Genomic DNA, 1070309 nt, shown 5'->3' on the forward strand with positions numbered 1-1070309 from the left:
AGAATTTTAAATTCCGTGGGAGAATACCAACATAAATTTAGTGTAAGAATTATTCATGTTTCCTTCTAATTTTAAGGATTTCTGTTTTGAAAACGTAGAACTAAATTACAGAAATCATGTCAATGCATCTGTCCATGGAAAGACATAATGGTTTAAATTTCAAACCACAGAGTAATTTATATTTAAAGGTCCCATATTGTAAAATAGTGAGATTTTCATGGCTTTTATATTATAAAGCAGGTTTAAGTGTAATATAAATACTGTGAAAGTATTGACAGAGAAATACACACAGCCATGTATTCAGAAACTGTGTCTTTGAAGCAAGCCGTCAGGATTTCTGTCCATTTGTGATGTCACAAATATACAATATATATATAGATCATAGATATAAAACTATTTTTTATCTAGACCATTTCACAGTTTTAAACATAAATATTCTAAAATGTGTTGCAGTTTATTTTCTTGTGGCAAGTGTATATGAATGACATCAGCTGACAGGAAGTAAACATATACACAAGCTGTTGCCTAGCAACGCAATTCCATTGCAATTCTGTTGAAATGCACTAAAACGGAGCGTTTCAGACAGAGGGTGAATACAGGCATATTCAGGCAGACAGTATGAGGAAAATAAAGTGTTTTATGAAGATTAAAGCATGGAAAGATGTTCTAGTAGAAACACAAAATACAAGTATGAACCTGAAAATGAGCGCGATATGGGACCTTTAAGTTAAAAGGGAAGAAGATGAACTTATGTAATAAATAGACATGAATGTGTATTGGACTTTTGGCACCACCAAGAGTTGTTTAGTTTGTATTTGATGGACCTAGAAGAACTCTTTTCAGGCCATAGATGTGTGCGTGCTCACCGGGTGGATGTCGATGAAGAGGCCGTGCTTGTCTTCGGTTGGCTTGAGACCCTGAACGAAGTCCAGCAGCACCGGATCGGCGTTAAAGAAGTGAGGATGAGAGATGAAGACCGGAGAGTCTGGAGAATTAAAAAAGAAATGGAATAATTATTCAGCCGGAACCGGACAACTCTCTCCTCAGAGGAAAAAGCTCAAATGAAGCATCATCAAGGGTTAATTTACGGGAGAGTTCACTCACAACGTTTCTCCAGATCTCAGGTGTCTAAACCAGAAGAAGTTGTAAACAAATTTCTGCTGCATAAAATTCAGTTTTTTAGTAAATGTAATCTTTGCTTTTGAATTACTGGATCATTCAACATCTTCAGACCTCTGAAAAGCAGGGAAGTGACGAATACAAAGTTTTGGCCGGTACCGATGTTTAAAATAACAATTTTATTTTGTTTTTGCTGTTATTTATGTGTTAAGTTTATTTTTGCATAATTAAAACTACAAAATTGTGTCGTTTAAGACTTCAAATCTTACTAAATTCATCACGTTATATATGTAATGTTATTGTGATTATCTATATTATGTTATAAAATGACCAGATGGGAGTCGCTGGTTTTGGCCGATATCATGAATTAAATAGCTCAGAGTCGAGGCTCCTCTGTGGTGGAAACGATAAAGAACCTTACAACAAGGCGAGCCGTCCTCATGGACGATTATATCTCTGATCATCTTGAACCCATTTTTAGTGTCTCGACCCGGTTCTGGATCCCTGATGGAAGTAACATGAAGAAGTGGTTGAGCGGGGTCAACGGTCGTCTGCTATAGGAACCAAGAAGCCTTTACTGTAAAATACAAGCATTGTTGTGTTTAATAAAAATGTAGAATAGAGAAGGTGTAATATTTCATATTGAAACACTGAGAGACCCTCAGAGGACTTTATATCATCGGCCATGTTGGGCAGGTCGACTTTCAGCACGTCCTTTATTCCAATTGTTTAACAAAATAGTTTTATTGTTTTTATTCATCTTTTTCTTTCCTTATATTTTATTTGTTGTATAATTTATATTATTTTATACTGTAAAAAATATTTGCAGAATTTTATTTTGTAACAAAATAAAATCTGAACATGTTTATGAATCTACTGTATTGAACTTTTATATATAGATAATGAAAAAAGAAAGAAAAAAAAAACTTTTAGAAACCTCCATTTTGCAGTTTTTCAGTCTGGAGAAGTCATGTGACCACAGTGCAGTGTGACATCACATTCTGAAACGTGACATCACATCACATTCTGAAACATGACATCACATTCTGAAACGTGACATCACATCAGAATGTGGCTTAGTGACATCACATTGAACAGAATGTGGCTTAGTGACATCACATTAAACAGAATGTGGCTTAGTGACATCATAAAGTCACTAGAATGTTGTGTGTGCACCAGTAGAAGCTCCTGCAGTCTAACAACTCAGTTATAGTCGAACCTTCACCAGAGAAGCATCTCTCAGTGATAACAGAGCGTGTGACCAGAGCGACAGTTAGTCAATCTACTACATACCTGCTATAGCTACTTCAATACAGCGTTACTACTGTATTGTCCTCGTATAATACTACTGTATTATACTCCGTACAGCGTTACTACTGTATTGTCCTCGTATAATACTACTGTATTATACTCCGTACAGCGTTACTACTGTATTGTCCTCGTATAATACTACTGTATTATACTCCGTACAGCGTTACTACTGTATTATACTCCGTTACCACAACTAACACCTCCGTTGTGCTACGATGGAGAAGATCGTCCGTTCAAGAAACGAGGTGAGATCTTCTCAGCCAGACACCTTTAAACATACTTTGTTCAGCGTTACACTGATCTAGGACTTTAAACACACTTTGTTCAGCGATACACTGTTCTAGGCCTTTAAACACACTTTGTTCAGCGTTACACTGATCTAGGCCTTTAAACACACTTTGTTCAGCGTTACACTGATCTAGGCCTTTAAACACACTTTGTTCAGCGTTACACTGATCTAGGCCAGCCCACAGTTTCATCTGCTTTTTAATCTTTTGTCTAAACTTTTAACAAATGCAAGAGCAGTATAAGATACGTATGTGGACTAAAACAGGGCTGTTTTTTACAGTTAAATTAACAAAAAACAGAACTGAAAACATATTCTAAGCTTCACCAAAAGATTTTAGATCAACCTGATCTCCAAAAAACTGATCTGAAACTGAAGTTATTGACAGTATAAATGGTGTTCTGTGTGTATAGTATAAAGGAAACAGTAGAAAGATGTGATTCTGTGGTGTGAGGCTGAACTTGGCTAGACTCTTGTGACCAACTGAATCAGTGTGTTTCAGAAAAAGTAGCTTCACAGTGCTCTTTAGAAGCAGATGGAGTTGGCTTCAGTACTTTCAACTGTCTCTTTGTGTGATCCAACGTTAGGACGGGACTGTTTTCTCAACCTTTACATTTGTGTCTTTCAGTCACTTAACCAAGAGCTGGTTGAAGCCGCTACCCAGCAGGCTCCCAGCAAGGAGATGCAGTATCTCAGAAAACAGAACTTTGAGCAGGCCTCAGTCATTGCTGCCCTGAGGGAGCAGATGGCCGCCAAGGATTCCAGCTGGGAAGAGGAGAAGATGAGGATCCTGAAGGATCTCAAGTCAGAGAGACTCATCAGGAAAGATGCCCAGAAGGGCCTCAAAGGACAGGATGAGCAAAACCCTGACCTCCAGGTTCAACTCCTCCAGACTCCCAGCAACCAGCTGAAGGACTCTCACCAGCACAACACTGAGCTGGCCGCCGAAAACGCTGCCCTGAGGGAGCAGATGGCCGCCAAGGAGTCCTGCTGGAAGCTGGAGAAGAACAAGATCCGGATGGCTAAGAGAGCCATCAAGATACAGGTTCAGAACGACCTGCAGAACAAGGAGCAGGAGAAACAGAAGGTGACCGAGCTGGCCGCCGAAAACGCTGCCCTGAGGGAGCAGACGGCCGGCTGGGAGCTGCAGAAGAACACGATCCTGAACGCTCTCAGGTCAGAGAGAACCATCAGGAAGGAAGCCCAGAGGCACCTCAAAGAACAGGACCAGCAAAACCCTGACCTCCAGGTTCAACTCCTCCAGACTCCCAGCAACCAGCTGAAGGACTCTCAACAGGTCACCGATCTGGCCGCCGAAAACGCTGCCCTGAGGAAGCAGATGGCCGGCTGGGAGCTGGAGAAGAACAAGATCCTGAACACTCTCAGGTCAGAGAGAACCATCAGGAAGGAAGCCCAGAGGGACCTCAAAGAAAAAGACAAGCAAAACCCTGACCTCCAGGTTCAACTCCTCCAGACTACCAGCAACCAGCTGAAGGACTCTCACCAGCACATCACCAAGCTGGCTGCCGAAATCGCTGCCTTGAAGCAGCAGATGGCCGCCAAGGAGTCCCGCTGGGAGCTGGAGAAGAACAAGATCCTGATGGCTCAGAGAGCCATCAAGATACAGGCTCAGAACGACCTGCAGAACAAGGAGCAGGAGAAACCGAAGGTGATCGACTCTCTCAGTCAAAGTCTTCTTGAAAAGCAGAACAAGATTGTGATGGTCAAACAGACTCCCAGCAACCAGCTGAAGGACTCCCACCAGCACAACACTGAGCTGGCCACCGAAAACGCTGCCCTGAGGGAGCAGATGGCCGCCAAGGAGTCCTGCTGGAAGCTGGAGAAGAACAAGATCCTGATACAGGTTCAGAACGACCTGCAGACCAAGGAGCAGGAGAAACAGGAGGTGACCGACTCTCTCAATCAAAGTCTGCTTGAAAAGCAGAATGACATCGTGATGGTCAAACAGACTACCAGCAATCAGCTGAAGGACTCCCACCAGCACAACACTGAGCTGGCCGCCAAAATCGCTGCCTTGAAGCAGCAGATGGCCGCCAAGGAGTCCTGCTGGGAACTGGAGAAGAACAAGATCCTGATGGCTCAGAGAGCCATCAAGATACAGGCTCAGAACGACCTGCAGAACAAGGAGAAGGAGAAACAGAAGGTGATCGACTCTCTCAATCAAAGTCTTCTTGAAAAGCAGAATGAAATCCTGATGGTCAAACAGACTCCCAGCAACCAGCTGAAGGACTCCCACCAGCACAGCACTGAGCTGGCCGCCGAAAACGCTGCCCTGAAGCAGCAGATGGCCGCCAAGGAGTCCTGCTGGGAGCTGGAGAAGAACAGCTCAGCTCAGAGCCTGATACAGGCTCAGATGAACCTGCAGACAAAGGAGCAGGAGAAACAGGAGGTGATCGACTCTCTCAATCAAAGTCTTCTTGAAAAGCAGAATGAAATCCTGATGGTCAAACAGACTCCCAGCAACCAGCTGAAGGACTCCCACCAGCACAACACTGAGCTGGCCGCCGAAAACGCTGCCCTGAAGCAGCAGATGGCCGCCAAGGAGTCCTGCTGGGAGCTGGAGAAGAACAAGATCCTGATACAGGTTCAGAACGACCTGCAGACCAAGGAGCAGGAGAAACAGGAGGTGATCGACTCTCTCAATCAAAGTCTTCTTGAAAAGCAGAATGAAATCCTGATGGTCAAACAGACTCCCAGCAACCAGCTGAAGGACTCCCACCAGCACAACACTGAGCTGGCCGCCGAAAACGCTGCCCTGAAGCAGCAGATGGCCGCCAAGGAGTCCTGCTGGGAGCTGGAGAAGAACAGCTCAGCTCAGAGCCTGATACAGGCTCAGATGAACCTGCAGACCAAGGAGCAGGAGAAACAGGAGGTGACCGACTCTCTCAGTCAAAGTCTGCTTGAAAAGGAGAACGAGATCGTGATGGTCAAACAGACTACCAGCAACCAGCTGAAGGACTCCCACCAGCACAACACTGAGCTGGCCGCCGAAAACGCTGCCCTGAGGGACCAGATGGCCGCCAAGGAGTCCTGCTGGGAGCTGGAGAAGAACAAGATCCTGATACAGGTTCAGAACAAGGAGCAGGAAAAACAGGAGGTGACCGACTCTCTCAGTCAAAGTCTGCTTGAAAAGCATAATGAGATCCTGATGGTCAACCAGCGCTGGACTGAAAAGTGTGAAAAGGCCTGTGAAGCTTGGAAGGAGGAGAACAGGGAGATCAGAGAGACCTGTGAGAGAGAGCTCCAATCTGCACTTGATCAAAAGAATCTGATGGTCAAATCTCTGCAGGACGAGTCGGACAGGAAGGTGAGCCAGGTCGTCCTGGAAAAGGATGATCTGATCACCGGATTGACGACGGCCAAGATGGCTCTGGAAGTCCAGACTCTAAAGAAGGAGATGCAGCTCATCCAGAGCGAGGTCCGGCTGAAGGAGAAGGAGATGCAGCTCCTCCAGAGCGAGGCCAAGTGGTCAACGAAGCTCGCCCCTCTGGAAGATCAGATCCGGCTCAAGACCGACACCACCACAGACCTCCAGGCACAACTCCTCCGCCTCCAGGAGCTCCACCAGAAACTTGACCTGGGAGCGCTGAAGATGACCGCGGAGGAGATGAATGCCAAGAAGAAGGAGTTAAAGAAGCTGATTGTGGAGAAGGAGAAGGAGGAGAAGAGACAGAAGAAAGAGAGGGAGGAAAGAGAGAAGAGAGAGAAGAAGGAGAGGGAGGAAAGAGAGAAGGGGGAGTTGAAAAGTGTGAAGAAGGAAAAGGAGGCTCTGGAGAAAAAAGAGAAGGAGGACTTGAAAAGGGAGAAGAAGGAGAGGAAGGAGAAAGAAGTAGCATCCTTTCTCTCCACATTCTTCCCCCATCCCCCTTCTGACCATCCCGCCCCTACACCCCCTACACCCCCTACACCCTACAACCCCTACAACCCCTACACCCACACCCCCTACACCACCTACACCTACACCCTCTAACCCCCTACACCCTACACCTCCTACCCCCCTACACCCCCTACACCCTACAACCCCTACATGCTCTATATGAAGTGATTTCACCCCCTACACCCTACAACCCCTACACCCTACACCCCCTACACCCTACATGCTCTATATGAAGTGATTTATCCCCCTACACCCCCTACACCCTACAACCCCTACCCCCTACACCCTACCTGCTCTATGTGAAGTGATTTCAACCTCCTCCCCACGGTGACGTGGTCGCCTCCTACCATCACCCCTCCATACTCTCTCCCTCCTCCCCACAGCAACATGGTGGCTGAGTGATTCGGCCCGTGTCTGCTGGGTTGAATCCGGGTGATCCGGTTTCCAACCACAAATCATAGTATATAGTATGTCATTAAAAAAAATATAAAAAGTCATAGTATATAGTATATCATTAAAAAAATATAAAAGGTCATAGTATATAGTATATCATTAAAAAAATATAAAAGGTCATAGTATATAGTATATCATTAAAAAAATATAAAAAAGTCATAGTATATAGTATATCACAAAAAAATATTAAAAAGTCATAGTATATAGTATGTCGATAAAAAGTCTTAGACTTAGAGATGTTATTGTCATTGTCATGGAAAAACAATGAAAAACAGTTTAGCAGGTCTTGGCAGTAAAAGCAAGTAAAAAAAAAAAAATACAAGGTAAAAGTGAGCATGGCTCACATTCTTCTGGACAATATCTGTCATTGTTTTGTGTTGTTCATTGACTTACAATAATAAATATATAAGTACATTTGCATAAAGCAGCATATTTGACGATTTTGACATGTTAACGATTAACAATCACGCAATTATTAGTGATTAAATATTTTCAATTGAAAGCACTAATTTATAACACTGCAGAATGAAGTTGGGAGTCTGGTTGTGACAGAGTGTGAGTCTGTGTGAAGGTACTAAGGACAACACTGGAAACGCAGGAATTGACCCGGGGTCACCGGATCAACCATCTGTTAAGATCTCCTGCTGCGGAGGAAGCTTGCTTATATGAGGCGATGCCTGGTACTGGAATGTGTTCCAGATGCTTTTTATGGTTTGTCTATGTGCATTAAAGATAGACAATTATTGTGTTTGTTGCTTCTCTCTCTCTCATCGCTCCGGAGAGATTTTAAGTTGCCATGACAACAGACAGGTTTACTCACTGTGTCGGCAGCTGCTGACGTTCAGCAGACCGGACTGTCTGCAGGGGCAGAAGCCTTCGTTGGGCTCGTAATCGGTCCCGTTGGCGAACAGCGTCTTGGGTGCAACGTATCGATACAGAGGGATGCCGTTCATCACGCCATCACGCTGGTAAACGAGCTCCATGGATCTGAAACAAACAAAACACAAGTTTTCTAGGTATGAACAAAGAAGAAGAACCGTGAGAGAAAGAAGAAGTGAGAAAAGAGTTTTACCTGCAGGCGTCGGGGCTGTAGAAAGGTAACGTGCTCTCTCTGGTCATGAAGGGAGGCCACATCTGTCCAGCTGTTCCATTGATCATGTTACACTGAGCAGTGTTCCAGTTGGTCAGCTATGAACAGAGACGACAATCAGGCTATATCCACACTAATACGTTTTGCTACGTTTATGCCTAGTGTCCATGCTACTCCGGCATTTTCGAGCCTCTAAAACGGAGAAAACGCTGCTGACGCCGTTTTAGATTTAAAACTCCGGGGTTGTGTTTAAGTCTGGACGGACAGAAACGACGACGTAGACACCCACGTTCGCTTCTTGATCGGGTCTCATCAGTCACGACGTGCCCCTCCCATCACAAAGGTAACTCTTGGTTAAAAGTTGTGTGTTTGTTGGACTCATCCACCTCCCCTCCCTCTATCCCTCCATCAGCAGTCTTTCTCCACGTTTGATTCTACGTCAATAGCGCTGAGCAGAGCATTTCTACGCAGATGCAGAGAGGACAAGACGTACGAAGAACACGTTGAAAACCTCACCTCCGTCAGGCCGTTCCAGGAGTCGACTTTGTGGACTTTCCTGATGTCGTCTTGACCAGTGTGAATGGTGAACAGGCCGGTGTTGGAGTTGTTGAACTAAATAAACACAGAGATGAACACAACGTTTCCACAGAGTACAAGATGATCTTTTAAAAAAAGTGCTTGTTTGTTTGACCAAGAGTCCAAAACCCAAAAGATATTCAATCACATCAAACAAAGAAAAGCAGCAAATCACAGTTCAGAGAGTGGAATGAGTTCATAATTTAGTAATGTTGCTTGGTAAAGTTACTATTTTATTTAGCAATAGTGGCCAATGTGAGTCACAGAGGGCTCAGGCAAAAGTGATTACATATAAAATCATTGCATCGCTTCGTTGAGGTCATGAATCAGGAATGGAGGATAAATAAATCTTGTATGTGTCTGTGGTCACCCAGAGCTACGATAGAACATCACATCTGTACAGAGAGCGGACCAAACTCTGTGTAGAAACAACAACGTCTCTAGATGACTTTACGTAGAGTGTTGATGGAACAGCTGCATAGCCTGGCACTGATCCATCCAAACTCCATTCAGAAAACAAGCATTTTAAAAGTTGTTTGCTCGTCGTCTTAGTAACAGACAAACTGACAAAGCATCAATTCAGACATTTTACTAATCAACATCATCATGTAGTTATTTCAGCATCATTTTGATCCGTTAATTGATATTAAATCACAGCACAGTCTGTTTATTTTGGGTTCATATCGCAGTAGCGATGTGTGGCTTGCTAGATACAGTCTGTATGTGAATACAGCTCGCCGCCGGGTGATGTTATTAACCCAGACACCACAGCGTTTGGTTTTCTGACATTCATTCAGTCTTTTTTACTAAAACAACTTTCTTTAATTAATATAACAGTTTTTGACCACAGTAAAAATGTTGTTTTTGAAAGGCTAAACGCCAACAAATATGGATTGAATCAGAATATTCAGTTACATAAAAACATGTGAATTTTGGAAATGATTACATCTATCTTTTTTCAATAAATGTTGACTTTTGGACTTTACAACGCTCTGGAGTTATTGGAAATGTTTGGATCACACGAGTCAGAAAGAATCCCACGATGCCACCACTGGAATCTAATTCTACAAATAGCATAATGCTAATAATATTAGTGTATTTTGTAGTTTATATTAGTGTGTGTATTAGTGTCAACACAGTTGTATGAGTTGGTCTTTTTGTACTAAATCGACTTTCTTTAATGAATATTTTTGGATTATTTTTTGACCACAGTGAAAATATTGTTTTTGAAAGGCTAAATGCCAACTATAGACTGAAGCTGAATATTCCGTTTGATAAAAACACGTTGTGAATTGTTGTGAACAAAGCTCTGGAGTTTTTGTAAATGTGAATATACTACATCCTTCTCAACTTATCTCCACATGTTTTTCTCTTTACCTCCATGTCGCCCTCTCTGACATCGGGCGCCATAAATCTGAACATAAAACATTTGAAACACTCACTTCAGCAAAGAGGCCAAACTTCCCCGATGAGGGCAGCATGCCGGGCAGCCATTTATTGAGGAAATCAACCAGTCCGCTGTCATAACCCCACATCAGCTCCCCTACTGTCTTGGTCAGGAAGGGCCCCTCCTTGAAGGTCTTGAAGGTGGTGCTGATCATTAAACGCACGGCGAAGGGCATGTTTTCCATCATGACTGCTGCTCCCTGAAAACACAGATGTGAGTGAAAACTGAAGATTGGGAGTAGAGAAGGTGTGAGTTATATATAATTTGTAATAATGTCTTACCAGCACCAACATGTTGGGGATGGTGACGACGTCGGACTCGTTCCCTGAAGACATGGTCGGCTCAAAGGCGTATCTTCTGTACTCCCTGTAGGACACTGTACCGTTGTCGTGAAATGTGATGTTGTCTTTCTGAATGCGTTTTCTGAATAAAAGGAGAAAATATTCAAAATTATACTTTTGTCTCCCTCACAGTTATAGTTTCAGACAGATATATTTTCTCACTGAAATCATCTGAACATATTCCTCTTAGAGAAGATCTGAGTTTATATATTGATTCGTATATTGATACACATTATGATGCGTTTAAGCTCTCATTTCATTTTTACTGAATAGAGCTTAAACGCATCATAATGTAACACAATACAACCTCTGATAACGTTAACTAGCTCTCCTTCTGTCTATTTCAACACACATTTGTTGTTCACAACATAGCATAATCAGGGAAACTAATTTTCTATCGTTCCCAGAACGACGTTAGTCTCGAGCCCTGACGGTTATACGGTACTGTAGAAAAATGAGTACCGCCACATTAGGAAGCGAAGGATCGGTTTTCGTGACACCCGTAGTGCTCTAATGCCTAAAAAATTAACTGGAAATTTGAACCTTTTAAAAACAAATAGTTCATTTCACTTCTCTACATTCATATAAGAATCTGGATATACAGTAAATGCAGCTTTCATGAAACAATTAGCATCTAAAATAGGTCCTAAACACATAAACATTACAATGCCAATTCAGCTGACCTTATCAGGAGTCTATTACAGAACACCGTGAAAAACAAGATTAGATAAGATAAGCTTTCTTAACCTTTGACCTCTCTGACTTGATGATTCGATATTTTATATGTCTCTTATTATTATCAACAAATCAGTTACGGTCAGTTACTGTAACTGCTAACAAGTATTGTGTATGTCTTACACTGTAAATGGTAAATGGACTTGCATTTATATAGCACCTTAAAATAACAATAATAAAGTTCTAGCTAGTGCTAGAACTTTATTATTGTAGTTTTAAGTACCCGATGGTTAACCCTGCAGCGTGGACTTGTGTCTACTTCTTCTAGCAGTGACATTAATCACTAAAACACAGTTTTAGTACTTGCTTTTGTACGCCGACTGGCTGGTCTCACACAGCCAGCAGCTGCGAAAACATTGGTGCAAATTTCCAAATTTATTCGGTTAACCTGAAAACAAATTGTAAATCTAACTTACATTCTCACCTAAAAAAAAAACATTTAAACTTAGTAACAGCTTTTTAAAGGTTTAAAAACAGCTTTTTGGCAAGTAAAGGATGATAACCATGGATGTATTAACACTGGAGACGGGTGACACTAAGCAACATTATGGCACTTCCGCTCCAAATGGAGGTGAAAACACAACAAAACGTAATGCAGAAGCACCCTAGTTCAGGCAAAGAATAAGGTGAATTATACCAGACACTTAAGAACGTTATCTGCAGCCTTTTTCCTTTAAACATTGGGAATTAACTGAGCTCAAAGTTACTCTAAAGGTACATGCACGAGTGCAGAAAGTGACAAGTAATGTACAAGTAGTACTTTTTTTTTTTTTAAAACCACATCCTTCTTCTATTACATAAAATCTAGGTCGATGTAATCATGCTGTAATGTGTTTAGAGACAGTTCAGCCCTCTAAACTTTTACATATGGAAGAGTTTTTCACATGGAAGAGTTATGTAACAACGTTTTGGACTACATCCCACTGTGGTACTGGGGATTCAATTATAGGCATGGAGACTGGCCTACATATTGTACAGATGTGGGGGCACATAGTGTTCCCAAAAATGAGCCAAGCAGGCAGAAACACACAGCTGTGCATTACTAAATCAGCAGCTTTATGGCCAGTCAGGCCACGTTTTAATGGGGTGCAATAAGACAAAGAGGACAGCTTCAATTTATAGTCCTATTTGACAAAAATATGGCAGCAGCAAGAGACGAAGAGGAGCTGGAAATGCATCTTGCAACATATTTACAGGTTGCAGGACAAAGTGTTCTGCTCTTCAATCTTTATGGTTCACGTTGTTTACCTGTACACAAAAGGTCCTCGCTGCTCCACCATGGGCTTCTCTCCCTTCAGGATCTCTTGAGGGTTCAGGACGTTGAAGAAGTAGACGGACATGTAGAACGGGACAGGGACGTCCTTCCACATGGTGTAGGACATTTCATTCTTCGGGTCGATCACTGTGTTCTGACGAGAAAAGAGGAAAAAAAAAAAAATAAAGATTAAAAGGGATGCAACTACCCATTGTTTATTTAGTTTATCTGGCAAATGTTTTCTCAATTCATGTTAAAGAAAATCTTCAAATTTAACAGAATTTTTAATATTATTTAAATAATAAATCGAACACCAGTAACTTGGTAAACAATCTGAAAAATGAACAGAATTTTCTATTTATTATTAAAATAATATATCAAACACAAGCAACATGGTAAAAAATCTTACAAATTAACAATTGTTATTAAAATTATAAAATTGTACACCAACAACTTGGTAAAAAATTCTTCAAAATGAACAGAATTGTTATTTATAATTAAATTAATAAATTGTACACCAGCCACTTGGTTAAAAATCTTCAAAGTTAACATAATTTTTCTTTATTATTAAAATAATAAACTGTACACCAGTAACCTGGTAAACAAAATCTTCAAAATTAACAATTTTTATTTATTATTAATGTAATAAATCATACATCAGCAACTTGCCAAAAAATCTTCAAGATTACCAGAATTTCTGTTTATTACTAACATAATAAATCGTACACCAATAACTTGGTGAAACATCTTCAAAATGTACAGAATTTTTATTTATTATTAAAATAATAAAGCGTACACCAGTAACTTGGTAAAAAATCTTCAAAATTAACAGAATTTTTATCATTATGTAGCAGAGAAGTATAAAGTGGTATAAAATGGAAATACTCAAGTACAAAATTGTTTTTAAGTACAGTACTTGAATAAATGTACCTTCAATGTTCTTTTTCTGTTTTCTTTTCTTTTACTAGTTAATGCCTGCTTTTGTGTTTTGTGTCCATCTCCTGCACTGTCATTACTGTGTTTTCTTCTATTTTATATCTTGTATTTTTATGCAAAAAAAGTACCGGTCAAATAGATGTAATGGAGTAAAAAGTACAGTATTTCCCTGTGAGATGTAGTGGAGTACAAATATAACATAGCAGAAAATGGAAATACTCAAGTACAAGTATGTCGAAATTGTACTTAAGTACAGTTCTTGAGTAAATGTACTTTCAATGTTCTTTTTCTGTTTTCTTTAACTAGTTTATGCCTGCTTGTGCATTTTGTGTATATTTCCTGCACTTTAATTACATTTTTTTTTTTTTATCCATCTTAATTTTTGTGCAAATAAAGCTAACATTATATTCCACCAATGACAGGCTAAATATCCACATTTAAAAACAATTTTTTTTTTACATTTCTCATTTTTACCCCAGTACATCCTCAGGAGCATGCCACCTTGCATTTCTCTACACATATTGCTCTGTTATTGTACCTTGAGTTTACAGTAATAGAAGTCCATGCATATTATTAGTTATTAACTGTAACAGAAGTCCATGCATTTTATTAGTTATTAACTGTAACAGAAGTCCATGCATATTATTAGTTATTTAAAATAATAGAAGTCCATGCATATTATTAGTTATGAACAATAACAGAAGTCCATGCATATTATTAGTTATTTAAAATAATAGAAGTCCATGCATATTATTAGTTATGAACAATAACAGAAGTCCATGCATATTATTAGTTATGAACAGTAACAGAAGTCCATGCATTTTATTAGTTATGAACAATAACAGAAGTCCATGCATATTATTAGTTATGAACAGTAACAGAAGTCCATGCATTTTATTAGTTATTAACTGTAACAGAAGTCCATGCATATTATTAGTTATTTAAAATAATAGAAGTCCATGCATATTATTAGTTATTTAAAATAATAGAAGTCCATGCATATTATTAGTTATGAACAGTAACAGAAGTCCATGCATATTATTAGTTATTAACAGTTTGCTTGCATGCACGAGCCTTTTATCATGTATTGTTATCGTCACGTGGCTCTCTGAAGCTCTTTGAGACTTTCGGCTGTGACTGCAGGATGAAACTAACCTGACTCAGCACATTAAATCACACATTTAAAAGACTGAGCACATTAAACCCGGGTTATAATGTGCTAACCTTCTGCTTACCTTCACTACTTGGTCGTCGATGATTATTGGACCCACAAAGGTTAGAAGCGTCCCAAAGAACACGGTGAGGACACCCAGTACTATAAAACCAACAGCGACTTTAGCTTTATTGATTGCCATTGTTTGTTATTGACAGCTGATGTCTGTTAGCAGCTGGTTTAAATGTCCACAAAGATAAACAACTACACGACTACACGCAGCTATCTAACTCTGCAGGACTACAACAACCTCTCTGAGTTAAACTCTGTCGGTTTGAAGTGATAGTCTCGAGTCCAGCCGGCGTTTTCAATCTGTCAGATCGATGTAGTTGATGTGCTGCTGTTGTCTCCATATTTATACTCCGCCGCGCAGAGGATTCTGGGAAACGTAGTTCCCGCTCGGTGTCCACTCAAACACACATTGAACCTGTTACACAACAGCTGTGGAAGAAGACTCTGTACTGGAGTAGATGTGGCGATAAAATCATGTAAAAATACTACAATATGAGTAAAAGTCATGCATTTAAAGTCCTACTTATATAGAAGTTACAAAAATATTATAAAATATACTTAATAAAAGTAAAGGTACTCATTGTGCATTAAAATGTACTTAAAGTATTAGTAGTAAAAGTTCTCATACACAGTTAGCTAGTTTAGTCCAGTGGTTCCCAACCTAGGGGTCGGGCCCCTCCAAAGGGTCACCAGATAAATCTGAGGGGTCCTGAGATGATTAATTACGAAGAAGAAGAAGAAGAAGAAGAAGAAGAAGAAACTAAGTTCTAAAACACAAATTTGCATCCATTTTTTGGACTCGTAGCTTTTTGTGTGAAATATTGGATAATTTTACCTCTTTGGGAAATGTCTCTTTCGTGTCGTATTTTATAATCACGTTTTTTAATGTAAAATAATCTGAAAAGTATTAATCAAATAAATGTAGTGGAGTAAAAAGTACAATATTTCCCTTAAAAGTGTAGTAGAGTTGAAGTAACGGGGGCACAGCAGGGGCGTTTTTGTTGATTGAATACTATACGTACTATTGAATACTTTTAACCAGAACGCAAACATTATGTGGCGAAAAAGCAACATAATTATTTTCCGTAACAGGGTTGATTTTTTCTGAGCTTTCGCAACCGTGAATGAAAGCATCAACCGATCAAACTGTGCAGAACGAGTTGAGTTGCGTCTATATTTATGAAAACAACAACACATCCTCCTCCAGTTGAGGAGCATGCTCTAGCTGGAGAGGATGTTTTTAAGTATAAAAGATAACTCCCTGTGCAGTTACGGATCAGAAGGCAAGTCTTTATCGTTAGATTAGAAAGGATGAGTACCGGTCTGATTTCAGAGTGACTGGATATCTCTACAAGGTCTCTACCCGATAACTCGTAGAGATATCAGGTCACTGTGACATCAGTTGGAAGGAAGCGTGCGTTAATCAGTATAAAGTAACAGTAAGTGCACGTACTCAAGTACTTCAAACTTTACCTGCTGATGAAAACACCTATGTGTTTCTGACACAAAGATTCAGTATTATTGTGGGGAAATACTCTGGAAGTACTGCAGGATTGAGCTTTATTTATTCAAACATCTTGAAACTGTTGAGAATCAATCCTGAACGAATTATCTCTTTTTTTGTTTGTTTAATTGTTGGCTAGTTTCCTTTTGATTGCATGCATCAGAAGATATATACCCATATGGAATTTGTGCAAAAGACAAGTAAAAAATACCTCAATGTTACTTTAAATTTGAGTTAACTTTATTGTCCAAGTTGTGGAAAATTGTTTTTGCGTTAGAATAAATACAGAGCAAAGATGAGGACAGGAAGGGGACACGATATCAACAAACAAACACAGAAATATTATCAAAAATAAAGTCATAAAATGTGAAACTAGATCAAAGTAAGTAATGAACTCCGCATCCTTATTGCATTTGGCAAGAAAAACCTGCTGCACACATTTTTGTCTTCGCCTCAAAACAGATTTTATATTATAGGTAATAAATGAACAAGCGTAAAGATAGATTACATGTGAGTGTGTCTATGAAGGTGCAGCAGATATCTGCAGAGAAACTGCAGCACACCTTATGTTTTATTTGGAGATGCAGATTTATAAACATGCAAGTCCCTTGAATGCTAAAATAAATTGTTCAATGTAGAATATTTTGCCTTGTGCAAAGAAAAAATAAGAAATTGTTCTGAAGAAACCACCCTTATTAATAAATAAATAAATGTAAGGTACCTTTATCACTTGGTCTTTCATCACCGCTGGTCCCACAAACAGAAGAACAACTCCAAACACCACTGTCAGAGTCCCGGCCACTATGAACCCAATAGCTACTTTGGCTTTATCGATGGCCATGGTTGCTAATAACGATCACTGATGATAATAATAATAATAATAATAATAATAAAATGTTATTTCCAGTTTCTCCCTGCAGAGCCAAAGAGCATGCTCAGTGCTGCTCAGTGTTTCCAGGTCTGGGGATGAGCTGATGGATGCAGAAGCTGTGTTTATACTCTGCAGACCCCCCCACACCCCCCCCCCCCCCCCCCCCCACCCCCCTCCCCCACCCCCCTCCTCCACACACTGACACATCCTGTTTCCTAAATTCATGTAAATTCATGTTCAGTCACATTTTAGTCAGATGACTTCACTGCCACTTTGTCTAATGTCAAGGTCAGCTTCAAGTTCAGCAGCAGCACAGATCATGTTGACATCCAAATGTCTAAAGTAACTAAACATGCACAATCATAATGTCTTAATCTGGTGAGTTTAAATACGAAATAAAATATGTAATGAAAATACATTTAATACAAAATCAATATGCTGTTCCAACCCGTCCTCACCCCCAACTCGTCAAACACCGCCGTTTGGTCGGCGTCCCTCGGCAGCGGAGGGTATCGTCAGTCCCGTGGGTCGCTGAAGTTGACGTCAACCACGACCTTAACCCCTAAATGGTTGTGTTGACCTAACTTCCTGTGAAAACGGAAGTTTATTTTGAAAGAACACTATGCATGTAACGAGCGTATATTGGCACGCCGTCCCTGACACGTCCAAAAGTAACACTAGAGGGGTACCCCGTGCATCGGGCACTGACCAAGCGGCGGTATTTAACGAGTTGGGAGAGAGAATGTGTTGGCTGTTCACTCAGCCCGTTCTCATTCCCACGGCATCAAATACCGACGCTTTGTCACGGCCATTGGCGTTTGGTACTGCCGCACAAGGCACCCCTTTTAGCACCGTACCTTGACGGAAGTCTGCGCTCTCCGAGTGCACTTCTAGTTTCTATTCTATTGTCATATTCTTCCAAAATGGCCCGTGTTGAACAATAAAATATTATAAATCTAATAAGCGTCTTCAGTCCAAAATGGCGGCAGCGGCTGGTGTCAAAAAAACATAAGAGTTTCATCTCTTTGCTGCTGTACTCTTTGACAAGGCCTTCATCCGGGAGACCGCTGTTCGTGTCCTGTGCGTCACGTTACAATCAGCTGTTCGTTTGTGTCTCATGTTTGACAGCGTTCAGTTTCATTTTCACTTCTACAAACGTACGAGTTTTAAACCCAACCACGTAGTTCTATAGTGGTTTTGTTAGCTAAACCTAAAGTGACGCCGATGGGCGTGACAAAGCGGCGGTATGTGATGAGTTGGGATGAGAACATGTTGCTTGTTTAGCTACTTGGGGGTGCCGATTACGCTCATGATTAAATCTCACAATGAATGTGACGTGTACGATGGTAAAACGTACGAGAGATTTAGAGTAAGAGCATGAAACCTTCTTGCATGATGTGTTGCTCAACTGAAAGGTGTTTCCCTGCATTACGAACTTCAGGAAATCCTGGAGATAGTTAATGCGTAAAAAGGTGCTTTTCTGGTTCTACTAGGTTCTTCCGCTTCCTACTCGCTGCTGCTGGCTGTTTTAATAGATGATGTCTCTGGTTTTGCTGCCCAGTTCGTCCAGTATTAGGGCTTCGACTCGGTCACGCCTTCTCTCATTGTGTTGAGGTGTGAGCTGCGGAGATTGATCCATTAGCTGTGTGATAACTAGCATGTAGTACAACAGAAGGCGAGAAGTCCTCCTTGTGTTAAAAACCTAATTTGATGGGTATCTCCATAACCTGCCTGAACTCACAGAAAACAATCTGCTGATTTAACAGAAAACAGCTTTACTGCTCTCATCAACCCAGTTTCCAGCAGAAGCAGCGCCTGTTTTCAGCTCAAAAGAAGCTCGTATAAACCCGCCGTATTCTACCGGCTGAGCAGCAGACAGCAGACTGACTCCGTCAGAGACCAGCTGGAGGACACAGTGGAGCGTTTAGCAGCTAAAGAGACGGATATTTCCCTCAGGAGGTGGTGGAGACCAAAATTAGACAATGTGTTTGTTCCCACTGCTCCCAAAGATATCAAATAAATACATTTTATATGAAAGAAAGAAACAGAAGTAGGAAAATGACAAAGAGATGATGTGGTTTAGTGATTAGGAGGACTGAGGGATGAAGAGGTTTATCTCTCTTTTAGTGAAGAAAGGCCTCAAAGAATCGTAGAGTTGACCTCCTTAATGCTAATCATCCACCAGGAATGGTGCCTAAACCGCCAACACAGGCTATGTCCACACTAATACGTTTTAAAACGCATTAACTGTTTCTACGTTTAAGCTTAACATCCAAACTACTGCGCCGTTTTCAAGCCCCTTAAACGTAGAAAATGCTGCTGACCTTGTTTGACTTTTAAAACTCCGGTATTCGTGTGTTTAAACCTTTGAAAACGATGACGAAGACGTCCACGTTCACTTCATGATTGGGTCTTATCAGTCATGACGTGTCCTTCCCTGATTCGTCGCTCCGGAAGAAAACAAACATCAGTCGAAAAATTTCAGTAACAAGCATCGCTTACCTTGTTGTCTCTGCTAGCAGCTGTTGTGCAGTTAAATTCTGTATTTTATAATGATACTACTGCCTACATGCACAGGAGGGAAGATATTATTAAAGCGAGTTACATCAATTCCAGAGTTTTCATCTGTAAAGTTTATCAGCCTCTTTTATCTGTAGTATAATTATAACTACTGTCAATGTGTACTTTATTTAATATTATTATTATTATTATTTTATTTTATTTTATTTTATTTTATTTTATTTTATTTTATTTATTTTATTTATTTTATTTATTTTATTTATTTATTTTATTTTATTTATTTTATTTATTTTATTTATCTTTGTTTTTCTTCTTTGCTTTGGGGGAAAAAATACCAAAATATGGAGGGACAATCATTTACATTTGTGCTCTATTTGTATGTTTCTGTACACCTGATGTTACTCCCAATAAATTATTACGGAGAAAAACAAATAAGACTCTCGTCTGGACGGAGATTGTTTTAGTTTTAGTGGATGAAGCCTCAATCGAAGCGCAGATGTCTTAACTCCAGAAGACAATTTGACGGTGCAACTGCTCTAATCCCAGACCTCAGCAATTAGAGGGTTAATTACTACGATGTTTTTATATGTTCATCAATATTTGTATTTCATTTTGAAGGGTCTGTCATTTCCACCTATTGTCTTCATCAGGGTCCTCCATGACAGCGCTGCAGACCAGCAGGCTATAACTATAATCTGTCATCAATGACTTTAATAAATGAAGTCGGTGGTTTCCACCATCAAGTGTTTTTTCCTCCCAAACACTTTTGCTTCTTTTCAAAACATTCAAGATGGCCTCTGATTCCACATTGCAGACTGTGATTACTTAATCATATTACTTACTTATTATTAGAACGTGATTTCATTGGACAGTTAACAGTCACAAGTTACAGTTTTACTGAAGCTGTCAATCGCACATTTGTTCAAAATGAATCTTAAAGTGAGATTAGTCAAGTATTTAATCCTCTTATCAACATGGGAGTGGACAAATATGCTGCTTTATGCAAAATGTATGTATATATTTATTATTGTAAATCATTAACAACACAAATCAATGACAGATATTGATCCAGAAACCCTCACAGGTACTGCATTTAGCATAAAACAAATTGCATTAACACGTTATTATCGTGTTAACTTTGACAGCCCTAATTTTTACACATACTCTGGAATTACATAATAAAAACTAAATAAATAAATGATGATGTGTGATCGTGACAAAAGAAAGTATTTTATAACGGATACGAGGCGTTCAAGACGACGTGGAGAAACGTTTCTCTGAATGACATTGACAGGTCCCCGAGCACACGGAGGAGGAAAGGGCCTCAGTAAAAGATGAAGGGTAAAGAGGAAGAGGATGCAGCAGAAGAAGCTGAGGGACGAGGGCGTGGATGAGATCCTCAAGGTCAGCTCGGGACGGCCGGTGGTTAATTTTGGAGATGGTGCTTAGTGCTTACTGTGAGAGGAGGAAACAGGACTGGAGCTCTCAGGGTGTTGACAGTCTGCAGGATGTTTTATTGTAGAAAGGAACACTTGATAGCTCAGCTCTCAGGTCTGCACAGACAAATGACTTCTTTATATTGTTGTGTGTTATTTGTTAATTAGCAGTAAACACAGAGAACAGCTGAGGCTGGTGGGAATGTCGGTAGTTTTACAGGTATTTGACCTGATGATGGTGCAAGATGGAAAGTTGAGGGATCACCAATCAGTGGCGGAAAGTAACTAAAGCCGGGTTTTCACCTAAAGTAGTAGTTAAAGGTACTATATGTACCTTTAAGAAAATCCTTGTTATTACTCACACCTGAAAAGACTAACACCTGCAGTGAATATATCTACTAACAAGTATTGTGCGTGTCACAGCCTGATATATCTTCTTCCTCTGTGCCATAGAGCTCCATTAACCCTCTGAGACCCACAATAGACCCGTTTTAGTTTTCTTTAGGGGAGTCCAGGAGGTCTTTAGGGGGAGATAGCAGGTCAACAGCAGATGTCACATAGAAGTGGTGTACATCATCTGAAAGCTGAGAACCTGGAGATTAATTTGAGATGCAGCTCAGCACTGTGAGTCTAGTTGTTCTAGTGTATCAGGGTTTAGAACATTACGACAGAAGTATGTGATGGTCATTCCGAAGCTCTATTATGTCTTAAAAGTTGTTGCAGTTAATTTTTGGGTTGATACTGTTGTGGGATTTGCTCAGTGTTTTGACTTACGCGGTTCCTCTGGCATCTCTGACCCTGGTTGCCCCAGCGTCTGTCTCTATGTTCCCCTGCTAGAGACACAGCTGTTGATCCATCCATCCTCTGAATGCTCTAGGTCTCTAGTTTGATCCATCCATCCTCTGAATGCTCTAGGTCTCTAGTCTGATCCATCCATCCTCTGAATGCTCTAGGTCTCTAGTTTGATCCATCCATCCTCTGAATGCTCTAGGTCTCTAGTTTGTGGCTGTAAAGGTTCATGAGGCTGTGATTATCCAAGAGGTCACCACAGGTCATTAATCACATGATTGTCCATAGTTAATCGTGATTAATCACAAATTATTTATGCAAATATATGTATATATTTACTATTGGAAATCAACTATTAAATCAGTTTGGAGCGTTATTTAACCTCCTTCATGACCAGCTAGTATGACATGGTAGGTACTGATGGATTTATCAGGTTTTATAGTTTCATACGATACCAGGATCTTCACTCTAGCTTTAAAACTGAGCCGCTACAACCTAAAAATCACAAGTTGTGTTAATGCGTTAAAGAAATGAGTGGTGTTAAAATGTATCTGTGTTATTACCGCATTAATGTTGACAGCCGTTATTAGAATACATCTTCTAGGAAACATGAATGTCTCTACAAAATGTCTCGGTAGTCTGTTCAACAGATGTTTCAGTCTAGACCAAAGTGTTGGACCGATGACTAGAAACCAGGGAGCATCACGTGGAGTCTCAGCATCACGTTGTTCTGCGGCACGGCGGTCGCGATCGTTGCTAATTGGATGCGTAATCAAGAACTCCGAGCGTCATCTCCAGTCACGTTCCCGTCGGTCGGAGTATAAAAAGATGTCTCTGGGAGCTCCGGGAAATAAAACCTCCTGAACCGCTGATGGTGTTTAATGCCCTCCCATATCTTTATTCATGGATTTGGTGAATTTGGGTGATGAAGAGCTCCTCTCTTACGGAGCGTACACATGATCCCTTCACACGTATTAGAGACACATAAGTCCATAGAGCAGCATCCCACCACAGACCCTCATCTGACTGCTCTGTGAAATCCCTCATCCCCACATCACTCTGGCCTTTAAAAGACAGAATTGTGTCCCGCTCTTAAAACAAACTCCTCACATGCCTTCCTTCCTAAATGCTGATGGTGGTATTTAATAAAAAAGGAAGTCTTAAGTAAAAGGCCTTGAGCTTCCCCTTGTGCTGAACATCATGTGTTTCCCATCTGATGTATATGTGTCATTGGATTAAAGAACGACGCACACCTATAACCTCATCCAGGTGAAGGATGATTCTCTCATTTAAACAGTCAAACTCATTTTCAAGAGGCTGATTTGCTCCACATTACACACCGTTTACTACTTATATTTCCCCTCTAATGCCTAAAGCTACATGTCTCCTGAACACACACATGTAGTATGTTTGAGCGTCACCACACTGTTGGCAAGTTTCACTTTACTCAGAATACTTTCAGATCAGTGATTCACTGCATTTTTTGACATGTGAGCTCTTAAAATGAAGCAATGTCTGCGTGTGACTTCTCATCACGTGTTGGTGAGTTATTAATAAGTTCAACCCGCTAAAAAAATACTTTTTTTTATTCTAAGATTGTTGCATTTGAAAGATTTTTCGAGGCCTGAAGAGGTGAAACAATTCAGTATTGCATTAACCCCTTAAAACTCAGACGGCCCGCCGGACCGGGCGCTATTCTGTCTTTCAGAGGTTGTAGCGCGCTGAGTGTTAAAACTACAGTGAAGATACTGGTATCATGTGAAACTAGAAAACCTAATGAGCCCATTGGTACGGTGATATTCAAAGGGGTCCCTTGACCTCTGACCTCAAGATATGTGAATGAAAATGGGTAATAAAGTAAAGTATTAGTAACCTCAAAATTGTATGAGCCTCGTTTCCACCGCAGGAACTTTCCCCCAGAACTAGGAACCTTTAGCGGAACTCGTTGCGTTTCGACCGCAGGGACCAGCGTCTACATTAAGTTCTGTGGACATTTTATTGGGCCTTTTTTGATCCCCAAGAAATATCCTGGTTGAGGGGGTAGAACTTTCTGTACCAGTACCAGGACTTTCGGGGTCAAGTTTGCAGGGATGACCGTCACACTCTGGTGTACCGCTTCCTTCATAAACAAGGAAGTGCTCCAGAGAGAGATCACGAGGGCGAACGGTAAGGTTAGAGGAGACAGACAGCGCGGCGACGGCGCTGTGTACGAGAGAAAGAAAAGTTATTTTTGTGATGTTTTTCACAGCATTAACAGATGATTTACTGTGGAGACAGACGCTCTTAGTTTCATTTCATTCATTACATCCAACGTGCATCAGTAGATATATGTAGCAGTGAGACAAAACGTCTAACGTTTATTTTAAACAGGCGGATACACTGAACTGCAGGCTTCACCAAAAGTAACAGTAGTCGTAGTTCCCGGGACTTAAAGGTACTATATGTAACAATTTACATGTATTAATCACTTTGTTTTGCCAATATGTGAACGGATTGTAATCTTAAAAACTGATGGTACGTGTCCACAGGCTTCCTTTCCACGCTTCCCATTCATTGTCTATGTAAGCAGCCGTGCAATGCATTCTGGTAGCGTGGCGGCGCGATTCGAGAGACGGAGCATCACGACGCCCGCTCCTCATTTGCATAAAGTTGAGGGCTCGTCTACTTTATGCAAATCACGGGCGTCCAACGCGACTCGCCGCCTCTGGAAACTCCAGAGAATCTTTTAAAAATAAACGTTGTCGATCCAAAATAAAGACAGATTCAGCAACTGCATGGATTATTTCTCGCCTCAAATGTTTTCAGAAACACATTTCTGTGAACTATTTTCGTGAAATAAGAGAAGAAAGTTTGCAAACGAGCCTTCACGTTACTTCCGGTTTGGAAGCTGGGAGCAGTAGCCCACGGAGGGACAGCGTTCGTCCAATCAGGTGGGAAGATCCTGTGTCTAGTGACGGCCCATCAAGCGTCCAATGCTGAGAAGCGGCGCGTCCCCTCGCTGTAAAAAACGCCCCTGTGGACACGTTCCATCAGACGAACCCAGACTTTCTTGGTTGCCTGTAAACAGCCTGTGGACTGTTTTCTATATAAAGAACTTAAGAACGTCTTGAATCCAAAAGAAATGACATTAATGCTTTCTCTCTCGTGACTTGTCCCTCTTCAGCTCCACTAAAGCGCCAACAGTGTGTAGCAACGTAGAAAAATACTGTCCTGAGTGCTTAAAGCTAAGGTTAGCCAGCTAGCTGTAACTTAGCTACATGGTGTGGATCCGCCGCTGGTTGCTCTGTAACAGCAGCTGATAAAGTCATTTGCAAACAGCAAGCTAGTTAGTATCATGGAGCCAATGGTTCAAATAACATGTAGGGACATTACGGAACATTATTCAAAGATATATGATTGTAATGTAATCTCACGTCACTGTTTTGGCCGATGCCCGGGATGCTCGCTCGCACCTATGGAGCACGTTCATTGAACTGTGTGTGTGTGTCACAGGCTGTGACACACACACACAATACTTGTTAGTAGATATATTCACTGCTGGTGTTAGTCTTTTCATGGGATGGGAAGGGTTAATACTGTATATACTAAGTACAATTTGGACCATCTTGGAAAGCAGGTTTTGTGTTCCCCAGACCATGAATCCTGGTGACGAATGGGGATCATCTGACTTTTCGTCTGGCGCCACCATGAGGTGACATTTGTGGTTTTTGGAGTGTAAAAATGTCAACAACTATTGGAAGGGTTGTCATGAAATCTGGTTCAGACATTCGAAAACATTGTTTTCCATGCAAAGATCAATTTGGAGATTTGGTCTATTTTGCTTTCATAGCATGTCTTTCTTTCAGACTAGTGGAAAGAAAACGTTAAAAATACACATTCAGGTGTTTATTTTACTACTTTGTCTGTTTGCATCTGTAGATTTCTAATAAATTCGCCAAAGTTACCATTAGATAATGCCTCATTTGCATATTTAAACATTAATTTTCAGAAAACTTGTAATACAAAGATTCATTGTCTTAATGTCAGTAATCAACTAGGGAAGTTTCATGGTGATATCAATTAGTTACATTTTTACCCAATTCACCTGTAGAGTCAAAATGTATGAAATTTAACAATCCATATCTTTAAAGGCCGTTTTCACAGAAATCTCCACTTCAGCAGCTCTTACATAAACTAAACCTTCAAACTTTCCTCTGTAAAAACCTTTGACTCTAATATGTCTAATGTCTAATTGTACTAACTTTAAGTACCGTACTTCAGTAAAGTTGCTTTCTACCATCCCTGAATTTTTCATCAGCGTCACCATCAGGTCAAAATTTCTATTAACTCTTCTTATTCTGTATCTTATTTCTTATTTTGGTCAGGAAAGTCAGTTTTAATGTGACTCCTCAGGTTAAATAAAGGATAAATTTAAGATACAAAACGCCTCTTATATATGTTTTTATCTCTGGTTATGTTGTTCACATGTAGGAGCTAATTAAACGTTCAATGATATAGTTCTCTTCCTAAAGGATCCCTTGTGTTGTGTATGTAGGCGTCCGCTCTGGGCAGACAGGGAGAGCATTGTTTCAAAGCCCTGCGAGGAAACTTAAACCTTTAAAGTGGTGAATCATCAGTTTGACACGGATCACTAACTTGACTGAGAACTTGTTTCAGATCCACACAAAGAAACAGAACACCAGGATGTTATTATGGTAGGAGGAACCGGCTGATTCGTTGGTGGAAACTCTGTTGGCACGACCAAATCAAATGGACACTTTCCATCTTCTTACAGACAAACAGTCATTAGATGGTTTTTAAATGCTAAATTTCCTTGGGACGATAATAACAACAATCATAGTAATCGGTTAATATACCAACATATGCCAATTTGTTACCATGGAACCTGTAGTATTACCAGCACTAGTATCATTTCCATGTATTTAGACATTTACAACACATTGTCATCCCAACACGTCACATACCGCTGCTATCACGTCCGTTGGCGTCACTTTAGGTTTAGGCAACAAAACCACTATAGACCCTTTTAGTGATGACGTCATGATGAGGTCACGGTGTTAGCTGGAGGCTAAACAAAGGAAAGACTGGAGGCTAACTAACACTAGCAGTGGGCTAAAGTTACACATCTAAAAATGTCATCTTGCTGTGTTGTTGGGTGTCAGAATATCCAGATATGTCAGACATTTGAGATGACAAACTGTGATTCGAGGCGGAGAAAGGTTTCAGAAATGGAGAGTAGATGTTGCTAATAGTTTAGCTATCTATATTAGATAAGATAAGATAAAGTTGACGGACCATCCGCCACCTTAGCAGACAGGGAAAGGGTAGGAAACGCTTGAGATGGGAATAGAGAACCGGTTCCTAGTAATCTGATTTCTTAGCATCTCATGTCTTCATGACTATCAATTCCTCTTATTGATGCTTTCCGACAGTTACGCATGCACAATGACGCATACGCACGCTGTCTTATGTATCAGTTTGTTTTGGATCGGAGCCATGAAGGAGAGAAAAACATGCTCAAAAGCATGTCACTACTACAACAAAACCTGAGGGATGCATCCTATTTTGTCCCTGATAATGTGACACTGTGAACAACAAAACCGTGTTGAAATCAGCAGAAGCAGAGTTAGTAACGTTACCTAACACAGTCCTGTTTGGTTAAATAACAGAGATACTAACGTTAACGGAGGTGCCATTGTGTTACATTATGGTGCGCTCAAGCTCTATTCAGTAAAAATGTATTAGTATTGGGCGAAGGTGAATTCTCATCATGATGTGTTCAAATGTAATCTCGTAAAATTACATTTTTGGTGACAAACTTGAATAAATACAGATGTTTAGAGAGGGAATTATGACCCCTTTAACTTCCTCAAAGCAGCTTTTAATATATAATCAAAACTACTGATGCCAAGATTTTTTTTAATCAAAGCAAATATTCAAATAAAAATACAATCATTTATTTCCTAATGATTGGAATTGTGTGTTTTTATGCAAATAACCAGTATAGATGACTATAACGAAGTACAGTATAGTATAGTGAACACTGTAATTTACCATGCATATATAATGTTTTTTATGTAAAATATATTGAACATTGAATGACATCAGATCTAAAATGTTATTCCTTCATTTAGCGCAGAGATTTCAAAAGTGGCAGACAAAAAAAATACTTAGAAAAGTTACATAAAAGTTAATTTCAGACTTAAGCAGAGCATGAAAATAATTTAACACATATGTTTCTTGTTTTTAGAATTTAACAATCTGTGATCTGATCTGGTTAAATATTGTCCAGTTTCCTCGCATGTCATCTAGTTTCCATCACATGAAAACGAGCTGTGGTTCACAGAAACGCCGTCTGAACTTCAGCCTTGACCTCTTTAGACTCTCCATCTGATTTCAGCTGATAAAGTTGACACTAGTGTAGTCAGAGTGTAATGATGTAAACAGGGTGTAATACTCACATAGTTATCTCTGCTGGACCGGCCTGGTGTTATTTTTGTCCTCCTCTGACAGTGACCTCCACCGTGGACAGATGACAACACACTGACAGTGAAGCACAAAGTATTCAGATGCTTTACTGCAGTAAAAGTACTAATACCACACTGTGAAAGTACTCCACTACAAGTACAAGTTCTGCATTCAAATACTTCCTTAACCTTTTTTTTATTATTGCAGTTGACATATTCCACCACTAGAGGTCATAGCAGGCATTAACAATTAATAATGCTGGTAACACTTTATAATAACCATCATATATATGGTAAATTGACTGTAAATTAATAATATTTACTAATTATTAGTAATGCTATAATTTATAGCATTATTATAAATGTTGCATTTTCTTTTAGTTATTTTAAATGGACTATTTGTAACTTTTTAAGCGTATAAATGTAGCGGGTCGCCACACATGCGCGCTCGCATATGCGCGTTCGCGTGTGGCCGCTGCCTCTCCTCCTCTGCCTGCCTGCCTTCACTCAGACAGAGCGCGCGTTCTCAGCTCGCTTCACCTCTAGACGTGAACGCGCGTCGCTCCACACTGCAGAAGAGTTAGTTTAGCTCTGAGAATATCTAGTGAATGTACAGTGGACGTTTGTGCAGAAATAACTGCTGCAGCTCCTCCAGACCAACAGAGGTTTCCCGTGTCTTGTGAAGTGACGGAGCTCCTCAGCGAGTAACGTTACCGTCTCGTTACCGTCTCGTTACCGACCGGGTGCCGGTGTCTCCCTGCTCTCTCCGGCTGCGGGCGGAGAGAGCAGGGAGACACGCTGCAGAGCTCCGCTGCATCAGCCTGCGCTGATGCAGGAAAAGCCAACACTAAGATCAGATCTAAATCATGTTCATGGAGAGACCTTCGTCTGGTCAGCTAACATTACTGCCAAGCAGCTGAAATATAGAGTGATATTGTGCTTTTAGCTGACGTGTGTCGCCTCACTGTTTTGAGCGATGCTCGTTCAGGTATATTGAGAGCGAGCAAGCGCGAGCTCGACGCTGACTTTCGTTGATTTCACGCCCACAGGTGTCGCTGTTAACAAGCATTTCTGAAAGTTACAAATAGTCCCTTTAACAGTTTATTGTTGCACACATTATAACATTATATATATATATATATATATATATATATATATATATATAGGTATTTGTTAATGAATATGAAATTATTTGTATTTATTTGTAATTGTTTCCTCCGCCAAGGCCAAAGGCCTAGGAAGGAGGTTATGTTTCCGGCGTTGGTTTGTTTGTTGGTTTGTTGGTTGGTTGGTTGGTTGGTTTGTCAGTTGGTTTGTTGGTTTGTCTGTTTGTTGGTTTGTTTGTTTGTTGGTTTGTCGGTTGGTTTGTTGGTTTGTCGGTTTGTTGGTTTGTTTGTTGGTTGGTTGGTTGGTTGGTTTGTTGGTTGGTTTGTTGGTTGGTTTGTTGGTTGGTTGGTTGGTTGGTTTGTTGGTTTGTTGGTTGGTGAAAAATGTCTGGAAAAAAAGTCTAAAAAAAAATCTGAGAAAAATCCGAAAAATGTCTGAAAAAAAAGTTTGAAAAAAGTCTGAAAAAAAATTCCAAAAAAAAAGTCTGAAAAAGAAATTTGAAGAAAGTCTGAAAAAAAAGTCTGAAAAAAATCCGAAAAAAATCTGAAAAATGTCCAAAAACAAGTCTGAAAAGAAATCTGAAAAAAAGTCTGAAAAATAAAAAGTGTGAATAATGTCCAAAAAAAGAAGTTTGAAAAAAAGTCTGAAAAAAAATTCCGAAAAAAAAGTCTGAAAAATGTCCAAAAAAAAGTCTGAAAAACGTCTGAAAAAAAGTCTGAAAAAAAGTCTGGAAAAAAATGTCTGAAAAAAGTGTGAAAAAAAGTCTGAAATAAAGTCTGAAAAATAAAAAGTGTGAATAATGTCCAAAAAAAGAAGTTTGAAAAATGTCTGAAAAAAAGTCAAAATAAATCTGAAAAATGTCCAAAAAAAAGTCTGAAAAAAAATTCCGAAAAAAAAGTCTGAAAGAAAAATTCCGAAAAAAAAGTCTGAAAATGTCCAAAAAAGTCTGAAAAAAAAGTTTGAAAAAGAAATCTGAAAAATGTCCAAAAAAAGTCTGGAAAAAAACAGTCTGAAAAAAAAGTCTGAAAAAAAAGTCTGAAAAATGTCCAAAAAAAAGTCTGAAAAACGTCTGAAAAAAAGTCTGAAAAAAAGTCTGGAAAAAAATGTCCAAAAACAAGTCTGAAAAGAAATCTGAAAAAAAGTCTGAAAAATAAAAAGTGTGAATAATGTCCAAAAAAAGAAGTTTGAAAAAAAGTCTGAAAAAAAATTCCGAAAAAAAAGTCTGAAAAATGTCCAAAAAAAAGTCTGAAAAACGTCTGAAAAAAAGTCTGAAAAAAAGTCTGGAAAAAAATGTCTGAAAAAAGTGTGAAAAAAAGTCTGAAATAAAGTCTGAAAAATAAAAAGTGTGAATAATGTCCAAAAAAAGAAGTTTGAAAAATGTCTGAAAAAAAGTCAAAATAAATCTGAAAAATGTCCAAAAAAAAGTCTGAAAAAAAATTCCGAAAAAAAAGTCTGAAAGAAAAATTCCGAAAAAAAAGTCTGAAAATGTCCAAAAAAGTCTGAAAAAAAAGTTTGAAAAAGAAATCTGAAAAATGTCCAAAAAAAGTCTGGAAAAAAACAGTCTGAAAAAAAAGTCTGAAAAAAAAGTCTGAAAAATGTCCAAAAAAAAGTCTGAAAAACGTCTGAAAAAAAGTCTGAAAAAAAGTCTGGAAAAAAATGTCCAAAAACAAGTCTGAAAAGAAATCTGAAAAAAAGTCTGAAAAATAAAAAGTGTGAATAATGTCCAAAAAAAGAAGTTTGAAAAAAAGTCTGAAAAAAAATTCCGAAAAAAAAGTCTGAAAAATGTCCAAAAAAAAGTCTGAAAAAAATTTCCGAAAAAAAGTCTGAAAAATGTCCAAAAAAAAGTCTGAAAAAAAAAGTCTGGAAAAAAAGTCTGGAAAAAATCGGAAAAATGTCCAAAAAAAAGTCTGAAAAAAAATCCCGAAAAAAAGTCTGAAAAATGTCCAAAAAAGGTTTGGAAAAAAAGTCTAAAAAAAATCTGAAAAAAATCCGAAAAATGTCTGAAAAAAAAGTCTGGAAAAAATCTGAAAAATGTCCAAAAAAAAGTCTGAAAAAAAATTCCAAAAAAAAAGTGTGAAAAAAAAGTTTGAAGAAAGTCTGAAAAAAAAGTGTGAAAAAAATCCGAAAAAAATCTGAAAAATGTCCAAAAAAAAAAGTGTGAAAAAAAATCCTAAAAAAAAGTCTGGAAAAAATCTGAAAAATGTCCAAAAAAAAGTCTGAAAAACAAAAAGTGTGAATAATGTCCAAAAAAAGAAGTTTGAATTTTTTTTGAAAAAAAGTCTGAAAAAAAAGTCTGGAAAAAATCTGAAAAATGTCCAATAAAAAGTCTGAAAAACAAAAAGTGTGAATAATGTCCAACAAAGAAGTTTGAATTTTTTTTGAAAAAAAGTCTGAAAAGAAAGTCTGAAAAAAATCCGAAACAAATCTGAAAAATGTCCAAAAAAAAGTCTGAAAAAAAATTCGAAAAAAAGTCTGAAAAATGTCCAAAAAAAGTTTGGAAAAAAGGTCTGAAAAAAATCCGAAAAATGTCTGAAAAAAAGTCAAAATAAATCTGAAAAATGTCCAAAAAAAAGTCTGAAAAAAAATTCCGAAAAAAAAGTCTGAAAGAAAAATTCCGAAAAAAAAGTCTGAAAATGTCCAAAAAAGTCTGAAAAAAAAGTTTGAAAAAGAAATCTGAAAAATGTCCAAAAAAAGTCTGGAAAAAAACAGTCTGAAAAAAAAGTCTGAAAAAAAAGTCTGAAAAATGTCCAAAAAAAAGTCTGAAAAACGTCTGAAAAAAAGTCTGAAAAAAAGTCTGGAAAAAAATGTCTGAAAAAAGTGTGAAAAAAAGTCTGAAATAAAAATCTGAAAAAACAACCCCCGGAAAAAGTGTGAAAAAAAAGTCTGAAAAAAAGCCTGAAAAAAAAGTGTGAAAAAAAAGTGTGAAAAAAATTCCGAAAAAAAAGTTTGAAAAAAGTTTAAAAAAAAAGTCTGAAAAACAAAAAGTCTGAAAAATGTCCAAAAAAAGAAGTTTGAAAAAAGTTTGAAAAAAAGTCTGGAAATTTTCTTTTTCCAAAAAGTCTGAAAAATGTCCAAAAAAAAGTCTGAAAAGAAAGTCTGAAAAACAAAAAGTGTGAATAATGTCCAAAAAAAGAAGTTTGAAAAAAGTCTGAAAAATGTCCAAAAAAAGTCTGAAAAACAATTCCGAAAAAAAATAAAAGTCTGAAAAATACAGGAAGGTAAATAACTCTCTAAACTGACACCAAATTCTGTGAGGACAATCTGTCATGTCCATTTTCAAAGGGGTCCCTTGACCTCTGACCTCAAGATGTGTGAATGTAAATGGGTTCTATGGGTACCCACGAGTCTCCCCTTTACAGACATGCCCACTTTATGATAATCACATGCAGTTTGGGGCAAGTCATAGTCAAGTCAGCACACTGTTGTTGCCTGTTGGGCTGCAGTTTGACATGTTATGATTGGAGCATATTGTTTTATGCTAAATGCAGTACCTGTGAGGGTTTCTGGATCAATATCTGTCATTGTTTAGTGTTGGTAATTGATTTATAATAATAAATATATATACATTTTGCATAAAGCAACATATTTGTCCACTCCCATGTTGATAAGAGGATTAAATACTTGACTAATCCTAATTATTACACATCCAGCTCTGTGTTCTGTCCTCACACTGCCGGGAACTCGTCCCTCAGGTGATGATCAGCGTTTTGTCCCGCCTCTGAGATGACGAGGGCGTGTTCCTGTGGTTGGAGGACGCTGTCGTACAAAAAGACCTGCATCCTCCATTCATCAGTGAGTCACCGGGACTGCAGGTACACACCTCCTCATTACTTCAACTCAACCAGCTGGACTGCTGCTGTTTATGCATCGTGGCTGGATTGACTTCATCACAGTCAGTGCATGAACACTGGATTGTCCCGTAGCTTTGGGACTAAAAGACAGGGACACCTTTTAGAAGAGACACACACTCCTACATGGAGATTGAAAGCATGGTGGCAAACAGTGCTCTCATTAAAGCCAGAGAAGGTAAGTCCTGTTTATTCTGTGTTTTCTTCTGCCATTGTTCTGTGTACATGTATATAAAGTAATCTAAGTGGTGGAAACTAACTTAAGTACAGTTCTGACTTGTACTTTACTTTAGTATTATGCTACTTTATACTCTACTATACCTCAGAGGGGAATATTGTACTTTTCTTTCTTTCAAAGGTCTTTTTATTGATTGTCAATAATGAATAAAACAGTAACTGTGCAGGGAGAGGATTTAGTTTCTCTCATAAATTATGGATAAATAAAGTTAAAATTATAGACAACAATACAGAGAAAATATCTACAACACATCTTAATAGTGACAGAAAAGGTAAGGAAATTAAAAATTAATAAATAGGGTCGGAAAAGTAAAACAATAAATAAATATATAAAAATATAAGTAAATAAATGAAATAAAATAAAATGTCTAGAGGAAGAAACACACATCACAACATCCAGTGAGCACAGACCCAAAATTCAGTTTTCTACCTTCTTATTTGTCAATAAGTAAATAAAATAAAATAAAATAAAATAAAATAAAATACAAATTTAATTTAGTTTAATTTAATTTAATTTAATTTAATTTAATTTAAAGAAAAGGGCTAGAGGAGGAAAAACATCACAACATATCACAACATACTTATTTGTCAAAAAACAGCATTTATCAGCTATCTGTAGTGGAAAGTAACCAGGTCCATTTACTCAAGTACTGCACTTAAGTACAATATTTCAACTCATATTTTACCTTTAATGTTTGTAAAGACATGTAATACGATGTCAGATTAATATAATTTATGTATATTGACCCTTTCAGACCAAACATGAGGCTAATTTTAACACATGGTTTTAGATAGAAAAGAGTTTTTCAGACTTGTTTTTGCAGATTTGTCGTTCATATGTTATGACATCATGTTTGTGAGGATCACAGGCGTCTGCAGCCGTGTTTTGGTTGGGTGAAGCGAGGACGGTGACTTCCCTAAACAACACGGCGTTGACGGATGAGATGATGAAACTGAGGACAGAGTATAAGTGCATTGAGGGCTGGGCTGATGCAACTTTTAGGACGTGTTTTATATATATACAGTATAAACTGGCTTCATTTGTGCTCAATAATCTAACATTTCTGGGTTATATATATATTTATCCTTTGGAGAAGAGAATCAGAGCCTCATTTAAACATCATTTGTCATAATGGACACATGTCATTTCTCATTCAAATTAAGCATTAAGTTCTCACTTGAAGACACATAAATGTGCTGTAAACTCTGAGTTGTGTGTTTTGGGGAAGTAGAGCTGTAATGTTTCAGTGACAGCATGGCCACTTGAGTTTGAGAGCCAGCTGCAGAGTAATGTGGTCCCACAGGCTTTGCTTACCTGTTCCTAGAGCTATAAATAGTTCATTGACTGTAGTGGAGCACACTATTGTCTGAAACCTGACGGGCCGGGCACACATGTACGCTACGCGCATGCACGTTTGTGTGACACACTGTCATCACTTTGTTTGTTTTCACAACATTAACAGGTTAAAATGTGTCTCATCTTCTGCGTCCTGTGTGTGCAGGTGGAGGGAGTAAAGGCCGGAGCTACAAGTGGAGAGACAAGCTTCGCTTTTCTCACATTAGTCAGTGCATGGACCTGGCCATGACCATAGGTGTGTGTGTGTGTGTGTGTGTGTGTGTGTTTGATAAGTCAACACATGCGGTTGCATGATTTCACATCATGTTTTATTTCTCCGTCAGAGCGAGAGTACTACAGTCTGTGTGTGAAGCAACCGATCGGCAAGAAACTGTTTCAGCTCTTCTGTCGGAGTCGACCGGATCTGCAGAACTACATCTCCCTGCAGGACGCTCTGGTAGACTACACTTTACACTGTGCACCATTTATATTATTTATATTATTAGTAGGGCTGTCAACCCATACAAATATTCAATCACAAATTAATCACACATTTTTTATCTGTCCAAAATGAACCTCAAAGGGAGATTTGTCAAGTATTTAATCCTCTTATCAACATGGGAGTGGACAAATATGCTGCTTTATGCAAAATGTATGTCTATATTTATTATTGGAGATCAATTGACAACACAAAACAATGACAGATATTGATCCAGAAACCCTCACAGGTACTGCATTTAGCATAAAACAATATGCTCCAATCATAACATGTCAAACTGCAGCCCAACAGGCAACAACAGCTGTCAGTGTGTCAGTGTGCTGACTTGACTATGACTTGCCCCAAACTGCATGTGATTATCATAAAGTGGGCATGTCTGTAAAGGGGAGACTCGTGGGTACCCATAGAATCCATTTACATTCACACATCTGGAGGTCAGAGGTCAAGGGACCCCTTTGAAAATGGACGTGACAGTTTTTCCTCGCCAGAATGTAGTGTAAGATTGGAGTGTTATTTAACCTCCTTCACGACAAGCTAGTTTGACATGGTTGGTACCGATTGATTCATCAGGTTTATTAGTTGCATATGATACCATTATCTTCACTCTAGCTTTAAAACTGAGCCCGATACAACCTAAAAATCGCAAGTTGCATTAAACTTTGACAGCCCTAATTATTAGTGCACACGCCCTGACCGTGCAGTATTCTGAATATCTGAATATCGCCCGGGGATCAATTAAGTATTTCTGATTCTGATAAACTGGAAGAATAAAGCACATTTATTCAGATACATGCTTAACTGTGTCTGTGACTGTTACTGTTAGAAACAAACACTAAAAGTATGATATGAACTGAAAACATGACGACGCAGAGCGTCCGATGTAGGAGGAAGAGAGTCCAGATATTGTGCAACACAGCTCGTGGTTGCAGGGCAGGAAAAGTTTTTTAATTAAGTTGAGTCACACAGTGTTCTGAGTGTGACTGACAGAGATGGTAACGCAATACGAGCATGAGGAGTCAAAATGTGATCACAAGTTTATGGTGATAGGAAAATTCTGAAAACGTGGGCAACGTTTGGATGGAGGAAGAAAGTTTCTTTTCAATAAGCTCGCTGAAAAGACGTCAGACATGTTTGATATATCATTTTCAGAGTCTAACATGAACAGGCTCGGTACACTGGACGTGATCACGGCAAAAATATAATTCAGAATATCTTGGAGCTGATGTTGTGGATTGATTCAATGTACTGACCTGTAACCTTCATGCTCTGCTCCTTTAGGACGCCTTCGAGACGAAGTCCGATGAGGAGAGGAAAGACTTTGGCATCAGCATCATTCAGAGATTCCTCAGGAGTCAGGTCTGACCACAACACAGAAAACACATCTTTACTACTTAGGAACATTTTCACAACATAAATTAGTTCTGCATCCACCCAGAAACTAGAGATGGACGGTACCAAACCTTTTACATTTGATATTCAGTGTTAAAGCTAGAGTGAAGATACTGGTATCATATGAAACTAGTAAACCTGATGAATCCATCGGTACCAACCATGTCATAGTAGCTTGTAGTGAAGGAGGTTAAATAACGCTCCAAACTTACGCTAAATTTTGTTGAGGAAAAACTGACAGGGCCGAAAAAATACAGAAAATGCATACAAAAAATCTGAAAAATGTCCAAAAAAAAATATCCCAAAAATTACTGAAAATTGTATGAAAAAAAGGCGAAGAAAGGCAGAAGAAAAGAATGAAAAATTACCAAAAAAATGTCTGAAAAACTCCCCAAAGAATTCCCAAAAAGGCGGAAGAAAAGTCAGAAAAATGTCTGAAAAATTTCCGAAAAACGGCAGAACAAGGTGGAAGAAAGGCAGAACAAAAAGTCTGAAAAATGTAAAGAAAAAAGTCTGAAAACTGAAACTAGAAAACCTAAAGAATCCATCAGTACTAACCATGTCATACTAGCTCGTCGTGAAGGAGGTTAAATGGAGGAAAAACTGTCATGTCCATTTCCAAAGGGGTCCCTTGACCTCTGACCTCCAGATCAGTGAATGTAAATGGGTTCTATGGGTTCCCACGAGTCTCCCCTTTACAGACATGCCCACTTTATGATCATCACATGCAGTACAAATGTGTGTTTTTGTCTCCTATTCTAAAATGGTGTATTTGAATATTTCTGCATACTGGGGTCCCTAAACAGATCTGAATTACATAAATTGGGTATCACTGTAAAGCTGAGACTCTTGTGGATCCAATGAGCCCAACTGTATTAATGTGTGATGATGTTAGTCCCTATAGGAGACATTTCACATAGTTTTTTTACTCCAATTTTATTCATATGGTGGTGTGTCTTTATACCAGTTTTCCTAAAATTCAATTAGAAAAACCATCGTAATATATGGCCTCGCCTCACCAGAAACCCAGCTGCGTTTTAACTGCTGTTAACAACCACAGTAAATACTTCAGTTTGCTGAAAACGTACTGTTTTAACGTCTTCGTCCGTGTCCCCTCAGTCCATTCAGTGTGTGTCCATCGTGCTGAAGCATGAACAGAGCTGCATCCAGAGCCTGGAGCTCGACCCCTGCATGGACGTCTTCTGTGACTGCAGGGAGTAAGTCCACACACCATTTTTCTAAAAGCACACATGCAACCAGAAAGATCAAGACTAACGTCTCTGTTTCATGCATTAGAGATCTACATCACTACCTGCGTGGAGAGCCCTTCATCCTGTACCAGAAGAGCATGTTCTATGACCGTTTCCTGCAGTGGAAGACACTGGAGAGGTCAGTTCTGAAACAAGGAAATAAAAAGACGACGTACTGTATGACAAATCAGTGGTTGGTTGGGAAAGCTGGTTTATCTGCTTGTACTTGAAAGGCTCCGCTGAACTCTCTTCTGACTCTGTGCCACGTTTAAACTCATAGTTTCCAAATAAGACTTAATCCGCCTGAGAATGAATGACAACAACCTTTGTTTCTCTTCAAGGCAGCCCATCACCAAGCAGAAGTTTAGACAGTACAGACTTCTGGGGAAAGGAGGGTTTGGAGAGGTAAGACTGCACATCACCTAATACTCCTCTGTTATGGATACTGTTGCTTCACCAAAATGAATATATCTATCATTTACCAAATCATAACATGGCAAACTGCAGCCCAACAGGCAACAACAGCTGTCAGTGTGTCAGTGTGCTGACTTGACTATGACTTGCCCCAAACTGCATGTGATTATCATAAAGTGGGCATGTCTGTAAAGGGGAGACTCGTGGGTACCCATAGAACCCATTTACATTCACACATCTGGAGAAGAAGAAGAAGGAGAAGAAGAAGGAGAAGAAGAAGGAGGAGGAGGAGGAGGAGGAGGAGGAGGAGGAGGAGTATTAAACAGTACATACTGCATACTGCGTTCCTTAGTAGTATGCAGTATGTCTCTCCTCTCCTCTCCTCTTCTCTCTCCTCTCCTCTCCTCTCCTCTCCTCTCCTCTCCTCTCTTTTCCTCTTCCCTCTCCTCTCCTCTTCTCTCCTCTCCTCTCCTCTCCTCTCCTCTCCTCTCCTCTTCCCTCTCCCCTCTCCTCTCTCCTCTCCAGCGAGCTACGCCGGCGGGTGATTGTGCAGCTTTTCAACTCCTAAGAGGCAGATAATCACAGGTTCCTGTTCATTTGTAATGGACATTTGTGGTGTGATATTTAAACAAACTATCCGTCAAACAAGGAACTAAAAGCCTCTCGTCTACAGACCGGTCTCTAGAGAGCTCCAGGCAGACGCTAGCTAATTTGCATTTGCATTTGCATTTTGTGGAGCTTCTGAACTCCAACAGCGGTGGATCAAATGTTCAATTCACCATCTAACTTCTTAAAACTGCCGATATTAAAAATCTACACAGTTGATTTATCGCCTCAGAAACTTTCAGAAGTGAATTTAGTGATGAAATAGCTACGAAAAATGTAAAAAAAACAAGCCCTTTTTGGCTTCTGGAACCGTACCTGTAGCGATCCAGCGCTTTGCATTGTGGGATACAGTAGGCGGCTGGTCCGATGAATACTGGAGATTTTTTCCAAATCAGTACGACATCTATAAATTCTGCTTTTGTTCACATACTGCATAATATATACTACATTTTGGCCCAATCAGTACGCACTACTAGAATAGTATGCGGTTTTGAATACAGCCAATGCTCTGAGCAAAAGAATTCCAAAGATTTCTTTTATCTCTCTCCATCTGATGAAAGGATAAAAATAACCCTGACGGGGCATTCCAGCAAATCTGCATGCCGAAAGTCATTCATGCAAAACAATTAAACAACAGTTATTATCTGGTTTTGTCAAGTCAAGGCCACAATGTCACGAAAGAAAACTACTCAAGTGACGTCACTTTGGCATCTCGGGTTGGGGTGAACAAAACCAAAAGCCATTTACCAATCAGGGACGGTCTACTATAAGATGCTCTTTACTCGGGAAATGTGGGATCCAGTGTTTTCGGAACCGGACTCATACCAGGGAGGGATAATTCAGGATATCTCAACCAAATTCTTTTTTATTCTGTCTCTCAAAAGTCCCCTGATTAGTCTTTTGACCATATTCAGTAGGGATGCACTGATACCACTTATTTTCAGACCGAGTACAAGTTCTTACATTTGGGTACTCGCCGGTACCGAGTACCGATACGAGTACTTCTGTGTGCCAAAAGACCCTCGTTAACAGCCAGCTGGAGGGTGTGAGCGACACACGGCAGGCTGGGGAGTTCCGCATACGAGGCGTAGCGCCGCCACCGGCTCTAGGTCGGCTCAGAAAGGCTCGGGGGCGAAGGTGGCTCGCGGCCGCAGCTTTACAGCGCTCCCCGCCCGGACCTCGCCGCACCATGGTCAAAGGGCTCGCTGCGTCCTCTCTCCCCGCCGGGGAGGGACAGGGCCCCTGCTCCCAGTGCGACTGTCGACCGGGGCGGACTGTCCTTAGTGCGCCCCAACCACGTCGTGCCCACATAAAAGGCGCAAGGGGTCTGCGGCGATGTCTGCAACCCACCCAACCCGTCTAGAAACACAGACCTAGGAGTCTAACGCACGCGCAAGACAGAGGGCTGAGGCGGGATCCCGGCCCAGCGGGGTCGGGCGCACCACCGGCCCGTCTCGCCCGCCCCGTCAGGGAGGTGGAGCGTGAGGACCCTGCTGTAAAGTGGAATCGGTGCTGTTTTGCGAGTACGAGTACATGAGCACAGTATCGGACCCGATACCCAATACACGATACTGGTATCGGTGCATCCCTAATATCTGGTTCTGATTTTCAGGTGTGGGCTTGTCAGAATCGAGCCTCAGGAATGTTGTACGCCTGCAAGAAGCTGGAGAAGACTCACGTGAAGAAGAGGAAAGGAGAAGAGATGGCTCTCAACGAGAAAGAGATCCTGGAAGGGCTGGACAGCAGATTTGTGGTGAGGTTACCACGGTTACGCTCTCTCTGTTCAACCCTTAAAGTCATCCCTGGAGCACCAACCACTTGCTGGTTAAAATAGAGAACATCACCAGGCTTATATACTCAACACTACAACGTGCACTTTCTCGTTCTCCATTTAGGTGAATCTGGCGTACGCTTACGAGACCAAGCACGCCCTCTGTATGGTTCTGACCATGATGAGCGGCGGCGACTTGAAGTTTCATATTCATAACATCGGCACGCCCGGCCTGGACAGAGACCGAGTACGATTCTACGCTGCGGAAGTCTGCTGTGGTTTAATTCACCTCCATCAGAACTCCATATTATACAGGTCAGTGGGTGTTTCTGCATCAGTAACAGCGGCGGAACAAGTATTCAGGTCCTTTAATAAAGTCAAAGTACTTATACAGCAGTATGAAAATATGGTATGTTACAACCCTTACAAATGTTTTACATTTATTTAATACAATTTATTATTTATAAATATTAATTCATGTTTATGTTGTATGTTTTATTAATGTTTAATCTTAATGTTTACTAATTATTAGCAATGCTATAATTTGTTATTTTAACAGTTTATTGTTGCACACATTATAACATTATATATATATATATTTTATTATTATTATTATTGTTTATTATTATTGTTGCACACATTATAACATTATATACATTATATATATATGGATTTGTTAATGATTACAAAATGATTTATATACCTTTAAGAAATTGTTAAAACATCTATAAATACTAATAAATAGATGGAACAGATAGGGATAACACTTTGGTAACAAACCATAAAATAAAATTATAATTAATAATGTTTGGCAATTATTAGTAATGCTACAATTTGTTATAACAGTTTATTGTTGTACACATTTTATAAACTATATTAAGTATTTGTTAATGATTATGAAATCATTTTTAAACCATTTACACTGTTATGTTAACAGTTTATTGTTGCAAACATAACATTTTACATACTACATATATATATATATATATATATATATATATATATATGTGTATTTGTTAATGATTACAAAATTATTTATAAACCTATAACAAATTGTTAAAATATCTATAAACATTACATAGATAGTTATTTGTATTATTTATTTTGTAAACCATCTATAAACATTATTTGGATGTATATTATAAAGTTGCAGCTGATGATTATAATAATATTTATTTATTATAACATTATTTAGATAGTTCGTTAATACTTTGTCAATAGTTAATAATTGGTTTCTGGTCCATCTGTCTATGTAATGTTTATAGATGTTTTACAAATTATGATTTGTTAAAAGTTAAAAACAAATTAATTAATATATATAATTAATATTATAATATTAACATAGTACATACAATGTTATATGTACAACAATAAACTGTTGTACATATAACTGTAATTAATATCATCAGCTATGATATAATATATAATTTATAAACTAATTACACAAACTAATAACATAAATTGTAGCATTACTAATAATTAGAAAACATTATTAATTATTAATTATAATTTCATTGTTTGTTAACAGTAAAATAACTATCAACTATCAATTAACCATTTATAAATGGTGGTTATTATTAAGTGTTACCGAAATACTAATTAACTAAGACACCAAAACATCCTGAAATCAATACTAAAATAATAAAGTTAAAGCTGCTTTTTCATATATTTACAACTGCTGATACATAAAACATAAACTGTTATGTCTCTCAGATATAAACAACTATTAACTATGTTTAATTAACTATCAATTTACCATGTATATATATGATGGTTATTATGATATTAGAAGTGTTACGGTATGTTTTGTGTGCAAAAAATATTAATTTATGAAGATAAAAGATAAATTTAGTGCAGTAAAAAGTGCAATGTTTACCTCTGAAATGTGGAGTAATTGATGCGTTTCGACTGCAGGAACTTTTCTCCGCAACTAAGAACATTTTGAGGAACTCATTGCATTTCGAGCGCAGGGATCGGGGACATTTTCCCACTGATCTTTAGCCATGCATTAAGTCTCTGCTCTCCTGCACGTACTGAATCAAACGTTTTATCTTCCAGGGATATGAAACCAGAAAACATTTTGCTGGATGACAACGGTATGTACAACCACAGTTACACCTCCTGCAACACCTAATGCTCTGTAACAACCTCCGTTAAGATCACATTCCAACCCCGGGAGACGGAACACGATGAAATGTTATGCATGCTATTTTTAGCTGTGAAATTAGTCCGTATGATCTAAACCGATAAGAGTTTGAGTTGAGCCAGACGTTGTCGTGTTGACGGTATTTTGACATGCGTTCAAACAAAGGCATGTTGAGGAAGTGAAAGGCCTGTGGGAATCAGGTGTGGTGTCTATTTTAAGAAACCTCTCTGCACACCTGTTCCTCCGTTCTTGGCAGCATGTTTTGCAGCTTTTGTTTTTTTATTTTCGTAATTACGAATTACAGGTTGGAGCACTTTAGAGTTGTCGCATGTTTATTGTATTAGTTCCAACAACAGCTCAGTGGAGACGGAGCGGGGGAGGAAGGAAAGGAACTGATTGAGCTAAAAGGGAAAGTACGTCACAGAAGCAGAGAACCTCAACCGGTTTCTGGTATTTGTTCCCTCAAGGACATATCCGCATCTCTGACCTGGGCCTGGCTGTGAGGCTGTCTGAGGGGAGTCTGGTGCGAGGCAAGGTGGGCACTCTGGGATACATGGGTACGTATGCACCTCACAGTACCGACTGTGTACCATTGTTGGCTTTCATCTCAGCCAAAGAGGCTGCCAGCAGAAGGGTTTATCTGGACTAAACCCGTATCTACATCCTAAACTGAGTTTATTGATTTGCATCCTCACTTCAGCTCCGGAGGTGGTCGGCCACAAGCACTACGGGATGAGCGTGGACTGGTGGGGCCTCGGCTGCCTGATCTACGAGATGACGACGGGGCAGCCTCCGCTCCGGAACCGAGGGGAGCACCCTACGCCCTCCGAGATGGAGAGAAGGATCCAGAATGGAGACATAGAATACGGTGACAAGTTCAGCAAGGGGTCGAAGGACCTCTGCTCCTCGGTGAGTCACGAAACAACTCAAATATCAAAGCCCATCTTTCAAGACGTTTAACATTTCATTTCCTGCGTTGCAGCTGCTGATCAAGGACCCTAAACAGAGGCTGGGCTGCCGGAGCTCGGGGGGGAGAGAAGTTAAGTCGCATCCTTTCTTCAGAAAAATCAACCTCCGGATGCTGGAGGCCGGACTCGTCGAGCCGCCGTTCAAACCTGATGCAAGTACTCTGATGATTTATTCAACTTGAAATAGTTCAGACACAAACAACGTCTCTATTTATACTTAATCCTGGTACAAAGTCATGCGTGGGCTGTGTAAAGCACTGCTGTGTAAACATACAGTATTATTCAGGTATGTATTTGGCAATGGTCCAAAAAGCAGCTAAAAATATATATACGAAGCGTCTGCATCCACCCGTGCACAAAATACCACCACGCCCTCATCACACTGTAGAGCGACCTCATTATCTTATATTGCTTTCTCGTTGTTTAACTTGTGGAACTTGCAAGAAGCAATAATTCTACCTCTCTCGCTTCAAAGTTTAGCAAAATAGCCAAAGAAGAATGTAGAAGAGGTGAATTTCGGTGTGAGCTCACTGGATGTTGTGCTGTGTTCTTCCTCCTACAGCCCAGACTGGTGTACTGCAGCGACGTCCAGGACATCGAGGAGTTCTCTACGGTGAAGGGAGTCACGCTGGACCAGAAGGACAGCGACTTCTACTCCAAGTTCAACACCGGCAGCGTCTCTATAACCTGGCAAAATGAGGTATACTCATATCTAGTTTACATCATTACAACATCTGTCCAGACTCTAGAGTCTACAAACCTCAGCATCTTCCTCCTCCTCTTCCTCTGCAGGTGATAGAGACGGGATGCTTCAGGGAGCTGAATCTGTTTGGTCCTGATGGGAGTCGATCTCCAGACCTGGACTGGTCCCAGACCCCCGGGAACCCCAAACGGAGCCTGCTGGACCGGATCTTCCGCAGAAACGTAAGAACACACTACTGCAGTAACTGGAAGAAGTGTTCAGCTACTTTACTGCACTAAAAGTACTAACACCACACTGAGAAAACCCTCCACTACAAGTTAAAGTCCTGCATTGAAAACGTTACTGCAGTAAAAGTACTAACACCACACTGAGAAAATACTCCACTACAAGTTTACAAGTCCTGCATTCAACTTTGTGACGATGCATTTTCCTAAAACGGTGTATAAGGGCCTTCGTAGGTTAAAAAAAACAAAAAACATTTAAGAAAAAAATCATAATTTCCGAGATTAAAGTCATAAATATACGAGAAAAAAACTTGAGATTATTAAAACATAAATGTGTGAGAAAAAATCTCCAGTGCCATTTTTGATTAGCCTCGTCCTCTCTTCCTTCTCCTCCATTTGTAATTTTTGTTGTCAGACCATTAGCTACTAACAAGATTAAAGTTATGAATTTAAGAGAAAGAATCTTGAATAAATAGTCATAAATTTGCTAGAAAAATCTGAGATTCAAGCAGTAAATTTATGAGAAATTTACGAGTAAAAAAACTTGAATATTTTCTGAGATTATGAAGTCAGAAACTTGCAAAAAAAACCTCAGAAAATTCTCTGAAATTAAAGAGGAAAATTTACAAGAAAAAAACTTGAATATTCGGAGATGATGAAGTCATAATTTTGCAAGAAAAAATGAAGAAAATTCTCTGAGATTAAAGTGGTAAATTTATGAGAAATTTACGAGAAAAAAGCTTGAATATTCTGAGATTATTAAATCACAAATTTGCAAGAAAGAACGCACAAATTAAACTCACAAATTTACGAGATAAACCTCATCACACCAGACGCCGCGGCTTGCCGTGTATTATGCCTGCAGTGTATGACCTCATCAGATCATACTTTGCAATCTGATTTATCAATCAGGAAATACTCGTGACTTTACCAGATTCAGAATCACCAGATTCAGAAGAAAACAACATACTGATTTGAGCTTTTTTTCTCGTAAATTTGTGATTTTTTCTTGTAAATTCACAACTTTAATCTGAAATTCTGAGTTTTTTTCTGTGAATATTATTAAAGTAGCAGAAAATTGAAATACTCAAGTACAAGTGCCTTGAAGTTGAACTCACAGTACTTTAGTAAATGTGTCTACTGTTTCTTTAAGTGTGAAAATGTGAATGTTTCTCTTTCTCAGCACCCTGCAGACACGTCAGACGAAGGCAGACAGAACTTGATTCCCCCTGAAACCTACATGAAGTCCGGACTGCTCAGTACGCCGCTCTGAGGACGCTCACAGCTCAGAGACAGACTGCTCTAAAGACACTAAAACATCCACTGGAGCAGCAAAAAGACGTTCAACGTTCTTCCCTGTAAATCACCGCATAGCACACGTTTCTTTGTGTTTGTATTGTTTTCATTTCACTCACAGCTATACTTTATTAGCACTCGCTTTAGGCAAAGAACGCATGTTGATAAGAAGTGAAAGTCAATTGTTTGTTCCATTGCAACATCAGCGCCCAGCAGCAGAGCTACGCTTCCGCCATTTTGGACTGAAAGCGACTACCGGACGCCAGTAAAACATCCGCCTACAAAGAGCCGTACAAAATGTTCTATTGTCATATTTAATGTCTCTGCTGAAATGGCCGTGGGTCTGATGACCGTTCATTATGGCGAGGAAAATAACTCTGGATTCAGCTGTTAGTTCATTTTACTACTTTTAGGACATCATGATTTAAATGAAGGATATTTAAGTGTTCCTACTGGGAAGTTGATTTACCTCAAAATTACCCTCTGATTTACGGACATCTCGTTCTACATCCATGGACACAGACTCATCGGTGTTTTCAGTCCAGAATGGCGGCAGCACCATCTAGTGGCTGTTGTCACAAAAAGCACCAGAGATTCGTCTGTTTGCTTTTATACTCTATTGCTTCTTCATTTCTTCTCAGGTAAATAAAAATTTAATTTTACTGTTCTGTGTACCAACACATCCATTTTTAAAATCAAATTACGCCAGCGGGTTTTAGTTAAAGTAGCAGTGTGTAGAATGTAGCGGTATCTAGTGGTAAGGTTGTAGATTGCAACCAAATGAAACTTCTCCCGTGTGCATAGCGTGTCGGAGAGCTACGGTGCCCGACGCGAAAACAAGAATGGCCCTCTCTAGAGTTCTGGCTAGAAATGATCCATCTTGTGTGAATATGACGTCGCGTTCTCGTTGTAATCGGAGCGACTTGGGGGAAACAACTCGGACAGGATCAGATGCCCTTCATGGGGAAGAACAGACCCAGATCCAGCTTCCCGGCAGTCGGAGCTTTAGCGGCAGAGGCGTCTCCTCCCTTGCATCGTCAGTCAGACAAAACAAGACATTCAGAGCAAACGATCAATTGAGAGAATAATCAACGGATTAATAAATAATGAATCATTAGTTGCAGCCCTGCTTCATCTTCACAACCCAAACAGGTCCGGACGGTTTAATGTCAAATGTTCTTTGAGATGTCATGAATGAGTTTGACTTTGTCCATGTAGCATTTTTATTCTTTATTTAACCCAGAGTATAAAACAGTAATAATAACTGACACACATTGTAAAACAAATAAAAATAGCAAAAAGACTGAATGCACTAAAGTCTACAGATGATGTGTGACATGTTAAAGAGTCTGATCGGCTGCAACAACATGCAGAGCATCAGAGGTTTCAACATGATGCCCAGTGAAATCTCTCCACAGCAAAACCTCAAAATATACAGGTCTTACAGCACCAAAAAATAAGTTGATTTAGTCGCCAAATGTTCAGAGTGGAATGTCGTTAACAAATGATGACAAGCAGCCATCAGTTAATAGCTTGGTGTAATCAGTTTAAGAGCATATTTATTAACTTCCTGTCTGAGTGGGAATCAGCCACAACTTCTTTTTACTGCAGCGTGTGGTGCTTTTATTTTACTGGCTGTCGGTGCGACTGTGTTTCGACTGAGGGGGAGTGTGCGCGTACTGAATTCCAGCCGTGTTCATCCTTCCCACGGGGGGCTGCGTCGTCCGTCCACGTCCGTCTCCACGTGGTACAGCATGTCGGCCAGAGTGTGTTCGAGCACAGCTCCCCAGCCCATGTCGCTCATCTGAGAAGAAAAACAACCGCAGATGATTGATAAAACGATAGCTCAGCGGACGTTATGTCGCATTCACACCAAGAGGGAACGTTCACTTTATCATGCCAATATCATTTGTGTTCATTTGCGCCGAAGAGGAGGAGGAGCTTATCTCCATAGATACCAACAACTTTTCTTTCCTCCATCAACCATGGAAGAAATAACCACTGTTGCTGCTTTGTACATGTTGGTGAAGTCCCAGATACGTCAGAAAACCAAACGCCGTTGTGTCTGGGTTCATAACATCACCCCGCGGCGAGCTATATTCACACACAGCGCCGCTGCACTGACTGTATCTAGCAAGCCACACGTCGCTACTGCGGTATGAACCCAAAATAAACAGATTGTGCTGTGATTTAATATCAATAAAGGATCAAAATGATGCTGAAATAACTACATCATGATGCTGATTAGTAAAAAGTCTGAATTCATGCTTTGTCAGGTCTGTTACCATGACAACAAGCAAACAACTTTTAAAATGCTTGTTTTCTGAATGGAGTTTGGCTGGATCAGAGTCAGGCTATGCAGCTGCTCCATCCACACTCAACATAAAGTCACCTAGACATAAATGTGACGACAGGAGGACGATCTCACCGCTGAGAGGCTTTCACGATACAGTGTCTCACAAAATTTCTTGCTCGAGTTAAAATATTTCATCTCCCGCAAATACGCGAATGACCTTGTATGTAATCGCGCCGCGTGAAAGTTTGCTTCGCTGGTGGTCTGAATGTGTCGTTAGTGTGAGGTTTGTAAATAATGTGATTCTCACCGGCTGGAACTTAACGTCCTTCGGAGGGTGTTTGAAATGTGGCCCAAAGTTAACCGATACCTGAAGAGAGAGAGAGAGAGAGAGAGAGAGAGAGAGAATTAATAAACAATTAATTAATTGATTGAAATTATTTTGTATTTTATTTTATTTAATCGATGTTTATGAATGTAATTATTGTAAAAAAATTCATCATTTGAATATGCTTTGGCAACATGTGCAGTGTTACGTCATGCCAATAAAGCCATTTGAATTGAATTGAATTGAATTGAGAGAGAGAGAGAGAGAGAGAGAGAGAGAGAGAAAGAGAGAGAGAGAGAAAGAGAGAGAGAGAGAGAGAGAGAGAGAGAGAGAGAGAGAGAGAGAGAGAGAGAGAAAGAGAAAGAGAGAGAGAGAAAGAAAGAGAGAGAGAGAGAGAGAGAGAGAGAGAGAGAAAGAGAGAGAGAGAAAGAAAGAGAGAGAGAGAGAGTGTTAAGCACACAAAACAAAACCAAGAAAGCAGAAAAATGACCATCAGAGCGGCGTACTGACCGTGCAGCTCTTGTAGAGTGAGATGGCGGGGAAGTACATGCCTTCAAACAGGTTTTCAAAGGCGACACCTTGGTTCACTCCATTTTTATAGAAAATCATCTGAAAAAGAGGATCCATGAGTTAACAGCAGCAAACAGCAGCAAACAGCAGCAAACAGCAGCAAACAGCAACAGCATCTCTCTTTCAAAGGTCTTTTTATTGATCTATAATGAAGCAAACTGTAACTGTTCAGGGAAATAATTTTGTTTTTCTCAACAACACTCACTCGTCACAACACATCCATCTGCTCCAATAAAACACAAATACACAAGCAGCCACAGAAGATATATTCTAAATTATGGATAAATAAAGTTATTATTATAGACAACAATACAGATGAAATATCTATAAAACACCTTATGAGTAACAGAAAATTAAGTTGAGAAATAGAGGAAATAGAAAATCAATAAATAGGAGAGGAAAATAAAAAGATAAAATAAATAAATAAATAATAATTAAAAAATTAAAATTAAATAAAATTAAAATAATACATTAATTCAAATTTAATTTAATTTAATTAAATTAAATTAAAAAATTAAACAAACAGCTACTTGGAGATAACTGTAGTGGGTCTCTCAAAAAACGTCAAGAAGGGCCACCACACTGTAAAATTAACTCTCTGTTCCCCGGGTAGTGTAACAGATTTTCTCTAGAGTCATAGAGGAGTTTTTTATTTTCAGAAGATGTTTTCTCACCCTGCTGGAGCTCATGGACTTCAGGCTTTTCTCTGCTTTGTCGACATAGTCCTTTTCCTCAAAGTACAGGTAGCTCTTGAACTTAATTAGCGCCTGAAAAGAGAGAAGATTAAAGAAGTCAGGCGTGTGTTGAGTCAGTGAAAATACAACCCCCCGTACATAGACGGCAAACGACGCCTGACGAAGCTGAAATTCGAGCCGACTCTTAAATGATACCAAAAATATAATACACGGCTCCTACAGCGCTAAATTCAAATTTCTTTTTTGCAACATTTCCAAAAATTGGCTTGACAGTTGAATAGGGTGTTACCTTGTCCTTGTACGTGTCCGGCAGAGCCTTGGACGTCTCCGTGCCGTCGGGCAGCTCTATGAAGAAGCCCAGCGTGTCCCCCTGACCGTAGCTGGAGGAGTAATGCTTTCCTATCGACTGGTGAAACCGCGTGCCCTTCTTGCTGCGCCACGAGTAGCTGAACTTGTCGTAACCCAGCGGCGCCTGCAGGTTACCTGCAATATAAAAAAGGAAAAATGTTTCAAGAGTTATTCTGTCTACCGTAGCGGAAACAACGTCCCACGAGCGCCTCATTGATTAGAAATCTGGGAACCGTTTCTGTCCCATTCCATGGAAACCGATTACTAACACAGAGTAGTCCAGTTTGACATATCTTAGAGTTAAAGACAAATAGTCCTATGCTTCTAACAGGTGGCATATGTTCGGGTTAAAGGGCTAAATCATAAATATTGTCTCAAACAGTTTGGTTGCAACCTTTATTTAATTCATTTTGTTTGATTTAAATTTATTATATTCATATTGTGTAATTATTTTGACCATGGGGATATAAGTAGGTGCTGGGAATCTGGTGTGTGAATTTATATGTAAATCTTTTGTTTTTTTAAGATAATTTTTTTTAGTCTTTTAGTCCTTTATTTGTCAGAGACAGAGGAGATAGTTTAAAGTAAATATATATTATTAATTTTATTTATTAATTATTATCATTACCATTTATTTATATATTTTTATTCATAAATAAAACATAATTTATTATATTTTTTATTTAATATTTTTTATTTATATTTATTATTTGATTATTATTATTACCTTTTTTTGTTTTTTAATTTAAAGTTACTATCTGTTATATGTACATTTTATTTGTTGTGGTTTAGGTTGTTGTAGTATACAATAAAAAGCATGAATTAAAAAAAAAAAGGTTAAAAGGGAGTAAAGTTTAGTTCCCTCTGGTTTCAGACTAAAAAAAAATAAGGAAATAATTATTCTGTCTGTGCTCTTTATCCTTTAGAATAAATAAGCGTCTTGTTTTCAGGTAACATCTACTGTATGTTTAGCTAGATTACAAACACACCAAAGATTATTTAAAAACACAACAAGTGAAAACTGGTTCCTCTCTCCTCTAACTAAAATAAATAATCTTCCTAAATGTAAAGAGGTCTGTGTGAGAATGAAGCAGCGCTGACCGAGTGGTTGAGACCAGCCGAGCCGGGCGGCCGTCTCTGGAGGCATCTCCTCAACGGTCACCTCGAAGTACCAGGAGCCCTTCCGGATGCCGTGGGAGGCTCGCACCATGGAGTAGCCCTTCTCCCCGGTCACCGTCAGACGGTCGTCAGAGATCTTCAGCTGAGGCGCTGCAACGTGAGCATATATTAAATTATATTATGTACAAGATAAGATATACTTTATTCTCCCCAAGGGGAATTTTTTTCTTGGGCAATCAATTTATAACAGGGTGTTTCTGCAAATACGGATATTTTTAAGTGAATGAAATTTTAGATTTATGTTCAGATTTGCAGTGCAATGCTTGATAAATATATAAACACAGTGTTATTACCCATATTGACATAAAAATGATTACTAAATAATGTGATTTAATCAAAACTATGCAGCATTTTATGGGTCCAAACACCACTTCTCTTCATGTCCCACAACTGTGGTCTCAATGTTGAGATAAATGAGTTAATTAAATTATAATATTAATATTATTTCAAATTAAATTGTTTCATATTCATATATTACTTTACACCATATTAAAATATTTGTTTTGTTTACAGAAAATTTTAATATATTTAATTAATATTATAGAATTTAAAAAAGGAAAATGTATAAAATGAACATTATTGTAATGTTGCTAAAAGGACATTTAGTGAGAACAAGTGATGAAAACCATAAAAAATAAACATGTTATGGGTTAATAGCTTAACCACTAGATGTCATTTTGTGTACTTGTTTATATGCTATTACATACTCTGATGGTTCAAATTCATAGAGGCTGATGTTTTTTTATTTGGGAGAGTCAAACGTGACTGTAGTTGCAGAAACACCCAACAATACGCAGCCAAAGACACGGTAATAAAATACATACAAAGACAAAGAATATATGCAAAATACTGCACATGCCTTATGAGATAAAAACTATAATATAAACATTATACAAATGAGGAAAGAAATAATAAAACCATAATAATTATAAACATGGTTTGATCTCGGAGACGTCGTTACCTCGGTCGTGTAAAGCCAGCAGCACCCTCTCGTACAGACAGGCCCTGTACAGATCTCCGGGTATTGGTTTGCCGGCCCAGCAGTCCAGCTCCAGCTTCTCCGGGTCTGGAGCGTGAGGATCCGGTTCTGCCAGGATGTAACGGTACCCGTCTTTATTAAAGGGGTGCTCTAGAGGGTAACCGTGAGGAGGAAGGCGCTGGGCCGAGAACAGAGGGTCGCTGCGAAGAGGGAGAAACACGAGTAAATGTCTGTTTGTATATTTATTAGCTGTGTGCATGTTATTCCTCCGTGCAGACCAGCGGAATAACATGGAGAGTGTGTGCGTGTCCACTGTCAGTTGTCATACCTTCTGGTTCTCTTCGTGGCTCCGGCAGCGGTTCCCTCCTGTTGCTGCTGTTGTTTACGTTTGGCTCCTCTTCCTTTCCCGGGGCCAGGGGCCAAAGCACCTTCAAGACAACACAAGACAGGTTACACTTCTGAACATAAAGAAATGCACACAAACACACAGTCAGTGGCAAAGGCAGCAGACACTCAGTTGTCAGTTTATTAGGTACACCTACGTAGCTAAATTCAATGCAGCAGCCCTGCATTAAATCCAACCACTTCTTCACGGTCAGAGGTGGAATTGTATTGCATTACACTAAGAGGTGTTTCTAATATTTTGTAAATTCAGAAACACTTTGAAAAACATCTTTTCATTATCTTTCCACACAAACAATGCCAAGACTGCCACTGAGCGCGCACACACACACACACGAAGACTTGGACAAAAAGTTGAAGCAGGTTATTTGGCGTTTGGTGTACACAGGGAAACAGCAGGCACAAAGACGCAGGAATTAGTTGGCGTGGCGTTTTCCAAACACAATCAGCCTCCTCAACGTCAAACACTAACTTTAGGGAGCCAGATGATGGGATCAGATTCTCTGCTTTTTCTTCGCAGGAATAACACCAGTTGGATGGAAAATTAAACATTGTATATGAAGTAAGAAAGAAAAAATGCAGTTATTCCTTCATACAAAAAAGGACTAATCAGTTGTTACCTGGACCAACAACTCAAAAAGCAAAGCTTCGCAAATAGGCAAGCCAAGTGACTTTAGTCTCAGAGGATTTCTGAGTTTTTTTCTCGCAAATTAAGACTTTATAATATCAGAGAATACTCACTTTGTTCTTGTAAATTTGTGAGTTTCTTTTCATAAATTTGGGACTTTAATCTCAGAAAATTTCTGATTATTTTTCAGGAATTTACCACTTTAATCTCAGAGAATATCAGGGTTTTTTTCTCATATATTTGTGACTTTAATCTCAGAGAATGTTAAATTTTTTTTCGAGTAAATTCACAACTTCAATCTTTAAAATTTTCATTCATTCATTTCATTTAATATTGCCTCCCTCCCTCAGCTCCGTAAATATATATATATTTTTTTAACCTACAATGGCCCTAATATGCTCTTGTATGTGTCTAATTGTTTGACAACAAAAATTAGAACTGGAGGAGAAGGAAGAGAGAGGACGAGGCTAATGAGCATTGGGTGGGAAGCCAATGCTAAATCAAAAATGTCCCTTTGCTCTCACATCTGTTGTGTTTCGGAGGGTCAGAGTGTCATTTCAGAGGAGATTTTGAGGGATTTCAGAACCCATTAGCAGCAAGCCAGAGACGAGGAAGGTATGTTCACTGCTCAAAGGGGGCAAAGCTTTTGGGATGGGGGGGGCACCAAACAGATGCAGAGCAGACAGGGGATGGGGGGGGGGGGTTACAACTGGACGTGGATGAAGTTGCCCACAAGATACTTATTGAAGAACCTCAGGGCCAACTTCTATCCAGAGGGTTACAAGACAAAAACAGATCAGCTCCAGATGCCAAAATACTACATATTCACCTGAGAAAGAAGATCCACCTGGAACACAATGCACAAAATCACCATGGTCATGACACTTTAAGGTAGAATATGGAACTTCTCCGACATTAAAATGTCAAAAAACGACTAAACCTGTGTTGTATATGTTGCTGAGTTCTTGCTGCGTCATCATATCCCCTTTGGGCATGCATCAAGGTTTAAATTGAATTTTTAGCCACATTATTGTTTTTTAAGCGCATGAAAGATCTTAGTCATCGGACGTCGGACATGGAGACAACAGCTCCCATGATCCCACGCTGCTTCACCACGTCACCAAACTCCGTCTTTTGTTGTTGTTTTGATTGAGAGAAAATGACATATTGTTTGTTTAACATGCTCTTACGCTCAGCTTTGGGGAGTTTCCACTGACCAGTGAAGTGAAACATTTCTCCCCCTTTAGCCTTTGTTGATACAGAATGTAATATATATATATATATGTATATTATTCAGTTCAGATTTTGTTTTATATCCTTACCGTTCAGTCCACCAGCAGTGGGAGCAGCAGTGGTCTGTTTCTGTGTGTCATACGAGGGTCCAATGTTTCCCAGGTCCTACAGAAGAGTATCAGCAACTTCAGCTTTAAACAAACATCCTTCGTTTTCTACAGCTTTAATGTACAGTACAACAGCTCAGAGTGGTGAATACCTGGTCCAACAGGCCAAATTTGGGGTACTCCTCCTCTGGGTCTTTACTGCCGGGGTCAGGGTGTTCCTTCACCAGGAACACATCTCGCTCTTTACTCTGGAAAAGAAGCACAAGAGACGTTATTTTGATCCATTTGAAGATTTCCTCCATAAAGGGCTCAAAAGTCGGGGGCAGCTAGTGGAGATTCAACGCAGAGTGAGACACAACATTCGTTCTCATTGGCTGCCTCGACTTGCTTTAATATGAAGGATTGGAAGCAGCATCTTCTAATTTCTCTGAGTATCGGGCTGTGTTTCCTCACTGTACACCACAACATTACCATTGTCTTCACTATGTTGTTGGGCCAGGTGAGCTTCCCCGGTCTCTGACGAGTTGTCATGCACTCCCAGTACTTGTCAATGAATGGTATGATATCCTGCAGAGAGACATGAGAAACAGACAAATATTTCCATAAGAGATAGTAGTAATATCACAACTACACCAGGAGATTTTCACCACACTCTTAATAGAATGCTACAGGAATGAGTCCTAAAACCCAGAAATGAGTTAGCATTTTAACACTTTCGGTTCCCTCATCTGGAAGTCAATGGGTTTTTTGAAAAAACTGAATAAACACTTCCTGGCTATGTGTAAAAATCTGGCCTCAGTTTGTGAAATTATCTTCATGTCATGTTTATTTATAAAAAACAAATGTGACATACACTTGATTCAAATGGCTTTAGAGGCCTACCAAAAGTTTGTGAAAACATATTATGCTGACCTTGTCTTTGGAGAACATCGTCTTTGGGTGCTCGTCTTGCGTTCTGGACCGCCATGTCAGGTTAGCCAGCGCTGTGAGACACATCTCCTTCAGGTCTAAAACACAGAAACAAACACTGATTTGTGAAACATTGAAAATGTTGAGTGGAAAGCTTGAATCCATTATTGTGTTAATGTAGTTTGTAACACACAGAAGAACACCTACTTGCTTGTTTCCTGAGGAAGTATGTGTTGCCGCTGTGATGGCACACGTTGCAGTGAAACACGTAATTAGTCATGAAGGGAAGGCAGGTCCTGTAGAGGAAGAGATAATATCAAATCATGAAAACTATCAGTACAGTATATATAACTGCTGATATTTAAATAACAAATAACTATACATACGCAGTGTCAATGCCAAAGGTGTCTGCAGTGAACCACTTCATACACAAGGCACACTGCAGCTCCACCTCTCCCAGCTGCCTCCCAGTCTCCTCATCTCCAGATCCAGTCAGAGCATCAGCAGCCTCAGAGCCTTCGCCGGCTGTTTCCTGTGAGACACAAAGTCTGCTTATAAAAACAGCATGTGCATCATCATACGCATGCTATTAAAGAAGACACAAAAAATAAATACAAAGTCATAATAATGATAATATGTTACCATTCCCTCTTTGCCGTTTGATGACTCAGTATCCATGCTGGTGGGTAGCTCCCCAAATGCAGCATCCCTGAAAGTCAACAGAGATTATTAATTAATTATTATTATTAATAATGATTAATCCAATATTTACCCAGATATACTGTATAAAAGTGGTACATTTATATCAACTGGTAAAAAGAACCAAATAAATCCGTAAACATCGACAATGGACACGAAATATCAATCTACACTTGTTATAGTTCAAAGAGGAAATTCACTAACTTATTACCCACCTATTACTTATACTAAATCAGGGCTCTACACTAACTTTTCCACTGGTAGCACTGGTGCTCCCAACTTTCTCAGTTGGTCGCACAAGCACATGATTTGGTCGTACCCTTTTTTTTGGGTTACAGCATGGTATTAATCAATGACCTTGCATGCTAGTAAATAGTTGTCTTAATTTACATACCCCAGTGAAACATTGACAACGCCTCCAAACTTGATATTTGCAAAATATTTTAACTAACAAGTTTAGAGTTGCCTGCAACGGACGGACCACATTGCCTACAATAAAAACACAGCACAGTGTTCCCCTAGTACCGTAACCACGGATACTGTGTTAGCCATTGTGACTGAAAGTGGTACTTCTGTTTCTTCACCTGTCTGTCAGCCAGTCTCTCCGTGCCTGTTGCACATTCATCATCGGTGGTGTCTGAGTCGGCACCTCGGTTAGACTCTCCCCCATCACCAGCTTCCTCCTTTCTCTCCTCATTTGTTTTTATTTATATAATCAACGATGGACCGCTTTATTTTGGTGAACAGCGAAACTTTGGAGCCCTGCAGTGTGTGATGCGCGTGAGCAGGGTCTGAAATTAACTGTGGTTTGTTATTGCCATCTGTAGTGGTTATTTGCATAAAACATAATTATTAATTGTGATTATTTAAATATAATATGTATAATTCTGATTTTCTATTATCTATTTTATATTTCTGTGAAAAAAAATAGCATTTGGTCGAAAAACAAGATTTTGCATAGGGCCCCCAAAAAGTTATGACCGGCCCTGCTAACTGCTCCTAAAGTTAGAGGATCTGCTGGAGATGCTGCTGTCATGGGGAGAGATGCAGCATGTTGGTACGGACACAATTCATTCATTGCAGTCTTGTTACCCAAAAGGGACAAAGAGAGGAGTCAGTAGGTAAATAAGTGGTTAACATCAGTAACATGATTTGAGCTGTGGTGGAGTTTTGACTCCTCGTTAACGTAACGTTATCATCAGCTCACTCACTGTAAATACAAACGTCGGCTGCCGGCTCGTTAGTGAGCGTTAACTGGTAACGTTACCGTTAACATCCAACAGTCTAACGTTAGCTAACTGTAACGTTACTGGTAACCACTAGAAAGTTTAACTCACTGACTTGAGAATAATTCCCCGTTGACGCTGCAGCTCCTGAGATCAGAGGCCGGCGGTATATGTGTGTGTGTGTGTGTGTGTGTGTGTGTGTGTGCGTGTACGTGCGGGACGGATCGGGCGTATACAGTGTGTATGTGTGTGTGTTTATGTTGTCACGGAGGTTTAATAATAACGGTGCGCTACACAAAACGTGCAGTCATTTTCATCATCGAAGGTTTCCACAGAGGAGAGTGCAGATGAGGAGAGAGAGGCTGCGCCAGTGAAGAACAAAAAGCACTGCTTTCATCTGCAATAATCCATCACTCTTAACCGTGTTACCAAAACAGTAATGATCATGCACTTGCACAATGCGACTAGGTAAAAATTTTACTCGCACACTCCCAAAAAAAGGTCGCATATGCGATCATTTTGGTCGCAGTCTAGAGCCCTGCATTAATGCATCAATATTTACATCTAATCCAAAAATATATAATGTGTATTATTCTAAAATGGGTCACTCTGCATATTAATGAGTACTTTTGTTAACGTTACTTTAAATATATTTTGATGCTAATACTCTTGAAATGCAGAGTTTTTCCTTGTAACAGAGTATTTATCCACTGAGGTATTATTACTTTTACTTAAAGGTTCCATATCGTGCTCATTTTCAGGTTCATACTTGTATTTTGTGTTTCTACTAGAACATGTTTACATGCTGTAATGTTAAAAAATATATATATTTTACCCATACTGTCAGCCTGAATATACCTGTATTTACCCTCTCTGTCTGAAACGCTTCGTTTTAGCGCATTTTGACGGAAGATTCAGAGTTTTTGAATACAGGCTGTGTGTATTTCCCTGTGGATTGAGTGTTTCAATACTTTCACAGTATTTATATAGGACTTAAGCCTGCTTTATAATTACAAAAAAAATGAAAACTTTTTTATAATATGGGACCTTTAAGTAAATGTTTAGAGTACTTCTTCCACCACTGACTGAAACACACTGTGTTCACTAAATCTGTCATTATTTGAATGGAGTCTGGCGTGCGGGGTTTTTATATATACTGTATATATGAGATTAAGAGGGACATATCTATACACAGAGAGTATTAAATGATGCTCAGTAGACTCTATAAGCTTACCAGCAGACAGGGTGACATTAACCTGTGAGATATGTTGATGATTTGTCCTGATAAAGAGCAGATAAAGAGCAGGTAGAGCTGGTAACGGTTCACGGTTCATCCTCAGTCTGTGGATGCTAACAGTAGCTAGCCTGTCTGCTAACAGCGTTTCTGGCTAAATAAGAGCGTAAATCTGGTTTATAGAGAGCACATTTGGGTTATTTTGTTCGCATATATTCTGTATTATGGTTAACACGTGTGTAACAGTAGTAAACGTGTCGTATGGAGGAGACATACCCGTCCCCGGTGTCTGGTTCGGTGTTAGCAGCGCTGCCCGCTTCTCCTTCCGACGCCATCTTTACAATCTATGAAACAACAAGAACCTGTGGCGGAATCACTTCCGGGTCACTGCCGTGGTTCAGCTCAACAGCGACACCGCAGGCTGACACAGGAACTGCAGCGCAACTCCATACTATAAAATACAATTACACCACAGTGTACCAAATAACTTATCCTGTCAATTAGTTAGGAATTATATATATATATATATATTGAATATATATTATATATGTATATATATTTTTTAATACATATATTTTTCTTAATATCTCAATTAGAATCAGCTTTATTAGCCAAATATGTGAACACATAGCCTACAAGGAATTTTGTTTTTCTGTTGGCATATATATATATGTCAAAAGAAAAACAAAATTCTTTCAATCAATTTATTAATGGTTACATTTATTTTTAATATTATTTTTGCTACATTTAAAAATAGATATAAAATGAATAAAAATAAATAAAAAAAATAAGGCAAAAATAATCAATAAATAAAAAATAAATAAAAAAATAAATACATAAATTCAAATCATTAATTGATACAAAATAAATACATGAATAAATAAAAGGGGAAATTAAATAATAAGGGAATCTTTTTATTTATTTATGTATTTATTTATTAATTATTTATTAATTAATTATTTAAATGTAATTATTTATTTTCGCATTTATTTTTTGTTTTATGATTTCTTTTTGCATTTATTATTTATTTATATTATATCTACTTTCAAATGTATTTATTTATTTATTTATTCTCAATTGTGCCTTTGCATTTCACTCTATATTTATTTCCCCAAAACTTTGAAAATCGTGCATAAATAAATAAATGCATTTTTTTATCTTGACTTTTCTCTTTGTTTTTTTTGTTTTTTGTGAAATAATAATTGTGTCTCTTTGTGCATCAAACAGTTCAAAAAGGTTGAAAACCACTGGTTTATGTATTATATAATATTTTATGTAACTAGTAACTACAACTGTTAAATAAATGTAGTGAAGTAAAAAGTACAATATTTGCCTCTAAGATGTAGTAAAGTATAAAGTGGCATAAAGTGGAAATACTCAAGTAAAGTACTTAGTTACTTTCTATCAGTGTGTCTTTATGTTTAATTGGTTGCATCCACAGTTTTATCTGCCTCTGATTCCTTCATTAACTTTACCATTCAGGTAACAGTCCCATCTTTAAATCCACATTATAGCTCATAGCTTCCTAATACCCAGAGAGACCGCTCCTCATCAGGGGTTCGTAGTCGGGGGGGTAAATGATCCTGTGGAGGTAACTCATGAAACTGGCAGCTGGCAGCGTGCTCCCAGCTACAGACTCCAACAGAGCTACTGGTATTGAAAGCACCGGAGAGGCCGGCCCATCAGGACAATTAGCAGATGTCACCAGTCGGTTTGACCCTCGCTGACCCTGAGCTTTGTTTCTGCAGGACAAGGGGAAGTGGATCGACTCAGGGGGGGGTGAGGTGATGAAGAAATGATGAAGACAGAACATGTAAGTTGGTGTAGACGGGATAAACAGACAGAAAATAATAAAAAACATCCTTAAAATGAGACAAACAATATGTGTAAAAATCCACAGAATATAAGAAATAAGGAATATTTTTGGAATAAAAGTTCATTATTCTTTTGTCACATTATACCGGACCAACTCATGAATGAATATCTTTATAAAGAACTTTTGGCTGCAGTCAAACCACCGCCAAATTGTATGATTTAATACCACAAGGAATACAAGTGGTGCTGGGTGTGTGAAATATTTTATTCATTTATTTATTTTTATTTATTTATTATTATTAATTTTATTTATTATACATATACAAATTTTATATTTCTTATGTATTTATTATTATTATTATTATTATTATTATTATTATTATTATTACTATTATTATTTAAAAAAATTCTCCTCCCTTGTTTTTGAATACTTTGTTTTTAAATATCTGCTATCATATGTACATATTACTTTATTTGTTAGGGTTTAGGTTGTTGAAAGAAAAACAATAAAAAGCATGTTAAAAACAGACGAGTATGAGTTGATCAATATATAAAATACTGGGAATAATTAACTGTATACTCTAATTTAAGGTATGTAGCGTACTGTCTGGGTAGACAAATCCTGCTCTGCATACAAACCCTTGTACATTTATTTTTAGCTTTAACCTGAAAACACCAATAAAAAGAAAGTTCCCCAAAAAATCCACAGAATATAAATGAAAATAGTAAAAAAAAAAAGTGTTTTTTATCATCAAGATAAATTCAAATAGTGAATAGAGGAGGCAGAATAGACAAAAAACAGTTCAAGTCTCACATCCAAACTGGAAAAATCTTCTTAAAGAAAAACAAATAAATAAACAAAGTTGCATGAGGTGATAACTTCCTCCCACTATCCCAACGTCACAGATGTATCTCCATTCCAAGAGGAAAGAGGAGGAGAAAACACAACTATTATCTTCCATAACAATGGCTCAAAGGTGTTTATAGTAGCACCCAGGGGTGCTCTCAGCATTCCCCGAGCTCTTTTGTGAGACGTCCGCTGGCACACTTTGTCTTTGTGCTCGACGTCTCTTTACTGGTGCCACAAAACTCTCAAAACGCCTCAATAATGTTTGACTTTCAGAGCGTACGTGGGGTGGTCTCCATCGCCATCACAAAGCTTTTTATGTTGCTCTTTACTTTGTGAACAGTTAATGGAAATGTGGAGTTTAGAAAGTAAAGAAGACATTTACACATCTAAACACCTGATGGATCACATAAATCCACTCACATGTTCTGCTGTTTGTCTACATTTAGTAACTTTTTCAAGCAGGTTTGGTGGTGAGGATCAGAAAACATTGTAACACTTTAATTTACTATACATACATTAATAATGTAAGCAAGGTTTGGAAATTAAAAGCTTATATATTCAGTGAGAACACACAGAAAATCAAAAGAAGAGTATAAAGCCTGTAATTACCACTTATCGCCACAGGTGTCGCCAAAGAGAACAGAGATCTTCAAGATGTATTGCTACTTTAAGTAAAGGATCTAAATGCTTGAATAGACTGACATGAAGCTCAAAGTCCTTCTGGTTAAAACACAGATGCTCTAAATGAATCTCTCTGGCTCATGGTTTAGTGTATTATACGATACTCGTCTTTAAAGTTGGAAAATTGATGTCATTCCTGTCTGACAGTATCTGTCTGTATCAGCGGGTTCCAGCTCTTCATTGAAGCCATATGGCTCCACTTTTCCACCCAATAAAATATATAACAAATATTCTACATGTCTCGTGTATAAAGACAAGAACTCATTGCTTGTTTTAGATCTGATTTCTTCAACAGAATTACATATTTAGTGTTGCACTCTGCAGAGCTCCAGCTTAAGGCCTAAATTGTAAATGCAGGGCTGCACCTAATGATAGTTTTCAATATTATATATAATAATAATAATAATAATAATAATAATAATAATATAATAATAATAATATAATAATACTAAACTTTCTTTATATAGCACTTTTCTTAACAAGGTGATAAAGTGCTGTACAGAAAAAACATCAGATAAAAACAAAAACTACAATAAAATAAAATAAAAACAACAGAGGGATTATAAAAACTAAAAACTAAAATTATAAACTAAAATAAATAAATAATAATAGATAATATACAAACAAACAAATAAATACATTTGAAAAATAAATAATAATAAAAAAAATAAAAAATAAAAAATAGATATAATGGCATATTATTATAATTATTATTTCCATTATGTGATAATAATAATTTAGGAAAAATCTGTAAAATAACAGTATATTTCTCTGCATATCTTTTAGTGGCGCCACTTTATTGACGGTGTTTTGATCGTAAGAATTAACATTTGTTTGAATTAGGATATCTTACTTTACTTTTATCAGTCTACCAGTCATTTGAACCTTTTTTTAATTTTATTTAATTTTTTTTACAGTGAAATCTGTCAATTATGCTTGTTTAATTAATCAATTAATTGTCTATTTTTAATTATCTAAAACAGAAAATAGCAGAACATGTTAGAACCAGATAATATTTGGCATTTTTGCTTAATTAATGGCAATTAATTAACAAAATTAGTTGATTCTTTTCTTTTAACTAATAGATTAAACGACTAATGGTTTCAGCACTAAGTAATTAAAATAATGATGCGTATATTTAGGTTAATATCATCTCAACCATCAGCACCAGTAGGACCTGCAGGAGCATGAAGTGTGTGCAGGGATCAGATGGATCAGATGGCAGCAGAAAGACAAGCAGCTCTCATAAAGTTGTTATATTGAGCTTCTAATTAAACCTTAAAGCTCTTTGTGGTTTTGCTGCTCTCACCAGGACAAACAGCTCTTTGGAAACTGAGACACAAGAGAGAGAAGAAGAGGCTGAAACTTTCCCTTTGATGAGACGAGTCCATCAATTAGCATCACAGAGAGGCGTTCACGTGTCCGACACACACATTTGCAAATAATGACAAGAAGATGCACAATGAGGAACACGGAGGGAGAGAAAGAGGGCACATTTTAACCAGATGCATGCTAATAAATAACTCAGAGCCACCCCTCCAGCTGAGAGAGCACATTTGCATCCTTGAATGGCATGTAAATTAGAAAGGTGGCGTGTGCTCAGTGTGCTGTAGTATAAATACAAACCCAGAGGAGCTGCAGGCAGACAGACAGACACCACCCTGAGTCCTCCTGATCCTGATCCTGGTCCACATTGACACTGACATGCAGCCAGTTGCAGCCAAAACCCCTCTCAGCCACAGGACCCCTTTCTCTGTGGAGGATATTCTGGATCCAAACAAGTTTACAAGGAGGATCATCTGCTCTGAGGATGCAACAACAGGTCAGAATCAAACTTATTGAATAAATCATGCTTTTTATTGTATTGTTTTCTTAAAACATAACAAATAAAGTTATATGTTCATATGATAACAGTAACTGTAAATTGAAAAACAAAGTATTCAAAAACAAGAAAGAAGAAAAATGGTAATAATAATAAAACAAATAAAAGTAATAATGATGATAACAGCATCAAATAAAACTATATAAATAAGAAATATATATGAAAAAATTATAATGCATTTAAATAAAAATGGTAATAATAAAATAAAATAAATAAATAAAAGTAATAATGATGATAATAGCATCAAATAAAACTATATAAATGAGAAATATAAATGGAAAAAATATAATATATTTAAATAAAAATGGTAATAATAAAATAAATAATAATAATGATAATGATAACATAAAATAAAAATATAATACATTTAGATAATAAAATAAAATAAATAATAGAAATAGCAGAAATACTTAATTGATCCCAAAATTGGGGCGTTTAGCTGCTCTCGTATAAATATAAATGTAAGAAAATAGAAATAAAGGAGATATGTAACATGTAAGTTATGTACATAATGCTACAATATATGTAAAGAAAGTACTAAAATAAAAAAATAAGAAAAGGAGAATATGTTCAAATATTTGCATTAAGACCAAATTATTAACCAAAGTGCAAATAAGTAAATACAAAATGCTTATAAGTGGGGTCTATTAAGTGTGTTAAATATGGTATAAATAAGAATATTTCTTGAATGTACAGTATAAATGCAGTATTGCAGTAACTCCACGGTGAAAAAAACGACCAAAAGTTTCTCTACAAGCAAGTTAAGTTTAGAGAGTTTATATAAGTTACTACTAAATAAATCTTGTTTCAAATATTTTTATTAAGAAGCATGTGCATGTCAGTGATACAGACTTCTGTGGGGTGTGTATCATGCCTCATTTTTTATATATATTAACAAAAACAGACAATACTAGGAACTAAGGGCAAACAAAAATGGAGACAAGTAAATCAAAAAACATAAGTAGTGAAAGGAAAACAAAACAAAACAAAACAAATAAAAACATGAATAAATAAATAAAACAGACAACCACCCTAAGGCACACAAATCAGGGAGACATTGGCGACATACAGTATATAAATAAACATGTGTAACCCACCCCCCAAGTTACTACTAAATAAATCAACAAATAAGATAAAGAGGAAAGCTAAAAGTTAAAAGAAAAAAAGCAACTGCACACTAGGATAGTAGATAACTTTATTAATTAATAAATTGATTTAATGGTGTATTTCTGTTCTCTTTTAGGAGCGTCTCCTTGCAGAGATGCACCCAGAGAGCAGCAGCATCCTCCGGCAGCAGGTGGGAGCTGCAGCCCGGAGGAGGAGGAGGCTCCGGGGAGGTCAACGGTTAAAAGCCGGCGGATCCGCACCGCCTTCAGCCTGCAGCAGCTGCAGATGCTGGAGCACAGTTTCCAGATGTGCCACTACCTGTCGGTGCTGGAGCGGCACAGCATCTCGTCGGCGCTGCGCCTCTCCGAGACTCAGGTCAAGATCTGGTTCCAGAACAGGAGGACCAAGTGGAAGAAGGAGCGGCTGCACGGTCCAGAGGTGGTGGAGGTGGAGGAGGAGCACGGCTTCACCTCCTTCTCCTCACATCCAGCTTTGTGCTCCTCCTCTCTGACCTACAGGCCGCTTTACTGCCAGCAGCGCGCTCCCATCCAGATGTTTGTGCCTTATCATCACTATTATACATGATGACTGAGTGACTGAGCACACTATGGACCAACAGCAACACAATATGGTACTATTACCAGGAGAGTTAACTTGCCAAACAGGAGTTATTTTATATTTTCTAATGTAATTATTCTATAACTTATTTTGATAAACATTTTTTATTGACTTGTTTGTTTCTTGAAATATTATTTATTCTCACATGATGCCAGAAAAGAGTCAAAATTAAGTTTTTAAAAATGAAAATAACTTGTTTGAACAAATGCAATCATGTGGATAAATATCTAAAGAAACATATAATGTATTAAAGACATTTTATTTCTATATTCTAAACTGTGATTTTCCATTTGTTGCATCGATTAAAATATTGAATTAATATTTATTTATATAATATTTATATTTATCATTTTTGTATCTGTTCTAAATGAACCTTAAAGGGAGATTTGTCAAGTATTTAATCCTCTTATCAACATGGGAGTGGACAAATATGCTGCTTTATGCTAAATGTATGTATATATGTATTATTATAAATCAATTAACAACACAAAACAATGACAGATATTGTCCAGAAACCCTCACAGGTACTGCATTTAGCATAAAACAATATGCTCCAATCATAACATGGCAAACTGCAGCCCAACAGGCAACAACAGCTGTCAGTGTGTCAGTGTGCTGACTTGACTATGACTTGCCCCAAACTGCATGTGATTATCATAAAGTGGGCATGTCTGTAAAGGGGAGACTTGTGGGTACCCATAGAACCCATTTACATTCACACATCTGGAGGTCAGAGGTCAAGGGACCCCTTTGAAAATGGACATGGCAGTTTTTCCTCTCCAACATTTAGTGTTAGTTTGGAGCGTTATTTAACCTCCTTCATGATAAGATAGTCTGACATGGTTGGTACCGATGGATTCATCAGGGTTTTATAGTATCTACAACCGCCAAAAGATTAATTGCATTAATTACCCTAATGCTATTTTACAAAATATAACCCTGGTAGATGTTTTGCTATAATATTAATTCCCAGGCAATAATAAAAAAGGTATTTTTTTTGGTCTTAAGCACAGACTTTGAGAAAAAACACTGAAGCAGAAAGTATTATATTTTGTGTGTCTTTGAAATACTTAATGAGTTCAACTTGGCCAAGAAAGAGTTGGACGGAGTTTACCGGTTAGGATGTCCACACTCCAGACCATCTGTTCTCTCACACACACACAGCTGAGCACATCTGTATGTAATTTAGCACACACTCTTATCCTCAGAAGTCAGGCGGTTCTGAACTCTCCTTAATGTCCGTCATTATGAGACAAATCAGTGAAGTATTTAGTTTGAATTAATCAGAAACAAAGAAAAAAACAAACATGAACATGATTCAGCATTGACTTTTTTTAATGTGCTAGACATTTCTGAGGTTTGTTGACTCAATAAATAAGTCTTAAAATATCCAGGAATAGATTTTTAGGAAGAGGAAACATCCTGTTATCATCAGCTGCTGGCAGGAAATAAACCGATCTGAAACCACTTCGTCCATCAATGAGGGATTAGAAACAGACGGAGGCCAAAGAAAACAGAAAAGTGGGAGATAGTGGAGGCTATTGTTACTCAACCACACTCTCACACACTCACACACACTCACACACACACTAGCAGGGAAATGAGTCAAAATCTAGTGGAAACAGATTGAATGTTTTCCACGAAGTCTGCATGATAAAACAGCAACTGGCTTTTCTTCTGTCATAAACCACAACGTTTTTTCTCCGAAATGTTCTGCTTTAATCTCAGAGAATCTCAGAGTTTTTTCTTGCACATTTATGACTTTATAATCTCAGAGAATATTCAAGTATTTTTCTCGTAAATTTGAGTTTTTGTTTTTTAAATTTACGACTTTAATCTCAGAGAATCTCAGAGTTTCTTTCTCTTAAATTTATGACTTTAATCTCGGAAATTATAGACCATGATGCATTGCTGCAGCTGATGATCTGATAGACCATGATGCATTGCTGCAGATGATGATTTTATAGACCACGATGCATTGCTGCAGATTAAACTAGTCAACAGGATACAAAGGAGTTAAAATGATCTGATAGACCATGATGCATTGCTGTAGATGATGATCTTATAGACCATGATGCATTACTGCAGATGATGATCTTTTAGACCATGATGCCTTGCTGCAGATGATGATTTTATAGACCATGATGCATTGCTGCAGATTAAACTAGTCAACAGGATATAAAGGAGTTAAAATGATCTTATAGACCATGATGCATTGCTACAGATGATGATCTTATAGACCATGATGCATTGCTACAGATGATGATCTTATAGACCATGATGCGTCACTGTAGATGATGATCTTATAGACCATGATGCATTGCTGTAGATGATGATCTTATAGACCATGATGCCTTGCTGCAGATGATGATCTTATAGACCATGATGCATTGCTGCAGATGATGATATTATAGACCATGATGCATTGCTGCAGATGATGATATTATAGACCATGATGCATCGCTGCAGATTAAACTAGTCAACAGGATATAAAGGAGTTAAACATACACATTAATGCAGCAGTACTATTAATCCAGAAACATCAGATAGATGACAGGAAACACTGACAGTTTAAATCAGGTTTTGAATGCAGGACTTGTACTTGTAGTGGAGTATTTTCACAGTGTGGTATTAGTACTTTTACTGCAGTAATAGGATCTGAATACTTCTACCACCGCTGGATAAAACACAATGTCTCAGATGTATCTGAGCAGATGTTCCCAGATGAAACAGCTGTTGTTATTCTGCTTTGTGGACATGAGTCACCACATCCTGGTCCCGTGGTCAGTGACACTTCACATTTCTAAAGACAAAGTCATGGTTATCGACTTTAGAACAGGATACTGTGATTTAGCAGATTGTTAACCAGCACAGAGTGCAGGGTCACCTTCGCTTTTGTCCAGATTCTCGTCGTAAAAATCAAACGTGTCAGGTAATTGTGACGGCTCCGACCGGTCTGATGTTCGGTCTGGAGGCAAAACATGAAGTCCCTCTGCAAGATAACATGTCCTGACTGTCAGTGTTGATCCACATTACCGGAACAGACGCTCCAAAATCTTGAAAATGTTTTGCTGGACTACATACTGCTTTCAGATTTCTCAAAGGATCCTGTAAAACATGCTGTTTAAATGATCTATGTGGACTTCACTCTCTTGAGTATCATTATTTAAATGAAGAAGTCGTATTACCCAACACGTTATGTATTGTGGTCGCAGTCAGCGACGGGTCAGAACAACTGGTACCAGATGTTTGGACTGAAGTATTTCTGAACAAACTGAGTCATGTTATAAAGTCAGCAGAGAGACATTCTCCAGCAGACGAGCCACTGAGATTTATTCATGCTGCTATTGAGGTTTAGGAAGTCAGTCGGGAGAAGAGCGATAAAATATCTTTTCCATCTAGAAAAGCCTTCAGTGACGTTCTTTGCTCTCGTTGTTCTTTCTGATAGAACTGATGCTGTTGCAGCAGCTACGTTAACCTCTTCAGGAGCCGCCAGTGTGGTTAAGACCAAACAGTCGCCGCTCTGAGTCATCACACAGACCTAAACCACAGCAATAGCTGCCAGCAGCTCCTCACAGGACGCTGATGGGTCCATAACGCTGTGGTTAACACAAGCTGAAGAGATTTTTTATTCTACGACATAAAATACGTCAGTAAATATCCCACTGGTGTCTTAATAAAGGCGGTTGCTAACAGAATGAGACGACTAAACGTCATAACGCCGTCTCGTCCTCCTTTGCAGCCTTGTTGTGTTTACTCGCCCTCAGGTGACCGTGGTGTAGTTCGGCCTCCGGGGCTGAAGCAGGAAGAGAAACGTTATCGTCTCCCGACTGCGCCCGCAGGGAGACACCGGCACCCGTCGGTTTCTCTCTGCTGAGCCCCGTCACTTCACAAGACACGGGAAACCTCTGTTGGTCTGGAGGAGCTGCAGCAGTTATTTCTGCACAAATGTCCACCGTACATTCACTAGATATTCTCAGAGCTAAACTAACTCTTCTGCAGTGTGAAGTGAGCGCGCGTTCACGTGTAGAGGTGGAGCGAGACAGCGAGAACGCGCGCGTTGTGTAGTGAAGGCAAGCAGGCAGAGGAGCAGAGACTCCGGCCACACGCGAGCGCGCATGGGATCACGAACCGGTAGATTTATACGTGTAAAAAGTTACAAACAGTCTCTTTAACTAGTCTTAGATCCTGATGGGTTGACAGCCTCTGACATCAGTGTATGAATGTGTATGTGAACACTGACATAGCAGTGTAAAGACTAGAAAGGCGCTATATAAATGCAAGTCTATTTAACATTTAAACAAGTTTATACAACTAACCGAGAAAACATCTGTTGCTGTTTTCTGCCCACGTTGTTTACAACCTCATAAGTTTGTATATCACTGGAGTGTCTGCAGAAGGCAAGCAGAGATCTTGTCTTCCATGTTTCTGTTTCTTTTCAGAAGAAATGTGGAGCTTCAGCTTGTTTTATAAGTCTCTCTATGTTTTCTATCTTTTGATTGAATCCACATCGACTCTGGTTGAGTCTCTGAACAACTGCAGACCAGAGTAAAATGTGCTTCTTTAATTTTCTTCTTTTCTTCTTTCTCTCGTAGGAATGTCACATGTGGCAGATGCTCCTCCCCTCTGCTCAGAGATGGGTGAGGGGAAAAGGGGGTGAAGGGCCAAGAGGGAGAGATGTGAGTGAGGAGGAGGAGGAGGAAGAAGAGGGAGGTGTGCTGCTGGAGAAAATCCACTCCAGACAGATACATTTCCTCCTCTCCAGCTCGACCAGCAGGCTGCTTTAAAACCTCCAGCCCACAACAGTTTCTTCCTCTCTGCACGCTGACTCGCCATCAGAGAGGAGGAAGACTCTCCAGACCTCCACAACATCAACCTTTTGTTCTCTGCAGAACACACTTCTGAAGAGAAAGCTCAATCTGTGCGTCTGCAGGTCAGATGTTTGAGTTGTTTTAGTTTGAGAGATTCAGAGTTTTTCTTGGTGTTTTTCGTTAGAGTCATGAGGGCCGAGGTGCTGGTCGTCTGGGTGGGTTTGACCCTGAGCTGCTGCTGCTGCTGCGCTGCTCTGGACGGAGCTCGAGAAGATGATGTGGAGGAGAAGAAACTCTCCAGAGATCAGATTCAAGTGAGAAGAGAAACCCGAGAACTGGTGGAGCACAGGATGCCGGGGGAGGAAGAGGCTGTAGAAATGATGAGAGATGAGCCTGTTGAGGTGGTGGAAGAGGAGAGGACGAAACCAAAGAAGAAGAAAACACCTGAGGAAATTGAGGCAGGTAAGAAGCAGCTATGGTACGACTAACGCAGACACAAAGTCTACTGGGGGTCTTATAACCCTCCGAGACCCACAATAGAGACTTTTTAGCGGGGTCCATGGGGTCTTTAGGGGAGATAGCAGCTCAACAGTAGATGTCACATAGAAATGGTGTACATCATCTGAAAGCTGAGAACCTAGAGATTAAGGTTCAGCACTGTGTCTCAAGTTGTTCTAATGTATCAGGGTTTAGAACATGATGATAGAAGTATATGATGGTCATCCCCATGCTCTATTATGTCTCATAAGTTGTTGCAGCAATTTTGGGTTTGTTACACAGATTTGGTGCTAAATTTAACCATTTTTTACCACTCAAGAATTCATAAAAATGATCAATAATCCCTCCAAAATACCACATTAAGACACCAAGACCTTGAGGAACACCATAGTCAAAAAACATGCTGTGATTTGCGATCAAAAACTTTTGACATTTTGGAGATTTCTGCAACATTTTTCAGTGATTTGATGGCGAGCACTTCTGTTGTGTAAACTGCTCAGAAACCCCCTTATTGTCAATCTAGATAGGAAAGCCATCCATCCTCTGAATACTCTAGGTCTCTAGTCTGATCCATCCATCCTCTGAATGCTCTAGGTCTCTAGTTTGATCCATCCGTCCTCTAAATGCTCTAGGTCTCTAGTCTGATCCATCCATCCTCTGAATGCTCTAGGTCTCTAGTCTGATCCATCCATCCTCTGAATGCTCTAGGTCTCTAGTCTGATCCATCCATCCTCTGAATGCTCTAGGTCTCTAGTCTGATCCATCCATCCTCTGAATGCTCTAGGTCTTTAGTTTGTGGCTGTAAAGTTTCATGAGACTGTGATTATCCTAGAGGTCACCACAGGTCATTTTATACAGTGAGGTCAAGTCTCAAAAGATGGTCTCACTACAATGAAATGGGAGGCGAAAATATATCACATTTATACTGCATTCAAAAAAACTGCATGATTTTTTAACCTCCTTCCTGACGAGCTAGTACAACATGGTTGGTACCGATGGATTCATCAGGTTTTCTAGTTTCATAAAATACCAGTATCTTCACTCTAGCTTTAAAACTGAGCCCGCTACAACCTGCTTAAGTGTGCAGATCTTTCTTGACCTTTACTCTGCTCTGAGCTTGCAGCCAAGACTCTGAGGAGACACAGACAGGAAAAGCTGCAATCAATCTTTGAGGAAGGAAAACATTTGGTTTGTTATCTGGTGCAGCTTTTCTCTCTCAACTTGAAGATTAGCTTATCTTTGTGCGTGTTTACCACATGCTTCACATCTCTCATTTTGATGGAGGGAGCTCAGTGATTCAGAGATGACGAGGCAGAGGCTTGCAGTGATCCAGTTGGTGGTCTGACATTTTCTTGGCAGCCTGACAGGACCGGCCGTCTCTGCCAGGAACACAGCTCTCGTACACAACTGTTTTAGGTTTAAGTAGCTTGTTTTGTCCGACACAACGATCATAGAGTGAGTTTTTACAGCGAGAGCGGCGTCTGTGCTTCTCCAACAAAGACACATCTGTGAAAAACACAAAGTCTGAGCAACAGCAGAAATATTTCCACTACGATTTTTCCATGAGTGAGCAGGATTTATGAGAGGGCCCACTTTCAGGAGCATTGATGCACCGATGGTCTGAACTTTCCGCTGCATGAAGCAAAACCACAACCCTTAGCAGCCAGAGATTTTCATGTGTGGCTGATTTAAGTTACATAAAAGGCCATAATTAACAAAACCTGAGACCCAAAACTATTTTTTCTTTTTTTTTTTTTGCTTTGTTTATCAGTTCTGCTGAGCATGCAACATCTTTATCAGCTCTGACTTGCTGTCAAGTCATGAATGCTGTTATCTTCTGTTTACTTTGAGAACATTTACTGGAAACGTGGCTGGAAAATGTGTTGTTGGGCTTCTACACCTCAAACCTCAACCTAAATGTTCCCATTAAGTTCAGACTTTATGCCCAAAGCCTCAAACTAATCCTCCGCTGACATGCTTCCAGTTGTCCTCAATGTTTCTGTGTTTCTATTAAGTTGATTAAACACAGATTTATTTAGAAAATGTATATACTGGAAAATCTGCACAGCTCACACCGGACCTACATTTTGACATGTACTTATAACATAGGTCATATTTATATTTCTTTATCTTTCAGTCAGTGCTGCACCTGATTTGACTGTTATCAGCTCATTAAATGTGCGTTATCAGTCATTATAAGCCTCATAGATGATGGTCAGTAGGAGCCTGCTACACCTACTACGTTGTAAAGTGAAACTTAAAAGCAACACGTTCCAACATCCACCAACTTTGGTCCAAACTGAACTATTTCAACAACTACTGGATGGATTATTATGCATTAGACATGCAGAGAACCTGGGACGTTTGGGTGCCGCTGTGTGTGGTTGGTAATCCAGCTATGATTGTATTTCTTTTTTTTTTTTAAAGTTATTTTTTTGGGGGCATTTTTCCATTTTTATTGAGGACAGTGGATAGAGTCTTGAAAGGGGGGAGAGAGAGAGTGGATGCGGAAAGGGCCACAGGCCGGATTCGAACCCGGGCCACCGCGGTCAGGACCAAGCCTTGATACATGGACGCCCGCTCTACCAACTGAGCTAACCCAGGCGCCCCGCTATGATTGTATTTCACCATCATTTGGCAAAGAAACCATTTGATTTAAAGGTCCCATATCATGCTCATTTTCAGGTTCATGTTTGTATTTTGGGTTTCTACCAGAACATGTTTACACGCTTTAATGTTCAAAAAACACATTATTTTCCTCATACTGTCTGTCTGAATATGCCTGTATTTACTCTCTGTCTGAAACGCTCCGTTTTAGTGCATTTCAACGGAATTGCGTTGCTAGGCAACAGCTTGGGTCCATGTTTACATCCTATCAGCTGATGTCATTCACATACATACCGCAACAGGAAATAAACTGGGACACATTTAGAATGTTTACGTTTAAAACTGTGAAATGGTCTAAATATTGTATATTTGTGACATCACAAATGGACAGAAATCCTGACGGCTTGTTTCAAACGCACAATTTGTGAATACAGGCTGTGTGTATTTCTCTGTGGATTGAGCGTTTTGATAGTTTAACAGTATTTATATAGCACTTAAACCTGCTTTATAACATAAAAGACATGAAAATCTCACTTTTTACAATATGGGACCTTTAAAACTATAATGGTGTCTGAGAAAAGCTTTGAGGTCTGAACACTGGACCTGCAGTATATAATACATGTTATAGTTGACTAGTAATGAAGAGTGGCTGCCCGGTTCAGAACACCGGGGGTGAGTAATGGGTTGTAGTGGAACATCAGGAAACACGTCTAGCGGATTAAAACAAGCCGCCCTCTGTGTCGGCGTTGGCGTTGGCATTGGCGTTGGCGTCTGATGATGATGGTTACATAACGATGGTGCATTAAAAACACTGAACTTCTTTGAAGATCTCCTCTCTGTAATATTCCTCCACATGGAACCAACTATTTTATACTTTAAAGTCTTTAAGCAGTTTCTCATCAGACAGTTGAGGAGGTGGAACGAGACTCTGAGCTGTTTGAAGGTTGTGACATCGCCTCCATCCAGCTGTTAGTGGGTCTGTTAACAGCTGGATTTACAGGATATTTACAGAGCACACACTGTACAAACATCAGGTTTTCACTACTTAAAAATATAACTGGAATTTTGCATTTACTGTTTAGCTATTGTATATATAAGTCAACGTTTAGGTTAAAATAACTACAGAAGTGGCATTACTTAAGTACGGAAGTTACGTGACAAATAAATCAATGTTTTTTCTGGCCTCACACGGGGCACCAATAGTGGTCTCCTGGGCATTTTTTGACCCACCCATCCACCCCGATCTCCTCCTCCTTACGCAGCGTTTCTCGCTCTTTATACTTCCTGGTTCATAATTACGTAGATTACATACAAATTGATTTCATCGGATATATATACAAATATGAATCACAGTGCATTACTTGCTACAAACGATGTATAAGAACAGCTTGAACCAGGAGGACAAAACATGACCTTTCCTCTCGCTCTGCCATCAGATCTAACTCTCATATAACTACTCTTTCATGTATTCTGGACAGTATTAACCGTCAAAGGAACGACTATCTGGGGAGATCATTAGGCCTCGGTAATGGTCGTTATGTCTCCGACTAAAACAAACCAATGAATTGTCTTTCAGAAGCAGGTCCTGCTGCGTTTATGTGTTCCGTCTGTCTGTCTGGGTTTCAGTTGTAACTTGTTTTATAGGTACAGTTAGACGTTTGCTTTAAATACGTCTGAGCTAACAAACAGACAAACAAGACAATAAGAGAAACATAAAAGTTCATATAACCCTCCAATATAAAATAACTGGTTGTTTTCTTCTTCTGACTCTCCGCAGCCAGAGCAAAGAAAGCAGCGGAGAAGGAAGCCAAAGCAAAGAAGCAGAAAGGCCCTAAACCCACCAAAAAGCCCAAAGCCCCGAAAGCCACCAAAAAACCCAAAGTGCCAAAACCTACGAAGAAGCCGAAGGCGCCCAAAGCCACCAAGAGACCGAAGGAGACGACCACGCTGCCGCCACCGGTCACCAAGAGTCCTTCTCTGGACGAGGAAGAGGAGCGGCTGCTGATCGAACTGGGCTGGGACACACGTATGTTCACAATATACTCATACATGGTTATGGTTTTTATGGGTATTGGAACACACAGATATTCCTGATATAATTTAGATGTAAATGTCTGGTCTGACAGGACGGTGGGGTTCCACTTTTTAACTGTTGAACTTGATCTCCACAGTGATCCGACCTGTGACCCCAGTGGAGCCGGCGTGGGAAGAGCCCGTCGAGCCGGGACTGGGTGAGACTTTCATCACGGGTCACTGAACCAGGTTTTAGTGCTCGCTCACAAAATAAAGTTGTGGCCATAAATGTCATAAAAGCAGAGCAGAGACTTTATCACATTAAAACCCCCGACAACGTGTGTACAAACTACTCAGAATTACTATTTCAAAAAGCTCTCAGTGAGCCGGACGTACGTTTTATCATCAACATCCACTCAGAGCCAAAAGTTTTATGAAGCCTTTTACGACGAAGCTGAAGAATTCCAGCGGGTAACGATGAAGTGAAATAGACATTAATACTGCTGTTCTCCATGAAGCAGATAAAGACACTACGGGGTAAATAATAATTAAATTAAAGGAGGTAATGCAGATTTATTCCTCCTATAATGATGATGAACTTCTGTTATTAATGTGCTGCAGTGGAGTTATTTTTCTTTGTTTGATAGCAGAGATTTTGCTGTTATAATAATACTGTTTGTGTTGTTTTCTTTACAGATCGTGATAGAAAACGAACCACAACTACTGAGGTCATCATGTATATACCAGGTACCCCTCTGTCATACTATATACTATTCATTTTTATCTTATAATCTATGTATTAGGGTTATAATAACGCCTCTTAGGGCCTCCGTACTGAGGGATCATCATGGAATAAAGTCTGTAATCATCTATCTGCTTCTGTTTCAGAGGAATCCACCACCGTCCCGTATGTCGGCCCCTGGTATGAAGAGTACGATTACGCCGACTGTACGTTCGTCATCATATATAACATAGATATCACTTCCTATCAATAATAAATGAGCTGCAGTTATGAGATGTTTTCTGTGTTTGATTCTGTCTTCACAGTGTCCGCTAAGAAACAAGAAGAAGAGGAGGAGAGAGCTCGCAAAGAAAAGGCAGAAAAAGGTTTTTAATTTACATTTTTTTTCTGGAAATCACGTAGATTAATCTGCCGCTGAAAATAGTCCCCCAAAAAAACACCATTTCCTTCCTGTTTGTTTGATAAAATGAGCAGCTGTTTTAGGAAATTACTGAGACTTTAGAGAATAAAGTCATAGGTTTATAAAGTAGTGTTATTTTATTTTTTCTTGTAAAGTTATGACTTTATTCTCGTAATATTCCGACTTTTTTTCTCCTTAAGTTGTGACTTTATTCTCGTAATATTCCGACTTTGTTTATCGTAAAGTTATGACTTTATTCTCGTAATATTCCGACTTTTTTTCTCGCAAAGTTATGACTTTATTCTCGTAATATTACGACTTTTTTTCTCATAAAGTTCTGACTTTATTCTCGTAATATTCCGACTTTTTTTCTCGCAAAGTTATGACTTTATTCTCGTAATATTACGACTTTTTTTCTCATAAAGTTCTGACTTTATTCTCGTAATATTCCGACTTTTTTTCTCACAAAGTTATGACTTTATTCTCGTAATATCCCGACTTTGTTTATCGTAAAGTTATGACTTTATTCTCGTAATATTCCGACTTTTTTTCTCATAAAGTTATGACATTATTCTCGTAATATTACGACTTTTTTTTCTCGTTAACTTATGACTTTATTCTCGTAATATTACGACTTTTTTTCTCTTTGATTTAAGTTTGGTGAGCCGGACGCATTGTGCTGGACGGGCTAATTTGCATAAAGGACTGTTCCCACCTGTTCTGCGTGTTTTTAATTAATGACAATAAGAAAAGGGGGTTAGAAATATGAGCTGAAGGTGGGAGGAAGAATGTGTGTTGTTATATAAAGCTCAGAGAGCAGCTGTTTGATGTTATGATGATATCAAGAGGAAGGACGGACTGAAAAGATCAGTTTGATAACGGCTGTTAAAGTCTTACATAACATTTTTCTGGAAAACAAAATGAAAAGTTACAAAACTCTACTTTGAGATCCAGTTTTCTGCGTGAAGATATTCAGCTCAATCTGACCCATATTTCAGACACAAGAGGAGGAATGTGTTGCGTGGAGATGAAGCTGCACCGTACAGCACATATGGAAATATTTTGTGTGCTGGTGGAGGAGGTGGTCGGCTGGAGAGCGAGGTCCACGTGAAAACATGTTTTAACACATGTTGTTTTCTCATTATGAAGCCGAGCGTCTGAGGAAGAAGTGGGAGGAGGAGGAAGACGAGAGACTGAAGCAGATCTCAGTGCCTGTTGAACTAAAAAGTAAGAGAATAATTCAAGTTCGTTCTCTTGTTTCTCACTTTTTAAAGTCTGAAGGGGTTTTACTTTTGAAGTATTGCACTTAAGCACAAATACGACTTGTACTTTACTATTTCCATTTTTTTGTTACTTTATACTTTATACTTCTACTCCACGAGTATATAAAGGAGTAAAAAATACCTCTCTTCAGCTCACATACTTTAATTCCAACCAATACTACTGTCATTGCTATTCTTCTCTTACTTAACGTTACGCTTAACTTCATTTTATTTGCCTTTTTAAGATAAATCTATTATTATATTAAATCTATTAAAAATCTCTTTTTTATTATTATTATTATTATTTTTTATTAAATTTCTTTTTCTTTCATATGACCAACACCAACACAGGGTGGGAAGTCCTCTTTGTTTTTATTTCATGTCAAAGACACTCAGTTATGTTCTACATTTAAACATTTAAAAAGAATACAAAAAGATTTAAAATAAATAAATAAATAAATAAAAAAAGCAAAATAAAAATAAAATAAATAAAAAAAGATTAAAAATAAAAAAGATTAAAAGAATACAAAAAGATTTCAAATAAATAAAAAAATAAAAATTGATTAATTAATTTTAAAAAAAGATTTAAAAATAAATAAATAAATAAAAAAAGCAAAATAAAAATAAAATAAATAAAAATAATATATATATATATATATATTTATATATACAGTATAGCAGTAAAATGCAACATACACTTTAGTGCAGCCGTAATATTAATCCAGAAACATCAGATAAAATAGGAAAACACTGAGAGGGAACATTTGTACTTTAACTACATTTTGCTGATACATACTTTACTTCAGTGAGGTTTTGAATGCATGACTTTTACTTGTAGTGGAGTATTTTCACATAGTGGTATTAGTACTTTTACTGTAGTAAAGGATCTGAGTACTTCCTCCAACACTGTTAATCCACTGAGCCTCTTTTTTAACTACTACATTGTGTTCAACAACAACTTTTACTGCGTCTCATTAAAAAGAGAAGCAGCTTCGGCGGCTGCTCGGCTGCCAGCCAGTGTTTTGAATCAGAGTGTTTCTGGACCGTTAAACTGATCCGGTTTGTGTTTTCTTCCCGTCTCAGAGTGTCCTCCTCTGGGCCTGGAGTCTCACCGGGTGGAAGACGACCAGCTGCTGGCGTCCTCTCAGTCTCACCACGGCTTCACGGCTCAGAGGGGACGACTCAACATGCAGGTTAAACTCCAGCTACGACAGTCTACTCTCAGAGCAAACATCTGTTTACGAGTCTGGATGTAGAGTGAGCTGTGTTGTTGTGTGCAGGGCTCTGATAACGAGGAGGATCTGTACGGCGGTGCGTGGTGTGCAGAGGCAGAGGAGAGGAACCACTGGTTCGAGGTGGACGCACGCCGAGAGGTGGAGTTCACCGGGGTCATCACTCAGGGAAGAAACTCAGGGCAACTGTGAGTCTAAACTCCACTTCAGAAGATGCATACAGATGTTGATGTGATTGTTTATGGAACTGTGGAAGCCCATTTCTGCAGGGAAATAAAGCCAACAGATGAAATGTTGGGACTGACATTAAACAAGACGTTCTACTAATAGTCTGAGGTCATGTCTCTGATGTTAAATCCAGTGGTACATGTCCACCAGGTCCAGCGAGGACACTAGGGGACAGGCTGCTCCACTCAACTGCTCGTAAACGTCCTGTTATTGTGTCTAAACAATCCAACAGAATCTACTTCTGGAATTGTTTTTTAAGAGAGAAATCGTCTATGATGCCACTACTGAATCTGGTTTCATTTCAGAACTAGATCGACTAGTTTCACACTTGGTCCAAGTTTCGTGAGCCGGACGCGTCGCTCTGGACGGGCTCATTTTCATAAAGGACTGTTCCCGCCTTTTCATTTTGAAAGAGCAACAAGCCAATGAGGAAACTCCAACACTCGGCCAACCAATCGTGTGACTTCATCACTCAGTCAGTGACAGACTTTTGCGTTTGTAGGGCTGAACCTCGAGGCAAAAAATCTAAATTATGAGATACTAGTAGATACTTTTGACTTCGTAAATATACTATGAATTTTGACAACCTGCATCAATTGAGTGTTTTTGGCCACTTGGGGGCAGGACAACAAGCTGCAAACAACATTAACATACATTTAATAACTTTACAAAGTGTCTAATGTGCTCTCAAACATTATTACACGGCTTTGCTGAATGCTTGATTCGGATTGGTTAATCACAGCGTTCTACGGTCTGTTATTTCTCTATAACAGACCGTTGCTATGTATAACAGAACGTTGCTATGTATAACAGACCGTTGCTATGGGCGCAGTTCTGATGTCGGACTCTGGAAGACCATTTTTGTGTCAAATTATTGATTTCTTAAGTAAGAAGCCGTGTAATAAGCGGGATAATGTACAGCTAGCGGGTCATTGTTGTGAAATAAAGCCCTTCAGGGAGGCGGAGAGGTGCCGCATCGCCCTGTCGGGGTTTATTTCACAACAATGACCGGCTAGCTGTAAAAAGTCATAAGTATTATTAGTCTTATTTTGGCAGAAATGAGCTTCCATACAGATCAGCACAAATTATGATTAATCTCATTTTCCTCTCTATAGGGAGGATTTTGTGTCGTCGTACTTTGTGGCGTTCAGTAACGACAGCCGTGACTGGACGACGCTTGATGACGGCTACGCCGAGTGGGTGAGTGGAAGTTAAACAATACAAATAATAGCTCATATTAGATAGATTACCGCTTTACTTTTCTACTGTTCCTCTCCTGCAGTTGTTCTATGGGAACGTGGATAAGGACACGCCGGTGTTGGGTCAGTTCGCGGCGCCCGTGGTGGCGCGCTACATCCGCATCCTGCCTCAGAGCTGGAACGGCAGCTTGTGTCTGAGAGCGGAGGTCCTGGCCTGTCAACTACCAAGTCAGTACCTCAGAGAACAACATCACGGCACCACTGACCTGGAGTCAGCAGGAAAATGTCTCAACTCTTTACGCAGCTTTGTTTGAAGACGTTCCTTGACCTCATGAGTCAGAGCGTTCTCATTCCTGACAGGAATAGGTCATCCTCCACTGGACGGAAAAACACAACGTTTTGCCAAAAAGCTTCACCCAAAAGAGTCGATTTCACAACATGAACCTCACAACATGAACCTCACAACCTCAGTGATAAAACAAAGTGTATTACATAACTGAATCACAGAATAAGTGTTTCCACCTTTCCCCAGTGGTGGAAAATACATTTACTCGAGTTCTGTGCTTGCAATTTTGAGGTACTTGTACTTGGGTATTTTCTGCTACTTCTACTTCACTGCTTCTCAAAGGAAAATATAGTACTACATTTATTTTATACCTTTAGTGACTTCAAATTAATAATACAAAACATAATCGACAAATAAATGATGTTGTTTATTATTGGTTAAGATTAGGCCTGTCAAAGTTAACGCGATAATAACACGTTTACGCAAATTCATTTTAACGTCAGCAGCAGAGAGATACACAGCATTACCAGTAGTAATAGTAGTAACTTCTTCTCTTGTTTGCTAACAGCGTGTTGCTTGTTTCAGGCAGCTACCGCAGTGAGAATGAAGTCACCCCGTCAGATGACCTGGACTTCAGACACCACAACTACAAGGACATGAGACAGGTCTGGCTAAGTAAAAGATAAACTGTCGTGCCTCATCGTAGTTCTGTAAAGAACGACGTCACAGATTTGTTTCTCTTCCAGATGATGAAGGTGATAAACGAAGAGTGTCCCAACATCACCAGGATCTACAACATCGGTAAAAGCTCTCAGGGCCTGAAGATGTACGCCATGGAGATCTCCGACAACCCCGGAGAGCACGAGACCGGTACGAGTGTGTTAACGTGACGCCGCTCAGGAGTCACGACTTTAAATAAAGCCACCTGTCCTGGTGTTAATAAATAAAGTTTCTGTTCTGTCCAAACTAGGCGAGCCTGAATTTCGGTACACAGCTGGTCTCCACGGTAACGAGGCGCTGGGTCGAGAGCTCCTCCTCCTGCTGATGCAGTTTCTGTGTAAGGAGTACAAGGATGAGAACCCCCGAGTGCGCCGCCTGGTGGACGGAGTGAGAATACACTTGGTGCCTTCACTCAACCCCGACGCCTACGAGCTGGCCTTCGAGATGGTACGATGGAACATTAATTACACATAAATTAAACTGCAAAACGTTGGTGTAACTACAGTAGCTTGAAGCTCTGAGACTGAGTCAGAATACTGGTATCCTCAGTCAGTGGTGGACTACGGCTGAATAGTATATCAAGTATATCAGCATCGTTGTTTTCCGCATCGTTGTTTTCCGCATCGTTGTTTTCCGCCATGGTTGTTTACGCCATGGTAGTTTTAAGCCATGGTTGTTTTACGCCATGGTTGTTTTACGCCAACGTCGTTTTACGCCAAAGTCGTTTTACGCCAACGTTGTTGCACGCCAACGTTGTTACACGCCAACGTTGTTACACGCCAACGTTGTTACACGCCAACGTTGTATTACAAAATAACACTGTGTGGAAATGAGGTGTTAACTAGTCCACCTTCTCGTTCCTCCAGGGCTCGGAGATGGGGAACTGGGCGCTGGGCCACTGGACCGAAGAAGGTTACGACATCTTCCAGAACTTCCCGGACCTCAACAGCATCCTGTGGGGAGCCGAGGACAGAGGCTGGGTCCCTCGCATCGTGCCCAACCATCACATCCCTCTCCCGGAAAACTTCGTCAACGGCTCTGTGGGTTTGTTTTTAATGCCACCAAGAACCCGTCCACCACTTATGATCCTACACATTCAAACATGCCTCTGTTTCTCGCTTTCACAGCTCGCTACGGAGACAAAATCCATAATTTCCTGGATGGAGCGCACCCCATTTGTGTTGGGAGCTAATCTGCAAGGAGGAGAAAAAATGGTCGCATACCCTTTTGACATGCAGCGTCCATCAATCGCTGTAAGGCTACTTCACAAAGAAATAAACACATAGATGATGTCATCAGTCATATAATATTAACCCTTTAATCCCTTAAAGGTAACCGACAGCCGGCGTTGGAGAGGTAACTCCGACATGAACGAGGAGACGTGGGCTCGCATTCAGCGGCAGAACGAGGGATCTCTGAGGGAGACGGCAGACGACACCATGTTTCGATGGTTGGCAATGTCGTACGCCCACAGCCACCTGACCATGACGGAGACCTACCGAGGCTCCTGCCATGGAGATGATGTCACCGGGGGACAGGGCATCACCAACAGAGCCAGCTGGGATCCGGTGGTGGGCAGTAAGTGTGGACTATCCCACTAATCCCAGTCATCCCTGGTGGTATCCGTGGACGGATTCATCAGTTTGGCGTCCTCATTAAGTACAGTGCACACAGGTTTACTGATCCTTTATCAAACCCTCCTCTCCCACAGGTATGAACGACTTCAGCTACCTGCACACCAACTGCTTCGAGCTGTCCGTCTTCTTGGGCTGTGACAAGTTTCCCCACGAGAGTGAACTTCCTCTGGAGTGGGAGAACAACCGCGAGGCTCTGCTGTCCTTCATCGAACAAGTGAGAACTGGACCGATAAGTATGAGACCGTAGACTGTATATATAGATAGACGACGCGTCTCCGCTTCTGTGCTAATGCTAACTCATTTCCATGGTTTTAGGGACTCGTTCCTGTAGCACTCGTACTCATAGTGGCTTTAAAGTCTTGTCTATAAATGTTCAACTGAAACCAGTATAGACGCTGTGATACTGTGGTTGGAACTAAATGGTGTTTCCTGTGCAGGTACATCGAGGGATAAAGGGCGTAGTGAGAGACGTGGAGGGAAATCCGCTACCTAACGCCACCGTAACCGTGGAGGGAATACGGCACGATGTCAAAACTGGTATGTTGGGTACAACAACTAAGATACTCTGTTTATTTAAGATGACAAAAATTACTTTTTTCATCAAGAACTTCAGCTCCTAACCGTTAACCCACACTCATTCTAGCTTTAGGTGGCGACTACTGGCGTCTGTTGAACCCCGGAGAGTACCGGGTGACGGCCAGAGCCGACGGCCACACCCCTCAGACCCGACTCTGCATGGTGGGCTACGACTCCGGAGCCACGTCGTGCAGCTTCACCTTAGCCAAATCCAACTGGGACCGCATCAAACAGATCATGGCGCTCAACGGCAAGAGGCCCATTCGACTAGTCCCCAAAGTCAACGTGGTGAAGACGACGGCGGCTACCAGCCCCGCCGCCCCCACCGTCGACAGCCACGCCGTCGCTCAGAACGCAGAGCGACTCCGGCGGCTACGGATCATGCGTCTACGCCGGCTGCGTCAGCAGAGACTACGAGGCGGTCTCAGCACCACTCCGACTACAACGACCACGACGACAACGACAACGACAGCCCCCACGACGATACGTATAACAGAGAGAACCACTTCCTGGTACGACTCCTGGTTTCCGGTGGACAGTTGGATGACGGAGAACCCGTTCGATAGCGTCAACTTTGACGCGGTGCCCACACAGGACTATCCTTTTGAATACACCATTGATTGATTCCTACATCACATCTATGTAAGACCGTACTAACCACTTCAGTCAGCTGCAACATGACAGCTTCAAAATACAGTATGTTGATTATTTAGTGTTCACTTGTTGGCTAAACGGAGACGAGGGCGACTTTAAGGGAACGTCCATGAGATAAATATGTTTTTGGAAAATTCTTCACAGAGAATTGATCTGGAATAGAAAGCTTCTGCTGAGCAGAGACGATATAAACACACGTTTAATTGGATTCAATAAAACAATATACGGCATGTCACAACACATATGATAATGTTCCTTTAACGGCTTTACGGTGGGATTGCTGGTTTAATGTACTGCTGAATGCATCTGATTAAAATGAGTTATTTTCTAAATAACCTTCGTCTGTGTATTATTTAGCTATTTTGGATTTTAGGTTGTAGCGGCTCAGTTTTAAAGCTAGAGTGAAGATGCTGGTATCATATGACACTAGAAAACTTGATGAATCCATCGGTACCAACCATGTCAGACTAGCTGGTCATGAAGGAGGTTAAATAACGCTCCAAACTTAAGCTAAATTTTGGTGAGGAAAAACTGGCATGGCCATTTTCAAAGGGGTCCCTGGACCTCTGACCAAACAAACGTCCAAAAACTTTCCAAAAAAAAGTCTGAAAAAAAAAGTCTGAAAAAAACTGAAAAATGTCTGAAAAACAAAAAGTGTGAATAATGTCAAAAAAAAAAATAAGTTTAAAAAGTCTGAATAAAAAGTCTGAAAAAAGTCTGAAAAAAAAGTCTGAAAAAAAGTCTGAAAAAAAAAGTTTGAAAAAAGTCTGAAAAAAAATCTGAAAAAAAGTCTGAAAAAAAAAAGTTTGAAAAAAGTCTGAAAAAAAAGTGTGAATAATGTCCAAAAAAATAAGTTTGAAAGTCTGAAAAAAAGTCTGTAAAAAGTCTGAAAAAAAATTCCGAAAAAAGTCTGAAAAAAAAGTTTGAAAATTAAATTCTGAAAAAAATCCGAAAAAAAAGTCTGTAAAAAGTCTGAAAAAAAATCTGAAAAAAAGTCTGAAAGAAAAATCTGTAAAAAAAAGTCTGAAAAAAAAATCCGAAAAAGTCTGAAAAATGTCTGAAAAACAAAAAGTGTGAATAATGTCAAAAAAAAATAAGTTTAAAAAGTCTGAATAAAAAGTCTGAAAAAAAGTCTGAAAAAAAGTCTGAAAAAAAGTCTGAAAAAAAAAAGTTTGAAAAAAGTCTGAAAAAGTCTGTAAAAAGTCTGAAAAAAAATTCCGAAAAAAGTCTGAAAAAAAAGTTTGAAAAAAGTTTGAAAAATGTCTGAAAAAAAGTGTGAATAATGTCCAAAAAAAGAAGTTTGAAAAAAGTTTGAAAAAAGTCTGAAAAAAAATCTGAAAAAAGTCTGAAAAAAAAGTCTGAAAAAAAGTCTGAAAAAAAAGTTTGAAAAAAGTCTGAAAAAAAGTCTGTAAAAAGTCTGAAAAAAAATTCCGAAAAGTCTGAAAAAAAAGTTTGAAAAAAAAGTTTGAAAAAAAAGTTTGAAAAAAAAGTTTGAAAAAAAAGTTTGAAAAATGTCCAAAAAAAGAAGTTTGAAAAAAGTTTGAAAAAGGTCTGTGAAAAGTCTGAAAAAAAATCTGAAAAAGTCTGAAAAAAAAGTCTGAAAAAAAGTCTGAAAAAAAAAAGTTTGAAAAGTCTGAAAAAAAAGTGTGAATAATGTCCAAAAAAATAAGTTTGAAAAAAGTCTGTGAAAAAAGTCTGAAAAAAAATCTGAAAAAAAATCTGAAAAAAGTCTGAAAAAAAGTCTGAAAAAAAAAAGTTTGTAAAAAAAGTCTGAAAAAAAGTTTGAAAAATGTCTGAAAAACAAAAAGTCAGAATAATGTAAAAAAAAAATTCAAAATACTTACCAGACATGTCCACTTTATGATAATCACATGCAGTTTGGAGCAAGTCATAGTCAAGTCAGCACACTGACACACTGATGTTAATAAAGATTTATACCTGTTGTACATGAGCATGTAAAGCATCGTAAATCTGACCCACTAGAACAACAACACAAATACTCGATGTTTGAGAAGAAATCATTTTATTATAATAAACATTTCCAGAACAGATGCATTAGAAATAATACAGATACTGTATTCCTCTACGTACGTTAGATTATCCAACTTCAAACTGATGTTTCCTGCGTTTTCCTCGTTTCAACGCTCACACAAGTCAGCGTTTATGGTCCGTTTCATCCATCCAGAGTCCATCCAGTTTATATTCGTCTCGTCTGGGACAACACTGACACAGAAGCGTCCTCTTCGTTATTAAAGTCTCTTTATTATTAGTTATAAGATCCAGGACTGACTGCAGCTACGACTGGCCGGCTTTCCCTTTCCTGTTCCTCCCTCCGCTGTATCGGAAACTCTTCAGCGGGTTCCTCCCCGGGATGTTCTTCTACAACACATTAAATCAATCATTCTTTAACGCATCCTTTCATTCAAACCTTTAATATGCAGTTCAGATTTCATTCTTTGTAAAACAAACACAGACGGAAAACATATAAAGTAGACTAGAGAGACAGAGTTTGATCATTGATAGTTAGATACAGGGCTAAAAAAATAATGATTAATTTACAGATTATTTTCTCAACCATTCAATTAAAGGGACTGTTTGTAACTTTGTAAGCGTATAAATGTACCGGGTCGGGACACATGCGCGTTCGCATATGCGCGTTCGCGTGTGGCCGCTGCCTCTCCTCCTCTGCCTGCTCTCCTTCACTCAGACAGCGCGCGCGTTCTCGCGTATTCGCTCCACCTCTAGACGTGAACACGCGCTCACTCCACACTGCAGAAGAGTTAGTTTAGCTCTGAGAATATCTAGTGAATGTACAGTGGACGTTTGTGCAGAAATAACTGCTGCAGCTCCTCCAGACCAACAGAGGTTTCCCGTGTCTTGTGAAGTGACGGGGCTCCGCAGCGAGAAACGTTATCGTCTCCGACCAAAACTCCGCTGTCCCGTTCCCTCCGGCCGCGGTCGGGAGGCTGAGGCAGGAAAAGCCAACACTAGGATCAGCATTGATTCATGGAGAGACCTTGGTCTGGTCAGCTAACATTACTGCCAAGCAGCTGAAATATAGAGTGATATTGTGCTTTTAGCTGACGTGTGTCTCCTCACTGTTTTGAGTGATGCACGTTCATCATGTCTATGTAGAGTGAGCAAGCGCGAGCCCAACGCACAAATAGTCCCTTTAACATAATGCACCATTTCCCGCACAGTTTAACACCTGTGATAATCTGACTGAGCACATACCTGTTCTCCTCATCTTCCTGTTCTCCTCATCTTCCTGTTCTCCTCATCTTCCTGTTCTCCTGCGCTGTCGGCTATGTTTAGCTCAGTTTTAGCTTGCTGTCCTGATGCTTTCATGAAAGATGCTGGAGATGCTGAAAGTCTCTTCCTGACCAGGTAACATCTCCGAGTGATAACACTCACGGGAAGTAAAAAAAACTAAAACGTTTTCTCTGAGAAGCGAGCAGTTAGCCGTTTCGTCCTGTAGAACCAGTCCGCGTTAAATCTGGTTATTTAAAACAGAGGTTTGGTTTGTAGTAATATCCTGCAGCTGGTCGACACCGAGGTGATTAATCCTGAGTTTAAAGAGAGTTTTAAATGTGTAGAAGATAATCCACATCGTTTAATGGTGAAATAAATACTAACGTGGCGCCGCGGTAGCTCACCTGGTGGAGCGGGTGCCCCGTGTACCGAGGCTGACCGCGGCGGTCCAGAGTTTGAATCCGACCTTTGGCCCTTTGCTGTCATGTCATCCCCTCTCTCTTCCCCTTTCATAACTATCACTGACACTCTCGTCAAAAGAAATGTAGTTTTGTTGTTTTCCCGCAATCAAGGCAGTAATAATAAAGATAAATAACAGCGTCAGTTCCACTAAAAGCGAACTGCCAGCAGGCGGCGCTCCGTCTCACCTTGAAGCTGCTCTTGACGACTCCCTCCGGTTTAGGTTTCATCTTCATCTTCCTCTTCCTCCGGTTCAGCAGCGGATTCACGGCGCCCTTCAGAGTCTCGGGGACTGGAGGAAATCAGAGAAGATGATGAGTTCTCTTTAACCACGTACATTTTGAGGTACTTGTACAGTATTATTAATTATTTTATTTATATTTTTAATTATTTTATTTATATTTTTGTAATATTAATCTGAATCTGTGAAGTAACTAAAACTGTAAAATAGATGTAGTGGAGTAAAAAGTACTAAAATGACAAAATTATCAAAAAGTACCATATTAATACTCAAGTAAAGTGTCCTTTTGATATGAAGTTGCACATGCATATATCCTGTGTTTTTTTTCTTAAATTGTATTTAATTGAATTAAATAATATAATTTATAATCAAATAAATAATTACCTTTATTTTTGGATATATCATCTATTTTTATTTATTACATTATGGACCTTTTTTGTGTCCTTAATAAAGTTATTATAATTTACAGTGACAATAGTAATAATATTAATAGCAATAATGATAATAATATTAATAATGACTTTATTAAGGACACAAAAAAGGTCCATAATGTAATAAATAAAAACAGACAATACTGAAATTATAATTACATTTTATGGTACTTTATACTTTTACTTCACTACATTTTGGAAGCAAATATTTTTAGTAATTTTAGTACTTTTTACTCCACTATACCTATTTTACAATTTTCAAGATTAATAATACCAAAATATAAATAAAATAATACTAGTATTATAATTATAATGACTTTAAAGAGACAAAAAAATATGTAAATAAAAACATATATACAAAAATACAATACATTTTTTATGGTACTTTATACTTCTACTACATTTTGGAATCAAATATTTTTATACTATATAAATATTTTTATTTTTTACTTTACAGATTCAGAATATTAATATAAAAATATAAATCCACTAATAGATTAGGATGTATTATTATAGATTAAACTACCCAGCAGTATATATAAAGTCATTAAAATGAGCTCCACCTTTAACAGCTGCAACATTAAAGCATCAATAATTAGAATATATATATAATATATACTATATATTGTTCTGCACAATGAGTCCTTTCACTTTTGCTACTTTCAGTATGTGTTGAAGCGTCTTACTAAGGTACTCGGGTACGTTCCTCAGGTGCGGTTTGATGACAGCAGGATGGAGGTCTTTGTCGTGTCGGAGCAGCTGAAGGTCTCTGGGGTTGTCCTCAAAATACGTCTGAGAGACGGCAGATAAAACATCTGATCACTAAACGTCCTCACACACACACACACACACACACTTCCTCCTCCTCCTCCGTTTCTCTCTCTCTCTCTCTCTGCAGACGATGGAGATCATCTCTCACCTTCAGTTTCTCTGAGTTGAGCAGCTCCTGTTTGATCTCCTTCAGTCTGGCCTCCTTCACTGCCTGCTTCGTCACGGACCGCATGGCGTCCTGCGAACAAAAAGAGTCATCAACCAAACATTGAAATGAACTGAAGTCTGAACTGATGCTCATTATAAGAGACTTCATGTCTTTGTTTTGACTCGTCACAGGTATGATGATCGTGCAGGTACTCACCCTGCACCTGTACCTGAAGCCTTCAATCTCCTCCATCTTAAACTCATAAGGTTTCAGAACAGATTCAGTATTATCTGAAAACAAACAACGTACACGTTTCATATTAATACATAAACAACGTTAATTTCCTACTAAACAGGAAGGACCAGACACAGTTTACATGACACTTCACATATTCATTAGAAGAAGTCCTCGTTACCTCCGGTGAGCGCCTCCTCCACCTCCGACAGCAAATGGAGCTCCGTGTGAGAGATGAAAGACAGAGCGGTTCCTGGGTTGTCTGCTCTCGCCGTTCTACACAGAAACAAACACAACCGTATCAGAGGTCGACTCTCATCAGAGATAAAACTGCTTCTTACTGCGACTCAAAACAATCAAACAGAGCTGAAGTGAAACCCGACTCACCTTCCGACTCGGTGGATGTACGACTCGACGGTTGTGGGGAAATCAAAGTTGACGACGTTGGCGACATTTTGGAAGTCCACACCTCTGGAGACTCCGTACTCCTTGTCCTTCGTCCTTTAAAAACAGCATTCATACGTCACCAAAGATGTACAATCTGGCTGTTTGATCACTATATCTGATGAGCAGATTTACCTCTACAGTATCAAACGTTCTGACAAACCAACATCTAAACAACGTGCAGATTGAACAGAACTCACTTTCCTCCTCTCTCTGAGCTCTTCTTCTTCTTCCCTTTGCCTGCAGTCGTCTGCGGAGCGGCAGTGGGGTCAGCCAGACTCTGCTCATCTGTGGCAATGATGTAGTCGTAAAAGCCCTGGTTAAACTGGGTGATGATGTGACACCTAAAGGAGAGTGGCGAGAAACATCAATACGAACACAAAGAAAGAGGATTAACATTTATAATCTACTGTATAGATAACCGTCCTTTCTCACCTGGACTGGACGGGCAGCTCCGAGTTGAGGACGCAGGCAGGAATACCGAACTGCTCCATGAACAGTTTGAGTCTGTAGCATCGCTCCACGGCTCCAACGAACACCAGTGTCTTCCCCTGAACCAGACGCAGCTTCAGCAGCGTGTAGACCAGCAGGAACTTGTCCTCCTCCTCACACTTGATGCTGTACTGCTGCAGCTGGCTGCTGTCTGGCAGCTGAGAGCCCTGCAGCTTCAGGATCACCTGAGAGGAGAGACAGGTTTAACACTGACTGTACAGTATCTGTAATAATGATGACCAGCTCTCTAAGACTGTGAATGTGACCTTACAGGGTTGTGCAGCAGCAGCTCCTTTAAGGCCTGAACGTCCTCGGTGAGAGTAGCCGACATCAGGAACGACTGGTAGATCTTCGGCAGATGACTGTTAACACGCAACAAGATACAGAGAAAAGCTTCAGTTCAGGGGGAAGAGGGAAATAATCCATACAGCAAAGTATCGCCATATTTTGCGTGACAATATTGCATCGATTCACAGACGTCAAGTTCAAACAATTAACCTCTTAACAATCCGACGACCCGCCTGCAGACCTGGACGCTATTTATTTGTCTTTCAGAGGTTGTAGCTCATGCAGCTTCTCATTTCCTGATTTTGTGCGTCCTCGTTTCCTCGTCTCCATAGATCTCAGTGCTCCATCAATTCCTAAAACGCATTTCGAAGAGGATTGCCAGAAGAGCTATAAGCGAGGATACACCGGTGTATAATCTCAAACCACGGCAGGACTCTACACATCTCACTGATCCTTTTGTTTTCACCAGTCGTCGTTATTTAAGACGATCAAACTGACTGACCGTCGTCGTTTGTGTAGCGCCTCGTAAGGCGATGTTCTAACCGCATTCCTTAATGACATTTCACCTTCATGTGTTTATTATTGAATGTAGGCTACATCAAATCCAACTGCTATAATCGTGACATTATGTTTACAGCCGCAAACAGCTAATTATGATATCACACAGTAAACACACTCTGCAGCCTGCAGTTCAGTGTGTCCGCCTGTTTCACCTAAAATACATTGGAAAAAAAAACCTTAAAACAATATTATAAACGTTTTTTATCTCACTGCGAGGACATTTACTGATGCATACGTTTACTGATGCACGTTGGAAGTAATGAATGAAATGCAGCAGAGGAAAATTAATCAGAAAAATATCAGAAAACAACTTTTCTTTCTCTCATTCAAAGCACCGCCGCGATGTTCTCCCTCTTCTAATGTTACAGCTCGCCTTCGCCATCTCTCTCTTTTTATCTTTTCTTTTTAAATGAGTCGTGGAGCCGACAGCAGAACCGCGGTACACGAGTTGAAGCAGCAGCGCTGTGTGTGTGTGTGTGTGTGTGTTTGACCAATCAGCGACGGTCATCTCTGTAAACTCCACCCCGAAAGTTCCTGTACTTTCAGAAAGTACTACTACCCTGGTCCCTGCTATCGAAACGCAATGAGTTCCTCAAAAGGTTCTTAGTTCAGGGGGAAAGTTCCTGCAGTGGAAACGGGGCTTATAACCACATTTTCAGCAGCAAGACAGCTGTTTTCAGATCAGTCACAAGCAAAGCATGTTGCTTAAACTCTACAAAGGCGACATGAGGCAACGCAACAGGCGTCCTCCATTGCCGCTATTCTTCGATGTCGGCTTGGTGTGTCTGGGCCTTTACAGCTTCATTAAACCAACATGTTTGTATCAACATTGAATTAAATTAAATAGCGCAGCAAAAAAAATGCTGCAGCACTTTTAAGACTTAGTTCATTGTTGTGGTTTCACAGCACATTTGCTGTTTTGGTTCAGTCTCAGACTCTCCACAAACACATTTTCAGGCAGCTGTTTTCAGCAAAAACGTTCTGATAAAGCCACCGTACACCGCTTGCTCAGCAACAAACAGCAGACAGACACAGTTAGAGACTAGTTAGTGAACATAGTGGAGTATTTAGCAGCTAATGCCGAACTCACACTACACAACGTTAGCAACATCCTTCAAATGAAACAATCTGAGAAGGAAAAACATATTCTCATAAGCACACTCAGGCCATAACTGCTTAATTTTAAGGAGCCACAAGCCAAAAAATTTTGGGAATAAGTGCTTAAACTCTCCACTAAATGGGACGGTGATCTTTCTGGTGAATGAAAAGTCTTCGTGTTCTCACCACAACAAGTTCTTCAGGTCCGCCTCGAAGCCAAAAGAGAAGAGCAGGTCGGCCTCATCGACCACCAGCATCTCCAGGGACGAATGCAGGACCAGGTTCTGGGCGTTGAGGTGGGCGAGCACGCGGGACGGCGTCCCCACGACCACGTCGGGCTTCTCCATTAAGATTGGCCTGTTAAAACACGACCAGAGCGTCAACCACACACTAGTCATTTATATCTAGTTACACTGGATACAGATCCTGAGTGAGTGAAATGTGTACATGGACTGACCTCTGTGCCGACAGGTCAGCTTTCCCGGTGATGTCGGCCACTCGGACGTCCCTGGAGCAGTACGCCGTTAACTGTCTCATCATGGTCTGGACCTGCTGACCCAGCTCTTTGGATGGAACCAGGATCAGAGCTCTCACATCCTGCTCACGAACGCTCTGCAGACAAACAACGACAAACACAGAGTGAGCTGTCAGGAGGATGAAAACACGTAGTCATGTATCATCACACAGGTAAAGTCTTTGGGTTCATGCACCCTGAAGTGTTTCCCCTCACCTGTTTGGAGGCCAGGATGCGCTGGATGACGGGTACAGCATAAGCTGCAGTCTTTCCAGATCCGGTCCGAGCTCGAGCCAGAAGGTCTTTCCCCTCCAGGGCCAGAGGGATGGCCTTCTCCTGGATCAGAGTCGGCTGGGACCAACCCAGATCTGCAACCGCCTACATCACAACAACAACAACAACAACAACAACAACAACAACACACAGAGAAAGGACTGAACACTCACTTTTACTGCTGTTTGTAGATTGTTTACTTCTTTAAGGCTTGATTTTCTTCTCAAAACATTTTGAAAAAGTATAATTCTAACAAACATTGAGATATTACTCACTTTTAACAATACCAGTTTTTCAGCAGATGGAATTAAAATAATTAATTTGATTAATTTCGTAGCAAAATATCATATCAAATGATATGGCTTAAAAGAATACCCTCCTTTTATGCTTTTAGAGATACTGATTTTAAAACATATTTGACTATGATTAAAACTAAAAAAAATATAAATTGGCAAAAAAAGATTTAAACATTTCAAATTTATTAAAATTGTTTAACAGACCCTGATTATTTTTTCTTTATTATTATTGTTTATTTAACTTGTTTCCTTTCCTTACATTTTATTTGTTGTATAATTTATTTTATTTCTATATTATTATTTTACTGTGAAATATATTTACTGATTATTTATTTTGCTGAAATGTCTGAACATGTACTTTATGTAACTACTGTATTGAACTTTAGAAATAATACGATACGATACGATAACAGGATACGATAATTATCATATCCTATTTATTCCTAAAGTTCAATACAGTAGTTCAGATGTTTAATAATAATTAAAAAAAATCTGTAAATATATTTCACAGTAAAAAAAAAAAAAGTAAAGTATAAAGTATTGACAAAAAACTTTTACTTATTTAATACAGTGATTTCAATATGTATGTCTTATTTCGTCAGCTTTGACATATGAATATATAAATAAAGTAAATGTAAAAAATTAATAAATTTAAAGTAATTTAAAAATGCTTTTAAAGATGTACAGTAAGTAAATAAATAGAAATAAATAGACATGTTTGCACTGCAGTTATCAACATGTGTGACCCTGTCTAAATACTATGGGGGAAGCATTTCTTGGTGACACTCATCCAAATAAAATCCTAATCAGGTTACAGAACGTTTTTATAGCTATTTTGACAGCTTTAATGTAAAATGTGTCGCATTAAACTGGATTTATCGAACTGGTATCAGTTTAAAACACAAAACAAAACATTTAAAGTCACACTGAGAATGATGTTAACCCTACTATAGATATAAAAACACAGTTATTTGATATTTTCAGCAGGTTTAACGTTATTTAAAGCAGTTTAATGTGTTTTTTAGCAGGTTTAACGTCATTTAAAGCAGGTTTAATGTGTTTTTTAGCAGGTTTAATGTTATTTAAAGCAGTTTAATGTGTTTTTTAGCAGGTTTAACGTCATTTAAAGCAGGTTTAATGTGTTTTTTAGCAGGTTTAATGTTATTTAAAGCAGTTTAATGTGTTTTTTAGCAGGTTTAACGTTATTTAAAGCAGGTTTAACGTCATTTTAAGCAGGTTTGCGTCACTTCTCTTCGGTTTTTACTTCCAGCTGAAGGTTCAACGTTTCACTAACACTGTATTCCACATGAAGTGATCATGTTAAACGTGTTGTTACCTTTAGAAGACGGTCGTCTAATCCCATCTCATGGAACTGAATCCTCTCAGCGGCCATCTCTCCTCTCTAGCAGCTCACACGTGCGTCGCAACTGTTTGACGTCATGTTGCCTTCACGTCCCTTCTCTAAAGATCCGTGTTCCCAGATTCTGCTTTTCTTCCTCTTCTTCTTAAATTCAATAAAAAATATAAGATAAAAAATGTAATAAAACAAATTCAATAAAAAATAATAAATAATTCGAAATATAATAAAGACATAAAATACATTATACAACAAAATAAAACACAATAAAATAAAAGACAATGAAATAAAGTAATGTAAAGTAAAGTAAAGTAAAGTAAAGTAAAGTAAAGTAAAGTAAAATAAAATAAAATAAAATAAATAAAATTGAGTTAAATCAAAATTTTTAATTAAATTAAAACGTAAATTAAATCAAACGAAATAAAATGTATAAAATTATAAAATATATAACATAAAATAAAAAAATAATCAAATTAAACTAAATGTATCAAAATTAAATACAATTAAATTAGATTAAATGCTAAACTAAATAAATTGTTTCAAACTACAGAATATATAACATAAAATTAAAGAATAATAAAATTAAACTAAATTAAGTACAATTAGATACAATTAAATCAAATTAAACTGAATTAAATACAAAAAAAAAATGTTGGAAAAAAATGTCTGAAAAAAAAAAAGTTTGAAAAATGCTTGAAAAAAAGACTCTGAAAAATGTCTGAAAACAAAGTTTGAAAAATGCTTGAAAAAAAGACTGAAAAATGTTGGGAAAAAAAAGTCTGAAAAATGTTGGAAAAAAATGTCTGAAAAAAAAAGTTTGAAAAATGCTTGAAAAACAGACTCTGAAAAATGCTTGAAAAAAAGACTCTGAAAAATGTCTAAAAAAAAGACTCTGAAAAATGTCTAAAAAAAAGACTCTGAAAAATGCTTGAAAAAAAGACTCTGAAAAATGTCTAAAAAAAAGTCTGAAAAATATTGGAAAAAATGTCTGAAAAATAAAGTTTGAAAAATGCTTGAAAAAAAGACTGAAAAATGCTTGAAAAAAAGACTGAAAAATGTCTGAAAAGAAAGTCTGAAAAATGTTGGAAAAAAAATTCTGAAAAAAATGCTTAAAAAAAGACTGAAAAAATTAAAAATTAAAAATTAAAAATTAAAAATTAAACATTTTAATTAAATTAAATTAAATTAAATTAAACTAAATCAAATGTATAAAACAAAATTTAAAAAAAATACATTAACTGTACATAAGTACAAATTTGAATGGACCTTGTAGTGAGATTGTTTACTCCATATTTCTCCCTGATTTCCTTCATTTGACCAGAAGATGGCGACAAAAACTTCACCAATGACTGAAGCACCAACGTCACACAGACCCTCATTATCAATTAAATATAAAAATAAATAACCCTCGATCATTTCAGCAGGACTGAAACACACAACACACACATGAAGCTGCGAATATCTCCATGAACACATACAGGTGGCTTTAACCACCCAGGCTAGTGGAGTCATGTGCACTGAGGAGGACTTGTTGAGAAGATGGTGCTGAAGATGAAGATGCCTGGAGGTGGATGCTCAGCAGCAGCAGCATCAGCAGCAGGATCAGGACCAGCATCAACAGCAGCAGCAGCATCATCATCAGCAACAGCATCAACAGCAGCAGCAGCAGCATCAGCATCCTCTGCATCCTCTCCATCCTCCCACAGCAAATGAGTGAACATGGCCGCGGAGCAGCTCTTCCTGCAGCACCACTGAGACAAGGAATAAACAACACACAGGTACATTAAATAATAAACATATATAGGGGGGGAAATACTGGGCCTGTGTGATTTATTTCACATTTTAAAGGACTGTGGATGCATCTTGATTTCACAAAATGCTTTGATCCAGGAGTTAATGCAGATAGATGACAAAATATAATACATAATAAAATATATTATAGAGGAGTTTAAAAGTGTTATCATCCAACAGAACATTAAGGTTGAAGCTGAATCTTAAAGGAAAAATACCGTTATGTCACTTATTAGTATTTTTTATTGTTATATTAGATTTTAACATTTATTTATTTATATATAATTAAATTTATTATATTATTATTTTATTATTTATTATTATTTTTTGTATTTATTTTTTCTACTCTTATTTTTATTTATTAGTTGTTTTTTTTACTTGGTATTTTTCAGTGATTTGACATCATGCTACCTCAGTTTTTGAGTGATTCCATGTTTTGATAAATCATCTGTGCTCTTGTGTTTTTATTGTAGGAATTAATCAATTAATGCATTAATTAATTTAATCAGTCCGGACATGTGTCAGTCAGTCAACAGCATTTATTTATCTATTTGGTGTACAAATAAATAGAAAATGTATTTAAATTAAATATTGATGGAGTTAATCATTCTCGCTGTAGCCTGTTGATGGTCATAGCTTCAACCACAGGCAGACAGTCAGCCGAGTCTTCACCAAAATAAAGCCACAGGTTAATATTTTGTTATATAATGATGAATTATTTCCATTTATTGCGATTCTATTTTATATTAAATTAAATTAAACTAAACTAAATTAAATGTATAAAACTATAAAATATTTAAACAAAATTTAATTCAATAAATCACAATTAAATTTAATTAAATTGACTTAAATACAAAATCAAATTAAACTAAATTAAATTAAATTAAACTAAACTAAATAAAATGTATAACGCTATAAAATATACAAACAAATTATATTCAATAAATTACAATTAAATTAAACTAAATTGAATAAAATACAAAATTAAAATAAACTAAATTAAATTAAACTAAACTAAATAAAATGTATAAAACTATAAAATATATAACATAAAATTAAAAAATAATTAAATTAAACTAAATGTATTAAAATTAATTACAATTAAATTAAATTAAATTTTAATTTTAATTAAATTAAACTTAACTAAATAAATTGTATAAAACTACATAATATATAACATCAAATTAAAGGATAATAAAATTAAACTAAATTAAATCAAATTAGATTCCATTAAATCAAATTAAATTGAATTAAATAAAACAAATTAAATTAAAATTAAATTTAAATTAAATACAATGTATAAAACTTTTTTTTTTAAAATACATTAACACACACATAATGCTTTAATATTTCATTATAGAAATTAGAGAGATTTTTCTTCTCTGTTGTTTTTTTTCCAGATTAAATGGCGTTCATGTCCCGGTTCTCCCGGTCCAGGAGCAGCTCCAGGTCCCCGAACAGAAAGGACTCGGAGCGCGTCTCTCCGACCCTGAGCGTGTCCGAGCTGGAGAGGCTGCTGTGCACCGGGAAAACAGCCTGCAACCACGCAGACGAAGTGTGGCCACGACTTTATATAGGAGATCAGTGAGTTTACATAACACTCAACTCAGTGACACTTCATAATAATAATAATAATAATAATAATAATAATAATAATAATAAGTAAGATCTGCTACTGAAGTAAAAGTAGCAATAAAATAGTGCAGAAATACTTTGTTGCATTCAAAAAATAAATGTACACAAGTATGCACTTTTGGTTCAAAATATACTGAAAGTACAAAAAGGAAAAATACTCACGAATACTCAGAATAATAAATGACAAAATAAAATAAAATAAAATAAAATAAAATAAAATATACAACATTCAATAAAAGAATGATAAAATTAAACAAAATCAAATACAATTAAATACAATACAATTAAATGAAACCGAATTAAATTGAATTAAATCACAATTTAAATTAAATTAAACTAAATTAAACTAAATAAATTGTAAAAAACTATAAAATATATAGCATAAAATTAAAGATTGATAAAATTAAACTAAATGAGATACAATTAAATCAAATTAAATTTTCAATTAAATAAAAAAAATAAAGTAGCAATAAAATAGTGCAGAAATACTCTGTTGCATTCAAAAAGTAAATGTACACAAGTATGTACTTTTGGCTCAAAATATAATAAAAGTACTAAAAGGAAAAATACTCATGATGCAGAATAACAAATGTTCTATTATTGGATTATTGATGCATTAAGCATCACAGCTGGTAAAGGTGGAGTTAATTTCAACTTCTTTACATACTGCCAGGTGGCCTAATCTCTAATTCATCATTTATTAATTCAATATTAAATCTAAAGGAACAGTGTGTAACATTTCGAGGAATCTATTGGCAGAAATGGAATATCATATTAATAAGTATGTTTTCACTCAAGCGTGGCTTTCAGGTACTTCATCCACCACTGCGTTTAATACAAATGTCCTGCAGTTATTGCATTCATTATTTGCATTGAATATAATATGAAATATCCATAAAATATAGTCAGGGGTCGTCAGTTTACTCAATGATAGAAAAGGAGTCCCCTTAAGGAAAAGGATTGGGAACCAATGATGTAATGCATGAAATAATGCAGGAGAAACTTTCCTCCTTCAGCAGATGAGAGTGAAAACAAACTGTACACATGCATCCTTCTGTACAGACTCGAACCCTGAAGCATCACAAGATAGTTAGTCAGCAGGCAGGTTCAGACAGGTAAAGATCGGGCAGATGCAGACGAGTCAATGTGGTGAAGAACTAGTGGAAATAAACTGGTTTACATTGTTGTATTGGTACTTGTACATCTGCATGTTGCTGCAGGCCTTTGTTTGTGTGAGTGTTTCACAAGTTTTTACTTCAACATATAAATGATACTGGGCTGTAAAAGTTTCCTCCTCTCTGTAGAGAAATTGCGTCAGACCGGCGTGAGCTGGCCAAGTTGGGCATTACACACATCCTCAACTGCGCCCAGAGCAAGTGGCGCGGTGGCGCCGAGTATTACGCCGGGATGAACGTCACCTATCACGGCATCGAGGCTCACGACTCCCCGACCTTCGACATGAGCGTCAACTTCTACCCTGCTGCTGAGTTCATCCACAAAGCCCTCACGAGTGGAGGTCAGTCCGACGACATGTGTGTGGATGTACATCCTTTACAACGTCTTGGCGGCATCTATGACGATAAGCGGTAATAGCAGGCAAACAAACACGACTTTCAACCAGGAGACCGCTGTTAATGTCCCGTGTGAAGTAACGTTGACTTATTTTGTCAAGTCAGTCGTTAATCATGTGACTCGTCGGTATCGTCAGTCCCGTAAGTCGTTAGTATTGTCATTCCTGTGAGTTGCTAGTCACGTGAGTCGTTAGTATCGTCAGTCCCGTGAGTTGCTAGTCATGTGAGTCGTTACTCCCATGAGTTGCTAGTCATGTGAGTCGTTAGTGCCGTGAGTTGCTAGTCACGTGAGTTGTTAGTACCGTTAGTCCCGTGAGTTGCTAGTCATGTGAGTCGTCAGTCCAGTGAGTTGCTAGTCATGTGAGTCGTCAGTCCCGTGAGTTGCTAGTCATTTGAGTCGTTAGTCCCGTGACTTGCTAGTCACGTGAGTCGTTAGTATCGTTAGTCCTGTAAGTCGTTAGTATTATCAGTCCTGTGAGATGCTAGTCACGTGAGTCATTAGAATCATCATTCCTGTGAGTCACGTGAGTTGCCAGTCAAGTGAGTCGTTTTAAAACTTTAAACCTTTCACAGTGTGTTTTCAGTTAATTATAACATTTTGGTCGGCTAAAATGTCTTATACAGCGTTCGGTTGTACTTAGCTCCACCCTTTCATGTCAATTCTGGTTGCAAGAAACCAAGATGGCGATGACGTCACATAAATGTATAAACGTGAATAACTTCCGAACCAGATTTAATTAATATTTTGTGTGTGTTTGTAGGTAAGGTGCTGGTCCACTGCACTGTGGGAGTGAGCCGCTCAGCCACGCTGGTGCTGGCCTACCTGATGATCCGACAGAACCTGACGCTGGTGGAGGCCATCAAAACCGTCAAGGACCACCGAGGCGTCATCCCCAACCGAGGTTTCCTCCGCCAGCTCAACGGCCTGGACGGCATCCTGAGAGAGAGCCGTAAGACGTCGCTGCAGAGCTGAAAACACACATTCACACACACACCTGAGGTAGCAGCTAGACTGGTTACGCTGGGGGAGGTAATGGGACCAGGAGCAACTGGTGGGTTTCTAAATGGTAGCAGGCGATTGACTGATAACTTCAGACTCAATCCATTCATTTTTATTTATTTATTTCATATTTTTTATTTGTGTTTGAGCCTCTGGAACAACACCAGCGCTGGATGGTAAAACTCTCCAGTGATGTCCTTTAAGATATTACATATGTTTACTGAGGAAACCCATTAATCAATAATTCATTTAAGTCAATTCTAATCAGTTTTATCGATTTAATTCAACCTGTGACGAGCAGTCTCTTCTTATACCAGAGTAAAGTTTTTCACTTTTTAATAAAACTTCAGACCATTCCACTTGAACCTGACGTTTTACTGCCACTGTACCTGCAGAAAAGTATAAAAACAGAATCCGTGGTAGCTATAATACACTGCAGGAATCCTTAACAAGTCCCGAGGTCTCATCTCTGGATGGTGCATGTTTTTCTTGTTTCAGGAAATTTCTAGAAATGTGTCGACGACTCTACAAAGGACTTAAAATGAGCTGAATTATACTGGAAGTATAGATGAAATAAGATCATCTCACTGGTACATTTGCGAACCAAAAAAAAATCCTGCAAACTGTCAGTCACTTGAACTCACCATATTAACATGACTATAAGGAACTTTCATTTTGTGTTGATTTTGGCGGCCAGAAGTCAAAGTTGATTTATTCGTCACGTAACTTCCGCACTTAAGTTACGCAACTTTCAGTGTTATTTTAGCCCAAACCGCAATCTTTTCCTAAACGTAACTAAGTAGTTTTTGTCACGTAACTTCCGTTGTTAAGTTACACCACTTTCGGTGTTATTTTAATCCAAACCGCGACCTTTTCCTAAACCCAACTAAGTAGTTTTTGTCACGTAACTTCCATACTTAAGTTACGCAACTTTCAGTGTTATTTTAGCCCAAACCGCAATCTTTTCCTAAACCTAACTAAGTAGTTTTTGTCACGTAACTTCCATACTTAAGTTACGCAACTTTCTGTGTTATTTTAGCCCAAACTGCAATCTTTTCCCTAAACCTAACTAAGTAGTTTTGTTGCCTAAGCCTAACCAAGTCGATCTTTTCCTAAACCTAACTATTTATTTTTTGTCACCTAACTTCCGTGCTTAAGTTACACAACTTTGAGTGTTATTTTAGCCCAAACCGCACTCTTTTCCTAAACGTAACTAAGTAGTTTTTGTCACGTAACTTCCATTGTTAAGCTACACCACTTTCGGTGTTATTTTAATCCAAACCGCGACCTTTTCCTAAACCTAACTAAGTAGTTTTGTTGCCTAAGCCTCACCAAGTCGACCTTTTCCTAAACCTAACTAAGTAGTTTTGTTGCCTAAGCCTAACCAAGTCGATCTTTTCCTAAACTTGACTAAGTAGTTTTTGTCATGTCTCTTCCATACTTAAGTTACGCCACTTCTGGTGTTATTTTAACCCAAACCCCGACCTTTTCCTAAACCTAACTAAGTAGTTTTATTTTGAAAAGACTGGAGTCACGAAAAAAAAAAAAGGTTAATTCGTGTTTATGTACACGAATCAAATAGATTCAATATTATTTACATTTCATGAACTGCTGTGAGACTGTGTTGGTCCAAAATGTTAAAATGCTCATCTGAAATAATTTAGCTTATTTTTACATACAGATAATTCTCCTAAAAAGATCATCAATCAACACTAATGCAGTAAAAGACAGAACTCTTTGTACTAAAGATATAAATAAAACATTATTTATTGAGTTTAAAGGTTCATTGTCGACATGGGAAATGTTAATTTCACTTTTTGTTCAAATATTTTTATATAACGTAATAACAATATTTATCAAAAAGCATCAAGGAAATCATATATGACTATTGGGTTAGTTTATCATAATGTGGCTTTTTTGTGTACTAACATTGTCATGGAAAGCATGATAACCAATTTAATCATAATTAATTATATGCTGATGATATGCATGTATATAAACGGAAGAAAATAACATTTATATTACTTGCATATACTTGTTTTTTTGACAGAAACGTCATTAATAAAGTGAGCACAAGTGATCGACCGGGTGCAGGATTCAACAATAGACCAAAATAACTGGTTGAAATGGAGATTACAGTATTGCCACTGGCCTCTAGTGCTACCAGTAAAATAATGAGAGAGCTATTGTTTTCTCATTTTAGAGATATTACCTGCAGTGTTCCTATCGTGCAGCCTGGAGCTCAGGGTTGGGATTCAAGGGGCCCCAATGCTTTATTTTGTGTGGACCCACCTGGTTCTGTCCACGCATGGGCTATACTGTCTTTTGTATTCCAAATTGGAGGTTTAAACCCGCAACACCAGCCCTCAGAAAGACGACTCTTGCTCAGTGATTCTTCCCCGTAGTTCTAAAGTCTTTGCAGGTCTTCCCTCGACTTACTTTTTCTACATTCAGCAAGTGTCATTAAGTGCTCTGAACAACTCACACACTAGTTGTAGCCCAGGTCTAAACCAGCACAGTTATGTAGCCTGTTGATTATTATTGTACTACAGTGTTGTCACAATCTGTACACAATGTTTATCTGTGACGAGTTTGTGAATAGCAACATATTGTATACTACGATTTCTGTTCAAGTTCAATGTATTGTTTCAATCCAATGTATTTCAAATAATCACAGACTTTTTCTTTTATTAGATATCTTGTGTGTGATGATCTGAAATTCATCCAGTAGAGAGGACACTACGCCCATTTGGACGGGATTGGTATTATAGGTGGAGGTGGAGGTAACAGACATGGACATTCAGCAGGACAACTTTAGGCAAAGATTCTGCATGAGGTGAATTTGAGTCAAAAATCACACTCCTTTTCGGAGTCATAACTCAGTGAAATCTGAACACACAGACACAAAACACATTTTTTTAGATTCAATGTGACTTACCATTCCCGGGGATATATTATATCTGATGTCCATCAGGAATAAACGTCCATAAATCCGCTTGGAAATCTTAGAGAAAAAGACGCTTCAGACCTTCATTGAGAATCAGCACATTTTTAAGTTTTCTTCAGTATAAAATTAAATCAGTGATAGTTGTCTGTACATGCATGGGTTCACTGTAAACAGGAGGTGCTAATAGATAATTCGGCATACTTTTAATGGTAATTTGCAAAAAACAGAGGCTTTAAAAAGGGCTCAAAAGAGAATAGTAGTAGCCTACTTACCTGTAGCTGCAACCGTATATTTGTTGAGCTTTTTTTTATGGAAATAACTCCAAGACACACTTTAAAATACAAGAATGTGACTTAAATTACAAGAGGACCAGCCAGTTCACATAAAAACAGTAGAATTTCAGTAGAAACTCACCCCACCTCCCCTAGAGAAATAAATCCAGTCCGAATGGTGCTTCAGACTTTGACAAGGCTATTAAACAACTTCCAGTCCGGTGTATCACTTCAACTTTACAGTGACTGTTAGCTGTCCAGAGTCGTAGACTAATCTAAGTGATAATTTAAAGATGCAGGCACAAGAAGCATTTAGTGTAGACGTGCAGTGGGAGAAAAATACCACAAATGTGCCATTGCAAAAGCTACCAACTGCCTGGATGTCAGGAGAGTGCACCGTGTTCAGCGCTGCACGCCTCGAGTCTTGCAAAGTCTTTTGTCTCGGTGTTAAGTGAGGCTTGTGTTCTCAAGCTGATGAAAAACAGAAGATCCAATGCTGAAATTCAAGCCAGCTTTTCAAAATGTTATTATTATTATTGATTACCTCAAGTACCAAACACATGTTTAGTGACTGGTGGTCTTCGTCTGTGCTGTTTTAACACCACCATGATGAAGTATACAGGTAAACTTTGCTCAGCTCATATGCAGAAAAATGTAAATAAAAAGCTGATTTGTGGATTTGTACAGTCCGTGGAGATTTAAAGGTATAGTTTGAATATTTTGGAATTAAGCTCAATCGCTTTCCTGCCGAGAGTTAGGTGAGAAGATCGATTCCACTCGTGCGCTAAGTATGGAGCTGAGGCGGGAGGCGATTAGCTTAGCTTAGCATAAAGCCTGGAAGCAGGGGGAAACTGCTAGCTGCTAGTTTTTACATTTCTGTTTGTTACAGATTAAACAAACAAGAAGTTTCAGGCTGCTACGCCTTTCAAAGTGTGTGTTTACCAACCCGGTCTCACGGGAAGGAGTATAAATACCACGACATTACACGGACATTCTGAAACGATGGGTCTTTGATCACATTCTCTAACAGACACTCTAACAGAGGTTTGACGTTTTTCGTTGGCGTAAATGACGCCAGCAGATTTTTATCAGTTCTAGCTAACTAGGTTGTGTAAGTCGGCTGAAAGCTGACTTTTTAACGTTTCCAGATGACTCGTTTCAACACAAGGAACCTTTAAAAAGGCTCTGAAATATGCACCTGATGGCAATATACAAATATCATGCTAAAAAAAAGGCTAACGCTAAAATGTCCCAAGTAAAAAAGCAGCATCCTCACCAGTCGATGATCCACTTTAGAGATGTTGGTAGCCTTTTTTTTTTTTACTTTGGAAAGGGCCAGGCTAGCTGTTTCTCTCTGTTTCCAGTCTTTATGCTAAGCTAAGCTAAGCGCTTAGCTAATCGCCTTCATAGCCTACTTACTGCACAGCAACCGGAAGGCGTATAAATACCACGACATTACACGGACATTCCGTGGGTCATGAGTACGCATTTCAGCGTGTCATTTGTACGCCACTTTTCGATGTCATTTGTGCGTCACGCAAACGTCCGCAGTAAGGTTTAGGCAAAAAGACTTCTTAGTTAGGGTAAGGGAAAACTTACTAGAGTACACTAAGCAAAACACGTACGGAAACGACTACGGAAAACACGTGGTCTTTCTCGCTTTTTATACTACATCATTAACTCTTACCGTAGCATTTATACGCGGATGCGTTTACATCGCAGTCAGTTCAGGATACACGGCGTACAAATGACTCGCGGAAATCAAGAAAGACGTACACGCTAAACGCTGTGCACGATCTCATCTAACTCTCGCCAAGAATGCGATTATTCCCCAAAAAATGTCAAAGTATTCCTTTAAAGAGTGTTTTGTATCATGGCCTTGGAAAGTTTAAGGGACAATGTGTTTGCATTGTGTGTTAAATTAATACCCATTTGCATCATAGCTGGCTACTTGGGGACCAAACGATGACCCCGAGGGGCCACATCGGACCCCTTATCGCATGAAAGATATTTTCATGAGATCCTGGATATTTTAAATCGGACTAAAACTCCTCCTCTTGTTACGTTTTGTGTCAGGAAAACAGAGACTTCCTTTGCTACGACTCTGTTAAATACCACGATGTCCTGGTGCAGCAGAATCTGCCTTTTTTTCCAGAAGCGTTCCACTCAGTTAAAACACTTATAAAACAGGTGAACTATCTATCGGTGGATATTCTTTTGGACGGGGCCTCTTTAACCGTAACGATCTTTACCTTTTGCTGTATTGGATCTGTATGTTTTGTATTTTTGTGGTTTTACTGTGCCGTGATTGGTCGTTGGTCTCACTTCCTGTTTATATTCTCATAATGCGGTTGTTTTCTTACAGAGACCTTTCTATAGGAAAACTTGAATTCTTTTGAATTTATTTTTGTATCACTCTCTTTGTTGAAGGAGAATCAGGCAAAGGAGATGTTGATGCCTTAATCTGTGTACGTCAAGTTTAGACTTTTGTTTCTATGTTTTTATTGTAAATAACACTGAGCATTGATAACTTTGTTTTGATAAATTCTGTACTTAATCGGAAATAAAAATAAAAAAAACTTCTCTCAGAGCCGTTGTAGCTACTGTATTTTATATTAAATAGACGTTACTGCACTACATCTCCACATAACCCTCTGAGACCTGTTTTTGTCTGTTTTTAGCGGGGTCCAGGGGGTCTTTAGGGGGAGATAGCAGGTCAACAGTAGATGTCACATAGAATTGGTGTACATCATCTGAAAGCTGGAAACCTGAAGATTAATTTGAGATGCAGCTCAGCACTGTGAGTCAAGTTGTTTTAGTCAGAAATCAGATATAAACATGAATTAATTAATCAAAATAAAAAGTGTGAAAGGATTTAGAACATTATGATAGAAGTGTATGATGGTCATCCCCATGCTCTATTATGTCTTTTAAGTTGTTGCAGCAATTTTGGGGTTGATACCATTTGTTACACAGATTTAGTGCTAAATTTAACCATTTTTTACCACTTGAGAATTGATAAAAAATCTTTCCAAAATCGAACATTAAAGGTCCCATATCGTGCTCATTTTCAGGTTGTGTTTTGTGTTTCTTCTAGAACATGTTTACATGCTGTAATGTTAAATAAAACAACTTTATTTTCCTCGTACTGTCTGCCTGAATATACCTGTATTTACCCTCTGTCTGAAACGGTCCGTTTTAGTGCATTTCAACGGAATTGCAATGGAATTGCGTTGCTAGGCAACAGTTTGGGTCCATGTTTACTTCCTGTCAGCTGATGTTATTCACATACACTGCAACAGGAAATAAACTGGGACACATTTAGAATGTTTACGTTTAAAACCTTTGTAATGGTCTAAATATTGTACATTTGTGACATCACAAATGGACAGAAAATCCTAACGGCTTGTTTCAAACGCACAATTTATGAATACGGGCTGTGTGTATTTCTCCGTATGTTGAGTGTTTTGATAGTTTAACAGTATTTATATAGCACTTAAACCTGCTTTATAATATAAAAGACCTGAAAATCTCACTTTTACAATATGGGACCTTTAAGACACCAAGACGTTGAGGAACACCATAGAAAAAGCCATGAAGACTATTCATCAGTGAAACACAAAATAAGCTTTCAGTTTGTTTTATTGACACCATCAGCATCATTTTATTCAGATGTTGTTAACAAATGTGGTCCTCAAAGAACAGAGTACAAGGTACAAAATATTACACAACGAATGTGGTTAATTAGGGATACATCTGACAGGAGAACAGGCTGAACTGAAGGAGATTTGTCACACTATAGTTGACCACTGGCAGCGATGGCAACCGTGGCTGAAGTTTTGCCGTCCTTTGAGCCTACCGCCTCCATCTTCTTGACAATTTCGATGCCCTCCACAACTTTGCCAAACACCACGTGCTTCCCGTCCAGCCTGGAGAGGAGAGACGAACATCTGAAATAAGCTGAAACTGATGATTAAACCTGAAACCAGCAGCACATGAGTCAAAGTGGAGCTTACCATTTAGTATCAGCTGTGCAGATGAAGAACTGGGATCCGTTGGTGTTTTTCCCGGCATTAGCCATGGACAGTGTGCCGAGTCCTCCGTGCTTCAACGTAAAGTTCTCATCAGCAAACTTCTCCCCATAGATGGATTTACCTCCAGTTCCATCGCCTTTGGTAAAGTCCCCACCCTGAAAAAAACAAACAAAAAAAGGTTCAGTTGACTCAGGAAACGAGGAAACAGGACAACTTTCTTGCCTTTACTGTACCTGGCACATGAATTCGGTGATGATTCGGTGAAACTTGGAGCCGGCGTAGCCAAAACCTTTCTCTCCGGTGCACAAAGCACGGAAATTTTCTGTAAAATAAAGACACTTTATTAAATACAAAAAATTACAGGTCCATGTCACCAGTAATGAGCATTTATTTATCGCTTTAGAGCAGATGTCTCAAACTCAAACCACCTGAGGTCACCAGTCCGGCTGTTGTACTTTATTTTTTTCTTTTGCAACAATAATTTTCAACTCCCTCTGAACCTGTAATATAAGCTTTGCATGTACAGTGGAGTAATGCTGCTGATATGTACCCCTCCTATACAGCAGCAACATCGCTTAGTGTGTCTGTGCTAATTCTGTCTCTCTTTGTGATTGTTTTCAGTGTCTTTGTTGTCGTTTTGTGTCTCACTGTAGTAATTTTGCATCTCTTTGTTGTTCGTCTGTATCTTTGTGTTCGTTTTGTGTGTCTTTGCGGTTGTTTTGAGTCTCTTTGAGGTTGTTTTGTGTCTCTTTGTGGTTGCTTTGTGTCTCATTGTGGTTGTTTTGTGTCTTTGTGGTTGATTTGTGTCTCTTTGTGGTTGTTTTGCATCTTTGTGGTTGTTTTAAATCTCTTTGTGGTTGTTTTGAATTTTCTTGTGGTCGTTTTGTGTCTTTGTGGTTATTTTGTGTCTCTTTGTGGTTGTTTTGTGTCTCTTTGTGGTTGTTTTGCATCTCTGTGGTTGTTTTAAATCTCTTTGTGGTTGTTTTGAATTTTTTTGTGGTCGTTTTGTGTCTTTGTGTTTTTTTTTGTCTCTTCGTGGTTATTTTGAATCTCTGTGGTCATTTTGCATCAAAGAGATGTGTTCGAGACCCCTGCTTTAGAGACTATGACAATAGAAACTACTTTATGCACGAAGGAAGCATATAGACCATTTTTCTTCTTCTACTCTTACTTCCTCCTACTTATTAATCATAGCAGTGGTAGCACTCCTTGTACCATGGTTTACACTCGTTTGGCTCTGCAACTGGTTATTCAGGCTCTCACACCCTGATTCAACCACAGCTCCGCCCCATATTCTGATAAAGTCTCAGGTGAGGATTAATAGCCAATCATAAACTCCTTTAAGGTGAGTGGAAAAAGCCAGAGCAGCAGCTCTGTGGTTACTGCTGCATGCTTTCTCCTCATTGTCAAAGCTCACCTACCTGCAGTCTTTGGGACCACATCAGCCCGCAGCTGCAAAACACAAACACTGGCTTTTTACTAATCACACAGACGGATGCAAAATACATTTCATAGCTGTCCATTTTAAACCTTAATAAAATTACCAAACTTGAAAAAAGGGAAGTAAATAGTCTGAAGTTTATCTTACCTCCATTTCAATCCTGCCAGCCGGAGTTCCACCGATAGTGATGTCAAAGTAAACTCTTGGCTTTGCCATGTTAATAAACGCGCTTGTTATATGGTTATGAGGGAAAAACACACTTGAATGAACAACGCGTCAGACACACTTTATCTCTTCAGGTCTGTATTTATGTGAGTCTATGCACCGGTGATGTAAAGGCTGCTGACAGCCAATCACAGACAGGTTCTTCTTGAAGGCTCAAGAACGGACCAATAGGAATGAAGATGGTCTGCTGGTAACACTCCTCCCCGGGCGGAGCAACGAGCAGACGGACTGGTTTCTGTCGAGAAAATCAGCCATTCCAAAGCACTCGTGTACAAACGTGTTAGAATCCAACACACCCAAAGTAAAAGGGGAAGTTCAATGGCCTTTCAGTGGAGGGGGGGGAAGGGAGGTAGTTAGCTCATCTCATGTGGAAATAACCAAACTTTGTTTTCCAATTTGCTTATTTTTCTGTCAAAATCTTGAAAATATGAGTTGTGTTTTTATATGTTGTCTGCCCTCGTGACAACCAGCTAACTAAAAACCCTACTTTTATTTAAAGTAGATTAGTGGATTTGTGCAGTCGGTGGAGATTTAAAGGAAGAGTTTTGAAATTGTGGAAATATATAAGTAAGGGATAATGTACAGCGAGCGGATCATTGTTGTGAAAGAATTCACTTACGGATCGCCCTGAAGCTGTACATTATCTCGCTTATTACACGGCTACTTACTGAAGAAATCAATATTTTGACACAAAAACGGTCCTCCAGAGTCTGACATCAGAACTCCGCCCATAGCAACGGTCTGTTATACATAGAAACCGTCTGCTATACATAGCAACGGTCTGCTATACATAGCAACGGTCTGTTATACATAGCAACGGTCTGCTATACATTGCAACCGTCTGCTATACATAGCAACGGTCTGTTATACATAGCAACGGTCTGTTATACATAGCAACGGTCTGCTATACATAGCAACCGTCTGTTATACATAGCAACCGTCTGCTATACATTGCAACGGTCTGTTATACATAGCAACGGTCTGCTATACATCACAACGGTCTGCTATACATAGCAATGGTCTGCTATACAGAGTAACGGTCTGTTATACATAGCAACCGTCTGCTATACACAGCAACGGTCTGCTATACACAGCAACGGTCTGTTGTACATAGCAACCGTCTGCTATACATTGCAACGGTCTGTTATACATAGCAACGGTCTGCTATACATAGCAACGGTCTGCTATACATCGCAACGGTCTGCTATACATAGCAACCGTCTGCTATACAAAGCAACGGTCTGCTATACATTGCAACGGTTCTGTTATACAAAGCAACGGTCTGCTATACATAGCAACGGTCTGTTATACATAGCAACGGTCTGTTATACACAGCAACGGTCTGCAATACATAGCAACGGTCTGCTATACATAGCAATGGAAACCAATCCCGTGTTCCTCGTAGACGGTAACAGAGTAAACGTTGTATGTTTTGTTCCCACTGGCATTAATCAAATTCTAAAGTTGTAATTACTTAATGAAAACATAAAAATGAATTAAAGGTCCCATATTGTAAAAAGTGAGATTTTCATGTCTTTTATAAGGCAGGTTTAAGTACCATATAAATACTGTTAAACTATCAAAACTCTCAATATACGGAGAAATACACACAGCCCGCATTCAGAAATTGTGCGTTTGAAACAAGCCGTTAGGATTTCTGTCCATTTGTGATGTCACAAATATACAATATATATAGATCATTACACGATTTTAAACGTAAACATTCTAAATGTTGCAGTCCTGTTGCACTGTATGTAAATGACATCAGCTGACAGGAAGTAGACATGGACCCAAACTGTTGCCTAGCAACGCAATTCCGTTGCAATTCCATTGAAACGCACTAAAACGGAGCGTTTCAGATGGAGGGTGAATACAGGTATATTCAGGCAGGCAGTATGAGGAAAAATAAAGGTTTTTTTTAACATTAAAGCATGTAAACATGTTCTAGTAGAAAAACAAAACACAAGTATGAACCTGAAAATGAGCACGATATGGGACCTTTAAGAACGAATCATTGTATTAATCACTGAGAGGACATTAAGCACACTAAGTAAGCTTTCAAGTTGTTTTATTTTCACCATCAGCACCATTTTATTCAGAAAATGTGGTCCTCAAAGAACAGATTAGAAGGTACAAAATATTACACAACGAATATCAACACAGGAGACGAACATTTTCAGAGGAGAGAGTGGGTTAATTGGGTGTTCTTCTACTGATGCTGCAGATATACACCATCTAAAATATATTAACTGGGATGTGGATGATGAATCAGAACCGAAGGAGCTTCGTCGCACTATTTTAGTTCACCACAGTCGGCGATGACAGCCTTGGCTTTAGGAGTGCCGCTCTTTGTGCCTTGCTTCTCCATCGCCTTGACAACATCGGTGCCCTCCACAACGCTGCCAAACACCACGTGCTTCCCGTTCAGCCTGGAGAGGAGAGAAGTCGATTAGTATGTGAGACGAACATCTCGCACTGTTGGTTCAATCTGAATGCAGCAGCAACATGAGTCAAAGTGGAGCTCACCAGTCAGTTTTATCTGTGCAGATGAAGAACTGGGATCCGTTGGAGTTCGGCCCGGCGTTAGCCATGGACAGTGTGCCGAGTCCTCCGTGCTTCAGCTGGAAGTTCTCATCATCAAACTTGTCTCCATAGATGGATTTACCTCCGGTTCCATTGTGCTTGGTAAAGTCTCCACCCTGAAATAAAAATAAAAAACAATCTCTCAGCCTTTGAGGAAACAGCAATCAAAAATACAACAGCTCAGATTTAATCTGAACGGGTGAAAACGAGGAAACGGGACAAATTCCTTGCCTTCACTGTACCTGGCACATGAATTTAGGGATGATTCGGTGAAACGTGGAGCCCTTGTAGCCGAAACCTTTCTCTCCGGTGCACAAAGCACGGAAGTTCTCTGTAAAATAAAGACACTGTCACTTTATTAAATATACTTAAACCAACTAAAATACAAAAATAAGTTCATACCACCAGTAATAAGCGCTACCAGCCAGGCTGTTGAATACCTGTTGAATCACTTTTTGCATCAATAACTATAATGGACGTTGTTTTATGTCTCTTTGTGGTCGTTTTGAGTCTCTTTGTGGTCGTTTTGCGTCTCTGTGGTCGTTTTCAGTTTCTTTGTGGTCGTTTTGCGTCTCTGTGGTCGTTTTGTGTATCTGTGGTTGTTTTGAGTATCTTTGTGGTCGTTTTGTGTCTCTTTGTAGTCGTTTTACGTATATCTTTGTGGTCGTTTTCAGTCTCTTTGTGGTAATTCTGAGTCTCTTTGTAGTCATTTTGTGTCTCTGTGGTCATTTTGATTCTCTTTGTGGTTGTTTTGAGTCTCTTCGTAGTTGTTTTGAGTCTCGTTGTGGTCATTTTGAGTCTCTTTGTGGTCGTTTTGCGTCTCTGGTCGTTTTGCGTCTCTGGTCGTTTTGAGTCTCTTTGTAGTCATTTTGTGTCTCTTTGTGGTCATTTTGAGTCTCTTTGTAGTCATTTTACGTGTCTTTGCGGTCGTTTTGTGTCTCTTTGCGGTCATTTTGAGTCTCTTTGTGGTCATTTTGAGTCTCTTTGTAGTCGTTTTGAGTCTCTTTGTGGTCATTTTGAGTTTCTTTGTGGTCATTTTGCATCTCTTTGTGGTTGTTTTGAGTCTCTTTGCGGTCATTTTGCATCTCTGGTCGTTTTGAGTCTTTTTGTAGTCATTTTACGTGTCTTTGCGGTCGTTTTGTGTCTCTCTGTGGTCGTTTTCAGTCTCTTTGTGGTCGTTTTGAGTCTCTTTGTGGTCGTTTTGCATCTCTGGTCATTTTGAGTCTCTTTGTAGTAATTTTGTGTAATGGACGTTGTTTTATGTCTCTTTGTGGTCGTTTTGAGTCTCTTTGTGGTCGTTTTGCGTCTCTGTGGTCGTTTTCAGTTTCTTTGTGGTCGTTTTGCGTCTCTGTGGTCGTTTTGTGTATCTGTGGTTGTTTTGAGTATCTTTGTGGTCGTTTTGAGTATCTGTGGTTGTTTTGAGTCTCTTTGTGGTCGTTTTGCGTCTCTGTGGTCGTTTTCAGTTTCTTTGTGGTCGTTTTGCGTCTCTGTGGTCGTTTTGTGTATCTGTGGTCGTTTTGAGTCTCTTTGTGGTCGTTTTGTGTCTCTTTGTAGTCGTTTTACGTATATCTTTGTGGTCGTTTTCAGTCTCTTTGTGGTAATTCTGAGTCTCTTTGTAGTCATTTTGTGTCTCTGTGGTCATTTTGATTCTCTTTGTGGTTGTTTTGAGTCTCTTCGTAGTTGTTTTGAGTCTCGTTGTGGTCATTTTGAGTCTCTTTGTGGTCGTTTTGCGTCTCTGGTCGTTTTGCGTCTCTGGTCGTTTTGAGTCTCTTTGTAGTCATTTTGTGTCTCTTTGTGGTCATTTTGAGTCTCTTTGTAGTCATTTTACGTGTCTTTGCGGTCGTTTTGTGTCTCTTTGCGGTCATTTTAAGTCTCTTTGTGGTCATTTTGAGTCTCTTTGTAGTCGTTTTGAGTCTCTTTGTGGTCATTTTGAGTTTCTTTGTGGTCATTTTGCATCTCTTTGTGGTTGTTTTGAGTCTCTTTGCGGTCATTTTGCATCTCTGGTCGTTTTGAGTCTTTTTGTAGTCATTTTACGTGTCTTTGCGGTCGTTTTGTGTCTCTCTGTGGTCGTTTTGAGTCTCTTTGTGGTAATTTTGAGTCTCTTTGTGGTCATTTTGCATCTCTTTGTGGTTGTTTTGAGTCTCTTTGCGGTCATTTTGCATCTCTGGTCGTTTTGAGTCTTTTTGTAGTCATTTTACGTGTCTTTGCGGTCATTTTGTGTCTCTTTGTGGTCGTTTTGCATCTCTGTGGTTGTTTTCAGTCTCTTTGTGGTCGTTTTGAGTCTCTTTGTAGTTGTTTTGTGTCTCTTTGTAGTAGTTTTGAGTGTCTTTATGGTCGTTTTGGGTCTCTTTAAGGTCGTTTTGGGTGTCTTTGTGGTCATTTGGAGTCTCTTTGTGGTCATTTTGCATCTCTTTGTGGTCGTTTTGCGTCTCTGGTTGTTTTGCGTCTCTTTGTAGTCATTTTGCATCTTTTTGTGGTCGTTTTGATTCTCTTTTGTAGTCATTTTGCATCTCTTTGTGGTTGTTTTGAGTCTCTTTGTGGTCGTTTTGCGTCTCTGGTCGTTTTGAGTCTCATGTAGTCATTTTACGTGTCTTTGCGGTCGTTTTGTGTCTCTCTGTGGTAGTTTTGCGTCTCTGGTCGTTTTGAGTCTCTTTGTAGTCATTTTGCATCTCTTTGTAGTAGTTTTGGGTCTCTTTATGGTCGTTTTGGGTGTCTTTGTGGTCATTTGGAGTCTCTTTCTGATCGTTTTGATTCTCTTTGTAGTCATTTTGCATCTCTTTGTGGTTGTTTTGAGTCTCTTTGTGGTCGTTTTGCGTCTCTGGTCGTTTTGAGTCTCTTTGTAGTCATTTTGCATCTCTTTGTAGTAGTTTTGAGTCTCTTTATGGTCGTTTTGGGTGTCTTTGTGGTCATTTGGAGTCTCTTTGTGGTCGTTTTGATTCTCTTTGTAGTCATTTTGCATCTCTTTGTGGTTGTTTTGAGTCTCTTTGTGGTCGTTTTGTGTCTTTTAGTAGTTGTTTTGCGTCTCTTTGTGGTCATTCTGTGGCTCCTTGTGGTCGTTTTCTGTCTCTCCCCTAGTATGCACAAAGGAAGCATGTAGGCCATTTTTTCTGCATCTACTGAGTATAAATGAGGTCATATAACTAACACAGTCAGTCAGTAATGTATCATGCAGGTTGTCTTGTTGGGAGTTGCATGAAGGTTTTGGGACAGAGCAACCAAATCATCCAGCAGGTGTAAATGACCAATACCAGATGACCATCTTCTTATACTCTTACTTCTTCCTCCTATTTATGAAACATAGCAGCAGTAGCGCTCCTTGTATCACCGTTTATACTCACATTTAGCTCTGCAAATGGACATTCGGGCTCTTTTGATCAAAGCCTTTTCACACTCTGAATTGCTCACAGCCTCGACCCATATTCAGAATGAATTCTCAGCTGGGGATTAATGGGGACGCGTATAGTTTCCCCAACAAGACATGAATCCATTTTGGGTGTGCAGCAGCAGATCTGTAGTTATACTGCTGCATGCACTGAACTTACAAAGCTTATTAAATCTTACGTACCTGCAGTCTTTGGGACCACATCAGCCCGCAGCTGCAAAAAAAAGCATTTCAATTAGTGAAAAACAAACAGGGTGACACATAATGCATAGAAAGGAAAAGATGAGTTATAAGCTAAACCTTTGGAAGAAGGCTCAAAATGTCTGGAGCTTCAAATCTGATGACAGCAGCAGCAATACGGGGAAACTGACTTGTTTTGATAGTCATTTTAATTTCTCAAACTAAACAAGATTTAAAGCCCATCGCAATTATTTTCTTGAATAATCATTTTGTCTGTAGAAATGTAACAAAACATTGTAATTTAATGCAAATCCCAATATTCAAATGTCTTGTTTTGTCCATCCAGCAGCACAAAACACAAAGATATTAAGTCATCTATGGTATATGACAAGATAAAGCAAGATATTAATGCATCTGGGAAGCTGAAACCAGATTGTTTGGCATTTTTGCTTGAAATATAAACGATTATTTGACTGTCAAGAGAGGTTGATTTTCTGACTAACTACTCTTATAATAAGATAAAATCATATATAATAAGATAAGATGCATCTCCAGCCTGACCTGCCTGTTATAACTGCAGCACCATTTGTTATTAGCTCCCAGCTGTGCTGCTGCTGCTGCTGCTGCTGCTGGGCGTTTCCACCAGGATATGAGCTCTCTGGAGGATTTAATTAATCTGCATTTATGCAATTAATCAGGATATTAAAAAACAACAAATAGGCTGGCCTATATGTGCAAAAAAATGCTACCAAAATGGAAGCTGCATGATGCAACATGTCTGTCAGAGGCCTTTTTGTAGATCATCATACATTTCCTACCACCTATTAGAAATAAAAACAACATAATGTTAATTCAATAATGTGATATTTGACTCACCTCCATTATAATCCTGCCAGCGTTAGCTCCATCAATAGTGATGTCAAAGAACACTCTGGGGTTTCCCATGTTGATAAACGTTATGTGGGTTTTTTGATGATGGAGATGCGCACTAGAATGAATTCCTGTCTTCTATTTAGGTCTGTATTTATTTATGGGGGGTCTGTGCACCGCTGACGTAATGGCTGCAGACAGCCAATCACAGCCACGTTCTGCTGAGAGGCTACAGAATGGACCAATAGGAGAGCAGATCAGTGTGATGATGCTGTGATGTTGGTAACATGGCACTGACCACTCACATCACAGACTCATATTATAGATGCACTCCTGTATAAAGGTGTTAGAATCCATCTCACCCAAAATAATAGGAGAAGTTCAATGACCCTATTCATTAATTTATCTCATCTGTCAAAGAAATGCACCAAAACTGTTGAATATCAGTTACTGTACTTCAGTGATGGAAGAAGTACTCAGATACTTTACATAGGTACTTTACTTTCTTTTTATATTGTGCATATTAAAACAAATAAATAGTATAGTAAAAATATTTTTATTGTATTTTTTAAAACAAAAAATTATACTTTAAAAATATTTGTATTGTATTTTTTGTAAAACAAAAAATTACATTTCAAAAATATTTTTATTGTATTTTTTGTTAAATAAAAAAATTATATTTAAAAAATATTTTTATTGTATTTTTTTTTAAAAACAAAATTATATTTAAAAAATATTTTTATTGTATTTTTTTGTAAAACAAAATATTACATTTAAAAAATATTTTTATTGGATTTTTTGTAAAACAAAAAATTATATTTCAAAAATGCTTTTATTGTATTTTTTGTAAAACAAAAACTTGTATTTTAAAAATATTTTTATTGTATTTTTTGTCATATAAAAAATTATATTTAAAAAATATTTTTATTGGATTTTTTTTAAAAACAAAATTATATTTAAAAAATATTTTTATTGGATTTTTTGTAAAAAAAATTATATTTTGAAAATATTTGTATAGTATTTATTTATTGTATAAGCAGTGTTAACTTAGCTGACGTAACTTGTTTCACCGTGTAAAAATAAATAAATACAAATAATAATAAAAATAAATAAATAAAAATAATAATAATACATATCATAATACATGTTAGGCTAACATTAGCTAAACTAGCTAAGCAGTGTATACTCGTATTATAGACGGCTTCTGTGGAGAAAATCAGCTAATTAAACGCACTCCTGTATAAAGGAGTTAGAATCCAACTCACCCAAAATAATAGAAGTTCAATGACCTTTTCATTTAGTTTATCTCATGTGGAAATATCTGTCAAAGGAATGCACCAAAACTTTTAGAAATGTGCAATTAAGTACTGTTACTGTACTGGAAGAAGTACTCTGATACTTTCATAGGTAAAAAAAAAATATCACAATGTGCCAAGCTCTTTCCTTTTTTAAATTGTGCATATTAAAAAAAAAAAAAAAAAAGTATTTAAAAAATATTATTTTATTTTTTGTAAAAATAAAAAATAGTATTTTAAAAATGTTTTCATTGTATTTTTTGTAAAACAAAAAAATATATTTTAAAAATATTTTTATTGTATTTATTTATTGTATAAGCAGTGTTAGCTTAGCTGAAGTTACTTGTTTCACCATGTAAAGACAAATAAATGAAAATAATAATAATAATAATAATAATAATAATAATAATAAAAAATAAAAAACATCCAAATAAAAAAAAAACTTGTTTCATCATGTTAGGCTAATGTTCTTTAGCTAAGCAATGTAAACTAAAGAACAGTTTCTCAAGCATTCATAAGAACCCACAAAATCATTTCTTAGAAATTTCTGTGCTCATTTTTCGGACGAAAATCCGTCCGTGGTGGGAAACAGCTTTAAATCTAAATCTGTAAAGAAACTAGTAACAACAATTGATAAATGTAGTGGAGTAAAACAAATACATACGTATTAATTAGAAGAAAATGGAAATACTCAAGTAAAATACAACCTCAAAATTGTATAAAGTAGCATATAAATGAAAATGACCTCCACTACAACATTAAATACCGAGCTATGAAATGTCTAATGAATGCTTAATAAATACCAGATCCTCCAAAACAAACTATTTTTGTCAAATAAAGTGATTTTTAATTCTGATTCTGAGATTCAGGAAAGGGACAAGGTAACTGTAGGTACAATGACGATTATGATTAAAAAATAAATAGAAAATAATGGCAATTACAATGTGTTACAAAATATGTGGAATAGTTTACATATTAAAAAACTTTTTTTTTTTCTAGCAAATTTGCAGTTAAATAGTCCATAATTTCCAAATATAACATTATTGTGTTGCTCAATTGGCAAAGAACCTTATTTCTTGTTTCCTTGTTGGACCACAAAGGGTAAAATCATTCATAGAAAAAAGAACGTCAGCTTTAAAAAGTGGTATTAAGAATAATTTCTTCCTCTGCATCTTTAACTGCATTACTCAGCTGACTGTTTTCTGTCATACATGCATCAGTATGACCTTTTTACAATTGCTTTATAATTTTCTAACATACAGTATGTATACAGTGCCAACAATGATCCATTATCCAACTAAATAACATTAAAATTACCATGATTAACGATTCATTTGATACACACACGTTCTCTAATGAAAACAGCTGATTATACAGTACATAAACCCGCGTCATGAAGGGTTATACATGTCAAACCATTTTTTTTAAAACATACTAATAGCGTTCAAATGGCAGAAAAATGCCACGACACACGGCTGTACTCATTTACAGTATGCTTGAAAAGACCCTCGGAAAGAGGGCGAGACCAAACAGAGGGGAAGATGGGAGTTTTTATATATTTCACAGTGCTGAAGGATGTCAGAGATACAATGAACCTCAGCGCGCTCCCAAACTTCATGTAGTAAAAAATGTCTATTGTACATCTGGGCCCTGCCTTTATTTTTTTCTTTTGCTCCGTCATCTGACCGATCATAGAGAAACAAAAAAAGTGACCACTGCCCTTATCTTACATCATTATGAAGTAAAGATTAAGTCTGGTGATATTATATATTTTTTACGACGTCATCACCCTAAAAAAAATTTAAAAAAAAAATCTCAATTTGAATAAAGTGATTTTTGTGTTTTTTGACCTCCGTGAAAATGTTGTTTTTGAAAGGCTAAACGCCAACAAATATGGATTGAAGCAGAATATTTTGTTAGATAAAAAACATGTGAATTTAGGAAATGATTGCATCTATAAATGTTGACTTTTGGACTTTACAACACTCCGTGTCCGTTATATTTTATGATGTCATTGTGGCTGCAACTAACGATTATTTTCATTTAATGTGATTTAATGTGGAAAATTTATGTGAAAAAACTTGAATATTCTCTGACATTATAAAGTCGTAAATCTGAGAGAAAAAACTCAGAAATTCTCTGAGATCAAAGTCGTAAATTTACAAGGAAAAAATCTTGAATATTCTCTATGATTGAAGTCATACATTTACAAGAATTTTTTTAAAATATTCTCAGAGATTAAAATCGTAAATTTATGAAAAGAAAATTTGAATATTCTGAGATTATCAAGTAATACATTTGCAAAATAAAAATCTGAAATTCTGAGATTAAAATTGTTAATTTACAAGAAAACAATTTGAATATTCTCTGATATTTTAAAGTCATAAATTTGGGAGAAAAAACTCAAATTCTCTGAGATTTAAATCGTAAATTTACGAGAAAATAACTTGAATATTCTTTGAGATTATAAAGTCATAAATTTGCAAAAGAAAATCGGAAATTCTCTGAAATTAAATTTGTAAATTTACGAGAAATAAAATTGAATATCCTCTGAGATTATAGAGTCATAAATTTGCAAAGAAAACCTCAGAAATTCTCTGAGATTAAAGTTGTAAATTTAAAAGAAAAAAACAAAAATTCTTTGAGATCAAAGTCGTAAATTTACGAGAAAAAAAATTAAATATTCTGAAATTATTAAATCCGAAATCCGTAAAAAAAAAACCTCAGAAATTCTTTCAGATTAAAGTCGTAAATTTACGAGAAAAAAAACTCAAATATTCTGAGATTATAAAATCAGAAATTTGCGAGAAAGAACTCCGAAATCCTCTGAGATTAAAGATTATTTTCATCAATCGGTCAATTATTTTATCAGTTACTGAGCCTTTTTTAAAAAATGAAACTATATATTTGTGTTTTTAGAGCTGTTCGTCTTCAGTAGGAACCAATGGGCACGGAGCTGAGAGACACAGAGCAGGAAGTCAGACCGTATAGAGAGACGGACTAAACACCTTAGTGTGTTTTGTCGCTCTCCTCATTTCTCTCTCAAATCCATCTCGAGGAGAGAGGAGGCTCGCCACAAGACTACGAGCGAGGATGCACAGGTGTATCCTTTGCAGAAGTCTTTTCGGCACATGTGACGTATAAAAGAGACGGATGATGACGTCATAGTTACTTGACGTCGCTTGTTAATGCCTGTTCCCTCGACTCCTCTCTCCTCGTGTCTCTTCCTCGCCTCTTTCTCGACGAAGACGCAAGGAGAGGTGACGAGGAAAGGAATCGAGGATGTGAAGGGAGTCGTTGACAATAACAAAAAATATAAAACATCACCAGCTTTAACCTTTCGGTGCAGTGGTTCCCAAACTGGGTGGTTACATCGGGGATGGGTGGGGTTTAAAATATTACGAGAAAGGATTTTACGACTCTGGAAACTTAACTTAATAGTTTTATATTTTGTTGCGGCGACTGTGAGGTAAACAGTAGAAATACGGCGTTTGCGTTACAAAGTAATCTACCAGGAATGTGCGTGTGTGCAAAAGGGCGCCCCGACAGACAGAAAAAAGATATAAACAGCTTGGGAACCACCGCTAAATTAACTGACCACTATCCATTAACTCCTCACAAACAGCTTCCATTATCCTCCACTTCATCTAACACAATCTATAAATTAAATACTGTATATTTAAATCCTTCAGCCTGTGATTTGTGCTATAGTTTAAAATGCTGGTCTGCAGAGTCAGTGCCTACAGTATGTACTGATATAGATTCTTCATGTGTTCCCTCCAGTTCCCGGATACTGCACTACTGGATGAGCTTCAAAAGTACAGCAGGACACTTCAAAAAGACAAAAGATACACAAAACTCACACTCACACACACACACACTCAAGCATTTACACACTCACACACACAGGAAGTGGGTGCCGACAGAGACGGCGTTGTTTTCGACCAATGAGGGCAGAGCTACAACAAACAGAGAAGCGGAGGCTGGAAGATGACCGGTGTGACAGTATGAAGGTGGTCAGTTGTTCTCGAACAGAGACAGCAGGTCGTCACTGCTGTTGTTGGGCAGGTCGGGGGGGCCCAGGTAGGACAGCAGCTCGTCCGGGTTGGTCAGCTCGGGAAGAAGCTAAACGACAAAACAGAGAATTAAACATTTAATTTAACACCAAATATACTGTTTTAAAAGTCTGGACAAATAAAAGAGCGAGAGATTGGAAGTCAAGGCCTGTATTTATCAGAATTACACTTATGAATGCTCTGAAGTATGACGGCGTATGAGGGCCATTGTATGTCAAATAAAATAACTTGCGCAGCCAAGGGAGATGGGTAATATTCAGAGAAAAAAAAAATCTGAATTTCCGAGATTAAGGTGGTAAATTTACGAGAAAAAAACTTTGATATTTTTCTCTGAAATTATAAAGTCATAAATTTGGGAGAAAAAAACCCCCAGAAATTCTCTGAGATTAAAGTCGTAAATTTACAAGATACAAACTTTAATATTCTCTGAGATTAAAGTCGTAAATTTCAGAGAAAAAAAACTTGAATATTCTCTGAGATTATAAAGTGAAAATTTGCGAGACAAAAAACTCAAACTCTGAGATTAAAGTTGTATATTTACGAGAAAAAAACTTGAATATTCTCTGAGATTATGTCGTCATAAATTTGCGAGAAAAAACTCAGAAGGTCACTGATATTAAAATCATAAATTTACGGGGAAAAAACTTGAATAATCTGAGATTTTAAAGTCATAAATTTGCGAGAAAAAAACCTCAGAATTGTGCCAAACCGTGATAACGCAGTACTACAGTAGTGTTATTATGGTAAAGATGGCCATTGAGCGTGGCGAAGGCCCCAAAAGTGAAATTAAGGTGATAAATGTGTTGCCTGAACGTACAAACAGAGAACTGAAGTCACATTAAAGTGCTGCAGAAGTTACAGTATATGTGCTCTTATATAACTGAGCACCGGACCAACCGGGTGGGCCACTCACATCTAGTGCATGATCGGCGCCCTCTCCTCCAGGCGCTCCGGGGCCTCCCAGACCGAAGGCGCCTTCGCTCTGCAGCCGGGAATTCTGGGCGTTCACGTTTCGCTGCGGCAGCGGACTGCCGGCGTCGCCGAGACTCGGGTTCCCGTGAATTCCACCTGAACCGTGCTGCTGGAGGATGTTATGGGCGTGTTCGATTCGTCCAGAATGAGACGTCTGACGGACGAGGGACCAGGAAGAGACACAGAGACAAGAGGAGAATCTTTATTTAATAATAATAATAGCAACACGTTTAATTCATGACAGCGGGTCAACTCTGTGATCCTGTTGGTCTTTTCTTAAGAGGCACCAGAAGTGTGTGACAGTAGAGGACGGCGGCCGAGCAGCTGCCTGCGACACGTGACGTTGGTTTAGTGGCTCGGTATGTGAGCGAATATCTTCTCAGTCAGTGCTGTCCACTTCAGGCTCAGTTAGAGGCTCTTAACTCAACTCACAAACCAGAAGGCCGAGACAGTCAGTGTTTTCATTAACGCAGCAGCAGCACACTACGAGCCCCGTTCAACCAAACACTTATACTAAAGTATACTAAAAGAACTAAAACGGCATCCCTGTTTGTGTTTCCACAGCAAATAAGAACGATTAAAAAATGACGGCGGTGTTTGGAAACGAGAACGAGGAGTCATCCTGTTGGTCTTTGTTTATTTAATGCTAAGACTCTGATGTTTAAATGGATGTGATTAGGGATGCACCAATACCGATACCAGTATCGGGTCCGATACTGTGCTCATGTACTCGTACTCGCAAAACGGCTCCGATACAACGGCACCAATACCACTTTACAGCAGCACGACGTTAACCCTCGTAACCATCTTTCGGATCCTCACGCTCCATCTCCCCGACGGTGCAGGCGAGACGGGCCGGTGGTGCGCCCGACCCCGCTGGGCCGGGATCCCACCTCAGCCGGGGCGCACCGGCCCTCACTTTCATTGCGCCACGGGGTTTTGCTTGCACCCTCTGACCCACTTTTCAAAATAAGGTGTTAACAAAGGGAACTGTTTATACAAAATACATCTATGGAAATAAGATTGATGGATTATATTCACCAGAAGTATAAAACATTATAAATTAAAAAGAAAATACCACTAATCTGTGAGGGAAATGTCTTTATTCTTTGAGTTTTGGGTTGCTGGATAATAAATAATTCCTGTCAATGACTGATATATTTGACTTCAGGACATCTCTGACTACATACATGCTGAAAATCAAACATTTTTACTGGATTCATTCAGAGATTTTACAAAGTAAAAGTCCCTAGAAGTGGATGATTCAACTTTTTTCCCTCCATGGTCTAGTGGTAAAGAAGTTAACAGAAATCACAATAAATCATAATATGGAATCACATCCTGTAGATAGGTGTATCGTCCCAGCCGCAACAGATACCTCTGACTCTGGGTCTGTATGTGAAGGAAGCTCAGTGCCATCTGGCTGCGCTCTATTCAAACTCTGTCTTGCCGACTCGGTCATTAAAGAAAATGCCGCAGGCTACGTTATGAAACAGGACAGGAGCACGCTCCCTGTGTGTTTGCTCATACGTGTGGTTATCTGTTATGTAAGATGAGGGTGGTGTAGAAGGTATCTAACCTGCTCGGGCTGGTATGGGAGTGGAGGTCCAGAGGAGGAGTACTCTCCGAGCGTCGGAGTGCCGGGAGTGTTGGGGAAGTCTGTGAATCCTGCTCCGCTGGAGAATCCCTGGCTCCCTACGAGACCAGAAGAAACAAACTTCCAAATAAAAACAGGTCAGCGTAGACGTCCTGTTACATAATAGAGAGCAGAGCAGCATGGAGGGAAAGTGCCTCCAGCTGTGGAGCATTAGAGGATGTATACAAAGAGATGATGGCACTCGCTGGTCTTCAATTACTGTTCTGGGTCACCTCCCGTCTAAGAGCAGATGATCTGAATGACTGAGCTGCAGTGTGACTGTACAGTACGTGTATATATATACACATTATACACATTATGTACAGTACCAGTCAAAGCACACACTCCTTTCATCAGGTTTATAAAGACCTTAAAAGGTTTAACATGTAACTTCTCCTCATTAAAATGTCTAAAAACGACTAGAACAGGACTCTGCAACCTGCGACTTATTCTCATAATATTACGACTTTATTCTCATAATATTACGACTACTTGACCCCTACTAAAGTAAGGCCAAAGGTTTGGTTCCTTTTGGAACTAATGTCACAACTAGACCACACTGTCAACCAACATACCTAATTTTAAGTTCCTAAATTAAATAGTTTCTGAGTTCTACTCCGGAAACGAAATAGAAGTCGAAAAAAAAATCACAGTTTTTGGCTGGATAAATAAAAAAAAATAGTCATTAAATGTATGTAAATAATTATAAAAATAAATGTAGCCATTAATTAATTTATAAAATGTGAGATAAATTGATATTTCTGTTTTAATTTGCTTCTTTATTTATTTTTATTTGTATTTATTCCCTTATTTATTTACTTCTTTGTTTAATTTCCCCTTTTATTTATTTATGTATTTATTTGTATTCATTTTTAATATTATTAATATTATTTTTGCTACATTTAATGACATATTTATTTATTTATCGTGTCATTTATTTATTCATTCATTTATTTCTGATGTTGGCAGCTTCCGTCTTCCATATAAGACAAGTTTGTGCAGTAAAGAGAGTTTGGTGAATCTGACCTGGAACACTCGTACGAACAAGCCTAAGTACATTTACTCAAGTACTATACTAAGTACAAATTTGAGGTATTTGTACTTTACTTGAGTATTTATATTTTTTACAGTGTGGTATTAGTACTTTTACAGGATACATCCTCCACCACTGACTCCGACACAGTCTGGACTCTACCTGGCCTATTGTAGTCGGGGGTGTTCCTGCCGCCTGCAGTCAGACTGTGGTAGGGGGACGACGCCGGGCCCAGAGCGGCGATCATCTCCATCACGTTGGGCAGCACCATGTGACTCGGGCTGACCGTCCGGCAGCGTTTCAGCACCGGACCGTCGGGCTCCTCCTTTATGTGCAGGTCTGGTTTGACGGGCACCGGCCTCCACCCACACACCGGGTCTATGGTGATCTCCTCGTAGTCAGAACTGAGGGAGGACGGCAGAGTTTAGTCGATTAGTTGCTGGACAAACGCACCATTTATTTTTATTAACATGAACTCCACATTTAAACACTCACTTCTGGATGTATACCAGAATCCCGAGCATGTACTGGTCCACCTCCAGCCCCTCTAGCAAAGCTGTTTTACTGTGAACGAGACGAACAAACGAGCTGGTTAAACATCATCCGGAGAAGATCGGATACTAAAAGGTGTATTGATGCAGAACGTACTTGCACACAGGACATCTCCAGGTCCCTCGTTCACAATTAAGCTGCAAATAGGACTCCAGGTCGAAGCACTGCAAAATAAAAGACATCAGTGTGAGTGATTTGAAAGTATAAACCAGGGAACCAGGAGTCAGCAACCTTTACTATCAAAAAAATAAATAAATAATCTGTCTGGAGCCGCAAAACATGTGATCATTGTGATGAAGGTAACACAGTTTATAGTCTAAGTATATAGTATATCAGTCTAATGCAGTGAGGGCCAAAGAGACAATGTACTACGGAGTATTAGGGCCACATTGAGGGAAAACACATCTGAGATTTACACAATAAAGTCATAACTTTATGAGAAAAAAAGTTGTAATATTACGAGAATAAAGTCGTAACTTTACGAGAATAAAGTCATAACTTTACAAGAAAAAAGTCGTAACTTCACGTGAATAAAGTCATAACTTTACGAGAATAAAGTCATAACTTTACGAGAATAAAGTCATAACTTTACGAGAATAAAGTCATAACTTTACGAGAATAAAGTCATAACTTTACGAGAATAAAGTCATAACTTTACGAGAATAAAGTCATAACTTTACGAGAAAAAAAGTCATAATATTACGTGAATAAAGTCATAACTTTACGAGAATAAAGTCATAACTTTACGAGAATAAAGTCATAACTTTACGAGAATAGAGTCACAGGTTTACAAGAAAAAACTTCGTAATATTACGACTTTTTACGAAAAATAATATTCATAATATTACAATTTTTATTGTCGTAATATTATGACTTTATTCTCGAAATCTCAGATTTATATTTTTTCCTCAATGTGGCCCTAATACTCCGTCGTACCGTCGTACCATAGACCTACAACAATGAGAAATAAAAATGAAAATGTAAACAAAAAACAGTTTTTAAAAATCCACAGGAACCACTGGAGAGGGGTCTAAGAGCGGCAGGTTGCTGACCGCTGGTAGAGGTGTATGTAGGTGTATGTAGGTGTATGTAGGTGTGTGTGTGCGTGAGACCCACCTGTATGTGTCTGCAGTCGTGACCTCTGGCTGGCAGCTGGATCCGTCTGAATGTGATCGGGCATTTGAGGGAAACTTTGATGGCCGTCTGCTCCACGCCGTCCTCTCCGTTCAGACCGGGGGTCCCGGGGATCGTTCCACTACTGAAGTTTCTCTTGACTGAAACAAAAAGAGTCAAGTTAAGTCAGCACACTGACACACTGACAGCTGTTGTTGCCTGTTGGGCTGCAGTTTGACATGTTATGATTGGAGCATATAGTTTTATGCTAAATGCAGTACCTGTGAGGGTTTCTGGATCAATATCTGTCATTGATTTGTGTTGTTAATTGATTTACAATAATAAATATATACATACATTTACATTAAGCAGCATATTTGCCCACTCCCATGTTGATAAGAGGATTAAATACTTGACTAATCTCCCTTTAAAGTTCATTTTGATAAAAAATATGCGATTAAATTGCAATTATTTGCAATTAAATATTTTAATTGATTGACAGCCCTGATTTTATTTCATCGTTATCTGATGAAAAAACAGGTTGAATGATTAAGAATGCAGCTTTGCAGTTACTCAGAGTCCTCTTGATTGCGCTCATCAGCGATGACACGGTTGCACCCACCGGTCCATTATGAGAGCCGAGCCAAGCCGCCCAGCATGCATGCATAAATATGCGTTAACAGAACCACTACCAGGGTAAACTTCATATCAAAGAGATTTCTACTCACTCTTAGTGATGCAGTGCTCGGCCGGCAGGAGTCTCTTCTTCATCAAACCCTGCAGGACGGACCGGACAGACGGCCGGTGGACCAACTGTAACACAAACAGGTGGGACTGGAAAGAGACAAAGATGTGTTTAAACTGGGATTTCATCAGTTTAATCGTGTAAGACGTATAAACGTGTTGGATTGTGGGAAGCGAACCCTGAGACAGGAAGGCGTCATTTCAAGGCGACTTACACAGCAGCAGGCGGTGACCGTGATCTGTACGGTGTTACGTCCCGGCTGACACACCGGCTTCAGGTACAAGGGCTTGTGGGAGGTTTTGTTGTCCCCTCTTTCAATGCACAGAGGAGTTGCATTGACACTCACCTGATATACAGAAGGAAAAATAAGGGACAAAATTAACTGACAAGTACATTTATCTGATGCTTTTTAGCCTCGTCTCTGACAGCTGAATCCAAAAATATATTACAAAATTGTTAGTTGCAGCCCTTACCCTTTACTTTTAACACACTACAGGATATGGAAGCTCATAGTTTTGGGATGGAAGCTGCCAAAATCAAAAATAAATGAATAAACAAATAAATTACTCAATAAATATATAAATAAATGTCATTAATAGTAGCAAAAATATTAAAAATAAATGTAGCCGTTAATGAACAGATGAATTGATATTTCTGTTTTAATTTGCTTCTTTATTTATTTATCTTTGTATTAATTCCCTTATTTATTTACTCTTCTGTTTAATTTCCACTTTTATTTATTCTTATGAATTTTTAAATGTATTTATTTTTGCATTTATTTCTATTTATGTATTAATTTTTTTCATAAAAAGCAACACCCCTCAATTGCATAATGATGCAGAAATGCATTAAGAACTGTAAAAACAAATGTATGAATAAATGTATAAAGAAAGTAAATAAATAAATGCTTAAACACATAAACAAATACTTATATTTAAAAATAAATATAAAAAAATGAATGCAAAAATAAATAAATAAAAGTAAATCATAAAAATAAATACAGAAATAAAAGTGGAAATTAAACAGAAGAGTAAATAAATAAGGGAATTAATACAAAGGTAAATAAATAAAGAAGCAAATAAATATCAATTTATGTGACATTTTCTCAATTAATTAAAGATATTTATTTTTAATATTATTTTTGCTACTTTTTCATGTACTTTTTTACTATTTATTTGTCGTGACAATTATTTAATTATTCTTTTTTCTTTATTTTGGCAGGTTGCGTCCTCCATACTTTTGGTGTTAAAATGAAAATGAATTATATTTTAATTTTTAAGTTTCCATTATAAATTTAATAAAGTCCCTTATGGGCTTCCATAGACGTAACTTATATCCGTAAAAATAATAACTTTATTATTATAATTATTATATACTATAAAAATGATTACAACATTCAAGTTTAACGGTCAAAAATATCATCCAGGAGGTATGAAATCTCTACAGTGAAGACATGTTCAACAGAATCAGTCCTCATGGTGATAAAAACTAGAAAAAGAACCATAATTAACCTTTAAGAAAGAGCGCCATCTCAAAGACTCCAACAATAAAATGCAGAGAAAGCAGATGCTGCTTACTTGTACAGAGGCCGGCCAGTTAGTGTTCATCTGTCGGTCCTCGTGGTGGTAACACTTAAACTGCAGCTCCAGGTCCGGCCTGCAGGGGGCGACACAACACAACCATCAGAGAGAGAGACTGGGTGGGGTTATCACACATTCCTCATGTGTTTGTCTTCACTCAGGAAGAGAAACAGCTCTGAGCTCACACTGAAGCCACATATTATGTTAAATAAATAATAATTAAATAATAAATAATACCAATAATAAATAATAAATAATACATGTAATAAAAAAAATTAAAATAAACAATAAATAATAAATAAATACACAACACAACTATCATGGAAAGACTGGGTGGGGTTATCACACATTCCTCATGTGTTTGTCTCCTTCTTCATATTTTAAAAATCACTCAGGAAGAGAAACAGCTCTGAGCTCACACTGAAGCCACATATTATGTTAAATAAATAATAATTAAATAATAAATAATACCAATAATAAATAATAAAAACAATACAAATATATAATAAAATAAGTAAAAATAAATAATAAATAAATAAAATCACTCAGGAAGAGAAACAGCTCTGAGCTCACACTGAAGCCACATATTATTTTAAGTAAATAATAAAAATAAATTAATATATAACAAAATAATCAATAATTAATCAAATAAATAAATATGATACAAATAATAAATAAATAAATATTTATATATTACAGATGGAGTTTTCAAGGGGCATAAAAACATGGATAATTAAACAAAAAATAAATACATAACTAATAATAATAAATTAAACAATCCAAACGGCACAAAACAATCAACATAGTAACAAGTACCTAGATAATAAATAAAGTTGTTCTTCTCTGAGTTCACGCTGAAGCCACATATTATGTTACATAAATAATAATAAAATAAATAAATAATGATAAAATAATAATAAAGAAATAATGAAAGAAATAAAAGAAAATAATAAATAATAAATAATAAGACATTTAAACAAAAAATTAATACAAAAATAATGATAATAAATTAAACAATCCAAACGGCACAAAACAATCAAGATAGTAACAAGTACTGAGTACCTAGATAGTAAAGATTAAGGTAGATACAAGCAAAAACTTATTATAAAATTATTCTTATGGTGCTTCAAACTTAAAGGTCTTATTTATAACATTTTTATGTAGACAAATAATAAAAATAATAATAAAATACATCCACAGAGTTTTCTAGAAAGGTGCCCAAAAATATGTTTTTCCCAAAGGAAAAATATTACAATTGCTGCAAAACAGGATAAATATAACGGTAAAAGACAAACAACCAAAGAGAGGAGAGTGTTTCTACCTCAACATGAGTGTTTTGTAGACGGAGTCTCTCAGCTGGAAGGCGTGGTTACTGACGGCGAGGTTGTGCTCCAGTCTGAATGGCTCCAACACGACGCCGTCTCGTACCGGGAACGTCAGACGCAGGTCGTCACTCGGGTTACCTTTAAATGGAAAACAAGAGGGCGGCTTTCAGGGCATTTCCACCGCAGGTACTTCCACCAAAAGTTCACGAGACTTTTAATCCCGGGAACTACTTTTCAAGGAACTAAAAGGTTCCTTCCTTCCACCTACTGTCGTGTCTCACCTGTAGAGACCTGCTGGGGGTTGATGTTAGGTTTGGTGTCCGGCGGGAGGTACGGGGGTTTTGTGTCCTGGCCCGGCGACAGGTAGGGAGGTATGGACGTCCCGGGTGTCATTGGAGGCGTGGGATTCCCTCCCATCGGCGAGCTGGGATATCCGGGCATCACGCCACCCCGACCTGGCTGAGGGACGAGGACGAGTGTTTAGAAACTTCAATCATCTTCCGTCATCACACAGTATATATATTCCTCTGAGTTATTACTCATTTAATAAGGGGGTGAGCTGAGTTACCCCGTTGACTGCAGCCTGTGTGAAGGCGTTGTATCCTCCGGCTCCTCCAGATGGCAGGCTGCCCTGACCGTTGAACGGCTCCGACTGGAGAACACAGACAGGAAACACTCAGCTAATGATGCAACTAGAACTGAGCCTCAACAGCTTTATCAGAAAGAAATATAAGATTAAATCAGTGTGTTTGATTGTTTCCAAACAGCTTTTATTGCTGTTGATCAAACGTCACCAAATCAGGTGGAAATAGAGCTGCAGCGAACGATTATTACAGGGCTGTCAATCGATTGAAATATTCAATCACAATTAATCGCATGACAGTCCGTAGTTAATCATGTGGGCATGTCTGTAAAGGGGAGACTCGTGGGTACCCATAGAACCCATTTTCATTCACATATCTGGAGGTCAGAGGTCAAGGGACCCCTTTGGAAATGGACATGACAGTTTTTCCTCGCCAAAATTTAGCACAAGTTTTCACTCTAGCTTTAAAACTGAACCCCGCTACTACCTCCGAAAGATTGATTATGTTAATGCATTACCGAAATAAGTGCCGTTGAAACTAATTTGGCGTTAACGAGTTATTATCGCACTAACTTTGACAGCCCTAGATTATTTATTATGAATTAATCTCCCCATTTATTTCTCTATTAATTGATAGTTGTTTGGTCTATATAATGCCCGTCACAGTCTCTCCTTTAGATTTAACAGATGATCAAGTGAAGGACTAATTTCTGTGGACAATACCGTTTAAGAGCTTGTAGATTTTTTATTTTACCTCCATATACTTATATTTTCATTGGCGATTAATCTGTCTAATTATTTTAATGATTAATCAATTAGTTGTTTGGTCTATAAAATGTCAGAAAATGGTAAAAAATGTTGATCCCTGAATCCCAAAACCCAAGATTATGGAGGACGAAACCTGCCAAAATAAAAATAAATTAATAAATTAAATTAAATGTAGCAAATAGAATATACAAAATAAATGTAGCCTTTAATTAATTAATAAAATGCGAAATAAATTGATATTTCTGTTTTACTTCTTTATTTATTTATCTTTGTGTTAATTCCCTTATTTATTTACTTTTGTTTAATTTTCCCTTTTATTTCTTTATGTATTTCTTTTTAATAATTCTTGAATTTATTTGTTTATTTTTGTATATTTATTTTGTATCTATTCATTTATTTTTGCATTTATATTTTATTTATTTGTTTATTTTTTAACTTATTTTTTCATGTATTTTCTATTTATTTTTAAATGTGCGTATTTATTTACGTATTTATTTATTTCTCAATGATTTTTCCCTTTTTTTCATCCCTTATTTATTTCCCCAAACATATTTATTTCTGTAGCATTTTGCAACTTTTGTTTTGATAAGTCTAATACAACTAAATCTTTACTTATTTACAATTATTTTCAAACAAACTGAACATTTTTGCATATATTATGCATTTGTTAAAAAACTAAAACTCTCAACTATCGACGTCGGTCTCAAACATCCGGCAGCAGTCAGACTCTAGCTGATGAAGGAAGAGGAAGTGGATTACCTTATAATACTGGGGTGGATTGGGCTGACCGGCTCCGGGGGGGAACTGTCCCGGGTTGTGTGATCCAGATGTGTACTGCCCCATGAGAGGCATCCGACTGGAGGGGTAAGAGGGTGAGGGGGCACATCGCTGCTGTGGACCGGGGGGGTACTGCAGAGGCTGGGTGGGGTACCCCGACATCCCACCGGAGCCGTACTGCTGCACCGGAAAACCCTAGGGAAAAAAAGTTTATTAGGGCTGTCAAAGTTAACGCCATAATAACGCAAATTTGTTTTAACGCCACTAACTTCTATAACGCAACTTGTGATTTTTAGGTTTTAACAGGCTCATTTTTAAAGTTAGAGTGAAGATACTGGTATCATATGAAACTATAAAAACCTAAAGAATCCATTGGTATGAGGTAAAAAAATGTGTGATTAATCACAATTAAATATTTAAATGGATCGACAGCCCTAATGTTTAGTAGTTTTCAGTAGGTTGTGGAAGTGCATTACAACACATTTTATTTATTGTTTTTATATTATTTATTTTTAATGTAAATATTATATTATATATTTATTATTATTTTATTTAGCTAATTTCTTTTTTACTTTTTTATTTTAATTTGTTTAAAAACTTTAAATTATATTTAATATTCAAGAAAATTCACTGTTAAAAAGACCATTTCAAAAAAATTAAATTCAATAAATGCATGATGTTTCCAAAGTCAATGTGTAATCATGTTACATAATTATTACATCAATATTTTTTTTTACCCATTGGTATGAGGTAAAAAAATATGCAATTAATCGCAATTAAATATTTTAATCGATAGCCCTAATGTTTAGTAGTTTCAGTAGGCTGTGGAAGTGCATTAACGTTACAACATAGTCAAACTTATTTATTTTAATTTATTGTTTTTTTTTTTTTTGTTTTTTTTTTTAAAGTTATTTTTTGGGGTGATTTTTTAAGTATTTTATTGATAGGACAGTGGATAGAGTGTTGAAAGGGGGAGAGAGAGAAATGACATGCGGAAAGGACCACAGGCCGGATTCAAACCCGGGTCCACCGCTGCTAGGACTGAGCCTTGGCGTTACATGGGCGCTCGCTCTACCGACTGAGCTAACCAGCCGCCCTAATTTATTGTTTTAATATTATTTATTTAAATGTAAATATTATATTATATATTTGTGATTACTTTTTTTAAAAACTTTAAATTATATTTAATGTTTGAGAAAATTCATTGTTAAAAAAGACTATTTTAAAAAAACAAAAGTTCAATAAATGCATGATGATGTGTAACCATGTTAAAATAATTATTACATAAATATATTTTTTTTACAAACAATTAATTAATTATCAAAAGAGTTGTCGATTTATTTCCTGTTTATTGACTAATCAATTAAATAGACTGTTTTAGCTCTAATCATATCTACTACCTGCTTATTTAATACATGAAGCTTTAAACTTGTTGAGCCGTAATAGTGTAAAACATCCAAAACGTCCCTCACTGACCTCTGAATGAAAAGGGCGTTTGAGGCCCTGCTGTGGACCGGGGTAGCCTCCGTGCTGGGGCATCTTCTGAGCCTGGGCCGGGTGAGTCGGGTACAGGCCTCCGCTGGAGGGTGGAGGTCCGGGCCTGGAAGAGACCATCCCTGGAGGGCCGCGGGGGCCCGCGTGAGACAGGAACTGGGTGCTGTAGGAGGATGCTCCACCCATCTGGGAGGGAAAGGGAAGTACGACAGCAGAGGGTGAAAACAAAGCTCACCGGGTGTCTGACACAGAGAGAGAAAAGTTATTCAAACACTGTAAGAGAAGGAGTCCAGGACCTGGATCTATTAAAAGATCTCAGAATCACTCCAAAGTATCACACTAAAAGAGGAACCAGGACTAAAAACAAGCAGAAATTATGACGACGTATTGTAGTTTTCTGACAGTTCATCACTTATTACCACTTTTTTATGTGTTGGCTTTATACATGTGGGTCATTCTAGGATGTAGGCTACTACATATATGTAATGTGATACCAAAATTAATAAGTAAAACACTTCCACACAAACAGTCTCATGCTTGTGCAGGTGAGCTACTCATCCATGCAAAAAAGAGATGAATGAAAAGACTAAAAGATCCCGGACTCCAGTACAGACACATTTACCTGACGGAGATATTTACCTGACAGAGATATTTACCTGGCCATAGCTCAGCTCCTGGTTCTGTTTCTCCTGTATTGCCGCAACAGTTGCCGTAGCGGTGGCAGTCGCCGTGGCGGCGGCGGCGGCGACAGCGGCGGCAGCAGCCTGAGTGAAGTCCGAGGGAGGACGGACGCCCATACCGGCGCCTCCACTGTTACCGGAGTAACTGCGAGGGAGGAGGAAGAGGAGGAGGAGGAGGAGGAGAGGGGAAGACGGAGAGATGAGTGGGAGCGCTGAACCCGCTGAACTGAGAGTATGAGTGAGTGTGAGTGTGTTGTTTCGTCATGAGCATGAGTCATGAGAGCGGTGGGTGAGAGCCGCCACGCTGACATATGTTGATGCAAAAAGAAAAACCCCGCAGATAAATATAGATCAATATACAACACTGTTCAATACATATTTCATTTTCTTTCATGATCAAAGGAAGGAGCAGGAAACTAACAATAGCAGCTGTTTAATTAAGTCTTAGATCTGTGGAATGGCATTAATTAATTACAGTAAAGAGCTCCCTTGTTTTTTCTTTATTTGAATTTCATAATGTTTATTTTCTGGTTGAGACACAATCAGAGATAAATTTCCAAATAGGGAACATTTCTCTACCTGGGCGTCTCCTTTAATGTGTGAAGGAAGGACTCTTACAGGTCAAACAGGTACGCTCGGCTGATTTTTCACCTTCAAAAAACTTCCACGGAACTCATTTCAAGTGAAAACAAATATTTGTGTGGAGCACCAATCTGTTGTTGTAATTTTGTGGAGCTCAGTTTAAAGACCTTTAAGCTGCGTTCAGACCAAAAGCGTTACTCACGATAGTTGGACCGCCGGTATCATTTGTGTTCATTCGCACCAGACGCACCGGAGAGGAGAAGGAGCTCGTGTCCATAGATACCAACAACTTCTCTTTCCTCCATTTCCTCCATCAACCATGGAAGAAATAACCCCTGTTGCTGCTTTGTACATGTTGTGGAAGTCCCAGATATGTCAGAAAACCAAACGCCGTCGTCTCTGGGATCATAACATCACCCGGCGGCGAGCTGTATCTAGCAAGCCACACGTCGCTACTGCGGTATGAAACCAAAATAAACAGATTGTGCTGTGATTTATTTGCAATAAACGGATCAAAATGATGCCGAAATAACTACATAATGATGTTGATTTGTAAAAAGTATGATTTCATGCTTTGTCAGGTCTGTTCTGTCTGCAAGACGACAAGAAAACAACTTTTAAATTGCTTGTTTTCTGAATGGAGTTCGGATCGATCAGAGCCAGGCTATGCAGCTGCTCCATCAACATAAACGTAAAGTCATCTAGAGACGTTGTTGTTTTGTTATTGTGAAAGGTAAGAACGGAAGGAGAGGATCAGAGGCCTGAACTACGAAGCGAGTTCAACATACCCAGGGTATCTTCTCGTTATCTGGTTTAACTAACCCTAACAAACGAGATCACACTAAGCGGTCCTACGACGCTGGTTATCAACTCGGTAAATCAACCCAGGGTTTCTCTGTCTGGCTGTGAGAAACATGACCGGGGCGGAGTTTGCAGCATCTGACCAATCACAGACACGGACACGTCTACTGACAGGCAGACAGACAGGCAGAGTAAACTATATTAAACACTTAATCCAGACTAATAGTAACACAGTTGAAGCTGCCAAATGCAGGAAGGACAGCTGGTGAAGGAAAAAACTCTCGATGTGTGAATGCGTAAATTAACAGACTTATTAATTTAACGGAACACTCAAAAGTCAGATTTAGTCGTCTAGATATAAAGAGCTTTAGGAAATGTAATGGATGGATTACACCTCATTATATCCATTAATAAATACGAGGCGTTATTATTATCATACGATCCGCGCACCGAGCTCTGATTGGTTAGTAGGAGGTGCTTTTATACGAGTCGATCTCTTATCTGGAACATAACCTGCTCCGGAGCAGGTTAGCTGTTCAGCATCAGTTACCATGGTGATCTGGAGCAGGCTAGCTGTTCAGCATCAGTTACCATGGTGATCTGGAGCAGGTTAGCTGTTCAGCATCAGTTAACATGGTGATCTGGAGCATGTTAGCTGTTCAGCATCAGTTACCATGGTGATCTGTAGCAGGTTAGCTGTTCAGCATCAGTTACCATGGCGATCTGGAGCAGGTTAGCTGTTCAGCATCAGTTACCATGGCGATCTGGAGCAGGTTAGCTGTTCAGCATCAGTTACCATGGCGATCTACCCCGGTAAGAAGTGATCCACTTTCGTAGGACGGAAAACCCTGAAGGGTTAACCCTGAAGTTACCTCGCTAACGCCAAATCCTGCTTCGTAGTCCAGGCCTCTGGTCTGCGCTGCCTCTGTCATCAATTGTCTGTCAACATCAGCACGTTAGCATAGTGACGTTAGCGTTTGACTCAAACTACAGTTGTTCCTGAGTGCCGCCTCACAGAGCTGCTAGCATGGCTGTAAACTCATCTTGTTACCTAATGTGAATTAGATAACTGTGATAAGGTAACTGTGAAATGGCTGCGACACATCTTTTACTGTTACAGCTGTAGCATCACATGCACATCTGCATGTAGACACGGAAGAAACGCGATTCTATGACGAGTTAAAGTGAAAAAATCTAAATCTAAATGCATTTATTTATTTATGTATTTATTGACAGCCCCTCATTTGCATAATGAGGCAGAAATACATATTGAAATGTGTAAAGAAAAGAATACAGAAATAAATAAGTTTGGGCAAATAAATAAGGAGTGAAATGCAAAGGGGAAATCATTGAGAAATAAATGAATGCATAAATAAATACGTACATTTAAAAATAAATAGAAAATACATGAAAAAATAAGTTAAAATATAAACAAATAAATAAAATATAAATACAAAAATAAATGAATAAATAAAAAATAAATGCAAAAATAAACAAATAAATTCCAGAATTATTAAAAATAAATACATAAAGAAATAAAAGGGTAAATTAAACAATATGACGAGTTAAAGTGAAAAACTGGAGAAGAGAGAAGCAGCGTACCTTCCACCGTAGGCTGAGGCCGGGTTGTAACCAGCGCTGGGACGTCCGTACATGACCGGCTGTCCGTAGCCTTTAGAGACGGCGTCTCCGTACGACTGCTGGCCCATGAACTGGGAGCCCATCCCAGGACCCATACCGGGGCTGCCACCGGGCATCATGTGACCGCCAGAGCTCTCACCGGGACCCATGGGTGCACAGAACACCTAGAGAGGAAATAAAGAGAAAGGTGTTATCACAGTGAAACACAACAAGAGAAACACCGTTTGAATATTGATTGGTATATTTAAATGTTCTGTGTTTGATATATCCTCCCAGAATGAGCCCGTAGGTTTGTCCGACCCTCATTATATGCTTATTATAGGCTCTGCAGCTCTCCTACATCCTGACGGAGATATAGCCCAGGTCCATAAAATGCCTTTACTCCTACACTTATAAGAAGGACCAAATATGAAATCACTCTGAGAAGTTTGGGAGCATATTTAATAAAGTTAAAAATGCTCTAATGAGCCAACTGAGGAGTAAAAAAATTTTTTTTAATAAGAGAAGAATGAGACACATTTATCAAGCAGCTCACTCCTACTCACAGCGAGGCGTAGGAGTGACCTTTAAGAGCAGCTTTCAAGTGTTAATTTACGACTTCACAACATCAGAGAGGACTCGGCTTTAGTCTGCTGCTTCATTCAGAACTTTCTTTAAATACATTCCTGGAGTGAAATGACTACACGCTTTTACTTTGCTTTTATTTTTATGAATTCTTAAATATCTCCAGGAACAAATAGCACACATGGAGTTAACAACTAGCTTTCAACAAATCAAAATTATAGGAAACAAATTGAAATAAATACAACAAAATGTATGGAGAACCTTCATTAATTTAGATTTAACAGACGATCAAGTGAAGGACTAATTCCTGTGGACGATACAGTTTCAGAGCTTGTAGATGTTTTATTTTTCTTCCATATACTTGTTATATTTCGCATCTAAAGTTGCACCATTTATTAAAACAGGAGGAGTAGGGCTATGATTATTTTATTGATTAATCGATTAGTTTTTTGGTCTATAAAATGTCAGTGTTTCCCAAAGCCCAAGATTATGGAGGCCGAAACCTACCAAAATAAAAAATAAATGAATAAATAAATAAATGACTTGATAAATAAATAAATATGACATTCAATGTAGCAAACATAATATAAAAAATAAATGTAATTAATTAATAAAATGTGACATAAATTGATATTTCTGTTTTACTCTTTCATTTATTTATCTTTGTGTTAATTCCCTTATTTATTTACTTTTGTTTAATTTCCCCTTTTATTTCTTTATATATTTATTTTTAATAATTCTGGAATTTATTTGTTTATTTTTGCATTTATTATTTTATTTTTGCACTTATTTTTTTATGTATTTTCTATTTATTTTTAAATGTACCTTATTTATTTCCCCAAACTTATTTATTTTTTGTATTGTTTTCTTTACACATTTCTTTTTACATTTCTATATGTATTTCTGCCTCATTATGCAAATGAGGGGGCTGTCAATAAATGCATAAAAAAATAAATAAATAAATAAATACATACATACATTTAAAAATAAATATAAAAAATAAGTGCAAAAATAAATAAATATTTACATAAAAGGGAAACTAAACAGAAGAGTAAATAAATAAGAGAATAATACAAAGATAAATAAATAAAGAAGCAAATGATCAATTTGTCTCACATTTTATCAATTAATTAATGGCAACATTTATTTTTAATATTATTTTTTACTAAATTTAATGACATTTATTTATCGGGTCATTCATTCATTTATTAATTTATATTATGTATATATTATTATATATATTATTTATTATTTAATTCATATATGAATATAAAAGGCTGTATTTCATTGTGTTGAACATTTAAATAAAATTATTATGGTGAACATTTTTTTTTAATTTGAATCCCTTTTACACTGTTATTTAACACATTGTTATTAAAAAAAAATATTGATTATACAGCCACTTTAAGTCAAACGAATTATGATAAATAGAGTTTGATTTTTAATGTCTAGAACTGTACTGTTACTGCAGCAGTCTGGAAAATACGAGTCTTATTTTTATACATAAATAATAAATAGATACAAGCTGTATTTAACTGGTTTTCTATCATTACAGCTCATAAAACAGGAGGAGAAAATAAGAAGAAGACATGTGTTACCTGGCTGTGTGTGGGATTGGTCACGCCCCACACTGTGGTTACTACAGAGAGAGATCCTGGGTGCTGATTGGTGCCTGGTTGCCAGGAGACTGGGTCATTCAGGAAGGGGCCGTCACTGCTGCAGGAGGATATGAAGCCGAGTTAACTGGGATGGAGAGCGTATTCAACCACATATCAATAACTGTATCACAGATAATGATTTATTATTCGTCCTGTAGCAGCACAGAGACAGTATTGAGTTAAAGGCCGTCGATACGTCACGGTTTATTCATCCGACGGTTGAGGTTACCCTCTACTTCCTCCCTCCAAACCTCAACAGGAAACTACCACAACAGCATGACTGTCACATAACATATTCATAAACATCTTTAACGCCATAACTGACGGGCTTTTTTATATCTTACCGGACATTTTTTACAGTGTTGGAATTAACTCCACTATTACTGTACTGAAGTACAATTTTGCATTTCCATTCTCTGCCACTTTATACTTCTTCTTTACCACATTTCAGAGGGGAACATAGTACTTCACTACATTTAAATAAAAATATAAAACATTATATGCTTATGTGATATGATGCAGTACTAATCTACGCAACCAGTAGTACACAAAGTGTCTAAAAATTACTCCACATTGATGAACTACATCATTAAGATGCTCTTCATTAGTGATAAAAACTGAATAATATAATATTCTTTAATAAAAATAACAGTGAAAGGATCCATTCTGCATCACGAGTACTTTTACTTTTCATACTTTAAGCATATTTTGCTGATAATACTTCTGTATTTCTACTTAAGTGAGATTTTTAATTCAACATTTTTAATTGTGACGGAGTATTTTTCTACTTTTACTTAAATAAAGGATCTGAGTACTTCTTCCATTTCTGCATTTTTCACAGTTTTTTTTGTGGAAAGATTGAATTTAACTACTTTCTCTTTCTTTATACAATCAGGCACGTTTCTGCTCGTCGTGGCGGAGAGTTGGCATCGCGTCTCTTCGTCGCTTTCATGGCTTTCTGGAGAGAAGCAGAGCAGCCAACGGGCTTTGAGGCCGCTCTCAATTAAAGGAGTGTTTTGGCTCGAGAGTAATCAAGACGTTTCCACGGAGGACACTCTGCAGTCCATTTAACTTAACAGTTTGTAATTAAGTTGTTTAAAAGGAATTTATTCATTTTTTCTAATGTGTTTTGTTGCAACAACAAGGAACTGTCCTTTTCTGTTTTCTCTCGTACCTCAACAACTACAGGTTTAGCAGCGGCACCACTCCGGCCCTTCACTCTTCAATTAACACTATTCTGAATTTATAATTTAATTAATTTCTTTTTCTTCAGGCGTTTTGGAGTTTGTGCACAGACTATTAGTTTGTTTCTCTGCTTTTGCAGGAGAAACAACCTGACTTCACTTTTAACTAGGGATGCACCGATACCAATACCAGTATCGGGTCCGATGCTCGTACTCGCAAAACGGCACCGATACCACTTAACGGCAGCGTGACGTTAACCTCTCGTCAGCATCTTTCGGATCCTATCGCACGCGCTCACGCTCCACCTCCCCGACGGTGTGGGCGAGACGGGCCGGTGGTGCGCCCGACCTCGCTGGGCCGGCATCCCGCCTCATCCCGCCCTCACTTTCATTGCGCCACGGGGTTTTGCTTGCACCCTCTAACTCGCGCGTGCGTTAGACTCCTTGGTCCGTGTTTCAAGACGGGTCAGGTGGGTTGCCCACATCGCCGCAGACTCCTGGCGTCTTTTACGTGGGCCGAGCGACGCGGTTGAGGCGCACTGAGGACAGTCAGCTCACGGTCGACAGTCGCACCGGGAGCTGACTGTCCCGGGGGGAAGAGAGGGAGCAGCGAGCACTTTGGCCACGTCCCCCGGGAAGCACCTTCGCCCCGAGCCTTTCCAAGCCGACCTAGAGCCGGTGGCGGCGCAGCGCCTCGTATGCGGAACTCCCCAGCCTGCCGTGTGTCGCTCACACACTCCAGCTGGCTGTTAACGAGGGTCTTTTGGCACAGAGAAGTACTCGTATCGGTACTCGGTATCGGAGATCAAATTTTCTATTTTTTAATCAAATTTTCTTTTGCAAATTTTCTTGAAATTCAGATAAAATTTCTGCAACATTTGGATGGAAACCTGGAAGCCAGGTGACCCAAAGAGAGCCTGACTTTGTGATGCAGCAGGGCCCCGGGGTCCACAACACACCATCACCAATACAGGAGGTCACATGATTCACCTGAGGACACAACAGTGTGCGTGTGTGTGCGTGTGTGTGTGTGTGTGTGTGTGTGTGTACCTTTGTGGATTGGGAGGCAGGGAAGGTTTCATGGAGTTGAGGGGGTTCATCGGATGAACGGGGGGATCATTAGAGAGCCCCCACTGTCCTCAAGAGGCAGCGCTGACGGGGAGAAAGACACACACATTAAAAGACGGTTACTCAGAGCTCATTTACTGCACAGCAACAATTCATCATCACTGTAGCCCACACTGTGTGCACAAAGACACAGCGCCCTCCCACTCACTTTAATCTGTGTGTGTGTGTGTGTGCACATCAAACCGTTAGCAGCCTATCACTGACTGCTGTAGCTCTGATACCTCTGAGAGCGGAGGGGGAGGGGTGCTGGCAGCTAAATTTAGCTCGCTGATTTCAAAAGGAATTTAAGAGAACATAGATGTGAAGAGGCAGACTCTCCTCTCAGCGGCACGCCGACGTACAAATCAGTCGCTCGCTGACACACACTGAGAGGAATCATCTTGTTCTGCTTCATTTAATAACACCCCTGCATGTTTATCTGCCACTTCAATACCACATGTTTTCTCTGTTTCCCTACACTCCATCGCTAATGATTTTCTTTATCTGACATGCTAATTCTCTCCCTCCTTCTTCTTCTTTGGTTGTGCCGATTTGGGTCACGTCTTGTGTAGGAGAAGGAGGAGGTGGAGGTGCTCGGATCACATGACTACCTGAATTCCCTCCTATCAAACGGCGTCGTCAGCCTCCAGACGGCACCTCGTAACTTCCATCACAGACTGAAGCACACAAAGAGGTTGTAAGATGTCTGTCTGCATCACACGCAGCACAGACTGTACCTGCAGAGGGACGAGCGAGACACGCTGTTCTCTCTCTGCTTTGACCTCGACTTCCTGACCTTTCCTTTTAACTCTTCCTCTTCATCCTTCCCCTCCTCTTCCTCTCAGCTGCTGCCATCACACTGACAGCCAAAAGCACTGGAGGCGCTCCATCAACCCTCAGCTGACCCTCCGCTTTCAGCCACTACAAGCGTTGTTTGGTTTGGACCGACTCCAGCGTTTGGTGCAAAAAGCAGATGTAATGAATAACAGAGACGGTTCAAGTTTATTAACACACATTTAGTTCTAATTTGCCTTTTCAAATAATACTAGGGCTGCAACTAAAAACGATTTTCTCAATTAATCGATTAATTGTTTGTAGGGGAATCGATTAAAATATTTAAATCGCAAATTAATCACATTTTTTATCCGTTCTAAATGTACCTTAAAGGGAGATTTGTCAAGTATTTAATGCTCTTATCAACATAGTAGGGCTATCTCCTGATTCAATACTCACAATACTCGGGTGCTGATTAGATTTGTATTCTGATTTGTAAGTATTGCGATTTATTGTGATTTTTGTTAACACTAGATCATGGGGAAAAGTAGAATCACACACTTCTAGGGACTTTTACTCTAAATGAATCCAGTAAAAATGTTTGATTTTCATCATGTATGTAGTCAGAGATGTCCTGAAGTCAAAAATATCAGTCATTGTTAGGAATTATTTATTATCCAGAAACCCAAAACTCAAAGAATAAAGACATTTCCCTCACAGATTAGTGGTATCTTCTTTTTAATTTATAATGTTTTATACTTCTGGTGAATATAATCCATCAATCTTATTTCCATAGATGTATTTTGTATATACAGTTCCCTTTGTTAACACCTTATTTTGAAAAAACAGACGTAGTCCCACGTGTCTACTTCCTCTAACTTCTCCAAGGTGGTCTCTAGCTCTCCCGTCAGCTCCGTTCTCTTTATCCATCCATGGTCAGCTCCATCGGGGCCGTTTCAATGCAGAGAACACAACTGTCAGTATCTGGGTGCTCTACAGTCGTAGCATCGGCCCGTTTGACCACGGAGATGAGCGACGTCCCGGCTCCACCGCCACGTTACCGCCATACCATAACGTTTCCTGCTAACTTTTTTTCGACTTTTTTTCAGATATTTTGTTTTGGTTGACGGATACGGAACGGATATGATGTCACGTTACTCAGACTACCACAATAAAAGCGGTAACTTCCTTCTACCTCCACATAGACTCAAATGAAGCAAATATATCGATTCTGGCATTGAAAATTAATCTGAACTAACCCTTTAAAGTCACACAATAACACAAACAAGAGGTAAAATCACTGTTTCTGTGAATGGAGTCTGGTGGCTTTGAAGAGAGCCCAGATAACGGCTTCAGATCCTCGTCAGAAAGGGCTGTCTGACGGTGAGGTAAATTAACAGTAATCCAAACATACTGAAGTCTCTATAGATCAGTTTAAAGCTGCTGATTACATCTGGAGCCAAAAAGCTATAATCAAATTCAATTAAACAAAATAATCAATTTAAGTTGTGGAGAAAAACAGCTATTAATGTTCAAGTATGTATGAACTGCTCGAGGGGAAGAGAGGTTGGCAGCTAGTCAGGAAAGATGATTAAATACTCCCTCTGCTACTTCATCAAATACACCAAACAAACACACTTTACATCATTTATTAGCTGCCAGTCAGACCGCCGTGGAAACCAATCAGAGGCTCTTATTTCAGAGGCTATTTGGTTGTGACGTCCACTTTAATAAAGTGGTGGAATGTAACTTAAGTACTGTACTTAAGCACATAATTCAGGTACTTGTACTTTACTTGAGTACTTCCATTTCATGTTACTCTATACTTCTACTCCCAGCTAAGATTTTGAAGACAAAAAATAAGAAGGACTTATAAAATACGATGCATTGTTACAGATTAAACTAACCATAAAACTGAAATGATTTGGCAATTAATCACTAAAGGGATCGAGAAAAATGTAATATGAATTCAAATGTGTCTTTATATATTATTTACCAGATCAAATAAACGTGGACTTCCTTTAAAGAAAGAAATTGTTTGCCATCCCAAACACAATCGTCTTGGTTCTTCTAGTTGCAATATAAAATAATTAATCGCGATAAATCACATGTTTTATCTGTTCAAAATGTACCTTAAAAGGACATTTGTCAAGTATTTAATACTCTTATCAACATGGGAGTGGACAAATATGCTGCTTTATGCAAATTTAAAAACACATTTAAAAGGGACTGTTTGTAAGAATCCTAAATGTCTTGTTAACAGCTTCACTTGTGGCCGTTAAGTCAACTAAAGTCAGCGTCCTGTTGCTGGCGCTTGTGCTCGCTCTACATAGACATGAAGGAGCATCACTCAACACAGTGAGGAGACACACGTCAGATAAAAGCACAATATCACTCTATATTTCAGCTGCTTGGCAGTAATGTTAGCTGACCAGACCAAGGTCTCTCCATGAATCAATGCTGATCCTAGTGTTGGCTTTTCCCTGCCTTCAGCCTCCCGACCGCAGGCCGGAGGGAACGGGGGAGACGCCGGAGTTTTGGTCGGAGACGATAACGTTTCTCTCTGCGGAGCCCCGTCACTTCACAAGACACGGGAAACCTCTGTTGGTCTGGAGGAGCTGCAGCAGTTATTTCTGCACAAACGTCCACTGAACATTCACTAGATATTCTCAGAGCTAAACTAACTCTTCTGCAGTGTGGAGTGAGCAGCATGCACGTGAGAGTAGAGCGAAATAGTGAGAACGAGCGCGGTGCGTGAGTGAAGGCAAGCAGAGGAGCAGAGGAGCAGAGTACAGCAGAGACTCCGGTCCTGGAGACCAAAGCTACGGTCTCCTCCGCGTCCTCCGACCGCGGCCAACACTGTTTAACAGCTTCACTAGATACAACCAAGAGGTTTTGGTGCTTCACTGGAGTTTGTGTTGGAGTCTGAGTCTGAACAGCGTAGACACACGCGAGCGACCATGAGACACCGACCCGGATTGATTTATACGTGTAAGAAGTTACAAACAGTCCCTTTAACAAAACAAAACAATGACAGATATTGTTCAGAAACCCTCACAGGTACTGCATTTAGCATAAAACAATATGCTCCAATCATAACATGGCAAACTGCAGCTCAACAGGCAACAACAGCTGTCAGTGTGTCAGTGTGCTGACTTGACTATGACTTGCCCCAAACTGCATGTGATGATCATAAAGTGGGCATGTCTGTAAAGGGGAGACTCGTGGGTACCCATAGAACCCATTTACATTCACTGATCTGGAGGTCAGAGGTCAAGGGACTCCTTTGAAAATGGACATGACAGTTTTTCCTCGCCACAATTTAACTCAAGTCTGGAGCGTTATTTAACCTCCTTCACGATAAGATAGTATGACATGGTTGGTACCGATGGATTCATCAGGTTTTATAGTTTCATATGACACCAGTAGTTTCACTCTAACTTTAACACTGAGCCGCTACAACCTATAAATTGCAAGTTAATGAGTTATTATGGCGTTAACTTTGACAGCTTTAATATAAATGTTTTGTTTGACCAACAGTCTAAAACCCAGAGATATTCATGTTACTATCACATAAGACCGTTGAGACACTACAACTAGGAAACGTTCTCTATTTAACACCGTGACACACATTACTGAGAAGAGGTTAAGTGGGTAAACTGGTTTGACAACAGAGCAAAGCACACTAATGGAAACTCTTAGTTAAGTACTTGACTGTTAATATCTGTTCACAATGACGTCTGGAAAGTCAAAGTACTTTTTCTCTGAATAAGCAAACGAGTGAAGAAGGCCACTGCTGCATGAAATACATGGTGAACAATAATACAAGCTTAACTGGTTGATCTTAGAGGCGCACCTGCCTTTAATAAAGCGCTAATTAAGAGCCTCAATGGGATCTGAGAGATTACCAATTAATAGGCTCTTAAAGACGGAGCAGCAGCAGCAGGCAGCGGGAGAGGCTGAATGTCAGCTCAGCAATGAACAGACACAATATTAGAGAGGATGACAACAAAAGACAGACTGTGAAGAATAAATAAAAGATCTGGAGGACCCGTTAGAGGTTATACTACATTTACTCAAGTACAGTTCAGTACAATAAGGAACTTAGCTTTTCCATTTTATGCAACTTTATATATTTCTACTCCACTACATCTCAGAGAGAAATATTCTCATTTTACTGCACTACATTTATCTGAAAACTTTAGTTACTTTGCAGATTAATAACATGAAACATAATCAATTGATTATTATAATGACTTACAGGATCTTTGTGGCGGAAATGGGCTTCCATATTCTTTGGAAATTGATAAATATTTGCTGATATAATAATATATAAACTCTCAAATATCCACTTCTGCTGTTATAATTATAATTCTTACAGCCTTTAAAGCACAACTTTCTTCTTTTAAACATGTATTTTGCTTGAGCTTTTCCATTTTATGACCTTTATACTTCTACTCTACTACGTCTCAGTTATCTGACAACTTCAGTTACTTTACAGATTAATGACACAAAATACAATCAATTAAATTAAGTAAATTATGATGTGTTATTACAGGTTAAGATGAGATAATGTATTGATCCACTATACAGAAGTATATTCATTAATTAAAATCAGTTCCACCTTTAACAGCTGCAACATTATAAAGTAATGAACACATTAATGCATCAATAATTATAATATGTATTATTCTGCATAAGTAGTACTTTTGTATTGTGATGCTAATACTTTTGTGCTTTCTTTAGGGGGTAATATTTTGGATACGGTACTTTTACTTGCAACAGAGTATTTCTACACTGTGGTATTAATGGTATCTATCACGATACGATATTATATTGATTCTTTGGACAACAATACAATCACGTGGATATCTCCCATGATACAATTAGATTTGATTCAACTCAGGGTCCTGTGATCGATATCAGACGATATGGGCTCAGTTTTAAAGCTGGAGTAAAGATCCTGGTATCATATGAAACTAGAAAACCTGATGAATCCATCGGTACCAACCATGTCAGACTAGCTGGTCATGAAGGAGGTTAAATAACGCTCCAAACTTGAGCTAAATCTTGGAGAGGAAAAACTGTCATGTCCATGTTCAAAGGGGTCCCTTGACCTCTGACCTCCAGATCAGTGAATGTAAATGGGTTCTACGGGTACCCACGAGTCTCCCCTTTACAGACATGCCCACTTTATGATAATCACATGCAGTTTGGGGCAAGTCATAGTCAAGTCAGCACACTGACACACTGACAGCTGTTGTTGCCTGTTGGGCTGCAGTTTGCCATGTTATGATTTGAGCATATTGTTTTATGCTAAATGCAGTACCTGTGAGGGTTTCTGGACAATATCTGTCATTGTTTTGTGTTGTTAATTGATTTACAATAATAAATATATACATACATTTGCATAAAGCAGCATATCTGTCCACTCCCATGTTGATAAGAGGATTAAATACTTGACAAATCTCACTTTAAGGTTCATTTAGAACAGATAAAAAATGTGCAATTAATCGCAATTGACTATGGACAATCATGCGATTAAATATTTTAATCAATTGACAGCCCTAATGTTATCTATTAATTAAAAATCAATTCAGCTTTTTTTGAGAATCGATACAGCATCACAAAATGTAATATAGCAATATTCAATATTTTCTTACACCCCTAATCGGATCGGTGCATAGACTTGCCAATACCCGATCCTGAATTTTTGGCAATATTGTAAGCATTTCTGATTCTGGTATCAGTATTGGTATCGGAACAACTCTAATTATCGATCCAGATTGATGTATAGTTATGTGGTATTAGATCAGAGTACTATGTGCTGGTTTAAATGTGCTACAGGTGCTTGATTAGAGTCATCAGGATCAAGATTTGGGCTTGAAATTTAACCAAAAGAAAAAGCAATAAAAGCTGTACTACACTAATAAAGATAAAGCCCACATTTACTGTGTCTATCTGTAGAGTTACAGATTAAATACAAGCTGCACAGGACACACACTGAATGCTTTGAAAACACTCAATTTTTAACCACCTTCTTCATCCAACACTGACCCAAACAACATGTTGTTGTACCCAGGATACAGTCAGGAAGTCATGGAGGAAAAAAAACAGGCACCTTCATAAAAACACACATTGCAACACAACAACCAGCCAATGCATATCTATGTGCTCATATTAAATGTGCTACAGGTGCTTGATTAAAGTCATCAGGATCAAGATTCAAGCTTGAAATTCAACCAAAAGAAAAAGCAATAAAGCCAAATCCTGTACTATACTAATAAAGATAAAGCCCACATTTACTGTGTCTATCTGTAGAGTTACACATAAAATACAAGCTGCACAGCACAAAACACCTGCAAACTCAATTTTTAACCACCTTCTTCATCCAACACTGACCCAAACAACTCAGCCAAGATAACATGTTATTGAACCCATGATCAGGAAGTCGTGTCCAAAACAGGAGGAAAATAACACTTACTGGCTACCTTCATAAAAACACACATTGCAACACAACAACCAGCCGTGCATATTAAATTATATAATCATATTCTTCCACCACTATGTGCTAGTATTAAATGTGCTACAGGTGCTTGATTAAAGTCATCAAATTTAACCAAAAGAAAAAGCAATAAAGCCAACACCTGTACTATACTAATAGCTACTATACTAATAAAGCCCACATTTACTGTGCCCATCTGTAGAGTTACACATAAAATACAAGCTGCACAGGACACACACTGAATGCTTTAAAAAACACCAGCAAACTCAATTTGTAACCACCTTCTTCATCCAACACTGACCCAAACAACTCAGCCAAGACAACATGTTATTGTACCCAGGACACATTCAGGAAGTCATAGAGGGAAAAAGCAGCTACCTTCATAAAAACACACATTGCAACACAACAAGCAGCCTTGCATATTAAAACAAACTGTTGTGTATGAACTGAAGCATCCAAGCTTGTGTTAATAAAAACATTTCTATCAGGATGTGGTGCAAAAAAAATCATGCAAACTATCTCTTCTTCTGCTGCAACAATAACATAAAAAAATCTAATATTATTGCAGCAGCAGTACAAAGCAGAACAAAGCCTTTGAGCCAGTCAGTGTGTATGAATGCATGGAGCTGTGTGGAGGAGTGCAGCCTCTCTTCTCTTCTTTATGTTCTCCATCACTAACATGAAGAATAGCAGAGAATAAGCAGATGTTTAGTTCACCTACCTGAAGCTCAGCTGCTCTAATAAACACACATTATGTTGCATATCAGCAAGTTTAATTAGATTATAATAAAGGTGATATTCAGGTAGATATTGAAGCTGGAAGTTAGTGTTCTTGTTAGAGGAAGAGACTAGAAACCAGAGCTGTGGAGGCTCTTTAACACGCTGCTGCTGCAGGTTAGCACAGTTAGCTCACTTATTGTGTTTTTCTCCTTCTTGTTTTACTGAGCAACTAATCAGCTATTCGGTGCAATAAACGACTATCTAAGGAGCTAACCGTGCAAGCTTGATAGTGAATAATAATCGGATCTTACCTTGTTGCCTGCTGCTGCAGCTGCAGACAGATTGCTGCTGGATTGTTGCACACACACACACAGCTAGCTGGCTAGCTAGTGTCGCAGTCCCAGCAAGACAAGGCTGCAGCCTGTAAGACAAAGCTGCTGGATCACCGTGTTGTCGAGCGGATTAATCAGATATCTCTGTTGTGTTCACACCTCCAGACTGTGCAGTAGTAAAAGCACACTATAATGCATTAATATGATGCTGCTCTTGTGTGTTGTCAGGCTGACTATAAAGCTAGTAAAGGAGAGGAAGCTCCTGTGCTTTCTGTGCAGGCCACAACCTGGCAGCTCAGCTCAGCAGCACCTTCCTCATTGCACAATGACCCTCCATAATATATTCATGAGATCACAGGGCTGTAATGTCTCCCACTGAACAGAACAGGACAGAACAGAACAGAGGAGAGGAGAGGAAGGCATTTTCCTGTCCCTCCTCCTCCTCCTCCTCTTCCTCCTCCTACAAGTCAGGAGGCTGGCTGACTGCAGACCAGAGCAGCAGATAGAGGAGGAGGAAGAGGAGGAGGAGGAGGGTGGTTGTGGCTGTGCATGCTCACACATGTATGATCCATGCATGTAACACGGTGTGAGATTCTCATGCACATGCACAGGTGTTATATGTGCAGAGTTAAGGTGGTGTTGCAGCAGCAGCAGAGTCATTAAGAGGTGGTGCTAGTGGTGGAGGATGACGTCACCTGTGCATGTTCACATATGTATGATCATGCATGTAACATGGTGTGTGATGCACATGCACAGGTGTCATATGTGCAGAGGTAAGGTGGTGGTGCAGCAGCAGCAGCAGTCATTAAGAGGTTAAGAGGTGGTGGTGGAGGTGGTGGAGAGGGGGTAGATCATGGAGGATGACGTCACCAGTGCATGTTCACATATGTCACATGGTGTGTGATTCTCATGCACATGCACAGGTGTCATATGTGCAGAGGTAAGGTGGTGGTGGTGGTGCAGCAGCAGCAGTAGCAGCAGCAGAGTCATTAAGAGGTGGTGGTGGTGGAGGGGGGAGATCATGGAGGATGACGTCACCTGTGCATGTTCACATATGTCACATGGTGTGTGATTCTCATGCACATGCACAGGTGTCATAAGTGCAGAGGTAAGGTGGTGGTGCAGCAGCAGCAGCAGCAGCAGCAGCAGCAGAGTCATTAAGAGGTGGTGGTGGTGGTTGGTGGTGGTGTCTGCAGTATGTTGCCAGAGGGCAGTGCAGCGTGGAGAGAGGAAGAAAAAAAAAAAAGAGTCCAACCTGCCTGTGTTTTTCAGACCTCTGTTGCCCTGGAAACAGGTGCCGAGATTTCCCATTTCTTCATTTTTTCTCCACACTATCCATATCACTCCCCACCACCACCACCTCCACCACCACCTCCACCACCTCTACTCTGCTGCTGCTGCTTCCTCCCCCCACGACCTGCCGCATAGTACAATCACACATGTGTACACACACATCTACTACTGCAGTCATTTCACAATGTCACACACAAAAAAACGCCACAGAGGCGTTGACCCTCCTTTGACTCGGAGATGGCGGTGCTGCAATACAACCTGACCTCCAGGAGGAAATAAAAAAGAGGAGGAAGAAGAGGAGGAGGAGGGGAGATGATGAGGAGGAAGAGACAAAGAGGGAGTAAAAACAAAAGCACGTTTAAGAATGTGGTTCATCTCGCTTGATGGCGGCGAGGATAAAGAAGGCACGTTGCTGGGGTTATTTTTTTAATGTTCATGCATAAAAGTGGAGTGAAGACAGAAAGGCAGCCATATGAGACATGTCTCCTCACTTTCAGGCCTTTTTAAGTCATCCTCGTGTTTCTGTATGGAGGACAGAATCTGCCAATATCAAAAATAAATAAATAAATGTCATTAAATTTAGTAAAAATAATATTAAAAATAAATTTAGCCATTTTTTAATTGAGAACATGTGACATCATTTGATATTTCTGTTTTAATTTGCTTCTCTATTTATTTATCTTTGTATTAATTCCCTTATTTATTTATTTACTGTACTGTTTAATTTTATTTATTCATGTATTTATTTTTATTATTTAAAAAAAGATATATATTTATTTTTGCATTTCTTTTTATTTATTTATTTTTAAATGTATGTATTTATTTATGCATTTATTGACAGTCCCCTCATTTGCATAATGAGGCAGTAATGATTAAAGAAACGTGTAAATAAATGTATGAAGAAAAGAATGCATAAATAAATAAGTTTGGGGAAATAAATAAGGGGTGAAATGCAGAAAGAAAGAAATAAACACATACAATTGAAAATAAGTTTTAAAAAAATAAAGGCATAAATAAATAAATGCAAAAGTAAATGAATACATTTTAAAATTAATAAAATAAATACAAAACATAACAGAAGTGTAAACATAAATAAATAAAGAAGCAAATTAAAACAGAAATATCAATTAATGCCACATTTTATCAATTAATTAATGACTACATTTATTTTTATTATTATTTTTGCTAAAATTTTAATGATATTTATTTATTTATCGAGTCATTTATTTATTTATTTATTTATTTTGGCAGGTTCCGTCCTCCATATTTCTGCAGTGTTGTGTGTGCATACCATTGTCGTGACTTCTGTTTGGCAGGAGGAGGAACATTCCAGGGAAATGGCTGACCCAGAATAACACACACAGACGCTGCAGGATGACTGAGTGAGGGAGGGAGGGAGTGAAAGAGGGAGGGAGTGAAGGAGGGAGGGAGTGAGGGAGGGAGGCAGCGAAGGAGGGAGTGAGTGAGGGAGGGAGTGAGAGAGTGAGGGAGTGAGGTCCTCCACCCTCTCGTTGCTCAAGCTGCTGTTTCCTAACAGAGCTTTCATGAGGGGGAAACAGCCACAGATCCTGTAGTAAACGCAGCTGAGATAGCAGCACACATGACCGTCATCACTAGAACACATGACAGCGTTTTCTCAATGTCCATTCAAAGGGGTCCCTTGACCTCTGACCTCCAGATATGTGAATGAAAATGGTAAATAAATGTGTTATTTTCGCTTCTTCTAAAATGGTGTGTTTGAATATTTCTTACTTAAAGGGCCCATATCATGTTCATTTTCAGGTTCATACTTGTGTTTTGTGTTTCTAATAGAACATGTTTACATGCTGTAATGTTCAAAAAAAACTTAATTTTCCTCATACTGTCCGTTTGAATATACCTGTATTCACCCTCTGACTTAAACGCTCCGTTTTAGTGCATTTTGACGGAATTGCAACCGAATTACATTGCTAGGCAATAGCTTGGGTCCATGTTTACTTCCTGTCAGCTGATAACATTCACATACACTGCAATGAGGAATAAACTGGGACACATTTAGAATGTTTACGTTTAAAATTGTGTCAAGGGTCTAAATATTGTATCTTTGTGACATCACGAATGGGCAGAAATCCTGACAGCTTGTTTCAAACGCAGAGTTTCTGAATACGGGCTGTGTGTATTTCCTTGTGGATTGAGTGTTTCGGTACTTTCACAGTATTTATATAGGACTCAAGCCTGCTTTATAATAAAGTAATAGTAGTATTATAGTATAATAGTATTTGAAAGTAGGACTTTTTCTTGTAGTGGTGTTTTTTCACAGTGTGGTATTGGTACTTTTACTCCAGTAAATGATGTGAATATTTGCTCCATCACTGCTGTAGCAGACGATTCCTCTCCTCCTCTCTTCATCTAGCCTCTGTGTGACCTTCCGTTAGTCTGATCTGATGCAGCAGTGGAGTATTTTTACTCTCGTTTCACTGGTTGAAGTCGTGATTATCATGAACTCTAAATCACCCTTCTGTCCTCCGACCTCTGATTTTCATCTCTTTACGTGTTCCTCCTCCTACGACCATCTGGTGCCACGGACTCAGCTTTCACTTCTATTCTGATCTCGGCAGAAATTACACAGCCGACACCGTGTGAATGACATGTTGGAGGATCCTCGGCTGAAACTTCATGAAGGTGCATTGATCCAAACATCTGGAGCAGCTGGACTAGAGCTGTTATTGTAGATGCATGCAGTGGTGGAAAGTAACTGAGTGCATTTACTCAAGTATTTCCAGTTTTGTGTTTACTACTCCTCTACATTTAAGAGGGAAATATTGTACTTTTTACTGCTCAATATTTATTTAACAGCTGTAGTTACATTTCAGATTAAGATTTTGTATAAAAACATATAATACGCTTATAAAATATTATGCAAAAAAGATCTTCTCTCCCATTAATCATCTCAGGATCCCTCAGATTTATCTGGTGACCCTTTGGAGGGGCCCGAGCCCCAGGTTGGGAACCACTGGACTAAACTATCTAAATGTATATAAAGTAGTTAAAGCAGATCCAACAGTAACATAATGCTATAACATTGATATTCATAGAGAAAGTATTCAGATCCTTAACTCAAGTAAAAATAGCAATACTACAATATAAAAAAATGAATATATAATAATATATAAATATATAATATAATTATAGTATTATATCTAGCAAGTAAAAGTCTTATAAAAGTATTATCAGCCAAAAACTACTCATTACATGAGCAGATTCACCTGTTAGTTTTTTATGTATTAATACATTACTTGATTATTATTTATTGAACTGTTGTAGCTGGTAAACGTGGAGGAAATGTGAACTCTTTTATAAACTGCTGAGTAATTTGTATCAATATTTTGTATTTTATAAGATGATTAAATGTTTTGAATGTAAAAGATTAATCTGAAAAGTAACCAGTAACTATGGTTATTAAATACATAAATATAGAGGAGTATAAAGCACAATATATCTCTTTGACATGTAATAATGTAAAATATTATTATTATTATTATTATTATTATTATTATTATTATTATTATTATTATTATTATTATTATTATCATTGAAATGAGAAGAAGACATTATTTTTGGTGGTTTAGTGAACCACAGCTGGCTCATTGATGCCACCTTGTGTTCAAAAATCAAACTCCACTAAAGGCAGTGATAGTACAGTATTGCAAAAATCAAGAAGAATAAATAGAAGGAAAATAGTTTTTAAAATATTTAAAAAAATACTATAAAAATATATAGGCCTACAAGAAACATATATCGAGAAGAAAAATACAATAAAAATAGTAAAATAAATTATAAAATACATATAGGCCTACAAGAAACATAAATATAGAATATAAGAAAAATACAATAAAAATATGAGAAAATACTATAACATTTAAAGACCTACAACAAACATAAATATATAAGAAAAATACTATAAAAATATGAAAAATATTATAAAATATATAGGCCTCAAAAAACATAAATATAGAATATAAGAAAAATTTAATTAAAATATGAAAAAATACTATAAAAATACGTAAAATATATCTGAATAAAAACATTAAGAGCTGTGCAGTTTTTGAAAGTGGTTGTTTTGTGCAGAAATGTACAAAATGATTCAAGAAATGTACTAAGGTTCACAGAAAAAATTATAAAGTATATATAAAGTATATCTACAATATGATATGTAAAATACTTTAAAACACATAATTTGTACTTAAGTAGCCTACAGTACTTGAGTAAATGTACTTTGTTAATTTCCACCACTGTTTGTGTCATAAAGTAATCAACTAATTGATAACAAATATATTAAATGTTTGTCTAATTAAGGCTGGTGTAAGCTAATTAATATTTTTAATTTTTTATGTAATTATTATTATTATTATTATTATTATTATGTAATATTATAATCTTACAAGCTGTTATGATACTTAATTCGTTTTCAAAGTTTGAAACGAGGATATATGCAAATATCCAGTATATGTTTCTATAATGACTATAAAATGTTAATAAAGTCGCAGCTTTCTCTCTTTCTCTCTCTATATATATATATATATATATATATATATGAGTTAATATTGAGGCTATTATGAAGCATTTCTTGTATAATGAAAGTATAAACGCAGTTTCACAGCAGCAGCAGAAGCAGCTCCAGTTTACTTTCGTTTTCTCCTCAAAGTGAAAGTAAACTCTGTCGGTGTGTTTGAGGAGACTTCTGTTCAGCTTCACTGCTTCTCATCGATGATCTCTGAAACTAAAGAGAATCACGTCAAATCTGAACACATCTGGACACATCTGTGGTGAAAGGTGAGTAGTTCTGTCTTTATTAATGTAGATTATCTCTCTGCGTAAAGAAGCGTTTAACAGGTCAAAGTCTGAAGTCGTGTAGCTTCTATTCGGATATTTAGCTGGTTCATTATCTGTCTTTCTGCTTATAAATGCGACTATTTGAACTATTAGTTGGATTAACAAGCTATCAGTGGTGGAAGTAGTACTTATGATCCTTCATGTACTTCAGTGAAAGTAGTAATACCACGCTGTGAGAATAGGGGAGACCAGGGACAGCTGTAACACATTTTGTGATTTACACTGGAAGCCAATTTGCTGTATTATAAATTTCAATGTGTAAACTCCTGAAACAACGTGTTCATAAATGGTTTTATGAAATATGTACATGTTGCAAAATTGATTTTAATACAGTCACACATGCCAAGGATGGTAATAAGGTGTCTCCAATATACATGGGGGCGCGGCTCGGTATTCCATATGATAGAATCATTTTGAGTCACAGTTGTGGAGTAAAGGTCACTCCCATCTGGTCATCTGGTGTATTGGTCATCTGGTCATCTGGTGTACTGGTCATCTGGTCATCTGGTGTACTGGTCATCTGGTCATCTGGTGTACTGGTCATCTGGTCATCTGGTGTATTGGTCATCTGGTCATCTGGTGTACTGGTCATCTGGTCATCTGGTGTACTGGGACAGAAACAGTCATTTTACCTCGCTGATTGTCGTAAAATACACTTCATTCAAAATGGACAGAAACAATAAAACTCATCAAACCGTCTTTTTGTTTGTCTTTCCTCTGTTCCAACAATCATTCATTCTGGTTTGAGAGTTTGACAGAGAGACTGAATAAGTAACAGATATAAAAAAAAAAAGAAGTAATATGTTGGGTCAAGGAAAAGTCTGAAAAATGTCTGAAAAAAAGATAGAAAAAATGTAAAAAAATATCTGATAAATGTCAGACAAATGGCAAAGAAAGGCAGAAGAAAAGTCTGACATATGTCCGAGAAATATCCGGAAAAAAAGGCCAAAAAATGCCTGAAAAATATTGGAAATAAGCAGAAGAAAGGCAGAAAAAAAGTCTGACATATGTCCGAAAAATGTCTGGGAAAAAAAGGCAAAAATATCCTATAAATGTCCGAAAAATGTCAGAAAAAGGCTGAAAAAAGGCCGAAAAATATCCGATAAATGTTGGACAAAGGCCGAAGAAAGGCAGAAAGGAAGTCTGACATATGTCCGAAAAATATCCGGAAAAAAAGGCCAAAAAATGTCCAAAGAAAGGCAGAAAAATGTCAGAAAAATATTGGAAATAAGCAGAAGAAAGGCAGAAAAAAAAGTCTGACATATGTCCAAAAAATTACTGAAAAAAAGGCCAAAAATATCCGATAAATGTCCGAAAAGTGTCTGAAAAATGTCGGACAAAGGCCGAAGAAAAGCAGAAGAATAGTCTGACATGTGTCGGAAAAAAAGGCAAAACAAATTCTGAAAAATGTCCGAAAATATCTGAAAAAAGGGCAAAAAAATATCTGATGAATTTCAGACAAAGGCGGAATAAAGTCAGAAGAAAAGTCTGACATACGTCCGAAAAATGTCTGAAAGATTTCCAAAAAACCACAACATTTAGGCCGCCTAACCCTGCTTTCCGGTGGGTTTGTGTCATTGAATGTGCAAAAAAACAACCAGAAAGGCTACTCGTTTACTGGCAAAGGGGAAAAGAGTATATCGCCTATTTTTAGTGGGTTTTGTTGCCATATATGCATTTATTTTGGTGGAAAAATTGTATTAGTGATAATTGAACAGATTTGTTGGAAAGTCATATCAGACACAAATTATTCTTCCAAGCAGAGAAATGAAATCTGTAAAGTTTGTGACTGAATACTGTTTTCTACGTAGACATCTGGTCCGACCTGCTGCTCCACAGTGTCGCCTAGAATCTGTTTTTTTTTCAAAATAAAAGCTCACATTGTGACTTCCTGTTCACTTCCTGTCTTGTTTTGTCCGTTAACCTCCAGAGATGGCCGGACATCAAAACGAAAGCCCCCAGATGAAGGAACTGCTTCAGCCTGATATAGTGCACAACGGCAATAAGAGCTCAGCTCTGGCCGTCTCCTCCTCCTCTTCCTCCACTGTTGCCATCTGCTCTTCCTGCTCCTCTTCCTTTGCTGCCCCCTCCTCTTCCTCTGCTCCCTCCTCTTCCTCCTTTGAGCCCTCTTCTTCCTCCTTTGCTCCCTCCTCTTCCTCCGCTCCCTCCTCTTCCTCTGCTGCTCCCTCTTCTTCCTCCACTGAATCCTTCAGTACCTGGAATATCGATGGTCGACGGGTGGAGGAGGGTGAGGCTGCGTGGACGCAGACGGAGGACGTCTCTTCATCACGTGTCCTGCTGGACGACCTGAAGAGACTTCCTCAGTGTGACAACAAGCTGAGACCTCTGAACTTCAGCGGGACGCACGCCGTCCTCGTAGACGTAAGACCGAGTCCTCTCAGCGTCTCTGTATCACTCAGAGATTCGCAGTGTAAAACGTAATCGTTGTTGACTTTAACTGTTTTTCAGGTGGCTGTTTTCAACTATGGAGCCGGACCTACTCCTCAGCAAGGGAGAGACATGTGGCACAGCAACTTTGTGAAAATGCCAAATTCACAAGCGAGCTTCATGATGAAGTCTGGATTTATGAAGGTGTGTTTGAGGCTATTATTCACCTGATTGATGTCCACATGGTCAGTAAACTCTAAGGAGGAAATAATGGATTAATTTGATGTTATTGAATTCTGTCCTTAGCAACCGACCCAGACCAGGAGGTGGGACGTGATCTCAAAGCAGCTGAGCGCTCTGTCCAAGAAGACGACAGCGAGCGTCGATGATGTGGAGGTACGCTGGTTACATTAATACACATTTTCTGCAAATCTTAATTTCACACATTGCACATATTCCTAACACTGTGAACAAGTGCCCAATCTATGCTCTCCGTTTTAAACACTGTGCAGCTCTTTTTCCTTTTTAAAACTGATTTTACATACTGTTTATTGTAAATAAAAAGGCAGAAGAAAAGTCTGACGTATGTCCGAGAAAAGTCCGAAAAGTGTCTAAAAAATGATAGAAAAATATTTTTAAAAAAGGCGGAAAAATATCTGATAAATGTCGGACAAAGGCTGAAGAAAAGTCTGAAATATGTACTAAAAATATCCAAAAAGTATCTGAAAAGTGTCCGAAAAAAGTCTGAAAAATGTTCGAAAAATATTTTAACAAAAGGCGGAAAAATATCTGATAAATGTCGGACAAAGGCCGAAGAAAAGTCTGACTTATGTATGTCAGAAATATGTCAGAAAAAAAGTCAAGAAAATGTTAGAAAAATATTTTTTAAAAAGGCGGAAAAATATCCGATAAATGTTGGACAAAGGCAGAAGAAAAGTCTGACATATGTTAGAAAAAAATATTTTTTTAAAAGGCGGGAAAATATTTGATTGTCGGAAAAAGGCAGAAGAAAAGTCTGAAATATGTCCAAAAAAAGTCTGTAAAATATCCGGAAAAAGTGTCAGAAAAATGTCAGACAAAATATGCGATAAATGTTGGACAAACGCCAAAGAAAAGTCTGACATATGTCTGAAAAATGTGCAAAAATGTCTGAAAAAAGGCCAAACAATTTCTGAAAATGTCCAAATATGCTCTTTTTTATTATAAATAAAAACATTTATTTTTTTATATTTATGATTCTTGACTCTTTATGCACCAAAACACAAAAGTAAATTCCTTGAATGTGAAAACCTCCCTCTATAAATACACCTCCGTCTCTCTCTCTAGGACGCCATCATCAAATATAACCCCAAGTATAAAGGTCAGTGGTCGTTTGACGCCCTCTCCAGCTTCGTTAAGGTCAGTGTTCGTGTGTTTACTTTAAATCATTCAATCATCAGTTTTATGTTTAAACCCTCTAACGATGAGAAATTATATTTTCTTTCCAGATCGTCCCGAAAACAGAAAATTACTTCTCCAAACTGTTTCCAAAGATGGCGGCGTTGGCCTTGAGTCTGCCTGATCAAGTGAAGAAGGTATGAAACTCACAGGTTCAAGTTAAATCCTACTGATGATGATGATGGTGATGATGATGATGAAGAGTGTGTCCATGTTTTCAGGCCATCCCGATGCTCCAGCGAGGACACACTGCAGCCATCACGCTGTCACAGGACCAGATATCCTGCCTGCTCGCCAATGCCTTTTTCTGCACGTTCCCTCATCGCAACACAACCAGTTCCAACGCAGAGTACCACAACTACCCGACCATCAACTTCACCAGGTCAGGAAACATCCCTCAGGTCTCCCCTCTGTGAGCTGGCTGTGTTTTAACTCTTTATTCTCCGTCTGTCTGCAGTCTGTTTGGAAACTGGTCTGAACGGAAGAAGGAGAAGCTGAGAGCCATCCTTCATTACTTTCACCTGGTTACAGGTGAGAGGGAGCTGATGCTGATTAAACCTCCTCTTCCTCCTCTTCCTCCTCCTCTTCCTCCTGTTAGTGAGACATTTCAGTGAAGATTGTTGTTTGTCTCTGCAGAGACTAAACTAAAAGGACTGGTGACGTTTGAGAGACGCTGCCTCAAAGACTCGGACCTGCCCAACTGGAGAAAGTAATAATAATAATTATAATAATAATCATCCTTATCAGAATCAGATTTATTGCCAGGTAGGTTTTCACATACCAGGAATTTGCTTTGGTGTTTTGGTGCATAACGTAAACACAGTAAGATAAATGTAATATTAAATATTGCAAATATCAAGAAACTCAAATATAGAATAGAAGAAATATACAATAAAAATATGTACAAGAAATATAAATATAGATTGGAAGAAAATTAAAATAATACTATAAAAATATGTACAATAAACATAAATACGGAATAGAAGAAAAATAAAATAAAGATGTTTAAAAATACTGTAAAAATCTACAAAAAACCCAATATAGAATAGAAGACAAATACAATAAAAATATGAAAATACTGTAAAAAAATATATTCAAGAAACATAAATATAAAACCGAAGAAGATTACATTAAAAATATGAAAAAATACTATAAAAAGTATGTACAAGAAACAAATATAGAATAGAAGAATAATACAAAGAAATATGAGAAGAGACTACCAAAATATGTACAATAACTATAAATATAGAATAAAAGAAAAATACAATAAAAATATTTGTACAGTATATGAAACAAATATAAAAAGACAAATACAATAAAACTATGAAAAAATACTGTAAAATATGTACAAGAAACAAATACAGAATAGAAGAAAAATGCAATCAAAATATGAAAAAAAAATACTATAAAATATGTACAATAAATATAAAATACAAGAATAATAAAATACAAATATTAAAAAATACTGTAAAAATGTACAAAAAAAAAAATATAGAATAGAAGAAAAATTACATTTTTTATTGTAAAATGTGAAAATACAATAAAAAAATATATACAAGAAACATAAAACAAGAACAGAAGAAAAATACAATACAATGTGAAAAAAATACTATAACATATTAATTTAATTATTATTATATTAATATGTATAGAGCACTTGACAGCACATGAATTCTATAATAAAATGGATATTAATAATTCCAGTTATATGATATAAAACAAATAAGTATTGTCATTGTTGTGGCAGGTGTAAGGAGAAGATGCCTAAACTTCACGTCTCTTCACGCGGCACCATCGAGACTGAAGGAACCGGCCTGCTGCAGGTACCAACGGACACAAAGACACACAGCTGGTTCAACCTACTATTTAATTATTATTAAAGGTTCTCATATATGTGTGTGTGTGTGTGCAGGTGGATTTTGCCTCCAGCTGGATCGGTGGAGGTGTTCTGGGTTCTGGTCTGGTGCAGGAGGAGATCCTGTTCCTCATTAATCCAGAGCTCATCGTGTCTCGTCTCTTCACGGAGAAACTCGCAGACAACGAGTGTCTCGTCATCACAGGTACAGTAGTGAAGACGGGATTATTGTTATTTTTAATACATATATAATTGAATTAATATGTTATTTTTGTGTCTCTCAGGCTCTCAGCAGTTCAGCCGGTACTCTGGTTTCGGGGACAGCTTCGAGTGGGCCGGTCCCCATGAGGACCGCCTCGACAGGTAGAACCACCGCGGCTCTTTATGTCTCTTATACCTGGACGTGTTTGTTGTTTTTCCTCACGTATATATATATATATATATATATATATATATATATGTCATATCTGATCTCCGTAGAGACGAGTGGGCTCGGCTGAAGAGGCAGATTTTAGCCATCGACGCTCTGCACTTCAGACACAGACAGGAGCAGTACAACATGATCAAGGTTACACGGGAACTCAACAAGGTGAGAGTTACCGCTGTGTGGACTGTTATTATCTTAACAGTAACATGTGACCTAATAATAATAATAATAATAATATAGTAAAAGCTCATATATAGACATTTTTCACAGCTCACAGCTGTAGTTTTCATCAAACACACAGGAGGAAATAGTGACTTTGTAGGGGACTATTTTCAGTGGCGGATTAATCAACATGTGGTGCTCTAGTGAGTATTTGCGGCAGAAGGACTGTGTATGTGGGATATAGACATTTTTCACACATTTTTCAGACCGTTTTTTTGGACATTTTTCACAATTTTTTGAATATTTTTCACATACTTTTCCACACATTTTTTGGAAATTTTTCACCCATTTTTTGGTTATTTTTCACCATTTTTTAAAATATTTTCAACACATTTTTCACATACATTTTGGACATTTTTTGGTTATTTTTCACAATTTTTTTAATATTTTCTAAACATTTTTCACATATTTTTCAGACAGTTTTTCAGAGATTTTTCACACATTTTTTGGTTATTTTTCACAATTTTTTGAACATTTTCCACACATTTTTTGGACATTTTTCACACATCGATCACTGTAGTTTTTAATCAAACAAACAAGGAGATAGTGCATTTTTTGGGGACTATTTTCAGCGGTGGATTAGTCCACATGTGGTGCTCTAGGGAGTATTAGTGTCAGCAGGACGGTGTATTAGTGGGATTGAGTCAGAATAAACTACAGTGTGAGTTCATGGTGATGAAGGAACATGTCATTCAGTGAATTTAGTGTCTGCTCACCAAACTCGCTTAACAAATCAGGCATTTTAACGCTGGTGTGCTCGCCAGAAAAGTAACATTTGTGGAATAACATAAACCTTAAATGTTACTGCATATAATACAGTCTTCTCACTAATTCGGGATAAAAATGATCCTCAGTCACTCTCTATTTTATTAAAAATCATCCCTCTTTTGTGGTCATCTCACGTTCAGACTCAAACCAACAACAGCTCCGACTTATACTTTAATATATACAGCATGTCTGTAGTATTTCTATTATAGTGTATATTGTTTGCTGAGGGTTTATCTTTTTTACCTGATTTTTTTGTGTGTCCTTGAAGGCGTACTGTGGATTTAAGGGTCACAGCCACCATGAGCCCGACATCGCCACGGGAAAGTGGGGCTGTGGAGCTTTCAACGGAGACCCACAACTCAAAGGTACTTTTTCAATATTTATCCATCAATCAATCTATTGGTTTATTAATTTTAAGATCAAATGAGTCACTTGCCTTCGTGTCCAGCTGTGATCCAGCTGATGGCGGCGGCGAAGGCAAAGAGAGGACTGGCCTTTTTCACCTTCGACGATGAGCAGCTGCAGCAGAGTCTCCAGCGGACGTACAACCTGCTGGTCACAGAGGGAACTACAGTTGGTGAGACGCTTCAGGACATAAACACACGTTTAGTTGTTAGTTTTAAAGAGTTTCTAATGTTGTTTTCCTTCACAGATAAACTGTACGGACTCCTGGAGGATTACTGCGCTGCTCAGCAGGCGTCCAGCGGTTCACATGTGGATCTGTTTGAGTTCATCAGGAACACCGTCAGACCCTCCAGGAGTCAGCTGTGATTCACGGCCGCGTCTCAACTTGCACTAAAATCTAACAGAAATGAAGAAGTTGCTACTTAATTTTGGTTGTTTGTAAAGATTATTGTGCCTTAATTTGATGGTCGACAGCGTAGCGACAGCCAGGAAATGTAGGAAGAGAGAGATCTGACATGATGTAATTAAACCGACGACCTCGTGGTTACACGGTTAACACCGTAACCAAGGATGTAGATCTGTTGTAGAAGCTTTAACGTTCAAAATAACTCTTTACTTTTCTCGTACCGGCCGCTCCAGCTCCGCTCTATCTAGCTTTGTTTGAGGGCGTGCCAAACTAGTCGTTATGCAAATGTGTTACTTGGTGACATCACCACGTTACGGAACAAAAGGGCGGGACTTCAATCAGGGCGTTTCAGGCAGTTCAGGAGTTTCTGTGGAGGAGAGGAACTCCTTTTTGGCCTGGACTTTTTAACTTTGCAGACCTTTTACATGCACAAAAAACACATTAAAGGAAAGGGGAGAAAGTATAATAGGTCCTCTTTAAGACTCCAAAGTTGTTAGTCTAAGAGTAATTAATAAAGCATTTTAGTGTTAGGAGTTGCTCCTACGTCTGAGAGGAGTTAAAGTTAGACCAGTAGTCTCACGTTGTGCCAAACTATTTGGAAAAACATGAGAATAAATAACTCTTAAAGTCATATTTTGATTGTGAGGAGCTACTTTTAGCACTAAAATGCTTTGTGAAGTTAAAGGAGTGACTGTAACTCCGTACAGTCGGAGCTACCTCGTTGTTTTGGATGTTTTGTGAAGACGGTTCCAGATGTATAATGATGTATTTAGAGGTAAACCCCAGAGCTAAACATGCTGCTGCTCATAAAGCTTCCTGAACTGTAATAATTAAAATCAACCAAGATTTATTAACTCCTCATCTGAATGTTTATGTCAGAGGACTCTGCTCAGAAAGATTAAATTAAACTGAAACTAAAATAAGAGTCAGAAAACACCCCGATCATCTGTTTTTTGTTGTTTTATGTAATTTAATAGTGACTGATAACTTTCTCTGCTGCATTAATACTGTAATAAACCTGTCAGATTATTGCAAATAAACATGTGACAGAGCTGCAGACTCACAGGATTTAATGATTAAATGAAGGTGGAGGAGTTTACTGGTAAAACGTCCCAACAGGAGGAGCTGAGAGTCCACAGGTGAACAGGTAAGAGGACAGGTAAGAGTTCTGGTTCAGAAACCAACAGCACAAAGCAGCAAACACTATTTGTTACCTGAGTGGAGGAAAGGTAGACTGGTTTATATATACTGGCAGGCTGATTAGAGGAATGAGAAGCAGGTGAGTGTGTAGGCGGGGCTGGATGATGATGAGTCTGAGGACACCTGGTGGACAGGTAGAGAACAGGCCCTTTTCACAGCATTCGAGTGATCCATCATAAACAACACCAGAACCCTGACCCACCTAAATGGATCGGTATGGAGGACAAAACCTGCCAAAATTATAAATAAATGAATTAATAAATAAGTTAATTAATTAATTGATGAAATGTGCATTAATTACCTTATTTATTTACTGTTTAATTTTCCACTTTTATTTATTTGTGTATTTATTTTTATTGATCTTTAAATTTATTTATTTATTTTATATTTATTTTTTAAATGTATGTATTTTATTTATGGATCAGTATAGAGGACGGAACCTGCCAAAATTAGAAAATAAATAAATAAATGATTCAATAAATAAATATGTCATTTAATGTATTCACAATAATATTAAAAATAAATGAATAAATGAATAAGCCATTAAAAGTAGCAAACAAAATTATATTGAAAATAAATGTAGCCATTCATTAATTGATAAAATATGCATTAATTCCCTTATTTTTTTACTCAGTTTAATTTTCCATTTTTATTTATTTATGTAGTTATTATTTATTTTATAGTTTATTTTTGCATTTATTTTATATTTATTTTTAAATGTGTGTATCTATTTATGGAGCAGTATGGAGGACGTAACCTGCCAAAATTAAAAATAGATAAAGAAATGTCATTAAATGTAGCAACAATATTAAAAATAAATGTAGTCATTAATTAATTGATAAAATGTGACAAATTTATGTGTTAATTTGCTTTTTAATTTAGTTACCTTTGTATTAATTCCCTTATTTATTTACCTTTTATTTATTTATTTATGCATTTATTTTGTATTTATTCTATATTTATTTTATATTTACTTTTAAATATGTATTTATTTATGGAGAAATATGAAAGGAGGACGGAACCTGCCAGGATTAAAAATAAATATATAAATGACTCGATAAATAAATATGTCATTAAATGTAGCAAAAATTATATATAACATAAATGTAGTCATTAATTAATTGATAAAATGTGTCATGAATTGATATTTCTGTTTAAATTGACTTTATAATTCAGTAACCTTTATATTAATTTACTTAATTATTTACTCTTATGTTTAATTTTCCCTTTTATTTATGTATTTATTTTAATTTATTTCTTAATTTAATTATTTTTGCATTTATTTTATATTTACTTTTAGATGTTTTAGTACCTCAAATAGACGATAAAACAAACATCACTGTTCACCAGGAACTATCATCTTTATTTATCCAAAACAATAAAACATACACAACACTTTATGAAAATAAATACATCCTTCAAATGTGAGGAGCGGCGGAAGCTCATCATGTCTTCCTCTGCAGGCATGATGTCGTTATTGAAATGTCATTTCAAGTATAATCTGGTATGCTTTGGCACAAACAGACAGTTTACAGTGATGAGGCAGGACGGTGAGTGGAGGAAATAAATAAAGAAGCAGAAGATGAGAGATATATAGAGTTATAAAATCAAGTGAAGAAGACAAGGTGTGACTGTAGATGAATGTGAAGCCTCCCCTCTGTGTGTGTGTGTGTGTGCAGCCTGATAAACAACCTTAACGTCACTGCTGACGTCTGATAAAAGTGCAGAAACATGTTGATCTGTTTCTTTATGATTTAACACAAAGAGACAAACATTAATGTTTCACAGTTAATATGTGGAGGGCTAACTCTGAAACATTATAAAGGCGCTTAAAAATAATCCCTACAATCATTCAGCTATCATGATTCAGCCTAAACATTTCTAATTATCACCAATATTCTCTTTTTTCACAGGTTATATAATGCATTACAGGGTTGCATGTTGTAGTTGTGAAACATTCAAATCCAGTTTAAAGGACTAGTTTAACATTTTGTGGAATACGCTTAGTCGTTTTCTAGCTGAGAGTTAGATGAGAAGATCGATACCACTGCTATCAAGATATGGCGTGTGAATTAGTGAGTTTTAGAGGTGGCTGATAAACAGATTTTGTTCCCTCTGGACCGAGCCAGGCTAGCTGTTTCCCTCTGTTTCCAGTCTTTATGCTAAGCTTAGCTAACAGACTGATAAGAGAGCGGTATCGATGTCATCTCTAACTCTCGGCAAGAACACAAATACGCTTACTTCCTAAGACGTCAAACTATTTTTTTAAATATGTGCATCACTGATTACGTTTACATGCACAAAATATTCAGTTTTCAGCCTTTATTCTGAAAAAGACGATATTCCTACTGAGCTGTTTACCTCGCTAATGATAGTAAATATTCTACTAATATTCCTGTTTACATGCAGCCGTGCAGATAGTACTCCGATTAACGTCCCCATGATGGCGTTGTGATATTTGTGCATATCCAAAAACCTGTTGATATCCAAGTTTTTCATAATGTTTAAAAGTAGGTGTTTCTTCTTTTCTTTTGGGCGTGCATCTCTGCAAACTGTCAGCTAGCTGGTTTGTGTACAATCATAGACTATACAGTATATAAAGATGGACGACGTGTCTCTACTTCCTCCCACTGTGTAGAAGTGAAGCCAAAATATCCCGGATACGGGAGCTGTCATCTTGACGTCATTTGGAGCCAGAGGCTGCACAGTATTGATCCGGCGGTGGAGACGCGGTATCGAGATCACGCGCGAGCCGAGCACGGCCGCAGCTAGTCAGCGAGACAGACTCACAGCTGTCAATCATGACGTCTCACCCCCGTTTTTATAGCATCTAATAACTAATTAAAACCAAACTGATCAGACAAATGAACACTTGAAGTTACATCAGCGTGATAAAAACTACCTAAGATGATAGAAGTCATCTTTGTGAAAAATGTATTTGACGTGTACTTTGACTTTTTAGTTTGTCCCATCCGCTAACAGGGAGGAGGCGGGACTTATGAGCTAAACTGCAGCCAGCCATTAGGGGGCGATCAAGATGTTTTGGCTTCACTTTTGGAGAGCTGTCATGTCGTCCATCTTTACATACAGTCGATGTGTTCATCGCACAGAGCCGGCTGTAAACAGACAAAAGGCTGTGTGTCGCAAACAGCCGTAAAACCCCCCATTGAGACTGTCTCCATGTCCAAAGAATGCTCCTAAAACCTGAATAATATCATCATATCACACGTCTTAATCTGAATATGCTCCGTTCAGAATAAGGTCTCATTCAGAATATCCAAATGGAATATCTTGTTTACATGACCCGTATCAAATTCACTATATCGTCATATTATATCAGAATAATACTGGAATATTAGCGTGCATGTAAACGTAGTTTTAGTTGGTTGTCCAATAACTAAAACATTTCCCATTTTAGGCAACGGATCACTAAATGATTCAATGATGATCAATGATTCTTCAGCAGGTGATTACGTAAAGTATTCTGGATGTGCAGAGCAGGTTGACATGATTTTGTAATTAACAAAATAAAATAAAAATAAAAATAAAAACTTTTACAAATTAATTTTGTATAAATTCATACATTCAATGCAGGTTAACTTACATTATTTTCTATAGGGGTGTCCATCACTGTGAACACGAGGTTGTCACGGTTACAGTGTCAGAAGTCATTGTGCGTTTTGCTTTTGAAGATTACGCCTGATAGCAGGTCTGATATGTGAATAAAGTGAGGAGTAAAACACATCATTGCAAAGTGTTGGAGGCTGAAGGTGAAGCCAGTCTGAGGGCGGGGTTGACAGGTAGGTTAGACGTGGAGGGAGGTGAACCAACCAGTAAACCTGCTGTTACACTTTTCCTGAGAACGCCTCCAGGCCGAACGCTGTGTCCAGTAAACGCTGCAGCTCCATGAGGTGAGTGGGTTTGTTCCCAGTAGCTGGAGCTGCTGCAGGGTCACGACCAGCGTACCTGTTAAACACACACACACATTTAATGAGTATACGTACGTTCACAGCAGAGATACTCACTGATACTACGTCAGTAGAACTCACCAGACGGGGCGGCTGCGGTTGATGGTGGTGCGGATGCGTGGCTTGACGTAGTCGTAGTAGCCCTGGTTCTTGTGCTCCTCCTGACACCAAACCAGATCAGCGTTTAGGTAACGATCAGCCTCTGCTTTCACCAGGTCAAACGGGAACGGAGAGAGCTGAGAAGAAACAGAAATATCTGATGTTAAAACTGCTTCGATTTGGGGCGTAATCACGCTTGCAACATGCAACATGCAACGGATGGAGAGACATATACAAGATATTTAAGAAGAGTAGGTGCCTACATATAAACCAGACACCAACACCATCTCCAAAACACTCAACACTTTCTTCCTCTCTGACGTTACCTGTTCGATGCGGACCACAGCTACGGCGTCGTCCATCCCTCTGTTCTTGCGTTCTCGGGTCAGTTCATAGTAGATCTTTCCGGTGCAGAAAATGACTCTCTTCACTTTCTCCGGGCTGGCGGCTGCAGGCCCGTCGTCTGGGATTATACGCTTAAAGTGTGTGGCTGCAGGACAACAACAAACACACACAAACTGTCAAAAACACAAAGAGAGACTACCTCATGTTTCAGAGGAGGAGAGGTTCACATCATCTCACCTGGCAGCATGTCGTCAAAGCTGGACTTGGCCTCAGGGTGGCGCAGCAGCGACTTGGGAGTGAACACTATCAGCTGAGGAGATAAAGAGAGAACATGCTCGGTGACCTTGAACCCCGTTATCTCATCTGTGTGTTGAGTCACGGTTTGTCACTCACAGGCTTCCTGAAGGGCTGCAGGATCTGTCTGCGGAGGACGTGGAAGTAGTTTGCAGGAGTAGAGCAGTTGACGACGATCCAGTTACAGTCGTACAGCTGACGCACCGCAAAGTCCTCCGACAGTTTCTGACAAAAGGAAGGTTTTTAAAACATTTAATTGATGAAATGTGCATTAATTCCCTTATTTATTTACGGTTTAATTTTCCACTTTTATTTATTTATTTTGTATTAATTTTTAAATGTATTTATTTATTTTTGCATTTATTTTGCACTTATTTTATATTTATTTTTAAATGTATGTATCTATTTATGCTTCGGTATGAAGAACGGAACCTGCCAAAATGAAAAATAAATGAAATAATAATAAATTAATTATTAAATGTAGCAAAAATAATATTTTAAAAAGTAAATAGTTATTATTAAATGGATTTTTCTGTTTTAATTTGCTTTTTTATTTAGTTGCCTTTTTATTAATACCCTTATTTATTTACTCTCGTTTAATTTGACCTTTTATTTGTTTTTTTATGATTTTCTAAATTTATGTATTTATTTTTATTTATTTATTTTTGTATATGTTTTTGCATTTATTTTATATTTATTTTTAAATATATGTATTTATTTATGAGTTTAAATATGCATTTATTTTAAATGTATTTTTAAATGTATGTATTTCTTTATGTGTTTAAGCATTTATTTTATTTTTAAGTAAACTACTGTAATAGCCTCTATGATCTGAGTCACTGCTGCACTGCTGCTATCCATGTTGGTGAGCGGCCAAATCAGCCGACCAAACTACAATAATTAACTTCCTGGTGTTTTTAAAACCCCTGCATGCACCTGTCTCTCTCTTGCTTTAGTATATTTACCTCCCTTCAACTCTCCTACAGCTCTCTTGGCCATTTTTGCCCTTTTTGAGATGGTTACATAAGAAGCCAGGCTTTGACATCTGATCATGAGGTAGAAATAACACCTGTGGAACATCAGATAAGCTGCAAAACAAATATCTATCTGTACAGTATCTACTCCTCCATGTTTTTAGACTATTTGTTTGCATTATGGAAAATCTGCATCATAGAAAGTCGTGCTGCAGACAAACAATCATCTGGATTGAAAAGTCTGAATCTGATGAATATGAGCAAAATCAGAAGTTATAAGGAGCGATGACACAAACTCACAGGGAAAACATCAGGGTCATCATTGCACATCTGTAGAAACCTTTCAGGGCGGGCAGACGAGTGCTCTGGACCCTGAGAGGAAGAGATAACATGAGATGTATATTTCTAACAGAGCTCCTGTGAGAAGGTGACATTTACAGCATCGTGAGGTAATTCAGATAATTCAGAGATACATGCAGAATGTGGCAGATCCAGTTTCCTACCATTCCCTCCATGCCGTGAGGAAGCAGCAGTACAATGCCGTTCTGTCTGACCCACTTGGCCTGACCTGAGCTGATGAACTGGTCGATGATACACTGAGCCGTGTTGTTAAAGTCTCCGAACTGGGCCTCCCACAGAACCAGCGCGTTGGGACTGGCCATGGCGAAGCCGAGTTCAAAACCTGCACACGGAAAAACGGACGTAAAAACAGATTCAGGATCTCTGACGGCTGAGCGAGCAAACAAAATCTGTTTCCAGAGTTTGTTCTCCAACTTAAGGAAAGACACCTCAGCACTGGGCTGCACCAGAAACATACCCTAGTTTGAACGTAATTTCTAACTTAAGTCGGAGTTTACGAGCTAAGAGCTGAAAGAGTTCTTATTTATGACACAATTTCAATACTACTCACCTAGTACTGCGTACTCAGACAGAGAGCTGTTGCAGACGGTGTACTGAGCTTGATCGGGGGAGATGTAGTTCATCGGGATGCAGATCCTCTTATCGACATTCTGGTCGTGAAGAACGTGGTGTCGATGGCTGAGAAGCACAGAGAAGAAACGGTGAGAATCCACGTGGAACACATGACATTTCCTTTCCTAATGTAGTGCGTGTCCGGTATTACCTGAATGTCCCCCTCTCCACATCCTGTCCACTGAGGCGTATGTGGATCCCGTCTTTGAGCAGAGAGCCAAACGCCATGTATTCCCCGAGAGCCCAGTCGCACACTCGCTGATTCACCATATTTGCGCGGCCCTTAAGGATACGTCTCAAACCTGAAACACGGAGCATTAAATACAGATTCAGATTCAGAACTCGTTCAGAATACAGCGGTTGAAACAGGAGGAGGAGAGCCGACGGTACCTCCGTGTATCGTGAAGCCCTCCTCGGGGACGGAGGCAGCGATGTTCCCAATATGGCCGAGCTCTTCTTCACTGATGCCGGTGGAGGGGCAGTTCATACTCTTGGGCTGTCCCTCCAATGTGAAGAAATCTACAGACACACACAGTTCCATGCATGAAACGTCCAGACTACATCGTACTGTGATTTAAATATTAAAACAATAAGACTCCTTACCGGGCCACGGGGAGTCCAGCCAGTGTTTGATGTGGAGGATCTTCTCATCTTTGGAGCGAGCGTAAGCTTCCTCGCAGATTTTGTCGTACCTCGTTACTTCCTCCTGAAAGAGAAAAGTGTTGGAAACATTTGGGATAATGTAAGTATACAACTCAACAGAATATATAACATAGGTCTAGTCGTTTTACACATTTTAATGAGGAGAAGTTACATATTAAACCTTTAATTCACTTCTCTTTGAAGTGTGAAGCTCCTCACATGAATTGCAAATAGATTTTGCAGAAATGTAAAATCTATTTACTTTCTTTTAGAGCCTGAAAGTCATGAATTATTCCGTCTTGTTCCTGCTGCTATCATCACAAAAGAGAATATTTTCCACTGACTGAAAAGTGAGCATTTCCATTTACACCTAACTCTCTCAAAGCTACTTTGGTCTGCATGGTTTTCTTTGTGTCAGACTCTTCTGTCACCTTTTCATTCAGATAGTAGAGAAGCTTCATTATGTCTCACAGAGCGGAGACGTCTTCCCCCTCGCCGACAATGAAACCTGTTTTTCCTCACTCATCTGGCAGAATCAATAAGCTTTTATCCTTCAGTATAAAAAGCTGCCTTGATATTGAGAAGGCTTTTTTGAGGTGCCAATATAGAGAATGTAACTGTTAAAAACAGTCACACAATGCATGAGTGCGTGTACGTATTTTGCAGTATCTCCAGGTTGCTTTACCTCATACGTTTGTGCCGTGACGATTCCCTCGCCGATGACTTTCTCAGCAAACTTCTGCAGGACCCCTTTCTGCTTCTTGATCTGCTTGTACATCAGCGGCTGGGTGAACATCGGCTCGTCCATCTCGTTGTGGCCGTTACGTCTGTAACACACCTGAAGGTGAGGAGGCGAGAGTTTAAGCATGATTCTCTTATGACACATCTCTCTCACAATCAAGTTACTTATTAATCATCATGTAAAACATTAGTGTGTGGCTCTGAATTTCAGTATTAACCTCCGTGGTTAATTAACTTGAACTGCAGTACTTGTCTGTCCGTTAACGCCACTCTTAGCCTGTCGACCCCGATAACAATGACTGGACCAAAAAGCATAAAGGCGCCAGTACTACTCCATCAGAACTGCTTGTCAGACGGTCTCACAGCCTCGTAAAGCCGGACTGTGTCCGACAATTTCTTTAACTTTCCGAAACTGAAGATCCGACATTCACATCCACTTCACGCCATGATTGGTCGGCTGTGTGGAGGTGAGAAAGGAGCCAGGGTTTAAAACCTCTCTCTCAAGTGCTCTTTTCATTTGATACATAACTATTCTCGTCACTTTTCATATCAACAACCAAGTGCAACACTATAAATACCTAAAACTGTGCACCATTATGTCCATATTTAAATGATATCGCCCTCGTATGACGGGAAGCCTTTCACCCTGGTTTCGAGTGTGGTCCTTTACATCAGTTATAAACATCTTTGCATTCTGACGTGGTCGGACAAGACGTCGTACGAACAAGCTCTTTTCTAGCAAAACCCGGCCCTAACGCTGAAAACACACCAGAGCAGCAGTGAAGTGCGTCCTGTGACTCCTGTGACATGTTGACCTATGTTACAAAGAATTTCTTCCCATCTGAAACACATGAACACGCCTCCCGGTTGCAAAACAATATAATTATTGCGGTGTGCTGCACTTGGCCGTTGCCTGGTGTATAAGAGTAGCCAGTGGGGGTTTTACATCCATTGAGTCAGACTGGGTTTCCCCCAGTTCACAGTTGTGTTTTGAGCTGCTAAAATGGGAGGTTTTCCTTTCTGTTTTGTTTTGAACATCTCTGGTCTCTTTCCCATAAACCTCCTCTGTGCACACTCTCTCTCTGAGGAGGGTTTGGGCATGCAGGTGACCTCTCCTACTTTCAGTCTTTCCTCAGAACATGCTGCTCAACTTCCCAGACCTGTCAGTTCTCTCTTCCGTTTCTAGGAAGCTGGAACTGATGAAATAAATGCCAGTAGATGATTAAAATGTCTTGATTGTCTGTGACGTCATTCTTCAAAGAACTTCTTTATTTTTCCTGCCTGGGACCTTAAAAATACCCAAACCATCATTCATCAGTAGAGGAAAAACTCACCAGGTCTACGACTACATCTTTATGGAAGGTGTTCCTCCACTCGGCTGCCACTTTACACACATACATCACGGCCTCGGGGTCATCTGCGTTGACGTGGAAGATGGGAGCGTTGACGACCCGTGCGACATCTGTAGGATAAGCAGATGAACGCGCCATCCTGGGATCTGTGGTGAAACCGATCTGTGTGGATGAGAGTATTGATTACTAACTTACCAGCTGTTATCAAACTCAAACCAGCTTAACCTCTTTCATTGTTGTTTCAGGCTGTGTATCCAATCTATATTCAATAAAATCTAAAATGAAGTAATGAATAGGGGTGTCACGATTTCAATTCAAAATCAAAAATCGATCAAAATGAGCTTTCGATTTCAAAATCAAAAGCAGGATCGGCGATTCTCCCATGAGGTATTTGTTTTTCTCTCCTACCCCGCCTACTTGCACGCATCTGAAGAAGAAAAAAACACTTCAAAGACGACACTGCGTATCTTACCGGTAGCCTGCAGCTTTATTTTTGAGGAAACCACTGAGTCAGAGATGATGGAGAAACAACAGAACTGGAAAATCCTCGTGTTTCCCTGAAGTCACCGGTGTTGTGGCATTTTGACTTACTCGTGAGTTACGGTATGTGACAACGAACGAACATGTCGTTACATGCATTCATCTTTGTTTTGACTTCGTTGAGTTTAGTCAGTGAGGCTTTCTACTAAATTAACCGCAACTTCATCATCGTCATTGCAGCGTGCAGATTTTGGTTGCTTAGTAACGGCAGGTGCGACAGTAGAACAACCTCCCAAGCACCTTGGATAAAAGGATGAAAGCGATATGTGATTATATCACACTTGATTCCATGTAGCTTCTCTTTTTAACAAGGACAGTTGTCAGGGAATAAAACCAATGATCTGTTGATCTTTAAGACGTGATAGTCTAACAATAGCATAACCGTCAAAAAAATTAAGAAATGTTTAAATCGATGGTCAAATCGTGGATTTGGAGAATGGTGACACCCCTAGCAATGAAGAGTTTGTTTTTATGATTTAGCATGACTTCAAGTACTTAAAGAAAACAAAATTTCATGTAGCTAAACTGTTTTATTTTTAATATATTAAATGTAGGTAAACTCTTTGGACTCAAACCACTTCAAAATCACAGCATCAGTAACAGAGCGTACCTGGTTGTTGACCACCACGTGGATGGTGCCATGTGTGGTGTAGGACGGCAGGTTGGACAGGTGGAACGTCTCGTACACGATACCCTGGCCTGCGAACGCAGCGTCACCGTGAAGCAGAATAGACATCACCTGTGACATCATCAACGAGTTAGGAACAAGAGCAAAGGGGCTTTTTATGTCCTCCATATATAGAGTATAAATAAAACTCTGCGTACCCTCTTGCCCTCCGTGTCTCCACAGTAGAACTGCTCAGCTTTGGTCTTCCCCTGCACCACCGGGTCCACTGCTTCCAGGTGGGACGGGTTCGCCATGAGTGCCATGGTGATTTCCCGGTCGCTGACCCGGTTCATCACTTTGTGACACATCCCCAAGTGATATTTGACATCACCAGAACCCTGAGAGCAGAACATCAGGAAGGAGTTAAAGCTAACAGATCTAAGCAGGCCTTGATTTCACATGACAAAGCTACAACTAGCAGTTAGCATTGATTAGTTAATGAATGTATTAGTCTTTAACAGAAAATTAATCAACAACAAAATGAATTGTCAGTTAATCATTTTAGTAATTTATCAACTCAAAATCCCAAAAGGTTTACCGACTGCAGCTTCTCAAATGTGATGATTCACGGCTTTACTCTCTTTAATCATTTTAGTGTGACATTTTGGACAATACGCTCATTTCCTTTATTGCGAGTGAGATGAGAAGATTGATATCACTTTCAGCAGGAAGGCGGATACGTTTATATTCCCAAAATGACAAACAGGACGTCACCTTGGGCTCTGAGAAACTGTGACATTTTATAGTTTAACAAACAATCGATGAATCAGAAAAATAACCAACGGATTCATTGACACCGACTACGTTATGTTTACATGCACGAAATATTCCAGTTATTCCAAAAAAGACAATATTACTAATAAGCTGTTTCCACCAATATTCCCATTTACATGCAGCCGTTCAAACTCCGATTAACGTAACACACCCCCATAACGTACGTCCTACGGCTAGGATTATAATAAGGACTTGTTGGACCGTGTGAACACAGCCTCGTTGTGATGTTTGTGCATATCCAAACACCTGTTGATATCCAAGTCTTTCATAATGTTTAAAAGTAGGTGAGCTTCTCCTTCTGACCAGAAATGTGGGCTTTTCTTTTGGGCATGCATCTCTGCAACCTGTTGGCTAGTTGGTTCATGTATGTAAACGTAGTCAGTGAAAGTAATCAATGCTTGCAGCCTTACAACATCTGATTACCACTGAAACAAGTTTGCTGATGTCCAAACCTCGTCAGCAGCTTCTAGTTTAGAGTCGAACTGGCAGAAGATTTGGTCCAGCTCCTTCCGGATCACGTTAGCCAGCACATTCAGCCTCCCTCTAAAGAAGGAGAAAGACACATGGTAAACATATGGTTTAGTGTTTACGTTCGATATGAGCTCCACATCGTTGTGCAGCTTCTGATCGTGCAGAAAGGCTGATTAAAACGTGTAGTGTGAGTTAACACAACGTACAAGATAAATAAAAAATGCACAGTGTTTGCTCAGCTTTAGACAACACCAGTTTGATGATTGTAGAAGATTTGATTGTCTACCTGTGAGGCATCCCCATGATCACACTCTCCACTCCACTCTGACTGGAATGGTCGATGATGGTCTTGAGGGCCGGGATGAGCGATTCGCAGCCTTCCAGACCGAATCGTTTCTCCGAAGACCACTTCCTCTGGAGGAACTCCTCAAACCTGTGAACAGGTGGTGGTGCTGCTGCTTCACATTGAGGCTCAGAACATCTATCCCCCTCCCCAGACTCAGAAGAGAAAATAAAACCCCTCGCCCTCCAGCTGCTTTTCCAGTTAATTACCGAGATGTTTTGAGGAATGTGAGGAAACTCAGACAGACCTTGTGGATCGGATCATTCTGTTCAGAAGAGTCTTCTTCTCCTCCAGACTGAACTGCATGACTCCCGGTGTCTCGAACTTCTGTCTGATCCACTTGCACTGCTCCACGTCGTTAATGAACATGAACTCTACTCCAATGTGCTGACAGTAGGCCATCTAGAAGAGAGAGGTTTCAATGGTCAAACAGAGAGTTTAATGAGTCTAATCTCCTGTTAAAGCTTGAAGCTGCGCTCAGTGTTCAGCTGTCTGGGGGTGATTTTAGACATTGTTTTTAATTTTGTGATGCCCTTTGGACTGCATCTCTGCATGAAAGCTGCTATACAAATAAAGTTCTTCTCATTATGGGAACGTTTTACACCATTAACCCATTTTAAAGTCTTTTACCTCCAGGCGTCGTATGATCTCTCTGAGAGGCAGAGAGCTCTCGCCGCCACCGATGAAGGTGGTGGTGGGAAGCCGGAACACCTTGTCCAGGTCGGATTCAGTCAGCCCGTAAAAACCTGTTGAACAGACATTAACATGAGGAGGAAGCCCGCCGAACGAGCACAGGCGTGCAAACCAGGTCAAGGTGAGGAGGGGGAAATGGAGGGGAAATACCACATGACTGACATATAACCAAGAAACAGACGATAAAAGAAGGGCACAGGAAACAACACTGAATTCAAGATTTCCTGGGATTTGTGATCCCTGCTGCTTTATTTTCCTCTTCACTATTTTAACTCCCTGAGCAGCTGTCTAATCTGCCAGATTACATTTAGTCCAAAATGCTGCAGCCAGACTCCTGACAGGAATAGAAACATTATATTACAGTCCTTTCTGAGCTTCAATCTAACATAGTTTTATTGATAAGGTTTAAAAGAACTTGAGCTGCAACTACGTATTATTTTCATTATATTATCGTACTGTTGATTCAATGTTTAGTCAAAAAAAAGGGAAAAAAAGGGAAAAATCTCACAGAACCCTAAGGACGACGGCGTATTTAAACCATTGTAAGTATTATCTGAGATTAAAGTGGTACATTTAGGAGAACAAAATGGGATATTCTCTGAAATTAAAGTGGCAAATTTACAAGAAAAAACTCACAAATTCAGGAGAAAAAAAATTGATATTCTCAGATTAAAGTGGGAAATCAATGAGAAAAAAACTCACAAATTTACAAGAAAAAAAATTGATATTCTCAGATAAAAGTGGTAAATTTATGGAGAAACAAACTTGAATATTCTCTGAAATTAAAGTGGTACATTTACAAGAAAAATTCACAAATTTATAAGAAAAAAACTTGAATATTCTCTGAGATTATAAAATCATAAATTTGTGAGAAAAAAAAACTCTTGTGACTTTAATCTCAGAATTTTTTTCTCGTAGATTTACCATTTTAATCTAGGAGTTTTTTCTCTCAATATTACCCCAGCACTGTAATTTATTTATTTTTCACTTAAAAAATACGCTGTCAAAACATATTGATGTCTTCTAATTGATTGATTTGTCCGACCAAAAGTCTAAAAACAAAAGGTGCCTCACTTACGATCATAAATTACAAAGAAAAGCAACAAATCCTCACATGAAACGATTAATCAATACATCAAATAGACCCAATAATCGATTAATCTTTGCAGCTCTAAAAGGAAAACTCAGAATATATTACGCACAGAGATCGGTTTACTCATCTTTTGATGTGTGAATGCAGAACTGCGTTAGTGTTACTGAGCTACATGGAACCATTCTGGACTCATTATTAGATTATCAAGAGAGTCTTAGCACTCCTCATTAAGATTAAAATAACCTTTGTGTGTAAAATCGGTCAAGTAATTATATCATCCCTAATGAGGCCAAAGCTCTCTGGTGGTTTCTACAGGATCAAAATTGAAAGTGAACTGAATAGATCCTAAAATGACGGAGCTTTCTTCATCAGGACCCCGAGGCTCTGGACTAACCTGACAAACAAGATCAGGCAGACCTCCTTTAAAACCTGCCGGCATGGTTTTAACCTGAAACTCTGCACTTTGTTATGTCCTACTTGAATTATTTGCTTTTTTGTTAACTTTCCATTAAGCTTACAATCTCATTTCATTACCACCTCAATAAGTATAAGTGAATACAAATTATTATCCATTACCTGCCTTATTAAAGGTGGACGTTTCCTGGAAAGAACCAAGTAATTTGGTATTAATTAAACAGAAAATACACACAAAGTTCTGCTATTTCAGTTGTTTTAGTTAGTTGTATTGAGTTTATACAATAAGTACTTGTTGTTTTTAAGAGAAATTATTACTATTTAAACACAAGTGAATATTTATTTATGCTTGTCGGTTAAAAAATGTCATTTTTTTTGCATGTTTTTTGCCATGTTATGATTGGAGCATATTGTTTTATGCTAAATGCAGTACCTGTGAGGGTTTCTGGACAATATCTGTCATTGTTTTGTGTTGTTAATTGATTTCCAATAATAAATATATACATACATTTTGCATAAAGCAGCATATTTGTCCACTCCCATGTTGATAAGAGGATTAAATACTTGACTAATCTCCCTTTAAGGTACATTTTGAACAGATAAAAAATGTGCAATTAATTTGGAATAACTATGGACAATTGTACGATGTTAAATATTTTAATATCGTGACATTCATTTTTCATATCGTCCCATGCCTAGTTGGAATTGCTGGTTGTATTTGACGTCTATATTCTGAGGAGGAGGAGAAGTATGAGGCCCTTTAGCTTGTGTTTATCTAAAGCATGCAATGTCCTGGTTGCACCAAACAACAGATAAGACAATATGGAACAGAGGAGGAGGACAGGGACGTATCTATGTCTGTGTTTGTACATCTCTGTCAGCATATTAGTGCTGAGGACAGGGACTTTCAATCCAATATGCCAGAGTCAGCTCTCTGCGTTGCATAAGGGATCTTTAGACTTTCCTCCCCCTCTCTGAAACGCCCCGCTCATAAAGAAACACACATCTCTGTTTTATATGATGTCAGAATGATTCGATATATTAATCAAGTAGTGGCTGCGATAATGATAATGAAGCAGGCACAGATAAGCCTGGATACTGTACGTCCTGTTTGACCCCACTGGCTGCTGAGCAAAGGTTAGCAGGAGACAACAGACTCCTGTATACTTCCCATTTTCTCCAAGAAGAGATGAAAACCAACATAGAGGAGACCAGGGTCAACTCCGACACTATAATAAGCTAATGATAAACCACAGGAAACTGGCTTTGAATTGAACTTCTTCACAGACCGAAAGCAGCCCGGATGTAGGCCAAGGGTTAGCTTCCACTAAAAGAGCCAAGAGCAAAGTTTGAGGTTCTCCTCCTACCTCCTATCACATTACACAGACGTTCTTTATAATGAGAGAACCCTGGAGGCATGGAGAGACACAAACACAACAACTGTGGGTTAAGAATCACACAGAGCTTCTCATTTATTCTTTCAGGGCTGATTTGGACCCTGACGCTGACCTATTGTCCGACCTCTGTGACCCTCAGCGCCACCGGGACAAAGCAGCGCTAGGTGAAAGTGAACAATACCACTATTAACTGTGGAAACATCCTATTACAGCTCATAACAATCACCTGTTTCTGAACTCAGAGGCCCAACCTTTTCACTACGCACAATGCATACAGTTTGCTGCAGGCATGCATAACACGCCACAGGCCACACACACACACGTTTGACCTCTTTACACTACAGCAGCAAAACTGACAAGTCAATGTTTAGTTTACACAGCAATAGAACTGATGTTAATTATCCTTAGTTGAAAAATTGAATTTGCCAGATTACTTCCCAAACGTTTTAACTGATAGGTATAGAAAGTGGCTTGTTAATAACAACCATAAAGCGTGTTGTTGTCTTATCTTGTTTCCTCAGGAACTGTAACTTGCTGTACAACATGTGCTGATAAGAATGACAAGATAAACATGTGCTGGACCAAACGTGACTTACTGGAGCATGAATAAAGATATTAATGAATAATAATCTGAGACATAAATAAAACAAATAAAGGCACCACTTTCTAACAAGGTATACATCACTATAAGACTTCATATGTTGTGCCTAATGGCTGTATTAATGGGTTATACGTTGTTTGTTAATCATTTAGATTTAAGCAATAAGCATCAATAAAAACTACTTTAAGGGTGGCAGATTGTGCCAGATGCTAAAACAGTGTCTGTGGTGTGATAACATTAATTAAACATTGTAAAGTGAAGCGTGGTTCCTTCAACAAAAAAAAAACAACACAATTTTTCAGAGTTTTTTCTTTTAAATTTGAGTTTTTTTCTCATGAATTTCTGAATTTTTTAATGTAAATTTACCACTTTATTCTCAGAGAATATCCAAGTTTTTTTTTCACATCAATTTGTGAGTTTTTTCTCCTAAATTTACCACTTTAATCTCAGAAAATATTCACGTTTTTTTTCTAATAAATTTACCACTTCAATCACAGAGAATAATAAAATATGTTTTTTTCTTCTAAATTTGAGTTTATTTCTCTTGTAAATTTACCATTTTAATCTTAGAGAATATTCAATTTTATTTATCGTGAATTTGTGACTTTTTTTTCTCATAAATGAGATTTTCTCTTGTAAATTTACCACTTTAATATCAGAGAATATCCAAGTTTTTTCTTGGAAATCTACGACATTGATCTCAGAGATTATCCAAGATTTTTTCTCGTAAATTTGCGAGTTTTTTCCTCCTAAATTTACCACTTTAATCTCAGAGAATATCCAATTTTTTTTCAGGTAAATTCACAACTTAAATCACGGAAATTATGATTTTTTTTCTCTGAATATTGCCACCCTCCCCCGGTACCGAAATTTCTTCTTCTTTTTTCAGAAATAAACCCACCAAAAATCCACAATTAAACCACTATAAAGAAGTCTTTAGATAAGTTTTGTGAAATTACAGATTGCCTTGCGGCTACGTTAATAGTAGTACATGAGAGTGATGATGGTTGTTTAAGATGGGGTGGGAGCATTTAGCAAATTTAAGTGCACTTGCTCTCTAGTACATAGCTGCTCCTTATCTGCTGCTTGCTCTCTTCACCCAGTTTACTGTGGGCGGCAGCATGATGCCTAAAGGGTCCAGCAGAGCTACATGGTGACCCCGTACCTACAGCATATTATCCCATGCAAGGCTGAGTATGGGTGGGTCGATGGACGTAAATAAAAGAAGTGGGAGGCTGATGGTGGAGGGGAGATCACTCAAGATAAGTATGAGGGAATTGATGGGTGTGTCAGGTGGATAAAGAAAGTAAAAGAAGACGTGAAAACAGCAGAGTAGAAAGAAAAAGACACTCAGTGAAAGTTTATGTATAAAATGAAACGGCAAAGAAAAGGTGGGACAAACCAAAGAGATGAAAGTGTTTAAGGACAAAAGGCAAAAACAGCATGACAGGAGGTGGGAAGGACGGACAGGGACAAACATGATGTAAGCAGGTTTATATTTCTCACCAACGTTCTGGAAACCAACGGTACACGGGGAGTCGTCAAAGTCGACACAGCTGATCTCCAGGGGGTCCAACTTGGCTATGTGATGCCCTCGTACCTACAAACAGAGCAACACAGCTCAGTGAATATGTGTTTCACAAGGTCAGTCTTTGACTACACATTTCTGCAGATTAGTGTCTGTCTGTCTGTCTTATATGTCCACACACGTTAGCAGAATCCTATAGACACAGATATAGGTCAGAGTCCAATGTCCATTTAACAGGCCATTAACTCATTAAACAAACTGAATGTTTTCATTTATGTATATTTAAATTTTAAATGTATTAAAATGTCTATTTTTTTTATATTTCTTATTGATTACTATTATTAGTAATAAATAATTGTCAATAAAGATGAATTAATTTACATGTCAAGGTAAGGTTTTCTGTGAACTTCATTATGGCCCTCTGTCTGAGTGATTGCTCATGATAAAATTGTATTATTTGACTGTTTATTATTTAAATAAGGGCATCAAACTTTAATTTTGGATCCCCTATAATGTCACCTAACCTGAATTTAATAGAATACTTGCTAAATAAACACACAAAAAGGTTGAAAACGCCAGTCTGTACGTCTGTAATTTGATAATGTGTATAACACTTTCTTGTCTAACAAATGAAGCCTAAAAAATGAGCAATGGGTTTTGTAAAATCCATCTGTGTTTTTAGTTTACCTGGTAGGCTCGTATGAGTGACTGTACAGCTAGATGGTCCTCCACCAGCTTCTCCACATTGGGCTGAGCGCCCACCAGAGCCTGGATACTGGTCAGTCCCTGAGAAGACCCACTGAGGGGCGGAGGGCTCTGGTAGGCCGCACCAGGCGGAGCTCCAGCGTTAGCGTTACGGAAAAACGTATCCCAGGACTGCAGGGAGAAACAGGAGACAGAACGAAAGGAAGCAAGTTACTCAACACGTTTAAACAAATATTATAATTTGTCATATACTTCTTCAGTGTGTCTCGTTTGCATACTGGTTTTTGCAAATGTATTATTAATCCCTGATGATCTGCTTCAAATTTCTCACTAAAAACTACATTTTACAAGATTGCATTTAAACACATCTAGGGGTGGGAATACCAGAATCGATATATTTGCTTCAATTGAGTCTACACAGAGGTAGAAGGAAGTACCGCTTTTATTGTTGTAGTGTGAGTAACTTGAGAACGTGAGAGTAACGTTTGAGATCAGTGTAAACAAAGCTTCTTCACCTCTGCCTCTGTTGTGGATATCAGCTTACAGGTAGAGAGTGACATAACATTTTTACTACGACAACTCTCGGCAGCACAATAACAGCTCATTACCAACAGACGATGACTGCATGGTGTCTATTTTAAAAACCCACACATAACATAGACAGTCTTTCAGTCTGGCATCAATAACAACATCCCAACCTTCCATCTTTCACACACTGATTGAATATATTTATGACGGCTCTACAATGTGAAAGCCTGTCTTTGTGTTTATCAGTTTATTGATTGTAAATCTGTTCTGTTCTGTAGTTTAAAGGTCTAGATAAGCTTGGCGGCAACTTGGCCTTTACTCAGCCTTTCTAGTAATTGGAAGATTTGTTTGTAAATGCTGGTCTTATATATATGAGGTTGAATTCAAAAGAGCTATTCAGTGATGTTTTAACCTGTCTAAAGAAACTATACAGGTATGTATGAGGTGATTTCTGACTTCATTTGACCTGATTTGTTCCCTTTATAGCACTTACAGTAGTGAATTTGTGCTATGAAGTCTTATTAGTATAGGAACAATGGTAGCACTGGGTTAAAGGGCCAGTCCATCTACGTTCTTTTCCATATATCCGTTAGCAAAAAGCAGAGACGTAGGTCTGTAAGTAAGATAATCATGAAGCTAATCAATATGAATAATGTGAAAGTTAGCACTTGCTGAGTCAACGTCAGCCGTGAAATAACTGAAAGGGTTAGTGCAGATGTTTTGAAGTAGGGTTGTATGTAACACTCAGGGCTCCAGAGTGCAACCAGAAATCTGTCGAGTGTGACTAAATATTTTCATTGGTCGCACCGGTGCACCTGACATTTACTAGGTCTGTCTGTGTCTGTGTGAGTGTTTGTGCGAAACAGCGCAATGTACTCCTCCGTGATCAACATCCCAACTATAAAACCAAAGGTAATTCAAAATGAAGAGAACTATTTATTGTTTTACGTCAATAAAAAAAGCTGCGGTGCCCGCTACACCTGTCCCCGACCCTGAATGACCCAGACCTGATATCACCTGCAGAGCACCGCTCCACCACCTGTCTGTCCCTGTAAAATGAATAAACCTGAACACGGCGCTGGATTCATTTCACAAGTGAGGAGAGCAAAAAGTGTGAAAGTACTGCAGCTTTGGAAAATCACATGTTTACGTTATTTAAGTTTATTTAACAGTACCTCAATTTCACTACTGCTGAAGTTCTTCTTCTGTTTTTGGTTGCATTTCCCCAATTCTTTGGTATGGCAAAACACCTGCCCTTATATGGTGTTTATGTTTTAAACATCGTCCACGCCCCTCTAATTTATGACCAAGTGGGATTAATCATTCATCAACCTGCGTGAGAACAGATTTGGAAGGTTAAGGACGTTTGGTGCATCTGTTGTTGACTTCTCCTAACAGAAAATATAAGAGAAACTTAAGAGAACGTCGCTGCATGAGGTCCAATATGTTTATTTTTGTAGTTCGGGTAAACTGACCCTTGAACATTTGGCGTGTCGAGGAATTGCTTTCACTTTAGATCGTCAACATGTGCTTGACAGGCAGCAGTCAGTTTGGCCACTGAGACGCTAATGAGGTTTCTTGCTCTTGGCAATTTGGTTAACTTGATATACTACTTTGTCATATTTTAACATTTTGAATGACAATACAACAAGTTAAACTACTTCTTGTCCTTTGCTCAACAACTTTAAAAGTGTAATAACTGGTGTTTGTTCCTCCCTCTGCTGTGCTGTCTGTCTGTCATTCACTTTTTGTTCTGCATCATGCTGCTTTGGTGCTCTGCTATTCAAACATGCATAAGTAAACACACAGAGTATCGGTACCGTCTGTTTCTACCTTTACCCTACTACATTCTGGACAGGTAACTGTTGAGAAATTGTATTTTATCTTTTCAGGCCCCTCAGGAAGAAAGCGAGGAGCACTCAGAGTGACAGGACAGGTTTGGATATCACATTCATGGTGAATTGTGTGGAGTAGCACTGACTCTGTTTGGCATATGTGTGTGTGAGCATGGCCGCTGAAGGCAAGTTCAAGTTTTCAAGCATAAATAAAGCAGGTGTGACATCAAACACAAGACAAAAGATGTACAGTACCTTGTGCACATTCCTGGGATTCTCCAGCCATGCATAGTACATCTCCTCCACATAGTTCGAGCTGGTGCCATTAAGAAAGGGCTCAGCAGCCACAGATGTGTTCAGGCGCCTCGCCGGCTTAAACGTCCTTAAGCCCCTGTCCGTCGCCAGCAGTCTGGGCTGCGACAGGCTCTGGGCCGTCTGTGCAGCCGTTAAAGGCCGAAGCCTCGCAACTGTAGTCCTTAATCGGTGCATGGCTGCAGATCAGCCACAGATCCTCTCTCCCCGTCCCTTTCCGGAGGAGGAATACAGCAGCACTGTCCTGAACAAGGAGACCCTCCAGGCTCCTCTAGCTGCTCCTCTTGTTCCTCCTCTTTGGGGCTGGCTTATCCACAGCTCCTTCTCCTCAGGCGATCGTCCACCAGATCCTGCTGAGCAGAAATGCAAATATTGTTCTTCAAAAACACTCATCTTGTGCAACTCGTGAGCAAAGGACCAAATCTTATCCTTTTTGTTATTGTCAACAAATACCACGGTAAAACCAACGAGGTGGTAGTCTGTCCATCAATACTTCTGCCTTCCCTAAACTCTCTGTGGCGCCCACACCATTGATTCCCGCTGAAGCCATAAATATCTAAAAACAGGTCACAAATATATACTTTCATATCAGTAAAAGTCTCAGTAATTTCCTAAAACAGCTGGGGCATTGTAGTTTTTAGCAAATGTTATGAAGTAGTGGCTTGTTGTGGACTATTTTCAGTGGTGGGTGGCAGGACTGGGGTCAAAATAAACTGTTTGTGCAACAGTGTGACTCACTGATTGAATAGTTTAACTTTCAACTTTCAACTTATCTGTGGTTTCAGTCTAAGTCAACGAAGATTTCTTTAGTACATTAGTCATATTTTATGCTTTTTTCATGCTGAATGACTCATTTCCAAGAAACTTATGAGCACATCTCTGGTAAACACCAGATTTAAAGTGGTGCTTTTGTGTGATTCTTTGTGGAGAAACTCAGTTTCACAGTGGATTATACAACTAATCGATTAGTCAATAATATCGTATGAGTGTTAGTCGACAGTCCTATTTATTGTCACTGTCATGTGCACAACAATTACAGAGAAGCAGTTGTTGGCAATGACAATCTTAGAGCTCAGTCTCCAACCAATGCTCATTAAATATGTCTAAAAAGCAAATCACGCAAGTAAAGAATGAGACATAAAATAATGCAGAAGATAAAATATAGGGATAGAATAATACATATTTTGGACAACAATGGAGCTCTATGGCACAGAGGAATAAACTGGTTTGTTAGTAGGATTAATTCTTTATTGTTTTTGTTCTTTTTATGTTGACAAATAAAAATATAATTTATCCTTTTATTGATGGAAACTGAAACTTTATCTCAGTTGTAAATCAGGTGATAAATCTCAGTACAGTACAGAAGTTACTGTAAATGCTAAATATAGACTAAGCTAATGTTAGACCACCAACCATAAAATGTGGGTACAGTACACCCTGAACATGACCCAACCCCCCAAACACACACATAAAGTAGTTCCCTGGGGACTTACCTCAACCCTTAAACTTAACTTAAACTTATGAGTGTTGAATTTAACCTTAAAAATAAATAAATAAATAAACAGATAGCAAAAAGAGCAAAAATACCAACAGTTATATTGATAGGTGAGAAGGTACATAGAAGAGGTATATATAATAATGATGTTTAATAATGTTAATTATTACATATAACATATAATAATGTTTGTGAGCAGTGAGAACAAATAATTAAAAATAAATAAATAAAATAAATAAATAATAATAATAATAATAGTGATGATAATAATGATGATAATAGTGATAGTAATGGGGATATTATAATAACAGTAATCCATTCACACAGGGACAAACTTGTCACAATAATCACATTAATAATGACAATAACTATAATATGAATGAAGTTAATTCAAAGAGCAAAAATACCAACAGTAATATTGATAGGTGAGAAGGTACATAGGTATATATAATAATAATGTTTGTGAGCAGTTGAGAGGCAACGTGAGAAAAAAGAAGAAAAAAATAAATAAATAATAATTATAATAATAATAATAATAAAAACAAAAACAAAAAATAATAATAAAAAATAAAATTAAAATAAAATACAAATAATAATAATAATATAAATCGAATGATTTAGCTGTTAATTTGGCATTTTGTCCTCACAACATCAGTAATATCACTCACACACAAACACCAACCGCTCCGCGCTCGAGCGCACTCAAACTGTTTGTAGCGTCTCGTGCAGGACTCTCACACACGGTCAGTTTAAGTAACGTTTCTCTCCGCTACACCGCTCAGATCTAACTTTATGTTTAATGTTTAGAGTTCGTTACCTGTGTTTAACCTCCTGTTTCTCCGGTGTGTTCCTCCGGTGTGTTCCTCCGGTGTCCCGGTGTAGTGAGCGAGGAGGAGAGCGTGCTGGTCTGTGTCCGGAGCGCGAGCAGGATGAGGTGGTGTAAACTGAGTCGCGCGCTCCGAGCACTGTCTAATCACTCTGGTGCTGATCATCATCTGCGTCATACATCGCCTGTGACGTCAGCTCACAACTAGTACAGGTTGGGTCAGAAAACACAAAAAAATAATACAAAAAACTGTGTATTAAAATACATAACTTTTAAATAAATGACACTTTATTAAAAAAAATGTTTTATAATAAATGTATAAATAATAATTTAATAATTTATGTATAAATGTTATAGTTTTAGTATAGTTTATTATAGTTGTGTATATATATATATATATATATATATAGTTATTATAATTAATTCCAAGCAGAGATAAGTTAATTTGTAAGTGTTTAAGTATTTAATCAAGAACTATAACTGCTATATAAAAATGTATTAATGATTGACAACATAATACAGTTGTAAAAAAATGTATGACTTAATATTTTATATTGTATTTATTTATTAAATACAGTTTAGTACATATTATTACGATGATGATGATTATGATGATGATGATGATGATGATTATGATTATTATTATTATTATTATTATTATTATTATTATTATTAATAATAATAATAATAATAATAATACAAATAATAATTTTATTATACAAATATATATTAATGCAAATTATAATTTATAAAAAATAATAGAAATGTATATAAACGGTTTAAAACTGTGCATTATTGATAATATTATACATTTTTTACATTTAAATTATTTTCATCATAAAGTATTTATTTATTCATAAACAGTTTATTCTCTGATCTCCATGACAACAAGTAAAAGTGGTATAATTTTCCTCTGAAGTAGCCTAAAAGTGTCATAAGTAACAATATGGAATATATTCAACTAAATTGCTTAATTATTTGTATTTCAATTAAGTGCCTCTCAATAACTCAGTGTTCTGCAGTCATATATAATGAGTGCATTGTATTTTGATGAGGAGAAACTGCTGTAGCTCCACGTCCTGCAGGCTCTTACTGTCATGTTAACGTGTGTTAATGTAATGAGCGTTTGGGCAACACAACTCTGCTGGTGATGCTAATGAAGTTTTTGTTATACTAAAGACAGACCAACCGACAGGAGACAGGAGCTTCATTAACATCATCAGTCATATTCATAGTGACCTCTTTGACCTTTGACCTTTGAGTTTACATCTCTGAGCAGCAGCAGCTGTGCGTGGAGGCAACATTCACATCCTTTACTTAAAGGAAAGTAGCATAACATCATAAAAAATAATACTTGTTTGTACAAGAAAAAGTCCTGCTCTTCAAATAAGTGAAAGTACAGCCTATCAGCAAATATTAGGCTTAAAGATTCCCTCCTGAGGGGTTTTCTGGTAAACAAACAAACGTTATGTTCAGTGTTTCTCACCAAGGAGTTTCCCCTGCAGGTCTGACAAACATGTTGACGGGATTTTCTTCCTCATACTCTGTTCACATCCATGTTTACTCTGTTCACATCCATGTTCACATCCATGTTTACTCTGTTTACGTCCATGTTTACTCTGTTTACGTCCATGTTTATTTGCTTGCAGCAGTTCTTCTTCTTCTTTTTCTTCTTTTTCTTGGTGCCATATGCAATAATGAGAAGTACTGATATATAAATATATATATATATATATATATATATATATGGTATATAAAAATATTATTGATTCACACCATAATACTGTTATTATTATATAACTTAATATTTTATAATATATAATATTAAATAGGGTTTAGCACTTTTTTAGTACTATTATGATTATGATGATGATTATTATCATTATAATATATATATATATATATATATATGGTATATAAAAAATATTATTGATTCACACCTTAATACTGTTATTATTATACAACTTAATATTTTATATTGTATATAAATATATAATATTAAATAAGTTGTAGTACTTTTTTAGTACTATTATGATTATGATTATTATTATCTTTATAATATATATACTGTACGTATATATGTATATTTTTAGTAATTCTCATTATTACATACTACATCCTGTTTATACCTCTGTATATATATTTTTAGTACTTAATACTACACTAATTGCGTTTACATTATATTAACTTATGTTTATATTTACTTTAACTGCACTATTTTATGTTTTAGATTATCATTTTGCTTTTACACTTACTTGTGTGATTTACCCTTCCTATATATATATATATACACACATATTATTTAAGGTTTTCACTGCCAATGACTGCTTTGCTGGAATTGAAAAATGACTAATAAAGAACCTTGAACCTTGAGATAGTTTCACTATAACTGATCTCCTGGACTTCCGTTTAGGTAAAACATGATTTGTTATTATCTGTTGTACTTTTACAGCAGCAGGTACATTTATATGTTCTGGTTCAGTGCCAGATGTACTTGTATATTCATGGTACTTGCCCAGAACAGAACAGAGCAATAACTCCAACCTTTGTCCTGAGACTCTGATTATGTACAGAGCAAGTTAATGAACGTCCCATCCTGACAATCTAAACATCACTATTACCTTTATTATTATTACCTTAAACACCTTTATTGATCCCTGAGCGGTGTCTCCTCCCTCAGGTTGACCTTTGCCCTCTGCTTCATACTTCCAGCTAACTGATTGATTACAGTAATTAACCAATGAGATCATCGTGTTCTGTGTGCGTTGAGTCGAGATAAGAGAGAGAGAGAGAGAGAGAGAGAGAGAGAGGAGTGATGCGCTCTCTGCATTGTCATTTTATTGGTTCACACACTGATTACATCTGAGCACAGTTTAATATTGATAAGACTTGGAATGCACATCATCGTTATCGGTATAATAAAATTTAAAAAAAGAGAAAGCTTTGTTTAACACACAGCAGCGTTCGGTTACTGTCACTCAGTCGTCTCCTGATCGTCAAGGAACATAAACCGTACGAGGCTCTTCTGAAGCAGTTAAAGTAGAGTTCAAGTTGTATTACACCTGGCCATATACTAATAAATACTAAGAAATGGAGTAAGGATTGTTTGCAGAAGAGGATATGACCTTAAAGTGAGCAGTAATCCCATTAAAGCACTGATACTATCAGGGTTTAGACTGGACAGGAAGGCCCTATATGGGAGTTTCATGGTACAATTGGTGACAAAATACACCAAAAACATCCTGCAGACTCGGGTTAGTTAATGCGACTAAAACACAGGATCCATTGTGAGTTAGATTTACAGTATTTCACGTTAGTTTGGCTCAGTTTTAATGTATAAACTGACTCGTTAAACTATTACATTTAACCACAAAATGCACAAAATCACATGTCCACTCCTCAGAATACAAAGATTCAAAGATTATAATTTTTTTTTTAATTTTCAAAACATTTAATTACTAATGTTAGCCCAAATGTTTTAATATAACAATAAATAATAATAAATTACATTTATATAGCACACTTTAAAATACAGCGAAATCTCAAGGTGCTTCACACAAAGGGTAAAATAATTTTATTTAGTACGTTTTATTTTGAATTATTAGTTTATTTAACTGTTTATTATTATTACTGTTATTATTAATATATCTTTATCTTTTATTGTTGGACATTTTTATTCTATTTCATCAACTGTACTTTTATTTGCATGATTTTATTTATTGTAATAAAAGTTTTGCACATTGAAAATTGAGCCAAAACAATCGTAAATAAATCCTGTAAATGCTGTTTGACGTCAAACTGACTGTCTGTGTTAGTTTGTCTTCGTCTTCTCTCACTCTGATCAGATCAGATTAGTATTTTGAATCCTGTATTGACGACAGATTTACAGTAATTCTCTGTTGTTAGACGTTGGCGCCCTCTTGGGGAGAGCTGCATTATCACGACTGAATAAATAATTAGGTAACACTTCATAATAGCCATCATCAATAAATGATAAATTGATTGTTAATTAAAGTGAGTTAATAGTTATTTTACTGTTAAACAATGACTTGATAATAATAATAATGCTATAATTTATGTTATTTAATCACGAGTTTGTGTAATATGAAATAATTATAAATTCTATATTGTATCATTGCTGATAAGAGACGATAACAATTTATTATCAGTTTATTATACTATATTGATTATTTGTTTTATTTCACGAAACTTCACGAAAAAGCTGCATTTTAAAAAGCAGTGAATAATCTAAATTAAGACCCTGATGTGAAATCTGAATAGAGACGTTTTCCTCAGTCTGGTCTGCTCTAAAAAATACATTTTCTTTTATCTTTGATGCAGTAAAGAGCCGTTTTAAAACTGATCTGGATCCAGCGATTTCTTTAAAAGGCATATTCTGTCATGATCCTCACCAGTATCCTCATATACTAAACTATCATATCAACACAAAAATAGTTTATGCACTTACAAAGCCCAGAAAAGAGGCAATAGATTAAAGCTCACCAGCAGTTCAGTCCAAAAAAGAAAAGAGAGAAATCAACAAAATGCACGATAACACCCAACTCACCAAGGTTATTAACTTGGAATATCATGCAATTAAATACCATCTACAGCATAATTGTAGTCAAGTCACCACGATGAAACTGTAAATTTACATAAATACTATAATTTCAACCATTGTCATAATTTCAGTAGTTAGCTTGCAATAATCAACAGTAACGTGTTAGCATGCTGCACGGTAGTTCACTGTCTCACAGAGCGGCTGGAGGGTCCGGTCAGCACACGGAGGCGTCGGTTCAGGGTCAACTACACTCCAGACAAAAGAAATAAAAGCTCCATTGAATAACCAAACAAAAAAGGTATGATTAAATACGCCCACCGGTCTCCCTCTCTGTGAGACACGTGTTTGTTCATTTCACACAGGCAGCCTTTAATCGTGCAGAAAAACAGCCACTGGTAATAAGAACACAGGTAGGAGTCATGCTCGTCATAAAAAAAACAAGAAGAAAAGGTTGAAAATGACTAATAAATATACTGTACATCTGAAAGAGCACAACGACAGACTGCAGCCATAATAATACTAGAAGTTAAGTAACAATGATTTCATGTTTGAAGGAGAAGGAGAAGGGTGAATCTTCAACAGGAGAGGAGGAGGACAGGTGTTGTCCAGCTGCTGCAGCGACGAACTGAAGACAAAGACGCAGGCGAAAGAGTTCTTTTGGCTGATGTGCCCTCTGCTGTGGTGGTAGGTTTAATGATGGGACTGTTTGTTGTTGGTGTAGTAGAGAGGCGGTGAGAGAAGAGCGAGGTGGGTGTGCAGAATGCCGGACGACGACGACGATCACCATCCCCAAAAATCAGACTCTTCAGACTCCTTAAAGCCGCCCCTCCGTCTCCGTCTCCGTCTCCGTCTCCATCCACCTGCACCTCTCTCTCAGATTATCCACTTATTCCTTCTCTGCTCCTCTCGGCCTCCTCATCAGGATCATGTACCTGGAAAGAACGGAGATAAACAGTTAAGATTATCTGCAAACGATGAGTTTAACGTGATTAATCACAAATTAAATCAAATTTGTATCTGTTCTAAATGAACCTTAAAGGGAGATTTGTCAAGTATTTAATCCTCTTATCAACATGGGAGTGGACAAATATGCTGCTTTATGCAAATACATGTATATATTTATTATTGTAAATCAATTAACAACACAAAACAATGACAGATATTGATCCAGAAACCCTCACAGGTACTGCATTTAGCATAAAACAATATGCTCCAATCATAACATGGCAAACTGCAGCCCAACAGGCAACAACAGCTGTCAGTGTGTCAGTGTGCTGACTTGACTATGACTTGCCCCAAACTGCATGTGATTATCATAAAGTGGGCATGTCTGTAAAGGGGAGACTCGTGGGTACCCATAGAACCCATTTACATTCACTGATCTGGAGGTCAGAGGTCAAGGGACCCCTTTGAACATGGACATGACACTTTTTCCACGCCAAAATTTAGTGTTAAGTTTGGAGCGTTATTTAACCTCCTTCATGACCAGCTAGTAAGCTGACATGGTTGGTACCGATGGATTCATCAGGTTTTATAGTTTCATATATAAGGATCTTCACTTTGTTATTATCTATAACATAGATAATAAAGCGTTAACTTTGACAACCCTACTTGCAACCTTAAAGAGCGCACTGTTAAGGCTTTTACACACCGAGAGCGTGATGAATAAACGGCACCAAAATGCGAAATACTCGCCTAAGAATATTATATGTCTAGGGCTTTTATTGTGAAAGGTAAGAACGGAAGGAGTAGATCTGGTCTGCGCTACACACAAACTGAGCCCGCCACAACCTAAAAATCACAAGTTGCATTAATGTGTTAAAGAAATTAGTTGCGTTAAAACAAATTTGAAAATATTTTTTAGACGCCTGAAGTTGACTTTTAAACGTAACAAACGTAAACAAAAGTACATGTTGGACGCCAAGGTAACCAGTAACCAGCACCTCCAAAGCTCAGGAAGTCACTGCACCCCGCCAAGAAATAGTCCGACACATAACCACCATGAAAACACAACTTGTTGTTTTTAAACTTCCATTTTTGTACGGATTAAACCAACATGTTAATCAGTGAGCTTTAGAGGTGTTGCAGTTCCATTCAGACGGAGCCGGGCTAGCTGTTTCCCTCTGTTTCCAGTCATTATGCTAAGCTACGCTAAGTGTAGTTGTTGTTTAGTACCTCATCACTGCAGCGGAGCGGCAGGAGCTCCTGAGCAGTGGAAGTGGACGTTTCTGCCACCGGCTCTCCCTGCGGTGCCATACTCTGGTCTCTTCTGATTGGCTGGAGCGGGGTTGGCCCTGCCCGTCCACAAACTGCGTCAGGCGGATGTAGGCGATGCACGCCGCCTCGTCCCCGATCATGTGCACGTGGGGGTTGAGGATGGTGGTGTGGATGGGTTTGCTGTTCTTGGAGAGGACTGACGGGAGAGAGAGAGAGAGGGAGAATCCAACGTCACCAACGACTCAGTCTGTACGTTATAAATAATAATATAAGAATAACTTGATCTGTCATCTTACGATTGTCAAAGTAGAATCTGTGGAAGTCCATTCCCTCCACCAGATTACCCAGCCCCTCCGGCTCGAACGAGGTCAGACCGGGGTCGCAGATCTTCCTGTGAAAACATGCAGGATGAGGTCACAACATCTCCTTTAAATATCACGTTTGTATTGAGGTGAATGTGCTCGTATGCATGCCGTTATTTCAGCAACTCTGCAGCAATATTATACAACTGAACAACAGAAAAGAAACTGTACTTTGGCCCCAGTTTGATGACATCATAGTACCATTTTGTGACATTTATTGCAACACGTTCCATCTTATGTGGCTTCCATCAGACACACTTTACCCTCCTACCCCTCCTCTTCCTCACTCAATCTGCCAAAGCATTATTCTTAATTGTGTGGTAGGTATAGAGAGAGAGAGAAAGAGAGACAGAGAGATAGAGATAGAGAGAGAGAGAGAGAGAGAGAGAGGGATAGGATAAAACAACGACCGTATTGATCTTTTAATAGAAAGATAAAACACATTTGTATGTCAATCAGATTAACGGCTCTCTGTGGCTGATGATGGAGAGACTTGAGTTCATTTCACAGGATGAAATCAGACGTTTCCAAAGTTTCCTGATGAGAAACACAGAAGAAGAAGAAGAGGAAGATGTGGACTCACGCGTACGCCTCAAAGTCTCCATTGTTGACAGCTTCAATCAGCTGCTCTGTGATCTTTATGATCTCCTGTTTGCGAGCTGCAGAGAAGAAACAATGTGATTGAATCCTGTGTGACAACTGAGCCTCAGAGCTGCTCTCAGAGCTGCTCTAAAATCTAAACTCTAAACTCACCTAAGATCTTGTTACTCATCGTGAGTCCTCCATGCTGCTGCACACAGAAACACTACTTCCATGCAGAAAGTTGTTTCCCTCTCCTACATCTGCACCTTGTTTTAAATAAATGCTGCTCCGTCTAGACGCCGTGTCACTCTCTACCTCCGTCCATCATCCATGGTTGCTCTCGTTCGCATGTGAGGCTGCTTGAGCTCATCACGCTATTCTTGTCCCGGCGCTTTAGATGAGATTTACTGTCCTTCTCCCCTCGCTTCCTCCTGACTCGGAGAGAGAGGCTTAGCTCGCTCAGATTCTCTCTCTCTCTCTCTCTCTCTCTCTCTCTCTCTATCAGCCTCTCTGTGTTTCTGTGTCTCTATCTGTCCTCCACTGTTTCCCTTCCTCTATCTTCCCCCTCAATGCAACTAAATAAGTCAAACAAAGGCTCCATATTGAGTAAAAGTTGCAGCATCACATTATAAAAAGCCCTCCATTCAATATTTTACTTAAAGGGACTATTTGTAACTTTCAGAATGTCTTGTTAACAGCTTCACCTGTGGCCGTTAAGTCAACGAAAGTCAGCGTCCTGTTGCTGGCGCTTGTGCTCGCTCTACATAGACATGAAGGAGCATCGCTCAAATCAGTGAGGAGACACACGTCAGCTAAAAGCACAATATCACTCTATATTTCAGCTGGTGAAGGCAGGCAGGCAGAGGAGCAGTGACTCCGGCCACACGCGAGCGCACATGGGATCCCGACTCGGTACATTTATACGCTTAAAAAGTTACAAACAGTCCCTTTAAAGGTACAGTATGTACGATTTGGCGACATCTAGTGGTGTGGTTGCAGATTGCAACCAACTGAGTACACCTCACTTGCCCCCTACATGAGCCAGGAGACTTCGCGGTTCGTGTCCCGTGAGAAACTAAAAGTAACGTCGACTTATGTTGTCACGTGACTCACTTGAGTATTTCCATTTTATGCTACTTTATATTTCTACTCCTCTACATCTCAGAGGGAAATGTTGTACTTTTTACTGCTCTATACATTTATTTGATACTTTGCAGATTCAGATTATTAATACAGAATATAATCAACAAAAGATTAGGATGTATTATTGTGGATAAAATCTTTATTGATCTTTATTCATCCCATTTATCTGTCAGTATATATAGTGAAAAAGTGTCCCCACCTTTAAAGTGATGAACACATTAATGCATCAATAATTAGAATCCAATAATATAATATGTATTATTCTGCATAATGACTACTTTTACTTGTAGTACTTTAAGTATATTCTAATACTTAATAATCTATTCCCCTTGTTTAAAGTCGATGTAAGTGCTTTATTTGAGCTGGTTTTAGTCTCTTCGTTGTGTGTTTGAGCAGCGGTCTCCTCGGTGAAAGTCCTGTGTTTGTTTGACCGATAAACCTCCCGCCAACACATGGTGCAGTTTCTCAATTGTTATACTGTTATTATACCACATAACTTTAAATAACGGTCGACCGATATACTACGTCACTTGTTCCGATTGAGTGTAAGAAACGTACGATGAATACATGTCCAATGACCAAATCCTACTCATTGTAACTTTAAGTAAAAGTACAAAAGTATTAGCAAAATATACTTAAAGTAGGCTTTTTACTTTTGTAATAACTTTAATGTTGCAGCTGGTAAAAGCGGGGCTAATTTGAACTACTATATATATTGCTTTAATAATACATCATCATTTATTAGTTGACTTATATTTGGTTTTAATAATCTGAATCTGCAAATGAACTATAATAATCAATGTGGTGTAATCTACCTTTCACATCTTCATCCTCGATCGTGGTGTTGCTGCTGTCAGATGATTCCTGCAAAGACAAAAAATGTTAATTACCAAAGAAATTAAAACGTGCACACACCCACAAGCGCTATTACACACACACACACACACACACATGCATGCACATACGACACTCAAGTTTCTGCCATCGAATCTACAACATGAGTCACTCTCAACACCACGACTTTGCCAAAAATACAGCACAGATACACAGCTGTACGTGTGACTCAGCGTGTGACACTGCTGCCTCGCTGCTGCTGACGGACACACACGACTGTACGGCACACACCACGCTTTATAGCCGCTGTTACACACAGTCTGAACGGCGGGATGACGAAGGTTTAATCTGCTGACACACACAGCAGCACTGAGCTCCATCTCTCTGAACACAGAGGGGCAGTATAAGACAACCAAACACCTCCACAGGATCCAGAAGCTCACCCTCACTCATGCACAAATATATAGATATACAAGTACACAGAGATATAGAACCAAATACACTGCTGCTTTCTCCCCAAATACAGCTTTACCCTTCACAGAAACGGAGTGAAGACGAGGATGAGAAATGGGAAAATAAAGGAGAAGAAGTGAAGCGATGGAGGGAGTGGAGGAGGATGTACCTTGGTCCCATCTAGTGGATTATGGATAACAGTAATCTGAGGCTCCTGGAGGGAGAATGGAGAGAAAATGGGAGGAGAAATGAATGCAGATAAAGAGAAAGGGATGTTTTATGATGACAACATGAGAGGTTGAGAGTCATAAGAGAGCAGGATGTGAGTAATACATGATTAAAGAGTAGAAAGAGTTAATGACGGAGGATGACTGGAAGAGAAATAAAACCAGTAATGCTAATGATTCATCAACTCTTTCTCACCATATCAGTCACTTTTTATCCCATTTCAGAGGAATTAAATCACATATAAAACTTCATATTACAGGAAGCACTGCACATGTTTTTTCTTCCTGTCAACAAATCCCATAAAAAGATCAAAACCAACAGTATTTTGTGTGAATCACAGCCTGATGTCTCTTCTTCCTCTGTGCTCCATTAGCGAACTCGAGGCTTCAAACAGCAGTTCACAAACCAACGGTGACTACATCCACTTCTTATAAACAGTCTGTTGCTTTTGGTCTTTTCATGGGATTTTTTGACAATAAGAAAAATATAGAAGAACACAAAAAGCTCCTTTATCCTTTAACTACAATATATAAATCATATAGAATCACTGTTATGTCAATATGAAACCTAGAAAGTGTCCGTAATCATGACAAATAAAAGACACAAACATGTTAACTTCATACAGTCTACAAATACTACACTGTGCAATATACATATCTCTCTTACACGTAAAGGAACACTGCAGTTTATCACAAACATTCAACATCAACACATCTGGAGATATGTGGGATTACCTGGACAGGAAGGAACTAAAGCTGTCAGACAAATATATAAAAAGTACAATATTTCTCTCTGTGATGTCGTGAAGTAGAAGTACAAGTACCTTCAATTTGTACTTAATCAGTGGTGGAATGTAACTAAGTACATTTACTCAAGTACAGTACTTAAAGGTCCCATATCATGTTCATTTTCAGGTTCATACTTGTATTTTGTGTTTCTATTAGAACATGTTTACATGCTGTAATGTTCAAAAAAAAACTTTATTTTCCTCATACTGTCTGTCTGCATATACCTGTATTTACCCTCTGTCTGAAACGCTCCGTTTTAGTGCATTTTGACAGAATTGTAATGTAATTGCGTTGCCAGGCAACAGCTTGGGTTCATGTGTACTTCCTGTCAGCTGATGACATTCACATACACTGCAACCAGGAATAAACGTTTAGAATGTTTACGTTTAAAACTGTGTAAAGGGTCTAAATATTGTATATTTGTGACATCACAAATGGACAGAAATCCTGACGGCTTGTTTCAAATGCAGAGTTTCTGAATACGGGCTGTGTGTATTTCCCTGTGGATTGAGTGTTTTGATACTTTCACAGTATTTATATAGGACTTAAGCCTGCTTTATAATAAAAAAAACATGAAAATCTCTCTTTTTATAATATGGGACCTTTAAGAACACTTTTGGGGCACTATCCAATTTATGCTGCTTTATATTTTCTACTCTACGACATTTTAGGGGGAATATTGTACTTTTTACTTCACTACATCTGTTTGACGGCTTTCGTTACTAGGCAGATTTAGGTTACTAAATATACAATCTAAATGTGCATTAACTAATAAATTATGATATATTATAATAGGTTAAGCTATCCAGCACTATATAAATTGATTAAGCTCCACCACACTGTAAAAAATAATAATAATAATAATAATAATAATAATAAAATAACGGAAATTTTCCGGCAGCAGGGGCACCAGAAAATGTCTGTTAGGAAACGGAAAAATACTGTCCGTTAATTAACATAAATAAACTGTAAAAAATTAGCCTTTATTACTGTAATATTACAAGAAATATTTTACTTTTAACATATATTTATTGTTAGAATAGTCATACACCGTAAATCTAAGACCATTTACATATACATCATAAATAAAACATGTAATTTTACGTTGCAAAAGCCCAAATTTACATTAACTCAGAAGTTTTTGCAAAATAAATCTGTATATTTACAAGAAATATTTTTAGAATTCCGTGAAATCCTTTTCTTCTAACATAAATTAATTGTTAAAATAGAGTTATAAACATCTAAAAAACAGAATAATTATCTTTAAAAATGATCAAGAAAAGCTTAAATACAGATAATTACGATTGTGATTACAAAAAATACTGTAAATCTAAGACCATTTACATAATAAATCACAAATGAAACATGTAATTTTTACATTTCTTTTCTGTCATTTTTAAATACAGAAAAAAATGTAAAATTTCTTGAAAAAAAATGTTAAAAAAATGTTTTTTTTTACAGTGCACGTGATGAACACATTAATGCATCAATAATTATAATCTCGTAATATAATATGATTCTGACACAGATCATTCTGCCTAATGAGTACTTCTACTTTGGGTACTTTAAATATATTTTATGCTTGTACTTTTAAACTTTTACTTATAACAGAGTATTTTTTATAGTGTAGTATCGCTAATTTTACTTCAGTAAAAGATTAGAATACTTCTTCTACTTAAGTAAATGTACTTAGTTACATGCCACCAATACTCTCCTGGCTCGAGCTCCACACTTAACGTGCAGACATGAGAGTTCATTTAACTCTCTGCAAGAAGGGGAATAAGTGCATTTCCCAAACTGTTAATTAATCAATACCACTGTGATGCAACTACACACATCTCTTTCACACTCTGTGTTTTGGAAGTGTAATGAGCGGACGGACGGACAGACGGACACACAGAGCTGCGTACCAGTGCAGCAGAGGTTGTGTTGCCTTTGGGACTGGTGACTATGCTGTTTCTCGTGCTGTTTGTCTGCGGCTGTGCAGGAAAACACACACAAAGTGCTGCATTAGTGCTCGGCAACAACGGTGAGAGAGGGGCCATCTGCTGGTTGTAAAGTGGGTGGTTACTGTGTAAAAATAACAAAAAACAAGTGTAGAATACAGGTAAAAATAGCAGAAGAGTGCTCCAGAGACAGAAATAGTGGAGTGCACTTCAGTCGGAGAGCAGACGGATCCAAAAACAGGTTTCCCCCCCAACACTTCTCACTGCAGCGTTTCATTAGATAAAAAGCTTTTCTACAATTCATCACGTCTATATCAGTAAATCAATCCCAGACACAGCTCCATATTTCAGTGTTTCATTCTCATTGGCTTTCCCTGGCTCCGGATGCTATTTGGCAGATGGCAAATTAAACCAATGACAGCTGTGCACCTCTGCAAACATCTGTCAGGTATACACAGAAACATCCATTTAGTAAAAACTACATGATGCTCCTCCAGCAGACATTAGCATCGCTTAATGTGTCCCCTCCCTCCACATCTCAGCAGCTTATGAAACAGGACGTTCACGTACGGACGCTATAAACGGCCGACAACATGCTAAATATATATATATACAGACTCACATAATCATCACCAACAACAACTCCTCTTCCTCTACGACAGCATGCACAGACACACAAACGCAGGCACGACGAGGCGGCTTCATGCTGGAAACCAATTAACTCTGTGTGTTTCTGCTGCTCGTTAACGGTGTTGGACTGAAGACAAGAAGAGACAGAAACTAAACTCTGGTCGTTAAAGAGAGAAGACGGAAGAGTGGAGGAGAGAGAAATGTCTTTAAAGAGGATGGAAGAAGAGTTGCAAATATGTAGATTGTCATGTAAGCACCCCTAAATGCACTGTATTTAGTATTAGATATTGATATTTAGGATCAAACTGACACTTCCAATGATAGAAAACACCTCTAAAGTGAGTCCAGACCTGCTGTCAACACTGAGGACAAATGTGCTGCAGCATTCACACTCAGGTATGAAAACTAATCTGAACTATCCACAAACATTTATCTTAATTATATTAGACAGACATCTGATCAGTGTTTCCCAAAGTCCAAGAGGACGTCCTCAAATGTCTCGTTTTGTCCACAACTCAAAGATATTCAGTTTACCGTCATAGAGGAGGAAAGAAACTAGAAAATATTCACATTTAAAGGGACTATTTGTAACTTTCAGAAATGCTTGTTAACAGCGACACCTGTGGCCGTGAAATCAACGAAAGACAGCGTCGGGCTCGCGCTTGCTCGCTCTCAATAGACATGAAGGAGCATCGCTCAAAACAGTGAGGCGACACACGTCAGCTAAAACCACAATATCACTCTATATTTCAGCTGCTTGGCAGTAATGTTAGCTGACCAGACGAAGGTCTCTCCATGAACATGATTTAGATCTGATCCTAGTGTTGGCTTTTCCTGCCTCAGCACAGGCTGAGGTAGCGGGGCTCTGCTGCGTGTCTCCCTGTTCTCTCCGCCCGCAGCCAGAGAGAGCAGGGAGACACCGGCACCCGGTCGGTAACGAGACGATAACGTGTCTCTCTGCAGAGCTCCGTCACTTCACAAGACACGGGAAACCTCTGTTGGTCTGGAGGAGCTGCAGCAGTTATTTCTGCACAAACGTCCACTGAACATTCACTAGATATTCTCAGAGCTAAACTAACTCTTCTGCAGTGTGGAGTGAGCGCGCGTTCACGTCTAGAGGTGGAGCGAGTACGCGAGAACGCGCGCGCCGTCTGAGTGAAGGAGAGCAGGCAGAGGAGACGAGACAGCGGCCACACGCGAGCGCGCATGTGTGCCGACCCGGTACATTTATACGCTTAGAAAGTTACAAACAGTCCCTTTAAGAAGCTGGAATCAAAGAATTTTGACTTTTTTTTCCCTAAAGAAATGACTCAAACCGATGAACTGATTATCAAAATAGTAGACGATTAATTTAATCGTTGACAACTAATCGATTAATCGTTGCAGTTCTAGAGCCGACGGTCGTGTTTGACTTGTTTTGGGCTGATTATTTTCATTATCATTAATCTGGTGATTATTCAGTGTGCGTTTGAGGCGTTCTTCTTTTGTAAATATGTGAAAAGGAAGCAGGACAAAGCAGTGAATCATGTCTTTATGTTGAACACAGTCTGTCATTGAGGAGGAGGACACTAAGCTGAGAGTCTCAGACACACTGAAGGAGGAGCTTTGAGTTGTGGACGGAGATGTTTTCTGTCCTGGAGGCCGGAAGGTTTCTCTAAAAAGTGTCTTGAAATGAGATCAGAGAGGTTGAACAGCAGAAACCACCCATACTGAGGAAATCATACGAATCTGCGCTGTATGAGTATTTATCTCACATGAGGTGATTTATACTCCTACTAAATAAATTATCTCTGTGTATCAGGAGCACAAAAGACTCAAATACCTTTTTTAAGAGAAGGAACGCGGCGCTCAGAATGAATAACAATGTTTAATTTCACAGGAAACGGAGGCAAGCGCTCGGCTCGCACATCAATTACATCCTCCGTCTGAGGAGCACAGATTCGTGAGGCTGACATTCATTTTCTGAGTCAGTCTGAGTCACCAAACATCACTTTAGATTAACATACCGAGGTCCTCTGCTCTCGCTCTGAACACCAGCGTTAAACACTCGCCGTTTGGTCAATTTGTCCTCTAACAAGTGTAATTTAATGTGGAGCTGAAGGACTGAACATGTCTGTCAGTTGTGATGGTTCAGGCTGTTCGTAGCTACGCCTACGAAGAGTGATGCACTGTAGTTCATATATATATCCCACGGAATCAATGCATATTTAATCCACGTAATCATGGAGGTCGGGGTCGATGGGTAAGGACTTTCACCAGGAGACCGCTGCTCATACAACATGAAACCACAAGTCAACGCTGGTTTAACTTCCGTACTTCAGTAACGCCACTTCCGTAGTTATTCCAACCCAAACAACCATCTTTTCTTAAACCTAACTTTGTCGTTTTATTGCCTAAACCTAAGAAAGTTATTTCCTGTGAAGACGGAAGTTTATTTTGAAAAGACTGTATGCATGTAACGAGCGGAAATTGACACGTGTTGCTGAACATTAGCAGGAAAACAAACGAAAAAGGAGGAATATCTTTTTGTAAGATATCGTATGAGGACATGTTGGACGGTTATTTCACTCCATGAAATTAAAGCAGCGTCGGTTGATTGTTTTGGTCACCTGGGGGCAGCAGAACAAGGCGATAAACAACATTAACTTACTAATAAAGTCGTTAATAATTGTCTATTTACACATCCGCCAGACATTAAGAAAACATGGGTTTGAGACAAGTTTCTGGCCAAATGTAAGTCCAATATTAACTTTCCTTTTAGCTCTGGTTTGGTTTCCACCAACTGCTGAGGGAAATATCGGACTTTTTAGCTGCTAAATCTTAGAAAACTGCAGAGTTAATTGCTAATTATACGGCGTTTAATTAGTGTAAAAACCAGGCGCATGCGCATGTTACGAGCCAACCCTGTCTCCTGCAAAATTATGTTACAACTAAACTGCACGTATTTTCTCTCGGATTACGGTTGCAGTTTTAAACACATGGTTGACGTTGTAAATTAAAACGAAAATGCAACGGTTAGGTTTAGTAAAAACATCACGATTAAAATAAGTGAACGTTGACTTTTAGTCCTGTTTTTGTCAACCCATCCGTCCACCCCGACCTCCTCCAGACGTGCACATCCGTAGACATTACAAACGTATTGACGATACAAAAACAATCGTAATCCTCGACACAATATGCTTCCCTCGAAATGTAATGCTTTGTATGGAAACATAATTTTTAAGGAGACAGGGCTGTACGTATCCATGACCAAATCCCATGGTAGTTGTTCAGATATCTCTGTGATGTTGTTGCTAGCGACACAAAAAGGTGTACAAGACTGCATCGGGTGCTTCAGCAGAAATGGACTGGAAACACGCTCAGCACCCAGTAAACACTGGTTTGGTGAGTTGCAGGTCAAAACATGTCTAGATGGGGTTGAAAGCGAGCTCAATCTGGTGGAAAAGTGGATGTTTTTTACACATCTAAGTCACATTTAACTCTTGTTTTAATACGTAGTTATGACCTTCTTCACATTGAACAGATCCACTCATTTAAACACAATGCAGATGATTAAAAAAATGCTCACTTTTCGACCAAATTTAGCAACCTAGATGTCGTTTAACCTGCAATGTTTAGTTTTGTTCCTCAGTATCAGGAAATAAATACCTAAAATAAGATAATAAACGTGTTAATTTGGGTCTATTTCTAGTCATGACTCCCATAACAGAGCCAGCAGTCCTCAGATAAAACTGTCACTCCCCTCTAAGGATGATAAAGTTATTATATATTATTATTTTAATTCTCTTTGATTGCCCTGAGCTACTGCACCTGCTGAGAGAGAAGAAAAGAGCACATAGCCAGGAAACGAGAGGAAACTGAGCTGAGAGAGAGAGAGAGAGAGGAAGGAGAGAGAGCGGGTGGCTGTCTGCGCTAATGCAGGACCACTGAAATAGCTGCAGGGTTGTGTGCATTGGTGTGACGTCAGGGTGCAGCAAAGGGGAAGTCGGATTACGTAACGATAGATTAATCATCTGGTGGGAAATAATCTGAGATTAGCATCAGGCCGGCCGAGGAGAGAGGCCAAGGGGTGGAGGGAAGAGGAAGAGGAGAGGAAGATGAGAGGCTGAAGGAGGAAAGAGGAGATGCAGGTTAATGAAAGAGAGTCAGAGTGTCATCAGGAGGAAGAGGAGAGGCAGCCATCGGATGCTTCACCATTAAACACAATCTATACACCTTCAACTGCAAAACGCTCAGAGCTCCCAAAGTCCACAAAAAGACTGTATTGTGTTTTATATTGTGTGTGGGAGTTATTGTCCTGTGCAAAACAGATCCAGATCTTCTGTGCATAAAGTCATTATGTTCTCTTGTTCTAATAAGAGACTGATATTTTGCATATAAAAAAATCATCTTACATGAAGTTATAATCTTATGCCAACAAGATGCGTATCTTCTGCACATCAAATATGATCTTGTACGAACGAGGTTCATATCTTGTGCTCATAAAGTCATTATCTTGAGCCAGTTAGACCTTTTGCATACAAGTTATTGTCATACTTAAAAAAAGATCCATGTCTTGGCGAACAAAATATGATCTTGCGTAAACAAAATAAATATCTTAGAAGATATAGACCTTGTTTAAATGTCATAATAACTAAAGATATGGATCTTGTTCTTGCATGAACAAGGTACATATCTTGTGCATATTAAATAATTATCATGAGCCAGCCGAACCTTTTGCATACAAGTTATTTTCTTATTTAAAAAAGATCCATATCTTCTGGACACCAAATATTATCTTGCAAACACACTCTGCTCTTAACGGCATCTGCAAGATTTCACAAACCGGAGGAAAACAAGCAGTAAGAGCTGATCTGAGGTCTGCTGTCCAGCTGCCGTCTGTGAGAGCCGGCTGTCAATCACTTTGAACTCCGACCAAACGGTCAAACTAGGCAGCGCTGATCAAATATGAATCAATATTCTGTTACGTTAATGTCTATTTCTCTACTCAGATGTTGTCAGAATCGTCTTGTAGTGCACGGTTTAGCGGGAAAATGAGAAGGTTTGTGACGCCGCCGCCAAAAATATACTGCCTACTGCAACTTTAACGTATGCAAAGTACGTTTGCGTACGTACTAGCTGCACAAGTTTCGGACAGCTTGCTTCTAAAATATAGCTCAAGATCCACATCTTATGTGCACAAGAGTATATCTACCTTGTGCACAACATACTAACTTTTGTGCACGAGATACACGTGTTGTTCCTACAAAATAAAACACATATCATCCGCTGGGACTTTAGGAGCTCTGTAAAAAGATCTGAACATAACATTCTGCATCTGAGACTAATTCAACCCGTGACCTTCACAGCAGCAGCGTTCATCGAGCTGCTCATCCAGAGTTTACACGCAGGCTTCACACTGACTCATGCAGGCACACATGCGTAACAACACCACACACACACACACACACACACACAAACATACATTTGCATCAAATACAGAACACAGAGTGCAACACATTACAGGAGTGAGGAGGAGAGAGGAGTTGACAGAGGTGCACTGACAGCGTCAGTCGCTGCGTCTGAGTGATGAATCAGAGACTTTAATCAGCTCTGATCTGAGAACAGGAAGTAGTATCAGAGGTGAGAGATGTCTGCAGAGGAGTGATCGTTCTCTTTATATACATCCATGGGAGTGATGCACAGAGTCAGCTGATCCAAACGGAGGAAACAGAGCTCCCATTAAACCGGCCAGTTAGAGAGGAGTTACCGCAGGAAGTGAGAGGAGTCAACCTTCAAATTAAAAGTGTTAAATGTCCTCGTTGCATTTGTTAAAAAGTGGACTCGCTCTCCTTGAGTTAGATTTTTATATTGTATTTAACATACTTGTATAATTTCAATAACTGTATGACTTCTGTGTGTCTTTGTTTAGTCTCAATTATATTATTATAACACACTTTTATTTCACTTATTTATTTTTCAAACATCGTTGCATCTCAGTCATTTCTACACAATAGATTTGATGTTGTAAACATTATTTAAATAAAGTTTATTTTGAGTCAAACCACAAAGCATAGTCATTACTTTTTTTATTTGTAAAAATGTTTATGAACTGGTTATAATGATCGTATTTGATGATGGTTAAATAAGTGTTGGTACACTTTATGTAAACAAGATTTATTTGTTAAGAAAATAGATTATATTGCAATGTTTAATAACTTGATATTAGTGTCTTTAAGTTGTGTTTTCTTCAGTATTGTCTGACTATTGTTGAAGTTTTATTGTTTATTATTATTATTATTAGTAGGGCTGTCAAAGTTAACGTGATAATAACGCATTAACACAACTTGTGATTTGTTTTGTAGCGGGTTCAGTTTTAAGGCTAGAGTGAAGATACTGGTATCATATGAAACTAGAAAACCTAATGAATCCATCGGTACCAACCATGTCAGACTAGCTGGTCATGAAGGAGGTTAAATAACGCTCCAAACTTACACTGAATTTTGGCTTGTCATGTCTATTTTCAAAGGGGTCCCTTGACCTCTGACCTCCAGATATGTGAATGTAAATGGGATCAATGGGTACCAACGAGTCTCCCAATCTTGTTTTGTGTGTGTAATTGATTTCCAATAATAAATATATACATACATTTTGCATAAAGCAGCATATTTGTCCACTCACATGTTGATAAGAGTATTAAATACTTGACTAATCTCCCTTTAAGGTACATTTTGAACAGATAAAAAATGTGCAATTAATCGCATATCTTGACAATCACAAGGCGAATGAATAAAATCTCAACAGAAAGTGCAGGGCAGGAAATGACATTATGTTTCCTCTGTGCCTTTAAGGCCCAAAAACAGCACCTTTAAATATATATTAAAGTGAACGCTACAGCAAAGTCAAATCACTTCGAACGCATCTGCAGATGATTGAAATATTTATGTAATAATAAAAGTAGTTGTGAGCACAGAAGGGCGTCCGAACAGTGGAAGAGCAGGAGAGGATGTAAAGGAGGAAACAAGGCGAATGAAAACAAGGCGGAGGTAAAGAGACGGCTCTATCTTACCTTGACATCAGCCTTCTTGTTGAGGAGACTCTTGGCTGCTGCAGAGAGGCAGAAGGACACACCCTCAGATGGAAGAGTACACATCATACACCTTCAGATGACCACAGCTCTGTAAAACCTGCTCACTCAGACTCAGCTGCAGACGCTCGCTGATGCATGCATGCATTGGCTGTAAAAAGCATTCACCTCTCAGAAGTGAGCATGCAGACCAAACAAACAAGAGTCTCTCCACATGTCCTCCACCCTTAAGGGACGGAAAAAGACCCACACTGGACAGAATTCATCCCTCCCTCTCTCTAAAAATAAAACAAAAACCCTCCCTCCGTCCTGTAAAAAGACATTAAAAACCCAACGAATAAACATTAAAAACCTCCATCCAACTGGCACCTAACCCTGATCCATTGCCCAAAAGCATTAGATAAGCAGAGGGCATCAGGCATCATGAGGGGAGGGGAAAAAAAGTCAAACTAATTCTCCATATAATCCGAATACACTCTCACACACAGATGCACGCAGAGCCACAGATAGAGGGGGGGGATTAGGAGTGAAAGCATGCTGGGAATGGAGATGCAGGTATCTGATAATGGGTTTGTTAATCTCAAGAGTCGGCTGGATTAGTTGGAATCACTGCAGGAATGTAAACACAAAAATAGTCATGCAGAAGCCATAAAGTGCAAAAGTGCATGTTCTGGTGCATTAATGCTGTTCATTAATGATTAAAGAGGAAGCTGCATTGCACAGTTATTATTTTTTTTTTGCATCCCTTTCTGCAAACGACATCGAAGCTACCGCACACCAAACTGCACGTCTCCTAATTCCCCAGAGGGCATGTGACTGTATTGCACAACAGCGAAGCCTGAACTCATGACAGGCGTAGATATGTGAGCAGTAATGCTCTCTGCAGGGCTCCCAGATGAGAGATGACGCTGCTTACCTTGGCAAACATTCGAGAAGCATTAGAGAGGGGAGAAAAAAAAAGAAAGGTTAGGAGGAGAGATTAAATCAAGCTGAGGGACGGTGGGAGCGTGTGATGTTGTGACTCTGGGAGGGGGGATTTCCATTTAATCACGTCCGCCACAAGTTCAGCGAGAGGAAAGGATGTGAAGTTTTAAGAGAGGAGAGGTCAGAGATGGAAAAAAATACAAATAAAGCAGAGATGTTGAAATGTACAGAAGAGTATTAGGGCCGGGGATAAGAGGGAAAACATGAGAGGAGGAGGAGGTTTTATTATTTGTATTTCGAGAATAAAGTTTAAATGTTGCGAGTGAGGTTAGAATAAAGTAGAAACGTTAATATTAAAGTTGAAATGTTGAGAATAAAGTTGTAATGTCAAAGGGACTGTTTATAAGAATCAGAAATGTCTTGTTAACAGCGACACCTGTGGCCGTTAAGTCAACTAAGGTCAGCGTCCTGTTGCTGGCGCTTGTGCTCGCTCTACATAGACATGAACGAGCATCGCTCAAAACAGTGAGGCGACACACGTCAGCTAAAACCACAATATCACTCTATATTTCAGCTGCTTGGCAGTAATGTTAGCTGACCAGACGGAGGTCTCTCCATGAATCAATGCTGATCCTAGTGTTGGCTTTTCCCGCCTCAGCCTCCCGACCGCGGCCGGAGGGAACAGGGGAGACGCTGGAGTTTTGGTCGGAGACGATAACGTTTCTCTCTGCGGAGCCCCGTGACTTCACAAGACACGGGAAACCTCTGTTGGTCTGGAGGAGCTGCAGCAGTTATTTCTGCACAAACGTCCACTGAACATTCACTAGATATTCTCAGAGCTACTAACTCTCCTGCAGTGTGTAGTGTGCGCGTAAGCACATGAGAGGTGGAAAGAAAGAGCGAGAACGAGCGCGGTGAAGTCAAGCAGGTAGAGGAGCAGAGTACAGCAGAGACTCCGGTCCTGGAGACCAAAGCTACGGTCTCCCCGCGTCCTCCGACCGCGGCCAACACTGTTTAACAGACGGGCTTCACTAGATACAACCAAGAGGTTTTGGTGCTTCCGTGTAATTTGTGTTGGAGTCTCGTCTGAACAGCGTAGACACACGGGAGCGCGCATGGGACACCGACCAGCAATGATTATACGTGTAAGAAGTTACAAACAGTCCCTTTAAGAATAAAAGTTGAAATGTTGAGAATAAACAACAAACTTTTGAGGATAAATCAAACTAATGACGTCAGACCATCTGCTGAAACCTCGACTTTATTCTTGAAATGCAAAATAAAACAAATCTTCCTCCTCTATGATTTGTCCTTTCATACCTGACCCTGATACTCTGATACCCTGATGCTCTTATACTCCGATACCCTGATACCCTGATACCCTTCTGTAGAAACGTGAGTGACGTTAACAGCTGAGATGAGTTTACCTTGCTCCACGATGCCGGCGGTGGTTCCAGGCACGTTGCTGACGGAGGCCGGTGCTGTAGTCTGCCGACCCACTGAAACGCAGAGAGAGAGGGAGAGTGAGATGGTGATGGAGGTAGTGTTGTTTTCTAAAAGATAAGGCTAACAATACTTTATATTATTCTAATGGTGCGTGTCCACAGGGACCTGATTGGACAAAAGCTTTCCCTCCATGGGCCGCCGCTCTCAGCTTTCAAACCGGAACCAACGTGCCAGCTCGTTTGGAAACTTTCTTCTCTTCTATCACGAAAATAATTCACCGAAATGTGTTTCTGAAAACATTTTATGAGAGAAATAATCCACGAAGTTGCTGAATCTGTCTTTATTTTAGATCAACGGTTCGTTTAAAAGTTCCTCGTGAGTTTCCAGAGGTGGCGAGTTGTGCCGGACGCCCCTGATTTGCATAAATAAAGTAGTACTTTAGTAGCAGAACGTATTACACTGACACGTTTATATGTTTCTGTTATATTTAAACTGTGAAGCTCGGTACTTATCTTACACAGAATGCTTCAACAAGCATATTTAATGGATCCTTATAAATGATGTTTATTAATGATGTGTGTTTATGATCAATATTAGGGTGTCTTTAAGTAATGTAGATCCTCTGGTGCCTTCACAGTCTGACCATTACATTTTCATATTTCTTGCGTATAAGCAGCGCTGCAGCTGCTATTAATAACATCCATCGGACACCAGGGGAGCCGTTCACATCCTGTAAGTACACACGGTGGTCTGAAGGCTGAGGCTGATATCTTTTATTGTAAGGAAGCGCTGGTACGCGCCGGTGTAACAACAACAACGCTAAGATTTATTCCTCCACGGCGGTAAACTCAACACATCCTCTTATAACAGAGCCGAGATGTGGTTACGTCGTGACGCTGAATATGATGAGCTGTTCACAGAGACGTGTTGAAACAAAGAGGCTCAGACTCAAGTTTATAATGTACGAGATTATGGCAAACAAATCTCTCCGCTGCGTTTCCTGCTTTGCTCTCACACCGCCGCCCATCAGCCTGCTGTGTGTCTGTATGTGTGAGGAGACGGCAGAAGACAGATGGCGTGTCATCCTGTCCTCGTCTCAACGAGCTGCACTCACCAGAGAAGTTCCTGGAGACCAGCATGGTGGTCAGAATGGCGCCCTGAGGAGGAAGAGAAGAAGAGACGAGGGTGAAGAGAGCCTCTTTAAGACGTGCACCTCCTTTACCTTAATATGATGGAAGTTTAACATGTCGGCCTCGTGCATGAAGAAGCACCCTGGTGACTTTTAAAAGTCATGACGGCACTCTAACAAGTCTGATCTAAAACATTTCTGCATCAATTTAAATCTGAATTAAACGCCGTCAGATTTACATAAAGGCTGCAGCAGCACGACGTCAAACATGCAGACATAGAGTACATGTGTATGGGTATATATATGCAGTATATATGTATACATTCTTAGGTGTGTATGCATGTATATATTTACACACATCACTGTATATACAGTACACTAGGGCTGTCAAAGTTAACGCCATAATGACGTGTTAATGCAAATTTGTTTTAACGCCACTAATTTCTTTAACACATTAACGCAACTTGTGATTTTTAGGTTGTAGCGGCTCAGTTTTAAAGTTAGAGTGAAGATACTGGTATCATATGAAACTATAGAACCTGATGAATCCATCGGTACCATGTCAGCTCACTAGCTGGTCATGAAGGAGGATAAATAACGCTCCAAACTTACGCTAAATTTAGGTTCGGAAAAACTGTCATGTCCATTTTCAAAGGGGTCCCTTGACCTCTGACCTCCAGATCAGTGAATGTAAATGGGTTCTATGGGTACCCACGAGTCTCCCCTTTACAGACATGCCCACTTTATGATCATCACATGCAGTTTGGGGCAAGTCATAGTCAAGTCAGCACACTGACACACTGACAGCTGTTGTTGCCTGTTGGGCTGCAGTTTGACATGTTATGATTGGAGCATATTGTTTTATGCTAAATGCAGTACCTGTGAGGGTTTCTGGATCAATATCTCTTTGTTTTGTGTTGTTAATTGATTTACAATAATAAATATATAGATACATTTGCATAAAGCAGCATATTTGTCCACTCCCATGTTGATAAGAGGATTAAATACTTGACAAATCTCCCTTTAAGGGACATTTTGAACAGATACAAAAATCGATTGACAGCCCTAGAATAAATGAATATCCAGCAAAAAGCTAAACTAGAACTAAACCAGAGTCCCAAGTTAACGTCCTGCCATTCAATGCTGTCGGATTTCATAAAACAGACTCTCTCTAATAATGTTAAATGTTTAAAATTATGTGAATATGAATCAGTGGAGCGTCTCTCACTCACGCTCACGATGATCATTAAGGCTTCAAAATAATCACACGAGCGTCGAGGCTCTTTCTGTGTGATGTCATCAACGTTGAAGTCACCTCTGTCAATAATACCAGATAGATGAAGCCTACAGTATGACGTTACACATTCAGTGTCTGATAAGAAGCTTTAACTGGATATAAGACGGGAGAGAATCTAAGGGAAACATGTGACATTAGAGAAGGAGGCAGAGAGCGACTCAGACCTTGAGTTTCCTCCTGGCGTTAAACTTCTTCAGGCACTCGACTGTCTCCTGTCTGTGCATCATGGAGGCCACCGTGGAGCGTTGCTGTGGGGAGACAAAGAGAGAGAGAGAGAAGTTGAAAATAAAAGCATCAGGAGAAGAAGAAGAAGAGCAGCTCTGACACTGACAGGTTTATGTGGGCAGGAAGCTGTCGGAGATAATCTGTTGATTCTGTAGGTGACGACATTTTTTGGCAGAAATCCCCGGGCTGAATGCGTTCGGCTCGGCTCCGTGGCGTCCTGACAACCATCACTCTTATATATATAGTCATTGTGTTTTATAATACCGTATGTGATACTGAAGCAGAGCCGGCTGTATGCTGCTCTACTCTGCAGAGGAAGGATTCAGAGCAGTACTGGAATATAACAATACTTTACCTTTATATACTTTATATTATTCTTCTCTATACATACTACATCCTGTCTACACCTCTGTATATATATATTACTTCTCATCATGCATAAACATACTACATCCTGTTTACATTCAGTTTTCCCGTCTGAAATACTGTCTTCATCAACTAAAACTATTACATTTACATTACTATTTTATATTTACTTATGTTTATATTTACTTTAACTGCACTATTTTATGCCTTAGATTATCATTTTGCTTTTACTTTTACTTGTGTGATTTTCCCTTTTATATATACGACGAAGTATTAGGGCCACATTGAGGAAAAAAGAAAAATCTGAGATTTTGAGAATAAAGTCATACTATTTCAAGAAACAAAAGTCGTAATATTACGAAAATAAATTCATAACTTTACGAGAAAAAAGTCCTAGCTATAGTAGCTTATCGTAGTAAGCTAGATCAACATATCATTAATTAGGCTACAACATCATATGTTTATAAACAATTAGTCGATGATGAAAATAGTTAATGATTATTTTTCTGTTAATCGACTAATAGATGCAGATCTAATGTTCTCCAGAAAGCCAGCTTGGACTCTAAATATTGCAATATTTATATAATTAATGAATTACTTTTAGCAGTTTTTAGTTGAGTAATAAATTAATTTTGTGGGTATTTTTAAGATCTTGCCCGGGGCACCACTTCAGTTAGAGCTGTCATTTAATATAAAGACATCTTTATGATGACTTCTTATAGGAACGATCAACATAAGTCATTTTTCTTGACTGGAAAAATGTGCGTGTCATTTCAAATGACTCTGATTGTTAGAGAGATGTCTGAAAAAGCACTTTTGCATTAAAAAAAACCTTCCTTTTTCTCTTTTCTTCTCTCTTTCATAAGCAACAAACTGTTCCAGATAAACTCCCTCACTTTAACTGCACATATCAGAGTGTCCTGCGTTCTCGTCAGCTGGTGATCCTGATATTTCTGCTGATGAAGAAGTGCTCATCCCTGAGATATATCGGTTGCTCTTTTGGCCACCTGGGGAACAAATCGTTCAAGGTAAGCTGACCCAGAATCTGCACGTAGCACAGATTGCATGTTTGGGAAACAGATGGTTTCTGATATTTGTGCAGCTTTGGACAGATGTTCACAAACTTGCTGTTAGAGGATTTACAAATTACCGTTTAGTAAATGTCCTTTAAAGTGTTGCATGATGGGAGAATACTGTACTTGGATGCTGAATTATTTATTGAACCACACCTGGACTCTAATATTGAGTTGTTTTTATTGTGTCCCTCATTGAAGAGATTTCTAACTTTTCTAACAGTAGTGTATATGATATATATGTGTACTGTACTTACGCAGACCCATGGGTGCTTCAGAGCCTCCTGGGCAGTGATTCTCTTGGCGGGGTTGATAGTCAGCATCTGGTTGATCAGATTTTTTAGCCTCCGGAGTCACCGTGTCCCACTCTGGGGAGGGAAACTAAAGACACACCCATGCACCGCCCCCACATGTATATTAAACACATCATAACATCTGCTTTAGAGTGAGAGAGAAAAAGAGAGGAGAGGAGTGATGCCTCACGTCGTACGCTCCAGCTTTGATCTGCTGGTAGAGCTTGTGCTGGTCCTCGTCCCAGAACGGAGGATATCCAACCAAAAGGATGTAGAGGATCACACCTACGCAGCAAAACAACAAGCTTTGTCTGAGTGACGAGGAGGAGAACGAGGAGGCGGCGGCGGCCGTGATAAAATACTCAGACAGAGAGCTGAAGAGAGAGCTCACCACATGCCCAGATGTCGACCGGTTTACCGTACGCCTCCTTCCTCAGCACCTCTGGGGACAAGTAGCCGGGAGTCCCTGCGAAGCCTGCACACAAACACACACAAACACACACAAACACACGTCAGCGTCCAATTTCCTGTTAATAAGTCAGTTTTGTGAGGACGTTTCACATGCATTTCCCAAAACAACACTCGAGGAAGTCAGGTCATTCTTTGGTGCTCGGTGTCATTTCATTTCAGCTGATTGTCTCAGTTCCTCTGAGTTGATTGGAGGTTATTCAGATCACCTGTTGTGCAGGGCGTGTGGAGACTGGCTCCTAATAGGCCCTTTTCACAGCAGCCATGTTGACATGGCATCGCAGGGTAAACACAGGTGTAAATAATAAAATTAATTATGGTCTCGTTCTATTTAGTGTGTCGCAGTCGTTCTAGTGAACCAGCATAAACAACACCAGGGCCCTGGCCCACCCAAATGGATCAAAGCCATAATTAATGATATTAATTACACCTGCGTTTACCCGGCAATTACATGTTGAGATGTCTGCTGTGAAAGAGGGCCTATTAAAGGGACTGTATGTAACTTTACACACTTATAAATCATATTTTATTGCCAGTGTGTGAACAGGTTGTAACCTCACCTAAAAAATGAGACCTTCCGAGACTTTCTGAGTTTTGAGAGGAGACACACGTCAGCTAAAAGCACAATATCACTCTATATTTCAGCTGCTTGGCAGTAATGTTAGCTGACCAGACGAAGGTCTCTCCATGAATCAATGCTGATCCTAGTGTTGGCTTTTCCTGCTTCAGCCTCCCAACCGCGGCCGAAGGGAACAGGGGAGACACCGGAGTTTTAGTCGGAGACGATAACGTTTCTCTCTGCAGAGCCCCGTCACTTCACAAGACACGGGAAAGCTCTGTTGGTCTGGAGGAGCTGCAGCAGTTATTTCTGCACAAACGTCCACTGAACATTCACTAGATATTCTCAGAGCTAAACTAACTCTTCTGCAGTGTGGAGTTGAGCAGCATCCACGTGACAGTGGAGAGAACGAGCGCGGTGTGTGAGTGAAGGCAAGCAGAGGAGCAGAGGAGCAGGGGACAGCAGAGACTCCGGCCCTGGAGACCAAAGCTACGGTCTCCCCCGCGTCCTCCGACCGCGGCCAACCAAGAGGTTTTGGTTCTTCCATGTAGTTTGTGTTGGAGTCTGAGTCTGAACAGTGTAGCCACACGCGAGCGTGCATGAGACACCGACCCGAAATGATTTATACGTGTAAGAAGTTACAAACAGTCCCTTTTAAAGTGTTGTTGTACTGGAGGTGTTTCTGTCTTTCTCATTTACATACATGAGGAGAGCAGAATATTAGGAACACCTCTGAATATAACACAGTCCATGTCTTTGGTTGTCAAAGCCCAAAGTCACACTGTGTAACGAGGCCTTCAGCTAAATATGTTAATTAATGCGACACCATACCTGTCAGTGATTAATCATACCCGAAATACAAAGAAGAAAAGAGTCCTAAAATCTCAATTTGCTGCTCTCTAGAGAGTAAATGTGAGAGTTTATTATAAAGGGAATACTGACTGAAGGTTCATACTTATTTTGGGGGGGGATTTGTGAGGCTGTGAATATGGAGAGAGATTTCAGACTCCGTCTCAGAACGACTGCGCTGTGAGTGCATTATGAAAATGAAGCTTAATGTAACGGCGGAGCTTTTAGCTGCAGCCTCGTTATACAGTAATATAATAGATCTTCAGGTTGGCTCGGCGTCAAATCAAGTAGAAGGAAGTCGTTTCCGGCACTCGGTTCAATCTGGCTGAAGTTGCTGTTTGAGCGATCCTAAAAAAAATCCATTAGTCATTATCCCCGTTAGCTTCCTGAAGAGAGAACAATACACGCAACTGTAAACACAAAAAGATCAAGAGAAAAGTGTCCCGTCAGTCAGTCAGAGGAGATGAGTCTAATATTAGAGGAAGAGGAAGAGGAGGCAGAAACCTCTTCTTCTTGTTTGTCGACTCGAGGGCACGCTGACAAAAAGGATAAAATGACAGTATGGATGAGCGGTCCTGTGGAAGCCTACACTCCTCTGTGAAGGCTTCAGCGTGACAGCTCTGCTGCACACCAGAGCTGTCAGGCAAACACAGCCCTTCGTCATCAAGAGGAGGAAGAGGAGGATGGAGACAGACTGGCACATGGTAATGCAGATTCCCTTTAAAAGAAGATACTGAGAGAGTCTCTCTCATGCTGTCTGTAGGTATCAGGTACGATTAACGGTGAGGACGAGACTCAACAAGCTGCGGAAGGACCCGTTGTTCCTCAGTGAGACTTCCTGGATGAATCAATTAGTGTGTGTGTGTGTGTGTGTGTGTGTGTGTGTGTGTATGTGTGACATACCAAACCACGCCTGCTGTTCTCCTTGAACCTCGATAGCCAGCCCAAAGTCGGCCAGCTTCACCGCTGCGTTCTTACACTTGCTGGCCAGCAGCAGGTTCTCCGGCTGCAGGAACACAAGCACAGTAAAACATTCAGTTAAACTCTCCTTCTGCAGGTTTACATTACTAGAACCACGTCTACGAGCTGAAGACGCTTCCTTTGCTTTCATTTTGTGGATCAGGTGGTAGAAGTTGACGGTTTAGACTCACAATTAAAGCCCTAATTCTTGGCAATAAAGAAGAGTACAATATTAATAGTTGCGTTGTTTATCCAGTGTGATACAAAGAAACTTTAAATATTTTACTACGAAGTAATATTAATAATTAGCTGTTATTTACATTTCCTCCCACACAGGAGCAAGACACCCAGACTGAAAGCTCTCTTTGTAGTCGTTTCACGTCCTTTTGAAGTCATTTTGCATCTCTTTGTAGCTGTTTTGCGTCTCTTTGTAGCCATTGCATGTCTTCGTGGTAATTCTGCGTCTCTTTGTAGTTGTTTTGCATCTCTTTGTGGTCATTTTTATGTCTCTTTGTAGTCATATTGTGTCTCTTTGTGGACATTTTGTGTCTCTTTGAGGTCGTTTTGTGTCTCTTTGTAGCTGTTTTGCGTCTCTGTGTAGCCATTGCATGTCTTTGTGGTAATTCTGTGTCTCTTTGTGGTCGTTTTGCTTCTATTTGTAGCTCTTTTGCGTCTCAATGTAGTCATTGCATGTCTTTTTGGTAATTTTGTGTCTTTGTAATCATTCTGCAACTTTTTGTAGTTGTTTTGTGTCTCTTTGTAGTCATTTGCATCTCGTTGTAGTTTTGCGTTTCTTTTAAGTCATTTTGCATCTCTTTATAGTTGTTTTGCATCTATTTGTAGTTATTTTGTATCTCTGTGGTTGTTTTGTGTCTCTTTATGGTTGATTTGTATCTCCTGCGGGTCATTTTGCATTTCTTTGTAGCCTTTGACTGAATTTCCAACAAGAAACATCAACAGTCCCTTCATACGGAGGTTCTGGTCCAGGAGCCCTGGGCCTGTACCCGGTAGGCCCGTTCAGTAATCTATACCCGTGATACTAATAAGTCAACTTCTGACTCTACGACTTCTGGTTTCCATATGAGTTTACAAGGAAACCAGAAAAGAAAGTGTGACAGACCACTGGGATTCAACCAGTTAAACCCAGATCGGATGACTAAGAATAGCTTCGGATGCAGCACACACACACACACTCATTTCAACACTCTAACACACTCATACATATTCTAACACACACACACACAGACACTCGGAGGCTGAGACAGACAGATGGGACTTAAAAAATATGTATAAGCCTTTTTTTTTTGCCATTTGTTTACTTGAGGAAGACCAAACACAGCTTGTCTTTCTGCAACAGTCGTGTCTTTCCTGCTCAGACGCTGATATAACAGCAATCTGACAAACATCGAGAGTCCACAGCACACACAGGGACACACAGGGACACACACTGGGACACACACAGGGACACACAGGGACACACACACAGGGACACACAGGGACACACACACTGGGACGACAGCTCCTGGTGTTATAAACCTGTTCACACTGACTGTCATTGATTTATGCCAATAAAGAAACAGCTGTATGTTGTTAAGCTCCAGCTGCAGGACGCTCATCATGTCACCCTCTGCTGGCGGATTTAAACCCAATTAGAGGACGCTTGATGGAACCTAGTTATGCACTAAAATTTTACATGTAACTCCAGGATGAAGATACTCGGGATTTGAAGGAATAGTTTAATACGCTTGTTTATTTTCTAGTAAGAGTTAGACGAGAAGATTGAAACCATTTTCCAACGGAGGGAGAAGGTTTACTACATGGAAAACATCACTGCAAGGTTACAACTAAGGACAGATCTATTCTTAACTAAGTGGTCCCCTATGAACTATTTTTTTTTAAGTGATGTGAATATGTAACAACTTGGGTATTTTTATTTTTCTATTCATTTTTGTTGAATAGAAAAAAATTGAAATGGTATTTTTTTATTTTTATTATTATTATTTGTTTAATTTTCATTGTGATTTATTATCACTATTTACTTTGTTTCTCTTTATTTTTATTTTATTTATTTATTCATTTTTCTTTCTTTCCCTATTTAGTTTTCTCTATTTAGTTTTTATTTACTTTTGTTTATTATTATTCCTATTCTATTTTTTTATATTCTTTTATTTCTATTTTCTAACTTTATCTTTCATTTTTATTTTATTTTTATTAATTTATCTAGTATTTATTATTTTTCAATTCTTTTTCTTTATTTATCTTCTCTTTTCTCCTAATATAAGTATAAAACAAACATGTTATTTTTCCTCCCTGTACATTTATGTATTCTCTGGGCCTATGGATGAAAAAATATTACTCATCCCTACTTAATGGAACAATTAAGTAATTAAGCTCACGGACACAAAGAGATGGGAGATTTATTTAATTGGGGAATGAAATACTTCGCTGCAGGAAGAACGACACAATATACAGCTTGGTTTCCTTTTGTTGTTGTTGTTTCCTTTTACATACAGAACATTTCCTGAGGATCAAATATGGATCCTGGAGATACGAGGTGTCAGACTGGCATCTTTCAGCCTCGTTTCATGAACAACTAACGAGAAAACAACAACAACAACGACATCTTTTCCTTTTGTAGTAACTTAATAAACCTCCACGAGGGAAATCATCACACCCACAACCTCACAACCTTTCCTATGTGTCCTCCTCTGAGTGGGCAACCTGTAATACACTGCTGTAGGGTGAAGAGAGTCCCACTGCAATAATATCATGTGAGCCGAGGCCGGTACGGCTCATAAAAATTCATATATATATATATGATATGAACATTACACCAATAAAATTACAATAACAATATTGTTCTGCATCTTACATTTTTCTTTGTGGATAACATTTTATTTTAACCCCCTGTTTAGAGTTTATAAACAGCTTATAAACAATTAATAAATGGCTTTTTATAACACATAGTGCACTGAAATGTAGTTGTAAGCAGATATTTAAGTATTATTATTATAATTGTAATGTCTTCAGTAGTTTTAAAAACATTTATTTAAAGTTTGAAACCTGTTTTTGAATGAATTGTACATGTGTAACCATTAATAAATTAATCAAAGGTCTATAGAAAATCTAAATGTACTAGAGCCCAGAGGTGAAATCTCACAAAGATATTTATATTATAAAATAGAAAAAAACATCCTCAAATTGGAGAGGCTAGATATAGCAATTATTTGGCATTTTTGCTTAAATAAATAAATATCTTATCTTTTAAATCTACTGTATTTCTACTGTTTTTTAAAATGTATTTATATATATATATATATATATATATATATATATATAAATTTATAAAAAATAAATAAATATTTTATCTTGTAAATCTACTGCATTTCTACTGTTTATTTATTTATTTATTTATATATATATTAATTTACAAAAAATAAATTAATATTTTATATTTTAAATCTACTGTATTTCTTCTGTTTTTTTATTTATATATTTATATTCATTTATAATAAATAAATAAATATTGTGTATTTTAAATCTACTGTATTTCTACTGTTTTTTATTTATTTATCTATATATATTATATATATATATTATATTTATACAAAATGAATGTTATGTTAAGCAATTTAAATTGCCTTTGTCCTTTAAGTCCATCAGTCAGTCGAAAAACCTGCTGGCAGATACATTTTGTTTATCTCGCTGTGGGGAAAGTTTAAAAAAATCTAACTTCATATTTATATTTATTAACATTTGATGTAATTAGCAGTATCACTTCATGCCTAATTCAATGAACTTCCAGAGTAACTTAACACCAGGCTGAAAAGCCGTGTTTTTTTCACGCCCACCAGTGATGTCACGGCGTACTGACACACTCCCTGAGGTACACTTCTACATCACTGCAGCACGGTGGGAGCTTTAACCAGATTTACAGCTGCTGTTAAGTTACTTTAAGTACAAATAAAAACATCACTTTAATCAAATGAACACAGTATCTTCACTTAAATGCATGCACACACATTATTTTAATGAGGCACAAACTCATGCATGCATTGGCGCACAGACATGCATGGACATGCTATAGGTTTAAATGCTGCACTTACCAGCCTTCAGAGTGTGGTGTACAGACGCAGACAAATACAAATCCCTCCCAACACACACACAGACACACACACACAGACACACACACCCCTAGAGGTCACTCACCTTGAGGTCTCTGTGTACCACCCCCATCTGATGGCAGTGGAGCACGGCCTCCAGGATCTGCTGGATGCAATGACTGCACGACAACAGCAGGGGGAGCAGGTTAGTCTGAGCTCATTCATCCCCCCAGCTGTCACATCCATGCAGAGGCAGCCACATCTCAACTCCGGGCTGCACAAAATCACTCATACATGTATCCTCACTGCACGCTCACACCACACACACACAAAGAAGTGTGAACATGTCTGTGAACTATGATGGAGTATCAGGGCCACATTGAGGGGGAAAAAATCGGAGATTTTGAGAATAAAGTCATAATATTACAAGAAAAAAGTCGTAATATTATAAGAATAAAGTCATAAATTTACTAGATAAAAAGTCGTGATATTATGAGAATAAAGTCAGAAGTTTCGAGAAAAAAAGTTGTAAAATTATGAGAATAAAGTCATAAGTTTACTAGAAAAAAGTCGTAAAATTATGAGAATAAAGTCATAAATTTACTAGAAAAAAGTCGTAATATTATGAGAATTAAGTCATAATATTACAAGAATAAAGTTGTAATATTGTGAGAATAAAGTCATAAGTTTATGAGATAAAAAGTCGTAATATCATGAGAATAAAGTCATAATATTACAAGAAAAAAGTCGTAATTTAATGAGATATAAAGTCATACTATTTCAAGAAAAAAAAAGTCGTAATATTATAATAAAGTCCTAAATTTACTAGAAAAAAAGTCATAATATTATGAGAATAAAGTCATACGTTTATGAGATAAAAAGTCGGAATATTATGAGAATAAAAGTAATTTCCTCCTCCACTAAAGAGTCAGTTTCCTCCAGGTTCTTTCTTCAGAATAAACTGAGTTTCTTGCACAATCTTTTCCAGGTCCTGATACTGATGATAACGTGGTGCTGATGAACCAAAAGATGAAGTATTTTTGTTATTTATGAAACTTAAACTTAAGTAGAACTTCACAAGATGTTTCTCATTTTCACACTATTTCCCCTCTAAAATAACACGTACAATTACTACTTTATAATATTATGACTTTATTCTCAAAATATCACCACTTTTTTTTCGTAAACTTCTGACTTTATTCTCATAATATTATTACTTTATTCTCACAATCTCAGATTTATTTCTCTTCCCTCAATGTGGCCCTAATACTCCGTCGTAGTGAGCCAACGCTGGGAGAAGGTTTGCTATTTTCTGTTTCTGAAAGCGTTAGTCAGGCAGCGTGGGAGTGAGCTCCATGTGGGAGACGCTGTGTCTAACCTGCACATTTTCCGGTGTAATTTATTCAGGAGCGCTGCCTTTGACGAAACATTTTAGCAGGTTTCCGAGCATCTGAAGTAGACGGTGATGTTACTCTGCTGAACTCTCTCTCTCTCTCTCTCTCTCTCTCTCTCTCTCTCTCGTTCATGCTTACTCACTCTCTCACACTTTCTTCTCTCTCACAGTTTTTTGTGCTCTGTCTGCTGGGGCCCACAGGAAATCACAGTTCTAGTTCAGACCGTCTAAAATAGTGCAACAAGAGTCCCAAAAGCAAGAAACCTGAAGTCAGGCAGACACGCAGTAAAGAGTCAGACTGGACGGACGGCAGGCACAGGCATTTTAAAACCACAGGCAGAAATTAAAACAGTCAAACAACAAGCATGTACCCGTGGACAGAGGGTGCAGGGCAATGCAACACAATGTGAGACACGCACACACACACACACACCTTGAGGTCCCTGTGCACTATTTCATGTTGGTGGGTGTAAGACACACTGTCTAGAATCTGATGGATACAGTGACTGTGGAGACAAAACAACAGGGTGAGGGAGCAGATAAAGGAGGGAACACGGGAAGGAAAGGAAGCATCAAAATACAGAGAAGTAGAGGACGTAAGGGAACATCTGACAGGAGGAAGCCGTCTTTACGAACAGATTATAAGGTCAGTTCACCAAAATGACAAAAAAAAACTCATATTTCCTGACTTGCTATGTTTTGATTTCCAGGTTTTGAGATATTTGTCTCTGATATTTCTGATGAATCATCACACATATGATGTTTGTCAATTTAAAAGATCATTTTTCCACGTCAAAGCCCAGAGAAGAAACGGCCAGTGGCACGAGGAAGGTCTATCATCTCTGGAGAGACGCTAATATTAGGCACATATGTTGCGGAAAACACGGATGAAATCGCAGAATCTGATCATAAAATGCGTGGAATTTGCCAAAATGTGGATTCAATTCATGCATTAGAAGCGTTTTTTCACAGTGCCTAAGCCGACTGAAGATAAAAAAAACTATGCTGCTATATGTTTTGGTTTCATTTACGGGCACGCTGTGTCGGCGTTTCATCGAGAGCGGACTCAGCTGCCGCTCACACACATGTTGAAGAGGCCCGCTCAGACGACTAGTTCACACTACACGACTTTAGCCCTGATTGTACACTCGCCAACAGTTTCTGGAGCTTCTCAAACAAAAGCCACAGGTCAGAGGAAAATTGGCGACTCCGCGCTCGCTGTGTCAACTAGCAGGCTAAATGTCTGACCTGTCGGTGGGCTACAGCCAGAGGGGTCACCTGTTAGTCATCCAAAAACCGGAGGAATTTGACACAGCTAAATTTAGAGCACTTTATTTTACGAAAGGGCGGCGTGTTTTGTTTTATAACTGTACTGAAGCACTTTCTTTGATAAAAGACAAAATAGTGCAACATTTTGTTACATCAAATTCATTGATATTCATTATATTTTGAATGTTTTCTTTAAAATTGTATTAATCCACCACATGATTAGACACTTTTCCTTTTGGCTTAAATCCTAAAATGTATTTCATATGGCCCTGGCTAATAGCTGGGATTTGTATCTGGTTTACTGTTGAGTTTTGCAGTTAGTGCGAGTTCGGTTTCTACGGTAATCCTCGTAATATTGCATCACACATTGTGCATATTTGTCGTGATATGAAAATGCACTTGTTGGTATCCTGATGATTCATTTTCATGTCATTGAAGCCACTGTTGTACTCATTAGCCTACATTTCCTCAACCAACCGTAAAAAGTTGCGCCTCTGATGATGGCGTTAGATGAAAAGTGAGAGGATCATCAAAGTTATTACAACTCATCCTGAAGGGAACATGAAAGATGAACTCAATTTCATGGCAATCCTTCCAACAGTTGGGGAGACATTTCTCTCCAAACCAAAAACGAAAAGTCAGATTATCGCCAAAATCAGCAGGATTCATCCTCTGGGGATCATGAATGTTTGCACCAATTTTCATGGTAATGCATCAGATAATTGTTGAGATATTTTAGTCTGGACGGGCTGACTGATTGACATCCTAAGGGCTGTGCTGCTAGCAGGTTAAAAACTAATCCACAGAGCTCATTGGAGCTACTTTACTGTGAATAAACACTCTCTGAGGATTATCCAGAATAATGGGGACACTAATGTGAAAAGACACACTGCTGTCGTTGCTAAGAAACGTTGTCATGACTCCCCGCTGTGAGCCCCACTAAACTCCACTCTCTTCCTCCTCGTCGTATCCGGGATATCTGAGACTCAAAACCTGGACGCGTTAAAACCAAAACACCCCCCACCCCTCGCGCGTGTCTGGACGCCGCTCGTCGGTTTAAAGAGAGAAAATATGTTTTTTTAGTCATTTGGGTGAACCTGCCCTTTAACGGGTCGGAGAAAGGAAGGAGTGATTGTGAGTGCAGATGGAGCACAGAGAGGAAACTGTCAGTGAGATACTGTTGGACGGTAATCAAGCCATGCCAATCACACACACCCACACACAAACACTTTGAGTGACACACACACACACACACACACACATAATTTATGCAAAGAAACCAGGGAGGCAGATGAGAGGGGAGGAAAGGAAATAATAGGGAAAATAAAGAATACAGAGGAAAGAAAACACTCAATACATTGAGACGATTATCGTATGTGCCTCCGTTGTTGTTGCATACATGTATGTGTGTCCTACTTTAAACTGGATGTTTAATATGGAAGCACTGGTGTGAAAACAAACAGCAGCCCTGGTGCCAGCGTAGCTAATTCTGCCTCATTGAAATTCTGCATTTTTTAATCTCAAATCAGATTTAATTAACTTAAATTAACACCCAAATATTTTCCAAAATAGCATTTTTACAGCATTAACTGATTTCAGGCAAGTTCATTAGAGTGTTAATCCCATTTGGTGAAACTTGTCGTCACCCCAAAATGTGTGTTTTCATTATACATTATGAGAAATAAAACAAAAGCTCTGTCCCCGTACTAAATTGATTGCATTGTAGGCAAGATACTTTAAGATGACCTTAAAAACAGCATAAACGTTTTGTTGGCAATGCAAAGAGGCGATCCGTTTACAACAACGTCGCTGCCGTATTTATGACTTTATGTTGAGTGTTGATGGAGCAGCTGCATAGCCTGGCACTGATCAAACCAAACTCCATTCAGAAAACAAGCATTTTAAAAGTTGTTTGCTCGTCTTCTTGCAGACAGACCTGACAAAGCATGAATTCAGACTTTTTACAAATCAGCATCATTATGTAGTTATTTCGGCATCCTTTTGGTCCGTTTATTGCCCAACATATACCCAACAGGGCTTGCTAGATACAGTCACTGTATGTGAATACAGCTCGCCGCCGGGTGACGTTATGAACCCAGACACGACGGCGTTTGGTTTTCCAACATATCTGGAACTTCACCAACATATACAAAGCAGCAACAGGGGTTATTTCTTCCATGATTGATGGAAGAAATGGAGGAAAGAAAAGTTGTTGGTATCTATGGAGACAAGCTCCTTAAAACAAACCTAAATCACGACAAAATATGTTTCCCTTGAAACGTAATTCGCAATGCAGTTTCGTTGTATGGGCACATCATTTCAAGGAGAAAGGGCTGTTCTGTTACTGCGTGTTTAAGTTTGTTCAACGATTTGTTGCTTGATAAAAGTGTTTGACTTTTGTTTTACTGCAGGGTCCGACCCAAACATAATGGACAGTTAAAGCAGAAGCACATTGACAGTTTTATATCATGGAGATATCTAGTTACTGGGTAAAACTATGCTATATCTAGCTACCGTTAGCTGCTAGCAAATAGCTAATGAAATCCTGCCTTATCACCTCTGTATTTGTCATGTTCAATAATTTCCTACACTTGCATAAATTCACATGTTTTCCGAAAGTGACATTACAGAAAACACATACACTAAAAAGATACTGCTACAAAAATGCAGGCTAGATAAGGACTAAATATGGCATTTTTTAAGTACTTTTACTCCTAATACTAGCACTTTTACCAACGTATAATATATCTAAATGTCATGTTCTCATTAATCACTACATACTGGACTTCTTATCATGTAGTTAATTATGATTTGAGTAATTAAAATAGATAAAAGCACTGAACAAAAATCAACGCTTTTTGCAAAGAGTTCATTTGTAAAAACAGATTACGGTTATTCTTCAAATGATTTGATTGATGTTCCCCTGAGTCCACAAAATAAAATACAAAACAATATTTAAGAAAATAAATAAAAACAGAGATATCTGTTTTTGCAAATGAACCCTTCGAGTGAAAATGTCAAATAAGAGCTTGTTTAAGTTCATCATGTTATTTTGATTAGATTTTGCATTGACTAATCAGTGAGTAGACTCACTAAATCATCATGTGCTTGACTAGTGAACGACCTTTGCTCCACCTTATTTACAGAATAAGAGGATATATAAGAAGGTCATTTGAAGCCCTGAGTAGAGACAGAGATGAGGATAAAAAAAAACCTCATCTTCTCCTCTTTTTACTGCGTCTCTAATTCTACCTCTTCCCCTCCTCCTTTTAATATTTCCGTCCCCTTCATTTCTTCTTCTCTCTCTCTCGCCTCCACAAACCGCCTCCACAGTCAAATTGATTTAAGTCTACCTCCTGAGGGGCGGGTTACAGCGTGGGCGTGTGTTGCATTTTTGCGCGTTGTGTGTACGTTTCCATCTGTCTGTAAATTCTGACTCTTTGGGGTTGAAAAAAAAACGACCTCGATTTGCAATTCAGTTCACAGAAAACTGCGAAGAGGTTTTTATCCATCAGAGCTGGAATAAGTGTCAGAATAGTGTAATGATGAGAGGAGCTGGACTCTCAGGGCTGCTGGAGGACTGCAGAGGCTGGAGGACTGACACATGGAGGGGATGAAGAATAAGAACAACAAGAATAAGAAGAAGAAGAAGAAGAACAAGAAGAAGAAGAAGAAGAAGAAGAAGAAGAAGAATCACTGGGTGTTTACCTGGCATCTGCTTCACTGTAGTACTCTCTGGCCACAATGTCCTCAAACAGCTCGCCTCCTGTCACCCTGAGAAACGTAAAGATGGAGATGGAGATGGAGGTTAAAAACAACGGATTATATACATTCTTTCACATCACACACATCACACAAATCACACACCAACACACACACACACACAAACACAGAGAGAGACAGGAGGGGGATGTCCTCATTAGGGGGAAACCCCGGCTGCAGGATTCACTCCGGCTGGGTTGCCATGGAGACTGGCTCCGGTGCGGGGGAGTGCTGTATCCGGGTGTGTGTGTGTGTGTGTGTGTGTGTGTGTGTGTGTGTGTGTGTTAGAGTGGAAGCCGCAAGGATGGAGGTAGGAGAGGAGGGGAGGGGTGTTATGTAATGGGGGGAACTGCCTCGGAAGCGAGGAGGAGGGGATGAGGAGGAGATGAAGAAGAAGAAGAAGAGGGAATGCGGATATAAAAGAAAGAGGAGACAGATGCGGCGAGGATTGAAGGAAGGGAGGGGGAAATTATAAGCACTATGCAGGGGAGAGGGAGGAGGAGGATGAAGGAGGGAGACGGAGAGCAACACAGTAGAAGGCAGAGAAAGAGAAGAGGGAAAGGAGGAAGGAAGGAAGGAAGGAACTTACAGGTCAAAGAGGAGGTAGTGGAAGCCTTCCTCTGAGATACTATCATGGAGACGAACTGCAACACAAACACACAGAGGCATCAAATTCATCTTTCTCTCTTTAGGAACCATCTAAGGCACATTCTTTCTTTTCATCTTCATCTAGTATTTGCTGTAAAATGCACATTAATTTAGTCTTAAATGATGAAGCTGGTGATATTCTACATTCTTCTTCTTGTGAATAAAGACCGAGAAAAGACTAAATCCACCGATGAATTGACAAATCTGTGTTGCATAAAGGGTGAGTCACACGGGCATTTAAAATTTCGTGGCAATTCATTTCAGTGGAAACGAGAAGTTGGTTGGAAAAATAAATCTGTGCAAATATTTCATGTTAAGTTGAAGGTCTCTCCATGAATCAATGCTGATCCTAGTGTTGGCTTTTCCTGCCTCAGCCTCCCGACCGCGGCCGGAGGGAACAGGGGAGACGCGGAGTTTTGGTCGGAGACGATAACGTTTCTCTCTGCGGAGCCCCGTCACTTCACAAGACACGGGAAACCTCTGTTGGTCTGGAGGAGCTGCAGCAGTTATTTCTGCACAAACGTCCACTGAACATTCACTAGATATTCTCAGAGCTAAACTAACTCTTCTGCAGTGTGGAGTGAGCAGCATGCACGTGAGAGGTGGAGAGAGAGAGAGAGAGAAGGAGCGTGGTGTGTGAGTGAAGGCAGGCAGAGGAGCAGAGTACAGCAGAGACTCCGGTCCTGGAGACCAAAGCTACGGTCTCCCCCACGTCCTCCGACCGCGGCCAACACTGTTTAACAGACGGGCTTCACTAGATACAACCAAGAGGTTTTGGTGCTTCACTGGAGTTTGTGTTGGAGTCTGAGTCTGAACAGCGTAGCGGCACGCGAGCGCGCATGAGACACCGACGTGTAAGAAGTTACAAACAGTCCCTTTAAAAAATGACTAAAACAATTATTTGAGTATCAAAATAGTTGCCAATAAAATGTTCTGTCAATTGACTAAACAATTATGTTTACAGTTTTTCTCAATTGTTTACACACAAATACTGGTACTTGACACACAATGACCACAACATGTAACTCATGCACCAACCCCCTGAACCAATTCTGCTAGACTACAAGCACAATTCCTGCTTTACACTCAAATTGCAGTTCTAAAACACACTTTTTTCAAAACACTACACACAATTCTCTGCATTTGGCACAATTTTCATGAAGAAAATCTCGTTTTCACAAGGAACACACTGTCAATCAAAATTCTAAAGTCAATTGCCCTACTATGCACACTGACTCATCACATGGGCAAACACCTGTCACACAGTGTTACAATTAGCAATCAGTTGATGCTTTTCATGGCTGGATTCGACATGCTAAGCGATATTTCCCCCGCTGCTTGGCCAGGGCAAACATTGCTTGTGATGTGGATGAGGTGCTGTGGCCAGACCGAAACAGAAGAGAGGATGCAGCATAGTTTTTTTTTCTTTTTTTTTACTGTAACTGTATACAGTAAATTCTTCTGTTGTTTTGTATGTAGACCACTGTATGTGCAACTTTGTGTTGGTTGGGATGTACACTGTGTACATTGTTTTTGTGGGGAAAATAAAATATATTTGTTACCGTGTATTTGTGTGTTCTGAGTATAAAAACAATATTCTAAAATATTTTACAACACACTTATGTATGTACTGTCTGTAGTAAGTGTAACACTGAACAAAAAAAAGGCCTAAGTCATTATGATGAATGGAGAAGAAGTGTTTTCCATTCATCATAGTGTTTTACATTGAGCACATCAGTGTTCAACTGGTTCTTATAAATGTCTATTCATATGATGGTTTGTGTGTGTCATTTGAAAACAAAATACCATTTTGAGAAGAAATAGCATTGTTTTGAATGTAAAGTTTCATTTTGCAGGAGAATTGAGGGGTTTTGCCCATTGTGTGTGTGTTTTTTGATTTGTGTGTAGAGTTCTGAGAGTATGAGGCATGCTTTCAGAAAATGTGTGTAAACAATTGAGAAAAACTGTAATACATACCGTATGAGACCTGTGACAACGGGTCACAAGTGCCTAAAAAGAGTTAGGAACCAAGAATCTGACCCAAATCTAATCTAACTTTGTGATTTCAAAGATGTGACACTTTAAAACGAGTCTCACCGATGTTGGAGTGCTTGAGCAATCTGCAGATCCTGGCTTCTCTCTCCAGTTTCTGATGATCTATAAGACAGTCAGACTTTAGGATTCACAACAACTTCTCACATTTACACCAACAAGACGAAGACGAAGACGAAGAGGAAGAAGAAGAAGATTTAGTTTCTACAGTTTGAAGTGGAAACTTTTCTCAAGGTGGTTGACGAGGAGTTGTGAGACACACCGATGACTTTCCTTCACACAGATGAGATCAGCCTGAGGGCTGCACTCGTCCCAGATGCCCATTTAACCTCTCATAGAGGAGAGGAGGAGGAGGAGGAGAGGAGGAGGAGAAGGAGGAGGAGAGGAGGAGAGGAGGAGAGGAGAAGAGAGGAGAGGAGAGGAGGGGAGGAGGAGAGGAGAGGAGAGGAGGAGAGGAGAGGAGGAGTAGGAGAGGAGAGGAGAGGAGAGGAGAGGAGGGGAAGAGGAGAGGAGAGGAGAGGGTAGACATGGAGAGAAGAGAAAAATTAGCGGAAAGAAGAAGAGGAGAGGAAACAGGAGGAGGAGAAGAAACGTGGAGATGGGGATAGAGGAAAGGAGAGGAGACAAGTGGACGAGAGGAGTGGAGAGGGGGAGACTAAGGAGGAAATTAAACAAGAGGAGACAAGAAATGAGGAGAGCAAAGAGCAGAAAGGATACAAGGGAGAGGAGACTAAAGGAAAGGAAATGAGGAGAAAATAGGAAACAAGGAAAAGAGGATAGGAGAGGAAATGTGGAGATGAGGAGAGGAAAGGAGAGGAGACAAGTGGACGAGAGGAGTGGAGAGGGGGAGACTAAGGAGGAAATTAAACAAGAGGAGACGAGAAATGAGGAGAGCAAAGAGCGGAAAGGATACAAGGGAGAGGAGACTAAAGGAAAGGAAATGAGGAGAAAATAGGAAACAAGAGGAAATGAGCTGAGAGGAGAGGAGAGGAGAGGAGAGGAGAAGAGGATGGAGGGAAATTGGAAAACAGAGGAGATGGGGCAAGGAAATGAGGAAACAAGAGGAGAGGTGAGAAGAGGAAACAAAGAGAGGAAACAAAGAGGGGAAAGGAAAAAAGAGAAATGGAAACGCTAAGAGGAGAGGAGAGGACCGAAATGAGACATGGAGAGGAAACAAGAGGAGAAAAGGAGATGAGGAAAGGAAACAAGAGGAGAGGAGAGGAAAAGAAAAGGAGCAATGATGAATTTGGTTTTCTCTAAAAGGTGGAGGGAGACAGACGCTGCCGTCGTCCCACCACACTGATCTCATTTCTCTGCTGTAATCACATCCTTGTTGCTATTTTCAGATGATTTCTGGGACGTTTGTTTAACAGTATTTGATCAGTTTTATATTTGGAGGAAAAAACAGGATGACATAATGTCTAAAAACACCACAAATAGCACTTTAAAGGGACAACGTCAGCATAATCTGTCTCGACAAAACACAACAATCTATAGTAGAAAGAAATAGATTTTCTATTCTAGTAAAAATGTAGATTTCCGTCTGCGGATTCGTCGGCCTCTTTCTCAGAGAGGAAACAGACGTGGAGGCTTCACACGCTGGAATCAAACACTCGCTAAAATATTTTAATGTGAGCGTTCAGATCTGGGACACACATGATGGTGAAATCCCCCATGATGCATCTCTGCTTCTTCACATCCCTACGAGACACTGGAAACACACACACGTGTTACATGTTATCTGTTAATGTCTCACCTCTGGCCGAGAGCTTTTTGGTGTTGATGATTTTGGAGGCGTACTCTTGGCCTGAGCAGAGTTTGACACAGCGGCGCACCACTGAAAAGGCCCCCCTGGGAAACAAAGACAGGGAGTCAGGAAGAGGAGACGGGTCAGCTGCCATATTATACGCTTCGTCAGCATCAAACGCAGGTCACGTCTCAGCTATCAGATTGACCCGTTGACCTCGTCGTCGTCCTGGACGCCGCTCTGCTTTCACACCACCCTGATCTGCATGCATCACACAAATCTGACACCAGTGGTTGAAGAAGTACTCAGACTGTAGAAGCATAAAAAGTAGCATAAAATGGAAATACTACTTATCAAATCTTCATATATCATCAAGTCTTCATATATCATCAAATCTTCATATATCATCAAATCTTCATATATCATCAAGTCTTCATATATCATCAAATCTTCATATATCATCAAGTCTTCATATATCATCAAGTCTTCATATATCATCAAATCATCAAATCTTCATATATCATCAAGTCTTCATATATCATCAAATCTTCATATATCATCAAGTCTTCATATATCATCAAATCATCAAATCTTCATATATCATCAAGTCTTCATATATCATCAAATCTTCATATATCATCAAGTCTTCATATATCATCAAGTCTTCATATATCATCAAATCATCAAATCTTCATATATCATCAAGTCTTCATATATCATCAAATCTTCATATATCATCAAATCATCAAATCTTCATATATCATCAAATCATCAAATCTTCATATATCATCAAGTCTTCATATATCATCAAATCTTCATATATCATCAAATCTTCATATATCATCAAGTCTTCATATATCATCAAATCTTCATATATCATCAAATCATCATATATCATCAAGTCTTCATATATCATCAAGTCTTCATATATCATCAAATCATCAAATCTTCATATATCATCAAGTCTTCATATATCATCAAATCTTCATATATCATCAAGTCTTCATACATCATCAAATCTTCATATATCATCAAGTCTTCATATATCATCAAGTCTTCATATATCATCAAATCATCAAATCTTCATATATCATCAAGTCTTCATATATCATCAAATCTTCATATATCATCAAATCTTCATATATCATCAAGTCTTCATATATCATCAAATCTTCATATATCATCAAATCATCATATATCATCAAATCTTCATATATCATCAAATCTTCATATATCATCAAGTCTTCATATATCATCAAGTCTTCATATATCATCAAATCATCAAATCTTCATATATCATCAAGTCTTCATATATCATCAAATCTTCATATATCATCAAATCTTCATATATCATCAAGTCTTCATATATCATCAAATCTTCATATATCATCAAATCATCATATATCATCAAATCTTCATATATCATCAAGTCTTCATACATCATCAAATCTTCATATATCATCAAGTCTTCATATATCATCAAATCATCAAATCTTCATATATCATCAAATCATCAAATCTTCATATATCATCAAATCATCAAATCTTCATATATCATCAAGTCTTCATATATCATCAAGTCTTCATACATCATCAAATCTTCATATATCATCAAGTCTTCATATATCATCAAGTCTTCATATATCATCAAATCATCAAATCTTCATATATCATCAAGTCTTCATATATCATCAAATCTTCATATATCATCAAATCTTCATATATCATCAAGTCTTCATATATCATCAAATCTTCATATATCATCAAATCATCATATATCATCAAATCTTCATATATCATCAAATCTTCATATATCATCAAGTCTTCATATATCATCAAGTCTTCATATATCATCAAATCATCAAATCTTCATATATCATCAAGTCTTCATATATCATCAAATCTTCATATATCATCAAATCTTCATATATCATCAAGTCTTCATATATCATCAAATCTTCATATATCATCAAATCATCATATATCATCAAATCTTCATATATCATCAAGTCTTCATACATCATCAAATCTTCATATATCATCAAGTCTTCATATATCATCAAATCATCAAATCTTCATATATCATCAAATCATCAAATCTTCATATATCATCAAATCATCAAATCTTCATATATCATCAAGTCTTCATATATCATCAAGTCTTCATATATCATCAAGTCTTCATATATCTGTCACATTCTGGTTTAATTAGTCAATGAATTGATCAGGAGCTGCTTAAAGACTGCAGAAATCTCCCTGCAAGGGGCCAAATGTGAGCCACAACCACGCATATCTCTCGCTAGTTTGCATTTCCTGGATGAAATTCCACTTTCACAGAATCATGAGTTCCAGATTTATATGAAATTATGTATTTGTTATGATTAAAATGTAAAAAAATCCTGGAGTTTTGATGATTTAAGTCATAAACTAGCATGTAAAGCCTGCTGGGTTTAACGTTAGCTGCTGTAGCTAGTTAGCTGATGTAGCTAGTTAGCTCCTGTAGCTAGTTAGCTCCTGTGGCTAGTTAGCTGCTGAAGCTAGTTAGCTCCTGTAGCTAGTTAGCTGATGTAGCTAGTTAGCTCCTGTAGCTAGTTAGCTCCTGTGGCTAGTTAGCTGCTGAAGCTAGTTAGCTCCTGTAGCTAGTTAGCTGATGTAGCTAGTTAGCTGATGTAGCTAGTTAGCTCCTGTAGCTAGTTAGCTCCTGTAGCTAGTTAGCTCCTGTAGCTAGTTAGCTGCTGTAGCTAGTTAGTACGGTACTTTGATGTTATTTATTCAATAAATCTGCGTCAAACCGATTCCTGACCTGTTTAGAATAAGTTTCACATAAATATTCATCTAAATTCTGTCAGGTATTTTATTTCACCTGTTTTAAAGGTGCTCAATATGAAACTCAGAGCATATCTACTGCCTCCACACGCAGCTAACTGCGCTAACAGCGCTAACAGTGTACCTGAGAGGGAACTGGAGGATGGGTGCTGCTCTTCTGCTACAGCACCGTGGGGTCAGGACTCTGTTATCAGCTGTAACCGCTGTATGAGAGCTGTGCTGAGCTGCGTGAGGCTGTGAGCTAGCCAATGAAGCACGCTCACATGCACGAACATGCACTAAAAGCACGAGCGGCCGGCCCGGCGACGTGTCTGGGTGTCTCTCATAATATTACGAGAAAAAAGTCATAATATTATAAAGTAGTAATTTTCTTGTTATTTTCTTTCTTTCTTGTAAAATTCTGACTTTATTCTCGTAATATTACGTCTTTTTTCCTCGTTTAGTTATGACTTTATTTTCGTAATATTACAACTTTTTTCTCGTAATATTATGCCTTTATTTTCGTAATATTAGGACTTTTTTTCTCGGAAAGTTATTACATTATTCTCGGAATAGTACGACTTTTTTTCTCTCGGAAAGTTATGACTTTATTCTAGTAATATTACGATTTTTTTCTCGTAAAGTTATGACTTTATTCTCGTAATATTACGACTTCTTTTCTCGTAAAGTTATGATTTTTTATCGTAATATTATGACTTCTTTTTATCGTAAAGTTATGACTTTATTCTCGTAATATTACGACTTTATTCTCGTAATCTCAGATGTTTTTTCCCTCAATGTGGCCCTAATACTCCGTAGTACATTTACTCTTTGGCCCTCACTGCATTAGACTTATATCCTATATACTTAGAGTATAAACTGTGTTACCTTCATCACAATGATCAAATGTTTTGCAGCTCCAGACGGATTTTTTTCTTTGCCTAAAATGGCTCTTTTGATAGTAAAGATTGCTGACCCCTGACATAGACAATAGTTGTTTGCTGCTATATTAATGCTCTGAATATCTTATAGAAAACCTTTAAAGACTGAATAATGTAAATAGCGTCAACCGCTTATATAAAGTGCTATCATGCAGCAGCGCCTCCTGTGGTCACAGTCAGTCTACAGGTTTATTTTCTACTTTATAATAATCTCAGCGATGTGATTTTCATCAAGAATTACAGGAAGAAAAATCTGCGTTTGGAGTTAGAAGTACTGTAAGTGAGTGTGCTGGAGGTTTTTAGGGCCACATTTGCTCATCAAACCCAACAGAGACAAACAGAAATAACCACCGCTGTCATTTCTCAGAGCTAATTTTATCTCACCTCGGTATTGTTACGCAATGAAACACACTCACACTCCCCTCAGAGCCCCCTGCCTCTCTCCAGCGCTCCAACATGCATACATTATGTGAGCAGGCCGGGTGAGTAAGCATGACACTCGCTGACACTCCTGCAGCGTGGAGCAAAACGCAGCGGAGCTTCGACATGACAGGTAACCTGCAGGGCAGGTGGGAGTCAGGAGGATCACAGTGCAACAAACCTCTTATCTAATCTATTACATCTTTTATTAGTAATTGACAAAATATTCATAAAAATAATGTAAAAAAATAAAAATCTAAAATAAAAATGTAGTTTTAGAGATGAGAGAGAAAGTTTATCTTTGATCTTAGAAATAGTAACAATTAATCTAATAATACTCTGAACTCAAAGTCCACTTACTAGATTTACATCACATCTCATGATCTTCACAACAACGTAGTCTTGACGTGTCGTCGAAAGCTAAATTAAGATTATTAAGTCAAACTTGAATATTATGTGACGTAATTAAATAAAATAGTATTATTAGCATTATTAGCATGTATTAAATATTTTAATTGAGTTTAAATATATATTAAAACAAAATATTTGAAGTTACTTATGGCTTTTCTTGCTCAAAGTTTTCGAAAGCAAAACCTAAATTGATCCAATACAACATTGAACATTTTTTTATTTAACTAGTGCTGAGTATTTGAATAAAATCTTAGAGTTTTATGTCTTTTATGTCGCTTAAAGTTGTTGAAATTTAACATTAATTGTTTTTTAAGGCCACGAAACAAGCTGACAAATTATTTAAATTATTGAACTTGAACAGCAAACAGTTGCTTATTTACACATCCAGCAGTTAACAGAGTGACAGGATGATTCATCGGGAGTCTTTGTGTTCGTATAAGTCCAATATTCTCTCTCTTTTAGCTCCGTTTTTGGTCTCCACCACCGCCATACCGGTCCGATACCAGTGTTTAATTAATAAACTGTATGCCTCACTGTGTGGAAGTGACTGGATCATTCTTTTATGTGTAAGGCAACATCAGGCTTGACTTAAATATTGCTTTCCTAACTTCGTAAAACAAAATGGAACAAATCAATACAGATATAAATTTAGTGAATTGTTATTTATTATTAAAATAATAAATTGTACACCAAAAAAATCCTAAAAAATTAACAGGAATTATAATTAAAGTATCAACCTTTTTAATGCAGCATGTATGTGAATGACATCAGCTGACAGGAAATAAACATGGACCCAAACTGTTGCCTAGCAACGCAATTCCGTTGAAATGCGCTAAAACAGAGCGTTTCAGACAGAGGGGGAATACAGGTATATTCAGGCAGACAGTATGACGAAAATAAAGTTTTTTTTAACATTAAAGCATGTAAACATGTTCTAGTAGAAACACAAAATACAAGTATGAACCTGAAAATGAGCACGATATGGGACCTTTAACACATTTTTATCTACTGGGAAAACAGCAAATCTTCACAATTAAGAAGCTGAAACTGGAACATTTTCCTTAATAAACAATTCATCAATTGTTGATTATATTTCTTTCTTTCTTTCTTTATAAAGCCCACCCCTGACTCCAAACACTCAACATCCTCATCTATTTGCATCACACACACACAAATCAAAAAGTGACACAGCAGCAGAAAAAGCAGTGATGCTCTCTGTTATCAGTGAGGGCAGCTGCTGCTACTCCAGCATCTCTATTGTCTTTAACTTATCACATCCCACACACACACACACACACACACACACACACACACACACACACACCGAACACACAGCAAGCCTGGAGGTCCCAGCCATCACTAAAAGACCTCAAACATCAACATATCACAGAGCTTTAAAACCATCCACAGCAGCTCTCTCTGAACTGAACTGAGGAGGAATAAATGTTCCTGTGAGGCAGAGAGAGAGAGAGAGAGATCCTCTCAACCCACGCACAACCTGACAGAGACATTCAGTCCACTTTGCATCCACACTGTGGCACCCAAAGCCTCTCAATTTGTCTGCATGCTATTAGGGAAGTGAAGGGGGGGTTGCACACACACACACACACACACACACACACACACACACACACACACACACACACACACACACACCACCACCCCCACCACAAAAATCTCTTTTATCACAAGACACACCTCATTAGATAAACAGCAGCAGCAGCAGCAGCAGCAGCACTGTTCTCTCTATGTGTGATTAAAGACAGCAGCTTACATCAGCTTCTCCTCATATTAGGCCTGTTTGTCCCTAATTAGCCTTTGGGCAGAGAGGGGGGAGCAGTGTGTGTGTGTGTGTGTGTGTGTGTGTGTGTGTGTGTGTGTGTGTGTGTGCGTGTGCGTGCGTGCGTGTGTGTGTGTGTGGGGTTCCCAGAAGTGTTCCCGGGCTCTTCCTGCAGCCCCCCATCTTCATGCATCAAATCACATTTTAAAGAAAGCCTTTGGAGAGATGCTGCAGCAGCAGAGCAGCGTGCGTTTCTTGTTGTGCAGCATCAATCATCCATCATCTGCATATGTGCAGATCTTTCAGGGTCAGGCTGCATGCATAAAAAACTGTTTTAATATATATATATAAATATATAATAAGCAGCTTACTTGCCAAGCTCCTCGTACAGCTGGTATTCATCCGTGAAACGCGTACAAGTAGTGGTTGCCATGGTGCGGTCTCCTCCGAAATGCGCGGTGCGTCGCAGCGGACGGGAGGACCTCTCTGTCTCTCTCTCTCTGGCTCTCTGGATTTCTCTTTCTCTGTCTCCTCCCACCTTAAACCTCGGGACGGCTGGTTGTTCAGCTGCAGCTCTCCTCACACACACACAGAGAGACACACAGACTCACTGACACGGTCCCGGCTCGGACGGGTCTGCAGCTCTCGGTTCTCTGAGAGGACGGACTCTTTAAATACCTCACTGACTAACTGGTAATGTGAGCTCACCATGACGCGTTGCTCTGGGTGAGGAGAGAGAGAGAGATGGAGAGAAAAAAGGAAAAGCAAGAAAAAGTGTGATTGAAGAGCAGCAGCATTTGATTACACGTTATTAGAATAAATCATATAATAATAATGAATCTGTGCAATATTAATTCACTGAATGTGAAATACATTTGACTGTGCAATATATCCTTGATGCCATATACACCTCAAGTGCAACTTTGTTTATATTTTATTTATTACATCTACCCTACACTGTAAAAAAAAACATTTTTTTACATTTTTTTTCAAGAAATTTTACATTTTTTTGTCTGTATTTCAAAATGACAGAAATAAAATGTAAAAATGACATGTTTCATTTGTGATTTATTATGTAAATGGTCTTAGATTTACAGTATTTTTTGTAATCACAATCGTAATTATCTGTATTTAAGCTTTTCTTGATCATTTTTAAAGATAATTATTCTGTTTTTTAGATGTTTATGACTCTATTTTAACAATTAATTTATGTTAGAAAAAAAGGATTTCATGGAATTCAAAAAATATTTCTTGTAAAAATACAGATTTTTTTTTGCAAAACTTCTGAGTTAATGTAAATTTGCGCTTTTGCAATGTAAAATGACATTTTTCATTTGTGATTAATTTGAAAATGGTCTTAGATTTACGGTGTATGACTATTCTAACAATAAATATATGTTAAAAGTAAAATATTTATTGTAATATTACAGTAATAAAGGCTAATTATATAAAGATAATTACTGTTGTTTTTTTTACAGTTTATTTATGTTAATTAACGGACAGTATTTTTCCGTATTTTCCGCTGCTGGAAATTTTTTTTTTTTTTTTTTTACAGTGTATCTATTTTACAAGAGCAATTATCTCTGTTTACATTACATTTTTTTTATATTTTATACCTCTAGTGTAACACTTCTGTGTATATTTATTTATTACATCTACTCTACCTGTTTTATTTGTCTTATTATAACTGTGTGTGTTTTACCTGTTATATGTTTTATCTGCCTCGTTTAGTCTTGTCAAGTATTTGTTTTAAAGCACTGACCAGAAGTGGCAACTGTGAATCTCGTTGTATTTAATAAGATGACAATAAAGCTTTCTATTCTATTGAAGAGGAAAGTCTGCAGCCGATAATGAAATTACTGCACTTGTAAAAGTCTATTTAGAGGATTTCATCATGAAGAAGTGGATCAGAGAAAATGCATTTCTTCTCAGTGCAATTCAGTGGAGACTTTTTGCATCTTTAAATGCGTTTTATCATTTTTCATTTCAAAATTTATTTCAAACATGTAGAATACAAAAAAAATAAAATAAAAAATAAAGAAAAAGAATGATCATACCAACAAGTGGACAGTCAGAAACAAGTAGAATTTACATACAATGAAAAGCATAAGAAAATTGTCAAACACTTGATGCCTTGATTTACAGTACCTGTGAGGGTTTCTGGACAATATCTGTCATTGTTTTGTGTTGTTAATTGATTTACAATAATAAATATATACAGACGTAGGCAAAGTTGTTGGTAACGTTCCGTTAAAGAGAGAAAAACCCACAATGGTCACTGAAATAACTTGAAACTGACAAAAGTAATAATAAATTAAAGCTGCAAGCAGCGATGAACGGGCCCTCGCCCCTACTTGCGCGTCGGGGATGCTGGCGGGACGCCGACCGACGCGGCCGGGCACCGTGAAGCCGAAACTCTGACGAGCACCACGACGCCTGCCGCAAGGCTCTACGACAAGCGGTTCACGAGTTATGAAGGGGGGCGTGGCTAATGTGTAGGGGGCGGGGATAACAACACCAACTTAACAGGTACTCTCTGCTGAGCGATATAACACCTCCCACAAGACTCTACGACAAACGGATCATGAGTTATGAAAGGGGGCGTGGCTAATGTGTAGGGGGCGGGGATAACCTTCACCAATGAAACAGGCACTCTCTGCTGAGTGATATGACACCTCCCACAAGACTGTACTACAAACGGATCATGAGTTATGAAAGGGGGCGGGGCTAACGTCTTGGGGCGGGGCTATGAGTATAATTTTTCATATACGTGTCATCAGTACTGGACCACCATCATACCTGAGAGATTTGGGGCAGATCGGACTATGTACAGTTGAGTTACAATAACTGCCTGTTTCATGGCGAGTGGCTCAAAATGGCCGCCACGCCACGGTCAGGTCGTTAAGTGAAAACTCACGATTTTAATAACTTTTCATCCTCAAGGTCTTAAGATGGTCCTGACCAAATTTCAACTCAATCTGATTAAATCTGTAGGGGGAGTTCGTTAAAGTACGCGTCCTATAAAACGCTAAAAATGACATGAAATCCAATATGGCCGACTTCTGGGTGGGCGGAGCTAATGAAACCCAATTAGGAATATGTTTCAAATGATGAGTGGGATATGCATACCAAATTTCATGAATATCGGATCAACTTTGAGAAAGTTAAGATTTCAACGCGTTAGGGGCCGCTATAGAGCCGGCTAAACACACTGAGCCTAATGGCTATACATTTACATAAAGTTCACAGGTGTCTATCATTTTGCCAAATTTCATGAGTTTTCGAGTACCTAAAGGTATGTTCAAAATCTAAAAGACATAAGGGGGCGCTAGAGAGCCAACATACCACGCCCAAGCAAAATTTCACCACTAAAATAAAGTAATTACGAGTTTGGATGTGCGTGTAAAGTTTCATAATTTTTTGTGCATCCTAAAGTCTTCAAATATGCGTTCGTAAATTTTAAAATCACGCAGGAAGTCCAACATGGCTGACTTCCTGTTGGCCGAAAATATCTCAAAAACATTTAATCCAGGTATGAGGGCGTGAGCAATGACATACTTGAATTTCGTGAAGATCGAAGAAACTTTCTCGGAAAAACTGCGTACGTTAGGGGGCGCTATGGAGCCCCCTGGAGACACCCGAGCCCAGTCACTCCAGAACATTGAATTTCCCACCAGTTCTGACGCATGTTCCAATTTTGGTGAGTTTTTGGGGATGGCTAAGGTCCCAAAAACGCGATCTCCCAGCGGAAAAATAATAATACTGACAAAAACAATAGGTTCCTTGCACTTCGTGCCAGGACACCGTTGGGGTCCTGGCACTTTCGTGCTCGGGCCCTAATAATACCGACAAAAACAATAGGTTCCTTGCACTTCGTGCCAGGACACCGTTGGGTCCTGGCACTTTCGTGCTCGGGCCCTAATAATAATACCGACAAAAACAATAGGTTCCTTGCACTTCGTGCCAGGACACCGTTGGGTCTTGGCACTTTCGTGCTCGGGCCCTAATAATAATAATACCGACAAAAACAATAGGTTCCTTGCACTTCGTGCCAGGACACTGTTGGGTCCTGGCACTTTCGTGCTCGGGCCCTAATAATACCGACAAAAACAATAGGTTCCTTGCACTTCGTGCCAGGACACCGTTGGGTCCTGGCACTTTCGTGCTCGGGCCCTAATAAAAATTCATTGAAAATGAACTAATGAAAATCAGATATTGTTTTTGAATTATGGTTCAGCAGAATCATTTAAAAAAACAAACTAATGAAACTGGCCTAGACAAAAATGATGGTAACATTAACTTAATATTTTGTTGCACAACCTTTTGAGGCAATCACTGCAATCAAGTGATTTCTGTAACTCTCAATGAGACTTCTGCACCTGTCGACAGGTATGTTGGCCCACTCCTCGTGAGCAAACTGCTCCAGCTGTCTCAGTTTTGAAGGGTGCCTTCTCCAGACTGCATGTTTCAGCTCCTTCCACAGATGTTCAATAGGATTTAGATCAGGGCTCATAGAAGGCCACTTCAGAATAGTCCAATGTTTAGTTCTTAGCCATTCTTGGGTGTTTTTAGATGTGTTTTGGGTCATTATCCTGTTTGAGGACCCATGACCTGCAACTGAGACCAAGCTTTCTGACACTGGGCAGCACATTTCGCTCCAGAATGCCTTGATAGTCTTGAGATTTCATTGCACCCTGCACAGATTCAAGACACCCTGTGCCAGATGCAACAAAGCAGCCCCATAACATAACCGAGCCTCCTCCATGTTTCACATTAGGTACAGTGTTCTTTTCTTTGGATGCTTCATCTCTTCGTCTGTGAACATAGAGCTGATGTGACTTGCCAAAAAGCTCCAGTTTTGTCTCATCTGTCCAAAGGACATTCTCCCAGAAGCTTTGTGGCTTGTCAATATGCATTTTGGAAAATTCCAGTCTCGCTTTTTTATGATTTGGTGTCCTCCTCGGTTGTCTTCCATTAAGTCCACTTTGGCTCAAACAGTGACGGATGGTGCGATCTGACACTGATGTACCTTGACCTTGGAGTTCACCTCTAATCTCTTTGGAAGTTGTTCTGGGCTCTTTGGTTACCATTCGTATTATCCGTCTCTTCAATATGTCATCAATTTTCCCCTTGCGGCCACGTCCAGGGAGGTAGGCTACAGTCCCATGGACCTTAAACTTCTGAATAATATATGCAGCTGTAGTCACAGGAACATCAAGCTGCTTGGAGATGGTCTTATAGCCTTTACCTTTAACATGAAGGTCTATAATGTTCTTTCTGATCTCCTGAGACAACTCTCTCCTTAGCTTTCTGTGGTCCATGTTCAGTGTGGTACACACCATGATACCAAACAGCACAGTGACTACTTTTCACCCTTTAAATAGGCAGACTGACTGATTACAAGTTTGAAGATACCTGTGATGCTATTTACAGGACACACCTTAGGTTAATATGTCCCTATGGTCAAATTATTTTACATCTTTTCTAGGGGTACCATCATTTTTGTCCTGGCCAGTTTCATTAGTTTGGTTTTTAAAATGATTCTGTTGAACCACAATTCAAAAACAATATCTGATTTTCATTAGTTCATTTTCAGTAAATTTTTATTAGGGCCCGAGCACCGACAAAGTCGGGTCCGAGGACCTATTGTTCTTCAAATGATTATTATTCTTATTCTATTATGTCTTTGAGGGTAAAAATGAGGTGCTTGGGATACTAAACGCTTTTTGAAATTTTGCACACGTGTCAGACGTGCGTGAAATAAATATCTGATATGGGTTTCGTGCTCGGGTGTGGCAAATTGGCTCGCTAGCGCCCCCTATTGAGTAGCCCTGACGACACGTTTCACCTAAATTTATGAAATTTGGTAGGTATATGTACCATGATGAGACGTAAATAAAACCCTCTTGGAGGTATACCGTAAACCCAACCGGAAGTCGGCCATATTGGATTTTATGGCGTTTTTTTTTACCATTTCCAGGCACTGTACTTTAACGAACTCCTCCTAGAGATTTAACCCGATCAACTTCAAATTTGGTCAGTAGTATCTTAAGACCTTTGGGATGAAAAGTTACTCAAACATCAAAAAGTTATCGAACTATGTTGCCGTGGCGTGGCGGCGAAAAAGCGCCTTTCGCCAAGAAACAGGAAGTTGTTGTAACTTTGTCGTACATTAACCTATATGCTCCAAATTTCTCATGCCTGATAAAGGTCCCTGTCTGACGCCATCCATATGCAAATTTTGACTCACAGTCATAGCGCCACCTAGTGGTAACAGGAAATATCATGTTTTACACGTTGATGTACTCTGCCTCAGAAATTAATCACATCTACCTCAAACTTGGTCAGTAGTATCTTAAGACCTTTGGGATGAAAAGTTATCAAAAGATCAAAAAGTTATCGAACCATGTTGCCGTGGCGTGGCGGCGAAAAGCTTCTTCGCCAAAAAACAGGAAGTTGTTGTAACTTTGGCGTATAGTAACCAATCTGCTCCAAATTTCTCATGCAAGATAAAAGTCCCTGTGTGACGACATCCACATGCAAATTTTGGCTCGCAGTCATAGCGCCACCTAGTGGTAACAGAAAATATCATGTTTTACACGTTGATGTACTCTGCCTCAGAAATTAATCACATCTACCTCAAATTAGGTGAGAAAAGCCTTAAGACCTCGATGATGCTTCCTTTCGAAAATCGTAACTTTCTATCGAACGGCAGCACCGTGGTGGCATGGCGAATTTTGATGAATCGCCACGACACAGGAAGCTGTTGTTACTTGACTTTACATAGTCCGATCTGCCCCAAATTTCACAAGCTGGATAATGGACCAGGCCTGAAGACATACATGTGCCATTATGAGTGAAAGTCTTAGCGCCCCCTACAGGAAACAGGAAGTTGTTGTAAATTGGCTATACATTGTCCAATCTTCCCCAAATTTGACATGTTTTATAAGAGTCTTGCCCTGAAGACATGTACGTGCCCCGACGTGCGCGTTCCCCCGACGTGCGCGCGTGGGCGAGGGCCCGATCATCGCTGCTTGCAGCTTTAATTTATTATTACTTTTGTCAGTTTCAAGTTATTTCAGTGACCATTGTGGGTTTTTCTCTCTTTAACGGAACATTACCAACAACTTTGCCTACGTCTGTACATACATTTTGCATAAAGCAGCATATTTGTTCACTCCCATGTTGATAAGAGGATTAAATACTTGACTAATCTCCCTTTAAGGTTCATTTTATAGATAGCTGCAGATATGTGTTAGAATATGGAAAGTAAACCTCAGGTCATTTCTTTCAGAGAGACCGATGAAAGAAATCCATGTATGAGGCAAAGAGCTGATCTTTATATTTAATGTTAAACATCACCTCCAGCTGAGGACATAAAGGCTTTCGTTGAACTGCTCGGTGTCAGACTTCTCTTTATATTTCCATCTTCCTCTCATCCCTTCAGCTCATCATCAGCTCAGCGTTTCCATGCTGACAGTGGAGAGATGGATGGATTTATTGATGAAGGCGCCGCAGCACTTATCTCAACACAACAGTAATGTGTGTTTGATTGAGCCGAGTGATGACGGGAAGACACATTTCCCTTTTTGTCCAGCTAACAGACTATAATGTTGTTAAAGTGTCCAGAGTAACGGAGAACTGACTGATTATTGATGAAGTGATCAGAGTCAATGAAAGGAGAAGGAGAGTAGAGGACTGCTGAATATCTGGGGATGAGGGTCAACTGTTTTTAGTCTTTTACCTGTTTATGCACTTTAGAATGAGTTCATAAACTATAATTAGTTAATATAATTTGTTTATTAGTTAGTATAAAAGTATAATTAGTTAATTCAACATGCTGACTCAGCCGGAAAACCTCCGACACGGGCCGACTACCACTACCAGGGACACACCACAAAAACTAGACCGACAGACGCTCATCGACGGCACAAAACTGTCTGTCGGCTTGATTTTACTAAGTATACTGAGGTCACTTGCTGATAAATTGAGTAAGCTCTATCCGCTGATGAAGACCGCGAGATGCGTTTAAAGACTCTTGAAAGAGTTAGTAAGAAAGTGGAGGAACTTTTACTTCAAAAGAATGAGCTTTAATGTTTGATATTTAACAAGTCTTTTATTTAACAAGAGTTTTGTGTTTGGTTGTGAGGCAGCTGAAGCAGAGAAACAGCATCCAGTCGTCCTTTTCCATGTTGTAATATCGTCCATCTGCTGTTCTTATTATAATAGATGAGAAAATAAGAGACCATAGGACAACGTCATGGCTTTATATGACTGAAGAGGACGTCTGAACCAAAAGATTTGTCTTCAGTTGGAGAGTGACAGATTCAACCAGTAACAAGAAGTCGGTTTACATCCACCTGTTTTTATGAGCATTGTCAATCTGCGCATAAAATAAAACAAAAACAAACCGGATATATGGTGAAACGTTGGCGTATCCATTAAAACGAAAAGCAACAGAAACACTGAAGAGCTGAAAACACGATGGAGACTGTAACCTTCCTCACATTAATACATCACGTTTTCTACCGTTTGAGATGCGTTATAATAAGAACCGGATACCGGACTCTAAGACGGTGCCCACAAAACGTTTTCTAGCTTCCAGTTTTACTTACAAACCAGCCGTTTATCTCGATGAATCGACTCCTGACGTCAACATGAGAGCAGTTTGCAGATTTTCTGGCAATTTGTTTAAAATCTGCGCTACATTTGGAAGGAAACCTGCCGACTGAGAGACGACTAAATGCTCAACAGTTTGGGGGAATTGTTCTGAGAATGAAAACTGAAAATGATCACTAATGTAGGCACTCATGTAGAGTTCTTAAATAAAGAGCAAAACTGTTAACAAAGCAGACATATTTATCAGATTTCATACTGCCAGAACATCAAATAAAGGTTTGATATAATGACGTGTCCTCGTCTTCTTCAGTTCTGCTCTCACAGTTTAGGACCAAACAGACGTCCAGCAGGCAGGTAAACGTTTACTTCGAGCAGCTCTGTGAATGAACCAGGATCGGTTCACGTGTGGCTTCAGAACTGCACAGCGCTGGCCGGGATGTCGAACATGGAGGGGTCGAACTGCTGCCCTTTGAACGGCGAGCCTTCGGCGTCCCAGCCCTTCTTCAGCATGTCGTGCACCTTCTGTGGAGAGAAAGAGATGTTGATGATAAACCCCACAGTGCCATCTAGAGGTGATGTTACTGACCAGCAGAGCAAATGATGATGGAACATAAAAACAACTGATTCAGACAGTAGACAGTTTTTCTATCAGTGAGTTTAACTGGCTTCTATTCAGTGTAATCATTCACTGCTTTCACCGCTGTACACGACAGTTCTTCTAGTTCCAACAAACCCAACAGAGTGAGACGTCGTCTTCTCTCTAGCGGATCGCGTCACGTTGATTTCAGGAGTCACATTTTCCAGTGAAACTTTCAGTCGCATCATATCAATAATTTAAGCTCATGAATGTAATATTATTTTCTAACCAGGACTTTCAGTATTTGGATCAAGTAGTTCATGAAAATAAGAAGAATTCAGATGACTACAGCTGTTATTTCAATGTGTCAGATACATATTTAATCAACATTTAAGTAAATATTATGGAGGACGGAACCTGCCAAAATCAACAAAAATAATCAATAACTAAATCAATAACTAAATAAATGACTCAATAAATAAATAAATAAAAATGTCATTAAATGTAGCAAAAATAATATTAAAAAATAAATGTAGCCATTAATTAATTGATGATAATAATAATGATTTAATTTGACCTTTTATGTATTTATGTTGTATTAACTTTTAAATTTATTTATTTATTTTTGCATTTATTTTTTAATTATTTATTTATTTTTGCATTTTCTATATATTTATTTATGCATTTATTTTTGCATTTTTTTTACAAATTTATGTATTTATTTATGCTTTTATATATTTATTTTGTAATTATTTATTTTTGCATTTTTTATATATTTATTTTGTAATTATTTATTTTTGCATTTCTTATATATTTATGTATTTATTTATGCTTTTATATATTTATTTTGTAATTATTATTTTTGCATTTTTTATATATTTATGTATTTATTTATGTTTTTATATATTTATTTTGTAATTATTATTTTTGCATTTTTTATATATTTATGTATTTATTTATGCTTTTATACATTTATTTTTTATTTATTTCTGCATGATTTCCCCTTTGCATTTCACCTATTATTTATTTCCCCAAACTCATTTATTTCTGTTTTCTTAGTAGCAGAAAGTCGTTCAAAATTGTACTAAGTACAGTACTTGAGTAAATGTACTTAGTTACTTTTCCTTACCATTTCGTGACTCTGTGGTTTTCCCTGCAGCTTCTGATGGTAGTCGAAGGAGAGTCTGTCCAGAACGGCGTGCTCCTCGTCGTCTACCGTCGCCATGGAGCGCTCGCGGTTGATTTGGTTTATATCGATCTCCGCTTCTCCTTTCAGCACCGCGTTCCACCAAACCTCCGAGCTCTTACTGAGCGACATCTGGAAGTCAAAGACAGGGAGGTGAATTAAAAGATGTTCATTTAAAAGCTGGACACAGATCTAGCGATGTGTGTGAGTTTACTCACGACCACGCAGCTTCCCGGCTCCAGACTCCACAGAGAGTTCTCAGTGTTGATCTTGTGGGTGAACTCTCCCTCCATCAGGGTTTTCTCTTCAGCTCCCTCCTTCACGCTCACCTGCAGTCTGCTGGGCTGTAGACTGACTCTGACCTGAGGACACGACCGGTATGAGACATGAGAGCTGAGGTATTCCTGGTATGTGAGGCGGAGGGATAGACGGAGTTTACCTGTCGGCCTTTAACAACCGTCTTTGGCACCAACACGCGGATCTCCACGTCGGTGTAGTCCTGAGACCAGCTGTAGTTCTCCCTCACAGCCCCGTTGTAGCTCTCAGGGTCCGACTGGAGCTTCTCCCGACTCCTGAAACACAACAAGCACACGTACAAAGATCATTTAATAACCCATGATATGTCAAATGTTCTGTGCTCTAATGCCTCCCCTGTAATGTCTTTGACATTCATGATAGATTACCGGAATTTAAAGGGATAGTTCACCCCCAAATCAAAACACATATTTGCCCTCTAACTTGTAGAGCTATTTATCAATCTAGATTGTTTTGGTTTGAGTTGCAGAGTGTTGGAGGTATCGGCCATAGAGATGTTACTCAAGATAATACATTTGTTGTGAGCAGTTTCATGCAGGAACTATATTCTTTCTACCGAATTATATCCGCCAACCGTATCACCGCACAGAGGGAAGCATCTATACTGATAGCTCACCAAGCATCACTGAGCTAGCTAACGTTACTGCTCAGCTCTCTTTGTCACAAGCACGAGCCTCTCGTCCATTAGGCCTTTCCCATTTCCTAGTTTCTACCTCCTCGATTCCTTTCCTCGACTCCTCTCCTCACGTCTTAGTCCCTCCCACGGGAGATGCAAGCGGAGGAGGAGAGGAAGAGACGTGAATGTGTCAGATACATATTTAATCAACATTTAAGTAAATATTATGATGGAACCTGACAAAATCAACTAAATAAATGACTGAATAAATAAATAATTAAAAATGTCATTTGATGTAGCAAAAATAATATTAAAAATAAATGAAGTCATTAATTAATTGATAAAATGTGACATGAATTGATGTTTCTGTTTTAATCTGCTTCTTTATTTATAATAATAATAATAATAATAATAATTAAATTTTACCTTTTATGTATTTATTTTTATTAACTTTTAAATGTATTTTTTTGCATTTATTTTTTAATCATTTATTTATTTTTGCATTTTTATATATTTATTTATGCTGTTATATATTTTTTTATTTTTTTATTTTTGCATGTTTTTCCCTTTGCATTTCACCTATCGTCCATTAGGCCTTTCCCATTTCCTAGGTTCTACCTCATCGATTCATTTCCTCGACTCCTCTCCTCGCGTCTTAGTCCCATGAATATGACATGTGGCACAGCTGCATCGTCTGTCCATTGTTTTGTTATACTGCTGTATTTCATGTGTAAACAGTGGAGGTCACTCACTCTTCTGCTGAGGCTGTACTGGCTGCAGCTGCCTGGTCTCCCGCAGCCAACTGGTCTGGACCTCTGCTGCTGCTGCTGCTGCTGCTGCTGCTGGCGGGCTGAGGTCTGGCGGTCGCTCCTGAGGAGGCCGGAGCTGAAAGAGCAGCTGGAGAGCAGCTCTCCTCTGCGCTCTGCTCCTCCGTCTCCTCGGGAGGCGAGTCGGCGACGATCTCCAGCTCTTGAACCGCCGGAGGAACGCATCGACTCTCCTCTCTCTTCTGCAGCTCGCTCAGCTGCCGCTCTCTGTCGTGCTCTGCCAGCTTCTCAAACAGCTTAAACGTCTGAAGAGGGAATAAAAGATTATTACAGATGAATTTTAACTCATTCACACATCTTTCATCAGACAGGAGGAACTAAACTAGCTGCTGTTGGCTCACTGTAGCACAGGATCTGACACGTTTAGCAGATTTAAAATTAATGTTTTTCGTTAACAATTATTCTCAATCTTGTTCCTAATGAAGAGAAATCTATTTCTGTGGTGTCGACTCATTCACTGCCTGTGTATATACACTCAGTGTCCAGTTTATTAGGTCCACCTAAAACTAAAGCAATCTATTACAACAAATCCTCCTTCATGAAGGTTATTATGACATAAAATAGTGCAGAAATTAAAATATAGGAATGAAATAGTATATATAAAATAGAAAGAATATAAATTTATAAAAAACAATAAACATTAGCCAGATAAATAAATAAATAAATAAAGTTAAAAGTCAGACTAAAAATGTGAAATACGAGAAATAATTAGCCAGATAAATAAATAAATAAATAAATAAAGCTCAGTTAAGAGCCAGACTAAAAAGGTAAAATAAAATAAGAATTAGCCAGATAAATAAATAAACAATAAGCTAGATAAATAAATAAAGCTCAGTTAAAAGCCAGACTAAAAAGGTAAAATACGAATAAATAAATAATTAGCCTGATAAGTAAATAAATAAATAAATAAATAAAGCTCAATTAAAAGCCAGAATAAATATCAACATTCTCTGCTGCCCCTATCTATCTATCTATCTATCTATCTATCAGTAACCTTATTGAATGTGAATGTTTAGTGGTTAATAATATAAATATATATAAATATAAATATAAAAATATATATAAATATATATATAAAAAAATAAATATATATATAAAAAAATAAATATATATAAATATATATATAAAAATAAATATATATAAATATATATATAAATAAATAAATATAAAAACAGGTGCAGAGTCTGAACTAACTGAACTGGTCTCTCCTCCTCGTGTTGTTGTTGTCATGACACTGAACCCATCCAGCAGTTAACTACCATGTTGACAGACGCTTCACCTTGAACACCATCTTCTCCGCCGCCCCGGGAGGGAAGCCCATCATCTTGTCCGCCGCCCCGGGAGGTAACCCGGTCACCTGGTCGTCGGTGCTCCGCAGCAGCCGGTAGAAATCCGTCTTTCGGTACAGAAACCCGAAGTAGACCTGCAGGAAGTCCCGGATGTTGCCGACGTGCTGCAGGATGCCGAGCAGAGCGGTGTCGTACATCTCCGTCATCTGCAGCGGCGGCGACGCCATGAGGGCTTTTAACGGTTTAACTAGGTTCACTAAACTCTAAACTATCTCACTATCTGGTTTAAAGAGCGAAATAAAGCGTCTTTTATTAAGAAATATGAGTTTATAAATGAGTAGGACTCGCTGGGAGACGTTTCATGCGCTTCTCCTTCCAGAACAACAGCAACACATCCGGTTCAGAATTTCAAAATAAGTGCACCATTTCTACAATCACGTAAAATTCTACACAATTAAGCACACAAAAACAACAAAAACATAAATATAAAGACATAGTAATGTACTATGTATACTTTGACACCACAAATAACTATTACAACAAATTTATTGAAAGCTAGTCGTTCTTTATTTTTTTTATTATTTTTTATTTTTTCTCTATCCGGTTGGTGCAGCTCAACAGTCGTCCGGGTGGAAATAGATGCCCAACTGTCTGATAAATAGTTCCAGTGTACAGGCAGCTTCATATTAAACAGCATGGCGGCGTCCTTGAGGTTGTTGGTAAGAAAACATAATATTTAAACGTTTAATACGTTTCTATGAACTCATGTTTACATCTTAACATACCTGTAACATACCTGTAATATACCTGTAATATACCTGCGTGTCTGTGTTTAGTCAGCTGTTCAGTTTCACAGCGTGTTTATTTAGAAGATAACAGTTTAACCTGCTGCTACATAACTACTACTCCTTCTCCTTCAATATGTCTTTATTAACATATGCGGTTTGTTTAACACATCAACCTTAGCTATCAAAAGAGACATTTTAGGCAAAAAGAAAAAGAATAAATCTGTCTGGAGCCGCAAAACATGTGATCATTGTGATGAAGGTAACACAGTTTATACTCTAAGTATATAGAATATCAGTCTAATGCAGTGAGGGCCAAAGAGACAATGTACTACAGAGTATTAGGGCCACATTGAGGGAAAACACATCTGAGATTTACACAATAAAGTCAGAATATTAAAAGAATAAAGTTGTAATATTACGAGAAAACATTTTGTAATATTACGAGAATAAAGTCATAATATTACGAGATTAAAGTCATAACATTACGAGATTAAAGTCATAACATTACGAGATTAAAGTCATAACATTACGAGATTAAAGTCATAACATTACGAGATTAAAGTCATAACATTACGAGATTAAAGTCATAACATTACGAGATTAAAGTCATAACATTACGAGAAAAAAAGTCATAATATTACAAGAAAACATTTTGTAATATTACGAGAATAAAGTCATAACATTACGAGAATAAAGTCGGAATATTATGAGAATAAAGTCATAGGTTTACAAGAAGAAGAAAACAAAAATAACATGTAAAGTACTACTTTATAATATTACGACTTTTTTTTCTCGTAAACTTCTGACTTTATTCTTGTAATATTATGACTTTATTCTGGTAATCTCAGATTATTTTTTTTCCTCAATGTTGCCCTAATACTCCGTCGTACCGTCGTACCATAAACCTACAACAGGTACGAGGGTGGTACATGCAATAGGTGGTGTTGCCTTCATTATGAGGCTCAAATACGTTTTGCGGCTCCAGACAGATTTTTTAAATTTATTTTTTGGCCAAAAATGTCTCTTTTGATAGTAAAGGTTGCTGACCCCTGACCTCGGGTGTCTCCCCTTAACTGAACATTAAAGAAGCATTCTTGTTCTTTTTGCAAAAACAGACATTCATAGATGCAAATGTTTTATTTCAACACTTTTCTTGTGTCTTATTGTGGATAAATGACAACGTAAAGTGTGTTAAAATGTATAACCAAAGGTGGATAACCAGTTGGGCTAAACTGGGAACTGCAACTGAATCATCATTTCACAAGCTCAGCTCTTACTGATCCTGATTAGATCCTGTGAGGCCTCCTGTTCTCAGAACTAGTCGTAGTAATCTGATGGTTTATTTCCCCTCTATAGAGTTCTTTATCCAGGTCCGGCTCATTATGCAGCTCCTCTGGAAGCAGAGCTCTCCACGTCACTGCAGCGTGCTGCAAGGTAAACACTCCAGACTCATTCTAATTAACCTTATATAGGTTAGGTTCACATTATTCTGAGTCTGTCTTAAAACAGTCCTCACTTGTCCATATGAGCTAGATATGTAAGTAGATATCTCCCAGAGTTACAGTCTCTGAAGTGCAGAGTTCTTTGTATATTTGGGATTTGTACGATGGCGTAACTCAGCACTAGTGAGCACTCTTGCTTTTGGATCGAGGCTCATCGTGTAGTTATCAGTTTGCTTTACTGACATTTCATCCTCTTTCTTTCTCTATTGTTTTCCAGAACAAAGCAGCTCGTGTCCGAGTGGGGAAAGGAGACAAACCTATAACCTATGAGCAAGCACTTCCACCTCATTACATCGCCCACCGCAAAGGATGGCTGTCACACAATACCAGTGAGCACGACCACGACCACGACCACGACCACGACCACGACCACGCTCCTTAAAGAGCAACTTAACAGTTTGAATCTAGTGTTTGTAAAGATGTAAACACAACAGGACTTGTGGGAAAGGAGCAAAGCATGCAGAGACTATTTTTAATCGGTTTAAAAGTTGTATTAGGCGATATACTTAAAAGTGGATTGATTGCTGTATACTCTGTAAACTCTCCTTCCTGTTTCTTCTAGGTAACCTGAAAGGAGAGGAGGGCGCAGCTGACCGGACCATAGAGGACGTGTTCATAAGACGTTTCATGTTCGGGACCTTCCACGCCTGCCTGGCCAACGAGATCGTGATCAAACGACGCGGCAACCTGCTCATCGTGTGCGCTTTAATGATCCAGAAGTTACCTCCGCAGAAGTTTTACTTCTTGATCGGCTACTCGGAGTCGCTGCTGTCGCACCTGTACAAATGCCCCGTCAAGTTAGAGATTCAGACGCTGCAGGATAAAGCTGTGTACAAGTACCTCTAATGTTGTACTAATACTGAATGTTTCTACTAGAGATGTTTTACCACCAGATGGATTCTGCTCTTGTTCTTCAGCGTTATTGCTTTTGTGAAATAAATGCTCAGATTTAAATAAACATGTGTTATTGAAACATCATGCCTGATATTGTTAAACATATATAGCAACTACAAGGTTTAATAAACTGTATGTATGTATGTATATACTGCAGCTCCAGTTCACTCTGATTCAACTGTTATTTACATTTGGAAATGTCATCCTTTTATCTATGAGCGGTGGAAGTAACAAATATTAATTGATAAAAAATTGAGGCGATAATAAATGCATTTAAATTGAACAACAGAGCCGTAAAAATTGATGGGAATTGATAAATTATCAAGTGATTTGATTAATTTAAAGCCTGATATGATGAAAACAGAACCACGTTTCATCATTTTCACCATCTTACATTCATCATTCACAACACTAAATTGCCAATTATTGAATTCACATGCAGTTTCATCACCTCAATTTTTGTTACTTCCATCCCTCATGTTTATCATCATAATATAATAATATCTTTATTTATAATTACTCACCAAAACAAATTATAAAGTGCTTCACATCGCAAGAAAGGAAACATAAAACATATTGCAACACATAAAAACAGCAATACAAGTAGAGTAAGTAGATGAAATCAGGGAAGGCGGTGCAATAAAAGTATGTTTAAGCTTTAATTTAAAAGAAGCCTCTAACTCAGCCGAACGTATCAGGGTTTGTAAGTCAGGGGAAAAGTTAATACCGGCTGGAGGCCTATAAGATACTTCAAAGTTAAAATATCAGGTTGCATTTTATACATCTTGTTCATTAATGCACATTACTCCAGAAGAAGAAGATTACACTTAGTCCCCCTTTTTAGCATTTATAAGCAGTAAATAAACATTTAATAAGTGGTTTATAACACTCTGTAATGTAGTTGTAAGTAGATATGTGTTTATTAATGTATAACTTCTCCTGTGGACATCCATACCTGGAGGCTGCTGTATAAACAGACAATAAATGACAACATAATGCACATGAAATGTCTTTACAACTACATTAAATTGTGTTATAACCTCTTTATTTAATGTTTGTATACGGTTTATAAATGCTAAATAGTACATTGTACTTATGCTGTGTGACACCTAAAAGAAAAATATCCACATGACAAGTTCATTTAAATGCTTCTTTTGATTTATTGTTAATTTCATCACAGTGCAAATACATTCACATTTAAGGCACGTGAGCCTCGTCAGTGCAAACACAAGGCACACGGGATCAGAGCGTTTCGTTTCATCATGTTACCTGGTGAAACTTCCAGCTCACAATTACAAAACACGCATCGAAAAATATCACAGCCCTTTTTATTCCATCTTCCTTTTTAATTAAAAGGCTCAATAATATAAATGTCATCATTAATACTCCGTGTAAAATATCAAACAGCAGGATTAAAAATTAAAACAAAGTTGTGTGTGAGGCACAAAAGACTTCAACTTCTTTCATTAGAAGTTCTGCAGAGATAAAAGTTCAACAATATTTAAGAGCTGAACTCTAAATAAGTTCAGCTTAAAGAGACAGTTTGACATTTTGGGAAATATGAAGCTGCAGCTGGTTAAACGCTTAACATAAAGACTGGAAACAGCTCGCCTGGTTCTGTCTAAATGTTATAAAATCCACTTTGCAGAACCTCTAAAGCTCACTGATAAACACTTTATATCATGTTTGTTTAATTCACACAAAAACTGACATGTCAAAACATCAAATTGTAGTTTTATGGTTGTCTATGTCAAACTATTCTTGCCAAGAAACCGTTCCAAACATACCGTTAACCTCCGTTAAATTGCAAATTATCATTTTTACACTTCAGTTTTTGTTTTGAATTAAACAAACGAGACATAACGAGGTGATTAGTGAGCTTTAGAGATGCAGATAGGTGGATTTTGATATCTTTAAACAGCTGTTTTCACACTATTTTCTGTGCTAAGCTTTATACTGAACGGACAGACGTGACTTTCTGATGGCGGGTCCGTACAAAAACGTGTAAAAATACAAGTAATATTTATATAACTACAAGGACTATTTCTTATTTCCCAACCAAGAAATTGTTTGGCACAAAACCCCTCCAGTAAAGCGCAGAAGTGGCCAGCTGTTTCCCCGTTTCCAGTCTTTATGCTAAGCTAAGCTAAGCTTGAGTGATATCAATCTTCTCAGCTAACTCTCTGCAAGAAAGCAAATAAGTGTATTTTCCCAAAATGTCGAACTCTTCCTTTAGAGATGATTGGATTAACAACAGCTAGTAAACCTTTGGTTGTGTATCGTTTAAGAACAAGAAAGTTTAGATGACATTTTGAACCCCGAACAGTCAGTAAAGAACAGAAGTTTATAGTGCAGTTTATATGCAGAGATCTGCACAATATGGACTGTGTGAGGAGTTTATCTCAAATATAAAAGAATTAAAAAAACCCTAAGAACATTTTCACAGCAGATATTTTGACTCGTCGTCATAAGAAAACTACAGTAAACATTAAAGGAGAAGTTTGACAGTTTGGGAGATTCTGGTGGAGGGTCCGTACGAAAACGTGTATATCTCAAAACTTCAATTAATAGCCCGGCTCTTATTTGCTTCAATCGGTGAACTCAACCGGCGTCTATAGATATATTTACCGGTGAAGAAGTCTCCTGGCGGCGAGGAGTGAAGCAGAGGGACCGTGACAAACTAGCGTATTTCCCAAAACGTCAAACGTGTCCTTTAACGACGGCTCCGTTCTATTCAAGTGTCCCAGTAAACCATGACAGAGTGACAGTGAGCCAGCATGCACAATACCAGGACCCTGAAACTGAAGCAGCTGAATAGAATCCAGCCATCATTTAACTTTTCCTGTTGAGACGAGTCAAAACGGGAAACAGGGTTATAAAAAAAGGTCGATCCAACCGTCACGCTTGTGGTAAAAGTTGACCAAACAAGTCGGATAAACCAACCCCATCTCGTAGAAATGGCAGCTTCCTGGCGTGCGTTGCCTCGTGGTTACTTGGTGTCGCGGCAGCTGTCGCCCTGACAGGACTGGAGCTTTATGAGCCGCTGGTTCATCGCCTGCAGGACGGCCGGATCCACCTTCTTCACGATGTTCTCCAGCTGGTGGGGGTCTGACGTCAGGTTGTACACTTCCACAAACGACTGGGGACACAAAGAAGAAGAAGAAGAGGAGACGCTGAGCTTCGTCACATCTGTTGTCACATAAAGGACTCAGACTACATGTACTGTATGTCATCATGCTGTACCTCACTGTCTGCAAACTCGCAGTATTGCAGGTTGTCTTTGCCGTCGAGGGTCCTGACGCAGGCGTAGGTGTTGTTGTAGGCGTCTTCGCACACGCAGTCCGGGAAACATTGCTGAAGAACAAAAGAATTATTCTCATTAAAAAAATATTTTTATAGGAACAACGGTTGGCAAAATGAATACGGGTTAACTACATCTTTTTCTGTTTATTCTTTATTAATTTATTTATTTTATGTTTTATTTATTTTGTTTATTTAATGATTTAATGTCATTTATTTATTTGTAACCCTTTAAAAAAAATTGTAATTGATATGCAATCTATATTAATACAAATAACAAAATATAACAGAATCATTTTTCATTTACTTTAACATTTATCTGTTAATTTATTTCTGTATATATTCAATTCAATTCAATTTATTTTTATATAGCGTCAAATCAGAAAGGACTATAGGATATATGTATTTATTTTTTTGCATTCAAATTACTTTATTTTTTTCTGTACATTTTAAATATATTTATTTCTATATAATGTAATTTATTTATTTATTGCATTTAAATTACTCTATTTTTTCTGTGAATTCTTAATTTATGTAATTTATTTATTTCTATGTAATGTAATTTTATTTATTGCATTTAAATTACTCTAATTTGTCTGTAAATTCTTAATTTATTTATTTGTATATAATTTAATTTATTTAAATTTTATCCCTTTACTTTTCCTTATTTTTTTCCCTATTGCCTGTGCTATTCCTTGAAAGGCCAAGCTGTCAATCAACTAGCTTTGGATGGGCCTTCCTGCCCAGGTTGAGTAGTCAATACCTGCTCACATATACTATACTTTAAATAAAAAATAATAAGTAATTTACATGCAAAAAATACATATATTTATATTTATATATATTTTTTTTAATTAAAACTGCATAATGACCTCAAAGGCCATTATGCAGTTTTAATAATGTGCTTTATGCCGTCATAGGTTGAGGTGACAACAACATTGCTGCCAATCACAGGAACAGGATTAACAGGTTTATCTAAAAGTTTCCTCATGAACTGTTTTGGAGGATTTCAGTCTGAAGGTCATACCCTGTTTGGTGTTTTTATTAATAGGTTTAAAGGGTAGAGTTTGTCCTGCTGTCATGTAATAGTAGACATTCAAATTCCCATTGATATTCCATTTCTGCTTGATAAATGACTTGAACAATGAACCGAAAGTCTCGTTTCTGATTGGTTTTCTGTTGATCAATAGTTAAACGTCTTATTGACAGATTGACTCACGGACAGTCCGGGGCCCAGTTTGGGACAAGCAGGATCTGTAGTCGGATGTCCCTCTCCGTTGTATTCGACGAGGAAGAAGGGACGAGCGGTGCCGTTACGCAGCGACGGGGCCTGACAGGAAGACAAGTTCACGTTTTTTTAAGACTGAGGAAACGGTAACATTTAGGAAAAGATGTAAAGAAGCAGCTGACCATCTGAGAGAGGAACGACTGTCCGTCCACGTTCACGGTGGACAGGTTGACACCAGATATGTCCAGTATGGTGGGAGCCAGGTCGATGTTCAACACCGGAGCCTGAAGGAACAGAAATCATCTTAAAACAGACTGAAAATAAGGATTAACAGATCAAACTATGTGTGTGTTTGTCAGACCTGCAGCGTCTGCTTGGGTTTGATGCCAGGACCGCGGACCATGAGCGGGACCCTGATGTCAAACTCATACAGCTGCCTCTTATCAATGGGAAGAGAGAACTGACCTGAGAACAGCGAGGACATTGGGATTACTGTGAGGCAGGAAATATACACGGTATTAGATGATCAGAGGACCAGAGGAGGGACTCGGACCTGTGTGGTAGCCGTTGTCAGAGGTGTAGAAGATGTAGGTGTTGTCCAGCTCCTTGATGCTGTCCAGCTTTTTGACCAGCAGCTCCACCATGTCGTCCACAGATAACAGCGTCTGCCACCTGCAGGACGCGTCGACATTTACATTTCTTAAAGAGGCTTTTTAACGCAACTTATTTCTTTAACACATTAACGCAACTTGTGATTTTTAGGTTGTAACGGCTCAGTTTTAAAACTAGAGTGAAGATAATGGTATCATATGAAACTAGAAAAACCTGATGAATCCATCAGTCCAACCATGTCAGACTAGCTGGTCATGAAGGAGGTTAAATAACGCTCCAAACTTACGCTAAATTTTGGTGAGGAAAAACTGTCATGTCCATGTTCAAAGGGGTCCCTTGACCTCTGACCTCCAGATATGTGAATGTAAATGGGTTCTATGGGTACCCACGAGTCTCCCCTTTACAGACATGCCCACTTTATGATCATCACATGCAGTTTGGGGCAAGTCATAGTCAAGTCAGCACACTGACACACTGACAGCTGTTGTTGCCTGTTGGGCTGCAGTTTGCCATGTTATGATTGGAGCATATTGTTTTATGCTAAATGCAGTACCTGTGAGGGTTTCTGGACAATATCTGTCATTGTTTTGTGTTGTTAATTGATTTACAATAATAAATATATACATACATTTTGCATAAAGCAGCAGATTTGTCCACTCCCATGTTGATAAGAGGATTAAATACTGGACTAATCTCCCTTTAAGGTTTATTTTGAACAGATAAAAAAAATGTGTGATTAATTTGTGATTAATTTGTGATTAATCGCGATTAACTATTTGAATTGATTGACAGCCCTAATTCAAATATAACCTCTAGTTAATCAGAATTGATGAGATATTTCAGTCTAAACCAACGTGTTGAATTCACTACACAGCGTGGCTGAAAGAAGAGATCTGTTCATCAGTTGTACCTTTGCCTGTAGGCGCTGTCCAGGTAGGTGAGGGTGGTTTCTGGCATCGGGTTGACCGGCTGACGCAGCAGCCAGTGTTTGTCCTGAAACACACACAAATACAGATTATATATATACAGATTATATATATATATATATATATATATATATATATATATATATATCTGTTTAATTTTCCCTTTTATTTATTTGTTTTTATGAATACTTAATACTATTTTTATTAATATAGACAGCCCCCTCGTTTGCATGAGGAAGAAATGCATAAAGAAATGTGTAAAGAAAAGAATACAGAAATAAATAAATTTAGGGAAATAGATAAGGGGTGAAATGCAAAAGGAAAATCGTGCTTAAATAAATAAATTTAAAAATGAATATAAAAAAATGCAAAAATGAATAAATAAATCTAAATGAAAGGCAAAAGTAAACACATAAATCTAAAATAAAAAATAAATAAATACATAAACAAAAAGGAAAGTTAAACAGAAGTGTAAATGAATAAGGGAATTAATACAAAGATAAATAAATACAAAAGCAAATTAAAACAGAAATATCAATTTATGTCACAATTTATCAATTAATTAATGAATATGTTTATTTAAAATATTATTTTTGCTGTATTTAATGACATATATTTATTTATTTTGTATTATTAGTATTTATATATATATATATATATATATATATATATATATATATATATATATATATATATATATATATATATATATATATATATTAAAAGAGCAGCTATCATATTTAATCATGTTTGATGTCAACTCTTGGACACACCTTCCCCGGTTTGTCAAAGCTGCCGTCTCGAGGGGCTTTAACGTCGTTGAACTCCTTCTGGTACTGCGGCGCCGCCGTCCAGGGCGAGTGAGGCGCTGGAGGAGACAGCATCAGGAAGAAGGGATGCTGGGGACTCCTGTCATCCAGGAAGTGGAGGGACCGGTTCGTCTGGTTCCAGGAATAATAAAACGAGACTGAGTACATGTCTCATTTGATTAAAGACTAGAGATGGGGAGATAAACAACAACAACAACAGCAGCGTTGTTGTTTGTCTGAATCAGGATCAGATACGAGGAAACAGACAGTGATGGTGTTTAAACGACTTCAGGAGAAACTCAGCTGGAGTGAGCTGAGAGAACAGCTGATGGAGGGATGATCTGTGAGTCATTATCACCACAGGATGTGTAACAACAGCTGGTCAGATGCTGCTAAACACACGCTGTTAGATGTGACTGATGCGCCCAGGCTGTGTTACATCAGCCCTTTCAATGCTCACACTATTAATGAACTCTTTATGAAACTAAACGTCGTGTCAATGAGTCAGACGAACTACATGTTTCTGCCCTTTTTCATTTAAATTTCAATCCAGTTTTTTGTTTGTTCTTGTAATACTGAAAAGCTTAAAAGTTTGCAACCACTATTTTGCTGTAAAGATGTACAGTATACCTGATATAGGCCTCAGATCCTTAGACCCTGTCCTGCTTAATGCACCAAAAACTCAGACAAAGATGTACCATGAAGCCGTTTTCTGACGACTGACATCACTTGAGGCTTTTAAGCGACTGATAAAAACTCTCCTTCAACTTCAACGTTATTGTCCCCGAGGGAAAATTTGTCTTGCCGCTAGGTAACACACCGAGACGTAGGCACACGCTCTCAGGTACAAAAAAACACAATAAAATACATGAATACGTCGAGTGACAACAGGAAACCCGTAATAACCATCATCATCATCATCATCAGCCCCCGGTAGTTAAATGGAGAACAAATCATCACTTGGGTCATTTGGTGGGAGAATTAAAGGACTTGTTTAGCCTGTTAGACCCGGCCTTTGGGAATCTAATGGTGCATGTCCACAGTGTCATTTTTGATCACCTCTCTTCCCAGGATTAGACCTCCAGACATCTGATTGGACGAATGCTTTCCCTCCGTGTGCTGCTCCCGGCTTTCAAACCGGAACCAACACGGCGGCTCGTTTGGAAACTTTTTTATCTCTTATTTTACGAAAAGAGAAGTTCAGCGAAATGTGTTTCTAAAAACATTTTGTGTATAAATAAGCCATGCAGTCGCTGAATCTGTCTTTATTTTAGATCGACAACAGTTAGTTTAAAAGTTTCTAGGGAGTTTCCAGAGGCGGCGAGTTGCCTCAGGCGCCCCTGATTTGCATAAATTAGCCTAGACATCAACTTTATGCAAATGAGGAGCAGCCAATGTAACGCTCAGTCACTCGAAACGCAACACTACGCTACCAGAATGCATTGCATGGCTGCTTACATAGACAACTAGAATGGGAAGTATGTAAATGATCCTGTGGACATGAAGCATAAATCCCCGTCCGGAGGGTAGGACCTCCATACAGACGATGAGGAGGACACTGTCAAATATCTTGAGCCTTAGAAAGCGCTCTCTTATTGAAGATATGAGACAGATCAGGAAGTTTAACACCAGTGATCTTAAGTCCTAAAGTCCCCCAATTTTATTGAAGTGCAACACTAAATCAAAGGAGTACATGTGTTTCGTTAAAGTCCTTGCGGCTGATAAAAGTACAATCATTACTGAAGTTCATTTACGAGCCAGCAGCGACGGTGACGAGAGAAAGTTCAGCTCTCGTAAACTGTATTTACAGCAGAATAAACAGCTGGTTACGCAGAAAGACTCATCAGTCACCTGATGAGGACGACCTGCAGCATGAAACCACGTTCTCTTTAGGTATCCATGAACAGAAGACATTTAAATAAAAACACAAAGAAGCCAAACGTCTCCATTCAAACACTCTAAAATATACTTAAAAGGCATTAAATTAACTCATTAATAGCCTGTTTGGTTGCCGTTCTAGTCCACCATCCAGCTGTTGATGATTAATCGTTCACACTGCTGACTGGCAGACAAAGAATGTCGGATTTCTGTGACAGCAGCTGATTCAGACAGTTTGGAGGTCTCATATCGTCCCATAAACCTTCACACACGTGTCCCTATACATGTCCTAATGCATGACATACTGCTGAGAGACAGTCATTGACTTACTATGAGGTCAGTGAGGTAGTCCTTCTCATAACTGTCTGTGTGCTTTTCTTCTTTGCCGTTGACAGAAAGCGTGTAGTTGTAGTACTGCGAGTTCCCCACCTGTAAGCATAAAGCAGAGGCTGTGACAACAGAAGTACCTGGAAATACACAGTAGTAGTACTTGTGTGCGTGTGTGTGTGTGTGTGTGTGTGTGTGAGACTTACCAGTGCATGCCACTGGTCCCAGCCAGGTGGAACATGGCCGACGTCTCCTTCGTCTTTCTTTCCATACTGATGGCAGAAAAAAAAAAAAATCACAACCTTGTGAAAGTTTGTAAAAAGTCTACAACTTGGAGCTAAATGCTAACATCAGCATGCTTACAATGCAGGTATTTGGTCAAATGTTGACCTGATGATGGCGCTAGACCAGGGGTCAGCAACCTTTACTATCAAAAGAGACATTTTAGGCAAAAAAAAATAAAAATCTGTCTGCAGCCGCAATACATGTGATCATTGTGATGAAGGTAACACAGTTTATAGTCTAAGTATATAGTGTATAAGTCTAATGCAGTGAGGGACAAAGAGACAATGTACTACGGAGTATTAGGGCCACATTGAGGGAAAAAACATCTGAGATTTACAGAATAAAGTCATAATATTACGAGAAAAGATCAGAATATTACGAGAATAAAGTCATAACTTTACGAGAATAAAGTCGTAATATTACGAGAATAAAGTCATAGGTTTACTAGAAGAAAAAAAAATGACATGTAAAGTACTACTTTATAATATGACGACTTTTTTTTCTCGTAAACTTCTGAATTTATTCTCGTAATATTATGACTTTATTCTCTAAATTAATTTTTTTCCTCATTGTGGCCCTAATACTCCGTCGTACCGTCGTACCGTCGTACCATAGACCTACAACAATGATAAATAAAAATGAAATGTAAACAAAAGAACAGTTAATCATTTCCACTACTTTTTTTTAGAAATCTAGATGAAAAATCCGAGGATCACCAGAGTTATTATAATTCATCCTGAAGGGAACATGAATGATGAACAGAACTTCATGACAATCCATCACATAGCTGTTGAGATATTTTGAGTCTGGACCAAAGTGGTGGCCCATCACGGCCACGTTGAGAAGCTAGCATGACTAAAAGAACACTGTTGTTGATAAGATGACTCAGATTCTGCAGTATGAAGATTGTGATAGTGTGTTACAGGAAGCAGACGTGGTTGAGGCTGCTGCAACAGCTCCGCCTGAGGTGGCTGAAGGTGGTTGAGGGCAGCTATATTAGTATAGAGAGCTACAGGAATGAGTCCTAAACCCAGAAATGAGTTAGCATTTTAGCACCTTCGGTTCCCACGTCTGGTAGTCAGTGGGTTTTTAGATAGATGTCTGAAATAAGGTCTGTCGTTAACACAAGCTGAAGAGATTTAAACATAAAATACATCAATAAAAATCTCACTGGTGAATGTTGAAGCCTTTATGTGTCTTAAAAAAGGCAGTTGCTAACAAAATGAGACGACTAAACAACTCGTCCTCCTTTACAGCCTCGTTGTGTTTACTCACGCTCATGCGACTGTGGTGTAGTTTGTTTATAGCCTAACGTTATCTTTTTACTTCTGACAAAATGCATATAAAAAAATCATAAAGTGGTGTTCATGTGTGGAGATTATCTTGCTGAACAAAACGTGTGAGTATCATAAACGTTTGTTTGCCACAGAGTTTATTGTCTGCAATAATCCAAAACCCAGTGGAACAATCTCATTGGCTGTTTGTGGAGGGAACCAGGGTGATGCTAACCTCCTGGTTAACACTCTGTCATCCTGTTACACGTGGCCCTGAAAGGCCCCGACCCGACAACACTGACTGAATTATACCAACAACTACTGGATGGCTTTCCATGAAACACTCAAACTGTCCTCCTCAGGAAGATGTAATGACTCTGGTGACCCCTTAACTTTTCATCTAGCGTCACCCTAAGGTTGATATTTCTGTTTTTGAACCATAGACTATAGAAAAGAAGTGGACGTAGTCACCGTGACGTCACCTATTGGTTTGTGGACTGACATTTTGAAGCCTTGAGTTCAGCATTTTGGCCGTTGCCATCTTGTTTTTTTGCAACCAGAAGCGACACAAGGGGGCGGAGCTAAGACAACCGAACACTGAATAAGACATATTTAGGCGACCAAAAATGTTATAATTAACTTTGATGAAGTGAAAACACACTGTGAAAGGGTTAAAGTTCTAAGACGAAAACATGAACAACTCCCAGACCGGACAACGCCGTAGTAGCGACCTGTCAATCACGAGGTAGCCCCGCCCTAAAGCATCCCCTGCTTTATGGTCTATTTGACTCTAAATGGGACCATAATTTACTAAATGAACATCATGCTGTACTGAAGAAGACTTGAAACTAGAGATTGAGACCATAAACTCATGATTACAATGTTTATAGAGGTAATAAATCAAGAGAGAAGTCGGCTCATTTTCTCATAGACTTCTATAGAACCAGACTTCTTTTAGCAACCAGAAGAGTCGCCCCCTGCTGGCTGTTAGAGAGAATGACAGTTTAAGGCACTTCAGCATTGGCTTCACGTCTTAGACCCGGAGGTTGACCACTGGTTTTGAGTGAAATTAGACTCTTAGTACTGTTGTGAAAGTGCCCAACCACCATATGTTGAACCCAGAACTTTTATAAACTGTTCAAACCTGGTTGAGATATTTGCCAGCGAAGAAGGTCTGGTACTTCTGCTTGCTGAGGTAGATTGGGAAGGCCGAGGTCTCGGGTCCTTTCTGCCACAGCGTGCTGGAGCAGTTCCCAGTCAGCGAGTTGTTCCTCACCATGTGGTTGTGGGGGTACTGACCCGTCAATATGCTGCTCCGGCTGGGGCAGCACAGCGGCGAGACTGTAAACTTTAACGGGAGGAGGAGGAGGAGGAGGAGGAAGCGAGAGCGGCGACAGAGGAAGAGGAAGAACAGGGGGGGACGGAGAGGGAGAAAAACAGATGATGAAAGAGATGCGTGACAGCGGAGAGGAGGATGTAACTCAGTTTTCAGTTTCAACATCTTAAAACATGTGAAATCATAGGTGAGTGGAAGAAACACTCCTTTACTTTAAGTACAGAAGTATTATCAGCTACATCTACTTAAAGTATCATCAGTTAAAGTACTCATTGTGCTCGTACGGAAAAAAAACCGCAAACACCGGAGTTTTAAAACTAAACTGGGGTCAGCAGCATTTTCTCCGTCTTAGGGGCTCGAAAACGCCGGAGTAGCAAAAGTTCTGCATTTTAAAACGTATTTGTGTCGATGTAGCATAAGTTCTAATATCTGTTTTCAGTTTTAGGACTGTTCAGTAGTCCTTGCTTCTTTGTGAAATGAAACTTGAGCAGTTTAGAGGGGAAATTACTGTGCTGACAACTCATCTGTTCATCTGCTGACACCTCATGTGCTGAAATCTGAAGTAGGGCTGTCACGAGAACCGATACTTTGGTACCAAGTAAAGTCGATGCCAAACTTCTGAAAATGTCCTTGAGATTATAGAAAACCCTCCCTGATAACGCTACGCTGAGAACAACAAATCCACGTTGAAATCGGCAGAAGGAGAGCTAGTTAACGTTAGCTACAGCTAACATTAACAGAGACTGTGATGTGTTCAAGCTCTATTCAGTAAAAATTAACATTGAACAAAGTTATAACGTTATCATGATGCGTTCAAATGTAATCTTGTGAAATTTAGTTTTTGGAGAGGCAGATCATCAGGGATTAATAATAAATTTGCAGAAAAACAGTATGCAAATGGTAATAAAGCAGTGTGCTTTGAAGTATTTAGTATTTTACTGTGGTATTGAATTGGGTATCGAGAATCGTGGAATTTCACTAGTATTGGTATCGACCACTACTAAATTTCTGGTATCGTGGCATCCTTAACCTAAAGCATGACAACCTAAAAAGGTTGATGTAATCTTTAGAAATATGTTGTATTCCATAAACATATCTTGTGATTTTATGTAGAATATTAATCTGAAAAGTATCAAAAACTGTCAATTAAATGTAAGTGGAGTTGAAGTATTAAGTGGCATAAAGTGGAAAGTAAAAGTACCTATAAGTTGTACTTAGGTACAGTACTTGAGTAAATGTATGTGTATACTTTCAGCTAGGTAAATGTACTTACAGCATTCACAAATGTTGCTCCTGCGTCTCCTATTAAGGCTTTAGCTTTCTTCATGGGGGTCTGCAGAACAGAAACAAGAACAGTTACAACATGTGAATGAGCTCAGATTATGGCTCTATAAAAAATAAATGAAAGTGGAAATGATAAAAAATGAAGATGGTTTTTCTAATGGATTTCCACTTTAATGAACAATTATATAACATGACAAATAGAATTCAGAAGAAAACTTCATCTTTCCTGGGAAGAGTGTCGCTATGTTGCAGTATTAGCATGTGACGTCACGAGAGTGCTTGTTGGCTCGGCAGAGTTACAAAAGCACTACTTTATTCTATAACAGGTGATTTATGTGGATATTTAGGTGATAAAAACACCATAAAGTGTGATAATATGACTAAATTTAATGCTAGGTTGCTATAAACACACATGTACAGGTGTGTTTTTACAGGTGGCAGCATTAGAAGTCACTATAAACTCTTTTAAGATCAATAACAGAGGATTTATGTGGATATTTAGGTGATTAAAAACACCATAAAGTGCAATAAGATGACTCCAAACTTAATGCTAGTTTGCTAAAAACACACATTTACAGGTGTGTATTTACAGGTGTGTATTTACAGGTGTGTATTTACAGGTGAGTATTTACAGGTGAGTATTTACAGGTGTGTATTTACAGGTGAGTATTTACAGTTGAGAGCATTAAGAAGTCACTATAAACTCTTTTTAAGATCAATACCAGGTGATTTGTGTGCACTCACCATGCCCCCCAGATGAACATCCTGGTCGTCGGTGAGGATGAGGATGATGTTGCTCGGTTTGTTACCTGCAGCAGCAGCAGCACACCTGACGCAGCAGGTGAGCAGCAGCAGCAGCAGCAGCGTGAGGAGTCTCTGCCTGGTTCTGGGGGGTCCAGATCTGCTCCTCGAAGCTGCCATTAGGCCCACAGCTGCACCACTAACACACTCTCTGGTGGAGGACTGGAGTTTCGTTTCCTGCTCTGTGGAGGGTGTAGTGTAGTGTGGAGGGGGTGTAGTTGTTGTGCAGCTGGACAGAGAGTGAAGTTTGAGGAAGTGGAGTCGAGTTGTTGGAGGTCATATGATCAGTGACTGAGAGGGGAGGAGTAAACACTGAGGACACACTGTACAACCAACCTGATGAGCACTACAACTACTTTATATATTAAAAAAAACTTTAAAAAAAAACAAGATTGATATATTACTCACTTTTAACAACTCCAATTTGATATAATTAATTATAATTAATTAATAATTTAAAAAATATATAATTTGGTTAACATCTTAGCAAAATATAAAATATAAAAATAATATAAAAAATAAATGAAATAAAATATAATTAAATAATTCATAATTTCTCAATAAAGTAAAAAAAAATCCCATTGATTAAAAAAGTACAACATAATAATTATAATTAATTAATTAAAAAAATATATATATTTTGATTAACATCTTAGCAAAATATTCTATCAATATAATGAAAAAAACTCAGATTAAAATCTGATTATTTAGTGTCTGCTAAACAAATTGATTTGATTTTTCATATTATTTTTATGCTGCGAAATATATTTACTGCAATTTTTATAATGAAAAATTAGATCATGTATGCTCCAAGTAATGGCTTTTGTATTAAATAAAAAAATAAATGAAATTAAATATAATTAAATAATTCATAATTTCTCAATAAAGTAAAAAAAAATCCCATAAATTAAGAAACTACAACATGGAGTTTATATTAAGAACCTTTAAAATAAGGATTTATATATTACTAAATTTCTCAGCAGATGAAATTTATATAATCATTTGATTAATATATATTGGCAAAATATTATATACATGAAATTAAAACAATACCCTCCTTTTGTACTTTTAATGATACCGATTTTATTTGACTACTTATAAAACCCAAAAATTATAAATTGGCAAAAAAGATTTACTTAAATGTATTGTATTGCATTTTCTCAATAAAAAAATCCCATAAATTAAAAAACAACAACATGGACTTTATATTAAGAATCTTTCAATTAAAAGATATCAAAGATTGATATATTACTTATTTTTTTTTAAAAAAAAACAGTTTCTCAGCAGATGAAATTTATATAATTAATTTGATTGATATCTTAGCAAAAATAATTGGCAAAAACTATTTATTTTATTGTATTGTTTTTTTCAATAAAGTTAAAAAAAAAATCAATTAAAAAACAACGACATGGACTTCATATTAAGAATCTTTGAATTAAAAGATATCAAAGATTGATATATTACTCACTTTTAACAACCCCAATTTCTCGGCAGATGACATTTGATATAATTAATTAATAATTAAAAATTTATATAATTTGATTAACATCTTAGCAAAATATAATATTAATATAATGTAAAAAAACTCAGATTAAAGTCTGATTATTTAGTGTCTGCTAAACTAATTGATTTGATTTTTAGGCAATTAGTTTCCAGTCGGAACTATTTTGATGCCGCGCAGGAGGAGCCGGCGCAGCCACACAGCTGCATCCGGTTTCACTCCTGCTCAGAAGAAGTCTGCAGCTTTCTCTTTTCTGTTTCTGTGGTTTCTTTCTTTCTTTCCTGCTAACCTACTTCAGAGAAACACAACCGTTACCTTAGACACCTGAACTTTAATACCTCTTAGCATTTTATAAATGTTAATGAGTATTTTGATGTTAATTTAGCTTAATAAGAGGAAGGTAGCAGAGAGTAAACTAAGATGATGTCAAAACTAACTAAAAGCTAGCTAGAGTTTCTTATGGAAGACATGAGTGGACATGTCAGCAGGCGTGTTATCTGATAGTTTAACGTTTTATTTAACAACAGAGGGAACCATGGTGCCATTAAAGAGGAGAAAAGTCTCCTCCTCAGCTGCTGGGAGTACTGGGAACACTGGGAACACTGGGAATACTGGAGATAAAGTGAAGTTCCCTCAGCTGGTTCTGTTCCTGTTGGAGAGGAAGATGGGATCCAGTCGAAGAGCTTTTCTGTCTCAGCTCGGTCTGAAGAAAGGATTCCAGCTGGAGGAGATGTTCAGGTAAAACTTGAATGATCCCAAGCTGAGAAATGAAAGTGTATAATACAGATAACTTAGTACTTTAACTCAAGTACTGTACTTAAGTATATATTTGAGGTACTTGTACTTTACATAGATAGATAGATATATGTACTTTATTGATCCCAAATTGGGAAATTCTTGTGTTACAGCAGCAGCTTATCCAGGCATTGCACAGGAACAGAAAATATACACATTAAAATATACATATCAACACTATGTATACAATTAGAATATGCTATAAATATACCAGACTACTACAACTATCTTAGAAAATATTAACATTAATATAAAATAAATATAAATGAATAATAAATAAATGCAAAAAATAAATGTAAAAAAAAATTTATTTTATTAATTTATTATTTTGTTGCATTTATTTGTTTATTGTTGCATTCATTTTATATTTATTTTTTAATGTATGTATGTATTTATTTACTTATTTGTTTATTTATTTATGCACTTTTTACCCTTTCCATTTCAACCCTTACCTTGTTTATTTCTGTATTCTTTTCTTTATGAATTTCTTTTCACATTTCTTTTTACATTTATTTATGCATTCCTGCAACATTATGCAAATGAGGGGGATGTCTATATTAATCAAAAAATAGTATTAAGTATTAAAAGTATTAATACAATTAAAAAGTAGTAAGTTTTAATAAAAATAAATACATAATAAAAAATAACAAAATTGGAAAATTAAAGACAAGACTTTGTCGCTGCAATAACAAAATTGGAAAATTAAAGACAAGAGGAAATAAATAAGCCAATTAATTCAAAGATCAATAAATAAAGAAGCAAATTAAAACAGAAATATCCATTTATATGACATTTTATCAATTAATTAATTAATGGCTATGTTTATTTTTTATATTATTTTTGCTACATTTAATGACATTTATTTATTTATTTATTTATCAAGTAATTTATTTATTTATTTTTTAATGTGGCAGGTTTCGTCCTCCACAGTGTCTCACCTGCAGCTACAGTTATGATGTCTGTGCGTCACATGTTGAATATCGTCTTTCACAGTGAGACCGTCACACATGTAGTTTCTGAGAACAACTCTGGTGATGAGGTCAGAGCGTGGATGGACTCGCAGGTCGGAGGTCAAACACCTGCTCACCTGCTGGACATCAGCTGGTACATAGAGAGCATGCAGGCTGGACGTCCTGTCGAAATACTGGACAGACATAAACTACAGGTACATTTTACTTTACTCAGACCCAGACTCATATTTATCAAATGTCAAACCTCTAAGAATTACACTAAAGAATCCTCCAGTAATTAATAATAATAATAATAATAATAATACATTTTTGGGTGAACTATTCCTTTAATCCGTCTTTGTCTTTCAGGAGCAGCAGAATAACGAAGCGGAGGTCGTGGTGTTTTCTGTCCCCAGCTATGCGTGTCAGAGACGGACCACGCTGGACAACCACAACGCCGTCCTCACCGTATGTCCCCCCAAGCCAACACAGATCTCATATATCACACCTACAACACTGATGTTAGCTCTAAAATAAATCACATTTTCTGTGTCAGGATGCTTTGTCGCTGCTGGCTGAAAACGCCGAGCTCAGTGACGAGGAAGGACGAGGTGTCGCATTCCGACGGGCCGCCGCCGTGTTGAAGGCTCTCCCCAAACCGGTGACGGGCGTGACGCAGCTCAGAGGGCTTCCGTGTCTCGGAGGACATTCACTCAGAGTCATCAAGGTCAGCAGAAAAATTACAACACATTTTTGGATCTATTTATCATCACACTCAAAGAAGATCTAAGAATACAATTTTATTCTCTTGTAGGACATTTTGGAGAACGGAGCGTCGAGTGAAGTTGAATCTACGAAGCAGTCTGAGCGGTTTAAAGCTGTGAAGGTATGTCAGCTGTTTTACCCATAAACTGTAAATCGATAAATAAATAAATATGTCATTAAATGTAGCAAAATTAATATTAAGAATAAATGTAGCCATTAATTAATTGATCAAAATGTGACATGAATTGATATTTCTGTTTTATTTACTTCTTTATTTTTTTTATTTATTTACTCCTCTGTTTAATTTTCCCTTTTATTTATTTGTTTTTATGAATACTTTTAATACTTAATACTATTTTTATTAATATAGACAGCCCGCTCATTTGCAATAATGTAATAAAAAATGTGTAAAGAAAAGAATACAGAAATAAATAAATTTGGGGAAATAAATAAGGGGTGAAATGCAAAGGGAAAATCATGCATAAATTAATTAATTTAAAAATAAATATAAAATAAATAAAAATGAAATGCAAAAATAAATACATAAATCTGAAATAAAAAATAAATTAATACATAAACAAAAGGGAAAGTTAAACAGAAGAGTAAATGAATAAGGGAATTAATACAAAGATAAATAAATGAAAAAGCAAATTAAAACAGAAATATCAATTTATGTCACAATTTATCAATTAATTAGTGAATATGTTTATTTAAAATATTATTTTTGCTGTATTTAATGACATTTATTTATTTTTTATTATTATTATTTATATTATTTTATATATATATATATATATCTCTTCAGTTCCCCGTCAGAAAGGGCTGTCTGACAGCGAGGTAAAGCGGTGAATATATTCTAAATATAGTATACACTTAAACTGATATTGAACATCCAAACTATTCCTTTAAGGGGATTAGTGTTTCTCAGATTCCCTGTTATTAAATCCTGATCTGTATCACACAGTTTTTGTTTATATCACGATGTGTATTTCAGGTTTTAACAGGTATTTTTGGAGTTGGAGTGAAAACAGCAGAGCGCTGGATCAGAGAGGGGATAACCAGCCTTCAGCAGCTGCAGGACTCAGATCAAACACTCAATCGAGCTCAACAAGCAGGTGTGTGTTTGTGTCCTGATGCTGAAGTCTGCGTTCGCTCTGTAGTGAATTCTCTCTGAAGGAACAGTTTGTTTGTTTGTTGTCTCAGGTCTGGAGCACTATGACGACCTCAACCAGCCGGTCACTAAGGCGGAGGCTGACGCCATCGCAGAGGTTGTGGAGGAAGCCGTCGTGTCTGTGTTACCAGGGGCACGGATGACTCTGATCGGAGGATTCAGGAGGTAGAAGAGCAAACACTCACTCTCACGACCTTCCAAGGTTAAATAGAAGGTTAAAAAGACATTTCAATTTATCGAATATGTGAATAATAATTATCGATATGTGAATGAAAAAATGGGTTCTCTGGGTACCCACGAGTCTCCCCTTTACAGACGGAAGAAAATAAATAAATAGGTAAATAAATAAACAAATTAAATAAAATTATACATATAATTTTTTTAAATGTATTTATTTATTTTCTTCTGATCCACTTATTTTTTATTATTAATATTTATTTATTTATTTATTTAGCTTTTATTATTTATATGGAATTGAAATTGATTTTCGATGAAAATATTTTAGTAAAAAATTAGAAATTAAATTAATTAATAATGATAATATAATAATAATAATAATAATAATAATAATGGGTTCTATTGGTACCTGCCAGTCTCCCCTTTACAGACAAGAAAATAAATAAATAAGTAAATAGATAAACAAATAATAAAGAAAATCATTATATTTCTTTTTCTTCTGATCCAATTAATTTTGATTATTATTATTAAGCTATTTATCTTTAGTTATTTATATGTAAGTATTTACGTTATGCTAGATGTCCAGTGTTTGTTACATTTTGTGTATAAATATTTGCATAAAAGTAAAAAAAATAAATGAAAATATTTAAATAACAATTTAAAAATATAATAATAATAATAATAATAATAATAATAATAATAATAATAATAATAATAATGATAATGGGTTCTCTGGGTACCTGTGAGTCCCCCCTTTAGAAAATAGATTTAAAAAAACAAACAAATAATAAATAAAATTATATATATATTACTTTTTAAAATGTATTTATTTATTTTCTTCTGATCCACTTAATTTTTAGTATTATTTAGTTATTTATCTTTAGTTATTCATATGTAAGCATTTACTCTATTCAATGAAAATACATTAAAAAAATAATAATAATAATAATAACAATAGTTATTATTAACTAGTTCCTCCTGTTTTATTAGGATGAAATCTTATTAATTTACTTAAAACTTTAATATTTGCGTAGCGATTTAACAGCAACATCCTGCTGACCTTCTCTCCAGAGGAAAGCTGACGGGCCATGACGTGGACTTCCTGATAACTCACCCAGAGGACGGCAGAGAGGAGGGACTGATGCCGAAAGTCGTCTCCCGGTTAGAATCACAGGTGAGTTATTTTGATAGGTGATTATTTTAATAATCTGGATTCATATTAACCACATTCTCCGTCTCTCTCCAGGGTTTCCTGTTGTACCAGAAAACTACCAGGAACTCCTACCTGGAGGCGAAGGACGGTCCTGCTCGACCCGCCTCCAACATGGACCGCTTTGAGAGGTGTTTCTCCATCTTTAAACTGTCCGAGGAGGACGGACGAGGAACGACGTGGCTGGAGACGGAAAACACACCCAAGGACGCGAGCGGCGTTGTGGCCCCCTCGCAGGTCAAAGGTGAAGCACTCAAACCGTGGAGAGCAGTGAGAGTGGACCTGGTGGTCTCTCCCATCAGCCAGTTTGCTTTTGCTCTGCTGGGCTGGACCGGATCCAAGGTGACCTTTCATAAAGTACCAGGTATAGGTGATACTGTATAGAGTTAATAATACTTCCACTGACTCCAGTGTTGTGTGCAGTTGTTTGAGAGAGAGCTGCGACGCTGGGCGGGACACGAGAAGGCCATGTCTCTGAGCAGCCACGCTCTCTACGATAACAAACAGGTAAAACACATTTCATCTGTTTTCTTGCACAGTTAGTAGGATGTCTTTTTGTCTGGACCGCAGACAATAAATTAATAAATAATAATAATAATAATAAAAATGAAGTGGATCACAAGAAAATAAATACATAAATAAAATAGATATTTTTTAATTTTATAATTAATTAATAATATATTTTTTAAATATTTATTATTATTATTATTATTATTATTATAATTATTTAAAAAAAATATATTATTTTTAAAATAATTATGTATAATTATTTTTTTTAAATTAAAATATATTTTTTATTTATGTATTTATTTTCTTCTGATCCACTTTTTATTAATTTTTATTATTATTATTTAGTTATTTAGCTTTAGTTATTTATATGTAAGCATGTACGGTACACTAGATGTCCAGTGTTTGTTACATTTTGTGTATGAATATTATAAATATAATAATAAGCATTTTCATTATAGATAAATCTTGTTTTTATTATTCTCACAGTGTAGGTATCTGAGAGCTACGTCAGAGGAGGAGATATTTGCTCATCTCGGTCTGGAGTACGTTCCTCCGTCAGAGAGAAACGCCTGAAAACACCTGATGAGCTCCGACGGGAGGAACAAGCAGGTACCATGTGAGGGTTTGAACCTGCAGACAGGAGGGTTAATGAAGCCTCGGCTGGGTGTCAGACCCAAAACACACCTGTAAAGAGAGCTGCAGAGTTTAAACGTTTATCAGACACCAAAACACACTGCAAGTTCATAATATTATGAGACACAATGTGATAACTCTGGAAAGTTATCAGCAATTATTTTGTCTTTCGTTGCAGAAATCACAAGTTAAACCAAGTAGGTTTGTTCACAGACAAGGAGTCTGCCGTGGTGTCAAAATAGTAAGAGAAAATAAAAATACAGCAAAAGTAAAGAGTCATTTATAACAAGAAGTATGAACAATATATAAAAAAAAGATGTAAAATATATCTATAGTTGTAGAGTGCCGGCTTTATGATGATTAATGCAAAGAAGAAAAGAAAAAGTAACATCCTTTCCTATATATATATATATATATATATATATAAATGTGTCAAATATATTAGTTTTTAAAATTAAAGGAGCTGTACAGTGAATTTACAAAATATTGCCGAAGAAATTCAGCATTCAGGTTACAAAGTAATCTACTGTTATGTGGTTGGATGAACTTTTTACTGGACCGCCGGGCCGGACTCATTCAAATGAACGAGAGCTGCTGCGTTTTTAATCGTCTTTTATGGTCCGAAGCTGTGACCAGTTTGTTTTTACCTCTTCAGTCCAACATTGAGATGAACTGATTGATTGATGAATCAATTAATTGCACTTGTAGTCGAGCTTTGTAGGGAAACTACTGTATAACACTGTGGTAGAAGACGTTTAATTATGAGGTTCCCAGTTTATTAGGTACACCTACAGCTAAAACTAATACTAGTCTAATACTTAGAAACCTGGGTTAGCTTTTAAATTGCTTTTTTTGCAGTAAATTGGTTGTTTGTCTAGTTTTTATCACTTTTACTTTACCTGTTTTTATTACACTTTTATTCAGGTCTTGTTTTTATTTATGTTTTTGATGTTTTTACAAATAAAGTTGATTATTATTATGATGCAACAGTCCTGTAATAAATCTTTCGTGAAGGATATGATGTGTGAAACAGTTTTAGATATGTGTTGATTCAAAGGAAGGATCATTTTGGAGGAAGTAGCTACTAGTTACAGCTGCAGGTGTACCTAATAAACTGACAACTGAGTGTAGGTATCCTCATTTAAACATTAATACGTGCTGTGATCTTGCTGCTACCTCTATAACACGAGTGCCTGTAAATGAATCTGCTGAACTGTTAAATCTGGTTTTTATACTTTGCAATAAAAGATGTACGAATTCAGTTTTAAAGGATCCGTCTGGAGATCTTCTAGATTTCTCATAAACATGAACCTCATGGTGGCGCTAGAGGAGAAGTCGGGATTCATCCTCAATAAAATGTCATGGTTCTTGGTTGTTTCTACTTTTATATTTTAGTACAACTCGTAATACTTCACGTCTAGCAGGACATGTTTTACGTCTGTTGTTTTACCGTCTGTGTAAAAGGAGTATTTCCCCACATACATGTCACAGCTGTGTTCTACTGACATGTATTCTGCAACGTCCTTTCTTATCTGCACATTCACTCAAGAGGAAACCACACAGCAGAGATACCACACAGTGAAAGGAACATGTAGTCACTTACTAAAGTACACTGTAAAAAAAAAAAAGTGTAAATTAACGGAAATTTTCCGACAGCAGGGGCGCCAGAAAACGTCTGTTAAAAAACGGAAAAATACTGTCCATTAAATAACATAAATAAACTACTGATACTTTAAGTACATTTTACTGCACAATGAGTACTTTTACTACTGATACTTTAAGCACATTCAGATGATAATACTTTTGCACTTAAGTGGAGTTTGAATACAGGACTTTCACTTGTATCTGAGTATTTTTACATCGTCATAATGGTACTTTTACTTTAGTTAAAGTTCTGAGTATACTTCTTCCACCAGTACCAGTTTGTCCAGCTCATTATTTCCTCTTTAACTTTTACTCATGACTCATGATATTTTTAAAGGAATATAATAAGTACATAAAACGTGGTGTGAGTACTGAAGAGGAGTTGTGTATATATATATAGTGTTTAAATTTCCAATCATTTCTTCAACATCATTAGTATATTTTTTCAGGAGCTCCATACTGTAACCTTCAGTTGAATGAATTAACATGTAGAGCGACGACGTCCCGTCTGCTCTCTGTTCTCACAGACTGGAAGTCTCCTCGCTGCAGGACGATGTCACTCTCGTGTCTCCTTCAGGAACTTTTGGTTCACACATACGGTGTTAAAAACAGAGACGTGTCGATGGTGATGCAGGAACATACAATATAATATATATGAATATATATATTATATCTGTACCTCCTTACTGCATGTATTACAACTAAAGACACACTATGTATAGTGTTATGTTTACATTTCATACAGTGTAAATCTGATGAATAAATAAATAAGATGAAGTGTGCACACACAGAGAGAGAGAGACAGAGAGACAGAGAGAAGGGGTGTGAGAGGAGACGGAGGTGTGAACAACGACACGGCCTTTGATGTTAAACTGGTATTTAGAGGTTAATGAGGCTGTTAGGAAGAGGTGAAGGAAACGCCTCTAGTTCACACACACACACACACACACAAAGGAAATGTGAGGATCTCTGTTATATAAAACCTGAAGGACACAAACGTATCAGCGGGATTATTTATTCAGGATTTAATACCAGGACTAAGTGCTTTAGTGTTGGAGACAGTATTCAGATCCTTTTTCTTTTTAAAGTAAAAGTCCTGCATTCAAACTCCACTTATGTACAAAGTATTACTAAATCTTCTTAAAGTATCAGTAGTAAAAGTACTCATTGTGCAAAATGTCTCCTCTGACTGATATCTGATTATATGTGACATTATTATTAAGTTCCGGTGCTTAAATTTATTATGATATTATATGATTTTTTTTGTGAAATATTGGATAATTTAAAGATTAAATAAAGAGTAATAACAATAACAATAACAATAACAATATATATATATATATAATATATATATATATATAATATTATATAATATATTATATATAATAAATATATATATATATTTATTTTTAATATTTAAAAAATATTTATTTATTTTATTACATTCAAATTAATCTTAGTTTCTGTATATTTTAAAAAATATATATTATAAATATATTTTATAATATTTTTACATTTTTAATATATATTTTTTGTATTTAAGTTACTATATTTGTCTGTATATTTTATAATTTTTATTTTATTTCTGTTATTTTCCTATAATGTCATTTCTGATAAATGGCTGTTTTTAATCTTTGTTTTTTGTGAAATATTGCATAATTTAAAGAATGAATACGTGTGGTGACATAAAGACAAATAACAAAATATAAAATAATAATTATATAGATTTTCATTTATTTTAACATTTATTTGTTATTTATTTCTATATATACTTATTTATATATTTAAAAAAGACATTTATTTATTTATTGCATTCAAATTACTCTTATTTTCTGTGTATTTTTATATTTTATATTTTGTTTTTATATAAGTAATTTCTTCTGACACATAAATATGTTTTTAACTTATGTCTAATCTTTGTTTGTTTTGTGAAATATTGGATAATTTAAAGCATAAATACATGTAGGAATATATAGACAAATAACAAAATATAAAAGAATAATTATAAGCATTTTCATTTATTCTAATGTTTATCGATTATTTATTTATATATATATTTATTAATATTTTTTGTAGTTTAATCATTCTTTCATGTTTATTTTTTATATTTTTAATTATTTATTTCTGTATATATTTATTCATTTATTGCAATTAAATTACTCTATTTTTTCTGTATATTTTTATATTTTATTTTGTATATAATGTCGTTTCTTCTGATACATAAATATGTTTTTAACTTATGTCTAATCTTTGTTTGTTTTGTGAAATATTGGATAATTTAAAGCATAAATACATGTAGGAATATATAGACAAATAACAAAATATAAAAGAATAATTATAAGCATTTTCATTTATTCTAATGTTTATCGATTATTTATTTATATATATATTTATTAATATTTTTTGTAGTTTAATCATTCTTTCATGTTTATTTTTTATATTTTTAATTATTTATTTCTGTATATATTTATTCATTTATTGCAATTAAATTACTCTATTTTTTCTGTATATTTTTATATTTTATTTTGTATATAATGTCGTTTCTTCTGATACATAAATATGTTTTTAACTTATGTCTAATCTTTGTTTGTTTTGTGAAATATTGGATCATTTAAAGCATAAATACATGTGGGAATATATAGACAAATAACAAAATATAAAAGAATAATTATAAGCGTTTTCATTTATTCTAACGTTTATCGATTATTTATTTATATATATATTTATTAATATTTTTTGCAGTTTAATCATTATTTTTCAGGTTTATTTTTTATATTTTTAATTATTTATTTCTGTATATATTTATTCATTTATTGCAATTAAATTACTCTATTTTTTCTGTATATTTCTTTTATTTTATTTTTTTATATAATGTCGTCTCTTCTGATACATGAATACGTTCTTAACTTATCTCTAATCTTATTTATTTTTTTGAAATATTGGATAATTTAACTCCTTTGGACTAAAACAGTTATTTAAATGAAACGTGAGAAGTTTAGAGGTGAAATGTCTCTTTGATGGAACTGATAACAACTCAGAGACGTCTGAGACAAGACGAGGAGACACAACTAGAAACTCATTGACTGGAAGACGTCACAAGCCAAAAAGCTTTGCAAACCACTGGTCTAATCTTTCATTTATGTTGCATACATGTGTTATGTTGTATTTTATAAGCTCATAGATTCTTTTTTTTAAATGTAGAATATTGTTTTGTGAAATAAGTACTATATCTGTCAAATAAATGTAATGATATAGTAAAATAAAAAATAAGAAAATAAATATATATATATACTTATATATTTTATATATTTAAATTAAATTACATTTTTTAAATTAAATTATATTCTTTAAATTAAATTAAATTACCTTTTCCATAAAATGGAAAAATGCAAGTACAAGTACCATAAAATTGCACATAAAGTACGGTACTATTAAAACTGTTAACGTTTTTTTAACATTTAAAAAAATTGTGAATACAGAGCATAACCAGTCCTTGTTTTTTTCATTTGAGCACCACAAACAGAAACCTATTCACCTCCATTAAACTGAGGAGCTGCAGATTTCTTAAAATCTTGAACAATTTGCATGTTTAAATATTTGTTTTTTTATTATTATTTGAGTGAACTGACCCTTTAAATCTGTTGTTTATTTGCTCCTTTTGTTTCTTTCTGCATGATCTTTGTTTACGTCTGTTTTTGGTCTTTTGTGTTCACACTCAGGATTAGTGTGCAAATATTCTGCATTTATATGCCAGAACAGTGAAGAACACACTGAAGGCCAATAAAGCAGATAGTGATCCTGAGTGAGCACGCTGGGATGATGATGAGGGTCACTGGTCGTCCTCGGCCCCAGACCTGGTCCCAGACCTAGAGCCAGGCTGCTGCTGTCTGTGGGGTAGCGGTCTCCTGCTGGGCTCGTCTTTGATTGGCTCCATTCAGACCCTTTCATCTCTAATGGGCCTGTTTGCTGCTCTGTTATGGACACAAACACACCTCGACCCCCCCGACCCCCGACCCCCCAGGGCGCCTCCGAGGAGACCAGACACGTCCCGACCCGATGCTCAGATCTCTGCATGTGACATCTCCGACTTTATCAGGTTTTTATTGATAAAATCCTCAAAATACAGAAGTTTTAAAGGAGAAAGCTTCAGATTTGAACAAAATAAATTCCTTGTCTCACAATTTATCACCTAAAATGTGAATTGAAAATGTAAAAAAAAATAATACATATTCAAAAACTTCTGGGCAAATAAACCCTCAATTAAATAATTTTTAATAACTTTTTACTTATTTATTTCTTATACAAAAATAGATTTGAACAAAATGTATTCCTTGTCTCACAATTTATACCCTAGTTACTATATTTAGTAATATACCCAATATACCCTAATTTAAAACCCTTAAAAAAGGAAAAGCAGGAAAAGTAGCATTGCAAATACAGTAAAAAATATTTTAATAACTTTATATTAAACTTTATATTAAATAAAAGCAATTTATCACCTAAAATGTGAATTGAAAAAAGTAGAAAAAAGTAAAAAAATAATACAAATAAAGTATAAATACATATCTAAACACCTTTGAGAAAAAAACATCCCACAATAAAAAACACATATATATATATATATATTATATTTTTTTATTTATTATTCAAAAACAGATTTGAACAAAATACATTCCTTGACAACAAGACTCAATTTATCAACTTAAGTGTACATTTTTAAGAGAAAAAGGAGGAAAAATTACAAATAAAGTAATAAAAATACAAATTTAAACACATCTGGGGAAAAAAAAACACAATTAAATCTTAATTTAATAATTTCTCTTCTTTAATTTGAAATAAGAAAACATCAGTCCTCCTCCTTGACGTTGATAACAATAATACAATTATTTTCCTTTTTGTGTTTTTTATCCCTTAAAAATGATTTGTTGACAAGAAGAATAATATTTAGAATATTTATAACTTAATTATTTCTTATTTTAAAACAGATTTAAAGAAAATACATTCCTTGACAGCAAGACTCTTAAGACAACTTAAGTGTAAATTGTTAAGAGAAAAAGCAGGAAAATTACAAATAAAGTAATAAAAATACACATTTAAACACTTCTGGGGGAAAAAAAAAACACATTTAAATCTTAATTTAATAATTTATCTTCTTTAATTTGAACTATTAAAGCGTCCTCTTCTTTAATGTTGATCACAATAATAAAATAAAACAATTAACTCTTTTCCTTTATGTTTTTTTTATCCCTTAAAAATGATTTGTTGACAATAATAATAATATTTATAATATTTACAGTCGTATCCTGGTGCAGTTTTAGCACAAATAATGTAAGAAAAGCAGCTGAAATGTGAGAATAAAGTGTGTGTTTGTGAGTGTGTGTGATGCTGAATGGATTCCTCTATGCAGATGAAGGTGCTGATGACGCCCAATAATCATTGATCTCCATTGCCGGCAGTCTCCAGCAGTTGCCCGCCCTGTCTGTAACACAGTCAGTTAAGGCCTCTTCCCCTGTCCCATTGATCCCTATCAGCCTCATCAAAGGCTGCCGGGAGCTTTGAAGGGGGCCAGCGGGACCGGTCCTGGTGGACGGGCAGGCGCTGCGACTCCCCCCTCATCATCAAACAGGAGGAGGACAGAAAAGACAGAGGAGGACGGGGGGGCTTGTCTCGTCTTTAGAGAGGTGAAATTTAAATGTCTCTGAATCCAGGAGCTGCTGGAGGCGGTTGCTGCTGTGACGAGGCTCACCTGAGGGTTCCCAAGCTGCTTTTATGGCAGGTAATAGAGAATATCCCAGCAGACCCTAAAATGTAAAACAACGTCTCACTTAGTATATGGTGACACAGATTTACATGTTTTTATTCCTTCAGTCATTTCACATTCATCTTTGGAAAAATAGGTTTTTACAAAAGCCACGTTTATTCCACGTAGGTCAGAGGTCAGCGACCTGCGGCTCTTTAACTCCTCTCCAGTGGCTCCCTGTGGATTTGACAAAAAATTAATGAAAATGAAGGTTGTTGTAGGTCTATGGTACGACGGTACGACGGTACGACTGTACGACGGAGTATTAGGGCCCCATTGAGGAAAAAAAAATAAAACTGAGATTTCGAGAATAAAGTCATAATATTATAAAATAGTAATTTTACGTGTTATTTTATTTTTTTCTCGTAAACCCACGACTTTTATTCTTGTAATATTACCACTTTTTTTCTCCTATAGTTATGACTTTATTCTTATACTATTACAACTTTTTTTCTCGTAATATTATGACTTTATTCTCGTAATATTATGACTTTTTTTCTCGTTAAGTTATGACTTTATGCTCGTTATATTAAGATTTTTTTTCTGTTAAAGTTATGACTTTAATCTCATAATATTACAATTTTTTTTCTCGTAAAGTTATGACTTTATTCTCGTAATATTATGACTTTTTTCTCATAAAGTTATGACTTTTTTCTCATAATATTATGACTTTTTTCTCATAAAGTTATGACTTTTTTCTCATAATATTATGACTTTTTTCTCATAAACGTATAACTTTATTCTCGTAATATTCCGACTTTTTTCTCATAAAGTTATGACTTTTTTCTCATAATATTCGGACTTTATTGTGTAAATCTCAGATGTTTTTTCCCTTAATGTGGCCCTAATACTCCGTAGTACATTATCTCTTTGGCCCTCACTGCATTAGACTTATATACTATATACTTAGACTATAAACTGTGTTACCTTCATCACAATGATCACATGTTTTGCGGCTCAAGACAGATTTTTATTTTTTTTTTGCCCCGGCTCTTTTGATAGTAAAGGTTGTTGACCCCTGTCGTAGATGAGGTAAAAAGTACATTACTTCCCTCCAAATTGTAGTAGAAGTAGGAAGTAGCATGACATTTTAAATACTCAAGTAGAGTACAAATACCTCTGGTTATATAGAGTCAGAAAAACAACAACAGGCAGGTGATTGATCCAGTTAAAAGTTCAAAGAGGTCCTGATCATCTGTTGTCTCTCCGTCACCTCCATCACTGTCTGTCTGTCTGTCTGTCTGTCTGTCTGGTATCAGTGTCGGCCTACCTCCACCTTTGTCGTCTCCCATCATGCAGCTCTTTGATGTGACAGACCTTACAGTCTGAAGAAAGAAAATGAACCTTAAAGGGAGATTAGTCAAGTATTTAATCCTCTTATCAACATGGGAGTGGACAAATATGCTGCTTTATGTAAATATATGTATATATTTATTATTTTAAATCAATGAACAACACAGATCAATGACAGATATTGATCCAGAAACCCTCACAGGTACTGCATTTACCATAAAACAATATGCTCCAATCATAACATGGCAAACTGCAGCCCAACAGGCAACAACAGCTGTCAGTGTGTCAGTGTGCTGACTTGACTATGACTTGCCCCAAACTGCATTTGATTATCATAAAGTGGGCATGTCTGTAAAGGGGAGACTCGTGGGTACCCATAGAACCCATTTACATTCACTGATCTGGAGGTCAGAGGTCAGTATGTGAGCCATGCTCACTTTTACCTTGTTTTTTGTTTTTTTACTTGCTTTTACTGCCAAGACCTGCTAAACTGTTTTTCATTGTTTTTCCATGACAATGACAATAACATCTCTAAGTCTAAGACTTTTTATCGACATACTATATACTATGACTTTTTTATATTTTTTAGTGATATACTATATATTATGACTTTTTTATATTTTTTAGTGATATACTATATACTATGACTTTTTTATATTTTTTAGTGATATACTATATATTATGACTTTTTTATATTTTTTAGTGATATACTATATATTATGGCTTTTTTATATTTTTTGTGATATACTATATACTATGACTTTTTAATATTTTTTTTAATGATATACTATATACTATGACTTTTTAATATTTTTTTTAATGATATACTATATACTATGACTTTTTATATTTTTTTTAATGATATACTATATACTATGATTTGTGGTTGGAAACCGGATCACCCGGATTCAACCCAGCAGACACGGGCCGAATCACTCAGCCACCATGTCGCTGTGGGGAGGAGGGAGAGAGTATGGAGGGGTGATGGTAGGAGGCGACCACGTCACCGTGGGGAGGAGGGAGAGAGTATGGAGGGGTGATGGTAGGAGGCGACCACGTCACCGTGGGGAGGAGGTTGAAATCACTTCATATAGAGCAGGTAGGGTGTAGGGGGTAGGGGTTGTAGGGTGTAGGGGGTGTAGGTGTAGGGGTTGTAGGGTGTAGGAGGTGAAATCACTTCACATAGAGCAGGTAGGGTGTAGGGGGTAGGGGTTGTAGGGTGTAGGGGTGTAGGTGTAGGGGTTGTAGGGTGTAGGAGGTGAAATCACTTCACATAGAGCAGGTAGGGTGTAGGGGGTAGGGGTTGTAGGGTGTAGGGGGTGAAATCACTTCACATAGAGCAGGTAGGGTGTAGGGGGTAGGGGTTGTAGGGTGTAGGAGGTGAAATCACTTCACATAGAGCAGGTAGGGTGTAGGGAGTAGGGGTTGTAGGGTGTAGGGGGTGAAATCACTTCACATAGAGCAGGTAGGGTGTAGGGAGTAGGGGTTGTAGGGTGTAGGGGGTGAAATCACTTCACATAGAGCAGGTAGGGTGTAGGGGGTAGGGGTTGTAGGGTGTAGGGGGTGAAATCACTTCACATAGAGCAGGTAGGGTGTAGGGGTTGTAGGGTGTAGGGGTCGTAAGGGGTGTAGGTGTAGGAGGTGTAGGGGGATAAATCACTTCACATAGAGCATGTAGGGTGTAGGTGTAGGGGGTGTAGGGGGTGTAGGGTGTAGAGGGTGTAGGGGTGTGGGTGTAGGGGGTGTAGGTGTAGGGGGTGAAGGGGCGGGATGGTCAGAAGGGGGATGGGGGAAGAATGTGGAGAGAAAGGATGCTACTTCTCTCTCCTCTCTTTCTCCTTCCTCTCCTTCTTCTCCCTTTTCAAGTCCTCCTTCTCTTTTTTCTCCAGAGCCTCCTTTTCCTTCTTCACACTTTTCAACTCCTCCTTCTCTCTTTCGTCCCTCTCCTTCTTCTCTCTCTTCTCTCTTTCCTCCCTCTCCTTCTTCTCTCTCTTCTCTCTTTCCTCCCTCTCTTTCTTCTGTCTCTTCTCCTCCTTCTCCTTCTCCACAATCAGCTTCTTTAACTCCTTCTTCTTGGCATTCATCTCCTCCGCGGTCATCTTCAGCGCTCCCAGGTCAAGTTTCTGGTGGAGCTCCTGGAGGCGGAGGAGTTGTGCCTGGAGGTCTGTGGTGGTGTCGGTCTTGAGCCGGATCTGATCTTCCAGAGGGGCAAGCTTCGTTGTCCACTCGGCCTCGCTCTGGAGGAGCTGCATCTCCTTCTCCTTCAGCCGGACCTCGCTCTGGATGAGCTGCATCTCCTTCTTTAGAGTCAGGACCTCCAGAGCCATCTTGGCCGTCGTCAATCCGGTGATCAGATCATCCTTTTCCAGGACGACCTGGCTCACCTTCCTGTCCGACTCGTCCTGCAGAGATTTGACCATCAGATTCTTTTGATCAAGTGCAGATTGGAGCTCTCTCTCACAGGTCTCTCTGATCTCCCTGTTCTCCTCCTTCCAAGCTTCACAGGCCTTTTCACACTTTTCAGTCCAGCGCTGGTTGACCATCAGGATCTCATTCTGCTTTTCAAGCAGACTTTGACTGAGAGAGTCGGTCACCTCCTGTTTCTCCTGCTCCTTGGTCTGCAGATCGTTCTGAACCTGTATCAGGATCTTGTTCTTTTCCAGCTCCCAGCGGGACTCCTTGGCGGCCATCTGCTCCCTCAGGGCAGCGTTTACGGCGGCCAACTCAGTGTTGTGCTGGTGGGAGTCCTTCAGCTGGTTGCTGGTAGTCTGTTTGACCATCACGATCTCGTTCTGCTTTTCAAGCAGACTTCGACTGAGAGAGTCGGTGACCTCCTGTTTCTCCTGCTCCTTGGTCTGCAGGTCCATCTGAGCCTGTATCAGGCTCTGAGCTGAGCTGTTCTTCTCCAGCTCCCAGCCGGACTCCTTGGCGGCCATCTGCTCCCTCAGGGCAGCGTTTTCGGCGGCCAGCTCAGTGTTGTGCTGGTGGGAGTCCTTCAGCTGATTGCTGGTAGTCTGTTTGACCATCACAATCTCGTTCTGCTTTTCAAGCAGACTTTGACTGAGAGAGTCGGTCACGTCCTGTTTCTCCTGCTCCTTGGTCTGCAGGTCCATCTGAACCTGTATCAGGCTCTGATCTGAGCTGTTCTTCTCCAGCTCCCAGCGGGACTCCTTGGCGGCCATCTGCTCCCTCAGGGCAGCGTTTTCGGCAGCCAGCTCAGTGTTGTGCTGCTGGGAGTCCTTCAGCTGGTTGCTGGTAGTCTGGAGGAGTTGAACCTGGAGGTCAGGGTTTTGCTTGTCCTGGTCTTTGAGGTCCCTCTGGGCTTCCTTCCTGATGGTTCTCTCTGACCTGAGAGCATTCAGGATCTTGTTCTTCTCCAGATCCCAGCCGGCTATCTGCTCCCTCAGGGCAGCGTTTTCGGCGGCCAGCTCGGTGACCTGTTGAGAGTCCTTCAGCTCGTTGCTGGGAGTCTGTTTGACCATCACGATCTCATTCTGCTTTTCAAGCAGACTTTGACTGAGAGAGACGGTCACCTCCTGTTTCTGAGCCTGTATCGGGATGGCTCTCTGAGCCATCCGGATCTTGTTCTTCTCCAGCTCCCAGCGGGACTCCTTGGCGGCCATCTGCTCCCTCAGGGCAGCGTTTTCGGCGGCCAGCTCAGTGTTGTACTGGTGAGAGTCCTTCAGCTGGTTGCTGGGAGTCTGTTTGACCATCAGGATTTCATTCTGCTTTTCAAGAAGACTTTGATTGAGAGAGTCGATCACCTTCTGTTTCTCCTTCTCCTTGTTCTGCAGGTCGTTCTGAGCCTGTATCTTGATGGCTCTCTGAGCCATCAGGATCTTGTTCTTCTCCAGCTCCCAGCGGGACTCTTTGGCGGCCATCTGCTGCTTCAGGGCAGTGATTTCGGTGGCCAGCTCAGTGTTGTGCTGGTGAGAGTCCTTCAGCTGGTTGCTGGGAGTCTGGAGGAGTTGAACCTGGAGGTCAGGGTTGTCCTGTCCTTTGAAGCCCTTCTGGGCTTCTTTCCTGATGAGTCTCTCTGACTTGAGAGCCTTCAGGATCCTCATCTTCTCCTCTTCCCAGCTGGAATCCTTGGCGGCCATCTGCTCCCTCAGAGCAGCAATGACTGAGGCCTGCTCAAAGTTCTGTTTTCTGAGATACTGCATCTCCTTGCTGGGAGCCTGCTGGGTAGCGGCTTCAACCAGCTCTTGGTCAAGTGACGGAAAGACCACCGAGAAAACAGTCCCGTCCTAACGTTGGATCACACAAAGAGACAGTTGAAAGTACTGAAGCCAACTCCATCTGCTTCTAAAGAGCACTGTGAAGCTACTTTTTCTGAAACACACTGATTCAGTTGGTCACAAGAGTCTAGCCAAGTTCAGCCTCACACCACAGAATTACATCTTTCTACTGTTTCCTTTATACTATACACACAGAACACCATTTATACTGTCAATAACTTCAGTTTTAGATCAGTTTTTTGGAGATCAGGTTGATCTAAAATCTTTTGGTGAAGTTTAGAATATGTTTTCAGTTCTGTTTTTTGTTAATTTAACTGTAAAAAACAGCCCTGTTTTAGTCCACATATGTATCTTATACTGCTCATGCATTTGTTAAAAGTTTAGACAAAAGATTAAAAAGCAGATGAAGATGTGGGCTGGCCTAGATCAGTGTAACGCTGAACAAAGTGTGTTTAAAGGCCTAGATCAGTGTAACGCTGAACAAAGTGTGTTTAAAGGCCTAGAACAGTGTATCGCTGAACAAAGTGTGTTTAAAGGCCTAGATCAGTGTAACGCTGAACAAAGTGTGTTTAAAGGCCTAGATCAGTGTAACGCTGAACAAAGTATGTTTAAAGGTGTCTGGCTGAGAAGATCTCACCTCGTTTCTTGAACGGACGATCTTCTCCATCGTAGCACAACGGAGGTGTTAGTTGTGGTAACGGAGTATAATACAGTAGTAACGCTGTACGGAGTATAATACAGTAGTATTATACGAGGACAATACAGTAGTAACGCTGTACGGAGTATAATACAGTAGTATTATACGAGGACAATACAGTAGTAACACTGTATTGAAGTAGCTATAGCAGGTATGTAGTAGATTGACTAACTGTCGCTCTGGTCACACGCTCTGTTATCACTGAGAGATGCTTCTCTGGTGAAGGTTCGACTATAACTGAGTTGTTAGACTGCAGGAGCTTCTACTGGTGCACACACAACATTCTAGTGACTTTATGATGTCACTAAGCCACATTCTGTTTAATGTGATGTCACTAAGCCACATTCTGATGTGATGTCACGTTTCAGAAACTGATGTCATGTTTCAGAATGTGATGTGATGTCACGTTTCAGAATGTGATGTCACACTGCACTGTGGTCACATGACTTCTCCAGACTGAAAAACTGCAAAATGGAGGTTTCTAAAAGTTTTTTTTTTCTTTCTTTTTTCATTATCTATATATAAAAGTTCAATACAGTAGATTCATAAACATGTTCAGATTTTATTTTGTTACAAAATAAAATTCTACAAATATTTTTTAAAGTATAAAATAATATAAATTATACAATAAATAAAATATAAGGAAAGAAAAAGATGAATAAAAACAATAAAACTATTTTGTTAAACAATTGGAATAAAGGACGTGCTGAAAGTCGACCTGCCCAACATGGCCGATGATATAAAGTCCTCTGAGGGTCTCTCAGTGTTTCAATATGAAATATTACACCTTCTCTATTCTACATTTTTATTAAACACAACAATGCTTGTATTTTACAGTAAAGGCTTCTTGGTTCCTATAGCAGACGACCGTTGACCCCGCTCAACCACTTCTTCATGTTACTTCCATCAGGGATCCAGAACCGGGTCGAGACACTAAAAATGGGTTCAAGATGATCAGAGATATAATCGTCCATGAGGACGGCTCGCCTTGTTGTAAGGTTCTTTATCGTTTCCACCACAGAGGAGCCTCGACTCTGAGCTATTTAATTCATGATATCGGCCAAAACCAGCGACTCCCATCTGGTCATTTTATAACATAATATAGATAATCACAATAACATTACATATATAACGTGATGAATTTAGTCCATCTCCCACCCCGAGCCTCCCCACCTTCAGTGCCCATTGAAACGGATGGGAAAGTAATCAGTGTTTTTATTATTGTTAATCTTAAAAACTATTATCTGGACAATGAAAGGCTAAATAAACACGTATCCATAAAGCTGTCCTTGGATATCTGTAAAATCCAACAACTGTGTCGTTTACTGTACATGTGTTCCACTTATGTGACAATCTTTGTCCCCTGAATGTTTTTAAGGGTAAATCCAAAACACAGAGACAATCCTACCAAAAAAGACAAACATCAGTCATGACCGACATTTAAGATTTGAAGTCTTTAAAAAAAAAAAAGACACAATTTTGTAGTTTCAATTATGCAAAAATAAACTTAACACATAAATAACAGCAAAAACAAAATAAAATTGTTATTTTAAACATCGGTACCGGCCAAAACTTTGTAATCGTCACTTCCCTGCTTTTTAAAGGTCTGAAGATGTTGAATGATCCAGTAATTCACAAGCAAAGATTACATTTACTAAAAAACGTAATTTTATGCAGCAGAAATTTGTTTACAACTTCTTCTGGTTTAGACACCTGAGATCTGGAGAAACGTTGTGAGTGAACTAATTATTCTATTTATTTTTTAATTCTCCAGACTCTCCGGTCTTCATCTCTCATCCTCACTTCTTTAACGCCGATCCGGTGCTGCTGGACTTCGTTCAGGGTCTCAATCCAACCGAAGACGAGCACGGCCTCTCACCGACATCCACCCGGTGAGCACGCACACATCTATGGCATGAAAAGAGTTCTTCTAGGTCCATCAAATACAAACTAAACAAATCTTGGTGGTGCCAAAATTCCAATACACATTCATGTCTATTTATTACATAAGTTCATCTTCTTCCCTTTTAACTTAAAGGTCCCATATCGCGCTCATTTTCAGCTACATACTTGTATTTTATGTTTCTAGTAGAACATGTTTACATGCTTTTATCTTCATAAAAATCTTTATTTTCCTCATATACTAGCTGCCTGAATATACCTGTATTTATCCTCTGTCTGAAACGCTCCGTTTCAGTGCATTTCAACAGAATTGCAATGGAATTGCGTTGCTAGGCAACAGCTTGTGTATATGTTTACTTCCTGTCAGCTGATGTTATTCATATACACTTGCCACAAGAAAATAAACATTTTACAATATTTATGTTTAAAACTGTGAAATGGTCTAGATAAAAACAGTTTTATATCTATGATCTATATATATATTGTATATTTGTGACATCACAAATGGACAGAAATCCTGACGGCTTGTTTCAAAGACACAGTTTCTGAATACATGGCTGTCTGTATTTCTCTGTCAATACTTTCACAGTATTTATATTACACTTAAACCTGCTTTATAATATAAAAGCCATGAAAATCTCACTATTTTACAATATGGGACCTTTAAATATAAATTACTCTGTGGTTTGAAATTTAAACCATTATGTCTTTCCATGGACAGATGCATTGACATGATTTCAGTAATTTAGTTCTACGTTTTCAAAACAGAAATCCTTAAAATTAGAAGTAAACATGAATAATTATTACACTAAATTTATGTTTGTATTCTCCCACGGAATTTAAAATTCTATATATAAAGATAGATGCTTTATTTCTTTAAATTTCTATAATAATTCTAATTCTCTCCTCCCTCCTCTCCTCTCCTCTCCTCTCCTCGGTCCATCCAGGTGATGGTGATGATGACTGTTATGAGCCTCTTCACAGGTCGGATCATCCTCCTCAGGTCGTTATCAGTCACTTCACCTTGATCCCTAAATCCAGTTTACCATTGAAAGACACTCAAGATGGTTTCACATCATTTAAGGCGCCACAGAATAGATTATCCCCATTATCCTACTTACTTATCCTACAGGAGGTACTTATTATCCTATAGGAGGAACCTTTATCCAAGTAAACAATCTGAGTACTTCCACCTCCACTAGTTTCTATATATGTGATATCATGAGGGAGTATTCCTTTGAGTCTTTGGTACTTAAAGTGAATTTAGTATCATTACTGTTGTTAAATAACTTATAATAAAAAGGTAGACAGGTACTTAAATATATTTATATGCAGCGGTGGAAAGTAACATTTACTCAAATATTATAAGTAACGTTTTAGGTACTTGTACTTTACTTGAGCACTTACATTTATGGTACTTTAAACTTCTACTTTGCTACATTTCAGAGGGAAATAATGTACTGTTCTACCAACAACAGTAAAATGCTACATTCATAATAATAATAATATAATATGTAATAATATTTCACACAGGGGACATTTTTCTGCATTAAGTACTCATAATTTATATATATACATATATATATAAATATAAATTAAAAAATTGCAATAAATTAAAAAATTTTAATTTTTTAATGATATACTATATACTATGACTTTTTAATATTTTTTTTAATGATATGCTATATACTATGACTTTTTATATTTTTTTTAATGACATACTATATACTATGATTTGTGGTTGGAAACCGGATCACCCGGATTCAACCCAGCAGACACGGGCCGAATCACTCAGCCACCATGTCGCTGTGGGGAGGAGGGAGAGAGTATGGAGGGGTGATGGTAGGAGGCGACCACGTCACCGTGGGGAGGAGGGAGAGAGTATGGAGGGGTGATGGTAGGAGGCGACCACGTCACCGTGGGGAGGAGGTTGAAATCACTTCATATAGAGCAGGTAGGGTGTAGGGGGTAGGGGTTGTAGGGTGTAGGGGGTGTAGGTGTAGGGGTTGTAGGGTGTAGGAGGTGAAATCACTTCACATAGAGCAGGTAGGGTGTAGGGGGTAGGGGTTGTAGGGTGTAGGGGGTGTAGGTGTAGGGGTTGTAGGGTGTAGGAGGTGAAATCACTTCACATAGAGCAGGTAGGGTGTAGGGGGTAGGGGTTGTAGGGTGTAGGGGTGTAGGTGTAGGGGTTGTAGGGTGTAGGAGGTGAAATCACTTCACATAGAGCAGGTAGGGTGTAGGGGGTAGGGGTTGTAGGGTGTAGGGGGTGAAATCACTTCACATAGAGCAGGTAGGGTGTAGGGGTTGTAGGGTGTAGGGGTCGTAAGGGGTGTAGGTGTAGGAGGTGTAGGGGGATAAATCACTTCACATAGAGCATGTAGGGTGTAGGTGTAGGTGTTGTAGGGGGTGTAGGGGTTGTAGGGTGTAGGGGGTGTAGGGTGTAGAGGGTGTAGGGGTGTGGGTGTAGGGGGTGTAGGTGTAGGGGGTGAAGGGGCGGGATGGTCAGAAGGGGGATGGGGGAAGAATGTGGAGAGAAAGGATGCTACTTCTCTCTCCTCTCTTTCTCCTTCCTCTCCTTCTTCTCCCTTTTCAAGTCCTCCTTCTCTTTTTTCTCCAGAGCCTCCTTTTCCTTCTTCACACTTTTCAACTCCTCCTTCTCTCTTTCCTCCCTCTCCTTCTTCTCTCTCTTCTCTCTTTCCTCCCTCTCCTTCTTCTCTCTCTTCTCTCTTTCCTCCCTCTCCTTCTTCTCTCTCTTCTCTCTTTCCTCCCTCTCTTTCTTCTGTCTCTTCTCCTCCTTCTCCTTCTCCACAATCAGCTTCTTTAACTCCTTCTTCTTGGCATTCATCTCCTCCGCGGTCATCTTCAGTGCTCCCAGGTCAAGTTTCTGGTGGAGCTCCTGGAGGCGGAGGAGTTGTGCCTGGAGGTCTGTGGTGGTGTCGGTCTTGAGCCGGATCTGATCTTCCAGAGGGGCGAGCTTCGTTGTCCACTCGGCCTCGCTCTGGAGGAGCTGCATCTCCTTCTCCTTCAGCCGGACCTCGCTCTGGATGAGCTGCATCTCCTTCTTTAGAGTCAGGACCTCCAGAGCCATCTTGGCCGTCGTCAATCCGGTGATCAGATCATCCTTTTCCAGGACGACCTGGCTCACCTTCCTGTCCGACTCGTCCTGCAGAGATTTGACCATCAGATTCTTTTGATCAAGTGCAGATTGGAGCTCTCTCTCACAGGTCTCTCTGATCTCCCTGTTCTCCTCCTTCCAAGCTTCACAGGCCTTTTCACACTTTTCAGTCCAGCACTGGTTGACCATCAGGATCTCATTCTGCTTTTCAAGCAGACTTTGACTGAGAGAGTTGGTCACCTCCTGTTTCTCCTGCTCCTTGGTCTGCAGATCGTTCTGAACCTGTATCAGGATCTTGTTCTTTTCCAGCTCCCAGCCGGACTCCTTGGCGGCCATCTGCTCCCTCAGGGCAGCGTTTACGGCGGCCAACTCAGTGTTGTGCTGGTGGGAGTCCTTCAGCTGGTTGCTGGTAGTCTGTTTGACCATCACGATCTCGTTCTGCTTTTCAAGCAGACTTCGACTGAGAGAGTCGGTGACCTCCTGTTTCTCCTGCTCCTTGGTCTGCAGGTCCATCTGAGCCTGTATCAGGCTCTGAGCTGAGCTGTTCTTCTCCAGCTCCCAGCCGGACTCCTTGGCGGCCATCTGCTCCCTCAGGGCAGCGTTTTCGGCGGCCAGCTCAGTGTTGTGCTGGTGGGAGTCCTTCAGCTGATTGCTGGTAGTCTGTTTGACCATCACGATCTCGTTCTGCTTTTCAAGCAGACTTTGACTGAGAGAGTCGGTCACGTCCTGTTTCTCCTGCTCCTTGGTCTGCAGGTCCATCTGAACCTGTATCAGGCTCTGATCTGAGCTGTTCTTTTCCAGCTCCCAGCAGGACTCCTTGGCGGCCATCTGCTCCCTCAGGGCAGCGTTTTCGGCAGCCAGCTCAGTGTTGTGCTGCTGGGAGTCCTTCAGCTGGTTGCTGGTAGTCTGGAGGAGTTGAACCTGGAGGTCAGGGTTTTGCTCATCCTGTTCTTTGAGGTCCCTCTGGGCTTCCTTCCTGATGGTTCTCTCTGACCTGAGAGCATTCAGGATCTTGTTCTTCTCCAGATCCCAGCCGGCTATCTGCTCCCTCAGGGCAGCGTTTTCGGCGGCCAGCTCGGTGACCTGTTGAGAGTCCTTCAGCTCGTTGCTGGGAGTCTGTTTGACCATCACGATCTCATTCTGCTTTTCAAGCAGACTTTGACTGAGAGAGACGGTCACCTCCTGTTTCTGAGCCTGTATCGGGATGGCTCTCTGAGCCATCCGGATCTTGTTCTTCTCCAGCTCCCAGCGGGACTCCTTGGCGGCCATCTGCTCCCTCAGGGCAGCGTTTTCGGCGGCCAGCTCAGTGTTGTACTGGTGAGAGTCCTTCAGCTGGTTGCTGGGAGTCTGTTTGACCATCAGGATTTCATTCTGCTTTTCAAGAAGACTTTGATTGAGAGAGTCGATCACCTTCTGTTTCTCCTTCTCCTTGTTCTGCAGGTCGTTCTGAGCCTGTATCTTGATGGCTCTCTGAGCCATCAGGATCTTGTTCTTCTCCAGCTCCCAGCGGGACTCTTTGGCGGCCATCTGCTGCTTCAGGGCAGTGATTTCGGTGGCCAGCTCAGTGTTGTGCTGGTGAGAGTCCTTCAGCTGGTTGCTGGGAGTCTGGAGGAGTTGAACCTGGAGGTCAGGGTTGTCCTGTCCTTTGAAGCCCTTCTGGGCTTCTTTCCTGATGAGTCTCTCTGACTTGAGAGCCTTCAGGATCCTCATCTTCTCCTCTTCCCAGCTGGAATCCTTGGCGGCCATCTGCTCCCTCAGAGCAGCAATGACTGAGGCCTGCTCAAAGTTCTGTTTTCTGAGATACTGCATCTCCTTGCTGGGAGCCTGCTGGGTAGCGGCTTCAACCAGCTCTTGGTCAAGTGACGGAAAGACCACCGAGAAAACAGTCCCGTCCTAACGTTGGATCACACAAAGAGACAGTTGAAAGTACTGAAGCCAACTCCATCTGCTTCTAAAGAGCACTGTGAAGCTACTTTTTCTGAAACACACTGATTCAGTTGGTCACAAGAGTCTAGCCAAGTTCAGCCTCACACCACAGAATCACATCTTTCTACTGTTTCCTTTATACTATACACACAGAACACCATTTATACTGTCAATAACTTCAGTTTCAGATCAGTTTTTTGGAGATCAGGTTGATCTAAAATCTTTTGGTGAAGTTTAGAATATGTTTTCAGTTCTGTTTTTTGTTAATTTAACTGTAAAAAACAGCCCTGTTTTAGTCCACATACGTATCTTATACTGCTCATGCATTTGTCAAAAGTTTAGACAAAAGATTAAAAAGCAGATGAAACTGTGGGCTGGCCTAGATCAGTGTAACGCTGAACAAAGTGTGTTTAAAGGCCTAGATCAGTGTAACGCTGAACAAAGTGTGTTTAAAGGCCTAGATCAGTGTAACGTTGAACAAAGTGTGTTTAAAGGCCTAGAACAGTGTATCGCTGAACAAAGTGTGTTTAAAGTCCTAGATCAGTGTAACGCTGAACAAAGTATGTTTAAAGGTGTCTGGCTGAGAAGATCTCACCTCGTTTCTTGAACGGACGATCTTCTCCATCGTAGCACAACGGAGGTGTTAGTTGTGGTAACGGAGTATAATACAGTAGTAACGCTGTACGGAGTATAATACAGTAGTATTATACGAGGACAATACAGTAGTAACGCTGTACGGAGTATAATACAGTAGTATTATACGAGGACAATACAGTAGTAACGCTGTACGGAGTATAATACAGTAGTATTATACGAGGACAATACAGTAGTAACGCTGTACGGAGTATAATACAGTAGTATTATACGAGGACAATACAGAAGTAACACTGTATTGAAGTAGCTATAGCAGGTATGTAGTAGATTGACTAACTGTCGCTCTGGTCACACGCTCTGTTATCACTGAGAGATGCTTCTCTGGTGAAGGTTCGACTATAACTGAGTTGTTAGACTGCAGGAGCTTCTACTGGTGCACACACAACATTCTAGTGACTTTATGATGTCACTAAGCCACATTCTGTTTAATGTGATGTCACTAAGCCACATTCTGTTTAATGTGATGTCACTAAGCCACATTCTGATGTGATGTCACGTTTCAGAAACTGATGTCATGTTTCAGAATGTGATGTGATGTCACGTTTCAGAATGTGATGTCACACTGCACTGTGGTCACATGACTTCTCCAGACTGAAAAACTGCAAAATGGAGGTTTCTAAAAGTTTTTTTTTTCTTTCTTTTTTCATTATCTATATATAAAAGTTCAATACAGTAGATTCATAAACATGTTCAGATTTTATTTTGTTACAAAATAAAATTCTACAAATATTTTTTAAAGTATAAAATAATATAAATTATACAATAAATAAAATATAAGGAAAGAAAAAGATGAATAAAAACAATAAAACTATTTTGTTAAACAATTGGAATAAAGGACGTGCTGAAAGTCGACCTGCCCAACATGGCCGATGATATAAAGTCCTCTGAGGGTCTCTCAGTGTTTCAATATGAAATATTACACCTTCTCTATTCTACATTTTTATTAAACACAACAATGCTTGTATTTTACAGTAAAGGCTTCTTGGTTCCTATAGCAGACGACCGTTGACCCCGCTCAACCACTTCTTCATGTTACTTCCATCAGGGATCCAGAACCGGGTCGAGACACTAAAAATGGGTTCAAGATGATCAGAGATATAATCGTCCATGAGGACGGCTCGCCTTGTTGTAAGGTTCTTTATCGTTTCCACCACAGAGGAGCCTCGACTCTGAGCTATTTAATTCATGATATCGGCCAAAACCAGCGACTCCCATCTGGTCATTTTATAACATAATATAGATAATCACAATAACATTACATATATAACGTGATGAATTTAGTCCATCTCCCACCCCGAGCCTCCCCACCTTCAGTGCCCATTGAAACGGATGGGAAAGTAATCAGTGTTTTTATTATTGTTAATCTTAAAAACTATTATCTGGACAATGAAAGGTTAAATAAACACGTATCCATAAAGCTGTCCTTGGATATCTGTAAAATCCAACAACTGTGTCGTTTACTGTACATGTGTTCCACTTATGTGACAATCTTTGTCCCCTGAATGTTTTTAAGGGTAAATCCAAAACACAGAGACAATCCTACCAAAAAAGACAAACATCAGTCATGACCGACATTTAAGATTTGAAGTCTTTAAAAAAAAAAAAGACACAATTTTGTAGTTTCAATTATGCAAAAATAAACTTAACACATAAATAACAGCAAAAACAAAATAAAATTGTTATTTTAAACATCGGTACCGGCCAAAACTTTGTAATCGTCACTTCCCTGCTTTTTAAAGGTCTGAAGATGTTGAATGATCCAGTAATTCACAAGCAAAGATTACATTTACTAAAAAACGTAATTTTATGCAGCAGAAATTTGTTTACAACTTCTTCTGGTTTAGACACCTGAGATCTGGAGAAACGTTGTGAGTGAACTAATTATTCTATTTATTTTTTAATTCTCCAGACTCTCCGGTCTTCATCTCTCATCCTCACTTCTTTAACGCCGATCCGGTGCTGCTGGACTTCGTTCAGGGTCTCAATCCAACCGAAGACGAGCACGGCCTCTCACCGACATCCACCCGGTGAGCACGCACACATCTATGGCATGAAAAGAGTTCTTCTAGGTCCATCAAATACAAACTAAACAAATCTTGGTGGTGCCAAAATTCCAATACACATTCATGTCTATTTATTACATAAGTTCATCTTCTTCCCTTTTAACTTAAAGGTCCCATATCGCGCTCATTTTCAGCTACATACTTGTATTTTATGTTTCTAGTAGAACATGTTTACATGCTTTTATCTTCATAAAAATCTTTATTTTCCTCATATACTAGCTGCCTGAATATACCTGTATTTATCCTCTGTCTGAAACGCTCCGTTTCAGTGCATTTCAACAGAATTGCAATGGAATTGCGTTGCTAGGCAACAGCTTGTGTATATGTTTACTTCCTGTCAGCTGATGTTATTCATATACACTTGCCACAAGAAAATAAACATTTTACAATATTTATGTTTAAAACTGTGAAATGGTCTAGATAAAAACAGTTTTATATCTATGATCTATATATATATTGTATATTTGTGACATCACAAATGGACAGAAATCCTGACGGCTTGTTTCAAAGACACAGTTTCTGAATACATGGCTGTCTGTATTTCTCTGTCAATACTTTCACAGTATTTATATTACACTTAAACCTGCTTTATAATATAAAAGCCATGAAAATCTCACTATTTTACAATATGGGACCTTTAAATATAAATTACTCTGTGGTTTGAAATTTAAACCATTATGTCTTTCCATGGACAGATGCATTGACATGATTTCAGTAATTTAGTTCTACGTTTTCAAAACAGAAATCCTTAAAATTAGAAGTAAACATGAATAATTATTACACTAAATTTATGTTTGTATTCTCCCACGGAATTTAAAATTCTATATATAAAGATAGATGCTTTATTTCTTTAAATTTCTATAATAATTCTAATTCTCTCCTCCCTCCTCTCCTCTCCTCTCCTCTCCTCGGTCCATCCAGGTGATGGTGATGATGACTGTTATGAGCCTCTTCACAGGTCGGATCATCCTCCTCAGGTCGTTATCAGTCACTTCACCTTGATCCCTAAATCCAGTTTACCATTGAAAGACACTCAAGATGGTTTCACATCATTTAAGGCGCCACAGAATAGATTATCCCCATTATCCTACTTACTTATCCTACAGGAGGTACTTATTATCCTATAGGAGGAACCTTTATCCAAGTAAACAATCTGAGTACTTCCACCTCCACTAGTTTCTATATATGTGATATCATGAGGGAGTATTCCTTTGAGTCTTTGGTACTTAAAGTGAATTTAGTATCATTACTGTTGTTAAATAACTTATAATAAAAAGGTAGACAGGTACTTAAATATATTTATATGCAGCGGTGGAAAGTAACATTTACTCAAATATTATAAGTAACGTTTTAGGTACTTGTACTTTACTTGAGCACTTACATTTATGGTACTTTAAACTTCTACTTTGCTACATTTCAGAGGGAAATAATGTACTGTTCTACCAACAACAGTAAAATGCTACATTCATAATAATAATAATATAATATGTAATAATATTTCACACAGGGGACATTTTTCTGCATTAAGTACTCATAATTTATATATATACATATATATATAAATATAAATTAAAAAATTGCAATAAATTAAAAAATTAAAAAGTATGTAGAAAAATGTCCCCTGTGAGTGAAATATTATTTAATATTATATTTATTTATTAATTTGATATTTTGTTGGGAATATTTCTGTGAGTATTTGGTATTTAAAATGTATTTATAGCATTGTTACTGTTGGTAAATTATTTTTAGATAGACATTTATTTATTTATAGCAGTGTTAAAGTAACTAAGTACATTTACTCAAGTACTGTACTTAAGTACAATTGTAGGTACTTGTACTCTACATGAGTGCTCTCATTTTACGCTACTTTATACCTCTACTACATCTCAGAGGGAAATAATGGACTTTTTTTCCCCAACAACAGTTAAATGTTACTTATACATTAGAGTATTTGTAAACTGCTGTATTGGTACTTTCACTCAAGTAAATGATCTGAATACTTCTTCCACCACTGGTTTGTAGTAATCTTGTGTATTTATCTTTATTTCCTGTAATATTTTTATATCAATCCGCTCTCACAGTATTCCTGTGAGTACTTTAACAGACCTGCTAAAAGGGATTTATTTACATTAATGGAAAGTACATCTACTCAAGTACTTGTAAGTATTTGAATTGTAAAATGCTCTATATTTCTTGTTTCTTGTTAATTCAGTAATATTACACTACATTTCTAGTGATTATTGATCCTTGTTGGATCATTTTAAATCAATTAAAAGAAAGATACCTCGACTTTAAAACCCGTCAGTGTTAAATCTCTTGTTATATACGTCATATCAGTGACTCTCCTTTAATCTGGGATCATCCCGGATTAACTGTTGCCGTTAAATTAAACCACTCACTGCTCGTTATTCACCTGAAGGCTCTTTTCAAATGATGCTAATGGACGTTTAAATGACTGTTTGTGATGAGCAGTTTAGCACCGAGGAGGATCAACGTTTGATTAATGACCGGAAATACAGTTTATCATGTGAAAGGCTGCAAATAAGGATTACTGTTTTATCAATTAATCTGCAGATATTATGATTTCACATGTCTTTGATTGTCTGCAGATGATTTTTTATAATTAATTAATTAATATTTTGGTCTTTAAAATATCAGAAAATTGTTTAAAATGCGTGTTATAATTTCCCAGAATGCAAGTTGACGTATTCAGAATAATTTTCTCTGTCGGACCAACAGTCTAAAACCCAAATATATTCAATTTACAATCATAGAAAACTGAGAAAAAAAACATTTTCATTCACATATCTGGAGGTCAGAGGTCAACTCCTTTGAAAATGGCTATGACAATTTTTCCTCACCAAAACTTTAGCGTAAGTTTTGAGTGTTATTTAACCTCCTTCTCGACAAGCTAGTATTTTTCAGATTTTTTTCCTAACATTTTTGGGGCTTTTTTTTTTTTTTTATTATATATTTTTCTAACTTTTTTTCAAACAATTTTCTTTTACGTTTTTCTGTTTTGTTTTTTTTTCACATTTTTTTTCTGACTTTTTTTTTATTTACATTTTTTTGCCTTTTTTTCTAACATTTTTCTGTTTTGTTTTTTTTTTACGTTTTTTCTAACTTTTTTTTTTTTTTGTTATAATATATTTTCTAACATTTTTTGACTTTTTTTTTTTACATTTTTCTAACTTCTCACTATTTTTATTATGTGTATTTGAGTTGGATATGCAGAAAATGATGGAATAGACTAAAGTGAAACTGTGAAGGAGACAGAAACAGGATTTGATGTATTTACAGTGAGGACGAGGTGGTGGAGGTGGAGGTGGTGGAGATGCAGACAGTTTGGGCTGAGGTGTGTCTATTATCTTTTTATTTTGGAGGCAGGAAGGAGGGATGGGGGGTGGAGGTCTGGAGGTGGAGGGGGGTCCTTCCAGACTCACTGGAGCCTGCCAGTAACAGCCTCATTGAGACTGAATGAGACGTCTTAATTACTCCAGTTGTGAAAACTAAAGGAGGCGGGTGGAGGGACGGGAGGATGTCTGCTTTGATCTCAGAGTCTGAGGGAGTTTGATGCCCCCCTATAAATACAGACCAGCAGAGCTGAGGGGGGTTAGTTAAACTCTCCCAGTACCAGGACCAGGACCAGCACAGACCACCTCCTGCACTCTGGAACTTTTATAACACACAAGGATTTACTCTTTTTTTGAGATACTCTGCAGCCATGAGAGGAGATTTTTCTATCGAGTGGATGGCCCAGAGCAGCCAGCCTGTAGGTACAGAGACCGCCTCGGCCTCTGGACCTGGACCAGGACCAGGACCCGCTGCCTGTGGGACTCATTCAGAGAGTCTGCCGGGTTTTTACTGCAGACAGAAGGCAGAAAATTCACCGGAGCAGCAAGAAAGCAGGAGCCAGGACCTGGATGCTTTCAGTCTGCAGCACCAAACCTCTCACAGTAACCAAGGTACGTTCAGTCCAAACTATCTGCTCAAGTACTTGTACTTTACTTGAGCGTCAGTAAATACAATTTTAAGGATATACATCAAATGAAACCAAATAAAATAAAATTATGTAATTAAACATTTTTAGACTTTTGTTTTGGACTGTTTGGGGGACTATTTTTGTTTATTTATTTATTTTGTGTTTTTGTTTTTATTTTATCTATATATTCACTTATTTATTTTATTTTTTGTATTTTATTTAATTTTTAATGTTTATTTTTTCTTATTTTTAAAAAATATATATATATTTTTGTATTTATTTGTTTAATTTATTTTTCATTATTTGGGAGACTTGGGACACTCATTTCATATTTGTGTTGACTTATTTATTTTATTAATTTATATATTTACCTTGAGTTTAATGTATTTAATTTAATTTTTTTTATGTATTTAATTTTATTTTTTATTTTATGTTATGTTTATATATATAGTAAAAGTCTCTTGTATTTAATTTATTTATTTATTCTTATGTTAGTTAATTGTTTGATATATTTATGCTGTCCTTTAGTTACATCACAAATTAAGATTTTTGCTCACAAAACGTATAAAAAAATGATTTTTTTGTTAAATTTAACTACTCATTATTTAACATTTTCTTGAATGTATTTTTAATAACAAAACAAACATTGTGAAGTTCTCACTTTGGGCTGACACCATTTTTGTTATTTTCACAATTTTTTCCAATCAAACAATCGATTGATTCATGGAGAAAATAATCAGCAGATTAATCCATCATGAAAATAATCAATAATTAATAGTTCAAAATGAGCTCAGATCAACCAACATTAAAATCCTGCTTTTACATTAATGCATGAGGAATAATAATCTAATGATTGAATATATAAAAGCACAAGTCAATATTTTAATACTTTTAGCAGCATTATACTGACATACTTGTACTGAGGGAGTATTTTTACTATGTGGTTTGAGTACTTAAAGGAATACTTCCATCAGTCTAACATGATGTCTTCTTTGTTCCTCTCTGCAGTGACTGAAGCAGGTTTCAGTAGCGGGACGGAGGAGGAGACCTCAGGGTACGAGAGTGAAGGTGGTCGCTCCGTCTCCCCCACGGCGACCGCCGACTGCTCCTCCACCTCGCCAGCGTCGCCTCTGTCTGGGAGGAGGCCTCGTACGGCCTTCACGGCGGAGCAGATCAGCAGCCTGGAGAGGGCCTTCAAGAGGAACGCCTACCTGGGAACACAAGACAAGGCCGAGCTCTGCAAGAAGCTCAACCTGTCTGACAAACAGGTAACAATCATCAATACGTCATAATCAATATGTGTTCACTTACATCATGTCCTCTGTTTTATTTTACTTTGTTTAGCAAAGCTGATTCCAGCATTTTTAGACTCAATACATGAATACAATTCCCAGCAGTGTCAGTAAATACAATTTTATATCAAATAAAGCAACAAAAATAAAATTATGTAATTGAAACATTTTAGAGACTTTTTTTTTGTTTTGGGCTGTTTGGTGGACTATTTTCATTTATTTATTTGTGTTTTTATTTTTTATCTTACTTATATATTCACTTATTTATTTTATTTTTTGTATTTTATTTTATTTTTCATGTTTATTTTTTAATTTTTTTTTAAATATATATATTTTTTATATTTGTTTGTTAGATTTAGTTTTGATTATTTTGGAGACTTGGACTTTTTTGTAGGTCTATTTGGGGGACTATTTTTGTTTATTTATTTATTGGTGTTTTTATTTTTATTTCATTTATATATTCATATATTTATGTTTTATTTTTTAAAGATTTTTTAAGATTTATTTTTACTATTCGGGAGACTTCATTTAATATTTTTGTTGATTTATTTGTTTTATTTTATTTATATTTTATTTTTTGCTGTATTTTTCTATTTTCATTATTTTATTTCATTATTATTCGTATTTTATGTTCATTTATAAATAGTATAATTTTCTTGTATTTATTTCATTTCATTATTTCTTGTTTTAGTTATTTGTTTGATTTATTTATGTTATTATTATTATGGGGACATGGACTCAATATTTCATATTTTAGTAGATTTCTTTTTTTATTTTTATTATTCCACCTGTTTGTTTGCTGTATTTTTCAGAATTTTTTTAATTAATTTATTAATTACATTTATTTATTTCACAATAACATCCTGTCTTCAGCCTTGATGTTCACTAATGAAGAAAATATTGTGTATTAATATTAGATTTTTTCTTCTTCTCAGATCAGAAACTGGTTCCAGAACCGGCGGATGAAGCTGAAGAGGACGGTGCAGGACGCCCTGGCTCACGCATGCCAGGCAAACGTTGCCTCTCAGTTCATGCATTACCCCGAGCTGCAGGCCTACAGACCGGGTCCCTACACCAGGTACCACTCAGCATCAGTACCGGAGGGCCCGACGGCGGCCTCCTACGTCCATCCACACAGCCTGCAGTATGGCTCCTCTCTGCCCAGTGTCCCCTCACTGCCCCTGGACTCTTTCTACCAGTACAACGGTCTCCCAGCAGTCATGCTGCCCTCTGCCTCAACACCACTCATGGGAACCTACCCGAGCTACCCCCAGTATTACTGATGCTCTCATCTTCACTGTGATATTCTGTCAGACAAAATTAGAATGCATTGATTTTATTCAATCATCAATGCTAACGGAAATAATAAGGAACAGTTCTTCCTGCTGTGAAGCTTAAGTCCAACAGGGTGGTTGTGTGCAATACTGTGATTTATGTGTGTGTGTGTTTGTATCTCTGATGTATAGTTTGGATATATTTAAATTTGAATCTAAGAAGTTGTTTTATTTGATTTGTGTTTGTTATGTGAAATCAGACTGCTAAAATAAAAACATTATTAAGACTTAACATGTCATCTGATGTGTTGTCATCCTTATTATCTGGAAGTAAAATATCAATATATTATTTTTGAGGTACTTTGCCAACATGGAAGTATTTTCCATTATTTGCTACTTTAAACTTCTACTCCACTATATTGCAGGATGAGTACTTTTACTTTTGATTTCCTGATAATACTTTTATAATTTTACCATAAGTTTTTTTTTGCAGGACTTTTACTTGTAATTGAATACTTTTCCATCATGGTATTACTACTTTTACTCAAGTAAAAGATCTGAAACTTCTTCTACCTCTGAAACTGAGCATATATTTTGAATGTGAAATCCTTATCTGCACCGTTGTCCACCGTTAAGTCCACCGTTGTGTTTTTGCTAAACTTAAATTCACATCTCACAAAATTTTAAGCATGTTAAAAAATGTGACTGAGTTATTTAATATCTCTGTGATATCTTTATTTATTTATTTTTGGCCCACTGCCACCTCCCATTTTTAATCCCATATTAAACGTGCTAAATTTGATAACCAGAGCATTAATATAGCATCAAACAACTATTTGTTATGTAAAGATATAAAGATATAGAGGATTATTGTCTACCTGAGCAGAGCACGTCTTTGTTGACATCACCGGGCGTGCTTGGAGTGCGTGCTCGTGCATGTGAGCGTGCAAAGAACGTATATATTGCCAAGAGGCAGAGCTACACTTCCGTACCATTTTGTAGTGAAAGCTACTACCAGTAAAACATCCGCCTACAAAGTGCCATACAAAAGTAAAAACAAAATTATTTCTATTCTATTGTCATTCTACCGAAGTGGCCTGTGTTGAACAATAAAATATTGTAAATATAATAAGCGTGTTCAGTTTAAAACGGCAGCAGCGGCTGTTGTAAAAACAAATAAACACCGTAGATATATCTCTTTGCTTCTATACTCTTTGGAGCCGTTGAGAGCTCGCGCCTAGAGGAGCCGAAAACCGCGAAATCTGATCTGAGATCTGCAAAAACTCTCGCGAGACTCGCTGCCCGACGACTTATCGAGGTCAAAGCCAAACCTTGACAATCTCGCGAGATTTTTCCCAGTTTGCGGGCTAGTAGTTGTACTAATTTTGAGTATTTTTAAATATAACTTTACTTGTACTATAGTATTTTTTTGTACTGAAAGCTACTACCAGTAAAACGTCCGCCTACAAAGTAAGTGCCATACAATAGTCAAAATGATTATTTCTATTGTATTGTCATTCTACCGAAGTGGTTTATGTTGAAGAATAAAATATTGTAAATATGATAAAGCGTGATCAGTTTAAAATAGCGGCAACCCACCGTAGTTATATCTCTTTGTTTCTCTACTCTTTGGAGCCGTTGAGAGCTCTTGCCTAGAAAGGAGCCGAAAACCTAGAAATCTGATCTGAGATCTGCAAAAAACAGAAACTCTCGCGAGAATCGCTGTCAGACGACTATCGAAGTCAATGCCAAACCTTGATAATATCGCGAGATTTAGCCACTACCAAGTTGATCGTGCCAATCCCGTACTTGTACTAGTTTTGAGTATTTTTTAAATATAACTACTGTATTTTTTTTTTTTTTTTATTTATTTATTTATTTATTTTTTTATCTCTAGTAAGCCTATTATGCTTTGGCATAGGTCTATGTAAAAAATTAAATAAAATGGCGAGTTAGCAAAGTGACGCTGCTTCATCTCGAACAGGTGCATGCCGGGAGTAGCTACCATGCCCTGCTAAATACTAACATGATTTCTGCAGGAACGTTTCCAGTGAGATGTTGTGTGTTTGTAGACTGGTTATAGGCTTGTGTGGACTGGTTCTACTGGGAAAGAGACGCTGTGTGAACTGGTTATAATGATGCACGGAGAAGCAGCACAGAAGTTTTACCTGGAGACTACCTGGATGACGCTTCTACAGGTGAGTCCAGTACAACATCACCTGCAACGTTATGATGCTGATGGCTGTACTCAATTCAATTCAATTCAATTTGCTTTATTGATCATGACTGTCAGGTGAACAATATTGGCAAAGCGTCAATTCAATAATAAACACAAATAAAAAAAAGAACAAAACAAAAACATATATAGATATATATACATATATATACAATTCATTAAGCAAATTACAATATATAGATAGTTATTGTTTTCTTCCATTTACATGCATGTTCTTTTTAAATAAGTAATTAATATTTGTTGTGTCAATAAAACAAACAAACAAATAAAAAACAATTAATAACAATACATTGCAATATCAAAGGATAAATGTAAAAACAACAAATGAACAATTTAAATAGAAGGAATATAATAATAGGAACAAAATAAACAAGGGGAATATTAAAAAAATGGAACAATATATATACATATTGACAATAAGCAGACTACTAACACAATTGCACAGGTGTAAATATGATATTGCACAGTGAGAATGAAATTCCACCTGAAGGTATTGCACAGTATACAGTATCGTTGCATCTTTAATAAAAAGCATCAGCGCCTCACTATCCATCATTTGAGGTCTAGATTAATATTTTAATTCACTCAACTTTATTCTCCTTAAAAATGCCTCCAAATGTTTCTGCTTTTGTGTTTTTGTATAATCGTTGTTCCAGATTATGACCAAAGGGAGGAACTATGTGTCCCAGTTCCAAGTGTTCCTCCAGTGTCACATTCACTGGATTCAGTTTTCAGCTTTTGATTTTCATGTTGCACAATTACTGAGAAATCCCATGTAGAACAGAGTGTTTTTTCCTTAGCTACCATTGAGGACACTGAGGTCATGTTCTTGGTAATATTTATGGGAATTTATGGGTTTAATGACATGAAAAGGAGTTTACATGCAGAGTAGGCCGATTCTAATATTTATCAGACTAAATGTCACTGAATTTAATTTAATTAAGTTTTCAGGCAAAACATTTTTAATAAATTAAAGTTAGTATCCACCTGATCTACATACCTGGCAGTGTGGAGAAGACTGAAATAAGATGAGATATAACTTTATATATATATCCCAGGGGGAAATGGTTGTGCAGCTGTCGCACTACAAAGTAGGAAAGCATGCAAATATATAAAATATGAATGAAGGTGCAAGTATAAAAATATAAATATACAGGTATCCAAAATATAAACAATGCCCAAAAATATAAAGAAGGTATAATGGTAAGAGATAACATTTACAGAAAATATTAATTAATAGTTGAACTAATAAATAATCTATGACATTTTGTGTTTGTTTTTTTAAATACTCAGAAAATTGTATGGAGTCTGGTTTGCTGATGATCCATATATCCTTGTGTACAAAATACTTCTCTTTAGGACTACAACTAAAGATTATTTTCATTGTCGATTAATCTGTTGATTATTTTCTTGATGAATCGATTATTAGTTTGTTCTATAAAGTGGTGAAAAAATGTGGATCAGTGTTTCCCAAAGCCAAAGATGACGTCGTCAAATGTCTCGTTTTGTCCAAAACTCAAAGATATTCAGTTTACTGTCATAGAGGAGGAAAGAAACCAGAAATATTCACATATAAGAAGCTGCAATCAGAGAATTTTGACTTGTTTTTCTTCAGAAATTACTCAAACTGATGAATCAAAATAGTTGGTGATTAATTTAATAGTTAACAATTGTTGCAGCTCTACTTCTCTGACGTATTCAGGACTTTGGGAACAGGGGTTTACCAAACCACCACAACCTGTTATCCAGCTCTGAAGTGGATCGACACCTTTAAGCTTTTCCCTATTTAGGCATCTGTTCATGTTCAACACATGAAATAAACAGGCTCTCTGATAAATAAGGTTTATATTAGACAACACAACACAACACAAGGTATATAAAGTGAAACAAAAACACCTCCAGAGTAGCGGTGGTGAATACTGCAGCTGTGGTTTCACCTGTGATCTCACTGGTGCTGCTGACAAGAAAATCCACCTGAAAAATGCAAATGCAATTGCAAATGTCCCCATTGTGGGACTAATAAAGGAATATCTTATCTGAAAACTGACCTGAGAGGAAAATGAAACTCTGCTGCTATCTGTGGGCAGAAATGGGTAATGCAGTAATAATGTAATAACTTGTTTACATGCAGCAGTGGTGGAAAGTAAAGAAATACATTTACATTTCTACTGAAGCACTGAGGTACTTGTACTTTACTTGAGTATTTCCATTTTCTGCTACTTTATACTTCTACTACACCACATCTCAGATGGAAATATTGTACTTCTTACTCCACTACATTTATCTTATAACTTAAAAGTCACTTTGCAGATTCAGATTAATAACAAGAAATAAATGACAGTGTAATTCACAAGCTACCTGACAGATAAAGTATATAAAATATTTGTAACATTAAAGTGATGAACCCATTAATGTATCAATTATTATAATACAGTGATATAATCTATTCTGAACTGGGTCATTCTTTTACTTTTGGTACTTTAAGTAACGAGTCAGCTCACTGGCTTTATGACTCTTATCTACTTGTAGCACTATATATATATATGTGTATATATTTTTTTAGTAATAATTTATTGGGAGTAACAATAGGTGTAAAGAAACATACAAATAAAGCATATTTATCTATAGTAGGTCACAAAAATATTTTGCACATATAAAAACACAACCCAACATGTACATTTTTAAAAATTTTACTTGTAATGGAATATTTGCTATTTTTTACTCTTCTTCCACCATTAGCAATACCAGACAGTATATTATTTATCTAAAGTAGGTCACAAAAATATTTTGCACATATAAAAACACAACCCAACAAGTACATTTTTTTTTTTTTTTTTTAATTGTAATGGAATATTTTATACTGTAGTATTGCTATTTTTACTCTTCTTCCACCACTAGCAATACCAGGTAGGTCACAAAAATATTTTGCACATATAAAAACACAACCCTGTATTTTTTTCCACTATAAAAATGAAGAAAAACAAAGTATGTCGACACATTTTACCAGCTGTAGCCAGATAATTTAAAAAAAAACAACATAATTTTCATCATATTATGTCATAAAAACAAAGAGATTTCACAACCAAGAGGGAGTAGTTAAAAAAAAAACAGTAGAAGAAGAACTACGCAACCGCTGAGGAGAGATTTCACATGTGGGTGTGACAGACAAAATCAAGGAACCAATGGGAAAGCTCTAACCGTGTGAACTTACGTGAGTGACAGACGGTTGGACCAATCACAGCGCTCCGTGAAGTAGCAGCCATAATGAGCGTGAAGGGGGTGTGCGCTGTATATTACCTGTATTTTTTTTCTCCAGACTTCTTTCCACTATAAAAATGGAGAAAAACAAAGTATGTCGACACATTTACCAGCTGTAGCCAGAAAATTAAAAAAAAAACATAATTTTCATCATATTATGTCATAAAAACAAAGAGATTTCACAACACAACATTTTATTGGAGTAATTTTGTTAGTGATATTGACTGGAACAAAGTTTGGTCCTTACCACAAAAGTTCCTTCTAAGAAATAAGGTAAAAGAGGTGTCATTTAAGTTGATCCACAGATTCTATCCAGTGAAACATTTCTTAGAAAAGTTAAAGACTGACATAGATGTAAATTGTTCCTTCCGCGAATCACATCCTGAAACTTGCTCTCATTTATTCTGGTCCTGTAAATTTACATGTGAATTGTGGAAAGATATCAATAATTTTATACTTGTTAAAATTTTCTCAGATTTTGCACTGTTCTATAGAAATATTAGCACTATTCCCAAAAAAAAATTAAAAAAACTACAAACTTAAAAACAAAAACAAAAAAAAAATAAAAACCTTAAAAAAATAAAAACCTAAAAACTTAATAACTAAAAAAACAACTAAAAACATAAAAAACTAAAAACATAAAAACTTAAAAACCCCCCCAAAAAAAATAAAAACATAAAAACTTCAAAAAAAAATTCAAAACTTAAAAAACAAAAAACGAAAAAACGAAAAAACACTAGAGACAAAAAAAAAAAGGATACTGTCATTTCGAAAATTCACAACTAGAGGGAGCAGTTAAAAAAAAAACAGTAGAAGAAGAAGTACGCAAACGGAAACCTCCATTTGACCAATGGATGACGAGAGATTCCACATATGGGCGTGACAGACAAAATCAAAGAACCAATGGGAAAGCTGTAACCGTGTGAACTTGTAGAATGACACACGGTTGGACCAATCACAGCGCTGCAGCCATAATGAGCGTGCAGGGGGCTGAGCGCAGAGAGCAGCTACGCAGCAGAGAGAGGCAGAGAGCCTGAATGGTGGAGCTGAAGATGGCGGATGGCGACAGCGGGAGTGAGCGCGGCGGTAGCAGCGGTGGAGGTGGAGGAGGAGGAGGAGGTAGTGGTGGTGGAGGAGGTAGTGGTAGTGGCGGCGGCGGCGGCGGCGGCGGCGGCGGCAGCGGCGGCTTCCAGCACTTCCAGCGGGACCAGGAGACCCAGGAGCTGGCGTCGAAGCGCCTCGACATCCAGAACAAGCGCTTCTATCTGGACGTGAAGCAGAACAGCAAAGGAAGGTTCATTAAGATCGCTGAAGTCGGCGCCGGAGGCTCCAAGAGCCGGCTGACTCTCTCTCTGTCGGTGGCGGCGGAGTTCCGCGACTACCTCGGGGACTTCATCGAGCACTACGCCCAGCTGGGGCCTAGCAGTCCGGAGCAGATCGCCCAGAGCACCGCGGGAGAGGACGGCGGGCCTAGGAGAGCGCTGAAAAGCGAGTTCTTAGTCCGGGAGAACCGCAAGTACTACCTGGACTTGAAGGAGAACCAGAGAGGGAGGTTCCTTCGCATCAGGCAGACGGTGAATCGAGGACCAGGCTTCGGCGTTGGGGGCCCTGCGGGCGGCATGTTGTCCGGGCAGACCATCGCTCTGCCGGCCCAGGGGCTCATAGAGTTCCGAGACGCCCTCGCGAAGCTAATAGACGACTATGGAGGAGACGACGAGGAGCTGCTGGCCGGCGGCAGTGCTGCAGCAGGCGGCTACAGCGAGCTACCAGAGGGCACCTCCATCATGGTGGACTCCAAGCGGTTCTTTTTCGACGTCGGGTCCAACAAATACGGAGTGTTCCTGCGGGTGAGCGAGGTGAAGCCCAGCTACAGGAACTCTATCACCATCCCATTCAAGGCTTGGGGCAAATTCGGAGGAGCTTTCAGCAGATATGCAGAAGAGATGAAGGAGATCCAGGAGAGGCAGAGGGATAAGATGTACGAGAGGAGGGATGAGTCTGAAGGAGACGACGTGGAGGACGACTGATTTTATTACAAAAAATATAAAATAAAAATGCAAACAGCTGTTTAGTCCAGACAGATCTGCAACATAGGGGTATTTTGCATAAAAGAAAGCAGAAAGTGCATGACAAATCGTGCTGTAATAGCCTACTAAAAAGTAATGTGGCGTTAAACAAACACAAAAAAACAAAAAAAAAGTACATGTGCAGGGAATTAATGGTGTATTATCCTAAAAAGGTTGTAGGGTTTGAGAGGGGGTTGGAGTGTGAAAAGAAAAGTGGGGGAAAACAAGTAATGTGTAAATGAGATATAAATCTCATTGGAGAGAGGTAAAAAAAAAAAAGAGTGCTTTATTGTTAAAAGATAAAAGAAGAGAGAGAACCTACTAAAACCAGCAGATTTGGTTTTTATAACTAGAAATGAAGCCAATGAATGCTTTCCTATTTGCATAGTTTATATTTAAAAAAAAAAAAAAAAGCTCCAAGTTTAAGGAGAAAGAGAGAAATAGCATCCATTGTATTCCTGTTCCGGTCCAGGTCTCTCCTCAGTGGGCAGATTGTGTGTTTTTGTTTTTTTTGCAAGTCAGTCAGACGAAGAAGAGGAATGTATAGAAAGCTGGATGTTTTGCATTTGATATATATATATATCAGCAGCTCACGGAGCCCTGCAGCACCACCAGCAGCATGCAGTTAATCGAAAAGATTACCCAAAATATTAGGGGGAAGTTACTGAGAGGATTATCTTTTAAAGCCCAAACAACGAGGGGCCTTGCGGACTAAACTAAAGCTTTGACTCCTGTAGTCAATTACAGTGCGGATCAGCTGGGTTTTATGTTATACATACAATCTGAGCAGTATTTTTTCGAAGCGTAATTCATAATGTCTTCAGTAAGATTTTACTTTCCTCACACCAGAGCATCCCTGGTGTTTGAGAAACGACGCCAACAAGTGGGGAGAGGACTGTCTTTAGTACCCCCACCCCCAACACCTCCAACACCTCCACCACTTCCACCAATACCAACACCAACAAACTGGACTTTTAATGCTCCCACATGCCTCTATAAGGGTCCAAATATCTGGCATTCGGATGGGAGCGCTGCATCACCGGATACAGCCAAGCTTCTCTGACCTTCCAGCTCTGCCGGACTGCAGAGCGTCAGCGATGATGTTTTTTCCCATCAGCCTCTCTGTCACGAGCAGAGCTGGACTGACGGACGGCTGTACGTCTCAACCAGCCACAGGCCGTTTCTTTCTGACGTAACATCTTCCAAACACGTGAAGAAGACCCTGGACAGAAACATATTGATGGATGTTTTTTTTTGTTGTTGTTTTGTTTTCAAAAAGAGAACTATATTAAAAATGAGATTCTACTTATAGGAAAAAATATTACCGAACAAACCAGCAAAAGATATTTTGAAATACTTATAAAGGAAAAATGTATTGTGTAAAGGAATTTCAAGTCTAAAGATAATAATTATAATAATAATAAAAAAAAGGTTAATTTCTTAAAACAAAAGTTGTGACCCAATCCTCCAGATTATTTTTCATTTTGTTTTTCCTAGAGTGAAAGTATAACACTTCCTTAATTAAAACAACTTTAAATGCAATACCTGATGTTGTGACTGTATATTTTTAAGTACCTGTATTCATACTTAAAGATAATCTATTCGTTCTGCAGCCTCATTTTCTGAATGTGAACTGGAAGCAGCTGATGAAATGTCAATATCGATTATTTTCTTGATTAATTGATGAATCCTTTGGTCTATAAAAGGCCCGATGAGTTGAATTAATTATATGCACATCATGTAGGTGCGTGGCTATCAGAACAGCGTTGCTAAAGAGAAAGGTAACGCCTGCACAATACAATATGTTAATATTTTATAACGCTTTGACCTGTAGTGGAGGAGTGTGCAGGCGTTACCTTTCTCTATAAAATGCCTGAAACCTAGAGGAAAATGTCCGCCACTGTTTTTTGAAGTCATTTAATTTGCTTATTTTTTATGCCCAGCAGTTCAAAACCCAAATATATTCAGTTTATAATGATTTTAAAACTGAGAAAAGCAGCATATCCTCACATTTTAAAGCTGATTTCTTTCTATTTTTACTTGATAAATTATTGAAATATTCAATCAATTATCGAAATAGTTCCCTAGCAATCGGCGTCGGTTTGTGTCGTCAGTTTTTTATCTTATTTTTCATACTTTCTGTCGTCATTTATTGGTCTAAAGTTGTGATTTACTGAGATAGGGTAATCTATTCATTAATTTACTGAATGTGAACAAGAAGCAGCTATGATTATTTTCACTATGGATTATTTTCTTGCTTAATTGATGAATCCTTTGATCTGTGAAATGACTGAAACATAGAGAAAGATGTCCGCCACAGTTTTCTAAAGTCATTTAAGTTGCTTATTTTTCAAACCAAAGATTTTTCTTCTATTTTTTTAATTGATAAGTTATTGAAATGTTTAATCAATCATCAAAATAGTTCGTTGGTTTGTGTTAAAGTACCCATCGCAAGTTCCTAAAGCCCAAGACGGCGTCTTCAAGTGCCCTTGTTTCGTCCGACCAACTGTTCAAAACCTAAAGATATTCAGTTTATAATGATTTAAAAAAGAGAAAAGCAGCACATCCTCACATTTTAAAACTGAAACTAGAGATTTTTCTTCTATTTTTTCACTTGATAAATTATTGAAATATTTAATCAATTTTCAAAATAGTCCCCCTGGCAATCAGCATCAGTTTGTTGTCATTTATTTGTTTTATTTTTCATATTTTCTGAGGTCATTTATTGGCCTAAAGTTGTGATTTACCGAGATGGGTTTGAGGAATCCTTACTGGGAAATCCAACAATATCCAACCTGGACCAGGATTATTGTGCTTTCACTTAAAAGAGGTCAACGTGAGGAATTAAAGACAACATATTGGATTTGGTTTAAGGCTGCAACTAACGATTATCTTCATTATCGATAAATCGTTTGATCTATAAAATGTCAGAAAGCAGTGAAAGTGCCCGTCGCAAGTTCTTATAACACAAGATGACGTCTTCAAATGTCTTGTTTTATCTGAGCAACTGTTTAAAACCAAAATATATTCAGTTTACAATCAAAGAAAACAAGCAAATATTCATATTACAGATGATGGAGCCAGAAATTTAATTTTTGCTTAAAAAATGACAAATTGATTATAAAAATTGTTGCTATTTTAGTTTCTGTCAATATGCATTTAAAAAAAAATTATAAATATTTTAGTTTTCATAACAGGGTCATACATTCAGTAGCCTAAACAGTTTATTGTTGTAAATTATACTTTGATTTAAGACTAAGAATGAAAATGCTTTTATAATAACAATACGGATTCAATGAACTTGATGTTCTGATCATTTCTAATTAAGTCAAACAAACCACATACTGTATGTAATACTGTGCATACTTATGCAAAAGTGTCACCGGGGCGGACTGTCCTCAGTGCGCCCCAACCGCGTCTGCGGCGATGTCTGCAACCCACCCGACCCGTCTTGAAACACGGACCAAGGAGTCTAACGCACCCGCGAGTCAGAGGGTGCAAGCAAAACCCCGTGGCACAATGAAAGTGAGGGTCGGCGCGCGCCGGTTGAGGTGGGATCCCGGCCCGGCGGGGTCGGGCACACCACCCGCCCGTCTCGCCCAACACCGTCGGGGAGGTGGAGTGTGAGCGCGTGCGATAGGACCCAAAAGATGGTGACGAGAGGTTAACGTCACGCTGCCGTAAAATGGTATCGGAGCCGTTTTGCGAGTACGAGTACATGAGCAGAGTATCGGACCCGATACTGCTATCAGTATCGCTGCATCCCTAGTTAAAAGTATATTTACCTCCATAATGTCTATATACTTAGACTATAAACTGTGTTACCTTCATCACAATGCTCAAATGTTTTGCGGCTCCAGACAGATTATTTATTTATTTATTTTTTGATAGTAAAGGTTGCTGACCCCCGGTCTCGTAGAGTTTGAGGAGCACATGCGTTACAGTTGGCGTGACACGGCAGCTGCCTCTGAAGTTAATGAAGATCTTGTTCTTGAATCTGGTGTCAAGTCAACACGACGTGCCGGTTAGTCGTGGTCGTTCTGCCGTCTGAAACCAGCTCAGTGCTCTGATGAGGATGCTGTGAGGAAGCATACAGCTCAGCTTGTTTCCTGGTGTCAGGAGGAGGAAGAAGAAGAAGAGGAGGGTAATGTGATCTTCCTCCTCCCCTCGTGCTGATCTCCTGTTGTTGCTTCTTCTTCTCCCTTTCTCCTCACTTCCCCCCCCCCCCTCCACTCGGTAGTACTCAGTACATTTGGCAGCTGTTAGTCGCTCCTGTGGACGCTGTGAGGGAGTGCTGACAGGACATGCTGGCTATTTTAATGTGGGAGGCCTCCACAGACTTGACATTCCTGGTCAAGGAGTCAGCTGTGCCGTTAGGACCTCGCTGCCTGCGGACGCCGCCGCTCGTACAACGTCGTGATTGTGCTGCTCACATGTGGCACACACAGTAGATCCTACTCTGTGTGCAGGCAGGTACTTCATAATATACTATAGTCATAAGAGATGTTGTGTTCGCGGTAGGTAGTAAGCCTCGTGTCTATTGGTTCATTCTTAAATCACTTTGTTGAGTTATTTAGTCCCTAATTGTTTTTATTGTCTCCTACAAGCTGCAACGTGAGTACATCTACTAAAGTACTGCACTTAAGTACAATTATGAGGTACTTTACTTGCCCCTTCATACTTCTACTCCACCACAAGAGAGAAATACTTTTTACTCTACTGCATTTATTTTTACAGCTATAATTACTTTATAGATAAATATTTAACATATATGATCTGTTTCAGTGGTGGAAGTAGTACTCAGATCTTTTACTTATGTAAAGGTAATAATACCACAATGCAGAAATACTCTGTTACAAGTAAAAGTCCTGCATTCAAAAAGTTACTTATCAAAAGTACAAAAGTATTAGCAATAAAATATACTTAAAAATTCTTTATTATATATTATATTAATTTACTTTAATGTGGCAGCTGGTAAAGGTGGAGCTCTTTTTGATTTCTTTATATACTGCTGGTTATGTTCATATATATTTATATATATATATATATATATATATATATATATTTATATTTATATATATTTATATTTATATATATATGTGTGTGTGTATATATATATACATATATATATATACATATATGCATATATGTATATATATATACACCTGCAAATTAACTAAAGCTGATACTTACAAATTTAGTGGAGTAAAAGGTACTCACTCTATTCAAATATTTAATCGCAAATTAATTCCAAATTTTTTTATCAAAATGTTACTTTAAAGGGAGATTTGTCAAGTATTTAATCCTCTTATCAACATGGGAGTGGACAAATATGCTGCTTTATGCAAAATGTATGTTTATATTTATTATTGTAAATCAATTATCAACACAAAACAATGACAGATATTGATCCAGAAACCCTCACAGGTACTGCATTTTGCATAAAACAATATGCTCCAATCATAACATGGCAAACTGCAGCCCAACAGGCAACAACAGCTGTCAGTGTGCTGACTTGACTATGACTTGACCCAAACTGCATGTGATTATCATAAAGTGGGCATGTCTGTAAAGGGAAGACTCGTGGGTACCCATAGAACCCATTTACATTCACACATCTTGAGGTCAGAGGTCAAGGGAAAATGACCATGACGGTTTTTCCTCGCCAGAATTTGTTGTCAGTTTAGAGAGTTATTTACCTTCCTGTATTTTTCAGACTTTTATTTGATATTTTTCAGACATCTTTCGGACTTTTTTTTGGACATTTTAAAACATTTTTGGGAATTTTTTTTTACTGGAGCGTTATTTAACCTCCTTCACGATAAGCTAGTATGACATGGTTGGTACCAATGGATTCTTTAGGGTTTTCTAGTGTCATATGATACCAGTATCTTCAGTCTGTTAACTCTCCTAGAAAAAATGTCTCATGTGTTTGACCAAGACAAGACACAAATTGATTAAAAATAGGAACAATTCACGTCATGTTCTTGGAAGTCACAGTGCAGCAGAGCATGCCCTGAGAGAGGCACTCAGCTAGCACTTCCATTAATGAGCTCCTCTGTGCATATTCAAGCAGAAACGCTGCATGTAATGTCACATTTTACAAGATGACTTCATTCCCCGGAGCTCTGAGGTGAGAGGCCGGGCTCCTCTCGGTCCCTTAATGAGAGCAAACAGCAAAGAGAACAAGTCCTCCACAGTGGCTGCTGCTACTCTAACTAAAAAATCACATGAAAATATATTGTATAGATATAAAAAGACTTGCAGCACAATATTGACAGACGCTGTCTCTGAGAGTACGAGGTGAACTATGTAACAGCGCAGTGACTCACTCTGTTTGGACGGAGTTGTTTTAGTCTTTTGTTTGAGGTTCAAGATATTCTGTCTAAAATGTATAAATATAACTAGCCGTTTTATTATGGTATTTCCATGGTTTCCAAAGAGAAAACTCAGACTCCAGATGGATGTAGCCTGTGTGCACTAGGCTTCATTGCTGATTCCTGATTATTGATTCCTCCTGACAATCGTCAGCAAAGCTCTGATTGTTTGATGGTTTTAAAGATGATCTTTCCAGATATCCTTGTGGTGTGAGGTATGTTGAGAAGTCAGAAGTCCATCCTGGTCGCACCGATTTCAAATCGTAAATATTAAACATGTTCGGTATTTCCGTTGGGATATCCCGTTGTGTGTAGGTAGTGTAACCCCGAGGACAGCCGATGACGCCGTCACGTGGGAAAGAACGACAGCTAATAGAGAACCAAGCTGATTGAAGAAGGAAGGACAACCACCGCCGTCATGGCGGCCACGCCTAATGCATGAGCTAATGCTAAACGTGAAGCATAAAGTAGTACGATACGATACGATACGATACGATACGATACAACTTTATTGTCAGTTTGCACTGAAATTCATTTTGCATCCATAGGCAACTCAGTTTGAGAAAAAGTACACATACAAAGTAGTAAGATGGAGCTCAGAGATGGTGGAGCAACTTGTTTATTTAACGTGTCTCCATGACTTCATCCATCCATCCTTCGTCAATTTTCAGAACAAACTAACATCGCTAATTCTTCCTGCCCGTCGTCCGCCATGTTTGTTTACACTAAAGTTTGATTGGCGACTGGGTTGCAGATAAACGTAGTGGAGTAAAAGTATGAAGTCAAATGGAAATGCTCAAGAAAAGTACCTCAAGTATACCAAACAGTACTTGAGTAAAGGTACTCTCCATCGCTGTAAATGTCTCCCCTTGTATCAGTTGGTCAATAACGAGTCTCAGGAGGTGTCCTAAGAACATTGTAGTCCAGTGAGGGAGGGAATAATAGTTGCTCCACTTACAGTATGCCCCAAACATACAAGATACCGTTAATCACCACGAGCATTTTCTCCATCAAAGCCAGCAGAAATCCTCAGCAGATCCATTATCCCCTTGCCAATCTTCATGAATATTCCTCTACTGTAAATGTGTTCACCTCTCAGCTGGAGAGCTGCGTGTCCCCGGTGACCTCCCATCACCACTTTCATCCCACTCTCACCTCCCGGGCAGCAGCGCAGCAGTGATGTGTGCAAGCATGCACATGTGAACAGTGGCTCTAATGCAGCCTGTGAGCAATGTAATACCTCACTAGGCAGCGAGCCAAATCAAGCCAGGATTATACCACATGCTCCCAGCAGTCCATTACTATCACGCCACCATCAGTCAGATCGCTGACATCTATAAATATGAGTATGTGTGTGTGTCCTCAAGCAGTAGTGGAAGAAGTACTCAGATCTTTTACTTAGGTAAAGGTAGCAGTACTATAATGTAAAAATAAGAAAAAATCCGGCCTTGAAAATCTTGAAGTAAAATGCACTTAAAGTATCAAGACTAAAAGTACTTAAAGCAGAAAAAATATATCATTAGATTATTACTACAGCTGTCAATAGATTAAAATAGTTAATCGCAAATTAATCACACATTTTTTATCCGTTCAAAATGTCCCTTAAAGGGAGATTTGTCAAGTATTTAATCCTCTTATCAACATGGGAGTGGACAAATATGCTGCTTTATGCAAAATGTATGTATATATTTATTATTGTAAATCAATGAACAACACAAAACAATGACTTCAACAGACCTAAATATTACATATTGTATCATTCGATTATTATTATTACTTGTACGATATGATACGATACACTTTATTGTCCCCGTCGGTAAATTTGTCCTGGATGCACACATGACATAATCGTCTTATGATATACCTGCCTCCATAATAGTAATAATAGAAACATATAAACAAAGCAACATGTACTGAAGCATAACACAGCCACACATTACACATATTGTACATATAACACTAGGGATGCTAATTTTGAAACCGATAACCGACCCTCGTTAACCAATTATTAACCGTTAACCGACAAGATTTGTGCCTCGCATGCAGCGGTGTACCAGCTGCAGGAACACAAAAGATATTCGTTGACGGGAGTCTCCAGTTCACTGTTCGGGAGCGTTAACTTAGCAGCTACGATGCTGCGTTTACTGTCTCCAGTTCACCATCCGGGAGCGTTAACTTAGCAGCTACGATGCTGCGTTTACTGTCTCCAGTTCACCGTCCGGGAGCGTTAACTTAGCAGCTACGATGCTGCGTTTACTGTCTCCAGTTCACCGTCCGGGAGCGTTAACTTAGCAGCTACGATGCTGCGTTCACTGTCTCCAGTTCACTGTTCGGGAGCGTTAACTTAGCAGCTACGATGCTGCGTTTACTGTCTCCAGTTCACCGTCCGGAAGCGTTAACTTAGCAGCTACGATGCTGCGTTTACTGTCTCCAGTTCACCGTCCGGGAGCGTTAACTTAGCAGCTACGATGCTGCGTTTACTGTCTCCAGTTCACCGTCCGGGAGCGTTAACTTAGCAGCTACGATGCTGCATTTACTGTCTCTAGTTCACCGTCCGGGAGCGTTAACTTAGCAGCTACGATGCTGCGTTTACTGTCTCCAGTTCACCATCCGGGAGCGTTAACTTAGCAGCTACGATGCTGCGTTTACTGTCTCCAGTTCACTGTTCGGGAGCGTTAACTTAGCAGCTACGATGCTGCATTTACTGTCTCTAGTTCACCGTCCGGGAGCGTTAACTTAGCAGCTACGATGCTGCGTTTACTGTCTCTAGTTCACCGTCCGGGAGCGTTAACTTAGCAGCTCCGATGCTGCGTGTAGTGTCGCGGACATGCAGCCACTTTCCCAGTAAAAGTCTCCACCACACATTTAGTTTAGTTTAGCAGGTTGTCAGCTGTGTGTCTGCCCGGCGGAACTTTAGCGAGTGTCCAACAAACAGTGTGTGTATTTGTGCTACGTTAGCAGCTCTAGCATCCGCCGCCGCACACATATGCTCTGTCAGCGCGGCGAAACTTTGACAAGTGTACAACAGACCGTGTGTGTGTGTTGGCGGTGAGTGTGAGGTTGTTGGTGGCGTTCTAGCTGTGAACGTAGGTGTAGCAGTGTGTGTACAGTTTACTTGTCGGTGAATAAATGCTACGACTCCTCTCCGCTCCGCTCAAGCGAGCCGGAAACCAGAGACACTTTCCTGTATCCTGCAACTCCGGCTCCGCCTCTTAAGGTGGGCTGTTAAGGTGGACCAGCTTTTCTCGAGCCGTTCAGCTTTTTAAGTAATTATTAATATTTCTTTTAACCGCTTTAACCGATAGCGTTTATCGGATAAAATGCTTAATGTCGGTTAAACGGTTAATTATTAACGTCCCTACATTACACTACAGTTGTTTAGCCTATTAAGTAGCATTATTTCCCTCTGATGTGTAGTGGAGTAGAAGTATAAAGAGGCATGTGATGGAAATACACAAGGACATCACAACTGTACTTAAGTACAGTACTTGTAGTCCGTCCACCACTGCCCTCGTGTGTGTGTGTGTGTTTATTTGGGTTAAAGTGACATTCAGGTTGCAGAAGAGCTGAAATCCAGAGGGGGGAAAAGGTGCATGGAGACAGACGGAGAGTATCTGCAGAGAGTGAGGAGGATGATGATGATGATGATTGAGGGGGGGAGGAAGACGAGAAAGAGAAAGAGAAGGAGGAGGAAGAGAGAGAGAGAGGTGCACGAGAGGAGCCCATGTTTGTAGGAAGCAGAGAAACAGGGACAGCGGCGGGGAGGGATCCTCCGTTAGCAGGAGGAAGCATGATCCCGCTGTGAGGCCGGGCTGCTGCTGGGGCTATATTTAGCTTCTGTTGCCATGTGCCGGGAATGTGCATGGCAGAGGGAGGCACACACACTATCACAGGCCCACACACACACACACACAATAGGTTTCACTACTGGTCATGCACTCCTGCACATGGGAGTGTGTGTGTGTGCAGTTTCAGGGATGTGATTCAAGTTTTTCTCGTGATTCAGCGTGCATACTGACACATGATTTCTATCCGTCTTAGGCAGATCTGAAGGAAGGTTGTTGTGAAGATTGTCGTGCTGTCTATAAATTATAAAACGGATTAATTCAACCTTTTAAAAACAGGTTGATAAAGACGGCGTGCATCCTCAAGGACGGGAGAATGAAAGCCGTTCATGTTTCCCCTTCAGCTCGTGACCTCCTCAGCTCCCGTTTTCGCCTCTTTAAAGTTAAATGCATATCGCTCCATAATCTGCTTTACGCACCCGCGGTGTAGCTCAGCATTGCTCAGCATCGCTCATTGGTGGTGTAGTCGAGTCAAGAATCAGCCCAAGGTGTCGCCATGCAAACCCGAGCGGGCTGTGCCAATGAGGAGAGGTCGACCGCCTCTCTGCCGCCTCTGATTGGGGGACTTTCTTTAAGTCGCTTTTTGTGAAGTGTTAGAGCAGATTGACATTTAATTTGGGGAGTGCTGTGAAATTCAGATTACAGGCCGTTGTGCATGTTTCTCTGGTGAATGTTCTGTGTCACCAGCAGAGGACATCGTTGTCCTAAATTATATTAAAACTGGTTGCAGGAGGAAGTGGAGCCAGTTATGTGCAGCTGTAAAGGACTGACCAGGTAAAAAAGATAGAGGAAATATAATGCTTGGGCGATTAAAAAGAGGTCAACAAAACAGATCTGAATGCCTTTCTCAATATATGTCGTGTGGCTCGCTTCATATCTTTAAATACGTTTGGTATATATATATATTTTTTACCCTAATCAATAATTTTGACTTTTTAATCTCATAATTTTGACCTTTTGTCTCATAATTTTGACTTTTTATCTCATAATTTTGACTTTTTGTCTCATAATTTTGATTTATCTTGTAATTTTGACTTTTTGTCTCATAATTTTGACTTTTTATCTCGTAATTTTGACTTTTTATCTGATAATTTTGACCCTTTATCTCGTAATTTTGACTTTTTATCTCGTAATTTTGACTTTTTATCTCATGATTTTGACTTTTTATCTTGTAATTTTGACTATTCATCTCAATTTTTGACTTTTTATCTCATAATTTTGACTATTTATCTCATAATTTTTGACTTTTTATCTCATATTTCTTTTTTACTTTTTATCTTATAATTTTTACTTTTTATCTTAAAATTGACTTTTTATCTCTTATTTTTGACTTTATCTTATAAGTTTGACATTTTATCTCATTATTTTTTAATTTTCCAAATTGTAACTTATCTGATAACTTTGATTTTGTATCTCATAATTTTGAGTTTTATTTCATTATTTAGATTTTTATCTCGTAATTCTGACTTAATCTCATATTTATTAATAATACATTTTATTTATATAGCACTTTTCTGTAAACTCAAAGACACTTTACACAGATAAAATAATCATAAAACAAGGACATCATAAAAATATAAAACACACAATATTAATCATACATTAAAAGCAGTTCTAAAAAGGTGAGTTCTGTATATTTAAAACAAATATTTACTTTTTATCTGAAAATTCTGACTTTATATATTTTTTAATTTTCCAAATTGTAACTTCTCATTATTTTTATTTATTTTATTATTTATTTTTATTCTTTTTAATCTCATAATTTTGACTCTTTATCTCATAATCTTTACTTTTTATCTCATAAATTTTACTTTTGATTTTTTATCCCATAATTTTTACTTCATCTCGTATTTTTTACTTTTTATCTGAAAATTCTGACTTTATTTCATAATTTTGACTTTTATCTTTATTTTCTAAATTGTATTTCATATGATAATTTGGAGTTTCTATCTCATAATTTTGAGTGTTATATCATAATTTTGACTTTTATCTCATTATTTTGAGTGTTATATCATAATTTTTACTTTTATCTCATAATTTTGAGTGTTATATCATAATTTTGACTTTCTATCTCATAATTCTTATTGAATGTTTATCTCATAATGGACATTAAAGGCAGTTGACATACTTAAGACAGAAATTGAACCCCATACCAGATGTATGGGGTTTACACAGATGTTTAAGGCATTTCAACTATCTGAATGCTTTAGAGATTTTAATGTTATTTTGAACATGATTTGACGACTGGAAGGAGAAAAAGGGGGAAAAACTGGGACACCGAATTACTCTTTCATGTTTAATGTATGATTTGCAAAAAGGCGTGTCATTCATATCCTTCAGGGAAACACTGGGTTTAAAACCAGAGTTTATAAACACTCCTATAATACAACATCAGAAAACAAATACACAGAATATTCAAATTAATTTAACGCATTCAAAAAAGAAGAAATAAGAAATACATTGAACTTAATGAACAATAATAAAGGAAATTAATCAGTAGCTTTGAGGAATATCCTGTTACAGCTTTCTCTACCAAAGTAGATCAATTTGGATTGTACAAATCATTTTGTCAGTGAGTAAAAATAATATAAAGTAAAAACTGTTTTTAGTGAATTATTAGCTATCTATATCTACCTCATTACAGTTTGTTATCACAGACGATGGCTCCATCTAGTGGAGAGGCAGAATAAAGGTTCAAATCCTCAGCATAATTCTGGATACATTCAAACCGTACAACTAGCAAAACGTTTTAGTTTATATTGAAGCACATGAGACGGTTATCGGCATCCACTGTACACATCTCAACAGCCTGGCGTTCGTCCTCACCGGAAGTGCTGATGAACCATCCGGGATACTTGACGGACTCAAAAGTGTTCAGAGAGACTCCCTGGGTTGACTTGTAGAAGAGGAACCGGTCCATGTTTCCAGCGTCGCTGATCTTTTTTAAATTCTGCACATTGCATTCCTGCCACAAGACACATAAAGAGAAAACATCTCATATTGATTATTTGATTTATGGAAGCACAGTTCTAACTGTATACAGAAAAAAACATCGATGAAATGTTAGACATGATTAAAACAAGCTTGTGTTAGGTCAAATCTTTAATTTACTAAGTCAAGTTTGAGACGAGATAAAACTCAGAATTATGAGATAAAAAGTCAAATTTATGAGAAAGTATAAATTACAAGATAAAATCAGAATTAAGAGATTAAAAGTCAAATTTTATGATTTAATAAATCAAAATTAAGTGATAAAAAGTCAAATTTAACCCTCCTATTATCTTTGGGGTCAATTTGACCCCATTCAATGTTTAACGTCTCTAAATAAATGATTGACATGATTTTTTTTGCTTCATATTTAATGACTTTTCCTAATTTAATGGGGACAATTGGGTAAACATAAAAATTAAAATGATGATATGTTTTCAATGTCCTGTACACATGCTGTACGCATCGGTGTTCTTTGGGGTCAATTTGACCCCAGGCAGTTTTAGCCGTATAAAACATATAAGAAATATCAACATTTTACACACATTTGTTTTGGATGATATTGAGGTCACTATAACATGCAACTTTATAATCTTCAAAAAGCTTTAGGGCCCTAACCTAACATAACCATAACTGTAGTAGTGAGAGAACCACTGATAGTTCAAACGACATGGGGGAGGGGAAACATCATTCTCGCGAGAACTTTGAGATTTCCCCACGCTTCAGGGGAGATATTGATTTTATTTAAAGGGCTATTTAGGTAGTCAACAAACAAACATAAAGTACCTGACACATAAACTTGGGTAACAATTTTAATTATAATCATTTTCTGGAGGTTTAAATTGCTGGGGTCAAATTGACCCCAAGAATAAAAGATGTTAATGTGAAGGTAACAGGAGGGTTAAGAGACAAAAAAAAAATCGAAATTATGAGATTTAAAGTAAATTTATGTGATAAATCAATTTTATGAGAAAAAGTATAAATTATGAAATAAAGTCAAAATTCAAATTATGAGATAAAAATTCAAAATTAAGTGATTAAAAAGTGAAGTTTATGAGGTAAGAAGTCAAATTTATGAGATAAAAAAGTCCAAAGTATGAGACAAAAAGTCAAAATTATTAGATAAAAAGTACAAATTAAGTGATTAAAAAGTTAAATTCATGAGATAAAAAGTATAAATTAAGAGATAAAATCAAAATAAAGAGAGTAAAAGAAATAAAGAGATAAAAGTAAAATTAAGTGATTAAAAAGTCCAAGTTATGAAACAAAGGTAAAAATTATGAGATAAAAAGTATGATTTATGAGAGGAGTCATTATTATGAGATAAAGGTCAACATTATGAGATAAAGGTCAGAATTATGAGATAAAAATTCTAAATTATGAGATTAAATACTCAAAATTATGATAAAAGGTACAAATTTAAACATTATGAATAAAAAGTATAAATTATAAGATTAAAAAAAAGTCAGAATTATGATTAAAAAGTCAAAATTAATGTTTAGGGTTAAGGTTATAGGCAAGTAGTGGTTATAGTAAAGGTTAGGGTAAGTCTCCAGGACATGAATGTAAGTCTATGTAATGTCTCCAAAAGTCACCTAAGTAAACGTGTGTATGTGGTTTGTACAGCTACCTTTGTGAGGACCAAGTTGCATCTTAGACCGTCAGAGTGAGGACATTTTTCTAAAGTGAGGATTGTGTGTTTGTATTGCTCACCTCCAGCTTCAACACAGCTTTGCCATCTTCCATAGAGCAGGAAATGTGCAGGTCGGTGTTGGTGATGGACAGGAGGACAGATTGACCAGATGAGAAGGAGGAAGTCATGTACCTCGCCAGTTTAAATGTCACTAATGTGGAAAAAAACAGAGAATTTTAATGTTTATTTAAAGACATCACAGTTTTGTATTGGAGGATATTTGTTTTGGTCTCAACTGTGGAAGAAGTACTCAAGTCCTTTACTTAAGTAAAAGTAGAAATAATCTATTACAAGTAAAAGTCCTGAAATCTAAATTTCACTCAAGTAAAAGTACAGAAGTATTATCAGCAAAATGTACTTAAAGTATGAAAAGTAAAAGCACTCATTATGCAGAATGGCTCCTTTCATAGTATCAGACAAATGTAATTAAGTACAATACTCAAGTAGAGTGCAAGTATGTCAAAATTGTACTTAAGTGCAATACTTGAGTACATGTACTTAGTTAAATCCCACCACTGAAAAATACTATATTACAAGTATAAGTCCTGCTTTCCAAACTTTATTTAAGTAATAGTACAGAAGTATTATCAGCAAAATGTACTTAAAGTATGTCAAATAAATGTAGTGCAGTAAAAAGTACAAGTAGAGTAGTGGTATAAAGTTGCATAACAATGGAAATACTCAAGTAAAGTACAAGTAAATGTACTTTTCATTACCTTTGCGTTCACAGTTTCCTCCACTCAGAGTGATGGCCTGCAGTTTTAAGTCTCCCGATGTGACGACGTCTTTCTTTGAGGTGTCACACAGAGTGCACCGATCCTCGCTGTTTATACGCAGGAATATTTTGTTCACTCCTGCGGACGAGCTCTCGGTCGCCGCGACGATGGTTTCTGTGGAGAGATGGAGGCAGCTTTAAGAAAAGGAGAAACGGAGCTGAAGTCATAAAAAAACATACAGTATATTGATAGGAAGTGAAAGTCAATTATTCGTTCCATTGATCAGCGCCCAGCAGCAGAGCTACGCTTCCGCCATTTTGGACTGAAAGCGACTACCGGACGCCAATAAAACGTCCGCTTTCAAAGAGCCGTACAAAAGTAAAACTAAATTATTTCTATTCTATTGTCATATTTAATGTCTCTACTAAAATGGCTTGTGTTTTTATCTTATAATTTTGACAATTTGGATTTTTATCCCATAATTTTGACTTAATTTCAATTTTTTTTTTACTTTTTATCTGAAAATTCTGATTCTTTCATTATTTTGACTTTTATCATGTTTCAATATCTAAATTGTAACTTATCTGATCATTTTGACATTTATTTCAGAATTTATACTTTTTATCTAATTTTTTTTTTTTTTCTCAATTTTGATTTAATTTCATATTTTTTTACTTTTTATCTGAAAATTCTGACCTTTTATAATTTTTGATTTTAATTTTATTTTAGGTTTATTTATTTTTAGGTTTTCTATCTTCTTATGATACCAGTATCTTCACTCTAGCTTTAAAACTGAGCCACTACAACCTAAAAATCACAAGTTGCGTTAATGCGGCAAAGAAATTTGTGGCGTTAAAACAAATTTGCATTAACGCGTTATTGAGGCGTTCACTTTGACAGCCCTAATTATTGGAATTGTTAAAAATGTCAATGGGATTTTGAATGAGGTTTTCTGGTGGCGTTGTTACCCACCGGTCACCAGGCTCTCCATGATGGCGCTGCAGAGCTCTTCATCTCTGAGCTCCCTGCCACAGCGAGTCAGGGCCTTTTTCATCTTGTTCACGGCCAGCAGCAGATAAGCGCAAGACCGCAGGGTGGTGAAGTCATGGGAAACCACCAGGTTCAGTCCCTCGTTGAGTCTGAAGAAAGTCTCATCCTTAACATCCTGCAAACACACACACACACACAAACAGAAGAGAAACCATCACGTCACGTCGTCGTGCAGGTGCTTCCTCTCATCTGAGTCATACAGTTTGTGTTGATACTTAAATAAATAAAATTAAAATTTGGATACGTAATACATTCTGGGCCTCTCACATGTATGTATTTTAACTTCGACATGTCGTGTATTTTAACTCTTGCATACGCACTTTTCTTATATATTATATACTGTATATTATCAAGCTCACATTTATATTTAGACTCTTGCATGATGTATAATCACATGCATATACCAGCAGTTAATTGATCCTAATAACAAGTATTGTGTGTGCATCCAAAGCCTGTCAGTTAAATATGAACCCGCACCTTCTGTATTTGGATCAAGTAGCTCCACGCATCAGTTTTTTCAATGTGCCAGATACATATTTAATCAATATTTTAGTAAATACAATACTCAACCTTGATTAAATACATATATTGTATTCATACATACAAATATTCTCATCTCACATACATATATTCTTTATAATATCTAATATCTAAAAAGAGTTTTCTATGAGGGGAGCATTTTTAAACGTCAATATCGAAGGCGATCATGTTCATTTAATTGTAGGAAGCTAAAATCTTGATTAATATTCGATTAATTGTGCAGCCCTACATACTGTACACGTGAGAAGAAGTGAGTTATGGCTTGCTTACAGGGCCTCTAATAAATAAATAATATATCATCTTACCGTCATGTTGTCACAGCTCACCTGATCTAAGTCGGATGAGCTGAAATACAAAACAGATAAATATTAATAGATTAGTTTATTTAATCGACAGATCTGTAAGTAAGAGTTTCTCCACTTAAAGCACCACTTTAAATCTGGTGTTTATCAGAAATGTGCTCATAAATTTCTTGAAAATAAGTCTTTCAGCATGAAAAAGGAATAGAAAATAACCCTACAAATAAATAAATGTTCTTAATTAGCAGTTGCAAGGCTTCTATCCATGTAATGTAACCTGTAATTAATCAGTTTTAACAAGCCCAATTCTCAGTGGTGGAAGAAGTATTCAGATCCTTTACCACACTGTGAAAATACTCCACTACAAGTACATGTCCTGCATTCAAAACCTACAGAAAGTAAGTAATTATCAGCAAAATATAGTTAGATTACTTAAAGTAAAAACAGTCATTGTGCAGTAAATATACTTACAGTAAAAGTATTCATTTTGCAGTAAAATATACTCAAAGTACTTGAAGTAAAAATATTAATTGTGCCGTAAAATATACTTAGAGTAAAAGTATTCCATGTGCATTAAATATAGTTAGAGTAAAAATATTCATTTTGCAGTAAAATAGGGAAAAGTATTCATTGTGCAGTAAAATATGCTTAGAGTAAAAGTACTCACTGTGCAGTAAAATAATCTTCGAGTAAAAGTATTCGTTGTGCAGTAAAATATACTTAAAGTACTTAAAGTAAGAGTATAGCTGTGTCAGTAATGAGTTTGTGAGAACCACGAAAAACAGCCTTTTCTCAACACTTAAAGGAAAACTTCATCCTTAAAGTAGCAGAAAATCTGAATACTCACATAAAGTACAAGTACCTCAAATTAGTGCTTAATTAAATTAACTTAGTGACATTCCACCACTGCTAATTTCCACAGTTGTTTCCATCTCGTTTTGTTCGGCAACATGCCCGAGGTTAGTGAGAAGTGAAACACGCTGCCAGACCGAAACTGAGCTCTTCCCTTTTTAGTGAAACTCCTGCTTCACTTTTGCTCACGTTGACACTACAATTACACATTTTTCATTTGTAATCTTGAAGGAAATAATGTAAGTTTAGGCACAAACAACTTACCTGTCTAAAGCATCGGACAGATTGAAGTCGCACATCGTCTTGATGAATTAAATAATGATTAAATATGAAAAGTAACTGATATCACTGGAGCTTCTAGTTGATAGCCTCGTCCCACCTGCAGGCTGACTGATGCTCCGTCTGAGCGTCTCTCGTCTTTGTAACCTCTCAGCTTCCTGGTTTAGGTTGTGGTTTCACACGTTAACCCTCTGCCACCAGCGATCCCAACCGACTTTACTGTCTGTTATAGGCTGTGGCAGGTTTTACAGCTAGAGTGAAGCTACAGATATCATATAAAAAGAAAAACCTAAGGAATCCATTGGTACCAACCATGCCGTGCTAACTTGTTGGGACAGAGGTTAAATAACGCTCCAAAGTTGGGCTAAAATCCCCTTTACAGACATGCCCACAGTTTTTTGAATGCAGTGTTGTTTTCTCCTATTCTAAAATGGTTTGTTTGAATATTTCTGCATACAGGGGTCCCTAAACAGTCTTGGAATTACATAAATTGGGTCTCACTGTAAAGCTGAGACTCTGGTGGATCCAATGAGCCCAACTGTATTCATGTGTGATGGTGTTAGTCCCCATAGGAGACATTTCATTGACCTCACTGTATAAAATGACCTGTGGTGACCTCTAGGATAATCACAGCCTCATGAAACTTTACAGCCACAAACTAGAGACCTTGAGCATTCAGAGGATGGATGGATCAAACTAGAGACCTAGAGCATTCAGAGGATGGATGGATCAAACTAGAGACCTAGAGCATTCAGAGGATGGATGGATCAGACTAGAGACCTAGAGCATTCAGAGGATGGATGGATCAGACTAGAGACCTAGAGCATTCAGAGGATGGATGGATCAAACTAGAGACCTAGAGCATTCAGAGGATGGATAGATCAGATTAGAGACCTAGAGCATTCAGAGGATGGATGGATCAGATTAGAGACCTAGAGCATTCAGAGGATGGATGGATCAAACTAGAGACCTAGAGCATTCAGAGGATGGATGGATCAGACTAGAGACCTAGAGCATTCAGAGGATGGATGGATCAAACTAGAGACCTAGAGCATTCAAAGGATGGATGGATCAGACTAGAGACCTAGAGTATTCAGAGGATGGATGGCTTTCCTAGCTAGACTGACAATAAGGAGCTTTCTGAGCAGTTTACACAACAGAAGTGCAAAAATTTAGCATCAAATCTGTGTAACAAACGGTATCTGTGATGGAATCTTCCATCAATTCCTCTCTCCTTGGTCGGGAGGTCAGAGTGTCTCTCAGAGACTCCCTCGTGTTTATATTATTGAGTTGGATTCCTGTCTACGGGTAACACCGTTATCTGTACAGCTGTGTCTCTAGCAGGGGAACATAGATACAGTCGCTGGGGCAACCAGGGTCAGAGATGCCAGAGGAACTGCGTAAGTCAAAACACTGAGCAAATCCCACAACAATATCAACCCAAAAATTAGCTGCAACAACTTATGAGACATAATAGAGCATGGGAATTACCATTACATACTTCTGTCGTAATGTTCTAAACCCTTAAACGCTAGAACTTGACATACAGTGCTGAGCTGCATCTCAAATTAATCATCAGGTTCTCAGCTTTCAGATGATGTACACCACTTGTATGTGACATCTACTGTTGATCTGCTATCTTCACTAAAGACCCCCTGGACTCCCTTAAAAAAGACTGAAACAGGTCTATTGTGGGTCTCCGAGGGATAAGGCCCACACCAACAAAACACGCGTGCCACCTTACACCATTCATTTCTGGATAGTGGAGATTATACAACAAGTAAAACCAGTTATTGTGGTTCAGATTTCTGAAACAGTACTCTATGAGAGGAAATACTACACCTCTTAGTTCCTTTTGCTGCTAGGGATGTCACGATACCATATAAAACTAGAAAACCTAAAGAATCCATTGATAGTAACCATGTCATACTAGCTGGTTGGTAGGAATGCTAAATAAAGCTCCAAACTTACTCTAAATTTTGGTGAGGAAAAACTGGCATGGTCATATTCAAAGGGGTCCCTTGACCTCTGACCTCCAGATATGTGAATGGAAATGGGTTCTATGGGTACCCACGAGTCCCACGAGTTTGTGGCAAGTCATAGTCAAGTCAGCACACTGACACACTGACAGCTGTTGTTGCCTGTTGGGCTGCAGTTTGCCATGTTATGATTGGAGCATTTTGTTTTATGCTATATGCAGTACCTGTGAGGGTTTTATTAGATAAAACAGATGTTGACAAACTGCATAATTTGCAGTTGAACAAAGGTAATAAATTGCAATATATTTCACAAATGATACGAGGTAAGTACAAAAAAACATTGTATTTACAAATCTCTACAAATACATATACACACGTGGAAAAAATTGTTGGTACCCTTCCGTTAAAGAAAGAAAAACCCACAATGGTCACTGAAATAACTTGAAACTGACAAAAGTAATAATAAATAAAAATTTACTGAAAATTAACTAATGAAAATCAGACATTACTTTTGAATTGTGGTTCAGCAGAATCATTTTAAAAAACAAACTAATGAAACTGGCCTGGACAAAAATTATGGTACCCTTAACTTAATATTTAGTCTCGCCTTTTTATGATTTGCGTCCTCCTCGGTTGTCTTCCATTAAGTCCACTTTGGCTCAAACAGTGACGGATGGTGCGATCTGACACTGATGTACCTTGACCTTGGAGTTCACCTCTAATCTCTTTGGAAGTTGTTCTGGGCTCTTTGGTTACCATTCGTATTATCCGTCTCTTCAATTTGTCATCAATTTTCCTCTTGCGGCCACGTCCAGGGAGGTTGGCTACAGTCCCATGGACCTTAAACTTCTGAATAATATGTGCAGCTGTAGTCACAGGAACATCAGGCTGCTTGGAGATGGTCTTATAGCCTTTACCTTTAACATGAAGGTCTATAATGTTCTTTCTGATCTCCTGAGACAACTCTCTCCTTAGCTTTCTTTGGTCCATGTTCAGTGTGGTACACACCATGATGCCAAACAGCACAGTGACTACTTTTCACCCTTTAAATAGGCAGACTGACTGATTACAAGTTTGAAGATACCTGTGATGCTAATTACAGGACACACCTTAGTTTAACATGTCCCTATGGTCAAATTATTTTACATCTTTTCTAGGGGTACCATCATTTTTGTCCAGGCCAGTTTCATTAGTTTGTTTTTAAAATGATTCTTTTGAACCACAATTCGAAAACAATGTCTGATTTTCATTAGTTCATTTTCAGTACATTTTTATTTATTATTACTTTTGTCAGTTTCAAGTTATTTCAGTGACCATTGTGGGTTTTTCTTTCTTTAACGGAAGGGTACCAACAATTTTGTCCACGTGTGTACATGCCAACTACCACTTTAAACTTGATAAAAGAAATACAAAGTACAATAAAAAAAGAATTAACATGTTTAAAATCACAATAAGATCGTATCGTGACTTATATCGTGGTGATTCCCGCCCCTAGTATCTCATATCTTTATATATATATGTTGTGTAGCATGTCGTTGTAGCTCTTCATTGAATGATATTTACAGAAGACTCCACATTATTTATTACTGCATAATTCAACACAATGGAAATACATATGTACATCATTTTTAACACTACTGATGTAGTCGGTGTCTGTGGACACCTTTGGTTCTCTTGTTTGCAGAAATTAATATTTTGAACAAAACACAGCTGCTGCAGGTGGGGGGTTATGTGGTTTGGTTTTGAATCTGTCTGCCGGTAAATGTTGGGCTCATTTGACCCAGAAAGAAATTTCCCCCACCTCTAGTTTCTAAGCACTGACAGAAGCTAGTTCGCCTTAAAACATGTCCCAACATGTTGTATTGTTTTTTTCGTCAACGAGACAAAAGCGTTGTTTGGTTTGTGCCTCGTGCCCTTTTCGGGGAAAGTTGTGGTTGGAAATATGTGTGAAAGGTATACACTCAGATACAGAGAGGCGTTTGTGATATGTCTCCAGTTTCCCCTGCTGATGAAGATCTGCATGCAAATGAAGCCACGTGGGTCATTGCAGAGGAAGCGGTCAAAAGAGCAGATGAAATTAAATCTTTCACTAAAACATCATCTCAGAGACTCAGTTTCAATAAACACGGGACGCATGGGTTTTAGAAGGACTGGAAACAGAAACAGCAGAAGAGTAAATATTGGGGCTGGGACGATGCACCTATCTCCCGATTTTATACCATCACGATACATGGGTGCCGAATTTTAAGTATTGCGATTCGATATTGCGATTTATTGCAATTTGTTAACTTTTTTAACACTAGACCATGGGGAAGAAGTTGACCGACCCTTGTTAACCGATTATTAACCTTTAACCGACAAGATTTGTGCCTCGTATGCAGCGGTGTACCAGCTGCAGGAGCACAACAGATATCCGTTGATGGGAGTCCCCAGTTCACCGTCCGGGAGCGTTAACTTAGCAGCTACGATGCTGCGTGTAGTGTCGCGGACATGCAGCCACTTTCCCAGTAAAAGTCTCCACCGCACATTTAGTTTAGTTTAGCAGGTTATCAGCTGTGTGTCTGCCCGGCGGAACTTTAGGGAGTGTCCAACAAACAGTGTGTGTATTTGTGCTACGTTTTGGGCTTCGTGCTCGCCGCCGCCACACGTATTCTGCGTAACTTTAGGGAGTTTCCAACAGACCGTGTGTGTGTGTTGGCGGTGAGTGTGAGGTTGTTGGTGGCGTTCTAGCTGTGAACATAGGTGTAGCAGTGTGTGTACAGTTTATTTGTCGGTGAATAAATGCTACGAAACTACAACTCCTCCGCTCCGCTCAAGCGAGCTGGAGAGACCGGAGTCGACTTCCTGTATCCTGCAACTCCGGCTCTGCCTCTTAAGGTGGGCTGTTAAGGTGGACCAGCTTTTCTCCTTAAAGTGACGAGCCGCTCAGCTTTTGAGTTAATTATCAACATTTCTTTTAACCGTTTTAACCGATAGCGTTAATCTGTTAAAATGTTTAATGTCGGTTAAACGGTTAATTAGGGACATCCCTAGTTGAATCATACACTTCTAGGGACTTTGGAAAAAATCTATATTAATCCAGTAAAAATGTTTGATTTTCAGCATGTATGTAGTCCGAGATGTCCTGAAGTCAAATATATCAGTCATTGTCAGGAACGACATTCACAAATTAGTGTTCTTATTTGAAATTATGCAATTAATCGTGATTAAAAAATCTAACCGATTGACAGCCCTAGTTGTTTTATTTATTTGGTCTCATGTATAAAAGTATTTATACATGTGTATATATTTTCAGTAACACATGCATAAAATGAAGGACATAAATCTCAGAACATAAATCTCTTCATTTATGCACAAATTCCATCTTCTCTCGATTTATAGATGAGGCCCATTGTGAATTGGGTTACGATGGTTTGTCACTTTTAAAAGGTCGGTCCCCAGAAAAATGTTTGGGAAACACTGATTTCAATAACCTTTTAACTAAAAATACAGAATATCCACAATTCACTTTCCACTTCAGAACTAAAAGCAGCATATTTGTCCGCTCCCATGTTGATAAGAGGATTAAATACTTGACAAATCTCCCTTCAAGGTACATTTTAAACAGATAAGAAATGTGTAGTTAATTTATTTTTAAATATTTTAATCGATTGACAGCCTAGTGACTATATTAGTCAGTTTGTTGGAACATGATGTAATCTGTCTGGAAAATAAATGCCATGGCATTAAAAATGTGCCACAACATGCATCATAACAACCCACAATTATGCAAGGGGAAACTACGGCATAATTTCCATGAGATGAAATCACCAGAGACAGACATGGAAATACTACATATATATATAAATATATACATAGTACTGCAAATGGAGTGTGTTCATTTTGTTGCAGCTTTTATAGAAAGTTAAATTACACATTTCAAAGTCTCTATTGTAGCAGGAGATGAGTTATAGATGAGTAATACAAATACTACGTATTATACTGACCTGGTTGTGTGACTAAAAGCCGGCCGCTGCTTTGGATGTTGCTGTGGCAGGAAGTGGTGCTGGTGGTTCACATTATACTGAGAGTTGTTGTTGAATGCACCTGAAAGAGTGACACTACTTTCACTGTTAAGATTGTTTTAAAGCTTACAAACCTTTCAGGGTTTAATCAGGGTTCATTGATATTCTTTATTATTTATATTTGGTTTTATTTGCACTCTGTATATCTGCACTCCTTCCCACTTTGTACTGCAACTGCTGCACAACAGTTTCCCTCTTTATAAATAAAATTTTATCTTTACCTTGGATCAGCCTCCAAAAACACTTTCCTTGTACTCCCCAAACTTTACTGACTGAATTTCTAAATAAATAATAAATAACAAGTTGCATTAGCTAGCATTAGCAAGCTTCAATTAAGATTTTAAATAGAAACAAAACATAACAGGATAAAGATTGAAGAAAGACACAATATACATCAATTAAAAAACATCATTACACGGCAGATAAAAAAATACATGTGTAAACATACATATATATACTGTACATTTGTAGTAGTGTACATGTCACAATAATAAAAAACAAAGATAATTCAAATAAGTTAAAGGTGCTAATGCGAGATTCTATTGCTTCTGCATGGCCGGTGGCAGCGCTAATAGTGCAAACAAACGTCAACAGTGCTAACAGCGCTAATAGTGTTTAACTGAGGGGGAACCTAGCTATGCTTCTGTGATGACACTGTCCCGACTGACGGCGTTATCAGCTGTAACCGCCGTATGAGAGCAGTACAGAGCAGCGGTCTTGAGCTAGCCAGTGGAGCAAATCAATTTGCTGACTTTCTTCCATAGTCTTTTATTTAACAATTATATCTGCAGTACACCTTTGAGCCACACGAGGGAGCCTGAATGTTCGTATTGTTCTGATAATCTTAGCCTATTGATAACATTGAATCTTAATATAAAAGGCAGTAATTTCTGATTGTTTTACTGATCCTCTTAACTCCTAAACCCCCGAAATGCATTTATTTTAGGGCTGTCAAATTTAACGTTATAACACAAATTTGTTTTAACGCCACTAATTTTCTTTAACGCATCTTGTGATTTTTAGGTTGTAGCGGGCTCAGTTTTTAAGCTAGAGTGAAGATACTGGTATCATATGAAACTATAAAACCTGATGAATCCATCGGTACCAACCATGTCATACTAGCTTGTCATGAAGGAGGTTAAATAATGCCCCAAACTTCTGTTAAAGTTTTGGCGAGGAAAAACTGTCATCATCATTTTCAAAGGGGTCCCTTGACCTCTGACCTCTGGATGTGTGAATGTAAATGGGTTCTATGGTTACCCACAAGTCTCCCCTTTACAGACATGCCCACATGATAATCACATGCAGTTTGAGACAAGGAAACACTGGTTTCATGAGCCGAAAACTAATCTAGTACTACCACAAACTACTACAATTCACCTTTCCCTTCACCGTTAAAAGCAGAAGTTGTGTTCTGGTAAACCAATGTGACGGACTGCATTCATTTTAAAAAAAAAAAACACCTCTGAATATAATGCAGTCCAGTACTACTCCAGCAGCAACTATGACCTCAGTGCTGAAACATATAATTTAATTAATACCTCTATGAGAGTGTCAATAAAAGCTTAATATTATTATGCATCAAAAAAGTCGACTTTATGGCAAAACAGTTGCATTAGATTGTACAGGTGAACCTAATAAAGTGGCCACTGAGTGCATATATTACATTATACGAATGCAACCGCCTATACGTAAGGGATAATGTACAGCGACCCGGGGAATTTACAGAAATGAATTATACCACACAGGATCTGGAAACCACATTTGACACAAAAAGGATATGAAACATAGAGAACAATACACTATACTAGCCAACAAATGAAGTAAAGTTAAAACCAAAGTAGGTCATATCAGTGTCAGGTGTTTAGCTGATTTTTTAACGGATTTCTTTGGTCATTTTATGCTTCCGTTATCAAGTCAACAGTAGATAAATGAAAGGAAATTAGTTGAGACAAAGATTAAAACCTGGGGCGTTGTGGATCAGCATCTTGATTTTGATTACAAATGTAATCCTGAATGTATCAGCAGCCCTTTTGCAGTATATGTCAGGATTTATATATATCATACCTGCACACGCTCAGGGACGAATTCACAAAGAATGGATTACGGACGCTGATAGTACCATGAATTGCGCATTTGCGATATATCTGCCCCGTCTCATGGTCCGATTCACAAAAGATATTGCGCTAATGATATGTATCATTTTGCAGTTGAGTGCAATCTGTCCTTTATTTGCGGAGGCAGAGGGAAGAAAAAAATTGATTATTTGTTTATATAAAAACTTTATTTTTAATTTGATTGAATTTAATTATAGATGTCTTTTGCCTTATTTGTGCAGGTTTTGTGGCCGCCAAAGCCATGCAGTCTTTTTGTGAATTCACCCGTGTGTATATATATATATATATATATATATATATATAAATGTCATTAAAAAAACATCATAGTATAGTATGTCGAAAATTTCATGAAAAAAAGTCATAGTATAGTATGTCGAAAATTTCATGAAAAAAAGTCATAGTATCGTGTGTCAAAAAGTTAATGAAAAAAAAAACGTCATAGTAAAGTATGTCAAAAATTTCATGAAAAAAAGTCATAGTATATTTTATTGAAAATATGAAAAAACGTCATAGTATCGTGTGTCAAAAAGTTAATGAAAAAAACGTCATAGTATAGTGTGTCGAAAATTTCATGAAAAAAACGTCATAGTATAGTTTATTGAAAATTTCATGAAAATAACGTCATAGTAAAGTTTATTGAAAATTTCATGAAAATAACGTCATAGTAAAGTTTATTGAAAATTTCATGAAAATAACGTCATAGTAAAGTTTATTGAAAATTTCATGAAACAAACGTCATAGTAAAGTTTATTGAAAATTTCATGAAAAAAACGTCATAGTGAAGTTTATTGAAAATTTCATGAAAATAATGTCATAGTGAAGTTTATTGAAAATTTCATGAAAAAAACGTCATAGTAAAGTTTATTGAAAATTTCATGAAAAAAACGTCATAGTGAAGTTTATTGAAAATTTCATGAAAAAAAAACGTCATAGTGAAGTTTATTGAAAATTTCATGAAAAAAAACATCATAGTGAAGTTTATTGAAAATTTCATGAAAATAACGTCATAGTGAAGTTTATTGAAAATTTCATGAAAAAAACGTCATAGTAAAGTTTATTGAAAATTTCATGAAAAAAAACGTCATAGTGAAGTTTATTGAAAATTTCATGAAAAAAACGTCATAGTAAAGTTTATTGAAAATTTCATGAAAAAAAATGTCATAGTGAAGTTTATTGAAAATTTCATGAAAATAACGTCATAGTGAAGTTTATTGAAAATTTCATGAAAAAACGTCATAGTAAAGTTTATTGAAAATTTCATGAAAAAAAACGTCATAGTGAAGTTTATTGAAAATTTCATGAAAATAACGTCATAGTGAAGTTTATTGAAAATTTCATGAAAAAAACGTCATAGTAAAGTTTATTGAAAATTTCATGAAAAAAAATGTCATAGTGAAGTTTATTGAAAATTTCATGAAAATAACGTCATAGTGAAGTTTATTGAAAATTTCATGAAAATAACGTCATAGTAAAGTTTATTGAAAATTTCATGAAAAAAAACGTCATAGTGAAGTTTATTGAAAATTTCATGAAAATAACGTCATAGTAAAGTTTATTGAAAATTTCATGAAAAAAAACTTCATAGTAAAGTTTATTGAAAATTTCATGAAAAAAAACGTCATAGTGAAGTTTATTGAAAATTTCATGAAAAAAACGTCATAGTGAAGTTTATTGAAAATTTCATGAAAATAACGTCATAGTAAAGTTTATTGAAAATTTCATGAAAATAACGTCATAGTAAAGTTCATTGAAAATTTCATGAAAAAAACGTCATAGTGAAGTTTATTGAAAATTTCATGAAAATAACGTCATAGTGAAGTTTATTGAAAATTTCATGAAAAAAAACGTCATAGTAAAGTTTATTGAAAATTTCATGAAAATAACGTCATAGTAAAGTTTATTGAAAATTTCATGAAAATATAACGTCAGTGAAGTTTATTGAAAATTTCATGAAAATAACGTCATAGTAAAGTTTATTGAAAATTTCATGAAAAAAACGTCAGTGAAGTTTATTGAAAATTTCATGAAAAAAACGTCAGTGAAGTTTATTGAAAATTTCATGAAAATAACGTCATAGTAAAGTTTATTGAAAATTTCATGAAAAAAAACGTCATAGTAAAGTTTATTGAAAATTTCATGAAAATAACGTCATAGTGAAGTTTATTGAAAATTTCATGAAAAAAACGTCATAGTAAAGTTTATTGAAAATTTCATGAAAAAAAACGTCATAGTGAAGTTTATTGAAAATTTCATGAAAATAACGTCATAGTAAAGTTTATTGAAAATTTCATGGAAAAAACGTCATAGTGAAGTTTATTGAAAATTTCATGAAAATAATGTCATAGTGAAGTTTATTGAAAATTTCATGAAAAAAATGTCATAGTAAAGTTTATTGAAAATTTCATGAAAAAAAAACGTCATAGTGAAGTTTATTGAAAATTTCATGAAAATAACGTCATAGTGAAGTTTATTGAAAATTTCATGAAAAAAAACGTCATAGTAAAGTTTATTGAAAATTTCATGAAAATAACGTCATAGTGAAGTTTATTGAAAATTTCATGAAAAAAAAGTCATAGTAAAGTTTATTGAAAATTTCATGAAAATAACGTCATAGTAAAGTTTATTGAAAATTTCATGAAAAAAACGTCATAGTGAAGTTTATTGAAAATTTCATGAAAAAAAACGTCATAGTGAAGTTTATTGAAAATTTCATGAAAATAACGTCATAGTGAAGTTTATTGAAAATTTCATGAAAAAAAACATCATAGTGAAGTTTATTGAAAATTTCATGAAAATAACGTCATAGTGAAGTTTATTGAAAATTTCATGAAAAAAAACATCATAGTGAAGTTTATTGAAAATTTCATGAAAATAACGTCATAGTGAAGTTTATTGAAAATTTCATGAAAATAACGTCATAGTGAAGTTTATTGAAAATTTCATGAAAAAAACGTCATAGTAAAGTTTATTGAAAATTTCATGAAAAAAAACGTCATAGTGAAGTTTATTGAAAATTTCATGAAAAAAACGTCATAGTAAAGTTTATTGAAAATTTCATGAAAAAAAATGTCATAGTGAAGTTTATTGAAAATTTCATGAAAATAACGTCATAGTGAAGTTTATTGAAAATTTCATGAAAAAACGTCATAGTAAAGTTTATTGAAAATTTCATGAAAAAAAATGTCATAGTGAAGTTTATTGAAAATTTCATGAAAATAACGTCATAGTGAAGTTTATTGAAAATTTCATGAAAATAACGTCATAGTAAAGTTTATTGAAAATTTCATGAAAACAACGTCATAGTAAAGTTTATTGAAAATTTCATGAAAAAAACGTCATTGTGAAGTTTATTGAAAATTCCATGAAAATAACGTCATAGTGAAGTTTATTGAAAATTTCATGAAAATAACGTCATAGTAAAGTTTATTGAAAATTTCATGGAAAAAACTTCATTGTAAAGTTTATTGAAAATTTCATGAAAAAAACGTCATAGTAAAGTTTATTGAAAATTTCATGAAAAAAAAACGTCATAGTGAAGTTTATTGAAAATTTCATGAAAAAAAACGTCATAGTGAAGTTTATTGAAAATTTCATGAAAATAACGTCATAGTAAAGTTTATTGAAAATTTCATGAAAAAAAACTTCATAGTAAAGTTTATTGAAAATTTCATGAAAAAAAACGTCATAGTGAAGTTTATTGAAAATTTCATGAAAAAAAAACGTCAGTGAAGTTTATTGAAAATTTCATGAAAATAACGTCATAGTGAAGTTTATTGAAAATTTCATGAAAAAAAACGTCATAGTGAAGTTTATTGAAAATTTCATGAAAAAAAACGTCATAGTAAAGTTTATTGAAAATTTCATGAAAATAACGTCATAGTGAAGTTTATTGAAAATTTCATGAAAAAAAAGTCATAGTAAAGTTTATTGAAAATTTCATGAAAATAACGTCATAGTAAAGTTTATTGAAAATTTCATGGAAAAAAACGTCATAGTAAAGTTTATTGAAAATTTCATGAAAATAACGTCATAGTGAAGTTTATTGAAAATTTCATGAAAAAAAACGTCATAGTGAAGTTTATTGAAAATTTCATGAAAAAAAACGTCATAGTAAAGTTTATTGAAAATTTCATGAAAAAAAAACGTCAGTGAAGTTTATTGAAAATTTCATGAAAATAACGTCATAGTAGTTTATTGAAAATTTCATGAAAAAAACGTCATAGTAAAGTTTATTGAAAATTTCATGAAAATAACGTCATAGTGAAGTTTATTGAAAATTTCATGAAAAAAACGTCATAGTAAAGTTTATTGAAAATTTCATGAAAAAAACGTCATAGTGAAGTTTATTGAAAATTTCATGAAAAAAACGTCATAGTGAAGTTTATTGAAAATTTCATGAAAAAAACGTCATAGTGAAGTTTATTGAAAATTTCATGAAAAAAACATAATATAGGATGTCGAAAATTTCATGAAAAAAAATCAGTGTAGTATGTTGATAATTTCATGGGAAAAAAACGTCATAGTATAGTTTGTCGTAAATTTCATGAAAAAAAATCATAGTATGTCTAAAATTGAATGAAAAAAAAGTCATAGTATAGTTTATTGAAAATTTCATGGAAAAAACGTCATAGTAAAGTTTATTGAAAATTTCATGAAAATAACGTCATAGTGAAGTTTATTGAAAATTTCATGAAAAAAAACGTCATAGTGAAGTTTATTGAAAATTTCATGAAAAAAAACGTCATAGTAAAGTTTATTGAAAATTTCATGAAAAAAAAAACGTCAGTGAAGTTTATTGAAAATTTCATGAAAATAACGTCATAGTAGTTTATTGAAAATTTCATGAAAAAAACGTCATAGTAAAGTTTATTGAAAATTTCATGAAAATAACGTCATAGTGAAGTTTATTGAAAATTTCATGAAAAAAACGTCATAGTAAAGTTTATTGAAAATTTCATGAAAAAAACGTCATAGTGAAGTTTATTGAAAATTTCATGAAAAAAACGTCATAGTGAAGTTTATTGAAAATTTCATGAAAAAAACGTCATAGTGAAGTTTATTGAAAATTTCATGAAAAAAACATAATATAGGATGTCGAAAATTTCATGAAAAAAAATCAGTGTAGTATGTTGATAATTTCATGGGAAAAAAACGTCATAGTATAGTTTGTCGTAAATTTCATGAAAAAAAATCATAGTATGTCTAAAATTGAATGAAAAAAAAGTCATAGTATAGTTTATTGAAAATTTCATGAAAAAAACGTAAAAGTATAGTATGTCATACTTTCATGAAAAAAATCCTAGTATAGTTTGTCGAAAATGTAATGCAAAAAAAACAGTATAGTATGTCTAAAATTGAATGAAAAGAAAGTCATAGTATAGTATGTCGAAACTTTCATGAAAAAAAACTGTTAGTATATTATGTCGAACATTTCCTGAAAAAATGTCTCAGGAGGTTAATAGAGTATAAAAATAGTTGCCGATTAATTTAATTAATCGGTCTATTATAAAGTCACATATTGTGCGTCTCGGAATAGAAAAGACAAAACAAAAACAACATATTTTAGAACAGGATTGAGTTTATTTCCTAAGAAACTTGATTATTGAAAGTGTTAAATGTAATGGAGTCTCTCAATGCACCCAAAAAAAAAAAACGGCAGCATTCCCCCGAAAAATGAAATAAAATGGATAACTTCTATACAAAATGTAACGTGGACAGAAAGAGGAATAACTGTATATAGCTTTCAATAACTCTCGTAGTTATTGTACCTGAAAACCTATAAACTACAAATGATATTCTATCTAAGCAGCTTCATATATTAATACACGCGTCTTCAACCCACTCAATCAGTACAAAGTAATGATTCTCTTTTTACATTCATTCTTCTGATACAAACTCATTACAACAAAATAAAATAGAAGTAACAGATGAAAAATATTTACTCAGAATTACAAAGATTTCTCCTGGAATATGGCGGCGATGACGATGGTGATGATAACACTGAATGAATGAAAACACAGATGGAATAAAAGGAGACGGTGCTAATGTGACACAGAGCCGACTCCTAAACAACCCTGCTGCTGCTGCTGCGGTAAAGGTTCAGAAGTTTATGTTAACACAATACTCACATGTGGTACTGTGTGTTGAGAAAGTATAATCTGTCCCCTTCACGCTGAATGTGAGGAAATCCCCTCCTACTGCGACTACACTTTTTCTGTTTGTTCTGAACAGAAACACGCCAGAGAACCACTGATGCAGTGGTGGAATGTAACTAAGTACATTTACTCAAGTACTGTACTTAAGTACAAATTTGAGGTATTTTATTTTACATTTAATATAGGGCTGTCATAGTTCAATTTGCGATTATGTCTTAATGCAAATTAGTTTTAATGCCACTAATTTCTTTAACGTATTAATGCAACTTGTGATTTTTAGGTTGTAGCAGGCTCAGTTTTTCTAGTTTCATATGATACCAGTAACCTGATGAATCAATCGGTACCAACCATGTCATACTAGCTTGTTGCAAAGGAGGTTAAATAACGCTCCAAACTTACACTAAATTTTGGCGAGGAAAAACTGTCGAGACTGTCCTTGACCTCTGACCTCCAGATCAGTGAATGTAAATGGGTTCTATGGGTACCCACGAGTCTCCCCTTTACAGACATGCCCACTTTATGATAATCACATGCAGTTTGGGGCAAGTCATAGTCAAGTCAGCACACTGACACACTGACAGCTGTTGTTGCCTGTTGGGCTGCAGTTTGCCATGTTATGATTGGAGCATATTGTTTTATGCTAAATGCAGTACCTGTGAGGGTTTCTGGATCAATATCTGTCATTGTTTTGTGTTGTTAATTGATTTACAATAATAAATATATACATACATTTTGCATAAAGCAGCATATTTGTCCACTCCCATGTTGATAAGAGGATTAAATACTTGACTAATCTCCCTTTCAAGGTACATTTTGAACTAGTGCTAATAAGAAATGTGATTAATTTGCGATTAACTATGGACAATCATGTAATTGTTTGATTGACAGCCCTAGTTCCTTTATGTGTTGAGAAACATTCTTCAGCTAAATAAACTCTTTAAGCTGGAAAATGCATCGTCACAAAGCTGAAAATGTTTTAGAGATACGTTGTTCTCACAGGACAGCGACGCTACAAACACATGATGATCTTATAGACCATGATGCATTGCTGCAGATTAAACCAGCCAACAGGATATAAAGGGGTTATTATGATCTTATAGACCATGATGCACAGCCCCGCCTTAAACTTGTGTATATTTTTGCACTGATCATTGTCTGAATATTTCTTTTGTCTCCCTCTTATTTGACAGTGTAGTCGCAGTACAAAGGAGCCGCTTCATGGTCGGCACGAACGGGACGACGCACGACTTTCTCAACATACACACGAACACGTGAGTTCTGCATTAAAATATCCTGATTTGAATTATTCCTCCTTATATGGTTAATATATTAATGTACAGACACAGGGAACATAGAAAGGTTATTTAGAGGCCCTTTCTGGAGTATTCCACATGTTTACACACACATGCAACAATGACGTCTTAAAATGCATGTTAGGATATCATCAACAGACAGTACGGGTAATAATGGAGTTAAGGTGAAGACTGGATGCTTAATGACGTGTACTAGTGAAATACTGTATGTCACACACACACACATTCAGAGACAGACAGATGTGAACTTGTACTGGAATGTTAACAGAACTAAATTATACAAAACATGAAGCTTTAGAGATAATAATAGTTATTAAATCTTCCTCTGTGCCATTAAAAACACATCAACGAGCCTCACTGTGTCGCTGGGGAACATCTTCCTTCATTACAAACGTGGATTAATCCGCCGCTGAAAATAGTCCCCAACTAATGCTCTATTTCCTCCTGGTTGCGAAACGTTTGCTAAAACTGAATAATGATGTAATTAAGTTATTTGAATGGGGATGATTAACAGATTGTAATATACTAAGGTATTTCTAATAGATTTAATGGGGGATTAAATTAAGGGTAGGCTAGAAAACCTTTTAAATTGACCAAATAACATGAAGACATCCCTTAATTTATACCTTAAAAACTTACATTTTCCAATGAGATTGGCTTTCATACTACGTTTTAGGGGATTGTTACCTCTTACAGTGATTTAAAGTGAACAGATAATCCATTAATCTATTTTAATTATCTGTTGATTTACCCCAAATAAAGAGTCAAAGACGGGAAATCAGAAAGTTTTGAGAGACAAACTTACACATTGTTGTTTTAGTTTTTTTGTACGGATTTATTGAGGAAAATCTAAATCGTAGAATATCTCCAGTAAGAGTATAGTATAGTGCTGTAAGTGACAATTATTTAACTATTAATCTCCAAATTGTTATTTTTTTTATTAACTGATTAACCGTTAATTTATAAAAGGTAGAATATGGTGAAAAACACCCATCACAATATCTTCATCTGTCTCAAAGATATTCAGATTACAACGTAAAGCAGCAACAGTTGAGAGTCTGTGAATGTTGAAGAATGATTTAAAGGATTAATTGATTATTATTGTTTAATATTCTGCCGATGGATTAACCAGTAGGGCTGGGTATCATTTAAAACGTTTCAATACTAGCGCTGATATAATACACAAGTTTTGGTACCGATACCAAACTGATACTTTAAGAAATACTGATGGTTTTATTGTCAATGAATCTGCTGATTATTTTCTTGATAAATACTTTTGTCTATAAAATAGTGAAATCCTAACTTGCCCAAATTAACATGTTAAAATGTCTCGTTTTAGAAACAGCCCCAAAGACATTTAGTTTATCATCATATAAGACAAATAAAAGCAGCAAATCTTCACGACTAAGACGATTCATTGATTAGCAAAATAGTTATTTTTCCTGACAATCGACTAAGTGTTTTTACTTCCAACCGCTCTTAGCGTCACATTGAGGCCTTTTGAAGCTTCTGTTGAACTTCTGCAACAATAAAAAACTATCACTCTTTGTTATTATTTCATATTTGACTTTGGTTATATCCAGGGCCACTTTGGAAGTCCTCACTTTACCGCTCACTTTCTAACTAAATATTTAAACTATCAACTAACCGCTGAAAGCTGATCAAATGTTATGTGAGGGTATAAAAACCTTACAGCCTTTTAAAATAGCAAATCTGCTTTTAACCGACTATTTTAGTGTCTCAAACGGACGGATGCGTCAGTACACACACACACACAGACAACACACACACACACGTAGCTTTGGCACCCAGACAGAGAGGAATCATGGCAATGCATCGAGTTTAGTACGAACCTGGAAGAAAAGGCACCGCCAAATTAAAATAAAATGTATTTATGTATATATACACATATAGTCCAAAGTGTATAAAACAGCATGAAATAATAATAATAATAATAATCACAACAAAAGGAATGGGGGATGGAGATGAGACGTGTGAGTAGTGGATCTACAGAACACATAAAATCACTCCAGTCGTGTCCAATAACTACGTTCCAGCCATAGATGATGATTCAGCAATAAAAACAAAACAAAACAAAAAAAATCTCTACTTGTTTTTGCAGCAAGGTCAGAGCCGCATTACCCATGAGCCTCCTCTTCTGTGGAGCTCTCCTGGGCGCTACTGCTGCCACCTGTGGAACCCGACCAATGAGAAGGAGAGCTGGGGTGAGTGAGGGGTGATGACATCACACCGAGGCAATCACGCACACACACAGAGGGTGTTAAAGGTGACGGAGGGCGTTTAAAAAGAGAGGAAACGCGACAAGATGGCACGAGAGGGACGAAGAAGAAGAAGAAGAAGCAGCAAGGTTCTGCTACAGAAGTAAGAAAACCTCATTGACTTTTTTAACAATTCTAATAACTTAAAACCCCACACTGTGTCTCAATTCGGATATTTCTGTTAGTACACTTTCACGTAGTACACTGTGCACACCTTGGACGGATACAACGTCACGTTACTCAGACTACAACAATAAAAGCGGTAACTTCCTTCTACCTCCACATAGTCCAGGGGTCAGCAGCCTTTACTATCAAAAGAGAAATTTTAGGCAAAAAAATAATAATAAGAAATCTGTCTGGAGCCGCAAAACATTTGATCATTGTGATGAAGGTAACACAGTTTATAGTCTAAGTATATAGTATATAAGTCTAATGCAGTGAGGGCCAAAGAGACAATGTACTACGCAGTATTAGGGCCACATTGAGGGAAAAAACATCTGAGATTGACAGAATTAAGTCATAATATTACGAGAAAAAAAGGCGTAATATTACGAGAATAAAGTCATAACTTTACGAGAAAAAAAGGCGTGATATTACTAGCATAAAGTCATATATATATAAATTATAACTTTACGAGAAAAAAGGCGTAATATTACTAGAATAAATTATAACTTTACGAGAAAAAAGGCGTGATATTACTAGCATAAAGTCATAACTTTACGAGAAAAAAGGCGTAATATTACTAGAATAAATTATAACTTTACGAGAAAAAAAGGCGTAATATTACTAGAATAAATTATAACTTTACGAGAAAAAAAGGCGTAATATTACTAGAATAAAGTCATAACTTTACGAGAAAAAAAGGCGTAATATTACTAGAATAAAGTCATAACTTTACGAGAAAAAAAGGCGTAATATTACTAGAATAAAGTCATAACTTTACGAGAAAAAAAGGCGTGATATTACTAGAATAAAGTCATAACTTTACGAGAAAAAAAGGCGTGATATTATTAGAATAAAGTCATAACTTTACGAGAAAAAAAGGCGTGGCATTACTAGAATAAAGTCATAACTTTATGAGAAAAAAAGGCGTGGTATTACTAGAATAAAGTCATAACTTTACGAGAAAAAAAGGCGTGATATTACTAGAATAAAGTCATAACTTTACGAGAAAAAAAGGCGTGATATTACGAGAATAAAGTCATAACTTTACGAGAAAAAAAGGCGTAATATTACTAGAATAAATTATAACTTTACGAGAAAAAAAGGCGTGATATTACTAGAATAAATTATAACTTTACGAGAAAAAAAGGAATGATATTATTAGAATAAAGTCATAACTTTACGAGAAAAAAAGGCGTGTTATTATTAGAATAAAGTCATAACTTTACGAGAAAAAAAGGCGTGATATTACTAGAATAAAGTCATAACTTTACGAGAAAAAAAGGCGTGATATTACTAGAATAAAGTCATAACTTTACGAGAAAAAAATAATATTCATAATATTAAGACTTTTTTTCTCATAAAGTTATGTTTAGTTTAATTAAACAGAGCTTTTCTCAACAGTATGTCGTGCTTCATATGTTTAGATAAGGGTGGCAGTTTTTTAAATGATCTAATATTGTAATTTTTGGGGGGTTTTTTGCAGCCTTTAACAAATTCCATTTCCCATAAGCCCGAGGGACTGCGAGGGCTCAAAGTCACAGCTCGACAAAAGAGGTGAGTACATGAGCGAGTCGAGTGTTGGCGGTTAGTTCACACCTCTGCTTTGCGCTAAATCTGTGTTGCTTCCGGAACATCGTGATAACACGTTATAAGAACCATCATTTAGAAATGGTAAATTGATAGTTAATAGTTATTTTACTGTTTACAAACATAATATAATTGCTGATGTTAACTAATTATTAGTAATGCTATAATTTGTTATTAACAGTTTATATACTATATGTATCTGTTAATGATGAAGATATTATTTGTAAACATCTATAAACATGACATAGATAGATATTTGTAACACTTTGTTAACGGTTAATAATCAGTTTGTAAACCGTCTATCAACATTATTTGGATGACTATTATAAAGTTGTTACTAATGATTATAATACTTTGTTAAATGGTTAATAAATACTTTGTAAAGCATCTATAAACATTATTTAGATATATAGTTAATACTTCAATAATAATAATTTCTGGTCCATCTATGTAATGTTTATAGATGTTTTTTTTTTTAAAGGTTTACAATAATATCTTAATAATTAAATACTTATATATAGTATATAAAATGTTATAATGTGTGCAACAATAAAATGTTAATAAATAGTTTACTAATATAATCAGAATATAATTGGTATCTTCTCTTATCAGCAATGAAATAATATACAATTTATAAGCTAATTATTTCATATTACACCAACAAATGTTGTATTTATTTATTTATTAATTTATTTGACAGGGAGAATACATGTAGGCATTGTTATACTGAATTAAAGTGCAACCGATGCAACGCATATAGGACTTCTAGCCATAGCTCATTTGCAGACTTTGTCCCTGGTTAGGCTTTTAAGAAAAATAAAATAAACACATTATAACATTTGATATACTATATGTATCTGTTAATGATTAAGATATCATTTGTAAACCATATATAAACATTACATAGACAATTGTAACACTTTGTTAAATTATAGCATTACTAATAATCATTTAATTGTTTAACAGTAAAATAACTATTAAGGAAGTTTAATTAGTGTTACCAATCTCATTAAAACACATTGAGGTTATTTACATTTTGGGCTAATTGTGCTTCGTTCAGAGGCCGCTCCGTCACTTTTGTGCCATTTTGTCGCCGTCGTCTTTTTTTTATTACACGTGAGGTGATTCAATACTTCCTCAGACGGACATATTGGAGGTCTTCTGCTCTAATATTTAACTCTGAGTTGTTTTTGATGGGGAACTAATGCAACAATAACCTTCTGACTGGTTACTTCCCTCACAAAACCACATCAATGAGCCTCACTGTGTCAGTGCGTGACATTCCTCCATCACTATGAACACACACACACACACACTGTAGTTTATTCTGACTCTACACCGTCCCGCTGACAGTAATACTCACTAGAGCACCACATGTGGATTAATCCGCCGCTGAAAATAGTCCCCAACAAAGACACTGTTTCCTCCTGTTTCAGTAATGTTTCCTCAAAATGATGTAATTAAAGGGACAGTGTGTATGGTTTGGTGGCATCTAGTGGTGTGTATTTATATATTTAAAAAAAGGTAAATAGTTGAAGCACGAAAAATTATAAATTTAAAAATAAATGCAAAAACAAAAAGCTATTTAAGTTCATAAATAGATAAAATGAAAAAGAAGAGTAGATAAATAGGGGAATTATTATAAATTTAAATAAATAAAGAAACAAATTAAAACAGAAATAAATTTGTCACATCAGTCAATTAATGCCTATTTATTTCTTTTGTATTTTTGGTACATTTAATGGCATATTCATTTATTGAGTAACGTTTTTTTTTATTTTTGATTCTGGCAGGTTCTGTCTCCCATAGAAGTTTACAATACCTATGGATGTACAGACAACTACCACTGGATTACTTTGATACTGAAGAAAACGTGTCTATTCTGAGGCGGTTCTGCAGTTACACGGTACGTCTTTTCTCCTCTCTATGCACCTTTCCTTTTATATTAGGTAGCATCTTAACCTGCTGAAATCAAAAATAAATAAATGTCATTAAATGTACCAAAAATAATATTAAAATGAATTGATAAAATGTGACATAAATTAATATTTCTGTTTTAATTTGCTTCTTTATTTATTTACTCTTCTGTTTAATTTTCCCTTTTATTTCTGTATTTCTGTATTTTCTTTATACATTTCTTAAAGCATTTCTAATAAATAAGGGGTGAAATGTAAAGGGAAAATTGTGCAGAAATATGTATATTTAAAAATAAATATAAAATAAATAACTAAAAGGGAAAATTAAACAAATATAAATAAATATCAATTTGTCACATTATATCAATTAATTAATGGCTACATTTATTTGTAATATTTTTTATATATTTAATCACTTATTTATTTTTTATTTTGGCAGGTTCCATCTTCCATAATACTGTTATCTTTTTCTCTATGCACTAGTCCCTTTCATCTCAGGTATCTTTGCCTCCAATATGGACGCCAGAGGACACATTTCATCCCTTTTAAAGTCATTATTATAATATTCTTATCTATATATGAACAGTTCTATCAGATCAGACACAATGTCTACATACCCAACAGAGAGAAGTGAGATGATTTCAGGGAGAAGCAGAAACTAGGAATGAGACAGGATGAATAAAACAGAAGTTACAAAGCCTCACAAACACACACAGGAAGAAGTGTCAGGAAAAGAAAATGCACCCGCTGGGACGGCCGATTCTACGACGTAATAAAGGGTTAAAACCGTCCTGTTAACACTTTCAAGAGGAGACAGAGTGTGTCTGTGTATGTGAGACTGAGTGTGCTGTATGTACAGTCATGCCATTTCATTTACCTCATGCAAAAAAGGTACTAACAGTAGTTCTCAATGGTATCAAAGAATGAAAAGTTCACAGGGAACTCTGGACGGGCCAGAGGAGAGAGAAGAAGAAGACATGGAGGCACGCAAGGAGGGAAAAGAAAAGAGAGAGAAGATTATTTTAGTTCAGCTGAGAGCAAACAGGACAGTAGCAGTAAGAAAACTACAGAGATGTTTGTATTGAAAGCGTGATTCATCAGGTTAGTCAGCCGACCCTGAAGGTCACACAGCGTTTAGAGGACACTTACCTTGTTGTGTTGTGTTTCTCTCGTTGAGCAGCTTGGTCTGACTGTTGGGAAGGATCTTAATCTCAGGAGGATCTGGACTCTGACCGACCCGCGACGCCATGAGAGCGTTCAGATACTGGAGACGTGTCACCTACAAACGACGGAGAAAAAGTCTGAATTGAATGTTTCAGAGAGAAAGGCTCCATTCACTTTCTAGATAATAGAGACACTCTAATTAAATCTTCTGTCAGACTGTAAATACAAACATAATTATGTAAAGAATAACCTACAGGTTTTAAAAACCAAAGCAATGACGCTGTTATTTGCTCTATTTTTAATAAATGTATTAAAAAGAAAAAAACACTTCTGACGTCTCTTTTTAACAACTGAGAAGCTGCTACCTGTGTGCTTTCTTTTGCTATTTGTGAATAAAAAATATTCTAAGAGATTTGTTTGTGTCAGAGCTTAAAGAATCTGGGTATATCAATTTGTTAAAATGAGCTCCACCTTTTACCAGCTGCAACATTAAAGTAATGAACACATTAATGCACCAATAATTACAATACATAAGACTCTGAAATGGACCATTCTGCATAATTAGTACTTTAAATATATTTTGATGCTAATTAGTACTTTAAATATATTTTGATGCTAATTAGGGCTGTCAAAGTTAACACAATAATAAAACGTAAATTTGTTTTAACGCAAATCGATATTTCGGAGGTTATAGTGGGCTCAGTTTAAAGGTAGAGTGAAGATACTGGCATTGAATTAAACTAGAAAACCTAAAGAAACATGTCTACTGTGGGTCTCAGAGGGTTAAGTGAAAGTATGTATCAACAAATATATTAAAGTAGTTAAAGTAAAAGTATAGCTGTGTCAATAAAATGTTCCCTGTCAGTGTTTTCCTACTATCTATCTGATGTTTCTGGATTAATATTACTGCTACATTAATGTGTATGTTGCATTTTAACTTCTTTATATCCTGTTACAGGAAGTAACTAAAGCTGTCAGACAAATGTAGTGGCGTAAAAATTACAATATTAACCCTGAGATGGGGTGGAGCAGAAGTAGAAAGTAGCAAAAAATGGAAACACAAACCCGTATGAGCTGCAGGTCGGTGAGAGCTCGGACGGTGTAGTCGGGACAGTAGCTGGACGGGCTCGTAGCGTCGGCGGACTCAAAGGGATCCCTGGGAGAGTGACGCTGGGTCGACACCGGAGACTGGTGCACTGCACACATACACACGTTTTTAGATATAAATATTCATAACACAAAAATACAAAACAGTTTCTGCTTCCCTGTTTATGTGATAGTTAAATGAATAGTTTTGGGTTTGGAAATGTTTTTGTTTTTTTTACTGTCATTTTATAGACGACACGATTAATCAATAATGGAGATAATCATTAGTTGCAGCTCTAGCTGGGATATAGAAGCATTTTCCCACTCAAATCAGAATCAGATTGGATTACCAAGTAGTTTTTTCACATACAAGGAATTTTCCTTTGTATTTTGGTGCATAATTATGGAGGACGGAACCTGCTTAAATCAATAAATAAATGACTCGATAAATCAATAAATATGACATTAAATGTAACAAATATAATATTAAAACTAAATGTAGCCATTAATTAATTGATTAAATGTGATATAAATTTATATTTCTGTTTTAATTTGCTTCTTTATTTATCTTTGGATTAATTCCCTTATTTATTTACTCTTCTGTTTAATTTTCCCTTTTATTTAATTTAAAAGAAATATAAAAGAAATAAAAATAAGTGCAAAAATTAATCATTAATTAATTGATCAAATGTGACATAAACTGATATTTCTGATTTATTATTATTTGTATTTAATATAAAAATAAATAAATGAAAATAATAAATTATCTTATAATTAGAAAAATAAATGATAAAATAAAAAAGAAGAGTAAATAAATAAGGGAATTAATACACAGATAAGTAAATAAAGAAGCAAATTAAAACATCAATTTATGTCACATTTTATAAATTAATTAATGGCTGCATTTATTATTATTTTTGCTACATTTAATGACATTTATATATTTATCAAGTCATTTATTTATGTATTGATTTTGGCAGGTTTGTCCTGTTCATTATCAACGAGCCAACTCCAAACCTGCCACCAGATGCTCTAATCAATAACGTTACTGATAATTAAATCATACAGACAACTTTCTGTGTTTGTAGAAGTTGACTTTTGTCTAAAATCACAGGAAATGTAGAATCTGTTTTTAGGGTGGATTGTTCCTTTAAATGTGCGGCACACATCTTCCTGTCGTTGTTGATCTCACCTGAGGATGGCAGCGTTAGCGCCGACACGCCGTAGTACGTAAACGCTCCGTTCTCAAACTTCAGCCCCTCTTTACCGATCTCCACCTCCACTCGACCCTGAACACAAACACACAGGTAGAGAGAAGACGTTAATGTCAAAACAGTTCATGTATTTTCTGTTAAATAAAGGAAATTACTGCAGTTCAACAGGGTCAAATATACAAGCCCCCGTCCACAGCAGTCCACTGCTTTGCTCCCATGCTGGTGCTCTGTGTGTGTGCGTGTGTTCATGTGCACGTACCTGCAGCAGCAGGATGAAGTAGTCCACCGGGTGGTTGCGCGTGTAGAGATAGTGATCCGGGCTCAGCCGGTTGTTTGGGTCAAAATGCACTTCCTGGTTGACACTGGGGTGACGGAGCAGGTGGAACAAGACCTTCTCAGAGACGCGTCCGGGGCTGAAGTGCGACACCTCTGCAGGGGGTCAAAAGTCAGAGACAGGGGATACGGTGAGCTCGCTGTCTGGGCAGTGATGTCAAATATGTCTCGACAAGCACATCTCAAATAACGTGTAGCAGTCGATCCTCAGCTGATTTATAACATAAAGCAGGAACATAATCTTTACACGTGCGCTGTTAAACTGTGACTAACTAAAACAGCGTGAGGCGTCAACCTCCCTCCCATTCTGTCACACATACACCACCATTGAAAAGCTTGTAATCAGCTGTTATATTGATGTTTTCCTTCAGTAATAACTATTATAACAGAGATAAAAACAGAATAATTCAGACACCAAATTTTAAATAGTTTTGTTCCCAACAGAAGAAGAATGAAATGATTCAAACTGTCATTTAGTCAACGTCCCCACAGTGTTGCATGATGGGAGAATACTGTTGAACTTGGATGCTGAATTAGTTTTCCAGTCCAGAGAAGTGTCAGTGAGCCTCAATCATTATTGAACCACAACATAACACTTGTTATTGAGCCACAGCATATCACAAAACAAATACTGCCATCTATTGGTCACCTGTCACAACATATCAAGCTTATTGCAAGAAATCTCAGTGTATTGTTTGATTGTAATTTATGTTTTGAGCAACATATCACAAATCTAGAGGACGGAACTTGCCAAAATAAAATTACTCGATAAATAAAAAAGTCATTAAATTTAGCAAAAATAATATTAAAAATAAATGTAGCCATTAATTAATTGATAAAATGTGACATAAATAGATATTTCTGTTTTAATTTGCTTCTTTATTTATTTATCTTTTATTAATTCCCTCTGTTTAATTTTCCCCTTTATTTAATTTAAAATAAATATAAAATAAAAAATAACATGAAGAAATACATGAAAAACATGATAAAAAATAAATTAATTAATTTAAAAATTAATAAAAAGAAATACTTAATTTAAACAGAAAACTAAATAAAAGAGGGAATTAATACAAAGATAAATAAAAAATAAAATTAAAACAGTAATATCAATTTATGTCACGTTTTATCAATTAATTGATGGCGACATTTATTTATAATATTACTTTTGCTACAGTTGATGACATATTTATTTATTTATCTAATCATTTATTTATTTTATATTTTATTTTGGAAGGTTCTGTCCTCCATGTGGAGCGACCTGCCCAAGAAAATATATCTGTCTGAGTCAGTGTCTCTTCTAAAAACATACTTTACTCTTACATCCTGATTTTTATCTGAGCTGCCTGTTTATTTTATGGATGTTTCATTTCTTGTTTATTAATTAAATCTCGCTATTTGTGTATTTCATATTGTCTTGCTAAGTGCTCTATAAATAAAGTGTATTATTATTATCATGATTATTATCATTATTATGTAAATGTGACCCCATTGTACCCATCTTTTACTTTTCTTTTAGAGTTTTGTGAATATATCTTTAAATTAAAAATATTTAAATACATTTATGTATGTTAATAATTTAGTTTTGTGTGTTTTCTGTCACACATTTACCTCACATTTATTATACAGGTACAGTGGAGTCACATTTTCTGGTGACGTCATGTGTTGCTGGCTCTCTGCGGACAGATTTCGGTGTAACACCAACAACAAGTTACTCACCTACAGCCGAGATGAGCTCCTTTTAAACCGACCTGGAGATGCTGACCCGGTTATTAACACGAGTAAACTGGACTTACTGAGTGATACCATCGTATTAAACAGTATGTGGAAATACAAACATCTTAGACGTGTTATAGAAACTTTACCGACTTTACTTGAATTCAGTTCAGATTCAGATCAACCGCTCTGATACTCACTTCCGGTCTAGGGCTACGAACCGGAAGTGAAACGTCACAAGCGACAATGTTACAGCGCCCCACAGTGGAGGGAGGACGTCATTACGCTCCCTAGTTACACTAGAGACAGGCGATAACAAACTTTTTTATTTTTTAATTTTACCGATACTACGACCGAGTATTAGGGCTACATTGAGGGAAAAAAATAAATCTGAGATTTAAATAAGATTTCTGAGAATAAAGTCAGAAGTTTACAAGAAAAAAGTTGTAATATTATGAGAATAAAGTCATAGTTTTACGAGAAAAAAATCGTAATATTATGAGAATAAAGTCAGAAGTTTACAACAAAAAAAGTTGTAATATTATGAGAATAAAGTCAAAAGTTTACAAGAAAATAGTCGTAATATTATGAGAATAAAGTCGTAATATCATTAAGTAGTAATGTTATGTGTTCTTTTCGAGGGGAAATAGTGTGAAAATGAGGAACGTGGAGCATCTTGTGAAGTTCTACTTTAGTTTAAGTTTCACAAATAACCAAATACTTCATCTTTTGGCACATCAGCACCACATTATCATCAGTATCAGGACCTGGAAAAGATTGTACAAGAAACTGAGTTTATTCTGAAGAAAGAACCACTCGGACCTGATGGAGGAACTGACTCTTTTGTGGAGGAGGAAATTACCTTTTTTTCTCGTAAACTTCTGACTTTATTCTTGTAATATTATGACTTTATTCTCAAAATCTTTTCCCTCAATGTGGCCCTAACGTCTGTCGTACAATACCAATCATTTCTTACATGGGTATGTGATTTTTCAAAATCATGGTATTTTTAGAAAAAAAGAAATTACACTAAAAGGCAAGTCACATGACACATACCGGCCATTAATAACACATTTAAGCAGATATGAGAACAATTAAATCAAAATGTTTGTTGTGTCTAGGCCATCCCTAGGATGCACTGACTGGGACATTTATGAAGGTGATCTGAATGATATGGTTTCTGTCATTATGGATTATATCAACTTCTGCATAAACAGCACCATTCCGGTTAAGATAATAAAAACATATCCCAACTCCAAATGTTGTAGCACTCCCCAAATAAAAGAGAGCCTGGAGGAAAAGCACAAAGCTTTTAGTCTCAAAGGCTGAGCAAGACTCAAAATGGAAAATGGAACAATAAAAAATGAGGCGTTCAGGGACAAATTGGAATTCGAACTCGGCAACATGAACACCAAGCAGGTATTTCAGAAGATGAAAACACTAACTGGGTGTGAACCCAAACCCGACCTTTGTGCAATAACCAATCCAGAATTTATGGCAGCAGATTACAAACTTTTCAACGGTAGTGTGCACACACAGTAAAGATTGACAGATGATCACTCACCTCTGGACAGGAAGCGGTGCGTAGCCAGCAGGAGTTGAGGCGAGGTCCTGATCTTGGGTTCTCCTTCAGGAGGCTTGAAGAGAGAAAACTCCTCGTGGACGCTGCGAGGCTCCAGAGGAATCTCTAGCGGAGCGAGAGGACGCTTCACCTTCCTGTCCACTACAGGAGGACGAGGAAAGGTTTTAATAAAACACATCAGACGCGGAATGAATAAACACATTTTATAATAAACAGACTCACAGTAGCCGTCAGATTCATCGAGGATCTCTGATTTGATGATCTCCTCGATGACGTCCTCTAAAGTGACCAATCCCAGCACCTCGTAGAACGGATCCCCCTCGCCCTCGTTGTTCACCTTCTGGACGATGGCCATGTGAGAGTTACCTGATAGAGAGAGGAAACATCACAAAGGAATCCTTCAGTACATTTCATTTCAAAGAGATCATTCTTCATTAAAGGGACAGTTCACCAAAAAAAACATATGTTTTCACTGAACCTCTGGTGGTTTCTGCAGGTTTTATTTGACCAGGTTTTGAGATTTCCTGTTGCACTCGATTAATTCTAGGCACAAGGGCTCCTCCTCATCATCCAACTTATTATAGCAATTATAGACATTATATTTTCTCATAAATTTACGACTTTAATAATTAGAGTTTAAATACTCAAGTTTTTTAAAAAGTTTTATTAAAGTTTTTTTTCTCGCAAATGTATGAAGTTTTTTCTTGCAAATTTAGATTATTTTCTCGTAAATTAACGACTTTAATCTCAGAGAATATTTAACGTTTTATTCTCGTAAATTTGTGATTTTTTTGGGTCATAAATTTATGACTTTATCATCTCAGAAAATATTCAAGTTTTTTTCGCATACATTTACGACTTTAATTTTAGACAATATTCAAGTTTTTTTCTTGTAAATTTACAATTTTATAATCTCTGAGATTATTTTTTTTTAATTTTTCTAAAGTTTTTTTTTCTCGCAAATGTATGTCTTTATAATCTCAGAGAAAATTAAAGTATTTTTCTCATGAATTGTGATTTTTTTCTTAGATTTACGACTGTAATCTCATAGAATATTCAAGTTATTTTCTCGCAAATTTTGATTTTTTTTTCTCGTAAATTTACGACTTTAATCTCCAAGAATATTCAAGTTTTTTTTCTCGTAAATTTGTGATTTTTTTGGGTCATAAATTTAGGACTTTATCATCTCAGAAAATATTCAAGTTTTTTTCTCATAAATTTGTGATTTTGTTCTTGTAAATTTGCAAATTTAATTTCAAAGAATATTCAAGTTTTTTTCTCATAAATTTGTGATTTTGTTCTTGTAAATTTACGACTTTAATATCAAAGAATATTCAAGTTTTTCTTCTCACAAATATAGCCGTCAGAGGTAGTCGAGACATCCTGATCAAAACTGAGGCTGGGAAATGAGTTTCAACTTTTTTGACAAAGAAGCCTCTTGCTATATTACTGAGTGTGTGAGTGTGAGCACACCTTTCTTGAACTCCTCCAGCATGGCGTCCAGCTTGGTGTCGTTGAAGACGTAGTGCAGCGGGTGATTGTAGAACTTGGTGATGGTCGTCATGGGGGTGGAGTCGTCCGGGTCCACCAGAGCCAAATCTTTTACATAAAGGATTTCCACGATGTTGGACCTGGAACATCAAACACGTGTTGATGAGCGAACGTGAATACGACCATGTGGAGGAACCAGATCTACTGTAAGTTACATTGTTTGTTGGCACTGAGAGTGTGTGTGTGCCAGCAGTGTTTACTTTAGTTACGAGTTATCATCATTCACTAAACCAACATTTCCAGGTGAAAGTGAAATCCAAGGCGCTCCAGAGAAGGTTTAAACAATAACAGGTTCTTTCTTTCATTAGGAAAAGTTTAACATTCAACTGCTCCCAGTTTTTCCTGCCTTATGGCTGCAGTTAGGAGAGAGAACCAGCTTTATTAAACTATTCTATAATAATAATAATAATAATATGTTTTGATTTATACAGAGCTTTCTTTGGAGTGCCATAAAAAATAATAACTCTGTAAAAGAATAAGAAAATAAATGTGGAAATATAAAGAGAAATAAATAAAAGAATATATAAGTAACTAATAAAAATGGAAATATAAATATGAATAAATAAAACAATAAAGAAGTAAAACAATGGGGAAAAGCAAAAACAATAGAGAAAAATAAAGAGAGAAAAATAAATAAATGACATAAAATAAAAATAATATAATTTTAAAAATATACAGTATAAATATTTATATAGTAATTTCATTTATTTATATGATAAAGTAATTTATATGCAAAAAATAAATACATATATTTGAAATATATACAGAAATATATACAGAAATAAATGAAAAATTTCATGTGAAAATAAATTAAAATGCTTATAATTATTTTATATTTTTTTTATCTTTCCATATTTCTATATATTTTTTATATATTTCTCTTCATATTTCCATATTTATTTTCTTATTCTTTTACAGATTTATTCTTTTTAATATCACTCCTATGACTTCATATTTTTTAAGATAATGAAAGATACTTTACACAACAAGTTAAATGTTTATTATGGAGGACAATAACTGCTTACATTGATATGTCTATTTTATAGTAACACATGAAATGACAGGTTGCATAAAGTCAGTTGTTCGCAAATGTTTTGACTTGTGATCCGTTAAAACAAACTCAAGAGTCTTCTGGTTGTGACCACTTCAACCAAAAGGTGATTTTATTTTATTTTTGGCGGGTTAAAAAGGTAATTTGTCTGTAACTAAGTAGAAAAACTGAAACATTAACAAAGTCTGATAAGAAATAAACATAATTGTGTGTGGCAGCAATATGTTTTTTCCTGGTTCCTATTTTAACATCGGCTGTGTAGATTCATTTCTTAATTTTTTCTCACAGTGACAAGAAGTTAAAATGTTAAACTTAATAAGATAACAGAAAGTAAAAAGAAGCAGTCTGGACACACGGTGCATTGAAACAGAAAATATCAGCAAAAACGACCTTGAAATGATCACTCAGCTACAAAAGTCTCAAATTCATTCATCCTTGTTATCTTGGAGAGCTTTGAGTTCCTATTAACGACCATTCTCACAGATAGTAACTATAATATCACAATAAGCAGCTGAATCGTCGCCGAGACATCCAGTTAAAACGGAGTTCAATATTTTAAATCAACAGAAAACTAATCAGCTATTTAAATAATCTATTCATCGTTAAGTCAGTCACAAGTGCCAAAACTTCAATCCTTCCCATTTCTAAAATATGAATATTTGCTGTTTTTCTTTGCTAGTAAAGTGAATATCTTATGTTATGTTTTATACAGTCTGTTAGGAAAAAAAGAGCAATTTGAATGAGTCAGTTTGTGATGGCATTTTTCACTACTTATTGACATTTTATAAACCAAACAACTGATCGATTAATCGATAAAATATTTTTGAGCAATCCTAGTAAGCATTAATTTAGTGATCTGCAGGCTAAATTTGTGATTATTCAAGTTTTTTTCTCATAAATTTACAACTTTAATCTCAAAGAATATTATATTCTTTTCTCATAAAATTGTGATTTATTTCTCGTAAATTTCCGACTTAAATCTCAAAAGAATATTCTATTTTTTTTCTTGTAAATTTGGGATTTTTTGGGGTCGTAAATTTATGACTTTATCATCTCAGAAAATATTCAAGTTCTTTTCTTGTAAATGTATGACTTTAATCTCATATTAAAGTTTTTTATCACAAATGTATGACTTTATAATCTCAGAGAATATTAAAGTATATCTCTCATAAATTGTGATTTTTTTTCTCTCAGATTTACGACTTTGATCTCAAAGAATATTACATTTTTTTTGGTTCGTAAATTTGTGACTTTATCATCTCAGAGAATATTGAAGTTTTTTGCTCGTAAATTTATGAATGTAATTTTGGAAATTCAGAGTTTTTTTTCAGAATATACCCCCCTCCTTCAGCTCCATAATATTTGTTTTTTACCTGCAATCACCTTAATACGCCGTTGTACCTCCATATTACTGCACTATAGTTTGTAATAATTCTGTCACTGTATTGGTTGTTTTCATCAGTAAACTATAACTGTTGTTTGTCTAAGAGGTTGTAAAGATGCGTGTGTTTGTGAGCTCACTTCTCCTCCTCGTAGATGGGCACCCGGGTGTATCCGCTCTGCATGATCTCAGACATGGTGGAGAAGTCCAGGACGGCCGAGCTGGCCAGCATGAAGCAGTCCTTCAGGGGGGTCAGGATGTCCTCCACCGTCTTACTGCGCAGCATCCCGCGGCTGAACTCCTCCTTCACAAACTCACTGGGAGAGGACACGGCGTGGATGAGACGACACGGCGTGGATGAGAGGACACGGCGTGGATGAGACGACGAGGTGCTTCCAAACACACCTCATGATCTGTTTACGTGTGTCTGTTCTTACCTGTACGGGTCATTGACGCTGGTTCGGATCATCTCCATGGCCCTCTCCCTGATCCCACATGTACTGATGTCCCTCCTCAGGGCCAGGTCCAGGATCAGCCCCAGAGGACAGGACAGGGGACAGGTGAGCACCAGACAAACCTGGGCCAGCCAGGTCAGACCCGGCGCCAGCTGGAACCCGTAACCAGAGCACAGGATGTGGGGAGCCAGCTCAGCCAGGAAGAAGATGAGGAAGGCGCTGGTGAACACGGCGGAGACGATAGAGCCCAGCGCCCGGTACAGGAGGACGCCGAGGACCGAGTGTCCCAACGCACACAGGAACAGCAGAGAACATGTCTGGGTGGAGAGAGGACGGACAAAAAGACATTTAAGATCAGCTTTTTCATTCTCTGCATGCTGCCAAGTGGATTCCTAGTAAGTAACTAAGTACATTTACTCAAGTACTGCACTTAAGTACACTTTTGAAGTACTTAAGTTGTACTTTACTGGAGTAATTTCATTTTATCCAACTTTATACTCTACTAAAATGTACAACAGAGTAGACGAGAATGGAGCTGCTGCAGTGTTTATTGATGTACATGCTGCAAATATGGGTACTGATTTTATTACTAATATTATTATCATTCAGTGGGTTTTTAGTTTCCATCTTATGTTAGGCATTTATGGATTCTATTTAATCTTATTTTTATATATTTTTTAATCTTACTTCATCAAGTGTGTTTTATTTTCCATTAAGTATGGCACTCCATCCCTGTTTTATGCAAATTCTATCGTCTATTTTAATTTATTGTTAAGCATTTTGTCTTGCATTTCTTGTAAAATATATAATAAAGTTTATTATGATTATTATTATATATAACTTTACCTACTTCATATTATAATACAAAATATTAACTATATATACATTGTTAATAATAATAATAATAATAATAATATGAAGTAAATAAAAAAAGTAAATACATATTTAATTCAATTATATATATATTTAAAAATGTATTTTATTATTATATGATTTTTATCCAGTTAAAACAAGGGAAAAAAATATTTTATTCAACAATTTTAAATTATAAAATTGTCTTAATCCGACTAAAAAATAAAAACATAAATATATATACATTTCTATGAACTCTGGTATTCTGTCCCTGTTTTTATGTTCATTTTGTCTGTTTCTCTTTTTTGTAAAACACTTTGTGCAGCATTTCATGTATCTACACAAATAAGATGTACTATTATTACATGTGCAGGTAAATATTGTTCTCCTTTTACATTTATTTGATATTTGCTTTACAGATTCAGATTATTAATACACAATATGAACAAATACTAACGATTCACCAGCAACATTAAAGTGATGAACACATGAATATGATATATTATATTATTATTATAATAATATAATATATATATATATATGATAATGAGTATTATTATATATATATATTTATATATATATAATAATACTCATTATCATATATATATATTATAATATATTATTATAATAATAATATATTATAATATATATTATTATGATGATAATGAGTATTATTATATATATATATATATATATATATATATATATATATATATATATATATATATATATATATATATATATATATATATATATATATGATGATGAGTTCTTTCAGTCCTGTTGGGTGCAGGACTTTAGTCGCAGAGTACTTCTACCCTGTAGTACTGCTGGTTCTACATCAGAGTACCAGATCCTGGTACCAGAACCAGAACCGGACCAGAGACCCACCAGGAAGTTGCCCCTCCTGCGGACCGGCTCCAGGCGCTTGGCGGCCCTCTTCTCGTCCTCGGACCCGAGGCTGTGCAGCACGTAGAGCTCCACCGGGTCCAGCCACAGCAGACTGAGGTTCACGGTCCTCAGCAGACCCGAGACCAGAAGCAGCAGAACCACCAGCACGCCCAGACCCCAGGGCGGGATGTAGTCCGGCGGAGGACCCGGGTCCGGGCTGATCCGGAACCGGTCCGGTCCCGCCGTGGACCAGGACCCGCTGCTCAGAACACACAGGTGGTGGTGGTTCTGGTTCTGGTCCGTCCTCCTGTGGACCTGGACCGTGATGAGCCCGCTGAACCTCTCATCCGGAGTGAACCGGTCCGAGACCTGGAAGCTGGACCGGTCCCGGTTGGACTGGACCCCGCAGGGATCCGGAGTGTCCCCGACCCCCCCAGCGGCTCCTCCAGCAGCGAACCCGACCCAGGACCCGGACCCGGACCCGGACCCGGACCCGTTCAGCAGCTCGGTACCGAACAGCCGGATCCGGAACGAGGCTCCTTCCGGCGCGGAGATGATCCGGTCCTTCATAAACACCAGATCCACCGGGTCCTCCAGGCGCAGACCCAGAACCAGAACCACCGGAGGAGGAGCTGGGTCCTCCTGGCTGCTGCCGGACCCGAACCCGAACCCCCCGCAGAACAACAACACCCAGAACCAGGAGGAGAACCTGGAGACCATCAACAGAGAGAGACCCGACCAGCAGACCACCATGTTGGAACTGGCTCTGGAGGCGCGCGGTCATGTGACGACACAGAGGAGGAGGCCCCGCCCACCGGGAGGAGGCCCCGCCCACCGGGAGGAAGCCCCGCCCACCGGGAGGAAGCCCCGCCCACCGGGAGGAGGCCCCGCCCACCGGGAGGAAGCCCCGCCCACCGGGAGGAAGCCCCGCCCACCGGGAGGAGCCAGAGACAACAACAAACAGACACAGGCAACTGGGCTGCGTGGCGGCCATTTTGGATCTACTCACACAAGGCAAGGCAGGTTTATTTATAACACATTTCATACACAAAGACAACTTTCATTCAAAGTGCTTTACACATATGAAAACAAGATAAAAGAGAACACTGAGGAACAGTTGTTTCCCCCAGGCCATCAGAATTTTAAATAGATAATTCATACGACACCTTCTCACACAAACATATATCTTATAGTATATACTGTATATGTTCTTAATGTTTATGTTCTTAATATGCCTGTACATATTCTTAATATGCCCTTGTACGAAGTATTTCTTCTTTATAATTGTAATCTAAATGTAATTGTAATGTAAATGTAATTGTAATGTAAATGTAATTGTAATTGTAATTGTAATGTAAATGTAAATGTAATGTAATTGTAATGTAATTGTAATGTAAATGTAATTGTAATATAACTTATTATTTTAATGGAGCTTCCCAGCAAAAAGTATTTCACACGTTTGTGCCTGTATAACCCGCCGGTTATACAATATATATGTTATACAAAATTATGACAATAAACATCTTGAATCTAGATTAAAACGAATAAAAGAATATAAAAGTATAAGTTAAAGTTCCCATATCGTGCTCATTTTCAAGTTCATACTTGTATTTTGTGTTTCTACTAGAACATGTTTACATGCTGTAATGTTCAAAAAAACACTTTATTTTCCTCATACTGTCTGCCTGAATATGCCTGTTATTACCCTCTGTCTGAAACACTCCGTTTTAGTGCATTTCAATGGAATTGCAATGGAATTGCGTTGCTAGGCAACAGTTTGGGTCCATGTTTACCTCCTGTCAGCTGATGTCATTGACATACACTGCAACAGGACTGCAACATTTAGAATGTTTACGTTTAATACCGTGTAATGGTCTTAATATTGTATATTTGTGACATCACAAATGGACAGAAATCCTAATGGCTTGTTTCAAACGCACAATTTCTGAATATGGGCTGTGTGTGTTTCTCTGTATATTGAGCGTTTTGATAGTTTAACAGTATTTATATAGCACTTAAACCTGCTTTATAATATAAAAGACATGAAAATCTCACTTTTTACAATATGGGACCTTTAAAAGAAAAAAATTAAAAGGATAATAAAAACAATTAAAAGACAGTAAAGTGCAAGCTGCATTTTGCACCATCTGAAGCTGTTTGATGGTCTTTTTAGGTCGTAGGCCCGTGAAGAGACCGTTGCAGTAATCGACTCTGCTGGAGATAAAGCATGGCATGCAGGCGGAGCGCTGCGACCACTCTCCATTTTGGAGCTTGATTCTGAATGCTTTTGTGTTTTGTTTTTTTCCGCACCGCCTCTTCTGAGAAGCAGCCAGTCACCCTCACAGCCAATAAGAGAGGAGGAAACAAGGAGGAGGACGCCCATCTTTGTTAGATTTCATAAAAACAAGTCATTCATCACCCTGAGCCTCTGGTAGACTCCACATTCACTGAATTCATGCTAATTTAGTCCTGAACAATATCTGAGGAAAGGTTTGGTTCACCCTTTTTGTGTATAATTAAATAAGAAAAAAAGAAAAAAAAAAGTGAAAATGAGAATCTAAGACATAAAATAGTGCAAAAGTTAACATATAGGCATAAAATATAACAAGACATAAAATATAAAATAAAATAACACATATTCATGGACAGGTGGACAGTAATTGCAAAGTGAATGAACTGTACATAGTGAATGTATACATGCAATGAAAAATATATTTTTTTAAATAAAATATATGCCTTACCTGGTTGTGACGACTGAGCCTCCTTATTTGTTTTGTTGGATTGGCGTTATTATTATTTTTTAATCTCTATTTGTGTGTGTGTGTGTGTGTGTGTGTGTCTCTGTAATTGATATGCCTTGCAATGTTCTTCCAATTAAAAAAAATATAAAAAAATAAATAAAAAGTGACAGGCATATTAAATGTAATAAGTTATTCCCTGTATGTATTCCTCCTGTGTGCAAAAAATGAATTAATAAACAACTTACATACTGTATACTTAAACAACTTTTTTGAGCTGTAAACTAAATTATACGAGTGTACTGTGATGAAATGCAATGTTTTTATGCATTGTAAGGGTGTCTTGAAAGGCGCCACCAAATATAATGTTTTATTATTATTAATGCTGATGTTAATATTAACATTTCATGACATTTATATTAAATAAAATAATGTTAACGCCCTCCTCCCTTCATCAGGTCAACGGCACAAATTTGCATGTCAAAGTTCACCAAAGTACCGTAAAGTTAACCCACTTTTTGTGGACTCCTTCAACGTACATATGGGCATGTGAATATTATTTTAAGACAGATTTAACTTATCACTTAAAGTGAGTTGCACCTTTAACACAATACAGTTTTAATTCGGCAGAAACCATATTCCTAGTCGTGCTGTCGGTGTGTGAGAAGAAATGCATGATTGGTAATGACAGGAATATAATAAGCAGCTTCCGTCTGATAACAGAATGTGAGGATCCACCCTCACGTCCTGTAAACATCTCTCACATCAGTTAACGTGAAATCCTGCAGACCCAGAAGAACACTTTGTACATTGAATCAAACGAGAGACGGGTTTTCTGTAGAGAAATATACCTCAGGTTTTATTAACCTCATAGATTTCTTCAATGAATGCCTTACAGTACTTATAAAACAGTATATGTACACATTGCTTTTAAGTTACACGACACATGTTTGGAAGTGCTCCTCCATCTTTGTCCAACTATTGCAATCAAAAAGAATTCAAGTCAAACAGACATAAAGGTTTCTTTACTGGGGAAATGAAAAGGGAATTTTACTTTTTTTGTATTTCAGGTGAATTATTTCAAATCTGCACAGCAACTCTGAAAAACTTGATAAATACGTCCTGATCTCTTTCTGCACGCGAGGTAACCTAAATAAAAGGATGATATAATAGATGTCACTTCATTCTCCTCTCATCTTTTTGTTTCTGCATCGCTCCACATGCACGAAACCTCCTCAATGAATGATCCACAGTGTGGAAAAACTCACTTGGCCTGAGAACGCCACACAAGAAAATATTTAACCTTCGTACAGGTCTAATCATCACACCGCTGCAGGGCTAAAAACAACACTACAGGAGTTGCTGATAAGCCCCGCTGCTACTGCTGCTCCCCCGCTCCAGTCCCATGATAGAGGTCTGAACAATAAAAAGGGCTTAGCAGATCGGACCGGCAGTCAAAGCCGCAGGAATTTCAATACTTCTGAGCGGCGGGAGAGGAGTCGAGATAAAGGGCAGGGTGAAAAATAGAAGTGAGGAGGAAGAAGAGGGGGATACAGGATGCTGGAGGATGACAGGAAAGAGAGCTTTGGTTATCTAATGACAAAAAATGGTGGAATAAATTATTATTTGAGGTCAACTCTGTGCAATGTTTATTGCTATTTAATGCCTTCCTAGCAAAAGAAAGGAAATAAAAACACCTCTCTTTATAAATAGAGCTATTTATCAACATCTCTTTCAATGCCCATCTCCTCATGTACACAGTATTTACAGTAATATCACACAAAAACAGCAACCGAACACAGTGTTTCTGGGTAAATGAACCCAATAAAAGCTGCGTCTGACAGCTGGAAGCCCGTTTCACAGAACCACACCTTCAGGTGCCTATAATAACAAAACAAAAAAAACCAAATAATAAATACAATGTTTACAATAAATACAACATTAATAAGTAGAACAATTGTTTTGCACATTTCCCCAGTACACAAACTGGTAGTCACACAGCCAACCAGTGGCTTCACTGGAAACCAGTATATAAGACCATTGCTACAGTCATGAGACCTCTATGAACCAGCAGGCAGGTCTATAGGTCTTCTTCCAATAGAGGGTAAGGCTATATGTCGACTCTATGTTTCCATTTAACGAGCAGGTTTCTCCTCTTAAGTGAGCCGGAAGGTCCTGCTGAAGTAAATCTACGGTGGTCACAGAGTGCCGATCTTCTCCAGGGCCGGATTCACCTGTTGGGGGTTAAACATAAGCCACTGTGGCCCCTTTAAACCCCCCAACTCTCTGCATTACCTGGCCCCAGGTGTGCTACGTGGTCATTAGGTAAAGCACAAATAAATCATACAACAGTTCGTACGATATCATACGAAAAGTTATTCCTCATTCTGCGTGCTTTTTCTCCCACGTGTCAATTTCCGCAGCTTACATGCATACAGTCTTTTTCAAAATAAACTTCCTTCTTCTTGGTTCGGTTTAGGCAACAAAACTACTTAGGAAAAAGATCGTGGTTTTGGTTAAATAACTACAGAAGTGGCGTAACTTGAGTATGGAAGTTACGTGACAAATAGGTCAACGTTAGCATTACTTAGGTATGGAAGTTACGTGACATTTGGTTTAAAATAACTACTGAAGTTGCGTTGCTTAAGTACGGAAGTTACGTGACAAACAAATCGTTTGTGTTAAAATAATTACGGAAGTGGCGTTACTTAAGTACGGAAGTTACGTGACAAATAGGTCAATGTTAGCATTACTTAAGTACGGAAGTTACGTGACGTTTGGTTTAAAATAACTACTGAAGTTGCGTTACTTAAGTACGGAAGTTATGTGACAAAAAAGTCAACGTTTGGATTTTAATAAATACAGAAGTTGCGTTATTAAGTACAGAAGTTACGTCACAAACAAATCGTTTGTGTTAAAATAATTACGGAAGTGGTGTTACTTAAGTACAGAAGTTACGGGACAAATAAATCAACGTTAGCTTCTGGTTTCACACGGGACACAAACAGCGGTCTCCCATCCACCTTGACCTTCGCCCTACTTGGCGTTTGTTGCTCTTTCTACTTCCTGGTTCATGATCACGTGGATTAAATACGCATTGGATTTCGTTGGATATATACGAATTACAGTGCACTTTTCGTAGGTATAGCTACGAACGTTGTATGAATAAATTGATCAACATGTGAGCACAAAACTGAAATAAGAAAGGTCTTAAAACTGGATTTTTGACATCTTCAAGACCTCAAGGTAAGAAAATAAACCCCCTTTATACCATTAACTGTTGATTTTGGGCTTTGCTGGTGCATTTACCCGATCATATTTAAATAAATCACATTACCACAGTGAACCTGGGGCTTTTTTGGGGGCTGGGGCTCGGAGCAGTTTGTTGGAAATCATCCCACAAAAGGAGAAATGCTTTGGAATATTCACTTTTTCAGACGTAACGCTACGTAACACACGTTTAAAGTGTTTTTCAAATCAGTGCTAGCTTATACAGCAGTTATTTTATCTTTTCAAATAAATCACTATATCATCAACAAAATAATGTATCTTCACAGTCACTTTAAATTGTTTCAGTGTCACTGCATATATAGGAAATAAAAACAAAAATAGGTAGATTACATGCTAGCAGCTTTAACACCTGAGCTCAGTCCGTGAACTGCTACAGTCGTCTTCATGTTAATCTCTTTATCTCCACTGGAACACGACCAAACCTCCTCCGACGCCTCGTCTGCTCTAATGAATCGGTTCGGTATCATTTACACACAATAAAATATACTTCACATTGTTTTTAAGTGCCGTACGGACACACACACACACACACACCATACGTACATTTGTCCAGTTATAGGAAGCAACGTGAGGGTTTCGGCCCTGACAGGGTTAAAACGTCACTAGTGTGAAGACATGCAGTGGAATGTTTGTTGTCCATTAAATCTCATCGAGTTATTTATTGTGCTGTGAGTGTTTTCAATATTCAAGTGTCAATCCTTAACCCTGGGCTTTACTGCGAGCTCAAAGGTCAACACAAACACGTGTGAAACACAAGTTAAATATACGCTTTCTGGCTGAGAGTTAGACGAGTAGATCCACTCTCATATCTGACCATTAAATATGGAGCCACAGACAAGAGATGGCTAGCTTAGTTTAGCTGCAAAAAGTGAAAAAGAATCAGCAACTCAGATATTCTATGAGATTAAATCGGTAAATTACGAGCATAAAAAAAAAAGAAGTTTTTTTCTCTCAGATTTGTGACATTATAAACTCAGAGAATATAAAAAAAAAAAAATTCTCGGAAATTTACGCCTTTAATTTCTGAGAATATTCCATTTTTTTTCTAGGAAATTTGTGATTTTTTTAATCGTAATTTACGACTTAAATCTCAGAGAATATTCAAGTTTTTTCGCGCAAATTTCTGACATTATAATCTCAGAGAATAAAGTTATTTTCTCGTGAATTTGTGATTTAAATTTCAGAGATTTTCAGATTTTTTTCTCTCAGATTTGTGACATTATAAACTCAGAGAATATTAGAAAAAAAAAAATTCTCGGAAATTTACGACTTTAATTTCAGAGAATATTCAATTTCTTTTCTTGGAAATTTGTGATTTTTTTTATCGTAATTTATGACTTCAATCTCAGAGAATATTCAAGTTTTTTCGCGCAAATTTCTGACATTATAATCTCAGAGAATAAAGTTATTTTCTCGTGAATTTGTGTTTTTTCTTGTAAATTTACGACATTAAACTTCATCAAACTAATTCTTTCTTTTTACCGACAGAGTCTTGTGCAGAGAATATGTAGAAATAAACTCATGGACAACAGATGGTACGTGCTACTACAAACTGTAAGCATTAAACTACTCATTGCTCTGGATTATTTGGTCTTCATGTCACTTGTCATGTCACCCATATATGTGCGCTTAGACGTACAATAAAGAAATAAATAAAAAAGCCCAGAGTAACTTCCAACCAGGAGTTTTGACATCATCAGTCCATCGCTTCGTGTCGGTGAACGCACAGTGTTGCAACAGCTAAAGATCCAGTTTGGTCGTCTCGTCGTGTCGTGACATATTGAAGCTTTGAGAAGGAGCCGGCGTCGCACCGAAGCTCCGTTCACAGTGACGAAGATTTAGTGAAACTCGTTCACAAGAAACAGCGTCTGACGTACGCAGATTCTCCTTCAACTTTCTTCAAGAACCAAAGAAAGCAAAAAATAAATAAAATCTCTAAAATATAAAATTCAATGTCAATATATATATAAATTAATATTACGTAAAATAAATATTTCAACATCACTCTTGGAAATTAAATAATTTAAAACACATATTGCCTTGGTCAAGAGGTAGGCCAGGAAGACACCCACCTTCACATCACTAGTAATATTAATTTAAAGGACCATACCGGTGATTTTGCAAGTTTTACAAGTGTAATCAGGTGTAATTATATATTATTATTATTATAATATATTACTGCAGACTATCTTCCATTGCATGCATGAATTTATTTCTACTTTTCTGGCTGCCATTGGTTTCAATTCATTTCTGTAGTGTATAAAAAACTATTAGCAGACTTCACTTATTATCACTTAATAAATGCAAAAATGTATTATTACTTCACTGTGCATTATTAAACTAAAACAATAATAAAAAAACATGATTAAATTCAATTTAAATTAAATAAAATTTTATTTAAATAAATTAAATTAATGTCTCGATTCCCGTATTCTGTCTGTAAACGGTGAATTCATAATCAAGTTTTAAGATTAAATAATAATTAATTTAAAAAGTACTTTTTGAAGTGTAGTTTTCATTATTCCATTTACTTATTAGCCTTTATTTGTGTCCCGCGTTAACGTTTACAGTTTACATTTTGTGTTTGCTTTAATCTAAAGACTTCTCTCTTTAAAATTGGCAACACTTAATAATAACTATCATTTATAAATGGTAAATTGATAGTTAATTAAACTTAGTTAAATGTTATAATGTGTGCAACAATAAACTGATAATAAATACTTTACTAATGTAATCAGAATGTAATTGTTATTGTCTCTCTTCAGCTATGATACAATATATAATTTATAAACTAATTATTTTACACAAACTAATGATAAAATAGTAGAAATTAAAGCATTATTAATAATTAGTAAACATTATTAGTTATCATTTCATTGTTTGTTAACAGTAAAAATAACTATTAACTAACTAACTATTAAGTTTAATTAACTAAATGATAGTTATTATAAGGTATTGAATATTACATTGAATTTCAAGCCAAGTAGAAATGAATGGAAACCAACGGATGCCTTGAAGTCGGTAAAATACATCCGAAAATATAGAAAACTGCAGCACGGTTTGTTAAAAACGTCGACGTTTTAGTGAGTTTGTATTAAATGTGTGAAAACATGCAGAATCACTGGTTTGGTTGTTTAACTTTCACTCAGTACAGTGACTCTGGTCCGTTAGCTGGTCGTTGAACTGAATCACAGCTCATCATTCACATCTGACTCAAACAAACAAACCGTCCTTCTATAAATAAAATCATACTTATTGAAAATAAAACCTTCACTTTGTAGTTTTTTGGAAGTTTCACTCTTTGGAAAAATAAAAATGAATGGAAACTGAGAGGCGAGCACGCCGGGTGGGAATGTGAGTTTTCTGTTAAAGTCTCACCGGTGACGACTTAAAGGGTCAGTTCACATAAATTACAAAAAAAAAAAAAAAAAGTTTAGAGATTTCTGCCTCTGAAATACAAAAGGAAGTAAATTTAGTTTGTGTTGCTCAAAATATTGAAAACTTGGAATTCTGCAGCGAATGTGCAGATTTTTTGGGGATTTTTTAAAACCTTTCTGGGACATGTTTGTTGAAATAACATATCTGTTATATTTGAGTTTAATTACATCTAGGGACCGATACCCGATCCCGGTATCAGGGATCGGGCCCGATACTATGCTCATGTACTCGTCCTCGCAAAACGGCTCCGATACCACTTTACAGCAGCGTGACGTTAACCTCTCGTCAACATCTTTCGGGTCCTATCGCACATTTTTGAAACTCCTCCTACACGATTCAACAGATCGAGCTCAACTTAATTTCACTCGAACAGCAACGAGCCTTTCCAGAAACCAGTTGTTCTGGATAATCCACAGACCCCACCGTGGTCGTACAGATGAGTTCCTCCGTGTAATGAAGACAGTGAGGTCTGTAGATGATCCACAGAAACGGTTGATTGTTTCTGTAAAGACACGCTGCTGCTGCTGAGTTAATATTTCACTGAGCTGAAGGCAGAAATCTCAAAACCAAAAACATCTGCAACTCTTTTTGTAAACTGATCCTTTAAAAACTCACGTTTCCATTCACACTCACTAGTGTTCCTTCGGCCATCTTTGTAGTCCGTTCAGGATCTGGTTCAGTGTCGGGGGGGCATGCAGGACGGGATTAAAGAGGATCTCCGTTTACAAAACACACATGAAGTGCTGATGCTCAGCAGACGTCTACAGACGAGTTCAGGAGACAACGAGCAAACAGGAAGTAGTGCGAGTGTGTGTTGTGTGAGTGGGTGAGTGCTCAGTAGTTTAGTTCCCCCTTCAGGGACTTTGAGTTAGATGGTGCTCTCAGTGTGTGCGTGACTGATGGTGTGGACGTGTGGTTGGGTGTAGCTGGACCGGCGAGGGCCCACGCAGTTCTGCTGCTCACTGAGCAGAGTGGCGGTCTCTCCCGGCCCGTTCTCCGGGACGGCAGACGGCGGCGACTGCTGGAGCTTGGGGAGGGAGGAGGGAAGCGTCGGGTGGGGGTTAAAGGTCGACGTCAGGTTGTGGTTGCTCGGAGGCGGGGTGGCTTGGGGCAGACACAGGCTCGGTCTGCGGCCGGAGGACGAGGAGGTGGATTGGGGCAGAGCGGCGCGGCTGCTCAGCGGCGGCTGAGTGATGGACAGCGGGCGCTTCACAGGAGGCGTGGCCAGCGGCAGCGGAGCGCGGGTCCCCGGTGGCGTCACGGGGGGCAAAGAGACAGACGTGTCCAGACGAGTGTGGCTGCCTTCCGGAGACTGCGGCGTGCTGTCCAGCCGGGATGCCAGGAGGCCATTCTGGTAGTGAGCACGAGAGATCTGAGGACGACAAAACACCATCAAGAAAGCAATATAAATATATAAATAGATAATATATGAATTTAGAACATTTCCATGGATGTTTCCAGTCATCTCGATGGCAGCACAGTCCTGACTTTGGGATCAGTTTCTGATCTCTTACCTGATCTCTCTGAGCAGCAGATCAACAATGTTATCAAATCATAGCAAAGATCCTTGAACATACTTTCATAACATCTAGAATCGATTACTGCAATACTTTTCCATGATGGAAATATTGTACTTTTTACTCCACTACATTTATTGGACAGAAATAATTAAATAATACTAGCTAATTTACTAATAGTCATAAAAGTGCCATTGAAAAAATAAATAAATAAAATAAATAGATGTGGAAAGATAAAGACAAATAAAGCATACAATAATTATAAGCATTTTCATTTATTTTAACATTTATTTGCTAATTTATTTCTGTCTATATTTATTTATATATTTACATATAATATACTGTATATATTTTGTCTGTATATTTAAATTTTTTTTATTAATTTCTTTTAATTTCATGTAATTTATTTATTTTTATCCCTTTATTTTTCCTATTTTTCCTTTTTTACTATTGTTTTACTATTTGTTTTGTTAATGTTTAACTTATTATTCTTTTATTTAATCCTTGTTACATTTCCACATTTATGTTCTTAATATTTTACATATTTATTATTTTTAATGGCACTCCTATGATCCCATACAGAGAAAGAAAATTATGTCATAATTTACAAAACAAAAGAGCAAAGATTAGAGAAAAGTCTAAATTTTTGTATCATCGTGTAGAAATAAATGAATGCATGAATTCTTAAATAAATACATACATTTAATAATAAATAAAAAATAAATGCAAAAGTAAATAAATAAATAAATTCAAAAATTTATAAAACAAAAAAATACATAATAAATAAAATGGAAAAATAAATAGAAGCGTAAATAAATAATAAAAAAATGAATTCAGGACTTGTAATGGAGTATTTTTACGTGAATATATTTTTGGTACTTTCACTTAAAGGTCAAGGCTCTGAGTACTTCTTCCACTGCTGCTTAAAGCCGAGTGGTCTGACTCACCTTGACATACTGCAGGTCTGTGAGAGCTCGTACGCAGAAGTCCGGTATGTACTGGAACGGGGTTCCCGGGATCTGAGTGACGCTGCCGCCCACGGAGACGTTTTCTGGAACGCGCTCGGTGCAGCTCAGAGACGCCGAGCGGTTGAGGTTGCCCCCGTGTGTCGGAGAACGAAACTCTGGGGATTAACAGAGAAGAGAGTGAGCGAGAGAGGGTGAGCAGGAAACACACACATTTAAACATTAACGAAAAGCAGAAAACACACCAGGAGAACGACAGGAAGAAGATGAAAACGAGATGGTGATGGACGGTGGTGTTGGTGAGAGCGTGAAACACACTGCAGCACATCACACACACGTTAATGTCACACGTGTACTATGGAGGATCGATGCTAGAGAAGAATGCGACAAACATGCCACGTGCGATGAGGTGGAGAGCATCGTTTGAGCATTTGTTATGGCTACCACGGGACTGTCTGAGCTCAGAGGAGGGAGCTCTCTCATTGGCTGGTTTTTAGTGATGTCATGGAGGGTGACGTAAAGGGAGGGGGGTGTTGGAGGGTTAAAGGAGAGAGAGAGAGCGCCGGCGATGATCAGAGAACTGTAGAGGAAGTACGGGAGAACGTGGACCATTTTACGTGGCGGCCGTTTTTCTATTACGTCATTACCATCCTGAGTAAGAACAAAAAGGCCGCCGCGTGAATATGATCTAGTGTGCTTAAAGGAATAGTTCAACATTTTGGGAAAATACTCTTATTTGTTTTCTTTCTTTCCGAGAGTTAGATCTTAGTTTAGCTTAGCATAAAGACTGGAAACAGATGGAAACAGCTAGCCTGGCTCTGTCAGAAGGTGGAGAACCTCTAAAGCTAATTCAACACATTATATCTTGTTTTTTTATGCAGATTATACAAAAACATATAACCCTATTAAGCTTGTTTCCAGTCTTTATGCTAAGATAAACTAACTGGCTGCTGCGCTGTCTCGGAAATAAAGAAAGCAAATGAGCGTATTTCTCTAAAATGTCAAACTCTTCCTTTAACCAGAGGTCTACGGTCAGATTGAAAGGAGTTATGAATAATATCTGACCACAGATCGGTGGTTAAAGAGGAGGAGGTGAAAATAGAGGACGCCGCGCCTCGAGCCCCATCCAGCAAGTCTGTTATAATCTGAGAGTTAATGATCAGCTGTGATCCGATCGATCAGATCAGTGAGGAACTGAGCTGAGCTGGTGCAAAGATCAGAGCTGCAACTAATGATTATTTCTATAATAAATGCTTCTATTATAGAGCTGAAGCAATCAGACAACTAATTAATCGACAGAAAGTTAATCAAAGAACGTTTTGATAATTGATAATCATTTTAGTCATTTAACAAGCAGAAAATGAACTCGTCCTCGTGTTTCAAATGTGAAAAATGCTTTTCTTTGTTATAGTAAATTAAATATCTATTGGTTTTTGACTGTTGGTTTTATGGAGTCACAGGAGTGCCATAAAAAAAAAAATCTGTAAAAGAATAAGAAAATAAATGTGGAAATATAAAGATAAAATAAAATATAAAATAATTATAGGCATTTTAATTTGTTTTCATTAATTTGCTAATTTATTTCTGTAAATATTTATTTATATATTTTAATATGTATATATATATATATATATATACATATATATTAATATATGTATATATATATAAATATATATATACATATATATATAAATGTATAAATTACTCTATTTCTTCTGTACATTTTAGGTTTTTATTTATTTTATCCCTATATTTTCCCTTTTTCTTTTCCCTATTGTTTTACTTATTTATTGTTTTATTTAGTTCTCTGAATATTTCCAATTCGTTAAATTTACTTATTTTTTCTTTTATTTATTCCTCTTTATATTTCCACATTTATTTTCTTGTTTTACAGATTTATTCTTTTTCCTGGAACTCAGTATCGAAACTTGTCAAGTCAATTTAAATCAAAAACTTGGGGCAGTTTTACACTTTTTCTGTAATCAGAGATGCTTGTATTTAGACAAAATTAAAATCGGAGAATTTAAAGTAAAGTTTTAACTCATACGGTATGTATATCAACACTAGTATTGAACAGTTTCAAATGATAACCAGTCCTAAACTATCAATCAATACCCTGTTTTAAATCAGTCTGAATGAGGTGAAAGGTGACTCAGAAGGCCAACGTTTGTTCAAAAACTGTAAACTGTCCTGTATTTCTGAGGGGTCTGTATTTGCTGGATTAGGGCTCTGAAGAAGATGAGGTAAAAGGAAAATGGTGAAGAGGCTAAAAGAAGAACCCCCTCCCTCCATCTCTCCTTCCCTCCCTCCCTCCATCCCTCCATCCCTCCTTCCCTCCTTCCCTCCTTCCCTCCTTCCTCTGGCCCATGCGAGTGTTTACCTGGGAAACGAGAGAACAGAGAAAACCTCTTAAGAGAGAGGCGTCGTGGAGGGGAGGACGCCACTGATGGGGAGAGAGGAGGGGTGACGGCTGAGAGAGGAGGAGGAGGAGGAGGAAGAGGAGGAAGAGGAGGAAGAGGAGGGGCAGAGAGAGAGATAGATGAGCTGGTTTACTTTACTTGTGTAAATCACATCTGCAGCGCTCTACATTTATTCTCTTTCGGGGTTTAATCACAGTTTTTACTCATATTTGTTTGTCTTCTTCAACTGTTAAAAGAAGCTTGTAACATGTTTACCAATTAAAATGGATGATAAAGGGACTGAAAGTATCTGACATAAAGCAGAACCAGCTCTATAAATATATATAGTCCAGCTGTATATGCATAGCCTGATAAAAAAAAAAAATTCTGCGTCATTAAAAATGTAATTTTCTGCTAGAAATGTGACTTGTGAGCATCTTTTTCTGCTGACAGCTGGAGTTCAGTTATGGAGTCATAGGAGTGCCATAAAAAAAAAAAAAAAATCTGTAAAAGAATAAGAAAATAAATGAGGAAATATAAAGATAATAAAAATGTTTTATAATTATAAGCTTTTAAATTTATTTTAACATGTATTTGTTCATTTATTTCTGTACTTATTTATTTATATATTTAGAAAATATATATTTTTTTGCATATAAATGATTCAATTTTCTGTATATATTCTTTTTAATATTTACATTTATATATTTTTATTTAATGTCTTTTTTAAAATTATTTTTATCCCTTTATTTTTCCTTAAGCTTTTCCCTATTGCTTTTGCAACCTGACTCCTGTATGGAGTCATAGGAGTGCCATAAAAAAGAATAAATCTGTAAAAGAATAATAAAATAACAAATAACGAAATATTGAATAATTATAAGCATTTTCATTTATTTACACATGTATTTGTTCATTTATTTATATATTTAAGATGTGTTTATTTAATTTTTGTAAATAAATTACTCTATTTTTTCTGTATATTTAAAAAAAAAAAAATATTTATTCATTTTTATTTAATGTCATTTATTTATTTGTATCCCTATTTTGTTACTTATTGTTTGTCATTGTTTTACTTATTTATTGTTATATTTATTTCTCTTTATAATTCCATCTTTTATTTACTTATTTATTCTTTTATTTATTCCTCTTTATATTTCCAAACTTTTTTATTTATTTATTTATTCTTTTATTTATTCCTCTTTTTATTCTTTTACAGATTTATTCTTTTTTGTGGCACTCCTATGACTCCATCTGTTATGAGATAAAATAACTCAGTAAAGCAGCATTCTCATGTGATTATTGGGACTTCTATAATAAATTAGAGAACATAATGCTGCTGTCTGGTTGCTTATATCATCTTTATATCACATTCATCATCGAGCTAACACACTAGCTATAAACATTTATAAAATCTGCAGCTTCCTGTCTGATCTCTCTAACAGAGAAAGTTTAAAATACACATTTTGGGTGTTTCAGGATGAGAAATGGTCAAAGTGTTTGACGCATACATTTGACACTGCAACATGAACACACACTGAGCTGCATAATGTGCACGTGAGGTACAGACAGCAGTTTATCCAGCAGACAGAAACAGGTCAACAGGAAGGAGGCAGGAGAGAGCAGAAGCAGAAGAAGAAGAAGAAGAGGAAACATTACATCAGCAGTTCTGATGCTGAACCACCAGGAGTCACCGCTGTTACAACGACAGGGAGTCACAGTGACGGAGGTCGACTTACATCATCCAACACACAACCTCCACCTTTAAAGGAGCATTCAGTCTACACCTGCAGCACTACGTCTTCATCAACTACTTTAATTTACATGTTGTTTCACTCAGAGCTCTTCATCTGCTCCCTGCTGACTAAATATCACACATTATTATCAGCAAAGTGAAGATAAACAGAATGTTATATTTGAAGTGGACACAATAAAGAGTTGTTGGCTCTACACAAGAGAACAGGTAAGATGATTACAGGCTGCTCTGTGGAGAAAAGAAGCATTTCACTCAAACAGTATGATTAAGATTCTGGTACATTTTCTAAACTCTTATTAAAAGAGGAAAGCAAAGTTGTAGATGTACAAGTCTGGGAGTTTTCAGTTCATGGAAGTAAACACTTTTGGTCGCCGAAAAAAGGTCTTATTCCGCGTTTGGTTGTACTCAGCCCTCTCTTGTTACTTTCGGTTGTAAAAAACAAGATGGTGACGACCAAAAACCAAGATGGCGAAGGCCAAAAACCAAGATGGTGACGGCTAAAAACACAGATGGTGACGGCCAAAAACCAAGATGGCGAAAGCCAAAAACCAAGAAGGCGAAGGCCAAAAACCAAGATGGTGACGGCTAAAAACACAGATGGTGACGGCCAAAAACCAAGATGGCGAAGGCCAAAAACCAAGATGGCGAAGGCCAAAAACACAGATAGCGAAGGCCAAAAACCAAGATGGTGACGGCTAAAAACACAGATGGTGACGACCAAAAACCAAGATGGCGAAAGCCAAAAACCAAGAAGGCGAAGGCCAAAGATCAAGATGGTGACGGCTAAAAACACAGATGGTGACGGCCAAAAACCAAGATGGCGAAAGCCAAAAACCAAGAAGGCGAAGGCCAAAAACCAAGATGGCGAAGGCCAAAAACACAGATAGTGAAGGCCAAAAACCAAGATGGTGACGGCTAAAAACACAGATGGTGACGGCCAAAAACCAAGATGGTGAAAGCCAAAAACCAAGAAGGCGAAGGCCAAAAACCAAGATGGCGAAGGCCAAAAACACAGATAGTGAAGGCCAAAAACCAAGATGGTGACGTCTAAAAACACAGATGGTGACGACCAAAAACCAAGATGGCGAAGGCCAAAAACCAAGATGGCGAAGGCCAAAAACACAGATAGCGAAGGCCAAAAACCAAGATGGCGAAGGCCAAAAACCAAGATGGCGAAGGCCAAAAACACAGATAGCGAAGGCCAAAAACCAAGATGGTGACGGCTAAAAACACAGATGGTGACGACCAAAAACCAAGATGGCGAAAGCCAAAAACCAAGAAGGCGAAGGCCAAAGATCAAGATGGTGACGGCTAAAAACACAGATGGTGACGGCCAAAAACCAAGATGGCGAAAGCCAAAAACCAAGAAGGCGAAGGCCAAAAACCAAGATGGCGAAGGCCAAAAACACAGATAGTGAAGGCCAAAAACCAAGATGGTGACGGCTAAAAACACAGATGGTGACGGCCAAAAACCAAGATGGTGAAAGCCAAAAACCAAGAAGGCGAAGGCCAAAAACCAAGATGGCGAAGGCCAAAAACACAGATAGTGAAGGCCAAAAACCAAGATGGTGACGTCTAAAAACACAGATGGTGACGACCAAAAACCAAGATGGCGAAGGCCAAAAACCAAGATGGCGAAGGCCAAAAACACAGATAGCGAAGGCCAAAAACCAAGATGGTGACGGCTAAAAACACAGATGGTGACGGCCAAAAACCAAGATGGCGAAAGCCAAAAACCAAGAAGGCGAAGGCCAAAAACCAAGATGGCGAAGGCCAAAAACCAAGAAGGCGAAAGCAAAAAACCAAGATGGTGACGACCAAAAACCCAGATGGCAATGGTTAAAAACCAAGATGTTGTTTGGTGTTTTCAGTTCATGAAAGTTCATTTTAACATTTTGGTCGCCTAAAAATCTCTTACTCAGCATTTGGTTCTACTTAGCTCCACCCTCTCGTGTCACTTCTGGTTGCAAAAAACCAAGATGGCAACGGCCAAAAATCAAGACATTTTGCTGCTGGAAACATAATCAATGTTTAACAATGTTTGAAAATAAATGGATATAGAGATATTCTTCCCTGCTGAATGTATCTAAATGTATAACAACAGGACTTTAGTCCATTAAAAGCTCCGTTATAAACTCTCATAATTAAATATCTCTCTGGTCTCGCTGGTCGTCGGCTGTCAGATCGGACGACAGAAGACGACCTCTGTCTGAACTCGGAGTGTTTCCCTGTTTGGTTTAAGCCTATTGACTTTTCCACTGCTCTGTTCTTCAAACACAAAGCTTTATTAGCAACTCTGACACTCACAGTGACACAGCACTGTGTGACGGAGCATCAGCAGGTCGGAGAAAACAGGAAGTCTCATTATTATTATTTCTAATTCCACTCTGCCTCTCAGGCAGGACTTTTACTTGTAACAGAGTATTTTTGTGGTATTAGTACTTTTACTAAAGTAAATGATCTGAATACTTCCTCCACCACTGGTATGTAGTAACAACAGCAATAACTTGTGCAAATGACGGTGTATTAAATGAATAAAGTGTAAAATAGGCAATATGTCTTGTTTGTTCCTTGTTACTGATAGAGAGTTCAATCATCCAATCCACCAAACAACTCAAAACAAGAGTCAACACCAACAGGAGAATACACTGTTTACCATTGGCAGAGCATTTTGGAAACATTTTCTTCGGCGCTACCTACATAACCAGCTGTGCTGCTCATCCCACAAATGCATGATCCTTACATGTTGGACATCAGTGTGAAGGTAAATAAACAGGCTTTCCAACCATTTAAAATACAATGACAATTAGCATGTAACAACAGAGAAATAATCCACCAAACACAAGTTTACCAACTTTGTTTTTCACAGTTTATATATAATGATATATGTTTGTGTGTGCGTGTGTGTGTATATATATGTGTGTACAGTGTGTGTGTGTGTGTGTGTGTGTGTGTATATGTGTGTACAGTGTGTGTGTGCCGTCTCACCCACTGACGGCGAGCCCAGAGCCATGACTCCGTAGTAGGAGAACGGGCCGGTCTCAAACTTCATGTTTTCGTTTCCTGCTTCCACCTCCACCCGTCCCTGAAACACACACACACACATTTAGTTTAATAAGCACATTATCTGACAGTGTGTGTGTGTGTGTGTGTGTGTGTGTGTGTGTGTGTGTGTGTGTATGTGTGTGTGAGAGAGAGTCAGTCAGGAAGTTCTGATGTGCAAAATCCAGGAGTCATCTCCTGCAGCAGGTAACAGAAACACTTTGACATCCTATAAATAAAACATCCAGGTGTCTCTTTACCACACACACACACACACACACACACACACTGAGTGGTGAAACAGGAGCAGCTGTTCTCAGGTTACCTGCTGAGTGTCTGCAGTCACTTTATCCACACCTCAGGTGTCGACAACAAAAACCTCCACAAACAAACACACTCTCTTAAACACACAACAACATTCACACACACACACACACTGATCTGAAAGAGACGGTGTGTGACCGACCAGGTGTGTGTGACCGACCAGGTGGGTGTGTCTGTGTGTCTGTGTGTCTGTGTGTGTGTGTGTGTGTGTGTGTGTGTGTGTGTGTGTGCAGCCTGAAGACACACATAATGTCCAAATTATAAAACACTACATCGTGCGTCTGCACACATGGACACGTGTTCCTCAGCGTGGACACTCGTCCTTGCAGATATGAGCAGATGAAGAGACTTTAACGTCACACTTCAACTATGAATCAACCCTGAGAGAGGACGCCTCCTTTACACCTTAACGCATCACGTTGGCACCACCAAAAGTCCAATATAAAATGTATTAAACCATAAACCATAGTTTAATTACTAACCCGTCTGCTACTTCAGCACCATGGACAGCTCCGTGGATTCATCGATACACAGCTCAGTTAGACTGAGGAAACGCCAGGCGCACCGATCAGACGGCATTTTTTGCAGTTTGCTGCGTCTTTTTATTCGATATGTTGCTAGGCAACCACCAAATGAGTGCCAACGTTAGCTTATTACAAACAATGAACTGTAGGTGACGTGAACTGTAGTTACTTTCCGGCACTGGAAACAGCTTTTAAACTGCAGAGGAGGAAGAGGAGGAAGAGGAGGAAGAGATTTACTGACTCTCGTCTTCATCCTTAAACTCCTCTCTGATGTTTATTTCTCTCCATCTGCTCCGCTCTGCTTCTCATCTTCTCCATACTCCTTAACCCTTCAATCCCCTCCTCCATCCCCCTCCTCCACCCCCCTCCTCCAGTCGTCTCCGTCTTCAGTAAGAGGATCTATTAGTGAAGGTCGTAGAGAGAGAGGAGCCCCTCTGACTCAGATCAACAACTATTCAGAAGATATTTATATGATAATGCAACAACAACAGCTTTTCTGCTGAATATTAGAGACAATATCTAGAATTACAGAACGGTGTGCCGATACAGAAATGTGCTGCAAAGCCAAAAGTTTACCTGCAACTCTTGATATTTGATTTATTTGATTTGATTTGATTTGATTTGATTTTTTCAAGGAAAAATGCCATATATGACCTCGTTCCAGCGGCTCTAATACAAACATTTCCTGCTTTTCTTTGTCTCATGTGATAGAAAAATACATATTTTATGGTTTAGGACTGTTATTTGGATAAAACAAACTAAATAAATAAGACATCTGAAGACGTCACTTTGGGTTTAAGGAGATTTTAACCGTCACTTTCCTTTATTTTCTGACATTTTAGACACCAAATAATTCATCAATTAATATAGAAAATAACTTGATAATGAAAATAATTATTACTTGCAGTCTTAAATAGAAATAAAAACAATTAAATGAGTTAGAAAATATAATTTATACAACAGTTTGAAAGTTTCTTGTTTGTTTTGACATTTTTTGTTTGTTAATATAAATGTTTTGGATTATTTTTCATTTAGATTTTTAATGATGAGTCACTAAACTAGTGGAAATTAATAACAACATTTTTTATAATCAGTGAATTAAGTCATAAAACAAGTAAAAATACTAAATATTTGCTGATTTTCTCTGTTTTGTATCATTATGAACTGAATATATTTAATATATTATGTTTTGGACTGTTGGTCAAGTAAAACAAAACATTTAAAGACGTCAATTTGGACTCAAGGAACTATTTTTTTACATGAAACTAATATAAGAAATAATTGTTAGATTAATTGATAATGAAAATAATTATCAGTTTCAGCTCTGTGTTTTTAAAAATCAAAACTACCGACGTAATCTATAATATTAGTATTAAAGTATAATTCATTGATGGTGTATTTTTATTTAAAACTGTGACAAAGAATAAAACTGCATCACGGTGGTGTGTTTTAGTTTTAATTGTCTTAAGTGCGGCGTGTCTTAAAGGGTCGAGGAGTTTAGCGGGTCGATGTGTGCTAATACCCGCTGCAGACTGACCCGAGATAAACCGGTTTGTCTCCAGTTTAAACTCTTGTTGTCTAATCTCACTTCGTTCACCAGCCGGCGCCGTCTTCACATCTTCTAGACTGAAATATTGTCACTCCTGTTCTCTTTATTCATCTGCTCTCAGTCTTTAGGACATTCAAATGTTTAATATTTAGATAACATTTAACATCTTCTCTGCACTCTTCAAACTGAAGATATTTACTTCTTCATTTATGTGTCGTTATGGGTAAAAAACATGTTTTAAATGTTGTGTATAATTATTCTGTATCATGTATTGTCTGTTATGATTGTATGTCGTCTCAACCTCATAAAGTTCATGAAGTTTTTTTAAAAGTTTTCTGTGTTTTACTCGTTAAAAACACAATAATAATGGCGAATATTGACTTCTACTGTCACACATTTTGCTCCTCTTGATCTCAGATATACATAAACGTACAATGTGAGATGTTGAATGAATCAAATATTCTAAATATTTATTATATTTATATTTAAATAATATTATATTTTAATAATAATATTTTAATATTTAATCGCAATTAATCGCATGATTGTCTCTCGTTAATCGTGATAATTGCAAATTAATCGCACATTTTTCATCTGTTCAAAATGTTCCTTAAAGGGAGATTTGTCAAGTATTTAATACTTTTATCAATATAGGAGTGGACGAATATGCTGCTTTATGCAAATGTACAATAGTTAAGAACATACTACATCGGTAAAAAGTGGAGATATTTAATTTCTTTTAAATTCTTTATAATAAAAGTCACATGTTATTTTGTTATTTTGTTATTTTAACGCTTTTATTATGACGCAGGTTTTATTATGAGCTGGCGGGTCGGGTGCACCTTGGCCCGACTCCAGAGAAGGTCCTCTGCACGGCACGGCTCGGAACGCTAAAACTGGTAATTTAATGCAGATCAGCGCAGCATGGTTTGACTCGTTGCGGCAAAATATGCTAATGCTAAAGCCCTATATGTGTGTGTGTGTGTGTGTGTGTGTGTGTGTGTGTGTGTGTGTATGTGTGTGTGCGTACCTGCAGGATGAGGATGAAGTAGTCGACCGGTTTGCCTTTCTGGTACAGGAAGTGCTGCTGCGAGCGTTTGTCACTTTCGTTGAACTTGAGTTCCTGGATGACGTCCGGATGTCTGAGGACCCTCAGCAGGACTTTCTCTGTGATCTGGAACGGGCTGAACAGGGTCACCTCTGGGGGGGGGGGGGTCAGAAGAAAGCAAAGACGTCAGGAGATCAGTTCTGTGTTTTATAAAGCAGATTATTTTACCTTTATAAGCACAAATACTGACCCTTAATGGGTTAAAAAGTACAGTCTCGAGCCTTTAAACCCGACGGCCCGACACCCAAAACCAGATTTTTTCTACTATCAATTTTTTCGATATTGATTGGAACAATTATCTACTCAGTAAATACAGTTAACCATCAAACAAAAACAAAAACAAAAATTAAAATAGCTTATTTGTTTCCAAATTCTCCTTTCTGTTTTTATTATTGCTATTATCTTATTACTATTGGGTATTTTATTCCACTTTATTCTGTGTATTATTAAACAATAAATTCATTTTATGCTTTGTTTTTTTAAACAAAATATTTCTTTTAATTTCTTTTTTAAACTTTAATTAATCATTTAATTTGTTATTTAATTGTCTGGATTTATTTGCGACATTGAAATGTTTTAACCATGTAAAGCACTCTGTAACTGCTGTATATAATGCATGTTTTTCATATTGTAATAAATACACACACATATATACATTTAATTCCAGTTTAATTCTAATTTAATGTTAAAGAATTTAACTTAATTCTAATTAATTTTTCATTTATTTATTTATATTTATTTATTAATGATTCAATGATTATTTTGGGGTTTAAGCCATGCACTCTGTTTTTTATTGTTATTATTATAATTTTTAATAATTCACTTATTTTATTGATTTATTTGCTTTTTTGTATATTTATTCATATTGCAATAAACTTAATGGTGTAACTGATTTTCTATTGTGCTGTATTGTCTGGAATGTTGTATTTCTTATAATGTTTACAAACAAAACAGAATATATTTGTGTATTAAGACACAATATAACCTCAAAATTATGGGTTATTTAGTCTGTAACTTCCCACCAAGGTCAGCATGAATGAGTCCCACAGTGAGCGGGTGTTAATCTCTCAGACGGCAAAGAATCAGTCGGCTGAACGGCGGTGGAAAGAATCAGTGCTGCTGGCTCGCCGTGAGATTAGCCGCCGCCGCGTCGTCAGAGCTCACCTGTAGCGAGGAAGCGATGAGCCGCCAGCATGAGCTGAGGAGAGATCTTCACTTTACTGTCGCCGTCCTGCTTGAAGGCCGAGAAGTCGGGCTTGTTCTTGTTGGGATCCACCTTCTTCCTGTTCCTGTTGTCGGCTGCAGCGGGACGACACAGACACACAGAAAAGATTGTTGTTTTAGATTAAAATATATACAGTATAAACATAGTAGTAAGTGCAGGTATAAGTATATTAAATACACAGTGCAGAGTGTAATTACAAGTAATGCTAACAGTAGACAAAGTGGAGAACTGAAAGGGTTTCAGTTAAAGTCCCTTTATACTCTCCATAGGAGACATCTCATTGTAGTGAGACCTATTTTTTTAAATTTGACCTCAATGTATAAAATGACCTGTGGTGACCTCTAGGATAATCACAGCCTCCTGAAACTTTACAACCACAAACTAGAGACCTAGAGCATTCAGAGGATGGATGGATCAAACTAGAGACCTAGAGCATTCAGAGGATGGATGGATCAAACTAGAGACCTAGAGCATTCAGAGGATGGATGGATCCGACTAGAGACCTAGAGCATTCAGAGGATGGATGGATCAAACTAGAGACCTAGAGCATTCAGAGGATGGATGGATCAGACTAGAGACCTAGAGCATTCAGAGGATGGATGGATCAAACTAGAGACCTAGAGTATTCAGAGGATGGATGGATCAAACTAGAGACCTAGAGCATTCAGAGGATGGATGGATCAGACTAGAGACCTAGAGCATTCAGAGGACGGATGGATCAGACTAGAGACCTAGAGCATTCAGAGGATGGATGGATCAAACTAGAGACCTAGAGCATTCAGAGGATGGATGGATCAGACTAGAGACCTAGAGCATTCAGAGGATGGATGGATCAAACTAGAGACCTAGAGCATTCAGAGGATGGATGGATCAAACTAGAGACCTAGAGCATTCAGAGGATGGATGGATCCGACTAGAGACCTAGAGCATTCAGAGGATGGACCCCCCTAAAAAAAAGACAAGAACGGGTCTATAGTGGGTCTCGGAGGGTTAAAGATTGTTATCTTAAATAAACTTAAAGGACGACTGTGACGTGACGACTGTGACGTGACGACTGTGACGTGACGTATCTGTGTCACCAGCTGCTGACTCACTGTAGAGGTCGGACTCATCCAGGATCTCTGACTTGATGATCTCCTCGATGACGTCCTCCAGCGTGACCAATCCCAGCACCTCGTAGAACGGATCACCCTCGCCCTCGTTGTTCACCTTCTGGACGATGGCCAGGTGGGATTTACCTGGAGAGGAGAGGAGAGGAGAGGAGAGGAGAGGTCACCTGAAGGTCACAACCAGGCTGCATGAACATTTCACAAGTTACTGAGAAAAGTAGAGCAGCATCAAACACATTCAGCTACATGAAAACATCCTTTCTTGTTTTTCTATTTCGGACGCTGCCGTTCGATCTGTCGGTGGATTTATCCCGCCGACTGCCGGGAGGACAGATTGATGCCTTAATATAGCACCAGACTGGACTAAGAGCTTTGCAGGGAAGAGAGGAGGAAGAACTGCCAAAACAGAGATAAAGAGGAGAGAGAGAGAGAGAGAGGGAGAGAGAGAGAAGAGGAGGAGAGGAGAGGACTGAGAAGAAAGAGAAACAGCACATTAATCCTCTCCTCATTAAAACAGATATACACTTGGCTTGCTCGTGTTCACTCCCTGCATGCAGGTCTGCAGCTCAGCGCGGTGACAAACACACCTGGACGTCTGCCAGTGACAGCTGAGTGAAGTGTACATTATAACGTGGTGAAGAGGAGCGAAGCTGAAGCTGCCACAGTTACTGGACGTCAGCAGCAGCAGCAGCAGCAGCAGCAGCAGCAGCAGCAGCAGCGTCTATCTGAGGCCTCTTTAGTGATTCATGTATGTGAGATGAGTTTCTGTGAAGCCCAAAGTAATAAAAAATGTGCCACAAATGTTCTTCACAGGCTGAAAGAGTCAGTTAGTTGTTGATGAATTATTTATTCTATTTCACTCAACAAATGAAAATAATAAAAGTAGTAAGAACACTAGTTTATTTTATATGTTCTGCAAAATTAACTTGACTAGTGCAGCACCCGTTCAGAGCACGTTCCAGCCCAGAAATGTGGAGAACCGCAGTACGGCTGCTGGTACCCGCCAAGTGTGAAGTTGATTCAAGATATGTGAAGGGCAGTCATTCCTTTATAGATAGATGATGCTGCTACAGCGCCACCAAATTGGTCATAGTCACTCAGACATCACATCTACACATGTCCACCAAATGTGGTCCCAATAGCACAAAGCCTTCAGGAGATATGACATGTTTTGTAATATACTTTGAGGACCAGCTGTAGTGAAACTGTACGAAACATCAACAATCCAAAATAATTACTTTTCCCAGCTTGGTCCAAAATTTGTAGGATGAATCTGATTTTGCCTTTAAATCACATATTTAAATGTACTATACAGTATAGCTGACAGGATAGATGCAGATAAGAAAGGTAAAGTGACGTTTTTAGGTACCATGTTTGCTATTGATTTATTTGGGTAAATAAGGAACCTTATGTGCTGGAAAAAAATACAAACATGCTGCACATTACTAAGGTCATGACAGGTGACACTCATTGCCCTTAAAGCCTATTTCTGTTTCGGTGTTGCATACCAAGTCATTGAACTTGTAGCGCCTATTTGAGGACAAGTAACCCTAAAAAGGACAGAAGTGTCAGTCAGACAGACAATGTAAGATATACGACTGTGAGCATGCACGCAAGGGTATAAATGTCACGAAACGGAGAGACTCAGGGCTCTCAGCCCTGAACATTTATGTTGATGGTTGTTTGCCCACTTGCAAGTGTTTATTAAACCTTTAAAAGACTCTCTCTTGATTTTCGAGTCCTTCTTCACAGAAATTGCCTCAACGCCTTAAAATGCATGAAACATAATTTGCCAGTCAGCAAAAGTGAGAAAATTCAACCAAATACAGAAACATAAAAAAAAAATGTCATCTCATTTTCCAACACAACTGACAGATAGCAGACTTCAAAAACGTCATGAGACACAACAACAAGCATGTCCCAGCCATGTGCATCACTTCTTAGCGTCCCCTGGAAACAGTTTTTGTTGTCATGTGGTGCAACTTGCAGCGTATCTGTATTTGGTTGTGTTTTCTAGGGCTGACAATTACTGGAAATGTAATCTGAATCACAATATGATCTATTGCATAATTCAAATTGCAGGAGGCACAATAGTTGTTCAAGGTGAAAATTTGTGTCAAAATACCATTTTTGGTAGTGTTGTGTTGCTGAGATGTCCTGTCCTACACATCATATTCTACATTAAGAAAACATCTTTGTTTGGTACAGATCACTAATGATGTCAAAATGACCATTCCCTCTAATATTGCAAATCATATCGCAATTGCAATATCAGTCAAAGTATGTGTTGTATGTGTAAGTGTTTCGTGTACAAAACAGGCCTGTTCAGAACGGGCTGACTGCTCGGCCTCCAGTGTTGCTGCTTGCAGCTTTCTGGAGAACCGCTAATCCAAACAACTTCACACTCAACACTGAGCTTCTTTAGCTCCTCAGCAACACGCCTGCCAAGTATGAAGTCAATTTAATGAACGGTTGTCGAGAAAATCTAAGGACAAACATCGAAAACGCTGCACATGAGATGTTTCCTTCCTTTGCTTGTGTTTTCTAGTTGTCGCCGTGCGGATCAGAACTGAGCAGAGAAACAGTGTTGAGTCATCCTGCATGTTAAACATCATCCCACTGAGTCACAACCAAACAGGAGCAGCCTGTTGGTGCTGTTGTGTACAGTCAGCAGAGTGTAGCAGCCAAACAACCAACGACATGCTGACTCACAGCTCCAACAACATCATCATCATCATCATCATCATCATCATCATCAGAACACGCTGACCTCATGTTAACTGTGTTCCCCCCCACAGGAAGGTCAGAGGTCACAGTCAGCAGCCCTGCAGCAGCTTCTCATTAGTGACTTCAGCAGGATAAACATCAGCTACATTAACGTGAGCTCCGACCTTGAAGTTAAAGTCAATTCATCTGCAACTATTTGAGTTATCATTCTTTCTGTAATTTTTTTAATAATACACATAATACACATAATAAAACTTTCCCATTATCAGCCAATAATTAATCGGGCCGATAAATATTGTGCAACTAGAAAAGAATTGGCAATTAGTGATTGGTAATTATTGATTACCTCTCTGATAGTTTAGCTTATTTGTGATGAATTAATGATATTAAAAGTGTGATAAATAGACACTAATGACAGCTGAAACTGTACGACTTCTTCTGCAGCGTTTCCCATTGAAAGACCGACGAAGACGGCAGGAGAACTGATAAACAAACGGGTGCAGTAAAGCGTGTCTACATCTGTTAATGGCGACTGTGGCGACGCACACAGTTCCACAATGACTCAGATTTATAACACAGAACAGAAGCAAACACACAGCTTTATATAAATGTGGTAGAACTAATGACGTTGCTGTTTTACTGATGTGAAGAACATCACTGGATCTCTAGAAATAGCATCCTGATCACCAGAAGCAGCTTTAACTCCCTGCAGGTGTTTCATCGTTATTATGACAACGGCTTTGTATTCTAGGTGTGGATAGCAGCGCTGAGATTTCCAGCACTAATCCGGTGCGCCTGAACGTGCACATTTTCATCCCATCAAACACACGACTGATTCCACTGATTAGTTTTTACTCTCCTATTGAAGATGATCATCAGTGAGATCCAGCGCTGTGTTGACGGATAAAAACCTGCTGCCAGATTACAGGAAACTCTGATGCAGCCAATAAAAACATCATCCTGAGTGATGTGTACGGCCATGAAAACATATAAATATCTGCTTTTTATGTGAGTCAGGCGACTCTAAATGTTCCTGTAGTGTCTCTCAATCATCATGTTGTCAACGTCTTCCCCTTCTGAGTTTGCCATGTTATGATTGGAGCATATTGTTTTATGCTAATTGCAGTACCTGTGAGGGTTTCTGGACAATATCTGTCATTGTTTTGTGTTGTTAATTGATTTACAATAATAAAAATATACATACATTTGCATAAAGCAGCATATTTGTCCACTCCCATGTTGATAAGAGGATTAAATACTTGACAAATCTCCCTTTAAGGTACATTTTGAACAGATAAAAATAATGTGTGATTAATTTGAGATTAATTGTGATTAAATATTTCACTCAATTGACAGCCCTAATTATGAGTAAAGTAAACTGATAACTTGGCGATGAGCCTCGATCCAAAAGCAAGAATGCTCACTCATGCAGTTACGCCATCAAGCAAATTCTAAATATACAATGAATTCTGCACTAAAGAGACTGTAACTTTGGGAGATATCTACTTAAATCGTCTAAGTCAGGCGTCAGCAACCTTAGCTATCAAAAGAGCCATTTTAGGGAAAAGAAAAAAATAAATCTGTCTGGAGCTGCAAAACATGTGATCATTGTGATGAAGGTAACACAGTTTATAGTCTAAGTATATAGTATATAAATCTAATGCAGTGAGGGCCAAAGAGACAATGTACTACGGAGCATTAGGGCCACATTGAGGGAAAAAACATCTGAGATTTACACAATAAAGTCAGAATATTGCGAGAATAAAAAGAAAATAACAAGTAAAATTACTACCTTATACTATTATGACTTTATTCTCTTAATATTATGACTTTATTCTCTAAATCTCAGATTTATTCTTTTCCTCAATGTGGCCCTAATACTCCGTCGTACCGTCGTACCATAGACCTACAACAATAATAAATAAAAATGAAAATGTAAACAAAAAACAGTTAATCATTTCCATTTTTATAAGAGAGGAGAGGAGCTAAAGTGCCGCATGTTGATGCCCCCTGGTCTAGGTCATATGAGATAAGATAAGTAAATAACATAAATTAATAATAAATATGACATAATAAATATTGTAATCAATGACAGCCCTATTTATTTTATTTTATTTTTTTTACTTTATAAATATACCCTTTGCATGAGCAGCTTTTGTAATGTTAATGTACTTTATATTTTATAAAATAAAATATTTTTTTAAAAATCAGGACTGTGACTGGATGAAATGTTCTTATTGGTGGATGTTTGTTGTTGTGCATCACATTTGTTTTGCTGTTTAAATGTAGGCTGAGATGTTCCAGCTGATCAATACAGCTGATCAATACAGACAGAGAGGGGGGAGGACAGGAAGTGATTGGATGCAGTGACTGCTGCAGGTTCCTCAGAGAGAAATCAGCTGTTATATGTTGACACACACACACACACACACACACATGTGCATGATGCACACCTTTCTTGAACTCCTCCAGCATGGCGTCCAGCTTGGAGTCGTGGAACACCAAGTGGACCGGGTGGTTGTAGAACTTGGTGATGGTCTTTGGTGTTGTTGATTGTATTTTATTATTTGCTGATTTATTGTTTTTTGTTGTTGTTTTTTTGATTTTATTTTATTTATTTATTTTTATTTATTTATTATTATTATTTTTTTTTCTTTTCTTTGTAACCTTGTTTAGAAAAGTGCTATATAAATAAAGTTTATTATTATTATATTATAAAAAATCAGAACCATGACTGCATGAAATGTTCTTATTGGTGGATGTTTGTTGTGCATCACATTTGATTTGCTGTTTAAATGTAGGCTGAGATGTTCCAGCTGACTGGTAGTGCATGTTTAAAGGCAGATAATGCATGTTTAAAGGCAGATAGTGCATGTTTAAAGGCAGATAGTGCATGTTTAAAGGCAGATAATGCATGTTTAAAGGCAGATAGTGCATGTTTAAAGGCAGATAGTGCATGTTTGAAGGCAGATAGTGCATGTTTAAAGACAGATAGTGCATGTTTAAAGGCAGATAGTGCATGTTTAAAGGTAGATAGTGCATGTTTAAAGACAGATAGTGCATGTTTAAAGGCAGATAGTGCATGTTTAAAGACAGATAGTGCATGTTTAAAGGCAGATAGTGCATGTTTAAAGACAGATAGTGCATGTTTAAAGACAGATAGTGCATGTTTGAAGGTAGATAGTGCATGTTTAAAGGCAGATAGTGCATGTTTAAAGGTAGATAGTGCATGTTTAAAGGCAGATAGTGCATGTTTAAAGGCAGATAGTGCATGTTTAAAGGCAGATAGTGCATGTTTAAAGGCAGATAGTGCATGTTTAAAGGCAGATAGTGCATGTTTAAAGGCAGATAGTGCATGTTTAAAGGCAGATAGTGCATGTTTAAAGGCAGATAGTGCATGTTTAAAGGCAGATAGTGCATGTTTAAAGGCAGATAGTGCATGTTTAAAGACAGATAGTGCATGTTTAAAGGTAGATAGTGCATGTTTAAAGGCAGATAGTGCATGTTTAAAGGCAGATAGTGCATGTTTAAAGGCAGATAGTGCATGTTTAAAGGTAGATAGTGCATGTTTAAAGGCAGATAGTGCATGTTTAAAGTTCTTAAAGTCCTAATAGTTCAATACAGCTGATCGATACAGGACGTGATTGGCTGCAGGTTCCTCAGGGACAAATCAGCTGTTATATGTTGATGTTGACACAAGCATGTGCATGATGCGTGTACATGTTCACGCACCTTTCTTGAACTCCTCCAGCATGGCGTCCAGCTTGGTGTCGTGGAACACGAAGTGGACTGGGTGGTTGTAGAACTTGGTGATGGTCTTCAGGGTGGTGCAGTCGTCCGGGTCCACGAAGGCCAAGTCCTTCACGTACAGGATGTCCACGATGTTGGACCTCTCGTCGTCGTACACCGGGATGCGCGTGTACCCGCTCTCCATGATCTCAGACATGGTGTTGAAGTCCAGAACCGCGTCGGCCTGGATCATGAAGCAGTCTCCGATGGGGGTCTGGACGTCCTCCACGGTCTTAGTGCGCAGCTCCAGCGCACCTTGGATCATGTTGAGCTCCTCCTTCACAAGGTCATTGTAGGGCTCCGTGACCTTGAGCATCCCGACCAGCTTCTCCCGGTTGTACACGGTACCGATCTCCTGACCCAGCAGCACGTCCAGCAGCTTGCTCACCGGGAAGGACACCGGGAAGGTGAGGAACATGAAGAACTTGGTGACCATGATGGTGTCGGCTCCAACAGCGAGTCCATGACGCGAGCACAGCGCCTGAGGAACGATCTCTCCAAAGATCACGATCCCGACAGTGGAGGCCACTACTGCTCCTATACCAGAACCGATGAGGTCATCCAGGAGGATGGTGAGCGTGGTGTTCACCAGGACGTTGCCTAGCAACAGAGAGCACAGCAGGTAGTTCCCTTTGCGGCGGATGGGTTCGATCTTGCGTGCGTATTTCTTCTCCTTCTCGGTGCCGCAGCTCTGCACGATGCGCAGCTCCATCGGGTCCAGCGCCATCAGGCCCAGATTCAGTCCGCTGAACATCCCGCTCAGAACCAGCAGGCAGGAGATCACGATGCCCTGCAGCCAGAGGGGCAGCAGAGACTTCTTCTCCTCCACAACCACAATCCTACCATCAGAGTCTCCACCTCCACCCAGCTGCATCCACCTGCTGCTCAGGTACCGCGTGCACAGGTGGTACTCCTTGTGCGGCTCGCTTTTACGCAGCGGCTTCACGTGCACGGTGAGCAGCCCGGTGGTACCGCGGCGGCTCACGTTCATGAAGGAACCGACGGTGATGTCTTTAGTGAAGTCAATGCATGTCCTGTCTGATGGAGAGAGAGGAGGTGCATCCATCATGCCGCTGCTGCCGTGCACCACTGCATCCTCCTCCTCCTCCTCCTCTTCATCAGTCAGCTCGGTGAAGCGGATCTGGTTCCCGGTACCGGAGTGCAGCTGCAGCCCGTAGAACCGGAGCGTCACGGAGCTCTCCTCGGTCACCTGGATGACACCGTCGTCATTGGTTGCAGCCGGTTTGTCGCTCCTCTCCAGCCGCATCCCGAGCACCTGACTGCCGCCGCCGCTCCGACCACCGGACCCTGCCGCCGGTACCGGTACCGTCTCGGCTCGTGCTCCGCCGTGCAGCGCGCTCCACAGGCAGCAGAGCAGCAGGAAACCCTCCACCGGGAGGATGTACCGGTGCTGCCCGCTGCAGTCTGTCGCCATGTTTGTTTCACTGCTCGGCGACCCGGAGGATGACGTCATTTACTCTCAATGTCCGAGCGGCTCCTCCTCCAACACGCACACACACGCACACACGCACACACACACACACACACACCCGGTAACACCTCCGGTATATCACCGCCTACCGGACAGACACAGGTAGAGCTAATAAACTAACTCCCTCCTCTCTTCCTCCTCCCTCATCCTCTTCCTCCTCTTCATCTTCCTCCTCTTCCTCATATTCCTCCTTCTCCTCCTCCTCTTCCTCATATTCTTCCTCCTCTTCTCTCCTCTTTTTCCTCCTCTTCCTCCTCTTCCTCATATTCTTCCTCCTCTTCCTCCTCCTCTTCATCTTCCTCCTCTTTTTCCTCCTCTTCTTCTTCCTCCTCTTTTTCCTCCTCTTCCTCCTCTTCCTCATATTCTTCCTCCTCTTCCTCCTCTTCATCTTCCTCTTTTTCCTCCTCTTCCTCCTCTTCCTCATATTCTTCCTCCTCTTCCTCCTCTTCATCTTCCTCCTCTTTTTCCTCCTCTTCCTCATCTTCCTCCTCCTCCTCCTCTTCCTCTTCCTCCTCTTCCTCATATTCTTCCTCCTCTTCCTCCTCTTCCTCATCTTCCTCATCCTCCTCTTCATCTTCCTCCTCTTTTTCCTCATCTTCCTCCTCCTCCTCTTCTTCCTCCTCTTCCTCTTCCCCTTCCTCTTCCTCCTTCTCCCTCTCCTCCTCCTCCTCCTGTTCCTCCTCCTCTTCCTCTTCCTCTTCCTCCTTCTCCCTCTCCTCCTCCTCCTCCTCCTCTTCCTCTTCTTCCTCTTCCTCCTCCTCTTCTTCCTCTTCCTCTTCCTCTTCCTCCTTCTCCTCCTCCTCCTCCTCCTCTTCCTCCTCCTCTTCCTCTTCTTCCTCTTCCTCTTCCTCTTCCTCCTCCTCCTCTTCCTCCTCTTCCTCTTCCTCTTCCTCCTCCTCTTCCTCCTTCTCCTCCTCCTCCTCCTCCTCTTCCTCCTCTTCCTCTTCCTCCTCCTCCCTCTCCTCCTCTTCCTCCTCTTCCTCCTCTTCTTCCTCCCTCTCCTCCTCCTCCTCCTCTTCCTCATCTTCCTCTTCCTCCTCCTCCTCCTCCCTCTCCTCCTCTTCCTCCTCCTCTTCCTCGTCTTCCTCCTCCTCCTCCTCCTCCCTCTCCTCCTCTTCCTCTTCCTCCTCCTCTTCCTCTTCCTCCTCCTCCTCTCCATCACACACTCAGTTTATAACCTGTTATAATATGAGGCTCTGTTTCTGCAGCAGGTAAACATCATAAATATAAAACATCTCCTCATTATGCACCGTTCGTCACCCTCCACTTCTCCACTCCTCCTCCTCTTCCTCCTCCTCCTCCTCCTCCTCCTCCTCCTCCTCCTCTCCCCCCCACACCTCCTCCCTCCCTCCTCCCTCCCTCCTCCCTCCCCGGCCTTGTTATTGTCTCCAGGCTCGGGGCAATGCGGCACACAGCGGATGGATGATGCTGCTGATGCTGATGATGATGCTGATGCTGCTGATGCTGCTGCTGCTGCTGCTGCTGCTGCTGCCTCCAGAGGTTTCATCCTCACATTGTATCCGGAGCAGCTGCTGTTATGTAATGTAAAGGCACGCGTCTGGCATCTGTGCACCTCCTTCACCCCCTCATCACATCCTCATCCTGCACCATCCTGCATCCCTCTGGCACCGAGCCCAGAGGGATGCGGGATGGGAGGCACACATGAACTGTCTGCATAATCTGTCTGCATAATAATAATAATATTAACTGCTTTAACAATGCATATTACTTTTAATTAAATTAGGGCTGCACAAATAGGCAACTTTTTAAGTATTTGGACATCAAATCACCTCATTAAACTCTAATTTGTCTTCTTATTTTAATATTTTTTTATTATTAGGTCCTAATATTTAGTGACTACTAGTTATGTAATACAACATATAGCTGAGTATTTCCCTCCTCTCAACTCCACCTGGTGGTCAGACCAGTTAAAGTGCCTTGAAATGCTGGTAAAGAAAAATAGTTCTACCTACCGGGGTGTTTCTGCAAGTCACAGCAATGACATTTTGGATTTATGTTAAAATTCGCAATGCAATGCTTGATAAATATATACAGTGTTATTACCCATCTTGACATAAAATTAATAATATAAAAAAATATAATTATAAAAGAAATAATTAAAAATAATAATACAAATAAAAACATATATACATATATAAAATAATATATATTATTTTTATTATTTATTAATTAATTCTTAATATATAAAAAATAATTATAATTATAAAAAATAATAAAAATAAAAATTATTATTTTTATTATTAAAAAAAATAATACAAAATAAAAATTATATATTATATATTTTATTTGTATTTTTTTATTATTATTTTTATAATTATAATATTTTTTATATATCAAGAATTAATTAATAAATAATAAAAATAATTATTAGACAGAATGACAATATCTGTCATTAAAAACAAACATATTTTATATTTTTTTGTGTATGAACACTGACATCTACGGTTACTGTCTACATTTTTCAGGGTGTAGAGAAAATCATGAAATCCCCTATTTTTAGAAAAAACACATTATATGAATGTTTACAATGATGCAAAATTATCAAAACCAACAGTTTCTGTTTAATACACAATTTCTGCTTTTATTACAAGTAATATACAAACTACATGTAACTGAAGATTCTTCATAAATTAAAAAAATATATTTCCTGTTTACATGATTTTGTGAATTCTGTCATCGTAATGACTTCATGTTGTTTTCAAGCATGTATTTAGAAGATTATTCATTTTAACACATTATATATAAACTCTAATAATAAAGTCAAACAATATGAGCAGCATAAATTACGACAAAGGGCTATTTGATGAAACGTAACTTTGCTCCTCTTCAGTGTGTCGTCGTTCTTCTTCGTTCGGCTGCTTTCAAACACAAAAACTTCAGTCAAATGATTCAAACATTATCTTCTTAAATTACAAAAACATTATAAATCTTTAAACAATTATCCTTCTATATTAAATGATGAGTTTGTACAGTTAAAGTTTGAAATGCTGGTAAGACGAGTTCTTCTAAAAGTAACATTTATGAGCTTCATTGTTATCTGGAATTGTCAGTAAATCTTTAACACATCTAACTACAATAATCTACCGGCATTTATATATATATAGATATATATTATAATTAGTTATACATATTTCTCAAAACTAAATTCCCTTTTTCAAAACTCTTCTTCACACATTCGACTGTGCACCGGCACCAAATCTCTGTGTATTTACAGCCATTTGACATATTATTATAAAAACTGTTATTTGTTTCTGTATAAAACACAGAATTACTGTAAATTAGACAGCAGGTTGCTTCATTCTGTTACATCTACATCTGTAATATATTCATGTTTGTACTGGAATTACTTTAGTTTAGGAAAATAAACATGACTGAAGTCTTTGCTGTACATATACTGTATAATGTAAGGTACGCTGTAAATGCTTCCCTATAAGAGCTTCTTCAAAGATGCTTCAGGACTTGATCCTGAGATGTGGATGAAGTGCTTTGGGGTTTGTGAACTCTGTGAACTCAGTCTAGAGAAATGTGTGTGATGACTTGTTAACCGGTGATACCCAGAGCAGAGTGAGATCAGTGCTCTGGATCTCCATCACTGCAGCCTCCGGCCTCCTCGGCTTCGTGGACTCTGCATCGGTCCGTCCGGAGGAGGAAGGACCTCGACGTTGTAGCTCACCTTCTTGGACTGCAGGATGCTGTAGCTGTTATCAAAACACAGCACGTCTGCACAACATAAAGGACACAACAGTTAGTCAACAACAGCTGATAACCTGCAGAGAGTTAGATATGTATTTACATTCTGTAATGACCTCTCTAATAGTAGTTAGTGATTTCCACCCCATATTCATGTTGCCTACCTATAAATGAGTGATTCACAGGAAATGATGCAGCATATAATCTAATAATCTGATGTACTGATGTTCTGTAGTGTGGAGACTCACAGACTCCGGCCTCTGTGCAGGTGAGCCCACTGTCTTCAGGGACCAGGTGAGCGTTGTAGCGTTCGCTGGGCAGAACCTGCAGCATCTCCGCCACTTTCTGACCGCCGCCGTCTTTGGTCCGTTGGTACACTCCGAACCCGATGTCTGCTCCGTCGCTGGCAAACTGCCACCTGGGAGGAAACACAATGACTTTGAGTTCATTATCAAACTTTATAATTTAGATATCTCATGTTGGGAAATAAACTGTATTTGAAAAATAAAATAAAATTAAATTAAATTAAAATTAAATTAAATTAAATTAAATTAAATTAAATTAAATTAAATTAAATTAAATTAAATTAAATTAAATTAAATTAAATTAAAAAAAATAAAAAATAATAATAATAATAATAATATTTTAAAAAATCCGTATGTCTGTTTATGGTTTAGTACCTGAGCACGCTGCTGGCTGCTGGAACATCATATTCCAGCTGGACGACGGATCCACGGCTGACGGTCACACTGTTGTCGTACTGAACCTTCACCGAGTCCTGAACGTAGTACGACCTGGGAACCGTCCCGCCGTACTTTATCTGCAACAACAACATCAAACATTTCAATTACAGTCATTTAGAGAACACTCACTCACTCACTCACTTCCTGCTCCACCGGTCTTCTCTCTGAGCTCTCACCATGGTTCTACAGCGAGGGTCTCCATCAGGGTCCGTCAGGGTTCCTCCGTACACCACAGGAAGCTGATTAGGGTCGATGTGTTTACGTAGCACTTCCTGCCAGTTACCTATAAACACAGGAATGGAATTAGTAACTATTTTCATTATTACTATTACTAGTATCAGTAATAATGTTGAGGTTTGGACTAAACAAACACAGTGATGGTGTCACTTTGGGCTCTGGGTCATTGTGACGACATTTTTAAACTATTTTTACAAACCAAACAATCAATCGATTAATGGATAAAATTAATCATCAGATTAAATTAAATTAAATTAAATTAAATTAAATTAAAATCCTGCTTCTACATTAATGCATGAGTAATAATGTTTTTACTGTTGTTCTTTGACATTTTGTTTTATCTCTCTGTTTGACCACTTCTTAAAATCACTGTTTTAATTGCATTTTCTGTGTATAATTTTCTTTTAATTGCTTTTTGTGAAGCAACTTGTACCTCTGGTTTTGAAAGGCGCTATAGAAATAAAGTTTATTATTATTATTATCACTATTATTATTATTTATAATATAATAAAATTATACATAATAGAACAGTCACATATTTAATATATACCACTTAATATATAGTTTATTATTATTTTATTATTAGGTCCTAATATTTAATTTTGATTTTATTTAATTATTTAATTTACTGTTAATCGGCCATTATTAGCATGCTAGTGTGCTAAACTAAGATGATGAACATGATAAATGTAGAGCCTCACAGAGCCGTTAGCATGGCTGCAGTCTTGTTTGTGCTCTCTGGGATAAAAATAGAAGTCGTCTTACTTCCTAAAATGACGATCTTACGCCGCGTCTCCTCACACAGGAAGTGTTTGATCAGGTTGTAGGCCATCGGAAACATTTTGGGAGCTGCAGAGAGACAGAAACTCAACGTCATAAACATCTGGAACAAAGTCAGACTGATAGACACAACAGTCACCAGATGTGCTGAAGCACCTTTAATCAGAAACACCCTCTTCAGCCCCTCCGGATAGTTCTCTTCGAACATGGTGAGGATCTGCAGAAGAGGAGCAGAGAGATAATCTGAATCATTTATAGTTAAATAAATCTGGTTTAATTTAATTTAATTTAACGTGGCGTTATGATGCTGACAGACCTCTCCATAAGTCTCTATAGCAGGTTTCCAGATGTGTTTCAGTCCGAGTCCTTCACAGTCGTAGATCAGAGAGATGGCTTCAATGTTCTGACCCCACTGAGACAACAGAGAGATGAAGGACAGGGGTTAGGAGAGAGGAGACAAAGAGAGGAGAGGAGAGGAGAGGAGAGGAGAGGAGAGGAGGAGGAAGGAGAGGAGAGGAAACGAGAGGAGAGGAGAGGAAAGGAGAGGAGACGAGAGGAGAGGAGAGGAGGAGAGGAGGAGGAAGGAGAGGAGAGGAGGAGAGGAGGAGGAGGGATGAGAGGAGAGGAGAGGAAACGAGAGGAAAGGAGAGGAGAGGAGGAGAGGAGAGGAGAGGAGAGGAGAGGAGAGGAGAGGAGAGGAGAGGAAACGAGAGGAGAGGAAACGAGAGGAAACGAGAGCAGAGGAGAGGAGGAGGAAGGAGAGGAGAGGAGAGGAGAGGAGAGGAAACGAGAGAAGAGGAGAGGAGGAGGAAGGAGAGGAAACGAGAGGAAACGAAAGGAGAGGAGAGGAGAGGAGAGGAGAGGAGAAGAGGAGGAAGGAGAGGAGGAGAGGAGAGGAGACAAGAAGAGGGGGATGTGATGGTCACCTTCTCAGACTGGCTCTTACACTCCCTGTGCAGCATCTCAGTGTCTCTGATCTTGGTCTTCATGTAGTCCTGTTTGGTCGCCGATAGCAACAGACCTTTAGGATCCAGAGGACCGATGACATCGTACCAGATGGGACTCCCCTCTCTGTCGTATCCACACATCCCTCCGGATACGTACTCCTCGATCACCTGACCGAGGACACAAGGAAAACACACACAGTCTTAATATATAAATATATCATCCCATAAATCCACAGACATTATTGTTAAAGGTTCATTTCAGTTGTAAACAGAGATCTACTTTTCAATTTTAATCCAAAATAACGCCAAAAAATATGACTCCTCTTCCTCCTCACTAAATCGACAGAATCTAAGAAGAACATCGTTGAACATCCCAATCTAAAAGCATTTTCCTATTATAGGTAAATATCTGTACATTAGTAGTGTAGTTGTGTAAATGCATGTTCTTATCTAGTGAATGTGACAAACAGAGTCTGTGTACCTCTGGAGGTTTCCAGTCAGATATGATGGAGTCTACGTTCATCTTCCTCCTGAACTCCACGTGCTGCAGACAGATATAGAGGAACAGAGGAGAGGTTAGAAACATCCTGCAGCTTAACAGTCCTTACAGAGAAACAACATGACGGATCAATAAGTGTTTAAAGAAGGAGCTCACCTTCCTGATCATCACTTCAGCTTTCTGAACATTGAAGCTACGAGCTGCAAAAAGAAAGAAGAAAGAATCCTGATTAGTAAAGTAGAGATCTGATGCAGCAGAATGAAGTTTACTAGTAGCGTATTAGTACCGGACTTAAAGACAAATTTGAGGTACTTTACTAGTATAGATTACTAGTATATATTCTAGAGTATTAGAGTATTTTCTTTTCTTGTCCCTTTACACATATATTATATGCATACTTCTATTCCACTACAACTCAAAGGAGAGTGTTGTACTCTTTGCTCGGTTACCATGATGAGCAGTAAAGTAGAGCAGAACACCAATTTCTGCCACTCCAGTGGTTGCATGAATGCAAACTTGACCAAACCTGAGTAAATGTACTTAGTTCACCACTGCACCCAGTTTAAAAGAACATGAAGGAGAAGCCTGGTTGAGTTAATCTGACAAATGATTTATGTATTTGTACGACACGTGAAACATGAAATATAAAGTACTATTTAATGATTACTGGTGTGGAAACGCTGCACCAGTTTCAGTCAAACAACGTCTGATAATCACACAATAGAAAACCTGATACGGTTCAGTTCTTTTAGTCCAGTAATGAAAACTGTGTGAGGTTAACAGCCGATGGAGATATTGATCTGCTGTCAGAGAGTTCCTATTGATCGGATCCTCTCTGAACTATGAACCAATAAACACACACAGTTTCCTGGACGTCCACAATAACTACCAGCTCTACAGCAGAGATGGGACCAGATAACAAAGTTCATCTGTATCTTAAAAGCTTAGTTTTAGAGGAGGAGAAAGTAAATTCAGTTAAATCTCTGCAGCTTTACTGACGTCTAATTGTGTTCAGCGTAAAACAAACATTTACTGTAGGATAAGAGCGCTGAGCTGAGGTGGTACGAACCCTCATGGCTGAGTAAACACTATACGTTTCATGGCCACAAGGTCAGAGGGAGGTCGTATGTTATAGGAAATTCATCACTGATTAACCAAGAGGAGGACGGACAGGTCATCAGTTATATAACTTCTGAATGAAGAATTAAAGGAATTATTTGACATTTTGGGAACTAGTCTGGTTTGTTTTCTTGTTGAGAGTTAGATGAGAAGATTGATCCCTCTCTCATGTCTGTACAGTAAATATGAAGCTACAGCCAGCAGCCGGTTAGCTTAGCATAAAGACTGGAAACGGGGAAACAGCTACTGTAGCTCTGTCTTCCACTAATATAACTAATATGTTGTTTGTTAAATCTGAACATAAAAGTGTGACAACTGTGTTTTTTCTTAACCTTGCACAGTCACCTCTGTGGACAGAGCCAGGCTAAAAAAACTGAGCTAAGTCACAAACGTAAAAAAAAAACACGTCACAAACGTAAAAAAAAAACACGTCACAAACGTAAAAAAAAAACATGTCACAAACGTAAAAAAAAAACATGTCACAAACGTAAAAAAAAAACACGTCACAAACGTAAAAACAAAAAAACATGTCACAAACGTAAAAACAAAAAAGAGGTCACAAAACAAAAAAAGACGTCATAAACATAAAAAAAAAGACGTCACAAACGTCGCAAAAAACACATCGCAAACGTAAAAATACACGTCACAAACATAAAAAACAAACCACGTCACAAACGTAAAAAAAAAACACGTCACAAAAGTAAAAAAAAACACATCACAAACGTAACTCACAAAACCAAACACCGGTCTCCTGCTTGAAGTGTTTGTTGGACCCGCCCACCGTAGGTGATCTTTCTCGCTTTCTATTCTATGTCACTAACTCTGATCGTTGCATATTTATATGGTCGGTACAGGAACAGATTACATGGTGTACAAATGACTCGCCAAAAACAAGAAAGGTGTTCTTATTACACACTAAATGCCTTACGCATTATCGTGTCATTCACCTTTTCCTTGGAACAGGCTGAATTCTGGCAGGAAACCAAATAAGCACAAAATGCCAGAGAGCTCCTTTAATCAGTTACACTCAGTTGCCAGTTTATTAGGTACACCTATCTCAAAACGTCCCGCAGTAAATGCTTCTTCAGGAAGGCTAAATAACACACATCTGTAATACTGGCTGTATTTAATCCCTCATTAACACTGATCCCTGACTGAGTTAACCTTCCTCTGGCTGTGTATCGGCTGTCATTATTCAGACGCCTGCAGCAGAGAGTGAACGCCCGTGGCTTCGCTCACACAGAGCCGGTTTCAGTGGCGGACGAGGAAGAAATACCAGAGCTGGAGGCTTCGGTATCGATGTCTGTCACTGAATAGATCTGATCCTTATCTAGATAACTCAGTGTTCACCGACCTGGTTCAGTTTGTTCTCCTTTAAAATACATTTTTACCACAATATAAATCTATTGATTTGACAGTAAAAGTCTTGCTCACTAAACTTTACTAGTGTCAGTGGTGGAATGTACAAAGTATATTTACTCAAGTACTCAAGTACAATTTTGACATACTTGTACTTTACTTGAGTATTTCCATACACTTATGTACTTAAATATTGTACTTTTTACGCCACTGCATGTCTTAATGCAAATATTTGTACATATTTCATATTTCTTATATTCTAGTTTTTAATTTTAGTACTTATTTATATTTCTTTACATATATTGTGTTTATATTGTAGCATTATGTACATAATTTACATGTTAAATACTCCTTTATTTATATTTTCTTACATTTCTTTATGTTTATTATAAGATCCTCAGGGATCAATAAAGTATTTTTCACTACCTAAAACTTATAGTTACTTTTTACATTAAAAAATATCATATATGCTAATATGATATGATGCAGTACTATACTACTAATCTACCCAGTAGTACATAAAGAAATTCTAAAATTGGCTCCACATTGATGAACTACAATATTAAAATACTCTTACATGCATTCATTAGTGATAAAAACAGAATATTATAATATTTTATAATAATTTATCACGTTCTGCACAATAAGTTCTTTTACTTTTGATACTTTAAGTACATTTTGCTGATAATACTTCTGTACTTTTACTTACATTTTGTATTCAGGACTTTAACTTGTATATTTTTAGACTGTAGTATTTCTACTCTACTTTAGTAAAGTATCTAAAGTACTTCTTCCACTACTAAGAAGTATTATCAGCTCATCAGATTAAATCTTTTAATTGATAGACAGCCATAATAAATATGTATTATTTATTTATTTCATAATAATACAATAAATATGTATTAATTTTTCTGTAATCTTGAGGGGTTTTTGTTTGTGTAAAAAATTTAATAATTTTACCTTTTTAGGCCTCAAAATGTTATTTAATCTATTCATAGATATCTGAAACTTCACAAGAAAAAAGAAACTGATTTATTTTAAGAGGTCACAAGCAAAATTTTATTTTATTTAATCTCTAACAATGTGAATTATTTCATAAACTCATCAGATTAAATATTTTAATTGATAGACAGCCATAATAAATATGTATTATTTATATTATTTATTTATTTATTTCATAAGCTCATCATATACTTTTTAATGTAAAATGATATTTGTAAAGCTGTCAGATAAATGTAGTGGAGTAAAAGTATAAAGTAGCATTAAATAAAAACACTCAAGTAAAGTACAAGTACTTCAAACTTGTTCTTTCATGTCCTTAGAAAACCTATTTTCCCAGAGAGGAGGGTAAATAAATACCGGGCATATCTCATGTTGTATTTGATGTTCTGATAACATTTATTTAATCTCCCCTCTGGTGTATTTACATTTAATTATGAGGCCGTTAGTGTTTCCTATCTAATCTGCGTATCTTTGGCGGTGCTGGTTCTTTCTCTACTGTACGTTTCTTATTTTTGATTAAAGAAGTCCCCTTCCTTCGTTGTTTAGCCAGCATCGTACCCGCTCAGAACAAAATGCTGAACAGTAAAGGTTTCAGGTGTCAGGTGTGTTTGGAGGTCTGCAGGTGTGCAGGTCTGCAGGTCTCACCTCGGAGCCAGCGGAGGAGGTAGTGGTCGTGTTGTGCCGGCAGGTTGGGGAGGACGTCCTGGATCCTTCCCCGAAACTGGAGGCACAGAACCAGAAGAAACACAACATCAATCACACATTAAACTAAAGCTGTTTTATTATTATTATTTCTTGCTGAGAGTTAGATGAGAAGATTGACATCACTCTCAGAGATGAGTGACATCAATCTTTTAATTTAATGAAATCTTGGTAATCAAGTGAATAAATATATTTCCCCAAATGTCAAACCTTTACTTTAAGGTCAATTAGTAGAATTATCTGCAAATATTTTTAATAATTAATTAAGTAATTTCTCAAAAACAATTTTCCAGTGTTGCGTGACAGTAAATTAAATATGCTTCGATTTTTTACAAAATATTTTTATGACATCACATCGGGAAATTGTGACGGGCATTTTTCACTTTATTCTGACATTTCATATTAATTTATTTTAATTTATATTAATTATCCACAACAGATAATAAATTATTCTAATGATTTTTTATTACAACCCAACCTGAGTTTTTTGTGTAATCTTAGAATATATACAGTTTATTCTGAGCCTACACAAATAGTACTGCAATATTAGATTGTTAAGGAATATATTAGTAATATTTCCCTCAGTGGTGGAAGAAGTACTCGGATACTTAACTTAAGAAAAAGTACTAATACAACAATATAAAAGTGAAAGTCCTGCATTAAAAGTATCAAATGCAAAAGTATTTGCTACAAAAAATTACTATTATCTAATCTATGTTATTGGATTTATTTGCAATAAAATTAAATAAAAGTGTGTACGTAGAATTTTATTGTTGTAGCTGGTCGAGTTGGAGGTAGTTTTAACTACTTTGTATACTGTTAGAGTTTAATTTACAAAAATGTATATTATATTTCATAAAATCATCCCATCTTTCAGATTAAAATGTTAATCTGAAAAGTAACTAAAAGTATTGCACTTTCCTCTAATCTTTCATTTATATTAATTTAACATAATTAATATTGAATAATTTGAACCTCTTTGGGTCTCGAACGTGACAAGAGGCAACAACCTACCCTGGTTTAATTTAATCGTTAATAATGCAATTTAATTTATAATATTATTTATATTTTTTATGTAAAATCTTAATCTGAAAAGTACCTTTAACTATAGCTGTTGAATTTGTATAATAGTAGGATAAAAAGTACAGTTAATGTACCACAGATGATGTGACTATAAACACACAGCAGACAGTTGAAGTTACCATAGAATCATCACTGTGAAACCACAACAAAAGGAACCATAGAGACACCAACTACACAACAATCTACAGTCACTATACAGTGTTACAGATGATCAATGAATTTAGTGAAATCACAGGATTAATATTGATTTATTATATTTTTACCTCAGTTAATATTTCAGCCTGTTTTGGGCTCAAGTCTCCGACTCGTCCGCTCATATCTGCTGCAACGCTCTGACAGGAGGCTGAATGAAGACGAGGCCTGGAGGGAAACTGAAGGTAGAGTCAACACCACGCCTCCACACACACACACACACACACACACACACACACACAGGTGGACTTCCATCCCTTGGAGCTCTTTATTGCGACACACACTCTGTCACCACGGCAGCCCTGAAAGGTAAATAAAGTAGTAGTAATACCACAGACTACAAAGTAAAAGTCATGCATTCAAAATTTTTACTTAAGTAAAAGTACAAGTATTAGCATAATTTTTTTTTTGAAAGTTTGATATTAATGCTAGCACACTGTTTTATTTATTTCTGTTTAATTATTGTTTTTATCTTATATTATTGTTGTTTTTTTAAGTGGCTAATTGTTTTATTAATAGGCATATTAATATAATAATAATTATAAGTATTATTATAGTAATAATTGCTTTTATAATTATTATTACTATTATCTTATTATTTTTTATATTATTATTATTATATTATTATTAATAATATAATAATTATAGTCACATTTACTATTATTGTTATGACTATTGTAATTATATTTTTTTATATTATTAATATTATGAATATCATACCTATTATTATTATAGTAATATTTACTATTATTACTATTACTATTAATGTTTTATATAATTATTTTATGAATTTTTTCAAAATGTACTTAAAGTACCAAAAAGTACTCATTATGTATTAATGTATATTATAATTATTGATGCATTAATGTGAGCTCATTTAATTACTTATATACTTATATACAGCTGGGTAGTTTAATAAATAATAATAATAAATCATAATTTATTTGTTTATTTATATTTTGTATTTGTTTTTTCAAATCTGCAAAGTAACAAAAGTTATTGAATAAATAGCACAATATTTCCCTCTGGGGGATATTCAAGTAAAGTACAAGTACCTCAAAATTGTACTTAAGTACAGTACTTAAGTAAAATCGTTGCACTATTTTGAAATAGAAAAGTAAACAACTGGGCTGAACCAAATTAATTTAAGACAAATATTTCTGGGATAAAACAATTTCAAACAAATTATTTTTTCATAAAAGTAATTTTTATTCTTTAAATACACAAGCTATTCAGAAACTGATGATTAGGACCCAGATACCAGGTTCACCAAAATAAAAGCTAGTGCTTCTGAATAAATAGATGATTTACACAAAACAACACAATCATAAAGCAGAAGAGAAAGAAAACTTCTCCTTTTGACAAAGTGGAGATATAATAAACTTACCTCCTAAAATATTACTGATCGATAGATAATATGGAGGAAAATTATTTTTAATTATTCTCCACAGTTAAAATAATGATAATAATGTGGCGTATACTTTTGTTGACAATCAGCTGTCCTGAAACTTTCCATGTATGTTTAGAGGTTATTTGCACAGCAGGTGAAACATGTCGACTTTCCCTCCGTTTGTTTTACGTTGAACAACAAAACTCCCTTAAAAACAGGCCTCTGTGTGTTTACTGCTCAAAGAACTACAATAAATCAGGTGGATAAAGAACACATTTTCTAAATCAACTTGTTAATATGAGCGAATAATCTGTTAAAGTTTTGATTGTTTTTATATGAAAGATTTCAGATTTTTTTTTTTACTGTGCTCTTCTCGCTGGTTTGAAGTGGGCGGGGCTTAAATAGAAAGAGGTGATGTCATGTATTTTAATGCCCCAATCAGGACTTAGGAACATTTTAATTGCATACAGATGTGTTTGGTTCACTGTCAATCAAGTCTCATGTAGTTTTAAACTCTTATGTCGTGTTCAGACCAAGAGCGAAGCAAATTTTTTGCCTCGCTTCACTCGTGCGATTTGGACCACCGGTATCATTTGTGTTCCTTCAGGAGGAGGAGCTTGTCTCCATAGATACCAACAGCTTTTCTTTCCTCCATTTCCTCCCATCAACCATGGAAGAAATAACCACTGTTTCTGCTTTGTACATGTTGCGGAAGTCCCAGATATGTCAGAAAACCAAACGCCGTCATGTCTAGGTTCATAACGTCACCCGGCGGCGAGCTGTATTCATATAGAGCACCGTTGCGCTGACTGTATCTAGCAACCACACGTCGCTACTGCGGCATGAACCCAAAATAAACAGGTTGTGCTGTGATTTAATTGCAATAAACAGATCAAAATGATTCCGTAATAACTACATAATGATGTTGATTTCTAAAATGTCTGAATTCATGCTTTGAAAGGTCTGTACGCAAGACAACAAGCAAACAACTTTTAAAATGCTTGTTTTCTGAATGGAGTTTGGATGGATCAATGCCAGGCTATGCAGCTGCTCCATCAACACTCAACATGACGTCATCTAGAGACGTTGTTGTTTCTACCAGAGACAGTCTGTGGTTTCTACTCAGAGTTTGGTCCGCTTTCTGTACAGATGTGATGGACTATCGTAGCTCTGGGTGACCACAGACACATACAAGATTTATTCATCCTCCATTTATGATTCAAAAACGTCAGGACGTCAGAAGGACGATCTCAACGCTGAGAGGCTTTCACGAAACAGCGTCACAAGAATCTCTTGCACTAGTTGAAATATTTAACCCGGCGCAAATCTGCGTCTATTCGCCTCTTTGCATTGACTTTGTATGTAATCGCGCCGCGCAAAAAGTACGCTTCACTCTTGGTGTGAACACATTACATGGTTCATAATTAATGTGAATGCCGATACAGCAGCATTCTTGTTCCTAACAATATTTATTCTAAAAAATGTGATTGTTGCTGATTTTGGCAGATTATTTTCTTATGCTATTGAGAAACCTTTAAGATTTGAGAGTATAGAATAGAGTATCATCTGCATAATGTCAAACATTTCAACTAAATTAAGTCCAGTTTTGACCGTCTTTTCTGATCTGTGCTGTCATCAGCTTCTCAAAAAAAAGCAGAAAATGCAATTAACAAAGCCTTTGCTCCATGAAATCAGTTTGACTTTCCTAATGTCCATTATTATTAAGTCCTAATTATGAGCGACAATGGACCAACCAGGAGCTCACAATACTTTTTGTAATAATCCAATCTTTTTTACTGCTTCTTACTATTGTCTGATTAGTATTCATGTCGACTGTGGTGAAGCCAAAGACAAACAAAGTTTCTAAACATTACTGAATTAGCCATTCAACAACTAAATGTGGAGGTTTACCAGTCACAAGAATACCAGCTGTGTGATGAAAAGATGAAAGTTTTGTTGATTATTTCAATAGAGATTTATTACCGAGCCACTAAATATCAAATGTCTCATCTCTGAGCATCAAGACATCTTAAAATCAACATAAGAAGTAAATAAACTGGCTGATTTTTACACCAATAACTACACATTCTTTATGCATTGAATCTTAGGATTAGATATTTTCCACCTTATGACAAAAAAATTATATATTAGATTTGTTTATTTCTGGAATTAAACTGTCTAGTGTTTTTTTTTTTCTTCCTCTCAGTGCTTCAATGAACCTGCTACACAATCTGCAAAATGAATGTAGCCTATTGTCCTATCAAAAATATGAACTCTTATTGTGTTTCATTAAAACTTTTATACCAATGATTCCAAAAATAACTCTTCATTATTTAAAAAAAACAAAACAAAACAAAACAAAAACCTCTATGCTTACAGTTTATCTTTTATACATTTGGATTAAAGTGAGACGAGATGCGTGCCCTAAAAAATGGAGGAAACGGAGACTTTGACTTCTGCAAAGCTACTTTAAACAGTACATGCTAACCTGGTTGCATTTTACAGGGATGAAACCTCTCTGCGCTCTTATATTCTGACTTTTAAAGATTTTTTTTTTTAACCACAACACTCGTACGAGGAAATTGGCAGTTCAGATCAAGCTTTAGATATTTTGGAAAAGATGACGGTGAAAAAAAAAAAAAGGGGTGCCGTTATCCTTCATTAAAAACCTACGCGACACTGAGCTGTTTGCTGTTTTAATGGTTCTAAAGTGCCTTAAAGATGCTGTGGAAATACATGAAATAAATTCAAAACATTACACCGGTTTCATGCTTTTCACCGTCTGGTAAAATACTTTGTGAGTTTCTGCTCCAAACAGCACCTGAGAGGACTCCTGCTGAGCTCAGGGCACCAACAACGGACGTTTCTTTTTAAAGCATTTGTTCGATATTTTAGGAAATCTGCTCGTTAACTTTCTTGCTGAGAATTTGGGCTTTTTCACACCTGAAAGTCCGAACCAAGGTTTGTGTTTTTGTTCCATTGTAACATTTGATCCGGTTAGTTTTGGTTTCACGTTGCAATGATGCGAGCGCACTACAGACCTCAACATGACGTACCTATGTCCTGTCGTCTACGTCCTGTCGTCTTCACCTACATGCTGTCGTCATCGCCTGCGTCCTGTCATCGTTTCCCCAAGTCGTGTCGTCATCGCGTACGTCCTGTCGTCATTGTTTACGTCCTGTCGTCATTGTTTACGTCCTGTCGTCATCGTCTATGTCCTGTCGTCGTCTATGTCCACTCGTCATCGCCTACATCCTGTCGACCTCGCCTAGGCCCTGTCGACCTCGCCTAGGCCCTGTCGTCAACGCCTAGGTCCTGTCCCCAAAGCCTAGGTCCTGTCGCCAACGCCTATGTCCTGTCGCCAACGCCTAAGGCCTGTCGACAACGCCTAAGGCCTGTCGCCAACGCCAACGGCCTGTCGCCAACGGCCTGTCTACAACGCCAACGGCCTGTCGCCAACGCCAACGGCCTGTCGCCCAATCCTAGGTCCTGTCGCCCAATCCTAGGTCCTGTCGCCAAAGCCTAGGTCCTGTCGCCACAGCCTAGGTCCTGTAGTCAACGCCTATGTCCTGTCGCCCAATCCTAGGTCCTGTCGCCAACGCCTACGTCCTGTCGATGTCACCTAGGTTCTGTCATCAACGTTTACGTCCTGTCATCACTGCTTATGTCCTGTTGTCATCACCTATGTCCTGTCGCCAACTCCTAAGTCCTGCCGTCGTCACCACCTACGACCTGTCGTCACCGCCTAAACCAAGATCAAACGATGAAGGTGTGAAAAGGCCCTATAGATGAGAAGATCGATATCACTCTCATGTCTGTATGGTAAAGACGAACAGACAGACAGATAAAGCTGCCAGTGTGCTTCAGAACATGTCGGATGGTCGGATAAGTTCGGAAACCCTCTCCCATCACACCTTTCCGTGTCCGACCATTTCTGTAACTTTCCGAAAACAGCAATCCGACATTCACACACACACCTACAAAAACAAGACATAAAAACTACGAGTTGTTTTGTGCTGAGCTATTTCTGTGAAAACCACAACTTGTCGTTTTTACACTTTGTACAAATGAAATAGACAAGATATAACACGTTAACATGAGGTGCGGGTAGGTGGATTTGGTTACCTTTGGACAGAGCCAGGCTAGCTGTTTCCCCATTTCCAGTCTTTATGCTAAGCTAAGCTAAGCTAAGCTAAGCTAAGCTAAGCTAAGCTAACCGGCTACTGGCTGTATCTTTATATTTAACCGGAAGATATTTGAGAGTGGTATCAATCTGCTCATCCAACTATCAGCAAGAAAGCTAATGAGCATATTCCTAAAAATGTCAAACTACTCATTTAAAAGTTAAAAAAAAAAAAAAAAAGGAGTGAGATGACTTTCAAAATGATCATTAAATGCGATAAAGATTTAATCAGCTGTGCAAAATCTGATCTCAAAAACTGAAGCAGACATCGTAAAATCTCTTGAAGTAAAGAAAAATCATTGGTATTTGAGCTGGAGCTGGGAAATACTGGTCAGCAATGAGAGAGGACGCTGTGTTACTCATACAGTAACAGCTGCTCGATCCAAAAGTAAGATTATTTAGACAATGAAAGTGTAGCAGAAGCATCTTGGCGGAGACCAACGGTAGCGCAAAAATGAGAAAACCGGCAAAAAGTTAGCTTTAAATGGACAGGACACTCGCTTTGTCGTCGTCGTCCAAAACACACCATCACATCTTCACTAAATCATTTGTGAATGAAGAGGAAGCTCTAGATGGAGCGATTACCACTCTAAAAGTGACAAAACCAACTTGTCAAGACACATTTATCCTCCTGCGGCGATGAGCTGAACACGAAAGCTGTTACAGACACACAGCGGGCCTCGTGCAAGAAACACTCGTACGAACATATTTCGTTATAAAGTGTCTAATAGTCTTTTCACCATATCACCGTTATCGTGGCTGCCAATTTACTGACAGCTTTGACAACTTTTCTCTTCCTCATGTTGGTCTCCGTCCAGGTGAACGTCCTCCGTTTTAACACCTGACAACAACAACATCTGTGTAATAATCTGTCATCCATCTCCGTCGACATGCCCACCATCAATATTCTTTCTTTCTTTATTTCTGTCAGTGTTGGCTCCCTCTAATACCACTACTAGGGATGCACCGATACCACTTTTTAAGTACAAGTACTTACATTTGGGTACTCACCGATACCGAGTAGCGATACGAGTACTTCTCTGTGCCAAAAGACCCTCGTTAACAGCCAGCTGGAGGGTGTGAGCGACACACGGCAGGCTGGGGAGTCCCGCATACGAGGCGGTGTGCCGCGACCGGCTCTAGATCGGCTTGGAAAGGCTCGGGGCGAAGGTGCTTCACGGGGCCGTGGACAAAGTGTCACCGGGGTGGACTGTCCTTAGTGAGCCCCAGCCGCGTCGTTCCCCTAGATTGGGGCTCGGCCCACGTAAAAGGCGCCAGGGGTCTGCAGCGATGTCTGCAACCCACCCAACCCGTCTGGAAACACGGACCAAGGAGTCTAACGCACGCGCGAGTCAGAGGGTGTAAGCAAAACCCCGGGCGCACCACCGGCCCGTCTCGCCTGCACTATCGGGGAGGTGGAGCGTAAGAGAGATGGCGACGAGGGGTTAAAATCACGCTGCTGTAAAGTGATATCGGAGTCGTTTTGCGAGTACGAGTACGTGAGCACATTCGGACCCGATACCCGATACTGGTATCGGTGCATCCCTAACCACTACTGATCTGCTTAATCCCCGAATTTCTTTTGTTTTTACTCTTTGGTGACATTTTTGTGATTTACGCCGACTATCACATCTCATATCGTTCATCAGGTTGAAACGAGACAAGTCTATGCAGGTGAACGTGACTACGTCATACGAGCAAAACTTAATTGAAAAGAGTCTGAAGTTTAGGATCCGGACATGTTCTTGCACGAAGCCCAGTGTTTTCCTGTGCAGTATCATCATAAACCAGCATATGTAATGAAAGCATAGTACCTTGAGAGGAAATGAGCATTTGTTTTTAAGAGCGGGGGCGAGCACCTGATCACACCGAAGTACTGAATACTGCAGTCAGTAATGTCCCCTTTGCTTTAATATCATCATTTCATTCAATAAGCCCATATTAAAATATAATAAATACATCCAAATGAGAGACATTTCGGTAGAGCGTCTGTGGGAAACATTCACTGAGGAGCTCCGAGCCGACGGAGGCCAGCAGGGAGCCTGGAAGGCAGAGCAGAAGAAGAAGAAGAAGAAGAAGAAGAAGAAGAAGAAACGGTTTGGTTGTATTTGGTCATGTCGTAAATCCTTGTTTAGTGTTTGGCTTCTTGTATTAAAGCAGCTTTGGTGAGCACGAAAAAACACACGACGCTTCCTTTAACAGAAAATCAGTTTACATCCCTCCGTCCCCGACCTCGGAGTGGGGATGTTGTAGCCGGCGGCTGCTCGTCCTCTGTGACCGGCTGCATGTGGAGCTGTCGCATTAACACGTCCTGCCACAGCTTCTCTCTCTCTCTGTGCTCAAAACCACCTTCTGTTAACTGGAGGTTCTCAATACTTTAGAAGTGTGTGTGTGCATGTGCGTTAGATGGCGTGTGTGATGTAGAAGATGAACTCCATGTCCATGGCAGTCTGTGGGACACTAGCGCTACCTCCATGGATGACGGGGATCAGGGCGCTGTCCAGCTCGTTCATGTAGCGCTGAGGGAGGAGCCTGCCTCCGGAGCCGGCCTGGTACTCCACCTGAGAGCAAGAACACGCAGATATAAACCTGCTATTTCTGCACAGCTGATAAAGATCAACCTATACCAATATTATCAGTATTATACTATGGTAACACTTTATGTTCATAGAATTAGATTCCATCAAAATCTAACGAAATATTCAGTTTCAATCCATATTTGTTGGCGTTTAGTTTTTCAAAAACAACATTTTCACTGCAGGTACTGTCCTTAAAGAAAGTTAATTTAATAAAAAAAGACTAATTAATTTAATCCGATGAATCACTTTGTTCAAATTGAGGATTTTGTATTTCTTAAATAGACCTTCGAAGCTTCATTTGAAAACCTCAAAAGAAGCTTTGAATGTAAAAAGAAATAGCCCTATAGTTAGAAACATGAGTTTTTACCATATCAGCCTGCGTAGAGATGCGAAGGGAGAGCGAGTTGATGCCACAGGAGGTGAGGACGGCGAGGTGAGGAGTCAGAGCACTGCAGGCGGCCAGAGCCATCTCCTTCTGAAACACGCTGCAGGACGACAGCACCGACGCCAGGCTGCAGTCTGGAGTCTTCAGCTGGTAGAACACCTGGAGGGACATTCACACATTCACAGATCCGGACCGTCTCCTAAAACTCAGACTGGAAACTTTTATCCAGCGGATGAAATGTGTGCAAAAAATGTATTTAAAATTCACCTCGGTGCACCTGATGGTGCGCCCGTCCGACTCAAACTCGGTGTCCTGCTGCATCCTCACACTGCCGACTCCATCCAGAGGTCTCCCATCAACCCCGCTGCTTCTGCTGCAGAGGAACATTACAGAGACAAAATCACATTGCAGATAATTTGACAATTAATATTGTAAATAAATAAAAAGTCACACTCATTCCCTTTAGAGCTCAGTGACCAGGGAAACTCCTCCCATTTGTGCACAGCCAGTAATGTTTATGTTTATAATTCTGCAGCACCATGAATATAGGGGAAACACTGCTTTTGCATTTTGGCATTTTTCCACTGTACTGACCTCGTACCAAACCGTGTAAACCCGGGTATGAACCAAACTGTGACTTCTGTGTAAACTCAAGAAAACACTGAATAATATCAAAATAGCAAAAACATCTGATTTTATTACTAAAACCTGCAGCACAGCGAGTTACTCCACATATAACCAGCTGGATTAAAGAGAGTGTGTGTGGTATGATAGCAGAGCAGCGGAGGACAGATTGCTCAACAGTGTGTAAACAGTGTGTGTGTGTGTGTGTGTGTGTGTGTGAGAGAGTGTGTGTGTGTGTGTGTGCCGTTACCCCGAGTTGACCGGTGAACTCCAGTCGACCCAGCGGACAGTGACGTTTTCTCGGAGCTCCCCTCCGTCGTTCCTGCCGCAGGGTATGTGGAAGTCCGTCTGCTCCCTCAGGGCCCCGCGCAGAGACTCCATGGTCTCTGGAGGGATCTGAACCATCAACCCGTCTGACACACACAGAGCACACATTTCAGTTAGGGTTGGTCTAGAAACAGTCAAACTTTGTAGAGTAAGAGTCAACTAATCAGTAACTTTACCTTCAACGATGCTGGACTTGGCAATGAAGCCCGAGGAGGCTTTCAGGGCTCCATTGAACACCACAAAACTGGCCCCCGTCACTGGAACAAAACCCAGACCAGCAGAACGATGTTATTTTGCTGACTCGTCTTCTTTATTTTGATTTGACCGAGGCAGGATCACTGATGTCTCTCACCTGTGCGGGTCTGGTCCGGCTTGCTGTTGGCCTGCGTCTGATAGTTTCCCTCTTCGTTCTGGAAACACACCAGGTGAGAGTCGGCCTCCGAGCTGAACCTCGCTCCGATGCTGATGACGTGCTCGTTGGATGAATTCACCACCTTCTGCATCTGTAAAACACAGACGACACATCCACGGTACTGCAGAGCTGTGTGCTTTAATCTAAAGGCCCTTTTACACGGTGCGATTCTGAACTATCAGACGAAAGCTGACAATCCTGAGATAAACTTGGTCTTTGGCAGCGGTGGAAGAAGTATTCTGATCCTTTACTTAAAGCTACTACGAGGAACTTTAATTGTTGATAATGTTGTAATCAACCATGTTGATAAGAATATTAAATACTTGACAAATCTCCCTTTAAGGTACATTTTGAACAGATTAAAAATGTGCGCATAATTTGCGATTAAACCTGTTTCTAGGGCTGATTGGTGAAGTTGAAATGAGGAGTTATCTGATATGATACCTCCTAATTCCACTACAAAAACCTAAATAACGTGACACCTGGCTGGAGGGAGATCACCAGGAGAATGAGTTTATTTCCCAAAATGTCGATTAATTCCTTCACAGCTCTCTTACCTCGTTGAAGCTACTTTTGGGAATGTCGATGTAGCTGTGGCCCATCTCCATGTGGATCCTCAGGCCCTCCACGACCGACAGACTGTACTGGTAGTTCCTCAGGTCCTGTGGATTAAACAGTTCACTCAACACTGAACAATGGCTGCAAAGTATTTAAAAAATATATTTTCATGTTTGCATTTTGGTGCACAGACTTTGTATTCCTGCCTCCAAATGAAATCAATAAGGAGAGAAAACAAGGAACTCTAAACTGAAACCACAGAAACTCTCTTTGTGTTAGTCCAGGGGTCAGCAACCTTTACTATCAAAGGAGACATTTTAGGCAAAAAATAAAATAAAAAATCTGTCTGGAGCCGCAAAACATGTGATCATTGTGATGAAGGTAACACAGTTTATAGTCTAAGTATATAGTATATAAGTCTAATGCAGTGAGGGCCAAAGAGACAATGTACTACAGAGTATTAGGGCCACATTGAGGGAAAAAACATCTGAGATTTACAGAATAAAGTCGTAATATTACGAGAATAAAGACATAACTTTACGAGAAAAAAAGGAAATAACACATAAAATTACTACTTTATAATATTATGACTTTATTCTCATAATACTACGACTTTTTTTTCTCGTAAACTTCTGAATTTATTCTCATAATATTACGACTTTATTCTCGAAATCTGGGATTTAAAAATTGAACTGGTTCTAATCTTACTTAAGAAAGAAAGCTTTGTTACTGGTTTATAATTACACAGTGTTGACACACACACACACACGTCTTCAGTGCCATTTGGGAGCTGTAGGGAATAATTAACAGCCGACAGCCACTTCATTAAAGGTAGTTTAAACTCCTGGTTTCAGTGGGATTAAGAACTAAAGTAAACGGCTTTAGATCTGATGACAACAAAAGTTATCTCTCTGCTGCTGTTTCAGTGTTTCAGTACTCACAGCCAGTAAATTCATGATGGTGTGTCCCGTCTCTCGATACACAGAGTCCCGAAAACGGACACTTATCAACGTAGTGGGATAGACTGGAAAAGAGAAAAGCATTCAGTTTGTTATCACAACAGTACTGGTTAGAAACACTGTAATTAATCATCTTTATCTGAAAAGTTTTAATAACTTGGTGACTAATTTACGGACAACAATGTACAAGGTTTGTTTTAAAAAGGCATAAAATAAAAATATGATATAAAAAAAATCATTTCTCATTTAGAGATGTTTCTCCTCAAATAATTCTGAATAAAATAACCTTTAAAGCCGCAACTAACAATTGTTTTCATTATCTCAATTAATAATTGCAATTTCTTAAAGCCCGATTTGACGACTTCTAATGTCTTGTTTTGTCCGACCAACAGTCCAAAACCCAACGATATTCAGTTTACTAGCACGTAAGATGAAAAAAACTCTGTAAATTTCTACAATTGAGAAGACAAAATCAGATAATTTGGGTCATTTTTGCTCGAAAAAAAAGATTTATCGACTAAAATATTTTCAGATTAATCGACTAACTGTCTCATCTCTAATCATTTAGGACAAATAGACGGCAAAAACAGTATTAAATGTCTGTTGTTGAACTGTTGTGAGCTCCAGACAACATGAAACTATACCAGTGACACAACAGTAAAGCACAGGAAGCCACACACACCGCTGTACTCAGCTCCGAGCCGTAGAAGCAGCCGCAGAGGAAAGACTTTGGCCCAGGGCACCTCCAGCTTCTGGACCAGGAGGCCGAACAGGAAGGGCTGAGAGGGGAGTGTGAGGCCATCTAGAGGCTGACAGGTGTGAGAGAAGAAGAGCATCCCAGCGTGGTCCTTACTGCCCAGAAAACTGCTGGTGAACGTCACGTTATCCAGCTCCTCCACGAACTTCCCTGTAACAGAAGATCACCATCTGTAGTCTTTGTTTTTTACAAAGGTAGACGAGAGGTCTGCATGTGCTGTATCTACCTTTTTGGGCTTCTTGGTAAATGTTGAGATAGAGCGTGAAGAGGTCTTTTGGAAGAGTTTTTTCTTCTGGCAAACACTCCAATAAAAACACCAACTCTCTCTGTCCCAGAGCCTGCAGCCCGTTAGAGCCGAAACACCAACACTGACGACTGGAGTCTGACGGAGAAAACAAAAAACACAGGATTAGATGTGTGGAGAGCATGAAAACATTAATAATACAGCTGGTTCATAACTTTTCAACAGAAGTGTACGTGGAAAGCATCTAAAGATAATTCAAGATTTGAAGATCTGAGATATATTTGACTCACATGTGACCAGTTTGACGTTGACCAGCAGGTTGCTGTTGAGAACAAACGTCAGCGGTCGCGGTCCTCCCTCCTCTAATAAGTGCAGAATCTGACACGGGGCCGGACTTTCTTCAACCAAAACATCTGAGAGGAAAAACACATTTAAAGTAACATACATGAGACCCAAAACAATAGCGCCATTACGTCACATTTATCTGTTGAAGTGACGGCTTTTTGGCAGTCAGACAGACAGTTGACTTTTACAGCTTTATTCAGACGTGACAGCTCATTTACGTACGATCTGATGCAGGAGAGGGAGCGATATCACTGCTGAGAAACAGCGGTGAGTCGAAAAGTAATGATACAAAGGAAAACAAGTGTTTTCTGTTCTCTCTCAGGCTGCATCAGTTGTGCTGCCTGTTTTATAAACTCTAACAAGATGTTAAGTTGTATTTCTATGCTTGCATTTTATTCCTATTTGCTGACATGCTGCAAAGTTTTTGTTAGGATATTAATTTAATTAATGAAAATATAAAGAGGGGGACAGGTGGACTGATTGTTGCTGTGGTTGTAACAAGAAAAATATATATTTTTATAGACTCATCTGGCATGAGAAGAATCTCTCCGACATTATAAAATTGGCTCATTCAAAACGTTTTATTGTTTATTAAACTGATTTTATTTTCTTTGAGCAGAGGACATGATAGTTAGGTGAGAGATTTTTTTACAGTGATCTTAATCAGGCGAAGAAGACGTGCATTTAATATCTCTCTGTGTATTTAACCTTGTCCAGCAGCAGTACAGGGTTATTACTGTAAACTAAAAATGAAATAAGCAGTGACGAATATTGTCGTAAACTGAAAATAAAGAAAAACGATATCCTTTAAGAAAACTGAATTGATATTGCCTGGTTAAAAAACGGTGTTGATTCATTTGTTTTAGTTTTTAGTTATTATATATCACTACTGAGAAAAAGGAGGCATGAATTTCCACCAACTCTAGTGACATTGAACCACAGAAACTGAAATGACTTGACGTTCCAGCAGATGGCGCTGTGTTGCAATTGCTCGGCAATTAATCCCTGTTGTTTTTCATATTCGGTCTGGTTTTGTCGAATTAAATAAGAACATGATTTAAATATTCATGGATCATACACCATTTAACCACCGATATGTTAAATAACTGGTTCTGGTAGTGAAAGAGGATTCAAGTTGATTCCCAAATCAAAAGATTTCAACATTACGGTCATTCCTACACAGTTTTCCAATCATGTATGTTTTATGTAGAGCTGCAAAGATTAATCCATTAGATGTCAACTATTAAATTAATCGCCAGCTATTTTGATAATCAATTAATCGGTTTGAGTTACTTTTTAAGAAAAAAAAAGAGTCTAAATTCTCTGATTTCAGCTTCTTAAATGTGAATATCTTCTGGTTTCTTTCCTCCTCTATGACAGTAAACTGAATATCTTTGAGTTGTGGACAAAACAAGACATTTGAGGACGTCATTTTGGGCTTTGGGAAACACTGATCCACATTTTTCACCACTTTATAGACCAAACAACTAATCGATTAATGAACAGAGTAATTGACAATGAAAATAATTGCTAGTTGCAGCCCTACTTGTATGTATATACTTCTGAGACATCATAGCTGACCCTAACAAAAATAAACTAAAATTAAATGTATAAAAACTAAACCTTAACCTTAACTAAAACTAGTAAACCACTCTGAAAACTCAAAACTAAACTACATGAAATGTAAAAGTTAAAACTAAAATAAAATAAAAACCTTGCATTAAAGTGACTCAGTTATTCAGCCCAACATAAAACCACAGAAACCATGCTAATACACTGAAATAAACACGTACCTCCTGCTCCATCCTCTCCGGTGGTGATGAGCAGAGGAGGGAGCTCATCCTCGTTATCTGGCAGCAGGCTGGGAACCCTCTTCACAGAAGTACCGATCCCAGAGAGCAGAGCGTAGTCCCAGGGTCCGGACACCGGAGGACGAACCACCTCCACAGTCCCAGAAGCTTCGGGGGCCGAGGAGCCACCGAGTCCACCGAGTCCACCGAGTCCACCGAGTCCACCGAGTCCACCGAGTCCACCGACTCCATCCTCCGAACCAGGCTGAAAGAGGAGAGGGTCAGTCACGACGGTACTGTTGTACTTCAAAGGATTTTACTGCTCATAATATTAAGATATACCGTAAAACTGAAATTACTATAAAGGGTATTTATTTACTTAAATCACTGAAATCAACTGGCGTCTATTTGGGACGGGCAATTCATTTCTTTTGCACAAAACTCATGCTCAGCAAAGATGGGAAATACTATCAAACTGATTATTTAAACCAGTATTAATATTACTTGTATGAAAATGAGGCTTTCAGATAAGAAAGAAATTATGAATCCTTCATTTGACCAAGCTCCGAGACAGTAAACGATGCTCGTCGAACCCTGACGGACTAAAGGAATATAATCGAAAATTGAACACATCTTGGGACTTTATGACCGCTTCAAGGGTAAGGAGTCGCCTCTTTTTATTCGTGTCTCTTGTTTACCACTGTAACAAATAGTTTGAAGCTTAATAACGTTAACATTATAATTATTATTACTGTAATAACTCACAGAAACACTGCATGTCTTCTCTTTCTTTCTATCTCTCTCTTTCAAACACACAAGTGACGCGGCGCTCAGCGTCTCTGACTGTAACTGTCTCAGTCTTCAGTCTAAAAGTCAATACCGATGTAATCACTCTTTAAACACTCTGCTTCAATCCCATATTTGTTGGCGTTAATCCTTTCGAAAAATGTTCACTGCAGTCAAAAAACAGAAAGGGAGGCACGCACCTAACGGGGCGACCTAGCAGCCGTTAACAGCGCCATCAACTGAATGAATTATACTCTGGTTTCTGTTAAATTAAGTTTTATGGTATATAATGTGGTAGAAAGCTCAGTGAAGCACCTATTAAATCTAATAAAGGGAGAGCTGTGGTGTTTCTCAGTGGGGTCGTATGAGGTACTTCTCCATAGTCAGTGTATTACCTCCAGTAAATGGAGTTTGGAGTACCAGCAATGTAAACTATGGAGAAGAACCTCATACAACCTCACTGAGAAACACCACAACCATCCCTTTAACCACCAGGGGAGGAACACAACTTTCTCAAATGTAAAAGGTGCTAAAAGCTTGAGTACTAAAACTAATAATGTAGTGTTTCCGTGTAGTAGCTGGGCTGTGTGGATGACGTATCCGTGTCTTACTGTTGTTTGGTCTGGAGACACGGCGCTGAACTCCTGGGAGCTCCGGCGGCTCGTCACCGACAGCTTGGTGGTGTCTGCCACCTCTCCGTTGGGCAGGATGCCATCAGCGAACCACACTCGCTTCTGTTCACGAGGACAACCTGATAAAACACACCGACAACACAGACGTCTTTTCAAAGGGTGCAGTCCAGGAAAGCACAACACTGACAGTAAAAGCACAGAGTATGTTTACAGTATTTAAGAGTGATCGTACTGTCGTTGTTTGGGTGTTTGAGAACGGACACGGGCACCATGACGGTGGGCGGGGGGGAGTTAAGAGTGCCGGCGGCTCGAGCCTGCTGCAGAGGGGGGATGGTGCTGCAGTACTCAGATGGGACGTTGGGGTTTGGACTGGGACCCGCAGGACTCATCATCCGCTCCAGGGCCTGGGCTGCAAGGAGGAACATGTCATAGACGGGTGTTCATTTTAGCACAAAATCCACTAATTTTGATCTACTGCTAACTCAGATATCAGCCTTAATGCAACTTCACTTCATTCATTGTTTTAGCCTCACTAGCTACAAACAAATAACTTTAGCTACGTTTATGCCTAGCGTCCACGCTGCTGACCCCGTTTTAGTTTTAAAACTCCGGGGTTGCATTTTAGTCTGGACGGACAGAAACAGAGAGGTTTAAAAACGATGACGCAGACGCCCACGTTGGCTTCTTGATTGGGTCTTATCAGTCATGACATGTTCCTCATGTCCCATCACGTGAACCTTTTGTGGATTTCAGTGAAATGTCTCCACAAAAATTGGATGCATTGCCGTGGACTTTATTGCAGACATTCATGTTCCAGTCAGGATGAACTGTAATGACTTTAGTGATCCCTTCATTTGACATCCAGCGCCATCATTTGTCCAATGCTTTGGTTTTGTGACCACATTACCTGAAACACTAATCACATTCTCATCAGCCTCAGCTTCACTTTGTGTTTTGCACTAATAAAGCTCATAGTTCACACTACAAGACTTTCAAAGTGGTCAGATCTCTGTACTGTTCACACGGCACAACTCGTTGTCTTGTAATCGGGAGTCTTGTAGTCCTCACACTCTACAAGATCTTTCACCAGCAGGAATCCCCGATGAGGTCACGAAAACACACAAGAAATACACGATAAATGACGTGATACCATACGAGAGACATCGCTGATGTTGTTGTTGGCAGGTGTTCACAAAATAGCCTGTTTCCACACTGCTTTTTACCATTTATTCCTCTCGGTGCAACAACAACTCTGCTGATATTTAGCTAGATATCTGGGATGTGTCTGCGAGGTATCGACTTGTGTCTTTGAGCAGTTCACACATAACGATCGAGCGCCGATGTGCGAGCAGCGAGCCGACACGGATTTGCCTCTGAACTGGTGCTTTTGTCGGGGAGCTCCAAAAACTGTCGGGGAGTGGAAAATAAAGTTGTGTGTAGTGAGAAGTAGGCATTAGCAAATGTTAGCATGCTGACATCCTAAACTAAGAAGGTTAACATTACTTCCTAAACAGCATGTTGGCATGCAAACATTTACCTATACCTATATATATATATATATATATATATATATATATATATATTTTATATATATATATATATATGTATTTTATAAATACATATATATATATATATATTTATTTTATAAATATATATATATTTATTTTATAAATATATATATATGTATTTATAAAATAAATATATATATATATATATATATGTATAGGTATAGATAAATGTTTGCATGCCAACATGCTGTTACTATACTGCTAGTAATGCTAATGCTGTTACTATAGGTCAATTTAAACCCTGATTACTAACGACTCCGCTCTTGAACTGTTTTTAAAAGGTGTTCTGTTGTTTGTTTGTTTTCTTGTTAATCATTTTTGTGTGTGTATTTATTCTGTTTTAATTGTACTCTCGACATCATTTGAAAATGAGGACAAGGCATTCAATGATTCCTTGAGATTTAGATAAAGGTTGAGTGAGAAGAGCAGGTAATGTCGTGTTTTCCTGTGTCACTGATTCTATAAATCATCTCAAACACAAGCATGAAGAAGTTTCTTTGATATTCTGACGATATGAACTCTGAAACTGAAGGTGAGCTTGAAGCAATCGAAGATGAGAATTATACATTTTGTGCCAAGTCATCAGATATCAAATCAGATAGTTCAGAAGCAGAACTGGAGCATGATGAGTGTGACTGTTCCAGTTCAGAGGACATTCAGCTGGACGGACAAACACGCAGTGAAACAGCCATGTTGGAATGACCACAAGGCAGCCAATGTGATTACTCTAATGACTCACTTGTGTTTGGGAATATATGTTAACACAGTACAATACTGCAGTATGTTTTGTGGTTTTACTATTATCCCAGACAAAATTGAACATCTGACTGAGAGCTCAGCTTCCCCTACAGAACATGATATATAGCGCAGATGAATTATTGCAAACGGGACAGACGTTGAGTTGTTGCTTCCAGGAAAGCTGGCTCAAGACCGAGGCCGGTTGCACTCTCTCAGAAAGTGCTGATGCAGCACTCGTCTACATTATATTGATTAAGCATCATAGATCTTTATCGATCTGTTGTGTACTGACAACCACTACAGGGTGGCTTACAAAAGCATGGGAACACACACACACCACCACATCGGGAGGAAGCACAACATTAATTCAGAGTCCTGTTAGTTGAAACAGCATCACTACAAGGAGAGTTCTTTCACCTTGTTGTGCAAGGAAAGGATGACAAGGCATAAAAAAAAGTCATCCAGCGCTTCAGGCAAGTAAGAAATCCACTTTAGCACACAAATATCCCTCAACACAGATTATAAACAACAACTAATAACAATAACAGCTTACCTCATCCTCATCATCATCATCCTCTCTGCTAAAACTCAACCAGTCCAAATCACTGCGACTCTACTCCTCAGTCTGACTTTAGACACTCCCATCACAGCTTTCCCTGAAGCCGCTCCTCGCTTTATTTCTGTTGTTAGCCGTGATAGCCTGTTAGCTTCAGGCTGGTGTATGCGTGTGCGGTGAGCCTCACATGCACCACACTGTTATGAGATGGAGAGCAAACGGAGGGATGGAGGGAGGGAGGGGAAAAGAGGTGACGAGAGGAGAGAGGGATCGCGTCACACCACTCGAGCATCCACCAGCCGCAAAAAGTGGATCACCTCTCTCTTCTTAATTTAGACGGCGTGTGCGAGCATCACATGTCTACTGCGTTAGGCGGGTCCTGTAGCGCGCACACACACACACACACACACACACACACACACACACAATCAAGGACAAATGCCAGTGTCCTGCTATAACTCTCCTCCCTCTCTCCTGCCCTCTCCATCCATCTTCCCCTCCCCGTCTCTCTCTCTCTCCGTGTCCATGCTGCAGTCTTCAGCTATAAAAAGGAGCCTCTCTGAAACCTTTTATCATCAAAGCAGACAAGTAAAACCAAGTCAACTGTGACACCAACGTGCTGTTTATGTTCATTAAAAGACAATATTCTGCATATGGATGTTTGAATTTGAATGAAAGAAAGCCCCTGAGCCGCTTTGTGCCTTAAATATTCATCCGAGCTGCATAATGAAAACGTTACTGTGATGTTATTAAGTTTTAATGACTGATTCAGTCTATTTAAAGATGGACTCGTAGGTTTAGTCTGTTCCTGTGAGGGGATGAAAATACTCAAATCAATCTCACCGCTGTCTCGATTCACCTATGTATCACGATTTTTCATTCATTTTTGATGATTTTGAAATGGATTCTTTAATGCCAGAATCAATATCTTTGCTTCATTTGTGTCTATGTGGAGGTAGAAGGAAGTTACCGCTTTTATTGTTGTAGTCTGAGTAACGTGACGTCGTATCAGTTCCGTATCTGTCAAAAACCAAAACAAACCGCAGCTAGCCGAAACAAGAAAGTAGAAAACGTTGGAAGGTCAGCGTGGATACGACCTGCACTCTCACATGTTAAACCCAAAGTGGTAAACACTACACATCCAGTAAAGGATGGAAACACTTAAAGCTGCATGCTAACTCGAAAACGAAAACGAAAAGACCTATAAGCAAATTATTTAAACGTTTGTATAGGAATGATTCTGTCCAAAGCTTTTTAATCCATATAAACGGTTGATTGCTGTAACCACGATCACAATAAGCGGTTTCCACTGTATCACAGAGTCTGCCACCATACGATTCAATTCAATTCAGGGGCTTGGGATCGATATGAATCTAACACAACCAGTTAATATCATCTCACAAAAAAAACAACAAAAACATGATTTGACAATTGTATTACTGGGCTCTTCCAGACATTGAAATAAAAAGAATAAAACTAGACCTGTTGTTCACTAGAAAGTGTCAGGAGTCGACACAAATACCCCACACCTCACCTCGGTACTATTATTGACACGCAGTACACCTGAACCAAATGGACTGAAATGCTGTGCAATTCTCTGAAATATATTAATTATTTTTTTAAAAATATTTTTTATGAGAGCTACAAGTTCTTTTAACATGGCCATGGAGCATATATACTGCATATTTGTATTCTGGGGGTATCGTTCCTATGCAGAGGGTAGTTTAGTTTATTTATTGACTACACTGAGGGCGTTTTATGTTTTAATAATTTATTTATTTATTGTGTTGAGTTGAATGTGCTACTTATTTTTGTACTGTAATTACCTTGTGCCTTTTCTACTTTTTCTTTTCTTAAAGCTGACTCGCTGTAAACTGCTCAGAATTCCAATGTACTTAGGTGCAAATGGCAAATAAAACTCTTGAATCTTGAATCCCATCCAATTAGTTATTCTCAGACGGATATCGCTGTTTGTTGTACGTAGAGGCAGCGGAGCTGTCCCGAAGCTTTGAATACCTTTACAATATTTCTCACCGAGGCTTCGAAGCCCAAAAAATGGTATTCGGGACAGCCTTAATATTTATTTACACAGTTAATCCTCGATCAACAAGCAAAAGCACTTCAGAAAAGGAGGGACATGCTCTCTGTTCCCTCCGTCTACAATAGAAGCAAATAACTTACTGAGAATACTATTCTGTGCATTCACAGGTTTTAAGCATAATATCACTTAAATCACAAAATGAAAAACCAGCAGATGCACTCACGCACATCAGCTTCATCCAATTCACAACCGATCAGGTGGAAAGAATAAATCACCTCTGTTGTTTATGAGATGATTCTCAGCCATCAAACAACTCCTGAATGACTCCGTTAACAATCACACTCCCTTTCAGAACACTGAAGCCGTATTTGAACACTTACAGATGAGGATCATTGCTCATAATGTCTGTAAGGAATATGTGGAAGTGAATCTCTGATCGGACCAATGGAGGGCCTTACCTCTGTGTATGGTATCGAAGCAGACGACACACACACGAGCCTCTTTCTCCAGATACTTCAGCTTACACTTCCTGTTGCAGCACACCGCACAGTAGACCTGCCACAGAGGAGACAGTGATGAGGCTAAAAAGCAACTCACAAACGTAAGGATGAATGACAACAATCCACCGTAAACATGTGTGTCTCTCTGGTCCGTTAAGCAGCAGCAGCCGCCGTCATGCTGAGAACAATAACAAAGAGTCCTCTCTAATGCTGTTTTAATCACTGGCCCTTAAAGGACTTAGCTCCATGTTTAGGACACCCGGCTCAGTAGAGACCTATAGAGGATCCGAAAACAGAAGTGCTGACTCATGCTCTCTGCGTCCATGAATCCACCGAGCTATATTTAGTCCTGGGGACGTAATCCGTTTGATTTAACTGTTTCTGAAACACGCACGCCTAATCATGAGAACTTTTACTTTAATTTCACATCACATATGATATCAGTCTAAAAGTATGTATACAATTAGCATAAACAAATGAAAGTGAAACAAACACTGAAATAACTGAAGCTGATTAGACAATTTATTATAAATATTTGGTCAATTTAGTCAAATCATATTTGCATGTGTGTATGTATATGTATGTAAGAGCCAATTATGCACATATTTATATTCTGTAAAATTGTTTATGTTGGCATGACATATTGCAGAAGTTCTAGTTTGCAAAACTTTTTGTATAGTTTAAATAGCCACCATGTAGGATCATGATGTATACTATACTTGTTATAGTGCAAGAATAGACATATTATTTATGACAGGATAGTGCCGTAACGCAGTTTTTTAGTGCGCATGGTAAAAAGGAGGCTTTTGGAAAATGCTGTGAAGTCTACGTAGGTGTCGATCGCAACAAGTTTTGACCGTGTTATATATAGCATATTATAACGTACAGTGAAAGGGTGATAACGTTTAACGTATATGGAATATCAAGTTGGTAGTGGACTGGCGAGATGTAACTTTGATGGAAAAATCTGCCGTAACGTTGAAATTGATTCTCAAATAAACCCTCGTTTAAGTTTTCCCTGTTTCCTGTGAGTACATTGGGTATTTACAAAAAAGGATTGAAATTAATTGGAACATGATAACTGAGCTACCTTGCAGACTAAGTGGCCTAGGAACTTGAAGCATGGTAAAACAGCCACTACAATATAGTATGTATATATATTCCTTTTTCTTCTTTGATTTTTGTTGTTTGTTTTTTTTCATGTGGTTATTTGTTTTTTATTGGATTGTTTTGTACTAATTGGTTTATTTTTCTACTTAATTTGTGTGCTTTTGTTGTCTTTTTTTTGTCTTTTTTTAAATTATGTTTATGCTTTATTTTATTTTATTTTGTTTCACTCTTTATGTTGAGGCAAGGTCCGTTTGATAAGCGTGTGGCTTCTTGACCTCTCCGGTCACATTTCTTATTTTTATCTGGATTTTATGAAGTTTTATGTGAGTGCAAATAAATAAACATATTTATAGTAGGGCTGCAATCGATTAAAATATTTAATCGTGATTAATCACATGATTGTCAATAGTTGATAGCAATTAGTCGCAAATTAATCACACATTTTTTATGGGCAAATATGCTACTTGCAAATGCAAATGTATGCAAATGTATGTATATATTTATTATTGGAAATCAATTAACAACACAAAACAATGACAGATATTGTCCAGAAACCCTCACAGGTACTGCATTTAGCATAAAACAATATGCTTCAATCATAACATGGCAAACTGCAGCCCAACAGACAACAACAGCTGTCAGTGTGTCAGTGTGCTGACTTGACTATGACTTGCCCCAAACTGCATGTGATTATCATAAAGTGGGCATGTCTGTAAAGGGGAGACTCGTGGGTACCCATAGAACCCATTTACATTCACTGATCTGGAGTTCAGAGGTCAAGGGACCCCTTTGAAAATGGCCATGACCATTTTTCCTCGCCAAAATTTAGTGTAAGTTTGGAGCGTTATTTAACCTCCTTTGCGACAAGCTAGTATGACATAGACAATATCTTTAACAGCCCTACATTTTAAGTGAAACTTCGTGAACAATATAACGGATCCAATGAAGTGTCTGAGCTGACTAACATACCTTCCCGCAGGCTCGACAGTGATGCCGCCTCTTGGTGAAAGTGAACCTCTGGTAGCAGTTCATACAGTTGGGAGCTTCCGAGTCTGGAACCCAGGCCGGCTGTCTGCTCCCCAGCTCCTCCACTCCCTCTCTCTTCCAGTTCACCGACAAGGCGCCGTCTGTGGGCGACTCCCCGGGGTACGGCGGGGGCTCTGAGAGTTCATCATACCCCACGCTGTAATCCTGATGCTCCTGAGAGGCGTACATCGGGCTCAAATCCCTGATGTTGGAATGCACCTCTGTAAGACTTGTGGGTGAACTGTCTTCTTCCTCCTCCGCTGTACTGAGCGTCTGAGCCTGCTCCTCTCCTTCCTCCCCTGCTGGTGGAGATCTAGCAGTTTGGCAGTGTAGCTGTTTAGGCCTTGCACCTCCATAGGAGGGCTGCTGATCGGGGCTACTGCTGTGCTGGGACTGGAAAGTGTTGCTGGTCAAAGAATGGTTTACACCAGAGGAGAGCTCTGGCTCTTCTTGGCAAGGAGGTCTGCAAGAGTCGGGGTTAAAACATCCCACTACAGACACACACATTGTTCTGTCGCTCTCTGGAGTAGCGAGACCCTCCAGGTCCTCCCGACCACAGCTCCTCAGCTCCCCTCCCACAAGCCTGCCTTCCAGATGTGACTCTGACAGACTCTCGGGTTGAGAGGTGCTGCAATAAGAGACCCCTCTACCTTGCTCTGCTTCCGTGTGGGCCTGCAGGAAGGCGTCCAGCTCCTCGTCTGTAACCAGCAGCTCGGCCTGGTCACTCTCTGGCAGGTATTCAAAGCCAAACTCGGGAGGATCGACTGGGCTGGGTTCTGAGCGGTCGCAGGAGGAAAGGTCTGCAGAGGGGACGGCAGGTGCAGCAGATTCAATAGAGAGATGCTGCCCCTCTGGTGACATCCTGCCCTCTGCAACCTGCTGGGACCCAGACGAGCCTGAATCCTCTAAATGTGACCTGGCTTCCAAGGCTGACAGGGAGTCTGCCTCTGTGCTTTCAGAGACGTCTGCTGCCTCATCACACGGCTCTGCAGCGTCCCCCGACTCATCCTCTGTGGTGTTTGTGTTCACCAGAGCTCCACACAGGGACACAGCTATGGGCAGGCATGATAAGCCCACCGATACGCTGTCTGAAGCCTCCGACGTTAGACCGACAGAAGCCTCACCATTATCTTCTTGTGACTCCTCTTTATTCACTGACGTTGTTTCTTTAATGCTATCAACAGGCGGAGTGGCCTCCGGTTCACAGTGGTCTAAAGAGTTAACCACCACTTGGTTTGTGCATGCCACCTCCTCACAGTCCTTCTCCTCTTCCTCAGCTGACTCAGTGGTCCTTGGTGACAGTGAGTCATCCGTGGACTCGCTGCTCCGCTCCACCGCAGCAGGAAGGATGACGTCCAGCAGACTGAGCGAGGCCGAGTATCCACCGCTCTGCTCGGGGGAATCCAAACCCAGCAGCTCGTCATTCCCTGCAGAGGTTTGCTCTTCTGTGGTGTAGCCACTTTGCTCCTCTCTGTGTGCAGTGACCACAGGGGTGTCAAAGTCCACCAGCAGCGTCTCCTCCTCCTCCTTATCATCCTCCCCCTCCTCCATTTGCTTTTCCACCACGTCCAGCTCACTGAAAGCATCGTGGCTGTTTTCCCTGACCTGGATGGCCGAGCTTGTGTCGTTCACAAGGTCACACACCGGCTTCAGGGCCCTGTCCGGGCAGGGAGGGGCAGAGCTTTTAGCTGGCCGCCGATCCACAGAGGAGAGAAGGTCCACTCCGGTGAGAGGCTGACCTTGGACCTCTCTGTCGTCAGCGCTGTGGTTCTGACCGTGGGAGCGGTCAGGACAGTTGGTAGCAGAACCATAATGAAGAGAGTTGAGGTCGGGGAGGTTCGGTGGGACAGTGGAGGCCTCAGAGGATAAACACTGAGAGCCCAGTGAGGAGAAGGGGTACACAGTCGGCTTCAGGAAAACTGATTTGCATTCAAGTTCCTCTGTAATAAAAAAAAACAGAACAAAACATGTTAAACTCAGATACAGATAAAAAAAGAAAATATGTAAAGAAAAGAATACAGAAATAAATACGTTTGGGGGAATAAATAAGGGGTGAAATGCAAAGGTAAAAATCCTGCATAAATAAATACATAAATAAATATGCACATTTAAAAATAAATAGAAAATAAATAAACACAAATTTAAAAATAAATAGAAAATAAATGCATAAATAAATAAATAGAAAATTAATTAATTAATTTAAAAATGTATAAAATAAATAGATAATATTATTTATTCTAACCATGATTGCTACCTACGCATTCAGATTTATAAACATGTATGTGCACTAAATGTGTGTTTATTATTTAAATACATTTTATTCAATATGTAATTTTCTTTACATGTTTTTGCTTTTTTATTTTCTATTAATTTTACTTTATTATTTCAATCTTTACTTTGAATGTACCTTATATTTTTATATTTTCATTTACTATAATGAAAATAATCATTAGTTGCAGCCCTGTACTTCTGTATCTTACCAGTGTTGAGCTCAAAGTCGTCGAGCAGTTTGTCCAGATCACAAACAGCTGCCTTGAAGAAGCTGTCCATGCTGGGCTAAAACAAAGGGCCCTGAACCCCCTCCAATTCCTACAGAGAGAGAGAGAAAAAAGACTTGATTTAACACTGGAAAAACAAAGTATTATTAATTCAAACACCATATTATTTCAGTCTAATATCTGGTGAAAGAACTCCTAGGTCAGTTCTGGGCACATTAAACCACTGTGACATTTGTGTTTACATATTCTAAATATTATCTTTATAGCAACAGCTGTAAGGATTAATGCAAAATAGTACTTAAGTGCAGTTCTTAAGTAAAAGTACTTAAGTATACAACCTGCATCAAACAGGAACTGTCACCATTGTCGTCACACAGACCAGTTTCACAGCAAACATGTTATGATGCATCATGTGATCAGTCAACATGTGAGTAATAGTGATTAACACCAACTAATGGAGGCACTTCTTCAGGGTTTATACTTTGATTATTTAAGAGTTTTACTTTTCAGCTGGCTCAGTTAATTCTGTATAATCTACAATACAGTTTCTATTGATTCCCTATAACAAGGTCGAGGATTGTGCACCACCACCTGAGGGAGACGTCATGACTTTTCCTCAGCACGGGAGTCACATGGTCTAGTTTCAGACGGCCCGACGCACCACTAAGAATGAACTGTTGCCAGAGAGAAATATTAATAACTGTGTTTTTGTTTCTCAAATGTCCTAATCTCAATTACAACACAAGGAAGATTAAGGGAAGATACCTGCACAAGGGACTCACAGTAAGAGAGAAATGTGTGATGACAATGTGCTTTTTGTGGCACAGCGAGCTATCTCCCTGATGTCAGCCGGTCATTGTTGTGAAATAAACCCCTGACAGGGCGATGTGCGGATTTATTTCACAACAATGACCCGCTAGTTGTAAATTATCCCACTTATTACACGGCTAACTACTTAAGAAATCAATAATTTGACACAAAAAGACGGTCCGCAAGGGTCTGACATCAGAAGTGCACACATAGCGACGGTCGGCTGTACATAGCAACGGTCAGCTATACATAGCAATGGTCTGTTATACATAGCAACGGTCTGTTATACATAGTAACGGTCATCTGTACATAGCAACTGTCTGTTATACATAGCAACGGTCAGTTATACATAGGAACGGTCTGTTATACATAGGAACGGTCAGTTATACATAGGAATGGTCTGTTATACATAGGAACGGGCATCTGTACATAGCAACTGTCTGTTATACATAGCAACGGTCTGCTGTACATAGCAACGGTCTGTTATACATAGTAACGGTCATCTGTACATAGCAACGGTCAGTTATACATAGGAACGGTCTGTTATACATAGCAACGGGCATCTGTACATAGCAACTGTCTGTTATACATAGCAACGGTCTGTTATACATAGCAACGGTCTGCTATAAAGAAATAACAGGCCATAGAACGCCGTGATTGACCAATCAGAATTGAGTATTCAACAAAGCCGTATAATAAATGGTTATAATTATGGTTATACTCATGTACTTTGAAAATGTATCTGAAAATTAAACAAATAAAATCCCAAATCTGAAAATGTTATTTACAAAACTGTATATAAATCAAATCTAAGAAAATTAAATTGAGTCAGAAATTGTGTGAACATTTTATCACAAACATCAAACTTAACTAAGACAGTATTAAAAAGCTGTCCTCTGAAAGTCTGGTGGATAAAATTAAATGACACAAAAATATGTTGCAGCAAGGACATTTAGTCTCTCCCGTGATGAGGTTGTGTCTAGAAGATAACCCAAGAAAACCTCTCGCAAGGCTCGCTGCCCGACTACCTATCCTAACCGTAACTATTTGAGGTCAATGCCTGAAAATGGGTCAAATTTTAGGAAAGCAAATCTCTAGCATGGTTATAAATAACTTCAAAAAAATCAGCTGCTTGATAAAAGGAGTCACCATCTCCAAAAATAACAAGATGTTGCCTTTAAAAGAACCTTTAAATCCATATTTTACATTGTAGATAAGACTTGATATTGACTTCTAGATGATTCTGCTAATAGAAATCAGGCCAAAAATGATATATCATATTACTTTTGAAGTGTCCAGTGCTTTAATCAGATAACTCTTTTCCTTTCCTGTAATTATTGAAATTAAAACAACTGCTTGTGTGTTCTCCACACTACTTTGTATTACTTTGTCCCTGCATGTGTGAGTACAAATATACAGTAGACTTTTACACAGAAATCAACTGGTGTAGACTATTTCTAAAACTTTCATAAAAAATGTTACACTACTACTATCACCTGGGGTCAGGTTACAGGTAGGATATGACAGTGTCTTTCTTGGGAGGCCTCACAATAACATGAGTTATGGCCAGTAGTAGAAGAAGTACTCATATCGTTTACTTAAGTAAAGAAAAAGCAATACCACTCTGCAAAAATACTACTAGTAAAAGTCCAAAAGTATTATCAGAAAAGTGTACTTTAAGTATCAAAAGTGAAAGTACACACACTGATACAGCATTTTAATATCACAGCTGGTTGACGTGGGACTAATTTCAACTATATGCATCATATTTTATGAGTTGATCACATTCAAAATCATAACCTGCAAAGTAATAAGTAATAACTATAGTTTTAAGACAAATGTGGTGGAGTAAAAAAATTTAAAAAATGTCATCTGAAATATAGTGGAATAAGCATATAAGTAAAGTACGAGTACTTTATACTTTTAGTACAGTACTTGAGTAAATAAATGACTACCACTGGTAACCTGGTAGAGATGTTTACAGCTGAAATGCCAGATCAGGTCACAGAATCTGACAGGTCACAGATACCGTTGTAACACCGGTGTGCCAACCGGTGTCTGGCTATATTTTAAACACAATTAAACAATTTATCTCTGTCATTTAAAGAGCGTTTGGCTTGGATGGATTAAAAAAATATCTGATGTTTCTGTGTTAATATTACTGCTACATTAATGTATATGTTGAATTGTATTGCTGTAGTTTATCACTAACATTCAAAATCAACACATCTGGAGATAAAATGTTTTCACTGGACAGGAAGGGGATGGAAAATTGTAATCTGAAAAGTAACTAAGAGCTGTCCGATAAATGTAGTAGAGTAAAGGTATAAGCTTTCTGTGTTGTAATGTCAAAAAGTGAATTTATATTGTATATAAATCATGATCAATAAATAAATAAATTTAAAATGAATAAAAATAATAATAAATATACTGTTTATATAAGGGGAAAGTAAACAGAAGAGTAAATAAATAAGGGACTTAATACAAATACAAATAAATAAAGAAGCAAATTAAAACAAATATCAAATTATGTCACTTTTTATCAATTAATTAAATGCTACATTTATTTGTAATAGTATTTTTGCTACATTTAACGACATTTATTTATTAATCTGTTTATTAAGACATTTATTTTTTATTTTGGCAGGTTCTGCCCCCCATACTTAACTGTCACCAGTGTCAGTCTGTTTAATTTCCCATTTTATTTATTTATGTATTTATTTTTGCAATCATTTTTTTGTTACATATTGATGTATGATGTAGTGGAGTAAAAGTATAAAGTTATATAAAATGGAAATAATACTCAAGTAAAGTACAAGATTGAATTTATACTTTTAGTACAGTACTGGAGTAAATAAATGTCCAGCACTGGTAACCTGGTAGAGATGTTTACAGCTCAGATCAGGTCACAGATATTGTTGTAACACCGGTGTACCAACCAGTGTCAGGCTATATTTTAAACACAATTAAACTATTTATCCCTGTCATTTAAAGAGCGTTTGTCTTGACATTAACTCTACAACTTTACCACAATAAAGAGCAGCTTAGATGACATGTGTCAACGCCAACATGAAGGCGAGTTAACACCTTTAGCTACAGGATTAGCAAACAAGCTAACTAACCCAGATAGCACAACAGTGAGCTAGCTATAACGTTAGCATCATTTCACCACAACAAAACACACTTAGCTGTTATAATGACAGATCTGCCTGTAGATAACTGTTTATCACTCTTTAACGTCAGACATCAATACACAGCCTGTTGTTTGTCACCTGGAATGAACGTGATTTAAAGCAGGTGTTGCTAAAGTTGTTTAGTTGTTGTTATTGGACGCGTTAGCATGCTAATGTAGCTAGTTAGCATGTAGCTAGTTGGCTAATGTAGCTAGTTGGCTAATGTAGCTAGTTAGCATGTAGCTAGTTGGCTAATGTAGCTAGTTAGCATGTAGCTAGTTAGCTAATGTAGCTAGTTAGCATGTAGCTAGTTAGCTAATGTAGCTAGTTAGCATGTAGCTAGTTAGCATGTAGCTAGTTAGCATGTAGCTAGTTAGCTAATGGATCATGAGTCCAGTTCTGAGGTCTCTACACTATAATACTCCTGCTGGTTTACAAAGCACTTAATGGTTTAGGGCAAAAATACATTCTGATCTTCTGCTGTGTTCTGAACCATCCAGACCTCTCAGGTCATCTGGATCAGGTTTTATTTTTATTTTATTTATTTATTGATGAAAGAAATGTGTAAAGAAAAGAATACATAAATAAATACGTAATAATACTTCCTGTCCACGCTTACAAAAAAGAAGTATATTTCAAGTTTATTTTACAAAGTTAACTTAAGTATAGTTCAAGTATATTCCCAAGTATACTTTATGTAATAAGTATACTAATATCAATGTACTAGTAGTATACTTGTAAGTGTACTACTTCAATACTTCTTGGGACTAAATTGGCCTACTTTAGTTTATAAAAGTATACTTTTAAGTATACTTTTAGAGTAGTAAACTTTGAGTGCACAACTAGTTTACATCCAAGTTGTATTTTGACTGCAACTATAATATGAACTATACTACAAGTGAATTTACAGCCCTTTGAAGTACACTCTCAGGAAACTACTAGTTTAATAGTTTGTACTGCAAGTATACTTAGAAGTTTTCTTAAGTGAACTTATAGTACTTAATATATATTACTATATATACAGCCAAGTATACTTGGAATTTTCTGTATACTTCAAGTATATTTCGAAGTATACTTTATGTAATAATTATACTAATATCAATGTACTTATAGTATACTTGTAAGTGTACTACTTCAATACTTCTTGGGACTAAATTGGCCTACTTTAGTTTATAAAAGTATACTTTTAAGTATACTTTTAGAGTAGTAAACTTTGAGTGCACAACTAGTTTACATCCAAGTTGTATTTTGACTGCAACTATAATATGAACTATACTACAAGTGAATTTACAGCCCTTTGAAGTACACTCTCAGGAAACTACTAGTTTAATAGTTTGTACTGCAAGTATACTTGGAAGTTTTCTTAAGTGAACTTATAGTACTTAATATATATTTGTAGTATAAGCCAAGTATACTTGGAATTTTCTGTATACTTCAAGTATATTCCGAAGTATACTTTATGTAATAATTATACTAATATCAATTTACTAGTAGTATACTTGTTAGTGTACTACAATACTTATTGGGACTAAATTGTCCCACTTTAGTTTACAAAAGTATACTTTTAAGTATCCAAATTGTATTTTGACGGCAACTATAATATGAACTATACAAGTGAACTTACAGCCCTTTGAAGTATACTCTCAGGAAACTACTAGTTTAATAGTTTTTACTGCAAGTATACTTAGAAGTTTTCTTCTTTTTTTTTCAAGTTTCAAGTTGTTTATTTTCATATGCACAACAATTACAGAGAAGCATTCGTTGGCAATGAAAATCTTAGATCTCAGAACTCCAACAATGCTGCCTTGTATCTAAAATTCCCCATAACTCCCAAAGCAAAAGAAATCCATTTTAAAATATTAAACGGAGTGTATCCATCCAGTGATTTGTTGCAACAACGATTTGGAATTGAAACCAATAACTGTGTATTTTGTGATGATACTGAAACTACTGATCATTTATTTTTTCATTATATGTATTCTGGAGCTTTATGGCTTCTGATATACATGACTGGCTTTTCCCAATTAAAGTATAGTTTCTTCTATTACTATAATAGAAGAAAATTAATTACATGTACAGCCCTAGCCCTTAGTTTAATTTATCATATTTACATGTATAATTTTACTTATTTTATTTGTTCTTGTTCTGTATGAACCTTGTCCTTGAACTTGAATGCAATGATCTATGAGCCATGTTGTTTGTAAATTTGAATTCAATTAAAAAAAAAGAAAAAAAAGGAAGAAGTGTTGTTTGTTTGTTTGTTTAATTTTTTAAATTTTATTTATATAAAAAAAAATGCATTGAAACTTCTTAGTATAATAGAAGAATATTAATTACAGGTGCAGCCCTGTAGCCCTTAATTTAATTTATTATTATTTACATGTATAATTTTACATATTCTATTTGTTCTTGTTCTGTATGCACCTTATCCTTTTACTCTAATGTAATGATCTATGAGACATGTTGTTTGTACATCTGAATGTGTTCAATAAAATAAAAACAACTAAAAAAAGAATGCTGCCTAGCCTAGCCTAATGTAGCTACTTAGCATGTAGCTACTTAGCATGTAGCTACTTAGCATGAAGCTAGTTAGCATGAAGCTAGTTAGCATGAAGCTAGTTAGCATGTAGCTAGTTAGCATGAAGCTAGTTAGCATGTAGCTAGTTAGCTTCACTGTGGGTTTAACTTACCAGCTCTGTTTTTATTCCATAACTCCGACGTCGTGCCTCAGCATTCCGGTTTATAAGAGGAACAACCGTGGTCCGTACCGTCGTGTCATTGTCTCCGGTAGTGTGGCAGGTTGAGGTTGTGAGAGAGGAGCAGTTAGCTGTTAGCTGCTAGCTGCTAGCTGTTGGAGGAGTTTTATTCTCCTCTCAGGCGGCCATCTTGAACAGACTGTCTGTTGGGAGGTCACAGGATCTGCTGCTCAGTCTCTCAGTCTCTCCTCCTCCCAGACTCCTCTCAGCCTCTCAGTCTCTCCTCCTCTCAGCCTCTCCTCCTCTTAGTCTCTCCTCCTCTCCTCCTCTCAGCCTCTCCTCCTCTCAGCCTCCTCCAGCTGGAAGAAGACAGGCTCACATGTGATTCTTTACACCTTGGTCTAACTGAAAACTTATTTATTCAGCACTGCCTTACTTATGGAGGACAGAACCTGCCAAAATAAAAATAAATAAATGTCATTAAATGTAGAAAAAATAATATTAAAAATAAATGTGACATAAATTAATATTTCTGTTTTAATTAGCTTATTTGTTTTCTTTCTTTCAATCTTTGTATTAATTGTTTCATTTTCCCTTTTATTTATGTATTTATTTTTTATTTTTACTTATTTATTGATTGATTTATTGATGAAAGAACTGTGTAAGAAGTGTATACTCCTTTATGACTGTTACCTTGTCGTGGTAAGGGAGCTTGTGCACCCCATTGACCCCTTAGAGCTATGCCGGTGGGAGGCAACTCCTGGCAGGTTTTACCAAACCTGACAGGTGTAGGGCGAGGGGTCACACAAAATACAGTCAAAACTGCCTCTTGACCATGGAGCTTTTAGAAAAATGGTCTACGACCACTGCGGATAACTTGTGGAAACGGCAGCTTGGGCTAATCACCCACCCTGCTGTCAAATAAATGATTACAGAAACTGAAACTATGGATACTTACCTCGAAAGTGACCTAAGCTTAACTGACGACCCTCAAATGGGACCCATGAACCCCTTGGGGCAAACTCAACAGAGACCTCAAGGGGGGAAATGTCTGCTGAAGCTTAAGTCAAGAACAAGAATTGGATGCTGGAATGTTAGAACATTATACCAGACAGGAAACCTGGCACAACTGGCCAAGGAAATGCAACGTTACAACATAAGCATTATCGGGGTGTGTGAAAGCCGATGGAACACCTTTGGAGAGGTAAGAACTGCCACTGGAGAGACCTTCCTCTACTCTGGCAACCCAAAGGAAGAAGACCCCCACACATACGGAGTAGGACTACTCCTATCAAAAGACGCAGCTAAAAGTCTCATAGAATGGGAACCAATATCAGAACGGATCATCACAGCCAGGTTTGCATCCAAAGGACGCAATATCACATGCATTCAGTGCTACGCTCCAACCAACACTGCTGTGTTTGAAGAGAAAGAAACTTTTTACCAACAACTACAGGCAGTTTTCCAAAAGGCTCCCAAGAGAGACATTAAGATTGTGATGGGAGACATGAATGCCAAGATTGGAACGGATAACAACGACTGGAAGGGAAGGCACGGCAAGAATGGGGATTCTACTCCGCAACCGGTTCCAAACCCTAGCAGAGGGAGACAACATAAATGACAACTGGGAAAGATGCAAGAAGGCTATCACTGACACATGTGAAACTGTCCTAGGGTACCGAGACCCCAAAAGAAAAGACTGGATTACTGATCCAACATGAGATTGAAGCTAGGCGAGACATCAAACTGAAACTCAACAGAGAGACGGTAATAAGAAGGAAGGCCTCCGACAAGACTACCAACAGAAGAACATAATCGTCAGAAAGAGCTGCAAGAGGGACAAAAAAGCACAAGCGGAGGAGCTCGCCAACAAAGCAGAGGCAGCAGCCAGGCAGAACAATGCAAAGGAATTGTACAAAATTACCTGACAGTTAGCTGGTAAGAACAAGAGCTTTAGTCGACCTATCAGAGACAAACAGGAAAACCTTCTCACTAAAGACTCCCAACAACTAGAGCGCTGGAAGGAACACTTTGAGGAAGTCCTCAACACACCCCCTCAGACATTGAAGAAGCGAGACGAGACCTAAACATCAACTGTGACAGGATATCAAAGGAAGAAATCAAAAGAGCCATCAAAAAACTGAAGCTCGGCAGAGCACCAGGAAAGGACAACATCCCCCCTGATGCACTGAAAGCAGACATCAGTGCCACCGCTGACATCCTCCACCGGCTTCTAAATGAGATCTGGGTAAAAGAGGAGGTACCCAATGACTGGAAAGAAGGGCTAATTGTCACAATTCCCAAGAAAGGCAACCTCAGTGAATGCAAGAACTGGAGAGGCATCATGCTTCTCTCAGTCCCCAGCTAAATCCTCTGCCGAATCATCTTGGATAGAATGCAAGAACCACTGGACAAGATATTCAGGAAGGAACCAGCAGGTTTCCGGTAGAACAACTCCTGTACAGATCACATTGCATCACTCAGAATAATTGTCGAGCAGTGCATCGAATGGCAGTCATCACTGTTCATCAACTTTGTTGACTTTGAAAAAGCCTTCGACAGCCTAGACAGAAACATCCTGTAGAAGCTGCTCCGACATTACGGAATACCCATAAAACTGGTCAATCTCATCAAATGCATGTACAATGGATTCACGGGCCAAGTCATTTCAAATAGCTATCAGACACCCTCCAAATAAAAACAGGAGTACGACAAGGCTGTCTTCTTTCCCCCCTGCTCTTTCTTGTTGCCATCGATTGGACTATGAAAAAGTCAGTGGATGGCCGAAGGACGAGGTTACAGTGGACTCCCTTCACACAATTGGAAGACCTTGATTTTGCAGATGACTTGGCACTGATCTCAGGAACACACACACAAATGCAACAGAAGACAAACAAATTACATGAACACAGCAAACAGCTAGGCCTCATGATCAACGTTGGAAAGACCAAGGTCATGAGGATCAACACTAAATCCCACCAAGGAATAAATATCAAGGAGCAACCCCTAGAAAATGTGGCAGAGTTTGTCTACCTGGGAAGCAACATCAGCGTAGACGGAGGAGCAGATAAGGATCTGGAGCGACGCAAAGCACGAGTGTCTTCTAAAGGAATTAAATCAAATATATGTCCACATTTCCCCCTAAATCTGTAATAAGAAGACTTGACCATCACCTACTCTGTTAGACTTTTCTTGTCATGTGTAGTAACAGTTTACTACCACCAGGTGGCAGCTGTGTGCTCTCCTGTGCTGTAATCTACTGTACAGTGGAAACCTGTTGTATCATCAGTTGTATGCATTTGCATAATACACCATCTGTTCCAAATGAGAGAGTAGTTCAGAATCACATGTACAATTTACTAATATTTTATATACTGATCAGATGTTTTGTTTATAAAATCTTAATCTGAAAAGTAACTATTAGCTGTCAAATAAATGTAATTCAATATTTAAATGTAGTGGGGTAGAAATAGGCTACATTGTACTTTTACACCTGTACATTTGTTCAATATTCTTCATTTGACATTTGTCAATTCCAGCAAAGCAGTCATTGGCAATGAAAATATTAAATATGTAACATATAATAATATGTTTATATAAAAGGAAAAAACACAAGCAAAATGTCATAGCAAAATTATTTAATTTAGTTTAATCTAGTTTAGATTAGTATAATTTAGTAACTATTCTTCCACGGGTCCACACATAAATATGCAACACAAACATATATATATATAATTATTATATATATATATATATATATATATATATACATACATATATTGTATATATATATACATACATATATATATATATATATGTATGTATATATAGATATAAAACAAGGACAACAAAGCTCAACAAGAGTAAATATAACATCTATCTATCTATCTATATATATATATACAGTATATATATAAATATAAAAAAATATAAATATATATATAAAAATATCAATATAAATATATATATAAATGTAAATATATATATATAGATAGATAGATAGATAGATAGATAGATAGATAGATAGATAGATAGATAGATAGATGTTATATTTACTCTTGTTGAGCTTTGTTGTCCTTGTTTTATATCTAAAAACATTCCTGTTATGAGTTTTCATACCTTGCCAATAAAGCTGATTCAACCTATTTGTTTTATGCCTCCTCTATAATTATTTATGAAATTACCTATCTGTTTTATACTTGTTTAATTTATTATGTGCGCTAGCGAGCTCACTAAGACAAATTCCAATACGGTAATAAAGTATTAAATCTGGCTAATTTTAAATAAATGAGGAAATGTTCCTCTTCTACCACTGGTAGTTTGATTTTAATCTGTGTAAATGAACTCTTTGCCCCCTGCCTGCCTGTCATCCTGCCTGCCTTCCTGCCTGCCTGCCTGCTGCCTGTAGGAGTGTAACCCTACAGGCCGCTAGGTGGCGCTAACACACCAGCACACCGGTGTGAGAGCTACTTAAATTTAAAAGCAGAAGAAGACGAGCAGTAACGGAAAGAAACAGGAAGAAGAAGCCGAAGAAGGAGAAGAAGAAGAAGAAGACAACACCGTTACCACAATGAATAGGAGACTAAACAAGGTAACAAATAAATCTACATTTATTCAATTTACAACACTTTGCGAGGGTTCAAATAACTTGTTACGGCTTTATGAGTATATTTAGTTCCTCGCCGACCAAGAAAAACCGCCGCTAACGCTTTAATTTAACGTTTAATCCAACGGACAAAATGAAAGAATAATGTCGGTTGACTGAGAGGAGACTCAGTTCAGCCAGTTAGAGCCGTGACTCGACACTTTACACGCAAACCTAACAGCTTACACGGTGAAGTAGGACCACATGTTGTTTTTTAATATGTTTGAATGAAGGTAACGTGTTAGAATCAGCAGTTACACGGTGAGCTGGATGCTTTTAAGCGCTGTCACCGTCTGAAGAGCTGGAGACAGAAAACATGGAGACTCTCTGGGCTGGGACGTGACGTCACACATCAACTGGGCCATCATATTATATTAAGAGAATAATCAGATTACAAACATGAGAGCACAGAGACAGTCAATAACAACAGCAAATACACGACTGAAAAACAGTTTCATCTGTTAACACATCAATACGTTTTCTGTTAACCCATCATGTTTATTTTAATTTAACCTATTTTTAAGTTATTGATGGGTTAACAGATAAAACTGAAAGTTATTTATGTGTTAAAAGATAAAACTTATTGATGGATTAACAGATAAAACTCATTGATGGGTTAACAGATAAAACTATCTGTTAACCCATCAATAACTTTCAGTTTTATCTGTTAACCCATCAATAAGTTTTATCTGTTAACCCATCATGTTTATTTTAATTTAACCTATATTTAACTTATTGATGGGTTAACAGATAAAACTGAAAGTTATTGATGGTTTAACAGATAGTTTTATATGTTAACCCATCAATAAATTTTATCTGATAACCCATCAATAACCTTCGGGCTGGGACGTGACGTCAGACCTCAACTGGGCCATAATATTATTCAGAAAATAATCAGATTATAAAATGAGAGCACAGATACAGTCAGTAACAGCCAATAAGTATTTGAGTAAATATACTACTGAAAAACAGTTTTATCTGTTAACCCATCAATAAGTTTTATCTGTTAACCCATCAATAGCTTTCAGTTTTATCTGTTAACCCATGAATAACTTTCAGGCTGGGACGTGACGTCAGACCTCAACTGGGCCATAATATCATTCAGAAAATAATCAGATTATAAAATGAGAGCATAGATACAGTCAATAACGTGGCGTTTAAAATCAGTTTTAAAACCAGCGATGGGATGTAACTAAGTATATTTACTCAAGTACTTAATAGCTGCCCAGCCTCTACTTACACTTTCAGTGTGACACCAGCAGCAGTATTTTCGGTTTTGATTTAGTTGTGTGTCTGATACGACACAGCTTCTCTGTGTTAGGAGTTCTCCTCTGTGATAACAGTGGATATCTGTTGTCTCATCAGTTGTCTGCATTTGCATAATACACCATCTGTTCCAAATGAAAGAGTAGTTCAGAATCACATGTACAACTTACTAATATTTTATATACTGATCAAGTGTTTTGTTTGTAAAATCTTAATCTGAAAAGTAACTAATAGCTGTCAAATAAATGTAGCACAATATTTAAATGTAGTGGAGTAGAAGTAGGCTATATTGTACTTTTTACACCTGTACATTTGTTCAAGGTTCTTTATTTGTCATTTGTCAATTTCAGCAAAGCAGTCATTGGCAATGAAAATATAAAATACGTAATATATAATAATATGTTTATATAAAAGGGAAAATCACACAAGTATAATGTCATAGCAAAATTATTTCATTTAGTTTAATCTAGTTTAGTTTAATTTAGTAACTATTCTTCCTCGGGTCCACACATAAAAACGCAACACTTAATGGCTGCCCCAGCCTCTCTACTTACACTTTCAGTGTGACACATCACCAGCAGAAGTATTTTTGGTTTTGATTCAGTTGTCTGATACGACACAGCTTCTCTGTGTGTGTTAGGAGTTCCCCTCTGTGATAAAAGGAGTGACTCACTTCCTGAATTCCTCTGACAATCCTGTTTTATAGTTCAGGTAAACAGTGACGTGTCTGCTGATAGGAAGTACATCACAAATACAGCCTACTTTATTTTAATATACTTTTACCAGTGGTCAAAGAAGTATTCAGATCATTTACTCAGGTACTCAAGTAGGAATACTAGAGGGTAGAAATACTGTCACAGAAGTAACAATATAATAGTTTTGTGTTTATTTTAATTCAACTTATTTTTAAGTTATTGATGGGTTAACAGATAAAACTGTTTTTCAGTAGTTTACAGTGGTTTTTAAGTGTAAACTTACAGCACAGTAATTTACTGTCAGTCAAATGTTTTACAGTGTACAGTTTACACTGTAATTCTACAACAGCCTACTGCTAAATCACAGTAAGTGGATGGCCATTAACTGTGAAGTTACAGTTAAATACAGTAATTATACAGCATGCGTACTGCTAAATCACAGTAATATACTGGCATAACTACTGTGAGGTCACAGTATACAGATGTCATTTCACAATACCTTACTGTGAAAGTAATCCAACTAGTAGCCAGTAATTTACTGTCAGTCAAATATTTTACAGTGTGCAGTTTATACAGTAATTCTACAATAGCATACTGCTAAATCACAGTAATTTAAACATTAACTGTGAAGTTAAAGTTAAATAGAGTAATTCTACAGCAGCATACTGCTAAATTGTGGTATTCTGATGGCCATTTACTGTTAAGTTACAGTTAAATACCGCAATTCTACAGCAGTGTACTGCAAAATCACAGTAAGCGATGGACTTTTACTGTGAGGTTACAGTTTAAGTTATAGGTCATTTCATATCTCTTAACGGTACATATCACAATATAGCCTGTTTTCTGGTAATTCAATAAATAAATAGTCTATATGAAATAACCACATGGTAAAGCCTATGTTTGTATACTCCTTTGTGAATTAAATACTTGACAAATGAAAAGTATTTTTCTCATTTAAGGAACTTGAGTATAAAATTAACATAACAGATTTAAGTGAAATTACAGAGGAAAAATAAATAAATGCAGGCCTAGCCTATATCACGATAGAAATGATACAGAAAAATATATACCATAGACATTTTATATCGTTTCAGAGATATATATTCATAGTCATATTGCCCAGCCCTACTTCCGATTTACATACACAAGAACTATGATGCTAAAACATATAATTTAACAATTCCATGAAAGGGTCAGAAAGTCCTGCCATATCTAGGCATCATAAAAGTAGATTTTATGGAAGATCGTTTGCATTGGATTGTACAGGTGTACCTAATAAAGTGGCCACTGAGTGCATGTATACATGTATATTCTCTCAGTCAGTGGGGTTCCAGTAGTTTCATGATTTTAACCCCATTTTAAATCCCATTTTAAATCATTTGTTTTGTTTCAGGAGCTTGACGACATTCGCAAAAGTAAGGCCAAATATTTCTGCAACATTCAAGTGGATGAATCGAATCTTTTGAACTGGCAAGGCCTCCTCGTTCCCGTAAGTACTGACTCGCTGCTAAAAGGAACGGCTAGTTGTCCTGTCATTAAAGTTTGTATTAACTTTCATCTACAACCTCTTGTAGGATTGTGCTCCGTACGACAAAGGAGCATTTCGCATTGAGCTCATATTCCCCGCCGAGTACCCCTTCAAGCCACCGAAGATCACGTTCAAGACGAAAATCTACCACCCCAACATTGACGAGAAAGGCCAGGTGTGCCTGCCCATCATCAGCGTGGAGAACTGGAAGCCCGCCACAAGAACTGAAAATGGTGAGCGTCCACATTTAATCAAAGAAGCTCATTAATCTTTCCTTTTTTACAGTTCTAATCTTTATTATTTTCATTATATTGAACCCCATTTTGTATATAATTTATCAGGGGTGGGGGAAAAAATAGATTCTATGTATCGTGATTCTTTTTTTTTTACGATTTTGAAATAGATTTTTTTCAATGCCAGAATCGATATCTTTGCTTCATTTGAGTCTACGTGGAGATAGAAGGAAGTTATCACTTCTATTGTTGTAGTCTGAGTAACGTGACGTCATATCTGTGGTAACCACTACACATCCAGTAAAGGATGGAAACACTTTGGGTTTCACACATTGACAGGGAAAGCAGAGCTAGACATCACGGCTAAAGCTGCATGCTAACTCTGTCACGGACAGGAAACGTTATCGTAACGCGGCGGTCGAGCCGGCCGTCGCTCTCATCTCCGTGGTCAAATGGGCCGACGCTACGACTGTAGAGCACCCATATACTGACATTTGTGTTCTCTGCATTGAAACGGCCCCGATGGAGCTGACCATGGATGGATAAAGAGAACAGAGCTGACGGGAGAGCTATAGACCACCTTAGAGAAGTTAGAGGAAGTAGACGCGTGGGACTACGTCTAGTTCAAAACAGCAGAAAATTAGTATTTAAACAGTTTCAGTTATTCAGTATCTATTTATCGATACTTGGATCTTTTTGACCGCTGTAAATGGCCTTAATTCACGTATATTCTTGATCACTGCTTCCTTCTAACCACTTTCTAAAAGCCACTTTAGACGCCTTGTAAATGTAGACATTGCCAACAGGTTATCTTTCAAGTTATTGGGCTTGTGCTACTCACGGATGTGGTGACTTGTTTGTCTCGTCAGACTAGTTTGATGTTGAGTGGCTTCTGCGGTTAATCAAAAATAAATCAAGGTTGTTCCAACACACATTCAACAAACAACACAGGCCTTTACAACAATCAAAACCAAATCAAAAGAGGCAAAACTCAAATAAGATAAGCAAACTTAAATTGTCACAACCGTCTCTCATCGGCGTCTTCAGCCTCAAATTGCTCACACCTGACTCTGTTAAATTGGCTGGAGCCCCGTGGTACTTGTAGTCCTATAGTTGTCTATGGACTACAGAGGTCACCACTAGGTGGCAATACTGTTTTGACTATTTCTAGGGCTGTCAATTATCAAAATAGTCAATCGCAAACTAATTGCACATTTTTAATCAGTTCAAAATGTACCTTAAAGGGAGATTTGTCAAGTATTTAATACTCTTACCAACATGGGAGTGGACAAATATGCTGCTTAATGCAAATACATGTATATATTTATTATCGTAAATCAGTTAACAACACAAAACAATGACAGATATTGTCCAAAAACCCTCACAGGTACTGCATTTAGCATAAAACAAGATGCTCCAATCATAACATGGCAAACTGCAGCCCAACAGGCAACAACAGCTGTCAGTGTGTCAGTGTGCTGACTTGACTATGACTTGCCCCAAACTGCATGTGATTATCATAAAGTGGGCATGTCTGTAAAGGGGAGACTCGTGGGTACCCATAGAACCCATTTACATTTACATATCTGGAGGTCAGAGGTCAAGGGACCCCTTTTGAAAATGGACATGACAGTTTTTTCTCATCAAAATTTAGCGCAGGTTTCACTACAAGCTAGTCTGACATGGTTGGTACTGATGGATTCTTTAGTTTTTTTTCTAGTTTCATATGATACCAGTATCTTCACTCTACTTTAAAACTGAGCCCGCTACAACCTAAAAATCACAAGTTGCTTTAATACGTTAATGAAATTAGAGGCGTTAAAATGAATTTGCATTATTGCGTTAACTTTAACAGCCACGTAAACACTACCCTGGCTCTAACCTTGTTGCGCTCTCTCTCCTGCAGTGATTACCAGTCTGATTTCTATGGTGAACAGCCCTCAGCCGGAGCATCCTCTGAGGGCCGACCTGGCCGAGGAGTACAGTAAAGACCGGGTGAAATTCATGAAGAACGCCGAGGAGTATACAAGGAAACACAGTGAAAAGCGGCCCGTTGACTGACGACACAGCACTGACGCTCACTGCTGTCGGCCTCCTTTCTGTTTCCTGTTCAAAGAGCCCAACAGCACCGACTTCACAGAGATGCCCCGTTCTCGCATATCTGCTTGTTTTAGCACTCTCCAACCACTCCGTAATTAATAGAGGCTTGTGTTTCTCTTTCACTTTGCCCAAAAACAAAATGAAAGAAAAAAAAAGCAGGACTTTTTGGTGAATAGGCAGGCTCTGGCCTCTAGGTGTCACCTTTTTGTTGTTTTGACTTCTTTCTACTGATTTCTTTTTAGAAAAAAATAAATAAAATTGTCAGAGGTGGCATCCTGGAAAGAAAAATATCAAATAATGATTAAAAAAAAAAAGAAAAGTGGTGTTTTGCTTACTTAAATGTTGAATGTTTTTGTTTTTTTCAGATTAATCATTAGCTTATGCAGACCTGTTTACAGATTTATAAGCTTTTGTTTTCGAACGTTAACACACATGCACAGCTGATCTGAAGCTGTTGTTTCTATCTTTGTTTTCCCTCCAGATACACTGTACACTTTGTGAAATCACCTGTTGCAGTTCCTGAAAATTAAAGTTTGTCACTGATGCAGAATTCAACATTTAAACTCAGCGATTTGTGAAAATTCAACAACATTCATGTGTTCCTTGACATGTTTCTGTATTTGGAGAAGTAATTAAAATGGTTCCACCTCTGTTGGCCTCCCAGGAAAGTGCACAGTGTCAGGGATGAACTACTGGATGTCAGACAGTCTTACAGGCACTTCACAAGTTATTGTTATCTTAAATTAATTTGATTTATCTCTTCTAATGCGTTCAGAAGTTATGAGACAAACATTTAAAATCTACAAAGCACTGATTCTAGTGATGCTTCTAGCACTGTAATATAGTTTTTTCAACCTGCCGTGGGCAGCAGTTAAACAGCTCTAATCGGCTTTTTCTCCATCAATAAACACAATATTATAATTAACCAGTTAATATACTCTGATAGCTGATGAAGCGTGTAGCTCACCAGCAGATACGCCGTCTCACATAACGAAGGCAACACATCTATAAGTGCAGGTGGAGGACAGACGGTCATTAATGAATAAAGATTTGCGATGGATGCTTAATCAAAACTGTATTGTTGTGTTTATTAACCTCAGATTTTTCTTCATACTTGGAATATGAAAATATGACTATTTGGGTTTTTTTCAAAGTCTGATAACTCGGGCTGTCAGTCGATTAAAATAATTGCAATTAATCGCATGATTGCTCAGTTAATCACCATTAATCACATTTATATTCTTTTTTGTTCAAAATGTTCCTTAAAGGGAGATTTGACAAGTATTTAATCCTCTTATCAACATGGGAGTGGACAAATATGCTGCTTTATGCAATAATATATAATATATAATGTATATATTTATTATTGGAAATCAATTAACAACACAAAACAATGACAGATATTGTCCAAAAAACATAACGTGTTATCGCTAATTCTTTTTCGCAAATCCATTGGTACCAACCATGTCATACTAGCTTGTCACAAAGGAGGATAAATAACGCTCCAAACTTATGCTAAATCTTGGCGAGGAAAAACTGTCATGGCCATTTTTAAAGGGGTTCCTTGACCTCTGACCTCCAGATTTGTGAGGGTTTTTGTCTGAAGAAATGTAAAAAAAAAAAAAAGTCAGAAAAAAAGTCAGAAAAATGTCCCAAAAAATCAGAAAATTGCCAGAAAAATGTCAGAAAAAGTCAGAAAATTGTCAAAAATAATGTCAGAAAAATGACAGAAAAAGTCTGAAAATTGTAAAAAAAAAAATTCCAGAAAAAGTCTGAAAAATGTCTGAAAAATGTCCTAAAAAAAGTCTGAAACACAGACAGAAGAAAAGTCCGATACTGGTATCATATGAAACTAGAAAACCTAAATAATCCATCGGTACCAACCATGTCATACTAGCTTGTCATGAAGGAGGTTAAATAACGCTCCAAACTGTCAACTGTCATGTCCATTTTCAAAGGGGTCTCTTGACCTCTGACCTCCAGATCAGTGAATGTAAATGGGTTCTATGGGTACCCACGAGTCTCCCCTTTACAGACATGCCCACTTTATGATAATCACATGCAGTTTGGGGCAAGTCATAGTCAACTCAGCACACTGACACACTGACAGCTGTTGTTCCCTGTTGGGCTGCAGTTTGCCATGTTATGATTGGAGCATATTGTTTTATGCTAAATGCAGTACCTGTGAGGGTTTCTGGACAATATCTGTCATTGATTTGTGTTGGTAATTGATTTACAATAATAAATATATACATACATTTTGCATAAAGCAGCATATTTGTCCACTCCCATGTTGATAAGAGTATTAAATACTTGACAAATCTCCCTTTAAGGTTCATTTTGAACAGATAAAAAACAATTAATCATGATTAAATATTTTAATCGTTTGACAGCCTTACTATGAATATTATATTACATTTCTGCTAATAGATCCCCCAAAATGTTACACACAGCACCTTTAAGTACAATTTTAGCTAGTAACTTAATCTGTTAGAATAAATGTAGTGAAGTATAAAGTAGCATGAAATGGAAATACTAAAGTATAAGTACCTCTTGAGTTTCTTTCCACCACTGCCACAGCGTGTTGAGCTCTCCCCGTAGATCAGTGAAGGAAAACGCAGCACAGTTAAAGTGTTTATGGCTTTATTGAAGTCAGGGTTACAGTGAAGACCTTAAACTTGAGGTAGAATTTCCCCTTAACTGAAGTTCACGTCTAAGATTATGTTACACTAAAGGATTAGTAATCTCTTTAGGAGGAACAGAGAGACGTCCTCCTCCTCTGTGGCAGCGGACAGACGGCGTTCTGAGGTTCGGGAGGAGAGCTGCTAACTCCTGCTAACACTGATGATGAGTCCAGCTTTTACTTCCTGAACTGAGCGATGGGAGCCGGGACCTTGATGTCCTGTCCCTTCTCCAGCTTCTTCTCACACTCAATCAGGTGGTTGACCCCGTCCACCAACATCTGCACCAGCTCCACCTGCAAACACACACAGTTCAAGTTAGTTTATGCAACAAAAAACTGTCTTTTTATGAGTCTGAGATGCTGAAAACTGAGGTAAATGATGAAAAGAAGTTACTGTACAAAACAAAACAAAACAGAACATTTTTAAAGGCAATATGACGGATTGATCCTCACCTCAGATTTGCCCAGACGGTCGTTGTTGGAAATGTCAAAGGTGTCTCCAGTAGCAGCTGTGTCCACGCCACCGGTGCCTCTTTTCTGCAGCCGCAGGTTGTCGAGGATTTTGGAGAAACGAGCGTCCTGCACAGCGATTTCAATCATTCATAACTTGTTGCAACAACAGTAACTTACATATGCAAACGATAATATTGACTGATCCTGTGAAAGTTGTGGACTAAAGTCGACATTGAAAGTTCATTCTTGAACTTGCAAACACACGATCTTCTCCAGGAGATGGAGTATAAAGGATAGGTGGCGATATTTTATATTTTGTCTTTGTCAACAAATCCCACGAAAAGACCAAAAACCAACAATGTGTTAGTCCGTCTCTCAATACTTCCCGACCCTGTCTGTTGCTTTATAAAAAGGCTCAGTAATTTCCTAAAACAGCTGCTCAATGTAGTTTTTATCAGACAAAACAGGAGGAAATAGTGCATTTGTTGGGGACTACTTCCAGCAGCGGATTAACCCATATTTGGTGCTGTAGTGCAACACGTTCTCCTCCCAACTCGTCACACACTGACGCTTTGTCAGATCCTTTGCCGTCACTTTTAAATGTTTTACTTAAATGTTTCACATATTTTTCGGTAATTCTTCACCAATATTTTTGAAATATTTTACTAATTTTTTTGGACATTTTTCACATATTTTCCGTGTATTTTCTTCACATCTTTTTCCACACATTTTACCTGTGAAAAATATAATTATTAGTAAAATATGTGGAAAAACATTTGTGAAAAATGTCCGAAAAATATTAGTAAAAAATCTGAAAAAAAATTATGAAATAAGTCTGAGTAATATCCAAAACATATCTTAAAAATGTCCGAAACTTATTAGTAAAATATGTGAAAATCATTAAATGGTAAATTGACTTGCATTTATATAGCGCTTTGTGACACAGTGAGGCTCATTGATGTGTTTTTAATGGAGCTCTATGGATCAGAGGAAGAGGAGATATCAGGCTCTGATACTTAGTTAGTAGATACATGCACTGCTGGTTTTCATCTGCTGAGGAAGAGCGTGAGATCAAAAGCTCCAGAACAGCCACTGAATGGACCTTACAGTGTGTGTGTCTGTGTGTGTGTGTTACCTTGCTGAGTTTTGGCAGGCGCACATGCACGCCAGCCCTGAGCCCGGTGCCCAGGTTGGAGGGACATGTGAGGATGTAGCCCAGATGCTCGTTCCACATGAACTCCCATCCTCTCTCCTGGATCAGGTGCTCCACCTACATGACATCACATGATAACAGTTGACTCATTGGATTTTTGTCGAGAGAACCAGGGTGATGTTAACTTCCTGGTCATCCCTGGAGCTCTCTACAGACTCCATAAATCACCCGACTGCATCATGTTTGAGATGATTTCACAGACTCCACTGTACCTGTTTGAGTCCTCTGCAGAACCTCTCGAACACTCTCTTCATGTTGCCTCCCTTCTCCATGGAGATGACTCTGGTGTGGTCCTCCTCGTTCACCCAGATCAGGAAGGTCTTCTCATTGTTGTGCCTGAAGAGAAGCAGCTAAAGACACTCAATAAAGAGCTCCATGATTCAAAGAGACACTTTGATATTCATGCTGCTCGTCTGGGCAGAATTAATACGTGAGAGACACGTGCATTAGTGACGGACAATAAATAAACACCAAGAGGAAAACACTAAATCTCCTGTTGGTATTTTTCCACCAACATGCGTTAAGTAAAAAGTACAATATTTACCTCTAAAGTAAACCTATAAAGTAGCATAAAATGGAAATTCTCAAGTAAAGTATATATATATATATACTGTATATATATAATATATCATTAACATGGATCAGGATGTGGAGGTCTAAACGGGGACACAGCAGACATGCAGCAGAGCTAACGGACCCTACCAGATGCCTCTGGCGTCAGGCCAGTCTCTGGCCATAAAGGCACACGTCAACAAGGGAGAGACGGGCTTGTCAAACAGGAAGTGGTCCTAAAGGTGGTGGTGGTTGGGGGATGGGGGGACGGGAGGTAGAAGACAGAGGACGTTATAACTTCAATAATGTGGTGGATAAACATCAATATCTTCCTGTAGTGGAGAGGAGGGAGTAGAATAAAGGTTAGGGAGGACTTCACAGACCAGGACCAGGACCAGGACCAGGACCAGGACCAGGACCAGGACCAGGAGAGGGTGTGGCTCTAATGCATTGTACTGCATTTCCTCTCATTCTCTCATGACTTAGCAGCACTAACAGCACTGGGTTGGGTTTTCTTTTCTCACCAGATCCCCCTGGAGTCGGGCCAGTCCCGGGCCATGAAGGCCGAGGTGAGCAACGGAGACACGGGCTTGTCAAACAGGAAGTGATCCTTGTGTGGTGCAGCGTGAACGAATCAGAACAGGAAGGTCAATAAAAAGAGAACCTGAGGAAATGAAAGTATCCCTTTTTTTTCTAGAGAAATACTGGATACTTTCACTTCTTCAGGCTTTTAAAATCCCTTAAAATGAAACTAAAAATATTACTCAAACTGATTAATCGACACACATACAAAAATAAATAAATGAAATAAATAAAATACATGAAATAAATAAAATAAATAAAATAAATAAAATAAATAAAATAAATAAAATAAATAAAATAAATAAAATAAAATAGTGGTGCAGCCCTAATAAAAAATGACCCAACAAGCTGCTCCATCAACTAAAATATTTAAATATTCCTGAATTATGACTTGGAGAAAGTTGTTGTCACCAAAAACGATTTAAGATCTCAGAAATCTGGGAAGCAAATTATTTTGTAGTTTCTCAGTAGTTATAAGCCAAGATGAGACTCACATCGATGAGGTATTTTGAAACACATATAAATAAATAAATGAAAACAATTAAATTTAAATTAAAAATTAAAAATTAAAAAATTAAAAAATTAAAATTAAAATTAAAAATAAATAAAAATAAAATTAAATATTGGTGCCTCCTACTATTTGGATATTGCAGTAGACCATAATGCGATTTCGAGAAAAGTTTGATTAATTGTGCAGCCCTAATAAAAAATAACCCAAAAAGCTGCTCCATCAACTAAGATGTGGGGAGAAATATTCAAATATTCCCCTATTATGATTTATTATTTATATATATACTGTAAATAATAATATATAATATTTGAGAAAGTTGTTCTTTCACAACAAAAGTGATTTAAGATCTCAGGAGTCTGTGAGGCAGATTATTTTGTAGTTTCTGTGTAGTTATAAACCAAGATGAGACTCACGTCGATGAGCTGCTGCTGCTCCCTGTCCGTCATGTCTCCCAGGCTGTAGTAGCGTCCGGCCAGGTCTCCATGCAGGCCGGCCAGCGCCATCACAACCACCCGCTCCACCTCACGGCGCTCGGCCCTAGAACAGGCCGGGGGGAGGCTCAGCCCGCGGATGCTGCGGCCGGTCCGGACACGAGAGGACAGCACGTAGTTCTCATCAAACACGGCGTTGGTTATCTGGAGGTGGAGGCAGGTACAGGTGAGACAGAGAGTTTAATACGAGAGTGAACAGCAGGTGGATGGAGGGGTCACGCAGTGGTGGAGGGTGGTGGGGTAAACACCTTGGAGGAGTCCAGGTCAGTGGGGTGGGTCATGGTTTTGGGGTCGTAGCCGTTGTGACGGTCTTTGATGACGGGATCCAGGAGTTCAGCAAACACCTGGAGGGAACAGAGAGCAAAGTCAAGGCTGTAGGTTTCAGTCTTTAATAAAGAAGAAACAAACAAAAACATATATTTGTTATCTTCTCTCAGCGGCTGGACAGTCAGAGGACAAAGTTCAGAGATATTTTAATGAGTAAATAAAACTGAAACACCCTGAACAACCCGTATTCAACTCTAGGAGACACTGAAACATTTATAGACACCAACTGTGACCTTTGACCTCTCTCACCTCGTAGCTCTCCTCATCACCGGCCACGCAGCCCACCGTCTTGATGAAAGGGTGTCCGGGGTTGTCCACTCCGGTCTGGATGCTCTGGTCCAGGGTCCAGTTGTTGGGGGTGACCTTGTCCCTCAGTTTGGCGTAAATGGCCGGAGTCAGAGCCTTGGCCATGCAGTTGTTGTGTTTCCTCAGGTCGGGGAAGTCGGAGCTGCAGGAGAGGAGAGGAAGTGGAGGTAGTTTAATGATCCTGCTTGTGGTGGACCTCCTCGTGTTAAACTGAGATGTAAAGGTGTTCAATTCAGAGCATATCTATGATTGAGGGATTGCCTCCTCACAGCTCTCAACATGGCGATGGCTGAGCCAGAGGCTAGCAGCTAACGGTGCTAACAGCGCTTTGGGGTTCGTGTCCACTGGATCCGTCATTTCCACGCTTCCCATTCATTGTCAATGTAAGCAGCTTTACGATGCATTCTGGTGGCGCAGCGTTGCATTTAGAGTAGGACCGTCAAGGTTAATGCAATAATGCTCATTTCTTTAACGCATTAACGCAAACTTGCGATTTTTAGGTTGTTGCAGGCTTGCAGGTTTTAAAGCTAGAGTGAAGATACTGGAATCATATGAAACTATAAAACCTGATGAATCCATTGGTACCAACCATGTCATACTAGCTTGTCATGAAGGAGGTTAAATTACGCTCCAAACTTGCACTACATGTTGGGCTGCAGTTTGCCATGTTATGATTTGAGCATATTGTTTAATGCTAAATGCAGTACCTGTGAGGGTTTCTGGATCAATATCTGTCATTGTTTTGTGTTGTTCATTGATTTACAATAATAAATATATACATACATTTTTTCATAAAGCAGCATATGTGTCCACTCCCATGTTGATAAGAGGATTAAATAGTTGACTAATCTCCCTTTAAGGTTCATTTTGAACAGATAAAATATGTGATACCGTCCATCGTTGCAAATTGTGCAAAATTGCGACCTCTCCTAACAATAAAGTAAACTTCTGGCGTACTTGGGACACATCCACAGTCTGTGGTCATAAGTTATTATTATTACTCTGCAGACGTGCAGTAGTGGAGAGGTTGTGTGAAGGAGTCGAGGAGAGAGAGAGAGAGAGGAAGTGAGTGAAAGGCAACGTAGATGAAACCTGAGAGCGTCAGTGATCCTGCAGGACGGAGCCAGAGTTCCTGCTGGGTGACCTCTCATGATCTTTCATACTCTCAGACGTTCACTCACTAACAACCATCCACACTGTAAAATACTCCACTACGAGTACAAGTACTGCATTCAAGTACTTAAAGGCAGGGTTGGTACTCTTGCTCAAATACATTTTTTTTTGTTATATTAGTTGTCATCACATTCTGACAGCAATCAATAAACTAAATGCTCTGACAAATAAAAATAAAAATATCTGGTATCTGTGTACTACCTTTAAGCACAGTACTTTAGTAAATGAACTCGTCTACCTTTCAGTTGCTTCTGCTGTGGAAACACAAAGCGATGAGTCATTGTTCTGAAATGTGCCGCTGACGTGAAGCACGTAGTCGGTTTCTGTGCTGTTGAAGCTGATAATTATAGAGCTTCAACTATTCACTGACTCGTCAAGGTCGTCCATCCACCGCTCTCACAATACACACTGACAATGGACCATATTATTCTTTATATCATTATATGTCACTCTGTCTTCTTTCATGCTGTATCAGCAGTGGTGGAGTGTAACTACATTTACACAAGTACTGTACTGAAGTACAATTTTGAGGTATTTTACTTGAGTATTTCTATTTTCTGCTACTTTATACTTCTACTCCACTACACCTCAGAGGCAAATATTGTACTTTTTTAGTCCTCTACATTTATTTTTAAAGCTTTAATTGTTTTGCAGATTTATATTATTAATGCAAAAATATATAATCAACTAATAAATTATGTATTATTATAGAATAATCTACCCAGTAAATCAAATAATATCCACCTTTACCAGCTGCAACATTAAAGTGATGAACACATTAATGCATCAATAATTATAATACAATAATGCAATTATATAATATGAATTATACTGTGGTTTTAAATGTTATTTATTACACGGCTTTATTGAATACTCGATTCTGATTGGTCAATCATGGCGTTCTACGGTTTGTTATTCCTTTATAGCAGACCGTTGCTATGTATAGCAGACCGTTGTTATGTATAACAGACCGTTGCTACGTATAGCAGACCGTTGCTACGTATAACAGACCGTTGCTACGTATAATAGACCGTTGCTACGTATAGCAGACCGTTGCTACGTATAACAGACCGTTGCTACGTATAGCAGACCGTTGCTACGTATAACAGACCGTTGCTAAGTATAGCAGACCGTTGCTTTGTATAGCAGACCGTTGCTGTGCATAGCAGACCGTTGCTATGTATAGCAGACCGTTGCTATGTATAGCAGATCGTTGCTATGTATAGCAGACCGTTGCTTTGTATAGCAGACCGTTGCTATGTATAGCAGACCGTTGCTTTGTATAGCAGACCGTTGCTGTGCATAGCAGACCGTTGCTATGTATAGCAGACCGTTGCTTTGTATAGCAGACCGTTGCTGTGTATAGCAGACCATTGCTATGTATAGCAGATCGTTGCTATGTATAGCAGACCGTTGCTATGTATAGCAGTGTCGCTATGTATAGCAGACCGTTGCTATGTATAACAGACCGTTGCTATGTATAGCAGACTGTTGCTATGTATAACAGACCGTTGCTGTGTATAGCAGACCGTTGCTTTGTATAACAGACCGTTGCTGTGTATAGCAGACCGTTGCTTTGTATAACAGACCGTTGCTGTGTATAGCAGACCGTTGCTTTGTATAGCAGACTGTTGCTGTGCATAGCAGACCGTTGCTACGTATAACAGACCGTTGCTGTGTATAGCAGACCGTTGCTTTGTATAGCAGACTGTTGCTGTGCATAGCAGACCGTTGCTACGTATAGCAGACCGTTGCTATTTATAGCAGTGTCGCTATGTATAGCAGACCGTTGCTATGTATAACAAACCGTTGTATGTATAGCAGACTGTTGCTGTGTATAACAGACCGTTGCTATGTATAACAAACCGTTGCTATGTATAGCAGTGTCGCTATGTATAGCAGACCGTTGCTATGTATAACAGACCGTTGCTATGTATAGCAGACTGTTGCTATGTATAACAGACCGTTGCTATGTATAGCAGACTGTTGCTATGTATAACAGACCGTTGCTATGTATAGCATTGTATTTTAGGTTTATACTAGATTATGTTGACATGTTTTAATGTTCAAAAAACACATTATTTTTCTCATCCTGTCTTTCTGAATATACCTGTGTTCACCCCCGGTCTGAAACGTTCCTTTTAGCGCCTGTCTCTTTAAGAAGCCCAGTCTGCTCTGATTGGCTGGTGATGCATGTTACATAGGAAGGGGAGTCAAATCTGATTGGCTTGTTGAATCACGTGTTTTCTGATGTGAGCACAAGTACTGATAAAGTGAGTTTTTCATGATATGTCCCCTTTAAGTAAAAGATCTGAGTACTTGTCATCCCATATTACCTGGGAGGGTAGAGCTTCGTCCTCGCCTCAGCAGCCAGCCCGTTTTCGCTCAACAGGAAGCCAGTCGCCATCGTTCCTGCTCCTAAGCTGGCCAACAGCACGGCCGTGTTGCGTCCGGAGATCAAACGCGTGAAAGAGTTCGCCATCCTTCTGATAGTTGGTAACTCTTTTGTCAGTAGAAAATGAGCTGGAGAGAAAAATAACAGAAAAGACGGGTTTATGCGTGTTGATGAGGGTGTGAGGGTCATAATATAGACAATAAACATTCATAGTATTGGAGCGTTATTCCTTCACAATCAGCGGTTCATTCATACCGCCGTTTACCATCAGCAAACTGTCCTAACAATGATGACCTTTAAAGGAACGGAGAGCCAAAATGAAGGGAGCTATCGTAGCTTATTAGCTTTGTCCACTTTTATTCAACCTCCTCTGTCGGAGTGTTTCAACATGGATGTACAGTAAGACCTGGATAAGGGGCCGCCGCTCAGCCTTGCTTCCAATGGTTTCCAGTGGCCACTTGCAGTATTGCAGCGAAAAAAGCATTTTGCCCATAGACCACCAATGTACAAGAACTGCAAACAAGGTCAATTATGACTCTTTCGGTTATGAATTTTTGATTCATGGAGGTTTAATATTTGTAAAACTTTCCTTGAGCCGTGAAAAGCGATTTCAACATCTGTGTGGTCATCACAATGTAAAGTCTATGGAAGTAAACGCGGAAAGTAGAAAACGTTTTTGGCGTATGCCCCAGGTGAGCAATTCTCTTTGGACTGAATAGGCGTCATCTTGGGGTCTGGTATCCAGTTCTTATCAGACGTCCATGTGGTTAAAGGAAACACTAGTGCGCCTGCTCTATGGACTCCATGAATGCGGAAGATCGCCGGAAGATCTGGGTAATTTTATACTCGGTTGTCAGGCCATTTTGGCTTTATGAGCTACTGAGCATCCAGTTCTAGTACCCAGTTCTCTTTATCCATCCATGGTATAGTTCTCCTAGCAAAAGCCAGAGAAAGCAGAGCCTTATCCTCCAAGTCTACCTGCTATAAATGTTCAATACCTTAACGCCAGTCTGAATACGCTGCCTCTCACCTGCTGCGTGGACGACCCCCCGCAGGTTTTTGGTTTAATACAGTAACAAGCTTAGAGTAGCTGGGGCTGTAGCAGATGCTCTTATAGCCTCTTAGCATTACCACCCACAGGACGGCAGCTTTCATACGTCCACTAATGCTTCCGTAATGACCAGTTACCCAAAGACGTCCGTCTTAAACTCACAGAGAAAAAAAGTTGGACTTGAGACAGCTCGGGAATTCAATATTGTTAAAGTGTCCATCAAGATGGATTCTAAATGTTAAGTGTAATACCTTAATGAAAGGTCATATTCTAGCTTGTCCTTCACAGAGGGTGTCCACGAGACTGTGTCTTAATATAGAGGGAAGCTGTGAGGACTCCTGTTAATCCAGGTCAAAGGTATGATGGCCGACCGGAAACTGAGGAATAAAACATCCCTCAAATAAATCACAGGATTTTATTTGATCTACTGTTTATTCCTCTCCGTCTGTGGAGGTTATAGTGACTCTGGTGGTGGACTCTTTGGGTCTGTGGTGTTATTATTTATAGATCACTGTACTGCCAGGATCCAGAGCCAAGAAACAAGTCCATCTCTGGCTCACAACGCCGTGACATTCTGGACTGGTCACAAGACCGGACCCACATGAGTTCACGTCAGCAGGACCGAGGGATGAAAGGGCAGGTAAAAACAGGACGGAGGTGAAGCAGTAATGATCGATAGATGGAAATACAAGAATTTTATCAGGAAAAAGGTCTCGTAAAGCCTCTACTGCCAACTGACACGGTGGATCATGTGGTCAGGATTACACCAAAAGCACTACAGACCTGGGATCAGCCTCATCTCCCCTGACCTTTTACCTCTGAGATAGTACATTCAGGACGTCAGAGCAGCTTCGTCCTCTCTAGAGGACACAGCAGAGCTGACGCCACTTCACATGTTTAAAGTAAAACATTTAGGAAAGATGAAGAAAAATATATATTTTCATGCAAACTGCATCAAAAAGCTGATTTGAAAACTGCTTTTTTGACTGCAAAACTTTCTTTTAGTTCAAATTCTTAAATCAAGTTCCCTCTTTGCAGCATTTATTCCGCTACTTATCATCGTCACATCCTACCTCCAGCTTCCATCCTCCCTTCCTATTCAATATTTTGACTTTTGAAACATGCACTCACAAGGTAAACCCCTTCATAATAACTATAAATGTCAAAAGCATGCAAAAAAATATCAAAATTCAAGTTGGTGTAGAGCCTGTAGCATCTTCTATAGAAGCTCTACAAATGATTTTACACACAGCCTGAGATGCATGAAGCTACATAACGGAGATGTTCTGCAGTAAAAGTGAGAGAAGAAGGTACAGTACCTGTAGAGAAGCTGCTCTGCCTTCTTGCTGAAGGTCTCTGGTTAAAGAGCTTTTCACTCTCCTCTCTCAGGGGGCTCCACCTCCTCATGTGGGATTAAAAACCAAAGGCCAATCATAAGTTCAGAAACAAACCAATGAGGGGGGGTTACGACAGCACAGGCCGCTCATGTTGAGCCTCGATTAAAGATGACCACCGAGGGTCCGATATCACCGTCTGGTTTGACCTTGATATTTTCACTCACACATGATCTGATCTCTTCCGATCACTCTGACCTGGAGAGCAATACTCAGTGACTTCAGTATGTAAATAGAAAACATTTTCACCTATTTCACAATGCATAACCAAACTATACTGCAGATACAGACGACACAACCAAATAAAGACTAAAGCAAAAAAAAAAACCTACAAGTTGCACAGAACAGGTGCAAAACAAGAAGTTTCCAGAGGACTAAAAACTGAAGAGCATGCCCCGACACGCGAGCACCTGTCATGATTTATGGCTCATGAAGTGAAGTTGGCATCCCACCAGATTCTGATTATATCATTCAGGTATCATCGTTGAACTAAGTTATAAAAGAAGCTTCCAAAGGACACTATGTACTATAAACAGACGGGCATGTTGTGGCTCGTGGAGTCACTCAAGTCTACAGACCCGGCAATAGTGTTGGAATTTGAGCTAACGATGAATGAGGAGGCTACTAACGCTAGCTGTATAGAAAATATCTGTTTTGTTCTGTGCAACTAGCAACGTACTGCTTTTTGTATTTTGTATTTTTAGCATGTTTCTGTATTTGGTAGTGTTTATTTTACTTCTAGAACATTTCTGAATTTGCGTTGCGCTTCTGTATTTGTGGTGCATTTTCTGTATTTGTGATGCGTTTTCTGTATTTGTGGTGCATTTTCTGTATTTGTGGTGCGTTTTCTGTATTTGTGATGCGTTTCTGTATTTGTGGTGCATTTTCTGTATTTGTGGTGCGTTTTCTGTATTTGTGATGCGTTTCTGTATTTGTGGTGCATTTTCTGTATTTGTGGTGCGTTTTCTGTATTTGTGATGCGTTTCTGTATTTGTGGTGCGTTTTCTGTATTTGTGGTGCGTTTTCTGTATTTGTGGTGCGTTTTCTGTATTTGTGGTGCGTTTCTGTATTTGTGGTTGCATTTTCTGTATTTGTGGTGCGTTTTCTGTATTTGTGGTGCGTTTCTGTATTTGTGGTTGCATTTTCTTTATTTCTTGAACATTCCTGAATTTGCAGCGCATTTCTGTATTTGGTTGTGTTTTCTGAACTCGTGATGCATTTCTGTATTTGGTTGCATTCCTGTATTTGTGGTGCGTTTTCTGTATTTGGTTGCATTTCTGTATTTGCGGTGCGTTTCTGTATCTGATTGTTTAGCTTGTTTTCTTTAGCTGCGGTGTGTTGAGCTCTCAAGGCCGACCGTATCATCCTCTAAACACCATAAAAAACTGTTGGTAACTAATAATAATTCACATTTGTTTTGCTTTTATTGTGTGTAAATATCTGTACAATACACAGAGAAATGGAAAAATACAACAGCAAAGCTGGAATTTCAAAGTAATACAGTAATGTAAGAAAGCAAGGGTCTCATATACTAAAGCATTTTGCATGTTTCCTGTGATTCCCGACATCAGGAATGAGCCAGAATAAATAAATCTAATCTAATAAAACGCAGTAACAGTCAAGTATAAGGATAACAGTTATCTCAGGGACAGGAGGGACATCATGCTATATTCATGCTATAAAACAAGTTTAGAGTCTATTGACATTCTTTACAAATCAATAGTGCAAAGATATTAATATCTTACTAACATAGTCAACAAGGTTTAAAATATGAATATGATTAAAAGATCACATTGACACGGAACTAATAATAATAATAATAATAATAATAATAATAATAGTGATACATATAAAATAAATTTAACTGTGGGGTTTTTGTATCATGTAAGAATCCTTTTAGGTAGATAGAAATGAATATTATTCAAAAATCAGAATGTTTTGTGTACAAAACCACGAATATTATACAAAACCGAAGAGACTTGATTTGTAGCGGAACCGCTTTTGATTGTCAAGCACGGAGAATACATTTGCGAAAACCATATTTTCAGATTTGGAATGTGTGTAAACTACAACGATTTTTGTTGTAACATGCAAAATGTAATATAAGAGCAACTGCAACAACATAAACCGTTAGTGTTGACAGATGATATAAAAATGCTCCTGTGAGCATCAAAGCCACCAAGAAACAGGCGAGCCAGGAAGTATTAAGGTAGATCAAATATTTAAAATGTAGTCCAGCTGTGTCTTGACACAAAGGCTGGACTACCAACCGGGGAAAGTGGGCTACTTCCGCAGCCTTAAAACAATAACCTCTTATTTTCGTTAGCAGCAATAATTGTTTGCTGTTTTTCCACTTTACAAGCTGTAAACACAACAGAGACATATTATCACAAAGGTTTTTATGGTGTACGGTTTGTGAATTTACGCATCCAACAGACATGACGCAACATTAATTTAGAGTCGTGTTTCTGACAAATTGAAGTTCAATATTGTCTCTTTTAGCTCCGTTTTTGGTCTCCTCCACCTCCAGAGGGAAATATCTGTCTCTTTAGCTGCTAAATGCTTCACTATGTTCACCAGCTAGTCTGCCATTTGATGCTGAGCTTTTATTGTAAAAATATTAAGGTTGTCCATCGATCAAAATATTTAATTGCGACTCATTGAAAACATTTTTTTTTATCTGTTCTAAATGTACCTTAAAGGGAGATTAGTCAAGTATTTAATACTCTTATCAACATGGGAGTGGACAGATATGCTGCTTTATGCAAATGTATTTATAAATGTATTATTGGAAATCAATTAACAACACAAAACAATGACAGATATTGTCCAGAAACCCTCACAGGTACTGCATTTAGCATAAAACAATATGCTCAAATTATAACATGGCAAACTGCAGGGACCCCTTTTAAAAATGGTCATGACAGTTTTTCCTCGCCAAAATTTAGCATAACTTTGGAGCGTTATTTAACCTCCTTCATTACAAGCTAGTATGACATGGTTGGTACCGATGGATTCTTTAGGTTTTCTAGTTTCATATGATACCAATATCTTCACTCTAGCTTTAAAACTGAGCCGCTACAACCTAAAAATCACAAGTTTGCGTTAATGTGTTAAAGAAAATAGTGGCGTTAAAACAAAGTTGCGTTATCGCGTTAACATTGACAGCCCTCATTTTTATAGTAAAAGTATTGATAAGTGTAATTCAAAATACTTTTATATTAACAATGGGTCAAATGACTATGTTTAAGTGTCGCTCGTAGTAACAAAGCCAACCTTGCATTTTTCAGTTCATTGTTTTGGTTTTATGTCCCACAATTTTGGTTGAGTCTCACCGCTCTCATCAACCTCGTTTCTAGCAGCAACAGGCAACTCTTTTCAGCGAAAAAGCTCTTAAACCCACTCTGTGTAGCAGACACACTAAGTTAGAGACTAGCTGGTTAAAAAAGTGGAGCATTTAGCCGCTAAAGAGACAGATATTTCCCTCAGGAGGTGGTGGAGACCAAAAACGGAGCTAAAAGAGAGACAATATTGGACTCCAACTGAGTGCTAATGTTGCTCCATGTTTGCTGCATGTGTAAATGGGCAACTTTTTTCTAATACTTCAGCCATATCATCTTTATTATATGTCGATGTGTGTTTACAGATTGTTTTTCTGCCCCCAAGTTGTAAAAAAAAAGGGATTTTTCTGCGTTTACTCCCAGTGAGCAACTTTCCCGTAATATCCTGTGCAGATGCTGTGCGTACATGGTGCATATTTTTAAATTAATTTGGAAACTACCACACAGCAAACCTGAGGCCCAGAGGCTAACTTGTTAACCCAAGCAGGTTAATCCGGATCTGTGATCATACAAATAATGTGAAACTCCTCTGACATTGTTTCTGTGTGAGACTCCAGAGGCAGATAGTTTGGTATTTACAGTGAGATAGCAGCAACTTGTTTCCTTCTAGAGCCACGTTTAGTAGCTAACATGGTTGTTTCTACAGTCGTAACTGTACCACTGTATGGCAGAGTTGTGTATGTTATACAGTTCATTCTGTTTACTAAATATACACGTCGGATATTAATACAACAAGGCACTGATTCTCCTGAGTTTCCTAAGCATAATAACTGGTGGTGTTTTATGAAACAACCCCTGATTTATTAAGAAAGAATCTCAGGTTGTGTGATTGATATTGTGGGACAGATGTATTTTATAGATATATGAGATGAAGTTATAATTAGCCGGGTGGTACTCGGGGTTCGATCTTCAGAGAGAGTTCATAGAGGGTGTCTTCATCCATCACTAGTGTCTTATCCAGGAGGAACTGAGTCACCTGGAGGGAGGCAGAACAGACGTACAGTATGTTGTATTAATAGCTCAACAGTAAATCACTTTCATGTTGCACAAATACTGCATGTTGTTAGACACACCTTGGGCTGGTGCTCTATCCTGTAAGGTGCTTGCTGGAACTGACGAATCTCACGGATAATGTGAGAAATCTGAGAGAGCAGAGTTAATACACAACTTAGTCAGTTACGCCTGTCAAGCTAACAAAATTCGAAGTAATTTTTTGAATCAATGCGTCATTGATTTGAGGCCGACAAAAGCAGCTTTTCATTTCTAGCCGACGACCATTCATTTAGCTGTTGATGCAGACGGATTTCATCAGCTAATTAAGCGAACTTTAGCTCCATTGAGTTGTTTGAAAATGTCTCCAGACGATTTTAAAATAAGAATCCTGTAAAATAAGTCTTAAATATACACTCACCGGCCACTTTATTAGGCACAGCTGTTCAATTGCTTGTTAACACAAATAGCTAATCAGCCAATCACATGGCAGCAACTCAATGCATTACGTCATCTAGAGGTGGTGAAGACGACTTGCTGAAGTTCAAACCGAGCATCAGAATGGGGAAGAAAGGGGATTTAAGTGACTTTGAACGTGGCATGGTTGTTGGTGCCAGACGGGCTGGTCTGAGTATTTCAAAAACTGCTGATCTACTGGGATTTTCACGCACAACCATCTCTAGGGTTTACAGAGAATGGTCCCAACAAGAGAACATATCCAGTGAGCGGCAGTTGTGTGGACGGAAATGCCTTGTTGATGTCAGAGGTCAGAGGAGAATGGGCAGAGTGGTTGGAGATGATAGAAAGGCAACAGTAACTCAAATAACCACTCGTTACAACCAAGGTATGCAGAATACCATCTCTGAACGCACAACACGTCCAACCTTGAAGCAGATGAAGACCACCCGGTACTAGCAAGGTGTACCTAATAAAGTGGCCGGTGAGTGTATATTTGAAAGCTATCAAATCCAATAATGTGCACGACAGAGCTGCTAACGTTAGCGACAGACAGTCAGACGGGGAACGGGGAAATACGAGGATGTATACGGTGATGCATTTTAATTTGACCCAACAAACTAACGACTTAGTTAATTATGTGCAGACTTCTTTGAAGTAATGCTTGACTACTACTGTAGTAAACTAGTTAGCCTGACAAGCTAACGATTGCATCTTAAAGTGGCAGTAGGCAGTGTATTTTTGGCATCATTGGGCAAAAATTAACTAGACTAGATAACTAGACTTCTGCTCCTCCTCATGGCTCTGTTTTCAGGCTTTAAAAAACTAGCCGGTGACGGGAGACTTTGACCAATCACAGGTCATTTCATTGAGAGAGCGTTCCTATTGGCTGTGCTCCGGTCATGTGACCTGAACTTGGCGTTCCTTCAACAGATTTCATAATGCCGGCAGCGTCACAAACTTTCTCATTTTCCAGCTAAACCGTGCACTACAAGATGATTCTGAGAACATGTGAGGAGAGAAATAGGCATTAACGTAACAGAGTATTGATTCATATTTGATCAGCGCTGCCTAGTCTGACCGTTTGGTCGGAGTTCAGAGTGATTGACAGCCGGCTCTCATAGACGGCAGCTGGACAGCAGACCTCAGATCAGCTCTTACTGCTTGTTTTCCTCCGGTCTGTGAAATCTTGTAGATGCCGTTAGGAGCACCGGAGGACACAGAGGAACATGATTCTTTTTTCAGGTTACCTGTTTCATGTACTACTGTCACCATATAGCGATGTAGTTTTATAAAAATCACTTTTTTTAATCATATTTGCTCCAATCTGCCTACTGATGCTTTAAGTTGGAACAGATAAACACTCAGTTTAGTCCAGAGTTTTTGGTTTTAGAGAGACTTTAGTTCAGGGTAGAAGTTTAGCAAACAGTCAACTGGGCTGGAACGAGAGCAGAGGAAGAAACTATGTAGTTACCATCCTCATCTTGGAGAAGTTGACCAGGCCTTCCTCCGTGAAGTTGGGCGTTCCCTCCTCGATGAACGCCAGGTCAGTGAGGTACATGCCCAGGTACGGGACACATGGAGGGTTACAGCTGCACACACATACACACAAACATTAGACAGTTTTTTAAGGATTATAACATCTATTGTTCTCTGGTAAATCTCTGGTAACTAGCAATATTTACTTTTTCAGCGTCTCTCTGAGATTCTTGAACCTCCCTTCAGATGAAACCGTCTTCTGCAGCCGGTCCATCAGCGCCTTCGTCTAAAAAACATAAAGAATCATGAAGGTTTTGTTCAGAAAGTAGGTTTGATTTTTAACAACAGCCCGTTAGATTGATTCCAACCTGTTTGCAGACTTTAGCCCAGGTCTTCTTCAGTCTGTAGATGGCGGTGCGGTTGAGAGCCGAGGTGATCTCCAGCACGCCGTTGTAGTTGTTGAGGCAGCGGCAGATGTCGGCCACGGCGAGCCACTTCTCTATGGAGCCGGCCCGGGAGCCCACGTCGGTGTGGGTCATTATCTGAGACGCCACCAGGTTACTCATCTGTGGAGAGAGGGCGAGACAAAAATCATTTTCCATCATATCGGTAAATATTCTACAGTCAGTTACCAGTTTATTAGGTACACCCAGTTAAAACTAATCCATTCTAATAATGTTCAGTTTTTTGTTGCTTACTCCAACACAAACTACACGGAAGCACCAAAACCTCAAAGTTATATCTAGTGAAGCCCGTCTGTTAAACAGTGTCAACTCCTCCTGCTCCAGCCCCCCGACCACGGCCAGAAGACACAGGGGAGACCGTAGCTTTGCTTGCCTTCACTCACACACCGCTCGCATTCTCGCGCTCCACTCTCATGTGCATGCTGCACACTCCACACTGCAGAAGAGTTAGTTTAGCTCTGAGAATATCTAGTGAATGTTCAGTGGACGTTTGTGCAGAAATAACTGCTGCAGCTCCTCCAGACCAACAGAGGTTTCCCGTGTCTTGTGAAGTGACGGGGCTCCGCAGAGAGAAACGTTATCGCCTCCGACCAAAACTCTGGTGTCTCCCCTGTTCCTGGTCGGGAGGCTGAGGCAGGAAAAGCCAACACTAGGATCAGCAGTGATTCATGGAGAGACCTTCGTCTGGTCAGCTAACATTACTGCCAAGCAGCTGAAATATAGAGTGATATTGTGCTTTTAGCTGACGTGTGTCTCCTCACTGTGTTGAGCGATGCTCGTTCATGTCTATGTAGAGCGAGCACAAGCGCGAGCCCAACGCTGACTTTCATTGATTTAACGGCCACATGTGTCGCTGTTAACAAGCATTTCTGAAAGTTACAAACAGCCCCTTTAAGTAAGTAGCTGTGTAATAAGCTGGATAATGTACAACTAGCCTTCAGGGTGATGCGTCAGGGTTACATCACCTTGTCTGGGTTTCTTTCACAATGACCAGCTCACTGTACATTATCCCTTACATATTGCTCAACTCTACGCTGTGTCAGACGGGTAGAATCTTACGTCATTAAAATGCTGGCTGGTCTTCATGATGTACGGAGTCCTCTCCGTCTTATCGACCTTCATCCAGCCCTGACCGAGGAACTCCCTGCAGGAACACACAGTACAGTACAGCCAGTCAGATATACTGTATGTAGGATGGAGGGGGGGGGCGGTGGTAGGTTAACAAGGGGGAGGCATTTTGGTAATTTTGCTAACAAGGGAGAAAAACAGTTCTTTCTAAGAAACTTTCAAGGAAATTATTTGGAAAAATTACAGCCTTGTAAAATAAAGATTTAAAAATTGTTCTTGTATATTTTGCTGTTTCAAACAAGGTTGGACTGCAGGTATGTGAGATGGTTATTGTACTGCATGATGAATACTGCACTGCCTGATGAATATAGTACTGCATGATGAATACTGTACTGCATGATGAATACTGCACTGTATGATGAATATAGTACTGCATGATGAATACTGCACTGTATGATGAATATAGTACTGCATGATGAATACTGCACTGTATGATGAATATAGTACTGCATGATGAATACTGCACTGTATGATGAATATAGTACTGCATGATGAATATAGTACTGCATGATGAATATAGTACTGCATGATGAATATAGTACTGCATGATGAATACTGTACTGCATGATGAATACTGCACTGTATGATGAATATAGTACTGCATGATGAATATAGTACTGCATGATGAATATAGTACTGCATGATGAATACTGCACTGTATGATGAATACTGCACTGTATGATGAATATAGTACTGCATGATGAATATAGTACTGCATGATGAATACTGTATTGTACATGATGTACTCACTCGTAGGGAATACCCCTGAACACGATGTGATCCAGTAGTGTGATCTGTTCTGCCAGCTCCATGGCCGACAGAGACTCAAAACACTCGGCTTTCGGACTCTCCGCCTGCAAACACACACAAAATATTTGTAGTACAGAACTTAAAAAAAAAATACTGTAACAGTACCACACAAATACTAAGTTAACTCCAGCTACTGGGGATCCATCTATGATTGGGAATTCACCACGATACACTACGTTTTCACTAAGGGAGTATTATTATTCTTACCACAATGAAGTGTAGTAGAGGACAGCTTTTCTGGAGATAAATTATTTAAACAATTGCTTAAAAAAGTACTCAGAATAAACTAAAATAGAAGTACTTTAACAGGTAGTAATACTGACCATCTGTAATATGTCCTCTATCTTCAGCTGAGCATCGTCTTGTTCTTCTTGAGAAAGGGCACTGAGGAGCAAAGCAAGACGCCGTTACAACGTGTAGTACTAATACTACTACTGTAGCAGCGGTGGAAAGTAACTAAGTACATTTACTCAAGTTCTGACCCACTACAGACTTTGTACCTTAATATGTTGGATGTTGCTTTCCTCTCCTGCGGCAGCATGTCTGGGTCTCGTAGCACCTCCTCCAGCAGACAGATCACCCCCATCTTCAGCTCACTGTTCATGTCAAAGTCCTGATGGAGGAACACAGAGATACACATTCACAGCTCAGTTATAATAATATAATATCAGTTACAGTAACAGTTAATATCAGGGTACTGCATGTTTACAGAGAGACAGACTTGAGCAGATTCAGGTCCCACAACGTCTAGTTTTGTAATTTTAAGTCCATGTTGTGATTATTCAAAGACATTTTTATACAATCATCTATGCAGATTATATTTCTAAAACTGTTTACATCAAGATCCCCTCTGTCCTAAACTGATGTCTTTTCATGAGCTCTGCAGTCAGTGGAGCTGTAGACGAGAGACGGACGCCCTCTAGAGGACATTTACTGTACATCAGGTGATGCATTTACAAATTTACCCAAACATACAATCACAAACTGACCTTAAAAAAATCAAATATGTAGTAAAGTGTTAACTATTCCCTTTAGCACAAAGGTTACAAAATATGAAATAGACTTTAAAGCATTGTTATTACACTGAATAAGGATATAAGGAGAGATCCTGTAACACACATACAGTGTGTTTGCAACCGTGTGTGCATGTACACACTTATTTCTGAGGGGAATAGCTAAATAATAAAATCTCGTTAACACCAATCACAGATATTTAGTATGACCCAATGCATAGTATGTCAAACACAGTATGCAAAAAATACCAGGATGTCCTGCTACATCCGGTCGCATTGTGTGGTATGCAAGCCAGCATGATTTTCTGGCTACTCTGACCCACAAACATCTCTACTCTGCATCTTTATAGACCTGTTTTACTGTATTCTACAAACAATGTACAGCTTTACTCTGCACTTTAGTCTTCTTTAAAAAAAACAACAACTCATGTTTTGCACTATGGAACTGTGACGCTGGAAACTTGAATTTCCCTCGGGATCAATAAAGTTACTATCTATCTATCTATCTATCTATCTATCTATCTAAGAGGGTCAAAGTTCATGGCACAATAACGAAGAAGTATGTCCAAAGAAGGTATATCGCCAAGAAGTGAAAGTCAGTTGTTCGTTCCATTGCAACATCAGCGCCCAGCAGCAGAGCTACGCTTATGCCATTTTGGACTGAAAGCGACTCCCGGACGCCAGTAAAACATCCGCCTACAAAGAGCCGTACAAAAGTAAAACTAAATTATTTCTATTCTATTGTCATATTTAATGTCTCTACTGCAATGGCCTGTGTTTTTATCTTATAATTTTGACTTTTTATCTCACAATTTGGATTTTTATCCCATAATTTTGACTTTTATCATGTTTCAATATCTAAATTGTAACTTATCTGATCATTTTGATATTTTATCTTAGAATTTAGACTTTTTATCTTATAATTTCTTTTTTTTTTTTCAATTTTGATTTAATTTCATATCTTTTTACTTTTTATCTGAAAATTCTGACCTTTTCTTTTATAATTTTGATTTTAATTTTATTTTCTAAATTGTAACTTATCTGATACAATACAAAAGTAAAACAGCATTATTTCCATTCTACTGTCATATTCTTCCAAAATGGCCTGTGTTGAACTATAACATATTATGAATATAATAAACATTTTCAGTCCAAAATGGCGGCAGTGGCTGTTGTCAAAAAAACACATGAGTTTTGCATTTTGCTTCTTTACTCTTCGGGATTCATGCAACAGTACGTATTTTGTAGAGGCAGCTGGACTATAAGTAAAAAGATAAAGTATGCGATTTGGAAAGTAGTCATCGTTGGTATTTGGCCGTCGCCATTTTGATCTTTTGCAAAAGAACAACAACAACAAAGTGATTATATACAGTATATAATATAGACATTAGTGGTTGTTTGAGCCTACAGACTCTGAGACATCATCAATAGGACCAAATAATAAATAATAAATGTTCACTTTTCAGGCTACAAACATTCCAGGTACAAAAATAGTATCTTATATAATCTTAAAAGAAAGCGATCGTCCTCTCCGTGTCCCCGGGGAGGACACTGACCTTTCTTCATGCTGCCTGGGTGGGAGAAGAGACACGCAGAGCAAAGAGCATCTCTGTCGGGGGAAAGAGTGACGAGAGAGGACACACAAACACAGAGGAGGGGGGGGGGGGGTGATGGAAATGAAAACAGACACAACAACCAACAGACTCTTTCAGGTGTCCTCTCCACGTCTGGTTCTTCATGTGAACACTTGTTGAGGAACTAGAATGAGAATGACTCAGAGATGTAGGGTTAGTTGTTGTTGGTGGACTGACCTGTGAGTGTTTGGAGACCCAGTGTCGCAGCACGTTGAGGACTCTGTTGGTAGCAGCTCTCCGGATGATGAACTCTTTGTCACACACTTTGTCAGAATTAGAAAAAGCTGGGAGGAAAAACAGATTAAAGGTTAGGACGACACTTTTAAATGATGTCTGAGGTCATTTAGCTTCCTGTTAAAAGCCTTTAAAGGGACTATTTGTAATTTTCAGAAATGCTTGTTAACAGCGACACCTGTGGCCGTGAAATCAACGAAAGTCAGCGTCGGGCTCGTGCTTGTGCTCGCTCTAAATGGACATGAACGAGCGTCACTCAACACAGTGAGGAGACACACGTCAGCTAAAACCACAATATCACTCTATATTTCAGCTGCTTCGCAGTAATGTTAGCTGACCAGACCAAGGTCTCTCCATGAATCAATGCTGATCCTAGTGTTGGCTTCTCCTGCCTCAGCGCAGGCTGAGGCAGCGGGGCTCCCCAGTGAGAAACTTGTCTCCCTCCGCCCACAGCTGGAGAGAGCAGGAAGACACCGGCAACCGGTCGGTAACGAGACGACAAGGTTTCTCTCTGCAGAATCCCGTCACTTCACAAGACATGGGAAACCTCTGTTGGTCTGGAGGAGCTGCAGCAGTTATTTCTGCACAAACATCCACTGAACATTCACTAGATATTCTCAGAGCTAAACTAACTCTTCTGCAGTGTGGAGTGAGCGCGCGTTCACGTCTAGAGGTGGAGTGAGTACGCGAGAACGCGCGCGCTGTCTGAGTGAAGGCAAGCAGGCAGAGGAGACGAGACAGCGGCCACACGCGAGCGCGCATGTGTGCCGACCCGGTACATTTATACGCTTAGAAAGTTACAAACAGTCCCTTTAATTGAGACATCTGGAGTTTCAGGTCTCAACAAAACAATAGTCAGTAACTACGTTTACATGCATACTAATATTCCACTAATAATCAGATTATGACAATATTATGAATTAGATACGGCTCATGTAAACAACTTATTTTTTTAAGTTTTTTGAGACTTTTTTTGAAACGTTATTAGGGGTACTTCATGTACCCTTTGATCTAGTTGCATTAACAGCACTCTTTGTGGTAATACCTGAAGCTTTAAAATAAATGTAATGCAATAAAAAAGTACAATATTGGCTTCCAAGATGTAGATCTGTAGATCTGTAGATATTTGTAGTTGTGCAGTAGAAGTAGAAAGTAGCAGAATCTGGAAATACTCAATTAAAGTAGCTAAAATTGTACTAAAGTAGAGTACTTGAGTAAATGTACTTAGTTACTTTCCACCACAGACAATAGTTGTGTGTGTTTGACCTTCGCTGTACTCACTCTGGGAGCTGCTGTGTCCGGCGGCAGCGGTGGCGATCGCAAACGCTGAAGCGGGCGACATGGTGCAGCGAGAGTTCTCCCCCGGAGAGACTGAGAGGAACCAGAGACGTTAAAAGACTACATGAAGTACCATAAAGTGTGTATCTGTGTTTGTACACGCTGTACCTCCTGACTGTCTGTAGCGGAGATGCCTCGGCGTCGAAGGGGAGCGGCAGGGAGACATGTCGCCCGGCTCGCTGCTGGCCGGTGATTCAGGGAGGAACTTGTCCAGAGAAACTGACTCCAGGACAGCTGTTAGAGAGAAATCACAACTCAAACACCTTCAAATGTATATAAGACCACCTGTTCTCCTCCGTTTGTGTGTGGGAGTTAAATATAACACACGTTTGTTTCAAAAGAGATCTAAAAATACTTCATCTGGATAAAATATATCAGCCGTATAACCTTTAAATAATCTGCATGCTGTCTGTTCATGTGCTTCATTGGCCTTCTGGCTCATAAGCTGCTGTGTTTTGGGCGTCACCTTCCTGTTTCGGAGCGGCTCTGTTTGTCTCTTCATTTTCTTTCTCTCTGATTTGTGTTCAGAGATTTTCTGACCCGGTGCTCTGCTGCTGTTTTTATAGTGAACAAGCTGTCGTCTGGAGCCAGATGGTGATCTAAGAGCACCGTTATTCCTCCGTTGGGTAAGGCTGACCCATTTCTGTTTCCCGCTGCCGAGTCTGTTTGGGTTGGCGGGCCACTATCAGTGTAATAATGTGTCAGATTCACGTAGAGTATTAGTATTAAAGAAGTCATATTCAGGGCTCTGTTTTTACCTGATTTGAAGCCACGGTTTTGGCGTGAGCCCACACATGTGCTGATGCCCACATGAGACTGACAGACTGTGAATCACATGAGTTTGTGCTCCAGCTACGTACCCCTGCGGATGCTGCGCCTCAGCTTCCCACAGAAGGCGTCGAGGCGAGGCAGCTCTCCGCTGACGTCCTCCGCCGCAGCTGGGCTCAGCTCTGGGGAGCTGGGACCGCGGCTCAGGTCCAGAGGGGCCTTGGTTGGGAAGGGGGGCGGCGAGGACAACCCGGAGGCCTGGGGGAGGCTGGGGGAGCGCTTGGCGGTGGGCGGAGGCGAGGAGAAGCCCGAGGGAAGCCTGGGTGAGGTGGGAGGAGGAGAGGAGATGGAGGGGCAGTGGGTGGAGGTGGGGGAGTTGGCTGCAGAGGAGGTGGGGGTGGGGGAGAGGTCCAACGCTGCAACTTTCCCACCAATGTTGAGGGAGAGCTTGCGGCAGTGGACGGGGGAGGAGGTGCGAGAGGGGATGGTGAGAGGCGGAGGAGAGGAAAACTTGCGGCAGAGCCTCGGGGATTTGTTGTTTAAAGGGTCCGTCCCCCACGAGCCCTGGTTGGTGGCGAAGAAGAGCTCCAGAGACCTAAGAGACAGAAGAAGAAGAGTCCATCTGTAGATCCGTCTCTGACTAATGAGGACAGTAACCTCTAACTCTACTGACGGTGTTTACTTGGACTGGTCCAGAGCCAGCTGAGTGATCTTCAGACTGTAGTCAGGACAGAGGGACATGATGGACAGACGGTCACATGAATGTTGCTCGACCCTGAGACAGTGACAGGAAGAGGAGGAAGAGGAGGAGGAGTACGGCAGGGTGATGGATGAAGAAGGGAGGAGGATAATGAGAAGAACGACAGAACAGGTGGAGATGGAAAGATGGAAAGATGGAGTGAATGAACAGCAGCATGAGTCTGGAACATGAGAGGAGACGAAGCACAATGAGGACGGATGAATGTGTGCAAACATTAACACAATCACAGCATCGTTTACAGACAATATCAGAACTGCAGTAGTGGAAGTATTCAGATCCTTTACTCAAGTAAAAGTACTAATACCACACTGTGAAAATACTCCTGCATTGCAAATGTTAAAGGTACTCCGAGGAACAGAAGCGTCAGTGTTTCCGAGCACCAGAGTCTCTTTAGAAAACCTCTCATTTTTGCGGGTTTGATGGAGTTTAGCTAACAATGCCAGGTACTAAATGGGCGAAGAGTGGAATTAAAGATTGGATTCGAACGATTCGAAGGCAGTTCTCTAGGTGTGATATACGAGCACATCATGCCGATCTGGTTCAACATGCTGAAGCTCTGAAAAACATAAAAGAAACGCAGCACCGTTCTCTTCAAATGAGGCTCACAGACACTGGATTCACGGTCTCAAAGCAAAACTAAATGAAATCAAATGTTCAACTTCTTTTTTAAGTTTAGTTGACAAGAAAAAAGTAAAGTTACAAACTAAAAATAGATGCAAAATGCAATGAAATAAATGCAATCCAAAAGAAATCAAACTGTATGTATGAAGTGATCTAGTGGCCACCTCGCTCTCTCATACTGTAGTAGGTACTGCAGGTAAGGTCGCTTCGTTTGGGCTTCTTTGCAGGGAGAGTTGCTTCTTTTGAGCTTGTTTCTATAGACCCGGTTGTTTGTTTCTATAGACCTGGTTGTTTGTTTCTATAGACCTGGTTGTTTGTTTCTATAGACCTGGTTGCTTGTTTCTATAGACCTGGTTGCTTGTTTCTCTCGTGAGATCTGGCAACACTGAACTGCATTCTCAATTAAGTTTAAAGGGAAGCGTATTTTCTCTCAGATTACAGTCACAGTTTTTAAAACATGTTGTTAACGTTGTAAATTGAAACAAAACAAACAAACTACTTGGTTACTTTTAGTAAAAAAACATCATGGTTTGACTTAAAATGTCTGTTTGTCAAGTTATTCAGCTATGGACGTAAATTAAAATAAGTGACGTTTAGTTTCACACGGGACACGAACGGCGTTCTCCTGGATGAAAGTCCAGAAAGTGTTTACATCAGTAACAAAGTTAGACTGTTTCATAACCAGTTCAAAGTTCCTCACAGTATCTTTAAACACAGAACTTGAGTAAATGTACTTGGTTACATTCCACCACTGCAGAAACCACGTTGCCGTAGCGACATGTACCTGACAGGTATGGAGGTAAACGGCTTCTTGTAGATGTCGGCCAGCTTGTCGATGACCACGGCCGCCGTGGTGAAGATGCGGTACGTGTGGAGGAAGGTGTTGAGGAAGTCTATGGAGAGGAAGCGCAGGTCGGTGAGGCGCTCCAGGAGGCGCTCCACGCTGGCGTAGCGGATCTGAGGGACCTTGCAGGAGTTGAGCGTCTTGCTGAAGCAAATGTCCACGTCGTCTTTATGCAGCCGGGCGTCGGATCTTAAGGAAGCAAAATAATGTGTTAGATCACGATGTTCGGTTAAAGGATTTCATTTCCCATGAAAACAATGTGTAAGTCCGTCTCTACTTCCCTTTAAAAACAGCTCACAAATGTTAGTTTTATTTTTAAAAAGGCTCCATAGTGTCCTAAAACAGCTGCTCACTGTAGTTTTTATCAGACGTTACTCAAACAGGAGGAAATAGTGCATTTCTTGGGGACTATTTTCAGCGGCGGATTAATCCACATTTGGTGCTCTAGTGAGTATTCTTGGCAGCAGGACGGTGGTCTTTCACTGTTGGTTTTGATCTTTTCATTGGTTTTACTGGCAAAAGAGTTATCCTTTAAATCATAATACTTTAACAGCTGAACCTGCTAGATTTTAACTGTATGATTATTTTACTACATGGTAGTAACGTCCGATGTATCTATATTGACAGTTTCTATTCTTACAGTTAAAAAACACATTTTCTGTAACTTTTTCTTTGTTTGTATTAGGGCTGTCAGGATAACAGATTTTCACTACACGATTATCGAGCCCAAAAGAATTTACGACAACAATATCATGGCGATAGCTATAGAAATTAATTAATAATAATAATAATAATAATAATAATAATACTATCAGTCAAATTCATCTTTAATTTCTTTACTGTGCGTTTATTTTCATTTATTATATATATATTAAAATTAAAAAATAAATTAAATTAAAATTAAAAAATAAAAATAACGTTATATATATAACATATAATATTACTTAATATTTTTAATTGTTTAATTTTAATTTAATTTCTTTTTTAATTTAAATTTTTCTAATTTAAATTTTTTTTTTTTTAGTCTGATCCACTTAATTTTGATTTCGTATTATTCATTTATTTAGCCATCTATCCCCTCCATAATAACTGCATAAAATTGGAAAAAATTAAATAAAATATTTGAATGAATCCTCTTCTTTTCTATACGTCTCTCAGACGGTCAGAAATCCTCGACTCTTACTTGATCATGTGCGGCACCGAAACTTTGGAGTTCTCCTCGAACACGCTGGTCATCAGGCCGTTACAGCGGATGTTATCGATGCACTGAAACACAGATGTGGAGACACGTTCAGTCCTCTTTCATCCATTAAACATTATAGACAGATGTTTAATAAAAACATTCAGGCCTACTGTAATCTATTAAACATTATAGACAGATGTTTAATAAAAACATTCAGGCCTACTGTAATCTATTAAACATTATAGACAGATGTTTGATGAAACGGTCAGGCCTACTGTAATCTATTAAACATTATAGACAGATGTTTAATAAAAACATTCAGGCCTACTGTAATCTATTAAACATTATAGACAGATGTTTAATGAAACGGTCAGGCCTACTGTAATCTATTAAACATTATAGACAGATGTTTAATAAAAACATTCAGGCCTACTGTAATCTATTAAACATTATAGACAGATGTTTAATAAAAACATTCAGGCCTACTGTAATCTATTAAACATTATAGACAGATGTTTGATGAAACAGTCAGGCCTACTGTAATCTATTAAACATTATAGACAGATGTTTAATGAAACGGTCCGGCCTACTGTAATCTATTAAACATTATAGACAGATGTTTGATGAAACAGTCAGGCCTACTGTAATCTATTAAACATTATAGACAGATGTTTGATGAAACATTCAAGCCTACTGTAATCTATTAAACATTATAGACAGATGTTTAATGAAACGGTCCGGCCTACTGTAATCTGACCGTTATAGACAGATGTTTAATGAAAACAGTCAGGCGTACTGTACCTGGCTGATGTCGCTGGTCCAGGCAGCCTTCTCCTGGCGAGACGGAGCCAAGAGGACGACGGAGAAGGGCTGACCGTCCGGAGGCTCCACCACCACTTTGAACTCCAGGTGGTTGAAGCCCTGACCTGCTGCGTTGTCTGTGAAGAGTTAAAGGTCAACGCCAAAGTTAACGACACGCGTTGACGTGAAGAAACGAGAACTGATTTTGGTTTAAAAGAGACTCACAGTCTTCGTCGTTGGCGTCCAGCTCTTCGATGAGAGTACACTCTATCAGAGACAACGTGCCTCCTTGCTGTTGGGGGAGAAAAGCAAATTCAACATCTGATGTAGGACTACAACTAACAATTATTTTCATTGTAGATTAATCTGTTGATTATTTTCTCGATTAGTTGATTAGTTGTTTGTTTTATAAAATGGTGAAAAATGTTGATCAGGGTTTCCCAAAGCCCAAGACGACGTCCTCACATGTCTTGTTTTGTCCACAACTCAAAGATATTCAGTTTACTGTCATAGAGGAGGAAAGAAACCAGAAAATATTCACATTTAAGAAGCTGCAATCAGAGACTTTAGACTTTCGATTTAGACCGATTAATCGATTATCAAATTAGTTGGTGATTCATTTAATAGTTTGATTAATCGATTAATCGTTGCGGCTCTAAATTCTAGTAAAGAGTAAGTAAAACACACAATATTCCCCTCTGGGATATAGTGGAGTAGAAGTAGAAAGTGGCATACTCAAATGAAGTACAACTTAAGTAAAGTACTCGAGTAAACTACTTAAGGCCCTGACACAACAAGCCGACGGTCGGCTCTCGGATAATACAATATATAATAAAATAAAGTACAATATTCTTTATTTTTTCATTTGGATTCTTAATTTAGATTATTATTACTCATTTATTTAGATTACTATCCCCTCCATAATAAATGCAGAAAAGTGGGGGAAAAAATCAATAAAAATATCTGAATACAAGTTGATTAACAGTTGTGTGAATAATAAATGAATAACCATCTTAACAAGGTAGATACGTTGTTTAATTCCACTGTATTTAGATAAATTAAATTTTATACTGTGAACTTTTACACATTCCTGCACAAAACTGTACAGCTCTTTCACTTTTAAAATATATATTGTACACATTTTTTATTATATTATATTTTTTCTCATATTTTTTATTATATTGTATTATATTTTTATTATATTATATTGTATTAGATTTTTTATTATATTATATTTTATTAGATTTTTTATTATATTGTATTATATTTTATTATATTATAGTTTTTATTGTAATTTTTTTCTATTTTATTTATGTTTCCTGAATGTTGCATTACTTCTATGCTCTTATCTTTTATTTACTCTTACTAATGCAGTAAAACACTAAGGTAAATCCGTTGGGCAGGTGAGGCTGACCTTGAGCAGGTGAAGCTTCCCTCCAGATGTTCGTGTGCAGATGAGGAAGTGTTTGGTGAAGAGGAAACACTGTCGCTCTCCTTCCTTCCTCAGTGAGAGGGATCCCAGACGGACCTTACTGAGCATCCCTCGCTCACTGCTGGACGGCAGCTGGATCAGAGAGCCTGCTCACGGAGAGACACGGTCAGTCAGGAGTTACAGGTGATAATAGAATCACCTTCATCGTAGCTGGTGATGAAGAGGAGACTCACCTTGTCTGACGAAGGTCTGACTGGTGTCCAACAGGATGTCACAGCCCTCTACGATCATCCGCTCTATGGCCAGGTTCTTCCTGATGTTCTCCGTGTCGCTCACTTCATCGTGCATAATCCTGACAACACGACCAACCATCATCATCATCATCATCATCATCATCACTACACATATCTGAGAGATGAACACACACTCACTTCGACAGCTCCTCAAGTTTAGATTTGGCGAACTCCAGACTCTTCCGCTCCACGTGTTCATGAGGTGTGTGAGCCAGCAGCTCATGGAGGGTGATGATGTACCGAGGGATCTGAAGTACACAAGAATACACATAAAAACACACGTCTGATTATACGAATATTAACAACCAACGCTGCTCCTTCAACAGCGGTTATTAGTGGATGTTTGAAATGTGGAGGCGTGCCGTGGTGGAAGAAGTAATCAGATCCTTTACTGCAGTAAAAGTACTAATACCACACTGTGAAAATACTCCACTACAAGTACAAGTACTGCAATCAAAACCTTAGTGAAGTAAAAGTATCAGCAAAATGTAGTTAACGTACTTAAAGTAAAAGTATTCATTGTGCAGTAAAATAAACTTAAAGTACTTAAAGTAAAAGTATTTATTTGAGCAGTAAAATATACTTAAAGTAAAAGTATTCATTGTGCAGTAAAATGTAGTTAAAGTACTTAAAGTAAAAGTGAGACAGTATTATCAGCTAAATGTAGTTAAAGTACTTAGGGTAAAAGTATTTATTGTGTAGTAAAATGTACTTCAAGTAAAAGTATGTAAGTAGTATCATAAGAGTGTAGTTAAAGTAGTTAACGTAAAAGTAAGTATTATCAGTTAAATGTAGTTAAATTACTTAAAGTAAAAGTACTGTCAGTGTTTTCCTATCATATATCTGATGTTTCTGGACAGGACGGGGATGAAAACCTGTAATCTGAAAAGTAACTAAAGTTGTCAGATTGTTGTAGTGCAGTAAAAAGTACTATCCTTCCCTCTGAGATGTACAGTAGCGGAGTAGAAGTATAAAGTATCAGAACATGGAGATACTCCAGTAAAGTACCTTGAGTACATGTACTAGGTGGTGTGTACTACCTGGAACATGGGGTAGGTGAGGAACGTCTCCAGCATCCGTCCCTCACACGCAGCGTTGGACTCGTACTGTTTGAGCAGATTGTCGAAGCTTCGGTTCTGTTTGCAGTTGGCCAGAACCTGCAGGCTGTACTGGTGGTTCCGCACAAACTCCTGGTAGATGTTCAGCATCGGCAGCAGGATGTCAAACAGGTCGGCTGGGCGGGGAATAAGAAAAACATTCAACCTTCAAATTCAATAATAATAATAATAATTTAATATCTGACCACCTAAAGCACTGCTATTTATTTCCCCAAACCTATTTATTTTTCCTCTGTTTAATTTTCTCTTTTATTTATTTATGTATTTATTTTTATTACTCATTCATTTATTTTGTATTTATTTTTACTTATTAATTTTTTTGCATTTATTTATTTATGTATTTATTTTTATTACTCATTCACTTATTTTTTATTTATTCTATTTTTATTTTTAAACGTATGCACGATTTTCACTTTGCATTTCACCCCTTATTTCTTTTCCCAAACAGAAACACTTTTGTTGGAAATTCAAATCCAGATGGCAAACAAGCACACTATGAACTGAAGTGTGAAATGCATTGTGGGAAAGTCAACACACGTTCAGCAGGGCACATTAAATATAATTATTCACATGTGAAATGTCCAACTCAGTGTTGTCAAACACACCTGGTCTACAGGTACAGGAGAGGATGACATCATGCTGAAGAAAACGTTTAATCCTGTCAGTCAGAGTTTATTAGAAATACCATTTTTCTGTTATGGACATCTATTAGTCACCTAACTTCGATACTTAAGTAACGCCAATTCCGTTGTTATTTTAACCCAAACCACAATATTTTCCTAACCCTAACCCTAACCATGCTGTTTCCCGTGAAAGTTTACTTTGAAAAGACTGTATGCATGTAACGAGCGGAAATTGTCACGTGTTGCTGGACATTAGTAGGAACAGTAGTAGCAGTAAATAAATAAAGAGAATTAATACAAAGATAAATAAATAAAGAAGCAAATTAAAACAGAAATATCAATTTTAGGTCACATTTTATCAATTAATTAATGGCTACATTTATTTTTAATATTATTTTTGCTACATTTAATGACATATATTTATTCATTTATTGAGTTTATTCATTGAGTATTTATTTTATGTATTTATCGAGTTTATTTATCGAGTATTTATCAAGTTTATTTATGTATTTATCGAGTATTTATTTTATGTATTTATCGAGTTTATTTATTTATTTATCGAGTACTTATTTTATGTATTTATCGAGTTTATTTATCAAGTTTATTTAATTATTTATCGAGTATTTATTTTATGTATTTATCGAGTTTATTTATCAAGTTTATTTAATTATCAAGTATTTATTTTATGTATTTATCGAGTTTATTTATTAAGTATTTATCGAGTTATTTATCGAGGTTCCGTCCTCCATAATTATGGAAACGGAGACCGGTATTTCAGTCTAAAACCATTTTTAAATGGCTTGCAGTCATGTAATGCAAATTGTAATTAATCAGCTAAAACATGCAACAGCTGACTCAGGACTGTGAGCTGTTCCGTACTCACCCAGAACCAGCGTGGGCCAGTTGGCGATCCGAGCTTTCAGACCTTGATGGAAGATCTCGTGCAGAAACATGATGGTCTCACTAGAGAGGGAGAGTTTGTACTTTACTGTAACTATAAACTGGAGATTAAATTCACTGTTTCACTAAATAAAGACGAGCTACCTGTTGAGGAATATGGTGCTGACGTCATCGTGGCTGATGGGAGGCTTCTTGGAGCTGGCGGCCATGCGGAGCGGCCGCAGGAAACAGTTGACCAGGATGGAGAGCTGGTGGACGTATTCTGTCTCCGCCTCCACCATGTTGAAGACGATCTGGTTCCTCTTCCTCATGCTCTCGGCGTGAGGCGAGCTGATGTAGTCCTGGACGATGATCTTCCACTTCCTCCGGCACAGCCAGCCGCGCATGAAGCTCTGCACCTGCACGGCCACAGAAAACCAAACCACCAGGCGTCTCTCCATGTTCCTCTGGCGTTCAGTATTATGTGAAACCAAAACAACCATTTACCTTCTTGATCTTTTTAATATCTGGGTCTTCCTCCTCTTGGTTGTTCTCGTAAGGCCGCATCCTCTCCTTGGTTTTGTTCACCACAACAATCTGCCACAACATGTCAATATACCGGCACATGGGTTAAAACATTCGCTCCTGGAATCACCGTAAGAAAACAAAAATAAATAAATGACTCGAAAAAATAAATAAATGTCATTAAATGTAGCAAAAATATAAAAAATAAATTTAGCCATTAATTAATTGATAAAATGCGGCATAAATTGATATTTCAGTTTTAATCTTCTTTGTATTAATTCCCTTAATTATTTGCTCTGTTTAATTTTCCCTTTTATTTATTTATTTATGTATTTATTTCTATTAATTTCTAAAAGATTATTTATTTATTTTTGCATTCATTTATTATTTATTTGTTTTTGCACTTATTTTTTTTATTTATTATATATTTATTTTTAAATGTATGTATTAATAATGTATTTATGCATTTATTTATTTATTTATGCATCATTTTCCCTTTGCTTTTCACCCCTTATTTATTTCCCCAAACCTATTTATTTACTCTTCTGTTTAATTTTCCCTTTTATTTATTTGTATTACTCATTTATTCATTTTCGAATAATTTTTACTTATTCATTTTTTTTGCACTTATTTATTTATTATATTTTCATTTTTAAATGTATGTATTTATTTATGTATTTATTTATTTATGCACGATTTTCCCTTTGCATTTCACCCCTTATTTATTTCCTCAAACTTATTTACTCTTCTGTTTCATTTTCAATAATGTATTTATTGTTTCAACATTTTTAAATGTATTTATTTTTGCATTTACTTATTCATTTATATATTTTATTACTTATTCATTTATATATTTTATTGCTTATTCATTTATGTTTATTTATGTTTTACTTATTCATTTTTTGCATTTGTTTTTTATTTATGCACTTATTTTTTATTTATTTTATATTTATTTCTAAATGTATGTATTTATTTATTAATTATGCACAATTTTCCCTTTGCATTTTACCCCTTATTTATTTCCCTAAACTTATTTATTTCTGTATTCTTTTCTTTTACATTTCTTTAAATATTTCTTCCTCATTATGCAAACGAGGGGGCTGTCACTCATTTAATGACATATTTATTTATTTATCAAGTCATTTATTTATTTATTCATTTATTTATTGGCAGGTTCTGTCCTCTATATCAGCGGAGCCCTGCTGAGCTTTCATTTAAGACACAAGTGCTGCAAACTCAAGTGTTTTCCCATCATGCATTTGCATGCTTTGATTAGTGTGTGTGTGTGTGTGTGTGTGTTCATGTATGCATGCACACGCAGCAGATGTGGGTGCACTCATGCATACCTCAGATTTAAGCCTCTCGATCTCCGTGTCCTGGTCCTCCAGCTGAGTGCGGAGCTGATTGGCTGCGGTCTTCTCCGTCTCCATGATCTGGACCAGGTGGATGTACTTCTGCATCAGGATCTCTCGCTCGATGATGATGTCAGAGTAACTAAAGGGGAGCATGGGAGACCAAGACGAGTGGGTATACGAGGTATATAATATATATAATATGTATAACTCAACACAAACAGAGAGCTTATCTGACATGTTAGTCACAAACTGGACTTGTACTTTACTTTTGATACTTTACAGTAAGTAGACTACATTTTGCTTTTAATGCAGGACTTTTCCTTGTGGAGTATTTTTAGACCATGGTATTTCTACTTTTACTGAGTACTTTTTGCACCCCTGTCAATAAGCAACATCCTGACGTTCTGTGTTGATCACACAGGAATAAACAAAGGCTTCATGTTTCCTGCTGGATGTTCAGATAAAGACTGAAACAGAAGCAGAAACAGAGATCAAGTCTGTGATGTAACCGGTGCAGCGATACAGCACCAGTGTGACCTAAATGTGAACCGCTGCGAGCAGAACACACACACACACACACACACACACACACACACACACACAACAAACACATGGTCGTGATGTTAAATGTGCATCAGCAGAAAAAACAAGCAGAAAGTAGAAAAACTGTTTTAGTTATTTAACCCGAAGAGGAACAGTAAACACTAATGTCGGATGTTAGAAGACGACAGTGGTGGAAGAAGTACTCAGATCCTTTACTGAAGTAAAAGTATCAATACCACAAAATAAAAATACTCCATTACAAGTAAAAGTGTTGCATTCAAAGTACGTTCTGTGACATTATTAGATAGTTAATAGTGGAGCATCGATGTTTTAAATCCATCAGTACCAACCATGTCATACTAGCTGGTCATGAAGGAGGTTAAATAACGCTCCAAACTTACACTAAATTTTGGCGAGGAAAAACTGTCATGTTCATTTTCAAAGGGGTCCCTTGACCTCTGACCTCCAGATCAGTGAATGTAAATGGGTTCTATGGGTACCCACGAGTCTCCCCTTTACAGACATGCCCACTTTATGATAATCACATGCAGTTTGGGGCAAGTCATAGTCAAGTCAGCACATTGACACACTGACAGCTGTTGTTGCCTGTTGGGCTGCAGTTTGCCATGTTATGATTGGAGCATATTGTTTTATGCTAAATGCAGTACCTGTGAGGGTTTCTGGACAATATCTGTTATTGTTTTGTGTTGTTAATTGATTTACAGTAGTAAATATATACATACATTTGCATAAAGCAGCATATTTGTCGACTCCCATGTCGATAAGAGGATTAAAAACTTGACAAATCTCACTTTAAGATTCATTTTGAACAGATAAATGTGTGATCAATATGCGTTTAATCACGATTAAATATTTTAATCGATTGACAGCCGTAGTTGTATTTACTAATGTTATCATGTTTTTGATGTAAGTTCTTAATCTGATAAGTAACTAGAGATGTCAGATGAATATGATGTAGTAACCACTGCCTGGTTGTACGCCTCAACCAGCCAAGTTGCAGTTTGCATGTCTGTCCAAAATGTCCTCACTTCATTGTTTTATCCTGGAAGATATTTGTGTGAAATCGTTAGAATATGACTTTTTCGGCCAAGTCCAAATGGACATTTTTGCCAACTTTGAAGAAATTCCCTCGCGGCGTTACGGAGATATCACGTTCATGACAATGGGACGGACGGACGGACGAGAAACCCCGAAAACGACCACGGCGGTCACTGAGGCATAAAACTTATAATGTTTATCTCTGAAATGTAGTGGAGTTCAAGTATAAAGTAGCATAACAATCAAACAAAGTACCTGAAACTTGTAGTTAAGCAGCAGTGATGTCTTGATGTGAGTCTTTCCTTACCTGGCCTGCTGGATGCACTCCACCCAGTCGTTGCAGTCCGTCTCTTCCTCCGTCCGCAGCTCCAGAGGTTTCTGTCCATCGTGGCCGAAGACCACCAGGAAGTAGTGCTGCAGTAGAGACAAGAGACGCAACACAACCAGAGGGCAGGATGAGCATCGGTGTTGGTGATTTAATGTAAACAGGTCAGAGGTCACCATTTATGATTTTAAACTTTCAAGTACTACAGTGGGAACATAAATGTGGTGTCTCTCTGCTCTCAGAAGGAGGAAGGAGGCGTCATCAACGCGTCATCAGTTACACTGCGCATTTGTTATACCCTGTGGTCTTAATGCTCAGGGTGATCGGAAGACTTAATCCAGATCATGATCCGGATCGCCACCAAAATCTAAAGGATTGTTCATTGTGCCACATCCCACCCCTCCAAAAGAGTTCATTCAAATCAATAACAGACTTTTGGAGTAATCCTGCTAACAGACAGACAGACAGACAGACAGACAGACGAACCAACGCCGGTGAAAACAAAACCTCCTTCAAGGCCTTTAACAACGGAAACCTGCTGCAGCCGGAAAAACACGCTGCAGAAAGCCAAAATAAATGCAACAGAAAAATGCTGCATATCCAGTCAACACAACGGCGTTTTGACTTTCTGCAGCCGTTTCTTCATTTGCAGCAGGTCTCCGTTGTATTTGTTTTGGATTTTTGTACAGTATGTGTTGATTTGGCATCGTTTCTGAGGCTGCAGCACATTTCTCCTAAAGGGAGGAGGGCCGTAGATTAAACCTCTTTATACATACCGTCGTATTATATAATCATACATTTAAAAACACTACTGCTATATCTGATGTAAAATAACTCAGACAGCAGCAGCGTATTCAAGTTGTTGGACTTCTCGGGTGTCTTTTATCCATCGTCTCTTTAACTTCCAGTAATGACACTTCCGGTATTCTCCTCCATCTTCTCATTTTACTCTCAACTAAACCACATCTGTCATTTAACTCCAACAACATAAACACCAACAGTAGCTGCCACGAGCAGAGACTCACAGGAGCACATCAGCACACATCAACATCAACTTAAATAGATCAGACTGAGATCTCTACCAGCGCTGAGAGCAGCGTCTACATCTCAATGAGGCGTCATTGGGAGTTCTGAGAGGATCGATGCTTCCTGTTATTACAGTAACATGATCCTTCTGTGCACATAAACACATCCAGAACTTTGATATTCACTGACAACGAGCAGCGTTGTTCAGCTCTCAGCTCTGATTATGAAACCTGGCAGCTACAGTTTCCAGGTAAGACGACCGAAGTCCAAACTTTAGAGCAGCTGTTTCCAGATGTGTCAGTGTTGAGCAGCGATTCAAACAGGTGTGGTGTTGAGCCACGCAGGTGTTCAGTTCATCTACCAACTACGGACTGAATCAGGAGCTTTTAGCGACTGAGAACGCTTACTTTGTCTTTCAAAGTTTATTAAAAGACAGCGACAGCATCCTGCTACTCTGTCCTCATAGCACTGCGTCCTGCTACTCTGTCCTCATAGCACTGCGTCCTGCTACTCTGTCCTCATAGCACTGCGTCCTGCTACTCTGTCCTCATAGCACCGCGTCCTGCTACTCTGTCCTCATAGCACTGCGTCCTGCTACTCTGTCCTCATAGCACCGCGTCCTGCTACTCTGTCCTCATAGCACTGCGTCCTGCTACTCTGTCCTCATAGCACCGCGTCCTGGTACTCTGTCCTCATAGCACTGCGTCCTGCTACTCTGTCCTCATAGCACTGCGTCCTGCTACTCTGTCCTCATAGCACCGCGTCCTGCTACTCTGTCCTCATAGCACCGCGTCCTACTACTCTGTCCTCATAGCACCGCGTCCTGCTACTCTGTCCTCATAGCACCGCGTCCTACTACTCTGTCCTCATAGCACCGCGTCCTGCTACTCTGTCCTCATAGCACCGCGTCCTGCTACTCTGTCCTCATAGCACCGCGTCCTGCTACTCTGTCCTCATAGCACCGCGTCCTGCTACTCTGTCCTCATAGCACCGCGTCCTGGTACTCTGTCCTCATAGCACCGCGTCCTGCTACTCTGTCCTCATAGCACCGCGTCCTGCTACTCTGTCCTCATAGCACCGCGTCCTGCTACTCTGTCCTCATAGCACCGCGTCCTGCTACTCTGTCCTCATAGCACCGCGTCCTGCTACTCTGTCGAAACAGATCAACATTAGACGGCACGTTAACGATCTAATTAACTGACCCACTGAACACAAACAGCTCTAACAGGTCTCTACTTAGTAAAAAGAAGACAGATTTCAGTACAGAAGTGTTTAATATTTGAGCATGAGCTGACGTGATCATCTATGTTTGCAATCAAACTGTCAAAACATAAACTAGAACATGACAGAAAGACAGAAACACGGTTTGTGGTCCCAACAAGATATCTGCATCACAAACCGCAAACATAACGTTCAATAAAAGATTAAAGCCGATTACAGTCAGTGATTTATAATTTTTTATATGATGCAAAATGACTGTTTTGCATTTGCCAGCTGCTACACTTTCTTTTAAAGAAAAGGACAAATGATTAATGTTCACCTGCTTCAATATTCAGGCTCATTCAGTCATTAAAGCTGAAGTAACCTGAAAAAAATCATGTCCCTCTGTGTCCTCCGGTGCTCCTAACGGCATCTGCAAGATTTCACAGACCGGAGGAAAACAAGCAGTAAGAGCTGATCTGAGGTCTGCTGTCCATCTGCCGTCTATGAGAGCCGGCTGTCAATCACTCTGAACTCCGACCAAACGGTCAAACTAGGCAGCGCTGATCAAATATGAATCAATATTCTGTTACGTTAATGCCTATTTCTCTCCTCAGATGTTCTCAGAATCATCTTGTAGTGCACGGTTTAGCTGGAAAATGAGAACGTTTGTGACGCCGCCGCCGCCATTGTGAAATCTGGTGAAGGAACGTCAAGTTCAGGTCACATGACCGGAGCACAGCCAATAGGAACACTCTCTCAAGAAATGACCTGTGATTGGTCAAAGTCTCCCGTCACGGGCTAGATGTTCTAAAGTCTGAAAACAGAGTCATGACGAGCAGAAGTCTAGTTATCTCTCAGAACACTTGAATTACAATATGCTGAAAGGTTATTATGGAGTTTTTGCCCAATGATGCCAAATATATATTCTGCCTACTGCAGCTTTAAGTCATCCATCCATTTGGTTTTTACCCGCTTATCCTGCTCAGGGTCACTGGGACATTTTAATCAGGGTATACATAATTCAGAAAGTACATGTATGTAAATCCTCTGAACATGCTGACTGTTGTTTATGCATGAATACTCTCCTAAGGCCTGTACACCACGGTGACAACACAACGACACGTTTCTCTGATGCAAACGGAGGTTTTTAACCGACTTCAACAAACTGGATGCATAGAGTCATTAGGAGCTGAGGTGTTGCTTTAGATGAGTTTTAATTTGTAATTTAATAAAAATAAAAAAAAAATTCTGTTTCTTTTGTTTAGAGCAACGTAGTTTTATTTCTATTTATTTAAGTGATTTAACAATATTTTTCCTTTGTAGTGTTTTGTTGTCAATCCTGCAAAAAAAATGTATTTGACCAAAATTCATGTGGTTTTATGTTGCTTCTATTTTCTCCTAAAGAGCTGTGTTGTAACACCACATATCTGTGGCATCTCACTCAACATCTTAAGATATTAATACTAAATAAAATAAGCATTATTATATCATTCTTGTATCACCTAAATCTAAAGAGAGACAACAGAGATATTGTGAGCATAACAACGGGCCAGCACAGACATATTATATAATATTTGTTCCTAATAAACTGCAGACTGATGAGCATGAGAAGCAGTCTTTAAACGTCGGGTCTAAACTTGCAGCATTGATCTAAATTTATGACTTTGGATAAATATAAATACATTTTTAAATAACGATATTTATTTTATGCAGATAAAGAGACGTTTCTCTGTGTTTTAGTAGTTTGTGCTGATAGAAACACGGCGGCAGTAACTTGCTGCATACTGAATTATAATGGTATAGTTTACTGTGAGGCTGCCAGCGGGAGAAAGTTGGCCTGTATAGTAATGATGTAACGATAAGCGGGTGAGAGACACTTGCTAGCGTGTGCCGGCTACGGACCAGAGAGGCTTAAGGGCTTGTTTGTGTGTGTGTTGGGGGGTGGGGAGGGGAGGTTTACATAACCATCAGGGCTTGTTCAGCTCCTCGCATTGCTAATGCGGCTTCCCCGGCCACAAGCCTGCCTTAAGCCAGAGGATAACAATAAGAGAGAGAGACAGACAGACAGACAGACAGACCAGGAGACAGACAGACAGAGGTTTTAAGCCGTGCTCTGCACTCAGCATCACTACACACAAATCAGCAGCTCATCTGTCTGTCAGACACACAACTGTGAGAGGAGTTCCTCCTCAGCATCACTCACAACTCAACAGGACGACGGATCTGTTCGCTTCATCTCTCCTTCACTTACAGAGAACAGAGGATGAGAACTGATGAAGTACTGTGTGTGATATCTCCTCTTCCTTTGAGCCAGAGCGCTCCATTAAAACTCATCAATGAGCCTCACTGTGTCGCTGGGTGACATCTTCCTTCATCACCATGAACACACACACACTGTAGTTTATTCTGACTCAATCCCTCATACACCGTTCTGCTGTCACTAATACTCACTAGAGCACCACATTTATTTTAACTTTAATAGTCCTCCTGTTTGTTTAATAAGAACTTTAAAAAGTAGTTTTAAAAAAGGTCACCAAAACAAATGTGTAGAAAATGTATTAAAAAACTATTTTAAAAAAGTCCCAAAAAAAGATCAAGTGTGAAAAAAGTCCCAACAATGTGTGAAAAATATCTGAAAAACTGTGTAGAAAATGTATAAAAAAATATTAAAAAAAAAAAAAAAAAAAGTGTGAAAAACGTCCAAAAAAATGTGAGGAAAATATCCAAAAAACAGTGTGGAAAATGTGTAAAAAAAATGTGTGAAAAATATCCCCAAAAAAACTGTTTGAAAAATGTGTAGAAAATGTATTAAAAAATATTTTTTAAAAAAGTAAAAAAAAAAAGTGTGAAAAAAGTCAAAAAAAATTTAGGAAAATATCCGAAAAACAGTGTGGAAAATGTGGAATTTTTTTTTCTTAAAAAGTCTAAAAAAAAAAAAAAAAGAAATGTGGGAAAAATATCCCCCAAAAAAACACTGGGTAAAATGTGTAGAAAAATGTTAAAAAAAAAAAAAAGCGTAAAAAAATGTGTGATAAATATCCCCCAAAAAACTGTTTGGAAAATGTGTAGAAAATGTTTTAATTTTTTTTTTTTTTTTTTTTTTTTTAAAAGTCCAAAAAAAAAAGTGTGAAAAAAGTCCAAAAATGTGAGGAAAATATCCGAAAAAAAATATGTAAAAAAAAAAAAAAAATATGTAAAAAAAAAAAAAAATATGTAAAAAATAAAAGTATGAAAACTATCCCCATAAAAATTGTTTGAAAAATGTGTAGAAAATGTATTAAAAAACAATTTTAAAAAGTCCAAAAAATTTGTGAAAAATATCTGAAACACTGTGTGGAAAATGTGTAGGAAAAAAATTATTGAGAGACGGACAAACACATTGCTGGTTTTGATCTTTTCTTGGCATTTATCGACAATAAGAAAAATACATGATCCTAAAGTCATCCCAGAAGACAGTTTGACTCGTCGTTTAGAAGTCTTTAGACGTGTGTTACAGCCAGAGAGAGACAGGTAAAGTTAAAGGTGGGCTACTAATAGCTCAGGTACCAGCAGTGTGTACTATAACTATCCAGAGTCTGTGTGCCTCCGTGTTGACTCGGTGTTCAGACTGTGACTGCAGGCTAAAGGACCAGCGAGGATGCTATTCTTAGTCGAGCACAGCAGCCTCCCAGAGCACCGCCACACGCTAACTACAAACTCACCAACACACACGGCACAATCCTGCTTCACTATTCACTTTAATGTGACATTAAATCTGTGGTTTTAAATATATATTTAATATATTTACATAACTGTGAGAGGAAAGCTGTCAAACACGTACGTATAATCAGAAAATACTTGTGTCTTATCTATATTAAATTCCCTTTTTAAACATCTTCATAGTGTCTGTCCTCTTGTTGTCCATCACTGATCACCTCTACTGTTTCTATTTGTTTCTATTTGACACTTGTAAATGTGTTTCAACTTCCTGTATGAGCTACAGTACATTATCCTCTTCAACCTATGAACCCTCGTCACCATGGAAACACATCAGTCAGGTGGTGCAGTAGCCTATAGTGGGCAGCAGCACTAGCATAAAGCTAAAATCACCATAAATTACACATGTGGCCTGCCGACCCTTCAAAATAAAAGCACCAATTCTGTTAAATTTACTTTTAAATCAACCGACTTCTCAGCATACTTCAGCCAAAGACAAGCTGATAATACTGAGAGTTTGTATTTACTTAAAGCTGCTCTAATCACTAATCAATAGTTTTACGTTGACTTTAGTTCCCCTGAGCTCTATGAGGCGTTTATCGTCTTTCAGCTCATTGTTTCGGTTTAATCTCACTTCTCTCATCATATGAAGTTGATGAACTTGCATGATTCTTGATATTTTGGGTTGTATACACACAACGTATCCTCCGTATACAACGGTTCACATGACATCTGAAGTTATTCCTCATTTTTTTTCGTGCGCCAATTCACGCTCTTTACATACATGCAGTCTTTTCAAAATAAACTTCTGCCTTCACAGGAAACTACTTAGTTTTAGGTTTAGTAAAAAATATGGTGGTTAAGCAGATTTAAACAACAAAATCTATGAATTTCCTCTCATTATCAGCGTGGTATCAACAGAGCGATCGTGTCTGAGGATGACAAGATAAAACTGGTGTAGATTTGTGCTTCAAATCAGGAAGTTGTCGCTCTCTGAAAGCAACCGACTCAGCCTGATGCAAATAAAGGCACAAAAACAATCACAGGCCTCCGCCGGTCCTCCGATGAGCTTTTCTCCTGGTGGCTTATTATAACGTTTCCAGCTCATTAGGCAGAAAATCACAGCCGTGAACTGAATCACGGTCACTCACTGTTTATATTTAAAAGCCTATTTAACTCATCGTTGACTAATCCAATTAAGAGGGATGCTGCAAACATCCAGTACATCAGCGGGTAAACACTAGAGACTAATGTAAAGTCATCCACATGTGTCATGCACATACAAGTGCTCAGCCCACATGGATTATTAATAATAATAATAATAATACACCAAAAATACAGCTGCAGAACGATATGCTGCCTTTATCAACCCGGTCTCATAGAACAGCGTTTCAATAGCACAACATTACACGGACGTTCCACGTGTCACAAGGACGCATTTGAGCTTTTTCGCATGTCATTTGTACGCCTTTTCGCGCAAACAGACTGGCCTTTATATATACAGAGCATTAGGGATGCACCGATACCCGATACCAGTATCGGGTATCGGTTCCGATACTGTGCTCATGTACTCGTACTTGCAAAACGGCTCCGATACAACGGCACCGATACCACTTTACGGCAGCGTGACATTAACCTCTCGTCATTATCTTTCGGGTCCTATCGCACGCGCTCATGCTCCACCTCCCCGACGGTGCGGGCGAGACGGGCCGGTGGTGCGCATTCCACCTCAGGCGCCGCGCGCCAGCCCTCACTTTCATTGCGCCACGGGGTTTTGCTTGCTCCCTCTGACTCGCACGTGCGTTAGACTCCTTGGTCCGTGTTTCAAGACGGGTCGGGTGGGTTGCAGATATCGCCGCAGACCCCTGGCGCCTTTTACGTGGGCCGAGCCCCGCCCTGGGGGCACGACGGGGCTGGGGCCGGTGAGGACTTTACGTGAACTCATCATGAACTTAGATGAATAATAAAGTTGTAAATCGCCCCACAATAAAACTAACAGAGGAGCAGCTGAAGTCGCCTTTTGATACTCGGAGATGCAGCAGTTTGTGTCACAGTGCAACATCCAAGACTGACGACACAAACGGTGCTAGTTTGATCTCCTCCTGACCTGATGGAGGTCTGATGGAGGATTGATGGAGACCTGATGAAGACATGATGGAGGTCTGATGAAGACATGATGGAGGTCTGATGGAGGTCTGAAGGAGACCTGATGAAGACCTGATGAAGACCTGATGGAGACCTGATGGAGATCTGATGGAGACCTGATGAAGACATGATGGAGGTCTGATGGAGACCTGATGAAGACCTGATGGAGGTCTGATGAAGGTCTGATGAAAGTCTGATGAAGACCTGATGGAGGTCTGATGGAGACCTGATGAAGCCCTGATGGAGGTCTGATGGAGACCTGATGAAGACCTGATGAAGACCTGATGGAAGTTTGATGGAGACCTGATGAAGACCTGATGGAGACCTGATGGAGGTCTGATGAAGACATGATGGAGGTCTGATGTAGACCTGATGAAGACATGATGGAGACCTGATGGAGACCTGATGGAGATCTGATGTAGACCTGATGAAGACATGATGGAGGTCTGATGGAGACCTGATGGAGACCTGATGGAGACCTGATGTAGACCTGATGGAGACCTGATGGAGACCTGATGGAGACCTGATGGAGGTCTGATGGGGACCTGATGTAGACCTGATGGAGGTCTGATGAAAGTCTAAATCTAAATGTGAAGCAGGTTTCTAATGGAGCAACATTAAAGTGAGAGGAAACATCAGAGAGCCTCAAAGCGCTCCGGTTCAATGAGATCGGCTCATTTGATGTCCACTCTCTTCCTCAGATACAACATTAATAATTCAGCCGCCTGTATCTGTGGCTGCTCATAATAATACTGTTCATTAACATGACTGTGATCAATACGTTGATCTCAATATACTGAATATCATTCTTTGTTGTTGTGAGCACAAGTCAAGATCTCATAAACCTCTTAAAGTTGATTTCAGCATTTGAATTTGCTGCTTTACTTCGTTTTCTTGCATTAAAAGTTAATTGAATATTCATTTAGTTTATAACAAGACATTTGATGAAGACACTTTGAGCTCTAGAATAATTGTGAAAGGAATTGCTCACAGTTTTCTGATGTGTTATAGACTAAATGATCAATCAATTAATAAAGAAAGTAAGCGGATAGATTAATTGTCTATTAAGTATTCGTCACTTTTGTATTCTAACTTTTATCTCTGTGTCTCATCGACGTCTTTTCACTCCCAGCAGATCAACTATAAACACGTTTCCCTTCAGACACCTCTCTGTCTGAACTAGATCTTTTCTAACATTTGACCTTTCCTCTTGTTAACCGACTACTCTGGAGGGTGCTGAAAGCAGCGCGGCCGTACTGTCCAGTCTGGTTTCCCACCGGCAGCGTTCACAGCAGAGAGGAGGAGTAAACAGGAGCTCCACAGCAGACAGACCCCCGTGGCTCTAATGCCAAGCTGTCTGTCTCACTGCAGATTAACTCTCCTCTTTCACTGTCCTCATCTTTACTTTGTGAGTGAGAGAAACACAAAGAGAGAGAGAGACAGTTTGTTAGTAAAGAAGAAGATCAGATGATTGACTGACAAACTATCGGCATGAAACAGAAACAGCTGGTTTCACTTTCATCAAGACAGCAGTTACTGAACGGGCCTACTGAGCTCTGTTTGAAGTTACTGCCAACATCTCTTGTTGTGGGAAGTCACAAAGAGACGGAAAACAACCAAAAACAGACACAAAAGTACCACAGAGACACAAAATGACCAAAATTAAACACAATACATCTACAAAGAGACAAAAAACGTCTACAAAGACATGCGAAACGACCAAAACGAGACGCGAAACTACCAAAATGACCACAAAGAGACACAAAACGTCTACAAAGACATGCAAAACGTCTACAAAGAGATGCAAAACGACCAAAACGAGTCCCTAAACTACCAATATGACCACAGAGAGACACGAAACGTCTACAAAGAAATGCAAAACATCTACAAAGAGATGCGAAACGACCAACAATAAACACAAAACATCTACAAACAGACGCAAAACCTCCAAAACAACCACAAAAAGACATAAAACATCTACAAAGAGATGCATTACAACCAAAAACAGATGCAGAACAACCACAAAGAGATGCATAAAAACCAAAACAATGCAAAGCATCTACAAACAGATGCACAACGTCTACAAACAGATGCAAAGCATCTACAAACAGATGCAAAACGTCTACAAACAGATGCAAAAGATCTACAAACAGATGTGAAACACCCAAAACGAAGACAAAACAACCACAAAGAGAAACGAAATGTCTACCAAGAAACACAAAACAACCAAAAAGAAGCAAAACATCTATAAAGAGATGTAAAATACGGGTTTAAGACTGAAATATGGACACAGATTAAATGAGATTTCTGCAGTGCATGAGCCCTGATAACTACAGGAAGGTAAGAGGAGGAAGAACGTCTCCAAGCAGAGAAACACACTCTGCATGTCACATTATGACATTAAACAAATCAAACTACAGCACACACTAACTGCTCTGTGTTCAAGTGTAACAAACAGATTACAGCGTTGTGTCTCTGCATCCTGCTGATGATCCCTTTAACAGGATTCACAGGTGAGCTGTTGGTCAAACATCCAACAACACAACACATCAGCCCACTGTCTCCTACTGTAGATGAGGAACGTCTACTTTAAAGGCCAGTAAACAATGAACAGTTTATGCATATAAGACAACCTGAACGGCAAGCTGCTGCTTAAAGTCCCAGATATTATGATGTAGTTTGGTTTCTGCAGTAAAAGCTGCCCTTCTGGTTCTTGTTTTATCTGCAGAGAAGCAGCCATGTGAGAGTTTCTCTGCAGCAGAAAGGACTCAGGTGTTGGCTGGAGGGAAACTACGAAGATGGACAAATAATACAGTGACTGCTCTCAACTGGGAGTGCTGGGAATGAACAGATGATGCACAACAGAGAGAAGGAAATTCATCCAGACTGGATTTCTAATAGGATGTTTAGTAGTAAATAAGAGTATCATTTGCAAGTATAAAGAATTTGGAGACATTTATCTGAGGAAGTTGACCTCTCATCTTCTGGGACACGCCAGTCTTTAAGGGTTTAACTTTCACTTTCTAAAAAAAGCAACTCAGTGTTATTAATATTTTCTTTAAGAGTCTGCAGCCATGTCAGCAGCTGTGTGAAGCTAAAGGGGAACTCCACAGAGTTTACACATCAGAGTGGGTTTCCAGGTGTTGGTGCGAGCTGGTCTCAAACACTATTCGCAGCTTTACCTACAAAAAGTAATGCACTGAAATGCGTATATATATCCCACAAAATCAGTTTGTATACAATCCACGTCATCATGAACCAGGAAGTATACAGAGTGACAAACGTCACGTAGCCTACGGAGGAGGTCGGAGTGGATGGGGGGCTCCAAAAACACACAACTTTCGCCCATCCTGTTGAAATCGGCAGGACGAGGGCTAGTTAGCAGTTAGCAGTTAGCAGCCGGTAAGCTGCACAGTCCTGCACGGAGCTAACGGCTAACGTTAAAGGGACAATTTGTAACTTTCAGAAATGCTTCTTAACAGCGACACCTGTGGCCGTTAAGTCAACGAAAGTCAGCGTCGGGCTCTCACTTGCTCGCTCTCAATATACATGAACGAGCATCGCTCAAAACAGTGAGGAGACACACGTCAGCTAAAAGCACAATATCACTCTATATTTCAGCTGCTTGGCAGTAATGTTAGCTGACCAGACCAAGGTCTCTCCATGAATCAATGCTGGCTTTTCCTGCCTCAGCCTCCGGTGTCTCCCTCTCCGGAGGCTGAACAGGAAAAGCGGGTCGGTGACGGGGCTCCGCAGAGAGAAACGTTGCCGTCTCCGACTGGGTGCCACTGATAACGTTTCTCTCTGCGGAGCCCCGTCACTTCACAAGACACGGGAAACCTCTGTTGGTCTGGAGGAGCTGCAGCAGTTATTTCTGCACAAACGTCCACTGAACATTCACTAGATATTCTCAGAGCTAAACTAACTCTTCTGCAGTGAGGAGTGAGCGGCATGCACGTGTAGAGGTTGAGCAAGAACGCGTGCGCTGTGTCAGTGAAGGCAGGCAGAGGAGGAGAGACAGTGGCCATATGCGAGAGCGCATGTGTCCCGACCCGGTACATTTATACGCTTAAAAAGTTACAAACAGTCCCTTTAACGGGAGGTGCCACTGATTTACATGATGATGAGTTCAGGCTCTATTCAGTAAAAATTGGGCGAAGGTAAATTCTGATGCTGTCATGTAATCTTGTAAAATGTATTTTTTTTTGGTGAGAAACTTGAATGAATCCAGATGTTTGAAGGAGATGTTTTCACAGCAATATGAAATACATAATAGAGAGAGAATCATGAGTTGTTTAACTTCATAACAAAAACCAGTATTCAAACAGTAATGAAAGACGTTGCAGTTCATGGGATTTATTGTTTTACTTTTGTTTTTTACTGTGGTATCGAATCGGTATCGAGAATCGTGGAATTTTACTGGCGACTGCTAAATTCTTGACATCCCTACTAATAATTGTGTGACAGTATTGGATGGAAACAAGCATTCATTTAAATTTTCTTTTGCTAATTTTCTCGAAATTCTGTTAAAATTTGCGACACATTTGGATGGAAACCCGGCTGCTATCGGTGCTTCTGTAGTCCGACCGATCCTGGATTTCTGAGGCTGATACAGATGTTGAAATTCATGGCACATGAGGATGAAGAATAAACTTGTCAGTGCTGTCTGGAGGACAAACTATATAATGGTGACTAAAGAAATGTCCATGATACTGTATGGACATGAGGACAAAGCTTACAATAATAAAATAATAAAAGAGATACATGGAGTGATTCTGATAGTCGGAGCTTTAAATGTAACTACAGCAGTCATGAATTCACCTGCTGTGTTTCAGCACACTCTGCAGAGCGTGAACACATTAAATCTGTATGAAAACAACACGTCTGCCTCTATAAACATGTGACGTCATGACTGAGTCAGGGCGTGACAGGCGGCGTGCGTCCACCGAGGCGTGACGGACAGATTACCTGCGTATCGATGAGGAGATTACATTATTTAACCGATATAATCCAGTTTGTATAAAAACTGAAATAAGCTGCATCCATGTGGGATCTGTGGAGCGAGCGGTGAGGAGGAAATGAGCTTTTATAGTTTAGAAAAATTAAATAAAATCGTCAGATGCTGACGGGATGAAACATCTTCAGACCCTGAAGCAGCAAAAACTGGAATATGGGTCATTTAAAATTAGCTTTCACACAACTGATATTATTCTGTTTACAGTTAAATCATCAATAGTATCAGGCTCTTTATGTCTCTGTAAAGGATGTATTATCTAACACAACGTTACTAGTGTCCAGGATATTACAGCCGTGAGAGAGAAGTTGGAGTCGTTTTACGTCTTTTACTGCAAAACATGGAAATTTCAGAGAAGTTTCTCTGTCAGTTTAAACTAAATCCGTCTCCAGCTGATGAAGACTGTGATATGCTGTTCAAAGCCTTCATCTTCTGTGGCAGTAAAGTTTATATTTAGTGGTTTTAGACTGTTGATCAGACAAAATGAGACATTTAAAGACGTCACCATGGTCTCTGGGAACTTGTGATGGAACTTTTTTCACTATTTTCTGACTTTTTGTAGACTAAATGATTAATCTAGAGAATAATCTGCACACTAATAGACAATAAAAATAATAATATTGCTGCCCCACATGAGTTGAGATCATTTTGTCACATGTACGTACTCATCCCATCATTATTTGGTCTGTCCAAGTGTCCAAAAAATATTTATTTTACGATCATAAATGACAACGAAGCAGCAAATATTTATATTTCAGAAGCTGGAAGCAGAGAATATTTGGCATTTTTCTCTTTTACAAATAACAGAAGTGATTAGTTTCATTCACTGATCCTTTCATCCTGCAGCCGCCACCAGCTCAAAGATCACTAGATCAAAATGAATGTATGTTTTAAACCAATGTTTTACTATCTTTCACTTTTCTACTAGAGAGGAGCAACTAAATCAGCTGCTGCTTAGCTGAAATAAAAACCTCTCCAGGACTTCATGCATTGTTTTCATTATTGATTCATCTACAGATTAGTTTCCCCATTAATCTATTGTCTATAAAATGTCAGAAAATAGTAAAAATGTCCATCACAGTTGTCCACAGCCTGAGGTGACGTCTACAACAATTTAAAACTCAAGATATTCAATTTATAACGACATAAAACAAAAAGCAAAAGCAGCAAATCCTCTCTCCACATCTGTGACTACACTGAGCCAGTTTTATTTATAGTAACATGAGTTTATTTATGTATCCTGTAGAGACGAGCTGAGACAACCATCATTTCAGTCCGTCGACCATAAACAATGTTTTAAACTGTGAATTATTCATATTTCAGTCAGACTGTAGACTGTCAAAGAAAAAGGCACAAAAACGAGTCACTTTACATGTAAACAGACTATTATAGTTTTATTTCTTATATTTTTCTGCTGTATTTATGTGTACAAGTGGTGAAACATATTTCTCACAACCTTTAACTGTTTATCATTATATCATACATTAATATTTTGTTAATTAATTAATCATAATTATTATTTTCTTAATTATTATTATGAATTGACAAAATGAGAAGACAGACTTCAGAGTTGTTTTAATACTGTGCATGTTGAGTAATGACTGTTTAAAGCTGAAACTAAGACAGAAATTAATGCATAGAAAAGGTTTTAAAAATTATTAACCCTCCATGAAAAATGCACAAAAAACAACTTGCTTTAAATGTAAACTGACTATATGATGATTTAGCTATTACATTTTTCTGCTGTATTTATGTGTATTAATAGTGGAACTATTGCTCACAACCTCTAACTGTTTTATAATAATATTTTGAGTGATTATCACTAAAGAATTGTACATTTTTATGGGTGCTGAGTCATTTTTCTATTATTTTGGGTTCCATGGTAGCTTAAAAAAATAAATTATGAATCGACAAAATGAGAGGTCAGACTTACAGCTGTGTTTGTGCTGAAAACATGACACCATGCATGTTGAGTAAAGAATGTTTAAAAGTGAAACGAAGACAGAAATTAATGCATGAAAAAAAGGTTTTTAAAAATATCCCAAATAAAGCTCCAGGTGATGAAAAAGGCACACAAAAAAAGAGTCAAATGACTTAAATGTTTCTGCTGTATTTATGTGTGTTACAACCTTTAACTGTTCTATAATAATATTTTAAGTGATTATCACTAAAGATTTATACATTTTTATTGGTGTTGTGTCATTTTTCTTGTATTTTGGTTCCTGGCAGCTTTATACTTTGATAAATTGGTAAAATGTTAAGTCAGACTGAGAGCTGAGTTTGTAGTTTTAAGATATGACAGCATGCATGTGGAGTAAAGACGTTTAAAAGGTGAAACTAAGACAGAAATGAATGCATAGAATTTTTTTTTAAATACCAAAATAAAGCTCCAGGTAATAAAAAAGGCACAAAAACGAGTTACTTTACATGTAAACAAACTGTATTATAGTTTGTTTCTTGCATTTTGTCTGCTGCATTTATGTGCATTAATAATGAAACTATATTTCTAACAACCTCTAACTGTTCTATAATAATATTTTGAGAGATTATCACTAAAGATTTGTACATTTTTATAGGCATATATGCCATTTTTCTTGTATTTTAGGTTCCTGGCAGCTTGATACATTATTTAATACATTAAATTGTTTTATTTATTTTCATTATTATTATTATTATTATCATTAAATTGACATAATGAGAAGTCAGACTTCCAGCTGAGTTTGTGTTGAACAGATATGACACCATATGTGTTGAGTAAAGACAGTTTAAAGGTGAAACTAAAAGAAATAAAAGTAAAAAAGAAATACCAAAATAAAGCTCCACTTGCTGTACAAGTGGTGAAACAATATTTCCTACAACCTTTAACTGTTCTATTAAAATATTTAAAGTGATTATCATTAAAAGTTGTACATCTTTATGTGTAATTATTCTTGTATTTTGGAAGCTTTACAGCCTACTTTGTTAAACTGATAAAAAGTGAGAAGTCAGACTTGCAGCTGAGTTTGTGCTTAAAATATATGACACCATGCATGTTGAGTAAAGACTGAAAAGGATAAACTATGACAGAAATGAATGCATTAATGCAAAAATATATACCACAATAAAGCTCCAGGAAAAGAAAAAGAAAATTCCCTAAATGTAAAAACAGTTCCCCAGCAGCCTCCATCCTCCATCCTCTAACTGGTCTACCTGTTCTCCCTCCCAGTATACAGTGCATAGTGTATAGCTGGACTCACCTGCTGCTTCTCGTTGGACTCCTTGCAGACTGCAGAGACTTTGGGTGCAGGTGCTCTCTCGCACGTGCATCCCTCCAGCAGGTAAATCCCGGAGGGCCTCGCGCTCTGCTCGTTCTCGAAGTAGAAGAGCACGTTCTGGTAGAGCGCGAAGTACTTCTTGTCCGTCCAGCGGCTGTTCTCCGTCGTCTTCCTGCTCAGGTAGCCGCGTCTCGAGCCCTCTTTACGCGCGACCACCGACAGGTACAGCGCGTGGCCCTCGTTGTAGCGCACGCCCTTCTGCATTTTATATCCAAATAGATGGAGAGGGAACAGACGGTGAGGACAGAATCACGACGGAGATCAGCAATAATCCGCTTTGACACCAACTTAAAGAGACAGAGACACAGAGACAGAGACAGAGACACAGAGACAGAGACAGAGACACAGAGACACAGAGACAGAGACAGAGACACAGACACAGAGACAGAGACAGAGACAGGTCGCTGCAGCGCGCTGAGCATCACGGGAGGAGAGGAACGCCCCCCCACAGGGCAGGTGCGCAGGAGCGCGTAAAGGGACCAAAAGTTTAATATCACAGTCAGACACCTCCGTTTAGATTTAAAGGACACATTCTCATTTTTTCAATACTCATATAGCAAAAAATGTCTTTTTTATAATTTATTTCTGTTTGCCTCAGGCCAACTGTTCCTCCTGTCCATATAGGACACAAACTCAAAGAAATCTCCTCTTAAAATTAAGAGTAAATGTAAGAATCAGAAATGCTTGTTAACAGCGACACCTGTGGCCGTTAAAAGGACTGTTTGTAACTTTTTACACGTATAAATCTACCGGGATCCAATGCACGCTCGCGTGTGGCCAAAGTCTCTGCTCCGCTGCCTGCTTGCCTTCACTCACACACCGTGCGTGTTCTCGCTATCTCGCTCCAACTCTAGATGTGCGTGAGCGCTCACCCCACACTGCAGAAGAGTTAGTTTAGCTCTGAGAATATCTAGTGAATGTACAGTGGACGTTTGTGCAGAAATAACTGCTGCAGCTCCTCCAGACCAACAGAGGTTTCCCGTGTCTTGTGAAGTGACGGGGCTCCGCAGAGAGAAACGTTATCGTCTCCGACCGGGTGTTTCAAATAGTCCCTTTAAAAAGGGACTGTTTGTAAGAATCAGAATGTCTTGTTAACAGCGACACCTGTGGTCGTGAAGTCAGGGAAAGTCAGCGTCGGGCTCACGCTTGCTTGCTCTAAATATACCTGAACGAGCATCGCTCGAAACAGTGAGGCGACACACGTCAGCTAAAAGCACAATATCACTCTATATTTCAGCTGCTTGGCAGTAATGTTAGCTGACCAGACGAAGGTCTCTCCATGAATCAATGCTGGTCCTAGTGTTGGCTTTTCCTGCTTCTGCCTCCAGGGCTGAACCAGGAAGAGAAACGTTATTGTGTCCGACCGGGTGCAGGTGTCTCCCTCCGGCACCCGGTCGGAAACGATAACGTTTCTCTCTGCAGAGCTCCGTCACTTCACAAGACACGGGAAACCTCTGTTGGTCTGGAGGAGCTGCAGCAGTTATTTCTGCACAAACGTCCACTGTACATTCACTAGATATTCTCAGAGCTAAACTAACTCTTCTGCAGTGTGGAGTGAGCGCGCGTTCACGTCTAGAGGTGGAGCAAGAGAGCGAGAACGCGCGCGGTGTCTGAGTGAAGGCGAGCAGGCAGAGGAGCAGGACTCCGGCCACACGCGAGCGTGTATATGCGAGCGCTGACCTTCACCATCTTGGTTTTTGGCCGTCGACATCTGGGTTTCTGGCCGCCGCCATCATGGTCTTTGGCTGTATTCATCTTGGTTTTTAGCCGTCGCTGTCGCCATCTTGGTGGAGAGGGCCATTAGCGTTTTCACGTCTGCCACCGTACTGAAGGTGCCCAACTGTGATACTAATGTTGTTTTTCTAACTATGATTTTAGACAAATTGTTTTGTTGTTGCAGAAATATTTTTGAGTCTCTCTCTTTCGGCACACACACACACACACTCACACACGCACGCACACACACACATACACACACGCACACACACTTGAAACGTGGACAAAAGCAGAAGTTTCTATTATTAAACGTGATTCGCTTCAGAAGACGAGTGTTCGTTTTCAAACTGTCATCCAGCCTGAACGCACAAACAGATGTTGTAGTGCTTTACTCTGTGTGTGTGTGTGTGTGTGTGTGTGTGTGTGTGTGTAAATGAGACAGATGTTATGTGTGTGTGCATATATATGTGTTTGTTTTTGAGCTAAGCTGCCACAGAGTTTTGCATTTCGGTTGGTTCGGGGGGGGACGGAGGGGTGTTAAACCGTCACACACTCCCTGTGACCTCCACCCTCCAGGGTCGGGGTCGGAGTCAGGGTCGGGGTCGGAGTCAGGGTCAGGGTCGGAGTCAGGGTCAGGTCGTGGTCCGTCTGTGGTCAGAAACATCATGTAACAGACAACACATGCATTACACCATCAAAAGACACAAAGTCACACACAGACGATGGCGGTCTAATCTGTTAGGCAGCTTAGTATCAGTTCAGTGTGATGAAGTCTGACCCCACTCTGCTCTGACCGGCTCACAGGACCAACCACTACCACACTTAAGTACTAATATGAGGTACTTGTACTTTGAGTCTTTTCTTCTCATGCCACGGTCTACTTCTATTTCACTCCATTTATCTGACAGCTTTAGCTACTCCACTAATTAAAGGAACAGTGTGTAACTATTAGAGGGATCTATTAGCAGGAATGGAATATAATAGTAAGTATAGGATCTGAATACTTCCTCCAGCGCTGCCTGTTGAGGTTTTATTTAATGTGACAGAGTTTCCCAGTTCAGCAGATTCGCCGCCGCCCACATCAGCAGAGCCGACGGAGAACAATCAACCCACGCCGCTGCAGATCTGTTCCCACTGGGACGCTAAAACAGGACCGCCAGGTAAGGGACTGCACGCCAACTCCTGTAACCCACCTTGATCCGGAGACTCTGCTGCACATGCTCAGACACTCAGATGCTCAGACACTCAGATGCTCAGATGCTCAGACGCTCAGATGCTCAGATGCTCAGACGCTCAGATGCAAATGAAGCATGCTGAGAGAAAGACACGGCAGAACAGAACAGGAGATTACGTCTGTTTGGATTTATGAACAAGATTTGTGTTGATTAAAATGTCCCAGTAACATAATAATAAATACATTATTATTATTAATAATAGTAATAATAATATTAATTTATACAACAAAGGACTGCAATGAGGCAAATATAATCATGACAATTAAAATAATACAAATATATATATGTATTATTTTAATAATTAAAATAAATAATTCATTATTTTAATATATATATATACATATATATATATATATGTATAATAATAATAATATATAAAACAACACTAGAAGATTGATAAAAATAACACTAATAATACTATTAATTAATTATTATTATTAATAATATAAAAGAAACAAGACATCTATGTTCTTTTAAATAAGAACAAGACTGCAATTAACAATTATTTTCATTGTTGATTAATCTGGCTATTACTTCTTTTTATTAATCGATAAATTGGTCAGAAAATAGTGAGAAAATGCACATCATAATTTATCATAACCTAAGCTAACTTTGTCTGACCAACAGTTTAAATCCCCCAAAAATATTAATTTTACAATAATATAAAACAGAGAGCAGCAGCTTGAACTTGAAGATATTTGATATTTTTCCTTGATAAACAATCTAACATGATTATTCTGATTGTTATCAAGACCATCTTATTAATAAATAACTTTATTGTTTCAGTAAGAATAATATCTTATGTTCCAGTTATTGCAGAAAGACATTTTGTAGTAAACATGCTACTATAAAGTCTTGGTGGGTGACCACTTTAACTACGGCGGTAGATTAACCTCATCCTGTCGCGTCCTATCAGGTCCAAAGCTCCAAAGACACATCTGATGTCCACAGGAGGACGGGGGGAACGCTGACAAATGAAAACGTCTCATTGCAGCTTAATATCATCGGAGGAGCTGCACACACAGAGAGACACAATCCCTCCGAGGTTAAAGGAGAGGACACGTTGCATCACAACGAGACCACTGCTACAGACTACTGCACCAGAGTACTACTACTACACCAGAGTACTACTACATCAGAGTACTACTACATCAGAGTACTACTACATCAGAGTACTACTACACAGAGAGAAACAATCCCTCCGAGGTTAAAGGAGAGGACACGTTGCATCACAGCCAGACCACTGCTACAGACTACTGCACCAGAGTACTACTACACCAGACTACTACTACACCAGAGTACTACACCAGAGTACTACTACACCAGAGTACTACTACACTACACCAGAGTACTACTACACACAGAGAAACAATCCCTCCGAGGTTAAAGGAGAGGACACGTTGCATCACAGCCAGACCACTGCTACAGACTACTGCACCAGAGTACTACTACACCAGACTACTACTGCACCAGAGTACTACTACACCAGACTACTACTGCACCAGAGTACTACACCAGAGTACTACTACACCAGAGTACTACTACACTACACCAGAGTACTACTACACCAGAGTACTACTGCACCAGAGTACTACTACACCAGAGTACTACTGCACCAGAGTACTACTGCACCAGAGTACTACTGCACCAGAGTACTACTACACCAGAGTACTACTGCACCAGAGTACTACTACACCAGACTACTACTGCACCAGAGTACTACTACACCAGAGTACTACTACACCAGAGTACTACTGCACCAGAGTACTACTACACCAGAGTACTACTGCACCAGAGTACTACTGCACCAGAGTACTACTACACCAGACTACTACTGCACCAGAGTACTACTACACCAGACTACTACTGCACCAGAGTACTACACCAGAGTACTACTACACCAGAGTACTACTACACTACACCAGAGTACTACTACACCAGAGTACTACTGCACCAGAGTACTACTACACCAGAGTACTACTGCACCAGAGTACTACTGCACCAGAGTACTACTGCACCAGAGTACTACTACACCAGAGTACTACTGCACCAGAGTACTACTACACCAGACTACTACTGCACCAGAGTACTACTACACCAGAGTACTACTACACCAGAGTACTACTGCACCAGAGTACTACTACACCAGAGTACTACTGCACCAGAGTACTACTGCACCAGAGTACTACTACACCAGACTACTACTGCACCAGAGTACTACTACACCAGAGTACTACTACACCAGAGTACTACTACACCAGAGTCATACTACACCAGAGTACTACTACACCAGAGTACTACTGCACCAGAGTACTACTACACCAGACTACTACTACAACAGAGTAGTACTACTACTACACCAGAGTACTACTACTACTACACCAGAGTACTACTGCGGCTCGCGTTACCACAGTTTCACACGCGAGTCGGAGAACTACGGTGGCCTTCAGGTAACGTAGAAACGTGAAAGTCTCTCTCTAGAGCCAGAGTTTGGTTTGTCCGTTCTGGGCTATTGTAGAAACATGGTGGACTCCGTGAAGAGGACCGGCTCCCTACGTAGATACTGTATGAAGGACTCATTCTAAGCTAACGAAAACACATCAATTCTTAGTTTAAGAGAAAATAGTTCAAAGTGGAAATACTCAGGTAAAGTACGAGGAAGATGAGATGGAACTTTATCTATTTTCAGGGAAAGTTTTACGCAGCAGTTGCAGTACAAAATAGTAAAGAGTGCAAATATAAATATAAAATATCAGTGAGGTGCAAATATAAAATATACACAATAACAAAAAAATGTTGTGGATCATAAAAATATAACTGTACGCCGATGAGAGCCGTGAGACTCAACCAAAACAGTAAAGTTGTTGTGACGACATGAACCGTTTTATTCGATCGTGAGTGAGTGAGTGAGTGAGTGTCATCGTGTCACAGTGGGTGGTCTTTGGGTCAGGGGACATAAGGGGCTTTAATGACATCGCTCTCATCTGTAGATATATCCAGCAGAGGATTATGGGGGATTACTATCACTGTGTGTCTGCCACGATGACCGCTGCACATAAACCACCAAACATCACCGATCTGGATCTGCATCTGTGTTGATGCTGCACAGCGTAGATCAGAATGTTTTACTTTCTTAGACAACCTTATATGTTGTTGCACACTCTTTACAAGCTGCTGCAGCATTTCTTGTCTTTATTTCTTTAACACTTTAAACTCACAGCAGCTTCTGAATCTCCGACATGTGATGTGCTCTGATGTGTTATTCTGGGAGAGCACCGACTCCTCCACAACACCGCGGCCCTTTAGTCTGGAGGTCTGCATGTATAGTTTTATCATATGACATAACAGAAATATCTCTCTGAGCAACGCTCTCTTTGTCTTCCTGTGTTTTGCTTTTTTTCAAAAATAGAACTCTTGTCAAAGCAGCAGCTTTCGGGGTGAAATACAGATTTAATAAAACCACCCACCTCAGGATGTGTTCAGGTGTTGACAGCACAGGTGACGTCCTGTCCGAGATGGCAGCAGGTTCATCTACACATCAGCAGATGAAGGAATATCCCTGATCCCTAAAACACAAGAAGAAGACACAACAACAGTTCAGATTGCAAAGCAAACATGCAAATTATGAATCATTAAAGCAGCTATAATTGATATATTCTTGGAGGAGTAGATGTTCATTCTTGTCTGACAACATGTTTGGGGACTGATAACATTGCATGAACTTGTATCTGACATCAAATCCACTCACAATTTACACATTTATGCACAAAACAATACCACATGTAAGATTTATATCCAGGTAAATCATGTCCTGAGTGATTATTGACACAAGAGACAAAAGACAGCAGCACACGTTGGTTGATGATGGTTCATAATTTCATGCATTTCATCAGTTTTTAAGACAAAACTTTTGTTGTTTTCGATGTAGCTTGCAGATTACATCTCTTATGGTTCCCATTTAAAGGAGATGGTCCAGTGATCCAGGTATCTGTATTTCAGAGAGCTTCAGACTTTTAGGAAAGGAGAACAACTCAAAAACCTAATAATCACAAAAACAATTACTCTTTTATCAGGGATGGTCAGGACAATAATCATCTGCTTCAACTCCAACTTTCTGATCCACTCCATCAACGCTCCTAATCTGGAGCAAAACTGTAATTTCTAAAATGTTCAGTGAGAAATATTCTTCTAAATACTCCCAAAAGGAACTGCACAACAATAATACTTTTTGCAGAGTATGCATTGCCTAAAATGACTCTTATACCTGGATATTATGTTGTCACAGGTGTGAATTCATGCAGCAGAGGAAGGGTTATGCAAAGAATCATTAGTCCGTGGATCAGGCAGGTACTGGTTCCAGATATCACAGCTTCACCGACGGGGAGCTGAAGCTGTTATATCGCTCTCTTCAAAGCCACCAGACTCCATTAACAAAAACAGTAATTTTACCTCTCAGAACACAGGAGTTGCTGGTCTACCGCTGCCTCGATCAGTTAGTTTGTTTGTGTTGTTGTGTGACTTTAGTGAATCTGAACTAACCCTTTAAAACACCAAAGTTACACAATAATGAGGTAAAATTACTGTTTTTGTCAACGGAGTCTGGTGGCATTGAAGAGAGTTCAGATAACAACTTCATCTCCCCGTCAGAAAGGACTGTCTGACGGCAACGTAAAGTGGTGAAAATATTCTAAATATAGCGTACACTTACACTGATATTCATTTACGTGAGAATGTTGTTTTTAATTCACTGTGTCTGCATAAATACTTTAATAAATAAACAAATGGTAGGGTTTAATGCCAAGTGGTTCATATGTGAAGAGACACTTTAGTCTTCAGTCTGTCAGCTGTGACAGGTAATAATATCCTCCTCTGTTGTGGGGAAACTCTTTGCAGATTCAGTGCTCTGCATGCTGGTTATCTATAAAAACAAAACCTCCAAATAAAAAGTGTGTTCTCTCCCTAAGAGGGCAATCAAGCAGGTGCCTGTTAGTCACGATGGCTAAACATACCGTCCCGTGGGTGTCTCCTGTTTCCAGCTGAGAGTACTTGTTCACCGGGAGGTGTGCAGGTATAATGGCTGCTTGTTCTATCACATCCAGGACTCACAGAGGATCCTCTCCTGATGGTAATAATAATAATAATAATAAACACCAAATATTCACATCATTAACAGCATTTGTTGTTACAAAGAGAAGCAAATCAGCAGAGGCCTTGAATATAAAATAAAAAGTATGTTAAGAGAATATAACGTAGGTCTGAAACCGTCTCTTCTGAGTCCACTTCACCTCCAGACCTGAGACTCTCACCCGGAATAACCTTTACAAACCTGCTCTCTAACAACTACAGTAAATATTAAACTAATTATACTACATTTAGTAGTGAACATAGTGGAGGATTTAGCAGCTAAAGAGACAGATATTTCCCTCAGGAGGTGGTGGAGACCAAAACAGGAGCTAAAATATTGAAACAGAAACTCAGATTTAAGCTCTTGCGCTGCAAATAAATAATCTCTTAAAAACAATAAACACTTATTGAATTGAAAGTTTATGTCCTCTTTTTTTTAACAGTTTAATATAAATATTTATTCTGATATTTTCTCCATTAGAGGCAAAATTGTGACCATTAAGAGATGATTTCAACAATATACGTTTTACCAAGTATTCATTTCTTTTATATGAAGATTATTATTGTTTAACCTTTATTGCACTTTATGTTTCTCTTGCATTTGAGCTACTTTACTGCTTTTCAAGAATAAGATAAAATAAAGATTTATTGGATAGATCGTGCCCTTCAAAATATATTTTTCATTTTATTCAGACGTCCACACACAAACAACATGCATCTCCCTGTTTCGGCTTAAGAAATCACTCTCAAACTCTGCTTTATTTACTGCATCTTGATGTTATTTTGTTGCTCTGAAGTCATTTATATCATTCTAATTTGTGCTTCCTTTGGTTGTGTTATTTTATTATCGTGCAAAGACTCAAACTAAGGCAGTGTGAGACTAAAGGTCACATCACAGGTGACGTAAACGTGTAGTCAGATGCTGACATCTCGTGGTGGATTTATGAGCTGCACCGTGAAGTCAGTGTTTCTATGGCTACAGGTCTGGACAATTAACAGCTGGGTTAGTAATAGTCTGGGCAGAGGATACAAAGAACTGTGTTTTTTTTTGTTTTTTTATAAATCATGCAGCAGAGAAATTTGTTTTTCATGTCAGCACAGGTTTGTATTTAGTCCACAAGGACTCTTATTATTCACACGATCTGTTAACGCAATAACAAACTCCCTTTCCTCTCTTATTCTTCTATGCTTTACTATGTTAAGTTGCATTTAAAATCAATCTCATATTCTCTTAATTTTTAATATCACAATAATCAAATGCATGCAAAGTATATGCACACAGGATCTTGTTCACACACACACACAGGTGCGTGCACACTCCCACACACACAGACACAAAGAGCAGTTTGTCAACATGTGCCGTCACTCGGCCTCCTTGATGGTTGTCATGGAGATGTCATTGATAAAAGGTGGACAAAACACACTTTTCTTTTCTGTGTGCACAACTAAAGAGGAAAGAAAAGTGCAGCAGCGAGGCAGCCGTACAATTAACGGGCCTCTGCAGGATCAGACCTTCCTTTAATGAAAAGACAAATCAGAGTCGCTGCGGCGCCGGCTTGCTATAGAGCTTCACCTTCAACGCACTCATCTCTGTCAACCTCTCCTGTTCTGCCTCTCTGTGACTCTGCAGAGCTGCTGCTGCTGCTGCTGCTGCTGCTGCTGCTGATGCTGATGTTGCTGCTGCTGATGCTGATGCTGATGATGCTGATGCTGCGGTGATGGATTAACCATTTCTTAGACGTGCCTGACGACAAAACCTGGATCACTCTACTTTGTCTGAGGAGCAAACACAAGCTGGAAAACCTTGACTGCTTCTACTGCAGCTCTCTCGTCTCCTCTGACTTACTCTCACACATCAACTCAGCACCGGCTGGTCAGTCGCAGCTCTGCAACAGGAGAGTAAATGTCTGCAAGAGAGGACTAATCCTGACTCAAGGTTGGTAAGTAGTACACACATACATAACAGGAAATGTGTTATCTGTTATCATCACAACAATTCTTCAACTTCTATTTGTCTTCTTGTGACAGAATCTGGTTGGTTTGTGGTATTTAACAGGTTGCATGATGCTGTATTTCACACATTTTGTGAGTTCGAGCACCACGAACACACACTGGCAATGAGTATATGTGCACACACACACACACTCACACACACACACTCACACACACACACAGTTATGTTAGTGGGCTCTTATAGAGGATGAGTGTTGAGCGAAGCCTGTTCAGGTGAAGTGGAGTTCTTCCATCCTCCAATCTGCAGGCAGGATGGAAACAAAACGCTGTACAATGTACTGCACATTATGAGCACACTGTGTATGTAGAGTGCTGTTTGGAAGTGTTAAGACACTGGTTACAGACTGACTACAGTATGAGGATGAAGTACAGACTTTCAGCTTCAATTTGAGGGTGTTTACGCCCACATCAGGTGAGCGGAGTGAGCCCTTTTTATACGTACAGTACCCCAGTTTCAGGGGACGCCAGCTGGATGTGTGTCATTGTTACTTCATGCATACAAGAGCTGTGATAGAGAGAGACAAAGCTGATTCTAAGTGTGACATTTACAGCAGATTCTATCTATAAAATGTCAATACAAATCTGAATAAATCAATCAGAGCCAAAATAATCACAGTGTTGAAATCAGTGGTGGAGAATTTTATGCAACCTCCTGCTAGTCCATTTAAGAAGGACATATTGTACTTTTTACAACACTACACGTAGCTGACTATGGAGGACGCACAATAAATAAAAGGGAAAATTAAACAGAAGAGTAAATAAATAAGGGAATTAATAAAAAGATAAATTAATAAAGAAGCAAATTAAAACAGAAATATCAACTTTTGTTTTCAAGAGACACAAATGATGATGGACACGGAGGTCATCACATCTCCTCGGTTCTCGGTGGAGGATTTTATGAGCTAAGAATCAGGGCAAAGAGCTCACCAGTTTATGTCAAATTAAAATGATATAATAATAATAAATAATATATAATAGCTATTCTAATACAGGGTGACCGTACTTTACATGATCAGTGGGGCTGGGTTTCAAAATCATGCATAAATAAATGCTTAAACATCAATAAATAAATACATACATTTAAAAATAAATATAAATTAAAAAAATCATAAAGATAAATATGTAAATAAATAAAACTGTAAATTAAACAGAAGAGTAAATTAATTAAATTAATTAATGCAAAGGTAAATAAATAGATAAGCAAATTAATGCAGAAATATCAATGTCAGATTTGATTGATCAGATGTGACATAAATTGATTTTTCTGTTTTAATTTGCTTCTTTATTTATTTATCTTTGTATTAATTCCCTTATTTATTTACTCTTCTGATTCATTTTCCCTTTTATTTATTTAAGTATTTATTTTTATTGCTTTTTGCATTCATTTAATTATTTTTGCATTTATTTATTTATTTTTGCATTTATTATTTTAATTATTTTTTTATTTACTATAACACTTTTGCTGATAAAACATGTATTTATTTATTTTTTACAAAAGTGCAATTTTGAATGCAACTTTCCTACTTGTAATTGAGTATTTGTGATATTTGTACTAGTTTTACATAAATACTTCTTCCACCATGGATTGAAATCAGCTGTTTGGTTCACTGTTAAGAAGTGAGAATGAATTCATCCTGAGGAGAACATGAATGCAAGACCAAAACTCCATCCAACAGTCTTTTTAGTGGCTATTTGTCAAATTAAAAAAATTAAACTTACATGCATCATTCCAGTTGGGTTGTTCTCTGTTGTCCTGGTGAGATTCATGTTGAAGTTGATTTAATTTTCAAGTTCAAAAGCAAACAGACAGACAGACAGACATGTGTTCATCATGCTGCCTCCCTTCCTGGTGCTGCATCACCTGACATTAATGACACACCTGTTACCTTCATCCTTAAAGGGCCAGTGTGTAGGATTTAATGGGATATATTAGCAGAAAAGGAATATAATATTAATAACTGTTTTCTTTATTGTATAATCAGCTGAAACTAAGAATCGTTGTGTTTTCGTTAGCCCATATCTACATAGGGAGCGGGTCCTCTTCACGGAGTCCACCATGTTTCTACAGTAGCCCAGAACGGACAAACCAAACTCTGGTTCTAGAGAGACTTTCATGTTTTTACTTTACCTGAAGGCCACCGTAGTTCTCCGACAGTGTTAAACCGTGGTACCGCCATACTTGCCAACCTTGAAACCTCCAAAATAGTGAGTTTTGCAAAACTAAAAAGTAAAGTTTGAGTTTCAGAGACTTTGTTTCCTGCATTATGGTGACTTTTAAAGTTGCAATCTGCAATCACGCCACGAGAAGCCACCAAATCCTGCACACTTTACTTCTAATCCAGCCCATTTAATTCACCCGATAAGTGCTTGATCTGGTGCTTAGTGCTCTTAGTGTCCACAAAAATGAATGCAAAAGAAAATAAGAAAATAATAATAGTTAAATAAACAAATTAATAGCTCCTACATAAATAAATAAAAGGGAAAATAAATAAGGGGTGAAATGCATGGCGAAAATCATGCAGAAACATAAAATAAATAATATAAATAGTAAAAAATAAATATGTCATGAAAAGTAGTAAAAAATATTATAAAAAATAAATGTAGCCATTAATTAATTGATCAAATGTGACAAATTTATATTTCTGTTTTAATTTGCTTCTTTATTTATTTATCTATGCATTAATTATCTAATTTATTTACTCTTCTGTTTAATTTTCCCTTTTATTTATTTAAGTATTTATTTTTATTACTTTTTGCATTCATTTAATTATTTTTGCATTTATTTTGTATTTATTTATTTATTTTTGCATTTATTATTTAATTATTTTGTATTTATTTTGTTTATTTTTGCATTTATTATTTAATTATTGTTTAAATTTACTATAATACTTTTGCTGATCAAACATGTATTTATTTATTTTTTACAAAGGTGCAATTTTGAATGCAACTTTCCTACTTGTAATTGAGCAGACAAATGTAGTGGAGTAAAAAGTACAATACTTACCTCTGAGATGTAGTGGAGTAGAAGTATAACGTTGCATAAGATGAAAATACTCAAGTAAAGTACAAGTACCTCTACGTTGTACTTAAGTACTGTGACCAGGTAACAATAAGAAACCTGTGGAGTTCTGTAACAAAGTGTTTTAATGACTCAGTGACTGATCTGTGCAACAGTGATGGAGAGACGAAAGCGTCGACCAAAAAAAGAACGAACAGCATGATTAAATCCAAACCACCTCCACCTCATCTGTCAAACACGGAGCCTGCAGGTGGTGTTTTGTCTTCGACGTGTGGAGCTGCCAACGGAAAAAAAAGCTAATTTTCAGTGATGAAGATGGAAAACATGTTGTCTGCTTCAAGCCAGTACATCTGAACTGGGATAATCACAAGTGGAAGAAGTACTCAGATCATTTTACTTAGAGGAGTAGAAGTATAAAGTTGCAGAAAATGGAAATACGCAAAGTATAAGTATCTCAAAATTATACTTAAGTACAGTACTTGAGTAAAATTATCAACAGACACCCTTGTTCTAACTGTGGCTGTCAAAATAAAAGACATGGGCAGGGACGGTCTAATTAAAGACACCATTGAGGTGCATTATGGGAGCTGTAGTATCCAGTGTTTGTCGCAACACATTCTCTCATCAAATATCGCCGCTTGGTCAGCGCCCCTCGGCATCGGAGCCCAACACACGAGGTACCCCTCTTGCGTTACTTATGTACGGACCGGGGACAGCGTGTCAATATACGCTCATTACATGCATAGTGTCCTTTCAAAATAAACTTCTGTTTTCACAGGAAGTTAGGTTTAGGCAACACAACCACTTAGTTAGGGTTAGGAAACGGTCGTGTTTGACGTTAATAACCTGACTAACGACTCACAGGACTGACGATACCGAAAATAAGTCAATGTTACTTTTAGTTTCACACGGGACGCGAGCCAACGCCGCGGGTTGAAAGCCCGGTTTTGTCACATACTGTAGCTAAAGGGCGCCTCCATTCGTCAGTTTCCGATGCCGAGGAGCGCTGACCAAACGGCGCTATTTGACGAGTTGGGAATGAGAACGGGTTGCCCATACAGGGGACTAAAAATCAAGAAATCTCAGCCTTTGCTGCATCCATTTTGACTATCTGTCTTTGCAAGTGCAATACTAAATGGCTTGCATACTGTAGCACTTTAAATATTGCTTAATTCAAAGTTTATTTAAATTTTTGCAATTATGATTGGTCCCCTAAAAATTGGTGGACTATTTTATACTATATATATATAGGACATGAAAAATAATTTAACATTAGGGATGCACTGATACCCATACCAGTATCGGGTATCGGGTCCGATACTGTGCTCATGTACTCGTACTCGCAAAACGGCTCCGATACAACGGCACCGATACCACTTTACGGAAGCTTGACGTTAACCTCACGTCACCATCTTTCGGGTCCTATTGCATGCACTTTCACTGCGCCATGGGGTTTTGCTTGCACCCTCTGACTCGCGCGTGCGTTAGACTCCTCTTTCCATGTTTCAAGACGGGTCGGGTGGGTTGCAGACTTCGCCGCAGACCCCGCCCTGGGGGCACGACGCGGCTGGGGCGCACTGAGGACAGTCCGCCGGTGAAACTTTGTCCACGGCCCCAGGAAGCACCTTCGCCCCGAGCCTTTCCAAGCCGACCACCGCCTCGTATGCGGGACTCCCCAGCCTGCCGTGTGTCGCTCACACCCTCCAGCTGGCTGTTAATGAGGGGCTTTTGGCACAGAGAAGTACTCGTATCGGTACTCGGCGAGTACCCAAATGTAAGTACTTGTACTTGTACTTGTACTCGGTCTGAAAAAAGTGGTATCGATGCATCCCTACCCTGAACATCTTGTTTTTGTTGACCGCGTGTGGTTTAACTTAAACTTGCTTCAGTGATGTAGAAGTGTACTCCAGGGTGAGTCAGAGCAGCGTGACATCACTGGTGGGTGTGGCTACACGTGCAGCAGAACCACTCCCATTAGTGATGCTGCCTGTTACTCTTTAAATTACATGTAAATGTAAAAATTAAAATTATAACTGAGAATCTCCACTTTTTATAAGTCTGGCGTTATTTTAAATGTCAACAAATCTCATGGAAAGACCGAAACCAACAAATCCTTCCTGACTTCCTGTCTGTGACTCTCAGCTCCAAGCCCATTGGTTAAGAACACCAAGCGGAGCATTGCTAATAGCAACACATGCTATAAATACATGCAGGTTACTGATCATTATGTGATTTCAGTTACACAGTGCAGAATGAGGGTCGTACATAAGAGTATAACAGTATATGATGCATTTTATACATCCATTTTAACAACGTACGGCTCTATTTGTGTAATGTTTGACTGCCATTAGCATCACCCCGAAACTGATTATTATTATTTTATTGTTATATTTTTTACCTAGCTGCCATTTTCCTCCTCACAATCAGACTAATCATTTTAAAAACACTCCCAAAAGACGTGTTTTTATCCAGACTTGAATTCACTCGATGACACTTGTTGCTGTTCTGCGTATTGTTCGTCGTCGTCACAGCTCCAGTATGTTCGGTACAGAAGACATTTAAGGGCCCCACACAAACACACACACACACACCGAGTGACTCGCCGTATTTCAATTTCATGGTCTGTGACTCATTCTGGAAAATGTTATGTTGCTGTCTGAGACATTGGTAACTGCCACCTTATCTGGTCTAATAGAGAGAAGCAAGGACAAACAGCACAAAGGGCTGATAGAAAGTGGCTGCCTCTGCTGGTGCTGTGGAGGACGAGCACATGAAAAGGAGCTGTTGAATAGATCCTATATATGCAAGGAAAATAATAAAAGACAAGAACGCTATATGTTCTGCTTTTCCAAAGCCAGAACTACATACAAGTTTCACATACAAGTGAAGGGGGCCAAAGATGAGAAATAAACTGCTGCTCGATTATGGCAAAAATCATAATCACGATTGGTCGATACTGAGATAACGAATATTTAACACAATTACTCATTGACTTTGGAAACGTGCATTTAGAAAGAACATTTTGCAGCCTACATTTTAAAGATATATATATATATATGTATATATATAGAGAGAGAGAGAGAGAGAGAGAGAGAGAGAGAGAGAGAGAAATATAATAAATGAATCAATCTGGTGCACTTTGAGAGCTAAATTAAGAGGCTAGATCTACGAAGAACTTTGTGTACCTCTACCAAATTTACAATTTAATCAGAAACTTTGGGTGTATAGATATGAATGGTGATGACACGGCAAAAAAGTCACACGCACAAAGCATGGTAAACGAGACGGGATCCGTGTTTCAAGGTGGGTTAGGTGGGTTGCCGACATCGCCGCAGACCCCCGACACACTGAGGAAAGTCTGCCCCGGTTGACAGTCGCGTCGGGAGCAGAGGGCTCCGTCCTTCCCCATACTAACGGAAACTAACAAACTTTACTTTATTTGTCATATACATACAGGTACATACATGACATTTGACTTCTGCATTTAACCCATCCTTAGGAGCAGTGGGCTTCTGTAAAGCGCCCAGGGAGCAATTTGGGGTTCAGTGTCTTGCTCAAGGACACTTCGACATGTAGACAGTAGGAACTACAGATCGAACCGCCAACCGTACAGTTAAAGGACGACCACTCTACCCACTGAACTATATATAGCCGTCCCTAGCCACTGAGTGCCGAGGTCCGGTAGAGGGGTGCTGCAAAGCGTCACCTTCCCCCTGGGCCTTTCTGAATCGGCCTAGAGCTAGTCGCGGCGCGCCACAACAAAGGAAATACGGCCGGTGAGGGCCTGTCAGAGCCGGGGAGAGTTCCCACGAGGGGATCCTCCCACACCGAGCGGTTGCCCCCGACGCTGTGACGTAAAATGCAGATTATCGTGTTTTCATAATCGTTGGGAGCCAAAATTGTTACTGAAATTCAATTAATTGTGCAGCCCTAGTTGCTGTTGTGTTTGACCTGAGAATGCATGAGTGCCTGTTTCAGAAAGCTGCTCTACTTCTGCCTAAACCTCTAAAAGTGTTTTGTTATTTTCCACAGAAAGCTGTCCTACTACATCTCCGAAAACCCGCCAGCTGGGACCACGAGGGATGGAGGGAGACGGATGTAATCCTGGGGTAGCTATGGATTCAGGTAACCCTTTGCTAAGAGCAGTCTTCCTCCGTCGCCTGCGACTCACGCGCCTGCTCCTGGAGGGAGGCGCTTACATCAACGAGAGCGACGGCCAAGGCCAGACGCCCTTAATGGTGGCCTGCAGGACCCAGCATACCGACGCCCAGAGCGCCAGCCGGGTCAAGCTGGTCCAGTTTCTTCTGGAGAAAGGTGCGGACCCCAACATCCAGGACAAGGAGGGTCGCTCTGCGCTGATGCACGCCTGCCGGGAGCAGGCCGGCCCTGAGGTGGCGTCTCTTCTCCTGGCTAGTGGGGCGGACATCAGCCTGGAGGATCAGTCCGGGACATCGGCGCTGGTCTACGCAGTCATGGCTGGAGACTGGAAGGTCCTGAAGCTGTTGCTCGACACATGCAAGGCCAACGGGAAGGAGGTGATCATCATAACCACCGACAAGTTCCCATGTGGGAATCTGCAAGCCAAGCAGTACCTCAGCATGCCTCCTCTCGGTCCTCTTGATCAGACGGACAAAACGGCATCAGCAGCTCCTGCATCTCCCTCTGAAATCCAGCTCATCACCTCCCCCCAGTGCACCTCCTCTTCTTTGTGTCCCCCAAAGACTGTCTTCTCCTTTAAAGAAGGCCAGTCCAGTGGTGTCAGCTCCCATCCATGTTCCCCGTCGCGGTATCAAAGGCTCAGCCAAGCGGCGCCGAATGGCCTGCAGCAGCAGCCCCTCCTGAGGTTGAACTCTGAGCCCTGGCTGAAGATCCCATCGTCTCTGCTCAGCCAGCAGCCTCATCTAGCCTCGTCCTCAGAAAACGGCAACCAAACCGAGGACCTCTCTCGTAGGATTCCCAACCTGGACTGCACAAATTCTGACAGCTTCAAATGGTACGAAGGAATATTGGCGATCGAAAAAGGAGAAGAAGGAAAGAATGAAAGTGCCAAACAAAAGATATCCTTACCAGGTCTCCTATCGTCCCACTCTGCCTCCCACCCTAACCTCCATTCTGCAAACCTCGCGACAGATTCCCTCGCTTCCTCTTCCTCCTTTTCTAGTGCTAAAAACCTGGGCACTCAACTTCACAACCTGGCCTCGTCAAGCCTTCACAGCATAATCCAGAGGCGCAAGCTTGGAGCGGACATCTATAGCTCTGACCCGCAGCTAGCTAGAGACATCCACTATCTACCAGAGGAGTCCCAGCAGAGAGCAAGAGACCTAATAGATGGCAAGAAGCTGGCCCCCTTACGCTGCTCCAGCACACTGGGCTCCAGGGATTCACCGTCAACCTCAGGCCCCAGTAGGAGAGTGCTGGCTGGGTACGAGCGCAGAGGGTCCGGAGCCTTCTTGTTGGACCACATCTCCCAGGCCAGGCCTAGATCGCTGCCACCTCTGGCTCTCAACTCAACCAACATCCCCATGCTTAATGTTTACAACCTCAGCTCCAGCGCTGGAAGTGGTTTCTGTGAGAAGGAGAAGAGTTTCCTTCCCTCCGCTCCTCCCGGACACCCCAAAGAGCTGACCAGGAGGATGCTGCTGAGGAGACACTCCATGCAGACCGAACAGTTCAAAAGCACAGCGTGAAATCCAGCCACAAGTTCTTCAGCATGTTTTAATGTGAAATGTTTTGTGTCATGTGATGTTCGTGTCTGTGTGGTGAAATTCAAAGAGGGGAAACCAAAAAGGATATATAAGAAAAAACAAAGCATCGTAATCGATGTAACTGCGGGTACCTTCCTCTGCTTTAGTGTGCCGTGTGTCGTCAGTGTGCACGTAGCGTCAGTGTGCAGTTTTTACATGTAACCTGCGTTAAGATTTTTTGGCCACATGGGGGCAGCAGAGCAAACAGAAAACACAATGTGATATATTGTCACCTTAGAGGCCGTACACACGCGTCTGTTTGCACGCTCAAATGCATTGTTGTCAATTTAGACACGCGACAGGCGTGCTCAAACGTGGGAGTGTTGCGGGAGCGATGCAGGAGTGTTGCGGGAGCGATGCAGGAGTGTTGAGGGAGCGATGTGGGAGCGATGTGGGAGCGTTCCGGGAGCGATGCGGGACTGTTGTGGGAGCGTTGCGGGAACGATGCTGGAGCGATGCGGCACTGTTGTCGGAGCGATATGGGAGCGATGCGGGACTGTTGTGGGAGCGATGTGGGAGCGATGGGGGAGCGATGCGGGAGCGTTGCGGGAGCGATGCGGGAGCGATGCGGGAGCGATGCAGGAGCGATGGGGGAGCAATGCGGCACTGTTGTGGGAGCGATGCAGGACTGTTGTGGGAGCGATGTGGGAGCGATGTGGGACTGTTGTGGGAGCGATGGGGGAGCGATGCGGGAGCGTTGCGGGAGCGATGCGGGACTGTTGTGGGAGCTATTTGGGAGCGTTGCGGGAGTGTTGTGGGAGTGATGTGGGAGTGATGTGGGAGCGATGTGGGACTGTTGTGGGAGCGTTGCGGGAGTGATGTGGAAGCGATGTGGCACCGTTGAGGGAGCGATGCGGGAGCGATGCGGGAGCGATGCAGGAGCGATGCAGGAGCGATGCAGGAGCATTGGGGGAGCCATTTGGGAGCTTTGTGGGAGCCATGCGGGTGCGATGTGACGTGGTGCGCAAGCGTTCCCAAGCACCTGTTTTTCAGGCCGCGTCGGCTGCGCCCCAAGATAAAAAATAGTTCAACTTTTGGAACACTGCTGCGCACCGCAGGTCATGTGACGAAGAACAACCAATCACAGCCGACAGATATCTTTTCTTTCTCACCTAAATATCAGTCTACGGTAAATATATGGAGGAGAAAATAATCAGTTTAGTGCAGGACTACTCAGAGCTTTACGATCTGTCCGTCGGACTATTTTGCTGGCTTCACCCTTTCCGTCCAGGAACGTCCAAACTGACAGAGAAATCGAGTTAAAGCCACTGTGAGGGATTTACGTTGCAGGAAATCCATTTATCTTTGTTTAGTTTAGTCAGAGAGGCTTTTACTGCTAAATTACCACAACTTCATCATCATCATCATCATCATCATCGCAGCGCTCAGGTTTTGGTTGCCTAGAAACGGCAGGCACAATAGGAGCGTAACCTCTAAAGCACCTTGGATAAAAGGATGAAAGCAGCACGGCTGGCGCCCAACTGCCCCTAACTGTGTCTTTCTTTAGTTTCATAGGGAGGTACCTTATTGTAGGTTTATCTGAGCTTTTTTAAAAATGGAAAACAGGGTTGGTGAGAGTGAGATTTGCAGGTTCAGAACCAAAACAATAAGCTAAAAAAGGCTAAAAAGCAGCGAAGACTTCTCTGTGGATTTGTCACTCCACGATACCTTGTGTTATGGTCATTTTATCCATTGTTAATATAAAGAAAATATAGATTAGTGCAGCTTTAAAGTCAATATGATGCCCCCTGAGTGGTACCATAAAAAAAAGAAATCACTGTGGAAAACAGCAACACACACTGCTTCATTTTTCTAGTTGAAAGCTGCTATAGTCACATGAAACGTCTTTGTTTTCACACTCGATTTTTGCTCAAAGAGTCCCAAATATCCTGTATGTCTGTGAGGAGCCGTCGTCAGCCACAACGCTTACTGTGTAAGAAACAGCAAGAAAATTGTTCAATAAATGAATTTATTGTAATTAAAAAGGAATCACAACTCATTGTAAAAGTACATCATTACGCATTAAACATGCTTTTGAAAAGTGTCTGTCTGTTCTACCATCTATAAACACACTGCTAAAAAACATCCCACATATTTACATGTTTATATCGCTGAGAAAGGATTCAAAATGAGAATTAAAAATGAGAATTAAAAAATGAGCATTTCATGTTGAGTCATTATAAAAAGAGCTTTTAAAAACGAACGGGGATTATTGTCTTAATTTGTTTTTCACTCCACAATCTTAACTCCTCAAAGAGACTATTTCAGATAAAATAAATACATATAAACAGTATCTATGGCAGGCGATACTCATAATACAAAACAACGGCATAATACAAGAGAGAATCTTTGTTTTCTGTGCCTCAGAAGTATAAAATAACCTTTTGCAATGTTTCACCAGCTCCCAGGTCAGACTGTCGGTGTCGGATCAGCGTATCTTCGTCCTCTACAGTCCGACGTTGTCAGAAAAGCCTCCAACATTTCCCCTTAAAAAACAGATTTAGTCCTTTCTGTCCCGTCTCGGACAGGCGGCGTTAACATCCTCATAGATCTGTTCAGGCCCTGCGGTCGTAATCGCTGACCCTCTTCTTGATGTGGTTCAGTTTGGCCTTCAGATATTTACACCGGCGCTTCTTCATCTGGTAGTCTGGAGACTGCAGCGATGATGGGACCAAAAATAAAAGACGAATATGAGTTATACGTTGTAAAAATAACCAGAAGCTGTTATGACTGCAAACGTTTGTAGATCCCACATACCTTTTTAATGTTCTTTATCCTGTTGTACTCATCCAGAGCATCCTGTTATTAAAGAGTGAATCAACAATTAATCATGTTTCTTAATGACATTAGGGTCGCCAAAATCTCACATTTAACAACAGGAAACAGAAATATTAGTTCTAGTCATATGAACGGATATAAAGCAGTGAGTGAATACATAATGGGCCTCTCACCAGGTACTGTGGGCTGCCCTCCTGCAGCTCGTCCAGCTCTCGGTCCACCTCCGACAGGCTCTTGTTGAGGGCGTCCAGACCCGACTGCAGGTCTTTGTACTCCTGGTGGTCGCGGTCAAACTCGCGCTTGTAGTCGTTGCGCTCCGGCTCGTTTGCTATCGGAGGAAATTCACTGAGGTAGAAAAACAAGAAGGAAGAGAGATTTAAATTACAGGAAAAAACAAGTCAAAGTAAATCTGAGACGACTACATGGTTGGTACCGAAGGATTCATCAGGTTTTATAGTTTCATGTGATACCAGTATCTTCACTCCAGCTTTAAAACTGAGCCGCTACAACCCAAAAATTGCATTAATGCGTTAAAGAAATTAGTGGCGTTAAAACAGATTTTCGTTAACGCGTTAACTTTAACAGCTTTTTACTTTTGAAACTGCTGATAATACTTTGTTACTTTTACTTAATTAAAACTTTAAATGCATGACTTTTACTTGTAGTGGAGTATTTTCACATTGTGATATTAGTACTTAACTAAAAGGATCTGAATACTTTGAGTCAGATTCCCCCACGTCAGCAGCTGAAATGTGCATCTCGGTGTATTTTCCATCCTACCTGTCAAAGTCGTCGTCGTCCAGCTCGTCCCCTGAGGAGTTGTAGTCGGTGTCGTAGCCCTCTCCGTCGGCGCGACGCGGCCGGCCGGCACGTCTCTTTTTGGGCCTTCCAGACGAGCTGACCACCTCCGAGTTAGTGGTGTAGGGAACGCCGTTCTGCAAAGGCTGGTCTTCTTCCACTGGAGGCCTGGAACAGATACAGCATTCACATCATTAGATTAACAATGTAATGTGTTATACAGTTAGAGATGATGACCTTTAACGGTAGAATAGTGTCTGTAAATCCAACAAACTGCTGCATGTTTGTCTGTTTCTAATCTTCTAATCTACTCTTCAGTATCTCTCTGATGACGTAGCAGGAAGTAAAACACGTTGATTTATGATCTACCAGTTCATGTTGGATGAGTATCAATTACTTCCTGTTTCCAACACACATATAATGTTCCCTTATCAGCACTAAAGTATTTCACTCAGTTTCAGTGTGAATCATGGATTTCTTTGCTGAAGCTTGAACGTTAATGTCCACACTAATAAAAAGAGAAGCTCCTTCTATAGTCTGAAACACTCCTAGTTGTCTCTGTGTAGTATCTGTGTAGTCTCTGTGTAGTATCTGTGTAGTCTCTGTGTAGTCTCTGTGTAGTCTCTGTGTAGTCTCTGAGTAGTCTCTGAGTAGTCTCTGTGTAGTCTCTGTGTAGTCTCTGAGTAGTATCTGTGTAGTCTCTGTGTAGTATCTGTATAGTCTCTGTGTAGTCTCTGTGTAGTCTCTGAGTAGTCTCTGTGTTGTCTCTGTGTAGTCTCTGTGTAGTCTCTGAGTAGTCTCTGTGTAGTCTCTGTGTTGTCTCTGTGTTGTCTGTGTGTAGTCTCTGTGTAGTCTCTGAGTAGTCTCTGAGTAGTCTCTGTGTAGTCTCTGTGTAGTCTCTGTGTAGTCTCTGAGTAGTCTCTGTGTAGTCTCTGTGTAGTCTCTGTGTAGTCTCTGAGTAGTCTCTGTGTAGTCTCTGTGTAGTCTCTGTGTAGTATCTGTGTAGTCTCTGTGTAGTCTCTGAGTAGTCTCTGTGTAGTCTCTGAGTAGTCTCTGTGTAGTCTCTGTGTAGTCTCTGTGTAGTCTCTGAGTAGTCTCTGTGTAGTCTCTGTGTAGTCTCTGAGTAGTCTCTGTGTAGTCTCTGTGTAGTCTCTGTGTAGTCTCTGTGTAGTCTCTGTGTAGTCTCTGAGTAGTCTCTGTGTAGTCTGTGTAGTCTCTGTGTAGTCTCTGTGTAGTATCTGTGTAGTATCTGAGTAGTATTTGCTGACTCTCCTCTTTAAGCGACAAAAACATAACAACCTGTCCCACATTTTTGCTGAATAACAAGTTCCAGCAAGTTTTTTTTGACGGCAGCCGTCTGAAGAAAACAGTCTGACGCCGCGTCCCGTCTTATGTACTACAGTATGCACTATAATGTACTTAAAATACTACATATTTATAGCTGGTAACATTCTGTATTAACAGGAAATGATACAAGACGTGCAGCAGTTGATTTAAATTTGGAAAGCTCCGTCCAATCAGACTTGAAGCAGCTTTAATCTATGTTTTTATAATAATAATAATAATGTGTTTTACGTATTACACTGGGACACACAGTGAAACTCTCTCTATGCTGCCATCTGCAGTGTGCCGGTACACAGTACATCATCCTCTACTGTCGTTTAGCACAGTGTCAGTCTGTACTACTCACTGAGGGGAGTAGCTGTAGGGGGGTTTGTCATAGTTGGTGCTCTCGTCGTCCAGGTGACTCCTGGAGCCTCTCAGCTTGTCGGGGTAGTCCGACATCGGGGGAATGTCAGGACCAGCGGACACATTGTTCACCTATAGGAGAAAGAAAATCACACATATTTAGCACCATAATATCAAAAAATACACATCTATAGAACTATCTAAATATTAAATATATAAATATATAATATATTAAATATGCTTTATTTTGTCATACATGACATTAAACTGAATATTTTTGGGGTTTTGGACTGAAAAAAACGACCCAAAAATACATTACAACTTTATATTATATATTGTATAATATAATATAATATATATATATTTATATATATATATTATATTATATATATATTATATGTATATAATGATTTAGCATTTTGATACTTTTAACAGTATTTATGTAGCACTTAAACTTTGCTTTATAATATAAAAGACATGAAAATCTCAACTTTATATATATATATATATATATATATATATCATTAAATTGCACAAATAAAAAAAGAGGGAAAAAAGGGATTATTTTTGTTATTACAAGTTTTCTGAAAATGTATCTTTGAATATGCAAATGAGGCATTTATCTAATGCAAATGTTTTGTGAATTTAGGAGAAATCTACCGACGCAAATGGTGAAATATGTCTGTTATAATTTCCCAAAGACCAAAGGGACATCTTTAAATGTCTTGTTTTGTCCAAAACCACAAAGATATTCTGTTTACCATCATGTTTAACAAAGAAAAGCATCAAATCATCACATTTAAGAAGTTAAAACTAGTAAATGTTTGGCAATTTTGCTTAAAAAAAAAAGATTATTCGATTATCAAAATAGTTGTCAATTCGTTTTCTGTGAATTGACTAACTGAGTTGTTGCAGCTCTTTAACCGTTTAAGTTAATCATCGAGCAAAAATGCAAAATATGTCCTAAAGAAGCTTCACAAATGTGAGGATTTCATTTTTTTTTCAGTGCTCAGTGCTCATTTGGATGTTTTCTTTCCACTATAGTCTGAAAGACGACGTGTTATGGAAGCAAAATAGTGCAAAATCTTGATCAGTGCATGAAAAATAATGTTTTTTTTCTGTCATATAGCTGCACCCACATAATCTCCAGTAGAAAGTAGACTCCTCGAACAGACACATTGGATCTCTACCAGCTCTGGTATGATGAGCCTGCATGGACTTGTCCTCTAGAGATACACCCTGCTGCTGCTGCTTCACCTCTATAACAACATGTACATGTATGTGCTGCAGGTCGCTGCAGACTCACTACCTCAGCACTTTGAGACGGGTTCCTACAAGCTGCAGAGACATGAACGCCTCTGGTTCCCAGTGTCATGTTACTGGTTGTTGTGAGTCTACTAGCTGGTGGTGCTCTGTGTTTTTTAAGAGCACCGGTCCGACCTGTTCTTCCACTTCGTTGCTCTGCTGCGTTTTAATGTCATCATGACTTCCAACTATTAAAATGACTCATCGCTCCGTAATCAGATGTGAGAGTTGTTGCAAAACACTTCTGGAAATAGCTTCACTGCGCGTGATTCATCCTGAAATGTAAATACTAAATGTTTGAGTCCAGGGTTTTATTGTTATTTCCTGCTAAGGCGACATGTCAGCGTGAGATAGAAACTGTCAGGTATGTGTGTGCACGGCACGCAGCCACACCTTGAAACCGAGACACACTTCCCTTCCCCCCGCTGATAAACAGGTGACTGTCACCTAACTGGTTGAACCACTTCAGATAATACACACTCAACTGCTGCTGCTTCATCTGAGAAACACTTTACCTCAGACAACAAGCCTTTAAACATCAGCAACTAACATTTATTTTCATTATTCACTCACTCATCTTTTTTCCTTTAAAGTGGAGCCCTCATTTTCCCAGGAGATCGAGTGAAAGCGAGGCTTATAGGAAACCGATTTAAACACCGATGATGTCATTATTCTACAGCCATTATAATGTGCAATCAACATTTATTTCATAACGATAAGTTAAAGTAAAAAAACATGTCTATTGCCACTTTAACTGATTGTTTTGTCTATAAAATAGTGAAAACTTGTCGTTATAATTTCCCAAACACCGAAGGGACGTCTTTAAAAGTCTTGTTTGGTCCAAAATCCCCAAAAATATTCAGTTTACCATCATGTAAGACAAAGAAAAGCATCAAATCATTACATTTGAGAAGCTAAAACTAGCAATTTTGCTTTAAAAAAAAATATTCAATAATCAAAATAGTTGCTGATTCATTTCCTGTCTATCAAATAATCAACGATTGATCGACTAGTTGTTGCAGCTCTAAAACCGTTTAAGTCATTCATCGAGCAAAAAATGCAGAATATGTCCTAGTGCAAGCTTCATTCATTATTTATGTATTTTTAAATTAATTCAGTGTACAACAAATGACAAACTAATCCACAAAAAAAGAGCCGGGAGAAAAAAAATATTATATTATATTATATTATATTTAATTTAATTTAATTTAATTTTATTTTATTTTATTTTATTTAAAAACATGCCGAGTGCTCTTGGAAAACGAGGAAAAAAGTCAGGACAGACAGGACGGCAATCCAAAATATTAAAACAAGTGTCACACGAGGAAGGAAATATATTAAAAAGCCTTAATTATAGCGGCTAAATCGTCAACACGTTTCGACCACTGTAGATATTCGACAGGGCACATTTTTTTAGATTTGATTTTCCTTTATTGTCGTTGTACAGGTACAACGAAATTGAGTTTGCAACTCCCCGTCAGATACCCGATGCATTAAAAGATGGTCTATAAATCTAAATATAAGGAACTATACAAGCTATAAGGTTAGTGACCAGTGTCGTGTCGTATGTGCACACTGTCTTAAAGGGCAGTAACGTAAGTAGACAATCTAAATTCAATCTAATTTTAATGATTCAGCCGCTATAATAAAGGCTTTTTAATACATTTCCTTCCTCATTTGCCACTTGGTTTAATATTTTGGAGTGCCGTCCTGTCTATATATAACATAAAATATATTTAATATAAAAAGCAGTCTCATATAGGAGCAGCTGCAACCAGAGAATGTTTATCATGTTTTACTATTTTTGCTTTAAAGGAACCGTGTCTAACATTTCATTTACGTCACCTGAAGGCCACCGTAGTTCTCCGACACGCTTGTGAAACTGCGGTAACGTGAGCTACAGAGTGTTAAACCATGGTACCGCCAGCCGCCGTCTGACTTCTCCTAAAGTAGAGTTATTATGGTAAGGATGGCTCACGTTACCACAATCTTGGAAAGGGAGGAGTGAGCGGAGGGGTACTCAGCTGGTTGCAATCTGCAACCACACCACTAGATGTCACCAAATCCTACACACTGCACCTTTAAATATGGCTAAAGTTTCGGCTCTAGTCAGGTTGAATGATGAACTCACCCATGCCTCCACGTCTTGAGGTGGCTCCATCTCATCGACAACCTTCACCTTCTTCCACAGGATGTTGCTCTTCCCGAAGCTTTGGATTTTCTGGCGTGTCTTCAGAGCGAAGACGAGCATGATGATGAGAGCGAGGGCGACCAGGAAGCCGAACACCACCGCGATGGCCTGGAAGGAGACAGAAACCAGTGAGTTACAAACACATGAAGACCTTCTTTGTGCAGATATAATGCAGGAAATGAAGACGTGTGTTCACCTCTTGTGGCTCCACGACGCAGTAGTGGTACAGGTACTGGTTGACGAACACTCCTGCCTGCTGGGGATTTTGGTACTGAGCACACAGACCGGCGATCTGGCTGCCGTAGGCCGACCCAGACTGAGCCATCGGGTTCACGGCTACCAAGTACACTATGGCGGCTATAAGCATGAGCAACGCTAGGATGGCGCAGATGATAATGACTGCCAGGTAGAACTTCCTGCTCTCCGACAGGCTCTGGTGAGACACGATGATGATGAAGATGGCAAGGGCGGCGATGAAGGTGATGGCCGCCATGGCGATGATGAACCCTTTGCCCTTTCGGGGGTCGTTGTAGTTCCCTCCGAGGCCACCGTAGCCGTATTGGTTTCCAGCTCCGTACGCACCGCCAAAGCCTCCTGCTCCTCCGTAACTTCCTCCTCCGTAACCTCCTCCGTAACTTCCTGTTCCGTAGCCACCGCCGCCGTAGCCGCCTCCGAAGCCCCCCAGGCCTCCCTGAGTGTCCCAAGCCAGCGTGGAGGCAACGCAAGCGAATATGGCCACGCACATCACGATGACGATGATGGACATGATTTTGAGGATGCCCGGCGGAGACGCCCAGCGGTAGAAATGCTGGAACTCGTCATCAGGGTAGTAGGAGTAGGCCGGCTGGGACGCCACGGTACTGTGGAGAGAGACACAAGAACAGAACGGAGTCACGACCCGAGTGTCATCGTGAAAGTACCATGGCCCTTATGAATCTTAAATACTAAGGATGCTCCGATCGATCGTCATCGTACGTTATTCACTCTAAATGGACAAATATGCTGCTTTATGCAAATTATGTATATATTTATTATTGGAAATCAATTAACAACACAAAACAATTATAGATATTGTCCAGAAACCCATTTCAGAGTGCTGACTTGACTATGACTTGCCCCAAACTGCATGTGATTATCATCAAGTGGGCATGTCTGTAAAGGGGAGACTCGTGGGTACCCATAGAACCCATTTACATTCACATATCTGGAGGTCAGAGGTCAAGGGACCCCTTTGAAAATGGACATGACAGTTTTTCCTCTCCAAAATTTAGCGTAAGTTTGGAGCGTTATTTCACCTCCTTCTTGACAAGCTAGTATGACAATGGACTCATCAGGTTTTCTAGTTTCATATGATACCAGTATCTTCACTCTAACTTTAAAACTGAGACGGTACGACCTAAAAATCAAAAGTTGCGTTAAAGAAATTAGTGAAAACAAATTTGCGCGTTATCGCGTTAACTTTGACAGTCCTACTTAATATACAACGTTGTTCAGAATAGTTAAATAAATAAATAAATAAATAAATAAAGCTACACGATTAATAAAAGGCTTCAAATAGACCCCGAGATCAGTGATTGTATCGGCCTTCCAGCGATCGGTGATCCTGATCGGAGCATCCTTATTATAAACAACTGAATATCTAACTGTGGTATTAAAAACACCACTGAAATATTTTATTTTGAAAACCCTCTGTCTGGATTTATGAGGTTTGACTTATTTCAAAGTTGTGCAATTTCAAAAACTTGAGTTTTTTGTTGGTTCCAGGTAGAAAATTCAAGTGTCCAATATTCAAAAAACTATATTCACGTTGCTCAAAGTCAAATTAGTTTTTTCCAGATGTAAAACGTTTTTTAAAAAGTTGCTCAAATTGTGAAATTTAGAAGCCAAAATTTAAGATTTAAGATTGAACATCCGGGGCACTAAGGATAGTAAATCAAGCCTGAACGGAATCAATCAGATTACATCTCTGTCCTATCAGATTACGTCCAGTCAGTCAAATAATACAAGACAGAAAAAACAATCTGCGAATTCACATAAATAAAAAAGTTTTTAAAATTACAAAACATGAAATTACCTCCTGCAAAACCACATAAATTCATGTAGATATTTTTGAAATAAAATATTTTAAATTCAGAGTCTTAATATAACACAACGTGACATAATCAACATAAAGCATTCAGCAACATTTCACAACATTTAAATGGCATTTCTTTGCTTCCATATCAAGGATGTTCATATACAGACTTTCTTTAGCTTGAGCTCAGTGAATATTTAAAGCATATAAAATAAATCTAAGCAAACAACAGGAAGCTTTACTATATATATATATAAATATATATTCATAGAAAGAGACTCACTATCCATCCCTGTCGTAGGGAGGAGGACTCCCATTGGGTTTGGAGGACATGACTGCTGGATCCTCCGGGTGCTGCTCTGGGAAAACAACCTGCAACAAGATTTATGCTGTTAAGAAAAACATATTTCTAATAGCTGAAACTTTATTTGCTGAAATGTATTATTATTATTTTATTTATTATTATTTTTAATTATTATTTAATTATTATTTATTATTATTATTTTTATTATTATTTTTTATTATTATTTTTATTTATTATTAGCTGAAACTTTATTTGTACTATCTAACAATACTCCTATAATTAAACATATGAAGCCTACTATGACATAAGACCAAAAAAATGCAGCAATTCCTCTCATTTAAGAAGGTGGGACAAGGGACATTTTTGTCATTTTTGCTTGAAAAGTGACTTAAAAGGATTAAATCATTATAAAAACAGATGCCGAATATTTCTCTGTCAATCAATAAATCGATTAATCGTTTCAAATTTGTTTTAAAATCACACTACAACATCATAACTTGCTGTGTTTCTTTAAACGGTCATTTTCACAATGAGGTTTGGCTCAAACTGAAACATCTTCACTTCACGTTAATTTAAAACTTTAAAAACACAAAAGTTCCTGTTTAATCCAAAATAAAGTGACAGCAACATATTCCACCACTTGTAGCTGTTTAATTAACATTAATTCTGCACTTTTAACACATTATTTTGGCAGCAGAGCAGAGATGCTGTGAGGAGATAAGTGATTTAAAGTCAACACACCTGTTTGTTGTTGCTACAGGTAACAAGGTTATTAAAGATTTAAAGGTGCACATTAAAAGAAGCTTCTGGTGTTAATCCCTCAAAGTGAAGAGGAAACACTCACCTGTCTCTCTTCTCTGGTCTCCACCTGAAATGTCTCAACTGAAACTGCACCTGCGGTAAAAACAGTCCAGGCCACACCCAGGTGAGCTCCTCTCTCGGTCCACTAAGCCCCGCCCCCCTCACAGGTGTCACCTTACCTAACAACACCGGAAGTCCTCAGTCATGTCGTCAGGGAAATACCTTCATGAAACTGGCTGACACAACAGGTGTACCTGAGGTCATTGTATTTAGGTACAAAACACCATTAATTCATATTTAATTCATATTTAATTAATGGTAGTTAATTAAATCACAGAGCAGAGAAATTGACAAAAAATGATATCCCACAAATAATTAATAATTAATAAATTTAATGTATCGTTACAACAAATAATCTATCTAATAATACATATATCTTATTATTATTATTATTATTATTATTATTAATAATAATAATAATAATAATAATAATAATAATAATAATAATAATAATCATTAATATTATTATTATTATTATTATTATTTGGAGCCTTGGAAGGGTCATGAAGAGAAAATATTTATAATTAAAAATGAAAAGAAATATAAACTTTTTTTGTTTTTCCCTTTACCACCAATCGGTTAATAATATATATAAATTAAAACTTAATTAATTTTATTTACATTTTTTAGACTTGGGAGAAAAAAGACAAATAATGAAAGTGTGCAATAATAATAATAATGTTTTATTATTATTATTTTTATTATAATTATTATTTGGAGCCTTGGAGGGGTCATCAAGAGGAAAAAAATGTATTATTAAAATTATTTTTTTGCTATATAAAATAAATTAAAACATTTAATTTTAATTTTAATTTTATTTTTTAGTCTTGGGAGAAAAAATGACAAATAATGAAATGTGTGCAATAATAATAATAATAATGATAATGTTATGTTATTTATTATTATTATTATTATTATTATTATTATTATTATTATTATTTTTATTATATGGAGCCTGGGAGGTGTCATGGTGAAAAAAATTACTTATAATTAAACTTTTACTCCTTTGACCCTCTTAAAAAAGCAACACTATTTTTGTTTTTTCCTACCACCAATCAGTTAATAAAATATATAAAATATATTAAAACTTAATTAATTGTTTGGGGGGGGGGTCTTGGGAGAAAAAAGACAAATAATGAAACATGGGCCAAGACCAAAATAAAGATTTTAATTTAATTTATCAACTAATTGGTGGGAAAAAAAAAACCCAACTAAAAATCTTATTTTACTGATAAAAGGAGATTGATTGAAAAGTAGAAATATTTATATTTCTTTTATTTTTAATTATTCAACTTAATATTTATTGATGTATCCAGTTCTGTTTTAACTATACTTTATATCAAACACTGCTACAAGTGTCCTATTAGGTGAATGTGTATGTAAATATTGAGTTAAGGGCTGCAACTACTAATTATTTATATTGCCAATAATTAGACGTTTATTTTCTTTATTAATCCATTAATGGTTTGGTCTGTAAAATGTCAGAAAAAAAATATTCAAATAGCTTTTTTTGTACCACCAAAAGTCCAAAACACAAACATATACAGTTTACTATCATATAAGACAAATAAAAGCTGCAAATATTTAAATTTTAAAGGCTGGAACGAATTCATATTTTACGTTTTTGCACAAAAAATCCCATGGTCTTTATCCTTCCCTTTCCCAGTAAATCAAACCGTGGCTGCTGATCAATAAAAGAAAACCACAGACCGTCAGTTCAGAAGCAAAACTGTATTCTGGAGACAGAAAGCACCAATTAGCCACTTTAAATTATGAAAGAATAAGGACATTTACAGCAACATATGTACAATTATATTTGATAACATGAAAAAGAAACAGACCTTATGATATCACTCCCTGTCAACCAAAAGGTCCAATGTTTACAGCGGTATAAAGAAGATAAGATGGAGATATTTAGGCACTTACGTGACTATAAAGTACAAAATGTTTAATCCGTGAAATGGCAGGACGCAGAAAGTGTTACAACACACATTTAAAATTCTACTATAGGACATCTATAGGCATATTCCCACATTGAGACAGTTACACATGAAACAAGACACAGTGTGCAATAACAAACAATCCAAACAATCCAAACAGCAGTTCAATAAAACCGGCTGGATGACGATGTGTCAGGACGAGTAGTGGTTTACAGTTGTGAAATTTATGTAGACGAATAAACGAACGTGAAGACCGACCGACAGAAAGGTGGAGCTGCAGCGGAGGTAAACCTGGACAGAAATCTTCCATCTCCCCCTGATTACATGCAAACGCTCACATCGGATACTAGCGTTATTTATGAGATTAAAGTGGTGAGCATCGGTTACAATCACAGTCACAGTATCACACACACACACACACACATATATATACATGTATATATCCAGTTCTTTGCATATTTAGACCATTTTAAAAAAGGAAAAGTTTGACATTTCTGGGGAAACACGCTTATTAAATATGAAACTTATCAGCCAGGAGACAGTTAGCTTAGCATAAAGACTGGAAACAGCTGGCCTGGCTCTGTCCAAAGGTAACAAAACCCGCCAACCAGCACCTTTAAAGCTCGTTAATTAACATCTTATATCTCGTTTGTTTAATCTGAACAAATAATTATGAGTTTTTATTTCTAAGAAAATAGTCCTCCTCTTAAAAAGGCTAACTGGAACAAGACATAACGTGTAAATTAATGAACTTTAGAGGTGTTTATAGGCTGACTTTGTTTTCGTTGGACAGAGCCAGGCTAGCTGTTTCCCCCCGCTTCCAGTCTTTATGCTAAGCTAAGCTAACTGGCTACTGGATGTAGCTCTTACAGACATGAGAGCGGCGTCTAACTCTCCACCAGAAAGCGTATTTGCCAAAATGTCATATAATTCCTGTAAGTATAAAGCGTTTCTATCCCTTTGGTTCTACTGGTGGGCTTTAAGGAACAAACACAGACACACAGAGCTGCTGTACAGACTTAAAACATGCTGTTGTTTAGTCTCCAGTTAAAATGTCCCTTCCTTCTCCTCCAGTTCTGCTCAGCTGTCAGCTTCAGTTCTGTACTTGTGTGTTCGGGAGGTTTAGCTGAATCCGTCGTTCCACTCCATCACTTTATCGTACTCCTGGATCTTCTGTTTGATGTGCGACAGTTTGCTCTTCAGATACTCGCAGCGCTCCTTCTTCTCCAGGAAAGTCGGGTCCTGGTTTGATGAAGCAGAAACGCAGATGAGAATATAAATTAAATTAAGGTTTTGTTTTCTGGCTTTTCACTTTGATAATTATTAACTGTATTATTTCAAGTGTTCAGTAGAAATTATTCACATTCTGACTATTTAGAGATGCACGATACACTGTCGGGCTCGATAAATTATCGGCCGATAATACCAAGCCAAATTGTTGTCATTGACGTAACAAGCGCAGCAATTACACACTCCAATACAGTTGGTTTTGCGATCCGCCAATAAACACAGAAGAAGACAAAGAAGAAGAAGAAGAAAAAGATGATGAAGAAGAAGAAGAGGGGAGAAGAAGAAGAAGAAGATGATGAAGAAGAAGAGGAAGAAGACGACGACGAAGAAAAAGAAGAAGACGAAGAAGAAGACGAAGAAGAGGAAGAAGACAAACACGAAAAAGACAAAAAAGACACAGAAGAAGACAAAAAAAAGGAAGAAGATGAAAAAGAAGTGTCTCAATGAGAGTTTTTTACTTGGTTAAATAAAGGATATATAAGACGACAAAGAAGAAGATGAAGAAGAAGAGGAAGACAAAGAAGACGTAGGAGGAAAATGTCCGAAAATAAATGTCTATATCCCACATACACCGTCCTGCTGCCACTAATACTCACTAGAGCACCACATATCTTCACTGACAAACACAAAGCCTTGATGTGTACTTCTAGAATATGAACATGAGCAGCAGATAAACAGTGGATTCAAAACATGAACAAGACAACAGGCTCACATTTTTCTTCCTCTGGTAGTCCTCCAGGATTCTGTGAATGCGATCAAACTCCTGCAAGAAGAGAAAGAGACTGTATTAAACTGAAGTCGATCCATTGAGGAGTGAACTGCAGGACTCAACGTATGAATATGAGGTGATTGTGGATGGAGCAGAGAAGGAATTTGAGGGTGGAGGGGAAGTAGAGCGGGAACAGGAAGTGCAAACAGAGGAAGTTAGGAGATGAGGAAATGAGGCACATTTAAACAACAACAACACTGAGAGCGTAAGAATCCAGACAGTCAGACTCCGACTAAAGGTTTCCTCAGCTCTCATAAAATGTAAATCAGATTCAAAGGGCAACGACCTTTGCAAAGCACAGTCCAGTGTGCTGTGAGGTGGCGCTGCACTTTCAGTGTTACTGTGGTTGGTGAAGTCGTGACTACCAGGAGCACAGAAATAAAAGACTAAAGACGAGATACTAGGGATGCTCATTTTGAATTTTTTTAACCGATAACCGGCCCTCGTTAACCGATTATTAATCTTTAACTGACAAGAGTAGTGCGTTGCATGCAGCGGTGCACCAGCTGCAGCGTATGAGCAAAACAGACAACTGAGTCCCCAGTTCACCGTCCGGGAGCGTTACTGTGCCAGCCACGATGCTGCGCTTAGAGTCGTGAACACATGCAGCCACTTTCCCCGAACGTTAAGTCTCCACCGCTCCATTTATACCCCTTTCAGTTCTTTAGTTTAGCTGTGAGGTTGTCAGCTGTGTGTCTGCCCGGCGTAACGTTAGCGAGTGTCTGACAGATCGTGTGTGTGTTTATGTGCTACGTTTGCAGTTGTAGCTTTGCTTGTGGCTTCGTGCTCGCCGTTGTTACACACATACGGTCTGTCAGCGCAGCGTAACTTCAGCGAGTGTCCGACAGGCCGTGTATGTGTGTGTTGGCGGTGAGTGTGGGGTTATCGGTGGCGTTATAGCTGTGAACGTAGCTGTAGCAGTGTGTGTACAGTTTATTTGTCAGATTAGAGTACAGATAGAAACCAACACTCGACTGAGTGTAATTTTGAGAAGCGTAACCAATCACCATCTGGCTGGTCGGGTTCTGGGGCAGGCTGCGCATCATGGCGTCCATCTCATCGAACTTCTTGGCGGTAGCCTGCACCTCCGAGTGGAGCTCTTTGTACTCGGCGTACTGGTCGTTGAACACGGCTCGGTACTGGTCCCGCTCCTCGTCGGACCGGATCGTTGGGTACTTACTGCAGGACGGAGGGAGAGAAGAACACAGAGATCAAACGACTGATCGAGGAAACAATCTCTGGATTTATCCATCCTCAGATAATCCTCAGATAATCCTTAGTTGCAGCCCTTCTGTGTATTGTATCTCCGTATCCTGGCATACGGAGCTCACTGTACAGTATATTGTATCTCCGTATCCTGGCATACAGAGCTCACTGTACAGTATATTGTATCTCCGTATCCTGGCATACGGAGCTCACTGTACAGTATATTGTATCTCCGTATCCTGGCATACGGAGCTCACTGTACAGTATATTGTATCTCCGTATCCTGGCATACAGAGCTCACTGTACAGTATATTGTATCTCCGTATCCTGGCATACAGAGCTCACTGTACAGTATATTGTATCTCCGTATCCTGGCATACGGAGCTCACTGTACAGTATATTGTATCTCCGTATCCTGGCATACAGAGCTCACTGTACAGTATGTTGTATCTCCGTATCCTGGCATACGGAGCTCACTGTACAGTATATTGTATCTCCGTATCCTGGCATACGGAGCTCACTGTACAGTATGTTGTATCTACGTATCCTGGCATACGGAGCTCACTAGACAGTATATTGTACAGCATGTATTTTAGCAGAACGTACCCGATGTAGTCCGGCACAATAACAGGTTTGGGAATGTGTCCTGATGGAATCGTTCCCTGTAAGATGTGAGGTCGAACAGCTTTAGGAGTCGCCTGGATCGGGACCACTGAGGAGTCCTGGACCTGAACTGGAGCTCTGGGTGCAGGAGCTGAAACCGGAGCCATCTGAAGAGACACAGCAACAGACAAACAACCAAATCAAATGAACTGAGCAGATTGAGCAATACAGAGACAGCTCTCATTAACCTAGATGTGGATTTGTTGGATGCTGAATGTGCAGAGTCGGTGTTACAGGATGCTCACCAGTGATTGTGCAGCTCGCATGTCGGAGGGATGCATCTGTGTATATAAAAACATATAATCCAGTTAACATGAAGCCAATAATGATGATTTACTATTGTAGGAGCCAAAATGTGTATTTAGCCTCATTATTATTTGTTTAGGCTGCACACGTTCTTTTTGGTTACTATCACTTCCGTTAATTGTGCCAATGGGTTGTGGTTTCACTTGGATGGTGGGATTCAGAAAAAGAGGGTGAGCTGGGCTCCGATATTTTCTGTTGATTTACAGTAGTTATTCAGTATAATTATTGCTTATAAGTAGTTTTGTTTAATTTAAATTTGGATAAAAGTGACCAAAATGTGACTAAAACTAAGAAGCATTTTCATCTTAAGACTAAGACTAAATCTAAAATAGCTGTCAAAATGAACACTGCATCGTACGGAGAGAGAACAAGAGTGGGATCAAATTTCTCGTCCGACTCTCCGACTCCTCCTCCTCCACTGCTGTAAGCCGGTGTGCAAATGATGTGGATTGCTGTTGCCTTGCTGTCTGTGTGTGTGTGAACATGTTTTTAGTCCTCTAAGTGATAGATAGAGTTCTTTAAGTTTAGGAACAATCCCTGAGTGATTGTGAGGAATCCCAGAACCCAAACCTTTAAACAAGATCTCACCTCGTGGCCGTACTTCTCCTGGTATCTACGAGCGGCTTCATGTCTCCACAGCTTGAGACACACGATGGCTCCGATCAGATACACAACCAGAGTGACAAACAGGAAGATAATGGCGGCCGTCTGGCCCGCCTCCGTTCTGCAGAACGCTCCATTGATTCCATTGTTGAAGACCGGGTAGGAGCAGAGCCCTCCGCGGGTCGTGTCCCGGACGTAGACAATGCCTGGAAAACAAACAGAAAACATGCTATAAAGAGGCAGCTCTAGTGGTAAAACACTTTTCTGATATGTATGTATATATATATATACAGATGCATTGCAGCTGCGTCTCCTACCTGCTGCCATGTAGAGGACTGCCAGCGCCAGGTTTAAGGTGAACTCGGTCAGAGGCCACCAGTTGGAGTCCAGCAGGATGGTGCGGTAGTACATGGTCATCCCCAGCACTAACATGATCACAGTCACCACCCAGGCCAGCCCCGCCACCACCAACACAAACGGCGTCTTGGGGCCGGAGTAGTAGGACCCGCCTGTGACGCCGCCGTACGCTCCTCCGGCGTACCCTCCTCCGGCGTACCCTCCTCCTGGAGACGAGTATCCGAACATGTTGAACCACTCGTTGTCTTTGTGGATGTAAGCACAGACGCAGGCGAACACCGCCGCTCCCAGCAGGAGCTCCACACATCCCAGAATCCTCAGCAGCCCCGCCCAGGACTTCATGTAGTCGTAGCGCTGATGGTACTCCTCCACCCGCTCGCTGTAGGTCAGACCCGTGCGGTAGGTGCGCCCTGACACGGACTCCGGGCCGTCCTGTGGTTCCAGAAGCTCCTTGTGTGAGTTGTAGCTGCCGCCCGAGCCGCCATACGGATCTCGGTACGATCCAGGAACGGAGGGGGAGGTCGGCGGAGAGCAGCGCACCCCCTCGCTGGTACTGTTGTTGTTGTTACATGACGAGGCAGGCATTGACCACGCCTGGTTGCTGCTGCGGTTGCTTCCTCTGAAGAAGTCCTTCCAGGAGTCCGGGATGAAGCGGTGGACCGGTTTAATGTCGAGGGCGGGGTCGTGGTCCGGGTCGGCGTTGCCCTCGCTGCCGCTGGGCTCGAACTCGGGGCCGACGGCAGGCTGGACTGGTAGAGGCGGAGGAGGGAGGGGGTCGGCGCTCTGGGCGAGGCGGACCGCTCTCTGATCCCTTAGCGGCGGCAGGTCGAAGGAGTCTGCTCGGGGTAAGGAGCCCGGTGGTACCTGGTCATAGTAGGGCGACTGGCGGACACGCTCAGTGCGTCCGTAAAAGCCTCCTCCATTGGACATGAGGATGGTGATGGTCCCTGAACGCACACACAAACATTACTTCAGTATTATTTAAATGCTGAGTGATAATTTTTCTTAACGCTGAAACAATTAGCTGCTAGACAGGAAATTATTTGTCAACTATTTTGATAATCGATCAATTATTTAAGTCATTTTTCAAGCAGAAATGCAAAATATTTTCTGCTTCCAGCTCCTCAAATAGGAAGATTTGTTGCTTTTCTCTGGTTCATAACACTGTAAATTAAATATCTTTGGGTTTTGGACAATTTATAAATATCACCGTGAGTATATTTCACTGTTTTCTGATGTTTAATAGACCAAACGAATAACAGATTAAAGGATAGAGTCACATTTTCAAGTCTATGTTTTCAAGGTGACGTCCTTTAATGTCTTGTTTCATTCAACCAACAGTCCAAAACTCAAAGATACTAATTTTACTGTCATATTAAACATAGAAAAGCAGAAAATCCTCACAAATGACAAGCAGGAAATCAAGAATCAGGGTTGGGGGGATACAAATCGATACAGCATAGTATCGTGATTAAGGCTGTCAAATTAACGCGTTAACGCAAATTTGTTTTAACGCCACTAATTTCTTAACCCCCACCGAGAATGTTTGCTTTTTTGTTTGAAAAACAATTAATCGATTATCAAAATGATGTTTCTGTCGATGGATTAATCGTCATCAATTCAAATCATAAACAGAACAAAGAAGGTAAAGAAAGAGGAAATGTAAAAAGGAAGAAGCCAGAAGGTCAAAACGATCCCAGACTGATGAGAAATCCAAAATTAAGACATTCAAGAGTATCGTTCATGCAAAAGTCAGTTTGCTGCACATACTGTACCTAACAGACACAGCTAACCCCCCAGTACCTGAGGTCACCAGAGAAAAAGCCCTCATGAGTGAAGATGTTATCCCACCGTCCTCCATGCAAGCTGAGTCAAGAATGCATTTTTGTGCTGCAACCAAATACGCAGCTCAAACCTGCTTGTTGTTGTTATTGTCGTAGTAATAACCGCTCATGTGTGAACGCTCAACTTACCGGTTAGCTGTTGCAGACAGCACAAAAACACATTCTTGACAACCAATCAGCCCTTAAAAGCCCATTTCCTTAATGATCTCGAGAGGTTAAAAGATAATATGAACTGTGCTTGAATACCTCTTTCACACGCAGTCACTCAACACGACTTACATTGGCCTGCAGGTCAGAATGCAAACCTGGTAAGAACATACAGAGTGAGCCGAGGATTCGCCTGTAAACACACAAACACATGAAGAAGGTGGACTTTATTAAGGCTGACACTAATAAACAATAAACACCAAAGTCACGTCTTCATTGTTCAAAAATATATATTCAGTTTACAGCGATATAAAACTACATGAAAGACGCTAGAAAGAGAATGTTTGACTCCCAATATGCCGTTTTCACAGCAGTCATTTGAACATGATTGCAGGACAAACAAAGGTGTAATTATTAACATTAATTCTGGCCTTGTTCTACTGAGGTGTGCCAGAGCTCTGCTATTGTTCATGCTGGTTCACTGGAATGATTGTGACACACTCAATTCAATGGGAACATAATTAATTTGATCAACTACACCTCCTGTGTTTATCTTCTGATATGTTAACATGGCTGCTGGGAAAAGGGTCGATTAGATGTTGACTGTAGAAGATCATACCAGAAAATTAATTGACAACTATTTTAATAATTTGTTATTTTTGTCACAGTTCTAGCTTCATAAATGTGAAGACTTGCTGCTTTAATAATGTTAATATATTAATAATAATGTTGAGGTTTGGACTAAACAAACATAGTGAAGGCGTCACTTTGGGCTCTGAGTAATGGAGAAAATAATCAGCAGATTAATCCATAATGAAAATAATTATCAAGATGAGCTCCACCTTAAACAACTACAACAGGAAAATCATGCTTTTACATTAACGCATTAATAATAATAATCTAATGGTTGAATATAATACTTTAACTACATTTTACTGATATACTATTATTTATGTAACATATTTTCAATGCAGGACTTTTACGTGCAACAGAGTATTTTTACAGTGTAGTATTAGTACTTTTACTGAAGTAAATAAAGTATTTGAAAACTTCCTCAACCACTGATGATTTCACTGAATCTGCGCTTCAGCAACACTGACGGATTAAACTCTCCATCAGTATATAAAGTAATACAAAAAATAGTTACACCTTTACCTGCTGCAATATTAAAGTGATGAACACATTAATGCATCAATTATTCTGAAATGGGCTATTCTGCATGACGAGTGTTTTTACTTTTTTAATACTTAAAGTACATTTTCCTTTACTTAAGTAACAGATTTTAAATGCAGGGCTTTTACTTGTAACAGAGCACTGAGAGGGAACATTTTACTGCACAATGAGTACTTTTAGGCTACTTTGCATACTTTAAGTACATTCTGCTGATACATTTACTTAAGTAAAGTTGTCGATGCAGGACTTTTACTTGTGGTGGAGTATTTTCACAGTGTGGTATTAATATTTTTACTTAATATAATATTAATCATAAAACATAATCTATAATAGTAAAGCACTGAGAGGGAACATTTTACTGCACAATGAATAATTCAACTTTTAATACTTTAAGTATATTTTGATAATACTTGTATTTGTAGTGGAGTATTTTCACATTGTGGTATTAGTACTACCTTTAATAGTACAGTACAGTAATATTAATCCAAAAACAAGATATATAATAGTGACTGAGTATTTTTACTTTTTAATAATTAAAGTACATTTTCTTAATAATACTACTAAGGTTTTAATGCATACCTTTTCATGAAGTATTTTTAGTGTGGTATTAATATTTTTTACTTAATATAACATTAATCATAAAACATCATATAGTAAAACACTGACAGGGAATATTTTACTGCATGAGTACGTTTACTTTTTAATAATTTAAATACACTTTCCTGATAATACATACTTTAATTTAGGTGAGGTTTTGAATGCAGGACTTTAACTCGTAGTGGAGTATTTGTACAGTGTGTTATTAGTACTTTTACTGCAGTAAAGATGTGAATACTTCCTCCTAGTATAACAGCTCACATACTAATACATCATCAGGTAGTCAGACAGACTCCTCCTGGATGAGGAAACTGGTTTATACTAATACAGGAGTCTATAACCATGATATAATAACATGACACTTATTATATATAGACTGTATTTATATAATATAAAGTAATATATATAGTACTACTGAAGGCCTGTAACGTTACAACAGCAGCTGGCTCTCAGCCAGAACTCAACTAAACCCTTTAGTTTGACTCCATGTGAAGTTATTATCGTGTTTTATGTTATTTTATTAAAGTAATAGAGTGTGTAGATTAATAAAATGTTGCTTTAGTTGAGTGTTTTAACAGGTTTAGTTTAGTAACAACGACAGCAGCAGCAGGTTAACTTCACCAGAAGAAGAAGAGTCCGTTACACCAACAACACGTTACATTTACTGACTTTTAACCTTTAAAAAGTCACGTTTAAAAGTATAAACTACTCCTAATCGATACCTGAGTAAACACACGGATCAATAGTTGTGATTATTTGATGTAAAAGCAGCTTTTAGTGAGTTTAACTCACCTTGTTCTCTCTCCTTCCTCCTCCTCCTCTTCTTCTTCTTCTACTCTCTTATTTCAGTACAGGTTTCTAGTGATGTGTCGGTGACAAACGAGTCGGTTCATTGAGCCGGTTCTTTTAGGTGAACGATAAGAGCCGGTTCTTTTAAGTGAACGATAAGAGCCGGCTCTTTTAAGTGAACGATAAGAGCCGGCTCCCATCCGAGAGACGTTTTTTTTTTTTCTTTCTTTAATTAAATCAAGGCAGAATGATAGGATGATCTTCTCCGCGCCACGGGCACTCCATGCACTGATGGTACGTGTCCACAGGCTCCGTCCTTTCCACGCTTCCCATTCATTGTCTATGTAAGCAGCTGTGCAGCAATGCATTCTGGTAGCGTGGTGGCACGATTTGAGAGACGGGGCATCACGTTGGACGCTCCTCATTTGCATAAAGTTGAGGGCTCGTCTATTTTACGCAAATCAAGGACGTCCGACGCGACTCGCCGTCTTTCGAAACTCCCGAGAATCTTTTAAAATAAACGTTGTTGATCCAAAATAAAAACAGATTCAGCAACTGTTTGGCTTATTTATCGCCTCAAATGTTTTCAGAAACACATTTCGGTGAACTATTTTCGTGAAATAATTTTCGTCATCATCATAACGAGCCTCCATGTTGGTCTGATTTGAAATCCGGGAGAGGACAGCCCACAAGGGGAAGCGTTTGTCCAATCAGGTGCAGCCGGAAGTATTTGAAATAAAGCCGGGAAAACGTCACCGCCCAGTATTGGTCAATCATCTATCGTGTCAACGCCTAGCAGCACGCCCACCAAGTATCCAATGTTGGGAAACGTCGCGTCCCCTCGCGATAAAAAACGCCCCTGTGGACACGTACCATCAGAGTTTGTTTTTCCTTTCTTAGCTGACTGTTCTTGGTGAGCTGAGCCAAATGATCTGGCTCAATAAAAAGAGCCGGAATTCCCATCCCCACAGGTTTCCCTCTGACGCAACCACGTGACCTGCCCATCCCCGTGACGTCACTCAGAGAGTGGAAGGGGAAATGTACCTGTTGTAAAACAACACCTGAGGAAGCAGCCACACACTGATACTGGGACTAATGTACTCACTTATGAACAGAGAAGTATTACTCAACTACTGTTTCGAGGTACTACTTCCACTCTACAGACTTCCTGTCCACCCTTACAAAAAAGAAGTATACTTAAAGTTTATTTTATTTTATTTAAAAATGATCCCCATTAGCTGATACCAATGGCACCAGCTAGTCTTCCTGGGGTCTGAAATCAAGTACATTAAATTTATCACATACATACTATTTATACAACATCATATTTGTGTTACACTAATAACATTAACATTTTCCAAACCTATATACATTTCTTTATATCTTCCACAACCATTTAGTCAAGTATAGTTCAAGTATACTTTATTTAATAACTATACTAATATCAATGTATTAGTAGTATACTTGTAAGTGTACTATTTCAATACATCTTGGGACTAAATTGTCCCACTTTAGTTTATAAAAGTATACTTTTAAGTATACTTTAAATGTAAGAGAAGTAAACTTTGAGTGCACAACTAGTTTACCTCCAAGTTGTATTTTGTACTGCAACTATAATATGAACTGTACTACAATACTTGTGATTATGGGATGTAAATACAGCCTTTAGTGTGTCTAACTTACCTTGTTCGCTCTCCTTCCTCCTCCTCCTCCTCCTCTTCTGATAATACTTACATATTTTTACTTAATGCTTTGAATACAGGACTTTTACTTGTAGTGGAGTATTTTCACAGTGTGGTATGAGTACTTTTTACTGCAGTAAAGGATCTGAATACTTCTCCCACAACTGATGATCTGTAGTGAGTTTTAAAGCTGCTTGCTGAGCACTAGGTGGCGCTCTGTAGTTACAGAAACAAGGAAAAAGGTGAGTTTCTACAGAATACAACAGAGTTGTGAAAACATAAAATTCTGGTTTTCTAATGTTGACATCACATAACAATTAACAATAAAAATAAAAATAAAAACAACAATAATAATAAATGAATGGATTCATTATAACTGATTGTTTTCCTTTATTTGTTAATTATTTAATTGTATTTATTAATTTTCATATATTTCTATTGAATTGCACAAATAAATACACAATCTTTAACCCAGGTGGATTTGTTGCAAGAGATAGAATAAAAACTAAAAAAATATTTCAATAACCACAACTTGGGAGAAATAAAGAATAATAAATAAATATAAATGTAAATAAATGTTTAAAATAAATGTAAAACTATATAAATTAATGTATTTATTTATCATTATTTAGCTTATTCTGAATATATTTTCTAGTTTAAAATGACTAAGTTTTCTGCTCATGTTGTATTTGAGCATATGAGATGAACCTCTGTGATTAATGATAATTTAATGTTTTAATTTTCCTGTGTTACAGAATTTATTCAGAAACTTTAAAGACGTGAAAAGTTATTTCTTTGTTTGTTTCAGCTTTATTCTGTCATAAACAACCTAGTAATAAGGATAGTCGTAAGGATATTCATAAGGGAAGTAGTTTTAATGCTAAACTAATTTGTGAATTACTCTCTGACCAGAAACTTGAGAGTGTTAAAGTTGGGACTGACGCAGCTCGTACATTTAGTTGGGATGTTTTGTGAACATGGCTCCAGGGGCCCGGCCCTCTATTGTTTAATGACTATAAAAAGGAGACGTGGGGGTGGCGCTCCTTTGTGCACAAGTCAAAGTCTCACTCCCACCGCCGTCTCGGCCTTTTGTGTTACTGGCATAAATTTCTGTCTTTGCTGGGCGTCTAAACTAGAAGTAAAAGGAGTTTTCTCACCTTCTATCATCAATCGTAGAATACCAAACTTTAAACATATTTTTATCCTTTTTGTTCACTTCTCTCGGTCAGATTCTTCCTCATCACCTCAACCAGCTCTGCCTCCGACCGTCAAACACGTGACGGGCCCTTCGGTGTAGAGTTTCTTTGGGCCCCGTCTGTTGTGTCAGAGAGGTCAGAGTTCAACACTACTGGCTGCGTTCACATCAAACTCTCCTTTCTTTGTTCGTCTCCGTTCACACCGTCACGGAGCAGCTTCCAGGCTGAGACGACACAACATGAGCCGCTGCTCACGTTTCTGTTTCTATTGTAACCAAACAAATAATTCATAGAAACGTCCCGGCTGCAGCTGCAGGTCCTTCTTCATGGCTTTTCTTCAGATTCAATAAAAGCATTTCTTTACTCTGGACAGAACATTAAGAACACTAGAGCCATCCATTGGTTGGTTATTACATAACACTGTTGTTAATCTGGGCACTGCTTAGTTAGGAGCCTGAAGGCCACGGTCCGATGAAGGCCCGCTCCTATTGGTTTTGATTTTAGCTAATTTGTGCACAACATTTGAGAGAAATGAGCCGTTCATGTGCAGCGAAAAAGTCTTAGATCTTTTATTTCATCTTGTGAAAAGACAGAAAGACAACAAGACAGAGAGACATCAAAAAAAGAGAGACAAAAAGAGGACAAGAAAGAAAGACAAGAACAAAGACAACACAAAAGAAAGACACAACTAGAAAGAAAGATAGAAAGACAACACAAGAGACAAGAAAGACAACAAGAGAGAGACAAAAAGAGGACAAGAAAGAGACAACACAAAAGAAAGACAAAGAAAGAAAACAAAAGTGACAAAAGGAGGACAAAAAAGAGACAAGAAAGAAAGACAACACAAAAGAAAGAGACAACTAGAAAGAAAGAACGAAAACAAGAGAGACAAAAAGAGGACAAGAAAGAAAGAGACAACAAGAAAGAGAGAGACAAAAAGAGGACAGCAAGAAAGCAACACAAGAGACAAGAAAGACAACTAGAAAGAAAAACAGAAAGACAACAAGAAAGAAAGAAAAGAAAGAAAACGAGACAAAAAGAGGACAAGAAAGAAAGACAAAACAAAAAAGACAAGAAAGACAACAAGACGGAGAGACATCAAGAAACAGAGACAAAAAAGAGGACAAGAAAGAAAGACAACACAAAAGAAAGAGACAACTAGAAAGAAAGACAGAAAGACAACAAGAAAGAAAGAACGAAAACAAGAGAAAAAGAGGACAGCAAGAAAGACAACACAAGAGACAAGAAAGACAACTAGAAAGAAAAACAGAAAGACAACAAGAAAGAAAGACAAAAAAGAAAGAGATCAAGAAAAGGAGAACGAAAGACAGTAGAAGAAGAAAACCATTGAAGGATAAAGAAGAGATAAACAGTAAAGACATCAGCAGGCGGACTCTCTGATCTTCACACATTTAATCTGGAAATAAGAAGTTTTCACACAGAATCAGAACAACAGACGTGATGTCATCTGAACCGGCGATGATGTCGCCCCACACACACACACACACACACACACACACACACATATATTTATATATCACATATCTGGTGGACAGATAACAGCCGACATGAGGGAGATAACTCATTGACATGGCTTCGTAACGAGTCGATCACTGCAGCCTTCAACTCTCCGTTATTAGACGCCATTAAACAAATACTTAAATACTCTAATTATGGAACGACAGGAAGTCATAAAACACGTTGTCACGAGGATCAGGATGGAAGGAATTATAGTGAGTTCATCTGCTGAACACAACAACACAAATACAGCATCAATATACAGGAATATGTTGCATAAGGTTAGGGTTTTAGTCAAGTATCACTACAGTCGTGTTCCTACCTGGGGTAGGAAGGGTAGCAGAATGGCTTTTAGGTATAATCATCATCATCATCTGCATCAGTCAAAGAAAGGTCATCCAACAAACCCAACAGGTTCAATATAACTCAGGTACACAGAGGAATGTTTCCAAACGGGGTCACACGTAATGTAAAGGGGATGAAAACATGTTTCTGACATATTTTATTAAGACGCAATAAAATCTATCTGATGAAGAGCAGTCAGGGAGATCCTGTTACTGATGGGTCTTTATTATGCACACTGCAATCAAAACATGTTTTATTGCAAGTGATTACTCTGTTTTAGAGCTATAGTGAAGGTATAGATACATATGAAACTAGAAAAACCTGATGAATCCATCGGTACCAACCATGTGTTGCTAGCTTTTCGGGAAGAAGGTTAAACAAAAAAAGAAATAACGCTCCAAATTTACTCTCAATTTTGGAGAGGAAAAACTGTCATGTCCATTTTCAAAGGGGTCCCTTGACCTCTGACCTCCAGATGTGTGAATGTAAATGGGTTCTATGGGTACCCACGAGTCTCCCCTTTACAGACATGCCCACTTTATGATCATCACATGCAGTTTGGGCAAAAAACATGCAGTTTTTTTAAATGCAGTATGAATGTTATTTTCGAGTGCTCGCCATCCAATCGCCGAAAAATGTTGCAGAAATCTCCAAATGTCACAAGGTTTTTGAAACCAAATGCACAGCATGGCTTTTCCTATGGTGTTCCTCAAGGTCTTGGTGTCTTAATGTGGTATTCTGGAGGGATTATTGATCATTTTTTATCAATTCTCCAGTGGTAAAAAAATGGTTAAATTTAGCACCAAATCTGTGGAACAAATGGATCAACACAAAAACCTGCTGCACCAACTTACGAGACATAATAGAGCATGGGGATGACCATCATATACTTCATACTTCTATACTATCATCATGTTCTAAACCCTTATACACTTATTTTAATTAATGAATTCATGTTTATTTCTGATTTATGACTAGAACAACTAGACCCACAGTGCTGAGCTGCATCTCAGATTAATCTCCAGGTTCCAGCTTTCAGATGATGTACACCACTTCTATGTGACATCTACTGTTGACCTGCTATCTCCCCTAAAGACCCCTGGACCCCCCTAAAAAAAGACTAAAATGCAATAAAGCATGTTTTGATTTCAGTGTCGACAGCTTTGCTCTCAGATCTATTCTGTTTGGATGCAAAATAAAGACACAAAAGTAAGTCCATCCTCCTGGTCCGCCCTGTGTGCTCCATCAACTCTCCTAAAGACCTTTTCCACTACAGGAACTTGATGATCGACAACAAACATTGAACGTTCTGCTTTTATTTCCACTGTTCTCCAGACGGGAACTAAAGTTTGATGATACTAAATCAAAGATCTACATGTTGGTCCTCTCAGAGGGGGAAGGAATGCAACAGCTTGTTTGTAACACAGCGATTATTAAAAGAGGAACTCCATCGATTTGACACAACATCAAAGTCTGTTTACAGATGTTGAAGCCTTTTATGGCTTCAGAGAAAGAAACCAGAACTTTCAAGTCATTTGATTTTCTGGAAATAATGAATACCTGGCATCTTTAATCTCACTTTTTCAGTACTTGTGCACATATATTTGGGTATCTGGAGAGACCCCGTCAGTATTTCATTGTAGTAGTTGTTGAGATATTTCAGTCTGGACGGACCGACGTGTCTGCAGGTCTTTACAGAATCCTCAAAAAACATCTGGATGAAATCAAACACCATCTGTTGCATGATAAAAAAAACTTTGAACCAGTTTTTTTTTTAAAGTTGAGACTGTTTCCTAACGCGAGTTATCCTAAACTCAACAGTGAAAACAAACATCAATATACACTACTATAACTAATAACATTTTCAATTTTCACATTGTGCAAAGTGAGCGTCAACATATTGTTATTTCCAGCCAAATATTCTTTCATCCAGATGGTTAGAAGAGTTTTGTAGGATTCTGTAAACTCCTTCAGAACACTGTTAAGTATTTATTTTAACAAAGTTTTTTAAAGATTAAATATGATTCTGTGACTCAAATATAATGGTAATACATTAGAGGGCTTTATCAGCTCACTTAATCCATTGTTCTGTCCCACTACTAGGGCTGAACTATTATCAAAAAATATCTAATTGCGATGATTTTGACTGATATTGCAATTGCGAGATAGTAGAGTGAATTATACTTAATACATTATTATCATTGATAAACATATTAAAATGATTATGGTGTGATTTTTGCAGGGATCTGTACCAAACAAAGATGTTTTATTAAATCAGTAGAATAGGATGTGTAGACCAGGACTTCACCACAATATTTAATTTTAAATGATATTTTGACACACATTTCACCTTTAATAAATATTGCTCCTCCTGCGATTGGAAAATTGCAGTAGGTCATATTGCCATTTCGATAAAATCTTGATTCATTGTGCAGCCCTTCCTACAACAGATAACACATAAATATGACGACGTTGGTCCTGACGTGTACACAAAGGAACCCGGTTTGAAAAGCACAGTGGAAACAAAAGGCAGAACTTAACACCGAAGCTTTACAGCTCTGGTGACGAATCGTTAAGCTCCCGGTAGTGGAAAAAAGAAACAACCTCTAAATAAGCAGATTAAAGCTAAACGCTGACATGTGGAGGTTTGATAATAAGCATCAAAGTAGCACAATCTTCTGATTAACATGTTCTTCACATACGAGTTCCACATTAATCACAGTATAATACCTGCAATGTTGATGTGATTCTACAGTAAATATTCTAAATACTACAGCATAATTATGATTTATTATTACATTTGATTCTCTAAGTACTGTCACATTCCTAAAGACTAGCGTTAGGTTAAATGCTGATTGATTCCGGCATTCGATTTTTGATCTATCTATCAGCTCAAATCAAGAAATACTGTGATTTGTATTGATCAGTCAGATTGTTTTGATCTCTGATTTCTGATGTGTAATCTCTGTTTAAGCTCAGAGGCAGCAGAAGCCGATGGAATACTGTGATCTATAAAGTGCATAAAAGTGTACGACAGCATAGTAACAAAACGATAATGACGATGATAAGAGCTGCTTTGACAAACACTATAAATATGGCTCCCTTTATGGCCATCTTCCTCTAGTGTGACGGTCAGGGTTAGTAAATTACAGCATCAACAAGAAAATACTTAAAGGGTGATTCAAATACCTCTTTTGGTAAACTCTCAAGTGAAATAAAAGACGTCCTTTAAAACTCAGAAGTACATTATAAAATCCGACAACTTACAGTATGCTGACTAAAACCGGAGCTTTAGGAGTCAAAGTGCCGTGTCGTTGTCTCAGAGCGGAGAACAGAACCAGAACCAGGACACACGAGTAAAGTGCAGCCGCCGCCGTCTTATTAAAATCATCCAGAGGAAGGTTTGCATTGCTTGTGGGGAGACGTTCGTCTTGGACGTACAGTGGAGGTCCGGCAGAAGACTTTCAGTAAGGAATTTGGTTCTGGTAGTACTGCAGCATGTCGTACGTTTTGCTCCTGTTGAAAACAAGTTCATGAAAAGATGTAAGCTGCAGTAGAATTGAACTTCTTATAATGTTGTAATCTGCATGACATCATGTGTTTTTCTTACCTGCTGCTGAGGAAACAGCTTTGGATGACCTTGATGATGAACGCTGCAGCTTCTTTCTCACTCATTTGAGGATTAAACCGTCCTCTGATTAACAAAAACAAAACATATCCATTAATGTTTAAAGCTGCATTAATTGATTTTCTGACCACTTGAGGGCAGCAGAATACACTGTATGTTTTTAAACACACAAAACTTTCTTTGCAAAGTAGAATAGAAGTAGAATGTTTGCTACAGTCCTATTTACAACATCAATAAGTATAGTAGTAACTAAGGTTGTCCTACATTTCACAGACATCATGTTGGACTTACTTGAGGAGTTTGATGGTTTGTCCTCTGAAACACGGCAGTCCAGTGTCCAGCATGAGGGTCACTAGAGAAACCACTGCATCCATGTAGGGTCTTTATGTTCAGAGAAGACGCACAGAACATAAAATATGAGTTAAACCACTACATAAAAGTTCTCTGTGTGGATTACAGACTGCTTCCTCTTCAAACACCCACATCATTTTCCAGCTCTTTTTCCTGTAACAAACCTACTGCAGACTTCTCTTACCGTACAGCCAGGTATCCTCTGACGCACATCTCCATGAACCACTTGAAAGGCGTGGCCTCCATCTTTCCTCCCATGATCATCACCATCTCGTCGGTCAGCTTGATGTCGGGCTCCCAGCCCAGGTTACCTCCAGGAGAGCTCTCAAACATGAAGCCAAAGTCTGCAGGAAACGAGGCGGACACGAACGGATCACATTTAGAAAGAATCTGAATGTTATGTGAGCACAACGACTCAGTCCAGACCACAGCTGAGCAGCCTGCAGTATATATACCACCTACTGTATATACCTATGTGGATGAGGTGTCCCTTGCTGTCCAGCATGATGTTGCCGTTGTGTCTGTCTTTGATCTGCAGCAGGAACAGCAGCAGGCTGTAGGCGGCCATGCTGCGGATGAAGTTATACCGAGCCTGTGGAAAGAAGAGGAAGACATCAGAGAAGCCTCACTGAATCTTTAAATTGGTTTAATGTGGTCATGTGCTTTGTGTTTTATCCGGTGTTTCAATCAAATAAAGCGATCGATTGATACACGATCACACACATTTTACCACCAGCTCATTCCAGCTCACTGACACATTCACGGACACATTCTTTAAACCCATTTCTGCATTAATCTCTGACAATATAAGAGGATTACATAAGACAGGGTCGACCCTCACTCATTCGTTAACAGTGAATAAAAGGGTGAAATCCAAAGGTTAAAGTCTCCGCACCTTCTGGAAGGCGAGGGTGGATTCATCGCCGTACTGGTTGCGGAAGTAATCGTACATCCCGAAGTCCGTCTGTCTGCCGAGTTGGTCTCTGGACTTACAGTCTGGGATGCACTCGATCACGCCACACTGAGGAAAAGAGGATTGATAAATACCTGATTATGAAACGGACATCATTGTTATAAATTACAACGTGTTTAACGTTGCAACTGTTGAGATATGGGGATGCAATGACATGCAGTAAATGGAGAAAACACACAAGTGATGAGAACATTTTCAAGCATCTCTAGTCTCTAGTTTGAGCCATTTATGTATTGGCGTACATACAAACCACTGTTTTGGGAGATGAAAACATTGATATTATTACAGAAACATTTCATTGCCGACATTCACTGTATTGTTGAGATACTCTGTGGATAAATGTTAACCTGCAGAGAATGATTATGATGGACATTTTGGGTATTTTTACTTTCGTTTTTACTTGCAAAAAGAAGTGTTCAACATTGTGTTCAGACTGTGGTAAACCAGACTTCTCTTAACCTGATGTTCAGTTGTGTGTTGTCATGTTTGTATGTAATCGTGGCTGTGAAAAAATGTCGCTGTAGAGAGGAGGTGTAGTTAAGATGGAGTGATGGGAGTCTTACCCCTGGTGCAGTGGCCACGACTCTGTAGGGGAACACGAACAGGTCGAGGCCGACCAGCTGGAAAATATTCTTAAAGAGCCCGATGATCTGCAGAGCGAGCATATCCTGGAGAGACAGAGGAAAAGAAAGCAGGAGGGTCACGAGAGAGGTTTCCTCCCCTGAAGCGTCCCAGTGAATGTGGGTTCAGTGGTGCATCACCTGTCTGCAGTCGTCTCCCACTTTAAAGATGGCAGCCTGCCAGCAAATCCTGCGCGGTCCGTCTGGATTCTCCTCCCCGTCGTCCACAGAGTCCGCGGGGCAGCGTAGACCCTCCCTCTCCAGCTCACTCACCCCACAGCGCTTCACCTTGAACTTGGCCAGGTAGGGCGCCTTGGCAGCGCTGTGACCACGGAGAACACACTCCCATGAGGTTAACACAATATATATACACTCACCAGCCACTTTATTAGGCACACCTGTTCAATTGCTCGTTAACACAAATAGCTAATCAGCCAATCACATGGCAGCAACTCAATGCATTACGTCATCTAGACGTGGTGAAGACGACTTGCTGAAGTTCAAACCGAGCATCAGAATGGGGAAGAAAGGGGATTTAAGTGACTTTGAACGTGGCATGGTTGTTGGTGCCAGACGGGCTGGTCTGAGTATTATACTGCTGATCTACTGGGATTTTCACGCACAACCATCTCTAGGGTTTACAGAGGATGGTCCGAACAAGAGAACATATCCAGTGAGCGGCAGTTGTGTGGACGGAAATGCCTTGTTGATGTCAGAGGTCAGAGGAGAATGGGCAGAGTGGTTGGAGATGATAGAAAGGCAACAGTAACTCAAATAACCACTCGTTACAACCAAGGTATGCAGAATACCATCTCTGAACGCGCAACACGTCCAACCTTGAAGCAGATGAAGACCACCCGGTACTAGCAAGGTGTACCTAATAAAGTGGCCGGTGAGTGTATATAGATCTCTATTCATACTGATGGTTCAGTAAAACCTTTACCTCTGCATGGGTGCTCCAGACTTGTAGTCGATGTCCAGCACGATGGCTTCAGGGTTGCTTGGTAGGTAACAGCCTAGAAAACAACACAACAGAACCAGAGGTCAAATTTGGGATACATTAGGGATGCATCTTACGACTGAAATACATGGAGCATCCACTCCGTCTTTGTAGGCGTAGGCTATATTAACTGGTACTGAATTATAATTAACTGGATGGTTTTAACTACAGGATGGATACACTGATTTGATTGATTTTTTTTTAATGTGAAATGTGAAAACACCCACAAGGTTGCTCTGCAGCGCCGCATTGCCTCTGGTACAATGAGGTATTTAACACAATCATTTTTAAACAGATTGTACTCGTTTTCTTTTACACAGTTCTATGTAGTTTTGACCTGTTGGAGGGACGCGTAGCCGTGCATAGAGAAATAAAAAAAAGTAGACCAGCTGTGTAAAAACAGAGATGAGCAGTGCAATGTGGCATCTTCAGCTGATGGACGTGCTCTGCTGCAGGCATGACGCGGCAGACGCGTCCAAGCCCCATGTATTTTTGTCCAGTTTGGGATATTAGTTAACAAAGACAACATCAAGGTGTTTGTGTTTACTTTTCTCCATTTTTCTGTCTTGCTATTTTTAAATTCTCTAAATGATTACGCTGCTAGAGGAATGTGTCCAATAAAATACAAGTTTGTATTTTTGAATGTTGCATAATGTAAAAATGTTGACCTAAAAAAAACATTTCCACTGCAGCACAATTACAGTTTTCTGTTTAATCCTCCATCCAGACCTGCTAGAAGTTACCTGGCTGGACTTTGATATCCGACAGAGCTTTGAGACAGGCTCTTTTCCTCTCCTCTCCCTTTGGAACCGGCCTGAAACATTAAAATAGATCAAGAGTTTACATTATACCAAAAACATCCCCTTGTTTGCTAATGATCTGTAGAGTAACGGTGATGGATTTACTTGAGAATGGCGGACACGTTGGTGATCTTGTTGAAGAAGTCAAACTCTCTCTGGTAGAAGTCTTTAGCCGGACCCGACAGAGAACCGGTGATCTCCTCCACCATCTGCTCCAACAGATCCCCGATGTCGGCTACGCAGATTAATGAGGCAGGAAGTCATGTGATTACATCAACTTCATTTGATTTAATTAGGCCTGATAAGGGTTTTCTCATGAGGCAGACGATATAATTACACATTAAGAGGAAAAGATATCACATTAACTTAAAGGGACTGTTTGTAACTTTGTAAGTGTATAAATGTACCGGGTCGGGACACATGCGCGCTCTCATATGCGCGCTCGCGTGTGGCCGGAGCCTCGTCTCCACTGCCTGCTCGCCTTCACTCAGACAGCGCGCGCGTTCTCTCGTACTCGCTCCACCTCTAGACGTGAACGCGCGCTCACTCCACACTGCAGAAGAGTTAGTTTAGCTCTGAGAATATCTAGTGAATGTTCAGTGGACGTTTGTGCAGAAATAACTGCTGCAGCTCCTCCAGAGAGAAACGTTACCGTCTCCCTCCTGCGCCCGCATGGAGACACCGGGTACCGGTGTCACGGTTCACGTTTCTCTCTGCGGCGCCTCGTCACTTCACAAGGCACGGAAAACCTCTGTTGGTGCGCGCTGTGTCAGTGAAGGCAAGGAGGCAGCAGAGGAGAGGCTCCGGTTGCCGATGTCTCCTTGCGGGCGCAGGAGGATGAGGCAGGAAAAGCCAACACTAGGATCAGATCTAAATCATGTTCATGGAGAGACCTTCGTCTGGTCAGCTAACATTACTGCCAAGCAGCTGAAATATAGAGTGATATTGTGCTTTTCGCTGACGTGTGTCGCCTCACTGTTTCGAGCGATGCTCGTTCAGGTATATTTAGAGCAAGCAAGCGTGAGCCCGACGCTGACTTTCCCTGACTTCACGACCACAGGTGTCGCTGTTAAGCAGCAATTCTGAAAGTTACAAATAGTCCCTTTAATAGATTTGTTTCAGAATAAACACACATCAGGTTAGCCAGCCGGTGTTTTTCTCACTCCCGGTCGAAGCATTACAGTTCACTGTATTGTTGAGTCTCTACTCACGGTCTCTCTGGTGTGCCTCCTCGTCCATGAAGATGTTGGTCTTCATGTTCCAGATGAACTGGTGGGCGAGAAGCTGAGACTTCTGGGCCGCCCACAGGATGTACTCTCTCACATAACCCATCTGAGCAGGACAGAGCGGCAGAGTTCAGTACGTCAGTTCAGTATTTCAGTGGACTAATCGCTGAAGCTCTAGTAGTAGCTCATGTTTACCTTGTCGTAACGGAGCGCCTGAACGATCTGAGGAATGTAGAACAAGATGGCGTCCTGAGAAGAGAAAACGTAACGTTAAGACAGCTGTGATTTTCCTGAAGTTGTGTTCCTCTACTGTAAAGTGTGAGACTTACTGGAGGAAAGGAGCGCAGCACTTTAACCCCGTACTGAGCGGTGAGAGGATGAGGAGGGTACATGCTGCTGAAGTAGGACAGGCCGGTGGGCGGGTCTGCTGGAGCCCAACACAGGATGTGGCTCAGCTCAGGAGAGTCGGCGTCTATAGTGTGCCACGTCACCAGGAACTAGGAGGTCAAATAATGACAGAAAAATATGAATTTACAAACATAAAAGACAAACTTCCAAAGCCCATTATCTCATGATACTAAGTGCTCTTACCTTAACGGCCTCCGGTACATCACTAACAGCTCCGGGGTCCAGTCTCACCAGCCGGGTCACTTCAGCAACGATGGCGTCGTTCTTAAACCTGGAAACCAAAGAGTTCAAAATAAATAAGTTAATAGGAGATTCACTTTTTTGTGGTCGTTATTTACTCCCTAAAGGTTTATTTTAAAGCAAAACTATATAACTAGGAAAGTAAGAAAACCTCAATCAATATCACATTTCACAATTACATATATATTCAGACATATTATTACCTGGGTGGTAGCTGCATAGCCAGGTAGGGAGCGATGCCCCAGGCCAGGTTGACGTTGTCCTTCCACTGTTTCTCAGTCAGACTGATGTACTTGGACCTCCAGTTGGCGATGCTGGTCTCCACCGACTGCTCCGTGGCGATGGCCAGTTCCTGAGTGGAGAGGGGGTTGTACCACGTCGTCAACCGTTCGATCTCGCTGGCCTGGAGAGACACAACGGGCAGCGAGGAGGAAAGAGAGCATGAAGATAATGAGCAGTAGAGGTACAACCAGAAAGTGACAGTTCATGATCAGCCCTCACCAGTAAGGCCAGCAACAGAGTCCTGCGTTTCATGTAGTATTTGTGAAGCTGCGTGCCTCTGAGGCTCTTCTTGGACGTGCCTAGGATGTAGAGAAGAGGTGCACACAGTCAAAACATTGAGTCAGTTTAAGTTCTCTCTCTATCTGTATCTGTATTTGTGTTCTTGTGGACGTCTGAATCCAGCTGAGCAGAAGTGCTCTTCCTCTGTTCATTTCATCACAGATATTTTGGGAGCTGACTTGCATGTTTTTGGAGATACGCTAGAGACAAGCTTATCTTCTTAGCATCTAGCAGGCCAGCTCTCAAGAACAGTGAGAGCTCTTTAACAATCTCGTGGTGGCAATGATGGCTCTTAAGTGTTTTAAACATTAGATATAATTCATTCGGTAAGATCAACGAAGGTCTCAGAGAGTCAAAATCTAATATTTATCACTGCCAAATTGGTTTGTCTGAGAATAAAGTTAAAGTTTATTATTTTATTGGACAGTTAATGTTGTATATTGCTGCCTTCGTGTACTTTTGGATCCAATATATGTACAGCTAACATCTGCAAGAACTCTATTGTCCCAAATGGAAATGAAGCATACTACATCCTCACCTTCTCAGGAGTTTGGACTCTCAAATTCATCTTTTCAAGTTCAAACTCACAACTTATTTAAAGCGTACATCACCCAAAGAGTCTCTACACACTTTACAGGTTTAAATATAATATTACACAACGATGAAACCTCCTAAATATAGTAAGAATGTCAATAAAACAACAGGACTGAGGTGAGGAAATTGAAAAGTTTGAGCTTCTATCTGGCCTCTTTTCTCCGTCTCATTATTGTCCACATGCTGAATGTAAACGGTACCTGATTTCTTTGATGCGGTGGACATGCCGCTGGACAGCGGGTAGGTGTTGATCCATCCCTGGCCGCTCTGCTGGGAGCGAGAGCTGGAGTCCATGTTGCTCCGGAGGTCGGCAGCGTTCATCACCGACAGACTGTTCATGGACGGGTCCTGATTATCTGTTTTACATAGAAACAGGTTTAGCACGGCCGAGACACAAGCACATAAACGTAGTAAATCTGAACGAGAGAAAAAGATTCTTAAGTCTATATTATGACTTATAAACAGCTAGAAACATCCACAGTATGATCGATGATGAGGGAGCTTCTGCAGAGCGAGATGAGCTGCAGCAGTTAGTCCCCTGCTGCTGTGATGGTCATGCATTTGAAAGCAGGGAAACCAGCGGGATTCACATGTAGGTAGAGGCTGCCTTGAACCACTGATACTGGGTCAGATATTATGTTGTCTTGTTAATGCGCGGTGGGGGGGGGGAGCTGGAGGCAGATTAATCTGATCCAGGATCAGCGGTTAGAGGACTCGTCTACCTGAAGCGCTTCGATGTGTGTATGAGAATGAGACCATGTCTGTTCTCGGGGTCGTCGGGGATGAAGAGGAGAGGATTTTCTGGGGTGGAAGAAAAAACATTTTTCTTTTAACTTGTAGTTTCTTCTTTTGAAGTTGATCAATCGAGGAGAGGGGCAGACGGGTGGGGCTGACATGATGAAAAAATCATGCATCTTAACGCGGCTGACAAATTTGCGCTTTTCCTCACAGCTGCTTAAAAAAGGATAGTTTGGATTTTTCAAGCGTGGGTGTATGAGGTACTTCTCCATAGTCAGTGTGTTACCTTCAGTAGATGGAGTTTGGAGTACCAGCATGGGAGCAAAGCAATGTACTGCTGTGGACGGGGGGAAGCAGCAAAACGGATTTTAGACACCTATAAAAATCAGTTTAAGTGTACGTTATATTTAGAATATTTTCACCACTTTACCTCGCCGTCAGACAGACATCTATATATCCATCTATGCTCTCTTCAAAGCCACCAGACTCCTTTGACAAAAACAGTATTTTTAACTTGTAGAACACAGGAGTTGCTCGTCTACCGCTGCCTCCATCAGTTAGCTAGTTTGTGTTATTGTGTGACTTTGGTGAACTCACCAAAGTCACACAATAACACAAACTAACTATCCTATCAAGGTAGTGGTAGTCCAGCAACTCCCATGTTCTGAGAGGTAAAAATGTTTTTGTCAAAAGGAGTCTGGTGGCTTTGAAGAGAGCATAGATAACGGCTTCAGTTCCCCGTCAGAAAGGTCTGTCTGACGGTGAGGTAAAGCTGTGAAAATAATACAAATATAGCGTACAATTATACTGATATTGATTATTTTAGGTGTCTAAAATCCGTTTTGCTGCTGCCCCCGTCCACAGCAGTACATTGCTTTGCTCCCGTGTTGGTACTCCTGTTTATTTCTCCAAACTCCGTCTACTGTAGGTAATGTACTGACTATGGAGAAGTACCTCATACACGCCCACTTCAAAACATCAGAACTATCCCTTTAATATTACGGATAGAGAACAGATTGATTGTAAAAGTATGACAGAGTAAGATAGAAGTAGGAGAAAGAGGAATAAAAACAGAGAAAGTTTAAGAGTGAGAAAATGAGAGAGACCAAGAGAAGAGCGTTGAGAAAAAAAGCTATAAAAATATAAAAAGGTTGATAATATAGATGGACAGATGCCGGGATCTATCAGCAGCATCGTGAGGACAAACAGCGTCAAATTTGACATGCGTAAAAAAGAAAAAGAAAAAAAGAAGCATGCCCCTGCGGCAGTGCAGTCCGAGCTCCACCGCTTTAGGCTTACTTAAGATAGAAATCGGAGAAGTGCTGGACACGATAAGCGATCCAAATATCCCGGCAGAGAGCGTACTCGGGGCTGGGGTAGTACCAAGCTCACCGGGTGGGACCAGGTGGCACGCTGCCAGGTACTTCTTGTCGGACAGGATGCTGGCGTAGAAGCGGATTATGATGCTGATGTCCTCACGGAGATGCTTGTCACCTTGGGTAGGAAACTTTGGAGGAGCGCTGGAGGGACAGACAATCGAGAGTCAGATCAATAGATGAGTTAGTTTCTGTTTGATTTGTGTTTTTTAATAGAGATGCACCGGTCGAAACCAGCCGGACGATCAGTCTCATATATCCGATTTTTGTGCCGGTCAAATGTACACACATGTGCCGCATGATGTTTTTACACAGCAGCACAGTCATTAACGTCACACACACACACAACATGTCGTCGGTGTGGAAGTTCTTCAGTGTGAATGAAGAAGACATAAAGCTGCAATTTGTAACACCTGCAAGTCCAAAATAAGCCGTGGACGAACAACTTTAAATACATTTGGAGCATCTAGCTGTTTTGTTATGAACATGCTACTGAATTTCAATTTTCCATGAAAGAAAAGTTACAAAAATGTTTGTGTATGCTGTAAATTATAGTTCTTAGAAAGAAAGAAAACTGGAATTGGCAGCTCAGACTTCTAAAAATTCGGAATCAGCCAAGTTAATTGCAATCAGTGCATCTCTAGTTTTCAGTGTTTTTACTAAACCTTTGTGCAATTCAATTCTCTGCGAGGCTGTACTTCTGCACAGTGGTGCTTTGAGATAAATGCAAATGTTTGCATGCTAAAATGTTGATATTAAGCGAGTATAATGTTTACCACGTTAAACATTTTATCTTATATTTGCGAATTATAATGAATACTACTTTTTATCATTTGTTTCTTTTTATTTCTTGGACAAAACAAGCAACATGAAGACATCACTTCAGGCTCTTTGACATTGTGACGGACATGTTTCACTATTTTCTGATATTTTAGAGACTAATGTAATTAAAAAAACACATTACACATTAATTGATCAATTGCATGAAAATGTTTGTTGCAGCCCTAGCTTTTGAGTGTGTGTGGGTACCTGAAGTAATCAAAGGCTGTAGAGTAGATCTTCTCTCGGAGCACATTTCTTACAGTTGAATTGGTGAGGACGTCAGAGTGGAGCAGAGCCAGACCCAGAGTCAGCAGCCTGAAGCACAGAGAAATATATAAACACATCAATCTGCATCCTTAAACACCAAGCTTATCGTAAAGAACACATCAAATGACGGGGAGCTGCCTAGAGATTAAGCATAGGGATCATAAAACATACACCTTACATGTTTCTTTAAGCTTTGTGTGTGTGTGTTTAAGTACCTGAAACGAGGCCCGATGGCAGCTACGTGGCGGTTGAGGCTACTCTTCGCCCCACCGACGTTGAGAGACAGCGAGCGCTGTAGCAAACTGCCAAAGATCTCCACTTGATCTGCGCTGGAATACTTGGCTATCTCAAACCTCTGGACTAGAAACTAGAGGAACAGAGGCAGACATGAGAGGAAATAAGTGGAAGGGGAGAAGATCGATGATGGCATGTAGTAATAATAATGTGTTTTGTCTGACCTCGATCCATATTTGGTGAGGGGTAACATCTGGAGGGCAGGGGGCAGGCTGGCTTTCCTCTGATGCAGCCAGAGGATCGGCCTCCACCTGAGCGTCGGAGAACAAGCCCATCTTCAGCTCCACGGTCATCTGCCACGCTCCCGCCATCTCTCGCATAAACTAGGCAGCCAAGAGAGGAGATTTATAGTGTCTATACAAGACATACAAATGCACTGATGAAAACTGATAAAAAACACATCTATGTACCGGTACTTCCACTCCAACACGAGCTGCCAGCAGCCACTCCCAGCACGCGATAGCGGTTTCCATGCCGTGTGCGGTAAACATCTTGAGAGGAGACCAGCAGAGGTGGTGCAGGAGCTGAGGATCGCAGTCTGGAGACCAGAGAGGGCAGCAGTCAGACAACAAGTCCAGAGCATTTTAGAGAGAACACAGAGACGGTTGTCTTTGCGACAGCAGCGCAACAAATTGGAAACACTAGGGGGGGGGAAGTTGTCTATTGCCACTTTAATGTAAAACATTAATAACTTGAGTTAACAGCACAGAGAGAAAGTGAGACCTGTGGAGCTGATGAGCAAGGCGGCCAGTTTGAACATGGACTCAGTGAAGGCCTCCGGCTGTGCAGAGTCTAACGCCTCCCCCATCTGCTTGATCATCAGCCGGCTCAGATCGGACTGTCCTCGAACTGCCTGGGCGAAGTGGATCATACCAGATACCTACAGACGAAAGAGAGAAGCAGTAGTATAAGAGCACAAGTATAAAAGTGCTTTATGTCCACAGGATCCGGTTGCATCTCGTATCTGTTCCTCAGCAGCCACATTTCTAATGTTTAGCTGACATTTTCTGTGTTTTACAAGCATATAGAATTGAAATTGCAACTCATTTTGATAACAGATGCTTTGTGGCTGTACCAGAAAAATAATAAGTAAATAAGAACAACTAAATTGTGAATTTCAAGTGTCAAGAGGTGATAACAGAGAGCAGAGCAGTTAAGTGTTTTTTACCTCTCCAGCGTATCTGTTCCTGAGGTTGAGGGAGGCCATGAAGTTGGAGTAGTCCTTCTTCACACAGGCTGGCCTCTCAGTCAGCTGAGTGGGCTACAGGTGAAAGCACAGGAAATGTAATTGATCATGTAGAAAGAAGACAGACTATTTTATGAAGCTCTGTTCAGACATGGAATATGAAAGAATGCTGTCTTCATCTATCTGTTAAAGTGATGGCCTTTTGTCATTCAGACATACTGCAGGTGTCTGTTATGTAAATGTTCCTTATGGCTTTATTCAGACATGACAGGACATTTATGGAAAGTTGAAAGTGTTACAGAATTTTTACAGGTCCGACCATATGGAGGACGTAACCTGCCAAAATAAAAAATAAATGAATAAACAAAAACATTAGTCGATAAATAAAGCAAGGGTAGTTTTAAAAATAAATGTAGTCATTAATTAATTGATAAAATGTGACATAAATTGATATTACTGTTTTAATTTGCTTTATGTATTTACTCTTCAATTTCAACTTTTATTTATTTATGTATTAATTTTTATGAACATTTAAATGTATTCATTTATTTTTGCATTTATGTTTTATTTATTTTAGCATGTATTCTATATATATTAAAAAATTTTAAAAAATCACAAAAATAAATACATAAATAAATAAAAATGGAAATTAAATGGAAGAATAAATAATTTTTTTAAAAGCGAATTAAGACAGAAATATCAATTTAATCCACATTTTATCTTTATGGCCAGTTGGGTTTTAATTTTTTTCAAATTTAATTAATTAATTTTATTTTAATTATTATTTAAATTTATTTATTTTAACATATTTATTTCTTTTGATTTACATATTTCACTAATATATATTTTTAAAATCTCTGTTTTTTATTGTATTGTTATTATTTTCACAGGGTGGTGGTGGCTCAACAGGAATGGGTGGGGGGTTGTTCTATTGGGTTATTGTGCTTTCTCTTTCTTTTTAAAATTCCTCGGAGTTGTGTGCATTATAACGCATCAATAAAGTGCTGAAACTGAAAGTCTGACCTACCCCCAGCGTGGTGCTCTGCCTGTTGTAACCGGCGAAGTGCAGGATGCTTTCTGTGGCCATGGCGAGGCCGGTGTGCTGAGAGAGACCCGACACCCAGTTCTGATGTTTGTTCAGATACTCCTGAAAAAGACCACATGAAGTACAGCAGTTAAAACCATGATGTGTGCTCTATATAGGGAGGTTTTGTTTTGTTGTATTGTGTCATGATGTCACCTGGAGGTGGGATTTGGTCACAGATGGTGCCCACTTCATTGCCTCTTTAAGGATCTCCCCACAACGTGCAGCAAAATCCTTCACTATGCTCTACAATTAAAGACACGATATGTATTTGATCACTTTAGATAAATTACACATAAAGATGGAGAAACATTAGTAAAGACTGTGGCGAGTACTGAATACGTGAAATGATGATTAATAAAACAACATTACCTCTCTGGCTTCATACGTATCTGGGACGGTGATTCTGTGTGGCGTGTCTGGAATGTCGTAATAAGGTTGGTCTTTATGGATGTCCTGCAATGCAGCATAAACATCATTATTAATGACGCGGTACACACACTCCAATGTTTTTTAAATCTAAACTAAAAAACCATAACAGCTAGAGCATTCATTCTTTTTGCAGCAGAAAGCTAAGGCTTCTGTCTGTAACGTCATCTCATGACGTCATTACATTATGTGTGTAACGTAGGGCTTCAAAGGGTTAAGCATAAAGACAGACTGAAAGATAGATGCTACACTGATGAATAGTCCACTTTTATTATCACTTACTGCACTGAGTGAGAGCGAAAGCGTCTGCAGGATGTCCAACATGGTCCTCAGCACACGGCCGCTCCATAACAAGTGAGGGAAACTGAGGAGAGAGAGACAAACTACTGTTGATGCTTCTGCATTTTAAACAGTTTATAGAAGAGTCAGTGTAGTAATCTGAGTATGTATGTATCCATGCACTCTCACGTTTCAGCCAGGCCAGATAAATATTTGTCAGCCACTCTGCGGATCCTCTTGTGGATGTGGTTGAAGTTGACCAAGAGGAACTGAGCGTGGCGTTCCAGCTCCTCCTCGTGGGCTTTGGTTTTTGGCTGAAAATACAATCACTTATTAAGATTAGGTGTTGTTCTTGTGTATTGTGGGGCAGAATGGAGAGTTAAACTTTATAAGTCATGTTTTAATTTGCTGCAATATTCTTTACTGCTATAGTGTTATTATTTTCCAAACTATTACTTTATCACCGTTTCTCTCTCTCTCTCATAAAACACTGCTGCTGTTCTGGCCAGGCGTTAAATTTTCGACACAGTTTCCTCTGCTGCAGTAATAAATCAGCTGCAGCAGCAGCAGCTACTTGTATTCATTCTCATTCCCCCCTCCTATATTTTGTTTCTCAACACAGGAACACTTTAAAATATATATTATATAAGCCACGATTTTCAACTGTGCCGCTTTTCTTTTATGTTGCCAGCACAAAACCTTGGTGCAATCCTTAAAAGGGATAGTTTGGATGTTTCCCTTGCCGTCAGACAGCCCTTTGCCATGGGGAACTGAAGCTGTTACATCCATCTACGGCTTTAACAGAGCATAGATAACGGCCTCAGTTCCCGGCCAGAAAGGGCTGTCTGACGGCGAGGTAAAGTGGTGAAAATATTCTGAATATAGTGTACAATTAAACTGATATTGATTTTTTTAGGTGGCTAAAATGTATTTTGTTGCTGCCCCCGTCCACAGCAGAACATCGCTTTGCTCCCGTACTGGTACTCCTGTCTGTTTCTACAAACTCCATCTACTAAAGGTAATACACTGTGGAAATACAACCCTCATACAACCCAACTTCAAAACATCCAAACTATCCCTTTAAGTGAATAAGGACAAATTCAGTTCTTCTTCAGTGAAAAAGTGAAAACATCTCCCTTACTTTTTCAGCCATCATATGCAGGAAGACCTCAAAAACCTTGTCGCTAACGGCAATCACACACTGCATCATGCCTGGAGAGAATATATTAAATATTAATGCATACAGTAAGCACGTAATACAATAAGTTTTATGTCAAAAAAATTCAATAAAAAAAGTCAGAAAAAAATATATATATAAAAAAGTCAAAAAAATGTTTTTAAACAAATGTCAAAAAAAAGTCAAAAAAGTTAAATAAAAAAATAAAAATATATATATTTTAGAAAAAACTTTAAAAAAAAAGTTTAAAAAAATTCAGAAAAATGTTAGAAAAACGTAATAGAAAATTGTTTTAAAAAAAGTCAGAAAAATGTAAAAAACTAAAAAAAGTCAAAAAAATGTTAGAAAAAAAGTCAGAAAAATGTAAATAAAAAAAAGTCAGAAAAATGTTTTTAAACAAATGTAAAAACAAAAAGTCAAAAAATGTTAGAAAAAACTTAATTTTTTTTTTTTTTTTTTTAAAAGTCAGAAAAATGTTAGAAAAGAAGTCAAAAAAATGTAAATAAAAAAAAAAGTCAGAATTTTTTTTTGAATAAAAAAGTAAAAAAATGAAAAATAAAAAATTCTGAAAAATGTTAGAAAAACGTAATAGAAAATTATTTTTAAAAAAGTTAGAAAAATGTAAAAAAACAAAAAAAAGTAAAAAAAAATGTAAATAAAAAAAAAAGTCAGAAAAAAAAAATATATGAAAAAGTCAGAAAAATATTTTTAAACAAATGTAAAAAAAGTCAAAAATTTTAGAATTTTTTTTTTTTTTTAAAAAGTCCAAAAAATGTAAATAAAAAAAAAAAGTCAGAAAAATGTTTTTAAACAAATGTAAAAAAAAAAGTCAAAAAATGTTAGAAAAAACTTAAATTTTTTTTTTTTTTTTTAAAGTCAGAAATGTAAAATGTAAATAAAAAAAAAGTCAGAAAAAAAAATTTAGAATAAAAAAAGTCAGAAAAATACTTTCAAACAAATGTAAAATAAAGTCAGGAAATGTTAGAAAAAAGTCAAAAAATGAAAAATAAAAAATTCTGAAAAATGTTAGAAAAACGTAATAGAAAATTGTTTTAAAAAAAGTCAGAAAAATGTAAAAAACAAAAAAAAGTAAAAAAAATGTTAGAAAAAAATATATATGAAAAAGTCAGAAAAATGTTTATAAACAAATGTAAAAAAAAAAGTCAAAAAATTTTAGAAAAAAAGTCAGAAAAATGTAAATTAAAAAAAGTCAGAAAAATGTTTTTAAACAAATGTAAAAAAAAAAAAGTCAAAAAATGTTAGAAAAAACTTAAATTTTTTTTTTTTTTTTTTAAAGTCAGAAAAATGTTAGAAAAAGTCAAAAAAATGTAAATAAAAAAAGTCAGAAATTTTTTTTTTAAATAAAAAAGTCAGAAAAATATTTTTAAACAAATGTAAAAAAAAAAGTCAAGAAATGTTAGAAAAAAGTCAAAAAATTAAAAAAAATTCTGAAAAATGTTAGAAAAACGTAATAGAAAATTGTTTTAAAAAAAGTCAGAAAAATGTAAAAAACTAAAAAATGCCAAAAAAATGTTAGAAAAAAAATCATAAAAATACTAGCTTTTTCTTCTGCTTACCAGATTTATCCTTCTGTATCGCTCTGTCTTCAAAATATCGAAACATGACCTGAAAGCGGTCCGAGTCCAGAGCACGAAGCATCCTAACAGATAAATATAGAATAGAAATTATATATAAAATTATAATCACTGAACACAGCCAAGCACATAATGTAAACTAATATATGTTATGTACTGGACATGTTGGCATACCTCATGTACTCCAATCTGTAAACAGACAGCAAATATGTAGACATGGCAAAGTCCAGCTTGTTGATGAGCGCGGCCACCTCAGGAGGAGGATCCAGCAGGTTGATGATGGTGCTGCGCAGATCATTCAGCTCCGCCTGAAACACAACAACGAACCATAAACTAGGGTCGACTTCATGTGAGCATATCTGTGTCTGAGTGAGCGTGTGCTCATACCGGAGTCACAGTGTCATTCTTCAGTGCAGAGTTGTACTGCAGCTCTGAGCGTAAAGGTTCCCCGCTGGGAAACGTGAGCAGCGGCGACTTGGTCGCAATCTCACAAACTCCCTCGTACCACTCCTCTGGCCACAGACCTGAAAGTTTCAACAGAAACAAATCACCACACTGAAGTACGATAAATTAGATTCAATTAAGTGCAAATGCATGATTCAATGTTAGTTAGGTATTTTGAACTGTACCTGAGCCCTCAACAGCAAATCCCATGACCACGGAGTAGAGCCAAAAGTCCCTGAAGAGCTTCTGCAGACGCGGCTTTGCTTCCTTAATTGGAGGTAACCTCTTCGTCAGCTAACAGCAGCAGAAGAAGAAGAGAAAGAACAGATCTCTGTGGTTATTAAGGTTCAGTAGATATAACACTGAAGAGCATTAAAAATTATTTACTTGTAGGGCATCATCATAAGTTTCGGATGTTAAAGAAGCAGAGCAAATTGACCTTTTTGTACCCTAATTTATACGTGTTAGTTTTCCACTGACTCGTGCAAAAAGACAATATTAAACATGCTAAATGAAGGAGAAGGTAATAAAACTATCCAGAACAACTTACCACTGCGATAACTGGAACGAGGACACCGAGGTTTCCAGCACTGCTTGATGCCTAAAGAGACAAAAGAGGAGAGGAGATCTCTGTAACTTTCCAAAACAAACAATCCAACAATCCCACACACACTTTAACTTCTTTCTCAAGCTCTCTTTTTTACTACTTCAATCACTTTTTGTGTTATACAACCAAGTGCAACACAATGCATGCCTTCCAGGGGAGAAAGTAAGTGTCATTGTCCCCGTTTTTACCCTTCATTGTGACAAGATTAGAAAGACACAGGATTCTCAGAGATGTATCAGGGAGGCAGTGGGATGCAGCCAGGAGGAGGTTATGGTGGCAGGCTTTTTGTCCTGCCTTCAGCTACTGACATTTAGAACAGGTTTAAACATGTTGGTCTTTAGATGAGGTCAAAAGGCGAGTTGTCATCTGTCCAAGTCTCAGTTCATTTAAAGCACACTGAACCCTTGAGCTCTCTAAAGAAATGTAACTACATGTGGTGGTGACGCAGACCGCAACAACTGTGATTGGTCCACTTGGTAGCATCACATTTCCAGGACATGGACACAATAGAAGAGAGGTTAACTGAGGAAGTCTGTATACATCATCTCCTCCGAGGTCTTCTAATAATAAATATAATATAATAATTATATAATAATAATAATTTAGCATCGTGGCACTTTGAGAATTAATGTTCACATAAGATATTCTAGATGCTTGCATGCTTTCGATTGGCTGCACTGCGCTGCTATAAAGGTTGAGTCAGGATCAACTGTTTTGCTGGACTACCTTGTGTTTTATTTATTTCTTGGAGCACCCCCCTTGTGCCAACACTGCAGCGTGATTGCTGCTGTGCTTGTATATATGTGTGTGTGCGTCATACCTTGAGAGCTGGGCCTTTGTCCGAGGATCTCTCACTGGCTCTCTTCCCCTCTAATCCCAGCTGGACAAAAAGCTCCAGCAGGTTGACCAGCAGCTCGTCCACCATCTGCTCAGCCTGGAGGTTCGCTGCTATATTACCCAGAGCATTTATCACAGCCAAGGAACAGTGTCTGCACACAGGAGAGGGAACATTAATCTACTAGACTCTCATGAGAAACAGTGAATAATACTCAGGCTACATGAGGAGGAGCATATTCTCCAAAGGACTGTAACTGTGCTTTTTAAGACGCCGTTCACCTGTATCCGTGGTCCTTGTAGTCTTTGTTGGAGTAAACCATGGAGCTGGCTTTCACACTGATCTGCTGGAATAAATTCCACACCTCCTGGTAGATGTATTGCTAAGGTGAAAGGAAAGTTATGACGTTAGATATGTTAAAAAACGAGGGACACAGTTTTTTAAATAAATAATGAATAGAGATATTTACATTGCCTGTGATGACCATGCAGCCCAGCTGGTCTATGATGAGGACGTCAAGCTGGGAGGGAGGCTGGCAGAACTTCTGCTGGAGGATCTGGAGGATGGGCTCCATTACTCGGGGGGTGTCCCGTAAGGCCACGGCGATGCTACCCAAAGCCCTGATGGTGTGGTCTGGGATCAGGTGAGCATCCCTGGGGGGGGGATAGAGAGGGGAACATCTGTAAATGCACTCTCAAACGAGGACTTTTAATTCTCATAAGTCAGTATAATACGACGCTTACTTATCATTTTCCTGATAGATGTAGAGACGGTTAGACAGGCTGGCGAGGAATGCTTCTACAATGACGTTATCCATAGTGAGTCCGGCTTTCAGGCACCTGAGGACAGAGGGAGAGAGTAAAGGCTGCGTTCATACCAGTGTGTGTGCATATCAGGGCAGGACTCTCACGGGGAACATGACGGCCGTGGCCGGGCTATTTATGACGATAGTTTGACACAAATGTTACACCTGGATCCCACCGAGCGCAGCTGCGCCACCGCGTTCCGATTGCGATGCCGCCGTAGCTGAGCGCAGCCACTCTAGTCAATGCTTGTGATTCCACCTGACTAATAATATATATACAGTACATAAATTTGCATAAAGCAGCATATTTTTCCACTCCTATGTTGATAAGAGTATTAAATACTTGACAAATCTCCCTTTAAGGTACATTTTGAACAGATAAAAAATGTGCAATTAAATATTCTATTATATTCTGAAACGTAAATACCAATAAATTATTTTGTGAAATATACACAAATTATTTTGTATTAATTTCACAGATACTTATACTATGTATTAAAATAAAATCATTCAGCATCATTGCTTTATTTGATGACCTTGCTGCCCAGGCATTTTGCCTTTGTACCCTCTTAAAATTCCAGGCCTGGTGCATACAGTCTGCTGAACAAGCGTGTACGTGGGTGAATTCACCTGCAGATGTTGTCGATGGAGATGTCCCGCAGCTGTTCGTACATGGAGGGCAGGCTCTTCTGTTTGGGATGGGAACTGAGGGTTGACTGGGAATGTTCGTTGGTCACGTGGATCTTTATCTCACCACCCCCTTATAGAAATAGAAAAGGATTTGGTAAGAAAACATTGAAGGGGAGAAAACACTGCTAGTGAATGATGGAGCTGCTGAGTGTTGTGCTGTCACCTGAAGAGTACTGGCTGTGGTATTTATACAGCTTCACCAGGACAGGAGACGGCACCACCAGGAAGTCTCTCAGTGACGTGGTGACAGAGTGAGCAACCACGGGGAAGCGCTCACACAGACGACCCAAACCCTGAAGAGTGAAGACACACTTGTGGATTTGTGGGTACAAATTAAAGAGAATGTATGTACGTTTTTAGACGTATAAATGTTTTTAATTTATCTTTATTGCCAATGTGTGAACAGGTTGTAACCTAACCTATAAAATCAGACCTTCCGCAGCTTTCTGGGTCTCCTCTCTCAGCCTGTAGGCTGCTTTTAATGTCAAGAATGAGGGCCGTTTTTTTCCGGGAAAATACAACAGATGTGACGTCATGCGTGTCGCAAGTGCCTTTATTTTCAGCTGCGCTTCAGGGCTAACAGTGTGCAGCCATAGCCAACCACTCTAAACCTGCGCAGTCAGTTTTTAGTTCAGCTCACATTTTTATCCGTAGAAGAAGGAAAGTGGATATAAAAAAACAAGCAGTTACCTGTAAGCAGCAAATGAGCAGCGGCATGTGAGCGATGATGACTTTACTGGACGTCTTGGACTGCAGCTTCTCTGACAGTTTGGTGCAAAGGTTCTCAGCTCCTGGTGAAGAGATGAAGAGAGAAAACGTTTGCAGAGATTACCTCTAAGACAGATGACTTCCTGTCTGAATGAAGTGATTCCTCACCTTGCTCCTCAGTGACAGCCCACACCATGAGGTCCACACAGGCAGCGTTGGCCTGGCAGCGCAGTTTGAGTGGGCTCAGTTCACTCTGGAGGTACTCCACATCATGCAGGATCCTCTGCAGCTCCGACTGGCTGCTGCTGAACTGCTCCAGCACAAAGTCATGAACCTCCTTCACAAAGTCTGTCTGGAGGTCTGGGGAGCACAGAAAATACTTATTGTCATATTTAAGAAGAAATATTCTGGCTAAATTTCAGAATAAATTGAAGAAAGATTCTTTACCTTTTAAATTGTACAGGGTGTCTCTCAGCATTTTAAAAATGGCTACATACAGAGGATCACTGAAGGTTTTGTAGTACAGATGAAGACCAGGACTCAACTACCAACAGAGTAGCAGAAATATATCAATGAACCAGTACAGAGTAAACAGAGTAGACACACATCTGCAGTGATTTAAGAGTCATACTGTACCTCTAGAAGTTCTGCCAGGGAGTCATCCAGTGATTTTAAAAACGACTCAGAGACAAACTGTTCCACCTATTTGAGAGAAACAAGTGAATGAATTTTCATGTGATCTAATTTTTCCTCTTAAATGAAATGCATCTACTCTTCTGCCGCTGTGAATGCTAACCATGTGGAGGAGCTGTCTGAGCATATCCAGAGGGACGTGAAACTCTCCAGAGCTGCTTCCAGTGAAAAGAGGGGAGACGGAGAAGCTGGAGCTGATGGTGGAGAAGTAGTAGTCAGGGTCCACTGCGCTGCCATCAGGGAGGTACGAGCCTGGAGACGGAAAGCAGAAGTACTTAATGGAGAAGTACTTCATACAACCCCTCTTCAAAACATCCAAACTATCCCTTTAAAGCATGTTCTCAGAGACACTGATTCCTGAAAGCCCAACAGCCTCATCTGCTTCTGCCCGGTTTCCTACCTTCAAAGTACTGAGCTGAGGGGTCAGCAGGTGAGATGGGGGTCAGACAGGCTCTCTCTGGACTGGCCTGTAAATACAGAAAAAAGTGTATGTGAAAAGATATCACTTTTTACAGGTTAGATTTGTCAACTTTCATTTCCCAAATGATCTCTACCTGTTGACTGGAGCCTTTACGTCTCAGAGTGTCTCCCTGACACACCGTGAGCAAAGAGCTCGGCAGGATGGAGCGGAAGTCGTTGAAGGACCGCCGGTGCGTCGCATCGCTATCGTCGGCATTAGGCGGTATAGGAGCGACCGGTCGGGGGAACAGCTTGGACAGTAATGGCTCATCGGTGTTGCTGTAACGGCCAAACGCTCGGGCAACACCGAGCAGGGTGGGCACAGTGTACCTGCACAGGTATTCTGTACAGAAAAAAGGGTTACAAAAGGTAGAGAAATATGAATACGCAGAGCGGCTAAGTTACATACAAAGGAAGGAGGAGGAGGTGTGTTATGTCGGCACCTTTATCATGAGCCTCTGGATTCTTGCAGATATCTTGCAGGATCTGCATGATGTCCATGACCGCCTCCAGGATCTGACAAACATGTTACATCATCACATACTCCAACTTACATACCTAGTTTGTCTACTTTAAACAAATCTTAGAATTCTTTGTTTGAACAGATTTGCAGAGATTGTCCCTCATCATCTTTTACACTGGAATCCCAACTGGAAGGAGTTTCGGACGAACAATATCAGCAACCAAAAATACACACAAACCCACATACATACCTGTCCTCGTAAGGTCTCATCGCGTTGGGCAACGTCTGAGAGGAGCGTTACAAGACCAAAGGTGAAGTTCTCTGCGACAGGAAGGGTCTCTACAAGACAGGAAGTTCAGCACATATTAAAAAACAGCCTAACGCTACACCCTACTGCTGCATTCACATGGAATCAGGCAGACGGACAACACCTTCTGGACGGCACAAGCAAACAGTCCGACAGAAATGCAGGACGGCAAAACGAATCATGACAATATGTTGCTATGGTGATGTAATAAAATATATTACATAAAATTATTTAGTATCTACTATTTAATGTAATTATTCTAGTAATGCATGTAGCTATAAAATGCAGCTTTCTCTCAATATCTCTATAGTATCTGAAACATGATGCAGCGTGCGTATGGCGTTATGTCACTGTGCATGCTGACGGAAAGCATCAATGAGAGGAATCGATATTCACAGGGGCATGCGATTACAAGGAATTGGAGAACTAGGAACCGGCTCTTAATGGGAACCGATTCTCGATACCCACCAAAGCCAACAATTTACCCACATTTGGCGGGTGGCGGGTGTTAATTTCAGAACCTGGTTGCCGGTATTCTCTGCCGGCCTCACCTAATTATACCGTCCTGCTCTCGTCCACTAAAATTATATCCGGTTCACCGTCTACCGTCTGTCTGATTCCATGTGACTGCAGCATAAACTGTATTCAGGCATCCATACTTAAGACACAATTATAGTGAATATCATATGGTATATTTAATATTGTGACAAAATCCCAGGTGTATAGTTACCCCTTCCTTTGCGTTCTGAGCTTTCTTCAATCCATTGAACTTTAGGAAGCCCTTTAAGCAACCCCAGAAGGTAGGGGACGATAGCATCTTTGTGCTGCAACACAAGTATACCACAGTTTGCAGTTTACCACTGCTGTATGAGCATGATGTAAAAGCACAAACGTATTATGAAGTGGAAAGGTAAGCAGGAACAGTGTTCACCTGCAGGTCTGACTCCACCAGAAAGATTCCCAGTGCAATGACAGCATCCCTCCTCCTCTCGTCCAGCTGGAAGACTCCTCTGAAGTCCACGGGACACATGCATTGTAGCTTCTGGACCTGTGAGAGGACAACACATTCGTCACAGCTGATGCTGTTTTGATTAAGATGAGCTGTAAGCATAAGCTATTCGGATGATACAATCTTTTAAAAGTACAGAATATACCTGCCCACGGGGCTCTAACAGACACATAACTCACGTCTAAGTTCCATTAGCGGTAATGATTTCGTTGGCCTAAATGAGCATCAGGAATCGAGCCAAACCTGCCCTCTGGCATTAATTAGCCTAATGCTAAAGGGCCGGACTTAAACTGTGACAGGGATTTATACACCATTTAAACACAGGTTTTAATCAATACGCAATGCAAAGGGATCTTTTAAGCTAATAATACTGTTGAAGGATGAGATTTGTTGGATTTCAAACGCTATAGATTAACTCTGTTATGTTTGTTAGTTGCCAAAACAGTAAAAAAATGCAAAAAAAGTGGATTTGGGTTCAGCTGGTTGAATGCCAAAGCTCAACCTAATGTGCTCAGGCAAGACAGGAAAAAATATGATTATAGAAACATAGAACAATTTAATGAGAAAGTTGGAGTTGAACCAAAAGGACACTTCCACCACACAAACAATTTTAAGCCATTAAAATACAACAATATGTTCTTGAGTATGAAACACAACCCACATTACACAACCTTCTGCTCTAACCTCATTCCCACTATAAACTAAAGTCTTGCACTATAATGTAACCGACACTGACATTGCACATACTGTACATACTTTCTGTGTGTATATGTGTATATTTTTACTCTGTATATATGTTCCATATGTGCGTAGCATAGCATAAAGGGGCTACAACGTACTTGCGATTCATTGTGCAACCCTGTATTGTGAAATGAACCTTGAACTTTGAAAGGCGGTTAATGCACAAACAATGAGGCCTATGGGCTGAAGCAGACCCCTGGAGTCAAACGGTTAGTCAATAAATCAATTAGTTGATTGACTGAAGATCAATTGGTTAAACGATTTGGATAATGCCAAACACTTGCAGGTGCCAGGCGATGCTGTTCATTCTCATATTTGATAGTTAACTGATTCTTTTTGTGGTTTTAGATAGGGCTACATGATAAATTGAAAATAAATTGTGATCACGATTTTGGCTTCCCACAATTAAATGAACATGATCGACTGGGATATTAGCATTTAAAATGCTCCGCTCAAAGAAAACTAAACTACCAGCAGAACTTTCCTGAATGCTGCGGCTGCAGTCCAGAGTAGAAGAGTAATATATTACTTAAAATGCACTGAATTCAGGTGAAGAAGAACCTTATTTTAAGTCTTATTTTGATGCAAAGATCTGTACATTAGCAGGAATGTAGCACAACATGGAAGTGAAAGCAATTGATTTAAATGTGAAAGTGCAATAAAAATATTTTGTTCCTAAAATTTAAAAATAATCGTGATCTCAATATTGATCAAAAATAATCATTATCATCCTTTTGGCCATAATCGTGCAGCCCTAGTTATAGAGTAGACTAAACACAACAAGCACTTTGAAGACGTCTCTTTGAGTGATTATAATAGTAATTTTTCACAGTTTCCTGATATTTTATGGGCTAAATGATTCAGTGATTTGTCGAGAAAATAATCAGAAGATTAATCAATAATTAAAATGAGTAGTTGCAGCTCTACTGTAGGTCAAAGAGATGGTTTATGCTTCTAGCTACACTTTTTAAAGTGCGCTTATACAGATCTTTATGACAAGCACATTTCAAAAGAGCTTACACACACATATAAAAAGCAAGACATAGTTCACTTACACAATAATACAATGGGTCGACTGCTCACTGTACTTTTGCCACCACAGCTCTTTCATCATAAGATATACTTCCTGTTTCAGTCAAAAAACATTTCCCATTTTGAATCTCAGTGGGTGTATTTTTTTAATCACTTCAAAGTTTGAGGTAATTCAGAAGCTGCCTTGTGGCTCGCCATAATCTCATGACCACAAATCCAAACCTCCTGAGTGAGTGACACAGTCAACCGCATTATTCCAACAACCTGAGTCTCAGCAGTATTTTAATACCATTAAACACTGAGATCATTGAAGTTAAAGTTTCTTCATCTAACATGTTTTGCAAGATGAAATCATTACATCTTCTGGGTGGAACTTAAAGTTGCTTCCCTCTTGTGATCCCTTAGTCTGCCTGTTATGACTTGTGCATACTTCTTATTTATTTAAATCATGAAAACAATATGGAGCATATACTTCTTCTTTGTTATGGCCAGATTAATCTGTTTGGTGTCCTTGTTGCCTCCAAGTTCCCATCAAGTACAGTGCACAAAGTACACTTAGATGATGTACACTTATACACTACTTTATTTAGAAAGTTCAACATAGTAGTCAGATTTTTCATTATAAAAAAATCTATTAATATATTTTACAGCATTAAAAAAAAAAAAAAAAAAAAAAAAAAAAATTCTACAACAAATAAAATGTAAGGAAAGGAAAAGAGGATGAATAAAAACATTGTTAAACAATTACAATAAATTTGAAATGTCTAAATAATCGAATAGTTTTTGGCAATTTAGAATTTTTATCGTAGTCAAATATGTTTTAAAATCAGTATCTTTAAAAGTATAAAAGGAGGGTATTCTTTTAAGCCATATCATTTAATGGATATAATATTTTGCTAATTAAATTAATTTCATCTGCCGAAAAACTGGGATTGTTAAAAGTGAGCAAAAGTAGCATTAAAACAATCTACAAACACGTGTTCAATAGTTTCCCCTTCACAATACTCAGAAACCAACTAGTACTTCTGGTACTGGAATACTACCTGGGCTCAGGTGATCTGTAACAAAACACATCTTTAATTTAGGGAAGTGCACCATTAAAGGTGTTACAACTAGATTTTGACTCAGGGCAACAAGACCACATAGTAAAGCTGTTTGTCTGCTACTGCCTGAAGCTTGTGTAGTCTGCATATCTTCTTGCTGTTAAATGTTAAGTTTGTTGTGATTGTTTGTCTTTACTACTTGCTACTTGTTCGGTTGTTGTATTGTCTACTATACTGTTTGTCTGGTACTGTCTGTTGATTGTGTGCCTGTCTGCATTTTCTTTTAAGTAATGCTTGTTGTCATATGTAATGCTTGTCGTGTATGCCAGTGCTGTCTTTTTTAACTTTTGATATTTCTTTTTACCCCCTTCCCTCAAGAGGCTTTGCCTTTTGCCAGGCCGCCATTGTAAACTGACTTGCCTGGTTAAATAAAGATTAAAGTAGTTGTACATTAGTGGCGCAAAATCCCAGACCAATTTGGAGTAATGAAATTAGGAAAAAGTAACTGACACACAGTCAAGCTGGGACTTGTTGTTGTGTGTCTCCTAGTTAAAACTGTTCTCATTTACTATTGATTTCTCCTGTCAGACACATCAACAACTTGACTATGTCACTCGAAAACGCTGCAATTAGTTCATAGATACATCGATCCACTCTACATCAATATGCAATACATTTCTATTTAGCACTGATTGCTTCAGTGTTATACAGAACTGTATATATTCCTTTTTATTTCTTCCTTTAGTGCTACTTTTAAATAGTTTGTTATTGCCTACTTTATTGTTTCTGTTCTATTCTAATTCAAATATTTTGAATATCATAATTTTATGTAATTATTTAATGTATATGGCACCTTTCAAAAATAAAGTTACAAATTAATTGTATCATGCTTTGCAATAAAAGCATGATAAAAGCAATTAACATCCAGAACTTAAGATCTAAACACATAAAATAATATAAATAGTTATAAACAATATACCATCAATTAAGAAAAAAGAAAGATAAAAAGAGAAAAGTGAGTCTTAAGAAGAGATTTAAAAGGAAGATACTGAGAATATCTGCCACAACGACATTTAACTGTGCAATTCTGTGTTGTATAATAACAATAATAAATCCTTCCTGTTCCTGTACCACCCTGTATGAATGACAGCTATTATATATATAATACTAATTATTATATTATATACATAATAATAATAATAATAATATTATGTATATGTATATAATAATAATTATATTACACATATATATATAATTATTATACATTTCATTGTGCAATCCAGTGTTGTATAATAACAATAATAAATCCTTCCTGTTCCTGTACCACCCTGTATGAATGACAGCTATTATATATATATAATACTAATTATTATATTATATACATAACAATAATATTATGTTTATGTAAATAATAATAATAATATTATATATATAATATAATTATATTATATATATAATATAATTATTATACATTTCATTGTGCAATCCTGTGTTGTATAATAACAATAATAAATCCTTCCTGTTCCTGTACCACCCTGTATGAATGACAGCTATTATATATACATATATATAGATATATATATCTATATATATATATATAGATATATATATATAAATATATAAAAATATATAAATTATATATATATATATATAAATTATATATAGATATTATAATAATATATATTATAATAATAAATTATATATATTATAATAATCATTATATTATATATATATTATTATAATAATATATATATAATAATGATTATATATATATATAATATATTATAATAATATATATAATATATCTTATATATATATTATAATAATAATTATATATATTTATATATATATATATATAATATAATTATTTAATATTAATTCCAAAGGAAAGAGAGATATCCATGCTATCACATGTCAAGTCTTTAATCTAGCAGCAGATTAGCTAGCTGTAGGTTCATAACAGCTAGCTGCCGTTAGTCAGTTAAATGCTCCTGAATCGCCATTAAATCTCTAAATAACAACCTAATTCATACATTATCAGCCTGACCTACATGTTTCCTGTGTTTCTACGTTAATAACTAACACTATAGCGGTAGAGGAGCTGAGTTAAAGACCTCTAATGTCAGACTCTCTCCTCTCTGTGTTGACAGGTATCGTTTTAACGGCCGCGTATTACCGGTTAACGGGAGTTACCTTCTCTAACGGAGCCGTCCGGTGAGCCGCCAGAGACCGGGCCAGAGACAGGACGGTGTTGAAGTAGAACCCTCTGCTTCCTCCTCCGTTCAGAGACATGTTTAAAGACGTCTTAATGCTAACACAAGAAGAGCTCAGACATCTTCTTCCATCCGTCCTGAGGAGGAGCGGCGGGAGGAGGAGCAGGAGGAGGAGCGGCGGGAGGAGGAGCAGCAGTAGGAGGAGCAGCTAACTACAGCACACAGCAACGGTCCACTGACAACTACGGAGAGCGAGAGGTGGGCGGGACAAAACGCGAAGCAAGGTCACAGTGCACTAAACGCTACACCTTCAACCAGCAGTGATGAACACATTAGTGCATCAATAATTATCAATAATTAATATAGTATATAGGACTATTAAATGGGCCATTCTGCATAATGAATACTTGTATTTTTAGTGCTTCAGGTATATTTTGATGCTGATACTTATGTAAGATTTGGAATGCATGAGTAAGTACAATTATGAGGTACATGTACTGTAATAGTAACATTTTTTGTTATTAAATTTTATTTATTTATCTTTTTATTAATTCCCCATTAAATTGTTTCTGTTTTATTTTCCATTTTATTTATTTATGGATTATTATTTAATTATTTATTTATTTATTCACATTTGTGAAATTTCTGTTGCGGGCACAAATGTGTTAATACGTACAAAAACCAATGGGCCATTCTGCATAATGAATACTTTTACTTTTGGTACTTTAAGTATATTTGGATGCTGATACGTCTGTACTTTTACTTATGTAAGATTTTGAATGCATGAGTAAGTACAATTTTGTTTGCAAACAAAATATTTGCATTACTTTAAAATCCAAAATAGTATGGTGGACAGAACCAAGCTAATATCAAAAACATATATATACATATAAACATATATATATATATATATGATATAAGATATACCATATATATTATATAAATAATAAATAAATGACTCGATAAATAAATAAATGTCATAAAACACAGCATATTTGTATTTTTGTGTATGAAGACTGACATCTATGATTAATCAACATTTTATTGCTGATCATTATTCTCTTTTATTTCATTAAAATTGTATTATTTTAATACAATCTGCATATTTTGTGTGTTTTTTTGTGTGGTATATTTTTATTGTTATTTTTATTTCCTTGTATTTTATTTATCTTTTATTATCTTAAATACCCATCTTTAATTGCTTTCTTATTCAATGAACTTTTATATTGGTTGTTTTGGTGTGCATTAGTCTCTAAATCCATTTTTAACACTCTATTTTTGTCAATCGTCTGTCCAGCACTTTGAATTGCATTTGACTTGTTTGAAAGGTGCTATATAAATAAAGTTTGATTCATTGATATGGTTATTGTCTTTTACTTTTTTTCAGGGTGTAGAGAAAATCATGCAATCCCCTATTTAAAAAGAAAATGTTTTAAAATCAATATTTACGCTGATGCACAAAGCTTGATGAAAAAAAATTAATTTAAATGTCTTAAAAAAATGATAGAAATTAAAAAACTCTAAATGTATAAAATTAAAGTTATTGTAATGTTGCGTTAAGGACATTTAATAAGAACAAGTGATGAAAACCATATAAAAAATAAACATGTTACAGATTCTTAACCACTAGATGTAATTTTGTGTTCATGTTTATATGTATTACATATTCTAATGGTTAAAATTAAATTCATAGAGAGAATGCACTGTGGTATTTCTACTTTTACTTAAGTAAAAAGATCAGAGTACTTCTTCCACTCACTGCTAAGAACAAATACTGTAAAATGAGACCGGTATGATCGTTGAAATGAACACAACAAAATGAACAGTCTGATCCAATGTTTATTTGTGAGATGTTAGAATTAATTAGACCGAAGGCACAATACTCGGTTCTAACTACTGGACTCTTTTTCATGTCTTAATATGAAAAAAAAAAGATATTTAAATAGCTATGACATCCGAGTCTACATGAATGCAAGCTGGAGTAAACATTAGGAAAACAATGAACAGCGTTGCATGTAAACATGCCAGACTCACAAGCTACAAACTCCAGTCTAGAACATGGATTTATATATATATATATATATATGTATATATATATAATAATATATTTAAATGTATGTGAGCAGCAGTTGGCACATTGGGTCAACAGTTGGTGTAAAAAGTAAAAAGGCAATTAGTTAAAAATTAAAAATCTGCAATAAAATCTATCCTAAAGCACTCGTCCTCCCTGGAATGAGATTGGAAGGCACTATTAATGGCACTTCTCAAACAGGCATGTCAATAAAAGGCAATTTAAAAAGCAGAAATTCACCATCAGTTAGGATGAATTTAGAAGATATAAACATTTCAGAAAATACCTCATAAACTGCCTGGAATTAAACATGTGGCACCACAGCAGCAACGTGTGCAACTGAGTACATTATTATAAAATCTGTAGTGACTAAAGCACATACAACATTCAATCATTCTTAATCTGAAAAGATCTCAAAATGAATACATAGGCACTTTTATAGCAGACATTCTAGTATGTTAATGGATTTAAAGCATCTCTGCAACTTAAAAGTCAACCACTGTTTTTGTGGAAATGTGCATTTCTACAGAAGTTGTGTATGTATGTGACATAATTAAAATAACTATGGATCCTACAATGTTGATTCATTTGTGATTTAAGGCATTTAGTTTTGTACCTGTCGCCTCTGCAGCACGTGACATCTGAATATAAATGATCTCATCAGATACTGAATGAAATAATGGTTTTGAAAATAAATGCATATAAAGAGGGCTTTTAAAATGTTTGATCTCTGATATAATCTCTCATTTCAAGTATAATTTCTTTGTCTTCAGTGTCTTAATCACATTATGTTGGGTCGGGTATTGGTTTCTCTTTGATTGCAGATTTAGTATAACTGACTTCAAAGCGCTGTCAGCGTTCCCATTTATCTAAATAAATGCCCCGCTCCTTTCCCTGAGCTCTTAAGGAAATTCCCCCTTCTGGAAATTAAGAAAAAAACAGCCAGTGTAAGCAGTGACTCTGCAATCTGGAGCTGTTTTTCATGCAGATAAATCTTCCACTTGTAGAAGCTGTTATAAATAAAATCAAGAACATACCAATCCCTTTCTTTCTTTCTGTCTGATAAATCATGTAGAGGTAGATATTAGAACCTAGAAGCAGGGTTTAGGGAGATTGGTTTGGCCTGGTTAGTAATGTGAGCGGCCCGTCCTAACACGCCTGCTTGTTGTGTAGCACCGGAGGGGATGTTGACGGAGGGGGGGAGGGTCCATTTCAGTCCGTCTTCCAAACTTTGTTGAGGACCTTCACGACTTCCTCGTAGATAACGAAGACGATGGCCACGTCCATACACACCCGACACAGCCGGGGAACAGTACCTTTGTAGAACCTGGAGGGGACAAAGAGAGTTAATACGCACCCAAAAGGTTTCAACCACTTACAGAGATTATTCAAAAATACATTATCACAGAATCCCAGTCACCTTTCAAGGCAAAACACCATTATACTAGTACTACTAATAGTAACATTAATTTTATTACTTTAAAATCCAAAATAGTATGGAGGACAGAACCTGCTAAAATGAAAAAATAAATAAATAAACGACTCAATAAATAAATAAATGTCATTAAATGTAGCAAAAACATTATTAAAAATAAATGTAGCCATTAATTAATTGATTTGCTTCTTTATTTATTTATTTTTGTATTAATTCCATTATTTTAATTCCCTTACAAATTTACCTCTTTTTAAATATTCCCTTTTATTTATTTATGTATTTATTTTTAAATTAATTTTTGCATTAATTTTTTATTTATTCATTATTCATACATGTGAAAATTTCTTTTGCACAAATGTGTTAATACGTACAAAAACCAAAGTATAAAAATGTCAAGTTGAGGTTTTACAGTGGGTTATGTGCGTGGTCAGGCGCAGAGACTTCCTGGTCTCAGTTGGTTGCCTAGCAACCTCACTGCGACGGCAAGACTCCGGGAAGTCACTGTGTCCGACAAATAAAATAGTCCTGCACATACTGACACGAGTCGGTATCAATCTTCTCATCTGACTCTCGGCAATAAAGTGAATATGTGTATTTGTGTCGAACTATTAATTTAATTCTCAACTCCAACTATTAAACTCTCCATAAAAACAGCTTATACAAAATATGTAAATTCCTTCTATTATCAGTCATTCTCCATAAATCAACTCAGTGAACTTACGCCTTCGGCCCCTCATGCTTCATGATCTTGACGGCACAGTCCATTGTGCTTTTGTACTTGTGAGCATCGAGTCCCTGTTAAATAACATACGTACATGTTAGTCACTCTGCTCGGGGTTAAATCATGAGATTCTTCTAACAGGTGAACGTGTTGTTATTCAACCCACCTGCATCCTGGTCTTTATGACATCCAGTGGAGTGTTTCCAAACACGCTGGCAGCACCGGCAACGGCTCCACACAGCCCGGTTATCAGAGGGTTAATGGCTTTGTTGGGGTCATCACCTTAATAAAACAAAAACAAAAGATGATTGTTTGGCTGCTCTTTAGGTTGCATGTGGTGATTATAAAAGATGTAGAAGTGATTCACTCACTCACCTTTGTACCAGTTCCTCATGGAAGTCATGACGTAGAAGCGGATGGCCTGGTTGGAGCCTTGTTTCATCACGGTGGCTGTCAGGCCTTGGTACGTCCCCTTCAGTCCTAAAAACACATTATCATAGCTTTATCATATTAAAACTCTCACATGGGGCTGAGGAGGAATATTACCCTGTGAATAATAGATGTGATGACTCAGATACAGAAGAAAATGTCCTGTATGTGGTGGAGTCTGAACAGGAGGTGGCAGTAAAACGCAACAGAAACCTTCCTCACCTTCAACTCTGATAATCTCCCTCACTCCGTGGAAGAAGCCCTTGTACTTTGGGTTTGCTGACGTCTGATCATGGATGAATTTGACCTAAAATGACATTATAACAATGATCAATAAATTGTCAAAGAATCAAAACAGTAGCCCTTAAAACCAGAGGCATTAGAGATATTTTATTTGCATGGAGGTACGATGGATCTTTAACTCGTGAGGAGGACAGGATGAGCCATACAAACCATATAGAGGTTTCTGTCAGGTTGGTTAAATCAGTGTTGTGTTTACGCCTTGTTATGCTGCCCCTCAGTGACCAAATACTTAATTAATGCACGCTTTAAAATTTTATTTTTTTACCTTAACTGTCTCCATTGGACAGACTACGAACACAGCCTCAGCCACTCCGGCTCCGAGCCCACAGAAGAATCCTCGCTTGCTGTCTAGTCTTCCATTTTCATCACGCACCTTATTACTGATGAACTCAAACACCCCGAATCTGTAGCAGAGAATAAAAACAAGATTAATAACTCAAACTAAAAAATAATCTGCACCACTTTCTAATAAAGCAACCTTTATACATGGTTTATAAATTAAAGTGGCTTTGATAATTAATAAATAACTCTCTTCATTGATCAGTTATAAACCATTAATAACCACAATTTTTTTATTTCCAGGTTGTGAAAAATCCCTTTGAAAGGTTGGATTGTTACTTGAAAAAAAGATTGATTTATAAAAGAAATACTACTGTAAGCAAGGTGATATATTGCGACCACCATATGCATACAATCTGTATATAAAAAAGTTGACTTATGCAATCAGAACAGTGGGATCTGCATTTGCATTAATCACAGTCGCTGTAAAATCCAACATCATAGCACTACTTTGAGAGGGCACATCTCTTTGAAATAGAGTATTGACGGAGTTAATCAGTCCATATAAACTATTAATTATTAGATATTCAATATTCACTGAACCGTTTTCCACGGTAAACGCTACGCTAATCGTCTCTCCCAGAGTGATTATATTAAAAAAATCTAGTCAGACATGTGTTACAGCCCTAGTCTGTGTGTGCACAGGTGTGTGAGGTTGGAGGGTTGCAGTACCTGACAGCTGCTTTAGGTATAGAGCCATAGAGCAGAGAGCTCAGACCTCTGTACAGACCCCTCACACCATGACCGTCCACTGTCTGCTTCACACAGTCACCTAAAGAGAGGGAGAGAGAGAGAGAGAGAGAGGGAGAGAGAGAGAGAGAGATAGAGAGAGAGAGAGAGGGCAGATTATAAAATAATACGTATCAACAAATATCAAAAGACTACTACACTACTGCCAAGAACAGCCGGTTCATTTAACAGAATCAGCCGCTGCTTTGTTGTTGTAATGGTCAAGTTGTTAAAAGACAAACAGAGTTTCTGGTCTCTAGATGTGAAACAACATCCCGTCATACTGAGTTTCCACACATAAACATGGTGAATGCCAAAGTTCACCAGCTCTCATCCAACAGATAACAAACACTGAGGTACTACGCAAACACACATCTGTTGGTTCACTCAAATCTGCACCAACACGGTGTCTCTACACGTACTACTGATTGTTACTCAAGCAGAAACTGAAAGGGACGTGTTGTCGTGTCTATAATTTGGATCTTAAGCATCAGTTGAGATTAATGAGACATCAGCTGATTAAATCTACAACCACTGTGAACTGCTGAATCTGTAAACTCCATTTATACTGAAAACAGTCACTTCCTTTTGGTCACACCATTAACCAAGTATGGCTACTCAAAACTGAAAGATGGCCATTTACTTGTTTGGCTTGGTTAAATGATGATATTCTATTATATCTATAAAATACAACATCACAGTTGTGACTCTTAAGAGTTAATTTCAGGCCTATATAAAAATGAATTTAATTTAATTTAATTTAATTAAATTAAAAATAAATAAAATAAATTTAATTAAATTTAAATAAATACATAAATAAAGATCGGATACACAAAAACAGTAGGTATAATTAAACAGCAAGGACAAATAAAATAAAAATTGTAAAAGCTATATTAGCGTTAAATATGAATGATGGTTATTTTACTTGTTTGGTTTGGTTTAACAGTGATATTCTATAAAATTATAACCACACTGTTGATACTCTTAAGAGTTAATCGCTGGCCTACATAAAATTTAATAAAAAATAATTTAATTTAAATAAATACGTAAATAAAGACTGTAAACACAAAACAGCAGGTATAAACAAACAGCAAGGACAAATAAAATCAAAATTGTAAAAGCTACATAAATAAATATTAAAAATACACCAAAAGAAAGAACAATACAGTAGTAATAATATATACTATACAGTATACATATACAAATGCACCCTATAAACATGCATACATACAGTATTTACGCATATATAAATTGAGTTGAGTTTTTAATGGGCTGCATTCGATTTTAGAAGTGTACCTAATAAAGTGACAACAGAGTGTAGCTGCATCACATCACACATGACAATAACAATGCAATGAAGGTTCCAGTGGGCATAAACTCACCGATGCCTCTGTATTTGGGAGGATTGGCCTTCTCGTCCAGCTGCAGCTGTGTTTTAACGTACTCTGTGGGGAAGGTGATGCAGATCTCGATGCCTCCAGCTATCCCTCCTGAAATAACGGGAAAAACACGCGATTAAGTACAGACAAAATTTAACTAGAGAGTTAAGAAACATTAACGCTTTAACGTTTGTTCTGTCAACACCACACAAATGCATTTTAGGGAGAAAGAAGCATTCAGACAGCGAATACAGCCAATTATATTAAGTTAATTTGTCTTCATCTAATCTACTTCCTAAAATACTGTTCCACATATCCACAAGAATTCATGATCTTTTTGCAATCTTGTGTTGCCATTAACTTTTAAAAAACCCTATTGAATATTAAATCTTATACTTTTACACTCAAATACTTCACAAAACTACGTTGCCTAATTAATCACACTGTCTTGCAGCATTTTTCACAATTAATAATAATGATTATACATTTATTTATGCATATCATTTCATACTTTTACTTACTGAACAACACTGCTAATTCATTGGTTGATGCAATTTGTTGTTTGTTTTAAGTCTGTTGTTTTTAACTTTTTGCTGTTTTGTTTTTAATTTGTGTTTTTAAGTGTGAAACTTTTAGCGCTGCCGTCTTGGCTGGGACTCCCTTGGAAAAGAGATTTGAAATCTCAGTGGGATTATCCTTGATAAATAAAGGTTAAATAAAAAATAAAAATACAAAAACATGCAATACAACATGCTTCACAAAAAAGAAAATACAAATAAAAACACAGGTGCAAGACATAGGAGCATTAAAATTATTCTTCAAGGGGAGACACTACAGGCAAAAACATGGTTTTTCATGCATTGGTCAATCTTGGGATTTTGGGCTATTTTGCTTCCATAGCATGTCTTCTTTCAGACTAGTGGACAGAAAACATTTATTTTACTACTTTGTCTATTTGTAGATTTCTCCTAAATTCACCAAATTTAGCATTAGATAATGCACATCTGCATATTTAAACATAACATTTCAGAAAACTTGTAATACAAAAAATAATTGTCTTTATTTAAGTAGTCAACTGGGTAAGTTTCATGGTGATATCTATTATTTATTATATTTTACCCTATTCACCTGTAGAGTCAAAATGTATGAAATTTAACAATCTTTAAAGGCCGTTTTCCCAGAAATCTCCACTTCAGCAGCACTTACATAAACCAAACTTTCCAGTTTCATTCCTCTCTATATTCTGAAGGTTTTTACAGAGGGGATTGTTCATATATCATTTATAACCTGATTTATACAACATTTTATTAACAAAAACATGGCGAAAAAAAATATTTTTAAATGGCTGCTCTAATATGTCAACAAAATTAAACAAGAATTTTGAACCTGGCTTTATCCAATGTTCAGATTTCTGTTCTGGAAATGGATGCAAATTAGCACATATTTAATTAGATATTGCCTCATTTGCATATTTAAAAATATATTTTCAGAAAACTTTTAATACAAAAAAATAAATAAATAAATAAAATAAAATATATAATTAAATAAATAAATAAAACTGTAGTGTCTCCTTGTAAAATAAATAAATAATATTAAAATAATTAATAGTTAATAAATAATACTGTAGGTGAGGTAAAATACAGTTAAAGTTTCTAGATAAAAGCTAGAAAAGTTGAGCGGTGTGCACATTAGTAATGATCGGAGGAAGTCTATACATGTTGTATGTCCCAGTAGGTCATATCTTTCATCTCCAGCATGAACCAGCTGCTCCACCTTAAATCCCCGGCTGTCACACATCTGCCGTTCAACAGCAAACACTCAGCCTGCAGCTGATTGGCTCAGCTGACCTCAGTGTGATGCTGCCTGCTGATACTCCCCCTGGCCTGACTCCAGCTCTAAGGGGGTGTGTACTGTGTAGCCTTCAGAGCACACACTGTTCACCACATCACCCCTATACAGCAACACATACCAGCAGCCTGATAGTGGACTGGTTCACCAGCACAGCGGACAAGAGTTGAGTCAACAAGTTTGACAAGTTATCCCACTAACAGGTCATGAGCAGCGACTACTTGTCAACCCTCCGAGACCCACAATAGAGCCGTCTTCTTTAGGGGAGTCCAGGGGTATTTAGGGGGAGATAGCAGGTCAACAGTAGATGTCACATAGAAGTGGTGTACATCATCTGAAAGCTGGGAACCTGGAGATTAATTTGAGATGCAGCTCAACACTGTGTGTCAAGTTGTTCTAGTCATAAATCAGAAATAAACATGAATTCATGAATTAATTATTAAAATTAATTGTGAAAGTGTATAAGGGTCAGCAATTTTTGGGTTGATACTATTTGTTACACAGATTTGGTGCCAAATTTAACCATTTTTTATCACTCGAGCATTGATAAAAATGTTCAATAATCCCTCTGAAATACCACATTAAGACACCAAGACCTTGAGGAACACCAGAGAAAAAGCCATGCTGTGATTTGGTAAAAAAAAAAGTTTGACATTTGGAGATTTTTTGGCGTTTGGATGGCGAGCACTTCTGTTGTGTAAACTGCTCAGAAACCCCCTTATTATCAATCTATAGCTAGGAAAGCCATCCATCCTCTGAATGCTCTAGGTCTCTAGTTTGATCCATCCATCCTCTGAATGCTCTAGGTCTCTAGTTTGATCCATCCATCCTCTGAATGCTCTAGGTCTCTAGTTTGATCCATCTATCCTCTGAATGCTCTATGTCTCTAGTTTGATCCATCCATCCTCTGAATACTCTAGGTCTCTAGTCTGATCCATCCATCCTCTGAATGCTCTAGGTCTCTAGTTTGTGGCTGTAGAGTTTCATGAGGCTGTGATTCTCCTAGAGGTCACCACAGGTCATTTTATACAGTGAGGTCAAGTTTAAAAAAATGGTCTCCCTACAAAGCTCGCCAAAATGTTGCATAACTTTGGAGCGTTATTTAACCTCCTTCCCGACAAGCTAGCATGACATGGTTGGTACCAATAGATTCTTTAGGTTTTGTAGTTTCATATGATATATATATATCTTCACTCTAGCTCTAAAACTGCTGCAGCCTCTGAAGGACAGTAAAGTCGGCCGGGTCTCAGAGGGTTAAGAAAACAACACGTTTTTTGCGGAAGTGTCAAAGAAGCTAAAAAAAGAAAAAGCTTTACTGTTAAAAATAGATGCTATATGTTTAACATTTTACAAGCCTGAATTCATCCTCTTATGTTTAAAAAAGGGCCCTTTGTTGATGCTTTTAACATGCATTCTTTCTACCAAAATGTCATGCAAAAGAAACAACACTGCAGTTGTGCTCGTGCAATCACAAGATTACAGTATTTTTGTGCCTTTTGGCTGCACACCCGGGCATTCCTTTGGTTAGAGACTGGCGTTACGACTGTAGCTATAAATTAAGCATCAAAAACACAGTCCACATCATCATCAGCATCATCATCTGCAAACAAGCCTCCATGTAGTACCTGCGTTATGTCCTCGTATTCAAGCTGGAAAAAGATATAGAACCAGTTTACCGAGTCTGACCTCTACAAACACCTGGACAGGTATTTAGAAAGTCACCGAGGGGAGACTGAATGTTTATTTAGGACTTACTTTTAAAGACACTTGTTGCAGCACAAAGTAGCGTGTAATCAAAACTCAGTTTACCTTTTTAACATTCAAGATAGAACACGTGACTACTATGTGACACCTGTTATTTAATGGTCTGATAATTGAGGCTATTAATGATTATAGTAATTATAGGATAGGATGTTATTCTAGTAATTGTCATAAATTGGATAAGGTCTGTGTGAACGTTACTCATAATTAAATATTCATGAGCTACTTCCAACATTTTAGGACATATTTCCTTTTTTTTAGATGAGAAGATTGATACCACTCATGTTTGTACATTAAATATGAATCTACAGTCAGGAGGTGGTTAGCTTAGCTTAGCATAATGACTGGAAACAGAGGGAAACTGTTAGCCTGGCTCTGTCCAAAGGTAACATTCAGCTACCAGCACCTCTAAATCTCACTAGTTAACATGTTACATCTTGTTTGTTTAAATTAAAAAAGTACCTCAACAGTACTTGAGTAAATGTATTTAGTTACATTCCACCACTGACTATAATATATAACATCTGCACCAGCTTTAAAGCAGATGTGTTCTTGATTGTAACCAAACAGCATGGACAACCATCCTATTGTGACCCAGCTGAATGTGTGAATATGCTTTGTCATCGTGGCTCATGGAACTGAACATGGAGACCTGGAGGCCTCTGAGCACACAGGAAAAGGTCACTATAGGTCAAGAGAAAACTCCCGCTGAACTGCTGACAACCAGCGGTGGAAGGTAACTAAGTATATTTACTCAACTACTGTACTTAAGTACTGATAAAACTTGCTTACTTTTACTTTAAGTAAATTTAGCTGATAATACTTACTTACTTACTTACTTTAAATACATGTTACTGCAGAAAGAATACTTTACATTAAGTACTTTAAGTACATTTAGCTGATATAAAACTTACTTTTACTCAAAGTGAATTGTACTGCAAAATGAATACTTTTATTTTAAGTATTTAAAGTACATAAAGTACTTTAAAAGTACATAAAGTACTTTAACTACATTTTGCTGATACCTACTTTTAGATAGTTAAGTCAGGTTTTGAATGCAGGACTTTTACTTGTAGTGGAGTATTTTCACAGTGTGGTATTAGTACTTTTACTGAAGTAAAGGATCTGATTACCTCTTTCACTACTGAAGTTACAACATGATGTTTTCAGGGTTAAACATTCATCAGTACATCCTGCTGATGATGCAACGTCACCAATAATGATTGTAATGTTGAAGTTTGAGCATCTGTCACTGATTGACTACTGAAGCAGAGCAGGAAACCAGAGTTCATCTCAATCTGGTTTCCAAGAAAATCCTCCATGGATGATAAAGTGTAAAGGTCCCAGGAACACACCACACTGTCCAACCTCCAGCCCATAAGACAAGTAACATGTTATGCTGCTGTGTGCAGAGGCTGAGACATGAAGACAGTGAATGAGTCTGCATGACTCTCACATTGAATCCCATTCACTTTTTGTTGATTTTAAGATCACTATCACTACTATATCTAAAAATGTTCAAACATGTGCATTAAAGACTGTAAATAATAATCTAAAAATATGCATTAAAGACTGTAAATAATAATCTAAAAATATGCATTAAAGACTGTAAATAATAATCTAAAAATGTGCAGAAATGTGCATTAAAGACTGTAAATTATAATCTAAAAATGTGCATTAAAGATTGTAAATTATGACCTAAAATTGTGCAATAATTTGCATTAAAGACTGTTATAATCTAAAAATATGCAAAAACGTGCATTAAACACTGCAAATTATAATTTAAAAAATATGCATTAAAGAATGTATATTATAATCTAAAAACGTGCATTAAAGACTGTATATTATAATCTAAAAACGTGCATTAAAGACAGTAAATTATAATCTAAAAATATGCATTAAAGACTGTATATTATAATCTAAAAATGTGCATTAAAGACTGTAAATTATAATGTAAAAATGTGCAAAAATATACATTAAAGACTGTAAATTATAATGTAAAAATGAGTCTGGTGGTGCTGCATGACTCTCACATTGAATCCCATTCACTTTTTGTTGATTTTAAGATCACTATCACTACTATAAGAGCGCAATGCACCTTATATGCATGTAAGATAAGTGCATAGTAAACAGATGTGCAGCCGATCACATCTGCACACACAGGATCACAGTTAGAAGTTGTAAACAACTCATGTGCATGTGGAGAAAGTTTCCTACCTGCCAGGATAGCCTTCCCAGGGTGAGTGAGTTTGGCTTTGCCCGCCGGAGCTGCAGCAGCAGCAGCCAGAACCTGAGGTCTGTAGAACGGACTCACAAAGCTGGGTTGACCCGACATGACTGCGGTACCACCGGCCTAACTTTGAGATGTTTTACGGTGTCAACAAGGAGCTTCCTCGGTGGATTCAGCAGCCGTGCAGACTCTCCTGATGTCTGGGTGCTCTGTGCAGGAGGAGGAGTTCCTCTGCAGACATTGACTGTTGGACTTTATCTGCAGGTCCACAGTTGATAATAAAGTCTGTGGACTTTCTTCACAGTGAAGTTTACTCCGTGGCGCTCAGAGGCTGATAACGTCGAGTCAGTGTTCACTGTTCATTCAGGGCGGGGCTCAAAGACACGACTCTTTACCCCCAGACCACACGGAAAAAACGCCATGTTTGTCACCATCATTTAAGGAGGACCGGAGAGATTCTCTGACTGCACAGCGCTGAAACAGGCTCCGGTTGGTCCGGCCCACTTTAGATACAACTGGTCGCCTGCAGAGGACGCTGTTTATTACAACCACTCATATACAGAGACAGAGAAAATGTGCATTAAAGATCGTGAATTATTATCTAAAGATGTGTAAAAATGTGCATTAATACTATAAATTATCATTTTAAAATGTGCAAAAACGTGCATTAAAGACTGTATATTATAATCTAAAAATGTGCATTAAAGACTGTATATTATAATCTAAAAATGTGCATTAAAAACTGTAATCTAAAATGTGCAAAAATGTGCATTAAAGGCTGTAAATTATGATCTAAAAATGTGCATTAAAGACTGTAATAATCTAAAAATGTGCAAAAATATGCAATAAAGACTGAAAATTATAATCTAAAAATGTGCATTAAAAACTGTATATTATAATCTAAAAATGTGCAAAAATATGCATTAAAGACTGTAAATTATGATCTAAAAATGTGCATTAAAGACTGTAATAATCTAAAAATGTGGAAAAACATGCAATAAACACTGTAAATTGTAATTTAGAAAATGTGCAAAAATGTGCATTAAATGTCTGTTGTAATCTAAAAATGTGCAAAACGTGCATTAAAGACTGTAATAATCTATAAATGTGCAAAAACGTGCATTAAAGACTGTAAATTATAATAAAAAATTTGCATTAAAGACTGTATATTATAATCTAAAAATATGCATTAAAGATTGTCAATTATAATCTAAAAATATGCATTAAAGATTATTAATTATAATCTAAATATGTGCAAAAAATGTGCATTAAACACTGTAAATTATAATCTAAAAATGTTCAAAAACATGCATTAAAGACAGTATATTCTAATCTAAAAATGTGCATTAAACACTGTATATTAAAATCTAAAAATGTGCATTAAAGACAGTATATTATAATCTAAAAATGTGCGTTAAAGACTCTAAACTATAATCTAAAAATGTGCATCAAAGACTGTAAATTATAATCAAAAAACTTGCAAAAACCTGCATTAAAGACTGTAAATTATGATCTGAAAATGTGCAAAAATGTGCATTAAAGACACCACTTGGTACATTTTATGTGACTGTTTCTCCTAAAACAATTTCATGATTAGATTAGATTTATGATAGTTGTAGATTCTTAATATGCCCTTGTACAAAGTATTTCCTTTTATAATTGTAATGTAAATGTAATTGTAATGTAATTGTAATATAACTTATTATTTTAATGGAGCTTCCCCGCAAAAAGTATTTCACACGATTGTACCTGTATAACCGGCGTGACAATGAACATCTTGAATCTTGAATCTTGAATCCTGAATCTTGAATCTTGAAAACTGCTCGGATGAGGTTGTGCTCTGTGGGATTAACTCTCTTGCTTTTGCATCGACTCTTTGTTCGCTTCTCTCACCGACACCGCGCATGCGCCATCTGTCTCCTTCATTGCTTCATTTTGTCACTGCTGAAGTAAACTAGCTGTCAATCCACTCAGCAGCATCACGCACAGGGACACTCCAGCAGGCTCTGCAGACTCCTCTTCCAAACACCGTTAGCACCGGTAAGGAGACTAAAAAATAATACTAAATTAAACACTGTAAATTATAATCTCAAAATGTGCAAAAATATGAATTAAAGACAATATATTATAATCTAAAAATGTGCATTAAAGACTGTAAATTATAATCTAAAAAAGTGCATTAAAAACTGTATATTATAATCTAAAAATGTGCAAAAATATGCATTAAAGACTGTAAATTATAATATAAAAATGTGCATGAAAAACTGTATATTTTAATCTAAAAATGTGCATTAAAGACTGTATATTATAATATAAAAATGTGTTGAAAAATTGCATTAAAGGCTTTTAAAGATTTTTACTTGTAACATCTGTATCTTATCGTATTTTATAACCGCTCGTATGAGGTTGTGCTCTTTGGGATTAACTCTCTTGCTTTTGCATCGACTCTTTGTTCGCTTCTCCCACCGACACTGCGCATGCGCCATCTGTCTCCTTCATTGTGCCCTATAGTCACTGCTAAGCTAAGCTAAGCTACTCCAGGCTCTGCAGACTCCTCTTCCAGACACCTTTAGCACCGGTAAGGAGACAAAAGAATAATACTAAATTAATCATAAACACAGTGCATAGCTTTATAACACGTGTATAACACATGTATGTATGTAATTACCTCCTTAATAACGGTTTAGTTTCTCTCCAAGGTTAGCCTAGCCTAGCATGCCTAGCCTAGCATGTTAGCACGATTTAAGCTAGCTAACTGGTTGCTCTGTTATGTAATGATGTTTAGCCTTGCAATGCAGTTTAATCCAAGGTTTTCCTGTGTAATAGTGCAGAGATTCGTGTTAGATATGCATTTATACACGTTATTAGCTGGGTGTGTGGCTAGCTAGCTGTGACTGCAGCTCACACAGCAGCTAGCTAGCATTAAAGACTAGATTATAATCTAAAAATGTGCAAAAATGTGCATTAAAGACTGTAGATTATAATCTAAAAATGTGCATTAAAGACTGTAGATTATAATCTAAAAATGTGCATTGAATACAGTATATTATATTCTAAAAATGTGCAAAAATGTGCATTAAAGATTGTAAATTATTATCTAAAAATGTGCATTAAAGACTGTAGATTACAATCGAAAAATGTGCATAAATGTGCATTAAAGACAGTATATTATAATCAAAAAATGTGCATTAAAGACTGTATATTACAATCGAAAAATGTGCATAAATGTGCACTAAAGACAGTATATTATAATCTAAAAATGTGCATTAAAGATTGTAAATTATTATCTAAAAATGTGCATTAAAGACTGTATATTATAATCGAAAAATGTGCATTAAAGATTGTAAATTATTATCTAAAAATGTGCATTAAAGACAGTATATTATAATCTCAAAATGTGCATTAAAGATTGTAAATTATTATCCAAAAATGTGCATTAGACAGTATATTACAATCTAAAAATGTGCATTAAAGACAGTATATTTTAATCTAAAAATGTGCAAAATGTGCATTAAAGATTGTAAATTATCTAAAAATGTACATTAAAGACAGTATATTATAATCTAAAAATGTGCATGAAAGACTGTATATTATAATCTAAAAATGTGCATTAAAGACAGTATATTATAATCTAAAAATGTGCATTAAAGACAGTATATTATAATCTAAAAATGTGCATTAAAGACTGTTAATCTATAATCTAAGCTAGCTAGCTAGCAGTCAAACCCCCCCACACACACCCCTTTTTCACCGGCCCATCTGCTGTCCTTTGTCCTGCAGCACCAACCAGTTGTTAATGCAGAAAATCCAGCATAGTTCACATGGGAGTTAAACTAAGCCAGTTGCTCACAGTGCACACATCTCCAACCTCAGCATCCTCAGGATGAGGGGCCATTTTTACAACCTTGAGAGCCTTTTGTTCTGATGCTAGCAGCACACCTGCTAGCTTAGATAGTATCATTTATTTGTGCTCATATTTGGGGTTAAATGTATTTTTTCTGAGTGCTTGACTCTTTAGATGCACCAATTAGCTTCTTGGTGCAGCCGGATGCAGAGCCCTTTTGTTGCTAGCATCCCAGCTGCCTCTAAAGGAACAGCTTGTTCTCTTCTGCTGCAGCTCACTGGGAGACGTTAATTAAATGACATCTATTGCATTGTTTGGGTATATGACAAAACTCCAATCAGGATAAGCTTTGCAAGTGGTGCACTGTCATAATAGACTCAAATGTGACTGATGATCAGGGACTTTATTTTAGTACTAAATCATTACAACACCCCTGCAAAAACAAAGTGAAAATGTGGCCTTCAACCTGCTTTCTAATTTGTTCAAGGACTTTTACTCTGTAGGGATGCACTGATACTGGATCGGATATCAGGCCGATGCCGATTCAAATTGGTGGATCGGATATCTATAACTCAATTTCATGTTTATATACATTATTCACTACAATTTTAATTCCAATTCCAATTTGTTGGCCATTAAAAAGGCTTACACTTGAGTTGTAATTCCTGTTAATTTTGAAAATTTTCTACCAAGTCGCTGGTGTGCGATTTATCATTTTAATAATAAAGAACAATTAAATAAATTTATATCTATTATTGTTTATATTTTGCTTTACAAAGTTAGTAAATCAATGTTTAAGTCAAGCCTGATGTGGCCTTACACATTAAAAGAATGATCCCAGTCACTTCCAAACAGTGAGGCATACAGCTTATCAATTAAACACTGGTATCGGATCAATACTCGTTATCGGACGATACCCAAAGCCCAGATATCGCTCTCGGGACTGAGAAAGTGGGATCGGTGCATCCCTATTTTACTCACTGTTTTACTACCTGTATATACCGATATATATTTATTACTTCTCATCACGCACACATTCACTATATTCCTGTTTATATTACAGTTTATTCACTTTGCAATGACTGTCTACCACAAATATATATTATTTTGTGTAATATATATGCTACATATTATCCCTATATTCTAACTTTTAACCATTTTATGTCTTAGATTCTCATTCTTGTTTTTTCTTTTTATACATATTTGTTTTGAGCATTGTTGGAAGGAGCCTGAGATCTAACTTGATCACTTGATTGACTTTTATGTAATGTGTTTTAAACATGATAGTCAGCGATCACATTACTGCCGTTCTCTCCTGCAGCACGATGGCTGTCCCTCCTTCATACTCAGACCTGGGCAAGTCTGCCAAGGATATATTCAGCAAGGGCTACGGTGAGTACTGATTCAACCCAAAAGACTAAATTATTAACTGTAAGGAATTCCTGAAACGCAGAGACTGCTGTTTCAGTGAGTCGAGCTGTTAGACTGCTCTCCGGTGTTCAGATGATATAAATAGATTGATGAATATTGGTGGCAGTGGAGCAATCTGCAAAGCAAACAAAAAAAGCAAAGATTAAATAGAGTATATAGTTTTAAAGTAGGTAATGTTTGAGATAGGAGATACAATTCTCAACACAGTATAAGGAATGGTATAGGAAAAATATCTATTGTAATTTAATACATTTTATTGTAAAGTAAATTGTGTGTTCGTTAATGGGGAAATTGAATGTGTGTTGCAAATTAAATATAATGTTGTGGCAATCGAACAACAAAAAAAAGCCACTTTAGGGAATTGGAAGGCATTTCCAACGCGTGGTGGTGATAAAATTAGGTCTTCCATTCGAAAATGTATTTACATATAGATCAAAAAACACCTTCAAAAGCCAGGTGCACTAAATTAATATTAAAGAATGAGCTCGTAAATGTGAAACAAAGCAAACAGCTCCTAATTCCCCCAGCTGTTCACTTAGTCCCCTACGTAGGCTTGACTACATGACGTCATACCTGCCTATACGCTCAGCCCTCAGGTGCACAGGTGACTTAGCAACAACAATATTTATAATTTACCACACAAATCAAGCTACTGTATCACATTGATGCAAAAATTATATAAAAATCAAGTATTTTTATTTTGTTAAATGTGAAACTGCAGCCAGGAGACGCTTAGCTTAGCTTAGCATAAAGACTGGAAACAGGGGGAAACAGCTAGCCTGGCTTTGACCAAAGATAAAAAATAAAATCCTCTTACCAGCACCTCATAAACTCTGTAATTAACATGTTAAACCTCTTTATGTTTAATCTGTACAAAAACTGAAATGTTAAAACGACAAGTTGTGGTTTTACAGGATATTATGTGTCGGATTTATGCTAAGCTAAGATAACCGTCTCCTGGCTCCAGTTTCATATTATTGAACGGACAGATTTGAGAGTGGTATCCAATCTGGATAAACATATTTCCCAAAATGTCAAACTATTCCTTTTTAAATCTTCTTGCTTTATCTTGCACTTCATTAACACACAACTCTGAACTCTTTTGAAATCCACTAGGCTTTGGAGTCGTGAAGCTGGACCTAAAGACCAAATCACAAAGTGGAGTGGTGAGGACACTTTTATTTTCTGTTTTTACCAGTTGTCATTTTCTAGATGCTTTCTGCCCACTCCATCTCCCTGCCTTCCCCCTGTCCTGCCATCACTCTCTAACCCCCCTCACCAATACCTTATCGTCACCTTATACCTGCACCCTGCTGTAACCTGGAGCTTGCAGGTTTCCAGGTATCCGAGCGGTGCTGATCCAGACCCGCTTGGCTGAACTTGTGCTCTGTTCTAAAGAAACATGACAAACCCATGTTGGTTTAGTGGGCTGTCTGTCTCTCTACCTGCCTCTCTCTCCTAACCGCTGCTCTGTCTCCATGCTGCTGCCTTCTGTACCGGACTGCTCGCGCTCTAATGTAGATGGTAAGATCGGTGTCAGAGCTCACAGCTGTTTATTCATATACTACTACTGACCACCACCATCGTGTTTTTCTGTTGTTATGGTCCGAATATTGTTTTTTTTTGTCTTTGTGATAATCATACAGCATGAATATCAGTGTGTTTTTATAACAATCAGTTGCTTTCTTCTGTCACATCACTCACAATCAGATCTAACGTTTCATTTCTTTGTGGAAAATGTCTTTGAGTCAGTCTAATGCATAATAAAGTCTCTAGCATGGATGTAGACATTTTGTCTTGTTAACAGATTTTGAGTTGTTCTGTCAGAAACTGGTCACCAGAGTCAGTCTAGAAACGACAGAAGTCCGAACCAAGGTTCACGTTTTAGTTTCATTGAATCCGGTTAGTTTTGGTTTCACATTGCAGTGATGCGAGCGCACTAAAGAACTCTACATGACATACATACGTCTTGTCGTCATTTCTGTCGTTGTCACCTACGTACTGCGCAGTCATCTACGTATCGTCGCCGTCACCTACGTCCTGACATCGCCACTTACGTCCTGATGCAGTCTCCTGCATCCTGTCATCAACTACGTCCTGACATCGTCACCTGCGTCCTGTCATCAACTACGTCCTGTCATCAACTACGTCCTGTCATCAACTACGTCCTGACATCGCCACCTATGTCCTGACATCGCCACCTAAGTCCTGATGCCGTCACCTATGTCCTGACATCGCCATCTGTGTCCTGATGCCGTCACCTACGTCCTGACATCGCCACCTATGTCCTGACATCGCCACCTATGTCCTGATGCCGTCACCTACGTCCTGTCATCATCAACTACATCCTGACATCGTCACCTTCGTCCTGTCATCAACTACGTCCTGTCATCACCTATGTCCTGTCATCGTCACCTGCGTCCTGACATCAACTACGTCCTGTCATCAACTACTTCCTGTCATCACCTGTGTCCTGTCATCGTCACCTGCGTCCTGACATCAACTACGTCCTGTCATCAACTACGTCCTGTCATCACCTATGTCCTGTCATCGTCACCTGCGTCCTGACATCAACTACGTCCTGTCATCAACTACTTCCTGTCATCACCTGTGTCCTGTCATCGTCACCTGTGTCCTGTCATCGTCACCTGTGTCCTGTCATCAACTACGTCCTGTCATCAACTACGTCCTGACATAGTCAACTGCGTCCTGTCATCAACTACGTCCTGTCATCAACTACGTCCTGACATCGTCTACTACGTCCTTTCGTCTTGTTTTCCTGACCTCGTCACCTACATCCTGATGTTGTCAACAACGTCCTGTCGTCGTCATCTACGTCCTTTCGTTGTCCTGTCACCATCACCTACGTCTTGTCACCTACGTCCTTTCGTCTCGTCGTCACCTACATCCTGACGTTGTCAAATACGTTCTGTCGTCATCACCTACGTCCCTTCGTTGTCCTGTCATCGTCACCTACGTCCTTTTGTTGTCCTCTCGCCATCACCTACGTCCTGTTGTCACCTACGTCCTGACGTCTTCCAGAGAAAGGACGACAGCAGCCATACGAAACAAGAACTGAAAAGTTAAATTCTCAATGAATTCAGATAGAGTTACTTTTTGCAGCCTCAGTGTCGGTGTTATTTTTAACCATGCACTCTGCAATATTAATAATATGCATCTGGTGTCCTGCATGGATTAATGTCCGGGGCTGTCTGGTCGTCTGTCAGCTGTGTTGTCTGATGTGTTCAGTGTTATATGCCTCTGATATTCTTCATTTGATTTCTGTACAGTTGAATAATAATTCAGTTTTGTCGTAGTCTGCACAGTTTTCACTCTTTGTTTTCCCCCGCTAGTCTTTAAGGTCTCGCTCTATATTTTGCTAATGTTTTGGATATTTAATGATAATCTTTGTTACTGATTGATTTTGGTTTACTAACGGCTGATGTCGTCCTGTCAGGAGTTCAACACATCTGGCTCCAGTAACACAGACACAGGGAAGGCTGCAGGGAGCCTGGAGACCAAATACAAGATGAAGGAGCTGGGCCTGAGCTTCAACCAGAAGTGGAACACAGATAACACGCTGGCTACGGAGGTCACTGTGGAGGACCAGGTATTGTAGGAACATTCAGATCAGGCTTTGCAAACTGATAAAAAAAGCATTGTTTAAGTCTTACTCTGGTTTGTGGTTACTTTACCTACAGCTGACTCAAGGACTGAAGGTGGCCTTGGATACGTCTTTTGTACCAAACACAGGGTGAGACTACGTTTATTTGTGATATCATCATTTGGTATAAGCTAGTTTATCAGGTTTCCTGTTTCAGCTGCTGTTTTCACACTTTTTCAAAACGACATTAGAAGATTATATTCCATCTTTTAGCTAAATAAATCTATTTTTCAGTAAGAAGAGCGGAAAGCTGAAGACGGCCTACAAGCGTGACTTTGTGAACCTGGGCTGCGACGTAGACTTCGAGGGTCCCATCATCCATGCCGCTGCTGTGTTGGGCTACGAGGGCTGGCTGGCCGGCTACCAGATGGCCTTCGACACGGCCAAGTCCAAACTGGCCCAGAGCAACTTCGCCCTCGGATACAGGGCCGGGGACTTTCAGCTGCACACCAACGTGTGAGTACTCCGGGGATGATGTAACACGCTACTCGTCATGGAGAGTACTCCAATGACGAGAACTATTTTTTTTGCAGAAAGCATGCAAACATTTAGTTTGAAAGTTTAAAACTCTCTACGCACTAAAAGGTGCTATTGATAACAATGATATACAGCTTTTAGATGTCACAAGCCTTATTATAAGTGGGAATCAAACGTCAGATATCTTCCACAGAGATAAACAAAACATAAATCTTTTTTTAAATGATTAATTCACATCATAATAATTGTTTTTAGGAAACGCAATACTTTTATTTGGTTCCTTTCTAAAAGCTCTGTGGATGTATTATTTATTTTAATATATTTTTCTACATAAAAATGTTATCATTAAGACCTTTAACCAGGCAGGGAGAGTCTCAATGAAAGGAGGCTCTCAAGTTGCATTATGGGAATTGTAGGATTTTGCTTTTTTGGCGTTTAAAGCATGCTAAGGAGAATAAAACTCAGGATATCACGGCGTCTGCTGCATTGATTTTGAAAATTATTTATTAATCTGTCTCATGTTAATCCTTTCAATTTTATGGAGGTGCTACTGCAATACAAAGGTTTTTAAAATGTATTTTATTTAATTTTTTAGTTGAAGATTTGGCGTCCTGCAAGTATTTTGTTCCCTATACCAATGTTTCCTATTTTTTGGGGGGGATTTTAATCATTTAAAAAATAAACTCTCCTATTTTTACATTAAATTAATTAAATTTAATTATTCTATTTATTTATTTCTCATTGTGTGTGGTTTTGTTTGTTTTTAATCCTTTGCCAATTATTTAATCTTTTTTTGTTTGTTACACACAAAATGTCGTTTGCATTGAACTTATCTATAAAACAGAAAACCAGTAAACACATTTTAAAAAAGAAAACTCCTATTACACTCAAAACAGATGATTAAAAAGAAAAGTAAGAATTAAATGAAAGTAAAAAAAAATATGCCGTGCGACACTGCTGGAGTTTACCAGCATAATTTATCCTGCTAAAAACACTGTTATATGTATGTAATATTAATATAATTCAAACCTGCGATGATCTGCAGGATTACATACTGAACAATCTGTGTGTCTCTGAATCTTTCGTTTCTCAGTAACGACGGGACCGAGTTCGGCGGCTCCATCTACCAGAAGGTGAACGAGGAGCTGGAGACGGCGGTCACTCTGGCCTGGACCGCCGGCAGTAACAACACTCGCTTCGGCATCGCTGCCAAATACAAGCTGGACAAAGACGCCTCTCTGTCTGTAAGTGGCTCGTTTACAGATCTGTTGTTAAAGCAAATCCTCACAAACAATTCTGCTGTTTTGTTTCATGTCTCATCATGTTTCACTCCGCAGGCCAAAGTCAACAATGCCAGTCTGATCGGAGTCGGCTACACCCAGAGCCTTCGGCCAGGTAGGATCCCATCCGACCACATATCTGATCTTACCGCTCGGAGTCATTTTGTAAACAACCATTGTATAATGTCAATTATATTGTCACATTTCCATGACTGATGCATTACAAAGGTTGCTGATGCTAATGATAGTTCAGCCAGTTTGCACTAAATCAAACAAGTTGAAGCTCGTAAACTGGACCGGACCGGCAGAACAGGAAATGAACCCGACTCTAGTATCTGCCGACAAACACAATCTGCATGTCTGAACACATCGCACCAAAACAAATGAGTTCTAAAGTTAGGACGGAGTTTAAAGTTTAAAAGCATTGCATTTAGTTTCCTAAAAAGACCGTAAGACGAGTAATAAAAGGTAGAATGAGTTTGTTGAGTGAGATTAAAGTTAATATTTTTTAATTGGTAAATCCATTTTCTGCTGCTCATCTGGTCCAGGTCATTTAATTAAATTAATATATCACTATTATTGTTATGTACTGCAGGGAAGTACTAAAAGAAATGTTATACAAATGTCAGTGGTGGAAAGTAACTGAGTACATTTACTCAAGTGCAATATTCTTCTTTATACTTCTACTCCTCTACTACATCTTAGAAATATTGTACTTTTTACTTCACTACATTTTGATAATTTGAGTTACTTTGCCGATTTCAGATTAATGAAACAAAATATAATAAATTATATTATTACTGTATATCAAATAAAACTTGATTGATCTCCACAAGCTACCCAGCAAATTATAGAAAGACATATATTTATAAATCAATTAAAATAATCTCCACCTTTACCAGCTGCAACATTAAAGTGATCAACACATTAATGCATCAATAATTATAATCCAATAATATAATAATATATATGACTCTGACATGGACCATTCTGCATAATGAGTGGTTTTACTTTTGGTACTTTTAAGTACATTTTGATGCTAAGACTTTTACTTATGTAAGATTTTGAACGCAGGACTTTTTGTACTGTGGTATTGCTACTTTTACTTAAGTAAAAGATCTGAGTACTTTGACTGGTATGACATTAAATAGCGTTCTATTGGGTATTAAAAAGGTCTTTAAGTCTCACCTTGAGGTGTCTTGTGTGTCTGCAGGTGTGAAGGTCACCCTCTCAGCTCTGATCGACGGGAAGAACTTCAACGCTGGCGGACACAAAGTCGGGATGGGCTTCGAGCTGGAGGCATAAAGTGGAGAACAAAGAAGAAAAAAGCCCCGAACCACATCATCCCTCCTCCCCCTCACACACACAATCCACCACCACCACCCTCATGTAGCTCCTCTCTGGACTCTCCCTCACACCTCCTCCCAACCCTTTGGGTCACACATTTCATGAGCATTTCTGACAGTAATAGTCGCGCCTCAGCATCGTGCTTAAACACCCCGAGAGGAGTCGTGAGGTTGTTGATCCTGAAACTGACGGCGTGTAGTTGTGTGGATTATTACCGTCTGTATGGTCATTGAAGTGACGCTATTTATTTCCCCGTAGGTCTCTGGATGAAGTAGTCGTCTGTGTAAATGTGTAGCTTCTGTGTTCGGTTGTTTGCTGCCTTCCTAAAAGCGTCATCATCATCATCTTCAACCGCTTATCCGGGATCGGGTTGCAGGGACAACAGCTCCAGCAGGGGACGCCAAACTTCCCTTTCCCGGGTCACATTAACCAGCTCTGACTGGGGGATCCCGAGGCGTTCCTAGGCCAGTGTGGAGATATAATCTCTCCACCTAGTCTTCCCCGTGGTCTCCTCCCAGCTGGTCATGCCTGGAACACCTCCCTAGGGAGGCGCCCAGGGGGTCATCCTTACTAGATGCCCTCAGCTGGCGAGTCCCTCACGTACCCGCGATCTAGTTCTTTGGATCATGACCCAGCCCTCATGACCATAGGTGAGAGTAGGAACGAAGATTGACCGGTAGATCGAGAGCTTTGCCTTCCGGCTCAGCTTCTCTTTTCGTCACAACGGTGCGGTAAAGCGAATCCAATACCGCCCCCGCTGCTCCGATTCTCCGGCCGATCTCACGTTCCATAGTCCCCTCACTAGAGCGAACAAGACCCTGAGGTACTTGAACTCCTTCCCTAATCCGGAGTAGGCAATCCTAAAAGCATGTAAGAATGAAAACATGGATGCAGAGCTGAACGCTTATTTGCTTGGTTAAAAAAAAAAAGAGAAAGGTGCCGAGTGTCTGTTTTCTGTTTTTGTTTTGAGCACTTTTGTCTGTGTTGTTGCAATCTGTGGACTATTTAAACCATATAAATGTTTTGGTACATCACATTTCATGACTGAGTTATTGAAGGATATGAAGGATATTTAAAAAAGGAACAATAAAAGTGCTCAGATGTTCCGTAACCATCTTTCTTTGGTAGGTGAAATCAATGTAGTGGAATCTTCTTATGTAGTTAGTTTGCATTTCTACAATATTGTTTTCATCTATCTTGTCTCGCCACAGCGGTCACAAAGAAAGGGAGGATATTCCTGCGTCATCTCAGCTGTCCAGCTGTTTCCTCATGTTGCTCTGGGACTGCACTCATTGCTGTCAGCGCTCTCTTGTCCAAAAACAACCTACACTCCTCAGATCTGTACATAAAATACAGATGATTGTCCTCCGAGTGTCTCCTGTCAAAAACACTTTCATAGGATTATAAGAACTCGTTGTGTTCCACATGACTATCCTTTTTCTTTTTGGGTAATCATACATCAAAATGTTTGTTTGTTTTCTCCATCTAATTGTGTCGTCATGATTATAAGCTCATTTTTCTTTGTCGTTTAGACACAGTACCTCATTTTTTTTCCAATATCAATTAAGGGAATTATAATAATAAAAAAAATAATAAAAAACAATGTCTGAAAGAAGTTGTTGTAATTAATTTCTTCATCTTAATATGGTAGAAACAGTAATTTGACTAGGGCTGTATCGAATGTCTTTTTTTGTAAACATTCAAAGCTTCTATTGAGGTTTTCGAATGTTGTTCATATTTTATGACGTCATCACCCTAAAAGAAAACCTCAATTTTAAGAAAGTGATTCATCAGTTTTTTTACCTCAGTAAAAATGTTGTTTTTTGAAAGGCTAAACACCAACAAATATGGATGAAGAAGAATATTTAGTTAGATAAAAATGATAATTTTTTAAATAATTACATTATTAAAGTTATTGGAAATGTTTGGATCACATAAGTCTGAAACAATCCTACGCAGCCACTACTGGAATCTAATTCTACTAATAATAGTATAATACTAATATTTTTCTTTTTCACGTAGACACAGTACCTCATTTTTTACAATGTCAATTAAGGGAATTGTAATAATAAAAAAAGGAATTAAAAACAATCTCTGAAACAAGTTGCCTGCATCTAAATATGGTAGAAAACAGGAATGTGCTTGGGGCTATACCGAATGTTTTTTTTTAATTTTTACATTCAAAGCTTCTATTGAGGTTTTCGAATGATATTTTGTGACGTTATCACCCAAAAAAATTAAAATCCTCGAACAAAATCCTCAATTTGAATAGAGAGAGATTTGGTGCATAAACCGTTTTTTGACCTCAGTGAAAATGTTATTTTTGAAAGGCTAAACGCCAACAAATATGCATTGAAGCAGAATATTTCGTTAGATAAAGAAATGCTGCTAATTTTGGAAATCACTACATCTATCTTTTTACAATAAATGTTGACTTTAGGAATTTACAACGCTCTGGAGTTATTAGAAAATATTGAATCAAACAATCGTAGCCTAATCTTTATCTGCAACTGTGCAGAAATACAACACAATGAGGAGACATGCAAAAAAAAAAAGCTGCACAGCATTCAAATGTTGACTGAGAATTTGAATGTCAACGTTATAAATGAAGCTTCAAACTATTCGGTACAGCCCTAACTCTGTCCTCCACTTACTAGCTTTTTCTGGAGCTTTAACCACATCTCATGTCCTTCTCTGCTAAGTTGTCGTGGACTTCTCCAACAAACTCCATCTGCTGAGAAAGACTGAGATACTCGGAGTTCAAGTTATAGTGATTTCCTTTTTTCTGACAAACAAACCACCGTATTATGTTTTGCAAGAAAAAACCTCACTGTCGTGTTTAAATGGTGTCTTTAATTTCAAAGCACTCACTACACATTAAAGTTTATATTAGAAATATTTGGACTGTAAAAAACCTGAATACACATTACTAACATCATGACTCATTAAATCTCATCAGGTCAATAAAATGTAACGATAGTGCAAGTCTGTGTTGACTTTAAGTTCCTTTCTTTGGATGTGAACATTTAGTATATCCAGATCTGCAGAATCTGCTGACTTGCACTAACATTAATAAAAAGTCCTGCTGCTTCACATTTGACGTTTCTGACAAAACAAAACAACTGCTAGTTGTCTTAAAATGTTTGTTAGTAACTGATGCATCATAAATATCTGAACTTCCCCTTATTATCACATGAATGAATATTGGTCTTACTCATGCATCTCCTCACTGGTTGAGCTGCCTAATATGTAGTAGTTGTGATAGAAACAAAGGGGTTAAAGGGTCAGTTCACACAGATCATAAAAACACTCGAGTGGTGTCTAGCCATAAATTAGTTTTAACGACACTAATTCTCTAAAGCATTAACGCAATCGATCTCTCGGAGGTTGTAGCGACGGGGGTTAAATAACGCTCCAAACTTGCGCTAAATTTTGGCGAGGAAAAACCGGCATGGCCATTTTCAGATGATGGGAAAATGGGTTCTACGGGGAACCCACGAGTCTCTCCTTTATGATGATTATGCTGTGAGCACCACACAACAAACAAAATCCCACTTACCTCCATGGTATAGTGGTGAAGACCGATATCAAATAAAACCTAAACTCTCTGCAGATAGTTTCTTTTCTTCATATCTCTGGTGAACTGACCCTTTAAGGACTGTTAGTGTGACGGGACGTTTTCAAACCTCTTCACAGGATTAACGCCACATTTCTCACGACATATAGTGTCCTTTTTCTTTTCACTCTTACAAAACTGCTCGTGTAAGCTGTGGCTCCGGGTTGTGTCGTAACCCTGTAACTCGCTTCTCTCTTCTCGAGCTCTATTTCTTCATGCTTTAAAGAATGTGAAACATTTCCTGCAGAGGACCTCACAGCAGGTTGACCTTAGCCACCACTTGTTTGCAGCCCGTCTGGGAGTATTCATGCCCCCCGACCGCGGGGTAATATTCAATCTCCCCCGCGAGGCGCTCTATGTTGGTATGATCCGGGTAGAACCCCTCTCGAGTCATTTCATCCAGGAAGCACTCCATCACGTGACCTTTGTCCAAAAGGCCCAGAGGTAAGACATCCGCCTCCGTCCACAGCGGGTGGAGCTCCTCCAGAGTGCTGCGTAATATCGGAGTCAGCTCTTTCACTAGGTGACTTTGACGACCAGATGCCGTCGCCATAGAAACACTTGAGGAGTTGTATAGCATATGTTTGGTGATGTGTGCGTGGCCCAGGTTGCTCAGGAACAGGTAGATAGCGTTCAGGTACTCGTTGGACTGTTTGGAGTCCACGAGCTGCTGCAGCGCGTCCAGGATCTCGTCGTGCATGTGCTCGGCCTCGTCGAAGATGAAGAGCGGGATCTTCTCCTCCTCCTCGGCCCGCTCGACCATCTCCGAGATGAGGGCAGAGAGGTCGCGGGCGCACTGCAGGGCGTCAGCCTCCTGGGGACAGTGGTGGAGGACGTAGTACTGCAGCACCAGCGTCTCGCCCACCACGGAGCGGAAGTGTCCCGCCAGGAGGCGTCCCAGGTGGCTCTTGCCCACGCCGCTGGGGCCGTGCAGGGACACCACCAAGGGCTTGTTGTGGACGTAGGTGGACAGGTAGTCCTTCAGGTGGGACAGCAGACCGTCCACCGCTCCCTGCTGTCCAAACACCTCTCTCCTCAGCGTCTTCTCCAGCCCCTCCAGGTCATACCGCAGAACGTGGTCATCTAGGTTCTCTATGGCGTTGTACACCTGCAACCAAACACACCGACCCGGATTGATTTATACGTGTAAGAAGTTACAAACAGTCCCTTTAAGTTTAGTTTCTCAACATCACCAACCCTAGCTTTAATAGTTTTCTGAGGTGTTCCTACAATTACTTTTCTTTTTCCTGCAGCTTCTCCATTTTCTAGTGAGAATAGTGTTAAAATCAAGGAGTTTTGAGTAGATCATTTTTCCAGTGCGATCAAATTACATATTCAAAACCTGCTTAGAAGACATTATTGAATTGGAAGCAGATCAGTCAATCGTCTCATGCCGTGCCAGTCCTCTTGTTTACTGCTGCAAATCAGACCTTGTAATCTCTTCTGATCGTTTCCTTGGAAAGGGAAACAGCTTGTTTCCAAGTTTGCTTCTGCTCAACTGCTGACATCAGCAACAAGAAAACACACTTAGAAAGGTTTATGTTGTAAACTGCAAATAAACTCTTCATAACGCTGATGAGGTATTCGTGACAATAAAGCAGTCAGAAACGGTCACGGCCAGATTAACCCTTAAAGAGGCCCTGAGGCGTTACTGTAGCTCTGATGACTCACTTTAGACCTTTAGAAGTATACTATTAGTGAATGAATGAAACACAGACGTGACTGAACATGCACACACAGCTCAGTCTATTTACACCCGGTGTTCATAGTAACTCTAATTCCTCTTCCTCCCTCCAGGTCACGTAGGGGTCGTATTTACCTGGATGAAGACGATAGCACACAGCAGGTAGAGGCAGTATTTGGCTCGGCTGGCCGCCGGCTTCGGAGGGGCCCGGCAGCCTCTTCTGTTGTTGGGGAACATCACCCTCTTCCTCCTCCTCCTCTTCTTCCTCTGAGGGACGCTGGATGACAGGGTGGAGGAGTAGGAGGCGGTAGGGGTGAGTCCGTCAAAGGTGAAGATCTTGGGGCTGGTTCTCGGGTGAGATCCCGTCAGGGCCCCGCTCCCTCCGAGGCCCTGCAGGGTCATTATCTCCTGACGCCTTTTCTTCATGGCCCGGTACTTCTGCTTGATGCGTAGGACGGCACAGAGAGACGAGGAGAAGTTGTACAGACCGGGGACCGGACTGTCCTGCTGTTTCTCACCTCCTTTTCCTTCATCCTCCATCTCTTCGTCCATCTCTTCGTCCATCTCTTCATCTAGCTCTTCATCCATCTCTCCCTCACACTCTCCCTCCGTCTGAGAGGCCGAGGTGCTGCTCTCTTGGTCGCTCATCTGCAGAGAGAAGGAGGACGTTAAAGCAGCTACAATCAGTGGTTTTATATCTACATGACTGTTTGTATGAGAAAGGAGTCGCTCGTAGTGACAAACCCTCGGCTCTATGGAGCATTTTAGCACCTTTCAGCTCTTTGTTTCGGTTTTACGTCCTGCAACTTCACCGTTTTGGTTTGTTTTCTGTAGGGATGCACCGATACCACTTTTTTTATAGACCGAGTACAAGTACTTACATTTGGGTACTCGCCGATACCGAGTACCGATACGAGTACTTCTCTGTGCCAAAAGACTCTCCAGCCAGCCGGCTCTAGGTCGGCTTGGAAAGGCTCGGGGCGAAGGTGCTTCCCGGGGCTGTGGCCAAAGTCTCACCGGGGCGGACTGTCCTCAGTGCGCCTCAACCGCGTCGTGCCCCCAGGGCGGGGTTCGGCCCACGTAAAAAAGGCGCCAGGGGTCTTCGGCGATGTCTGCTACCCACCCGACCCGTCTTGAAACACGGACCAAGGAGTCTAACGCATGCGGGAGTCAGAGGGTGCAAGCAAAACCCTTGGAGCAAAGAAAGTGAGGGCCGGCGCGCGCCGCCTGAGGTGGGATCCCTGCCCGGCGGGGTCGGGCGCACCACCGGCCTGTCTCGCCCGCACCGTCGGGGAGGTGGAGCTTGAGCGCGTGCGGTGGGACCCGAAAGATGGTGAAGAGAGGTTAACGTCACGCTGCCGTAAAGTGGTATCGGTACCGTTGTATCGGAGCCGTTTTGCGAGTACAAGTTGTGAGCACAGTATCGGACCCGATACCCGTTACTGGTATCGGTGCATCCCTAATTTTCTGTCTTTAAACCAAGTATACACTACCTGCCCAGCATCACACAGCAGACACACACAGTTAAAGACCAGCTGGTGAACATGTTGCAGCATTTAGCAGCTAATAAGACAGATATTTTAGAAGTTGCCCCCCAGGTTTGACCAACATGGTGGACTCCCTGATATGAAGGGCTCATTCTGAGCTAACGGAAACACAACGATTCGTAGTTTCAGGTGATTATACACTAATGAAATCAAAATATTATATTCCATTTCTGCTAATAGATCCCCCGAAATGTTACACACTGTCCCTTTAAGTACGATTTTGAACGCAGGACTTTTACTTGTAACAGAGTATTTCTACACTGTAGTATTGCAACTTTTACTTACAGTAAGTAAAACATCTGTGCACTTCTTCCACATCTGCAAACAAACACCCACCCTTCCTTTTTTCTGTTATCTAGGTTTAGTTTCTCAACATCAGCTGCAGCCATGCCACCGAGGTTGGTACGAATAATAACCACAGAGACTGATGTTAGATATTAAAATGCTTAGTCACGCTATCAGAGACAGAGCATTAACATCTGGTAAATATGTCTCAGCTACTTCCTCTTGTGTGACGGGGGAAACCAGCATTGTAGAAGAGGAAAGTAACTTGTGAAAATTGAGGGAAAGGAAAAGGTGGATGCTAGAATGTCTTCAGATTTATGACTTCAAACACAGCGGTGATGAAAGCAGGATTATTCATGCTGCTTGAGTGGATTCTGGTTGTGAAAATATCTGCAGCTGAAGCCAACAGAGAGCTGATAAGATATCTTTATAGATCACAGATGTTTGCTCACACTCCCTTTGATAGCATCTATTATGTTAACACGTATGTGCTACTTTAACGTGATCAGTTATTGTTACTTCATAGCGATAACATGCTTATATAATTTTAAAAGGTACACAGCTGCTGTTTTCCTTCAAACATGATATTCAAATCAAGTAATAAATACTTTGGAAATGTTCCTGCAGAAAGAAGGAAGTGCATTTTATTCAGGGACATTCGCTGGCTTGTGTAAATGCACACCAGAGAGCTTTGTAACTGCTTTTATATGCATCATAAACCTTCTGTTTTGCAAAATGTGAAGGCAAAATCTTCATGCATTACATCAGTTTTTATATCAAATTGTGTTTGCACACATTCTGACTGTTTTTCTGTCTTCTAATAATTCACATTCTGCAAGTTAGTCTGCAGAAATCAGTCTGCAAAATAATAGATTGAATGTGATATCATGCTGGTTACACACACACACACACACACACACACACATCTGGGTGTTTTAAAGCATGCAGTGTGAGTTACTGGAAAGGAGGAACTATCAGTTACACCCAGACGACAAAATGTGCCACAAACAAATTAACACATCAATCAATATTAAATGTGTTTCTGTTCCTGGTACATCAGGAATGAAGAACAGCATCAAACATCAAAGTGCATGAGAATGTGAATCAGTCGGATATTTATCTTGGCAAAGATGCAGCAACATTTCTGGTAAACGTATTAAACTTGTGTGTCCAAGTCACTTTTACTTCAGCACAAAAGAATTCAGAAAGCTCAGAGGGGAGGGGAGAGAAAAGACAGTATCAGTATCTGTCTTTTCACATGCAGAGACCTGAGAGGACCAGCTGCATACCAAACATTTTACAGCTCTTTCATGATGTTTGCTGGGTAAAAGAAATACCTCTTTAGTGAGCTTGTCACTCCTGAGTCTTGGCCGCAAATACATGCAGATGCTTTAAAAGCTGAAACACAAAGAAGAGACACAAGTTGTTAGTAAAAGGTGTCTTTTGAGTGGAGTTTCACACAGACAGGTAGTGAATTACTGCCTCACACCCAGCTGCACACACAGCAAAGAGAGAGAGGGGGAATGGAAGTGAAAACATGCAAGAGAAACAAATGTTTTCTTACCTCCAATGTGGCTCAAATCTTCTTAAAGAGAGAGAAGTAACTCCAGTGCAGGTTTAGTCCATAGTCTCTGGGAGTGTAGAAAGCAGAGAGCAGCTCCACACAGCCAACAGCTCGACTCAGGAAGGGCCCTCCTATCAGTCTATCTCACCTCCAACCATCTGCTGGCTCCTCCTCTTTCTTCCTCTTTTATTCTCTTCACTTTCTGCTGGTTTCAAAAGACTCCGACACGTCACACCATGCTGGCTTCATTCAGCAGATATTAACTTTCACTGGTGCCTTTTGAAAGCAGCTCAAATCCACCTCAAGTGCTTTTATTGTTCAGCTTTTTAAAGAGGACCTATTATGCTTATTTTCAGGTTCATACTTGTGTTTTGGGTTTCTACTAGAACATGTTTACATGATTTAATGTTCAAAAAAAGCTTTAGTTTTGGTCAACCGAACAAACCCTTTGGACTCTTTGGCTCTAATTAGACTAAACGTCCCGACACACCAAGCTGACGGTCGGCCATCGGACAGTTTGGAGCCGTCGGTGAGCGTCTGTCGGTCTAGTTTTTGAGGTGTGTCCTGCACCGTCGGCTCTAGTCTGCCCGTGTTGGAGTTTTTTCGGCCGATTCAGCATGTTGAATTAGCAGCGGTGCCCGCCAGTGAGAGAAATCACTCTGATTGGCGGTTGAGTTTAAACAAATCATGTCCACAGGCTCCGTCCTTTCCACACTTCCCATTCATTGTCTATGTAAGCAGCCGTGCAATGCATTCTGGTAGCGTGGCGGCGCGAGTCGAGAAACGGACCGTCACGTCGCCCGCTCCTCATTTGCATAAAATTTAGGTCTAGTCCACTTTATGCAAATCACGGGCGTCCGACTCAACTCGCCGTCTCTGGAAACTCCAGAGAAACTTTTAAACTAACCGTTGTCGATCTAAAATAAACACAGATTCATCAACTGCGTGGTTTATCTCTCGCATAAAATGTTTTCAGAAACATATTTCAGTGAACTATTTTCATAATATAAGAGAAGAAAGTTTCCGAACAAGCCGGCATGTTGGTTCCTGTTTGAAACGAGGGAAAGCGTTCGTGTCATGTCCAGAGGGGCGTTTTTTATCACGAGGGCCTCACTTCCCATCATTGGATGCTTGATGGGCTTCCTCTAGACACAAGGCACCTAATTGGACGAAAGCTTTCCCTCGTAGGCTCCTGCTCCCAGCTTTCAAACCGGAACCAATATGGCGGCTCGTTTGGAAACTTTCTTCTCTTATATCACGAAAATAGTTCATCGAAATGTGTTTCTGAAAACATTTTATGAGAGCAATAAGCCATGCATTTGATGAATCTGTCTTCATTTTAGATCAACAACAGTTAGTTTAAAACTTTCTCAGGAGTTTCCAGAGGCGGCGAGATGCCTACATACATAAAGTAGCCTAGACCTCAACTTTATGCAAATGAGGAGCGGCCGATGTGACGCCCCGTCTCTCGAACCGCGCCGCCACGCTACCAGAATGCATTACACGGCTGCTTACATAGACAATGAATGGGAAGCGTGGGACAGAGGCTGTGGACACGTATCATAACCCGCTAGGCACTTATTATGCAAATGTGTTACTTGGTGACATCACCACGTTACGAAACAAAAGGTGGTGTTTCTGTGGGGGGAAGTAACTCTCTTTGGACTTTGTAACTCTGCAGATCTTTTATATGCACAAAAAACTATATAACCCTCTAAAGGAACGGGGGGAAAAGCACAAAGCATAATAGGTCCTCTTTAATCATCTTTACAGGTGGAAATCAAACTCTAACTTCAAAATCCAAGCTTCAGTTATTAATTAGACGTACGTATAGATTCATATAAACAAAAGCATGATAACGTCCTTTTCAAAGATCAGGCTTTAGCAAACTTTATTTATAATTTGTTGACTGAATGTTTCCTGTTGCTGTCAACAAAATATAATCTGTGCAAATATCATAATATATATAACACTACTGTGAGTGTCTAAAAGGTTATATTGTGGTCGTGTCCGACTAACTTATGAGTTATGAGTCAGTTATTTATGAGAACAGGAAACATGATAACAATATATTTAAAAGGAAACCAACATTTGCTAATGTAACCACAAACTTCATTTGTCTTTCACTCTGTTCTCGATCATGGTGCACTTTCTATGACTCCAGTGCAAACATGCATGGTGAAGATGGAGGAGCATGGCTGTAGTGTTGTTATATTGGTGTATGGCTACTTTTACTTATAGTAAAGGATCCGTATACTTTTTCCACCGCTGCATGAAATACGGTGCCATCTACTAAGTTCAAAAGTGAAAGAATTGGAAATCTTTGATTGGAGAAATTTATAGATTTTTGATTGAAAACACCAAAAGACTAGTTAGTTTTGCAAAATGATCAGATTTCAAGGGTTGCATGTAGAGCTGAAAAGAAATGATCCATTATTCCAATAAAAAATGCCAAATATGTGCTGGTTCCAGCTTGTTAAATGTGAGTATTTGCTGTTTTTCCACTTCTCATATGACAGGAAAGTGAATATAAACTGGAAAAAGAAAGTTGGTAAACTTGTGTTTGGTGGATTATTTCTCTGTTGTTACATGCTAATGGTCATTGTATTTTACATCGTTGGAAAGCCTGTTTATTTACCTTCACAATGATGTCCAACTTGTAAGGATCATGCATTTGTGGGACGAGCAGCACAGCTGATTATGTGGGGAGCGCCCAAGAAAAATTTGCCAAAATGCTCCGTCAATGGTAAACAGTGTATTCTCCTGTTGGTGTTGACTCTTGTTTTGAGTTGTTTGGTGGATTGGATGATTGAACTCTCTATCAGTAACAAGGAACAAACAAGATATATTGGCTATTTTACACTTTATTCATTTAATACAATATGTCAGGAGCCTCAGTAGCGGTGGAAGATTCATACGCAGCCACAACAGCCTGGCACCTCCTCCTCATGCTGGCGAGCGTTGGTTCTTGGAGGATGAAGTCCGGTCCCAGATTGTGGAGATATGGGATCGCCACTGGCTGCAGAATCTCATCCCGATATCTCCCTGCATTGAGATGGCCTTCAATGATGACAAGCCTTGTTTTGCCAGTGAGGGAGTGAAAAATAAGCTTATTGCGTGTTGTACAACACAATGTGTAGATGACTAATACTCAGAAACAGCCCGAGTGTGACATTACTGCATAGATGGATGGTGTGAAAAGGAAGTTATGTATGAGACTCTGAAGGAAGTTCAGGAAGTCTGAGCGTTTATCATCCTTCAGTGTTTCTCTGTGCAGCGACATCCAGCCTCTGTACACAGTTTACTTTCAACAAGCTGCTGAGAGTAAACTGTTAACGTTGTAAGGAGGAAGAGGGATTAGTCGATTAGTCATACGTGAGGGACAGATGTGGTAGTTTGCTACTGCAGCAGCAGCAGCCGCCAGTCTGAGCTGCAACACTAACAGTGAAAGCCGCACTTTGACCAGTACATTTTTATTCTTAGCACGATGCATTAAAGGTGTTAGCGCAGATTCTCACGGTGTTTGTGTCACTTAACTTTAAATCTGACAAGCACGTGGTTCTCATTTACACCTCGTCAGTTCACCTCAGAACAACGTGAACAACTTCAGAAAACTTTTTATTGAATGTTGGAGCCAACAAAAAAAGAAACGCAGTCAGAATAACTTTTCTTGTGGACTGAGATTGTGCCGTCCAGTTAAGATGTTTATCAGAGTCAGCTGTACTCTAATATCCTCGTTCTGAAAGCCACAGCCTTTGCTCGTGATGTAGCTCGTGCACACACTACGCTAAGAAACTACTTCTCTCTCAAAACTACGTTACGTGTAAAGTGACAGTTGCTCTCTGGCACATCAGATATAAACTCAAGCTCTTCTGACTCTCCTCTTTATTAAAGGAACAGTTCAGCATTTTGGGAAACACTGATTTGTTTTCTTGCCAAGAATAAGATGAAAAGATCGACACCGCTCTCGTATCGGTCGGTTACATTTGAAGCTACAGCCAGGAGATGGCGAGCTAAACATGAGGAAACAGTAGTCGTGCTTCCTTCCAATTGTCAAGCCAATTTTAAAGCAAACTTTTGAAATGTCGCAAAAGAAGAATGCAACTCTTCCTGACTGGACGCGATGCGAAAAATCAAACGAGCAAACGTCAGATTGTTTACGTTTTTCCTAACGGAGATGTCCTAACCTGCTCCGTGCGTCAGCGAACAGGTGTCATGACGTGTCGCTTGTTTGAAAAACTGCTCGCCCTGGCGTTATTTATGCAACGTTTCGCGCACCGCCAGCCTATTTTCATTAGTCAAAATTGACATTGATTACCTGTCAGTTACTATCAGTGTCGATTTTGACCAATGAGAATAGGTTAGCGCTGCGAGAAACTTTGCTTCGCTTCGGAAGCAGCTGATCGGTCATGTGAGTTAAATGTTTGCTACGTCAGAACTTATTCGGCAAGGGCACGAACGCAGGCGAGTGAGCATTGCGATACTCGCCTGGAAGTTCACCAAAGTTGAACCCAAAGATCTGAATTTGCTATTGTTAGATATTGATCTTCTCAGCTCACTCACGGCAACAGATTGGATTTCTCAAAATGTTGAAGTATTTCTATGAGGAGCTCTCAGGCAGAAACAATGTCTAAAAACACAAGGAAGATCAGGATTAAGGCCTTTCGGGTCCATCTAAAGCTTTCACATGAATCTAACGACCAAATGCAAACACTTACAAAGGAGTGAAAAGAGCCACTTGTTGCTTCCTCTACGCGCTGACCTCTAGCTCAGGGTCGAACCTTTAAGGTCAAAGAGATCACGCCAATGTTTTCACAATACGTTGTGTGATCGCTGCTTTGTATACAGCAGAGGACAGATGTACAGGCTCACATCTCACATCAGAAAACATGACCTGGATCAGTGGTTCCCAACCTTTCAGATCACTTATAGTGGAAGAAGTATTTAGATAGTTTACTTTAGTGAAAGTAGCAACACAAAGCTGTAAAAATACTGCAATCCTACTTTAGTATGAAAGTATTAGCAGCAATATGTACTTTAAGTATCAAAAGTACTCGTACACCTTTCCACGTTACATTAAATTATTGATTATTAATAATGCAGAGCTAATTTAAACTATTTAACCAAATTCATATAATAGTCATTTATAAATAGGGCTGCAACTAATGACTATTTTTGTAACTGATTAATGTTCAGATTATTTTCTTGTTTAATTATTTGCCCGTAATATAGGCGATGTTATTAAATGTTTGTTTTGTCCAACTAACAGTCCAAAATCAACATATATTCACAATATAATAATTTAAATACGAGGAAAAGCAGCACATTTTCACTTAGAAGCTCAAATTAAATAATGTTTGAATTCTTTTACTGAAACAATTAAAAACAATTAACAGATAATCAAAATAAATGCTGATTATCTTTCTGTCAATCGACTTAATTGTTGCAGCTCTAATTATATTTATTTATATAAATATATACATTTATATATATATATAAATATATTTATGTATATAAATATATATTTATATATATATAAATATACATAAATATATATATATATAAAAAACTATATATATATAAATATATATATATATATAAATAAATATATATATAAATAAATATATATATATATAAATATATAAATAATAAGATGATGTGTTTTGTATGTAAAATATGATTAACAACTAACAACAGCTGTCAAATAAAGACAGTGGAGTGAAAAGCACAATATATTTTCCACTGAAATGAAGTATAAACAGCAGCACATAATGTAAATATTCAAGTAAAGTACCACTAAATAGTACTGAAGTACAGTACTTGGCTAAATATTTCTATTGGTACGGTATGTTCAGGTGTTACAGCTGATCGTAAATATGCTAAAGATTCGCCCCCAAACCATAATTTCTACTTTTATAATTTAGCGGAGCTCCTTCACAAAGCTTTCAGGTACTTCCTGGTAAATGCAGTAGTACCTCCTGTGGTACTTGTACTCCTGGTTGGGAATCACTGACCTAAATGTAGATGGTAGAGGAGGTCAACCTGCTTCCTGCTTCTCCCTAAAGACTTCCCGTCAGGGGACTTTCCAACAACGACTAAACAAAGCAAATGTGGAAAAATCAAGGTTTCTCCCTCATCATGTTTATCTTCGTCATCCTGAGTAGTGTTCAGGGATAGTTTTAGGAAACTATCGAGAAATAAATGTTGGGGAAAAAAACATTCCAGCTTTTTACTGAAGAGACAAAAAAGTCCAGCCGAAAAGGATTTTAGCAAAACATGACAAAAAGCTGTCATAATGTTCTCTTACACAAAGCAAACATTCATCTACCAGCTGCTCTTTGACAAATGTCTCACATGGAAAACAAACTTTGATAAAAAGAACTATTATGGTATTAAAGTGGGAAGAAATGAACATCATTTTGATCTAATAAATATCTTTAGATTTGGAAAATAGCGAGATATGATGTCAAACATATTTGGAAAGCACGACAAGTGGTTGCCTTTAATGACGGAGACATCCACCCACATGATGCACTCTTCTTCTTGTGGAAGCTCCATTAAGTTAAGTTGGGAAATGTGCAGGTAAATATCATCACTATTTCATCTTTCTTCAAGAAGTTGAGCAGACGTGTCTTCATTTCCTCCTCCGAGTTCTTTCAGGGAAACCACAACGATGTAGAAACAAAACGACAAAGCTCAGCCAAGTGTCTCCGCTGAGAGGCGGCGATAGTCTCTAGCATGTTCCAGAGAGATTCTACTTCCTCTTCCTGCCGCGGCCTCTCCTGCCTCGGACAGAGGACGGGCCGGCCCCGGCGCTGTCTGCCGGGCCGGCCGCGATGTTGATCTGTCCCTCCTGGATTTCACTGCGAGCCTCCGGAGGCAGGTGTTCGATCTGCTGCTGCGCTTCCAGATAAAACATCACGTCTCTCAGCTGCTCCTGCAGCTCTGCTATTACCCCGTCTTTACATTCACCTGCAGGGAAACAGAAGACAATGAACAGAGGTCACTTTAAAGAAGAAGACGTACTCTACGAGTCAACTACAACTTTATGAAGAATAAGATTTCTTAAAGCTGAAATAACTGATTTGTATAGCCTTTTGGGAGCAGCGAACATCGACATATCAACACCTTTTCAAAGGGACAGTTCATATTTGTCCTCTTCCCTGTGGTGCTATTTATCAATCTAGATGTTTTGGTGTGAGTTGACGAGTGTTGGAGATATCGGCCGTAGATGGAGCTCGGTTTGTGGTGCAAAATTTGCAAAATCTCTCACGAGACTCCCTGCCTGACGACCTATCCTAACCTGAACTATTCAAGGTCAATGCCTAACCTTAACAATCTCACGAAAGTTTCCCCAGTTTGCAGGCTCCCTTCTAGCCACCACCAAGCCCCCAGGAAGTGCGCCAGTCATCGATCCCGACTTTCGTAGTGGTCAGACGACGGTACTGCAACTTCCGTGTCCGTCATGTGATGCATTGGGTCCAAAAAGACTTTTTCCCATAGACTTACATTGGAAAGAGACGTCTGTAACTCAGCGGATAATTTTTTTTTTAGGTGAATCAACTTCCCAGTATGAACACTCTAATAGTCCTTATTTAAAAAATACATTTTTAAAGTTGTAAAACGCACTAACAGCTGAATCCAGAGTTATTTCCCCTCCTCCGTTCATGTGAATGAGACCCAGACCGTGACGTTGGGACCCCTGGACCGAGTCATGTGATCAATCGGACGCTACTCCGCCAAGATCCAGGTACTTTTCCAGACGGAAGTCGAGCCATTTTGGCTTCATGCTCCACTGAGCAACTCTCATAGGATTGAACGGGGCTCCGCCTCCAACGCTGGATCCAGTTCTTTTAATACATCCATGGACACTACTCACTTTTGGGGAGCTGTCATGTCGTCCATCTTTATATGCAGTCTATGCAATAAACTATAAACACATTCCATTTCTATTGGAGAGAAGGCCGACATCTCTACGGCCGATACCTCCAACACTCAACATCTCACACCAAAACATTCTACATTGATAAATAGCTCTATAGGTAAGAGGACAAATATGTATTTTGATTTTGGAGTCCCTTTAAGTTGATACAGTGTCCTGAAAAACTTGAATTTTAAGTGTGCTATTGATGTGTACAATTGTCCCTGAATGCAACACAGAGAAGTTGCTCACAGATGGACGGAATTAAAACATGATCTGGAGGGAAATGAGACTTTAGGGACAAAATTAAGGAAGCATCACCCGCTTACAGATAGATATACAGCTCCCTGAACGTGTCAACCAAAGATAAACTACATAAATCAAATGAGTAATATGCTATAGAATGTATACAACTATCACTGCAGGCCTCAAAAGGCTGTGGACGTCACACAGCTGTGTGAACTTCCTGTCTGTACAAGACACTTTTTTAATCATTTAGACCTACAGACATTAGGAAAGCTGTGCAACGACTGAAGAAACCTACACAAGCTATAACGTAATCCTCCTGTTGACTTCTAGACAGACAGAAGTGGACCATTATTGACAGATGTGACTGAGGAGGAGTTCTACGTACATCCTGTGCTGCTGTGCTAACAGGTTAAACCCCAGATGGTGAAATACTCCAAAGTGGTAAAGTGAAGTAAACATTCAGGGAAATGATCCAAAACACAGAAATAGAAGCTGCTGAAGCAATCCAGAAGTCTGTGGTCGCTGAAGCACGTCAGACTCAGTCCATGTGACCGGGCGATGTTGTTGGTAAACTGTAGTTTATTCATTATAGCCATGCTAGCGGCGTGGCTATAGGGATGAAGATGTTGGTCAGTCTGTTGGTCCACCACTTTGATCCAGACTGAAATATCTCAACAACTCTTCGATGGATTGCCGTGAAATTTGGTACGAACATTGATGTTCCCCCGAGAATGAAGCATAATGACTTTAGTGATCCCCCCGCTGTTCTTTTTAACAACACAAGCAGGTTTAAAGCTGTTTTAAGCTGTTGAAAGAAAAGAATAATGGATTTCCATGTTTGTCTGTTGATGAAATCTGGCTCAGCTTTGCAGTAAGAGAATATCTAAATATCTCCTCTCAACATAATCTTTACGTCGCAGAGCACCAGAAACAGCATGGAGTTATTTACACGAGTGTTGATTCAGCTTGAGTCACCAAACCAAATGACTAATGCCTGAGTGTAACCGCAGCATCCCAGGAGTAAACTCTGACTCCAGTGTTCACGTTGATACAGGGAAACAGGAAGCTTGTGGTAAAGGGGCAGTGTAGTAGTCATTATGTTATTATAGTTTGCGCAACATTTGTGAAAGTTGTGGAAAATCCTCAAGTGAAAAGGCTCAAAGTGAGTTTGTCTCTTCCACATAAACAGAGAGCACATGTGATGTTTAAACAGTCCTCATCCTTAGAGCTGAAGGCTGAAGGAAAAATACAGGTACGTCTTCAACTGTAGACCGGAAAGTTTCCACTGAAACCTCTGAGCTGACGTTGACGTTGCCCTCAGGCAGAATGCTGAATGTTAGTATGTACTGTATGCAGTTCAAACGCTGCTCTCCTGATGTTCCCATATCAAACACACACACACACACACACACACACACACTGGTAGAAGAAGAAAGGCTTGTTATTTATCTGGTATCTTGGACTTACAACCAATAAACATGATTGTACTTGTTTGTAGCAGGTGGAGTGAAGCTGATTTATCTTTGTTCACCTCCGGTCTGGTCTACCTGCAGAATGGGACTCCAGCGGCGATTTGTTTATCATTTGCAAATATTACCGTATAAATGAGGAAGTGCTCTCTCTGACTGTCGGCCACGGAAACTAAAATAACCCGACTACCTTCAGGAACATATTGAGCTTCCTTCCTCAATGGGAGTATCACTGTATTCTGAATGTCTACGAGCCAAGCATTCGACACATTCCTGTTGCGTGTCTCTCCCCAGCGTGGTCCTGTTGCTCCGGATTCTTTAGTCTGACATTAACTATGAGAAAACATGAGCAGCAACAGACGAGCTCATGTATGTAGAGACGTCTGGAGACGTTTCGGGGGGTTGATCCGGGTTTATTTTAATGGATCGTATCGGGCTAAAATAAACCTGAAGTCATTCCCATAGAAACATCCACAAAAACTATTGAAGATTCCTCTTCAGTCAACTCTCTTATTGCCATACACTCACCGGCCACTTTATTAGGCACACCTGTTCAATTGCTTGTTAACACAAATAGCTAATCAGCCAATCACATGGCAGCAACTCAATGCATTACGTCATCTAGAGGTGGTGAAGACGACTTGCTGAAGTTCAAACCGAGCATCAGAATGGGGAAGAAAGGGAATTTAAGTGACTTTGAACGTGGCATGGTTGTTGGTGCCAGACGGGCTGGTCTGAGTATTTCAAAAACTGCTGATCTACTGGGATTTTCACGCACAACCATCTCTAGGGTTTACAGAGAATGGTCCGAACAAGAGAACATATCCAGTGAGCGGCAGTTGTGTGGACGGAAATGCCTTGTTGATGTCAGAGGTCAGAGGAGAATGGGCAGAGTGGTTGGAGATGATAGAAAGGCAACAGTAACTCAAATAACCACTCGTTACAACCAAGGTATGCAGAATAGCATCTCTGAACGCACAACACGTCAAACCTTGAAGCAGATGGGCTACAGCAGCAGAAGACCACCCGGTACTAGCAAGGTGTACCTAATAAAGTGGCCGGTGAGTGTATATTGTTGTTAGTACCTTTTTTCTAGACTGAAGTATCAACATCCTTTGTCAGTGTGTCCTCTTACAGTGTGCTGTAGGAGGGCTTGACCTTTGTGTTGTGATATCGTCTCCTCCTCCTCCTCCTCCTCCTCCTCCTCACTCACCGCTCTCTTTTGCTTTGCGTTCCTCCTCTGCCAGCTGAGCCTGCAGCTGCATCTGATTGGCTCTCAGACAGCGGTTCATCTCCTGCTCCTCCTTCAGCTCCTGGCTCAGCTTCACCACTCGAGTGGTCAGCTGATTGCACCTGAGCACACAAACACAGAGTCAGCTCTCTCTTCACTCCACAGAGACTCTGAAGGAGTTGCTTTTATAAAGTCTCTTGCTATGGTTCTCCTTTAATAGAACATTTTAACAGCAGGTATTCTGACTTGTTATAACAAGAAAAGCACAGATGCAGCAAATAATGTTAATAATCTGAGCCTGTGCTCTTCCTGTTTTGACATGTCATAATGTTTGCTGGGAACAAAAGGTCTATTGTTGCACAGAAATACTAATAGAATACAGAAAAGGGGATAATGAAGCAATAAGGAACGCAACAAAAGGAAACTGATGCGTCACCTACTTTTTCTCGATGCCCTGCTTGTCTTTGCTCATTTCTCCGAACCGTCGCTCCAAGTTATCACAGCGCTCCAGGGTCTCCTTAAATTTAGTCTTCATGTTGTTTATCTGAAAGAGTCAGAAGACAGAATGATCAGAAACATTAACCCTACTCAAAGACTTTTAAAGGCTGGATTTGTTTGTAGCGCTCAGTACCTCCTCGGCCGTCTCCTTCTCCAGATGAACGATCTTATTCTCCCAGTAAATCCTCTGAGACTCCAGTTGACTCGTCAGCAGGTACGAGTACTGCAGACAGGGAGAGCTCATTCATTTATCATTTCTGTGTTGATTTAGGAAACAAAGGAACAAAAAGGAAATCCTTACCTCGAGTTGAAGTGCATCAATTTTCTCAGCGTGGCAGGTGTCTCCCTCGCACTCGTACTGCACCATCTTCCCGTCGGTCTTACTGGCCACCAGCCGATGAACGTAGTTATCTGTAACCACAAAGACCAACATGGATGGTCGGTTAGAGTCACGAAAGATACCCAAACACATTAACGTTGTAGCGTGATCAGTTTTAAAGCTAGAGTGAAGATACTGGTATCATATGAAACTATAAAACCTGATGAATCCATCGGTACCAACCATGTCATACTAGCTTGTCATGAAGGAGGTTAAATAACGCTCCAAACTTGCGCTAAATTTTTAAGAGGAAAAACTGTCATGAAAAAAAGTCTGAAAAAATTTCCGTAAAAAAAAAAGTCTGAAAACATGTCCGTAAAAAAAAAGTCTGAAAAATGTTGGGAAAAAAAGCCTGAAAACATGTCCATAAAAAAAAAAAGTTTGAAAAATGTTGGAAAAAAAAATCTGAAAAAATTTCTGTAAAAAAAAAATCTGAAAAAATTTCCGTAAAAAAAAAGTCTTAAAAATGTTGGGAAAAAAAGTCTGAAAAAATGTATGTAAAAAAAAAAGTTTGAAAAATGTTGGGAAAAAAAGTCTGAAAAAATGTCCTTAAAAAAAAAGTCTGAAAAAAGTCTGAAAAAATGTCCGTAAAAAAAAAGTCTGAAAAAAGTCTGAAAAAATGTCCGTAAAAAAAAAAGTCTGAAAAATGTTTGAAAAAAAAAGTCTGAAAAAATGCCCGTAAAAAAAAAAGTCTGCAAAAATGTCCGGAAAAAAAAGTCTGTAAAATGTATGTAAAAAATTTTTTTTGAAAAATGTTGGAAAAAAAAGTCTGAAAAATGTCCTTAAAAAAAAAGTCTGAAAAAAGTCTGAAAAAAATTCCGTAAAAAAAAGTCTGAAAAATGTTGGAAAAAAAAGTCTGAAAAAATGTCCTTAAAAATTTTTTTTTGAAAAATGTTTGAAAAAAAAAGTCTGAAAAAATGCCCTTAAAAAAAAAGTGCAAAAATGTCCAGAAAAAAAAGTCTGAAAAAAGTCTGAAAAAATTTCCGTAAAAAAAAAAGTCTGAAAAATGTTGGAAAAAAAAAATCTGAAAAAATGTCCGTAAAAAAAAGTGAAAAATGTTGGAAAAAAAAAAGTTGGAAAAATGTTGGAAAAAAAAGTCTGAAAAAATGTCCTTTAAAAAAAAGTGTCCATTTTGAAAGGGGTCCCTTGACCTCTGACCTCCAGATCAGTGAATGTAAATAGGTTCTATGGGTACCCACGAGTCTCCCCTTTACAGACATGCCCACTTTATGATAATCACATGCAGTTTGGGGCAAGTCATAGTCAAGTCAGCACACTGACACACTGACAGCTGTTGTTGCCTGTTGGGCTGCAGTTTGCCATGTTATGATTGGAGCATATTGTTTTATGCTAAATGCAGTACCTGTGAGGGTTTCTGGACGATATCTGTCATTGATTTGTGTTGTTAATTGATTTACAATAATAAATATATACATACATTTTGTATAAAGCAGCATATTTTCCCACTCCCATGTTGATAAGAGGATTAAATACTTGACAAATCTCCCTTTAAGGTACATTTAGAACAGATAAAAAAATTATTTGCGATTAATCGTGATCAACTATGAACAATCATGTGATTAAATATTTTAATCGATTGACAGCCCTTGTAAAAATGTTGTAAATGATCAGAGTACTTCTTCCACTACTGTATATTAGCCATAATAACTACATAAAGGAATGTTTCTGCTGCCCCCTAGTGGCCAAAACTGATTAAAGCAGCTTAAATAACCATAAATTCTTGAGTTCCAAAGATTTAATCTCTCAATTTACTATCACCATCCTCAACTAGTAATTAAAACACACACAGTACCTCCTGCGTAGTCCCAGACTCGGTGGTTGGTGAGCTGCATAGCGTAGGTATGCTGAGTTTCCTCAAAGTGCTTGTAGGCATGCCGGCTGACGTAGCGACCACAACCGATGTGCCCGCAGATCAAACAAATCCACAGGTTCTACAGAGAAAAACAGCAACGTGGTGGTGAGAGAAAAGGTTGAATTAAAAACAAATGTTAAAGGGAATTAAAAGAAAGATCCAGTAGACAGACTGATATGAGTTACCTCCTGAACTCCACACTCGAAGCACTTGTTCTCTTCCACTGGTTCTGGTGTTTGACAGTACCTACACACAGGACACCTGGAAACAGAGCACACACATCTATTGTTATACATATGTGTGTGAGTCCTTTGTGAAACAGAAGAATACATTCAAAGAGGAGGACAAAAACAAACATCACATGACATGAAGCCTGGAGAAATCACCAGTGGACTAAGAATCAGGTGATTCTGTCATCAGTGAGAAGGTTCCTTTATTTACAGGGTTGTACATCAGTCCTATAGTTACACTAAATATCATGAACTGCTGTATACACGCAGTAGAAGAGTAGCTGACAAAGATAAACACAAAGCAGACTGACTTTTAGTCACATCCCTCGTAGAAAAGAGGTACAAAATGAGCTGATCTCTAAGGTAACATCATGTAGGAAACACAGGACCGCGTGGTAATTCCAGATGTGTGTGTGTGTGTGTGTGTGTGTGTGTGTGTGTGTGTGTGTCTAAACAACTCACGAGGCATCTTCCCACCGCTGGAGACACTGGCTGTGGAAGCTGTGGTTGCAGAGAGTGGTGAGGATGCCGTTTACAGACTCGTCCATCCTCTCCAGGCACACGGTGCACTTTGGCAGCTCGGTCAGCTCCATCACCGGCATACTGGCTCCCTGAGGAAGAGGAGGGTGAGGGGGTGAGGGTGAGGAGGGTGAGTCACAGAGAGAGGGGAGGAGGAGATTAGAGGAAGGAAACTATGTGCTATTTGGGATGAAGAGTCTGCAGGTTTTCACTGTAGAATTGATTCCTGTAATCGATGAACGGTGCTGCAGCTGACTGTACCAAACTACAATATACTGCACACACAAGTAGAGCTGCAACTAACAACTACGTTCATTATCTATTATTTGGACGATTACTTTCTCAGTTAATCAGTTTGTTGTTTTGGTTGATAACATTTCATAAAGTAGATAAAGGTTAAATAAAATAAATAAAATCTTCAAATGTCTTGTTTTGTCCAATAAACAGTCAAAATCCCCAAAGATATTCAGTTTTATGCTTGAAGAATTACTTTTTAAATGATTAATCAATTATCAAAATAGTTTTTCTGTCAATTAACTAACCATTTAAATGACTAATTATTTCAGCTCTAATAAATATTTCAGTTTAAACGCACAAAATGTAATTTTCTGCCGCTAGGGAACTCTCAATCAAAACAATAACAAAAGAGTTTGGTGACATCGGGAAGCAGCATGGGATCATGGGAGTTGTTGTCTTCATGTCAGTCAGCTTCTCCGGTTAGGATTCCTTCAGTGTTCATCGTTCAGGAGGTTTTTATTATCAGCAGAAGTTTCCTCCTCTTCAAAACAAACTGACCCGCTGATTAAAACCGGTAAAAACACTAAGAAATCAGTGTTTCTCCGACGCTGTTCGGCGGACGCAGGACGTCCTGGAGAGGCTGTGAGCTGAGCTGCTGTTAACGTTTGCTCATCTTGTTTCTCTGATAACTTCAGATCCAGATGTTTGATGACTAAAATCCGTCATCCGGTTAAAATATAGAGTTAAAAACCACCAAGATTTATCCTAAAAATGGGGCTTAAAACTGGCTAAAAAGTCAAGGCAGACAACCACAACACTGACACATTCACAACGGGGATATGACGCCACTGACAAGTTTAACGTTACCTTGATTAAAAGTTTGAACATTGTTGGAAACACTTGGGATAATGTAGTATAGGTCTGGTCATTCTTAGACATTTAAATGTGGAAAGGTTACATATTATACCTTTAAAGAATACATTGGAGAATCTATTTCTGTGGGTATATTTACCTCTTCAGACTTTATAACCTCTGCCCGCTCCACATAGACCAGCTGGCACACTGCGTCCTCGATGGAGTTGAACTGATTGCCGTTACATGCCGTGTAGAAACTGTCTGCGTCTGCCTGAAAACAAAAACAGGAAGAGAAAAGCAGCATTAAAGTCAGAAAAACACATACATTACACAGAGTCCAAAGTCTGAAGGTGCAAACTACCAGTGCGCATGTCTGGTATCAGAGAGTATAGACCATGAATGATGTCATCCCTGAACTTCCCTCCAGAACATCAACACAACACAACACAGTAGTTATGGCTTACAGACGGTCTGAAAACAAACAGTAACCTCCTAAAAACTTCACTTCAGGTAAAAACAACCTGTATTCATGATGATACTGAGATCTCACCTGTGTACAGAACTTAATCAGAACCATGTACTGGTTCGGGGTAGAGTCCCGTATGATCTTCATGTGCTCCATGACATCGTTAAAAGGTGCCAAAAGCTTCATGAGGTCGTGGCTGGTCATGGTCGCGGGGACCGTCAGAATGCACACCATCGCGCTGCGTCTCACATCCTCAGTCAGTGACGTCATTTTGCTGCAACAACGCAAAAACTACAATTACCGGACGGATAACCTGAAAACATAACGCCTCTGGTTACGGCTGACCCGGATGTTTCGAAGCTTCGACTGTTGCCATGGTAATCGACTTCCAAATCAGTATTTGAATGTGTCGTTTTTTTTTTTTTTTATATACAAGTATGTAATAATTATGTATAAATCCCAAAATAGCCAACGAAATAAGGAATAATCCCACAACATTATTCATTATTCATAGTAGTCAACATTAATTATTTGTAGTTATTCTCAGACGGATATTGCTCTTTGTTGTGTGTAGAGGTGTGTGTGAATAAACACGTCAGGTGTGACTCACTTGGTCTTGTAGAGGTGCATGATGCCATGGATGATCTCCACTGACGGGTTCCCGCTGAAGAAAGAGATCTGGTCCGGCAGCTGCTTGGAGGGGGAGTCCGGAGTGGCGCCGAGCGACTCGCTGTCGTCCTGGGAACCCTCCAGACCGTTGGTTTCAGTCTGAGCAGCCTGAGGTTCTCCGTCCTGCTCTGATGAATCTCCGACGTCTTCACCTCTGACGTCTTCACCTCCTCCTTTATCTAGACGGGACAATTCAGTAGTGTGTAAACATTATTCACGTGTTAAAAGGTAAAGCTGACAGGCTATATTTTTGTTGATGTCATCAAAAATCCCATAAAAGAGAAACCAAAACCAACAAAGTGTTAAACCGTCTCTCAATCTGACTTCCTGTCTGTGGCTCTCAGCCCCAAGCCCACTGGTTCTTAATGAAGATGTAAATCTTTATAAATAGATCACAAATATAAACTTCCATTTTTTAAAAGGAGGCTCAGTAATTTATTAGGTAAGGCAAGTTTATTTATGTAGCACATTTTAACTACAAGGCAATTCAAAGTGCTTTACATAAAACATTAAAAGCATCGAGACAACGTGCAAGAGAAACACACCACATAAGAACATTCAAACATTAACTTAAAGTCATTAAAGAATATATATACTTTAAATATATACTGTATACAGACACTGACGTTTTTAATCAAACAAACAGGAGGAAATAGTGCATTTGTTTGGACATCAATGGAGCTCTATGGCACAGAGGAAGAAGAGATATCAGGCTTTGAATACACAGATAATATCAGTTAGTACTAGTAGATGGTTTTGGTCTTTTAACGGGATTGGAGAGGAGAAGAATGATATAATTATTATTCCTTACCTGGGCTGGGCTCAAATGTCTCTATAACCATGTCCCCCATGGCTCTGCTGCCGATGTGCTGGTGCAGTACAGCTACTCGTTCCAGCTCCGTCTTTCCACTCAGAGTGTGTTTGGCTACACCCAGAGCTTTCTCCTGCAGCTCCTTCTCTGACATGTCTTCAGCTGAAGAGGAAACAAGAGACAGGACACCGTTTCTGTGAGCTCTCAATAGAGTATCTCAATATAACGACCAGACACTGTTCACTTTACTTAAATCTTAAGCTTGATCCTGTTCCACTACGGCCCTTTGTCCTGGAACGATCTGCAGGCCGAGCTTTAACTTGAGACCCTTATCTCTTTAAATGATTTTAAACATAGAAACAAGGAAGTGGTCACTGCTGGCTGTGGTTGTTCCTGCCATGATTCAGTGTTATTGTATTGTTATGTGTTGATGCTACTATTTGACCCTGTCTTGGCTACGTCTCATTGTAAAAGAGGTTTTAATATCAACGTGACTTCCTAGTTAAATAAAGGTTATGATGAAGTAAAAGTACGAATACCACACTGTGAAAATACTCCAAAATCTTACTTAAGTGAAAGTATGAATCAGCAAAATGTTACCTGTCAGTGTTTTACTATTATATCTGATGTTTCTAGATTACTACCACTGCTGCATTAATGTGTATGCTGCATTTTGCTGCTGTAGATGTTTAATGTTGTGCTAATTTTAACTCCTGTATATACTGTTGGGTAATTTAATCTTAAAACAACCTGTTTTCAGCTTTGTGACGATGCATTTTCCAGCTGATCCAGGAGGCTTTTTAAAGAGTTTATTTAACAAATAAAGGAACACTTCATCCTTCAGTTTATCACAAACATTCAACATCAATATCAACTTTAAACTTGTACTTGACTACATCTCAGAGGGTAATGTTGGACGTTTTACTCCACTACATTTATCTGACAGCTTTAGTTACTATTCAGATGTGTTGATGTTGAATGTTTGTGATAAACTGAATGATGAAGTGTTCCTTTATGAGTTCCTCCTTTAACCTAAATAGACTCTTTAAAAAGCCTCTTGGCTGCTGGAAAATGTATCGTCACAAAGCTGAAAACAAGTTGTTTTAAAATTAAACCACCCAACAGTATATAAAGGAGTAAACATTAGCACAACATTGAACATCTACAGCAGTAAAATGCAGCATACACATTAATGCAGCAGTAATATTAATCCAGATATAATAGTAAAACACTGACAGAACATTTTACTGCACTATTAGTACTTTTACTTTAAGCACATTTTGCTGATTCATACCTGTACTTAAGTAAGGTTTTGGAGTATTAAGCTAACAAGATAGTGACAAGACAAGAGATTCTTATCAACTGTTAGCCAGTTAAATGTTCTCTACAGAATTAATTCGAGGTACTTGTACAGTAAAAGTACCTTGAATTAATACTGTAGTGCAGTACTTGAGTAAATGTACTTAGTTCCATTCCACCACTGGGTTAATTCAATAAATAATGTCTACTTTAGCAAACATTTAATCATGTATATGTACTATAATCTTGCATAATGTTTAGTTATAGCTGTGTTGTTGTTGTTGTTGTTGTTGTCGTTGTTGTTGTTTATGAGGATGTGAACTCACCAGCTGAGTACTGGAATACTTGTCAGTGTTTTACTATTAGATCTGATGTTTCTGCATTAATATCACTGCTACATTACACAAACAGTGCCTCTCATGTTTAGTTCTAGCTGTGTTGTTGTTGTTGTTGTTGTTGTTTATGAGGATGTGAACTCACCAGCTGAATACTGGAACCCTTGAGGAGAAGGCGACTGGTCGGCTAGTTCCAGACGGATCACAACCATAGACACACTCATGTGTTATTAAAGAAACAAACACTTTTACAGAAGAAAACAAAAACAACAACACGGTGACCAGCTAGCTATAGCAAGCTAAGCTAAGCTAACGGCTAACTACAACTAGCCGTGAAAAGGCAACAAAAGCACAAAGTCCAGTTAAACCAGTATGTTAGTCAGACTGGTTTAGTGTCCGCCGACTATAAACACAAACATTACATTAGAGTTTTAAGAGCTAAATACTCTGTAGAGATGTTTAATGCTTCAGTTAGCTTCAGCTAGCTAGCTTCTCCTGTCAGCTATTTCTAGCAGCTGCTCTTCTTCGTGGACTAAATGAAGCAGCAATATATTAACATCCGGCGTGTTGCCGCCACCTACCGCCACCTACAGGCACTAAACGTGTACTGCAGCCGGTATAGATTTAATATTTAATAAATAAAACAGATGACAAATACAAAATATTTAGTGTAATTATTTGAGGATTTTTTTAGGGATTGTTTTGTACACAAAAAGGAAAAGAAGCACAACACCCCAATTGTGTTTTTGTTCGTATTTTTCATATTTTATGTGTATTTAAAATCAGAGTGTTTGCTGCCCTCTAGTGGTGACAACAAGGAACTGCTAAATTAGTCAAATTAGCGTCAATGCAGACATTACGGCATACTAACACTTCCTGTAAACCATTTCAGAATAAAACTTTCAACGTCCGGTAAATCATTTCAAAATAAAACCTTGAATGTACACAGAGGTGTAGTTACTCGTGGTCACCACAGGAGGGCAGTGTGTAGTCATGACAATGATTAACCATAAGAAATAATAACATGACAAATAATACACAATTATTTAATGTTATACAGAGTATTCTTTTAGGGATTATTTTATTTTATTTATTTATTATTTTATTTTATTACATTATTATTATCATTATTATTATTATTATTATTATTACATTATTTTATTACACATAAAGGAAAATAGTGATTTCCTTAGATAGATATAGATATATAGATAGACAGATACTTTCAAAAACTTTACTTTTTCTCTATTTAAGGGGCTTTTCTGGAGCTTTCGACCAAATCATATGATCTTGAAAGTAAAATTGGTGTTTAATATTGTGTAGTTTTTCACAAACTCAAATAGAAACTTCAAGTGTCCAATATTCAAAAGAATACAATCAATTGGTTATTTGGAGATTTAAAAAATCACTTCAAATCAGAAAATCAAATTGCTCAATTTGGATTCGTAAAATTAAAATTCACACCAAAATTCAAGATGGAAAAATTAAAATTAAAAGAAATTTAAAATTCAAACAAAATTTAATTAATGCTGCCTTTCTTTGCTTCTATATAACTGAGTCTTGCCTTTATTATAACCATCTATCAAAGTGTGTTTTGTTCCTCACATTGAAGAGCTTTCAGTGTTGAGGACACAACATTTTGTGGCTGCAGGTAAATATTATTTTCATTATTGATTAATTAAGAAACGAATCAGTAAATTTCCAATATGACTTTTTTTTTTTTTTTTTTTAAGTTTTTGAATTTAAAATCTAAACAAAATTCTTGCATTTATTTTATTATAACAAACTGACAAAGTCAAAATACGCTTTGTTCCTCACATTAGAGAGCTTTGAGCATTGAGGATACTACTTTTTGAGGCTGCAACCAAAGATTATTTTCATTATTAAATAATCTATTGTCTATTATCTCAATTAAATAAAACAGTTTTGTTCATAAAATGTAAGAAAATAGTGAAAATTGACTTCTTCAAATTCTTTTGTTCCACCAACAGATCCTCACATTTGAGCAGCTACAAATGAATGTGAAAAATACAACTTTTATAATAGAAATATAAAAAGAGGTGAAGACATTGCACAACCACATTCTCACATTTACTTTTTTTATTATTTAAAAAAAGCTTTTGACATTCCAGTGTTTCTGTTTTCCATTTTTCTAACAAAAGAGGGTGAGATGACACTCCAGATTGTCGACCGTTACTCTGAAACCTCAACAACATGAAGTCAGATCACAAACATCTTCTCTCTGCAGCCGTTCAGACAGACGAGTGTTCAAAAAGAAAAAGGCATTTATTAGCAGATGTGTGTGATTGTATATGCGGATACACGACTAACAGGAAGGAGGAGGAGGATTCAACATTTACTCACATCGCTCTGCCAAATTCTTAATAATAAAATAATAACGCTGAGCCGTCCGTCAGTGCTCCGGGGGGACATTTCTAAACTGCCTTTATCTCTCATTATTTATGTAGAATAGTAGAAGATGCTCATTTTTCTGCTGCTGAAGCTGATGAAATAGTATTTTGATGTCTTAAACGGGAATGACAAAAACATTTAACAAATCTCTTATCTACTGCAGCGGATTAAAATAAAAAACACACTAATATCCGTTCCCACTCTGAAGAGGCTGCCTCAACGTTGTATTTACAGTTAGGTCCAATGTTTGTGTGAGAAACTGAGAACTGTGTCTGAGCTGTTTATGACAGGAGGAAATCCCAGATTATAATATTCTACAGAGCTGCATATTAACGGTCTGTACTATCAGATCTGTGTACGGAAGCCCCGAGAGGCAAGTAAAGGAAAAAACAAATTACAGGAGATCCATTTTATGAGTCTCATCTAAATTGTTTTCTTTCCTGTGTTTATGCCTGAAGAGAATGTGGAGAAAAAAATGTTTTGACAGTGAAAATCATTTTTGTATTTGTTGTTGTAATACTCATTTCAACCACAAGAGGCTGAATTGCACCACTACCCCCATGTTCTAACACCCAATTCACACCAGGCAGCAGCGATGCTTTGCCGCAATAATTACATTTTTCTGCAGCCGGGATGCGTATTTAAGTGTTTCAGGCGGGAAGACATTCTTTGTAACACAAGTCAACATGTCACAGGAGTCACAGAGTCTATTTACTGATTGGCTGTGGGTCCTCTCTGGTCGCACTTTGCCGCTGCTGCTCTGGTGTGAATTTGGAGTAAATGGGACTAAAAGCATTCATGTTTTCTTCAAGGTGAGTTTTAATTTCTACATGCACTCTAAACACAAAGGTAAATATTAGGGCTGTCAAAGTTAACGCATTAACGCAAATTCGTTTTAACGCCACTAATTTCTTTAATGCAACTTGTGATTTTGAGGTTGTAGCGGCTCAGTTTTAAAACTAAAGTGAAGATACTGGCATCATATGAAACTAGAAAAAACCTGATGAATCCATCGGTACCAACCATGACCTTGACCTCTGACCTCCAGATGTGTGAATGTAAATGGGTTCTATGGGTACCCACGAGTCTCCCCTTTACAGACATGCCCACTTTATGATAATCACATGCAGTTTGGGGCAAGTCAAGTCAGCACACTGACACACTGACAGCTGTTGTTGCCTGTTGGGCTGCAGTTTGCCATGTTATGATTGGAGCATATTGTTTTATGCTAAATGCAGTACCTGTGAGGGTTTCTGGACAATATCTGTCATTGTTTTGTGTTGTTAATTGATTTACAATAATAAATATATACATACATTTGCATAAAGCAGCATATTTGTCCACTCCCATGTTGATAAGAGGATTAAATACTTGACTAATCTCCCTTTAAGGTTCATTTTGAACAGATACAAAATGTGCGATTGACTATGGACAATCATGCGATTAATCGTGATTATATATCTTAAGCAAATGACAGTCCTACTTCAAATATTGTGTGTTAGCAAGTTATGTAAATTAAAACACAACTGGAAGAAAACATGAATGCTTTTAGTCTTGGTTAGAACATGGGGGGGGGGGGAAAGGGGGTAGTGGTGCACGTCAGCCTCTTGTGGCTGAAACGAGTATTACAACAACAAACACTGTTTTCCAGCTGTTTTCACAGATGAGTTCCTTGTGTTCTTAAGTCCTAAACACAGAAGAGAAAACTATTTAGATCAGACTTATTAGATTTTGTCCTCGCTTGCCTCTCAGGGCTTCTGTAGTTCTGGGTCAAACTGGACTAAATCCTCAATGTTCTGGTCTGGTTTGAACTAGAACACATGTGTGTCTGCATGCCAAAACATGCATTCAGATTATATTAATTTCTGCACTTGTATTTGTAATTGTGTCTCTACATACACGGATGCATACTGATGCATTTAGCTAGAAAGACCTTCCATGCCTGCAGCGATGCATGGTGGAGGATTTGAGTAAAATGAACACAGTTCTTGGTGAACATTCATGTTAACATCTCTTAAATAATAATAATTAGAAATCAATCCAGGCTTAAAGGATTCTGTTGTTTGATCCCGATTCTTTCTTTTTTGTGCTGGAACAACCCGATTCCACAGTCGACATGTTGAACTTCTACTGGTATTAAAAAAGAAAAGAAAAGAAACAATAGTGGCAGACAATTCAGACTTTAAAAAAAAAAAAAAAAGTCCTTTAACTCGTCCCACCGCTGCTCTTTATAATACTGCAACTACAGAGGCAGCTCCACTTTCAAAGCAACACACAAGATACACAAAGCAAAAAGAAGAAGAAAGGATTGTGACAAAAGGATCTTCAGTCTGCAGCTGTCCGTGTTTCAGTATTTCCATCAGTTCATAAGTTGTGCCTGCTTGCTGCTGACGGTTTGAACGGCTGGAGAAGCAGCACATTGAGAGAACGTTCCTCCTCAGCGTGTGATTGTTCTCACCAGAATAAAAAGAGGAAACATAACAAACAGAATAGTGGTTTATTGTGTCTTATATTCTCATTTAGTCAAGGAGAGTTGTGGTAGTTGCTCTTTACTATATACAATAATTTATTAGATTAGTTCATCTAAAACTGCTTATTTCCTAATTTGCTCCCACGTTTCTTTTTTTTCTTCTTTTTTTTTTTAAAAAGGAGCATGTCTTTTTTTTCCTCACTTATATAATCGCTGTATTAAATTCATGAGTTTACTTACAAGCTTGTGTGCTATAAGAGTTGCAAATGTTCCGGAGAGGTGTTTGGTGATGTGAAAGAAAAGAAAAATCCAGATGGAGAGCACACAAACGCCGAGTTGAGAACTATGCAGGAGAGGAAGGAGGTCAGAGACGACGGTGTGCTCGGGAGGGTTGAAGGACTCGGAGGTTAGCTGGTGGGCTGACAGACAGACGGTGGTGTAGTGGGGTGGGGGGGCTGATGGTGGGGGTATAGTCATCTTTATTTGGGTTGTGGGATGTTCAGATCTTGAGGTTCTTTATAGTTTCTGCTCTCTTCTTGAGCAGATCTCCCACCTCCTGTAGTGAGCGCAGGTAACTGCTCTGCACCTTGTCCATAGCAGCCTTCGTAAACGACGCTTCCTCCTGAAACACACAAAACAAAAGAGGGAGCACATCAGCTGATTGTGCACGATGCAACATAATATTCCTTCCATTCTAGACAGGACATCAGCTTCTGGAAGTTACTGTCAGAGCCTAATACAACATTACATTACAGTACAAGCATTCTAGGAACGTCACAGGAACCGATACTAAAGAGTTTAGAAGCAAAAAGGCGAAACTCCGGTGCTTTTTTGACAATAGACGGCCATTTTGGACTGTAAATGTCAAAGAATCTGTGTGGATGTATAAAGAGACGTCTGTAACTCAGAGGATCATTGTTTTGGAGGTAAATCAATCCCCGTATGAACACTTAAATATCCCTCATTTAAATCGTTAGTCCTAAAAGTAGAAAAATGAACTAATATCTGAATCAGAGTTATTTTCCTCGCCATAATGACACCCATGGGCTGTATGCTGTAAGCCTGTACCGTAGTGGATGTATTAACATCAAAAGGGCCCTGTAAAATGTCCCCGGAACTTAATTTAGACCCTGGTCTCTGCTGTGGAAACGAAATGAGTTCCTCAAAAGGTTCTTAGTTCATGTAGAAAGTTCCTGCGGTTGAAACGGGACTTAAAATGACCAGGAACTTCTCGGTGTAAACCCGGCTCATGTTGTTTCTCTATGAATGAATGAATAGGAATGTGAGAGAGAAAGTGTCCATGTGTCTGGACGCTCACCTCTGTGGGTCCTTCCAAGCTCAAGCCGGCCAGTTTAAGGGCCGTAATGCCAATCTCTTGCTCCTTTATATACTCCAAAGCCTGGGTAAGCAGGTCCTGCAAGCTCCCCGTCAGCTCCTGGAACCCACACACCACCGCTGGCTGCAACACACACAAATCAACATCAGAGAGTTAACTACAGAATACCGTGAGGAGCACGTACATGCACGGACGTATACGAGGAGGATTCACCGTACCAGAGCTGTGTTTGTGTCCTTTTTCTTCTTCTTCTTCTTCTGTAGACTAGTCTTGAGTGGTCGGAGGATCTTGGCACAGTGACTAGCCATCCACAACACTATGCACACCGTCTGGGCAGAATAATATCATCATCATGTTACAACTTAAACAGATCCAGTATACAGCAGGTAGGAGACGGTGTGGGAAAGCAGAGATGTCTCACCTCAACAAAGAAGATTAGGTTTTCTAACAAGTAGGGCCACGTTTTTAATTTGCCCTCTTTCGTTTCCAATAAATCTCCTTTGCATTTATTCAGTATTTCTGTGCAGAGAAACAAAGAAACATGAAGCAGATCAGACACAGAATAAACGTCTGCTGTTTACCGGGCTGGAGATTTAGCTGATAACTCACCTTGAAGCTGAACTACTAATGATTTGAAACCGTTACAGATCTGAGTTTGAAGCTCTGACGACTCATCTGAGAGAGTCAAAAGAAGGAAAGGAGCAGTGAGTATAAAAGCATTAGACATGATAATCAGAGATGTGCTTCATGTTGCTGCCGTGTCTTCTTACCCAGGCCGACGGTCTCCAGCTCCTGTAGGTGGACAGACAGCTGGAGGGCTGCAGCCTGGCACTGACAGCTCCCACTGGACAGAGCTGCGGCCAGGCGGGTGGAGGGCGGTCCCAGGAATGGATACTGCAGTACAACAAAGTCATCGTCACAGACATGACCTCCACACATTTCTAACATTATGTCATTCAAATGCACTGCAAAGACTTTCATTTTGGGAGATTATGCAGAGAGAGATTTTTATTTCTAACCAAAAAGTAATTTTTAGGGAGATAAATAAACACTAATCTACTTCAGGGGAACATTTTCCACCTTTTATGTGGATGTCCAGTCAGTGTTGATGGTAAATGTAATCAATTAAAGAAGGCGGGACCCGAATATTCGACTATTCAGTTATTCATTCGTTGGGTAGGTAATCGATTTTTAAATTTTGGGATTCGGATATTTGTTTTTCTTTAACCCCTCAGGATTACCAATATGCATAAAACATACCAAACCTTTTGGAAAATGTTTCTCATTCAATAATAAATTACAATACAAACAACAAAACTGTAAAATAACAGAATCCTTACAAGTTAACGCCTTTAATTAAACCGGAAGACGTGTGTTGCAGCGCTACGCCGAGAAAGGAGAAATGTCTGGTTGCACCCTGAGTCGTGTCGTGGAGACGAGCTAAGCCAGAGCCCTTGTCGCTGTCGCTTATGTTGGAGTAAAACCCACGAGAAGTCCAGACCGAAAAGGGCCAAGAGGAAGCTTCCGCAGGCTGCATTATGCTACAGGCTTGCAGCTGGGCACGGTTGAGATCGGCAGTGCCTAATGCGGAGATAGCAGACTCAAAACGCCGCCGTATGCAGCGGAGTGTTGCAAAAAGAATGCAGTGTCCATTTTATACGAGACACTTGCAGCTGCATCGGCTTCCTTCGACCACACTGAGCTGCAACAGGAAGAGGAACTTGGCTCACAGATATCACAAAGGTCTTTGTTTGCAGTTATCAGTTGGTCTGGTTCATCCCTCATCAAGATGTATCAGACTCAATCAGAAGTTTTGAAACCTTTTCTGTCCTGATTTCAGGATCTTCTCATCCCTTGTTTCTTTGTTATTATCGGGTATTGATGTAAGAGATGGTTTTAGGCTGGTTAATATTTGTACGTGTGACTAGTGAATCAGTGAGATTGGTTTGCTCAAGATATTTTTCTTGAACTTTCTGGTCCTTCCTGTGTGTGTTGAACGTACCTGTACGCGTTTCTCTGCTATCTGAGCGGCGGTCTGCAGAGTCTGGTTGAGCTGCGACAGCAGGCTGCTGAGGATCGAGGTCTTGTCTCCGACTCCGTTCTCGTTGGTTATCTCAGAGTTCTGTTGCGATGCCGTGTGTCCCTGCACGGCCAACGAGGCGAGGAGGCGAAGCATTAGAGAGCGTAACCTCAACCAGACGGACTCTTCCTCTAGAGACCGACGCCGGTGCTCCTCGGTCAGCTCTCTGTGGAAGGAAGAGGCATTATAGGGTTCATTTCATCAACAACAACTATGGTGAAAAGGATTTGTTGATGACAATATACACATACGTTAAAAGACTAAATCTAAATCAGGTGCCAAGACTTGACACTTGCTTTGGATACGCATGCTTGTCAGCGATCACGTGTGCCTCGTTTCTGCCAAAACAACCTGAAAATAATGACGTACCTCTCTTTAGTGTCCCAGCTGGTAAAAACAGTAAGGTCTCTGTTGTCCCTCATAGTGTCCCAGGGGATGTCGTCCTCCTCTGGACACAAAGACATGGCCTTCACACTCTCCTCCAGACTCAACACACTGGAAGACAAATTGAAACAAAGACAACTGAATAAAGAACTCCACAGAACGAGTGGCTATACTTTAGAGCTTAATGATTTGAGTGTATCCTCACATGTCGGCCTCGAGGAACAGATCCAGCAGCATCCTCTCAGTGCGGACCTGAGCAAAGTGCAGCGATTGGTTCAACCTGTTCCTGAGAGCGATGAACTCGGGGATTTTCTCAAATGCTCCGTACTTATACGCCTGGATGATGTACTCTGAGGTCTGGAGGGAAGGACAGGAATGGAATACATTAACAACATGAACAAGGTAACATCAGGACAGATGTGAGCCCGGCTGTGAAGGTGTTTAAATCAAATCACAGAGTGGGATGGACTTACATCTTTCTGGTTAGAGTGGAAAAACCTGAGGGAGAAATTACAGGACTGGGAGGCTGCAGCAAACTGACCCAACGACTCAGCGTAACGCGTTAACAGAAACCTGTGAGTTTAAAAAGAAAAAAACAGTGATAACACTTGTTGATAACAGGAAACAGGAAAATATAAGGAGATTTAATCCCTTTAATTACTTTAGATTATTACCTACATTATTTGCCTAAACACATAACACCTACAAATAATAATGACTCTCTGTTGTCCTCTGAGGTATTGAGTATTTTCTGAGATGCTTGATACATACCGGGACACACAGGTGAATTAAAGGGTTAAAAGTGTACTTGTACTGACCCTATGGTGTCGTGCTGTACGTGCTTGGCATCCAGACTGGAGTAAAGGTCCACTACAGGCTCAAAGGCTCCGAGGTGACAGTAGACGAGCAGCAGCAGCAGCTTGAACTGAGCGTTGGAGGGACTGAGAGACAGACCCTCCAGGAGGACGCCCAGACACTGCCACACCATGTTCTCATCCCCTAAAACAACAACAACGATAGGTTTAGAGACTCCGACGTCACCGACACGGAGAAAAGATCTGGAAGAGGAGAAAGAAAAACTCACCCGTCTCCTTCCATAAGTCGATGTAAACATGAGCTGCCATGAGACAATACATATCAGAGAACTGCAGCTCCGTCTTCAGAGCGTTCTTCCCTGTTAAACACAGACACCAACCAGTCAGAGCAAACTACAGCAGTAACTGTAACATCATTTATATCCGTGCTAATACTTCACGGTTCTCCAGATGCTGCGGAAACGCAAACAACAACTTGTGAAAGACGAAGAAAGAAAGAAAAGTGTGGTTTGGGTGATTTAATGCCTCGTTGCTCCGCGTGTACAGTCTGATTATCCTGCACAGAAAGAGTGAGTAAAAGTGATGTTCTTACCAAACTTGAGTCCATGCCGATAGTGAGCTTTGAGCTCCGCGATGAGCCGCAGTTTCCCATCAACGTCAAGGGCGTGATGCAGCCCGAGCGCTCGACTCAGCTGACACACACACAAATGCCTCTGCAGCGCTTTAGTATCCTCTGGAAAAGCGAATCCCTCGTCTCCGTGCTCCCCCAGCGGCACCGCTTCACTCACACGGTTAATGAACTAAAGAAGTTAAGAGGAGAGAAGAAATCACATTCACAGCCCGACACCTTCACAAGCAAGCAACAACGCTGCTGTAACTCACCTGCACGTGTTGTTCAGGAGCGAGCAGGTGGAGGTATATTTTTAGGTCGGTGATGCAGCAAGGTTTGTCTCCAAACTTCCCAAAGAACTGCACCATTAGCTCTAAAGGCTCACCTGTTTAAAGCCACATAGAAAAAGGCTGAAGCACCTGGCAAAGGCTGAAACTCAAGAACTGGGCAAAAGCAACTGGTTTGTTTTTTTACCTAACAGGCTTTCTTCAGGACAGCCCCTTTCTCTCAGTCTGTGAATTAATTCAAGCCGAGCTAAATAGGGTCCTCTGAGTGAACGAGAGTCTTTGCCGTCCTCCCCTTTAATCCTCTCCTCCACGAACCTCATCACCTCAGCCACAGTGTGATGAACCAAACCCTCCGGACAGCTGGAGACACACAGAGAGATGCACATTAATGCAGGATAATGTTACATTTATAGAGTAAAGATCTCCTTTCTAATGTTTAGAGAACAGCGCTGCACACAGCGATTCAAAGACGACTCAGCAGGTTGAATTATTGCAGACACAAGGTGTTCTGGGTTGAAGGATGAGCTCTCTCGATTTTATCTTATTGCACATGAATTGGTATCAGCGTTTACGGCGGTCGATAAGTAGCTGGTCTTAAAAGATAAAAGCTGAGGCCCAGCACCTCTCCAGAATTATTAATCCCCTTAGCTGACGTCATCATCACCTTCACCTTCCAGAGCAGCTGGCTAGAACAGGTAATATTAGAGGGATTATTAGGCCAACAGAAAAACATGTAAATGGTCCCTCCCTCTCATTGGTTTACTCTCAGCCTCTGTGTTAGCTCAGTTCACCGCTTCATTAAAGATGACATGTTATTAAAACGGCATTTTCAAATCAAACAAGCTGATAAACTCATACTCCTACTCCTTTCTTATCTGTTCAAAATGAACCTTAAAAGGCAGATTTGTCAAGTGTTTAATCCTCTCATCAACATGGGAGTGGACAAATATGCTGCTTTATACAAAATGTATCTATATATATTTATTGTAAATCAATTACCAACACAAAACAATGACAGATATTGTCCAGAAACCCTCACAGGTACTGCATTTAGCATAAAACAATATGCTCCAATCATAACATGGCAAACTGCAGCCCAACAGGCAACTGTCAGTGCGTCAGTGTGCTGACTTGACTATGACTTGCCCCAAACTGCATGTTATTATCATAAAGTGGGCATGTCTGTAAAGGGGAGACTCGTGGGTACCCATAGAACACATTTACATTCACTGATCTGGAGGTCAGAGGTCAAGGGACCCCTTTGAAAATGGACATGACAGTTTTTCCTCGCCAAAATTTAGCGTAAGTTTGGAGCGTTATTTAACCTCCTTCATGACCAGCTAGTCTGACATGGTTGGTACCAATGGATTCTTTAGGTTTTCTAGTTTCATATGATGATATCTTATCTTATTGATATCATATCTTCACTGATATCTTCCAGTATGACATGGTTGGTACCAACTCAAATTCACATCCAGGAGCGATACAATCGTGTCCCCTCTTTTTGTTTTCTTCTGTCCTGTGTCTCCTCGATCACGGTCTCTACCGATGTATCTGTGTAACTCAGCCGAGAACAACCATTCTTGTGACGTGACAGGCTAGAGTTCTGCAACACGGCGGCGCTCTTGCCACAAAAGATAAAACAAAGCTTCCTTTTTTTTCCTTTAAATGCTGACATTTGTCATGTTTGTTATATAATTGTTCATTAGAGGGGAAAAAGAGTTTTGCCGATATATCGTAAAGACCCTAAAATATCTGAAATGGGCATCTGCCTTAAAAACCCTCTACAACCCTCTCACACCAGAACCCACTTAAGATAAAAATGGTTAATACTCACTTTTCTCCTTCTTCTGGAGGACTCCACGACTGATCGATCAGGTGGAAGAGAGAGTCAAAGTAGGCGGGATAGAACTGCCAGTCATCAGGACTACAAACAGAAACACACAGGTTTGTAACTCACGTCTCATCTGCAGTTATTCTCACGTTCACAGTCTTAAAGAGTCGATACTCACTTCTTGAGCAGCAGCTTGTGGGCCAGCGAGTTACACTCTGGCCAGCGCTGTAGTCTCGTGTAGAGCATCATACACTTGCTTTCTCTGCTCTGCAGCTCACTGGTCAGCTTCTCTGTGGGATCATGCATACATATATAAAAGGTGGTATTACCATTTGTCTTTGGAAATTTTATCAGGATTATTGGTTGTTAATATTGTAGTTTATTTGATATCTTACTGTTGTGTGCAAAATGTGGTTATTAACAGTGTTCCTGATTTGTGTTCTGGTGCTTCTCATTGGTTTACAAATACTGAACAGTGGATGCTATCAATGACATATCTGCTGTTCTGCACGTTTTGTGTACTGTTTTGTGTACTATCTTGCTAATGCATAGCATGTTGTCATTTCCGTGCCTCACTGTCCCATGTTTGCATTTATTAACCTGCCACTTCATTGATTTTAAAACATCTTGCCGGCTGATAATTAGCTGGCTGGTTAACAGCGTTCATGTGCATCGTCCTTATAAATAAAGATGATGATCTTTCAGGCTTTCCAAGTACAGAAACACACATATACACCTACCCCCAAGTGGGCCTCTGATCACTTCAAGAGCCTCTACACACTTCCCCAAACGCTCCAGGATCATAAAATACAGCTGCACCTACAGACACACATAAAGAGACAGAAATAACTGTAAACAGAATCGGCAACTCTGGAACAATTATCTGTGTTAGAAGATTTGTTTTTCTGGAAATTACTTGTGAAAAAGTTGAGGTCATATTATATTAGAGGACTAAACATTTGTGTTTTCACAGCATCAGATATTCTTTTTGAATGGAGAGTGTACCCACACCAGTGAACTCCTTCGGACCATGCAGAACTCACCTCTGCTTCTGCTTCAATCTTCTCCTCTTTGACCATTTTCTCCACCATGCGTTCAGCCAGAGGCAGGAACATAGTTTGGGACAGTTTTTCATCTTGTGCCGAGATGGCCTTCACAACAAACAACACACGTTATTTTCACAATAAAGACAATATTTAGGGAATGTGAACGTAAAAGAAAGCCGCCCATACCTGCATCACCAGACTCATGACAGACCAGAAGTAATAGGGATTCTTGGGGACGATTTATACAAGGCCATTCCTGCCTGTAAAGGGGCCAAGATGCAGTCATCAACATCCTCTTCATTATTCTGATTATCTTTTTAAATTACCAATGGAGCACAAAAGCCACAGCTGTTAGTCTTGTGTGTGTTTGCGTGTTTATATGCAGAGCGTTTGGACGGTGAGCTCTCTCACCTGCTGCATCTTCTTGTACTCCCCGACGCGAGCGTACGCCATGAAGAGGTGAGAGTGGTACTCCTCGCTGAGAGGAACCTTCTTCACTGCAGCTTCATACAGCTTGGTCACCAACTCCGCTGTGAACATAAAAAAAAAAGGAATTTCAACATGCAGTCACTCCAGTATTATTACCGGCCTTCATGTATGTGTGTATGCATGGATACTCACGACGATGCATCTCCCTGTACAGGATAGTCAGAGCTTGTAGTGAGTTGTCATCAGTGGGCTCTAGAGTGGTCACTTCCTGGGCCAAAGTGAAAGCTTCATCCTGCTTTCCAGTCCTCTGAAGGCCGATAGCCTTTAGTACCTGTACAGAAGAGAGAGAGAGAGAGAGACAACAGAGTAAGGTGATGTTGGTCGTCAAAAGCCAGACTTCCCCAGCAAATGTTCAAACAGGATGTTTGACAGCCAATTTCATGTGAATTTGGTTGTGTGTGCTAAGCTTGCCGCAGTAGTAGGTGTGCCACAGTGTTCGGGCATACACAGATACATTACTTCTCCACCTCCCCCACCCTCGCTTTGTAAAATACCAAGCGTGTTATTGATGCTATTCCTCTCCACGCGTCTAATGGTATGTGTCTACAGACGTTCTTTCCACGCTTCCCATTCATTGTCTATATAAGCAGCCGTGTAATGCATTCTGGTAGCGTGGCGGCGCGATTTGAGAGACGAGGCTGCTCCTCATTTGCATGAAGTTGAGGTCTAGACTACTTTACGCAAATTAGGGGCGTCCGACACGCCTCTGGAAACTCCAGAGAAACTTTTACACTAACCGTTGTCGCTTTAAAATAAAGAAAGATTCCACAACTGGTTTATTTCTCACATAAAATGTTTTCAGAAACACATTTCGGTGAACTATTTTCATGATATAAGAGAAGAAAGTTTCCAAACGAGTCGCCATGTTGGTTCCGGTTTGAAAGCTGGGAGCAGCAGCCCACGAGGGAAAGCGTTCGTCCAATCAGGTGCCGAGTGCCAAGTGTCCAGTGGCAGCCCATCAAGCGTCCAATGATGAGACACGAGGCAAACAAAATAGTTCACGCTGCTGCTGTTTGTAGCATAATGTAAAAATGCAGCGCTCTCACTGCAAAGAATTCAAAAACGTGAAACATATATCGGTTACAGCGAATGCTTGCCATCCCCTGCGGTTGGCTTGTCAATATTGTAATTATTGAGACAGCCCTATATTGAACAAGGGATGTCAATATACTGTAAGAAGACAAAAAGGAAAAAGCTTCATCCATTCATTTCTTACAATTATCCAATAATCTAAAGAGCTAAATTAGTGCACTACTGACTGTTTTGTATGCACAGGTTCCAAAAAGAAATCTATATTTTCTTAGATCCATGCAGACTTGTGCCAACAGTAAAAAACAAACTCAACACTTTCGGGGAGAACTGTCCCTTAGTCACTCACCTTGGCACAGTGCAGGTCCTTGTGTTTCTTCAGCAGTTTATCCGCCTGCTGTATTGCCATTTTATTGTTGCCATTATCAAGGTAATCTGGGGAAACACAAGGGACAACATTTTACATTAATGATGCGTCGATTAAAATAGTTAATCATGATTAATCGCACCTTTTTTATCTGTTCAAAATGTACCTTAAAGGAAGATTAGTCAAGTATTTAATACTCTTATCAACATGGGAGTGGACAAATATGCTGCTTCATGCAAATGTATGTAACTATTTATTATTGGAATTCAATTAACAACACAAAACAATGACAGATATTGATCCAGAAACCCTCACAGGTACTGCATTTAGCATAAAACAATAGGCTCCAATCATAACATGGCAAACTGCAGCCCAACAGGCAACAACAGCTGTCAGTGTGTCAGTGTGCTGACTTGACTATGACTTGCCCCAAACTGCATGTGATTATCATAAAGTGGGCATGTCTGTAAAGGGGAGACTCGTGGGTACCCGTAGAACCCATTTACATTCACTGAACTGGAGGTCAGAGGTCAAGGGACCCCTTTGAAAATGACCATGACAATTTTTCCTCGCCAAAATTTAGCGCAAGTTTGGAGCGTTATTTAACCTCCTTCATGACAAGCTAGTATGACATGGTTGGTACCGATGGATTCTTTAGGTTTTATAGTTTCATATGATACCAGTATCTTCACTCTAGCTTTAAAACTGACCGGCTACAACCTAAAAATTGTAAGTAGCATTAATGCATTAAAGAAATTAGTGCCGTTAAAACAAATTTGTGTTAATGCATAATTATCGCATTAACTTTTACAGCCCTAATTTAAATATCTGTTAGCTGAAGCCCCAGTAAAGCCGTCACCATAACTCTTTCTGAATGGTTAGTAAATGTTAAACTATGCAGACACACACAAACAGAGACACCTCAGTTCAGCCTCTTCAGGACAGCTGGGTGCCAAAATTAACTGTGCCAAACGGCACATTGTGATTATGTCATGTCTATTCTCTCCGTTCAAACGGTCATCACAAAGGAAACAAAAGTTGACGAAAGCCTACAGAAATGTGAGGAACATGGACTCATCGCGGAGATCCGGGTTGATAAAGTTCATAGTTTACGCAGCCCTGAAGTTCCAGTCAAGGATGAAGAAGACAGAGAGAAAAGCTTATTTATTTATGGGTTTCAAACTACATTTTAATTTCACTGCAGCCGAGTAATATCCCCAACAAAACCTGTTAATTCTCAATTTAGGTCGGAGAAAAGCGGTTACATTTCGGTCTGTACAAGGCAACAATATAGAGAAAGAAAGTATAAAACAACTGTGAAACAAGTCGTAGTTCTAACCAGCAGTGGGAAGTAATTAAGAACATTTATTCAAGTACCAGGGCTCGAATAATTATTGGATACGATATTCAGCATTTTTACGATTATCGGAATCGTTATTTTTTTTAAAAACAGATTTCCGATCAAATTAATTAATTAAAAATGCCGTACTTTGGCTCTGATGAAGGAAACTTTAGGTTCACTTTATAAGAAATTCTGCTGGGAGCTCCCTGCACTTTGTGTTTTCATATAATGTTGGAAAATTGTCTTTTAATTAAACATATGCTTTAAGATATTTTATTTTTACTTCAAAATTTCAGTTAATCGATCTCCTTGATTACTAATAATCGGTATTGATCCTGAAAAAAACATATCGACCCCTATCAAGTAGTGTACTTAAGTACAAATTTAAAGAGCTTGTACTTTCCTTGAGTATATAAAAGTATTTAAGTATCAAAAGTAACATAACAGTACTCATTATGCAGAATGGCCCATTTCAGAATAATTTATATTAAATAATTGGATTATAATTATATTATTGATCATCACTTTAATGTTGCAGCTGGTAAAGATGAACCTCATTTAAATTAATTTATATACTGCAAGGTAGCTTATGAATTTAAAGTCTTATTGATATACGTAATAATTTAATAAAATAAATTATTATCTTGATTATATTGTGTATTATGAATATGAATCTGATTAACTAATCTAACTGAATAAAGTTATCAAATACATATAGAGGAGTACAAAGTACAATATTTGCCTTATAATATAGTTACTTATAGTAATAGTTTAAACTAACCAACAGTATATGAAATAGTTAAAATTAGCACAATTGTAAAATGCAACATACACGTTAATGCAGAAACATATATATATATATATAAATATATATATATAATAGTAAAACCCTGACTGTGAACATTGTACTGCAGTAGCAGTACTTTAAGCACATTGTGCTGATGACACAACATTACATTTAGAATGCATGACTTTAACTTGTAGTATTTCTACTGTGGTATTAGTACATTAGTACTTTGACTGAAGGATCTGAGTACTCATTAATAAAACACACCCAGTGAATCCCCGGTATTATTGATAACAGATCCGGTATTATTGATAACAGATCCGGTATTATTGATTACAGATCCGTTATTATTGATAACAGATCCGTTATGACAGCTCCATGCTAGGTCAGCTAGCTGCAGTTAGCTTGATGCATTGTGTCCTGACACTGTTATGAACCTGATGCTAGCTGGAAGCTAACTGTGGAACAGTTACTGTGGAACAGTTACTGTTCCACAGTTACTGTGGAACAGTTACTGTGGAACAGTAACTGTTCCACAGTAACTGTGGAACAGTTACTGTGGAACATGCAGCTACAGAGCAGAGATTCAGACTCTAAGACACAAAGACACATTAATACACAACTTCACACACACAGCTGCAGCCGGTTGGTATGGAGCTAGCTGACACGTTAGCATGCTGGCTAGCTGACTGGCTAGCTGACACATTAGCATGTTGGCTAGTTAGCTGACACAATAGCATGCTGGCTAGTTGACACATTAGCCAGCATGCTAATGTGTCAGCTAGCCTGTCAGCTAGCCAGCATGCTAATGTGTCAGCTAGCCAGCATGCTAATGTGTCAGCTAACTAGCATGCTAACGTGTCAGCTAGCCTGTCAGCTAGCCAGCATGCTAATGTGTCAGCTAGCCAGTGTGCTAATGTGTCAGCTAACTAGCATGCTAACGTGTCAGCTAGCCTGTCAGCTAGCCAGTGTGCTAATGTGTCAGCTAACTAGCATGCTAATGTGTCAGCTAGCCAGTCAGCTAGCCAGCATTCTAATGTGTCAGCTAGCCAGTCAGCTAGTTAGCATGCTAATGTGTCAGCTAGCCAGTCAGCTAGTTAGCATGCTAATGTGTCAGCTAGCCAGTCAGCTAATTAGCATGCTAATGTGTCAGCTAGTTAGCATGCTAATGTGTCAGCTAGCCAGTCAGCTAGCCAGCATACTAAAGTATTAGCATGCTGGCTAGCTGTCAAATAGCGAGTTGTTCTTTGAGAACGAGCCCAACAGGAGCAGCTTTCCTGCTTTAACAGCACCGGGATGTGTACCGGAGGACCAGAGGGTTCCTCCAGTCCCCGCTGTCCTCCCCGGTCTGGCCGGTAGCCGGGCTGGCTGTGTGTTAGCCCGGATAAGGTGCTCTGTCATTGGGTCGCTGCAGCAGCAGAGCCCGTGGTGTCTGGAGCTCTTTGGGGCCTCATCGCTGCTCCTCCAGCTCCCAACACCTCTACCTCTACTCCTCCTGCACCGCTACACAGCAGGGAGTCTCCCAAACACACAGCCACTCCTAAACACACAACTCCCCATTGAGTTCTTACCGTAGATGGGTCTGAGTCTCCTGTCGTTGGGATCCTGCACATGGCCTCTCGCCGCCATGGTGGAGTTCACCTGATGGGGAAATGTTCGCGCATGCGCAGAGTGAGCCGCCTCGAGGAGCACTGGCTGTTTAAATGTATGCATGGATATATGTACTGCAGAACAAGTACTCTGATGCTTCACTTAAAAGTAGTAATACCACAGTGAAGAAATACTCTGTTACAAGTAAAAGTCCTGCATTAGTAAAAGTACAAAATGATTAGCATCAACATATACTTAAAGGTCCCATATTATAAATGTGCAGTGTGCAGCAGCTAAGGGGATATATAGTGCAAAAAAACAAGATGCATCAGCTAACACAGGAGCTAAACAAAGTGTAACAAAATATGAACCATTTAAATAGAAGGAAGTATAAAAATAGAAGCAGTATATACAGTATTGACAACAAACAGACTATTAACAAAATTGCACAAGTTGAAAATGATATTGCACAGTGAGAATGAATGAATGAATGAATGAATGAAATTCCACCTGAAAATATCAGGTTATTGCCAGGTTATTTGGTGTGTAAGTGGTCTACTGGGAGCTGTATATAGTTTAAATGTATGCATGGATATGTACTGCAGTCAGCACTGAAGAAGTACTCTGATCCTTTACTTAAAAGTAGTAATACCACAGTGAAGAAATACTCTGTTACAAGTAAAAGTCCTGCATTAGTAAAAGTACAAAAGTACAGCATGACTAACCACTGGCACACTTTACACTTACTTTACACTATACATCCTATATACCACTTTATAGACTGCACATATTACATTTATTTATTGCACATAATACATTTATTTAGTGACGGACTGCAGACACTATGTTCACCCATTCACTCTGTATCTTTTATATCTCTATTATTGTTTTTATAATTTTTGTATACCTTTACCTCTCCTGTGTTTCACTCTGTTTGCTGATGTTGCTGATTTGACACCTGAATTTCCCTCCAGGGATTAATAAAGGTTCATCATATCTTATCTTATCTTATCTTATCTGATCTTATTAGTAAAAGTACAAAAGGCAAGACAGCTTTATTTGTAGAGCACATTTCAGCAACAGGGCAATTCAAAGTGCTTTACATAAACATTCAAGAACCTTGCGACAAAGTGCAAAAGAACATTAAGACAGTTAATTAAAACAGTTATAAAAACATTAAAGATTAGAAATAAAAACAAAAGCTAGGATAGAAACTAAAATAGAATATAAAACACAAGAGTAAAAGCTCTAGTGCAGTATATAAGATCATTATCTGGTTTAATAAAAGGCAGCAGCAAACAGGAAAGTTTTAAGCTTTGATTTAAAAGAACTCAGAGTTGGAGTTGGTCCTGCAGGTTTCTGGGAGCTTGTTCCAGATATTTGGTGCATAAAAACTGACCGCTGCTTCTGCATGTCTAGTTCTGACTCTGGGGACACGAAGCAGACGTGATCCAGATGACCTGAGAGGTCTGGATGGTTCAGAACATAGCAGAAGATCAGAAATGTATTTTGGCCCTAAACCGTTTAGTGCTTTGTAAACCAGCAGGAGTATTTTAAAGAGTACTTACAAAAGTACAGATTGTGAATAGGGAGATAGAATAGGATGATGACTGAATTGTACACAGATTTTTTTTAATTGATTATATGTATATGTGTTTTTGTATGTGCATATACTGCGTGTGCGTATATGGGGTATGTATGTATATATGTATACAGTATATATATATATATATATATATATACTGTATATATATATATGTATATATTAATAGATTTCATTTTATTTTTTTTAATTTTATTTTTTTACTTGAGTATATTCTTTTTATTTATTTATCTATTTTTTTGTATCTATCAATACTGGCTTATTTTATATTAATATTAGGTTTGTTACGTTTTCTTGTACGAGAATGTTATTATACGGGACGTTTGTGAATGTTTGTTCTGTTGTTTCAAATGAACAAAAAAAACAATAAATATAATATTGGAGAAAAAAAAGTACGAAAGTACTAGCATAAAATATACTTAAAGTAGCAAAAGTAAAAGTAATCATTATGCACAATTTTTCCCCATTTCAGAATAGTATATATGAAATTATTGGATTATAACTGATGCATTAATGTGTTCATCACTTTAATGTTGCAGCTGGTGAATATGGGGATCATTTTAATTTGTTTATATATATTTTATATTCTGTTGGGTATCTTGTGACTTTCCCCGTGGATCATGAAAATCTTAATGATATACAGTAATAATATCATGATTTATTAGTTAAACATTTTGTATTATAAGTAGTAAAAAGTACAATATTAGAAGTATCAAGTACCTCAAAATTGTTCTTAAGTACAGTACTTGAGTAAATGTACTTAGTTACTTTCCACCACTGAACATACCTTTACTCCTTCTCCCTGCATTGTGAAATGTTTCCTCTGAGATGTAGTGGAGTAGTATAAAGTATAAAGTAGCATAAAACAGGAATACTCACATAAAGTACATGTAGCTCAAAATTGCACTTGAGTAAATGTACTTCAGTAACTTTCCACAACTGAAAATACCTCTAAATCGAAGTCAAATCCAGAAAGCAGTGATGGAATGTAAATAAATACATTTACTCATTTATACTTCTACTCCACTACATCTCAGATATAGAAATATATATTCTGTATATATAAATAAAGACTATTGGAATACACTATAAATATACCTACTACTACAACTAACATAATAAAATATAAACATAGAATAACAATAACATACTATATCAATTAGCAAAGTGTGCATGTTTTTAAATAAAAAATAAACAAGGTAGTAAATGTGTGTTCTATGGATATATATATATTTCTCTAGCGTTAATATGTACATTTTATTTACTGTTCTGGGGCATTACCTGGATAAACTGCTGCTGTAACACAATCATCTCCCAACTTGGGATCAATATAGTACATCTATCTATCTATCTATCTCTACATATATTGTAGCACTATGTACAGACTTTATATGTTACACACTCCTTTATTTCTATTTTCTCTTATATAATATATGTCTTTATTCTTTGTATAAGAGCAACTGTAACATCCCAATTTCCCCTTGGGGATCAATAAAGTGTTTCTGACTTTGAAACAATTTATATATGTTGAGGAAGCGTGGTGACGAGATTAAAAGTAAATAATCATCTTGAGAGATGCATTTTTTCACACAAAATCAAACCATGAAACAGCCCATTGATTCTCTTATTTGATCAAATTTATTAGATATTCTGTTATGTTCCATTGTCTAGACCTTCTGTCACAGCCTGAAAGCTGTGAAAAAGAAAAAAAAAAGGAACTAATTGTATTACATTCACTACCAATTCCCCTGAATGTTGCCTTATCAGAAAAGAGAAAACCGAGTACATTGTGAATCTTTGTCTTTCAAAAACAAAAACATAAAAGAAAAAAAAAAAAAAACAGTAGATTTTGCAAGTGCTTATTCATGATTACAATAAAAGAAAACAGTATTTTGGACTCCATCTGTTCCCTAAGCTTCTATCCCTCCCCTCACAGTCATACCCTGGCTGGCATCACTGGTAATGCTACAAAAACTGTACATCACACAGCCTACTCTCTAGTCTACGGGGCGACTCCCGTCATCATCAAACTCAGTCAGGCTTTTCACTCCTCACGTGTAATCTGAGGTCCAGCTGAATCCAGTTTGATTCGGAGGAGAAGCCGCCCCTTTTTTTTAAAACAAAAAGGATTTCCCTTCTCGTCTGATGCAGTTCAAGAGCTTCTCAAAAGCTCTCATGTCCTGATCAAACAATCGAGACAAAAGAAAAGTGTTGAGCATGCAGATCCAAATCTGGTGTTTTTTGTTTTTCGTAAATCTCTCCTCGTGTATTGATGATAAAATGGCTCCACGTCATGCTTGTACAGGTGTGAAACATGTCAGCGTTGCTGCAGTTGGGAAACATCCTGCATAGTTTGACACATCTGTCTCCTAGCTGTACATTCATAAGCATGGTATGAGGTACGGTGTGAGCAGCAACACGTGGACAGTCTGCTCCACGTTACAGCACACTGTCCACAGAGCTGACATTACCTGCTCTGACAACATTGGAACTTAGCAGTATTGAACGACAGACCTGACACCGCGTAGTAGCTGTGAATAATCCATTCAAGTCAGTTTGTATGTACAGTTTGTCCATTTCTATAATGGGCCTATTATAAAGTACACTTATAACTCTCTTTTTAACTCGTCCAACATACACCACGCACAGATAGGTTACCACAAAACCTAAGAGACACTCATACCCGATCGAATACACCCAATCACAGCTGCAGAACTGCACTAAGCTACGTCATGATCATAGAAAACATCACATATAGTTTAGCTAGAGCCCAACTGGATCTGCATTACGCTCAAAATAAAGACGGCTAAAGTCAATGCAGCCCGATAAAATAAAAAAAGTAGTGATGCAGGAAAAGAGCAGGATAAAAGATGCCACCTGTTTTCAGAACAAGGCTCGTACTACATCACCCAACACTGCTCGAAACGGTAAGGGTCAAATGTTTCTGACATTTTTCTCCTTAACTAGAAACCATCAAGAAAACTGACTTCATAATTTCTTGTTGTAAAGGTAGTTGTAACGCTTTAAAAAAAAAAAAAAAAGAAATATAAAACTATACACGCAGAATGCTCGTCAATCCATAACTGCAACAAACACCACAGATCTGCCTGGACCCATTTGCTCCGTCAGGTCAGAGAGGAGGCAAACTACCTTGATTCATGCACGCAGCGATGCAACGCACAGACTGTCCTCATTTGTTTGAGTTATAAAAAAGAAAGAAAAAAAAGAAGCTTTGTGGTCAGTTAAAGCCCGAGCCGAGGAGACAGGACATGCAGCGACAGCATGAGGCGACTTCAACAGGCTGGTGGTGCGCAGAGACCACGCAGAAAACCTCGATATTAAGCTTATCCATCTCAAGAGTGACAGTCCTTTAAGAGCGAAGGCAGTTGAGAACGCAAACAAGCACACACTAAACACACACAGGTGTATCGTACAGACTCTCTCTCTCTAATCAACACTTGAGCGAAGCTGCACTGCAGCGACTATACACATGCAATGACAGTTTAGCGAGGAGTTGCCGTTGTCCACATGCACTTGTGACGGAGGAGGAGGGCTGGTGTGCATGTCCAAATGTGTGCATGTGCGGGGGAAACAATATCAGAGAATTATGTATCATGCTTGAGCATTGAATTTGCGTTGAACCATAAACAGGCATTAGCCTTCAACTAGAAAAAGAAAGAAAAAACATCCCAACCAACTGCCAGACAGAGGGGACAGTGAGACAAGGAGGTCTAGACACATTTTACCAGGACAAGAATATAGACAATACTGAGGGGAGAGACGAGGATTAAAGTAGAGACAGACAGTTATAATACAAGGGAAGGGGGGAGATAAATGGTCCAATACCTGCTAAAGTCATCTTATACCAATTGTTGTGGGAACCTAAAAACATTCTAATGAATTTAAAAGGCTTGACTTTCTGAGTCACGGTTTACACACCTGAATAAAAACAAAGCCCATTGTAATAATCAACTAACAATTACATATCAGGCAATTTACGTTCTGTGCAAAGATTTTTTTTTTCTTTTTTTTTTTTTATATGTATGCAAAACCATGTTTTTTCTGTTGTGAACAGGAGGCTTGTGATTGGGGTAGAATCTGTACAGTACTGTTAACCAATCGTGTCAAACCCCCCAATGAATCATGTGAGACAGGAAGAGAAGAGGCGACGTCAGGAGCCACTTCCTCATCGTGGTGGACGTGTCTCTGATGACATCATCATGACAGGGTTTGGTTGATTTGCCTCATTGCTCATGAGCAGCACTGGTGCCTCGAATCGGACCTTTAGTACGCAGCTGGGAGACGGAGAGACAAGTTTGACAGTGTTATACAGAGGACAGAGACGTTTAGATCTGTAAGCAATAAGCCGTGCACATGCAGGGAGATCAGCTAACAAAGATCAGCAAGGTTATCTTTATTATAGGGCTGTACCGAATGGCTTTTTTGTACATTGGAAGCTTGTATTGAGGTTTTTGAATGTCGTCATAAAAAAAAATCCTCAATTTGAATAAAGTGATTCATCAGATTAAATGAGTTAGTCTTTTTTATTAAATCAACTTTCTTTAACTCGTCAGTGCGTTCCTCCCTTTGTGTATGGCAAGAGGGAGAGCAAACGGTGAAAATGTTGTTTTGAAAGCCTAAACGCCAACAAATATGGATTGAAGCAGAACATTTTATTAGATAAAAATATGTTGTGAATTTTGGAAATGATTGCATCTGTCTTGTTTCAATACATTGAGACTTTACAACAATCTGGAGTTGTTTGGATCACTTGAGTCTGAAACGATCCTACCAGCCACCACTAGAATCTAATTCTACTAATAGTATAATACTAATGCAGAAATACCGGCTTTAAACAGAATGAATAGACATGCAAAAAAAAAAGGTTTAGCATTTGAATGTCAACATTATGAATGAAACTTCCAACTTTTCGGTACAGCCCTTTTTTATTCCCACGATCACAAAACATCAGGAGGAAAACAAAGTGAAAGCACAGAATGAAGCGATCGAGACGAGCGATCGAGCTGTAAGAGAATGTTAAAATGTGAGTGAAGGTGACGGATGTGAGTTGATGAATAAAAGCAGGCAGAACAACTAGAACGAGATGAAAAACAGAAGATCAGAATGGGAAGAAGACACACGGCTGAAAAAACGTCACGCACAAAAGATCTGAAATAAAATGGACGAGTAAGTTAAGACAGCAGCCGGACAGCAGCGTTAAGAAAAGGGTGGAGAATGATCCATGCAGCGCCACCACCCCTCCTCCTGTGATGAGACTTACTCAGCCTGCCTCTAGTGTTTGACCTACAGCGACGGGCCTCTACTCGTCTGTTGCAGAGGTGCCTCGCACATCTCCCTTCTGACGCATCTAATCGGAGTAAAGGGTTAAATCAAGGAGATTAAGTGTGTTGTGTCGTCTCCAGCAGTCTGGTCCAAACAGAACAACGATCACTTGTACCATTACATCACTCATCATTCACAACAGACAACTCATTGACTTTTAGACATTCTGTGAACATGCAAAAGATAAAAGCAACTATATTATTACTGCATTCTTTACATCCACCTTCAACGTCAATCTCCACACCAGGAAGAAGACCGTACGATCCAGTAGAAGTCTGATAGTTGGTGAGTTTAATTACCTCCTCAAGCTCTTTTTGGGTCTCTTCTTCCATCCGCCTGATGTCCTCCATGGTCAAACCCACCCATCGGTCAATCCAGCAGAACAGCTGGCGGTGGAAGTTGGTGAAAATACGCTTTTCTTGCTGTGGAAGGATAAAGAAGTTAAAATGAGTAAAACAACTGATATTATTCACGACCAACAACAGACTGGTTTCCTGCCTTCAGTCCATGTTGGAGACTTCAAAATGTTTTTCTATTTAAAGTTACTACAAGGAACTTTCATTTTGTGTTGTTTTTAGCGGCCCCTGTGCCAGACTCCCTTTAGAAAACCTCTCATTTTACTGCAGCATGGTCTGCCCCGCTTAGTGGCCTGGGCCACATCCTGTTGGCTCCTAGGAAGCAGACGGTTAGTTCCAGGTCCTGCAGCTGCAGACGAGCCGCTGCTGCCGGGTGCGGAGCTCTCGGACTCCTGCCAGAGCTGCGACAGCAAGTCGAGGCAGAAGCGAAGCCAGATCTTGGTTTGTCCGAGGTGGGCTGGTCGCTGCTGGAGGCCCCGCCGGAGGCCCCGCTGGAGTTTGAGCTGGCGAGTTTCTGGTGAACTTGCGTGCCGTAAATCGTTTCATCCGACGTTACGGGGAATCGGATTCCATGACGGGCATTAAGAATATTCATATCACCACATAGAAATAGCCAATCCTCTCGCTGATGGTCTTGTTTACTTATGTAGGTCAAATAGTGGCACCAGTATTAAATTGAGTCAGTTTCATAACCAGTTAAAAGTTCCTTGTAGTAACTTTAAATAATTAGACGTGGTAAACTTTTCCCTTCTCTGAACTATGCTTTAATCCGTTTCATTTTCTCTCCAACCAATTTTAAGAAACAGTGAAAAAGCCACGTCTCCCTCTGCTGTCTAAAACAGAAACAACACTTCATTGACACCCTGACAATCAAAGCACAGACTGAGCAGATGTTATTGACTGCAGTGACGTAATTAAAAAAAGCATAAACATGAAGTATAAATGCGTCTGATATGAAAAGATATGCTGCTTTACCCGGTGGATGAAGTTTTCCACTTTGGTCTGCAGACCCCACCATCTGAACTTGACGGTGACCAGTTTGTATGCACACATGTAAGGACAATCTGTCTTCAGCTCATTCTGTGGAGGACGAAAACACAGTCCATTAATCACAGATGTGACAGATGTGACAGATGTGACGGACAGAGGAGATGACGTTCAGATGACGTTGGTGCATCTCTGCTTTGTGTCACTACGTCAGGTACCTTCCATTCGGGGCCGAGAGGTCCTCTGCCCGTCTTGGCGGAGTGGAAAAGAGTAGGATCTTCTTCTGGCTTATAGTCCTGAAAGAGAACAAAGAGCAACGAAACATTAAGATCTTGCAGGAAACAGAGAGCACCTGAGTCACCTGCTGTCCAGCACAGCTGCTGCTTTCAACGAGTCCACACTGTGTCAAGAGGTGGAAGTCTGGAGGACATCTCATTGTTCCTGTTTGCTGACGCCAGCAAATGTGCTCACAGCCAAAATCACAGGAGTTAAGTAAAGACAAACAAAGTCATACTAGAGATTTAAAAACTGATTATGTATCTGAATCTGGATACATGGGGTGTGTTTCTTGTGTAGAAAAGATATAATGAAGTCCTATATGAGCCCAATTATGTGATTTAGACTTTGTGAGTAAGAAGGATTTAAAGGTGCCCTGTGGACCTTTCTTGTAAACAAATAAAAGTTGTTTACATGCAGTGTTTCTCACCTAAACGCCCGGTGTGCATCTTTGAGGTCTAACGAACACGTTAATTGCATTTCCTTCCTCATAAAACTAACTATTAATAGTTTAAATCGTGCAATGTTTACATCCATGATTGCTCGCTGTCTTTTTGTTGGCGCATTGCTCCTCTTCTGCCACCAGCTGGTGATCAGCGGAACAGCGTGAAACCGGCAACAGGATGTGCATCGTGTTGCTCAGGTGCACGATACAAACATCAAGACAGACACTAGTGGTACCAGTATCTTCACTCTAGATTTGAAGCCTGTTACAGCCTAAAAATTACAAGTTGAGTTAATGCGCTGTAATTTTACTGCACCCCCCACCAACCAACCCCCAAATCCCCCCCGAGCTCAAGGCTCACTGTGCTGTTTTAATCCATCAGGACTGTTGGGGACGAGTGTTGAATACCTGGAGCAGATGGACATTCAGATTAAGCCTTGACCTCCACGCTGATCCACTTAAGTCATTATAGTAGAGGAGCTAGTGTAAGAAACGCTGTGACCCACCTGGATGAAAATGGCTTAATGCCTCCTTTAAGATTTTAAACCACAGGCGACTTGACGGTTTAGGTATTACTGACTGACAGCTGCCCATAAAGGACCGATAAGAGGTTTTAAAAGTTTCATTTATTACGCTGTTTAACACAAGGTGGAGACTTTTAATGTCCATTTCCCATCCAAATCAAAAGTTGCCAAAGAATTGATAACCCATTGTGGTTCTTTGTAAACTCAGTCCACAATACTGTACAACTCTGCATTAGAGAAAGTGTCTTTTTAAGCTGAATAGATGCAGATAACAGTGTCATATAAAAGATTAATGAATAGATAATGCACGCCCTAGAGCTGCTCCATAGACAGTGAATAATGAACCAGCTGCTGGGACACTGGGACACCAGTAATGGGCATTTCACTGGGATGCAGGCACGTTTTCAGATTCACAGCTGGAAAGCTGGAGGAAGACTTTTTGTAAAGCTTCTGCAACGTATTAGAGACATTCAGTGATTCAATGTCCACGGACATTCATTCAAGTCTTAATGGTCTGATGTTCAGCTGAGAGAGACAGCTGTCTGAACGAGGAGAAATTAACACTTTCATTCATTACTTTGGCGTAAAGGCAGACAGAAAACTTAGGGAGACAGTGAGTGGAGTGACATGAAACAAACATTCATGTGTTTATGATGTGCAATAAACCTGATTTAGTTTAACCCTCTGAGACCCATAGGATCACATGTGATCCCCGGCCAACTTAACTGTCTTTCTGAGGTTGAAGCGGGCCCAGTTTCAGAGCTAGAGTGGCGATACTGGTATCATATGGAACTAGAAAACCTAAGGAATCAACTTGACCTCACTGTATAAAATGACCTGTGGTGACCTCTAGGATAATCACAGCCTCATGAAACTTTACAGCCACAAACTAGAGACCTAGAGCAATCAGAGGATGGATGGATCAAACTAGAGACCTAGAGCATTCAGAGGATGGATGGATCAAACTAGAGACCTAGAGCATTCAGAGGATGGATGGATCAAACTAGAGACCTAGAGCATTCAGAGGATGGATGGATCAAACTAGAGACCTAGAGCATTCAGAGGATGGATGGATCAAACTAGAGACCTAGAGCATTCAGAGGATGGATGGATCAGACTAGAGACCTAGAGCATTCAGAGGATGGATGGATCAGACTAGAGACCTAGAGCATTCAGAGGATGGATGGATCAGACTAGAGACCTAGAGCATTCAGAGGATGGATGGATCAAACTAGAGACCTAGAGCATTCAGAGGAGGTGACGACGACAAAGAACGATCCCTAAATGCCTGTGTCTCCACTAGCCTACCTGGACGTCACATAGATATTGATTACGTTTCTGCAGCACAATGACGGGTCTGTCTTCAGATGACTTTTCCCTTTAAGACGTTTTTTAGGAGGGACTCACTCTTTTTTCCCCTCATCACTGTTCAACACACATACACTTATAAACCATTGTTAACATTTGCTCAAAGCTGGTGTTGATTACATGAATGTTTTATAGCACGATGACTCACTCCGTTTGTGATTTTGTGACTAATAAAGGGCTCTGGAGGTAGACTGTTGATGTAGGAAGGAGAATGAAAGTGAAACCCATGAGAGAAGAGAGTTACTTCTTTGTTGACTTCATCATCTTATCTAAAAACGAATTGAACAAACAAGTCCTCATCTTCACATACAGTACACCTGCAGGCCAACTTTTAAAGTGAGGCTTTATGGATGATGGCAATACATGAATAAAGAGGCTGTATGAAGTGAACCTGTGTGACTACACTCTTCCTCAGGGTGGAGACATCCTGCTGTAGATCAGTTACTGCTCATCAGGCTGTGTGCCATCTGGTTTCTCTCTTTGTTTAATGGCCCTTAAAGACCTCCAGTGTAGAAAGAAAAACTCACCCCGTGGGCCACTTCTTCTTTGTTTGCAATATCTATGGGAGACACCTCCACAGTCCTCCACGTCTGCTCGTCCAGGTCATGGACCTGAAACAAAGAGGAACATCAGCTCAGCAAACAGGCAGCAGGGGACACTTTGTTTCTCCCAGGAGGACTTATTCAAATCTGTGTGAGTGGAAATCAAATGAGATATTCAAATTAAAACCACAGGTGTGTTGGTACTTGGACCTTTTTCTCTTGCATGTGCATCAACATATCCATCTCATGGAGCAGCAGCATTTCTTCTACTTATACTTCACTTATTTGACGCATTAAGTTCAGTCACAGTGAGTGTGACAAACTACCTGCAGCCAGTTCTTCTTCGCTGCTCTAAAAACAGTAGTAGCCAGTGGCAGCCATGATACATCCAAGGCGACAGCGCAGTGAAGGCTGCTGTTTTGGAGCGGCGAAGAAGAATTGATTTCTGGGTAAACAAGTTGATTTTTTTCTGGGTTAATAAATGATGGTATCAGATCGATGCGTAGGCTGGCGTACTCGCCGATACACAATCCCAAATTTTGGGTAATACAGTTAGAAAGAGCCGTTTATCAGGCAGGGAGGGTCTAATGAAAGGTCTCACGTTGCATTATGGGAAATGTAGTGTTTTGAGTGTTCATACTAAAGTCTAAGACTCAGGATATCTCGGCTTCTGCTGCTTCGATTTCTTTCTTTATTCTTTTCTCACACGCCCCCCCCCCCCCCGACTTGATGGAAGAAAACCAAACATGCCTCCACACTGTGTCGTCTGCTCACTTACATTTTCTACTGTTCCCATGTCAGGTTTGTGCCACGTCTCGATCTTTATCATAAAGTCGTCCTTCATGTACTCATTCTGAAAAGCAGGAGCAAACACACGCACATTTTAATCAAGGAATATTTGGCCTGTAGTTTTTAAAAGTACCAGTAAGTGTTAAACTGAATCAAGTGCAGCTGATCTGAGCCAATAGAAACGGTACAGAGAACACCATGAATGGAGGGTTCTGAGAAATGAACTTAAACCCTACAGCTAAATCCAATTAACCGGTCAGACGTTTACACGGAAACAAGAGTCGTGATGCTGCTCAGCTCACATCTATATTTAACCCTTGCAACCGTAGTTAGCTTGCAGGTAATGTACAGCAATACTGGGCTGTGAAAACACTTAAAAAGACAGATAGTGGTATCACACGTCTGTGAATCATCTGTTGAAGACATCCAGTAGTATCATTATATCAATCTCAACCTAAAAAACAGAAACATTTCACTATAATTCCATAGAAATAGTTTTTTTTCCCTTTGATCAGTGGTTTTTGCTCACAGTGGTGAAGTAAATCTGTCAAACTTTGCATCAAATTCAAATCTGCTGAACTCTGACATGCAAATGTGCACCATTGACCAAAAGCAAGCAGTCACGACTGTGCTGACCTTTGAGGGAGCCGGAGAGTTCAAAATGGAGGAAACTATTGTAGCTTATTAGCTGTTCTGCAGCATCCACGTTTATTTAACGTCCTCTAAACCAGGGGTTCTCAACCAGTGTGCCGCGGCACACTGGTGTGCCGCGGCACACTGGTTCTCAACATTGGTTGAGAACCAATATCCCTCTCTGGGATATTGTGAGGTGTGCCTCGGAAATGTTTTGACAATCACAAGTGTGCCTTCAGTTGCAAAAGGTTGAGAACCCCTGCTCTAAACGGATCCAAAAAACTGGAACAGTTTGCACACAGTCCCTTCAATAAATTGTGTGTCGATTGTTGTCTTGTTAGCAATCCTTTCCCCACTCTTCAATAACTCTTAATTGAATGAAATGATGTACAATCCTGAGAACAAAACACCAAAACACCAAAACACCAGGGGTAGTAAACGGCCCAGTGCTGAGAAAATAGAAAGAAGCCAGCCCTGTGAGGAATTTAAAAACTAAATATTTCTAGGAATGCCCCGTCTAAGTCGACTAATTGGTTGTTTTGGTCTTAGTCAACTAAGATTTCTTTAGTGGATTAGTCATTTTTCTTGCTGAATGACTTTTTTCCAAGCTTATGAGCGCATCTCTCATATAATATACCCTCTTATATTTCTGAACTTATAACCCAATACTGTGCACCAAGATTACTTGGATGTTCTGATCAATTGCTATTAAATATCCCACGGTACAAGCTAAAAACAAAAGGGAACCGTGCTTTTACCATTTTAGCTCCAACACTATGGAACAGCCTCCCCATCACTGTCAGGTCAGCTGAGTCTGTACCACATTTAAAAAAAACAACAACAACTATTTTATAGGCTGGAGTTTTTATAAGTTTGTTGCTTGCAAATCCTTTGGTTATATTTGACTTTTAATTCTGTTTTTTGTATTATATTATATTGCTTTTATTGTTGAGTATCTGCTTCCGTTTTATAAATTGTATATGTTTTCATGCTGTGTATTATTATTATTAACTGTGAATCACTTTGGAACTGCTGTTCTGAAAAGTGCTATATAAATGAAGTTTATTATTATTATTATCATCATCTCTGGTAAACACAAGATTTAAAGTGGTGCTTTTGTGTGATTCCTTGTGGAGAAACTCCGTCATACAGATCTGTCGATTAAATCAACTAATCAAGTCGACTAAGAAATTGTTCGGTCGAGGACAGCCGTAAATATTTCACAAAGACGTGCAGAAGAGTTTTACGGTTTCACGGTCTGGTGTGAGCAGGTCTAAAAGACTTAAAACACTTTGACAAACAACTCACCGTCACAACTGCAGAGGAAGGAAGGGGAAGGGGAAGAAAAGAAAAAATTGCATCAGTATCAAAGATCAGGATGACATTTATCATCTTTGACAAACTTTCAAACTACAAATAGAAAATACATAAACGTATAACTTCAGCATGAACTTACTTGTGCGACAGTACGGGTAGGCGTTCCAAGCCTTTTCGTGAAAAACTAAAGCTCCCTCTGGTGCAATCATCTTCACATAACCGGGGACTTTACTGCAGAGGGAGAAGAAGAAGTCAGAACACCTACTGTATTTCCTACAGTCACACAAAATAAACACAGAGGGTGGACGAATAAAACCAAACACCCGACAAGGAGAAGGATGACTTCAGACGTAGAAATTCTGTATGTAGTTGGGATATTAAACTTTTGACTAAGGAGGAAGGCCTCAAGTTATTTGAGAGAATCTACTTTGCACCGAGGGCCCTTTCTTCCCAGAATGACGTATGTGATCTCGGGGTCGGTGAGGCCCTTAAAGGTGTCTGACTTTATGAAACTCCTCTTGAATTTGTTTGGCAGTGTACATACGGAGAGCATCATACAGGAATATACTTTCAGGTAAAGCTGGTTCAGTAAAATGACTGCTCGTTTTGGCATGCAGACTGGTCATCAACACCTAATGTCTCCCCTCAGATAGCTGCCAGAACAGTTCTACCATCACATTTAACAGCTGGCAACGGGAACTGTCTGTTTCCTGCGATCCAAACAAACACGTCCTGGTGGAGGCAAAAAATTCAGATCATGTTTCCGTCGCCAGCGCTGCAGGTTTTATGTGCCTTACCTACTTAGGTTACTTGTTCGGGGTGTCGGCCAAAAGGCGATAACAAAGCCATAAATGCCTGCTTTGTGAAGCTGGTATTTATAATGAATTCAGCTGGCACAAAAGGTGCTACCGCAATTCTGTGGTGAATATTGAGGCGGCAGATGTTCACCTGTCTCTCCATCCTCATCACTGAGCTTTTAATTGCAGCCACTAACTTCCACTGATGCATGTATGCTTCTTTAAAGCTTATACATTCAGCTTAGTCATCACTGTATGTGTGATTGAAAGTACTCTTTTCCAAAAGTGGCTGCATTATTTTGTCCAACCTATGAACATATAACCTCTAATGACAGAAATGCAATAGAAAAGCTTCGATGTTCTTTCAAAGACTTGCCTCTTTAGATGGTATATTTTATGTGTGTATTGTCCCTTCTCGCCATCCTTCTCATAAGGTTCATTCTTCAGCACCTCGATGCCTTCTCCTCCTCCTGTCTCATTCTTGCTGGCCTCAGCCACAGAGAACAGCTGCCCTACTTGATACTGTGAGAAATGGGAAGAGAAAAGAACGACACAGGCTGAATATACAGCTTTACACTACAGGGACACATCCTGGGATTATTTGCTGGAACAGGCAAAGACTGGGCAGGTCTCTGAAGCCAAGGCAGGTGCTTCCATTATGCAGTACCACTAACAGCCACTAGATGCTGCACAGGAAACTCACAGACTGTAGTCAAGTCTACTGAATGAATGAATATTTGAGTCTCTAAAAGAGGTATGGTTCAGGTCTATATTCATGAGCCTCTCAACTGTGGAGTTTTTGCTGCTTAATTGTCCAGTATTTCTGGATATATTAAGATAGCAGTGAGCTGTAAACTCAAATTAAAGGAGACATACAGTATCATGCTCATTTCCAGGTTCATACCTGTATTAGTATATGCTTTTAATGTTCAAGAAACCCATTACTGTTCCTCATACTGTCTGTCTGAAGGAAGCCAAATCTGAATGGCTTGTTCTGATCTAGACAGCCCTCAAAACAACTGACTGGGTTGTTGTATTTCACAGTTTGTGTGTTGGGAGGCACTCCAGATACCCAGATGTATGAGCACAAGCACTGAAAAGGTGAGTTTTTCATATGTCCCCTTTAAGGGCCCTGACACTCCACGCTAACGGTTGGCCGTCGGACAGTTTGGGGTCGTCGGTGAGCGTCTGTCGGTAGGTGTGGAGAGTTGTTTCCTCTCATGCAGGCGCAGAACGTACGTGCTAAATGGCCGTGGGCTGTAGTCGAGTGTAACTTTTTGGCCAAGACAAAGACGTAAACCGCAACAGACGGCCTTCGTCGTTGTCGCTAGTTCTCTGATGTCGGGTTGGTGTGTCTGGGCCTTTTATAAACCTGCGGCTGACCTCATTAAAAGCTACATCCATGTTTTCTTACAGTCTATAGGAAAGTACATAAATGAGTAATGTTCAAAGTTAACTTCGTACCCTCATAGGCCTACGTTTTGATATGGAATATGAGCAGCTTTTTGTCAGGGCGGTTCTGCAGATACCATTATTGTTATATGGTTGTGCTCGTTCTACAGAAAACCCATAAAGAAAACCCAGTTATTTCTCATAAAAACTAAATGCTCTAACTGCCGGCCACATTGTGCTTTTTCCACTGTAGAGAAGGCTGTGAAATGGGGCCAATGTATTATGTCACTGGATGTCACACTGGGGTCTGGGCTCACTGAACCAAACGGTTTCTATTTTTGAGTAGATAAGAGAAACAATTGCACACAAAAAAAGTGATTCCTATTAGGAGAAAGATGACAAGAGAGATAGTTTTAAAGGCTGAGCTCACAGTCCAGTCCAGCTCGCTCTGCAAACACCAGCAGCCTGTCACACCAACACCAGTGCTCTCTAACAAAGGCTATTTTGTCTTGGTATGGGGCCCAGATGAAAGCCTGGGTGGACAAGCATTCAGGAGAAGATAAATACAAAACTAGGACTATTCCAACATGCTGTCACTGTAATATAGGAACACTGGATTCAAAGAATAGTTGCTGTAAATAGCTTGTCTTGTAATATTAAAGAGGGCATGACGGTAATGATTACTCACCTCTTCCACAGAGACTGGCAACACTACACGGCTGAGAGGGGAAACAAGGGAGAGGTGGGGCAGGAAATGGAGAGAGAAACAAACAAGTTTAGCACATTTGTGTGTAAATATAGAGGTAAAATACTGGAGATGATGTCCAAAGGTTAAGGATTTGAAACAGTCCGTGATTGAGCCTGGGAGGAAGTTAGTGGTCCCTTATGTTTACACTCAAATTAGAATTAAACTGTTAAATATTCATGTGATTTTACACACATTATAGTTTTTTTTTTAGGTCTTAATATTACCATAAATGCTTAAGCACTAAAATAACTAACATCACAATCTTTGAATGCATCATTGGCACTGAGTAAGCTAAGCATGAAGCATGTGTTTACTGAGTGACCATCTTTGGGGAGGAAATGAGCAGCTGTGTGCAGCTAAAAGAGGAAAATCTGTCATCCAGTCTGAATGTTAAACTCTGCTTTAGTCCCCAAAAGGATGCCATTGGGAGACAGTATACGATTGTAGCTGTACGGCAACTATGGTCTGATGGGCCGGCGCTACAACTGTAGAGCAACCGTATACTGACATTTACATTAAAAGCATTCAAACAGCCTCGATGGAGCTGACCATAGATGGATAAAGAGAACGGAGCTGAAGGGAGAGCTAGCGACCCCTTGGAGAAGTTAAAGGAAGTAGACACGTGCGACCACATCTGGTTTTCAAAATAAGGTGTTAACAAGGTGCTACATCTGACGACAACTGGACCGACTTCATTTCAGATTATTTCACCGCACCAGGTGAGGAGGAGACTGGGTACGCTGAGTCGGGCTTGGACGGCCCGGCTAACGTTAGCGCTCAATCCGCTGGTCACGACGGAGAAAAGGAGTTGGAGGAAGATATTATAAATCAAGAAAGTATAAAATCATTAGAGCAGGCTAAGAAGCATTAATAGCAGCTAATAATGTGTGTGTAGTCTAGCTAGGTGTCTGTGTCTGTCTCAGGTGTGTCTCTGAGGTGTCTGTGTGTGTCTCTCGGGTGTCTGTCTCCTAGAAATGATTAATATTTAAGAGGAAATGTTGTGTAGTGTTTCATTCACTCTAAGAAGCATTGTAGCTGAACATAATCCAGGCAGCTGTTACCTCCTCACCCCACCAGGTATTATGAACACAATATACAAACGTCATTACTAGGACACAGGGTGGCTGTGAGAGGCACAAAAGGTGAGGAATTCATTTAACAAATAGCTTAATGTATAGTAAACTTATAGGCTGTAAATTCATCTGATATCACATGGTGATCACAATGTACTTCATAATGATTTCCTTGAAATCAATGACATCAAGAAACTTACAGTTACAAACAGCAGCATAACTCAGGATTAATTACACACAGCCTATATGTGGATATTACAGCTTAAATGAAGGAATTCACTGAACAGACACACACAGAAAAAAGGGACTTTCTGTAGTTTCCTGCCCTGTCAGGCAGCACCTCCTCCTCTCACAATTCATACAAATCCTGAGCACAGATTGGCAGATTGAGCACCCTACCCTTAACCTAAACATGAACTGATTGATGGAGCTCGCTGGGGGCGGCACACGGGCTGAAAATATACAGTCGGACACGCTCAATTCAGGGCCAGAAAGTCCCTTCACTAAAGGGTCTGTAATGTAAACAACTTGAAAGCCATTATACGGTGTAATTATAGCCAAGAGACTTAAGAGAGACACAGAGAATATATTATGTAAAAGCTAATGTACAGCGAGCGGGTCATTGTTGTGAAAGAAACCCAGACAGGGCGATGCTGCACGTGGACCCCGACGTCTCTCATCGACCCTGAAGGGCTTTCTTTCACAGCAATGACCCGCTAGCTGTACATTAGCCCGCTTATTACACGGCTACTTATTTAAGAAATCAATAATCTGATACAAAAACAGTCCGCCAAAGTCTGACATCAGAACTGCGCCCATAGCAACGTTCTGCTTTAAAGAAATAACCGTAATAATACACCGTAGAACGCTGTGATTGACCAATCAGAATAGAAATTCTATTAAAGACTGTGTGATGGATGTAGGGCTGCAACTAACGATCATTTTGTTGATTAATCTGTCATTAATTTTCTCGATTAGTTGTTTGGTCCATAAAATGTTAGAAAACGATGGAAAATGTCAGTGTTTCCCAAAGCCCGAGATAACTAATAAAAAATCTGAGCATTCTCTGTATTTCAAGACATTTTAAAGACTAAACGATTAATTAAGTATCTGAGAAAATAATCTGGAGATAATCTATGCTGAAAATAGTGGTTTGTTGTGCCAACAAAACATCCTAAACATCTGTATCTCCCTGCTCATACATTCACTTTCTTTTATTCTTCTTCAAGAAAGAGACTTTAACCACTACATGTGCTACACAAAGAGTACTTCATCACATAATTATATTAATCTGTCATGACAAATTACATTTCTCGAAGACAATCAGGCTCTGGCGGTCATGTAATGGGAAGGAACAATGTAGCACAACTGGAAAAACAAAGGCAGAGCGGTGTTTGTGGTTTTGGCTCATTCTGGTGTGGCTTCTGTAATTTGTAACAGATAAATTAACATGTCGTCTCTGGCAAAATGTACTAAAGCATCCACTGCATTGAGACTGTGAAGCTGATGAATCAAGCACAGCGACCGTGTTACACCAGAGGGGGTTTATTTAGGGCTGAACGATTTTGAAAAAACATCTAATTGTAATTATTTTGACTGATATTGCGATATGATTTGCGATATTAGACGGAATGATAATTTTTTACGTTAGTATTCTCATTTTCACTGAAAAATATTGAAATGATTATAGTGTGATTTTTGTGGGAATCTGTACCAAACAAAGATGTTTTCTTAAGTCTGTAGAATATGATGTGTAAGCCAGGGCATCTCTGCACCACAATATTTAATTTAAAATAGTATTTTGACACAAATTTCACCTTTAACAAATATTGTGACTTCATATCATATAGCAATTTCGATAAAATTTCAATTAAATGTGAAGCCCTAGTTTTAATCCAGTGCCATAAAGAGCAGAGAGCGTTAACTCCAACTGAAGCCAAACACCTGTTAATTTCCCTGAATATCTTGGATTAGATTTCAGCAGGCGATGAAAAATTAATGAGTGAAACCACCAGTGGCTTCCCTCTTTTTCCTGTGATACTCACTGTGGTTTTCTAGAGAAGGATAGTGGCATCAGTTTCATTTTACTGGCTTAAAAAGGATTATTAATGAAAACCTTTTGTGTTTTGCTTCTTCATGAGATCAGAAGTCTGACCTGCCTGCCTACAGTCTGCTCAAACGCTCCCAACTGCTGAAAATGCCAACCTTAAAGGATCCAGTTCTCTGTAGCTTACAGGTGTTAATGATTAATCAGTTATTGATTATTCGCGGTTAAGAAATTGATTGTGTTGTGCTAGAAAAAACATGCAGAACAATGTGGCCAGTGACAGAAAGATGCTGCCCATTTCCATCCTTAATATTCAGTGTCATGCATTCATTATATACACAAATTAACTGTGTTTACACTCACTAACATTCACTTTGTGATACAGAGAACTGCAGCAGGGAGAGAGTTTGCACTGGAAATAGCTTTGTTGGATTATAAAGGGCAAAACTGTTCAACAAAAGCTGAGCAGTCACAGTTCAACTGGTCTACTGGTAGTCCAGGTAACCTGTAGTTATTTAAGATCCAGTCTAAGTCCTCTATGTGCCTTTGCAGACATCACAGACACCTGCAGCACAGGTACTGTGAAGATTACACACAGGAAAGGGAATCAGCCTTTATAAAGGTTTGATTATTGAGCGGCTTGGTTTCTCTTTGTTAGGACTAACAGGACTACAACCAACCATTTCCTTCATCTAGATATGAAAATATTAGTCAATATTGGGTCAACAGAAAATTAAATCGGCAACAATTTTGATAAGCAGGCAAACATTTTGATTTTGTTGTGAAATAAGTGATAGCAATGCCCCTACATGTATAGCGTAATGTTTCTCTGTTGATCATGACCAAAGTTGAGTTTCACAATACTGATAACAACTCGCTCTTACATTATTATGTAAGTGGTGAATTTTACAGTACAGGTCAGCAGATTAAGCAGGTTGCCATGTCCAAATGTGCCATTTTATATTTACAGCATGTAAAACAAATTTATGTCACAAAGCTATGCATCTTTTGATTTGGTGCTGAATTGAACAGATAAACGCGGCCTAAAGTTGAATCAACATCTTGGCAGTAAACAGAAACAAACATTTTAACTTCTCCAAATTAGTATTTACTTCATGGCTTTTCATGTCGTAGTGTCACGTATGGGGAAATTCCAGTAAAGATGTCTGTAGATATGACCGACAAAATCCTACTGAGGCATCACTAATAACACAACCACACACAGATAACCATGGTGGGATGACAGAGATCTCTCTCAGATGCCTTCGATTATTCACTTCTATATCGGTGCAGTAAGAAAACAAATTGGCAACGCTAATTATGAATGTACTTTTCTCTTCATGAGCTCCTCGACATATAGGCCTCCACATATTCACCTAAACCCAGCTCTTATTCCGGGTTAGAAAAAAAATGCTTTCAGTTTACAGTTTTATCTTCTGCATATGGTAAACAAGATGCCTGCTATTAATTGCTGATTATTAATGAGTCACAATATTCAAACTGGCATGACAGCTGGAACTGGAAATGATTTGATAGAAACATTTGTTTGCTTATTGATTATATTGTGAGCAAGATAGTAAATATATTGTTCCATAGTGAGACACTAGATTAGAGAGCAGATTGTGGGCAAATTATTCAGCTAAAAATGCACCTTTTAAAAAAGGCTTTTAACTGACCGGAACTGAATCATTATCATAGTATAGTAATATATCTGGTTTTACTTCTTACTGTTTAGTAGAGTATATATAAATATAACTCCACCTGTATATATAATTTATTATTTGTAATACTCTTATACAACATTTGTATACACCATGCCTGTTACAGCTAGCTACATGCACATATTTTGTCAGACACTTACAGTATAAAGCAGGATAAATGTTGTGTAAAACCTCAGATTAAACTCAAAGCTTTAATACATCCATGTGTTGCACATTTTTTCCTGCAGTGATTTAATTTAGCACTGCTGCTGTACAAAGTTAAATACAACAGATTTAAGGGCTGAAATCTGAACATTAACTGTGTAAAAGATGCAGCTTATGTTAGTATTAGCCGCCCAGTTAAAGGGTAACTGTGTAATGCTAGCGCCAACAAAGTAACAGCAAAGTAGTTCCATAACCTCACCTAAGATTTAGGTGAACAAAATTATGGAGTAGCTTTTCACATCTATCAATAAACTGTTCATCTGTAAAATGTTTCAAAAGTCGCTTAAAGGGTCATTTAATTGCTGTCTTGTAATTGCTTTTCCCCATGTTGTCCATGTATCTGCTTTTATGTTTTTTTTATTTTTTCCCCACTCACAATGTTGTTTGAAGAAGTCTTTATAGATATTTAAATCAATATCCTCCTCACAAACACTAACCATACACTTCCATGCAACACACACTTGTCTTTTTTAATATATTTACTGTATTGTTATTATATATATATATATATATATATATATATATATATATATATATATATATATATATATATATATATATATATATATCTTGTCCTAATTGTGTTGTTATCACTATTATGTAGTCATATTATTTCTTTATATATATATATATATCTTGTCTCTAGATGGAGGCTTATATTTACTGCATTGTTATTTTATATATATATATATATATACATACATATTGTCTCTAGATGGAGGCTTATATTTACTGCATTGTTATTATATATATATATATATATATATATATATATATATATATATATCTTGTCCTAGTTGTTTTGTTATCACTATTATGTGGTCATATTTATATTAATCTTGTCTCTAGGTGCAGATAAGCCCAGTGTTGTTTTATTTGCCTCTTCCTGCACTGTATATTCTTAATGTATTGTTTGTTGGTATGTTGTATAGTCTTAAATTGTGCAGAACAAATAAACAGTAATGTAGTCATATTCTTTCTTTATATTCATCTTGTCTCTAGGTGGAGGCTTCAGATAAGCCCAGTGGGTTTCTTTGCCTCTTCCTGCACTGTATATTATTCATTTGTTTGTTTTGTTATGTTGTATAGTCTTAAATTGTGCAAAACAAATAAACAATAAAAACAAATAAACAATAACCTCAGGCTAGCTTGAAGGGTACAGCTGCTGTTTGTTATGAGCTAATATTAAAGCAGTCAAACTTGTTTGTTAACGTTAACATTATGTTTCACTCATAAACTCAGCAGTTAGATCATGTTACACGTGTGCTTTTACACATGTATTGTCAGAAAATGTGTCATGCTAGCAGCTAGCCAGGCAGCTAACAGCTAACTTAGCATCCAAGCTAGCATTAAATCCGAATCTTAATCTGTCACTCACGGGACCAAAAGCTTAACATTACACATATAACACTCTGCTGACGGGCTAATGCTGGTGATATATTTAAACATCAGAGTCATGTTGACAAACTGAATGTGCAGATTGTTTGTGTATAGTCTTTTTATGTAACTCATTTTCATTAAGAAGCTAATTATCCCCTCTGCTAGCTAGCTACAACTCAAGGCCTATGGAAGGAGGCTGGGACACTGGTCTTGGGTTGTGGGGTATGACGCATGCGCAGTGTAACTGAGGCGCAGGCCAGATTCTACTGCGCATGTGCAACACCCGCCGGAGATATGACGCCTTGATGACGTATGTTCTAGCCTCCTTTCTATAGGCCGTGTCAGAGGCTAACGTTAGCTTAGCACTAGCAACGCCTAAAAAAGACCGGTGTGAGTCCCGTTATCCACGTCCTGATCCAGCCGGCTCTAAATCAGGCTTTTTACGTTTAAAATCAAACAAACGACAACAGTATCAGATACACAGGTATTTAGTCGTCAGTAACACGCTGTCGGATGGATGAAAACGAGCCTTTAAATGCATTAAAAGACGTTTTTAAAAGACAGTTCTCAGACTCACTATTCCTTGATGAGCACCATCTTCGTCACCCGGGCTGCGCCTGCGCACTGAGGTCCGACACCACACAGAGTTATCAACAAGTTCGTTCCGCCCTCCAAGAATAAGCTGATTGGCTGAAAAATCCACACCACTGACCATTACACTGTCTCCATAAACTGTAATAAACATGTTTCAACATATTCCATCATACAGTATGATTTACTGACATTATTTTACATTCTCAGCTTTATAGTTTCTGTCACAACCACACTCCATTCTGTTGTAATAATCTTGCACATGTGGAATTTGCACATTGGTTTACAAACTAATTTTATTTTATTTTAAAATAAAAATTGTAACATGCACACTTTGCTAATGTATATAATATGTCATTGCATATGGAGGACGGAATATATACAATTATATAATTATCTGACGGACACTTTGTGCAATAATCTGGCAAAACTGGAATCTGGCAAAACTGTCATCTCATCAATATACATATTGTATTTTTATATTGTATTATCTTTTTTATATTTATCTTTTTTTATATTTATATTGCACTATCTCTTTTTTATTGTATTATCTTTTTTTAGCACCTGTGGGAATGTCACAATCTAATTCCGTTGTACTACACAATGACAATAAAGGGCTTGAATCTTGAATCTTGGAACCTGCCAAAGATAAATGAATAATAAATAAATGACTCGATAAATAAAGAAATATGTCATTAAATGTAGCAAAAATAATCAATGTAGCCATTAATTAATTGATAAAAATGTGACATAAACTGATATTTCTGTTTTAATTTGCTTCTTTATTTATTTATCTTTGTATTAATTCCCTTATTTGTTTACTATTCTGTTTAACTTTCCCTTTTATTTATTTATCAATTTATTTATTCTATTTATTTATTATTTTTCAAATGTATTTATTTATTTTTGCATTTATTTTCTATTTATACATTTATTTTTTGCATTTATTATGTATTTATTTATTTCATTTTTGCACTTAATGTTTTATTTATTTTATATTTATTTTTAAATGCATGTATTTATTTATGCACAGTTTTCCCTTTGCATTTCACAACTTATTTATTTCCCCAAACTTATTCATTTCTGTATTGTTTCTTTATACCTTTCTTTACACATTTCTTTATGCAATGTTGCCTCATTATGCAAATATACATGTACTTAAATAAATAAAAGGGAAAATTAAACAGAGAGTAGTACTAGGAGTCCTTTGTTTATAGAGTAAATAAATAAGGGAATTACAGCGAAAATAAATAAAGGAGCAAATTAAAATAGAAACATCAATTAATGTCACATTTTATCAATTAATGGCTACATTTATTTTTAATATCATTACTGCTACATTTAATGACATTTATTTGTTTATCAAGTCATTTTTTTTTCATTCATTTATTTTTGGCAGGTTCCGTCCTCCATAATTGCACATCTTGCTATTGTATATAGTGTTATTGTTATTCTATGTTCATATTTTATATTTTCTAACTAATATTTTCACATAAAAAAAGTAACCAGTAACTATAGCAATTCAATTTATGTAGTGGAATAAAAAGTACAACTTTTTCCCTCTGAAATGTAGTGGAGTAGAAGTATAAAGTTGCCAAAATAAAGTAAGTAAAGTACATGTACCTCAAAAAAAGTACTTGAGAAAATGTACTAAATTACTTCCCACCACTGGATTATAGTGCATTTTTGCAGAATTTAGATAAATATTACTACTTCTGAAATCTAATCTAAGATTTACTGTTTCATGTTTATTATAAGTAGAAAGAGAATTGATTTATGTCATGAAAGCAAAACAAGGAAAGGAACATTTTTATTCGTCCACTTCTTGAGAATTGAGATATTTCTAAATAGGAGTCTGGCACCGCTGTAAAATTGTACATTATAAAGTCACTTAACACACCGAACAGCAAGAGGTACCATGCTGACAATCACACATCAAATCAAATCTCCATAAAAAATATCAAAATCTTTTCCTTACGTCTTCCTTTAATTGTCTTTATAAAATGTATAATAATGACTGGAAAACACAGTTTACTTTACAAAATAAATGACAACAAGAAGCATTGATAATGACATTTAACAATAATAATTATTACACAATAAATCAAGATCAACTTACACAAATATAGCGAGCATTTAGGTTGACAGAAAATGTTCTCAGGCGTTCAGTCAACAGTACATGGAGGCATCGAGACACATGCTCTCTGGTCAGTCATGAAAACACAGCTAAAGCCAGACTTAACACTTCTCTAAGAGTCATTTTGTCCTTCCAGCTCTGTCCAGAAGAAGGCACAGTCATCACATTCAAAACATTAACATCCCTTCACACAAAAAAGTAGTGATGTGTAAAATCAGTCAGTATGAAACAGTACTTTTTTTTATCATAGTCTTCAGCAGGTATTGCTAAAAATGTGGTAGTATTTAGCTGACAAACGGACAGCTTCTGTCATAGTAAAAACACCAAGAATGTAACAGGAGTTTGGCCCAACATCCCAGCTCTCAACATTTAGAGGATGGAAAGAAATGTCCAGGTGAGAGAAACTTGTATCCGTTCCCAGAGGGAAGTTTGATGCCTCCTTTAGAGGATGGAGGTGGAGGTGGAGGAGGTTTACCCGCCAGTTTTTGGTGACCATTCGGTCTGCCGCCAGTGTTGTGATCCTCCGATCCGTCTGCAGTTTTACTGCCAGACTCATGTCTAGGTGAGAGATTAAGCAAACCCAAAACATCCTTCTGAACTGTACTCATTTTTTTATTCCCTCCTCGGAGTAGACTGGCGGGGCAGGGCACCTCGTGTTTCTGGCCAGCGTTGGCCCAGAAGGTTTTTAAGTTATGAATGGCCTGGACTTTATGATCCCGTCTGGACTGGTTGAGTTCGGGGGTGTTAGCGGGGCTGGAGGAGGCTGAGACGGATCCTGTGGAGGAGTAGGAAAGCGCCGGCGATGGGGCGCTGCCAGCAGGAGAGTGGGAAGGTGAGATGTGGGCGGTGTAAGGTGAGGTAGGGTATTTCAGTTTGAGCTGAGTCTGCACATCTGGAGAAGTGGCGGGGAAAGGTTGTTCTTTCACAGAGAGAGATAAAGACGGAGAGGAAGGAGCTGGGCTGTTGTAGCCGGAGCTGATTTTCTGCAGCGACGAGGAGCGGGACGGAGGTTTAGGTCGGGTCGAGGGAGGTGTTGAAACAGAAGTGGAGCGAGGTGAAAGAGGACTAGAGAGGGAGAGAGGAGAGGAGCAGGCCTTTAGACTGGCTCTACTGGGAGGTCTGCTGAACGCACTGGTCTCAGAGGGCTGGAACCCTCGAGCTCCTCCAGTTGGAGTCAAAGTCGGGGTTGTGGGAGTCGACAGCGAGGGCTGCCTGGCGTGAGCCTCCTCTCTCCCCTCAGGCCCCCTCGGTGTCTTCCCTCTAATGTTGGCCTTCTGCAGGCTCTCCACAGCTTGCATGTGGCTCTGGGTCTCCTCCAGGATCTTCTGGGCCAGTTCCTGAGGATCCAGCTGTCCCGCCGGCCCCGTCCTTTCCTCCTGGGACTTCACCGTGCTGTCTGTCTCAGTACTGGACTGGTCTGATTCAGAGCTGCTGACCTTCCCTTTCCCCGTCCTCTGAGGAGGTGAGCTGGAAAAAAGAGAATATTATAGTTGTATTGAAATGAATCCACCGAGGAACAAGAGATGCAAATTAGCTAAGACGTTAAAACGCAATCGTAACTTGCGATTTTTAGGTCGTAGTGGGCTCAGTTTTAAAGCTAGCGTGTAAATACTGGTATCATATGAAACTATAAACTATACATTTTAGAAAGGACCACATCACTCTTTTCTGACAACAACATCATACTTACATTTCCTGCTTGTTCTTGGGGCTGGAGGAAACTTTCAGTGGCAGCGGTGGAGCTTTAATGGGAGATGTCGGCGTGCTGATGCTTCCCTTGGAGGAAGTTGTAGTAGGGTACCCATGAGCCCCGGCAGAGCCTCTCCCAGCACCTCCTCTGCCCTGTCGGTGTCCGGCAGGTAGAGGCAGCGTGTCACACTCCCTCCTCCCTCGCCCCAACGGCTCACTGCTGATGATGGAGTACCCCTCATACTCCTCTTCCTCACCTTCTCCTGACTGTCCTCCTCCCTGATTGGTCAGGCGACCTCTCGACATGCCGGCCGAGTGGCGGTGCGAGGCGTAGATTCCCCCTCCGCCGCGAGATCTATCCGGCTCCTGCTGATGTGAGCGTTGGCTGATGATGTCACTTCCCGCGGGCTCGGGTCGGGACAGGAAGCTGAGGGAGGAGGCGAGGGAGCTGAGGCTGTAGACGGAGATGGCGTCGCAGGAGAGGTTGTCGGGGCAGACTGGCGGTAAGAAGGAGGGCTGAGAGGGGTAGCAGCTGAAGGAGAGGGATAAGGAGTGAGGCTGGGACGCCGACTGGGACGAAGACAGAGACTCCAGGGACGAAGAACTGTCCATGCTCAGCCGCTTGGGAAGCTCTGTGGAGTCTGACGAAAGAGACAGGTAAACATTTAAACTCATAGATATCACCATGAAGGTTCCCCAGTTGACTACTCACATTAAGACAATTATTTTTTGTATTACAAGTTTTCTGAAAACTTCAGTTTCTCACCAAAGAGTGCCAGAAGAGACTGGAGGGCAAAGTGCATGATGCGCCGGCTGGCCTGCTTTCCGGTCTTCAGCAGGACCTCCTCCTGACCCACCTCACAGAGGTCATAACCTGAAGGAGACAGAATGTAAACAAGTACTGTATAAGTCATATTTTGAGGTACTTTTACTTTCCATTTTATGCTAATTCATACCGCTAACTCTAACTTTTAGATGAAGATATTGTGCTTTATGCACAATACTACAGTATTAAATAAACTTCAAAAGTAGATCAGCTTTCTCCATAAAGGGCCGTCAACCCTGATTCTCAAATTACCGAGGTGTATTAGTGTATGGTTGTGTGTGTATTTTATTGTGTTTCCATGTTAGTGTATTGTGATTTTATGATACTGAAAGCTGTGTATTTTAATTACACTGTACATGTAGAAGCCTGACCAGAGACAGGAGTTGAAAATGATCATTATAGCTGTAAACTCTCTGTGCAGCACATCAGTTTCATGCTTTCTATTGGAACTATGTTGAATTGCATCGTACCTATCGAATAAAATAAGTTCAATTCAATTCAAATTAGCTCCAACACTAAAATCCTGCATACCACTTTCTAATAAAAGTATATGTTATACAGCGTTTATAAGTCTGCAGGTACAGGTTTTAATTGATGGATTGGAGCGGTCCTATTGATGAAAAGCTAAAAAGACAAAAGTGAGTAATATTAGAGGAGGATGTTCACCAGCAAGAATGGATGTTTTTCAACGTGGTTAAACAAAAATGGTCCTTGATAATGACTATTAAGGATAAATAAATGATGTAATATTAAAGCCTTATTATTATTATAACTGAGAAACCTCTCATAAAGTATACCTGATTAGAACGGGGTACCAGCTGCTGTGTAAATATAAATAAAACTCTTTAAGTGACCAATCTGCATATGAGTATTTTTACTCTGGATACAGTTTGCTGATAATACTTCTGTACATTTACTTGCAGGACTATTTTTACTGAGTAGTATTGCTACTTTTACTTAAGTAAAAGATCTGAGTACTTCCTCCAACACCAGAGAGAGACCCATTTTTATCCCAAGTAACAATAAGCTTTCATGCATGATGCTCATTTCGTAAAATGAAAAACTGGTTGAATTAGTTAAATAAATGTGGTGTTATCTAGTCTGAGCTGTTTCTAGCAGTTAGTTTCACTTCAAAATAAAAGTGAAACTTGGTTTTTATTCTGCTGAGGACTCACCGAGCGCAGCCAGGAACTCGTGGCAGCCTGGAAGCCTCCAGAGCTGCACGCTTATCGACACCTGAATGGGAGCCAGTGAGAAGTCTTGTTCTTTATCTCCGGACTGCAGCTGAACCAGCACCTGGTGAAGCTTTGGAGAGGAAAGCAGCACATGTCATTACATTTCTCATTAAAGCAAGATCGATGTATGTAGCACCCACATCTTTCAAATCAACCATAATGTACTGTTATCTTTGTGTGCCTGCGTTGACCGCTCTAACACTGTCTTTGAACTCAGAGTCATCATGAAACACTTACCATTCCCACCATGCTTTTAACCGCCTTAGTGAGGTGGTGTGTGAGAGAAAGAGGAAACAGAACTTTAGTGGTTTATTCCTGAGTAACTGTTGGGTTTGAGTCACTGCACACTGAGCCATGCATGGATGATGAGGTAACTACTGTAGGTCCCTCTGACTGACAGATAAACAGCTGGATGTAAGAAATGACAGCAAAGTGAGTGGTAGTGTGTCCTATTAAAGGAGCAATGTGTAGGATCTGGTGGCATCTAGTGGTGAGGATGCAGATTGCAATCAACTGAAACTTCTCTTGTGTGCCAAGCGTGTCGGAGAACTACTGTACGGTGGTCGACGCAAAAATGTGCCCCAAATCCTACACACTGCTCCTTTAAGTATGATTTTAAGGTACTAATATTTCTATTTTGTAACTTTCTCCTGCTGTTCCTCTACATTTAGTGACAGCTATTAGTTATTTTTCAGATTAAAATTTTACATTTAAAACAAACAAATGATAATCTTATAAAATACAGTGCACTGTTAAAGATTAAACCGGTGATTCCCAACTTGTGATCTCTTAGGAGTCCTCACATGGGTTCATTTAAATAACCGTTCAAATGACGAAAGAATGTAAACTTGCACGGCAACTGAATTATCACGATGTCACAAGATCACGCAAGAATCGCAGGGTCAAATATCACTAAAAAAATCCATCTTGTCAAGCTTCAAGTAACGCGTTTGTGACCGGCAAGCCAGACCACAGACCAATCAGTGTCCTGTCAGGAGCCACTGCAGCTACAGGTGTGGTTTAGGTGTGTGTGAGGTTAGAGTAGATGTTGCATTAGCATCAGTTCTATCAGAACTTGAGAGTATTTCTTTATTGAAAGGAGAGCAAAGAACGGCACTGAAGGTGATGTTGTTGGCCTTTGGTTAGTTTCGCTTTCGTTAGTTTGATTGACGGATGGTTCATCCAATCAGCTGCCAAGTATGTTTTGAAAGTTGCCGTTTTCCAAATAGTTTCCAATAACGGCTTCTCAGATGGTTCTGTGAAACAACCCGTCTGACAGGGTCAGAACTTAGTTTCTTCTTCTTCTCTCCCATTAATCATCTCAGGACCCCTCAGATTTATCTGGTGACCCTTTGGAGGGCTCCGACTCCTAGGTTGGGAACCACTGGACTAAACTACAGAACAATGAGTACTTCTACTTTTGATACTTTAAGTACATTTAGCTGATAATACTTTTGTACTTATACTTAAATAACAAATGCAGCCCTTTTACATGTGGTGGAGTATTTTATGTTGTTGTATTGGTATTTTCACTGAAGTAAAGGAACGGAGTACTTCTTCTTTCGCCACTGGTATGAATGAATAATGTCGCCACTACTACACAACATGCCAGTACCTTATGAATGAGCTGCTCTCCGGCCTCAGATACTGTGACCAGTTTACAGAGAGCCTGCAGAGCTGGAGGAGTGAGACCTGAGGACGGACACATGAGGTTAATTAGACATTTCACATCTTAATCACATAGTTACAATGATTATTTATAACTAAGTAATGTGGTCAGATTCTGGAGGTACATGGTGAAATACAGTCTGGATCCTGGAGGGACTAACCGACTAACTCAACAGGTTGTTATTCTATCAGTGTGATTGACACAAGAGACATTTTGAATAATGGAGGAGCTGTGCTACCGAGCAGCGCCTGGAGGGTGGTGCTGCACTGTTGCAGCCGATCCCCGGGGTCCGATGTGGGGAAGAACACCGCCGCAGGGAGACCGGCGCCGCTACCGGAGAAGTCCAACCGGAAACCCACCGCAGACAGGAGGGCCTGCCACCCGGGCACCCCGCAGACCTGCCCCGGAGGAGAGAGAGGACACGTGGACGTTAGTGGAGGAGGAGACACAGAGGCTGACATTTAAAGATAAAGAGAGAGCAACACACTGACCTTATTCTCTACGCTCTGTTGTGACGTGTACATCGGGTTACACTGGCCGCTCTGAATACGCTGCAAAGACTTCTCAACCTGTAGAGAGAAAAGAGAGTTCAGACTCTGGCCTCCTGGCTGGTGTTCAACATGAACCGACCGATCCATTTCATCGTCAATCAATCAATCAATCAACAGTCCTGGTCCTTATGAGCAAAATGAGGTATCACGTCATAGTCGTTACCTTTCCTTGTGTGTTGTTATGGCATCAAAAACGAAATAGTAAATAGTTAGTAGCTTGTAATAGCTTGTTATTTATAGGTTACAATATTTTATTCTAGGTCTTCACTCTTGACCTTCGTTAAAGGGCCAGTGTGTAGCATTTAGTCCAGGGGTCAGCAACCTTTACTATCAAAAGAGACATTTTAGGCAAAACAAAATCTGTCTGGAGCCGCAAAACATTTGATCATTGTGATGAAGGTAACACAGTTTATAGTCTAAGTATATAGTATATAAAATATTTGAAGCTAATAAGAGACTCTTAGAGAAACATAAACGGACTGAAACGCAGTAGGATTCTCTGATGTGGCCCTGAGCTGCCGTTTAAAGGGGATATATCAGTAAGCAGCATGCTCTAATGGAGATCTGATTGATGGAGCCGGCTGGATACTGTACAGAATTTGTATTGATTTAAGATAAAAGTATTGTCTTTTTTTTAGTAGATGGCGGGAAAGGGATGAAGCAGAAGCAGCAGGAGGACTGAGGGAAGACAACGTGCTGAGAAAAGCATTTTCTGGTGACTGTGGATCATGAAACTGGGGGAGGGGATGAAACGTAGTGATGGACATGACCTCACTATAGTATGGAAACATATTCATATACAGTATAAACTTTTTGATCTTTAAAATCAGAAATGATGCAAAACTGTGTTTGCAATCACCCTAAAAGTCTTAATAAGTATTAACAAGTGTTGGAGGAAGTATTCAGATCCTTTACTTCAGTAAAAGTACTAAAACCACGCTGTGAAAATAATCCAATAGAATTGAAACTGTTCCTTCAGTAAAAGTATCTAAGTATAATCAGGAAAATGTAGTTAAAACTGTGACTGTTGTACTATTATATATAATATCACTAGATTATTATTACTCATGCATTAATATAAAAGTTGAGTTGTTTTTTTTTACTTGAGTAATCGATTCGATTAATTATTTTTGATCCAGTTTTATATATAAGGACATATATTAGGGATTTTTTTTATTTAAAAACAATAAAAATATATTATTTATTTATAATATATTTTTATTTATTTATTATTTTTATTTAAATTTGTATTTATTTATTTATAATAAATTTTAAAATCTATCTTCCTTATCTATTTTTATTTATTTATTTTATTAGGATATTTTACGTTATTGTTGTTATTCCTTGTCTGTACATACAGTATGTGTGTTGGGGTTTGTATGTATAGTACGATATAACTAAAAGATAAAAAATAATTAAATACAGTTAAAAAAAATGATTAAAACAATTAAAAAGGAAAAGCTGGAACCATGAAATGTTTTTATATGACGAATATTTAAACAATTATCAGAATAGTTGGCAATCAATTTACTATCAATCAACTAATCATTTCAGTTCTACCTGTATATTTTGTTAATTTATTACTAAACATCATATTTTATAAACTCTTCATATGTTTGTTCATGCAAAAATCTTAATTTGTAAAGTCACTAAAAGTGTCAGATAAATATAGTGAAGTAAAAAGTAGAGTAAAGTACAAGTTCTTCAAATGTGTACTTCAGTCACATTCTACCTGTGGTGTTATAACAGGTGTTGGTGGAGAGCTGGCTGTCCACTCACAGAGCTCATTTGGCTCTGAGGTGTTAAATTAATCCCGATGGCTGCAGTGTGGTGTAAACAGTGTAAACAGTGTGACTGTGTTAATATCCTGATCAGTGTGACGGAGTCTCACCAGGTGGAGCAGCACTCGGAGGGCGTCTCTGGCCCTCTCTGGGTACTGGAGGATCTCTGCCAGGGCCTGGCCGACCAGCGACATGGGGCTGTTCAGCTTCACATCACAGCCAACCAGCATGTAGCCTGAAGGAAAACACACACACACACAAACAGATATTAACCCCTTAACCATTCCATTGAATAAAAGAAAACAACAGCGAGCTATAGCGACCACTGGGGTGGAGGGGACGTAGTTATTTTAAGCCAAAACATGATCTTTTCCCCTAAACTTAACTAAGTGGTTTTCTTGCCTGTTTTACAACGTGTCAGAAAGTGTTGCTTTGCGGTTTCTGACCGCCATCTACGAGGCTTACAGCAACTGATAAAAAAAGATCTGAAAAAAGTCTGAAAAAAAAGATCTGAAAAATGTCTGAAAAAATGTCCGAAAAAAAAGTCTGAAAAAAAAGATCGGAAAAATGTCTGAAAAAAAAGTCTGAAAAAATGTCCAAAAAAAAAGATCTGAAAAAAAGATCTGAAAATGTCTTAAAAAAAAGATCTAAAAAAATTTCCGTAAAAAAAGATCTGAAAAAATGTCCGAAAAAAAAGATCTGAAAAAAAGATCTGAAAAATGTCTGAAAAAAGATCTAAAAAAAATTCCGTAAAAAACAATCTGAAAAAAGTCTGAAAAAAAGTCTGAAAAAAAAGTCTGAAAAAAAAGATCTGAAAAAAGTCTGAAAAAAAAGTCTGAAAAAATGTTCCGAAAAAAATGTCCGAAAAAAAAGATCTAAAAAAAGTCTGAAAAAATGTTCCGAAAAAAATGTCCGAAAAAAAAGATCTCACGATTACGTGGATTAAAAAGGAACTGGTTTTGTGGGACACATTTCAGTGCATTACTTTTCGTAGGTATAGCTACGTACGATGTAGGAGAACAGACTGAAATTCATAGGAAAGAAATCATCATAATCGACTATCCTTTTATAATCTCTGCTATATTTCAGGCCGTTTACATGCAGTAATTCCTCACATACAAACATGAGTGGGAGTTCTGTTATGGTCATTAATCACAGCTGGCAGATTTGTGCTTGGTGTTCATGTGTGTTGGTGTTTTGCTCACCGGCCCAGTTGGACGGGTGTGAGAAGTGTTTGCTGCTCTGCAGACTCTTCATGGCCTCCGTCAGAGCGGCGCTGGCTTTGGTCCCGTTGAGCAAGGCGGTGTAGAAGGTGTGTGTGAAGATTTTGGAGGCAGCTATCGGTACGGGCCACAGGGAGATGCACACACACTGGACCCCCGCGGCCAGGAAGGCCCGGGTCAGACCCACCGCGCCGTCGGCCGTCACCCTGCTGCTGGACTCCGGGTACAACCTGAAGGGGACGGGAGGTCAGAGGTCAGGTGGAACCTAGCAGGTGAAACGTTAAATCTGAGTAACAGTTGTTTACCTCAGAACCACCAGTTTGACGGTTAAACACAGGTCCAGTATATCAGCAGCAGTGAGGAGGAAGTCATGAAGCGGCGGACTGTCACACACACTCTCCATGTCACACATGCTCTCGCCGTCTTCGCTCGTTTCCTCCGCTCCTCGCAGTCTCTCCGGGCTCTTTGCAAACGAACCCCTGATCCTTCTGTCCTGACCAGCGGTGTCCCCCGAGGTCGACCCCCCACACGGTGACTTCTCCCTGGGTCGCCCGCCGGCCCCCTCTAACCCAGCGTGCTCCTGGCTGGGGGCGAGCACCAAAGCGGCGAGCTTCCAGGATACGTGAGTGGCAAAGTGGACGCACTCTGCCTGACTCAGAGCGGCGAGCACGCGCTCCTTGGTGGCGTTGGCTCCAGTCAGGGGGTGACATCCCATCTGTTCCCCCAGCCACAGAGCTTCATCCTGGGCTGAAGGTAACGGGCCCCACAGCCAGCGGTCCATCACGGAGGGGGGCAGGCGAGGAGCCCCAACGACCGCCGCCACTGAGCCGCCATCTGAGCAAAGTAAGGGACCGCCGCGGCGAGGATGTGGCTGTGGGTTGAACACAGGTCAGCAGATATGAGTTTACATTTCGGAGAGATTTCCTACAGTTTAAGGAGCCAAAAACAATAAAAATACCATATATCATATCACCGTTACAATAACTTAAACATAAACTCCAGTGGTGGAATGAACAGAACTAAGTACTTAGTTACTCAAGTACTGTATAAGTACACATTTGAGGTATTTGTTCTTAACTTGAGTATTTTAATCTCATGCCACTTTCTACTTCTACTCCACTACTTTTCAGATAGAGAGGGAAATATTGTACTTTTTACTTTATTTGACAGCTTTAGTTACTTACTAACTTCATTTATATTTTTGCACACAAAACATATGAAAATATACACCTGAAACAATTAGCTGATTAATCAATCGACAGAAAATTAATTGTCAACAATTTAATAATTGTTAAAGTTATTTTTCATGAAAAAATTTGAAGATTTGCTGCTTTTCCTTTAAAGGGACTGTTTGTAACTTTCTCAGCGTATAAATGTAGCGGGTCGGGACACATGCGCGTTCGCATATGCGCGCTCGCGTGTGGCCGCTGCCTCATCTCCTCTGCCTGCTTGCCTTCACTCAGACAGCACGCGCGTTCTCGCGTACTCGCTCCACCTCTAGACGTGAACGCGCGCTCACTCCACACTGCAGAAGAGTTAGTTTAGCTCTGAGAATATCTAGTGAATGTTCAGTGGACGTTTGTGCAGAAATAAATACTGCAGCTCCTCCAGACCAACAGAGGTTTCCCGTGTCTTGGGAAGTGACGGGGCTCCTCAACGAGTTACGTTATCGTCTCCTTACCGACCGGGTGCCGGTGTCTTCGGCTGCCTGCTGCGGTCGGGAGGCGATAACATAACTCGTTGAGGAGCCCCGCTGCCTCAGCGCAAAAGCCAACACTAGGATCCGGTCTTAATCATGTTCATGGAGAGACCTTTGTCTGGTCAGCTAACATTACTGCCAAGCAGCTGAAATATAGAGTGATATTGTGGTTTTAGCTGACGTGTGTCGCCTCACTGTTTTGAACGACGCTCGTTCATGTCTATTTAGAGCGAGCAAGCGCAAGCTCGACGCTGACTTTCGTTGATTTCAAGGCACAGGTGTCGCTGTTAACAAGCGATTCTGAAAGTTACAAATAGTCCCTTTAATGCATGAAAAATAATAATCTAATGATAGCATATATAATAGTAGAACAGGGTACATTTTTATACTTTTAATACTTTAAGTACATTTTGAATGCAGTATTTTTGCTTGTATATTTACATTGTGGTACTTTTACCGAAGTAAAGGATCTGAATACTTCCTCCAGCACTGATAAATTCATACAAGACTACAAACATACAACAGCAACATGTAGAATATTATAAGGAGAATTCAACAAAAATACATCAATAAACACAGAGTATATTAAAATCTAAAGGGGCCAACACAGCGTTTAAGATAAAGATATGATTTGTTTACCTTGCTTGTGGCTCCCAGGCTGCCTAAAGACGGAACAGAAATGAGGCTGAACCTCTCATAGAGATACTCGTTAGAGGAGCTGCCTTTGAGCAAGGCGAATGGGATCAGGTACAATTCTCCCTCCAGCACCAACACCAGCTGTCTGTGTCGGCCCACCGGTCCACTGCTGTGCATCAGGCCCTGGAGACCAAACAACACACACAGATCCAGTTTAATAAAAGGTATACAAATATAGAAGATATGATGTATGAACAAACACCCACCCACCCACACACACACGCACACACACACACACACACACACACACACACACACACACACACACACACACACACACACACACACACACACACACACACACACGCACATACACACACACACACACACACACACACCCACCCCTTCCATCGGTGCTATGAGCAGGTCATAAAGGGCCCGTAGAGGAGGTTTGCTGATGTTACTGGGCCGGTAAGGAGGAGATGATAAGCTGTCCTTCGCTGGAGACACCGTGGCGCTGTAGAGACTCGTCATGCTCTGACAGCTTCTGTTAAACACACAGATACAGATACACATAATTAATGCTTTGAGCTGAATGATAACATGCTAAAGTTGAGCAGGTATAATGTTAACCATGTTAAACATGAAGCTAAAGTGTGACCTGTTGAAGAGGTTGTTTCTGGACACCATGCGGAGGTAGCCCGTGGGGTCGGTGGCCGAGGTCAGTTTGTTGTTCAGCTCCTCAAACTGTTGCTCTAACAGATCTCCAGCTTCACTCTCCGTCTCACTGCTGGAGCAACCTCTGGGAAGTAGACAACAACACAGAGGGATTATCATATATATATATATATATATATACAGTATACTGTACACTCTAATCAACATGGGAGTGGGCAAATATGCTGCTTTATTCAAATGTATGTATATATTTATTATTGTAAATCAATTAACAACGCAAAACAATGTTTGGGCATGTCTGTAAAGGGGAGACTCGTGGGTACCCATAGAACCCATTTACATTCACTGATCTGGAGGTCAGAGGTCAAGGGACCCCTTTGAAAATGGACATGACAGTTTTTCCTCGCCAAAATTGAGTGTAAGTTTGGAGCGTTACTTAACCTCCTTCATGACAAGCTAGTCTGACATGGTTGGTACCGATGGATTCTTCAGGTTTTCTAGTTTCATATGATACCTTCACTCTAGCTTTTTTATTATCGCGTTAACTTTGACGGCTCTATCATTTATTAGTAGGGGCTCCGGGAGATGGACCTTCAGTTAGCAGAAACTTCAGCACCAGTAGTCCCAGTGGACTGGTGGAGCGCTGGGTGGAGCGCTGGGTAGAACCTGTGGAACGGCAGCAACAGAAAGTTTTCTGATCTGGCGTGGACTCGGGCGTTCCCCCGGGATCTGACTCCCGGCTCTCTGGTTTTGCGCTGGCTGAATGTGAGTTGCTACAGCTATGCTAACTCAAGGTCCGTCATCCGGAGCCACCGCACGCTCTCCTCCCGGTGAAGTATTCTCCTGGTGGCGGGGAGGATGAAACAAAAGTCGTTTTCTTGTTTCTGCCACTTTAGATATAATCAAATAAACAAACTATCAAAACGCACACGGACCGTACAGCCTCCGGTTAGTGGCACAGTAAACACACAGATGGCTAATGTTAACTGCATGCCGACGCCACACGGGAAGATTAGAAGATATCAGTGTTATTTTTAAATAACTAATGACTGTAAATTTAGATGGTATGGACCCAGAAGTAGAGGTGAAATGATGCACCCTAGTTGTTTGGAGCATGAATGTTACACATTGCATCTTTAAACATCAGGAAACATTTGTATTTTGAGGATCCAACAGGATGCAGAAAGCGAGTTAACGTGTGATGTTTAACGTGCTGCAGTGACGCCTCTACAAGAGAGTGACGAGAGTCTCTTCGCAGCGATTAATCACAGCTCTCGGGCTTTATGTACTGGACTGATGGCTCTCAGCTAGCAAACGCCATTAGGTTTTATGGAGTCCTCTGGCTGCAGCTCGGAGAGATTTGATTTGTGTTAAAAGAGCAGTTTCTACATGCTGGAGGGCCGTAAAGCTCCACTGGTGGGTTGGAAAACATTTTAATGCCGCGTATGTGCAAATACTTCTCACGCTGTGGATGAGCAGGATTCATAATCATCACATAGAAACGGAGGGAGGCTCCAGGCTCGCCACATCTTTAACACACACACACACACACACACACGATGAATGGCTGCTGGCTGCAGGAAGCCCACTGCAGCGGTTTCCACAGAAAGTTGAGACTCAGTTTGTGTGGGGGAACATTTGCTGACACGACGACACATGGTAGTGATTTACAAAGTCGTCCAGCGGTGCCGACCGCGGCCCCAAGTTTGCGGGCGGGATAATTGAGTGTAAGGCAATATGGCAGCAGAGAGCAGGAGGAGAGGAAGACGGATGACATGCAGCGTGCGGCTCCTCCGTCTTCTTTAGTTTGTTCTGTTCTCTTTGTGTTTTAATGAGTGACGACGTACAGTAACAAGACTCACAGTCTACGGCCGCGCTAGCTGCTCTCTGAGCCTGGACATGCTCATTATGATGATTTTTATAATGTTTACCATGTTCACCATCTTAGTTTAGTGTGTAACCATGGTAACATATGCTAATTAGCAGTGGTGGAGGAAGTATTCAGATCCTTTACTTGAGTAAAAGTACTAATACCACACTGTGAAAATATTCTGTTACAAAGTAAAAGTCCTGCATTCAAGAAAATATACTGTACTTTAAGTATTAAAAGTATAAAAATGACCCCTGTGACTGTTCTACTATTATATATTCTATCATTAGATTATTATTACTGATGCATTAATGTAAAATCAGGATTTTAATGCTGTAGTTGGATGAGCTGGAGCTCTTTTTGAACTATTTACTAATGATTATTTTCATTATGGATTCATCTGATGATTACTTTCTGCATTAATCAACTGATTGTTTGGTTTGTAAAAATAGTGAAAATATGAATAACCCAGAGCCCAAAGTGACACCTTCACAATGTTTGTTTAGTCCACCAACAGTCCAAATCTATGGAGGACAGAACCTGCCAAAATAAAAAATATATGAATAAATGAATAAAGGAATAAATGAATGAATGAATGAATAAATAAATAAATAAATCACTTGATAAATAAATAAATATGTCATTAAATATAGCAAAAATAATATTCAAAATTTATTAATTAATTAATTAATTCATGGACAAAATGTGACATACATTTATATGTCTCTTTTAATTTGCTTCTTTATTTATTTATCTTTGTATTAATTTCCTTATTTACTTTTCTGTTTAATTTTCCCTTTTATTCATTTATGTATTTATTTTTATTCAATTTTCAATGTATTTATTTTGCAATTATTATTTTTTTATTTTATATATTTATTTTTAAATGTGTGTATTTATTTATGTATTTATGCATTTATCAAGACTTGAGTTGGTAAACAGACATAAACACCGTTAGATAGCTAGCATATTGTCAGTCGACAAATTAATTAATTAATTAATTAATTAATCAACTAATCGTTTCAGCTGTACTTCTATAAACTTATAACAAAACGTCATATTTTATAAACTCCTCATATGTTTTATTGTTAAAATGTAAATCGTTAAAGTAACTAAATCTTGTCAGATAAAAGTAGTGAAATAAAAAAGTACCTCAAATGTGTACTTAAGTCCAGTACTTGGGTATTTGCAGGTTTTTGGTCATAAATCAAAGTAATGGAAGAGTTTTAATTTTGACCTGAAGATGGCGCTAGAGGAAAAGACTCCATGTTGGACTGAATCTGTGTTTTAGTTTTGGTGAATATTAGGATTAAGTGTGTTATGTTGTTAATGACAGAATCATCTCACAACTGTGTCAGTAAAGAAAAAGTAGAAACCTGCTGTAATGGCTGTCCACTCCTAGAGCCTCTCTAGCGTTGCAGATGTATTGCTCCAGAGACAGAGGACCTCCTCCTGCTCCTCCTCCTCCTCCTCCTCCTCCTCCCTGTGGACTCCCTCCTCCACCTCCTCCACCATCCTGGAACTCCTCCCCTCCGGACTCTCCCAGATACACCTCGTTAAACTTCACAATACCTGTTGAAGCATTTCAGGAAGAGTCAATTAGTATGCATATGTGTTTATTTGTGTTTGCATAAAGGGTGTACTATAAAGTGGTACGTGAGGTGTTACTGGAAGGATCCACTTTAAAGCCGGTCTTGCATCGCTGTAAAACATAGTCTGCATACAAAATTGCTCCAAACTCAGTATGCAGGGGACTATCTTAATTATTAACAAGGCTAAAAGTCCAAAGCCCTCGTAAAGAGTGAATGTTAGGAGCTGCAATGTTTGTTGCAACCCTCAAAAACAAAAGTGACGGAGCTACAAATATGAAGTTCCACTGATAGTGGCCTTAAAATCCAAAGGTTAATCCCTTCGGTGCACAAATGTCCTCAACTGTCACGACAGTTAGATTGTGAGATATGTGTACACATGGTCGACATTTCAGCCTGAGGATGGCGCAAGAGGAAACGATCACAGGAAGTCCAGAATAAAAGGGTTCATCCACTGAGGAGAATGAGTGAACTCAGTAAATGTCACAGCTATCAGCGCATCAGATTTAGGTCCAGTTCCAGAGTCCCCTCTTAAGGCCCTGACAGACCAAGCTGACGGTCAGTTTGGCTCGTCGGTGAGCGTCCGTCTTAAACTTAAACTTTATTTACATTGGTCTGGTACTTCACCTCTGCATTTAAGTATTTTATCCTCAGTATTTTAGGAGCAACTTGGGGTTAAGTGTCTCACTCAAGGACACTTCAACATGCAGGCGGCAGGAACCAGGATTTGGACTTACGGTTGAAGGACGACCGCTCTACCCACTGAGCTACCGGCCTACTTTATTTGCGCTGGCTCTAGTCTGCCTGTGTCAGAGTTTTTTTCGGCCGATTCAGCACGTTAAATATGTTGGGCTCATATAATGGACTACTGGAACCAGACTTTAGAAGCATTAAGAGATCACGCTAAGAAATAATATCACATTAAAGTGGCAGTAGTCAGTATATTGTTGGCATCATTGGGCAAAAAGTTCCATAATAACCTTTCAGCATATTGTAATTCAAGTGTTCTGAGAGAAAACTAGACTTCTGCTCCTCCTCATGGCTCTGTTTTCAGGCTTTAGAACATCTAACCCGTGACGGGAGACTTTGACCAATCACAGGTCATTTCATTGAGAGAGCGTTCCTATTGGCTGTGCTCCGGTCATGTGACCAGAACTTGGCGTTCCTTCACCAGATTTCACTATGGCGGCGGCGTCACAAACTTTCTCATTTTACAGCTAAACCGTGCACTACAAGATGATTCTGAGAACATGTGAGGAGAGAAATAGGCATTAACGTAACAGAATATTGATTCATATTTGATAAGCGCTGCCTAGTCTGACCGTTTGGTCGGAGTTCAGAGTGATTGACAGCCGGCTCTCATAGACGGCAGATGGACAGCAGATCTCAGATCAGCTCTTACTGCTTGTTTTCCTCCAGTCTGTGAAATCTTGCAGATGCCAATAGGAGCACCGGAGGACACAGAAGAACATGATTTTTTTCAGGGTACCTGTGTCAGCTGAGCATTTTGAAATAATAACTGTCATCAAGGACAAAGCTGATGCCAGATCAGTGAAAATGGACTTAAGTTAAAGACGGAGGAGTGGAACTGAAACCAGAATATTTGGTGGATGATGGTTCTAGATGATGAACAACAGACTGGTGTCATTATATATGCAGATTGTTATTATTATTCGGTGTTACTGCATTGTGTCGGGGGATTTTCTTGCTGACAACCAAATAATAAAAATAATAGCTTCCAGTTTTTTTCCCAGCCTGCAGCTCTGCAGACTTTCTCACTGGACTTAGTCACAATCTACAGTTTTATAATGTAAAAAACGACGGCAGGAGGAATCTGAAATCATGTCCAGATGATCGAGATTCAACCCTTTTCACTCAGACACTCACGTCGGAGGATAACTGGAAGCAAATGCAAGTTTTGTCCTGATGGTGGCACTATAGGAAAAGTCCTGAAATATGAATTATTACAATTAAGTTTAAGACTGTGAGGTGTGTTTAAGTGTGTTTAAGTGTGTTTAAGTGTGTGTACCTGTCCCTGGAGCTATCAGCCAGCTGTACAGGAAGCCTCCAGCCAGAGAGTAGTAGAGGACCACGGCCCTCTGACCGTTGACCGTCTCCAGGATGTGCTCCACGGTGACCGGGATGTAAGGGTCAGAGGTCGCCGCCTGCTGACTGCCTTTCTGCCGTTCAACCAGGAGGTCGGCGAAGGCTCGCGTCCGCCCTCGCTCCGCTATGGCCAGCGCCTCGTCGTGCCGGCCTGAGACGAGAGACGACACAGAGAGAGATGAATAGTGAGGAGAGCAGAAGGTCTGAATTAGCACTCAGACGTCAGGTGATAATTTGTGCATCGCTAACAGGCAGCGAGAGAGAGACGGGGGGGTGTGAACATGAGAGAGGAAAGGTGAGAACACCTCGAGGCTCAGTGATTCACGCTAACACAATATGAGCACAAGAGGAGAGGACGGTTAGCTCACCGAGGCTGACGAGGACTCTCTGGAGAGCCTGGTACGAGCTGGTTTGCAGATCAAACAGAGAGAGCTTGTAGTCCGTACTGTGCTGCGTCTCATGACGAATCATCTCAAATAACACGGACGCTCTGTACAACTAAAACACACAACAAACAAACACACATCACACTGATGGTCATACTGTACAAAATCACACAGTTCTCTGAATATACACCTATATATGTCACCTGTCTGTATATATGAAACACATTATTTTAAAGCACACCTCAAACCTGAGAGAGCATACTGCTGTTACATCACTAACCACTGGGGGGCACTGCTAATACACAACTATCTGATGAACTGGGATGTTCTGCTTCTCTTCTCTCCATCAAACTGGGAACTGAATTAACCCCTTTCCATTCCGCCCTCTTTTATTAGAGGGGTCGGGTCCAGGGGGTCTTTAGGGGGAGATAGCAGGTCAGCAGTAGATGTCACATAGAAGTGGTGTACATCATCTGAAAGCTGGGAACCTGGAGATTCATTTGAAGCTCCGCACTGCGTGTCAAGTTGTTCTAGTCATAAAATATATCATCTTTCGGGACCGGAAGCTCCAATTTAACACTCTGAAAGGGGCCATTTTCCTCAGTGAGTACTGTTACATTAAGTAAATTTAGCTGGTAATGTACTTTTACTCAAGTAAAGCAGGAACTTTACTTGTAACAGAGTATTTCTACACTACAGTATTGTTACTTTTACTTAAATGAGGATGGGTGTCAAGGTGGCGCCGTGGTTAGTGCTTTTGCCTAACAGCAAGAAGGTCCCGGTTCCTGGGTTTCTGTGTGGAGTTTGCATGTTCTCCCCGTGTTCGTGTGGGTTTCCTCCGGGTTCTACGGTTTCCAAAACATGTATCCCCCCTAGGATGGTTGCGTCAGGAAGGGCATCCGGCATAAAACCTATTCCAAATCAATGTGCGGATCAATGATCCGCTGTGGCAACCTCTAACGGGAGCAGATCTGAGTACTTCTTCCACTGCTGGTTCTGAAGAAAGTACTGTAGAAAACTACTATAGATATGCAGCAGTGAATGCACACACACACGCACACGCACGCGCACGCACACACACACACACACACACACACACACACACACACACACACACACACACACACACCTGGTGTTGTGCCTCCTCCAGGTTTCCTCCGGCCCACAGAGACAGACCGAGACGATGACGGATCCTTGCTTCATCTTCTCTCCGACCCAACTGCTCTGCCAGACGAAGACCTGAGGAGGAGAGGAAGAGGAGAGGAGAGCAGAGGAGAGGAGAGGATGAGGATGAGGAAGAGGAGAGGATGAGGAGGAGATCAGACGTTACAGGCTGATCTGAGATCATCTCTCTGACAACTGTTGCTGTATTGAAGCGTTGAACTGGAGCCCTGGGCGCTCCCATTTGCCATTCTTTCTCTCTCATTGTTCCTTTTGTCTTCCTCTGCCTCTGCCCTTTTTATCCCGCTGACTCAAACTCAGAGATCTTCTCTCTGCTCTGCAGTTTGTCTCTGATATGTTTCGTCTCCCCCGCTGTGCCGGGCAGACGCAGACACTCGTGGCGGGTTGTAATTAGTTCTCATTAGAGTCTCTAGATTGAGCTGAATCCCATCAAACATCCCGTTTTGATTTACACGTCTCTGCCTGTCTGTCTGGCTCTGTGATGTTCTGGATCTGCGTTTTCTCTCCATCGGTTGAGGAGGTTAATTGGAGGCACGAATGTTTCTCCAGCTCCGTCCTCACCTCAACTCTGACTGAGCCTCTGAGATCCTCACTGCTCGATGAGTTAATGATCAATTAAAATCCGGAGGATGTGTGAGTTTGGTGACAAGCCGTGACTGAGTCTTACAGGCCTGGTGGAGCCTGAAGGAGTTCATAAATGAACCCAAACAGCCGTTACATGTTTGTGCTTTGTCTCATGTTTAAGTGTAAAAAAGAGATTAATATTAAAACTAGAGACATGAGAGTGTGTGTCTGGGTTTCAAAGAGTAGTCTCGTTAGAGGAGAGGTTGAATCCAACAGGATTATTGACAACAAGCTGCCTGAAGGAGGGTAAACACCCGATCCTCTATTAGCCTTCTGATGGGCTCAGAAACTCACAACGCTCTCCGTCCTTAACTGACTTTAAATAAGATATACAAACATGTAGATGAAAGTCTGTGCTAGGAGTCTGTGTGTCTGTAGGGGGAAGGTAAAACTGTGACTAACTTTTTCACTCGCTTTTCATCACAAGTGGAGAGTTTGTTGATTCGTGTCAGAAACAGACTTGTTGTAGAAATGCTGGAATCAAAAGATCCGATCAGACACAAGCTGCGTCTGGATTCAGGTGGGAGTACAGTCTGTTACATAACTGTTTATTGTTTAAAGGTGCATTCAGGACATTCTTGTCACTGCTAAATACACCATACACCGATCAGCCATAACATTATGACCACCTGCCTAATATTGAGTAGGTCCCCCTTTTGCCGCCAAAACAGCCCTGACCCGTCGAGGCATGGACTCCACTAGACCTCTGAAGGTCTGCTGTGGTATCTGGCACCAAGCCGTCAGTAGCAGATCCTTTAAGTCCTGGAAGCTGCGAGGTGGGGCCTCCGTGGATCGGACTTGTTTGTCCGGCACATCCCATAGATCGGATCGAGATCTGGAGAATTTGGAGGCCGAGTCAACACCTTCAACTCGTTGCCATCCACATGATGTAAAAGAAAATGTGATTCATCACACCGGGCCACCTTCTTCCATCGCTCCGTGGTCCAGTTCTGATGCTCACGTGCCCATTGTAGGTGCTTTTGGCGGTGGACACGGGTCAGCACGGGCACCCTGACCGGTCTGCGGCTACACAGCTCCATACGCAACAAACTGCTCCTCACTGTGTGTTCTGACACCTTTCTATCGGAACCAGCATGAACTGTTTCAGCAGTTTGAGCTCCAGTAGCTCTTCTACTGGACAACACGGGCCAGCCTTCGCTCCCCACGTGCATCAATGAGCCTCGGGTCTGACCCTGTTCTCCTTCCATGGACCACTTTTGGTCTTTCCTGACCACTGCAGACCGGGAACATCCCACAAGAGCTGCAGTTCTGGAGATGCTCTGACCCAGTCGTCTAGCCAGCACTATCTGGCCCTCGTCAAAGTCGCTCACATACGCTTACGTTGGCCCATTGTTTCTGCTTCCAACACAAAGTTCAAAGTTCAAAATGTTCACTTGCTGCCTAATATATCCCCCCCACTTCACATTTCATCCATGTCCGGTGCATTAAGTTTCACTTTCACTTTACAATCAGCTGACCGTTCGTGTCCCGTGTTCACAACTTTAAGTTTCATTTTTAGCCAAACCATGATGTTTTTTCCTAAACCGAACTAAGTTTGTGAAACCAAGTTTAAAGGTACTTGATAATGCTGCTGAGCGTTCTTACCTTCCTGCAGGTACATCACAGCCTGTGCGTAGTTCTGCAGAGCGTGGTGTGTCCTCCCCAGGCTCCCGTAGGCCAGAGTTTTAGCTATCAGGTCGTTGGTCTGAGCCGCCACGCTGAGGTGCTGCTCCTGGAAGACCACGGCCCGCTCGTACTTCCCCAGAGCCTCGTAGGTCAGTCCCAGGTTCCCGTAGGCTCGACCCTGGCTCCTCACGCAGCCCGTCTGCTCGGCTATATCCAATGCCCTCTGGTGCCACTGGAGCAGGAGACAGCATGGTTACTTAAAGGACCGGTTTCATATTTTGGGAATTACACTTATTCGCTTTCTTGCAGAGAGTTAGACGAGAAGATCGACACCACTCTCATATCTGACAGCGGTACCAATCTTCTCATGTCTTAGCAGGAAAGCGAGTAAGCGTATTTCACAAAATGTCAAACTGTTCCTTTAAACGACGGCGAGGAAGCACTGCTGTATTATGAATCTGCACAAACCTGTAGCGCCGTCTCGTTGTCTGCCATCAGCTGATAAACGCCTCCGAGAGCATCGCTCGCCTCTGCTTCCAGGGATTTATCCTGACGGTTAAAGCAGGATTTACTTCATCTTTCTGTGCATAATGTACTTTTCATAAAAGAGCGTTTTGTCGTATTCAGCAAGCCAAGAAGAAGAAACGAGCTGAAACCTGTTGCAGGTAAATCCTTCCTTACCCCCGCTGTGCGTGCGATGTTGAGCTGGTGTTCCAGGCAGGAGAGGGACTGCTCGTAGTTGCCCAGCTGGCTGTGTAAGGTGCCCAGCTCGCCGTAAGCCTGAGCCTTGCCCCCTCCTTCCCCACCCAGCTCATGGGCGACCACCAGACGCTTCTCAAAGCACACCAACGCCTGCTGGAGACTCCCCATAGACCTGCATAGAGAGGAGGACGTGATCATCTAGTTTGTTCTTGCAAACACTAAAAACAACATACCTGTAGTTGTTAAAAATATTGCATCACAGCCCTTGTTTTTCCAGAGACCCATTAAAGAAAGCAAACACTAGAGAGACTAGGTTAATAATTTAGATTAGGAGCTGTAAAAACAGTTGAGTGTCCTCAGAGAGGAACAGAGTAAAACATGTATAAAGGCTGTGTTCATTGAGATAAATCAGTGACTCCACTCTCATTCACACTCCAGAGAGCTGAGAGCGACTACAGCAGATGGATAAAGGAAACCCATCATTAAGCCAGTGAACAGTACTTGTATGGTTTCATGGATGTACTCTCTGAAAAGAAGCGAGGGAACTTCCACTACCACTCCCATCCCCACTGCTGCTTGTTACTGCGATTGAATAATGATTCTTTTCATTATTACCACGACGCTTCAGGCAAGAAAGGCTCATTGGAGATTCTTGCATGAATGTTGTCCTGGCAAATCCAAACTAATGGAGAGCACAGAACATGAATACTAGTGCTGCATCGTGAATATGAAGCTACAGATAGGGGAGACAGACAGCTTAGCTTAGCTAAGCATAAAGACTGGAAACATGTTATATCTCATTTGTTTCACTCGAACAAAAACTGAAGTAAACGAGACATAAAATGTGTGATTATGGGGGATTGTGTGCAGGACTACTCCATGAAATCTCATATGTGGGACTCCCCAGCCTGCCGTGTGTCGCTCACACCCTCCAGCTGGCTGTTAACGAGGGTCTTTCGGCACAGAGAAGTGCTCGTATCGGTACTCGGTATCGGTGAGTACCCAAATGTAAGTACTTGTACTTGGTCTGAAAAAAAGTGGTATCGGTGCATCCCTAATTTATGCTAAGCTAACCAACTGCTGGCTGCAGCTTCATACTTACTTGCGTTCAGACATGAGAGTGGTTTTAATCTTCTCATCTAACTCCTTGCTAAAGAGCAAATAAGTGTATTTCCTTGGTTTTGCCTACCTGTGTGCATTGCCGAGCCCTCTGTAGGCTTTCTCCTGGTCCTGGACATGGTTGAGACTCTGAGCCACCGTCAGGTACTTCTCGTAGTACTGAATGGCCTCCTCGTAGTCTCCCAGAGCGTCGTAGCAGTCTGCCAGGTTCCCGTAGGCCCTGCCTCGGTCCAGCATGCTCTCAGTCCCGCTCAGCTGCTCCAGCATCGCCAGCTGCTGCTCAAAATACCCAATCGCTTCCTCAAACACGCCCATGTTCATTTTGGTGATGCCCATGTTCCCGTGGACCTGGGCCTCCAGACGGGCATCCCTGAGTCCCTGCGCCAGACCCAGCTGGGCCTCGTAACACTGGAAGGTTGTGGCGTAGTCTCCCAGGGCCATGTGCACCGCGGCGAGGTGGCCAAGGGCGCGGCACTCCCCCTGCTGATCACCTAGATCCTTCCGGACGGTCAGTTCCTGGCTGTGGAAGGACAACGCCGTATCCAACTGGCGGAGCAGCCTGAAGGAGAGAAACAAAGAGAGGTAAGAGAAGAAGAAAGAGCACACCGTTTCAAAACCTCTGTCCACTTTATTACCTGTGAACTGATCCAAGAGCTGAGTAGGCGTCAGCCTCCATCTTCTGATCGTTGACCTTCTGAGCCAGACTCAACTGCTGCTGGTAGAACCTCACAGCGGCTGGAAGATCCCCCCGACACACACACACATCCCCCAGGTTCCCGAAGGCCCTGAAGACCGCCTGCTGACAAACACAACCACATGATTAACCACCACTTCCTGTCTACAGGGTACAGGTTTTACAGTTAGTGAACACAGCAGCAGCAGCAGTAGGAGGTGACCTGTGTGTTATCCAAGGCTTGAGCCAGAGAGAGCAGGTATCTCTGACACTCCTCTGCCTTCTTGTACTCCCCCAGTGCTTTGTGGGCCAGACCCAGGTTACAGTAGGCTTTGGCCTGGGCTAATTTGTCTTGGAGGTCCTTAGCCAAGGCCAGGTCCTGCTCATAATACCTAGGAAATGGATGAAAACACAGAAGAATGAGAGTTTATGTGCACATATATTTTTGTGTATAGAGTAAAGACAATTTATGCATCGTGCCTTTTTCCTTTTTATGGTTTCCAGCTTTCAGATGATGTACACCACTTCTATGTGACATCTACTGTTGACCTGCTATCTCCCCCTAAAGACCCTCTGTACCCCCCTAAAGAAAGACTAAAACAGGTCTATTGTGAATCTCAGAGGGTTAACAATGAAGACAAGTCATTTCTCTTTGACAGAAACATGTTCCCATCATATATAGTTGTTGTTTTATGAGATGAGTTTAGTCTCTGACCTGACTGCGTCTCGGTACTGTCCGAGGCAGTAGTGAGCGTAGCCGAGGTTGTGGCAGACCTTCCCTTCTCCCTCCAGGTCCTGCAGTCCAGGAGCCAGAACCAGGTACTGCTGGTAGTACGGTAAGGCCTGAGCGTATTCACCTCTCCAGCTGTGGAAGTTGCCCAAGTTTGCTGCAAAAGAAAGAAAACATTTTTGAATCAATCAAAAACTCTTCTGTCCTCAAAGCATCTCTCCCTTCTGTCTAGCTTACCTAGCGCTCTGGCTTCGCTCTGAGTGTCCCGGAGCTCTCGTGCGATGGTGAGGTGGTGAAGGTAGTGCTGCAGAGCTCGGTCGTGAGCGCCCAGCGCCTGGTAGGCCACGGCCAGGTTACCATGTGTGGAGGCCTGGGACGGACGATCATTCACCTGAAACACACAGAGAGATTTCACAGTCCTGTTTTCACCACGAGCGTCTACACGTCGCTGGTGAAGAGAGCAGCGAACTCACCTCCAGCGAGATCTGCAGTTCTTGACGGTGGTAGCGGACGGCTTGGTCGTAGATGCCGAGGGCGTGGTAGGCGTTGCCCATGTTGCCGTAGGCCCTGCCCTGGGCGGCGTAGTCACTCAGCTCCTGGGCAAAGGACAGGTGGGCTTTGTGGAGCTTCAGGGCTTCCTGATAGTCGCCCTTCATCTGGTGGATGATGCCTGAGATGGAATAGAGAAAAGAGAAGACTCACCTTGTTTGTTGAAAGTAACAAAAAAGTATTAAGATGCTGTTAAGCAACATTAAAATATTTTTAATTAGACAAGTCCAAGTCAAGTCTGAAGTCCATCAGCAGAGCGATTTTTAACTTTATTGAGACAAATCCACGTTAAGTCCACGACAAGTCCAACCAATCTTTAGTCATTTGAGACAAGTCCAACCAATCTTTAGTCATTCGAGACAAGTCCAACCAATCTCAGGTCATTTAAGACAATTCCAACCAATCTCAAGTCATTTGAGAAAAGTCCAACCAATATCAAATCTTTTAACACAAGTCCAACCAATCTCAAGTCATTTAACACAAGTCCAACCAATCTCAAGTCATTTAACACAAGTCCAACCAATCTCAAGTCATTTAAGACAAGTCCAACCAATGTCAAGTCATTTTAGACAAGTCCAACCAATCTCAAGTCTTCTGAGACAAGTTCAACCAATCTCAAGTCATTTGAGACAAGTCCAACCAATCTCAAGTCATTTAAGACAATTACAACCAATGTCAACTCATTTGAGACAAATCCAACCAATGTCAAGTAATTTGAGACAAGTCCAACCACTCTTAAGTAAATTGAGACAAGTCCAACCAATCTCAAGTCATTTAAGACAATTACAACCAATGTCAAGTCATTTGAGACAAGTCCAACCAATCTCAAGTCATTTAAGACAAGTCCAACCAATCTCAAGTCATTTGAGACAAGTCCAACCAATCTCAAGTCATTTAAAACAAGTCTAACCAATCTCAAGTCTTCTGAGAGAAGTCAAAATGAAGTTTAAAGTCAATCAGCAGAGCAGTTTTAGTCGGGCCAAGTCTCAAGACATTTGAGACAAGTCCAAGTGAAGTCTTAAATCCATCAACAGAGATTTTAAAGTCCAAGTCAAGTCTGAAGTAATTTGAGACAAGTTAAGTCTGAAGTCGTTCAGCAGAGCAGCTTTGAAACCCTAATAATGGAGACTCTACCAGGTCAGATCTCAGTAAAGTCGAGTCTTTAGGGACTCAAATCCTCGTTGTTGTGACTTCAGTCTGACTTGCGTCCAACTCTATTAAAACGCTAGAGTGGGAAAAATCTACAAATCTAATAATAATATCTGCAGCTATGGATCTTCAACATGCAGCGATCCAGAGGAGCCGTCTCTCTGTCCAGGGAAAAGGAACCGGAAAACTTCACTCCCACTGGCCTGAACAACTTTTCTGTGTGATGATGTGTCTTCCCAGCGATCAACAACATCCCAGTTTACAGAGTAGAATGAAGTAGTGAACACAAGTTAGAAGAAAGAAACACAAGTTAAGGAAGAAGTTTGGGACACAAGAGAGGAAGAGGAGAGGAAGTATAGCTGCAGGAAAGTTGAGAAAGTTGAACACGAGGGAGTTTCAGATGGAAACTACATACTGGGAGACGCAGCAAAAAACAAGCAAATACATTTATATTAAATATATGTATGTGTGTGTGTCTGGGGTTAACACGCTAATTGGATTATAACCAGATCGAGGCAAAACTGGGATTATTGCAACTCTCCTGTAAACACATTAACTGGGTTATCTCCGTCTAATTAAGGTCCAAATCACAACAAAACATAACTAGATTAACAGGATCTACCTTTCAAAGCACAGTGTTCACCTTTTCAGTCTGATTTCTGCTTTTGAACCTCACAGATATATACAAATAATATACACTGGTCTCCATTTTACTTCTCAGGGCATTAAGCAAACTGTTGGCTATCTAAGGGGTTAGCTGCCCCCGTAGATACTACACCTGACAAGCTTTCCATGCTAGCAGGGCACAGTTTATAATAATAGTAACTAGGGCTGTCAATCGATTCAAATATTGAATCACGATTATTTGCAAATTAATCACAAATTTTTTATCTGTTCTAAATGTACCTTAAAGGGAGATTAGTCAAGTATTTAATACTCTTATCAACATGGGAGTGGACAAATATGCTGCTTTATGTAAATGCATGTATATATTTATTATTGTAAATCAATTAACAACACAAAACAATGACAGATATTGTCCAGGAACCCTCACAGGTACTGCATTTAGCATAAAACAATATGCTCCAATCATAACATGGCAAACTGCAGCCCAACAGGCAACAACAGCTGTCAGTGTGTCAGTGTGCTGACTTGACTATGACTTGCCCCAAACTGCATGTGATTATCATAAAGTGGGCATGTCTGTAAAGGGGAGACTCGTGGGTACCCATAGAACCCATTTACATTCACTGATCTGGAGGTCAGAGGTCAAGGGACCCCTTTGAAAATGGCCATGACAGTTTTTCCTCGCCAAAATTTAGCGTAAATTTGGAGCATGTTATGACTGGTACCAATGGGTTCTTTAAGTTTTCTAGTTTCATATGATACCAGTATCTTCACTCCAGCTTTAAAACTGAAGACGCTACAACCTAAAAATCACAAGTTGCGTAAATGCGTTGAAAAATGAGTGGCATTAAAAAGAATTTGCGTTAACGCGTTATTATCGCATGCACTTTGACAGCCCTAATAGTAATACAATAAGAGTCGTTTTTTAAACAGTGATTTTACATTCGTAGTTTAGGGTTTCGATTCTGTTTCCCTTTGTTTCTAGTGCTGCGGCTGGTAGTGGCCTCCGGTCACGGGTGTGCTCAGTGTGCTGACTCCTGCACTTTTTATAGTGATATGGTGGCATATTTTATTAGTGTATGTTTTTATCTTGTGTTATATTTTTCTACTCCCAGTACCTCAACAGTGGGTGGTTGGCTTTACATCTTCAGCAGGAACCAATGACACCGACAGGAAGTCAGAAAGTACTGAGAGACGGACTAACACTGTTGATTTGGGTCTTTTGATGGGATTTTTTGGCAATAACAAAAATATAGAATAATGTCAGCCTTATACTTGGTGGTTCTGTTTTATGAAAGTCAGTCATTGTGAAATTGTCTGGTTTCTCCACCCACAGTTACAGTCATATATTACACATGTTATAGCCATCTATAGCATCCATACTTGCATTAATTCAATCAATAATTCATCATAAATGCATGTCTAAAGCATCACCGCCTTTAAGCTTCAGAAAGGTAACCAATGATGAGCATAAACACGGGGAAATAAAACTGATGTCATCTTTAAAACAAACAGAAGCCGACTGAACAAAAGAAAAATAAAACTGGGCGCACAAAAGCAATTAATTAGAATGAATAATTGCATCTTTAATTGGCGTATTATAGATGGCTGTGCAACTGCATTCACGCTCTGTGAAACTGGCTAACAACCTCAAAGAATAATAATGATGCATATTTGATTCACTTTCTCTTTATTTTTCATTTCCGATTGTGTGTTTGAATGACGTGAAGTGTGCAGGAGGTGCACACATTCTCACTGCAATGTCTGCTTTTATAAATACCAGTTTATATGTGAGACGCACGGTGTGTATGGATGCTTGTTGTGCATACTTCTTGTTTCTGAAGTCAGAGAGCGGTTGAGTCAGAAACAAGAAGCAGAACACATAAAACTATGTTTAGAGGAAATAGAAATGATACCTCACTAACAAAATGTTTTTAGACTCCTATAAGCCCCGTGTGGAATATTAGGAAGCAGGGTAACGTGGAGAAGAGGAGGAGGCTGCTGATAAGGAGAGGAAGACCTCGTTCATCGGGGTCTAAGAGGATTACAGAGACGCCTGCAGAGTTGGCTGGAACAGCCGGTTAGAGTTACACCCCTCGTCTTAAACTCTGCTAACACGAGCGTGAGCTGGAGCTCCTCCGAGGCGTCGGGGTGACGCTATCTGCTGATTTCCTGCAGGACGGTGGGGTTCCCCGACGTGGACGGGGGGGTACATGGTGATAGAGAGCGGAGCTGAGAGGATTAGAGGTGTGGAAAGTTAGGTGAGATCAGATGATTCAGCTGAGACAGCAGAGAGACGACAGGAGGAGGGAGGTGATCTCTGGAAAAGACCCCGTCATCAGGAATCAGGACTAAACCTGAACCTCCTTCATCTCTTAATCAGTCTGGACTCATTCTGCTGTCTGTCTTTAATTTACTATTAAATAACACTTATACAACAGTGGGTCATCAAATGACCTCACTATCCTAGTGACCAGGAGAGGAGGAGAGGAGATGAGAAGACAGGCGAGGAGACTAGGGAGGAAAGGAGAGGAGGAAACAAGAGGAGAGGAGAGAAGAGGAGAGGAGAGGAGAGGAGGAGACAGGAGGAGAGGTAAGGAAAGAAGAAAACAAGGTGGATAGGAGAGGAGAGGAGAGGAGAGGAGAGGAGAGGAGAGGAGATGAGAAGACAGGCGAGAGGACTAGGGAGGAAAGGAGAGGAGGAAACAAGAGGAGAGGAGAGGAGAGGAGGAGACAGGAGGAGAGGTAAGGAAAGAAGAAAACAAGGTGGAGAGGAGAGGAGAGGAGAGGAGATGAGAGGAGAGGAGAGGAGACTAGGGAGGAAAGGAGAGGAGGAAACAAGAGAGGAGAGAAGAGGAGAGAAGAGGAGAGGAGAGGAGAGGAGGAGACAGGAGGAGAGGTAAGGAAAGAAGATACAAGGTGGAGAGGAGAGGAGAGGAGAGGAGAGGAGAGGAGGAAACAAGGAAGGTAAGGAGAGGAGAGAAGAAACTAGAGAGGATAGAACAGGAAAAGAGGAAACAAGGGTGGAGAGGAAAAGAGGAAAGGAAAGGAGGAAACAAGAAAGGAAAGAAGGAGATAACAGAGGAGGAGGAAAAAAGGAAAGGAGAGAAAAGAAGAAACAGAAGAAGAGAGAAGAGGAAACAAGGGTGGCGAGGGGAGGAGGAAAGGAGGGGATGAACAAGAGGAGTAGAAGAAACAAAAGAGGAGAGAAGAGGAAAGGAGGAGAGGAAACAAAGGAGGAGAGGAGAATGAAGGCTTGTCTTGTCAGCATTGAGAGAGAGAGAGAGAAGAATCATCCATAAATGATGATGTGAATCATTGATCTGAACCACAGACTGCAGCTCGTCTGTCAGCAGAGTGTCAGCGTCTTCAGCCTATTAGTCTCACATCAGAGCGCCGCTGTGTGTTTGACTTCTGCTGGAGAATAAAAGACTCTGTGGTGACTGAACACCAGACTCTGTTGTATTCAGATTAGCTCTGAGGAGCAGGAAGAGGAAACAGCACAAACCAGAGAGAGAGAGAGAGAGAGCTCGTATTACTACTGTAACACACACACACAGAGAGAGAGCGGCGAGTTGTCCAGTCAGCGGTGGCGTCGGGTTCGCTGGCTCTCAGATATCACCGTGGCCGCAGAAACCAGAACCCGGTTAATAAAACATGAGCGCTGATTGGCCAGAGAGGCACTGCTGCAGTCATGTGATACAGTCGGGTCTCTGAACGCAGACGAGGCGACGGAGAGAAGAACCACCACATGTAATCACATCTACGACCAGAGCTGGAACAAGTATAGTAAAAGTACTAATACCACAATAATTAGTGAACTGTTCGTCATAACTAGAAGAAGACGAAGGCTGTGATATGTGTAAATAATCAAATAACTATTCAACTATAATAACTCTTTAAAGGTCCCATATTGTAAAAAGCGTGATATTCACATCTTTTATATTATAAAGCAGGTGTAAGTGCTTTATAAACACTGTTAAACTATCAAAACGCTCAATATACGGAGAAATACACACAGCCCGTATTCAGAAATTGTGCGTTTCAAACAAGCCGTCCATTTGTGATGTCACAAATATACAATATATTTAGATCATCACACGGTTTTAAATGTAAACATTATAAATGTGTCCCGGTTTATTTCCTGTTGCAGTGTATGTAAATAACATCAGCTGACAGGAAGTTAACATGGACCAAAGCTGTTGCCTAGCAACGCAATACCATTGAAATGCACTAAAACGGAGCGTTTCAGACAGACGGTGAATACGGGTATATTCAGACAGACAGTATGAGGAAAATAAAGTTTTTTTTTTAACATTACAGCATGAAAACATGTTCTAGTAGAAACACAAAATACAAGTTTTAACCTGAAAATGAGCACGATATGGGACCTTTAAGCTTTTTTGGAGTTATCTATAGTAATAATAATAGTCTATAGAGAAATACTATAGGCTACAAAGGACACAGGAAAACACTTTAAGTATTAACACTAATGGTAAATATAAAAACACACAACCTTAACACTATAATGTTTCAGTGTGAACATTACTGGAGTATTATAGGCCTACTATAGAAGATGCGTAACCCAAGTATAGAGAGTACTGGCACTTGTTTTTTTCCATTCAAGCACTGGGTAAGGAAACCACGGTGTTGAACTCGGCGGCTCACGTTACCGCCGTCTTGTAAAGGGAGGAATGAGCAGAAGGGTACTCAGTTGGTGGCAACCACAACACTAGATATCTCCGAATCCTACACACTGGACCTTTAAGTAAAAGTATGTAAGTGTAATTTAAACCAAAGAACATATATCGCCAAGAAGTGAAAGTCAATTGTTCGTTCCATTGTAACATCAGCCCCCAGCAGCAGAGCTATGCTTCCGCCATTTTGGACTGAAAGCGACTACCAGACGCCAGTAAAACATCCACCTACAAAGTGCCGTACAAAAGTAAAACAAAATGATTTCTATTCTACTGAAATGGCCTGTGTTGAACTATAAAATATTATAAATATAATAAGCGTTTTCAGTCCAAAATGGCGGCAGTGGCTGTTGTCAAAAAACACCAGAGTTTCGTCTCTTTGCTTCTACACTCTTTACTTAAAGTAAGAACCCCAGTGAGTGTTTCACTATTATATACGGTATCATTACATTATTATTACTTAAACATTCATGTGTAATTGATAATTTCCTGTTGATTTGAACTATTTTATACACTGTTGGGTAGTTTAATATATTTTATGCACAAAACATATGATGAACTAATCATGTTTTATAAGTTCATCATATGTTTTGTAATTCTGAATGTGCAAATGTCATAAAATAACCTTCATTTACTCTTTTCTCTGACTTCGTCGTGTCCTTCTGAAACGAAACAATCTGCCCTTTGCAAACTTCAAAGTAAACTCTTTTATTGTATTTCTTCATGAATTTCATTTTCTAAAAGTGGATGATGTGATGCAATTTTAGATAAAAGGTGAAAAACACTCAGAAACTATAAAGTAACCGATGCAGAAGTCTTATTTTTATTATTATTATTATTATTATTCCAGCTGATGGAAGAAAAGCTTCCAGCCAGTGTCACATGAACGGTTTCTCCTGTTAACCATTGAGCTGCTCTGTCGCTGCCGTCGCCACGGCAACTCAATAGACTGATTGGACTCTGGACCCGATCAACTCGATCTGCATCGATCAGCAGCATCCAGACAAACGGACTCTTCACCTGGTACATTTCAGCACTAAGAGTACTGCACTTCAGTACACATTTGAGGTACTTGTACTTTACCTAAGTATTTCCATTTGATGCTACTTTATACTTCTACTCCACTACATTTAGGTGATGACTTTAGTTACTAGCTTCTTTGCAGATTCAGATTATTATTAATACAAATCAACTAGTAAATGCTGATGTATTATTATTATTATTACTGGAGTCAGGACATGTGCACAAACAGGTGTCTTGTTTGCAGCAGACAGTGTTTTGTGGTTATTTTAAGTCTCCGTACTGAATTTCTATGAAATGTTTCAAACAACAGGACACAGTGTGCTGTCGGCTCAGATCAGTATTGAACTGAATATGAACCAGTCATTTAAAGACACAGTTGTTGTTGTTGAAGAAAGCTTTTCTTCTTTTATTCAGTAGACACACACCTTGTTGTTTTTCTCCTCTACAATACACAGAAGAAGAAATCCTCCTACTTGTTGTCCTCTATATATCCTCTAGAGAGCAGCCTGATTATATCTCATCATTATTAGTTTTCTCCTTATTCTTCTTTAGGTCACCTGTGACTACTTCCTGTCTATAATCCCTCCCTCTCCTCTCTGGTATTAAATGTCTTGATTAAATGACACATAAGGGGGCTTTAAGAGGAATATAACTGACATGATGAAGCTCTTTGTTTCCCCGACGTTGCACCATGCAGCTCTGATTAATTACTAGACAGCACCGTACCATGTGATCAATCAATCACCTGCTGAGCTGAAGCAGACAAACCCTGATGCATCTCATCTTTTTCATCAATAGATGACAGTTTAAACAATCGCCTCACTCATCCCCTGGTCTATACATTGTTTTGTTTTTTTAGGAAAATCCTACTCATTGTGTCTTTAATAACTAATGTTTTAAAATAAAATATTAATAAGTCCAGCAAAATAAGTCCAAGGAACGTGTTTGGTGACATGAAATAAGTCCAAACCTCATATTAAAAATGAGCCAAAGTCGCTTCACCTGCATATCTCTACTTCCCGTCCATCATTTGGTTACAGTGTGTTATATATTCTTAATTTAAACCATCAAACAGATAAACCTACCCAGGTTGGACGAGGCTCGTCCCTGAGCTGCTCTGTCCTGCAGATCCTCAGCTATTTCCAGCTGGTGCTGGTGGTGCAGACGAGCTCTCTCCAGGTCCTGAGGATCACAGCAACACATCATCAATAAATAATAGTGTCAACATACAGAATATCAGAACACCCCGCTGTCATTTAGTTCTTCAGTTGTCTTTAATCTGTTTTATACCAACCTGCATGCACCGGGCGGCGTGTCCCAGACCAGCGTACGCCCTCATCTCGATGGCTCTGTCGCCCAGCTCCTGAGCCAGCTCCAGCACTCGTGTGTGGTACGATATGGCCTTGTCGAAGTCACGCTGAGAGTGGTAGGCGCTGCCCAGGTTGCTGTACGCCCGCGCCTCCTCACGCCGGTTCTCCAACGTCTGCAAAAAGACATCATCAGAAATGACGACAGTGACTATTTTACATTTCAATTTCTTCACCAGTAGGAACACATGATGTCAGATAATACAAAGAAGGACTGTCACTTGCATCAGGACATTAAAAACAGACGTTATACAGAAAAGTAGTTTGAAATTAATCTCAGACAATGACATTATTTTTGAAGTTTGAAAAAATACATCTGTATTCTGTACAAATAAAAACTAGAAGCAGATTTAGTGTTTAGAGAGTCGGACACGGAGCCCTCACATCTCTAACAGATGGAAATTGTTTTTGTGTCACAAGCTGCAACAGTTCCCACTAAAGAGACCAAAAACTGTCAAAACAAAACGACTTTATAAACTCTCAGTAGTCAGAAGATGTGACTTTATTCTGGTAGAGATCTGATTGTCAACAGATGGTCGATTAGTATGTGAGGAGAGAGAGAGCGACACAGAGTGGCAGGATGTTGGCTGCAGCGACCGGCTCGCTATGCAATTTTGCGCTTCATCCAAAAAAACAGTAACATAAAAAGTGAAATGTGCACAGATTATTGTGTTTGTTCGTGAAACATTTGCAGGAAGAGCTTCAAATATTTACAGGCTTAACAACCAGCGTGCTGAATACACACCATGTTCTCTGTTATAAAATACTGCATTCAGCACATGATGGATAGACGTGCTAAAATACTCACAACAACATTAGAGAAAGTAGAGATGGAACTGCTCCTCCTATTAGAATTCATCACAGTCTAGAAATACAAATTACGCTTCTCTTCATAATAATCCCAAATGAAGTTACTGGATGCAGCTAATGGCTTTACACTCAATCAGTACATGTGGTACCCATTATTATCCTGTTTGTGAAACATCTTCCCCGAGAATATACGGCTTTTTCACATGGCAGCCAAATAAACGACGAATGGATGAATCAATCTAGCAACGATTTCTGTTATTAGTAGTTTAGTTTGTCATTACTGTTGTCATAATGCAACGTATCCTCATAAAACTGTTTATATGATATCTTACGAAAAGTTATTCCTCATTTTTTGTGCTTTTTCCAACGAATGTCCAGCAACACGTGTCAACTTCTGCTCCAGTCTTTTCAAAATAAACTTCTGTCTTCACAGGAAACAACTTGGTCAGGTTTAGGCAACAAAACTACTTAGTTCAGGCTGTTCTCATGCACCGTTCATAGCAACAACTATGAAAAGTAACGCGCTATAATTCATATATATATCCCACAAAATCAATCAGTGCCTAATTAACGTGATCATGAACCAGGAAGTATAAAGAGGGGCGAGCGCGGCGTAGGGAGGAGGTCGGAGTGGATGGGAGGGTCAAAAAATACTGGTCTTTCGCTGTTGGTGTCCCGTCTGAAACCAGAAGTCAACGTTGATTTATTTGTCACGTCACTTCCGTACTTAGGTTACGCCACTTCTGGAGTTATTTTAAGCCAAACCATGATCTTTTTCTAAACCTAACTAAGTAGTTTTATTCCCTTAACTTAAGGAAGTTGTTTCCTGTGAAAACAGAAGTTTATTTTGAAAAGACTGGATGGTTATTCGTAGGAGAACACACGAAAAATGAGGAATAACTTTTTGTAAGATATCATATGAACCGTTGTATGAGGATACGTTGCAAAGATGCATGTGTTTTGAAAGTAGTGAGCATCCGACTGGATATACTAGACTTAGATTATACTGCACAAGTTGTGTGAGAGTTAGTAAATTGTGAGTAATTGATATACAAATGGTCATTTTCGGGGTGAAGTGTTCCTTTAAGACTTCCTGACTTCCCCGTCATCTCTGTGGCTCTCAGACTGAAGCCCATTGGGTTCAATTCAATTTATTTTTATATAGCGTCAAATCATAACAGAAGTTATCTCGAGACACTCTTCATATAGAGCATGTCTAGACCGTACTAGACCAAACAAGAGATCCCCCATCAGCATAATGGGCAGAACCCGGCTCTGGGTGTGCGACCATCTGCCTCAACCGGTGGGGTCAGACAGTCCTTCTTTAAAAACCTCATAAATATCCAGTTTCATCAGTAATTTCCTCAAAGAGTTCATCACTGTAGTTTTTAACAAACAATCTGAAAACAAAGCTGTTAATTAGGCGCTGTTCCTCCTCTGTTACAGATCATATGACGTAGCTCTGTACCTTTGCGATGTCCAAGTGCTGCTCGTGGCACTGAACAGCGTTGGTGAAGTCTCCCAGCGCCGTGTAGACGGCGCCCATGTTGCCCAGCTGGCGAGCCTCGGAGAGCTGGCATTGGGTCTGTCGCGCCAACAGCACACACTGTTTATGGCTCGCCAGCGCGTTGGGGTAGTCACCGATAGCTGTGTACACATGGCCCAGACTGCTGAGGGCGTCGGACGCCGCCTGAAATCACACCAACACACACACACATACACACTGGTTAGTATCCAGAGCCCGGAGGAACAACACTGCAACTGACTTTACTAGTTCAGTTTTAAAGCTAGAGTGAAGATACTGGCTTCATATGAAACTAGAAAACCTGATGAGTCCATCAGTACCATGTCATACTAGCTTGTCAGGAAGGAGGTTAAATAACACTATGAAGTTACAGTCAACTTTTGGTGAGGAAAAACTTTCATGGCCATTTCAAGGGGCTCCCTTGACCTCTGACCTCCAGATATGTGAATATGTCAGGGTTTTTGTCCGAAGAAATGTCCAAAAAAATGCCATTAAAAAGTCGGAAAAATTTCAGAAAAAGTAAAAACAAATAAAAAATTTTTTATAAAAAAATCTGAAAATTGTCAAAAAAATGTCAGAAAAAAGTCCAAAATTGCCAAAGAAATGTCCAAAAATAATCAGAAAATTGTCAGAAAAATATCCAAAAAAAGTCTGAAAATTGTGAAAAAAATGTCAAAAAATACCCAGAAAAGTGTAAAACAAAAAGTCCGAAAAAAATCAGAAAATTGTCAAAAAAAAATTGAAAAAAGCCTGAAAAATGTCTGAAAGAATTCTGAAAGAAGTCCAAAAAATGCCTGAAAAATGATACCAACCATGCCATACTAGCTTGTCATGAAGGAGGTTAAATAACGCTCCAAACTTACACTAAAGTTTGGCGAGGAAAAACTGTCATGGTCTGTCACTTTATGATAATCACATGCAGTTTGGGGCAAGTCATAGTCAAGTCAGCACACTGACACACTGACAGCTGTTGTTGCCTGTTGGGCTGCAGTTTGCCATGTTATGATTGGAGCATATTGTTTTATGCTAAATGCAGTACCTGTGAGGGTTTCTGGACAATATCTGTCATTGTTTTGTGTTGTTAATTGATTTACAATAATAAATATAAACATACATTTTGCATAAAGCAGCATATTTGTCCACTCCCATGTTGATAAGAGGATTAAATACTTGACAAATCTCCCTTTAAGGTACATGTTGAAGGTGATAAAATGGATTGATTGACAGCCCTGATCTGAATCCTCCCTCCTCTGCTGGACAGTAAGAGGACACAGTAATGTAAAAGGACGGGGGATGTAAAATGTAAATGTTATTGGAGGCTACAGGAGTGAGAGCTAATCTTTCACATCCTATTAGAGCCGGCTGTGAGAGCCTCCTCCTCCTCTCAGCTTCCTCCACTTCTATTATAACTCTGTTTTAGTTTCACAGGAGACACTTTTACAGCACTTTGAGCCGTCTAATGATTCCTCGCAGCGCTCTCTTCCTGCTAATTACAGGCACCTCTTCAGGCAGAATACCATGCAAATCACAGAGAGGGTTTCAGCTTAAGATCGTACCGTTTGTTGTCTTCATCAAAACAAGGTCGTGAACTCACACACAGACGTACACACACTCTGGTCTCTGATTAGAGGAATGAGAAACGGTCGCTGTGTTCCTGCTCTCATCTGAAACCTGCCTACTCCTTCGTTAACTGATCTTAAGGTTATTGATCAGAGGAGTCGTGGGAAGTATTCGTCAGCTCTGAGGAAGTCTGTTTCAAATGAACCGAGATAATGAAGACAGGAGCACCACCGACTTTATCACCGTTTCCTGCGTCTATTAGTGTGAAACACATTCAGTCACATGTATTACTAATACAAAAATACACAATTATTAATGTTATTATTATATAGCAGATAAACACTGTTAAACTTCCAACAGGTAATATTTTTAGGAATGCACCGATATCGATACCAGTATTGGGTATCGGGTCCTATACTGTGCTCATGTACTCGTACTCGTACTCGCAAAACGGCTCCGATACAACGGCACCGATACCACTTTACGGTGGTGCGCCCGACCCCGCGAGGCCACGCATTTCACCGCGCCACGGGGTTTTGCTTGCACCCTCTGACTCACGCGTACGTTAGACTCCCTGGTCCGTGTTTCAAGATGGGCCGGGTGGGTTGTCGACATCACCGCAGACCCCTGGCGCCTTTTAGGTGGGCCGAGCCCCGATCTGGCGGCACAACGCGGTTGGGGCGCACTGAGGACAGTCCGCCCCGGTCGACAGGTGCACCAGGAGCAGGGGGCCTCGTCCCTCCCCGGTGGGGAGAGAGGGCGCAACAAGCCCTTTGTCCATGGTGTGTGGCGAGGTCCGGGCGGGGAGCACTGTAAAGCTGTGGCCGTGAGCCACCTTCGCCCCGAGCCTTTCCAAGCCGACCTAGAGCCGGTGGCGACGCACCGCCTCGTATGCGGGACTCCCCGGCCTGCCATGTGTCGCTCACACCCTCCAGCTGGCTGTTAACGAGGGTCTTTTGGCACAGAGAAGTACTCGTATCGGTACTCGGTATCGGCGAGTACCCAAATGTAAGTACTTGTACTCGGTCTGAAAAAAAGTGGTATCGGTGCATCCCTAAATATTTTACAATACTAGCATTATATTGTTCAATAAAATACATTTAAACTGGACAATAATTTGTTGCAATAATTCAATTGTGCAATACTCTTTAAGCCCTATAGAGAGCTGGAAGGTGTGTTCTCCTGCTCTATCCCGTTTGGGTTGCCATGTTTGACCAGTTTGATTGCTGCTGCTTTCGTGTCTGTTCTTGACCAGGTACCATCCCCTCCGAATGAAACCCAAGCGTCTTCTCTGACGAACTAGCAGTCAGACATTTTTATCCTGGAGAACCACTCCACGTTAAATCTGTGTATTTTTACCTGAGGTTTGATTATAACAACATCCCACAGCCGGTGGGCACGCACCTATTATAACTCTATGACTAACCGAGGTGTTTAATCCCTGCAGCGTGGCTACTAGCTAATGCCTCACAGATATTGATATTTATACTCCTGCATCTCCACCTGCTTCACTGTGATGCTCACAGTGTCAGAAAAAGTGAATTCTTGACTTTGCACAACTTCTAACATTAATGAACGCTCCGCTCCGATTCCTTAAATATCTGTTATTTACTCTGTTGTGGATTGCAGCGGGAACACTGCGTCTGGTGTTGGTGCTCATTTAAACTGTGATGTAGACGGCAGACTGACACTATCTGGCTGCTGTTCATTAACTGCTGATGGTGAGACGGAGGCATCATCATCCTCATCATCATCATCATCATCCTGCAGCAGAACTCTGCAAAGATAGAAATGTTTATAATTAACGTGAAAATTGAGTGTTTATTCCTTTGCCAGTGAATGCTCCCACACCAGAGCTGCCACAGGGGCTGTTTATATATATATATATATATATATATATATATATATATATATATATATATATATATATTTGTCTTGTTACATGGTAGAAAATATAGAAATCTATCCATTGAAATATATTAGATTCCAGAAACGTGAGAGCGACACCTTCGTTGACTTTGTTTAGTTTAGTCAGTGAGGACTTTACTGCTAAATAACCACGACTTCATCATCATCATCATCATCATCATCGCAGCGCACAGGTTTTGGTTGCTTAGTAACGGCAATAAAATGTATTGTCAAATTCAGCAGTGCAAAAAGTATTCAGATCCTTCACTTAAGTAGAAATACTAAAGTCTAAAAATACTCCACTACAAGTAAAAGTCCTGAATTCAAAATGTTACTTCAGTAAAAGTACCCAGGTATTACCAACAAAATGTACTTAAAGGGACTGTTTGTAAGAATCAGTAAATGCTTGTTAAAAGCGACACCTGTGTCCGTTAAATCAACGAAAGTCAGCGTCCTGTTGCTCGCGCTTGTGCTCGCTCTACATAGACATGAAGGAGCATCGCTCAAAACAGTGAGGCGACACACGTCAGCTAAAAGCACAATATCACTCTATATTTCAGCTGCTTGGCAGTAATGTTAGCTGACCAGACCAAGGTCTCTCCATGAATCAATGCTGATCCTAGTGTTGGCTTTTCCTGCCTCAGCCTCCCGACCGCGGCCGGAGGGAACAGGGGAGACACCGGAGTTTTGGTCGGAGACGATAACGTTTCTCTCTGCGGAGCCCCGTCACTTCACAAGACAGGAAACCTCTGTTGGTCTGGAGGAGCTGCAGCAGTTATTTCTGCACAAACGTCCACTGTACATTCACTAGATATTCTCAGCGCTAAACTAACTCTCCTGCAGTGTGGAGTGTGCGCGCATACACGTGAGAGTGGAGCGAAACAGCAAGAACGAGCACGGTGTGTGAGTATATTTCAATAAATGCACTTTGTCACTTCTCTGGTAAAGGTTTTAGAAGTATTCTCCGTCAGTATCTGATTGGAAACATAAGAAACTTCCTCCTCCTCCTCCTCCTCCGATGACTGAAACACCTCCGACCGCCGGTTTAGTTTCCTTCACAGGAAACATGTTCAGCAGCGATAATGAATCTGTTGAACGCAGCTTATATCTGTGAACACACAGTGTGATGTAATTATCATTAGAACGAGTCCCGAGGACGTATAGACTGGAGGAACTGAGACAATAATGAAGTCAGAGCGTCTCTGAACACCAGCAGCCGTCACACACACACACACACACACACACACTCCAACATTAAAATATGACTTTGACCTTTCACAGCACACACACACCGAGGGACGGCAGAGAAGAAGACTATAATGAAATGTTTGCTAGTTTAAAGAACGTGAGGGAGAGGAGGAGAAGCAGCTATGAATTATTAAAGAGGAGTTATTAGCATGTTCATTTATATCCCCACCGCCCGCTCTTCCTCTCTCATTCAGACCAGTGTCTTCTTCAGATGAAACATGAGAGGAGGAGGAAGGACAAACAAAAGAAAAACATAATTATAAAAAAAGCTACAAATATGGATTCACTTTACAGTGAAGACAATTATATTTTTCTATAAAAAAGACAACATACAAAAGGATTTCCCTCCAGCCATTTTAACCCTTTGTTCCCAGGAGTCTGGCGCTGCAATTAGCAACTAATTAAATCAAAATTCAACAAATAAATCACATTATTTTATATAAGAATATACGTTTCCATTTCTATCAGTAACATCATTAAAAAAATAACAGAAATAACAAGTTGTCTCCTGAAGAAAGCAGAAAACTTGTGTAAATTAAACTGAGTTTTATAAATGTAATCATTATCTTGGGGGTCATTTTGTGCCTTTATTTGATAATCATATTTAATAAAAATCTAAATTTTGGCGGGGAAAAACTGTCATGACCATTTCTAAAGGGGTCCCTTGACCTCTGACCTCCAGGTATGTGAATGAAAATAGGTTCTGTGGGTACCCACGAGTCTCCCCTTTACAGACATGCCGCAACATAATGCAACTTGTGATTTTTAGGTTGCAGCAGGCTCAGTTTTAAAGCTAGAGTGAAGATACTGGCATCATATGAAACTAGAAAAAACGTAAGGAATACTAGCTTGTTGTGAAGGAGGTTAGGTAAGGGATAATGTACAGCGAGCCGGTCATTGTCATTGTTCCCCTCGGGCTCCTTCCAAGGCAACGCCCCCCATACACACATGCACGAGCACCGCCGCATCGTAACTACTTCACCGCCACAGAGCGGAGAGAGGACCTCAACTCAACAACGCTACCTCATGACAAGTAACGGCAGCAGTGCTACTGCAGGGCTGAGTTTTCTCTTCCATTCTCCAGTAAACGTTTGGCGGCGATGCGCTTTGAGTTCAGGCTGGTGCACGCCAAGGGTAGAGTACGAGCAGAGAGGCAGGGAGGCGTCTGATTGGTTCTTTCCAAGCGGACCGCGAGGCAGTGATCGGTAGACGTTTTTACAGGATTACAGCAGCTACAGATAACGGCTCTTTTCCGCTCCTTTTTCAGAGCTCATCAGTAATGGATCGCTGTCGGGGTGTAAAGACCATTTCAACCAATAGAACAGATAGTGTTTACTGGAGAACATCGTCAACCCTGCCTTTAAGAAATCAATATTTTGACACAAAAATGGTCCTCCAGAGTCCGACATCAGAGCTGCGCCCATAGCAACGGTCTAATACAGACATTACAGCCCGCAGAACGCCGTGATTGACCAATCAGAATGGAGTATTCAACACAGCCGTGTAATAACAGGAGGTTAACAACAACAAACGTGAGAAGTTTAGAGGTGAAATGTCTCTCTGGTGGAACTGATGACAACTCAGAGACGTCTGACACACGACAAGGACACACAACTGTCAGAAATGTCGTGGAGTAGAAGTTTAAAGTAACAGAAAATGGAAATACACAAGTAAAGTACGTCAAAATTGTACTTAAGTACAGTACTTGAGTGAATGTACTTAGTTACTTCCCACCACTGAAATCTCCACAGGTTTACAGAGGTTCAGAAAAAAATAGTAAATCCTAAATTGTAAATGAAACATACTTTGCTCCACGGTGTGAAAAACGGATCCTTCAGTTCAAATGCTCATGAATAAATAAAACAGCACGTCCCTTTAAATTTGAGCCCTAATGAATGCTAAAACCTGAAAACAACCAAACTGACCTTTAGAGGAATTTACCTTCTAATTAAAATCAGGACAAACTGCTCGTTTCATTTCTCTTCATGTGTGTTTGTGAAAGACGACGGACCGAAATCCCAATTCCCAGCCGAGTGATGAGCGTAAACACATAAAAATCCAGTCGACACATCTCTGAAGGCGGGAGAGAGGGAGATTTAATAAATGACGAGCAGGCCTCTGTGTGTACAGTCAACCGGCCAGACAAGTGTTTGATTTCCCTCAAGGACACAACGTTTCCCCTGAACCAGAAAACACACAAAAAAATCCAATCATGTTGAGTCTGAGAGCCGCTGCACACTGTTTATGTCTGTGTTTATATCTACAGTATACGGAGAAGATGGAGGGACTGACAACGCTTGTCATTCTGCACACTGAGAAAATCAAAATGTATTTTTATATATGTAGCAGGGAAGTCTCATTAAAAGGGTAGAAACCTTGAGAGTAAAAAGGAGCAGGAAGGAAAAGATGTGTAAATCTAAATGAAGAGGAGAGACAGAGGAAGATGAGCGGCGTCTCTGCATCCTCTCCATCCTGCTGCTGCTGCTGAGCTCCATAAAGTGGCCAGCAGAGAGATGCAGGAGGTTTAGAAAAGAGATGCTCAATCACCCAAAAAATATGGGCTTTACACCCCTCAGCATGGGATAAAGGAAGAAATGAGTTCTCCTGCTGCGTCAGGGGGAAATGACAGATGTGAGTTAACTTGCTTCATGTTGGTTTGACTCCGAGAGGCTGGAAGTCTGAGTCAGTACAAACAGAGGTGAGAAAGGACAGACAGAGAAAAGGGAAGTGGAAATGGAGAGAAGTCTGACCGTTATGAGCTCGTTATTGGTTTTTATATGTTTTCATTAAGATGCTGCGCAAGTATCTGAAATGTTGGCACTCTAGTTTATGGATATAAATCATCAGAATCCTTGATTTCTTTTGCATTAGAATCAAAATAAATGCATCGTTAAACTAGAAAAGTGCACTCAGTAGTGCAGATCTCCTCCAGGTGTGTCTCCGTCTCCCCTACCAAACAAAGAAGAGTTGAATCTCACTCAGTTGTCCCTCCTGGTATCATGCCTAACTTTAGTGCATCATAATATATAGGGTATGGAATTTAATCTGTAGATGCTCCTGTTCAATATGAGACCAAACTCTTCTACGGATGTTTTTGAGCCATGACGAAGACCAGAATGTGGCCTGCTACAGACTAGGTAAGGTTTTTTGGGCACACTACCAACGTCAGGAGCGTGTGGCAGCTGCGTCACGTGGTGGCTGCGTGATGCAGGAGTCTGGTGTTCACACAAGACGCGTGTTGGCTGCGTGTTGGCTTCGTGTTGGCTGTGTGTCAGCTGTGTTTCTGTTGCTGCTGTCAGCCCTTTCTTTCTGCATAGAGTCTGCCTTTTAATGGCCATTTAACTTCATGATAAATATAATTTATATTTATTTTAGACAGAGAAAGGTTCAGAAACGTGTGGTAATTAGTAAATAATAGTAATAATCCACAATTAAAACTCCGTACTGTATTCATTTATGATGCTTTCCAAGTCACTGCTTGTTCCACATCACTGTCCGGCACATATTTCAGAATAAAAGCCTCGTGTTAACAAATGAAGGAATTCTGTGCAAAGAAAACCCGCTTTAGGGCTTTTATTTCGAAATGAAAGCAGGAAGTGTTGATTTAAACCCCAAACTTTATCAATTCTTGGAGCTCTCAAAGTGACTGCGTGTTCCACAGCACTGACTGCTCATATTTCAGAATAAAAGCCTCGTGTTAACAAATGAAGGGATTCTGTCTATAGATTATTTTGAAATGAAAGCAGGAAGTGTTGATTTAAAAATAAGTCTTTACTTTTTTTCATCTCCGTAACATATTCTGTTGATCTTTTATTTTCATTTATATAATAAAAAGCTGCTGTTAGAGCCTGAGAAGACGTCCTTAGATATCTCGTTTTGTTCAAAATGTAAAGAAATGAGTTTGACAGTGATGTAAAACAGAGAACTAGAAGCAACTCATCTCAGACTTAATTGATTAATTGATTTCCAGAATTGTTGCTTATTTCTTTTCTGAGTGTTTTAATTACAAAAAGAAATTGTCCTGGACTGAATTATATTATATGACAAAGGTGTTGGTTTAGTTTGTGTGTTTGTTAAACATCAGCTCTCTGCGGGCGCCGTCTTTGTTTGGACGCACGCTGTCTGGAAACACTCAAATAAACACACAGTGGGAGATATGGATTAGTGTTGATGACCGTGTTTCAGTCGCCTCAGGCTGTGCACCTGTGGAGGAGAGGCTCAATAATCTGTCTGTCAACAACAACACAAACACACACACACACACACACACACACACACACACACAGGGCTCAGACGGAGAAACTGTTCCTCCGTCTGCTTGCTGAGATGCTGAGATTCATGACAGACAGAAGTGATGTGATAGAAGAGGAAGCTGCTCAGAAACATGGTCGTTTTCCTGTTAGTCGCTCGCTGCTGTCGTTAGAATGAACTCACTCAAAGCCTCATTCGTCTTACTGACAGCTGCTCAATCCGCCTCACCACGTCCACGATGCAATCACATGCTATTAGCTGACCGACTGTGTGTGTGTGAGTGTGTGTGAGTGTGTGTGTAATATCGAGCTGTGTGAGAGTCCAGTGGAGCCTTCAACAACATTATAGTGGCCTCACACAGTTATATTAAAGCTGTACATTAGAAACATCTTATTGAGTTAACAGCTAGTAGATATATAATAATAATAATAATAATCAGTCCAGTCACTTTAGAGACTGCAATAACAATATTAAAGGTCCCATATTATGCTCATTTTCAGGTTCATACTTGTATTTTGTGTTTCCACTAGAACATGTTTACATGCTGTAATGTTCAAAATACCCTTTATTTTCCTCATACTGTCGACCTGAATATACCTGTATTCACCCTCTCTGTCTGAAACGCTCCGTTTTAGCACATTTTGACGGAATTGCAACAGAATTGCGTTGCTAGGCAACAGCTTGGGTCCATGTATACTGTCTGTCAGCTGATGTCATTCACATTACACTGCAACCAGGAATAAACTTGGACACATTTAGAATGTTTACATTTAAAATTGTGTCAAGGTTTTCTAAATATTGTATATTTGTGACATCACAAATGGACAGAAATCCTGACGGCTTGTTTCAAATGCAGAGTTTCTGAATACGGGCTGTGTGTATTTCCCTGTGGATTGAGTGTTTCGATACTTTCACAGTATTTATGTAGCACTTAAACCTGCTTTATAATAAAAAAAAATAAACATGAAAATCTCACTTTTTTATAATATGGGACCTTTAATCTAAAGATATTGAGTCATTTTATACTTCTGAGAGGAGAGATGTGAAGGAGAGAGGAGGAATCTTCAAGGTAAAGTTTGAATTATTTATTATATAAAGCTTTATCACATGTACAACTATCCTGTTTATATCGAGTTAGTCATCCTTCAAAGTAAAGGTAAGGTCAATATGATTTTGTGAAATACACTTCACTTCACTTTTCTTGCCCAAAAGTTAGATGAGAAGTTTGATACCGATCTCATGTGTGTTCATTAAAGCTAGAATTCTTCTATTAGTAGCAGGGATTCACCGATCCCACTTTTTCAGTCCCGATACCGATAGAGATACCTGGGCTTTGAGTATCGACCGATACCGAGTACCGATCCGATACCAGTGTTTAATTAATCATCTGTATGCCTCGCTGTGTGGAAGTGACTGGGATCATTCTGTTAATGAGTAAAGCAACATCAGGCTTTGACTTAAACATTGTTTTACTAACTTTGTAAAATAAAATGTGACCAATAAATACATAGATATAAATTTACTGAATTGTTATTTATTATTATTAAAATAATAAATTGTGCACCAGCGACTTGGTAAAAAAATCTTCAAATTAACAAGTGGAAACCTTTTTAATTCAGCAACAAATTGGTCAAAACTAATATATATAAACATAGAATTTAACTGATTAGATCGACCTTTACCATATCAGCATAATGTAATTATTATTTAACTTGTATTAATTTTATTATCTATTAATTTTATATTTATTTATTTATTATTTAGTTTATTTTTCTTTTTATATGTTTTTAATATATATATAATATATATTAATGTTTTGTATATGTATTTATGCTTGCATACGTATTCATTTATTTATTTGTATTTTATTTCATGTTTTTATTTTATGTCTTATTGATTATCAGTAATATGTTATATATGTCATTATCACTATTTTATTGAATATATATGTAAGTTGATGTATCATTATTGTGTTGATAATTACCCTTTTTTCACAAGTAAATTTGTGTATTCTTTTAAATCTGTTTTTTCATGCACAAATAGAAATGTATCTAACATATTTTTTTATACTATAACAAAACAAATCTGAGCAACAAAAAAAAAAAAAAAGAGTATGAAGCTACAGCCAGCAGGCGATTAGCTTAGCTTAGCATAAAGACTGGAAACAGAGGGAAACAGCTAGCCTAAGATTTTATCCAGGTCGTCCACCGTGATCAGAAAAATAAAAAATAATAGAAATACAGGAAGCAACAACATACAACCAATAAAATCTAAATAAGCCGTTAATATACCGTAAAGTACAACATGTTCTGGTACTCAGAGATATCTGTGTACAAAGGAATACTCACATGAACACACATGGAAGTATTTCCCCTTCCAAAAAATGAGAAAACAAACGAGATCGAACAATAACCAACATCAAACGCTATTGATTAACACACACACGCACACACACACGCACGCACGCACGCACGCACGCACGCACGCACGCACGCACACACACACACACACACACACACACACACACACACACACACACATACACACACACACACACACACACACACACACACACACACACACACACACACACACAGGTAAGGTTGTTTACAATAAAATATTCCACAAAGAGCTCCAGAGGCTCAGAATCATGAGATTAAATAAAGTATGAAATGCTGCCATGACAGCGTGTTGTACTGTATGTTCACACTGCATCACATGTTGGCAGCACACACTCATGAACACACACACACATGAACACACACACATGAACACACACTCACTCACACACATATGGGACCAGTTAAAGGAAGGTAAACACACACAAACAGCCCGACAGCTTCACTCTGTGTTTTCAGACATAAAGGGGCCAAAGTCTAATCTGGAACAGCGATCTAATTAACCGCTTTCACAACTGTCCAAAGAGTTTGAGAAGAAAGACGGTGAGTTAAGCGGCGGCGGCCCGAGGCGAAGAAATACTGCTTTCCACAAAACATTAGAGAGAGAGAGAGAGAGAGAGAGAGGGAGATGTTTCAAACATGCCGAGAGAAGAAGAGGTTTGTTTTAGTATGAGTGTGGGTTGTGATCTCTGCTGCCGACGTTGTCGCATCACACACACACACACACACGCACACACACACGCACACACACACACACACACACAGTAGACTAACGAGTACGACTCTTACATTAAATACATCAGGTTGGAAAGAGAGTTTCCTAAACAAAGAATCAAGATGACATCAACACTGCAAATACATTATTCTTCCTGCTGAAAAGCCTCTCTGCTTTCTGTTTCTTAAACTGAAGGACACAAACAGATAATGACATCATCATCATCTCTGCCACCAGTGACCTGATTGGACGGACTCTCTTCAGGCTGGACGCACCAGGAAGTGATTTTGAGTATTTGGATCAAGTACGTTGTGTCAGATTTGGTCGCTAAAGCTGTTATTTCAATGTGTCAGATACATTTTTAATCAACATTTGGGTAAATAGAAGTATCAGAACAGACTCTGTACCAGCAAATACACAACTTTAAAGAACTCGGATCGGGGTTGGGGCCAAAACATGTTGATTGGGATTTCCCTAATGTAACATCCCTGCTGGGAAGTTGGCTGCATACGTCCCCCGTTTACCTTCACTCTGTGGACGTGACTAAAATCAGGCTGTTATCTCTAACTCGGTGACCACGGGAAAACTGATCCAGCCAACAGCTCGACCAGGTGGAGGGCGCTGCGCTTGAACCGTATCTAACCAACATGTGTCATCGTATGAATATACATGAGCTGAGTTTAACGTACCTCTCTGTCCTTGAGCTTCATGGCCAGCACCAGCTGGTTCCTGTGGTTGGCCAGCGCTTCTCTGTAGCTGCCTTTAGAGAAGAGGGCAGAGCCGAGGTTCCCGTGAGCACGGCACTCACCTGACTGGTCACCTGTGGAAGAGATAAAGAGTACGTGACGTTCACCGTCTTCACCGTAAGTTCACACCGCTCTCCGTGGCTTTCTCCTCCTCCATACCTAGAGTCTTGGTGACCTCCAGGTCCTGCTGCATGTAGTTCATGCTCTTCTCCGCGTTACCTAAAGACCAGTAGGCCGAGCTCAGGGCCGAGAAGACGGATCCACGCAGCTTCAGCGAGCACGTTCCGATCTTCAGGCCGGCCTCCAGCACCACGACGGAGGCGCCGTGGAAGCTGTGGGTCAACAGCTCCTGGCCGATGACGGACACGACCACGAACGGGCTCTTGTCCAGCTTCATCTTCTGCAGCTGCTGGTAGGTCGGCTCAAGGGAGTCTGTGGAGGTGTGACAGAGACACTGGTGAGGTCAGGAAGGGGAATCACTTTTATTAGGTCCTGATTGGTAGCAGTCAGTGTTGCAATCAGTATTTGAATATCATTCATAAATTCCTTTAACGTTCAGCGTTTTCAGCCTGTTAAATGAACCGTTTTCCTCCATGTGACTGTCAGATCATGATGATACAGCTACGCTGTGTTTACATTGTGTGGGTTGTAGTTCTAGTGGAGAGGCTCTGAGGAGCATGTTCATAATATTGTCCAGGGAATGTGCAAAAGTTCACAGTATAAAGTTTAGAGAATATGCACACAGCAGAAACACAGCTAACGTTACAGTTGCTGTGTACGAAGTGTGATTTATGCTTGACGCAGAGTCGTGAGTGTCCGCTATAAAATTCAACAGAAGAAGAAGAAGATGGGTCGAGGCCGGATGTACGCGCTGGAAGACGTCGCTGAGAACGTGGTGTCAGGAGCCAATGTTCTTGTAATGTATTTAATATTCAAGGGAAAACATTAAATGCTAAACCATAAACAAGTCACGGATTCAAATATGTCATCAGCGGAGTCTTCTGATTGGTTCGCTTCCTCTGCTTGAAAGAGTTGTTCGTCAGCTTGACGTAACCCTTTATATGCTTGTCCCTGTAAATATTACCGCTTTTATTCACAGATTCTCCTGAATATTGATCCCTGCTCCCTTTCACACATGAGCCCGTACAGGAGATGTTCCTGAACATTTCAGGGACGGACTGCATGTGTGAAAGGGAGCAATAAACTCAGAGCTGAGAAGGAGAGTTAAAGGGACTGTTTGTAACTTTTTAAGCGTATAAATGTACCGGGTCGGGATCTGAGAATATCTAGTGAATGTACAGTGGACGTTTGTGCAGATATAACTGCTGCAACTCCTCCAGACAGCGAGAAACGTTATCGCCTCAACCGGGTGCCGGTGTCTCCCTGCGAGCACAGTCGAGAGACGATAACGTTTCTCTTCCTGCTTCAGCCTCGGCACCGACCCGCTTTTGCTGAAGCAGGAAAAGCCAACACTAGGATCAGCATTGATTCATGGAGAGACCTTGGTCTGGTCAGCTAACATTACTGCCAAGCTGCTGAAATATAGAGTGATATTGTGCTTTTAGCTGACGTGTGTCGCCTCACTGTTTTGAGCGATGCTGGTTCATGTCTATTTAGAGCGAGCAAGCACGAGCAACAGGACGCTGACTTTCGTTGACTTAACGGCCACAGGTGTCGCTGTTAACAAGACATTTCTGAAAGTTACAAATAGTCCCTTTAAGGTGGAATGATGCGGTTTACATTAAAGAGGAAGAGAAGCAGCATCGTTTTGTGGTTCTCTTTAGAGGAATATTATCGTCATGATGGTGAGAAATGAAAGAAAGATGTGATTAGTAAATGATAAATACCTTTAAGGAAGGATTTAACACATTTAAACTCAGAGCTGGTCTGACATTACTTTAATGTGAGTGTGTAAAGATCTGAGCCTGTTTCCATCCTGACTGAGTGAAACTGAAAGAAAGCGAGTCAATAATAAAGTTGTGTTGTCCAGAAACACCAGCAGCTCTCACAACAGATGGATTGAAGTTGTGTTAATTGATCACAGTAGTTTTGTGTCTGCCTCTGCAGCTCCTCTCAGTAAACGGCTGCAGCTCCTCTCTGTGTGTGAAACACTGAATAAGAATCAGATGTTGAGGCGTTCAGGTTCATCTGTCAAGGCTCAAATAACAGGCTTGATACTGTACATGTTTAATTAAAGTGAAGGTTTCATCTGTGGGGAATGTCGAGAGAGAGTAGGAATATACTTCATAATGCTAGTCACAACTAAAGAACTGCAACAGTACATGATATACGTCAACGAGGCCGAGGGTCTGAGCCAACACGTGTACTTCATCCATTCAGAGACCATTCAAATAATTAGTTATGCTGCTGTACATCAGTGGTTCCCAACCGTGTATTAAATGACTTAGTCATTTTTTATTAAATTCATTTTCTTTAATGAATAGAATTCGTCAGCTTAACGACAACAAATATGGATATTTCATTAGATAAAAACATGTTGTGAATTTTTAGAAATGATTTCATCTATCTTTTTCCAATTAATGATACAACACTCTGGAGTTGTTAAATAAAATCACCAAAATTACACCGTTTATCACAGCAGGGAACTGTAAAAACAGACATTATCGTCGCATTTTTAACTTTCCGTCGGTCCTTTAACAAATCAACTTATAATGAAGGCTTCTATCATAAAAAAACAACCAAATCTGAGCTTAAAGTAATGATATTTCATCAAAATCTCTTTATTCTACATGTCTCATTTAAAAATTAGTCAAAAATAAACCAGATCCTGTAAAAAACATTAAATTCTGCATCCTTCAGTGCAACTGGGAAGCCATGAATAACTCTTCTGAGACCAACATTCACATGACAAAGAATTCAGCGAGCAGAGAGGAGAGGACAAGAGAGGTTGTAAAAAAGTAAATAGTCTAATATCTATGGCATATGGAGCCCCAATTTTTCCCCAATATTGTTAACACTTGTTTGCACTTGGAAACCTTTTGAAAATATAGATTCATATTTTCCCAATTTTTGTCAATTAAATTATCAAAGAAATTTAGCTTGCGTTTTTTTTTTTTTTTTATAATTTATGGTTTTATAATTAGGGCTGTGTAGTGGCAAGAATCTGGCGATACGATATGCATCACGATATGGGGTAACGATTCAATATATTACGATATACTGCGATACTGTAATCAAGCTGATATATTGCAATTTTTTTAATTGAAGTTTAGGAAAACATAGTAAAAAAATAGACCATATGCATAAAATCTGAGTCAAAAAAGTGGGATCTGCTTTTACATTTATCACACAGTCCCTCTAACATCCAACATCACAGCACTACCTTTCATGCAATCTGAGCCACAGTTTGCCACAAATCTTTGCATGTAAACTATTCATTAAAAATGTATAATGTGTTTTTGAGAAACGCAAAGCATAATATTGCATGTGTATATTGATATTTTCTTACACCCGTAATTATAACTGTGCTGTACTGCACAAAAGACATGTTTGAGTTCCTCCTACTTCTAGCCATGATTGTGCCGTTTCCACAGAGATGCAGAACTTAAACTGTATATTGCTGTGAAAAATATCAGTTCCCATCTTGTTGAGATATTAAAGAAGAGAAAGAGAGAGAAACTCCCCTTCATATATTCCTAAAATGTCTCAAGACATTTTGATTTGTCAGAGCAAATGTGTCAAACGTATGTATTATCTATACCAACGTTAACTCAACATAATGGAAAAGCTTTAAAACCTGATAATAATCCCAAACCACTTGTGGGAAACCTGTTGGTATGGAGACGAAGCGTGCAGCTGTTGCAGCATCACTAAATCATCTCTGGGTGATTGGAGGATGAATTAGTGCTAATGTTGGGTCCTGAGGGGGTTTCAGTGATGTAGAGCAGAGAGAGAGAACGGAGCGGAGCGGAGACTTCTGCATCTCAACATCTCTGCTGCTGCTTCTGCTGTTTCTGGAGGAGTGTGTTACAGCCAAAGAGTCTGACATGTGCACGTGTCTTCACTGTGTTTTGTAACAGACTGCTGTTTGAACAACTGAATTGTTAAACATTAGGGCTGTCAATCGAATAAAATATTAAATCATGATTAATCGCAAATTAATCGCACATTTTTTTTAATCTGAAAATGTACCATAAAGGGAGATTAGTCAAGTATTTAACACTCTTATCACATTACTGCCAAGCAGGTGAAATATAGAGTGATATTGTGGTTTTAGCTGACGTGTGTCGCCTCACTGTGTTGAGCGATGCTCGTCCACATCTATGTAGAGCGAGCACAAACGCGAGCCCGACGCTGACTTTCGTTGATTTCACGGCCACAGGTGTCGCTGTTAACGAGCATTTCTGAAAGTTACAAATAGTCCCTTTAATAAGTGCATTATAAAGGATTTATGAATCTTAATAAGGCATTAAGTATTTTTATTTTTGATACTTAAGTGTATTTAAATACTTTATTTTTGTACTTTTACTTAAGTAACATTTTGCATGCAGAGTATTTCTACATTGTGGTATTACTACTTAAGGTACTTCTTCCTCCACTGCACGTTATGCTAATGAGATGAACAGCTGGTCTTGTTTGCATCTGTAGTTTTAGTAAATACCACGTTAGATTGGAAAATTGGTGGCGATGTAAAATGTTGCTCCTCTCTTGCAGTAATTTGCGGCCGGCTCGGTAAACATCCCCCGGTAAGAAACTCCTCTACTTTTTAACAACCTGTCTGGATGCCTCGCAGCACATCAGGCTGTAAAAAAGACATCAGCAGAGCCAACAGGAGCCAGATCACCCAGAGGAGACCCCTCTTCCATGCTGTTAATACTGCAGCTCCCCCCTCCTCTGTGCTTACTACATATTGGCCTCCTCCATGGTCCAACATGTTGCCCTTCCTCCTGCTTACTCAAGCATGACAACTCCTGGTAACACTCGATACTAGACATCGTAGCTTTGAGGCTCGCTTGCTTTGAAGCTTATGGGAGATGTTTGAGAGGAGGTTTTGAGGTTGCAGCCCCCGGATAGCAGAACAACCCCCCCACAGTGCATCAGATCTGCACACTGAAGCTTTTGCAAGTAGTTCAGGGCAGGCGGGACTCTGTCACACACTGTGTGTCATCGCTGCTGATCACAACACGCTGCGATCGCTATCAAACACCGATAACAGGGAGAGTAGTTTCACTCCACCTGCTGCAACACAGAAAGAGAGGCTCATTTGGTCAGCTACCAACGTCCTCGATACGCCCCGTCATGCTCTACCTCAAAGGGGAATATTGTGAATACTCAAACTAGATGTGCTCTCCAGTGTGCGAGCAGATGCAAAATAATTCCACGTGCACAGACATTCGCCTCAGCTCGCCAAGTAGAAGAAGGCGATTCCCAAGAAGCCTTGCTCTCATTTCGATACAGCTGAAGGGCAAAAACATAATCCAGTGCCAACTCCAGCCTGCAAACTATTCCTGATTGTGTGCTCTCTTCCTTCATCTCCTCGTGCTGTTGAGACCTGCACGGTAACGTGCACGGAGATCTGTGAGGTGGAGAGATCGATGACACAGGAAGCTGCCTCATCATGAGCTCCACGAGAAGCAGATCCATGCTCTGTACATCAAGCATCCTCGTATGACTGTTGAATATTGAAATGGAATCAGACATGAGATTATCTGTAAACTTAATGAGGGCATCCAGCATACTCTCTCAGACATTCAACATCTCTTCAGTTAATTAGTTCTTCCTGCTAAACCAACTTCCTGCCTCTTTGATCCGCTCCAAACTCTTTAAAGGCAGAGTAAAGGAAATTCAGAGATGTGTTTCTAAACACATTATAAATGTTGGAAAATAATGACTGAAAACATGCAAAGGCTGTGAACGTTGTAGTACTGGATTGTGGAGTTAGAGAGGCTGAAATCACGGCTCGATGACGCACTGGAGTCATCCTTAACATAACTCCACCCGTCTACAGAAACCTGAACCTCACCCTCACCAATCGCCCCGAGCCTTTCCAAGCCGACAGATCGCCTCGGAGAGGTCCCGCGAGGGGATCCTCCTACACCGAGCGGCCGTCTCTAACCCGCCAAGTTGAATCCTCCGGGCAGACTGCGCGACGGGGGCCGTTACCGGCCTCACACCGTCCACGGGCTGAGCCTCCATCAGAAGGACTCAGGCCCTCGAGCGACACCGGGCAAGCGGTCTCAGGTACGCCCCATTTGGTACTGGGTTCTTCGCTCTTCGCTCGCCGCTACTGAGGGAATCCTGACAGGCTGCACCTTCCCCGCTTGTGGGTGTGGTTTCAGCCATGGTTTCAGGTTTCAGAGCCTTCAGCGGACACGCCCCCAGCGGACACGCCCCCAGCGGACACGCCCCCAGTGTCTCAGAGCAGAGAATACTGATGATTTTTCCGTGATTTTGAAAGCAAATTTTATGTAATTGGCGATTTTTTTAATCATTCAAATTTGGCTGGGTGGTTAGTAACACATTTTTTCTGTGTGTTCGGTGTGACAAACCCAGAATGCAGATTTATTTTTGCTTTACATGAACTTTAAAGGGGAACTTTGATATACTGTATGCCAACCTGGATCCTATATTCCCATGTTTTTGTGTCTAATGGTACGTGTCCACAGGGGCGTTTTTTATCGCGAGGGGACGCGACGCTTCCCAACATTGGACGCTTGGTGTCCTGTCCCTAGAAATAAGGCACTCGGCTCCTGATTGGACTCTAGTATTGCAGTTTTCCTCGCCTCTACAGAGCACTTTAGCGTCATTTAACTCCTTTTAGTTTTACATTTAGCAGCTGAAAAGCCAGATGTTCCAGAAACACGACTCCCAATGAGTGCTAGCGTTGCTCTGTGTCTGCTGGATGTGTAAATAGGAAGCTGTTTGCTGACATGTTCGCCACAACTGGATGAGATGATAATATGTTAATGTTGTGTTTACAGCTTGTTGCTCGGCCCTCAAGTGACATAAAAATCAATGCATGCACGTTTAAGGACATGACAGCTTTTCTCCTCTTTGTCACATGGCAAAAATTAAATCATTGTTATATGAATATGATTATGAAACGTTCAGGTTTCCTCCGTCTGGAATCAATTTATGTAGAAAAACCTATTTGTTCTTATTTTGCTATAACTGGCGTGAGAACAGAGAGCACTAATATAGTAACCTGAAGCATCTCCACTCTCTGACTGACTTCACATGTGGATGAATGAGTCCGTAAACAAGGCAGTGGACAGAGAGATGCTTTTAGGATTCAGGCAGCAGAAGATGTGAGTCATGACTTCAGCAAGTGGATGCTGATGAGTCCAATCTCCCCGACACTCCACATCACTAGCTCACTGTTTTCAATTTCATCTTCTCCATGTTTCTCTTTCTATTTCATCCGACTCGCTTGTTTTATTTATTTTCTACATCTCACTTTTCTTTACGTGTCTCTTTTCTCCCTCTTTGTCACATCAAAATGTGCATCCAATTCTTTCTGAGATCTGAATCGTCTTTGTATCCCAGAGGAGGAGAGCCGCTGAATAACAGAACAAAAGAAAAGTGGTAAGTTGACAGTTTTTCCCGGCGCCGACGTCTCACTCTCTCCTCTACAACTTTCAGCAGACAACAAAGTTACTGGAGACGAGTCAAACAAATAAAATGTGTTGGACAGAAAGACGGAGAGAAAGAGAAGACGGTTGTACCTCTGAGGGGAGATTTCATGGCCGCCTCCACCATGCCGACGAGCAGCTGCAGACTCTTGGGGTCCTGGGCGAGGCCGGAGGCGAACGCTGCCAGGGCGTCGGCATGGCGACCCAGGTACTGCAGGGCAACCCCCTGACGGAAGTAGGCCTGCAGGAAGAAGAAGAAAAGAACAAGGCTTTTATATTGTTGCCATTGAATCAAGATTTTTACATTTCGATCCGCTTCTGAATTTGCATGGCTTTATTTTTAGCCATGCTAGCGGCAGCTAGGTGATGTTTCCCATGTTTCCTATCTTAGTTTAAATGGACTTGCATTTATATAGCGCTTTTTTTTAAAGTTATTTTTTTTTTTTGGGGGTGATTTTTAAGCATTTATTGATAGGACAGTGGATAGAGTGTTGGAAAGGGGGAGAGAGAGAAATGAAATGCGGAAAGGACCACAGGCCGGATTCGAACCCGGGTCCACCGCTGCTAGGACTGAGCCTTGGCGATACATGGGCGCTCGCTCTACCGACTGAGCTAACCAGCCGCCCATATAGCGCTTTTTAGTCTTCTGACCACTCAGCGCTTTACACTACATGTCAGTATTCACCCATTCACACACTGATGGCAGAGGCTGCTAAGGTGCCAACTTCAGGATCTAATCTAAATACTCATTCACACACCGATGTGTGAGCAATTTTGTCGGGAGCAATTTTTGGGATTAAGTGTCTTGCTCAAGGACACATCGACATGTGACCCGGAGCAGCCGGGGATCGAACCACCGACCTTCCGATTGGTGGACGACCTGCTCTATCCTCTGAGCCACAGCCGCCACGTTTAGCATGTTAGCATGCAACATTTAATTCAGAACCACATAAATCAACCTCACAGTGACGCTACAGGAAAAGTCAGAGGATCACCAAAGTCAGTAGGATTCATCCTCTGGGGAACATGAGCAGCACTTGAGTAAATGTACTTGTACATAAAGATACTTACTTAATGTTATTGTTATTCTATTAGGCTCTGCTGTAGTATTACTTCTTATACACTTTATATTTATTAATCTCTTTTTTTATTCTCATGTTGTAATTTACTTTTATATCTTGGTTAACTTATTTTACTACATTTATTTTACTTTTATTGATATTCTAATTTGCACTGTTAATATTACTTCTTATGCACTTTATATAATTACTCTGTTGTGTTTTTTTATTCTCATGTTGTAAAAGAATTTCCTTCTGGATTAATAAAGTTCTTATTTTATCTAATCTTTCTACTAAACTACTTACATTCTCATAATTATTCCTCTGAACTCAAAGTATGTTGTTGAGGTCGGATGTGTTAGTAAAACATAATGAGATTATTAAAAAGCCATTGTGTCTGAGTGTGAGTCCAACCTGCTCAGCTCTGATACAGCATGTACATAAACATCTCACACTTCATTAGGACGCCTCGTGTGTCTCACAGCTACATTAGAGACAATGAATCATGACATCAGATTCATGAGGAGGACACACAAACACCACTCTCGTCTTCTGTCGCTGTAACTTAATTGTCTTCCTCTCTCTCTCTCTCTCCTTCCCTTCATTCCTCCCCTCTTCCTCTCTCTCATTCATCATCCTGCCCTCCTCTCCTCCCATTTAAACATAATCTGTCATGACAGAGAATGAACGAAGACAAAGAGGGGACGAATTAGATTACATGGCAGCTCCCGTCCCGCCCGCCACTCTCTCCGCGCCCCACCACCGCCACCGTCTTTGTCCTTCTCGCCGTCTTCGGACAGCTTCATTGAAACGAATGGAGCCGGAGGGTCACCGCTAATCTAATGCATTAAGCCTGTATAGCCGGTGTGTTTGGTGTTGGGAGCAGAATGTGAACAGGACGCGCTGTCATTTCACCGCTGATTAACACAAAGTGGGATAAATGGTTGGTAATTACAGCTGAGGTCAAATCCCTTAAAACACTGGAATCACTCACAGACGCTAAAATCATCGTATTTATTGACCTTATGACCTTTTTTTGTTCCATTTAAGGTTTTGTCTCTTAACTTGAGTTTGCTATTGCTGCCTGTAGTAAATACAAGTTGGTGACATTGCGATTTTACAAGTATTGCGATTCAATATTACGATTTGTGTTAACGTTTTTAAAACTAGAACATGGGGAAAATGTGAATTATACACTTCTAGACTTTTACTTTATTAATCCAGTAAATTATTACATTTTTTTCCACGCAGACCCTTCACCGTTTTCTACTTTCTTATTTCAGCTCGCTGCGGCCGGCTGCGGTTTGTTTTGGTTGACGGATACGAAACAGATATGACGTCACGTTATTCTCATGGATGTATTAGGAGAACTGGATACAGTGTTGTTGGCGGGCTCCAGTTCGATCCAATGAAAGTTGCTCAGTGGCGCATGAAGCCAAAATGGTCCGACTTCGGACTTGAAAAGTACCCGGATCTTCCGGCGATCTTCCGCATCCATCGGGCCCATCGAGCAGGTGCAGTAACGTCAACTCCACAGACGTCTCTTTCCCAATGTTAGTCTGAAAGTAGGGATGCACCGATACCACTTTTTTCAGTGCGAGTACAAGTACAAGTACTTACATTTGGGTGCTCGCCGATACCGAGTACCGATACAAGTATCAATACGAGTACTTCTCTGTGCCAAAAGACCCTCATTAACAGCCAGCTGGAGGGTGTGAGCGACACACGGCAGGCTGGGGAGTCCCGCATACGAGGCGCTGCGCTGCGACCGGCTCTAGGTCGGTTTGGAAAGGCTCGGGGCGAAGGGGCTTCATGAGGCCGTGGCCAAAGTGTCAGCGGGGCGTACTGTCCTTAGTGCGCCCCAGCCACGTCGTACCCCCAGGGCGGGGCTCGGACCACGTAAAAGGCGCCAGGGGTCTACGGCGATGTCTGCAACCCACCCAACCCGTCTTGAAACACGGACCAAGGAGTCTAACGCACGCGCGAGTCAGAGGGTGTAAGCAAAACCCCGTGGTGCAATGAAAGTGATGGCTGGCACGCGCCGGCTGAGGTGGGATCCCGGCCCGTCTCGCTCGCCAGCATGAGCGCGTGCGACAGGTCTGTAAAGATGGTGATGAGAGGTTAACGTTGTATCGGAGCTGTTTTGCGAGTACGAGTACATGAGCACAGTATCGGACCCGATACCCGATACCCGATACTGGTATCGGTATCGGTGCATCCCGATCTGAAAGTCTATGGTTTGGCCACTATGAAAGTTGGCATCAACGACTGGTGCGCTTCCTGGAGGCTTGGTTACTCAGACTACCACAATAAAAGCGTTTACTTCCTTCTAACTCCTCATAGACTCAAATGAAGCAAATATATCAATTTTGACATAAAAAAATATATTTCAAAATTGTAAAAAAGAAAATTGCAATACATAGGTGAGTACATTTTTTTTTCCCACCCCTACTTTAAGACACATAACCTTGTATTTGACAGGTAGAACACCATTTTCAAGCAGAAATAGAGGACGGCAGCTCTGTTTTAGCTCCTGCCTCTAATGCCAAGTGTCCATGCTGAGGAGAGAGAGACAGCAGCCTGCCCTCTGACCTTCGTCCAGGCTGGAGAGGAGAGCGGCGGGGCTGGACCGGGGCGAGCAGCCGGGCGGGTAGCTGAGGTGACATATGGACGCCCCACCTGTCTGCCTACCTTCTACTTAGCACTGCCCCGCAAATCTGTCGCCGTCACACTGACTTGGCTGCTGGATGGAGGATGCAGTTTCTCCTCATTTAGACATTCATGTCCTATTCTTGACTCTGCTTTTGATTGGGGAGGATGATTTCAGTCAGATGAGGGTGATTATATCAGGGGAGGAGATAATCATAGCAAGTATTATCTCTACATGACTGTGTTTGAGTGAATGCACAGCACAATAAGTGAGGCTGAGACGTGTGTGTCAGAGCTTTTTACCCCCATCGAGGGTGTAAACATGCCAGAGCCAGACAGAAAGTGACAGCAGGAAGAGTCTGCCTCCTCCTCCTCCTCCTCCAGCCTCCTGCTCACACACATCCTGCCTATTAGCTCAGTCTGGCTACGCTGCCTGCTAAGCACATACAGGGGGTATCCAGTCCAGACAGACACACACATGCACATCCACCACCACCTCTCAAACACTCCTTTCTTCTCTCCGTCTGCCTCCCAGCAGTCGCTCTGGAGCGTCTTGTCAGATTACAGAGCGTCTCTGGTCGTGTCTGGCTCGTCTGGTTTTTGCAGGTATTTCACGCCGATTCCCCGTCGAGCACTTAGACGGCCTCTTCAACATCAGCTGACAGCTCCGTGTCAGTTAAAGTGAAGTGATCAATAAAAGGGACGCGACTAATCCTGGCCGTACGTGTGTGTGTGTGTGTTCACACCTCATATTAGTGTGTATATATTGATGTGTTCATGTACAGTATTCACACCCTGGGAGCTCTTAAAGCTTAGGAAACTAAACTAAGGGTCTACTTTAAAACTGCTATAATTCAACATTAGGGTTGTGTAACGGAATATTTGTTTTAACGCCACTAATTTACTTTAACGCATTAACGCAACTTGTGATTTGTAGGTTGTAGCGGACTCAGTTTTAAAGCTGACACAAAGACGAGACTTTCAACCAGGAGACCGTTGTTCGTGTCTCGTGTGAAACTAAAAGTAACATTGATTTATTTTGTCACGTTAGTCTTTAGTCACGTGACTCGTCGGTATATCGTCAGTCCCGTGAGTTGCTAGTCAGTGATGTTAACGTCAATCACGACCGTTTTCAAACCCTAACTAAGTGGTTGTGTTGCCTAAACCTAACGTCCTGTGAAAACAGAAGTTTATTTTGAAAGGACACGATGCATGTAATGAGCGTATATTGACACGCCGTCCCCGGTCCGTCCAAAAGTAACGCTAGAGAGCGTTGGTCTCCGATGCTGAGGGGCGCTGACCAAGCGGTGGTATTTGACAGGTTGGGAGTGAGAATGTGTTGTAAAAAACGACTGTACACTAATGGTACGGGTCCACAGCCTCCGTGCTTTCCACGCCCCCAATTCATTGTCTATGTAAGCAGCCGCGCAATGCATTCTGGTAGCGTGGTGTCGCGATTCGAGAGACTAGGCGTTACGACGCCCGCTCCTCATTTGCATAAAGTTGAGGTCTAGTCTACTTTATGCAAATCACGGGCGTCCGACGCGACTCGCCGCCTCTCCAAACTCCCGAGGATCTTTTAAACTAAACGTTGTCGATCTAAAATAAAGACAGATTCATCAACTGCATGGATTATTTCTCGCCTCAAATGTTTTCAGAAACACATTTCAGTGAACTATTTACGTGAAATAAGAGAAGAAAGTTTCCAAACGAGCCTCCATACTGGTTCTGGTTTGAAAGCTGGGAGCAGCAGCCAACGGCGGGAAAGCGTTCGTCCAATCAGGAGCCGAGTGCCTTGTTTCTAGGGACAGCACACCAAGCGTCCAATGCTGGGAAGCGTCGCGTCCCCTCGCGATAAAAAACGCCCCTGTGGACACGTACCATAAGGATGTCCATTTTTTTTAAAAGTCAGGTTCAAATGAACTTGAACTAAAACGTAATTTTGTTGGAACCCATATAGCGTAATGCACCCTAACCCCCAACGCGCCTCCCCAACGGTGTCCATCTTAACCTTAGCATAGTCTATATTTTTTCCTGTGCAGCATCATACAACTCGCTTTAGATTGTGGTGCATCATTACGCCATTATCATCACGCCTAACCCAGTATGTCACTCCTCCTCCACGAGCACATACTACTCCCAAGTGGTGATTCCAAATCAAAGGCTGATTGCCAAAGTTATTACGATTCCTCCTGAGGGGGAAATCAACCAAATGGAAATCGCTAGAAGAAAAGTCATGGGATCACCAAAATCAGGAGGATTTTCAAGGTGATCCATCCAGTAGTTGTTGAGATATTTCAGCCTGGATCAAAGTGGTGGACCAACCAACCAGTTGAAGGGGTTTGTGTGTTAGAGAGACATAATGAAGGAGAGAGAGAGAGAGAGAGCTGCTATATGTTAGAGTGTCAGAGCAAAGGATGCACACCGGATGAACAGATGCTTCAATTACTGCTCGTAACTCACATTAATCGAGAACAGATGGCGACACAAGTGGCGAGAGAGAGAGAAAGAGAGAGAGGGTGAGTACGAGAGAGAGAGGGAGGATCACATAAACCAGACATGATGGAGATTGATGTCTTTGCAAATCAGACAATCTGCCTGAAAACACACCGACCAAACCGACCGCTCTCGTTTCATCTGGACACAAAGTGGATTCAACCTTATCTTTTCACCTGCGTTGCTAGTGATTGAACTTTAACACGGCGTAGAGGATGTGGAAGAAGAGGGAGATGTGGAGTAATCTGTTAGAGATGGAGGAGGCTGAGAGGAAAGAGGAGAGCTTCTAGAGAAACACCTGGCAGCCTGGAGACGGCTCTAATGTTCTCACTGCAGACAAACAATAAACACCTTACATTACAGCAAACTGACTTCAGGATGTTACGCCCAACACATCATCGTATTCTACCTCTGGACCCACAGAGGAACAAGCTGGAATCAATAGTAGTTTAGTGTTGTGATTAAAGGATCATTATGGTTTGTTAGAGCTTCGGTTTGTGTCATGAACACAAAGTGCCCAACCCAAAGGGGTTTAAAAGACACCAAAAGTACCATTAACAATTACACAATTACAGCTTATTTAACCGCTCAGCCTTAAACTAAATATTCTGCCCTCTCTCTCCACTACAAAAAGTCCCACCCCGACCTCCTCCCTGCACGGCGTTTGTCGCTCTTTATACTTCCTGGCTCACAATTACGTGGATTAAATGCACATTGGTTTCGTGGGATATATCAGTGCATTACTTTTCATAAGTATAGTTAAAGGGACTGTACGTTCGTTTTTACACGTATAAACATATTTTAATGTAATATGTAAACAGGTTGTAACCTAATCTAAGAAGTGAGACCTTCCGCACCTTTCTGGGTTTCCTCTCTCATGGTACGTGTCCACAGGGGCGTTTTTTATCGCGAGGGGACGCGACGCTTCCCAGCATTGGACGCTTGGTGGGCTGTCCCTAGAAACAAGGCACTCGGCTCCTGATTGGACGAACGCTTTCCCGCCGTTGGCTGCTGCTCCCAGCTTTCAATCCGGAACCAGTATGGAGGCTCGTTTGGAAACTTTCTTCTCTTATTTCACGAAAATAGTTCACTGAAATGTGTTTCTGAAAACATTTGAGGCGAGAAATAATCCATGCAGTTGATGAATCTGTCTTTATTTTGGATCAACAACGTTTAGTTTAAAAAATCCTCGGGAGTTTCGAGAGGCGGTGAGTCGCGTCGGACACCCGTGATTTGCATAAAGTAGACGAGCCCTCAACTTTATGCAAATGAGGAGCGGGGCGTCGTGACGCCTAGTCTCTCTGTCTCAACCGACAGAAATGAGGGCCCAAAACTACTAAATCAGCTTTATCTAAAGTTTTCTGATGCAGTCCTCAAAGTGAAACTAAAGGAGGAACAACAAGGACGAAGCGGTGCTGATATCACTTCACCGTCACTAAAAACCAAAACAAGAGGGTTAATTTTGCCCAGCCGATAGCCCACTTATCCCTCAGTAGGTGATATAACGCCACGCTGTGTGAGCTGTGAGCTGTGGGCTGTAAAGCTCAGAGAGTGAGATCATTATTTAAGAGCCTGAGAGGGTCTGAGGGAGTCATTAAAAACAGCAATCTGTATTGTGAGGACGCCTCTTTTGTAGGATTGAATGCACCTTATTACCGGGGTGAAGTATGATCAAACCTCATGAATCTAAACCAGCAGACCTCTGCAGCCGTGTGTGCACTTACTCACAGTCTGGGAATTAACAGCCCTCTCGTCTGGCGGGGCGGCCTGATTCAAACAGGTTCCTCTAATAGATCAGTCAGCGTGTGAAGCGCTGTGGCGGAGAAATAATGCTGCTGAGCAAGCAGCTTCCCAGAAACACATAATCTCACACAAATAAGAAACAAACGCCGCCGACGCCGTTCGTTAAAAAACCTCATCTGAACCTGTGAAACCGAGTCAATATGTAGATGTGGAGGTAACTTATTCCATACGTCTACATACACATACTTACTTATGTAAAAGTATCAATACAACTATGTAAAAATACTATTTAACAAGTGAAAGTATTTCATTCATTTTTCAGACTTTTTTTTTACGGACATTTTTTCAGATTTTTTTTCCCCAACATTTTTCAGACTTTTTTTTCCGGACATTTTTTCAGACTTTTTTCAGACTTTTTTTTTTACAGACATTTTTTCAGACTTTTTTTTAACGGACATTTTTTCAGAATTTTTTTACGGACATTTTTTCAGACTTTTTTTTTTACAGACATTTTTTAGACTTTTTTTAAGACTTTTTTTTTTACAGACATTTTTCAGACTTTTTTTTTAATGGACATTTTCCCAACATTTTTCAGATTTTTTTTTTTTCCAACATTTTTTCAGACTTTTTTCAGACTTTTTTTTTTACAGACATTTTTTCAGACTTTTTTTTTAATGGACATTTTCCCAACATTTTTCAGATTTTTTTTTTTCCCAACATTTTTTCAGACTTTTTTCAGACTTTATTGTTTACAGACATTTTTTCAGACTTTTTTTTTAATGGACATTTTTCCAACATTTTTCAGATTTTTTTTTTACAGACATTTTTTCAGACTTTTTTTTCCCAACATTTTTCAGATTTTTTTTTTTACGGAAATTTTTTTAGACTTTTTTTCAGACTTTTTATTTACAGACATTTTTCAGACTTTTTTCAGATTTTTTTTCCGGATATTTTTTCAGACTTTTTTCAGACTTTTTTTTTACGGACATTTTTTCAGACTTTTTTTTTACAGACATTTTTTCAGACTTTTTTTTTACGGACATTTTTTCAGAATTTTTTTACGGACATTTTTTCAGACTTTTTTTTTTCCAGACATTTTTCCAGACTTTTTTTTTAATGGACATTTTCCCAACATTTTTCAGATTTTTTTTTTCCCAACATTTTTTCAGACTTTTTTCAGAATTTTTTTTTTACAGACATTTTTTCAGACTTTTTTTTTAATGGACATTTTCCCAACATTTTTCAGATTTTTTTTTTACAGACATTTTTTCAGACTTTTTTTTCCCAACATTTTTCAGATTTTTTTTTTCCCAACATTTTTTCAGACTTTTTTCAGACTTTTTTTTACAGACATTTTTTCAGATTTTTTTTTATGGACATTTTTTCAGACTTTTTTTTTTACGGACATTTTTTCCGAATTTTTTTTTTACGGACATTTTTTCAGACTTTTTTTTTAATGGACATTTTTTCAGACTTTTTTTTTAATGGACATTTTCCCAACATTTTTCAGACTTTTTTTTTTACAGACATTTTTTCAGACTTTTTTTTTTAATGGACATTTTCCCAACATTTTTCAGATTTTTTTTTTTACGGAAATCTTTTTAGACTTTTTTCCCTTTTTTTTTTACAGACATTTTTTCAGACTTTTTTTTTAATGGACATTTTTCAGACTTTTTTTTTTACAGACATTTTTTTAGACTTTTTTTCAGACTTTTATTTTTTTACGGACATTTTTTCAGACTTTTTTTTTCCGGACATTTTTTTAGACTTTTTTCCCCAACATTTTTTCAGACTTTTTTCAGACTTTTTTTTTTACAGACATTTTTTCAGATTTTTTTTTATGGACATTTTTTCAGACTTTTTTTTTTACGGACATTTTTTCAGACTTTTTTTTTAATGGACATTTTTTCAGACTTTTTTTTTAATGGACATTTTCCCAACATTTTTCAGATTTTTTTTTTTCCCAACATTTTTTCAGACTTTTTTCAGACTTTTTTTTACAGACATTTTTTCATACTTTCTTTTCGGACATTTTTTCAGACTTTTTTCCCAACATTTTTTCAGACTTTTTTCAGACTTTTTTTTTTACAGATATTTTTTCAGATATTTTTTTATGGACATTTTTTCAGACTTTTTTTTTTACGGACATTTTTTTCGAATTTTTTTTCCAACATTTTCCCAACATTTTTCAGATTTTTTTTTTTCCCAACATTTTTTCAGACTTTTTTCAGACTTTTTTTTTCACAGACATTTTTTCAGATTTTTTTTTATGGACATTTTTTCAGACTTTTTTTTTTAAATGGACATTTTTTCAGACTTTTTTTTTAATGGACATTTTCCCAACATTTTTCAGATTTTTTTTTTCCCAACATTTTTTCAGAATTTTTTCAGACTTTTTTTCAGATTTTTTTTATGGACATTTTTTCAGACTTTTTTTTAATGGACATTTTTTCAGACTTTTTTTTTAATGGACATTTTCCCAACATTTTTCAGATTTTTTTTTTCCCAACATTTTTTCAAAATTTCTTTTTTTAGGACATTTTTTCAGACTTTTTTTTTTACGGACATTTTTTCAGACTTTTTTTAGATTTTTTTTACGGATATTTTTTCAGACTTTTTTTTTTACGGACATTTCTTCAGACTTTTTTTTCAGACTTTTTTTTTTCCAGACTTTTTTTCAGACTTTTTTTTACAGACTTTTTTTCAGACTTTTTTTTTTACAGACTTTTTTTTTTACAGACTTTTTTTTTTTACAGACTTTTTTTAGACTTTTTTCAGACTTTTTTTTTTACGGACATTTTTTCAGATTTTTTTTTATGGACATTTTTTCAGACTTTTTTTTTTACGGACATTTTTTCAGACTTTTTTTTTAATGGACATTTTTTCAGACTTTTTTTTTAATGGACATTTTCCCAACATTTTTCAGATTTTTTTTTTTCCCAACATTTTTTCAGACTTTTTTCAGACTTTTTTTTACAGACATTTTTTCATACTTTCTTTTCGGACATTTTTTCAGACTTTTTTCCCAACATTTTTTCAGACTTTTTTCAGACTTTTTTTTTTACAGATATTTTTTCAGATATTTTTTTATGGACATTTTTTCAGACTTTTTTTTTTACGGACATTTTTTTCGAATTTTTTTTCCAACATTTTTCAGATTTTTTTTTTTCCCAACATTTTTTCAGACTTTTTTTTTCACAGACATTTTTTCAGATTTTTTTTTATGGACATTTTTTCAGACTTTTTTTTTTAAATGGACATTTTTTCAGACTTTTTTTTTAATGGACATTTTCCCAACATTTTTCAGATTTTTTTTTTCCCAACATTTTTTCAGAATTTTTTCAGACTTTTTTTCAGATTTTTTTTATGGACATTTTTTCAGACTTTTTTTTAATGGACATTTTTTCAGACTTTTTTTTTAATGGACATTTTCCCAACATTTTTCAGATTTTTTTTTTCCCAACATTTTTTCAAAATTTCTTTTTTTAGGACATTTTTTCAGACTTTTTTTTTTACGGACATTTTTTCAGACTTTTTTTAGATTTTTTTTACGGATATTTTTTCAGACTTTTTTTTTTACGGACATTTCTTCAGACTTTTTTTTCAGACTTTTTTTTTTCCAGACTTTTTTTCAGACTTTTTTTTACAGACTTTTTTTCAGACTTTTTTTTTTACAGACTTTTTTTTTTTACAGACTTTTTTTAGACTTTTTTCAGACTTTTTTTTTTACGGACATTTTTTCAGAATTTTTTTTTCCAACATCTTTCAGAATGTAACTCAGATAACAGCACAATATTAGAAGCATTAAGTACAGTAACATCAAATGGAAATATTCAAGTGAAATACAATCATCTAAAAACTGTACTTAGGTACATGTAGTTATGAATAAACACAAGAACGGGACTGGAGTCATTCTTCAGAGACTGGAACGGAATAGGAGTTGTTTTTTAGTGGGAGTGAGATGAGACGGGAGTTAAAACCCACTCCTGTCTCACCCTCTAATGCACACACACACGCACACACACACACACACACGCACACACACACACACACACACACACACACACACACACACACACACACACACACACACCAACTGTTCTCTGGTTAATCTGCATGAATATTTATCCTCGTTTCACTGGGACGCCAGCTAAGATGCAATAATTGAGTTGGAGTGGCCATAACCAGTGTTTCCACTGGGACCAATAAAGATGTTACACGACCAGCTGTGGGCTCTCTCTCACACAGACCTGCCGAGCCGGTCTAATGGCTTCACTAGTCTGTGTGCCGTGGTGTGTTACAGACTCTGGACCGGTCGTAAAGATGGAGGTGCGTCCGAGGCCTTAAATTAGATGAAAAGGAGTTTAGCTCGACATAAAACCGCCGTTCATCAGGACGGAGACGAGTGTGTCTCCTCTGTGTCTTTAGTGCGTGTCGATGTGCACTAGCATATGCAGGGTCGTCGGTGACGCCCCCGGCATCATATGTTGAGGGACCAGACTATTTATCTGGAGCCAACAGATTAGGAGTCACCGTCTGTCTGATGTAACCGGACCAGTTCAGAGCTGATCTCTCTCTACAACAACAACCAGCAACACAGGTCATTAACGGTATCCAGCATCCAGTGGACACGGGCACGCCGCTACTTTACACCGGGGCTATAGCCACATCACTAATGTACCTAGTTAGGCTACGTTATGTGAGCGATGGACCGTTTTCTGATTAAGAGAAGAGAGTTGGTAGACAGCCCTGACTCCTACAGATTACGTTCCCATACAACGAAACTGCATTGTGAATTACGTTTCAAGGGAAGCGTATTTTGTCGAAGACTACGTTTGTTTTTGACGTATCACAAATACGTTTGTAATGATAGTCCGTGGAAGTCAGCGTAGGGAGGAGGTCGGGGTGATGGATGGATGGGTCAAACAAACTCAGGACTTTCTCCAGGAGACAGCTGGTCGTGTCCCGTGTGAAACTAAAAGTCAACGTTTACTTATTTTAATGTACGTCCGTAGCTTAATAACGAAACAAACCAAACCATGATGTTTTTACTAGGGCTGTCAATCAATTAAAATATTTAATTAATTAATTAATCGCATGATTGTCCATAGTTAATTGCACATTTTTCACTTTTTCACATATTTCACTTGAATATTTCCATTTGATGTTACTGTACTTAGTGCTTCTAATATTGTGCTGTTATCTGACACTTACATTGTCACTAGGACTGTCAATTAAAATAGTTAATCACGATTAATCACACATTTTTTATCTGTTCAAAATGTACGTTAAAGGGAGATTTGTCAAGTATTTAATACTCTTATCAACATGGAAGTGGACAAATATGCTGCTTTATGCAAAATGTATGTATATATTTATTATTGTAAATCAATTAACAACACAAAACAATGACAGATATTGTCCAGAAACCCTCACAGGTACTGCATTTAGCATAAAACAATATGCTCCAATCATAACATGGCAAACTGCAGCCCAACAGGCAACAACAGCTGTCAGTGTGTCAGTGTGCTGACTTGACTATGACTTGCCCCAAACTGCATGTGATTATCATAAAGTGGGCATGTCTGTAAAGGGGAGACTCGTGGGTACCCATAGAACCCATTTACATTCACACATCTGGAGGTCAGAGGTCAAGGGACCCCTTTGAAGATTGACATGACAGTTTTTCCTCGCCAAGATTTAGCGTAACTTTGGAGCGTTATTTAACCTCCTTCGCAAGTAAACCATGGTTGTTACTTTAGGTTTTTTTTAGTTTCATATGATGCCAGTACCTTCACTCTAGCTTTAAAACTGATACAGTATTTTGGAGAATCGATGTAGTATCGGCAAATATAATATCCCGATACTCATGTGTATTGATATTTTCTTACACCCCTAGTTGTGGCCGCTGCACTTTCTTGTTGTTATTGCGTTTTGGGTGTATTGTGTTGTTACATTTATATATCGAATGTACCATATCTAAAGATACGTCCTCATAAAGTAACTCTGAAGTTAGCCCCATGTATCCCCCTTATTACCGGGAGAGGAAATATCCTGGCGCCGGTCATGAGTGGACACGACTGGGCTTTACAGTGGAGTAGTATTATTATTTCAGTACTTATACAGCAGTTGTCAGGGTGTCATTATAACACATATAGAAACTAAGTCTTTTCTATTTCAGTCAGTCAAGGCCACAGGATCAAAGCTACAGTGTTGATGATGTGTTTAAGTGTTTAAGAGTAAGTCAACACTGTAGAAAACATCATTCAATCTGCCGTTTGAAATGGGATGCGTGGAGGTCAGCGTAAAGAGCCGGCTGACACATCTTCCTCTTTAAAGAGCACAGAGCCTCTCCTCACTGCAGCTGTTCAAACACCTGATCCTCGGCTGCAACCCGCCTCTCACTAGTCTAGTAAACAGGATCTCCATCTCCAACGTGCACAACACAACACCAACACACCACAACACACCACAACACACCACCAACCAGTCGTAGTGTTACACTCACATTTTATCACACTGAGAGTCTGTGTGGATAACCTGAGTGGGACGTCAACTCAGACATCTAACCTCGACGTTCACACTGAATTACTCCCAACCGAGAGCTCTAAATTAAAGAAAGCATTTTTTCTGTCACACACACACACACACACACGCGCGCGCACGCACACACACACACACACACACACACACACACACACACACACACACACACACACACACACAAGTAATCCTAGTTAACCTCAACACACAAGGTTTATTCCCTCGGTGACCAAAAGCAATTCCCTTTCTTCTCTCTCTCTGCTACTTTATCTGTAGACCCCCGAGTCGCTCCCTCCACCCTCTCATGTATCAGACGCCATCTTTGGACCAATCTACCTCCCTCTATACTACACACACACACACACACACATAAACACAAACACACACTTGTTAGATAAATATGCATAAAGGAGGAGAGTGGGAGTGGGGAGGAGGACAAGTGGCCTTCTGATCCTGTTAACTGCAGTACAGCGGAGGGGTTTGGTTCTCTTACATCGGGTAATTAGACTGTCACTCAACCGGCGGCCGCTGCAGTTTGTGTGTGCGTGCATGTGCTCGTGCAGCGTTTGATTGCCTCGGTGACCTTTGACCCTGAGGGAGCACATATACCTGCTAGGGAAGGCAGGACGGGGTCAATGTGAAGAGAGCAGGACCGTGGAACTGATTTAGAGGGTCGCGGTGGAGAGACAGAATAATTAGAGAGATAGAGGTGGATATAAAGATATAAAGTGATACGCTCGGCTAATTAGGGCTCACAATGATCCTGCCATGTTTGTATTAGCAGGGAGATCCACTGCATCAAACCAAGCGCTCCCACTTCCTCCCAAAGCTGTATCAACAAAAGACAAGAGTGTGAACTTGATGGCAAACTGGTGCACAGGAAGAGGAGGAGGACAGGACATCCATGTAAATACATCTGAGAGAGACACAGAGGAGGGAAAAGACAAAGTGTCTTAGGAATCACAGAAACCCAGAGATGGTGATGACGACAGAAAAATGCATCCAGGACCCCCCGGGTGGTGTAGAGGTTAAGGTGTCGACCGTGAACCGCAATGTCCCTGGATCACGCAAAACAAGGAACCAAGCCGAGGGTAAACTACAGGGAGAGCAACTGAGGAGGGATTCCTCTCACAAGACGTGCAAACTGACGTGCAAAAGATGTCACGTGTTGGCTCTGTTTTCAGGCTTTAAAACATCTAGCCCGTGACGGGAGACTTTGACCAATCACAGCTCATTTCATTGAGGGAGGGTTCCTATTGGCTGTGCTCCAGTCATGTGACCGGTACTTGGCGTTCCTTCGAGTGATTTCAACATGGCGGCATCACAAACGTTCTCATGTTACAGCTAAACCGTGCTCTACAAGATGATTCTGACAACATCTGAGGAGAGAAATAGGCATTAACGTAACAGAATATTGATTCATATTTGATCAGCGCTGCCTAGTTGGACCGTTTGGTCGGAGTTCAGAGTGATTGACAGCCGGCTCTCATAGACGGCAGCTGGACAGCAGACCTCAGATCAGCTCTTACTGCTTGTTTTCCTCCGGTCTGTGAAATCTTGCAGATGCCGTTAGGAGCACCGGAGGACACAGAGGGACATGATTTTCTTCAGGTTACCTGTTTCATGTACTACTGTCACCATATAGCGACTGCTTTATAAAAATAACTTTTTTTAAATCATATTTGCTCCAATCTCTCCTACTGATGCTTTAAGGAGTGGCGGCACCACAATTTAACACTCTGCGCTGACGTGACCACAGTTTCACAAGCGTGTCGGAGAACTACGGTGGCCTTCAGGTAACGTAAAAACAGGAAGGTCTCTCTCTAGAGCCGGAGTTTGGTTTGTCCGTTCTGGGCTACTGTAGAAACATGGACGACTCCATGAAGATGACTCGCTCCCTATGTAGATATGAAGGACTCATTCTAAGCTAACGAAAACCACTCTTAGTTTCAGCTGATTAAACACTAATGAAAACATAGTTATGAATATTATATTACATTTCTGCCAATAGATCCTCTGAAATGCTACAAACTGTTCCCTTTAAGAATATCAACCTCATGGAGGCGCTAGAAGGAAACGTCAGAGGATCACCCAGAGTCAGTAGGATTCATCCTCTGGGAACCAGGAACATCTGCACCACATGTTCATGGAAATCCATCCAATAAGAATAATTAACCTGCAGTCTGCTGTGTGGAACCAGATTCAAAGACAATAATGATCAATCAAAAGCAAATATGATAGAATTAAAGTAACAACGTGGATTCATGCCGCCACCTGAAACATCACAGAAAGACTTAAAAAGGCTTTCACCGAAGTTAAAGCCAAAGAGATCACACAGAATAACGTGTGTTCAAAGGTCTTCTAAAGACCAGACAGGATTATTGATTTGATCCATCACTAATGATCATATTGTTTGTCTGTCTGCATGAAGACAATATGGTTTGTAAGAGATATGTTTTCAAAAATACTGTCCTGTAGAATCGAGGGAGAAAATTAGGATTCTTATTTTGACCATTTGTTTTCATTAAAACCTTTTTCTCATCTCCTTCCCATCATTTACATCTCAGTGTCCTTCACTTCCTCTAACGCCCAAACTGAGAGCAGGGTCACTGCCCTCCTCCTCCTCTCCCGGTGCTGCACCGTCTTAATTAGAGCCAAATCATCCAGGGAGAGATGAGGAGAGGTGGAGGACGGGACGGGAGGGAGGGAGAGAGAGAGAGAGACGGCGGTGATTACTCTGGGGAACACTCCACGCATCATGCAGTTCCCACTCACCGAATCAGGGCAAGGAGAGAACACACTCCTAATGATTCCCTACAAAGCTAATTAGACCGTCTCTGTGTGTTTCACATCCAGCCTCACAGGTTGGGATAATTCATAGAGGAGCAGCTATGCAGCAAAGAGCATTAATCTACCACTGCTGTTATCTGGGAGCACATTCCTGTTCCCAGTCAACGCCATGCACATAAACAGGTTTCATTCTGCTCTGGGCCCACTGTCTACATGTATGTACATTGTGGATTGTTTCTCTCCATTGATGCATCAACAGCTCTTTTATTCAGCTTGACTAATCCAGTAAATGGATGATCAGTTATCAGTTTTAGTGGAAAGGAAAGAAACACACCGCACAGTGCTAATTAATGCAGAAATACACACTTTTAAAAGGCGGGTCCATCTGTGTTCTGTCTCGTGTATTTATCAAATGAAAACGTCCACTCAGTCTTTGCAAAAATCAGTGACGTAGGTTACCAAAGCAAGCTAATCAATAAAGTTATGAATAAGAGTTTGGAGAGTTTTTCATAATATTACGACTTTTTTCTCTTAAACTTATGACTTTTTTTTCTCTTAAAGTCATAAGTTTAAGAGAAAAAAGTCGTAATATTTTGAGAATAAACGATGTCGGTTAAATTAACCCTTTAATTACTGAAAAAGATCCCAAAAAAACAACAAAAATTTGAAAATATTAAAAATTTCAATAGAAAATCTGCCGACATTATGACTGTAAACTGCGTAGGCTGTGATCCGTGCAAAAATATAAAGCTTGACAGGTGGCCTGTTTGGCAATACAATGAGAAAATGGGACATACAGTATTAAGGATGTTGAAGTAGACCCGGTTACAGAGGATTTAAATGGCATTTTAAAAGGTGACAATATTTCTCTACCAGCCTGTCAGCTCGCTCAGCCTCGAGTCAATTCTCAACGCATTCGTTTGCAGATACTTTCACTCCTTTGACATTTGACTCTTCTTCCTTCTCTGTCTCGATCAAAACCTCTTCGAGCTTTTAATAAGACAACTAAACCTCATTCTTAAGTCCAGGAATCAGTTCTGATGGTGAAACGGCATAAGCGGATCGGTACAGTACAACACAGCAGTCGGTGGTGTGAAGTCTGTTTGTGGTAATTAAAGTATTCACAGTTCAGCTTTTTCCTAAACAATCCAGGAATCTGCCGTTTACCTTCCGGCTTTGTCACTTTTAAAGGAGCATAATAAATGTCAAAACATCAAGCTTGACAAAATTGGATCTTTGAATAGCTTATTTTTTGGTATTTGCTTCACTAAACTATAAAGTTTCACCACTTCACCTTTCTCACAACAAACGTGGCATCACATAAAAGCCAGAGAAATGCAATTTAGATTTTGTACCATTTTTTTTTTTTTACTCTCACCGGCGGTACACGAGGACGTTTGGCAGTTAAAGGACGAAAATTAGGAAAAAAGGCATGCACTTCTGTTTAAAAGGGTTGTTTATGTACTTACTGATGTCATTATCTTTCATCTTCTGACTGTGGCCTTCAATATTTGCTTTTATTGAGCTTCAGTAGAAAATACGTTATATTTAAATGGCACAGTGACATTTCCTCTGATGTCCTTTTTATTAGACTTACATCAAATTAATGTCTTTTTCTCCTTTAAATGTTTAAATTAGGTCTTAATATAGAGGTTAAATGATTTATGGTTGACCGTACCGTGCTAAGCAGTGTAGTTTTTAATCAGAATTATGGTTGGGGTTTGATGGCATTTTTTATTTATTATTATATTATATATTATTAATTTTTTATATTACAACATTTGCAAGTAATTTAAGTTATAAACAGCTAAAACTCCTAATTAATGTAGACGACCTGAAAAAGAGACGGGCAGAAGATATGAAATATTGATTAAATGTACGTGACACTGTTTTAACAGGTGAAGCCTTCGTACTTTTATTTCTCATGACTTGATCAAAGTGCTGGAGGTCCTGAGTTGGAGATATTTAATGGATAAGAAACTTAAATATTGATAAGAAATGCATGAAAGTTTAAACAGGAGATTCTCCTCAAACTGATGTGATCAGATAGATAATTAATCTAAAGTACTTCTTGTTGAACTACATAAATAAGAGTAATATTTCTTCTCCTCACAAACAATCTTTGGCTGGACAAATCATGCATAAATAAATAAATGCATAAATACATAATAAAATACACAAATTTAAAATAGATATAAAATAAATAAAAATAAAAAAAAATAAAAAAAATAATCAAATAAATGCACAAATAAATTATAAAATAAATTAATTGATTTAAAAAATAATAAAAAATAAATAAACAAATAAATAAAAGGGAAAATTAAACAGAAGAGTAAATAAATGAGGGAATTAATACAAAGGTGAATAAATATATAAATAAGCAAATTAAAACAGAAATATCAATTTATGTCACATTTTATCAATTAATTCATGGCTACATTTATTTTTAATGTTATTTCTGATTTAATGACATATTTATTTACTTATCAAGTCATTTATTTATTTATTGATTTATTTTGCCAAGTTGCTGGTGTACAATTTATTATTTTAATAATAAATAACAGTTCACCAATTTCATGTTATGTTTTCTATGTATTTATTTGGTACATTTTGTTTTACAAAGATAGAAAAACAATGTTTAAGTCCAGCGTGATGTTGCCTTACACATAAAAGAATGATCCCAGTCACTTCCACACAGTGAGGCCGTTAAGGCTGATGCAAGTAGTTTTCATAAGAAAAAATACTGTTGCAAAACAACACACTTTTCTTTGTACTTTTTATTGTGCTTCATACAAAATTCCCTGAATCAGCAGAACTTCAGTCAGAGTTGAATATTTACAGCAAATGATGAGAGAAAAGAGCAGAAATGTATTCATATTTTCTAAATATTTATTTCATTTAATGAGTTATTAAATGTTTATTATGCACCTTACCTAAAACCTAAATAAAACCAACCCCTCCCCCATCGTCATGGCGGTGAGCAGGGAAGGAAAGAACCTGCGCATGAAGGACCTCTCTCTCCGTGGTGCCATCAGGTGATCTTTGACAGAGGAGGCAATACAGTCTCCAAGTGCTGGTTTGTCCGATTTCAAGGACACCAGCAGCCATGCTGCATTGCCCCACTTCTTACAAAGGTCCCGGCAAATGGTCTTTTCGAGGTCTCCGAATGTTTCTGGGCCGCATTCAAAGTCTACACCCTCGACTTCGGCCAACGTTCTCTCAAGAAGGCGCTGGATGATGTCCTGGACGTTTGAAATGGTCCAGGTAACTTTTGCCTTCTTGAAGATCCTCATAACCAGCGTCTCCAAGAACGTCTCAACGCAGATTCTGTTTTTTTCTTTCCTCGCTGCACGTGGAGAGTCATCACGACTCTTCATCACACATACTGGGCCAGGCTGTGCAGGAATTGCCAAAGGTTGGGACTCAGTGCCCTGTATAACGTCTCTCATCTTGTCAGCGAGGTCACCGGCCTTAAAGATCTGCCACCATCTGGTCAGTGACAGGAAACCGAAGACCTTCCTCTGCAAGTCAGCAAGCATGCCAGCATGTTTTACCGGCTCTTGGATTGAAGCCGGGAGGATCTCTGGCCCATCTACGATGTGTCTGTAGAGGAGATCACTCAAGAGCTTTGTGAACTCCAAGACTCGATCACTGGGAATGTCCGTGTGTGGATCAACAAGTCCCAGAAGATCACGGTTGTCTTTTAACAGATGGTTAATCTTCTTCGTAAGAGACTTCGCTGACTCCCTGCTGTGAACTTCAGAGTCCCGGTGGAATCGGTTCATCATTTGTGCCACGATACGATGGATGCACGCTCTGGCAAAGCGGTCATCAGCGTCTGAGGGTTCTGGTTCCGTGTCCGATTCTTCGGAGGTGGTCCTCTGTTTGCGTGGTCGAGGTGAGAACACAGACTTCATCTTCCCGATGAACACCTTGCACATTTTACAGGCGTGCAGAATCATGTCGTTGAGTCTGCTGGGAGGAGTGAGGCGCTGAATTATGCCCTCGGGACTGGAGAGGGCACTTTGGACGCTCTCCGAAACATCTTGAGCGATCAACTGTGTCAAGATTTTGGAGCTGGGACACTGAACTGCGTCATCAACGCCCAGAGCTTCGGCAAAACCCTGAGAGATCACGTCGCCCAGATCGATTTTGGCACCGTCCTCCATCCACTGTCTGTTGACGGTGTCCAAACCAATCAAGAAGGCTTTCGTCATGGCCGCTATGATTTCCAACAGCAGCTCTGCCATCATGGTTGTGGTGCTGTCATCGGGTTTGCATGACTTCAACAGTCCCCACTGTTCCTCTGTCATCCCTTTAAAAAAGGAGAGGATCAGTTGGGAAACAGCGTGACGGACGTTGAACTCAGGCATGGCTCCTGTCTGGGAAGTTCCTGATGATTCCATGTTGAGTTATGGTCAATTATCTCCGATGCCTTGTGGTGAAGTTTGGAGTGAAATTCACTGCTTGTCTCTCAGTGTCTCAGTAGATGTGACTCAGGTACAACTAAACTTCTACAATTCTGGGATTCTGGGATTCTCTCCTGAATGTCACTGCTTTATAAAGTCACCACTCCTTCAATACATCACAGTGTTCTACCTGGTGATGTCACGATGCAGTGATGATGTCACCACTGCTATGATGTCCCCCCCCTTCCCCCCAAACACGTGCACACTACACACACGTGCACACTACACACACACTTTACACTTCATTAAAAAAAAAAACACTTTAAAAGATTATAGTTAATTAAACTTACTTACTAGTTATTTCACTGTTAACAAACAATAAAATGATGATTAATAATTTGTACTAATTATTAGTAAAGCTATAATTTCTGTTATTTCATCAGTAGTTTGTGTAATATGAAATAATTACTATTACTACTATTACTTATATTACATTAGCAAAGTATTTATTATCAGTTTATTGTTGCACATATTATTATTATAACATTTTATATACTATATTAGGTATTGGTTAGTGATTACCAAATGGTTTTTAAACTTTTAAGAAATCATTTGTAAAACATCTATAAACTTTACATAGACAGAAGGATCAAAAGCAAATTATTAACCATTGACAAAAGTATTAATTATCTATCTAAATAATGTTTATAGATGCTTTACAAAGTATTTATTAACCATTTAACAAAGTATTATAATCATCAGTTGCAACTAATAGTCATCCAAATAATGTTTATAGAAGGTTTAATAGTGCATGGACGGATTAGTTTGCTTTCTGCGGCGAGACATAAGCAAACAACAAAAAAGGTAATTGAAAGTGTTTCCAGAACAAACACACTGGAAGCTTCCAGACAAATCTCCTCAATGTCCCGCCTCTCGTTTGCACCTGGGTCCTCTCTGCATTGGACTTAAAAGGAATATTTGTAACTTTCAGAAGTGCTTCTTAACAGCGACACCTGTGGCCGTGAAGTCAATGAAAGTCAGCATCGGGCTCGTGATTGCTCGCTCTAAATAGACATGAACAAGCATCGCCCAAAACAGTGAGGCGACACACGTCAGCTAAAACCACAATATCACTCTATATTTCAGCTGCTTGGCAGTAATGTTAGCTGACCAGACGAAGGTCTCTCCATGAATCAATGCTGATCCTAGTGTTGGATTTCTTGCCTCAGCGCAGGCTGAGGCAGCGGGGCTCTGCAGCGTGTCTCCTCTGCTCTCTCCGCCCGCAGCCGGAGTGAGCAGGGAGACACCGGCACCCGGTCGGTAATGAGACAATAAAGTAACTCGCTGCGGAGCCCTGTCACTTCACAAGACACGGGAAACCTCTGTTGGTCTGGAGGAGCTGCAGCATTTATTTCTGCACAAATGTCCACTGTACATTCACTAGCTATTCTCAGAGCAACTAACTCTTCTGCAGTGTGGAGTGAGCGCGCGTTCACGTCTAGAGGTGGAGCGAGTACGCGAGAACGCGCGCCCGGTCTGAGTGAAGGCAGGCAGGCAGAGGAGGAGAGAGTACAGCCACACGCGAGCGCGCATATGAGAGCGCGCATGTGTCCCGACCCGGTACATTTATACGCTTACAAAGTTACAAACAGTCCCTTTAATAGGCGGTGTTACCTTTATTATGAGGCTCAAATACATTTTGCGGCTCCGGACAGATTTGTTTTATTTATTTTATGTCTCTTTTGATAGTAAAGGTTGCTGACCCGTGGTCTAATGTGTCGCCTGACCTCATAAAAATACAGGTGCAACCAAGACTGACAAATAAGGAGACGGAAACAAAGAAATAAATACACTTTAAAAAAAAAGAAGTGGAGCAGCACTCCAGTCTTTTCTTCAAATAAAAGCTCCATTATTCCTCCGGAGATCACTCAGGTGTGGCTGTGCATACGTTCTGCTGCCGCTGCCGCTGCTGTCACACACAATAATTATTAATGACACCGGTCCCACGGGGCAATTAATTTTCAGAGTTAGTACACCTCCCTTTCTGCTCTCTGCCTCCGTGTTTCCTATATGTGCTCTGCTCCCTGCTCCTTTTATTCTTTCATTACCGCTCCGGGCTCATCAGTAAGCATGGCCCACTTTAGGCTCAATTTAGACGAGCTGCTTCTATATGAGCCAGCCGCTGAATTGTGATGTCACGCCCATTGTCTGCCAATTACAATTCAATTTAGCAGAAGAAACGCTCTGGAATGTGATTACAGACGATAGATGGATGGTGTGTGTGTGTGTGTGTGTGTGTGTGTGTGTGTGTGTGTGTGTGTGTGTGTGTGAGAGCAGAAAGTGGCAGTGAGCTCTCGTTGTGAGAAGAGATTTGTGATGTTTTCCACCTTTCACTCAGCACTTTCATATTCTCCCACTTCTCCCTCCTCCTCTTCCTCCTCCTCCCAGTTCTCCGGAGACTTTTCCACAGTCACTTGGCTTAGCTTTTTCAGACAGCGTGACATTTGCACCTCCCCACTGCCTCGCTAAGCCGAAGCAATGAATACACACACACACGACTAGCAGCAGGACTACAGAGGAGAGTCTGATAATACATACTGGAAGCCTGTTTCATGTTTTCTGTAGCTTTTTATCTGCATTATTTATAGCAAACATTCCTCCTCTACATACCGACTCTGTCGCTTTGCTCACCGGTTAACAGTACAGATGTACACAAACTACAAAGACTTCAACCCGGTCTCACGGGAAGACGTATAAATACCACAACATCACACAGACGTTCTGTGTGTCATGAGTACACATGTTAGCCTTTCCACGTGTCATGTACACCACGTCAACGTCTGCAGTTTAGGCAAGGAAAAACACTTAGTGAGGTTAGAGCTGAAGTAGGCGTGACAGTAGTACATGACACAGGTAACCTGACAAAAATCATGTCCCTCTGTGTCCTCCGGTGCTCCTAACGGCATCTGCAAGATTTCACAGACCGGAGGAAAACAAGCAGTAAGAGCTGATCTGAGGTCTGCTGTCCATCTGCCGTCTATGAGAGCCGGCTGTCAATCACTCGCGAACTCCGACCAAACGGTCAAACTAGGCAGCGCTGATCAAATATTAATCAATATTCTGTTACGTTAATGCCTATTTTAAAATAATAATAAAGTTGATAAAGTTTGTGACGCCGCCGCCATTGTAAGATCTGTTGAAGGAACGCCAAGTACCAGACACATGACCGGAGCACAGCCAATAGGAACGCTCTCTCAATGAAATGACCTGTGATTGGTCAAAGTCTCCCGTCACGGGCTAGATGTTCTAAAGCCTGAAAACAGAGCCATGAGGAGGAGCAGAAGTCTAGTTATCTCTCAGAACACTTGAATTACAATATGCTGAAAGGTTATTATGGAATTTCTGCCCAATGATGCCAAATATATACTGCCTACTGCCACTTTAAAAGGGTAAAGGTAATATTTGAAAGGTTAAAAATGGGATTTGAAAGTTTAAAACTAAGGTTTTAAAAGACCTCAGTCCAAAGTTACAAATGTCACATTACAAGATATTCTACTTTCTAAAGTTTTCCATCCTCACAAGTCCTGTTTTCAAAGCGTTCAGATACCTGAAACTACAGTACAGAATACACCAACCCAACATCAGTAACAATAAAACCAAACATGTTTTCAAAATGTTTTTTCGGAGGTTCAAAGACCAACTTATTATGGATGGAGGGCCAATACTAAAAAATATACAAGTACCACAGTCACATGTGTGTACATGCAAGCACACACCTGCACACCAACACAGTGAAATAGTGTCCCAGCACAGTTGGGTCAGCTCCACTGAGACCTGAGGCAGGTATGATCGCCTCCCTATAAATAGGTCCAGCTACCAAACATGTGCAAGCACACACACACACACACACACACACACACGTACACACTCTTTCTGTTATTCCCATCATGGCACAGACCAGTTATTTCTCCCCCTTTAACAGTGACTTTCTCCTCTCACTCCATCAGGTAACGGAGACCTTGACTGGAGGCCAGTCTCCAGTACTTCTCTGTGATCAGACGTGAACATGTGTCCTCACTCTACTCTATTCTCTGTATTCAGTTCAGTAGAAATAGTCCTGTCTTTGCCAGACAAAAACAGAAGTACAGACAGACTGAGGAGAGGTGAATTAGAGGTAGATGGAAACTCATGCATCAACCTGTGTGTGTGGAAACGGGGACAAGACGGTAGACTGAAGCAAGAGAGAGTATACAAAGTCAATGATGAGATAGGTAAATAGATGCTCTGGGGTGTCAGCAACTGAAGCAAAGAGGTGTCCATGCACAACCCGGTCTCACAGGAAGGCGTATAAATACCACCACATTACACAGACATTCTGCGTGTCATGAGTACACATTTTTGCCTTTTCGCGTGTCATTTGTACGCCACGCAAACGTGGGTTTAGGCAAGAAAACCACTTAGTTAGGTTAAGGGGAAACGTCATGGTTGGGCTTAAAATAAATACGTAAACTAGGTAAAACATGTACGGACACAACGTAACACAACTACAGAAAACACGCCACAAATGTCAATAAAACACTTGACAATCGTCGCACCGTAAACGCCACTAACGTTACTTCAACAGCGGTCTTGGACACGGGTCCATAGGTGGTCTTTCTCGCTTTTTATACTACGTCACTAACTCTTACCGTAGCATTTATACACGGATGCGTTTACATTGCAGTCAGTACAGGATACATGAATGACAAATGACATGCGGATATCAAGAAAGGTTCACTTACTGCACGCTAAACGCCTTGCGCATTATCGTGGCATTTATACGTCTTTTCATGCGAACGGACTGAACATTCATGATGAACATATTTCAACCTAAGCGAAGAATTTGTGATCATCACAGAGCTTTATGACTACGCTGCAGAGAGGAGAAGAGAAGTAGAGACACTGGAGGAAGATAACAGAAAAAAATGGACTTCCTGTTGATGTCCATTATAGTCTGACAAGTGTGTTCCAATCCACGTACTTCCAGAAGTACACTTCAATGTAGTGCACCTTGTGCACTCTGTACTCACTTGAGTAGTGCGTAAATTTCAGCGGGGTAGGGTCGTCTCAAATCGAATACTCTGCGGCGCACTGACCAGAAATGACGATCGCAACATTTCACCGCGGCTCGCTACCCGCCAAAATATCTTCTGAAAAAAATGAAAGCAGAGTGGAAACTACGTTTCCAACGTCGTCACCTACGCCTACCATGTGTCCTCCTGTTGTCTGAAAATGCACCGGTATGTTTCCGTATTGTTTTATTCTGTTATCTATGTATGTTTGAATAGTGGTCGTGGCTCCGCCCCTTCCGCTACGTAGCCAAGATGGCGACAGTTGAGTGTGGAAAGTGTCCAGCGTTCCACACTCAACGATCTGACCGTTTTGAGTACAACATCCGGGTACTTTGACTGCACTGCATTTTGCCGTACTTCCCAGTGTGAACGCACTTATGCACTCAAAGTAGTAAGTGTAAGTACAGAAGTACGCGGATTGGAACACACTTTTAGACTCGGGTCCAGTAACATCCCTGAAGTCTCCGCTGGTTGCCTAGCAACTGGTCCCAACTAATATCTACAAGTGGATTAAATGAACAAAAATTGGAAAAATAACTATCAGGTTGACAAATACCATAATTTCCCTTAAAGATAATCACCCACAAACATGAATAATAGAGTGGGAGTACATACACAGCCTAACAATATGTACACACACACACACACACACACACACACACACAGAGCGAACTGGGCAGCAGGTTGTGTTGAGTGTTGCACCGACAAAATAATGACGGCAGCTTATCTTTCATTCCAGTGCCACATTTAAATAAAACATTTAAAAGGTGTTCTCTCTCTCTCTCTCTCTCTCTTCCTCCCAGATGGTTCAATCCCATTTGTTTCCTCATAAAGCACACACATATATCTACACACACACACACATATTCGGAGCATACAAGCATTTCCCACCTGATGCTGTTTAGGGACACGAGGCTCTGCCAACATTACAGGTAAAAGAGCCACATTTATTCACTGTGGCAGGTACACCACGATTAGTGGGCAAAGAAATATGCGACCAAATGATCACAAATAACTACATGACTTTAAAAAAAATATACACGACTGTTCAAACGTTATGAATCATGCTGTATTTTTCTTCTTTCCTTCAATAATAACAATTTTAACAGAGATGAAAACAGAATAATTCAGACACCAAATGTTTTATTAACATGTGAAATCCCCAAAAGAAGAAGAATGAAATGATTCAAACTTCCGTTTAGTCGACATCCCCACAGTGTTGCATGATGGGAGAATACTTAATCATTACTGAATCACACAACGTATCCTCATACAACGGTTCAAGTGATATCTTACAAACGTCCAGCAACACGTGTCAATTTACGCTCGTTACATGCATACAGGCTTTTCAAAATAAACTTCTGTCTTCACAGGAAACTACTTCTTTAGGTTTAAGCAAAACTACTTAGTTATGCTGTTCACACCAAGAGCGAAGCAAATTATCGCTTTTCTTTCTTGCCATTTCCGCAATCAAATGTCTGGGTTCATAACGTCACCCGGCGGCGAGCTGCATTCACCTACAGCGCCATTGCACTGACTGTATCTAGCAAGCCACACGTCACTGCTGCATTATGAAGCCAAAATAAACAGATTGTGTTGTGATGTAATTGGAATAAACGGATCAGAAAGATGCCGATATAACTCCATTATGATGTTGATTTGTAAAAAGTCTGAATACATACTTTGTCAAGTCTGTCTGCAAGACGACAAGCAAACAACTTTTCTGAATGGAGTTTGGATGGATCAGCGCCAGGCTATGCAGCTGCTCCATCAACACTCAACATAAAGTCATAAATACGGCAGCGAGGTTGTTGTTTCTACCACAGACAGTCTGTGGTTTCTACACAGAGTCTGGTCCGGTCTCTGTACAGATATGATGTTCTATCGTTGCTCTGGGTGACCACAGACACATACAAGATTTATTTATCCTGCATTTCTGATTCTACAACCACAACGGCTCAACAAATGTTGAATTAGTTATTTTTCTTTTGGCCGTCTGCAGTCTACTCAGTCAGATTGAAGAGATTTAAACTGGGATGTGTCAGGTCATAGTATGTTCAGATGATATTCCAGTAGTGCTAACCCTAGACCAGGGGTCAGCAACCTGCGGCTCCGGAGCCACATGCGGCTCTTTAGCTCCTCTCCAGTGGCTCCCTGTGGATTTATAAAAATGGAAATGAATAACTGTTTTTTATTTACATTTTAATTGTTATTTATCATTGTTGTAGGTCTATGTTACGACGGAGTATTAGGGACACATTGAGGGAAAAAAATACAAGATAAAGTCATAATATAATAAAGTAGTAATTTTACGTGTTATTTTCTTTTTTGTCGTAAAGTTCTGACTATATTCTCTTAATATTACGACTTTTTTTCTCGTAATATTATGACTTTATTCTCGTAATATTACGACTTTTTTTCTCGTAATATTACGACTTTATTTCTAATAAAGTTAAGACTTTATTCTCGTAATATTACGACTTTTTTTCTCGTAATATTACGACTTTTTTTCTCGTGAAGTTATGACTTTATTCTCGTAATATTATGATTTTATTCTCGTAATCTCAGATGTTTTTTTCCCTCAATGTGGCCCTAATACTCCGTAGTACATTGTCTCTTTGGTCCTCACTGCATTAGACTTATATACTATATACTTCGACTATAAACTGTGTTACCTTCATCACAATGCTTAAATGTTTTGCGGCTTCAGACAGATTTTTTCTTTTTTATTTTGCCTAAAATGTCTCTTTTGATAGTAAAGGTTGCTGACCCCTGAACTAGACTAACCTTCTATTTCTATTGTGAAGTGTGAAGAAGAGCTTTGCTAAAGCAACACGTTGCAGCTGTTAATTCCAGCTTGTTCTAAGCTGCATTATTGTGACGTTGACACTGAAACAGGAAGCTGTTCCTGGTTAAATCTGCACACATGTTGATGCTCAGCTTCCAGTTTCGTTCACCAATGACTGCTGATTTATTCTGATTCAATTGGTGCTCAGAGGGATCTTTGTCTCTTTCAGTTGTCCGTCTGGTTGAACCATCGGACGGCGTTTTGTTCTCCGTGTACTAAACTAAATAACATCTATTAGTAAAGAGGACTTTCTACAAGCTCAAGCATGACAATTGAAACATATTCCAACCTTTTGTGGTGGGAGATTACAAACCTTTGAATGGTAGTGTATATATATAAAAAAGCTGCAGCACAGAAGAATGTGAAAGCCCTGAGAGGAGCCACTTTGGCACAGCTGAAGAGAGTTTAGAGGAAAAAGCCCAGTGGACGCACATTTTAAACACATTCACAGATAAAGTGAGTCATTGTGGATAGATGAAGTGAGAGCGGGCTGATGTTGCTGCACATCTGTTCTGGTTCAGTGGCTGTACAGTACAGTAGAAGAGCTACAGAGAGAGACTGTGTGGTAGTAGTGGGGTTACAGATGAAAACACAGAATGTAGTAGTAGCAGTAGTAGTAGTAGTGGTGGTGTAGGTTATGTGACAGCCCTCCTCTTGTCTATCTTCTGCTTACATGAAAGTAAAACAGTTTCATTCGTGCTCCTCCTCTCCGGAGAGCGGTGTAAAGACGGAGGGAGGAGCAGCTGAAACGAGAAGAGGAAAGACGGGGAATAACATCATCCTTGGGACAGATAAGGGTTCAGTAGGAGACAGTATCTCTACGAACAGACGCGCTGATAGGCGTGAAATAAACGAAGACATGTCCCGAGGATATTGGAGCTCTATCAACATGACGAACGTTGTCCTCTCAGCTCGGAGATGCGTTACACAGAGAGAGAGAGAGAGAGAGAGTCTAGCTTTGGTCACCAATGAGGGAATTCCTTTATGCAAAAAACACTTTCTGCTTCTTAAACTCAAGGAAGAGAAGCAGCCAACACAAGGACGCGTTTTAAATGTGATTCTATTCAGATCCACTCCTCTCCGCTCAAATAGACGTCCATTAAAGACTATTTTGACTAATGTGTTCATTAAATATCTCCGGTGTGTTGTGAATATTAAGAGTTGATCTGAATACCAATAACTCCTCGTGTATTTAACCTTGTTTAAAAACTAGATCTGAAACTTTAATTACAGCCAGCACAAAGACAGAAATATTACATCTATCACCTGCTTCATCCTTTCAAACCTTTCTAGGCTGAGACACAAATTGTACTGGTTAATGTGAAAGGAAAGCTTTAACCCTTTGAACCCCAACTGTTTTTACTCAGTTTTCACTCCTTTTATATTCACTCACTGGCCACTTTATTAGGTACACCTTGCTAGTACCGGGTGGTTTTCTACTGCTGTAGCCCATCTGCTTCAAGGTTGGACGTGTTGTGCGTTCAGAGATGGTATTCTGCAGACCTTGGTTGTAACGAGTGGTTATTTGAGTTACTGTTGCCTTTCTATCATCTCCAACCACTCTGCCCATTCTCCTCTGACCTCTGACATCAACAAGGCATTTCCGTCCACACAACTGCCGCTCACTGGATATGTTCTCTTGTTCAGACCATTCTCTGTAAACCCTAGAGATGGTTGTGCGTAAAAATCCCAGTAGATCAGCAGTTTTTGAAATACTCAGACCAGCCCGTCTGGCACCAACAACCATGCCACGTTCAAAGTCACTTAAATCCCCTTTCTTCCCCATTCTGATGCTCGGTTTGAACTTCAGCAAGTCGTCTTCACCACCTCTAGATGACGTAATGTATTGAGTTGCTGCCATGTGATTGGCTGATTAGCTATTTGTGTTAACGAGCAATGGAACAGGTGTGCCTAATAAAGAACTACAACTGATGGACTCAAATGACATCTACTGTCTGTTCCCTCTGAGTTTTCATCCTCACACGCTGCAGCAGCACATTACAGCACTCAGACAGTGGTTTCAGATTTGGTAGCCTGCAGTGCATCTTTCCACTGGATTACAGAAGAATGTGGTGATTATTCGGTGGACACATTCAAACAATATGTCTGGCTGAGCCCTCGTGCAAAGAGGGGGTTTTAGTTGGAGGGCTAAGTCTGAAATCAGAGGCAGGAGTGTAGCTTTAAGCGGCTTAGCTGCATTGTAAGTAAACACATTACACCCAGCGCATTGCCAATCCGACCGAGCAGAACAGAATATGAAATTTCATGAACTCCTGCTGGGAAAATAGCAATGCCTCAGAGAGCGAGAGAGAGAGAAACTTCTCATTTCATACGCTGGAAACAAGAAGAGAAGAAGAGAGTCCCTGAAAGCAACGTTGCACTCTGCACTGTTTCAGGGGAGTTACACTGACTGTCAACAATACACTCATGAAGCTGAGATCTAATACAGCTCTGGATCAGCTCCAAGTGGAAACACACACTATACATATTATACAGTATATATACAGCACAAGTCTCACATGTCACATAACAAAGGTGCCTCAAACATTATTGATCTCTGTTCAACTGGGATTAAATTGAAATTAAAGGTCTCTTAAAAAAACACAATACAACACAAATCTCACCCTTTCTGCTAGAAACTATATTCAAATACTAATAATTAGTTTTGCCAAATACGTTTTGAGGGAAACATAATTGCTGCCAGGACTATTTATAGTGGCAATGTTTTGAGCGCTAAGTTTTTGTACTGCAAGTCGTAGGGAAGAGGGCGAGGTGGATGGTGGGAAGTGCGAAGGGAGGGCCTAAGAAAAAACACTATTGAGTTGCATTATGGGAAGTGAAGCTTAGGGACTGAAAGTCAGTGGAACTTTCTCATTTCCCAGTTTGTACATCCAAGATTCGACTTCACATGTTGTAAACACGAGCTCACGCGTTTCATTTAAAGTCACCAAGAGTTACATTATGATGCCTTCAAGCTCTATTCGTTAAAAATGAGTATTGGGCGAAGGTGAATTATAACGCTATAATGTTCAAATGTAATCTTGTAAAATTTAGATTTGGGCGAGAAACTTGATGCGTATCATCAGGGATTAATAATACATTTGCAAAAAAACAGCATGCAAACGGTAATAAAGGAGTGGATGTTGAAGTACACGGGATTTATTGTTTCGTTTTTTTAAAGTTTTATTGAAGTGGGCATCGAGAATCGTGGTATTTCACTTGTATCGACTACTAAATTTCATGTATCGTGACATCCCTACGAGCGACCCCTTTCACATCACATATTTATTTGATCCATTATTTATATAAAAATAGAGATTAGTGCAGCTTTAAGAAAAATACTTGGCTAATACTTGGCTAATAAACTTCCTAACACAGTTTAATACAGTTGTGCTTTAACATACTCACACTTTGAAATATATCACATAATATTCATAGAGATGTTGGATTAAGACTATATGGGTCAAGGAGGGATAAATAGTCATAAATCAGGTACTAATGAGGACAAATACACCTGCTCATTAAGAGATGAAACTCCAGAGTATATGAAAATGTAATTGAGGCCATCTAACTGCATGTTTCAAACCATATGATAAAGGTAGATACACCACATATATCACGTACTGTTCCTCCTCCTCCTTCACTCCTCCTCTTCCTACATTAAGATGACCAGGTTCAGATGGCTGATCACAGACCAGCCTGGTTGACGAGGCACATTATCCTCATCTCTACACTTTATTTGCCTTTTCTCTCTCTCCGTCCTTCCTTCTGTCCGTCCTGATTTTCATTTCATTCTTCAGATAAGATGACCCAGAAGCAAAAACAGCTCACACAAGCAAACTGTGAAGCATCTGCACCAGCTTCATGTGTTTGTGCACATGCATCGTCTCTCATCTGCGGTACATGAGCAGAAAAGGGAATATTGATTTAATGGCATCTTGACATCATTAAATAAAGTAATACGTTACAGACAGCGACTGGCCTCATTCCCTCTGCTTCCTGCTGGAACAGAAGAGCTTGAAGACAAAAGTGTTTGTGTCTTCAAAATAAAACGCTATAAGAATCTGCTTCAACACGATGCTTTTATAAACATTACAACAAGTGTTTTTTTAAAGGAAGTATACTGCGCTGGATTTTTAAAGGCCGTCAGGAGGCCGATAACTGTACAGTAGATCTGCAGCCACACAGAAAACACTCCCTAAAAGCAGACCGCTGAGTCTGTTTCAGAGGCTTTCGTCACCCTGTGAGCATCCTGAGGCTGTTATACATGTAAACCAGAGCGAGGTGTCGGGTCAACATGGAAGTCTACGCAGAGAAACCGAGCGTCTCTTCTTAAACGCCAACACCGTTTAAATGCACGATTCTCACATTTGGTTCAATCATTTTGTCGACAATCTCTGTTGTCACGTTCACAGGAAAGTCTGTTTCTACACGTCTTTCCTATTTATAGCCTGTTTCCTCTCGGTGCAACATCTACTTTGGTAAAGTGATTTCATTTAGAGAAGATAGCAGCTGTGGTCACGATCAACGATGTGGATTATCTTCTACAGCAAGGGTTCTCAAACTGTTTGGGCCCAGGGTCCCTTTACAGGGGAGAACACTTTCCAAGGTACCCAACATAATCGTAAAACGATTAAGCATAAAGCTTACTACCATTTGTACTCTTAGATGCCATTGAAACGATTTGTATTATAAAACTTTTCAACCTAAATACGTCAGACCTGTTTGATAGAGATTAACAGAAAGACATTTTAGTTTGAATCATGTTAACACCACTTAGTTTACCCTGATATTCCAGGTGCTTTGTAATCAGATGTCGCTTTAGTTTGACCGGCTTCATGGCTTCGTCCGCCGGCACCTGAAGACACATTTTGTTCTCCTGTCGCCGACGCTCAATATAACTATCGTCATATTCTCTCAATTTAGCTAGTTTGGTTTTAGCGTCACTTGACGCTAACTGGACTGACTCAAATATTTGTCCATGCTCGCCAGCTAAGCAGCTGTCTAATAAGCTAAGCAGCAGGAACGGCTTGTTGCATACTGAGTGAAGTGACTGATTCATGACGGATTGACGTGATGGGTCACAATCGTATCAGAGTTTCTATTGGCCCAAAGCTAACGTGGGTGGGAGTAATGTACTCCATATGCTCATCTGCAGATATGCATTTTTTAACGATGCAGCACAATATAATATATTATAGCAAATGATTTTGCGGACCCCCTGACAGAGTGACACGGACCCCACTTTGAGAATCACTGTTCTACAGGACACATTTGAAAGTTTGTCTTTTGAAAAACTTGAGATGAAACACCTTGGTGACCGCTGGCCGCGGGATATTACAAACCAAACCTCTGGTTAAAATAACCAGATTTAACGTGGAGCGGTTGTCCATCCATCCATTCATCTTCAACCGCTTATCCGGAGTCGGGTCGCGGGGGAAACAGCTCCAGCAAGGGACCCCAAACTTCCCTTTCCCGGGCCACATTAACCAGCTCTGACTGGGGGATACCGAGGCGTTCCCATGCCAGAGTAGAGATATGATCTCTCCACCTAGTCCTGGGTCTTCCCCGTGGCCTCCTCCCAGCTGGTCGTGCCTGGAACACCTCCCAAAGGAGGCGCCCAGGGGGCATCCGTACTAGATGCCCGAACCACCTCAACTGACTCCTTTCAACGCAAAGAAGCAGCGGCTCTACTCCGAGTCCCTCACGGATGACTGAGCTTCTCACCCTATCTCTAAGGGAGACGCCAGCCACCCTCCTGAGGAAACCCATTTCGGCCGCTTGTACCCGCGATCTCGTTCTTTCGGTCATGACCCAACCCTCATGACCAAAGGTGAGAGTAGGAACGAAGATTGACCGGTAGATCAAGAGCTTTGCCTTCCAGCTCAGCTCTCTTTTCGTCACAACGGTGCGGTAAAGCGAATGCAATACCGCCCCCGCTGCTCCGATTCTCCGGATTGGAGTGGTTGTCCAGGACAAAATGGTTATCTGTTAGCTTGTCAGAGGAAATGCTTTTTTAGCTTCCTGTATGCGTTATCATTCGGAGGAGGTGGTACCTGGTCAAGAGCAGACTTTCAGGATCTGAAGCATCTTTCTGAGAAGATTACCAAACATGAAAGCAGCAGGACAACGAGGTCAAATTGGACAAACATAGCTGACATACTGTACAAAGTTGTTCAGGAGAACAGGTATGAGCTCAGTGGGATCATCACCTTTCTGGTGTTGCCTCTGTGCAAAGTAGGTGTTGCTCCACCATTTTTCCACCTAAAATACAAGAATGGACCTGGAAATATCTGCAGAACTTTCTCTACTTCACTTGCAAACACACAACCCAAACATCCAAACAACTGTTGTTGTTTACAGTGAATGATCCAGGATGAATGTCTGGTTCCTGTTCTCCTCTCATCACTGCCATTAGCCCACTAACAGCTGACTGTCTGGCCCTATCAGTTAGCAGCCTCCCACTGGAGGAGAGCGGAGCGTCTCCCCACTGGGAGCTCCTCCAGTTATTACAGCTGGATCCACCACTTGAAGATCAGCGACTGCTGCTGCTCCCTGTGATCTTTGAGCCAGAGACAAATGTGGTTAGGCATGAAATCCCACGCCGGTTCACACTACCCACTCAGTAGACGGAGGAGGTTTTAAAATATCAAACATATTTTCCTTCCCAGCGAGGAGAGTTACTCCTACTTTAAACAGAAACAAGACGGAGAGGCTTCAGTTACGCCAGCAGCTCCGTGAGGCTGAACTTCCAGCTAAATGCTGACGTCAGCATGCTAACCAGCGGTGGATGAAACCCTTTCTAATAATAACAAACGTGATTTATGTAGCACTTCTTAAAACACAGTTACTAAGTGATTTACTATAAAAACAGAACACTATAAAAAACTGAATAAAACACGTTAAAATAACAAATACATCACTGAAAGGCCAGTTTCTAAAAGTATGTTTTAAAAAGTGATTTAAATAAGTACTTAAATACAATTTTAAGTTACATGTACTGAAAAAATTCCATTTACTTCTTTATTTTGTCTTTATTTATTTTTTATTTTAGTAATAACAATCCAATTATATTTTGGATTGTATTTTTCCACATAATGAATATTAAAACCACAACAAATGACAGAAAAGAATAATAAAAAAAAATTACGAAGTCCAAATATATATATATATATATATATACATATATATATACATATATATATATATATATATATATGTATATATATATATATACATATACAACTTTTTGGAGGGGGATTTCTTATTATCATTATTAGTAATAATTGTATCATTTTTATTTATTTATGTATTATTATTTTATTTTATTTTATATATATATATATATATATTATAATTGTTTTGAGGGGGATTTCTTATTATCCTTATTAATTGCATCATTTTTATTTATTTATTTATGTATTATTATTTTATTTTATATAAATATATTTATTATAATTTTTTTGGAGGGGGGATATTTTTATTATCATTTGTAGTAATAATAGTATCATTTTTAATTAATTATTTATGTATTATTATATATATATATATTATAGTTTTTTGGAGGGGAATTTCTTATTATCATTATTAATAATAATTGTATCATTTTTATTTATTTATTTATTATTATTTTTTTTCAATTAATGTTTTGTTTTGAAATATATAAATTTTTGTTGAATAATTTCCGATATCGCATATCTTTAAAATCAATCAAATTTGATCACACAAAAAAAATTAAGGAATATCAAATATTGTTGACAATTAATTTTCTTTTTTAATTGTGTCAAAGCCACACTTCTCTTCTAAGTCTTAAACATGGATGTACACAGCAGGGGCACAGTCACAAAGAAAGATGTCTCAGGGGATGAATATTAAATAGTGGCTTTATGGTACTTTTAAATATCTTCTATGTATGTATAACTCCTCCAGAGACCTTGATGTCATGTTTAATTCTCTATAATAGACTATACAGCTGGTTTACAGTGTTCCAGCTGCTGAATGTGCAGCTTAAAGAGACTTTATGGAATATTTTTTCATCTCCTGTCTAATCCTGCAATAATCCCTCACAGACATGTAGCTGCAGTGTCTTTGTGAACCGCGCTCTATTAAAGGCTTATCCTTATAATAAAGTGTCCGTGCCATGCGCTGTGTGCGCGGGTTTAAATAGCCCTGTTGATCCCGGTCACACATCCAACCACATTCCAACACAACTTTGGACTAAAAAGTGGACTTTAAAAGCAGCAGCTCGCTCACCTTCGAACTAACTTAAAACATTTTTATTTTTATTTATTTATTTTCTCTTTAATATTGTTATTATTTACTTATTTATTTATTTATTTATTTATCTCATTTATTATTGTAAGTGTTGGTAATATTATTGTTATTGATGTTATTATCATGACCATCATCATCTTTATTATTATTTATATTATTAATATATATGTGTATGTGTATATACTGTATTATATATATATATATATATATATATTACACATTTACTTGCTTTTTGTTTTGTTTTTGCTCCCCCTGTGCTCTACACATAAAAGGAAGGATGTCTGTATGTGTTTAAGAGTAGATATATGTCATATATGACCATCCAGCCTCATTTAAATACACACCCATTATCCACACACACACACACACACTTTATACTTTTACTAAAAAAAAACACTTTCAAAGGATGATAGTTAATTAAACTTACTTAATTGTTATTTCACTGTTAACAAACAATAAAATGATAATTAATAATTTTTTACCAATTATTTGTTATTTCATCAGTAGTTTGTGTAATATGAAATAATTACTATTACTACTATCACTTATATTACATTAGCAAAGTATTTATTATCAGTTAATTGTTGCACATATTATTATAACATGTTTCTATACTATATTAGGTATGGCTAGTGATTTTATCCCCTTGTGTTGCCTTAGTTTTGTTTTGTTTAGTTTTGTTTGGGTCTTTTTATATACAGTATGTCCCTGCTCATGTCTTCACTTGTTTTCTAATCACTTTACAACACAATAAAAATAAAAAACCCAGCAGCAGTCTCACCTTCTTCCGGGGCTGCCATTTCATCATATTTGTGAACCAGATGTGTGAAGCATCAAAGTGTCACAACAGCAGCCGGTGAGGAGCGCTGAGGAGCGGCAGAGGAGGCATCTCTCTACCCGGTGGAGACGCGTCCTCTACCGGCTCGTCTGGTTCAGAGGGAGCGCAGCAGAGACGCGTCCTCTACCGGCTCGTCTGGTTCAGAGGGAGCGCAGCAGAGACGCGTCCTCTACCGGCTCGTCTGGTTCAGAGGGAGCGCAGCAGAGACGCGTCCTCTACCGGCTCGTCTGGTTCAGAGGGAGCGCAGCAGAGACGCGTCCTCTACCGGCTCGTCTGGTTCAGAGGGAGCGCAGCAGAGACGCGCCCGGAGCAAAGAGTTAGTTACTTATATAATCCCGTTAAACCGACACTGGAGAGAAACGTCCTCCTCCTCCGGTAAACACCGAGCACACACTGGAGAGAAACGTCCTCCTCCGGTAAACACCGAGCACACACTGCTGTCCTGTCATCCAGACTCCGGTTAGAGCAGCAGAGCATCATCCGGCTGCTCCGGAGGCTGCAGCGGCTCTGAGAGAGACTGATCCGAGAACTGAGAACCAGAACCAGAGAGGAGAGCTGGAACCTGATACTGATACTCTCTCTCTCTCTCTCTCTCTGTCTCTCTCTCTCCCTCTCTCTCTGTGACTCTCTCTCTCTCTCTCTCTCTCTAACCTATCTCTCTCTCTCCCTCTCTCTCTGTGACTCTCTCTCTCCCTCTCTCTCTCTAACCTATCTCTCTCTCTCCCTCTCTCTCTGTCTCTCTCTCTCTCTCTCTCTCTCCCTCCTCTCTCTCGCTCTCTCTATCTCTCTATCTATTTCTCTCTCTCTCTCTCTCTCTCTCTCTCTCTCTTTAACACTCTCTCTTTCTCCTCCCTTTCTCTCTCTCTCTCTCTCTCTTTAACACACTCTCTCTCTTTCCTCCCTTTCTCTCTCTCTCTCTCTCTCTTTCCCCCTCTCTCTCTCTCTTTTTAACACACACTCTCTCTCTCTCTCTTTAACACTCTCTCTTTCTCCTCCCTTTCTCTCTCTCTCTCTTTAACACACACACTCTCTCTCTCTCTCTCTCTTTCCCCCTCTCTCTCTCTCTCTTTAACACACACTCTCTCTCTCTCTCTCTTTTTAACACACACACTCTCTCTCTCTCTCTTTCCCCCTCTCTCTCTCTCTTTAACACTCTCTTTCTCCTCCCTTTCTCTCTCTCTCTCTCTCTCTTTAACACACACACTCTCTCTCTCTCTCTTTCCCCCTCTCTCTCTCTCTTTAACACTCTCTTTCTCCTCCCTTTCTCTCTCTCTCTCTCTCTCTTTAACACACACACTCTCTCTCTCTCTCTCTTTCCCCCTCTCTCTCTCTCTCTTTAACACACACTCTCTCTCTCTCTTTAACACTCTTTCTCTCTCTCCTCCCTTTCTCTCTCTCTCTCTCTCTTTAACACACACTCTCTCTCTCTCTCTTTAACACTCTCTCTCTCTCTCTCTCTCTCCTTCCTTTCTCTCTCTCTCTCTCTTTAACACACTCTCTCTCTCTCTCTCTCTTTAACACACTCTCTCTCTCTCCTCCCTTCTCTCTCTCTCTCTCTCTTTAACACTCTCTCTCTCTCCTCCCTTTCTCTCTCTCTCTTTAACACTCTCTCTCTCTCTCCTCCCTTTCTCTCTCTCTCTCTCTCTTTAACACACACTCTCTCTCTCTCCCTCTCTCTCTGATACTCTCTGTCTCTCTCTCTCTCCTTCCTTCCGTCTCATAAAAAATACTCCATTACAGGTGAAAGTCCTGCATTCAAAAGCTGACTGAAGTAAAAGTATCAGCAAAATGCCCTTAAAGTACTCCAAGTAAAAGTATTGCCCTACTTATGAATTAATCGACTGGTCTATAAAACATCGGAAAAACGTGAAAAATGTCAGGATGACATCTTCAAATGTCTCGTTTTGTCCAATCATCAGTCCAAAACAACACCACATTCAGTACGATGGAGTAGGAACATCAAGGGTTTGTGCTCCAGTAAAGATTATATTAATATTATTATTATTATAATGTCATTTCATACGGAATTATAAAAAATATGAATACTGAGAGACAGCTGATATCATGACACCAGCAACCACAACAACAACAGCACTAAAAAATAATTATTTTGATCAAACAAATGCCAGCAGACAACATCTCCCGCTGACCTTTCAAAATTAAAGCCTATTTTCAAATTAACCTCACATAAACATTGTTTTATATGAACCGATTGGAGCTGTATGTCAGCGTCTCGGTGCTTTCAAGCTACTTCAAATAGTTGTATCATGATGTTTTTTCATGATTTAATCGCAGAAGGTCACATCCCAGAGGTTCACAGATGTGCTACATGATAGAAAGAGTAGAAAGAGTTTGAACAGTGTTTGCAGACCGGGAGAACCCGACACCTCCCTCTGCATCTCCTCACTCAGGGCGACGAGGAGGGAGGTCTGACACCGGAGCTGAGGGTTATGTTATTGGGGGATCAGGAGAGTTTAGAGGGCAGCGACACCGGGTCCCAGAGAAAAGCCTTCAGGATCCTTTACCCTCCATAAACACAGACAGAGGACAGCTCTAATGTCTGCAGAGCAGAGCTGGGATGTCGGTAAAAGTGTCGGCAGAGAGACTGGAGATCAATAAGAGGATGAAACAGGTGTCACATGATTGGTGGGTTGTCTTTAAGGCTTTTATAACACACCATCTTTGACCAGGAGCACTTCAATAGTTTATTATATTAAGTCTGATTGCATGTGTGTGAGTGAAAGGCACCTATAGGACGTATAGGTAGTGAGAGCTCCTGATCATTAATGAGCCATCACCTAGGCTACATAATGCACTCACATGCAGACGACATGCTGCAAAGACTTAAAGGAATAGTTCAACATTTTTGGAAGCTTATTCACTTTCTTGCAGGGACTTAGATGAAGAGATCGATACCACTCTCATGTCTGTACGCTAAATTGCGTTCTGGGAATATTTTCACAGCTTTACCTCGCCGTCAGACAGCCCTTTCCAACGGGGAACTAAAAGATGTTATATCGCCACCAGACTCCATTCACAAAAACAGTCATTTTACCTCGCAGAACAGGGGAGTTGCTGCTCTACCGCTGCATCGATCCGAACTAAAGCGGCGTCCACAGCAGTACATTGCTTCGCTCCCATGGCCGTCCGCCATCTAAGTTACTGTATATAATGTTAATACACTGACTATAAGGATACTGTACATGTAGCAGCGTCGCCATGCAGAAACCTACGTCAGGACACATCTGGAGATACGTGGTTTTCACTGGACAGGAAGTAGTCAGTAAATAAAGCTATTCAATAAATGTAGTGGAGTAAAAAGTATTTACCTCTGAGATGTAGTGGAGTTGAAGTATAAAATAGTATAAGATGTGCATACACACTCTGAAGTTAAGCTCTTAACTGTGTTCCAGAATAAAGGAAGCAGCAGCTGTATTGTGTGTTTGTGTTGATGAGGAACAACAGAAGAAGAAGATCAAGGCGGGCGGTGGTGATGTAACGTGAGTGTAAGTAGTCGGGTGTAACTGAGAGACGGGAGGAAGAAGTGAGGACGAGATAGCAGATGACAAGCTGCTCCTCCTCTTGACACCACGACTGTCCCCCTCCTGACTGCTCATGAAAGCTTAATGCTGACCAGGAACTTTCAGTAAAAGTGAAGAAGAGTCAACAAATGTCCAAAACCTGCTGCTATAAGCACTGAGTTCAACATTCACAGCACCTTAACTAACTGTGATGTTGTAGTATTGATGTTATTTCTCAAACTGTCTTGTTTTTTTTGCAATCAGACTTCTTTCTGCAACCAGAGGAGTCGCCCCCTGCTGGCTGTTAGAAAGATGCGAAGATGCATGTTTAAGGCACTTCAGCATTGGCTTCACTTTTCAGACCTGGAGGTCGCTCACTGAAATAAAGTAGCTACCCAGAGAGAGAAGGAAACAATTCTGCAGTAAAACACTCTGAAGTGTTAGAGAGGAAACTTCTCACCAGCATCAGAAACAACACGTTGTCACAGGGGGACTGTAGGTGGGAGAAAATATTACATTAACGGAGCACATCACCCTGAGAGACTGATATGAGGTGTGACACGTTTTATTTCATTATGTTCCTTCATCCTCTGTCCTTGTCAGACGATGTGACTGTCAGACTGCAGTACATTTACTCAAGTACTCTTAAGTACAATTTTTGAGGTACTTATACTTTGAGTATTTCCATTTTATGCTACTTCATACTTCTTACTTCTTACATAACTTCACATTTGTTTGTGAATACTTAGGAGACTGTTTTGACACCATACCGAATGCATGGATTCTTCATATGCATAGCCAAAACAAACAGACAATAGGACCCAGCATTTAAAGTATGTAAATGTATGAGTGAATCAAATATTTTGTCACGGATTTAAACAAACACTGTTATTCGGTGTGAGAGTGTGTTGACTGTGTCAGTAGCGTGTCCCAGTGTTAGAGACTTGTTAGACTCTGGTCTCTTGTGTGAGGTGAAAGCCTTCAGGGAGAGACGCTCTGACTCCTGCTGCCATGATATGAACATCAAAGACTAACTGACTGCTGCAGAATACTGAAGACCTTCATATCTGTATTAAAGAGCAACACAACACACTACTACTGCTGCTGCTCAAATACCAGCTCTGAACGCACTACTTCACTGAAGACTACTAATACTACCTCCACTACAGCGAGCTGGGTGTCCCGAGTCCCCACAAATATCTGTAACACGCTAAAATGTCTCGGTTTTCAATATTCAAATTGTCACGGTTTTTCACCACAATTAAAATAATAATAATACTGTAATATTTTCTATTTAATACTTGTTTTCAGAGCTTACATATATAGACATTTATCATGTTTTATTACACTGCTTTGCTGAATACTCAATTCTGATTGGTCAATCATGGCGTTCTACAGTCTGTTATTTCTTTATAACAGACCGTTGCTATGTATAACAGACTGTTGCTATGTATATCAGACCAGTGCTATGTATATCAGACCGTTGCTATGTATAACAAACTGCATCTATGTATAACAGACAGTTGCTATGTATAACAGACTGTTGCTATGTATAACAGACCGTTGCTATGTATAACACTCTTGTTATGTATAACAGACCGTTGCTATGTAAAACAGACCGTTGCTATGTATAACAGACCGTTGCTATGTATAACAGACCGTTACTATGTATATAACAGACCGTTGCTTTGTATAACAGACCGTTGCTATGTATAACAGACCGTTGCTATGTATAACAGACTGTTGCTATGTATAACAGACCATTGCTATGTATAACAGACCGTTGCTATGTATATAACAGACCGTTGCTATGTATAGCAGACCGTTGCTATGTATAACAGACTGTTGCTATGTATATAACAGACCGTTGCTATGTATAACAGACCGTTGCTATGGGCGCAGTTCTGATGTTGGACTCTGGAGGACCGTTTTTGTGGCAAAATATTGATTTCTTAAGTAAGTAGTGGTGTAATAAGCGGGATAATGTACAGCTAGCAGGTCATTGTTGTGAAATAAACCAGGGCATAGCATTCAGGGCTGACAATTTATAGACAAAACTATTAATCTAGAAAATAATCTGCAAATTAATCAATAATGAAAATAATCGTCAGGGAAGGCCTGAAAAAGACACTATTGAGTAGCATCATGGGAAATGTAGGATGCTGTGTATTTGGAGATTGAAAGTCAGGATATCTCCACCTTCTTTTTACCATTCTTTCATATTCTGAATCTTTCCAACTTCATAGAAGCACTGGGCGAGATAACTGTACCCTTCATTACCTCGGCAGAGCACAGATTGGTACTAGAGCTACAACTTTTAGGCATGTAAACACCAGAGCAGGGGCCGTATGGGAGACACATGCATGCATTTCCCTTTTTATTTACCACCATAAAACACTGATTTGTTGTTTATGAACCAGGTGTGTTGTTTCTACCGTTCAATACGCCGCTCGGTGCCAGATATAACCGCTTCACTGCAGGACCTCAAATGCATGATGGAATGTTTTCATAGAGCTGCACATGGAGACTCGTCTTGACACTACTTTGTAATATAACCACTGACAACAGGTGCACGCTGACATAAAAAGCAACAGTGCAACAGTCCATGTTTCTAAAAGCAGCATTGTTATAGAGGGAATGGACCGGAGTGATGTGCTGAACTGCAGGGAGGTGAGATTGTCCAGAAACCTGCAGACTGAGGACGACTCTGTGTGACGCCAGGAGGCATCGCTGAGAGGGGTCTTTGCAATCACACCAAACAACGAACCCTCATACAACGGTTCATATGATATCCTACAAACAGTTATTCCTCATTTTTCATGCATTTTTCTACGAATGTCCAGAAACACGTGTCAATTTCTGCTCGTTACATGCATACAGTCTTTTCAAAATAAACTTCTGTCTTCACAGGAAACCACTTGTTTAGGTTTAGGCAACAAAACTACTTGGTGAATAGGGGTGTGAATTTTTCGCTACCTCGTGATTTGATTTCGATTTTTGGGGTCAGGATTCGATTTGGTGCGTTTCCGGAGCCATCAGCCTGGAGGTTCCCACCCTGAACAAGCTAACCCTCGGGGATGAGACTGGCGGTGGGTTCGGTCTGCGAAACAGTTCAGCTTTACAGGTACGAGGCAGCAGCAGGCCGACGACCCGCTGTACGGAGTCAAGGATGAAGACTGGAGTGCAGCTAGCTGGCTATCATATAGTCAGTCTATGACCCCATGATGACACACGTTGAGTGACAGCCTCCTCATTTGCATAATGAGGCAGAAATGCAAAAAGAAAGGTATAAAGAAAAGAATACATAAATAAATAAGTTTAGAGAAAAAATAAGGGGTGAAATGCAAAGGAATAATAGTGCAGAAATAAATAAATAAATGTGCAGAAATACATAAATAAATATATACATTTAAAAATAAATATAAATTTAAAAAGAAATGCAAAAAGAAATAAATTAAAAAAATTAATACAGATAAATAAAAGGGGAAAATAAACAGAAGACTAGAAAAATGTATACAAAAATAAATAAATGAAGAAGCAAATTAAAACAGAAATATCAATTTATTCTACATTTATTTTTTATATTATTTCTGCTACATTTAATGACATTTATTTATTTATTTATTCATTGATTCATTTATTTATTGATTGATTGATTTTTGATGTTGGCAGGTTCCATCCTCCATACATGTGGTGCATTCAGTGCGCGCAAAGCAGACAGCCGCGGCAGTAAAAAAAAGTTGTTAAAAATCTATTTTTGGAAGTCGTGAATTTATTTTTTTCGCCCATCCCTTTTACTTAGGTCTAGGAAAAGATGGCAGTTTGGGTTAAAATAACAACAAAAGTGGCGTTACTTAAGTATGGAAGTTAAGTGACAAATAGACAATGCTGTCATATATATAAATATATATATACATATACAAATTACAGTGCATTACTTTTCAAGTATAGCTAAGAAGGTTGTATGAGAGCAGCCTGTGAAAGCAGAACGTTTCCACTTTTAAATGACTTAAATGATCTTCTGTATGAAGACCATAAACTACATTAATAATATTCAGATGATCATGTGTGTGAGAGTATGTTCTGTATGTCACAGTTCACATCAGACAGCCTTCCACTGTGTTAGACAACCACCGTTAAATCTTGAATCACACACACACACCCCTCAGACGCCATCAATAATGCAGCAGCTGTTTTTATATCAGTGTGTGTGTGTGTGTGTGTGTGTGTGATTTGTTTACGCTCATGGCTGCTGCCAGCCTCATTGTTTTTTCATGAAAACTGTAAACTGCATATTTACAACCTGTTACAAGGAGCAAACAAAAGAAACACGCGGGCGTGCAGAAGCCAGAGGTATGCAAATAGCAAACAGTTTGAAGCTGCGGGTCATTAATAAACACTTCAGCTCCGTATTAATGGCACCAAAACGTAATGAAATTCTATGTAAGTCGTATATCTCTTTGTTTCACAGCCGCACAGCAGGCACCATAACGTAATCTACAGCAACACTACGAGCACCAAACTGGCTCTCTGGCTGGTCTGACAGGGTTTCTATGATGAGATAATAAAGTCAACCTTGACCTTTGACCCCTTGACCCTTTTTTTCTTCACAGGCTGGAAGACGTGTTTGTTAGATTGAGCTGAAAGACGAGTCGGGGCTGCATATCTTTGTCAAATCAAATATCAGTCTTATTCATCTCTCTGACCGCCATCATCACTCTGCCTCTAAACACACACACATACACACACACACACACACACACACACACACACACACAAACACACACCACGCTGATAAACACACAGATACACACACACCATATGTCAGGAAAGTCAATTTGATGGAGCACTTTCCGCAGCCAACATGGCTACTAAACACACACCTTGGCAGTGATGAATGTAGTGGCTCCTAGTGTAGTGTGTGTGTGTGTGTGTGTGTGTGTGTGTGTGTGCACTGGACTGGGAGACACAGATTTAGTGTGTGTGTGTGTGTGTGTGTGTGTGTGTGTGTGTTTATGGTCTCCGTTCAGCTGCATTATTGACACGTTTATTGTTGCTGTGTTAGAATCAATCATATTACACTTTTAATGTAGTAATAATGATAATGTGCTGCAGTCTGTGTTATTAAAAACAACAATATAAAACCTGTAACGTTATGGTAATAAATCATGAATTATAAAATCTTCAGAGTGAAGTAAACCTACTGTAACCCCGTGATGTTTTCACATATCTTATTTAAGAATGGATAGATATTAGGGGTGGGAATGACGATACGATATACGCTGAGTATTGCGATAAGATATGTTGCGATTTATTACCTTTTTTGTCAACATCTGTTTTATCTAATAAGATCATTCTGTTCATCTCAGAGTTTTCATTCACATATCTTGAGGTCAGATGTCAAGTGAAAATGACCATGACAGTTTTTCCTCGCCAAAATTTAGCTCAACTTTGGAGCGATATTTATCATTCTTCCCGATAAGCTAGTATGACATGGTTGATGGCAGTAGCTCAGTGCATAGGGACTTGGCTTGGGAACCAGAGGGTCGCCGGTTCAAGTCCCCGCATGGACTAAGTACTGAGTGTGAACTGGTCGCTGGAGAGATGCCAGTTTGCCTCTTGGGCACTGCCGAGGTGCCCTTGAGCAAGACACCAAACCCCTAACTACTCGGGGCACCTGTCAGGGGCAGCCCCCTCGCTCTGACATCTCTCTCATTAACGCATGTATATAGGTCCTGTTTCTGCATGTGTGTGTGTCCTGTATATAACAGAGTGAAAAAATTTAATATCCCCCTGGGGATTAATAAAGTGCCAAGGTTTCTCTTTTTGAATGATGACTACAGACTACCTGCTGGTATGGAGAGTTATTTCCTCTCACGCAGGAGCAGAACGTACGTGCTAACTGGCCGTCGGCTGTCGTCTTTGCGGTGTGTTCAAATGCAACTTGTTGGCCAAAACAAAGGAGACGTGAGGCGACTCAACGGTCGGCCTTCATCGCTGCTAGTTCTCTGATGTCGGCTCGGTGTGTCTGGGCCTTTAATGTGAAAGAGGACTCTAGTATTGCAGTTTTCCTCCCCTCTACAGAGCACTTTAGCGTCATTTAACTACGTTTAGTTTTACATTTAGCAGCTGAAAAGCCAGATGTTCCAGAAACACGACTCCCAATGAGTGCTAACGTTGCTCTGTGTCTGCTGGATGTGTAACTAGGAGTCTGTTCGCTGACATGTTCGCCACAACTGGATGAGATGATAATATGTTAATGTTGTGTTTACAGCTTGTTGCTCTGCCCTCAAGTGACATAAAAATCAATGCATCCACGTTTAAGGACATGGCAGCTTTTCCCCTCTTTGTAGTCTTTGCGGTGTGTTCCAGTGCAGCTTTCTGGCCAAGACAAAGGTCTTCGTCGCCGTTGTCGACGCGTTCAGGGCCTTAAATTCAGCTCCTGTATCATCGACGTGACGGCAGCTTCTGTCGTGTTTACTTTGAAAACAATGGAGGCGGCGCCGGCAACATTAAGAAAACCACGTTTCTGTCTTTCTATGATTGTTAAGATTAGTCATGTTCATCAAAGAAACCTCCCAAGAAAGAGCCCCACTATGACACGTTTGAGTTCAAGTGAGAAAGACCTCTCGGGGTCGTAGGGATTATGAGCAAAGGAGGAAGTCAGGTGACGTTATTATACGCTCAGAACAACATACAGGAGACTGGCCTGGACAAATGACGTCATCCTGCCTTTATTTTGTCGTTTCATTTGGAGCACTAGTTCTGAAAAACCTCCATCCTTTTAACACCTCTCCTCTCAGATGAAGCACAAACAAACAAAGCAAACAGGAGGACATTAAGACGGAACTACATGTCTCTATTGTTCTGGTGTTTCAGCGTAGACAGTAAAACTCTGACCATGCTCGTGCGTTGGAACAAACCGTTGGACACACAAGAGGTGTTTTGAGATTTATCAGCATTTAGAGTGGACACGGTCTGACTGTGAGATAAAGTCTGCAGCAGCACGGCGGCATCAGTCTGTGTGGCCTCCAGGCGCTCGCCACAAATGAGACCATTCATCTCTGCTACCATACACGGCCACTAACGCTGTCTCTTTCTGTGGGTCACACACACACACACACACACACACACACACGCACACACACGCACACACACGCACACACACGCACACACACACGCACACACACGCACACACACGCACACACACACACACACACGCTGCTGTTTAATCCGCTCATTCTTCTGTGCAGCCCCAGCAGGTATTTCACCTGCTGTTGTTTCTCTTTTTCACAGACAGCATCCGGTCTCCAGTCTCAGCTTCACCTCTGATTACCGGCTTTGTTCAGGATCCGCCAGATGTTCCTGAGGCTCTGAGGGCAAATCTGTCTCCTACAAATTACATTTCTTAGAGAGCAACAAGTCCTCCAAATGAAACGACCAAACACTGAAGACAAAAATAACATTCTTCGTTAATGTTAGGGGAGCTTCATCGTCATGGTTACAATAATAAACTAGGTTGTCAAAGTTAACACGATAATAACGCAAATTCATTTTAACGCCACAAATTTCTTTAGCACATTAACACAACTTGCGATTTTTAGGTTTTTACAGATAAAAAATGTGCGATTAATTTGCGATTAATCGTGATTAAAGCTGCAGTAAGCAGTATATATTTTTGGCATCATTCGGCAAAAATCCCATAATAATCTTTCAGTATATTGTAATTCAAGTGTTCTGAGAGATAACTAGACTTCTGCTCCTCCTCATGGCTCTGTTTTCAGGCTTTAGAACATCTAGCCCGTGACGGGAGACTTTGACCAATCACAGCTCATTTCATTGAGAGAGAGCGGTCCTATTGGCTGTGCTCCGGTCATGTGACTGGAACTTGGCGTTCCTTCACCAGATTTCACAATGGCGGCGGCGTCACAAACTTTATCATTTTCCAGCTAAACCGTGCACTACAAGATGATTCTGAGAACATGTGAGGAGAGAAATAGGCATTAACGTAACAGAGTATTGATTCATATTTGATCAGCGCTGCCTAGTTTGACCGTTTGGTCGGAGTTCAGAGTGATTGACAGCCGACTCTCATAGACGGCAGCTGGACAGCAGACCTCAGATCAGCTCTTACTGCTTGTTTTCCTCCGGTCTGTGAAATCTTGCAGATGCCGTTAGGAGCACCGGAGGACACAGAGGCACATGATGTTTTTCAGGTTACCTGTTTCATGTACTACTGTCACCATATAGCGACCGTTTTATAAAAAGAACTCTCTCGCCTACTTCAGCTTTAAACATAAAGTAACTTCAGATGACTTCTTTTTTTTTTGTCCAAACAACAGTCCAAAACCTAAAGAGATTTCATTTCTTCATCACATAAGAGAAAGAAAAGCAGCAAATCGTCATAAAGGACATGTGAACCAGAAAATGTCTGACAAATAACCGATTAAATCAAAATAGTAGCTGATTAGTTTTCTGTTGATCGACTAAACATTTCATCTCTAACCAAGGCCACAGCCTTTCTCTTACATTCACCAAGTGCTGCGAGTGCCGAAACATAAGTTTAATCGTGCTTTCGTAGCAGATATTGTAGAAAAAACAAATGCACCATCCATCCATCCATCCATCTTCAACCGCTTATCCGGGGTCGGGTCGCGGGGGCAACAGCTCCAGCAGGGGACCCCAAACTTCCCTTTCCCGGGCCACATTAACCAGCTCTGACTGGGGGATCCCGAGGCGTTCCCAGGCCAGTGTGGAGATATAATCTCTCCACCTAGTCCTGGGTCTTCCCCGTGGTCTCCTCCCAGCTGGTCGTGCCTGGAACACCTCCCAAGGGAGGCGCCCAGGGGGCATCCGTACTAGATGCCCGAACCACCTCAACTGGCTCCTTTCGACGCAAAGAAGCAGCAGCTCTACTCCGAGTCCCTCACGGATGACTGAGCTTCTCACCCTATCTCTAAGGGAGACCCCAGCCACCCTCCTGAGGAAACCCATTTCGGCCGCTTGTACCCGCAAAAAATGTACAAATGCACATTAGAAGTATATAAACTAAAGATGATGACGGGATCAATGCAGCTGTCTTTGTCTCTCATTCATCAAGAAACCAGCTTTCTTTCCATCTCCTTCAATCACAGTCTTCATTCACTAAATCTCCTCCTCTGGATACCTGCCCTGAATCATGTGTTCACTATTATTCTGTGAGTGAGGAGAAATCCTCCTCATGTACATCCAATAATGAAGTGTCCGCTGAGTTTGTGATAGCCGAGCAGAATAATAATCACTTGACCTTTCTGCGTTGTCAGGTGCAGGTGGAGGTGGAGGTGGAGGTGGAAAGGGAACCTGCATGAATCACGGCCAAATGTTCGAGTGCGTCGCATCCAATTTGATTCCAGCGGCTCGATGAGGACGCTTTAGTTAAAAGATGTCGGATAAATTATATATCTGAAATGCTTCAATCAGAGGACGCTCTCGTTCAGTCGGAGGGAACAAGGTCTGTCGGTCGTCTGGAAAGAGACGGTACCAAAAATCATAAAAATGAAATGCTCTCTCTCTCTCTGTACGTCACACTCAAGATAAATCAATGTTAGCAGTATCCCACCGGACTAACACGAACACATGCTCGGCCGTGAATCACACAAGTGCAGGTCAAGAGTTCAGAGGTCAAACGGCGGGTCACGTGGGGGTCAAAGTGAGAGACGGTGTGTTTGGTTATCAGATCTGTCCAGCTGTGTGTGTGTGAAGATAAATTATTGATTTAGAAACAGATCCCAAAGCTGTTGACATTGATCTCTTCCCCTGGTGAGCTGGGTGATCGGGGGGGGTAACACCTCTGCACCGCTGGCTGTATTGAACACTGATAAGCTAATAGAACCATAAACCCCTCAGGTGAGAGATTCAAGGTCCAATATGTTCAACTGATCTGACTGAAGACACCTCAGGAAACCGTGATTTTATAAAGAATATGTATTTCAAAACAAGTATTCAATGTATTTACACCTCAAATTTGGAATTAAACAACCGTAAAATAAAGCATTATTATATTATTTTGTGAATTATATGCAGAATATAGGGGTGAAAAAATTAAATTAAAAATTAAAATTAAGATATTTTCAGGGTTTTGTATTTTATATGTGCCCCTTACTTTGCACCAAACAGATTATTAATGGATAAATTAATGGACTGTAATATATTAAGGTAATTTTTATGAAATATATGCACAGTTAAAGGAATAAAATATCCTTAAAATTCCAAGCAGTTTATGTACACCTCAAATTTTGGGTTAATAAATTGCGAATTAATCGATTATTATATAATTAGGATTTTTTTTATGAATTATATGCAGAATCTACGGGGTAAAAAAAAATGTATTTCCCTTAAAATTATGATATTTTAAGTACCCCTTAATTTTCACCTTAATCTTTAATTAAGTTGCAACTTCATAGATAATTAATGGATAAATTAATGGACTGCAAATCAATATATTATGGTATTTTTATGAATTATATGCATAGTTTAAGGATTAAAAACTCCTTAAAATTCTCCTCAAATTATTAATTATTATATATTAATGAGTTTTTATTCACAGTTGAAGGTGTTTTCAGGGATAAAAACTCCCAAGGACCTTAATTTTTATGGATAAATTAATGGACTGTAACATATTAAGGTATTTTTAATGGATTATATTCACAGTTTAAGGTGTTATAAAGGGTAAAAACTCCTTTACAAACTCTTCAGGATGTTAGTTTTTTATGGATAGTGGACTGTAATATGTTAATAATAATAATAATAATAATAATAATAATATATAATAATAATAATAATAATAATATATAATAATATAATAATAATAATAATAATAATAATAATAATAATATAATAATAATAATAATAATAATAATAAGATATTTGATGAATTTTATGCAGATTTTAAAATTGACCAAAAACATTCCTGAATTTTCACTTTTATTGAAAAGTTAAGGTCCTTTCAAGGATAACTTTCATGTTTTTTTGGTCACTTTTAAAGTGTTATTGTCTCCGTCTGAGACATGACGATGGAGCCAAACTAGACCAACCACCGGTTGAATATTTAAAAAATTGTCTTTTATAAGATGATCACATGTTTTTTTATGTAAAATTAAATTAAATTGAAAAGTAACTGTTAAATAAATGTGGATTAAAATGTATAATATTTACTTCTGAGATGCAGTGAAGAAGAAGTATGAAGCAGCACAAAATGGAAAGTACTTCAAAACTGTACTTAATTACATACTTGAGTAAAAGTACTTTGTCACTTTCCACCACTGCAAATCACTTTATTTCATTTCTTTAATTCAGCTAACGAATGCTTTGTCTCTCTTACGGATTCTTCAGAACAAATTGAATTATCTTAATTTTGGGAAATGAGCCGTTCTTCCTCGGAGAATATTTAGATTTTAAACGTCTTCTTCTGTTTTATTCTTCACAGAGATGTTGTAGATGAGGACGACCGGGATCCAGTTCAGCGGAGATACTTTACAGGTGTACATTATGTATATATATATACTGTATATATGTGTGTGTGTGTGTGTGTGTGTGTGTGTGTGTGTGATGATGTGAATGTCAGGAGGTAATTATCCTCTAAATGTTGGAGTCTCATCATACACAGGTCATCCTGGAGTCAACACATCAGTGTTATCAGCCTGCACACGTTATATTGATCCTGTGAACCACAGTAATAACGCAGCTGTGAGAGGAGGTGAAATCATTTTAAACTAACACACTAACCCGGCTTCTATGTGTCTCCGAGAGAAAATAAATCACACCGTGGAGTCGGTGGAGACGATGAGAGAGGTCAGTGAGTGTGTTTCTGTTTCCCTGGTCCTCGTCTAACTAACAGTTTAAACTAATTTGATGTGTTGGTGCCTCGTGGCAAGGTTGGATTAAACTGTGCGTATTACACACACACACACACACACACACACACACACACACACACACACAACCTCAGCTCTCTCGTGATATTCCTCCATATTAACCGACGTGTGCTGGTGTTAGTGGAGCGCTCGTTCACCGAACCTGCAGCTCCGGTCCTCTAGAGACGCTGCTGAAGGTCATATTTAACCAGCTGACATAACACACCTCCTCCTCCTCCTCCTCCTCCTCCTCATCCTCTTCTTCCTCTGGATATAACAGCAGCCGAGCGTCAGAGAGGAGGTGCTGAGAACATGCTGGAGAAATTCACACCTTCAGCACCAAGGTTGTTATTCTGCAATTAACAGATTTACTGAGAGTACAAAGCATTCAGTTGTTTTCAACACTATAGAGCTGCTACTGAGCATTCTTATCTCCCTTTATTGGCAGTTTTCTTTCTTTTGTTTTGTCTTTAAAATGTCAGAAAATAGTACAAAAAAAATCACAATCGTTGACGTCTTCAGATTGTCTTGTTTTGTCTGACCAACAATCCAAAAACCCAAAAGATATTCAGTTCAGTCAGCTTGAAACATGACTTCAATTATTAGATTAATTGATTAAAACGGTTGAATTAATTGCAGAGTTGATGGACTAAAACATTCCCTTTCAAGAGATACAGTTGATGTTATTATATAGAAAATCTCAGCATATTCTTTTCCATTATAGTTCATTAAAACAAGAATTATGCTTCCCATAATATATATGATATAATGTCGTGTTTGAATGCTGCACAACATATAATAAATATAAACATCTATTCATCCATCTAAAGCTGCAAACTAAAGATTATTTTCATTATCGATTAATGTGCAGATTCTTTTCTTGATTCATTGATTAATTGTTTGGTCTATAAAATGTCAGAAAAAGTCATGAAAAATGCTGATTTATTTTTGATTTATTATAATTATAAAATGAGTAATAATAATAATAATAACAATAACAATAATAATAATAATAATAATAATACATATATATTTATAATATAAATACATTTAAAAATAATACCAAAAAATTAAATAGAGGAGTAAATAAATAAGGGAATTAATACAAAGATAAATAAATATAGAAACCAAATTAAAACAGAAATATAAATTTATGGCAAATTTGATCAATTAATGAATGGCTACATTTTAATAATATTTTTTTCTACATTTAATGACAAATTTATTTATTTATTTATCAAGTCATTCATTTATTTATTAATTTATTTTTAATATAATTTTTGCTTCATTTAATGACAAATGTATTTATTTATTTATCAAATCATTAATTAATTTATTTAGTTTGAAGACGTTGTCTGTTTTCTGACATTTTATAAACCAAATGATTAACCAAGAAAATGTATTAATCCACAATGTTTCCGTTTTTGTATGAAGAACTGCTTGATGAATGTGGATAAAGACGGCAGTGTGTGTTTGCTTTTTACACAGAAACATACATGAAACATGCCGCAGACTACAGACTACAGACTACAGACTATATTCCTGCAAGTGAAATATTATAAAGTATACGTTCTCTGTAATCAGAGTAAGTGATGATCGCGGTCTCTGTGGAGGAGACCTGAACGTGTGAGAAGCTGCATATTTGATGACTTATTTCATTCAGATTATTCTCCCTGCAGGATCTTCTGCCGCTTTTGAAGAGTTTCACTTAAACTCATGAATATGTAATTTCATTTTTGGGTTAAAAAGATAAGCTGGGAACATACAAGAGAGAATTAACCCTATCTGATGGTGAAACTGCTGAGTGCTGCAGTCATTAATCCTTTGATGCCGGCGTATTCTACATTTTCTCCATTAATAAGAAGAAGAAGATGAAGAATCAACGTGATAATAATAATATTTTCTGTTATTATTGATACTCGTGGCGGCTGCTCGGCCCCGGAGCTCAGACAGACAGTTGGTGGCGCATATGCCCGGTGAGGCTGACGGGCCCGGCGGCCTGGCACGGCGTCACTGAGGCGCCGCCAAACAGATGAGCCTGTAACTGTGTTGGTTTAATGGTGAGGAGAGCGTGCGCTGGGTTTTTACAGATTGGTTGACTTTCTTGTTATTCTCTATTGGGATGTTTTTCATTGTTACAATAGAGGTGTGAAGAGGGATGAGTTATTTGGGACGCCGCTGGTTCTGGAGAGTCAGGATACATCCACACTAATACGTTTCGTTTTAAAACGGCGTTACAAAAGGTTGAGAACCCCTGGTCTAGGCTACTTTATGCAAATCAGGGGCGTCCGACGCGACTCGCCACCTCTAGAAACTAAAGAGAAGCTTTTAAACTAACCGTTGTCGACACAGAATGAAGACAGATTCAGCAACTACATGGCTTATTTCTCTCATAAAATGTTTTCAAAAACACATTTCGGTGAACTCTTGTTCGTGAAATAAGAGAACAAAGTTTCCAAACGAGCTGCCATGTTGGTTCCAGTTTGAAGGCTGGGAGCAGCAGCCCACGGACGGAAAGCGTTCGTCCAATCAGGTGCCTTGTGTCCGTCGAGCGTCCAATGCTGGGAAGCAAGGCATCCAGGGAAACAAAAGGGCAAAAGATCTGAAAAATGTCCGAAAAAAATGTCCGAAAAAAAAGTCTGAAAAAAAAGATCTGAAAAATGTCAGACAAAAAAAGTCTGAAGAAAAAAGATCTGAAAAAATATCCGAAAAAAAAGACCTGAAAAACGTCGGACAAAAGGCATCACTCGCAATAAAAAATCACCCCTGTGGACACGTACCATCAGAATTAATCTCCGTCCACACTACCACGCCTGAACATGACCATTCGCGTACACTGGGTACGACTGATTTAACGAGACACAAATAAGACACGAGTGCTAATAATAAACAGCATATCACTACCTCTTACAACTGGGAATGGAACGCAGCATCATTCTCCGTACCAATGGCTGCTGAGACTCATGGGTATTGTAGTGTTTAAAGCTGTCCGCAAAACTGACGGACAAAACAGAAACAAAGTTGAACTAATGAAACCTGGTGGCCAGAACATAAACCTAAATGTCTGTTACATTATCCAGAAAGGTCCGGTGTTTCCATGTTAAGTTACATTGAGGATGAAATGGAAACGCAGAATAGCGAAAATCACTAGACAACATAAAATAAATCAGGAGCATCCATCTCCCTCGGGAAGCAACTAAAGCCCACAATCCACAATTCTGAATTTCATGTTTCAAGTGATTTTCCTCCTCAGACCCCGTCACACACACACACACACACACACACACACACACACACACACACACACACGAGTCATCTGAGCTCTAAACCCTGAGAACAATTTCACAAAAGAACAAAAGATAATCCATAATTTGAACCATTGTTGCCATGGTGACAGGCCACACACACATACACACACACACACGCCAGTCTGTGTGTGACATGAACCGCTGGAACGAGTCAGTTTAGTGCAGGACGACATGAAGGAGCATCCAGGCTGATATGAGAGGCTTCAGCTGGGCGTGGTGGTGGTGGTGGATGAAGAGGAACACACGGATGCAAAGACCATCAATTAGAACTTGACCTAGAAAAAACATTGAATGGACTCAGTGGTACCGAAAAAGTTTCTCAGTTGTGAGTGTGAGCAGCATGCACGTGAGAGTGGAGCGAAATAGAGAGAACGAGCGCGGTGTGTGAGTGAAGGCAGGCAGAGGAGCAGAGGAGCAGAGTACAGTAGAGACTCCGGTCCTTGAGACCAAAGCTACGGTTTCCCCCGCGTCCTCCGACCGCGGCCAACACTGTTTAACAGCTTCACTAGATACAACCAAGAGGTTTTGGTGCTTCCGTGTAGTTTGTGTCGGAGTCTGAGTCTGAACAGCGTAGCAACACGCGACAAGCTCTGGGCGTTGATGACGCAGTTCAGTGTCCCAGCTCCATAATCTTGATGAGGTTGATCGCTCAAGACGTTTCAGAGAGCGTCCAAAGTGCCCTCTCCAGTCCCGAGGGCATAATTCAGCGCCTCACTCCTCCCAGCAGACTCAACGACATGATTCTGCACGCCTGTAAAATGTGCAAGGTGTTCATCGGGAAGATGAAGTCTGTGTTCTCACCTCGACCACGCAAACAGAGGACCACCTCCGAAGAATCGGATACGGAACCAGAACCCTCAGACGCTGATGACCGCCTTCCGGGGACGCATTCATCAGATGTTGTGATTGCGATCAAAGACATCATCTTTATCATCAGGACGAAGTTGAACGATATCACCGAACCTCTCTTGGATGTCGTACCAGACACTGAGTATACGCTGGTGCAGTCTCAAAGCTCTCGGGAGATTGAAGACGTTGCAGTAGACATTACTCGGAGCATTGCTGAAGATGCTGCAGGCCTGACTCCATCGAAACAGAAGAGCAAACAGTTTAAGAACAGCATCGGAAGCAGAATCAAGAGGCTTTTGGTAAAGTGCTTTGCCAAAGCGTGCATCCATCGTATCGTGGCACAAATGATGAACCAATACCACCGGGACTCTGAAGTTCACAGCAGGGAGTCAGCGAAGTCTCTTACGAAGAAGATTAACCATCTGTTAAAAGACAACCGTGATCTTCTGGGACTTGTTGATCCACACATGGGCATTCCCAGTGATCGAGTCTTGGAGTTCACAAAGCTCTTAAGTGATCTCCTCTACAGACACATCGTAGATGGGCCAGAGATCCTCCCGGCTTCAATCCAAGAGCCGGTAAAACATGCTGGCATGCTTGCTGACTTGCAGAGGAAGGTCTTCGGTTTCCTGTCACTGACCAGATGGTGGCAGATCTTTAAGGCCGGTGACCTCGCTGACAAGACGAGAGACGTTATACTGGGCACTGAGTCCCAACCTTTGGGAGATGCTATACTGGGCACTGAGTCCCAACCTTTGGCAATTCCTGCACAGCCTGGCCCAGTATGTGTGATGAAAAGTCGTGATGACTCTCCACGTGCAGCGAGGAAAGAAAATAACAGAATCTGCGTTGAGACGTTCTTGGAGACGCTGGTTATGAGGATCTTCAAGAAGGCAAAAGTTACCTGGACCATTTCAAACGTCCAGGACATCATCCAGCGCCTTCTTGAGAGAACGTTGGCCGAAGTCGAAGGTGTAGACTTTGAATGCGGACCAGAAACATTCCGAGACCTCGAAAAGACCATTTGCGTGTGTGTGGGGCAATGCAGCATGGGTGCTAGTGTCCTTGAAATCGGACAAACCAGCACTTGGAGACTGTATTGCCTCCTCTGTCAAAGATCACCTAATGGCACCACGGAGAGAGAGGTCCTTCATGCGCAGGTTCTTTTCTTTCCTTCCATGCTCACGGCCATGACGATGGGGGAGGGGTTGGTTTTATTTCGGTTTTAGGTAAGGTGCTTTATGGGTTTTTTGTGCCGGGGTCTCCGGATTATCCCATATATATTATGTGTGATACATCTTTACCTTCATCTTGAAGGAAATATTGACTTTTTCCTTCAAGATGAATGCGAGGGCTTGAGCTCAGTAGTCAGTGTTGTCTATTGTTGTGGTACGAACGGGTTTGATCTGGGTGATCCAGATCTCCCTCATTCAGTGCATAATAAACATCTAATAACTCATTAAATAAAATGAATGATTCGAAAATATTAACACATTTCTGCTCTTTTATGTCATCATTTGCTGTAAATATTCAACTGAGACTGAAGTTCTGCTGATTCAGGGAATTTTGTATATAGTACAAAGAAAAGTGTGTTGTTTTGCAACAGTATTTTTTCTAGTAATAGTGAAAAAGAAATGTGAATGACAAATCATTCGGTGGTAGCAAAGGGTCGGGTTTGGTCGGAGACGATAACGTTACTTATCTGGGAGCCCAGTATGCAGAAATATTAAAACACACCATTTTAGAATAGGAGACAATAACACATTTATACTGCATTCAAAAAACTGAGGTCAAGGGAACCCTTTGAAAATGGCCATGCCAGTTTTTCCTCGCCAATATTTAGCCTAAAATTGGAGCATTATTTAACCTCCTTCCTGACAAGCTAGTATGACATGGTTGGTACCGATGGATTCATCAGGTTTTCTAGTTTCATATGATGCCAGTATCTTCACTCTAGCTCTAAAACTTTTGCAAGTTAATGCGTTAAAGAATTTTGTGGTGTTAAAACCAAACCAAAACAGCCCTAGTTAAAACTTACTCTCCTACACTACTTTCTAAAAAAAAAAGTGCAGTTTACAGAACTTGTACTCTTCTTAATAATTACTGTTAATGAGCTCTTAATCAGTCTGAATGACCACCATCCTGATGTGGAAACTGTTCTCCAGAATTAGAAAGAGATACTCGTCCAACACTATTTATTTTTACACCATCATGATGAGATAAAGAGAGTCCAGTTGATGACTAACAAGATTCACTGACTGATTTGATTCATGCTGCTGTTCATCATTGTAAGTGTGTACTTTTAAAAAAGGAGGCCATGATCCTGGATATGAACCCAGCTTGTATTACACACACACACACTCCCCCATCACGTTCACTAAAAGTGCTCTTTGAAGCTCAAACTCAACCCCGAACCGCCTCCACAGAAAATCACAGGAGTCCCAAATATGTGATTGTTCATTAACCTCAACCCGCCGTCTGCAAATAGCAACACACAGCCCGTTATTAGTGAGTCATTCTGCCTGCTGCTTATCTCACCTCTCTTCTTTCTGCTTGGCTTTGTGGCTTCGTTACTCCGAGGCTGCTCTGTTCCAAAATACTGAGATGTGACGAGGTAATCCCAAGATCCATGACGAGGACACGACGACTCCCAAAGCAAAGCATGAAGCGACGGTCCAGTCATGAGAGTCCACTGGTCGCAATAAAAACATAAGAGTAATCAAAGGTTTATCACAACTTGGGCCTTATTTGTCTAGAGAGCGTAATGTCCATCACCTTGGTGACTGTAATAACTCAACAACTGTTCAAAGGATTGTCATGGAACTTGGTACAGACATTCATGGTCCCCAGAGGATGAAGTAAACCTGAAAAACACCAGTATGTCAAAGGTAACTTGTGGAGTTTTTGACCACTCGTACCACTATGGAGCAGCGTTTGGTGTGGGTTCCCATTTTGTGCATCCTTACGACAACGCACACGAACATGCACGTGCACTAGCGTGCAGCAGGTGATGAGATATACCTTCCTGGCAATGGTTTCAAACCTTGCCATTCCTTCTTTCTTTATTTATTTGTTCATTCGTTACCTCAGTGCAGAAAATGAGGAAGAGCGCCCACCAGCATATTTATATTTATTTATTTATTCACTTATTTAATGTTTTATTTATTTATTTATTTATTCACTTATTTAATGTTTTGTTCAGTTATTTATTTATTTATTAATTTATTTATTCAGTTTTTTAATGTTTTGTTCAGTTATTTATTTATTTATTTAATGTTTTGTTCAGTTACTTATTTACTTATTTATTTATTTATTTATTCAGTTATTTAATGTTTTGTTCAGTTATTTATTTATTTATTTATTTATTTATTTACCTAGGTGACCGCCTATATGGCCTTATAAGCCGGCCCTGGCTCTGGTCAGTTGCTGCTAATACTGGGTAGAGAGCTGAGACCTAAATCCTCATCCTGTGACATTCATTTTCACTTATTCACCCTCTGATAGCAGTCACACCACACCACGCCACGTTCAAGTCCAACCGAGTCCCTCTTTCATTATCTCCCACTGCTCTTATCTTTCTCCTTCCTCTGCAATTCTCTCTGCACAGACAGCCGAGGCACCCGGCTGTGAGCTAGAGGGAGACGAACGCAGAGGAAGGAGGATAAAGACGGGGTAAAATAAAATAAAAAAAGACTCCAGGATGGTTGCTGAGACAGCAGAGTCTGGCTGAGGTCTTACAGCAGCGTACCAACCAACACTGCAAGCAGCAGAAGAAGAAGAAGAAGAAGAAGAAGGAGCATATCTCCCGATTAATACCAGACAATTAGGCCCGCTCCACTTCGAGGCAAAATCAAAACTCATTACGCTCTGCAGGCGAGAGGCGGCGTACGTCTGGGTGCGAGAGGCAGAACCGGCAGCAGGTTATTTACTGCTGATGTGCACTTTTCTGCAAACATGTTATCACAGATGGGAAGGAGCTTCATCTGCTGCTCCTGCTGCTGTTGGGAGTGATAAGGAAGGTAGGAGAGGACGAGAAGAAGATCATTTAAACCACTTAAAGAACGGTAATGGTCATTTACACCTCCACCAGCTCACAGAGCAGCTGGTAAAGCAAACATGCTCTCTCTGTCCGGGCTGGATTACACAGATTGTGCATGTCTGTGAGCATCATGTGATGCGGGTCATGAGAGGGCTGCTGCTGTAACAACGACAGAGAAGTTGTGTTTGAGCTCCCTGAGATGGAGACCGAGCTGTTTCCTGACACGTCAGTGCTGCTCTCTAGTGGCGGCTGCAGAAACCAACGTTTCATCACATCCTTTCATTCTCTACATGACTCAATAGAGCAGCTTTGGTAACGTTTCCTGGAAAGAGGGATGTAATTTGGAGCTAATTATAGAGTTCAACACGAGAAAAGTGATTTTTTTTTCTTTGTGGATTCAGGTACTGAGTGAAAACAGACGGCCGGTCCTGTCGTGGAAACAATTTCCATTATAGTCCTTCTCCAATTAATTAATGACAACTAAGGACGTCATTTCCACTGGCGATAAGAGGGACATGACAAATATATCGCAAATTAATCGCACATTTTTTTATTTGTTCAAAATGAACCTTAAAGGGAGATTTGTCAAGTATCTAATACTCACGGGAATGGACAAATATGCTGCTTTATGCAAATGTACGTATATATTTATTATTAGAAATCAATTAACAACACAAAACGATGACAGATATTGTCCAGAAACCCTCACAGGTACTGCATTTAGCATAAAACAATATGCTCCAATCATAACATGGCAAACTGCAGCCCAACAGGCAACAACAGCTGTCAGTGCGTCAGTGTGCTGACTTGACTATGACTTGCCCCAAACTGCATGTGATTATCATAAAGTGGGCATGTCTGTAAAGGGGAGACTCGTGGGTACCCATAGAACCCATTTACATTCACACATCTGGAGGTCAGAGGTCAAGGGACTCCTTTGAAAATGGACATGACAGTTTTTCCTCGCCAAGATGTAGTGTAAATTTGGAGCGTTATTTAACCTCCTTCACGACAAGCTACTATGACATGGTTGGTACCGATGGATTCATCAGGTTTTCTAGTTTGCTATGATACCAGTATCTTCACTCTAGCTTCAACTAGAGCCCGCTACAACCTAAAAATCACAAGTAGCGTTAAAGCGTTATTAACGCTCTAACTTCGACAGCACTAATTTCTTCATTAGACTACTATTCATTTGGAAAGCCTGCAACTGATTCCATAATTTGCTCGATTGATATAAACACAGCCTTCACATATTTAAGGTTTTCTTTCTTTTGTTGTCATCAGAGGGGTTTTTTTTGTTGAGGAACTTGTGACTTCTTGTCTCCAAACTTAAACCTTTAATTCCAACAAATTGCTGAGTAATCTAGAGAGTATTTTAGTTTAGTGCACAGCAGGTCAGCTGCAATCTGTCTGCAGGCAAGTACACACAATTACACATATACCGCTATATCAACTATATATATATATATATATATATATATATATATATATAATAATAATAAATATATATATATAAATATATATATTAATAAATATAATAATAATATATATATAAATATATATATATATAATAAATATAATAATAATAAATATATATATATATAAATATATATATATATATATATATATATATATATATATATATTTATATATATATATATAAATATACATATATATAAATATACATATATATAAATGTATATATATGTGGGTTTACAATGGCACATGATTAATGAATGGCTGCAGCAATTTTTGTTTATAAAATCAACTCATCTAACTCAACTCTAACTACAACAACTGTCTCCAAACGTTGTCTCTATTTTCATTATAATTAAATTACATTCTATCCTGACACTTTCTGGGAAATTGTTCTTAAATTATAGATCCCTAAAATAAAGCAGGTTTTAAAAAGATCTTGATTGACTAATAAGTTAATAGAATAATAGTTTCAGCTCTAATTCTTTGCAACAAACGGTGAATTTAATGGGAACATGTTGGCCTTGTCAAACTGTGTTATTTCTCTGGATGACGATGTGTCGTATTGAGTACAGACAGTAATTAAAGTGAAATATCTGATTGGTTCTCCTCACATGCTCTGCAGTGCGTCCTGGATTACCCCGCTGTGCTGACCCAGACACTGATGTAGCACGAACATCAGCCCGGTCCAGGGTCAGGTCACGGTGACCGGGGAGGAACCCAAACATGAGACTGAATCTTCTTCTCTCGGGTCACATTATAATATGCTGCTAAACTCTGTCATGTGGGGAACCTTCCTCGACGGGGCCGTTTTAGCTCCACAGTCCTACTTAAAGAAACTTCCTCTGCACGTATGTCGGTAATATTTCTGCAGCGTGCGGTCGGAGAGTAGTTTCTTAATGACAGGGGAAGCCTGAGCCGACTCGGCGAGCCTTCTGCGTAAACAGGCGTAGCTGGCTGCCATCTGGTTGGCTTCCACTTCAGAGCAGAGCGCCGGTTATACTGATGATCTGCACTGATTCCAGCTACACTCACTCTCAGAGCAGAACACTTAGCAACCGTTCAGGACTTTAACCCAAACTTACACCCACAGGATTAAAAGGATCAGCCCACAAAAAATGAAATATATCTTCTCACTTCTTACTTCTAAAAGAGTTTTGGTTCAATCTGCACTGGTTTTAACATTTCTGATTCTACTCCAATGTAACTGAGGTGAAAGAGGATTTAGTAGAGCTGTCCTCGACCAAGGAAATTCACATTTATACGATTATTTTTCATATGCCAATTCCAGCAAAGCAGTCACTGGCAATGAAAATCTTTGTTCTCAGGTTCCCTCAACTAATACTAATAAAATATGTATATAAAAGAGGAAATCACATGAGGAAATGTAAAAGCAAAATGATAAAATAAGGCATAACATTTAAATATAGGGCTTAAATATAAACATTACTAAATATAAAACAGTAGTGTAAATATCATTTTGTTGAAGACAGTATTCCAGACGGGAAAACTGTCGACCATCGACTCATCAATTAGTTGATTTAATCGACAAATCTGTAAAACTGAGTTTCTCCACAAAGAATCACACAAAAGCACCACTTTAAATCTGCTGTTTAAAGGGACTGTATGGAACTTTTTACACATCCATCCATCCATCTTCAACCGCTTATACGGGTTCGGGTCGCGGGGGCAAAAGCTTCAGCAGGGGACCCCAAACTTCCCTTTCCCGGGCCACATTAACCAACTCTGACTGGGGGATCCCGAGGCGTTCCTAGGCCAGTGTGGAGATATAGTCTCTCCACCTAGTCCTGGGTCTTCCCCGTGGTCTCCTCCCAGCTGGTCGTGCCTGGAACACCTCCCCAGGGAGGCGCCAAGGGGGCATCCGTACTAGATGCCCGAACCACCTCAACTGGCTCCTTTCGACGCAAAGAAGCAGCGACTCTACTCCGAGTCCCTCACGGATGACTGAGCTTCTCACCCTATCTCTAAGGGAGACCCCAGCCACCCTCCTGAGGAAACCCATTTCGGCCGCTTGTACCCGCGATCTCGTTCTTTGGGTCATGACCCAACCCTCATGACCATAGGTGAGAGTAGGAACGAAGATTGACCGGTAGATCGAGAGCTTTGCCTTCCGGCTCAGCTCTCTTTTCGTCACAACGGTGCGGTAAAGTGAATGCAATACCGCCCCCGCTGCTCCGATTCTCCGACCAATCTCACGCTCCATAGTCCCCTCACTCGCGAAACAAGACCCCGAGGTACTTGAACTCCTTCATTTGGGGTAAGGACTCAGTCCCTACCCGGAGTAGGCAATACATCGGTTTCCTGCTGAGAACCATGGCCTCCGATTTAGAGGTACTGATCCTCATCATGCTTTTAATGTGAAGAACCCGGGCCGTTTATACCGGGAAAATCCAACGGATGTGACGTCATGCACGCTCGCGAGTGAGTTTTCCCTAAACTTAACTAAGTGGTTTTGTTGCCTAAACATAAAGTGGCATTGTGAGTTTCAGCTCATTGTTTATCTGTCCGGCTGCAACTTTACTGTTCTGTTTCACTCTCACTGCTCTCATAGCGTCATCTCACAGCAGACAGACACAGTTGGAGTCTAGCTGGTGAACTTGGTGGAGCATTTAGCAGCTAAAGAGACAGATATTTCCCTCAGGAGGTGGTGGAGACCAAATACAGAGCTAAAAGAGAGAGAATATTGGACTTTAAGTTATTAAAACTTGAGATTAAAATGCAACTGTTTGCTAACAAGTTCAAGTTAAAAGGTGAAAGGTCAATGCTTGTTTCCACTGCCCCCAAATTAAGCTTTCTTATCCTAAAACAGATCTGCGGTGCAACCGTACATCAGCTTCCTCTTTTCTGGGCCAAACTCACGTCTTTATTTGTGAGACCAGAAAGTACAACAGCCTACGTAGAGAAGCAGAAGTTTCCCAGACCGCTGTGAGCTTAAGGATCTGAATAAATGCACCTGTATGCAGGAAAGAAAAAAAAAGAAAAGCCTCTTTCAAAAAAAACGAACAACTTCAGAAAAACACACACAGAGCGAGTGTGAGGATGACAGCAAAACATTCATACACAAAACAGTCGGGTCTAAGACGAGTCAAAAGAAAGGCTTTTTGCTCCTGCAGCAGTTTTACTTCTTCTGATGTGACTTCATTTGAATCACAAAGAAACAAAAGGCTTTCTCAAAGCGTCGCACTGAATGCACCAACACCAACAACAGAAAGATAAAGCCGCACAAAACGACAAGAAAAACAACATTAAAATGCAAAGAAGTTTCTGTAATTCTGCGTCGTGTTGTTATCCAGATAAGCACACAGACATATGCCACTTCTGACCAGTTACACCCGTCTGTTCCCATGGCCGACTCGCCTCCTCTGTGTGTGTGTGTGTGTGTGTGTGTGTGTGTGATACAGTGGGTGTTTGAGCCTGTTGTGCCAACAGAGAAGTCGACGGTGGCAGCAACGGGACAAACTGTGGGAGGCAAACAGACGGGAATAAAAGAAAAGAGAAGCCGAGCGAAGCCGAGCGGGTGAAGAGCAGAAAAGGAGAATTCAAGCAGAAGTAAACGTCCGTCTCAGAAAGACGTCTCTCTTATTGGTACTTCATTAGTCTTGACCTTGCGTTTGACCCACGGCGAATGCAGCAGCAAGCCCGCCGCTATGACACCGCCACTATACAAACCACACACACACACACACACACACACACACACAGGAATGCTGCTTCTGTTATTGTCTTTAAGTGCCAAACTCAGGCCAAGGCCTCGCCAGGGTTTTGAAAAACAAAATAACAGCCGTGCAAAGCTCTCTCTCACACACACACACACACACACACACTGACATATACACACCCAAAACACCACTTCCGTCCATTCTCTCGCACAGAGAAAGGAAGTGGAGTCTTAGCTGGCCCGGCCCCAGTCGTCCAGACGGAGGAGGTAGCCCTGGCAGACCCTGGTCTCCTCTCTGAATGGCTTTAAAAGACTCTCACCATCCTTCACTTCCTCGCTGCGTTTCAGATGTAAAGAGACACTTCAAGTGTAAAGAAGCACTTGATGCAGTTTCCAGCCGTTCGGTTCTGTCAAACACCGTCTGCACATTTTAATAATTCTCTCTGAAGCTACGAGTTCATGTAATGTCACAACTTCACAGCCAACATCAACGTATATGTAATTTAATTAAGGCTGTGAATCGTAAAATACTTAATTTAATACTCTTATCAACATGGGAGTGGACAAATATGCTGCTTTATGCAAAATGTATGTATATATTTATTACTGTAAATCAATTAACAACACAAAACAATGAGAGATATTGTCCAGAAACCCTCACAGGTACTGCATTTAGCATCAAACAATATGCTCCAATCATAACATGGCAAACTGCAGCCCAACAGGCAACAACAGCTGTCAGTGTGTCAGTGTGCTGACTTGACTATGACTTGCCCCAAACTGCATGTGATGATCATAAAGTGGGCATGTCTGTAAAGGGGAGACTCGTGGGTACCCATAGAACCCATTTACATTCACACATCTGGAGGTCAGAGGTCAAGGGACCCCTTTGAAAATGGACATGACAGTTTCTCCTCGCCAAAATTGAGTGTAAGTTTGGAGCGTTCTTTACCCTCCTTCACGACAAGCTACTATGACATGGTACTGATGGATTCATTAGGTTTTCTAGTTTCATATGATACCAGTATCCTCACTCTAGCCCTAAAACTGAGCTACAACGTCCGAAAGATAGATTGCATTAAAGCTGAAGTAGGCGAGATTGGAGCAAATATGATTAAAAAAAGTATCTTCACTCCAGCTTCAAAACAACATCACTGTGGTTGCATCCAAAATTCCACACTAACATGCTATTTAGCACACTAAAACAGTATGCAAGATGTTTTAGTATATCCGAAACCACAATATGAAACCAATAGTTCACAAATTGCTTTCTATTTCTGGTGAAATATGACAGTATGCAACGCTGGACAATACAGCGGCATAAATGACCCCCACAATGCAACGCAGTAGTGACGATAACGTTCATAACAGCCGTTGACTGTAAGTATAATATATAGTATATATATTTGCTAGGAGTAATATATATATAATTCAGACTTTGATTCTCACACATCATTGTTTTGGTCACATGAGGTTGGCACGGGTTACCATGGTTACACATCTCCAACCAGCGAGGAGGCTCTCAGGAAGTGATGACATAAATTACTGTTCAGTGCGTCCGATAAAGATCCATACTACTGTTTATTCACACCAAAGTATGTTGAACGATAGTACACATATTGAGTATATAGTGCATAGTATGTGATTTCTGATGCAGCCCGTATGTAATTTAATATAGATGTATATCGTGTTTGCTTCCAGAGGTTCTTGACTGTAATACAACCAGAAATAATAACACATAACTACCACCGTGTCGAGTCAGCGTCGGCTGACAGACGGACAGATTATCTGCTGGTGCGGAGGACGATGAGGAAATAACATACCAACAGTTTGGTAGTACAGCTATTACTGGGTTAATTATTTATATAGCTCAATCCAACTTGTTCTTCTGTGCACATGCAACCGCATTCATGATGCTGTTGCTGAACCAGAACTGATCCAGATAAACTGATGAACAGCACGCCACCTAGCAACATCGGTTTTAACCACAGCGTCCCCCAAGTGGAGTCAACAAATATCAGACAGTTGAGAAACTTCCATTGTCTCACAGAATATACGTCTTTATAAAGTCCAGCTGAACTTTACTATTTGTCTTCCTCTAATGATGTAAAGCAGCGATGCATCAGCAGACATCACACCCAGCCCGTCTCCTCGTTCAGCTCTCCATCACCATCGCCGTCATCACACTGGATCTCCCAACGCCAGCACATTTACACATTAAGCTGAGTTATATTTAAGTGTGTCTGCCGTCCCTTTCACTTGTCAAACAAACAAAGAAAAACTATTCAGCACAACATTAAAAGCACGACATGTGGACCGCGGTGTCTAAATAGCAGGTGGCTTGTGTTGGGCTGCTGCACACCGGTGACAATCAGAAGTACAGAACAACAAGCTGTGTGACAGAATCTGGGAGGGAAAGAGAGGAAATAAAGACTTGTTTTTCTTCTGAGCAGCCAATTAAAGTCTGTCAGCCACCAACTCAGACAACCACAGGAACAAAGTATAGATTATATCCAGCAACAGGTGATCTAAGAGGCTTCAAAAGTCTCCAAAGAGGGCAACATATTGACTAGAAGGGTTTAGAATCAGCTGTGTTTCCGCTGCTCCTTAAATATACATAAATATACTGAGAGGCAGCTCATCCGTCTAACATCCACCTAATGGACACATCCTGTCTTCAGTGACATCATATCCACTCTGAGCATCAGTATCTCCAGTGTGATGGAGCGACGAGAGGCTCTTACCTTGGGCCATTTGGGGTTGATGAGTCGTGCCTTGATGGCGTCGTCCAGCGCCGTGCTGTACTGACCCAGTCTCAGATAGGCGGCGGAGCGGTTGCTGTACAGGATGCAGTTCTGAGGGTCGGCGGTGAGCGCCTCGCTGTAGAGACGCACCGCCAGAGCGTACTCGCCCTGCTGGCAGGCCTGGTTACTGCGGCGCACGCGCTCCAGGAACTCTGCTTTGCTGAGGCCGGGGGGGCCGGGGGATCCGTGGAGGCCGGGGGGGCCGGGCGGACGGTCCAACCGTTTCACCGGCGGCACTGAAGGGATCACAGGAGAGGAAGAGGAGGAGGAGGAAGAGGGAGGGTTGGTGGTCCTGCTGGTGGAGCGAGAACCAAACAGAGAGAACTGGGGAGCAGAAGGGAGAACAAGGAGAGAAGACATTGGTTAACTTCTTAATTAAAGCAATTAGTCAATCAACAGAAAACTATTTTCATATCGAGAAATTGAAAGCTAAAAACATCCGCTGGTTCCAACTCCTTAAATTTACTGTTTTATATCACTGTAAACTGAATATCTTTGGTTCCGGGACTGTTGGTCGGACTAAACAAGACATTTGAACATGTCACTTGAGACTTTATTTCACTTTTCATAAACTAAACAATTAATCAGTTAATGCAGATAATAATCTGTAGATGAATCTCTAATGAAAGCTTGTAATTTATGTATTAACACTAGGGCTGTGAAAGTTAACGCGATAATATCTTTGCAACTACGCAAATTTGTTTTAACGCCCTTAATTTCTTTAACGCAACTTGCAATTTTTAGGTTGTAACGGCTCAGTTTTAAAGCTAGAGTGAAGATAATGGTATCATATGAGACTAGTAAACCTGATGAATCCATTGGTACCAACCATGTCATGCTCACTTGTCATGAAGGAGGTTAAATAACGCTCCAAACTTACGCAAAACTTTGGCGAGGAAAAACTGTCATGTCCATTTTCAAAGAGGTCCCTTGACCTCTGACCTCCAGATCAGTGAATGTAAATGGGTTCTATGTGAATCTACGAGTCTCCCCTTTACAGACATGCCCACTTTATGATAATCACATGCAGTTTGGGGCAAGTCATAGTCAAGTCAGCACACTGACACACTGACAGCTGTTGTTGCCTGTTGGGCTGCAGTTTGCCATGTTATGATTGGAGCATATTGTTTTATGCTAAATGCAGTACCTGTGAGGGTTTCTGGACAATATTTGTCATTGTTTTGTGTTGTTAATTGATTTACAATAATAAATATATACATACATTTGTATAAAACAGCATATTTGCCCACTCCCATGTTGATAAGAGTATTAAATACTTGACAAATCTCCTTTAAGGTACATTTAGAACAGATGAAAAATGTGCGATTAATTTGCAATTAACTATTTTAATCGATTAACAGCCCTAATATATAAATATAAATATATATATATATTTATATGCACACTTTATATTTGCAATTTGTATTGCAGCAGCTGCACAGCAATTTCCCTGGTTATACCGATTATTCCATATTTTAACTGTCATTGAGAGAGAAATATAAAGCTATAATAAAAGCTATAATAAAATAAAAATATATAAACATCTGAAAAACTGTCGTCAACAAAACTACAAATTTAATTTACATTACTATTTCATATTTTCTTATGTTTATATTTATTTTAACTGCACTATTTTATGCCTTAGATTATTATTTTGCTTTTACTTTCACTTGTGTGATTTCCTCTTTTATATAAACACATATTTTATGAGCATTGTTGAAGGAACCTGAGACCAAAGATTTTCATTGCCAGTGACTTCTTTGCTGGAATTAACAAATGACAAATAAAGAAACTTGAACCTGAAGACAAATGAGAAAAAGCTTTTTGCCCAAAATGTTGTCGAAATAATAAAGACAGCCAGGGACTGTGCTTTTGGCTGCTGTTATAAATAAGTCAGAAGAAACCCAGTAGGACAGCGAAACAGCAGCAGCCTCATTTACATGATGTGATACTGGAGTTTCTGGCAAACGGGACGCCGAACTGCAGCGTGAACTTTTCTTTTTCTGCTCGGTGACGACGGCTCCAATTCCTCCGAGAGAAAAAGAAGAAGGAAAGTCAGACGAGAGACTTCTGTTCTTCTCGTTCTAACTCTATCTGAGTGAAATGTGCTCACTGAGGTTTGTTCTCTGTAGCTTTAAAGCTTTAACATCCAGACGCTGACTCCCTCCCTCCCTCCTGATCTGGTGCTTCCAAATTTGTCCTTTCACCAGAGCTTTACACCAAGGCCTTCATTATCTCTCTCTCTCTCTCTCTCTCTCTCTCTCTATTCCTCTCTCACTCTGTTATAATATGCAGACTGGAGGGATTCCTAAAACTTGCAGAAGCATCACCCAGCAGACATGAAGCTGCTCTCAACATGATTCACTTGAAATAAACTGCAAGAAAACTTCCGGATGTTCACACAGTGTGACATGAGAACTAAAGCAGAGGACAACACACCGTCTCTGCACTTTAAACTAACACTGGACAGCTAAACAACAACATGTGTAACTAGACACCTAAAAAACATATTTTTAGCATAAATATAGCATCAAACAACTATTTGCTAAGTAAAGATATAGAGGAGTAATGTCTACCTGAACAGAGAATGAAGTCACTCTCTCTCTGCCTTTTAGTGCATGTGAGCGTCTCCCACTGGCTAACGGTCGCCGCTCTGCACTGCTCTCAAGCCGTTGTTTTTTAATTTCGGCGTCCCTGTTAACAAGTTAGAGCAGCCACACCGCACATCTCACGCACGTCTCACGCACGGCTCAGCTGCGTCTCTTCTAGAGATTCGAGGTCTCGCCTATTTTTGACGCGAGCCGCGCGCGGTTCACAGCAACAACAGACAGTGAAGGTGATCTATTGACTGTATATTAACATCATACCCGCTACATTAATACAGTTTACATGTCTAGACATCTGTAGAATATGTCACAGACAGTGAAAGTGATCTATCGACTGTATATTGACATCATATCAGCAACACTACAGTTTCGATGTCTAACTGTAGAAAATGTTACGGAGATGAAAAAAAGTAAATACTTATTTTTAAATCAACACTTCCTGCTTTCATTTAAAAAAAAAAAAAAGCCCTCAAGCGTTTTTTTTTGTGGACAGAATTCCTTCATTTGTTAACACAAGGCTTTTATTCTGAAATATGTGCTGGACAGTGTTGTAGAACATGCAGTGACTTGGAGAGCTCCATGAATTAATATAATACGGGGTTTTAATTGTGGATTATTACTATTATTTACAAATTACCACATGTTTCTTAACCTTTCTACGTCTAAAATAAATGTAAATGACATTTATAATGAAATTAAATGGCCATTAAAAGGCAAACTCTATGTGGAAAGAAAGAGCTGACAGCAGCAGCAGAAACGCAGCTGGTGCAACACCCGACGCGTGAATCACGCAGCAAAACAATATTTGTCTCCCGTGACTACCGTATATATTAGAGAGGCGAAATGCCGCCCCTTCTGGTGGACCCCATGGGACCTTATTTCGGAATAAATAGGTCCGGTAGTCAACAGTGAGAGACTATGTTTTCTTTGTTTACATGTTTTCTGGAGCAAACAACACATTTGGTTTCAAACGTCTCCAGTTTGGCTCATCGACTCTTCTAATAAAGATGAATTTCTTGAGGTCTGGAGTTCTCTGAGACCTGAACAACTTAGTTCATGGCATGTTTCATTAAGTGTGCCACTGACAGATGGCGATGTGATTAATTTGGAAACAATCAAGCTGCAGACTGTTAAAAACGAGATTTAGGTCTTAACTGTACATGTTCCTCTGAGCTTTGGGCAACAGAGAACTGATGAAGTCCTGACGCTTAAATTAAGAGTCCAGGATTTTAGAAATACTGAGGTCAAAGTCAGAGTCGCCCTGTTCTCCCAAAACACTCCGTCAAATGTCTTTAAATCAGTAAAATCAGTGCCTGAAATGGGTCGGTACTCACCAGTACTGAGTACTTCTGAGTTTTGTCCACATGTTTTACTTGTTCAGGTCTCTCTTGAGACTTTTAGGAGTATAATTCTACTGAATCCTTGCAAAATAAATCCCAAATTCACAGAGAAAAACCACATGAAGCTCCTGACCTCCGTGTCCTCAGTGGAAGCTTCAGCCCGGAGGAGAACTGTGACACGGTAACGCTCAACTCACTGAGCACATCTCCACAACTCACAGTCCTCCGACAGCGCCGTTCCTCCGCTGTTCTCTCCGGCACGCCATCACGTTTTTCATGAATGTGTCATGTTGTTATTTGCTTGTTTAACGTGTTACCGAGGCTGTTGTTCGCTGCAATAAACAAAGCAGGCCACACATCATGTGGACGTAAATCTCTAAGCCTATTATTACTGCTGAACTAGAACACAGTTAATAGAGCACAAGAAGAGACATGACTCAGAGAAGTTGGACTTTTGCAATCACACAGTTTACATTACTGAGTAGGCTGTATATATATACACTGTTGTGTTACCGTGTTCTTTAAACAGAAGTCCGACCACACTGTTTTGTGGCAGCACCTGTGCATAAACTGTCCAGAGGGTTTGTTTGTAAGAGCAGAGGATCTATTGGTGTACGAGTGTGTGAGTCAGAGTGAAAGTTGGATAATGAGAGTGAAGTTTATCAGATAACAGTCCAGCCAGGATGATTTAGTTCACCTTTAACGCTGATTTAATGTATTTTTATTACATGTTTTTGGCCACTTGGGGGCATCAGAAACAAGCTATAAACACAACATTTACATAGTTAATAAAGGTGAACTTGGAGGTATTATTGGACGGTCGGATAGCTTTCCGACGTTGGATCAGTATAACCATTTCTTTAACTTTACGAAAAGGACAATCTGACATTAATACCGACTTCACGCCATGATCGGCCAGCTGTGCTGCGGTGAGAAAGATCACGCCTCTCGTTCTCTTTTTTACTGTAAAGAAATCTTCATATCCTTTCATATATACCGCAGTTTATTTTGCTTAAATATCTATGCCTTTGTTTATATCATTACCTATCGTTTTGCTAAGTCACGCCGCCTGTGCATTTCTATTGGCTGAGTAGCCAATGACTTCCCAACGCGGGAAATGGGACCATCCGAGGAGCACGTGAATGCACCATTGTCTGCGCTCTTCTAGTTTTCTTATAAATTGCTTGTTAATGGTTCCAGTGTCAGTGTCTCTGTGTGGACGGACCTGAGGGGGTTTTAATCCGTGCTTTGTCCAAAACTGTTTCTGCTTGCAAACGTCAACTTCTGCTGCAGCTGACTGTCTGATATCGTGTTGTGGGCTTCTGGCAGGTCGTTTCTTGCAAAAATCTCCAAAGTAAAATGACAAAATAAGTCGTGATGTTTCATGATGTCACTTACACCATTTAAATATATAACTTGCTATACGTGATGTCATCTAGTTTTTTTCAGACATTACAGGTAAAAAAATGAATGTGTGTGTTCAGGGATGCATGACGCTGGAGGAGAACAATATGAAGCGAAGGTTGGGTTAGTAGTACCGGCAAGAACTTCAATCTACTTTCACTCCTGGTGATTACCCTATAACCTTCCAGCAAACTAGTAGTCAAGCGCAGATCACCTTGTCCGATTTAACATTTACACAACTATTTCTGTCACTTTTCATGTGAACAACCGAGTGTAACACTATGAATGTCTTCCAGGAGAGAATCACCGTATTGAAACATGTCTCCTCCACCTCTCAATGTACCTCAAAATTGTACTTGAGTAAATGTACTTGTATATGCATAAAAAAAGTGTGTCTGAACAGACGTTTGCAGACTCACACACACACATGCAAAAAGGACAAAAACAACAACACAGGAACACAACATGAATGTCCTGTCGACCTTCCAAGATTACACACACACACACACACACACACACACACACACACACACTCACACACACACACACACTCTGTTTCAGCTCAGGTCAAAGGGAGAACATTCCTGGGGAACAACAGAGAATACCTGAACGAGAGGAAACTGTGTCCCTGAACGCACCGCTTTGATCTGTTAATATACTGTAAGTCACGCTGTAGGAGAGGCAGTGAAGGCAACATGTTGTTATTAGTATTAGTATTGTAATCATATATATTTGATGGTAAGATTTAGATTAGCTGATATACTCATGTACATAGTGTTGTATGAAGTTGGCTGGTGGAAAGAAACTAAGTACATTTACTCAAGTACTGTATTAAGTACAATGTTGAGGTACTTTACTTGAGTATTTAATTTATCTGCTACTTTATACTCCACTACATCTCAGAGGGAAATATTATACTTTTTATTTACTCAACTACATTCATTTCATACTTTTAGTTACTTTGCAGATTCAGATTATTAATGCAAAATATAAATCAACAAATAACTTATAAATTAAATATTAAATTAATTAAATATAAGACTTTATTGATGCTTGGGTGAAAATCACAACCTACCCAGCTGTATATATATATATATATATATATATATATATATAAAGTAATTAAAATGAGCTCCTCTTTTACCAGCTGCAACGTTAAAGTGATGAACATCAATAATTATAATCCAATAATATAATATAATATATATTATTATAAAATGGGCCATTCTGCATCATGAGTACTTTTACTTTTGGTACTTAAAGTGGTGTTTAATGCTAATACTTTTGTACTTTTACTTAAGTAATATTTTGAATGCAGGACTTTTACTTGTAGTAAAGTATTTCTACTGTGTAGTATTACTACTTCTACTAAAGTAAAAGCTCTGAGTACTTCTTCCACCACTGCTAAAGACTAAAAACAACATGGTGTTTATCTTTAAGACATGTTACAATTTTACAATCTTGCACATTTACAGTATAATTTTGATGTACTTTTACTTTACTTGAGTGTATACTTCTACTCCACTAGATTTCCGATTGAAATGCTGTTTACTCCACTCCACTTTACCTAATGACATGATGTAATATAACTCTCTGAAAGGGACCATTACTACTACCTTTAATACTTTAAGTACATTATGCTGTTAATACTTGCATAACATGGGGTTTATCTTTAAGACGTTATAAGATGTTATGGCTTTATAATCGCTGGACTGATATTAAATTACAGCTGGAAAGATTATTACTAGTCGATTAATCAATTAGTGGATCAACAGGAAGTTAATTGAAGATTTTGATAATATTTCAGTCTTCCTTTTAGTCATCACTCTCTGGTTCCAGCCTCTCAAATGTGATTATTTGATGCTTTTCCTTGTTATATCTAACAGTAAACTGAGTATTTGAGGATTTTGGAACTGCCCATTTACTTAAGTACAATTTTGAGGTACTTTTTTTTATACTTTACTTGAGTATTTCAACTATGCTACTTTATACTTCTACTACATTTATAAGTGAAATATTGTTATTCCCAAATAATATATAATTAAATAACCCTCTTTAAAAGGGACCATTCTGCCCAACAAGTAAACCTACTTTTAATACTTTTAAGTACATTATGCTGTTATTACTAGTGTACTTTTACATGTAAGAGTATTTCTGCACTGTAGTATTGCTATTTTTACTAAAGTAAAAGCTCTGAGTACTTCCTCCACCACTAAAAACTAAAAATAACATGGTGTTTATCTTTAAGACATGTTGTGGCTTTACAAACACCAGACTGATATCAGATTAGAGCTGAAAAGATTAGTGATTAATCAATTAGTGGATCAACAGGAAGTTAATTGAAGATTTTGATAATCAATTGATGGTTCCAGCCTCTCAAATGTGATTATGTGTTGCTTATCTTTGTCATACAGTATATAACAGTAAACTGAGTATTTGGGGGTTTTAGACCCTAAGTACGTTTACCTAAATACAATTTTGAGGTACTTTTACTTTACTTGAGTTCTACTTTATACTTCTACTATATTGTACTTTTTACTCCACACCACTTTTCCTAATGACATGATGTATATAGTAATATAACCTTCTGAAAGGGGCCATTCTGCCCAACACGTAGGCCTACTTTTAATACTTTAAGTACATTATGCTGTTAATACTTGTGTCCTTTAACCTGGAAGGGTATGTCTGCACTGTTAGGCTAAATCTGAGTGCTTTTTCCACCTCTGTCATTAATGCATTTATATCTATTTTTAGAGATATTGTGTACTTTTACATGTAAGAGTATTTATGCACTGTAGTATTGTTATTTTTACTAAAGTAAAAGCTCTGAGTACTTCTTCCACCACTAAAAACTAAAAATAACATGGTGTTTATCTTTAAGACATACAAACACCAGACTGATATCAGATTAGAGCTGAAAAGATTAGTGATTAATCAATTAGTGGATCAACAGGAAGTTAATTGAATATTCTGATAATCAATTGATGGTTTCAGTCCTTTTTTAGTTATCACTCTCTGGTTCCAGCCTCTCAAATGTGATTATTTGTTGCTGATCTTTGTTATATATAATAATAAACTAAGTATTTGGGGGATTTAAACACTAAGTACATTTACTTAAGTACAATTTTGATGTACTTTTTTTTTTTTACTTTACTTGAGTATTTCAATTTTATGCAACTTTATACTTCTACTACACTACATTTATGAGTGGAATATTGCACTTTTTACTCTACTCTACTTTTCCCAATGATATATAATAATATAACTCCCTGAAATGGGCCTACTTTTAATACTTTAAGTACATTATGCTGTTAATACTTGTGTCCTTTAACCTGGAAGGGTATGCCTGCACTGTTAGGCTAAATCTGAGTGTTTTTTCCACCTCTGTCATTAATGCATTTATATCTATTTATCAGTGATTTTATACTTTATAGACATTATTAATCAGTTAATAAAGAAAGCAGTTAGATTATAGGAGTTGGAGGGGTTAATGTGTGTTACTAGCTGCAGCCAGTGGTTTTGTAAATACCTCCTCCAGGATAACAGTCCATCAGCTGCTTGTTTAGTCTGAGAACTTTCTTTCTTCTTCCTCTCTCCTCCTCTTCCTCTCTGCAGGATTATTACTCTCACTAACAACAACTAGCCACAGCAGAGGATTCATGCAACCACTAAATGAAACATGCATCAGCTTTACCTTCTCTTTCCTCGGTCTGGGCTTTTCCATCCTGATCTAAATCCAGCAGCGACTAACTTTCATCCCAGCAGAGAGTCAGAAGAGGACAAACACATCCAGAACATCCAGAACAACAGTAACTCTGCTGTAGTTGATCCACCGTCTGCAGAGAGTTGTACTTCTTAATAAAACAGGAACATCTGTGTGCTGAGTAAAAAGCCTCCAGACTTCTTCCTGAGGAAAGTTAATCCGGGAGTTTGGTGCGCCATGTTCCTCCACAGCAGAGCTTCTCCTCTCAGCTCTCACTGGAGGTTTGTGATCCGGTGAGAGGCGGGGATCCGGTCCGGGATCCGGTCCGGGATCCGGTCTCTCCTCGGCTGCAGAACTCCAGCCTTCGGACCTCAACAAGGTTTCAATTACTCCTCATGACGTCACAGAGGAGTTGAGTTACCTGACAGAGAGATTCATTACAGCAGGACACTTTACTCACTGCTGGTCTGTTAGTGTAGGAGATTACCTTACTAAAAAAATAACTTTTTTATTTTATGACGTAAACTTAAAGGTCCACTTTGGTAAAAAAAAAAAAAAATAAGGTTAGGGTAAAAAAAAAAAGTCATCAGGATTTCTGTAATTTTGTGATGTCACAACTGTACAATATTTTTAGACCATTTCACAAACGTAAACATTATAAATGTGTCCCAGTTTATTTCCTGTTGCAGTGTATCTCAAGCCCCCAGGAAGAGCGACGGTCAACGATCCAGATTTTCGTAGTGGTCAAACGGCGGTACTGGAACTTCCGTGTCCGTCACGTGATGCCGTTGGGCCCAAAAAGACTTTCCCCATAGACTTACATCGGGAAAGAGACATCTGTAACTCAGCGGATAATTTTTTTTTAGGTGAATCAACTTCCCAGTATGAACACTCTAATAGCCCGTATTTAAAAAATACGTTTTTAAAGTTGTAAAACACACAAATAGCTGAATCCAGAGTTATTTCCCTGGAGCGCAAGCCGTTGCAACGGCGTGATGTTGGGACCCGACGGCGTGACGTTGGGACCCCGTGACCGAGTCATGTGACCGGGTGGACGCTACGGCGCATGTCCCAGTTGCCCAAGATCCGCCAAGATCCGGGAACTTTTCCAGAAGGAAGACCAGTCATTTAGGCTTCATGCGCCAACTTTGTGATGTCACAACTGTACAATATTTTAGACCATTTCACAAACATAAACATTCTAAATGTGTCCCAGTTTATTTCCTGGTTGCAGTGTATCTGAATGCGTCAGCTGACAGGAAGTAAACATGGACCCAAGCTGTTGCCTAGCAACGCAATTCCGTTGAAATGCGCTAAAACGGAGCGTTTCAGACAGGAGGATAAATACAGACATATTCAGGCAGACAGGATGAGGGAAATAAAGGTTTTTTTAAACATTACAGCACGTAAACAATGTTCTAGTAGAAACACAAAATACAAGTAGAAACACAAAAATGAGCACGATATGGGACCTTTAAGTAAAGTTCAAGTATAATCCCAAATATACTTTATGTAATAAGTATACTAAAATCAATGTACTAGTAGTATACTTGTAAGTGTACTACTTAAATACTTCTTGGGAATAAATTGGTCCAATTTGTAGTTTATAAAAGTATACTTTTAAGTATTATATGAACTATACAAGTGAATTTATACTGTTAGTTTACTAGTTATATAGTTGTAACCCACTTTTTAGTTTATGAAAGTATACTTTAAAGAATACTCTCAGTAAACTACTAGTTTATTATTATTATTATTTTACTGCAAGTATACTTTATACTTAAGTAATATAAAAGCATGCTCTCTTATTTTAAGTTTTAAAAGAAGTATACTAGCGTACTTGAATAAACTTCTTTTTTGTAAGGGCAAGGTGACGTTCTTGTGGAATAATTAAATAAACACAGTTTTATCATGTTTTTAAACGTTTACTAGGTCAAACAAACAGCAACAAAACAATACATTATTAACAACATGTGACATTTAATGTCTAAATGGCAGGAAGCAAATAGTAATGTTTAAAACTCTTTACATTTAATATAAATAGTTCAACATTTCAGGAGATATATTCACTTCTTAGTTGATACTCTCGTATTTGTTAGTGAAATATGAAGCTACAGTCAAAATGACAAACTATTCCTTTAAATGTAATAATCAGTCACACATCATAAACTAAGTATTTCATCATATGTACAGATATTTACATGATTGTTTTTTCTTACTTAGCTGAGTGAATAACATAATTAGCATCTATCTACAGTTCATACAACACAGTACAAATATACACAAATACACTGAATACAGTGACTTAAAGGGCTTTAAACAGCGGAGTCTGGTTTTATGTTTTATGATGTAAAACGTGCATCAGGAAAAGGGATGTTGTGAGATCAAAGCAGACTTTGGAGGTCAAAGGTCAGTCTGATTGTCACACTGTGAGCTGTATTTATACTCCCACTACTGAATATAAACTTTGTTTTAAACATATTGATGAATATTTCCTTTTTTTTGATGAAGGGAAATGTGATTTTAAAAAAGTGCTGGAATGAAATGAAAATGAAAATAAAGTCTTATTTAGTATTGAACGCTTCATGATCTTCTCACTCAGACGAGTTCTCTCTTCCTCTGATGGTCGGCCGCTGAGCGGTTGTTCTGGTTCTGTTCTGGTTGAGTTTGGGTCGCCGGAGCATCCTGAGACACAGTTTGTGGAGCCTGACAGCTCTGTCTTTCCTCTTGGCTCTCTTCAGGTTTGGCCTCCTGACCTTCAGCGTGACGGCCTGTAGATGGCGACGCTCCTCCACGTCGGCTCGGCTCCTCTGTTCCAGCTGAGGGAACTCTGCTCGCACCAGAACCGCTGTACAGCTGCTCAACAACAGAGAACAAGAAATGCTAGTTTATATATGATGCTGTTAATAATTAAAGTACTGTAATATACATTTTTGAGGTACTTGTACTTGAGTAGTTCCATTGTATGCTGCTTTATACTTCTACTCCTCTACATTTCAGAGGGAAATATTGTACTTTTTACTCAACTAACCCAACCTAACCCCTAACTCTATTCCTCTAAACTTCTCAGATGTTTCATTGGAACAACTGTTTGAGGTCCAAAGAGGTAAAATTATCCAATATATTTTTTTTTCATTTGAGAACTTTGGATTTATTTATTTATTTATTATTCTTTCTCTTGCATTAATCCCCATTAATTGGTGGTTGGAAACAATTGGAACTAGTGGTTCAGACTTCAGAGTAACAATTACTAATATATTAAATATTTGTGCTACACTTGAGTATTTCCATTTTATTCTACTTTATTTTTCTACTCCTCTACATTTCAGAGGGACATATTATACTTTTTATTACACTACATTTTTAAATGTTTTAGGTATATTGTCCAATATATTGTTATCGATTAAACCGTTTTGGTTTGGGAACCCTTCAAAAAAAACGACTGTGTTTTGACACATATTTCAGATATCTGTGAGAAAGACATTTTCAACTGTTTGAGGTCCAAAAATATAAAATAATAAATAAATTAATAAACAAATAAATAAATAAATAAATAAATAAATAAATAAATAAATAAATAAATAAATAAATAAATAAATAAATAAAATATAGGACTTTTATTGATACTTTTTTGAAATTTGTATTAATATTCTTTTGGGCATTTTCAAGCCTTTATTGATAGGACAGTGGACAGTTTAGAAAGGGGGAGAGAGAGAGGCGGGGGGGAACATGCGGAAATGGCCTCAGGTCGGATTCGAACCCAGGCCGCCGCCGTTTGGACCCAGCCTTGTTACATGGGCGCCCGCTCTACCAGCTGAGCTATCAGGACGCCCTTTTATTGATACTTTAAGTACATTTCACTGCACAATGAGTACTGTTACTACTGATCCTTTAAGTACATTTTGCTGATAATACTTCTGCACTTTTAGTATTTTTAAATGCAGGAATTTTACTTGCAATATATATTTTTTTACATTTTCGTATTAGTATTTTTACTTAGGTAAGGGATCCTATTGTTATATTAAACAAAAAGCAGCTGAATCATGTGATGTTTTAGTGTTTTGTGGGTACATCCCTGTCTGTGTTTGTGTACTATCTGATGTTTCAGTGTTTTGTGGGTACATCCCTGTCTGTGTTTGTGTACTATCTGATGTTTCAGTGTTTTGCGGGTACCTCCCTGTCTGTGTTTGTGTACTATCTGATGTGTCAGTGGTTTGTGAGTACATCCCTGTCTGTGTTTGTGTACTCACATGTTGCCTGCTGTGCAGTCCTGAGGCAGGAAGCAGGACTGAGACACCCGTCCCAGCAGAAGAGTGTGCACTTCGGTCAGCTGTCTCTGTTTAGCCAAAGTCTGGAATAATCTGGGAGGACAGACAAAAACGTCAGAGACCGGCAGAGAGACCGGCAGACATGCCAAAAAAAGACACGGTGTGTGCAGTCATGAGATTGTGATCACGTCCAAGGCTGTGCGATCGTTTGTGTGCAGTTTCAGGGAACTGCCAACGCCACACCTTATGTAAGGCATGTGTGGCCTAGTTCTGTGTTGTGAAACATCACACCATGTCTGGCTGGTCTCACACAGAAGTAAAGGTGACTGCACCGCTATCACATCTGTCTGTAGTCTACATATACTCTAAAACAGTACGGTAAATATTTACTCTGGGGGGGTGAAGTCAATGTGTGAAATCTAGACGTGGTGGGACACATTAAACCCCTTAAAACTATCACAACCTGGACCTTTAGAGGTTGTAGTGGGCTGAGGTTTCAAGGTATTGGGAATATCCTGATATCACATGAAACTAGAAAACCTAAGGAATCCATTGGTACCAACCATGTCATGCTAGCTTGTCAGGAAGATCACTAAATAACGCAACGAGTACCCACGAGCCATCATATACTTCTATCATAATGAGCTGCATCTCAAATTAATCTCCAGGTTCTCAGCTTTCAGATGATGTACACCACTTCTATGTGACATCTACTGTTGACCTGCTATCGTCCCCTGAAGAACACTTGTACCCCCCTAAAAAAAGACTAAAACGTCTCTGTGTGGGTCTCAGAGGCTTCATTGTCTTGATTTACCTGCTGGTACAGTTGCAGTGGTACAGCATCGTGCTCTCTGGGTTGTGGAGACCATATCTCTTCTGCTGGGGAAGGATCTTGTCCTTGCACTCGTCCAGATCCTTGTAGACGGCACATGACAGCTGATTCTCTGTGGAGGGGAAGCATCGGTGTTTAATAATGTCCAGTTCCATTAATGTGGTGTAGAAATAGGAATAGAAATATGAATACCTGTGACGTCCAGCTCAGACAGAGGTTGTTTTTTGACGGGTAAGGTGTTCTCTAGGTCATCTCTCCTCCCAGGTGCTGGTCCTGCGGGTGCCTCTGATGTGGAGGCGGTAACGTTGGTAACGTTGGTAACGTTGGTAACGTTGGTAACGTTGGTAACGTTGATAACGTTGGTAACGTTGGTAACGTTGGTAACGGATGTGATGGAGGCTGAGGGGGAGCTGGTTGAAGGTGTGGGGACGGTGGATGCTGCAGCAGTGATGGAGTCTGACGTGTTGCTCCCCAGCAGCTCTGTGGGTACGCTGGTGGTGTTGATGATGGAGCTGACCTCTGTTGGGTTGGGAGCGTCGAACAGCGTGGGCGGGTGCACCTCAGCATAGAGCGCCAGTTTAGTCTCTTTACACCTGAAGGTCACAACAGATGTTGGCATTATTTAAAGCAATTGTTTGACATTTTGGGAAATACGCTTATTTGCTTCAATGCAGAGAGTTAGATGAAAAGATTGATACCACTCTATAGACGGAGAATGGTATACATTTTCTCATCTGACTCTCAGCAAGAAAGCCGATAATTCCATCTCGTTCTCATTCCCAGGGCGTCAAATACCGAGGCTTTGTTACCGGCATCGGCGTTCGATACCGCCGCACAAGGCACCCTTTAGCTCCGGTGTACAACGCACTAGGCGTTCTATTAACTACATCCGTGCCAACAGTAAACGCTCCGAGAAAGTGCACCAAGAGTGTGGTGAAGGAGACCGCTGTCCGTGTCCCGTGTTCACAACGTTCAGTGTCATTTCACATTTTAAGCCCAACCATGTTGTTTTTTCCTAAATCTAACTATAGTGGTTTTATTGCCAAATCCTGAAGTGACACCAAGGGGCATGAGGAGCGTGACGCCAAAGCCAAGGGGCGTGAGGCCAAAGCCAAGGGGCGTGACGCCAAGGGCCTTGAGGGGCGTGATGCCAAGGGGCGTGAAGGGCGTGACGCCAAAGCCAAGGGGCGTGAAGCCAAGGGGCGTGAGGGGTGTGATGCCAAGGGGTGTGAAGCCAAGGGGCGTGAAGCCAAGGGGCTTGAGGGGTGTGATGCCAAGGGGTGTGAGGTGCGTGACGCCAAAGCCAAGGGTTGTGACGCTAAGGGGTGTGAAGGGCATGAGGGGAGTGACGCCAAAGTTAAGGGGTGTGATGCCAAGGAGCGTGAGGGGCATGACGCCAAAGTCAAGGAGTGTGATGCCAAGGGGTGTGAGGGGCGTGACGCCAAAGCCAAGGGGCGTGATGCCAAGGGGCGTGAGGGGTGTGACGCCAAAGCGGCGGTATGTGACGAGTTGGGATGACAACGTGTTGCTTATTCGCGTTCTTGCAGAGAGTCAGATGAGAAGATCGATACCACTCTCATGTCTTTGAGATGTGGTGGAGTAAAAGCATAAAGTATACTGAAATGCTCAAGTAAAGTTCAAGTATGTCAAAATTGTACTTAAGTAGAGTACTTGAGTAAATGTACTTAGTTACAGTCCACCACTGGATGTCGAGGTATTTCAGTGGTCGACCAACCAACATTGTCATCCATAGAGCTGCTAGTGAGGCTAAAAACTCACTGATAAATTCACAAAACGTCTCCATTAAATGTACTGAAAACACAAATAAACACAACCCTACGTACTCCACAGCGTTACTTAACAAATAAGAACTTGACTTACATGCCAAACCAGTTCCTCTCAGTACACTGGAGTCGGTGGGAGAACTCGAAGCAGTGCATACTCAGCAGGTTAAAGAAGGTGTATCCCACCACGCCAGAGATGCTGTCGTTGGCCTCCATCAGACAACGGTGAAACCTGCAACATGCATCAGCATCTTTCAGTTAGAAAAGCATCAAAGAAAACACAGCTGATATGGATGTTATTTAAGTTATTAAACTCCCTACTTGTTGTCACAGTCACAGTGAGACATGGTGAAGATGTTGCTGTTGAAGACACCGAACCCGGAGTGAAAGGACAGGATGGTGTCTTTGCACTGGTCGTGTTCACGGCAGCAGCTGTCGGTGTCTGAAAACACGCCTGCAGGAGACCAGATTATTAGGTAACACGTCATTTTACAGGTCTGCAAATTTCATGGTAATTAGGTGATAATTAGAAAGTAACCTATTTGAAATTTCTTTGTAAATTATTGCCAAATTACCCCAATATTTACCTCAAATTACTTTATTATAAACATTATTTAATCTGCACTCTTTCCTACTTTGTACCACAACGATTCAACGATTCAACAGTTATATCATTTCTCTTGTGTAAATAACTTAAAGCTACCATGAGGAGGTTTTTACCAGTAGTAGCACTATTCCACTGGTCTATAGGTGGCAGTAATGAGTCAGCAAAGACAGAGAAGAAGACGAACCAGTCAACATATTCTCACCAAGGCTGTCAAAGATAACGCGATAACAACGCCACTAATTTCTTTAGCGCATTAACACAACTTATGATTTTTAGGTTGTATTGGGCTCATATAAAGCTAGAGTGAATAAATACTGGTATCATATGAAACTAGAAAACCTAAAGAATCCATCGGTACCAACTATGTCATACTAGCTTGTCACAAAGGAGGTTAAATAACGCTCCAAACTTACGCTAAATTTAGGTAAGGAAAGTCCGTCATGGCCATGTTCAAAGGGGTCCTTTGACCTCGACGATTAATCACGATTATATATTTTAATCGATTGACAGCCCTAATTCTAATACAACGGTTATTATTATGTTAGGAAAAGTTATTCTGCATTTTTCGTGCGTTTTCCTACGAATTTCCAGCGCCAATTTCCTCTCTAGTCTTTTTTAAATAAACTTCCGTCTCCACAGGAAACAACTTGGTTAGGTTTAGAAAAGATTGTAGTTAAGATACGCCACACCGGAAGTGGCGTATCTTAAGTAAGGGAAGTTATGTGACAAAAAGTCCTTAGATAACTTTAAGAAAAGATCACAGTTTGGGTTAAAATAACCCCGAAAGTGGCGTTACTTCAGAACGCAATCTAAGTGACAAATAAATCGACGTTGACTTGTAGTTTCATACGAGACACAAGCAGTGTCCTTCTGAGCGAAAGTCTGGTGGGTTTTTTTACGTCTTTTTTGTCCTCCTCCTTATGCGGCGTTTGTCGCTCTTTATACTTCCTCCTTTATGATTACGTGGATTGCATACGAATTGATTTTGTGGGACAAATTACAGTGCATTTACTTTATGAACGGTGTATGAGAACAGCCTGAACCGGTAAACATGGATGTAAACAATCCAAAGTTTTACGATAAAATAGGTTTTGGAAATGTTTCACATGGAAGGAAACATCGACAACATCTCAAAGATCTCAAAGATTCACACGATGTGTTTTGGTGAGAAACATTTTATGTAAATAAAAACATTATCGTGTGAAAACTCTGCAGGGCATCTTTAAGAACACATTAAATATGAGAGGTTTGTAGCAACGACGCCTCCTCATCATACCACAGCAACAGATGAGGAGCAGAATCACAATCAGAATCATAGACCAAATGGAATATGGATATAAAGACTATTTTTTTATAATCAAAAGAAATGTAATCATCTGTTAACTTGGAGTAAAGTGTGAAGCCAACTTACCCAGATCTTCATATGATGGCGCCTTGTTGCCAGATCCGCACCACAGAGTCCCTGGCACGATGAAACCTCGCTTTACACGCCGATGGCTCCTCTTGACCTCTGACCTCTCAGCTTGACCTTCAGCCTGAACGCTCCTCACCGGTGTCTTCTCCTCTGGAGAGGCCACAGAGACGCACAGCTCCTCTGCCTCCAACATGGACTCCACATCCAGGTTTCCATTTAAAGGGTGATCGGAGGAGAAGTGGTGCGTTTGCTCCCGGCACAGAGACAGATAGTTGTGGATCACCGCCGCGTCGTCGCTCCATGAGCAGCTGAGCAGACTGGCAGAGGACCAGGCGCTGTGGTAGAGGCGCACAGATGGAGATGGAGATGGAGATGGAGATGGAGAGGACTGGCGCACAAAGCTGAGGTGCACTTCTCCATTAGGCAGAACTTTAGTCCAGGAGCAGAGGACGGAGAGGACCGAGGTTTCTGCAGAAGCAGTCCGGTTCAGCAGCAGCAGCAGCAGAGAGGAGGTGAACATGGCACAGAGGAGGAGAGAGAGGTGCGTCATGGTGGAGCGTTGGAGAACAGCAGCTGAATGATGCGTCCACTGACTGAGGACTTTATGAGACCGTTTGACAGACCGCAGGTCGGCTTTAAATGAGAAGGGGGGGGGTAAAATAAACACAACATCCAAATGAGCTGGAATCACGTGACCTGTCGGTTCAGTCAAACATCACTCCTCTCTTTATCTCTCCCTCTCTCCTCTCTCTCTCCCTCCTCTCTCCTCTCTTTATCTCCTCCCTCTCTCCCTCTCTCCCTCCCTCCTCTCTCTCTCTCTCCCTCCCTCCTCTCTCCCTCTCTCTCTCCCTCTCTCTCTCCTTCTCTCTCTCTCTCTCTCTCTCTCCCTACCTCCTCTCTCCCTCCTCTCTCTCCTTCCCTTCTCTCTCTCTCTCTCTCTCCTCTCTCTCTCTCTCTCCCTACCTCCTCTCTCCCTCCTCTCTCGCCTTCCCTTCTCTCTCTCTCTCCCTACCTCCTCTCTCCCTCCTCTCTCTCCTTCCCTTCTCTCTCTCTCTCTCTCCTCTCTCTCTCTCTCTCTCCCTACCTCCTCTCTCCCTCCTCTCTCTCCTCTCTCTCTCTCTCTCCTCCCTCTCTCTCTCCCTACCTCCTCTCTTCCTCCTCTCTCTCTCCCTCCTCTCCTCTCTCCCTACCTCCTCTCTTCCTCCCTCCTCTCTCCCTTCTCTCCTCTCTCCCTCCTCTCCTCCCTCCCTCCCTCATATCACTGAGAGTGACCATGACTTATTGATCAACACGCACCCAAATGCCAAATCGGTTTATCAATCTACAAATGTGACTAATATATTGATAAGAGACCGCTGAGAGTACAAACTTCAATTAAAACGTAATCAATTGATATTGATTTATGAGAGACGAGACAAACAGCCGACTGCATGTCAAGTCCACTCCAGACCACAAATAAGAGACACAAGATGGACCACTTTAATAACACAGTTCATTAAATATATCATGTATTAATATTAATATTACGGCTGTCAATCGATTAATCACACATTTATTTATCCGCTCAAAATGTACCTTAAAGGGAGATTTGTCAAGTATTTAATCCTCTTATCAACATGGGAGTGGACAAATATGCTGCTTTATGCAAATGTATGAATATATTTATTATTGTAAATCAATTAACAACACAAAACAATGACATATATTGTCCAGAAACCCTCACAGGTACTGCATTTAGCATAAAAAATGTAAAGGGTAGACTCGTGGGTACCCATAGAACCCATTTACATTCACATATCTGGAGGTCAGAGGTCAACGGACCCCTTTGAAAATGGCCATGACAGACTTTCCTTGCCTAAATTTAGCGTAAGTTTGGAGCGTTACTTAACCTCCTTCACGACAACCTAGTATGACATGGTTGGTACCGATGGATTCATCAGGTTTTCTAGTTTCATATGATACATACTTAACAAGCACAAGTGGGTGTCTGGGGGTCCTCCTAAGAAATGACGAGCGTCAAACACTTCATTTTCTGCATTCTGGTGAAATTTTCTGTAGCCTAACTTTGAAGCCTTATTTAGCCTCCTTCTTGATACCAGTGGATTCCTTAGATTTTGTAGTTTCATATGATACCAACATCTTAAAGACAGTAGGATTGATCAGTTTTTTGTGCTTGAGCACCCCGAGAAAGAGTCTAAAATCACCAATATATAAACATACAGTATGTTAAAGAGAAATCGTGTGAAAGTTTCGATGTAAACTATGAAAACTTCAGTTTCATCAGGAGGTCAAGTATGTTATTTTGAGGTCACTATTTACCTACCACTGTTATAGAACATATTGATGTGGACTTAATGAATTCGTCCGAGAATGAAGATGACATTGAATGCTTCTGTTTTTAGTCCAGAAAAGTTGTTTCATCACTTTGTAAATGAATGTTAAGGTCATGTTTCTTTAGAGAGATGTTGCTCCCTGAAGGCAAACATCAGCTGTTATCATATTATTACTGTTCTTTATTGACAGGAGGTCGTGACAGGAGAGACGGGGAGGACAGAAAAAGCCGTGACGGTCTCTTATCTAATGTAAAACCTGGAGGATTTTGCTCCTTTAAAGGGGAACTGCACCAATTTTACATATTTAAAGGACCAATATGTAATTATATTTACTGTGATAAATCATAAAATGACCATGATATGTCGTCAGAGATTAAGGAAACTGAGATACTGGCTTCTCTGACAACAGTGTTGCAGCCAGTATGTCCTTAAAATGTCCACTCCAGTCCAGAACGTCTGCTTTTGTTCTGGCCGGTGTGATCCCCTCCACGGACCATTTCAACACCTCGTTGCCACATATGAAACAAACTGGCACACAAACATCCTTCTGCAGCCACGGAGAAGCAAGCTAACGGACTGGATCAACAGAGATAATGTTAGATTCTATCCGCACCGGAGCCCAGAAGCTCACCTTCCCACACCGTGTCCACGCTGAATATGCACTTCTGTTACGTCATGTAAACAAACCACATACTGTAGGCTACCGATCAGCTGTGAGCTCCAGATCAGACTGGAGACGTAACCATAGCTTACTTTTTTTTTTTTTTAAACAGAAAACACACGTTTAATATTGTGATATTTACTGGAGATGACGTACAACAGCAAGTAGGAAACTTTCAGGTGATCTCCCTCCGGCCACCTGCCTCCTGATTAAGGTTTTTGTAGTGAAATGAGGAGGTATCGTATCAGATAACTCCTCATTTCAACTTCACTAATCAGCCGCTCCTCGTCCGTTGAGAAAATAGAAACAGCTGGGCGTCTGACAAGAGTTCAGCTCAAAACGGCGTGCCACGGTGTGCCACGGTGTGCCGCGGCGTGCACGGTGTGCCGCGGCGTGCACGGCGCGCTGCGTCGCTCACGGCGCGCTGCATCGCTCACGACCAGGACTTTCCAATAAAAAAAAGGACATGCTCTTAAGCACAAGACCTGTAGGATAAACTTCTACCCTTACAAAAAAGAAGTAAGTAAGTATAGTTCAAGTATACTTTATGCAATAAGTATACTAATATCAATGTGCTAGTAGTATACATGTACGTGTACTACTTCAATACTTCTTGGGACTAAACTGGCCCACTTTAGTTTATAAAAGTATACTTTCATATTACATTCCCTCTAGATTTTGTTTGTGAACCCAGGGGGAGCGGCGGCCTCCAAATCTGAATTTGGCCTCGGGCACCAGAAGGTCTCGAACCGGCCCTGTTGGGAACCATTCATCAGGACGACCACCTGCTTCCTGACACTTTACAAACAAGTTACTAGAATAGGTTTGAAGGAAATTAAGCACCGTTTGGTCAAAGTATAACTTCATACTGACAGTAAAGTCAGCAAAGGATTGATTCCTATCATCGTCTCCGACCACACGAGGTGCAGACGTGAGCTTTAAGCTACTGCACATTTACAAGTAGGTTATTTCTGTTCTGCTGTCTGGAAGTCCGATCAGCTGTTTTGATTGTTTGTTCTTTTTTGTGAAATATAAATGTTTGCGTTCCTGTGAGGCCTACCTATCTTTTGATTTATCTCACTACTGATGAGAAAAGGTAGATTACATCTTCAAAATCCAAGAACAGACTTTTCAGAGTGCAACAAGTCCGTAAACTTTCACCCACTTGGACAGAAAGTAAGTACAGTTTTATCAAGAGGAGTCAAAGTTCACAGAATTCTCAGCCGCGTGTCCGTCGGAGCTGATTGGTTCAAACCTCGCCTGATTCAAGCAAAGTTTCCTGCCATGTCACAACAAGCAGAAAGGGCAAAGGAAGTGCCATGATGTCTTTATTTATTGTGTGCTACAATATGACATGCATCAATATGAATACAGAGAGCAACATGTTGGTTATGTAGCTGAAAACACCGATAAACTGGCATCAAACGTGTTTCTGGAGGAAGTGCGCTTAATCAAATTTGTTCTTCATAATTAAAACGTCATGCAGAAGCATTTTAGGCCGTTGGATTTCTCCAGAAGAGAATGAATTTGTTCAAACATCTTCAAGTGTCCCATTTTAATATTTACCATATGCATGATGCACAATAACACAAGTGAAATGAATGTTTTGTTGATGCAAGCACTCGAACGACGTGGTCACATAGATCAGCTGATAACACGTTACATGATCCCGTATGACAGGAGGAGCACAGATCAACAAGAGGACAACGTGGGCAGAGACAGAAAAGTGGGAAATCCCCCGTGTTGGGTTCGAGCGTGGAGGCACACTTCATTACAACATACCGCGTTAATGACAATGATCACGAGGGTTTTATCGTCTCCATAAAATATATCGCTCTGTGTTCAATCGTTATCATGTCAGGTGAAGGTTTGTTTATCATGTGATGGGAGTGACGATGGTTTAGTTTAGTTCCTTATTTAAAAAGGTCAACATCCATGTTGGTCACCTGAAAACTGTTGGAAATGTAGCCTTACACTTCGGGGACGTAAAAGCAAGAGGATAATATCTGTCTACCCGTGCTCACTGGAAGACAATATTCTACAGGAGGGGGGAGATGATACAGAAATAAAATACATAGAAGAGGAAAGAAGATGTTTTAATCCTCAAACTGGACGGTGTTGTCATTTAGCAGAACATGCCAGCGCTCGATCTTCTTGTCTTTGTTCTTGAGGCATTCGTACCAGTGCTTCAAACACTCTCCTTTAGCCTGGATGCCCAACTGACATCCTCCTGGAGGAAGACAGAAACATCAGCATTCACATCTAAAAAGAGTTGACGTTGGACAAATTGGATAAATACATGGACGAGGAAATGTGATTACGAGACACACTCACCAATGAAATCATTGGATTTTCCCATGTCGTAGTCCCAGACTGAGATGTCAAGAGTTTTCTTGGCTAGCTCGCCATGCTTTATTTCATAACCGAACTCCTGAAACACAGTAATGAAACATGAAATGGTATTACAAAATCTAACACTGAAATCTGGGTGAGAAGAAGTTCGGTATGTACAAATCGAGAAAGACAGTTTAGAAAGAACTGACCTCGTTAAACTCTGGATTCAGGGTCTTCTTTTTGATCTGTGTCTTGTTTTTAGCTTTCTTCCCCATATCTGGTTTCAGACATCTACAGAACAAGATGATTGTTATATTGTTAACAGATAATCAAACACATGTAACATTTGTTGTCTAAACTGCAGGAAGAAAATATCCCCAAATAGTGTGTTTAAAGTGACAGTTTGTAACTTTTTAAGCGTATAAATGTAGCGGGTCGGGACACATGCGCGCTCGCATATGTGCATTCGCGTGTAGCCGCTGCCTCTCTTCCTCTGCCTGCTCGCCTTCACTCAGACTGCCAACACTAGGCAGTGTGAGTGAATGTCGGACTATTCCTTTAACCGGAATCTGGAGGATTCAGCTGAGTGGAGCACGTACACTTTGACAAACGGGTCGGAGTATCCGTTGGAGTCCATGGCAGCCAGGTGAGCACAGCGGACCACGCCTACCATCAGACGACCCAGCTGGCTGTTGTACGTCAGCGACACCAGGATACGCCCCCTCTCCTCTGAGTCCTCACCTTCATTCTGCTGCACACACACACATATACATATATACTGCATATATATATATATACATAACAGATACCACACATGCACACTAAGTAACAGTATTTCATTTCACTGAGCCGAATGCTCCTTTGCCCTCTGCACGTATCTGGAGGGATTACACAGTGATTATCATAATATCTACTAATGGAGGATAATGTACGTGCTTAAGGACTAAATGATCTACATTATGCAATACGGTTAACTCCATTTGCATTAACATTTTCTACATTACATTAACAAAATGACCGTCTCTAATTACTTTCTGACTTCCCTTTCCTGTCTGTGGCTCTACTGAAGATGTAAGTCATGAATGAATAATATAGTTTCATGTTTAAAAAAAGGCTCAGTAGTTTCCTAAAACAGCTGCTCTCTGTAGTTTGGACTATCAGCTCTGTAAAGGAAGACGTAAAACACCTTAAAATGGACCAAATAAGATTAAATAATCCTTTAATTTATATACTAATTTACATATTCATATTTAAAATATTTGACAAATTCATTAACCGACAATTTTAGGGTTTATGTTATCATATTATCATATAGATATTATAATATATTCAGGTGCAAATTAATGATAATTTCAGGGATCTTTATACAGAAAAAATATTGCCATTATCCCATCATAATGCCTGATTACCCCTATATATATATATATATATATATATATATATATATATATCTTACGTTAAATAAATAATAATAAATAAAATAAAAATATGTATAAATAAATAAAATAAAAATATATAATATATATATATACACATACACACACTAAATTTAAAAAAATGGGGGACAGAAGTTTTTTTTTATATATATATATATATATACGGGGGACAGAAGGTTTTTATATATATATATAAAAAAAAAATTTAGTGTGTGTTTGTGCATATATATTTTATATATTTTTATTTTATTTATATATATTTTTATTTTATTTATTTATATATATTTTTTATTTTATTTATTATTATTTATTTATATATTTTTATTGATTTCGTTTACTTTGTTTTAGTCCCTCTTATGTGTGCGGAGAATGTGTTCTGTGTTAAGGTTAAGTTGGAAAAAAGGGTACATATTCGTATTATGATCCTTAAATCCTTGACTGTTTGACCTTTTGAAAATCAATAAATAAACTTTAAAAAAAATAAATAATAATTAAAAATTAAAACCCCTTTAAGGTATAAATTATCTAACGGATGCTTTTGTGCTATTTTGGTCAATTTTAAAAGAGTTTTTAATCAAACAATTAGGATTTGTCGGGGACTATTTTCAGCGGCGGATTAATCCACTTGGTGCTCTAGTGAGTATTAGTGAGTGGTCTCTTTTCCCCAAATTGAAACCTGTAAACCTCATCGTGTGGAACTCATCGGTATCATTTGTATGTATCGTAACATGAGGCCAAGGATTGCTGTGTCACTACAGAATGAGTTCCCACCATGACGGACTAAATGTAGACTGAGAGCGGAAACAGTGAATATTTCTGATGAAGAAATGTAATGTGGATCGATCACATCCGGCTGATATCTGATCTGCTTAATAAGGTCAGTATCGGATTAATGCATCCTTACAGTCGGTCCACAGAGGAAGAGGAGTCATCAGGCTTTGTTAGGAGATGCATTCACTGTTGGTTTTGGTCTTAATGGGCTTTGTTATCCTTTCATTCATCTGCTGTTCTCCCTTTACACTTCTTTAAATATACACAAACTAAGCGGATGTCTTTGAATCCAGCAGAGAAGTGAAACAACATCTAATGCACAGTAGTGTGAGATCCATGTGAGGGTCTTACGTCATCCTCATAGACAGCCATGCCACGAGCCGGTCCTCCCACAGCCTTCTTCACCTGTACAGAGAGTATTACATTTCAAATAGGTTACTTGCTAATTATCCGGACCGGTAAAATGAAAGTAGTAAGTTGTTGTTCTCACCGGGATGGCTCGCTCTAAACAAACACTGAAGCTCTTCTTCTGGTTAAACTTGAGTTTCTTCAGAGCGACTCGCGTCTCTCCGATGAATTCATTGTGTCCAAACTTGTCCTCGTCACTCACCGACAGCCTGAAGACAGACAGCGAGCCTCGTGAATCTCTTTTATATAATAATTAATATATAACATACAGCAGGAAGAAGGTTGAGGTTGATCTCACCGGAGAGTTTTGCGAGACATCTCGTCGTCGGTGATGCCGTGGTAGACCAGCGTCTCGTTCCACACCGGGTTCAGAGTGGTTTTAAGTGTCTTGGTGCGAAGCTTGTTAGACTGAGAATAAATAAATAAGATTATTACGGCTTTAAACGGTGACAACAGCGTTCTAAATTATTATAATAAAATAACGTGATGGTACCTTACTGGCTCCGGGTAGGAGGTGCAGCTTCACATACGGGTCAGCGAGTCCGTTTGAGTCCATCGGCTTTAAACCCTGAGAGACACGTGAAGACAAATGATGGTGAGAATCAGCACGAGATGGAGTGTTTACGTGTTTCTCTAAATATCTGCACAGATTAAATGTTCTAATATATTCCACGTTTTATTGCTGGACCGCAAAAAAGTTTCTGCAAATCTAATTTACACTTATTGGATAAACCTCGTTTTGTTTTGTCTCGACTTCTCTTGTCTCTTCTCGTCTCGTCTTTTCTTACCTCGTCTCGTCTTTTATTGTCTTTCCCATTTTGTCTCGTCTCGTCTTGACTCTTCTTGTCTTGTTTTGTCTCCTCTTGTCTCATTTTTTCACATCTTGTCTTATTTTTAGGGCCGTCAATCGATTAAAATATTTAATCGCGATTAACCGCATGATTGTCCATAGTTAATTGTGATTAATCGCAAATTAATCAGACATTTTTTATCTGTTCAAAATGAACCTTAAAGGAAGATTTGTCAGGTCTTTTAGTGTACTTTACTGTTAACTGGGTACTATTGTTGTACAACTAGTCGTGTATTTATGCATATTTCTGTTGAATATTATCAAATACGACATGTTAAAAAAAAAGAAATTATAACAATAATATAAATTAAATTATAATAAATAAATATTGATATACAATATATACATAATATATATAATAATACAAAATAAATATAAAATATAGAAATAAACAAATATAGAAGAAAAAAAATGTCATGTATAAATTTGTCATTTAATCCTCTTATCAACATGGGAGTGGACAAATATGCTGCTTTATGCAAATGTATGTATATATTTATTATTGGAAATCAATTAACCACACAAAACAATGACAGATATTGTCCAGAAATATGCATATCCCAAGTATAATAATAATATAGCAATAAAACCACAGCTGATTATGACTGAGACAGAATAACATGCTTAAAGAAATCATGAATAAACTGGAATAAATCGCAAGAGATTGCCGATACACATGCCAATATGGGAATAAGAGAGCAACGGCACTTATTTTATATAAATAATTAATTTATTAATTATCTTCAAGCACTCCTTGTCTGGTCTTCTCACGTCTTTTCTTATCTTTTTTTGCCTCGTCTCTTGTCTTTCCCCATTTTGTCTCGTCTAGTCTAATCCCATCTTGTCATGTCCTCTCTTGTCTCATCTTTTCCCGCCTTTTCTTGTCTTGTCTCGTCTTTTCTTATCTTTTTTCACCTCGTCTCTTGTCTTTTCTTGTCTTTCCCCATGTTGTGTCGTCCAGTCTTGTTTAGTCTTTTCTTGACTTATCTTGTCTCATTTTGTCCCGTCTATCTTTTCTTGTCCCATCCCGTCTCTTGTGTGTGTGTACATGGGTTTACCTTGGCTTTAACGATGCAGCAGTGGAGGGCGTGGTTCTCCTGCTCGTAGAGGAGGCTGAACTCCAGAGATCCCAGAGTGGCTGCAGGAATAAAATCACAGGAACACGTCAGACGTCTGAGAGAAAAATTGAACCTGAACTGTTTGGAGAAACCAATTTCCCTCTAAAGCTGATAAACATTGATTTGTTGCTCTTCATCGCTCCACCGGGAATCTCTTTCTTTCACGGCTGCAGGCACAATTTATATCATCAAAGTGAAAAAGTAAACATGTGGGACTGGTAAAGATGCTGTCAGGTTCTATAAAGCAGAGGTCTTACTGGCGTCGTCTGAGTCGTAGTCGTCCTCTTCTTCTGTTCGATCCGGTGGGGGTCGTGGGGGGGCGGTGTTGTTGACCGCTGCATTCATTCTGGCTGCAGGAACAGGTGATGAAATGGAGCCGGAGACAACAGGTTGTCTTTTTTCCTCCACAGCTGGAGGGGTCTCCACATCTGCAGCCGGAGCAATCAACACTGTCTGAAACGTCTCTTTATACGTTGATGTTAAATCTTTTGAACGTTTGGGTTTATTCATAGAAGGAGCAGCGCTGTTTTACCTGAGGTGGGGGCGACCTGCTGCGCGACGGCTCGAGGTGGTTTGGAGGCTAACACATGTCTCTCAGTCTTCATTACAGCTGCTGGACAGGACGGACTCTCATTATAGCTGTCAGCTGTTGTTCTTGCTGTCTGCTCCCATTGTTCTGATCCACAGGACGACTGCTGCTGCTGCTGCTGCTGCTGCTGCTGCTGCTGTGGCTCTGAGGACACAACACCACAATATCACTGACACCACAACAGGAACTATTGTTGCTGCTGCTAAAGGCACAGCAGTGGTGGAAGAAGTACTCAGATCTTCTACTTAAAGGGACTATTTGTAAGATTCAGAATTGCTGCTTAACAGCGACACCTGTGGCCTTGAAATCAACGAAAGTCAGCGTCGAGCTCGCGCTTGTGCTCGCTCTAAATAGACATGAACGAGCATCGCTCAAAACAGTGAGGCGACACACGTCAGCTAAAAGCACAATATCACTCTATATTTCAGCTGCTTGGCAGTAATGTTAGCTGACCAGACGGAGGTCTCTCCATGAATCACTGCTGATCCTAGTGTTGGCTTTTCCTGCTCAGCGCAGGCTTCAGCAGCGGGGCTCCGCAGCGAGAAACTCGTCTCCCTCCGCCCGCAGCCGGAGTGAACAGGGAGACACCGGCACCCCGTCGGTAACGAGATGATAACATTTCTCTCTGCAGAGCTCCGTCACTTCACAAGACACGGGAAACCTCTGTTGGTCTGGAGGAGTTGCAGCAGTTATTTCTGCACAAACATCCACTGAACATTCACTAGATATTCTCAAAGCTACTAACTCTTCTGCAGTGTGGAGTGAGCGCGCGTTCACGTCTAGAGGTGGAGCGAGTACGCGAGAACGCGCGCGCTGTCTGAGTGAAGGCAAGCAGGCAGAGGAGCGGGGACGCCGGCCACATGCGAGCGTGCATGTGTCCCGACCCGCTACATTTATACGCTTAAAAGTTACAAATAGTCCCTTTAAGGTTTTGAATGCAGGATTTTTTCTTGTAGAGGAGTAACTTTACCCTGCTGCTTTTACTTCAGTAACAGATCTGAACACTTCTTCCACCACTGCTCCAGTCCTTTGTATTAAACTATATTTGCATATTCACAGAGGAGAAGGAGTGGATCTAATAGCAGACACAAATTATTATTATTCAGAGCAGAGTGTCAGGAAGGGATTCTTTAATACATTTTAGTCAAAGATATTTTAATATAGATATATATGCAGCTGTGATGCAGAGTTTAGTCGATAAGAAGAGGAATTTAAAATCTATTCTTAATGAACAGCTACTTTTGGTAGTGATGAGTAAAATCTGCATTATGTAGAAATACCCAGCATGCAACAGCTGCCGGACTGAGGCGGGCATAAAGACGGAGTGAAGAGATGATTTTCTTCATTTCACTGAATGACATGATGGATGTTGGCACATCTCATTCTTTGCACATGACTTTCAAATTTCTGAATTTAGGTCAAAAGTGACGCCACGGCGTTTACAGCAGGAGCTAACAGACTGTGGCACGTTGTGTTTGTGGCGCCTCGTGTTCTGTAATGTCATCAGACATCTGTGTCCTGTGGCGAATGCGTTGATGATTATGTTTTAATTAAACATGAATACCATAATTTGGATTTTTGTCTTTGCAGCTTTATTTACTACCAATTACTACTACTACTTTACTGGGTCCACTTTAACTGTACCTGAACTTAAGATAACTGATAAATAACATGATCATACCTTTTATTATACTGAGTAAGAATACGCTTACTGTTGAAGCAGTACTGGCTGTTAGTATTCGAGTGTACTTCAATAAGTATACTGTTATACTACTTTGACAAGATATTTTTAAAAGTTCTTACATCAATCCATCAAATGTAAAAGTACATGAAAATCTAATTTAATTTTAATTAACTTTTGTTTAAACTGATCAAAACATTTAAATGAAGTACACTATCTTGTATTGTTTTAAATATAATTAACATGTAATGTACATACATTAATTTTCAATTGAAGTAGTATTGCTTATTATTATTATTAGCATATTTATATTAAATACACTGAGGTACTAGTACTATTAAAATGAATAATACATACTAATGGCAAGTTTCCTTGTATAGCAAATAAAATAGTATTTTTAATTAATTATTTTTAATTAATCTTAATTTTTATTAATTAATTTAATTAATTAATTTAATAAATAATTTTTTTTGGCACTTAAATTTAGAAGAAAAATAAAAATGTGCTTCAAAATTAATTAAGTATACTCAGGGTATATTTTAGTGTACTTTACTGTTAACTGGGTACTATTGTTGTACAACTAGTCATGTATTTATGCATATTTCTGTTGAATATGATCAAATACGACATGTTAGAAAAAAAAATAATAATAATATAAATAAAATGATAATAAATAAATATTGATATACAATATAAACATAATATATATAATAATATAAAATAAATATAAAATATAGAAATATATATAAAATAAACAAATATAGAAGAAAAAAATGTCTTTGTATAAAGTACCATATCCCCGATGATGTGTTGTAGGTTCCTGTGGTCCGTCGAGGTCTCCTGGACCAGAACTGTTCTCGATGCTGGACTGTCGAGATCTGGACAGAGGGAGGGGGGCAGGCAGACCCTGATGGACTCTTCCCTTGAAGAACCAGGCTCCTGAACGCTTCTGGACCTGCAGGAACACACGGAGAATTCAGATAGAAAGGTGGCTCATAGTGGACTGGGTTTCTTTGTGTGATTGTTTGATGCATAAATATATTGAAAGATTAATAAACTGATTTGATTTAACTGGGAACAAAAACTTTATTCTTCACTCCTTAATCCAATGATACAGACACTTGACCACTTTGTATTTTGCAGCATTACAGAGCAGTTATTCTGTATGACTGACAGCAGAGAGCATTTATTTAAAGAGTCGGTCTCCCCGGGGCAGAGACCTCAACAAACTGCAGCGCCATCATCAAAACAGCATTGTATAACCGCATCAGTGAGAGAAACAGAAAGCAGACCTTATTCTTCATGTTTCATATTGATCAAAAACCACTATCTGTATTTCTTTAATAATTAAAAGCTGTTGAAATAAATCCTTTTTTTGGGGGATTATTGAGGAGGTGTCAATGAAAGGTAATTTTCCAGGTCACTGGACAGTGAAATGCAGCTCTGTGCTAAAAAAGATGAGTCTAAAAGCTAGAAAATGGTTCGTATCAGAAGAAGAAGCGTCTGTTCCGGTGGCGGATGAACGACATAATGGCATAATTTGGCCCCGTGATTTTATCAAACCCACTCTGTTCTTCATCGCTCCTCATCTTCTCACCTCTTGCTGTTCATTGCAGATTCTGCACAGCCACATAGGACTCGTCCTGCTGTTGCTCGAAATCCCACATTTGCTGCACATGTGCTGCAAAAAGAGATAAATGCAAACATAAGACCAGTGGTGGAGGACGCATTCAGATCCTAATACCACACTGAAATACTCTGTTACAAGTAATAGCCCTACATTGAAATTGTTCCTTCAGTAAAAGTATTTGAGTATAATCAAGAAAATGTAGTTAAAGTATTAAAACGGTGACTTCATTTTTAATAAAGTAATTATTACTCATGTATAAATGTAAAAGCAGGATTTTACTGTTGTAGTTGGTTGAGGTGGAGCTCATTTTGAACTATTAATTGTTTATTATATATATTATAAATTATTATTTTCATTATGGATTATATATGGATAATTCCTTAATATTATTTTGTGTAATTGTGTGATTAAATTGTACAATAATTCTACTGTACAATACTCAATAATACAATAATACTGCATTTATACTATGCATTTCAATAAATATTATTTAATTCTTATTTATACTATTCTTGCATTTACATTTAACACACTTAATAGATCCCACTTCTCAGCATTTATTTAATTATCTATTTACTCTCTGTATTTATTCATATTTCTATTTCTCATTTCTTATTTTTCTTATTTATTTATATTTATATTATATATATAATATATATATATATTATTATATATATATTATATATATATATTATTATATATATTTATATATACTATATTGTGGCATTATATACATAATTTACATCTTACATGCTCCTTTATTTCTATTTTCTTTTATATCTTTATACTTTTATTATGGCTGTTCAATCGATTTAAATTATTTAATCGTAATTAACCACAAATTATTTGTAAATTTTTTATCTGTTCAAAATGCAGCTTAAAGGGAGATTTGTCAAGTATTTAATACTCTTATCTCTCATGTTGATAAGAGTACTAAATACTTGATAAATCTCCCTTTAAGGCATATTTTGAAGAGATAAAAAAATTGCAATTAATTTGTTTGATTAATTAGATTTTAACCAATTGACAGCCCTAAAAGTAAATAAAGCTGTCAGATAAATATAGTGGAGTACAAAGTACAATACTTTGAATTCTAGTGAAGTAGAAGTATTAGGAGGCATGAGAAGAAAATACTCAAGTACCTCAAATTGGTACTAGTATTAGTGCAGTACTTGAGTAAATGTACTTAGTTACATTCCACCACTGCAGAAAGGGATAATCCTACATAGATCTTGATGGCAGGTGCACGGAGCACATACGTATATCTTACCGTTCAGTGAGCATTAACCTTTACTTAGTTATTGGGAGCAACAAGAAGCAGAATGTGGAGCATGAGACCAGGAGATGCAGAGTGTATGTCAGTACATGTTAGCGTATGGCCCACTGGGCGCTTATCGCCATAGGAAACCTCTCAGGAGCTACACAACACTATAGAAAACATAGTAAACAGAAATCCTCTGAGGACTCTTCTCTTTCCTTGTTGAAGCAGAAAGAACACAGATATCCACCTACTTTATTGCACTGCACACAGAGGACAGCTGTGACCCCCTGTGGTCCGAACGACGCCCCACACAGCAGACAGTGCGACTGCCCGTCACCGCACGCCGTCTGCTTGATGTTATTCAGGCGGCTGGAGAGACGCCTGAGAACATAAATACATGTAAAGCACAACAAAACTTGGCACAAGTTTTACACCAAAAAATCATTCAACTCAGCGAGCATCTCCGGTACGCTGGACTGATGTGACTCTGTAAAACAGAAAACGATAGTTTTCCATCTCACTCAATCCTCTTATGCTCCGTGGCCTCCATCATGGCCGCACGAGCCAGTACGCCGTTGATGATCTCCTTCTCCTCATCCGTGAGCTCCTCCCCTGGGGGGCCGCCTGACATGTTCATCGTCCACCCGATCCTGGACCCAAAACACACACACACACACACACACACACACACACACACAAATAGACACGCAGAGTATAAGTGGCATGCAAAGTAGAAACGTAGCTCAGCCCCAAAAAGGCCAGTGACTCTAAAAAGTGCATCGCTAAAGGAGAGCGAGACACTAAAGTCAGAGGACGGGAGCACAGCTGGAAACATTCTGGACAACGCTGAGCAACTGCAAACACTGTCACACACGGTCGCTCACTAGTGGGTTACATGATGACTTATCTTAATAATACATGAAACCAAGACATCATCTGAAAGCAGTTTGTTCATGTGTCTCAGCCTGAGGGCCTCTCACCTCATGTGAGGGTTGCTGTTTGTGGACTACAGCTCAGCGTTCAATACTAGGGATGCACCGATACCGATACCAGTTTCGAGTATCGGGTCCGATACTATGTTCATGTACTCGTACTCGCAAAACGTCTCCGATACGACGGCACCGATACCACTTTACAGCAGCGTGACGTTAACCTCTCGTCACCATCTTTCGGGTCCTATCGCACACACTCACGCTCCCCTTCTCAAACGGTGCGGGCGAGACGGGCCGGTGCCGGTGCGCCTTCCCTCACTTTCATTGCGCCACGGGGTTTTGCTTGCACCCTCTGACTCGCGCGTGCGTTAGACTCCTTGGTCCGTGTTTCAAGACGGGTCGGGTGGGTTGCAGACATCGCCGCAGACCCCTGGCGCCTTTTACGTGGGCACAACACGGTTGAGGTGCACTAAAGACAGTCCGCCCCGTGCCGATCGCGGCGCACCGCCTCGTATGCGGGACTCCCCAGCCTGCCGTGTGTCGCTCTCACCCTCCAGCTGGCTGTTAACGAGGGTCTTTTGGCACAGAGAAGTACTCGTATCGCTACTCGGTATCGGCAAGTACCCAAATGTAAGTACTTGTACCCGGTCTGAAAGAAATTGGTATCTGTGCATCCCTATTCAATACAATGTTGCACTCCATGCTCGTCAATAAGCTCAAGGATCTGGGCCTGAACACAGCACCGTGTGACTGGATACTGGACTTTCTGACGGACCGACTCCAGTTGGTGAGAGTGGACGATAGACTGTATATAAGGAGTGGATATAGTCACTGTGCCGTCACCCATTGGTTTATGGACTACGATTTTGAAGCCTCAAGTTTGGTGTTTTGCAGACCATGAACTCATGTTTACAATGTTTACTGAGGTAATGAATCAAGAGAGAAGTAGGCTCATTTTCTCATAGACTTCTATACAATCAGACGTCTTTTTGACTTCATTCATTATATCAGTTGTTAAAAGATAACTGTGGAAATTTGATTTTTCCCAAAACATATATTGATTGAAACAATACAGCAAATAGTCTGTGCTACATCACCACAATATTTTGAGAAACACAAGCCTGTGCACCTATTTTTGAAACAGATTAGATCAAGGTGGCTAAATTTGTTGCATGCATAATTGTGAAGCTCAGACCTTCAGGCTACAGATGGAGCGAGAATAGCTGCTTTGGGATGGTTATGAGGATTTCATCTTACTGCGTACCTGCAGAGCTTCCGTGCACGTTATGAAATGAGGAAGACACATGCACAGCTTGACCACAGCTCATGAAATGCTCCTATTAGCACTTCCTATTTTCTTCTTCATGAGAGAAGGTAAAGTGATCTTTATAATCCTCAGTGTGATGTAGATGTGTTGATCGGCGCCACAGATGGTCCAGTGGTTAAGGTTAAGGACGCTGACTGCAAACGCTGAGACGCGGGTTCGAACCCCGTCTGAAGTACGCCACACAGGAGTGTATGTGATGAAGGTGTGGTTTCATTTGTCTGCTCTAATAAACAAAAACTGAACGCTGTGGTCACAAAAGGCGTCGATTTCAACTTGCGAATTTCCGAATTTACAATATCGACCAACGAGGAGGAAACAGAAAACACATAAGTCCATGTGAGCCCAGGGGGTGTAGCTTGATGGGCATTTTAAAAAAAAATGGTATGCTTTTGTTATCACTTTACATGTGTTCTAGTCTTTAAAGGGACTGTTTGTAACTTTGTAAGCGTATAAATGTACCGGGTCGGGACACATGCGCGCTCGCGTATGCGCATTCGCGTGTGGCCGCTGCCTCGTCTCTTCTGCCTACTTGCCTTCACTCAGACAGCGCGCGCGTTCTCGACCAGCTCGCTCCACCTCTAGACGTGAACGCGCGCTCACTCCACACTGCAGAAGAGTTAGTTTAGCTCTGAGAATATCTAGTGAATGTACAGTGGACGTTTGTGCAGAAATAACTGCTGCAGCTCCTCCAGACCAACAGAGGTTTTCCATGTCTTGTGACGTGACGGGGCTCCGCAGAGAGAAACGTTATCACCAGCACGTTTCTCATTGCAGAGCCCCGTCACTTCACTTAGTGTTGTGTTGATGGAAGGCCACTGTCTTTACTCGGCTTTACGCTGCTCCTTTTTAACTATGAAGTCTTTATTGTTCTGATAACATCTTATATTTTGTGTTGGAAGTGTAGGCCTAAAACTGAAAGGTACAAACTGGCATCAATTCATGTGAACCAAACTGCACAGAATAAAATCAGTGACCGAGTCAGACTGCCAACATAAAACTGTACGAGCAGCTCCGTGCGTTATTCAGCTTGTAAGACACGATTACAGAGAATGTCACCGTCCACTCAACTGTCAAGTGTGCCACGTACGGCTGGAGAGAGGCACTCCCTTTAAAAGCTCTGAGAGGAGCTAATTTGATTATCCATGATTTATTTCAGCTCTACCACACCGGCTGCTGTACCCGCGCCTCTGGCCCGGTATATTCCCAAACATCTGCCGGTCGTGTCCAAGTGCACGGGCACCATGTACTCGTGCAGCTGCTTGAGAATAAGGTGTTAATTGAGGCTGACTGCTGACTGTGTGCTGGGAACTGTTAGCCGTAATGTGTTATTGAAGTCTGCAATGTGCATGCCTGAAGACATTCTCACTGCGGAGAAGCGCACTCATTATCTTTTGACAAGAACATTGTTAAGAGGAAAGCATGACCTCAACTTTCTCGCCTCTGATCCAAACCGGGCTGCCGAGACAGACGACACCTCCCGCGCTGACTGATCCCTGCAGTGCACACTTTTTGCTGACAGTACGGAGAGGAAATATTAAATATGTACCATTTCCTCTCCATTGTAAGCACATTTTATTCCCCGTTTTTAAGGGTCTCGGAGGTGGCCAACCCCTTCATGACATGTCATCATCATTTCACTCTTAACTCGCCTGTAGAGTCTGAATAATCTACCGTGTAGGTACGAGCGGTTATATGTCCGTGTCCGAGCATTAAACATCACAAGAGATCAGGCGGCGGCTGCTGAGTACGAACATTTTAATGCCTCTCTTAGTTAACGGCTCGGTGCTTCATCTTTCTCATCCCCGTTCCCCTCTTTTTCCTCCCTGTCCCAACGCATGTAAATGTCAGAGGTTTCTATCACCGGGGACAATGTGACAACCTGACAGATTGATGTGTGTGTGTCGCCTTGAAGGGTTCACAGTGAGAGAGAAAGGTGGGGTCAGTAAGAAAGGAAATATTCTGAAATGGCAGACACTTTCAGCCCGTGAGTCACCGCTCAACGGATAACACACACACACACATACATACATGGACACACACACTGTCATTACGCGTCACATCACTGCAGTTACAGCTTGTGAAAATGACAAATTGCCAGAATGTAAAACAACAAAACAACAAAGGAATCTGCAATCAAATGAAAACAGTGGTGGAAACGTACATAAAAGTAACAACACACTGTAAAAATAGTCTATTAAAGCTTCAGTAGGCAGTATATGTTTGACATCATTGGGCAACAATCCCATAATAACCTTTCAGCATATTGTAATTCAAGTGAAAGGTCAAGGTCAGTTCTTCACACTCACATGCACACCGACACACAGACACATGGCGTATGAATCGAGTATAGACCGGAGCGGTCGCTGCCTTACAGTAGATCAATGAGCTCTGGAGCTCTGCGGCAGGACATGACACTTCTATCTGATTCTCAATGTCAGAGCGCAGAAACTGCTTTACTCATGACAGCATATCAATACCAGCCCTCTTCTCACCCCGTGACCCTTCAATGGGTCTCATGTGCAGCACTCGTGCGGCAAAGTACTTAGTAGTACTGATCAATGGTGGGATGTAGCTAAGTACATTTATACAAGGACACATTTGAGGCACTCTACCTGAATATTTCCATTTTATGCTACTTTATACTTTCTCCACTCCAATATATTTATCTGACAGCTTTAATTACTTTACAGATTACAGTTTTTTCATCCCCTTCCTGTCCAGTGTGCTCTCGTATTGCAACGTATCGTCATACAACGGTTCGTATGATATTTTAGGAAAAGTTATTGTGTTGTTTTTTGTGCGTTTTCCTACAAATGTCCAGCAACACGAGCGATCAGTGTGCCTGCGCAAGCCCCAACAAAACTACTTAGTTAGGTTTAGGAAACGATCGTTTGGGTTATAATAACAACAGAAGTGGCGTTACTTAAAGGGACTGTTTGTAACTTTCAGAGCGTATAAATGTAGCGGGTCGGCACACATGCGCGCTCGCATATGTGCGTTCGCGTGTGGCCACTGTCTCGTCTCCTCTGCCTGCTTGCCTTCACTCAGACAGCGCGCGTCCTCGCTGTTTCGCTCCAAAACTAGATGTGAACGCGCGCTCACTCCTCACTGCAGAAGAGTTAGTTTAGCTCTGAGAGTATCTAGTGAATGTACAGTGGACGTTTGTGCAGAAATAACTGCTGCAGCTCCTCCAGACCAACAGAGGTTTCCCGTGTCCTGGGAAGTAACGGGGCTCCACAGAGAGAAACGTTACCGTCTCGTTACCGACCGGTTGCCGGTGTCTTCCTGCTCTCTCCGGTTGCGGGCGGAGAGGGACGAGTTTCTCGCTGCAGAGCCCCGCTGCCTCAGCCTGCGCTGAGGCAGGAGAAGCAAACACAGTATCAGCATTGATTCATGAAGAGACCTTCGTCTGGTCAGCTAACATTACTGCCAAGCAGCTGAAATAAAGAGTGATATTGTGGTTTTAGCTGACGTGTGTTGCCTCACTGTGTTGAGCGATGCTCGTTCATGTCCATTTAGAGCGAGCACAAGCCCGACGCTGACTTTCGTTGATTTAACGGCCACAGGTGTCGCTGTTAAGAAGCATTTCTGAAAGTTACAAATAGTCCCTTTAAGTACGCAAGTTACGTGACAAATAAATCGACTTTGACTTCTGTTTTCACACGGGACACGAATAGCGTCTCCCGCGTTAAAGTCCTGTGTCTTTTGATCAACCCGTCCACCCCGACGGCCTCTCTACCTGGATTTTGTCGCTCTTTATACCAATGGTGTAGCCCCGGGTGTGCCTTTGCCACCCAAAGAGGCACCCAAAAATCCGATATTATTCTTACCCTAACTCTAAACAATCTCACTCCTCAAGCCTAAACCAACCCAACCAACTAAGGCAGTGAGTACTAGCCAATCAGAAGCAGAGTGGGGTGATAAATGCCTTTGCTTTAGCAGGATTCATAATTTTGCGACTGAGAATGGCTACACAGAAAGCTGCCGGAGCCAGTAGCAAAATTTACATACTCCCATGTTGATAAGAGTATTATATACTTGACAAATCTCAAAGTCCCGGGCTGAATTTCAATCCCAGTCTGCCCCTGAATCATTTGGCCTTCCTGTTTTTCTGGTGCACACCCACAGTTTGTTTTTTTCCGGCTACATTAGTGCGTAAGTACAAACAGTGTATGAGAACAGCCTGAATGCTGTTGTTCCAGTCCAAGGTGGTTTTGTATTTTGATCTTCCCCATCAAACCAAGCATTACAGTTTTCATTTTTTGGTATCCAGTGTTCACTTCAGGCCTGTGTGACAGTCAAATACTCATCTACTGTCCCAACTGTGTCCGTGATGTGGGGGGATGACGTGGTTTCTTTCAAGCATCTCTTGAGAAGGCCACATCAAGGACACATGTCTTCACACGAAGCCTGGTTAGATTTATACCTGTTTTATAGCGCCGGTGGACTGCGGGGCGGAACGACCTCCAGGGAGACGACATACTGACATGCATGTGCGTGTCCATTTGAGATTATAGGTCGCACCTCGAGAAGTGAACCTCCACGATGATGAGACGAGGAACAGAGCGATTCTCATCTACCCACTCGCAGCTGTTTCTATGTAGGATGCATTATAACCTTAAAGGAATTACATCTGAGATGAATCATCTGATGTTTTAATATTTGAGCGTGCACAAGCGAGATGTAGATTTTAGGGAAAAGTTGTGAGGTTTTATTTTTAGCCACGGTGACAGCGAGGCTCTAGGGATGCTTCAGACTCTCTGTCAGTCAGTCGGTCGGTCCGTTACTTTGGGGCAGACGGAAATATCTCAACAACTATTGGATGGATCGTCATGAAATTTTCTGCAGACATTCATGATCCCCAGAGGATGAATCCTAATGACTCTAGTGATCCTAGGACTTTTCCTCTAGCACCACCAGCAGGTTGACACGTGTGTTTTTGAGAAATATCTCAACGACTTTTGAGAGGCTTGACATGAAATGTAATACAGACATTCATGTTCCCTTCAGGATGAATTATAATGACTTTATTAATCCTCTGATTTTATATCTAGCGCCATCATCAGGTCAAAATTTTAATATGTCCAATACTATTGTTTATGATCAAATACCTGCAGAACTAATGACATGTGTTTTGATCTAATTAGCAAATGTCAAGTCAAGTCAATTTTATTTATATAGCCCAATATCACAAATCACGTTACATCTTTGTCCTTAGACCCTCGAATAGGAAAAACTCCACGAAAAAGAGACCTTTAAAAGGCCTTTTTTCGGGCGATTAATTTGCACTGCAATATATTTTTTCAAACTATGTTTTTGTAACAAGTGCTTTCACACTGAACACAAATGTTACGCTGCGAAAAAAGCTGCATAATATTCGAGTGAGGTTGATTTTTCTGGGCTTTTACACCGCGAATAAAGGCATCAACCAATCACGTGACGTTGTTCGGAATGGACATATTCAATACGTACACTATAGTGTACAACAACACGGAGGCTCCGTAGTCCAAACCAAGACGTCAAACTTTATTACTCCTTTCAACCTTGACCAGATTCACTCCTTCCATTCTTACCTTTCACAATAAAAGCCCCAGACATATACACGGCATAACTGTTTACCAGAGGCAAATTCACTTCCGAGCATTTCGCTAAAAGGAAACTCAATAAAATAGCTTACAGTAGTTTAGGCTATGCAACAATTTACCTCAGACAGACTGCCAGACACTGCTCTGGGTCAGTAGTTGATCATCTGCCTGCGTGAATCTATTCAAACCTTTTACTGAAAAAGTGATGCAACTCTCCCAAATTAGCATCGAGTGTTTTTGTGACGTTTATTCGTCACCACCAGTGGGCAACTTCCGGGTCTGAAAAGTGAAGCCAACGCTGAAGTGCCTTAAACTTGCATTCTCTCTAACAGCCAGCAGGGGGCGACTCCTCTGGTTGCTAAAAGAAGTCTGATTGTGTAGAAGTCTCTGAGAAAATGAGCCTACTTCTCTCTTGATTTATTACCTCAGTAAACATTGTAAACATGAGTTTATGGTCTCAATCTCTAGTTTCAAGTCTTCTTCAATACAGCATGATGTTCGTTTAGTAAATTATGGTCCCATTTAGAGTCAAATAGACCATAAAGCAGGGGATGCTTTAGGGCGGGGCTACCTTGTGATTGACAGGTCGCTACCACGGCGTTGTCCGGTCTGGGAGTTGTCCGTGTTTTCGTCTTACAACTTCTTTCACAATGTGTTTTCACTTCATGAAAGTTAATTATAACCTTTTTGGTCGCCTAAAAATGATTCAGCGTTCAGTTGTACTTAGCTCCACCCTCTCGTGTCACTTCTGGTTGCCAAAAAACCGAGACGGCTACGGCCAAAAACCAAGTTGGCGACGGCCAAAATGCTGAACTCTAGGCTTCAAAACGGCGGCAACTACGTCCATTTCTTATACACAGCTTATGGTCACGCCTCCGGTCTGTAAAGGCCTTGGAAGAAACCTCAGGAAGAGCAACAGAGGAGGGATCTCTCTCGCTGGATGGACAGACGTGTAATAGATGTCGTGTGTGCAGAATAAACCAACGTAATAAAATTACAGTATAGACAATCCATAGATAGTAAACATATATGCAGAATATGGATCCAGGAGGAAGTCAAGCAGCTTCCAGGTGCCTCCAAATGTTAACATGCTTAAACGTAGACCTGCTTAACATCATTGTCATTGTGAGCATGTTAGCATTTAGCTCACAGCACCTCTGTGCATACGAACAGCCTCACAGAGCTGCTAGCATGGCTGCAGAGTCTTCTTCTATTGCATCCAACACACAAACACTTCTTTCTCTCTGAGGTCAGATAAGGAGAAGTGAAGTGGAATCAGCTTATTGCTCTTCTTCCGTCTGTCTGTCTGTCTGTCTGTCTGTTCGTTTGTCTCTCTTTTCACTCAGACTGTCTGTTTCTCAGCTGATGGCGAGTGCAGGAAAGTAGGTCTTCTGTAATTAAGACCGTCATCAACCTGGCATTAACATTAGCACAAATTGACATGCACAAAATATGAACACACACACACACACACAGACACACACACAGTGTTTGCAGAGAGAGGACCTGTCACACATGGTCAGCGGCCCAGAGAAGAGCATTGCAAATTGACGTGAAGTAAAAGGAAACCAAGGCATTTTAGCTCCATGAGACTATGTGGGCTGACTAAGAGCTGCAGGGCCACGCACACACACAGACAGACACACACACACACACACACACACACACAAGCATGCACACACACAAACACAAGTTATTCACACAAGCAAACACACATTGTGCGAGAGAGTGTGTGTGAGCGCTGCGGGGAGGAAAACTCTGACAGATTGCGTCATCCTCCTGTGCGTCCTGTAACGCCGAGAGGCCTCCCTACTTCAGACTGGAACACAAGATAAAAATGACCTTACACTTAATAAATACATTTAATATACGCTCCATTAAATACTTTATCTAACTATTCAACACGGTCGCACGGAAAGGCGACTGAATGACACGATAACACGCAAGGTAAAAGTGTGTAATAAGAACGCCCTTCTTGCTTTAGGCGTGTTATTTTGGGGATATATTGTATGTATTTGATGCACATATTTGTACTCTTATATTTCTAATTTCTTATTTTTCTTATTTATTTCTATTTCTCTACATATATTGTAGCATTATGTACATAATTTACATGTTACATACTCCTTTATTTCTATTTCTTACATTTATGCTTTTATATAGGAGCAACTGTAACGTCCCGATTCCCCCTCGGGGATCAATAAAGTATTTCTGATTCTGATTTTCACGCCATGAAGCTACGCATCCGTGTGAATATGGTACGCTCAGAGCTAGTGACGTAGAATTAAAAGGGGAGAACGACCGCTAATGGCGGGTTGGAGACGAGGTGGACGGGTCCCAACAAACAGGAGACCGCTGTTCGAGACCAGTGTTTTGTTTTGTAAGTTACGTTAGTGACGTTTGTCACGTTTTCCGACTGATGTTACGTTGTTTCCGTGTGTATTTTACTTTGTTTACGTACTTATTTTAGGGCCAACCATGATGTTTTTCCTCAACCTAACTAAGTGCTCTTGTTGCCTAAATCGAAGTGAGTGGTTTTGTCTGTGAAGCTATAATCAAACAAGACATTGATAGGAATGATGGCCAAGACTACAGGATGAACCTCAATCATCCTTTTAAAGTGCAAAGACCATAGACTATATAAGAAGTGGACGTAGTCACCGTGACGTCACCCATTGGTTGGTGGACTACAGTTTTGAAGCCTCGAGTTCGGCCTTCTTGCCATCGCCATGTTGTTGTTTTTTTTGCAACTAGAAGTGACACGAGAGGGTGGAGCTAAGAACAACCGAATGCTGAATAAGACATTTTTAGGCGACCAAAAATGTTATAATTAACTTTAATGAAGTGAAAACACACTGTGAAAGGGTTAAAGTTCGAAGACGAAAACACGAACAACTCCCAGACCGGACAACGCCGTGGTAACGACTTTATTATATTAACCCAAGACACAATGTTTTTCCCTAAAGTTAACTTTTTTTTGGGCTTAAACCTAAAGAAGCCTTTTTGTTTGTGTTCAAAATGTAATGTTTCATTCAGTTTTACAACGTGTTAGACTGGTTGCTTTTAAGTTTCACTTTTACAACGTAGTAAGCATAGTAGACCCCTAATGACCCACATCTATGGCGCTTATAGCGACTGATAACGCCTATTTGATGGCCTGATAACAGTCGAATCGCATTTTGGCCGTCACCATCTTACAATTAACTTTGATAAACTGAAAACACACTGTGAAAGGGTTTAAGTTGTAAGATGAAAACACGGACAACTCCCAGACCAGACAACGCCGTGGTAGCGACCTGTCAATCACAAGGTAGCCCCGCCCTAAAGCATCCCCTGCTTTATGGTCTATCTGACTCTAAATGGGACCATAATTTACTAAATGAACATCATGCTGTATTGAAGAAGACTTGAAACTAGCGATTGAGACCATAAACTCATGTTTACAATGTTTACTGAGGAAATAAATCAAGTGAAAAGTAGACTCATTTTCTCAGAGACTTCTATACAATCAGACTTCTTTTAGCAACCAGAGGAGTCGCCCCCTGCTGGCTGTTAGAGAGAATGCAGGTTTAAGGCACTTCAGCTTCACTTCTCAGACCTTAGAGGTTACCCACTGGTAGAGACAGAACAGGTGGGACAGTACAAATGCTGGTTGAGGGTATTGGATCAATCGTTGGCCCTTAAACAAGGTTACCCATCTCAGGAAGCCAGGTTCAGGCGACCTCAGCCTCTCCATCTGAATTAGACTGGAACATTTCAGCTCTTAACTGAACACCACACTCTTCCATCCCACTACCAAACCCCCTCTCTCACACCTTTCCTCACACCGTCCACACAGCTGTCACTTCTCTCATCAATCCACCATCATCCATTCATCATCATCCATTCATGCACTCTGCTATCTCGACCCCCTTCTCCACTCCTCCACTGAGGCTTGTCAGACTAGTGAGGAAGCAGCTTATGGAGCTTAGTTCTGCAAAGAGGCATCACCACCTCCTTTATCCCCCCGTCAGATGACTCTCTCTCGCAGGGGATGGTTGACTCTTGCATAAACACACACACATACGTACATAATGACTCCTTGGTAAAGCCAAGCGTAGATATAAGAGTAATCTGGTCTTCAATCCCAACATGGGAGGCTGAAAGCTTTGACGTCACCACAGAGTTTTCTAGAAACCACTGCACCTAGTTTGTGTGGTGGAGGAGGAGGATGCAGGACAACAAAACATGTGAGAGTGAAAGACTTGATGGCTTTCACGTCGTACACAAGTAGGTCGAGGGATGAAAGCAGGAGGGATACAGTGTTAGGGTGCATTTGTTTACTCATGCTAACAGTGAGGCTCAAGGGAATATCGGCTGGTCTCTCCACCACTTTGACTTAACATATCTCAACAACGACTGGATGGATTGGCTTGAAATTTGGTATAAACATTCATGTTCCCTTCAGGATGAATTGAGACAATTTTGGTGATCCTGTGATTTTTCCTCTAGCGCCACCATCAGGTCAAAATTCGAATTTGTCCTTTAAGACCAAATACCCGCAAATTACTTTGTGTTTAGTGTCGGGCTGTCAATTGTTTAAAATAGTTAATCACGATTAATTGCAAATTAATCACACATTTTTGTATGTTCAAAATTAACCTTAAAGGGAGATTTGTAAAGTATTTAATGCTCTTATCAACATGGAAATGGATGAATATTCTGCTTGATGCAAATGTATGTATATATTTATTATTGGAAATCAATTAACAACACAAAACAATGACAGATATTGTCCAGAAACCCTCACAGGTACTGCATTTAGCATAAAACAATATGCTCCAATCATAACATGGCAAACTGCAGCCCAACAGGCAACAACAGCTGTCAGTGTGTCAGTGTGCTGACTTGACTATGACTTGCCCCAAACTGCATGTGATTATCATAAAGTGGGCATGTCTGTAAAGGGGAGACTCGTGGGTACCCATAGAACCCATTTACATTCACTGATCTTGAGGTCAGAGGTCAAGGGACCCCGTTGAAAATGGCCATAACAGTTTTTCCTTGCCAAAATTTAGCGTAAGTTTGGAGCATTATTTAACCTCCTTTGCGACAAGCTAGTATGACAAGGTTGGTACCGATGGATTCATTATTCATTATGATGCCAGTATCTTGACACTAGCTTTAAAACTGAGCTCGCTACAACCTAAAAATCACAAGTGGCATTAATGCGTTAAAGAAATGTGCGACGTTAAAACAAATTTGCGTAACGTGTTATTATCCCTTTAATTTTGACAGCCCTAGTTTGCATGCTCACAGTAAAACAAGTTGATGATGAACACGGTTAAAAGGTGCAGTGTGTAGGATTTGGCGGTATCTAGCGGCATCTTGCAGATTGCAACCAACTGAAACTTCTCCCGTGTGCCAAGCGTGTCGGAGAACTACGGTGGCAGACGTGGAAACGTGAAAGGCCCTCTCTAGAGCCAGTGTTTGGTTTGTCCATTCTGGGCTGCTGTAGAAACATGGTGGCCACCTCTGTGAAGAGGGGCCGCTCATTCTAAAGTAACAAAAACACGATTCTTATTTTCAGGTGATTATACACTAAAGAAAGTATACTTATTAATATTATATTCCATTTCTGCCAATAGAGTGCTGCAGGAATGAGTCCTAAAACCCGGAGATGAGTTAGCATTGCAGTACTTCCGGTTCCCTTGTCTAAAAAAAACAACTGAAATATCTCGACAACTATTGGATGGATTACCATGAAATTTGGTACAAACATTCATATTCCCCTCAGGATGAATTGTAATAACTTTTGCGATCTTCTGACTTTTAATTTAAATGTGTCCAATACTTTCGTTTATGAGCAAATTCCTGCAAAACTAATGACATCCCCATCGGCCTCTTTTCTCCTGTACTTTATGCAAATGTTAGCATGCTTTAACCCTAAAATAAGATGATGAACACGGTTAAGAGTATCCCTGCTAAACATCAGCATGTCCGCATTATCATTGTGGGCATGTTAGGACACTGACTCTTGTATTTAGCTCAATGCACCACTGTCCCTAAGTACACCCTCACAGAGCCGCTAGCATGACTGTTTGGATCTGTTTGGATTTGGGGCGCCTTGGTGGCCTCGGGGGTTAAAGCTGATGAACTGAAATCCTGCAATTTATTGCAAGTAATCCCCCCATCCCTTTCTCTCTCTCTCTTTCTCTTTCTTTTCTCATACCCTGTCATCTCTCTCCCAAAAAACAATTTGTAAGAAATCTGTTAGGATTGCATTGATCCTTTCTTTAAACCAAAAGTATATATTTATATATTTAAAAAAAAGACTAAAAGAATAAATGTAAAGGCAGATATGCGGATGACAGGAGTGCTCTGCATGGCAAGTTCAATACGAGAGCAAACACCCATATGGTGAGTGGAAATCACAGATCCTGTGTGTCTCTTTGCGTGTGTTTATACACCAGAGGAAACCACTAAACAGAATGCAAACCTCCGGCTAATTGTCTGTCTACTGTATCTGTCTCTCTCTCTCTGTGTGAGACGGCTGACGGCTGAGAGGGTTTGTTTGACTTTACGAGGAGGAAGTCCGCTGCTAAAGGTTTAGAATAATGAGGAGTAACGAGGTCAGAGATAGACCCAACACCATGCATGTCCTGTGAGAGGAGTCACCACATACGATGCACTCATCTGTCAACATTCAATCTTCCATGTAAACGGAGTCGGTGAACATCATCATTGTCCGTGTCGTTGTCATTTACTGCCATTGATCCATGAAACGATGTTAAAAGTGTCTTATGTTGGGTTCAGACTACACAATATTGGTGGATATTCTGGAATAGGTTTAGCGAATGGAGCATTTTCCGATTAAGACATGTGGGATATGCGAATCTTGCCAGTCTGTTATCGTGCATTTCCGTAAAAAGAATAGCTTGAAGAACACAGTTTTCCAAAGCTTGCAGAACGATGACAACGAGAGCAACCAGTCCGTTCTCATTCCCAGGGCATCAAATACCGACGTTTTGTCACGGCTGTCAGCGTGTGATACCGGCGCACAAGGCCCCCTTTAGCGCCGGTATAAAATGCACCTGTTCACGTTGTGTCACGTTACAATCAGCTGTTCGTTGAGGTCCCACGTTCACAACGTTCAGTGTCATTTTCCCTGTACAAACAACACAGTTTTAAGCCCAACCATATAGTGGTAAAAATAGCAAAAAATAAACTGATGCCAAGGGGCGTGACAAAGCGGCGGTATGTGACAAGTTGGGATGAGAACATGTTGTGTGTTCACAATGTAAAGTCTCATTTTCACTTTACAAAGGTAGCAGTTTTAAGTCCCACCTTACCTACTTAAAGGGACTGTATGTAACTTTTTACACATATAAATCCTTTTTTATTGCCTGTGTGTGAACAGGTTGTAACCTAACCTAAGAAATTAGACCTTCCGCGACTTTCTGGGTTTCCTCTATCAGCCTGTAGACCGCTTTAAATGTGATGAGCCCGGGCCGTTTATACCAGAAAAAATCCAACGGATGTGACATCATGCACGCTCGCGAGTGCCTTTATTTTCAGCTCCGCTTACAGCGTGCAACCATAGCTAATGTTCCATTAACGCCAACAAACGACCAGCCGCCACCACAACTCAGACTCCCAACACAAACTCCATGGAAGCACAAAAAACCCAAAGTTATATCTGGTGAAGCCCGTCTTGCAAAACAGGAATGTGACCGACATCGGGAGAAAACTAGGATCAACGTTAGCCGGGCATTCGATTCATGGAGGGACCTTTGTTTACGAACATAAGCACGAGCAACAGGACGCTGACTGTCGTTGACTTAACGGCCACAAGTGTCGCTGTTAACCAGCAATTTCTGATTCTTACATAGAGTCCCTTTAACTTATGGTAGGTTTATGCTCGCCGTAGTGAAACCTGCGCGAGGTGCGAGGGCTTTCTGCCGCAGGCTGTGAAAGAATATGTCTCATGAAAAAAAAGGTCTCATGGAAAGAGTGGCGACCCGAGGGGAAGCACCGACAGACAGGAAGTAATTTAGACTTGGAGGTAAGCCTCAGTAATAATTACAGAACACAAATGCAATGTTTGGCGGTACGTACGTCGATGTTTAGTGTTTACTACTGTTGCCAGGCAGCCTACTTTCCTTATGCTTATTCACAGAATATTTGTGCAACACATCTGCCGTTGCCTGCTGAGCTGAGAGAATTCCCGAGCGTTGGAAACAATAATGCCTCAGCTGCAGATCTGAGGAGGAGGAAAGTCAATTACTGTACATTTCAACCGTCCAAATTGCTAAACGCTCGACTTGAATGAGCTCATGTGGAACCGTCCTCATGGGAAGTAATGGGAAAATGGGAAATTCATGAATTTCAATTGATTGCTTTGATGGATTAGATTAGAATGGGCTTGACCCCAAACCTGACACCGTTTTATGAGCAAAGAGGCAATTTCACCCACTTAAACTGGTCAGGTGTCCTCATAAAACCTATCAATAACATAAAACTACGGACTTTTATTACCTTCAACATTAGCTATGTGTGCATGTATATTTTTTGCATGTTAAAGTTATTATGACGACCATTCAGACACTCCTTTAAAAAATTAAATTTCAGCATCTTCAGATGTCTGAATATAGTCCCATACTGCAAGTATGTAAGTAATAATACATCTACTAGCCTTTGTTTACAATATGATTTCTACACACTCACTTACTTTCCATCTTGCTTTCATTAATGACTGCTGGCATTGGATGTAAATCATTCCTAATATCCTAATTCCTCGGATGCTGGGCTATCCTAGGAATATATCAATACGTTTAGGGTTTGGGTGAGTCGACACTTTAATCCTAAACAGATAATGTGTCATTAACCTCATAGTGGCAGCAGTTATTTTGCCACTAAGATGTTTTACTGCACTCAAGACAATTAAGTCGTGTAAGCACGCCAACATCTCAAAAAGTACAGACACAAGAAAAAAAAAACCCAGAGTAGGAAGTATTTCCCCTGAGTTCAGCAGGCAGGGGGTGTTGAGTCGGCGTGAACCGTTTCTGCTCAAGCACATTAGCCACATCAGTCAGCACCTGAGCGCTCAGCAGCCTGTATAATCCACCGCCACCCACCTCACACACAATACAGTCAATACAGCTGATTGGAGGGTCAGAAGCAGCATTCAGCAGGGATTACAGGGAGCATGGGAAAGAAGAGGGGGGGCTCAATAAAGTCAACTGTGGCTGAGGATGATAGAAAAGTGAGTGTTATGGTATTGCAAATCAATTTCACACACACACTGAGCAAGACGCATGCTTCCTTTTCTTCCTCAGCTTTGACTTCACTGTTGCCACTACATGTTAGCCAGCGAGCTCCTCCACTCTCTGCAGCTGACCAGCCACTATCACATTAAGATAAAGACTCCTCATCTCTGCTGCACACACTCACACTTTTACTGTCCACCATGCAACAGCTTTGCTCTTTTATTTGAAGAAATAGCTCAATATATTAGGGAATATTTACTTTCTTGCCGAGAGTTAGATGAGAAGATCGATACCACCGTCGTGCACAAGACTGGTATCAATCTTCTCATTCCTCTGCAAGAAAGCAAAGAAGTGCTTTTCTCAAAATGTTGAACTATTGCTTTAGGATTAAGAAAAATATTGACACTAAAATACTAATGTATTGATGTTCACAGGCACTGAAGTTCAGTCTGCGAAGCTTTTTATACGTAATAATAGAGTATAAGTGATGAATCTGCATGACTTTAGCGTATCACAAATATATCAGTATCTGCGTTTCCTCCATGTTAGCTGATAAGTTACAAAGGAATTGCGGCCTCGAGGATAATTTACTGCAGAAACAGTGTCACGATCAGCTGAAATTAAGGGTTCTTTATCAAAAATATTTGTGGATGTGACGGATTTGTGTTAAAAAAAAAAAATAGAAAGAATATATTAACTTATTTGTTATCCAACAAAATCCTGCTGGACAAAATAAATTATCACCACATATAAACACATACATATAAACATATAAACTGCTGTAATGCACATGCAAAATATATTATTTGACAGTTTAGATATGTTTATATAGTTTGTTGTTGTTGTACGGGTCATGTTTTGTTGCTAAATGTCTATGAAAATCAGAGAAATATAAATAAAATAAACAAATATCGGCCGCTATAACGTACGATTTTTAAAATATTGTTGTCTGTATCACATCAAAAATCAAGTATCAGTCGTGTTCTACGTTATAATAAGGTTTAAATCTTTTTAAAGTGAATTGGCAAGTATGTAATACTTTGAGGAAAATGTAAACATCACAAATATCTGATATAAATTAAACCGCTTTTTGCACTCAAAAATCATATCAATTTTCTTTTTACAATTTAAATAATTAATATTCTTTTTTTATTATTTTAAAAGGAAGAAAAATGTCTTTGGAGAAATATCAAGAATGTACCTTTAAATTATATTTTATTTGTTGATAATCATTAGAGGAGCATTTCTGATTGAAGGAGGTTTTCGTGTAACTGAAAATGTGCAGGTTACGTATACCTGAAAGTTCAAACTAAAAGGTTTTCTTAAAAACAATATCTATAAATAATCATTATAAAATAAATGTTGGGTCTTACCTGAGGCTTCCAAACAGATGTGTTGTTGTTGTTTTCTTTCCGTGAGGATGAGAGCAGCTTCAGTGAGACAGAAAGTGTAACAGCTCCGTCTCAGCATCCAGCATCCTCTCCGGTACTCTCCTCCTCACTGCCAGCCTCCTCAACACACACTGGAGTAAAAGCCTCGCTCCGCCTCCATCCCTCTCTCCTCTCTCTCTCTCTCTCTCCTCCCTCCATCCCTCCTCTCTCTCTCTCTTTCTCTGTTTAACTAAATCCGTCCACTCTCATCTCATCACCAGGAGACAAAATGGTGATGTCACTATTGCTGGCAAAGTGAACTAAAAGAAAGAGAAAAAAACAGGTTACCATTCACTGTGATGTCCTCTGCAACTCTTACTCTTCTAGAGGTGGAAAGAACATTTACTTAAGTATTGTATTTGAGTACTACTGCTACATTTCAGAGGGAAATATTGTACTTTTTCTGACCGCTGGTAATTCATTCTGAATTTGATTTTTTAAAATATATTTCAATACATAAAAAAAAGAAATATATGACATATATGTAAGGGATAATATACAGCGAGCCGGTCATTGTTGTGAAATAAACCCCGACAGGGTGATGTGGTTTATTTCACAACAATGACCCGCTAGCTGTGCATTATCCCGTTTATTACACGGCTACTTACCAAAGAAATCAATTATGGGTAAAAAAAAAAAAAGGTCCTCCAGAGTCTGACATTACAGCAACGGTCTGTTATACATAGCAACGGTCTGTTATACATAGCAACGGTCTGTTATACATAGCAACGGTCTGTTATACATAGCAACAGTCTGTTATACATAGCAACGGTCTGATATACATAACAACAGTCTGTTATACATAGCAACGGTCTGCTATGAAGAAATAACAGACCCCAGAACGGCGTGATTGACCAATCAGAATCAAGCATTCAAAAAAAGCTGTGTAATAAAAATAAATAATATTTGCACAGCCTCATCAGGTGGCATCTTATCTTTGTACGATATTTATCAAAAGGATAAAACCAACACATTCTCACTCCCAACTCATCAAATACCGCCGCTTGGTCAGCGCCCCTCAGCATCAGAGACCGACGCGCGGGCTACCCCTCTTGCGTTACTTTTGGACGGATCAGGGACGGCGTGTCAATATACATACATGCAGGTTTAAGCAACACAACCACTTAGTTAGGACAAAGAACGTATATTGAAAGTCAATTATTCGTTCCATTGCAACATCAGCGCCCAGCAACAAAGCTACACTTCCGCCATTTTGGACTGAAAGCGACTACCGGACGCCAGTATAATGTACGCCTACAAGGTGCCGTACAAATGAAAAACATTATTTCTATTCTATTGTCATATTCTACTAAAATGGTCTGTGTTGAACAATTAAAAATATGATAAATATAATAAGAGATTTCAGTCCAAAATGGCGGCAGCGGCTGTTGTCAAAAAAAAACACCAGTTTCATCTCTTTGCTTCTATACACTTTGATATTTCGGATGTCTATGAATGAGATATTTTCCTTCTTAACTTCTCAGAAAGTTTCATTTCAATAAATATAATATTTAAAATTTCACAAAAAGAGCAAAAGATTGGAGAAAAATAAAAAATAAATAAATACATATTTCAGCACCAGGATGAAGCTTCTTCTTCTTCTTCTCTCCCATTAATCATCTCAAGACCTCTCAGATTTATCCGGTGACCCTTGGAGGGGCCCGACCCCTAGGTTGGGAACCACTGGACTAAACTAGCTAACTGTATATAAAGTACTTTCTAATCTAATCTAATAGTGGACATTAATCTGCAGAGTGAATACTTTACCTTGATACTTTAAGTATATTTTGCTGGTAATACTTGATAGTATTTTTATTTAAGTGGGATTTTGAATGCAGGACTTTTACTTGTAATGGAGTATTTTTACATTTTGACTTCAGTAAAGGATCTGAATTCTTGTCTGTCTGTATACATGATGTGCTAAGAGGCGCTCGTATTCATGCGCCATATGGGAATACTTTCTAATAGATCTATTTTTGGTCCTTTATTTTCCCTGAAGCTAAACAGCTGCACTTATTATGTGCAATACAATACAAATCCAATAGGCCTGTATGCACTGTGCAATTAGAGACCATAATGATTATGTAATTCTATTATTCAGCAAACGTAGCCAAGAGTTAACCTTAAGCCATTTACTAGAGCGGTCTCTGGAGCAACAAAACAACATCACACACATGTTAACGGACGTTACGCTGACATGTGTAATCATCATGTCAAGGAGATTAAAATGAGCCGATCTGGAGCCACTTTGATTTATTGAATTGTAGGTTTATTTGTCCCAGAGGATCACTTTCTGTCCTCCAAAAAGGTTCAGCTGAAATTAAACAACTGCCAGTCATGCAGAATGTGCAGCGAGCGGTGTCCGGCCCGCTGTCGCCCTCTCGTGGCTCCTTCATTGTAATGTGCCACTGGCCTCCCTCCTCCCCCCTTCTGTGCCTGCTCTGTGATTACGCCTCATTGAACACTTAATTAGCCAAACATTTCGCCAGCGAGGAGATTTTCAGCAAAAATTGTTAACTCAACCTTGAAAATATGCCAAAACAAGCTCTTGGTATGAGCAACAAGATGTGAAGAGAGGGTCAGCTCATGCAACAGAAGATGAATTTGTTAATTAAAAATTAAAATTAAAAAATATAATAATTATATGCATTTTCAGACCTAACAAACAGGAAGTGATGCAGTATTTTTACAACTAAATAAAACATAAAATAACACAAAATAGTGTATTTTAAACAGATACTAGAAACTATATATTGCCAGCAAATAACATATGATAATAATAATAAAGATCTTCATTTTTTCAAGTTATAAAGTGCTTCACAAAAGACAAACAAACTAAATTCAACTAAATACAAAATGAAAGTGGTAAAAATAACAATACCACTGTGTAAAAATACTCTGATATAAATAAATAAATATCTTTGGGTTTTGGACTGTTGTTCTGGGAATTATAACGGGAATTTTTTTTACCACTTTCTGACATTTTTTTTTAGACCAAGCAATTAATCAATTAATTAATTTTTAAATTAATTAGTTATTTAATTGACTTTATTTTTATGTTGGTTATTTGTTTGTTTGTTTTCATGTTCTTGAAATGTATTTATTTATTTGTTGTTTTTTTTAAACACTTTTATAATGAACAATCACATGAATTAAATCAATTAATTAAATAACGCTCCAAACTTGCGCTACATTTTAGCGAGGAAAAACTGTCATGGCTGTTTTTCAAAGGGGTCCCTTGACCTCTGACCTCCAGATATTTGAATGTGTCAGGGTTTTTGTCCGAAGAAATGTCCAAAAAAAAGTCTGAAAATTGTCCGAAAAAAGTCTAAAAAAAAGGTCAAAACAATTTCTGAAATTAAGTCCAAAACAACGACAGAAGAAAAGTCCGATACTGCTATCATATGAAACTATAAAACCTAATGAATTCATCAGTACCAACCATGTCATACTAGCTTGTAGTGAAGGAGGTTAAATAACGCTCCAAACTTGCCCTAAATTTTGGAGAGGAAAAACTGTCATGTTCATTTTCAAAGGGGTCCCTTGACCTCTGACCTCCAGATCAGTGAATGAAAATGGGTTCTATGGGTACCCACGAGTCTCCCCTTTACAGACATGCCCACTTTATGATAATCACATGCAGTTTGTGGTAAGTCATAGTCAAGTCAGCACACTGACACACTGACAGCTGTTGTTGCCTGTTGGGCTGCAGTTTGCCATGTTATGATTGGAGCATATTGTTTTATGCTAAATGCAGTACCTGTGAGGGTTTCTGGACAATATCTGTCATTGTTTTGTGTTGTTAATTGATTTCCAATAATAAATATATATATACATTTTGCATAAAGCAGCATATTTGTCCACTCCCATGTTGATAAGAGGATTAAATACTTGACAAATCTCCCTTTAAGGTACATTTTGAACAGATAAAATAACTGTTATAATTGATTGACAGCCCTAGTTTCTATACTGCTTGTAAATGCTGAATAAAGAGAGGTTAAAGTAAGGAGAAAGTAGTAGAGTAGAGTGTTATTCTGCAACTAACAGTTCATTTCATTGTTGATTTATCTGTCCATTATTATCGTATTATTATATACACGCAAAAAATAAACAAGCAAATAAACTAAATATAAAAATAATGAAGTAAATTAAATAAATAAATAATTTACTTAAAAATTAATAATTTAATTAATTGATTGATTAATTGTTTTGTCTAAAAAAAATATGTCAGAAAGTGGTGAAAAAATGCCTGTTATAATTTCCCAGACCAACAGTCCAAATACTTGAGTATTTTTACTCGGTGGTATTGCTATATTTACTTTAGTAAAAGACCTGAGATTTATTAAATGCTTATATAATTCTTATAAATGTAAAATTCAATTGTTAACTTTTTTTTAGAGGCTTTATAAATGTAAAAAAAAAATCACATTATGGCTGTGAATAACCAGGATGAGGAAAAACGTCATGCATGTCAAAAGCTCCCCAAGACAAATGAAGACAAACACATTTTATGAGATTGTGTGCGTGTGCGTCCAAAATTACCTCCAACTTTTCACCACAAATCAACCAGTTTGTTAAATTAAACTTCAACAATTAGCTCGAGGTGTTTAACGTCTGATTCTTTCCTCACATATTTACATAATTAAGTGCCGCTTATGCAAACACATTAATTACATAAGCCAAAAGAAGAGACCTGCGTCTATGAGCTGAGGAGAACCTCAGCAGCAGCACTGCCTGCCTGTGTTAACTACAGCTTGATATACTGCACAGTGAGGAGAGGCTGTACTCTGATGTGATGGACTCACATTTGCAAATGATGCAGAAGTGCTTCGGGGATAAAACCAGAGCTGTGTTTGTACAGCGGTAAGTGAAGAGGAAGGCCAAAGGGCTGCCCATGAGAAATCCCAATTACTGCACAACAGCAACAACGAGATTAGAGTGTGTAATTACAGAGATGAACAGAGTAGACTTGTGAGGGTAGATTAAGTCATAACAAGCTGGCATCTTAAATTGAACCAATGTTTAAACAAGAGGCTTCATTAATCACCCTCACCTTAGAGGTGACAGTAGAAGTCATTTTCTCTGTGCTTTTAGAGAACAAAGAGGTTTTTCACTGTCCTGTATAACAAAACTATAAGACTCTGTGAGGCTCTACTTAGACACGGTGGTGCCTTGAGCTAAATGCTAACATCAGAATGCTCACAACATAGACTGTATGACATGACTTGACATGACAGCTCCCCCAAAGTGAAGCCAAAACATCTGGATCGCCCCCTGGTGGCTGGCTGCAGTATAGCTCGTAAATCCCACCTCCTCCATGTTAGTGGATGGGACATGGGCCAATACATTTTTCCCAAAGATGGTTTCTGTCATTTTAAGGCCCAGACACACCAAGTCGACATCAAATAATAGCAGGCGATGAAGGCTGACTGTTCCTCACGTCACCTTTGTCTTGGCCGACAAGTTGCATTTCAACACACTGCAAAGACTACAGCCAACGGCCAATAACCACGCACGTTCTGCTCCTGCATGAGAGGAAATAACTCTCCACACCAGCAGGCGGCGGTAGTCTGTATTCGGCATTCAAAAAGGGGAAGCCGGAAGACCGAGGATATATAAGCTGTTATGATACGTACATGAAACAAAGCGGCGTCTGCCGACCATTTTCACACCACTCTCACTTACCACTTAGCTTCATTCCAGATGTTGTTGTGAAAATATCCATGTATTGGAATGATCAAATGGTCGTTTTGGGGGTGAAGTATTCCTTTAAGGGATCACCAAAGTTGTCAGGATTCATCAGCTCAAAACCATGAATGATCCATTTAGTAGATGTTGAGATATTTCACTGAATAAGTGACAACTTTAACCTCCTGGTGGCGCTAGAGGAATCCATCTAATAGTCGTCAAAATATTTCATTCTGAACCACAAATGTCATCCTCATGATGGCGCTATTTCAGTCTTAACCAAAGCGGTGGACCGACGAAGGGACTGACTTAAAGACGTGTATAAATGTGTTCCTGAGCTGTTTTCAGCTTTGAGACATGTTCCAGTTGGTTTTTAATATGTTTTTAATTGGTTTACTCGTCTTAAGAAGTAGGAACATTTTCACAACCATACAGGAACAGTTAATCCTTCAGATTATCAGATAAATTCAATAGTTTTCACTCGACAATTTGGTAATGATTGAACGCCAAGACAAATTTAGGGAAGGACGAGAAGCAACCAGAGGAATAAAAGACCAGCGGGAGAGAAAACCGGAGCAGGGGGAAGACAGTCAGGCATCGTTAATGACAAATGACGAATAAATGCCAAATTCATGACCACGCATGCTGAGAGCTTAAGGTCAATGACGTGTAGATTGTGTGTGTGTGTGTGTGTGTGTGTGAGTGTGTGAGTGGGCATGTGACTTCCTGCCTGCCCTGCATGCACACATACACGTCTCTGTTCAGTAATGTCATTAATAACCCTGGTATGGAGTCCTTCAGAGGAATTGTCCAGATGCTGCTAGTTCGCTCTATATGCCTGAATGCCTGGAAGTGTGTGTGTGTGCGTGCATGCATGTGTGTGTGTGGGTGTGCTGTAGGGATGTCACAACCCATCAGCTTGTATCCGTGGTGGTGCCATGAAACAACCTAGCGGAGCAGTTTTGGCTAAGCGCCGAGTCTCGTGAGTGAGTGAGTGAGTGAGTGAGTGAGTGAGTGAGTGAGTGAGTGAGTGAGTGAGTGAGTGAGTGAGTGAGTGAGTGAGCGAGTGAGTGAGTGAGTGAGTGAGTGAGTGAGCGAGTGAGTGAGTGGGTTGTCCCCGTCTGAGAGGGCGTCCTGCAGACAACCTCAAATTCTGCTTGAAGACTCTGTCTGTCTGACAGAAAGACACCGTGAGAAAAGGAAGAAGAGCGAATGGAGAGGACAAAGATGGGAGGAAAATAATGATGGGAGGACTTCATAAAGAAAGACAGACACAAATACAAGAATTAAAGCTGCATGTATTGATTTTTTGTTTCACTTTGGGGCGGCACAACAAACTGAAAGTCCTCCAAATTAAAAAATACTGAGCTATTTCAGGCAATGCTGCTTCTGGAAGTAAAAGTCACATTCATTTTTCCCATAGACAAAGTCACGTGACTCACAGTTGGAGCACTGAGAGTCAATTTCCTCTTGTTACATGCATAAATAAACTCCTGTCTTTACAGGAAACAACTTGGATAGGTTTAGGCAACAAAAATACTTAGTTAGGTTTAGGAAAAGATAGCGGAAGTGTACAGAACTTAAGTGACTCACGCGGGATACGAACACCGGTCGCCTGGGCGAAGGTCCGCTGTTTATACTTCTTGGTTCACAAATATGTGGAGTTATGCTGCCTTCAAATGAAACAGGTGAGCTCGTGCTTACAACATGGGAAGTCGTGTACACGATATGTTCGGCGTTCAAGTGGTTAAGTCGTGAAAACCCCGCTGCTAAGCAACGGCAATATTAACGTTATTGTTTATTTAGCAAGCTAGCAAGTGGGTAACATAATGCAGGAAATACAAAGGCATAATGACAGAGGAAAAAGATGGGAATATCAACGTTTGGAATATCAACGTTTTCCTCAGACATATAAAATTACGAAGAAAAACAATATACAATTAGAATATATTAACTTATTATGCACCAAAACATGTACTTCCATGGCCTTCGCCATTTCTGACAACGTCAACAAACACGTCACAACTTGGAGCTTTCAGAGACTTTCCCCTTCCGAAGTCGTGAATACCACAAGTTCATATGGGCCCAACACGTAAACACGGTAAACACGACCCCATTTGAAGGCACCATTCCATACAAATTGATTATGTGGGTTATATACGAATTACAGTGCGTTACTTTTCGTAGGTATGACTCCGAACGGTGTATGAGAACAGCCTAAATTATTTGATAAAATGTCAAAACGAACAGGTCTGATTACATAAAAGAATTTTGGGGGGATAAACTAAACTTAACTATGACTCCCAAGGTGCATTTCAGCAGGAAACATCCAATCACAGAGCTTCACATTATGTTGCATGTGCCGCTAACAGCGCGCAGATGATACAAATTACAGTGTGGAAAAAACTAATCCTACAATCTGCAGGTAAGATCAATTCAATTGTGGATAATTTGAGCGACTAAGCGCCATGTTTTGTTAAAAAATTCAACTGCAAAGTTGTCTGATTTGACTGGCCTCTTCTCCGTGGCAACAGCAGCCGAGGCTTATGGGTATTGTAGTATTTAGATGTATAGGCCTACTTTATATAATTACATTTATGCAGAATTGTAGTGGTACAATAATAAATGTTCAAACCGCAGTTGGTGATCATTGCAGCTCAAATGAAGACCAAATAGCAGTAATTCTTTCAAACATTTAATCAATTCATGCTGCAGAGATATCAATCTTATGTTATGAATCCCATCAAGATTGAAAAATAGTAATGTATTCTTTAAGGTTAGAGATGGATGTTGTTGGGTTTTGTGTGTTTAGGGTGATAAATCGATTCCATAAAAACGTGACTTCTTGAGATAGGAGGTTTCTGCAGTGTAAGTATTGTGCATGCACTGTGACGTGTATGTAATTAGGTCATAAATGTTATTGCCACCCTATAAATACAGGCAGACTCAATCTGACAAATAAAATGCATCACTGGTTCATCCTGTGCTGCATGCCTGAATCTATATATGAGTCGTCTACCATCCAAGATTAACAATGACGAGTGCTGCCGAGGTAGAAATCGGCCAACTGTGAAGAAGTATTCAGATCCTTTACTGCAGTACAAATACTAATACCACACCGTGGTATACTCCACTACAAGTAAAAGTCCTGCATTTAAAATTGTCAGCAAAATGTACTTAAAGTGAGAAAAGTAAAAGAACACATTGTGCAGTAAAATGTTCCCTGTCAGTGTTTTATATGATGTGTCTGGATTAATATTACTGCTGCATTAGTAGTAATAGTAGTAGTTACCGCTGTAGTATGGAGGACAGAACCTGCCAAAAATAAATAAAATGAAAAAGAAATGACTATAAATAAATAAAAATGACATTGAATGAACCAAAAATAATATTAAAAATAAATATAGGCATTAATGAATTGATAAAGTGTGACATAAATTGACATTTCTGTTTTAATTTGCTTCTTTCTGTATTAATCTTCATAATACTCCCCCTATCTATGTACTCTTATATTTAATTTCCGCTTTTATTAAGTTTTAAAATTATGCATTTATATTCGCATTTATTTTTTAATTTAATTCAGATTTATTTTTTACATTTACTTATTCATTATTATTAAATTGTGTGTATTTATTTATTATATTATATATATCATATTTATTTTTTATATTTATATTATTTTTGTGCATGATTTTCCCTATTTTTCCTTCCCAGAAATAAATAAATTTGGGGAAATAAATAGGGGGGAATATAAAGGGAAAATCATGCACAAATATATATATATATATATATACATATATATATATGTATATATATATATACATATATATATGTATATATATATATATATATATTTGTGTAACGTAGCAGTAAATGGAAATACTCAAGTAAAGTACAAGTAGCTCAAAATTGCACTACTCAAGTACAGTATTTGGGTAAATGTACTCAGTTACTCTCCTCCACTGCAGATGCAGTGAAAAACAAACATGGAAAACAGACATCTCCTTAGGATTCAGTATCTTATTTACCTTAAGGCCGTCTCTGTCCCCTCCACACCTCGCCATGGTTCCCAGTAATCAACCCTGCGGAGCAAACAAAACAGTAATATACAATACAATATAGTACAATATACAACAGAATTTACTACAGAGGTAATGACAACTGTTGTAAAAATGCTGCAGAGCTATAAATAACTGTCTAGTGCATGGCATGAGGGAAACAACAGTGTGTAAGCGTGTCTTGTCTGGTGGCGGTGGCGGTGGCGTGCTCTGAAACTGTCTCCTTCAGACAGTCAGATGACTGGGCAGCGTCTGGGTGAACCGAGACGCCCCGCAGCAAGGAGAGCAGGAGGCCTTTTAAACAGCAACTGAATCAGGTGGGGAAACATTTAGATTGTCTGCGTGATGAAGCATTATTTACTTTTGTAAAGATGTAAACTGCACTTGGCACTTTGTGCTCTGAGCCTTTTGCATCACTTTAGAAAGATGAAATATTCTCCTTTCAGTATTTCAACTACTTCAAATGTTTCAACTGTAAAATTTCAGCAGCAAGCACACACACATTTTCTGAAGAATATTTTGACTTTTATAGTTTTTATATTTGTTATTTTGGTGAACTGACCCTTTAAGTGAGATTGTCATGTCTGTTATAGTATAAAGCAGATTTAAGTCCTATATAAATACTGTGAAAGTATTGAAACGTTCAATTTACGGAGAAATACACACAGCCCGTTTTCAGAAATTGTGCGTTTGAAACAAGCCGTTAGGATTTCTGTCCATTTGTGATGTCACAAATATACAATGGTTAGACCATTACACAGTTTTAAATGTAAACATTCTAAATGTGTCCCAGTTTATTTCCTGTTTTAGTGTATGTGAATGACATCAGCTGACAGGAAGTAAACATGGACCCAAGCTGTTGCTTAGCAACGCAATTCAGTTGCAATTCCGTTGAAATGAGCTAAAACGGAGCGTTTCAGACAGAGGATAAATACAGGTATATTTAGGCAGACAGTATGAGGAAAATAAAGGTTTTTTAAAAATATTACAGCATGTAAACATGTTCTAGTAGAAACACAATACAAGTATGAACCTGAAAATGAGCACGATGTGGGACCTTTAAGGTGTCACTTGTACGGACTGAGACTGGAGGAAGCTTGCTAGAGGGATGGTGAGAGTACAGGCGGTCGGGCCTGGTGGCAACTTTAAATTAGTGTGGCAAAAACTTACACAATTTGGGTTAAAATGGCAGAGTGTTGCTGTTCCTGCTGGCATGTGGACTCCAGAGAAGTGAAGGAAAGTTCGACTCTAAATTCACACCAGGCGGCGGCGCAATAATTACATTCAGGTGTTTCAGGCGGGAAGAAATTCTTAGTAACACAGCTCTGAAGTCTAGTCAACGGTCGTGTCGAGAAGGTAACCCGCAAATTGTGAAATCTGATCAGAGACAAAAAAACTCTCGCGAGACTCACTGCCCAACGACTTATCGTAACCTTATTCGAAATCAATGCCTTGTCAACCTTGACAATCTCGCGAGAGTTTTCCCAGTCTGCTAGTTCCCTTCCAGACACGACCCTCTGGGTCAACATGTCACAGGAGTCACATGATCTGTTTACTGATTGGCTGGGGTTAAAGTAAAATATAATAAATAAATAATAATAAAATATTTTGCCTTTTTTTAAATTTATATTTATTTATATTGGTGAACTGACCTTTTATAGTACATATTATAATATAGTATATTTAAACAGTATTTTGTTTGTTACATTACTGTAATTATTCCCTGTAATATACTGCCTGGAGGGTGTTTAGACAATTCCCCTTCACATTCCTTAGCAAATTATATATTTTATCTATTATAATTTTTTAATTCTATGTGTAAATAAATAAACAAAAAACAAACAAACATTCTCTTACATTATCAATGCATCAAGCAACAAATCTCCAAAATCAAATATCTCAAACATAAATCAGTATTGTATTGGTTGTTGATGAGGTGGTGTACCGTAGATGGGTAGGTTATATATATATACATATACATATAGTTTATATGTGTGTGTGTAAACCAGTAGAAAAAGAGGTGGGTATACCTAGTATACCTTCCACTACACCACTGATATATAACTAAGAACTTTGTCTCAGAAAACGACAGCAATCAATTTTGGCGCTTCTATTTTGTGCAAATATCGATCATCCCAGGCCAAACAAATGTGTAAATCAGACCCAAACAGAAAGAAAACGACACGTCTTAATGAGGCATGAGCCTGCCATTTATTGTTACTGAGGAAGTTAACACGGTTAACTGCATTGAAAGTCATACAATAAACCTCTTAAGCTTTGTGAGAGGTCCCTCCCTGTGTCACAGAGAGAAAGCTGTAGGAATATACATACAGTATATCTTATTGGCAAGTAGATATGTTTTAGTAAGTACATTCTCCTCTACCAGGTACTCATGTACAATATACATGTTAAAAAATATAGTTTGTTTGCATTGCGATAATTTTTTTTTAATTTTTTTTTGTTCAGGATGAAATAATTCACATTTAAGTGTTACAGGTTCTTGAATGGCGGTGGAACTAAAGAGCACTGTTTTGTTTCTTTTAATAGCTATCACATACACATAGGCATATGCATAGAAGGCACGTCTATGCATCTAAATTGCTTACATGATAAATGGAAAGCAGTTTTATCATCTGGGAAGAAAAACAAAAAGAAAGATCATAATGGCTGATAGGCAGCCGCACTCTCACAACACATACACACATCCTCACGCACACCACAGGACACAAAACACCACAAAGCAAGCACTCCACGATAACATGAGACAAGTACAAACTCATTTCGTTTTTGACGATAAAACTGCATACAGTACACCACACTTCAGAAGATCTCAGTCAGTGGATGGCGTTCACCCGGGAGGAATCATTTCAAAGAACACTTGCTGTGAAGCAGCAGCCGGGCGTTAGCAGAGTCCTCCGGTGGGAGGAAGCAGCCCCCGAAAAAACACTGATTTCATGATTATTTATCCCCCCAAAAGTTACAGAAAGAAGCTGTTCAATCCTGGATCAGTGGTTGTTGAGAACTGTCCCTCAAGGCAAAGAGGAGAGCCGCTTCTGTTCCTTTTCTCAATGGAGAGATTCTGAGTCAGCTCTGTTACAGTAAGTTCAATCGCAAGACTGCAGTTTCTCAAGGCGTCGTGATGGGAAGGCATGACAAAAACAAAATACTCAGGCCACATGTTTGAAATGAGCGTCGTGGATTCTTCTCACTTGAATAATGAAGATCCAAAACATCGGACTTCCCTAAATACTGCAGCTGATTGTGAACATGAAGTTAAAGGAATAGTTGGACATTTTGGGAAATACGTTAGCATAAAGACTGGAAGCAGGGGGAAACAGCTAGCCTGGCTCTGTCTGAACATGACACAACCTCTTTGGACCACAACTTGATTGATTTGACTTTTTTTTGTACAGTTTAAACAAACGAGACCCTTTTACAGCCGACGTCATGATGACGTCACGGTGTTAGCTGGAGGCAAAACAAAGGGAAGACTGGAGGCTAACACTAGCAGTGGGCTAAAGTTACACATCTAAAATGTCATCTTGCTGTGTTGTTGGGTACCAAAACCGATATTGCATACATTTGAGATCTAGCGAGCTACAATATCGGCGATGCATTTCAGAGATGGACAGAAAATGTTACTAGTAGTTTAGCCGATGGCTCACGGTTGCGGTTAGCAGAAGGATAAACTATTAAGCTCTCCATCCCTGAAACACCTCGCCGATATTGTGCGACTCTCTTTTTGACTGACTTTATCGCAGGATAGTTAAAGGGACTATTTGTAACTTTCAGAAATGCTTGTTAACAGCGACACCTGTGGCCGTTAAATCAACGAAAGTCAGCGTCGGGCTCGCGCTTGCTCGCTCTAAATAGACATGAACGAGCATCGCTCAAAACAGTGAGGCGACACACGTCAGCTAAAAGCACAATATCACTCTATATTTCAGCTGCTTGGCAGTAATGTTAGCTGACCAGACGAAGGTCTCTCCATGAACATGATTTAGATCTGATCCTAGTGTTGGCTTTTCCTCTCTCAGTGCAGGCTGAGGCAGCGGGGCTCTGCAGCGTGTCTCCCTGCCCGCTACATTTATACGCTTAAAAAGTTACAAACAGTCCCTTTAACTAAAGGCATCCAAAGATTTATACGACCTCAATTTGAAAATTGGAAAAGCCAGTTTCGGAGACAGGAAATCCCAAAATGTCAAAATATTCCTTTAAATGTTTTCTTTTGATTAACATTAACAGAAAGACAAGAAAAGTGTGTTTGTGTACATGTGTATGTGTGTATGTGTGTGTGTGTGTGTGTGTATGAAGTACTGAATCCATCACAGGGCCAACAATCTATAACCACCACAACAATGACTATCTATAGCGCCAAAGCTGAGAAATGTGTGATTGCTTCTTAAAACAGTGACTCTTAAAATTAAGTACATGTGGTGCTCAAAATAGGCAATGGTACACAAAAAGGCATTTGTCTTAAAAAAAAGAAGAAAATAAACAAGAAAGAATGAAAAAAAAAAAGTAATATGCACTTTAAAAAAAACTTAAAAAACAAAGTTTCTTTTGGCAGCCGTGCGTCGGTGGCGATGCCTGCAACTGAGATTACACAACAGACTCCCCTGAAATCTTAATATGTCATCACACTGACTCCGACATAGAAGAAACTCCTCTCCACACCCCAGATTAGATTATTTATAAATCCACCAGGTGAATCAAGGCTTGACTGTAACTGTTATGCTGCTAAATAAAAGTGCAGCAATAAGGGCATTCGGCTTGAGCTCAGGAATGGTTAACTAACAGACACTGCGTATCCCAAAAACATATTCAACCCATGTGGACGACAAAAATTCACACTCCGAACAGCCTGAATTAAAGTTTCTCTTCGAGGCAGTTCTGGCGCAAAAAAAAAGGAATTCATGTTTAGAAGTCAGTGGATTACAAATCAACAGTAAATATGGTATAACACTACAATGCCAATAGTTCTTCATTCAGAAACATTACTCTATATAACACAGTGACAATAATCACTGGACATTTTGCCCCACTTTTGTCCACAATTAAGGTCTCGTCTCCCACCGCGTTAAACAGAATAGAGACGTTTAATTGGCTGAGAAATGTGGATCAAATCATCCGTGGTTTTTGGCACAGGCCTCTTTCAGAACTCACTTCTGTCTACAAACAAATACATAACCTTCCTTTGGTTAATAATAAAAAAAAAACATAGAAAAATGAGCAAAGATTAGCTATGTGTTTCCCTCTGAGGAGAGTGCTCGCTGTTTGCAGCCCTTGTTGGGGTGAGCTCTACAAAGGCTAAACCCAGAACTGTGTTTGTTTAGTAGCAGGATTTAGCATGTTAGGCTTCTCAAAAGGCTCTTCTGATGATCATCACAGTGGTTTAGAATTCAACTGGAGGGCAAATGTTCATGTAAGATGAGCGAGAACAGGAGGAACCCTGGTGTCTGGTCTCCCTCACGTTATTTTGTGTTTTTCCATTAATCCATGTCATTACGGTCAAGTCTCAGGCGTCAAGGTGTGGCTGGCGAAAAAACTGTCAGGTATCGAGATCCTGAAGGAGACAGAAAGACAGAAAATACTCATCAAATACTTCATTCACCTCACACCTGCAGAGAGAACCTGAGGCCTGTACTATGAAGCAGGATTTGGGGTTACTGAGGCAACTTCAGGGCTGTATTCGAAACCACCTACTATTTACTACTGACGCATGCATGCAGCATACAGTACATACAGTCTAAGCCATTTATTTTGCAGTATGCTAAGCCAGGCTTTAGCCTTAAAACAGGCACTGGAGAAAAAAAACAGACTTGTTCCACTATTGCAATTTTACCAAAAAATTCAGATTTTTTTTTCTGACCAATGTTTGTTTACTTTATAAGATACTTCAGGTTTAGCTCCACCACCTGTTAAACTATTTATTCTAACAGCTCATGGTGAAGTAAGACGAACGGGATCATCAACGATGGGAGACGGTAAATATAAAACACTGATCCACTTCCAGTTACAGCAACAAAACAGTGGACTGATCTCCCTACAGATATTAGATTAGTGTTAAAAAGGGTCATGTTGACTCAGCAGGTATCTCTCTGCCCCGTCAGAGGCTACTCTCTCCCTCGCCACTCTGCAGCCGGCCTGTGAGCGTCACTGGACGGCTGGTGAGCGAGCTACGCCCGCGGGCGATTGTGGAGCTTTTCAACTCCAAAAACGCAGATAAACACAGGTTCCCGTTAATTATATAATGGAGAATTGTGTCGTGATATTTAAACAAACTATTCGTCAACAAGGAAATCAAAGCCTCTCATCTACAGACCGGTCTCTAGAGAGCTCCAGCCAGCTCATAGCGGTCTGTGACTGCCCGGCTGGCGAGGTTGCATTTAAACAATAGGCCTATAGAAAAAACACCCCCACTTCCCGTACAAATGCTATAGACTGTTCTCAATGTGTCCAGATACAGATCGCATTTTTATACCAGGCGTAAATGGGGTGAGAATGTCATTTAATTTACCCGGAACTGATAGAGCACTGGGGTCAAAGGTGAATCTCATCTGTAGCTCTTCTGCTGCTGCATCAGACCCACGTTCTCATACACTCTGGAGCTGTCCTCCCTCATCCTGCCAACACACACACATACACATTCATGATGAGGTTTTCTTAACAAGTGGTTTAAATGTAACATAAAGCAGTTGAACAGCAGCCCTTTGCTTACTCTGTGCAGGTGGGAGTCGGAATAGGAGTGCAAGGAGGCAAAGGACTCTGCTCTCCTCCAGTCAGGTCAGACAAAGAGTACTTAATGTTGGTGTACTCGCGCCCTTTAATCTTGCTTTTCTGCAGAGGAGAAAACAGAGGAAGGTTAGGAGAAAACAGAGGAAGGTTAGGAGAAAACAGAGGAAGGTTAGGAGAATGGAACAGAATAAATAAGAGGAAAAAAGTGTTATCTGCTGCACACCTGTTCCTCCTCTATGCGTCTCTGCAATGTTTCTATGTAGTGCTGTACAGCCATGTAGATGAATCTGTACTGCGCCTCAGTCTGCACCATCCCAGAGCGCTGAGAACGAACCATCTGGATGGTCTTTGGAACGTCGATGTCGCAGTCCACCCCTGCAACATGAGGACAGTATCTTACACTGATAACATCCTTAGCAGTGGTGACATAAACAAAACCAACATTATGAGTCTCTAAAAATACAGCGGCCGGAGTGAGAGCTGGAGAAGATGATAAAGATTCCTAAATACGATTCATGTGTGTTGGTTTATAGATAGTTGTAAGCTAACTGCTAAAGATGAGATAAGCCTTTGTTGATCCCCTGAGGGGAAATTCAAGGAAAGACAAGTTTATTTATGTAGCAAATTTCAGCAACAAGGCAATTCAAAGCGCTTCATACAAAACATTAAAAGCATCGGGACGAAAGAAAAAGAAAGGACATTATAAATACAACTAAAAACAGCCATTAAAGAGCCAAGAGATACGAAAATAAAAACAAGATAAAATAGAATAACACAGGTATAAAATACAGGAATGAACGTTACAGTGCTCCCACTCAGCCGTAACAAAAAGCAGTGACGTAGGTTTCCAAAGTAAATTAATCAATCAGGTTATGAATAATGTGAACGCTAGCACTAGCTGAGTCAACGTTTGGTAAGTTTGGAAATAACTGAAGGGTTAGTTCTGATTTTCTGAAGTGGGGTTGTGTATATTTCAGTGTTCTGTGAGGTAAAATTACTGTTTTTGTGAATGGAGTCTGGTGGCTTTGAAGAGAGCAATATAACGGCTACAGTTCCCCGTCAGAAGAGGCTGTCTGACCGCGAGGTAAAGCGGCTGTAGACGGGGGCATCAGACCAGACTCATTCACAAAAACAGTAATTTTACCTCTCAGAACACGGGAGTTGCTGCTCTACCGCTGCATCCATCGGTTAGTTTGTTTGTGTTATTGTGTGACTTTTGGATCTGAACCAACGCGGTGTCCACAGCAGTACATCACTTAGCTTCCTGCTGGTACTCCTGTCTGCTTCTCCAAACTGGGAGCTCGCCGACCGCCATCTAACTTACTGTATATAACGTTAATACACTGACTATAAGGATGTATGTATATATACTGTACATGTAGCAGCGTCATCATGCAGAAACCTATGTCAGGTCACGTGGAAAAAAGTTTTAGAATGGCTTGAAGGGAAAATAGCATGAAGCTAAAACATATGTACTTTGACCAAAATGTTAATGTTCGTGAATTTGCAGGACTCACCTTTTTCTCTGATCACATCTATCAGAATGTCAATCACTATAAACGTTCCTGTCCTCCCGATCCCTGCACTGAAGAACATGAGAGAAAGTCTTTGAGTTAACATGTTTCCTACGTGCCCACTTACGGTGTCTGTTAGAGGATTTATGGCTAATTTATGTAAGTGTTTTCAGTGTGTGTGTGTGTGTGTGTGTGTGTACCTGCAGTGTACCGCTATAGGCCCAGCGTCCAGTATGCTCTCCTGCTTCAGGTTCACCTCCTCTAAGAAGTCCAGTACGCCGCCTGGGTCAGTGGGGACGCCGTGGTCCGGCCAGGCCCTGAAGTGGTACTGCCAAACGGTACGTTCTGTGTTGCCCTGAAAACACGCAAGTTAAGAGCAACGTTCAACAAACAGAGAGAGTCAATACAGTTGAACTTCCAACACCCACTAGTGCCATGTAGTGGAACTGCATCTACTAAAGAATGGATTTTTTTAGAGGTTAAAAACTGACAAACATACATGCATTACAACACCTATTTAAAATTATCTTATCCCCAATCTTTTCTTAAACAATGAATCACAATTAATACTTGAGCAAACTTGTGCAGAAATAGATGAATAAATACATAAATACGCATATAAATAAGTTTAAAAATAAATATAAAATAAATAATTAATAAATGCAAAAATACTATAAAAAATTTAAATACAGAAATAAATAAAAGAGTCAATAAATAAGGGAATTAATACAAAGATAAATAAATAAAGAAGCAAATTAAAACAGAAATATAAATTTATGTCACATTTTATCAATTCATTTATTTTTAATATTATTTTGCTACATTTAATGACATATTTATTTATTGAGTCATTTATTTATTTATTTTAGATTTTGGCAGATTGCGTCCTCCATATTGAACTATGAGCTTCCACTTGGTTTATCTATGTTTATACATGCAAACACAACTTACCTGTCCGACTTTGGACAGTTTGAGTTCTCGTAAGATGTAGTCGTGTGCAGCCGTCTCTCTGACGTTGCGAACGCGCATCGCACCGTACTCCTTCAGAGCCGACATGTCCGGCCAGTACTTCACACATTTACTCTGAAAACACAAAAACATTCACTTTGTCATGTTTCCTCTTTCAAAGAGCAGCGGTGGAAGAAGTGTTCAGATCTTTTACATAAGTAAAAGTAGTAATAGCGCTGTGTAGAAATACTCTGTTACAAGTAGAAGTAGTCACAGATCAGTAGGTAATCCATTCTGCTCACCTTTCCTCTCTCCACCTCCTTGGTGGTCATGACGATGACTCGTGAGTTCTCCTGGAACACCATCCTCCAGAAGTCACTGATGGTGTTCTGCAGACAGCCCTGAGTGGCGATGTAGCTCTTCTTCACCTTTGTACTGTTAACCTTTGGGTCCAGCTCCGGCTGCACACAAACACACACAGACGGTGAGCTGAATACTGAAAATGAACACAAATACAGCACATGGAGTCAAAACAAGAGCACAAACTGACTGAAAATCAATACAATAACATCATTTTACACACATTATCAAGCACAGAATAAATGATGTGTGTGTTTTTTCCTGAGGATGAAGTGACTTTACCATGACGGCAGATACTACCATGATGATATTGGCGTTGATGTAGTCAGAGCCCGGCTCATTTCCGTCCCTGTCATTCAGCACCACACGTGTGTGGTCGACTGGAAACAGAAACAAACACAGTTCAGTTGTTGAAATCCCCTCAGGTGAAAGTGAAAGGTTGTTATAGTGAAAGAGCAGTCAGGCTTTTCTCACAAGGCAGAATGTTCTTGTATCTGTTCTTGTTTTTGTTCTCTGCTCTCTGGCCCTCTTTGCGACTGTAGAGCAGCTTGCACTCTTGTTGCTGCAACGTCTGGATGGAAAGAAGAGAGGAGAGTCAAATCTCAGCATGCCGTTTACAACCAATAAGATACGATATGATAAGATAAGATAAAATACGGTAAGATGCAATACGATGTGATAAGATACGCTAATATATGATAAGATGCAATACAATAAGGTAGAGTGTGATAAGATACGTTAAGATGTGATAAGATGCGATACAATACGATACAATATTATACAATAAGATGCCATAAGATACGATAAGGCATAATACAATAATATACCACAAGATGTGATACGGTAAGATATGATAAGACACGATAAGATGCTATACGATAAGATGCTATACGATAAGATACGATAAGACAAGATATGATAAGACACGATACAATAATATACAATAAGATGCGAGGCGATGGGATACAAGAAGATATGATAAGATACAGTAAGACACAATACGATAACATATGATAAGATGTGATGCTCTTTGTGCAAAGCAAATTCATCTAGGGGCAATAAAGGTTTCATTCATAAGATGCGATACGACACGATACGATAACAGAAAATAGTTTAAGATACAATAAAACTTTATTTATCCTGAAGGAAATTGTTCTGCAGAAGTTTCAGTAGGAAAGACTGCAAATATTAAGACTGCAAATCTAAAATATCAGTAAAGGTGCAAGGATACAAATATCATTAAACACAAATCCAAAATCCACGATATAGCGTGCATCTTGTGAGGTGGGCTCCAGCGGGACACAACAACCGAACCACTCACCTCAAACTCTTCCCAGAAGCCCTGTTTGACCTTGTCTGTGGCCTCCGCTAGTTTGCTCAGCTCCCTGACTCGGCTTTCAATCTCAGCGGCGTTAATACGAGTAGTGTTCAGGGGCTGGAGAGGAGAGCAGGAAGTCAGCATCAGACATTACAATCAGGGAAATGTTGATTTAGCTTAACGGTAAAAATGAATGAAACGGACATTAGAGGTACCTGTTTGAGCTGAAGCACGGTGCCCAGAGTTTCCACCATGGGGTTCTTTTTGTAGTGCTCTACCAAGTCGGTGAGGGAGTCAAACTTCTCCCCTCCGCCCACGTCGAACTTCAGGTCAGGCTGCAGGAGAAGCCACAGCCACATGAGTGAACCAGTCTCACCATCACAAGATGAACAAAACATTTACATGCACAAGAAACCAGGTGAATCAAAGACGTTTAAATGCACTGTAGCAACCTGCTTTCTGTAAATCCATGTATACTTGCAATACTATACTATACTAATAATATACTTGCCCTTCCCCGGCCTTTCCACAGTGAGAGGACAGACTGTACTGAGAGCACATGGCTTTGCCCTACAGCACACAGATGTGTCTGAATCTTCCACTGCAGGAACTTAATGACCCGGAACTTAAGGTGTAGCCTTTGTCACAGCTTCTGCTTCAGTTTCCACTGTACTCCACTTTGAGGACAAGTTCATGGAAATAAATGTAGGTGTTGCTCAGAGGGTGATGCAGGGTTCAACATTAACCATGGCCCGATGGCCACAAAAAGTTATGTTGCATGGTTTCATTTCCGCCATCAACCATGGAAGAAATAACCAGTACTGTTGCTGCTCTGTACATGTTGTGGAAGTCCCCGATACATCAGAAAACTAAACGCTGTTGTGTCGGGGTTCATAACATCATCCGGGGGCGAGCTGTACTCACATACAGCGCCGTTGCACTGACTATATCTAGCAAATCACATGTCGCTACTGCGGTATGAACCCAAAATACACAAACTGTGCTGTGATTTAATTGCAATAAACAGATCAAAAGTGTGCTGAAATAACTCCATAATGATGTTGATTTGTAAAAAGTCTGAATTCATGCTTTGTCAGGTCTGTCTGCAAGACGACAAGCAGACAGCTTTAAAAATGCTTGTTTTCTGAATGGAGTTTGGATTGATCAGTGCCAGGCTATGCTAACATAGTAGCGGCTCCATCAACACTTAAAGAGTGAAAGGTTCACTTTGCGCTTGGTGTGAATGCGCCATTACTCTGTTGCCACCAAATATCCGATGTAGGGGGCCCCCTGTGGCCACCAAGTTTTATCAAGTCTCTCTTGAGAATGAGACTGTGTGTCTCGAAGAGATTACGGTGTCCATGTCACTAACCATAAACTGTATCCTGAATGTGACGCGAGCGAGCGTCGGCGACAAAATCAGTTTGATTGCATTGTTTTCTGCTGGAGTGTCCTAGCTGTCGCTCGCTGCAAAGAAAAGAGCTGCAATGGACGAGGAACGGCTGATTCGTGAAGTTGAACTGAGGATTATCTCTAGGGATGCATCGAGAGGTCTACCTTTTCTGTATTGTTTTTACGTTTAAGTTTTAAGCTTAAGTTTTACGTTTACATTTGGGCCACCAAAAATGTATTTTGGCCACCAAATTTAGGGGCTTGATGGCCCGTGGGGCCAGTGCCTAAAAATGTAAGTGTATATCTCTGTGATGATACTAAATCCTCCTAAATATAAATTTCAAAATGTATGTTCTGCTGCCTTACATTTGTGGGTGTAAACTGTAGATTGTGTGGACGGTGTTGAGGAGTATGCAACTAGTTTGATTACATTTCACACTAATGTTCAAGTAGCAAATGCTTTTTTTTTCCAAAATCTTGTTAAAGTAGTGAGCGGGGGAGTGTGACCAAATGCCACCAGCTCAGTCTGTTCTCCAGCAGATTTCCCTCCCGGTCTTCTGATTCAGGAAAGAATCAAGCAGCGGGCTGGTTTAATGGTTCAGAGCAGCAGCAGCTGCTAATGCGTCTTCAGGGCAGACAACTGTCTTGAGGGACACAGCTGGCTCTGGAGAGCTGGTCAGCGGGGTCGGAGCTGGTCTGGTGCCGGGCTGTCCACCTCCTACTGCGAGTGGGACCCTTCCATTCATTTAATGATGATGATGTTTAAAAGTCATTACGTGTAAACATTAAAGAAAATCAATATTAGCCACACTTATTCCAGCGTAGTCTGTCCCACAACTGACTACCACTGACACTGAAGTCTTTATCATGTGTATGCTCACCAAGAAAACAATCTTTAAATCCTGGATTAAACCTGAGATCTGTGTGCAATCACTCTGGATGAATGATCTAGTGAACATAGTAAAGTTATGAGTGGACAAAGCTCAACCTGCTACAGCAGACGCCTGGCATTCCTCATTGAGCACATTTTAACTTCATATCGCAGAGGAACTGAAAAACATGACCTGTTGTGTCAAGGACAATGATGCACTTGTGATCCGCTTTATTTTTGTTTGGCACGACTCTTCCCGGAGGCCTCTAATGTACGGACCTCCTAAAGCATCTTTATATCTATATCTTTATATCTATATCTTTACATCGATATTATCTGCTGCCCTTCTGTGTGTTTTTTCTGTCTGTTTAATAAAAACCCTTACTGCAGAAAGCCGACGGTAACCCGGCTACTTAAGTGCATGTAAAGATAATGAATTTGAACACTAAAAATTAAATATATAAAATATAAAAGCAGTGGCTGTCCAGTTGCAAACTAAAGAAACAGGAGGACCGCATAAACCAGAGAACAGCAACAAAAACCTCTGTAACGATAAGAGGTAGGACGGTAATGAGGAGTGTGTTTACCTGGCAGCGGATCATGACATGAGTGACTTTGGGTTTGTCACTGCTGTCCGTCTTGTCATCTCCGGTCCGGACCGACAGAACAAAATCCCCGGGGTGGCTTTGGCTCTCTCTCACCAGGAAGCTGCCGTTCTTCCCTTTCTCCGACAGCAGCTTCTCCGCCTCCCGGCCCGACAAGTGTCCGTGGAACCATCTGGCAAAAAAGACGGTTAAATAAGTTTCGACTGGACTTCCAATGGGGATCGGGATAAACTTCAGTTCCCTGTCAGAAAGGGCTGTCTGACGGCGAGGTAAAGTGGGGAAAATATTCCAAACATAGCGTACACTTAAACAGATATCGATTTTTTTTTGGTGGCTAAAATACATTTGTCTGCAGTTCCTGCCGTCCACAGCCGCTTTACCTCGCCATCAGACAGCCCTTTTTAACAGTAACTGAGGCTGTTATATCGCTCTCTTTGCTTCTCTTCTCTCCTCGCCCTTTAATAAATAACATTATACAATCAATCCAAAGTGGACCTGACAGTTGGCAGGCAGACATTCAAGCACAAAACTATAACATCAGGCGTCATCACTCACCTCTCCGAGGTGGGGTCCGCACAGTTGAGAGGATACTTGAGCTCAATAACATCTCCGTTTTTCTCTTTCAGTTGCCCGTGATGCTCCATGTAATACTGCACCAGCTCCGCCAGCGTGGCAAACTTCTCCCCGCCATAAAGGTCGTAGTAGTCTCCTGTGTTCTGGATCTTAATGTGGGTGACTGCTCCATTTCGCCTGCAGAAAATAAAAAGCACAAACATTGAGGATAATGCTGTCATCGGGGGGGCAACAACATCGTCAACAGACTCCAACAGGAACTGACGAGTAATCGATCGATGCAGCTCTAAAATCAAGCAACTTGACAACATCATGTTGGGCTTCATCACTCGTGTTCTTCACATTTTCACTTAATGACATATTATAGACGACTGATCGACTAATCAAGAAAATAATTAGGGCTGATTGTTGCATGATTGTCCATAGTTAATCACGATTCATTTCAAATTAATCGCACATTTTTTTATCTAAAATGTACCTCAAAGGGAGATTTATCAGGTATTAAATACTCTTATCAACATGGGAGTGGACAAACATGCTGCTTTATGCAAATGTATGTATATATTTATTATTGGAAATCAATTAACACAAATCAATGACAGATATTGTCCAGAAACCCTCACAGGTACTGCATTTAGCATAAAACAAGATGCTCAAATCATAACATGGCAAACTGCAGCCCAACAGGCAACAACAGCTGTCAGTGTGTCAGTGTGCTGACTTGACTATGACTTGCCCCAAACTGCATGTGATTATCATAAAGTGGGCATGTCTGTAAAGGGGAGACTCGTGGGTACCCATAGAACCCATTTACATTCACTGATCTGGAGGTCAGAGGTCAAGGGACCCCTTTGAATCTCCAAAAGTTAGTGCAAGTTTGGAGCGTTATTTAACCTCCTTCATGACAAGCTAGCATGACATGGTTGGTACTGATGGATTCTTTAAGTTTTTCTAGTTTCATATGATACCAGTATCTTCACTCTCGCTTCCTAAAAAGATTTGCAGGTTGTGTTAATGCGTTAAAGATATTAGTGGTGTTAAAATTCATTTGCGTTATGATCGTGTTAACTTTGACAGCCCTAAAAATAATCCTCTGGGTGCCATCTCTGTTGCAAGAGAGGTGAGAGACAACAAACATTTTCAAAAAAGGCACTGAGATTCAATTTCTTAAAGGAAAACACCACGTTTTTGTGACACAAACCAGATACAGACGGCATAAACTGTGTTGAGTCACTGGAGGTGACCACCAGTATCTCGGAAAATAGAAAAGGAGAACTTGTGGCAGATCTGAAGCTCAGTGGGGTGTAACCCTGAACCACTTCTGGTTAAGTCTGGCAGAAAGAGCACAAAAGGAGACAGACGTGCTGGTTTGAACCAGCGGAGACGAGTCTCCCTGTGGAAATGTCTCCACCAGAGGAGCATGACTTGTTTTGTTTCCATATGAAGTAAATATGGTGTGAGATGAGAGACTGTGCAGCTAAAATATGAGACTGAGACCAAAATAGCTTTGGCTACATCAGCTAAACTGAGTTAATGATACGTCATCTTAGAAATTTATGACTCGACAGGCCCCGAGATAAAAACCACTAACTTTTTTTCTTATTAGTAAGAGGCTCCCTTCTTTGGGTAACGCTGGTTTCCCACCATCATTCAACACAGTTCAAGCTTAAGATGAAGAGCAGGATTCAGTTTCTTATTAATATTCAAGCATCATTTGATTATTCAGGCCCTGAAAACACAACACTGGTGCATCATATCATCTTATAAAGTCGTTATGAAAGACATGCGAGCAAACAGAGACTGGTCTCCTAAAAGCAAAGTAGGTATCATTTAATATTCAATTAAAAGGAAGTGATAATGTTGTTTATACAAACACTTTCCCATCTTACACTACTGATGCTTTTTATCTTCTTACTGGCTGTTGGTGCACAATCACAAGTTTGAAAAGTCATAACTGAGTTATGGATGAAAACATTTCATTTGTCTGATCTACAGCTTCATATCGGCCCATTTTTGGTGCAATGTTTACAAACGTTAATGATGTAATAACATATTTAAAATCATTAGAGAACATTTATTACCTGGATTTATTTTTGTTCCAGCGTTAGTGCATCATTTAGATCATGAATCACACCTTTAAAACCATATACATTAGAATATTTTCTCATTGATGGCTATTTTATCTCACTTAATTTATAAGTTTAGTTTTGATAAAACTATTAAATAAACTCGAACCTGACACTGGTAACCAAAAAAACATGAAATAACCACCTCTATTGATAAGCTCACATACATGTACACCTACTAAAGAATCACCACTGCTTTCTGTGATGGTGTTTTGTTCATTTCTGCTGTCCTCCCCCACACATACAGTAGCAGAGAGTACCAAAAAGTTAGTTTGAGATTGCTGCCACAGTGTCACACTGTATCCTGTATTGTATGCATCACTTACCGTACTGAGAGGGTAAAGTCTCCTGGATTACTCTTACTGGGTCTGGCTAAAAAGCTCCCATCCACTCCACGAGTCAGCAGGAGGTTTTCAGCCTCCACACCTGTGATGTTGGGGTGAAACCACCTGAAAGAGGAGGAAAACAACAATCAGCCTCAGTGTGGAGAGCAAGGCTGTGTCCAAAATCTCTACTGTATAGAGCTCCATGTATATTTATCGGCCAACCGGGAAGTTAGCATTGATCTGGTTCCCTCGACAAAAAGCCAACGGGATTGTTCCATTGGATATTACAGAAAATCCGCACTGTGGCAAACAAACGTTTATGATACTTACACGTTTTGTTCAGCAAGATAATCTCCACTAATGAACACCACTTTATGATTATTGAAGTGTGAATGAAATCCCCAGAAGTAAAAAGCTAACGTTAGGATATAGATGAACTACACCACGGTCACATGAGTATACACAACGAGTCTGTAAAGGCGGACGAGTCGGCGTGATGACGTTTAGTAGTCTCATTTAGCCACTTGCCGTTTGTTATCACGAGGGATCGCCTCGCTTCCCAGCATTGGACGCTCAATGGGCTGCCACTAGACACAAGGCACCTGATTGGACGAACGCTTTCTCTTCGTGGGCTGCTGCTTCCAGCTTTAAAACCTGAACCAACATGGCGACTCGTTTGGAAGCTTTCTTCTCTTATATCACGAAAATATTTCACAGAAAAGTGTTTCTGAAAACGTTTTATGTGAGAAATAAACAACGTAATTAATGAATCTGTCTTTATTTTAGATCGACAACGGTTAGTTTAAAAGTTTCTCGGGAGTTTCCAGAGGCGGGAGGTCGCGTCGGACGCCTGTGATTTGCATAAAGTAGCCTCCTTTTATGCAAATGAGGAGCGGCCAACATGACGCCAGAATGCATTACACGGCTGCTTACATAGACAATGAATGGGAAGCGTGGAAAGGACGGAGACTGTGGACTCGTACCATTAGCAACCGCCTTTTTAAAGACATAACGGCTTCAAAATTCACGAGTGGGGTATTTATTGATGTATTTTATGTCGTAGAACAAAACGTTAAAATCTCTTCAGCTTGTGTTAACCACAGACTTTATTTCAGGCATCTAAATAAAAAGCCATTTAAAAACCCAAACGAGGGAACAGGAAGTGCTAAAATGCTTCCAGGTTTTAGGACTCATTCCTGAAGCACTCTTATTTACTTTCCACCACTTTATTTGAGTGACTCGTTCTTCAAATATTCTGATAATGTGACAGAAAAAGCAGCGTGCATGACATGTATGCTATTTTTTCTGGACTATCTTTGGGCTTTTCTCTCCCATTCGTTTTCCCCCCAAAGACGGTCTGTCTGTTTGGTTCATTATATCTCATCCTCCAGAAGACTCAGCCAGTGTTTGCCCTGTCTTTGTTCATAACCGTCCTTACACTGCATGCTGTCTCCCTCTATGTGAATATAGTACCCTTCAGTGTTGTGTGTACAAGTAGTCTGTCTTCTTCAGTACTCTTCTTTATTTTCTCTTACCAGGTTTATTATTATGCACCAAAATACCATGGCACATTCTTTGTGTATGTGTAAACCTACATGGCAATAAACCTGATTCATGTTACTGAGGAGGTTTGTGGTCTTTAACTTATATTATTGTAGTTCTACTACTGTAACTAAGATCTACTCTGTATGACAGATAGTAACTGTGACTCCCGGCGGTGGAAGAAGTACTCTATCTTTTACTTAAGTCAAAAATACCATTACCATAGTGTACTGTAGAAATACTCTGTTCCTGAATTCAAAACTTAAGCAAAAGTACAAAAGTATTAGCATTAACATATACTTTAAGTATTGTTGATTATATTTTGTATTATATATTATATAAAATACAATATTCTCTCTGAATCGTAGTAGAGTAGAAGTATAAAGTAACTCAAGTACTCAAGTAAAGTACCTTGAAAGTGTACTTAAATGTACTTTCCACTGCTTGTATGTGGAAAACCTGATTCTCATTCATGGTACTGAGAAGGTTTAATTAGTATTTACTTAAATATTTGTGCTTTACTTACCTAATATCATTCTGTTTGTCCATATTGTAACTATTCTACTAACGTTACTTTCTACTCTGTATATATGACAGATAGTTACGTGTTTACCAGTGTTGGAAGAAGTCAAAAATACCTTCACCACAGTGTACTGTAGAAATACTCTGTTCTAAGTAAACATCCTGCATTCAAAACTTAAGTAAAAGTACAAGTACAAATATTGTTGATTATATTTTGTATCATTAATCTGAATCTGCAAAGTAAATTATCAAATAAAAGTACAAAATACAATATTCTCTCTGAATTGTAGTAGAGTAGAAGTATAAAGTAACTCAAGTACTCAAGTAAAGTACCTTGAAAGTGTACTTAAATGTACTTTCCACTGCTTGTATGTGAAGTAGTGAAGTACAAAGTACAATATTCCCTCTGAAATGTGGTGGAGTATAAGTATAAAGTAGCAGAAAAAGACATAAATAAAATTACTCAAGTTAAGTACAAGTACCTCGAAGTTGTACTTAAATGTACTTAGTTACATTTCCAGCACTGCTTGTATGTGAAAACCTACTTGGCAATAAACCTGATTCTCATTCATGGTACTTAAATGTTTGTGCTTTACTTACTTAATATTATCATTCTGTTTCTCCATATTGTAGTTCTACTGCTGTAACTACTTTCTTCTCTGTATAAATGACAGATAGTAACGTGTTTACCAGCAGTGGAAGAAGTACTCAGATCTTTTACTTAAGTCAAAAATACCAATACCACAGTATACTGTAGAAATACTCTGTTCCAAGTAAAAGTACAAAAGTATTAGCATTAACATTTACTTTAAGTATTGTTGATTATATTTTGGATTATTCATTTGAATCTGCAAAGTAAATTAGTAGAGTAGAAGTATAAAGTAACTCAAGTAAAGTACCTTGAAAGTGTACTTAAATGTACTTTCCACTGCTTGTATGTGAAAACCTGATTCTCATTCATGGTCCTGAGGAGATTTAATTAGTTTAATAATAATAATAATAATTTCTCCATAGTGTAACTATTGTAGTAACGTTATTTTCTACTCTGTAACTATGACAGACAGTAACGTGTTTACTAACCTCTCCTCTTCTGATGGGCTGTGAGTTACCGGTGTATGCTGCTAACATTAACATCAGATCTTTATCTAACATTAACTAGCTATTCAGTATTTTTCCAGGTTGTTTACAGACACAGCAACAACACAAACAGCTGAGTGTAGTTAGAGTTGAGCTATCTGCTCTGTAATAACCAGCAGACTGTTTCTCCTCTGTAATAACCAGCAGACTGAGTTTCTCCTCTGTAATAACCAGCAGACTGTGTTTCTGCTCTGTAATAACCAGCAGACTGTGTTTCTCCTCTGTAATAACCAGCAGACTGTGTTTCTGCTCTGTAATAACCAGCAGACTGTGTTTCTCCTCTGTAATAACCAGCAGACTGTGTTTCTCCTCTGTAATAACCAGCAGACTGTTTCTGCTCTGTAATAACCAGCAGACTGTGTTTCTCCTCTGTAATAACCAGCAGACTGTGTTTCTCCTCTGTAATAACCAGCAGACTGTGTTTCTGCTCTGTAATAACCAGCAGACTGTGTTTCTCCTCTGTAATAACCAGCAGACTGTGTTTCTGCTCTGTAATAACCAGCAGACTGTGTTTCTCCTCTGTAATAACCAGCAGACTGTGTTTCTGCTCTGTAATAACCAGCAGACTGTGTTTCTCCTCTGTAATAACCAGCAGACTGTGTTTCTGCTCTGTAATAACCAGCAGACTGTGTTTCTCCTCTGTAATAACCAGCAGACTGTGTTTCTGCTCTGTAATAACCAGCAGACTGTGTTTCTCCTCTGTAATAACCAGCAGACTGTGTTTCTGCTCTGTAATAACCAGCAGACTGTGTTTCTGCTCTGTAATAACCAGCAGACTGTGTTTCTCCTCTGTAATAACCAGCAGACTGTGTTTCTGCTCTGTAATAACCAGCAGACTGTGTAATAACCAGCAGACTGTGTTTCTGCTCTGTAATAACCAGCAGACTGTGTAATAACCAGCAGACTGTGTTTCTGCTCTGTAATAACCAGCAGACTGTGTTTCTCCTCTGTAATAACCAGCAGACTGTGTTTCTGCTCTGTAATAACCAGCAGACTGTGTTTCTCCTCTGTAATAACCAGCAGACTGTGTTTCTGCTCTGTAATAACCAGCAGACTGTGTTTCTCCTCTGTAATAACCAGCAGACTGTGTTTCTGCTCTGTAATAACCAGCAGACTGTGTTTCTCCTCTGTAATAACCAGCAGACTGTGTTTCTGCTCTGTAATAACCAGCAGACTGTGTTTCTGCTCTGTAATAACCAGCAGACTGTGTAATAACCAGCAGACTGTGTTTCTGCTCTGTAATAACCAGCAGACTGGGTAATAAGCAGCAGACTGGGTAATAAGCAGCAGACTGGGTAATAAGCAGCAGACTGTGTAATAAGCAGCAGACTGTGTAATAACCAGCAGACTGGGTAATAAGCAGCAGACTGTGTAATAAGCAGCAGACTGTGTAATAACCAGCAGACTGTGTTTCTGCTCTGTAATAACCAGCAGACTGGGTAATAAGCAGCAGACTGGGTAATAAGCAGCAGACTGTGTAATAAGCAGCAGACTGGGTAATAAGCAGCAGACTGTGTAATAAGCAGCAGACTGTGTAATAACCAGCAGACTGTGTTTCTGCTCTGTAATAACCAGCAGACTGGGTAATAAGCAGCAGACTGGGTAATAAGCAGCAGACTGGGTAATAAGCAGCAGACTGGGTAATAACCAGCAGACTGTGTTTCTCCTCTGTAATAACCAGCAGACTGTGTTTCTGCTCTGTAATAAGCAGCAGACTGTGTAATAAGCAGCAGACTGAGTTTCTCCTCTGTAATAAGCAGCAGACTGTGTAATAAGCAGCAGACTGGGTTAGGGACTGAGCAGATTGTGTTTCCTCACCTCCTAGATGTCATCTTCTCACTTCCTCGCTGGCAGCTAGCAGCTAGCTACAGTTAGCAGCTAACTAACGTTTCCGACCGTTTCCGCTTCAATCACACAATAAAGTGCTTCATCGGTCAAAACGGGCTCTGATATCCAGACATGGAAACTAAACAATAGTTCTCTGGTGTTACAAAAACAAAGTAAAGTGTCTGTAGGCCTCCGCTCGGCCTAAAGGAGACTCCACAGCTAAAAGAGTCGATTATCAGACGTCACCAAACATGCGACGACATATGGAAGGGTGCGCGGATTTTATCACCCTGCTCGGCCGTTCCTCGCTGCTCTGATATAAAACCACAGAGCTCGGCCCGTCCGGCAGACAGCGAGGCACAAATTAAAGACTCCTCTATCACTTTCTCTGTCTGCGCATGCGCACTGACGACTAGTGATGTGTCGGTCACGAACGAGACGGCTCAAAGAGCTGACTCTTTTAAAGTGAACGATGGGAGCTTTTTTTTTTTTTTTTATTAAAGTGATTGTTTGTAAGAATCAGAAATGCTTGTTAAGCGACACCTGTGGCCGTTAAGTCAACGAAAAGTCAGCGTCGGGCTCACGCTTGCTCGCTCTAAATAGACATGAACGAGCATCACAACAGTGAGGCGACACAGTATTTCTTCCACCATTTCAAAATAGTGAATATCCTAATTAGAAGTATTTCTACAGTGGAATTGATACTTTTACTTAAGTAAAAGTACATCTTCCACCTTTTCAAAATAGTAAATATCCTAATTAGAAGTAGAGTATTTATACAGTGGTATTGCTACTTTTACTTAAGTAAAAGTATTTCTTCCACCGTTGCAAAATGGTAAATATCCTAATTAGAAGTATTTCTACAGTGGAATTGCTACTTTTACTTAAGTAAAAGTACATCTTCCACCTTTTCAAAATAGTAAATATCCTAATTAGAAGTATTTCTACAGTGGTATTGCTACTTTTACTAAAGTAAAAGTACTTCTTCCACCTTTGCAAAATAGTAAATATCCTAATTAGAAGTATTTCTACAGTGGAATTGCTACTTTTACTGAAGTAAAAGTACTTCTCCCACCTTTCCAAAATAGTAAATATCCTAAATAGAAGTAGAGTATTTATACAGTGGTATTGCTACTTTTACTTAAGTAAAAGTATTTCTTCCACCAATGCAGAATAGTAAATATCCTAATTAAGAAAAGTCAGTTTTTGTTTTTGCAGCTTAGATATGTATTTTAACATTTTATCTACTGCTCTCCTTTTCATGATGATGGGATTGTCTGATCACGTGACTGGTGCGGTCGCCGCGGTGGGCTGCGGAATGTTTGACGCTAGAGCGGCAAAACCCATCTGGATACGCTCTGCCGCTCCGCTTTGCCGCTCCGCCGCTCACCGCCTTGTGCCGCTTTAACCATAAAACAACGCCGTCGTCAGTAGTGATGGGAATTCCGGCTCTTTTTAGTGAGTCAGATCATTTGGCTCAGCTCACCAAGAAGAGTCGGCTCTTTCGGCTCCCAAATGGCTCTTCATTGTAGCACTTCTGCCTTTTAGAATTCAGCCAAATTTAGCGCAGTTTTGACCTATGATTAGTGTGTGTGCGCACATATATCACTTAAATTATTCAATATAATTATACTAAACCTTATAATTTCCAGAATTCCATAACTTTATATGCTGCTTCGTTTCTGACTGTCACTCGTCTTGTCTGCTATTCGTATGAGATAGATAGATAGATAGATAGATAGATAGATAGAAAGATAGTAACTTTATTGATCCCGAGGGAAATTCAAGTTTCCAGCATCACAGTTCCATAGTGCAAAACATGTTAGTAAAAAGGCAGTAAAAAAGTTAGTAGTACAAAGTACAAAAAAAATATACCAGATATAAAAATACAAGGAGATGAAGAAAACTGTTAAAACTGAATATAGTGCAGGGTGACAGCTGTGATACACGGATTATAATTATTCTTATTAAAGGTCCCATATTGTGCTCATTTTCAGGTTCATACTTGTATTTTGTGTTTCTACTAGAACATGTTTACATGCTGTAATGTTAAAAAAAAACGTTATTTTCCTCATACTGTCGACCTGAATATGCCTGTATTCACCCTCTGTCTGAAACGCTCCGTTTTAGGGCATTTCAATGGAATTGCAACGGCATTGCGTTGCTAGGCAACAGTTTGGGTCCATGTTTACTTCCTGTCAGCTGATGAAATTTACACACACTGCAACAGGAAATAAACTGGCACACATTTAGAATGTGTACGTTTAAAACCGTGTAATGGTCTAAATATTGTATATTTGTGACATCACAAATGGACAGAAATCCTAACGGCTTGTTTCAAACGTGCAATTTCTGAATACGGGCTGTGTGTGTTTCTCCGTGTATTGAGCGTTTTGATAGTTTAACAGTATTTATATAGGACTTAAACCTGCTTTATAATGTGAAAGACCTGAAAATCTCCCTTTTTACAATATGGGACCTTTAAGTAATTGGCCAACTGTCTGTGTTCCATCATTAAACCATGTGCAATAGAATATAGTCCTATTTCTTTTATATATATCAAATATCTTTATTTTTTCCATATGAATGATGTTAGAAAGTGAACATTTTGACAGCACCACTACTATTATTATGACAGTATGTTTTTGCGCCGCGCACTCTCTTAAGTTTGTCCCTCTCCGCTCTCCGTTTAAGCCCGTACGTGGCAGTCCGAGAGCAGAAGACCAGAAGACAGTCAGCCGAGTCTGGAGCGGCTCCTCTCCTCTCACAGACCGACATCCTGCTCTCCTACAGACACACACTGCAGCCAGCACCCCCCAGGAACAACCTCCACACTCTCCCTGTTGTAACACCCCCGATAGAACCCGTCCAGCACCATGTTTACAGCCTCGGAGCTGGTTGTGCTGCTGGCCGTGCTGTCAGCCACCGCGTCCGGCTACTTCGTTAGCATAGACGCCCATGCCGAGGAGTGCTTCTACGAGCGGGTCAACTCCGGCACGAAGATGGGCCTCATGTTCGAGGTGGCCGAAGGAGGCTTCCTGGACATCGATGTGGAGGTGAGACACTTCATTTAGATCATAAAGTACTAAACTAACATGATTCAGTGTGAGTGTTTTAACTCACATATGAGATCATGCTCCAGTAGGCCTCTGCTAGCGAGCTAACGTTAGCTTCCTCCGTCTGTCTGCGGAACATCAGGAGAACTCTGATCTCTGTTATGAACTCATTTAAACATCTTAACATCTGGATTATATTATTATTATTATTGGGCCAGCTTTCTGTTATCAAAGTGCGTGATAATGTAAGTTTAATTATTCATAAGGATACAGGAAGTGCAACGTTATTGAGACAGGAGGAAACCGATGTTTAATTGAAGACCAAATACTGTCAATATTGTGAATTAACTAACAAAATACATTTTAATTTATTTTTTTAAATAAAATAAATTTCATTTTATTTTTTAAAAATAAAATACTTTTTTTTTTTTTAAGTAAAATAAAATGTATTTTGTTAGTTCACAATAAATCACAAAAAAATAAATTTATTTTATAATATTATATATGTGATAAATAATATTTATTTTATATAACACAACATATAAATCTTGTTTTCTGTGATTTAACCAGCAGCTGAGTGTTTTGTGTACCCAGATTGTTGCTGCCATATGTTACAACAGCCATCATGTATTTATGTCATACATTAGTGATCTATTATTATATATATATATGTACATATTTACCACCCCTCAGTCTCTTTTTATTTATTATAATGCACACATTTTATTGTATTTCTTTTTTTTCCTGGACAGAGATCCACACAATAATCCCAATGCTCTTGTACACCCCTTGTACACTTGATCCTGAGCAAATGCCAAATAAAAGTGTTGAATCTTTACTAATGGTAAATGGACTCTAATCGACTACTCAAAGTGCTTTAAACTACATGTCACCATTCATTCACACACTGATGGCAGAGGCTGCTAAGGTGCCAACTTTGCCCATCAGGATCTAATGTAAATACTCATTCACACACACCGATGGCTATGCCTGCGGGAGCAATTTGGGGTTAAGTGTCTTGCTCAGGTACACATTGACATGTGACCCGAAGCAGCCGGGGATCGAACCACCGACCTTCCGATTGGTGGATGACCTGCTCTACCCTCTGAGCCACAGCCACCCCCTAATATATTTTGTTTTCTTGTGTCCCTCCCAGATAACAGGGCCTGACGGTAAGCAGATCTACAAAGGCGACAGGGAGTCCAGCGGGAAGTACTCGGTGGCGGCACACATGGACGGAACCTACAAGTTCTGCTTCAGCAACAAGATGTCAACCATGACGCCCAAGATCGTCATGTTCACCATTGATATCGGAGAGGCACCCAAAGGCCAGGACATGGAGACAGAAGGTACATGATGGGCGTATGTGGGGGTTTATTCATATGCCTGTGTATCAAAAGAGAAATTAGCTTCTTCCCACATAGATCATGCAGAGTGCAAACCAGTTTTTCTATCTGTATTCTGCTGATCTTGTGTCAATGTTTGTGATAGTTTCTTTCCCTTTTTGACTTTATTTTGGGCACTCTGTTCCTCTTTGTAGGTGGTGACAGCTGGGATGGTAGGGCACAGGGCAAAACTTCTGTTGTGAAATAGTTTGTTATGCACTGCAGAGTTTTCTCTAACCAGTGTTGTTTCCATAGTATAAACTAATATTGTGCATTTCTACAATACATAGGAAGTTGTATTGTTTGTGAATGGCTTGACTATTTGCACAGCGAGAATATGATTGATCTATAAATGTCTCTGGTGATGGGACGACATCACCTGCGACATAAGCCACAATTGCCAAACTGTTATGCATGTATTGCATGCATGTTTCTTTTGTGCACATCAACCCCGTTGTGACCGGTTACTGATGAGTACTTTTGCCTGTTTCAGCCCACCAAAACAAGCTGGAGGAGATGATCAACGAGCTGGCGGTTGCTATGACGGCTGTAAAGCACGAGCAGGAGTACATGGAGGTTCGCGAGAGGATACACAGAGCAAGTGAGTCCAGAGCCAATGAGAACACGTACCAATAAACTATTTTACTTGTATAAGTGGAAATTCAAAAACTGTCTCTTCTTCTTTCTTTCTAGTCAACGACAACACAAACAGCAGAGTGGTGCTGTGGTCGTTCTTTGAAGCTCTGGTTCTGGTGGCAATGACACTTGGACAGATTTACTACCTGAAGAGATTTTTTGAAGTACGGCGAGTGGTTTAGTGCGATGAAATGATCCCTCTGTGTCCTCCACTGATTTCTCCAACACCAAGACAGTTATTTACACTCTGGAAATGAGACTGGCAGATTTGAGTAAAGCCTACATATGATTGGATCTGAGATGTTTTGTTCTCCTGTTACCTATTCGGTTCCTTCTTTATAAATGTTATAAATTAGTGTTTGTTTGAAATGAATGGTCAAAAGATTCTGGAATAGATGTCAGTTTCTTTTTTTTGTTTAACAGATTATTTTTGTCCAATATTGTTCAATAATTACAGTTAAGTACAAATTACTTGCCGAAAGGCAGTCTGATGAAAAAGACTTAGACGTGCACATAAATGTGTAGGCATGTGTGGAGTCTCCACAGGAGAATATAAAGATTTAAATGGGACCCTTTTGAAATGATAAACATGAAAACAAAGCATCTTGACTTGAGATGCAGGAGGTTTTGTTCCCAGTGTCTAAGCCAAGTCAGACAAGGCGGATATGTGATATGTGATATCTGTACATTGTGTTTATGCTCTCAAACAACAAATTGCACTCCTGATGAATGCATCTAAATACCTGAAGGATTTACACTGCAGCTGGTCTTTAAGGGAAACTGTACAGCTTCTAGCTCGGTCTGTTGATTCATAGCGATCCATGCTGCGGGGGAGGCAGGGGGGCTTCAGTGGACATCTTTTGCAGGTGCGACTCCCTACGTAGTTCAGAAAATGGCAACAGGCGAGTGGTTTCTTGGCCTAAGAGTCCACAGGTTGATTTAATTTTTACACTTAAATTTGAAAACTTCCACTTTAGCAGTAAAACCTTGAAGAGCTGAGGTCGGGTTGGATTTTAAACTGAACTACTTGGAGTAAAACTCCAACGCAAAGTGTAGAGGAATACTGAAATACATGTTACATGTTGATTGAGGCTGGGCAAGTGGGTGGGGGGTCTGACACCTAATGACTGCTGTGTGCTTTAGTTGCTTCTATTATAGTTATTTTGTTGGGGTTAGGGATTTTAAATTATGATTGTATACAATTTTGAACCGTTTGTTTTCCCTGGAGCGTGTCCTGTGACATGCAACTGTTTGGATGATGCCTTTTAAATTAATATCTTTACCTGTTTCTTTCCCCATCAAGGTAAAAAAAAAACTTACGCCCAAGGCAGTAGCTTCACATCCCAAGTGTTGCATGTCACTGAATATGCTCCAGTTTTGTATTAAAAACAATCTTTGGTGAGCTCTGGCGGGTAAATTGCTCTGTACACAGTCTCTCCTTTTTGTGATTTAAAAACAACGAAATCTGATAAATGGATCTGTACAAATGTAGAATGGTTGTCTGTGGAAAAAAGCCCCAGGTTTCATAATAAAGCCAATATTCTGTACAATTACTTGGATGTCTTTTTAAACAGGTGGTAATGTCTTATTGAGCAAGTTCGATATTGAATTTTCAGTGTTTTTCAAACTGGGTGGAGCTCATGACCGGGGAGGAAAGCGAGAAACTAAAAGTTGATATTAGATGTTTTTTTACAGCCGACGGCAGGAATATTGCTGCGTTGCCTTGTAGTAACGGCTGGAACTGAGCCACCGTTAATCTAATTATTTAATTTGTTTCACTTGTTTTTCCTGGTTTGACAAGTTAAACTGCTGAAGGGTTCAAGAATGTGACTCAACTTGTTGAAGAGTGCTGATGATTGTTAATGATACTAAAGTAACACACACGCTTCTCTACGTGTACAGTTTAAAATTAATTCCAGACTATTATATTATAATGCAATAGAATATTGTTGATAAGATAAAAGCAGAGCTTTTACGTGTAAAAGGTGTTGTAATAGTGTTTTTACAATTGCCACTTTAACTTAAGTCAAAGAGCTGCAGTGGTGGAAAGTAACCAAGTACTTTTACTCGAGCATTGTAGCCTACACAAGCACAGTTTTGTGTGCACAAGTATTTACTCCTCTGTAATTCTACTCTAGTACATTTCAGAGAGAAATAATGTACTTTTTACTACAGTACATTTATTTGACAACTTACAAGTTACATTGTATTTTGAGATTCTACATCCAAAACATGATCAACTCGTAAATTATGATGTATTATTAAAGATTACCCATATAAAGTGAGAAACATTACATGTTAATGCATCTGTAATAATATAGTACTGTGGGGGGAAGGGGGCATTCTGCACATTGAGTACTTTTAACATTTATACTTTAAGTGTAAATATAGTTTAAGAGAATGCAGGATTTGCAGCCTACTGTAATATAATAGTAATTATTAAATGTAATAATTATTCATACAGAATTCCTTTCCTGTCAAGGTAGAAAAGAGTTATTCGGTACCTTTTCTTTTCATATAAGTAAACTGTTGGAAAATATTAATAAAATGTTGAAAACATATTAGTAAAATGGGAAAGCCTGAAAATATTAGACAAATTATAGAAAAACATTAATAAAATTGCAAAAGGAAATTAGGATAATGTCAGGAAAAAGTGAAAAATATGAGTGAGATGTAAGAAACAATTGTAAAATGTCTGAAAAAAAAAGGGTACCGAAAAGATATTCAATTTCTTATTAACAGTATGAAAGAAAAGCCTCAAATCCATTTGAAAATCCCCAATATAAAATGTTGTAAAAAATATAAGTAAAATGTTGGGAAAATATTAATAAAATCTTTGGAAAAAAGTCTGAAAATATTGGAAAAATGTCAGAAAAAATATTAGTACAATTTTGTTCAGAAAAAAACATAAAATATCTCCAAAAAAGTATGAAAAATATTAATAGAATGTAAAGAAAAATATTAGTACAATCTGAAAAAAGTACCGAAAGATATTTAGTTTCCTATTATTAACAATGTGACAAAGAGAATTATCAATCCATTTGAAAATCCATAAAATAAATGTCTTAAAAATATTAGTAAAATGTCAGAAAAAATATTATTCATATCTGAAAAGTACCGAAAGATATTCAGTTTCTTATCATTAATAGAAAAGCAAAGAATAGAAAAAAGAAAAAGAAAAGCATCAAATCCATTTGAAAATCCCGAATAGAAAAATGTCGTAAAAAATATTAGTAAAATGTTGGAAAATTATTAATAAAATGTTGGGGGAAAACAAGTCTGAAAATATTAGTAAAATGTCAGAAAAAAATATTAGTACAATCTGAAAAAAAAGTACCCAAATATATTTAGTTTCTTATCATTAACAAAGTGACAAAGAAAATTACCAATTCATAATATAAAAAATGTCTTAAAAATATTAGTAAAATCTTGAGAAAATATTAATAAAATGTTGGGAAAATATTAGTAAAATCTTGAGAAAATATTAATAAAACGTTGGGAAAATATTAGTAAAATCTTGAGAAAATATTAATAAAATGTTGGGAAAATATTAGTAAAATCTTGAGAAAATATTAATAAAACGTTGGGAAAATATTAGTAAAATCTTGAGAAAATATTAATAAAATGTTGGGAAAATATTAGTAAAATCTTGAGAAAATATTAATAAAACGTTGGGAAAATATTAGTAAAATCTTGAGAAAATATTAATAAAACGTTGGGAAAATATTAGTAAAATCTTGAGAAAATATTAATAAAATGTTGGGAAAATATTAGTAAAATCTTGAGAAAATATTAATAAAACGTTGGGAAAATATTAGTAAAATCTTGAGAAAATATTAATAAAATGTTGGGAAAATATTAGTAAAATCTTGAGAAAATATTAATAAAATGTTGGGGGAAAAGTCTGAAAATATCAGAAAAAACATTAGTAAAATCTGAAAAAAGTACCCAAAGATATCTTTATCGTTAGAAAGAAAACTTGCAAAAACTTGCAAAAACGTTTCAGAGTTGCACTGAGATCAAATCAGACAATTACAAAAATCCAAAAATAAAATGGAAATAAAATACAGAAAGAAAACGAAAAAGGAAAATGCTTTCGTACGCGGAACGATACTCGTAACAGCGCTTCAGTTCCCACCCGGGTTGTAAACATCAGCGCACCAGGAAACAGGAAACAGGAGCAGCGTGGAGAGTTGGCCGAGCGGTGGCTAACAACGTTAGCATCAAACTCTGCTTCATGTTCCTCCTCTAAACAACAACAACAACAACAACAACATGGACAACACGACGGACGGGACGTGGGACAGTTTACCGGTTCAACTCAACCAGGGGATTCTACAAACACTCAATGACGTCAACTTCACTCACATGACACCTGTACAGGTAACTTTATCACTTTAAACACCTCTATCTAAAACCACTGCTCAGTCAACTAGCATCTGATTTACTGTCATCATTATTATTATTACTTCTAGTCTGCTTGTATCCCGCTGTTCCTGAGCAACAAAGATGTGGCTGCTGAGGCGGTAAGTACATTTACTCAGGTCCTGAAAATAAGTACAGTGTTGAGGTACTTCAGTACTTACACTTCATGCTTAAATTATCATGCAGAAATATTAGAAAAATATCCCCCGAAAATGTCTGACAAATATTAGTAAAATATCCAAAGAAAAAGTTCGAAAAATATTATTAAATGGTCTAAAAAATATTAGTAAAATATCTGAAAAATATTAGTAAAACATCTTAAAATATTAGTAAAATGTCTGAAAAAATATTAGTGAAATATCCAAAGAAAGAGTCCGAAAATATTATTAAATGGACTGATTAGTATTAGTAAAATATCTTTAAAAAAGACTAAAAAATATTAGTAAAGTATCAGAAAAATATTAGTAAAACATCTTAAAATATTAGTACAATCTCTGAAAAAATATTAGTACAATATCTGAAAAAAAGTCTGTAAAATGTTAGTAAAATGTCTGAAAGAATATTAGTGAAATATCCAAAGAAAGAGTCCGAAAATATTATTAAATGGACTGATTAGTATTAGTAAAATATCTTTAAAAAAGTCTAAAAAATATTAGTAAAGTATCTGAAAAAATATCATAAAAACATCTAAAAATATTAGTACAATCTCTGAAAAAATATTAGTAAAATATCAGAAAGAAAGTCTGAAAAATATTAGTAAAATGTCTGAAAAATATTAGTAAAACATCTTAAAATATTAGTACAATCTCTGAAAAAATATTAGTACAATATCTGAAAAAAAGTCTGTAAAATGTTAGTAAAATGTCTGAAAGAATATTAGTGAAATATCCAAAGAAAGAGTCCGAAAATATTATTAAATGGACTGATTAGTATTAGTAAAATATCTTTAAAAAAGTCTAAAAAATATTAGTAAAGTATCTGAAAAAATATCATAAAAACATCTAAAAATATTAGTACAATCTCTGAAAAAATATTAGTAAAATATCAGAAAGAAAGTCTGAAAAATATTAGTAAAATGTCTGACAAAATATTAATAAAATATCAGAAAAATATTAGTAAAATATCAGAAAAAGTGTCTGGGAAATATATTTGTAAGATATCGGAAAATAAAAAATTCCCCAAAAATATTAGTAAAATGTCCGAAAAATATAGGCAATATGTCAGAAGAATATTAGTAAAATATTTGAAGAAAAAAAGTAAATATGTCAGAAAAATGTTGGATTTCATTTTATAAGTTGGAACCAGCAAATCCTTTTACTTGAAAAAATTAATAGTTGACAATTAATTTCCTTTTAATTGATGAATTGAATCACTGTTGAGGCTGTAGACTATTGATCCCTGATCTTCTGGACCAAAATCTAGGACCATTTCCTATTTTCTTCAGCATTTCCCGGTGCAGCTCACTGAATGTCGTTATCATTGTAGGTGACCGGGAGCGGAAAGACGCTTGCTTTTGTCATTCCTATTATAGAGCTGCTCCTGAAGAGAGAAGAAAAGCTGAAGAAGATGCAGGTGAGGATGAAACCAAAGCTCAGGATTTACATTCATCTGGAACTTTTACATTCACTGTGGAGCTTTGAAATCTCCTGGATCCTGAGAGGGTTGCTCTGTTGTTTTTCTGCAGGTCGGTGCCCTGGTGGTCACTCCCACTAGAGAACTGGCCCTTCAGATCAGCGAAGTGATGGGGCAGTTCCTTCAGAAATTTCCACAGTTTACGTGAGTACAATGTCACTGAAAAGGAATTTAAATCCAAGGAGACAAAGAACAAACCTGACCTTTTAAACTGTAGTTAAAAACTCTTAAATCAAGGTCCACTTGCTGAGATGCGGATGAAAGCTCCAGAAAAAGCGAGATTATATTGTCAAAAAAAATGTGTTTAAGACTTTAGTATACTAGCAATAGACCAACATGACTCTTTAAAGCACCAATATCACTGGAAATGTTAGAAATGACAATATCTTAACCTTTCTTAGAAACATTTTCTCCATTTTGTGTCAAATAATCATGTTTTTTATTTTTGTTTTTATTAATTAAAATGCTTCATTTATTTTTGTTCTTCAGGCAGATTTTACTGATTGGTGGCACCAACCCGATAGAGGATGTGGAGAAGTTCAAGGATAAAGGGTACGCACCAGATATATGTTTAATTAGTGAGCTTTAGAGTTGTTTACTTTTATATACGTGTGAAGATGTCCATAATCAAACATTTAGCCACTCACTCCTCTTTCTGTTCTCCTCCATGATGCCTCTGTTAGTTTTCCCCTTCCCCCAGCTCACAGGTGTGTCTGATTTAGCTCCTCACCTCCCTGTCAAGGTTGAAAAGGGTTATTCTGTACCTTTTCTTTTCCCCTTTTCTGCTACAAGCGTAACTATTCTTGTAAAAAAAAAAAAGAAGAAAATTGGGGGCCTCATTTTGCCTTTTATTAGATAGCATAAACTAAAGAGGTGATATAGAGGGCATGCCATGCAACGAACGAAAGGAGGCCTAAACAATATGGACAAATGTTTGTAAAATGTTGTAAAAATATTAATACAATTTTGGGGGAAAAAGTCGCAAAATTATTTGTAAAATTTTTGAAAAAATATTAGGAAAATATCCCCCCAAAAATCTGGAAAATATACGTAAAATATCTGAAAAAAATAGTAAAATATCTGGAAATGAGTCTGAAAAAATATTAGGAAAATGTCTGTAAAAAGGTCTGAAAAATATACGTAAAATCTGTGAAAAATATTAGTACAATATCTGAAAAAAAGTCTGAAAAGTATTAGTAAAAAGACTGCAAAAATATTAGTAAAATATACTAAAAGACAAAAGGTCTGAAAAAAAAATATATATCCGAAGAAAAAGTATGAAAACTATTAGTAAAATGTCAGAATAAAAACATTGGTAAAATATCCGAAAGGAGATTGAAAATTATTAGTAAAATGTCAGAGGAAAAAAAGTAAGTAAATATTAGTAAAATGTCAGAAAAAACGTCTGAAAATTTTTAGTAAAATGTCACTTAAATATTAGTAAAATGTTGGAAAAACGTCTGAAAAATATTAGTAAAATATCCGTAAAATAATATTAGTAAAATGGCGGATTTCATTTGAAGAAGTTGGAACCAGCAAATGTTTTTACTTGAAAAATAAATAATTGCCGATTAATTTTTTTTCAGTTGATTAAAGCTAGAGTTGGTAATCTTCTTCAACAACATTTTTTGTTATATTTGTTGAAATTCTCATTGCGACAGTAATCAATAATCAAATGCTCTGACAAAACAAATAGAGACCAAACGGTCTTGAACGGGGGGATGAATTACCCGGTCAGTATGTTAAACCTCTGAGCTACCAGGACGAGTGTTATATCTGTCTGCGTGTTTCAGGGCGCACATTGTGATTGCGACGCCGGGCCGTCTGGAGGATATGTTCAGGAGGAAGTCCGACGGTCTGGACTTGGCCAGCTCGGTTAAGAGTCTCGACGTGCTGGTTCTCGACGAGGCCGACCGACTACTCGACATGGGTTTCGAGGCCAGGTAGAGAAATGAGCTCAGCGTGCGGAGTTCTCCAGATAGATAACGTATTTTCATTTTCTAACAGAGTCTGTGTGTCTCTGTGTGTCCAGTCTGAACACCATCTTGGGCTACCTGCCTAAACAGAGGCGAACAGGCTTGTTTTCAGCCACTCAGACTCAGGAGCTGGAGAAGCTGGTGAGGGCTGGCCTCAGGAACCCGGTACGCATCACGGTCAAAGAGAAAGGCGTGGCTGCCTCCGTCGTCCAGAAAACACCATCCAGACTCCTCAACTACTTCACCGTGAGTTAACCGTTTCACATCAATCAACCCCAAAATCAAAATGTTATGACACAAAGATGATTGTCATTTCAGATATGTAGATCAGAGAACAAGTTCAACAACCTGGTGGCGTTTCTACGGCAACACAAGCAGGAGAAGCATCTGGTCTTCTTCAGGTATGTTGAACCGGGCGGACACTGTACGTTTTTATTAAACTTGTACGTTTTGTTAACTCACACTTTTATGCAGTTACTGACTGAGATGACATGTTCCTATCTCGCCATCAGTACGTGTGCATGTGTGGAGTACTACGGTCGAGCTCTGGAGACGCTGGTCAAGAAGGTCGCTGTCCACTGCATCCACGGAAAGATGAAAAACAAACGCAACAAGATCTTTGCCGACTTCCGGGCCCTGAAGAGGTGAAACGTTGTGTGCATGTGCAGCTACGATAAATCTGGTTTTGTATAATCTGCACTGTATGACTGTTTGTTTTGTTGTCTTTGCAGTGGGATCTTGGTGTGTACAGATGTCATGGCCAGAGGTATTGACATCCCTGATGTTAACTGGGTGCTGCAGTATGATCCTCCCAGCAGTGCCAGGTCAGTGAGCAAAATGTAACCTTCAGAACCGCTTCAAAATAGAAATGCTGTATTTATTATAATAAAAGTGTTTTTAATTTATTTAAAAACAGATCAAATATAATTAAAAAAAAGACTAAATAAGTTCCTGGTCTCTGTAGTTTTTATGCATTTTAGTGCATTTGATGGGGACTATTTTCAGCGGCGGATTAATCCACATGTGGTGCTCTAGTGAGTATTTGTGGCAGCAGGACGGCGTATGTGGGATTGAGTCTAAATAAATTACAGAATGATTTATTAGATTAGTGCTAAGCCTTAATTTTAATAATAAAGGAGGTGTCATGATTCTAATTTTGCAAACGCTCGGCTGTATTTAATTTGCTTTTGTCTTTGTCTCAGTGCGTTTGTTCATCGATGTGGACGAACAGCACGAATCGGCAATCAGGGCAGCGCCCTCGTCTTTCTGCTGCCTATGGAGGAGTCCTACGTCAACTTTTTATCCATCAACCAGAAAGTGAGTTCATTATTTAGCAAATTTCCCTAAAGCCTGAGTTTTGAAACCGTCACTTTTAGTTTTTTGCTCATAACTCATTCGGCATGAAAAACGACTTCTTAGTCGACTAAAGGTCCCGACACACCGAGCCGACGGTCGCTAGTCGGACAGTTTGGGGACATCAGTGAACGTCTGTTGGCCTAGTTTTTTACGGTGTGTCCCGCACCGTCGGCTCTAGTCTGCGTTTTTTCTGCCGATTCAGCATGTCGAATTTGCGACGGAGCCCGTCGGTGAGAGAAATCACTCTGATTGGCTGTTCAGCTTAAAGGAATCGGTGCACGAGAAGAGAAATGGACGTGAGGAAAACAAGCCAACGAGTAAAGTCAAGAGGACAAACACAGAATTTTTCATCTCATCTGATCATTCCAACACACCGATGTTTTCACAGCGACATGAACATCTGGAATGAAGCTAAGTGGTGAGTTTGAGCGGTGTGAAAACAGTCGTCAAACGCCGCTTTGTTTCATTTACGCATCATAACAACGGCTTGTATATCCGCCGTTCTCGCTCTTCCCGTTTCCCCTTTTTGAATGATGAATACAGACTACCGCCGCCTGCTGGTGTGGAGAGTTATTTCCTCTCACGCAGGCGCAGAACGTACGTGCTAACTGGCCGTCAGCTGTCGTCTTTGCGGTGTGTTCGAGTGCATCTTACCGGCCAAAACAAACCCATTTATATCGTCTTAGTCTCCGGACAACATGAAACATGACCAATGCTAGCTGACATGGAAGAACTATTGAAGCGAATTCCTGAAGACCTCTCTTCGTTTTTCTCTCGTAGATGGTTTGATTGCCATGGCGACTTTGTTTTGTTTCCGGTTCGCAACCTCTACTTCTTCTTCTACTCCGTTTACTGGCAGATTACAGCCATGCGTCGGTTATAGCGGCAACTACTGATGAAACTACGCCGTAGCCGAGCTTATTCGCTCCAAACCGGTTGATGGAATCGCTCCTAATTCTCATGTTGGTTTTTGATGCTTGACAGTTGAATGGAAACACGACTGTTGACTATTTGTTACGGAGGATGACTTTTTAAAGCGGACACTCGTCTTGTGTCGTTCCCTCAGTGCCCGCTCCAGAAGAAGGTCCTCACAGGTGAAGTCGTGGATGTGCTGCCCAAAGTGAAGGCCCTGTCTCTGGCAGACCGAGCCATGTTTGACCGAGGCATGAGAGCCTTCGTGTCGTACGTCCAGGCCTACGCCAAACACGAGTGCAGCCTCATCTTCAGGGTCAAAGGTGAGAACTTTACATCTTAGATCCGCAGTGATGATCTGCAGTGTGCATAAAGTACAAACTAGTGCTGTCAAAGTAAACGTGATAATAACGCAACTTGTGATTTTTAGGTTGTAGCGGGCTCAGTTTTAAAGCTAGAGTGAAGATACTGGTATCATATGAAACTAGAAAACCTGATGAATCCATTTGTACCAACCATGTCAGACTAGCTTGTTCAAAAGGAGGTTAAATAACGCTCCAAACTTACGCTAAATTTTGGCGAGGAAAAACAGTCATGGCTATTTTTCAAAGGGGTCCCTTGACCTCTGACCTCCAGATATATGAATGAAAATGGGTTCTATGGGTACCCACGAGTCTCCCCTTTATTCAGCCTCCTTCACGACAATTGGATTCATTAGGTTTTCTAGTTTCCTATGATACCAGTATCTTCACTCCAGCTTTAAAATTGAGCCTGTTAAAACCTAATAATCACAAGTTACGTTAAAGAAATTACTGGCGTTAAAACAAATTTGCGTTAACGTGTGATCGCGTTTATTTCGACAGCCCTAGTACAAACAAACGTAACACTTTGTGCTGCATTTCCTTTCTCCAGATCTGGACCTCGCCACCTTAGCCCGCGGCTTTGCGCTCCTTCGCCTGCCGAAGATGCCGGAGCTGAGGGGGAAAAGATTTCTCCCCGGTTTCACCCCGACGACGGTGGACACGGAGACCATCCGCTACAAGGACAAGAACCGGCAGAAGCAGAGAAAGAAGATGCTCGCCGAGCTGAAAGAGCAGGAGCCCGTTCCCAGAAGGAGCTTCATCAAGAACAAGGCCTGGTCGAAACAGAAGACCAAGAAGGAACGCAAGAGAAAGAAGACCGCCAAGAGGAAGCACGATGAGGTAAGTTTCACTCCAGATCTTTTGATGAAACCACAGAGTGGGCTGGATTTATTTATAACTCTTTTATCTTCTCTGTGCCTGCAGGGCTCTGACCCGGACGATGAAGACATGAAGGAGCTTTTAAAAGACACTCGCATCCTCAAGAAGCTAAAGAAAGGTCAGATCACCGAGGAGGACTTTGAGAAGCAGATAACAAGCGGACTGAAGTCCAAACCCAACACAGAAGGACCGTCGCACGGCGGCTCAGGCAACGAGGTCGTGTGATCAGCTGTTTTGTAAAAAGTAATTAAACCTTTGACATTTGTTCACCCTTTGATGATTTTATTGAGTTATAAATAGAGCTTGATGAGTTCGTCGCTGACAGCAGACGGGGTGAGGACTCCCAGGTCAGTGAAGAGGAGGGTGATGAGGGAGGGAGGCGTGTAGTCGATCATGGGATGCTCCTCCGACAGGTTCTGGACCGTCTTCAGCGTGTCTGCTTTGTACTGTGGAGGCGAGGAGAAGACTTGAAGTAAAGAAACTGAACACACAAAACAGGTCTACGTGTGAAATTCTCTGTCGTTGGAAGTCGTACCTTAAATTTATCAGGCACGTCCTGTTGGTTGAGCGGATAGAGGCGGACGAATTTGAAACTCTCTGCCACGACGTAGAAGGGCTTGTTGTGCGCTTTGGAGCACACGGCCGTCTGATAAGTGCCGATCTGCAACAGCAAAGGTCAAACATTCAGGTCTCTGTGTCGCAAAGGAACTATTTTGAGGTACTTGAGTCGACAGGAAGGAAATATTACAAATATTAAAACAAGTGGCAAACGAAGAAGGAAATATATTAAAACGTTTTTATTATAGTATTCTAGTTATTGACTACTGTAAGTGTTCGTCAGGGCTTCGTCAAGACTGAAACATGTTTTGTTTTTTTTATGATTTAGCCGCTATAATAAAGGCTTTTTAATATATTTCCTTCCTCATGTGCCACTTCAACCATGTCATGCTAGCTTGTCATGAAGGAGGTTAAATAACGCTCCAAAGTTGGGCTACATTTTGGCGAGGAAAAACTGTCATGTCCATTTACGAAGGGGTCCCTTGACCTCTGACCTCCAGATGTGTGAATGTTCTATGGGTACCCACGAGTCTCCCCTTTACAGACATGCCCACTTTATGATCTGGCTGGATGATATCATCTTTTTATTATTATTATTATTGTGCGATACTGATGATTCACTGAAACTCACCTTGTTGATGATTCCTCCGCTCTCAACGACTCCCTCTGCACCGACAATAACTAGATCTACTTTCTCCAAGACATACCTGTGGAAAATAACAAAAGCATCCTGTTTAAAGGGCAGCTCCATCTGCATCCTTTATATCACATGGAAACGCCCACTCAGCCGTTAGCAGAAATCACTGACGTATGTTTCCACAGTAAGCTAATCAATAAGGTTATGAATAATGTGAACGCTAGCACTGAGGAGAGCGATATAACGGCTACAGTTCCCCGTCAGAAAGGGCTGTCTGACGGGGAAGTCAAGCAGCTGAAGATGGGAGAAGCAGAAAAAAACAAATTCAGTTTAAAGGGACTGCTTTTCCTGCCTCAGCCTCCCGACCGCGGCCGGAGGGAACAGGCGAGACGCCGGAGTTTTGGTCGGAGACGATAACGTTTCTCTCTGCGGTGCCCCGTCACTTCACAAGACACGGGAAACCTCTGTTGGTCTGGAGGAGCTGCAGCAGTTATTTCTGCACAAACGTCCACTGTACATTCACTAGATATTCTCAGAGCTACTAACTCTTCTGCAGTGTGGAGTGAGCAGCATGCACGTGAGAGGTGGAGAACGAGCGCGGTGTGTGAGTGAAGGCAGGCAGAGGAGCAGAGTACAGCAGAGACTCCGGTCCTGGAGACCAAAGCTACGGTCTCCCCCGCGTCCTCCGACCGCGGCCAACACTGTTTAACAGCTTCACTAGATACAACCAAGAGGTTTTGGTGCTTCACTGGAGTTTGTGTTGGAGTCTGAGTCTGAACAGCGGAGACACACGCGAGCGCGCATGGGACACCGACCAGCAATGATTTATATGTGTAAGAAGTTACAAACAGTCCCTTTAAGTGTACGCTCTATTTAGAATATTTTCACGGCTTTAACTCGCCGTCAGACGGCCCTTTACCTCGCCGTCAGACGGCCCTTTACCTCGCCGTTAGACGGCCCTTCACCTCGCCGTCAGACGGCCCTTCACCTCGCCGTCAGACAGCCCTTTACCTCGCCGTCAGACAGCCCTTTACCTCGCCGTCAGACGGCCCTTTCTGACGGGGAACTGAAGCAGTTATATCGCTCTCTTCAAAGCCACCAGACTCCATTCACAAAAACAGTAATTTGACCTCTCAGAACATGGAGTTGCTGCTCTACCGCTGCATCCATCGGTTAGTTAGTTTGTGTTATTGTGTGACTTTCGGATCTGAACTAACAAGCAGTACGTTGCTTAGCTTCCATACTGTCTGCTTCACGCCGACCGCCATCTAAGTCACTGTATGTGATGTTATTACACCGACTATAAGGATGTATATATACAGTACACGCAGCAGCGTCATCATGCAGAAACCAACTAAAGTTAAAGTTAACGATATCTGACAGTGCTTTTCTTGTAACTTGATAACACATGTATTTACCCCACAGCTGCATCCAGGACTACTGTCACTGGAACATTGAGTTTTCTCAGGGCGTCTGCCATCTGTCGCCTGAATAAAGAAAGAAAACATCTGATTCAGTGAGAGTGTGTGTGTGTGTGTGTGTGTGTGTGTGTGTTTTTCTGACACTGACACTGTTCACTCACCCGGCCGAGTCCGGCTGCGATTCAGTCACATAGACAGAGAAGCGCTTCTTCTCAGCTGCAGCCTTTTCCAGCACCCGGAGGACGACTCTGGAGTACGAGTGAGTCAGGATTTTCTGGGAGAGGAACATTTTTAAAGACAATTAGTCATTGAATTGCCTAAATACTGTGTGCGCTGTACAAACAGTGTACTGTATGTCTGCATATATCTCAGCTGAAATCCTATAAACTCACAGCTACGTGTCTTTCTGGAGGTTAACGACGACCTTCAGCCACAACAGTTCAGTTTTAGACTGCTAGTAGAACAACAACGATTACACTGAAGCTGTCTAAAGCGGCATTCATTAATCGATTAGTTGTCAACTATTAAATTAAATCAACCAACTGTTTTGATAATCAGTTTGAGTCATTTTTTAAGAGAAAACAAAAAGTAAATTCTCTGATTGCAGCGTCTTAAATGTGAATATTTTCTGGTTTCTTTCCTCCTCTATGACATTAAACTGAATATCTTTTGAGTTGTGGACAAAACGAGACATTTGAGGACGTCATCTTGACGGTTTCTGACATTTTATAGACCAAACAACTGATCGAGATTAATCGGGAAAATAATCGATAATGAAAATAATCGTTTATATATATATAAATATATATATATATATATATATAAATATATATATAAATATATATATAAATATACATATATATATATAAATATATATATATGTATATTTATATATATAAATATATATATATATAAATATACATAAATATATATATAAATATATATATATATATATATACATATATATATATATATTATACTATTTATGTTTATGTTTACAAGCTGTTCTCCTGCTGCACTATTTTAAATATATATTATTTATATATATGAGGGCTGTCAATCGATTAAAATATTCAATCGCGATTAATCACGATTGTCCATAGTTAATCACAAATTAATCACACATTTTTATCTATTCAAAATGCACCTTAAAGGGAGGTTTGTCAAGTATTTAATAGAAACCCTCACAGGTACTGCATTTAGCATAAAACAATATGCTCCAATCATAACATGGCAAACTGCAGCCCAACAGGCAACAACAGTCGTCAGTGCGTCAGTGTGCTGACTTGACTATGACTTGCCCCAAACTGCATGTGATTATCATAAAGTGGGCATGTCTGTAAAGGGGAGACTCGTGGGTACCCATAGAACCCATTTACATTCACACATCTGGAGGTCAGAGGTCAAGGGACCGCTTTGAAAATGGACATGACAGTTTTTCCTCGCCAAAATGTAGCCCAACTTTGGAGCGTTATTTAACCTCCTTCATGATCAGCTAGTCTGACATGGTTGGTACTGATGGATTCATCAGGTTTTATAGTTTCATATGATACCAGTAGATAACATGCATGTAAAATAAAAACTCACAGCGCCGTCTTTGATGAAGGTGTGACAGAGCTTAGCCACTTTGGTCCTGGACATTGAGATCTTCTCTAGAAAAAGTTCCCCTCTCTCCTCCATCACCTTCTTACAGCGAGACAGATCCTGACAGAGGAACTAAAGTTAGATTGCCTCGTAATCACACATTCTGGAGACATATAAGTGTTTCTCCTGTCATCTAGGAGAAGTCATAATCTGATCAAACAGGAGACAGACTGTGGCGACTCTCAATCAAGCAAACAGGCTCACAAAAATATTTTTTCACATTTTAAAAAGTACATTGTGTAGGATTTGGCGACATGTAGTGGTGAGGTTGCAGATTGCACCCAACTGAATACCCCGTCCTCTCACTCTTCCCTCAAGCCTAGATTTTTTTTTTTTAAATCAAAGCAAATATTTAAAAGGGACTGTTTGTAACTTCTTACACGTACAAATCAATCCAGGTTGGTGTCTCATGCGCGCTCACGTGTGGCTCTGCTGTTCAGACTCAGACTCCAACACAAACTCCAGTGAAGCACCTAAACCTCTTGGTTGTATCTAGTGAAGCCCGTCTGTTAAACAGTGTTGGCCGCGGTCGGAGGACGCGGAGGAGACCGTAGCTTTGGTCTCTAGGACCGGAGTCTCTCACGTGCATGCTGCTCACTCCACACTGCAGAAGAGTTAGTTTAGCTCTGAGAATATCTAGTGAATGTTCAGTGGACGTTTGTGCAGAAATAACTGCTGCAGCTCCTCCAGACCAACAGAGGTTTCCCGTGTCTTGTGAAGTGACGGGGCTCCGCAGAGAGAAACATTATCGTCTCCGACCAAAACTCCGGCGTCTCCCCTGTTCCCTCCGGCCGCGGTCGGGAGGCTGAGGCAGGAAAAGCCAACACTAGGATCAGCATTGATTCATGGAGAGACCTTGGTCTGGTCAGCTAACATTACTGCCAAGCAGCTGAAATATAGAGTGATATTGTGCTTTTAGCTGACGTGTGTCTCCTTGATGCTCCTTCATGTCTATGTAGAGCGAGCACAAGCACGAGCAACAAGACACTGACTTTCGTTGACTTAACGGCCACAGGTGTCGCTGTTAACAAGACATTTCTGATTCTTACAAACAGTCCCTTTAAGGTGTGAACTTCATCACGTGTGACTTTTGAATGTGTTAATTCGCTGAGCGTGTAAAAAGGTACTGATTGCAGTGTGAACCGGTGTGGAGCTCAGCCCTTGCCCTGTCAGTAGAGCTGGGGAGTAAACAGCGATTAGGTTAAGGTGGGAGAATATGAAGCTTTCTACTCTTTAACGTTACCTTCTTGATTGTCATTCCTTATGCTCGTAACTTGCGGTGGGTGTAACACTGGGGAGAGGGACGTCTGGACTACCTTGCTTAGCCCGCTGCCTCTGTGACTCAACCCGGGATAAGCGGCACAAAATGTACGGATGGATGTGTGGACTATCTGTTTGGGTGCACGGTGGTGTCCACAGGAACACCACTCACCTCGTGCTCCAGCGATGTGAGACTTATGAAGCGCAGGAAGAGCTCTCCTCCTGAGGACACAGCCACAGAGGAGTCCACTCCTGTCAGGCGGTCTGTGGCCCCCGTCAGGCTCTCCCTCAGGCCCAGGATCGTTTCACCTGAAGGGGGCAAAAGCAGGTTGTGGTTCACTAAAAACACAGGAGACGGCTTTTTACTCCCCTAGATTATGATTTTTTTTACCTTCTAGACCAGGGGTCAGCAACCTTTACTGTCAAGAGCCATTTTAGGCAAAAAAAAAAAAAAAAAGAAATCTGTCTGGAGCCGCAAAACATGTGAGCATCGTGATGAAGGAAACACAGTTTATAGTCTAAGTATATTGTATATAAGTCTAATGCAGTGAGGGTCAAAGAGACAATGTACTACGGAGTATTAGGGCCACATTGAGGGAAAAAACATCTGAGATTTACACAATAAAGTCAGAATATTACGAGAAAAAAGTCGTAATATTACCAGAATAAAGTCATAACTTAACGAGAAAAAAGGCGTAATATTACGAGAATTAAGTCATAACTTTACGAGAATAAAGTCATACCATAGACCTACAACAATGATAAATAAAAATGAAAATATAAACAAAAATCAGTTATTCATTTCCCTTTTTAATAAATCCACAGGGAGCCACTGGAGAGGAGCTAACCCCTGATCTAGACGACCCTAAACTACCCAACAGTATATAATTTAGATAAAGGGGTCAAAATGAGCACTAATTTAAACATCAACTACTTTCACTGCAGTCTTCTTCCACCGCTGGTCCAACAGGGAAGATGATGAACGAACACACACCTTTGTCTCTCTTGAGGAACTCCAGCAGAGTGCGGATCGCGGCCACAGCAGAGGCCATGTCTGGGTCTCTGCTCATCTGAGCCCTGAAGTACTCCACCAGCTCTGCAGAAGAAACACACTTCATGTATAATAACTTATTATTATAAGGGCCAGCGAAGGCCCCATTGAACCTGTAGTGTTTATTATTATTATTCAGGCAAATTAATTGTCTTTTTGAGGACCTTAATATGCTCAAAAAGTTGTTAAACTTGGCACACTTATCAGACGCGGTGAAAGATTTGATATTTTAAGGGTCTTGGGCTTGGCTGTTTTCAAAATGACTCGCTAGCCCCCCTAGAAAGTTGGAAAAATTGAGCCCCTCGCCCTGATTTCACCTACATGTATGAAATTTGGCAGACAGATGTAAGATGTGGAGACACACAAAAAAGCCTCTTGGAGGTATGCCCAAAACTCAACAGGAAGTCAGCCATTATGAATTTAATGTGTGATTTTTCAGACACTATTTCTAATTGATTAAATGTATTTAAGTTTAAAACAATTCTGCACTGTGAAATAATGTTGTTAGGATTCAAAATGTCTTTTTAATTATTTATTTTTGCAGATTAAATTTAAGTAGTTAAGTTGAGCTAAACCTCAACAAACTACAACACAAATGCTAATCCTATATGAATAGATTTCATATATATAATATAATTGCAATATCATTATCATTATTACTACTAATCATCACACTGTGCAATATTTTCAGGTGAAATTTCATTTTCCACTTGTGCAATTTTGTTAATAGTCTGTTTATTGTCAATACTGTATATACTGCTCCTATTTTTATACTTCCTTCTTTTTAAATGGTTCATATTTTGTTACACTTTGTTTAGCTCTTTTTTACTGTGTTAGCTGATGCATCTTGTTTTTTGCACTATCCCCTTTGCTGCTGTACATTTCCCCACTGAGGGACTAATAAAGGAATATCTGATCTTATCTTATCTAATGTGTAAATTCAAATTTAAGCACTGCTACTACTCTTTCTATATGTTTTATATATAGTTTTTTTTTAAATATATATAGCTGCTATTACTGTTTTTATTACCACTGCTTTTATTTATTTATTTTAATCTCAACTACAACAAGGGAAGCCTGTGAAATGTCATTTTATTTTATTTTAGTTTGATTTTAGTTTTATTATATTTTAGTTTTCCTTATATTAAGAAATATTATTATTTGTATATATACTATATCTGCCTGTTTTACACTCTTTGGCCATCAGGTGGTTTATTGTGCACATGAAGCAGAAGAAGAAATGAACCCTTTTCTGAACCAATCTGCTGGAAAGCTTCAAAGCTTCATGAAGCTTCAGCTCTCCATCACTAGCTTTAACTATCATTATTATAGTTATGATGATGATGATGATGATGATGATGATGATGATGAGAGGAAAGCTGAGACTACTCACCTTCTTCATTCATGTTCTGTTTTAAATCAACAACGTCAGCTACACTTCTTCTCAGAAAGCTGCCAGAAGAGCCGCTTCAGTGTGTCTGTAAAGGTTTATCCGCTTCAGTGTGTCTGTAAAGGGTTATTCTGTCTAACAGCTGTTTACTGATACTACTAATAGAACTAACTAACAACACATGAGGATGTACACAGCTGCGTGTTGACGTGTCGCGGAGAGATGACGCAGCACGTTTCCTTCCGCCCAGAACGTCATGCCCTCTTCAGGTGCTGTCGGGAATATTTGGGACACAGACAATAACTTCAGCAAATGACCAGTGAAACTCTGAGAAGTTACTGATTGTTTATTTATTTATTTATCTACTTATTTATTTATGTATTTATTTATCTATTTATTTATTTATTTATTTATTTATATTAACCTACACAGACAATAACTTCAGCAAAAGGCTAGTGAAACGCTGAGATTGTGCTCCCATTTTAATGTTTTACTTAAGTTACTAATTATTTATTTATCTATTTATTAATCTATTTATCTATTTATCTATTTATTTATCTATTTATCTATTTATTTATCTATTTATCTATTTATTTATCCATTTATCTATTTATTTATCTATTTATCTATGTATTTATCCATTTATCTATTTATCTATTTATTTATATAAACCTACACAGACAATAACTTCAGCAAATAGCTAGTGAAACGGTGAGATTGTGCTCCCATTTTAATGTTTTTACTTAAGTTACTGATTATTTATTTATTTATTTATTTATCTATTTATCTATCTATTTATTTATTTATTTATTTATTTATTTATACTAACCTACACAGACAATAACTTCAGCAAAAGGCTAGTAAAACGCTGAGATTGTGCTCCCATTTTAATGTTCTTACTTAAGTTACTGATTATTTATTTATCTATTTATTTATCTATTTATCTATTTATTTATCTATTTATCTATTTATTTATCCATTTATCTATTTATTTATCCATTTATCTATTTATCTATTTATTTATCTATTTATTTATTTATTCATCTATTTATTTATCTATTTATTTCTTTATATCAACCTACACAGACAATAACTTCAGCAAAAGGCTAGTAAAACGCTGAGATTGTGCTCCCATTTTAATGTTCTTACTTAAGTTACTGATTATTTATTTATCTATTTATTTATCTATTTATCTATTTATTTATCTATTTATCTATTTATTTATCCATTTATCTATTTATTTATCCATTTATCTATTTATCTATTTATTTATCTATTTATTTATTTATTCATCTATTTATTTATCTATTTATTTCTTTATATCAACCTACACAGACAATAACTTCAGCAAAAGGCTAGTGAAACGGTGAGATTGTGCTCCCATTTTAATGTTTTTACTTAAGTCACTATTTATTTATTTATTTATTTATTTATGTATTTATTTATATTAACCCCTGAAATGTTTTATGTTACTTAATTTAATTTAATTTAATATTTGTTTGTTTTCATTTATCCCTTCATTTCATTTATATGTATTATTTAGCCTTTTATCAGTTTAATTTTTTATTAAGTCTTAAGTTTATTATGTATACATATATATATATATATATATATATATATATATATATAAAATGACATATTATTTATTTATTTAATATAAACTGAAATGTTTTATAGATAGATAGATCGTAACTTTATTGATCCCGAGGGAAATTCAAGTTTCCAGCATCACAGTTCCATAGTGCAAAAACATGTTAGTAAAAAGGCAGTAAAAAAGTTAGTTGTGCAAAGTACAAAGTACAAGATATAGAAATACAAGGAGATGAAGAAAACTGTTAAATCTGAATATAGTGCAGGATAACAGCTGTGATACACGACTATTAAAAAATGATGTTACTTAATTTAATTTAATATTTGTTTGTTTTCATTTATCCTTTCACTTCATTTATGTGTATTATTTAGCTATGTATCAGTTTAATTGTTTAGTAAGTCTTAAGTTTATTATGTGTATAAATATATATATATAAATACAGTATACTGTATTTATATATATATATATATATATATACAGTATACTGTATATTGTAGCTTGAAGATGGTCTCAATGTAAATGAATTAGTGAAGATTAATGAGTTGATGAGCTCTTTCATCATCTGAAGATCACACACACACACACACACACACACACACACACACACACACACAAATGAATGACTGAAACTCATGTTTGTTTTCCCACTCCCTTTATTAAATATTTTTAGGTTTTCTTTTGCTAATAGTAATAATAATAATACAATAATGGTACAACAGCATGTCTCGGTGTAATCACAGCCAAAGGTTTAACAGAAAATCTTCATTTGTCATAACTTCAATCTAATGTTAATGCTCACATTCACATCAATATGTTCCTTCTGCTATATCTAAAACAATATCAAGCAACAACATTACGTAACTTAAACGAACATAAACAATAGCACATACACAACAACAGCACACTATGTACATTATATATATATATATATATATATATATACATTGAACCGCTGACACGCTCCCATGAAAACGTAAACACAGAACTGTTCTCCGCCTTTTCATTTTGAAAGAGCAACGGCCAATGAGGAAACTCCAACAGTCGGCCGACCAGTAGTGTGACCTCATCACTCAGTCACAAACTCAGTGACAGACTTTTGCGTTTGTAGGGCTGGTCCTCTGCGGTCCAGCCCTACAAACGCCTAAAATCAATATAACAGCTGATTACTAAGTTTAGAACAGTAGTATATCATTTTAAAATAACCCACATTATACCAGGAAGTAGTGCAAACCGTAAATAAAACCCTCTAAACCTGATTATTTTGTTCTTCATTGCACACTTCATAACAATTTGCATGAATCAGTGGATTGAATCAGCACCCCACAGATTCTGCAGAGCTAATATATGCCATCATCTCAGGTGGTTCATATGAAGATTATAAATCTGCCAGCGTTGTTTCACAGCAACGATAACTTCAAAACACTCTTTCAAAAGCAGCGAGATTTCAGGCTCCTTGTCGGGACGAAGCTTCGGAATCACCTGAGAAGAGAAGCGGACGAACTGTGATGATTTATACTTAAAATATCTAACAGTCAGATTAACTTTCCTGATCACATTCCTGCTACTGAGAGGATGAACCCCGTGACCTTTCCTCTAGCGCCACCCACAGGACAAACTGTACATCTTTACCTCCAAGAAGAGATCAGTCATTTATAGTCATCAATATAAAAACAAATTAAAATGATACGTACCATGTAATCGATCAAAAAGAGGGGCTGTCTTTAGTTACTCCAGGCCATAGTGATGAGGGCAGATTCTCCAAGTTTAGACTTGGAAGATCTGCGTCTGCTTTTTCCGCAGCTCTGTAACACAGAGAGGACGGTTAGGTGTTAGACTTCAGAGGTCAACGCTTTATATTCAGCTTTAGTCATATAAATGATATTTACATACATAATTCTTTCTTATTTCTAAGATACAGAAATGTATTTTTGAATCATCACATTTTATTTATATATGTTTTGTGTACTTGATAAAAAAAGGTAAATAAATCAATTTTTAAAAAAGCTAAATAAAACTATAATAATAACAAATAAGTAAATCAATAATAATTACATAATTAAACTCGTACATTTATTTATTGCAGTTTTGCGAAACATAATAAAACATGGCAGACAAGACATGACTTAAAAAAGGTAGATAAATAAATAAAAATGAGGTAAATACAAATAATAACATAAATAAATAAATAATAATTACATTAAAGGATTGCCAGACAGCTCATATCTTAGTCTTTGAATATGTTAAATATAATAATTCCCATAACCAGGTCTGTATTTCTATTTCTGTTTATGTATATAATATATATATATATATATATATATATAATAGCTCCAACAATGCTGCTCACATATCATCAGTGATAATAATCCTTTAATATCACCATGAAAGGAACAAACAGCAATAAGAGTACTTTAAGTTGTACTACTTTTACTGAGGTAAAGGAGTATTTCCTGCTTACCGGAGCACAGGTTTGGCCTTGTGTTGAGCACAGCTCCACTTGGCAGTACAGGTAGTATTCAGGGCTTTGCCCAGAGAACTCAAACATGTTGAAAGAGAAAGAGTTGGACGTTCCCTCTCCGTTTCCCTCCATGCGCACCGTCTTGTCAGCGGGGTTCGGGCATCTGCTCAGAAACAGGAGAACAGATCAGTAGATGACCGTCAGCAGTCGATTCTTACAGCCGCTGACAAAGTCTCAAGAGTTTTTCCTCTCACTTGTTAATGACGAGGTCGTATCGCAGACTACTATTAGGTGACACCTGGCTGGTTGCCCAGCAGGAGTCGGTCACTATGGCGACCATGTCGTCGTCCAGCTCCTCCGCCTTCAGCTCCAGCCAGACCGTCTGGTTCAGTTGGATGTCAGTGTTCGGCTTGATAAGCTGCGTGAGGCTGGGGTCGTTGTAGGCGCTCATTATCAGAGTGTAATTCCAAACTCCAGATTGAATCTTCTGCACCACAGAGCTGGAGAACACACACACACACACACACAAACACACACTTCAGCTGTCTTGAGCTTTGACCACAACAAGCTGCTGCACATTGACAACAAGGCAAAAGTGAGCATGGCTCACTGCTTGACCCCTACTAAAGTAGGCCCAAAGGTTTAGCCCTTTTGGAACTAATGGAATTAGTCTATTGAGCACAATCTAGCTAGTTATTAGCTCACCTTCCTCAGGATAAAGTCAGTGGAAGACAAATATGGTCTGTCTCTGTTGATCCTAAGTGAAATAGTTTTAGAGTTCCTCTCCGGAAACGAAATTGAAGTCGAAAAAAATCATACTTTTTGGGCCAAAATTTCCAAAATGTTGGGCACCCTGGACTTCTAACCCCCAAAAGGCACAACTACACCACACCGTCAACCATCACACCCAATTTGAAGTTGCTAAGTTAAACAGTTTCCGAGTTCTGCTTGTACTACGTCGTAGTCAGGTACCAGGTAACGCTCAGCCGGCCCATTCACACACACCTGTCATTGATCCTGAAGGACACACTCCTGATGTCTGGCATCTGGTAGAGGCAGGAGAAGTCGATCTCTACTTGGTCGTGGCGGGTGATGACGCCGTTCAAGGTGCTGTTCCTCACCATGATGGTGTTCTTGCAGAGGATTTGGCTGTTGTTCGTCTAGAATGTGAAGAAAACCTAATGAGATTATTTTTTACATTCACCTGACAGAGAACAAAGTGCTTTCACAGCTCTCGTTGAGGTTTAGAGTCCATATCTTTATCATCCAGTTCATAAATCACATGTGTCTTTCTATCGTAAATAAATAAAACTAGTGGAAATGTCCTTCCAGTATTTAAAGGTACTGTATGTAATAATATACATGTATTAATTGCACCCACCATAACCTCCGTCCCACAGTTGTTGCTGCTGTTAAAGCTGAAACTTATCATGTGGGTCTCGTTGTCCATGTCACCTGCGCAGCTCGGGTCCTTGAGGTGCAGGACGGAGTAGTCGATGCCTTTGTCCAGCAGCAGACATCCAGCCAGAGTCACAGTGGCAGAGTTCTGCATGCAGACTGCCGGTTCGCCTGAACACCAAAAAATATCACCACTTCAATATGGATTTAATTGCAGTTGATATTCAATTAGTAATAGCTAGAATTGATTTTATTCTGAGTTATTATGGAGGCAGAAACATGTCCCCAGTTTCATGTTTTTCTGGTTAAGTGACATTAAACTGAAGAAGAATGAGCGGGCTGTGCCTCTGCCAGATGTTTTGCAAAACTAAAATAAATAATTATTATTAATATTCTTTATTTGTTGAACTGTGACCCCTTACAGTAGTAAAGATAAGTATCAAACAACTTTATATTAGCTACTGTATATCCCTCCCACCCCACGATCCCAACATCTAAAAAATAAGAAGAACAAGAAGAAAACAATTTAAAATTAAATCAAAAAATAAATCAAAAAATTCAATTTAAAAATATAATAATATTATTATATAATAATAATAATAGTTATACCTTTGATCAATTTGCATCTTTTAGGTGTATCAGCAGGTGTTTTTTGAGTTACAAGCTCTTCTGTTCTCAGTTACTTAAACAAAAATTGGTTTCAGAATATCTACTTTGAAAAACAAAAATATATTTTCATAACAGGAATATTTCTATACAGTGATAAAAATAAAATAAAATAAAATAAAATAAAACAAAAAAAAAATAAATAGGAGGGAATCATCCTGATGATCTGAACCAACTCTCGCTCTAAAGAAACATCACAACCTTTCAGGAGGGTTTTTCATGCACTGTACCTAAAGCGTGTTTTGGTTTGTACTTGGAGGCAAACATGGCCCGACACAAGCAGGCGGATCCACCGTTGTGCTCTCCACAGAACTCATGTCGGCTGCAGTCCAGGCCGTGACAGGAGCCCGGCAGGAGTCCACCAGCTACAGACAGACGAGGAATGACAGGAAAATAACATTTGAAAAAGAGGTATTGTTTGTTTTGTGATGTACTTTACTGGACAGAAGAAAGTCCTAAAAACTCCACAGGAACATTTACTTATTTATCTGCTTCTTTCTACTCGACTTACTTGCACTTTTATTCTACTTCATTTAGATTTAGTATATTTAAATATACTACACAATAATAAAACAGACACGAGGAGTAAAACATAGATACAAATATAATAGATCAAATAAACATTTAAAATTAACATTAAACTGCTGGTTACATGTAATGCATTCTTTCTTTTGCCTTCATTCTGCACTGTGAATACTACTTTTATTATTTGTACTTTAAGTACATTTTGCTGATCATACACAGTAGTAAATTATTATTGTTTCTTAAGTTACTTATACTTTAAAAAAAAAGTAAACTAAATTTGTATTATAACATATATATTGTGCTATACTTATACTGTACATGCATTTTGGCTTTATGAGCTCCGGCATTAAAATTGAAGGTTGTGTTTTTAATAATAAAAGTCAAACTGAATCTTACAGCAGCCAACCGTTGACCTCCAGTTCTTCAGTGTGACGTCCTTCAGACTGCAGGCCTTGGCATAAGCCTCCAACAACTGGCAGTTGAGACCGTCCACCGCCGGGTAATTGCACAAAGTGTTTGTGCAGGCGGTTATGTACGGCTCTGGGTCAATGCGGTCGTGACAAGCAGTGAAAGGTGCCTGCCTCATGAGATTACAGCTGTTCCAGCCATGCAGAGAGGAAGAATGAGAGTCAATTACCAGTTTTCTGAACAGTATTTAGTGTGATTAGCTTCCAGAATCATCCCTGCTCATATACAGTGTCATGGCACCATAGAGATGTATGATAAAGATGACTTGTTTAGTGTTTTGATGGGTCAGTTCTTACTGTTCAGTTGAGCGGTTGCAGTTGATCGAACTGTCAATGGTGTCGTTGTGCTGAATCTCGCATCTAGGGGGTGACACATAGCACATTACATGTGAAACCTGTACAACATTAATAAACAGGTAATATCAGTCAGTGCATCAAGTTAAGATGAAATCGTACTCAGGGAAAGTGGTCTTCTCTGCACTCGGAGTGGTGGTTAGGCTGGAATTTGTGGGGTTGCCACACAAGCCGTTTACATCTTCAGCAAATCCTGGTTGATGTCAGGAGAAAGACAAATCAATGAACTTTCAACCTAATAAGCACAGCTGTCATTCTTAAATTCAACTTTGAAAAAGGCAAATAGTAATTTATATACATCAAATATTTTGTTTTCTGTACCTGACACATGTGCGGTGGTGCCATCAAAAAAGAGTGTCATGTTGGAGTTAGGCAACTTGGCAGTAATTCCAGTGTGGTCCTTGGAGAGCTCCACACCCTGAATCCACTGAGTCGTGGCGTTGAGCTCTATGTATTTGCCAGTATGCCCATCCTACATCACAGCAGATAGGCAAAGTAAAGGAAACACTTGCTCAAACATCACAAATAAAAAACACACATACATGTGCTTTGCATGTGTGCTTGTTCCCACTTGGACTGTACATCTTGTGATGTTTATTGATATCTTTATTTTCAAATGATGAAGGTGTAACTCTGTACAGTTTGGTACTTGATAATGTTGCTTTCTGAGAATGTCTGAATGCATTGTTTTGTGGAGCTAAATGTTTCGTTTGTGAGGCACAATAAACATTTACTATTCAAAAGTTATGTTATTATTGCTTTTAGGTGGATTGTGGCAGCTTACCAAAAGTCTTCCATCTGGTACCAGAAACAGTTCTGTATTCCCCGACTTTATTAGACATTTTTTCAAAAATGGCACATCTTTACGCCTTCGCTCCGAGAAACCCGCTGCGATTTCCAAACCCCCGTTTCCCATCAGGAGGTAATCACACCGATCCGGGATAGAGTGGACTCTGCCGAAGAAATCGATGACAGTGGAGCCGGTCACAGTGCACACGAGAGGGGTTTTTGCAACGCACCTGATGGAGATGGAAAGGAACAGATATCTTTTTATTTCTGAAAGCAAAATCCAAACACCACAAAGACATTTCCAAATTCATATCAATCTGATGAAAATGTAATCCTTATTTGAAACTTAAAGGGGTACTCCACCGATTTTACACATAAAGGTCAGTTTACTGGTAAAGGGGAGTAGCACTCAACCTGTGAAAACATAAAGTCTATAATTATATCGCTCCAATAACGCTAAGGTAATAAATATCTTGAGCGTTCAAGTTGGGGGTGTCGCAATATACGCCCCACACACAAATGAGCGTCATTCATTTTCCAAAAAAACAAGACGCACAATAAACAAAGTTAAGAATTAATTTCACTGATTACATCATCATCATCATTATTATTATTATTAGAATCAGGATTTTTTAAATGTTCTATGATATTAGCTATAATATCGTTATCGTGAATTCTAATCGTGTAGTGTAGTATTTGACGGACAACCTGACAACCTTATAAAGTGGGGCTATGCAGTGCTATTGCGTTGCATTATGGGAAATGTAGGATCCAGCGATTTTTAAGTTTGACTCAACTCAGGAAAGTCAGGATATCTCGGCCTCTGCTGCTTTGATTTTTACCACTTTTTTTTATCTGTCTTGTGCAAGTCCCCTACTTTAATGATGTTCAATACTACAATACTGCTGGAGCACCTCTTTGATGACTTCAATGTCTCTAAAGTGCACACAATAAGTGACAAGGACAATCTGTATCTCTTAACTTTAAGAATATATCATAATAAAGGCCTATGTGGGCACAAAGGCGAATGTTATTACTATAACAAACCTAACCATACATACATATTCATACAAACAATCTTAAAAATCACTCAGTGACCCTCACATTAAAGAAAAACTGCACAACTTCACACACATTTTGAGGTGCTTGTTGGATAAAAAAGGCTGCACTGCAACCTCAGTCCAAGGGTTTACTGCTTGTATTTATTATTATTAATATTATTATTACTATTATTAAAAGACTTTTCTGCTGCAGCGATTTTTTTTTAAATTTTCCATCGTGATCAAAACAAAAATAATGGATAGATCAATAATGAATGTAATCGTTAGTTGCAGCCCTGATCCGAATAATATCAGAACTTTCTTTGTTTTGTGTCACGTTCATAGGCCGTTTGTCTGAATACAAGTCGCTTTCAATCCACATGGTACACTTCGTTTAAACCAGTCGGTCAAACCTTTATTCAAACTTTATTCCAAATATAAAGTGAACATATTTACTTGACGTTGTCCTGGCAAACCTCCTTGGCTCCACATGAACTGACAGTACTGGCGACTGCATGTTTATCACAGACTTCTTTGAGGCAGGTTCCTGGGTTTAACTTCTCTGAATCGGCTGCCAAAGTGACATCTGGGAGGTGATAGGAAATGAGTTTAATATTAAACTTCACCAACTAGTGTGCAGAATTCAACAGAATGAATTAACAGCAATTTTACAATATCAAACATTTGTTTAGAGCGAGGGTGCCCAAACTTTTCCCTTGGAGGGCCAAAACTGGAACTCAATAGTGAGCCACGGGCCAAAATGAAACACCTATTGTATGGTATTGTTAAGATGCAAAATGGTACTAGGATCCCAAGTTCCCTTAATTAAATATGTTTTAGATAGTTAGCCCCTTAAAACCCACCTGCTGAATACAATTGGGGTCATTTATGCAATTTATGCATTTCCAAGACTGGTTAGGGACCCCAGTATGTAGAAATATTAAAATACACAATTATAGAATAGGCAAAAATAACACATGTATACTGCATTCAAGGAACTGCATGTTTTACCCACAGAACCCATTTACAGTCACATATCTTGAGGTCAGAGGTCAAGAGACCCCTTTGAATATGGCCATGCCAGTTTCAAATTTAGCCCGACTTTAGAGTGTTAGCCTCCTTCCTGACAAGCTAATGTGACATGATATGGTACTAATGGAGTCCTTAGGTTTTCTAGTTTCATATGATGCCACTATCTTCTAACCATAAACCCGAGCCTGGCACGGCCTCCAAAAGACAGTAAAGTCGGTTGGGTCTTTTAATAAAAACATTTTTTTGCCAACATCTGGCGGGCCAAATCAAACCTGATGGCGGGCCAACTTTGGCCCGCGGGCCCCACTTTGGACAGCCCTGGTTTAGAGGATCCCTGAAGAGCCCCAGTCCCTTCTTTGGGAACCACCGGATTTGCCTACCTGACAGTCTGCATCCGCTCAAGTCCATGAAAAATTCGCTTCCATTCAATACAGCTTTAGAAATTGCCCATGAATCCACAGTTGAGTCATCGACCATTGCACTCATGCTCTAGAAAAAGGATTAGACAAAAATCAAGGTTAATATTGAGTGAACAGTGTATGGACTTGAATCCCCCTTTTTATATATATTCCTCCAATTTCAGGATGTCGTCCATTAATGAATGAATTAATGAATTAATATTGTATATCCTTCTCGCTCGTATGAATGTGGTTTCAGGGCATTGCTGTGAAAGAGCTTACTACTCAGTCAATCTTCCCTGAATAAACAATGATTGATGATGAATTCCTGATAACGGACGCCTCGTTGGGCATTATCCCTTACATGTATTATAAATGAGTAACTGTTTCAAACTAAATTCCTTATTGCTAATCATTTCTCAGGATGCCCCAGTTTGTACCTCTCATATACAGTATTATATTTGATTCAAGTCGCAGATAGGAGCATTTTCCAAAATATCACAAAAAATCACAAATGGTTTCTTTGTCCTGCTGCAGATGTAATTCTTTAAATCAAGATGGTTGGAAGAGACTTTGAGGATTCTTGTTAAACGACCTTCTGGCTCACAGACTCAACTGTAATGGTACATGTAATGGAGAGGAATAAGTGTCTCTACGCTCAGGGACGAGATGCTTCTGAAACTTCTGAAATCACAGCCTGAGGTCAGGATCAAGTTAACTTGCCATACAGCAGATAGGTTTGAGGACATACTTTGCCACAGTAAACAGACTCAGGCTCATCTCTGATACCAAAGTTACATCTTACATATACTTACAAAATGATCGGAAATCATCAAAACGGCACCAGCAGCTGTTTGTGCCCCAAAGTTGAACAGCTTTAACTCCGCCTGAAAGCATAAACAGATGAGGGACAGTGAATATTAGGAAATGGCTTCCAAAATATTTAAGAAATAAAACCTTGATTTGAAGTTCCCTTTGCACCACAACGTCTTTGAAATGATTTGTACAAAAGGCCGAACAGTCAATCAATGTAAGAACACGAAACTGATGATGACTCACATAGTCTCCATCTGGTCCGTTGGTCTTCAGTGCAATATGGCATTGTGAAGAGGACACCAACTGTGGCAGCTCGGAACCTTTAATAATATCTGACCTGTCCGTAGAGGTAGTTTTTATCCCCCAACCAACTTTGGTTGCATTGCCGTTATCACCCACGGAAAGACAGGCTGTTGCGTTTTCAGCTGCGTCATTTTTGAAACAAACTGAAAGAACTGAATCTTGGATCAACAGCTGCAAAAACAGAGAGGCACCATACATGAAGCGACAACAATATTATCAAGTATTTATCAAGTATAATATTATCAATATTTAAAGACAGGCTTTGACTCAAAAACAGCATCATTTCATCTCATAAAACTGTCATTTATTGCACCATTTTAAACTATAAGTTTTACTTTATTACTCCAAAATACAATTATTTCAAGTCAATAATGATATCAAAATATTTTTCTCATTTTGGTGCAACACTTTTTAGTCCAACAAGTCCAGAGCAGTTTTGCATTAAAGAGAAGAAATTGAAGTTAACAGAGGACTGGGGGTGGGTAACATTTTTTTTAGTTACTAGTTACTTTTGCAAACTCAGATTAATAATCACAATATAATCAAAAAGTAAATGATGATGTAATATTATAGGTTAAGATAAGATGAAACATTTCTGATCCTCTGGGACAAATTCACAAGATACCCTGTTGCATATAAAGTCATTCAAATAACTATAAGTGATCAACACATTAATGCATCAAAAATTATAATCCAATAATATCAGATATATTATTCTGAAACGGGCCATTCTGCATCATGAGTACGTTTACTTTGGGTACTTTAAGTATGTTTTGATGCTAATATGTTTGTATTTCAGTAGAATTGTCATCTAGCTCTCAGCAAGAAATGAAATCTGTATGCGATATCTTCGCTAACAGACAGTCATCAGCAGTCAAACGGTCTGTCTGTCAGATAATAACAGTAGAGGGAAAGACAAGATGTTTCTCAAACATGATTTCATTTGACTTACATCCAGCATTGAGTATGTGCGTCCATAGAAGGTGATGGGACACGTGCTGATGTTCACATGTCCAGTAACAATGTTTTGTGGGTCAGACAGATTGAGGTCAACCTGGCTGGCAGCAACTACAGCGTGGATTTGAAGGAAAAGAAATAGCATACATGAATCTATCAACATCAGCTATGTACTGTTCATTCCCTCTGAATTAAAAGTCCCATATTGTGCTTATTTTCAGGTACATGTATTTTATATTTTCTGCTAGAACACGTTTACATGCTGCAATGTTCAAAAAACCTGTTAAGTTCTTCATATAGTCTGTCTGAATATTCCTGTATTTACCCTCTGTCTGAAACCATTTTAGTGCATTTCAACGGAAACTGCAATGGAATTGCGTCGCTAGGCAACAGTCTGGGTTCATGTTTACTTCCTGTCAGCTGATGTCATTCACATACACTGCAGCAAGAAATAAACTGGGACACATTAAGAATGTTTTCGTGGAAAACTGTGAAATGGTCTAAATATTGTATATTTGTGACATCACAAATGGACATAAATCCTGACAAATTGTTTCAAAGGCTCAGTTTCGGAATACGGGCTGTGAGTATTTCTCCGTATATTGAGCGTTTTGATACTTTAACAATATTTATATAGCACTTAAACCTGCTTTATAATAAATAGAAGACATGGAAATCTCACTTATTACAATATGGGACCCTTTAAAATGACATTCATCAATGCAATGAATTCTGAGTGTAAAATAATTGATTTATTATTCATTTATTTTGATTTCATGGATGAGCACATGTTTTAAAAGTGTTCATCATTCATGAAATGTTTCTATTGGAAAACTCCACAGGAACATTTACTTATTTATCTGCTTCTTTCTACTCGACTTACTTGCACTTTTATTCTACTGCATTTAGATTTAGTATATTTAAATATACTACACAATAATAAAACAGACACGAGGAGTAAAACATAGATACAAATATAATAGATCAAATAAACATTTAAAATTAACATTAAACTGCTGCTTACATGTAATGCATTCTTTCTTTTGCCTTCATTCTGCACTGTGGATACTACTTTTATTATTTGTACTTTAAGTACATTTTGCTGATCATACACAGTAGTAAATTATTATTGTTTCTTAAGTTACTTATACTTTAAAAAAAAAGTAAACTAAATTTGTATTATAACATATATATTGTGCTATACTTATACTGTACATGCATTTTGGCTTTATGAGCTCCGGCATTAAAATTGAAGGTTGTGTTTTTAATAATAAAAGTCAAACTGAATCTTACAGCAGCCAACCGTTGACCTCCAGTTCTTCAGTGTGACGTCCTTCAGACTGCAGGCCTTGGCATAAGCCTCCAACAACTGGCAGTTGAGACCGTCCACCGCCGGGTAATTGCACAAAGTGTTTGTGCAGGCGGTTATGTACGGCTCTGGGTCAATGCGGTCGTGACAAGCAGTGAAAGGTGCCTGCCTCATGAGATTACAGCTGTTCCAGCCATGCAGAGAGGAAGAATGAGAGTCAATTACCAGTTTTCTGAACAGTATTTAGTGTGATTAGCTTCCAGAATCATCCCTGCTCATACGACAGTGTCATGGCACCATAGAGATGTATGATAAAGATGACTTGTTTAGTGTTTTGATGGGTCAGTTCTTACTGTTCAGTTGAGCGGTTGCAGTTGATCGAACTGTCAATGGTGTCGTTGTGCTGAATCCCGCATCTAGGGGGTGACACATAGCACATTACATGTGAAACCTGTACAACATTAATAAACAGGTAATATCAGTCAGTGCATCAAGTTAAGATGAAATCGTACAACTTCACACACATTTTGAGGTGCTTGTTGGATAAAAAAGGCTGCACTGCAACCTCAGTCCAAGGGTTTACTGCTTGTATTTATTATTATTAATATTATTATTACTATTATTAAAAGACTTTTCTGCTGCAGCGATTTTTTTTTAAATTTTCCATCGTGATCAAAACAAAAATAATGGATAGATCAATAATGAATGTAATCGTTAGTTGCAGCCCTGATCCGAATAATATCAGAACTTTCTTTGTTTTGTGTCACGTTCATAGGCCGTTTGTCTGAATACAAGTCGCTTTCAATCCACATGGTACACTTCGTTTAAACCAGTCGGTCAAACCTTTATTCAAACTTTATTCCAAATATAAAGTGAACATATTTACTTGACGTTGTCCTGGCAAACCTCCTTGGCTCCACATGAACTGACAGTACTGGCGACTGCATGTTTATCACAGACTTCTTTGAGGCAGGTTCCTGGGTTTAACTTCTCTGAATCGGCTGCCAAAGTGACATCTGGGAGGTGATAGGAAATGAGTTTAATATTAAACTTCACCAACTAGTGTGCAGAATTCAACAGAATGAATTAACAGCAATTTTACAATATCAAACATTTGTTTAGAGCGAGGGTGCCCAAACTTTTCCCTTGGAGGGCCAAAACTGGAACTCAATAGTGAGCCACGGGCCAAAATGAAACACCTATTGTATGGTATTGTTAAGATGCAAAATGGTACTAGGATCCCAAGTTCCCTTAATTAAATATGTTTTAGATAGTTAGCCCCTTAAAACCCACCTGCTGAATACAATTGGGGTCATTTATGCAATTTATGCATTTCCAAGACTGGTTAGGGACCCCAGTATGTAGAAATATTAAAATACACAATTATAGAATAGGCAAAAATAACACATGTATACTGCATTCAAGGAACTGCATGTTTTACCCACAGAACCCATTTACAGTCACATATCTTGAGGTCAGAGGTCAAGAGACCCCTTTGAATATGGCCATGCCAGTTTCAAATTTAGCCCGACTTTAGAGTGTTAGCCTCCTTCCTGACAAGCTAATGTGACATGATATGGTACTAATGGAGTCCTTAGGTTTTCTAGTTTCATATGATGCCACTATCTTCTAACCATAAACCCGAGCCTGGCACGGCCTCCAAAAGACAGTAAAGTCGGTTGGGTCTTTTAATAAAAACATTTTTTTGCCAACATCTGGCGGGCCAAATCAAACCTGATGGCGGGCCAACTTTGGCCCGCGGGCCCCACTTTGGACAGCCCTGGTTTAGAGGATCCCTGAAGAGCCCCAGTCCCTTCTTTGGGAACCACCGGATTTGCCTACCTGACAGTCTGCATCCGCTCAAGTCCATGAAAAATTCGCTTCCATTCAATACAGCTTTAGAAATTGCCCATGAATCCACAGTTGAGTCATCGACCATTGCACTCATGCTCTAGAAAAAGGATTAGACAAAAATCAAGGTTAATATTGAGTGAACAGTGTATGGACTTGAATCCCCCTTTTTATATATATTCCTCCAATTTCAGGATGTCGTCCATTAATGAATGAATTAATGAATTAATATTGTATATCCTTCTCGCTCGTATGAATGTGGTTTCAGGGCATTGCTGTGAAAGAGCTTACTACTCAGTCAATCTTCCCTGAATAAACAATGATTGATGATGAATTCCTGATAACGGACGCCTCGTTGGGCATTATCCCTTACATGTATTATAAATGAGTAACTGTTTCAAACTAAATTCCTTATTGCTAATCATTTCTCAGGATGCCCCAGTTTGTACCTCTCATATACAGTATTATATTTGATTCAAGTCGCAGATAGGAGCATTTTCCAAAATATCACAAAAAATCACAAATGGTTTCTTTGTCCTGCTGCAGATGTAATTCTTTAAATCAAGATGGTCGGAAGAGACTTTGAGGATTCTTGTTAAACGACCTTCTGGCTCACAGACTCAACTGTAATGGTACATGTAATGGAGAGGAATAAGTGTCTCTGCGCTCAGGGACGAGATGCTTCTGAAACTTCTGAAATCACAGCCTGAGGTCAGGATCAAGTTAACTTGCCATACAGCAGATAGGTTTGAGGACATACTTTGCCACAGTAAACAGACTCAGGCTCATCTCTGATACCAAAGTTACATCTTACATATACTTACAAAATGATCGGAAATCATCAAAACGGCACCAGCAGCTGTTTGTGCCCCAAAGTTGAACAACTTTAACTCCGCCTGAAAGCATAAACAGATGAGGGACAGTGAATATTAGGAAATGGCTTCCAAAATATTTAAGAAATAAAACCTTGATTTGAAGTTCCCTTTGCACCACAACGTCTTTGAAATGATTTGTACAAAAGGCCGAACAGTCAATCAATGTAAGAACACGGAACTGATGATGACTCACATAGTCTCCATCTGGTCCGTTGGTCTTCAGTGCAATATGGCATTGTGAAGAGGACACCAACTGTGGCAGCTCGGAACCTTTAATAATATCTGACCTGTCCGTAGAGGTAGTTTTTATCCCCCAACCAACTTTGGTTGCATTGCCGTTATCACCCACGGAAAGACAGGCTGTTGCGTTTTCAGCTGCGTCATTTTTGAAACAAACTGAAAGAACTGAATCTTGGATCAACAGCTGCAAAAACAGAGAGGCACCATACATGAAGCGACAACAATATTATCAAGTATTTATCAAGTATAATATTATCAATATTTAAAGACAGGCTTTGACTCAAAAACAGCATCATTTCATCTCATAAAACTGTCATTTATTGCACCATTTTAAACTATAAGTTTTACTTTATTACTCCAAAATACAATTATTTCAAGTCAATAATGATATCAAAATATTTTTCTCATTTTGGTGCAACACTTTTTAGTCCAACAAGTCCAGAGCAGTTTTGCATTAAAGAGAAGAAATTGAAGTTAACAGAGGACTGGGGGTGGGTAACATTTTTTTTAGTTGCTAGTTACTTTTGCAAACTCAGATTAATAATCACAATATAATCAAAAAGTAAATGATGATGTAATATTATAGGTTAAGATAAGATGAAACATTTCTGATCCTCTGGGACAAATTCATAAGATACCCTGTTGCATATAAAGTCATTAAAATAACTATAAGTGATCAACACATTAATGCATCAAAAATTATAATCCAATAATATCAGATATATTATTCTGAAATGGGCCATTCTGCATCATGAGTACGTTTACTTTGGGTACTTTAAGTATGTTTTGATGCTAATATGTTTGTATTTCAGTAGAATTGTCATCTAGCTCTCAGCAAGAAATGAAATCTGTATGCGATATCTTCGCTAACAGACAGTCATCAGCAGTCAAACGGTCTGTCTGTCAGATAATAACAGTAGAGGGAAAGACAAGATGTTTCTCAAACATGATTTCATTTGACTTACATCCAGCATTGAGTATGTGCGTCCATAGAAGGTGATGGGACACGTGCTGATGTTCACATGTCCAGTAACAATGTTTTGTGGGTCAGACAGATTGAGGTCAACCTGGCTGGCAGCAACTACAGCGTGGATTTGAAGGAAAAGAAATAGCATACATGAATCTATCAACATCAGCTATATACTGTTCATTCCCTCTGAATTAAAAGTCCCATATTGTGCTTATTTTCAGGTACATGTATTTTATATTTTCTGCTAGAACATGTTTACATGCTGCAATGTTCAAAAAACCTGTTAAGTTCTTCATATAGTCTGTCTGAATATTCCTGTATTTACCCTCTGTCTGAAACCGTTTTAGTGCATTTCAACGGAAACTGCAATGGAATTGCGTCGCTAGGCAACAGTCTGGGTTCATGTTTACTTCCTGTCAGCTGATGTCATTCACATACACTGCAGCAAGAAATAAACTGGGACACATTAAGAATGTTTTCGTGGAAAACTGTGAAATGGTCTAAATATTGTATATTTGTGACATCACAAATGGACATAAATCCTGACAAATTGTTTCAAAGGCTCAGTTTCGGAATACGGGCTGTGAGTATTTCTCCGTATATTGAGCGTTTTGATACTTTAACAATATTTATATAGCACTTAAACCTGCTTTATAATAAACAGAAGACATGGAAATCTCACTTATTACAATATGGGACCCTTTAAAATGACATTCATCAATGCAATGAATTCTGAGTGTAAAATAATTGATTTATTATTCATTTATTTTGATTTCATGGATGAGCACATGTTTTAAAAGTGTTCATCATTCATGAAATGTTTCTATTGGAAAACTCCACAGGAACATTTACTTATTTATCTGCTTCTTTCTACTCGACTTACTTGCACTTTTATTCTACTGCATTTAGATTTAGTATATTTAAATATACTACACAATAATAAAACAGACACGAGGAGTAAAACATAGACACAAATATAATAGATCAAATAAACATTTAAAATTAACATTAAACTGCTGCTTACATGTAATGCATTCTTTCTTTTGCCTTCATTCTGCACTGTGGATACTACTTTTATTATTTGTACTTTAAGTACATTTTGCTGATCATACACAGTAGTAAATTATTATTGTTTCTTAAGTTACTTATACTTTAAAAAAAAAGTAAACTAAATTTGTATTATAACATATATATTGTGCTATACTTATACTGTACATGCATTTTGGCTTTATGAGCTCCGGCATTAAAATTGAAGGTTGTGTTTTTAATAATAAAAGTCAAACTGAATCTTACAGCAGCCAACCGTTGACCTCCAGTTCTTCAGTGTGACGTTCTTCAGACTGCAGGCCTTGGCATAAGCCTCCAACAACTGGCAGTTGAGACCGTCCACCGCCGGGTAATTGCACAAAGTGTTTGTGCAGGCGGTTATGTACGGCTCTGGGTCAATGCGGTCGTGACAAGCAGTGAAAGGTGCCTGCCTCATGAGATTACAGCTGTTCCAGCCATGCAGAGAGGAAGAATGAGAGTCAATTACCAGTTTTCTGAACAGTATTTAGTGTGATTAGCTTCCAGAATCATCCCTGCTCATATGACAGTGTCATGGACCCATAGAGATGTATGATAAAGATGACTTGTTTAGTGTTTTGATGGGTCAGTTCTTACTGTTCAGTTGAGCGGTTGCAGTTGATCGAACTGTCAATGGTGTCGTTGTGCTGAATCCCGCATCTAGGGGGTGACACATAGCACATTACATGTGAAACCTGTACAACATTAATAAACAGGTAATATCAGTCAGTGCATCAAGTTAAGATGAAATCGTACAACTTCACACACATTTTGAGGTGCTTGTTGGATAAAAAAGGCTGCACTGCAACCTCAGTCCAAGGGTTTACTGCTTGTATTTATTATTATTAATATTATTATTACTATTATTAAAAGACTTTTCTGCTGCAGCGATTTTTTTTTAAATTTTCCATCGTGATCAAAACAAAAATAATGGATAGATCAATAATGAATGTAATCGTTAGTTGCAGCCCTGATCCGAATAATATCAGAACTTTCTTTGTTTTGTGTCACGTTCATAGGCCGTTTGTCTGAATACAAGTCGCTTTCAATCCACATGGTACACTTCGTTTAAACCAGTCGGTCAAACCTTTATTCAAACTTTATTCCAAATATAAAGTGAACATATTTACTTGACGTTGTCCTGGCAAACCTCCTTGGCTCCACATGAACTGACAGTACTGGCGACTGCATGTTTATCACAGACTTCTTTGAGGCAGGTTCCTGGGTTTAACTTCTCTGAATCGGCTGCCAAAGTGACATCTGGGAGGTGATAGGAAATGAGTTTAATATTAAACTTCACCAACTAGTGTGCAGAATTCAACAGAATGAATTAACAGCAATTTTACAATATCAAACATTTGTTTAGAGCGAGGGTGCCCAAACTTTTCCCTTGGAGGGCCAAAACTGGAACTCAATAGTGAGCCACGGGCCAAAATGAAACACCTATTGTATGGTATTGTTAAGATGCAAAATGGTACTAGGATCCCAAGTTCCCTTAATTAAATATGTTTTAGATAGTTAGCCCCTTAAAACCCACCTGCTGAATACAATTGGGGTCATTTATGCAATTTATGCATTTCCAAGACTGGTTAGGGACCCCAGTATGTAGAAATATTAAAATACACAATTATAGAATAGGCGAAAATAACACATGTTTACTGCATTCAAGGAACTGCATGTTTTACCCATAGAACCCATTTACAGTCACATATCTTGAGGTCAGAGGTCAAGAGACCCCTTTGAATATGGCCATGCCAGTTTCAAATTTAGCCCGACTTTAGAGTGTTAGCCTCCTTCCTGACAAGCTAATGTGACATGATATGGTACTAATGGAGTCCTTAGGTTTTCTAGTTTCATATGATGCCACTATCTTCTAACCATAAACCCGAGCCTGGCACGGCCTCCAAAAGACAGTAAAGTCGGTTGGGTCTTTTAATAAAAACATTTTTTTGCCAACATCTGGCGGGCCAAATCAAACCTGATGGCGGGCCAACTTTGGCCCGCGGGCCCCACTTTGGACAGCCCTGGTTTAGAGGATCCCTGAAGAGCCCCAGTCCCTTCTTTGGGAACCACCGGATTTGCCTACCTGAGAGTCTGCATCCGCTCAAGTCCATGAAAAATTCGCTTCCATTCAATACAGCTTTAGAAATTGCCCATGAATCCACAGTTGAGTCATCGACCATTGCACTCATGCTCTAGAAAAAGGATTAGACAAAAATCAAGGTTAATATTGAGTGAACAGTGTATGGACTTGAATCCCCCTTTTTATATATATTCCTCCAATTTCAGGATGTCGTCCATTAATGAATGAATTAATGAATTAATATTGTATATCCTTCTCGCTCGTATGAATGTGGTTTCAGGGCATTGCTGTGAAAGAGCTTACTACTCAGTCAATCTTCCCTGAATAAACAATGATTGATGATGAATTCCTGATAACGGACGCCTCGTTGGGCATTATCCCTTACATGTATTATAAATGAGTAACTGTTTCAAACTAAATTCCTTATTGCTAATCATTTCTCAGGATGCCCCAGTTTGTACCTCTCATATACAGTATTATATTTGATTCAAGTCGCAGATAGGAGCATTTTCCAAAATATCACAAAAAATCACAAATGGTTTCTTTGTCCTGCTGCAGATGTAATTCTTTAAATCAAGATGGTCGGAAGAGACTTTGAGGATTCTTGTTAAACGACCTTCTGGCTCACAGACTCAACTGTAATGGTACATGTAATGGAGAGGAATAAGTGTCTCTGCGCTCAGGGACGAGATGCTTCTGAAACTTCTGAAATCACAGCCTGAGGTCAGGATCAAGTTAACTTGCCATACAGCAGATAGGTTTGAGGACATACTTTGCCACAGTAAACAGACTCAGGCTCATCTCTGATACCAAAGTTACATCTTACATATACTTACAAAATGATCGGAAATCATCAAAACGGCACCAGCAGCTGTTTGTGCCCCAAAGTTGAACAACTTTAACTCCGCCTGAAAGCATAAACAGATGAGGGACAGTGAATATTAGGAAATGGCTTCCAAAATATTTAAGAAATAAAACCTTGATTTGAAGTTCCCTTTGCACCACAACGTCTTTGAAATGATTTGTACAAAAGGCCGAACAGTCAATCAATGTAAGAACACGGAACTGATGATGACTCACATAGTCTCCATCTGGTCCGTTGGTCTTCAGTGCAATATGGCATTGTGAAGAGGACACCAACTGTGGCAGCTCGGAACCTTTAATAATATCTGACCTGTCCGTAGAGGTAGTTTTTATCCCCCAACCAACTTTGGTTGCATTGCCGTTATCACCCACGGAAAGACAGGCTGTTGCGTTTTCAGCTGCGTCATTTTTGAAACAAACTGAAAGAACTGAATCTTGGATCAACAGCTGCAAAAACAGAGAGGCACCATACATGAAGCGACAACAATATTATCAAGTATTTATCAAGTATAATATTATCAATATTTAAAGACAGGCTTTGACTCAAAAACAGCATCATTTCATCTCATAAAACTGTCATTTATTGCACCATTTTAAACTATAAGTTTTACTTTATTACTCCAAAATACAATTATTTCAAGTCAATAATGATATCAAAATATTTTTCTCATTTGGTGCAACACTTTTTAGTCCAACAAGTCCAGAGCAGTTTTGCATTAAAGAGAAGAAATTGAAGTTAACAGAGGACTGGGGGTGGGTAACATTTTTTTTAGTTGCTAGTTACTTTTGCAAACTCAGATTAATAATCACAATATAATCAAAAAGTAAATGATGATGTAATATTATAGGTTAAGATAAGATGAAACATTTCTGATCCTCTGGGACAAATTCATAAGATACCCTGTTGCATATAAAGTCATTAAAATAACTATAAGTGATCAACACATTAATGCATCAAAAATTATAATCCAATAATATCAGATATATTATTCTGAAACGGGCCATTCTGCATCATGAGTACGTTTACTTTGGGTACTTTAAGTATGTTTTGATGCTAATATGTTTGTATTTCAGTAGAATTGTCATCTAGCTCTCAGCAAGAAATGAAATCTGTATGCGATATCTTCGCTAACAGACAGTCATCAGCAGTCAAACGGTCTGTCTGTCAGATAATAACAGTAGAGGGAAAGACAAGATGTTTCTCAAACATGATTTCATTTGACTTACATCCAGCATTGAGTATGTGCGTCCATAGAAGGTGATGGGACACGTGCTGATGTTCACATGTCCAGTAACAATGTTTTGTGGGTCAGACAGATTGAGGTCAACCTGGCTGGCAGCAACTACAGCGTGGATTTGAAGGAAAAGAAATAGCATACATGAATCTATCAACATCAGCTATATACTGTTCATTCCCTCTGAATTAAAAGTCCCATATTGTGCTTATTTTCAGGTACATGTATTTTATATTTTCTGCTAGAACATGTTTACATGCTGCAATGTTCAAAAAACCTGTTAAGTTCTTCATATAGTCTGTCTGAATATTCCTGTATTTACCCTCTGTCTGAAACCGTTTTAGTGCATTTCAACGGAAACTGCAATGGAATTGCGTCGCTAGGCAACAGTCTGGGTTCATGTTTACTTCCTGTCAGCTGATGTCATTCACATACACTGCAGCAAGAAATAAACTGGGACACATTAAGAATGTTTTCGTGGAAAACTGTGAAATGGTCTAAATATTGTATATTTGTGACATCACAAATGGACATAAATCCTGACAAATTGTTTCAAAGGCTCAGTTTCGGAATACGGGCTGTGAGTATTTCTCCGTATATTGAGCGTTTTGATACTTTAACAATATTTATATAGCACTTAAACCTGCTTTATAATAAACAGAAGACATGGAAATCTCACTTATTACAATATGGGACCCTTTAAAATGACATTCATCAATGCAATGAATTCTGAGTGTAAAATAATTGATTTATTATTCATTTATTTTGATTTCATGGATGAGCACATGTTTTAAAAGTGTTCATCATTCATGAAATGTTTCTATTGGAAAACTCCACAGGAACATTTACTTATTTATCTGCTTCTTTCTACTCGACTTACTTGCACTTTTATTCTACTGCATTTAGATTTAGTATATTTAAATATACTACACAATAATAAAACAGACACGAGGAGTAAAACATAGACACAAATATAATAGATCAAATAAACATTTAAAATTAACATTAAACTGCTGCTTACATGTAATGCATTCTTTCTTTTGCCTTCATTCTGCACTGTGGATACTACTTTTATTATTTGTACTTTAAGTACATTTTGCTGATCATACACAGTAGTAAATTATTATTGTTTCTTAAGTTACTTATACTTTAAAAAAAAAGTAAACTAAATTTGTATTATAACATATATATTGTGCTATACTTATACTGTACATGCATTTTGGCTTTATGAGCTCCGGCATTAAAATTGAAGGTTGTGTTTTTAATAATAAAAGTCAAACTGAATCTTACAGCAGCCAACCGTTGACCTCCAGTTCTTCAGTGTGACGTTCTTCAGACTGCAGGCCTTGGCATAAGCCTCCAACAACTGGCAGTTGAGACCGTCCACCGCCGGGTAATTGCACAAAGTGTTTGTGCAGGCGGTTATGTACGGCTCTGGGTCAATGCGGTCGTGACAAGCAGTGAAAGGTGCCTGCCTCATGAGATTACAGCTGTTCCAGCCATGCAGAGAGGAAGAATGAGAGTCAATTACCAGTTTTCTGAACAGTATTTAGTGTGATTAGCTTCCAGAATCATCCCTGCTCATATGACAGTGTCATGGACCCATAGAGATGTATGATAAAGATGACTTGTTTAGTGTTTTGATGGGTCAGTTCTTACTGTTCAGTTGAGCGGTTGCAGTTGATCGAACTGTCAATGGTGTCGTTGTGCTGAATCCCGCATCTAGGGGGTGACACATAGCACATTACATGTGAAACCTGTACAACATTAATAAACAGGTAATATCAGTCAGTGCATCAAGTTAAGATGAAATCGTACAACTTCACACACATTTTGAGGTGCTTGTTGGATAAAAAAGGCTGCACTGCAACCTCAGTCCAAGGGTTTACTGCTTGTATTTATTATTATTAATATTATTATTACTATTATTAAAAGACTTTTCTGCTGCAGCGATTTTTTTTAAATTTTCCATCGTGATCAAAACAAAAATAATGGATAGATCAATAATGAATGTAATCGTTAGTTGCAGCCCTGATCCGAATAATATCAGAACTTTCTTTGTTTTGTGTCACGTTCATAGGCCGTTTGTCTGAATACAAGTCGCTTTCAATCCACATGGTACACTTCGTTTAAACCAGTCGGTCAAACCTTTATTCAAACTTTATTCCAAATATAAAGTGAACATATTTACTTGACGTTGTCCTGGCAAACCTCCTTGGCTCCACATGAACTGACAGTACTGGCGACTGCATGTTTATCACAGACTTCTTTGAGGCAGGTTCCTGGGTTTAACTTCTCTGAATCGGCTGCCAAAGTGACATCTGGGAGGTGATAGGAAATGAGTTTAATATTAAACTTCACCAACTAGTGTGCAGAATTCAACAGAATGAATTAACAGCAATTTTACAATATCAAACATTTGTTTAGAGCGAGGGTGCCCAAACTTTTCCCTTGGAGGGCCAAAACTGGAACTCAATAGTGAGCCACGGGCCAAAATGAAACACCTATTGTATGGTATTGTTAAGATGCAAAATGGTACTAGGATCCCAAGTTCCCTTAATTAAATATGTTTTAGATAGTTAGCCCCTTAAAACCCACCTGCTGAATACAATTGGGGTCATTTATGCAATTTATGCATTTCCAAGACTGGTTAGGGACCCCAGTATGTAGAAATATTAAAATACACAATTATAGAATAGGCGAAAATAACACATGTTTACTGCATTCAAGGAACTGCATGTTTTACCCATAGAACCCATTTACAGTCACATATCTTGAGGTCAGAGGTCAAGAGACCCCTTTGAATATGGCCATGCCAGTTTCAAATTTAGCCCGACTTTAGAGTGTTAGCCTCCTTCCTGACAAGCTAATGTGACATGATATGGTACTAATGGAGTCCTTAGGTTTTCTAGTTTCATATGATGCCACTATCTTCTAACCATAAACCCGAGCCTGGCACGGCCTCCAAAAGACAGTAAAGTCGGTTGGGTCTTTTAATAAAAACATTTTTTTGCCAACATCTGGCGGGCCAAATCAAACCTGATGGCGGGCCAACTTTGGCCCGCGGGCCCCACTTTGGACAGCCCTGGTTTAGAGGATCCCTGAAGAGCCCCAGTCCCTTCTTTGGGAACCACCGGATTTGCCTACCTGAGAGTCTGCATCCGCTCAAGTCCATGAAAAATTCGCTTCCATTCAATACAGCTTTAGAAATTGCCCATGAATCCACAGTTGAGTCATCGACCATTGCACTCATGCTCTAGAAAAAGGATTAGACAAAAATCAAGGTTAATATTGAGTGAACAGTGTATGGACTTGAATCCCCCTTTTTATATATATTCCTCCAATTTCAGGATGTCGTCCATTAATGAATGAATTAATGAATTAATATTGTATATCCTTCTCGCTCGTATGAATGTGGTTTCAGGGCATTGCTGTGAAAGAGCTTACTACTCAGTCAATCTTCCCTGAATAAACAATGATTGATGATGAATTCCTGATAACGGACGCCTCGTTGGGCATTATCCCTTACATGTATTATAAATGAGTAACTGTTTCAAACTAAATTCCTTATTGCTAATCATTTCTCAGGATGCCCCAGTTTGTACCTCTCATATACAGTATTATATTTGATTCAAGTCGCAGATAGGAGCATTTTCCAAAATATCACAAAAAATCACAAATGGTTTCTTTGTCCTGCTGCAGATGTAATTCTTTAAATCAAGATGGTTGGAAGAGACTTTGAGGATTCTTGTTAAACGACCTTCTGGCTCACAGACTCAACTGTAATGGTACATGTAATGGAGAGGAATAAGTGTCTCTACGCTCAGGGACGAGATGCTTCTGAAACTTCTGAAATCACAGCCTGAGGTCAGGATCAAGTTAACTTGCCATACAGCAGATAGGTTTGAGGACATACTTTGCCACAGTAAACAGACTCAGGCTCATCTCTGATACCAAAGTTACATCTTACATATACTTACAAAATGATCGGAAATCATCAAAACGGCACCAGCAGCTGTTTGTGCCCCAAAGTTGAACAACTTTAACTCCGCCTGAAAGCATAAACAGATGAGGGACAGTGAATATTAGGAAATGGCTTCCAAAATATTTAAGAAATAAAACCTTGATTTGAAGTTCCCTTTGCACCACAACGTCTTTGAAATGATTTGTACAAAAGGCCGAACAGTCAATCAATGTAAGAACACGGAACTGATGATGACTCACATAGTCTCCATCTGGTCCGTTGGTCTTCAGTGCAATATGGCATTGTGAAGAGGACACCAACTGTGGCAGCTCGGAACCTTTAATAATATCTGACCTGTCCGTAGAGGTAGTTTTTATCCCCCAACCAACTTTGGTTGCATTGCCGTTATCACCCACGGAAAGACAGGCTGTTGCGTTTTCAGCTGCGTCATTTTTGAAACAAACTGAAAGAACTGAATCTTGGATCAACAGCTGCAAAAACAGAGAGGCACCATACATGAAGCGACAACAATATTATCAAGTATTTATCAAGTATAATATTATCAATATTTAAAGACAGGCTTTGACTCAAAAACAGCATCATTTCATCTCATAAAACTGTCATTTATTGCACCATTTTAAACTATAAGTTTTACTTTATTACTCCAAAATACAATTATTTCAAGTCAATAATGATATCAAAATATTTTTCTCATTTTGGTGCAACACTTTTTAGTCCAACAAGTCCAGAGCAGTTTTGCATTAAAGAGAAGAAATTGAAGTTAACAGAGGACTGGGGGTGGGTAACATTTTTTTTAGTTGCTAGTTACTTTTGCAAACTCAGATTAATAATCACAATATAATCAAAAAGTAAATGATGATGTAATATTATAGGTTAAGATAAGATGAAACATTTCTGATCCTCTGGGACAAATTCATAAGATACCCTGTTGCATATAAAGTCATTAAAATAACTATAAGTGATCAACACATTAATGCATCAAAAATTATAATCCAATAATATCAGATATATTATTCTGAAATGGGCCATTCTGCATCATGAGTACGTTTACTTTGGGTACTTTAAGTATGTTTTGATGCTAATATGTTTGTATTTCAGTAGAATTGTCATCTAGCTCTCAGCAAGAAATGAAATCTGTATGCGATATCTTCGCTAACAGACAGTCATCAGCAGTCAAACGGTCTGTCTGTCAGATAATAACAGTAGAGGGAAAGACAAGATGTTTCTCAAACATGATTTCATTTGACTTACATCCAGCATTGAGTATGTGCGTCCATAGAAGGTGATGGGACACGTGCTGATGTTCACATGTCCAGTAACAATGTTTTGTGGGTCAGACAGATTGAGGTCAACCTGGCTGGCAGCAACTACAGCGTGGATTTGAAGGAAAAGAAATAGCATACATGAATCTATCAACATCAGCTATATACTGTTCATTCCCTCTGAATTAAAAGTCCCATATTGTGCTTATTTTCAGGTACATGTATTTTATATTTTCTGCTAGAACATGTTTACATGCTGCAATGTTCAAAAAACCTGTTAAGTTCTTCATATAGTCTGTCTGAATATTCCTGTATTTACCCTCTGTCTGAAACCGTTTTAGTGCATTTCAACGGAAACTGCAATGGAATTGCGTCGCTAGGCAACAGTCTGGGTTCATGTTTACTTCCTGTCAGCTGATGTCATTCACATACACTGCAGCAAGAAATAAACTGGGACACATTAAGAATGTTTTCGTGGAAAACTGTGAAATGGTCTAAATATTGTATATTTGTGACATCACAAATGGACATAAATCCTGACAAATTGTTTCAAAGGCTCAGTTTCGGAATACGGGCTGTGAGTATTTCTCCGTATATTGAGCGTTTTGATACTTTAACAATATTTATATAGCACTTAAACCTGCTTTATAATAAACAGAAGACATGGAAATCTCACTTATTACAATATGGGACCCTTTAAAATGACATTCATCAATGCAATGAATTCTGAGTGTAAAATAATTGATTTATTATTCATTTATTTTGATTTCATGGATGAGCACATGTTTTAAAAGTGTTCATCATTCATGAAATGTTTCTATTGGAAAACTCCACAGGAACATTTACTTATTTATCTGCTTCTTTCTACTCGACTTACTTGCACTTTTATTCTACTGCATTTAGATTTAGTATATTTAAATATACTACACAATAATAAAACAGACACGAGGAGTAAAACATAGACACAAATATAATAGATCAAATAAACATTTAAAATTAACATTAAACTGCTGCTTACATGTAATGCATTCTTTCTTTTGCCTTCATTCTGCACTGTGGATACTACTTTTATTATTTGTACTTTAAGTACATTTTGCTGATCATACACAGTAGTAAATTATTATTGTTTCTTAAGTTACTTATACTTTAAAAAAAAAGTAAACTAAATTTGTATTATAACATATATATTGTGCTATACTTATACTGTACATGCATTTTGGCTTTATGAGCTCCGGCATTAAAATTGAAGGTTGTGTTTTTAATAATAAAAGTCAAACTGAATCTTACAGCAGCCAACCGTTGACCTCCAGTTCTTCAGTGTGACGTCCTTCAGACTGCAGGCCTTGGCATAAGCCTCCAACAACTGGCAGTTGAGACCGTCCACCGCCGGGTAATTGCACAAAGTGTTTGTGCAGGCGGTTATGTACGGCTCTGGGTCAATGCGGTCGTGACAAGCAGTGAAAGGTGCCTGCCTCATGAGATTACAGCTGTTCCAGCCATGCAGAGAGGAAGAATGAGAGTCAATTACCAGTTTTCTGAACAGTATTTAGTGTGATTAGCTTCCAGAATCATCCCTGCTCATATGACAGTGTCATGGACCCATAGAGATGTATGATAAAGATGACTTGTTTAGTGTTTTGATGGGTCAGTTCTTACTGTTCAGTTGAGCGGTTGCAGTTGATCGAACTGTCAATGGTGTCGTTGTGCTGAATCCCGCATCTAGGGGGTGACACATAGCACATTACATGTGAAACCTGTACAACATTAATAAACAGGTAATATCAGTCAGTGCATCAAGTTAAGATGAAATCGTACAACTTCACACACATTTTGAGGTGCTTGTTGGATAAAAAAGGCTGCACTGCAACCTCAGTCCAAGGGTTTACTGCTTGTATTTATTATTATTAATATTATTATTACTATTATTAAAAGACTTTTCTGCTGCAGCGATTTTTTTTTAAATTTTCCATCGTGATCAAAACAAAAATAATGGATAGATCAATAATGAATGTAATCGTTAGTTGCAGCCCTGATCCGAATAATATCAGAACTTTCTTTGTTTTGTGTCACGTTCATAGGCCGTTTGTCTGAATACAAGTCGCTTTCAATCCACATGGTACACTTCGTTTAAACTAGTCGGTCAAACCTTTATTCAAACTTTATTCCAAATATAAAGTGAACATATTTACTTGACGTTGTCCTGGCAAACCTCCTTGGCTCCACATGAACTGACAGTACTGGCGACTGCATGTTTATCACAGACTTCTTTGAGGCAGGTTCCTGGGTTTAACTTCTCTGAATCGGCTGTCAAAGTGACATCTGGGAGGTGATAGGAAATGAGTTTAATATTAAACTTCACCAACTAGTGTGCAGAATTCAACAGAATGAATTAACAGCAATTTTACAATATCAAACATTTGTTTAGAGCGAGGGTGCCCAAACTTTTCCCTTGGAGGGCCAAAACTGGAACTCAATAGTGAGCCACGGGCCAAAATGAAACACCTATTGTATGGTATTGTTAAGATGCAAAATGGTACTAGGATCCCAAGTTCCCTTAATTAAATATGTTTTAGATAGTTAGCCCCTTAAAACCCACCTGCTGAATACAATTGGGGTCATTTATGCAATTTATGCATTTCCAAGACTGGTTAGGGACCCCAGTATGTAGAAATATTAAAATACACAATTATAGAATAGGCAAAAATAACACATGTATACTGCATTCAAGGAACTGCATGTTTTACCCACAGAACCCATTTACAGTCACATATCTTGAGGTCAGAGGTCAAGAGACCCCTTTGAATATGGCCATGCCAGTTTCAAATTTAGCCCGACTTTAGAGTGTTAGCCTCCTTCCTGACAAGCTAATGTGACATGATATGGTACTAATGGAGTCCTTAGGTTTTCTAGTTTCATATGATGCCACTATCTTCTAACCATAAACCCGAGCCTGGCACGGCCTCCAAAAGACAGTAAAGTCGGTTGGGTCTTTTAATAAAAACATTTTTTTGCCAACATCTGGCGGGCCAAATCAAACCTGATGGCGGGCCAACTTTGGCCCGCGGGCCCCACTTTGGACAGCCCTGGTTTAGAGGATCCCTGAAGAGCCCCAGTCCCTTCTTTGGGAACCACCGGATTTGCCTACCTGACAGTCTGCATCCGCTCAAGTCCATGAAAAATTCGCTTCCATTCAATACAGCTTTAGAAATTGCCCATGAATCCACAGTTGAGTCATCGACCATTGCACTCATGCTCTAGAAAAAGGATTAGACAAAAATCAAGGTTAATATTGAGTGAACAGTGTATGGACTTGAATCCCCCTTTTTATATATATTCCTCCAATTTCAGGATGTCGTCCATTAATGAATGAATTAATGAATTAATATTGTATATCCTTCTCGCTCGTATGAATGTGGTTTCAGGGCATTGCTGTGAAAGAGCTTACTACTCAGTCAATCTTCCCTGAATAAACAATGATTGATGATGAATTCCTGATAACGGACGCCTCGTTGGGCATTATCCCTTACATGTATTATAAATGAGTAACTGTTTCAAACTAAATTCCTTATTGCTAATCATTTCTCAGGATGCCCCAGTTTGTACCTCTCATATACAGTATTATATTTGATTCAAGTCGCAGATAGGAGCATTTTCCAAAATATCACAAAAAATCACAAATGGTTTCTTTGTCCCGCTGCAGATGTAATTCTTTAAATCAAGATGGTCGGAAGAGACTTTGAGGATTCTTGTTAAACGACCTTCTGGCTCACAGACTCAACTGTAATGGTACATGTAATGGAGAGGAATAAGTGTCTCTGCGCTCAGGGACGAGATGCTTCTGAAACTTCTGAAATCACAGCCTGAGGTCAGGATCAAGTTAACTTGCCATACAGCAGATAGGTTTGAGGACATACTTTGCCACAGTAAACAGACTCAGGCTCATCTCTGATACCAAAGTTACATCTTACATATACTTACAAAATGATCGGAAATCATCAAAACGGCACCAGCAGCTGTTTGTGCCCCAAAGTTGAACAGCTTTAACTCCGCCTGAAAGCATAAACAGATGAGGGACAGTGAATATTAGGAAATGGCTTCCAAAATATTTAAGAAATAAAACCTTGATTTGAAGTTCCCTTTGCACCACAACGTCTTTGAAATGATTTGTACAAAAGGCCGAACAGTCAATCAATGTAAGAACACGGAACTGATGATGACTCACATAGTCTCCATCTGGTCCGTTGGTCTTCAGTGCAATATGGCATTGTGAAGAGGACACCAACTGTGGCAGCTCGGAATCTTTAATAATATCTGACCTGTCCGTAGAGGTAGTTTTTATCCCCCAACCAACTTTGGTTGCATTGCCGTTATCACCCACGGAAAGACAGGCTGTTGCGTTTTCAGCTGCGTCATTTTTGAAACAAACTGAAAGAACTGAATCTTGGATCAACAGCTGCAAAAACAGAGAGGCACCATACATGAAGCGACAACAATATTATCAAGTATTTATCAAGTATAATATTATCAATATTTAAAGACAGGCTTTGACTCAAAAACAGCATCATTTCATCTCATAAAACTGTCATTTATTGCACCATTTTAAACTATAAGTTTTACTTTATTACTCCAAAATACAATTATTTCAAGTCAATAATGATATCAAAATATTTTTCTCATTTTGGTGCAACACTTTTTAGTCCAACAAGTCCAGAGCAGTTTTGCATTAAAGAGAAGAAATTGAAGTTAACAGAGGACTGGGGGTGGGTAACATTTTTTTTAGTTACTCGTTACTTTTGCAAACTCAGATTAATAATCACAATATAATCAAAAAGTAAATGATGATGTAATATTATAGGTTAAGATAAGATGAAACATTTCTGATCCTCTGGGACAAATTCATAAGATACCCTGTTGCATATAAAGTCATTAAAATAACTATAAGTGATCAACACATTAATGCATCAAAAATTATAATCCAATAATATCAGATATATTATTCTGAAATGGGCCATTCTGCATCAGGAGTACGTTTACTTTGGGTACTTTAAGTATGTTTTGATGCTAATATGTTTGTATTTCAGTAGAATTGTCATCTAGCTCTCAGCAAGAAATTAAATCTGTATGCGATATCTTCGCTAACAGACAGTCATCAGCAGTCAAACGGTCTGTCTGTCAGATAATAACAGTAGAGGGAAAGACAAGATGTTTCTCAAACATGATTTCATTTGACTTACATCCAGCATTGAGTATGTGCGTCCATAGAAGGTGATGGGACACGTGCTGATGTTCACATGTCCAGTAACAATGTTTTGTGGGTCAGACAGATTGAGGTCAACCTGGCTGGCAGCAACTACAGCGTGGATTTGAAGGAAAAGAAATAGCATACATGAATCTATCAACATCAGCTATGTACTGTTCATTCCCTCTGAATTAAAAGTCCCATATTGTGCTTATTTTCAGGTACATGTATTTTATATTTTCTGCTAGAACACGTTTACATGCTGCAATGTTCAAAAAACCTGTTAAGTTCTTCATATAGTCTGTCTGAATATTCCTGTATTTACCCTCTGTCTGAAACCGTTTTAGTGCATTTCAACGGAAACTGCAATGGAATTGCGTCGCTAGGCAACAGTCTGGGTTCATGTTTACTTCCTGTCAGCTGATGTCATTCACATACACTGCAGCAAGAAATAAACTGGGACACATTAAGAATGTTTTCGTGGAAAACTGTGAAATGGTCTAAATATTGTATATTTGTGACATCACAAATGGACATAAATCCTGACAAATTGTTTCAAAGGCTCAGTTTCGGAATATGGGCTGTGAGTATTTCTCCGTATATTGAGCGTTTTGATACTTTAACAATATTTATATAGCACTTAAACCTGCTTTATAATAAATAGAAGACATGGAAATCTCACTTATTACAATATGGGACCCTTTAAAATGACATTCATCAATGCAATGAATTCTGAGTGTAAAATAATTGATTTATTATTCATTTATTTTGATTTCATGGATGAGCACATGTTTTAAAAGAGTTCATCATTCATGAAATGTTTCTATTGGAAATTTGCACAATGTCAAATCTGGGTTAAAAGCTAGTAAAAAGAAGTAAAAAAAAAAAGCTGCCATTACTGCGAGGATATTAGACGCACGCAGTGACACTGTAATGTATATCAAGAGGATTTTACTTTTAAATTGATTTCATCAAATGCCTTTAAAATAAAGGTTATATTCTTAATCACTGAAAAGTGTTCAATGGCTGCTTACCTGCCAGCAGGAGGAGCAATGCACCTTGCTTCATGATGGAGCCCCTTCAGTAAACTGTCAGAGAGCTGTGAGACAGAAAACACCTTATTTAATCCCTTCATTCACACTCAATTCAATACCATACCAATATACATACATACATTATAAGGGATTCATGATTTCATTATTTAAATGCCTTTCTTGCATGCTGCATAGGGTTATTAAAAGGTTAATCTAAAATCCATTAAATGGACCCTGATGCAAAGTAGTGTTGGAAATAAATTATTATTCAGTGTTACTTTTAACATCCAATGAAAACATTTTGCATCTGTGTGTGTCAAACTTAAAGGCAATGATGAAACTGAAAAGTGGTGGATGTCATAAGGAACTTTAGTTCTAAAATATAACCAGAATAAATCATCAAATGAAGAGAAACTAAATAAACCAGAACAACATGAAAGCAGTGTAAATAATAAGCCTACACAGGCAGAAAGGTTTTAAATGTGGAACAGACCCTTTGGTGCAGAATAAAGAATTGAAAGATCAGAAATAAGCTGTGGAGGGCTTTGAAAGTAACCAAAGGAATCTTAAATGATAAAAATAAATATTTCCAAATCATTTTAATAAGCAGTGCAGTTCTTTTCTTTGTTTTCCTGAAGTCACTGCATACTCAAAATGAATTTTCTTGTCCATATACTGAGTAACCGTGATGCATCTTGATAATTTAAAGCAGCAGTCATCCTAGTTAGTGCATAAGCATCGTAGCCAGGCGGAGAGAGGGAGAGTGTGCAGCGTTGTCTTACCGTCTGGAGGTCGGGTGGAGCAGCAGGGAGATGTAGCTCTGCAGATGGAGGTCGGTGATGAAACCCTCTGGGATGTTTCAGCTCTCGGTGGCTGATGTGTCTGCTGTGTGTCTCTCTCTGTCTCCTTTTTATATAGGTCCTGTTCATCACGCCCCTGAATACTATGTAAGTTTTACATTCTTGAAACATTTTGACTCCCCAAACTGGCATTGTGTGACCTTAAGCACTCCCCTGAGTGACCGCACCTTTCTTAGTAATTATTCACAAAAGAATGCACTTAGTGAATTTTACAACCTTTGAGAAGTTTAACATCTTTCCAGCAATTTGTTTGATGTTTCTTTATGATGAATGTGTTTCAGCATGAATACAATTTATTTTGGAAAATAAATCCATATCCATATATCTACTAACCCCCTGAAACCTGTGATCCCGACTGATATTACTGTCTTTCAGAGGCTGTAGCAGGTTGAAGGTATAGATATCACATGAAACTAGAAAACCTAAAGAATCCATTAGCACCAACCATGCCATCATCGTCAGGAAGGAGGTTAAATAATGCTCCAAAGTTACGCTGAATTTTGGCAAGGAAAAACTGGCTTGGCCATTTTCAAAGGGGTCCCTTGACCTCTGACCTCCAGATATGTGAATGTAAATGGGTTCTATGGGTACCCACGAGTCTCCCCTTTACAGACATGCCCACTTTATGATAATCACATGCAGTTTGCAAGCTGCAAGCTGAGACTCTTGTCGATCCAATGAGCCCAACTGTATTCATGTGTGATGATGTTAGTCCCCAAAGTAGACATTTCATTGTAATGAGCTTCTTTTTTGAAACGTGACCTCACTGTATAAAATGACCTCTAGGATAATCACAGCCTTATGAAACTGTAAACCTGTGTTATTTACTGGTTTTGATGCTTTAGCGCATTATTCACACTCTACAGTTAATGTTGAACCCATGAAGTCAGAAAGATTAGGGACATGGTTTGATTTGAGTAAAACCTGATTTCTATTGGTTCCTCAGCATTCTGTTCTAATGATAAGAATCAGAGTTTGGGTGTGTCCCATTCTCCCCAATGGAAAATGAAGCTGTAAAGACAAACCTGTGTTATTTACTGGTTTTGATGCTTTAGGGAATCATTAGCAAGTTACTCAGCATTCTGTCCTCATGACACTTTTAACCTGAGAGCTTCAGGTGCTTTTGACCAGTTTGTGACAAATGACACATTCCTTCCAGAAAGCTTCTATGCAAATCAGGAGGTTGTTTTCAGAACATTCTTGTATTTCTGAACATTAATAAAAATATCTTTTTAACGTTTCCTACCTCAACGGATTAGAGTAAAGGGTAAATTACAAATGCTACTAGCAATAATCCTAAATATAAAGTGTGCTTTTAACCAACCAGATTGACATCACAAAGCTGTGATTTTCTACGACAATCGAGAGTAGAGATCAGATAATTCTGCTCAGAAACCTGCCCAAGAACATAAGGCATAAGGACCTGCAAATATGGCCTGCATAAACTTGTGACAGGGTCTGCTTCCCATCGCAGAACCACCAGTAGAGGACATGGAGGCAACCACAGGGAAAGGAGGCGAGTCGCCAGACAAATCATTACTTAAAGGGACTATGTGTATAGTATTTATATACTATAGGAACCAAACTGTATGTGTGGGCTCTCTACTAAACTACCACACTACTGGGCACAATAGACTACAACAACACACAACAACTGGTGTGCAACAAAGCAGACAATGTGGGGCAAGCTTTCACCTGTTACCTACCTAACCAGGGATCTAGCTAACTCAACCTTTATGCAAAAGTTGTGGTGGGAAAATTGAGAAACAGTGAGCCCGATGACACGTTAAGCAACCAGCATGCTGGTGACCCACCTGGACAGTCAAGGAGGTGTCCCTGAGCCAACTGCTCTAGCCACACTAAAGCACCGAAATAACAAACTAAAACAGCGTGTCCAGTCACCCAGATCATGTTTCTTATGCCTATCGGGAAAGTTAGCTCCAACCAATAACATTTCTTGCTCTGAAACACACCAGACAAACCTGACCTAGGGTGGACAAGGCAATAGACCTCGACAAATATTTAATTAATAGGAAAATAAGATGGGGTGCGGAGATGTGGAAGGATTCAGTGTGTGAGTGTTGCAAAAGGTGTAAATCAAACTACAAAAGATGTGAAGGCCATGAGGAGATGTTGGGGCTGCAGCTTACCCTGCGAGAGCTTCCCTCCCACCTCTCCCTGTTGCTCTGACGACAAACCCCAGGTCCTGCCACAAGAAAGCAAAGCCGCACAGGAGGTCAGACGGGCCGTCACCTTGAGCAGGTTCCTCAGGTACCTCAGCATTCTGTCCTATAATGACCTATTATTTAACCTGAGAGCTTCAGGTGCTTTTGACCAGTTTGTGACAAATGACACATTCCTTCCAAAAAGCTTCTATGCAAATCAGAAGGTTGTTTTCAGAACATTCTTTGATTTGTGATCATTTTGATATAACATTAAAACTTGTTCTATCATCATCCTACACATATACATGCTGTATGTTTTCTTTATAAGATACAATATAAGAAGCTCCTCATTCTAAATCTAAATTTTGCCTCAAGATTAAGCAGTTATTGTTTTTAATTACATGAACAAGAACGATGGCTGCACATCTGAGCTCCCTTATCAATAAGTATCACTGTACATTTTGCACTTTATTAGCTGACAGAAAGTTTTTATTAGCTTCTGGTTCCTTTAATCTCTGATATTTTTTAAGAGTTTGTAAATTGTGAATGTACTGCTGTAACATAGGACAGTGAGCGGGGAAAAGGTGAACTCCTTCCAGATTTATTGTTCCTAGACAAATCTGTTTTAAAGAAATTAATGTTTTTAAATCTTGAAAAGCCCTCTCTCATTCACAATATTTAAGAATTTATGGATTTTCTGATCGTTTCAATAATGATTCTTTCATCTCCTATTCCTAATAAATCATTCCTAAAAGCATATCAATATGTCATTTGATCTCCCGTTACATTCATGGAGTCAAAACTGCAGCTACAAACTAATCAAATGTTACTGGTTTTGACGCTTTAGGGAATCATTAGCAAGTTACTCAGCATTCTGTCCTCATGACACTTTTAACCTGAGAGCTTCAGGTGCTTTTGACCAGTTTGTGACAAATGACACATTCCTTCCAGAAAGCTTCTATGCAAATCAGGAGGTCGTTTTCAGAACATTCTTGTATTTCTGAACATTACTAAAAATATCTTTTTAACGTTTCCTACCTCAACGGATTAGAGTAAAGGGTAAATTACAAATGCTACTAGCAATAATCCTAAATATAAAGTGTGCTTTTAACCAACCAGATTGACATCACAAAGCTGTGATTTTCTACGACAATCGAGAGTAGAGATCAGATAATTCTGCTCAGAAACCTGCCCAAGAACATAAGGCATAAGGACCTGCAAATATGGCCTGCATAAACTTGTGACAGGGTCTGCTTCCCATCGCAGAACCACCAGTAGAGGACATGGAGGCAACCACAGGGAAAGGAGGCGAGTCGCCAGACAAATCATTACTTAAAGGGACTATGTGTATAGTATTTATATACTATAGGAACCAAACTGTATGTGTGGGCTCTCTACTAAACTACCACACTACTGGGCACAATAGACTACAACAACACACAACAACTGGTGTGCAACAAAGCAGACAATGTGGGGCAAGCTTTCACCTGTTACCTACCTAACCAGGGATCTAGCTAACTCAACCTTTATGCAAAAGTTGTGGTGGGAAAATTGAGAAACAGTGAGCCCGATGACACGTTAAGCAACCAGCATGCTGGTGACCCACCTGGACAGTCAAGGAGGTGTCCCTGAGCCAACTGCTCTAGCCACACTAAAGCACCTAAATAACAAACTAAAACAGCGTGTCCAGTCACCCAGATCATGTTTCTTATGCCTATCGGGAAAGTTAGCTCCAACCAATAACATTTCTTGCTCTGAAACACACCAGACAAACCTGACCTAGGGTGGACAAGGCAATAGACCTCGACAAATATTTAATTAATAGGAAAATAAGATGGGGTGCGGAGATGTGGAAGGATTCAGTGTGTGAGTGTTGCAAAAGGTGTAAATCAAACTACAAAAGATGTGAAAGCCATGAGGAGATGTTGGGGCTGCAGCTTACCCTGCGAGAGCTTCCCTCCCACCTCTCCCTGTTGCTCTGACGACAAACCCCAGGTCCTGCCACAAGAAAGCAAAGCCGCACAGGAGGTCAGACGGGCCGTCACCTTGAGCAGGTTCCTCAGGTACCTCAGCATTCTGTCCTATAATGACCTATTATTTAACCTGAGAGCTTCAGGTGCTTTTGACCAGTTTGTGACAAATGACACATTCCTTCCAAAAAGCTTCTATGCAAATCAGAAGGTTATTTTCAGAACATTCTTTGATTTGTGATCATTTTGATATAACATTAAAACTTGTTCTATCATCATCCTACACATATACATGCTGTATGTTTTCTTTATAAGATACAATATAAGAAGCTCCTCATTCTAAATCTAAATTTTGCCTCAAGATTAAGCAGTTATTGTTTTTAATTACATGAACAAGAACGATGGCTGCACATCTGAGCTCCCTTATCAATAAGTATCACTGTACATTTTGCACTTTATTAGCTGACAGAAAGTTTTTATTAGCTTCTGGTTCCTTTAATCTCTGATATTTTTTAAGAGTTTGTAAATTGTGAATGTACTGCTGTAACATAGGACAGTGAGCGGGGAAAAGGTGAACTCCTTCCAGATTTATTGTTCCTAGACAAATCTGTTTTAAAGAAATTAATGTTTTTAAATCTTGAAAAGCCCTCTCTCATTCACAATATTTAAGAATTTATGGATTTTCTGATCGTTTCAATAATGATTCTTTCATCTCCTATTCCTAATAAATCATTCCTAAAAGCATATCAATATGTCATTTGATCTCCCGTTACATTCATGGAGTCAAAACTGCAGCTACAAACTAATCAAATGTTACTGGTTTTGACGCTTTAGGGAATCATTAGCAAGTTACTCAGCATTCTGTCCTCATGACACTTTTAACCTGAGAGCTTCAGGTGCTTTTGACCAGTTTGTGACAAATGACACATTCCTTCCAGAAAGCTTCTATGCAAATCAGGAGGTCGTTTTCAGAACATTCTTGTATTTCTGAACATTACTAAAAATATCTTTTTAACGTTTCCTACCTCAACGGATTAGAGTAAAGGGTAAATTACAAATGCTACTAGCAATAATCCTAAATATAAAGTGTGCTTTTAACCAACCAGATTGACATCACAAAGCTGTGATTTTCTACGACAATCGAGAGTAGAGATCAGATAATTCTGCTCAGAAACCTGCCCAAGAACATAAGGCATAAGGACCTGCAAATATGGCCTGCATAAACTTGTGACAGGGTCTGCTTCCCATCGCAGAACCACCAGTAGAGGACATGGAGGCAACCACAGGGAAAGGAGGCGAGTCGCCAGACAAATCATTACTTAAAGGGACTATGTGTATAGTATTTATATACTATAGGAACCAAACTGTATGTGTGGGCTCTCTACTAAACTACCACACTACTGGGCACAATAGACTACAACAACACACAACAACTGGTGTGCAACAAAGCAGACAATGTGGGGCAAGCTTTCACCTGTTACCTACCTAACCAGGGATCTAGCTAACTCAACCTTTATGCAAAAGTTGTGGTGGGAAAATTGAGAAACAGTGAGCCCGATGACACGTTAAGCAACCAGCATGCTGGTGACCCACCTGGACAGTCAAGGAGGTGTCCCTGAGCCAACTGCTCTAGCCACACTAAAGCACCTAAATAACAAACTAAAACAGCGTGTCCAGTCACCCAGATCATGTTTCTTATGCCTATCGGGAAAGTTAGCTCCAACCAATAACATTTCTTGCTCTGAAACACACCAGACAAACCTGACCTAGGGTGGACAAGGCAATAGACCTCGACAAATATTTAATTAATAGGAAAATAAGATGGGGTGCGGAGATGTGGAAGGATTCAGTGTGTGAGTGTTGCAAAAGGTGTAAATCAAACTACAAAAGATGTGAAGGCCATGAGGAGATGTTGGGGCTGCAGCTTACCCTGCGAGAGCTTCCCTCCCACCTCTCCCTGTTGCTCTGACGACAAACCCCAGGTCCTGCCACAAGAAAGCAAAGCCGCACAGGAGGTCAGACGGGCCGTCACCTTGAGCAGGTTCCTCAGGTACCTCAGCATTCTGTCCTATAATGACCTATTATTTAACCTGAGAGCTTCAGGTGCTTTTGACCAGTTTGTGACAAATGACACATTCCTTCCAAAAAGCTTATATGCAAATCAGAAGGTTGTTTTCAGAACATTCTTTGATTTGTGATCATTTTTAAATAACTTTAAAACTATTTTTATCATTTCCTACAAATATACATGCTGTATGTTTTCTTTATAAGATACAATATATAAAAATGAGCCCAAAAAAGAAGCTCCTCATTCTAAATCTAAATTTTGCCTCAAGATTAAGCAGTTATTGTTTTTAATTACATGAACAAGAATGATACCTGCACATCTGAGCTCCCTTATCAGTGAGTATCACTGTACATTTTGCACTTTATTAGCTGACAGAAAGTTTTTATTAGCTTCCTTTCATTTCAGAATTTTTTAAGGATTTGTAAATTCTGAAAGTAATTACATTTAGAAAGAGACTTTAAGGGACTGAATAATAATTCCTACTTTGTTGTACATCTGAACACGTTTGAACCAGTTTGTCAGTAACTCACTTTGTCTTCAGTTTGTCTCTGTCCACAGGAGCTGAGTCTCTCTCCTGGTAGCAGACACAGACACAAGGTACACGGTTATTGTCGGTCTACAACACAGTGTTGTTCATACTCGATTATTATTACAATTACTATTGTCATAACATGTACACACATGACATTTGAGCTCTGCATTCAACCCATCCTGAGCATTTTTAGGAGCAGTGAGCTGCTCTTAAGTGTTCGGGGAGCAACTTGCACTTTAAGATGTTTAGTGTCAAATTAACAGTACCTTACCTGTAACAATTATCCTGTAGTTGCTGTAGACCAAGGTAAAATTACCATAAAACTAACTACAGTCATTTTTAGCATACTGCAAAATGAAGTACAGTTGTATCGTGTTATTCTGTACCATGCTGATTATTTTTTGGCATACTGTATAATGAAATGTTGCGGTAATTTATTTTACAGTGCTACTGTAAAACCTACATGCTACTGTATTTATTAAAATAAAATATTGTGCAATTTGAACAATACAGTAGGCTAATATTAATACAACAATAGAAACAGATCTGTTCTAAATAAAGCCAGTAACATTAACAATAACATTAACAATAATGTACATTATTGTGATATCATGAGAATAAAGTTTGAAGTTTACGCGAAAAAAGTCATAAGTCTACGAGAAAACAAGTCGGAATATTATGAGAATAAAGTCATAAGTTTACAAGAAAAAAAGTCATAATATTATGAGAATAAAGTCATAAGTTTACAAGAAAAAAAGTCATAATATTATGAGAATAAAGTCATAGGTTTACGAGAGAAAAGTAGTAATATTATGAGAATAAAGTCAGACGTTTATGAGAAAAATGTCGTAATATTATGAAAGTAAAGTCATAAGTATACGAGAAAAGAAAGTTGTATTATTATGAGAATAAAGTCTTGTTTACGAGAAAAAAGCCACAAAATTATCAGAATAAAGTCATAAGTTTACGAGAAAAAAATTCGTAATATTATGAGAATAAGTCATAAGTTTACGAGAAAAAAAGTTGTTTAATCATGAGAATAAAGCCATAAGTTTACGAGAAAAAAAGTCTTAATATTATGCGAATAAAGTCATAAGTTTATGAGAAATGCTACTGTATTTATTAAAATAAAATAGGCTACTGTTATTTAGCTGTTGAAGAAAAAGGTTGATTGAAGCTAAATATGCTCAAAGTGCAATTGAAATGCTATTGTAGTACTCATAAAATGTATTTTAATTTCACTGCAAGTACACGTACAGCATGTATGACATGCATATGCAGTAGTAGTTTGTAGTGTACCCAAGTATACTTAAAATAGTCCCATTTTTAAAGTAAAGTACACTAAACACAAGTTGAGCTTTTGTACTTTTGTACAACTAAAGCATATTCTAATTATTAGTCTGTGTGCTATTACAGTTTAGTGCACTGTATCATAATAACATTTAGTATACTTTAGATAGAGATAGATACTTTATTGATCCCAAAGGAAATGTAGGCATCCAGTATAGCTTAGACATCCCAACACCAATACACCTTAAAAAGAGATCAAATCAAATAGAATAAAGTAAAATAAAATAATAATAAGTACAGCGGTGAAGTGACAGTGTGCCAGTGGTAGTGCAAATAGTGCAAGAGTACTGAATATAGTAGTGTATATTATAGTGTATGATACAGTAGTGTGACATATAGTTTAATAGTAGTATAGCTGTATAACATGATAATACAAGAAGATGTAAGAAATGCTATGAGAAGACATAATAAGAAGATATAATAAAATTAATAATATTACAGGTGTAGTATTGGTTAATACAACAATAATAATAATAGTAGTAATACTAATGATGGTACTATATATATATATATATATATATATATATATATTATGAATGAAAGATACAGTTTCCAGCAGTCAAGTACTCAGGTGAGTATGTAAACAATGTATACTACACAAACAATAACAAATGGAGACTGCTTTAGACTAGAGGAGAGATCTAGACAAAATACAGCAACGGGTTTTAATCAACAAGCTTTCCATCTGAACAGGCAACAACTGAAGGTGTGCTGCTTTTTCTTGAATCAAACTAAAAACACACTTTGTCAAACCTGTGGTCAACCACTAGAGGGTGACACACACACACACACACACACACACACACACACACACACACACACATGTTTTCATTCCACTATAATGCATCTGTCAAAAAAAGTGCACCAGCATATTATTGTTTCAACTCCAGACAGGTTCTTCTTATCTATATCCTCTGGTGCAAGAAGCACTCAGGTCTTTTACTTAAGTTAAAGTAGTCTACAATGTTTTACTACAAACTTCTTCTACTACTTCTGCCTCAAAACTTGCTAAACTTACTCAAAGGCATCACCTAGTGGTGGAAGCCATGCAGCACATTCACAAACATCAATATTGCACAAAGTACTGAATTTTACATTTATAATATAAATATTGACTTTGGATAAAGAAATTGAGATGTAACTGCAAATTGACCTGATAGCTGAATTAAATTGAATTATACCAAACATATCAATAATTACATATATACTAAATAAGTGTGGGATCCCTTTAAAGATATTTTCTTTCTTACCTTTTTGATTTCTTCATAGTTTTTCTTGAAGCATTTTGATTTATATTTTAAAATAACTTAAGAAAAGTTTTTTTTGTTCAGTTTAAATGTCTATGTAGACTCTATTCATCATGTATTATTCACTACTCACTCACTACTTTGTTCTCATATTACGACTTTTTTTCTCGTAAACTTATGACTTTATTTTCATAATATTACAACTTTTTTCTCGTAAACTTATGGCTTTATTCTCATAATATTACGACTTTATTTTCATAATATTACGACTTATTTTCTCGTAAACTTATGGCTTTATTCTCATAATATTACAACTTATTTTCTTGTAAACTTCTGACTTTATTTTCATAATATTACGACTTTTTTTCTCGTAAACTTATGGCTTTATTCTCATAATATTACGACTTTTTTTCTCGTAAACTTCTGACTTTATTTCATAGTATTACGACTCTTTTTCTTATAAACCTCTGACTTTATTTTCACAATATTAAGACTTTTTTTCTCATAAACGTATGACTTTTTCTCTCGTAAACTTCAGAATTTATTCTCGTAATATTACAACTTTTTTTCTTGTAAACTTATGACTTTTTTTCAAGATTCAAGATTCAAGATTCAAGATGTTTATTGTCACGTCGGTTGTACAGGTACAAACGTGTGAAATACTTTTTGCTGGGAAGCTCCATTAAAATAATAAATTATATTACATTTACATTACAATTATAAAAGGAAATACTTTATACAAGGGCATATTAAGAACATATACAGGCATATTAAGAACATATGTATTAAGAATATATACAGTATATACAGTATAAGATATATTTTTGTGTAAGAATGTGTCGAATGAATTATCGATTTAAAAGTCTGATGGCCAAGGGGAAAAAACTGTTCCTCAGTCTGCTGGTGGGAGTCCTGGGGGTCCTGTATCTTCTACCAGAGGGCAGGAGGGAGAACAGGCTGTTGTGGGGGCGTGTCGTGTCCTTAATGACCCTGAGGGACTTCCTGAGGCGCCCCTGGGTGTAAAGCTCCTGCAGGCTGGGCAGCTCGCACCCGGTGATAATATTACGACTTGTTTTCTCGTAAATTTATGACTTTTTTCTCGTAAACTTCTGTCTTTATTTTCATATTATGACTTTTTTCTCGTAAACTTCAAACTTTATTCTCATGATATCACAACTTGTTTTCTCGTAAACTTCAGACTTTATTCTCGTAATATTACGACTTTTTTTCTCGTAAACTTCTGTCTTTATTCTCATAATATTACGACTTTTTTCCACTTAAACTTCAGACTTTATTCTCGTAATATTACGACTTTTTTTCTCGTAAACTTCAGACTTTATTCTCGTAATATTACGACTTTCTTTCTCATAAACTTGTGAATTTATTTTCATAATATTACGACTTTTTTTCTTGTGAACTTCAGACTTTATACTCATAATATGACTTTTTTTCTTGTAAACTTGTGACTTTTGTTCTCGTAAACTTCTGTCTTTATTCTCATATTACAACTTTTTTTCTCGTAAACTTATGACTTTATTCTCATAATATTACGACTTTTTTTCTCATAAACTTATAACTTTCTTTCTCGTAAACTTCTGTCTTTATTCTCATAATATTACGACTTGTTTTCTCGTAAACTTCTGTCTTTATTCTCATTATATTATGACTTTTTCTCTCCTAAACTTCAGACTTTATTCTCGTAATATTACGACTTTTTTTCTCGTAAACCTCTGACTTTATTCTCATAATATTAAGACTTTTTTTCTCGTAAACCTGACTTTATTCTCATAATATTAAGACTTTTTTTCTCGTAAACTTATGACTTGTTTTCTTGTTAACTTATGACTTTATTCTCATAATATTACCACTTGTTTTCTTGTAAACTTATGACTTTTTTCTTGTAAACTTCTGTCTTTATTTTCATAATATTACGACTTTTTTTCTTGTGAACTTCAGACTTTATACTCGTAATATTACGACTTTTTTTCTTGTAAACTTGTGACTTTTGTTCTCGTAAACTTCTGTCTTTATTCTCATACTACGACTTTTTTTCTCGTAAACTTATGACTTTATTCTCATAATATTACGACTTTTTTTCTCATAAACTTATGACTTTCTTTCTCGTAAACTTCTGTCTTTATTCTCATAATATTACGACTTGTTTTCTCGTAAACTTCTGTCTTTATTCTCATTATATTATGACTTTTTCTCTCCTAAACTTCAGACTTTATTCTCGTAATATTACGACTTTTTTTCTCGTAAACCTCTGACTTTATTCTCATAATATTAAGACTTTTTTTCTCGTAAACTTATGACTTGTTTTCTTGTTAACTTATGACTTTATTCTCATAATATTACCACTTGTTTTCTTGTAAACTTATGACTTTTTTCTTGTAAACTTCTGTCTTTATTGTCATAATATTACAACTTTTTTTCTCGTAAACTTCTGTCTTTATTCTCATTATATTATGACTTTTTCTCTCCTAAACTTCAGACTTTATTCTCGTAATATTACGACTTTTTTTCTCGTAAACTTCAGACTATATTTTCATATTACGACTTTTTTTCCTCTTAAACTTCAGACTTTATTCTCGTAATATTATGACTTTTTTTCTCGTAAACCTCTGACTTTATTCCCATAATATTAAGGCTTTTTTTCTCGTAAAATTATGACTTTTTTTCTCGTAAACTTCAGACTTTATTATTACGACTTTTTTTCTCATAAACTTATCACTTTCTTTCTCGTAAACTTCTGTCTTTATTCTCGTAATATTACGACTTTTTTTCTCGTAAACTTCAGACTTTATCCTCGTAATATTACGACTTTTGTTTTTCGTAAACTTCTGACTTTATTCCCGTAATATTAAGACTTTTTTTCTCATAAACTTCTGACTTTATTCCCGTAATATTACGACTTTCTTTCTCGTAAACTTATTTTTTTTTTCTCGTAAACTTCTGACTTTATTCTCGTAATATTACGACTTTTTTTTCTTGTAAACTTCTGTCTTTATGCTCATAATATTACGACTTTTTTTCTCGTAAACTTCTGACTTTATTCTCGTAATATTACTACTTTTTTCTCGTAAACTTCAGACTTTGTTCTCATAATGTTACGACTTTTTTTCTCTAAAACCTTTGACTTTATTCTCGTAATATTACGACTTTTTTTCTCGTACACTTCTGTCTTTACTCTCATAATATTACTACTTTTTTTCTCGTAAACTTATTTTTTTTTCTTGTAAACTTCAGACTTTATTCCCGTAATATTACGACTTTCTTTCTCGTAAACTTATTTTTTTTTTCTCGTAAACTTCTGACTTTATTCTCGTAATATTAAGACTTTTTTTCTCATAAACTTCTGTCTTTACTCTCATAATATTACTACTTTTTTTCTCGTAAACTTATTTTTTTTTTCTTGTAAACTTCAGACTTTATTCCCGTAATATTACGACTTTCTTTCTCGTAAACTTATTTTTTTTTTCTCGTAAACTTCTGACTTTATTCTCGTAATATTACGACTTTTTTTTCTTGTAAACTTCTGTCTTTATGCTCATAAAATTACGACTTTTTTTCTCGTAAACTTCTGACTTTATTCTCGTAATATTACTACTTTTTTCTCGTAAACTTCAGACTTTGTTCTCATAATGTTACGACTTTTTTTCTCTAAAACCTTTGACTTTATTCTCGTAATATTACGACTTTTTTTCTCGTAAACTTCTGTCTTTACTCTCATAATATTACGACTTTCTTTCTCGTAAACTTATTTTTTTTTTCTCGTAAACTTCTGACTTTATTCTCGTAATATTAAGACTTTTTTTCTCATAAACTTCTGTCTTTACTCTCATAATATTACGACTTTTTTTCTCGTAAACTTCTGTCTTTACTCTCATAATATTACTACTTTTTTTCTCGTAAACTTATTTTTTTTTTCTTGTAAACTTCAGACTTTATTCCCGTAATATTAAGATTTTTTTTCTCATAAACTTCTGTCTTTATTCTCATAATATTACTACTTTTTTTCTACCAAACTTATAGTAGTTTTAAGTAGTTTTATTAGTATGAGAGCAGCCTCTTTGTTCTCCTGCACACACACACACACAGCAGGGAGACGGATCTGTCTTCATAGTGCAGCTGCAGCCAGGCCTCCCTCCCCTCCTCTCTCGGCTCTGCTCTATCAGTCCGCGCATGCGCAGTAGCTCCTCTGTGCGCTCTACTGTTTGCATTGTGTCTGAACTGCCGGCGAGCTTTAAAAAATATTATACCCACCGCGGCAATGTCGGGCAGGTCGGTCCGAGCTGAGACCCGGAGCAGGGCGAAAGATGACATCAAGAGGGTTATGGCCGCTATTGAGAAAGTACGAAAATGGTAAGAAGAAGGGGAAGAGAGGGGGGAGAAGAAAAAGAAGCGGGCTTCGTTATCTAACAACGAGGCTTGTTGGGGGAGGAGAAGGAAGAGGAGAGACTGGGGGTGAAAATGAAAGAAAAAAGGATGATTTTTTTTTTGAGATTCACGGCAGATGTACTTACAGCTCAGGTGCACCGGGGCGCACTAGTGCCGGCTCAGCCTTACTGCTTCTTATATATATATATAAATATATATATAACAACATGTAATTCTCCTCTCTCTTTACCAGCAAAAGGGTTGAACCCAGAAGCCATTTCGATGCAGTCACATGAAGCCATTGCTTGCTGCTGCTGCTTCTTCACGCTTGTTTTTGGAGCTCACAGGCGGTGTGTTTCTTTTTAGCACCGATAACTGTTGACTTGGAAACAATTCGACGACGGCGCGGAGGAGTTTAGTCCGTCTGGAGTTTTAAATTAAGCGCTTTGAGTCGCCCTTTAGGTCGGATAGAGACGGAGGCACGGTGGGGGGTTGGGAGAGAGGGGAAGTAGGCTAGTGCATGGCTGAACACGTAGTGACTCAGTTCTTAACCATTTTTAACCGAAACAACACACTTTTATACACATTTTAACGGCTCAAATGGTGATAATGTGTTGTTTTAGGTGTGTAACCCCGCCCCCGGTGGAAAGATTTATATATATTTTTTTTAATCAGGTGATTTAATCAAACGTCCCCAGGTCAAAGTCAGAAGTTGGCAGTTTGAAAATAACGTTAATTTAACGGTCGTCTTTTTTAACGGTCGTCTTTTTTTAAAAATAAAACACATTGTGAATTTGAATTTTAACATTTTTATATATTTTATACTTTTTTATTTCTTGTTTTCTGTAAGCTAACACTGTGTGCTACTAAACCAGCCAAAAAGTTACTTTATACTGAATTTTTACATTTAACCAAGTACAGTAGCCTATTTAAGTACAATTTTAAGATATTAGTACTTTATTGGTTTTAAATTAACTTCTTTTCAGAGCTAAATATTGTACTTCTAACTCCTACATTTATACTAGTTTAGTAGCATTAATATTTAAGTACAATTTTAAGATATTAGTACTTTATTGGTTTTAATTTTTACTACATTTCAGAGCTAAATATTGTACTCTTTACTCCTACATTTATACTAGTTTAGTAGCATAAATGTTAAATTAACGTTATTTCCAAACTAACAATGTGTTTTATTTTCAATTTTAAAAAGACAACCGTTAAATAACGTTAATTTAACGGTTGTCTTTTTAAAAATAAAACAGATTGTGAATCTGAATTTTAAGCTTTGGGGTACCAATATAGGCTACTATTTTATACGTTTTAATTATTTTTAATATATATATTTTTTTCTGTAAGCTAACACTGTATGCTACTAAAGTGTTACTTTATACTGATTTGTACATTTAGCCAAGTACTGTAGCCTACTTAAGTACAATTTTAAGATATTTGTACTTTATTGGTTTAAAATTAACTACTTTTCAGAGCTAAATATTGTATTTCTTACTCCTACATGTATTTCACAGCTTTATTTACTAGTTATTTTGCAAATTTAGATTATTAATACAAAATGTAAATACATTTTTTTTATAGATTAAGCCTCTCAGCAGTATACAAATAGTTGAAATTAGCTCCACCTTTACCAGCTGCAACATCACTAATTATTATAAAATTCTGCATAATGAGTACTTATACTTTTGGTACTTTGAGTATGTTTTGATGCTGATACTTTTGTACTTTTACTTAAGTGACATTTTTATTGCAGAACTTTTACTTACTTTCTACTTAATACTGTAGTGTTAAGAGTTAAATATTGTACTTTCTACTCCACTACATTTATTTTACAGCTGTAGTGAATTTGAGATTAAGATTGTACGTACAAAATATATGTTATGTTGTAGATTTATCGTTACCCTGATCGTAATTACTATGTTGATTTAATATCATATGTTATCTTATTGTCAAGTCTAGTGGGCCTATGTCTCTAAATCATAATTTTGGAGCTTTTTAAAAAAAGCAATTTTCTAACATTTTATAGACTGAAAAATTTCGGGCTGCAACTAACAAGTATTTTCAATATCGTTTAATGCCCCTATGATTTTTACAATTACTCGTTTCGGTCTATAAAATGTCAGAAAATGTTCCTAAAGCCCACGGTGATGTCTTTTTAAAAGTATTTTATCTGTTTTATTGTGATTATATTGAGAGACATAATGAGCCTTTGGGAGTTTATGTATTGTTAACATCATGTGTTTCCTGCTGTGTTAATCACAATATTTTCCATTCACAGACAGATATCAAGTAATTTATTTCGCAAAAATGCCAAACACTCATCAGCTCCAGCCTCTAAAATATGATAATTTGCTGTTTCTTCTTTTATTTAAAATTTAATATCTTTGGGTTTTGGTCGGCCAAAACAAGTAATTTGACGATGTAATATTTGGCTCTGGGAAATTGAGATTTAACCAATTTTGTGTTAACAACCACAAGGAGCTGCGTTCAGTTTTTTCTTTACATCATGTCAGTGTCTTCTTCTATGGTGCCTCGGAGCCTTTGAGTCAGCTTGTTTTTCACTCTTACACAGGGAGAAGAAATGGGTGACTGTTGGAGACACGTCCCTTCGCATCTACAAGTGGGTGCCAGTGACGGAGCCCAAATCAGATGATGTGAGTTCAGCCTCTATTAAGTGACATTCATTTTCATTAGCAGTAATCAACAAAACACATGTTTTCAACAGGTGCTTCATGTGAAACACTGAAGACAAAAGAACATTTTCAACCTTTATTTCAAGGGCGAAATATATATATATATATATATTTTCCTATTGTGTCTGATCAATTTTTCTTCTCATTGTAGAAGAACAAAAATAAGAAGAAGGGTAAAGATGAGAAATACGGCTCAGAGTTGACGACTCCAGAGAACAGCTCCTCTCCAGGGATGATGGACATGCACGGTACGTACTGAAAGCCTTAATGGACACAGCTTCTGCTATTCTATATTTTTATTTATTGTCAACAAATCCCATGAAAAGACCAAAACAAAAAAATTGTTAGTTTGTTCTCTCAATACTTCCTGACTTCCGGTCTGTGGCTCTCAGCTCCAACACCATTTGGTTCCTACTGAAGATGTAAATCTTTAAAAACACAAATCTAAACTGAGTAATTTCCTAAAACAGCTGGTCACTCAAACAAACAGGAGGAAATAGGGGATTTGTTGAGGACTATTTTCAGTGGCGGATTAATCCACATTTGGTGCACACACAATACTTTGCTGGGAAAAAAACATCAATTCACCTAGGTATCACAATTTATTTATTTTTTTACAATTTTGAAATTGATTTTAATGCCAGAGTAGATATATTTGCTTCATTTGAGTCGTTGCGGAGGTAGAAGGAAATTACCGCTTTTATTGTTGTAGTCTGAGTAACGTGACGTCATATCCGCTCCGTATCCGTCAACCAAAACAAACCGCAGCGAGCCAAAACAAGTAGAAAACGTTGGAGGGTCAGCGTGGATACGACCTGCACCCTCACATGTTAAATCCAGCGTGGTAAACACTACACATCCAGTAAAGGATGGAAACACTTTGGGTTAAATTAATTAAATTAAATTAATAAGAGGTGAAATGCAATGGAAAAAATGTGCAGAAATAAATAAATGCAGAAATAAATTAAAATAAATGCAAAAATTAATAAATAAAACTTAGAAAATTATCGAAATAAATACATAAAAAAATAAAAGGGAAAATTAAACAGAATAGTAAATAGATAAGGGAGTTAATACAAAGATAAATGAATAAAGAAGCAAATTAAAACAGGAATATCAATTTATGTCACATTTTATCAATTAATTAATGGCTACATTAATTTTTAATATTATTTTTGCTACATTTAATGACATATTTATTTATTGAGTTATTCATTTATTTATTCATTATTATTATTTTTTATATTGGCAGGTTCTGTCCTCTATAGTACCTGAGGGTTTTTATGCATCTTTATGAAAAATGACGCACTAATGTCATACTACTACTAATAATAATAATAATACTACTAGGTGTCTAAGATCAATGTTTGACAATCTCACAGTAACAAAAACCAACTAATGTGACTCTGTCTCTTTCTTTTCTAGATGACAACAGCAACCAGAGCTCCATCGCCGACTCATCCCCGGTGAAACAGGAAAACAGTTGTAGCACCAGTCCCGCCCCGGAGCCCACCGCCACGTCTCACCGCGAGAGCAGCGAGGCCAAGACTGACCAGAGCCCGGACAGCAAGAGGGGTGAGACACCAACACACTCACACAGCTAACATTACCAGAGAAAATGGCCATGACATTTTATCCTCACCAAAATGTAGCGCAAGTTTTGAGCGTTATTTAACCTCCTAGTATGACATGGTTAATACCAATGGACTCATCAGGTTTTCTAGTTTCATATGATACCAGTATCTTCACTCTAGCTTTAGAACTGAGCTGCTACAACCTCTGAAACATCGATTGCGTTAATCCGTTAAAGAAATTAGTGGCGTTAAAACTAATTTGTGTTATTATCGCGTTAACTTTGACGGCCCTAGAAGTGATTTATCGATAATCAAAACATTTTCTTTGCTATCTTGGCCAGGTCTCCCTCTTCCTGGTTAAATGCATAAATAAATAAGATCCTGAAACAATTAGTGGATAATTTGTCCTTTTTAATTGTTTCCAGTTTGATCAGTTTTTTTTTCTCCCATGTTGGTTAAACTAAACTGACCTTTAGTTTGAGTGTCAGCTGGGTGAAATGACTCCATGTTACTGTGCAGTTACTTCTCACCACCACACTGTGTCATTAAAGTGCCAGAGAACAAGCTAATGTACATCGTTCAGTCCTCCTCTGTGTGTGTTTACTGCCAGATGAACAAATGTGTTCTGATTTGTTGACGTGTTAACAATCCTCAGGTAAGACCACCCCGTCATCAGAGACCTCAGAGAGAGCACAAAGTGCCAAGAGAGACAGTCTGTCCTCAGGGGAGAAGGACTCTTCAGACAGCAAAGCCACTCAGGTACAAACACCTCTTCAAACTACTTTTTTATAAGTTGCAAACAAAATCCTGCGCAAACTTGTGAAAGTGCATTTAATCGCGACGTTTCGGTGCTCAGACCTTCATCAGGCAAATGATTTGTTAACCAAGAGAAGCCATCTTAAATGGGGAGTGGCTGCAAGTGTGCAACCAATCAACAAATTACATACCTCACCTGCAATAGGAAAGCATAAGTACCAAACATCGATTAACTAGGGGTGGAAAAACAAATCAATTCACCTATGTATCGCAGGTTTTTTTACTGCCCACTGCCACTTTAAGTACAAGATCTTTTTTTTTTTAAAATTGATTCTTTAATGCCAGAATCGATATATTTCCTTCATTTGAGTCTATGTGGAGGTAGAAGGAAGTTACCGCTTTTATTGTCGTAGTCTGAGTAACATGATGTCATATCCGTTCTGTATCCGTCAACCAAAACAAACTGCAGCGAGCCGAAACGAGAAAGTAGAAAACGACGGAGGGTCTGCGTGGATACGACCTGCACCCTCACGTGTTAAATCCAGCGTGGTAAACACTACACATCCAGTAAAGGATGGAAACACTTTGGCTTTCACACATTGACAGGAAAAGCAGAGCTAGACATCATGGCTAAAGCTGCATGCTAACATTATGGTATCACGGTAATCGCAGTAACGTGCGGTCGAGCCTGCCATAACTCTCATCTCCGTGGTCAAATGGGCCGACGCTACGACTGTAGAGCACCCAGATACTGACATTGATGTTAAATGCATTGAAACGGCCCCGATGGAGCTGACCATGGATGGATAAAGAGAACGGAGCTGACGGGAGAGCTAGAGACGTGTGTAGACACGTGTGACTAGTTTTCAAAATAAGGTGTTAACAAAGGGAACTATATATACAAAATACATATATAGAAATAAGATTGATTGGATTATATTCACCAGAAGTTAAAAACATTACATGTCCCTTATGAATTAAAAAGAAAATACCACTAATATGTGAGAGAAATGTCTTTATTCTTTGATTTTTGGGTTGCTGGAAATTTGTTTTATAAGTAATGCGTGACAATGACGGATATATTTGACTTCAGGACATCTCTGACTATATACATGCTGCTGAAAATCAAACACTTTTACTGTATTAATTTAGATATTTTCCAAAGTAAGTGTATGATTCCACTTTTTCCCCGATGGTCTAGCGTTAAAAAAGATAACAAATCACAATAAATCGTAATATTGAATCACAATACATATCGACTCGGCACCCAAGTATCGTGATGGCATCGTAATCAGGAGATAGGTGAATCGTCCCAGCCCTGGTGTATACTAGTTTTCACAAAAGGAAGTGTGTATTATTATTATTATTATTATTATTATTATTATTATTCATGTGTTGTTTGTGTTTCCTTGTAGGACCTAGAGGAGGAGGTCCCACCCAGCAAGAAAAGCAAAGTGGAGTCCTCGTCTCAGGACTTTGAGGAGAGTTAAATGTTTGGGGTCACTCCTCTCCTTCACCCTCCTCCCTCCCTCCCTCTGCACCTCCCTCCATTAACTCTAGATAATTTAGGGCTAATGGATGCACCGGCTCTCCTCTCACTACCCCCCCTCCCTCTTCTCAATACCAAAGGGAGAAAGGACGTCTCTCTTCCTCTTCCTCTTCCTCCTCCTCCTCCTCCTCCTCCTCCTAACACTCCTCTGCCACAGAGGGAGAATGGATATTACCTCTATTCGCTGGTCCCCTCCGTGCTTCCTTCCAGTTCTCCACACTTTTTCACTAATGCCAAGAGAAGCTCTGAACCCCCCCCATCCTCCGTGACCAGGGGCGGCGCCGTCAGCCGAGCCGAGCCCAGCCACCGCCAGGCCAGACGACAAAACACTGACCTGCATCTGTGACTAAAAAGAGTTAACACTGGGGATCTGAGATTAGGACGAGGTTGATCCCGGGCGCTGCTCTGAGACCGCTTTGAAAACGTTTTACTGCTACTGGTTTAGCTCAGGATACCCACGAGGCTAACCTGGTCTCAGATCAGCGGCTTCGGGGGGAACCTCCACCCTAAGACCACGTCACTTCAATCCTCCCGATTCGCCTCCTGTTAGACTAATGTTCTATATTTGTTTAGGAAACGTTTAGGGTTTTTTTCTCAGGAGGGTCAATGCACTGTTATGGTATGTCACAATCGATCACAGATAGATTTGCTGCTGTAGTGGAAGTCTTTTTTCTCTATCCATGAAAAGTTCTCCATTCATTTTTTTTTAAAAGGTTTGTGGTTTGTAGAAGAAGACGGTACCGGTCAAGATAAACTCTTGGATAAGTAGTGAAGACAGGTGTAGGTAGCGTAGATTATGAAGGTGTGCCTTGAGTTGCTACGATTAAATACACGTTTTAGGTCAAGCAGGTTTTGAATTACAATTTTGGTGCCATGTTTTGTTTTTGCCTTATAATCATCCCTAATTAGTATTATCCAATATTTATATTCAACTGCAACGCTTTTGTTTTCGTTTGAAGGGTAGTTCAACATTTTGGGAAATTTCTTTTGAGAGTTAGATGAGAGGATCGATACCACTCTCGTGTCTGTACGCTAGATATGAAGCTAGAGCCAGGAGATGGTTAGCTTAGCTTAGCATAAAGACTGGAAACAAAGGGAAACAGCTAGCCTGGCTCTGTCTAAATTAACCCCCCATAAAACAGCTTGTGTTCAGACTTGTGTTTTTATACGGATTAAACATACGAGACGTAATGTGTTAATTAGTGAGCTTTAAGGCCCAGACACACCAATCCGACATCTGGCACCAGCAGGCGGCGGTAGTCTGTATTCATCATTCAAAAAGGGGAAACAGGAAGAGCAAGGATAGGGGATATACAAGCCGTTGCTATGATACGTACAGGAAACAAAGCGGCGTCTGTTGACCATTTTCACACCCCTCTCACTCACCACTTAGCTTCATTCCAGATGTTCATGTCGCTGTGAAAATATCTGTGTATTGGAGTGATCAGATGAGGTGCTGAACAGCCAATGAGAGTGATTTCTCTCCCCGACGGGGCGCCGCCAAAAAAAAACTCCGACACGAGCACACTAAAGCCGACGGTGCAGGACACACCGCTAAAACTAGGCCGACAGACGCTCACCGACCGCCCCAAACTGTCCGTCGGCTTGATGTGTCAGGGCCTTTTAAAGGTGCTGGTAGGCAGATCTAGCTCACTAATTAACATGTTATATATTTGTTTAATTTATATAAAAAAACAAAGTCTATAAATGACTAATTGTGGTTTTACATGATGTTATGTGCCGGATTATTTCTTGGCCTGGAGGAAAATTTTGCGCTTTGTACCGATTGAACTAACGAGATATAACGTGTTAATTAGTGAGCTTTTACTCAGCTGTTTCCCGTCTTGATGCTAAGCTAAGCTAATGAAATACATAGAAGAAGGTCCGGACACCGAAGCTCCCTTTAAGTGCAATTTATCAGCACATTTTAGTATCTTAGTAGTTACTAAGATGTGCCAATAAATTGCACTTAAAGGGCGCTTCGGTGTCCGGACCTTCTTCTACGTCTTCTACTGGTCCGGCAACGGCCTACTGCGGTTTTGGATGTGCGTGACCACCTTACGTTGTTCGCTAAGCTAAGCTAACCATCTCATGGCTGTAGGCAAAGAACGTATATAGACAGGAAGTGAAAGTAAATTGTTCGTTCCGTTGCAACGTCAGCGCCAAGCAGCAGAGCTACGCTTCCGCCATTTCGGACTGAAAGCGACTACCAGTAAAACGTCCTCCTACAAAGTGCCGTACTAAAGTAAAACAAAAATGTCTATCCTGTTGTCATATTTTACCGAAATGGCCTGTGTTGAACTATAACATTTTATAAATATTATACGTGTTTTCAGTCCAAAATGGCGGGTGTTGTCTGTACTTCATATTTACCGTACCGGCATGAAAGTGTTTTTTCCCCAAACTGTGGAACGATTCCTTTTAAAACAGTCGGAGGCTGGAATTTGAACACTACCCAGCAGAAGAACTTCAGTTTTATCTTCTGGACGTTTTAACATCTGCAAACCTCATAGATCAGAGCTCCCGGTCGCTGGTCTGCGTCTACTTCAGGTGGCGGTTTTTTGTTGTTGTTGTTTTTCCTCCTGAAGTAGAAACTGACCAGTTACTGGGACTGGTTTTCCCGTCTGGTCCACACATCACGACTTCTCATCTCTGTGTATCACTACTTATCTATGACAGAAAGGTCCAGTCTTTTAGCTCAAGCGTTGGTTCTAATCCTCCTTCAAGGTGCTGTCTATTGGCTGAATCCATACACCACACGTGTGGCATCAAGCTCTCGGTTTTTGTGCAGATTTGTGCAATTTACTTGAACTTTATATCTATATATATATACATATATATAGTGCGGATTCAGACCTGTGACCTCTAATGTACAACCTCACACATTAGTTTCATTAATATTTACTTGTGAAAATGGATTGAAATCAATTGAATCACTGCAAACCAATGACTTCATGACATAACAGGGGCTATAAGAAGTACTTTATGACGCAGAATTACTTGATCAGATTTCAGCAAATCAGCATTCACATGGATGGAGAGAAAAGAAATAAAAATAATTGTCTCAGTTTAGAGGATGGATTAGCATATACCTCATTCCCAGTCCAGCAGCGCTGGAACTTAAAATGCTATTGTATTGACATTAACAGTTAGAAACAGCATTATGTACACTCAGTTTAAAAACAAAAAAGATCTCACTTATGTTGTAGCTTTCACCTGATTGAGCCGATTGCTTATAGTTTGCTCATAACTGTGTGTTTAAAAAAAAAAAGAAGAAAAAAAAAAGAGCTGTGAGATATAAAATCTTGTTTGTTGGTTTTTTTTTTTTTTTTCTTGGGACCATTTTTGTTTCACTTTAGATCTTGTACAGATTTATGGTTTGGTTTGACTTATTTATTCCATCAGTAGTGCTTGGTTTTTATCATGTCCAATGGTTTTGTTTTCTTAATAAAATTCACAAAAGTTGTTGTTTGTGTTCCGTGTTCGGAGGGAACCGTGTTGGACGGTCTGCAGTACAGGATACTGTTACAGTACTTCTTAAAGTACTTGTTGTGGTTTGGAGTCAGTATGTGTCTCCAACAACGCTCATTAAATATGTATAAAAAAGAAAGTCCTGCAAGTAAAAAAAAAACTAAGATAAAATATTGCAGAAGTTAAAATATAGGAATAAAATATAACATTAATTTAAAATAATGTAGTACTAATGTGTAATAATATATACTTCTGACAGACAGGTGTACAGTTATTGCAAAACCAATATAAACAGGAATGTAATAAATGTATATACATGTATAAACAGTATGTATATATGTATACATATAAGTATATATGTATACATATATATATTTGTATATATATTGAATAAACCAATATAAACAGGAATGTAGTAAATGTATATACATGTATAAACAGTATATATATGTATATATATATACTGGAAAAACAAAGTTGGTAAACTTGTGTTTGGTGGATTATTTCTCTGTTGTTACAATGCTAATGATCATTGTATTTTACATCGTTGGAAAGCCTGTTTATTTACCTTCACAATGATGTCCAACTTGTAAGGATCATGCATTTGTGGGATGAGCAGCACAGCTGATGATGTGGGTAGCGCCCAAGAAAAATTTGCCAAAATGCTCTGCCAATGGTAAACAGTGTATTCTCATAAAGTACCAGGAAGCCTGCAATGACTGCCCTTCACCGTCAAGCCCGTTTGCGCTGGTGTCGACAACACAGACAATGGAACCTGAACATGTGGGGGAATGACATGTTTAGTGATGAGTCCAGGTTCTGTCTGCGGAAGTTGGATGGCAGGTCAAAGTATGGAGACGACGCGGAGAACGCTATGCTGATTGTTGCACCGATGGAGTAACAGCTTTTGGTGGGGCAGTGTCATGGTGTGGGGGGGCATCTCCCTCACTGGCAAAACAAGGCTCGTCATCATTGAAGGCCATCTCAATGCAGTGAGATATCGGGATGAGATTCTGCAGCCAGTGGCGATCCCATATCTCCACAATCTGGGACCTAACTTCATCCTCCAAGAAACAACGTTCGCCCCCACAGAGCCAGGGTTATCACAGACTACCTCCACAATGTGGGAGTAGAGAGAATGGAACGGCCTGCCAAGAGTCCACACCTCAGCCCAATTCAACACTTGTGGGATCAGCTTATACGTGTTAGAGTGACCAACACAAACACGCTGGCTGACCTGCAGTGAATCCTGGTTGAGGAATGGAACGCCATCCCACAGCAACGTGTGACCAGGTTGGTGACCAGCATGAGGAGGAGGTGCCAGGCTGTTGTGGCTGCGTATGGATCTTCCACCGCTACTGAGGCTCCTGACATATTGTATTAAATGAATAAAGTGTAAAATAGGCAATATGTCTTGTTTGTTCCTTGTTACTGATAGAGAGTTCAATCATCCAATCCACCAAACAACTCAAAACAAGAGTCAATTCCAACAGGAGAATACACTGTTTACCATTGGCAGAGCATTTTGGCAAATTGTTCTTGGGCGCTACCCACATAATCAGCTGTGCTGCTCGTCCCACAAATGCATGATCCTTACAAGTTGGACATCATTGCGAAGGTAAATAAACAGGCTTTCCAACCATGTAAAATACAATGCCCATTAGCATGTAACAACAGAGAAATAATCCACCAAACACAAGTTTACCAACTTTGTTTTTCCAGTTTATATACATATACAGTATGTATATTATGTAATGTATATGTTGTATATATAAGTACATATATACAAACATGTGTATACATATATATTTATATATATTGAATAAACCAATATAAACAGGAATGTAGTAAATGTATATGCATAATGAGAAGTAGTAAATATATACATATATATGTATATATGTACACACATATATACATGTATATATTTATATATATACTGTATATATACATACACACATATATATATATATATACATATACAGTATATACTGTATACTACTACAACTATATACAATACTATATCAGTACTACTATTTAAACTGTATCTGCAATCTGCAACCTCGCCGCTAGATGGCGCCAAATGCTACACACTTCACCTTTAAATACAATTTTCAATGCAGGACTTTTACTTTATAAGTATTTTTACACTGTGGTATTCCTACTTTTACTTGAGTACTTGTACTACTGCTGCTATAAAGTGAAAACAACATGAACACAAGCTTGTTTTTTTCCGTAGTATTTCTATTGGACTGTTCAGGAGTATACAGTACATAGAAAACAGTGACATTTTACACCACGTCAACATCTGTAAAATAGTTTAGAAACCATTTCTAGATGAAACAGTTACATATATAAAACATGACACTGATAATTAGACGCATCACTTATAAAGTACACAATGTTTTAAAGTCTATACAAATGGGCTTTGTTTTTTGTTCTCCTTATACAATGTCAGTCTTATCAACAGGGCAGAAAAATAAAATGTAGTACACATAATAAAAGCTATCTTTTGTCTCATGGCACTGTGTACACATTTTTCAGAAGGAAGCCTCTGATTAGTATTTACAAGGACTCGTGTCAATGGTTAGTCACATAAATGTATTATATAATACACCGTTACACTGGAAGATTCAATATGATCCAAAATTGTGCTTTAAGAACAAGATGAGATGTCGCTATACAGGGATCATTTAAAGGAATAGTTCGACATTTTGGGAAATACGCTTGTTTGTGCTTTCTGACAGAGTTAGATGAGATGACTGATACCACTAATATCTGTCCGTTAAAGGAGTAATACGTAGATTTTATCACTAATATCTGTCCGTTAAAGGAGTATTACACAGATTTTACCACTAATATCTGTCCGTTAAAGCAGTATTACGTAGATTTTACCACTAATATCTGTCCGTTAAAGGAGTATTACGCAGATTTTACCACTAATATCTGTCCGTTAAAGCAGTATTACGTAGATTTTACCACTAATATCTGTCCGTTAAAGGAGTAATACGCAGATTTTACCACTAATATCTGTCCGTTAAAGGAGTAATACGCAGATTTTCTCTCTAAATCTCTCTAAAAAAGCATATTTCCCAAAAGCGTTGGACGTTATCTTTAAAGAGGGCGGTATGAAATGGCACAGCACACAGAATAACCTGCACTGACCTTCACCATTAAAATCACTTTAGTTTAGAATCATAAAGTTAAAGCGCTGTTTGTTTTTCTGCTGAATCTTTAAAGTGGACAGTGCAAAAAACGTTAGTTAGTCGAGGCTTCACCTGGCAGGTGTTCATCCTGTAACATGAGGCAGATGCATTTCAAAAGCCCACCTATACTACAGTAGTCCGAGTTCAGACTATACACCTTTAAATCAGTGCTAGCTTGTGTCCCTGTAGGAATATCACCGGTTAGTGAAAGATCAGACAATAAATAACATCATCAACTACGACGACTCCTCGTTCAGTGGAACTATTGGAGGATATAAAACCTGTATGATGATCTATGGAAAAGTGATGTTTAGTAGCTGCTCTGGAGCTTTTCACTGCAAAGTACATGAACTTTAAATCTCTAATCTTTTACGCCTTAAAGTGCTCAGAAAAAGTTTAACCTAAATTTCTTGGGACTTTCTGCTGATGAAGGTATTGTGATTATGACGAAAGCTCCAGAACAACTACTAAATGGACCCTTCATACAAAAAGAAGTAAACAAATGAACTGACCTTTTATATGTAAAAACTGTGGAGTGTCCCTTTAAGTCAAGGTCCACTTACTAGGTAAGTACTTTTCTGCAGTCTACATGGTCTTCATCAGCAGATGGAGCAAAGACAACTCTTTAAACTCCATCCACTGAGGAGGACAGTGAGATGCAGTTGAAAGCTCTGGAATGAAGTTACAAAGTAGTACTGGTTTTCCATAGATCAACATTCAGGTTGATTATGACGGAGTATTAGGGCCACTGACAAAAGTCCAATAATAAATGAGCTCAATTAAAAAAAAAGTCGCAATATTTCATTTATAGAATATTTTGGAATAGTAAAAAAAAAATCAACAATGATGTCGGATTATTTAAAAAATAAAAAGAGAATTAAGTCATAATATTTCAAGATTAAAGTTTAAAAAAAGTCCAAATATTTTGTTGTATGAGAATGTCAAAATACTTTAAGAATAAAGTCGTAATATTACGATAATAAAGTTGTTATATTTCAGGAATAACGTCATTTTTTGAGAGAAAAGTCATAATCTTTCATAAATAAAGTTGCATATTTTAAGAATTAAGTAAAAAAAAAAATGAAAATAAGGCATAATAATTTGAGAATAAAGTAATATTTTGAGAATAAAGTAATATTTTGAGAATAAAGTTGTCATATTACGAGAATAAAGTTGTTTTATTTCCGGAATAACATCATAATATTGACAGAAAAGTCATAATATTTCAAGAATAAAGTTGCAGTATTTCAAGAATTAAGTTGAAACATTTTTAAAACAAATCATAATATTTTGAGAATAAAGTTGTAATATTTCAAGAATTGTCATAACATTTTGATATCATCATATTATTAATAATAATATAATTATAATATAATAATAATATAATTAATAATAAAATAATTATTATTATTTTTAATAATATTATTATTAAAAATAATAATATTAATACATCATAATATTTTGAGAATTAAGTTGTAATATTAGAGAATTAAGTCATAAAATCTTGAAAATAAGTCATAATATTTTGAGAATAAAGTAATATTTCGAGTTATAAAGTTGTAATATTTAGAGAAAAGGCTGATTAAAGGCTACGTCATGGCATAAATATGAAGTAAAAAGCAACTGTATATATGTATATATATATGGACGATGTCAGGAAAGCTAAAACATGTAAATATTTAATTTTCCATGAAACGGCTTCGACTAAACCCTGAAATATTCGGTGTTGTCTCAGTTTGCTAACTTTGTTTAAAAAGCCTGGAAAAGAAGGCGAAGATGGGGAATTGAATTCATTTGATTTCTACATTTAATATTTAGTAAATGTTTTTGTCAATGATTTATGAATTTTTTTTGTAGATTATGAAGGTCTGAATATAATATAATCCAAAAATAATATAAGTTGTTTCACTGCTTTTTTTTTGTGGAATTTTTTTAAATTTTATTTCTTAAAATATCAGGTGGCTGGTTAGCTCAGTCGGTAGAGCGAGCGCCCATGTATCGCCAAGGCTCAGTCCTAGCAGCGGTGGACCTGGGTTCGAATCCGGCCTGTGGTCCTTTCCGCATGTCATTTCTCTCTCTCCCCCTTTCCAACACTCTATCCACTGTCCTATCAATAAATGCTTAAAAATAACTTTAAAAAAAAAAAAATCACAACTTTTTCCCTCTAAATTGTACAAATTTTTTCTCAAAATATTACGTCTTACTTCTTGAAAATGAATTTTTTCCTGACAGTGGCCCTGAGACTCCGTCGATGGAAGTAAAATATTCCTAAACATTAAAGAATTAGTGAACCGTTTGACGTGGCAGTATATCTCTCTCTGATTGGTTTTCAGCCGTACAGACTTGAGGAATGTAGAGTCGGAGAGGTGCTTCATTTTCCCTTCACTTTTCAACTGTGCTTCATTAAAAGTTGCATCGTTTTTTTCCGCTAGATAACAAATAAAGCCCAAAAGACAACACTTACTGTTATTTTAGAAACAAACTTAAAACACGTTAAAAACGACGAGTGCAGAGGACGGATTCCTTTTTGTTATAAACATCGATATTGCACCAAAGCAGCATATTTGGACGAGCATTCTGCATTATCTTTACAGAGTAAAGGATTCAGATCAGGACGGTGGCTACCAGTGATATGCATAAATACAGTATAAAAATACAATATGGAAAAAATCTGAAGGGATTTTAGTCGGGCTGGATTGCGGGAGAGTAAAAGGTGTGTTTAAGGGGAAAGAGAAGGATTTAAAATGCAGGTACGGAGTTTGTTTTTGGAGCTACTAGAAGGTCTGGTCATCGTTGCAGGAGTCGGTGGCGTGTCCGAAGGCCTCGCAGATGTCGCAGTAGGGCCTCTCGTCGGCCGGGTTACCGTGATAGGTGGTGTGAGGTACGGAGTCGGGGCTCTGGGCCTGAGTGGGACAGTCCTCTGTGTCGTGGAGGTCAAAGCAGTCGCAGATGTCGCAGAATAGACGTGGAGTCGCCTTCTTTTCCCGCTTTGACACACCTTCAACAAACCTGGGACAGAGAAAAGAGTATTATGTGTGATATCTCCGGCGTGATACATAAACAAAGAAAAGCACTGTATATTTCTCTTATTTGATATATTTCTTACCCATCAGTCCCGTCGTTGCCGTTAAACTCAGCCAGAGCGAGCTTCTTCAGTTTGATCTTCAGCTCCTCGTTCTTCCGCTGCAGATCCACGATCACGCTGTTCAGGAAGTTGATCTGACGGAGACGAATGGAGACACAGATCACCTTCATGCGGGTTAGGTTTAATAAGTCAAATAATAAGAAGTAAAGAGAATAGCGTTGTCCTGGCGGTCTTTACCTGCCCCTCAGCAAACTCCTTCTCTTCTCTCAGCTGCTCCAGAGCTGCATCGCCTGCAGAGAGAAGCATCAGGTTGACAAAAAGAAAAAATCTCCTCATCCAGAAAAAGCACACCAAATCATCGTGTCCTCACCTGAAGACGGAGCGTCCCTGTCTTCTCCCTCCGAGGCCTGCGTTCCCATGAGCCTTTGCTCCAGACTACGAACGCGGCTCTGCAGGTGAGCTTTGTCTCTGTCCAACGTCTCCACGGCCGACTGCAGCGTCTTGGCCATGGCGTTTTCTCCCCGTAGCACGGCGATCTGCGGCGACAGAGCAAACGGATGAATCCCTCGCACAGCTCAGACAACACAGAGTGATGTTTAAAAGACATGTTGTCGTGTGTGAGCACCTCGTTCCTCAGAGTTTCCAGTTCCCGGTCTCTGTCTGAGATTAAGGCTCCAGTGGATTTCTGGAAGTTTGTTCCGCCCTCCGTTTCCTGATTAGAGGTTTCTCTGTAGATTGAATGGAGAGTGAGGACTGAGGTCAAAAACCAAATGTTTATCAAGTGAAATCATGGACAGAAATCAGCATTTCATTCAGAATGACCTCTTTGCATACTTCATTTCATTTAGTTTTATTCCAATCTTAATGTTGTGGTTGTAGCTGACAGATGTAAATACAGCAGTTTCCTATCAATTAAAATAAATAGTTTTTTTTCAGAATTACAGCATTAATAATACAGACATTTAGGCCATTTATTACTTTTTCTGTTTTACTTATGGAAAAAAACGCGAATTCGTTTTAACGCCACAAATTTCTTTATCGCATTAACGCAACTTGTGATTTTTAGGTTGTAGCGGCTCAGTTTCAAAGCTAGAGTGAAGATACTGGCATCATATGAAACTAGAAAACCAAAAGAATCCATCGGTATCAACCATGTCACACTAGCTTGTAGTGAAGGAGGTTAAATAACGCTCCAAACTTGCACGTCCATTTTCAAAGGGGTCCCTTGACCTCTGACCTCCAGATATTTGAATGTGTGAGGGTTTTTGTCCGAAGAAATGTCCAAAAAAATGTCTGAAAAATGTCCGAAAAAAAGTCCAAAACAAAGACAGAAGAAAAGTCTGATACTGTCATCATATGAAACTATAAAACCTGATGAATCCATTGGTACCGACCATGTCATACTAGCTTGTCATGAAGGAGGTTAAATAACACTCCAAACTTACACTACATTTTGGTGAGGAAAAACTGTCATGTCCATTTTCCAAGGGGTCCCTTGACCTCTTACCTCCAGATCAGTGAATTAGGTTCTATGGGTACCCACGAGTCTCCCCTTTACAGACATGCCCACTTTATGATAATAACATGCAGTTTGGGGCAAGTCATAGTCAAGTCAGCACACTGACACACTGACAGCTGTTGTTGCCTGTTGGGCTGCAGTTTGCCATGTTGTGATTGGATCATATTTTTTATGCTAAATGCAGTACCTGTGAGGGTTTCTGGACAATATCTGTCATTGTTTTGTGTTTATTGATTTACAATAATAAATATATACATACATTTGCATAAAGCAGCATATTTTTCCACTCCCATGTTGATAAGAGTATTAAATATTTTTTTTCAGACTTTTTTCTAGACTTTTTTTCAGACTTTTTTTTTTACGGACATTTTTTCAGACTTTTTTTTTACGGAAATTTTTTCAGACTTTTTTTCCCCAAAATTTTTCAGACTTTTTTTTTACGGACATGTTTTCAGACTTTTTTTTTTACGGACATTTTTTCAGTCTTTTTTTTCCCAACATTTTTCAGACTTATTTTTTCAGACTTTTTTTCCCAACATTTTTTCAGATTTTTTTTTTTACGGACATTTTTTCAGACTTTTTTCAGACTTTTTTTCAGACTTTTTTTTCCGAACATTTTTTCAGATTTTTTTTTTACGGAAATTTTTTCCTTTGCGTCGAAAGGAGCCAGTTGAGGTGGTTCGGGCATCTAGCACGGATGCCTCCTGGGCGCCTTCCTTGGGAGGTGTTCCAGGCACGACCAGCTGGGAGGAGACCACGGGGAAGACCCAGGACTAGGTGGAGAGATTATATCTCTACTCTGGCCTGGGAACGCCTCGGGATCCCCCAGTCAGAGCTGGTTAATGTGGCCCGGGAAAGGGAAGTTTGGGGTCCCCTGCTGGAGCTGTTGCCCCCGCGACCCGATCCCGGATAAGCGGTTGAAGATGGATGGATGGATGGATGGATGGATGGAAATTTTTTCAGACTTTTTTTCCCCAACATTTTTCAGACTTTTTTTTTACGGACATTTTTTCAGACTTTTTTTTCCGAACATTTTTTCAGATTTTTTTTTTACGGACATTTTTTCAGACTTTTTTTTTACGGACATTTTTTCAGACTTTTTTTTCCCAACATTTTTTCAGATTTTTTTTTTTACGGACATTTTTTCAGACTTTTTTTTTTAACGGACATTTTTTCAGTCTTTTTTTTCCCAACATTTTTCAGACTTTTTTTTTACGGACATTTTTTCAGACTTTTTTCAGACTTTTTTTCCCAACATTTTTTCAGATTTTTTTTTTTATGGACATTTTTTCAGACTTTTTTCAGACTTTTTTCAGACTTTTTTTCAGACTTTTTTTTAAGAACTTTTTTTCCCAACATTTTTTCAGATTTTTTTTTTACGGAAATTTTTTCAGACTTTTTTTTCCCAACATTTTTCAGACTTTTTTTTTTACGGACATTTTTTCAGACTTTTTTTTCCGAACATTTTTTCCGATTTTTTTTTAACGGACATTTTTTCAGTCTTTTTTTTCCCAACATTTTTCAGACTTTTTTTTTACGGACATTTTTTCAGACTTTTTTCAGACTTTTTTTCCCAACATTTTTTCAGATTTTTTTTTTTATGGACATTTTTTCAGACTTTTTTCAGACTTTTTTCAGACTTTTTTTCAGACTTTTTTTTAAGAACTTTTTTTTAAGAACTTTTTTTCCCAACATTTTTTCAAAATTTTTTTTTACGGAAATTTTTTCAGACTTTTTTTTCCCAACATTTTTCAGACTTTTTTTTTTACGGACATTTTTTCAGACTTTTTTTTCCGAACATTTTTTCCGATTTTTTTTTTACGGACATTTTTTCAGACTTTTTTTTTACGGACATTTTTTCAGACTTTTTTTTCCGAACATTTTTTCACATTTTTTTTTTACGGACATTTTTTCAGACTTTTTTTTCAGAACTTTTTTTCCCAAAATTTATTCAGATTTTTTTTTTTACGGACATTTTTTCAGACTTTTTTCAGACTTTTTTTTTTACTGACTTTTTTTCAGACTTTTTTTTCCGAACATTTTTTCAGATTTTTTTTTTTACGGACATTTTTTCAGTCTTTTTTTTCCCAACATTTTTCAGACTTTTTTTTTACGGACATTTTTTCAGACTTTTTTTTCCGAACATTTTTTCAGATTTTTTTTTTACGGACATTTTTTCAGACTTTTTTTTCAGAACTTTTTTTCCCAACATTTTTTCAGATTTTTTTTTTTACGGACTTTTTTTCAGACTTTTTTTTCCGAACATTTTTTCAGATTTTTTTTTTACGGACATTTTCTCAGACTTTTTTTCCCAACATTTTTTCAGATTTTTTTTTTTTACGGACATTTTTTCAGACTTTTTTCAGACTTTTTTTCAGACTTTTTTTCAAACTTTTTTTTTTACGGACTTTTTTTCCCGAACATTTTTTCAGATTTTTTTTTTAACGGACATTTTCTCAGACTTTTTTTCCCAACATTTTTTCAGACTTTTTTTTTACGGACATTTTTTCAGACTTTTTTTTCCGAACATTTTTTCCGATTTTTTTTTTACGGACATTTTTTCAGACTTTTTTTTTACGGACATTTTTTCAGACTTTTTTTTCCCAACATTTTTTCAGATTTTTTTTTTTACGGACATTTTTTCAGACTTTTTTTTACGGACATTTTTTCAGACTTTTTTCAGACTATTTTTTCAGACTATTTTTTTTACGGAAATTTTTTCAGACTTTTTTTTCCAAACATTATTCAGACTTTCTTTTTACGGACATTTTTTCAGATTTTTTTTTTACGGACATTTTTTCAGACTTTTTTTCCCAACATTTTTTCAGACTTTTTTTTCCCAACATTTTTTAAGACTTTTTCTTTTACGGACATTTTTTGCCATGTTATGATTGGAGCATATTGTTTCATGCTAAATGCAGTACCTGTGAGGGTTTCTGGACAATATCTGTCATTGTTTTGTGTTGTTAATTGATTTCCAATAATAAATATATACATACATTTGCATAAAGCAGCATATTTGTCCACTCCCATGTTGATAAGAGTATTTAATACTTGACTAATCTGCCTTTAAGGTGCATTTTAACAGATAAAAGATGTAAAATTAATTAGCGATTAATCGCGATTAACTATTTTAATCAATTGACAGCCCTAAATAATAATTCATAATATTTTATAAGTTGTATGTTTTCATCTGAAAATTAACTATAAATGTAGTGGAGTAAAAAAGACTTGTTGGAGTAGTGAAGTATAAAACATACTCAAGTAAAGAACTTGTAGTCCTGCACAATAACAGAGTTCATTAGTGACAGACTTTTTCATATCTGTTAGGACAGATAGATGTTTTCAATGTTTTCACATCTCTTCGTTGTGTTTGCTTGGTCTTATTTTAATCCTTTTCTAAGTCTGGAAACAAAAGAAAGTCATCTCAGTAATCAGAGGATTACAAAAACATCTCCACCTTCAGAGCAGCGAGTCGAGTCGAGAGTGAATGTTTCGGTAACGTCGGGGTGATAGACGGCAGGATGACATTTTTTGGACATTTTTCTGTCATTTTTTCGACATCTTTTGGACATTTTTCGGGATATTTTTTTGGACTTTTTTTCCGAAGATTTTGGGGACTTTTTTTGGACATTTTGAAAAAAAATTCAGACATTTTTTTGGACTTTTTTTTCTGACATTTTTTGGACATCTTTTGGACATTTCTTTGGATCTTTTTTTGGACTTTTTTCGGAAAATTGTCTGAAATATGTTTCAAAATAAACATATTTCAGACAATTTTCTGACTTTTTACTGGACATTTTTCAAAACAATTTTCAGACAAAAACCCTCACACATTTACATATCTGACAGGTCAGAGGTCAAGGGGACCCCTTTGAAAATGGACATGACAGTTTTCCCTCGCCAAAATTGAACGTGATTTTAGAGCGTTATTTAACCTCTTTCATGACAAGCTAGTATGACATGGTTGGCACCGATGGATTCATCAGGTTTATAGTTTACTATGATATCTTCACTCTAGCTTTAAAACTGAGCCCGCTACAATAACATAACTGACTGTCAATTAATAGGGATCTATGATTATCAATTAAATCAAACATGCACAACTAAAAGTGACTTTCTTTGCAGCTTACATCAGAGCGTGTTAAAGTCTAAAGAGTACGTAGATGTATGGAGCAGATTTCCTAGTTTCTTACCTGGTCTTCATGTCTGGCTGTTGACTGTTACGCTCCTCATTGTGCTGAAAGGCAAACACACACACACACACACACAGATATAGGAGGCATGTAAATAGAAGCTAAACCCGTCTGAGCTTTAAGAGTTCAGTGTCACAGCAGGAAGTAAATCCTCGCTACGCCAAAACCTATTAATCAAATCACCGTTTCTGACTTAACAAACCCTGATCGATATAGCAGGATGAAGCTGAAGGGAATTGTTTATATTATAGTAATAATAATAATAATAATAATAAAGATGTTTTGTAAAGGTTAGTACCTCCTCAAGATGCTGAGACTTCTGGGACGCCAGCTTCAGCTCCTCACTGAGAGGGAAGAGGAAGAAAGGAGAGGTGAGACACTTAAAGGCGGTACAGTCTGTGATGTATCTGTGTCACCATCACTGCTGTGTGCTTAAACCAGATGTGTTCACATCTGTTAAACATGAACACACTCACATAAACCCACAAGAAGAACTGAATGATTTGGGGTTTCTCGTAATATTACAACTTTTTGTCTCGTAAAGTTATGACTTTATTCTCATTATATTGTGACTTTTTTTTCTCGTACTATGACTTTATTCTCAAATTTTCAGATCCCCCCTCCCCTTTTTGATAGTAAAGGTTGCTGACCCCTGTTATAAACCATATATTTGTTTATAGTGCAGTCTCCCTTTAACTCCTCCAGGCGATGCTATGGAGGCATGGCCGATGTAATTATACAGCAGGCAGATAAACATTTCACCCAGCTGCTGCTCAGACGAAGCTATTAGTCACACACCGCTTCAAATCCTAAGAATGACCCACATGGAGCTAATTTCAATTCCTCCAGAAAAAAAAAATCGTTTGGTTCCAGCATCCCAAAAATATCCAGATTCATAAATTTCCCAGACAACACAGCGTGGTGCAGCCGTCTCCGGGTCTAAATGTGGTCATATCCTCAGATTACAGTGTCTTTACAGCTTTATAATACTCGTGGATGTATGCGTACTGTATCACTGCTGTATTATAAACCACTGTGGGTTTTACAGCTGTCAAATCCTTTAAGATGTTTAAAATAGGACGATGTAGAAGCAGCAGGAACAGACCAACAGATGGCTTTGAGTCTGTAGATTATATCAGTAGAAGTGAGGTCCACACAGTACATTTAGTTTCAACTCAGAATGGTTGTAGTGCAATAAAAATGCTAATAAACAAATATACTGTACTGACTAGAATACATCTTACATTTTAAAGGGGACATATCATAAAAAAAACTCCCTTTTCAGTGCATACATTTGTGTATCTGGAGTTCCTACCAACCCACAAACTGTGAAATGAGACAATCCAGTCAGTTTTTTGTGGGCTGTTTAGCTCAGAAAACATGTGAATCAACAAAACCATTCAGATGTGACTCCCCTTCCTATGTCACATACAGACTCATTAGAATACATCGCCTACAGCTCGACAGCTATGGAGGACGGAACCTGACAAAAATAAAAAATCAATCAATCAATTTTAAATCAATTAACAAACACAAAACAATGACATGATATTATCCGGAAACCCTCACAGGTACTGCATTTAGCCTAAAAAATTATGCTCAAATCATAACATGGCCATGTTATGATTGGAGCATATTTTATTTTTTTATTTACGAGAAAAATAAGTCATAATGTAACGAGAATAAAGTCATAACTTTACGAGAATAAAGTCATAACTTTATGAGAATGAAGTAGTAATATTAGGAGAATAAAGACAGAGGTAAACATTTTACCTGCAAAACTTCAGCATGTTAACATTGTCCCTGATGTTAGCTTTTAGCTCAAAGCACCATTGTGTGAAAGTGCATCCTCACAGAGCTGCTAGAATGGCCGTGGACTCTTGTTTTGATTGCATCATTTTGTAAACAAGGACTCTTTCTCGCCGTGAAATAAAGCCTTAATGTACACAGCAACAAATTATCATATATTTTTTAAAATTAACAGCTGGCTTTAACAGACAAACCAATCAGGATTTGACCTACAGTTGCACCAAAAACACACATCTGAGCTGTTTACAGCTGCTCTCTCGGATGCCACAAAAGCCACATTGATTCCGCACAAACACACACACACACACTCTGATGTCATAGTGCGAGTAGCCGCCATGTTGGAGCCAGGCGGTCCTAGGAGGAGAGACGGAGCGATTACATAACGGCAGCAGACTGAGGAAGGATGGAGGAGCACATTGTTGAGAGGAGACAGGATGGAGGAAACTGTAACTTAACATGATTCCTGTATTAACAGACAGTTTTTAATTAGTTATTCACAGAAAAGCAGACGCTCCTTAAAGAGGACGAAGCTGCTTTTTGTTTCACTGTGACTAAAGATATTTGTTGACATCTCCATCTGCTGCTCCTCCGTCAGGATGCTGCATATATTGATGACTATAATTCAGCCAATTAGATCCAATCTGGAGCTCTGACGTCACAGCTCTGGGTCCTGATGACTCAGGGGAGGTGTGGCAGGATGATGTAAAGACTCACACACACACTTAAACACACACACACACACAAGGTCTATAAATAGACCCCGACATCAGGCTGGAGATTCGCCACAAACACAACAAAGTGAAAACATGCTTTTAAAAGACGGAGTAGTTTAATTTTTTTTTACCGTGCGTCAAAAACGTTATTTTAAGCTGAGCGATCACTCAAAGCTCTGCAGGTAATTACAATTTTTATGAATTTGTTGCTATGACAACGTAGCCATGATAGCAGTCGGTAATAAATTTAGCTTCATTGTGGATTGCTCTCATCGGTCCACAGAGGTCTTAAAGGAGCATACTTATGGTTTTATCACGTTTAGTATTTTTACATCAAACCATTTTGACTTTATTTTTTCAGAGGCTGTAGCAGGCTCTGAAAAGGGGAGATTTTAGAGCTAGATACTGGTATCACATGAAACTAGAAAACCTAAAGAATCAATCGGTAACAACCATGAGATACTAGCTTGTCGGGAAGAGCATTCAGAGGATGGATGGATCAAACTAGAGACCTAGAGCATTCAGAGGATGGATGGATCAGACTAGAGACCTAGAGCATTCAGAGGATGGATGGATCAGGCTAGAGACCTAGAGCATTCAGAGGATGGATGGATCAGACTAGAGACCTAGAGCATTCAGAGGATGGATGGATCAAACTACAGACCTAGAGCATTCAGAGGATGGATGGATCAGACTAGAGACCTAGAGCATTCAGAGGACGGATGGATCAAACTAGAGACCTAGAGCATTCAGAGGATGGATGGATCAGACTAGAGACCTAGAGCATTCAGAGGACAGATGGATCAAACTAGAGACCTAGAGCATTCAGAGGATGGATGGATCAGACTAGAGACCTAGAGCATTCAGAGGATGGATGGATCAAACTAGAGACCTAGAGCATTCAGAGGATGGATGGATCAAACTAGAGACCTAGAGCATTCAGAGGATGGATGGATCAGACTAGAGACCTAGAGCATTCAGAGGATGGATGGCTTTCCTAGCTAGATAAGAACAATAAGGGGTTTTCTGAAAGAGACCCCCTGTACCCCCCTAAAAAAAAGACTAAAACGTCTCTATGAAAAAGGGGGGTCGAGTGGAAAAGGTTAAGGATGTACAACATTTTTGAACAGTGGAAAATATGGAAGCCATTATACCCCCATTTTCTTACTGTGATTATGAGTATTGTGCATTGTACTCATATCCATAATCACATAATAGCTCCCTCTGGCTAATTATGGGCTTTACACAACAATTGATAGCATATTTACAAGTGGAAGCATCTCTCTGGAGAGCTACAGATGGAGCCACTTTAATAACACATCTGACATCTCAGCGTTAAGATTTACATGTTTATTTAAATGCAATTAAATGGAGCCACATTTTGCACAGTCCTTTCTTTGTGCTTGAAAATACCGGGGCGGATTTTTAATCATCGGTTCAGACCCGCAGGACAGATTAAACTCACCGGTCTAATGAACTGGGGGGGTCACCTTTAGAGGAGGCACACATTAGTTATCATGAGTACTCACATTTCCTTGCAGAGGACTCCGATTCGCTGGTTCTCTGAGCCGCTGCGCTCCTTCGACAGACTGAGCTCCTCCTGGTATTTGGAGTTCTGCTGTTTTAAAGCCTCGAGCTGAAGAGGAACAAACACAGGAAGCATAAGTCTTCTCTTCTGCTCATCTTAATAATATATTCACAGATAAAATGTTGTTGCACTTAAGCCCCATTCGGACTGGATTAATTTCTCTAAGGGGTGATTTTACCTGCGCTAGTCAGTGATTTTTAATCCCATCCGGAGCATGCAGGTACGTTTTCAGCCCCACCCCAGTAATAATTACAATCGCAGTTACTGATTTGGTGACCTGGCTGTTCCTCCTGTAATAAATCCCGTCTGGATCGACATCCTTGTGTTTTAAAGAGGAATTAGTGTTGACACGATACTGGAACTTCTGACTTTGATACAAAACCTTGAATAATATCGATATTCAATACCATTTTCTATACCACAGGAAAAAAAATGACACAGTGAGGGCATAAAACTTTAGATTTTTATTTAAAGATAAATAACGGTGTGTGTAAATTCGCTGTCAGAGAGCAGAAAGCGCAGCTGGTAACCGTGTATCGGTACTACAGGTAGTGAGCATTGAAACCGTTTCAAATATTCAGTATCAATATGTACCGATACTTCAATATTTTTGACAACACTTGATCCATTATGACAGAGAAATTGAAAGCCATCAGGAAAACAAGTCATCAAATGTGCTGTTGTAATGTGAACTACAGGTAGGTATTCTCTTTCCAAATGATCTATTAGCAGCTCATATTTGTAGTGTACCCATGGACGTACAGACAACTATCACTGGATTACTTTGAGACAGAAGAAAATGTAAATACATGAAGATTCTCAGGCAAGTTCTGCCTATAATATAATATTTGAGCGGATTTATAGGACGTTTATTTGCGATGGACATTAGAGAATCACGCTGAATGATATCAATATGTTTCATGTTTGTGTGTTCAGATTTGACGGCGTTATGACTCGGAGACGAAGTACGATTTTTGACTCAAAATCTCTTCATGCAGTATCTTTGCCTCCCGCTCAACTCTCGTGTTAAACAGCTGTTTTAAGTCTTCTGTGCATCTGGAGGGAGCTAGTTAAAGTCTACAAAATTAACCATGAATTCTTGATTGCTCGTGTAGTATATAAAAGTCCAAGATGACTTCAAATTTCTTATTCCCAGTCCAAAACCCAGAAGATATTCAATTTATTTATATAAGCTGATGTTGCAATGGAATGAACAATTGACTTTCACTTTCACATACGTTATACGTTCTTTGCCTACGATGAACCAGGTCTCAGGTTTGAGTCTGGTCCTGTCATCTCTATACTGTCTGTAATAACAGATAAAAAAACTTTCTCTGTCGACCCTCTAATCAATTAATCAACCACCATAAACATACATTCAACATCATATTCACATAACCCGTTTAAAAGCTTTTACATCAGAGGAAAAGCTGCACTCAGACAGAAGAGAAATTCTGGGTCAGTTAATTCTTAAAATACACAACGCCTTGATATATAGTTGTGATGAGTCAGCGGACGGCAGAATGGGTTCAATGATCCACGTGAAACTAAAAATAAAAGCCCCGGAGACGTCACAACTTCTTTACCTCATGCAAACTTTTTCTCATTCAAGTCAAGACATCTGGGAGTAAAAAAACAACAAAAAAAAAAACACACCCACATCTCATCATCAAATCATCAAATTGACACGTGCAGCGCTGCGATCTCCGCAGCTTTAAAATAGCAATAGTCAATAATTAATTAACACTTTCAAATCAATGCCGACTGAATGCTGCAGCTGGCTTCAGATAAAATAAAACAAAAGAAAAAGGAAAAATGTTAAAGGATTTAAAACACACTTAAAGCCGTCTGCAGCATGTTTCTGTTTGCACAATAACATCAACATCTTTACATGTGAGTTTCTGACTTTAAACACCTCCAAAGTGAGATAAAGTCTGCAGAGCAGGCTCACCTACACATATAAACATACAGAAACATCTGCCCTGGTCACAAGCACAAAATTAACACCAAAAAACAATCATTTAGGAGAGCTAATAAGGGACAAATTAACACCTTCTCTTCCTGCATACACAGCTGCACTGATCAGGTTTGAATAGACCATCCTACCTGGTAGTGAGGCGAGTAGATGTTACTGGAGTAACCCTGATGCAGAGCAGCTATGTCCATGCCTGCACAGCTCACCACCACTGCCGGATTTCGACCTAAGTGTGTTCACCTGCTTAACAAGAGCAGCGTTGTTGTTGCTATGTCACCCCTCTCTGCTCTACAGCATCACATGCAGAGACTAAAACAAGCTGGGCATCAATAAACCATCAGCTCTCATCCCCCGCCGTGCACGGCTGCGAGAGGGAAATGGAGAGCGTGTCGCCTCAGCAGCCTCTCTCTCTCTCTCTCTCTCTCTCACAGATGGGTTAAAGAAGCTGAGCACTTCCATTATGTAAGCCCGACCAGAATAAGCTCCTCCCAGACCCCATCCCACCACCACTTCAGCTTTCTGCTCCTCAAAATCTTGTTTCCTCTCACTCTACAACACCGTACGTACTCACTCCTCTAAGAGACTCACCTTCCATTCACAGTGTTTAACATGAATCACAGCACAGAGAGGAATCAGCTGCTTTGTTTCACACTACAAGGTCTGATAACAGCAACAAACCATTCAGATTGTAGTGTTTTATACTGTTATAGTGACGAGTTGTAGCATTTGTACGCAGACGATCGAACTATTTACATTACCAATTAATAATTTGGTCTGAAAAAAATGTCAGAAAATGTTTTTTACAATTTAAAACTAGCAATCAATTAATATATTTAATTAATTGCAAATGAATCACACATTTCTTATCTGTGCAAAATGTAGTATTGAGTGTTTAATACTCTTATCAACATGGGAGTGTGCAAATGAGCTGCTTTATGCAAATGTATGTATAATTTATTATTGTAAATGAGTTAACGACACAAAACAATGACAGATATTGTCCAGAAACCCTCACAGGTACTGCATTTAGCATGAATCCTTCCTGCAGCTGTCAGACTCCACAACCAGCACAGCTCCCAGTAGACCACTTACACACCAAAAACTGACAAGAACGGCACTATACTGTACACTGACACTGTGCAATATCATCACTACCACTACTCAGGTGTAATCTACATTCTCTCTCTGTATACTGTGCAATATTCATTCTCACTGTGCATTGTATTAATAGTCTGGTAATAGTCAGTACTGTTTATATTATTCCTATTTTTATATTTCCTTCTATTTAAATTGTTCATATTTCGTTTCACTTTTGTTTTGCTTTTTGCACCGTGTTGTATCTTGCTTTTTGTTTTTTACTGACGCTTCTTGTTTTTTGCACTATCTCCTTTACTGCTGTACTCTGCAAATTTCCCCACTGTGGGACTAATAAAGGAATATCTTATCTTATCTTATCTTATAAAACAATATGCTCAAATCATAACATGTCAAACTGCAGCCCAACAGGCAACAACAGCTGTCAGTGTGTCAGTGTGCTGACTTGACTATGACTTGACCCAAACTGCATGTGATGATCATAAAGTGGGCATGTCTGTAAAGGGGAGACTCGTGGGTACCCATAGAACCCATTTACGTTCACACATCTGGAGGTCAGAGGTCAAGCGACCCCTTTTTAAAATGACTATGACAATTTTTCCTCGCCAAAATGTAGCGTAAGTTTGGAGCGTTATTTAACCTCCTTCACCGACAAGCTAGTATGACATGGTTGGTACCAACAAGAGGCCGATTTCAAGTCAACCGTTCATTAACTAAAGCAATGTTGTGTTCGGCCAAGCATACGTACGCACGTGCAGGATTACATCACAACTTACAGCAACACGGCTGAGCGGAGAGAAGAAGCAGATGTAAGAGCGTTTCTGCTGAATAAATCACAACGTGTGTGTTTGTTTTCCTCCACAGAGACGAAACTCCTGTTCTCTCTCTCTCTCTCTCTCTCTCTCTCTCTCTCTCTCTCTCTCTCTCTCTCTCTTGTAGTGTAGAAATGAAGGAGAGAGAGAGAGTATGACATGCAACAAAGCCGGTTATATGGCGTACGTGCTAACAAGGCGCTCAAACATTTTTCATTTTTGATGACGCATGACGGACACATTATTCTGACCCTTCCAGTTTTAAAGCAGGTATATTTAACGTACAGTATATTGTCTGTTGTTCATTCCAACCTTTAAAGCAACAGTGTGGAGGATCTGGCGGTATCTAGCGGTGAGGTTGCAGATTACAACTTTATTATAACGTTATCGACTCCGGCCCAAACAGGAAAAGTTAACAGAGTTTGGTTTGTCCGTTCTGGGCTACTGTAGAAACATGATGGAGCAACGAAGCGGAGATCTTCAAGATTGTAACTTGTGAAGTTTAAACATTTCAGTTAGTGATACCACTTCTATCTTATTCCTATAATGATCAATTGGAAATTAAATTCATTGTGACAGAGCAGAAAAGAACAATTTCATGGAGAAAGGGTCATATTTTCTGTTCATTCTGACAACACTGGTACAGTAGTATTTATTTTGGGTGAATATTTTCACAATAATATAGCTCACAGTTAAAACTATGGACTGCAAAATGACTAATATTAAATAAATAAATAAATAAATAAATAAATAACTACCCAAAAGAGTAACGCTGTATTTTAACCCTCCTTATTTATAATTTATAGACAGTATAATAAATTATTTATAATACACTATAATGTGGTTGTTAGCAGACATAAGCACATTTTTACGTGTTTATTACTTATTATATGTATTTGTCAACAACTAAAACTCCTCCTGTGAAACATCTTCAACTGGTTGATAAACAATATAAATAATAATATAATACAATAATAATACAAAATATGTCTTCACACCTATATATATATATATATGTATATATTATATACATACATATATATATAAATTGTAAATATAACAGAAATATATAAAACATATTAAATATATATTATATATATACATAACATATATAATATTTCATATTATAGTTATATTTACAAATGTATTAATTTATCACATGTGTAATATGTTGTAGTGTTTCATTCAAATTACATATATTTAATACAACAAATATGCACACATTATATATGTTTACTAATTGATTTTATTAAGTGTGTAATATATTGTAGTGTTTTATTGCATCATGTACTAGAATACATTTCTATATTTTCTATATTTAACGAACATTGAGTATCATTACTGATACTATTAGTTTACAAGTACAATACCAGTTGTGGGTACAGCATGTACTGTATATGTACTGCTTGACTTGTATTTTTGAGTTTAATTGCTCTTGTATATATTTTATTTTGTACTTCTATTCTTGTTTTTATTTTACATACTTCGAATTATTTATTTGTACTTGTCTCTATTTTTCTGTACTTATTTCTGTCCTTGTGCTGCTAAAATCAATAAAGGCGTATCTTATTTTATCTAATTCCACCTTAAAATCAGCACCTTAAATCCCCCGGGACAGCAGGTAGAGTTTACTGCGAGTTAATGTTGCAGCGCTGAAAGATGGTGCATGAAAACGGTTTATGCCATGGGATGACTAAAATAGATACAACACCACCAAACAGAGAGCATGTTGGGTCTCTAATCTCCCATCTCTACTCCCCTCGCTGTCATGAGACCGAACATCTGGAGCTCACAAACAGCTGGAGTCACAGAGTGAACGTAGGCGAGCAAGAGGGCACCAGAGAGCCACAGACCGAGTGAGCGGCTGCAGGTGGACCGCGGTTAGAGGAACAGCTTGGATTGAAATGATAAAAAGATCAAGTTACAGATGGTGGCCGAGCGGGGAGAGACGGGGAGAGAATAAAAGAGAGTATTTCATGCGTGGCTTATTTAATGCGATGACTGGGACTCGCACGGTCACATGCGGTCAGTGTGGGGGATCCTGATGTGAATACGTAATAAAAAACGCTGCAGGCTACTAATGCTAAACCTATGTACGTGCATGTGTGAGTCCTTTCTTTCATAAAGTAACACACATGCATGTGAACACAAAGCTTTGGATTTCTACACATGTTGAAGCAGCGTGCAATGATGGAGCTGCAGTAAGAGATAGATATTAAAGAGTCTGAAGGGGTTTTTATTAACCTCTTCAAAATCAAAAATACCAGAGTGAAAGTGTGAGGAATTGCTTTGACAGTGTGTTTGTCTGCTAAGCTGTAGGCGTGCCGCAGTAGTCGGTGTTACGCGATGCTCGGGCATACATCGATTACATTACGTACCCACCGTTGTTTTGTTTTTTTTAATAGAAATAAAACCCTTTTAGTTTCACATATCAACGCTGTATTATCAAGACGCTAAGATCAAGCACTCTACATATATTGAGTGTAGGGATGCTAATTTTGAAAAACTTTCTTAACCGATAACCGACCCTCGTTAACCGATTATTAACCGTTAACCGACAAGATTTGTGCCTCGCATGCAGCGGTGTATCAGCTGCAGGAGCACAACAGATATTCATTGACGGGAGTCCCCAGTTCACCGTCCGGGAGCGTTAACTTAGCAGCTACGATGCTGCGTGTAGTGTCGCGGACATGCAGCCACTTTCCCAGTAAAAGTCTCCACCGCACATTTAGTTTAGTTTAGCAGGTTGTCAGCTGTGTGTCTGCCCGGCGTAACTTTAGCGAGAGTCCAACAAACAGTGTGTGTATTTGTGCTACGTCAGCAGCTCTAGCAGTGACAGTCGGTATTTACAGTCTTACCACACATTATTTCCTGCTCACCTGTGTCTGCAGTGTCTTATTGTCATTGGTCAGCTGCTCAAACGACAGCGCCGTCCTCTCTGACTTTTCAGTAGCCTTGAAAACAAATTAATAATATTCAGCTCCACAAATAAGCAATAAGGTGATTTATTACATAGCAGGCTTGTTTTCCTGAGCTTTGTGATCAAAAGAAAACAGTTCTATTATTACCTGATGTCGACATTACTAATTCATGAAAGCGGAAACAAGCTTTAAATGCAACATTGACGTATTATCACCTGATAAAGGTCGGAACCCGGTACTAAACGAGCCCTGAGACAAAGCCCATAGTATCGATAAGCTCCAACGTTAACGGTTCTGCTATCGGTATTGGAGAAATTAAGAGAAGTGATTTCCTATTTATTTACATAAACGAAACACAAGCAACATCTCGCCAAAGTGCATCAGACACAGATGAAGAAATGCACCATTTTCAACAGACTAGCCTGTAGTTCATCCCTCGTTGCCCCATCCACCATCACATCACATTATAGTTTATACAGTAATAGTGATTTGTTCAAAACATGACCGTTTCTTATACTATAAATAATAGTTTATTTCCTCAGCCAAGGCCAAAGGCCGGCGTTGGTTTACTGGTTTGTCTGTCTGTCTGTTAGCAGGATTACTCCAAAAGTCCGTGATGGATTTGAATAACATTTTTTGGAGGGGTGGGGTATGGAACAATGAACAATCATTTCGATTTTGGTGGCGATCTGGATTCAGGAATTGTTTTAAAGAATTCGGATCAGGCTGAGCATTAAAACCACAAGGTATAACACATGCGCAGTGGGACTGATGATGCGTTGATGACGAGTGACCCCGCCTCCTTCCTTCTGAGAGCAGAGAGATACGTGTGTGGATGTGTGGCGAGACATCGAGGTGCGGGAGCTGCTGGCAGTCCGCGATGAGAAAGAACAAAGCGGTAGCTGACGGGATGAGAGACAACGTAGTGTAACGTTATACAGACATAACAAGGCTGCTGAATGAGAGAGGCATCCGCCGACACGTTACACGGAAACACACCGTGTTAATAACAAGCCGACCACCTCACGGTACCGCCAGCTGTGAGCTGTTATCTGTTTTTAAAGTCGCGCGTTGGCGGAGGTCTGCGCTCTTTAGTTTAATTTATTTTACACCCTTAAATTTATTTTCTTCCGCTTTAATTTGTGCACTGTGAAACCGAACCAGATTAAATAGAAAACAAACCATGGCTTGTGAAAGAACCCTTCTTTACACATAGTCATTAGATCCATTATTCATTTAAAAATATCAATTAGAAAAGCTTAAAATCAGATAGTTTAATTGAGAATCTAACAATGTAAAACATCAAAATCACTCTCAAGTTAAGGCTCAAGACATTAGGACATTAGCAGTTAAAACACAGCGTGCCATAAATAGAGCGGAGAGATCGGAGGTCATTAAAAAAAGAGAGACAGCTCTTTACTGAGTCTACCGAGTCGGCCTCCAGCTCGTTCAGCTGCTTCACTTTCACATCCATTTGTGACGAGTCCCGTGAAGCGAGAGCAGAAAGCTCTGACTTTAGGGAAAGAGAACATAACACTCTCTTATAACTGCAAACTGATATTTCTACTGAGGTCTTTTTAGAAATATTAAAGCAGTAGATTTAGTAGTTTTAACACACCGCCGTCTCATGTGTTTGAGTATTTGAACGCATCACGATGACTAGCAGCTGCAGCTGACACAAAACTGTGAAGCTTGACTAAAAAAAGAAGACTTATCAAACCCAAATGGGAATGAGAGTAATGTGTGCATGTGTGTGTTAGTAATGTTTTAACAACATAAAAAGAAAAAATGTGCCTGTGGCCATCGTCAGCTTCACTAAGTCTGAATGAAAGCACGCTGGAGAATTACTTTAAGGAAGGATTATTTAAAGAACGGCTACTTCAAAGTCCCTAAAAACTTTGTGACATTTTCAGCACAACCACAAATAATGTGTTGAAATGTGTGGACAGCCAGAAGCAGACTGAGCTATCTTGGTGAGAATCAGCAAATGCCAACACTCTGATTCATCGTTACCCGACTGTTCGCTGCAGTCAGACGAGCCGAGAATTTACTCAGAGACATTCAGGCTCCTTTGTGTGCACAACAACAACAACAACAACAACAAGGAGGCTGGTTACAAGATGTAACGTAACACTGATTGTTTTGTGTCCCAGTCAGTATTTTCTATTATATCTGATGTTTCTGGATTAATATTACTGCTGCATTAATGTTTCATTTTAAGTCCTGTTATATCCTGTTGGCTGGTTTAATCTACAAGGTCTATAAGATCATCACGTTTAGAGCGTCCCTGTCCTGTGAGAACCACGTATCTCGTACAGTGTATTCCAATCCGCGTACTTCTGTACTTACACTTACTACTTTGAGTGCATAAGTGCGTTCACACTGGGAAGTACGGCAAAATGCAGTGCACTCAAAGTACCCGGATGTTGTACTCAAAACGGTCAGATGGTTGAGTGTGGAACGCTGGACACTTTCCACACTCATTTCGCCATCTTGGCTCCGTAGCGGAAGGGGCGGAGCCACGACCACTATTCAAACATACGTAGATAACAGAATAAAACAATACGGAAACATACCGGTGCATTTTCAGCCAACAGGAGGACACATGGTAGGCGTAGGCGACGACGTTGGAAACGTAATTTCCACTCTGCTTTCATTTTTTTCAGAAGATATTTTGGCGGGTAGCGAGCCGCGGTGAAATGTTGCAATCGTCATTTCCGGTCAGTGCGCCGCAGAGTATACGATTTGAGACGACCCTACCCCGCTGAAATTTACGCACTACTCAAGTGAGTACAGAGTGCACAAAGTGCACTACACTGAAGTGTACTTCTGGAAGTACGTGGATTGAAACACACTCTTAGAGTCAGCCTGTTTTCAGCTTTGTGACGATACATTTTCCAGCTGATCTAGGAGGCTTTTTAAAGAGTTTATTTAGCTTAAAGGAACCGTGTGTAACATTTAGGGGGATCTATTGGCTGAAATGGAATATAATATTAATAACTATGTTTTCTTTAGAGTATAATCACCTGAAAATAAGAATTGTTGTGTTTTCGTTAGCTTAGAATTAGGGATGTCACGAGAACCAAAATTAAAAAAATGTGACGGTACTCGTTTTCTTCGGTACCGAAGGGGACAAACTTTTCCAAGGACCCCCTCATAATCGTAACACTAATTAAGCATAATGCTTACTACCATTTGAATGTCATTAGAACAACTTCTATACTATACCTTTTCAACCTAAATATTTCCGACCTGTTTCATAGTGATAAACAGAAACACATTTCAATTTGAATCATGTTAAGATGAGATAGGATAATCCTTTATTAGTCCCACAGCGGGGACATTTACAAAGTTGTTGAACGTTGACACCATTTTATTTGGTATGGAGGTAATCCAAAAGTAACAGAAAACATTACTTTTATATTGTGATACTTGGATTAGGTTTCTTATTACGTTTTTTAACAGGTAATTAGTAATTGTATTGGACTACATTTTTAAAGTAACCCTCCCAACCCTGAGTACTTCAAATTTGCACGCACTTGAGTAAATGATTATCTTTGACCTACCTGTGTCAGCTGTTTCTCTCTGCACTGACTCTCCTCTTTCAGGGTTTTAACGTCTTTCTTCGACTGCTCCACACTCTGCTCCAGTTCTGGCAGAAAAACACAACAACATCAACTCTAACGATCATCTTCACACAGAAAACAACACTTTCTAACGAGCATAGAAATCAGTTGAGACCCATCTGATGAGTGTTTACCTTGCATTGTCTTCGCTGTCTTCCTGCTCTCCTCCTCAGCTGTCTCCAGTTTTTGTCTCTGAAATGGAGAAACATCGGCGTGACTCCGAGCTAATCACTCACATAGTAACATTCTTGTACCTTGAGCTAATAATGACCGGGCCCAGGAAACATGCGAGGGTTTGTGGATGAAATGCCTCTCTCTTAATGAGGCCACGTTCACGATGCCCACGAGCAAAACACCTCACCGAGGATAAAATAAAACAAATGAGGCAAAACTACAGTCACAGATTGGACCATCGCAGACGTACACTCCATTACGGAAAGCCATTTTTCAGGCATTATAACATTTCTGTGACTCTTCAAGCGTCTTTGAGATCTTTAAAAGCGTTATATAAGTTTAATTTATTATTATTATTATTACTTCTAGAGCTGAAAGAACTTGTGGATTAATTGATTTGTTGATCAACAGAACATTAACTAACTATTTTGATAATGCATTAATGAGTTAAACCATTTTTAAGACAAAAAAGCCAAACAAATCCACTAGTTCCAGCTTCTCAAATGTGAGGAGTAACTGACTCGACACTTCACTTCATAAAGAACATTTACTATATTATATCATTGTATGGTTATGTCCATATTTTTTACATGGATCCATGTCTTCTAGAAGAATCATCAACTGGTGAGGATGACATTTAGCCTTTCTTTTGACTGTCATGATGATTTATTTATTATTATAGAATTATTTTTGTATTTATTTTTCTTTTCTTTTCTTTTTTTATTCAAATGTATTTTGATTTTAATTTTATTTATTTTTGCATTTATTTATTTATTTTTGCACTTATTTTTTATTTATTTTTAAATGTATGTATTTATTTATGTATTTATTTATTTATGCACATTTTTCCTTTTGCATTTCACCCATTATTATTTTCCCAAAACTTATTTATTTCCTTATACATTTCTTTATGCATTTCTGCATCATTATGCAAATGAAGGGGATTTCACTCAACGTGTGTCATCATGGGGTTAGGGTGCATAGATCGCCTATATGCAATCTAGCTTTACATACATAAATAAATTATTAAAAAAATTAAACAGAAGAATAAATAAATAAGGGCATTAATACGAAGACAAATAAATTAAAAAAAGCTTATTATAACAGAAATATCAATTTATGTCACATTTTAACAATTAATTAATGGCTACATTTATTTTTTAATATTATTTTTTGCAACATTTAATGACATATTTATTTATTTATTTATGGAGTAATTTATTTATTAATTTATTTTGGCAGGTTCCGTCCACCATAAAAAGTGACTTGTGCACTGAGACCGACGTGTAAAACTGCCATCACATTTACGTAACGAGGTGCACGTCTAAATAACAGAGACGTATGTATAAAAAAAACAAATCCATCACTTTAACAGATAGTTGCAGCCAGATATTCACTGTCTACATCATCACAGTATCTCTCTTCTCTGTTTATTTGTGATTTACTAAGTACTGAGCTTCCTCCTTTCTTACCAGGCTGGTTAGCTGCTGTTCCAGCGAGCTCTTATCTTGCTGCACAGACTGAAGCTCTTTCTGTTTGCTCTCCACGTCGACACTCAGCTCACTGATCTGCCGGGGACACACGGTATAGAACATACATGTACATCTGAGTAGAGCCATAAATTATGCATCACAAACCACACGGAAAAAAGGAACATGTGCCTATTTACATTATGGGCTAAAAGGTTGTAAATAGAAATGACACAAAGCTTTACATCCTGCCATAAGTTATACGATAATGATGAATAATACATTTTACAAGCGGAGTTTATCATGTACCTTTTTCTCCTGAGACTGTGCCTGGGCCTTGAGGCTGCTGATCTGTTGCTGGGACAGAGACGCAGCGTCCTCCTTCTGCTGGGATGCCCGGAGCCGGAGCTGGAGGTCGGCCACCTCCCTCTCCAGCTCCATGATCCTGGAGCGCTCAGACACCGTGGCCACCTTCATCAGGGAACGTAGACAAGGAGACATGAAGGCACAGAAGAGGAGACAGAGGAGTAGTAGTGGAAACAGTAGACCTGGGTTGTGTAGTGTGACCTAAATATGAGTTTTAACCGGATTATATCTGAGATTCAACTCTATCAAAATAACCAAAGTTTTCAGCCACAGTGATGCAATTTGATTCACTGTGGAAATCAATGATTATTCAGTTTTTTACTTAATTTTAGAATGATAATTTATGTCAATAAAATATCAGAAAAGTGAAAAGAAAATTATTATTATTAGTTTTTTATTTCTATTATTAAACTGTTCTATTTAAATTAATTTTACTTTTATTATTTTTTTATCAATTTAATAATTAATTAATTTTTATTTTCTATTTTATTCTATATATATATTTGTTTATTTAACAGGGACAATGGACAGTCATTGACTAAACTAGAAGCACTTTCCATTTAAAAACATTGCATCTTAATGTTAAGGACATTTTTGGTTAATGGTCACATGATTGTTTTTTGTTTCAGCCATGAATTCAACTGTGATTGAAAACTAGAGAGATTATTAAATGTGCATATTATTTTATTTGTTTATGGATTAGGTTGTTGTTGTCACAATAATAAAAAGCATGATAAAAAAAATGGAAAAGTGAAAAATTATTATTATTATTTTTATTTATTTCAAATTTAATTTATTATGATTTCGATTTTATAATTGTAATTTATTTTTCTATGTTATTATTATTGTTATTATTATTTTATTTGTTTATTTAAAATTTAAAAATTGATTTTAATTTAATTTTATAATTTAAATGTTTTTTTTCTGTTTATTATTATCATCATTATTATTATTATTATTATTATTATTATTATTATTATTAATTTTATTTCTCCTTTGTTTTTCAAAATAAAGTTATTTGCTATTATATGTACATATTATTTTATTTCTTATGTTTTAGGTTGTTGTAGTAAATTTTTCTTTCGTTTTTATTAATAAATTCCAAAGCATATTTTTAAAACCAATAAAATGTGATCACAAAAAAAAGTAAAAACAATAAAAACAACATTTTTACTCTATATTAGAATAAAGCTATTTAAGTATGACTCCTGAACATTTCAGTATAATAAAATAAACAACAAACTAAAGGACAACACTGCATCTGGACAGAAACCTGAACATTACTAATTGTTTTTTTGGATCTGAAACACACGCAAGAAAAACCCTGAGCCCTGTAAACCTCATATCGTCCTTCTAATATCTAAACATGCTAAAATAAAACTCCCTCAAGAGAATCCTCTCCACAGGAGGACCAGAACAATGTTTCAACCACCGACAGAGAATCTGGTGCAAGTCGGGATTCATCGTCTTATTCCAGGAGAAAGACGAGTCAAAGCTTCTGGTTAAAGGATAAAGGAGAGCAGTGTTCTACATTTTTCTTATTGTCAATAAGTCCCATGAAAAGACCAAAACCAACAATGAATGTATTATCTGCGTATCAAAGCCTGATATATCTTCTTCTTCCTCTGTGCCATACAGGCAATAACTTCCGGTTCTGAAAAGTGAAGCCAATGCTGAAGTGTCTTAAACCTGCATTCTCTCTAACAGCCAGCAGGGGGCGACTCCTCTGGTTGCAGAAAGAAGTCTGATTGTATAGAAGTCTATGAGAAAATGAGCCTACTTCTCTCTTGATTTATTCCCTCAGTAAACATTGTAAACATGAGTTTATGGTCTCAATCGCTAGTTTCAAGTCTTCTTCAATACAGCATGATGTTCATTTAGTAAATTATGGTCCCATTTAGAGTCAAATAGACCATAAAGCAGGGGATGCTTTAGGGCGGGGCTACCTTGTGATTGACAGGTCGCTACCACGGCGTTATCCGGTCTGGGAGTTGTCCGTGTTTTCACTTCATCAAAGTTAATTATAACCTTTTTGGTTGACTAAAAATGTCTTATTCAGCGTTCAGTTGTACTTAGTTCCACTTCCTCATGTCACTTCTAAAAAAATCCAGATGACGACGGCCCACAAACCGATGGGGGACATCACGATGACAAAATCCACTTCTTTTAAGTTCCATTAAAAACACATAAATGAGCCATGATTTGTTGACAATAATGTAAATTACCTGTAATCAATGCAGAGTCATAATTAGTAGCCTCGTTACTCCCGCACTGACCACGAAAGAGGGACGATCTTTAATAAAAATACAGCGTCACTGAGGATAATTTCTATCCCAAATTAGTGAGAAGATTGTATTATATGCAGTAACGTTTAAGTTTATGTTCTTCCACGAATGTTACTTTTCTGGCGAGCATACCAGCTTTAAAATGCAAGATTTGCTCATGTAGTTTGGTGAACAGATGCTAAATCAGCGTGTGGCTCACACTGTTGCCGTGGGTGACATTCATCCTTCATCACCATGATTCATGAACATACACACTGTAGTTTATTTAGACTCAATCCCTCATACACCGTCCCGCTGTCACTAATACTCACTGGAGCACCACATGTGGATTAATCCGCCGCTGAAAATAGTCCCTAACAAAATGCACTATTTCCTCCTGTTGTTTTTGATTAAAAACTAAAGTGAGCAGCTGTTTTAGGAGATTTTTTAAACCTGAAACTATATATTTGTGAGCTGTTTTTTTTAAAGTTTGACATCTTTAGTGTTTGACAGACAGGAAAAGTATTAAAAGACAGACTAACACATTGTTGGTTTTGGTCTTTTCATGGGATTTGCTGCAGAAGAAAAATGATGGCTGACATCGTCAAAAGCACAGGCATTTCCAGACTATCTTTTAAAAAAAATGCATGCACACATGCATCATTTTCAGAGAGATAGACCTGGATATTAGAAAAGCTCAAGGCCGATGAGATGTTAATGTCCCCATATACGGGCTAATCGTGGACAACCTGTGATAAATCTGACAATTTGCATAATGTTTGCACGCCGTGGTTCCCTCAATATATGCTGTGTCATTGTTATTAAACCCACTGGGGGTTGAAAAAGCACATCACTCAGTCCTGCTGTGGGACTGGGACATCCAGCATTACCCTAGTGTCCTCTAAATCCCTCTGGAGTTTTTCAGCTTTGGTCTTTTCAAAGAGCAGGCTCTGCTCAAGCTCCTTTATGTGGGCATGCTCCAGTCTGGTCTGCGTCTGTTAGTAAGAGAGAGCAGGAAGAGAAGGAGAACAAACACCAATGCAACACTGACATGCCAGCTTTGTGTGCCACGAAACAGAAGATTAAAGAGAAGGGCCAGTAAGTAAGAAAGCTCTGACGGTCTCCAGCATTTGTGAACAAAGGAAAAGATTGTTATTCTGCTCTGAGGGAATATCAGGAGTTAATGATCTCAATCATCTCATTCTGACCATCTTCTGTTTAACACTTGTTTGCTTGTATTCCAGTACTTTGAAGGAGACTAATTCAGGCACTAATTTCCTCTGAAGAGTGAAGAAGATGCAGACAAGAAGAGGAAGATGGAAGCATGTAAGAAGACTGAAGGCGAGGCAAGACAAAAAACAGCTTTCAAGAACAGGCATGTGACGAGAGGATGGTCGTGTAAGTGGAAGAATCTGAGAGGAAGAGGGGTGAGTGAATTAAGCATGAATGAATAAATGAAAGGAGCAGGAAGAATCTGAACGAGAAAGCAGATGAATGATTCAAAGAGTGCAGGAAAAAGGAAAAACCCTGAGACAGAATGATTGATTGAATCATCAGTTCTTAACTTTTTAGATGAAAATGCAAAGCGGCAGAGTAGCATTTTAAAGTCACTAAACAAAATATGAACAGAGCAAGTAAAAACAAAAGAGCTCAGGTGTTCATTAGAACACTCGTTAACAGGAGGGCTTAAAGGGATAGTTTGGGTGTTTCTCAGTGTACCAGCACGGGATACATCCAGGGCGACAGCACAGTGAAGGCTACTGTTTTGGATGCGGTGAAGAAGAAGAATTGATTTCTGGTTAAACAAGTTGATTTTTTTCCGATCGATTCAGCGGTAGACCAGGAACTCCTGTGTTCTGAGAGGTAAAATGACTGTTTTTGTGAATGGAGTCTGGTGGCTTTGAAGAGAGCATAGATAACGGCTTCAGTTCCCCGTCAGAAAGGGCTGTCTGATGGCGAGGTAAAGCGGTGAAAATATAAACATAGCGTACACTTAAACTGATTTTTTAGGCGTCTATCGCTTTGCTCCCGTGCTGGTACTGGTACTTTGGTTTCTCCAAACTCCATCTACTGTAGGTAATACACTGACTATGGAGGAGTACCTCATACAACCCCACTTATAAACACCTGAACTATCCCTTTAATGTAAAATAAGGGATTCAACTATCCATCTAGTTTGTCAATAATTCACACATGAATTTCATAAATGAATTCAGCCTTACGAGAGGGAGCTTTATAGCCGGAGTGAGTGAGAGAATATGTTTAATTGAGAACCAGATTATATAAGCAAACGTTACCTCCAGGTCTCCTCTGGTGATGCAGGCCTCTTCCACACTGAACTGCAGATCTTCCACTTTTCTGTCAAACGGGGACAATCACAAAATGTCCTCAAAATGTACATATTAGACAGTCAGTGATGCATAAAAACAATGTCAGACCTGTTGTCCACTGCCCTGACTTTAATGGCGTCCGTAAGCAGAATCATGTGCAGGCTACAGGTAGTCAGACTACATCCACACTAATACCTTTCATTTTAAAACGGCGTTTCAAAACGAAAACGATGTCCGTCCAGACGAGCGTTTTAGGGCCGTTTCAGAATTAATCTCCGTCCACACTACCACGCCTGATAAGGCGTATCACACGAACAGTCATGTCATCAACAAGAAACAGCGCGGTTGGTTGTTCAGTTGCAGAAAAAACTACGAAGGAAGAAGACAGCAATGGCGAAAAGTAAGACCAGAAATTGCTTTACTTGGACCGACGACGAGGTGGAGCTGTTACTGAAAGTAACACACGAGAATGAGGCGTTCAACGCGGCGCAAAACACAACAGATGTTGTTTGTTTTCTTTCGGAAAAGATTCATGTTATAGGGGGCGTGACGACTCAGGGAAGGACACGTTGTGACTGGTAAAACCCAATCAAGAAGTGACCGTTGGAGTCTGCGTCATCATGTTTAAAAGGTCTTTCTTTTCGGTCCGTCCAGACTAAAACGCAAACCCGGAGTTTTAAAACTAAAACAGGGTCGGCAGCGTTTTCAAACGTCGTTGTTGTAGAGGCTGGAGTCGTGTGGACGATCGGCATAAACGTATTAATGTGGCTGTAGCCTTGGACTCACCTCTTCTCCTCCTCCAGCTGGTTGAGCAGCTCCACTTTGTCTCGATCTGCCGCCTCCACCAGCGAACGCAGCTGATCCAACTTTGCCTCCATCTCCACTGAGTACTATAAACACACAGAATGAAGAACTCTTCGAGTTGACTTGGTGAACGCACACCAAAAATTAGGTGGCAATGACTGCACATTAAGCTCCAATCACAGACATTTAGACCAGAGAACAACAGCTGTCAGTGTGTCAGTGTGCTGACTTGACTATGACTTGCCCCAAACTGCATGTGATTATCATAAAGTGGGCATGTCTGTAAAGGAGAGACTCGTGGGTACCCAGAGAACCCATTTACATTCACTGATCTGGAGGTCAGAGGTCAAGGGAACCCTTTGAAAATGGCTATGGCAGTTTTTCCTCGCCAAAATTTAGCGTAAGTTTGGAGCGTTATTTAACCTCCTTCATGACAAGCTAGTATGACATGGTTGGTATTAATGGATTCATCAGGTTTCCTAGTTTCACATGATACCAGTATCTTTACTCTAGCTATAAATGACCCCACTACAGCCTAAAAATCGCAAGTTGCATTAATGCGTTAAAGAAATTAGTGGCGTTAAAATGAATTTGCTTTAACGCGTTACTATCCGTGTTAACTTTGACAGCCCTTATATTATCATTTGCCCGTGTTCTGTGTTCACGTATCTGACCTGATCCCGTCCTTTCCTCAGCAGAACCATCTCCTGCTGCACCTCTCCTGCATGGCTCACAGCCTTCGCCACCTCGCCTCTCTCCAGGTCTCGCTCCATTAGCAGCTGTTCGATGTGCTGCTGCTTCTCCTTCAGAGCCTCCTGCAGCGCTGTGGTGCCGGAGATCTTACGAGCGTACCGAGCAGATGTCTCCGTCAGCTGGAAAGATTTAAAACTCATGTTTGATAGAAAATCCAAATCTTCACTTCAGCTTTGACTCTCAGTAAGGTTTTGGGGATGTATTTTATGACCCCGTAGCGTTGGATAGTCTCACCAGTCCTGCTCGGCTGGGTTTGCCGCTGATGGAGGAGGTGGCGGAGCTGAGCGAGCTGATGGAGGAAGCACTCGGGCTCCTCTTGAGGGTGGACTTCCTCCGTGAGCTCTTCGCCTTGGTCGGCGTGGTGCACGGGAAGCCGATACGCGTCACCTTGTGGGCCGGAGCAAACAGGCCGTACCTGGGCATGCACTGGAAGTATCTGAGAGGAAAACAGGCACCAACTGAACCCTCAGCACTCACAGCTGGTTTAGGAACATTTTCTTTATGATGTATGATTGTGTTAAAACAGATATTACACGTGTCCTTTGTTACCTGGTCCCTGCTACGGCTCCATCATTCTTGCCAAGCGGTTCATCTAGTTCCACTCCACACCACTCCCCCTTGGCAAAGTCTGTCTCTCCCAGAAACCGCACTACTCCTGCCTTGTTACCACCAACCTGCACACAAAACAAAAAGAATCAAAATAACTTTGATTTACTGTGCTCTTGATTTCTCTATTTGCAAGCAAAGGACCAATATGTAATATATTTACAGTAATAAATCATAAAATGACCATTATATGTCATCAGAGATTAAGGAAACATGCTTAATTGAAATACTGGCTCCTCTGACAACAATCCTACAGCCAGTATGTTCTCCTTTGAAATGTCCATTCCGGTGCAGAACGTCTGTTTTGGCCGGCTGCAGGCGGCTCATCTAGGGGATTCGCCGTGTGTCGCCTATTTTTTCCACGATATGCGTGCAGTTCTCAGCCAAAATAGACGGTGAAAACGATCTGTTGAGGGCTGGCAGTGTGGACGCCACACACGTGTACATGCAGCTGCAGCCGCGCTACTCTAACCTGTTAATATGGGCACTGAAATGAAAAGTAAAAGGGCTCTGTGACGAACGGCGGTAGCCTGTACGTAACCGTAGACATCCTGTGTGGGTGTGACGTAGTTTATCGGGTGTTGTATCTCCCTTGTGTGTGTGTGTGTGTTTATCACGGTAATGACGGTATTGCAAAATCCACGTCGTAGCCGAACGAGACACAGCGGTGAAACCGGTATACCGCCCAATACTACTTCTCACGTGTGTTTTCATGAAAAAAAAATGGGGTTTGGAGACCTCATCGGGGATTCATCCTGGTGAAAGATCTTGTAGTGTGTGACCTCCTGTCGCCATGAAAGACCACGACGACTTAAAGACTCCCGAAGACAGCACGTTGTGTTGTGTGAACAGTACAGCGACTTTGAAAGTAGTGTGAACTTGTTTCTTACCAGCACACGGTCTGCCAGCCTCAGCTCCCTCCTCTTCTTCATGGATTCGGTGTCGGAGACGTTAGACACCGACTCGCTGGATGTGAGCATTCGGTTGAGTGCAGCGCTTGTCCTTATGCCGGTGCCTTGAGCTAAGAACAAAGAAAAACGTCTTTCCTTCACTGAATAACACACATAAGGTATCCATGTTTTCACTGAGAAATGAGCTGCATCATGTTACCAGGTGTGGGAGTTCCAGCAGGTGCAGGCTCGCTTGTGGCAGAGGCTGCTGGTGCTGCTGCTGGTGCTGCTGCTGGTGCTGCTGCTGGTGCTGCTGCTGGTGCTGGACTGGTCTGCCCCCCGTTGGCCTCCTTCTCAGGCAGTGCAGTCTTGGACAGCTTTGAAGGCCTCGTGAAAATCCCCTTCCCATCCTCACACTGGAAGTACCGGACCCCCGCCACCGACCCGTCGTTCTTCCCGATGGGCTCATCCAGCACAATCCCCGCCCACTGCCCGGGAGCAAACTGCGTGCCCCCGATGAACTGCACGAAGCCGGGCTTGTTGCCGTTGACCCAGACCTTCTCTCCGACCTGGAAGTCCGCGCTCCCGTCCTGGGTCGGGGAGGTCACACCGCCGGGGGACTTCTCTGGAGGGACTGGCTTCGGAGCACCTGCGATCACAATTAAGCTTTATTAACTTAATACTTCCTCCAATATATATTTATATATCTAGTTAATGACTCTTACCAGAGGATGGAGACGTCTTTGATGATGGCACCCCAGATGGACGGACTATTTTGCTGGGGGGTTTGAGCCCGCTGACCTTGCCTGGCGTACTCATGGCTCCTTGTTTGTCCATGGCTGCCCGGTTTGGCGGGGACCTGATCAAGGTGGGGGACTAGGCCTTCCCCACCACCCCATATAAAGTCCCAATGTGATGGGAAGGAACTGGAAAACAAGATCCAAAATACAAAACATCAACAATTTGGTGGATTAGTACACAAATATCAGTAATACGATCTGCTATAAACATGTTTTATTCTGTTAACTATAAGTCATGTATTGCTGCTGACCACTTGCAGAGACTTGAACATCATTAAAGTCGATATTTACTCAGCTTTATTTATTTATCATATATACCTTATTCAGGCTTGGTAATGAAGTTTTAAGTAGATACTTAAATAAATAAAAAACATTAGAAAGGTCGCTGTCTAGTAGCCGACTCTGAAATGTGAGAGTGTCTGCAAGTTGATCTTCATCAGGGCAGCAACTGACGATTATTTTCATTATTGATTAACCTACTGGTTATTTTCCTGATTAATTAATTAACTGTTTGGACCATAAAATGTCAGAAAAGAGAAAAAAATTAGATCATTTTAAAAACATATATTTAAAAAAAAAATCTATATATTTTTTTAATTGTAAAATATTCAGTTTTATATTTTTGATTCTTGACTTTTATAATGCTTGTTTTTTCTTTTCTCTTACTATGTTTATTGTACTTCATGTACCAAAATATAAAGGCAAATTCCTTGTATGAGAAAACCTACTTGGCAATAAACCAGTTATCAGTGAATTTAAGGCACTTCTGCTTGAAAAAAAAGAATACATTAAAAAATGTATAATCTATTAATAAAATGGATTTTTTTTCATTATCAATTAACCTGCTGGTTATTTTCTGATTTATTAATTACCCAATTAATTGTTTGGACCATAAAATATCAGAAAATAGTGAAAAATAGCAAAATCTCTCTCTCTCTCTCTCTCTCTCTCTATATATATATATATATATATTTTTTTTTTTTTAAATTGTAAAAAATTCTATTTCATATTTTTGATTCTTGACTTTTATAGTGCTTGTTTTTTTCTTTTTTCTTACTATGTTTATTGTACCAAAATACCAAGGCAAATTCCTTGTATGTGAAAACCTAAAACCAGTGAATTTAAGGCACTTTTGCTTGAAAAAAATGTAATTAAAAATTGTATAATAAATTAATAAAATTGATTATTTTCATTATCAATTAACTTGCTGGTTATTTTTCTGATTAATTAATTACCTAATTAATCTTTTGACCATAAAATGTCAGAAAATAGAGAAAAATAGCTGCACGTTTTTAATTGTAAAAATTTCTATTTTAGATTCTTGACTTTTATAGTTCTTGTTTTTTCTTTTATCTTACTATGTTTATTGTACCATGTAATATATACATATGTGATTATAATTGCCTTATAATTTAAGGTACTTTTGCTTGAAAAAAAATACATAAAAAGATGTGTGATGAATTATCAAAATAGATTATTTTTCTGTCGACCGATAAAAATCTACTTTGATTCAGTAAACGGGAAGGGAATACTTTTTCTAAGCTCCGTGCTCCACCCAACCCCGGCTATATAAATGACACTCTCTAGACACCTCCTGCTGTTTATTACCAAGCTATTTATTATCACCCATGTAATAAATGTGATGCCCAGCTGACCTTGTGTCATGTGTACGGTTTCACTCTGTAACATCTCTACTCTAAATGCCATAAAGACAAATACCTTTTGCATTTATGGCACTTATCAAATAAAGTGCTGCTGATTTTCCAGCCCAGACACTAAAGTAAAACCTCTCTCTCTCTCTCTCTCTCTCTCTCTCTCTCTCTCCGCAGGTCTTGTCCTGCGTGTAGGTGTCGGGCAGCAGCCTGACCACGCCGCCATTTTACTCATAAAGCTGATGATTCACTCTGAGTGCAACTAGGTCAAGAGGGATGTTATGTTTCACACAGTAAAGGCTGCGTTTCAACATATCACGCTCTACACTTAAAGAGTACTGCTACCGATTTAGCATCCAAGAACGGTTTTAAAAAATGATGAAATGGATGCAGCAGGTTCAGGAAGGGGCTACGGCGTATAAGGGATCTTTTCCAAAATAATAACTTTATGTCTTTTGAGCACATTGTTAGAGAACATGACATACCTAAACCTCAGTTTTTTCAGGTATTTGCAAGTGCGTATTCTTGTCAAAAAGCTTTATGTTTCCTTCCCATCTCGCCTGATAGATATTTGGATTGAGGAATTTTTAGATTTGGATCCTCTTGAATGTGGTCTGATGTCTAGATTGTACAGTGAACTTCAAAGGGTGGCATCGCCTTCACTGAACCATCTCAGAGAACAAGGGGGTAAAGACTTAGGAGCTGATATTTCAGATAAAGTTTGGCGGTTTGCAACTGAACGGATCCATTCAACATCTATCTGAGTAAGACATGGATTATTACAATTTAACCCTCCTGTTGTCTTCCCGTCGACCATGCAACTTTTGTCTTCCCGGGTCAAAATTGACCTGGTCTGGTTTGACTGTTTTTTTAAAGCATACATTATAAATTATCACCCAATTCTGTATTACACCTTTTTGGCCAACTTAATTCCAACTCATTACCACAAGTTTTACACTTTTTTTTTTGGAATTCATGGTCAATAAACTTTATTTATATGAAATTAAACCTCATTTTTTAGGAAAAAATGCAGAAATTATGAATTATTTGGACTATACTCAAAATTGGAGGAATAATGTTGATGGATTATCACAGACCGGTGAATGTCAAAGTTTAGTCAGAATATTACAAATATTATAATATAAAAAAAATGTTTAAAGACAGTGTGACAGTGTGTTTTTTGCAAAGACCATAAGGGAACCATCCATGTAATTGTGGGGAAATTAGGTGAAAGACATCCATATTTATGATATAATGAAGTTTGAAAACGTGTCAAATTTGACCCGAAGACAACAGGAGGGTTAAGATAATTCACAGACTCCACTTCTCAAAAAGCAAACTCGCAAAGATGTTCCCAGGAACGGACTAAGTCATTAATGTGTGTTTTTTTCTGGTTTTATTTTCCATCTTGATGTTTTTAATATGGTTTTATGTTCATTTTCATGTGAAGCACTCATGTCTTTATTGTTAAGCACTTTGAGCTGCATTTTATTATTATTGTTCATATGAGTCTTCACTCCCAAATGACGCGCCTCAAACCACAAAAAGCTCTATAAAACTTTTTTTCACATATACAGTAGTACTCCGCAAGACCTGTAAACAGACTTCTATATATGAATTCAGAGATGTTCCCCTTTCAGAAACAGCATAGTAAACTTTGTTTACACACCTACAGTATCACAGGTACTCTTTGAAAATGCGTACCTGAATCATAGCCAACTGGGGGAAGCTGCATGTAAATTGCGTGTCTCCGTTGGTTTGTGGTTTATTTACCTGTCCTGTTTCCTGTGGTTATACATGTTCCTAAATCAATTTGTGTTTAACCAAATTATCACTAACAGAGGAACAATACAGCTCCAGTTTGTGCCTCTACATTCAAGGCACAGAGCTAACCCATCTGTTTTTATGAAAAATAAATACCTGGAAATATTATGATTTTTTTTTTTGATCTGGTGCTTTATAAAAAAAATGTTTTCTCCTTTATTGTTTTGTATGTCACAAGAAAATGTAATGTTTTGTATGAACAATGTTTAGCGGATTGTTTGGGTCACTAATTTGATCTTTTATAATGTGTGTTTTTTTCTGGTTTTATTTTCCATCTTAATGTTTTTATACAGTTTTATGTTCATTTTCATGTGAAGCACTCAGCGCATGTAATGTCTTTATTGTTCAGCACTTTGCGCTGCATTTCCCTGTATAAAAGGTGCTATACAAATAAAGTTTATTATTATTGTTACTATTAGTCTTCATTCCTAAATGACATGCAGTCGTAGTACACTTTGTTTACACTCCTACATTACCACAGGTACTCTTTGAAAAGGCGTACTTGAATCATTACCAACAGAGGGGAAGCTGCATGTAAATTGTGTCTCCGTTGGTTTGTGGTTTATTTACCTGTCCTGTTTCCTGTGGTTATACATGTTCCTAAATCAATTTGTGTTTAACCAAATTATCACTAACAGAGGAACAATACAGCTCCAGTTTGTGCCTCTACATTTGAGTCACAGGGCTAACCCATCTGTTTTTATGAAAAATAAATACCTGGAAATATTTACAAAAACCTGTTTTTTTAAAAAATGGGTCTGCTGCTTGATAAAAAAAAAAGTTTTAATCCATTTATCCATAATTTGCAACTCTGGAAATGACATATCTCCTTTATTGATTTGTATGTCACAAGAAAAATATGTTATTTCTGTAGGAAATTAAATCATCAATAAAAGGGAAATATAACTGATTCAGGTTATACAAATTGAGGAAGGACAAATGACATTTCCAGCTCCTGTCTGCACAACTAATCAAAATTTTATCCAAATCACAATATGGCCTACTGCCAGGAAATCACAGTGTTTCTCAAAGGTGAAAATTGTGTCAAAATACCATTTAAAATTAAATATTGTGGTGCTGCAGGAACGTGCCGGCCCACACATCATATTCTACTGACTTAAGAAAACATCTTTGTTTGGTACAGATCCCCACAAAAATCACACCATAATTATTTTAATATGTTTTTCAATGAAAATGAGAATAAATAAAGCAAAAAGGATCATTCCCTCTAATATCGCAAATCATATCGCAATTGCAATATCAGTTAAAATAATTTATAATAATTTATAATATATATATATAATAATAAATAAAATATAATGTAATGATAATATAATAATTTCCTAACAAATAAATACATATATATATAAAATAAATATATATATATATATATGTATGTATGTATGTATATATATAATTGATAATATATATATATATATATATAATTAAAAACAAATAAATATATATATATATATAAAATTAAAAATAAATAAACAAATATATATAAAATTAAAAATAAATAAACAAATATGTATATTTTTTTAATTATTATTATTTATTATTAAATAATTAATCATACACCAGCAAATTGGTAAAAAAAAATCATAATTAACATGAATTACAATTCAAGTGTGAACCTTTTTAATGAAGCCACAAATTGGTCAAAACTTAAACAGGAATTCAAATTCCAAGTATTTCCATCTTATGCTACTTTATACTTCTACTCCACTACATCTCAGATACTGATATTGTACGTTTTACTCCACTACATTTGTCTGACAGCTTTAGTTACTTTACAGATTACAAACGCTGTATTCTGTATAAAAACTATTGACTTCAGTAAATGTAAAAATAACCTCTTCAAGCTTTCTCTCCTCCGAACGTCGACAACACTACTCAACAAGGTTAATCCTTGCTTTTGTAGTTCATAGGAAGGATGCACTGTTGAACTTAGTTTTATGTGTTACAGGTTTATGATTCACTCCTGATTTTATAATGCCGCATGTATTTATATCTTTTATCTCTCAAGGCATGTGCAATATTTTGCATATCTTTTTTTTCTGTTTTTGATGTACTACTGTACTGTCTGTACAGCTGACTGCAGCACTATTTACCCTCGGGGAGAGTCAAGTTTATAATATCTTATCTGATAATTTGTCATCCACATCCTGTCCAGTTGAAACCATGCATCATTGCCATGTGATAAACTGAAGGATGAAGTGCTCCTTTATATGTTGAGGAAAGTCTCCTATGTCATCATTTTGAAATATTAACTCATTATTTTGAAAAACTGTCATTATTATGAGATACTTAGTCATTATTTTTGACAAAGTTTTTCATTACTTTGAGATACTAAGTCATTATTTTGAGATACTAAGTCATTATTTCAAGAAATTAAATCATTATTATGAGATATGTCATTATTCTGACAAAGTATGTCATTATTTTGAGATATGATGTCACTATTTCAAGATACTAAGTCATTATTTTGACAAAGTTTCTCAGTATTTTGAGATATGATATTAATTCATTATTTTGAGATAATAAGACACTATTTCAATATACTAAGTCATTATTTTGAGATATTTAGTCATTATTCTGAGAAACTAAGTCATTATTTTGAGTAACTAAGTCATTATTTTAACAAAATGTCTCATTATTTTGAGATATGATGTTACTATTTCAAGATACCAAGTCATTATTTTGAGATATTAAGTAATTATTTTGTGAAACTAAGTCAAGCATAGCAGTAAAAGCGTGTGTTTCAGGCTGATCCCATGATGTAAATGAGGAGCAGGTAACATGAGAAGCCATGTCTCCTGTAACATCACCTCAACGCTGCTCCTCCTCCGCCCAACCCGCTGCTGCCAGACCAAAACAACCAGCACACCTAGAGCTGTCAGATCCTGTCACCTGGGAGCATCTCTGACTCTTTTATCTTTATCTTATCACATATATATGAACCATTAAATATACATATTATATCATTATTACAGCAGATGATGAGGCTGACCCGTGTTGTGTTTGAGGCTCATTCTACTTTTCTCAGTTAACTTTAGGTGTGAACACTTTTTCTAAACATCCTATAATAACAAAATTACTTTAACCAAACATATTATCGCATATGATGTCACTATTTCAAGATACTAAGTCATTATTCTGAGATACTAAGTCATTATTCTGAGCTACTAAGTCATTATTTTTAGATACTAAGTCATTATTTTTAGTTACCAAGTCATTATTCTGACAAAGTTTCTCATTATTTTAAGATATTATGTCACTATTTCAAAATAATAAGTCATTATTTTGAGATATTAAGTCATTATTAAGAGAAACTAAGTCATTATTTTGAGATACTAGGTCATTATTATGAGATAATAAGTCATTATTCTGACAGTTCCTCTTTACTTTGAGATATGATGTCACTATTTCAAGATATTAAGTCATTCTTTTTAGATTCTAAGTCATTATTCTGAGATATTAAGTCATTATTTTGAGATACTAAGTCATTATTCTGACAAAGTTTCTTATTATTTTGAGATATGATGTCATTATTCTGACAGTTTCTCGTTATTTTGAGATATGATGTCATTATTTCAATATATTAAGTCATTATTTTGAGATATTAAGTCATTATTTTTAGTTACTAAGTCATTATTCTGACAAAGTTTCTTATTATTTTGAGATATGATGTCATTATTCTGACAGTTTCTCGTTATTTTGAGATATGATGTCATTATTTCAATATATTAAGTCATTATTTTGAGATATTAAGTCATTATTTTTAGTTACTAAGTCATTATTCTGACAAAGTTTCTCATTATTTTGAGATATGATGTCACTATTTCAACATACTAAGTCATTATTCTGAGATATTAAGTCTTTTGTTTTTGATTTTATGTCACTATTTCAAGATACTATGTCATTATTTTGAGACATTAAGTCATTATTCTGACAAAGTTTCTTATTACTTTGAGATATGATGTCATTGTTTCAAGAAACTAAGTCATTATTTGGACAGAATGTCTCATTATTTTGAGATATAATGTCACTATTTCAAGATACTGAGTCATTATTTTGAGAAACTAGCTCACAGAGTTTAATCTTCCTCCTTTATATCTTTATTTTAGTGTGTAATGTTTACAGATTTTGGTCTCTGTTGGAATGCTAACTGAAGCTAGCTGGCTAGCTTCAGTTAGCATTCCAACAGGAACACTAAACGCCCACAGAGGCGACGCTAGAGCTGAATAACAGCAGATCTGTGTGTGAGGAGTTACCTTGTTCTCTGCGGGTGAATAGAGTCTCAGTAGAGGATGTCTGGTGGATGAGAGGATCTTTAAACCGTTAGTTAGTTACATGATGTTTCATGATGTTGTTCTCCAGCTCTTCTTCTTCTCCAACAGCCCAGCCCCATGACGTCATCCTGGGAACCAATGCTGCCTTCACGGACCAAACCGTTAGCTCGGAGATCAGAGACACCAAATGGCACAGTACAAATTGGCTATTTTTTATGGAAGCCCATTTGTGCCAATAAAGGAAAAAAATTAAATAAAAAATTTAAATGAATACTTAACCTCGTGATGAATAAAAAAATATCCTTTAAGTTATTATAATGACAAACTTTCTCAAAATAACAAGTTACAAGTTACAAGTTCAACTTTATTGTCATTTTTCCACATACAAAGTACACGGTTAAAACGAAACGTCGTTGCTCACGGACCAAGGTGCAAACACAGACATACAAAAACATTCACAAACATAGATCATAACACAGTGAACAAAGTGCGATGGTGCAGCACAATACAAAGTGGATGACAGGATATTAACAGAGTAAAGCAGTATAAAAGCAATCAGATCTTTAAAAGTGCTATATATAAAATCTGAAATAATGAATTTATATCACAAAATAAGTACTTAGAATTGCAAAATAATGACTTCTCATTCTTTTGAGACACTAAGTCATTATTTTGTTATATTAAGTCATTATTTTGTAATATTAAGTCATTATTTTCAAAAAGTTTCTCATTATTTTAAGATACCTTGTCATTATTTTTGAAATATTAAGTCATTATTTCGAGATACTAAGTCATTATGAGATATTAATTCATTATTTCAAAATAAGTAAGCCAGTATTTTGAGAACATTTCCCATTATTTTGAGAAAATTTCTCATTATTTTGAGATATGTCCTTATTATGAGATATTAAGTCATTATCTTTTAGATATTTAGTCCTTATTTCGAGATATTATGTCATTATTTTGAGAAAGTTTCTCATTATGACTTACAGGAGGTATATAAATATAAATATAAATATATATATATATACATATACATACATATATATATATGTATGTATATGTATATATATATACGTATATATATACGTATATATATATACATATATATTTACATATAATATATATATACATACATAGCTGATAACATTTATTTATATATAAATAAATATTATCACATTTTTCATATTTTTACAATTTAATTCAAAGATCCATTTCTGACCTGATTAATATGATCATTCTTATGGGTAATTATATCCATTGTAGCAAGTGGAGAAATTGTAACCCTCTTTTGGCTTATAAATTATTTTTTTCATCACTATGCCCCTTATTTTGACATGCTCCTCTTTTATTCTTATTTTATAGCATTTATATATTACTATATGTATGTATTCACTGCGAGATCTTGTATGTTCTATAATGTGTGTTCAATAATTAAAAAATATTTTTCAAAAATGGCACAAACAGTAATATGTGATTTATGTTGGTTATTCTAATGTTTATTTTATTTATTGAAAACAAGATGTGACAGGATACAAAGACTGGAAATGTGAGAACATATATGCACAAAAAAGACAGAAAACTGAAAACAAATGCACTGCTTTTACATTATTTGTTGGAATTACCTGCATGATCGCTTCACTCATGGACTCCGGTATCGTTTGTATGTTAATTGACAGATTAACGACAACACTGAAGTCACTTCCCCTCGGGCTGTTCAACTGATTTATGCTGTAAATATTGTTTTAATGGGTGGAAGAAAATCTGTGTTTGCTGTTCACAGTGGATGTGATTAACAATTTAAAGCATTACTTGAACTACTTTAACAAGAAAAAGTGGCTATACACACATTACATCATATATTTGATAGATATTGTTGCTTTTAGAAGCATTTGCAGTGATATTTGATTAGGTCACGTTGCAACTGAAGACTTTTTTTCCCCATAGTTAACGGCTCATAATTACTCTAAACACTCACTTTTGTTATACATATACACAGCAATAAGCTGCTAGTTATTATTTTAGATGGCAAAACCTCTTTTCTACATTTTATTATTGATATAATCTAGTCTTTTAACATATCGCTGCAACAGCACCTGGCTTTAAATCCGTCTACCCTCAATGGTGGAAATGTCGTTCTCAGTTGAATCCGTCTGATTTTTGTCGTCGTCGTTCCTTCTCAGCAGTTTATTCAGGAGCTTGTTGAAGGCGCCGCTGAAGGAAGGGCTCGAGAAATAATACACGACGGGGTTGAGGACGCTGTTGAAGTAGGTGAAACACACCGACGTGTAGAACGCCAGGTTGGCCTCTTGGAAGTATTTGCATTCATCGTACCATGCCTTGAGGATCCAGACGGCTATGCGTGATATAGTGCTGGGAAAGAAGCAGATGATAAAAATCAAAGCCACAGCCAGGACGAACTGAACGGCCCGTTTGATTTTCCCCTGCTTGTCCATAGTCCTGACTCTCAGCTGCCACGTAATTCTGACGGTGCAGAAAGCGACGATGGCGGACGGCAGGAAAAACTGGGTGACGTAGAAAGTGTTGTGCCAGGTGGAGAGGGGACTGAAGCCCATGCAGATGTTGAAACTCTCACACTGCGTGCGGTTGCTGTTGTAGAAGAAGTGCTCATTGGCAAGAAGATAACCGGTGGCAAGAAAAATCAGACCCCAGAGGCCGAGGGAGACCCAGAGAGCGTAGCCCAGACCCATCCGGTTGATCCGGTTCATCGGGTGGACGATCTTGAAGTAGCGGTCGACAGCCACGGCCGTGAGGAAGAAGATGCCCGCCGCGCGGTTGGCTGCCAGCAGAAAGAGCAGGATGCGACACATGGCGTCGCCGTACAGCCAGTTCTTTCCACGCCTGTAGTAGTCGGCCCTGAACGGGAGGCAGAACAGCACGATGGAGTCGGCGACGGCCAGATGAGTCAGGTACACGGAGTTGGGCTTCCATGTGTCCATGTGAAAGATGAACATCCACAGGGCGACAAAGTTCCCCATCAGTCCGAACATGAACTCCAAGATCAGTATCGGAGGCAAATACTGGTCCAGGGTGGGAGAGTCGAAGGCGCAGCACTCGGCTGACGGAGTGAGATTCATCTTCAGTGAAGCACGAAGGCGACCTGCTGCTCTTCACAGAGTCAACACAGATATTGCCGCACCAGGTGACTTCGTGTTTGCGCTTCATGCAAACGACTCTCAGACAAACATGCAAATTTACGAGTGGAGCAAACATCTGAGCGGTATCTTTGGGGAAGTGGTGCTGACCCCAGAGGAGCGTGGAAACAACTGTAAATGTTCTCCGTCTGGGGAAATGTGGCTTCATTATAAAACTATTATGCAGAAGAGGCTCATGGGGGACGGAGTGGGATGCCTGAAAAACAAGTAACCTGCGGCCATTTAAGTGACTCCGATAAAGCAGGTGACTTCATCCTTACAATGCTTTTTAATGTTTTCTGAAAAATAGACACGTTTAAGAAAAGAAAAGAGCGTACAGGCGAAGGAGACTGAAATTTATTAGCCTACAGTTTTGCTTGAGTGAAGAACATTTGGGAGGGATTCACGTCATACCACACCTTTGGCAAACGAGAGAAAGCAGCTATTAATAACTAAAAAAAAAAAAAAAAATGCCAAGTGAGTGGCCAAGTCCGCAGCTTTTTATGAACAGTAAATAAAATAGGTATAAAATGACTTAATGTGTACATTTGGCCAGGTTGTTGTTGTTGTTGTTACAGGTCACATCCATTTCAGTAAAAGTGCATATTTGGTCTTCACTTCTTCACTTCACCCAGATCATCGATGCTTTCATCATCCACCTGCAACACAGAGACACAGAGAGGGACATTTTTTTCACAATAAATCTGGTGATATTCTATATTTTTCAATCGTCAATGGGCATTTTTCAAAGAAGTTATTTTGACATGTTATAGCAAGGAAAAACACAGGTGTAGTTGATCTATTTAGTGCATCACAGCCATTAAAGCCAGCGTGTACAATACCAGAGCCCTGGACCACCTGAATGGAACAGGACCATAATGAATGTTATTAATTACACCTGTGTTTACTCTGCAATGACATGTCGCAATGGCTGCAGTGGAAAAGGCCTATAAATCCCACAAAAAAGACCAAAACCAACAATGACTGTATCTACTAAAAAGTAATCTCTTCTTCCTCTGTGCCAAAGAGCTCCATTGGTGTCCAAAAACTATTAAAAACACATCAATGAGTCTCACCGTTGTAGTTTATTTTGACTCAATCCCACTCACTAAGGCTGCAACTAACGATTATTTTCATTGTCGATTAATCTGTAGATTATTTTCTTGATTAATCGATTAGTTGTTTGGTCTATAAAATGTGGATCAGTGCTCCCTTAAGCCTAAGATGACGTCCTCAAATGTCTTGTTTTGTCCACAACTCAAAGATATTCAGTTTACCGTCATAGAGGAGTAAAGAAACCAGAAAATATTCACATTTAAGAAGCTGCAATCAGACAATTTCTTTCTTTAAAAAAATACTTAAACCGATTAATCGTTGTACCTCTACCAAATACACCAAATGTGGATTAATTCACCACTGAAAGTAGTCCCCAACAAAGTCACTATTTCCTCCAGTTTGAGCAAAGTTTAATAAAAAGTACAGTGAGCAGCAGTTTTAGCAAATTACTGAGCCACTTTTAAAAATGAAACTTTATATTTGTGATCCATTTTTAAAGATTTACGTCTCCAGTAGGAACCAATGGGCTTGTGGGCTGAGAGCCACAGACAGAGTCTGATGGTTTTTCTGTCTTTTAGTGGAATTTGTTGACATTAAAGTCCAGACTTGTTATTCAACTATTGTTTGGGTCTCTTATTAGTTAAGGACTCCTCCTCTATATTCGAGCTGCAAACTGATTTAGCTGTCATAAACTACAACGTCACTTAGACAGACAATATATTGATGCTCTACCCGTATTTATCTCACTCAACTTCTTTCAGTGGACAGCTGATGGATATTTTTAACAAGCCTTCTCACTTTCAACTGTCCTGAGATCCTCTTTTTCTAAAGACAGATTTGAGACACTTTCTTCTCCAGTCAAAAAGCCTCCTCTCCTCCTGCCAACTATCTTACATATTTTAACATCCCTGCGTAGATGCAGAGTGGTTCAAACTCAGTGCAAAAATTACTAATTCAAAGCCAGCTCTGCCTGAAGTTGAGGGCAAAAGAGAAACGAATAAAAGAGAAATCGCTAAAGACACACACATTTATGTACAAACAGCTCACCTCAGGCCACTTCTCTTGAATGACGTCGATGATGTCATCTGTAAAATCTCCCTGAATGATTATTTCATCCTCTGCTGTAACGGAGGCACCACAAGAGAATTTCTGGGCAAAGAATCGCTGAGCCTCTTTAAGTTCAATGTCTGCAAGAGTCAAAACAGAAGTCATGTTAAGAATAAAGCATTAAGAGAAAGAGAACTGAGCAACGTTGAAAATAATAAATAACTCTTACCAAATGTTGCCAGGCCACACACCCTTGTGACATATTTTTTCTTGGCTCTTGGGATTTTTGCTATCGTGACTTTCTGAGGAACCGTCTTCTTTTTCTGTTTGATCTGGCCTCTTCCACCTTAAATAAAACAACAAAAAAACAGCTTTAAGTCTATCAAACCTCATAGCGTTAATCCGCTAAACACTTGTGATGTTACTATAATCTTTAGGGCTGTCAACGTTAACGCAAATTCATTTTAACACCACTAATTTCTTTAACATATTCACACAATCAATCTTTCAGAGGGCTCAGCGGGCTCAGTTTTAAGGCTAGAGTGAAGATACTGGTTTCATATAAAACTAGAAAACCTAATGAATTCATCGGTGCCAACCATGTCATACTGGCTTGTTGTTAAAGCGTAAAAAAAAGTAAAAGGAGCTCCTAAGTTACACTACATTTTGGCGAGGAAAAACTGTCATGTCCATTTTCAAAGGGGTCCCTTGACCTCTGACCTCCAGATCAGTGAATGTAAATGGGTTCTATGGGTACCCACGAGTCTCCCCTTTACAGACATGCCCACTTTATGATAATCACATGCAGTTTGGGGCAAGTCATAGTCAAGTCAGCACACTGACACACTGACAGCTGTTGTTGCCTGTTGGGCTGCAGTTTGACATGTTATGATTTGTCATTGTTTTGTGTTGTTAATTGATTTCTGATAAATATATACAGTACATACATTTGCATAAAGTAAACATATTGAAGTATTAATTAATTGACAAAATCTCCCTTTAAGGTACATTTTGAACAGATAAAAATGTGCAATTAATTTGCAATTAATCGCGATTAGCTATGAACAATCATGTGATTAATCGATTGACAGACAGCCCTAATAATCACACAACAACTAGAAAAGGAGTTTCACCAACACAATTAACCAAAACAACTCCATCTTGAAATACAGACAGCAGTAAAGTTCATTAAATCAAACCCTGTTTTGGACACTATAATATTCAAATTGCCTTCACATGCACAAGAAAATCCCAGGCAATGTTGAATACAGATGTCACCAAATCTACCGGGAGTGACATTTTAGGGATTACAACTTAAACAAAGCAGGTTACGAATGGAAACTATTCTGCTTTAACACCAATAAATAACATTTCAATGTATAACTAACACCATAATATCCTATAATAAGCCTAATAAAGTTGATTCTGGATTAACATTTGACAACATACCTCTCTTCTGTTTCTTCTTCTCCTCCTCCTCGCCTCCAGGAGGAGCTTCTCCGGAGCCGAGGTCCTGATTGGGTGCGTTCCCTGCCGGGCCAGTAGTTCAGAAAGACAAGAGGAAAATATTAAAACCTATCTGGCAACAAAGCTTCTTATCTTTTGGATCACTGCCATCTCTTTTTAGTTACAGGCTAGCCTAGCTGCTGACCAGTCTGACATCACTACAGACCTTTAGACCTGAAAGGATTTGATCTCACCGTGAAGTCATTTCTCACTCTGGATACATTATAGTGAATTCAAAAGACTGAACAGTACACATACAGCAGCATGCAGACATTGGTAAAATTGAAGAAAAATCTATTTTTCTGAAATCTGAGATGGTACTCACCTACAGTCATCCTGGCAAACACATCTGGAAAGTTCTTCTCAAGCCAGTGCCTACATTTGGCCGGCTCAGGCATGTACTCACAGTACTGCAGACACAACAGTAGAGATTCAGTTATACCTTTGTTGTTCACATAAGTGGCCAATAAAGCTGATTCTGATATCTCAAACGGTATATATGAGTGAGTGCTTTAGTGAACTGGGTCAGACAACAGAAATTTTCTTTTTGTTTGATAATTAAACTTACCTCTGTAGGCAGAGAGCACACTGCAAAGAAACAAAAATCACACCGTCACATTTTGAAAAGGCACAAACAAGATAATATAAGATAACCCTTTATTGATCCGAAATAAGTACAGATGAATAGAGAAGTAAAACAAATATTATAACAGGTATACACAACTAGAATAAAAAGTAAAAATAGAAACTATACAAGAGCAATTAAATACAGAGTTACCAGGTAAAGTGACGGTTAATAGCAGCGAGTCAGCAAGTCTACTATGTAAACGACGTACACCAGAATAATATATAATGTGATTAAGTAATGATACTTAGTGTTGTCTGGAACAAAATAGAAATATAATATAGGATAGAGCTGCAACTGTCAATCATTTTCATTATCAATTAATATGGCGATATATGAAAGGTCAAAGATTTGTAAAAAAAAAAACGGCCTTCACAACTTCACAGAGCCAAACGTGATGTCTTCAAATGTCTTGTTTTGTTCGAACAAAAGTCCAAATACCCCAAAAATATTTAGTTTACAATGACATATGACAAAGAAAAGCAGGAAATCTTCTCATTTGAGAGGCTGAAACAGCTAATATTGGATTTTTTTTCAATATTTCTGCTTGGAAAATGTCTGAAAATGATTAATCAATTATCAAAATAGTCTACTGATCGACGAATCGATTAATCGTGTCAGCTTGCTGTCTGTGATGTCACATTCCCATTCCCTATAGTCAGGATGTCAGACTGAGTAGTTATATACTGTACCTCCACAGTAAAGTACTTTCAGTGGATAATTGGAGTCAGAGCCAACTATGTGACGAATTTCTGGTTTGCTTTCCAAAGGACCAGATTCCATCTCAGTAGTAGCCATCACAAATTATCTGGATAAAAAGACACAAATGGACAAAATGTAAATACACAGAGTACATATACAGACGGGGGAGAAATTAAAGGAAAAACCTGAATAGAAGAGAGGCTGCAGGTTTCACTTCATGAATGTAATGGGAGACCAACTGACATATTGACAGCTGCAGATGCTTCCGATGTGCACCGAGGCTCACTGGATGGTTTGACAAGTATGAAAATAATGTGAATAGAATGCTACGGCCTTTACAGTCACCATATCTCAACCGAGTTTAACACCCATGAAGATTTTATGTAAAACAATGCTATGCACCACCACCGCAATAAAACCAAATGATTTAGTGATATCTGATGCTATATGTCTTTTCTGTTATGTCTCACGTATGTTGTTTTTCATTCTGTCTGCTGTACTTGTGTCTCTTTTGCAGATCTCAATTAGATTAACCTCTATTACCCGACAAACTCAGTACTGGCTGAGCTGTGTGTTAAAACACTGCCTTTAAAAACATCATAAAATGCTGTGGTGGTCTTTTTTCTGAATTGTTTCTAAAAGACGAGGCCTTAACGCGACTAAAACAACACTCCAAGTGCATTTGGACCAAACAATGTTTGTTTGGCAATGATTTCAATATTTTAGTTACGCACAAGAAATTGTATTTTTACTGTTTTTATACTTGACTTTAGATTATTTTTTGTTATCTTATTTACATTGTTATGTTTATACTGTGCACAATGGTAGATTGTGATGATGCACAGGGTAAATGTCATGGCTAAAGGCTCCACTGTGTGCACATAGCCTCCTGTAGTGGATATCAGTAGTATTTTAGAGCCAGATTCCCTTTCAAGAGGTAGAAAACCAATTTGGCACACTTTGGGTATCCAAGTGGCCAAATGGAGAATCCGTCTGGTCCTATACTCTTAAAACCTTTGTAGAATCTATGTGCTTTGTGTTATTTAATCTAGAAAACATTTTAGGTGAGGATAAAAAGGCGAGGATAAAAATGTACATTTTTCCTTTGGTTCATCACAATATACCCAGGCATAGTAACAGTCACAATGTTACTCACACTGGGGATGGATTATCTGAGGTCTTACCTATCCATAGAGACCAAGATCATGCATATAGACCTGGTAGTTGTGCAGCTATTCTTGATTTATTTTGGGTATGTCTGTCTAGGTGAACCACACCTTTCAGCACCCTAAAGTGCTTCAGAGGTTAACTGATTAAATAAACATAAATAAGGAATTATCTTGTGGATGAATGGCCCTTCAATAGAGTTCCACAGCCTCTGCAAAGACTGACTGACTATTGTCTTATTTATTGCAGTATTTATCAACTGTACTATTTATAGATTTTAAGGGCTGAGAGAGAGAGCCAGGGTAAAATGCATTTCATTGCATTTAACTGTACACTGTCATTTTAAATGCGTATGACAAATAAACTTGAAACTCCATACTGAGACACTTAATATTGTTTTTTCCTTTAATTTGTCAGCCATCTGTAGATAATAGAAATATAACCTCAGGAAAAAAAGGTTTCCACTCCACATTTAGACCTCCTTATATTCAGATTTGTCATTATCGGGCTCCTGCCAATGTTTCATCATGCTAGCCTGACAACACAGATAAATAAATAAACATATAAATAAGGAATTATCTTGTGGATGAATGGCCCTTCAATACAGTTACACAGACTCTGCAAAGACTGACTCCATACTAAGACACTTAATGTTGTTTTTTTCCTTTAATTTGTCACCCATCTGTAAATAATAGAAGTGTCCACTCCACATTTAAACCTCCTTATCTTCAGATTTGTCATGATCAGACTCTCCACTGTGGGCATGACTGAATGAACAAGGCTCCTGCCAATGTTTCATCATGCTAGCCTCATCATGCCAACACAGATAAGTTAGCTCCATGAAGCTAACAGCATGACACAGACTAGTGTGAACTGAAATAGATCAGTTTGCTCCCACAGTGGAGTGGAGAGTCTAATTTAACGCACAACAGCAGCAGCAGCAATAAATAGCTTAGCTTTGATAGCATCAGCAGAATAACACAGGCTAGCTTTAGCTTGCTGACACATGCTGCTGTTTTTATTAAAACACAGAATACTTGTTACAATATAATATAACGGATTTAAATATCACTATCACAATGCAGACAAACTGTAAAAGATGTTAAATAATGTCCCTTAATTGAGTTAGAGAGGTTTCATTCATCAGGTTTAGCCGTTGACACCTCAGCTTAGCATTAGCTTAGCATGTTAGCTTAGCATGTTAGCTTAGCATTAGCTTAGCATTAGCTTAGCATGTTAGCTTAGCATTAGCTTAGCTTGAAATAAACCTGAAAAAAGCCCAGAAGAAGAAGATGTTAGAGTTTGCGTACCTGGTGAAATATACTCTTAATGTTGTTGTCTGGTCGGTGAATCCGCTCGCATTATTGATAACGTTGGTTTGACTGTTAGAAGATCATTCTTAGTGGATATAAAGGTTAAAGGTTTAGTTGTTGAGCACTTTGAGCAGCACGCCTTGTAGCGCTGCTTCTTGTTCTGGGGTTGTTGGAGGAGTGGAGGATGATGAAGCGGTGATGACGTGGAGCAGCGACACCTGGAGGCCGGAGGACGAACAGCGCACTACTTCTTCTACTACTTCTTTGGCAGGAAAAAAAATAAAAAATAAAGTAAAATAAAAATACAATAAAATAAAATACAATACAATTAAATAAAAATAAAATAAAATAAAATAAAAATTATTAATAATAATAATAATAATGATGATAATAATAATAATAACTAAAATAAAATAATAATAATACTACTGATGATTAAATTCTCTTCCTGTTGCATTTAAGTAATTTTCTACTTCTTCTTATTCTTCTTCTTCTTCTTCGTCTTCTTCGTCTTCTTCTTCTTCTTCTTCTTCTTCTTCTTCTTCTTCTTTGGTGTTTAACGGCGGTTGGCAAACCAGTTTATTGGTGCATTACCGCCACCTACTGGACTGGAGTGTGGAGCACTGGATTGGCAGGAAAGAAATTAAATTAAATTAAAATGTTTTTTTTAAATATATATATATATATATTATTATTATTATTATTATTATTATTATTATTGTTAATAATAATAATAATATTTTTTATAATAATAATAATAATAAAAAAAAATAATAATAATAATTAAATTCTCTCCATTATTCCTGTTGCCCTTAAGTAATTATTTTTTCTCTTTTCTTCTTCTTCTTCTTTGGTGTTTATTGGCGGTTGGCAAACCAGTTTATTGGTGCATTACCGCCACCTACTGGACTTGAGTGTGGAGCAGCAGATTGGCAGGAAAAAAAGAAATAAAATAAAATAAAATAAAATAAAGTAAAATGAAGTAAAATAATAATAAATAAAATTAAATAAAAATTAAATAAATTAAAAATATATAAATTATTATTATTATTATTATTATTGATAATAATAATAATAATAATACAAATAAAAAAATAATAATAACTAAAATAAAATAATAATATTAATAATAATAATAATAATTAAATTCTTTCCATTATTCCTGTTGCACTTAAGTAATTTTCTTCTTTTTTTCTTTCTTTTTTCTTTATTTATTTGTTTTTTAATTTTTTAATTTTTTAATTTTTTTCTTTATTAATTATTTTGGCAGGTTTTGTCCTCCATATCCGCCACTAGGCGGGGCCTTTGAGTAAAAGTCCAGCAAGTTTTGAGGCAGAAGTTGTAGGAGAAGACTGCAAGTTGTAGTGTGCGTGTCTAGAAGGTAACCCGTAAATTGCAAAAAACTCTCGCGAGACTACCTGCCCGACGACCTATCCCTTATTCGAAATCAACGCCTAACAATCATTGCACATCTCGCGAGAGTTTCCACAACTCGTTGGTTACCTTCTAGACGTGACCCACAAAAAAAGTTCTCCAAGAAGCTAACGTTAGCTAGCTAGCCATTTCTTGAAACTTTTATTATTATTAAACGAATTTTAAACGAGATTTTGAGCGAATTGTTAAAGTAGATAAGCGCTCACATTATTAAGTATGTTTTGTTAAGTTTAGAGAAGGTAAGTCCGCTTTAAGATAACTTAAATTAGCCTTTGAAGCTAGCTGAGTTAGCATGCTAAAGGATGCTCACAACATGCCAACACTGAGACAGCTGCTGGAGGAAAACACAGAGGAAATGGGTTTAATCTTAGTGGAATGCTGGTAATGATGTGATGGATGAAGGGAACAGACTTTCACCTTCATCTGGAAGAGCCTCAGCCTGGTTTCCTGCCTGGTCACATGGTAAACATTCACATGTCTCTACCAACAACAACAACAACAACAACAACAACAACAACCACAACAACAACAGCCACATTAAAGTCTGTTGTTTGACATGTTTAAAGGAATATTTCAACTATCACTAACATCCACTTTGACTTCCAGACACTTCAGCTGAGCTCTGGCACAGCACTCCAGTCAAAAAGGTCAGTCACATGTCTGTTAAAAACAAAATAAATGCAATTCATATAAGATCAGATCAGATATTCCTTTATTAGTCCCTGCCTGTGTTTCCTCCTCCTGTGTGACAGCTTGTTGTCTGAACTCAAAAACCCATTCGTTTATTACACAGCTATTAAAGCTGATAATATGCACTCAGTGCATGTCATATTTCTAACTTTACATCTGCTGTCAACATGCAAGAGTTAACAAAAACATAAACACAAATATTCAAGCTAATTGTACAAGTGAATGTTTTGCATTAGCATCTAGGATCCATAAGATAAGATCAGATATTCCTTTATTAGTCCCGCAGTGGGGAGATGTGCAGTGTACAGCAGCAAAGGGGATAGTGCAAAAAACAAGAAACATCAGCTAACAGAAAAAAAGAACTAAACAAAGTGTAACAAAATATGAACCATTTAAATAGAAGGAAGTATAAAAATAGGAGCAGTATATACAGTATTGACAATAAACAGACTATTAACAAAATTGCACAAGTGGAAAATGATATTGCACAGTGAGAATAAATGAATGAATGAATGAAATTCCACCTGAAAATATCAGGTATTGACTGATATATGACTCTTTATACAGAGAAATGGTGGTGCTTCACTGGATGATAGCCAACCGTCTGTCCTAAGCAGCTTCAAGATGGACAACATGGCAAACCAGTGGGTCCAAAGTACACCTCCCATCCCAGCAGACACCCTCTGTCCCCCAAGCTCACAGGACACAGAGGTGAGATATAACATTGCTCCAGCCCTGGTGCCAGTGTTGCTAGATCTCAGGAGAGAGACAAGCAACCGGGTCTATAGAAACAAGCCCGAAAGAAGCCCAAAAAAGCCCAAAACAAGCAACCTTACCTACCACAATATGAAACAGAGGCGACCACTTGATCATTTCATATATATATGTATGAATTTATTTTGAATTGCATGCATTAGATTTCATTTTTAGCTTTCAACTTTACATTTTTCTTGTTGTAAACTTGAAATTGAACAGTTAATTTCATTTTTGCATCCATTTTTAGCTTATAACTTTACATTTTTCTTGTTCTAAATTTAAAGTTGAACGTTTCATGTAATTTTTGCATCCAAATTTAGCTTATAACTGTACATTTTTCGTTATAAACTTGAAACTGAACGGTTCATGTCATTTTTGCTTCCATTTTTAGCTTGTAACTTTAAATTTTTCTTTTTATAAACTTAAAGTTGAACGTTTCATGTCATTTTTACATCCATTTTTAACTTGTAATTTTGTGTACGGATGCTACAACAGGACAAATTAGACAGGTATAGAGGAGAGAGACAGGAGCCCAAATAAACATCTACACTTTAGAAACAAGCCTAAAAAAAACGCAACCTGCAACTACCAATATTTGTAAGGATAACTTTTAGGACATGTTATTATTAGGTTGTGTTATGGTGACACTAGCTTTATGCGTCTCTCTGTGTGCTTTTCAAAAGTTTCCTGCGAATGACCCGAGTGGCTCCACCATCCAGAGGCAGAGGAGGGAGCTGCAGCTGCTGATGGCTGAGCTGAAGGACAGGGACAGGGAGCTGAACGCCATGGCTGCCTCCCATCACAAGCAGCTTCACGCCTGGGAACAAGACCGCCAGAGGGTGCTCTCCTTGGAGCAGAGGTGTGCCCGTTCGGACGGTGAGGAAACAGAGATATTTATTTGATTTGATACAGATGCAGTCCTCCTTTACTGTCTCTAGCTTTTAGCATCAAAACTGCAAATCATGCTGAATGATAAAGCATTAATAGATGTTTATCCAGGGCTGGTTCTTCTTCTTCTTCTTCTACCTAGGAAATTTGCCTTCCCATACATGAAAATAAACCAAACTCTGCACATACGTCCAGTCCTGTATGTTTGAGCTCCAGTCTGTGACAGTGATTTTTTTTTTGTTGTTCGTGCAGATGAGCTGCAGAAGCGAAACGAGGTGATCAGAGTCCTGACTAAACGTGTGTGGGTGGTGGAAACCAGGGAGGTGGAGGTCCAGAAGGAGCTCAGCGTTGCCTATCAGCAGCTCTGTGAGCTTGAACAGAAACAGCACAACGTCAGCCAAAAATGTCAAGACTTTGAGGTAAAATATGAATACACATTTATATTTACAAAAATCTGCTCACGTTGTGGAAATAAAGCAGAAGAATAGCACCACCAGGACTGTTCACCGTGGAATGAGCTGGTGTTTTTGATAAACCAGACTCACCTTTATCAAATTTATCAGATTATTTTATTGGTGATAGTTAAAGGTTAAGGTTGGTGATATTCTATATTTTTCCAATATATCAGTCTTTGATAAACACACAATACTTGTTTTTTCAACCAATATTTTTACATATCTTGAGGTCAGAGGTCAAGGGACCCCTTTGAAAATGGCCATGCCAGTTTTTCCTCGCCAAAATTTAGCCCAACTTTGGAGTGTTATTTAGCCTCCTTCCTGACAAGCTAACATGACATCCTTAGGTTTTCTAGTTCCATATGATACCAGTACACTCTATCTTTATGAACCCGGTTTAAGTGTCTGTGGTGTCTCTTAGGAGCAGAACCAGAGTCTCAACTCCACCGTCATGGCTCTGTCCACTCAAGTCGGCTCTCTGCAGGTCAGGGAGGAAGAACTGAGCTCCATGCTCAAACTCAAGGTACACCAGTGGGCTATTATTTCTTTGTAACTGCCATAAATACTAATATAGGATAATCATTACCATTAATTGTATCTGTGTATTGTGTATTATTAGGACAAAGATGTGACCGAGGCCTCTGGTCATGTCGTCGACCTCACAGGGCGCCTACGAGATCTGGAGATATCGCTAACGGAGAGTCGCTCACGAGAAAGCAAACTCCTGAGAGACTCTGAGGAAAATAAACGGCGCTACAAAGAGGCCAGGCATGAGATCACACACCTTAAAGGTACACAAATAAAGAAGTTCTCTGATTCCAGCTTCTTAAATGTGAATATTTTCTGGTTTCTCTGCAATAAAATATTATAAATAAGCATTTTTGAATATTTCTCACTGAAGCTTTGAAGCCCAAAAAATGGTATTCAGGACAGCAATGATCAAAACCGTCAGGAAGCTTCTAATCATTTCAGCCATGTTGTCTTATTGTCTCCGGTGCTTGTAGAGGAGCTGCAGCAGCAGGTAACACAGAGCAGCACTCAGAGAGAAGAGATCATCCGTCTCAAACAGGAACTCCAGCTGCTTCGCAGAGATCTGGCCTTGTCAGGTAAACTACAGCACGCCAAATCCATCCTCTTTTTTTGGTTGATATATTAAGATATATCTATTTCTATTTCAGGATTTTATTTATCCATTTGATGTATTTATTTCTTAAGATTTTTAAGGGTCAACTTCTGTATTTTTCAACCTATTTGTACATGTTTTTGCGTCTAACTGACTAATAGCGACAACAATTTTGGAAATTGGTCCAGTATTGAGGGAGAGCGCTGCAGACGGCAGCTGCTCACAAGCTGCAATATATAAGTGTACTTTATGTAGTAAGTATACTAATATCAATTTACTAGTAGTACACTTGTATGTGTACAAATTCAATACTTATTGGGACTAAATTGGCCCACTTTTTAGTTTATAAAAGTAAACTTCTAAGTGTACTTCAAGTGTAAGAACAGTAAACTTTGAGTACACAACTAGTTTACATCTAAGTGGTATTTTGTACTGCAACTATAATATGAACTATACTACAAGTGAATAGATTTATTGTTAGTTTAATAGTTACTGTATATACTTGAAGCTCACTTTTTAGTTTATGAAAGTACACTTTGTATACTTTAACTTATAGCATTTAGCCAATGATTTATGTATTACATAAAGAGACTTTTGCTATTTGACTTGATGTTTTGTGATGATAAAAATAAAAAAAAAATTCTCACGTGCCTCTACGGTAAATGGAGAATCCAAAAACGTAGAAAATTCTTGATAAATTGAAGTATATTCATGTCAAAACATTCGTTTACAAACTCTCACACATTTTTATAAGCTAAGTATACTTAAATATATCTCTAATAAGTACATGGAAAGTAGACAGAAAGTATACTCTTATTTTAAGTTTAAATTAAGTATACTAATGGCACACTTGAATAAACTTCTATTTGGTAAGGGGTATCTCTGCAGTCTCTTGATTTTGATCTGTGCAGTAGCCGTTTTCAGACAAGATATATGAGATAACTGTGGCATTTTGATGTTTGTCACCAGGGGAGGGAGACAGCTGGAGAGACGAGCTGCTGGAACTGGCTCGATCCAAACAGGAACGCACCATGTCAGAGCTCCGCTGCCTGCGACAGGTACAGTGATATGTGATGTCTCACAGAGAGGGATGTAAAAAAATATCCAACATATGCACCAAAAACTTTCCCTCAACTTCACAAGAGAGCTAGCAACCAGAAACAGTTCTGAATTAACAACATCTACTGCAATAAGTCACTTCTTCAGTTGCTAGATGATTATACGTCTCTCCACATTCCTGCTGCTCACACTGCTGTCGACGTCTTTCTGGTTTGACTGCATACCTCCGAGAGCTCCTGCAGTCTCTTTACTGGGTCACTGTCATGTACATTAAAGCACTCGATAGGGACAAGAAGTTGTGTCACGTTTGTCACCATCACATTTTTTTTTACTAAATCTAGGGTTGGCAAAGTTAACACACGTTAACGCAAATTAGTTTTTCACTAATTTCTTTAACGGATTAACGCAACTTGCGATTTTTAGGTTGCTGCGGGCTGAGTTTTAAAGCTAGAGTGAAGCTATTGGTATCATATACAACTAAAAAACCAAAGGAATCCATCGGTACCAACCATGTCATACTAGCTTGTCGCAAAGGAGGTTAAATAACGCTCTAAACTAACACAAAATTTTGGCGAGGAAAAACTGGCATGGCCATTTTCAAAGGGGTCCCTTGACCTCTGACCTTTAACTTTGACTTTTGTCTTTAAGCGTTGGACATTTTGTATCTGACAATCTGAAATACAAGTAAATGAATGAACATACAGTATAATGCTGTTCATGTGTGTTTTCCAGGTGTGTGACAATCAGCGTAACGACCTGCAGCTTCTGCAGCTGAACCTGGAAAGTGCTCGAGAAACCCTGCGGGAGAAGACCAGTCAGGGGTTACCTGGCAGGTGAGTAGTGTGCTGTGATGTAGCACACACTCTTGGTTCATGTATTAAATGGAATAGAGAGGAGTAGTATTGATCTGAATCTTGTTTGTGTCTCAGTCCGGACGAGTTAAGATGCATCTGTCTGGACAGCCGGTCACCATCATCACTCAGAGTGAAGAGCTCAAGACCTTTATATGACGCTGCCTCTCCACCAACAGACGGTCTGCAAGCCACAGTCAACGGTGACCTGGGAGTCTTCTCTGCACACTCCATTGATGTAAGACAGGAAGAACAGAATCAGAGACACATGCTTTTTTATGTGTACAAGTCAAGATAAAGTACCCATGATCACACAATTTATAAAAACATGAAAAACTGTAATGGTCTACATTTTAAAACGAAGAAATGTGCTTATTCAGTTTCTTCCAGAGAGAGTAAAAAGATTGATGCCACTCTAATGTCTGTACGTTAAATTTGAAGCTACAGCCAGGACACAGTTAGCTTAGCATAAAGACTAGGGGGGGAACAGCTAGCCTGACTCTGTCTTAAAGGTAACAAAATCTGACTACCAGCTCCTCTAAGACTCACTAATTAACATTTGAATTGTCTTTCTTTTTTTTTGTATGAATTAAACAACTGAGATATAATGTGTTGATTACGGGAGGAGCTGGTACATGGATTTTTGTTTTAGGTTTGAATAGAGCCAGGCTAGTTTTTTTACTTTTCTATTTCATTTTATTTATATTTTTAGAGCTTTATTTTATATATTTATTTGTTTATTCTTCTTTAAAGCCAGGCTAGCTTTTTTATTTATTTATTTGTATTTAATTGTATTATTATTATTTTAGAGCCAGGCTAGCTTTTTTGTTTTGTTTGATTTGATTTGATTCTTTAGAACCAGACCATCGTTTTTTATTTTTTATTTCTATTTTATTTTATTTATTTATTTATTTTTTTAGAGCCAGGCTAGGTTATTATTATTATTGTTATTGTTATTATTATAATTTTAGAGCCAGGCCAGCTTTTTATTTTATTTTATTTTATCTTATTTTATTTAGAGCCAGACTAGCATTTTTTTTTAAATTATAATTATTTTTTAAAATTGTATTTATTTATTCATTTTTTAAAGCCAGGCTATCAATTTCCCCGTTTCCAGTCTGCTAAGATAAGCTAAACTAACCAGCTGCTGGCTGTAGCTTCATATATTATGACAGTGATATCAAACTTCTCATCTCAATCCAAGAAGGCAAATATTTCCCAAAATGTTGAACTATTCCTTTACCTAACAGCTGATCATTTAAAACCCCTCTCTCCATCTCTCACCAGGGTGATGATCCGCTGTCCAGCTGTTCTCTGCAGCAGCTGTTGGATGAGTCCAGGCAGCTCATCACTTCAGAGCACAGCAGCTCGAGACCTCACACCTCTGTACACAGTAATCCTACTCTGAGCTGTGGGGCCACTGACCCTCTTAACTCTCACAAGTGCCCGACATCCCTCCACCACCTCCACCACCTCCATCACCACACAACCACCCCAACATACAAGGTAGAGGAGTTTCAACCTCTTCTCTGTCCACATTTGTATTCATGAGGTGTGGCATCAAGGGTGTAAAATGTTCAGTTGTATTTTGGGTGTGTTAAGACATAACAGCTTTATTATTGTTTTTCTCCAACAGGCCAGTGAAACTCCACCCAAAGCCTGCCCTCGACACTCGACCTGGACAGTTTGACATTCATTGACGGATTTTATTTTTTCAGTGGCATTTACCAAAGTTTTCAAAATCAGTGCTACTTGTCTACAGAAGCTGAACCTGTATGCACACAGCTGAAGGTTGAACTGTCTCTCAGGGAAATAATGAAGTCATAAACATACATTTATGTCATGAATTAAGCAACTTTTTATACCTTTAATCTTGTTTTTAATTTGGTGCCAGTGCATTACTCTGCATACATGTGTGTTTTATAAAGCCCTGTTTCCTATTTGTGAAGGCGGTGTTGTGTAAAGTGGGTGAGATGTGAAACCAGTCCTACAGGGCTGTTGAGTGTTGAGTCCTTGTATTGTCTTTCCAGTTTCACTGCCTTCAGATTCACCAGGTGACTCAAGAGGAAATGTCTATAGCTGTTCATAGTTTTTACACTTTACAACTTGTTTTATAAAAAAATATTTATATGCAAACTACATGTCAGTGGTGTTTTATTACCTGTGACTAAATGCACTGATTTGGCGCGTTTTTACGCATTTGGAGAGCTTTTACGCACAAAGGAAACGGCTTTGTTTACTTGTAGTTTTAGCTTTGTTTTAAGGAAGACTGCGGTGTTTTCATGTGAGGAATCCACTAAAGAAGGAGGACTATTTTTGGCAAACCTGTTCTTGTTTTAAAGACGCACCTCGAGAGCACAGGTGAGGAGCTGGAACCTGGAGCTGGATAATAGACTTTTTAGTTTGTGTGGTGTTCCAGTAACAACATGAGCAAAACCAAGAACAAAACTGACAATAAGACGGAAAAGGCTTTGGCTGCGGAGAAAGAGCAGTTCGGTAAACAACAGGTAAGTACATTTTTATTATTAAAATCAAACTTTTACACATTGGAGAGGCTGTTTAGTTCATTTCATATATTGTTTTATAGTTTGTTAAATTCAGCTAACATTTGGTGACTTCTACTAAATCAAATGTGAAGCTACAACCGAGAAAAACATTTTCATAATTGCTTTAAATGTTGCTTCTTCTCTGGCCTCTTGGTTGAGGTAAATCCAACTATGTGGTTTTGATTTTTATCTAAATGTTTCACCTATTTCCTCAAGCAGCAGCCTGATGTTGACTTGTAGGCAAGTTGAGCTGCTTTAACTGAAGTCGAGCCTCTTTTGTTTCAGCTCCACAGCATCAGCAAAACTCTCGTCTCTGGTGAAACACCACCCAAAGAGAAATATGTGCGCCGTATCCTTTTGATATTTAACAGAACACACAACTTGGATTATTTACTGGGCTGCAAAACACTAGATGAGTGAAGATTTGACCTGCTGGTGGCTCTAGAGGGAAAGTCAGAGGATCACCAAAGTCAGTAGGATTCATCCTCTGGGATCATTGAATGTCTGAAGGAAATTTCATATTAATCCATCCAGTAGTTGTGGAGATATTTCAGTCTGGACCAGAGGCAGGTTCAGGTTTAGAGATACAGTGAAGGAGACTCCCCTTTACAGACAAGCCCACTTTATGATAATCACATGCAGTATAAATGTGTTGTTTTCTCCTATTCTAAAAATGGTGTATCTGAATATGTCTGCATACTGGGGTCCCTAAACAGTCTTGGAATTACATAAATTGGGTATCACTGTAAAGCTGAGACTCTTGTGGATCCAATGAGCCCAACTGTATTCATGTGTGATGATGTTAGTCTCCATAGGAGACATTTCACTGTAGTAACACTTGACCTCACTGTATAAAATGACCTGTGGTGATCTCTAGGATAATCAGAGCCTCATGAAACTTTACAGCCACAAACTAGAGACCTAGAGTATTCAGAGGATGGATGGATCAAACTAGAGACCTAGAGCATTCAGAGGATGGATGGATCAGACTAGAGACCTAGAGCATTCAGAGGATGGATGGATCAGACTAGAGACCTAGAGCATTCAGAGGATGGATGGATCAGACTAGAGACCTAGAGCATTCAGAGGATGGATGGATCAGACTAGAGACCTAGAGCATTCAGAGGATGGATGGATCAAACTAGAGACCTAGAGCATTCAGAGGATGGATGGATCAGACTAGAGACCTAGAGCATTTAGATTCTCAGCTTTCAGATGATGTACACCACTTCTATGTGACATCTATTGTTGACCTGCTATCTCCCCCTAAAGACCCCCTGTACCCCCCTAAAAAAAAAAGACAAAAATGTGTCTACCGTGGGTCTCAGAAGGTTAATGACATCTTTATGTAAAACAAAAGTCTAATGTTGGATTAAGGTGGTCACTATAACGTGGGTTTATATCCACCACCGTGTGCATTAGTAGTTTCCTTGACAGCTGTGAAGATATCATCATGGGAACACACAAGGAGACCGGAGCCACCACCTTCTGGTCCTACGTCCTCAACCTGCCTCTGTCCAGCAACTCCATGATCAGCTGGAAGTTCTGCTACCTGCTGCACAAAGTGCTCAGAGACGGACACAGAAATGTGAGTTCAGATCTGTATTTATCCCCTCAGTCTTTACTTGTTTACCTCTTGTTTGTTTTTTCTCTTCCCGTTGTAATGTTCCTCCTCTCTGCTCTGTTCAACCTGCAGACGGTCAGAGATTCTCACAGATACTGCCGCAACATTAAAGACATGGGCATTCTCTGGGTGAGTAGCAACAATACAACAATGTGAAAATACTCCATCAAAAGTTAAAGTCCTGCTTAAGTAAAACGTACTTAAAGTATCAGTAGTAAAAGTACTCATTGTGCAGTAAAATGTGTCTTAATATTGTTCACATAAACAAACAAATAAATCAACAACAACCTTTTATTTGTATTCCAGGGAAACTTGCACGATCGATACGGCCACATTGTTGCCCTGTCTGCCAAATTCCTCTGGCTCAAAATGGAATTTCATGCAAAGGTAACATAAATATGTAGTTTTATGGTTTATATATATAATGACATGTGACAAAATGATAATTAAAAGTAAATTCACAGCACAAGGTGATCCCGGGTAACCTGGAGGCCAGCGATGAGACGGTGGAGAGGGAGACGGGAAACGACCCGACCAAAGTGTAAGTTGTTCAGTGAGTCATTAAAGACGCGGTTAAATGTGCTTCATTAACGTGGTTTTAATGTGTTGTAGGTTAGATATGGTACAGGAACTGATGGATTACTGGGACGCTGGGCTGAAGTTCGAGGAGACGGGTGAGTCCACAACATATTCATGTTTTCTTTTTGTTATATGATCGCCAAACCATCTTGAAAGTGTTGGATAAGACCGGTGATATTTGTCAACAAATCCCATGAAAAGACCAAAACCAAGAGTGTGTTAGTTGTGTTGTTCTCCTTTTAATTTGTCTTTGATTTCATGTTTTTCTTGTTCAAAGTTCTGCGTCAGATGGACGCCAACGGCGCCAAATCTACGACTCCAGCTGGACAGTGCAGGCTGACTCCTCTGATACCGCTCATCCTGGACTGCAGCTTCCTCTACCACTTCTCTGTCATGCTGATGTTCAAACTTCACAGCCGTGAGTGACATAGAAATATGTTTTCTGTTCAATCAAACCATACAGTGTTATCATGAAAGGGTAACTTCGGTATTTGTCAACCTGGACCCTATCAATAATCTTGCACATCTGGAATTTGCACATTGGTTTACTACCTCATTTAGTTTTTACATTTTAAAAGAAAAATTGTAACATGCACACTTTGCTAATGTTTATCCTAATAATCACATCCTCTGGTTTACAGGCATCGCTGCAGATGTTCTTCTTGGACATCGAGAGCGGTTCCGAGATCTATTTAACAGGTTGGTTGTCAGTATCATGAGGTTAAAAACACACATTTATATCTCTGTTACGGGTTCTGTAATAAGTGACGGATGTGTTTACTTCTGCAGCCTCACACAGTTCTTCAACAGAGCCAGAGAAGTGGAGTTCTTTAAAAGTCGCATCCAGATCCCAGATCTCCCCGACGTAAGTAACTTCAGTCCTGCAATGAAAATGTTCCCTCAAAACTGGAAGCCTTGCAGTAAAGCATCCCCTGCTTTATGGTCTATCTGACTATAAATGGGACCATAATTTACTAAATGAACATCATGCTGTATTGAAGAAGACTTGAAACTAGCGATTGAGACCATAAACTCATGTTTACAATGTTTACTGAGGTAATAAATCAAGTAGGCTCATTTTCTCATAGATTTCTATACAACCAAACTTCTTTTTGCAACCAGAGGAGTCGCCCCCTGCTGGCTGGTAGAGAGATTGCAAGTTTAAGACACTTCAGCATTGGCTTCACTTCTCAGACCTTGGATTTGCACACTGGTTACATCCCACCACTCATGCACATGTGCTTTGTTTATTACATCAGGCTCCTCCAAACTTCCTCCGTGCCGCTGCTTGGGGTGAATATAAAAGGCCGGTGGTAGTGGTGACGAACGAGGATCGTCCTGACGAAGAGGAAGTGGAGCCACGACCAGAGTTTAGGGAGGCGCCACAGGTACATGCAAGAAGTCAAAAGATAAATAATGTTTCTCACCTCTTTTTCTTTGGCTAACGTTGTTCTCTAATGACAGTACTATTCGCTCAACCAAACGGGAGCACCTGATGTGTCAGTTGACCAGAGAGGATCGGAGAATGAGAGTCTGAAGAGAGAGCTGCAGGTGCTCAAACCAGAACTACAGCTCATCAAGAGTGAGGTAAGCTGGTTGGTCACATTGGACATGTTCTGTATAGAGGACGGAACCTGCCAAAATAAAAAATAAGTGAATAAATAAATGACTCGATAAATAAATAGAAATCATTAAATATAGCAAAGATAATATTAAAAATAAATGTAGCCATTAATTCATTGATAAAATGTGACATTAATTGATATTTCTGTTTTAATTTGCTTATTTATTTATTTATCTTCATATTAATTCCCTTATTTATTTACTCCTCTGTTTAATTTTCCTTTGTATTTATTTATGTATAGCTAGCTAGCATATACTCACGCACCCTGACCACATGAGTGACAGCCCCCTCATTTGCATAATGAGGCAAAAATGCATTAAGAAATGTAAAAATAAATGTATAAAAATAAAATAATATAATAATAAAATAAATGTATAAAAAAAGAATACAGAAATGGAAAAGGTTTGGGGAAATGAAAAGGTAAAATTGTGCCGAAACAAATAAATAAATGCATAAATAAATACATACATTTAAAAATAAATATAAAAAAAAAATAAAAATAAGTGCAAAGATAAATTTGAAAAATAATAAAAATAAATAAAAGGGAAATTTTAAATAAGAGTAAATAAAAAGGGGGTTAGTACAAAGATAAATAAATAAATAAAGAACCAAATTAAAACAGAAATATCAATTTATGTCAAATTTTATCAATTAATTAATGGCTACATTTATTTTTTATATTATTTTTGCTACATTTAATGACATTTATTTATTTATCAAGTCATTTATTTATTTATTCATTGATTTTTGGCAGGTGCCATCCTCCATAGTACTGCACCTCATATACTATATAACATGTAGCTGTGTGACGTCTTGGGTATGATTGCTACACGTTTCCAGTGTAAACTAATAAAGGTGAAACATACCTTTCCTCAGGCTCATAGGTGTTTGACTGAGTTAAAGGGTCAGGTGAATCGCCTGGAGGCCGAGCTCGAGGAGCAGCGTACCCACAAACAGATGGCCATGATGGAGAAGGAACACATGCGGATGGAAGTGGAAGCTTTGAGGTGTGCCAACGTCGCCAACGTCGGGGCTCAGATCGGATTCAAGGAGGCAGACAGTGAGTAAACAGATTTATGTTCCAGGTGAAATACGAGTGTAGTTGAGTCTCAACTGTTTGTCCTCTTCATACTGTCGTCTCCACACAGACAGAGCTCAGGCAGCAGAGATTCGTTTCACTCAACTCAAAGAGAGACACGCTGAGCTCATCACCAGTCACGCTGGCTTAATGAAGAAGGTAGGCTGAATAGATGTTATTTTTTATTATGCTTTAACATTATTTTGAGTAAAACCTGAGTAGAAAATACACTGAGTTAATCTTTGTTGATATACTCACTCAATTTTTATTTTATTTATTGATTATGAGGCTGTTGTATATGGAGGACGGAACCTGCCAAAATAAAAAAATAAATGAATAAATTAATTAATGACTCGATAAATAAATAAATAAATATGTCATTAGATGTAGCAAATACTATATTAAAAATAAATGTAGCCATTAATTAATTGATAAATAATAATAATAATAAATTGATATTTCTGTTTTAATTTGCATCTTTATTTATTTATCTTTGTATTAATTCCCTTATTTATTTACTCTTCTGTTTAATTTTCCATTTAATTTATTTTTGCTTTTATTTTTAATATTTTTCTAATTAAATTATTTATTTATTTTTGCATTTATTTTACATTTATTTTGTATTATTTATTTATTTATTATTCTTTTCTTTACACATTTATCTTTACATTTCTTTATGCATCTCTGCCTCATGCAAATGAGGGGGCTGTCACTCAACATGTCATCATACATCATATATACATAAATAAATAAAAGGGAAAGTTAAACGAGTAAATAAAAAAGGGAATTAATACAAAGATAAATAAATAATGAAGCCAATTAAAACAGAAATATCAATTTATTTTATTTTTAATATTATTTTTGTTACATTTAATCACAGAAGAAAAGTTATTCCTCAAAATGTCCAGTTATTTAAAGTGAGTTTTTTTAGTGACTCTGAGATGTTTTCTGTGTGTTTGTGCAGAACGCAGAAACAGTGAAGTTGCTGTCGGGTTCAAAATACGGTCAAGATGACCTGATGAGAAAGAAACAGCAGCTGGAAAATGAGCTGGAAAATCTACGACAGGAGAAAATAAACGCGGTGAGAACTTCAGACGGTTCTTGATATCATCTTTTTCCACCAGAGGAAGTTTAATGTGGTGGTGTATATTGATTAGGTGTCTCTTCTCCCGATCAGATGAATCAGCAGCAGCAGCAGGTTCAGCACCTGAACACAGAACTATTGGAGCAAAGAGCAGAGCTGGCTCTCCTTCGCAGCACTCTGGAGAATAAAGACAAGGTGAGACTGAGCAATAAAACTAACTTTCATTAATGCACCAAGCATTAAAGATGCCAGGGCTTAGTTGTAGCGGCCGGAAACTTAAATCAAACTTAAATCAAAGGGCCACTGACGCACCATGATGGGTATGTGATTTACGCATGCAAAAGAGACCATTGTCCATGCAAAATGTGTGTGTTTCTGATTATTTATTACATTGATTTGAGAAACTTATATTATTTATGTATTTATTTATTTATGTATTTATTTTGTATTTATAATTTTTATATTAATTATTTTAATTATTATTTTATTATTATTATTATCAGTAGTAGTAGTAAGTAATATTGCCATTACTGTTGTTGTTGTTATTTATTATTATTATTATTATTATTATTATTATTTATTAATATTAATAACCATAATATTATTAAAAATATTTGTGGGAGAACATGTTTATATTTCCCAAAAAAAGGCATAATGTTGATATCGGTATCAGCACTGTTATTAAAGGTTTAAATGTCTCTACAGTGCTTTCCCACAGTGAAGTGCAGCTTCATCCGGTGAGTCATCTTATCTAGAGGCTTAATTTTATTCACGTACATATTTGTGTTTTCTTCAGGAGGGATCTCATGTGAGCAGCAGCCTAATGGCCCTGCAGGCGGAGCGAGATGTTCTGCTTCGCTCCGTCAGAGAGAAAGAGGCCGAGGTGTCCTCGCTGAGACAGCAGGCCCAGCAGCAGCAGGGCTCCCTGGACCTGGAGAGAGACCGGCTCCTCCGAGAGCTGGAGGCTCTGAGAGCTCAGCTGCAGCAGCAGGTACCGACTCAGGACAGAGAAATATAATGTCTTAAAGCATCCAACACATGCAGTCAACAGTTCCTGTCTATTTTATGAACCGTCCAGACCTCTCAGATCTGTCTGGTTCAGGTCTTTTATGCTCCATATATCTGGAACCAACTCTGCTCCCACTCTGTTGTGTTAAATCAAAAACGTTCCTATGTACCACTGCCATTTTTAATTAAGTTTGGGACTATATTTCTCACTGCCAGGTAGCTTTGCAGTCATTTTTATTTTCCTGTTTATGCACTTTAATAAAATTTGTGCCTATTTTTTATTTTCTATTTTATTTATGTGTCTTTTTACGTCACATTTCATACAAGTAGGGAGTTGATTAGTTGATTTAATCGGCAGATTTGTAAAACTCCACAAAGAATCACACAATAGCACCACTTTAAATCTTGTGTTTACCACAGATGTGCTCATAAGTTTCTTAGAAATAAGTCATTCAGCATGAAAAAAGCATAAATAAATGACTAAAGAAATCTTAGTCGACTAAGACCAAAACGACCGATTAGTAGACTAATCGACTAAGATGGGGCAGCTCTACTTTTTAAGTCTTATTTAAAGCCCTTTGAATTACCTCGTTGTTTAAAGGTGCTGTACAAATAAAACTTTCCTCTCCAAACAGCTTGCCATCAACGCAGAGCAGAAGTTGGAGATCGACCGGCTGAGACGAGAGCTGGACTCGACTCGAGCTGAGCTGAATCGTGTAAACAGCGCCCTGCACAGCAAAGAGATGGTAGGAATAGTTCTAGTTTCTCACATCGTTTACAAGTGAAAAAAAACACACTCATTGATGCATGTTTTATCGTCAGAGTGGCAGCCAGATGAGCAGCTCACTAGCAGGGATGCAGGCGGAGAGGGAGGCGCTGCTGCGCTCCATGAGGGACCAGGAGGCCGAGCTGAACTCCCTCCGGCAGCAGGCTCAGCTCCACCAGAACTCCCTGGAGCAGGAGAGGCAGCGGAGCAGCATGGAGCTGGGAAGCCTCCACTCTCAGCTACAGCAACAGGTGCTGCACACACACTACAGCTGCATAGTGAAGCTGTTGTGAGTTTCAGAGTTACTGATGAGTTTATGTGTGTGTGTGTGTTACGTCAGGCCTGTCGTGAAGGCGAGCTGGCCCAGAAGCTGCAGGACGAGCAGTTCTGTCTGCTGCAGTGTGCCGTGGTGGAGGCTGAGGGCATCATACTGGACGCTGTGGCCAAACTGGACGACCCCATTCATGTCAGCTGCACCAGCTCACCTGGTAATACCTCTATCATTTCTTCTTGTTCATTACACTGAATTTACTCAATACTGGGGCTGTAAATAACAATTATTTTTATCATCAGCTTAAAATGTTGGAAAGGAGTGAAAAATGCCCAGGTTGACATCAATAAATAGGTTTATTTTGTCTGAGTAACAAGAGGTAAAATCCACAATATAAGAAAAACTAGCAAAGATAGAAAGATAGAAAACCAATAGTCAAATTTATTCAATTTACAATGATTTAAAATAGAAAAGCAGACATTTGAGAAACTTATTTATTTATTTATTTATTATTATTTATCATTTATGTATCGTTTTTTATGTTATTTTATTATATTATTATTACTATTATTGATATGATTATTATTATTGTTGTTGTTATTTATTTGTATTATTATTATTACAATAATATAAAACAGAAAAGCAGACATTTGAGAAATTTATTTATTTATCATAATTTTTATATTAATTATTTTGATTATTATTTTGTTATTATTAGTAGTAGTAGTAATATTGTCATTATTGTTGTTGTTATTTATGATTATTAATGTTATTATTATTATTATTGTTAAATTACTTTAAATGATTGGTTATTATGTTGATAATACATAATACAATTAATAAAGTTAGTCCTTAACTTGACAAATCTTAATTTAAACCCTCTCAACTGATTATTTAAAAGCACTATATAAACATTTAATAAATGATTAATAACACATTATAATGTAGTTCTACGCAGATATAAGGACATTTTTATTGTTATAAAGTATTTTCAACAATTATAACGTCTCTTATGAAGACAGTGGGGAGTTATAGTTGTTTAAAAATACGTTAGGGTGGCTGGTTAGCTCAGTCGGTAGAGCGAGCGCCCATGTAACGCCAAGGCTCAGTCCTAGCAGTGGTGGACCCGGGTTTGAATCCGGCCTGTGGTCCTTTCCGCATGTCATTTCTCTCTCTCCCCCTTTCCAACACTCTATCCACTGTCCTATCAATAAAATACTTAAAAATCACCCCAAAAAATAACTTTAAAAAAAAAAAAAATGCGTTAAAATATTTTTACTATATAGTGTGTTATAAACTATTTATTAATAGTTTATATACTGCTTATAAGTGCTAAATAGGGGAGGTTAAATAAGGTGTTTTTCATACCAGCAACATTTGTGTTTTTCAGATTATTTGGTGAATCGGGCTGAAATCACTCTGGGTTCTATCGATAAAATGCAGCAGAGCCACGTGGTCTACCTGGGAAACAGGAACGGTGAGTTGTGTTCAGGTCTGGAGAGATGAAGTAAAGTTAGATGATGAGTTTATCTAACGTTCCTCTCTGTCGTTTTTAGACGCCAGCGGTTTGTTGAGAGCGGTCACCCAGTTCTCCCACCTCGCCGCTGACACCATCGTCAACGGAGCAGCAACGTCTCACACTGCTCCGACCGACCAGGCCGACCGTAAGAGACTCACATTCACACTGTGGCTGTTAGATATAAATACTAAATACATTATAAACTCACTTCCTGTTTCTTTGTCTCACATTCAGGTTTAACTGACACCTGTCGGGACTGTGCGAATAACTGCCTTCAGTTCTTGAAGGATCTGAAGATTCAGGCCAATTTACCGAGAGCAGATCCGTCCGCGGTGCGCCACACCGTCCAACGCATCCTCGCTCTGGGACAGGTGACACACTTTTTACCTTTAGAGTCTACAGCTTTGAGATAAATGTACTGAAGTTTACTAGGTACAGTATAATGTTTACATCTTAGTGTAACTTATTAGCAGGTTTTTCCTCTCATGTTTATTTCACCCACAGCTAATGATTTTTAAAATTTAATTATGTAATTTTTTTACCTTTTTTTTTTTTTTTACTATTATAGTTTAACAGTATAGTATATAATATAGTATAGTACTTTATATACTGCTTGGTAGCTTGTGAATTTCACCCCCAGGGATCAATAAATTCTTATTTTAACCTGTAATTATACATCATTATTAATTAGTTGATTATATTTTGTATTAATAATCTGAATCTGCAAAGTAACTAAAGCTGTTAAATAAATGTAGTGGAGTAAAAAGTATATTCAATTCAATTCAATTCAATTCAATTTATTTTTATATAGCGTCAAATCAGAAGTAAAAAAAAAAAAGTCTGAAAAAATGTCCGTAAAAAAAAAAGTCTGAAAAAATGTCCTTAAAAAAAAAAGTCTACAAAAATGTCCGGAAAAAAAAGTCTGAAAAATGTCCGGAAAAAAAAAGTCTGAAAAAATGTCCGTGTAAAAAAAAGTCTGAAAAATGTTGGGAAAAAAAAGTTTAAAAAAATGTCCGTAAAAAAAAAAGTCTGAAAAATGTCCGTAAAAAAAAAGTCTGAAAAAATGTCCGTGTAAAAAAAAGTCTGAAAAATGTTGGGAAAAAAAGTCTGAAAAAATGTCCATAAAAAAAAAAAGTTTGAAAAATGTTGGGAAAAAAAATCTGAAAAAATGTACGTAAAAAAAAAAGTCTGAAAAATGTTGGGAAAAAATGTTGGAAAAAAAAGTCTGAAAAAATGCCCGTAAAAAAAAAAGTCTGAAAAAATTTCCGGAAAAAAAAAGTCTGAAAAATGTTGGAAAAAAAGTCTGAAAAATGTTGGAAAAAAAAGTCTGAAAAAATGTCCTTAAAAACAAAAGTTGGAAAAATGTTGGAAAAAAAAGTCTGAAAAAATGCCCGTAAAAAAAAAAGTCTGAAAAATGTCCGTAAAAAAAAAGTCTGAAAAAATGTCCGTGTAAAAAAAAGTCTGAAAAATGTTGGGAAAAAAAGTCTGAAAAAATGTCCATAAAAAAAAAAAGTTTGAAAAATGTTGGGAAAAAAAATCTGAAAAAATGTACGTAAAAAAAAAAGTCTGAAAAATGTTGGGAAAAAATGTTGGAAAAAAAAGTCTGAAAAAATGCCCGTAAAAAAAAAAGTCTGAAAAAATTTCCGGAAAAAAAAAAGTCTGAAAAATGTTGGAAAAAAAGTCTGAAAAATGTTGGAAAAAAAAGTCTGAAAAAATGTCCTTAAAAACAAAAGTTGGAAAAATGTTGGAAAAAAAAGTCTGAAAAAATGCCCGTAAAAAAAAAGTCTGAAAAAAGTCTGAAAAAATTTCCGGAAAAAAAAAGTCTGAAAAATGTTGGAAAAAAAGTCTGAAAAATGTTGGGAAAAAAAGTCTGAAAAAATTTCCGGAAAAAAAAAGTCTGAAAAATTTTGGGAAAAAAAGCCTGAAAAAATGTCCGTAAAAAAAAAAGTTTGAAAAATGTTGGGAAAAAAAATCAGAAAAAATTTCCATAAAAAAAAGTCTGAAAAATGTTTGAAAAAAAGACTGAAAAATGTTGGAAAAAAAAGTCTGAAAAAATGTATGTAAAAAAAAAAAGTTTGAAAAATGTTGGAAAAAAAAGTCTGAAAAAATGTTTGGAAAAAAAAGTTTAAAAAAATGTCCGTAAAAAAAAATTTCCATTAAAAAAGAAAAGTCTGAAAAAAGTCTGAAAAAATTTCCGTAAAAAAAAAGTCTGAAAATTGTTGGAAAAAAAAGTCTGAACAATGTTGGAAAAAAAAGTCTGAAAAATGTTGGAAAAAAAAGTCTGAAAAAATGTTGGAAAAAAAAAGTCTGAAAAAATGTCCGTAAAAAAAGTCTGAAAAATGTTTGGAAAAAAAAGTTTCAAAAAATGTCCGTAAAAAAAAATGTCCATAAAAAAAAGTCTGAAAAAATGTCCGTAAAAAAAAAGTCTGAAAAAATGTCCGTAAAAAAAAAAAGTCTGAAAAATGTTGGAAAAAAAGTCTGAAAAAATTTCCGGAAAAAAAAAGTCTGAAAAATTTTGTGAAAAAAAGCCTGAAAAAATGTCCGTAAAAAAAAAAGTTTGAAAAATGTTGGAAAAAAAAATCAGAAAAAATTTCCATAAAAAAAAGTCTGAAAAATGTTTGAAAAAAAGACTGAAAAATGTTGGAAAAAAAAGTCTGAAAAAATGTATGTAAAAAAAAAAAAGTTTGAAAAATGTTGGAAAAAAAAGTCTGAAAAAATGTTTGGAAAAAAAAGTTTAAAAAAATGTCCGTAAAAAAAAATTTCCATTAAAAAAAAAAAGTCTGAAAAAAGTCTGAAAAAATTTCCGTAAAAAAAAAGTCTGAAAATTGTTGGAAAAAAAAGTCTGAACAATGTTGGAAAAAAAAGTCTGAAAAATGTTGGAAAAAAAAGTCTGAAAAAATGTTGGAGAAAAAAAAGTCTGAAAAAATGTCCGTAAAAAAAGTCTGAAAAATGTTTGGAAAAAAAAGTTTCAAAAAATGTCCGTAAAAAAAAAATGTCCATAAAAAAAAGTCTGAAAAAATGTCCGTAAAAAAAAAGTCTGAAAAAATGTCCGTAAAAAAAAAAAGTCTGAAAAAAGTTGGAAAAAAAAGTCTGAAAAAATTTCCGTAAAAACAAAGTCTGAAAAATTTTGGAAAAAAAAAAGTCTGAAAAAATTTCCGTAAAAAAATCTGAAAAATACAGTTACTTTTGACCACTGCCTGTTATAAAGTTTTCCACAGGTACCCGACTCAGTACTTGCTGCAGTATTTCTGATGTGTACTTTCATCATGTTTAGGATCTGCGTCCTAAAGGACAGGATGTGCTGAAGGAGGAGCTGGGATACATGGTGGACAAAGAGATGATCGCCACGTCGACCGCCATCGAAGAGGCCGTGCTGCGAATGGAGGTAAGGACACATCACGACAGATACACCTGACACACACACACACACACACACACACTTGGTGATGCTTAATATTTCTATTATAAATGTTTATTTCTCAGGAGATACTGAGTCAGGCAAAGAGAGACACTTCTGGCGTCAAGCTGGAGGTCAACCAGAGGTAATACTTTATCAAATTTAAGCTTCTCTGCGTCACTCTCTTACCTGAAATCTGTGTGATGGTATTTTTAATGTTTCCTCTCAGCATCCTGGGATCCTGTTCAGACCTGATGAAGGTGAGAAGTCTGTCTACTTTTTAAAATACATCTCTGTGAACTCCTCTGGTTCATTTATCACTCAGTGTTTTCTTTCCTCTCCAGGCTGTTCACATGCTGGTGACGGCGTCTACCGACCTACAGAAAGACATCGTGGAAGGAGGCCGGGTGAGTCACCTGAAGTTCAGATAACTAGGGCTGTTCTACACCAAATAAATCCTTAGTCGACTAACACTCAAACGATTTTGTTGACTAATCGATGAGTCGAGTTTATCGACAGATCTGTAAAGTTTCTCCACAAAGAATCACACAAATAAGGAGCAGAAACCACAGTTCAGTGACCCGTTTGTACTTGTTCTTCTTGTAGGGTGCAGCGTCTGTTACGGAGTTTTATGCCAAAAATTCTCGCTGGACCGAAGGACTCATCTCTGCCTCCAAAGCTGTGGGCTGGGGCGCCACGCAGCTGCTGTAAGTATCCAAACACACACATATATTATTAGTTATACGTCCTGAATATCAAACTAATTTATACAATGAACTTGTTCTTCACCTCTCTGCCATCAGAGACTCAGCTGACCGGGTTGTGGGTGAAAATGGACGATACGAGGAGCTCATCGCTTGTTCACATGAGATCGCCGCGAGCACGGCTCATCTAGTTGCTGCCTCAAAGGTATTTCATACACTGGTCCATTTTGAGATTTTGGTCTATTTTGCTTCCATAATATGGAGGACGGAGCCTGACAAAATAAAAAATGAATGAATAAATAAATAAATGTCATTAAATGTAGAAAAGATAATAAAAAATAAATGTAACAATAAATTAATTCATAAAATGTGACATAAATTGATATTTCTGTTTTAATGTGCTGCTTTATTTATTTATCTTGCTATCAATTCCCTTATTTATTTAATATTCTGTTTAATTTTCCCTTTTATTTATTTGTGTATTTATTTTTATTTTTTTTAAATGTATTTATTTATTATTTATTTATTTATTTTTGTTGAGTGACAGCCCCCTCATTTGCATAATGAGGCAGAAATGCATAAAGAAATTTATAAAGAAATAAATGAGGGGGCTGTCACTCAGTGAGTGTCATCATGGGGTCAGGGTGTACGACTATATGCTAGCAAGCTATACGTAAATAAATATAAGGGAAAATTAAACAGAAGAGTAAATAAATAAGGGAATAAATACGAAGATAAATAAATAAAGAAACAAATGTGAAGCAATGTGTTTTGAGGGAGAAATGCTGGCCACCCCCCCACCCCCTTTGTGGTGCATCATTAAATATTCTGCCGTGACTCACAATGATTTCAGGTGAAGGCCGACCGCAACAACAAGAAGCTGACGACGCTGAAGCACGCCTCGCGGCATGTAAACGACATGGCTGCTGTGGTCGTCACCTCCACCAAACACGGGCAGCAGCAGATCTCCGACCAAGGTGAGAGAAGGAGCTGAGGGAGATGTTTCACTGAATTGACGTGCTGGTGGCGCACCAAATTCAGTAGGATTCATCCACTGGGGAACATGAATGTCGGCACAAAATTACAATCTAGTAGTTGTTGAAATATTTCAGTCTGGAGCGACTGACATCTCCGTTCATCGAGCTTTAACTTCATGATGTCTTTACAGGTATGATGGACTTCTCTGGATTGTCTCTGATCAAACTGAAAACAGAGGAGATGGAAGCTCAGGTGAGTCTTTTCGACATTTATCATCTTGTTTATTTCCTGTTGATCACAAGTAGCTGACGACGTTGTGTCCTCTGGGTCTCTCAGGTGAAGGTGCTGCAGCTGGAGAGCCAGCTGGAGCAGGAGCGAGTCCGTCTGGGGGAGCTGAGGAAGAGGCACTACGAGCTCGACGCCTCCGGGACCGCCGCCCCTGACGCTGACACAGAGGACGGAGCCGATAGCTTCCCACCGCCGCCGCCACCCACTCTGCTCGACTCCACGCCAGTACCTCAGTCGTACTCACAGACGCAGCCATACCTGAACACCCAGAGCTTTGAACCAAGCAACCCGTTCGCACCGAACAATCCGTTTGCACCGGCTCAAACGCCAACACAGTCCTTCTCGGCGCCTCAGTCGTACACACCTCAGTCGTACACACCAACACACACCTACACACAGGCCCAAAGCTACACCCCGTCTACAACCTACACCCCTTCCCAATCCAATGCCCCTTCCCAATCCTACACCCCGTCTCAAACTTACACCCCGTCTCAAACCTACTCTCCGACTACAACCTACACCCCGTCTCAAACCTACACCCCGTCTCAAACCTACGCACCCTCCCAGCCTCCACCTCAGCCTTACACCCCAAACACAACCCAAACGCACTTAACCCCTCAGTCTTACTCGCCGTCACAGCCCTCGACACAAACCTCCGGCCTCCCCCGTTCTCCCTCGCCGTCTCCGCCCCAGGCGACCCCGCAGAACAACACCGAGGCCATCAAACCGGCCACGAGGAGATCCAACATCTTTACCAAATCTGGGAACTTGCTGAAGAGTGCGGTAAGTGCTGAAACCCTTCTGCTGCTAGAGCTGGATGTTCATCATCATATATGCTTAAAGGGAGGGTCTATTATTTTTTCTTGAGGTTTTTATATCATTCTGTAGCTTCCCAGTGGTGTTATTTCCAAACTTAGCACAGCTAACGTTGACTCAGCTAGTGCTAGCGTTCACATTATTCATAACCTGATTGATTAGTTTTGAGTAGCTTACTTTGGTAACCTACGTCACTGTCTTTTGTCATGGCTGAATGGGCGTTTCCATTTGAAAAATAAAATAAAAGACAGCACATGGACCTGCCCTTTAATAAGATGATAATTTGAATAAATGGTATATAAACGACTCTTTTCTTTTTTTAATTACAGTTCAGACGAGGTGAAACTGGAACAGGAGAGTCTTCTTGAAGCCTGACTGAAGAAGAATCCGAAGTTTTACTCAACAATCACTGGAAATATAACTTTAATCTGCTAAAAACACTGATTTTAATCTAATTTCATCTCTGGTTTTGTAAAAAAAAAAAAGGTTATAGGATCTTCACAGAAAAATTGTTGTCAGTTAAATTAAAAATGAATATTTTCCAATTTATTTTTGTAATCATACTGAAGCCTGTATTATTTTAATAATTGCTGTTGTATATGGAGGACGGAACCTGTCAAAACAAAAAATAAATTAATAAATAAATAAATGACTTGATAAATAAATAAATATCATTAAATGCAGCAAAAATAATATTAAAAATAAATGGGATGGTTATGTTTTAATTTGCTTCTTTATTTATTTAACTTTGTATTAATTCCCTTATTTATTTACTCTTCTGTTTAATTTTCCCTTTTATTTATCTATGTATTTATTTGTATTAATTATATTAATTTTTAAATATTTGAAATTTAATATTTAAAATGTATTTATTTGTTTTTGCATTTATTTATATATATTTTTTATATTTATTTTTGTTGAGTGACAGCCCCCTCATTTGCATAATGAGGCAGAAATGTGTAAAGAAAAGAATACAGAAATAAATAAGTTTGGGGAAATATATAAAGGGTGAAATGCAGAGGGGGAATTGTGCCAAAATAAATAAATGTGAATAAATACATACATTTAAAAATAAATACATATTAAATAAAAGTTAAAAAAATATATAAAGTAATTATTAATTAAAAAATAAATACAAAATTATATAAAAGGGAAAAATATACAAGAGTAGTTAATTTTATCAATTTATTAATGGCTACATTTTTTAAATATTTTTTCTACATTCAATGACATATTTATTTACTTATTGAGTAATTTATTTATACTGTATATTCATTTATTTTTTTATTTTGGCTGGTTTCATCCTCCATAGTTGTATAACGAGTTGATTTATTAAAAATCATTAAATTATCTGAGGCAGATTAAAGCTGTATTTTTCCTCTGATTTCTGCAAAATAATTGTGCCATTATTCACATAATTTTAATCATAATCTTCCTGAGTTATGAGACAGGATGTATGATATACATCAGATATAATAGTGGGAACATACTGCACAATCAATACTTTAACTTTAATTACATTTTGCACATAATACTTCCATGCTTTTATTCAAACTAGGTGTTTAATGCAGTACTTTTCTCTGCATGCTGTAATATATTCTCACAGCGACCTCATCTGTCTGTTATTTGTGTCATGCGCAGTGCAAACTGCAATCTCACCACTCTGGAAGTGGAAGTGGACTGAGTCCCGTCGGGACGAAGTGGAGCTGCAGCAAGTTAGAAGAAGGAAAAAGACATGGATACCGGAACTAGATAGAATTACCTTCACAATAAAAGCACCATTCAAGTTTATTCAAGATTCAAGATTCAAGCTCTTTATTGTTATTGTGTAGTACAACGAAATTAGATTGTGACAATCCCATAGATGCTAATGAAAAGATAATACAATAAAAAAAGAGATAATGCAATATAAATATAAAAAATATAAAAGATAATACAATACAAAAATACAATATGTATATTGATGAGATGACAGTTTTTCCAGATTATTGCACAAAGTGTCCGTCAGATAATTATATAATTATTGCACAGCATCAGATAATTATTGCACAATGATTCGTAAAGTATACTGATCTTCAGAGAGCAACAGTGAAACCTGGATGCCATTA

At 38.7% G+C, this 1070309-nt stretch overlaps 57 protein-coding genes and 9 long non-coding RNA genes across 112 annotated transcripts in view; 22 read left to right on the plus strand and 44 right to left on the minus strand.

Annotated features, from left to right (window-relative positions):
* Positions 1 to 17129, minus strand: part of scarb1 (scavenger receptor class B, member 1) — a 32952-nt gene extending 15823 nt beyond the window's left edge. For 2 of the 5 annotated variants that reach the window (XM_037753731.1, XM_037753728.1), the window contains exons 1-8: positions 16898 to 17129; positions 12505 to 12665; positions 10462 to 10603; positions 10176 to 10379; positions 8674 to 8769; positions 8140 to 8255; positions 7888 to 8054; positions 867 to 985 (exon numbers count right to left, since the gene is read on the minus strand). In XM_037753731.1, the coding sequence (XP_037609659.1) occupies positions 867 to 985; positions 7888 to 8054; positions 8140 to 8255; positions 8674 to 8769; positions 10176 to 10379; positions 10462 to 10603; positions 12505 to 12665; positions 16898 to 17017 (1125 nt within the window). In that variant the 5' untranslated portion in view covers positions 17018 to 17129. Of the gene's footprint in view, positions 1 to 866; positions 986 to 7887; positions 8055 to 8139; positions 8256 to 8673; positions 8770 to 10175; positions 10380 to 10461; positions 10604 to 12504; positions 12666 to 14682; positions 15023 to 16897 lie in introns of those variants that run through there. The other 3 variants (XM_037753729.1, XM_037753730.1, XM_037753727.1) reach the window with 2 other exon arrangements.
* Positions 17130 to 33111: 15982 nt separating this feature from the next.
* On the plus strand, positions 33112 to 46349 carry LOC119478760 (G protein-coupled receptor kinase 5-like). Its single transcript, XM_037753722.1, has 16 exons — positions 33112 to 33392; positions 34954 to 35043; positions 35132 to 35244; positions 36565 to 36642; positions 37795 to 37892; positions 37972 to 38064; positions 38267 to 38330; positions 40558 to 40698; positions 40841 to 41031; positions 42775 to 42812; positions 43330 to 43419; positions 43563 to 43771; positions 43845 to 43982; positions 44393 to 44530; positions 44623 to 44754; positions 45941 to 46349. Exons 1-16 carry the CDS (start codon positions 33341 to 33343, stop codon positions 46028 to 46030), a joined length of 1755 nt encoding a protein of 584 aa, XP_037609650.1. The 5' UTR covers positions 33112 to 33340; the 3' UTR covers positions 46031 to 46349.
* LOC119478776 lies at positions 36531 to 45281 on the minus strand. The gene is made up of 5 exons (XR_005204492.1): positions 44591 to 45281; positions 44362 to 44517; positions 37988 to 38071; positions 37764 to 37883; positions 36531 to 36644 (listed from the first exon to the last, which is right to left on the minus strand). It is a non-coding gene; the product is annotated as an uncharacterized LOC119478776 (long non-coding RNA).
* Positions 46350 to 47258: 909 nt separating the features above from the next.
* On the minus strand, positions 47259 to 59297 carry ash2l (ash2 like, histone lysine methyltransferase complex subunit). 2 transcript variants are annotated; one of them, XM_037753719.1, is made up of 17 exons: positions 59160 to 59297; positions 56367 to 56433; positions 56111 to 56256; positions 55932 to 56020; positions 55728 to 55822; positions 55287 to 55382; positions 54968 to 55063; positions 54798 to 54873; positions 54305 to 54322; positions 52774 to 52873; positions 52428 to 52645; positions 51389 to 51556; positions 50229 to 50422; positions 49919 to 50011; positions 49185 to 49283; positions 48657 to 48716; positions 47259 to 47857 (listed from the first exon to the last, which is right to left on the minus strand). In XM_037753719.1, exons 1-17 carry the CDS (start codon positions 59216 to 59218, stop codon positions 47750 to 47752), a joined length of 1782 nt encoding a protein of 593 aa, XP_037609647.1. In that variant the 5' UTR covers positions 59219 to 59297; the 3' UTR covers positions 47259 to 47749. The 2 variants fall into 2 exon arrangements, with proteins under 2 accessions (XP_037609647.1, XP_037609648.1); XM_037753720.1 differs by lacking the exon at positions 54305 to 54322 and having other exon boundaries at positions 59160 to 59296.
* A 4158-nt stretch (positions 59298 to 63455) lies between these two features.
* pnx (posterior neuron-specific homeobox) lies at positions 63456 to 66137 on the plus strand. Its single transcript, XM_037753735.1, has 2 exons — positions 63456 to 64051; positions 65355 to 66137. Exons 1-2 carry the CDS (start codon positions 63934 to 63936, stop codon positions 65801 to 65803), a joined length of 567 nt encoding a protein of 188 aa, XP_037609663.1. The 5' UTR covers positions 63456 to 63933; the 3' UTR covers positions 65804 to 66137.
* Positions 66138 to 70547: 4410 nt separating this feature from the next.
* Positions 70548 to 85036, plus strand: aebp1 (AE binding protein 1). Its single transcript, XM_037753702.1, has 20 exons — positions 70548 to 71109; positions 75530 to 75778; positions 75924 to 75983; positions 76462 to 76512; positions 76654 to 76713; positions 76813 to 76872; positions 78057 to 78134; positions 79253 to 79362; positions 79450 to 79589; positions 80745 to 80829; positions 80912 to 81056; positions 81700 to 81779; positions 81861 to 81984; positions 82085 to 82281; positions 82701 to 82874; positions 82962 to 83087; positions 83166 to 83412; positions 83546 to 83685; positions 83909 to 84008; positions 84115 to 85036. The coding sequence occupies exons 1-20, from the start codon at positions 70836 to 70838 to the stop codon at positions 84669 to 84671; spliced, it is 3057 nt and encodes a 1018-aa protein (XP_037609630.1). The 5' UTR covers positions 70548 to 70835; the 3' UTR covers positions 84672 to 85036.
* Positions 85037 to 86707: 1671 nt separating this feature from the next.
* Positions 86708 to 95696, minus strand: ddx56 (DEAD (Asp-Glu-Ala-Asp) box helicase 56). Its single transcript, XM_037753723.1, has 14 exons — positions 95540 to 95696; positions 93851 to 94012; positions 93578 to 93732; positions 93307 to 93477; positions 91445 to 91535; positions 91117 to 91358; positions 90882 to 91025; positions 90625 to 90738; positions 90419 to 90513; positions 90220 to 90293; positions 90004 to 90093; positions 89771 to 89876; positions 88601 to 88704; positions 86708 to 87080 (listed from the first exon to the last, which is right to left on the minus strand). The coding sequence occupies exons 1-14, from the start codon at positions 95594 to 95596 to the stop codon at positions 86997 to 86999; spliced, it is 1689 nt and encodes a 562-aa protein (XP_037609651.1). The 5' UTR covers positions 95597 to 95696; the 3' UTR covers positions 86708 to 86996.
* A 984-nt stretch (positions 95697 to 96680) lies between these two features.
* LOC119478768 (dual specificity protein phosphatase 26) lies at positions 96681 to 107366 on the plus strand. The gene is made up of 5 exons (XM_037753734.1): positions 96681 to 97338; positions 98752 to 98935; positions 100291 to 100502; positions 101319 to 101507; positions 104252 to 107366. The coding sequence occupies exons 2-5, from the start codon at positions 98757 to 98759 to the stop codon at positions 104272 to 104274; spliced, it is 603 nt and encodes a 200-aa protein (XP_037609662.1). The 5' UTR covers positions 96681 to 97338; positions 98752 to 98756; the 3' UTR covers positions 104275 to 107366.
* A 1034-nt stretch (positions 107367 to 108400) lies between these two features.
* Positions 108401 to 110566, minus strand: LOC119478772 (peptidyl-prolyl cis-trans isomerase-like). Its single transcript, XM_037753738.1, has 5 exons — positions 110399 to 110566; positions 110232 to 110262; positions 109044 to 109132; positions 108793 to 108965; positions 108401 to 108705 (listed from the first exon to the last, which is right to left on the minus strand). The coding sequence occupies exons 1-5, from the start codon at positions 110465 to 110467 to the stop codon at positions 108573 to 108575; spliced, it is 495 nt and encodes a 164-aa protein (XP_037609666.1). The 5' UTR covers positions 110468 to 110566; the 3' UTR covers positions 108401 to 108572.
* Positions 110567 to 112527: 1961 nt separating this feature from the next.
* Positions 112528 to 117649, minus strand: LOC119478771 (peptidyl-prolyl cis-trans isomerase-like). The gene is made up of 5 exons (XM_037753737.1): positions 117498 to 117649; positions 116625 to 116655; positions 113302 to 113390; positions 113003 to 113175; positions 112528 to 112905 (listed from the first exon to the last, which is right to left on the minus strand). Exons 1-5 carry the CDS (start codon positions 117564 to 117566, stop codon positions 112770 to 112772), a joined length of 498 nt encoding a protein of 165 aa, XP_037609665.1. The 5' UTR covers positions 117567 to 117649; the 3' UTR covers positions 112528 to 112769.
* A 4258-nt stretch (positions 117650 to 121907) lies between these two features.
* On the minus strand, positions 121908 to 152415 carry zmiz2 (zinc finger, MIZ-type containing 2). Of its 2 annotated transcripts, none has more exons than XM_037753709.1 (20): positions 151968 to 152415; positions 143601 to 143702; positions 141307 to 141421; positions 139106 to 139308; positions 136097 to 136265; positions 135423 to 135626; positions 133929 to 134141; positions 132387 to 132470; positions 132100 to 132277; positions 131815 to 131956; positions 130491 to 130569; positions 129128 to 129259; positions 128897 to 129002; positions 128172 to 128329; positions 127152 to 127219; positions 126999 to 127067; positions 126666 to 126907; positions 125414 to 125529; positions 123776 to 123988; positions 121908 to 122911 (listed from the first exon to the last, which is right to left on the minus strand). In XM_037753709.1, exons 2-20 carry the CDS (start codon positions 143648 to 143650, stop codon positions 122804 to 122806), a joined length of 2649 nt encoding a protein of 882 aa, XP_037609637.1. In that variant the 5' UTR covers positions 143651 to 143702; positions 151968 to 152415; the 3' UTR covers positions 121908 to 122803. The 2 variants fall into 2 exon arrangements, with proteins under 2 accessions (XP_037609637.1, XP_037609636.1); XM_037753708.1 differs by having other exon boundaries at positions 141307 to 141424.
* On the plus strand, positions 142186 to 144979 carry LOC119478779. The gene is made up of 3 exons (XR_005204495.1): positions 142186 to 142444; positions 144230 to 144351; positions 144503 to 144979. It is a non-coding gene; the product is annotated as an uncharacterized LOC119478779 (long non-coding RNA).
* Positions 152416 to 157945: 5530 nt separating the features above from the next.
* pargl (poly (ADP-ribose) glycohydrolase, like) lies at positions 157946 to 166081 on the plus strand. The gene is made up of 16 exons (XM_037753718.1): positions 157946 to 158093; positions 160086 to 160535; positions 160623 to 160745; positions 160848 to 160937; positions 161868 to 161939; positions 162029 to 162115; positions 162200 to 162360; positions 162436 to 162509; positions 162615 to 162687; positions 163726 to 163801; positions 163891 to 164038; positions 164118 to 164196; positions 164314 to 164422; positions 165519 to 165615; positions 165699 to 165827; positions 165903 to 166081. Exons 2-16 carry the CDS (start codon positions 160086 to 160088, stop codon positions 166019 to 166021), a joined length of 1887 nt encoding a protein of 628 aa, XP_037609646.1. The 5' UTR covers positions 157946 to 158093; the 3' UTR covers positions 166022 to 166081.
* Positions 166082 to 170350: 4269 nt separating this feature from the next.
* Positions 170351 to 191012, minus strand: ogdhb (oxoglutarate dehydrogenase b). 3 transcript variants are annotated; one of them, XM_037753699.1, is made up of 23 exons: positions 190862 to 191012; positions 188493 to 188899; positions 185857 to 186045; positions 185148 to 185241; positions 180074 to 180189; positions 179691 to 179845; positions 179387 to 179533; positions 179082 to 179172; positions 178014 to 178193; positions 177799 to 177927; positions 176631 to 176810; positions 175241 to 175393; positions 174517 to 174619; positions 174304 to 174432; positions 174065 to 174215; positions 173852 to 173979; positions 173445 to 173623; positions 173242 to 173313; positions 172067 to 172192; positions 171911 to 171983; positions 171655 to 171818; positions 171311 to 171465; positions 170351 to 171227 (listed from the first exon to the last, which is right to left on the minus strand). In XM_037753699.1, exons 2-23 carry the CDS (start codon positions 188724 to 188726, stop codon positions 171107 to 171109), a joined length of 3069 nt encoding a protein of 1022 aa, XP_037609627.1. In that variant the 5' UTR covers positions 188727 to 188899; positions 190862 to 191012; the 3' UTR covers positions 170351 to 171106. The 3 variants fall into 3 exon arrangements, with proteins under 3 accessions (XP_037609627.1, XP_037609628.1, XP_037609629.1); XM_037753700.1 differs by having other exon boundaries at positions 188493 to 188902; positions 190862 to 190969; XM_037753701.1 differs by lacking the exons at positions 170351 to 171227; positions 171311 to 171465; positions 171655 to 171818; ... (8 more) ...; positions 175241 to 175393; positions 176631 to 176810 and adding an exon at positions 176820 to 177486 and having other exon boundaries at positions 177715 to 177927.
* A 2671-nt stretch (positions 191013 to 193683) lies between these two features.
* Positions 193684 to 243264, minus strand: LOC119478762 (calcium/calmodulin-dependent protein kinase type II subunit beta). Its single transcript, XM_037753724.1, is given in 22 exon segments — positions 193684 to 196363; positions 197607 to 197844; positions 197945 to 198039; positions 198594 to 198669; positions 200551 to 200599; positions 201192 to 201236; positions 203949 to 204017; positions 211663 to 211700; positions 214032 to 214103; positions 215165 to 215207; positions 216641 to 216724; positions 218398 to 218481; positions 218483 to 218521; positions 218624 to 218718; positions 218825 to 218908; positions 221213 to 221315; positions 227199 to 227271; positions 231743 to 231808; positions 232386 to 232440; positions 234542 to 234601; positions 236253 to 236347; positions 242972 to 243264. Coding segments are annotated over 22 exon segments (1671 nt in total). The 5' UTR covers positions 243034 to 243264; the 3' UTR covers positions 193684 to 196317.
* A 7409-nt stretch (positions 243265 to 250673) lies between these two features.
* Positions 250674 to 256424, minus strand: nudcd3 (NudC domain containing 3). The gene is made up of 6 exons (XM_037753733.1): positions 256020 to 256424; positions 254666 to 254985; positions 253422 to 253554; positions 253201 to 253344; positions 252926 to 253114; positions 250674 to 251741 (listed from the first exon to the last, which is right to left on the minus strand). The coding sequence occupies exons 1-6, from the start codon at positions 256254 to 256256 to the stop codon at positions 251631 to 251633; spliced, it is 1134 nt and encodes a 377-aa protein (XP_037609661.1). The 5' UTR covers positions 256257 to 256424; the 3' UTR covers positions 250674 to 251630.
* Positions 256425 to 256636: 212 nt separating this feature from the next.
* On the plus strand, positions 256637 to 259496 carry mrps24 (mitochondrial ribosomal protein S24). Its single transcript, XM_037753736.1, has 4 exons — positions 256637 to 256748; positions 258174 to 258251; positions 258537 to 258648; positions 258882 to 259496. Exons 1-4 carry the CDS (start codon positions 256725 to 256727, stop codon positions 259163 to 259165), a joined length of 498 nt encoding a protein of 165 aa, XP_037609664.1. The 5' UTR covers positions 256637 to 256724; the 3' UTR covers positions 259166 to 259496.
* An 853-nt stretch (positions 259497 to 260349) lies between these two features.
* Positions 260350 to 273535, minus strand: gnsb (glucosamine (N-acetyl)-6-sulfatase (Sanfilippo disease IIID), b). Its single transcript, XM_037753726.1, has 13 exons — positions 273217 to 273535; positions 272462 to 272521; positions 270997 to 271200; positions 268500 to 268565; positions 268297 to 268395; positions 266053 to 266220; positions 265264 to 265346; positions 264295 to 264413; positions 264103 to 264206; positions 263924 to 264025; positions 263733 to 263843; positions 262457 to 262567; positions 260350 to 262352 (listed from the first exon to the last, which is right to left on the minus strand). Exons 1-13 carry the CDS (start codon positions 273391 to 273393, stop codon positions 262203 to 262205), a joined length of 1554 nt encoding a protein of 517 aa, XP_037609654.1. The 5' UTR covers positions 273394 to 273535; the 3' UTR covers positions 260350 to 262202.
* Positions 273536 to 274974: 1439 nt separating this feature from the next.
* Positions 274975 to 281372, plus strand: polm (polymerase (DNA directed), mu). Its single transcript, XM_037753725.1, has 11 exons — positions 274975 to 275512; positions 276563 to 276734; positions 276889 to 276987; positions 277076 to 277246; positions 277334 to 277405; positions 278279 to 278399; positions 278488 to 278620; positions 279704 to 279806; positions 279879 to 280184; positions 280266 to 280349; positions 280839 to 281372. Exons 1-11 carry the CDS (start codon positions 275253 to 275255, stop codon positions 280923 to 280925), a joined length of 1608 nt encoding a protein of 535 aa, XP_037609653.1. The 5' UTR covers positions 274975 to 275252; the 3' UTR covers positions 280926 to 281372.
* Positions 281373 to 290772: 9400 nt separating this feature from the next.
* Positions 290773 to 291644, plus strand: LOC119478773. Its single transcript, XR_005204490.1, has 3 exons — positions 290773 to 290872; positions 291401 to 291416; positions 291471 to 291644. It is a non-coding gene; the product is annotated as an uncharacterized LOC119478773 (long non-coding RNA).
* On the minus strand, positions 291470 to 294733 carry LOC119478756 (calponin homology domain-containing protein DDB_G0272472-like). The gene is made up of 4 exons (XM_037753716.1): positions 294598 to 294733; positions 293529 to 293969; positions 292038 to 293270; positions 291470 to 291953 (listed from the first exon to the last, which is right to left on the minus strand). Exons 1-4 carry the CDS (start codon positions 294625 to 294627, stop codon positions 291537 to 291539), a joined length of 2121 nt encoding a protein of 706 aa, XP_037609644.1. The 5' UTR covers positions 294628 to 294733; the 3' UTR covers positions 291470 to 291536.
* A 4301-nt stretch (positions 294734 to 299034) lies between these two features.
* Positions 299035 to 302330, minus strand: LOC119478566 (calponin homology domain-containing protein DDB_G0272472-like). Its single transcript, XM_037753398.1, has 3 exons — positions 302196 to 302330; positions 299636 to 301567; positions 299035 to 299551 (listed from the first exon to the last, which is right to left on the minus strand). The coding sequence occupies exons 1-3, from the start codon at positions 302223 to 302225 to the stop codon at positions 299102 to 299104; spliced, it is 2412 nt and encodes an 803-aa protein (XP_037609326.1). The 5' UTR covers positions 302226 to 302330; the 3' UTR covers positions 299035 to 299101.
* A 5371-nt stretch (positions 302331 to 307701) lies between these two features.
* On the plus strand, positions 307702 to 311130 carry ved (ventrally expressed dharma/bozozok antagonist). The gene is made up of 3 exons (XM_037751836.1): positions 307702 to 308282; positions 309308 to 309567; positions 310527 to 311130. Exons 1-3 carry the CDS (start codon positions 308042 to 308044, stop codon positions 310872 to 310874), a joined length of 849 nt encoding a protein of 282 aa, XP_037607764.1. The 5' UTR covers positions 307702 to 308041; the 3' UTR covers positions 310875 to 311130.
* LOC119477733 lies at positions 308911 to 312590 on the minus strand. The gene is made up of 2 exons (XR_005204303.1): positions 312465 to 312590; positions 308911 to 309552 (listed from the first exon to the last, which is right to left on the minus strand). It is a non-coding gene; the product is annotated as an uncharacterized LOC119477733 (long non-coding RNA).
* On the plus strand, positions 311745 to 360133 carry LOC119477732. Of its 4 annotated transcripts, none has more exons than XR_005204301.1 (7): positions 311745 to 311902; positions 312938 to 313063; positions 352570 to 352650; positions 354815 to 355074; positions 356620 to 356690; positions 358517 to 358629; positions 359820 to 360133. It is a non-coding gene; the product is annotated as an uncharacterized LOC119477732 (long non-coding RNA). The 4 variants fall into 4 exon arrangements; XR_005204300.1 differs by lacking the exon at positions 311745 to 311902 and adding an exon at positions 312064 to 312335; XR_005204302.1 differs by lacking the exon at positions 311745 to 311902 and adding an exon at positions 359562 to 359694 and having other exon boundaries at positions 312943 to 313063.
* On the plus strand, positions 317382 to 319967 carry purbb (purine-rich element binding protein Bb). The gene has a single exon (XM_037751833.1). It carries the CDS (start codon positions 317397 to 317399, stop codon positions 318384 to 318386), a length of 990 nt encoding a protein of 329 aa, XP_037607761.1. The 5' UTR covers positions 317382 to 317396; the 3' UTR covers positions 318387 to 319967.
* On the minus strand, positions 330921 to 337252 carry il1b (interleukin 1, beta). The gene is made up of 6 exons (XM_037751835.1): positions 337050 to 337252; positions 335940 to 335979; positions 335017 to 335209; positions 334045 to 334218; positions 333349 to 333479; positions 330921 to 331612 (listed from the first exon to the last, which is right to left on the minus strand). The coding sequence occupies exons 1-6, from the start codon at positions 337082 to 337084 to the stop codon at positions 331397 to 331399; spliced, it is 789 nt and encodes a 262-aa protein (XP_037607763.1). The 5' UTR covers positions 337085 to 337252; the 3' UTR covers positions 330921 to 331396.
* On the plus strand, positions 332857 to 333091 carry LOC119477734. The gene is made up of 2 exons (XR_005204304.1): positions 332857 to 332905; positions 332965 to 333091. It is a non-coding gene; the product is annotated as an uncharacterized LOC119477734 (long non-coding RNA).
* On the minus strand, positions 353418 to 372678 carry LOC119477727 (metal transporter CNNM3). Of its 4 annotated transcripts, XR_005204298.1 has the most exons (13): positions 371913 to 372678; positions 370152 to 370486; positions 369855 to 370031; positions 367205 to 367362; positions 365954 to 366097; positions 365714 to 365872; positions 362363 to 362532; positions 362082 to 362178; positions 360869 to 360999; positions 359789 to 359918; positions 359517 to 359583; positions 359257 to 359297; positions 353418 to 354883 (listed from the first exon to the last, which is right to left on the minus strand). XR_005204298.1 is itself a non-coding variant. In XM_037751832.1 (12 exons), exons 1-11 carry the CDS (start codon positions 372663 to 372665, stop codon positions 359281 to 359283), a joined length of 2271 nt encoding a protein of 756 aa, XP_037607760.1. In that variant the 5' UTR covers positions 372666 to 372678; the 3' UTR covers positions 353418 to 354883; positions 359257 to 359280. The 4 variants fall into 4 exon arrangements, 3 of the variants coding, with proteins under 3 accessions (XP_037607760.1, XP_037607758.1, XP_037607759.1); XM_037751832.1 differs by lacking the exon at positions 359517 to 359583; XM_037751830.1 differs by lacking the exons at positions 359257 to 359297; positions 359517 to 359583.
* Positions 372679 to 381173: 8495 nt separating this feature from the next.
* Positions 381174 to 405090, minus strand: LOC119478789 (metal transporter CNNM4). Of its 2 annotated transcripts, XM_037753750.1 has the most exons (8): positions 403354 to 405090; positions 396880 to 397023; positions 395725 to 395859; positions 394483 to 394652; positions 391002 to 391098; positions 386242 to 386331; positions 383844 to 384019; positions 381174 to 382751 (listed from the first exon to the last, which is right to left on the minus strand). In XM_037753750.1, the coding sequence occupies exons 1-8, from the start codon at positions 404882 to 404884 to the stop codon at positions 382248 to 382250; spliced, it is 2847 nt and encodes a 948-aa protein (XP_037609678.1). In that variant the 5' UTR covers positions 404885 to 405090; the 3' UTR covers positions 381174 to 382247. The 2 variants fall into 2 exon arrangements, with proteins under 2 accessions (XP_037609678.1, XP_037609679.1); XM_037753751.1 differs by lacking the exon at positions 386242 to 386331.
* A 2387-nt stretch (positions 405091 to 407477) lies between these two features.
* On the minus strand, positions 407478 to 417499 carry sec14l7 (SEC14-like lipid binding 7). 2 transcript variants are annotated; one of them, XR_005204500.1, is made up of 13 exons: positions 417348 to 417499; positions 415945 to 416020; positions 411976 to 412019; positions 411802 to 411864; positions 411300 to 411488; positions 410690 to 410785; positions 410530 to 410590; positions 410359 to 410442; positions 409533 to 409639; positions 409294 to 409433; positions 408862 to 409031; positions 408097 to 408643; positions 407478 to 408056 (listed from the first exon to the last, which is right to left on the minus strand). XR_005204500.1 is itself a non-coding variant. In XM_037753752.1 (12 exons), exons 1-12 carry the CDS (start codon positions 417399 to 417401, stop codon positions 408513 to 408515), a joined length of 1215 nt encoding a protein of 404 aa, XP_037609680.1. In that variant the 5' UTR covers positions 417402 to 417499; the 3' UTR covers positions 407478 to 408512. The 2 variants fall into 2 exon arrangements, 1 of the variants encoding a protein (XP_037609680.1); XM_037753752.1 differs by having other exon boundaries at positions 407478 to 408643.
* A 3123-nt stretch (positions 417500 to 420622) lies between these two features.
* On the minus strand, positions 420623 to 423920 carry LOC119478791. Its single transcript, XR_005204501.1, has 2 exons — positions 422884 to 423920; positions 420623 to 422853 (listed from the first exon to the last, which is right to left on the minus strand). It is a non-coding gene; the product is annotated as an uncharacterized LOC119478791 (long non-coding RNA).
* Positions 423921 to 424742: 822 nt separating this feature from the next.
* On the minus strand, positions 424743 to 450315 carry zfyve16 (zinc finger, FYVE domain containing 16). 6 transcript variants are annotated; one of them, XM_037753748.1, is made up of 19 exons: positions 449958 to 450315; positions 443267 to 443375; positions 440730 to 442726; positions 438609 to 438705; positions 433480 to 433656; positions 433227 to 433366; positions 432081 to 432094; positions 431833 to 432035; positions 429985 to 430107; positions 429677 to 429832; positions 429376 to 429600; positions 428676 to 428758; positions 427734 to 427838; positions 427117 to 427267; positions 426941 to 427021; positions 426688 to 426850; positions 426081 to 426186; positions 425796 to 425972; positions 424743 to 425410 (listed from the first exon to the last, which is right to left on the minus strand). In XM_037753748.1, the coding sequence occupies exons 2-19, from the start codon at positions 443334 to 443336 to the stop codon at positions 425252 to 425254; spliced, it is 4227 nt and encodes a 1408-aa protein (XP_037609676.1). In that variant the 5' UTR covers positions 443337 to 443375; positions 449958 to 450315; the 3' UTR covers positions 424743 to 425251. The 6 variants fall into 6 exon arrangements, with proteins under 6 accessions (XP_037609676.1, XP_037609675.1, XP_037609674.1 ...); XM_037753747.1 differs by having other exon boundaries at positions 431833 to 432030; positions 432076 to 432094; XM_037753746.1 differs by having other exon boundaries at positions 431833 to 432039; positions 432076 to 432094.
* A 4098-nt stretch (positions 450316 to 454413) lies between these two features.
* On the plus strand, positions 454414 to 461080 carry ube2l3a (ubiquitin-conjugating enzyme E2L 3a). Its single transcript, XM_037753229.1, has 4 exons — positions 454414 to 454554; positions 457963 to 458058; positions 458144 to 458330; positions 460237 to 461080. Exons 1-4 carry the CDS (start codon positions 454534 to 454536, stop codon positions 460389 to 460391), a joined length of 459 nt encoding a protein of 152 aa, XP_037609157.1. The 5' UTR covers positions 454414 to 454533; the 3' UTR covers positions 460392 to 461080.
* Positions 461081 to 463056: 1976 nt separating this feature from the next.
* ckmt2a (creatine kinase, mitochondrial 2a (sarcomeric)) lies at positions 463057 to 473589 on the minus strand. The gene is made up of 10 exons (XM_037753320.1): positions 473487 to 473589; positions 471058 to 471244; positions 467492 to 467690; positions 467164 to 467259; positions 466838 to 467059; positions 465482 to 465567; positions 464992 to 465115; positions 464702 to 464836; positions 463567 to 463692; positions 463057 to 463407 (listed from the first exon to the last, which is right to left on the minus strand). Exons 1-10 carry the CDS (start codon positions 473572 to 473574, stop codon positions 463291 to 463293), a joined length of 1380 nt encoding a protein of 459 aa, XP_037609248.1. The 5' UTR covers positions 473575 to 473589; the 3' UTR covers positions 463057 to 463290.
* Positions 473590 to 476716: 3127 nt separating this feature from the next.
* rasgrf2a (Ras protein-specific guanine nucleotide-releasing factor 2a) lies at positions 476717 to 516303 on the minus strand. Of its 4 annotated transcripts, XM_037753587.1 has the most exons (29): positions 515898 to 516303; positions 499560 to 499666; positions 497642 to 497789; positions 496278 to 496367; positions 495936 to 496189; positions 495775 to 495854; positions 494191 to 494384; positions 493289 to 493398; positions 493091 to 493209; positions 492840 to 493003; positions 491651 to 491717; positions 491426 to 491562; positions 490625 to 490707; positions 489382 to 489630; positions 487899 to 487991; positions 487309 to 487811; positions 486557 to 486682; positions 486392 to 486481; positions 485054 to 485160; positions 482730 to 482842; positions 482553 to 482613; positions 482437 to 482466; positions 482170 to 482273; positions 481351 to 481435; positions 480196 to 480393; positions 480034 to 480113; positions 479823 to 479940; positions 477976 to 478044; positions 476717 to 477878 (listed from the first exon to the last, which is right to left on the minus strand). In XM_037753587.1, the coding sequence occupies exons 1-29, from the start codon at positions 516177 to 516179 to the stop codon at positions 477783 to 477785; spliced, it is 3957 nt and encodes a 1318-aa protein (XP_037609515.1). In that variant the 5' UTR covers positions 516180 to 516303; the 3' UTR covers positions 476717 to 477782. The 4 variants fall into 4 exon arrangements, with proteins under 4 accessions (XP_037609515.1, XP_037609517.1, XP_037609516.1 ...); XM_037753589.1 differs by lacking the exon at positions 487899 to 487991; XM_037753588.1 differs by lacking the exon at positions 482437 to 482466.
* A 9452-nt stretch (positions 516304 to 525755) lies between these two features.
* Positions 525756 to 534777, plus strand: ankrd34ba (ankyrin repeat domain 34Ba). 2 transcript variants are annotated; one of them, XM_037753591.1, is made up of 2 exons: positions 525756 to 525990; positions 533115 to 534777. In XM_037753591.1, the coding sequence occupies exon 2, from the start codon at positions 533165 to 533167 to the stop codon at positions 534767 to 534769; it is 1605 nt and encodes a 534-aa protein (XP_037609519.1). In that variant the 5' UTR covers positions 525756 to 525990; positions 533115 to 533164; the 3' UTR covers positions 534770 to 534777. The 2 variants fall into 2 exon arrangements, with proteins under 2 accessions (XP_037609519.1, XP_037609520.1); XM_037753592.1 differs by having other exon boundaries at positions 525756 to 525986.
* A 2001-nt stretch (positions 534778 to 536778) lies between these two features.
* oclna (occludin a) lies at positions 536779 to 546931 on the minus strand. Of its 2 annotated transcripts, none has more exons than XM_037753636.1 (9): positions 546810 to 546931; positions 545945 to 546033; positions 543784 to 544447; positions 543528 to 543695; positions 540093 to 540223; positions 538385 to 538570; positions 537778 to 537949; positions 537584 to 537625; positions 536779 to 537480 (listed from the first exon to the last, which is right to left on the minus strand). In XM_037753636.1, the coding sequence occupies exons 2-9, from the start codon at positions 545992 to 545994 to the stop codon at positions 537382 to 537384; spliced, it is 1512 nt and encodes a 503-aa protein (XP_037609564.1). In that variant the 5' UTR covers positions 545995 to 546033; positions 546810 to 546931; the 3' UTR covers positions 536779 to 537381. The 2 variants fall into 2 exon arrangements, with proteins under 2 accessions (XP_037609564.1, XP_037609565.1); XM_037753637.1 differs by lacking the exon at positions 546810 to 546931 and adding an exon at positions 546707 to 546797.
* Positions 546932 to 548538: 1607 nt separating this feature from the next.
* marveld2a (MARVEL domain containing 2a) lies at positions 548539 to 560227 on the minus strand. 5 transcript variants are annotated; one of them, XM_037752380.1, is made up of 9 exons: positions 560194 to 560227; positions 556084 to 556144; positions 553921 to 554907; positions 553589 to 553809; positions 552940 to 552975; positions 552638 to 552801; positions 551833 to 552004; positions 550769 to 550819; positions 549889 to 550008 (listed from the first exon to the last, which is right to left on the minus strand). In XM_037752380.1, exons 3-9 carry the CDS (start codon positions 554888 to 554890, stop codon positions 549889 to 549891), a joined length of 1734 nt encoding a protein of 577 aa, XP_037608308.1. In that variant the 5' UTR covers positions 554891 to 554907; positions 556084 to 556144; positions 560194 to 560227. The 5 variants fall into 5 exon arrangements, with proteins under 5 accessions (XP_037608310.1, XP_037608308.1, XP_037608309.1 ...); XM_037752381.1 differs by having other exon boundaries at positions 556051 to 556144; positions 560194 to 560213; XM_037752378.1 differs by lacking the exon at positions 560194 to 560227 and adding an exon at positions 558514 to 558590.
* A 4800-nt stretch (positions 560228 to 565027) lies between these two features.
* On the minus strand, positions 565028 to 595194 carry pi4kaa (phosphatidylinositol 4-kinase, catalytic, alpha a). 2 transcript variants are annotated; one of them, XM_037752376.1, is made up of 54 exons: positions 594929 to 595194; positions 589842 to 589958; positions 589641 to 589734; positions 588854 to 588942; positions 588584 to 588656; positions 588236 to 588483; positions 588082 to 588148; positions 587785 to 587933; positions 587625 to 587690; positions 587436 to 587532; positions 587157 to 587348; positions 586971 to 587071; positions 586444 to 586573; positions 586221 to 586350; positions 585529 to 585624; positions 585255 to 585438; positions 585067 to 585167; positions 584771 to 584939; positions 583894 to 583944; positions 583529 to 583637; positions 583287 to 583423; positions 583074 to 583207; positions 582882 to 582964; positions 581269 to 581339; positions 580317 to 580441; positions 580131 to 580212; positions 579792 to 579875; positions 579576 to 579665; positions 579363 to 579482; positions 578318 to 578410; positions 577873 to 578029; positions 577560 to 577687; positions 577314 to 577472; positions 577071 to 577222; positions 576796 to 576903; positions 575690 to 575910; positions 573853 to 574008; positions 572999 to 573078; positions 572701 to 572900; positions 572441 to 572528; positions 572179 to 572346; positions 572045 to 572098; positions 571835 to 571955; positions 570729 to 570858; positions 570567 to 570637; positions 569767 to 569839; positions 568965 to 569145; positions 568767 to 568871; positions 568126 to 568251; positions 567702 to 567822; positions 567415 to 567574; positions 567171 to 567260; positions 566862 to 566945; positions 565028 to 566767 (listed from the first exon to the last, which is right to left on the minus strand). In XM_037752376.1, the coding sequence occupies exons 1-54, from the start codon at positions 595025 to 595027 to the stop codon at positions 566716 to 566718; spliced, it is 6366 nt and encodes a 2121-aa protein (XP_037608304.1). In that variant the 5' UTR covers positions 595028 to 595194; the 3' UTR covers positions 565028 to 566715. The 2 variants fall into 2 exon arrangements, with proteins under 2 accessions (XP_037608304.1, XP_037608305.1); XM_037752377.1 differs by having other exon boundaries at positions 575783 to 575910; positions 594929 to 595193.
* A 1575-nt stretch (positions 595195 to 596769) lies between these two features.
* Positions 596770 to 608669, minus strand: slc25a1b (slc25a1 solute carrier family 25 member 1b). The gene is made up of 9 exons (XM_037753443.1): positions 608181 to 608669; positions 602358 to 602465; positions 600919 to 601018; positions 600173 to 600311; positions 599827 to 599911; positions 599551 to 599655; positions 599342 to 599457; positions 599176 to 599249; positions 596770 to 598346 (listed from the first exon to the last, which is right to left on the minus strand). The coding sequence occupies exons 1-9, from the start codon at positions 608296 to 608298 to the stop codon at positions 598232 to 598234; spliced, it is 960 nt and encodes a 319-aa protein (XP_037609371.1). The 5' UTR covers positions 608299 to 608669; the 3' UTR covers positions 596770 to 598231.
* A 1541-nt stretch (positions 608670 to 610210) lies between these two features.
* On the plus strand, positions 610211 to 620211 carry zgc:56235 (uncharacterized protein LOC393186 homolog). Of its 2 annotated transcripts, XM_037753113.1 has the most exons (11): positions 610211 to 610233; positions 610705 to 610771; positions 613359 to 613429; positions 614585 to 614634; positions 614990 to 614992; positions 616926 to 617078; positions 617170 to 617222; positions 617367 to 617588; positions 618703 to 618853; positions 618947 to 619004; positions 620103 to 620211. In XM_037753113.1, exons 3-11 carry the CDS (start codon positions 613363 to 613365, stop codon positions 620192 to 620194), a joined length of 849 nt encoding a protein of 282 aa, XP_037609041.1. In that variant the 5' UTR covers positions 610211 to 610233; positions 610705 to 610771; positions 613359 to 613362; the 3' UTR covers positions 620195 to 620211. The 2 variants fall into 2 exon arrangements, with proteins under 2 accessions (XP_037609041.1, XP_037609043.1); XM_037753115.1 differs by lacking the exon at positions 614990 to 614992 and having other exon boundaries at positions 610212 to 610233.
* A 2858-nt stretch (positions 620212 to 623069) lies between these two features.
* Positions 623070 to 629093, minus strand: tor4aa (torsin family 4, member Aa). 2 transcript variants are annotated; one of them, XM_037753655.1, is made up of 4 exons: positions 628933 to 629093; positions 628706 to 628766; positions 625672 to 626184; positions 623070 to 624960 (listed from the first exon to the last, which is right to left on the minus strand). In XM_037753655.1, exons 2-4 carry the CDS (start codon positions 628748 to 628750, stop codon positions 624106 to 624108), a joined length of 1413 nt encoding a protein of 470 aa, XP_037609583.1. In that variant the 5' UTR covers positions 628751 to 628766; positions 628933 to 629093; the 3' UTR covers positions 623070 to 624105. The 2 variants fall into 2 exon arrangements, with proteins under 2 accessions (XP_037609583.1, XP_037609584.1); XM_037753656.1 differs by lacking the exon at positions 628706 to 628766 and having other exon boundaries at positions 628933 to 629085.
* A 5558-nt stretch (positions 629094 to 634651) lies between these two features.
* On the minus strand, positions 634652 to 648506 carry LOC119478496 (BRCA1 associated protein). The gene is made up of 13 exons (XM_037753296.1): positions 648119 to 648506; positions 646340 to 646501; positions 645470 to 645707; positions 644944 to 645133; positions 644551 to 644664; positions 643245 to 643393; positions 642738 to 642813; positions 642493 to 642631; positions 640602 to 640711; positions 640434 to 640523; positions 640243 to 640346; positions 639785 to 639924; positions 634652 to 635904 (listed from the first exon to the last, which is right to left on the minus strand). Exons 1-13 carry the CDS (start codon positions 648195 to 648197, stop codon positions 635687 to 635689), a joined length of 1809 nt encoding a protein of 602 aa, XP_037609224.1. The 5' UTR covers positions 648198 to 648506; the 3' UTR covers positions 634652 to 635686.
* Positions 648507 to 652867: 4361 nt separating this feature from the next.
* On the minus strand, positions 652868 to 666974 carry naa25 (N-alpha-acetyltransferase 25, NatB auxiliary subunit). The gene is given in 25 exon segments (XM_037752138.1): positions 652868 to 653477; positions 654174 to 654314; positions 654410 to 654520; positions 654613 to 654710; positions 654801 to 654866; positions 654962 to 655085; positions 656194 to 656437; positions 656641 to 656766; positions 656861 to 657012; positions 657129 to 657228; positions 657474 to 657654; positions 657740 to 657829; positions 658063 to 658270; positions 658353 to 658465; positions 658555 to 658727; positions 660205 to 660294; positions 660380 to 660491; positions 660942 to 661020; positions 661245 to 661352; positions 661434 to 661486; positions 661489 to 661507; positions 661659 to 661777; positions 661869 to 662007; positions 663115 to 663200; positions 666833 to 666974. Coding segments are annotated over 25 exon segments (2997 nt in total). The 3' UTR covers positions 652868 to 653354.
* Positions 666975 to 670069: 3095 nt separating this feature from the next.
* Positions 670070 to 691020, minus strand: pitpnb (phosphatidylinositol transfer protein, beta). The gene is made up of 12 exons (XM_037752139.1): positions 690974 to 691020; positions 683912 to 683942; positions 682208 to 682353; positions 681174 to 681265; positions 681026 to 681033; positions 679074 to 679148; positions 678281 to 678364; positions 675359 to 675436; positions 675129 to 675233; positions 674097 to 674219; positions 673736 to 673822; positions 670070 to 672749 (listed from the first exon to the last, which is right to left on the minus strand). The coding sequence occupies exons 1-11, from the start codon at positions 690991 to 690993 to the stop codon at positions 673775 to 673777; spliced, it is 810 nt and encodes a 269-aa protein (XP_037608067.1). The 5' UTR covers positions 690994 to 691020; the 3' UTR covers positions 670070 to 672749; positions 673736 to 673774.
* A 1760-nt stretch (positions 691021 to 692780) lies between these two features.
* ttc28 (tetratricopeptide repeat domain 28) lies at positions 692781 to 829617 on the minus strand. 3 transcript variants are annotated; one of them, XM_037752665.1, is made up of 35 exons: positions 829258 to 829617; positions 820154 to 820537; positions 749978 to 750125; positions 742452 to 742724; positions 742236 to 742366; positions 729409 to 729630; positions 727058 to 727246; positions 726849 to 726945; positions 718192 to 718388; positions 717956 to 718109; positions 717704 to 717875; positions 717212 to 717380; positions 716951 to 717111; positions 716386 to 716874; positions 715176 to 715368; positions 714963 to 715043; positions 714474 to 714726; positions 712192 to 712301; positions 711045 to 711174; positions 710600 to 710827; positions 708358 to 708553; positions 705095 to 705235; positions 704836 to 704980; positions 704437 to 704616; positions 702404 to 702969; positions 702081 to 702328; positions 700986 to 701110; positions 699035 to 699112; positions 698782 to 698941; positions 698490 to 698566; positions 697112 to 697135; positions 696815 to 696944; positions 695580 to 695687; positions 694815 to 695454; positions 692781 to 694591 (listed from the first exon to the last, which is right to left on the minus strand). In XM_037752665.1, the coding sequence occupies exons 1-35, from the start codon at positions 829285 to 829287 to the stop codon at positions 693487 to 693489; spliced, it is 7734 nt and encodes a 2577-aa protein (XP_037608593.1). In that variant the 5' UTR covers positions 829288 to 829617; the 3' UTR covers positions 692781 to 693486. The 3 variants fall into 3 exon arrangements, with proteins under 3 accessions (XP_037608593.1, XP_037608594.1, XP_037608595.1); XM_037752666.1 differs by lacking the exon at positions 697112 to 697135; XM_037752667.1 differs by lacking the exons at positions 820154 to 820537; positions 829258 to 829617 and adding an exon at positions 788587 to 788744.
* LOC119478162 lies at positions 769820 to 771702 on the minus strand. The gene is made up of 2 exons (XM_037752668.1): positions 770104 to 771702; positions 769820 to 769978 (listed from the first exon to the last, which is right to left on the minus strand). The coding sequence occupies exons 1-2, from the start codon at positions 771567 to 771569 to the stop codon at positions 769951 to 769953; spliced, it is 1494 nt and encodes a 497-aa protein (XP_037608596.1). The 5' UTR covers positions 771570 to 771702; the 3' UTR covers positions 769820 to 769950.
* LOC119478163 lies at positions 807996 to 809234 on the plus strand. Its single transcript, XM_037752669.1, has 2 exons — positions 807996 to 808525; positions 808566 to 809234. Exons 1-2 carry the CDS (start codon positions 807999 to 808001, stop codon positions 808639 to 808641), a joined length of 603 nt encoding a protein of 200 aa, XP_037608597.1. The 5' UTR covers positions 807996 to 807998; the 3' UTR covers positions 808642 to 809234.
* Positions 829618 to 831175: 1558 nt separating the features above from the next.
* Positions 831176 to 838893, minus strand: pla2g3 (phospholipase A2 group III). The gene is made up of 7 exons (XM_037751949.1): positions 838169 to 838893; positions 836472 to 836604; positions 836248 to 836382; positions 834559 to 834959; positions 834349 to 834478; positions 833517 to 833627; positions 831176 to 832122 (listed from the first exon to the last, which is right to left on the minus strand). Exons 1-7 carry the CDS (start codon positions 838719 to 838721, stop codon positions 831861 to 831863), a joined length of 1725 nt encoding a protein of 574 aa, XP_037607877.1. The 5' UTR covers positions 838722 to 838893; the 3' UTR covers positions 831176 to 831860.
* Positions 838894 to 842475: 3582 nt separating this feature from the next.
* rph3aa (rabphilin 3A homolog (mouse), a) lies at positions 842476 to 882877 on the minus strand. 2 transcript variants are annotated; one of them, XM_037751839.1, is made up of 18 exons: positions 882682 to 882876; positions 881482 to 881535; positions 871709 to 872025; positions 853765 to 853893; positions 853495 to 853624; positions 851950 to 852033; positions 851145 to 851307; positions 848615 to 848815; positions 848340 to 848510; positions 848023 to 848102; positions 846608 to 846682; positions 846413 to 846522; positions 846197 to 846323; positions 846058 to 846111; positions 844099 to 844250; positions 843709 to 843790; positions 843500 to 843596; positions 842476 to 843395 (listed from the first exon to the last, which is right to left on the minus strand). In XM_037751839.1, exons 4-18 carry the CDS (start codon positions 853878 to 853880, stop codon positions 843262 to 843264), a joined length of 1776 nt encoding a protein of 591 aa, XP_037607767.1. In that variant the 5' UTR covers positions 853881 to 853893; positions 871709 to 872025; positions 881482 to 881535; positions 882682 to 882876; the 3' UTR covers positions 842476 to 843261. The 2 variants fall into 2 exon arrangements, with proteins under 2 accessions (XP_037607767.1, XP_037607768.1); XM_037751840.1 differs by lacking the exon at positions 871709 to 872025 and having other exon boundaries at positions 882682 to 882877.
* A 2866-nt stretch (positions 882878 to 885743) lies between these two features.
* Positions 885744 to 903820, minus strand: ptpn11a (protein tyrosine phosphatase non-receptor type 11a). Of its 3 annotated transcripts, none has more exons than XM_037753238.1 (16): positions 903302 to 903819; positions 898283 to 898405; positions 895813 to 896007; positions 895240 to 895429; positions 892605 to 892724; positions 892393 to 892506; positions 891546 to 891642; positions 891372 to 891451; positions 891014 to 891172; positions 890715 to 890846; positions 889964 to 890118; positions 889767 to 889834; positions 888473 to 888624; positions 888233 to 888351; positions 888032 to 888137; positions 885744 to 887077 (listed from the first exon to the last, which is right to left on the minus strand). In XM_037753238.1, the coding sequence occupies exons 1-15, from the start codon at positions 903313 to 903315 to the stop codon at positions 888068 to 888070; spliced, it is 1788 nt and encodes a 595-aa protein (XP_037609166.1). In that variant the 5' UTR covers positions 903316 to 903819; the 3' UTR covers positions 885744 to 887077; positions 888032 to 888067. The 3 variants fall into 3 exon arrangements, with proteins under 3 accessions (XP_037609166.1, XP_037609163.1, XP_037609165.1); XM_037753235.1 differs by having other exon boundaries at positions 891354 to 891451; positions 903302 to 903816; XM_037753237.1 differs by lacking the exon at positions 888032 to 888137 and having other exon boundaries at positions 891354 to 891451; positions 903302 to 903820.
* Positions 903821 to 905996: 2176 nt separating this feature from the next.
* On the plus strand, positions 905997 to 909940 carry tmed2 (transmembrane p24 trafficking protein 2). 2 transcript variants are annotated; one of them, XM_037753014.1, is made up of 5 exons: positions 905997 to 906366; positions 907523 to 907715; positions 907907 to 907924; positions 908245 to 908352; positions 908445 to 909940. In XM_037753014.1, exons 1-5 carry the CDS (start codon positions 906187 to 906189, stop codon positions 908567 to 908569), a joined length of 624 nt encoding a protein of 207 aa, XP_037608942.1. In that variant the 5' UTR covers positions 905997 to 906186; the 3' UTR covers positions 908570 to 909940. The 2 variants fall into 2 exon arrangements, with proteins under 2 accessions (XP_037608942.1, XP_037608943.1); XM_037753015.1 differs by lacking the exon at positions 907907 to 907924 and having other exon boundaries at positions 906000 to 906366.
* Positions 909941 to 912529: 2589 nt separating this feature from the next.
* ddx55 (DEAD (Asp-Glu-Ala-Asp) box polypeptide 55) lies at positions 912530 to 920198 on the plus strand. Its single transcript, XM_037753272.1, has 14 exons — positions 912530 to 912770; positions 912863 to 912913; positions 914298 to 914384; positions 914497 to 914588; positions 914934 to 914996; positions 916238 to 916387; positions 916477 to 916666; positions 916739 to 916821; positions 916933 to 917064; positions 917152 to 917244; positions 917623 to 917737; positions 918843 to 919011; positions 919601 to 919890; positions 919975 to 920198. The coding sequence occupies exons 1-14, from the start codon at positions 912663 to 912665 to the stop codon at positions 920152 to 920154; spliced, it is 1803 nt and encodes a 600-aa protein (XP_037609200.1). The 5' UTR covers positions 912530 to 912662; the 3' UTR covers positions 920155 to 920198.
* eif2b1 (eukaryotic translation initiation factor 2B, subunit 1 alpha) lies at positions 920191 to 927997 on the minus strand. 2 transcript variants are annotated; one of them, XM_037753273.1, is made up of 9 exons: positions 927894 to 927997; positions 926444 to 926545; positions 925622 to 925758; positions 924133 to 924261; positions 922707 to 922819; positions 922543 to 922611; positions 921119 to 921194; positions 920465 to 920590; positions 920191 to 920375 (listed from the first exon to the last, which is right to left on the minus strand). In XM_037753273.1, the coding sequence occupies exons 1-9, from the start codon at positions 927904 to 927906 to the stop codon at positions 920220 to 920222; spliced, it is 921 nt and encodes a 306-aa protein (XP_037609201.1). In that variant the 5' UTR covers positions 927907 to 927997; the 3' UTR covers positions 920191 to 920219. The 2 variants fall into 2 exon arrangements, with proteins under 2 accessions (XP_037609201.1, XP_037609202.1); XM_037753274.1 differs by having other exon boundaries at positions 920220 to 920375; positions 924133 to 924249; positions 927894 to 927992.
* A 2427-nt stretch (positions 927998 to 930424) lies between these two features.
* Positions 930425 to 943026, minus strand: LOC119478567. Its single transcript, XM_037753400.1, has 20 exons — positions 942880 to 943026; positions 942347 to 942409; positions 941978 to 942177; positions 940680 to 940795; positions 939668 to 939898; positions 939424 to 939495; positions 938499 to 938699; positions 937635 to 937807; positions 936134 to 936368; positions 935671 to 935821; positions 935452 to 935542; positions 935293 to 935355; positions 934925 to 935124; positions 934234 to 934368; positions 933321 to 933508; positions 932945 to 933099; positions 932194 to 932439; positions 931940 to 932102; positions 931173 to 931283; positions 930425 to 930960 (listed from the first exon to the last, which is right to left on the minus strand). Exons 3-19 carry the CDS (start codon positions 942165 to 942167, stop codon positions 931203 to 931205), a joined length of 2691 nt encoding a protein of 896 aa, XP_037609328.1. The 5' UTR covers positions 942168 to 942177; positions 942347 to 942409; positions 942880 to 943026; the 3' UTR covers positions 930425 to 930960; positions 931173 to 931202.
* Positions 943027 to 947193: 4167 nt separating this feature from the next.
* On the minus strand, positions 947194 to 949966 carry LOC119478594 (mucin-5B-like). The gene is made up of 5 exons (XM_037753426.1): positions 949914 to 949966; positions 949081 to 949189; positions 948125 to 948254; positions 947592 to 947654; positions 947194 to 947422 (listed from the first exon to the last, which is right to left on the minus strand). The coding sequence occupies exons 1-5, from the start codon at positions 949929 to 949931 to the stop codon at positions 947194 to 947196; spliced, it is 549 nt and encodes a 182-aa protein (XP_037609354.1). The 5' UTR covers positions 949932 to 949966.
* Positions 949967 to 952437: 2471 nt separating this feature from the next.
* Positions 952438 to 959180, minus strand: LOC119478568 (mucin-6-like). The gene is made up of 11 exons (XM_037753401.1): positions 959168 to 959180; positions 958613 to 958742; positions 958080 to 958142; positions 957711 to 957910; positions 956413 to 956528; positions 955401 to 955631; positions 955157 to 955228; positions 954324 to 954432; positions 953368 to 953497; positions 952836 to 952898; positions 952438 to 952666 (listed from the first exon to the last, which is right to left on the minus strand). Exons 1-11 carry the CDS (start codon positions 959178 to 959180, stop codon positions 952438 to 952440), a joined length of 1356 nt encoding a protein of 451 aa, XP_037609329.1.
* Positions 959181 to 959583: 403 nt separating this feature from the next.
* Positions 959584 to 960721, minus strand: LOC119478397. The gene is made up of 3 exons (XR_005204436.1): positions 960646 to 960721; positions 960402 to 960473; positions 959584 to 959677 (listed from the first exon to the last, which is right to left on the minus strand). It is a non-coding gene; the product is annotated as an uncharacterized LOC119478397 (long non-coding RNA).
* Positions 960722 to 960731: 10 nt separating this feature from the next.
* On the minus strand, positions 960732 to 977629 carry LOC119478399. Its single transcript, XR_005204437.1, has 7 exons — positions 977519 to 977629; positions 970290 to 970375; positions 969621 to 969676; positions 963479 to 963639; positions 962697 to 962761; positions 961658 to 961773; positions 960732 to 960876 (listed from the first exon to the last, which is right to left on the minus strand). It is a non-coding gene; the product is annotated as an uncharacterized LOC119478399 (long non-coding RNA).
* Positions 977036 to 985001, plus strand: bcl7a (BAF chromatin remodeling complex subunit BCL7A). Of its 2 annotated transcripts, none has more exons than XM_037753118.1 (6): positions 977036 to 977253; positions 979850 to 979931; positions 980122 to 980218; positions 981396 to 981545; positions 982200 to 982303; positions 983716 to 985001. In XM_037753118.1, exons 1-6 carry the CDS (start codon positions 977162 to 977164, stop codon positions 983788 to 983790), a joined length of 600 nt encoding a protein of 199 aa, XP_037609046.1. In that variant the 5' UTR covers positions 977036 to 977161; the 3' UTR covers positions 983791 to 985001. The 2 variants fall into 2 exon arrangements, with proteins under 2 accessions (XP_037609046.1, XP_037609047.1); XM_037753119.1 differs by lacking the exon at positions 977036 to 977253 and adding an exon at positions 977765 to 977891.
* Positions 985002 to 992896: 7895 nt separating this feature from the next.
* On the minus strand, positions 992897 to 1032221 carry clip1b (CAP-GLY domain containing linker protein 1b). 5 transcript variants are annotated; one of them, XM_037753156.1, is made up of 23 exons: positions 1032075 to 1032221; positions 1024247 to 1024447; positions 1023742 to 1024170; positions 1023522 to 1023652; positions 1022575 to 1022699; positions 1022260 to 1022461; positions 1021947 to 1022144; positions 1021255 to 1021358; positions 1020436 to 1020496; positions 1019029 to 1019133; positions 1015818 to 1015979; positions 1015512 to 1015607; positions 1014000 to 1014057; positions 1013806 to 1013891; positions 1010198 to 1010272; positions 1003378 to 1003484; positions 999625 to 999670; positions 999327 to 999370; positions 994237 to 994339; positions 993982 to 994147; positions 993849 to 993901; positions 993633 to 993745; positions 992897 to 993535 (listed from the first exon to the last, which is right to left on the minus strand). In XM_037753156.1, the coding sequence occupies exons 2-23, from the start codon at positions 1024356 to 1024358 to the stop codon at positions 993301 to 993303; spliced, it is 2811 nt and encodes a 936-aa protein (XP_037609084.1). In that variant the 5' UTR covers positions 1024359 to 1024447; positions 1032075 to 1032221; the 3' UTR covers positions 992897 to 993300. The 5 variants fall into 5 exon arrangements, with proteins under 5 accessions (XP_037609084.1, XP_037609083.1, XP_037609087.1 ...); XM_037753155.1 differs by having other exon boundaries at positions 993633 to 993775; XM_037753159.1 differs by lacking the exon at positions 1019029 to 1019133 and having other exon boundaries at positions 993633 to 993775.
* Positions 1032222 to 1033564: 1343 nt separating this feature from the next.
* LOC119478389 (hydroxycarboxylic acid receptor 3-like) lies at positions 1033565 to 1035426 on the minus strand. The gene has a single exon (XM_037753106.1). It carries the CDS (start codon positions 1035188 to 1035190, stop codon positions 1034195 to 1034197), a length of 996 nt encoding a protein of 331 aa, XP_037609034.1. The 5' UTR covers positions 1035191 to 1035426; the 3' UTR covers positions 1033565 to 1034194.
* A 160-nt stretch (positions 1035427 to 1035586) lies between these two features.
* Positions 1035587 to 1042846, minus strand: denr (density-regulated protein). 2 transcript variants are annotated; one of them, XM_037753108.1, is made up of 8 exons: positions 1042661 to 1042846; positions 1040174 to 1040289; positions 1039425 to 1039444; positions 1039182 to 1039266; positions 1038800 to 1038880; positions 1037580 to 1037696; positions 1037351 to 1037490; positions 1035587 to 1035906 (listed from the first exon to the last, which is right to left on the minus strand). In XM_037753108.1, exons 2-8 carry the CDS (start codon positions 1040277 to 1040279, stop codon positions 1035862 to 1035864), a joined length of 594 nt encoding a protein of 197 aa, XP_037609036.1. In that variant the 5' UTR covers positions 1040280 to 1040289; positions 1042661 to 1042846; the 3' UTR covers positions 1035587 to 1035861. The 2 variants fall into 2 exon arrangements, with proteins under 2 accessions (XP_037609036.1, XP_037609035.1); XM_037753107.1 differs by having other exon boundaries at positions 1038800 to 1038889; positions 1042661 to 1042844.
* A 1119-nt stretch (positions 1042847 to 1043965) lies between these two features.
* ccdc62 (coiled-coil domain containing 62) lies at positions 1043966 to 1052050 on the plus strand. The gene is made up of 13 exons (XM_037751919.1): positions 1043966 to 1044559; positions 1044704 to 1044744; positions 1045355 to 1045498; positions 1046227 to 1046419; positions 1046684 to 1046850; positions 1047308 to 1047409; positions 1047506 to 1047677; positions 1047891 to 1047992; positions 1048979 to 1049067; positions 1049801 to 1049901; positions 1049998 to 1050157; positions 1051207 to 1051425; positions 1051556 to 1052050. The coding sequence occupies exons 1-13, from the start codon at positions 1044490 to 1044492 to the stop codon at positions 1051607 to 1051609; spliced, it is 1614 nt and encodes a 537-aa protein (XP_037607847.1). The 5' UTR covers positions 1043966 to 1044489; the 3' UTR covers positions 1051610 to 1052050.
* A 145-nt stretch (positions 1052051 to 1052195) lies between these two features.
* On the plus strand, positions 1052196 to 1068763 carry LOC119477785 (huntingtin-interacting protein 1-related protein-like). The gene is made up of 33 exons (XM_037751918.1): positions 1052196 to 1052426; positions 1052751 to 1052814; positions 1053911 to 1054053; positions 1054162 to 1054218; positions 1054396 to 1054476; positions 1054554 to 1054630; positions 1054702 to 1054763; positions 1054946 to 1055086; positions 1055310 to 1055367; positions 1055458 to 1055533; positions 1055928 to 1056056; positions 1056133 to 1056255; positions 1057169 to 1057352; positions 1057441 to 1057529; positions 1058335 to 1058451; positions 1058548 to 1058649; positions 1059251 to 1059445; positions 1060098 to 1060208; positions 1060285 to 1060479; positions 1060569 to 1060716; positions 1061890 to 1061976; positions 1062056 to 1062163; positions 1062253 to 1062389; positions 1065293 to 1065403; positions 1065502 to 1065560; positions 1065645 to 1065675; positions 1065760 to 1065822; positions 1066022 to 1066122; positions 1066219 to 1066324; positions 1066973 to 1067096; positions 1067288 to 1067349; positions 1067434 to 1068168; positions 1068531 to 1068763. The coding sequence occupies exons 1-33, from the start codon at positions 1052346 to 1052348 to the stop codon at positions 1068567 to 1068569; spliced, it is 3996 nt and encodes a 1331-aa protein (XP_037607846.1). The 5' UTR covers positions 1052196 to 1052345; the 3' UTR covers positions 1068570 to 1068763.
* The last annotated feature ends 1546 nt before the right edge of the window (positions 1068764 to 1070309 follow it).

Source organism: Sebastes umbrosus, chromosome 19 (assembly GCF_015220745.1).
Source record: "Sebastes umbrosus isolate fSebUmb1 chromosome 19, fSebUmb1.pri, whole genome shotgun sequence".
Taxonomy (NCBI): domain Eukaryota; kingdom Metazoa; phylum Chordata; class Actinopteri; order Perciformes; family Sebastidae; genus Sebastes; species Sebastes umbrosus.

What these genes read in the sequence shown, in the direction of transcription:
- LOC119478760 (XM_037753722.1), top strand. Translation starts at nt 33,341, where the DNA reads ATGGAGATTGAAAGCATGGTGGCAAACAGTGCTCTCATTAAAGCCAGA. An exon ending in GGACCTGGCCATGACCATAG is followed by an intron (nt 35,044 to 35,131) that starts GTGTGTGTGTGT and finishes TTTCTCCGTCAG; the next exon opens with AGCGAGAGTACTACAGTCTG. An exon ending in AGAGATTCCTCAGGAGTCAG is followed by an intron (nt 36,643 to 37,794) that starts GTCTGACCACAA and finishes GTGTCCCCTCAG; the next exon opens with TCCATTCAGTGTGTGTCCAT.
- ash2l (XM_037753719.1), bottom strand. Translation starts at nt 59,218, where the DNA reads ATGGCGTCGGAAGGAGAAGCGGGCAGCGCTGCTAACACCGAACCAGAC. An exon ending in GCCACGAAGAGAACCAGAAG is followed by an intron (nt 52,646 to 52,773) that starts GTATGACAACTG and finishes CCCTCTTCGCAG; the next exon opens with CGACCCTCTGTTCTCGGCCC. An exon ending in CGGCTGGTCTCAACCACTCG is followed by an intron (nt 50,423 to 51,388) that starts GTCAGCGCTGCT and finishes TTTATATTGCAG; the next exon opens with GTAACCTGCAGGCGCCGCTG.
- pnx (XM_037753735.1), top strand. Translation starts at nt 63,934, where the DNA reads ATGCAGCCAGTTGCAGCCAAAACCCCTCTCAGCCACAGGACCCCTTTC. An exon ending in CTCTGAGGATGCAACAACAG is followed by an intron (nt 64,052 to 65,354) that starts GTCAGAATCAAA and finishes GTTCTCTTTTAG; the next exon opens with GAGCGTCTCCTTGCAGAGAT.
- aebp1 (XM_037753702.1), top strand. Translation starts at nt 70,836, where the DNA reads ATGAGGGCCGAGGTGCTGGTCGTCTGGGTGGGTTTGACCCTGAGCTGC. An exon ending in CCTGGCCTGTCAACTACCAA is followed by an intron (nt 81,057 to 81,699) that starts GTCAGTACCTCA and finishes TGCTTGTTTCAG; the next exon opens with GCAGCTACCGCAGTGAGAAT. An exon ending in TGCTGTCCTTCATCGAACAA is followed by an intron (nt 83,686 to 83,908) that starts GTGAGAACTGGA and finishes TTTCCTGTGCAG; the next exon opens with GTACATCGAGGGATAAAGGG.
- ddx56 (XM_037753723.1), bottom strand. Translation starts at nt 95,596, where the DNA reads ATGGCCGCTGAGAGGATTCAGTTCCATGAGATGGGATTAGACGACCGT. An exon ending in TAGACGACCGTCTTCTAAAG is followed by an intron (nt 94,013 to 95,539) that starts GTAACAACACGT and finishes GTTGTGATGTAG; the next exon opens with GCGGTTGCAGATCTGGGTTG. An exon ending in GCATCCTGGCCTCCAAACAG is followed by an intron (nt 93,733 to 93,850) that starts GTGAGGGGAAAC and finishes GTTTGTCTGCAG; the next exon opens with AGCGTTCGTGAGCAGGATGT.
- LOC119478768 (XM_037753734.1), top strand. Translation starts at nt 98,757, where the DNA reads ATGGCGTTCATGTCCCGGTTCTCCCGGTCCAGGAGCAGCTCCAGGTCC. An exon ending in CGACTTTATATAGGAGATCA is followed by an intron (nt 98,936 to 100,290) that starts GTGAGTTTACAT and finishes TCCTCTCTGTAG; the next exon opens with AGAAATTGCGTCAGACCGGC. An exon ending in CAAAGCCCTCACGAGTGGAG is followed by an intron (nt 100,503 to 101,318) that starts GTCAGTCCGACG and finishes GTGTGTTTGTAG; the next exon opens with GTAAGGTGCTGGTCCACTGC.
- LOC119478772 (XM_037753738.1), bottom strand. Translation starts at nt 110,467, where the DNA reads ATGGCAAAGCCAAGAGTTTACTTTGACATCACTATCGGTGGAACTCCG. An exon ending in CTGGCAGGATTGAAATGGAG is followed by an intron (nt 110,263 to 110,398) that starts GTAAGATAAACT and finishes TGTGTTTTGCAG; the next exon opens with CTGCGGGCTGATGTGGTCCC. An exon ending in TGCACAGCTGATACTAAATG is followed by an intron (nt 108,706 to 108,792) that starts GTAAGCTCCACT and finishes TCTCCTCTCCAG; the next exon opens with GCTGGACGGGAAGCACGTGG.
- LOC119478771 (XM_037753737.1), bottom strand. Translation starts at nt 117,566, where the DNA reads ATGGGAAACCCCAGAGTGTTCTTTGACATCACTATTGATGGAGCTAAC. An exon ending in CTGGCAGGATTATAATGGAG is followed by an intron (nt 116,656 to 117,497) that starts GTGAGTCAAATA and finishes TTTTTTTTGCAG; the next exon opens with CTGCGGGCTGATGTGGTCCC. An exon ending in TCCCTAAATTCATGTGCCAG is followed by an intron (nt 113,176 to 113,301) that starts GTACAGTGAAGG and finishes TTTTTATTTCAG; the next exon opens with GGTGGAGACTTTACCAAGCA.
- zmiz2 (XM_037753708.1), bottom strand. Translation starts at nt 143,650, where the DNA reads ATGAACCCCCTCAACTCCATGAAACCTTCCCTGCCTCCCAATCCACAA. An exon ending in ACGACTGCAGACACATACAG is followed by an intron (nt 127,220 to 128,171) that starts GTGGGTCTCACG and finishes TTTATTTTGCAG; the next exon opens with TGCTTCGACCTGGAGTCCTA. An exon ending in TCCCATACCAGCCCGAGCAG is followed by an intron (nt 123,989 to 125,413) that starts GTTAGATACCTT and finishes CTCGTCCGTCAG; the next exon opens with ACGTCTCATTCTGGACGAAT.
- pargl (XM_037753718.1), top strand. Translation starts at nt 160,086, where the DNA reads ATGGCCGGACATCAAAACGAAAGCCCCCAGATGAAGGAACTGCTTCAG. An exon ending in TGAAGTCTGGATTTATGAAG is followed by an intron (nt 160,746 to 160,847) that starts GTGTGTTTGAGG and finishes TTCTGTCCTTAG; the next exon opens with CAACCGACCCAGACCAGGAG. An exon ending in CACAGAGGGAACTACAGTTG is followed by an intron (nt 165,828 to 165,902) that starts GTGAGACGCTTC and finishes TTTCCTTCACAG; the next exon opens with ATAAACTGTACGGACTCCTG.
- ogdhb (XM_037753699.1), bottom strand. Translation starts at nt 188,726, where the DNA reads ATGCACCGATTAAGGACTACAGTTGCGAGGCTTCGGCCTTTAACGGCT. An exon ending in AACTAGAAGCTGCTGACGAG is followed by an intron (nt 178,194 to 179,081) that starts GTTTGGACATCA and finishes TTCTGCTCTCAG; the next exon opens with GGTTCTGGTGATGTCAAATA. An exon ending in TCACGGCACAAACGTATGAG is followed by an intron (nt 174,620 to 175,240) that starts GTAAAGCAACCT and finishes TTTCTCTTTCAG; the next exon opens with GAGGAAGTAACGAGGTACGA.
- nudcd3 (XM_037753733.1), bottom strand. Translation starts at nt 256,256, where the DNA reads ATGGCGTCGCCGCCGCTGCAGATGACGGAGATGTACGACACCGCTCTG. An exon ending in AGTACAGCCTCAGCAGAAGA is followed by an intron (nt 253,555 to 254,665) that starts GTGAGTGACCTC and finishes GTTGTGTTTCAG; the next exon opens with GAGTCGGGAGAAGCTCCAGT. An exon ending in CGGTTGTTAAAGGCCGACAG is followed by an intron (nt 253,345 to 253,421) that starts GTAAACTCCGTC and finishes TCGTGTCCTCAG; the next exon opens with GTCAGAGTCAGTCTACAGCC.
- mrps24 (XM_037753736.1), top strand. Translation starts at nt 256,725, where the DNA reads ATGGCGGCGTCCTTGAGGTTGTTG. An exon ending in TCACTGCAGCGTGCTGCAAG is followed by an intron (nt 258,252 to 258,536) that starts GTAAACACTCCA and finishes ATTGTTTTCCAG; the next exon opens with AACAAAGCAGCTCGTGTCCG. An exon ending in ATGGCTGTCACACAATACCA is followed by an intron (nt 258,649 to 258,881) that starts GTGAGCACGACC and finishes TGTTTCTTCTAG; the next exon opens with GTAACCTGAAAGGAGAGGAG.
- gnsb (XM_037753726.1), bottom strand. Translation starts at nt 273,393, where the DNA reads ATGGCAGCTTCGAGGAGCAGATCTGGACCCCCCAGAACCAGGCAGAGA. An exon ending in ATGTTCATCTGGGGGGCATG is followed by an intron (nt 272,522 to 273,216) that starts GTGAGTGCACAC and finishes TCTGTTCTGCAG; the next exon opens with ACCCCCATGAAGAAAGCTAA. An exon ending in CTGGCAAATATCTCAACCAG is followed by an intron (nt 268,566 to 270,996) that starts GTTTGAACAGTT and finishes TTCTGCCATCAG; the next exon opens with TATGGAAAGAAAGACGAAGG.
- polm (XM_037753725.1), top strand. Translation starts at nt 275,253, where the DNA reads ATGTCAGCAGGCGTGTTATCTGATAGTTTAACGTTTTATTTAACAACA. An exon ending in ACCACAACGCCGTCCTCACC is followed by an intron (nt 276,988 to 277,075) that starts GTATGTCCCCCC and finishes TTTCTGTGTCAG; the next exon opens with GATGCTTTGTCGCTGCTGGC. An exon ending in ATTCACTCAGAGTCATCAAG is followed by an intron (nt 277,247 to 277,333) that starts GTCAGCAGAAAA and finishes ATTCTCTTGTAG; the next exon opens with GACATTTTGGAGAACGGAGC.
- LOC119478756 (XM_037753716.1), bottom strand. Translation starts at nt 294,627, where the DNA reads ATGGAGAAGATCGTCCGTTCAAGAAACGAG. An exon ending in TCGTCCGTTCAAGAAACGAG is followed by an intron (nt 293,970 to 294,597) that starts GTGAGATCTTCT and finishes ATCCAACGTTAG; the next exon opens with GACGGGACTGTTTTCTCGGT. An exon ending in CGGCCAAGATGGCTCTGGAG is followed by an intron (nt 291,954 to 292,037) that starts GTCCTGACTCTA and finishes CTCCAGAGCGAG; the next exon opens with GCCGAGTGGACAACGAAGCT.
- LOC119478566 (XM_037753398.1), bottom strand. Translation starts at nt 302,225, where the DNA reads ATGGAGAAGATCGTCCGTTCAAGAAACGAG. An exon ending in TCGTCCGTTCAAGAAACGAG is followed by an intron (nt 301,568 to 302,195) that starts GTGAGATCTTCT and finishes ATCCAACGTTAG; the next exon opens with GACGGGACTGTTTTCTCGGT. An exon ending in CGGCCAAGATGGCTCTGGAG is followed by an intron (nt 299,552 to 299,635) that starts GTCCTGACTCTA and finishes CTCCAGAGCGAG; the next exon opens with GCCGAGTGGACAACGAAGCT.
- ved (XM_037751836.1), top strand. Translation starts at nt 308,042, where the DNA reads ATGAGAGGAGATTTTTCTATCGAGTGGATGGCCCAGAGCAGCCAGCCT. An exon ending in AACCTCTCACAGTAACCAAG is followed by an intron (nt 308,283 to 309,307) that starts GTACGTTCAGTC and finishes TCCTCTCTGCAG; the next exon opens with TGACTGAAGCAGGTTTCAGT. An exon ending in TCAACCTGTCTGACAAACAG is followed by an intron (nt 309,568 to 310,526) that starts GTAACAATCATC and finishes TCTTCTTCTCAG; the next exon opens with ATCAGAAACTGGTTCCAGAA.
- purbb (XM_037751833.1), top strand. Translation starts at nt 317,397, where the DNA reads ATGGTGGAGCTGAAGATGGCGGATGGCGACAGCGGGAGTGAGCGCGGC.
- il1b (XM_037751835.1), bottom strand. Translation starts at nt 337,084, where the DNA reads ATGTGCGACTTCAATCTGTCCGATGCTTTAGACAG. An exon ending in TGAGCTGTGACAACATGACG is followed by an intron (nt 335,210 to 335,939) that starts GTAAGATGATAT and finishes GTGTGTTTGCAG; the next exon opens with GATGTTAAGGATGAGACTTT. An exon ending in AAGCTGTGTTGAAGCTGGAG is followed by an intron (nt 331,613 to 333,348) that starts GTGAGCAATACA and finishes GTCTTGTGGCAG; the next exon opens with GAATGCAATGTGCAGAATTT.
- LOC119477727 (XM_037751830.1), bottom strand. Translation starts at nt 372,665, where the DNA reads ATGGTGGTCTGCTGGTCGGGTCTCTCTCTGTTGATGGTCTCCAGGTTC. An exon ending in CCCATCTACGAGGAGGAGAA is followed by an intron (nt 367,363 to 369,854) that starts GTGAGCTCACAA and finishes TTGATGTTCCAG; the next exon opens with GTCCAACATCGTGGAAATCC. An exon ending in CGATGAATCTGACGGCTACT is followed by an intron (nt 365,873 to 365,953) that starts GTGAGTCTGTTT and finishes GTCCTCCTGTAG; the next exon opens with TGGACAGGAAGGTGAAGCGT.
- LOC119478789 (XM_037753750.1), bottom strand. Translation starts at nt 404,884, where the DNA reads ATGACGTCATCCTCCGGGTCGCCGAGCAGTGAAACAAACATGGCGACA. An exon ending in TCATCGCTTCCTCGCTACAG is followed by an intron (nt 394,653 to 395,724) that starts GTGAGCTCTGAC and finishes CCCCCCCCCCAG; the next exon opens with AGGTGACCCTGTTCAGCCCG. An exon ending in CAGACCTGCAGTATGTCAAG is followed by an intron (nt 382,752 to 383,843) that starts GTGAGTCAGACC and finishes TGTCGTCCTCAG; the next exon opens with ATCTCTCGTGCTCACTACCA.
- sec14l7 (XM_037753752.1), bottom strand. Translation starts at nt 417,401, where the DNA reads ATGAGCGGACGAGTCGGAGACTTGAGCCCAAAACAGGCTGAAATATTA. An exon ending in CTGACTGGAAACCTCCAGAG is followed by an intron (nt 411,489 to 411,801) that starts GTACACAGACTC and finishes GTCCTCGGTCAG; the next exon opens with GTGATCGAGGAGTACGTATC. An exon ending in GCAGCCAGCAGCGTGCTCAG is followed by an intron (nt 409,032 to 409,293) that starts GTACTAAACCAT and finishes GTTTCCTCCCAG; the next exon opens with GTGGCAGTTTGCCAGCGACG.
- zfyve16 (XM_037753744.1), bottom strand. Translation starts at nt 443,336, where the DNA reads ATGGACAGCTTCTTCAAGGCAGCTGTTTGTGATCTGGACAAACTGCTC. An exon ending in TTACCAAGAAGCCCAAAAAG is followed by an intron (nt 429,601 to 429,676) that starts GTAGATACAGCA and finishes CTTCTGTTACAG; the next exon opens with GGAAGTTCGTGGAGGAGCTG. An exon ending in GCTCGGAGCTGAGTACAGCG is followed by an intron (nt 428,759 to 429,375) that starts GTGTGTGTGGCT and finishes TCTCTTTTCCAG; the next exon opens with TCTATCCCACTACGTTGATA.
- ube2l3a (XM_037753229.1), top strand. Translation starts at nt 454,534, where the DNA reads ATGAATAGGAGACTAAACAAG. An exon ending in TGAATAGGAGACTAAACAAG is followed by an intron (nt 454,555 to 457,962) that starts GTAACAAATAAA and finishes GTTTTGTTTCAG; the next exon opens with GAGCTTGACGACATTCGCAA. An exon ending in GGCAAGGCCTCCTCGTTCCC is followed by an intron (nt 458,059 to 458,143) that starts GTAAGTACTGAC and finishes AACCTCTTGTAG; the next exon opens with GATTGTGCTCCGTACGACAA.
- ckmt2a (XM_037753320.1), bottom strand. Translation starts at nt 473,574, where the DNA reads ATGAGGAGGTGGAGCCCCCTGAGAGAGGAGAGTGAAAAGCTCTTTAAC. An exon ending in GCAGAGCAGCTTCTCTACAG is followed by an intron (nt 471,245 to 473,486) that starts GTACTGTACCTT and finishes TTTTCTCTCCAG; the next exon opens with CTCATTTTCTACTGACAAAA. An exon ending in CTGACCTGGACTCCTCCAAG is followed by an intron (nt 467,060 to 467,163) that starts GTGTTTACCCCA and finishes CTCCACCTCCAG; the next exon opens with ATAACCAACGCCGTGTTTGA.
- rasgrf2a (XM_037753587.1), bottom strand. Translation starts at nt 516,179, where the DNA reads ATGCAGAAGGGCGTGCGCTACAACGAGGGCCACGCGCTGTACCTGTCG. An exon ending in AAACTTGAGGAGCTGTCGAA is followed by an intron (nt 493,210 to 493,288) that starts GTGAGTGTGTGT and finishes TCGTGTTGTCAG; the next exon opens with GATTATGCACGATGAAGTGA. An exon ending in GGACCAGCGACATCAGCCAG is followed by an intron (nt 490,708 to 491,425) that starts GTACAGTACGCC and finishes TCTGTGTTTCAG; the next exon opens with TGCATCGATAACATCCGCTG.
- ankrd34ba (XM_037753591.1), top strand. Translation starts at nt 533,165, where the DNA reads ATGGAGGGAGACGGATGTAATCCTGGGGTAGCTATGGATTCAGGTAAC.
- oclna (XM_037753636.1), bottom strand. Translation starts at nt 545,994, where the DNA reads ATGTCCTCCAAACCCAATGGGAGTCCTCCTCCCTACGACAGGGATGGA. An exon ending in CCCTACGACAGGGATGGATA is followed by an intron (nt 544,448 to 545,944) that starts GTGAGTCTCTTT and finishes CTCTCTCCACAG; the next exon opens with TACCGTGGCGTCCCAGCCGG. An exon ending in GCGTCGTGGAGCCACAAGAG is followed by an intron (nt 543,696 to 543,783) that starts GTGAACACACGT and finishes GTCTCCTTCCAG; the next exon opens with GCCATCGCGGTGGTGTTCGG.
- marveld2a (XM_037752382.1), bottom strand. Translation starts at nt 555,821, where the DNA reads ATGGAGGACGGTGGGATAACATCTTCACTCATGAGGGCTTTTTCTCTG. An exon ending in TTTTTCTCTGGTGACCTCAG is followed by an intron (nt 554,908 to 555,763) that starts GTACTGGGGGGT and finishes GTGTGCGTTCAG; the next exon opens with GGACCATCACCATCCTCATG. An exon ending in AGTCCTCTACATGGCAGCAG is followed by an intron (nt 553,810 to 553,920) that starts GTAGGAGACGCA and finishes TTTGTTTTCCAG; the next exon opens with GCATTGTCTACGTCCGGGAC.
- pi4kaa (XM_037752376.1), bottom strand. Translation starts at nt 595,027, where the DNA reads ATGTCTCTGAACGGAGGAGGAAGCAGAGGGTTCTACTTCAACACCGTC. An exon ending in CACCCTGTACAATTTAAAAG is followed by an intron (nt 587,349 to 587,435) that starts GTAAAGAATCTT and finishes TGTGCTCCCCAG; the next exon opens with ACCTCCAGACAGACTTTGTG. An exon ending in GGGACACCTCATCCACATAG is followed by an intron (nt 567,575 to 567,701) that starts GTATATACAGTA and finishes CGTTTCCTGCAG; the next exon opens with ACTTTGGCTTCATGTTTGAG.
- slc25a1b (XM_037753443.1), bottom strand. Translation starts at nt 608,298, where the DNA reads ATGTCGGGTCAACCCAGCTTTGTGAGTCCGTTCTACAGACCTCAGGTT. An exon ending in GTCCAATGGAGACAGTTAAG is followed by an intron (nt 599,912 to 600,172) that starts GTAAAAAAATAA and finishes ATGTCATTTTAG; the next exon opens with GTCAAATTCATCCATGATCA. An exon ending in GGAGATTATCAGAGTTGAAG is followed by an intron (nt 599,656 to 599,826) that starts GTGAGGAAGGTT and finishes ATGTGTTTTTAG; the next exon opens with GACTGAAGGGGACGTACCAA.
- zgc:56235 (XM_037753113.1), top strand. Translation starts at nt 613,363, where the DNA reads ATGGCTGTCCCTCCTTCATACTCAGACCTGGGCAAGTCTGCCAAGGAT. An exon ending in TATATTCAGCAAGGGCTACG is followed by an intron (nt 613,430 to 614,584) that starts GTGAGTACTGAT and finishes GAAATCCACTAG; the next exon opens with GCTTTGGAGTCGTGAAGCTG. An exon ending in TTTCAGCTGCACACCAACGT is followed by an intron (nt 617,589 to 618,702) that starts GTGAGTACTCCG and finishes TTCGTTTCTCAG; the next exon opens with TAACGACGGGACCGAGTTCG.
- tor4aa (XM_037753655.1), bottom strand. Translation starts at nt 628,750, where the DNA reads ATGTATTTGCGGCCAAGACTCAGGAGTGACAAGCTCACTAAAGAG. An exon ending in GTGACAAGCTCACTAAAGAG is followed by an intron (nt 626,185 to 628,705) that starts GTATTTCTTTTA and finishes TTCTCTCTGCAG; the next exon opens with ATGAGCGACCAAGAGAGCAG. An exon ending in GTGCTATCGTCTTCATCCAG is followed by an intron (nt 624,961 to 625,671) that starts GTAAATACGACC and finishes GTTTGGTTGCAG; the next exon opens with GTGTACAACGCCATAGAGAA.
- LOC119478496 (XM_037753296.1), bottom strand. Translation starts at nt 648,197, where the DNA reads ATGAGTGTGTCTATGGTTGTGATCCGTCTGGAACTAGCCGACCAGTCG. An exon ending in ATGCACCTCTACAAGACCAA is followed by an intron (nt 645,134 to 645,469) that starts GTGAGTCACACC and finishes GCGTTGTTGCAG; the next exon opens with CAAAATGACGTCACTGACTG. An exon ending in CAGCGGTGGGAAGATGCCTC is followed by an intron (nt 642,814 to 643,244) that starts GTGAGTTGTTTA and finishes CTCTGTTTCCAG; the next exon opens with GTGTCCTGTGTGTAGGTACT.
- pitpnb (XM_037752139.1), bottom strand. Translation starts at nt 690,993, where the DNA reads ATGGTGCTCATCAAGGAATA. An exon ending in AAAATATACCATCTAAAGAG is followed by an intron (nt 681,266 to 682,207) that starts GCAAGTCTTTGA and finishes CTCCCTCTGCAG; the next exon opens with TAAAGTCCCCGGTTATGTGA. An exon ending in ACATGGGAACAGTAGAAAAT is followed by an intron (nt 678,365 to 679,073) that starts GTAAGTGAGCAG and finishes TCTTTGTTTCAG; the next exon opens with GTCCATGACCTGGACGAGCA.
- LOC119478162 (XM_037752668.1), bottom strand. Translation starts at nt 771,569, where the DNA reads ATGGAATCATCAGGAACTTCCCAGACAGGAGCCATGCCTGAGTTCAAC. An exon ending in GAGGGGTTGGTTTTATTTAG is followed by an intron (nt 769,979 to 770,103) that starts GTTTTAGGTAAG and finishes CTCTGACTGAAG; the next exon opens with TTCTGCTGATTCAGGGAATT.
- LOC119478163 (XM_037752669.1), top strand. Translation starts at nt 807,999, where the DNA reads ATGAGGTTGATCGCTCAAGACGTTTCAGAGAGCGTCCAAAGTGCCCTC. An exon ending in CTTTTGGTAAAGTGCTTTGC is followed by an intron (nt 808,526 to 808,565) that starts CAAAGCGTGCAT and finishes CAAATGATGAAC; the next exon opens with CAATACCACCGGGACTCTGA.
- ttc28 (XM_037752665.1), bottom strand. Translation starts at nt 829,287, where the DNA reads ATGGAAAAGCCCAGACCGAGGAAAGAGAAG. An exon ending in GCTCTTGGATCAGTTCACAG is followed by an intron (nt 716,875 to 716,950) that starts GTAATAAAGTGG and finishes TCTCTCCTTCAG; the next exon opens with GCTGCTCCGCCAGTTGGATA. An exon ending in GCCTGGGAGCCACAAGCAAG is followed by an intron (nt 702,970 to 704,436) that starts GTAAACAAATCA and finishes TTCAACCCACAG; the next exon opens with CCACATCCTCGCCGCGGCGG.
- pla2g3 (XM_037751949.1), bottom strand. Translation starts at nt 838,721, where the DNA reads ATGACGCACCTCTCTCTCCTCCTCTGTGCCATGTTCACCTCCTCTCTG. An exon ending in GTCTGAGCTGGACGTCACAG is followed by an intron (nt 834,479 to 834,558) that starts GTATTCATATTT and finishes TCCCCTCCACAG; the next exon opens with AGAATCAGCTGTCATGTGCC. An exon ending in CACTGCAACTGTACCAGCAG is followed by an intron (nt 833,628 to 834,348) that starts GTAAATCAAGAC and finishes CTGTCCTCCCAG; the next exon opens with ATTATTCCAGACTTTGGCTA.
- rph3aa (XM_037751840.1), bottom strand. Translation starts at nt 853,880, where the DNA reads ATGAACATGTCAGGCGGCCCCCCAGGGGAGGAGCTCACGGATGAGGAG. An exon ending in AACACATCATCGGGGATATG is followed by an intron (nt 848,816 to 851,144) that starts GTACTTTATACA and finishes TTGTGTCCTCAG; the next exon opens with AGCCACAGCAGCAGCAGCAG. An exon ending in TGAATCCAGAGTTTAACGAG is followed by an intron (nt 843,597 to 843,708) that starts GTCAGTTCTTTC and finishes ACTGTGTTTCAG; the next exon opens with GAGTTCGGTTATGAAATAAA.
- ptpn11a (XM_037753235.1), bottom strand. An exon ending in AGATGTGATCAGAGAAAAAG is followed by an intron (nt 888,625 to 889,766) that starts GTGAGTCCTGCA and finishes CTCATGTTGCAG; the next exon opens with GGGTGGACTGCGACATCGAC. An exon ending in GACGCATAGAGGAGGAACAG is followed by an intron (nt 888,352 to 888,472) that starts GTGTGCAGCAGA and finishes TCTCCTCTGCAG; the next exon opens with AAAAGCAAGATTAAAGGGCG.
- tmed2 (XM_037753014.1), top strand. Translation starts at nt 906,187, where the DNA reads ATGTTTACAGCCTCGGAGCTGGTTGTGCTGCTGGCCGTGCTGTCAGCC. An exon ending in TCCTGGACATCGATGTGGAG is followed by an intron (nt 906,367 to 907,522) that starts GTGAGACACTTC and finishes TGTCCCTCCCAG; the next exon opens with ATAACAGGGCCTGACGGTAA. An exon ending in CGAGAGGATACACAGAGCAA is followed by an intron (nt 908,353 to 908,444) that starts GTGAGTCCAGAG and finishes CTTTCTTTCTAG; the next exon opens with TCAACGACAACACAAACAGC.
- ddx55 (XM_037753272.1), top strand. Translation starts at nt 912,663, where the DNA reads ATGGACAACACGACGGACGGGACGTGGGACAGTTTACCGGTTCAACTC. An exon ending in GACTCCTCAACTACTTCACC is followed by an intron (nt 916,667 to 916,738) that starts GTGAGTTAACCG and finishes TTGTCATTTCAG; the next exon opens with ATATGTAGATCAGAGAACAA. An exon ending in CCAAGAGGAAGCACGATGAG is followed by an intron (nt 919,891 to 919,974) that starts GTAAGTTTCACT and finishes CTGTGCCTGCAG; the next exon opens with GGCTCTGACCCGGACGATGA.
- eif2b1 (XM_037753273.1), bottom strand. An exon ending in TCGCAGCCGGACTCGGCCGG is followed by an intron (nt 922,612 to 922,706) that starts GTGAGTGAACAG and finishes TTCTTTATTCAG; the next exon opens with GCGACAGATGGCAGACGCCC. An exon ending in GCGGAGGAATCATCAACAAG is followed by an intron (nt 920,591 to 921,118) that starts GTGAGTTTCAGT and finishes TTGCTGTTGCAG; the next exon opens with ATCGGCACTTATCAGACGGC.
- LOC119478567 (XM_037753400.1), bottom strand. Translation starts at nt 942,167, where the DNA reads ATGAGGCAGGCACCTTTCACTGCTTGTCACGACCGCATTGACCCAGAG. An exon ending in CAAACCAAAACACGCTTTAG is followed by an intron (nt 933,509 to 934,233) that starts GTACAGTGCATG and finishes TTTGGTGTTCAG; the next exon opens with GCGAACCGGCAGTCTGCATG. An exon ending in TCCTTCAGGATCAATGACAG is followed by an intron (nt 932,440 to 932,944) that starts GTGTGTGTGAAT and finishes TGTGTTCTCCAG; the next exon opens with CTCTGTGGTGCAGAAGATTC.
- LOC119478594 (XM_037753426.1), bottom strand. An exon ending in GTTTGCCAGGACAACGTCAA is followed by an intron (nt 947,655 to 948,124) that starts GTAAATATGTTC and finishes GTCACCCCCTAG; the next exon opens with ATGCGGGATTCAGCACAACG. An exon ending in TGCAACCGCTCAACTGAACA is followed by an intron (nt 947,423 to 947,591) that starts GTAAGAACTGAC and finishes TGGCTGGAACAG; the next exon opens with CTGTAATCTCATGAGGCAGG.
- LOC119478568 (XM_037753401.1), bottom strand. An exon ending in GCACATACTCAATGCTGGAT is followed by an intron (nt 955,632 to 956,412) that starts GTAAGTCAAATG and finishes CTGTTTTTGCAG; the next exon opens with CTGTTGATCCAAGATTCAGT. An exon ending in GAGCGGATGCAGACTCTCAG is followed by an intron (nt 953,498 to 954,323) that starts GTAGGCAAATCC and finishes ATCACCTCCCAG; the next exon opens with ATGTCACTTTGGCAGCCGAT.
- bcl7a (XM_037753118.1), top strand. Translation starts at nt 977,162, where the DNA reads ATGTCGGGCAGGTCGGTCCGAGCTGAGACCCGGAGCAGGGCGAAAGAT. An exon ending in CGGAGCCCAAATCAGATGAT is followed by an intron (nt 979,932 to 980,121) that starts GTGAGTTCAGCC and finishes TTCTCATTGTAG; the next exon opens with AAGAACAAAAATAAGAAGAA. An exon ending in CAGACAGCAAAGCCACTCAG is followed by an intron (nt 982,304 to 983,715) that starts GTACAAACACCT and finishes GTTTCCTTGTAG; the next exon opens with GACCTAGAGGAGGAGGTCCC.
- clip1b (XM_037753155.1), bottom strand. Translation starts at nt 1,024,358, where the DNA reads ATGGACAAACAAGGAGCCATGAGTACGCCAGGCAAGGTCAGCGGGCTC. An exon ending in GGAGTCCTCTGCAAGGAAAT is followed by an intron (nt 999,671 to 1,003,377) that starts GTGAGTACTCAT and finishes CTTCCCTCTCAG; the next exon opens with TGAGGAGCTGAAGCTGGCGT. An exon ending in AGTCTCAGCATCTTGAGGAG is followed by an intron (nt 999,371 to 999,624) that starts GTACTAACCTTT and finishes TTTGCCTTTCAG; the next exon opens with CACAATGAGGAGCGTAACAG.
- LOC119478389 (XM_037753106.1), bottom strand. Translation starts at nt 1,035,190, where the DNA reads ATGAATCTCACTCCGTCAGCCGAGTGCTGCGCCTTCGACTCTCCCACC.
- denr (XM_037753107.1), bottom strand. Translation starts at nt 1,040,279, where the DNA reads ATGGCTACTACTGAGATGGAATCTGGTCCTTTGGAAAGCAAACCAGAA. An exon ending in GTGTGGCCTGGCAACATTTG is followed by an intron (nt 1,037,491 to 1,037,579) that starts GTAAGAGTTATT and finishes TGACTCTTGCAG; the next exon opens with ACATTGAACTTAAAGAGGCT. An exon ending in TTCAAGAGAAGTGGCCTGAG is followed by an intron (nt 1,035,907 to 1,037,350) that starts GTGAGCTGTTTG and finishes TCTGTGTTGCAG; the next exon opens with GTGGATGATGAAAGCATCGA.
- ccdc62 (XM_037751919.1), top strand. Translation starts at nt 1,044,490, where the DNA reads ATGGATGAAGGGAACAGACTTTCACCTTCATCTGGAAGAGCCTCAGCC. An exon ending in AGTCAGGGGTTACCTGGCAG is followed by an intron (nt 1,049,902 to 1,049,997) that starts GTGAGTAGTGTG and finishes TTTGTGTCTCAG; the next exon opens with TCCGGACGAGTTAAGATGCA. An exon ending in CAACCACCCCAACATACAAG is followed by an intron (nt 1,051,426 to 1,051,555) that starts GTAGAGGAGTTT and finishes TTTCTCCAACAG; the next exon opens with GCCAGTGAAACTCCACCCAA.
- LOC119477785 (XM_037751918.1), top strand. Translation starts at nt 1,052,346, where the DNA reads ATGAGCAAAACCAAGAACAAAACTGACAATAAGACGGAAAAGGCTTTG. An exon ending in TTCCGAGATCTATTTAACAG is followed by an intron (nt 1,055,368 to 1,055,457) that starts GTTGGTTGTCAG and finishes TTACTTCTGCAG; the next exon opens with CCTCACACAGTTCTTCAACA. An exon ending in GCAGCAGATCTCCGACCAAG is followed by an intron (nt 1,067,097 to 1,067,287) that starts GTGAGAGAAGGA and finishes ATGTCTTTACAG; the next exon opens with GTATGATGGACTTCTCTGGA.